This window comes from Carettochelys insculpta, chromosome 1 (assembly GCF_033958435.1).
Source record: "Carettochelys insculpta isolate YL-2023 chromosome 1, ASM3395843v1, whole genome shotgun sequence".
NCBI classification, from domain to species: domain Eukaryota; kingdom Metazoa; phylum Chordata; order Testudines; family Carettochelyidae; genus Carettochelys; species Carettochelys insculpta.
In genome coordinates, this window is record NC_134137.1 from 373,256,157 (window position 1) to 374,339,313 (window position 1,083,157).

The window sequence follows — 1,083,157 nt, forward strand, 5'->3', positions numbered from 1 at the left end:
CTGGGGCAGCAGCGGCCCAAGGATGAGGGCGACACTGTATCCCTGACCAGCGACAGGACCCTGGTCATCAGCCTGGAGTCGGGCCCCTCCTCCAGCCAGGACACCTCCAGGGCCTCACTGGACCTTTTCAAGGTCTCTGCCGATGAGTACCCACGGGGCACACACCCTGGGACCCAGGGGAGTGGGCTAGGGTGGGTCATGCCTTGATCCCCACTGGGTCAGCTCGCGCTGGATCCCACCTTGTGAACCCAGCACCTGCACATGTGCTCAGGGCACCACAGCCCACCCAGTCCAACCATGCAGCTGCAAGGCGCAAGCATCAGTCCACTGCCAGCCCTATGGGAGGCTAACAGGACCCCTGACATGGCTGAGGGGGGGACAGTCACATGGGCAAAGCCCAACCCCAGACACACCACCAGGGACGGCAACCCTCTACTCACAGGCATGCCTGTAGGACACAAGCAGAACCCAAACCCATGGACATTTTCTCGAGTTGCATGGTGTGGGGGCTTGGGAGGTGGCAGGGCCCTGGGAGCCATGTGGAGGAAAGGAATTACCATCTTGCCTCCTGGTCTCCCCTCCAGCTGGACTGTTGGCAGGGTGGGGTGGGCCAGGCCAGTCCCTCTTCTTTGCCAGGGCCAGCCAGCCGCCAGCAGGAGCCAGAGCTAGAGTTGGGCATGCCCACAGGGCCACTAGTGCCAGGGTGCAATGCAGGTCCATGGTGGTATGGTGGCCCTGTGGACAGAGGGCCCATTACTGGGTTGAGGAGGACCGGGGGCCCTTGGGCAGGTCACTAACATAGTGGAATGGCGACTGCAAGCTGACGAAGCAGGGTGGGCAAGGCACTGGGAGTGGCAGGTGTAGGCATGGGATCAGCTGATGTCCTACCTGGACATCACCACTACCATCTGTTGGGCCCACCCCCAACTACTCCCCTTCCCCCAGCCACCCCCACTACCCCTGTTCCCACCAGACTCCCCCGCAGTTGTCCTGGACCTCATCTGATGGATCCGGTCATGAGCCACTTCCCCTGCTGTGCCCTAACCCCAAGCTCCCCAGCAGATCCTGACCCTTCCACGGCCCCTCCCTGCCCACACCTTCCCGTACCACCAGCCCCTACCCAACCCCAACCCTGGACACATGGCAGGAGGGGATCCCACAGCCAGAGCCAGGAGGGAGTCGCTCGGGGTCCCGCTTCCCTGCTGGGTCACAACCCACCACGTCCTGCCTAGAGTGAAGCCTGTCACCCCCTGTTCCAAGCCCCAACCAAGCTGTACATAGTTCAGCACCACAGCACTTTGTAAATAGTTCTTTTTCTAGTTTTTGCACACACATTCATCTGTTAAAAGTGAAGGTTTATTTGTTCACAACACCTGTGTCTCTAGTTCTTGGGGAGGGGCTGTGGAAGGATGGGTGGGCAAAGGGAGGGGCCAAAGTAGGGACGGAGTGGGGCAGAGGGCCTGAAACCCCACACAGGCAGTGCCCCAGATAGTTATTGGGGTCCCTGGGAGAATCGCTCCTGCAGGGCCCCCCTGATGAGCAGCCTGTCTCGGTGGGCCTCGTGAATGGGGGCTGCACTAGGCTCCTCATAGCTGCAGCAGGTGGGCTTCTCAGCAGGTACAGGGCCTCCCCTTTTCTCTCCACAAGATTATGGAGGGCACAGCAGGCTCCCACAACTTGGGGTTCATTGCCTTCCCGCACATCCAGGCACGTGAGTAAACAATGGAACCAGACCTTCAGACAGCCAAAGGCATGCTCCACGAGCAAATGGGACTAGTCGAAGAGAGCATTAAAGAGTTCCAGTGTGGGCCCAGGAGTCCAGTATGGGGCCACTTGAGCCAAGGCATTAGTGGATAGGCTGCATCCCCCACCATGCAGAGAGGCATGTCCATGTCCCCGAGGGCCAGCTCCTGGCGGAGGAAGAAGGTGCCCTCCTCCATCCTCCAGAACAGGCCAGAGTTCCGGAACATATGTTGGGTACCCAGCCAGCCCATCTGATGTACACATTGATTAAATGCCCACAGTGGTCCACCAGGCCTGCAGCACGATTGAGTGGTTCCCTTTCCTATTGATGAAGTGTGCTGTAGTGTGGCCCGGGGCAAAGATGGAATGCATGTCCAATGGACACCTACATTGTCCAGACAGATGAGCCTCCTCAGCAGCAGGGAGTCAACGGCCCTCATGACCTACAGGGGAAGGAGGTGGAGCACATGGGTGAGGGACTGGGGTGGTTGGACCCCTCACCCCCCTGGGCAGGACCTGCAGCCCAGGAACACCTTAGCCGCATGAGGATGGTGCTGATGGTGGACTTCCTCACCCTGAACTGGTTCCCAACAGATCAGTAGCTGTTGAGGGTAACCAGCTTCTAGTGAGCGATGGCTACTCTCTTCTCCAGGGGGATGGCGAGATGGAGGTGGGTGTCCTCCCTCCAGAGGGTGGGGGAGAGCCAGGCGCATAGCTCCAGAAAGGTGTCCTTTCACATGTGGAAATTCTGGACCCAGTGCTGGTCGTCCCACTTGCCCATCACCAGCCAGTCGCACCAGTCTGAGCTGCTGGTGTAGCACCAGACATGCCAAATGACACGGGGGGGCGGTGTGCACCATCACAACAAGGCAACAGCGACAATGGTGTCCTCCTCATGGAGAAGGAAGAGAAGGACATGAGTAAAGACATGCTGCAGAAACTGCAGCAGCCATGGGTGTGGCTAGTGCAAGCTCAGGGTCTTCTCCAGCAGCATAGCTAACTGGAAAGTCCTACATCTCTCTCAGTAAGCCAGGGAGCCTTGCACTAGCTTTGCTGTCCTTCCAAGAGGTATGCAAGCCTCAGCATGGGCAGGGAACGTGGCCCGGGCAAGGCCCTTTAAGAACGGGCTGGGTTGTTGCTCCAGGAAGGGCTCAGTGTCCATGCAACCCTGACTTCTGAATCATTGCAGCCCACTCTGTCGACAGAGCAGTCAGGGTGTGTGGACACTCTGTCGGCAGAGGGCGTCGACAGGGGAGCCCCTATTAAGTGTGGATGCTTTCTGCCGACAGAGGTTCTGTCAGGAAAAATCTGTTGACAGTGACTTCTGTCGACAGGAACTCTGGAGTGTAGACCTAGCTTGGGTCAGAAATCCCTCCAAGGAAAGACACTAAGCTGGTTTTGTATGATTTGATTTTGACAAATCCTCGCTGTCTGTTCCTTATAACCCAATTAGGCTGCAGTTGTTTACATATTGATTGTTTAATAATTTGCTCCAGTAGCTTTCCAGGTATTGAGGTTAGGTTGATGGGCCTATAATTCCCCAGGTTTTCCTGGCTGCCCTTTTCCAGTCTTCTGGGACCTCTCCCATTCTTCAAAGGTAATTAACGGCTCTGAGATTAGATCTTAATTCCTTAAGTACCTACGATGAATTTCATCATGCCTTGCAGACTTGAATACACTTAACTAAATATTCTTTAAACTGTTCTTTCCCCGTTTGGGCTAATAATTGTCAGTATTAATTGTGTTGAGTAACTGGACATCATTAACATTTTTAGTGAAGCAAAATAGGCAATTAATTATTGTCAGCGATTATTAGCTCCCCTTCCTCCTTAAGTGGAGGACTTGCTCCATCTTTCACTGTCTCCTAATATATTGAAAGAACCTCATCCTATTGCCTTTTATGGCCTTTGCCAGGTATAACTCGGTTTGCGCCTTATGTTTTTTTAATATTGTCCTCACATACTCGAGCTGCTCTTTTGTATTCCTCCTTATCAATTGGACCAAGTTTCCATTTTTGTAGGATTCCTTTTTCATTTTTTGGGTCATTAAAGAGCTCTTGAAGGAGTCATGCTGACCTCTTACTAATCTTCCTATAGTAACAGAGAGGTCGTCGTGTTAGTCCGCACTCCAACAAAATAAAGCAGCAGTAACGTTGCGCTTTAAAGATGAACAAAATCATTTATTCGGTGATGAGCTTTCATGGGACAGACCCACTTCTTGTTTTACTCTTGCTGTCTTTCCTTTGCATTGGAACAGTTTGCAGGAGTGCCTTTAACATTGTGCCCTTGTGGAACCACCGGTACTCCTGATTTTCTTCCCATGGAACTTTAGCTACTGCTTTTCTGAGTGTGTTAAAGTTGGCTTGTTTGAAAAAACAATCAGCCCTGTAGCATCGTAAAGACTAAAAAATCTGTTTATTAGGTAAGGAGCTTTCATGGGCAAGACCCATGTTGGGCGTCTGTGGTAGATGATCATAAATGGAAAGGGATACACAGCCTAAAACCAGTCTTGTCAAATGAAAGCTGATGCTCATACATTTCTGTTAGGCTATAAGGTGCCACAGGACCCCCTCGTTGCTTTTGCAGATCCAGACTAACATGGCTACCCCGCTGATACTTGACATCAAATGAAAGGTTCTTCTAACCCCACAAGGACCAGCTGCACACCCAGACCAATATATACCTCAGATCTTACCGCAATATCACACTGCTGCCAATGCTTTAGTACAGTAAATCCTCAAAATGTGCGATTTCGAGTTGTGCTTACCTTGCATTAATGCAAGGTAAGCACAACTCAAAATTCTGCTTCCCCCCGCCCCAGCTCAACCCCGCCTTCCCGCCCCGAGTGGCGCTGGTTCAACCCCCCTGCTCTAGTTCAACCCTCCCCCAGACCCACTCACCACCCATGCACAGCTCCAGCTCATCACCTCTCACACGGGGCTCTGGCTCAACTGCACTCTGTGGTCCTGGTTAAAACCCCCTGCTGGCTCACCACCCGAGCATGGCTCCGGCTCAACAGCCCTGTGCCCTTGGCTCAGCCCCAGTTCTAACACCACATGTGGCTCTGGCTCCCCACCCCCTCACGAGACTCTGGCTCAAGCCACCTGCCTCGGTTCAACCCCTACCACTTGTAACTCCAGCTCAACTCCACTCCCGCCCCCCTGTGCAGCCCTAGCCCTCCCCTACTGTCCCCCCCGCACACCCCAACCCCAAGACTTACCTTTCCAAAGGTTCTCCAGCTGCTTCCCTGGCTGCAAAACATGCATTCCGCCAGGGAAAAGAGCTGCCCCCAACTTACATGAAAGTTGAGTTATGTGAGGGTGCATGGGAACACAACCCTCATGTAAATCAGGGGTGTATCTATACTCCAAAGGTTTGTTGATAAAAAGAAAAAAAGGGCAGTTAAAATTGGTTAAAGGTATCACATACAATAAGTTCAAAGATCTTGATTTGGGCTCGTAATAGTGATGGGCTAAGCTGCTGCCTCAGATCAGGGCTCTGGTTACTTCCGAATCATTGGACGGTCTTCAGTAACTTTGTTAGAATATTGCCATGAGCGTAAGACCATAGTCCAGAGGTTTGAGCAGTAAAGAGACTGCAGCAGGAAAGAGCTAAAATGGAGATGTTTCTGGGGCGCTTTGGTAGCTTCTGCAATGTGGAGGGAAATCCATTGTTTCAAACAAAACCCTCAGCACAGCTAGTGGAAACTCATAGGCTATGTCCATGCTACAGCAATCTTTCAAAAGAAGTTCTTCTGGAAGATGTCTTCTGAAAAGATTCCTTTTGAAAGAATTCATCCACACACAGAAAAGCAGATTGGAAGATCAATCCACTCTTTTGATAGAGAGCGTCATCACAGAATCACAGAATCGTAAGGCTGGAAGGGACCTCAGGAGGTCATCTAGTCCAGCCGTCTGCCTCAAGCAGGATCAACCCCAACTAAGCCATCCCAGCCAGGACCTTGTGTAGCTGGGACTTAAAAACGTGTAGGGATGGAGAATCCACCACCTCTAGGAATGGATAGTCCACACAGCCCCTGTTCTTTCAAAAGAACGGGCCAGGGATCGAAAAATCCAGCACCATGAGGGATGCTCTTCCGAAAAAAGGGTCCAGGGAGCATCTTTACAAGCTTTTTTTCGAAAGGAGCTTTTGAAGGTATCAAACTCCAGCGCTTCACCACCCGCCTAGTGAAATAGTTTTTCCTAATATCCAACCTACATCCCCGCCCCCGTAACTTGAGACCACTGCTCCTTATTCTGTCATCCCTCACTACTGAGAACAGCCTTTCTCTCTCCATTCTCTTTAAAACCCCACTTCAGGCAGTTGACAGCTGCTGTGAAATTGCCCTTCACTCGTCTTTTCTGCAAACTAAAGATGCCCAAATCCCTCAGCTTCTCCTTGTAGGTCATGTGCTCCAGCCCCTCATCATTTTAGTTATCCTCCACTGGATCCTTTCCAATGCATCCGCATCCTCTCTAGACTGGGGGCGGGTGCAGAACTGGATGCAATACTCCAGATGTGGCCTCACCAGTGCCCAGTAAAGCAGCATGGTAACATCCCTAGATCTGCTGGAAATGCTCCTTCTAATGTACCCCAATATTACATTAGCCTTCTTGGCTACCAGGGAACACTGTCGACTCATATCCAGCATCTCATCCACTGTAATCCCCAGGTCCTTTTCTGCTGCACTGCTACTTAGCCAGTCAGTCCCCAGGCCGTAACAGTGCTTGGGATTCTATGGTCCCAAGTGCAGGACCCTGCACTTCTCCTTGTTGAATCTCATCAGATTTCTTTTGGCCCAACCCTCCAATTCCTACCCTCCAATGTATCTCCCTGCCTGCCTAGCTTAGTGTCATCCACAAATTTGCTGAGGGTGCAATCTATCCCCTCATGCAGGTCATTAATAAGATATCGAAAAATACCAGCCCTAGGACTCATCCTTGGGGAACTCCGTTTGAAACTGACCACCAACCAGACACAGAGCCATTGATTTGTTCTTTGCAAAACTATGCTGTTACTTATGACCTTATTATCTTCTATAGCTGCATCTAGACTGTTGTTTGGCACAGCACTGCTGCTGGCAGCACTATGCTAATGACAGGTGACAAAATTGCAAAGGGAGAACCAACCTAATTAGCATAGCCTCACGAAATTTTACTGTTGGCGGGGGGCGTGCTGGCAGTACAGAGGCTGTGTGGGCATGCCTCTGCTGGCTAAACACCGCTCTGTCACCAGTCCCTTATGCCTGAATTAGTGTAGCCATGTGAGTTTGCAAATGGTTCTCCGTTTGCAATTTCTTGACCTGTCATGTGCATAGTGCTGCGAACAGCAGCACTGTGCTAAATGGCAATCTAGACACAGCCTAAATGTTTGCAAATGGATTCCTTAATTATTTGCTCCATTATCTTCCATGGCACAGAATTTACGCTAACTGGTCTGTGTTTTCCTGGGGTGCTCTTATTTTCCTTTGCATAGACGGGCAATATATTTGCCCTTCTCCGGTCTTCTGGAATTTCTCTCATCTTCCATGACTTTTCAAAGGTGACAGTTAATGGCTCAGCTATCTCCTTAACCAGCCCCTGAGTGATTTAGGATTCATTTCATTAGGCCTTGATATATTGTGATATTTTAATCAGATAACATCACTCCTTCTATAGACACCATCACTGTAGCTATGAATTTGTCTCCAAGATGCACATGCCTCCTTCTGGGCCCTTACCGGGAGGCAACAATCCAACTTTAAATCCTAGTTTAGAGAAGGCCTTGGAAGTTAACCCAAGAGTAAATACTCCATGACCTAATTGCTCTTAATAGTGAAGATATTTTTGTCACAGTTACTACTCTGATGACATTTGCATTTGGTGGACTACACCTTTAAACTGCTAAGGAATCGGCTCTTGTTGGGAAGAAGCAGCCATTTTGTTCTCAGAGTAGCTGCAGCTTGTTGCAGAGTAGTCATGCGCACAATGTGCTCTCTCCCCAGGAAGATGTTCTTCATTCCTGATGGTTTCCTCACTGTACCAGGCAGGTCATTTTAGATTAAAAATCTGTATCACTCACTGCCTGCCAATCTCCCAGTAAGTCCTGCTGGGTCTTTGTATCCTGTGTTGGTTTTCACTCCCGATGCAACCCATGAAAGCTGCTCTGCTGATGTGGGTTTTGAAATGCAAAGCATGAGCTCCATTATTTGATAGGAGACCAGGGAATCTAATTTGCAATTCGTTTTTATCAAGGGCTCCCACCTTCCCATTTTATCTGCCCTTGACCCCCCTCCTTTGGCAGCCTCTCTCCCCTCAGCCACTAGCTTTGCCCTGCGGCAGTCCAATGAGGGCATGCTGCCAGCATTCCTCTCATTCCCTCTCCAAGACTGAATAATAAATATGAGCTAAGTCGTGGACTCAGGCCAGGGCACGCTTCTCACAACTATTCCCCCTAGATCCAAGATCGATAACACTTAGCTGTTGTTCTGCCTTGAAGACAAGCAAAAAACCACATCATCTTCCCAGGAGCACCACAGGAGCCTACAAAGAAATCCATTCGCTTCCACCAGGCACCAATATGTGCTTTGAGGAAAAGACCTCAGGCGTGTTCTTATGCTGATAAATGCTCTGCTTGAGTATGATAGTCTGTCCGGAGAACTAGGTGAGAGAAGCAAAATAACTATGAGCAGCTCTGGGGGTTTTCTCTTTCCATGGGGGAGACGATGTGTTCCCAATGTATTGTGGCATAGACTATGTGAGTACAGATGCAGCCAGAGTACCTGGCGGTGGCCAGGGTTCCTTGTAAGCTAAACACTCGGGCGGCTGCAGAGGAGAGACTCAAGTGCTGCCCAGCTGATTGGCAGAGAGTCCACAGCAAACAACATGTGTCTTTATGGGTGGTGCACACCCACACACACCTTGGTGCACATCACATTTCTTCTGCCTACAGAAGGAAAAACATTAGAGAGAACATTGGCGGTAAGTTTGTAAAGGGAGGAATTTTTCAGATGCACCTAAATTCCGATTTCATTTACACTGTTATAAATCCAGAATGTCCTCCTTGATTTCAGCACAATTAGATTGGCTGGTATACTGTTTTCACAGCAAGTAGAATCTGGTTCTTAGTAGGTTGTCTATTATTCATATTCATGCTCTGCTACTGATGTGGCTTCTTAAATAGTATCTCTATCCCTGCATTCATTTCACTGAATTTGTTACAAATGCTTTTCAATTCAGCTTCCAGGAAGGTTGTCTTTTCTGTCCTCCCTGGGTGCTTTCGCACTGGCGTAAGTTAGAGCCAGCTCTGGTGCCCCCTGGATTTCCCAGACTCAGCTCTATTGATTGTCCGTGTTGCTCTGCATTAAAAGACAAAGCTATCATCACTCACCCACTTGACATTGAGTTACAATTTAGCATGCTGAACATAGCACTCAGCCCATCTGATTTTTGAACGACTTAAGCGCTGGGAAAAAAAAATACATTGTTCTTCTTGACGGGTTAATTGGAAATATCCGTGTTTCTGAGTTTGCACTGGTGTTAGAGACTGTCAAAGATGGGGTAAAAGGGAGACCAAATTAGAGAGCTTTAGAATGCTATGTCAAAAATAGCACATTTTTCTCTCTGGAGAGGGAGCATATTTCCTCCATTTCTGTCTTGGAAACTTGAAAACCAGAGCCCTCATCAAAGTGCCAACATCCTGGTGGATCTCAGCAAGCCTCCTCTACGCCACATCAAAGAAGAGAGGAGTTATGAGAGTTGCTAATTGTGGAGACTTGACTCTTTAGGTCTATCTGTAGACTTTTAGGTGATCCTTGGGCTCATTCCCTGGTGAGCCGGCTGGGAGGGAAACTGTCATGCTGTTTAGCTGCTTTATTGCATTTTTGTGTTGTCTAAAATTGCATCATGGACCATGTGTGATATCCGCCAAGAGTAATGGAAGATGCTCAGCAGCATATCACAGGAAGAATCGGATGGGATGGAGCAGGGATAAAGTTTATGGGGTTCCATAAAAATGTAACAGGGTTCTACCAAAATTAACATGCAAACCTGCTGTAAAATCCTCATTTGTAATGCAGCAGAAGCCCCAGCCCTGGGCAGGACCGCATTGTGCCGGGGGCTGTGCAAAGATGGAACAAAAAGTGTTAACAATCTAAGTATAGAATCTAATAGAACAGGTGTCTTTCTTTTTCTCTGTTTAAAAAAATCACGTAGAGTTGTATTATCAGGGGAATAACTTTCTATTAAACAATGGGGGACTTTTGTGCAAGGGCTGGCTATTCTGATGGGCTATGCCTACACGGCAGAGCTATATTTTGAACTGTTTTTTTAAATAATGGGTGTGCTATTTCAGCACCCCTGTACACCTTGTTACAGGAGGAGTGACATTTTTTGACATTTGGCACTGTGTAGCCTATTTTGCAAACTACACATCTTACTTCGCATTTAGGGCGTAGTGTAGCTGTAGTCATGCAGCCTGTTATTTCTTCCACATCCCGCCACTTCCTTCTCCAATGGCGTAATGAGCTGACCAAGTACCACTGCCCGCTACTGTACGGAAAGGAAACTGCTCAGTGGTGTGCCGGAAGCAGAGCTGTGCAAGTAACACTCTGCTTGGCTCTTTTGGCTGAAAGCAAAGGGATTTGTTCAGTTTGGGGGGGGGGATTGCAGTGTTCTATAAAAACAATAAACAAAGCTGAGGGAAACTGCAAAATAAATAGTCTTTCTGTAACAGGGCAGGACTCCCAGCAGCTGTGCCCCTGCTGGCCACTCTGGGTGTTAGTTCAGTAATGCGCCCTCCTGAGTTGGTGTCTTGCCCCCTCTGTTCTAGATTGTGGCATCCCCCTGGCTGTGTCCTGCTTCATTTCCTCTCACTTTCTGGGAGACCGACAGTGCCTAGTCCCATCACTTGCCTTAGTGGCCAACAGCAGACCCAGGTCTAGCCCCTCGTTTTAGGAATACTCTCTTCATTGGCAAGTGGGGAAGAAGGGAGAGAATCCAGCTCCCAATCCAGGGACCCCACAGCCAGGAGCCGTCTTCTGCTTTTACTCCAAACTGCTGCCTGTTTTCCCTGGGCCACCTCCCCCTTAGCCCTAGGAACCTCGTGGCCTTTCAGGCACAGCTCACCCTGGCCGTGGCCAGTCAGCCACTCAGCCTTGCGCTCCGCTGCCCCTGCATAGCACTGCTCTGTCTATGGTGCTTCCTCCTCCCTGGTATTCCAAGGAGAGACTCCCTTTTGCTCTGCAGAGCAACCCTTTACCTATGGACGTTGCTGGCCCTGATTGGCTGCTCCATCAAGCCTTCCCCCTGTGGTGGGGCTCAGTGAACCCTCTTCTGATTCATGGAGTCTGGAGAGCCTCCCTGTTTCTGCTTTTAAGCCCTTCTCCCCTCTTTCCAAACCAAAAGGTTGAAACGCCACTCCGGTATTTCTGAAACAAACAATTTCAGCCCTTGCTGGGGTGATGGCCAGCATCCAGATTGCACCTGGCACAACAGTAAACGAAGCTTCAATTGCAGCAAGAGCAAATGACCGATTTTATGACAAATGTGTTGGATCCTTGTGGGATCATTGCACGGAGCAGTTGCAGAAAGTCTCATCTGAAACAGCCCCAAAACAGTGAGTTTAATGGACCTTAATTTGTCTCCTGTGGAAAGTTGAATGATTAAATTGGGCCTGTGGCTGAAGAACATCTAGTTGTTTCAAATCTGATGCCTCTCCTGCTAGCCCACACCTTCCAGGTGTTCTATAGGAATCCCACAATACCTAATCCATGAGGCGGTGGCACAAGTTCAGAGGTCCTGCCAGAGCACAGAGGAGGAGAGGTGGAGGAGAGAAGAATGGCAAAATCTCCCCCACGCTCCTCCAACAGCTACCCACACCTGTGATAAGGCCTGCAGCTCCACAGCTGGGCTGGTCAGCTGCCAACGGACTCACAAGTAGGAGGTGACATGAAGTCCTACTCCTTATTGAGTGACCACCAAGAAAAAAAGGAATCTCACAGTGATTCTTTTGCTCTGGGGAAGGTATGGATCATATAAATAAGGGAGTGCTAGTAGACAGACACCAGATCTTTCCCAGACCAGGCAAGTGGTGTAGCTGGGTTAATTAAAACATATAATTAATTAGACTTAAATTCCTTGTGAAGGAGAAGAGCTAACAACCGTATTGTACACATCCCATGTGTCCTGATATTTGTGTAGTAGAAACCTAAGTGGTCTGTCCTGGCAGGCACTTCTGCTTGTGAAAAAATAGAGCTTGGATTGTCTGTCTGGAATCCGTCTGTCCTTTGGTTGACCCAAAGTCTTGGACAGTTGCATGAAGGGGAATCTTTCTTACACATTATGCTGTGCTGATCTGTTGGAGTGTGGGAACTCCTGGGAATTTTCTCTTCAGCTACAGCTGTCTGAGAAGGGAATTTTGGGGTGATTGATGGAGACAGAGAAAAGATTGGCTTAAAGAGAAAGATCGAGGCTGCATCGACACTATGAGGTAAGTTTAAATTTAAGGCACTTAGCTCTATATTACCATGTGACTGTCTTCACTGTAAATACCATTAGCTCATTTTAGGGAGCGCTAATGTCGAGATTACAATATCGCTGTTACCTGATGGGTGTAGCATCAAGCTCGAATTCAGAAGTTCGATTAAAGGCCAGTATGGAAGCGTCATGTCTTAAAATCGAATTGATTAGCCTCCAGCGGTGTCCTGTATGTAACCCACAATGCCCCTCAGTGTTCTGCTCTGGTCACTGCTCTCCAGGTGCGCAGGAATTAGGTAACAGGAAGACTGTGAATTTCAAATCAGGACCAGGAAGCCTGTGGCTGTGGGCTCATGTTTGTATGAGAGCCTGAAAAATGTCTGTCTTCCTTTGCTATTAGCACAGTGAGTGCATCTACCCATTACAAACAGCCCCTGCACAGAGTTCGTGGTTCTGCATCTACACTTGATATTTTTTTGTGCCAGCCGCTTCCCTGCCCCAACATGTGGCAACAAGGCTGTGGTGGGGGTCGTGCTTGCATAAGACTCCGAGAAACTTCTTCTCAGCAGTTTACATTTGTGTCCAAACCTCCCTCCCTCCCTCCCTCACAGGCACCACACAGTAGGGGGTCTTTCCCACACTCAGCCACATCACGTGGGTAGCCCCACCCAGTGAAAGGATGTGCCTGCCGCTTGGTGCTGACCATGCTGCCAGGCAGCACCATGTCCTGACTTGCACATGTTTAAGGCTCCAAGGGTGGGAAGATACTCGGGGGCTTGCTGCCACCGGGGTCGGGGGGGCAGTCTTCCCTAGTGGCTAAGATAGTCAGGGGGGACCATTTCAGCTGCCCCCCCCACTGAGTTCCCTCACACCCAAGCGTGGGACCACTGGGGCTTGCAGCTACTGGAGGGGAGGTCTCCCCTGGCAGCCAAGATACTCAGGGGGACTACAACAGCTACTTCAACATTCCAAGCGGCTCTGCAGCCGCAGACCACGGCATCCTCCCACACCTGCCAAAAATATTTTCGGGAGCTCGCTGTCCATTGCAGACACCTGCTAGTTTGATATTTCAGTTATAAAATCTTTTTGCTCACATCTCCTAGCTGTCTTCATGCTTTGACCCCCTCAACCACGGGTGGGCTAGTTGAGATTCCTGTTTCCATTATAAGTTCAGTGTATGATGTTTCGCTGCCATCACCCATATTGGCAATATCTGTGTAGTGAAGGGGAAAGTCGCAAATTCTTTCTTCCTAGACTTTTCTCTCCTCTTTCTTCTAACTTTAAGAATACAGTCCGGGCCCCTGCATTATCTTCAAGGGATCAGATGCAATCATGGGAGGGGGGACACTCAGTGGATGGCCAGTTGAGAGCACAGCCATTGCACACAAGCCATAGGGTGTGTCTACACTTGGATTTCTCTTTTGAAAGAGATATGCAAATGAGGGGAATCAGAAATACAAATGAGGTGCATATTTGCATATTTGGTACCTCATTTGCATATTCTTATTTCGAAAGAGCTTTTGAAAGAAGAAAACTAGTGTAGACGTTGCTCTTTCGAAAGTAAACCTCATCTTTGAAAGAATCCTTCTTCCCTTTATTTAATGGGAAGAAGGATTCTTTCAACTATGGGGTTTACTTTTGAAAGAGCAGCGTCTACACTGGTTTTTGTCTTTCGAAAGAAGTTCTTTTGAAATAAGATTATGCAAATGAGGCATCAAATATGCAAATATACATCTTATTCGCATTTTAAAGTTCCCTCATTTGCATAGCTATTTTGAAAGAGGAATGCACGTGTAGATGCACCCTTATAGTGCTTGGGAAAGTCAAAGATGGTCCTCTCAGCAGCTTCTTTTTCAAAAAAATTTCTTATATTTTCAGTCTTCAAGGTTTTCAGGGATATTTCGCTGCCATCACCTATGTTGACAATGTCTGTGTAATGAAGAGGGAAGTCAAAATTTTTTTTCCTAGACTTTTCTCACCTCTTTCGTCTAACTTGAGAATACAGTCAAGGTCCCTGTATTATTTTCAGGGATCACATGCAATCACAGGAGGGGGACATTCAGAAGACATCCAGTTGGGAATTCAGCTACAGAAGGAAGAGATTACTGTAAACTTCTTTGCCATGTGTGTGGATACCCTACTTTTCCTTCCTTCCAATGGGAAAAAATTGGACATTTGCTTAGCATGGGAGGGGAATGAGGAAAATACAATGTGGGAAGATGATCTCAGTGAGCATACTCAGAATGTTACAGGGATGAGGGAACTGTGGGATAGGTTCCCACAATGCACTATTGCAACAGTTGATGTTTGCCAATTGATGGTGGCAGCAATAATTTGACTTTGTGAGGTGCATGTGGGGAGGTGAGGATGGTCAAACTTGAACTTATAAATTCCAGAATTACGAAATCAATGTTAATAAATCTGCATTTATCTAATAGCATCATTTGCTCAAATGATACTTAAGTGCCTAGCAGACCCTCTCAGAAGTCCAGAAAGGCCCAGGCCACTTCCAGCTTTTAAGGCCTATCGTCATAATAAAAATTAAAAAATGATGACACAGAAAAATTATGTCTTTTACCTACTCACATCTTTTACTTGCTCAAATTTGCAGTTCTAAGCAGAGAGAGCATGCCACATTTTGGTCCAACAGGAATGCACAAAAAAAATGTTGCAAAACTTAGCAAATGTCAAAAAACTAACAAATGTCTAAATCTGAGGACCCCTTTTAGCTTGAAGCCAAGGCTGAATGTTTCTCCTGGCCCTCCCTGCTGATTGGCCCTGGGATTGAGGCATGCTCATGACCTGCAGAGGTCTGAATACAAACATCATGAGACAGAGGAATTAAGATAGAATCCTAGGGCTGGAAGAGACCTCAGGAGGTCATTGAGTCCAACCCCCTGCCCCAAGCAGAACCAACCCCAATTAAATCATTCCAGCCAGGGCATTGTCAAGCCTGGGCTTAAAAAAAGATGGCTCATGGTAGACAATATAAAGGTTCAGATCGGTTCTTCTTTCATCTGAAATAGGTCAGTAGTATTTCAGTCCCAACAAGATGGATTTGCATCAACCTGTTCTGCTCATTTGAGGACCAGTCCTGCTTCCAGTGACGTCAATGGCAAAACTCTCTCTGCAGTAGCACTTAAGCCGTGCTGTCAAGGGATGCTTTTAAAATACATTTTCCCTGAGCCAAGCAGCTGCTGCAGTTTTCCTACCCCCCTTGGCTCTCCACGTCCCACCCTTGCAGCAGTCATGGGGGCTGGCGGGGGTGGAGGGGGAGGCTATGCAGTCTCCTGTTTTGACACTCGCAAGAGATTTTTTTCCCCATGTCCCCAGGCCATGGAGACTAAGTTGTAATGCTGAAGCCTGATGCACAAAGCTCTCTCCACTTACTCTGCTTAATTATTTCCATCTGTGCGTCCTGCCCATGGGCTGTCACATCCGTGCCTGAGCCTCGCCAGGCAATGCCACTGACGTGGCACAAGGAGGCGTCAGGGCAGACTAGACAATGTGAGCTGTATTTAACATGCAGTGGCAAGGGCAGGGTTATAGGGGTTTAAATTGCAACAAAAGGTGAATGCTAAATTGACATTTTGATTGATTTACAATAGGAGTTGTCAGACGCCGATTAGCATGCTAAGGGTGCGGGCACTGATGAGAGAGGGTGTCATTCTCGTAGCAGTCAAACCGCAGCACAATTAGTTCCTCGGTCGTAGGACTTGTGACTGGAGGTTGGCATTTTCCTGGCTCTGAATGGAGGATGTGTATCTGAGAGAGTGTCAGAGTCTGTGCCCCTGTGTGTGAGCATATAAAAGAGACAGAGTGCGTGCTACAGCAAGTGTGAGTGACAGTGTGTATGAGTGCCTGGGGGTGAATGGTACATGTGTAGGTCTGGGTGTGAAGGTCAGTGCTGGAGAAGATTCATGGATTCCAAGGTGAAAAAGGACCATTGAGGTCACTAAGGCCAGGTCAACACTCACCCTCCAGCTACGACAATTGTGTAGCTGGAATTGACTTATCTACAATCAACTCACCCACCTAGAATTGACTACAGTTGACTTACTTGCAATCGACTGGTTGTCCTCACTGAGGGAGGTTGATAGGAGAACAGGGGTCGACTGAGGAGTACAGGGGTTGACTGAGGAGTACCGGGGTCAACTGATGACCCCTGATAGTTCAATTTCACCCATCGTCACTTGGCATGCAAAATTGAAACATGGAAGATCGATCCTGACTTGATCGATCTGCTGAGTAGGGTAGGGAAGACATACCCTGAGTCTGCCCTTGTGTATAACACAGGCCATAGAATGTCCCCAAGTTCATCCTCCCCTGATGTCCCTTGTTTGTAGCACAGGGCATAGAATGTCACCAGTAATCCTCCCCGCATGTCCCCAGTCCTGAGCTGAGTCCCTAGGGGTGAGTCACTTCTCCTCCCCTGTACTCCCTAGGACCTCTCTCCAGCTCTGCAGGGATCCCCAGGCATCCTATCCTTGAGTGAGCAGTTGCAGAGGCTTCCAGCCAGGTTCCACATGGGTGCAGAGAGCTGAGCTGGGGGTTGCAGTTGTTGCAGTGCTGTGACCAGCCAGCTCCAGAGGCTGAAACCAGTGTGTGACCAGGAGAAGGACAGCCAGAGGGAGGCAATTTCAGATTTCAGTGCAGGGAGGAACCAAATCTCAGCAGGATCACAGGGATGGAGATGCCATCAGAGGAGGTTTTGGAACAAATAGAAAAAAATAGGTAGGCATCCTTCAGTCTGCATAGACTATGGATTGCTCCCTTTAAAGTTTCAGTTGAGGTTGCCTCCCGTGTTGATGTAACGCTGTTCAGCGATGCCGGAGTACCTCTCCGGGCGCGAGCCTGGGCACTTATTATGGAGACTCTGGGCTGCCCAGACACCAGTGTCCCCCTCTCGGCTTTACTGATGTAGTCCAAAGGAGAGGATAACCTCCACGTCTGGTACCAGCTCAGCTGCAGGAGTTGCCGGGACAGTGCCAGAAGTTGACACCGAACCGCCTTCAGACTCCACTCTGGATTTTCTGTCAGGGTTTACTCCCTTAGCCTTTCTCCTTCCCAGGATAACCCACAAGGCATTGGGGTTACACTTGATCTTAGCCAAAAGGCCGAGAAATATCAATAGAAAAACTTAACAGTAACAAGTCACAGGGACAGGATGGCATTCGCCCAAGGGTTCTGAAAGAACTCAAATGTGAAACTGTGGAATTATTAACTGTGATTTGTAACCTATCCTTTAAATCAGATTCTGTACCCAAGGACTGGAAGACAGCCAGCATAAAGCCAATATTTAAAAAGGGCTCCAGGGGCGATTTTGGCAATTACAGACCAGTAAGTCTAACGTCAGTACTGGGCAAAGTATGTTCTTCTACGTGTGACAATTTTATTCTTTACTACTGTTTCGACTAACAATAAAAAGAATAAAATTGTCAGACACGTAGCATAATTTGTTGGGTAAAAGGCAACATGGTTTCTATAAAGAGGAATCATGTTTTACTAATCTATTAGCATTCTCTGAAGGGGTTAACAAACATGCAGACAAGGGGGATCCAGTAAATATAGTATACTTAGATTTCCAGAAAGCCTTTGACAAAGTCCCTCACCAAAGGCTCTTGTGTAAATTAGATTGTCGTGGGATAAGTGGGAAAATCCTTTCATGCACTGAGAACTGTTTACAAGACAGGAAACAAAGGGTAAGAACAAATGGTAAATTTTCTGAATGGAGAAGGGTAACAAGTGGTGTTCCCCAAGGGTCAGTCCTAGCACCAGTCCTATTCAACTTGATCTAGAGAAAGGGGTAAGTAGTGAGGTGGTAAAGTTTGCAGGTGATACTAAACTGTTCAAAATAGTCAAGATGAAAGCAGACTGTGAAGAACTTCAAAAAGATCTCACAAAACCGAGTGATTGGGCAACAAAATAGCAAGTGAAGTTTAATGTGGATAAGTGTAAAGTAATGCACGTTGGAAAAAATAACCCCACATATAAATACAATCTGATGGGGGCTAATTTAGCTACAACTAATCAGGAAAGAAATCGGGTTATCGTGGATAGTTCTCTGAAAACATCCATGCAGTATGCAGTGGCAGTCAAAAAAGCAGATAAGAGGTTAGCAATTATTAAGAAGAGGATAGAAAATAAGACAAAAAATATCACTGCCCCGTTATAAAACTATGGTATAGTATACCCACATCTTGAGTACTGCGTACAGATGTGGTCTCCTCACTTCAAAACAGATGTTTTGGCATTAGAAAAGGTTCAGAAAAGGGCAACTAATGTGATTAGGGGTTTGGAATGGGCTGCATATGAGGAGAGGCTAAAGAGACTGGGGCTTTTCAGTTTAGAAGAGAGGACACTGAGGGGGGATATGATAGAGGTATATAAAATCATGAGCAGTGTGGAGAGGGTGAATAAAGAAAAGTTATTTACTTGTTTCCATAATATAAGAACTAGAGGACACCAAATAAAATTAATGGGTAGCAGGTTTAAAACTAATAAAAGAAAGTTCTTTTTCACACAGCACACAGTCAACCTGTGGAACTCCTTGCCAGAGGAGGCTGTGAAGGCTAGGATTATAACAGAGTTCAAGGAAGAACTAGATAAATTCATGGAGGTTAGGTTCAGAAAAGGCTGATAGCCAAGAGGTAGGAATGGTGTCCCTGGCCTCTCTTTGTCAGAGGCTGGAGATGAATGGCAGAAGAGAAGTCGCTTGATCATTGTCTTCTGTCCACCCCCTCTGGGGCACCTGACACTGGCCACTGTCAGCAGGTGGGATACTGGGCCAGATGTTCCTTTGGTATGACGCAATAATGGCCATTCTTATGTTCTTAAGTGTGGCTGGGCCGCGTTTGAGTGCTACTGCGATTCCATGCACCACCTCACATTGCCACCTCGCAGCGGTTTGCAAAATGAGGTGCAGGAGCACTTCTCTATCCTTGATTTTGTTATGTGCACCAACGCACATGCACCTCCAGTAGAAACACACTTCTGGCTATGGGTACTCTGCTAATCAGCTGGGCAACATTTTAATCTCTCCTGGGTGGCTGCCCAAGGGAACATCTTATGGGAAACACTGCCCCAATGTTTGGAAGAGGCCAGGCAGTCCCAGCTCCCATTCTCCCATCCATAGGGGGCCAGCACTGACTCTGCCTGATGCGCAGGAGATAACAATTTTGCCCATTTAGATCAGATTGCTTCCATGCCTGCAGTCTTCTCATGCTGGCTTGGGGTGTCCAGCCAGGAAGCCAAAGGAGTCCCTGATAGCTTTTGAAGGCTGTTCAGTCCTCTCAGCAACTGCCTTATGAAGGTTGTTTACTTATTGACTCTTTCCCTTCTCTGGGAGAATTTTTGGAGAGGCCTGTGCTTACACATGGGATGCATGTGGCTTAGCTGAGCAGATGCCTCTAATCAGGCTGCTTTCAGAATCAACAGTTTTTGGGGGGTTAATGTCTCCCTGGGATCCAGATGTTAACAGAGGCCCAGGTGTCTATGGGATGTCTATAGTATGAGCCCCGGACGAGGAAGACAGGCAGGCTTTAGCTATAGTGACTGCGCAAGAGGCTCTTTACTCAGACTACTGGACGGAGACATTTCTTGTGGCTCTTCATAGCTAATAAACAGGCCAGCCTGGTCTGTCATGCCTCATGGTAGCAACCCAGCACTGGGCAATTTGAAGCTGGGGCTTTCAGTACAAAGCCACAGACCTTTACCATTTGAGCTGAAGGAGCAGCTTTGTGAGCTGTTGAGCAATAGTAGGCTGTTACTCTTTAGTCGCTGACGGAAAAGCATCTCCCAAATTCTGGCCTGGTCTAAGCAGTCACCGAGGAGGTGGCTGAATACACTCCAGCCCACATAATCAAACTGTGCTGACTTGCATTAGGGGGTTTAATATACAAATATAGTACCATGCATCAAAAGCTAGTGATTTATTACTATCTAGCCTTCCATCTATTGATCGGTTGATAGTATTTATCTGGGGCGTCTCTCTGTTGTCAGCCTGTCAAGATAGGTTGTACACCATATTCAGCACAACACTTAAAAAAAACCCAAACCTGATTTATTTCCATCCAGCCACAGGCTGGTCTCCATTTGACAAACCTTTAAGACACAGTAATCAGCAAAATTATTTCCACCTCCCCTCCCCTCTGCCTTCCCACCCTGGCAGCCAAACTGAAGTTGGACTCACTCCCTCCAAGTTGCTTTTCTCTTTTCTGGTGTGGCTCAGCATGCAAAAAAGTAGCCTCCAGTGACAGCACGATTTGAAGGTTAACTCAGTGACCTTCATCCAGCTCCTAGGAGGGATAATGATCTTGTGCTCTAATCAACAATACAGACTCCTTTTGATACCAAAATAGCAATTGTTAAGCAAAGCCGTTTTTTCCTGTTTTGCTTTTCTCTTTTTCCTTCGTCCGCAAGCAGACGTTCAGAAAACAATGGGAAGTAACTCAGTCTTGAAATGGCCAAGGGAGAGCCTTCAATTAGACTGCTGAGCAAATGCCCATTCAGTCAGTTAGGTGACAGTGCTGCGGTAGTTATGGAGAGGGTTCTGGGGAGGAAAGGTGGCGACGCTGTTAAAAGGATCATTTGTTGGAGTGGTGCCTTGTTGCAGCCGGATACGTATATGTGCCCAGTGCAGGACTGAGGCCAGATCTACACTAGGGTAAAAAATTGATTTAAGATATGGAACTCCAGCTATGAAATTTGTGTAGCTGGAGCTGGCGTATGACTTGGGTCAATTTTTGCTGCCATCCCCACAGTGGGAGGTTGATGAGCGAACTCTCTACCCTTACTCCTCCCAACTGCAAGGGTAACCAACACACCTAGGTGTGGGTCACTGTCCCCTGTAGTGGCACCTAGACCACTTGCATAGAATAAGAGCAAGTCTCTGCTACAGCCTTAGCTGAGTGTTTGCTAGGTTTCATCTCAAAATGTAGCAAGTTCTGCATTAAGCTCCAGAGGTCCCAGGTTCAAGAGTCCCTGTGGGGAGTTAAACAAGGATTGCTGGGATGGACTGTGGTGCTCTGAGCATAGCCCCACTAGGCATGCTAAATCAAACCCTGGAGGGTGGCTCACTAGTACCTCCCTCTTCTGGTAAGTATAGACGTGCTCTGAGCTAATAGCAGGACAGTACTTGGCAGAATATGCTGCTGTTTTAGTTTCCATTCATGGCAAGGCCATAGCAGATTTTCCCTCCCACTCTGACGCAGAGGTCTGGGGTAATTACACCCAGCTGCTATTCAGAATCTTATTTATAGTTCTAGTTGCATGATCCGGATCGTAGGCTGCTTTTTTATAAAGGCAGTTAAGTCACGGCTGTTTCAGGTTCTGGCCCAGTGAGAGTTATTATCATGAAGGGCTGGTCTCCTACTGGAATCAGTGACAAATTAACAGGAACTTTTGGGTTCAAGCTCACACCTAACCTGAAGCGCAAATAATTTTTGATACTTCACACAGCACCTTGTCTCGGAGGAGCTTCTTGTTACATTAACAAACTCAGTCTCGCAGCTCCCCAGTGAGACAATCAGGGTTGTTATCCTGATTTTACAGATGGGGAAAGTAAGGCACAATGGGCTAGGGCAGAGGTACATGCAGTGCCAGGAGGCAAGCATGAAATTTCACAAGGTGACCCAGCACGATTGGCTTCTGGGTCTCAGGCTCATCCATCTCCTTAAAATGTTGAAAACTGTTACTGTTTATATGTCTGTGCAGTCACATTTCTATATCAGTTAACATTTTTACATTCTACAGACTTATGTTCTTACACTCTATGAATAGAGGGGTTTTTTCATATGAATATTGCTGAAATGTCCATCTGTTTTGGATGACATTAAACAGGTTGGGGACCCCTGCTAATTGCAGTGATGAAAAGCGGGGCCTGGCATAAAAAGTTTGCTCACCCCTGGGCGAGGGGACACGTTGTCCAAAGCTTATTCTCACTGCATGCTTCAGCGAGGGCACTGAGGTGTTTAAATCCCAGTTTGACAAGATCCTGGCTGGGATGATTTAGTTGGGCTTTGATCCTGTTTGAAGCAGGGGGCTGGACTAGATGACTTCCTGAGGTCCCTTCCAGCCCTAGGATTCTATGATTCTATTCAATACCCAAGGGATTTCCATGAGGATCAGACAGCTAGCAAAGGAGAAGCAAGACCACAGAAAGCACAGCAAGGACCTGCCAGACACCCATTACATATGCAACAGATGCAGCAAGGACTGTCACTCTCGTATGGGTCTTCACAGTCACAGCCGACACTGCAAATGAGGATGCCAAACGGAACTATGAAGGGCGCGATCCATAGTCTACGTAGACTGAAGGATGCTACTGCTACTAAGAGTGCACCAGGGGAGGGGGCCAAGAGGAAGGGGTCAGAATATGTGTCAGGAACTGAGAGTTAGTTCATAAGTTCACCCCAGCTGCTCTGCTAAGTGCTCTTAACTATGGGCCTGTCTGGACGAGGCTGTAAGGGAAAGTGTTACAATGCGCTAGCAAAGGCTTTGGAAATCACCTGGTTTGAGATGCTAAAGCAGATTGGGCAAATCGTACTAGAATTTGCATTAGCTGGTGGAAAGGTGCCCTGCGGATGCACTGACTTGCATCACAGAGCCATGCATTTAGCAATGCAGCCCGGCAGTGGCCGTTTGCCATGAGGGTGTGGCTGGGCAGTGTCTCAGGGCAGCATGCACCACTGTGCTCGCTGGAAGCTGTGAGGTCATGCAGCCATGTGGGAGAAATGCAAGTGCTACTCAGCTGATTAGCAGAGCGCCCCCAGCTCAGTGTTGTGTTTCTGCTGGCGGTGCACATTTGCACACACCTTGGGGCGCGTAAACATTTGTTGTGCACGTGGTTGGAAAAACTTGCACAGGGATGGAAAAGAGTACAGGGAGCCTTGGTCACTGTGCGGTGCCCCTTTATCTGCACAGCTACCTTAGGGACAAGAGGGCAGGATTTCTGCGGGAGTTTTCATCCACCTCTTCTTAGCCTGGTCCTTGTTGCTGAGACTAGCAAATTTCTGGGGAATCCAGGTGGCCAGCAGACCTCTCAGCCCAACCAAGAGAGCTCTTCTTCCCCCGCCCTGCTGAAGCTAGCAGGCTGCTGAATCAGCTGGCCCCTCTGTTTGAACAGCTCAAGCACAAGGGTGGCAAGTGATTCATTGCGCAGGCTGTGTGTTTGATCTCTTGTGGATAAAGAATTGCAGACAAGTGTTTTCTCCAGATGGCATCTCTGGGTTTCCACAGTCCTGTCTTCAGGGCTTGCTCTCCAGCCCTTCATGCACAGACAACATCCACCCTCTGCCCCATGGCTCAGCTGAAGATCCCAGAGTCAAGCCCTGCCTACTGTGAGAGTGGAGATCATTCCTCCACTGTGCCATCAGCTGAGATGTTTCTGGATGTGGCTTTTTTTAGCAAAGTGTATTTTTTCTGGGGCATGGAGCCCACTTCTCTGTCAGGCAGCCCACTCATGCAACAATTTTGCTGAGCCTCAGCTGAGCTGCTGTGACCACCACCATCTCAACCTACACCAGGGTTTGGTACTAAAGAGTGACCTTTTTCAAGGCAATAAACTAACCAATCCACAAGGGTTTGATAGGGCATGGTGCATTGCCCAGACTAATCCCCACAACCCAGCCCTTGTTCATACTTATTCACTAGACACTTCACTGGAAATTTTGTTGGAGTAGCTAACTAAAATAAAAGGTGGACTTCACAATCTGTCCTGTTGCCTTTTATCAATGTACAAGACTTTAATTATCTATACAAAGCAGGCACGTTAAAGATACTAGCGAAATAAAAAGTACTGATGTATACCCAGTTAACAGACAGCAAAACGGAGACACAGAGAACAACATTCACAACTGGCATCAGGAGACTGAACTGGACCATTACAAAGGGCATGTGCTCTGTATCTGAGAACTGATTGTACAGGAAGAAGCATGTGAAATAGTGGGGCTAGATTCAGTTTTCTCACTGTTAATGTAAAGAATATCTAACTGTTTGTCAGTAGGTTGCAAAGTGCTTTACAAAAAAGAGAAATATCATTATCTCCATTTTACAGGTAAAGAAACTGAGGTACAGTGAGGAGAATCAACTCACTCAGTGTCACCACCAGACTAGTGAGAGGGACAGGGAGAGAACTTAGGTTGTCCGTTTCTGAGTTCAGGGCATCGTTAATTAAGCTAAACTGCTTCCCAGAACAGCTTCCTTGATAGCAATGGAGTCACTTCAAATTTACAGTAGACTGAGCTCAGAACCTCAGCAAAAGTAGCTCCATTTGAGTCACTTACATAAGCTGAGGATCCGGCCTTGTCTGAGTGTGAGTGTTTGTGTACAGGTAGCACAAAGGTGCTCCTGCATAGTGGTGAGGAACAGATGGAAGGCTGGTGAGGTGCTGGGGTCTACTTGACATAGCTCTGTGTGTGTGTGTGTGTTTCTTGGTCATCCCCAGGTAAGGGCTGATGATAGATGGTGATTTTATTGACTGACTGTTCCCTCTTGGTGCCAAACACTCTGCGTTTGGATAAAAGGAGCTATAAATCTCTCCAGCTGGAATGTTATTCTGCTCTGTTTTTCTCTCCTCTCTTTCCCTGCCTTTTAGTCAGCTCTTATTCAGAAACGCAGCAGAGGAAATGATGATGCATTACAACATCCATGGAGCAGCCTGGACAATTCACACTGTGCATTTTCATGTGCTTCTTTGCCACACCTGACATTTTCAGAAGACCTTTAGAACCACATTAATTCCATCACCCTAAACTCCAGCATGGGGTGACACTAACCAGGAGAATGGGGATTCAAACCACAGGTTTATTTGGCTTTGCCAAGCACTGAATGGCACCAAATCTATAGCAAGCTGGTACCTGAGTCTGAATTTCACCTTTTGGAGACTGTCTCATGCAGCCTCTATTAATTTTGGTGGTAAATTCTATGGCCCCAAACAATATGCATCCCACAATTTGCTCAGCCTGCTGTGGGACAGACCCCTGGGGCCTTTAAAATTCTCCTTCCTCGTGATGTATGTACTACTCAAGGACACTGAAACGCAGCTGGCATCACTGGAGAAATTGTATAATTGAGGTCAATAAATGTGACAGGCAAAAGGGTCCGTTCTGGGAAAACCTACTGCAGTGTCTTGTTCTGTGGTTATTGGAATAATAACCTGTTCTGGTTTATTGTTTTAAATGGTCCTGGTGCTGCAGAAGGGAGCTGCCTTAGCATCTCTAGAGAATGATGCCCTCACTTTACAAAACAAGCTTCCCATTTTTCCCATTGTCCTAGCAACCATCACTGGGGGAACCAGTTTGGGGACAAACCTCCTTCTAGCTGTTGCCACAACAGGGCAGCTGTCTAATGTTGTGCAGAAGTCTGACTTTTTTCATGGGTACTTTCTGGGCAGGATTTTGGAGTCAGATGGGACTGTGCTGATAAACTAGGGGTGGGGAACCTCTTGGCTGTGGCCGGCACGTGGTTTGTCAGGGTTTACGCTGTCAGGCTGTGAGATGGTTTGTTTCCTGCAGCATCCGCAGGCATGCAGCCCTGCAGCTCCCAGTGGCCGCTGTTTGCAGTTTGATGATCCATATGAGTCCAGCATTCTGGAGACTCTCCACCCCAATCTTGTCTGACCTCCTGCTGAACATGAACCACATATTTCCTTCAGTGGTTCCCTCACTGAGCCCAATAATCTGTGGTTGAATTCTCGAGGCAGGATACTCCAGGAAATAAACACCTCCAAGTAAATATTCACCAAACATTTTCCTGACTTGGAAAATCCATCACAAGCATGGTCATATTCCCCCACGAGCAATACCTTAGCCACATGGGTCCACTGAGCATACAAACAGGTCACTCTGGAATATTTTATTGTAATTCAAGGGAACAGAGCAGGACAAGAACCACTTGACATTCAAATCAAGAGACAAAAGTGGGGATGGCTTGGCCACGCGCTCAGAAAACCATCATCCAGCAGAATCCATCAAGCTCTCACCTGGAACCCGCAAGGAAAATGTAAAAGAGGAAGACCGTGGGCAAAGTGGAGAAGGTCTACGGAGAATGAAGGACAACTGGGGTACTCCTGGGGACAGCTAGAAGTTTTGTCCTGGCAGATTGAAGGGGAGGAGACTTGTTGATGACCTGTGCTCCACGTGGAGTACAAGGGTTTAAGTCAAGTAGGTCAGTTCATAGGACTATTGATTATGGGTCTGATCCTGAGGCCATTAAAGTCCATGGCAGATATTCCCACTGATTGCAATGGCCCAGGATCAGCCCTTAAAGTCACATCTTTCTAAAACATGTTATTTATGGATGGCAAGCCTGTGTGACGCTGAAGACTTCGGGAGCAGCTCTGAGTGTCCTTGCCATCCACTGACAACATACAGTGGGGACAGCAGCCCCCACAGGTGCAGGGTAAGGAAGGAAGGGGGCCTGGCTCTCTGCCCTAGGGGCCAAGAGTGGAAGGGGCAGGGCATAGGGCTGTCAGCTCTTAACATTGTTCAGCACTATTCCCAGCCCCAACAAACAGAGGCTACACACTGCTTCCCCCGCCACCCCCAAGCCATATTGCTTGGCATTGCCATGGTAGTTCAAAGGGGCCCAGAGCTCCTGCCACAGCCAAAGTAGCAGTGGCTGATGCTCCGGGTCCCTTTGAAACGCCAGACCCTGGGACTATAATCCCCCTGTCCCCTATCTTTCCCTTCGGCAGGCCTGACATCCTATATATGAAATTAGACATGAGACCATCTTCATTGCAAGCCAGATTTTGACACCTCCTCCCTCTACTTTGTTGCAGAAAAAAAAAAACATTTGGTATAAAATTTCTCCTCAAGAGGATTTGTGCTGGGCGCATTGTAGTTTTTCAGTTAGTTGCCAGGCAATAGCACAGACTTGTGCACTCCACACATGTCTACAGGGCAGTGTGGGATCAAGAGGGAGGAAGCCAGAGAGTCACCAGTGCAGACTGAGTTTCGCCGAGTGAGAAGCAAAATCCACTTTCTACATCTGTTATGTTCTTGATGTGAGAATTGACTACAGTTCTGTCCAAAGGCTTGAGAAGCCCGGCTTCCTTCGGACAATGGCAACCGGAAAGCTCTTCATGAGTTCAGGGACTCTGAAAAGAGGTAGTTTTTCATTTGATGGCAGAAAGGACAGGGCCAGGGGAACCAGAAGAACAGGTACCCCTGCCAGCCCGCTGATTGTGAAACTATTGTGAAACTACCAGGCCTGATTGTGAAACTATTTATTTTGGCTACAGAGATCTTTCGAAAGAAGCCCTCCTGAAAGATCCCTTCCGAAGGAACGTCTTTCAAAAGAGTGCATCCACACACAAAAAAGAAGCTCAAAAGAGCAATCTGCTTGTTCGGAAGAGATCCTCCATACAGCCCCAGGTCTTTTGAAAGACCGGGCCGGGGAATTGAAAAATCAGACCCCATGAGGACTGCTCTTTCGAAGGAAACGGCCTGCGGAGCATCTACACACGTTTCCTTTCAAAAGCAGTTTTTGAAAGGGGATGCTTTTCCTGAAACAGGAAAGGAAGAGCGATTTCAAAAGGATCGCGACATTCTTTTGATTTACTTTCGAAAGAACGCTTTTTGTGTGTAGACGTTCCATGGGATCTTTCAAAATCTCCCTTCTTTCAAAACATCTTTTGAAAGAACTTGCTAGTGGAGATGTAGCCGTTAAGACCCTTGGTGTAGATGAAGCCTTAGGGTATGTCTCCATGGCAGAATTGTTTTGATATAAGATATTCTGGAATAGCTTATTCTGAAATAACGCTGCTACACGCAAAATGCATTTGGAAGTAGCCCTCAGCTACTTCAAAATAGATTGTCTGCACTCAATAGAGCATATTTCCAAATAGAACCATTGGATGCACTATGGCTTATTTCGAAATAGGCTTTATTCCCTGTCTCCAGAGCCCCTGTTTCAAAATAGCTGTACCTCCTGGAATGAGGTTTACCTATTTTACAATACACCGACTGCTATTTTGAAGTTAATGGAAAACCCTATTTTGAATATAGTGGTTGCACTGTGTAGACCCCAAAGCAGGAGGGATGCTCAGGAAGAGGACCCCAGGAGGACACCTGGGGGATGCAAAAGGTGCCCCAAAGGGGAGGAGCACATGGGGGGGTAACTTGAAGGGGGGAGGGGCATTCAGGGAGGCTGGCAGTGGGACTCTGTAGGCTCACCTGCAACACCATCTCCACCTTGTAGGTGTTGCCCCTGCTGCTGTAATGTCCACTGGGAAGTGGTGGCCCCAGGCTGTGCTGTGTGCAGTGGCCCCATCCCGCCTGCCTCAGCCCCACAGCCTGGGCAGCAGCATTAGCTCCACACCAGCATCTTGGGAGATGGGTGTCCCGGGTGCCAGCGCACTATGGGGATTAGACTGGCCCCCTTACCAAGCTGGGAGCTCACTGACCTTCCCCTCACCTGATGCAGAACCTGCCAGCGATGCTTCCGTGCATTCTGATTGGCCCAGAGGATGTTGCAGTGGGCAGGGCATCATTCCTAGTGGTCACTGTGTTCCCTCAGCAACACTGGCAGTGGCGGCTGCAGGGGCAGGAGGGGAGGCAACGGAGGTTGGTGGGAGAGGCTGGGGGAGCCAGCGTAGGTCACAGGGGAGGCCGTGAAAGCTGCAAGGATGGTGGGGAGGCTGATCATGCTGAGTCCCCCCACTTTATGAACCCTGGTGTAGATGCTAGCAAAGTAATTTCAAAATAATGGCTATTGTTTCGAAATAACTCTGCTGTGGAGACAAACCCTTAGTTTCTTTGAGCCTCAGCTTCCCGTCTGTAACAGGAGAATTCTCACAATGCCCTACTTCACAAGGGCTGTTGGAGAGATTAATACCTGAAAGAGAGTGAGGTGGAGGGAGCCTTAAAATACTTGGAGAGGTAAAGAGAGTACAGAGACAGACACTGAAAATAATTAGAGGTATGGAAAGACGGAGCCAGTTCACAGACTTGAAGAAGACATGAGAGGCATGTTAATTAAAGGATGAAAGAATGCAAATGTGGGTGCTTTGTCTTATTTTTTTCTCACACGCAAAGACAAGACCCTAGGAAAAGAAAGCCAACAAAATTAAGAGTCCTTACATTCTGCCCGATCAAGCTGGGGTGCTCCTTACTACAAAGGTCTTAATGAAGTCAGGAGTTTGGGGTTCAAAGGATTAGATATCTACATGACTGTGGAGCTGGAAAGCATCCGTGATTGTTGTACAGAGGATGAAAGCATTCTATGGTAGATAAACCTTCATGCTTCAGGGCATGTTACCATCTAAATGGCAGTGAGGAATAAATGCTGTCTCTGGGCAATCTATTATAGTACAAGAATTTGTGAACCTTCTTCCGAAATACAGGTTACACCTCTCTCTTCTGGCACTCTCTGGTCCAGCAGCAGCCGCCATCTGGCATGATTTTAGTGAGCTGGATGACCGCTTTTCATGTGTGTGGCCAAGTTTCCTACAGCCCCATAAAGTTTGTTTCCAGCCACCAGTCCTGGCTCTCCATGTTCCATCCTGTTAGTTAGCTGTAATTTACCCCTAAACGTCTCCTAGGAGTCCAGCAAGCAGTGGAAGTGTCAGTAATGCTGCTAAATGCCATTGACTTTCTTCAGTTCGGCAAAGCCTCTGGTTTGGCACCAGTCAGGTGAAGTTAACTTGTATATGGAACTAGCTGCTGTTGAAGACAAAATTCTGCCCCACATGGGCCTGATTGGGACTGGCCTTTCCTGTGTTCCTGAAGTATTCCTAAGAGCGGCTGCTCTCCAGGGTGAGCAAGAGAAGGAAGCACGTTCACGAATGGATTTCTCCGAAAAAAAAAAAAAATTCTGCAGAACTAGCAGAAGGGTAAAGGAAGTAACCATAGCAACCACCACCTCCACTAGCATTGACTGCAGTATGTGAAAAACAGAAAAAAGGAAGGAGCTGGACAAATAAATAAGGGGGGGCTTGTCTGAGGGCAGGATGGGGTGTGTGTGTGATTGTCCCAAGTAACTATTGCAGAAGAAATTGTTCTGCAATTGCTATTCTGGAACGGCTGCTTGTGTACCCCCATGTAGACTCAACATTCTGGAATGAAAGTCGTTTTACTGCTGAATAATTAGCTGGCCCACAAATGCCCTGATTCATTTGCATGAGTGCCTACAGGAGGAGTTACTCTGTAGTAGGTAGTCTGCTGACTTTCCCAAAGTGTCTAAAGCACAGCCTGAGGAGTCAGGATTCCTGGGTTCTATCCTTCACTCTACCATATATTTCCTCTCTGCCTTAGGGCAATTTGCTTCCCTTCTTTGAGCCTCAATGTCTCCCTCTATGTTTGAGATATTGATACATGCCTCTCACGCAGCAGTGGTGAGTAGCTGTTTGACAAAACTGAGGATCTTCAACACAAATGTGAAGATTGTGCTCTTGTATGGATGTGAGAACTGGGGTACTAAAAGTCTTCAAATCGCAAGCTACAGACATTCAGAAACAGATGCCTGAGGTACATCCTTCACATCAAAGGGCAAGACTTGGTCACATATGTGAAGTTTTGGAACAGAGCAGGATAAGAACTACTTGATGTGCAAATCAAGAAAAGAAAGTGGGGGCGGCTAGATCACACTCTCAGAAAACCATCATCTTTCAAGCTCTCACATGGAACCTGCAAGGAAAACCAAAAGAAGAAGACCTCAGACAACATGGAGAAGATCTACTGAGATTGCAGGACAACTGGGTTACTCCTAGGGTCAGCTATAAGTTTTGTCCCAAGACAGAGTGAAGCGGAGGAGACTTGTAGGTGACCTGTGCACCCAGAGTTACAAGGGTTTAAGTCAAGTAAGATAAGGCTACAATGTGACTTGAGTCAGTGTAATGTATGATCAACATACATGAACTTTCTATTGATAATCTGCGTAAGAGGACATACCCTCTTACGGTTTTATCAGAATGAATTTGAGATGCAAGAGGGGAAAATTATGACCAGTACATTTCAGAGATCCCTAAAATGCCTTAAAATAATTATTTCATAAATAATACTGTTGAGATATTGCTCCCTTCTCAGTCAGCCCCTAAGCACTAACATACTCTTGCAGCAGTGAGTGGATAAAATCTGATATATTACAATCCACCATGGATGCAGTATTAAAAGTGTGTGCTGGGGAGCGGGGGAATTCCCAGATGTCCAAAGAGTGGGGACACACAGCACTTTTCGTGTTGATATGGCCCAAGATAGGAGGTCTTTATTACTTCCCAAGATTGACCTTGCTGACTCTGCTCCTGCCAATTATAATCCTTGTCCAGGCTGGTGGGCAACAGAAGTAAAATGATGTCTGAGAGAAGGAAAAAACCTTAGCTCCTGAGATTCTGGTATAGGCTGAACTCTCTTATCCAGCAACATCCATCATTTAGCATGATTTTATTTAGCCACTTATCATGGGTGTGGTCAAGTTTTCCATGGTCCCATAAAGTTTTTTTCCAGCCACCAGTCCTGGATCTCAATGTTCTGTGCTGTTATTTAGCTGTAATTTACCCTCTAAATTATCAGAGCTGAAGCAGTGGAAGCGTTGGTAATGCTGCTAGACAATATTAACTTCCTGTGGTCCAGCAAATTCTCTCTTCCTGAACTGCTCAGGTCCTGAGGGTGTCAGATTAGAGAGGTTCAACCTGTATTCTCTATAGCACTGGTCTCCATTTTCTGTGGCACCCCTGCACTTGCCTGTAATGGAATCTGTCTATACACCCTCCCTGCCCCAGGATCCATGGCCCGTACGAGAGTCGCAGATGGGGCTGGACTAGGACCGGGAGCTGGAGCAGTGGTAGGTGCAAACTGGGGCTGGATGGTGATCTCTTTTTCCATTGCCCGAGGGGAGCTGTCCTGCTGAGCCTTCCAGAACATTCCTCAGTGCCCCCAGGGAGGTGCACCTCACAGCTTGAGGACCAATGTACCATGGCCTTCATTCCCTTCACTTTCTCATCCCAATAGGTGCAGCTTGTGGAGACAGGGTTGGCTGTGTGACCCTCCAAATAGTGTGGTCTTCAGGTCAGCAGAAGTGAGTTCAAATTCCTACTCCATGTGACTTCAGGAAGGTCGCTTAAGGCAAGGTTTTCAAAAGTGGTAAGAGATTTTGGGGCCCCAACTTGAGCTACCTGATAGAGTCTTGATTTTGGTGCAAGCTCCGAGCCAACTGCCCCCTGAAGACCAGGCCTCTTCAGCTGTCTGTTTGAGCAGCAAAATGCAAGACACTCCAAATCACTAGTAACTTTGGAAAATTTCGATCCCGGTCTTTTAGTGCTCCTGTTCATAGAATCCTTGGGTTGGGAGGGACCTCAGGAAATCATCTAGTTCAGCCCCTGCTTCAAGCAGGATCAACCCCAAATAAGTCATCCCAGCCAGGACTTTGTCAAGCCAGGACTTAAAAACCTCTAGGGATGAAGAGTCCACCACCTCTCTAGGCAACGCATTCCAGTGCTTCACCACGCTCCTGGCAAAGTAGTTTTTCCTAATATCCAGCCTACACCTCTCCCTCTTCAACTTCTGACCATTGCTCCTTGTTCTGCCATCTGTCACAACTGAGAACAGTTTCTCTCCATCCTCTTTAGAGCCCCCCTTCAGGAACTTGAAGGCTGCTATTAAATCACCCCTCAGTCTTCCCTTCTGTAAACTAAACAAGCCGAAATCCCTCAGCCTCTCCTTATAGGTCACGTGCTCCAGCCCCTTAATCATTTTTGTTGCCCTCTGCTGAACCTACTCCAACACATCTACAGCCTTTCTATACTGGGGGCCCAAAACTGTACACAATATTCCAGATGTGGCCTCACCAGTGCCGAATAGAGAGAAACAACTACTTCTCTAGATCTGCTTGAAATGCTCCTCCTAATGCATCCTAATATGCTGTTAGCCTTCTTGGCTACAATGGCACACTGTTTACTCATATCCAGCCTTTCATCCTCCATAACCCCTAGGTCCCTTTCTGCTGTACTGCTGCTTAGCCAGTCGTTCCCTATCTGCAAAATGGGGATAAGCTCTCACCCAGCCTCTTGTCCATACAAACTATGACCTCTTTGTGGCAGAGACCCCTCTGGCTCTCTATGGCTTCGTCTACACTACAGCAATCTTTCGAAAGTTCCTCTGGAAGATCTCTTCTGAAAAAAACTTCTTTTGAAAGGGCACATCCACACACAAAAGAGCAGATCAAAAACAGGGCCCTTTGAGTGTCTACGCACATTTTTTTTCCGAAATAACCTTTCAGAAAGAGGTGCTTTTCCTCACCTGGGGGAGGAAGAGGGCTGCTGGAAAAAGCGCTGCCTTCTTTTGATTTCAGCTCAAAAGAACACATTTTACGTATAGATGCTCCACGGGGTCTTCCGGAAAAGGCCATTAAAAAAACCCCAGAATTTGCTAGTGTAGATGCAGCCTATATGTACAACAAACAGCAGACTGGACCCCAGCCTCATCTGGGACCTGTAAAGATCATGATTCCCCTTACTAGCAGCAGCTGCTTGGACCAGACGTATTGTCCCTTCCCTGCCCAGACCAGACACCTGTGATAAGATCTGGTGTTAAACTATTGCCCTCTGTCAGGAAGACTCTGCCATATGTATAACTTTGGTCCCTCAACTGAGCATTAAACAAGGAGATTTTAATCAAAATAAATCCCTAGTGTTAATAAAGGCACAGGAATATCTGCAGGGAGAAACTAAATCATTTTCTGTATATTGTTTGACTGTCATTATTTCAGTGCCATATAAACACTTATATATTAAAGAAAAAAATTAGCAGCTGTAATACATAAAGGTTTGTTGTATAAAATGAATTATGCAAATATGATCTCTCTTCTGGTGAGTGTAATAATAAAAATGGAAAATAAATCTTAATAACATGTCTCTAACTTAAAATGCTAGGAGGAAAAGAGGGAAAGGAAAGCGGGGAGTCGGTTCAGATGTTTATTACTGAATCCAGGGCTGACTCCAACATGCCTAATGTTCCTGGAGAAATTGAAGCATCTGATGTCAAATAAGATCTCCACAGTTTAATTCTTCATTCAGAGCCCTGGGGGACAATGTATCTGACATGACAATCCAATAAGCTTTCACATCTTCATCCATTTGTTATTGGGAAAGCCCCCACACCTCTGTTTAGGAATAAAAAATACCTTTAAAACATCATTATTTCTTCCACTGTAATAAATTTCACTGAAGCAAGGCGTGTAATTTAAAAAAAGGGATGGGGAAAGAAGGAAGGACAGATGGAGTGTCCAGAACAGAATAGTCTGTCTCTCTCTCTCTCGCTCTGTCTCCAATGGATGTTGTGCAATTTCATCTTTGCTTATCAAAATGTGCCTTGTGGCTCATTGGCTTCCCTAAAGCCTCAGACAATTGTAATGGGGACTCACAGGCTATGTCTACATGGCAACATAAGCTTGAAATGAGCTACCCAATTTGCACTGCACAAATTGCATTGCTCATGTGTAGTAGCTTTCAAAACAGTCTAGTTTGGTATATGACACCATTTAGATAGTGCCACGAGCTGAAATAAAGCCCTATTTTGAGGCATCCATGTACTCCTTGTGCGATGCTGGAACAGCACGCCCATTATCTCGAAAACTGTTTTGAGACAACAGCCATGTTGCAAAGATGCAGGCAGGTATTTTGGGATAGCACCATCTCCATCTAGACATAGCCATAATGATTGAAAAGGGCAGATGGGGTAAAGCAGCGTAAAGTAAGACCAGTTGAATCTCAGGTTCCCATGAACAGTCAGGAACAGAAAAAGTTCCTAACTGTCAAGGTGGTCAATCACTGGAATAAATTGCCTAGGGAGGTTGTGGAATCTCCATCTCTGGAGATATTTAAGAACAGGTTAGATAAATGTCTATCAGGGATGGTCTAGACGGTACTTGGTCCTGCCATGAGGGCAGGGGGCTGGACTCGATGACCTGTCAAGGTCCTTTCCAGTCCTAGCAGTCTATGATTCTATGATTCTCTTAGCTGTATGACAATGCCTAACTGGCCAGGTGCATTGTGGGTGCATCCGCCTCCTTTGAAGCATCAGGTAGTGGACAGTACCTGAGACAGGATGTTATGTTAGATGATCAGTTCTTTGATCTGATCCAGTCAGTGGAGACAGACTGCATTACAGAAATGAGTCTCCTGATCCATTACGGAAGGGTATCAGCTATCAGAATAGATCTTCCGCTGAATGGTTCTGCTGGGAGGGGATGAGATCCTAAAATACATGGACCCAGGACTGGGTACATTATGGCAGGAGGCGGGATACCAATGTAGATGGGCTGGTGCTTTAAACTGGTCCTGCAGGAATCAGGAAACTCACCTAGATGAGAGGGTCTCAACCTTTCCAAATTACTGCCCCCCTTTCAGGAGTCTGATTTGTCTTTCATATCCCCTAAGCAACTCCTCTACGGTGAACTCTCCTAGGGCAAAAGGAATCAAGGCAGGCCTCGCAAGAGATATAAAGACTGCATGAAGGCCAACGTTGCTCATGCTGGTTTAAAACCAGATCAGCTAAAGCAGCATGCAAAAGACCGAACAGGCTGGCGTGCTCTCGTACAACACGCGTAAGACAACTTTGAAGAGCAGCGACGCGTGAGCCTCATTGATGCTCGTGACAGGAAGAAAGCAACAACAGCTGCTGCACCAACAAAGCCAGAACAATTCCCTTGCCCCCACTGTGAACGCCCAGGCCGGTCAAAGCTTGGACTCCTCAGCCACATGCAAGTCCACAACCGATGAGCCTGTGCAAGCTCAAGACATCATCATCAGACACGACAGACTACCTACTAGGCCCCAGGCATTCCTCACTTAAGCTACTTGCTTACAAAGTGAGGCATAAAAATACAGATGTATCCCAGGACATCTTACTGAAAAAATTACTGGCTCTCACATTTTTACCATGCTGATATCAAATAAATCAATAGGCATATAAAGATTGCAACTACATTTCAGTGCATAGTATAGACAGCAGTATAATCAAGTCATTGTCTGTGTGAAGCTTCAGTCTGTACTAACTTTGCTGGTGGTCTTTATGTAGCCAGTGGTTAAATTAGGGAAATATCTGGAAGAGATGATGTACTCCCTGAAATGCCTCTGTGCACCCCAAGGATAAATGTACCCCGGTGGGAGAATGGCTGACCTAGGCGAGTGAGTGGTGTGACCTTGTGTGCATCAGCAGGCTGAAGCATAGGCAGCTAGGTGGCCAGTCCAAGTCAGGCCTAGGGTTGGAAGCCCAGAGTGGAGGCAGAGGCAGAGCTGTGGGTTGGAATTGGGTTACCTAGAACTGGGGAAGACAGGAGCAGGGCTAGAACAGAGTAGGTTCTGGGCTGGAGCAGTTGAGCCACAAAGCAGGAGCAGAGCTTGGCTAGGCAGACAGCCCATGGGTGTGTGCACTGAACAGTCAACACGCTGCTGGTGGTGGGTTTAGAACTGGCTTTCTGGCTTCCATCAGGCAGCTTAGCTGGCTGCTTAGCATAACCTGAACCCCTAAGCAGTACGGCTGAGGGACTTACCCTGACACAGTGGCATGCAGTAGGATACCAGGACATACGGATCAGCGTTCTGACCCAGTCTAACTGATCTAGCACTTCTCAAGCTGGGGGTCTTGGCCTAACAAGGGGCTCCAAGACTATTGCAGAAGGGCCATGAGAGTCCTGGCTGCTGGCTGGTCTCCTAGCTCTGACAGCTGCAACACTATCAGCAGCGCAGAAGTAAGGATTGCATAGTATGAAGACAAGGGATTGTCACAGCCTGAAATATGTCTTGATCAAAATAAGTTTGCAAACCTCCTATGTCTTTGGAGATAACTGGAAACTTGGTTAGCTTCCCAGAAAGGACAGTATTAACTGTTTGGTCAGAGAAATACTGCTGACAGGTTGGACCTTGTGGGAGCTGACTACTGTGTTGTGAAGTCCAAGTGAGCATATGCATTAAAGATGAGTAGAGCCCATTTTGATCAATTTCATGCTCACAAGATTTTAAAAATAGTAAATTTCATTATGTCAGATATGCACATCCGAAATTTCATGGTGGTGTAGTTTTAGGGGTTCTGGCACAAAAAGGAGCTGTGTGTGTGGGGAGGTGTTGCAAGGTTATTGTATGGGGGAGGGAGGGTTGTGGTATTGCTATCCTTACTACTGCATGGCTGCTGGAAGCAGCATCGGCTTCAGATCTGGGCAGCAGGAGAGCAGCAGCTGCTGGCCAAGAGTCCATCTTAGAAGGCAAAGCTGCCGCCAGCAGTGATGAAGAAGGAAGGATGGCTGGGTATGATGGTATTCTCACCCCTACTTCTGCACTGCTGCCTGCGGAGCTGGGACCTTGTTCAGAAGCTGCAACTCTCTAGCTATCCAGCTCTGAAATCAGCAGTACAAATGTAAAGGTGACATGGCATTATCACTCTTCTGCATTGCTGCTGGCAGGGTGCTGCCTTCAGAGCTGGGCACCCAACCAACATTACAACAATCTCTCTCCAGTTGCCCACCCTTGAAGACAGAGCAGAAGTCAGGGTGGCAGTAATGTGACCATCCTAAAATACCCTTGTGATCCCCTTGCAACTTCCTTTTTGGTCAGGTCTCCCAATTTGAGAAGCACTGGCCTCCCCTGCAAAATCAATATAATATAGAATAAAAACTCACAAAAGGCCAGATTTCACAGAAGGAGAGCAGATTTGTCGGTCTGTGAAGCATTTTGCATGGCTGTGAATTTGGTAGGGCCCTAAAGATCAACAAACACTTCAGAAGTCTGATCTGGGTCTGAACTTCCCAAAGTTGGAGCACTTTGTTTTTGGCCCATGATAGAGAGATCAGTGGTGCATCCATCCGTCTGTCCGTCCACCTTTGGCTTCATAGATTTTGTTACTGGGAATCAGAATTTGGGGTTCTAACAATGGCTTGTGTTGCTGGCTCCTCCTGGAGGTATGAAATTAGAAGAGGAAAGTCACTCTTGTGCTGCCTTCTGAGATCGAAAGCTTACCGTACGCTGAGCTATCAGGGTCGCCCACACATTAGCACATACACATCAAGGTAAACAGCAGTCATTAGTTTGCCTTTGGCCAACATGCAAATCAGTCTGCCCCCTACACATTAACGAAGTGTTAATAGTTCTTTTCAGATGAGTTTTCCTGACAGGTGGAGGAGTAATTCTGACACCAGCTTGAATCCAAGGCTTGAAGCCTTCAATCAGAATGTAAAGAGACTGTGAAATCATAAAGCAGCAGGAAGCTTTTGTTTGGAAACCAAAAGCTATGTGAGGCTTTCAGGGTGTGGGGACTTGTAGCAAACATCAAAACCTGGACTAGGCTTACTGGGAAGTGTGCTAACAGTGGAGAACTTTTGAATGAACCTGGGGCCTAGTACTGAGCAAGTTCGGCCTAGAGTTTTAAAAGGAGGCTTTGATCAAGTTCAAAGAGGGTCTAAGGCCTAGTCTTGAGCCAGACTGGGGCAAAGTTATATGGAAAGCCCTGGACCAGATTTTTAATCAATATAAGGCTATGCCTACACTAGGCAAAATAAATCAGCTGTGGATAAGTCAGTTCTAGCTACGGCAATTACATAGTTCGAATCGACTTATCCGTGCTTGGCTAACTTGACTGTCCCTACTGGGGAAGGTCAATAGAGTTACTCTCGTCGACCTACCTCACTCCTTGAGTCTCACAAGGAATACTGGGGTCCACTGTGACCCTGAGAGGTCATTCACATGTTCATACTAGATGAGTGAAATTGAACCCCAGAAGACCAACCCTGAGAGAGTTGCTCTTCCTCACTAGTGTAGACATCGCCTAAGGCCTAGTCATCAATGAGTCTCAGGTGAAGTTACAGAGGCACTGGCGCAAGTATTGAGAGATCGCATGGCCTCACCTTCAATAAGCCTGTGACAAGGGTTCAAATGGGTCTGAGTTATGGGATTCACCTGGGGATAGAATTTCACAGAGACTAAGGCCAAGTACTGAGATCATTAGGGGCAGAGTTTCAAAGGGGCCCAGGACCTAAGTTTCCACTGAGGACCCTATGATGTTCTGGCTTTGTGTGTGGGAGAGTATGAAGGTGGTTTCTAGTGGTTGCCTGGAGAGAAAATAAGGAACTTTCACTTTGTAGCATGACTGTATCCCCATGATCTGCATGGGGAGTCCCCTTCCCAGGTTAGCTGTTTCCTTGGTAAAGCTTCTGCTTTCTTCAGGATCCCACAGGGACACTCTCTGCCACGATAGGTAGCTTAAAGGATGGTGGATAGGGTGGCACATGGATGAGGCCAGAAAAAGAGTGAAAGTGATGGTGATGCTGGAAGGAAATATGAATTTTGAATGTCATACATCTAACCTACTGAATGGGACAGCGGCTCTTTAATTATTTATACTATTCACTTGTTCTCTTTCTCCTGTCCGACCCCAATAATAATAATAATAATAATAAATTTGCTATTTTTATTATTATAGTGCCCAACAATCCTACTTAAGGACCAAGACTCCATGGTTCTGGCCTTTGTTGGTGGCTAGTAAGTTACAGTGTGTCAGATTGTATTCTCTGCTGGTCCTTTCCAGCCTGAAGTTCCACAGATGGTTCTAAACCCAGAACAAAAGATTTTTGGTCTCTGTCCCAAACACCGCTTACAATGTTGGTGTAAGACAGGAGCCAATGGATGGATACAGATGGGGGACTTCAAGGAAACAATGATACAATATTGGTCGATGTGACAGGCACTAGTTTTGGCCAACTGGGGGTTGATGTGCTGTTTGTTCATTCACCTGTAATGTGTGTTCTAAAGCCTAGATCATAAGCTTTTTGGCACATGAGTTTTATTTGCTTCTACAGTACTAGTATAATGGGGCCCTGATTTTGTCCTGGGCCCCTTGGCTCTATAGCAGTGATATTGATCAATATAGTTCAGTGGGGCCTGTTTGGAGTCTTTGTATGGTATTGCAATAGAAATAATAAATATCCATAAACTATTATCCCCAGCTAACCTCCCGGTGGCCCACTGAATAAAATGCTCTGAGTCAAGATGTTTGGGGTGGGTGTTGTGGTGAGGGGACCTTCCCCTTACAATGCAATCCCCAGAATAGAAAAAAAAAAGGCAGAAAATTCTAGACACAGGCAGTAATAGACAAGCTAGGCTATGATTTCCTATCAGGCTCCGCTTCACACCGCACATTAATATACAGGGTGAACCTCTGGAGTCTGGCTCTCTCTGATTCAGCAATACCTGTGGTCCAGTATGATTTCAGTTAGGCGGATGTCCACTTATCATGGGCATGGCCAAGTTTCCCTTGGTCCCATAAAGTTTATTTCCAACCACCTGTCCTGGCTCTCAGTGTTCTGTGCTGTTCCTCAGCTGTAATTGACCCCTAAATGTCTTCTAAGAGCCCAGACAGGTGGCCGTGTTAGTCTGTACTCCAACAAAACAAAGCAGCGGAAATGTAGCACTTTACAGGCTAACAAAATGATCACCGAATAAATCATTTTGTTAGTCTTTAAAGTGCTGCATTTCTGCTGCTTTGTTTTTTGATAAGAGCCCAGTAAGCAGTGGAAGTGTTGATAATGCTGCTAGACAATACTGACCTCCTGTAGTTCAGCAAATTCTTTCATTCAGCACTGGTCAGGTCTTGAGGGTGCTGGACAAGAGAGATTCAGCATATATATGTATCAGAGAGGTTAGTCTGTATCTTCAAAAACAAGAAGCCCTGTGGCACCTTATAGACTAACATATTTTGGAGCATAAGCTTTCATGCATGCATCTGATGAAGCGGGTCTTTGCCCATGAAAACTTATGCTCCAAAATATTGTTAACATATGTATGTATGGTTTTCTTTCTAAGGCAGCTGCAGGAGAAGTGCAAGGAGCAGAGAAAGCCACTCTACATAGCCTTCATCAACCTGACCAAGGCCTTTGACTTGGTCAGCAGGGATGGTCTGTTCAAACTGCTCCACAAGATAGGCTGTCCTCCATGGTTACTCAGGATGATCCAGTCATTCCACAAAGACATGAGAGGAACCATCCAATATGACGGCACATTATCGGATGCTTTCAGAATCAGGAGCGGCGTTAAACAAGGATCCGTGCTTGCTCCGACATTGTTCAGGATCTTCTTCGCACTCCTCCTGAAGCATGCCTTTGGATCTTCAACAGAGGGCATCTTGCTGCACGCAAGATCTGATGGGAAACTGTTTAACCTTGCAAGGCTGAAAGCTAAGTCTAAGGTGCGAGAAGTCTTCATCAGAGACATGCTGTTCGCAGACGATGCTGCTGTAGTGTCTCACACAGAAGACCAGCTTCAAAAAGTGCTGGATCAGTTCTCCAAAGCGTGCAAGGACTTTGGGCTTACCATCAGCCTAAAGAAGACAAACGTACTCAGTCAGGATGTTGCTGAATCCCCATCAATCAGCATTGACAACTATATGTTAGAGGTCGTCCACGAGTTCGTTTACCTCGGGTCCACTATCACTGACACCCTGTCATTGGAGACTGAGCTAAATAGGAAGATCGGAAAAGCAGCCACAACTCTGTCCAGACTCAGCAAGAGAGTGTGGAATAACAACAAGCTGTACACTCACACCAAAATGCAAGTCTACAGAGCCTGCATCCTCAGCACCCTCCTTTATGGCAGCGAGACTTGGACCCTGTACGCCCGCCAGGAAAAGAGGCTGAACGTCTTCCACTTGCTCTGCCTCAGGCGCATCCTTGGAATATCATGGAAGGACAGAGTGACCAACACCGCCGTCCTCAAGCAAGCTGGAATCCCAACCATGCACACCCTCCACAGGCAGCGTCAACTCCGCTGGCTTGGCCACGTCCACAGGATGGATGATGGAAGGATTCCAAAAGACATCCTGTATGGTGAGCTAGCCTCTGGCAAAAGACCTCCCGGACGACCCCAGTTGCGCTACAAAGATGTCTGCAAGAGAGACCTCAGAGAGGTAGACATCGAGCTGGACAACTGGGAAGAACTAGCAGATGACCGCAGCAGATGGAGGCAGGGGTTACAAAAGGGCCTTCAGAAAGGCGAGATGAAGATCAGATAGCTAGCAGAGGAGAAGCGAGCGCACAAAAAGCACAATAAGGACTTGCCAGACACCCACGACATCTGCAAGAGATGCAGCAAGGACTGTCACTCTCGTGTGGGTCTTCATAGTCACAATAGACGCTGTAAATGAAGTCCTCAATTGAAACTTTAAAGGGCGCGATCCATAGTCTATGCAGACTGAAGGATGCCTACTGTATAGCCTTCCATCTTTTGCACCTAATTTAAAAAAACAGGGCCAAAATCCATAGAAAGACTTGATCAATCAACAAAGCCATAATTTGCCTCTGAATTGCCTGGGAATAAGTTATTGGCTCAGAAGACATTTTGTTCTTATCTCACCAAGGCTACGTCTACACGTGCAGCCAACATCGAAATAGCTTATTTCGATGTTGCGACATCGAAATAGGCTATTTCGATGAATAACGTCTACACGTCCTCCAGGGCTGGCAACGTCGATGTTCAACTTCGACGTTGCTCAGCCCAACATCGAAATAGGCACAGCGAGGGAACGTCTACACTTCAAAGTAGCACACATCGAAATAGGGATGCCAGGCACAGCTGCAGACAGGGTCACAGGGCGGACTCAACAGCAAGCCGCTCCCTTAAAGGGCCCCTCCCAGACACAGTTGCACTAAACAACACAAGATACACAGAGCTGACAACTGGTTGCAGACCCTGTGCCTGCAGCATAGATCCCCAGCTGCCGCAGAAGCAGCCAGAAGCCCTGGGCTAAGGGCTGCTGCCCACAGTGACCATAGAGCCCCGCAGGGGCTGGAGAGAGAGCATCTCTCAACCCCCCAGCTGATGGCCGCCATGGAGGACCCGGCAATTTCGACGTTGCGGGACGCGGATCGTCTACACTGTCCCTACTTCGACGTTGAACGTCGAAGTAGGGCACTATTCCTATCTCCTCATGAGGTTAGCGGCTTCGACGTCTCGCCGCCTAACGTCGAAGTTAACTTCAAAATAGCGCCCGACGCGTGTAGACGTGACGGGCGCTATTTTGAAGTTGGTGCCGCTACTTCGAAGTAGCGTGCACGTGTAGACGCAGCCCAAGACTAACATTAATCCCAGCTTGATAAAAATGGGAAGGTAGGGCAGTAGCAGGATGGCACATTTATTTTGTGAGAGAAATATCTTGGTCTGCATAAACGATGCTCATCCCGAGAGGGCAGCTAAGTGAAATGAATAGTGCTGGGTGTTGTTAGCCAAAAATGAAAAGATGGAGCCAGGAATGAGTGTGGGAGAGGGGCAGGAATTGGCTTCTGGCTTCGTGGTGGGGAGGCAGGCAGATTCCATGGCAACGAAACTGACAGGAGTGAAAGCGGTGGCACGTGCTCGTCAGCTGGGGACAGACATGGTCGGGAACGCCAGGCAAAGAATCACCTCCCTCTTCCATTTTTGTTATCTCCCCACACTCCCACCCAGTAGAGAGCTTGTTGCATCGGTGACTGCTGTGGAATAGCTGCGCCTTCGACCTCGTCTGCCGTCCAAGGTGTCCGGCCTTGTGTTTTTTTCCTCCCCGGGTGGAATTCTGTGGCTCTCCCTCAGCATGGATCTCAGGGGGAAATCTCCTGTGACTCAACCAGGCTTACCCAGAAAGTCTGATTGGGTTTGTGTTCTGGTGCCTCCCGTCAAGAGCAATGGACCCAAAACAACCTTCTAAGAAGCATCAGTTACTTCAGCCTAGGAATGATATGTGCTTGATTCTCATTCTTCCCAGGAGTGTTCCACCCTCTGTCCTGAGGCCCCACCTCCCCTCCACCCCTTCCTGAGGCCCTGCTCTCACCCCACTTCTTCCGGTCCCGCACGGCCCCACCCCAAAGCCACTGTGCTCTGCTCTCTGCTCTCTACCAAACCCTTCTTGCAGCTGCCAAACAGCTGCTTGGCAGCACCCCACCAAAGAACTGTGGGTTCCAAGTTCCCAGAGTTGGCCCCTATGCTAGGAACAAAGCACAGCATATAGCACTGAAAGGTCTATATACCCATCTATCTTCATGAGATACCTGATTAGACCTATTGTGCGCCCAACCCTGATATCTGCTGCGTGGGGTGGCGTGCTCCCCTTAGCTCTGTCCTTGAGGGACACTATTTAAATCTAAACAAAGTTCTTTGCTCTCTTTTCTCACATGCTTGGACCTCCTTTCTGCCGATGGTGAACTGCCCAGGAGGTTGAGTCAGAGCATCAAAGAAAGTGGCTCTTGCATGGTCTCTCCAGAAGCTGCTGTGAAGTACATGATAGAAAAGCTCCCTCGTCCTGTATCCATTTTCTGATTTTTTCCTGGCCCAAAGTCTTACCCACGAAAGCTCATAATCTAATAAATACATTTGTTAGTCTTGAAGGTGCTACAGGACCACTTGCTATTTTCTGATTTTTTCCTGTCACTGAATTAACTTTATACTAGAGCTGAGCAAGTACCTGATTTTTCAGGTGATTGGCAGTTCCAAAAGTATGTAGAAACAAAGCAACAGAAAAAACAGTTTAACAAGAACCAACTCTCTTTTGTTTGAGTTTAGCTGAACTGATCTGGGTCTGGTCCCCATTTTACGTACTAGCAAAGAAAATGAAGGGCTGGGGGAAGACCATCTCATAACTTTAGGCAAATGTTTAGAGGCCTCACTTGGGATATTGCAGAGCCCGGTTCAGGTTCCCCCCTCTCGGTAATGGTGCAAGGCTGTGAACTTGGGTTTTCCATTCTTCAGATGAGCGCCCTAATGCCAGGGTGAAAGGTTGTGAGGGGGGACTCCTCCCCTGACCAGCTCCCCATTTTGCACAAGGCATTCAGATCCTTTCCTAGTAATTGGGAGAGGGAGATGGAGGTGTGAGTGGAAGAATGGGGCAATACAGGGGAAGGGAAGGGGAGGCAGGTGATGGGAGTGAGTGATGGGCTGGGAAGGTCAGTGCATCATCATAAAGCATAACCATTCAGATATAATGGACTTTTGGCATTAATGGCCACCCTTTCCCCACCCCCACTAGTCCATTAAATCAAGGGTATTTAAAAGTTCAGCAGCTGCATACTGAGAAAAAGGGCTAGAAGGGACCTCCAGTGTTGTCTATTCTAACCCCCTGCCAAGATACAGGAGTGGACCTCCAGGGGCAGGAAGAAGCGTACCTAGTCCTCCTGACAGATCTATATTAATTCAAGGCACTAGTCTACAAGAAGACTACTGAAGTTTGCCACTTGGTACTGGAAACAGGCACCAGCTGAGCCCCACGCACTAATCTAGTCCTGTCTTATTCCCCCCTTGCTGGGTTCTTACGATACAGAATTGATGTATCTGAGCAGCTCTCCTGTTTTCCTCCATTTTCCCTTCTTCATCAGCCGTTGTTTCTTCCCCTGCCTTTATCAAATCCCACCCTCCTTTTCCTTTCCCCGTGGAACATGTTCCCTCTCTCTGTAATGGAAGGAGGAGACAGGAAAGGTAACAATTACCTCTTCCAATCTGCATGCACGTAAATGGTCTCTCGTAATAACTGTACTTAGCACTCTTCATCTGCAAAGTGCTGTACAGGAATTAACTAATTAAGCCACACAGCACCCCAGCAGGTAACGAGGTGAGGACTGGAACAAAGCCATGCCTACCTAGGACTTCTTAGCTGACAGCAAGCTGAACATTTAGGACACAAAGACGATAAGAAGTGCAGAACCCAAGTCTTCCTGTCTGCGTGCACAATCCCATTCAGCTTCTGCTTAGAGTGTGTTCTTTTCATATTCTTTTTACATACGAGTTTCCAGAGCTTCCCTGCCCACTTAAAGGAAAAAAACCAACCCTCCAAACAATATTGCATTACATGCCACTATTTCCTGTGCCCCAGGAGCTGTTTCTACACTTGCATTTCTCTTTCAAATAAGGAATGCAAATGAGGGACATCAAAATTGCAAATGAGGTCCTGATTTATATATCATGTGCTTCATTTGCATAATCTCTTTTTGAAAGAGATTCTTGCGAAAGAAAAAAGCAGTGTAGATGGGGATCTTTCGAAAATAAACCCCATCTTTGAAAGAACCCTTTTTCCTGAAACAAAATAGGAAGCACACAATATGTAAATCAGTGCCTTGTTTGCATTTTTGATTTCCCTCATTTGCGTTTGCTTTCCTCTTTTGAGAGAGGAATGCAAGTGTAGACATGGCCTCTGATTGTCACAGTATGTGCAATCACATCTCTGCCTCAATACTGTACAACATGAGCAGCTTACACTTAAAATCAATAGCAACAGCAAAACTCCTAGCTGATTTTATGCAGTCATAACATCTCTCCCCTTTTAAGGCCAAAACTCTGCTTGGAATTGGATATTCGTTTGTTAGATTTCCTCTGTGTAGTTTTTAGTTACGCCGGAGCAAACATCCTTGAAACCCAGATGTCGAGCAGTAATCACGTATTAGGAGGCAAAAAACATCAAGAGAGTTGATAAGTTCATTCATCTAGACAATGAAGACCTCAAGGAAGAAGTGACATCCAGGATAGAAAAAAGGCATCCACAGCGTTCACTAAACTCAACAATATCAGAGATCTACCGTACAAAATAAAACGCAATTTTCAGCTCAGACTCAATCTCAGTGCTAACACACAGCTGAGAGAGCTGGAGATTTATTAAAAGGTGAGATAGAAAACTAGTTGCCTGTGAAAATGAGCATTCTGGGCTTTGGATGGAGTAACTTTATCACCAATGAAGAGATCCAAGGAATCATGGACTAGCTGCTCATCTCCACTACAGCTAGAAGGCAATCTCTGGCGTATTTGGTGTATGTACTCCAGCTGACGACACACTGACTCTCATATGAAGCTGCCAAGTGGAAACCAACTGGGGTAAAGAAATGAAGGCACCCAAGAGAAATCTCAAGAATAATGCTAGCAGGGAGGCAGAACAGTTGACCTCTACAATACGGAGCAGTTCAACTTAGCAGCAAATGACAAACCAGACTGGAGGAAATTGGTTTCTGCCCTGTGCACTAACACTAGGGTGACCACAGATATGGGACACTGGTCTCCAGGGATGGTGGGCTGCTGTCCCATATCAGGGCTTCTCAACAATGAGGGCAGGGCAACTGTCCCACAGTGAGGCACCAGGGATGGGGTCTTCGCAGCTTCCTGATGAGGGGGAGTTGAGGATGGGGGCTCCACAATCTCCCAGCAGGGCGGCACCAGGGAATGAAGAGGCCCCCCCATGGCAGACCTCAATGGCAGTGGGGGCTGCCTCCATGGGGTGCCAGGGAATGGGGTAGCCACCCAGCAGAGGAGCTCCCTGGCAATGGGGGCTGCCACCTCGAGATACCAAGTGCCAGAAAACACCATCCCTGCAAAATACAGGAGAATTAGCCCATTTTTTAAAAAAAGTCAGGGCACCTGCGAGACAGCTTAAATAAGGGAGTGTCCTGGGAAAAGCAGGAGAGATGGCTACCCTAACCAACACTGGCTTGACAAGGACAGCATAATAATAATATATATTTACACAGTCAAATGAAGGGGAAGCCAAATAGGCTTAGACAGCTGAAACAGCAGCTCTGAAAGAAGCATCAATTTCTCTCTTCAGCACAGTGTGGTGTTAACTCTGAATTGTAGGATGACCACCTACCCTCAACAATGTGAAATGTTTCCCTGCAAGTCCTATCAGAAAGATCATAGAATTATAGAATCCTAGGGCTGGAAGGAACCTCAGGAGGTCATTGAGTCCAGCTCCCTGCCCAAAGTAAGATCAACCCCCACTAAATCATCCCAGCCAGGGCTTTGTCAAAACAGGACTTAAAAACCTCTAGGGATGGAGATTCCACCACCTCTCTCGGCAGCACATTCCAGTGCTTCACCACCCTCCTGGTGAAACAGTTTTTCCTAATATCCAACCTTTACCTCCCCTTCTATAACTTCAGACCTTGGCTCCTTGTTCTGCCACCTGTCACCATTGAGAACAGCCTCTCTCCGTCCTCTTCAGAGCCCCCTTTCAGGCAGTTGAAGATGAGGGACAGTCATAAGATGCAGATATTCTTATTTGTATTCTAGGGGAATGAGAAGCCTCAGTGAATTTGAGGGATCACTTTCTCTAACTGCTGCACAAACACAAAGGCTACATCTTCACTCCAGCGACTTGTCCACAGAATTTATTGCCAGAAGATGTTTGCCGACAAAACTTCTGTCAACAGATTTTGGCCACACATGAAAGCAGATTGCTCTGTCGATCCGCTCTGTCGACAGAGAACAGCCGGACTACCCAGTCACTCTCTCGACAAAATGGCCAGCCAGAAGCACAGCAGACAGGCTGCCTGGTGGCCCAGAAGCCCTGCCTGTCGACAGAGGGCCTCCCATAGTGTACACACTGGATTTCTGTTAACAGATTATGTCAAAAAAGGTATTCTGCCTCCTGGGGAACAGTAGAACACTGCTGACCGAAGTGCCACGTTCTGTCAATTTACGGTCGACAGAATAGATTTGTAATGTGGATACTCTGCAAGTTTTGTCAACAAAATGCTAGTTTTGGCAAGATAACTCTCTAGTGTAGACAGCCAAGGTCAAGATCAGTCATTGCCTAAAAATCTGGTTCCCTATCCATGAGGCCATACTGCCTCTATTGTTGTCACTGTAAATGTCATTCATTTTGACTAAAGCTGCTCTGAAAATGCTGAGTTGCTGAAAACAAAATTATTCACAGGAAAGGGTCTGTAGCGATGAATCCCGAGCCAATATGAATTTTGGAAAAAATGATTTTGAAGTGGTCAAAATGTCCTCCTTTGATGTGTTAGAGTGAAAAGTTTTGGTTTGGGGTTCAAAGTGATTTTTTGTTTCAACATTTTATTTAATTTGAATTTTTTTTAAAAAGGTTGAAAAGAAAGCAATGCTTTTCAAAAGTATCCCAATGAAACATTTCTGTGGACCTCATTAAAATGTGTGGGGTTTTTTTTTTTATTACCAGTTAGAGAAAATTTTCAAGATTTAAATTTTTTGGCCCAATCTGTGACAGGAAAAAATGCCAACAACTCAAAAGCTCTCAAGGGCTGAGAAATCCCAGCAACCTCTAATGTCAGTGTTATATGTAGGTGGAACTTGAGCAGTGCATGGGCCTTGAGAGAATACCAGCACTTACTTGTTTAGAGTCACATCTGGTTATAAACCCCACCCAGACAGACTGCTACCCATGCTGCCTTCTATTTATAAAGAGGAATTATAAACCAGAAAGGTCTATGGCCTGTGTCATACATGAGTCAAACTAGGTGACGACAACAGATCCCTCTGGTCTTAGAATCTATGAATGTATGAACGTATGTGGGTAAGTGTAAGGTAATGCACATTGGAAAAAATAACCCCAATTATATATACAATATGATGGGGGCAAATTTAGCTACAACAGATCAGGAAAGGGATCTTGGAATTATAGTGGATAGCTCTCTGAAAACATCCACGCAGTGTGCAGCGGCAGTCAGTAAAGCAAATAGGATGTTAGGAATTATTAAAAAAAGGGATAGAAAATAAGATGAAGAATATCTTACTTCCCCTATATAAAACTATGGTACGCCCACATCTTGAGTACTGCATGAAGATGTGGTCTCCTCACCTGAAAAAAGATATATTGGCATTAGAAAAGGTTCAGAAAAGGGCAACTAAAATGATTAAGGGTTTGGAACGGGTCCCATATGAGGAGAGGCTAGAGAAACCGGGACTTTTCAGTCTAGAAAAGAGAAGACTGAGGGGCGATATGACAGAGGTATATAAAATCATGAATGGTGTGGAGAAAGTGAAAACAGAAAAGTTGTTTACTTGTTCCCATAATATAAGAACTAGAGGTCACCAAATGAAATTAATGGATAGCAGGTTCAAAACTAATAAAAGAAAGTTTTTCTTCACACAACGCACAGTCAACCTGTGGAACTCCTTACCAGAGGACGCTGTGAAGGCCAGGACTCTGACAGAGTTTAAAAAAGAGCTCGATAAATATTTGGAGGTTAGGTCCATAGATGGCTATTAGCAAGGGGTAAGGTATAGTGCCTGGCCTTTTGTTGAAGGTGGGAGATGGATGGCAGGAGACAAATTGCTTGCTCATTGTCTCCCCTGGGGCACCTGTCATTGGCTACTGTCGGCAGACAGGATACTGGGCTAGATGGACCTTTGGTCTAACCCAGTATGGCCGTTCTTATGTTATGACCAAGACCACTTGCTGAAAGTACATTAAGACCATGATCAGCTTCCCAAAGCACACCTGGCTTTAAAGGGACAAAGTACAAAGACCAGAGATGGAGACTAGTGCCTTAAAAGTTTTTGTTGCAACTTTTACAGAGAGAGAATGTCCTTAATGATTAACGAATAATTCTTGCATTGAAGGATGCTCTGAAAGAAGCCGAGCTCTCAAGGGTATAAAAGCTACAGAGGGAAGCAAAAATAAAGTATTTTTGAAGGGAAGGCAGCAAGCAACACACAAATCTCCCAAAGTGATGCTATTGTTCATCAATTCAATGCCATAGTCACTTTGCTGGCAGTGCAAAGTCCGGCTGCTAATTAAACCAAAGCTGGTGCTGACAGGTTCATCTTTACTTCTTGGGGGCAGGGAGGGGAAGCTTCAGGGATGATTTGGGGGAGCAGCCAATGTTTTTGCCTTTGCAATGGTCACTTGATGGAGTTAAAGGGAAGGGAAGCAGAATCAAATACCTAACAGCAAAGGAAAAGAGCTGTAGATGAAGCAAAGTTAAAGATGAAGGGGCTGGGAAGTGATAAACCCTGTAAAACAGCCTTTCATTCACAGCGTAATTGGATTTCATGTGTTGGCAGTGAGGGATGATTATTCTCCCTCAAAGAAAACACTCTCCCATAAGTGATGACCATGTACAATTACCATGGCTAAGGAGTTTAATGATGAGGATGCATTGCAGAACGCCAGCATCTTTCATCCGAAGATCCAAAAAGCACTTTACGCACAGTAATTAGCGGAGTTTCCCGACACCCCTTTTAAGTCAAGCATTGCATGCTTGTTTTGCAGACAGGGAGCCCGGGCCTGGGATTCTGTCACTGGCCACGCTGCAAGTCCATGGACACTGGAGAAGTTTACCGTGATGTTTTTTATGCATGCATGTTAACTCCCCTTGAGTGAAATCCCTGTCAAGCCAATGGCAAAACTCCGATTGCTCCCTACTATATGATACAGGGGTTTAGAATATTTCAGGCACAGCTAACAATGATGTCCTCCACCATGCTAGTTTCCACTCGTTCAGTGCCTCTGTGAATGGGAACAGCTGATCTGAGAGCCCTGGTGGGTCAAATAGCTCTACCATTGCTGTCCCAGAGTTCTCTGGTCAAGTGGTCTCCCAGGTTCACTCTCTGCACACCAAGGTCATGCTGAGGGGAGGCCGCTTGCCTGTGCTCGACTTCCACCTTCAGCTTTCACATCATCTGAGTCTACGGCTAGGCTGTCTCAGAGGAATTGAACCCAGGAGCATGCTGCCTTCTGGCCTGAGGTCTCTATACAGGCACCGGTGGACATCTGGGCAGACACGGAGCTAGCTGAACTTGGACTTAGGCTATTGCATATGAACAGGGGACTGGCCAAGAGGTAACTGTGAGATAAAAGGCCTGAAGGCTGCATCTGCTGCCACATGACCAAGGCCAATAAGAGCAGGTCTGCCCCTTTCACAAAGAACTGGCTGGAATCCTTGGAACTCCGCCAAGCGTGTGGAGGCAGTGCTACTTCTGGACAGCACAGAAACACTGGGCGGTGCCTTGGTAAGGAGACTGAGGAGGGGAACCCCTGTTCTCAGTGGTGCTGGCAGCCACCAGGGGCCTGAGGCAAGGTGGGAGAGGGGCCTGGCTCTGTGCTCTCGGATGGGGCAGGGCTAAGGGCGTTCAGCTCTCAGAGCCGCTTGGACTAGGGCTCTGTCCTCCTCAACCCCCACACACACTGCTGCGGGCAGCCAGAGCAGTGCTGCTGCAGAACAGCATAGTAGCCATTTAACAGTGCATGCCAGAGCCACAAAGTAGCTCGGAAGGCGAAAGTAATACCTTGGTGGTAGGTGGCAGGCCCATAGGATCACACCTCAAACAGTAGCTCGAATATCACTTTCCATGTTCAAAGTGCTCTATACATGCCTCCTTGTTAAAGAAGAGCCTAATAATTGAAACTGCAGGGAGAAAGGAAGGAGGCAGCATGTAATTTACCCCGGGCAAACGCACTTCCAAATTACCTTTGTGAGAATAAACCAGAAGATCTTTACACTTAGCTAAATCTCTGCAGCAAGAGACAGAGAGATGAAGCTTAACACTTGTTTTCCTCCCATTAGGTGCTAATTTAGTGCTTGGGAGACCTGGGTTTGTCTCTTTGCAGAACATTTTGTCCAAAACGTCTATGAGGAAAATCCACAACCTGCAAGGCATTAAAGGAGACTCATCAGCTCAGAGTGGAAGAAAGTCAGAGCTCTGGACATTACCCTTTCGTGTTGGAACGACAGGGAAAGAGAAAGCCTTCTGCCTGGTCTCTCTGATTGCTGAAAAGGCAGGTAGTGACATTAGCTTTAATTACACCCTGTACTAGAACGTTGGAACTTACTGCTGCAGGACATTATACATCAAAATAATGGTACTTTGTTTCCTTTGCAAGGGCTTTGAAGGTTGCAGGTGAAGAACAGCATGGAAGGGCTGGCTGATTAATAGCTAAGTGAGTTTTCACAGATTCTTAGATGTTAAGACCAGAAAGGAGGAGGAGCACATTTAGTCCAACCTCTTGGATGTAATAGGCCATTGGAATGTATTCTATTGCCTGCTCCAACGGCATCTACAACTGGTCCCGTCCGAGGCATGACACTAGCCTTCTCACCACTTAACTCATGAAAAGTGCCTCCTTTGCCTGTCAAAGTCAATGCCTCTGGCACAGACATCCCTTACTGAGTCCCTGGTGCATTCCAGCATCTGCCTCTTCCCCACCTTCCTTGGCCAGGTGGGATCCTGCAAATGGAACAACCGCCGCACAAAGGCCTCGCTGCCACCCTCAACTCCAGTTGCTAAGTGATGGTTGTGCTCCAAAGTCGCTGATACAGACCCTAGGCTGCAGCATTTCACTATTACATTTGCAATTTAAATTCTCTGACAGGCAGAAGCAACCAAGCTGTTCATCTGAGACTGCAAAAAGTTGGATTGAAATACAGGGACTCTTCAATGCCTCCAGCCCCTCTGACCTTTCTCTTTGGTAGTCATGGAGAGCCAGGAAGAGAGAGGAAGAGGTGGGAGGACAGAAAGAGAAGGACAGGGAAGTACGTGTAGGAGAAGGCTGGGAGGGTGCCTGGAGGGGGAAAGGACAGAAGGGAACAGAGAGAGAAAAGAGGAATGAAAGTGATTATGAGCGAGAGGTTGCCAGTCAATTTCCTTTTGATCCCTGCATTCTCTGTCTGTCAGTGCCTCTCTCTGCCAGGTACCATTCATGAGACTGGGCCCTCCCCAGGCCTCGCCTTAAGGCAGTGGTTCTCAACCTTTTCACTACTGCAGACCCCCAATCACCCCTCAAACTGTTAGCGGACCCCCATCAAAGCCAATTCCAGCCACTACATACATGTCATTAAATGGAAAAGGAAACTAACATAATCAACATTTAGACATTCCACTTGCGGATGTTTCACTCAGCGCATCGGTCTCCTTTCCCTTCCACAAGGCTGATTTCCGCCACAGATCCATGTTGAACGCATGGCTGAAGTTTGTAGGCTTCCAACCGTCGTGATCATTTCATCACACAAAAGAGCCACAATGTAGGTTTCCGGGCAGCAATTAATAACCACATTGGAAGGTATTTAATTTAAAAAGAATAATTAACTGGAACTTTGCAATGTACTTAAAACTTATTTTTCTATGATCATTTTTATTTTTTATTTTTTTCATGGGCCCTTTGCAATATTGGGTCCATGGACCCCAGACTGGGGACCACTGTCTTAGGACAAGGCGATTGCCTTGGGCCCAGTGCTTTCAGGGCCCTGAGCTCCAATTGACCGTAGCATCCACCACCCAGTGGCTGGACCCTCCTGTCAGCATGCCGCCTTGGGACCTGCCCACCAGACTCTGCCTCTGTGTAAACGGCTTGTTTTCAACAGACCCCTCCTGCTCGCCGGTGACTGCATAGGGTTGCTCTTGCTCTGCCATCAAGGCATACAGCCTCCCTGCATGTGCTACCCCATTATGGTGTCCTATTGTTCCCTACGTGCTTCTTCCAGCAGGAGGGCTGCCCCAACCCATCTCTGGAGTGCAGCCATTGCTGGAGAATGGCCCAGTGGGGTCACGTCTCCCTAGTGATCCCCCAGCCTTTGGAATAGGTAAGCCAGCTCCAATGTAGAGCAGCCGGCAGTGGCTTGTGACTGGCACCACATGTCTTGGGGTTGGCACTGGCATAGAAACACCACAGTTTGTTCCATCTCCGTTGGTTTATCAGGTGCCTCCCAATGGCTGGTCAATGTGAGATATACCTGGAGTCTATTTCGAAGGCCCATGGGGCCAGTGCATAGCAGCATTACCATGTGATCTTTTCCTTCCCCTTCGAGTGACAATGTGGGGGAGGGAATAACTTTTATTGGCCCAACTTCTGTGGCAGAGAGAGACAAGGCCGGCATCACCACTTCAGCGATTCCAACACCACAGCTGTGCCACTGTCGTGTGTGGGCGGGCAACACACTCGGCCGACAGGAGAGAGCTCTTCCATTGGCTCAACTCCTGGCTCTGCGAGGGGCAGCGCCTATGTGAATAGGAGAACCGCTACCGCCGTCACAGTGCTGCCCACACCAGCCTGAGGTCAGCGTTGCTCAGGAATGTAGATTGTTCTCTCTGCTGAATGACGTGACTCATACCAAAGTAACCAGTGGTGTCGACGAGGTCAAGCTTTCGAGATACGCAGAGCTCGTCTTCAGCTCTGGGAAACAGATCACGGCTAAAGTTTGTAGGCTTCCAACCATCATGATCATTTCATCACACAAAGGAGCCACAACATAGGTTTCTGGGCAGCAATTAATAACAGCATTGGAGGGCCCCAGCCGGGAAAGATTATTTAGCATAAGCATTTAACAAACATTTTCAGGGACCATTCAATGAGAAGTGGCCAGTTCGTTCCAGTTAAGTGAAGGAGAAGAGGGGAGAGAGTGATTGCTTGGGGGTTATAGACTGTTGGAATATGCCATGAATCAGTGTCTCTGTTCAGTCCCTGCTTTTCAGAGTCCAGCAAAGTTACGAATCTAAGCTCCTGGGCTCATCTTTGGAAGAGATGTGCAGGCTGCCTTGGAGGATGACGATGGAAAGCTCAGAGAGATTGCTTTGTAAGAAGAGTTCACCCACCGGTGGCGTGGCAGTTTCGTCTTTTATCGTTTTCCTGTGTGAGTTCATTCGAGAAAGTATTGATTGTCTGGTTTTACCCGCACAGTAGTTACTGAGGCATTGGGCCCACTAGATGTGTTACTCCATATAGGGTCATAGGCATGTGTAGGATCACTGGATCTTGAAAGGTATGTTGTGGTGGGCATAGTGTTGACACTGTAGTTGACATTGTAGCAGTGGAGATGTTTCAACAGGTTTTGTGCCTGTTTTTTCGGTTGGTTGTTTTGTTTTTTTGCAGGTGCTGCTTTAAGTTGGGGCATCCCAGTCAGTATGGAACTTGCAGCTGTTGAAGAACTTGGAGAGGTTGTTAGAAGTCCAGAATAGGGAGCTCAGGAAAGATTTCTCAGGATGGGGTCCCCATTGAGTGTGGGCTGTAGCTGTTTGATAAATCCCCAAAAGGGTTGCAGTGTGGGGTGGTGGGTGACAACTAGGGGGTGCCTGGTCAGAGGGAGTTTTATTTCTGGTTTGAAGAAGCCTCTCTCTGGGTATATTTGAGTGGCCTGCTCGGTGGTCCAATCTATAAGGAAGTATCCTTGCTGGGTAATGGTGTATTTGAGAGTGTTAAGGAGTCTGTCTGAGATATTCTCCCAGGACAAGTTCCACTGTATCTTAGAGCGTGGCTGTAGATGACAGATTTCTTGGTCACTGGAGCTGGGAACATAGGCACCAAGTTCCGCAGACATTACAGCAGCAAGGGCAACACCTACAAGATGGAGGTGGTGTTGCAGGTGAGCCCCAGAGTCTCACTGCCTGTCCCTCCTGCGAGCTCTCCTCCCTCTTCAAGTTACCCCCCTATGTTCCCCTTCCCTTTGGGGAACCCTTTGAGTGCCACACAAGCCCTCCTGGAGTGTTCTTCCTGAGTGTTCCTCCCCCTTTGGGGCACCCTTGGAAATGTCCCCCTGCATCCCTTCCTGTTGTCCTCCCTCAGGGTGGAGGGGCCCTGCTAATTGCTGGGACGAAAAGTGGGACCCAACATAAAAAGTACGCTCACCTCTGGTCTGTAGGGCTCTGTTGTGGAAGCTGATTGTGCTGTCCTGGAACTTGGTGCTAGTGTAGGAGTGTTCCAGAGAGAGTTTAAGGGCCGGGTGGCTGTTGTGAATGTTGTGGTGAAAATCGGTGAGGGAGTTTAAGCTATCTGTCCAGAGGATGAAAATATCAGCGCTGTATCTCAGGTGTATTGTTGGTTTTGTGTTGCATTTCTCCAACAACTCTCCTTGGTGGCCCGTAACAGGGTTAGCATATCAGGAAGCCATCCTCCTACCGAGGGCTGTTCCCAAGCTGGGACAAAGCACTTCTTGTTAAATGTGACAGGATTTTGAGTGAGCAGGAAATGGATGAGTTTGGTGCCGCATTTGGGGTGGGTATTGATGAGGCAGCCAGTTCTTTCGCCTTGCCAAGGCAAGAGCTCTGCTAAGCTGTGCTCGGCAGCCGTCTGTGGGTTACAGCTGTCTATCATCCTAGCTCCTTCATCTGTGACTTTACCCAGAGACCATGGCTAAGGTTCACACCCTCCACTGAGGCAGAGAAGGAGTCATCCCACGAACCCTCCCAGTTTGGTTCTTTCCTCTGATTCTGGAGCCAGCCAACTAGCCAGTGGAGAGCTGCTTTTCTGCACCGAAACAGACAGTCAGTAACAGAGCCAAGACACAGGAGCTGTCACTCTTTGGCCAGTAGAGGGAACCCTCCGCCGCAGTTAGATAACCTTGTAAGAAAAACAAGCAGCACGATGCTGAACAAAATCTGGGGGTGTCTTTCAGCACCAGGGCGCCGGCTGCTCTCCATGGTGCGAAACTTTAACTCCTACAGAAAAATCTCGTTAACCAGTAGGACAGCACAGCGCCTCATGGGCATGAGACTGGCATAGGGCCTCATCCTGCTTTTGCTTCGCCCGGTGTCAATCCAGAGCGACCCCAGTGACATCAGTGCCGTGACACGGGGCAGAGTGAGAACAGAAATGGGACCTGCTGTGATGCCCACTGGTGTCCAGGATGTAGTGTGGACGTGTTTGCACAACTCTCAGTAATAACAGCTGCACCCATAGCATCAGAGCAACTTATATATGTTATGTAGCTCTCAAACCTTGGTGACAAAGGGCTAACAATAGGTGACGTGCAGGGGAGTGCACTGGGGGCATCTTCCCCCCCGCACAGAGTGGCACGGCCTGCAAGCATCATGCGTTTCCTAGCTAGTGCTGCTCTTGGTCTGCACCACTCTGAGGGACAGGGGGAGACACCTCCCGCACTTCCTGGAATTGGTGCACACCTTCTGCAGAAATGGGTGGATGGGGCAGAGCAGCGGGAGGGGAAGGGATGAGGGCAGAGCTTGGGCAGAGTAGGAGTGGGAGAGGCAGGGGCAAGGCAGGGAAGCAGGGGGTGGAGAGTGGCCTTCCCAGGGGTCCTCACATTAATCGCCTCTGGGGCCAACATCCCCATTTTCCAGCGAGGGAACCGACTGGAAAGGGACTTGCCCAAAGGTGCACAGCAGCACAGGCAGGACTGGAGCCCAGGCAGGTGTAACCTGTGTTCCACTAGCCCCTCACCAGAGGGAGATAAAACAGGCTAGCAGGGCCTTTCCTAGCCAAAGCTCTTGGCCCCGGAGGAATACACAAAGCTAATCCAGTCTCACAACTGGAGCTCAGCCACCACCGAGCTGAAGATGCAATTGCTTTGTATGGGAGCCACAAGCCTCTGTCCAGCCGCAGCTATCCCTTACTGCCCCACTCTTCAGATAGCTCCCAAGCCCCCGCACAGGGCTGAGCAGGGGCCTTCCGAGCGGGCGGGGCTCTGCCCACCACTGTGTTCGCTCTTGCATGGAGATGTGCTCTAGTGCTTCACATCACCAGGCTAAGGCTGCTCAAAGGGCCAGGGAAACACACGCAAAGGCTGCTCAAGGCACCGCAGGGCACACAGAGCTCAGGGCAACAACATCCCAAGCACGCTGGGCCTGTTGGTCCTCTGAGACCGACCTCGAGCTCAGCTACATGGAGCCCTGCTCCTGGCAGCTGTGGGTTTGTTGTATGAGGCTCCTATCGCCCCTGGCCAAGAGAAGGTCTCTAGGTTGGACCATGGCCCCATGGATCTGCTGGGTCTTGATTGGCAGTTCATAGCCGCTGCAGCTCTGGGCCTGGCAGTTCTCAGTCCCAGCACCCCTAAGCTTGGCTGTTCATAGTCCCAGTGACCCGCTGTAAGAAAGCACCTTGAGCAACTTCAGTTCATCCAGAGCTTTCAGTGGCCCTGCCTGTCTATGTGAGGGGTGTAGCTCTGAAGCAACTGAAAGGTGCAGTGGAGGTTGGACCTGAGCATGAGCCAAAGCTGCCAGTTACACCACCCCGGAGCTTGAATCTCTCTGTTCACTTACAAAACAGGGTGACAAGTATCTGAGGGGTAGCCATGTTAATCTGAATCTGCAAAAACAAGAAGTCCTGTGGCACCTTATCGACTAACTGATACATTGGAGCTTAAGCATAAGCTTTCTTGGGCAAAGACCCACTTTGCATCTGACAAAGCAGGTCTTTGCTCACAAAAGCTTATGCTCCAACATATCTGTTAGTCTATAAGGTGCCACAGGGCTTCTTATTGTTTTTACAAAACACGTACATCACAGGCTCCTTACTCCCACCCGCAGCTGCCCATCTCTGGGGGGGAGGCCTGAAGGGGTGACCTCTAGTGGCACCACTGTCCTGTGCAGTCATTGTCCTGTCTCCTGAGTGCAGGCTGAATTTGCAGCCGGCTGGTCAGAGATCCACCCCCAAATTCTATCCACCCAGGTGAGCAGCTTTCAGGCACTGGGTCGGTTCTGAGCCATCAGACCAGAGGTGAGAGGCACCTGTATGTTATTACCCCCTCCCCTTGCTGTGGGCTGGAGCTGACCCGGTCTCTTCTTGGAATTGTCAGCTTTCTTCCAAAGCTCCTGTGAAAACAACCCTGAGACGCAGCGAATTGATTCTCAATGCTGTGAGTTACAAGCCTGAACCGCTACCTCTCCCCCTTTCATCTTCTCCCTCTTACCAAAGTTCCTGTGCTGCAAGGAGTGGATCTTCCCCCAGCCACATTGCACCTGGCACAGCTTTCAACCTGACACGCCCTGACCAGCAGCGTCATCGGCCTCACTACATGTTGTTAAGTGAGGCACAATCATACATCTGCCATGGCAGCTTAACATCAGGGCTCATGGAGGCACAGGACGGATGGCTTCTTATTCCAGTGCTTTATGCAGCCTGTCCCGGCAGTTCCACCTGAAGCCAGTCAAAGACCTTTCGGGTGGGCAGGCGCTTGAGAGGAATCAGTGCAGATGGCAGCTTGAATATTTTGTAGGAGGACCAGGCTATGTGGCCTGCTACAGGTGGTTCCAGAGGAACATGCCAGCATTTCAGAGGTTGTCCCTCTCCCCGTGACCCACTGCAGGGGGTTCAGAGAGCCACAGAGCCAAGAGAGACAGGGAAAGCCAATGCCCTCCCAAATGAGAGGCTGGCCCCACCCATACCCTGCCACCTGCTCCCCACCCTTTGGTGTGGCTGCCACATTCCCCTGGAGCTGCTTGGTCTTTGGCCATGCTGAGGTGGGGCTCGTGCCACCAGCCATCCCTCATCTGGGAGGGAGAAGGCTGCTGGCCCTGGGCCACCTGTGCTGGGAGCCCAGTCTGTACAGGGGGAGAACTTGGCTCCCACATGAGCACTGGGCAATGGGGCCTCAGTCAGATGGGGCAAGACAGGCGGCTTGCCTGCCCCAGCCTCAGGTTAACCCACTGCCATGCACGGCACCCAAGGTGAAATGCAGGATCCAGCGGCTGAGAGGACGCAAGAGGAGACCAAGTCTTCCTGGGGATGAAGCTTAGGTGAATCTAGTCACACAGGTCTTCCAGGCACACAGATGGCTCCACTCTTAGGAGAGCAGAGACAACCCACACTGTATTCTCCCAGGACCAAAACAACTCCGTGGAGATCAAGGGAAGCCTGGAGGTGAAAGAATGCTGGTCTCTGAATAGTGTGGGGTGCACAGGACCTGCCTAGCAAGGGGTGCTGCAGGAATGGGTTGGGCTGCACCAACAGCCACCAATGGTCAGGGCCTGGGCTTTACTGCAGTGAGTACTAGCACTGTGACCTTCATAATGAGGGAGCTCCCTTCTGAGCCCCAGCACCATTCCTCACTGCACCCTGCCCCTGCCCAAGTGCTTGCCAGGCTCTGAGTAACTTGTGAGGCCTGTCGGCGCTGCAGCCGAGGCTGGCCTGCTGTGGCTTCTTGCAGAAGATAGCTCTGGCTTGTCTCTCTGATGGAAGTGTTTGATATGCAGCAGGAGACCAGGTGAGCCAGAGGTCTAATATTTGGAGGGTTAGCAGGGTACCCAGCATCAGCATAGGGTTCTGCTGAGAAGGAATGACCTGCACTGCCAGCTGTCACAGCAGGGAACTCCAGACACAGACACAGTGCTGGGTCATTAAACTAATGTAGGGCATTTGAAGCAGACCTCTGGGGGCAGGTGCTGGGATCTCGGGAGGAGTGGCAGGTGGGTTATTCCAGTCTCTAACACTGGGACAGAGTTATGTTCACTGTGAGTCTGATCCAGAGCCCGGAGAAGACTCCTCCTGACTTCAGTGGGCTCTGGATTGCACTGTATAAACATCGTGTTATGCGCAGTTTTCATTCCAGCCCCATCAGCTCATGGGAATAAGGGGATTTCAAAGTAGGCAGGGTCCTTTTGAAAAGGAGCCCCGTGGGGACGAGACGTGCGGCGGCGAGGCGCATCAATTTTGAAGTGCCGCGGCCGCCCGCATGCTAATGAAGTGCTGAATATGCATTTCAGCGCTTCATTAGTAAACTTTGAAATGGCCATTTGCGTGGCCATTTCCAAGTTTGGGGCTCGTGTAGACGTAGCCAATAAGGGCAGGAGACCCAGAGCTGGGGGCGGTCCCACCATGTGCATATGTGTGCGGGACAGAGATGAAAATCACTCACTCTAGGGTCACATTTTGTGGGAAGGGGCAGAATTTCAAATGCGCACCTCTCCCCTGTAGGTTCCCAAAATAAATAATTTTTCCACATCGGTGGCCGAGCAGTTGTGGAGCTGCAGACAAAAGGATCACAGCAGGAGCTGAGCTGTTTTCAAAATGCAGAACCTGCAGAGAGATGATCCAACCTTCTTCAAGTACGGAAGCAACTCACTGGTCAGTGCGTTACAGCTGCCTCTCTGCACTCTGCACACCAGAGTCCGTTGCAGCCCAGGGGTCCTGGAACACCTCCATTCATCTGTCTTAGCTCTGGAGAGTCTAGCTTGCATTCCTAGGTCTTTAGCCTGCATGGCAGCCATCACAACTGTACACAAGGAACTCCTTTTGTTCCAGTGGCAGAGTTGTGTCATCTAACACACCAGCAGGCTTCTGAGAGCAAGAGTGGGAACTTCTATTCCTGTGATACAACCAAGTTCCCATCCCCATGCTACAGCCAGTTCCAGCCTTGAACCCCACAAACATAAACACAAGATAGCCATAACAGCTCTTCCACCTGCATTTAGACATAGGAACCTAACAACCCATCACCTGGGCAACCTTGGCTTCAGCCCTGTGAGAACATTAAAAGTGGTGCTGAGCCGGTATGTGCACACCCAGAAAACAACTAAGGGGCAAAATCACTGTGAGGTCCCACCCTGGCTGAGGTTCAGTGGGGACTCTCCACCTCAGGGGTGCCCCAGTTGTTCACCCAGCTGGAGCAACATCTGCCATGGCCCTGATGTGAGGGGCTTTGGGACTGGAACTTCCCATGGCAAAAGGGATGTAAGCATGCCAAAATGTTCTTACCCCCCAACCACACACATTTTACATATGTATACCCAGTAAGCCCTCGATTTAACGGACCCCGATATAACAGACTCTGGACAGTCTCTCCGTAAAAGAATAAATGGACATAAAGCATACGTCAGGAATGGTAACATACAGGAGCCGGTGGGTGAACACTTCAATCTCCCTGGACACACAGTGGCAGATTTAAGGGTGATAGTTCTGAAACAAAAAAAATTCAAAAATCAAATAGAGAGAGAAATCTCTGAGCTGCAATTTATTTGCAGATTTGACTCCATTAACCATGGATTAAACAGAGACTGGGAGTGGCTCGCAGCTTACAAAGGCAGTTTCTCTGCTCTGGGTGCTAATATCTCCCCGTTAGACTCTGACAAAGGCTCACATCCCCCTGTCTGATTTGACTTGTTTTTTCCTCTTTTGATAAGTACTGTTGATACTGGGCCATTTCCACCTTGCTGAATAGACCTTGTCAGCTCTGGCTCTCCCTCTTACTGGGACCCCACTCTTTAAATACCCCTATGGAAACAACCCCCCCACTCATGCATCTGATGAAGCAGGTCTTTGCCCGTGAAAGCTTATGCTCCAAAATATCTGTTAGTCTAAAAGGTGCCACAGGACTCCTTGTTCTCAAAGCTACAGACTAACATGGCTACCTCTCTGATACTTTGGAAATAATGGACACTGTCTGCCAGCCCCCTCTGCCTCTCCCCAAATAAATGCTGGAAACTCCCCAGAACCACCACCATGGCTAGAGGGGTGGAGGAACTACTGGAGCAGCTGGGGCCACCGGGCCAGAGAAGCCAAGGGGGCAGTTGCGGTGGGGCACAGAAGCTCTCCTCCCCCCACCCTTGGTGAATGGAGCATGTTGGAACCCAGTTGCCGTTGCCTGCAATGGCGCTGAGCAGCAGTCATGGTGCCAGAGGTTGCTACCCGCTGACAGGCTGGCGGCAGCCGCGCACTCCCTTTGCGTGGGCGGCTCAGAGCAGGGGGCTGGAGGCCCACAGCGCTGAGAGCTGCAGGAGGTGGAGAGAGCCGGGCCAGCATTCAGCTGCTGTCCTGGTAACTGGGAAAGGGAGAGGGAGGTGAGAGGGGAGGAATGGGGCAGGAGGAGGGAAGGGAAGAGGAGGGCAGAGTGATGGGCTGGGAAGGTCAGTGCATCATCATATAGTATAACCATTTGGATATAACGGGCTTTCGGCATTAACGGACGCCTCTTCCCCCGCTCGTCTATTACATTGAGTATTTACTTTGTGTTTACACACCCACCCACACACACACACGCATTCCTGTTGTACTTCGCTTGCTAATGTGCACCTCGTGAATTTGTAGTAGCTTGGAGTAGATAAGCATAGTAAAGTGCAGTTATCCCTAATTTACTCTGTGTTGAAGCAAATCCCATGATCCCATCCATCCTTAGTCTCTGAGCTGACACTTGTTCTAGAACTCACCAGTTCAGGGTTCTAGACTGTTCTGACCTCCCCAGGCGTTTGCATGTGATTGACTTAGTAACGGAGCCAGTTGAGATAATCCTTATGCTTCTTTGCTTCCCACCTCCCCCAACCCCCTCAGTCCCTCCTCTCCTCCTCTTTGGCCCAACGCTTGCTCTTTTCTCCCATCCCAGACAGATGAATGGGCGATCCTCTGCCTTTTAGCCCTGCTCCTTGCGGTGGTCAGGAGGTGGTGTTGACCCTAGCATGGGCCAGCCAGATGCTATACTGGTCTTTGCTGTACCAGCTCTGCCTGAAATCACAGCAGTAGTAGCAAACCAAACAGCTGTGTGTTAGATTTAGGAATGCCTCGCAGATCGCTGGCTAAGATCAGAGAACCCAGAAGCCTCCAATAGGCAGAAAATGCCCAGTTTAGGCAGAAACCTGTTGGAGGCCCTGTGACAATGGGGGGGTGTGGGATCCTGGGATCACCGAGGTTCTGGCCCCAGTAGAATGGATAATGCATCCGCTGTCCTCTGCTGTGTAGACTCAGTACTGTGCAATAGTCCCTGGATCACTAACAGCTCATGATGAGTCTCCTTTCTCCTGGGGAGGTTAGGCCTGAGCTTTCAGAGCAAGAGGAGCCAGGGCTCATCCTCACTGCCGCTGTGACATCCTGATGGCGGCAGAATGAGGCCTCGTGATAACAGCCGTGTCCTAGCTGGCTGAGGATTTGTTACAATATGGTGAAAAGTCATGTTTGTCCCCAGCACAGGAACAAACAGGACCTCCGTTCTGTGGCAGCAGATGCTTTGGGTGGGAGGGAGCCCAAGGATTTGGCAGCTAGGAGGGTGCTGAGCCTTTGCCATAGGCAGGGAGGGGGTGTGAAGGGAAAGCTTTGGCAGCAAATTGAAAGTGGGAGCAGCCTCTACTCAGTGGATGGGAAAGAGGAGTGAGCGTCTCGTTGCTAGGTAACCGGTTGCTAGGCTGGAGAAATCACTCTGATCTGCACAAATAAACAGTACTTGCTAAGGACTAAGCCTTGGTCTGGCCCTTTAAGGATGGGGAGGAGCTGCTGCCTGGAAACACATTGCCTAGCAACAGGATGCTACTTCTTCTCCCTCATCTCCGCATCAAGAGTCTCCTGATGGTTCAGCCATGGGCCTGGCTGTGTCAGGTTCAGCTGAATGCCTGAGTCCATAAAGTGTGCTGGAGACCAGGGAAGGCCAAACTGGCCTTGTCCCCCTTTCCCCAGGATGGATCATGGAGGCCAGGGCCAGCACACTTCAGGTACCCCATGCCCTGCAGAGCAGCTAACTCTCCTGCCATCCCCATCAGGATAAGGACGGGGGGCTTCCCACACACACAGGTCCGGGGAAAGGGTCAGAGATTTAATGGCCAAGCAGTGTCGCTCGTCCGTGTTCTTCCTTGGTGTCAGGGTCATGCCTGGAGTTCCCAGAGTGCTACAGCAACTCAGCCAGGGCTGCTGAGGGGGGACTCACTATTTCAAAGTGCCCAGGCCCCCACTACTGCTACTGTTCCTAGGAAGGGCTGAGGGCTGGCTGGGGGAAGTATGGAGCAATCCGGGTGGTGCTGAGGGCTGCCACTAGCCACACCCCTTCCACCTGATGCCCTGCCACTCCCAGGGCTGAACTACACATTGAAGAGGGACCAGTGAAGTCTGTCACCAGCCCCGGAGTCAGCCATTCTGAATCCACAGGAAGAGAGAAATGTGGGGTTGGGAGAAGTGGGGAGGGGAGGAAAGCTCATCAGGGAGTATTCCAGCATCTGAGTACTGCTTTAGGCCTGGCAAAGACCAATGAAACCACAGGTTCAAATACCACCAGCTTCTGAGAGCCTTTGAATCCAGACTGGAATCTACTGGAAGTGGGGCAGAAGGCAGGAGATGATCATCACGAGTCTCTGAGCAGCCAGGATCCAGATGTGACTGTTATAATTACTGACGTGTGGTGGTAGCACCCAGGCTGGTAGGTCTGTCTGTCTGTCTAATATCCTTTTCCAGAAACAACCTTCTGCACCAAATCTTGACCCTTTTCCTCCCCCGGGTCCAGCTCTGACACGATTGAAATCACTGGGAGTTTTGCATTGGCTCCTACGCCCCCATGATCTGCCCCAGTTCACCAAAGCCTGGCCCAGGGATGGAGTTGGCCCCTGATGCCAAGCAGACAGGGTCTGAATTCTTTACTGCTCACTGACTCCGGCTGTTGGAAAAATCGCTCCCTTCTGAGCTCAATCACTCCGGACAGTTTTGCATTAATTTAGCGCTAATTGTCAGGTAATGAATCCGATTTGGCTCCCCAGATTGAAATCCCTTATGCTTCCAGTGGAACACTAGTAAATCATTTGCATCACAAATCTCCTGTGCTCTGGCTTCTCAGCTCACAGAGCTGCTGCTCAGATCAGCGCCGCTGCCTCCATCTTCCAGAGTGTCAAACATATGATGGGAAAACCTCCTTCCCGTTAAAGGGAGATGGGCAGGATAAGCCATCCTGCGTGACTATCAGCAGACAAAGATGGACAGGGAGTGGAATGGCCACCTGTGCTGCCCACAAAGCCTTAGGGAAGAGGATTGAGACAAAGGATTTCAGTAATCTCGGCCAATGTTAACAGGGCAGCTGGCGCAAGGGTAGAGGCGCTACCCAGGGACTCAGCCAGCATGGTGTCCCCAGACCAAAGCTGGCGACAGAGTTCACTGGGCCCTGAGAAATGTGGAGGGTGGGGTCTTGGATCTGGACATCTCCCCTCCCCAGGAAGGACAGAGCTTGGTCAGACTGCCTTAGCCTGGATCCCAGGGCCCTTTTAAATCTCCAGGCCATGGTACAATCTTCCCCTTTGCCCCTCTGCCCACCAGAGGTGGAAAAAACACCCAAAAGTTACTCGAGTAAAAGTACACCAGCTTTGGGAGAAATGCACTTAAGTAAAAGTCACTGGTGGGCGCACACCCCTAGAAAACTACTTGAGTAAAAGTACACACACGTGCACACACATCACATCTTGTTTGTCCTCAAGTATCCAGCAGTGAAAGCAGCTACACTTTTACTCAAGTAACTTTTGGGTACTTTTTCCATCTCTGCCACCCATGCCCATCAGCAGCCCTGCTTTAGCCTCTGCTTGCCAGAAGCTGGGAGCAGGTGACGGCGGTGAATCATCTGATGACTGCCTGTTCTTTTCATTCCCGCTGAAGCATCTGGCATCGGCCTCTGTTGGAAGACTGGATCCTGGGATGCTCAGCTTAGTGAACAAGAGCAACGAACAGGGAGCTTCATGTGGGAGCTCTCCAGGTGAAGGAGGAGCAAGTATGGGACCCTTGAGGTAAGTGGCTTGTTGGTAGTGTGTGTGTTTGCGGGTTACTTGCTGGCTGCCTGAAAGATACTGTGTGCTGAGTTTGCATTTGTCTTTTTGTTTGGTGACGCACGTGCTGAGTTGTTTGTTTGAAGGATCATGTGCTGAGACCAGCCGTTGGAAGCTGTGAGCTTTTTAACAAGGATTGGAAATCTAGAACCCTCTGTTCATTGGTCAACCCTTAACCGGGGGGCAGGGCTATCACGAAGGCCAGGGCTATATAAAGCCTGCAAGTAAGTGACCAGGAAGTTTGCAGCCCAGGAGCTTAGCTAACAGGAGTAGTGAGTTTCGTGTGAGAGTTGTCCACGGGAAGGAGGAGTGATTGCAGGCCTCTTGAGTTAAGTGGCTGTCTGTGGTGTGTGAGCTGGGGGTTACTTGCTGCTTGCCTTGCTGTGTGCTGATCTCATGTTTGTCTGTTGTTTGAAGGACTGTGTGCTGAGGCCAGCAGTTGGAAGCTATGAGCTTCTTAATGAAGATTTGAAATCAGTGAATTCGTTCTGACCCAATATGGCAATTCTTATGACATTGGTTCAGTTCAGTGCTGCGGCAATCACTTGTATCTGTGGTGATGGATACACTAGCACAATATACCACATGTGGTTATTTGGCTGGTTGAGTGTGACTAGTTGGCTTGAGCCATAAAAACTCAAAAAAGATTGAATTCAATATTTTTTTCATTTAAAAAACAAACAGTTTAAGAAAATAAAAAAAACTTCAGAAGATCTTTTTGAAGTCTAAAGTCACTTTCCATTAATGTGACCCATCTGCTGGATGGAGACTTCCGCCAGCTGGTGGAATAGCTTAAATATGCTACGTAGTCGGGAAATCGTGCATCATTGTAAGATGCAGCCTAGAGCTGGAATTTTTTTCCTGTTTTTGAAAATTTACTTTATTTTCCTTTTCAGAATAACATGGCTAGTTCACTATAGCAGTAGCCACTACAGTGGTGATAGCTGAAGAATTGAGTGGACAGTACAGACTTGGACTTAGACCCAGATTCACAGAGGCATTGAGGCTCCTCGCTGGCACTGATTTCAACAGAAGCAGTAAGACCCAGAACACTTTTGTCAATCTGAGCCCTAGTCTCTCTCTGCCTAAGTACCCCATCTGAAAAATGATAAACAGCCCTTCTCGATGCTGTTGGGGTGCTGTGAGGATATCAAAGATTGTGGGGGTCTTAGATCCATGGGTGTTGGGGCTGTGCTCTTCAGAGTACCCACACCGACTCAGGTTAAAGGGATATGACCTGTAGAATGCAGGTGCTTATCACTTTGGCTGGGTCTACACTTGCCCCCAACTTCAAAGAGGGCATGTTCATCAGGGTGACTAGAGATTGCTAATGAAGTGCTGCGGTGAATACACAGCACTTCATTAGGCTAATTCTCTCCAGCGGCAACTTTGAAGTGTCCAACTTTGAAGTGCCGGTATGCACATAGCCATGAGCACTTCAAAGTGCCTTACCTCCCCAAATTTTTGACACTTTGAAGTTGCCGCAGGGGAGAATTACCCTAATGAAGTGCTGCATATTCACCGCAGCAATTCATTAGTAATCTCCCATCGCCCTGATTAACGTGCCCCCTTCGAAGTTGGAGGCAAGTGTAGACAAGCCCTTTCTGAGAACCACCACCTGATGTGGCCCTCTTGCTAATCACTAGTTGCTCTGGAAGGTCTTTGCCCCACGTTCTTACCCCACAACATGGATGCTGTTTGTTGGCTGTGTGTGCATGTGGCTCAGGCACTGAGACCAGACACGTATGTTCCAATTTTCTCTCTTAGCCTTTTCTAGGCCCTCAACCCAGGTGCTTGTGGTCAAGATCCCAACACTGCTGAAAAACATTTAAATTAGAAACACACCAACAGCAACCAACATTTCTTTTTTTTAATGTTTTCTGTTAGATGTGGATGAAGTTTTTCAAACCAAACTTCATTTTCTCTCGAAAATGAAAATTAGGATGCCAAAAAAAACTAAAAAAGCTGAAATGTTTTGTTTGAACACCTTCTAAAAGAAGCATTTTGATTTTTTTATTTGAAATGGCCTTTTCTTTCAAAATTTACAGCAACTGTATTTACAATCTTTTTGAAAGCTCCAGCAAATGGATGCTTTTCAACTTTTTGGTCTCCACAAAATATTGATTGCACATCAACCAGAGAAGTCTTTTCTGATTTTTCAGGACTTTCTGTGAACTGGAAGATCAGTTTTTCAGAAGGCTTTAATTTGTGTTCCCAAGAGTTTTCATAAAACTTTCCATTCCTTCCAAGAGCCTCTAAATTGGAAGACTAGAATTGCATGTCAGTGTCACTTTAAATAGATCCCATTTTTTGTAACATACCCCAGCAAAGACTGGGATGTCTAATGTGGAATAGTGCGAAGGCAACTGGGAGAGATGGGCACACCATTCCTCTCAAACAGAACTAATGGGAGTGCACAGGAGATCTTGTTTGAGTTCAGATAGCATGAGTTAACTGCTTGGAAGCCAAGAGTGGAGGGGTGTGACAGGTTTGGCAAATGGAGGCAGAGTTGATTCAAGGCCTGTTAAGCCGGCTTTTTTTCTTTCCACATTTACATGTTCAGCAACAACCGGTTTTACAGAGCCCTTTTCACAATGGATTAGCTCCGCATTCATTGCCTGTGCTCTTTTTGCTGCAGCAAGCAGGGCCTTTAACTGCTGAAAATGAAAAGCATTTGAAAACCAAACAATCAGCCCTGCAAGCTTCTTGTGCAGAGCCACCTTCTTGGGACACATGCACCCTTGTTTTACACTTGGGGCCACCCAACATGCTGTGGGCACTTATTCTACAAGCCCTAATGAATCAGGGCTGGGCTGTAATGAAGGTATACTCTGCAATCAGGCAATTGTAATTTGGTTTATGGAGGCATCAAGAATTCTAATTCCACTGAAGTTAAATGGCACAATTAGGAATCAGGGAATGTCCAGATACATCAAATACACCCAATCCACAAGGAGTCAGGATTAGAACCCAGGTCCTTCTGAGCACCTAGGTGCTTCCTCATGAGTCAAAGGAGGAGTTCCAATAGTAATCTTCTTAGCTATGGCTACACTAGTCTGGAAAATCAACCCACTCAGTGTCAGTCTTCCAGGGTTTGATTTCGTGCATCTAGTATGGACACACAATATCAACCCCTCAGGGGTTACCATCGATCACTGTACTCCACGCAAGATGTAAGGAAGGTGGATGGGAGAAACTCGTTGACTTTCCTCAGTATGGCCAGACAAGTAAGCTGAGTGCAGACATGTCAGTTTTAGCTATGCAATTGCTGTACCTAGAACTGAGTATCTGTGATCGACTTACTTTGCCTAGTGTAGCCAGAGCCTTCGACTTTTTGGGAGCCAACCTGTGCATTCCTTCAAAGCAAGGCATTACCTGGGAGACAGCCCCATTGGCCACAGCTTGCTGGAGGGCCCTTCTGAGTGGGCACAAACCAAAAGCGTGGCTATGCCCAGGTAATGTACTTGGAGATGAATGGGCTGGTTCCCAAGCTACCAGACATGGGCTCTGACATTCTGCCATGGGGAGTGAATTCCCAAGGCAGGCACTCATGCATCTGACAAAGCGGGTCTTTGCCCATGAAAGCTTATGCTCCAAAACATCTGTTAGTCTATAAGGTGCCACAGGACTTCTTGTTTAAGAAGATACAGACTAATGTGGCTACCTCTCTGATACTGTTGGCTGAGAAATTGCCCTGGTTGGCCTGTGCCTGCTGAGTCGGGCTTGCGGGGTTCCACTAAGGAGCTGTTTCATTGTGATGTAGACATTCAGGATTGGGCTGGAAAACAGGTTCTAGAACACAGTGAGGTGGCGGGGTTCCGTAGCTCAGGCTGTAGCCTGAAATCCTAGTGTCTACACCACCATTAAACAGCCCCTTCACCCAAGTCAGCTGGCCTGGGCCAGCCCAGGGTATCTCCCTGCAAGGGAGACATACAACAGAGAGCAGATCAATGGCACAAGCCACAGGTACCTGGGTGATTGGAACTTTCTCCCATGCCCAAGTCTGATCCACAGGGCGCCCCTCATTCGGAGGGGAACAGGCCAAGTGACCTCCTGAGCTATGCACTGCAGAACCATACACTGGAAGGCTGGGACCTCTCCTCTGCCTGGGATTGCTGTACGTGTTTGGCTGCCACAGGACTGTCCAGCGTAGCAGCGTCCAGGGTCAGCGCCTGAAGGGAAGCTGGTAAGAGAGGGCTGGGGTGAAAAGAGAGGAGGACAGACAAGCGCACAAGACAATGTGGTGCTGGCAGTGGGTCAGAAGAAGAGGAAGAGATGAGGGATGTGGGGCAGCTCAGCTGCAGTATCCTCGTCCTGACACTTTGCCCTTTCTATATCCCTCTATCCAGTGCAGCTTGGCTGATATCCTGCAGCTTCACACAGACAGAGATGTTGGCTTTATAATGGCCAACAAGCGTATCCAGCCATTGGCTCCCTTTCCCCTCCAGGGGTTTAGCAGGAAACAATCAATTAGGCTTCGGTGAGTGAAACAGACGTTTCCCAGGTGCACATCTGCACCCTGGCACATGAATGCCATGAAAAACCAACATCAGCCTGTCACCTGAGTGCTGCTTCCCATGGCCGTTCGTGGCTGGTGAGATGCTCCAGCCCCTGCCAGCCACAGACAAGGGGTTACTCTAAAATGAAAAGCTGACTGGGGCCAGTTCCACTGCCCCCAAAGCCGCCTGACTCTGTGTTGAGCATCAGTGACTCCCGAGCAGGCAGACAGCGCTGTGTTCGAGATGAAACGGTCACAGTTAGTGCATGACAACTCACTCCACATCAAGTGTGACTTTGTTAACAGCTGTCGTGCAATCAGTAATGCGTAGCACTTGACTACCTGGGGAGTTCTCCCTGATAAACTGCCCTCAATTAGTTCCAGGTGTGGACGCTCTTATTGCAGAATAAGAATGAATGCCTTGTCTGTTTAGTTTACCCCACTTTGGTTGTGTTTACACTGTGCCCTTAACTCGAAATAAGATACATAATTTGCCCTATGCAAATTCAAGTCAATTTTGAAATACTGCACTATTTTGAGGCATCCCTTACTCTTCCCGCAACAAGGAGTAGGGGGATGCCAAAACAGCATGCCTGGTATTTTGAAAAATATTTTGAAGTATTGGGTGCATTTCCTAGATGTGGCATTACTATTTTGAGATGCCTCAGTATCTCAATATAGCTCTGCAGTGTAAACCTAACCTTTCTTCCTCTCAGACTTTGCTGAATCATTACACCCGCGCTCTGGGGCATCACACTGCTGCCTTTCAAGTGTAATATATAGGGCTGTGAAACACCTGCCACAGACCATGAACACTGGTCTCCCCCATCCCCATGAGAGCTATCTGCAGGGTAAAAGTACATACACACAAAAAAACAGAGTTCACAGGGGAGACCAGCGTTTCTCAAACAGGGGTCCCAAAGTAAAAGTGGGGGGCGGGAATCACAAGGCTATTGGAGGAGGGTCACAGTATCGCCACTGTAACTCACACCTTCTGGGTGTGGTACAGTGCCCATCTAGCAGCACTGGGACCACCTCCAGCGAGAATAGCCAGGCAACTCTACAGCCTTAGCTGCTGGGTTGTTGGCTTTCAGCCTGGGCAGTAGCAGCTCCTGCACTAAGCTTTGGAAGTCGTGGGTTTGATTCTGTCAGTAGGCATTGCCCTGCCCTTAATTCTGTGTTGGGTGACTAGAAATCGGCAGCCAGGTAGTCCTGCCACCACCAGCACCACAGAAGTGAGGTTGGGAACGCTGGGACCCCCTTAAACAGCCCCCTTTTGGGCTCACTCTGCCTAGATGCCCAGCACATCAATTATGGCTGGTTCCAACACTGGGAAACATCAGATTTAAATAGCTGAAACAATTAAATTTGTGATTTTTAAAATCTGACAGCTGTGAACTTCAACAAAACAGAAAATGAATTTGGTAGAGTCCCAGATAATGTAAGATCCAGAGCCACGGGTACTGGCTTCCTCTGGGCCTGGGACTGCTCAACCCCCTCCTCTGCCTCAGACCCCACTCCTGCCTGATTCCTTCCCCCTAAGTCCCACCTCTTCCTGCCCCACCTGAGTCCCCTCCCCTGAGCTCACCTCTCCCCACTCCTCCTCCCTCCCAGAGCCTCCTGTATGCTCTGAAACAGCGGATGGTGGTGAGCAGTAGGTGCTGGTGGGAGGGAGAGGAATTGATCAGGCACTGGTGGGCAAGAGGTGCTGGGGGAACTGGCTGCCAGCAGGGTGCTGAGCACCCACTGATTTTTTTCCATGGCTGCCCTAGACCTGTGGCACTGATAGAGTCAGAGCCTATGCCCAGATCGTACCTGGCTTTAGTCATTGCAAACCGCTGGCACATTCCATCAAAGAAAAGGGGGTGCTGACAAAATTCCCACTGGTGTCCCAACCTCCCAGGCGTCTCCAGTGGTTTCAGCCTGGCTGCAGTGTCCTTCCTAATTCCTCTTCTTCTAGCCCAGCCAAAAGCTGTTGTGTGAAGTGAAAGGGGACTGCACTGTGACAGCAGGTGACCGCTACATACAATGGGCCAAGCATGACCCAGAGCTCATGGGAGGGACATTGAGCATCTCCTCAGAGGTGCTGGGTATCTTTAACGCTCATTGTTTTCAGCATTTCAATGGGCATCTTGACTGAGCAGGGACTGCATGATTGAGCCACAATGACCAAATTGTCCCTGCTATGACTCCTTCCTGGATTTCAGTGGTGTGATACTAGGACTGAACTTGGTCCACTGTGTGTCCTATAGACAGCAAGGAGATTTTATGGTAATAATAAAGTAATCTGTTCCAACAGGACATTCTCTGACTGTCCCCATGTTCCAGAACGTAGTCAGATGAGGTCAGCTCACCCTTTCCACGAGAACACGTGGAAATGATCATAGCACTCAGCATTCAACATCCACATGGCTTTCAATCTGTGAAAGGACAAAACTGGGCATGTGGTTGGAGGAGACAATGGCTTCTTCTTAGTCTTCCAGATGAGCTGTCCTTAGAAAGACAGACTTTTCTCTACTGATATGTCAGTTCAATCAGCATGATTTGGGTGTCTTCAGAAATGGAGCAGATTCTGCTTCAGTTTACGCTGGTGTGAATCTGGAGCTGCTGCATTGAGATCATCTTGGCTCCCTGAGACTACTTGGCTTGGCTGAAAGTGGCCCAGCTGATGCTAATTAGTGTTTCCATGGCACTGCATCGGATAGTAGTAGGTAACAGATGTGCACCACCCCTCTTGTGAGCTTGGGGAATGTTATTATCACCATTTAATAGACAGGCAAACTGAGGCCATCCAAGCGCTCCAGGCTCAGGAGGGCATGAGTGTCAGAGCTGGGAGTAACACTTGAGAATTCCTGGCTCCCGCTTGTGGGCTCAGACAATAAAATTTTCTCTACTAATAAATGAACGAGGCCCACCAGGCACAGTCTGATTTTGCTTATCCTAAGATCTCAAATGATTATCCTGTATGGCTAAAGGTCTCCAGGCAGACAAGCAACATCCTTGCTGCCTGTCATTAAGAAAAACATTATAGTTGGGATAATGTTAATGGACTAGCCAAGTGTTTGAGTGCTAATAACATTAACAGCCACGCAGGCTCAGATCACATTAAGGGCATGTTAGAACATCACACTTAGGGGCATGAGCTGGACACTGAGGATTGTCAAAAAATCCTGTTTCCCTCTGGTACAGTTTTATCCCCGGTGCAGCATGAGGCACAGCCTGGAACTCGGGCAGCAATGCATGGCTGTGTAGTGCTATTTTGAAGACCTGCAAAGGCTGAGGCATTTGCTCACTGGCTATCAAAGAATACACCCCAAAATTCCCAATGCTGTTGTCTTGAGCCAGCAGGAGTTCATAACCAGGCATTCACGGTGAGCTTTAGATTGCTATGGAAGGCGGCGGCTTCATCTGGCTCCAAAGCCTCAGATGTAGGCTGCTGTTGGTTCTAATATATGGGCCCAGATGGGCCGGTGGTCTTCTCTGAATTAACCTGAGAGCCCTGAGACAATCTTCAGTATAGAGAGTTAGCCAGAATCTGTATGGTCAAAAGCCCCCTCCACCGGGGAACTCAGTTGGCAAAGAGAAGAAGTGCCTAGAACAGTGGTCTCCAAACTTGTCATGCCCTTTTTACTGCATGCACCCTGCACAGGGGCTGAGCCACAGCTCCTGAGGAACAGGGGAACATAGACAGGGATAAGAGGATAAGGATAGTGCTCCTTCCCTCTCACGGGGGTTGAGCACCCAGCAAGGAGTTTACAGGGATGCTATGATAAGGGGTGCCCCTGAGGCACAGGCCTCCCAACTTCAGAAGGGAGAACCCTGCCATCCCAAGGTGAGATGCAGGCCCACCTAACTTCACCACCTAACTTCGCCACTGGGTCAGCACAGAATCCACTCACTATCAGGTGACGAGGTTTCGAGCAGCACCACAGTGAGATGGTAATTTTGCTCCTGTGGACTCCCTTCTCTCAGGTCCCTGCTTCCACAGAGCATGTCCCATCTCCCCAGAATACACTGCAGAATACACAGCATGGACTTCCAGGCTTTGCCCACCAGGGGGCATGTGGCTGTTCCTCACTGTTAATCTCCCAGGGAGGCCATGCCTCTTTGCTGCACTTCCTCAACATTAGCGATATAAAATCCCGTATCATTAGTTATCCTGTTAAACGTTAAGTTTAACTGGCTAACTGATTAAACAAGGGGGAGAGAAAGCCGAGGAGGCCACCAAGCTAGAGTTCTCCTGCCCACAGTGCATCCAGAGCCACCAAGTACAGGGGCTGCTCTGGCTGGCTGGAGCACCCCCCAGCTGCGATGGGCTACCCACAGCTGGAGCAACTCCCGGCTCGCGGCAGGTGGAAGGCTTCTCCAACTCCCACTAGCTAACCATAACCACTAAGCCTCATCTGTTTAGGGTGAGGCTTCTGTTAACACCCCTACCCAACATATCATGTTCATCTATTTCTGATAATTCTGCTCTTTGCTATAGTTTCAATCAATTTGCCTGGTAGTGAATTTAGGCTTATACCAGCCTATAATTGCCAGGATCATCCACCAAGCCTTTTCTAAAAATTGGCATTGCATTAGCTATTCTCTAGTCCTGGTATTCAGTCACCATGGTACAGAGGCTGATTACATGACAGAATACATACCAAAGTCAGTAGCTCTGCAATGTTATATTTGAGTCCCATCAAAACTCTTGACTGACTATTGTCTGGTTTTGGGGAGTGATTACTTTATCAGTGCACTCTTAAAACTTCCTCTACTGAGACCTCATTCTGGGCTAGTTCTTCAGATTTGTCATCTCAACAGAGCAGCTCACATGTGGGAATCTCCATCACACCCTCTGCAGTCAAAATGGGTGCAAAGAATTCATCACTGTTTGGCAGGCTTTCTGCCTTCGATGAATTTTCTTTTTTTCTTTTTCTTTTCTTTTTTTTTTTTTTGCTGTCAGTTTATATTCCCTTAACTAGTCATTTTTCAGATTCATTCTTAACCTGCCTAATTACCCCTTTATACTTGACTTGTCAGAGTTTATGTTCGTTTCTATTTTTTCGCTAGAATAAGTTTCTTAAAGGATGACTTTTTCCTCTTAACCACCTCTTTTTCTATCCTGTTTAGCCATGACGGCATATTATTAGTTCTCTTAGTTCTCGCTACTCTGTTACTCCTGTCTGTGTCTCATCCTGTGTGACATTCCATGTTATTTATGAAAATGTGCTCATGATATGAATATGGCATAACTAAAATATGATTTATGTAAGATACGTGTGTTAGGTGTCATTGGAAAGGTTATGATTGACTTGAATATGATTATCCTATTTATAGGAATGTGTGAGTTTTGTATCTAAAGTTAAGAATAGCAAGCATGTATCTGTATTTCAACTATACTATTAGCTAGGGTTGGTCCTGCTTTGGGCAGGGGGCTGGACTCGATGACCTTCTGAGGCGTCTTCCAGCCCTAGGATTCTATGATTCTCTGCTACTTTGGGTGATGCCCACTGCTAACACTTAAACAATGGAAAAGCCAGACAGAGCTGATGACCCATCAGTGAGGACTGTGTAAAAGTTTGGCCTTCTTGAAGACCCTGCACATTGCCACTGACTTATGGATATCACTGCTATGCTACTAAAGAGTCAGGTGACCTGGTCACCTGATACTAAATGCCATCTTGGACGGCCAGACTTCTCCAGTGGGAGGTGGGGGACGCAAACAAATGATTCTACGTAAGGAGAAGGAGGAGAACAATCAAAGTCTTCAGTTTGTTTCTCCTCTGCTTCCCCCCTCAACAAGATACTAACAGGCACCTGGAAACAAGAAGTGAGAGGGGAGAGAAAACTGCTTGACATAGGCTAGAAAGATATCTGGCCTGTAAAAGAATCTGCTGCAATGAAGTGGGGTGTGAGAGGATTTTATTCCCCTGGCTAGACTGCATGAGTTTTCTGATGCCCTGCAGTAACCCAGGGTGTGAGCCTCAGTTTCCCTAGTCAGCCAGGTGACACCTTTCCTCCCCGTGAAACAGGACAAAGGGGGAAGGAGGGGCTGGTTTGAATTGGAACTGGGAAGTTGGGGGTGGCAGCTCCCCTGTCTTGAGAGGGAGTAAGGAGGGCTCGGGGAACCCCTCTGGGCCCCCTCTCCCCAAAAAGGATTGTACTCCCTGCTTCTATTTCTACGCTGACTAGACTGTTCTACTCTGTGTCACTGCCCACTAATAAATCTTCTGTTCTGCCTGCTGAATGACAGTCACATCTGACTGCAGACTGGGGGGGTGCAGGGCCCGGTGACCCCCACACTCCTGATATCTACCTACGACAATATTTAGGGTGAGGAATTGCAATTTGTAACCCATTTCTTTGGTGACTCAGGCTTGGTTTGCATGCTTTCTTTTACCTGCTTAGTGGGCTGCTTTGCTCTGTTTGCCATTTCTTCCCCAAGTGGAGTTCACCTTCTGTAGCTAGTACACTCATTTCTTGCTGATAGCATACCCCAGTTATGCAATGTCTAACTGGCGAGGGTGAGAAATGGTGCCTGTCTCCTTCCACATTGTGGGAGGGGGCGAATTCCATTGAACCAAGCCTGTGTGCTGGGCTGGTGGGGGGCTGTGTGCTAGACCCAGAAAGACCAGACAAAGAGAAGTCAAACTGGTAGAACTGGCTGATGCTGGTGGCTCAGCACATCAGGGTACACTGCAAGGGGCACAAGCCATCACACGCGGGAGTTGCCGTGTCGCGTTGATTTTCTTCATTCCACCGAGGAGCGGCAGGTTATTCCAACAAATGCTACTGCCTGCCATTTTTCTGCCCTCTGGCCCAGGTTTCCTATGGGCAGCAGAAAAATCCTGTAGCCCCATGTGCCATACGCCCACCCGGATGACCCCTCTACCAAGGCTAGCAAGAAGGACAGAGCAGGGGCCTTGCAGAATCCCCATGCTAAATCCTACCTCAGCCCCACTCACTGCTGGAGTGGAGTAGAAAGGCAGGAGCTGGGCACAGGCCCTGTCCCAGGGTGTGTGTTACAGTAGGAGGGAGGGACCTGGGTTCACTCCTGCGTTGAGTTCTCCGGTGCTTTCCCCAGTGCAAATAGCTCCAGCCCCAACATAACAAGATAAAGCCTCTGAGTTCAACAATAGTCTGGAGGAGGCTCAAGAAATAACTCCTCAGCTGCTTCTCGGTCTGCGCTCATGTTTAGAGAGGGTCCCTCCTGCTGCGGCTTCTCCTGCAAGCGGCAGCGGCAGAGACTAGCAGGGTTATCTTGCACCGCCCCTCGGAGGTCCCCTCCCTGCGTTATCCATCAATCTCGGCAGCTCGGCCATCTGCTGATGGGTGCACATGCCACACAGCACAAGCCCTGAAGCTAAACATCCATCTAATGTATCTCCTGGGACACCGGAGCAGTGAACATGTAGCGTATGTGCCCCATGCTACTGGAGAGAAGCCCACTGCTGCATGCATTTATTGGGGGTGGTTTCCTGGCCTCGTTCTTCTCTTTGCTGGGACTATGGAATAAGGGGGGACGGCTCTTGGGAAGGTGATGAGGAAAATTAAAGAGACAGCAGAGTGCAGAGGGTGGAAGTGTTCCCTAGTGGACAGTGCAGTAGACTGGGTCTCAGGAGACTTGTGGTCTATCCCAGTGCGCAGTAAGCAATGTGCTGTGGCACACTGGTGTGCCATGAAGTGTCATTTAGTGTGCCTCAGAGTCATGTGCCAGGAGTGCCATTGCCTTGGTGGGAAAAGTGCATAGTGGTGGTGGCTCTGGGGTGGCAGCAGCTCTGGTGAGTTGCTGGCATCGAGTTAGAGCAGGAAGGTGGGGTGCAGGAGGTGCCTGGCTCTGGGTTAGGGCTGGTGGGTTGGGTTCTAGTGGGGAGCTGGGGGTGCCTTGTTCTGGGGGAAGGAGAGGGGACTGAGTTACGTATGTTGGGCATGCTGTGAAATTATAATGCATGCTGAAGCGTGCCATGAGGTGATAAAGGGTGCTGAGCACTGGTCCCAGTTCTGCTGCTGGGGGATTACATATAAATCCCTGTGCCTCAGTTTCTGCTTCTGCAAAATGGGGATACCGTCCTTTGTAATATTACTTGATGTCTACCAATGTAAAAGCAAGGTGGTATTACTAGTGGGAAGTAGGCTGGATGGGGGTTAACGTGTAGGCCTGATACACAAGGGAGGTGAGCGTTGTTCCTTCTCCCCCCCAAAACCACTCTCAGTGCAGTAGCAGGAGGAGAGATGAGCAACAGGTTGGCACAGCTCTTAGAATATGTCAAGTCCTTCTTATAATACCATATGGACGGCCTGAGCCACTCAGCCACTGCTACAGTGTCCAAAGAAAGTACCCATATCCCAGGTGAGAGGACACCTGTTCCCCATTTATCCTGCAGGGTAAAAGAACCAGCTTGGGGTGCTGCTTTGTGACATTGGGGTCTTCACACCAGGGCATTGTTCTGCAGTCCTTGCTGGGCCTGCTTCTCAGGGCAGATGAGCCTACTGCAGCTCTCAACAACACCAGGGCAACCTCTTGCTTTTACCTGCTCTTATAGCAATTCTGTCCCTACTGTCAACCCCTGGGGGCAGGTTTGATGCACGCCTGACTCTGTGTGACAATGGAGTGCTGCAATCTGGCGTAAGGAAGCACCATGTCATGGCGCTGCTGCGTAAGGATGCAGAATGGAGAGGGCGTGGTGTTTGGAATGAAGCTGCAACCACTCAGTTCTCCTGGGCTCATGGAGCTGGGCAATGAGTTTCAGAAATCCACCCTGACCCATTGATTTGCCGATAAATGGATAACTCAGCCAAGCTGCTGGCAGCCGTAGTAGAAGGAAGGAGCATGGCGTGAATCCCCTGGGTCTCAGGCTGTTGTTCCTCAGGGGATATGGTGGCTTTGAAGCTCCAGGCTTAGCAGGCTTGATGGTTGGGACGAAAAGCTGGGGAAGCTGAGTGCATTTCTTGCATCCATTTGGAACAGATCCTGGCGTCAGCCGTCTATGGCCAAGCAACAGAGCACTGAAAGACGGATGACTTGAGCCAGCGTTAGAGTGGGGACCAGAGACTCAGGATGCTGGGTTATATTTCCAACTCTGCCCTTGCATTGCTGCTTCACCATGGGCAAATCTCTCATCTTCTCCTTCAGTCACTTCGGCTTTCTGTGGCCTGTCGCTGAGGGGTATCACACAGCGAAGCATGCAAAGGACGACTACACATGACCCTCCTCAAAGGCACTGGGGAAGCCCTAGGGATCAGTTTATTAATACCAATCCCACGCTGCCGTCCTAGGAACATCTACTATAGATCACAGAGAGCTGTCTGCGAGTCTGTAGGACTACCAAATTCAGTACACAGCTTCCTCTTAGCATCACTTAAAGCAACACCAGGGCTTGGTTATACCCGGAAAATTATATGTGCCTGGAATGACATTGCTTCTCATGAAGCGGAAAGGGAGGACTCTGCTATATAATGACCACATGGGGCAAGCAAGGAATATGGGATGGAAAGCAGGGGCAGTTATACTGTATAATGACCACAAGGGGGGCAGCAAGGGCCCAGAGATGGGGACCCAGACAGCTGTAGTCCCATTGGAGTAGCAGGGGCCAGGAGTGGAGAACAGGACAGCTATCTGTCCTGATAGAGACAGCTATCTGGAGCTGTAGTAGCCATGAACAGGCATTTTTCACCTGGTCTCAAGCTGTTGCGGTGACAGAGGGCTGGGGTTGTCCTCTCTCCCCAGGGTGGCCTACATGCCAAACCCTCATGCCCAGCCCCACCCTGGAGCAAAGAGTTACATGGAGAAAAACAAAAATTAATCAATTTAAGGACCAAAGCAATGCCAGGTAAATCTTCTAGTGTTTAATAATACACCCCAACCAGTGACTTCAATGGGCTTTTGGCTCAGCCCCTTACTGTATGTAGCATGAGACATGTAATGATCCCAATAAATTGTGTATATGTTAATGGAATAAGCTTTGTCACACCCCTGTTTGTAGGTATGAAGATCCCCCTTTCACAGGTGGCGTCAGACTCACATGTATCCCTGGTGTAACACTGTGGGCTCTGTAACAGCAACGAAGGGTCTTGTGGCACCTTATAGACTAACAGAAAAGTTTTGAGCATGAGCTTTCGTGAGCACAGACTCACTTCATCAAATGCTGGTCTTGGAAATCTTGGAAATTTCCAAGACCAGCATCTTTTGAAGTGAGTCTGTGCTCACGCTCAAAACTTTTCTGTTAGTCTATAAGGTGCCACAGGACCCTTCGTTGCTGTTACAGATCCAGACTAACACGGCTACCCCTCCGATACTGTGGGCTCTGTGATGTTACACCAGGGATGACTCTGACCCTGAGAAAGGCAGCTGGTTTAAAAAGACCATGTGGCCTAGCAGCTAAAGAACAGCATTACAGGCAGCCAGCTCTGTGTTCTAATGCTGCCTTACATGCTGCCTGGCTTTGTAATCAAGAGCAGCCCTCTTCCATGCCTGTGTGATTGTACATCTAGGACCTGACCCAGAATTCACTGATTGTAGTGGCCTTTGGTCCTTATTTATAGCTTGCTAGCTTCTAAGAGTTGTAAGCTTCTTTGCTGAGATTTCCAAACCCATCTAGAGCTACAGCCACACATCCAAATTATTTTGAAATAACTTTGCTGTTATCTCTATTATACACATGCTATTTGGAAATAAATTCAAAATATCAGGTGCATTATTTTTAAACCAGTAACCATCATTGCAGGAGGGATAGTGCTATTCTCTTATTTCAAAATAAGCATCATTCCTGCTCTTAACAGAACCTGTTTCGAAATAACTATAGGTTTTATTTCGAAATAGCTAAGCACCATTTCAAAATGCATGGGTGTGTGTGTATGTGTCTGTGTGTCTGTGTGTGCGCGCCAGCCCTAGGCCAACATAGCTATTCCAGAATAACTTATTTCAAAATACAGCTGCCGTACAGACATAGTCTAAGGGATTTAGACATCTCTTTTGTTGACTTTAAACACCCTAGACCTCTTTAAAAATCTCAGCCTTCACTAACAATTGTAGCCGTTGGTCCCAAGGAGATTGTTAACATCAGAGGATGGGACATGCATCCTATGGTATTAATCCCCTCAAAGCTCAATATGTTCCCCCCCAGGGGATGCTGGATATAAACTGATGACACATAATAAAAGTTGGGTTGTTTCTGAAGCAGTGACTGTCCATGGGGAATGTACACAAGCCTCTGAGGAAATGGGTCTTTCCCCATGAAAGTTTATGCTACCGTAAATCTGTTAGTCTACAAGGTGCCACAGGACTTCTCATTGTCTTTGCAGATATGGATTAACACAGCTGCCTCTCTGATACATGGAGAATGTAGTGAGGACAGAGCTTGCTTGCCACTCCCACTTAGACACCATGGCTACCTCCACACTAGCATTCCTCTTTTGAAGAGGCATGCAAATGAGAGAGATTGAAAATGCACATGAGGTACAAATTTACATATCTGGCACCTCATTTGCATAATTTTCTTTCAAAAGAAGGAAAGCATTGTAGACACAGCTCTTTTGAAAGTAATCCCTATGTTCAAAAGAACCCTTCTTCCTATTTTTTTAATGGGAAGCAGGGTTCTTTCGAAGCTGTTACTTTCGAAAGAGCCATGTCTGTACAGCTTTTCTTCTTTCCAAAGAAGCTCTTTCGAAAGAGGAATATGCAAATGAGGTGCTAGATATGTAAATCTGTGCCTCATTTGCATTTGTGACATCCTTCATTTGCATGCCTCTTTCAAAAGAGGACTGCTAGTGTAGACGTAGCCATGTTTCATTTTGTTTGTTTATATAGGGAAAAATTGTTCGTCAGAAATGAATTTCTTTCACCCACCCACCAGGGTAAACAGGAGTGCTTTTTACATGTGCTCCCAGGCTGACAGAGCGTTGAGAGACAAGCCCCAGTTCTGGATTCTACCTTTGCTTATTTCTCTGCTCCTTGGCATAGACGTTATCAACTGTTTTCACTCAGGAGCAGGGAGTGGTGAGAGAAACTGGTTGAAAATAACAAGGAATTTTCTCATTTTATTTAGTGTGTAATTGATTTTCCATTAGTTTACAGTGTGCGCCCCCCCCCAACGCTTTACATTTATTGGCATCTTGTAAAATATTCAATGCAAGGGGCTGGTTGTCTGGGGGCTTAGGGGTTAATGAAATACAAAACCATTTGCCTCCACACCAGCATTATGATCACAGTGCTGGTTGAGAGTGGGGTCAACTGGGGAGAAGTTGTCCAAGGGCCAAAGTCCTAATCCAGCCTGTGACACACCAAAGGATCCAGCCCAGTGTAAAGATTTTAAATACTAAATTATTCCTTGCATGTTGATAAGTAACAGAGAGAAAGCTGCGCTAGTCTATATACTATCAAAAGAAAAAAGCATTAAAGTAGCATTTTAAAGACTAACAAAACAATTTATTAGGTGAGCTTTCGTGGGACAGACGCACTTCTTCAGCCCATAGCCATACCAGAACAGACTCAATATTTAAGGCACAGAGAACCAAAAAATAGTAATCAAGGTTGACAAATCAGAAAAAAATTATCAAGGTGAGCAAATCAGAGAGTAGAGGGGTGGGGTGGTGGGAGTCAAGAATTAGATTAAGCCAAGGATTCAAAAGAGCCACTATAGTGACCCAGAAAATTTGCATCCCGGTTCAAACCATGTGTTAATGTGTCGAATTTGAATATAAAAGAGAGCTCAGCAGCCTCTCTTTCAAAGGTAGTGTGAAAATTCCTCTTCAGAAGAAGACAAACTCTCAAGTCATTAACAGAATGGTCCACTCCATTAAAATGTTGGCTGACTGGTTTGTGGATAAGGAGTGTTTTGATGTCTGTTTTGTGCCCATTAACTCTTTGTTTAAGAGAGTTTGAAGTCTGTCCAATATACAAAGCATCTGGGCATTGTTGGCCCATGATGGCATATATGATGTTAGTTGAGGTACATGAGAATGTGCTCGTGACTCTGTCAAACCGATCAGCAGACATTTTAATGAAGTGGGCCACTCTGCTAATAGTAATCAAGGTTACTGGGAAGATACGTGAAGATCTGATGCACTAAACCAGGAAGCAAATGCAAATCTGTATGTGAAAGCTGGAAAAACACAGAGACAGCCCCAAAGGATGAAGTTGGATGTGCTGCAAATGCTGTGGACCAGTTATTAAATGCAACTATTTATAGGCAGATAGTTCCAAGTCTCCAACACAAATTGTTTATGGAACTGAAAAGTTTGATTTGGGGAGCAGAGAACTATTATTTTCTTTAACTCAGAGACGGCATTGTGGTCTGAGGTCCCTTTAGTTTTGCAGCAAGCTGCACTGAGGAACAGAGATCAAAACATTAATCTAGTGAGTACTTTTTTCCTTGTCTTTCCATCCACCAAAATAACCCTGATATTTACCCAGAAACATTATTAATAGTCTGTTGTGGTGATTTTAGCCTGTATTTGTTGTTGTGATAATAAACACTGACAAATTTCCCTTGGAAAATAAAATACAAACTGAAAACAAAGGGCTTTATCTAGTGCCTCTGAACAATGCCACAAATGGGAATCACAGGCCGATAGCGCTCGCCAAGTGCCTGTCAGCGTTTCATCTAATTTTACCACATGCAAAATAAATTTTGTTGTTTGCACGGAGGCATGTGTGGAGGTGCACCGCCAATAGAAATGCACGCTGCCAGCTATGGGCACTCTGCTAGTCAGCTAGGTGGCGTTTGAATCTCTTCTGGACAGCCGCCCAAGCATTCAGCTTAGAGGGAGCACGGATGACTGCCCCTCCGTTCCTGGATAAAAGCTTCCATTTGATACTGCCTTTTTAAAGGGATTTCCCACCCTCTCTCATCCCACCCTGTCCTCCACCTTTCCAGGCATGGTAACTCATGGCTATTCCGAGGGCAGCTCTACACTAGACCTTAAAGTCAATCTAGATTCGCAATTCCAGCTACAGCAATTATGCACCTGGAATCAACGTATCTGTAATTGACTTATCTGGCCGTCCTCACTGGGAGAGGTCAACAGAAGAAACTCCCGTCCATCTGCCTTATGAGGAGAATGAGGAGTACAGGGGTAAACCCCTGACAGGTAGATTTCGCCCGTCCCCACTAGGCACACAAAATCACCCTCTAGAAGATCAACCTTGGCCAGGTAGATATTGCAGTAAGCATAGAGGTACCCAAAGTGAGGAAAATTCCCAGCTGTTCTTCCCATTAACTTTAATGGGCCTTTCCATGGGCAGACAAGGGATGGGTACTTCAGTATGATTTCATGCCAATAGCTGGCTTGGGAGTGCTGCTCCCTGCACCACCACTCCCTGCTCTGCTGTGAAGTTCAGTGGAAATTTACCAGCATCTTCTGGATACCAAAGTACATCAGCTCATAACCCTGGGCTGTAGACTTATCCCCTAATGTCTATCAACTTCCCAACATTACAGGCAGTCACAAAAGCCCGTCTTTGACCAATCTGTACAACATAATGGCTACATCTACACTAGCCCCGCCCTTTCAAAAGAGGGATGCTAATGAGACACAATGGGATATGCTAATGAGGTGCTGCAATGAATATGCAGCGCCTCTTCAGCATAATGGCAGCTGAAGCACTTTGAAAGTGCCACTTTCGATCGCGTATGGCTCATCTACACAGGGTCCTTTTGGAAAGGACCCCCAGACGTCGAAATCCCCCTATTCCTATACTGCCATTATGCTAATGAGGTGCTGCATGTTCATTGCAGCACCTCATTAGCATATCCAGATGTGTCTCATGAGCATCCCCCTTTCGAAAGCAGGGTACTAGTGTAGACGCGGTAAGTGCTGCAATAGGCACACGCTCAGCCAGTTTGACTGCTTCTTCTGGGGGCTCCGCACTCCTCCTGTGGGGTTTGTAGGCTCATTGTTACATTTCTCTGATACAACCACCCGCAGCTGGAGGTGGTCCCTCTTGCAGAGGTCATTCCCCCAGACATGCCACCAAACTTTCAATCTGACCTCGGGTGACCAGACCTCCCCAGGCTAGGTACGGGACAGGGGTATGAGCTAGCGTCCTGGCCAAAACGGGACAGATGGTCACCCTGTTAGCCAAGTGGTGGCTGCCCAATGGGGGTGCCATATTACTGGGGATGGGTGCTCCCTGGCTGGTGGGGCAGCAGCTGCCCCAAGCTGTGGGGAGCCAGGAGTCAGGCGGCAGCTGCGCTGCTCAGGCTCCAGCTCCCCCTGAGCAGTGGGCAGTCAGGAGCCAGGCAGTAGCCATGCTGGTCCAGCTCTGGCTTCCTGGAGCCATGGGGAGCTGGAGCTGGGCCAGCAGTGCCAGTGTGCTCCCAGCTCACCACAGCCTGGGAGCTGGGAGCCAGGCAGCAGCTGCAATGCTCCAGCTCCGGCTCCTCTGAGCAGCGGGAAGCCAGGCAGCAGCTGTCCCGGTCCAGCTCTGGCTTCCCCAAGCCTCAGGGAGCAGGATCCAGGCCGGCCATGCTGATGATCCTCCCAGCTCCCCCCAGGCATGGGGAGCTGGGAACCTGTGTTGACCTGAGGGAAAGGTAGTAGGATTTATGGATTTGGGAAGGCTTGCCAATCCAACTTAAAGTTAAAGATTATAGGTTCGCACCTCTCCTGAGTTAACAGTTGAGTCTCAGGCTCAAGGGCTACGTCTACACTAGCACACTACGTCGAAGTAGCCTATTTTGACGTAAGAACATCGAAATAGGCTACTTCGACATGTATCGTCTACACATCCTCCAGGGCTGGTGCCATCGATGTTGAAAGTCGCAGTAGTGACGGAGAATATCGAAAGGAGCCGCCCTGGAAGGAAATGGGAAGCGTCCCCACACACAAGTGCTCCCCGTCAAAATAAAGGGCCAGCAAAGCCCCAAGCCACTCCTTTAAAGGGCCCCTCCCAAACACACTCGGCCTGCACAGCACGAGATCCACACAGCTGACAACTGATTGCAGACCCCATGCATGCAGCTTGGACCCCCAGCAGCAGCAGCAGCCAGAAGTCCTGGGATAAGGGCTGCTGCACGTGGCAACCATAGAGCCCTGCAGGGGCTGGACAGAGCGTCTCTCAACCCCTCAGCTGATGGCTGCCATGGAGGACCCCACTATTTCAACATAGCAGGACGCAGATCATCTACACATGCCCTATTTCGATGCTGAACGTTGATGTAGGGCGCTATTCCCATCTTCGGCTGGGAATAGAGATTTTGACGTCTTACCACCTAATGTCGATTTCAACGTCGAAATAGCTCACGGCACGTGTAGACGCGATGCGTACTATTTCGACGTTGCACCAGCTACTTCAAAGTAGCCAGCTAGTGTAGACACACCCCAGGTGAGTTTTCATGATTTCCAGTGACCACGCAAACAACAATTTCAGTAGCACTTATGGTTCGTTTATTTAGCAGCACGATGATATATATGTAGCACTTAACTGCAAACTGAAGGTGTATAACACAGTCAGTATCTGATTACAATCAAAAAATTTTACTTAACAATATTTTAGAGCAATACCAATTGCTTAACTACCTGCTCTTATGGTTTAAATTTATGCCAAGCAAACACGATGCAATACTCACTGATTCCTTTGAAATCTCTAGAAACCGAGAACAGCTTGCTTCAACCGGCGAGTAAGGAGTTATTGCAGGGTTAGGTTAAAGGAAGAAATACAAAAGATTGTTCCAGGGAAGATAGCAAAGATTAAGAGATAGCAGAGCGAGTAGAGATAGAGAGACAATTGGGGTGACAAACACCCCTCTGGTGCAGCTCCATCTGGCACAGGTCAATGCCGCGCAGTGCCCTATGCCTCAGACAGAAAGGGGTTTTATACCCGTTTTACCACATAATGATTAAATTGGGGTCTGACTTCATAGAATCTTTGGCAATTGCTGAGACCCCAAATTTCCCAATGGTCTCAACCTGAATGCTTCCCAGTTTCTGAGGAAAGGTCGAGGGGGAAATACCATCGAGTGACCTTTATCCAAATTCGGCTGATAATTTCACACCTTTTTAAGTTGGGGAAAACTTGGGCACCCGTTGGTGTCAGAGATGCACCCTGGATAGTGAAGATTGACGCACACATTTTACTGTTACTAATATGATCTTAACCTTACTTAGGGAAAATGTTTAGCAAAAAGCTCCCCCCTCATGCCATGTTTAACTGGCAGGCTACTTGCTTTACTGCTGACAGGAAAGATAGAAAGGCATAGGCCTTTTTTGGGCCTAAGTTAGCTAAACTATCACGGCTTCTTAATACTCACGCTATAGTAAAATAAATTCTTACTTAAACTATAACTTCTACTACAACTGAGTTAAGCTAAGCGCAGGCTACACCTGGCAGAAGCCGTGCTGGTTGGACTCTGGCTCCCCATGGCTTGGGGAGACTGGAGCCAGCAAATACAAGGCAATTAGCCTGTTTTTAGAAATAAATCATGACGCCTTCCTGGAACTCAAAATACAGGGCTGTCCCAGTCAATATGGGATGGATGGTGACCCTCCTCTGACCTCTCAGCACTTAGCTCTGACCTTGACTCGGCCTTTTTGCTGGTCTTAGTGCTAAAGGCAGTTGTACCTCCTCAGCCTACGTTCAGGGCCTGGTCTTTCACTAGAAGGGGTGGACGGTTTGTTTATCAGAAAACAGAAAATTGCCTGCACAAGGTTGTGACATTTTTAGAGAAAAGGCTCCAAACCAGCATTGTGTATCCCAAAACTGGTTGTCAGGAGAGCAGTGTTTGGCAAGCATTGTTGGGGGGGAACCCTCCCATGCCAACCAATAAATTTCAAACCCAGTAACAGAGAAACAACTTCAATATTTTGAGCAGGACTTCACCGGTTTTTTTAACCTTCTCTCTTCAGCTTAAATGTAGAACTTTAAAGACTAACAAAATGATTTATTTGGCAATGACCTTTCGTGGGACACCCCACTTCAGCAGATGAATCTCATTTCCAATACAGGCTGACATTCGTAAGTACAGAGGACCAAAAACAATAAATGAATGAATGAATAAATAAATAAATAAATTTTGTTTGTTTGTTTTTGGTCCTCTGCACTTATAACTGTCAGCCTGTATTGGAAATGAGATTGATCTGATGAAGTGGGTCTGTCCCACGAAAGCTCATCGCCAAATAAATCATTTTGTTACTCTTTAAAGTGGTACATTTCTGCTGCTTTGTTTTGTTGGAGTGGAGACTAACAGAGCTGCCTCTCTGTTTTTATTCAGCTTGTCATTCTGAAGTCATCACCATCCAGTGGAGGGCAGCCCCGCAGAGCTAAGGATCCATTATGATACACTCATGCTGGTTCATTACAGCTTTTACATGTAAAATGATACATCTCATCCCGGAAAGAAAACCTTGGAGGCCATGCCCACACTCCTGCTTCCCTTACAATGGCTAGGCAGCTGTATGGCAACAGGTGTGGAAAAGGTGGAGAGCAATTTCCCCTAGTCGTGCACCATGAAATAGTCTCTCTGTGCAAATCTCACTCACCAGTGTTCCCTGGAAGATGAGCGCTTGGTCCAGGACAGATTCAGGTGCTACCCAGCAGACTGGCACAGCAGCCACGGCCGGCAGCCTGTGTTTCTATTGGTGGTTCACACCCTAATATGTCTCAGTGCACATAACTGTATTTATTCCACCCATAGAGAGAAAAAAATAGGGGGAACTCAGCCCTCCCTGCCCACCCCCCCACTGAGACTTGGCTTCTGTTGTCTCCTCTTTTTCAGGAGCATGGTCATTGTTCTCTCTCTTTTTGCGCCTGTGCTTTATTGATTTCCCTCACGTTATGATGGGGCTGGGACCGTCTCGGGCTGCAGCCGACATCGCGTGCTTAATCAGAAGTGGAGGGCGGTCCCAGGAGGCCTTTGCCCAGGCATCTCAGCCACAAGTGGCGCATACAAATGAATAAAGGAAGCTTGGCTCTGACCCTTGGGTGGAATGGGAAGATATTTATTCTGGCACAGGGCGTCTGTAAACATTGTAAAGAACTAGGCCATTAAACTGTCCCACAGCATTTCCTTGATCCTGGCCAATATAGCACATCTCAGAGCAGCCTGGGATTTGAGCAGCAGTTTACAGGAGGAAGCAGTTGACTTTCTGAACCCTGACTCCTTTTGCAGGGTCTGGGGCAAGGGGGCACAGACCCCTCAAAGCAAGAGCCCAAAAGATGCTGGGCGAGATATCCTCAGGCCACTCAATGGGAGCTCTGCTCATGATGTCCATGGAGGGGAGCAGACTCCAAGAGATGTACAAACAGTCCCAGGCTGAGGGGAGGAGAGGGTCTAGCAAGGGAGTCATACAGTGAGAGCTGCAGCTCTTCCCAGCTAATGCTAAGTGTCCTGTTGGAGAGTGATGAGCATTGCACAATAATACAATATAGGGAACAGAGGAGAGTGGCTACTTTATAGCAATAATAGAGTCTCCTGTGAATAAACTGGGCAGGGATTCAGGTGAGGTAGCGTCAGTTTGCCCCTCTAACACAGATTCCCTGTGTCGCTTTAGGCAAGTCAGTAAATTGCTATGTGCCTCAGTTTCTCTATCTGTAAAATGGGGGTAATTATTTTAATCATAGAATTCTAGGACTGGAAGGGACCTTGAGAGGTCATCGAGTCCAGCCCCTTGCCCTCATGGCAAGACCAAGTACTGTCTAGACCATCCCTGATAGACATTTATCTAACCTGCTCTTAAATATCTCCAGAGATGGAGATTCCACAACCTCCCTAGGCAATTTATTCCAGTGTTTGACCACCCTGACAGTTAGGAACTTTTTCCTAATTTCCAACCTAGACCTCCCTTGCTGCAGTTTAAGCCCATTGCTCGTTGCCCTATCCTTAGAGGCCAAGAAGAACAAGTTTTCTCCCTCCTACTTATGAGACCCTTTTAGATGACTGAAAACCACTACCACGTCCCCCCCCAGGTCTTCTTTTTTCCAAACTGAAAAAGCCCAGTTCTTTCAACCTTTCTTCATAGGTCATGTTCTCTAGACCTTTGATCATTCTAATTGCTCTTTTCTGGATCCTTTCCAATTTCTCCTCATCCTTCTTGAAACACAGCACCCAGAACTGGACACAACACTCCAACTGAGGCCTACCCAGCACAGAGTAAATCAGAGTAAATTTTGTCTGTCTTAGAATCATAGAACAGGAAGGGACCTTGAGAGGTCATCAAGTCCAGTCCCTTTCCCTCACAGCTGGGCCAAGCGTTGTCTAGACTAGGTTACCTGTTAAGTTTCTAGAGCCCAGAATTGGTTTCAATGGGAGTTAGGCACCTAAATATCTTTGGACCTAGGTTCTTTGGATCTGGGACTTGTGTTTGCATAGTATCTAGCGCATTGGGACCCCAACCTGAGCTAGGTACTGCTATAGTATAGACAACACAATACTGGAGTTAAAAATCACCCAACATGAATGGGAACTGGAATGCCAGCTGTGGAGCAAAGAAAGAAAATTAATGAGGAAGGTGAGGGGGGAGGCCAGGAAATCTGGCAGAGAATTACTTAATTTAGTACGTTTGAAACCCAATAATTATTTCTTTAAAAATAGAATTTGCTAACACATCTCTCAGCCTTTCATTTTTTTCTCGCTGCATAATAAAAGTAATTAGTAATTTGTGTCACTCCTGTAATTTTTCTGCTTGGTATAATCACAAACGGTGACACGGTTCCACAGCACAAACACAGGGGAGAAAAAAAAACCCCTAAAGCGAGGGAAGAATCGGAGCCAGCATTTGAACCCTTTCAAAATAAGTAATAAGCGTTTTGGTTCTTCCGAGTGACAATTGTATCAATCACAGTAATGTATTAATTACCGAAATCCTGCCTGATGGAGCATCGGGGGAAAAATTACTGGGGGACTGGGACAGATTCTGATCTTGTCTCTGCCCACGTAAATTCCAGAGTCGTTGCAGAGAAGCTGATTGTATATTTACTCGCTTTACAGGTGTCAAGGGTCTATGGCTGGAGTTCGGGTTGCACATTTAGGCTGCCTCTAACTGAGATAAGGGCCCCACTGTGCAAGGGGCTGGCATAGCAGGGTTTACACTCTAACACACAGAGGAAGGGTCATTCTAGTTTTAGGGACAAGGAACACAGATAATTCACTTCATCCATGTTCCTATCTACTCCATGACTCAGCTCCAAGGTAAGACCTGTAGCTGAACACGGTTTGATTGACAACACAGAGGTCTTCTCTCTATAAAACAGAGCTAGCCCAAGCCACAGAATGGCAGCCTTCCCTCTGCCCGACATGCCTCTGCTCTGCTCTGAGGGCCCACTTCTGGGGAGTTTATATTAGCTGAGCCTGTGGCTTCTAGGCTTAGATCAGATTTGTTATGCTCGTCCACCCACCCAGAGAAAAGACATGTCCAGACTTTCTGTTTACATGGAGAGAACAACGAAGAAAGAAAGAATAAATATCAAGCCTTAGTGAAAGAGCACAGTGGGTGCATCTCCTCTGTAACACTCGTATCATAACACAAAATGGCCGGCAGCTGACACAGCACACAGGCTGTGCCAACTTGAAAGGTGTGCTGCAGAAACTGGAAGGCTGGTTAGCCTGCTGTCTTAGGATTTAGGTGACCTAGGTTCAAATCTCTTTCTGGGCTTTAGTTTCCCAGGCTAGGCAATGGGTATAATGATTCTTACCTGCCTTTGGGAAATGTTTTATGAACTACTCCTGCAAATCTGCTTGTACGAGAGTGTGAGGTTTGGTGGCTCATGCACCCCAGCGTGCTTTGGGCCCTTTACGACTGGCAAAGGATACATGATTAGGAGCCAGCATGTGACCAGCAGGAAGGTGATACAAGTCTTCCTGCCTCTCACAGAGAGCCAGAAGACTCAAGTCAGAAGAGTCCTGCTCTGGCCTTCCTTAGTAGCCATGAGAGGCTATTAAAAGAGAAGGGTGAATCCTGTCTCCCCACAGCTGGAGGGCCTGGGGCGGCTATTACCCAGTGGTTTGGTTGGGCTGGGTTTTGGAAACAGAATCATAGAATCCTAAGGCTGGAAGGCTGAGCCCAGCGCCCCTGCCCAAAGCAGGACCAACCCCAACTAAGTCATCCCAGCCAGGGCTTTGTCAAGCAGAGACTCAAGGAATGGAGATTCCACCACCTTTCTAGGTAACGCATTTCAGTGGTGAAATAGTTTTTCCTAATATCTGACCTAAACCTCCCCCACTATAACTTGAAAAGTGGAAGAGGCCCATTGCTGGGCTGTGTTTTTGCATTACCAGCTACTTCACCTTCCCTGTTCTACCAACATGAGTATCACTAGAGGGAATATGAGGTTAAGTTCCTTAACAGCTGGGACAATACCATGGCACGGACCATACAGCATGAGCCTAGGACTGGAAGGACCTCCTAGATCACTGAGTCCAGTCCCCTGCTGCCCCAGTGCAACCCCATCACATTCATAAACTCATCAAGCACCATCTGAGAAGTAGCTGCACTCTCTCCTATTGAGCTGCAGTCCTAGAACCCAGCTCCTCTTCTAAAAGCCAAAACGAAACAGTGAAAATGGAACGTTTCAAGCAGACGTGAGGGGATATTTTGTTTCGGGAAAGATTCTGAGGTTCTGCCTTTTCTTTCTGATTCAGGATGCAGCCAGATTTCAAAGTCTCCAAATTCCCGGCGGGATGAAAATTCTATTTTGCACTTAAATTCCATGCTGAGCTTTTAGGAATTTTGTCCACATCTGTCTTGAATTGGTGATGCATTTGAGATGGGCGCTTGCACAGGCCTTGTCTACCTGAGAAACTTGCACTGGTTTAACTCAAGGTATGTTTCTTAAAAGGTGGAGTGTCTGCTCTTTTATGGGCTTTGGCCTTTCTTATTTCTGCATGGCTGAAGCCTATTCAGAATTGGTTTAAGCAAAACTACCCTTAGTGTAATTACTTTGTTCACAAAGTGGTTTGAACTGGTTTGACTGAAGCAAAAGAACTGGCGCTACTTTCTCATGGAGACAAAACCTTGGCATGAAATCCAGGCTTGTTTCGCACCAGTGATAACTTTGCCATTGACTTCAATGAAGCAAGGAGTCGATCTTTAATACCAGTCAGTCACTCTTCTCCTGTCTCCCCCAGTAGTTGCTGAGAACAGGCAGAAGGCACTGAGATGACAACAGCTCTCTTGAGACAGCATTTTCTCCCAGGCTAACATCACTTCAGCAGCTTTGCCCGAACATCAGTCAATTAATCACAGGAGAGCAGGGCCTTCTGTTTACAGAACTCCAACCACATCCATATTAATGCCATCGCTAATCCTTCTAAGTTGCTTTGGAGGCCCTAGTAAGGAACTCTGATATCTTCCAGCTGAAGCATTGCTCTTTCCCCCCCACTGATGGCTATAAAGCAGCCCAGCTCAAAAGCTGCTCCAGGCTCCTCTGATGATAGCGTCTGGGAGCAGTCGATAAAGGAAAACAGGTTGATAATGGGGAGACTGGAAACCGCATAAAGTTTAAATGGCTTAGCAACTTGGCAGGACACACTGCATCCAGAAAGGGAAAAAGACAAGGGAGAGGCATGTGTACAATGTAACCCTGATAAATGAGGGGAGAGACCAGGGGAAGCGCCCAGAGTGAGGCTGACAAACTCACGCAGGCCAGCAGGTGCCTGGTTGAATCACTCCTGTCAGGTGTTTTCAGTTCCGAGACTGAAGCTTTTTCCCTTTACTTCTGAAGTGCTTTTCTATTTCCAACCAGCATGTCAACATACACGTTGAACCTCCCTAATCCAGCACTCTTTTGTCTGGCAACATCCGTAGTCCGGCATGATTTCAGTTAGGCAGACGGCCACTTACCATGGGTGTAGTCAAGATTCCCGCAGTCCCATAAACTTTGTTTACAGCCACCAGTCCTGGCTCTGAGTGTTCTGTGCTGTTCTTTAGCTGTGATTGACCCATAAACATCTTCTAAGAGCCCAGTAAGCAGTGCAAGTGTTGGTAATGCTGCTAGACAGTATTGAACTCTCCTAGTCAAATTCTCTCATCCAGCACCAGTCAGGTCTGCAGGGTGCTGGATTCGAGAGGTTCAACCTGTATCTCTGCTCATTGGGATCATCAGTCTCACTCAGTTAGTGACCAAGGAGAGCAGGTTTTTAATCCACCTGGACTGGGATGTCACTTCTGCCCATATCAATTAGGACTTCCTGTTTTAACTGTGGCTGTGTACTCCACCTTTGCCCCCTACGCTGTCTATTTCACCTACCTCCTGTAACATACACAGGGACAGACCCTCTTCTGGACGAGGGTGATAGACCCACCCCTCTTCCAGAGCCTGCCCCACTTCACCCCTTCCCCATACCCTGGCTTGGTCTCTTCCAGCCCCTGCTCTGCCCCCTCCCCTGAGCACGCCCCACACCCACTCGTCTTCCTCCTCTATCCTGCAACTTGAAAACCACACAGGCTCTGGAAGCATTGGGAGGGAGTGGGGTGCTTAGTGCTGGTGGCTGGTCTGAACCTGTTAATTATTCCCCTTTGGTGCTCCAGCCCCATCATACCCTATCCTCCGCCACACCCCTGAGCTTCTTCCCACACTTGGAACCCCTTGGCCCCATCCGCAGAGACAGCGCCTGTGGTAACCCAGACACCATATCCTGCAGCAGGCCTTGGATAAGTACCTGTATTGCAGTCAGTGGCCCTCACTCACATGCAGCCTATTGCAGAATTGTGGTGTTAGAGTGTGAGAGCTGTGGGGTAGTTGAAATGAATATTTGTACAGCACCGTACACAATAGGGTCTTGTTCTCTACCATGTGCACAGCTCAGAAATTCTAACAAATATGAAGGGGAACCACTCAGATTCTAGCCAATGGACAAAGGAGTGAATTTAAAGCAGTTTAGCTGCCCAAGGTCCCCTGCAAAGTTTTGTGGCCTTACCACAGCGTTGGCTGGGTGGATGGATTTGAGAGCATGTTTCCTTCCCTTACTGCTGTAGGAAAGACCCAAGCACACTGTGGGGACATGGCTGCTCAGGAGAAACTCTGAGCTGTGGGGCCGCCCCAGGCACTAATACACTGAAAAAAGAGAAAACATTTTCCCCTGACCCTAAACTGGGGCACACTGACCCCGTCTTGGAGAGATCTAGAGTAGATTAGATCAGAAATCCCACAGAAAAAACATACACAAATAGGGCATCTCAATGGCTTCTCATCAGGAGCCTGGGTCTGCACAAAAATATTTGTTGGGAAAAGAAATTTGCTTTCCACCAAAGATTTGGATTTGTTTTCCAAGAAGCTGAATGCCCCCAAACCAACTGAAAACTGGCCAATTTGTAAACTGAACTGCTGCCAGGGTACCTCATGGGAGTTGAAATTCAGGTGCCTAAAGCTCCTTTTCTCCTTTAGGAGCTGGCCTCTGTAATGCCCATCCAAGGACAGCTAGAACTGCGAACTACTGTGTTACACCTCTCTACCTCTGCAACCTTGTGGGGGGGCTGGTCTAACTGCCCCAGGCAGACGCAAACCTGGGACCTCTGAAGCACAGTGCAGGAGCCTCTACAGGGTGAGCTAAAAGCCCGCTGCCTCTCACGTAAGGCTGCAGAAGAGTCTCATTCTTTCTCTGTGTAAGTGCCGCTACATGGGACAGCCAACCCCAGGTGTGTGGATTACACTGGTGATTAGGTCTCCCTGCCATGTCAGTCTGGACGCTGTGTGTGAATCAAGCAGGAAGGTTTATTACACAGAGCGCTGGCAGAGTGCCACTTCGCTTATCAGGCTCAGTGGGCACTGTCAAGCAGTTAGTTACAATTGATTATATCGAATGCCAACGGGTGGAGAGAAGCAATGGAGTGAGAGTTCCCGAGCCCCTAGACAGGCCAGCAGCAAGATGAAATGAGCACAAGAAGCCAATAATCTAAAAGGTTACATGACTCTGCCTATAGCTCACATAACATTTTCTCTAATACACGGGTGGTATTTCTCAACAATTTACTAAAACAATGCATGCATTTAATTCTAATTAGGTGTGCAGGGCAGTAATGATGATTCTTTTCAGACACTCCTGGTACCGGTATGTTCCACACGTACATATCTGAGGGGATTAAAGCAGAACAGTAAAGGTGAAGGGCAAGCATATGGATTTTGTTCTACTTTGTTCTGGTCTCAGAGTCTGGGCGGACAACAGTGGGAGGTGTCTGATAGGAAGGACAGGGCGTTAAGATGTTTTATCTCACGATTGATGGTTTAGGACTCTCTCTGACCCCAGGATTGTCCTTGGAGCAGCTGCTGCTATTTCTTTCTTCAGACTTTTAGGCACCATTTGTGTTTACAGCCTTGCCTAGGCCTGAAGTAAGAGTAAGGGCAGGGATATTAGGTTCTCACTAACTAAACTTGTGCCAGTCCTGTCCACCTGATCAGCGATTACGCTCCAACCCTGTATGCCGCACCGGAAGCAAAAGACAAGTTCTATGACGTGCTTAGTGCTGCCATAGCGCAAATACCTGCTCGCGAACAACTGTACATTTTGGGTGACTTCAATGCGAAAGTTGGAGCCGATCGTGACTCATGGCCTTCCTGCTTAGGCCATTTTGGTGTGGGAAAAATGAATGAAAATGGACAGCGTCTTCTCAGACTTTGCACATACCACAATCTGTGCATCACAAACACATTTTTCCAAACCAAGCCACAGCACAGAGTGTCATGGAGACACCCACGCTCGAAACACCGGCATCAACTAAACGTGGTCATCACTAGACGTGATAACCTCGAAAATGTCCTTCTGACACGCAGCTATCAGTGCTGACTGCGATACAGATCACTCACTAGTTTGCTCCAAACTCAAGGTGATTGCCAAGAAGCTGTACCACTCTAAACCAACTGGAAGGACCCGCATTGATGCCAGAAAGGCAGCAAACTCAGAGGGAGCCAAAAAGTTCAGAGAGACCCTCGAGGAGAATCTGCGCAGCAGCCCTGGGGGTGCCGATGTGACATCCAGATGGCAGCATCTGAAGGATACAATTTACAACACGGCTTTGTCGGTGTTTGGAAGAAGAGCTAGAAACACAAATGACTGGTTCGAAGCTAACTCCGATGAGATGATTCCAGCCATCGAAAAGAAGCGCGCTGCACTCCTGGAGTACAAACGCTCGCCGAGCCAGAGTACCCTGCAAGCACTCAGAGCAGCCAGAAAAATAGTACAGCAGACGGCCAGGCGCTGTGCCAACAACTACTGGCTCCAGCTATGCAGCAGCATCCAGACCAGTAACAACTTTGGTAATCTCAGAGGAATGTACGAGGGTATGAAGAAGGCATTAGGACCCACCCAGAACAAGATGGCACCTCTGAAATCCAAATCTGGTGAAGTCATCGCTGACAAAGCCAAACAGATGGAGCGCTGGGTTGAGCACTACTCTGAGCTGTACTCACGCGAGAACATTGTGGTTGATACAGCCCTCGATGCCGTCGAGCTCCTACCAGTAATGGAAGAACTGGACCAGGAACCAACTCCGGATGAACTGAAGAAAGCCATCGACAGCATTGCAGTAGGAAAGGCCCCGGGCCAGGATGGTATACCACCAGAGGTAATCAAGTGTGTCACGGACACTCTCCTGGAACCCCTACATGAGCTACTGTGCCTGTGCTGGAGAGAGGGAGAGGTTCCACAGGACATGCGCGATGCTAACATCATAATCTTGTATAAGAACAAAGGAGACGGAAGATACTGCAACAATTACCGTGGAATTTCCCTCCCAAGAATCAATGGTAAACTGTTTGCTCGCGTCATCCTCAGCAGACTCCAGAAGATTGCTGAGAAGGTGTATCCCAAATCACAGTGTGGATTCCACGCAGAGAGATCTACCGTTGACATGGTCTTCTCTCTGAGACAGCTGCAGGAGAAATGCAGGGAGCAGAGGAAGCCATTCTATATTGCCTTCATCAACCTGACCAAGGCCTTCAACTTCGTCAGCGGGGATGGACTGTTCAAACTGCTCCACAAGACAGGCTGTCCACCATGGTTACTCAAGATGATCCAGTCTTTCCACCAAGACAGGACATTATCGGATGTTTTCCACATCAGGAGCGGCGTCAAACAAGGATGTGTCCTTGTTCCGACATTGTTCAGGATCTTCTTTGCGCTCCTCCTGAAGCATGACTTTGGATCTTCAAGAGAGGGCATCTTTTTGCACACAAGATCTGATGGGAAACTGTTTAATCTTGCAAGGCTGAAAGCTAAGTCTAAGGTGCAGGAAGTCCTCATCAGAGATATGCTGGATTGGTTCTCCAAAGCATGCAAGGACTTCCATCAGCCTAAAGAAGACAAGTGCACTTGCTCAGGACATTGCTGAACCTCCATCAATCAGCATTGACAACTATACATTAGAGGTCGTCCACGAGTTCGTTTACCTTGGGTCCACCATCACTGACACCCTGTCATTGGAGACTGAGCTAAATAGGAAGATCAGAAAAGCAGCCACAACTCTGTCCAGACTCAGTGAGAGAGTGTGGAATAACATCAAGTTATACACCCACACCAAAATGCAAGTCTACAGAGCCTCCATCCTCAGCACTCTCCTTTACAGCAGCGAGTCTTGGACCCTGTACGCCCGCCAGGAAAAGAGGCTGAACGTCTTCCACGTGCGCTGCCTCAGGCGCATCCTTGGAATATAGTGGAAGGACAGAGTGTCCAACACAGCCGTCCTTGAGCAAGCTGGAATCCCAACCATGCACACCCTCCTCAGGCAGTGTCGGCGCCGCTGGCTTGGCCACGTCCACAGGATGAATGATGGAAGGATTCCAAAAGACATCCTGTTTGGTGAGCTAGCCTCTGGCAAAAGACCTCCCGGACGCCCCCAGCTGCGTTAACAAAGATGTTTGCAAGAGGGACCTCAGGGAGGTAGACATCGAGCCAGACAGCTGGGAGGAGTGGGCAGACGATCACAGCAGATGGAGGCAGGAACTACACAAGGCCTTCAGAAGGGTGAGATGAGGATCAGACAGCTAGCAGAGGAGAAGCGAGCGCACAGGAAGCATAGTAAGGACCTGCCAGACACCCATTACACATGCAACAGATGCAGCAAGGACTGTCACTCTCGTGTGGGTTTCCACAGTCACAGCCGACACTGCAAATGACGATCCCAAATGGAACTACGAAGGGCGCGATCCATAGTCTACGTAGACTGAAGGATGCTACTACTACTACTAACCCTAACTGCTTTATGAATGATGTTTAGTGAGGCCTAATACCAGACTATGAAATTTGGGCCTAATGGGAAAGGGGTCTCAACATAAACCATGATACACATTGGGAATTTTTACAATTTTCTACAGTCTATCTTCCTCCCAGCAAACTCCTCAGAGCTCTCCTAGCCCAAACATCACCTCACAGATTATGATCAATGACCTCCAGCCCCTGAGCTCCTCAGAGACATTTCTCTGCAAGGCACAGACATTGACAGGTCATATCAACAGAGCAGCAAGTTTAAAAAATCAGGGCCTCACAGCTGAGTAATTTACTTGGGGTAAACACACCCTCCCCTTCAAACACAGCACCAAGTTGCTTTATAGTAAAGTAAGACGTTCTCAGACAACGAAGAAGCCTGGATTTGGTGATGCTGAGGGACAGAGAGAAAGGCAGACATGGTTACAAAGAAGAGTGAAAACGTATCAAAAACTGAACTCAGCCTCTCTCCCAGGACCCATCTCAGAGCTCACATTGCTTCGTTTCTTTGCCTTTGTCAGGTGAGGAATAAAGATGGAGCCTCAACTGTCCCTCACAGTCCCAAAGGTCGGATGACCATCAGTCTGTATTGGGCGAGATGGTCCCTTATGCGGGACACCAAAAAGGTGTCCCAGCTTATTTTTTAAAAAGGACTAATTGTCGCGTATTTGCCCCCTACACATGTACTTCCCTGAGCCTCAGGGAAGCAGTGGCAGCATGGCAGCTGCTGCTTTCCCAGGGCTCAGGGAGCGCCAGGGGCTGCCGCTACCTCCTTCCCGGCTGCCTGGGGCTTGGAGGAGTCACCCCTCCCCTGCATAACTCCCTGTCCCGTATTTGGGACAAGGAGAGATGGTCACCTTGCCCCAAGGGGGAGGCCTTTGTTTGACAAATCAGGAGGGCCTCCTGGGGATTCAGTTTTCTGTCTGTCTGGGGTCCAGGAGCCACGTTCATTCTCTGTCTTGAGTGCAGGGTCAGGATCACCCGTGCTGGTGTAACTCGATAACGTTGGCTACGGCTAATAGCTAGATTGTGGCAATCCGCTATTCCTTTGTCTAGGACACACCTGTTTATCGTGTTACCTAGGCTAGGCTGTTCCCTTAATATCAGTTCAAAACTCAGGTTCTCCCTTTAACTCCTGCCTTTGACAACGATACTAAGAACCAGCATGTTGTTAGCTATCCTATGGCACCTCAAAAGGCATATTTTATAGAGACCATTGTGGTAGTGTGGAGGGTGTGAAAACCAAGGTGGCTAGCATCACAGGTGCTCAGTCTGGATTTTACTTCCCATAATGCACCACAGCTATGCTGCACCACTTCCTCTCCCCAACAGGAAGACCGTGGTGCATCATGGGAGACCCAAGGCAACTAGGGAGCCTGTCCTATAAAGGAGAATAAGAGCATGAGCTCTCAGAGCGACTGTTCCCATGAGGCACTGCTGCAGCATTTCAGAATTGAAATATATCGGCTTTTGGATGACACAGTTCAAATTCTGATTTCTTCCGAAAGCCCCAATTTTTCTGGGTGGGGGGAAAACCCATCCCCAGACCAGCTCCATGTAGAATTTGCAAAAGCAGCCGTACAGCACTAGCTGAGCCCTGTGACTGGCAGCAGGTTTCTGTTTCTCTAGGTACAGTTCTGAGCTTCCTGGCAGAGATCAACAAGCTGACCGCATGGCTGCTGCCTGCACAGTCCTTTCACACTTTTACACCAGGCCACTGGCACGTGAGGGCTTGTGATCTGCAGTGCAATCAGGCATCATGGAGAGTGACGCCCCGGGAAGCCGGGGAGAGCTTATGCTTGCAGAACAGACCCTGACTCAGTTTGCACGGATTTGAGGGATTAGAAATTTTTATTAATGATCATTAGGGGTTGTCCATAAATTATGTAGTTCATTAAGGTCTGGTTGGGTCCTTAATTTTGCATGTTTGTTTTGCAGCGACAAGGAATGGGTCTTGACAAGCACCAAAAAGTTTGTCAGGTAGTTAATGGACCACCCTTTATGTCTCCATTTCATCTTGGGTCCCTTATCTCTCAGCTATCACAGTGAATGAGCTGTGCTCTTGGACCCCTGTGGTCACCCTGCTCCTCGGAGACACTGGCCTTTCCATGGCAACCCACGGAGAAAGCAAAAGGGAAATGAAAAAAAGCCATGGTTAGTATCCAAGTTATATGTAGTGAGATCAGAGCCGCTGGTGCTAGGTGCTGTACACGCAGCGCGTGAGGGTCTCGGCCTAAGGTGTTTAGACAGAAGTGAGCAAGGTGAAGAGTGGTGAAGTCTGAATTCAAGCAGATCAGGAACAGAGCCCAGGTCTCTGCCTACCACTTTAATAACCAGGCTGGGGGGCTTGAGAAAAGTGCTGCGTTGCCTCTGAGGCTGGTCCCCCAGCCATATCCCTCCAGTACCCAGCTTGTCCCCGGCCCCCATGTACCACCCAGCCCTGTGGTTTCCTTCCCACAGAATGAGGAGGACAAAGCTCTGGAGGCAGCGCTCCCAGAACAAGGGGTCTCTCCTTCCCCCACAGCTACTGCAATCCCAATCTTTAGGGGGGCTCTCCAGCCGCCTATGGGATTCCTGCCCCCATCCGACCACCCCTCCCCACGCACTGCAAAGCTAAGTGAGCGGTTTTCTTTTTATCTGCACCACGCATGGGCCAGGGACAGGAAGGAGAAGAAATTCTGCAGCACAGGGTCACAGCCAATATACTTTTAAGGGGAAAAAGGACACACCACTGCCTGTCTGGGAGTGTCTTGTATCTGCAGCAGCTTCAATTAATATTCATTGGATTAGATTATCTTCCTCTCCACCCTGTGAGTCAATGCACCATTCTTCAATGTACGTGCCACCCGAGGCTGAGAGTAAAGTCCTGAGCTTGCACTTTCTTATACATGAGATGCCATTCAGCTGCCTGCTGTAGCAGAGCTTATAAATGAGACAAGGATCTGGTCTTACCTGCCACTGGCAGACTGGGGAGCGAAGGACCAAAGAGCTGGTACCCTAAGAACACGGTAGTGGCGCCGGTGTCTGCATGTGGCTCATTTCTGGATATTGGCCCTGGCCTGTTCTGTGCTGGGGTTTCTTGGAGGGAAGCCTGAACAACAGCAGGAACCCGTACGAAGGGGAGCTCTCCGTCTGCGGGGGTGGAAGTGATGGTTTTGCTGCTTGGAGGCTGCTTTGAGACCCCAACCCCATTCCCCTGTTCCCTGCCGGGCAGGGAGTTTCCCAGGATCCAGTGAAGCCCTGTAAGGAGGTGCTGCTGATTGTTCTCAGCCAAAACTACAGCCTATCTCCGGAGAAGATGAGGGGCAGGGCCTTGTGAGCTGCGTCTACACGTGCACGCTACTTCGAAGTAGCGGCACCAACTTCGAAATAGCGCCCATCGCGTCTACACGCGTCGGGCGCTATTTCGAAGTTAACTTCGACGTTAGGCGGCGAGACGTCGAAGTCGCTAACCTCATGAGGAGATAGGAATAGCGCCATACTTCGACGTTCAACGTCGAAGTAGGGACCGTGTAGACGATCCGCGTCCCGCAACGTCGAAATTGCTGGGTCCTCCATGGCAGCCATCAGCTGGGGGGTTGAGAGATGCTCTCTCTCCAGCCCCTGCGGGGCTGTATGGTCACCGTGGGCAGCAGCCCTTAGCCCAGGGCTTCTGGCTGCTTCTGTGGCAGCTGGGGATCTATGCTGCAGGCACAGGGTCTGCAACCAGTTGTCAGCTCTGTGTATCTTGTGTTGTTTAGTGCAACTGTGTCTGGGAGGGGCCCTTTAAGGGAGCGGCTGGCTGTTGAGTCCGCCCTGTGACCCTGTCTGCAGCTGTGCCTGGCATCCCTATTTCGATGTGTGCTACTTTGACGTGTAGACGTTCCCTCGCTGCGCCTATTTCGATGTTGGGCTGAGCAACGTCGAAGTTGAACATCGACGTTGCCGGCCCTGGAGGACGTGTAGACGTTATTCATTGAAATAGACTATTTCAATGTTGGCTGCACGTGTAGACGTAGCCGTGGATAAGGCAGCCATCTAGGACTAGAAGGCGCAGAATTCTTTTCTAGGCTTTACTAGTGTGACCTTGGAAAATCTCCCTTCCCCAGAGCTAAGTCTCCCTCCCCCTCCCCAAGAGCAACAAACCAAAGACTGCCAAGCCCAGCCATTTTGCTTTCTTTCTTAGCTCTAAGGTTAGACCCAGAGCTATATATATACACCTTAACTCCACCCAGGGGGTGGAGCTTATTGCATAAATTGCCTGTCCTCCATTTTGAATCTCTTTTTCCTCCAAACACACCCATCTCTTAGGCTACATCTACCCTACAGAGATCTTTAGAAAAAAAGCCCCTCTGGAAGATGTCTCCCGAAAGAACTTCTTTCCAAAGCGTGCGTCCACAACCAAAAAAAAAGCGGATCACAAGAGTGACCCGGCTCTTTCGAAAGAGAGCAGACACACAGCCTCCGCTATTTCGAAAGAACGAGCCAAGGATCAAAACATCAGGCCCCATAGGGACGGCTCCTTCGAAAGAAGGGTCTGTGGAGCATCTACACACGTTTTCTTTCGAAAGGGGGTGCTCTTCCTGAAACAGGAGAGGAAGAGCGATTTCGAAAGGAGTGCTGCCGTCTTTCATTTCCGAAGGAATGTTTTGTGTGTGCAGAAGCGCCGCGGGGTCTTTGGAAAGAGCCCCCTAAACATTTTTTTTTGAAAGAACTTGCTCGTGTAGCTGCAGCCACAGTGTGCAGAGGACAGCAGAGCTGCGCAAACCCAGTGAAACATGGAGGGCAGAGTTAACGGGAAATGCTGGGTTAGCATATGTGCTGTCTCCTCTGCGATTGGAGAATGAGTGGGAAGACCAGGGGAATGGAGCCAGTGGCTGAGGAAACAGTGGGCATGTTGGGGTTATCTCAGTGAGACGAACTCCTACCCCCCCGGCTGGCACTCTGAAACATGAGACATGGTGGGGTGTAGTATTCCTGGCACTTACTGTGTGATTCCCTGCCGGGCAGAATGCTTTCTCCAAGGCACTGTGGTCATTGTGAAACTCTGCCCATGCTCTTGGGGGTGTTTGCTTTGCTTTGAGATCAGCAATGGCCAGGTAACTGTACTGCCAGTGGGCATAGTGAACAATTACAAAGCTTAGCAGGGACAGTGTGAGCGGTTCCCACCAGTGACAGGGTTGTCTAGTGGCTAGGGCCCCTTGCCAGGGCTTGGGATGTGGGTCTTCAGCCCCATCCGAGAGTCTATGGGATAGGTTTGGGCTGTGGCCCCAAGAACCTAGTTTCCCCTGTGGCAGGAGACAGGTTCCCATGCCTGGGGGAGGGTTCTGAGGCTCTGCCCTCCAGTGGCCAACCAGGTGGCAGCTCTGGCTCGGGCTCTGGCGCCTCAGAGCCAGCTCCTGCGCCTTGGCTGGTCACCCCAAACTGGGCTGGCTTCCCTCCCTTTATACCCCTCCAGGCCTGACACTGGCTGCAGGCGAACCAGGGAGGGGCTGATTGGGCCAACAGGGCCTGTTTAACCCCTGCCCTGCCTGTCCTTCCTCCCACCCTCTGACACAGCTATGAACGATCAGAACAACTTTCCCAGGGTCATGGTAGATTTGTCCACCACTGGCAAATTTTACAGCCAGGTTGGATTTTTTTTTAAAGTGCTCTTGTTCAAGCAGGATGCATTGCAGGGACCTCCTGCTACACGTACAGTTCTCCACTATTCTGCCTACAGAGTTGGCTGGTGCCAGACACGTCAGAGGAATATTTCAATCACCGCACAATGAACCACCCCAGACTTCTCCCTGAGCCCAGCTGGCGGGCAGCTCGGCCTTTAAATGTAATGTGCTGGCTCATGACATGTGGGTATGTCTCCTCCTAGCAGCCAGTCCTCCGTCGCTACTGCTCGTAGGCAGAGGGGTTCCACTTTAGCACCTGGTGGACAGGCGTCTGCTGTGGATAGGGAAGGTCCATGGGCCCTGTCTGGTTTGCCTCCGTTCAAAAGTGCCCAGCAACGGCAGGAACAAACCGAACCTGCACAGCCAAGACAAAGTGTGGGCCAGTGGTTATGGTCTGGCCTGTGACCTGGGAGGCTGGGGTTCATTTCCTGCTCTTCCATATGCTCTTGGCCATGTCGTTCAGTCTCTCTTTGCCTCAGTTTCCCTGCTGTGAAGTGGGGACCACAGCACTCACAGGGGTTTTGTGCGGATAACAACATTAGAGATTTTGGGGTGCTCAGACACTCCAGTAACAGTGGTCGTAGATGCGTCTCGGAGATGGAACATCATCCTCCCAGTTACGACCTGGCCAGTACATGGGCTCTGACGCTTCTACCCAAAAGCACCAAGGGCTTTTTAAGACAGAGGGTTCTCGATATACTCATGCATAGGGACTGTAAAGCTGCGACTTAAAACAAAACGACGTATAATGTGGAATTTTCCTCCATAAGAAATAATGTAAATACAATGTCAGAGGGTAAATTTTCCCTATGTGACCATTTAAACCCTAATGTACCACTCCCTCACCATACCAGATATATAAAGCATTTTAAGCAACATTTCAAGAAATGGTCCTAACCCAAAGCACGTTTTTCACCATTTTTCTCCTATGCGCAGTATTTTTACGTGCTGTTACCACACATAAATTTAAAGCTTTTTAAGCCACATTTCAAGAAATGATCCTGACTCAACGTACATTTTAAAATCATTTTTGTCCTGTGTGTGCGGTATGAGACAGAGGCGAGTCGCAGAGGATGCTGGGAGGGTTTGCTAATTTCCTGTCTGCTATACAATGTAACAACTGAAGTGCGAGGAATTTTTCCATCATGTTTCTCAACGTGTCAATGGTGTACAGGTGAAACAATTTATATTGGAGGGACTTCTATAGAGGACTGACTGCACCTAAGCCCCCAGCGTTATGTCTGTTCTGCAAGGAAGATTTACACGAGCCCCAAAAGGCAGCCACATGCCCTGACCTTCCAAGATCCCAACAGCAAGGGAACCGCTGAGGCTGCCTTCCCCAATATCCTTCTTCCGTACACTCCCCAGCTCCCAGCTGCAGGGACTCAAGCACCTCATTGCAATGCCTGCTCCTCCTGCAATTGGTGCTCCCTTTCATATGTAGATCGTATAATAATCCAATGTCTCTCTGCTTGTTCTGAGGCCCCAGGATTATTTCAAAACCAGCCTAGTGGAAAATGGTCTCAAGGAAAGAGAGATGGAGGCAGAGTGTAGGGGATAGAATTATGGGAAGATGTTTCTTTTCCAGAGCATGAAATAGCTTTAAGCAATTGTCTTTGTCCTTCCCCTGCAGCCGTCACCACCAGCCCCCAGGGCAAGAAGGGAGCTTAGATCGGGCAGGCAGAGAAAGGAAGAGGTTTGGTGAGGCATCATCAGATGCATCATCAGATGGCAGCAGCGTTTGGCCAAAAGGGCTTGGACAGGCAGCCCTGCCACAGTCATGCTGAAGCCTCAAGGAGCTAGCAGGCTGCAAAGCTTGGTCAGGCTGCACAAGAAGCTCATGTTCTGAGACGGGATTGTGGCCACACTCCACTTCCGTCCACGCACAAATCAGCCGTCCTGGATCAGCAAGCGCTCAGGCCCTGGGTCCTAGGGCCCTGCCAAGTCATGGGGCAGAGCCCCATTCCCACGTGACTGTGAGGCCTGGGTCCAGTAAGTGTAAGCCCAGCTTTGCAATGCAGGATGGACGCACTGAGTCCACAAGCCCAGGTTGGACAAACTTGGCAGTGGTCTCAAGTTACAGAGGGGGAGGTGAAGGTTGGATATTAGGAAAAACCAGGAGGGTGGTGAAGCACTGGAATGTGTTGCCTAGAGAGGTGGTGGAATCTCCATCCCTAGAGGGGTTTAAGTCCTGGCTTGACAAAGCTCTGGCTGGGATGATTTAGTTGGGGTTGATCCTGCTTTAGGTAGGGGGCTGGACTCAATGACCTCCTGCGGTCCCTTCCAGCCTGGCAAATTCTGTCATTAGTGCACAGTACGGATGTACATCAGAGACCTTGGCTGCTTTTGCCATAAGGGCAGCCCCAGTGATAGCAGGGAGGAGGGGCTGAGGGGGTAATTGCCCCAGGGCCCAGCGATTGAAAAGGACCCAGGGCTCTGGCCGCTGCTGCCACAGCAGCAATGGTGTTTGGAACCCAGACCCTTTAAATCACCCCTCGAGCCCTGTGCGGCAGGCTCCAGGCAGCACTGAGGCAGGCTGCCCAGCTCTGCCCCTTGTGCCCAAGGCCTCGCCCCTTCTGGGAACACAGAGTTAGCCCCGGCCTACTTGCCTTGGGGCCCGGCTAGGCTGTCAGTCCCACTGCACAAGGGTGCAGCCAGGACTGCTCAGTCAGCGCTGTGCCACAGAGCCACCTGAGGACTCAAGCCCTGTTCCTGCTCTCACCTATCCCCATTTTATCCCTACCCACCATTCACAGATGAGACATGCCTGGAGCCAAGCAGCTCCAATTATAGCCGCAGGTCCAGCGGAGCTGAACCCAGACGGATCCCTGTGTCTGGGAGAAAGTCATCCAAGCGGGGCCGGAGGGTGAGAAGTTAGGAGGCCACTCGCCATGTGACATGGCAGCAAAATAGAAGCTAAGGCCATGGGGGGCTGACTGCCCTGAAGGACCGTGCCGTGCCAGAGAACAGGGAGCGCCTGGGCTCTTCGCTGGCTCTGTCGCTATGCTGGGGCGCCTCCTGCTCCTAGGGAGCTAGTAATGGGAGAGGAAGAGCAGAGGGTCTGTCTGATCCAGTCTGTTTTAAGGTGAAGTAGAGGAACAGCAGTGCGTGTTGATGGAGAGCTGTCCTGCCCCAGCTCTGCAGTTGAGGGAGAAGGCTGGAGTCCCCCGGGCTGAAGTGGGGGCTTACTCCAGGCTGCGTCTCAGTGGGGTGCAGCTCTGGAAGGGCAGGTGGGGCTGCTACTGTAGGCCTCCAGTGGTGGTAACTGCTGGATGGGGATAGGTTGCAATCCTGCGTGTGTGGCTGGTGGGAATGCCCATGAGTCTGCTCCTCTTCTGCTCCAGCCATGTCACTTTCTGGGCCACACTGATCCCACCAGGGAAGGGGAGTTGTGACCTTTTCTCATGCAGCAGGTCCATCTCCATGTGCTGCCAGTGGGAGAGGCTTGGGTACAATCTGGTCTGAAGCCAGGAATGGATGGGGGCCAATCTTTCCTAAGACACACCAGCGCCACCCACCGCAGGATACTGAATGACAAGGCACTCAGCCAATGAAACCCGAAAAAAGAGGCATCAGGCCAGTAGGATAACTCTCATTTGCTAAGCGATGCGGAGGGAGGAACATTGAAGCCACACCCCCCATACTGAATATGCATTGGTTGGCAAAATAATGACTTGGGCAGGTAGCTCCTGTTGTACCTGGCTTTGTCTATGTCTACGCTAGCCCCCTCCCTTTCGAAAGGAGGATGCTAATATGACACATCGGGATATGCTAATGAGGTGCTGCAATGAATGTGCAGCACCTCATTAGCATAATGGCGGCCACGACATTTTGAAAGTGCTGCTTTTGGTCATGCACAGCTTATCTAAACGGGGTCCTTTTTGAGAGGACCCCGCTCACTTTGAAATCCCCTTATTCCTATAACCAACTAGGAATAAGGGGATTTAGACATCTGCTGGGTCCTTTTGACAAGGACCCTATGTAGATGAGCTGCACGTGATCAAAAGTGGCACTTTCAAAGTGCCACAGCTGCCATTATGCTAATAGGGTGCTGCATATTCATTGCAGTGCCTCATTAGCATATCCTGAAGCATCTCATTTGCATCCCCCTTTCCAAAGGGGGTGGCTAGTGTAGACACCGCCTTTGTGTGGGAAGGCAAGTGATGTTGCCCTCCAGTGCTGAGCCCAAAGACAACACAAGGAAGCTACTTCTTCTGCTCAAATCAGCTAAGAGACGTCTCTCTCTCATCTCAAGCGTTAGAGGCCTGTTGTTTGGCGCCTGATTTACAGGGTTCTCCTCTCCGCTCACCCCAGGCATACGTGAGCTCTGTTTGTTGCCTGCATCTCAGGGATTACTTAGGTGGGGGAACATAAGAGCAGTTTGCAAATAGAAGCAGGAAGCAGAATTGTTTAAGGTGGAACAGCTCGCAATCAAGCTCTCCAAATTTGCATTGACTTGTTTTGACGTCGGTGCCATTTCCATCTCCCCGTGACAGATTAGCAGAGTGGGAGGGCTATATTTATCCCCGAGAGGTGCAGAGTAAAAGGAGAAACGCTCTGCAAAGTATTCTTCCTAAAGCCAGGTGAAGACAAAGTTCTCTTAGTTACAGCTCTAGAGCCCTGCACTGTGTGCTAGGTTAAGGATGCAACGGCTGCCACAAGGGATGGAGATTGTTTTCCACCAGCAGCAGAGAATGATGAGGCCCCTGTCTGGCATTGGTTGGTACCACTGCTTGCAACCCATCCTAAAGGTATGGCAGTTGAAATAGCACCTGCCAGGGAAGGCAAGCTGTTGCTTTGCAGAAGGGGAATCCAGGGTGCTCTGAAAGTACACCTCAGGAAATATGTCAGCTGGTGGTTAGCCCCTTGGAGGAGGTCCCCTTTTGGATTTCTGTGAGAATCGAGTAGCCTCAGAAAGCAGCTTGTGATTCAGATGCTCGGTAAATTTAATGGGACCCTGGGGGAGCTGACAGACTGTATTGCACCAATTGCACAGCTGATCTGGCATCCTGACAATTCCCAGCCATCCCAGGAGTACTTTAGGGCCTGATTCTCCCTCTGCAGTGCTCCGACGATACAGTCCATAATCAACGGGAGGTTATGACTAATGCGACCCCAGGCGTGAATGGCAGGAGATGTGGGTAAGGCCTTCTGAGGCAAGCAAATGCCACTTTAGAACTCCACCCCAGGAGAACTCCAACTCTTGTTTCTTTGGAAACTCATCTTCTCCAGAAGGTACAGCAGCATAGTGTACAATAAGTGCTTTGTCTCCATTAGAGATCTTATTTCCAGAGAAGACCAATGGGCTTCTGAAGTCAATGGGAGCCTTTTCTTTGACTCACTGCTTTGGGTCAGGGCAATAGGGTGAAGCGAAGGATTTGGTCAGGCTGGGACACTGGTGAATATTTTCATGCTTCATTTGGCACTGAGCTAACGTGGGCATCCATAAGCACAGTTGGTAGGCAGGAGATGGACTAGCTGCATCTAGCTAATTGTAAAAGACTCTCCATGGCTGAGAATGGAAAGGGAGTCCTTCCTGACCTCCATACTTTGCACCCTGAAGCATGAGACTGAATTTCCATATTTTCTTTATGCAGTGCACAGGAAGGTTGTGGGAGTTTTAGTTTATCTGAAGAAGTGGGTCTTACCCATGAAAGCTTATGAAACAATTAATTTGTTAGTCTTTAATGTGCTACAGGACTGCTTGTTATTTGCTGCTAATGTTCCTCTAGGATATGTTGAACTTTTAATTCAATTTAGCTGGTGAAAACAGCTTTCTGCAAACCACCAGCAAATGCTCAGTTGACCTCTAGTGACCCACAGGCCACTGTGCAGGGGCAGTGATGTAAAGAAATATGCTGGGTTATTAAGCTTTTTCTTTAGTAACAATATAATCAATTTGTTTTCTCTGTAGCCATACTGAGAGGCCTAGAGCTCTTCTGCAGCCAGAATAAACAGCAGCAGCCATTAACTGTGAAGCTACAGGTCACATACTCACATTCCATCTACATTTTAGTATAAAAGTGTCACATCAGGCTGCTAAGAAGACCACATCCTAATGCCACCCACTGTTACCAAATAAAGAAACATATCTCAAGATGGATAAAGAAAACTTAGTTAATAGCATTTGGTCTGGCAAGTAATGATTTATCAATAGCTGAGGTTGTGGAATCACCTTTCTATGATGATTGTCTTCACTTCTCTACTCTTTTCTGTGTAATCTCTGTCTGGTTTGTAACTGCTCCACTCTGCTACATAATTAATTTAGCTAGGCGTAAATCAGTTAAGGTGGTGGGTTATGGTTGGCTAGGTAATTCTGTTACACTAGGTTATGATTGGTTAGTAAAATTATACTAAAATAATTTGTCAAGGTACAGCTAAGCAGGACTCAAGTTTCATTACTTAAACTGAGGTCCAAGAAGGAAAAAGCAGGAAGGAAAGAAGGAAGGCAGGAAGGGAAGAAGGATGAAAGAAGGAGCACCTTAAGGAGGACTCATCCCCCAAAACTCCCAAGACCCTGAGGTGCAGCCACCAGCATCCAGAAACTGAATTTGTCTGTCCCAACAGGGGAAGTCTGCCTGCCTTATCAGGATTGGTGAGCATGATACTGTGTGCTTAGCATGAATTATGCTTTCTTGGTAATTGTAAATAAATAGAGAATAAGAATATTACTGTGTAAGGTGCTTTCAGTGGCACAGATCCTGCATACGCACAGGGAATTACACCCTGAGCCCTAGGAATTGGGTAAGTATGGGAGTTTAAATTAGCAGCGTCACGCTTTGAGCCCTTGGGATGGGTAAAGGTGTGTGTGTGTGTCCCTCAGTGTGGAAGGGATAAAGAAATGTGTGTGGTTAACACTCTTGAGCTGCGTCTACACGTGCACGCTACTTCGAAGTAGCGGCACCAACTTCGAAATAGCGCCCATCGCATCTACACGCGTCGGGCGCTATTTCGAAGTTAACTTCGACGTTAGGCGGCGAGACGTCGAAGTCGCTAACCTCATGAGGAGATAGGAATAGCGCCCTACTTCGACGTTCAACGTCGAAGTAGGGACCATGTAGACGATCCGCGTCCCGCAACGTCGAAATTGCTGGGTCCTCCATGGCGGCCATCAGCTGGGGGGTTGAGAGATGCTCTCTCTCCAGCCCCTGCGGGGCTCTATGGTCACCGTGGGCAGCAGCCCTTAGCCCAGGGCTTCTGGCTGCTTCTGCTGCAGCTGGGGATCTATGCTGCAGGCACAGGGTCTGCAACCAGTTGTCAGCTCTGTGTATCTTGTGTTGTTTAGTGCAACTGTGTCTGGGAGGGGCCCTTTAAGGGAGAGGCTGGCTGTTGAGTCCGCCCTGTGACCCTGTCTGCAGCTGTGCCTGGCATCCCTATTTCGATGTGTGCTACTTTGACGTGTAGACGTTCCCTCGCTGCGCCTATTTCGATGTTGGGCTGAGCAACGTCGAAGTTGAACATCGACGTTGCCGGCCCTGGAGGACGTGTAGAAGTTATTCATCGAAATAGACTATTTCGATGTCGCAACATCGATGTTGGCTGCACGTGCAGACGTAGCCTTGGTTCAGTAATCTCCAAATAACCTTCATTAGATGCCATCTAAGCTAAGACATTGTTCATTCATTCACAGGTGGCAAATTGTCCTTCCAATGGTGCAAAATGATTCCGCAGATCATGTTAGGACAAACAAACCTGGAATATTTTCTAACTGCTGTGTCTCCTCCTTTCTAAATCCACCCAGACGATTGTTCCCTGTGCACCTGTGGGAATGCAAGGGGCTGTAAAGTACAGCCCTGGTTCCTCAGGAGCGGCAGGGGAGCCCAGGGTTCTGAAGTCTGAGTCGAGAGCTTTGGGTTATATTGAATCCGTTCATAGAGTCCATGGCCAGCACATACTGTTACAGTCATATAGTCTGACCTGCATGACACAGGCTAGGAAACTGCTCACAAATCATTTTGGAGTTTGTTTGTTTGTTTGTTTGTTTGTTTGGAGTTTGTTTGTTTGGAGTGCTGAGCTGAGTGTTTGTTTGTTTGAAAGGCCGTGTGCTCAGGCAGGCAGGCAGGCAGTTGGAAGCTGATTGTGTTTGAATTGAAACACCGTGTGCTGATTGGCTGAGCTGTAGGCAGAGGGAGGAGCTCTCAGGGAGGCCGAGCACTTAAACCCTGCTAGTAAGCGACCAGGGAGCTTTGCGACTGGGTGCTCGCGACCAGGGTGCGTGCTAACAGGAGGGAGTTTTGAGAGGGGAGTTTAGAGGGGGAGCTTGGAGCGAGTCATTGACTTCTATTGCCCTTAAACTAAATCCTTTATAACAACTTCTATCTGAAACATTTAATTAACCCTCATATATAATTAGAGTAGGAAATGGAGGCAGAAGCCCAGCAGCAGAGTGGGGGCTATCCTGTTTATTGTGTCGAGTGCAGTATGTATGACTACCTACCCTGTGGGCGGGTGGCGTATGTGTGCGCTCGATGCAAGGAGCTCCTGGCCCTCAGAGACCGAGTGCGTGCTTTGGAGGCCAGGGTGGCTGAACTGGAGGAGCTAAGGAAGGCAGAGTTGTTTGTGGATGAGACTTTCCGGGACATAGTAGGGCTGTCCCACCTCCAATCTGACAGTCCTGATGCTGTTACGGAGGATGAAAGGCTCAGGGAAGGAGAGCAGTCAAGGGGAGCAGAGGGAAACCATCCCATAGTTGGGACCCTCCTTCCAGAGGGTGCTGTTGTATCCTCTCGTGCCGAGGATACTTCTCCGGGGGAGGGAGCGCCAGCTGTTAGGAAGAAGCAGGTTTTAGTAGTGGGGGATTCGATCATTAGAAATATAGATAGCTGGGTTTGTGATGACCGGGAGAACCGTATGGTGACTTGCCTGCCTGGTGCGAAGGTTGTGGATCTCTCGAGGCATCTAGACAGACTTATGGGCAGTGCTGGGGAGGAGCCGGTCATCGTGGTACATGTTGGTACCAATGACATAGGGAAGGGCAGAAGAGATGTTCTGGAGGCCAAATTTAGGTTACTAGGAAAGAGACTGAAATCCAGAACATCTTTGGTGGCATTCTCTGAAATGCTTCCAGTTCCACGCGCAGGGCCAGATAGACAGGCAGAACTTCAGAGTCTCAATGCGTGGATGAGACGATGGTGTAGGGAAGAGGGGTTTAGATTTATTAGGAACTGGGGACACTTTTGGGGTAGGGGGAGCCTATACAGGAATGATGGGCTCCACCTAAATCAAGGTGGATCCAGACTGCTGGCATTAAACATTAAAAAGGTCGTAGAGCAGTTTTTAAACTAAGAGGTGGGGGAAAGCCGATTGGTGCGGGGGAGCACCTGGATCGGACGGAGACTTCTCTTACACGAGGCTCCATAGATAGGGATTCCCTAGAAGTTAGTCAGATAGGGAACGTGGGAAATAATATATGGGCAAGATCAGATGTGAAACAATCGTGCATAAAAAAATCCAAGGCGTCTGTGAAAGGCGGACATATAAATAGTGGTAGTTTTCTAACATGCTTTTACACTAATGCTAGGAGTCTGTCTAATAAGATGGGTGAACTGGAGTACCTCATATCAAAGGAGGAAGTTGACATAATAGGCATCTCAGAAACATGGTGGAATGAGGACAATCAGTGGGACACTATCATACCGGGATATAAATTATATCGGAAAGACAGAAGAGGTCGTGCGGGTGGCGGAGTGGTACTATATGTGAAGGATAATATAGAATCAAATGAAGTAAAAATCCTAAAGGAATCAAAATGTTCCATAGAATCATTATGGATAACAATTCATTCCTCTAATATGAATATGGCATTAGGAATATATTACCGACCACCTAACCAGGACAGTGATAGTGATGCTGAAATGATAAGGGAGATTAGAGAGGCTATCAAAATAAAAAACACAGTAATAATAGGAGATTTCAATTATCCCCATATTGATTGGGTGCATGTCACCTCAGGACGGGATTCAGAGATTACATTTCTTGATGCCTTAAATGACTGCTTCTTGGAGCAGCTAGTACAGGAACCCACAAGGGGAGAGTCGATTCTCGATCTAGTCTTGACTGGAACGCAGGATCTGGTCCAAGAGGTAACTGTTATTGGACCGCTTGGAAATAGTGACCACAATATAATAACTTTTAATATTCCTGTGTTGGGAAGAACACCGCAGCGGTCAAACACTCTGGCATTTAATTTCAAAAAGGGGATTACACTAAAATGAGGAAGCTAGTTAAACAGAAACTAAAAGGTAGAGTAATTAAACTAAAATCCCTGGAAGCTGCATGGAAACTGTTTAAAGACACCATACTAGAGGCCCAACTTAAATGTATACCCCAAATAAAAAAACACAGTAAGAGACCTAACAAAGAACCACCATGGCTTAACAGCCATGTTAAAAAGGCAGTGAGAGAGAAAAGGGCAGCTTTTAAAAAGTGGAAGTCAAATCCTAGTGAGGAAAATAGGAAGGAACATAAACACTCCCAAATTAAGTGTCATAATGTAGTGAGAAAAGCCAAAAAAGAGTTTGAGGAACAGCTAGCCAAAAATTCAAAAAACGATAGTAAAATGTTTTTTAAATACATTAGAAGCAGGAAGCCTGCTAAAAAAGCAGTGGGGCCCTTGGATGATAAAGATATAAAAGGAGCGATCAAGGAAGACAGTGCCATTGCGGAGCGATTAAATGATTTCTTTGCTTCAGTCTTCACGGCTGAGGATGTTACAGAGGTTCCTAAATCTGAGCCAGCCTTTTTAGGTGACAAATCTGAGGAACTCACTCAGATTGAAGTGACATTAGAGGAGGTTTTGGAATTAATTGATAAGCTAAATAGTAACAAGTCTCCAGGACCGGACGGCATTCACCCAAGGGTTCTGAAAGAACTCAAATGTGAAATTGCGGAGTTATTAACAGTGGTTTGTAACCTATCCTTTAAATCCACTTTGGTACCAAATGACTGGAAGACGGCCAATATAACACCAATATTTAAAAAAGGCTCTAGAGGAGATCCTGGCAATTATAGACCGATAAGTTTAACATCAGTACCAGGCAAATTAGTAGAAACACTAGTAAAGAGTAAAATTGCAAGGCACATAGAAGAGCACGAATTGTTGGGCAAAAGTCAGCATGGTTTCTGCAGAGGGAAGTCGTGTCTAACTAATCTACTAGAATTCTTTGAAGGGGTTAATAAACATGCGGACAAGGGGCACCCAGTGGACATAATATACCTAGATTTCCAGAAGGCCTTTGACATGGTCCCACACCAAAGGCTTTTATGTAAATTAGGTGGTCATGGGATAGGAGGAAAGGTCCTTTCATGGATCGGGAATTGGTTAAAAGACAGAAAACAAAGGGTGGGAATAAATGGTAAATTTTCACAATGGAGGAGGGTAACTAGTGGTGTTCCCCAGGGGTCAGTCCTGGGACCGATCCTGTTCAACTTGTTCATCAATGATCTAGAAAATGGTGTAAGCAGTGAGGTGGCAAAGTTTGCAGATGACACCAAGTTGTTCAGGACAGTCAAAAGCAAAAGGGATTGTGAAGAACTACAAAAAGATCTCAGCAAACTGAGTGATTGGGCAGCAAAATGGCAAATGAAATTTAATGTGGGTAAGTGTAAGGTAATGCATGTTGGAAAAAATAACCCAAATTACACGTACTACATGATGGGGTCAAATTTAGCTACGACAGATCAGGAAAGGGATCTTGGAGTTATAGTGGATAGTTCTCTGAAGACATCCATGCAGTGTGCATCGGCAGTTAGTAAGGCAAATAGGATGTTAGGAATTATTAAAAAAGGGATCGATAATAAGACAAAAGAGATCATACTTCCCCTATATAAAACTATGGTACGCCCACATCTCGAGTACTGCGTGCAGATGTGGTCTCCTCACCTCAAAAAAGATATATTGGCATTAGAAAAGGTTCAGAAAAGGGCGACTAAGATGATTAGGGGCTTGGAAAGGGTCCCATATGGGGAGAGGCTAGAGAGACTGGGACTTTTCAGTTTGGAAAAGAGGCGATTGAGGGGCGATATGATAGAGGTATATAAAATCATGAATGGTGTGGAGAAAGTGAATATAGAAAAATTATTTACCTTTTCCCATAATACAAGAACTAGGGGACACCAAATGAAATTGATGGGTAGTAGGTTCAAAACTAATAAAAGGAAATTTTTCTTCACACAGCGCACAGTCAACCTGTGGAACTCCTTGCCCGAGGAGGCTGTGAAGGCCAGGACTCTATTAGGGTTTAAAAAAGAGCTTGATAAATTTTTGCAGGTTAGGTCCATAAATGGCTATTAGCCAGGGATAAAGTATGGTGCCCCAGCCTTCATAACAAGGGCAGGAGATGGATGGCAGGAGATAAATCACTTGATCATTGTCTTCTGTTCTCCTTCTCTGGGGCACCTGGCATTGGCCACCGTCGGCAGATGGGATGCTGGGCTCGATGGACCTTTGGTCTGACCCAGTATGGCCATTCTTATGTTCTTATGTTCTTATGTTCTTATTTTGAGAGCAGATTTGATAGAAAAAACATCGTGTCTTGACTTGAATATTGTCAGTATTGAATATTGGAAATTCTTCCACAAACCCTGGGTAAATTTGTTCCTATCACAAAACAGCAGTCCTGTAGCACTTTGAAGACTAAGAAAATAGTTTATTGGGTGATGAGCTTTCGTGGGACAGACCCACTTCCTCAGACCTGTAACATAGCTACCTTTCTGTGTTTGTTCCCGTCATTAATTACTTTCCCCTTTAAAGTGATCTGTGATCTGCTGCCTAACTTGGGGCAAGTACCTTCACTTCTTTGAGCCTTGTTTTTTTCAGGAAGCAGAACCTCTCCTGGGAATAAGGAGGCTTATTCCCTTCACAAGCGCTAAAGCTCTTTAAATGACAAGGCAACTATTAGCGAAGAATTCCTAACGTGTAGCTTTTCATCACAAGGTTGATATACGCAAATATTTGGCCAGCTCTACTGACTCCCCCGTTGTGACCTTGGCAGTAGATAATTGTGCGTTGGGCCTGCGGCTGCAGCTGATGAAAATTCAGAACGCTAGGACATGTGCAGATGGCTGGCTGCTTGCAAAGCCATGCTTGGTGCAGGGGAGCACATCACGCAGGTGCTTCAAAGGTTCCGCTGGCCGGCGGGTAGAACTGGAGGTGGTGGGGTTGAACTGTGAAGCACTGAATGGTTGAGGCCCACAGCCATTCAGGGGTTTAGGTCCCCAACTCCCATTAGTTCCACTGGGTGTTAGGCACCTAAGCACCTGTGATGATCTGGCTCTTGGGCTCTCAATATTTTGGAGATGCATCTGTCTCTGTTCGATACCGGAGCAGTTATCAGAGATTGTTTCCATACAGTAGCCTCTTGTTAGCAGCAGAAGGAGCTGCTGGTAGGACATTTTTCCAGTTCGAGTCTGGCCCTCCTTTTCTCCCAGGAACCCAGGTACCTTCACTTTCAGAGCATAGTGTGGGGCTGACCTGTTTTTCTAAAGGGAGGAGGGTGGCAGGGCATGAGGCATTCAGATATGGGGTGTTTGTTTTAATAGCCAGGACCAGGCCTTCATGTGTTACAGGGCTGTAGCTACCCAAGTCTTGGGAAGCATCTCTGGACATCAGAATCACTTTGTAATGTAACCCAAAAGGCACTGAGACCATGTTCTAGGGGAGAGGGAAGTCTCTGCTCTGCGGCCTTGGCTAGGAGCCAGGTGGCTTTTCGCTCATGTGGTAGAGCACAGGGCTTCAGCTCCTACGATCGCAGGCTCGATGCCTTCTACCAATGGCCCAGGTCCGTCAGGGTTCCAGTAGGAAGGGCATTCAACCTCAATTGTTATTTCTAATAGTTGTACCTGAGCTGAGGCATTTCTCCATAGCCAGCAGTAGACCCTGACACATGAGATCATTGGAGACTTAGCAGAGTTGAGAAAAGGGTTTGGAATTCATCTCGATTACGAGTACACCCAGCGTTGCGTTAGTAAAGGTTAATACAAGGGGCATAACTCAGCCTGGAGCTAACAGGAATTAGGTGGAAACTCACCATGTAATCAGGTTATTCCAGATCTGCTTGCACCTTCCCCTTAAGCATTCATAGATTCTGAGCCCAAAAGGGACCATCGGACCATCTCCTGTATAGAACAGGCCATAGGGCTGTCACCTCTGTTCACTGTAGGCTAAGCACTTGGGTGGCCACCCAGGAGGGAATCAGGTGGCTCCAGATGATTAGCAGAGCCCCCACAGCCACTCACAGTGGGCGGCCTGTGTTTAAATGAGTGGTGCACGTCTGCTCATGCCTTGGTACACAGAACAAAATGTATTGTGCCTATGGATGGAAAAAACCTCGAGGGGATCCTGGCTGTAACCAATCACTCCTGCATTGACCCCCACCTCCGAAACAAATCTGGTACATGACTAAATCATGTCTTCCAGAAAGGCAGTGAATCTCTGGGACAGAGATCACCTAGTCCAGGTGGGGTTGCTATGCAGCCCAGTCATACCATCCAATAATGAATGCTACTACTACTAGTCACCCGATGAGTTCAGTAAAGCCGGTTGTACGAACCACTGTTAGTAGGCAGGATGTCAGGAAGGTGGGCTTCGGGGGCAATCCAGACAACCGGGATCATCCCCGCTGTAATCAGCTCTTCCATCTGTCAGCACCATATTGGCAGGACCAGGTCTCAGAAGAGAAATGCATCTGTCTTGGGAAAAGACAGCAGTTGGGGAAACAAAATGAGTCAAAGGAAGAAATGAGCAAACCAAATGAATGTCTTTTCTGGCTCTTTTAGCTCTTGGCCATCGTCCCCCGGTGATGACCATTACAGAGACATAAACAGCCATTTGCTTTCTTGGACTCATGAGAACCAAGAACAGTGAAGAAGCCGTGTGTGGGCCACTAAGCTATGAACTTTCCGTGCAGCTAGCTGGAACCTCCTGGGGGTGCTTTGGTGACTTAGTTAATTAATCAAGTAGTCTGTTTCAAAATTAAACCAAGGAGGAGAAAGTCAATTAGCAGTAGAGTAGCTAGTTAGGGGCCATGTTTTTTAATGAGGTTTTTTTTTTTCCCCTTTCCTTTTGGAGTTAAGACATTCCAGGCACAGTGCTTTCTAGCTAATTACACCTCACAGAGCCCTGGCTGGGCTTTTGCTGTAAATGGCTGAAAACTCTGTCTCTGCACACACTCTGCTATCTCCGCCTCAGTGCACACCACTAAAACAAAGTGCTCTCTGTGTAAAACACCGGAGCATTAAAAAGCCATTAATCACCGCTCCGTATTTCTTTCTGCTGGATGTTAATTTCAATTTCCAGTTACCCATTTCGGTTCCCCTTCGGCAGGGCGGCTGGCACAGCTCCTAAAAGCTGGGACAATGGAAAGAAAGAAGAAAAAAGTCCTACCAAGTGGGGCGGTGGGGAAATCGGGAGAGCTGAGGTGGTGGAGCTCTCTTGGGAGCCCCCGTCCTTCCTCTCCCCTCCGTGCTGACAGCTAGAATTTCGAGACGATGAGGATTTTAAAGGGACTGAGGGAGGCAATGACATTTCCTAACCTTTTTTTTAAAAAAAAAATAATGATGAATCATGTCTGGCCCATGTGGTAACCATTATCATCATCTGAGTGGCGCAGACTTCTCCAGCATCAAGGAAAGGAGACGTTCACCTGGGCTGACGCCATTGTATTTCCCATCTCGCTAAGTAACTAGAGAGGACATGAGGGCAGGTGTGTAAGCGGAGGGATAACGAGGGACGTGCTGGGGATCTGGGGAAATTGCTCATGAGGGTAAAAGTTAGGAAGTGAACTGGGGTCTTGTGAACACCCAGATAACCAGAGGCAGCTCACACAGGGCTTTGATCTAGCTCTATTGGGAGCAGAGTCTAGCTCTATTGGCCAACCAGGGAGAGGAAATGGGGCTCTGTCTTCCACTGTCTGCCTCGCCTCCCCCAGCACGCTTGGTCCCAGTCCCTGGCAGCTGGGCTTGGCTAGCAATGGAGCAGGCCGCCTCCCCAGCCAGGCCCTCTCAGGCAGCCAATCCAGTTCTCAGAGCGGGCACCTGGAGCCGCTCCATCCTGTTCTCCTCCCAGGCCCACCTGCCAGGGAAAGCAGCCAAACATCCCTGTGATGCGGGGAGGGTAGCACAGTGGGAGATGGATGGAGCCCTCCCCTGCTCCCTCTCCCCCCGACCAGTAAGGTGAGGCACAGACAGCAGGGCACCCCAGACTGGGCGCAGGCCAGGCTAGGGTCGCGGGGCAGAAGAGACGTGGGGTGGTCCTGTGTCCTCCCATTTTGATTGTGCCCCCCCCCCACAGTGGGGAGTTGTCCAGGAGTGGGACATTTTCTATTGGCCTGTGTGGCCTCTGGATCAGGCCCACTGGGCTCCAAGTGCCCAGTCCAAAATAGCTGGGTGGGGTCTGCGCAGGAGGAGAGGAAGGGGGAGAGAGCCCCAGCACACGTTCATGGAGCTACCTGGTGGAGGCTAATTACAGGGCAAGCTTGTGCAGCTCCTCTTTTGACTCCTCTGTTGCTCTGTGGGCATATCCATGCCTGCCCTCCACTCACTCCCCCTCCGCAGTGCCACAGGGAGCTTCCCTGGAGCCTGGCTTCGAGCTGCACAGACAGTGTTGTTTCACTCCTCCCTGAGGCGAAGGACTTGCCTTGCTCCCACGGCAGGGTGGGTGGCCTCCAACTCTCTGCCCCTCAGCTTCTCTAGCCTTAAGAGAGGCACAGGGACACTCCACTGCCTTGCAGCAGCAGCCTGAGACATCCCTGTTAGAGAGCTGTTGCGGCTGGCTGAATATGGAAAGCACAGTGTTGCTGCTGGGTATTACAGCCTGTGTGCACACTCCGGGCAGTCAGGAAGAGCAGAGGCAGGGCTCCCTTCCTTCCCAGGTGTTTGTCTTCACAACTGGCATCCCAGCATCTTTCCAGATCCTGCACAAGGCTCCAGCACACAGCCTAAGATGATGTCTGCTCTGCAGCATTAAGGGATGCAAAAGCAGCTTACATCAACCTCATGTAACTGCCCTGAGGCAGGCTTAAACCTGCGGAGTGTTAGGCAGGTGCCTCTACAGTATGAGCTAACAGCCAGCTGCTTCTTAGCTTAGGCTGCAGAGAGCTCATATTCCTTCTCTGTGACATGGTCTAGGTACCAGTACATGGGACAGTGAAGCACACACAGGTGTGTGGGTTACACTAACTCCATGAACATCTGCATTAAAACTACACACCCACCAGTGCAAGTCCCTCACAATGCCACCTTTAACAACTCCTCCTCTGCCAGAGCACTAGAGCCAGGGTCAATGTAGTTAGATTGACAGTGGCTTACCTGCCTGTTGCTAGCTTTCAGAAGCTAGCCTCTAATGCCCCACACCGGCAGCTCAATCAGTGCAAGGATTCCTGGTGAGGACACGCAACTGTCGAGATACGAATCAAAGTGTAAACTAGCACAAGCAATGTAATTACTGCATTGCTTGTACGCCAACTCTAAGGGGGCGTTGACAGAGGTCTATGCAATCATGACTGGTGTGGGGAAGGTAAATAAGGAAATGTTAATGACTCCTTCTCCAGACTCAAGAACTTGGGGTCACCAGATGAAATGTAGAGACAGCAGGTTTAAAACATGCAAAAGGAAGCATTTCTTCACACAGTTCATTGTCAACCTGTGGAACTCCTTGCCAGAGGATGTTGTGAAGGCCAAGACAATAACTGAATTCAAAAAGGAGCTAGACTAGTTCATGAAAAGTATCTCTAACAAAGGCAGAGATGGTACGTCCAGCCTCTGCTTGACAGAAGCTGGGAATGGGTGAAAGGGGAAGGATCACTTGACAATTACCTGTTTTGTTCCCTCCCTCTGGGGCACCTGGCATTGGCCACTGTCAGAAGACAGGACCCTGGACTAGATGGATCCTTGGTCTGACCTAGTATGGTCATTCTTAAGTCAACTTACTGCTGTAGTGCAGATACGGTCTAAATAACTGCTGGTTTAACTCCAGCAGAGAAGCTTGGCCTGATCTCTTTGCAGGTGGATCATAAAACAAAAGAGACATCCGAAGAAGCCAGTCCCATCCGAGCCTACTGAGTGGGTGACCCTGGGAGGAACAGCAAAAGCAACCCCCTGTGACTTCTCTTTAGCAAGAGGCTGTAGATTCATCCCAGAGGCTGCTGGGGTGCTTCTGCCGACCTGTCATTTTCCAATGCTTGCCCAAGGCCGAATTTAAGCAATCAGCCGTGGACCTGGAATTATATGTGTGTTCTGCGCAGGCTCGGAATTGACAGTAGGGTTCCTGAAATCAGCAGGCTGGCCTGAGCGGGCAGTATGTGCGAACGATAACAAGGGTCCCCCATTAGAGCTGACCTTTGCGGAAATGAAAGAAAAGAGAGCAGCAGCAACAACAACTAAATCAAGCCCTGCCCGTGGAATGGCTCTCTCCTGGCTTGGCCTATGCTTTGCTACCTGTGCTTACTTATTTACTCTTTATTTATTTACTTAGGAGGCAAGGTGACCTTCAAAGCTGCTGTTTCTCATTTGCAGCCTATTCTCTCCCGTTTGCAGGTTGCATGCTAATTTCGGATTAGGTGCCGAAAGTGAATGCCTTGCAGGCTGCGAGGCCACACAGTACACAGCTGGGAGGTGGTAGCTGCTGCCTTGAAGACTAGATGTAGATTCTGCAGAGGGAGCTTGACACCCAGACAGCATCTTGGAGTGGTGGGGAAGGGGTGAGCAAGCTAGCAGAGCTCAGCCTTGGTCCAGCAGGGTGCATTCCAGTGCTCAGAACGTAGCTGTATAGGCACACTTTGATCTTGAGGCACCAGCTGGAGCTCAAGTTCTGAATTCCACTCTGCACCCTCTGCAGGGAGCGACTCAGTGTCCCACGCTCTGGGGGATTTAAGCGCGTGCGTGGCTTGGTTTGCAGCCCTGGAGAGTGAAGTCCTCTGAGCAGAGACTGTGCAAGCTTCCCTCACCGGCACTTCTTTGCACTGCCGTCAGACCTTCAGCCTGAGCCCTGCTATGCCAGGCACTGTACGGCCCTGTGACAGAGGTGGACTGTAATGTGACCATATAGCCCAGGGGATACAGCACCGGGCCGGGACTCAGAAGATCCTGCTTCTGTTTGAGCCTGTTCTGCTGGCCTGTGGCAGGAGCCAGAGCAAATGACTTCCCCTTCTGTGCCTTTGGGTTTACTTCCTCTGTAAAGCTCAGGGTGTACTCTGGAAGACGTGGACACAGCAGATAGATGAGGGGCAAGCCCACTTGCCTGCTTTGTCCTCTGCCACATAGAGGAGTCTGGCCTCAGTGGGTCATTGAGGCCTTAGGGCCTTTGCTGAGGTGCCAACGCGAGGGTTGGCTTTTGGTGTATCGACACCCCAGAGCAAAGCTGGGATTCAGCAAAGGCCCCCTGCCAACCACGAGAGGGAACTAGCTGCCTCCCATTACTATGGAGAGACCTGAGACCCATGATGCACATACTGGGAAGTGCCCCTCCTCTCTGCAAGGAGCAGCAGTTCCTCTCAGCCCATGTGGGATGCAGACTGGTTAGTTTTAGTCCTCGCTGCTTCGTCCAGCCATCTCTACCTGTCACATGAGGTGGCCCTGTGTTCACAGTGCTCTGCAAGCTCCAGCCCAACAAGGCCCCCAGAATGCCAGCCTCTAATCAATTCTTGCTGCAACTGTTAGGCTGTGTCTACACGTGCCCCAAACTTCGAAATGGCCATGCAAATGGCCATTTCGAAGTTTACTAGTGAAGCGCTGAAATGCATATTCAGCGCTTCATTAGCATGCGGGCGGCAGCAGCGCTTCGAAATTGACGCTCCTTGCCGCCGCGCGGCGCGTCCAGACGGGGCTCCTTTTCGAAAGGACGCCGCCTACTTCGAAGTCCCCTGATTCCCATGAGCTCATGGGAATAAGGGGACTTCGAAGTAGGCGGCATCCTTTCGAGAAGGAGTCCCGTCTGGACGCGCCGCGCGGCGGCAAGGAGCGTCAATTTCGAAGCGCTGCTGCCGCCCGCATGCTAATGAAGCGCTGAATATGCATTTCAGCGCTTCACTAGTAAACTTCGAAATGGCCATTTGCATGGCCATTTCGAAGTTTGGGGCACGTGTAGACACAGCCTTAAGTAGCCCATGTTAGTTTGGTAGGTTCAGAAACCTTTTAATGTCTTTGTGCTGTGTTTGTAGCAAAATCATAAATGATGGATGCCACATTTTGTCATCAGAGCTGGCCCAGAGGGACTGAAGGCAGCATGCTGACAGCAGGGCCTGGCTGGTGGGTGGTGGCCCTGAAGGCACAGGACCCAAAGCAAATACCTTGCTCACTTTGCCTTAAGGCTGGGCCCATTTGTCATGAACATTTATTTATTGACATTTCCACAGTACCCATCATCATATGATTAATGATTTCACACAGCTGTTTCGTTTTAAAATCAAAAGCCTTGAGACCAAGAATGGCCTGCACGGTGTTTTCCAGATGGTGTGTACACACAGGTGGGTTGTGAAACAATAGTGTTGTACCAGCACACAAGGACCAAAAAGTGTAACTGACTAGAACCAATAAAAAAAGAAGCTGGTCAATTTCATTTCATTGGCTAAGCTGCAAAGTCATTTAACAATATGAAACAGTGACAAGACCAGAGCTGTCAAATGGTTTTAATGATCTCTGGTGGTATTAAGAACGAGGGATTTATATTATCATTTCCTTGTCAATCTTGCTAAGCCTGCTTGTGTGGAGGGGCTCGGGAAAGGAAATAGTTGAGAGGAGGGAAATAATAATTCAAGTTAATATTGCAGGTGTTGGCTTTAGTAGTTTATAGGGCAAGCACTGCAGGCGGAACAGATGACTTGCCTGGGGCCCCTAATGGTTCTATGATATTTATTGAGTCAGTCACTGCAGGAGTTGTGGTAGGTATATATTTTCCAATTTGCGCAGGACACGAAGAATCCTTGAGAGCCAAGGTGAGAGAAGGAATTCTGTAGTTGGCAGTTCTGGGCTCGTGAGGGTTTTTAGGCACTGAAATATTCACTTTCATTGTTTTACTACAGTGCATTTAGGGACAATTTGCTCTTGACAAAGAAAGCTCTGTAGCAGAGTATATTAGAAACATGTGGACATGTGGTTTAAATACCTACAACTGACTGCATGATACAACAAATTCTTGAAAACCTCTGTTGATTGTGCCTAAAATCAAAATCCAACCTTGGCATTACCTAAGCAGTAATATAAGCCTCTTCTTTCTCCTTCTCCTCTGCACTACTGCAGAGTACCCTCCCACCCACATCCCAAGCCCAGACTTTCGGGCATGTTGGAGTGGGGCTGTTTTGGGAGGAACCTACAATACACTCTTACATAGCCAGAAGCCCTGGGACCAGAAGGTTGATGGGTATTCAAATATCACCTAATAAATTATTTTGTTAGTCTTTAAAGTGCTACTTGACTGCTTTTTTGTCTGGATAACAGAGCGGTATACCTAGCAATTCATGACACTACAGCAACACAAGATTCGATATTAAGAAAAAAACAAAAATGTATGCCGAGTATTTTATTTACCAACAACAGTAGTACTGTACACTGTAAACTTATACTGTATTCACTGTATTTATTTGTATTTACTTTCACTGTACTGTACTTACAGAAAACGTAACTAAAATTTACGTATGGTTAAAGTGCCAGTTATTTGAGTGTTCCGGATGATAGAATGCTGGATAGGAAAGAGTTTAGTGCATTTGTTTACCTCTTTGTGTATGTTAATTGTAGTTGCGTGTGCATCAAAGGCATCATCTTAATATTCTGTAGAAATAAAAATGTATTTTATGAAATCAGGAAGCGGCATATTGTGGTGCTACGGGTCGCCTGGTCCATGAGCTTGGAAAATGTCCCCAAATATTTTTTTAAAGCTGGATTATTCTATTCCTTTCCCATCCAAGTTCTTATGAAACACTCCCATAACTATGTGAATTTGGCCTATTTTTACTGATCCATTAACTTCTTGAGAGCGGCCAGATCAAGGCCTCGTTGTGCTAGGAGCTCTACAAACAATAAAGTACAGTAAGGTCTCAGAGTGCACGACCCTGCTCTTATGCGGCTGGCCCCCATTCCTACCGTAAACCTTGGAAATGTGCGATTTCCAGTTGCGCTTATCTCCCTTCCCCCTAGCCCCTGGCTCAACCCCCCGGGCTCTGCACAGGCCCGACTCAGCCCACCCAGCTCCGCTTACCACCCCCGCATAGCTCCTGCTCAACCCCTCCCCTGCCTCTGGCTCTAGCTCACCACCTCTTGGGCATGACTCCAGCTCATCCTCCCTGGCTCCGGTTCAACTCACCTTCCGGCTCACCATCCACACGTGGCTTCAGCTCACCCCGCACTCAACTCCGGCTCACTACCCCTCACATGTGGCTTCAGTTCCTCACCCTGGCCCCAGTTCAACCCCCCCACAGCCTGGGATCACCACCCCTGCGCACAGCTCCACCCCTCACCCCCCTGCAGCCCCATCCCAGCCCTAGCTTAACCCTTCCCACCCACCTCCCCTAGTCCAACCCACTGCTAGGCTTCACCCTCCCCAACTGCCCCCCGCTGGACTTACCTTTCTGCTGCTTCCCCGGCTGCGGAACATGTGTTCCACTGGTGAAAAAGCCAGACCCCCACTTATGTGAAATTCAGGTTTTGCAAGGGTCTGTGAACTGCAACCCTCACCTGACTGGAGAGTCTACTGTAAATGGCAGTTTCTTAAGACTGCTTGTCTGATCTTTTCCAGATCTGATTGAAGCTCTGCCTGAGTCATTTTCTGCCTCACTGGCCTTGTGTTCTCAGTTCTAGACACCAATCCTACCACTCACAATGCCCTGACAGTGGCCGAGGCCTGCGCAGAGCCCTACTGAAATCCTCGGAGGAGCTGCACATGGATCTGCCTGTTGTAAATTGCAGGATCAGAGTTCTAGTTTTATCTCATTGGTGCTCTGAATTGTATAAACACAGACCACAGTAATTTATTCATGGGATGAATAATGTCTTTGGAAACAGAGTGGTAATGTTTAGCTCTGTGTCCTCTCTGTCTTGTCTGTTTTCGCTGGTATGCCCTGCTAGACGCTGACCCATTCAGCAAAACCTCTGCTGCTTGTAGGAAACATTCAGGAAACAGGTGTCAAAATTGTCACCAGCATAGCCAATCTGGAATAGTTTCATTGCTTTGCTTATTTTCCACTTATGTTTTTATGCATTGCTGACAATTAGTAGGTTGTGCATGCTGTGCATTCCTTGTTTCGTGACTTATTAGTGGGCACGTTAATAATTTCCCCGTGTTTTTGTAACATCACATGACCATTCAGAAAAGCACTCATTACAACTTTGCCAACTTGAGATCTCTGTCTGATCCGCCATGACAGTCTTGGTGTTGTTGGCGTTTAAATGCAAGTTACTGCAGAATAGGCAGTTGCATTGGGCATCAGAAAATTTGGGGCACCACTGGGTCTTAATGTCCACCTATATTTGTATCCCTGCTTTGCGGCTCTGCTTCCTCTGGAGAGGACCTAGTTAACTTGAAAGTGAAAAAGCCTGCCAGAGTTATGAGCAGAAAACTGAACCTGTGAAAGAACCATTCCAGTAGTAATGAAGCCATTTAACAGGCATGTGCCAATGCCTACCAGTTTCTGAATTTACTGTGTTAGTCTACAGGAGCTTAGTTGAAAATTTACTTTAACATAAGAACAACTCCACTGGGTCAGACCGTACCATCAAGCCCAGTGTCCTGCCTGCCAACAGTGGCCAGTGCCAGGTGCGCCAGAGGGAGTGAACCAAACAGGTAACGATTGCTTCCTTCTATCCATCTCCAGCCTCTGGCAAACAGAGGCTAGGGACACCACTCCTTACCCATGCTGGTTAATAGGCATTAATACCTAACCTCCATGAATTCATCTAGCTCTTTTTAAAACCCTGTTGTAGTCCTAGCCTTCACTCCCTCCTCTGGCAAGGAGTTCCACAGGTTGATTGTGCGCTGGGTGAAAAAGAACTTCCATTTATTCGTTTTAAACCTGCTGCCCGTTAATTTCATTTGGTGTCCTCTAGTTCTTATATTATGGGAAGACGTAAATAATTTTCCCGTGTTCACTTTCTCCGCACCACTCATGATTTTATAGACCTCTATCATCTCACCCCTCCATCTCCTCTTTTTTAAGATGAAAAGTTCCAGTCTCTTTAATCTCTCTTTATATGGGACCTGTTCCAAACCCCTCATTGTTTCAGTTGCCCTTTTCTAAACCTTTTCTAATGCCAATATATCTTTTGTGAGATGAGGTGACCACATCTGTATGCAGTATTCGAGATGTGGGCGTACCATGGTTTTATACAAGGTCAATAAGCTCGTCTCCATTTTATTTTCTTTCATTTGTTGCTGAAGATTATAAAATCACTTCTCCAAAACACTGCGCCCTTCCCCTCCTCGGCCGCCATCAGGCACAGGGACACCAGTTGAATAGTACTGTGTACAGTCTCATAAACCCTAAAAACGCCCCTGAATGAGATGAACCAAGGACATGCCAAACCTCACCACCTTCTGCTTCACTTGCAATGTGGACTCCCTGGCCTGCCTTCTATAACCTTAGAGCAGCATGTGCATCAAAAAAAACTCCCCCCCAACTCCAGCAAAACAAACCCATCCCCCATTCTCCCTCTGAGGTGAGGGTGAAAGAAAACAAACCTCATATGAAGCATGCTCATCCTAGTAGAGATGCAAGGCGAGTAGGGTAATATCTTGGACCGACTAGGAAAGAGACAGTCTTTTGAGCTCTCTGTAGTTTATCTTGCAAGTGCGTCTCTTTACAAAAGGAACCCTAACGATTTTACAAGAGCTATTATCTCGCCTACCTTGTGTCTCTAATCTCCTGGAACCAACATGGCTCCAGAAAGATTGCAAACCACGGGCGTGAGTCAGATCGCTTCATGCACAACGGGAAGGCACTCAGGGAGTTTAGTGATCAAAAGCTCTGCAGAACAGAGTGGCTGAGGACACTTCCCATTGTCAGTACTGTGGAGCAGATAGCAGGAGCAAAAGCTTTTATGGTGTTGTGTGTCGGTGCTGGAACACCTAGGCAATTTTCAGACAGGTGTAAGCATGTGCGGCTAGAATGGCCTCTTGCTTTACGCTAATACGGTCTCACTCAATGGAGCTGTGTCAATCACGTTTTTGAAACCTTCTTGGAGTGGGAATGGACTCTCCTCTGGAGAGCACTGGGGCAGGGGGTGAGTGGGGGAAGAAGCTAAGAGTTAATTATCATAACTAATTCTGATTCCAGAATGCAGCCAGTGCGCAGAAGGGCCTCCTCCCCAATCTAAGAGCCTGTAGTAATCTGCGCAGCAGGGAGAGGTCAGCCCTGGGCCATAAGGTTAAACACTCAGGGTTGAAATCTCCTAGCTACGGCCATTCTAGCGAGCGATTGCAGCAGGCTGCTCCCCAGAAGAACCCATGAAACAGCCTGCCCTCTCCATCCCCACCCACCCAAAAAGCGAATTGCTTCTTGAAAACACAGTCTGGCAAACTTGGAAAAGTCTGGCAGGTGGGGAATTGGATAGAGTTGAATGACAGGTTTTTTTAAATTTATTTCCAAGAAGTTTGAAATAAAAATATTCAAGAAATTCTTTTTCCCCCAAACCCCGTCTTCAGTCACATTATTGGCTCACTAGGAGGATTTGAGGACTGACGCTGGCCCTAATGTAAACTGTGTCTGAAAGCCCTAGCATAAAGCTTCCGCCGTGCTGACTTGCTAGTGCGCCCCAGTTCCTCCCTTGAAGGTACCACCCCTACGGATGAGAAAGGGGCTCATTCTTCTGCCTGTGCTGCAGAGAAGGGGGTCAGTTAAGAGTGATTGTGACTGTATATTTCGAGATGTGGACACTTGTCCACTGGGAGCTGGACTGACAGCCATCAAAGTCATTTCAAATAGACCCTCAACTCCTCACCACACGTACAGACTCATGCACATTGCAAGTAGGATAAGTCAGAGGTCAAGGGGAACAATTTTTCTCCCTCCTCTTTGTAACACGCTTTTGGGTAGTGGAGGTGCTCTCACTTCCCTTCTCAGTGTCATCTTTTCCAATCTAAACAAACCCAGTTCTTTCAATCTTCTCTCAGAGATTATGTTGTCTAGACCTTTAATTGTTCTTCTCTGGCCCTTCTCCAATTTCTCCCCATCTTTTTTGAAATCTGGTGCCCAGAACTGGACACAATACTCCAACTGAGGCCTAATCAGTGCAGAGTAGATTGGAAGAATTTCACAAAACACTCCTGTTAACCCAGGAGTGCTCCCAGCCAGCACCGGACAGAACAGCAAAAAGTTGGAAATCTCATTGAGGACCCTTGTCTCATTAACTTTCTCATGATTTCAACCCACAGTCAGGCTCTAGATCTCAGGAATACAAGATTCCCTTTCTGAGGTCCTTGCCAGGCCCTGGAACTGCATGAAAAGCCCTCAGTAGAGTCACACTCCTTTTTCTAAGCTCAAAATACACACCCTGATGAGGTTTGATCAATGGCTCAAGCCAATTCTCAATTTGTTTTATGGTGAGCCCAAGCCACTAAATTCTGTTCTTCATGTGTTTATTGTGCCCCTCAAATTTTGAAGGGTTTATGTTCCAACTCACTGGGAGCTCCTTAAATCAGAGGCACCGAGATGCCATGCAAAGGGAAACAAGACACATAAGCTGAACTTATCATCTCTGCCCTGTGTTGGAATCCACCCTACTCCGACCTGATTCCCAAAGGCCTCTTCTTGCATGACACTGAGGTCAGTGTAAAGCCTGGAAAAGAATTGTGCTCGTCAGCTTCTTCTTTAGTTGTTTCAAAGTTGTGCTCAGGAATCTAGAGGGGTGGATATGCAGAGGACACTATGGAAAGTGTTTAGATAGGATTATAATTAGTGCCACTCCACATTATTTGGAAAATAAGTCTTATCAACTCTGATGCAAATTGGGAGATTACAACCCTGATGCGGAGATTACATATTTAATTAATAAAGGTAACTGCACACATGCAATATTCTTAGACTTTTCCAAATCATTTTTCACTGGTGAGGCCACCTCAGGAACATGGTGTCCAATTCTGGGTCCCCCCTTACAATAAAGATGTGGAGGCATTGGAGAGAGTCCAGCAGAGGGCAACAAAAATGAGTAGGGGGCTGGTGTTCATGACTTCTGAGGAGAGGCTGAGGGATTTAGGCTCATTTGGTCTACAGAATAGAAGAGCGGCGGAGGTGGTGGGTGGAATTGAAAGCAGCCTTCAATTATCTGAAAGGGGAATTACAAAGAAGATGGAAAGAGGCTGTTTTCATTGGTGAGAGATAACAGACCAGGGAGCAATGGTCCCAACTGATTATTCCCCTTTATTTGACACTGGTGAGACCACATCCGGATGATTTAGTTGGGATTGGTCTGCTTCGAGTTGGACTTGATGCCTTCCCAATGGTCTCTTCCAGCCCTATGGTTCCATGATTCTATTTATCTGGGGAGAAAACTTGGAGCACTGAAGGGCTCTTTAATCTAGCAAGAAAGGCATCACAAGAGCGAATGGTTAGAAAGTAAAGCCAGGCCAGTTCCAACTGGAAACAAGGTACCAATTCATATCACAGAGGATGTGAAGCAAACGACAAAGGGCGGGGAGGGAATCTTCATATTTTGGTGCCACCAGCTCAAGACTGGACATCTTTCTGGAACATCTGCGCTAACCAACCACGCGTTATGATCCCACCAAACATGTTATCGGGCTCCTTCAGGAGTAAGTGAGGTGCCTTTTAATGGCTGGTGATACACAGGAGATCAGATTAGACAGTGGCACTGGCAGCTGCCGGGGGCCCCAAGGCAAGGCGGGAGGGGGGCCTGTCTCCATGCCATGGAAGGGGCGGGGCCACAGGTGGGAGGAGAGGGACTTAAGCCAGTCAGCCCTGCTCCCGCAGAGCCGCACATTGTGGCGGTACAGTGCTTCACGGTGCTTCAAAGGGGCCCAGAGCGCTAGGCCCCTTTAAAACACCAGAGCTGGAGCAACTGCTTTCTTTGCCCCCTCTCCGCCCACCTCTGCCCTGTTGGCAGGGTTGAAAGTAGATGATCAAATGGTCCTTCACTGCTTTCTATGAATATGAAGGTTGGGTACAGGCTAAAATAACGCTTGTGGCGCCTTTTGCAAAATCTGGAGCGGGGAACGAGCTGATTTCTCAGTCTTCAAGCTGAGATTTCAATCCCCACCGTCCCCAGCCATGCATCGGGGTCTCAGTTTGGGCCCCTTATTAATTTCCAACAGTCCAGTTGGTCTGTCCCTAATCTGCCCAGATGTCTAAATACTCTGTACCCCTCCAAGCATCTCAGTACGAACAGACCCAGCCTAACATCTCTGTGGCCCTGCAATATTAATCAGAGGCCCTTTGATCTGCTGTCTAAACTTACGAAGATGTTCCCAATTTCCAGGCAGAGCAGCCAGGCTCCGACTCGCAATCAGGTTTAATCACTAGTGTAACTGAGTGGATTGCGGGTGATAAGTATAGTCTGCAGACAGCTGTGATAGAATGAATATGACAGATCAAAATTGGGACTGAAGGTTATTTTCGGGGAATGTAAAGAACCACAAAATTAGAGTCAGTGCGGGGGAATGAGACAGAGATTACAAAAAGCCAATGCTCTGAATTGACACAGCTGGAGATGCCCCCTCCTCTGCCAGGCAGGAGAAGTTTAAGTAATCAGAATTAATTTGGAATTAAAGGCAGAGATTTTGTACTCAAACAGGTGACCACAGCTGGCATAAGACGTCACAGGGTGAGACGATAAAAGAGCTGGAAAGTAAGGCAACAGCCATCCATCCCTGCCTTCCTGAGCCCAATGGGAAATATCTCAATAGCCATTCCCAAAGGAGTGAAGAGTTCCCGAGAGGGACCTGACAAAACCACCAGAGAGCTAATGAAGCATTTCTTGTTGTCTTAAAATCAAGACTATTTGCCTTTTTGGTGCTCTGGTCAAACACAAGTTGTTGGGCTCAGTGTGGGGGTAGGTGAGTGAAATTCCAGGGTCTCTGTTGTACAGGAGGTAGTCCAAGATGATCTATTTATCCCTTCTGCCCTTTGACTCTATGAAAAGAGCCAGGAGCTTGTGAGATTCATTTCCTCAAGCGGTCAGGTCTTGCTCATGGCTACATGGTGTAAATCTGGGATAAGTGCATTGACATCGGTAGGGTTCTGAAAAAGTGGGTCTGGCCCATGAAAGCTCATCACCTAATAAATTATTGTGTTAGTCTTTAAAGTGCTACTTGACTGCTTTTTTGTTTTGCATTGACATCGGTGGGGTTACTCTGGGTTTGACCCCCATATAACTGAAAATAAAATTGACCAAGGATTTGTAACACTGGCCAGGGCCATTCATCCAACTAGTTTGAAATCGTGGGCATATGGCATATCAGACCATAAGTCTCTCTAGTCACTATTCTGCCTTCTGGCTTCATACTGAGCAGATCATCAGTCTATACAGCCTTAAATCCCATCTTTTGCTGAATTGAATCAGGCCACTGTTATGTTGCCGTTATGTTGCAGGACAGATCCTGCTCCCAGCAGTGTCCTATATCCGAAGATTCATAGAGAAACCAAAATCAGCTCATTATGCAGCTGGTCTATGGTGTGATGATGCATCTACCCTGGGAGAAAAGTCCTCTGTTGCCCCCTACCCCTGCGGTAAGCCAGGAAATCTGAGGTTTGACAATCTGTAGTATCTTAATTTGCATCACTATAAATCATGGCCATGAAATTATCCACCACAGTATTGACCTCACTGGCCTCCTAGACAGTAAGTCCCCTATGTACCCTGAAGCCTGCATCAGTCCAGGTGCAAGAAAACTCCTGAACTTCAGTGCCTTGGGTAAAACTTAATGCAGATCCACAGTAAAACCAACCCTCTGGTCTTCTTAGCCCATGGTAAGGCAAGGCAGAGGAGAGAAGAGCTGCTAAGTAGCACATGCACCTCTCCTAGCCAGCTTTCAGTTAGACCAGGATAGGCAGACTATGGTCCATAGGCTGCATCCAGCCCTTTGGGGTGTTTAAGCCAGTCTTTAGGTATACCAATCTGGCAGGGCGTCTGGGCTAAGACAGGCTCCCCACGCCCACTCTCTCCTGGCCCTGTGCACCCATATGAGGTGGTCTGCACACCACTGCAGCCCCAGGACAGGGAGCAGAAGGCTGCATGTGCTTCCCTGACTAGCAGACACGATCTTCAGAGTTCCCATTGGCCAGGAACTGCAGCCAATAGGCAGAGCCACCTGCTCTTCCAACCCCCAGGAGTCACTGCTGGGTGTCCTGGCACTTCTGGGAGCACCTCGAGGCCAGGCCGGTGAGGGAACCTACCTTAGCCCTGCTGTACCACCAACTGGGAGCCACCTGAGATAAGCAGCACCCAGCCACAGCCCAGAGCCCACACCCTGAACACCTCCTGCACTCCTGCCACAGCCCTGAACCTTCTTCCGTAACCCCTCTTGTACCTCAACTGCCTGCCCCCACCCGGCACCCTGAACCCACTCCTGTACCCCAACCACCTGCCCTTACCTCTCTCCTGCTGCTCAGACCCACTCTTGAACCCCAGGCCTCTGCCATGACCCTCCTCCTGTGCCTTACCCCCATCCTGCACCCCAGTGTCCTGCCCCAGCCTTACACTCATGGGCTGCTGTACAAGCTTGCTATCCAGATGTGGCCCTCAAGTCAAGAAGCTTTCCCACCCCCAAGTTACCTGGTGCTTTCTCAATCAAAAAGACAGAACTCAGGAGTGGTACCTTAGGTCTTGGAGGGCTTATGTGGCCATCAGTAGGTGTCTGTGCAGCTGAGGGTCATGGCTGTGAGACCAGACAGGCAATAGGGGCCACACCCACTTGTTTCCTGTTAGACTTAGACATGGCTTTAGTCCACTTCCCTCTGCTGCAGGCCTGAGGGGGCAGTTACACTCTTTTCACAGTAGCACTAGAAGCTGTTGTTGAGCCATTGTGTAACTACTGACTGACATTCACAGAGAGGCAGTCGGTGCTCTAGAAAGGTGTGAATACAAGACAGCCAAAAGGCAGCAGAGAAATCATATCAAGAGCCTCATTGTACAAGTGGGCACCTGAGATGCAGCAAGAGAAAGTGATTTGCCCCAGGCCACACATGATGTCGGTGGCAGAGCGATCATCTGAAGCCAACTCTCCAGGTTCCGGTCCCATGCTCAATCCCACGATGGCCCTGCTGCCACCAATGCTGCCTGGCTAGCAGCAAGAGTGACGCCTTCCCTGGTGTTCAAGTCCTGGCTCATTTCATTCAATGCCAAATAGGTCAGACACAGCCCAGAATGGGGAATACAAGCAGAAAGGAAGGCTCAGGCCATGGTCTCATGAGCCATCTTGAGACGTCTAACAGGTGCGTTGGGGATGTTGCTTTCAGCTGCTTCTCTACTCACCAAAGGGGGTGAGGATGGAATAGCATGTCCCCTCCCGATACGGTTCACCGGTGCAGCCTAATTTCTGTCACACCCGTTCCGTTACCCCATGGCTGCTGGGGGCTTAAATAAGCTGAACTAAAATCATGGTTTACCGAGATAAGGCAAAGGCATTAGCATGTTGTGCCCTCTGACTGCCTGTTTCACCCAGGCACCTCACAGCACTTCACTAAGGGCATGTTTTCACTACTCAGAAGATTAACATGGTCAAGACCAATCTTCAGGGCTTCCATTTCATGTGTCTCATAGGCACATGCAAAATGAAACTATCAGTGGTCAACAGCTGACCCCTGTACTCCTGAATATCACAAGGAGTAAGGGAGGCCGATGGGAGAGTTTCGACCTCCCTCTGACAGGACAGCCAGGTAAGTCGATCATAGACAACTCAATTCCAGCTACGCAATTGCCTTAGCTAGAATTGCATATCTACACTTGACTTTAATGTCTAGTGTAGACCTGGGCTAAGGCTGCTCAGTGTCAGAGCGGATGTGGAACTGAGGCATGTGTGGTTGGCAAAAGTCATGAGTGCAGTGTCCTCACGGGTCTCCTACTTCATCAATGATGATAACTGTTCAGGTGCATCTTCGACCCCTCTGTGTGTCCTGTTGGCTTGTGCAAGTGGACTCCGAGCGAGCCCCCTAAAGACCACAAAGTCAGAGAAGGAATGAAGGCCCCAAGCCAAGTTCATTGTACAGGAAGCTCAGGAACAGCACCTGGTAGATGCTATAAGTGTACTAGAAATGTGTGCCCGTCATAACGGATGCAGCTCAGTCAGCGCCAGGACTGCAACACTGCCCTCTTGGCTGGACAATGACAGCCCCTCTAAAATACATTTTTATACACAGATACAAACAAGTCCCACATCACTCTTGACATATCAGGTTGCCACCCTCTGACATTACCTAGTTATCAGGGTTCAGTCACTATCATGCCGTCAGTTTAGACCCTGTCCTGAACCTGGATCGGTGTGTTCCTGTTATCTGAGGAGTGTGTGTGGGTACCAAGGTGTTTCTTCATGAGGCTTTCTGTTACCATCCCTCTGAAATGTGTGTACAGCCTGTGTTTAGTACCTCTAAGGTACGAATGCTTCTGTAATATCACCCCTGTTCTGGGAGCAGGACCCTGCCTCTTGCTCACAACTTCAAGTTGCTTTACAATAGCAAAGTCCTGACTGTTGTAGTCTAGGCCTCAGTCCTCACGCCAGACCTGGTGTGATACCTGGGCTTACATTTCACACAGACACTCACCTTGCTACACCCTGGAGTAGCAAAGTGCTTCACCCAAGGTTCTACCAAAAGGGAAGGGTACAACTGAAGCTAGAACCCAAATCTTGAGACTGCTATGCCTATGCCAGAGCTACTAAGCCAACTTACATTCTTCCACCTTACCTAGCCCAGTGCAGAATTCTGTTCTCTGGAAAGCCTTGGCTTCCAACTGTTTTGGGATTAATGGATCCCGACCAGAGCTCTCCTCAGCTAAGTAGGGCCAACTTAGCTGGAAGAGCACTGCATATCAGTGATCTCACTGGAAGGAATGAAGCCATAAAGAGCTACAGTAGGACTAACATATCTGAACTTTCAGAAAGGAGGACACCCCTAAGAGGAAGCACATCTGTATCGGTATCTGCCAACTCACATTGTATTAATGTACTGTATATACTAGAACATTAATACAGCTTGAGTTGGTAGATACTGGTACAGGTACACTCCCTCTAAGGGGTGTCTTCTTTTTTGTACATTCGAATATGGGAACCCTCACTACAGCATTGTGCCATCTCTCCTGCCTCCTTTTGGAGGCTTGAAGGACCTCAGTGTAAAGGAATGAATGGAGTCAGCCGTCCCACCATTTGCCCTCCAGGCTCTGTCCATGGTACTGAAAGTGAGTATGCTAATATCTGGCGCAGCTGCAGAGCAGAGGGCATTCATTGAATGGTCTGTCACAGGAGTCAGGAGGGAAGCCATCTGCAAGGGCAACAAGGAGTCCTGTGGCACCTTAAAGACTAACACAATTAAATTAGGATGGAATAATAATTTAGAATAGTTATCTCTTTGCAAAGGCAATTTCCCCTTTCTTGATATTCACAGCTCCTCATCAGCTGCTGGGAGTAATCCACAACCACCCTCGCTATATTGGTGTCATTAACACTGTCCCTACACTTGGTAAATGTCTCCCTTTTTGATAGACTACTGCATCTATCTATATCTACAGCTACCTCTATTTACATGTATCACTGACTCTGTATTTCCACTCCAGTGCATCTGACAAAGTAGGTTTTACAACCAGGGTCAGCAACCCCCAGCAGGGGTTCCAAGAGTGGCATGCAAGCTGATTTTCACCAGCACACAAGGCAAGAGATCAGCCCTGCCCCTCCTCCTGTATGCAGCCGGGGTTTGTTCAAAGCCATGCCACCTGTGGATTAACAAAAGACCAGCTACTGCTACCAGCCACCACCTAAATGGTACATCTCTGCACCATAATTTAGTCATCAATGAAGCTGTTGTAAGTAGGACTATTAGTGAATTTAAAAAGTATCACTGGCACTCGGCCCATACATAGAAGACAAAAAGGTCAAATTTCAGCCCTCCACCTCAGAAAGGTTGCTAACCCCAATCTACATATATCCCTGATTCTGTATTTCCAATGCATTTGATGAAGAGGGCTTACAATGAAAGTTTATCCCCAAATAAATCTACTAGCCTTTAAGGTGCCACAGAACTCGTCATAGGAGGATAATTCCTGGGTGCTGAAATACCGACTAACCCCTTTTTGTTCTGCTACTACAGGGCCAAAATGGGAGATGGGATGGGAAAGAGGGGAGAGGATAAGGAATCTGACATTTGTCGTTACTCCAGTCTGGTGTTTTACCTGAAGCTAGTGCCAAGCTAACTACAGGGGCTGTCAGATTGGAAAATAAGAGTAATATCTGGGTTTGAACCTGAGACATTTTGCTCTGACTGATACCACCCGAGCTAAAGGAATAATGCTGTCAGCTGGTAGCAGTAGAAGGTTGTTATCTTTTAATTGTCCAGCCACCAGGAGGTGATGCAAATGAATGGGTTCCCTATACATTACATAACCAATGAGCTGTAAATGAATAGTAGCCCAGGGGCTCACCCGGACTTTTGAAGCTTCTCCTGCCGACACAAACAGGTGTTAATACCTTACATTAGTGTTATGTCTGAGGGCTTCCCTCTCCCTTAGAAATGTATCTACAGAGAGAAGAACTGCACAGCAGTCACCTCTGCTGTGGAATAGAGTGGCTGTTTAAGGGTGCACTGCCACACCCTGTGGAGGAGAGGAAGCAAAGAAGGATTCCAGGTAGAATTTAGGGGGAACGTAGCTTCCAGGGACCCAGACGGGAAGTAGCAGGGAGTCCGTGGTTAACAGCCATGCTTCTGTGAGACACACCCAGGAATCTTTATTAGTTATAAGTGCCCAGCCTGTGGGTTTTGCATCTGATCCAAAAGCCAGTGCCCCAGTGCACTGGGTCAGCACTCGCTCTGCAAGAAGAGTGTCACCTGCTGGATCCCCAAGACCACTGCCTCTTGCACATTATTAAGGATGTGTCCTCTGGCTCCCTCCTAGCCTGGTACTGCTAAATGGGTTTAGCTGAGGAGCTCTAACAGGATAGATGGCCAGCTCAGTCTGCATCTACTGGCAAGCTGGAAGATGAATGGAAAGAGCCATTGAACTCAACGGAGGTGGAGCTTGGCTATCTTGTAAATTTACCCTCATTTCTCCCGTTGATAGACAGCTACCCATGTAAGTTGCACCCATGCAAAGTCCTGATACAGACAGGATCAACTGCAATAAATTAATATTTCACTGGTTTGGGTAAGGCTGGCTACTAACAGGCAATCTTCACTGGTGAGGATAATCACTGTGCCTGGGCGCACTAGGGCTTTCCACAAGCGGTTACAACAGTGGCTGAATTCAGAGCAAATTGCTAATATGAAGAAGGCCTTTGACCTGAATTTGCTTGGAGGTGGGGGTGGGGTATGTGTGTACCTATGTGTATTATCCACCTATCTTGGCTTGTGTGATTTCGTGCGGCTTCTAGACATCTCCCTCAGGTTCCCCTGAATTCCTTTCATGCTTATTTTGATTCTGATAAAAATCTCCTTTAAATTCCTCTGTGCCAAGAAACGAACTTTGAAACGTGAAGGTGAACAAAGTCTTTCTCAACAACTTTGAAAGTGGCTGAGCGGTAAGGGCTCGGCATGCCTTTCATCCCATGGCTGGCTTTGTCCTTCCAGCCATCTTCAGAGATCAACGCCCATGAACCTTCTGAACAACTTTTTATGGAAGGGCACATCAAACAGATAACTCTGCAATGAAGACTCAGAGACTGGTCTATTCCCCCACCCCACCTTGCTCTCAGACTTGTTTTCTTTAGAGTAGATTAAGGAGATTGAAACCTAAACATGCATTTTTTTACAGGCCTCGCTGGCTTTTGCTGCCCTTCCCTTAAGACAAATACATCAGATACTCTGTATTCTCCCCTCTCTAGGGACCAGCTGTCGAGAACAGCAGCAATATCATTGACACCCCAGTTCTGGGGGACGGTGTTAATGGGCCCAGTGACCCATGCTACCCTGCTTTGAGTGACCAGGGTGTTTTTCACCCTGGCTCAGGGTCAGACCAGTAGGATTCAAGGTGTCTACGTTTCACACTCCAGACTTTAGCAAACACACATAGTTTAGTTATGAAGCTTGGAAACACCTCAAGGTGCCTAATGAAAGCCAATAATGCCTTTGTACTGAGCTGGGAGAGAGGCTGATGGCTTTGAGCACAATGTGGTCAGATAGAGAGGAACATTGGGCTTTGGGCAGACACAGGCAGTGCCCAGAGACCAGGGCATTGCTGAGTAAAGTGTTTGCATTCTACTCACTTCATTTAGCCATATAGCATGCCTTTGAGGAGGACCTCATTTGAGGAGCCCCAGGTGGACTTTATCTCCCTCAAGAAATTGAGCAACATAAAGAGGGAGGGAATGATTGTGTTGAAGATACCAGTCAGGGGTCTGTGTTCTGGGTTTTTTGGCTCTGCTACCGACTGCCTGTGGAAACTTGGTCAAGTCACTTCCTCCGTCAGTGCTTCAGTTCCCCATCTAAGGCTGGAACAGGAGCACTTATTGTGCCTGGCTGGACTGTTAGCTCTTTGGGGCAGTGGGCGTGTGTTTCTGGGTGGTAAGCTCACTTGGAGCGTGGCTTCAGCCTGGGCATGTAGGTGCTATCTTAATAGAATTATTTGATTAGTCTGGGAGCCCCACGTGACACACAGCTGTCAATTCCCCAGCTGGTGTGTCACATGGTGCTCCCAGACTAATCAAGTACCAGCTTTTGGCTCTCCAGTCCCATAGAAGGAAAAATACCAGCTGTCAACTCCCCAGCGCTCAGCCAGGTCTCACCCCATCAAACTGAGGCTGTGACGTGGTCCTGAAAAGCAGTGGGGCAGGGCAGTGCTGCTGGCTGTGTCATCCTCTGGGTCAGGTAGGTCTTTGCAAACAAACCAGTGAGCATGACAGTGTCGTGGCCTGTCTGCACCACCACGCCAGCCATTTGTCATTTACGCAGGGCTTTGGGTCTCGTCTCTAGGCCTCCCTCTGCTTTCGCCACGCTGAAGTGTAGCTGTTGCCATGGAAATAATGTCAGACGCCAGCTAGCCGTTCCCACGCGCGCAGGGTTGTATAACAGTTTGGAATGTACAGCCCAGGCGGGCCCAGCCCCAGGATGGGTTGTTACCTATAGCCCGCTGACTAGAGGACAGCGGCTGTCAGGATGGAGGGGGTTGAAGGGACCAGCTGACTCGGCCTGGTCTAGCCCAGGCAGGAATGGAGCACACCAAGCCCGACTCAGAATGCACCTTCTGCCGGTCGACGTGTGAGCTGCTGCCTGGCCACGCCTCCATTCTACAGGAAGACAAAGAAAACTGCAGCTCTTCTCACCCACCCACACACCCCCCGTGTCCCTGCTTCTCATCTGATGAGGAGAGACAAAGCGTGAAATGCCGGCTCTGCTGAAGTCAATGGCAAAACTCCCATTAACTTCAAAAGGGCGAGAATGTCATCGGGTTTAAGGCCAGAAGAGGCCACCAGATCATCCAGGTCTGAGTTGCTGCATCTCACAGATCGGCATCACCATAAGCCAGTCGCCCCCAGGCTTAGCCTGGCAACCAGATTAAAGCAAAGTATTACAGCCCTCAGGAGACTAGGCTATTGTGTGCCACCTGCACGCAATATGGGGGACCAACTTGCATCATAGCCTGAGTCCCTGCAATGGTGGGGAGTGGATTTAGTGAGAGACACACAGATGATCCTAGCCAAGATTCCCCCACAAGATCTTTGCTCCCCATTGTGTTTCAATAGAGAGAGACCAGGGGCTTGTCCTTTAGCTTCCAGGATATTTTATCTGCTGAGAATAAATTACTGTACAATGTTTTGCACTAAGAAGCTTCTGGCTTGGGCTGTGAAGCTCGGCTCTCCTCCCCTCTTCATCTCAGTTGCTTCCTTTTGGCTTTGGAAGGGTCATTCTTTAAAGAGGAGAATGGCAGTTAGAGGGATGGGGGAGAGGAGGTGGATATTTCAGGGGTCCAGCAATACCATATGGCCTCATCATCCTAGAGTATGATGGGGTGGACTAGGCCCCAAAGCCCTCTAGAGGAGGTCAGAGGCCTTGCCAGCCTCTCAGCAAGGATCAGACAATAGGTCCTCCAGGGAGGATAGAGTGGCTGTCTCAGTGGCAGCCAATCAGGGTCCGTCAGGCCAATATAAAGGAGCTGCTGGGCTAGGGCCAGGCAGTTCCCCTCAGGAGCACCACCCATGTAGATGCCTAGGAGCCCAGCAGCACTCGGGCAGCTCTGAGTTAGCACTGAGCTATGACCTTGGCAAGGCCCTGGCCTTGTAACTGGAGACTCAACACAAACTTGGTGAGGAAGCTGGCAGCACACTGGCAGCACATCGGAGCCCATCCTCAGGACTCAGAAGGCAGTGGTCAAGACTTTACAGAGTGCCCTCAGCCTCAGAGGGATGCTTGAGAGCAGGCTGACCCTGTTACACAGAGGCCCAATTCTGCATGAAGGTTCTTTCCACTTGATTGCTCTTCTCTGGCCTCTGTGAAATCCCAAATGGAAAGTGTTTCACATGGTGGAAGAAACCCATCTGCTAAGCAGCCATAACTTACCAACAGCCTGTCAACCCAATGATCTGATCTTTGGAATTGCTCTTCCAAGGTCTCATCTGGATCTTCAAAGCCTCAACAAAAGCTTCTCTCTTTGTGTCTCAAGACCTGCTGTACCACAGCGGCAGTACTTCTCTGGCACAGCAGAGCTGTCCTCAGTGGAATCGAAGCTAGTGGCAGCGAGGCAGAATCTGGCCCCTGCCTGTGCAAACTCCCTACCCAAGAGCTGTGTATGGTCACAAACCTGACTGAGATCCTACCATTCAGTAGTAGGATGGTGCTTGCAGGGAATTCCCTCCCCATGCCCAGAAAAAAGCACTGCAGGGTTTGCATGTAGGTGCCTGAGAAGTGGAACCCTATGCATGAATTTTCATGAATTTGTAATTTACACTCCACAAACAAGACTGTGTGTTTCTGCCTCCAGGGCCTTTGGGAAACCAGATGTGTTCTGTTAATCGGATTTTCCTGGTTAACTATGCAAAATAAATAAATTGAGGATGACAATATGACAGACAAGATACATTATCTACACAAGTAACTCCAAACTCAGTGGCTACATATTCTATGTATATAGTGTAATTAATCTGTGGCCATGTAGGACTCAACGATTATGTATACGCTGCACACTAAGGCCACTGAGAGCTTCACACTGACAATGAAAAAGAACTCAGATCCTTCTCTTTTTAACAGCACAGAGCCCAGCTATTTAATCTAAAGCTGAGCCTCTATTAGCTGTATAGGGACTATGACACACAGTTAATCAGTTCTGATTTCTCTCCAGTGGCAGGCAAACACACTGGCTACAACACTGCTAATGGAATCAGGATAACCACAAATTGATTTTAGGGTCAACAAAATATTGTTTCTAATTGAACAGATGCTACTGCAGTGGTTTATGAGAAAACAGAAGGGAGACAGAGAAATAGAGGTCATTCTTCAATATGCTGTTGCAAATGTCTTTAACCAATGGCCACATTTCATTCTTATTTGCAATGACACAAAGATCTTTAACTAATGGGGTTGACAAGAGGAGCACTTGGGCCACGTCTTTCTTTTCTCGTGCGTATTTTTGATTTCATTTCCCTCCGATCACAGTGGATCTTTTTTATTGATTCAATCATAGAATCATATAATGCTAGGACTGGATGGGACCTCAAGAGTTGAACAATTTGAAACTATTGTAAATAACGGAATTTTAAGACACATAGATAAACACAGCAAGATTTTTGTGAAGGGAAATCATGCCTCACCAATCTACTAGAATTCTTTGAGGGATTCAAAAAGTACATGAACAAAAGTGATCCAATGGGTACAGTGTACTTGGAGACTCAGAAAAATCTTTGAAAAGGTCACACACCAAATGGAAGGATGTAAAGGCTTTTAATTGATCAGAACCTGATTTAAAGGGCAGGAAACAAAAAGTAGGAATAAACTGACTGTTTCCAGAATGGAGGGAGGTAAATGAAGAGGTCCATTGAGGATTTGTAATGTTGTTTATCCAAAGATGTTTAACATATTCGTAAATGACCTGAAAAAGAGGATGAACAGTGAAGTAGTAAAGTTGGTGGATGATACAAAATTACTCTCCAGACAGTGGAGAGTTACAAAGTGGCAGATGAATTTCAGTGTTGATAAATGCAACATAACCCACACTGGAAAACCTAATCTCAGCTATACGTACAAAAGGATGAGGTCTAAATTAGCGGTTACAACTCCAAAAAGAGATCTTGGCATTACTGTGGAGAGTTCTCTGAAAATATCTGCTGGGTGTGCAATGGCAGTCAAAAAAGCTATTGGAGTGTTAGGCACCATTAGGCAGAGGCTAGATAATAAGACAGAACTATCACAATGCCACTACATAAATCCATATTACACCCAGAGCTTGAATACTATAGGGAGGGCTGGTCTCCCCATCTCAAAGAGGACATGTTAGAATTTTGGAAAAGGTGCAGAGAAGGGCAACAAAAATGATGAAGGGTATGGAACAGCTTCCATATGAGGAGAGATTTAAAAAAAACTGGGACCATTCAGCTTAGAAAAGAGATGACTAAGGGGGGTTATGATGGAAGTATATAAAACCGTACCTGGTGTGGAGAAATAACAAGCCATCCTGTGGCACCTTAGAGATTAACAAATTTATTAGGTCATGAGCTTTGGTGGGCAAAACCCTCTTCTTCAGATGGGGGAAGTGATATTTGCTCTTTCACATAACACAAGAACCAGAGGTCACCCAGTGAAATTGATAGGCAACAGGCCAAAAAGAAACATGAAGAAGTACATCCTACAACACAGTCAACCTGGGGAGCATGTTGCCAAAGGCTGTTGTGAAGGCCAAAAGTGTTACTGGTTCAAAGGAGAATTAAATAAGTTGGTGGAGGGTGGATCCATCAGTAGCTACTGCCCAACATGGTCAGGGGCACAAGCTCATATTCTTAGTGTCCCTGAACCTCTCAATGCTGGGAGATGGGATGGGATGGGGTGTCAGGGGATGCATCATTTGAGGATTACCTGCTCTGTTCATTCCCTCTGGAGCATTGGCTAGTGTTGGAGGACAGTATATTGGGCTAGCAGGGCCATTGGTTTGGCCATTCTGATATTCTAATGATAGCACAAGTCAGTGTGGCCAACATATATAACACCCTGGTATCTGTAAGCAATAGTGTGATCTGCGAAGAGGAGGGTTATACACTGTGTTTGAGGTTTGAGCCCTTATGCTCACACCTGATCTGGTGGCAGATTCTATACAACATCTATTTTTAGCAAAACTTTTGCTCATTGCTGTTGGATGAACTGTCTTGTCCAGGTCCTGGTGGTTTGATATTCTTCCCTGTACTTCAGACACAGGCCTCAGAAGAACCTATCTTGGTGTCTCCTCTGACCAGAGCCTCGGCATTTATCTATGCCAGGGTGAAAGTCACCAGCACGGAGGCAATGGACCCCGGAAGATTTTGAGTTTCTCTGCATTTCCCAGCTTTAAGTCCTCAATTATTGTAGTACTGGGACCTTCCTTGGTGCCTTCAATCCCGGAGCTCATCTACTGCCTGTAGAGTTCACTATGGGTATGGCAGTACATGAGTCCAGATTCAATTCTCTTCCAAGGTCACATCCACCAGGAAAGATGCTGTCTACAGGATTGTTCAAGAGCAAGTTAGCAAGTTAAAACTGTGCACCTGGGGCACCTGAACATGTGCAGTTTACAGTTAGTGCATGAGTTAATGCTCTTTGGCTGCATCGCCATGGGCCAATTCTTCTGGAAGCGGCATACTAATGGGCTAACCAGAAGATGCTAATGAGGCGCAGATGCAAATTTTCCATGCATCAATAGCATATTGGCACGTGATTTAGAGTCTGGAAGAAGCACTTCCGGACTCCAAAGTACACGTGGAGACACACAGCCCAAAATTTTGGCAAGAAGGTGATTGCAGAAGGAGGGTTTCCTTCCAGATGATCCCCGCGGGCCGCGCTCCTCCACATGTGCTTCGGAGTCTGGAAGAAACTCTTCCGAACCACATGCCAATGTGCTCATGAGGCATGGGAAATTTGCATCTACACCTCATCGGCATCTTCCAGTTAGCTCATTAGCGTGCCACTTCCTAGAAGAAGCAGCACATGGAGAAGCAGATTTTGTGTCCATAGATAGGAATTACTTGTCTCACCAATTCTTCTTTCCCACTCATAGGCTGTGTCTACACGTGCCCCAAACTTCGAAATGGCCATCCAAATGGCCATTTCGAAGTTTACTAATGAAGCGCTGAAATGCATATTCAGCGCTTCATTAGCATGCGGGTGGCAGCGGCGCTTCGAAATTGACGCGCCTTGCCGCCGCGCGGCGCATCCAGACGGGGCTCCTTTTCGAAAGGACCCTGCCTCCTTCAAAGTCCCCTTATTCCCATCAGCTTGTGGGAATAAAGGGACTTCAAAGTAGGTGGGGTCCTTTCGAAAAGGAGCCCCGTCTGGACGAGACGCGCGGCGGCAAGCGGCTGCAGTTTCGAACCGCCGCTGCCACCCGCATGCTAATGAAGCACTGAATATGCATTTCAGCGCTTCATTAGTAAACTTCGAAATGGCCATTTGCGTGGCCATTTCGAAGTTTGGGGCACGTGTAGACGTAGCCAGTATGACACGGGCTCCCTCTTACATGCTGCTGCAGTGCAATAGAACTAGGCCAGGCAAACAGGACCTTGTGACAAAGAGTCAAAGATGCATGCTGGTACTAACAAGAACCTTTACGCTTTCTGGGTTTCATTCTCATGTACACCAGGAGCCCTTGGTAAGTGCTGAAGTGCGTTCATAGAATCATAGAATGCTAGCACTGGAAGGGACCTCGAGAGGCCATTGAGTCCAGTCCCCTGCTTTCGTGGCAGGGCCAAGCACCATCCAGACCATCCCTGTTAGATGTCTATCTAACCTGCTCTTATACATCTCCAGTAATGGAGATTGCACAACCTCCCTAGACAATTTATTCCAGTGTTTGACCACCCTGACAATTAGGAAATTTTTTCCTCATGTCCAACCTAAACCTCCCTTGCTGCAATTTAAGCCCATTGCTCCTTGTCCTATCCCCAGAAACCAAGGAGAACAATTTTTCTCCCTTCTCCTTGTAACCCTCTTTTAGGTACTTGAAAATTGCTATCATGTCCCCTCTCAGTCTTCTCTTTTCTAAACTAAACAAGACTCATTCTTTCAGTCTTCCCTTGTAGCTCATGTTCTCCAGGCTTTTAATCCTTCATTTTGTTCTTCTCTGGACCTTCTCCAATTTCTCCATATGCTAAGGCTCCTTTACCAGGAGTGAGCAGGGGAGCAGGGCCTCAGTGTGAACAAGAAACAGACCGGCATGTTGTGAAGCTTTTGTCAGTGAATATTTGTCACCTTCTCCAAAGTCCTATATGTGGCAAGTGCTGTGATGTAAATATTCCAAAAGTTTTCCAAGACTCCATTTTCCCAACAGCCAAGCACCCATCCATTCAGGAGCTGCAGACAGTGCTGAGTACCCTTGAAAACCAGCTCTCAGATGTCTCACACTGGGCAGCCGAAACCAGAGCACCCAACATTAAGGGGCCATTGAAAATGTAGGTATTAATTACAGTGATTGTGCATTCAAAGCCTCAGAACTTCAGTCTTGGAGTGACCCATCACTAGCTCAGCAGTGAATCCCGCCAAAAGACATCAACTTCGTGGATGGGAAATACCACTTGCCACTGTCCCTGGGTGACTTCTTGCCATTGCTTTCAGCGGGGAGATCTGGGAAGATCAGGATCTTCAGGGTCCGTGGTGTCAGACACTCCCTGGGGCTCTTGCAGAAAGACCTTCCTCTCTGGGATTCATCCCCAACTAAACTGAGCTGCTTCCCCTGATACTGAGCCAGGATGGAAATTTCTGAGGCAGGTTACAGTATTCTGCTAAAGACCCCCTATTGGAATCCTAAAGTCTGGAGTAGGCCTGTAATCCTGTAGTTCAGAAACCCATTTAGCATGAGTGGAAGGTTATCCCTGCTTGGTGCCCCTCTCATCTCCCTCACAAGACCCAGGGAAGGTTGTCCCAACTCGGACAGGGCCTTTGAGTTTGGAGGGAGGGATCGTTGCCCCAGCAACCGCATTCCAAGGCAAGGCCATGCAAGTGAGAACCAGGATATAGTACCATCCCATTCGGTATCCCAGGCTGGTACTCAAAACAAATGTGTTATCACTCTACACCGTTACTATCTTCCGCTTTAATCTTCTAGATGAGCACCCCTGAATGTGCCCATGTAAAGGCGCCATCTTTGCTCTTGTAGACGCCTCATCCATCCAATTAGACACATAGATGTTATTGCATGTCTGCTTTGTTTAAGTAACTTGTTAAGGAAAACCACTTGTACTAGAGATAAATTGTTCTGTAAGCGATGGGCAGGGATACTCTGTAACCTTTTAGATTATTGGCTTATTGTGCTTATTTCATCTTGCTGCTAGGACCTATCCAGGCTTGGGTAACACCCATGCTGTAGTTTTCCCCCACCCATCAATAATCTATATAATCAATTATAATCTATTGTCTGGCAGTGCTCCACTGAGTCCTGATGGGGGAAGTGGCACTCCACCAGCGCTGTGTGTAATAAACCCTCCTGCTTGCTTCATACACGGTGTCCAGACTTTGTTCCAACACAGCCTGAGGGTGGGATTTCCTGCATGCATAGTATGGGATGAATCCTTTCCAGCCCAGTGTGGAATATACTCACCCCATCGCAGGTGGACCGGGCTGGGGATCGTTGTCACCAAACAGGCAGGACCCAGGTTACAAAGTCTTGGCAGAAAAGATCTCTGTTTAGTAAACCATACAGAGCTTCATAGGCCCAACTCTGCTCTGCACTATGCATTTCAGTGGAGTCCTACCTGACTAAAGGTGACATTGAGGCAAATCAGGACCCACCAATCAACCCTGGAGAGTAGACAGCTGAGTGTCGTGTGTTTGGGGCTGCCATGCCAAGGAATGTGGGCATCAGGCCCCCCTGGAGCTCACATCCCTCCACCCTGTGCTCAACGGCTTATACCTCTGTTGCTACCACAAATGGCTGTAAACAGGTGCATCACATCCAGCGTTCCCTGTAAGTTGAGCGCATGAGTGGCTGCCTGCAAGAGATTTGTGTGCCACCCAGCTGGTTAGCAGAGTGCCCACAGCTGCCACAGCGAGCAGCGTTTGTTTCTGTGGGTGGTGCACAAGCATGCATGTCTTGGTGCGCACAACAAAATTTATTCTGCTCATGGATAGAAAAATTAGAGGGAACACTGATAACAGCCCCATGAAATAACCCTCCGTTCACCTGCACTGTTTGGCTCTCACTACCAAGCCAGTGGATTTGCTGAGGGTAACCAGGATACCTGCACCCCAGCTGAAATCAGGCACTGGCCGGGTCACAGATCAGCAAGCTCCCTTTGCCTTTCAGCACCCCAGACATGAGCTCGCCCTCTCCTGCAGGTTTCCAGTGAGCACTGGCCGGGCGAGGCAAGAGACATGGAGGTAAAGTTTTGCATCGGCCTGAGGCTCACAGACGCATGGTGAGTTCAAAGCCTGGAGTACCGCAGCCCCTTCCTTGTCAGTTGTCTGGCTGTCCCAGCTGCTCACTCCTCTAATCCCTGTGTTCAGGCACTGGCAGATTGACTGGTGGCCTGAGCTTGGCCCGAGGAGGCAGCAGGGAGGCAGCGCAGGGAGAATTTTTCTTGTCATCCAATTCACACCTCAACTTGGTGACAACAGATGGATGCTGGGAGGAGGAAGGCAGAGGGAAAACACAGCCCACAGCATGAAGAGCCTGAAAGACCCCCCGGCAATGTTTAACTGCATGGGGCCTGGCATCCATCCAGAGCTGCCAGGGCTGGTCTGCAACGTCTTGTGGGCTTCTTTCCTTTCACGACGAAAGGGGTGTGTTAACAAGCCTTGGCAACAGCAAGGGGTGGGGGATCTGCAGCGAGCAGATCCACCCCCGTGTCGTCCCTGGCACTTCGAGGGGAGGAAGCTGGATCAGGAGCTTTGCACACCAATGAGGGCTGGAGAAAGGTCATGTGTAAGTGTAACCCACAAACCTATGTGTGGTTCACTGTCCCATGTAGTGGTACCTAGACCACTTCACAGAGTAAGACTAAGTGTCCTCTACAGCCTAAGCAGCGCATCGCCTGGCCTTTAGCTCAAGCTGTAGAGGCACCTGCCTGAAGTTCCTGAGCTCCCTCCTCCAAGCCTGTCTGTGGGCAGCTCAATAAGCAGCTCAGGGCAGCAGAAGAAGGCAAGCTGGGAGCAGCAGCTGCATACCAGCGTTGGTCAGGCAGGAGCCTGTTCCCTAGGGCAGTGGTTCCCAACCTGGGGTCCATGGACCCCTGGGAGTCCATAAGGGTATTGCAGGGGAGTCCATGAAAAAGTAAAAGATGATAGAAAATAAGTATCAAATAAATTGCAACATTACAATCAATTATTATTTTTAAATTAACTATCATCCAATCGTTATTAATTGCTGTCCAGAAATCTGTTGTGGTTTCTTTTTCACTTAAAGAAGGCTACGTAGCAGCTAGAATTGGCTTGGAGCAGGGTCTGTGAATGGTTTGGGGGTATGTTTGGGGTCTGAGGATGGTTTGAGGGGGGGTTGATGGGGGAAGGCCGCACTTGTGAAAAGTTTGGGAGCCACTGCCCTAGTAGGCTTTACATTTCAGACGTTGACAATTGGCCAGGAGCTGAGATGGGACAAGTTTTGTTGTGTCTTTAATTAAGAACACCGGAACACATGGGTAAATGTGGGGCCGCAGAGGTGGAAATGGCTGGATCGTGGTATTAAGTTGGCATTTACTTTTTGCTGCATTTCCATTCATGACGCGTCTCCACAAGGCCTGGGAGGAAGACCCGGGGCTTCTCCCCTGAGCAGCCTGGCATCTAGTGCAGCTCAGCTTTGGAATACAGTGTTCCCGGATGAGCTGAGCACAGGATTGGGAGCCAGGCTGGCCCAAGGGCTGTGCCCAGCTCTGTCACTGCTCTGGGCTCCAGCACAAGTGACTCGGCAAGCCAGGTTTGCCACCCATAGCACCCAGATACTCCCAGGTCTCCTGGCCCTTCCCTGGCCTGTCCCTCAACCAGCCTATGCCAGGCCAGCCTGGAGACCCCTTTTGACAAGCTGCAGCCTGCCTACCTGCACAGCCAGTTTCCCAAACTCCTCCTGAGACACATCAAAGGCTGGCAGAGTCTGGAGTCAATGGCTGAACCCTTCTCTGCACAACCAGAGGTGGAGGAAATAACCACAAAGTTACTTGTGCAAAAGTACAGCTACTTATGGAGAGGGGAAATGTACATAAGTACAAGCCAGCAGTGTCCCTTTGGAAAACAACTTGAGTAAAAGTACACACACGCACGCACACACTTTTACTCAAGTAACTTTCTGGGTACTTTTCCCACCCCTACATTCAGCTGCCCAGAGCTGCAGCAGTTCCGGCTTTTTCCACTCCAGGGATTGGCCTTGGCCAATGGTAGAAATGGGATCAGTTGTAAAACCTGGATCTGAATGGGAGTGGCTTCGAGGGAGAGAGACAGTGCCTGAGCGCTGGTCTCCAATAGCCAGTTCCCCTCCTATCCAAGACAGCGCTGGCCAGCCAGAACTTTGGAAGAATTTGGCCTGGCTTTGATTTTCATTCTTTCCGCATCTGCCATGGTGGGGCTGTCAGAGGAGCTGTTTGACTTCCCGGCTGGCTGGCACCTCAGGAAGGTCACCAAGAACGGTGCATTGTCATGAAACTGGCACTTTTTTAATTCTGTCTCATTACAGACCCTGCTGAAGCTGTGTTACAGCCATTTCTTTAGCTCTGCTGCGGTATTCTCAGGCTCTTTCATGAAGCTGTCAGCAAAGAGCGTCCAGCTCTAACCCTAGCCGACAAAGGAAAAGAAAGCCCGTTTGGCCAGCATCACTAGAGTTTGGGGCACAGAAGCTCTGGAAAGATCAGAGGATTGTGGGGAGACAGAATAAACTCAGTTCCGGGTTGTCTCCTGGAGGCTTGAGACCCTTGTTAAATATGGTACAGGTTGAACCTCTCTCATCTGGCACCCTGGGGACCTGACCAGTGCCGAATGAAAGAATTTGCTCGATCATGGGAGGAAAAAAGTTGTCTGGCAGCATTCCTCTCACACACTGCTTACTGGGCTCTGAGAAGACATTTAGGGGTAAATTACAGCTGAACAGGACACTGAGAGCCAGGACCAGTGGCTGTAAACAAACTTTATGGGACTACGGGAAAGTTGGCCACACCCATAAGTGATCCTCCGGCGAACTAACATCATGCCAGATTGCGGAGTTTGCTGGAGGAGAGTGTTCCAGATTAGAGAGGTTCAACCTGTAATGCCCTGGAGTTCCAAGCTCCAGTGGGGCTGGAACAATGTGTAGAGTGCAGAGATCTGAGAACTGTATATGATGGAAACCACTTTAAGCCAGGAAGTGCTGCATGCTGAGTTCCAGCTGCAATGCCTAGCTCAGCTGCTGCCCCTGAGCGAGTCCCTTGGGGAGTAGCTCGAGGTGGCTAGGCTTTGCAGGCAGGGCTGGGCTCCTTCTGGGGAAAGGCAAGAGCACAGCTGTGATCTTTGCCACCTGCCCCACTTGGGGAGCCTCCTGCTGTGCAGAAGAGCAGGGTAGGGGGATGTCAGGCAGCCACCTCCCATAGCCTGGAGATCTGTGGATCTTCCCCCAGTTCATAATCCAGGAGCTCCTGGCTGTGCTACAATGTGAAAATCTCTGTGCTAGATGGACAGCAGAAATTCTGGGGGGGTGGGTGTGACCCTGTGTTCCCCACATGCTGCCCCACTTTTCCAACCCCAAGCTTTGCATCATGGGGCGGGTGCACCACCTCACCCACCCTGGTTACAGCCCTTCCCTAGCCCTTGTTGAGTGCTACTGTAGCACCTCTGTTCATGGACTGTCAGCAGGGTTTGAGCCTCGGGGCTTTCAGCACCTCTTTGGCTCGACTGGCAGAATGGTAGGTTGTTACACTCTATACAGACTGTCCGCCAGAGGGGGACACAGCACACGCTTTGGCAGTGGGTTACGTGACATTGTGAGGCTCCCGAACCCCTGTTTTCTAAGGACTGCAGAGCCACTACACCGTGTTAGCCTGTCCCTGAATGTTTCCTTTTGTGAGACATTTGCAGCTGCTGCTGAAGTGGAAGTCCCAGGCTGACAGCTGGGAATGCAGGGCCCTGTCTGTACGTGCTCTTATCTTTGGGCTCCTGTGCTCCAGTGAATTAAAATGCCCTTTTGTAGCGTCAGAGCTGAGCATTTTCCTGCAGAGCTTCTTATCTGCAAAGCAGAAACACCAGCTGCATACATTTGGATGGTCATCCAGGTCTTAACTCCAAATACCCATCCACCTCAATGGGGTCTTGACTCTGGGCCCTAATGGTGACTATGTCAGTATCACAGTAATTCTTTCACTGCTGATCATTTTGCCAGAAGTCTCTAGCTAACTTACTTCTCTCACTGCCTCTGAATGAATCACCCAAATGTATCTCCTGATACATTTAATGCAGTATAAACATCCTGTGTCTGATATATGGGAAACTGGCACAGACTTCCCAGGGTCTTCAGCAGAGCACCACAGAATCCAGGGATCTCACAGCTACAGCATATAGGGGGCCTTGACTTCCGGGAATATGTAGTCACTCCGATACTTGTGACACTCAGGATAGCACCCAGGGTATTCCACACCAGCTATTGCCCCAGAGACATTTAATCACCAACCCACTGGCATGTCTCTGACATGCTTCACATCCAACCAACCCACTGCCTTCTCTTTCCCCCTGACACACCATAGCCATCCTACCATATACCTCTAACCGCCAGTATGTCTGAGCCCTCCCCCGTCACATCACACCGACCAGCCTGTCCTTCACCCTCCAGCTCACACGCACCCCATCTGCCATCCGTGTTCTTAGCCATCAACACATTCCAGCCATCTCCTGCCCACACAGCCCTTCTCCCTGTCACACATGCAGCAGAGCACCCTACCTTTCAACTGGTGATCCACCCCCACCCAGATACCACTCACCACCAACCCAGCCTGTCAATCCCTGACATATGCACTTTTCTCTGTAGCACATCCTCTGCCCACATACTAAACTGCTCGACACCTCTGCCACGCACAGTCTCCCTCCTCTCCCCATTCTGCAGCGAGCCTTCATGTGCTCTGGCCTCCGGAGGCGTTTGCTCCTATTTGAAGAACTGTCCTTAATTAGCTGGAGCGAACGAAAGCCTAGTGAACTGTCAAGTTCCTTTGGAAAACCAGCAACACAGCTGAGCTCCGTTTGATCTAATTAGTCCAGAGATTTCACACAACGTGTTTCTGAATTTTCTTTTGCGATGGGGCTAAAGAAGCCGGTGAGGAGAACAGCAGGAGTATTTGATGGAGGGACGCCATTACATTCTTACCCTTCCTGGTATTAATAGGATGAATTTGATAGCAGCCTTCCACTACCTGAAGGGAGGCTCCAAAGAAGATGGAGCCAGGCTGTTCTCCGTGGTGTCAGACAACAGAATGAGGAGCAGTGGTCTCAAGTTACTGTGCGGGAACTTTAGGCTGGATATTAGGAAAAGCTTTTTCAAGACGAGGGTGGTGAAGCTCTGGAGTGGATTACCACAGGGGGTGGTGGAGTCTCCATCCTTAGTGGGTTTTTAAGGCCAGGCTTGACAAAGCCCTGGCTAGGATGATGTAGTTAGGGATGGTCATGTTCTGAGCAGGGGGTTAAACTAGGTCTTCTCAGGTCTCTTCAGCCTTAATCTTCTGTGATTCTGTGAATAGATTTTTCTGGTCTTTCTCCTGCAGGTTAATCCAAATCTAATGCACATGGGTCTCTGTAGGTATGTTACAGGACTTGAGCTTCAGCTGTTGTAAATCAGCCCAGATATCACAGAATCACAGAATCACAGGGCTGGAAGGGACCTCATGAGGTCACCTAGTCCAGCCTCCTGCTTCAAGCAGGATTGACCCCCACTAAGTCATCCCAGCCAGGACCTTGTCCAGCTGGGACTTCAAAACTTCAAGGGATGGAGAATCCACAACCTCTCTAGGCAACGCATGCCAATGCTTCACCACCTGCCTGGTGAAGTAGTTTTTCCTAATACCTAACCTATACCTCTCCCTCTTCAACTTCAGACCATTACTCCTTGTTCTGCCATCTGACACCACTGAGAACTAAATAAGCCCAAATCCCTCAGCCTATCCTCATAGGTCTTGTGCTCCAGACCCTTAATCATTTTTGTTGCCCTTTGCTGAACCTGATCCAGCAAATCCACATCCTTTTTATACTGGGGGGCCGAAAACTGAACACAATATTCCAGATGTGGCCGCACCAGTGCCGAATGAAGAGGAATAATTACTTCTCTAGATCTGCTTGAAATGCTCCTCCTAATGCACCCTAGTATGCCGTTAGCCTTCTTGGCTACAAGGGCGCACTGTTTACTCATATCCAGCCTTTCATCCACCATAACCCCTAGGTCCCTTTCCATCATACTGCTGCTGAGCCAGTCGGTCTCCAGCCTGTAACAATGCTTGGGATTCTTCTGCCCCAGGTGCAGGACTCTACCCTTCTCCTTACTGAACCGCATCAGCTTTCTTTTGGCCCAGTCCTCCAATTTAACCAGGTCCCTCTGGATTCTCTCTCTACTCTCCAATGAATCTACCTCTCCCCCTAGTTTTGTGTCATCCGCAAACTTGCTGAGGGTGCAATCCAGTCCCTCATCCAGGTCATTAATAAAGATATTGAATAACACAGGTCCCAGAACCAAGCCTTGCGGCACTTCACTTGAAACAGACCACCATCCAGATATTGAGCCATTGACCACTACCCGTTGGGCCCGACCATCAAGCCAGCTTTCTATCCATCTTATAGTCCAAGGATCCAATCCATATTTCCTTAAATTATGGACAAGAATGTTGTGGGAGACTGTATCAAAAGCCTTGCTGAAGTCAAGGTATATCACACCTACTGACTTCCCCATGTCCACAGAGCTTGTTACCGCATCATAGAAGCTCAGCAGATTAGTCAGGCAGGACTTGCCCCTGGTGAATCCATGTTGGCCATTTTTGATCACTTTCCCCTCTTCCAAGTGCTCCAAAATGGATTCCTTGAGGATTTCCTCCATTATTTTCCCAGGGATTGAAGTAAGGCTGACAGGTCTATAGGTCCCTGGATTGTCCTTCTTTCCTTTTTTAAAGATTGGCACCACTTTTGCCTTCTTCCAGTCATCCAGTATCTCCCCTGATCTCCAAGAGTCTTCAAGGATAATGGCCAAAGGTTCAGCAATGACCTCTGCCAATTCCCTCATTACCCTGGGATGCATTAAATCCAGAAATATCAGTCACTGTCCCTCTTCATTGCCGAAACATGATGTCATTGGTAAACAGCCATCATCTTCCCAGCTCAGAGATGACTGTGCTTTACCAAGTTTGTATTGCCAAGAGAGCGGAACGAGTTCATACTCACTGAGCATGTATCATGCCACTGCATAGCTCTCTGGAGCTCTCTATGGACCCTGGATGGGGCTGTGCCAGTTTTTAACTCATGGAGCATCCAGATACATGGCTACTTGCAGATAGTAAAACTGACCTCTTCTAAAGTCATTTCCCAGTCAGGAGGTCTGCAGACCCCATGGTTCCAACGTAACATGGCTGGCTATGAGCTGTAAGTCACCCTTTGTAGAGGAGCAATTCTAGGACAGCTCTAGACCGAGAGACCTCAACTGAAGCAATGAGCCACAGGCAGGACAACAGCTGTCATGGCTGACTTGCCACCCCTGAGCTTCTCTGTGTTAACTGATCTCCAGCCTGGAATCCCCAGAACATCAACAAAAGCTCCAAATTTCCCCCCGTCTTAACTCACCTGTCTCTTCTCCTGTCATGTAGGCCTGTTTGCCAAAAGCAGAAACACAGTGACCATCCTTCACACGTGAGAGCCAAGCTAAAAACCTGCTCCTGGCCTCCCCAACAAGAAAGGGTGTCCCACAAAAGAAGGGATGTTAACTGCTAGCATCTCGTTTGGTGGGACACTAGCAGGTTTGAGTTATGTTTGTTTTATACAATCATTCCAGTGTGCCCTTGTAGCCAAAAAGGCGAATGGCTTACTGGGGTGCTTTAGAAGGAGCATTTCCATCAGACCTAAAGAAGTCATTATTCGCCTTTATTCGGCGCTGGTGTGGCCACATCTAGAGTATTGTGTCCAGTTCTGGACCCCTCAGTATAGAAAGGATATAGATGTATTGGACAGAGTCCAGCAGAGGGCAACCAAAATGATTAGGGGGCTGGAGCACATGACCTGTGAGGAGAGGCTGAGGGATTTGGGCTTATTTAGTTTGCAGAATAGAAGGGGGATGGAGGATTTGATAGCAGCCTTCAACTTCTGGATGGGGAAGGATGGAGAGAGGCTGTTCTCAGTGGTGAAAGATGACAGCACAAGGAGCAATGGTCTCAAGTTACAGAGGGAGAGGTGTAGGTTGGATATTAGGAAAAACTACTTCACCAGGAGGGTGGTGAAGCACTGGAATGCTTTACCTGGAGAGATGGTGGAATCTCCATCCCTAGGGTTTTTAAGTCCTGGCTTGACAAAGTCCTGGCTGGGATGATTCAGTTAGAGTTGGTCCTGCTTTGGGCAGAGTGCTGGACTCAACAACCTCCTGAGGTCCCTTCCAGAACTCATCTTCTATGATTCTATGATTCTGTTTCATTTGCCAAATCCTTTATAATCCATTGGGCATCTTTTCACTCGTGTCTCCTAGCTCAGATATTTCCAGACACTCGCACGGATTTCCTAAAGTGCTGGCCATGAAGATAAGCAGGTTGAGGTCTGTGTTGGCCAAACCCAAACCTTGTTTTAAACTATTCAATGTTAACATCTTTGGCTCACCAGGGCCATACATTGCATTTAAATTAATATAACAGGCTGGTGGTTGCAAGTTAAATGCACTTGCTATGGTACTATGCCGCAGACCAGTGATGGAGAGGCTACAATTAAGTTTCCTGCAGTAGAGAGAAAGGATTGTCCTGTGGTTAAAGCCTTTGTGAAGAGCTGAGTTCAAGTCCTGGTACTGGAAAAGTATCCCCTTGGGTGCGTGCCTTGGACCCAGGGATTTAGGTACTTCTCTGTTCAGTATATCAATGCCTAATGAGAAAGGAACATAAATCATTACCAAAAGAGATTTAGGCTCTTCGGGGTCTAAAGCCCATGGGCAGGAAGGGGATGGGCTCTGTTGGACAGCTGCAGGGAAGCTAGACACACAAAGATACAGCAGGAGCTGTATGCAGAGCCATGTGTCGGAGAGGCTAGGAGTGCCCAAGGGTTTCAAGTCTGTGTAGGATTTGCAGGGGAGCAGCAGGGAGTCAGGGCTGACGCCTCAGAGGTACATTGACTATCTTATTGCCCCTATGTAACTCCACAGTATGCTGACAGCGTGAATACTGCACGCAGAGGCAGTTGCCCCATCAGAAAACCTATATTGACATTGGAAAAGGTTCAGAAAAGGGCAACACCAATGATGAGGGGTTTGGAACAGGGCCAGATGAAGAGAGATTGAAAAAGACTGGGCCTTTTCAGCGTAGCACAGGAGAGACTAAGGGAGGGATAAGAGAGAGGCCTCTAAAGTTATGACTGGTGTGAAGAAAGTGAATGAGGAAAAGTTATTTCCTTGTCCCATTACATAAGAACTAGGGGTCACCAAATGAAATTAATGGGTAACAGGTTTAAAACTAACAAAGGGAAGTTTCTCTTCGTCTAGCACACGGTCGGCCTGTGGACATCCTGGCCAGAGGAGGTTGTGAAGACCAAGACTTTAACAGGGTTCAAAAAAGAATTAAATAAATTCATGGCCCATCAATGGCTCTTAGCCGGCATGGGTAGGAATGGTGTCCCTGGCCTCTTTGTGAGAGGCTGGAGATGGGTGACAGGGCAGGGGTCACTTGGTAATTGTTCTGTTCATTCCCTCTGAAGCACCTGGCATTGGTCTCTGTTGCAAGACAAGATACTGGGCTACATGGACCATTGACCTGGCCCCCTTTGGACAGTCTTATGTTCTTATTTAAAACCCAGCACACCTGGGATGAGCCTGAGTCCATAAATGTAGATGGCTGGTAATGTGTATGGAGCACCCGGACAGATTTCCTGGGCCAACTCCTTCAAAAAAGGGTGGCTCCTGGGAGAACCTGGCTAGGTAGCAATCCTACTGTCAGTGCAGAGGGCACCAGTGGAGCCTGGCCTGGTAAACTGCAAGCCCCTGTTTGCTTGGAGCAGACACTAGGCCTAGACAGCCCTGACTGTTGGGTGGACTCCCTGGGGACCCAACGAGAACAACTACTGCTCACAGTGAACTGAAATCAGTTCAGCCGCTGTTGCTAGTAGATCTGCAAGCTTCCCCTTTCCTCCAGCCCAGTAAAACACCCTCCCTTGAGCCACAGGTCTGAATCAGGGTTCCCTCAATTTTTTCCCATCCATGGGCAGAATAAATTTTGTTATATGCACCAAGGCATATGGGTGGATGTACACCACCGGTACCAACACATGCTGCCAGCTATGTGCGGCTGTGGACACTTTGATAATCAGCTGAGTGGCACCTGCATCTCTCCTAGGCAGCTGCCCAAGTGCTCAGCTTACAGGGAACACTGGTCTGAGTGGTTACTGGGACCCGCCAGGGTTGCAGCCTAGAAGCGTAGCTGGTGAAGCACCTTCAGTGTTTGTCTCTGAGTCCCGGTACACCTGGCACAGTACAGCACCTGAGGGGTTCAGCGTTCAGCACTGTCACTGCAGAGAAATGTCTCCCTGTTCTCTCTCCTGAAACCCCCCCAGCGATCCCCTCCCGTCACCCTCTTCAGCACACAAGCTGCTCACACCCAGCTGTGCTCAGAGACCAGCTGATCAATGACAGATGGACCAGAGTGGGTGTCATTATGACTGTCCATTGAAACCCTCCTGTGCTTCTGCCATGGCCTTCCCATTGAGATTCTTCAATAGGTTACATTGTGCAGCATTCTGATCACCAGCCTTCACTGCTGACGAACAGTGCATGCTCTGAAGCACACGCTGCACGCCGTGAATTTATATTCACAAGAAGAGAAGCTGTTTTGCCGTCTGCTTTCCTCAGCCTCTGTCTTGCTCATCTAGTTAGATCTCAGAAGTTAAGCAGCGTCAGGGCCAGTCTCCCCGAACGGGAGAGCTGAAGGAACTCAGTGGGGTTGGGGGATTCAATAGGTGGCACTCTTCCCTTTGCATCAGTACCGTCTCTTGGTTAAAAGGACAGCCCGTTGCTTGACTGAACTCACCATACGTGCTGAAAAATGTTCAAGAGAGCAAATAACTGACCATAACCAGAGGTATAGTCTAAAGATAAACCAGTAGAATATGAAAGGGAGTCAGGAAATTAATAGGCAGAAGGTTTAAAACAAACACAAGGAACAATTTCTTCACACAATGTACAGCCAACCTGTGGAATTCCTTGCCAGAGGATGTTATGAAGGCCAAGACTATAACAGGGTTCAGGAATGAACGAGATGACTTTGAGGAGGATAGGTCCACCAGTGGCTATGAGCCAGGGTAGATAGGAACGGCATTGCTAGCCTATGTTTTTCAGAAACAGAACTGGCGACATGGGCTGGAGCACTTGTTGGTTGCCTGTTCTGTTCATTCCCTCTGAAGCACTTGGCACTGGCCACTATTAGAAGCCAAGACACAGGTTTAGATGGACCTTTGGTCTGACACAGTCTGAGCCTCTTATGTTCTCACACATGCCTTCCTTCAGAGAAGCAGTTCTTCTCCCCCCATGCATTGCCCTCACGCAGAAGATGTGCTTCAAATATAAACCTACAAGGTTACTTGTATTTATAGGATGGTTGTTCACAAGTCTAAAAGCATTTTGCATGTCACCAAGTTCCTTAACTTGAAGTTCTGTACGTCTCTTTGCTTTGGATGCTTGTGCCTGAGGTATTTTTCCAGGGAGGTACCTCCCCACTTGAACCAGGGCAGAATATTAAAGTATTTTGCCTTTGACAATTTCCCGTCCACTTACGCCAACAGCTGAGTTGCCCTGTTCCAGGTATTGTGAGACATCCTGATGAACAAGAGGGAGCCCTGTTCATCATGCCAGAAGATTTGAACTATCCTGAAAACTGGAACTCCTCCATGAAGCCTCTGGGGGTTCCATGCCAGTCCCAAGCCCGGATAAAGGAGGAGGTTGGTCAGATAAGTGACCGTGTGCCAATTGTTAAACAACAAATAGTGAGAATGGAAGGAAATAGTGATAGAGGTATCAGACACCAACAGGCGCTGAGCCCATGATGATGTTGAGGATGATGATGATGATGAAAAACTGGGCTAATAGAAATGGGAAGAAATTTCATACTGCACAGTGCAAAGTCCCACACTTACAGACTAATGACGAAAATTTTGGCTCTGAGCTGAGGACGTATCAGTTGGAAGCGGCAGAGTAGGGGAAAGACCTGGGTGTGTGAGTCAATCACAGGATGAGTCTGAGCTGTCAGTGTGATGCATCTGGGGAAAAGGGGAGAGCTGTTTGTGCAGAGTGGTACGGAAAGGGATCTGGCCTTTTAGGAGAGAGTATTTCCTCTCTTAAATAGGCATTTCAGCAGATGCCAAGAGTGTTGCTTTGCTAAGCGGAGGGCTCAGCCCGCCATTCACTCCCAGCATGGCTGTGGTGCTCCCATCCCAGTGTTCTCAGATGACAGCTGCTCCAGTGTGACTCTGGCTTGTCCATCCATACCAAGGAACCACCTCAGAGGATTTGACCTGTCTGCCCTCCCTCCAGGGCAGCTCTTGGGGCAGAGGAGCTGCAGAGAATGCTGCGTCAGTGTGAGCTGGCAGAAAAAGGCCCCTCACTGGCCTGCCAGTGGGCAGGCTGTGTTGGGGAGCAGAGGTCTGGAACTGTGCTCTGTTACCCTCACCCCTCTGCATGCCACATACTAGAGCCCTGCTTTCCTAGAGCCATTGCTGCTCACCCCTCGGATGCATTTAAGTTTGTGCACTTCAAACATGTGCTGCTATTGGTGGTTCACATCTACAGGTCTGGGTGCACTTCAAAAAATTTATTCTGCCTATAGATGGAAAAAAATAGAAGGAACGCTGGTCACTTTCCAAGACTTCCTCTGTCTTTAATTGTGCTCCGCTCATTATCAGCTTCTGCTGCACGTGTCCAAAGGCAGAACAGCATTACCCTGCTCCTGTCTGAAACCAAATGAGCCCAGCTTAGCTCAGTCATGATGGTGTATTCCCACATCTCCTTCAATCTCCTCCTTTGCTGGCTAATGCTTGCGTCTTACTCAGCAAACAGCCTGAAAGGGCAGCCGATGATTTGTACCACACAGGTGGTATTTTCTGTAGGAGGCCTTTCTCAAAATCCAGTTATCTGCTCTGTTTTTCACAGAGTTTGTGCATCTATCTGTGTGTTCAGCCATTCATCCGTGAGTCTGTTTGTTCAAGAACTCCTAAATGGTAAAAGTTGGACCAGCAAATTTGGCATGCAGCTTCCTCTTATCATAACTTAATGCCAGGTCATGGAGAGGTTGTACCAGGACAATGGTACATGCCTGGACCAGACCATTCCTTATCACACAGAAAGAGGGAGTGTCATAGGAGGGACAGTTATACTCATGAATGACCACAGGGGGGCAAGCAAGCATGGGGATAGTTAGACCCCACAATGACCACAGGAGGGCAGCATGTGCCCCAGTCCTGGGGAGCAGCTGCTGTCCTACATGGTTCCCACTACCCTGCACAGGCCCCGTGGAGAATCTGCTACCTGCCCCCATCCTGCGCCGAGCACTTTCTCATCCCCATCCCTGACTCCTGCACCAGCCAGCCTCCAGCCCCCTGCCCTGAATCCCTCCACACACACAAACCTGACTCCTGCACCCTCCACTCCCAGCCTTCTAGCCTGAGTTCCTCACCCTCCCAAGACCCTGCCTCACCGGGCCTCCAGTCACCTCCCTGCAGAACTTGAGCAATGCCGGTAAGCTTTCCGCAATACGAAATAGAAAGGCACATCCAAACACATGGCCCAATTTGATCACTCCAAGCCAAAGGGCCCCAGCTGGGTTTGAACCCAAGGCCTCTGGAAAAGACCTCTCCCGCGTGCAGTAAAGGAGGAGGCCAGCTGCTCGTCACAGTAGTAGGCTATTATCTGCCATACAGACCAGCTGGCATGGGAGACTGTGACACACACACTTTAGACTCTTGCCTCCCTCAGAGACGGGCTGGGCTCAAGCCCATCCCCCGATGTGGTGCTGTGCACCAGGTGGCAAAGCTCGATAGCGTTAAGTCGAAGCATTCCTAGGGCTAAATCCCTGAGATTCACTTCCAGCCCCAGGTCCACGTGTTTTTCTCCCCTCCTGTTTCCTGCCCCAGCTCCGGCCTGCAAGGAGCATCGCGACTCTGTTGCCAACAGCACAGCGGTCCGAGCTGAAGGGGAGATGTCGAAAAAGCCGTCTGAGTCCAGGCCTGGCAGAGGGAGCGCACTGTTCCCCCTCAGCCCCAGCTGGTGTCTGCAGGGGAGGGGATGCAGCGACGGGCAACCAGAGGGGCAGGAAGAGGACATGAGGGGATTCAGGGGGGCAGGGCACCTCCCCAGCACCACCACGAGTCACCTGAGGCTACGGTTCTCTCTTCCCCAGCTCTCGGTTCCTCCCAGCACTCACTATGTGTCTCACCAGCTCCCCGTGAGCAGCTCTGCTTCAAGCTTAGTTTCCAGCCAGGGCCTCAGCATTGGGCACTGCAGGCTGGAGAGCCAAAGGTCTCCTCCGCCAGAGCCCCTCTGAACCGCGTGGCTTTAGTCGTGATTCTGCCTGGCACTCAGATGCCAACTGCAGCTCAGGGAGAAGCGTCTGGGAGCTCTGCCCGAACGGGGGAAGGAGCAGACGGGGGTTTTCTTCCACCAGGAGCTGTGAAACACAAAGGCCAGCCCAGCCTTGGCATTGACTCCCCTCCCTTGGTATTTATTTTTTTCCTGGCCTTTATGCCCTTTCTCTGTTGCTATGACCTAATCTGCTCCCCCCCAGTGCTCATCCCACAAAGTCTCCTGGTACCAACTTCCTTTGTAGCTGGTGGCTAAGCATCACATGTGTGTTTTCGATCAGGGCTCAGAAAGACAGGCCCAAATCTAATTAAACCTTCGAGGGAGATCAGCATGCAGATAAAATAAGTAGTAAAAATACCTCCCCGACCCTGTGTCTGGCTTGTCCATCTGTTCCTGTTTTTCTAGTGCGTCATCTCACACCAAGGCCTATAAACCCCACTGGAATGTCTAAAGCCAGGAGAGTTCTGGATGCCCCAGGCCCTAGAGGAGGAGCCAGAGCCTGTGTTGTCATTTGGGGTGGAAACGGGCTTGCTGACTAAACGGATGCAACTCTGCAGTAGCACAGTCGTCCACCAGCAGCCATTGCAAGGTGAATTCAGGCTTGCCTTTGTAAACGGGAGCGAGAGCCATGAGGTTTGGTTGTGAGCAGAGTTCCCTACAAGCTGAGTGCTTGGGCATCTGCTGAGGAGAGATTCAGAGCAGCAGCAGGTATTTCTGTGGCGCGCAGCTGCTCGTGCCTTTCTATCCACCCATGGATAGAAAAACTCAGAGGGAGCACTGGTTATGAGGGGGCTCCCTGGAGAGCCCCAGATGAACCCAGGGGGCATATTCGGTGACCGTAAGTTGTGTGTGAATGTGCCCTGCAGAACTAGGACTGAGCTACAAAATGTGAACCAGGCTCTAAAGCTGGATTCCAAAACTCAATCCCTTATCATCCCCAAGATCTGGGGCAGGGGGAGGTCTTTGGACCTCAGGCCCATCTCTAGGCATCACCCATGGTGCACAAAGGAGGAGATTTGTGTATCTAAAGTGGGACATTTGTAAGGAGCGATGGGTTGCACCGCTTTGCTCCTTCCCTCTGGGGAACTGAACTGGGTGAGCTCTTGATACAGTGCACTGGCCAGGTCTGCATGGCAGCTGTAATGCACAAGAGGGTCATTGCTGGTCTCTGATTTTACCTGCCTTGTCCTCTCTTTCAGGCACTAGAGTATATACAGCCCCTAACATATGCCCCCCAACTTTTATTGCTTAGCGTGCTACAAACACACAGCAAAAGACAATCCTGGTCATACAACTTGTGAAAAGAAAGGAGTATTATGGGCCCCTCATTACCCGAGGCATAGGGAGATTAAGTGACTTGGCTGAGGTTACATGGAGAGCTGTGGCAGAGCTGATCACCAGCATCCCAGTGCCTTAATGACACAATCACATTTTTGGAAGAATCCAAAGTGTCACAGTTTTAAAGACCAATCTAGTCTGGCGTCCTGAGAGCTGCTCAGCACCGGACCGACTCTACTGAGCTGATGGATTTCACTGATAAGATCAGTTTCATACCCTTGTCATTGTAGCACTTCCACTGTCTCTAAATCAGTGGGTTTTCATCTATGTGGGCCCCCGCAAATGTCCACTCTTTTTGTTTCAGCATGAAGGAAGAAGACCAAAACTCAAGAGTGTGTACCCTGGAGAGAAATCTCCAACAATCTGCGCTGGACTGAGCGCAAAATGGCTGCTGGTCTCGATCAGCAGCACAAGCTTCAAACTTAAAAGTGCCACACATGATAACAGAGTCCCACAATGGTTCCATAGTTCTACCATTCAAAAAATGTTAGAAGCCCCCAGATGAAAGTAGGTTGCGAACCACTGACTCTAAACAACAACAGTGAAAAAAGGATGTGGATGTGCTGGAGCAGGCTCAGCACAGGGCAACAAAAATGATTAAAGGGCTGGAGCACATGACCTAAGAGGATAGGCTGAGGGATTTGGGTTTGTTTAGTTTACAGAAGAGAAGACTGAGGGGTGATTTAATAGCAGCCTTCAACTTCCTGAAAGGAAGCTCTGAAGAGGAGGGTGAGAAACTGTTCTCAATGGTGTCAGATGGCAGAACAAGGAGCAATGGTCTGAAGTTACAGAGGGAGAGGTGCAGGTTAGCTATTAGGAAAAACTACTTCACCAGGTGGGTGGTGAAGCACTGGAATGCGTTGCCTAGAGAGGTGGTGGATTCTCCATCCCTTGAGGTTTTTAAGTCCCGGCTGGACAAGGTCCTGGCTGGGATGACTTGGTAGGGGTTGATCCTGCTTGAAGCAGGAGGCTGGACTAGATGACCTCCTGAGGTCCCTTCCAGCCCTAGGATTCTATGAAACAACCTTCTCCCCTTCCCTCATCCAGGGGACAAACATTCCAGCCCCCTCTGAAATCAGGAGCTTTCCTTCCAGCACTGGCTCAGGTGTGTGCTAGCTTCTTGTCCCCCTCAGAAAGAGGAATGGGGGTCCCACTGCAATCCCATGCAATCCACTCCAGCCCCCACTTGCTGAGCACGCCTGGCACGCAGCACTAATGTGAAGCTGTATCTCACCTCTCCAAACACAGCGATCTTTTGGCAGGGGATAAATTGACATGTAAGGGGAGGCGTTCGGGGAACAGGCGCTGCGATCGCTCTGCCTATCTGTCTTTTGCTCCCTTTCCTTTTCTGTTTGAGGCTCTTAGCAGCTTGTAATTGCTGCGGGGAGAGGTGTGCAGCTGTGTATTAATGAAACAGAGGGGGAAATAACACAGGTGCCACCACCGAGAGTTTAATCAGCCCTCTGTAAGTCCACCTGACTTTGCTGCCCAAGCAGCGCTGGCAAAGGGAATGCTTGCCCTGTATGGGAAATAAATAAGAAAATGCAGAAACAAAGATCCTGGCTCTTCTGGCGTGAGGGTGCAGGAGAGGGGATAGCCCAGCCAGAGACAGTCGGACCCGAGCTGCAGGAACTTACCTGCATGCTGCATCCCCTTTGAGAAAGTCTGATGGGGAGGAATAGAACAGGTTGCATGGGTGTGAAATAACAGGATCACCTCCCCTGGAGTGACTCCTTGAGATGGCTCCAGCTGCCCCTTTCCCTCTGTGTATCAGCTGTCGGTAACAATGAGGGTTACTTTGGATGTATAGCCCACCTGAAGGCTGCACAAAGGACTTTGCCAGCCCAGGAGGATTGAGTTACTGTATCTGGCTGAGCTGGGCAGAACTGGTGCTGGCTTGAGGGGACCAAGGTAGCAGGGTCTCAGTCACTTGCCCAGGAACTCCCTGACGCTAGCATCAGGGATTCCCCCTGCACTGAGGGACCAGGCTCCCTTTCTATTTCAGGCGAATCCTTGGGAGCCCTCTTGAAGAGCTTCTCCAACCCATCTGAATTCTGCCCCAGGAGCAGCACAATGCAGCCAGACTGGGGGACCCAGATAATAGACACAAATCACTTCACCCTGCTTTGAAATGCAGCTGTCATAGAATCATAGAGCTGGAAGAGACCTAAAAAAGCCATCAAGTCCAGCCCCCTGCCCTAGGCAGGACCAAACACATCAGATCAGCCCAGCCAGGGCTTTGTCGAGCAGAGACTTAAACACCTCCAGGGATGGAGCTGTTTCTGGAGTGAGACAGAGTTTTTGAGCCTTGCTGCACGGCACTTACTAAATGGCAATACTAGGGTATGTAATGATTTGCCATAATGCTGTTGGTATGCAAAGGCCCAGGTCCAAGGAGTTTAACCCTCCCAGTTTTAGCAGGGCATAGGACTGGATGGAGCTGTGAGGAATGTACTCAGTAAGGCCATGGGCTTGCCTGGATGGTGGAGAAGCGAAAAACAGTAAGTTCTTGAACTGCTCACCAAACTGGTTCTGAAAGAGTGTGGCTGGGTTCGTTCTAGCTTTGAGTTGGACACAGAGACTTGGCTACCTGATTGGTTGGCAATGAGCCAACCAGCTTGGAGTCTTGCCTGCCCTCCCAGGGCTCTGTGGGTGTTGCGCTCCTGGATGGGATGAAGTCCCTGCCCTGCACGGTGATGGTTTACATAAGAAAGTAGCCCAGTAGTCACAGAACCCCCTTGCCTGGCAGTACGCAGCTAGCACAGCCTCCCCCACCAAGGCAGCTGGTCCACATGTCTGCTCTTCCCCACCGGTTCTTCTGCCACAGTTTGACTGACAAAACAAAGCAGCAGTCATGGCACTTTAAAGACGAACAAAATAATGTATTTGGCGATGAGCTTTCATGGGACAGACCCACTTCATCAGATCAATCTCATTTCCAGTACAGACTGACAGCTGCAAGTACAGAGGTCCAAAAAAAATTGCAATAAAAACTGTACTTCCAGATGTCAGTCTGTATTGGAAATGAGCTTGATCTGAAGAAGTGGGTCTGTCCCGTGAAGGCTCATCGCCAAACAAATCATTTTTTTAGTCTTTAAAGTGCTACATTTCTGCTGGTTTGTTTTGTTACAATACAGGCTAACACAGCTCCCTCTCTATTACAATTTTGGCTTTCCCCCACCTTGGCTCTCCTCAGCCCCAGCCATTAGCTCCCACAGCCCATTCAGCATCAGAGAGTTGAGTGGGACTTTTCACACAGTTGCAGCTGGGTTTCTTGGTTCATGACCAGTGCAAAGATGTTGTAACTCAAACCCCACCCGGGGTCAGGATGCACAGGTGCTAACACTGCCCCCCCACCCCAGATACACACACCTACACACAAACACACAATTCTGTGGTGGTTCGAACAGATTTTTCTTTCATCACTCTGGCTTGTTTCACTCCTTTTTTAAAGTCAATGTGCAATCTTGCTCTGGCACCTGGTCCAGTCTACAAGCTTTACTGCTTCTCCGCCTCAGTGTACGGCTTCCCCAGGAGGTCTGCCCTGCAATCTCCCTTCAGTAAGAGCTATTCCCTTGGCCCCTCTCAACTTTTCAAGGGACAGTGTAAAGCTAACGCTGGCTTTCCTGGGTGAGTGCTACACTGGCAGGGGAACATGTTAGTGAAAATGATGTTTCCTCACTAGTTTCAGAGCTGTGACTCTGACAGCAAGCAGGAAAATGTCTCTAGGTGCAAATGTGTCATTTTATAAGGTCCCAAAGCTGCTTTAATACAGCACTGTCCTTCCTGTTTAATTGGAACCCACAGTTAATTTCTGTCCCTATCACCCACAGTAAAAATGTCTTACACCGAATGTAAATGACTGGAGTGCTCCTAAATACATTCCCCCCCTAGTGCAGCATGGAACTAATGGGTAGAGTCCTGCATGGGTACAAGATTGGTGTCCACATCTGCAAGAATGACTCATGGATAGCTGCAAATTTGCTGGGTTCTGGATATAAAATTTGCATCCGCATCTGTATCCATAAAAGTGAGTTGTGAATATCTGCATCCACATCCCTGGATGGGAATACCCATGGATATCTGGGGATTTGCAAGACTCTCCTCATGGTGCTTCAGCTGTTCAGAACAGCCAAAGAGTTAGCCAGGCATCCAAGCACGTCTCTCTCAAAGGAACGGCAGAGAGGCACAGGCCCAGTGCTGTTAGTTTCCACCTCATGTCACCAGCCCCTCACATGGATGGCGAGAAGAGACAATTGGTTGATGGACCCTGGGACCTTGCTGCCCTAGATTAATGAAGGCTCTGGGTCACAGCCCATTGAACTGTGGAAGGGCCACTCCATCACTAACACACACGTCCATTGCAGCAATGATTTTTATCTCAATCTCTCATCCAGCAAACCCAACTACAGATGGCTGTGAGTGGCCATAGAATGACCTTGGAGAACAGCCTGCCTGTTAAACAAATGGTTACCACGGCTGTATCCCCAGGAACGATTTTTCTTTCCCATCACATTGCATCTCTTCCGCAATGGAAGGGAGGTGCAACTTTGGGCCTTTCTGGCTTGTCGCCTGCAGCACCTTGTAAGGGAAAAAGTATGACCTGGGATGGCCATGCCTAGTGGTTGGAGCGGTGGCCATTTTCTCTGGTGGTTGGAGACGGAGACGGGGGCGGGGGTCATTGAGAGTCCAGATCAGGTTTGGAACAACACTGGAGAAAGAGCACTACTAGAGCAGGGTAAGAACCAAGACCAACCTCGGAGTCTGCTAAGGCCTGTGGAATCCCTTACCATCCTTGGGTACTGGAGAATTCTAAGTTGTGAAGTCACAATGAGCAGCATCACCTGTCAGACTTCTGATGGTCACCAAACCAGCTCCGAACTTGTGGACTAGCTGGTTCTGAGCTGAGGAACAAGTCGTCACTGCATGGAGCTTAATCAGGTTGTAATTCAAGGATGACTCACCACCTTACCAGCAATTCCAATTTCAGTCCGGGTTAGGTGCTTCTATGGCCCTGATTACCCTAATAGCAGACATTAATCCTCTCTCTAAGTGGTCTTGGTGCCACTACACTGGAGCAGAATACTAGCCCCAAAAGTTGTGTGGATTAAGCAGCATTTAAAAAGGCTAAGCAGAATGACCTAGGTAATTTGTATGAATCTGCTAGTATTACACTGATCCTGGGCCAGATAGTGGAGTGGATGGTATGGGACTAAAGGAACCTGATATCCGAGGGGTCAATCAATAAGGATTTACAGATTTTTTTAATGAGATCACAAATTTGGTTTATAAACATAATAGCATTGATGTAACAGACTTGTGTGAGACGTTTGATTTGTGCCACATGACTTTTGGAATAAGAACACTAGAGTGATATAAATTTAACATGGCGCACACTAAGTGAATTAAAAGCTGCCAAACTATACTCAGGAATAGGGAGCCATCAATGAACTGGTGTGTTTCTAGTGGTGTCCTGCAGAGGTCTGCTCCTGGCAGTACTTGGCATTTTTATCAATGACCTGGAAGACAGGTGCTGAGACAACCTTAGCACCTGTCCTGAAGCAAACTTAGCACCTGGAATAGACTTTCTATGGAGCAAAATATTTCCAATTTCTATCCAGTTTAGGTCCTTCTATGGCCCTGATTACCATGAAAGCAAACTTGAATGTATTTTATCTGATACCTGATTACCTTACAAACTTGAATGTATTTTATCTCCCACGACTACCACAAGGCACAGAATGCTGTTCTCCCTTTCATAGGTAGGAAATTGAAGCACAGATTCTCAAAGGTTTTTAAGGGCCTAATTCCAACTGACGTGGATGGCAGCTGGGAATCAGAATGCTTTTGGGGAGCCAGGAAAGGAGAAATAAACAACCTGACACCAATCCTCTGTAGCTAAGCTGGGTCTCTTTTAAGTCTGCTAGGAACAAAATTGAAGCTGGGCCTCTTTTAAGTCTGCTAGGAACAAAAAAGCATCTTGACAATGGAATTGATCCACTGCTGTAGGGAATGGTAGAATGATCAATAATAACGCAGAAAATGTAGAGATTCAATAAATATTTCTGTTCTGTATCTGTGAAAAAATTATGCAGACTTATCATACAATGATGATGGCACCCTCTCCTTCCAATTCCATACTTGGAGGATGTTAAATAGATGCTACTAAAGTTAGACTTTAATAAATCAAGGTTCACATGACTTGCGTCCAAGAATTATAAAGTTGCTGGCCGAGGAGCTCTCTGCACTGTTACTGTTGGTTTTCAATAAGTCTCAGAACACCGGGGAAGTTCTGGAAGACTGGAAGAAAGCTAATGTGCCAACGTAATACCAACAGATGCTGGTCATTGGCGGGCAAGAACAAACTTGGGACCTCTGGGGCTCATTGAAACTTTGAAGAAGGTGAAGACACCTGTCTTGCTGTAACCAACTCAGGAAGCTCAATGTATTAGGCTTGACAAAGTGAAGGTAAAAGGGTGACAGTCTATACGTGCCAACACACAGAACACATATTTAGCAATGATCTTGTTCATCTAGCAGAGAAAGGTCAAATGACACGAGCCAGTCATGGGAAGTTGAAGCTAGACGGATTCTGAGTAAGGCCAGGTCTACACTAAACTTAAAGTCCATTGTCGATACACAATTCCAGCTACAGTAGCTAGAATCAACTTATTTACAATCGACTTACCTGTTGGTCCTCACTCAGGGAAGACAGCAGGACCTCCCTAACTTCTCACAAGATCAAGGAGTACAGGGGTAGACCGTACTTGCATTGTAAGCTCTTTGGGGGCAGGCACTGGGTTTTTGTTCTAAGTCTGTACAACTGGTAACTCCCCAGGGAACAGCTCCTGGGTGGTATGGTGATACAAACAGTAAAAAAGACAATACATACATTTGAGTGTGTGACGAAAAGAGTCTCCTAACTGGATACCTCAGCTCTGAAATTCCCACTGTGACGGCATTCCCTGTTGGTAGTTACGGAAGGCTGCTCTTCAGGGAATAGAAGTAATGTCATATGAGATGTGCACATGCTCAGTACAGGGTGAAGTTAGAAGATCAGGTAATGCAGGAAATGCCTTGCGTGAAGAGCAACTGTTGGACAGGAGACATTCACAAAGAAATTGCATATTTTGCAATCCACTGGCAGATAATGAGGGAGAGAAATAAACACAAAAGTGGATGAACAAAATATTTTATTATGAATCAGTCTGAGGCCATTGAAAAAATCCCAGTTGAGTTCAGTGAGCTTTGAATCCAGTCCTAAGCACTCTGTTAAAGGGACGGATTCAGCTAAAAAGTTGGCATTTTTAAAAACAATTTTCTGAGGAGATCATCAGAAACAAATATCCTGAGGATCCACCATTGAGTCAGAACATTCTCGAGAAGTTACTTATCATCATTAAAATCCTTTTATCCAGCTAATCCTACAAAGGCAGGTGAGATCAGGGTGGATTAGCACAGCATGGCAAATGAATTATTTGGACATTTTCCTGAAAGACGAATGGATGCAAAACATCTTTGAATGCTTGAACAGGAAAATACCATGTGCAATTAAGTAGCTATTAGGGACTTTCATTAATGTGATTTATGAAGGGAGTATCCATAAATATCCCCGCAGTCTTCATTAACAGTTTATAATGAAAATGGGACTAGCACCATTTCCTTTAAACAATTATGCTAGAAGAGAAAGCTGCTCTTGGCTTGGCCTAACATTTCATTCCTATATGAAATTATGGAAGAATCAGCCTCGGGGGTTGATGCCTCTAGAGCAGGGGAATAATTTTTGCAGAGGGGCCATGCCACAAATTTTGGTACTGGCACTGGGCTGGCTCTGAGCCACCCTGGAAGGAATGGAGCCTTCGGCAGACAGTTTGGGGCTGAGGGCTACAGAAAGAGTGTGTGTGAAAGAGGAACTTGTGGGCTAGGACTACGCTAGCATTCCTCTTTCAAAAGAGGCATGCAAATGAGGGAAATTGAAAATGCAAATGAGATGCAGATTTACATATCTGGAACCTCATTTGCATATTCTCCTGTCAAAACAGCCTCTTTCAAAAGAAGACAAGCAGTGTAGACGTGGCCCTCTAGAAAATAAAAACAGTTTTCAAAAGAACCCTTCTTCCTAAAAAAATAGGAATAAGGGTTCCTTTGAAAAAGGGATTTATTTTTTAAAAAGATGCGTCTACACTGCTTTCCTTCTTTCGAAAGAAGCTCTTTCAAAAGGAGAATATGCAAATGAGGTGCCAGGTATATAAATCTGTGCCTCATTTGCATTTTCCATTCCCTCATTTGCATGTCTCTTTTGAAAGAGGAATGCTAGTGTAGACGTAGGTTTGGTTTGTGAAAGGCAGACTTTGTGACACAGATGGAGTGTGTGCTGCAGTGTGTGTGTGTGACAGTGACTGTGTGGGTGTGGCACAGACTGGGTAGGTGTGACAAGCACACAGAGGCCGCGTCTACACGTGCACGCTACTTCGAAGTAGTGGTGCCAACTTTGAAATAGCGCCCGTCATGTCTACACGTGTTGGGTGCTATTTCGAAGTTGAAATCGATAGGTGGCGAGAAGTCGAAGTTGCTAACCCCATGTGGGGATGAGAATAGCGCCCTACTTCAACGTTCAACGTGTAGCCGATCCGCGTCCTGCAACATCGAAATAGCGGGGTCCGCCATGGCGGCCATCAGCTGAGGGGTTGAGAGACGCTCTCTCTCCAGCCCCTGTGGGGCTCTATGGTCACCGTGTGCAGCAGCCCTTAGCCCAGGGCTTCTGGCTGCTGCTGCTGCAGCTGGGGATCCATGCTGCATGCACAGGGTCTGCAACTAGTTGTCGGCTCTGTGTATCTTGTGCTGTTTAGTGCAAGTGTGTCTGGGAGGGGCCCTTTAAGGGAGCGGCTTGCTGTTGAGTCCACCCTGTGACCCTGTCTGCAGCTGTTCCTGGAACCCTTATTTCGATGTGTGCTACTTTGGCGTGTAGACGTTCCCTCGCAGCGCCTATTTCGATGTGGTGCTGCCCAACGTCGACGTTGCCAGCCCTGGAGGACGTGTAGATGCTATTCATCGAAATAGCCTATTTCAATGTCGCTACATCGAAATAAGCTGTTTCAATGTAGTGTGCACGTGTAGACGTAGCCAGAGTGGGTGTGCTGGCTGCGGCCGGATACGTTTCTGAGAAAAGCCACCCTCTGTCTCTTGAAAGGAAATCTGTCCTGCTCTGTTTTCTCCCCCTTTGCCAGCTCTGCACTCCTAAGTCACTGCCCATCCATGCTTCAGAGTGGAGCAGCTCTGCTGTGTGTCTCCCTCTCCCCAGTCCCTGCTCTGCCCATGAGGGGTGAGACCCTAGGTATGATCTCCTCTCCTTCCACAGAGGTAGCCGTGCTCAGGCCCAAAAGGCAGGAAGGGACAGGGTTGCGGCTGGCCCGCAGGTCTGTGAGGCTGCACCAGCAGGTGCTGATGCCAGCTCTGCAGAACCACAAAGTCCCTTGGTCCGTTTCCATCACCCCAAGAATGAGCTTGGCTTTCTCCTCTGGTGGAGCTGTAAAGGTTCATTCATTCCTGTCCCTGGGATGCTTTCACAGGGCTGGGTGGAAATTTGCATGCAAAATGGCTTTCTGTCAGAGGATGTAGATCTTGCCACAATACTCCATGGAAATGGTTTGCTTATGGCAAAGGGCCAGTGGGACACAGACAGGAAACCTGCCGGCTCTCTGCCAAGATTCACAGCAGCCAAGCGCTCCAGGCTCCTCAATGACCTGTGCGGTGAGCTGACGGGATTCAATCCTGGGGAGGCTGATCTCCAAACTCTGGGCTCCTCACTCAGCCAGCACCTTCAGGTTCCCAGCTGCCCTTCTTCCCTCCCTCTGCCCTGGCCAGGATTTGGTTTTGCTGTTACCATTGTGAGAGGGGCTGATTTTTCAAAATCCAGCTTTTCAGATTCTATTTCTCAGAGAATTTCAAAATGTAGGGTGAAAATTCCTCAGGCAGGTCATGGTTTGTTCTAAAGACCCCCTATTCGATTCTGAAAGTCTGGAGTAGGCCTATAATATAGAAACTCAGCTAGCGTGAGTGGAAAGATACCTCGCTGGGACCCCTCCTCCCTTATCTCTCTCAGAATACCCAGAGAAGGGCAAGAAGGGCCTTGAAGTCTGAGGAGAGGAATAACTGCCTCAGCAACTCCATTCCAAGGAGATGCCCTGTATGTGGAAACCAATTGTTAGTGCTGTGTGCTGTTAATGATTTGTGCTTTAAGTCTTCTAGATAATGCCCCCAGATGCACCAGCGTGGAGGCATTGCCACATCCCCTATCCTATCTTGACAAGAACAGGTCATTGTATATATGTTCTGTTTAACATGTAGAGGAAACCACCTGTACTAGAGATAAGATGTTCCATAAGCAATGGACAGGGATACTCTGCAACCTTTTTAGATTATTGGCTTATTGTGCTCATTTTGTCTTGCTGCTAGAACCTACCCAGGCCTGAGTCACACCCATGTCATAGTTTCCCCCCACCCATCAATAATCTATATAATCAATTGTAATCTATTGTCTGGCAGTGCTCCACTGACTCCTGATGGGGGAAGTGGCACTCCACCAGCTCTGTGTGTAAAAAACCCTCCTGCTTGCTTCATACATGGTGTCCAGACTTTGTTCCAGCACAAAATCAGACGGAAATCGATGTTCAAGATCCTGAGCTTTTTCCTGAAACTGAACGCCCATTCTCTGCACAGCCGTTGCTCTGAGATCCCCAATCAGAATGGGCCACATGCAGTCCTATTTACTGAGTGGAAGTGCTTGTGGGCAGGGACCACTGTGGGGGAGAGGACACAGCATCTACCCCCATGGGCCCTGATCCTGATGGAGCAACGAGGAGTCCTGTGGCACCTTATAGACTAACAGAAATGCATGAGCATCAGCTTTCGTGGGCAAAGACCTACTTCGTCGTCTACCTGCATCTGATGAAGTGGGTCTTTGCCCATGAAAGCTTTTGCTCATACATTTCTGTTAGTCTATAAGGTGCCACAGGACCCCTCGTTGCTTTTGCAGATCCAGACTAACACGACTACCCCTCTGATACTTGATCCTGACTGAGGCTCCTAAGTACTGCTCCAGTGCTGATTATAACCATATAATCACCTTCCTTGACTCCAGCACACATGCCCTCCCCGCAAACAACAGAACCAAACAGCTGGTTCTAACCAGTGTCCAAGTGATGAGATGTTTCCAATGTTCTCTGGACCCATCTGGGATAGAAAGCAACTGCCCTGCTTCCCTGCCCAGCCCTACGTTCAGAGTCCACGCTTCCCCCACTGTGGGCTGTAACGTTAAATTCCTGAATAAGTATAGATAATAGCACCCAACTGGGATGCCCAAGAGCAAAGGGCAAGAAGCTCGGCTAATATGAGAGGGTATCACTTCCACTGATATGCAGGGAGGAAGACAGTCATGCCATCCAAGAATCCTTTTCTCATGGGCTTTTCTTCCCTTAACAAAAGGATTAGGGGTAGCTGGGTAGTTCAAGCGTTACCCTGCTAAACCCAGGGTTATGAGCTCAGTCCTTGAGGGGGTTGTTCTGGGCAAAATAGGTTTTTTGTTTTTTTTTATAATAAAAACTGGGGGGTTGGTGGTGGTGCTTAATCCTGTCAAGAGAGCAGGGGACTGGACTTGATAACCTCCTGAGGTCCCTTTCAGTTCAGTGAGATGTGTATCTCCCTTTTCTATTATTATTAATGCTAGTCCTGCACTGATGTAAATTACAGCCGCATTTGGCCTGTTGCATTCTGGACTCCGGATAGGAACACACAACCTGCAAAGCAGAGACAAAAGGGAAAATGAAGTCAATCATTTAAGAGACAAAAACTCCAGCGCAACCCCCAATCTATTTAAGAAGCCTGCAGCAGGTTTTAGACACCTTGATTAATCATAACTTGCTACATATTATTTCCATATAAACAAACGACAATGTTGCTCACATAAACAGCTTTATCTTGACAGCTGCAAAATGTCAAGATTTAATGTAGAATGAGCAGAGACTCGCCATATGTTACCTCTCTGGGCCTGAAATGCTCTAATCCAGAGCATATTGCCTTCCGGAAACAGTGATTACAAAAGATAGCCTAGCTCTCTCCTTCCTTTTAATTGCATTCCTTGTCTCCGGGTTCCCATTGTCTCCTTTCTTTCCTAACAACTTCAAATAAATCAGGGGAGCTCTAAAGTTGCTGGGTAATTTTAAGGTTCCCCCCTACTTTGGTGATCTGACAGTGCAGGAGAGTTTATGCATTTAAAGATGATCAGAATAGTGGCAGCTTGGCGAGGGAGAGGACAGTTCTAGCTGTTCTCAGATAAGGTTTGCTCTTTTTCTTCTTGGCTTCACGCTGCTTTAGACCCTCTGCTCCCCCAGCCTGGAACAGTATAGTTGGTGGCTCTGTGCAGTAGCCCAAGCGTCCCTTCCTATCACTGCTGCCGAGATAGAGGACCTTCCAGCCCTCCCCAGTTGTCACGATAAGTTTATCTGCAGCATGTTATTCAGCCACAAGATGGGGATCTGTGATTTTCATCCAGAGTGGTCTCTGGTCAACAAGGGACACAGAGATGGAACCCAAGCTGCGTAGATGCTTGTTTGCTTGTGTTTCTAGTTTGAGGCTGTTAAGAAGCATGGTGTTATTGTTAAAGCTTTTTTACCCTAGTGCTTAGGATATCTGAATTCAATTCCTGGGTCTGCAACAGACTCTCAGTATTTCCTTGATCCAGGTACTTAATCATTCCATACTTCAGTTCCCCATCTGTAAAATGAGGATAAAAATACACCCTTCCCACCTTTTAGACTTGATTCCCATTTACACTAATGCCTGTGACATCACTTTGAGAGTTCAAAGGGGCCTTAAAGTACATGTAAATTACATCCAAGGCCCCGTTAGCTGAAATGCATACCCGCTTAACTCCCCTTTATGCTGACAGAGTGATGTGAAGGGGTCTGCAAGTAAATGAGCATCAGGACCTATGGCTTGTCCATTTTCCATTTTGTCTGTAATCACCTTGGACCAGAGACCATCTCCGTGTCTGTACATGGCCCTGCCTGACTCCGGGGTGGGGCTTCTCAGCATACCACAATGCACACAATTATAACCCATTGGATTCTTTCCTGCACAACTGTGGTTCAACCCTGATCCAGTAGGACTGAGACCACAGAAATATGGTATCCGATCTAGGCACTCCTAGGTTTTCTACTGCTATATTATCTGAGCATCTTTTCCCTCCTGGCCCAAGCAACGCAACTCAGCTACACACTGGTAATGAAAGCATACAATGCAAAGGTACATTATTCCCAGCGACAGCTGTGACAAAGGGAGAGAGGAAAGGGAGTGAACCTGACTGACCCCCTGGCAGATGGAGGACATGGGTGTGATACCAGCCCTCTGGCCCAGACTGGTTAGGCAGCATTAGCTGAGCTCACACAGCTGATCAGCTACAATGTGCTGTCCCGGCAATGACTTGCCAGCTCCCAGCTCCTGTGGGGCTGTTACAGAACTCTCAGCTCTGCATGCTGTTTGCAGTACCCCAAACTGGATAGATGTAGGATGGTCAGGTGATGAGGTTGGGAACAAAATGATTGCAGATAAGCATAAGCCCCCCATCAGCCAAGTAACAGGCAGGGGACTTGTTCTGCGTGTCAGTAGAGTATAGGTGCCAGGTTCAGTGCTCACCTGCAAATGTGCTGAACTTCCATACACCAGCTGATCTAGGCAGGAGCAGAAATCAGGCCCTTAATGGATAGGACCCAGCTACAACAGAAACTGCCATGTGTTCCACTTTCTCCCAAGACAAATGTGATCTTCTGGGGTGACACTGCTGGATAGAGCCAGGTTCTCAAACACCTTCCCTGCTTGGGGACCGCAGCTCTGAGCCCAATCCTGACCAGGTGCAGCTCATGATATAAATTACACCTTCCTGCTGATGATGGATGCTGAGAAGAGTTTATGTTCCTGACCAGGACTTGGGAACAGCCGCAAAAGACCTTCCCCTAGAGCAGCGTTTCCCAACCTTTTCACTAGTGCCGACCCCCAATCACTCCCCAAACCATACACGGACCCCATCATAGGCTATTCCAGCTGCTGTGTACCTGTCATTAAATGAGAAAGGAAACCACAGCATGGATTTCTGCACAGCCATTAACAACATTACTGGGAGATATTTAGTCTAAAAATAAGTGATTGTAACTCTACAATTTCTTTAACACTTTTGTTCTATGAACATTTTAATTTCGCTTTTTTTTCTTGGACCCCCTGCAATACTCACTCACAGACACCAGGTTGTCAACCCCTGCCCCAGAGAATCTACCTCCCCGACTTATGCACTGGGCCCAGGGCATGCTGGGACAGGACTTTGGTGGTGGTGTGTGGCTGCTTGTTCTGTGCAGAAAGGCTCCATCTCACACTCGAGTGTCAGGGTCTGGCTTTCCCTGGCCCAGCGCCTTGCCTGGCCATTTGCATCCACATAAAGCGAGGGCGCCCTAGGCATACGGTGCTACTGTATTGCACCTACTGGCTCATAGCAGTTACCATGGAGATATAACCAGCAGGGGGCTCTCTCCAAGGGCAGGAAGGGGACCAACGATGCGGAGGAGCAGCAGGCTGGAAGCGCTCACCTGGCAGCTGGGGGTAGGGGGGAGGCAGGGCAGCAGGTGAGCTGAGAGGTGGGACTAGAAGGCAGGCAAGGAAACAGCTGTTCTCCGGCTGCTGGCCAGGCAGTAGCAGTCAGCAGCAGGAGAGGACCAGGCAGTGGTCCAAGGAGCCAGAGGGTGCAGTTGCCCTATGCCCTGGGGTGCACCGAGGGGCTGGACTGGGGAGCGCAGGTTTGATCTCGGAACTGATAAGGCAGTTGTGCTGAGGGCGAGCTGACTCGGTATGATGGGGAATCCTCAGCTACTCGAGTGTCTGTGCTCATGGGACTCCACTAAGAGTTACAGCTGGAGGAGCCTAGGACAGGCAGTGATACGCAGCACTTGCTGAGTGCACTAACCTGGCAACACCCTACCGTTGGGTTGGTGATGGTGCCGTTTCACATGGTGGGAAGCAATGAAGAACGAGGCTACGGCTGCTGGGTGCACAGCCGACCCTGGACATCACAGCACTCCAGAGGGTTGGAGGTTCAGTAGCGAAGTAACCAAACATTGGGGAGTGGGTTCCCAGTCTCCATGGGACTCTCGTAAAGAGGCTCAGATCTGGGAACGCTGCTATGTATGTCCTGCCCTGGGCAGAACCCCGGGATGTGACCGACTGACATTATCCCATAACATCCGAAATGAGCTTCTACTGAATGAAACTGCACTGAACTGAAGTTAAAACCCCCTGAGGTACATTCTATTGGACTCGCACTCATCTATGTCTCCTCAGGCGGATGTATAGCATGCCATTAGCAGGAAGACAAGATGCGTGGGGAGGGCTGAAGAAGTTCTGTGGTCTTTTTGGAACAACATGTGTAAAGGGGATTTGCTTAGGAAATGTGAAGTGAGGTCACTTAACTTCTCCCTGCTCCAAAACCAATCATTAAAGAGGCTTTGGGGATGGAGACCCTTCGTATACTGTCTGAACTCTAGAAACTGGTCTTTGGGGACTTGCTCTGATCTTGAGCTGCGATGAACTGGGACAAACTCTGGCAAGCTTAATAGAGCACAGGTAGGTGCTTTCATTGTTTCTAGTAGGGCTTCTCTGTAATGCTTTAATCTGCCAACTAATGCAAGCCTGCCTAGAAGACTGTATGGTAACTTAGAGCCATAGCAACCCCGTGTTAGCAACCACTGTGTTACCAGTCTCAGAAGAGAAAGCAAGCAGATCTGTTTAGGCAGAGCAGCTGGGCCTGGAAGTGCACAGGAAAGGCAGGGTGCTATGCAGGCTGGAAATACCCCGATCAGAAGGGAGAGACATGTGGCTCTTCACCCAGGAGAGGGAACAACTGGGGAGCCAGGAGCCTGACATTTGTTGGCCCATCTGTCTCCTGAGGGGACATACAAGTACAGCTGCACTGAGCTGTGGCCCAGGGGAACTTGTATCCCTGGTATTTCCCCTCTCTTGGAAAGGGATCAAGTTTTGGGTTTGTTTGGATATAGTGAGAAGATGCAAGAGGAGGAAGCTCCTTTGGTGTTACTGTAGTGGTTTGCTGTTCCTTATTCATTGTTGTAGCCCAGTGTCTAGGTAGGTGTAATGGGGCCCACATGCCTGTGAGTGCCCCTCTGTCGACCAGGCGTACTACCACATAAGGTCTTGCCTGGTCGCCTGGAAAGGTTCTGGGGCTAGGATCTGACAAGCTCTGTCCATGATGCTGTTGGTTTGTTGAGCTTGTTGCAAGTCCCCAGCTGCTGGACCTGGGCCTGGGCCTGACCCAGGTGGAAGTTCAGCTTGCACTCAGAGCTGTCCGTAGTGCTGCTGGTCTCCGAAGCAGTATATAGACTGCTGGGTCCTGATTGGCTGCTGTAGAGACAGACACCCTATCCTGCCAGGAGGACCTCTCTTCTACTCCTTTCACTGGGATGGGGTTTGGCAAGGCCTCTGGCTCTCTGTAGTAGGCATTGGGGCTTAGTCCACCCCATCACAGCAGGTTTGGGGAAGGGAGCTCTGCCAGCTGCAGCCACCCTGCTTGGATATGGTGTCTAACCACCCTGAGGAAGGAGCAGGTTCAGCCCCCACATTGGGTTTTGTCCTCAACTAACCAAGGGGCCCTTAAAAAATTCTGATCCCCACTTCGATTGCTATTTATGCCTATGGCTACACCTCCTAGAGAGTCCCACCGAGATCCGGGGACTGTCATGAATGGTATGGTAAAGACACACAGCAAGGGGAATGCCTGGCCCAAAGACCTCACAGCCCAAACTGCCAAGGCAGCGCTGTCCCTCTCCTCCCCGACCCCCACTCAATTTTACAGCAGAACTGAGATGATGCGTACAAGTTAAGCAATCTGCTTCAGGGCAGTAGGGAAGTGGGAAGATAAAAAGAGGATCACTGAAGGCCCCACTGATGCTGAGTGAGGGGCTTGTGAGGGAGCCGCACAAAAGTAACAGCAAACTTTTTTTAAGTACATCTGAGGCAGGAAGCCTGCTAAACAACCAGTGGGGCAACTGGTCAATTAAGATGCTAAAGGAGTGCTACAGAGAGATAAGGTCATTGTGGAGAAACTAAATGAATTCTTTGCATCAGTGTTCATGGCTGAGGATGTGAGAGGGATTTCCAAACCTCAGCCATTCTTCTTAGGTGACCAGTCTGAGGAGCTGTTCCAGATTGAGGTGTCATTTGGGGACATTTTTGAACAAATCGATAAACTAAACAGTAATAAATCAACAGGACCAGAAGGTATTCACCCAAGAGTTCCAAAGAAGCTCAGATGTGAAATTGTAGAACTACTGACTGTGGTTTGTAATCTGTCATCTAAATCATCCTCTATACAAAATGACTGGAGGGAATCTAATGTGATACCAATTTTTAGAAAGGACTGCAGAGGTGATCCTGGCAATTACAGACTAGTAAGTCTGACTTCAGTGTTGTGCAAACTGGTTAAATCTATAGTAAGGAAAAAAGTCATCGGACATATAGATGAACATGACTTGTTGGGGAAAAGTCAACACAGTTTTTGTAAAAGGAACACATGCCTCACCAATCTACTAGAATTCTTTAAGTGGCAGGGCATAACAAGCATGCAGCCAAGGGGGATCCAGTAGATGCAGTGTACTTAGACTTTCAGAAATCCATTGACAAAATCTCTCGCCAAAGGCTCTTAGGTAAAGTAAGTTGTCATGGCAAAAGAGGGAAGGTCCCCTCATGGACTGATAACTGGTTAAAAGACAGGAAACAAAGGGGAGGAATAAGTGGTCAGTTTTCAGAATGTAGCCAGGTAAAAAGTAGTGACACCCATGGACCAGTCCCTTTCAACATATTCATAAATGATCTGGAACAAGGACTAAAATGTGAGCTGGCAAAATTTGCCAATGATACACAACTACTCAGGATAGCTAAGTCCAAAGCAGACTGTGAAGAGTTACAAAGGGATATCACCAAACCAGGTGACAAGGCACCAAAAGGCCAGATGAAATGCAGTGTTGATAAATGCAAAGTAATGATCATTGGGAAATATAATCCCTACTAGGCATATAAAATGAGGTTGTCTAAATTAGCTGTTAGAAGATTTTGGAGTCCTTGTGGATGCTTCTCTGAAAACACCCACTCAGTGTGCAGCAGCAGTCAAAAAAGCTAACAGAATGCTGGGAATCATTAAGAAAGGGACAGATAGGAAGGTAGAAAAATATCATATTGCCTCTCTATAAATCACTGGTATGTTCCCATCTTGAATACTGTGTGCAGATGTGGATATTCCGTCTCAATATATATATATATATATATGGGAATTGGAAAAGGTACAGAGAAGGGCAATAAAAATGATTGGGAGTATAGAATAGCTTCCATATGAGGAGAGATGAATAAAACTGGGATGTTTCAGCTTGGAAAAGCTAGGGAGAAATATTATAGAAGTCTATAAAATCATTATATGTGGAGAAAGTGAATAAGGAAGTGTTATTTACTCCTCATAACCAAAGAACATTGGGTTCAGCAAATTAAATTAATGGGCTGCACATTTAAAGCAAACCAAAGGAAGTATTTCTTAACACAATTCAGCATCAACCTGTGGAATTCCTTGCCAGAGGAAGTCATGCAGGCCAAACCTATTACAGGGTTCCAAAAAAAAAAGATAAAAAAAAGAGCTTGATGAATTCCTGGAGGTTCGGTCCATCAATGGCCATTAGCAAGGATGGCCAGGGTTGGTGTCCCTAGCCTCTGTTTGTCAGAGGCTGGAGATGGATGGCAGGAGAGATGGATGGCAGGTTCACTCCTTCTGGAGCACCTGGAATTGCCCACTATCCGAGAACAGGATACTAGGCTCGATGGACCTTTGGTCTGACCCAGTATGACCAATATTAGGTTCTCAATTAATGGTGGTGGGAGCTACTTCATGGTGCTGAGGAGAGGGCAACAGATGTCCAGATTCATCCCTGTAAGAACTCCATTTGGGTTACCTCTGGCCCAGGTGGCAATAGATGAAGGAAACTTCCTTGGGACTGTAACAAGGTAAGGCCAGTGGAGCAACTCTCAAGAGGAAAAGCAGCTCGAAACAGCCCTGGAAATCAGGCTGGATGGCAACAGCCTGGGAAGAGGCTGCCCTAAATCAATTAAGGCCAGCTGGTCCCACTTGAGGCTGCCTTTTAAAATCCTTCCCCAGGAGGGTGGGGGAAGAGAGCATAGGAGGAGGTAGGAGCGGAGTGTGGAGATTCAAACAGGCGATGAGGGAGTTGGAGAGTGTTGCCAACAACTAACAGTGACACCAGCGACACCAGAGATGGTGAGCAGCTCCCAGAAGTAACCTGAGGGCTCAGCCAAAGGCTGAGGGGACTGGGTGCTTTGCCCAATCAAACCAGCATCTCTTATCCATTGCTCACTGAGCCCAGAGACCAAAGCCCAAACCCTGGCAAGGTCAACTGGGCCAGAAATTGAGCTCTCAGGGTTGCAGTCGACCCCGTGCTTCTCACGAGACACGATGCGTAAGGGAGGTCAATGGGAGAAACTCTCCCATCAACCTTCCCCTGTACAGACAGACAAGGTAGCCGAGAGCAGATCTGTCCGTTTTCACTATGCAACTGGCGTAGCTAGAACTGAATATCGGCAGTCAACTTTATTGGTCTAGTGTAGACATAGCCCGAGTGCCTGAGGACTAGACTAACTAGTGAATGTGGCCCAGGGGGTAGGCAGAGAACTGTGGGGAATTGATCGAACCCCATGCTTGGGACTGCCAGGGCCTGGCAGGGTCTGAGCCCTGACTGTGAAGCATGGGGGAGAGAAATGTTGTTATCAGGGCAGTGGACCCAGCATAGCCACCCAGTCGGGGAACGGGCAAGCCAATGAGCTGAGCTCATCGAGCTCTATGATTATTGGCAGCGCTATTAATAGGATGACTATATCTCCCTGTCCCAAATACGGGGAGCTGGGAAGGAGGCAGCAGCTGCCATCCCTCCCCCCAGAGTCCTGGGGAAGCGGCAGGGATGTGACAGCCACCCACGCTCCCCCACTGTCCTGAGGCTTGGGGAAGTGACTCCCACCAGCGGCTATGCCAGCTCAGCTGGTGGCAGAAAAAGTCAGCGGGGGAAGGCCTAAATATGGGACCTTCCCACCTAATACGGGACAGATGGTCGCTACGAATCAGAGCAGCTGGTTATTGTATCACCAGCTCCAGAGCATAGTGAGTCATTCAGCTCAACTGCAGCAGCAACAGATAACAGTGACTTCGCCCTAAGCAGCAGTAACCACATGACACAAGAGACCAGCATCAAATCTAGAGCAGCCACAGAAATAAGCCTTGATTGTCTAGCAAATAAAACAAAGGAGGGTATTGGAGGCCATAGCACAGTAAATACATAGTAATAGGAAAAACAGCAGTGGCAGGTCTCCCGTGAGGGCCGAATGACTGTAGCTAAAGGAAGAAACCCTGCCAGCCCCTGGACAGGAGTTGAACCCCCAACTATTCCTCCCATGGCAAATTTAAAAAGCTGGCAGCTGTGCAGGGAAGGGGGATCAGTCGTAGTCCAATCTATAGGAAAACTGGAAAAGATGCAGGGAAGGGAAACAAGTATTAAGGATTTGGAACAAGTTCTGTGCAAGGAGAGAGTAAAAAAATAGGAACTGTTGAGTTTGGAAGGGAGGTGACTTCCTTCAAGGGTATCTTGACTCAGAGGCACAGGGCAGCCAACATGCCAGCTGCATGTGGCTGTTTGGCTGGTTGAGTGTAGCTGGCTGGCATGAACAATAAATACACTTTCAGAATAATGTGGCTAGTTTGCTCTAGCAGTAGCAACTAGAGTGGATACAGCTTCAGAACTGGCTGGATACCATGGCTCTAAAGTACGGGTAGTGGGGCTGACAGCCGACATGGGTCCAGGGGCAAGATGGGAGGAGGCCCAGTTCCCTGCTCCGGAAGGGGTGGGGCCAATGGCAGAAGGGGCGGAGCTTAGGGAAATCAGCCCTGCCCCCCACGTTCCCTCAGAGCAGCACAGCACTCTGTTGCATTCCAAAGGGAGGCAGCAGCTGGAGCTCTGGGCCTCTTTGAAATACCAGGTCCAAGGGCATCAGCCCCCTTTCTCCCACCCGCCCTTCCCCATCAGTAAGCCTGACTCTGCGTGGCTCTCACGATCCCTGCAGAGCTCTGCTTGCAAGTCACTGTGTAACCCACACGCCTGCCAGGTGCGGTTCACTGTCCCATGTAGTGGCACCCAGAGCACTTACAGAGAGAAAGAACGTCTCCTCTGCAGCCTCCGCTGAGAGCCAGCCAGCCTTTAGCTCCAACAGTAAAGACTCCTGCAACTGGTTCAAATCTGCTTGTAGCAACCGCCCTGAGGAGCATAAACACCAGGGCCACCGTGTTGGGGCCCCCTTTTCTCCAGATGGATGGTACTCACTGCTTCAGGTTTCCACACTCAGTCTGTGCTACGCTGTGTCCCTGTCGCCTAATAAACCTTCTGTTCTCCTGGCTGAGTGAGACTCCGGTCTGACTGCAGATGGGGGACAGGGCTGGGTGACCCCCACACTCGGTGACACACGGGTCTGACTTCCCAGTAACTGTGCAGTTCCTTTGCTGGATGCGGGTTTCATTCCTTGTGCTTATGCCACTGCGGCCCTCTTGACTGACACTTAAGGACTAAACCAGGCACCTCCAGAGCTAAAAGCACAAGCTGCCGTAGCTTTCACTCAGACATCAGCCCTCTACAGCTGGGGTGTTCAGCAGCTCTCCAGAGCAACAGGGGGAAACAGACCTGGAAAACACCCTCACCAACGCTCTACCCTGGGCTGTGAGCTACTGAAAAAATCACTCTAGAAGTCCATAGTGTTTTCACTGCCAGTCACTTAAATGGAGTTTTAGACTTGCCCAGTGCCTGGCTCAGACGCCTCGGAGGAAAACATGGGATGATGCAAGCGCTGGAGGTAGGTCTCAGACCTTGGAGCAATGACCCAGCAGAGTGCTAGGGGAGGCCGTGCCCCTTTATTATCAACCTGGTGATTGTTAGTTGACCTTAAAGACCCCAAGCCACTTTTCATGGGTGCATGGGAAGTCCTCTTCCAAGTCCACCTCTGGGGTGATTTAGTTTCTGCCTCCCAGAATCCTCCCTGCTGGTTCAAATGAGTTGAGTGCATCCTGTCCTAGGCTGTTGGGCATTCATGTTCCACCCCAGAGCTGGCTGCATTTCAGAGCTGTGTGACTTGGTTCCTGCCGCAAGATTAGCAAGTGGCTTTAGGATGTCAGAGAGCTGCTTGGGGTTTTCAAATTGGGAAGGGCAGCTGACACAGCACAACCAGGGCCACTGACCAATGTAGTCAACACTAATTGCATGGAAGCTGGACCCTAAAGTTCATTTCCAGATGACCGATTTGTCAGTAACATTTTGCAGCCTGACCGCTCGGTACACAAAATAGGATTCCTTCTCTTAGGGAAATTAAACGATTCTGGCATTAGTGAGCTGGGAATTACAATGTCCTCCCTTCAACTCCCTCTGGCTCTGAACATGAATCAGATAATTACCTGGGACTGCTCCTAACAGCTGGCCCCTGCAACTAAATCACATCTCTCTCATGGCTCAACTTCATCCAGGTTGTGCTGATGCTGCTGCGTATTCCGTACCTGGTTTACCCCGGACACTGGCATATGGGAGCGTAGGAGGAGCTTTTCATCATCACGAGGGCTAAGCAATAAAGCGAAGGACGCTCTGCTTCCCCCGTGTGCAGCAGTACTTAGTGCTGGAGTATATTTCAGGGTGCAAAATGCAGGGGACAGTAGAGGTGCGATCCCAGGCGCCACGTCTAAATCGAGATCCACCTTCTGGTGACCCCGAAAGGAGACGCCATCTGCAGCAGATTGTGTAGATCTTCACTGTGTGAATGTCCCACTGCTTTATCTGCGTGCTCTGATCAGCAGTGAACTATCAACTAGCAATGGTGTCATTAAACAGCCATTCCTGGGCTTCCGCACTCTTCCCACTGAGGTGCCTGGGGGCAGTTTCCACCTCTCAGGGATGAGATTTCAGGCAGCCTCTTTTATCCCTGACTGGCAGGTTTTCTTCGCAAGGCTGGAAAGTTTTGTATGGCTGGGAGCTGAGGCTCGGAAGCACAAGGGGGCACCCTGCACAGAGTGGGATTAGTTACCACACCAGAGCAAGCCCAAGGGGCTGAGATCCTTCTCCTGCAACATCTCAGACCCTTCTGGGTCACATCTCTGACTGGCACACACCAGGGCTGATGTTGCCAGGATGGGAGACAGACTTCACCAGGCTCTGGGCAATGGGTAGGGGGCTCAGCTCTGGGCAGCCCTGGAAGGGGTGGGGCCTTGGGCAGAAAAGGCAAGGCCAGGCCAGCTGGCTCAGGGTGCCACATGGACCACACCACCCATCCACTGGCCAGTCCTCAGCACCGACTGGATTACACAGCACTGGGCTCTGGTGGTGATTTAAAGGGACTGGGGCTTTGTTATGGTAGCAGCAGCCGCCTGGAGCCTGATAAATCACCAGGCCCTGGGGCAACTGCCCACTTCGCCCTCCGGCCCCCATACCCCCACTGGCGGGCTTGGACTCTGGTTGGCCTCGGAACGTGCAGTGGCTGTTCAGCTCCTGCACAGCGTTTGCACCGTTGGTGAGGGGCATAAAGAAAAGCCTCATTTGAGTTCTAAACTGGGGTCATTTGGTGGTGAGGAGAAGGAGGCGGAGGATACACTAGAGGAGGGGTTCTCAGCCTTCTCCCTTCTGTGCTCCCCCTGCTGCCCTCATCCAAGTATCTCCTTATATTGATGTACCCCCTTAGGTTTAGGGGGAGGATAGCTCAGTGGCTTGAGTATTATCCTGCTCAACCCATGGTTGTGAGCTCAATCCCTGAGGAGGTGGTTTGGGGCAAAGAAATTTAAAAAAAAAATCTGTGAGGGATGGTGCTAGGTCCTGCTCCTGCCAAGAGGGCGGGCGACTGGACTTGATGACATTCCAAGGTCCCTTCCAGCTCTAAGAGATGTGATGTGTTAAAACTTCACGGCCCCCGTGTGGCACAACTGGTTTTCTGCATGTACAAGCCAAGAGTGGCACAAGGGGTCACCAGCAGTGCAGCTGCCTGGGGGCCCCTGAATGAGAGGGCTCAGGCTGGCTTCAGCCCCGAGTGGCAGCACTCTGGGTCTTGGACTTCACCTGGGTGACAGGGCTCTGGCTTTCTGCCCTGGGCCCTGCTGCATCTAATGCCAGCCCAGCTTAGTGGCCCCCTTCAGAATCTCATCACCCCAGACTCTAGTTGAGAAGAGCTGACTTATAGCACCTTCCCTCCAAGGACATGACAGCAGCCTCTCACGGGGACTGAGTGACGCTAGCAATCTCTTGAAAGGAAAACAAGATCCCTGCAGTGGAATTGGACCTGGGAAGAATTCCCAGCAGAGGCAGGGTGTGTCTTTGTAACAGCGAGGCTCTTTAACCCCAAGAGCCACTTGCCAAAGGAAGGGGTGGGTTTGCCATCACTGCTAGGCCTTAAATTAAGAGGACGTGCCTCTGTAGATGACGTGCTCTGGCTCAGCCATAGATTGCTGGGCTAGGAATCACTGGGAGAGTGTTTCAGGCTGGTGGGACACCAAAGGGCAAGGGTAGGTCACTATAATAGTCTCTTCTGACATTGACTTTTGTGAATCTAAAGTGTTTATCTCAGGCAGGGAAGTATTATTATCCCAACTTACAAATGGGGAAACTGAGGCACAGAGCAGTTAAGGGATTTACCAGGAATCTGATCTGTGCTTTGACTTCAGGCCCATCTCTTGCTTTCTCTGTGCCTCTGCTTCACCTCTCATCCTTTTCTCTATTTAGGTTGTTAGCTCTTTGGGGCAGAGACTGTCCCTTACCAAGCGTATGTACAGCCCCTAGCACAATGGCAGCCTGCGCTGACTTGGAGTCTCTAGGCAATCTGTGATCTCGATAATAACACTAGCCTGGCGAGTGAGTAGCAGTGCTGATTAGGTGTTCATGGCTTTGGGCTCCCTCCACTAGTCTGCACTGCCTCACTGTGAAACAAGGACCATTAAGGTATCACAGGGCTTCTGTGTATAACCCAGAGGCATTCAGACCACTGAGAAACGGAAAGTGGAGCCTCCTCTACAGCCTTTGCTGAGAGCCAGCTGGCTCTTAGCTCATGTGGCAGCATCACATGGCTTTAGTCCCTAAGGTCCCACATCTAAACCCACCTGTCAGCGACCTGTGTGCATCAGCTCTACATGTGGCAAAGACAGGACAAGAACATGGGTCATAAACCACTGGTCAAGGTAGCAGCTGCCACACCCTAATCCCAGGGATACACAGAGCAAATGAAGGTGGCATGGCAAAGTGCTGCCACAGGGGAACTTTTCAGAGGGTAATTCCCCCTTGCGTGAAAACAGCCCAGCTAGTCGTGGCAGTTTCCATGGCTGCTGCTCAGTGACTCAATACCATGAGGGCTTCTGTTGCTGCATGAAGATGTGTGAACATCTGTTGCATCCACGGTGCCATCTCGAGGAAGACAAGATTAATTGGGTCTGGGACTTCACTTGCGAATGGCTGTCTCCTGCCAGCCCACACTAATGGAGCAGGCTGTGCTGCCTCCTGCTCGGCAGAGGTTAACAGACAGCTGGACAGTGCTGGCCCAAAGCTATTTGATGTAGGATATGCTGGTGAGCTGGATTCGGTTGTTTTTAGCCGTTCCAATCCAGAGCAAAGTTTTTCTCCTCTTTTGATCTCCGTGGGGTTTGCATGGATGTGAATGATAGTAGAGTTCGGCCCAGGCCTTATGTGAGACACCTTGAGCTGCAGAGAGGTCTCACGGGATTCAGATACATCTGACCAGCTGGGAAGTTACTTGTGTGACCCACTGAGGAGTGTGGGTCAGTGTTAGTTCATGAAGGATATGAGTCTTCTACCAAGCCACTAGGGAGCCCTAACTCTTTAGCTCAAGCAGCAGCAGCCTGTGGTTTTAGCTTTAGCCTGTGTGATGTCCAGTCCCTGTGTGTCAGCCAAGTGATGGGCATCCCACATGGAAAGGAAAACTTAATGACGGGAATACTAAGAACTGCTTATGGGGGGCAGGCATAGCCTCCAGCCTGCATGCGGAGTCAGACCAAAGGTCCATCTAACCCAGTGTCCAGTCTTCCAGCTGTGGCCAATGCCAGGTACCCTAGAGGGAATAGACAGAATAGGGCAATTCTGAGGTGATGCATCCCCTGCCATTCAGTCTCAGCTGCTGGCAGTTTGAGGTTTTGAGACTCCCAGAGCATGGGGTTGTATTTCTGACCATTTTGGCTGATAGCCATTGATAGACCTACCCTCCATTAACTCCTACAATTATTTTTTCAACCCAGTTGTAATTTGGTCCTTCACAGCATCATGTGGCAATGAGTTCCACGGGTTAACTGGTCATAGTTTGCCAAAGTACTGTATTTTGTTTGCTTCTTTTAAATCTGCTTCCTATTAATTTCACTGGGTGACCTGCTTCTTGTGTTATGCGACAGGGTAAATGGCACTCCCCTATTCCTTGTCCATCCCACTTGTGATCTTATAGACCTCTGCCATATTTCCCCTTAATCATCTCTTTTCAAACCTCAGCAGTCCAAGCCTTTTTAATCTCTGCTTGCATGGGTGTTGTTTCATACCCCTAATAATTTTCATTTCCCATCCCTGCACCATCTCCAGTTCTAATATATCTCTTTTGAGATATGGGGCTCAGAGCTGCATACGGCATTTAAGGTGTGGGCGTACCAGGGACTGCTAGAGTGGTGTTATGATATTTTTCTCTTTGTCTCTCCCTTCCAGAATGGTTCCTAATACTCTTAATTTTAGGATTGCTACTGCACATTGACTGGATGTGTTCAGGGCGGTATCCACACAGATGCCAAGGCCACATTCTGGAGTGGTAACAGCTAATTTAGATCCCATCAGTTTGTATGGATAGTTGGGATTGTGTTTTCCGATGTGCATTACTTTGAGTTTATCTGCACTGAATTTCACCTTCTGTTTTGCTGCCCAGACACTCAGTTTAATAAGATCCATTTGTAACTCTCTGGAGCCAGCATTAGACTTAATCAGCTTGCGTACTTTTGAATTATCTGCCAATGTTGAGATTTGCTGTTCACCCGCCGCATCCCCTTTTCCAGGCAATTTATAGCATTGTTGAACATGGTGCGTTATGTTCTGGAGATGGAATAGATAGATCAATCCTTCATGAAGCAGGTTTCTCCAACTGCAGAAGCAGAAGATATTTGGACTGGACTGCAGAGTCATGGCCCGGTTAACCAGTGGGATGCAAGACTGAACCACTGCATGGCACAAGAAGATCCCCTACGTCTCAACACAAACTGAAGATAAGGCTTTCTTGTCATGCAACAGCTGTGCACTGAACTGTCCTTTTGGCTTCTACAGCAACAAGAGAGGTTCACATCTGAAGGCAATGCTGATAACGACAGGCTGGCCAACATTTTTTCATGAAAACCATTTTGGGGATGGGAAATTGGGTCATCAACACATCAGAAATTGTTTTCAATAAAGTGGCTGCTTTCTTTTAGAACATCTTAGCTTTTTGATTAAAACATGCATGGCCCAAAATTGAAATATTTCCATACTGAAATGGTGCCTCCATGCCAGGGATGTACCTGAGTTATCATTTGAGTATTTCATGCTCCTGCTTTTCTCCACAATCCAGGGTCTTCAGTCATGATGCAGCTCAGTCCCATGGTTGCCATGGTGCACTGTCTCCTGTCACCAGGTGATGAGAGATGTGGTCCATCCATGGAACCTGGGCTCTCAAGAAGAATGAGCCTGAGGTGCTCAAACCATACCTCCTATGAGGCGCCAAGGTTGCATTTCAGACTGGAAGTATTTCAGCTTTCAGGTTTTCACCGAAAACAAGGAAAGCTCCAGGAGCGCTACCCCATCCCCTCCATTATCTGACCCACTCGAGATAAACTCACAGATGCCGTTTACAGAGAAGACCTAGAAGAGTGTCAAAGGGCTCCCTTTGGACCACCCATTGCTTCATGGTGCTAACAGCGCTCTTCCTGCTCCGCAATAACGGAAACCACACCATCCCCAGCTCTTTCCTGAAGAGCTTTGTGCGGTTTTCCAAGCTGGGTTGAAAATATCTCCCCTCCTTTCAATTGAGAGAGAAGGGGTCTTAGAGTCTGCATCTGCATTCTCCAAAATGGCTAGGGACCTTCTCAGGCCATTACCCCGGCTATGGGCCATTAGACCCTCCTCAACATGTCTGCAGCAGAGATTGATGGTGGCAGGTTTCAGCACTTCAGTTGAATTCGTTCCTTGCTGGCAATGTACAGTAACTAACGGAAGGATGGGAGAAGGGGGCTAGATGATAAATTATTCATATTTCATGGGAGGGAAGATCCTTTTATGATTTATTATCAACTGGACCAGGGAAGGGAGGCACTGATCTCTCTAGGCTGGTGCATCCCATTAAGTGAGGGTGCGTGTGAGTTGCCTGAGGTCTACACATCTCTTGTTGGAGAGTGGAAGCAGGACAGGCAGAGAAGTAACCGCGATATTAATCCCCACTCATTTTTGTCACAATTTCACCACAATCTCACATGGAAAGTTTTGCCTCAGCTTCCACCAATGATGTCCCCTTTTGGCCAGTGCAGGCTGCATATTCAGCCTGCAAATCCAGGACATCCTTGTGCAATGTGCAGGGCAGAGATGGATGGAACGGCCTCTCTCCTCCCAGCTCAGCTGGAACCTGCCCAGGGGAGAGGATAAGGGGGCGGAGGGAATGCCAAAGCCAGCCAGAAGGGCTGTGGGAAGGACAGACAAGAGCAGGGGTGGGTGGTAGCTGGTGCCTGAGATTTTGTGGGTATCCCCAGATGAATCATCAAGTCTTCTCATCACTTGCAAACCCTGGGAGCAGCCGAGGGAGCCCCAGAACTAGGGGAGAGACTACAGAGCAGGTGACGATGCTCTTTCTCTGTTTGCCAGTCCCAGGGCTGTGGGCCCATAAGGTTGTGAGGTGCTGACGCATGACAGCTGAACTTCTGGGATTGGCCGTGACTGAGCTCAAGGTTAGGGGCGGGGCTGGGGGGTTGTCATTCTTCCCTGGGGGAAGTGGCACAGGTTGGGGTGGGGTGAGCAGCCCTGCAGAAGCCTTTCATGGGGCCACACCATGAAGGAGATACACAGCTCTGGGGATAGAACCGGGGTGATGGTGCCCCGGTGTTTGCACCCTGCACACAACTATCAGAAGAGCACTCAACAGAGGGCACCCGGGAGGCATTTGACTACTAATAACTCTGATCAATAATATGCTGAAGTTAGGTGGCAAATGCTCCCTAAGAGTGGATGGGCCACAAGCACCAAAAAACGAGGCCTCACGCCCTGTACTGCCCTTTCCCCCTGAGGCCCCATCTCTTTCCCCTGGGGCCCTGCCCCCCATGCTGTATCTCCCCCCCCGCAAGACTTCACCCCCATGGCTCATCTTTACAGCCCGCAGTGCCGGTCTCCAAGCCACCTCTCCTTGGGACCAGACAGTTTAGGGAGTCGGTCCTCCCACCTTCTCCCGAGCGTCTCCCTGCTCTGGTCATCAAAGACTATTTCAAGGCGCCTGGAGAAAGAAGAACAGAGCCACTTCCTGGGATCTAGTGGCTACTCCAGTTGTTGGCCTCCATCCTGGAGAGTGGACAGGAAAGAAACACAGGAGGGTGTGTTGTGCTGTCTTCCAAGAGGGGACAAGGGACACACAGCTGTCTCCAAACAGGGCTACCATTCATCTGAGCTCTTGGGTTAAACCCCACCCACCGTCAAATCTCAGCCCATGAAAGCCATAACAACAGAGGTAATAATCATACTTGGCAGTGACCCAGCAGGCTCCAGCTAGGATCTCAAAGCCCCTCGCAGGCACAGATCTGAGCAAATATTTCGATTGCTCCACATCTGGGCTTTGTAGAGAAGACAGACAAAGATATCTGGATGACTTGCTCCCTGGGAAATCACGGGGAGCTGGTAATTAAACAGCTTTAAGGATCTGGGCCAAAGACTTTACCATTTAAAATGGAGAAGCAGAGAACTGAAAGGTAAGAGAACAGAATGGAGATGAGCTACACTGAGTTAAAAATAAGACGTATTATAGGTGGACATGGAGCTGGTATAGTTAAGGTTGCCTATTTTCCATTACAAGGCCCTGTTTTCATTCACTTTTAACTTTGCCAAACTTCATGGAGCTGGGCTGTAACATTCTATGCTGGGTTTCTGCTTCAGGCCGAATTTCCTTTGGGCACTTTTAGCTGAAATGGCTCAGCTGTTTCTGAGAATGAAATAGAGCCAAATGACATTTTGCCCATATTAAAATTTGTACAACTGTTTCACTGAGGGGCTTTAGATGCCTCTATGTTTTGCATGGGCAGTTTCAATTTGGCATTCCTTACTGTCTGAGTGCTTTTCTCCAACTCTTAACACAGAGGTTTTGCAGGTAATTACACAGAGGAAATTTTTAAGGGCTAATATTTTAAAAGAAGAGGCTGACGTGGACAAGGGAGAGTCACGAGACAAGAGTCGTAGCATGGATCATGCCTGGCTGTGTGGCTTCAGGAGTCTGACTTCAAGTTCTTCCTTTGTCATTGGCCTTCCTTGGGACCTTAGTTAAGTACTTTCCCCTCCTACCCTTTCTCTGTCTTGTCTAGGCCCATTGTAAGCCCTTCAGGGTAATGGATATCTTTTACTCTGTGTCTACACAATACTCAGCACAGTGGGCTCCTGGGCTCAGTTGGTGCATCTCCCTGCTATTGGAAAACAAACAGTGAGATGGGGAGAGCCCAGGAGGGGCCCATGAAAGGAGAATTTTCAGCCCTGGGGCAGGAAGAGTTAGTAGGCATCCTTCAGTCTACATAGACTATGGATTGCATCCTTTGTAGTTCCATTTGGGATCATCATTTGCAGCGTCGACTGTGACTGTGAAGACCCACATGAGAGTGACAGTCCTTGCTGTATCTGCTCCATGTGTAATGGGTGTCTGGCAGGCCCTTGCTGTGCTTTCTGTGCGCTCGCTTCTCCTTTGCTAGCTGCCTGATCCTCATCTCACCCTTCTGAAGGCCCTTGTGTAGTTCCTACCTCCATCTGCTGCGATCGTCTGCCAGCTCCTCCCAGCTGTCCGGCTCAATGTCTATGTCCCTGAGGTCCCTCTTGCAAACATCTTTGTAGCGCAATTGGGGGTGTCCGAGAGGTCTTTTGCCAGAGGCTAGCTCACCATACAGGATGTCTTTTGGGATCCTTCCATCATTCATCCTGTGGACGTGGCCAAGCCAGCGGAGCCGCTGCTGCCTGAGAAGGGTGTGCATTGTTGGGATTCCAGCTTGCTCAAGGATGACTGTGTCGGGCACTTTGTCCTTCCATGATATTCCAAGGATGCGCCTGAGGCAGCGCAAGTGGAAGACGTTCAGCCTCTTTTCCTGGCGGGTGTACAGGCTCCAAGACTCGCTGCCGTAAAGGAGTGTGCTGAGGATGCAGGCTCTGTAGACTTGCATTTTGGTGTGGGTGTACAACTTGATGTTATTCCACACTCTCCCGCTGAGTCTAGACAGAGTTGTGGCTGCTTTTCTGATCCTCCTATTTAGCTCAGTCTCCAATGACAGGGTGTCAGTGATGGTGGACCCGAGGTAACGAACTTATGGATGAAGAGGCCCGAAGGGGAAAACAGGAGAAAGAGACAGAGCCGAAGCTGAGGGAGGGAGCCCTACAGGCAGCAAGGTGGGGGCAGCTGGATTCAAAGCGTCAGGGAGGGGTGATCTTGCAGTCAAGGCCCTGGCCTGGGACTCAGGGCATTTGGTCCAATTCTCAGCTCTGCCAGGGGGCTGTGTGGAACCTTGGGCAGTTCCCCAGGGGCAAGGCAGTGGGGTGTGAGGAGACATTCAAGCCATGGTCAAGCAGGCGCCCTGTGTGACTCCTAGCCTGTCCTGTATGGACATAACCCACAGCCGCACACCAGGCTGGGTCCCCCAACCCTCACATTAGCCCAATTTATGGTGTCCTGAATCTTGGCAGAGTCACTCAACCTCCCGCCCCCACCACACAGCTGTGAGCTGCAGCTGTGCCTTCACCACAGCCTCAGCTGGCTCTTGTCTTTGCACCAGTGAGGAGGGTGTCATGACAGGGCTGTGCAGTGTGGGGAGACGGCACAGAAGCCAACCAAGCAGACAGAGCCATTGTAACCCACCCAGCTACGGGGTTTGGTTCACAGTCCCATGCAGTGGCACTGAGACCCCTCACAGTGAGAAAAAATGGGTCACCTCCATAGGCTTAGCTGAGAGCCAGCTGGCTTTTAGCCCACACATGCACTAAGCTCCAGAGGGTCCCAGATTCAGTTCCACCAGTGGGCATTATACTGTGTCTTTCCACGTGGCCCAGTATTTCTCAGTGGTGACCGAGCATGCTCCAGCTAGGATCTCAACACCCCTTGCAGACACGGATAGGAACATTGCAATGAGAGCAACACTTAAAACGCATCTTCTTTCCAGGTGTCGGAAATCAACGTTTTAAGATTCCCAGCGTGGAGAAGGTCAGTCAAGGCTTGATTTTGTCTTGTGAATGTTGCTGCTAATTTGCATAAAGGGGATGTCTTCTCAGTTCAATGGCAATCTGGTGCCTCTAGTCTGTGGGATGCATTCTTGAACTGCTCAAGATGGTTAACATGATACGTTTTTTGCTTTACATTTCTCCTATTTTTGGTAACCCAAACTTACATACTTAGTGGAGTGAGGTGGCAAATGCGCTTCCATTGGGCACCCAGCCCGTGCTGCCACACTGCATGGAGCAGGGACTAAAGTTTAGGTGTAGAAAGAAGGAATGCTGGGTGAGAACCATCAGCTTTGCATCTCCCTATCTACCGTTTTTAGACCGTGCTCTGGGCTCCTTCATTTGTGCATGAACAGCCACTCCGAAGGAACAGAAGACATCTCAGTGTAACGTCCTGTCTCCAAAGGACAGCAGCTGTACTGTACCACATATATGCCTAGGTCATGGCAGTGACTTAAATTCCTAGTCTGCAGCTTGGGAATGCTACCTGATGAGTCAGGATGTTAGCTGTGGATGGAATGATTCAGACCATAGCTGAGTCTGAACCAAACTGTGGATAGTAACTGATACTTCCAGAAATCAACTTATCAGCTCGCTGGGCATCTGCCAGGTCCTGTTAGAACCTTCATCTTCTTCACTTCATCATCATCGGCTCCCACTGCCAGCAACACCTGCCTAATCTGAACCCTTATGAAGTTCAAAATGACTTGTTTTCCTTCCCTTTGATGTTCTTGTTTGTTGCTGGGCTTTGTCTGTGCTTGATGGACTCATGGTCTCCCAAATCATCAGAACCTGCCAGCAGCAGGAAGTGGCAGAAATCTCAGGAAAACAGTTGTTCTTGGGAGACTGCCAGCCCCAGTGTTGTAGATTAGAATTTTGCTGCTGGTTTGAATTCATTAGAATCTTTAATTTGTTCCACAAATTTAGCCCATCGGTGGTATTTTTGCCAGACCGTGAATTACCCGGCATGTTTGTACAAACATCTTTGTTAGGCACACTATTCAAATACTTGCATGACCAAACATTAGCATCTCGATTGTTTGTAAATCAGGCTGTTGAGTTTGCTCTGGCATGTGGTTGGCTTCCTGCATCTTGACTTACTTGCCTTTTACCCTTGTACCGTCTGGGTGGAACCTAGGTTATCTAGAAGTCTCCTCCACTTCACCCTGTCTCAGGACAAAACCTCTAGCTGGCTCCAGGAGTACCCCAGTTGTTGTCCTTCAATCTCAGTAGCTCTTCTTCACGTTGTCCAAGGTCTTCCTCTTTTGCATTTTCCTTGCGGGTTCCATGAGACAGCTTGATGGACTGTGCTGGATGAAGGTTTTCTGAAAGTTGGCTGAACCATCCCCACTTCCTACATCACATGGTGTTATTTCTGTCCCTTGGCTGGGTGTCCCTTTTCCTCTTTGCAAACATTTGCTGTTGGTTGTACCCATTATGTGCATGCTGTAGAAGAGCTTTCCCCCATGGTCCCCAGGGCACTGCTGGTACCACTGCTCATGGGGCTATTTACAGTGTGTGTGATTCACAAACCTTGCTACAAACTTTCCCATCGGTGGAAATGTGCTTAGCTGAAGGTTCACGAATAAAAGAGGGTGTGAGTGCAAGTGGAGGGGGGTTTGTTGAGGGTTAGGGAGGCTCTTTGTGCTAAAGCAATGGATTGGGACAGAATGCCAGGTCTACACTAAACCTTAAAGTAGATTGTAGATATGCAGTTCCAGCTATGGCAATTGAATCACTGGAATCAACTTATCTAAAATCGACTTAGCTGGCCGTCCTCACTGAGGGAGGTCAACTGGTAAAACTCTTCCATTGACCTTCCTTATGCCTCACAAGATTGAGGAGTACAGGGGTTGACTGTCACCCCCAGATAGTTCGATCTCACGCATCCCCAATAGGCACATGAACGCAAACCCTAGAAAGTCAAACTTTCCAGGCTGAGCTACTGGATAGTGTGGATGTGCCCTGAGAAGATCTGAGGTCATATCTATGGCTTGTCGCATTTCCTATGTAACAGGCTCCTCATAATGAAAACAGAAATGATAATCTGGGATTTGCTTGATCCATTTTGGCTGGGACCATGTGTACATACAAGGCCAAGTGTACCACGGGCAGTGTGGTGGGGTTGGTCTCTGTTGGGCTCCCCAGCACTACTAATTCTGTATGAATTCCAGAAACATTCCCCAGGCATCTCTTTGCAGTAGGAACCCAGCTCGAGAAGTGTGTCAGCACACAGTTTACCTGAACCAGTCCCCCTTTCTTGTTGCCACCTGAGGCACCTCAGCCAACAGTATCATAGTGGCTGGCTGTTGACATCTATGCAGCTACTTACTACAGTGCAAGCGTTTGAGCTGCACCCAGGCCTCCAGCTGACGGTGCCCATGCTTTCCTCTGCTGTTACTGGTGATCTGTGGATGATAGAATTGCTATTTTACAGCCCGAGATAACGGGGGGTTTAATTGGTTTTAAATTTTGAAAGAGGAAGATTCATGGTTCCTTTCAAACTCTGGAACAGTTTAACAGGGGCCTTCCCGCTGTGTTCCTCATGCCAGAGCCGGAGGGGCGACCGTGCAATTAACCAGCCACTGCACTGCCCCCACCAGATTGTATTAAAGATTAACAGATGTGAGTGGATAAGGCAGCCAAAGGAATCTGAGCCTGGTGCGTGTTATCTCCTAGAGCGTTCAATAGCTTCTCAGACCCAAAGTTCAAACAGCAGTCACAGCTCTGCAGTATCTCATGCCACGATGTTTATTAGGTTCTGCTGCTGAAGAGCTCAGCTCGTTAAACTCGCCAGATGAACACAAAGGTCAGTGGTTTGATGGGAAGCGAGGAGGTCCATGCTGCCTGTTTTCTCCGATGACTGCATCCCTGCTGCTAGGGCAGTTAGACTGGGCTGTGCCAACACTGTCTGATGTGTGGCCATGGTGGGGGTCCCTGGAAGCCATCTTGGTAGCCAGCAGCCATCTTGACATCAGCCAGTTAGCTCTGGAATCATCAGGCCAGGATGGTTTGAAGGACTGGGAGAAGGACTTGGACATCACGTGATTGTCCAGGAGAGAGGAACTCAAGAGTCAGTGAAAACATCCTGTTCTTCACTAGGCTTTTGAGCTTGCCGTGCTGTACTGCTCAGAACCACTGGCTCAGTCAGTAGGGGTCAGTGAGAAGTAACGTTCTCTCACCCTAGCTGGAAAAGGGGCCATACAGGCTAACTCACTAGAGCTGAGTCTACACGTGCACGCTACTTCGAAGTAGCAGCACCAACTTTGAAATAGTGCCCGTCGCGTCTACACGCGTCGGGCGCTATTTCGAAGTTAACTTCGACGTTAGGCGGCGAGACATCGAAGTCGCTAACCTCATGAGGAGATAGGAATAGCGCCCTACTTCGACGTTCAACGTCGAAGTAGGGACCGTGTAGACGATCCGCGTCCCGCAACGTCGAAATTGCTGGGTCCTCCATGGCGGCCATCAGCTGGGGGGTTGAGAGATGCTCTCTCTCCAGCCCCTGCGGGGCTCTATGGTCACCGTGGGCAGCAGCCCTTAGCCCAGGGCTTCTGGCTGCTTCTGTGGCAGCTGGGGATCTATGCTGCAGGCACAGGGTCTGCAACCAGTTGTCAGCTCTGTGTATCTTGTGTTGTTTAGTGCAACTGTGTCTGGGAGGGGCCCTTTAAGGGAGCGGCTGGCTGTTGAGTCCGCCCTGTGACCCTGTCTGCAGCTGTGCCTGGCATCCCTATTTCGATGTGTGCTACTTTGACGTGTAGACGTTCCCTCGCTGCACCTATTTCGATGTTGGGCTGAGCAACGTCGAAGTTGAACATCGACGTTGCCGGCCCTGGAGGACATGTAGACGTTATTCATCGAAATAGACTATTTCGATGTTGGCTGCACGTGTAGACGTAGCCTAGATGTCCACGCCAGGCTGCTGCTCACACTGATGCCATAGGGTTACCCTGCAGTTAATTACAGAAGAGGGATGTAGCCTTTCCAGTGGTATCTGGCTTCTCCTGAGGAGCAGCTGTGGGGACAAACAAACTTACTGGGTATAACATGGAGCTTGGGAAGTTTATGAAGGGGCTTGTGTGACTTGGCTGCCAGGATCTGACTCAGCCCTGCATGACTCACTTCTTCTCAGGCATCTCTTACAGCTACCATAGCCTAGCACAGTCATGACACATCAGGAGGGCAAATCCTGGCCGGAAATGTGCCAACGTGGGAAAGGTGCACTATTAGCATGGGTGTGTCAGGGCACTATTAACTCTTAGAAGGGACCAGTCTGCAGCAAAGCTCGGTGCAAGCCTGGACTACAGCTCCCCAGTGTTTAGGGGCCTTTGGAGTTGCAGTTTTGTTTTGGGGCCCTGGCAACCACTATAGTAGAGTTTAACTTCTACATAGGCTTCCAGTAATGTCCCCGGGACACAGACTGTAACCTGTAGGCCGTGTTCTTGTTCTTAGAGCTAACCGTCCTCTCAGCCTTCTTATGCAGCGGTATGAAGGCAACACCACAACTTCCTGATGGAAGGCACCAAAAGCAAGAGAGGGGGCTGGTCATACATACCTAAGGGACTTAGGAGCAGAGCTCCCAACACTATCCAATCCTAAATAACATTGGTAGAGTTGAACATATTCTGGGTATTTACATAGACCCACCATCACTGACATGCAGCCACTTCTGGGCTGGAGCAGAGGAGCACCGGTAGCCCCATAGGGTTGGGTGTGAAGAATGCTGTATGCCGGGGTGGGCACTAGGTAGGGATGAAGAGCCAGAGGTAGAGTGCAAAGAGGCATCTATCTATCTGTCATATTATATAATTATATTTATATATAGCCATAGATATCATATATATCTATAGAGATAGATAGATAGATGGTAGGTTGTCCATCGTGTCCAACGTTGACATCTTGAGCTTGCAGAGGCTCATTGGTTAGGGACTCACATGTGGGTAGATGGATCCTTCCTCTGCCAGCCTGGTCTTGCTCAGGACGGCTATGTCAACATTATAACGTGCCAGTTGTCTTGCTACGAGGGCCGTTCTTCTCTCAGGCCTCATATCATTCTCCCTGGCCAAGAGGGTGCGAACGTTCCATGCTGCAAATATCATCTTTCTTTTCGCTGTTATTCAACCGCTGTGAGGATAAACTGCCAGCTGTGGCATGCTGGCCATTTTGGTTGGGACAAGCAATTTTTGGGACACCTTTTCTAGTCCCTTCCCTCATTTTGAGGGTGAGCAGTGCTGTTCCTAAAAAGGCCTGTTCAGTCGCCTGGGATGCTGCCAAGCTCCTCTGTCATCCCGGGGTCAGAGTCGAGCGACCAAAGTCCACAGGCCGCCTATGTGCAGGTTTGGAGCTACGACTCCCAGTGGTCACCTCCACCTGTCTCTTTGCCCCTCCGCCATCACCGTAGGACTTTGAGGTAGACAGAAGTGATGAGACTGTGCAAAGAACCTGTGCGGGGGAATGTTTAAAGTGGAAAAGCCGTCGCACAGGGGCAGTTCCACTCTCTCGACCTCAGAAGCCTGGTTCCAGTGGTACGAAAAGTCATCACGGCTGGGACTGCCTAGGCTGCAGTGCATGGTCATGCCGTCTCTGGTGCCTGGTCGTGCCCTTCGCTCTCCACAGAGCGTTGCAGAACCGCCTTCCTGGTTGTTGGATCTTGCTGTTGATCTCATCCGCCCAGTCCGCCGGGACTGACTTTGCATGCTGGGATAGGCAATTCCCTATCTCACCGCAGGTGTCAGACCTGCCAGCTACCCTCACCTGGTTTAGCCCGCCTGTCGCAGCGGTTTATCAGGGTGTGGCCGCTGCATGAGAGCTGGGTGCCAGGTGGGGACCAAAGGTGCATGAACTGCCCTGAAGAGACACGACAAGTCCCCACACCAGAGGTGCTACCCCTCCCTGGACACCCCAGATAGATAGATAGATAACACATGGCTCAATGCCCTCCCCCTCCCCCAGTGCCAGGCACCCCCAGTGCCCTGTTATAACCCAAGCCCCTCCCTCTGTCCCAGAGCTAGGCACCCCCAGGCCCCCCACTCTGACTTGATGCTCTTTACTCACTGGAGCCACCACGTGCTTTTCCCTCCAAGCACTGGGGCCCATGCACAGAGTGGCCCGTGCACGACTCCAAGGAGCTGCATTTAATGGCTCAAAGAGCCACGTGCGTCAAGAGTTGCGGGTTGGCCACCCCTCTGTATGCCTTTGAAACAGCTGGAGCTTTAATAGCTGCCTGCAGACTGTAACACCATAGCACCCCCTACTGGGACACTAGTCCAAGTACTGCCTCAGAGGGGAGAATGTTCTCTACTGGCTGTAGAAATTTGTTGTCAACACTTACAGAGTCCCAGCTGTTCCTTGGAGCTCTCTCACACACATAATAGCCAAGGTTCACCGTGCTCTGTCCTGGGGGTTGGACTGGCACTTGGAGGCCTTTCCCCTGCTGATCAGGTAGTTTGGGTGTCCTTAACGTACTATGCAGTAGGCAGCCTTCGTCTCCACCCATCTATTCCCTTTCTCGGAGGCATAAGCTGGGTCTTGTCCACCAAAGTAATCTACATGTCCCAGTGCTGCTGCTTCTCAAACTATTTCAGCTATTCCATGGGCATCTCCTCACCAGATTTATTGGCCATGGCTATTCAGTGTCTCGTGCCAGCACTACCCCTCTGCTAATTGACGTTCAGTTCAAAGAAAGAAACGTGAACATTTTCCAAAGACAAAACTACTAAAAACCCCAGTGAAGCTTCTGAGGTGACCCCTGCCAAGAACCATGACAATGGTTCTTATCCCTCTCTTTTGGCTGATTTTTCAGGATTGGCAGATGTTACATGAACACATCTTGCTAATTAAAGGACTTTATACATATCTGAAACACCATGAATCACAGGAACAAGAGTCTCAGTACTGTACATTTCTGCTGGGGTTCACCCAGACATATGTAAATATTTAATATTGGAGTGACTTTAATCTCCTTTTTCCAGGTGTTTCACCTCCAACTTTGCTGGCTCTAATTTAAAGCTCCATTATTTGACAACCTTGCAATTTTCATTGTCTTTCCTCCCCAAAAATTTTAGTGTGATTTTCAGGGTGTGCTTAAACATGCCCCTTGCCTGGTGTCAGAGCAGTGGCTGTGTTAGGCTGTTTCAGCAAAAACAAAAAAACAAGCCGTCCAGTGACACCGTAAAGACTAACATTTATTAGGGCGTAAGCTTTATTGAGATACAGCTCACAGTTCCAGCTCTGTGTCCGGGACGTTCTTTCACTTCACAAAGCTGAGGAAGTGAGTTGTATCCCATCATGTGTAGAAATTGGAGTAGGTCCAGGGAAGGGCAACAAGAATAATTAAAGGTCTAGAGAACATGAGCTAGGACAGAAGACTGAAAGAACTGGGCTGGTTTAGTCTAGAAACAGGGGACTTGATAGAGGTTTTCAAATACCTAAAAGAGGGTTACAAGGAGGAGGGGGGGAAATGTTCTCATTGGCCTCTGATAGGACAAGTAGCAATGGATTTAAACTGCAGCAAGGGAAGTTTAAGTTGGACATTAGGAAAAAGTTCCCGTCAGGGTGGCTAAATACTGGAATAAGTTGCCTGGGTAGGTTGTGGAATCTCCATCACTGGAGATATTTCAGAGAAGGTTAGATAGACATCTGTTGGGGATGGTCTAGGGTCTGGATTGTGCTTGGTCTTGCCATGAGGGCAGAGGACTGGACGTGATGACCTCTTGAGGTCCCTTCCAGTTCTAGTGCTCTATAATTCTGTAAAGCTTATGGCCTAATATGCCTTTAACCTTCCTGGATGTTCAATAATGGATTTAAAAGTAGCCATTCTTCTACAAAAGCCATTCTACAAAAGCCATTCTTCTACAAACGAATGTTACTGAAAGATGCCAGAGGGAGACATCTGCATTGGATTTCTTTTACAAATTTGACATGTTTAATCTGGGCCTCAATGGAGATCTTAATACCTTATGCATTACAAGGGCAAGTTCCCCACCTTTGACAGTGGCAAGAACTGGACACATCCTACTTAATTTACACCATTAACTGGTCCTACTAGAGTCAGGTAACCTTCCCCCACCACCTGCTATATAAACCCTGGATTCTGTTTTTCGCTCCATTCATCTGAGGAGGTGGGTTTTGCCCACAAAAGCACATGACCTAATGCATTTTTTTAGCCTCAAAAGTGCCACTGGACTGCTTGTTATCCCTAATGAATTTGTTAATCTTTAAGGTGTCACCGGACTCCTGTTGTTTTTGCTCCTACTAGGTGTAACGTTGGCGAGCCATGTCTGGAGAAGGGCACCCCAGAAAGTGAAATGTTTATAACACTCAGACAGGAATAGCTGCGGGAGTGTACAATTAGTCATACCAAAGACTTTGCTCCATGCTCTTCTGAATGATGTGTAGATATCCACGAGGTCAGGGATTCTGTTGGGATAGGAAGCCAGATGGTCACATGACCACCTCTCCCACTTGCATCTGCAGACTGGAGAGGAGGCTCATGTATGAAATAATTAAAGCCAACCTGGTGAAACCCTGGCATTCACCTTGTAAGTGGAAAGTCTCCTGCCTTTTTGCACACATGCAACTGACAGAGTAATTTCCTTGTGTTCTCTCCTCCATCCTTTGGCTGGCCTTCCCGGTGGGAGCCATCAGTAAAATCATGTCTTCCAGAAGGGACGCCAGCACCATTCCTAGTCTCCAAGACAATGCCATGGGGAGCGGGATTATTTTATGACAGCAAGACAAGATCCAACGAGCAGCGACTGAAGCGGGATACATCCAGGCTCGGAAGGTTAGTTGCTTGACCAGCGAGCAGTCCTGTGGCACCTTATAGACTAACAAAGCAATGGAGCGTAAACTTTTGTGCGCAAAGACCCACTTCGTTGGATGCTCCAGTAAATCTGTTAGTCTACAAGATGCCACAGGACCGCTTGTTGTTTTTGCGGATACAGACTAACATGGCTGCCCCTCTGAGAGTTGCCTGGCCGGGAGGGTAAGTGACTGTTAGACCAGTTTACTGACGGTCATGATAACATCAGGTGTGCAAGGACATGCCCCTGAGTAACTTTGCACCAGTGAGCAAGTTGCTGAATTTTCAGGGCCAGCGTGTCACAGGCTGTCAATAATAGACCATTCGGGCCAAATTTGTCCCTCTGGCCTCAGCTCAACTGTCCATTGCAGGGACCGGACCGTTTGCCTAGGAGCCTGGTGACCCTGGGCCAGAGGAACGCAAAGCATGTGACTTTTAAGGGGCGCTGTTATACAGCGTTCAGCATTAAAGTCTCTCCCCCTGTGGTTTCGCCTAATGCCTGTCTCTGGGGGGAAATCAATGAACAGAACTAGGCCCTTGCGCTGTGGGCCTCGTGAAACATTCACTCATGTGCCCAGTGGCACTAACAGCTGCTGCGGGCCCCAGGGCAAGGTGGGGGGGGGCGGTTCCATGCCCTGGAAGAGGCAGGACCAAGAGCAGAAGGGGGTGGGGCTTAGTCTTTATCCCTCAGCGCTGTCTAGACTGGGGTGCTGTTCCCCTGCCCCACAGCAGCAATGCCGCAGGTATTCAAAGGGGCCCAGGGGCGACTCCCCACTCTTCTCCCCACCCATTGGCTGGCCTGCACGTGACATGGCCTTAATGCATCTGGGTTCAGGCCGCAAAGCAAACCTGCTGGGGAATGAGCTGATGAGAGGCAGTGCAACCTAGCGGCTAGTGCACTGGGGCATTGGAGCTCTGCCTCGTGAGCTTGGGCACGTCACACCCCTGGCTGCATTTCTGCTCCACCCGCCCCCATCCTCAGGATGCCTTGACTCCTCTGACTGCAAGGGCTTCGAATCACGGACTGGCTTTCTCCGCCTGCTGGTACAGCACCTAGCGTAACAGGGCACAACGCCACGCAGGGGGTACCAGTGACTTTGGTGGGATTATGTCTGTGTTCTGCCCATGCCCGTGGGAGGAGACAGGCCCTCAGGCGTGGCACGAGGCCCTGCCACAAACCGGCAGGCCTGCTGACGGGGAGCCAAGAGGGGCCAACGCACAGGGTCCCGGCACCTCAAAGGGGCCCAGACCTGCTACTGTGGCAGCAGCACCAGCCAGAGCCCCAGGCCCCTTGAAACGCTGTGGAAGTGCAGCTCCACATGGCTGTGCAAGATGGGGAGGGCCCAGCGCCTTGCTCTGGGTGGCGCTAAGGCCTGACTGCTCCCAGCCCCGCCCCTTCTGCTGGTGGCTCCGCCCCTTCTGGGCGCAGGGACCGTGCCCCTCTCCCCCATACCCTGCCCCTGGGCCCATGGCGGCTGTTGGCCCCACTGCATGCGAGCAGCAGTTTTTCAGCCATTACAAAAGGAGCTTATGGCCTGCGTCTCACCCAGGGCCAGGGCCGAGCCAGGGCTCAGTGCCAGCAGGTTGTGGCTGCCCTGGGATGGTGGTGGCAGCAATGAGGGCCCTGTGGCGTTGCCCCCACGCGTACAGCCCTGCAGCTGGCCCAGGCATGGGCAGAGGCAGCGTGGCCTGCTGCCTAGCGGGGTGGACGACCGAGCAGGAGACAGATTCTAGTGCGAGCTCGGCCCCAGACCTGCGGGGCAACCCGTCCTGTAGCCCAGGCTTTGGCTAGCAGAGGGTGTGCTCACTGGAGCCGGCTGCAGAGGCAGGAGGGGGCGAGAACCAGGAGGTGGCTAAGGGGCAGGACTTTGAAGGAGCAGCACCCCATATTTAACCAGCAGGGCTGGAGCAGCGGGGTTGGGACCAGGGGTGAGGAGAGCAGACAATTTACAACCCCTGCTTCCACCCCTGCTCTCTGGATCCCCTCGCCCACCACAAAGCAGGCCCCGCTTGAATGATGGGGCTATATCTCTCTGGGACAGGAGGTAGGTAGCGGGTGAATCGTGCTTTAGGGCCTCACCAGGAGCCTGGGATAGAATTCCAGCCTGTAACTCACAGCTGCCCCTTCTGCATCTCATTCACTGGAGGCCTTTGACACCGCATGACAGCCAGCCCCCTCCTCCCCCAGGATCGCACCGTCCCCACCCTGTCAGCCAGCCTCGCCATGCTCCAAAGCTGGGGAGTTTTACAGGGCGGTGCCTGGCGCACGCCTGCAGCAGGCTGGGCCCAGGATGCCAAGGGAGCCAAGGGTTCTCGGAGCCATGTGTGTCATGGGCTGTCTGGTCACAGCCCGGGGTTTTGCACCTTGGAGCAGGGAGGCCGGTGGCACCTTGGCTGGTAGCGAGGATACTCTGGCGCTTCCTGCACCCTGGACAGCTGGGCGGGGGCGGGGACGGTATTGCAGGGCCAGGAATTCAGCGGGTGTAAATCAGTGCAGCACCTCTGAAGTCAGGGGGCCTGCACCAGCTGAGCAGTTGGCCCACCGAATGGGCCAGTAAGAGACAAATGGGAGCAATATCTCTGGGCAAGGACATGGGCATCCACAGGGCTGTGTACCTGCCCCTGGGTTGCAGGCAGTGGGTGTTAGCAGGGCTGAGGCCAGCCCTCGCCCCCAGGGTGCAGCGGGAGTGACAGAATGAAGCTGAATAGCGCAGGGATGGAGGGCGAATCCCCTTCCTCGCCATGAGGCTGATCAGCCGCCACAGCAGGAGCCCCTGGACTGAGCTGGGAGGCCCATTGTTTGCAGCAATGCAGAACAACCCAGGAAAAGCCCTAGGAAACACCCCAGGATGCAGCCGGTATTGGCTGGGCAGTGAGGCCTGGAGGCTGGCTCAGACCACCCACTGCAGCAGCTAGACAGCTGCATGATAGGGCTGGGGGCTCACATCCATGGCACCAGGGTTCACCACAAACTCAGCGGTCTCAGTGCACGCTGGCCCGGCGCCGGCCTCGCTTGCGCATGTAGAGGCGATGTTAAAAATCCCCCTATCTGGCCCTGGCGTGAGCCAGTAGTGCATGGCACCCCCGCCCCCCCCGGCCCGCACGAGCCGCTGCTGCTTGGAAACCTCCTGCTCTCGCCAGGCGACAGGGCTGCCATTTTTCTCTGGCGGCCTTTGTGGGCGCAGGGCTGGGCCCTTCGGTTCAGCCCCGAGAAGCAGCTAAGGTGGCCATTCTCCATGGATGTTCTTCCCCCCCCACCGGCCAAAACCAGCCACAGCCCCACCCGGGCAGCGCCTCCCGGGGCGAGTCTGGGAGCGCCGCATGCCCGCTAGGCCCAAGGTGTGGTGCAGCCATCATGGATGCTGAGGCAGTGGAAGGGATGAGGGGCCCAGGGCTCTCTGCAGGCGTGCCGCATGGGGCTGGCGCGCTGTCTGCATGCACGGCTTGCTTGAGCTTCCCTTTATTGGGGGGGGGGTCCCAAAAAACCTTTGCTGTCGCGAGCCGGGATGTGCCAGGGAAAAGCCGGAAAACTGCTGCTTTGGGTCAAGCAGGGGCCGACTGGGGCACTTGGCTCAGCAGCTCTCTGTGCCTTGGCATGAACCCCAAGCCCAGCAGCCGTCCAAACACGGAGAAGAAAAGACAGACTTCTGCAAAAGCCCTGGGCCAGCTGGTGGCTGGCAGCCCCCAAGCCTTGCGCCGGGACGTCGGTTTAAGGGCTGCCAAAGGCCCAGGTCTGGCCACCAAGCCAGCCCACTAGTGCCAGGCAGCTGCCAGACGCTGCGGAGCCTATGCAGGCCCATATGCAGGGCACTTGGTTGGTACATGTGGAGCATAGGAGATGCTCAAAATAGTTGTGCAATGAGTGTGCACAAAGGAGGTTAATGACACATTTGAGCGAAAACAGTGATTGGAGAAATGATTTCGTTATAAAGTACTAATGTGCGTACAGTAATGAAGGTTTTATAGCAATTACCTCCTGGCATATTGCTGAAAAATTGTAAGTGAAAAACAATATCCCACATATGTATTCCCCCTCCCTTTCCTTTGCTAATGGCCAAGGGCATGCTGGGAAATGTAGTCCCTTCCCTGCCCCAGGGCCAAGTCTCTAGGCAGGGAGCTGGCCAAAGAGCTACAGGTCCCATGGTGCCCTGGGTTCCCCCATCAGGCCCTGCAGCCTCCCCCTGCACAGCGCAGCAGGGAAGAATGGAGAGAAACTAGATGTGAGGGGCATTCACCCCCCTTCCCCAACCATTTCACTGTCCCCTGCCATCCTCCCTCCCAGGCCGCTCGACATATGGGCCGGTAATAGTCCATGTTGGGGGGAGGCTGACCCATGTGAATTTTATGCGTTGAACCTTCTGCTCTGTAACACCCCCTGAGCCCCTCTCCTCCCTCGGCTGCCAGGTTGAACAAAGCCAGAAGGGACCTGCGAAATGTGCTTCCATCACTTACTATTGAGAGATGGGCCAAGAGCACCACCTGCCCTAGTACATGGCCTCCTACGGGGGCAGCCTGAGAGCTCCCACCTGGCCGAGTCCGCCTTCTCCTGAGGCTGCATCAACACAACTAGCTGTAACCTTCTGCATCCTGGCTCCAGTGACTTCCCAGTGGTGGCCAATAGCTCCGGCATAGACCTGCCTTCGCTGAGTGTCACGCACACATCCACAGGGGGTGACCACTGGACAGCTGAACCCTCAGTTGGCCCTGCTGGCCTGTATGGCTCCTCTTGTGCAAAGTGCTTGCTGCACCCCCGCCCCCCCGCCCCATCGTCAGCCAGCACAGGCCATCGCTGGCTGGCTGATTTGCTGGTTAGGGTCTCCCCATGCGTTAGCTGCTGTCTAAGTTAGGGCACTGCTGAATCCTCTGTTCAGCCCAACCGAGAACTACAAGCTGTGTGAAGTGGGGGGGCGCTTGTGAGCATTGTGTTGGTTGGTGGTGGCATGCTGAGCAAGAGTAGCCCAGTTTTGTGCTTGGATGGGAGACGGCCAGGGCAGGTTTTCCTGAGTTGCTGCTGCCCCAGGACAGGGGAAGTTGAGGCAATCCTGGGCTTATAATGGACCTGCACCAGTGGGACCTCTGGAAGGGAACCGATATTAGGGTCACCAACTTCGTACTAATTAAAAACTGGGCTCTCCAGCAGCAGTGCTGGAACCTGGTCCATCCTACCGCTCCCCCACCAAAGCACCTTTTCTGGATCAGGCTTTCCAGCTGAAAACCAGACATGTGCGCCCCGAACCATGATGGACTCATCTCACCTGTCCACACAGCTGGGTTTTGCCCCTCATCCAGGACCATCCAGCACCCAGGATTTGCTGCATGAGCCCAGCCAGCAGATCCACACACCACTATGGGGCTCACAGAGCTGGGCAGGGCTGGTGGGTGCATGTAGGCCAGGCAGGCTCTCAACAGGTGGATGATGGCCCAGGGGTTCTGCCCTGCTCCCCAACACAGCTCCAGCCATCACTAGCCAGCAGTTTTCCTCTAATTTTTTTCTTCCATGGGTGGAATAAATTTTATTGCATGCATAACCCCCAAGTTGTTCGCACGCGGGATTGAACCTGCGGTCATAGGGCCTAAAGCCCTGTGCTCTACCACATGAGCTAAAGGTCAGCTAGTACTACTTCACTCACTTTCGTATAAAGTCTCAGTGCCTCTGGGTACTACATGTGCTCCAAGGCCTGTACAGATGGGCCCCACAACAGAAACACGCTGACGGCTTCAGGCACACTGCTCATCATCAGAGAGGCACCTGAAGCTCTCCTGGGTGACCCCCAAGGGCTCAGCTTATTGGGAACACTCAGGGGGCTCTGCCCACCTTCTCAGGCCCGTCCAGACTGGGACCAGTACAGAGGCTGTGCTGGTCTCAGCCAGGGGGGCAGTGTGGAGGGCTGGGCTGAGCCCGCCAGGCAGGAGGGCCTGAGAGAGCCTGTGCCGGCTGAGCTGCATCCCTCCCGGGCTGCTGGCGTGAGCCCCGTCCCTGGAGTGGCTCAGCTGGCAGCTCACCCCCACCGGCCTCCCAACAGGGCCAATGAGTGGAGGAATGGGAGGGGCGCTGGGCAGTGACGGAGCAGGAGGCACTGGCCATGCGGGTGGGAGGTTTGTGTCTTTGGGGCATTGTGCAGAGGGGGCCTAGGAGGAGGCCCTGAGGGCTCTCGCTGTTGTGGTGCTGGGTAGTGGTCGGGCTGTGGGGCGCACAGGGCAGGTTTGGTGGTGGCTGTGGGGCGCAGAGCTGCGGTGGGCCCCAGGCACAGTGGTTTTGGGGGTGATGCTGGTCGTGGAGTGGGTCTTCGGGGAGGCTCGGGGGGCTGGGCAGAGGCCTGTGGGGGTGTCTCTGGGCAGGGGCACGGGAGGTTGGGTAAGCAGTGGGTGAGGGGCATTGGATGGGGGTAGCCTGGCCTCCAAGGGGAAGGGGTGTGCTGGCAGTGCAGGGCCAGGCAGCCCAGTGTGCCTTGAGTGGCTGTCGGGTGGCAAACAGCGCCCCAGTGCTGGCCAGCATGCAGTGGGGCTGCTCTGTGCCCCATTGTCCCCGGTGGGCCCCTCGCTCTGGGGCCTGACCCCCCCACCCAGCGCCACACCCCCACAAGAGTCTGATCCAGCCAGCACTGAGGCACTGCTGAGCCAGTGGGTGTCCAGCAGCGCGCTGACTCACTGCCCCCACCTCTGTGGGGCTGGGAGGTGCCCAGTAGAAGAGGGGAGGCTGAAGGCTCCTGCTCCCTTTTGTCAACCTAAGAGCCTAACTGAAGAGCAGCGCGACCAGCCACAGTGCCCTTCCTATGTGGCCATTTCAGTCTCCCCTCCCGCCCCGCCACAGCCAGTGAGCTGCCATAGCTGTCTTGGCCACTGGGGGGTGCTGTGTGCTCCTGCACTGCCAGTGAGCTGCCGTAGCTGTCTTGGCCACTGGGTGGCGCTGTGTGCTCCTGCACTGCCATTGAGCTGCCTTAGCTGTCTTGGCCACTGGGGGGCGCTGTGTGCTCCCTACTGCCAGTGAGCCACGGTAGCTCTCTTGGCCACTGGGGGGTGCTGTGTGCCCCCGCACTGCCAGTGAGCTGCAGCAACTGCTTCCCCTGGCTGTGGAGGCTTTCCAGCCAGCTGTGCTGAATGCGCCTGGGTGGCCTTTGGCATGAGCACAGCTGAACAGGGTGAATGATCACCACCCTCATTGCTGGACCAGCACAAGGCGCTGTGTGCCAGAAATGAGCTGGTGCAGGCCCTGGGGCGGGCTGAGGGGTGGCTGCTCACGTACGCCCGGCCCATGTGCCCGTGCTCATCCAGCATATTTGTTACACTGATGGCAGCATGGGCCAGTGGTTAGAGCACTTGGCCACTTTCTAGTTCTGGGTCTGCCACTGGCTTGTTGTGTGACCCTGGGCAAGTCCTGTCACAGTGCCTTGCCTCAGTTTCCCTTCCTCCGCCTTTGCATTGTTTGTTCAGCACATGGGCAGGGGCGGGGGTGTGCGCTGTACAAGGGAGCCCCAGGCTACTACTGATTCAGGAATACCTGAGCCACTTGCTGTGGGGCCTGGTGGCCCCTGCTCCCCACCTAGGTGCTGATACTAAGTGGGTGGGGGCTTGCTCTAACCCTCCGAAAGCTGTTATTGCTGGGTTTCATGCTCCTGTGTCAGTGGCCCAGCACCCAGCTGGGCTCACTAAGCCACTGCATGTGGCCCAAAGGCCTGGCCAAACTGATTTGTACCATCGCCTGCAAAGCCTGTCAATTGCGCCAGCTCCTTCTGCCCAGCAGGTGCCATGGGCTGAGCCCCTGGGCATGTGCGGGACCCAGCAGCACTGCACACACACCAGGTTACCTGCTGTGGCGGTCCAAGGGGGCAAGCGAGTGGGGGGCGTTGCTGGGGCTAATGGGAGGCTCGTCACTGTTTTAAAGCAAAATCACTGGGCAGGAATCCTCTACCAGATAGGCAGGCTGGGCCAGGGGTTCAGGCAGCAGGCTGAAGCATGGGAGACCTGCCATCACTGCCTGGCTCTGGCACAGATTTCCTAGATGCTCTTGGCAAGTCCTTTAGCCACAGGTCCCTGGTGGGAACAATGGAATGGTGCTACCTTGCTGACAGGGTAGGAGGACAAATACGTTCATGTTGCTGTGGGCCTTAGCTGCAATGATGGGGCAACGTGGAGGCAGGAAAAGGCAGTCCTTGACCTCCTGTGTAACCTGCTGTATCTGCCCTCCCACCCAGGGCTGCATCGCCCTGCTGTACCAGTGCCCTGTGGTGGCTGCCCAGGGCTGCAGGCAGCTGGCAGCAGAGGTAGGAAATGTTTTGTACCCAGAATGTTCCTTTGTCAAAAAAGGCAGCTTTGGATGATCTGACACTGTCGGCGAGTTTGACATGCAGAGTTTGGGCCAGTCCCAAAGTGGACGGGCAGAGGGGTGATGCTGTACCTCCCACCCTTTTATCCCAGCGGGCTTCCCTGTGCTGTAGGGGACCCAGGTTTGACTCCCTGATCTGGGTCACAGCCTATGGGTCTTATGGATTAGCCACCCAGCACTCACTGCGAACTCAGGGGGCCTCATTCCAGGGACACCCTGGCTTTCTCTTGGCCGGCCCTTCTGCTCACCAATGGAGCCTGAACTGGCGTAGCTCTTTGTTTGCCAGGAGGTGGCTGAGACATGTGCCAGCCTGCCGGAGGCTGCCTGCTGAACGCTGGGCTCTGCTGGGCTGGAGTTATATCCCGGGGCTGAACATCCCCTCCACCGCTGGTCAGCAGGCACGGAGGTTGCTGACCTTAGGGGAAAGTTGCAAGACCACAGCTGACAAGACCCCAGAGGCCAGGGCAGCCTCAGCGGTGGCCAAGCCACCTACTCCCCACAGTGCAGGGGATGTGGGGCAAACGTACAGGCCTATCAAGGCTGGCTCAGCTGGTGCTGCCTCTCACAGTGGCCAGTGCCAGCTTCTTCAGCAGACGGTGCAGCAAATCCGGCTTGGAACATGAGCCAGGCGGGGGCAGGCGAGGACCGTGGCGTGCAGCAGGGCAGGGCAGGGTGTGCAGGGGCGTTTGGGAAGGGGGCGTCACTAAGGCCTATCCCTGTGGGATGGGTAGAATTTCACGAGCCGGCGAGAAACTCCACTGGGCGGAGAAGGGGAGGATCTTTGCCAGCGCAGGAGGTGGGTGAGAGCTCGTGTGCTTCCCTGAGCGGCTGTCCTGCTCTCACGGCCCCAGCCTGGCGCTCGCGGGTGATGTGCTAGCCCTGAGGCTGCCTCTGCGTGCCATGCAACCTGGGCTTCTGCCTGCTCGCAGCCACTGCTCCCTGGCACTTCCGCTGCTGCGAGGGCCTCAGGCCCCCTAAGCCCATGGAGACTTGGCTGCCTCGTGGGCCCCAGGGTGGCTCGTGGGCTCCCCCTCGTTGCGTGAGCTGCTGCCTGTGTTTGCTGGCTGTGTCCCCGAACGGCGCTGTCACTTTGCGAGAAAGCCAATGCCCCGTTAGTCCCGTCGGGGCACCGGGCCAGCTCCTGCCTCACAGGGAGGGCCTGAGCCAATGCCCAAGCAAACCACCGGAAAGCCCCCATTGGCCTGACTGGCGGGGGTGTGGTCGCAGAGCCCCTGCCTCGGCCAGCTGGTCACAGGCTTCCCCACTGGCCGGCTGTCTCCCTGCGCCAGCTCTCACGCAGTCGCTGCCAAGAGAGGGGAGGGCAGCACACCCTTCCCACTCCACCCTTTCCTAACAGTCAGACTGTAGATGTGCTCCGGCACTGCGGAGTGCGGGGGGAGGGGCACGCGTTTTGTCGACTCTCCTGCTTTTTAACACTCCCAGGGGTGTCAACATTTTACTCTGGGGAACAACGTGCCCACGTCTGGCTTTGCGTGCGCGCCTGTCCGCGGCGCTCGGGGTGCAGGGATGGGGTCTTTTCTCCCGCTGCATGAGGTCCCTGTGCTGACCCCAGAGTCACAGAACTCAGGCAAGCACAGCCCTGTGCTTCTTATGTATTATTTTTTAATAAACTTTATTCTATATTACAAATAGGTTTTTTTTTTGTTGTTCTGGACTGCAAAATAGGAATGCCTTATATTTACATACACAGGTATACAATTAATTATAACAAAGGTACAGAAGCTTTGCCTTTACCAAGTAACAACAGGGTTCCGATTTAAATAGTACAGATTTTCGTTTAAACTGGGATCGTTTCAAAAGAAAACAAACCAACAGCGACAACAAAAACGATCCCGACCTCCTTGCTGACGTGGTCGTCCCTTGGAGGCTCTAGTAACACTGTCGTCCGAGGATATGTCTTCGCATTGAGTTCCTGTTTAAGGTGGAAGCTTTATCAAATTGGTGGGGAGGGAGAGCCACTGGGGAAAATTTGGGTCCAGGGTCAGGAGCTAGAAAGGGACTGGCCTGGTGCTTTAAAGAAGCCGGCTGTCACCTGTGCCGGTTTGTTAGCCAATGCAGCTTTTGGGCTCCCTTTGATTGAGCATTTGGCTAGCACTTAGATCTCCCTTTGGTTTCCCCTTCCTTCCCCTCTGCCTCCTGCTAGAAGATTGTTTGCTCCCAGGAGTCATGAGAGGCCAGCATTAACATCAAAGCCAACAGAGTTTGTCCAGGGGATTTCTATGCAGGTTTGGACATGACAGTGATTGTTCAGGATGCAACTGTTGCACTGTCAGCTCGCCGGCGCAGTTGGCTCAGCGAGCCAGGACAACCATCGAAAAGATGCCTTTGCAGAAATGCTTTCAAAGAGGGGGTGGGGATGCGGGGAGGGATGCTTGGTCAGCCTCCTGCCTCTGTTCTCCTCTCGCGGTCTCCTTGCTTGCCAATTACTGGAAGCTAGTCTGTCTTTAACCATAGCATCCCTCCCCCATAGCAAAATTCTGCTCTCAGAACCTCAGATCCGCTGTTCTCCCATACGGGGGAGCAGGATTTCAGAGTCCAGCTCTCTGTACACAAAGGTATTCAACCAGCAGAACTCTAGAGTCTAGAGGTAGAAGAGGGTCTTCTAGATGGTCACATAATCTAGATCTGTGAATCAGACCCATTGGGGGTTCTGGGCTGAACAGCTCAATGTCAGAACCTAGATGGTGCAAGCAGCTGGTTGGAATTTGGGTGGCTCAATTTATATGATTGGAACTACACTTGGCTCACAGCAGCGGATAAGCTGGCCCAGTGGCTATCCTGAGTTGAGTGCTTAATTTAGTCCATCCCTGCCTTCCCTCTCCAATCTTGCAGACGAAGCTGCAATGCAGCCCAGGCACTCCGGAAAGCAGCCGGCTTGCAGTGTGCAGAGAGACGGCAGGAACCCTGTGGAGGCATTTGAGAGCAGAATGAAGAAAACTGCTAACAAGCTGAACCCTGATGCAGCTGAGCAGCTGCAAACCTTGCTGGACTCAAGGAGAATGATTCAGAGGGAGCCTGTCTTGGGATCTGACCACATGCACATTTTCATCAAAACACAGAAATTTACAAACCATACAATGTTTCCCGCCCTTGGAAATGAAGGGTCCCTCTCCTTCCCTTCCTGAACTTTGCTCCCAGTGAACACGCACTTGACGGCCATCTGTTTCCAAGCAGAAACAAATTCTTGAGGTAAACGCTCCATTTTTAGAACAGAAAGTTAACAAAAAAGCCCAACTCACAAACTACACCACCACCAACAAAAATGACGCTCCTGGCCATCTGATCAGCGTAAGCAGCTTTATACTCTCTCTCTATTAATTCCTTTGTAAGATTTTCTGGGCTTCCGAGTTTAAATCTTTTGTCGACATCATTCTGCAAATTAATTCACCCCCACTTAAGCCTGGGCCCTTCTAAAAACCTCTCCAACTGGGTTGAGAAACTCAGAACTCAGCTGAGCAAAATAAATTCTTAACACTCACCGCATCCTATTTTCAAAGCGTGTTGCAAACAATCATGAGCCCTCCCAGCCGCAAAGCGAGGCAGAGTACTGTTAACATCCTGTTCCACAGAGCGGGCCAGCGAGGCAGAGACGGGCGGGAGGACTTGGCCTGGGCCACACAAGGAGGTGGTGGCAGAGCCGGGATTAGAATTCAGGCATTCCACCAGACAGAGCTGCTTCCCTGAGAATGGGAACAGCTGCTGTACCACAGCTGGAAAGGCAAGGGTGAGAGAATGAAGGTGCGAGGCAGCGTTCCCCCTACGCACAGCGACCGCAGCAGCACGTGGCCCTTGTGTGCATCCTCAGCCCCAGCAGAACCATCGCCATGGCCTGTTTTCCCAGGTGCCCCAAAGGACCTTTCCACGTAGGCGTATCTAGCGCATGCCATGCATTGTGATGTCACCGGGCTATGCCAAGCACACAGTCTGCTGACGCATGCCCATCGGTGCTGGGGAGAACATCTGGCAGTGTGACTCACAGAAGCTTTGATGTTAGCAGGGAACTCTCCGCTGCCCACTCCAATTGTAGGAAACTACTAAAAGTGCATTGCCAGCTTGGCTGGGGCTCAGGCCTTGCTGGATTAACCTGTTTGCAGAGGCAGTGGGCCAGACCCACAAACAGCAGTAGCCCCACTGACGTCAGTGGAGCTCCTATGTACTGACCTACACCAGTGGAGGCTCTGGGCCACGTGGGGCTTTTCTTGGTGGCCATGCCAATTCCCATTCTAGGCTGGGCACACACGTTGACATCGTGGAATGCCGACAGACGGAACCAAAGCGGGGACCTCAGGAACTCAGTGCAGGAGCCTCTGCAGTTTGAGCTAAAAGCCAGCTGGCCCTCAGCTAAGGCTGTAGAGGAGACACATTCTGTCTCTCTGTAAGTGGCCTAGGTGCCACTACATGGGACAGCGAGCCACACCTAGGCGTGTGGGATGCAATAGCACAGAAACTATGGAGCTTTGGTGATGAACAAACCCCGAGATGCTAAACGAGGACCTGCTCTACAAATCCTCTGCAGCAGGAGCACCTTGATCTTTGTTTGCCCGTCCTGCACCTCAGGGAAACCTTCCAACACCATCAGATGGAGCTGCTTCTAGATTTCAATGTACCTGGTAATGTTTACCAATAGAGTTGTGTGGCCTATCAGTCCTCCTCCTCCTAGGCATCCTTCAGTCGGTGTAGACTATGGATCGCGCCCTTCATAACTCCATTTAAGATCGTCATTTGCAGCGTTGACTGTGACTGTGGAGGCCCACACGAGAGTGACAGTCCTTGCTACATCTGCTGCATATGTAGTGGGTGTCTGGCAGGTCCTTGCTGTCCTTTCTACGGGCTCACTTCTCCTCTGCCAGCTGTCTGATCTTCATCTCGCCCTTCTGAAGGCCCTTGTGTAGTTCCTGCTTCCAGCTGCTGCGGTCGTCTGCCAGGTCTTCCCAATTAGCTGGGTCGATGTCTACCTCCTTGAGGTTCCTCTTACAGACATCTTTGTATAGCAATTGGGGGCATCCGGGAGGTCTTTTGCCAGAGGCTAGCTCGCCGTACAGGATGTCTTTTGGGATCCTTCCATCATTCATCCTGTGGATGTGGCCAAGCCAGCGGAGCTGCCGCTGCCTGAGGAATGTATGCATGGTGGCCTATCAGTAGGACCCTCCAAACTCTAAGAGAGTTGCTGCCGTGCACTGGGGCTGCCTCTCCCAAGGATTTTTGCAGAAGGAAAAAACCTGTCACAATCTCTTTCCCCCAACATTTTACACATTTTTACCAGCCCATAGATTCAAGGCCGGAGGGAACCACTACATCACCTAGGCTGACCTCCTACATCATAGCACCCCAGGCTTAGAAGGAACTGCAGTAGACATCTAGTCCAACCCCCACCAAGCTGTGGGGTTTGTTGGGTCTAAACCCTCAAGGCCGATGATTATCCAGCCTGCTTTCGAAAACTTCCCCGGAAGGAGCTTCCACCACCTCCCCCGGCAGCCCCGTTCCACTCTGCTTACACTTGGGAAGTGTTTCCTGAGACTGCATCAATATCTGCGAGGCTGGAGTTTGAACCTATTGTTCTGTCCTCTGTGGCGGCAGAAAAGAACATTCCTCCGTCTTTCAAGTATTTGAAGACTGCCGTCACGTCCCCCGTAACCTCCTAACTAAACATACCTAGGTTCAGGCTTTGCTCATAGAACTTGCATTCCACCCCTTCGATCAGCTTTGTCACTCACCTCTGGATCCGTTCCAGTTTCTCTTTGTTGTGGCCACCGCCGCGAGGGTGGGGGCAGAGGCAACGGTTCGTTGTCTTGGGGCCCAGTGATTCAAAAGGGCCTGGGGCTCCTGGACATCACTACGACTGCACTAGTTGTCTGAGTGCTGAGGACTGGCTGTCCTGGCCCTACCCCTTCCACCTGAAGCCCTGCTCCTTCTGGAAGCATGGAACCGAGCCCCCCCATCCACCTTGCCCAGAGGCCCAGCCAGGCTATCAGCTCCCCTGGCCTTTCTATACACTGGTGACCAAAACTGGCCACAGTATCTCATACCATCTCCCTATTTTGTGCGTATTTAGCCCCATGACTTGTGTTTGGCCGAAGTGTAACTGGCAGAGAGGTGTCCAGTCTGGATTTCAAGACATCAAGAGGTGGAGAATCCCTCACAGCCCTGGGTAGTTTGTTCTTGTAGTCTCTACAGTTGGTCAAAAAGTACACCCCTGCCCGCAGGTCCGTGTACATGTATGTGGAGATACACTTAGTGACAGTCACCAACGTTTATTTTTCAGATCTCAAAATTCAACCCATTTCAGACAGTTTTAACTGACGGGACATTGAACAAGGCTGTTGCTGCTGTAGGAAACACAATTCATTCTTTTCACCCTGACTTTTCGGATTGTCTTGCTGCGATCGGCAATCATGGATAATTAGCACTGGAAAAAAAATCAGTCTCAGCAGGAAACACCTGTCAATTTTTGGCTGTCATTAGGGCTGGATCCCCAACCCCATGGAGTCAGTGGGATCATTTCCACTGACCGCCCCAGGCTTTGCATCAGGCTGTCACTCTCATGCTTTTAAGGCTGCAACTGTTGATTAAAGTCTTTTCTCCAGATCCCAATGTTCAAAATGAGCAGCAGGCCACAGGAATGATGGTCTGGCCCTATTCTCCTAGCAGCAGCGGAAGGCAGACCTGTAATACTAATAGGCAGAGAAGGTGGAGGTAGGAGAGACGAGTACAAACGGAGGTTTTTGTCCATCCCACTGGGAGCATGGTATTGTTCCATGTGCATTACGGCCCCCTGTACACTCGCAACTCAATGCTGTTCACTGCTCAGTTTAACTGCACTCCAGCCAGACGGGTTTCCAGAACTTCCCTTGGGAGAATATGCCAGAAAGTCCACCCACAGTTCTTGCTCAAAATTTGCAGAAGGGCAATCAGGGCTCTCTGCTGCAGAGCTTATCACGAGGTCATTTCCACCCGACATCAGCCAACATTTGCTTGTGCTGTGTCATCTAGTGCCGCCTGCCTATGGACTGGGGTGAGCGGCACACAACCCTGCTGCTGGCTCTCTGCACCAGTGAAAAAGGCCGTGAGACATTAAAAATTCGATCTTTGTTAACGACCCAAAACAGTATTGTTAACGAGGGTTGCCCTGACCAGCTCTTGTTAGGGTAAGGGCCTCTACTCCGGGATGATGGGTAAGCAGGTTCAATTAGCAGACACAGCAGTTCTGAAAAGCAGTAGAACTATCGACCTTCTATCAGCTGGCAAAACTGAAACGTGAATGGGACAGAGAAGAAACCAAGGGCGCAGGGGTGTAAATGGGGGCAGCCGCCCCTTTTAGGCAGGGGTACAAGCATCCACTGCAAGAGGATTTGGTCTATGAATTTATTCTGCTCAGGGCTGGTGTGGGTAGGAAAGAGGAGCATGGCTGAGTTGGAAGGGGTTCTCCTGGGTTTGTGTCACCCCTGCACTTGACAGAATTTGTTAAAACTTCCACCGCTGCAGCTCTCAAAGTCTGGCGGCACGGCCGAAGGAGCTGCTGGCTGCTGCCTGGCCACACACGCATTCCTCTCACTGGGCTAGAGCCTACACGACTGTCTGGGATCTGCTCTCCTGAAGGCGGGGACACCGCCCAACTGGCAAAGAGGAGTCAGGCTGAATCACTCCACCGCTGGGCAGCCTCCAGCTCTGTCTCACGCTCCCCAGATGTGCTCAGAAGAAGAGTCCAGTTCGCCCACAATTTACCAGGAAAGAATCACAGAGTAGCTCAGCGTATGCAGCACAAGGAATTGTGGGCAGTGCCCCAGGAGGACAAGCAGAATGGCAGAGGCGCACGACACCCATGAGGACTGATTACTTAGGCCATGCTTTCTAATGTGGCTGGCCTATGCTTACCACCCGGGTGCCGATCCCCCAAATTAACTGTGCAGTGACAACACCCCCCCTACCTACTTCCACAGGCCCTGGGCTAGGGTTGCCTCTGCCAGAGTCCCCTAGGACATCTGGTGACATTCAGAGCTCTAACTGTCTTGCTGGCAGCATGCGGGTCACACCCATGAAACAGCAACACAGGATCACTCTGGGCCCTGAGGCAAAGCTGTGAGGGTGGAACATTTGTCCACAGATCTTGGTGGGTTTTAGATCAAATCCTCAAATCCCAGGCCTGAGTGTGGCGTACCACTCAGGGTGGGTTGTCACTGACAGATGGGGAAAAGACACAAGCAAAGCAATCAGGAAAATAACTCACCTAAATTACAGCAAAGCTCATTCTTCCTTCTGTTTGTGGGTCTTTGTTTTTAATTGTGTTTTACATGCATGTAAAAAAAAATTAAATTAAAGTTGCAGGTGGCAGGCAAGTCATCTCCGAGGAGTGGCGGTGGGGAAGGAGGGGTGGGGAGAAAAAGGGAATGGAGAGCAGAGCCCACACATTTACATCACAGTTTCGGCACATTGTCAAAGCAAAATCAACTAACCAAAAGCTCAGATACAGAAATAAAAAGGAAGCGAAGTACAGGCTTGTTTAAAATCCTCAGCGGAAGGATGTCAGGGTTTGCAAATCACAACGCTTCCTGTTTCCAAGGAATTCGTCAATCTTGCCATTCCTCTGAGGTGCTCCTGTTTTTCTTTGTCAAAAAGTTGAAAAATTCTGTACCAGCCAAAAATTCAAACAATAAAAACCCTGCAAACGCTAAACAGAATCAGGACACGTCGATTTCCCTTTTTTCTTTTTAGACTTCTCTAACTGTGCAAAATCACACGTCTTTCCTTCAATACCTTTTTTTTCCTTTTAAATGTTGCATTCCTCCCTTCACATGTGCAAACAAAATCCTGCTCTGGGAAGCTCAGGGGGCTACACATCACCCGTCTCTAGAGCCCTGTGCAGATACAACATTTGTAGCCGCATCTGCAGAAAAGAGCCGCAGAGATCCGCACTGACATGCGTGGGTGCAGATGTGAAGCGGATAGCTGCGGATTTGCAGGCCTCTACTATCTCTCCTAAACTAACTGTTTATCCTTAGCACCATCCATCCTACCGAGCAAAAGTCATGGGTATAGGGTCTGTATTTATCTTCTGTGGCACTTTGTCAAAGCCTTTGGTTTCTTCCATTTTTAATTTTTTAAATGCGTTTTTTAAAAAAGCAATTTTTGTGTTTTCTTATCACCAGCTCCCGTGCTTCTTTCCATTCCACTGTCACAACCGTCAGATCTGGGACACCCTGCAGCCTAACCGAACGACTTCAAACAAGAGGTTACCAATCCAAACTAAAACGTCCCCAGCTCTCAGCAAGTGTTGAAATGTCCATAAGGTGCGTGACAAGTTGATCAGCTGATCAACATAAAAGAAAGTAAGCACAACTAAAAGAAATCACACACACACACACACACCAGCTGGTATTTAAAAAATCAAAATGTGTCCCTACGCTCTGCTGTTAGAATGTAAATCTTGTAACAGGCTCCTTGCTACTGTTGAATCATCGTTCATTAACCCTTGTAGAAAGCACGGCCTTTGTATATTAGCGTGTGCATGAATGAAATCAGCTTGGTAACTCTTTCTTCCCCCCTCACCACCTCTGTCCACCCTTCACCCCATGAGCGACGTACAGCCACACAGTGCTTTTGCTTTGATAGCAAGACACATAAAACATCATTGCCCCATCACGCCCACAGATGTCCAAGACACATAAACATCACCGCCCCATCACGCCGCCCACAGAAGTCCTCTCCCCTGCATCCTCTAATGCAGTGTTTCCCAAATTTAAAACATTTGCATACCCCTTTGGGAACTCTGGCCTTATGGCATACCCCCTCTCCCAGTGCCATCCCCGGACTTATCTCCTGATTTGTAGTTATTCATTTTCTGCTGTGTGCCCCTTGAAATCCTGTCACGTACCGCCAGTGGCACGCATACCACACTTTGGGAAATGCTGCTCTAACACGTATCCTCTGTGGATGGAGGCAGCTGGCTGCAGGTGGCTCCATCCCACTCCTGTGCACTTTCTTAGCAAGCATTCGTGTCTTCCTTGAGCGGATGAGTGCAAAGCCAACGCCTCCTTCCATCCTCACTCAGCCTTGGGGCAAATCAGAGGTCCTCTGGCTTCTGCTCTGGGGTTGCATGTCCACCAGGCTAAGCGAGATGGTATCAAAGAGAGCAGGTTGTGATCGTACAAGAGGAGGACTGGGTCTGGCCTGTGTTACAGGATAGCTTGGACCTCAGGGACACAGCCATGGTCGGGGAGCGGAGTGGGCCAGCATCTGCTCCCATCCCTACCCATTCCGAGACCAGCATGACCTTGGCAGGGTGGGGTGGCAGAGGGGATGGGAGGAGCCAGGAGATCGTTTGCAGGCCCCAGCTGTGCTTCAAAACCGAGCCAATTGTTGGGGAGCAAGATGGGAGAGGGACATGAGGAACATCTGGGGACAGGACAGGAAAGCAGGAGGGAGGAAGGTGGCTTAAGTGCTGCTGAAAAACAGCCACTTCGTTTGGAATATTAAAGAAAACTTTGCAGTTAAAAAAAAAAAAAGGCCCAATAGGTGTGATGTCATTTCCCCCTATCAGCGAGGTCACTTCCTCCACAGAACAGCCAAGAGGAAGTTATTACCCATTATCCCACAGACTCCCACCCCCACCTTTTGCAGCAAACACCCCACATCTTTCAACCACCAACCCCCTTGGTCCAGTTCAGAAAACGAAACAAATGAAAATCCAGTGGCAGAACTTATACACTTCGGGGGCAGCTGGGATTTTCAAGGCCAGCCCCCTTCTCTCCAGAACGAAGTGTGGCTCCTTGCAGCCTGTCTTCTGTGGGGCGTGGTTGGAAACAGGGTGCTAGACACTGCCGGGAGGACATGGTTATCACCAGTGGGGTGCAACTGAGCAGAGAACATTTTGTCATAGTTATACGGTCAACGGGACATACTGGGAAAGACTGAGAGGGACACAGATCTGTTTTAAAAATAATTGTAAACGTACGAAAAGCAAATGCGGGGGTTAGGGGAGGCCCTTCCTCCCCCACCAATCCCTGGAGAACGGCTCACTTTGCTGTTCACCCAGGCAGTTAGAGTCCCCAGTGCCACGATGGTCCTGCTCCTGTTTCAACCAGGTCCCTGGGGCTTCCTGGAGGTGCCTGCAATTCTCTCCTCTGGATTGAGGTTGACTGAAGGCGCTGGAATGGCTCGGCTGGAGGAGGATCCAGCGTCCCTCCTTCCCCTGGTGGGATGCCTGGGGGCAGGCCAAGCAAGAGGAGTAGCTTCCCCGTGGCAAGACTCTAATAATACTGAGTTAGTGACCACGGCCACTCCAGGCCGCGGGCCCATGAGGGCAGTTAAAGCAGCATGGCAGAGGCCACCTTCCAGTTTCCCATCTGGATCCGGCTGATATGGTACTTGTAGAGGGAGGGAGGGAGGAAGGGAGGGAGGGGGAGCTGTGAAGGAGAGAGCGCCACCTGAATGTCTCGATATCCCCCCAAAGCCGAGATTCCTCCACCGCCACTTCCCGGGAATCCCTGGGGCCTTGTTGTTAGGTTTGGAGCGAGGGGGAGAGAGAGCTGACCAGGTGACTCTGCTTACACTTGCACTTGGTAAAGATGGTGATCTTGAGTGAGGCACGGCTTGGTTTTTCCCTCCCAGGGCTCCCCTGGCAGGCCAGTTCTCAGCTGTCTATGCTCATGAGGGTTATGACTTGTTCAAGTTTGTAGGCGAGTTTCTGTTTCCCGGCCTGGTCCTCTTGATCGAGGGCTCCGAGAATCTGCAAAGGAGAGAGAGGAGAGAGGGCACCAGTCATTCCAAGCAGGCCCACGACACGTCATGCTGCCCAGGGCCAGGCTGCCTGGGAATGGGCTGCAGGAGTAGGCGTGCTTAGCCTGTGACCTCACAAGGGTAGGGAGGGAGATCGGGTGGGATAATGATTGGGCAGGCCAAAGTAGCATCCCTCTGTGCTCAGCAGGGTGCCTTCGCTGTCTGGGCTTTAGAAGCGGCTCCTCTGAGAGGGAACACTGGCTCAGACAGTGGGGTTCTCCTCTAATCTCTTCCCAAGCTGTCACGGGCTTTGTGCATCTGCCTGTCAGACAGATGAGGCCTTGGCTTAGCGCCTCATTCACAGGCAAGCCATGTGCAATGCTCCTGCCGTGGCCTCTCCCGGTACAGGCTGAGACGTAGAGACCTGTTGGCGGTTCATGGCTCTATGTTGGCCACTCTTGCCCAGCCTGACGCACTAGCTGCACCTCACGCTCTCAGTACAATCTGTGTGGATAGTGTCACGTGAGGGATAGCGTACAGGCGGGCAACACCCGGGGCCTGCCGATCGCAAGGGGTGTACAAAGCCCTGTCAGGGATTGTGTTCTTAAAATGTGCTTGGCAAGGAACGCGCAAGCCCCAGCTGCCCCACACAAAGGCATGGGGATTTGGTTGGCGAAGCAGCCTGGTCTGCAGGCAGAGACAGCGGAAGTCCCTTTACAGAGAAGGTAACCAAAGCCACCAGCCTAGTAAGTGGGGGCAGAGCTGCTGAATTTGCACCAGCGGAGCCAGCAGGAGAAAAGGAACGTATCTGGGAATGCATTAGAGTAGGAGCATGCCCCATGCCTAGCCTTCACCTGAAGGCTAGGGGGGCCGACAATCACCGCAGGCCCTGGGGCAAGGTGGGAGGAGGGCCTGGCTCTGCACCCTGGAAGGGGCGGGGCCCAAGGCAGAAAGGGGCAGAGCCAAATGCAGAAGGGGCAGGGCCAAGGGAAGGCAAGGTGGGGCCGAGAGCAGTTAGCCCTTAGCACCACTCGGGCAGTGCCCCTACGCCCCGACCTCAGAGCCGCGCAACGTGGTGGAGCCCCGATTGGCAGGCCTGCTGACGGCACAGGAACCATGCGCTTTGAGGCGTGCGACAGGGCCTGGCCAGACAGGCAGGGAGAGCAAGCTGGTGAGAAGCCCTTCTGGGAGGAAGAGGGGCTAAGCTGTTAAATCAGGGTTTAGTCCCAGATGCATACTTCTACTTCCAGTGGCTTGTAACCTCTCCTGCTCTTCACCCTGAGGCTGGTATCTCTTAATCCTATGGCCTTTGGCTCAATACGCTCATTCCGTTTTCACTCCAAGCCAATGAAAGGGAAGAGTCAGCTAGTTCAGGGCTTCACACACCGTGCTGCTGCACAAGGCTGAATCTTAGCCATGTTGCATTCACCATATGAGGCAAGAGGCACTCAGGCAAACCACTGGGCCTGGGACAGCACACTGCTGTGTGCTGGATTTTTGGCACGACTGGGCCTTTGAGAACACTGCCAGATTTCTGACACAGGCGCTTTCTGGGTACTAACACCATCTGGGCCCTGCAAAGGGTTATCCCCCTAGCTCTGCGCATCAGGACACTCAGGTTCTGACACTGGTTAGAGGCTCGACCCTGCACTCATTCACCAGCAGTTACTCCTGTGGGGAAGGGCTGAAAGGTTGGGCTGCAGCTCCCGCATATAAGTGCTGAGCCATTTAGCTTCCCAGTACTCCGAGGCACACGCCTACCTGGCCTCTCTCTGCTCCAGGGAAGCCATTGGAAGGTGAGGCTGACTGGAGGTGATGGGCAGAGCCAGGCGAGAGCCCTGGCCTGGGCCAGGAGGGGAGTTGCAGGCTGGGGCTAAGAAGCACTGCTAGAGTGGGCGGGGCCAGAGCTGGTGTTACTGAAGGTCAGGAGAGAGAGGTGCTGGGGGCTCAGGGCTGAAGCCACAAGGGATGCGGCAGAGGTAGCCCTCGGCCTGGTTCACAGGGAACGCTGCTGAGTTCGGTGCATGGTCAGAGCTGCTTGATGGCTTAGCCCTGACACTGTGCCTGGGGAAGATGCAGCCACGACGGCAGAGCTGTGAGGAAACCTGACCACCAACGAGCAGGGGACGCGAGCTGCAGGTGTGGCCAGCAGGGGCTGAGTTAGGGGATCGGGTGCGGGGGAGCTGTTTTCCAGTGGCAGCGTTGTGCTGCTCTGGGTGTGGGGGAGGCACTTTGCAGAAGGCTCGTCTGCTATCGCCAGTGCCTTTAGCCCTGTCAAACACCACGGCCACTCCGCACCACTGGGAGAAGCGCCAGCCCTCCCCCCTGCCCGTCTCTGTCTGGAGCTGGGCAAGAAATGGCTTCTGTCTCTCGAGCGGCTTGTGAGAATGGGTTTTCCCTGCTAATCCCTCGCCTTAGTGCTGGCAGACATGGGCCGCCCGCAGCAGCGTTATGTTGGCCCTTCTTAATTAGATGGCAGAAGCTCTTGCTTGTCTACTGAGGCTCATGAGACATGGCCAGCTGCAGCGAAGGGCCCTCCCCAGCCAAAACGACCCTTCTCCCCACGCGGTGCTGCACTCAGTGGGCTGCCTGCCTCTAGCCGTGCTGCAATCAGCGTCCTTTCATCTCTGCACCCAGGGCCTCCAGTATGGTCCCAGTGCCAGTGGACATTGGGTTGCATGCGAGGCTGAGACTAGGCAGGGCTCAGGGTGCTCCATGGGCTATGGAACAGGGAGCAAACATGGGGAAGTAGACCCCCAAGGGCCCAGCTCACCCCTAGTGTTGCTCCATAGCAAGGCCAGGCAGATCGTGAAATAACAAGGGAGGATGGCAGGACATGGGAACCCTGCACAGCTCCATTCCTGCTCTGCCTGCACCTGACTGCTGCTCGCTGTCCTCACCCGCACGAGCTCCCCATTCCAAGTAAGCGGGACGGGCCCTGGTGGCTGAGGGGGTTTGTTGGCTGGCCAGCAGGCAGAACGCCCACACCCCTCTCACTCACCTCCTCGCTGTATTTGCCCACGTAGGAGTAGATCTCAGAGAGCGCGCTCATGGTGTTAAACTCGTTCATGTGCATGCGAGACTGCTCCGCCAGGTAGGCGTTCATGTCCTGGTCGCTGATGGCCGGCATTTTGCCGATGTCGGAGTAATACCTGCACGGGGAAGCGGAGGGAATCAAAAGCTTGCTTGGAGAGCAGGCGAGGGGCCGGGCTGGACTGCTGGTTATAATGGGCAGGGTGCATGGAAACAGCAAGGGGGCGTTTGCACCTTTTGCCTAGGGACGGTGAGTGCTATATGCCAGCCCTTGGGCATTAGCAGCCTCCTTGTGCTGTGGCTGGGCAATCTGAGACACAGGCATGAGAAGAACTTATCTAAGTGCCCCTAATGAGTCAAAGATGGAGCTTGGAAAAGAACCCAACCTCCTGGTCTCTGCTCTAGCCACCTTCCCACAGCTGGTAGAGCTCCCCTCGGAGTCCAAGGTCTATCTCCCCTTGTACCCATAAGAGAACAGACATCACTGTTCACCCATGAGGGAGAACTTCATAGGCAGAGATCTGCACATGCTCAACCAGCCTCCACACAGGGTTTGTTTTCTTAATGATATATGGAGACACACATCTCATAGAGCTGGAGGGGACCTTGGGAGGCCATTGAATCCAGTCCCCTGCCCTCTTGGCAGGACCAAGCATCATCCCCTTTTTTTTTTTTAAATCTGTTTGCCCCGGATCCCTAAAGAGCCCCCTCCAGGATTGAGCTCACTCTCCTGGGTTTAACAGGCCAATGAGCAAACCACTGAGCCATCCCACCCACCTTGACCTTCCTGGCAGGACCCCCCAGAACACCCTCATCAGCCTCAGGACTTTGACGAGGGTAAGAGGACATCATCTGGGGCTGCAGCCCATTATTAACAGTTCTGGAGATTCGCTGCTTCCCCCTTGTGAGCTGGATCACGCAGGGTTGTTTGGAAAGAGCACCGAGAACAGACACTGCCAACCACCACCAGGTTTGCCTGCAGCTGCTTCCACTGGCCCTGTCTAAAGAAGGCAGCATCCGGCTCTCACTGCAGGCTGTTCGGCACTGCTCTGCATGAGGGCTTGCACTGCATTGGCCAAGGAAGGTGAGCAATGGCAGTGCTGGTGCAGAGAGATGTGGACAGCAGAAGACCCCAAACCCCAGGCTCCAAACAGTCCCTGAATTTGGGCGAGGTCAGCTCTGGCGCTAACCTCTGAAGCTCTGTTCCACTTCTGTACTGGCCTGATCCCAACACCGGGACCACCCCGTTCCAGCAGGTTGAGGGTCCAGGCTCAGCACCCGGAACAAGCCTGGGTACCACAACGGCTTGGCTCCCAGCCACACGAGACAGATGTATTCAGCATCACTGCCACGTCGCACCTGCGGGCGCCCAGCTTATGGGCTGGGCTTTTCTTTCACTGGGACCAAGGTTCCCTCCATTGATGCCAGTGAAAAAGTGTCTGTGTGTTCTCACCGGCAACCAGCAAGGCGGAAACCAGCCAGGTGACAACTATGGTAGGAATATGGGACAAAAGAAGCCCCATCCTGATTTGGGAGAGGACAGGCAATTTTCCACTTCAATAAGGAACGTCCCTTGTTTTGTCAATATCCCTGTACCGCACTCATATTGCCAACAGTGTGTGTGCATCCCACAGCTGCCCCCGCAGCCTGCACACCCGTGTGCACCTCTGCTTGCAGCTCCTCACACCCCATATCCACACCAACAACCCACGGTACACACAGTAATCACAACACACTGCACACCTACGGCATTGACTCCAAGCCTCCCAGGGTGTCCCCATCCCTGCGCCACTGCACCCAGGCACCCCGCCCCACCAAAAACCCAATACTTCCCCCGTGGCGAAGTTGGGCTTTTACTTGGCTGGTGGGAGCTTTACCCTTCTTGTTACGTTGCACGTGATTTCTACTGTCCTGGGGTAACCACGCGTGTGTGCCTCAGTTGCCTGGGGCACTGCACTCATACCTAGTGGTGATGGGAGCATCGGGCGTGTCAGCCTCCTTTATGTACACAATGGCCATGGCCTTGGCAACCTGAGCAAGGGAAGGGTGTGGCCAGGTGACACCTTTCGCCCAGGAGAGGGGCCTGGCTGGGGGGCTAGGAGGAGGGTGTTGGTATGTGGGTTAGTCTGGGCTGGCTTGAGGTGCAGAGAGGGGGTCCTGGCCCCAGTTAGGACCCCCTTTCCCCAGGATGGATGGTACTGACAGCTTCTGGCTCCTGTGCTGACAAGTCAGTTCTATGCTGTATTCCTGTTGTCTAATGAACCTTCTGTTCTCCCTGCTGGCTGAGAGTCACATCTGATTGCAGAGGGGGGGTGCAGGGCCGGGTGACTCCCCACACATCAGTGACATCCCCCTGCCAGCATGTCCCTCCTGCTACACCCATGCAACCCACTCACCCAAACCCAATACTCCCGCACCAGCATCTCCTTCTAGGTTCCACCACCACCTGTCTTGTAAACATACTTCCTGGCCCATCACAACACTAAGGTCTCCTTTAAACCCAACCTGCTCTTGGGATGAAATCCCAGCCCCCTGGCAAAGCTTCCATCCACCTCCATAAGGCTGAGTTTTCTCCACTGGGATCTGGAGCTCGCAGGGCTCTTGCTGCGGCTGCACAGGGCTCTGTGCACCAGGCTGTGTCTCTTTAAGGACGTTGCTATTTTCGATGTCCTTCCTCCCCCGGGGACAGCAGGTCTTGGAGGACAAGGTTTGCGGAAGGCAATCAGTCACTGTCACTCGCAGCTGTGCTCTGCTGTCAACTGGTTAATTAGACACCATCATTTACATTTTTAATTTCTGCAATTTGACATTTTGTGCACAAAAAACTCCTGTCGCCAACAGGAGCCACATGTTTCTAACGAGGAGGCAGAAAGAACAAGGAGCCAAAATAGCTGACAGGTGTCCTGTGCACAGCACCGGGCCACTTGCTGGGCCCCAGGCCGCTTCCCGAGGCACAGAAGATGGGCAGTGTAATAATCCCTCCAGGAAGGGAAGCACTCCTGTCAGTGCAGGGTATGCAGCGGTCGAGATGCCCCTGAAACGGGGCCCTGATGCTTGTGGGGTGGAGGCTGGCCATGAGCTGCAGCAGGAAAGTCATGAATATTGCACACGCCACCAGCTCCTGCAGGTGGCTATGGAGACTGACCACTGGCTGTGTATGCCTGCACTCACTCGCTGCTCGCAGCACTGGGTGGCTCTGAGCCACAACTCTGAGTGCACAAGAGCAAGAACAAGAAGCCAGGTGTCCTGATGCCTGGCTCTGTGTGTTGCCTACAGCTTCCAGATCCGTGGTGCCCAGTACACGAGACACATGTGGCTATTTGCCTCAGTTGAGTGTGGCTAATTGGCTTGAACAATAAATATATTTTCAGAATAATGTGGCTAGCTTGCCGTGGCAGTAGCCACTATTGTGGCTACTGCTTCAGAACTGGTTGGATGCCATGGGTCTAGACCAGGATGGGGAGAGGGCAGCACAATGTCCGAGGCCTTTGGTCTCTTTCCCAACACTACCAACAAGAGAACCAAGTCAATGCCAATCAGGGTGTAACAGATGCACCTGTCTCCCAGGAACCGGACTAAGAGCCAGTCCAGAACCTTCAGGTCGTCTGCCTGCAACCGCCCTTGTCACTCTAATAACTGGCCCCAGAGCCTGCAAAGGGGAAGAGTCAGCTGGGTCTGGGGAGAGCATCCCACAGTCCTCAGGAGCCAGCTCTTCTGAACCACTACCAGGAGAAACAGAACAGCATGATGCATCAAACTTCTGCTGCCCATGTGCAAGGCCAAGGTGGCTCTTTGAGAGCAGCCGAGAGGCCATGTTGCCCAGCAAGTACAAACCACACATTCAGCCCAGGCTCTCTCTCCCTGCATTTGACATCGCCGAGTCAGCTTGACTTCAGTATCCAGTTAAACAACAGAGCAAAATATTAAGCAGTCAGCTTGCAGATACGTAGAAGATAATAAGGTGATGAGGAACAGTCACCCTGGATTTGCAAAGAACAAATCATGTCAAAATAACCTAACAGCTGGGGATGAGTGGTAGGTGTGGTTTCACAGAAACATAGAATTCTAGGGCTGCAAGGGACCTCAGGAGGTCACCTAGTCCAGTCCCCTGCCTAAAGCAGGATCAACCCCAACTAAATCATCCCAGCCAGGGCTTTGTCAAGCCAGGACTTAAAAACATCTAGGGATGGAGATTCCACCACCTCTCTCCGTAATGCATTCCAGTGCTTCACCACCCTCCTGGTGAACCAGTTTTTCCTAATATCCAACCTACACCTCTCCTTCTGTAATTTCAGACCGTTGGTCTTTGTTCTGCCATCTGTCACTACTGAGAACAGTCTCCTTCCATCCTCTTTAGAGCTCCCTTTCAGGAAGTTGAAGGCTGCTGGCAAATTGCCCGTCAGTCTTCTCTTCTGCAAACTAAATAAGCCCAAATCTCTCACCTTCTCCTCGTAGGTCTTGTGCTCCAGCCCCTTAATCATTTTCGTTGCCCTCCGCTGAACCCGCTCCAGTGCATCCACATCCTTTGTATATTGGGGGGCCCAGAACTGGATACAATACTCCAGATGTGGCCTCCAAATGTGGCCTCACCAGTGCCAAGTAGAGGGGAATAATAACTTCTCTAGATCGGCTGGAAATGCTTCTCCTAATGCACCCCAATATGCCATTAGCCTTCTTGTCTACAAGGGCACACTGCTGACTCACACCCAGCTTCTCATCCACCGTAATCCCCAGGTCCTTTTCTGCTACACTGCTACTTAGCCAGTCGGTCACCATCTTGGTTTATCTTGACCTTAGTAAGGCTTTTGATACTGTCTTGAATGGTCTTCTCGTAAACAAACTAGAGAAATATAACCTGGATAGAGTGACCATAAGGTGAGTGCAGAACCAGCTGAAAAATCACCCCCACCAAGACCTGACAAAGCAGGTCTTTGCCCATGTAAGCTTATGCTCCAAAATATCTGTTAGTCTATAAGGTGCCACAGGCCTTTTGTTGTTTTTGAAGATACAGTCTCATCCCCACCAACAATCTGTCGTTCACAGAAATGGAGGGGACCTAGAGAGGTCATCTAATCCATCCCCTGCACGCATGGCAGGGCCAAGTGCCATTTAGATCATTCCTGACAACCCTATATGGTGCCATGGGACTTCTTGTTGTTCTCGAAGGTACAGACTAACGCGGTTACCTCTCTAATACTTGATCCTTGACAGGTGTTTGTCTAACCTGCTCTCCAATGATGGGGATTCCACAACCACCCAAGGCAATTTATTCAAATGCTTCAGCACCCTGACAGAAAGTTTTTCATAATGTGCAACCTCAATCTCCCTTGCTTCTTGTCCTATCATCAGAGGTTAAGAACAATAATTCTCCTCCTTTTTCCTTGTAACAACATTTTATGTGCTTGAAAATGGTCATCCTGTCCCCACCCAGTCTTCTGGAGTTCTTCTGGCCAGGACTGCACTGGGTCACTGCAGGGGTTCTCCATCTCCCCTTGGAGGAGGGGGGACAGGGCCTGACATGCCTACGTACTCAGGTCTATGTCTTCTGCCTCTGGGCCCTGCAGGGACTCCTTAATAGCAATTGTGCAGAGGGTCCAGCATGGAGCTTGCTAAAGCGTGCTTTCCTCCGTCACTTCTGAGGGCTCTGATACGACCGGCAGCTCCTTTATTTACCTTTGAGAGGCCATCCGCGAGACCTCTCAGAGCTGCTGGCCTTCTGCCAGGACCTCCTCTGCGCCTGGTGGCTGCTCTGGGCCTCCAGGTCTTTAGGGGCTGCCGCCACGGGGGAAGAGCTCCTCGTGGATCCCCTGCTACACAACCCTTATCTTCGTGTGCAGGCAGCAGAGTCCCTCGCAGTGAGCCGGAGGTTGGTCCTGGGTGGAATCACCAGGGTTGGAGACCTCCTGGACTATGACCGGGAAGACTGGATGGAGGCCCTGGCGCTCACCTGGCACATGGGGCTCTCCATCCTACGTACTCCCTGGCACGTGCTCAAGGAGGTGCAGGCTGCATTGCTGCCCGCTGCTCATGTTTACCTTGGCTGGGTCCCGCCCCCCTCTAACTCCTGGCCCTCTGGATCTCTCTGTGGGCCCCTGGCCCCGCGAGACCCCCACCCCTCTCCCCTTCACCATCCCAGCTGGGTGCACACCTTGCAGCTGGTCCCATTCCGAACTGCGCTAAGACGTCATCTGTACACACTTGTGCTTCACACGCTCCATTTCTCCACCCACACGTCCTGGCCCGGTCACAAGTGGTGGGACCTTCTTGCGCCATTGGAGGGTGGGGAGCCCCGGTGGGCCTTTATTCCACCTCGGTCCTGCGGCCCGCCAGGGACATCGGTTGGAGGATCCTCCACGGGACGGTGAGCACGGGCGTGTACCTGGCGCGGTTCACCTCCCTCCCGGACATTTGCTCCTTCTGTGGTGCGAGGGAGACCCTGGCGCACATCTATGTTGAGTGCGCCAGGTTGCAGCCACTCTTCTGGCTCCTCCAGAACCTCCTGCTGAGGTTCCACCTGCACTTCTCCCCACACCTCTTAATCCTGGCACACCCCATCTGTGGCCCCACTGAGTCGCGGGACCTCCTCGTCAGCCTCCTCCTGGCGATGGCTAAAGTAGCCATCTATAATACCAGAGAGAGGAGGCTGGCTGAGGGGGAGACCTGCGACTGTGGGGTCCATTTCCGCTCTGCCCTCTGCTCACGAATCCAGGCAGAGTTCCTCTGGGCGGAGTCCACTGGCTCCCTCGAAGCCTTAGGGGAGTAGTGGGCGCTGTCCGGGGTTCTCTGCTCAGTGTCCCCCTCTGGTTCCCTTGTTTTGAACCTTTGACCTCCACTCCCATCCCTGTTTTTCTTTTTAGTTGTTCCCCGAATTCATTTGGGGCCATTTCTTTTAATGGGTCCCCTCTCATTTTGAGAGGGGCCTTTTAGTTGTGGGCAGCAGCCCGCCCACTCCTTGGTTCCCAATAGGACCCACTCTTCTGTTTTCCAGACTAAACTAACCCTTTATTTTCAATCTTGCCTTATGAGTCATGTGTTATAGACCTTTATTCATTTTTGTTGCTCTTCTCTGGACTTTGTCCAATTTGTCCACATTTTTCCTGAAATGTGACACCCAGAACTTTGACACAACACTTCTGCCAAGGCCTTAACAGCACAGAATAGAGTCAAAGAATTACTTCTTACATCTTGCTTACAACATTCCTGCTAATACATACCAGAATGATGGGTACTTTTTTTTGCAACTGCATTACTCTGTTGACTCACAGTGTACCCGCCCATGAAGTCCACTGTGACCCTCAGATATCCTTCCGCAGTACTTCTTTTCCCATTTCATATGTGGGCAACCCAATTGCGCCTATGTAAATGAAGTACTTTTCATTTATCCGTACTGAATTTAATACAGTTCACTTCAGACTATTTCTCCAGCTTGTCCAGATCATTTTGTATTATACTACTATCCTCCAAAGCATCAGGGTCAATTTCAAGGTATGATCCAACATGAAAAGAAATATTTCCCAAAACGGTCAAAATGTGTCATTTCGACACATTCGGAATAAAAAAAATCCTGGTTTTGGATTCAAACCTTTTTGTTTAGAAATTTAAGCTCATCAGACAGCAAAAGAGCTGTAAAAGTTTGAAATCAGAACAAACATTTTGAAATGCTCAAAATGAAATGTTTCGACTGACGTCAATGCATCTTTTTTTCTGGTTTTTCAGTATGTGAACATTTTCGAGACTTTGAATTTTTATTTCTGATTCAAGATGGGAAAAAAATGTCAAACCCTCAAGAATATTTGAGGGACGTGAAAACAGTTTTGTGGCCAGCTCTGATCAAAGCAATCTTCCGCCCCTGATCCCCCAGCTGTGCTCGTAATGATGTCCTAGTTTTTCAGCGGGTAACTAGTGGAGAGGAATTTCCTGCAGGGAGAATGCCAGGCTGCCAATTTCACCGTGGGACTCATTCTCAGCCAGTTGCCTTCCTCCTGTACTGTCTAGGAAGCAGCCTGCTCTTTGCAGCGCCCATAAAGTGTTCAGAAGCTTGCAATGATTTAGTGCTGCAAGGACAGGTATCAGCTCCAATACTTGCATCACATCCCTTCCTGTGTTGCTGCCTTCCCCCTCACTGCTCTCTTTTCCATTTCATAACCCAGGTACTTTGTATAGTTGGATGACAGCCCAACAGAGGTGGCACTTGAGTGGCACTCCAGATACCAAGCTCAGGTAAGTAGTGCCTTTGATGGCATGACAGTTCAATTTAGAGGGAGGTAGCTGTGGGAGCCTGCTGGGATTGTGAGCTCTGCAGCTCGAGTCTCCTCTTATTCCAGATCGGTCACCCCTGTAGGTGGGGACAAAGGAGAGGGAAGACCCAGAATAGGGGAGATGGCATCTCTGATCTGTTTTGGACCTTCCTCCTTCTCTCCAGCTGCCAGCAACCCACGCAGGTAAGGAGGGTGACCATGACGCATTATGGAATGAGTTCCGCTCCCAGGGGGGTTGTATGGGCATTTCCCAAACACCCCATTTAGCACCAGGCATTCTCTGGAAATAATCAGAGATACCACTTCCTGCCCACTTCTCCCGCATCTCTGTGCAGTGCTGCCGCCTGCAATGCTCAGACAGGGCTCGGCTTGGCACAACTGGGTGGGCTCTCATTACTGGGGTGGTTGGCATTGATTTTTACCTCTATGCTTTTCCTCCCTGTTCTTAACTACTTTAACTTTCACAGTCGTGGGAAATTCAGAGGGTCTAGAGTAAGGCTGACAACCTGGCCCCCGAGGCTGCGACACCCACATGCTGGGGCGAGGGGAAGCCCCTGGGTCTGGCCGAGCAAAGCTGAGGCTCCTGGCCAGGAAAGTGAGCTCTTGGCCAAGGAGAAGGCCACAGCGCTGCTGAATGGCTTCTGCCCCGGTGAGGACCTGATGTGATCACATGGAGCGTCTGAGGATTTTATTCCCCCTGGTTAGGCTGCATGTGTTTCCTACTGTCTCATAGCAAGCTGAGGTGAGTGCCTCAGTTTCCTTAGGTACAGCATCAATGCATAGTGGTGGTGGAAGTTTTGGCCTGGTGACTTCTCAGATAGACAATGGCCCTCCCTGCTCTTTGTAACCTTGGCAACCAAGTAACACTGTTCTTCCTCTGGAAACAGGACAAAGAAGGGAGGAGGGGCCTGGCTGGTTTGGATTGGAATGGGGCTGCTGAGTGGGGCAGTCTGGTCTGGCTGGGGGGCTTGGAGACCTCCTTTTGGCCCCCTCTCTCCAAAATGGATTGTACCAGCAGCTTCTGGTTTCCATGTTGACAAGTCTGTTCTACACTGTGTCCTTGTCAACTAATAAACCTTCTGTTCTCCCCGCTGAATGAGAGTCACATCTGACTGGGGAAGGGGTGCAGGGCCCGGTGACCCCGCACACTCCATGACACCCCTGTGCTCCCAGACAGTGAATGAGTGAGCAGGGCCATGACCCTAGGGCTGCTACAGGGGGTGACAGGGGATCTCAGCAGGCATGTGGTACAGGGAATGGCAGAGCAGAGACACCCCAGCTGAGGGGGAAGTCATCTCATGGCTGAACAGCTCCTGCCTGGGGATGGCCTCCCCATTCCTGGATGAGCAGTGAGAGGGGCCAAGACGGCAGGGCCGCGGCGGTGCACGTCCCAGCTGTTGTCAATGGATACGCCTCTTCGTGGATTTCGACATGTCAGGCGCAACTGTCATTACCAACAAGGCATGGCTTAAATGGAGCGCTGCTAAAGCCAGCGTCACTGGTCGGGGCACAAGAGAAAACCCGTCTCTGGAGTTGCACAGCCCGCATTTCCGGAGCCTAAAATTTACCCGGCCATTTGATTGAATTCTGCTCTGATTGGTTCCATATTTCCCGCACTAAGCTGTGGCCACAGCTGACAGAGCTTGGGACTCTGCCAGCTGTTATCCGAGCAGGGCCTGGCGGAAGGGGGAGACACGGCTTATCCTTCACAAGCTGCTTTCTCTTCCCCTGGGCTCAGCAGCCTTGCGTCAGGATTGTGTTGTGAAACCAGGCGAGCCCTCCAGGAAGCAGGGATTGTGCTCCGGGAGCTGCTAATTGTGACCCAGTATTCAGCTGTGCTGAGGAGTGGGCCTGGCTGGTTGTGTTTAATGAGATGGAGGAGGGACTGGGGAGAAGTGGGTGACGGAGGGGCTCTCCTAACTCCATACTCGAGGTGAGCCCTGCCCTTCACTGATCCAAATCAGAAATGCTCCTGCTGCACTGGTCGGCATCCAGCCCTGATGTTGTGTCACCACATACTGACCTTTTGTCTGCAGATCAACCCAGGGATCTCTGGAGACAGTAAAACATCCCCAGGCCAAACAAAGCCAGGCCTCTACTCAGAACAGACCTCGCAGCTCAGACCTGTGCCAGCCATTTCGGGGTGGAAGGTTGCACCCCGCCCGGGAAGCACCACCGAAGGAAGTTCTGCCCTGCCGCAGCCTCCCACCATTGACAGCCTGGGCCCTGATGAGCAGACACATCTCAGCAGGAGCACATGGATTTCCTCAGGGCAAAACCTGCCTGTGATAGTCCAGCAGATCTTTACCGCCTCCAACCTGCATGACCCATGGGTCATTCTTCAGGTCAGCTGTCTCAGTGAACACCCCCCGTCGCAGCGCTGTGCAGAACAAACAGGAAGGTGTGACAGGGCTGGAGGGTCCAGAACCCTGCCCTGCCCTACCCTGCTCTTTATAGGCACCTGAAAATGCAGTTCTCAGTGTATTAAACTAGGCACGGGGTGTGAATCCAGTTGAACAAAGACCAATCCAAGTGCTCCCGGCTGCCTGCCTTGTTGCCACCACCTGCTGTTCTCCAGCCCCACCTCCCATAGCTACCTTCAGGCCAGGCCTTCCACCCTCAGCACTCTAACTATGGTGGGTCCACAGACCTTCTCCTAGCTTCTGGCTTAGACCCTCCTCAGCCCAGCCACGACTGCGTCTGGTTATCTACCCATGCTCACCACCATGGTACCCCAGCAGCTAGGTCCTACCTCGTCTCTCAACTGAGAAACCATTTCCTGGAACAGCATTTAGACCATGTCCCCAACCAACGCTGCAGAGCTAACCAGTTTCCCTGTCTCCCGTCGCAGTCCTACCACAGCCAGGTAAGATCTTAGACACATGTTTCCCGTGCACCCATCAACCTGATATCCAAGCCCCTCAGAAGTACATGTTGTAGAGCAAAGTTTCTCAGTCAGGGTACATGTACCGTTGGGGGTACACCAAGGTCTTCTGGGGGTACATCAACTCAGCTAGATATTTGCCTCGTTTTACAACAGGCTGTAAAAAACACTACGAAAGTCAGTACACTCTAAAAGTTCATTCAGACCATGACTTGTTTCTATGGCTTCCTATGCCTTACACTGAAATGTAAGTACAGTCGTTCTATTCCGATTAATTTATTTGCTAAGAAGATGGTCGGAAGTCAGCAAGTTTTCAGTAGTTGTCGCCTGTGATATCTTTGCATGATTTTGTAAGTCCATAGTTTTTAAGTGAGGCGTAACTTGTTGGATGCAAAACAAATCTGACTCCTGACAAGGGTACAGTGATATGGACAGGCTGAACAGCATTTGTTTCAAGACCTCGGATTACCTTAGGGCCATGTTTCACAACTGGTGGTACGTGTACCCTTAGGGGTACGTGAGAGAAGTCTGGGGGGTATTTATATATTTTTAAAAGGGGTACTTCATACAAAGAGGTTGAGAAACACTGGTGTAGGGAATCCTGGAAGGTGAAATGGCCCCGTCTTTCACTGGGCCTTACTCAGCCAGCTGCTGCCCTCTGAGTTCAAGCAAGGGCCAGGGAAAACAGGGAGAAAAGCTGACCAGGTGGTACAGCCCGGAAAGTGTCCCCCCTCCACTGTAGCTAGTACTGGTACAGCTTGGACAAATGCAGGGGTGGTTGTACAACTGCGCACACCTGCTCTGGTCTGGATGGAGTGTATCACTCCTGCGGGTGTGCATCTGGGGCACGCACGCTCTTAGCAAAGGGAAAGAAATGGCTCCCCTCTCTTCCGCACACTCTCCAGTTCCTTAGGAGAAAGCGGTTTTCCATTCATTATTGCTGTAAAGGAAAGCAGGGCAGTGAGCTGTGCAGTAGGCATCAGAACCCCTGGAATGGCAGTGTGTTCTGGAACCTGTTTCATGAGGACTGCAGAATTATGGCAGCGCCCTGCCTGGCTGTCACCGTCTGCACCCAGTGACTCATTAACTCATTGGGGGGAGAAGAGACTGGCCCTGGTGCAGCCCTTAGCACCGATCCTCTTCCAGAGAGCCCTGGGCTTAGCTAATTGCCTGGCTCAGGATATTTTCGTTGTCACCATTGCTAGTTCGGGAACATGCTCATTAATAATCGTTTTAGCATCTGAACAGCCTGTAACGAATCCCTGGGCTGCTGACGGCAAACGCAATTATGGAAATAACATCGCTAGGGGTTACGCAATAGCGATCCGAGTCCTGCACGCTGACGAGGGAGAAGCGTGGAACAAGGAGCTCGGTAGCTGACGGACAGAGGTCTGAAGGAAAGCTTGGTCATAAGCTAACAGCAAGTTGGAACAATTCAAGGCCCTGGCGTTGTTTCATCTGTTGAATGGTGTGCAGATGGACTAAGGGGGTGTTTTGATCACAGCTCCTTAATGCTTATGCATTAGATCTCTCAGCCGGGTACCCCCACAAGCCTCTCTTACACCAAACAGGTCTGATTGCACGGACAGCCTAGGTTCAAGGCAGGAATCTCAGCATCTAAGTGGGATATGAACTATTTAGCCTGAGAGCTGAACGGATGGTCCTGATTCCACATTAAGCTCAATTCACCCATTCTCCAACTCGCCAGATCAGCTATTAACGGCTTGAAATCGGTGCTCTACCTTCACAGGCAGCCTCCTGTGCCTTGGCTTCGTGTGGCTTTTCCCTGCTTCTTACCCTCTCGGAGGGAATGATGGGGAATAGGTGGGCATGAGGCGCTGAAGGCTAGCAAGGCTGTCACCAGCATAGCTGTCAGGACAGTGCATCCTACAGTGAATGCATCGACCTCCTCACAGCAGGAGAAAGGAACTACATGTTGAACCTCTCTAATCCGGAACTCTCCTGTCTGGCAACATCTGTAGTCCAGCATGATTGTGGTTAGCCGAATGTCCACTTATCGTGGGTGTGGCCAAGTTTCCCGTGGCTCCAGAAAGTTTGTTTCCAGCCACCAGTCCTGGCTCTCAATGTTATTTAGCTCCAATGTACCCCTAAATGAGCACTAAGAGCCCAGTAAGCAGTGGAAGTGTTGGTAATGTGCTAGACAATATTGACCTCTGGTGGTTCAGAAAATTCTCTGGTTTGGTACCGGTCAGTTCCTGAGGGTGCCAGATTAGAGAGGTTCAGCCTGTAGCATCTTTTCCTTAAAGACCCTTTGAGGGCCAGTACTGTACGCTTGTAAATATAGGCTGCCTCGCTTCCCTTGCCCCCCATCAGCTGGCTGCTCATGCTTGTGTCTCCAATCCTCCCCAGCTTACACCTCTGGCAGGCATCTGACAGTCCAGAGCCAGTGAGCATCCGAGGAGGCCTGAGAAAAGGAGGAAGAAGGGTCAGGCAGCCCAGGGAGTCCTCCTCTCCAGCCTGCCGCTGGGCAGAAGAACTGAGATTAAATCAGAAGTGGCCCCGCTCTCCCATCTCATGCTGGGACCTGTGATGAACAGACTGGAGATTTCAAACTGGTAAGCGTCACATCCTTAACGTGGTCTCAGCTCATCAGAATAACGCCAGCCTTGGGTGGGAGCAGCGCAGCCTAGTGGGCAGTGCTCCTTCTCATTTCCCTGTCCTGAGCAGAATGCTTTGTCTTATGTGAGCCGACGGGGTGGTGATGGGTGACGCGTCGCCTTCAGATTGATGCACATAACAAAATTCACGTGGCAGGGGTGGGGGCAAGGGGTTGTGAGTGAGGGAGGGAGCTCAGGGATCAGGCAGAGGGTTGAACAAGGCAGCCCCATGTCTGGGGAGGGGCTTTCACATTTGGGGAGGGACTCTGGGCTGGGATGCAGGCAGAGGTACAGGCACCTGGCCGGGGATTGAAGTACGGGCTCCTGAATGTAGGCTGGTGAGCAGGAGGGGTACAGGCTCTGGGCTGGATGTTTGGGCTTTCAGGTGGGGCCAGGGATACAAGGGCTCTGGGGTTCAGGAGGGTGCTTGAACCTGTGGGTGTGGGGCTCACGGTAGGTCTGGGGATTGGAGCTCAGGCTTACCTGGGTGTCATGGTGCTGGGGCTGGGGGGGAGGGACTCTGCCCTGCCATCCCTGTCAGCTTCAGCGCTTGGGATAAGATATCTCTCCGTGCTGATGCCCTGAGGCCCTGTGTGGGGCTTAATGGGAACTTAGCCAGTGGACTGAAACTTAGGTGAAGTAGATTCTTGGCCCTGCTCTGCCACTGGCCTGCCTGCTGGTCTTTGGCAAGTCACTTTCTCACTCCACATCTCCGTTTTCCCATCTCTAACAGTGGGGATAATGACACTGACCTTTGAAATCTGCTGGGGTTAAGGGCTGGTTATTATTTTTATTGACAAGTCCTCCTCTGCCTGAGCAATGAGTAGGAAAGAGGTAGAACCTCACTGTTGCTTAAAGTGGAAGCTGACATTTCTAGCAGTCCTTTGATCTCCCATCTAAACTTCTTGGAGCTGGAGAGCCACCCTGATGTTACTATGTAAACTCTCAATAGCTTTTATAACCGGAGTTTACTCAATGAATCAGTTTTGGCTGCCCTGGGCCCTAGCCAGCTCTCCTTTCTGGCTATCAGAGGGCCAAAAGAAATTAGCCACTTGTTTTCAAGCTACACTGAATGCCACGATCTGAGGGCATCGTAATTCAGAACCCCCTTGTTCTATTCACGTCAAACACTGCAGAAAAACTGTCTCCTGGCCTCAGACTCAGACCCCAGTGTTGAGACTCATTTTGTTATCGGGAGAATTTGGAATGGGTAAGAGTGTGGACAAACTAAAGCTTATAAACTTCATCATTTAGTTAGAGAAGTGACTGCACAGCCATGGCCGGAGGGACAGCAAAGCTCTCCGGAGGTGAGCTGGCTGACTTTGAGCTGTCCTGTATCTTAACATGATGGCTGGGCGTGGGATGGAAAGGTACGGTGGCTTTTGGCCTTCTGTCCTACTCCCCCTTTGGGTTCCCTGCGTTCCTGACTTCCCGCCGCTAGCTGCTGCAGGGAAACGATTTATTGACTGTGACGAATGCAATTAAACCATGTTAATGAAGTTCAAACAAGTGTTATCATAAATTTGGCAGCGTGGAGAGAAACGAAAGGTCAGCGGCAGCCCTTTGTCATATTTCCAGCGTGTAAGGGAATGCTAATAAGTGGTCCCAGTCTGAATACCTTTGGCTCCTCCGTCCTCTGGGATTACATTAAGTGCTCCCAAATCCCCAGGATGTCTAGGCTCAAAGGGGCAACTTAGGCACAGCAGCAAACTCAAAAGGGTCTGATCTCAGCCTCACTGGTGTAAAGCCAGCATAACTCCAGTGAAGCCAGTGGAGTCACGCCAGCGTAAGTGAGATCGGCAACAGGTCCACCTTCTTCCCTGTCCTTCCCTCTCTGTCCAGCTGCAGAGAATGGAAGAGCTCCAATCAGACCAGTGAATCCCACCACAGTGGCCCAGCTTGAGTCTTGAAAAGCCATCTGTCACTCTAGAGCCACCGCTTGAGTATTGCTGGCCCGGTCGTATTCTCCTGTGCTTCTCTCTCCTGCTCCACCCAGACTTCCCCTTTTGTGCTAGAGATGCCGGAGCTGGGTTGGCTCCAGCTACTTTTAACTGCTTGTTTTTACCCAGAGGTGACCTCAAGTCCAGAGAGTGAATCTGGAACTCGGCTCTTCCAACTCTCAAGGCTGCGTGGACTGGGACTGTGGTTAGAGCCCAGCGTCGTGTCTAGCAGCACTGAAATATGGCAGACAATTTAAACCAAACTCCCATGGGCCCAGAGGAGCAAGTTGTCAAGATCTGAACCTACTTTTGTTCCCTCCCTGGCTCCATGCACAGCTCAAGCTCTACAGGGGTGGTATTTTGCTTGGCTGCTTATCCAGACCTGTTACTTACTTTAAGCAGGTGCTGCTGGATGCTCTGCCTGAAGCATGCACCACATACTCCTGGGACACGCTTCAAGCAGAGCACCCAGAGCCATTGCACACAGGCATAATACATGTCCTAGGGATATTTTAATTGTTTTTCTGCAGAAAAGAGCTTCTGCCAGAAAGCTGCTGCAGTTCTGCCTTTTGCCATTAGAGAGTGACATGGCCATAGAAGAGACCAGCTGCTCCTGGCCAGGCCAGCCCCAGTTAAGCAGCGAAGGAAAGGAGCCTGCAGTGCCTTCTTCACAGCACCTGTTGGGCCAGGTCAGAAGAAACGCAGAGTGGGATAGACGGAGCTGCTGGGGAGTTGCAGGCTACGGTTCATAAGGGAGAGGACAGACTGGGACAGGGGCTGAATGGGAGGGGAGGTGCAGTGCCACTTGGGGAAAGGGGGATTGCTAATTGGTGCACAGAGACACATGGGGATGGGGGAGTGGGTGCAGGGCTACATGGGGAAAAGGGGGTGGCTGAGGGGGGGAAAAGACATGTGGACAGAGGCAGATGTGCCTGACTGAATAGGCAAGTGGGTTTTAACTGGTGTGCCGTGGCACACTGGTGTGCCATGCGAACTGTCCAAGTGTGCTGTAAAATTTTGCCCATTTCCCCTCACCGTAGCACTTTGCAGAAGATCTCCTATTCTCCGGAGCTGCCTCCCCCTGTAAACCACTGAGTAACCACCGAAATTTTCAGCAGTGGCTCGATTACTCAACACCCCCAGCATGGCGCACGTTCACTCGCCTGCCTCTTCTTCGAGCTGTCGAAGAGAGCGTGTTCTGGGATGGATCTGAAACTTGACTGCATTTGCTCCTCGTGTCGCTTGTTGTGTGCACTTCTGGGTGGCAGACCTGCCTAGTAAGACTGTAACCACAGTAAACGTAAGTACATGCGACATTTCTGAGCAACTGATTCGGCTGAAAGAAGCGGGCGTGCCGTGGAGTTGTCTGCCTCCATGGCGTGCACTGTGGTACTGATAGGGGTGGGCACCACTGGGCTAGGCGAGGCTGGGGTCAGGAAAGATCTGCTGGGGGAAGCTAACAATCCAACCCCGGCCTCCCACAAACCTGGCCCGTACTTTTCCCATCTATTGCTAACAGCCCTCCAATATCACAGCCTGGCAGCTTCCCAGCAATTATTTCCTCTCCCTGAGTTCCCCCCTCACCCATGATGCTCTCAAACCTTTGCACTGCTTCTGAAAGGGGTGGAATATGTGGTTCTTTATTGTAGAGCAAATGAATTACTACGCAGAGATCTGTATTAATATGCCGAGTAAGGAAGCTATTTGCCATAAAACATTTCCTGAATGTTTTTGTTGCCTGTATTGTTACAGGCATACTTGATGAAAGGTCTTTTGAAATAAATTACCAAAGTAATTGAAACTGCTGTGATTCTATTCTGGTATTTTGCCAGATAAAATATGCAAAATTTTTCAGAATTTAAAATAACGTGCACCGACTGTTTGGGCGAATTGCCGTGGGAGTAGCCATGGCAGCTGACCCTGCTTTGAGGTCTTTTGAGCACCGGAACATTCTCCAAACAGAGAAACCAGCAGCTACAAGTAGATGGCTGCTTGGAATATAGGAGCGTCTGGAATGGGTTAACTAGGTGGCAGGTGGGCATTAATTTTAGAGTGATGCATACTAGGATAGAACTCTTGCTTTTGCTCCACCAGGTACCTAGGCACAATCACTTTTAACTCTCACGTTCCTACGTAGGACAGTTCATCTGATTTCAGGTTCCCTCTGGCCAACTCCTTAGCAACTCCGTAACCCTCTGGCTGTGGCTCTTGTCTAGGCATTGAGTCCTGCTCTGCCTTCCTCTGTCAGCTGACAATGACTACTGCATTAATTGAAATACCACCCACATTTCCTGACTATAAAAATAGCAAGGAATTGATTAGGAGTTAGGTGCAAATCAGTCCTATCTTCCAACTTTACCACACCCAACACCCTAGCACCAACACTTGCTGGCTTCTCTGAGATGGAAGCGAAAACTAGCCTCTTTGCAGGTGTGCGTGCATCTCAGAGCCAGGCACTTGTATTTCAGAAAAGACAAGAGGGACAAAATCGATGCTGATATTCACAAAGCACAACCTGCTTTGGGCTTCAGCCAATACAGCAGCAAGGAACCTTGCAGAGTTTTTGTACACCATTAAAAATCACCCCAGCAGCTCCTAGGCCTGTCTCAGATAAAAGCTGGTGATGTTAACTAGCAGCAGGAGCTTTTATGCACCTGATTTATGAATGCGAACTCATCCAGTTGTTCTGGGAAAGCTTCCAGGAAAACGTAACACCTACTGCTGAGGCTCATCCTTCCACAAGATTCAGTTTTAATGAACACAGGGCTGGTATAAGCTCTGCAGCTGGCCGCTTTCTACTTATCCAGAGTAGGACAGCACTGAGAAAGGCTTCTCCACACCCCACTTCCCACCAAAGAGCCATCACCCCACAACCTGAAGGACAGAGACCACCTTTGGGGTGGGAAGGCCAGGGTTCCCTGTAAGCCAAGCACTGGGGACCTGCCAGGAGAGATTCAGATACCACCTAGCTGGTTAACAGAGCACCCACCGCCACCTATAGGGGGCGGCGTGCATTGCTATTGGCGGTGCACATCCATGTGTCTTGGTGCACGGAACAAAACTTGTTCTGTCCATGGATAGAAAAAATTAGAGGGACCCCTGGGAAGGATTTAGGTACAAGAGCTGAAAGACTCATCCAAGCCAATCAGCTGACTGTTTTAAGCGTGACAGGTAGCACCGCCCTCGCAGTGAAGGCCATGAGCTGGGTATCAATGCCAATGGCCCACTATACACAGGCCACCAGGGAGCTACTAGATCACAACATCTTTGGGTCATGAATGACCTGATCACACAATACCCATATAAACACCTCCACAGCTCACTCCCCTTGCCCAGACCAATGTGGTTCCCAAGCTCTTCGCATATCTGAAAATTTGGGCAAAGCACAAAAAATAGGTCACAATTAAGCAAGGTAGCTCCTAAGTGCTTGGTTGGCTGCTAAGAAACTACATTAATAAAAAATGGAAGTGTCTAAACCACTGCTTAAAATAATTGGACAAATCAGTGACCGACAAGAGCTGCCTTAGGAAGGGTTTCATTTAACTCAGACTACAGCATAGAAATATTTCTATGCTCTCCTTTGGCTGTCTATCAGAATGACTCACACTCTCTATTATATCATGTTATACCTACAATAGCAAAGAATTCACGTACCTGTGTGATGTGTGATCAGTTTTAGTAGGGCTGTCAATTAACCCCAGTTAACTCATGCGATCAAGTCAAAAAATGAATCACAATCAAAGAACTTAACTGTGAAGAATCACACCAACAGAATACTAGCTTAACAATGGAACACCAATTGAAATGTGTTCATCTTTTTATTCAAATGAAGATACACATCTCCTAGAACTGGAAGGAACCTTGGGAGGTCATCTAGTCCAGTCCCCTGCCCTCTTGGCAGGACCAAGCACCATATTATTTAATATAAATATGTTGGATATTTTATAAATATTTTGGATGTTTTTCTACATTTCAAATATATCGATTTCCGTTACAACACAGCAAAATCAAGTGAGCATTGCTCATTTTATATTTTAAGTCACCAAATGAGATTAATAGGCACCAGGTTTAAAACAAACAATAGGAAATATTTTTTTCACACAGCGCACAGTTAACCTGTGGAACTCCTTGCCGGAGATTGTTGTGAAGACCAAGGCTATAGCAGAGTTTAAAAAAGAACTAGATAAATTCATGGGGGATAGGTCCATCAAGGGCTATTAGCCAGGACGGGCATGAACGGTGTCCCTGGCCTCTGTTTGCAAGAGGCTGGAAATGGGCAACAGGGAATTGATCACTTAATGATTACCTGTTCTGTTCACTCCTTCTGGGGCAACAGAAGACAGGATATTGGGCTTGATGGACCTATGGTCTGACCCAGTATGGCTGTTCTTACGTTCTTATATGATTATTTTGATTACAAATATTTGCACTGTAAAATGACAAAAGAAATACTCTTTTCCAATTCACTTCCTATATGTACTGAATAGAACAATCTCCTTATCATGAAAGTGCAAGTTACAAATGGAGATCCTTTGTTACATAACTGCACTCACAAAGAAAATCTACAACTTTAGAGTTATAAAGGTGCTCAATCCTACTTCTTGTTCAGCCAGTTGCTAAGTCAAACAAGTTTGTTTGCTTTTATATGATATAATGTGTCCAGCTTCTTATATATAATGTCACCTGACAGTGAGAACAGGTGTTCATATGGCACTTTTGTAGTGGGCATTGCAAGGTATTTATGTGCCAAATATGGTAAACATTCATATGCCCTGTAAGGGAGTAGAAGGAAGACTGGGTATGGCAGGGGTTAAACAGAGCCTGTTTGCCCAATTAGCCCCACCCCAGTTCACCTGCAGGGGGTGTCAGGCCTGCAGGGAGTATAAAAGAGAAGAAGCCAGCCCAGTTCAGGGCTGACCAGCCAAGAGACAGAGCTGCCACCAGGCTGACTATCGGAAGGAGCCTCTGAACCCTTCCACAGGCAGAGAGGGAGAGGAACCCCAGAGAACCAATCCCTTGCGGAGCGGAAGCTAGAGTCTCGAGGTCATGCCCCAAATTAAGACCACAGCCCGTAGGGGTGGGCTGCAGACCTATACCCTGGGCCTCTAGGCTCCACAAGGGACCTAGCCACTAGGTACCCTGCCATCGGGGCAACCACTTACACGCTCCTTCATGCTTTGGTCACTATTCCAGAGGACATGGTTCCCTGCTGGTGATGCTCATTAAAAATAATGTGTTAATTAAATTTCTGACTGAACTTCTCAGGGCAGAACTATATGTCTCCTGCTCTGTATTTTACCAGCATTTGCCATATATTTCTTGTTATGGAAGTCTCAGATGATGACTCAGAACATGTGATACAGACATATACATATTTGTCTCTCTCAGAACTGCAAGGAACCTCAAGAGTTCATCAAGTCCAGTCCCCAGCACTCACGGCAGGACCTATCACCAACCCCCTTTCAAGAACACGTTCACTAGCAATTTGACAAAATGTAAGAAGGACGCAATGTGAGATCTCTAAGGATAACTCCAGCACTTTACCGAAGGTTTAAGCATCAGAGGTGCTTTTCAAAATTGGAGAGGGACAAGGAGTGGTGCATGTTTTCAGAAGTCTTAAAGGAGCAAAGAAAATCGACCTTCAGTTGCTGGCATCTGATTCAGATGATGAAAATGAACATGCACAACTCTGCTCTGCTGTGGACTGTTACCAAACAGAACCCGTCATTGGCATGGATGTATGTCCTCTGGAACGGTGACAGAAGCATGAAGGGACATACGAATCTTTAGTGCATCTGGCTTGTAAATATCTTTCTTCACCAGCTACAACAGAGACATCCAATGCCTGGTCTCACTTTCAGGTGACTTTGTAAACAAGGAGCTGGCAAGCTGAGATCCTGTGATTGTAAACAAACTTGTTGGTTTGAACAACTGGCTGAACAAGAAATAGGACTCAGAAGACTCATACACTCTAAAGTTTTACAGTTTTGTTTTTGAACAGGGCTATTTTGTGTACAATTTTACATTTTTAAGTTCCTTTTCCATGCTAAAGAGATTGTTCGACAATACTTGTGAAATGAAAAATACTATTTCTTTTGTTTTTATAGTGTAGATATTTGTGATAAAATAATATAAAGTGAGCAGTGTACACTTTCTATTCTGTGCTGTAACTGAAATCAATATATTTAGAATCATAGAAAACATTCAAAGTATTTAAATAAATGGCATTCTATTATTGTTTAACAGCACTATGAATTGCATGATTAATTTTTAATTGCTTGATAGCCCTAATTTGTAGACAATATCTATTTATCCACCCATCAGAATAATTGTTCAAAACCATGTACAGTTTTATGTGACCTCCAATGGATCCATGTGCACTGTAGTGCAAGCATTTTCCAAATGTGTATTTCCAAAAATGGTCAGTAAAGCCTAGCAAACACGGAGATATTTCAAAACGAACAATGCATTAAATTCTACCAAGCAAACTCTCATTGAAATCCATGGGAACTTCGCAAGAGTTAGTCCCGCAAGATCTGGCCTCCCATTATTAAGATGAAAAGAAAGGTCTTATTTGATGGGTCACCTTTCCGGCTGAAGAATCACAAAGCACTTCTTGATCTACATAGGACTATGCATGTCCAGCTACTGAAATGGCACTGCCTCTGGTGGGACAGTCTGTAGCTCACTGCAGGCCAGGAAGTACGCATGTGTGGTAGGGATTGGGGTTAGTGTGCTTGAGCAAAACCCTGCTGTCAAAAAATGCCTGGATGCCTTTAATTCCAAAGAAGCCAGTCCCTTCGTTCTACAGTACCCCTCCCATGGAAGTCTATTTGCCTCAGAGGGCAAACAAGGCAGCTTGGCCAGGATATGCCCCCGTGGCTCTAGCATGCACAGCAATTATGAATTCTGTGCTTAGAATGTGGAGCCATCCTTCCTGGATGGGGTGGCTTGACTCAGCCACAATCAGCCACACTCTCCATCCCCACTCCGCACACACCAGGTTCTCCACAAGCGACGTGAAAACAGCTCCCGTGTATTCCTCTAACTCACGTGCCCATCCCTGGGTGTGAGGCATATCGAGATAACTGGCCCAGATGGATCTTTCCATTGGGTCTGAAATCAAACGAAACAGCCAAGCGGTACAGCTTTCTAGTGCAGCTCCATTACCGCTGGCAGCCCATGAGATGCCAGCCTGCAACTTCTGCCCACACTGCGCAGCTAAGGACCATGCAAACACCTCTCCTGAGCACAGGACTCACCTTTCCACCCAGTTCTTGTAGCTGGGGATGTCCTTGGCATACAGCAGCTTGTTGGAAGGGGAGTCTTTGCCCAGACGGTGCTCCGAGGTGGAACAGGAGTCCATGAAGGTCTGAGCCACCACCGAGAGGCAGGCATCTGTGATGCTGTTCTTGTGGATGTCGAATACAAACTGGGGGTTTTTGATCATGTTGACCCAGAAGCGGAGTGGTAAACTGCGGGGAGGAAGGCAGACGGGAAAGAAGATGGTTCAGGGTCAGGGTTTTTCTTTAGGAGGTGCTCTTGCTAGGCTACAGTAATGACAGGATTGGAGTACGTGGCTGGGAGGCAGCGTATCAGGCACTGCAGCTGACACACAATGGCTCAGCTTCATCTCCAACAGGCCTCTACTCAAGAGAACTGCACGGTTGGCTTTGGTCCAGTGACTCTTTAGGTCATTCACTGATGTCCAGATTCTGCCATCCTTACTCACCCTGGGTAGCATCTTACTTGTAAAGAGCCCCAGTGAAATTAACTGGATTTGGCAGAATTGGTCCGATACCCCTGCTCTGGTTCCTATTACAGTCTGTAAAATGGGGATAATGCCTCCCTTGCAGGGGTGCAGGAATGGGACCTGCTACCTAATCCCTCCCACCATCGGTGGCTTGGAGAGATCATATACATGCAAACCTTGGAACTGTTAATGCTCATGTTGTTCATCTCAGCAGCACCCCTGGGAACTACAAGTTGTGGACTACAAACTGGCCTGCTGGGAGAGCTTCCAGTTCCTGCCAGAATGTGCCCTCTGCTCCCAGCAAGGTCTCAGCAAAGAGAGCTGGAAGCAGCATGCAGGCTGCAGGCAGAGGAGCTGGGCTTCTCAACTGTGATCCTGTTTTGTGGGTTTTTTTTACAGAATAAAGCCTCTTCCTGATGGTTTGTCTGAGTGGGTCTGGTCTGAGGCACACACACACACACACACACACACACACACATTAATACACAATACAGAGCACACCAAGGAGCCTCAGGCTTAGTATCCTGCAGTTGTGTAAGAAATCACCAGGCTTCCCCTATGCTGAATAACCTCACACTGGGCTAGTGAGCGGGAGGTTACACTTGTAAGTAGGGAGAAGGTCTGGCTTTTTAGTCTCAGCAATACGTGGCGGGGTGGCAGGGCTATTTAACACTGGAAATAGGGGAGCTGGGACTTAGCTGCACAGCTATAGCTCCGTGCAGCAGCTGATCCTGCACTGGGCTTGTAACCACTCTTACCAGCTTGCACTGCTGGCCCCGCAGCCAGCCCCCTGTCCCAGCACGCTGGTCACGGCACAGCTCTGTGTTGATAGCTAGGAGGCGTGAGATGAAGCCCTGCTATCAGAGCCCTCCCGCTGGATCACATGTCAGGGTTTTGGCAAGTCCAGTGTCAAATGTTTCCAGGGCTGGGGTGTCTATCATGTCCTGGAGACAGATCACTCCACACATTAATGGATCTTCACAACGGTGGGCTTTTCCCAACCGTCAACCTCCCTTTTCCTTTCCTGAATGTTAACCCATTGCTTTGAGGTGTCCTGTTTCCAAACACACCCGGAGCAATTCACCTCTAGCAATGGCATCCACAGACTGCAGATAACAGCAGGCAGTTAGTGTACATTCCTGGCCACCTCACCATCTGATCTGCCCCATGGGCTCCTTGGACCAAAGCAACTTGTGGGCTGAACATCAGGCAGTGGTGCCGACAGCCACTACAGACCCTGGGGGAAGGTGGGAGGCGGGCCTGGCTCTGTGCCCCAGATGGGGCAAGGCCAAGGTCAGAAGGGGCAGGACCAAATGTAGAAGGGGCAGGGCCAAACGTGGAAGGGGTGGGGCATGGGGCTTTCGGCCTTCAGCGCCACCCGCACAGTGGCGCTCCCCGCCCCTACACACACAGCTGCATGTAGCAGTGCTGCTGTGGCAGTACAAAGGTCCTGGAGGTCCGGCGGCATCTGGAGCTCCGGGCCCCTTTGAAACCAGGCCTGGGAGCAATTGCCTCTTTGCCTGCCCCCCATCTGCAGGCCTGACATCAGGAAGTGATGGCTCAGGTGAGACGGCCTCACCAACGGCAGTGACTGAAGCCCAGTTGCTGGAGATATTTGGAACCAGCAGTGAGGAAGTGCTGGGAAGTTAGGTGCCTACATCACACCTGCAGCAGCAGCATAGGGGGAGGCAGGGCTGGGCAAGTTGGTCTGAAAAAACTCTTTTGCATCTCTCATCTCTCTGGGGTTAAACTCCAGCCAGCCACAGGTAGCAGAGAGCCCCGGCTGGGAGCGAGGAGGCCTGCAAAGTGCCTGGGAGTTAATTTAATCTGATTGAGAAGAGATCGTTTCTTCCTCCACCCTTCCCCCGTTAAATAAACCTCCTGCTCATTTAGTCTGAGTGGCGGCAATCAGCCTTAGATTAGCGCCACCGATAATGCTAATAATATGCTAATGTTTCATTAGCAGAAAGCCTCTTTGAGGCATGGGGTTTCTTTTTTTATTGCGTGGTGCTGTGCCGACCTGCCAGTCAGCATGGCTGGTAAAAGGAGAAAACTCATCAGCTGAGAGGCCTGTGGTTCTCCTCTGCTGTGTCTTTTATCGTCCCTCATATTAGCGCAGTAGAAGGTGGGGGCCTCTTCCCAACGGGGCGACTCAGAGGATAAAAGCAGCAGGGATCCTCTCTCGAGATCTCAGCTCTAGTCCAATATGTGCAATAAGAGTGGTGGGGAGGGAAGCGCTGCCTAGTGGTTGGAGCAGAGGCAGGCTGCCAGAAGGCTCTGCTACTCATTCCCGCACTTGGTGCTCATGTGGCCCCTGTTGTCTCATGACCCTGAGTGGCTCTATCCTCACAGCACCCGTGGGGATTACTGTGACCCCCTTTCACAGAGGTAGAGGCACAGAGACGAAGGTTAGGTCTATACCGCCATCACAGGGCATGATCTCAGATGGAGCTGACATGCTGGCTCTCGCTTCCATCCAGCTCCATCACGTGCCAGAGCCACGAAGCTGCAGCGACACAGGACTTGCAGCAATTACATGAGTAATGACTCCCGGCCCTGAGCGATTGCATAGCCTGCCCTGACACTCGATTCAGTCCAGATCAGCAGGGCTGCCCTTAGGGACCCTGCGCAGTTCGATTTCACTGGTGCTCCTGTGCCCGATGGCAGCTGGGGAAGGGTGATTTTTGAGAGCTGGGATTTTATAACCCTCAGCAGCGCACTAATGAAATGTTTTTAAACTAAGTTCTCGCCCAGGGGTGAGCAAAGTCGGGTTAGCACCCTCGGGGAGGGGGCATGACATTTCATAAGGGGGGTGCAGCCTGATCAGCTGCTGGGCCTCAGGCTCATCCAGCTCAATAAAAACGTTGGAATATGTTGTTATTTTTATGCACATGTACAGGTTGAAATGCTCTCATCCGGCACCCTGGGGACCTCACCAGTGCTGGAGGGCAGAATTTCCCGGACGATGGTGGCGGGGTCAATATTGTCTAGCAGCATTACCAACACTTCCACTGCTTACTGGGCTCTTGAAGGCATTTAGGGTAAACTGCAGCTGAATAACAGCACAGAGCACTGACAGCCAGGACGGGCGGCTGGAAACAAACTTTATGGGACCACAGGAAACTTGGCCACACCCCTGATAAGTGGTTGTGTGGCTAATTAAAATCATGCTGGATTACGGAGTTTGCTGGATGAGAGAGTTTCATATTAGAGACGTTCAACTTGTATTCACATTTCTATACCAATTAATAAAGTTTTTACATTCTACAGATTTATTTTCTTACCCGTGCCAAAAGGCTTTCTTTTTTTTCCCCAATAGGCACATAACAGAAATGTGTTCGTTTGCATTACACTAGACAAGTTGAGGAGCCAGGTTAATTGGAGGGATGAAAAGCAGGGCCCGACATAAAAAGTTTGCTAACTCCAATCTTGTCGACTAACACCGTAAATTCAGAAACTGACAGGGTTAGGCAAAGCCTGTTAAATAGCTTCCCTGCCACTGGAATGGCTCTTTCACTGGTTCTGCTAAGAGCTGTGGCAGGCTTTTCCACTTAATAAATCCTCTCTGGGGGACACAGAGCCTCACAACAGGGATAGGACGAGGGGGCGGGCATTAAGACCCAGTGGTGCTCCAAATCTTCAGATGCCCTATGCAGCTGCATGTTCTGTGATGATGCTGCAGCTCTGGTAGGTCTCCTCAAGCCACAATCACACAAAGTAGAGACACACCCACACTGATTTCTCCAGGCAACACTGGAAGCCTGCCGCAGAGCTGGAGATGAACCCCGGTGCCCTGCAGCCCACACCACTGCCTTACCCACCAGACCATCCTTCCTGCACGTCAGAACCCCAGACCCTTTCCCCTCTGCATGGACAAGGATCAGGGCTGCACCGGGGGATCCCACTGACCAGTTGCTCTTCCAGGTGTGCCGCACGTGCGGGTCATGGATGTTGTGCTTGTCTGCCTGCTCATCCAGGAAATCAAACATGTACTTGATGGCCAGGGGCAGGGCACTGCCGCGATGCGCCGTGCTGAAGATCGTCTCGAAGAGGTCGTCCACAAACTTCTGCAACGTGCCCTGGGGTGGGGGGAGAAGGAGAGTGTGAGACTCTGACCTGGGGCTCTGATGTCCTCCCTGTGAGGGTGGTCAGGTGAGATCAGAGGATCAGTACTAGACTGGAGTTCATTGAGTCCAGTCCCCTGCCCTCATGGCAGGACCAAGCACCATCTGGATCATCCATGACAGATGTCGATCTAACCAGCTCTTAGGTATCTCCAGTGATGGAGATTCCACAATCTCCCCAGGCAATTTATTCCAGTGTTTAAGCACCCTAACAGTTAAGAAGTTTTTCCTAATGTCCAACCTAAATCCCCCTTGCTGCAGTTTAAGCCCATTGCTTCTTGTCCTATCCCCAGAGGCCAAGGAGAACATCCTTCCCTCTTTTAGGTACCTGAAAACTGCTATCATGTCCCCTCTCAGTCTTCTCTATTCTGAACTGAACAAGCCCAGTTCTTTCAGTTTCCCCTCACAGCTCATGTTCTCTAGACCTTTGATCATTCTTGATGCTCTTCTCTGGACCCCTTCCAATTTCTCCACATCTTTCTTGAAACACGGTGCCCAGAACTGGACACCATACTCCAACTGAGGCCTAATCAGTGCTGAGTAGAGCAGAAGAATGACTCCCTTTGTCTTGCTCACAACACACCTGTTAATGCACCCCAGAATCATGTTTGCTTTTTTTTTTTTTGCAGTAGCCTCACAGTTGACCCATAGTGTGGTCCACTATGACCCCTAGATCCTTTTCTGCAGTACTCCTTGCTAATCACTTCCCATTAGAGCTTGTCCCTTTGCAGTGGTGGGGAACACTGCGTTGCCTGGGTCGAGTAGACAAAGGGAGGAGTTTGCTCTGCTGAGTGGTTACCTGGGGCCCTCCTATTGGCCCCAAGGTCACAGAACATGGAGGGCTTTGTGAACAGCAATAGGGAAAATCCTGTGCTGCAGAAAGGTTGGGGAGATTTCTGGCTTGGGGTCGAATCTTCCACAGGTGAACTGGTGCTACTCCAGTGAAGTCAGCCTGCTCTGGGGCTGAGGGGAGAGGTGGATGTTTTGCATGCGAGACAGACCAACCTGTGCACTAAGCAACAAGGAACTGATCCTGCTCCCAATGGGATTTTGCCATCCTCTGCACTGGGAGCAGGCCATGCAGCGCACTGGTGTAGCAGTGCTGCCTTCAGTAAGTGCCACTGCAGAGCTTGGTGGGACTCCCCATGCTCTCATAGGACAGAGATCCCAGCTTACCATACTAGGAAACCAGCATGGGGCAGCTAGGGGGATGATCTGAATGTGACAGCTCTGGAGGTCAAGTGGATGGCTCATTTAATACCCCAGCATCTTCTGCAGCCTAAGGGTCTCTCTGGGAGTGAGGAACCCCCTAAAACCACAGCCCAACCTGGCAACAGCAGAGCCCTGGTGGACAAGGCTGGGGTGCAGGCAGAGCCCAGCTGCGACATCCAGGCAGGGAACAGGAGTGGCGACAGAGATCACAGGGGAGGTGCATTGATTGCTGGGGCAGGCAATGCCAGTGGTGATGTGGAAAAGGGTGGGGGTGGGATGACAGAAGTAGCATGGGGGCCTGGGAGCAGAATCGAGGTGCAGGTAGGACACAGTGGATTCCTGGTCTGTATTAGGGAGTTCAGTCAATTGCATAGCTGAAATCGACTTAGATGCAATCGACTTCCCTCCATCCACATAGACACTCTCCCTTCAACCTCCCTCACTCCTCATGATACTGAGGAGAACAGGGGTCGATGGCCAACCCCAGATAGTTCAATTTTGCACGTCCCCATCAGGCACGTGAAATCAAACTCGGGAAGATCCACCGGGTAGTGCACACATACCCGTTGATGCAACGACAAAGCTGGGGCATGCTGAGGAGGTGGAGGCTGATAGCTGAATCTGAGGGCAGTGCAGGTGCAGAGGAAGTCTAAGTATTGGCACAGCAGTCTGGCAAAGACGGCTGTGTATGGGCTTTGCAGCATGGTGAGCTCCAGCCTGTGCCCCCAGCACCCCTCTTTCATCAGAGCTAAGAAACCAGCACCTCCCATCACACCACTTCAATAACAAACCGCTGTGCAAGACCAGCTCCTACACTGAAAAATCTCCTGTCGTGACCACGTTCCTCCTTCCTCTGCAGACACACGACCAGATTCCCCTTCCTAGAAGCGGCGTGCCAGGTTCCGCTAGGGTGGGTAGAGTTTACACAGCACTAAGCAAATGCACAAGAGCTTAATTAACAGCCTGGCATCCCTTGCTGATTCACCGTTTGATTTATTCTGGGAGAAACAAACAGAGAGTCTGATCGCTGGCTGGCGAGAGCTCCTGGAAATGTACTAATCTCTGCAGCACATGCCAGAGCACAGGGAGAGCCCCGAGGGGAAGTCTGACACAGAGGAGCTGCCCTCAGGATCAGTTTCCAGGGGGAATCGCGTCTCTAGACACTTTCCCAGCCAAATGCAAAGAAACCCTCTGAGGCATTAGGCAAAAGATCTCAGTTCTTGCAGGTCAGGGTAAAAGCCATTCTCAGCGTAACTTGGTACTCCCCAGGACAGTCATGTTAGCAGCAGCTGCACACTCTGCTCTCTCCCAGAGGGGAAGATGGAGAGAGAAAACGTCTCTTATAACAAGCAGAGGGGGGAAAAAGAAACAGCTTTTCCTGTTCTCTTTGTTGCTGTGTCCAAATCTGCAGCTGGCTCCCTGATTGGCTCACAAGGGAGGGCAGATGGGACAGGCTGAATCTGGAGTTAAGACTGTGGTCCGCTGGTATCCGAGCTGAATGTCACGTGGCAGCCGGATCTCCAGCCGGTGTAAATCAGCCTTGCTCCAAAGACTGCGGAATGACATCAGCTGAGAATCTCACCCTCTGCAGATGCCCTTTTGTTTTTACGTTGCTGAATTCATCATGGAACCTAGATGCTATGGGAATGGGCACATTCAAAGATGGATGGAGCAACTGCATGCTCTGTACCAGGGCTGCTGATGCAGAGGGGGTGAAAGAGGGCAGGGGCTCCAGGACCTAGTGACTTAAAGGGGTCTTGGGCCCTGGCTGCTCCTAAGCCAGCAGCAGCAAGCAGAGCCCTGGGCTCTTTAAATCACTGTGTGTTGAGGGCAGCACTGATGGCTGGCTGTCCCAAGTCCCACCCCTTCTGTCTGAGACTCCGCCCTTTCCCCAGGGCTGTACCACCTGGGGACTGACCACACAGATGAAACACCAGGTCAGGATGTCACTGTGTAGATGGAGTCCCCTGGCCAGTGAGCAGACACAGACTCTGGGTGTTCATGCGTGTACCCAGCCATGGTGGTACCCAGGAATTCACTCCCACTGCATCTCCACAGGTAGGAGCAATGGTGGACGCTACAGCACAGGAAGGCCACAAGCTGTCTTGGCACTGTCTTGTCTAGCTCTGCTCTGGATCGGGTTAGAGAATGGGATGGATATAAACACTTGAGCACTGTCTACATTGCAGCTTCCACCACTGCTATTGCTGATGGGGCTGCCCCGGGGGAAGTGATATGTCACAGGTTTCTAGATCTGCCACATTGCTCGCCGCAGGCTGTCTGTACAGGCACCATGCAACGGTGGCCTCTCTTCATATCCCTCATCCCCAGGCTGGTGTTCCCTATCCTGTCGCCAGACAGAAGCAGACCCAGCTCCCTCTCTAGTCTGGTGTGGCCACACAAAGGCCCTCAGTCGGTGAGGAAGCGTCTCAGTGGACGGTGGTCTTTACTTCTTCACTTCGGCATCATGCTAACAATGCATGGACGTGTTTTCAGCACCTGCGTGTCCTCCAGAGGTAGAGGCTGTTTCCATTGCCACACACAGCCCGCTCTGGAAGCTCCTGCCTGGTGCATGGCCTGCAATATTTGGGGTGTCAGCAAGATCAATTCCAGGTCAATAACAGCGCCAGCACTGAGGTTGGGCCATCCAGCAGTTTAGCATTTATGGGACAACAGTTCTAGACCTGCCAGGAGATTGTCTGTTGTGCAGGCTGTGTGGGATGATAGAGCACTCACTGCCAAGGGCCAGGCCACTCCCTGCAGCTGGGTTGCCCTGAAAAGCCAGCACGCTCAGATGCACTCCTTCATCTATGCATCGGGCAAAGCACTCCTGCTCTCTATCACCGACGTCACCTAAGCTGCAAAGTGGTGTGTGTGTGTGTGTGTGTGTGTGAGCTCACACCATCAAGCTGCCCGGCACAATGCATGATGAAGTGTCAAACTCACTGGCATGTCTCACAGTGCAACCACCTCTGGTACCCATCCAGCCTAGAGCGATGGGTGGGGAAGGGAGTAACATTTCCTGTGGTTTGTGGCATAACTCATGGTCCTACTTTGCCAGTCCGGCTTCACCCTTCAGATGTGACCAGAATGTGCTCACTTGGCTCCCCGTGACTCCAGGTTGGCTGTATAGACAATTCAGGCTATGACCTCAAACCAATGTGCTGCTGCCCAGGCAGTGCTGCACACACAGGGGTCCCTGGGCAGAAAGCCACAGTTGGTAACACCACCTTTCCGCCCTTGTCCTGGATCACAGCTTTTCTGCTGCCGTTTACTGTCCCTCTGCCTACAGATCCCAGTCTCTCACTAAACACCTTGTTCATATTGCCAAAGCCACTAGCGCTTTGTCCGCGCCTTCATCTCCTCCCACCTTGACTACTGTGACCCACTTCTTCCTGGCCTCCTCTCGTCTCACCTTTCCGCCAAACCAGCTGACCTGAACCCCTGCTCCTGGAGCCCGTCTTCTCCCATCACTCTGGCCACTTTGTCTGCCCACACCCCGGAATACTCCACTGTCTCCTAAATTCATGCAGCTCACCTTCCCAACCCCCAGGATTCACGCCTGGTTTCTCCTACCCTTTTCTCATTCCCTCCTGCTCTCTCCCCGCCTATCTCCTCATCTTTGCTCTTTACCATCCCTTGGCATCACACCTTCTCTTGTGCTTTCCCCTTCCAATGGGAACGGTCTCTCCTCCCTTACCCCTGAGGAGTCCCACCTTCTCCTTCAAACCCCCTGAGGCCCACTTCTCCAAAGCCCCTCTGCCATTCTCCAGCCTTGTCCCTTAAGAAGAGAACATAAGAATGGCCCTACTGGTTTAGACAAAGATCCATAGACTCACAGAATGCTAGAACTGGAAGGGACCTCAAGAGGCCATCGAGTCCAGTCCCCTGCCCTCATAGAATCATAGAATCCCAGGGCTGGAAGAGACCTCAGGAAGTCATCTAGTCCAGCCCCCTGCCTAAAGCCAGATCTGTCCCAATTAAATCATCCCAGTCATGACCATGTCGAGCCGCGACTTAAAAACCTCTAGGGATGGAGATTCCACCACCTCTCTTGGCAATGTATTCCAGTGCTTCACCACTCTCCTGGTGAAGTAGTTTTTCCTAATTTCCAACCTACACCTCTCGCTCCATAACTTCAGACCATTGCTCCTTGTTCTACCATCTGTCACAACTGAGAACAGCTTCTCTCCATCCTCTTTAGATCCTCCCTTCAGGAAGTTGAAGGCTGCTATTAAATCGCCCCTCACTCTTCTCTTTTGCAAACAAATAAGTCCAAATCTCTCAGCCTCTTCTCATAGGTCATGTGCTCCAGCCCCTTAATCATTTTCATTGCCCTCCACTGAACCCGCTCCAATGCATCCACATCCTGTTTATACTGGGGGCCCAGAACTAGGCACAATACTCCATATGTGGCCCCACCAGTGCTAAGTAGAGAGGAATAATAACTTCTTTAGATCTGCTGGAAATGCTTCTCCTAATGCACCCCAATATGTCATTAGCCTTCTTGGCTACAAGAGCACACTGTTGACTCACATCCAGCGTCTCATCCACTATAATCCCCCATTCCTTGTCTGCTGCACCACTACTTAGCTAGTCAGTCCCTAGCCTGTAACAATGCTTGGGATTCCTCCATCCCAAGTGCAGGACTCTATACTTCTCCTTGATAAACCTCATCAAATTTCTTTTGGCCCAATCCTCCAATTTGTCTAGGTCACTCTGGATCCCATCTCTACTCTACAATCTACCTGACCCCCTTGCTTAGTGTCATTTGCAAATTTGCTGAGGGTGCAATCCATCCCCTCATCCCGGTCATTAATAAAGATGTTGAACAGTACTGGCCCTAGAACCGATCGTTGGGACACTCCACTTGAAACTGACCACCAACCAGACATTGAGCCATTGACCACTACCCATTGGGCCCATCCATCAAGCCAGTTTCCTATCCATCTTACAGTCCATGTGGCCAATCTATACCTCCTTAACTTATGGGCAACAATGTAGTGGAGAGTGTATCAAAACCTCCCAAGACAATTTATTCCAAAGTTTAATCACACTGACAGTTAGGAAGTTTTTCCTAATGTCAAACCTAAACCTCCCTTGCTGCAGTTTAAGCCCATTGACTCTTGTCCTATGCTTAGAGGCCAAGGAGAACATTTTTTTCTCCCTCCTCCATGTAATGCTCTTTTTAGGTACTTGAAAACTGCTATCATGTCCCCTCTCAGTCTCCTCTGACTGTCAAGCCCAGTATCCTGTCTTCCAACAGCGGCCAATGCCAGATGCCACAGAGGGAGTGAACAGAACAGGTAAACAACAAGTGATCCCTTTCCCGTCATCCATTTCCAGCCTCTGACAAAAAGAGGCCAGGGACACCATTCCTGCCCATCCTGGCTAATAGCCATTGATGGACCCAACCTCCAAGTATTTAGTTAGTTCTTTTCTTTGAACCACACTAAAGTCCTGGTCTGCACAGCATCCTCTGGCATACCTTGGTGGCTAGCAGCCTGGTCAGGTAGATTTCAGACACCATCTTGCTGCCCCGGTCGCCCTCTTTTTGGTCTCCATGCTCATGGTTCTTGACTAGATGCCACATCTTGACCCCGCTCTCCAGGTCAGGTGTGATCATGGGTGTGCGGGAGCGCAGGCTGTCTGGGCTGCCCGTGTATCGGATCATATTTTCTGGAACACAAAGCCACAGGGTGTTCAAGGACCAATCCTCCACTTTCAAGAAGAGGTGGCCACATCGGGATCAAAGTGTTTTCTCAGAGGAACGCTCTGCAGTTGTTTCTGCTTTAAAAACACAAGTCAGTTACTGCATTTCCCACAATGGTTGCGTTAGCTGCATCTGCAACGTTTGCACATATCTAGAAGTTCACGTGCCAAGAAGGCAACTGGGCACTACATGGAAAAGCTTTCCTACTGGGAGTTGGGTTAGGCTGCGGAAGACTCTCCCAGGGAAAGGATGGGAGCCTCATCCCATGGTACAACTGCAGCCCATCTGGAGAAGACACCAGTACATTTAGAAAAGGGGATGTTCCAGCACTGCCATGTGTACGCAGGGTCCTGCTGGATCACGTTAGGCAGCAGCCAACACTGGGAAGAGGGTCCTTAGTGTATAATCAGAGCAGGGTCCTGAGAACCCACCACTCCCACTGGCATCACCAGAAGTTGTAGGTGCTGAGCAGCAATCTGGACTAAGTCCAAGAACTTCATTATTCATGGGCTTGTCTTTGGGTATGCGCTGGGCTTGGTAAACACAATGGATAGGGACCAAGCAGGCAAGGGCTGACTCTTCTCCCTCCATCCCACCCCACTCAGTACCCACCACTGTGTCAGTCCCTCCTCCAAAGGGGACCACTCCGCTCATTGCCGGCAGCACCTTGGGTCCCCAAATCTGCTCATGCAGATGACAGGATGCCCATTAAAGGCCACCTTTGTTCTCTTGTGATGCTATTTCCCTTTCCACAGGCCCAGGGTGACAGCCTAGGCAAGCCCCTGGCCCTCCAGCAGTGCTACAAGTTGACTGTATTTCAGCTGTAATTAACACAGAGCTGATGTCCCTTCCAGTAGCAGGGTCTGAAGCAGACTCATTAATGCATCACCAGCCTCCCTGTATTAATTACTGGCTGGAGTATCTGTGGTCACTCTGGCTGCCGCTCCCTTTTCTGCAATGAACAATCACTTCTGACCCACTACCTCCCCCTGCCCAACTCCTTCACAGCCCGTCTCTTAAAAATCCAGCAGCACAGAACTCAGGGAATAGAACTGGTTGCAGCGCCCTTCCCTAATTGCAAAAAGGCAGCAATGTGCATGAATATGAATAAGGCTTGGTGCATTGTTCATGTCCTTGGAGTAGGGAAAGCAGGCTCTGCTGGACACTGAGTAACTGTACTTTCCCCCAAGCTACAGAAGATAAGAAGGATCACACTACTTTCATATATTTAAAAAAAAAAAAAACGTGGACGAGGCAGCTGGGCGGAGGGACTGGATGGTTTGTATCATTCTCTGGCTGCAGCCTGGACACTCATTTTCCATTAACCCTCACCTATAGTTATACTTCTCAGGCAGAAGTCCAGCTGACAGGCAGCTGCGCCCAGGTGTGTATAACCTGTGGGTTTGGAAGAAGAGAAGGCCTGGGTGCGGTGACTCAGGAAAGCTAAGTCCTATTCCAAGCTTTGCAGGAGAATTTCCATGTCACCCGCTTTACCTCTCACATCACCTTGTCTCATTCTCCTCTTGTGTAAAATGGTAATAAGGGAACTCGGGCTGCTCAGTAAAGGGCTTTGAGATCTATTGGGCTAGAGAGGTGCCAACTTTTACTACTCTAGGTGTAATCTGACCCAAGCCAAGTCACCTGAGCTCCCACAGATACCGTTAATCAGCCCTTGCACAGTTCAGTGCTTTTCATCTTCACCTGCAGCACAACTGCACACTGGCTGTGGCATTCTGTGCCCCTTGCAGGTGCTCCACGGCTGCGTCTACACGTGCACGCTACTTCGAAGTAGCGGCAGTAACTTCGAAATAGCGCCCGTCACGTCTACACGTGTTGGGCGCTATTTCGAAGTTGAAATCGACGTTAGGCGGCGAGACGTCGAAGTCGCTAACCCCATGAGGGGATGGGAATAGCGCCCTACTTCGACGTTCAACATCGAAGTAGGGACGTGTAGACGATCCGCGTCCCGCAACATCGAAATAGCGGGGTCCTCCATGGCGGCCATCAGCTGGGGGGTTGAGAGATACTCTCTCTCCAGCCCTTGCGGGGCTCTGTGGTCACCGTGGGCAGCAGCCCTTAGCCCAGGGCTTCTGGCTGCTGCTGCTGCAGCTGGGGGTCCGTGCTGCATATACAGGGTCTGCAACTAGTTGTTGGCTCTGTGTATCTTGCACTGTTTAATGAAAGTGTGTCTGGGAGGGGCCCTTTAAGGGAGCGACTTGCTGTTGAGTCCGCTCCGTGACCCTGTCTGCAGCTGTGCCTGGCTCCCTTATTTCGATGTGTGCTACTGTGCCGTGTAGACGTTCCCTCACTGTGCCTATTTCGATGTTGGGCTGAGCAACGTCGAAGTTGAACATCGACGTTGCCAGCCCTGGAGGACGTGTAGACGTTATTCATCGAAATAGCCTATTTCGATGTCGCAACATCGAAATAAGCTATTTCGAAGTTGGGTGCACGTGTAGACGTAGCCCACATGTGCCCAACATGTGGCCACCGATACCTCCACTCTACTAGCCCTTGAAACATACATCAGCACTTACCGTACTTGCTAGCTGAGGTCCTGGAGACCGTGGAGTTGTTGACAGCATTGTAGGCAGTGACCTGCTTGGAGACTAATGCCACCACGGATCCATCTGGCACCTGCAGAGGAAAGGGAACTTACCAGGGAACCTCACAGAGCCGGACAAAGAGCTTGCACAAGGACATAAAGTGAAAGCCCAGTCACCAATGCTATCACTGCTAGAAGGGTCTCATCATTAGCTATTTATGGTCCACCCCTGACAACCCTTCCCCATGGGAGTGGGACCAAACCCTGTTCTCACCATGACCACCATCCCCCGTACAAATCTGGAATCACTCTACTCAAGTCAACGGTCTCACTTTGTATCAAGGGAGACTCTTGTCCGTACAGGGACTGATCCAGGGCCCACAGTGGGAATCATTCCATTCACTGCCACAGGCTTTCAATGGAAGACGCCAATGAACAAGGGTTTGCAGGACAAGGACATAGAATTAGGTCAAGGGCCTTGTCTTCATGCATGTCTGTAACATGCCTATGCAACAGGCTTATCTTCTATACCTGGAGACGTGTCAATTCTTTTCTTTGCTTAATAGCCCTTAAAATGGGAGCATGGGGCTCGGAAGGTCCATGATACAAACTCTTATAACCAGGGATGGTTTAAAGAGTCTGAAATAGGGATCGGCTGATGAGTCAAGATCAAGACACAACAGGTTCTGAGGTTCAGACCTGATGGTCCCAAAATCTCATCAGCTCTTCTCACAAGGTTTCAGGCCCTACCAGTGGGAATCTTGCCAGTTTTCCATTATTTTGGGCTGAAACCTGATTTCAGCCTCATTCAAGTGGAACACAGAAAACAGGCCTCTTCCAGGGAAGGATCCAAACAGGCTCAGTACTGCGTTAATCTAGGAATCTGGGAATTCAAGTTTTTCTTAGCTTTCAGGGGTTTGGCTCTGAGTTCCTGATTCAGGCTATCTCCACGGGGAAACAAATGATTCAATGCTGAAAGAGAAACTGATATAACAAAGACAGTAAATTCACTAGGGAGGTTTCATTATGAGACCTGTGGGAACAGCCGGGACCCAGGTGTGGCCCTCACAGGCTGAAACGGAGGCCATGTCTATACTTACCCATGGAGCGACACTACAGAGGTCAATCTTACAGTGTTTGATTTAGCGCGTCTAACAGGGATGAGCTAAATTGAACATTGAAGTCATTCTCATCAACTCCAGTATTCCTTGTTGTGGCGAGGACTAAAGGAAGCTGACAAGAGCATTTCTCCTGCCAACCTCCTGCTGTGGCGATGACGCCAAAGTTTGAATCAAGGTGTGTCAACACCAGCCACACAAATAACGAAGCTGGAGTTGCATATCTTAATTAAAACTTATCCCACAGGGTAGGCCTGGCCTACGTTACTCTTCTCAGGCTCATGGCAAATTAATGGGTATGACTCTGTTTCCCTAGACAACGTTCCCTCTGAATGGGTATTCTATGTCATCGTCATCATATATTTAAAAAAAAAAACGTGGGCTCACACCCATTGGTGTCTGATGCTTCTCTCACTATTTCCTTCCATCTTTCCCTATCCAGTGCAGAATGCCTTAGCTTCTGTAGACTAGCTCTGCACCAATCTACCACATCATCTACCCATTCTCTGTGGGGTCCGCCTCTCCTATCCAAACCATCCATTATGTAGAATACCAGGGTCTTGATTTTTCGCTCGTCGTTCATTCTGCAAATATGTCCAAATAGTTGTAGCTTCTGTTTTATAACCTTCTGCAGCAGGTTCTCTTTCGGCTGTGTCTTCCTATAGAATTCCTCACTGGTGACCTTCTGCATCCACCCTATTCTCAGAATCTTTCTATAACAACTAAGGTGACAACACCTCCAGGCACCAGAGTAGACATGCACAGACTCCTGATAAGGCACAAGGCTTTGCTAGACCAGCTGGGCAGTACCACTAAGGCAAGAGAAGGGGGAAACGATGTCTCTATTTCTCTGCCCTTATGATGGCGGACGAATGTCTGTGGTGTTGCGCCAAGGTACTGTGATGCAGGAAGTCCCACATGGCATAGCGAAAGGGGGAGAGCCACTTGAAAAGAGACAAACCTCCCAAGCCATTAGCCAGGCATTTGTGTGGCTTCCTTTCAAAAGCAGGTGAGACAATAAGCAATTCTGAGCCCGTGGGGAAGCAAAGGTATAGCTGGAGCATCTCGGATAAACAAGAAGGTCTAAAAAGAAGATGAAATGTGTCCCCCGCCCCCCGCCCAATCCTGCAAAGAGCCACTCGCTCTTGTCTCAGTAATAATAATAATTAGCACTTACGCAGAAGCTTTTCATCATCTAAGCACTTTACAGATACTAATTAATCAGCTCTCTCAACACCTGGGTAAGATCTCCGTGCTGTTATCCACGTACTACAGCTGGGAAAGGGAGAGGCTGGTAAATGTATTTAGGCGCCTAAAGATGCAGCTAGACATCTAGAGGGATTTTCCAGAGTGTGGCGGTATCAAACTCTCACTGACATCAGATGTTTAACAGGGAGGGCAATTAACCACTGGAATAACCACCCCAGGGCTGTAGCAGATTCTCCCTCAGAGGCAATTTTAAAAAGCAAACCTGAGTGTATTTTCCAAAGCTCTGACCTAGCCCAAACAAGGAAGCTCTGTGCCCTGGGTCCTACAGGGGGTTGGCACTAGGCAATGACAATGGTCCCTCCTGATTTGGCAGTCTAGGAACTTGAGATAGGTGCATTTCAGAATCCCGCCTGGCCATCCTTGGACACCTAAACCTCTTTGGCAGCCTGGAGCCCACACGCCACGCCCAGGGAGTTGGTGAGAGCACCTGGCCCTATTCTCACCATCGGATCCTTCCTGTAAATTGGTGCGGCTCTGTTGACGCTGGTGGAGCTACAGGGATTTACACCAGCTGAGGACGTCTACAGCATTGACCCAGTGTAGACGCGAAGCAGCCTCCAACAGCGAGTGAGCACACCTGTCGCCGCTGGTTAGCATAATTTTCCACTCCAAGATGTGCCACCCCCTATGGGGACGGACTGGGGGAGCTGGGACTAGACCTGGGATCTGGTCAGTGCCTGCAGCACTGGGCAAAGCTGCTGTCTGTTCCACGGCTCTCCCTCCTCTCAGCCCCTAGTTCCCAGACAGAAACCCCCAACGCCTTGTCTGCTAGTGCCTAAGAGTCTCGGGAGTGCAGCGGCCTGGCCCTCGGGGAGAACGTGCATCACTCTCTCTCGCCAGCTGAAGAGAATTAACTCGTGTGCTTCACAGACTCATAGAACACTAGAACTGGAAGGGACCTTGAGAGGTCATCAAGTCCAGTCTCCTGCCCTCACAGCAGGACCAAGCACTGTCTAGACCATTCCTGATAGGTGTCTGCCTAACCTGCTCTTAAATATCTCTGGCGATGGAGATTCCACTATCTCCCTAGGCAACTTATTCCAGTGTTTAATCACCCTGACAGTTAGAAAGTTTTTCCTGATGTCCAACCTAAACCTCCCTTGCTACAGTTTAAGTCCATTGCTCCTTGTCCTGTCCCCAGAGGCCAAGGAGAACATTCTGCTCCCTTCTTGTCACCCTCTTTTAGGTACTTGAAAACTGCTATCCTGTCCCCTTTCAGTCTTCTCTTTTCTAAACTAAACAAGCCCAGTTCTTTCAGTCTTCCCTCATAGCTCATGTTCTCTAGACCTTTAATCATTCTTGTTGCTCGTCTTTGGACCTTCTCCAATTTCTCCAAATCTTTCTTGAAACGTGGTGCCCAGAACTGGACACAAAACTCCAAATCAGGCCTAATCAGTGCAGAGTACGGCAGAAGAAAGACTTCTCCTGTCTTGGTCACAACACTCCTGTTACTGCGTCTCCACTTCTCGTCTGTTTCTAATCTTCTCTCCTTCTCCTGCCCCCTTCTCTGTGCTGATGACCAGCAGCAACCTCTCATCTCATCTTGAGCCAGTGGGGGCCTTCCGTCAAACCCCCCCTTTAAGAGGGTGGTGGCTTATCTCCCCTGCCTCCCCACACCAAACAGCTTGCAGGAGGGTTGTTATTAGGCATCTCTGGACTAAGATCCACAGTATGGACAATGCCAGGACCAATGGTCTATGGGAGGTACACAGGGCCCCATCCTTCCCAGTGATTGGTAGCTGAACAGCTGTCAATCTTTGTCCCTGAAAGCAGAGGTGTTTCCCCTTCCTCATCCTGATCTGCCTCCTTCCCAGCCTGTCACCCAGAGCAGAGCAGCCAGGGGAAATCCTCACTAAAAAGAGAATCGCAGGAGGTCAGTGTTAAAACTGGCTATACAATTTTGGTCAGAATGATTTTTGGGTGGAAAATGCTGATTTGACTAGACTGATCAGTTTGGGTCAAACTGCATCCATTTTTATGAACTTTTCTGCAAAAACACACAGGCTACATCTACCCTTGCATTCCTCTTTTGAAAGAGGAATGCAAATGAGGGAAGTTGAACATGCAAATGAGACACTAATTAACATATCTTGTGCTTCATTTGCATAATATCTTTTCAGAAGAGATTCTTTCGAAAGGTAAAAGCAGTGTAGACAGGGCTTTTTTGAAAATAAACCCCATCTTTGAAAGAACCCTTCTTCCTGAAACAAAATAGGAAGGTTCTTTCGAAGATGAGGTTTATTTTTGAAAGAGCCCTGTCTACGCTGCTTTCTTTCTTTTGAAACAATCTGTTCTGAAAAGAGATTATGCAAATGATGTGCAAATATGTAATCAGTGCCTCATTTGCATTTTTGATTTCCCTCATTTGCATTCCTTTTTCGAAAGAGGAATGCAAGTGTAGCTGTAGCAATATTCTTGGAACAAAAGAAAAAGTCTTTTTTAAAAAAAATGATGCAGGAAAATTTTGACTTTCATTATCAGTAACAAAAATTGTGTTTCAAAATTGAGTTTATTTTACAATCAGTTGCCTTATTTTTACATTACTTAAAGACCCATCAGTCAGTGCAGGCTACAAATCATGTTCTCCTCTGACTTAATAGCAGAAAACGTTTTTAATGAATGATCGTATAGTATTACTTATCCTAAAAAGCCATCCAGGCCAGCTGCCACCCAGTTCAGCTTGAAACACCTTATGCTATTTTCTAGCTCAAAGTGTCTCCTGTTCGTGTTACAGTGAAACAGTCTGACACTTTGCAGGAGACGGGGGCAGAGCGGGGAGACGACAGAACTTATTCACAGACTGTCATTGCCTGGGATTGCTCTTTGCTCGTTCCAGCCCCAGATCTCTGAGGGGGCTGGCAGGGGAGCAGCACCTCAGATTATAAGGGCAGCAGTATAACACTCCTGTGAAGAAAGAGGGAAGGTGGAAAGTGACTGTGTTAGGAGGTGCAAAGAGTGCGGTAGGAGACCAGATGGTGCCACGGCGACGGTCTCTGGGGTGAGCGCTGCCAGTGGCCTTTGAAGACAAGGTAGATGGGTTGGGACAGAGTGGCAGGTTTCGGCAGTACCAATGGAGCTGTTTGATTGGCAGCTAGCGGAGGCAAGTAGCTTGGCTAGACCTGTGCCCCCGGCAGAGGGCTCCTGTCCTGTCTCCATTACCTGGTAGTGCGCCAGGGTATTGAGTCTCTTCCAGTCATTTTCTATCTTGGTGGTGATGTCTTCGTCCTGAAGGATCATTCGGGCCCCGCTTGCCTGCCGCCACTCTGTAGGGAGAAAGGGCAGACTTCACTCTGCACTGAGAAATCACCTATGTATGCACAGGGATGCACATGCCGCCCCCTGCCCCCACAGAACAAGGCACACCCCAGACACGTGCCCATGCCAGGTACACCTGCAAACCCAGGCCCTGGGAACCTTCAAAGCTTCTGAGTCAGAGACTAACCAAAAGCGTAAGCTACATGGCAGAGTTTGGAGTCAGTTCTTACCTGATCTGAGCTCGTTTGTGTGTGCTGGATAACAACACGTGTCTGCCACCCCAGCCTGCCCCACCCCCACACACACTTGCACCCAAAGACTATCTCCTGGATGAGACCTTTAGGGCCACACAGTGGGGCTGTTGCCACAGACCCCAAGGGCCTCTGGGTCTGGTCACGGGGCCATGGCCTTTGAGGGTTGCCAGCTGTAGCTGATTTAAATCAGCTGAGGATCTGGCCCCTAGGCTGGCAACTCCTTGAGGGGCCAACGGCGCTGTCCGTTGTGTTTGGCAAGTGGAATGCTGGGCTGAAGTGACACTGGTGTTGGCACTTGTATGACGCTTTTCACCCAGAGATCTCCAGCTGTTGATGTGTACCAACCCCAGCTTCAATACAGGATTCTCCCAAAGGAAGCCGCAGGATGGGACTCCAGAATTTAGCCCACTGCCTCCAGAGGGAGTTTAAGCTGAGTAAAGATGCCCTCAGGGTTTTCCGAACAGTGTTGCTTAGACACCCTTCTCCTCTCTGCTAGCGCTAATGGGCTTGGTCACTCCCAGCATTGAAAGGGAAGGGGCAGATGGTGGCAAAAGGCAGGAAGGAAAGGCGACCCTGGCATTCATATTCACAGCACTAAGTGAAGCTTGCTAGTGTCTTCCTCAAGGGCTGCTCCCCCTCCCCTCTCCCGTCAGATGGGTGCACCCCTCACAGCACCGGCACAGAGGAGAGACAGACCCCAACCCAACTGGTTACACTTCCACTGTCCACAGAGAGGGAAGAAGGTAGAAATCCCACTATCTTTACCCAGCCTTCCAGTACATGCAAATGCAAGAGATGGCTGCTGTGAACGCTTTACATTTCATCCAGCAGACCGCGGAGCCTTTCATCACGCGCAGGAAGTATTTATTTTTAAAAAAAGCCTTTTTCGGTTTAAGGGAGAAGGGAAATTCCAGAGGCTTTGACTGGAGGCGTTTATCTGAGCTGCATCTGATAAGCGGGTGGAGTTGGCAGACTCCCAGGGATAAGTGGACTCTTGGAGCCATATTGTTTAACTCCACGATCCCCTTCTCCCATCCCTGCCAGTTTCTGCAGCGGTGCTGTGGCGTGGAAGGAGTTAAGGCTGCCCAGAGCTCCTCTGACTCTGAGACAAGCCCTCATTAACACCCCAATTCTACCAAGGGGGAAACAGAATGAGAGAGAGATTCAGGGGGAGAGTTTCAAAGGTACAAAAGGGCAAGTCAGGGGCTGGACTCGATGACCTCCTGAGGTCTCTTCCAACCCTAGGATTCTATGATTCTAAGTAGTGCTGGGTCCCTTTGAAAGTCAGGGAAGGTTGGTCACTCCCCTCCAAGGTGGGTCTGAGGGGAGCTTGCCCAAGGACACAGTGCGACTTTTCGGCAGAACGCAGATCCCCGACTGCTAGGCCTTGGCTTCAGTCGGAGACCAGCCTTCCTCTTGGAAGGGAGCTGTAGAATGTGACACACTGAGCCAACACAACCAGCCCCCACCCCATACTTAGGCACTTGGAAGTATCCAACCTGCTCCAAACCCTGGGGTCTGGCCAAGGGGTCCTGATGTGATGGGTGTGACACCGGATGGTTCAGTTTCTGGTCCCAATCGTTAGTGATTTCAAGTGGCCTGATTTTCGGAGGGTGGGCACCTGGCACTTCCGGACCCCAGGCTCCTGCTGGAGCATTTCAAGCTGCATCCCCCCAAAATTAGGCTTCCAAAACCATTGGTTACTTTTGAAAGCCTCTAACCCTGGCAGAACCCAAGGGCTGGAGGGGGCAGGACCCTTCTCACACCCAGCAGTAACCAAGCAGTCCTGTAGCACCTTAAAGACTTAATTCAACCTTCCCCTGTAGTGCAGACCTGCCCTTAGACTAGACTCTTCCAAAGGGCGAGGTTCCCTCGAATCTTTTCCATCCATGCGCGGGATAAATTTTATGTGCACCGAGGCATGTGGCAATGTGCACCAGACAGCACTGGCATCTCTCCTGAAGCCCCCAGGCACCCAGCTCACAGGGAGCACTGCCGAAGGGCAGCTCCCCTGCCTGCTCTGCCACTGAAGCACCCTGCGTTGGAAGCAGCTTGTGTGTCTCTGGCAGAAATGGGGGTGGCTCCTTCTGGACACACACTCCTGTTCCTCACCAGGCTCCCCCGGAGAGTTACTTCTCCATCCCTATTAGCAGGCAAGCTGAGAGAGCCTGGTGCTTTACTGACTGCTAGGAACAGACTTGCCCTTGCTGGTCTCTTCCGTTCTCAGTGCTGATGCCTCTTGTTAACAAGCTCCATATGAATCAGGCTCTCTATGGGAACATCAAGGTCTGGCCTTCCCATAGGTGGGCGTGTATAACGCCTGCTAATCCCTGCTGGACCCCGCCACCCTCCTTGATCCCCCAGCAGCTCCCAAACATTTGCAAGGAGCAGCATGGAGATGAGACAGCTCATTAGGGCTCAAGCCCTGCAGCCCTGGGCTGAACACTCCAAGGAAGCTGGAGGTGGGGGCAGATCTGAGGTGATATTCTGGTTCAGACCCAGCGTAGAAAAAAGTCCGTGCTTGGAGGTTTTGAGCCGGCGCGATCCCTCCCTTGTCCGCAGAGGGGGTGAGCTTGGGTCTGGTTCTGGCCTAGCGGATTAAGGCCAAAGCATGTTAACTTTAGAACACAGCCCACTTGTCCTCCAGCTCAGTGGTTTTCAGCCGGCGTGCTGTGACACACTGGTGTGCCCTGAGAACTGTCTAAGTGTGCTAGAAAAATTTCCTCAATGTCCCCTTGCCCTGACTCTATGCAGAGCTGCTGCAGGGGGGAATCAACAACCTCATGCCAGCTGGGGCTCAAGCAGTAGGGCTGCCTCCTCCCTGCTGTGGCCAGCAGGAAGGGAGGGAGACTGCTGGAGCTGGGAGGCGGTTTAATGCTGCATCCCAGCTCCAACAAGCTGGCAGGGAGAGGCAATGTTTATGGGCAATTAGTTCAGCTGAAACAAGCGGGTGTTTGGCTCACTGAAGTGTGCCGTGGCACTGAAAGGGTTGGGAATGACTGCCCTAGCTCACGCCTCTCAGAGGTGTTTCCAGTTCAGCCACAGCCCTCCTAGTGCTTACGCTCTCCTAGCTCCGTCTCCTGCCAACACTGCAGTCTGGTCCACAGGCCCCGAGCAGACTCCAGCCCCTCTGGCAATGCTGGCCCTTGGAGCCAAACTTCCCGTTTCCCCTGGTCGCAGCCTGGCACATGGCCTGGATCAATACATCCCTCCTGAATCTATCACGCCCCCAGGCTCCAGGTCCTGGCTGGCTTCACTCTCACCCTCGCGCAGTCCCTCACCGGCGTGCCTCAGCTCCATTAACATCTCGGGGCCATTCTGGCTAACTTATATGGTTTGGTTTTATTGCTGCTGCTTTTGGCAACTTGTGCCATTATTTTAACCAGCCTTTGTGAGCAAGAAACCAGCTGTAATTGCTGACAGCCTTCTCCTCCACCCCCCTTCCCCCCACTTAACGCCAGTCCCTGCCCTCTCGTTTCTGCCTTCGTTATCGTCCTGACTGGCTCTTTGGCCTCGATCCGTTCCTTTCCCTCTTGGTTTCTCCTCTGCTTTTGCAGGGTTTGAGGGACTTCAGAATTTTCCACTCAAGCCTCTTTAAGGTCACAGGGGACAAATTCTGGCTAGCCTGCTCCCATGATGCAAGCTCAAGTACCTTCCCAGGGACCCTAAATGTGGCACGGAGCAGCACTCAGCCGAGTGCTATGCACTTTCATGGAGTCATAGAAAACTAGACCTGGAAAGGACCTCAAGAGGTCATTGAGTCCTGTCCCCTGCCCTCTCAGAAGGACCAAGCACCATCTATATCATCGCTGTTAGATACTTATCTAACCTATTCTTAAATATCTCCAATGATGGAGATTCTACAACCCCCCTAGGAAATTTAATTAACCACCCTGACAGTGATGAAATTTTTTGTAATGTCCAACCTAAACCTCCTTTGCTGCAATTTAAGCCCATTGCTCCTTGTCCTATCGTCAGAGGTCCAGGAGAAAAAAATTTCTTCTCTCCTCCTTCTAACACCCTTTTAGGTACTTGAAAGCTGCTATCATGTCCCCTCTCAGCCATCTCTTTTCTAAACTAAACAAACTCAATTCTTTTAATCTTCTCTCATAGGTCATTTTATCTAGCCTCCTGCCAGAACCGCCAGTAAGGAGCAGCTGCACAGGACCTGCTTTTATACCCGGAGGCAGATCTCTCAGTCATGCTGGTGCCTTCACTCCAGATCAAAGCGAAGACAGTTTCTGGACTCAAACCACATGTGTGCAACTCCAAACATTGCCGCTCAGGGCCTGCACATGAGAACCGCAATACAAACCTGCCCAGATGTGCAACTGAAATTGATAAGTCTCATTCCATTGTCACAGCTGAGCGGTGTGCTGAAGAGCTAGCAGGGTCATGGTGAAAAGTCCATCAGACAGGTGAAGTCATCTTGCTGAATAGACCTTGTCAGCTCTGGCCCTGCCTTTTACTGGGATCCCACTCTTTAAATAGCCCTCTGAAGCCGCCCCCCGCCCCCCGCATGCATCTGATGAAGCGGGTCTTTGCCCACAAAAGGTTAAGCTCCAAAATATCTGTTAGTCTATAAAGTGCCACAGGACTCCTTGCTGTTCCCTTTGGTTTACGATGCTCTGCGGTGGTAGTGTAATGTATAGAGGGGCCTAACCGTACCCTGGAGCCCTGGATGCAGATCTCCTGCTCTTGTAGGGAGGAGACAGCCGCTTTCCAGGCACCAGGTGTGGGATCTTGGCAAGGCAGGAAGCCGATAGGGGGTGGTTTGATGACCACGGGGAGCCATACCACCCAGCCTTGTGACCCATGGAGCTGGTGAGCAATACAGCTTGGGCCAAGGGATTGCTGAGTCGAGGTGCTAACCCCAGGTACACCCCCTCCTCCGAGGAAAGGACAGAGAAGAAATCTCAGCTCACTCACATTATCCTCACTCCTGGCGGTTTTCTAGCAGGATAAAATAATATACACACGGAGACATAACAATGTTGTAGGACTGGAGGGGACCTTGAGAGGTCATGAAGTGCTATCTCCTACCCTTGCAGCAGGACCTATCACCATCCCTGACAGATTTTGTTTTTAATCTATTTGCCCCAGATCCCTAAACGGCCCCCTCAAGGGCTGAGCTCACAATGCTGTGTTTAGCTGGCCAATACTCAAACCACTGAGCTATCCCTCTCCGCTAGAGAAAACAACTCTAACCAGCCCCAGACCCTTGAAAGTTCAAGGGCTGAACTCAGAACCCAGAGTTTTCCAGGCCAATACGCTCACCCCAGATCTATCCCACCTCCTAGGGCAACTGGGCCCTGGGGGCTTCCAGCCCTGCAGTAACCCTTGTTAGCCCATGGCTGGCTGGGCCCTCTGCACAAAAGCAGGGACACAGGCTGCTCCATATGGGGCTGCCCTTGGAGCAGGAGGAACATGGTACATGGTCTGGAGGGCAGTGATGGTCTGGTCTCTCCGGTTATCAACCTCTCTAGCTTTCCTCTTATTTTGGCTGCTCTGCTGGTGGGGAGGTGCTCAGAACAGAATACAAGGACCCCGCTGAGTGTGAATTATGCCCCACCCTGGCCCCGTAAAGGGCTGCCTGCTCACATACCCAGGTCCATGTCGGCAGCTTTTGGCCGGTGGGAACACGGCACGTTCTTGAAGATGGCGTCAAGAATCTTCTCCTTGACCTGAGTAATGGTGTCACAGTTCAGGATCTTCACGGGGATCTCGGGGCTGTTCACGTTGTCGGGGTTCACGCAACTCAGGACCTGGGGAAGGAAGGCAAGGGGGCAATGAGCACACCCTGGGAGGAAGACACAGGACCTCCCTCGTTGCTAGCCCTCCCCAGACAGTTCAGAGCTCGCCACTGCTGGCTCCAGGGCAGCCTGTCAGATGATGCTAGCTGGGAATGGCACAAGAATCATGGTCCACGCATGCCAGAGACATTAGCCAGGACCTAGTCTTCTTCCTGAGAGGAGACCCAGGGAGCTGGTTCCAAAGAGGGTGTCTACATGGCCAACCCATGACCAGGCTGCATCCACTCCTTTATAGCAGGGTCTTGCACTGTCTTTAATGGCAGCAGGGTGTGGCCATTAGCCAGGTGCTCTGGAGTCCCAGCTGGCTTTCTTCAACCCTGCCCCGTTTCCTGGGGACCCCTCCCACAAGGGTGGGGTTACAATACTCAGCTATCTCATCCAGTGGCAGCCCCTTTATTCAATTTCCTTGAGCCTCACCTTGGCTTCTCTTCTGCAATTGCCAGCCCTTTACTGTCAGCTCTTCCTTGGCAATCAGAATACCTGTCCCATTAGGAACAGGACAGTGGCAACTCACCAACCAACCAACCGTTTCAGACAAGCCACTGAAAAAACGCTAACAGCTTTCAGTCAGTGCTGACCCTGGGCTGGATCTGAACTGAAGGCCGGAAAGATGAAAGGCCCTCTGGCACTTTAATAAACCTCCGAATCTTCCATGGCTCCCTCGAGAACTTCACAGTTTAATAAATGTCACCTTAAGTTGCACTAACAGCCCCTGGGTTGACTCTTCGTATTGCATGGTCTTGAATGTCTGTGCTCCCGGCTTGTTTGTCTTTTCCGAACTTTGCTGCAAAATTAGGGGGAATGTGATGCAGCCTCCACACCAGCTGAATTTCATCATGTAGAAATACCAGGATACTTGAATAATGATCTCTTGCTTTAGCACATGACACAAGGACCATTACCCAGATAAAGAGGCCTGGGATTTCTTGGGAGGACAACAGCATCTGTTCCCCAGCCTCTGTGCAACAGCAAAATGCAAAGCATACGGGGATCAGGAATGGGAGGGGATGCCTTAACATCACACAGAATATAAGGGAAATTTGGCTTCTAACTCACAGGCATTTAAAAGGTCGGACTTCTCTTTTTTTCTCGGTGAGAGAGGCTGACGTGTATAAATTTTATAAACTTAAGGCACTTTTATATTTTGGAGGGTGGTGAAATTGAGCTGCAGGTTTCATGTGGTTGTTAAAGCTCCCAAGGCCCTTTTACAAGAGCGGGGTGTTAATCTTGGTGCCCTGGACAAATTACATTCTGACTGTAAATTCCCTGTAGTATTCCATAACTACAGGATTCAGCAGACACAGGAGTCTTCTCTCCCTCCTGTCTTAACCTATTGAGCAGTGCTGCACTGTGTGGTTAAAAGAATATCATGTTCCACCCCAGAGGCAGCTGCTTTTTAAAGGTGGGGGAAGCAATTGCTGTACATTGTTTGCAATGGACTTTGAGATCTTTTGAAGGAAAGGTGCAATCTAACCATTAACTACCAACAAGATTATAATACTGTCATTTGTGTGTCACTCCAAGGAAAAAACATCAATTTGGCTAATAAATAAGTAAAGAATAAAATAACAACCAAAATTGTGAGAACCATTTTTACCTCACAGGTTCTCATGGATATTTGCAAAGAGCACCACTAAAAGACATTGCTGGGTGTCACCAACCTGCACCTACCATGCTGCACAACTCTGGGAGCAGGAAGTTTTGATCAAGGACACCTGTGCAAAGCCCAGCTCTTGTGAAAAATGTGCAGAGAGCAGTTCTCATGAAAGTGTACACCCCCACCCCCGCCGAAGTGAACGGCACAGGGTACCTTTTACGGCCAGTGAACACAGGATGGATGGAGTGTACCATCACGAGAATGGGCACTGTCAAATGTACCCCCAGTGAGGGATGTTGAAAGCTATCCTGACCAAGCATGCTGGTTATTTACCACACTGCAATCCATGGCCAGATTCCCACAGGAGAATGGGAATTTAAGCCTGGTTCAGGTTTGCCTGCAGCAAGCACCCTTTAATTTAATGGCAACCAAACTCAATATGGCCCTCTGGCATCCAGTTCCACAATGGAAGCAAAACAGCCTTTGCTGATTCAATCAAAAAGTACGATCAGAGGTAGGGCCCTGACCCAGTCAGGCTTTTCAAGAGAAGGCAGGGGACTCCTTCTTCTGCCACATCATGATTTAGAACTGACCATTGGAGGAAGCAGACATCCCTTTTTACCTGGTGGTTAAGCCCTCATTGGCTTCTGGTTGCTCCCAGCCCTTCTAGCTGCTGGAGGACCAATTCTCACTGGTACTGCCAGCAGCTGGTCCTGACTGGGCCTCCCTAGGCAACTCTTGGATGTCTAAACTAGCTTCTCCTTCTCCCTTCAAGGACCTACTCTGTGGGTGGTGTCTGGCAGTGTTGCACCCTGGAGAGATGTCAAGCTGTTTTAACTTTGTTGCCTTTGGATTTCATGGGGCATCCTTCTTGTGGTGTTAAAGGAACCTCCTCTGCACCTATCATTCTGTGATATGCCTGGATTGCATTACCTCTCACTTTATTCTTTCCCAGATCTGGGATTCTGTAGGGAAGAGGGGAAAACCAGATTTCACCTGTGGGATATCTTCAAAGAGCAGAGTAGGGACCCCCAAAAACTCTATTTTGGGCATATAATCTGTCTCTGGAGGAAATCCAACCCAAATACAGAGGGGAAACCACTACATCAGCCACTTCCCTGTGCTTTCAAGGGCCAGAACCATAGTTTCTCTGGGCTGGGGCTATGAATACCTCTGTGTCTGTCTCTTTGCCATTATCATGCACTGCAGAGAGCTGAATTCTCACAGCCCACACCCCACCCCACTCCCAGTTGTACAAATCTGCACTTGCCCTGCCCCTCACTCATTTCTCATTCTGTGTCCAATTTTCAGTGTAGTTCTACACTTCCTCTCTCCAGGCAGTGCAATTTAAACATAGTCCCTTGGTGTGCATTTCAGTGGTCAGGACTCTTTATTCAGGTTTTTATATAGCACATTTATTATTTGCCCAAAACAAACCCTTTCCAAGACCCAGAGACAAGCCCTGGGGCATGAAGTTAACTCTAAATGAGCTTCCTTCACACACTGCTAACGTGGGGTGAACTGCCCCCTCCCTAATGGGAAAGCTGGAGATCATAGAAGCATAGAATCATAGAACTGGAAGGGACCATGTGAGGTCATCTTGTCCAGTCCCCTGTCCTCATGGCAGGACCAAGAGCCATTTGAACCACTCCTGACAGGTGTTTGTCTAACCTTAAATATCTCCAGTGATGGAGATTCTGCACCATCCCTAGGCAATTTATTCCAGTGTTTAATCACCTAAGAGAGAGGAAGTTTTCCCTAATGTCCAAACTAAACCTCCCTTGCTGCAATTTAAACCCATTGCTTCTTGCCCTATCCTCAGCAGTTAAGAACAATTTGTGGCTCTCCTCCATCTAGCAACTCGTTTGATACAGGCTGAATTTCTCTAATCTGGCATTCTCGGGACCTGACCAGCACCAGACGAGAGAATTTACTGGCTCATGGGAGGTCAATATAGTCCAGCAGCATTACCACCACTCAAGCCCTGTGTCTATATGAGCCCCTTCCTTTTGGAAGGGGAATGTTAATGAGCGGGTTCAACAGATGCTAATGAAGTGCTGCTATGAATATGCAGCACCTCATTAGCATAATGGTGGCTGTGGCAATTCGAAAGTGCAGCTTTATGAATCACACGCTGCCATGGAGACGGGACCTTCCAAAAGGACCCCCCAGTGTTCAAAAGCCCCTTCATCCTATCCAGTGTTAGGAAGAAGGGGATTTCAAAACCTGGGGGGTCCTTTCGGAAAGTCCCGTCTCCATGGGTGGTGCGTAATTTGAAAAGCCGCACTTTCAAATCGCTGCGGACACCATTATGCTAAGGAGGTGCTGCATATTCATGGCAGCACTTCATTAGCATCTTTTGAACCCGCTCATTAACATGCTCCTTCTGAAAGGAAGGGGCTTGTGTAGACCCAGCCCCACTGTTTACTGGGCTCTTAGAAGACATTTAGGGGTAAATTACAGCTAAATAACAGCACAGAACACTGAGAACCAGGACTAGTGGCTGCAAACAAACTTTATGGGACCATGGAAAGTTTGGCCACACCCAGGGTAAGTGGTCCTTCAGCTAACTAAAATCATGCCATCATATGGATGCTGCTGGACAAGAGAGTTCTGCATTAGAGAGGTCCAACCTGTACTTGAAGCTGTTATTGTATCCTCTCTCTGGCTTCTCTTTCCTGAACAAAACAATTCCAATTCTTTCAGTCTCCCCTCAAAGCTCATGTTTTCCTGACCTTTAGTCACTCCACCAGCCTTGCTTCAATATCTCCACATTTGTCCTGAAAAGGGATACTCAGAACTGGACACCGTACTCCAGTTGACAGAGGCTGTGTATGAGTTATGGAACATACCCCATAATGCTCTGGGCTGGTGGATTTGCCCTTTGCACCTTTCATGTAGGCGATCGGATCTGATGAGGGTTTCTCCAGTGCTCTCATCAGCAGCCAACACACAAATGGCCAGATTCATGCCCACCCACCAAACCAAACCCTGTGTGTGCCTGGAGGCAGCTGTGCTGGAGGGATTGTGCCTCGGGAGAGCTTCTTTAAACTCCAATGGGTCACCATAGGACCTCTCTGGTAGAAGCCAGAAGATGAGCATCTCACCCAGCCTGGCTCCACCCATGAACTGGCTTGCACAGGACAGCTGCAGTCCCCATGGAAGCACAGTTCTCACAGTGGTCCAGTGAGACCCACCCAGACACACTCCTGATGGCCGGGCGTGGGGCGAGGCTGCTGGCAGCTTGCATTGCTTTGGTGTGCTTTCCAGGTGGCCAGTCTTGTATGGGCTGTGTGGAGACTTTGATGCCAACATCAATGCACAAACAGCCATTCTTAACAGGTTCTAAACCCAGCTGCAACCCACCAGAGGACTCCTGAGATGCAGCATTTCTCCTCTTGCCTCGTTGCCCGTCCAGTTTTGCCCAGGCCTCTCCTGGAAGGTCACTGGGTGAGCTCAGGGACGGCTCTGCAGTCTCCACTGTGAAAGGCCACACAGTGACAGGGTGAAGACTGGGAGCAAAGTAGGCACTAATCGTGGGGGCAGGGTGGTCTAAGGGACAGAGCATGGGGATGGGTGTGATGGGGTTCAGGGGTCCCCCTGCACTGCACCCCGTCCGCTGGCAGGAGTGACTCTCACTCAGCAGGTACAACAGCAGGTTTATTAGGCAACAGATGTCCAGTTTCTCACAGAAGCAACAGCATAGCAGCCAGAGACCGTCCTTCCAACCTGTCCTGGGGGGAAGACCCCGAGGGGTGCCCCTCTGGGGTGTAGCTTTCCCCTCCTCAGGCTGGCTGCCTTCCAGCTCTCCCTTCTCCTCGCCTCTAACTGCCGCCCCCGATTCAAAACCCAGCTCAGCTCCTCCCTGCTCTTTGTTCAGGCAGAGGTGTTATCTGCCAGTTGTAGCCCCAGGGTCATCCTTAGCCACTGGGAGCTGCTGCTTGCCTCGGACATCCAGCCTGACTCACACATGCACCCCCCCCCACTCCATCACAATGGGAATCTGGAGAACTGGTTTGAACCCCAGCTCTGCTATTGGGGGCAGGTCTACACTAGTCCTGAGAGTCAATCCGAGATATGCAATTTCGACTACAAGTGCATAGCTGGAATTGACGTATGTAGGATCAACTTGTCTGGCTGTCCTCGCTGAGAGAGGACAGAAACTCTCCCCTTGACCTCACTTCTGTCTCACATGAATGAGGCGTACAGGGGTCGACTGTCAAGTCCTGATAGCTTGATTTTGCATGTCGCCACTAGGTGCAGGAAATCGAACTCTGGAAGATCGATCCTGTACCACATCTACATTTACCAGGATATCGACGAGTCAGGATTGATCTTCCAGGATTCAGTTTTTCCTGCCTAGTGGGGATCCACAAAATTGAATTATCAGGGCTTGACAGTCAACCCCTCGTACTCCTCATTATTGCAGAGAGTAACCGAGTTTCTCCCGTCGACCTCCCTCAGGGAGGATAGCCAGGCAAGTTGATTGTCGTAGCTGGAATTGCATCTCTAGGATGGACTTTCAGGTCCAGTGTAGACCTGCCCTGAGCTGCTGGCTGACCTTGGGTCTGTCATCTCACTGTGCCTGTTCGCCTAATCTGCACTGCAAGCTCTCTGGACCCTGACTGATTTTGTGCGATGTGTATATGCAACACCCAGGGCAGTGGGGCCCTGATCTCAGCTGGGGCTGCTCGGTAACTAATAATCACAGCTTGGGAGTGTTTAGACTGAACCACACTGCTGTCATGCCTGGATGCACCTCAGCTGTGCGATGGAGACAGAGGACAGCAGTAGGGGAGTGCTAACCCTTCCTCTCCTGCTCTTAGCTCAGTGGTGGGGAGGCAGGGTGGAGCCAGGGGGCTAGAAGGAGGTATCCAGTGACAGTGATTGGCAGAAATCAATCCGGGAAGTAATCTCTCAAGAGGGGGACACCATAGAGCCTTGTCTTACCTTATTAGCGGCTCCTTTCCTGCCCTCCAAACTCCCACATGGGCCTTAACCAAGGGCTGCTCAGAGCATTTTTCACCGAGCAGGGTCTCGTGTCAACCGATGTTAGCTGATTAGGCTATTAGTGCTGGGCTGTCGCAGTGCGCAGGGACCACACAGCCAGCGCAAGTCGCTCAGACCTGGACACAAGCTCAACACTCACTGGACGCCTTCCCAGGGCCAATTATAAAATTCTCTCGACAGCTTCAAAGGGATTTTGGGGCCTTTGCTCCTCTGTGCTTTTTGTGTCAACTTGTGTTATTCATGTGGAGACAGGAGAGATGGATTCTCTCTCGTTCCCAGCAGAAGGAGGGACGGAGGCGGTGCAGGGTGAGGGGTTTCACATCCAGGGTCTGGTTGTGCACAGACCCCCTGAGTGCTCTCAACTCTGAGGGAAGGCAATGGGCACTCAGCACCTGGAAGAATGGGACCTCAATGGATCTACTGTACAGAGCGCTCTAGGGGAGTTTTAGAGAAAGTGTGTGTCATTGAGTCATCGGACCGGAAGGGACCTCGAGAGGTCATCTAGTCCAGTCCCCTGCCCTCGCAGGAGGAGTAAGTATTATCTAGACCAGTGGAAGGCAAGATACAGCCCACCCTGCCTTTTAATCTGGACCACCCCAGCACACTGAGGAAGGCCACTCAAAGCACCTACTTGCTTTCTGGGGCGCTCTCTCTCTGTGGGGATGGGGGGTGGAGTAGGGGAGAGGCTTCATGTGGTGATCCTGCTTCCAGCAACATATCTTGGCTCCCATTGGCTGTTTTCCAGCCAATAGGAGTTGAGAGATTTTACTGGTGGGTGGGGAAAGTGCAAGACAATTTCTCAGCTCCCATTGGCCTCCTTCCAGCCAATAGGACCTGGGAGATTTTGCTGGCGGTAGGGGCAGCATGCAAAGACTTCCCCTGCAGCACAAAGAGCCATACCGAGTGGTCTGGGCCTGCTAGGAAGCCTGGAAGGTTGCCTGAGAGTGCTGCTGGCCAGGAGCTGCTTAAGTACACGCCTCCTGGCCAGAGCCTGGCACACTCACACGTCCCTGCACCCTAATTCCCTCTCGGACCCTGCACCCTTGTCCTGTACCCTTCAGCCAGGCCAGAATCCATGGCTGCAACCATTCCCCCTCCTGGACCCTGCACCTCAATCCTCTGCCCAAGTCACAACCCAAACCCTCTGCACCCTCCTCTGCAGAACCCGGCAGGACGCCCAGCTCTGAAGGCAGTGCCACTGTCAGCAGAAGCACAGAAGTGGGGGTGGTTTTACAATGTGACCCCCTCCCACACACAATGGCTTTGAGACATTCCCACATGGCCCCCTTTTGGGTCAGTTACAACACTGACTCTGTGCAACCCCTCTCAGCTTGTGCAAACTTTATAAGCCTACTCTCTATGCCATTAGCTAAATCATTGATGAAGATACTGAACAGATCTGACTCATGGGGGCCCCAGCTTTGTATGCCATGGCAGACTGGGTAGAGCACCACTCCCAGGTGAGCAGACACATAGCAGCCGGTGGTGCTATTCCAGACAGCCCTCAGTTCTCTTTATCTGAATGTAAAGGAGTTAGAGTTTGGAGACATGCTCCCTGCCAACCAAGATGCACCTGTTTTCAGAGCTGAGTGTTTTACCAGTAAAGTTCTGTTGTCTCTTCATCTTTCTCTGATTCCTTGATTTCCTTAGGTACCCGCTGGGTACCCACAACAGTATACAGGGTTTATACAATGCCGAGATATTGACTTCCTCAACTGCAGAGGCGGCAAAATCATGCCAGGGTACGGACCTGGCCCGCCGAGCATTCCTCTCTGTCCTGCCTGGCTGATTAGGAGAGCTGTGTACTTACAGCCAGCAGAATGTGTTCAGCTGCCCCCTCCCTCAAACTTGTTCTATCTGCAGCCCAGCTGCTGCTAGGATTCTCCTGCTGGCTGAGCAGAGGAGGAGGGGTGGAGGGCAGAGGGTAATGCCAAAGTGAGGGAGCTCCCCTGCCCCTGTGCCCCACCTCTGCAGAGTAGGGATGAGGGAGAGGGAGACGCAGAGCAGAGCTGCTCCAGTCAGAAGCTTGGGTGGTCAGTGACTCAGGAGTGCAGAGCTGGGAAAGGGGGAGAAAACAGAGCTGGGCCCATTTCCCTTAAAGAGACAGTGAGTAGCTACTCTCAGAAACTTACCTAGCAGCAGCCAGCACACCCACTCTGTCACACATGCCCAGTCTGTGCCACGCCCACACGGTCACTGTCACACACACACTGCAGCGCACACTCCATCTGTGTCCCAAAGTCTGTCTCACACACAGTTCTATTCTCTTTCAGACACACACACACGATCTCCCTCTGTAGCCCCAGCCCCTCCCCTTCTGCCCAAGTCCCACTCTTTCCAGAGGGGCAGAGCCAGCTCATGACCAGTACCAAAATTTGTGGAGTGGCCCCTCTGAAAATTATTGCCGACCCCTGCTCTACTGCATAGGGGTGCAGGTCACTGGCTGGGATTATCTGGGAGTTTCTACTTTCCCTTTTATTGCAGGGGCCTACAATACTGCTGCACCTCGATCCCCCTGATTCGCTGTCTGTGGCACATCATCGTTCAGTCCCCAGCGGGCTGTAATACTTTGGTCTCATTTCTGTTGTTGGGGGAAAGGCTGGTGACACAGGAGGTCAAACCAGATGATTGGATGGGTCCTTCTCGACTTCAGCTCTGGGGCATCCCTTTCCATATGGATCAGCTGCATGCTGGCCCAAAGCAGCATCACCGAGTTGGTGAGCTACACGCCTGAGGTTAGAAAATCCTGAGAGCGATACTGACTCCCTAAGTCACTTCATTTCTCCTGGTTCTGTTTGCAGTGAAGTAATCATGTCAGGAAATGACAAAGCATTGATTAAGAAAACACTCTAAGGCTGTGTCTACACGTGCCCCAAACTTTGAAATGGCCATGCAAATGGCCATTTCGAAGTTTACTAATGAAGCGCTGACATGCATATTCAGCGCTTCATTAGCATGCGGGCGGCAGCGGCGCTTCGAAATTGACGAGCCTTGCAGCTGCGCGGCGCGTCCAGACGGGGCTCCTTTTCGAAAGGACGCCATCTTCTTCGAAGTCCCCTTATTCCCATGAGCTCATTTGCATGGCCATTTCGAAGTTTGGGGCACGTGTAGACACAGCCTAAGTCAGCTAAGATTCCTATCGGGATATGTTCACCTGCTCTTGAGATGTAAGAGGGAAAGCTGATTAACATCAAACACACACGAATGGAAGAGAGCTCTGTTCAGGACGATGCATCATTATTACCCCCTTCACTGGCTGCTTTCTATCCAGCAGCCTTAGTTAAAGGACTGGAGGGATTTCCTGGGTGAAAAGGATTGCTCTGTCTCTCTGGGTCTATATTCTTCTCTTCCTTGCTGTGTTTCTCTAGTTGAGATCGGGGTCCTTTACATTAGTTGCAGACAAGCACAGTAGGAAGGCAGTCCCTGCCCCGAACAATCACAGTCTACGAGAAGCCAGGCAAAGGCTGGGGAAACGGAAGAATTATTTTACACAGCAGAGGCACAAGGACATTCAGTGTCTAGGCCAAGGCATGAGGTTGGGGCGGAGCCTGATCTGGTCTGTTCTCTCTTGAGTCCCTGTCCAAGCACAATCCTTCCTATTATTGCTCCCTGATCACAGCCAAGCAATGAATCTCTCTTTTCTATTCCGTTCCCTTCTCTTTTCCACATCCCTTTTTCTCTGAACATCGGAGGGTTGCGTGAGGAATGTGGCTTGGCATTCCCCTGGTATTGCCATTTCACTTAGGATGCACAGGCAGGGAAATACCAAATGAAAGTGGGGTGCTGGTATCAACTCTGTATACTGTACAGCACTAGAGACAACCGTACTGAAGTCCTTGGTCTGGTTCCTTCACTTTAGGGAGAATGAAGGCCAATTGAAAAGATTCAGAAAAGAGCTACAAGAAAAATCTGAGGTCTGGTAAACCTGCTTTCTAGCAGAGAGAAGTAAGAAGTTCCATCTATTTAGTTTACCTGAGAAAAGGTCATGGTGGACTTGGTCTTGGTCTGCAAGAACTTACAGAGGGAAGAGATGTCTGATTGTTGATAGCTCCTTATCCTAACAGAAAAAGGCTGAACAAAGGAGTGGAAGCAGATGCTAGATCAATTCAGGCTACAAATAGTCACGTTTTTAAACAAACATTGAAATAATTTCTCTAGGAACCTTCTTCATCACACAACTGGAAAGAGAGGCATTTCGATTCACCATGCAGGAATTATGGCTCAGATCTTCTCTGGCTTGTGTTATGTAGGTTAGATGGGGGCCTCAGAGGCGATGAAGTTGAGACTGATGTGGTGGGTTTCTGCAGCTCACTGCGGGAGAAGTCTGGCTTTCCTTTAGAGGAGCTTTGACGGATTGTCACGCTGAGCTCCTGCAGTGCAACCCTGGGTGCTAAACTCCTCAGTGGGGTAACCGGGCAGTTGCACGCGGGATATCTTTTAAGAACGGATGTGAACGATGCACCTGTGAGGCAGGGGCACAAGACTGAGAAGCTGCATGAACCAGCTGCGCAACAGATGGCTGCTGTAGATGCTAGGGATGGAAAAGACCGACTAGATCATCCAGTCTACGTCAACACTGGCCAGTGCAGGGCCATTCTCTCTGCTTTGTCCTGTCCACAGCAAATAAGACTAATCCAAGATCCCTTAGGAGATGGTTCGACAGATGAGTAGGTCCTCCGGTCAGTAGGCTACACACCCTCACTACCCCCCATGCCATTGCATTCCCACTGGTTTTGTAGTGATGAGTGGGTATACAAGAGTCCAAGTTAAAAGCCAACAGCTAGCCACAGTCGACGCACTGAGAAGCTGCTGCAATATTACACTGAGAACAGGAAATCAACTGCAGGAAGGAATAAAAACTCTTGTGCTTCAGGGTATAACCCAACCATTCTCATGGGTCAGGAGGAAACTGGTGTTAGGTTTCTGGCACCTTCCTCTGTAGCAGCCGGTACAGGCCAAGGACAGTGTATTGGGCTAGATGGGACCTGGAACTGACCCTTTATGGCAATTGCAATGTGTTCCTGAGAAATAACTGTGGTATCTCAGAAATCACAGCGTGACCTCTGAGAGCCGCTACTGAACCTTTCATGGGAATTCTGGAGATGATGATGACCAGTGATGTCTGGGGAAGGAAGCTAACAGGACTTCTCCAGCCTTCGGCATCGCTTTTGCTCAGGCCTGGTTTGAGTTTTAGGTTCCAGACTTGAGGACGTCCTCAACTGATCCAAGGCAGAGGATTGTCTTGTCCTTAATCCTTTAATTGCTATGCACCACTTAGGCATCCCGTTGGGAGCTGCTCCAGGATGTCCCTGATCTCAGGGTGCTTCTAAGGTCAGGGAAATGACCTGCCACTGAAAAGGGCTGTCAAAGAGGGGCTCGCACCAGCTGCCTGTAACAGCTTCACTACACAGTGTGCTGGAGCCCTTTGGTCACACACGTCTGATCTCACTGGGGAGGCCTATAGCTCCTCACCCTCTTATGCCTCCTCTTCTCCCTTCCCCAGCGCCGACATCACATAGCGCCTCCCACCCCCTGGCTGCTGGGCCCAGCTGCAGCTCCTGTATCCACCATCCGCTGCACAGGCTTGCCCCCTCCCTGTGCCCCCACCGCCAAGTGTGCAGTCCCTGGCCACTGCAGTCCTTCCTTCAGTTCCTGGTCCCCCTTTCCCCTGATGTGGGACCCTTCCTCTATGACTGCTGTCCCATCCCGCCTCCCCCACCAGCAGCCAGTCTCCTTTATCTCCACTCACTATGCCACAGCAGCAGGGCTGACTGCAAGCAGGAGCCACGTTTTCATCATCAGAAAGGTGAGCCGGAGCGCTTACCCTCGCCTCCTGCGCCCAGACTTCTCCCCGGGCACTACATCGCCCACGCCACAGACTCGCCAGGCAATGACTCCGCTGTCACCACATTACCAAGGACACCTTCCCACCCCCTTGCCAATCATGCAGGCACATGACAATCTTCCTCTGGGCGAGGGGCAGGACGGCGCAAGGTCCTGCAGCTGGAGAGAGGAAGAGGAATCCTGTGGTCCGTGCGCATGGAAGGCACCAAACTGCTGAGGTGGGGATGTCTTCAAGCAGGGAATGCTGCTGCAGCAACAGCCTTTATGCACTTGGCTGCCCAGTGCGGGAGCCAGCTGGCCTGGGTTGGGGAGGAGCGTCTGTGAGTCGGCAGAAAGGAGAGCGGCAGTGATGCTGGGCCAGGCAGAGGGGGCAGGATGGAGGGCACTGCTGCTCCATATTAATCCCAGATTCAGCATCAGTGCAATGCCCGTTGGGTGCGGGCGGAGCCCTGTGTGACCCTTTGCAGAAGCAGCCCAGGGGTTGCTGGAAGGTAGGGGCAGCCGCAGGGGCAGCCGGGTCCAGGATGAGCCAGCGCAGGAGAGGGTACAGGACTCAGGGGTTCAGTGGAGCAAGGGCAGAGAGGAGCTGGCGGGGAGGAGAGCGAAAAGCAGACCTGCGCCCAGGGACGGGAGGCTGCCGCTGGAGGTCAGAGTGGCGGAGCTAAGGTGTAGGGAAGGAGGCTGGGAGGGCTTGTGTGGAAGCTGGGGTATGCACAGGAACAGAAATCTGCTGCTTTTGGGGGGCACTTTCTGTGCCCCCCCAGGCTGGAGGAGATGGCTCCCCCCCTTTTCTCCCTGCCCCCATGGCCGGAGGAGCTGGCTGTGCCCAGCATGGGAGGACTGGGTGGGTTCTCCCTGCCAAGGCTCTGGGCTGCTGGGGCTGGCTGTCCCTGCTCAGCCCATGTATGGTGGAGCTCACTCTGCCCACCCTGGTGGGGGGTCTGTGCTCCCGCTGATTGGAGGCACCATGCTCCTGCTTGCTCCCCACACATGCCCCTGGGCAGAAGGCCTGCCAGAGCTCTGAGATGCCCAGGGAGTGCTGCAGCGGCTCAGAGGCACGCAGGCAGTGATGAGTCTGGCTGGGAGATACAGGCCAGCTCCCTGGCATGACAGCGTAATCAGCCCCCAGCTGTTTGCTCCGTAGGGTCCACAGCTCGCTGTCCCTGCCCCCGGCAGACCCAGCCACAGGGGGGTGCAGGAAGCACTGTGAGCTCGGTTTGCAAGCCCAGGACACCCGGTGGAGTGCTTATCGTGTGGTCCTGGTGCTCTTTGCAGGAACCCGAGTTCCTGTGCTTTGGGGATGGCTGTTAGCGGAACCTGAGCCTTTGGCAGGGCTGCAGCCCCAAGAACACACCCGTTGGCAGGGGCAGCACGGAGCACCACAAGGGACTGGGCTTGCACCCTGCCAACCACAGCAGCAGGGCAGCCACTTGCCCTGGTCCCACGCCCTCAGACAGTGCCACAAATCCCACCCCCGCCCCGTTGTACACCGCCTCCCACCTTCTTCTGTGTTCCCTTCCCGCACACCCGGCCCTGCAGGACACCCAGGCAGGGTCTGCCAGCCCTCCCCACACGTCGGACCCCACAAACCCTGCCTCCGGAGATGCTGCTCCAGCCATGGCAGCCTCCCTCGGGGGTACAAATGCAGCGGCCTGGCCAGGCTCCCTGAGGGAAGACAGGAGACCCCGGGGCCCGTGGAGATGCCGTAGCTGTGCGCACTCACCAGCGTCTTGTAGTCGATCTGCTGCCGGATGAGCTTGTCCTCGCTCAGTGAGTAACGCGCCTCCCCCGTGATGGCGTCGATGGGGCCCTTTTCCATCTGCTGCTTGATGGCGCAGAAGAGGGAGAAGAGCGGCTCCCCGGCGCACTCCTGCACCGAGAGCCGGGGGGTCAGGGGCTGCGGGACCTCGGTTCCCGCCCGCCGCCTTGCCGAGCTCTGTCCTGTCAGCCCTGCGCTGCGGCCAGCCTGGGCCCAGCTGTGACGGGGGCACTGCCTCCTGCCCAGCTCGGGGGCTGCATGGCGGGGCCTGGGCCTCAGGGACCCCAACCCCACCCAGTCCAGTCAGCGTTTTTCCCTCTTCTCTGCTCCCGCTCCTTTCCTCAGCCTCCGTCTGCTTCCCACCCCCCACTCACCTCCCCCTGCTGCGCTCGCCCTGGGCCTCCCCAGCCCTCCCCTGCCCCTGGGCCACCTCACGTCACAACTCTCCTCCCGTCCCGTCAGTGCACATTTCTCCCTTCGCTCTGTCCTGCTCCACTCGTGCTCCGGCTCATCCCTCCAGAACCTCCCTGCACTGCTTCCCCCCTTCCTCCACCTTCCCCCCCTCCCCCTGCCTTCCCCGCACTGCATCCCCCTCCCTCCACCTTCCCCCCCTCCCCCTGCCTTCCCCACACTGCTTCCCCCCTTCCTCCACCTTCCCCCCCTCCCCCTGCCTTCCCCGCACTGCATCCCCCTCCCTCCACCTTCCCCCCCTCCCCCTGCCTTCCCCACACTGCTTCCCCCCTTCCTCCACCTTCCCCCCCTCCCCCTGCCTTCCCCACACTGCTTCCCCCCTTCCTCCACCTTCCCCCCCTCCCCCTGCCTTCCCCACACTGCTTCCCCCCTTCCTCCACCTTCCCCCCCTCCCCCTGCCTTCCCCGCACTGCTTCCCCACTTCCTCCACCTTCCCCTCCTCCCCCTGCCTTCCCCACACTGCTTCCCCCCTTCCTCCACCTTCCCCCCCTCCCCCTGCCTTCCCCACACTGCTTCCCCCCTTCCTCCACCTTCCCCCCCTCCCCCTGCCTTCCCCGCACTGCTTCCCCCCTTCCTCCACCTTCCCCCCCTCCCCCTGCCTTCCCCACACTGCTTCCCCACTTCCTCCACCTTCCCCTCCTCCCCCTGCCTTCCCCGCACTGCTTCCCCCCTTCCTCCACCTTCCCCCCCTCCCCCTGCCTTCCCCACACTGCTTCCCCCCTTCCTCCACCTTCCCCCCCTCCCCCTGCCTTCCCCACACTGCTTCCCCCCTTCCTCCACCTTCCCCCCCTCCCCCTGCCTTCCCCGCACTGCTTCCCCACTTCCTCCACCTTCCCCTCCTCCCCCTGCCTTCCCCGCACTGCTTCCCCCCTTCCTCCACCTTCCCCCCCTCCCCCTGCCTTCCCCGCACTGCTTCCCCCCTTCCTCCACCTTCCCCCCCTCCCCCTGCCTTCCCCGCACTGCTTCCCCCCTTCCTCCACCTTCCCCCCCTCCCCCTGCCTTCCTCACACTGCTTCCCCCTCCCTCCACCTTCCCCCCCTCCCCCTGCCTTCCCCGCACTGCTTCCCCCTCCCTCCACCTTCCCCCCCTCCCCCTGCCTTCCCCACACTGCTTCCCCCTCCCTCCACCTTCCCCCCCTCCCCCTGCCTTCCCCGCACTGCTTCCCCCCTTCCTCCACTTTCCCCCCTCCCCCTGCCTTCCCCGCACTGCTTCCCCCCTTCCTCCACCTTCCCCCCCTCCCCCTGCCTTCCCCGCACTGCTTCCCCCCTTCCTCCACCTTCCCCCCCTCCCCCTGCCTTCCCCACACTGCTTCCCCCCTTCCTCCACCTTCCCCCCCTCCCCCTGCCTTCCCCGCACTGCTTCCCCCCTTCCTCCACCTTCCCCCCCTCCCCCTGCCTTCCCCGCACTGCATCCCCCCTTCCTCCACCTTCCCCACCTCCCCCTGCCTTCCCCACACTGCTTCCCCCCTTCCTCCACCTTCCCCCCCTCCCCCTGCCTTCCCCGCACTGCTTCCCCCCTTCCTCCACCTTCCCCCCCTCCCCCTGCCTTCCCCGCACTGCTTCCCCACTTCCTCCACCTTCCCCACCTCCCCCTGCCTTCCCCACACTGCTTCCCCCTCCCTCCACCTTCCCCCCCTCCCCCTGCCTTCCCCGCACTGCTTCCCCCCTTCCTCCACCTTCCCCCCCTCCCCCTGCCTTCCCCGCACTGCATCCCCCCTTCCTCCACCTTCCCCCCCTCCCCCTGCCTTCCCCACACTGCTTCCCCCCTTCCTCCACCTTCCCCCCCTCCCCCTGCCTTCCCCGCACTGCTTCCCCACTTCCTCCACCTTCCCCACCTCCCCCTGCCTTCCCCACACTGCTTCCCCCTCCCTCCACCTTCCCCCCCTCCCCCTGCCTTCCCCGCACTGCTTCCCCCTCCCTCCACCTTCCCCCCCTCCCCCTGCCTTCCCCGCACTGCTTCCCCCTCCCTCCACTTGCCCCCCCTCCCTCTGCCTTCCCCACACTGCTTCCCCCTCCCTCCACCTTCCCCCCTCCCCCTGCCTTCCCCACACTGCTTCCCCCTCCCTCCACCTTCCCCCCCTCCCCCTGCCTTCCCCGCACTGCTTCCCCCTCCCTCCACCTTCCCCCCCTCCCCCTGCCTTCCCCACACTGCTTCCCCCCTTCCTCCACCTTCCCCACCTCCCCCTGCCTTCCCCACACTGCTTCCCCCTCCCTCCACTTTCCCCCCTCCCCCTGCCTTCCCCGCACTGCTTCCCCCCTTCCTCCACCTTCCCCACCTCCCCCTGCCTTCCCCACACTGCTTCCCCCTCCCTCCACTTTCCCCCCTCCCCCTGCCTTCCCCGCACTGCTTCCCCCCGTCCTCCACCTTCCCCACCTCCCCCTGCCTTCCCCACACTGCTTCCCCCTCCCTCCACCTTCCCCCCCTCCCCCTGCCTTCCCCGCACTGCTTCCCCCCTTCCTCCACCTTCCCCCCCTCCCCCTGCCTTCCCCACACTGCTTCCCCCCTTCCTCCACCTTCCCCCCCTCCCCCTGCCTTCCCCGCACTGCTTCCCCCCTTCCTCCACCTTCCCCCCCTCCCCCTGCCTTCCCCGCACTGCTTCCCCCCTTCCTCCACCTTCCCCCCCTCCCCCTGCCTTCCCCACACTGCTTCCCCCCTTCCTCCACCTTCCCCCCCGCCTTCCCCGCACTGCTTCCCCCCTTCCTTCACCTTCCCCCCCTCCCTCTGCCTTCCCCACACTGCATCCCCCCTTCCTCCACCTTCCCCCCCCTGCCTTCCCCGCACTGCTTCCCCCCTTCCTCCACCTTCCCCCCTCCCCCTGCCTTCCCCACACTGCTTCCCCCCTTCCTCCACCTTCCCCCCCTCCCCCTGCCTTCCCCACACTGCTTCCCCCCTTCCTCCCCCTTCCCCCCCTCCCCCTGCCTTCCCCGCACTGCTTCCCCCCTTCCTCCACCTTCCCCCCCTCCCCCTGCCTTCCCTGCACTGCATCCCCCTTCCTCCACCTTCCCCCCTCCCCCTGCCTTCCCCGCACTGCTTCCCCCCTTCCTCCCCCTTCCCCCCTCCCCCTGCCTTCCCCGCACTGCTTCCCCCCTTCCTCCACCTTCCCCCCTCCCCCTGCCTTCCCCGCACTGCTTCCCCCCTTCCTCCACCTTCCCCCATCCCCCTGCCTTCCCCGCACTGCATCCCCCTCCCTCCACCTTCCCCACACTACTTCCCCCCAGCCTTCCCCACACTGCTTCCTCCTCCCTCTCCCCACCTTCCCCCTCCTTTCCCCACACTACTTCCCCCTCCCTCCGCCTCCCTTCCCCACACTGCTTCCCCCTCCCTCCACCTTCCCCACACCGCTTCCCCCTCCCTTCCCCACACTACTTCCCACTCCCCCCTGCCTTCCCCACACTGCTTCCCCCTCCCTCCCCCCACCTTCCCTGCACTACTTCCTCCCTCCCTCCCCCCACCTTCCCTGCACTGCTTCCCCCCTCCCTCCCCCCACCTTCCCTGCACTACTTCCTCCTCCCCTCCACCTTCCCTGCACTGCTCCCCCCTCCCATCTATCTGTCTCCTCTTACCTTGAGGAACTTGTACAGCAGGAAGGTGAACCAGTTAGTGAGCATCTTCTCTGCCACAGACTCCGTCCTAGAATCACCCGCAGAGGAAGAAGAGAACGGGAGGTGGGTTAGTCACGCCGGTCAGACCAGAAGAACGGCCGTCCTGGGTCAGACCAAAGGTCCGTCTAAGCCAGTGCCCTGACTTCCAACAGTGGTCACTGCCAGGTGCTTCAGAGGGAATGACCAGAACAGGTGAGTGATCCATTCCCTCCCCTCTCTCCCAGCTTCCGGCAGATGGAGGCTAAGGTCATCACCTCCGCTCATCCTGACTAATGGCCATCGACAGACTCATCCTTCATGGACTCGTCTCGTTCCTTTCTGAACCCTGGTCTGCTCTTGGCCAGTGTTCATGCTAACTTTTTCCACGCGTGGGAAGAATAACTTTTGTTATGTGCTGACGTGCACCACCAATAAAAGCATGTGCCGCCGGCTGTGGGTGCTCCGCTAATCAGCTGGGCAGCACCTGAATCGCTCCTGGGCAGCCGCCCAAGTGCTCAGCTTGCAGGGAACATGTCTCTTGGCCTCCATACCATCTTCTGGCGAAGAGTTCCAGCTTACTGCTGAGTGTAAGCAGTGTCTGAGCCGCTCAGGACCATGCACAGGGCAGTGCAGGGCTGGCGGCAGCTTGCCCTCCCATGACTGAAGAGAAAGCAGGGAGGCAGACCAGTGACTTTCTGGAGCGACACGTGAGCATCAGGGGATGAGCAAACCAGACCTGACTCAGTCACAAGCAACTGGAACCTCTTCCCTCCCAGCAAACTGACTTCAAATGTTTATGCAGTGGCTTGGAAAGGCCTGGATTAGCTTCTCTCCCACCACACACCAGGCCCTGCACTTTCGGGCTTGAGCTGAAAGTGCCTGCACACTGAATGAGGTCTTGCATTCACCAGGGTACCCCAGAAGTGTCCTGCCATGAGGGCTCAAGGGGCCAAGAGCCCCTTGTGGGTAGCTCCAGGAAAGTCACCGTCTGGGTGGCCCAGAAGATCTGATTACCCATAGGAGGGAGGGCATCCTGGGAGCCGTTGGCAAGTTGTTAGCTCTTTGGTGCTTCTGTTCCCCACACGTACAATGGGGCTCAGCACCACTCTGCCTCCTGGGGCCTTTGAGGAAAAAGACTGGGAGGTGCTCACACACTACAGTGATGGGGGCCAGCTAAGATGGCTGGATGCAAACCAGTGGAGGAAACGATCAGGGCAGCTGGCTCTGGTGACCGTGTTGTGGGTGACACAAGAACTCTTCAGACCCATGATACAAGTCCCGCGGTTCTCAGTCTACTACTTTTCAGCAACAAGTAGCAGAGGGGCAGCTGAGTGAGTCTGTATCCGCAAAAACGAGCGGCCTTGTGGCACCTTATAGACTAACAGGTGTTTTGGAGCATAAGCTTTCGTGGGCAAAGACCCATGTCAGTTGCATCTGATGAAGCGGGTCTTTTCCCATGAAAGCTTATGCTCCAAAATATCTGTCAGTCTTTAAGGTGCCACAAGACCTCTCATTGTTTATTCAGCCACAATCAAACGATGCCCCAGCCAACTCTTCAAGGGGAGTGCTGTCTGAGTAGGGACTGAGTCAAAACCTCTGGGCCAGATTCTGACAACAGTGACACCAGCATTAACCCAGAGTATCTCCAAGACAGCTAGTGATGGTCATCTGGGTCTCTGTACTGTTCCGCTGTGACACCTCTGTAAGACAACCACACTTGTTGCACCAACAGGATTTCCTTGTCTCTGGGATGCGGCCTCCACCCCACAGCCAGGACCCCCAGCCCCTCCTCCGCAGCCAGTGACTCTTTGATCATGCTGCTCCTCACTGCCCTGATTTAAACATCTGTCAGTTTAGTTTCTAGCTAGCTTGCCTTTTGCATGAGAAGTGGGAAGTAAGACACTGTGAGTCTGGGAGGCAAACATTGCAGGCGATTTGGTTCTTGTGTCTTTATACTCTGGGAGCCGCTTGGTTTAACTCACAGTCCCACCGCGCTAGATGCTGCTCTGCAAACACACTTTAAAGACACCCCTTCTGTGAGCAGCCTGTTGCAGATTTCACGCTGTTCCCATTAGAATTTCTCACTTCCCAGGGCCTGTCTGTCCTGATCATATCCCTTTTAAAACTAAACCCCTGATGCATTATGCAGCCTGGTGAGCTCACAACAAACCCTTGCCAGCCTCAGAATCTAGTTTGGGAGCACCCAGTGTCTTTTCTGTAGTGCCTATCCTATGGCTACTGGCCGTCCAGGTGGCAGCATATGCGGATTTCCTTCCTCTAATGAGCCTCCTTTGCCCACCCACTTCATTCAGTGATCGCCACTAGTCTGTCGGCTGGTTGCTGCATCCACATGGCCCGTGATCATGGAGTATTGTGGAGCCTGGTGGTCACGTGACCCGAGTTCATGCCACCTCCAGAAGCCTGCTGCTCCCCAAGTTTCACCATCTAGCTGCTGCAGGACAAGGAGGGCCTGAGGCTCCGAGCGTAGCCTGTGGTCTGTGCTTCGTGAGCGTTATACAGCGCAGAGCTTGTGGCATAACGCAATGCCCTCACCACAGCACGTGGCCTGAGGACACAGTGCTGAGCACCCCAAGGCAGTGCCCATTCTATACTAGATGGCCCAGCACTGGAGCCTCTTGCTCATAGCATATCACAAACCCAGACCCACAGCACAGAGATCAAGGATACAGAAGGCTGCGTCAGCTCTCAGCTCAGGGGACCCTGACTCCTTCTTCTCCAGTTAGGGAGCCAGCACCTGCAGAGCTGTCCCAGAGATACGTCAAGGGGTTTTTTATCAGCTAGTACCAGCTGGGAAACCCTCGCCGAAGGTCTCCTTCCTCCCAACAAGCTGCTCACCCAGACCGCAAAGGGAGGGGTTTGGGCTCAGCAAATGAGTGAGCTTCCTGATTGCCAGCGAAGGCTCCGTGGGACAAAAGGCATTAAATACAGAGCTGTCTGGCCCCCATCCTGGCTTGTGAGCCTCACAAGCACTCAGTAGAGCACCATCTTGAGATCGGAAGAAGTGGGTCTGGCCCATGAAAGTTCACCACCTAATAAATTATTTTGTTAGTCTTTGAAGCGCTACGTGCCTGCTTTTGTGTTTTGTGAAGCTACAGACTGACAAGGCTACTCCTCTGTGACGATACACCTAGGTGTGGTTCGCTGTCCCATGGAGTGGCAACTACACCCCTTACAGAGCGAGAGAATGAGTCTCCTCCACAGCTCCAGCTGAGAGCCAAGCTGGCTTTGAGCTCAAACTGTACTAAGTGCTAGAGGTCCCAGGCTTGAATCTGCCTGTGGGCAGCTAGTCAAGTACCTAGCTGATCTCTGCCAGCGCGTCCTGCCTTGAATGGAGGATGCCAGGTCCAGTGGATTCCTGCAATTTGGCAGGAGGAGGATGGGGCAGAGAGAAGAGGTAGGCCATGTCTACACCACAGCAATCTGTCAACAGAAGTCACCATCAGGAGAGATCTTCTGAGAAAACTTCTGTAGACAGATCGCAGCCACACACTAAAGCAGATTGCTCTGTTGACAGAGAACAACCGGACCGCCCAGCCGCTTTCTCGACAGAACAGCCAACTGGAAGCACAGCAGACAGGGCTGCCTGGTGACCTGGAAGCCCTGTCTGTCAACAGAGGGCCCCCCTGAGTGTTCACACAGCTTTTTTGTCGACACTGTGTGTTCAGAAAGGCGTTCTGCCTCATGGAGGAGAGGCAGAAGGCATTTTTGGTATGGACACGCCGCGAGTTTTGTCAACAAAACCATCTAGTGTAGACGTAGCCACAGAGGGAGAAGACGGGAGGCCTAGGGAGGAAAGGACACAACACCCAGGAGAACAGAAAAGAGAAGCAGAGGCAAAAGGGGGCGAGGGAAGCAGGAGTGGTGGGAGAGAAGGTGGCTAGAGGAAGTGAGAGGGGAAGCTGCAAAGATATGAATGAGGCCTCCAGGAGGAGAACGGCTGGTGGGAATTTTGCCAGCAAGGTCATGAGTCTAGAATTATGACAGCAGGCAGTCACCTGACAAGTAAAACAAAACAAAAGAGAGCCACCTTGCGCTCCTGGCTCCCTGCTTAGCTGCCTCAACCACTGAGCGCTGGCGGCATTTTCTCTCTGCTCCATTGATACTGCACCATGGGCTGCATGCCATGGAGCGCCCCCCTCGCAGCCAGCATGGCGCGCTCCTCTGCCAGAGCCACTCACTCCACTGTTAACAGCATGGGCAAGCTGCACCGAGGGCCAATTTCTGCTCACTCTGTGCTGGGGTAAATCCAAAGTCACTCAGCCGAGGCCAATGGGCTTTTCTGGATTTACATCTGTTGGATCAGAGACCTGGAGCAGTTGACTCGTACTGGGAAAATCAAGATGGATCAGGCAGGTGACCCATCCCATGGTGCAGAGTTACTGAAGGGTACAGCTGGTGGGGGGGATCATGCCCAGGGAAAAGGGGTGAGCTGGAGCTGAAGACAGAACGGGAGGTTTGTTACTAGAGGACATCGCTGCATCGCCATTTGGAACAAGACCCTTCAGCTCCTGAGGTGGCTAGCAGGAGCCAGCCTTGCCTTCTGTCCTAGCTCAATCACTTAGATTTGCTCAGTCTGTTCTGCTCTCTGGCTTTGGGGTCTAGGGGATTGAAACACTGGGTGCAGCTTGGGAGACCCTCCAGGAGAGCTCCTACCAGACCCATGGCTACCTGGGGCCCCATGCCCCCCCCCACTGCATTCATTGCTCACTGGGGCCATTCAGGGCAGCAGGGATAGATTTTGCATCCTTGTGCTCCCAAAGTCAGGGCCTAAAGGAAGATGGAGACCCACAGAATCCCCTTCACTGGATCTGAAAGAGAACTTCCCATTTGCTCATAACAGAGCAGTGTCTGTGACACAGCCCAGCAGTTCTGAAGCCATCCCGTAGTGCACATATACTAAGCTAGGGGCTATCAAACATTTGGCTCATGGGTGGTGTGTTTATGTGGCCAGCAGGATGTACTTAAATTATCCAGCTTTCACTGAAAAGAAAGTCTTCTTTGCCTGCAAATACAATCTTCCAGATGGGACCTGTGTGTAAGTGAAGAAGAACAGGCTGCCGGGGTCTGCAAGCAGCCTGAAACAGTGACTCCAGGCTGGGAATGCCCCAGCCCCAGATCATCTGACTGGGGGGATCAACTTTAAAGCCAGTCATGATACGTGATAGTGTCAATATTAACTATTTAATCACTGGTTGTGTTAGTAGCTGGGAAGGACCAAGAGTGAAGCCCACAGCCAAGTGGGAGCTGCTGTTAGGAAGGAAATTCTGGGAATGAGAGAATACCAAAGACAGGATGATGGGGAGGATGAGAGAAAAGGGCAGAAATGACACAAGAGAGGCTCCCTTCCCTGGGAGACGCTGAATAGGCCCATAAGACATTAAGCCAACAATACAGAATAACTCAGTGTGCAGTTACTCCATCAAGGGCACATGATCTCTGTGCAATCTACTGACTGGTGTGTTAGGAGATCTGCTGTGCATTGGTGGAGTGCGAGGTCCTGAATCTATGGGACACACCTGATGAGAACTTGGCCCTTTGCGCTAAATGAATCTGCTGTCCCCGAACTGGCCAGCAGAGGGCAGTGATGTACACACGCTAGCTTGGAGATGCCGCCCAATGGTGACTCACCTTCTCAGCAGGAGCTTGGGGTGGTTTTTGCTCTCCAAGTTCTTGTCAATGAGGTCGGCCAGGAGCTGCTTGAGGACGTCGGTGGCATACTCCAGCTTGCTCTGCAGCACGGTCATGATGAGCGAGGCCACGTTGCCGCGGTCCCGCATGGAGAAGCTGCGCTGGGACTCCAGGGTGCGGATGAAGGACAGCAGGAAGACCTTGCTGTTGATGAGCTGGGCGAAGAGCTTCAGACCTTTCTCCACCCGCTCCTGCCGATAGCCAGGGACCTGAAGCAGAGAGAAAGACATCTCCCTTTACAGGCTAGCCACAATCTCTCCCCTGAGGGTCATGGCCATGTGGAATGAGGCTTGCTGGGCGGAGAAGTGAGTCCATGGTGTGACGAGGTCACGCTGCCACCATGCACACTCTTGTAACAAGAAGCCAGGCCAGCTTCTACCAACCCACTGCAGCCCAAGCATCTCACGCTTTTGCCACATGGCTCAGGTAACTCCTGGGAGACTGCAATGTACCCCCAAGGGTACTCAAACCCCCGCTTGAGAAACACTAGTGTACAGTATCACTGGACTGTACGAATACCTTAGGACGGGGTCAGCAACCTTTCCGAGGTGGAGGGCTGAAATTTGACCTTTTGACCTCTATGTACGATCAGAGTGCTGGTGATACTTTTTAAAGTCACTAATAGTCCTACTTACAACAGCTTCATTAATAAGTAGATGAAGCTGCAGAGCTTTACTGTTTTGGTCTTTAAATCTCTGTCTGGCTGTTTTTTTTAAATATCTAAAAATGTCTGGGATTTTAGTACAGGTTGAACTTCTCATCCCAGATTCTCTGGTCCGGAAACATCCATGGTCCATCAGGGAGCCGGAGCTGCAGGGAGCTGCATGGGCAGAGAGGAGGGGCAGGTCTCAGCTCCCACCTCCATGCCAAAGAAAATTGGCTCACTTTCCACTCTTGGCCTGCGTGCCAGGGGGTTGCCGACCCCTGATCTAGAGGAACAAATGCACATTTCTCTCAGCTGGCCGGGGCATTGCAGGGCTCACAGTTGTGGAAATCAAGGCCTGGGAGTAGGTTGGGGTTTCCACACAAGGAATAACCAGGGCTGTTGGAAGCCACAGGGGGCTGTAGACAGGCTGCTGAGGTCAGAGGGGCAGAACCAGAGCTAGCTAGCAGGCAGGCACTCTGGGAGCAAGCGACGTGCTGGTAGGCTGCTTGTGAACAGCTCACGTTGGGAGATACGACAGCAGAGCTCCCAAGGCTGAGGGGCTGGTATTGACCCAGGCCCTCACTGGTCTCCAGTGCAATCCAGAAGGTGTCACCACCCACCTCTACCCATGCAAACATGCCATCACCATGCAAGTATGTCCGCTCACACCCCCGCCCCCTCACCGCTTGTCCAACCCCAACCCTGCCCCATCACCGCTCCGCTCGTCCCACCCCACCCCACCACCGCTTTGCTCTTCCCACCTCACCCCCGCCCCATCACCGCTCCACTCGTCTCACCCCACCCCTGCCAATCCATCCCACACTGTCCCCACTCAGCTCACCCCGAACCCCAGCAGCGTCACTGCCCAGGCTGAGGGTTCTTCTCCCCCAGCGCAATCTGATTTGCTGAGCCTTTCGTCTACAAAGCCTTTTGCCTACGAAGCTGCTGGTGAGTGGGCCGGAGCTGAGGCTGGATGGGAGAACGAGGTTCTTCCCTCACCAACTGCTTGAGAAACGCAGGATCTCTGAGGAAATAGGCAGCTGGTGTGCAGAGGAGTCTCTCCCCACCTCCCACGGAAGATCATTTCCGAAGGAGGAAGCTCCACTTGTCAGCAGCCTGAAGCCTTCCAGCGACAGCAGCTTGGGTGTGGTGTTCTCTGCCTGGCCTTTGCCCTGATGAGCGCAGCACTTCCGGCAGTGACAGGCTAAGAGTACTAAGAGAGCAGGCCCAGGGCAGGCCGGTGCTGCCAGATTCATTCCCCCCCCACCCCCAGGCAACTTCCCTGGACTGCCCGCTCCCTGTGATTCTGGCCTGGGCTCCTCCCAGTGCTCTTCAGCCAGGACTTGCCATACTTGTGCCCTGCCAGGCACGCTTGCCCCAGCTCTGGTGCTGTCCCTACCCTGAAACAATGCCCTCTGCTCCACGTCCTGGGCCCTGTGGATTGGCCAGTGCACCTCCATCCTCTCCTGCACCTACCGGTACTAGTCTCCTTCTGGACTCTGCAAGCAGCTCTCCAGATAAACCGCAACTCAGACCTGGACAACCCCGACCGGTCTAATCCTGGTACAGGTTTTTGCACGGAGCCAGGCTGGGCTGTGTCCTCCACTCCCCACCTCTGCGCCCTGGGCCAGGCCAGGGGAATAGTCAAACCCTCCCGTGCTCTTTTCCATCCGTCACCTAAACCCCGAATGGCAGCTGCTCAGGGGCTGCCTGGCCTCCTGGGGCAGCTGCCCCTCCCACCCGGTGCCTGGCTGCAGGACAGGGTGCTCGTGATGCTGACTGATGGACGGACTGAGGTTTTGGCTTTGACATTTTAGGCCCTCGCCAGATTTTGTGTCTAACTGCCTCACCCTTGACGCCTGGAAGAATCATTAATTTTTTTTCCAGAGATTATAGATTGAGCAAAAAACAAACAAAGAACATCTCGTCAGCCCTGCCAGGGAGCAGATAACTAGTCCTCACGCCGGCTGAACCTGAGGTGATTGTGGTGCTGAGAAAGTTTATTTCAGCTGTGTTAGGCTGCAGCTCCTTGGTAAGGTGCTAGGAACGCGCACCTGCTCTGTGCTGGGGCCCATTCCCAGCTGTTACCTGCTAGCCATATCCAGCTACTCGGCTTTATTCCCTTTAACTCTTTCCCGGGGCCAGAAAAAAGGGAGAAGAGCAGACCCTGCTTTTGCTTCTCTAGCGAACCTGACTGGCTGCAGCAGTGCTGCGGTCATGGCCGACGTGGAAGGAAGGTGCCTCGCTTTGAGTGACAGGGAAGCAGAGGTCAAAGGGGCTGGAAGAGATGGTTTGATTTCTGAGAGCTGGAAGGCTCGACGGGCGGCCCTGCGCTTCGGAAAAGCTCTCGCTCTCTGCATGCGCCGGTGAGCATGCACAGAGTGCACCAAATGGGCCAATTTCTAGTCCAGTCAGTTGAGGTTTGCTGGTGTGAATGATGGCAGAGGTGGTCCTAGCTGTATAAACACCTGTGTGAGTGCATACGTGTGCCTGTGTAACCCACACACCTAAGCGTGGGTCACTGTCCATGCAGTGGCACTCAGACCACTTACACAGAGAGAGAATGAGTCTCCTCTACAGCCTTAGCTGAGGGCCAGCTGGCTTTCAGCTCAACGTGTAGCAACTGCTGAGGTCCCAGGTTGGAGTCTGCTGTGGGTGGTTACGAATGCAAGGGAGCTCTTTGGGGGAAGCTGTTTATTCTATAAAGTCAACTGAGCTTCTCTGCATGGGTAGAACAGGAGGAGGCCATGAGGACATCTGTGCTCTGGGTACAGGGCTGTACCACACTCCCCATTAAGAATCAGCTGCCCCCAGTTATCACAATTTAGCCTCAGGGATACTTCAGCTCCTTCCCTTCCCTTATGAGGGAGCGAGAAAGGAGGGGCCTCCCTACCCCTCCCTGGGAAGCTGTTGGCAAGTAGAGAAGCTTGATGATCACTGGCTTCTCTAGCTCCAGGAAGGGAAGCAGTGAAAGCACCAGCTACATGGCCATCCAGCCTGTGCCAGCTTCCCCTGCACAGCTCTGCTGATGCAGCTCAGTCTTAGCCTTGGGCATTCCCTGCTAGCCCGTTCCTGCACCTCCCCAAAGCACAGACCCTGCCAAGATCCACAGAGAGCCCTGCCAACGTGTCCCTCTGGCTTGGCCTGCAGCACGCCCCAGCCCAGCCCAGGGGTCCCTGCAGCACAGCCTGGCTGCTGTGCCACGCTCCCAAGTGGTGTTTGTATTGGGGGCAGCCCCGGGTGTGTCATGCCCACATGCAGCACAGGTGTCTGAAGAGCCATGGTCAGGATAGCCAGTGCAGAAATCGGGGGAGACGCCATAGCCAGAGGTAGGCACTATGCCCATGAACAGAGCAGTGCACTGGCCAGGGAGAGCTTCCATGCTATGGTAGGGTATATGGATCTGCTGGGGGCTCCGCCTCTAGTGTCTGTTCAGCTAAAAGGTTTAAACCCATTCCCACGGGGAAGTTGATGCAGTGGGGACACACACACACACACACACACACACACACACACACACACACCCCTCCCTCTCCAGAATGGAACACTCCCATTCTTCCAAGTCTTCCCAACTCCACCCCCCTGTGAGTGTGGCACATGGGCTCCTCCAGGAGACCCACCCTGTTTCCAGCAGTTGCACAGCTGCATCTGGAAGAGTGGATGGAAGGGGCAGGCAGGGAGAGGAGAGGCTGCTGCTGCAGGGAGGAGACGGCCATTGCTCCTGCTTACCTCCAGATCCCTCAGGACAGGGTGCTCTTCGATGCCAGGGAACAGCACCCTCATGGTGTACGTGCGATAATCAAGGAAGGGGATGCCGGCGCCATCCAAGTCGCTCGTCAGCTCGTGAATGTCTGTCTGAAGCTCTGCAAAAGCTGAGACAAAGCAACCCATCCCTATGGCAGACATGGTCCGTTCCAGATATCCCTGACCCTGCCCGGAAGAACAGCAGGCAAACACCTGCGGGGGCGTAACTAGCGCTGGGGGGAGGAGGAAACAACGGGCCAATGGCGAGAGATGGGGGAAGGAGAAGGTCGTACTCACCCACACAGCAGCCTCTGCCCACAGTGTAATGCCAGGCAAAGGCTCTAGATAGGGCCACACAACGATTTAGGTAGCACCATTTAAACAGGGGTCCAGCAAAGCCAACTCATTATATGGGTTGTCCAGCCAGGTGGATGGGGCCAAACTGTGTCTGACTCAGAGACAGGCCTGGCTCAGAACTCTGGGTCTGAACGCTCCTCAGGATAACTCGATCTTATCCTGACTCCAGACTCAGTAGCTGAGCCCTACCTTTTGAATGGACCCAGATGGATCCTGGCTTGAAATTGGCCAGAACATTAGAGAAGGGGGATTCAAAGCCAGCTCCAAACTCCGTGGAGTCCAGTGAGAGCCAGGTTTCCACTGCAAAACTTCAGGAGAGGAATCCTGTCCTCCCTCTGTCCCCTCTGTCCCCCACCTGGACACCCACCTCCCTGTCATACCTTCTTTGCATTCCAGAGCCACTCTGGACTCCAGGTTGTCCATCTGCATCTGCAGCCGCTTTAGGGTCAGGTCGCTCTCGCGGGACTTGCGCTTGTAAGCGATCAGCACGGCCACGATGAAGATGATGAGCAGGCCGCCGGCCACGGCGATGCTGACAATGGCCGGCAGGCTGAGCGGGCTGTCACGAGAGATGTAGACCATCCCCGGGGAGAACTCCAGTCCTCCCACGCGAGCCTGTGGGGCATTGCCAAACAGTCACCTTACAAACACCAGGGAAGGGAATTCCCCAAGCTTGTAGATATATGTCTGCACTAATTGTGAATCTCTGTATTAATCATTTTCATATGAGTGTAAATCATCTCCACATAATCTCTGTTTTAAGTCCTTCCATGGATAACCTTCATTTCCATATAACTTTGTATTAAGTCCTTTGATATAGAAACTTTGTGTATACATAAATATCTCTGTATATATATATTCTGTTAAGTATTTTTCTAGAAATGCAGAGGACTTTGTATTACGTCTTAGTAGAAATGCTGTATTAAGTCTTTGGTAATAGGTGTCTTCCTGTTTAATAATTAATTGCCCTGTTGGGTTGTTGAGCTCATCCGCCAGTCCGCCAGGGCCGACTTTGCATGCTGGGTTAGGCAATTCCCTATCTCACCACAGGTTTCAGACCTGCCAGCTACCCTCACCTGGTTTAGCTCGCCTGTCGAAGTGGTTTATCCGGGTGTGGCTGCTGCAAGCTACAGCTTCTTGGAGCCACAGGCGAGAGCTGGGTGCCAGGTGGGGACCAAAAGTGCATGAACTGCCCCAAAGAGACACGGCAAGTCCCCACACCAGAGGTGCAGCAGCTGCACCAACAGAGCGAGGACAATTCCCTTGCCCCCACTGTGAACGCCCAGGCCGTTCAAAGCTTGGACTCCTCAGCCACATGCGAGTCCACAACCGATGAGCCTGTGCAAGCTCAAGATGTCATCGTCAGACACGACAGACTACCCACAGCGCTGTTGAGTGAATGAGATGTGAATGCACAAGGCATGAAAGGCCAGCATGTCCAGCAACAGCTGCAATGGTTGGTACAGGGATGGAAGCCAGATCCAAGGACAATGAAACCTGTGAAGTTGGCTCATTGAAAAAACAGCCAACATATGGACAGCCCTGGGAGTCAGCAGGGAGCACCTGCTTTTGGAAGCCCCCACTTTGAAGAAGAATGTGGCAGCATTAAGACAGCACCCAGAAGAAAGTGCCACATATGACAACGTGCATATGACGACTCACATGGATTTTGCATATGCATTTGATGACTTTGCAAGAGAGGGGAGCTGCTATAAATCTAGGGTATCTTGCAGGGGGACCCCAGGTCTCATCTTGTCACCACTGGGACCACTCATCTGGATCAGCAGACACCCAGCTCCCCCCCACTCCCCTCTGACTCACCTGATCAGTGAAGTCAGGGGGAGTAACTATTGATAAAAACTACAAGATGGAGTGTACTTGTGTGTGTGTGAGTAATTCACACACACACACAAAAACACACACACACACGTGTTCATATTGTACCTTAAATAAATGTGGCACATTGACTTTTACTCTGAAAAACATCCCTTGTGCTTCCTATAAGCATAATATTTTTGGTGGACAATGCAGGCAGGGGGAAGGAACGCAGTGTGATTATTGAGAAATTTTGTTTAAAGCACTTGAGGTACGATGTAACTGATCTGTGTAGAAACTGATCGATCATTCAGGTATAACGCCTCTGGTTGTAGAGCTACCAGGAAAGTGGTACCTTCACCTTCACCTTCACTCGGTAGGGGGAACATATTTTTGTCCAAGGCGTACACACTCTCAGTCGTAGCAGGACTGAGCTTAAAGAAAGAAGCTTAGTGCCTTCTTTCTACCCCACTAGGCAGGGTTTTTATGACTACTGGAGAACAGATATTCCTGATAAGTCCCAATAAATAATTGGGCAAAGTAGGAGAAAAGTCTGGTAAGCATTAGAAATCTGCAACTGGGAATGTTGAAATGAAAGGAAACCTCTAAAAAGGTCGCTAAGGAAGAAACTGGTAAATTGTCAGGTATAAGGGACATCATCTCCTTTGAGCAAATTTTACAAACATTTGGACACAGTCCTTGGTCTGACCCAGCACTGACTAATGTCCACACCATTTTGAATTTGGAACATAAATTGGCTGAATACTTGTTAGTTTATAAGCTTCCAACCCCAATGAAAAAAGATAATGCTGCAATCTGGCTACCGTGGAAAGGCTGTGTCTGGGGAAAAGAGACTATTCAGCAAAGAAAGCTAGGATCAGGCCCAGAAAAGCAGGCAGGCAACAAACAGAAATGCTGAAAAACAGGCTGGGAACCACTGCGTTTTAGAAGGCATAGTAGCAGGAGTAAGGGAAATCTGTGTCTACAGGCACCAGAAATTCAAATTCCTGGAATAATAGTTGGAAAGGTAAGAGATGAACTAATGAAATTCTCATTTAGGGGAATATACAAGTAATTTAAAAAAGCAAGTAGTTAACTCTGCAAAGTCTGGAGAGACCTGAGCATGCTTAAAAGGAAAAGTGTTATAGGAGAAGTATTCTTGGTTTCTTTGCAGCCATTCTAGAGGAAAAAGGGCCCTTTTCCGAAGGAATTAATTAAGTAAAGGGGGAATGCCTGTAAATGTCTGTAAATAATCCAGGCAAGGAGACAACCTGATTTAAATCATTTTAACTATGAAAGCTTGTGTCAAATTTGTTGCAAGAAAAGCGTTCTCTATTGGACATTTACTGCCCCAAAAAGAGGAAGTGGGGGAAAAAGCCGAACCTAACAACAAAACAGATTAATTTAACTTAAGGAGAATATAACAATTGTATATGCATAGTGCTAAAATCTAAAATCAGATATAAAAGGGGGTGGGTCTCATTCACTTGCATCTTTAAATTCACCCAAATCCTGGGGATATCATTTTAATTAGAGCCTACGCAAAAGATTCCAAAAAGCTAGGAACACACAAAGACCTCAAAAGTAAATGACCTAATAAGAAGCCTGGCACAACAAGAAGCTTGCTGAAACAGTAATTGAAAACACACCTCATGCTTAACAAAAAATAATAAAAGGCATCATAATGCTCATGCTTCATTGGCTATTGTCTATAAATAATCTTAAAGCTAGGCACAGCAGAAAAATTTACTAAACTGACCTACTGTAGAAGAGGGAAACCGAGGTACCCCACCTCATGCATGTAAGAACTAACCAGTGAAATGATTCATCTAAGTGCTTAAAGGGTAGAAAGCATTAAAAACTCAGTGGTCTACTATATCTCCTTTAATATTAGCAGCCTCTACAAGATTTCTCATCACTGAAACAATAACAATAAAAAAGCCTACCTTACTAGCTTTCAAGGGGAAATAAATTGACCAGGGCCAATCACAAGCATTGGTCATCCACGTGTGCAGGCAGCAGCCTTGCCTGCGCTCATGCCTAGGGCGTAATGTCATTAGCAGATTCATTTCTTTCAACCAATAGTACTGTAAATGATTTTGCTGGCTCCTGCATCTGCAGCATTCAAAGCACAGAGCAGGGAAAGGAGAAGAGGAGGATAAAGGAATAGTAGGAAGGGAAGAGGAGCACGTACCCTGATACTGCAATTTCACCACTCTGCTACTTTCCCTTACTCCCAGCTAGGAATAATCCTAACAGGAACACTAAACTATGCAGGCTGCAGCGTAATCATTTAGCACCAAAGCCCAGAGATCCAGTCAACTTGTGGTCAGTGCCCTGTCCTTTCATTCTTTTCCTAGGTGGCAGATTTTAACCCTTCCCTTTGCTGCAGCCAGTACTAAGCCAAACAAGGAATGCAGGAGAGTTTGATTGCATGGAGGTTTCATGCCACACACCTGGACTTCGGCATCATGCAGGTGGTACTAAGCAAAGCAGAGAAGTGGGTTTCTCCTGAAGGGACTCTCCACCACAGGAGATGCCACAAGTGCAGGCTGTTTGGGAGTCTGTGCTTCTAAGAGGTCCCCTGTGAGCTACAGGGGTCACCAGCAGTGTTCCCTGTAAACTGAGTGCTTGGGCAGCCATCCAGGAGAGATTCAAGTTCCACCCAGAGGATTTGCTAAGTGTCCACAGCCCAGCACAATGGGTGACATGTGCTTCTACCGATGGTGCACATCCACATATGCATTGGTGCATATAACAAAATTTATTCTGCCCATGGATGGCAAAAACAGAGGGAACACTGATCACCAGAAGATCCAAATTCCAAACAGACACCAGAATGCTCTGGGCTTCCCATTCCTTCAGGGTTGGAGCCACCCCATACCCACTGAGAAGGTCTCACTTTAAAGCACTGCTTACCATCACTTTGTGCCGTCCAGTGAGGATCGGGGACTCACACAAGAGCTGCACATCGGACACAGTCACCACACATGGCTTCTCTCCAATCAGCACAGTGTAATTCAGCTTGGCGTTCCCTCCTGCCACCGGGGGGATCAAATTCTTCCCCTGGACCAAGAGGAGCAAATCCGCAATCACCTCAACAGGGCGTAAGCTGCCATTGGGTTGTCCCTGTGATCTGCGTGCAATCGCTAGAAATGTCTTGCTTGGGTCAGCATTTATTGCTTTCCCCAATGAAAGTAAATCCCAACACACCCCTGGAAGTGCAAGATAAATTGGTGCAGGCTGCCCTGTGTGTAACTTGCTGGAATTACAGGCATACATTTGCAAAAACAGGTGTCTACACTGCCTGCACAAGCAGCTAACTGGACCCACAAACCACACATCCGCAAAAGGGTCGTGTGTTTTGAAAGTGCAAGTGTCTTTTGTGTGCACAATTATCTGTTTGCACATGTATCGCATACAGGCAAATGCAGCCCATAAAGTGCCCTTGTTTACTGCCTGGCTCATGAAATGTCTCAAACCACAAAGGGGTCATTGTCAGATCTGCACAAACGGTGAGTAAGCAAGCTCTGTAATTCCAAAAGAGCCGAGTCTGGCTGTCACCATAACCTCATTGCCATATACTGCTGCACAAACAGGGACACGGCACCAGATTATCCGCAGGGGTAAACCAGTGGAGCTCCAAGAAAGTCAACGGAGCTGAAGTGTGTTATAGCAGCGGAGGGTGTACTCCTGTACTGCCACAAGGGTGCAATGGCAAGAAGTGAAAAGGCTGGTTGTTTGGAGCCCTGTCCCCTGCAGTTACGGTGTTACGGAATGTCCCGAGCGCTCTCCCCCCGCATCAGGCTTCTGGAGCACACGACAATACCTAATGTGGTTTGGGGAGTGGGAGGGGGGTGTCAAATGAAGAATGCTGAGATGTGATTGGTGGCATACTTGCAGGAGCAGCGCTGTGATTGATGGGAGGCGGGCAGAGTCCTTGCTGTGATGGGAGAGACATTTGCAGGTGCTCCCTCAGGACTGGTGGGGGTGCAGCTGGGACTGATGGGCAAGGGGGAGGGCTCTGTTGGCACTGATGGGATGTGAGCTGCGCTTTGATTGGCAGGATGTGTTTCTGGAAGGCATCATCTGCCTCTGACCCGGCTCCCTCACCCGCGTCTCCTCACCTTTAGTATGATGGGAGTGCCGGGCTTCAGTTCCAGGATCCCCGAGGGGCTGAAAGCCTCAAAGACCGGGTTCGGGTAGTAGGTGAAGTTGGTTTTGTTGAGGATCAGCAGGGACTGAACGTTGTCCAGGATGAAGCCAAACTCATCTGGGCGCTCAGTCAGCTCGGACTGGTGATTTGGGTGCACAGCCAGGGCTGGAGCCTGGCAGGTCATCTCTGTGGCATTCTGTACCTCGCAGACCTAGAGGGCGTGAGCCAACAGAGAGTTTTATCAGACAGAGCAGCCCCATCCGCAACTGGCATGTTAGAGGAGCCTGAATCCCCACCAGTGAAACAATAGCCCACCCATTGCTGGGGAGAGGAAGATCGTTATCGGGCTGTGTGAGTGGCTGGGGCACCACAGTCACTCCACTAGGATTTTCAGCACCTCCAAAGCACGTTCGGCTGGGGCCACAGCCGGAAGGGGCCTGGGGAGCCCATCACTCCTGCAAGGGAGTCCTCAGTTCCTCTGAGTCTGGGGCTGAGACCTATTGCAAGGGCCAGCAGGAGGGCAACTTGAGCATGTGTAGAGTCCTGCACTTGGGAGAGAAGAATCGCAAGCACTGTTATAGGCTGGGGACCGACTGGCTCAGCTGCAGTACAGCGAAAAGGGACCTAGGAGTTATGGTGAATGAACGGCTGGATATGAGTCAGCAGTGTGCCCTGGTAGCCAAGAAGGCTAACAGCATATTGGGGTGCATTAGGAGGAACATTTCAAGAAGATCTAGAGAAGTGGTTGCTCCCCTCTATTTGGCACTGGTGAGGCCACATCTGGAGTATTGTGTCCAATTTTGGGCCCCCCCAGTGTGAAAGGGATGTGGATTTGCTGGAGCAGGTTCAGCGGAGGGCAACAAAAATGACTAATGGGCTGGAGCACAAGACCTATGAGGGAAAGCTGAGAGATTTGGGCCTATTTAGTTTACAGAAGAGAAGACTCAGGGATCATTTAATAGCAGTCTTCAGCTTCCTGAATGGGAGCTCTAAAGAGGAGCGTGAGAAACTGTCCTCTGTGGTGTCAGATGGCAGAACTAGGAGCAATGGTCTGAAGTTGAAGAGGGAGAGGTGTAGGTTGGATATTAGGAAAAACTACTTCACCAGGAGGGAGGTGAAACACTGGAATGTGTTACCTAGAGCGGTGATGGATTCTCCATCCCTAGAGGTTTTTAAATCCTGGTTTGACAAGGTCCTGGCGGGGATGACTTAGTGGGGGTTGACCCTGCTTGGGGCAGGGGGCTGGACTACGTGACCTCCTGAGGTCCCTTCCAGCCCTGGGATTCTATGATTCTATGTTTCATGGGGAGTTTGAACTGCAGTGAGGTCAGCGTCAGCACTTTTCTCCTGGAATGGGAAACTGCCTTTCACTGCTGGCATGTCCACCCCGAGCTCTCCCTTGCAACAGCCAAAAACTGGCACCTGTGACAGGGCCCACGTCATCAGTGGCCACAGTCTCTGTAATGGGCTGGTTGACTAAACCTGCCTTTCTCCCTCCAAAATTTGGGGTATCCAAAGTTTGGCTCCAGAATATGGCCTGGTGTTTAAGGCTCTGTGCTGGGACTGGGAGATCTTGGCTTTCAGAATGGGTGCTCTGGTTTCAGACTGAGGGTGTCCACACTTCGGGTTCACCAGGAATTCTGGAATACCACCCCTGAGACAAGCCATTAGTCTCTCTGTACTTCTACAGCCCACCTGTAAAATGAGCGTAAGGCTACTTTGTCTTGTCTGTTTGCACGGTTAGTCCTTCAGGACAGGGACTGTCTCTCACCCGCCGGCATGTGTGGTGCCCAGCAAAGCGCACCTGGTCTCAGCTGAGGCCTCTCAAAGCTATTTTAGTACAAGTAATAAGCACCAGCCCAACCCTGGCTTTTTGAGTTTCCTTTTCAAATGTCCCTTTCTCTCTGCTATGAGCCCCTCTCTCAAATGAGCACTTACTATGATGTCTAATGGGGTTCCCTCTAAGCTGAACCTGTGGGCAGCCACCCAGGAGAGATTCATGTGCCACCCAGCTGATTAGCAGAGCACCCACAGCTGGCAGCATGTGTTTCTATTGCTGGTGCGCATCTGCACATGCCTTGGGCAACATAACAAAATTTATTCCACTCCTGGATGGAAAAAAATAATGGGAACATCAACGTCTAGATTAATACAGGAGCCAGAGTCAGTTTTGGCTGGATCAATGCAGATGAGAAAAGTGATTTGGACCAAATTAAATACAGATGATGCAGCTGCTCAGAGGAGCCTCACAAGGACAGGGCTCTGCTCTGGCACTGACAGGCCCAAGATCAACCTGTACACAGGGGATTAGGCAATGAGTGGGTACTGAGAGCTCTCACCCACCCAGTCAACCTACAGCTCACAAGTTTAAATCTCTCAGCAAAGTTATTCCCCCTATGACAGCTGCTCAGTCTACACAGAGCCTGAGTGTGATTTAAGTCTTGTGAAACTCCAGGGGCGACCTCTTGGTTTTACACTGGAGTGCACAAAGCTGAATCATGGCCTGTGGGTTGTGTGAGAACATTTTTAGCATGAGACAGGCACTAGGCTGTCCTGCCTCCCTGGCAGTGGCTGAAGGGTGCTCGAAGCGGATTAAGCATTGCAGGCAGCTAGCTCTGAATGCTGGACTGTCAGTCTGCCGAGTGACACTTGGTACAGACAACAGGATAGAAGAATGCAGAGCGTGACCCAGGATTGTGCCCAGAGGTTATTGTAAAGGGTGGAAGGTTGTGGAAAGTGGAACCTGGGACTAATCCCATTCCGTTTCTCAGGTCCAGCTGAGAACGTGCCTCACATGTCCATTATATAGGCCAAATCCTGGTGGGGCCGAGGCACACAGAAGATTCAGTGAATCAATGGAGCTGCAGGGCCTTAGTCTCGCTCTGGGTTTGATCTCACCTCTGGAGCTAGGAGCCAGGACACAGCACAGCTGGGAGAAAGGGAGGGAGGCAGCCTGGCAAAAGGGAAGGAGTGTTGCCTCTGGATTAAAGCAGGGGATGGGAAATTGGGAGTCCCAAATCCTGTTGCTGGCTCTGTTCGTCTTGTCCACTGATTCACAATACAAACATGAATTCATGTTGGCAAAGGGCTCTGAGACGGCTCTCCAGGAAAGAGGCCCACAGAAGGCAACCGGCACTAAATACAGGTCAGCAGGGTAACACTAGTGCAAAAAAAGCACAACTTATCCTGGGACGTATTTGCAGGAGCGCTGTAAGCACGACACAAGGATTAATTCTTCTACAGTGCTCTGTGCCGATTAGGCCGTGACTAGAGTTTGATGTCCAGTTCTGGGCACCACATTTCAGGAGAGATGTAGACAAAAGGGAGGAAAGCCAGAGAAGAGCAAGAAAAGTAATTAAATGTCTAAAAAACATGACCAATTTGGAAAGGCTGAAAAAAACTGGGTTTGGGTAGCCTGGAGTGAAGACCGAGGGAGGACATTATAAAAAAAATTTCAACTACATCAAAGGTTGTTACAAGGAGGAGGGAGAAAAATTGTTCTCATTAACCTCTGCGGCGAGGAGGAGAAGCAATGGGCTTCAGCTGAAGTGAGGGCTGTTAGCTTGGATGTTGGGAAATACTTCCTGTCAGGTCGTTAAGCAGTGGAATAAATTGCCCAGAGAGGCTGTGGAATCTCCGTCGTGCTTGAAGAAGAGGGTGGGCAAATACCTGCCAGGAGTGGTCTTATTGTTACATAGTCCAGCCCTGAGTGCCGGGGATTGGGCTAGCTGACCTATTCAGGTCCCTTCCAGTCCTATAAGACCCTTGGAGGAAAAGCCCCAGAGGAGAGCGGAGAGTTTTTTCTTACTACCTGCTCTGGACCCTACGAAAAACTCCCCCATTCCCACTCAGCCAGGCCTCCGGACCTTGCTTGCTCATGCCAACAGGCAGAGAGTGAGGCCTCAGAACCCAGCTGCCTGTTCACTTGGCGGCTGAGGCTCTGGCAAGCCCATTTTCACTGTGAGAGGAACAGCTGTGTTGCCCTTTTGCTGAGAGGAGCTGTGAGAGTCCAGAGAAACCAGCTGTCCCTCACACCCTGCCTCAAAACATCAGCTGTCCCCAGACTTGCAGCACCAACCCCGACGTGTTCTGCCCAGAGAGTCACAGAGAGAGGCTGCTGAACCAGGGAGTGACTGAACTCTGCTTCCTGGGGACAGTGTTCCAGCCTGGGTCTGACCTGGCCCTGGCGCCGCTGGCCAGGGGTCTGATCCTGCTGAATGCTGAGCACAGCCTGAGAAAGGCTGAGTAGCTGCTGGCCTTCTGCAGCAGCTGGGGTCAGAGGCAGATGCTGAGTGATGGTGGGGCAGGTCCCAGGGATAATTTCCCCTTGCAGGAAATGAACACAGGGTATCCCAGCATGGAATTCCTCTTCCGTGGAGCATCTCTCTTGGGCTCAGCGGAGCTGAGGCACTAAACGGAGACCAAAACTGAGACTGCAGCTTCCCTGGCCCCTCCTCGCTGCCCCCACACCAGTGACAAGTGAGTGTATTTCCATGACCCACAAGCCCCTGCCATGAATCCCTTTCGTCGGTGAAAGGCTGTGTGCTGAGCAGAAGGGGTGGTTGCAGAAATCACCCTGAGAGCACCTAGGGCCCTATCAATCATACATGCCTTCAGTAAATCCAGAGTCAGCGAGTCTCTCCCCAGGCCCTGCCAGTGCAATAGGCTGAGCCACTCTTGATTCGGCTCCGCCTCAGCTCCCAGAGTGCTCATGGCGAGCTGCACCTGGAGGGACACCGCTCAGGCCAGCCTTAGCAGCTGGAAGAGCTTCATCTGTGCTCCAGAGTCCCCACAGTGGGGTGAGGAGACTGACAGGAGCGGGGATTAATTGGAGCTTATTGCTGGGAGGAGGCAGAGATCAAAGGAGCTGGGGGCAGGGAGGGAGAAAGTGGCGTCCTCTTAAAACAGGGTTGGCAAATGTTTTCCCTACCCACATCTGGGTAGGGAAAATATATGGCGGGCCACAAAGGTAGGGCGGGGGCAGAGGCTTGGGGTGTAGGGGAGGGCTCAGAGTAGGGCGTTTGGGTGAAGGAGGGGGTACAATTCCTAGATGATGAGTGCCCATAAAACAAAAGTCACAGCTGCCACTGGCTGTCCCTGTTTCAGCAGAAGCCAGGAACCACCTGGCCCGAGGGGCTGAGACTCTCTTCCCCCGCTGGCAGTTCGGGTTTGAGGCCCGCTGGGGAGGAAAGCTCGCTCCGGCTCCCGACATGCTGCGTGGTTTGTGGATAAACAGGAGACCTCACTCTCCGGAGCTGCCCCAGAGCCCCTCTCACCAACACGGTCACATCCCTTAAGCCCCGTCCCCGTCCCCGCAGGGTTACTCACATTGACGTGCTCCTTCCCACCGTGCTTTGCCCGGATCTGAGGGTTCTGGATGAGGTCCAGGTGAGTGCCCCACACGGAGATGGGGGTGTTTCCACTGCAGAACAGAAAGAAGGAACGATAAGAATGGCCTGTTATTGACAACCAGAGCTAAACGTTACAGGGATGGGCGACCTGTGAGTCCCTTGGACGAACAGAGAGGTGCGCTCAGCACCTGGCAGACCGGCTTCCACGCCCCTGCTCTGGAAGGTGACACCCCGTCAATCAGTTCCAAACATTCACAGGAGCGTTTTTGCTGCCACATCACATTGCAAACCTGTGTCTGATTTGCTGTGGCTCCCCAGTACTCCCTGCCCGCGGCACACCTGTAGCAAGGATCCTTCCTCACCACCTGCATGAGCTGCACCTCTCTGGGGTGAATCTTGTCGGGTTGTTTCTGCGATGGAGGAACCAAACAGGGGACTCGAACTGCTTTGAATAAAGAGGACCCAGCCCTCGGGCGCTCACCTTCTCGCACCTGTCGTCAGCTTTCACGAGCTCACCTTTTGTTGAGAAGCGTGTGAAGGAGTTTACTGGACCCCTGGGCACAGTGATCTCTGGGAATCAGTCACCCGGGATGGGGGAATCGGAGGGTGTCTCTACACCTCTCAGCCCCACTGGCCTGGGCAGTTTCGCCTGTGCGCGCTGGGCTGCTCGCCCCACACCCACTCTGGGGAGGACACGGGAACTGTGGAAAGTGCCAATTAGCGTGACTAGGCTGGAGAAGATTGGCAGCTGAAGCTCAGTGTGGGCTGAAAAGACCCGCACAAGTTCTGCCCACCCCTATCCCAGCCTGAGCTGAGCCCCCGCCTCTGGCCTGGCCAGCAGCACCCTTCTCTCTGCTCCCCGCAGCCTTCTGCTAAGGCTTTACTGCTGTGGCTACTATCAGCCAGGCCAGACTCTCTCCTCTGTAACTGGCACGGTCCCTCCTTCCACCCCTCCCCACCTGTCTCGATGACATCTTCCCTCAGCCCTCCCCACCTTCCCCCTCTCGTCCCCCGGCTTCAGGGCAACAGGGCATCCCACAGGGTCCTGGACCACGGGCAGGTGAGCCGTGTCTCCGGTTTTAGACGAGACTGGGGACACCAGCAGCTCTGTAAGGATTGTCCCAACGTGTCCTGGCCTGGCCCGCTGCTGTAGGAGTCAGCAGCTCTCTTCCTTTATTGTGAGCACTGAGAAACGGGAGCTAAGCCCCAATGGGAGGCTGAGGGTATGACACTGCATTAGCCGGAGCCAAGAAGCCTGGCTTTACAACTCCGCACCCTCCACCTCCTAACTTGCCCCTGCACACCCGTCACCCACAGCACGATGGGGACATCTCGCCTACGGCCCTGTAACGACTCGTGTGTCAGATCGTGCCGGTGTCTGGGCTTTTCCTGAAGTGGACCCCTGGCTGTACAGGAGACTGTGTACTTTACTCTTCAGAGCCAGCTGATGCTAAATGCAAGTGCGATCAAGCCCAGGCAATCTGTTTTAATGTAGCCTTGTAGAACTCTACTCAGCCAGCGCGAGTCGTATCTTTTTTGGAAGTGTACGTAAAACAGGATCAGTTTGTTTCTATTATTGTCATGAAAAATGGCCGGGTGAGTGGAATTTGTGCCAGGCCTGGTACATGTGCATGATGAGTTTGCAAGGCTGGTGCAATGACAATCATTCAGCCTTCCAGAGATCTTACCCCAGAAGTCAGAGACAAGTTGAAGAAAGACCCGTTGGAGCTGCTGTGATGAAGCAGATTGCACAATAAATCTCTCTCATCTGGCACCCTGCCCTCTAGCAGCGGCCAATACCTGCTGCTCAGAAGGTGACCTTTCCCCTGCCAATAACACAAAACTAGACTAAACACAAGCTGGAAAATACTTCTCTGAGCTCAGTAGTTGATCAACTTATGACCTCAAGAATGGGGCTCAATTAAACCGCTCCTGATTTAGCTGGATGAGCTGCACTTGTCACCAACGGCCGTACAATGACCCAGCCCTTTCCGAAAGCTCTGCTTTGCTGGACAGTCTCACTGGTTAGTGCCACACTTCGTAAAGAGAGCCTGAGATGGAGGCTAGTGTAGGATGTTCTGGCCTGTCTCCCTTCACTGTTCTCCGAGACTTGGACCTCCAGAAGTGGCTCGAAAGGCAGGACTGAGGTTCGCTGGCTGTGCTGTGTTAAAGTGTGATACTGGCTGGTGCTGTGCCTGACTCAGTGTCCAACAGAGAAGTGGACGGTGTGGCCTATGTTGGGAACAGCACTGGTCAGACATGGGTCCCTCTCCTTTTTTCCATCCATGGGCAGAATAAATTTTGTTATATGCACCGGGGCTTGTGTGCAGGTGCACCACCAATAGAAAGACACGCTGTAACTGTCTGCTAATCAGCTGGGCAGCACTTGAATCTCTCCTGTGTGGTTGCCCAAGTGCACAGCTTACAGGGAACACTGTGCAGTCATGCTGGTGTCCAGACCAGGGCTCAGAGCCACAGGCATCACTTCAGGAGGGTGGGGAGGGGCAGCAGCCCTGTGTACCAGGACACTGCTTGCTCCTTTTCCCATGTCCCTAACTACCAGGGAGTGAGGGGAAAGTACACAGCTTACGCGCCTCTCACTCCAGGCTGGGGAGGGGAGGGGGCAGAGGAATAATTCACACAAATCTGGATACTTTCCCCTCATGCCCTGATGCTCAGGGGAATGAGAAGAGCAAGCAGCACCTTGGTATGAATGGTTGCTTCCTGCCCGCCGGCCCTTCCGAAATGGCACCCTTTGGTCAGAGCAGGAATCAGGAAGAGGGCTGGAACAAGCCTGGGGCAGGGGCCGCATGCAAGCGCCTCCAAGCAGCAGGGGATACTCCTGGCGAGATAGCAACGTTGAGCGGAATGGAGTGGCTGCTCTCAGCAGGAGCCCATATCCACAGCCTTGGGGGTCTCCTGGTTGAACCGGAGCCCTGGCTGATTGGTTACCTCCCCAGCTCAGCAGCACTTACTGGCTCAGGCCCAGGGATGACTCATTCCATTCACGTCACTGCTGTCTGTCTCCACTGAATGAACACTGGCGTGTCCCTCCTCCCTGGCCACTCAAAACACCAAGGGACACATGGGACAGAGAGACTAGCTACAAAGCGAGAGATGCAGGCTCCCCTCCATCCATGCTACCCTGCCAGCGGCTGAGCAGGCAAGCACCGGGGGTTTCATTTCTTTCAACAGCAGTGGAGGACTGGAAGGTTCAGGAGAAAGGGGTGCTGGGACAGGGAATTTCTCTGCCCAGCTATTCAAGGCCCATGTCTCCACACAGCTCAGGCAGTGCATCTCAAGCTTCCTCTGCAACACTCCCTGTGAGTCCAGTGGTCACCTACCTGCAGGCTGGGACCCCACTCAGCTTGGACTGCAAGATGGTTCTGTGAGGAGAAGGCCTGTCCCTCAGGGACCAGGATCAGCTCCACCCCTCACTCTAGGTCAGCTCTCAGACACCACTTCCAGTCCACCTCAGGCAGGGAGCAACCAACCACAAGGTGCTTGTTGGGTGGCTTAGGGTGTCCCACCATCACAAAACTCCAGAGCTCACACCCTGGTTGGCTCCCACAGTAAGACTTGCCAGATCTAGATGCCAGGCCCATTTAGAGCCCTGGCCTGTTTCACACCACAAAATCCTCCCTCACAACTCAACGGGTGCAAACCAGGCCACTTACTGGCAGCTTCAGCAGAGAAACGAAGGAGCAAAAGGGGCCCTGGTGAGCAACTTCCCATTCACTAGAGGCCAGGGCAGCAGCAGAGTGGTGGAAGATGCCTGCACCATCATGTTCCAGTGAATTATGGAGGGACTCAGTGCCCTGGGATGTCAATCCGGCACCTTTCGCCAAAGCTTCACTTGCTTTCAGTAAGGAAGGGAGTAAAACGTTGCCTCATTTCAGTGATAACATGAACTGTGTGACTAACAACCCCCACAAAATGAAACACCCAGATACTGCATCCGCCAGCCCAGCAGGGGAAGATTCAAGCTAGTGACACCGGTCAATCCCCTCGCCGTAGTCAGTCATTAATTGATTCGTGAAACCCTCTTCAGGAAGGGAGCTGAACCGAGGTATTTACGAGATGCAGCCTAATCCCCAGACACTCCAATCCCTCCAGGTTGACAGGGGAGCTGTGATGGATGGATGAGAGGAGATTCATATTTCTTAGCTGGTATCTTTTAAAAAAAATACTAGAGCGTTTAATGACCAATTTCCCTCTTCACTGGGCCAGTCATGCAGGCTTGTGATAGGACCTGTCTAAGTCTTTGCTTCCTTCCATAGGCAGGGCCAAACTCTTCACTCAGCTTCCCTCCTCAGCATAATCCCACTGGAGAAACCGGGGTGTCAACAGTGGAACGATGGGAAGAATCCAAGCTTGGCCCAGGTCAGGGCAAGTAGAATGTGACCCTTTTGGAGAGGGGGACACATGTCTCTTTGTATCTGTGCATCGCAAAGGGGTCAGGATGACACTGTGATGCCATGAGGACAAGTCATCATGGCAATGCACCAGGCCCGGCACGAATTCCGCTGACCCCCCGGTTTTTCACAGCAACTCGGGATTGAGTGAATGGTGTGGTTGGCAGCTCTCAGTCTGGCAGGATCAGCAAGGGTTCCTGTGACTGTGAAGTTCTCTTAGGATGAGGTTCAGTAATAGATATGCCTCTCCAAGCTTTCTGAAGCTTTGGGTCTGCAACTGGGGGTTGGAGACCTAAAAAGAGCCCCAGCCGGGGCATAAGCAGCCTTCCCATGGTATTCTGGCTTTGCAATCTGTCACGCAGTCAGAGCAAGCACAGAAAGGCAATGAAAATTAAGGGGCTTGTCTAGATGATGGGGCAATACACACTAGGAGGGTGTGATTTTTCAGAGGGAACCAATGTGTTCTGCATTAATTGCCACACTGTCGGTGTGCAGTTATGATCCCCTAGTGTGATTTAAAGTAGCACAGTTTCAACCAGCCTGATGTCAAAGCACACAAGGGACTCTCTAGTACTCACCAGCAGGGTCTGAATGGGCCGATCACTGTGCCACACAGACTTGTGCAATTTGGAAAGCTCCCTCCCCATGGAGTATGTTACCCTATGGGGCACACAAGCCCCAAAAGGAAGTAACGTGACCCAAACTTGCTTGAACCTCATCGGAAAGGAGCATTTCAAGTTCTGGAGGGTTTTTGTTTTATCTGAATGAATTCAGCCATCCCCAGAGAGGATCAGAAAACTCTCCACCAAGATCTTCATGGGGAAAATGCTGGTGTAAGAAGGTTAGCATGGAACATGGGGGGTGGGGAAACTGGGGGAACTCTCCAGTCATAAGCACTGGAGCAAAATTCTCTAACCTGAGACTTAAGACCACCTTGTAATTGAAACAATCGCCATGTGTTCCCAAGACATGCATTAGGCAAAGGCTCTCGTGTGGCGTTTGCTTCATCAGGGATGGACACTGTGCCCTGCTTCAGGATCTGCAGAGGGCTTGTTAACTACAGGCACTGCACTCAGTTCCTTTGCAGCTTCTGGACGGAACATGGCAACCATGTGAAATTGCCATCAGACTCTGGTGAGCACAAGATCTCCCGTATGCAGGGGGCATGCACATGCAGACACAGCTGACAAGCACTGTCAACCGGGCTGAGTCCTGTGACAGGTTGAGCACCCTCCGCTCCCATTAGGCTATTAGGTCCTGATTCAGCAAAGCACATGCTTGTCCCCACTAAGTCAATGTCACCCAGCTCCCACTGAAAAGTGCACTGCTGAACTGGGGCCTGAACCAGCAAGAGAAGCCCAGACCCCTTGCTCCGGCTGTGCAGGAGAGGACAAACAGGAGTCCGTGAGAGAGGAAACAGGAGCTGTGGTAGTACCTGAAGATGCTCCACTCTGGCTCAATCCTCAGGATGGTGGGATCCTCCATGTATTCAAACTGCAGCTCCTGAGGTATCTTAGCCTTGTCCACCCTCACAGACACCTTCACCTTCTCAAAGCCATCGTCCGAGGCCGTGGTGTTACAGACAATGTGCTTCGCGGACCTCCTGGGAGAGGAACGCAGCAAAAAATCAGACAGGTGTTCGACAGGTATCTGAATAAGTTTAGCACCTACATCTGCCTGAGCTAGGACCAAATCAAGGGCACTCAGCGCGCAGGCCTTGGGGCATAGACTGAACCTAGCGGGGGTCCATGAGACATTTTCCTCCAGGGGCAGCCCTGCCTGATTATGAGTGTTTGACCCTTCCTTCAAGGCATCAGCCGTGACCACTGTCATAAGAAGGGGAACAGATTGGTTCTGTATCTGCTTTCCTGGCTGTAATACGGGATAATGCCACCCTCTTCCCACGGAGACTCTGAGACTGACCTAACTCATGTTCCCAGTGCTCTTGGGGATCTTTGGATGGAAGGTGCTAATTCACCGAGAAGAGTTTTATTGTAATTAGAGAGGAGCTCGAACCAAACCCCCATGTGTGGCAAGGTTCAAACCCACATTTGCATCTAATTTAGCAGCTGGCTCCTCTCCGTAATGGACGGAGACAAGATCCATGTTCCTAATGATTTCAGGAATCAATGATAGAGGACTCAGTCTCATCTCTAATTGCAATCACAGGAGGATCAAATTGAGCTCATTGTTACCTGCATGAGTCACCTGGTAGCTCACCTCCAGCCTCCCTCATGTGTCCTCACACACTCCACAGACCCACCTGTCCCTTAGACACTAATCTTTTTTCTTTAAGCTGCCCTTCACATCTGAATTTCCAAACCATGGGCCGTTCCTCCGTGACCCTAACTTACAAAACTCAGGTCACCACCCGCCCATGAATGAATTGTTGTTTGACAAAGGCAAGACTGACAGCCCATAAGATTGAAGTCTTGTAAGCCCAAAACTGTGGTAGCTTCACAAGCTTCCCCATTCATCACCTTGGGGTGCCTGCACCCTGAACTGGGCAGGCCTCCTATTAGGTGGGAGAAGCCCACTACACATTGGGCGCCTGGGTTCCAATTGCTATATTAGTGGTGATCATGGGGATGGTGATATTGGTGTTGTAGATGCCACTAGAACCTGGACTTGAATCAATGACCGCCCAGTAGAGGACATTGGCTCTGGGACACCACCGTCCTGGAGTGGAAGTGACCTGTTAAACTAGAGCTAAAACAATCTACATCCTGTTCACCTTCTGAGCCATCCATTTTCCCATTGTGCAAGGTTATTTTTAGAGAGGAGAGAGTTGCTTTAATTCTTAGAATCAATAGGGTTTGTCTTCTCTGATAAGGCAGGGCTGCGGGATTGAATCTTTTGCACCGAATGCCCAGGCTGGCTAGCAAAGCCTGGGTCCCACGGAGAAGTGTAATGAAATATAACCAGGGAAGATGGAAAATGTACATCACATGCCAATCAAAACAGTGAAATTAATCCCATCTTCTCAGCCAGAGACACGCACCGTAAGGATCCTCTAATGGAACACAGGAGGCAAGTCTCTGTCCGCAGAACAGAACTGACAGACATCCAGAAAGGGGTGCACATGTACATGAATGCAAAACTCGAACTGGCAAGGCTACTGTGATTGATATGTGCTTCATACCTCTCCCCATATGGCCCTCAGGGGTTTAGGGATGGTTTAGCCAGGCTGAGGTTTCATGCTCCATCCCTTTTGATCTACACCCTTCTGGGTTATTTTTATTGCTAATGCAAATTGCGCCTAAATGTTCTTGGTAGTCACAGATGAGAGGAGGAGGTGATGGCACTGCCCTGCCTAGCAGAAACAGCCACTCCACTTTCCCTAGCAGCTGTACCATGCATCTCAGTCCTGATCACTGACAGTCCCCACTATTGCTGTCCGAAGAGGCCAACCATCTCAGCCAGGGCACCTCGACCCTCGCCTGCAATACCCGCTGCTAGTCCAGCTGGCACCTACCCATGAGCTGTGCCCCTCAGCATCTTGGCCCGGGGTGGCGATCAGGTGAGGAAATCTAATACCCTGTAGGGACTAGGATGAGATTTAGGCTTGGTCTACACTAGGCCTTACCGTTGACTGCAGATATGCAATTCTAGCCAGGGGCAATTGCATAGCTAGAATTGATGTATCTGCGGTTGACTGTAAGGTCTGTCCTCACTGAGGGAGGTCGATGAGAGCATTTCTCACATCGCCCTCGTGAGAGGATGAGTACAGGGGTCAACTGCCGATATCAGAGAGACAGATTTTGTGTGTCTTAACCAGACACGTAAAATCAATCTCTGGAAGACGGATCTCCTGGAAAGTTTGAACACACCCCTAGTGCTCATATGTGGGGAGGGTGTGGGAGCACCGTGATCATATTCCACGTGCTCAGCCCAGCATTGGGGCAGCCTGGCTCAAAGGAGGGCAGACAGACAAAGGGGTTACTTCACTGCCTGTGCCCCAACATTCCCATCAGACACTTCCGTCTGCTCACGACTCCCAGACCCTGGCATGCGCGCACCTGTAAAAGAGGCAGGGCTGCCGCCCAAACATCACCACCACGTTGCTGCCAGCATTCAGGTTGGTGCCTGCAATTGTCACCTGTGTGCCCCCCGAGACAGGACCCCGCTTTGGTTTCAGGTCAGAGAGCTCCATACGCTGTGGAGAGAAAGGGTCACATTGAGAATGTATTGCGGGAGGTTAGCTGGTCAGTACTAGCAGGAACGGGGTATCTTCAGTATTTGCCTTATTCTAGTGGGCTGGTAAGCAGCAGAGGCTGTGTGTCTTGAGGACCCCGATCCTATTGCTTTCTCTAGTCTTGTCTCTTACCTTTCCTTCCCTGAAACCATGCCAGATGTTCCAGCCGCTCAGAAGCATTCAGTGATTTTAAGTGGAATTCCAGGCATGCAGTGGCCACAGCAAAGGGCCCCAGATCTCCCTCGCCCTCAGGGAAAGGCAGAAGTATCTTCGCTCTTATACAGCAGCATCTCAATTAGCAGAAACAATCAGACCCTGTACAGGCTGAATGGATCTGAAGTGGCACTGCAAATGGGTTATACCAACCTTGTGAAGAAGTGTTTAACAGTGATGAACAAATGTGATGGAGGATACTAACCCCACTATGGAATTCTGCAGAGTGGGTTGAACATGCTGCAGAAAACTCGTCACTCTCTAGTCAATTACGGAAGCCTGCCCCATGTGAGAAAAGGAAAGGAAAGGCTCCGAAAATCTGGGTTCAGCTCATGTCTCTGTCACAGACTTGCTGTATGACCACTGAGTAAAACCCTAGAACTCCTTGTGCCTCAGTTATCCTAACCCTTTCTCTCTGGTCTACTTAAATGGTAAGCTCTTCAGGATGGGGATTATTTGTGCCTGGGTGCACAATCTACAATGCCTGGCATAACAAAGCATTGATCTGTATGTGGTACCCTAATACCATTAACAAGGGAAAGTATCATTTCTGAATGAAAGGCCTGCAAGAGACCTCAAGAGGTCATCAAGTCCAGAACCCTGCACTCAAGGCAGGAGCAATCGCCATCTCGACCATCCCTCACAGGTGTTTGTCTCAGCTGTTCTTAAACATCTTCAGTGATGGCGATTCCACAACCTGCCTAGGCAATTTAGTGCTGCGGTTAGCTGTCGTTTCATTTGTGCTCTTTATTTTTTGAGCTGCTTTTCAAAATATGCCCAGATGCTGGACTAACGTATCTGAAAAGATTCTTTAATGGCCAAGAGAAAGTGAACTCCCCTCCACCCCAGTCAGGATATAACAATCACACTCCCAAGGCGCAGATTACACTGATACCAGCACATGGACTGGAAGCATCCATTTTCAGGAAGAACTCTGAAGTTACAGTTTATTCTTTCATTAGCATTTTAATAGAAAAGCTTTCCACTCCTCCCCAAGTGAAAAGCTACTATCTGCATTTCAATGAAAGTTTTTTTTTTTCTTCCTAAGAATGATGGCACAAAAGCTTGATGCTCTTCCCAGCTCCTTTGAATGAGCAGGTACAATACATTATCATATGCCTGAGCTTTGGAGCCCATTGAGAAAACTGTATAAAACCACCCAACACACCTACTGGCTCCCTCCGTCAGCCCCTCCATCTCAGGCTAATCATTTTGAGAACACACTGAAACACAATGGAAACCTTTCTGCTCTGCATTCACTCCATATAAAGTTAGAATCCGGAGAAGGGGCAAACTGACATCAGACCAAGAGTCGAAGTCCTCTGCTTATCTACACAGCCGCGTGAGCTCCCTGCAGGCACACCCTGCTCGGTAGGATCATGCTTTCGTGAGGGGCAGGTATAATCATCACATCCCTCTGATGGGTGCCTTAGCCTCTCACCCACAGCTGGCAGCCAGTGTGCATGTTAGTGCTGCTGCCTATGCAGGCGCTAGCTTTGATGCACTTTCCTGTATGGTAAAATATGGACTGAGAATCACCAACACGCCACACAAGCCACTGAGCAGCCGGTGGAGGTTGGCTTCGTTTAACTGCTAACAGTCCTGGTGAAATTCATCCCCCCGGGCCCTAGAGGAGGAAGGACCCTTGTCCCTGTCCCAGTGTTCTCCATCACCTTTCTTCTCCTCTGTTGAGTTGCCTACATAACACCTCCCAATGGCTTCAGCAGCATGGTCCTCCAAGCTGGACACGCCGTGGCAAAGGGCCACCAAGTTTTTGCAGGTATATCAGAGGGTCTGTGACTCAGGCTCTCCAAGCTGCAGTGCACCATTAATCATTCACTGCTGCCCTCATAAAAACTGAACTAAAAACCAGACTTCAGACTTTTTTTTTACCATTAACAGAGTGAACCCTTCCCTAGTGCTTTCATCCTCTCTTCCCTTCTTCTGGCCCCCGGCTTTCCCACCCTTGCCATTGGCACAACCTGTACTCACTGATTCAGCCACCCAGTGTGTCCTACACTGAGCATCTCTTCTCTGCCTGCCACCACCATACCTGATCTGCAGTCATCCTTCCCCTTCCTGCTCAAGTGGAAGCTCCCCGGCTTAATCGCTGAGCTGTCTCTCTGTCCTTGCAGCAGCTACCCTGATGCTAGCATGTCAAATCCCTCTGAAGCCTTGCAAGGCATGCTGTGATATGTATGTAATGCAACCACCCCGCTAGGAAAAGTACTGATTTGGATTAATTGGAACGATGAATATGACTTGCCAATGAGGGAGGGATGAACACTGGAAAGAGCACAAGATGGATGGACTTGAGAGCAGCTGTCTGTACTATCTAGCACAATGGTCTAGAGGTATTCAGCACAGAAAACCCTGCTGATGCTAGACTTGGGCATGGATGGACAGCCAAGAAGTCAACAGCAAGAGCAAGAAGCTTTCACAAATGGACATGGATGATCAAAATCGAACAGTAACTGAAAGAATAGGAGAGCTAAGAAGCTAAAGGGAAGTGTCTTGGAAAGAGTCCCTGATGGGGACTCTCTGTCGAGGTACTGATTGGTCCCCGTCACTGTCGCTTCTGAGGAACACTGGGAGAGTTAGAGGTTTGCAAAACGCCTTTAGCAGCATGTGGCTATTTACATTTCATTCCCAATGCCCATCCCAGTGAAAAACAATGCTCGGGTGCTTTGAAATCCAGGGTAGCCCCTTGAAGGTGAAGCCTGCTCCTTTTTGAACAAAGACAGCATCTCATCTAACAGCCACCAAGATCTGCCGGCTTCGTTAAGTGCCCGCAAACTTCTATCAAAGGGACAAGTCAGCCTGGAACATCCTGGCAAGGGGCCTTGGCAGGTCTATTACACAAGCAGTGCATGATGGAAGAATGGGCTTCTCATGTAACACACCAACAAACTTGTCTGCTGGCCTAGGGGACTTAAAGAGCACCCTGCAGGCCTCAGAGAGCAAGAGTGGGAACTTCCATTCCTGTGGTACAACCAAGTTCTCATCCTGTGTTACAGCCTGTTACAGCCTTGGACCCCAGAAACATAAACACGAGATAGCCATATTATTCCCTGACACCTGAGTTTAGATGTGGGAACCAGAGAGACCAGTAACCAGGGCAACTTTGTTTCCGCCCAGTGAGAACATTGAAAGTGGTCTTGAGCCAGTATGCGCACACCTAGTAAACAGCTAAGGGATAAAAACCACTGTGAGGTCCCGCCCCAGCTGAGTTTCACCAGGGACTCTCGGCGTCAGGAGTGCCCCGGATGTGCCCCCAGCTGGAAAAACATCTGCCGCGGCCCTGATGTGAGGCACTTCGGGAGTGGAACTCTCTGTGGCACACCAAAGAACTTCAGGTCCAGACATATACATCCCGTTGTACTTAAGCTCGCTAATGGGCACCTTGCGAATGATTTGTAGTAACTTGGAGCAGATAAGCTTAAAAAAGTACATTATCCCTAATCGGCTCCACGTTGAAGCGAATCCCCTGATCCTGTCCATCTTTCGCCTGTGAGTTGACAGGATGATGGAGGGAGGGGGTGGGAGCTGACTGCAAACACAAAGACAAAGGCTCCATGGGACTGACTGCATATTTCATATCAGTTTTACATCAGGGGAATTCCGTTCATTTCAGTGGCATTACTCCTAATTTACAGCAATGTAACGGAGCAGAGTCAGTCTCAGCCACACCTTACTGCAGACTGGGCCCTGGACAGGAAATACAACTTTTTTTGTTTGCTTCTTGCTGCCCACTTTAAAACAAAAATGAAGAGTGTGAGACCTGGTGCGCTAAAAAGTCTTCAGATAACAAGCTGCAGACATTCATAGATGCCTGAGGTGCATCCTTCACATCCAATGGCAAGACTTGGTCACAGATGAGGAGCTTTGGAAGAGAGCAGGACAAGAACCACTTGACGTTCAAATCAACAGAAGAAAGTGAGAATGGCTAAGCCACACTCTCAGAAAACCCCCATCCAGCACGGTCCATCAAGCTTATACATGGAACCCACCAGGAAAACGCAAAAGAGGAAGACCTCGGACAACATGGAGAAGATCGACTGAGACTGAAGGCAAAAGCTGGGTTATTCCTGGAGTCAGCTGGAAGTTTTGTCCCTACATAGAGTGAAGCGGAGGAGACTTGTAGATGACCTACGGTCCACTTGGGATACAAGGGTACAAATCAAGTAAAGCTGCTGTGTCCAGGTGGACATTGGAATACAAAGCTATCTTCAGATTACTCCCAAAGAATGGTCATTTGCAGTAGCGACAGCAGAAATCCTGCTCAACCCCTTCCCCTGAGGTTCGCAGTCACAGAAATTTGGGATGGCAAAGAACCCATGGCACACCTGAGCACACAGAACAATGGACAGAGGCATTGTCAGATCTGTGGTCACTAGATCTCAAGAGCTCCTGGCTCCCAGACCTGGACTCTGACCACTCTCTCTCCAGTCTCCAATTCCACCCATCAGGTGCAGGGTGTTCATCCCCAGGACACCAGGGAGCAGTGGCTGCCTCATGCCAGCTGTGGCTCTCACCTGCAGGGCAGCTTCTACCTTCAGGCTGAGCATCGCTGCAGTCGCAGGGTGAGCTTACTGCCTTTCCCTACCCCCTGCAGCAGCTCCCATTAATTCCCCAGCTCATTTTTCAGGGCTGGCTCCAGGCTGCGGAGGTGACTCTCAAGGCTGCCCTTAGAGATGCTCATTAGCAGTCAAATTGCTGAGGGCTCCTCCTTGGGGAGCAGCAGGCATGACCCACACTAGCATCTAGCATGCAGTTAAGGATGGCATCTGCCGGCTGGAGATCCAGGGTGGTTGTGCCCTCCCTGAAGGGGCTTAGCAGAGTACCCCTGGGGAGGCGGAGTTTGCTCCCAGCTGTTATGAAAGCAGCTCCCTTCAGCCGCTCACTCTCTCACTGCACTCTCAGCACGGTGAAGAGCCTGTCAGCCTTTGCATTGTTTTCTTGCCACTGAATTCTGGAGCTGGCTGGCTGTTCCTCAGCCTCTCTGGTCCCACCCGGCAGGCTCAATATGGAGAACAGCCTGTAGATTCTCAGGCCCAGCTGAGCCAAGTGTGCTCTGACTTGACAAGAGAAGGCCTGGGTCTGCATAAAAGACCTTAAGGTCTGGCTCTTGATCCTGTTTATCTCAGAGCTGCGTAAGCTTCTTCAGGGGAAGTCTGAGTCGCTCAACTGAGATCTCCTGCCTTAAGCTGGATTCACCCCAATATGGGCCCTGTACTATAACCTAGGACTCTTTGAAGCTACAGAGCTCACCTTCTCAACGATGACTCCGATCTCAGCGCTGTACTCATGTCTGTATGTCTTTTGATTTTTAACCAATATTCTCTCATTTCTGTTTCAATCAATTTTAGTTTAGTTAATAAGAATTGCTTTTAAGTGTGTATCTGAATAAGAGCTGAAATATTCATTAACCCAGAGGGTAATGTGTCCAATTCTGTGGGGCAGATAGAAATTTCTCATATGATGAATAAGATTTTTGGTGATCCTCACATGTGACTTAGGTGGCTGGAGGCCTAAAGCTGGGTCGCTTTAAGGCAGTGTTTCTTAACCAAGGGTACATGTGCTGTTGGGGGTACATCGAGGTCTTCCAGGGGGTACATCAACTCATCTAGATAGTTGCCTAGTTTTACAATATGCTACGTAAAAACACTAGTAAAGTCAGTACAATCTAAAAGGTCATTCAGACCATGACTTGTTTCTACCGACTCCTATGCCTTACGCTGAAATGTAAGTACAGTAGTTCTACTCCGATTCATTTATTTGATAAGATGATGGTAGGAAGTCAGCAAGTTTTCAGTGGTAGTTGTTTGCGACTCCTTTGCATGTTTTTGTAAGTCTGTAGTTTCTAAGTGAGGTGTAATTTGTTGGATGCAAAACAATCTGAGTCCTGACAAGGTACAGTGATCTGGACAGATTTAATGGCACTTGTTTCAAAACCTTAGATTGCCTTAGGACCACGTTTCTCAACTGTTTCGTGCTGTCTTGCTAAATCTAACTATTGGACTAGTCACTATTGGACTAGTTTGGGGGACTGTCTGCCCCATGCTTTGCAGTTCACTCTGAGTGGGGGACTCAGTCGGTTCCCCTGGGACCTGGTCACAGCTCTTCTGCCCAGGAGAGCCAGGCGTGTATCCCCTCTTGGCCACAGAGAGTTGGGCCAACTCTCCTCCAAGTGCTCCTCGAGCCTGGGAGAGCTGGGCCATCTCCCTGCACTTTGCTCCTCCAGCCAGAAGTGCTGGGCCAGCTCTTCCCCTCCCCATCACCCCTCAGGCCCAACCACTAGCTCTGCCAAGGGTTTGGTGGTCGGTGGAGGAAACTCACACTGCCCCAAGGCAGTCTCCCGAGCAAGGCTCTTGTGTTTCAAGCTGTAGCTGTTCATCTATTCCCTCCCCACCACCATCCTCCCCAGGTGCTTGGCGCCAGAATACCAGAGCAGCAATGAGAAGAGGGACATAAAAGCTCCAGAGGATGACAGCTGCCTAGATCACACACTGAGTTCTGTGCCGGGGACAATCCTAGCCCATTCCCTCTTGGCTCCCCAGTATATCCTCCATGGCTGCAGAGATGGGATGTCCTTAGCTGGTTCTCCAGTTCAATGTATCTCACCATTTGGATTTCTGGCTCACCCTCCAAATCACAGCCCTGGTCCCCCAATGCACTTGGAAGGCACCAGGCACCACTTGCTACAGCCGTTGCATCCTGTAGGAACACCAGCCCACGGCACGTGGACTTCTGCCAGGAAGGAATGTTCCTGCCTGCTGCATGTGGGCCTTGGCGTAGGGATGTAGGGGTGGGGGGAGGGAATAGCAGAGGAGGAGGTGAGAGAAAAGGACAGGCGGACTCCATTCCCATTCATGCCAATGGACGGATTACAACTGGCCTAAATGGCAGCTGGATGGGACCTTACTTCCTTCTGACCCTAGGGGGTGCTCTGTGGAGGGGCTTACCACAAAGTAGTAGAGCTGGGACGATTGGGCTGTGAACTCAGGCTTACACTCGGCCACGCAGATATTCACGAATCCGACGTACTGGCTGAGCTGGGCCTCTCCCATCTCACACACGATCCTGCATGGAAAGCGCAAAGGGGAGAGCAGGGGTTGGGGTCAGTCCACACTGGCGCAGAGCCTGTCGTCTGGAGGACAGACCCTGCTCGCTCCCTGCAGCTTGCCAACACCGGACCTGACGGAGCCCTGGGGACGGTGTTCATTCATCGGGTGTGTCTCCAGGCCATGTGGCCAGATCCCCAGCAGGTGTACATCAGCCTAGCTTCACTGGCTCCACAGAACTTGGACGGCCACACCCACTGAGGAGCTGGCTAGTTGGTCTCTCCCCTCTCCCCTTACAGCCACTTTGCTAGCGCAGCCCAGCAGCAGCACTCACCATAGGCCGGACTGTGGGTTCCAAACCCCCATCAGCTCTGGGACTCCCACTCATTGTCACAGCAGAGCTCTTCGTCCTTCTGACCTGAAGACGGGCCCTTAAGCCCAGCTCTCTTCTGCCCAGCATTGGTGGCTGTCAACCACAGTGGGGCAAAGTTCCCAGGAGAAGGGAATAATCCACAAGCCCTTACTCAGAAAAAACTACGGGGGCAAGGGAGCTCCGCACAAAGAAAGTCCTCAATGATTGGCTTCTTGGGCTTTCCTGGGGGGCTCTGACTTCTCTGGTGGAGCTCAGGGGGGCAGAAGAGACTACTAGGGGGTACATGGTTTCACAGGCCAGTTCCTGGCCAACTTACTGCTCTGCGGGGATGTATTCTTCCGCCAGCGGTTTGCACTCCACTCCAGCCACTTTGACGTGAGAAGCAATGTCCCGGAACTCCAGTCCCAGATTCTCTCCCCGGATTGTCACCTTGGTTCCTCCTTCCCGAGGGCCGGTCACTGGGACAATCTTAAGGAAAAAGGGAAGAGCAAACAGAGAAACACATTTGCACAGCACAGATTTCCAGCAGGAGTTGTAGCAGCATCGCCTAGGCTACTGCAGGGTCACGTCAGTGTGCACAGCTCCCTTACAGATACCACCGAGCCATTGCGATTGCTTCTCACCCCAAACACATGAACTCCAAAATTCCACCCTGTGTGATACATCTTGACACCCCTGCTATGTGCGTAACACCGCGCCATGCCAGCTCTGCACGCTGCCTCTCAAGGGATACCTCGGAACTGGGGTATCTCCTTGTAGGGGGAGGTCAATCTCTGGGTTTCCTAAATGTCCATCAGTTGTAAAAGTTCACCAGTGGTAAGTGGTGGGAAAGGAGAGGGAGCAGGGAAAGGACAGGAAGCCGAGGCAGAGAGGTCCAGCCAATCTCTCTGATACACTCCAAGCCTGATCCAAGGCCTATTGCGGTCAGGACATGGACTCCCATTGAAAGACTTCAAGGAGTTTTGGATTGGCTCCTAAGTGACAATCTAGTTGCTCACTTCCTGCTGAGAAGACGCCTACCAGAAAAAGCTGCTCCAAGGCTCTGGAAGTGATGGCTGCTAGACAGCAGCAGCTGCCATGTGGCAAAATATACCTCCAATGGAATTTCAAAGGACGCCATCTGAGAGCTGCAGCAGCGGGAGGTGGGGAAAACACGTGCTCCTTGAGTGCAAGTACTTCTGCTCAGTAGAGGTGGGATCCTCCCCTCCTGCCCCCAGCCTAGCACTCATGGAGACTGGTGGGATGGAATTTTCCTTCTGAACCCACAATCTGGACCTGTTCAAAGCCTGGGCTGGGAAAAAGACCACCACCAACCTCAGTATCTGCTGGGCAAGACTGCTGAGCCAACGGATTCATGGGTTCTGTTATCTCCCTGCTGGCCCAGCATTCAGTGTGGCTGGCATGGAGGCCACAATTTGCACTCCCCACCCCCAACTAGTCTGCATGTGTCTGAAGCCCACCCTGTGCTGCTTTCTCCCCTTGGGAGAGCTTACCCCTGCAGAAGGCGGGGAGTCCCTTGCACTCAGGGTAGCATATTGTACCTGACCCCCCAGCATGTGAGTGTGGGCAGGTGCCAAGCATTTGCCCACTTGTCCACATGCACTGCTGGAGCCAGGCTAACCCTTCGGTTTTGTCTGGACATGAAAGGGCAAACCCAGGTTCCACTGAAGCCAAAGGGGCCAGGAGCCAACCACAAATTGGATAGGACAAGAGTCAATGGGCTTCCACTGCAGCAAGGGGGATTTAGGTTGGACATTAGGAAAAACTCCCAAACTGTCAGGGTGGGTAAACATGGGAACAAGTTGCCTCAGGAGGCTGTGGAATCTCCATCCCTGGAGACCTCTAAGAGCAGGTTAGACAGACACTTATTGGGGATGGTCTAGACGGTGTTTGGTCCTGCCCTGAGGACAGGGGACTGGACTCGATGAGCTCTTGAGGTGGCTTCCATTTCTCGTGTTCCATGAGTCTATGAAATTACCTGAATTCTGCCCTGTCTCTCAGTTATGGGGCCTAAATGGTTTGCCAGAGGAGACGATGAAGGAAGCAGGCTTCTCCCGGTGGCGCCAAAGGCTCCATGCAGGCCATCTGCCAGCACTGGCAAGGAGCACTCCACCATGAAATTATGGGAATTTCCTGGTAAACGTTCTCACCCATTTGCTATTAGCACTGCCAGCTGGAAAGCCACGCTGCCAGCTACATCTCTGCATCGCACTCTTCCAGGCAAAGATATCCTAAATGCTGGCAGGAGCTGCAGAGAACCTGGTGGGTCTTCACTGCTTCCTGCTGCCAGATTAGAAACTCCCTCCACAAACTGCACCCCTGCCTCCCATTCATGTGGCCAGTGAGCGATGGACCCCAGAGGAAAGACTCAAGGACAGCAAAGGGGGATGGTGCTAAGGCTTGAAACCAGCGTTCCCTCTATTTCTGTCCCTCCGTGGAAGGAATACATTCTGTTAGGTGCACTCATGCATCTGTGGATGTGCGCCACCGGTAGAAACACAGGCTGCCCATGATGGGTTCTCTGTTAACCGGCTGGGCAGCGCCTGAACCTCTCCTGGATGGCTGCCGAGGTGCTCAGCTTACAGGGAACACTGTGTGCAATCCGTCTCCCACAGCTAGCGGAGTCTTCTGCATGTGTGTCGCCAGGCCAGTTCGAACCCGCATGCAAAGAGCTCCGACTGCCTGTAAGAAGGGAGCTGGTGAGTTACATTCCCTGCTCAACGCACACACAGAGAGCTGGCAAGGGTGGATTTCTCTTTGAGTTATAGCCCCAAAGGGAGCCATCCGTAACTGCTCCGGGTCCGGAGCTACAGCTGGTGGCTAACACATGCAGGCAGGGTATGGGATGGAACGGATGCTCTATTGCTGTGAACTCTCCTCTGTGCAGCATTAGGTAGTGTAAGTGAGCGAGACATTTACAAACCCTCAAGCAGATCTGACTGTGCTCTGTCCAGCAGGGGGCAGCTGCTCTGGATCAGTTGCAGAAAGCTGGAATCTGCAGAAGCCCCCAAAAGGGGCCCAGTGAGCTCTGGTATAGGGCTGCTGCAGACGACACTTTGCAATGAAATAATGAGTTTTCCCAGTGGTGACTGTGACAAACTGCCCCTCCCCGCCCCCTGCTTTATAGAAAGCAGGCTGTGAATAGAGACATGCATAGCTCAGAGATGCTTTGAGCAACACGTGTCTTGTACCCTAACATTTTAATGTCAATAACCAGTTAATCTGTATATTGTGTTTGTGCAGATACCATTCTTGCATGTGAAGTAGAAAATATGAAGTGTGCGTCTGTTTATAATGTTAAAGGTGCTAATAACAACAACTACTAGAGTTACGGGCGCTGGGGGGAAACAACCCAAAGAGCAGGTCCAACTTCCCTAAGGACTGAGCAATCAGCTATGAGTAGGGGGCTGGAGCACATATCCTACGAAGAGCAGCTGAGGGATTTGGGCTTATTTAGTTTGCAGAAGAGAAAGGGGAGAGGCGATTTGATAGCAGCCTTCAACTTCCTGAAGGGGGGCTCTAAACAGTGGTTCTAAACCACTTCCATTTTGAGTGGTAGGACGTAAGGAATTTGGTTGTGTGAGCCTTCTCTCTAAGATTTAGCCATGGAGATTCCAGGCCACTAGATGAAGAGAGCTCAGCTTTGGGTGGAGCAGCTGCAGTCTTGACAAATCAGGTCCCGATGCACCAGAAGAGGGATTGGAATTGCATGTGGAGAACCAGTGTTGATAGGCCTCTGCTGGGGTTGTCAGAATAACTTGTCTTTGATTTTTAGCAGCATTCTTGTGCGTGGTGGTGTGAGGAAGAGCATTACAAAGAGGTGCTGTCTGCGGTAGTAGGAAGATGACCACAGCAACCGTGAGCAAATCCAACCAGCAATTTAGAGAGAGACAAGAACCCGTGGAGACACCACAAGTGTAGTGGCCAAATGCAATCTGCTTGTTGAGTACCTTGAGGCCAGCCACACCCGGAGGGGTCAAAGTGCAGTCTTGCATGTTGGGGCACAAATGTGCATAAGACCATGGGACCTAGGAGCTTCAGACAATTTCAGGCTCTCACGATTGGATGAGATTTGAGGTGCATTATCAAGAATTGGCTTGACTGGAATTGTACCTCGATAGAATAGAGTCAAGGACGTCCCCATGAATTCTATCCTCTACCACGGAGCTAGGATAGGCTAGTATGCATTTATCAGAAGGCCTAGATCCTTGAACATTGTCTGGGTAACTCAAACACTCATCACTAACAAAACCCTTGGCTAGCCAGTCATCTAGATAAGAATAGACCTGCTCTCCTAACACCCTCAGGAAAGCTGCCACTATCACCACACGTTTTTTGAACAGCTGAAGACAAGCCGAACAGGAGTATCATTAACTGGTAGTACATGTGGTTCACCACAAATTTGAAGAATCTTCTGTGCAAACAGACATTAATTTGAGGAGGGTGGACCGGTCTCTGGAATCCCAAGGGGGGATAATGGATGCTGGAGTGACTGTGCAGAACTTTATTTTTGAGATAGTCCTTGGGTTGATGCAGGCAATTACAGATCAGTAAATATAACATCAGTATTGGGCAAATTAGTTGAAACTATAGTAAAGAATAAAATTGTCTGACATGTAGATGAACATAATTTGTTGGGGAAAAGTCAACATGGTTTCTGTAAAGGAAAATCATTCTTTACTAATCTACTAGAGTTCTTTAAGGTGGTCGATAAGCTTGTGGACAAGGGGTATGCAGTGGATATAGTGTGCTTAGATTTCCAGAAAGCCTTTTACAAGGCCCATCACCGAAGTCTCTTAAGTAAAATAAGTTATGATGGCATAAAAGGGAAGGTCCTCTCATGGACTGAAAAGTGGTTAAAAAGACAGGAAACAAAGGTTAGGAATACTGTAAATGGTAAATTTTCAGAATGGAGAGAATAGTAACAGAGAGGTAGCCATGTTAGTCTGCATCCTAACAAAATGAAAAAGCAGTACAGCATTATCTCCAGATTTGAAGAAGTGGATGTGCCCCATGAAAGCTCATCACCTAGTAAATTATTGTATTAGTCTTTAAAGTGCTACTTGACTGCATTTTTGTTTTGTTAGAATGGAGGGAGGTAACTAGTGGTGTTCCTCAAGGGTCTGTAGTGGGACCAATCCTATTCAACCTACAGCAAACTCTTTCATATCCGGCATTCTATCATCCAGAACACTCAAATAACTGGCACTTTAACCATAGTTATGTTTCAGTTATGTTTTCCATCAATGCAGTATAGTGAAAGTAAATGCAAATAAATACAGCAAAGACCATGTAAGTGTACAGTGTACAACACTATAGTTGTTGGTAAATAAAGTATAGTGCATACATTTGTTTGGTTCTTAATATCAAACCTTGGTTTTCTTTAGTGGTATGCATTGCTAGGAATACCTCTCCATTATCCGGATTATTTGAATATCCGGTAAACTCCTGGTCGCAAGGCTGCTGGCTATGAAAGAATTTACTGTATTAATAAATGACCTGGAAAAAGGGGTAAACAGGGAGGTGGCAAAATTTGCTGACGACACTAAACTGCTCAGGATAGTTAAGAATAAAGCAGGCTGTAAAGAGCTTTAAAAAGACCTCACAAAACTAAGTGATTGGGCAACAAAATGGCAAACGAAATTTAATGTTGACAAATGTAAAATAATGCACATCGGAAAAAATAATCCCAACTATACATACAAAATGATGGGGACTAATTTAGCTATAACTACTCAAGAGAGAATTCTTGCAGTCATTGCAGATAGTTCTCTGAAAACAACCACGCAATGTGCTTCAGCAGTCAAAAAAGCAAACAGAATGCAAGCAATCATTAAAAAAGGGATCGAGAATAAGATGGAAAATATCTTATTGCCTGTATATAAATCCCTGGCACACCCACATCTGAATACTGCATACAGATGTGGTCATTTCATCTCAAAAAGTATATCTTGGCATTGGAAAAGGTTCAAAAAAGGGCAACAAGAATGATTAGGGGTTTGGAATGGGTGCTCTATGAAGAAAGATAAAAACAACTGAGATTTGCCATCTTAGAAAGGAGGTGACTAAAGGGAAATATGACAGAGATGTATAAAATTGTGACTGGTGTGGAAAAAGTGAAAAAGGAAAAGTTATTTACTTGTTTGCATAAGAAAAGAACTAGGGGTCATCGAATGAAATTAATGGGTAGCAGGTTGAAAACTAACCAAAGGAAGCTTTTCTTCCTACAGTCGGCCTGTGGAACTCCTGGCCAGAGGAGGTTGTGAAGACCAAGACTTTAACAGGTTTCAAAAAGAACTAGATACATTCATGGAGGTTAGGTCCAGCAATGTTTTTTAGCCGGCATAGGTAGGAATGGTGTCTCTAGCCTCCATTCTGTTCTGCTCCGTTCACTCCCTCTGGGGGCACCAGGCATTGACCTCTGTCAGAAGACAGTACACTGGGCTAAATGGACTGTTGGTCTGACCCAGTGTGGCCATTCTTTTGTAATTCTCCATTTTCATGTTGAATTGTTTCAAAACATTTCCTACATAAATCTCCTGGAAATGGTATGTTCCTGCAAAACATCTCAATGCCTACGAACCAGCCTTTTTAATGGGAAACTGTTCCACCAAATTAATTTGACCAGCTCTAACGAACAGTGAGTTAGGCTGGAAACTATCACACAGCTTTTCTTCTCATATGGGAGTATTTCTCTGCTCTTCATTTGGCTCCTCCAAAGGCATGGCACTCAAAGGTTCTTCTTTCCCAACCAATCAATTCCCATAACATCACTGTGATTAGGGTCTAGGTTGGAAATTAGGAAAAACTATTTCACCAGGAGGGTGGGGAAGCACTGGAATGTGTTACCTAAAGAAGTGGTGGAACCTCCATCCCTAGAGGTACTTAAGTGCCGGCTTGACAAAGCTCTGGCTGGGATGATTTTGTTGGGGTTGGTCCTGCTTTGAGCAGGGTGCTGGACTTGGTGACCTCCTGAGGTCTCCTCCAACCCTATGATTATGACACTGAAGTTTGTTGTTGTGGACATGACTGTGATGTCAGAACTAAGAATGCCAAGCACTGTAAGAACTGGCAACTACGAGACAAGAATTTCTGCTTAAAAAGCACCCATCACCTAGAAGGTAAGTTTAGTGTCTTGTTCCTGGCTCTAAATCCACTTTAACAACAAATCCAGCTCTTCCCTATGTCCCCTGGAATGTCACAATGCTTTAAGGCAAGCAGAATCTCATAATATTTAACACCAGAGCCATCCAAACTACTACACAGCCGAGGAGATGAGAGGAGGAGGAGGGAAGGGGGAATCGTTCAGGGCATTTACCCAGACATTTGCTCGGCACATACCTCAAGGTACCTGAGTCCTGACCAAAGAGGAAAGGAAACTCCAAACAAACTGGAGACTAAACCTCAACTACAAGATTCCAGGCCAAATACACCTCTGGTGTAACTCTGCTGACCTCAATGGATATACCAAGGATTAAATTCATCCAGACTGAGAGCAGAAGTCCATCAGCTTATTGAGAATCAAGCTGCACTCATATGCCCAGATGGCAGTCATGTGCTGTGCTTCGTCTTGCAGTCAAGTGACTTGCCCAAGGTCACCCAACAAGCCAGAGGTTCAGTGTTGGAATTCCTCTCCCAGAGCTTCTCTTGGGACCGCATCCTCATGAAAGGTAAGAGGCTTTGCTCTCCCTGCAACAGATCTTCAAGGGCTCATCCCTCAGATCACACACTCATTAAAACTGGGGAAGGGCCAGAAAAAAAACCTCAGACTCAACACCCCTGAAGCTTGGGGAGCTTGGATCTGAATGCAAACTTCCTGAGTTCCTTTGAGATCAACTAGTAAAATTTTCAAATTACCTAAAAAATAAAATTGTTAGTCTTTATGGTGCTACGGGACTGCTTGTTTTTTGTACGAGCGCTCCACGTTAATCTAACTTTGCTCCCGCTAATGTCAGTGGGAGTTTTAACAGCTGGCTTCAGTGGAAGTATGGTGAGGCCAGCACAGCACTTTAGAAAAGTCCATTCGCACTTGTGCAACTTTGGGCATTTAAAGATGTAGGCCTGGCTTGACATGAGTAACTAAACACAGGAGAAACCTTGTTTCTTGGAAGACAAGATGAAAGAGGCTACTAGGTCACCCAGCTGAAAATGGACTGTTTGTACTGTACGTAAGCGAAAATACAGAATGCCCGAGCAAGCAAACCTAGGCAGGGAGAAACCCCAGGAACCAGTTCCTAAAAGTAAGCTAACAATGGGCAAGAGAAGTCAAGAGCATAAAGAATGAAGTCAAATATGGACGGAGCCTGCCATGTATGGATTACTGCCCGCCAAGTAACTAAGTGAGTCCCAAAACACATGATGCAATGTAGAGTGAATGTAATGTGGAGTGCAAATGTATGTAAAGTAGAGGGGTTGCTGTGTAACCTTGGGTGTGGGGAATGACCTGTGGCCACCCCTCTCCAGGAGCCTCATTAACTCAAGTGGAGTTTGATTGTATGGCCATAAAGGAACCTCAGTGACAAGCGCACAGTTGGGCTGAGTTTTTGGGAACACCATGGATTAGGTCTCGGAGGCTACCCCATCAAAAGGCCTGATCCAAAGCCCAGTGAAATGAATAGAAAGATTCTCTTGGACATCAGTGAGCTTTGGATCAGGCTGCCCAGGTATGCACAGAGCTAACCTACAGCCCTCCCTCCCCAACAGGCATGCAAAGGAAAGCATGTGAGCGCTTGAAGCTAGATTCAAAGAAAAGAGAGAAGATCTGGCCACTTGTTTCCATTCTGGGCTCACACAAACAGGGCTGGAACTGTTAGTTTCAGAGTGGAGAGCGCCGGGAGCAGGACTGAAAACTGCCAAGAAGCCAGGGCACCACCATAATACATCCAGCCAGGAGACCTCGTGCTACAATTTGCACCTGCTGCTAACGACGGCCTAATGTTACCGTTCTCCCTTGTCATTCTTCAAGAGCAATTTTATAGTCCTCTAATTTCATTGACTGGCAGTATAAATGCCTGAGCCTGTAAATAACCAGGGAGCTTTTGTGTTGTTGTGTGTGTGTTTTTAATTTTCGTCCTCTCTGCTCTTCGTGGATGTTTTCTTGGATCCCAGCCAGAACGAGAATTCTCTCCCCGACCGCTCCAGACATACCATTTAGCTGCAATATATATCCAGCCACTTGAGATTACTTCCATGCTAATGGCTCAGAAAAAGACTTTCCAAGAGCTACTTATGAGCATGCCAGGCAATCAGAATATTTCATGAGCGAATAGAGCGATGATTTGCAGGAGCTTTGGGGCTATCGTGACTTGGAGAAAATGCCATCAGAGAAAGCAATACACCTCCCTGGTGCAACCGAAGGGTGGAGCATGGGTGGTTTGCTGTCTGACACACAAGCACAGCAACTGCAGGGGTTGGGAGGTGCAGGGAGAAGCTTGGTAGAAAAAAAAGTGGGGGGAGAATTCTCAGAATGGTCATCTGTAAGATATGGCCTTGCTGCAGGGACTTCAGATGGAATTCTCTGGCCTATGATATGCAGTATAGGTTAGGGGGAGGGATAGCTCAGCGGCTTGAGCATTGCCCTGCTACACCTGGGGTTGTGAGCTCAGCCCCTGAGGGGGCCATTTAGGGACTAGGGCAAATAGAGTTAAAAAAAGTAAAAAGGATGGTTCTTGGCCCTGCCAAGAGGGCAGGGGACTGGACTCCATGACCTCCTGAGGTCCCTTTCCAGCTCTATGAGATGTGTTTCTCCATATATGATTATACCCTCTCTCATCTCTGGTCAGGCAACACATGTGGTCCAGCATGATTTTAGTTAGCCGGATGTCCAGTTATCATGGGTGTGATCAAGTTTCCTAAGGCTCCATAAAGTTTGTTTCCAGTCACCACTCCTGGGTCTCAGTGTTCTGTGCTGTTCTTTAGCTGCAATTTACCCCACATGGCTTTTAAGAGCTCAGTAAGCAGTGGAAGTGTTGGTAATGTGCTAGACAATACTGACCTCCACCAGTTTGGCAAATTCTCTGGTTTGACACCAGTCAGGTCCCGAGGATGCCGGACGAGAGAGGCTCGCCCTGTCTGTCAGGGCAGAGCATTGTAACGACCCTGTACAGCCTTACAATCTCTGAACTGATGAAAACCAAAAAACTTTGGAAACAGTTGTCAACTTCCATCCCGCTTTAATTTTCAGGCACTGGGGGTGGAAGTTGTAAGCAGAAGCCTCTAATTCTGGGTTCCCCCTAGTTTTCTCCTGTCCTCCCCGATCTCTCCTATTGCCCCCTCTCTCTTTTTCCCTTCAGCTCCTTCGTGAACAACGCAGATGGTAGGAAACTGCACAGAAAAGCATCTTCTTGTGGGGTTCCCCGTCCCTTGGAGGACACATTGCCCCCTGACAACAGCCTTTTCTCCCGTTGACAGGGACTGGCGCAGCAGACCTCGGACCAGACTTGTGATTGTTCAGTGTAATCTGGGTGGCTTCCCCCATCTCCTTCCTCTGAAACATCAGGGATGACAACAGCTGGAGCTGAGGCACTGGCAGGGGTGGACCAGGGCTCTGAGGTGGCCCCCCCTCCCCCTTTCTCACTTAGCTCAGCTTGTTCTTGCTCACAGGCTCATGATCACCACGTGGGGTCAGGAGGGAATTCTGCCCCAGATCAGACTGCCAGAGCATGGGGACTTTCCCCTTCCCTCGGCAACATGTGAGTGTGGGTCACTTGGCAGGGTTACCTGCCTAGATCTCACTTGAACACTTCCCTGCCATTGAGATGGTGCTTCTCAGGCCTTCCTATGCTCTTTGCTTGTGGCAAAGCCTTCTGTGGGCTGCAGGCCTGTGGTCTCATTTTGGCTGTAGGGTTGCAGGTACAGGGGTGATGGCAGCCTGTGGCACACAGCAGGTCAGGTGGGGTGAGCTGGTGGTTATAGACTTGTAGGACGAGAAGGGACCTTGGGGGGCAGGGTGGGCAGTCACCTACTCCAGTCGCCTGCACTCATGGCACGACTAAGTATTTTCCAGAGTATCCCAGGCATGGGTCTGGCTCACTTGCCCTTAAGCTACTCCAGAGACGGAGCACTCACCCATTGGGCCATGAGAATTTGCCAAGTGGAGGAAGGACAGCTCAGTAGTTTGAGAATTGGGCTGCTAAACCCAGGGTTGTGAGCTCAATCCTTGAGGGGGCCACTAAGGGATGTGGGCAAATAAATTAAAAAAAAAAAAAAAGTGGGGGAGGCTGATGCTTGGTCCTGCCAAGAGGGCAGGGGGCTGGACTCAATGACCTCCTGAGGTCCCTTTCAGCTCTATGAGACGTGTATCTGTGTGTGTATGCCATGAAATTTCACCAATTTCCCCTCGCTGTGGCGCAGGGTTGGAAGGGGAAGAGAACTGACAACCTGACCTTGCTCCAGCAGCAAGCCTGCCTGAGCCTCAGCTGCTATGGGGCTCATCAGTTCCCCCATGATGGGGGCTCTTTGCAGAGACACCGTAAGGGGAAATGCTGACCCGGCAGGACTCCATTTGCACAGGCTGGCAGCTGAAATGCTGCTTCCTGTCCTGAACAAGTGGGCTGGGAACCCACCTTCACTGCCTGATGTGGCGGGAAGGAGGGCGAGGGCTGGCTGGAGCTGGGCCATCGTTTAAATGCTGCATCCTGGCGGGGAGGGGAGCTACTTTCTGTGGTTACTTGTTCATCCAACACCCCAGCATGGTGCTGAGCAGATTTTGAAGATGTGTGTGTGCTCGCTCTCTAAGACAGTGTATTCTGGGTGGATCTGAAACATGAATGCATTTGAGACTTCCCTAGCTTATTATGAGCACTGTTATGTCACAAACCTCCCTAGTAAGACTGTAACCACAATAAATGTAAGTGTGGCATTTAGCAGCAACTGATTCAGCTGAAAAGAGCGGCAGTGCTGTTGAATTCGTTGACTCACAGAAGTGTGCCGTGTTACTGGCAAGGTTGGGAACCACTGCCATAGTGTAGCCCCCTGCATATTAGCTACAGTATCCCTGGCATGGGTCTGTCTCACCTGCTCTAAAATTCTCCCACCCATCGGGCCTCAAACTGTCCAGTTCTGTAACCATCCTCCTCACTTTTGGTCTTGCCTGTGGGAAGTCCAGTGTTCTCCAGGGCCCTGCTGCCTCTGAGGGGGCTTCCCTCCTACACACTCAGGGCCAAATCCTCAGCTGGTGCAAGTAGGTGTCACTCAGTTGAAGTCAATGGAGACCTGCCAGTTTACACCAGCTGGGCCCTAGATCTCAGCGTAATCTCAGCAGTGGCTCTGGCTGTGTGGTGGGTGGCATTAGCGGCAATCTGCACTCTCACTTCACTCCTCACCCACAAAGCGCTCCAGGGACTGCGGAGCTGGCAGGATGCCGGGGATAGATCAGTGCTGGAACTCAGCAGCCAGTGCCAGATTGGAGCGGAGGAATCATGCAGCCTGGGCTGGCGTCATGGAAAGAACCAGGGGTTCTTATGTGACACACGTTGAATCTGACCTCCCATCATAAGAGGCGGCAGGGGCTCTGCAGGACAGAGCTCAGCCCTGGTGCCGTTCCGGCACTGAGCCAAGACAAAGCCGAGAACTCAGCTGGCATAAGAGCCCAGGGCTCTCTGAGCTGCCGACTTGACGTTCAGAAGCCAACCAGGGTGCAGAGAAGGACTTACGTCAGTGATCCGGGGATTGGTGCATTTGCCCTTGGTCCCGGACAGTTCCAGCCACTGGCTCTCGTGGCTGGGGCAGTGCTGTTTCAGCGTACACTGGCTCTGTCCCTCGCACCAGCCGCACTCGAAGTCCGGGTCGGCCTTCAGGCACAGCCCGCAGCTGTCCCGCATGGCCCCACACTTGTACAGGTGCACTGTGGGGACAGCAAAGGAGAGAGATTCTTAGGGGGTACAGAAGGAGGGGGAGCCTGGACAGACGGCAGAGGGGTAAAGCTACGAGTGATGGGTGGAAAATGAACATAGGGAAATGTAGGCCAAATAACAGCTATGCTCCGTTATATCCAATAATGCACTGGAGGAATAAAGAGTGGACACCCCATTGCTACAGTCCTAGGTTAGGCAGAGCTGCACGTGTGAGATTGTAGCCCCAAGAACAAGAACCTCCCAGCCTTTTTATTGCATCAAAACCTGGAGAAAGAATGTTCTAGTGGTCAAGGCACTGATGGGGGAATAAGGAGACATAAGCTCTGTTCCAAACTCTGCCAACGACTCCCTGTGGACCTTTAGCTAGTCACTTAGTCTCAGTCTTGATTCTGCATCTGTAAAATGGGGGAAATCATTCAGTTTCTATCCCACCTATTATCTGTCTTATTTATTTGGATTGTGCCTCTTTGGGGCAGGGGCCGTCTCTGGGTGTATGCACAGTACCTCAGGCAATGGGGATCTTCGTGGGGGCCCTAGATGTCATCATAGTACAAATAAACAACAGACAATAAACAACAGCAACAGATGCAGAATGTTTAAATCTCGAATTCAAAATGAGCACCCCCCCTCCTTCCTCTGCCTCAAGGAACATTGGAGTTGAAGTACTAACTTTGGTCCCTCTCCAATACAAAGGCCAAGGATTAAAACTCAGCCTTGGTTTTTGGTATTGCGTCTTATTATGAGGATGTGGAAGTATTTTCCATATTGTAACTAACTAGCTTCAATAACTAGAGCTACACAAATACCAGATTTTTTTTTGGTTCACTGCCAAGTCAAGAAGTTGGAGGTTAAACAAATATTTGTGTGTGTTAATCCCAAACCAACATTTATTGAACTGTTCAGTGAATTGAAAAGTCAAAAAAAACTGTAACCAAAATAGAAGAAAATTCCAAATGCAAAGTTGTTTTGACTAAAAACATAAATGTGTTCTGTTTCGAAAATGCAAAAAGAAGAATTGTGATTTCCTGGGATCCCCTCCCACCCCCAGTGATTCAGCTAATCTGACAGGAATTCACAACATAATCTGGTATTGCTGAATCTGCATTTTGTGCTGAAAAAAGGTTTGTCCTCAAAACACTACCTAGCTCTATTCACAACACATCTTTGGAGATGGTGATGTTACCTATCCATCTTTACAGATGGGAAAACTGAGGCACAAATTTCACTGAACGTGGCAGAGGCTTAAGACAAGTGTGTCCTTGCGTTCAGACCCTCCACGGATGTCATTCCTTTGCCAGCTATTGCTGACCTAGATGATTTTCTTGGTGACATGGGGAATTCTCCCTCAGTGCTCCTATTTCACTTTACCGGTAGCTGATTACTGACGCTCACTGGGGTTATTGACACAAGGTTCTCAGACTCCTGAAATTTCCCCCTGAAACCAGCAAGCATGGATGCATGCAGAGTGAAGGCTCAAGAGCTATTTCCTTCCCCCCACACTGGGTGCACAAAAAACCCAGGACTGCATGAGGTGTCAATCACTGTGTGCCCCAGTGCACTGGGCACAGGACCCTCTTCTGCCCTTAGTTCTCTGTCAAAGCGAGCACACCCTGCATTTGTCTCCCAGATACGCCCTGATCTTTGGCTCCCAATGAATGCAGCTGCCTCCTTGTAGGGGCGTCACCTCGCCAACTCTTCCAGCTCCCTGGCCCAGCATGGTTTACTACGTGACAGGAATGACTATTGAAAAGCTGGCATCTCCTTTTGCAGGATCAGGGAGTGGAGGTAGAAGCAGCAGGTCTGGACCTGTCTCTGCTCTGCTTGATCTCGGACAAGGCACTCTTTCTCTCTTTCCCTGCCCACCCTATGTTTGTCTTATCTATATCAATTAAGAGCTGTTTGAAGCAGTGATTGTCTCCCACTGCATGTCTGTACAGTGGGCCCCAGACTCAGCAGGGGCCCCGCAGAACTGGTGAAATACAAACAAATAACACATACATAGGGAGGCAGGATGCCTATACAAGCCTGTCCTCTATTGAGCTGCTAACCGTTCAAAGGGTGTCTCAAACTCAGCCCGCAACCACCTCTTGCTGACTGCTGACCTGGGGCCTTTCCCAGCAGAGATGCCAATGGTTAGGAGTTGTAGGGTGGTTTGATGATGGGAACTCCCATGTGGCTTGGGGCTTGGCCCATCAAACCCCAAGACTGATGTTATGATTATGTCATGGAGACTTCTGGGGATGCCTGTGACATTTTCTACCTCAGTCCTGGGGGCGAGGGAGAGGTGGTGGGTGGGAAATGGGCTGGAGCTGTCAGCTGGTGGCCTCCAGGGATGGCAGAAGGACCCTTCAGGCGCCAAGCCACCATGTGTGTCAGAGGGATCTCAGGAGCCCCCGGACGCTGCAGGCCACAGCAAGGAACCAGAAATCCCAGATGTGTTGGATACAGAACCCTTCTCCCTCCCCATATTGTTAGGGATATTTTTACTAAAAGTCAGGGACAGGTCCTGGGCAAGGTTTCCTCTAATCTTTCCCATCCACGTGCAGAATAAATGTTACAGGCACTGAGGCACGTGTGGATGTTCACCACCAGGAGAAGGAGACAACCGAGCTAAAATCAGCGGGGTGACTTTTGAATTTCTCTCAAGCACACAGCTCTCCGGGAACACTGGTGATGAGCCTCTGTGAATTTCTGATCGTTGCCCAGGACCTGCCCAGGATTTTTACTAAAAACACCCGTCAAAATCTTGGCCTTAGTCAGGGTCATTCCTGAGTGTAGCCACGGTCCTGCAGAGAGGAAAGGCCAGTGCTTAGCAAGCCGACTCCATGACCAAGCTCCCCATCCTAATGGAGCTTGCAGCCAGCCACTCTGTTCCTGGAGTCACAGTCAGTCCGATTTCACCCAGTGAGCCCACAGCCAAAGCTAAGGCTGTGTCTACGCTGGGGAAAGTAAGTCGAATGCAGACATGGTGAACCCTCGATGTAATGGACTCATGGTGGGGAGGAGTGTTCGTTAAGCCAGAATGTCTGTCAAATACAAGGCTGTACTCTCCACCCAGCCCCACCAGGTTCCCTGAGCCCCAGCCCCCGCTTCCCCATCCCGCCTCCAAAAGAAAAAAAAAAAAAAAAAGCTCAGGGACTCACCAGACTTCAGCCTCTGGAGCTGGAACCACCAGAGCCTTTCACGTGGCTGCAGCTGCCAGACTGTGGCGGGGACCCCACCATGAGTGGCTGCAGGCACCTTGTCATGTGGCTGCAGGAGCCTAGCCACGCGTGGTTGAAGGGGCCACCGTGCTCCCTGGAGGATCTGCTGGCATGGCCATGAGCTCCTTCAACCAGGGGTTCCCTCCTCCAGGCTGTGGCAGAGGTAAGTCCCTTAACTTTTTTTTGGGTGAGAGGAGCAGGGGGAATTTAGGATTTCACAGACTCCAATGGACTTCAGGGACAATGGGGTTGTCCGCTGTTCCTGAAGTCTGCTAAATCGGGGTCCGTAAAATCCAGGGTTTACTGTACACAATTCTAGCTATCAAGTATCAGAGGGGTAGCAGTGTTAGTCTGGATCTGTAACAGCAACGAAGAATCCTGTGGCACCTTATAGACTAACAGAAAAGTTTTGAGCATGAGCTTTCGTGAGCACAGACTGCTGTTGAAGTGAGTCTGTGCTCATGAAAGCTCATGCTCAAAACTTTTCTGTTAGTCTATAAGGTGTCACAGGACCCTTCATTGCAATTTTAGCTATGGCAATTGCCCAGCTAGAATAGATGCATCTGCAATCAACTCACCGGGGTGTTTCTCACTGAATAAGGTCGATGGGAGATTTTCTCCCATCGATCTCCCTTACTCCTCCTGTCTTGCGAGGAGTACAAGGGTCAATGCCAACCCCTGATAGGTCGATTTCATGCATCCCTACCAGATGTGTGAAATCGAACCCCGGAAGATTCCCCCAGTGTAGGTCGATCTTCTGGAACAGTGTAGACATAGCCTGTGTGCTGAGGAACGTCCGAGGGAAAGCAGTGATGCTGTGCAGAGAGCATCTTTGTGGATGGGATTATTTGTACAGCGCCTTGCGCATGCTGAACCCGGCATAGGCAGGTTCTTGCCACTCAGACGAGTAATCTCCATCTGCAACTGTCTGAGGCAAGCCTTGCTGCTCTCTGCAGACTGCAGCAGTCTCAGGCTCCGAGAAGCTGCGGCAGGGAAATCGCTGTTAGAACAGCTGATTAGAAGGGCTGGGCTTTCCCACTGTGAAAATTACACTCTTGTTAATGTGCCATGGATGGAAAATCCCTTTGATGTCCTCCACACAGTCGATAGCCATTCAGGCCATTACACGCCGTGCCACTGGCTTTCAAAAGACAGAGGTCGAGAGAAGGAATGGAGGATCAGTAATGGGCTTTGGGGCCTTTCGCCTGCACAGAGATATTTCAAACCCAGTCCAGCTCAGTGGTGAGTAGCTGATGGCTGCTCTGGGGTATTAGGCTAGTGGGCCTTTCAGGGCTGGTCCAATCAACAGAGGACAGCTATGGCCATCACAGATAGCCTTTCCTCCTAGCTGTCTCCTCACAGAGGGCCTGGAGTGGGCAATGGGTTCCCTTCTCAACCCTAGAGAGGACGGACTGTGGCACGGAGAGGGGAGCAGGCTAGGGGAAGCTTGCCCTGCCGCTGTCTTTGCCCTAGGGGTGTTCAGAGGTCCTCGCTCCCCAGGGAGTCTCGCTCACTAAGGGAGCACCCAGGCCCTTTGCTATTTCCTCCCCTGTGTATTGAACTTGGCTCCTGCAGAGCAAGCCAGGCAGCCCTGGGCTGCACAGACCGAGGCAGCTCGGCCTACTTGGGGCCTGGTAAGAGGAGCACATGGTGCATTGTTGGAAGAAGCCGATCAGCCGCTTAGATGAACGTGTCACCTCTCCCTTGTTGATTATCAGCCTCTGGGTCCCTGACAGAGCAGGCAGGCAAACAGGTGCCCAGGGGCCAGAGACCACGGAGGTGGGTGAGCGGAGAAGAAGAGGGGATAGGCTGCGCACTTTATGGCAGAAGATGCGTCACCGTCCAGTCACCCCTCCCACAGTGCAGCACAGGCCTTCTCTGGAGAGAGCCACAGCCAAGCCTCCCTAGCCTTGGGTTGAGGTAGGGAAAGTTCCGGGGGAAGCTGGAGAGCTGAGGAGGAGGATAGCGGTAGAACGGAGGAGAACCAAGTGAAAGGGGGAATGGGGGTCCAGAAAAGGGAAACCTCTAAGGGGACAGGGCGTAGAGTGAGAGAAGCAATGGAAAGCCAGAAAGGATCTAAGCGGGGAGTTGGCCAAGAGCAGGATGGAATGAGAGGCTGAGGAAGGAGTGGAAAATCCAGAGCCAGGGAAAATCTGGGGGGAAGCTGGGTTTGTCTCCAGGCTGTGGCTGAATGTGTGACAGCCTCCAGTGAGAGGCAGATCTGCCCTTCGCCATCTGCTGCCTTTAGCTGGAGCCAGGCTCTCCTGTCAGGAGTGAGTCTCAGTTCTTGTCCATTGTCACTTCATTTCATTCAACTGTTCCTCATGGGCAGGCTGCCCCTGCCCTCCCCATTCATTATCACATCACATGCAAACAGAGACGGGCAGCACTGCAGGTGCATTAACTTGAAGAGCCTTACTGAAAAGGGGGCGTAGGGGAGAGAAGGTAGGGAGGAGGTGATGGGGGCAGTGGGGAGCGATGCAAGAGAAGACAGGGAGAAGGAAAGAGCAAACAGAAAGTGAAGAGAGTGGGAGGGAGATGGGGGAGGGGAATCCCATGTCCCAGGTCCTCAGAGCAAAACCAGAGCAGAGAAATTAGTAATTTGCTGAGGGCACCGAACAACGGTGAGGTAGATTGCACAGATAAATGGTGGCTGCTTTGTTAAGTGTGTGGAGTGATATGGTCTGTTGCTAAGGTTACTGCTTCCAAGGACAAGTTGAAATAATTCTTTACCTTTGTTGTGCGCTGGGTTGTCAATGTTGAAATTCCCATTCCACACGACTGTCAGCTCCACCGGCAGGCTGTTAATCTCCATCCCTTCGTATGAATACTAAAAACAGGAAAGAAAAACAAAACATCAGGCCCAGCACATGGGACAGCCCCCACCATGAACTATGGGCACAGGAAATGGCACCTCCACTTTCCCTCCCTACGTGCTGCTGTCTGTGGGGACTCCTACAGCTGAGCGCTCAGCAGGATGGTAACCAGCCACTCTCAGTGGAGAGAACTTCTCTCCCTCTTTCAAAGTCTGGTGGCCCTCAGGCATTAGCAGTTAAGGGAACACCCTAGAAGTCAGGTGTATCTCTTAAGCTTCCTGGTTCCACAGATACCTCTGAGGAGCCCTTTCCAGTTGTTGGGTTTATTTCTGAGGTGTACGTCATAGCTGTTGGGCATATTGGGTGTTGAGTGCATCGCTGAAGTGTATCTTCCAGGAACTGGGTGTGCTTTAATGTTGTTGCATATATCTTTCGAGTGTCCCTTCCAATTTTTGGGGGTACCTCTCTGAGGCATTAGGTGTACCTCAGAGGCTTTTGGTGTGTCTCTGAGGCACTGGGTATATCTCAGAAGCATTGGATGTAGCTCTGAGGCATTTGCTGTATTACTGCAGTGTTGGGTGTATCTCTGAGGGACAAGGTATATCTCTGAGGCATTAGGTATACTGGTTTCAGACGGATAGCTGTGTTAGTCTGTTGAGTGTGTGTCTGAGTTGCATCTGCATGGGGTGTGGTGCTGAAGTCAGAATACTCCCCTCAAAATTAACCATATCTCAGCTAGAGCTTATGCCCTCACAGCTTCACAAGAATTAGCATGGATTCAGACAACCACAAGCAGATCAGAAAGACCAGCCCAATAACCAAGCTTTCATTTGACTGTATTACACTGAACTGCCCACTATGCCACATCACTGGCATTGTACCTTTGCATGGTCCCCCATTCCACTTCAAAGAGACCAAAAATGTTTTACAAGCTGGGTGCAAAATGCAGCCACCTCTGGGGTGGAAGGTGGCAGCTGCTTAGCAGTGCCCAGTAACACCATGCAGCAGATGAGTGTAGGACGTGAAGAATGCTGTCCTGAGTTGACATTGGCAGGGGGAATTTTAAGTAAGCAAACTACATTTACCAGCATGGGATTTCTGCTTGGCCACCAAGACTATCATCACTGATCTTGAGATGACGTTCCTAGGATTTTTAATGGGAGCAGGCAGTGAAAATATGGGTTTCACAACTCATTTAAATCATCACACCTCGGTGCTCCGAGGCCACATGCAGTGTGATTTCTGCCCGTTTATTCAGAAGGAAACCCAGAAGTGACTGAGTCTCCAAAGCTGCAGTGCCTGACACCTTGTGCTTCCCCACGCCCACGACATGCCTTACCCCGTGCCAGACTGCAGAAGCCCAGCTGGACCAAGGCAATTTGTGAAGTGAGCACGCATGGTGTCACTCTCTTACTAGTTAATTAAAGTTAAACTCAGACTTTGGTTGGATGTGCCTTTAAATTTGTGAACAAACATAACATAACTGTTTGGTTGATGGTCTCAAACAAAGCCCTGATCCCACCCAGGGCTCTGGGAAAGGATGAAAGGACCTTCTGGCTGAGCCACTCCACACGGAAACACATGCTAGCCTTCTTAATGGGCCTGCTGGCTCCTGATTGGTTAGTGTCCCTTCCTGACAAAACAAGGGCCTGAAGGGCTTTGTTTGGTGGTACCCAGGCCTGAGTAGGGTTTCCTAAGCAGAGGCATGTCAGAGCGCTGATGACTGTAGTAGGAGATCCCATCACACCGGCCCACTTCTAATTAATAGCTGAGAACTAAGCTTAAAGCCCAAGGCGCACAGCCCAGATCCTCATATATCTAGGTGCCTAACACCTATTGATGACTTGTGCCTGTTCTGGAATCACCATAGGGCTGGTCCCTTAGTGATCCACCCTGGGGCCATATTTACTAAGCAGCAGTTTCCTTGGCTATGCTGGCTCCAAAGTCTACCCTCAGGAGGAGTGTGAGCTACTTTCAAGGATAAGGAAAGGAATTAAGAGCTCTTCTGAACCTTTGACTCAGCTGGGAACCTCTCCTGAGGTTTCAGTCACTTTGGCTCCTTTCTCCCACCAACCCATTATTTTACTCAGCTTCTTGCATTTCTTGCAAGACAGGAAGCAGAACTTCCAACAACCCTCAAGAAGAGACGTTTCCATGGAGATGGATCCTGGGGCATTTACTCCAGTTTTGCTTGGTCCACACTTGGGCCAAACTCCCTCTTGCCATCATTAGGAGTTTGTCTAGGTACAGGCTGAAGATGCAGTCAGGGAGACCCCAGGACATTTCTGGGACACGGGAAAGGTTTGGGGACCTCACAAGCCTGATTCCTAGACTAAATGGCTGTGCAGAAGCCAAGGCGCAGAGCCTTTTACAGGTGGGCTCACCCAGAACTACTAGCTGTCACGTAATTGCAGGGTAAAAGGCATGATGATTTCAGCCCATTACGACAGAGTTAGCGCTAGTTACATGGTGATTTCTTTCTAAGCAAGCTAAATGCAATTAGTGCATAATCTGCAGGTACCTGTGATTATGATTTAGTGGCTGTGTGGTTACCATGGAGGTAAAGAGTACTCCCAGGATTGCAATGCCCTGTACAGTACGGCAGCACCCGCCAATCTACTCAGAATTAGCATTTTTATGACACTTCTCGGTGTCACTTGGAATAAACTGTGGGATAATGCAAACCTCTGAGCCTCTCCTCAAAACATTGATTTTCCACTGCACACCTTTCTGCACAGCAAAGCCAGAACAGCCCGAGAGACAGGGCTGCTGGAGCAAGAACCCGAGCAGTGGATTCTCTGCAACCCTGTAGCATCTGGAGATCTCCAAACACTGTACAAGCACCAAGTAACTATCGCTGGCAATGTGTCTTGGAAAGGAAGCTGACACCACCCCACTTAGACAGGGAAAACTGAGGCACAGAGTGCCTAAGTGATTTACCCAGGGTCACACAGTGAGTAAGAATACACCTCTGGAATCCTGGTGCTTAGATCTGCAGGCTAACCACCCACACACATGCACAGAGTGAATCTGCATAACAGCACACACTACACTTCTCTCCGCCAGCCCACTCTGGGGGACCTCCAAGGGATTTTGCTAAGGGTCTGAACTTTGGAGCACTTGCCCAAACCTTTTAAAGTCCGTGTCGTCACTCATAGAAGCCCTGGGTTAAACAGCAGAGAAAACCCCCTAAGTGCTAAAACAGCCTGGAGATAAAACCAACAAGTGGGAACCAAGAGACCTGGGCTCGTCCGATCCTGGCTCTGAGACTGACTTTCTGTGATATCTTCAGCAAGTCACTTTGGCTTTTTGGGCCTCAATTTGCCATAAAGAGATGCCTCTGCCACTTTGCCCTGTCGTAGTAATGAGTTAAAGTCCAGAGAGCCATGGGAGAGGCACTGTGGGATTCCTATCAGAAAAGATCACAGGGAAAGCCAATGAATGCATCATCTCCCAGGGTGAACTGGCTCCTTCCTGTGCCATGTCTTGCACCTGCAGATCCCCCCTCTGCAGGAATCAAAGCCTTTTACCCATAATGCTGTGCAGGGAGGTGCCCAGCCCACTTCCAAAAGGAGCCTTCATTTTTACGAGACAGTGAAATGTGTCAATTTGTTCTGACTAAACCCTACACCTGCTGCTCTGTCTGAGGCTGCCTCTGCAGACACAGCTGCCTGGCGACAGAAGAGGACTCGCGCCAGACTAATGAAAGCCAGTTGGAGGGCAGGGAGGCTGATTCCTCAAGCAGCGAGTGCTGAAAACACTTTCTTCATTGCACAGGGCGGTTTTAGAGAGGCAGATCTACCTTGGGCTGCTCCCTCACACCAATGAGATGCCGGCTGGAGCTCCACCCGCTGCAGCAGCTCTGGTAGGAAAGGCACAACTCCATCAGGGTGAGGTTGGTAGGAACGATCGGGATATTCCTGGGCACCGTGGGTTGATTTTAAACGCACCTTCTGCCTCGAGAGACCATCTCCCTATGCGTGACGGGAGTTAGCAGCTAGCACTGCAGAGCCCGCGCCGTAAGCAATAGTCAGCTGAGTCCCATCCCGCCTTGTGGCAGTGCTGCCACCAACAACCCGGTGGGCTGGCTGCAGCACTGGAAGTGGTGAGGTGTGAGATGCATTTAACTGAACTCAGTGGAGTTGCTCTGGTGGTGGAATCTGGTCGGGGGGCGGGCTATAAACAATGGGATTCACATATCTCTCTTAGCAAAACTCCTCCACAGGCCTGCTGGGGGGCGGGGTGGGGAGGGAGGTGTTAGAAGGCAATTACCCAGGGGCCTGGCAATTAAAAAGGGCCTGGGGCCGCCAGCCACCCAGAATCCCTGTGCTCTTTGAACTACCACTGGCGTGCTGTACGATGCATCCCAGGCAGCACTAAGGCCTGTTGGGGGCGGCCGCCAGGCACTCTGGTGATGCTGAGGGCTGGATGCCCCAGCCCCGCCCCTTCCCCTCCCAGGAATGTGGAGTCTTGCCCAGGGGCCCACTGAGGCTGTTGGTTCCCCTGCTCCTTCCACTCAGCCAGTCTACACTAGTGGGTCTGAGCCCAGAGTTCTTGAACCTCTGTGGTGCTGGGTCCCTTGGCCATCTCCCAGGGGCCACACTGCACTTTGTTGCTGCTCACGCCACCAAGCGGTAAAACACCAGGTGAGTGATGTGCCTTCCCAGGCTGGCAGGAAGCTGACGTTCACGCCCTTGGCCAGGTATTTTACTGCTTTTGATGGAGGACGGTGAAGTGGAACCAGTCCCGTCCAACGCGTGAAGCCCATTCTTGGGACACGGTGGGGCGGGAGGACGGAGAGTGTTGTGGGGACAAAGCAATTAACCCACATCACTCTCAGTCCTGCTTTGACCAAGAGTCACTCGCTCACTGAAGCTCCAACCCAAAGCCCGTGGGGGTCACCAACTTCAGTGGGCCTTGGACCAGGTCATAAGAACATGCACTGTGTGTACTGGAAGGCAGAGAGAATGACCTTGCAGGTGCTTAGATCTCCATTGGAGAAGCCAGGCTCCTGGGCGAGGGAAACTCAGACTACCGGGGTCTGTGTCTGTATGTGCTTAGCGCAGTTTTCCCCAGGGTCTGCACAGAGTGTAGTCTCCCCTTGCTCTGCACAGGCCAGTGACAGTCACACAGGCAGCTACACATCTGCAGCAAAACTGACCCCCAAGGGCCATGGAGACTGTCCAACACTAAACAAAAGGCAGCTTGTAGGCCCAGAAGCAGGTTGGCAGGGGTCTTTTGGGACAAGGCAAAGGGGTTGTATAAACTGCACCAACAGAATCAGAGTGAGCAGGCTCCACGTTCCCAGCCTTTTCCCAGGCCTCTGTCGCCTCCAGTCACTATGGGGGCCATGTGGCGCTCAAAGAGCAAGCCCACCTGCCCACCTGGCTCTGTGGCATGCAGGGAACACATTACAACCATGCACAGAGGCTGCACTGCCCTCCAGTTAATTTCCAGGTGCATTCCAAGTGCTGCCCCTCATCGCCAATGGTTTGGCTTGGGATAGCTCAGAGATCACCGCTTTCTTAGCAGTCAGAGGTTCAGCCTCAGGTCTGGGCACCACCTATGTCCCCAGCTGAGCTCAATTTTGCATTCACTGGATGGTGCAGTTGAGCGAGGATGTCTCAGCTAGCAGGCACCAGGTTCTTATAGTTGGTGCTTTCTAAGTGGAAGGCACTGGACTCAGAGTTCCCTGAGTCTGCTAACCTTCCATTTGGCATGAACAAATGGGCCCGGTAAAACCATTCTTGGTAACTTTGCGCTGGGAAAATCAACAGTGGTGTAAATTTCAGCACATCTGCCTTGAAGAAGCCGAGCTACAACCATAAGGTCAAACGTGGGTGCAAAACAAAAAAAAACAAATATTAGGGCCTCAAACTGCACCTGCGAAAGAGAGATGGCCTTTTCCCAGCATGGCCCTGTGTTTAAGAGCTGCGGAAGGACTGTGAGAGAAAGCCATTTGCAGAGCACTAGAAGTGTGACTGGTCCTACAAACTCCAGAAACTATAGATGTATTCCTGAGTACCACTCATTGAATCTTTATCAACTAGCTGGATATTTACATGTACACAGATCTAGAGCACCCCATCTTTTAAATCAAACACCTTCTGGCCACACCCCTTTACACAGCATAAATCCATCAACCACAAGGCACTCTCTAAGAATGGCTGTTTAATACAGGAATGGTTAAACTCTCTGATTATTGCTGCATCTAGAGAGAAGCCAGGAGTAAAACTGTAATAGCAGCTCAGTTGCTAACTAACTGAACTTTGCAAACATTCACTGTTTAATCTGCACAGCACCTCTCATTTTATAGATGGGGAAACCAAAGCAAGGTGGCTTGCCCCAGGAGACACAGAGAATCAGCGTCAGAGATGGTATGACAAATACGGTAGTCCTGCCACCTTGCAGCTAAGAAAGAGCATGCAGCAACTGTAAATGCTACGTAATTCAAACGCAGCATATCACAATGGCCGCACTGAGTTAGAATAACGCTCCATCTAGCCCAGCACCCTGTCCTCTGATGGTAGCCAATGCCATGAGTTTCAGAGGGAATGAACAGAGCAGGGACATTTCAAGTGATCCCTCCCCCACCATTTGGGCCCAGCTTCTGACAGTCAAAAGTTTAGGGATACCCACAGCATGGGATTGTACCTCTCACCATCTTGGCTAATAACCATTGGTGGAGTGTGGTGAGCAAGACAAGAGAAGCCATTTGTCTGCTCCACTCTGTGCTGATTAGGTCTCAATTGGAGTATTGTGTCCCGTTCTGGGCACCACATTTTAGGAAAGATGTGGAGAAACTGGAGAAGGTCCGGAGAAGAGTAATAAGAGCAATTAAAGGTCTAGAGAACATGAGCTATGAGGGAAGACTGAATGAACTGGGCTTGCTTAGTGCAGAAGAGAAGAATGAGAGTGGACAGGATATGAGTTTAAGTACCTAAAAGGGAGGAGGGGAAAAACTGTTCTCCCTGAGGACAAGGGAGGTTTAGGTTGGACATCAGGAAAAACTCCCTAACTGAGAGGGTGGTTAAACACTGGAATAAATCGCCTAGGGCGGTTGTGGAATCTCCATCACCGGAGACATTTAAGAGCAGATTTGATAGACACCTATCACGGATGGTCTAGCTGGTGCTTGGCCCTGCCGTGAGGACAGGGGACTGGACTTGATGACCGCTGGAGGTACCCCCCATGCCGTTCTAGTGTTCTATGACCTCTCCTCCATGAACTTATTGCATTCTTTTTTGAACCCACTCATACTTTTGGCTTTCACAACATTCCCAGCACTGCAGGTTGGCTGTTGAGCAAATAAGTACTTCCTGGTGTTTGTTTTAAACCTACTGTCTGTTAATGTCATTGGTGACCCCTAGCTCTTATGTTATGTGAAAGAGTAAATAACACTTTATCTTCTCCACACCTTTCCTGATTTTATGCATCTCTGGCCTCTCCTCTCCCTTCCTTGTCTCTTTTCTAAGCTGAACAATCTCCTACTTTTCAATCTCTCCTCTTATGAAAGCTGTTTCACACCCCTAATAATTTATGTTGCCTCTCTTTGTCTTTCTCATTTCTAATATAGCTGTTTTGAGATGGGGTGACCAGAACAGTGTGCAGTAATCAAGTTGTGGGTGGATCATGGATTTATATAGTGGCATTACGACATTTTCAAGAGCTGCAGTGTTGGGAGGTGTGTATAGGGGAGGCAGAAGGCATAAATGGATCTTTAACAGGGTCCATATGTCACCCATCTTATTTTAACATCTGTTTTCTGCCACCACTTTACACATTCCTGTGTAAAGCAAAACTGAGCCTGGAGCTATGAAACCTCAATGGATTCTGTGGGGATTTCATTACCACATGTACCCTTAATTAAAAACCCCGGCAGCTGAGCAAACCTACGAGGCTGCATATTTCCACAGTGCCCGGCATGTGCAGTTAGATGTGTATGACCATGCAGAGGGAACCAAACATGCAGCTTGCACAGAGGACAATCAAAGGTCAAGATCAAAAAACAAAGGCCCTGTATGAACAGCCGCAGACCACCACACCCGGGGTAATGCCAGGAGGGCAAAGTGATTCATCACTTCTCCACCCAAGGTGGGGCATTCACAAGGAGCAGGAAGTAGTCCCAGGGAGGCTGCACATTACTGTGGTTTTTAGTACAGGTTGAACCTCTCTAGTCCAGCACTCTCTTGTCTGGCAGCCTCCATAATCTGGCATGAATTTAGCCAGCCAGATGGCCACACTCATGATAAAAGGTTAAGTTTCCCATGATCCCAGAAAGTTTTCTTTTTTTCCAGTCACTACCCCGGCTCTCAGCGTTCTGTGCTGTTCTTTTGCTGCAATCCACCCTTTCCATGTCTTCTGAGAGCCCAGTTAGCAGTGGAAGTGTTGGTAATGCTGCTAGACAATATTGACCTCCTGCAGTCTGGCAAATTCTCTCATTCAGCACCACTCGGGTCCTGAGAGCGCCAGACAACAGACATTCAACCTGTACTTGCTCTTTTGTCCCGAGTGTGGCAAGAAAGAGGGAAGACAGTCCTCTGGTTGAGACTGGGCTGAGATCCAGGGAAACTGGGTCTAGCTCTGCCACAGACTTCGTGACTTTGAGCAAATCATTTAACCTGTTTCTAACACACTTCCCCACCCAGAAGTAGGGGAAAATAGCTTTTCTGTTCATCCACCTTGGTCCCTGTGGTTTATACTGGTCCCTGCCGCTAGCACAGTGGGGTTCTGATCTTGGGTGGGGCTTCTAGGTGCTACTTTAATAGAAACAGCAATTAAGATACAAGTGAGTGCCCAGGCCCTCCTCCATCCCTCTGAGTTACACATAAGAGCAGCTCTAATACCTCCTGCAAACAGGATCACGATCTCCCCTGCTCTCTCTCTCTGTGTGTGCACCCAAACACTCCTGAGCTCATTAAGCTCAAGTGCACTAAGTTCCCATTAAGACAGCTCCTCTTCACCCACTGCAGAGCTACCCAGAGGTCTCAAGCACACAGCGAAGCTCACATCTCTGGGGCACAACAAAGGCTCAGATGAAGCACTCGGCTGGGAATTAACTGCCAGGATGAGTCCACGTGGCTTGTGAGGGCTCGGGCCAGCTGGGGGGGGCAGAAGATCAAATAGAGTGGGTGTGTGTACCTAGCTCATAGGAGTTAGCCATGGTCCCTGCAGTCCATCCCTCGCCTACCTGCTGGCTGCCTGTGCATGATGCTTGCTGAGAGTTTTGGCCAGTCTAGCTTCAGATGACTGCATGTGGCAAGGCTCCCACTGCTTCCTATGGGGGATGCTGTTCCATGCTCTCATCGCACTGTTACAGCCATTATTCATGGCTGTATTTTTTTCAGCCCCCTGCCTGGCCACTGGGTTTCCTGCCCCAGCTCATGGGCCAGCTGGGTTGCAGCCCTCTGGATAAGGAGTGCAGTGCATAGTGGTAAGCAGGGTCAGTGGGGGGTGGTGATTGCTTTCCTTGCATGATGCAATGGCACATAGGGCCCAGGCTGAGCAGTTCAACAACCTGATGAGAACAATGATTGCCCCGAAACACACTGCCTGGTATGACTTACTGCTGTTATTAAATGAAACATCACCACAAAGGCATGTACAGCGCCACTGATAGCCACTCAGAAAAGCTGGTCCCCTCCCCAGGGCCTCAGGGCACTTCTTAATTGAAGATGGAGTTATTCAAAAATTCTCTATTTAAAATGAGAGGGCCTGATTCTGATCTCAGCTACCCTGGTGTAATCCAGAGTAACTCCAAAACAGGTAAGGGCTCCCATTTTGATCTCAGCTACCCCAGTGTAAATCCAAAGCAGCTCCCATGACTTGGAGAGTTGCTCCCAATTTATACCAGCTGTGGCAGAGTCAAGCTGTGTCTACACGTGCACGCTACTCCGAAGTAGCGGCACTAACTTCAAAATAGCGCCCGTCGCAGCTACACGCGTCGGGCGCTATTTCGAAGTTAACTTCGACGTTAGGCGGCGAGACGTCGAAGTCGCTAACCTCATGAGGGGATCGGAATAGCGCCCTACTTCGACGTTCAACGTCGAAGTAGGGACCGTGTAGACGATCCGCGTCCCGCAACGTCGAAATTGTGGGGTCCTCCATGGCAGCCATCAGCTGGGGGGTTGAGAGACACTGTCTCTCCAGCCCGTGCGGGGCTCTATGGTCACTGTGTGCAGCAGCCCTTAGCCCAGGGCTTCTGGCTGCTGCTGCTGCAGCGGGGGATTCATGCTGCATGCACAGGGTCTGCAACTCGTTGTCGGCTCTGTGGATCTTGTGGTGTTTAGTGCAAGTGTGTCTGGGAGGGGCCCTTTAAGGGAGCAGCTGGCTGTTGAGTCCACCGTGTGACCCTGTCTGCAGCTGTGCCTGGCACTCTTATTTCGATGTGTGCTACTGTGGCGTGTAGACGTTCCCTCGCTGCGCCTATTTCGATGTGGTGCTGCGCAACGTCGATGTTGAACATCGACGTTGCCAGCCCTGGAGGACGTGTAGACGTTATTCATCGAAATAGCCTATTTCGATGTTGCCACATCGAAATAGGCTACTTCGATGTAGGCTTCACATGTAGACGTAGCCTCAGTCTCGTTCCTGGGCCCCAGGTCCTCCGTTTAGTCCACTGCCCCCACCATATGTCCCATTACCTTGCTGAAGCAGAGGACAGTCTGGAGGGGGGAAACCCAGCCCCTACCCACTCATTCCAGGTTCCAGACCAGGGACCCTGGATGGCGACTACCAGTGAGAGCTGACTCCCTTCACCCTCACCCCTGCAGCTCCTCTCCCTGGGCCACCTTCCCCAGACAATTCCCCTGGTACCTCTTCCCTCTAGTGGTAGCTGTGGCAGCCAGCCCCCTCCTGTGGGTGGCTCCTCCAGCTGACCAGACCCCCCAAGTCTCAGGTGGAGCTCCAGGCCCCCTGGGTTGCTAAGGCTCCTCTCCTCTTTTGTGGTCTCTGGTGTTCCTTTAAGTCTCCTTCCTTTGCCTCACTCACCTCCCAAACACTCCTTAACCACCCCTTTTGCCCTGCATGGAGAAGGGCTAATAAAGGTAGCCCTGAGTGGGATCAGCTGGCCCTAACTGAGTTAGGGCGGCCTACTCCTCAGCTGCTCCCACTTTGATTGTCTGCTCTGTTTTTACTCCTGCCTCCCCTCCTGGCCCTGCCCTGCCCTGCCCTGCCGGTTCACCCCTATCGCAGACCCTCGCACCTTCTGTGGCATGAGGGAGAACCTGGTGCACATCTACGTCGAGTGCGCCAGGCTGCAGCCCCTCTTCCGGCTCCTCCAGAACCTCCTCTTGAGGTTCTGGCTGCACTTTTCCCCACACCTCCTCATCTTGTCACACCCTATCCGCGGCCCCACAAAGTCGCGGGACCTCCTCGTCAGCCTCCTCCTGACCATGGCCAAAATGGCCATCTACAAAACCAGGGGGAGGAGGCTGGCAGAGGGGGTGACCTGCAACTATGGGGCCTACTTCTGTTCCTCCCTTTGGTCATGATTCCGAGCAGAGTTCCTCTGGGCGGTGTCCACCGACTCCCTGGACACCTTCAAGGAGCGGTGGGCGCTGCCCGGGGTCCTCTGCTCTGTATCCCCTTCTGGTTCCCTTATTTTAAACCTCTGACCCTCACTCCCACCCCTGTTTTTTCCTTTGTTGTCCCCCGAAATCATTTGGGACAGGTTGCTTTTAGTAGGTCCCCCCTCACTGTGAGAGGGGCCTTTTAGTCATGGGCCTGCCCACTCCCCGGTCTCCAATAGGTGGCCCTGCCCTGCTACAGAGCATAACTGGTCAGAAACTGGGCCTGGGGACAGATGGGGCTTATCTGGGGAAATAAGGGATGGGTCTAAGGTAGGGCTGTTCTGGGATGCTGCTGATGTTGTAGCCAGGCCTGCTGATGGGAGGACGCAAGAGGCAGTTGCACCGGGGCCTGGTGTTTCAGAAGCAGTGGCAGCCGGTGCTCCGTGGTCCTGTGAAGTGCCGCAGCAGCGCTGTTTGGCTGCACATCGCTGTGACAGATCGACAAGTGGGTACTGCAGTCTGGGCAGCAGTGAGAACTACCTGTCCTTTGCCCCGCCCCTTCAACTCTTGGCCACGCCCCTTCCAGGGTACGGTGACAGAGCCCCTCCCACCTTGCCCCAGGGCCTGCAGTGGCTGTGGACGCCTCTGCTCCTGTGTTGAGATCAGTTTGGCTGGAATGGAGGATCTGGCAGATCCACTTCCTGCCCTGCAGAGATCATCTCCCAGGGACAGATGGCCGTGGAAGCAATCTCAGCGCAAGGGACAGCCAGCGGGATCCTCCCGCCACTCCCAGCAAGGAAGCCAAGGCCTGAGTGGAGCATGCGGATGGAATGTCTTTCAGCAGGAGAGGGCTCGCTGTAGGCACACTGAGGGGCAAGCTTGTCCTGCTGCTCCCCAGGCCCATGTCAGGCATCTCCAGCTGGGCCTCCCTAAAATGGGGACGCTGGGTCACTGGCCACATTGAAAATCCTGACCTTCGTCTCCAGGGCCACCCATTCACTACCTCTCCCAGCCCTTGGTTTGCTGTGCCTCCAGCCAGACTAATTCAACAGCCAGTTCAGAGAGTCCCTGGGAATTCACAGCCTAGACTGGCTGGCTGCTCTCTCTCCCTGTGGCTACGGCTTTATGTGGCGCTATAAAGACCTTAGCAGATCCCCCTAATAATCCTCTGAACTTCCGGCTTGCACTTAGGCGAAAGGGAATGAAAGGTGTTTAATGGGCTCTTGGTTTCCAAACCCCAGATTCCCGTGAAAGCCAGAACATGAGATCTCCCCAGCAACAGAGGCAGAATGCTCACGTGTAACTGACCATAAGAGGTGGTTAACGACCTCTAAACTTCCACATGCTGTCTAACTCAACAGCACACGTAGTGTGGGATCTTCCTACTGCTCTGATTGAGTTTAAGCAGCAGACCTGGGGTGGAGCAGCTGAGGCCTGGAATTAGGCCACTGGGGAATAAACCATCAATTAATAATAATATAGCAAAATTAATATTAAAAAAAAAAGTCACCCTGCCTGGGCAACCTCACCCTTGGAAAGCCCCTTACACACACTCACGCTGTTGGAAAACCAGCTGCAGTAAGAAACCACTTTTTGTCCCTTATAATGGGGTGACAGGGTTGGCCTGCTCAAGTGCCCCTCTGCAGCCAAGGATACCACACGCGGTCTTATGAGTTGTCCTCTGAAGGTGAGATCTGACTCACCCTGTCCTGGGTGCTGCCAGTTCCTCTAGTAGGTTTGTGGCCAGTCTCCAGCCACAGGGCCTGGGTCTTACCAAAATCTTAGTTCAGACTCAGAGCTGTCCAAGTGCTGCTGGTCTCACAGGCAGCATAGGCATCTGCCGAGGTCAAGGTCCTGAACAGAGCATCTACGCTTGCTCTCTTTCAAAATTATCTTTCAAAGGAGGGCGCTCTTCCCATCCCGGGAACGGAGGACTGACTTCGAAAGAACAGGGGAGATCTTTTGAAGTTGATTTCAAAAGAGTGCTGTGTGAATGTAGATGCTCTGTGGGTTTTTTCAAAAGACCTCAAGCTTCCAACCTGGATTTTGAATGTACTTGCTAGTGTAGATAAACCCGAAGGGAACTCTAGTCCAGCAGCTTCTTTTACATTGACCTGCTGGGCCCTGATTGGCTGCTGCAGAGACAGCTGGTCTCTCCTCCCTGGAGGACCACTTGTCTGCTCCTCTTGCTGGAATGGGACATGTCAAGGCCTCTGGCCTCCTGCAGAGAACATCAGGTCTTAGTCCTCCCCATTACAGATGGGTATTACTCCCCACATCCTCATGTCTACCCCACGTGGCAGGGCTAGGTTCATAATCCTGGGTCAGACAAGGAGGAAATTTAGCACACAGAGGCAAAGTGACTTGTCCGAAGTTTTCTGGTCAGTCACTAGCAGGGTGAAGTTATGATTTTCATCATTTCATTGCCTTTCTTGCTCTGGACCCTGTAACATTCCCTGTTCTTTCTCTGTCCATCTGTCTGGGTTCTCACGTTGCCCCATCATGGCAGTGCGGTCTATGTTAACCTTACAAGGTGAAACATGCTCCCTTTGCAGTTGCAGCTTTGGATTCCAAGTGATGGTCCTTCTGAACAAATGCTTCCCCTGTTTGGACTCTCCTGCAGGGCAAACTTAGCATGTCAGGATGCTTATGACTCATGGGCAGTGGAGGGCTAGGAGTCAGGACTGGCACTGCTGTTCACCTGCTCAGGGACCTGGAGCAAGGCCTGTCAACAGTCTGTGCCTCAGTTTCCCATTTTGCCTACTGGAGGTGATGATCTCCCTCTCGCTGGTTAGGGGATGTGAGGCTCCATTAAGTCATGCCTGTAAAGTTCCTTGAGATCACCGGTGCCGCAGAAGTGCTCTGGATTGTAACACCAAGGAGCGATGGGAAGGGCTGGGAGGAGGGGTAGGTTCGGACAGGGAGACCAGGGGAGAGTTGAAGAGAGCCCACTGAGCAGCAGACGGCACCCCAGCACGGCTATGGCCAGGGCTGCTGCAAAGGAGGGTTGAGGTGCATTGGCTGGGTAGCGTGTAGCGCCCAGGGGAATTGCAGGACAGGACTGCAGTGCTGGAATGAGCAGGGCAGGGTGTGGCAGGACTCTGAAAGCAGCAGATGTTGCCATGAAGCCTGGCTCTGATGTATGACTTTACATCACTACCTCTCCACACAGTCTGGAATGGAATCCCCTTCACCACCAGGGGCAGAGAAGTGCTACTAGCCACCTGTTACAGAGGGAGAACTGAAGCAGAGAGGGCAGGCTCCAGTCAGGAGCTTTGCTTCCACCGGGAGACAGGAGACTAACTACCTTGGGGGAATCTGGGCCCTAAGTGACTTGCCCTGAGCAGCACAGGAAGTCTGTGGGGGAAACTGAACCCAGGTCACTTAAGTCTCAGGCTAAAACCCTGACAACTGGGCTGAGGGACACTGGTAGGGCGATGGGATGACCACAGTGCTGGACTGGCGGGGGGCTGCCATTTGAGGTCCACGAGAACAGGGCACGAGGGCAGCCTGAGCAGCTTCCTCCCAGCTGTCAGCCATTACGTCCCCCACGTCCCAGGCAGAAGAGTAACCCGGGAGCTTTAGCAAGGGAAGCCTGGTTCCCACCCCTGGCAACGGGGATGAGGTGCTTGGCCTGGTGCCAGTGATGGACCCTTTTTCAGGGGTACGTGTGGGGCTGATCCAGGGCAGCTTGTTCCCTGCAGTAAACTCAGGATGGAAACCAGGGATTTGTCACCTTCCCTCAGGGCTCCCATCAGGCCTGTGCCGTGAGGCTGGTTCCCCTCAGCCCATCCCCACTCAGTCACGGGCCCGCAGGACTCCCTCACCGAGGTGTTCTGGCACTGCACGCTGGAGCTGTTAAACCTCAGGGCTGGGACCCGCTGCTCGTTGCCCTGGATCGTCAGGACACACTCGTAGCCCCGCTGCCCCGACTGCGGCTGCGGCAGGTTCTTAGCCTTCAGGGTGATGGGCTTGATCACTTCCACGGGCACCAGGATCTTGTCTGCCTGGAGCAACTGCGGACAGTCCTGGGGGGGAGAGAGAGGAGAAAACATGCCAAGCCAGTTAGTTGGAGTTCCCTGCCCCGGGCCGTGTCCTCCTGTGCTCTGGCCAGAGCATCCCTTCCAAAATTCCCTCCCCTCACTGCAGGCTGGGCCTCTGAGGCCTGGAGGAAGCCCCCTCAGGAATCCCTTGGGGCCTGTTCCATCATCAGCTGCTAGGAAGCTCCTCTAAAAAGTCCCTCTCCACTGGGACCAAGCACCGCCAGGGCACTGGAAGAGAAAGAGGTTCGTGTAGCCACCAAGCATAGCCCCCCTCACCAGCCAAACAACACTCAGCAGAAAAGGTCTTGGATCATCTGGCTCCAGCTAGACATGGGACCGAGCCACAAAACGGAAGTGCCTAACAGTCTGGCGGTGCTGAGATCAGGGCTTTGGGCTTCCCCCGCCAGAAGGGGAGGGGCTGTTTATTATGGATGAAAGGCCTGGCTTCAAATACACAGATGCTGGGACAGTTCGGCACTGGAAGAGAATCTGATGGTTTGGGGCTCTCTCGGCAGCTCGATCCTGTGCTAGTCAAGTAGAGCAGCCCCCCAACAGATGGGCTGCCCCTGCCTTGCAGAGGAGGAAAGCGAACAAGCCAGGTAGATCTGTGGGGACTGTGGGAAGGCAATGTGCATCAAAGGGGCTGTGAGAGAGCGAGATCCCCCCGCCCCCACACCCAGCTGGGGATTTAATAGCGCACCTTTAAATGGCTTTAACTAATGCAGCAAAACTCTGTGTGTGGCACTTCACCTGAGTTTAAACCAGCTACACAAAAGTAAGCCAGGTTGAACAAGCCGGGAGCGCATTCCCTGTGCAAACTCAGGGCAGTGACCTGCACCTGCTCCACCTCACGCTTTTCATTAACAACTTCCCCAAGCAGAGGAGGCCTGAGAAATCATCGTCATAGATCTCTCGCTGCTTTGCACCCACTCCTTCACACTGCCTGCCTCTGCGTGCGCCATATGGCAGAGTCGGCTTCTTCAAGCACGCAGAAATATCCGGTTCCTTTTTTCTTGCTTGTTCACACTGCGAGCACCACAGAATACTCTGTAGTCAGCTGCAGTCTACAAGAGCAGATGCAGATGAACCATGTATGTCCCTGGATATTGTTTGTGTTGGTCACACTGAGGGGCGCAGAAGGGTCCTGAGGCTGAGCAGAATGGTTGATGCAGGAGCGGGGAGGAAACTGGATGGCTGGAGAGTGGGATTCGTGGCTTGAGAACTTGTTACAGCAGGTGCCGGGAGTATCGTACAGAGGCAAGTATTTAAGGAAGATAGAGAAATGGAAGCACCATGCAACATCCGCGCTAACACCAGCTAGGGACAGAATGACAAGGGGTATCAGTTATCACCGTGTGAAGTGCAAGCGGATCCTCTCCTGGGGTCAGGAGGTAATCCCAGCCCCACCCAGGGAACAAGTTAAATGCATTAAGGTGGGGTTCGCCCCTTCCCCTGAAGCTTCTGCAATTGGCCAATGTCTGAGTGGGGACACTGGACCGGACACCATTCTTCTGGGCTGGTGTTGCACCTGAATGTGCCAACATCTGAAGTATGTGACTAAATGCCCCAGGCCAGAAATGCGACTACCAAGAGACGGAGTGATGCATCGCCCCAGTCCCAACTCTGCCAGGGCCCTGAACATGGCCAACACCACTGAGGAGAGGCTGGACCTGACTACCAGGGGAGTGGTCTCCCTTGGAGGACCCTCTACGGAGCCACAACCCAATTCTGAAGTTGCCTGCCCCTGCCACCGGGCGTACAGAGAAAGCATTGGCACCGCTAAGAGCAATGGACTCTTGATGAGGGCACAGCTGCTCTGCTCCAGCAAAGCTCTGCTGCAGCCAAGTTCCATGCAGGCATGAACGCACTCAGCCCAGTGGCAGGGCTGAGGCAGCTCCCCCTAGGCATCCCTGACAGGAATGAATCCAGCCGAGCTTTAACGGCAGGTCTGGCCTGCTGCCCCCCCAACCATTTGCATCCTTCTGCCGCTCTGGCAGCACCAAGGGGCTCTCATGCTGCCTTTGCTGATCAGAGGAGGGTTTTCCCCCTGCTGCAGCTCCATACCAGCAGCTGTGCACTTGGGCACCTGCTCAGAAGAGAGTCCAGTGCTGCCCAGCTGATTAGCAGAGTGCCCACAGCTGGGGTTTTTCCTACTCGTGGTGCACATTCGCACATGCCTTGGTACACATAAAATTTTTTCCTCATATGGGTGGAAAAGAGCCCCCAAAGCAGGGAGCATGGTCAGGGGAGACAGGGGATGATGACAAATTTATACTCTGGTGCTGCCTGGCTGGCATACTGACTGTGGGGGGTGGGGACACTGCTCTTCTTCAGGGATTATTATGATGAATCATATTGCTGTGGCAACTGATCACGGACCAGAACTCCTTGTGCCCCGTGCTGTACAAGGAGAACTAAATGTCGCGGGCAGTCTAACGCCTCACGTGTCTACAGAGCGAGCCAGGGTTCCTGGCTGAGAGGTGATGGAGAAGAGCAGAGGGTTCTGAGTGTCCAATTTTGTCTGTACTCAAGGGGCTGGATTCTGGCAGCCTTACTCCCAGGAAGTGCCGAGCATCTTGCCCCAGACTAAACTGCTGCTCAGTGGGAGCGAGGCAAAGTTCAGCCCAATGTTATAGAGATCAACTGAAAGGTAGGAGCTTGTCGGGGCAGCTGGGATAGAAATGAGACTGAGCGGGCCCCAGTCTTGTCTCTGTTTTGCACAGACTTGGGGGTGTAGAGATCTGCACACTGGGAGCTGTGTGGGGTTCCCATCTCTAGGGACTTCACCGCAGTTACAAATCCTAAATCTCAAATGCCCTCTGGACCCCTGAGTGACACCACACTTCTGGAGAGAATCAGTCCGTCGTGTACACTTCCCTTGGCCACAATGCAAATCCCTCAGCACTTGCACAACGAACGCAGGTGTCCACTCAACTGCCTCATCGGGAATGGAATCAAGAACCAGTTCCAATGTAATTGCCAGCTGTGCTGCTTGGTGTTCACTGCACTTGGGGGCCGCTTCCAAAGGCCAAAGAAAGTCCCGTCCCTCTCTCAGGAGGGACTAACACTCCAGCCAGGGTCACCTGTGGCCACGTTTCCAATGGAAAACAGACCAGAATCACCCGCCGCTCCCGTACCACCCAGAGAAGCACCCCAAAGATATCTTCTCTGGCTGCCTACAGGGCCGCAAGTGGTGACACATTTACACAGCAAAAACTTTGGGCAGAAAGGTGAGCAACCCTTATCTGATAGGTCAAATACAAAGGCCTAAGAAGCTGAGAGGGGAAGATATTGAACTGTTCTCCAAACCCCAAAGACTGGATTTTCTTGGCTCCCTTTATCCCTGTTCTCCAGCCCCCCACAAGAGCCGTAACCTTTCTGATAACACTTGTTTCAAGTTCATTAACAAGCAGTGGTAGCGGCAGCCCCAGTAAAGGATTCGTTTGCATATAAAAAGGTTTGCCGCTCTGTTAGGAAGTTCATTAAAGATAACTGAAGAGGCAAGAGCCATAAAGAGGGAATTCGCACAATGTGGCTTTATCTGATTGACCTAATGTTCTTTCTAATTGAAATTTAAAAAGGCAATATTTTTGGATGCTTTACAGTACAAAGCCATGGCGCTCAGTCCTGGCCCTGGGTTCAAACCTACCTCCAGTGCCTACTTCATACTATGTGTTAGGAGGCTCTAGCTAACTAACCCTTATCCCTCAGACACTCTGCAGCAATTCGCTATGGGTGTTTGTGCAGGGCTTCACCTTTAACCATAAGAAGTCTGCCTGCTGGAGGCAAGGCGATTCGAGAGAGTAAGATGCACACTGCCATGGACAGCACAGTTCTTCCTTTGTTGTTTTCCTCAGTCAAAACACCTCTTGTTCTCTAATAACAGACCCACCCTGAAGGGCTGAAGCATGTAAGGACCTGTTCCCACTACAGCTCATGAGTCATTAATGGAAGTCTTACCACTGACTCCAATGGGAGCTGGATCAGAGTTCAAGAGAACAAAACACCCTAATCTAATTCATACCAGGCATGCATTACAGAGTGGATCCTTGTTAATTTATTTAACTAGCATTGTTTAATTCTATCATTCAGTGTAACTCTTTCTATTAAGCTAATCAGCACACATGCAAAGCCCATAATTTCACCCATTTGGCACAGATACCTACTGCAAATGGTTGAATTTTGTCAGTTAGCAAGTCGGTGAATGTTGCAACAAAGTCTGGACACCGTGTATGAAGCAAGCAGGAGGGTTTATTACACACAGCGCTGGTGGAGTGCCACTTCGCCCATTGGGACTCAGTGGAGCACTGCCAGACAATAGATTACAATTGATTATATAGATTATTGATGGGTGGGGGGAAACTACAGCATGGGTGTTACCCAAGCCTGGATAGGTCCTAGCAGCAAGATGAAATGAGCACAATAAGCCAATAATCTAAAAGGTTACAGAGTATCCCTGCCCATCACTTATAGAACAATTTATCTCTAGTACAAGTGGTTTTCCTTAACAAGTTACTTAAATAAAGCAGACATGCAATAACATCTGCGTCTAATTGGATGGATGAGGCGTCTACAAGAGTAATGTTGGCACCTTTACATGGGGACATTTGGGGTGTTCATCTAGAAGATTAAAGCAAAAGACGGTAACAGCGTAGAGCAATAACACATTTGTTCTGAGTACCAGCCTGGGATAGCAAATGGGACGGTGCTATATCCTGGTTCTCACTTGCATGGCCTCCTCTTAGTATGTGGTTGCCAGGACAACGATCCCTTTCTCCAAACTCCAAGGCCCTATCCAAGTTGGGACAACCTTCCCTGGGTCTTGTGAGGGAGATGAGGGGGGCGCCAAGCAGGGATAACCTTCCACTCATGCTAACTGGGTTTCTGAACTATAGGGTTATAGGACGACTCCAGACTTTAGGATTCGAATAGGGGGTCTTTAGCACAAACCATTACCTGCCTCAGGAATTTTCACCCTACAGCGAGCAGAGAGGTGAAATAAGCAAGGATGCTACAGCTTGAAATGGACTCTGCTCCCTTTGTTAAAAGTAGTTAATTGTCTTAACTATTGTTACGAGTAGTTAATTGTTTATAAATCCTTGTAGTATGATCTGTAGCTTCAAAAATAACAAAGTCTTATCTAAGAACAGCCAAAGCTGATCAGCCCAGCCCCCTACCTCTGTCAGTGTCAGTGCCAGATACTTCAGAGAGAACGAAAAGAACAGAGCAATTTCAAGGGATCCACCCCCACCCACCGCTATCCTGTTCCAGTTTCTGGCAGTCAGAGGTTCTGAGACACCCAGAGCATGGGGATGCATTTCTGTTCATCTTGGCTAACAGCTACTGATGGACATCTCCTCCAGGATCTTCAGTCATTCTTTTCTGAGCCCTGGTATGCTTTTGGCCTTCACATATTGCCTGAAAAAAAGTTCCACAGGTTGACTGTGCATTGTGTGAAGAAATATTCCCCGGAGATAGTTTTAAACCTACTGCCTACTAATTTCATCAGGTGATTCATAAGTGGTTTTGTTGCTGTTGTTGTTGTTGTTGTTGTTTGCTATGTAAAAGGATAAAAACCACTTCCCTATTCATGTTTTCCACACCTTTCACGATTTTATAGACCTCCAACACAATCACCTTTAGTTATCTCTTTCGTAAACTGAACGGTCCCAGACTTTTTAATCTCTCCTTATATGGAAGCTGTTGCACCCCCCCAGTCATGTTCATTGCTCTTACCTACACCTTTTCCAATTCTAGTACAACACTTGTGACACGGGCAACCGGCACTGCAGATCTGGGCCTCCCCTGGATTTATACAGGGGTGTCCCTACCCATATGCAAAGCATGCAGCCGGGTAGGGCAAACCTGCAAATTGCCCCAAATATCATGGTACTGTAGGCATGCTATGGATGGGCTCCACCCCTCCATCCACATCCCCTGGCTGTCTGCCCCTGGCTCAGTGCCAGTCTGGCCACCCTCTCAGTGCCTACTCAGTGTCTGCCCCCATGCACCAGGCAGCAGCGAGCAGTCCCCATGGGCTGGAGGACTCAGATGGAGCAGGGGGCAGTGACAAATGCAATGGCTGGAGAGTGGTGATGTTTTCCCCATAAAAACACTGCTTCTTTCTGGTCGACTGTGTGCCCACCAGCTGCTATTCCAGAGTCCTCCAGCCCTTGCCGCCCTCCTGGCCATGCTCCAGGTTGCCATCTCTCCTAGACTGAATGTCTCTGGAGTAAATGCCTCCAGTCCACATCGTCCAAGGGTGGGGTACTCGTACTTTACTACATACGGCACCTGCACCCATAGGGATGGTCCTGGAGTCATACAGAGTCGTTATGGTATTCTGTGTTTTGTTATCTATCCTTTTCCTAACAGTTCCATTGTTAACTCTTTTGACTTCCAGTGCATGCTGAGATGTTTTCAGAGAACTAGCCACAGGATATCTTTCTTGAGTGGGAACAGCTAGTTTAGGTCCTTAAATGTATATGTATTGCTGGGATTATGCTTTTCAGTGTGCAGTACTTTTCATTTATCAACAGTGTATTTCATCTGCCATTTTGTTGCCCAGCTGCCCAGTTTAGTGAGATCCTTTTGTAGGTCTTCGCCGTCAGCTTTGGATTTAACTTTATATCGTCCACAAATTTTCACCCCTTTTTCTAGATCATTTATGATGATGTTGAGCAGCACAGGTCCCACTTTTCATCATCCTGAAAACTGACCATTTATTCCTACCCTTTGTCTCCTACATCAGTTACTGATCTATTACAGGGCCTTCCTTCTAGACCAGACTGACTTAGTATGCTTAGGAATCTTTGGTGAGGGATCTTTGACAAATGTTTCTTAAAAGTCCAAGTACACTAGACCCATGGTTCCCCTTGTCCTTATTTCTTGGAGATATAAAACTTCTATTTATCGCTCTGCAAAGAGGGTCCTCACCACTATTATATCTAAAAGACTCCTCAACAGGAACATCTACTAAAACTTTGCTATGAGGTGGAGCAAGATCTCCAGTTTTGAGCAGACTCTGATAGATGTAGCTTAGCAGACAGCAAATCAGTGACCGTCTTCTGCACTGTTGCATCTACACACACGAATGAAGTTTTGACACCTCACCAGAACACTGCTCTACCAGGACTAGGATTTTGCCCTTCCTCTTATGAAAAGCATTTGTGAATCTTTGATGGCTACACAAGATCAGGTCTTGGTTTTAAGTGTCATCACCAATTGTTTCATTTTCTGGACACTAATGGGGAAAGATCTGTTTAATTGTTTTAAATTTCAGATGCTTTAAATGGGAAAAGATAAAGCATCCATGAGGCTTGCCCCATCCATCCATCTGCCAATGTCATCTCCATGTCCCTGTGTTCCCCATTGAGGAGAGTCAAAACCACTTACTTTCACCCTTGGTTTCACGCACAGCATCTAGGTAATGAAAGTCCCACATCTCCTCTCCCTTGCTCCTCTGCTCTTCTCCAGCCATTGCAGAAGATTGAAGCAGAAATGCCTTTCAAAGCCTTTCACCAAAGTGTGTGTAAGAGACTAACACAAACACAGCATATTCATGAGGATCAACGCAAATGTTTATACGAATTGGCTTGGCACCCTTGCAAGGAGTCTCAGATGACATCCAGATACCATTGGTATATGCACTGGAGAGAGACCAGCCAACGACAAGGCAGGTAGTGGTAGAGCTTCCTCCCCATGTGGGTTACCAAAATCTCTTCCTCTCTGGCTTCCACTCCATACGAAGCACACTCACGAAGGTGTGCATCCATCTTGGCCACCCAACTGACCACAACACCCTATTCTTGTGCTCCAGCTACTGGTTCCCTTGTCTCCAGTATGCCAAGTTTAGATTTCTTTTTCTCACCTTCGGGGCTCTGCATAATCTCGTCTGCCCCACACACCCATTTAGCTGACCTGGTCCCTCATCTCTCCTACCCATCCGCTCTGCCAGGGCGTCCCATCCTCAAGGCCCCATTTGTCCATTCCTTCCATAACCATCTTTATGCTTCATCTACTCCATCTCCTGTGCCTGGAATATCCCTGCTGGACTGATACCCCTGGCCACCCTCACCAGCCCCTCCTCATTCAACCCCATAATACATTACCAGAACTCAGTTGTTCCCTGGAAGCTGCGTGCTTGTGTGGCCGCTCAAGAATGATTTCAATGCCACCTGGCTGATCAACACAGTGCCCCCAGCTTGATTTGGTTTTTTCTCCGTGTGAGTGAAGTTTTGACACCTCATTTTTGTTTTGTTTCTATTGATGGTGCATATTCATCCCTGCCTTGGTGCACATAAACTTTATTCTGCACATGGATAGAAAAGGTAAGAGGGTGCACTGCCAGAAGGCCCATGGGAAATCATAGATCAACCCCAACTAAGTCATCCCAGCCAGGACTTCGTCAAGCCAGGACTTAAAAACCTCTAGGGATAGAGAATCCACCACCTCTCTAGGCAACACATTCCAGTGCTTCACCACCCTCCTGGTGAGATAGTTTTTCCTAATATCCAACTTACTCCTCTCCTTCTGTAATTTCAGACCATTGGTCCTTGTTCTGCCATCTGCCACCACTGAGAACAGTTTCTCTCCTTCCTCTTTAGAGCTCCCCTTCAGGAAGTTGAAGGCTGCTATTAAATCACCCCCAAGTCTTCTCTTCTGTAAACTAAATAGGCCCAAATCCCTCAGCTTCTCCTCATAGGTCTTGTGTTCCAGCCCCTTAATCATTTTTTTGCCCTCCGCTGAACCTGCTCCAGGAAATCCACTCCTTTTTATACTGGGGTAGGGGTGGGGGAGCAAAACTGGACACAATATTCCAGATGTTCAGCAGATGTTCCAGATGTTCAGCAGTGCCGAATAGAGGGGAACAACCACTTCTCTAGATCTGCTCGCAGTGCTCCACATTCAAAGACATAATAACAGTCAAAGACATAATAAATCTTTGCTCCACAGGCTGTGCACTAGCCTTGGCTGGACAACTGCATATAGTCACTGAGGTTGCCTCTCCCCACCCTCTCCCCAGAGACAGGCAGCATGATACAGCTGTCCTGTGACTATAAGCTCTTAGAGACAGAGACCATGTCTTCAAAACCGTACTGTGTAGAACATGGTTGATGCACATGGTGTCTGTGGAAAGAGCTGAATAAGAAAGATGTCCTTCACTCCCAGAACAGCTACAGCACTGAAATACTGAGGCGATAGGCACAAGAAAGATTGATAAAGAGAATTCTTTTCTCCTGTTGACTTTAGTGTTCCCAGGACTTCACCCAGAAAGAGAGAGAGATGCCAAGGACTGGCTGGACCACAACAATTCATTTCCCCTTTCCAGTACCAGGATTGCAGGGCAGCCAATGAGGCTTGGTCCACACTCAGAAGGGGTGTGACCTGTCCCAAGGTCCCATACCTTACTCAGCTTATTCCCACCCAAGGTCCTTTCCACCCCACCTGTTCCCTCCCCCTTACTCGCTCCTCTCTGTCACCCCCTCCCCGAATGGTGGGTGCGGCCTTGGGGGGAAGAGGCCAAGCAGGGTGGCACCTCAGGGCACAGAAGGGAGTGGGGCCCACAAAAGATAAAGCTGGCGCTGTCCTCCCCTTTTAAAGGTCAGGACTGCAACAGTGGCAGGGCAGAGCAAGGGAAGATTTCCTTGTGTTGATCCACAGCATAACTACAGCACCGGAAAACACAAGGCTTCAGTCTACAAGAGTTACAATCTGGCACCTTTAGAGTCCTTTAAAAAATGCAGCCACCCTCTCCAAAAACTCCGAGTGGACTAAAACCAACTCCATACACAGGGCAGGTGGACACTGTTGATTTACAGTTCAAGTTGTGTTTACAATATTGCACCACTAATTCTTAGCATTGTAAAATGAAATTTAAAATTTACAGGAAGCGTGTCGGGAAATGTTATTAGGTTACAAAGTGGAACCAGAGTGAAGCTTTGCCAGCAGGTTTCCAAGCTTCATAAATTTTTGGCTGTGCATCCTCCAGATTCACATTGACACTGGCAGCAATCAAACTAGCTACTTAAAGCACAAGTGGTCAAAGAATTTTGAAATGCACCCTATATTTTATCTGGTTTTCCTTTGTTACCAGTGCCATTGGCCTGAGCAATGGTGTACCTATTTCCTGGAAGAGCAAAAGTAATAATATATAAAGACAATGCCAAAGTCTCAATGGGAGTTGGTAAGGAGAAGACAATGGGATTTATGGAACATGTAAACATCCGCAGAGATAATAAAGGAATAATTGAGGATTGGCTTAAGTATCAAGCAACCAGCAGCTCTATCTTAGTTAAGGGTCAGTTAGCAATACCACTACAAAGACCAGCTCTGTGTCCTTAGACACTGAACATGAATTTAGTGCTGGAGAATGATGCCTAACAGCCCTGGAGACCTGTCCTCTAGCCACAGAACACGTATTTGCCCAGGGCTCGCTTTGTCTACTTAATGTGCTCTTAGCACTGTGGCTACGGCTATTCTAGCAAGTTTTGCTGACAAAACCACAGTTTCGTTGACAAAACTGGTGGAATGTCCACACACAAAATGCATTTTGTTGACAGTCTGTCGACAAAAGTCGGCACTGTCGACAACCTTCTACCTCTCCCAGATGAGGAAGAGCGCCTTTTGTTGACAGGTTCTGTCAACAAAAAGCTGCGTGGATGTGCTGGGGGCCTTCTCTCAACAGACAGGGCATCTAGGACAATGGGCAGCCCGGTCTGCTGTGCTTCCGGGTGCCTGTTTTGTCGAGTGTAGCTGGGCAGTCTGGCTGCTCTGTCGACCAAGTGGACAGCTCTCCCGATTGGCCTTTGTGTGGCTGCACTCTACTGACAGACACAGTGACTGCTGTTGACAGAGTGCTGTAGTGTAACCATAGCCCAAGTCTTATCTGTGACCTGGAGGGATCACCACATAAGTGCTTTGATAGCAGGGAGAAAGAAAGAAGGAAAGAAAGTTCAGGTTTCATAGCCCCTTCAGTCCTTGACTGTGTTGTGACTGCATGTGATGACACAATGGGGGCTGCAGTGTGTGGGGGCCTCCATGGGTCATTAACAGCCTTTGGATGGTACCTTGAGCTTTCTACCGAAATAGATCAAGCTCCCTGAGTCCATCACAATAAGGCATTGTCCCAGGTGGCTTGGAGGGTCTGGTGACCTAATGGTTAGATGGGGGTGGAGGGCTCTCAGCCGCAGTTGGTTGAAACATCCCAGTCTTTAAGGCTGCGGTGAGGTACGGGGGACCTAAGCTTTCCTCTCCACAGGGTCCCAGTCCAGGGCCCTGTGTAAGTCAGCCCCTAAAAGGGGGACCCCTCCCAGCAGGTAGTCAAAATCCGCTGCCCTGGGCTACTTCCTAGCACACTAGTCAGTTTAGGAGGTGGACCCTCTGGCTCAATCTGATGGGCAGCTTGTTTCCCATAGGGTGCTGCCTGTGGTCCAGGCTCCTTCGGGCAGGGCAGCCACGCGTTGGTGGGGATGAGCCCCTCAGCGTCTCCAGGGTTCGCTCCCTCAATTAGCTAAAGTGCTGGAGGTGCCTAGATCCCCTTTGCAGTTTTCTGGGGCTGGGGAGACATTGTTTCCTCCCTGCTGGCTGCCTTGACTGGCCAACTAATGATTCTGCCCCTCTGATAGAGAAGGCAGCTAACTCCTGCCACTCTGCCCATCAGCCCTGAACTGGGCCAGGCGCCCTCCTTTTGTCCCCCCTCCAGCCCTGGCATTGGTTGCAGGTATAATGGGGTGAGGTTAGCTGGGCCCAGAGGCATTCTTTAACCCCTGCCGCGCTGGCTGGCAGTTTTTCTGCTTCATGGCAGGCGTGTTGTCCAATCCATCAGTCGTTCTTCTGTGAACCCTCGCCAACCTTGCAACGTCCTGCCCGGACACCAGAGCTGCAGGCAGCAGTCCTGCAGCAGTCACACCAATGGCAACACAGGGACAGTGACGCCTCCCTGCTCTTACTCAACGGGCCTCTGTTTACACACCCTAGGAAATCATTAGCTCTGCTGGACACAGTGTTGTGCTAGGAGCTCATGGGCAGCAGATGATCTGCCATAATCCTCAAGCCTTTTTCCGACACGTTCCTACTCCTGGAAGTAGAGACCACTCTCTGTGCTCCCAGATGGGGGAGTTTACATTCAGCCGCAGGGCTGTCCCTAGGGAGGCATGGGGCCTGGGGCAACCTGTCCCACAGCTTGCACTCCTCTGTTGCCCTCTCCCAACCTGCTTTGCTCTGCTTCACTGTGGTGGCAGGAAGCAGAGTGTCCCGGGGCTGGGATTAGGCCTTGGAGAGGACCCTGAACTTCCCCTTGCCACGATGAAGCCGAGCGCGGGAGGCTGGGATACGGGCAGCAAGGCAGAGCAAAGCAGGCCGTTGGTAACTCTGGTTCCCGCTGCCACAGGGAGTGTGAGAGGAACGGCCTGACCCCTGCTGTCCCCCCTACCCTCTGCCAGGGAATTCCCCAGGCTGCACTGGGACCCACAGTTAACAAGGGGGACTGTCCCGTCCATGAGACGGGTGAGGTGGACACCACAGAGCCCCCCAAAGTGTGGGGCCTGGAGTGACTGCCCCAAACTGTACATTGGACTCTGTACTGAAATACATACTGTTTGTTGGAGCCCATCTCACCAAGCTCTGTAACAGAAACCTGTCCTCTTCGTTCTTTATTGTGTCCCTACTTTTTTTCTGTCATGTGCAAACTTGCTCACTGATGATGCGATGTTTTCTTCCAAGTGATTTGTAAAAAATATTAAATGGCCAAGAACCAATCCCCCTCTAGAAACCCACCCTCTCTGTGAGGATTCCCCATTTTCAGCTACACTTTCAGACATTTCAGTGAGGCAGTTTTTAATCCACGTAATATGTGCTGTATTGATTTCATATCATTCTTAATCAAAATGTCATGCAGTGCCAAGTCAAATGACTTACAGAACTCTAAGTCTCTATTACAGAAAGGCTATTACCATTATCAGTCAAACTGTTCTCTCATCAGAAAATGAAATCCATCTATCTTAGGTTCTTTTGTGGGCCCACAGTATCAAAGCCCTCACAGTCTGTAGCGGGTGTATCCTCACAGCACCGCAGTTAGGCAGGGCAGGGCTATTACCCGCATTTTACAGATTGAGAACAGAGGTGCCGAGAGCCTTGAGGGGATGTCTACATTGCACACTGGGCCTAGCCTCTGACTCGTGGTTCCACCCAAGCTTGCTCTCCGCCACATGCAAATCAGCGAGCACTCAGAACCCAGGTCCTAGGACTCCGCTAGTGAGATGGACCAAAGGCCAAGTCTCACTATGATTTGAGTCCAAGCCCTTTAATTCTGAGGTCTGGAAGCAGTTCCAGCCCACAGATCCAAGTGAGAAACTCTTCATGTTTCAACAGTGATATGCTGGCATGGCTGCAAGACCTGGGTCTAGAAGCTGTAAGTCAAGGTTTACTAGTCAGAGCAAATTTTCAAGTGCAGGCCAACAAGTTGGGTCATAGAATCGTAGAATCATCGGGTTGGATCAAGTCTATCCCCAGACTCAAAGCAGGACCAATCCCAACTAAACCATTCCAGCCAGGTCTTTATCAAGCCAGGACTTAAAACCCTCTAGGGATGGAGATTCCACAAACACACCCTGGGTAAGCCATTCCAGAGCTTCACTGCCCTCTTAACAGCAACGAAGGGTCCTGTGGCACCTTATAGACTAACAGAAAAGTTTTGAGCATGAGCTTTTGTGAGCACGGACTCACTTTATCAGATGCTGGTCTTGGAAATCTGCAGGGCCAGGTACAAATAAGCCAGAGCAAGGGTGGGGATAACAAGGTTAGCTCGGTCAGCAAGGGTGAGGCTTACTACTAGCAGTTGATCTGGGGGTGTGAACACCAAGGGAGGGGAAGCTGCTTTTGTATTTAGCCAGCCATTCACGGTCTTTGTTTAAGCCTGAGCTGAGGGCGTCGAATTTGCAGATGAATTGTAGCTCAGAAATTTCTCTTCGGAGTCTGGTCCTGAAATTTCTTTGCTGTAGGATAGCTACTTTTAAGTCTGCTACTGTGTGGCCTGGGAGATTGAAGTGCTCTCCTACGGGTTTTTGTATATTGCCATTTCTGATATCTGATTTGTGTGCGTTTATTCTTTTACGTAGAGACTGTCCATTTTGTCCGATGTATATAGCAGAGGGGCATTGCTGGCACATGATGGCATAAATTATATTGGTAGATGTGCAGCTGAATGAACCCACGATGGTGTGGCTGATCTGGTTAGGTCCAGTAATGGTGTTGCTGGTGTAGATATGTGGGCAGAGCTGGCAACGAGGTTTGTTGCATGGATGGGTCCCTGAGTTAGAGTGACTGTGGTGCGGTGTATAGTTGCTGGTTAGGATTTGCTTCAGGTTGGCAGGTTGTCTGTGGGCAAGGACTGGTCTGCCTCCCAACGCCTGTGAAAGTGGGGGATCATTGTCCAGGATGGGATGTAAATCCCTGCCGATGCACTGTAGAGGTTTTAGCTGAGGACTGTAGGTGATGGCTAGTGGTGTTCTGTTGGTTTCTCTCTTGGGCTTGTCCTGTAGTAAGAGGCTTCGTGACACACGTCTGGCTCTGTTGATCTGTTTTTTCACTTCCTCAGGTGGGTATTGCAGTTTCAAGAATGCTTGGTAGAGATCCTGTAGGTGTTTGTCTCTATCGGGGGGGTTGGAGCAAATGCGGCTATATCTTGGTGCTTGGCTGTAGACAATGGATCGTGTGGTGTGTCTGGGATGGAAGCTGGAGGCATGAAGGTAGGCGTAGCGGTCAGTGGGTTTACGGTACAGGGTGGTACTGATGTGGCCATCGTGTATTAGGACCGTGGTGTCCAGGAAGTGGATCTCCTGTGTGGACTGTTCCAGGCTGAGGTTGATGTTGGGGTGAAAGTTGTTGAAGTCCCGGTGGAATTCCTCCAGAGTCTCCTTCCCATGGGTCCAGATGGTGAAGATGTCATCAATGTAGCATAAGTAGAGACGGGGTGTTAGTGGACGAGAGCTAAGGAAGCGCTGTTCCAGGTCAGCCATGAAAATATTGGCATATTGAGGGGCCATGTGGGTACCCATAGTTGTGCCGCTGATTTGAAGGTATATATCGTCGCCAAATCTGAAATAGTTGTTTCTGAGGATAAAGTTACAGAGCTCAGCCATCAGATGTGCTGTAGCATCATCAGGGATACTGTTCCGGACAGCATTTATTCCATCTTTGTGTGGGATGTTGGTATACAGAGCCTCTACATCCATGGTGGCTAGGATAGTGTTTTCTGGTAGGTCATCAATGTACGGCAGTTTTCTCAGGAAGTCAGTGGTGTCTCGGAGATAGCTGGGAGTGCTGGTGGCATAGGGTCTGAGGAGAGAGTCCACATAACCAGACAGTCCTTCAGTGAGAGTGCCAGTGCCCGAGATGATGGGGCACCCAGGATTTCCAGGTTTGTGGATCTTGGGTAGTAGGTAGAATAGCCCCGGACGGGGCTCTAGAGGTGTGTTGGTATAAATCTGTTCTTGTGCTTGTGTATGGAGTGTCCTGAGCAGATGGTGTAGTTTCTTAGTGTATTCCTCGGTGGGATCTGAGGAAAGTAGCCTGTAAACTCTGGTATTGGAGAGCTGTCTGGAAGCCTCCTTCTGGTAGTCAGACCTGTTCATGATGACAGTAGCTCCTCCTTTATCTGCCTCTTTGATTATAATGTCAGGGTTGTTTCTGAGGCTTACGCTACGTTGATGACATCTTCATCATTGTAACCCATGGGAAGGAGACTCTGGAGGAATTCCACCGGGACTTCAACAACTTTCACCCCAACATCAACCTCAGCCTGGAACAGTCCACACAGGAGATCCACTTCCTGGACACCACGGTCCTAATACACGATGGCCACATCAATACCACCCTGTACCATAAACCCACTGACCGCTACGCCTACCTTCATGCCTCCAGCTTCCATCCCAGACACACCACACGACCCATTGTCTACAGCCAAGCACTAAGATATAACCGCAGTTGCTCCAACCCCTCCGACAGAGACAAACACCTACAGGATCTGCACCAAGCATTCTTGAAACTGCAATACCCACCTGAGGAAGTGAAAAAACAGATCAACAGAGCCAGACATGTGTCACGAAGCCTCTTACTACAGGACAAGCCCAAGAGAGAAACCAACAGAACACCACTAGCCATCACCTATGGTCCTCAGCTAAAACCTCTACAGCGCATCGTCAGGGATTTACAACCCATCCTGGACAATGATTCCCCACTTTCACAGGCGTTGGGAGGCAGACCAGTCCTTGCCCACAGACAACCTGCCAACCTGAAGCAAATCCTAACCAGCAACTATACACCGCACCACAGTCACTCTAACTCAGGGACCTATCCATGCAACAAACCTCTTTGCCAGCTCTGCCCACATATCTACACCAGCAACACCATTACTGGACCTAACCAGATCAGCCACACCATTGTGGATTCATTCAGCTGCACATCTACCAATATAATTTATGCCATCATGTGCCAGCAATGCCCCTCTGCTATATATGTCGGACAAAATGGACAGTCTCTACGTAAAAGAATAAACGCACACAAATCAGATATCAGAAATGGCAATATACAAAAACCCGTAGGAGAGCACTTCAATCTCCCAGGCCACACAGTAGCAGACTTAACAGTAGCTATCCTACAGCAAAAACATTTCAGGACCAGACTCCGAAGAGAAATTTCTGAGCTACAATTCATCTGCAAATTCGACGCCCTCAGCTCAGGCTTAAACAAAGACCGTGAATGGCTGGCTAAATACAAAAGCAGCTTCCCATCCCTCGGTGTTCACACCTCCAGATCAACTGCTGGTAGTAAGCCTCACCCTTGCTGACTGAGCTAACCTTGTTATCCCCACCCTTGCTCTGGCTTATTTGTACCTGGCCCTGCAGATTTCCAAGACCAGCATCGATAAAGTGAGTCTGTGCTCACGAAAGCTCATGCTCAAAACTCTTCTGTTAGACTATAAGGTGCCACAGGACCCTTTGTTGCTGTTAGAGAGCCAGACTAACACGGCTACTCCTCTGATACTGCCCTCCTAGTGAAGCAATTTTCCCTAATATCCAACCTAGACCACCCTCATTACAACTTAAAACCATTGTTCCTCATTCTGCCATCTGTCACCACTGAGCACAGCCTCTTCATCCTCTTTGGAACCCACTGTCAGGGAGTTAAAGCCCCACAGCCCGGGGCTGACAACGCAGTATAGACATGGCTCTGGTGAATGCCCAAAGTCAAAAATGAAGTCAGCAAGAAAACAAGAAATTAAAGCAAAGGCTCCCAGGTCCAAGCCCTCCCCTCTAATCACCTGGCCATGCGTCCCCTGAAGTTAGTTTGACAAGATCTCTTTTCCATAAACCCATGTTAACTGGCATTAATTATACCACTCTCCTTTAATTCGTTATTAATCAAGCCCCAAATTAGTCAGTCCATTATTTTCTCCCAGACTGATATCAGGCTGACAGGTCTCTAATTACACAGGCCATCCCCTTTCATTTACCCTTCTTAAATATTAGTTCAAAAAGAGATTTTTTTTTTCCCCACTTTTTTGGAACTTCCCCACTCTTCCAGCAATCAGCATTAACCATCCAGAGAGCAGGTCTACGCTGGCCACTGAAGTGAGGCCAGGTCCTGCAAAAATAGCATGGAAGCTTGTCATTAAAGGCAGTATCCGAATGCACAGCCTGACAACCTTACTTCTGGCACTTCCTAATCTTTGAGCATTTGATGTTACATCCTTAATCATATTTCTTTAATGTAGGTTTTAAACCTTTTCCTGTGTTTAATGTAAGTAGAGCGTCATTAAGGGGCTGCATGTGTGTGTCGAAAGGGAGAATATTTGGGGGTGGGGCAGAAGATATTGTAGCAAGATGCCATTACTAGTGTGGTGTCTGGATGTCTGCTCTGCTCCCTGCTGTGTTGCTGACCATTGGCTGTGTGTGTGTGTGCTCCCTCCAGGCTGCTGTTTTGGCTTCTGCAGTTAGCCAATGCAACAGACGCCTGGGAGCTCCCAATAATCTCAAGTCAAGTGAAGGATGAAGGAACTGGAACCAGGTTTACTGTGGTTCACACATGGGCTCTAGTACTCTGGGTGTCTCCACTTGCATGACAGCAGTTTTACACGAGTACATGCATGTGCCTTGACAATGGGCTGACATGCTTCCAGGGGGCAGGAATGCCCCGATCTGTTCCCCAGGTTGGCTGGCGTGGTCCTGGTGACATACACTTTTATACCCAGGTATAAACAACTTTTGTGCACATTACGTAGACCAGGTGCCAACCCTAATTGTAACATGTTGACACCCCTTAACATAACTCAATTTTACCCTTTATCAATGGTACGAGGCACCATCACAACAACACTATCCATCATGTTGTCATTCCAACCTGTACTGAACCTGGGTTGGAATGTACCTTGTGCTAAGCTGTTCTCTACGGGGAGGGTCCTGGTACCACACAACATGTCCTACCTTACTGGAATGCATGTATGTGTATCACTGAGTGCCTGGCGCTGGGGGCTTTTAGGTGCTTTTAGCCTCTGTTACTCATCAGCACTCTGCCTCTTGCTGCATTCCTGTGAGCAGAATCTACCTCACAGTTTTTGCTTTCACCCTCTGCTCAGGCTGTAGCTTTGGTTTCGGACTGTTTGCTTTGCTGTATGTTAACAAAGCATTGACTAGTGTTCAGGCCTTATGCTTTTAGGATTCACAGCAGGCTCTCTCCTTACTACTGAGATGATATGCAGATGCTCTATAGCAGGGGCCAACAACCCCCAGGGCGCATGCCAAGAGCGGTATGTGAGCCAAGTTTCATCAGCACAGGAGGCAGGTCAGCCCCACCCATCCCCACGGAAGTCAGACAAATTCCCCCACAAGGGGCAAAGCTGCAGAGGACATGTCAGGTGGCTGTGAAGGGAAGCAAAATGGAAAGACATGGGTTGGGAGACCCAAACTGTTTCAAACAAATCTCAATTCCCATAGTGGTTTAGCCAGAGCTTTCAGCAGAGAGGGTAGCTGCAGAGCAGCCCTGAGTCACCAGAGATTTCCAGAAGAGCCAGCGCTGCAGGAATAAGGACTCCTGCTACGAAGCAGATGCAGTTTCCTGTGCTTTGGTGGTCTGGACATGCAAGGACGGTGGGCAGGAAGGCAATGCAAAACCAAGCTGAGTCACATGCAGCGAGCTCACAACTAGTCTCCTTTCCTGGCCATCCCACCCCTGCTAGCAAAGGACTGTTCCTAACACCTGTTCTCTAGCCCAGTTTTAATGTCCCAAATGACAGGTCTTATTATTACTACTGGAACTGCAATAGGACCTGGAGGGAGCTGAGATCAGAACCCATTGCGTTAGACGCTGTACAAACACATGGTGAGAGATAGTTCCATCCCCAAAGACCTCACAATCTAAATAGACGAGGTAGTGAGGAAATCAGAGCAAAGACAGGGGAGCTGGTCACTGGCACAGCTAGGAACAGAAACCACATCTCTTGAGATGCCATGCACGGCCTTAGTCTCCAACTGACACTACTTTTCAGCTGCATACTCAACATATTTATCTATTTCTCTTGTTCTTTCAAGTACCTACAAGATTGTTACACGGAGGAAGAAAAACTTAGTCCTCTGAGGATGGGACAAGAAGCAACGGGCTTAAACTGCAGTGAGAGAGGTTTAGGTTGGACATTAGGAAAAGCTTCCTAATTGTCAAGGCAGTTAAGCACTGGAATATATTGCTTGGGAAGGCTGTGGAATGCCCATCATTAGAGCTATTTAAGAGTAGGTTCAATAAAGGCCTGTCAGAGATGATCCAGATGGTGCTTGGTCCTGCTGCGAGGGCAGGAGATGGGACTGGATGACCTCTGGGGTTCCTGCCAGTTCTAGTGTTCTGTGATTCTATGATTTCTAAGATGCCAGAGCTGATGGAGAGGGAACGTCTTTTCCTTATTTAATCTCATCCTGTTACTCTGTTACAGCCCTCTTGAAGATCCACCTCAACAAATTCCTTTCTCTGCAGTGGGGTAGGGAACCAACACCCTACTTTGGGAATTCCCTTCATTTTTAGGGAGTCCGGAGACATATGTGGATTCAAATCTGTCACTCAGGACTTTCTCCAGTTTTCACCTTTCAGATACCTGGAGCGTTGGTCCTCCACAGGACTGTGCCTTTAACCATCCTGCAGTCTAGCGGGTTTCCAAGTACGTTAGCCAATTAAAATGTAAACACTGATCCTTTCTCCAGTTGCACTGTCCAGCTGGGGGCGCTGTGGAGCTCACACTCAAAGATGCCTGCTTGATTATGACTTAATTACACTCCCATTGGCAGCTGTCTCCCAAACTCCGCTCTCATCCCTTCACCTTCACTCCTCTGCCAATCCCCTCTTCGTGCTCATGCAAACACAGCATGTTGCTATAGCAACACACCTCACTCTTTTTTCTTAATGACAGACAGGTGCCAGGATAAATGAGTAGATAATCAACAAGGGGGGAAGAATTAGAGGCAGTGACATTGGCATCTCTATAGCTGTCACCGGCATCCCAGTGGAATGACGGACCCATTAATGAGCAGAAATGGAATTTTTCGGCAGCGGTACCTTACACAGCTGCGTCTCAGAATAGGGGTAGTAGCTGGTAAGACAGGCATGTTGTCACAGTAACAGCTGGACATGCACCAATGCAAAGCCCTGTCCACAGCATGAGTGCAACCAGTTCCTGAAATTAATCAGAAAACAACCAGCCACGGATGTCTCTGCACAGCAGTCTTTTACCACAACACAGCCATGCTGGGCTAGCTGTGTCTGCAGCAATGCACCTAGGTTCACTTGCCATCACACCTCAGGAGAGGACAGAGTGCCCAGACAGCAGTCACACAAAGCAGTGATGAATAGGGCAATGCACTATGGGAAGAAGGAGGACTAGGTCATAGAGGTTAGGTCCATTGAATGACATTAGCCAGGATGGGTAGGAATGGTGTCCCTGGCCTCTGTTTGTCAGATGCTGGAAATGGATGACTGGAGAGGAACCACTTGATGATTGTTTGTTCTGTACACTTTGGGAAATGTGGCACTGGCCACTGTTGGACAACAGGACACTGGGCTCGATGGATCTTTGATCTGACCCAGTGAGGCTGTTCCGACACTCAGATGACTGGTGCAATTGAATTACAAGGGCATAGGGAAGAAGCCCTGACTACACTACAAAATAACTCCATGCGCTCAAGAGGTTAAAGGAAGTCCACCCTGTGCCACCGCAGCACTGGGGTATTCGGGCCAGGTCTGAGATGCATCAGCACAGCTGGGGGAGAGGGCAGACATTTCACCAGCAGCTTCCTGCACATATTTGACCAGCACCTGACTGTCACTCTGTCTCCCTTTATCACAAGCACAGCCCCACCCCATGCCCCCAGTCTGCACAAGCAGGGGACAAAGTGAGATCAGCACTTTTCACTGTAAAGCCCTGCCATGCAGTGCCCTGTCCAGTGCCAGGCAGGCATAAGGCCTTGGAGACTGGGTGTATGGCTCCTCAGTAGCAGTTCCCCAGTGTGCAGCTCCCAGGGTTTTCCATTGCTTTTGACAAATTAATATTTGAAGCCATCACTCTTTTATGTAGGCTTTACTGTCATTAACACGTACAACTCAACATAAAACACTTAGGTGCACAGGTATTTTCTTTTCCCTTTTAGATGACAGATGAAAATCCTGTTAATGACAAGCTTGTCTGGGGGAGGAAGAAACACACACACACGCGCACACACACACAAGCTGGCTGAGCGTGGAAAGATGAAAACCTCCTTCAAGGTAATTAAATGATTATGTATCTTTTAAACCCAGCAGATCACAGATTTGTTGTCTGGGTTTGCTTTACGCTCTTCTGTTTTTTCCCCCCAATACAAAATTAAATCCTTGCAAGGACCAGAACAAGATAATGTTCATCTAACACAGCAATACGGCACAAAAAGAACCTTAATTCTTTATCCCAGCCACTCAAGTAGGTTTCTCCTGGCTTACCATCGACTCACATGGAACACTAACACGAGAATTTTCATGTTGTATCAGAGCAACCTCCAGGAGGCATTACTGGGCTAGTGAGCAGGAACTCTGCCACCAACCTTCTGGGAGCCCAAGGACAAATCCCTTCCTGCTCTCTGAGGTTATGTCTACACACAAAAGCAATTCCAGAATAGCTTATTCTGGAGTTATTATTCCGAAATAAACTATTCCAGAATAACGAGTCTACACTACAGGGAAGCCCAGGAATAAGTAAAACCTATTCTGAAATAGTGTGTCCACACACAATAGAGCCTATTTTGGTAAGATCTTCCTGCCTACGTGGTGCCTAGCACGGGGGTCATAATCTCAGTTGCAACATCTAGGTGCTGCTGTAATGCAAAGGATGGTCTCCCCTCCAGTGCCGGCTTGTACCAGATGCTTTAGAGGACGTTTATTTTGCCTAGCTTCTTCCTTAAGGAATCTTAAGCTTCTTTGGCTTTCGTAAATGGCTTCTTGGACAAAAGAATTTAGTATTTACAGCTCTGATCTGTTTCTTCAGCTTCCCTCTCCTCCCAACCCAATAGAATAACATCAACTCCTTTTATAAAGCCGGAACGCGCTTGGTATATTTCAAGCCAGCTGACTGAGCCTTCAGAAACCTGCTGTAAAAGGAAATTATATGTCAGGGTGAAGTATTTCTGCCACAAATCATCCTGAGATATCGTCAGCTCTATTTGATTGAGTTCAACGCCATAATCATAAATACTCTTGCTTTATGGGCCCCGCTGAAGATCTTAACCAGAAGCAAACATGCCTCTTCCAATCAGCACCGAAACAACTTTATTCATGCTCACCTTCCCAGCACTCATTCACCAAACCAGCGCCTGGATTAGGCATGAGCGGCAAAGGCGAACTCCGGAAAGCGAACATTTATCCATCCATGTACTTTGCGAGGCACAAGCCACCAGAGTATATTGGCACTTTCTGCCAGTAGGGTCAATGCCGATTAAACACGGGTTGTCTTCCCTTGCCCGGTGCTGTTGGTGCTGTAATAATGTCATCAAGCTACAACCCCAGGATGGTGACATGCCATGTGAACAGTTTGGTATTTACAAGCAGCCTCAATGGGGAAGAGACACCCTATACTGTGAGGAAAAAATCCGGGCTCTGCTGATGGTGAAGCAGATGATCTCACAGGCCTTCTCCATGTCTGCAGCCCACAAGGAAAGCCTCAAAGCAAATTGGCACCCTATCAAATTGGGAAATAGCAATAAGAAAGACAACAGTTCTCATCAGCACCTACTACTACAAGAGGAACCTACAAGGGAATCAGATCTACCTATACCTCAGGAGATGTGAGGCGCATTAGAGGAACGTGGGACATAGGCACACACCTTGATTACACAAGCCCCTGAAAGGTCATTGTCATCATCATCAACAACAATCATGGGCTCAGCGCCCGTTGGTGTCTGATGCCTCTCCCACTATTTCCTTCTATCTTTCCCTGTCCAGTGCAGAGTGGCTTAGTGTCTGCAGACTAGCTCTGCACCAATCTATGATATCATCTACCCACTCACTCTGGGGTCTGCCTCTACTATTCGAACCGTCCATTATGCCGAATACCAGGGTCTTGATTTTCCATCAGAAGTTCACTCTGCAAATAGGCCCAAATAGCTGTAACTTCCATTGTATAATCTTCTGCAGTAGGTTCTCTTTCGGCTGTATCTTTCTATATAATTTCTTGCTGGTGACCTTCTGCATTCATCCTGTTCTCAGGATCTTTCTGTAACAACTCCTCTCGAATGCCACCAATCTTCTCTTCGAATCTTTCATTACCACCCGTGTGTCACATCCACACAACGTGCTGATGAACACACACATTTGCAAGATGCTGAGCTTCGTTCCTAAGCTAATCACTTAGCTTTTCCAGACCTTATCCATCGCCTTTAAACTCGCTCTTGCTTTCGCTATTCTAGTCTCTATTTCCCTCTTACAGTCTAGATCATATGTTATGTTGCTCCCCAGATACATGAACTTCTCTGTGTTCTCTAGTTCAATCCCATCTACATTGATCTTTCTTCCTATCTCCTTATCTCCAAATACCATTGAATTTGTTTTATCGATGTTCATAATCAGGCCATACCGCTTCCCGGTTTAGCACCTGCACTGCTTTTGCTAGGTCCCTATCAGCATGTCAGAACATGAGAGGGGTTGTGGATATACCCACAGCCAGAACATGGGCAACAAGAGTGGAAAGACTGAGGCCACACTAGGCTTGGGGCAGTGTTGCCTCTACTTTTTTCAGCCATGGGAAGAATAAATTTTGCGATGTGCCCCCAGGCATGCCTGGGTGTGCTTCACCTGTACAAACACACGCTGATGGCTGTGGGCATCTGTAGGCAACCTGCTAATCACCTGGACAGCACCTGAATCTCTCCTGGGCAGCTGCCCAAATGCTAAGCCTACACTGGCACTTACACATGATGAATCTCCATCAAGGTATGTTTGTTTGTGCCCAAAGCCATCGCCAGTGGCCAGCATGTGTTCTTACTGGGGGTGCACATCAGCACATACACTGGTGCATGTAACAACATCTGTTCCACCCATGGATGGATATGCTTAGCAGGAACACTGGTTGAGGCCCCAAAAACCTGTGACAGGCAGGGGTGTTTCACAGCGGCCTGTTCCTGATGATGCTTGATCCTTGGTAACAATAGTCACCTGGTTAGGAAAGACCTACCAGAAACACCAAGCATGGGCCTGACTGCTGGACCAGCTTCCATACAAGGGTAGAGAGACAGGCATATACTCCTGCCAAGACGTAAGCAAGTTTTAACACTGAGTCCCCACAGGCCAAATACTGGCAACCTCCTGGCCATGAATATTTATGTCCTGCACAGATATCAGACAAGATTGCTGCCCCCAGGATTGAACTGTCAACCCACAGAGCTGGGGGGCTACAGGTGTGGGAGGGAGGTGGATGCAATACACGTGTAGCTTTGCTCCTAGTCTGTGGTTTAGCCCAACAGAAGGACCAGAGACATGCTAGCTGGGTTACAGACCAGGGCGGTAATCTACAGCCCCAGGAGTTGCAAGGGTGTCATCTCAATCTTGTCAGTTTAAGGCTTTATACCTTATGAACCTTCACAGCTAGGGAAAAAAAAAGCTGGGAGTCATAGCTTTCTACTGGGGTTCAGTAACAGCCTCTGTGCCTGGTGAGTCAGGTGAGATCAGCCCTTGTAATGGACACAGACAGGCCAGCCTGGGTCCTTTGCCAGCCAAGCCAGAATACCTTCAGGGTTCTCCTCCCCAGGAAGTAATTAAGTGGCTTCCCATTTGTGTTCTCCTGAGAACCACTTGGCTGTGATTGCTCACTGGGTTCCCGAAGCAGCCAGGATGGGTCGTTTTCAGTACAGCAGCCATAGGACCCAATGAAGATCAGGGTTAGGCAAGTAGCGCCGAAGTCCGATTTTGTCTTCAGTGGGCTGGGCAGCTTACAGCGTGGATGGATTGTCGAACTCAAGGCTCCCAGTAACCCTGAAAGCTGCTTCCCTCCTTCCTTCCCCAAGCAGCCCCCTCACACACACAAGCACACCCTATCTTTGCAGCCCATGGCTTTGAGAGCCAGGAAGCCTTGTCAGCAAGCAGCAGCTGCCGTAAGGGCTTCCAGTGCTCACGGACTCCCTGCATGTATGTCTTACATTTGCACGCAGGCCTTCAAGTCAAGCCTGGGAGAAGATGACAAGATGTTATGAATCCACGGCGCCTGTTCTGCCATGCGTGGCAGGGACAGCAGCCCAGCCTGGGAGAGCTCAGGTGAGGACAGAGGGCTGTACTGCACTGGCTGGCTGCGAAAGCCCCCGTGCTCTGCGGCCTGGCAGCGTGAGAATGGACACAACCGCAGATCGAGCTCTGGCAATAACAGCGCTTTAAAACAGAACTAGACTGATCCCGTCCCCGCTTCTAGCAGGCTGTTCGTTTGTCCCACCAGCTCTCCAGTGGGTGCACTTGGATCACCTCACATCTATTCCTGGCTGCTGGCTTCGGCTGTAGTACAGTGCAGAAAATACCCACGGGAAGCCCGGCACTGTGTTGGAGGGGTAGGGGAAGGTTACGTTCTTTGGCATTCAGCCTGATCTCAGAGACCCCGGCCCACATCAGCAGGTGTCCAGCACACAGGGCAGAGAGGGCTGGGCTCAGCAGAGTGCGGGTGGGCGGAGGAGAGGCAGCAAAGTGAGGGGGGAAGGGGGAGGAGAGTGAGGGGAAAGGAAAGGGAGGGGCAGAATGGGGGGGGGAAAGGGGCAGAGAGGGTTTTGCAGTGGGGGCGGGGGTGGAAGAAGCAGGAACCGGGGAGGGGAAGGGATGGTGCAGGTGTTTCAATGAGGAGGTGGAAGGGACAAGGACAGCAGGAGAAAGGGGCAGGAGCAGTGATACGCGAGGAGGTGGGAGATAGTGTTGCAGTGAGGAGGTGTGGGCAGGAATGGGGGAGGGGGGGTGTTGAAGTGAAGAGGTGGGACAGGAATGGGGGAGGGCAGGGAGGGGGAGGGAGGGTGTTGCAGTGAGGAGGTGGGAGGGGCAGGAATGGGGGAGGGTGTTGCAGAGAGGACATGGGGCAGGAATTGGGGGGAGAGTGTTGCTGTGAGGAGGTGGGGATGGGAACGGGGAGGGAGGGTATCCCTGTGACAGGGTAGAAGGGGCTGGAGCAGCTGCCAGGGAAAGGGGGAGTTTGTTGGTTTCAGTCAGATGTGAGCATCACACTGCCCCCAAACCCTCACCACAGGCTGCCCCCAGTGCCCCGTCCTACCTCTGGCAGCTTGACTCGTCCCTCCTGGAAGGAGCAGGAGTGGGGGTCGTGGGTGCAGACGTGGCGGTATTTGCACCAGTGACACCGGTAGGGGCTCTTCACGCAGGACAGACACCTGGGGACAGAAAGAGAAGTATTCACTTGACCAAGCCAGCCTTGGAGCCAACCAAACTGAGCCCCAGGGGCACAAGGTGAGGCAGGCGGCCGTGAGCCGCCATGAGGGTTCACACGCAGTCCCGGCGCAAGCCAGTGCAACTCCCCTGCCCGAGGGCTGACGCTGGGGCTGGGTTGGAGCCAGCACCCTAAATGCTTGCAAACTTATGCAGTCATGCAGCACGAGGGCGCTGACCGCAAGGGTGGGCCTCTGCCCCCGGAGGCAGAGGACCTGTCTACAGGGAATCCCAGCTGAGCAGGCCTCCCATGCCCTCCTCCCAGGAGCTGTGGGAACCGGTGGTGCCATGAGGTTGTGAGGGTGGGCGTAAAAGAGCTGCTTGCGGGGTCGGGAGAGGACTGGGCAAGGGAGCGGTGAGGAGAAGGGCAGCTGCTGAAGCTGGTGTGAATTCGATGCACTGGGCCTGGTGCCAAGGAACACCCAGAGTAACTTGTACGAAGGCACCTGAGGTACGCTTATCTCACATCCGGTGTCAGCCAACATAGGCCCATATGACCTTAACCACCTGTATAAAATGGCTCTCAATGCTCCTGTCCATGGGCAGCTTTACTGACCCACTTCCCACTGGAACAGGGTGCACCTCTCCAGTGAACATGGGGCTAATTTTCCTCAAGGTGGGCAAAGGAAGCGCTAGCAGGACAGCTGCCTGGGGGGCAGAGGGGAGAGAATGCATTTGGGGAGGGCCAGCTCATCATGCAGAGACAAAGGACAGGGCTCCTGTGTTGCTTTCTTTCCACTTTTGCTACCACCTGTGAGAGGGTAGACTAAGCCCTGGTGCCCCCACAGGAGGTCAGAGGATTTGCCACACCCCATCCCAGCAAGAGGAGCAGATAAGAGGTCCTCCAGGCAGGATAGAGTGGCTGTCTCTGCTGCAGCCAATCAGCATCCAAAAGTCCGCTATAAAAGAAGTTGCCGGTCTAGGGCGTGGCACCTCCTCACAGGAGCTTGATTCAGGTAGGTTTATGTACTGACTGGGAGACCAGCAGAACTACAGAGAGCTCTGAATGTGAGCTGAACTTAGACCTGTATAAGGCCCAGGTCCAGTGGCCCAAGAATGGCCATGAGCCTAATACAAGAGCCAACAGCACATAAACACCACCCTGTACCGGAAACCCACAGACTGCTGTGCTTACCGACATGCCTCCAGCTTCCATCCTGGACACACCACACAACCCATTATATACAGCCAAGCGCTAAGGTACAACTGCATTTGCTCCTATTCCTCAGACAGAGAAACACCTACAAGACCTTTACCAAGGTTTCCTAAAACTACAATACCCACCGAAGGAAGTGAAGGAATAGACTGACAGAGCCAGACAAGTACCCAGAAGCCACCTGCTACAAGACAGGTCCAACAAGCAAAATAACAGACCACCACCGGTCATTGCATACAGTCCCCAGCTTAAACCTCTCCAGCACATCATCGGGGATCTATAACCCATACTGGACAATGATCTCTCACTCTCACAGACCTTGGGAGGCAGGCCAGTCCTTGCCTACAGACAGCCTGCCAACATGAAACAAATTCTCACCAGCCACCATAGACCACACAACAGTAACTCAGGAACCAGTCCCTGCAGCAAACCTCGGTGCCAACTCTGCCCACATAGCTATACCAGTGACACCATCACAGGACCTAACCACATCAACTGCACCATCAGGGGTTCGTTCACCTGCACATCTATTAATGTAATATATGCCATCATGTGCCAGTAATGCCCCTCTGCCATATACTCCGGGCAAACTGGACAGTCTCTGCGTAAAAGAATAAATGGGCGCAAATCAGATTATCAGGATCGGTAACATACAAAAACCTGTAGGAGAACAGGTTCAATCTCCCTTGACGCTCAGTAACAGATTTAAAAGTAGCCATCCTACAATAAAAAAAAAAAACTTCAAAAACAGACGCCAAAGAAAAACTGCAGAGCTATAATTCACTTGCAAATTTGACACCATCAATCAAGGACTGAACAGAGACTGGGAATGGCTGGCCAACGACAAAAGCAGTTTCTCCTCTCTTGGTGTTCACACCTCCATATTAGTTGCTGGTAGTGCACCACACCATCACTGACTGAATTGACCTCATCACCTCTGGCCTTCCTCTTGATTGGGACTTCCTTCTTTTCACAAGCCTGCATAATTAGACCCTCCTCTGGAATCTCCACTACATTGCATCTGATGAAATGGGTCTTTACCCAGGAAAGCTTATGCTCCAAAATATCTGCTAGTCTATAAAATGCCACAGGACTTCTCATTGTTTTAACAGCATCATGGACAAACCTAGTCAGATCCTAGCCTAAGAACCTTGAAGATGACCAGACAAGACAGCTTTCGGGGAAGTGACCCCAGGAGCAAGGAATGTACCAGATGACCTTACACGGCATCCCTTTGCCACAGAGGGATGCTCACAAGTGGTTGGACCCTGTTATACCATCTCTTGCTTTCTTGTTACCCTGGCCCTGAGGGAAGGCCCAAATGAGTGCAACAGCTTCACCACCTCACTTCTACCTCTGTTCTTGGCATCTCATTATGAAGAGAACTGATGTTGCTCCCTAGTCACATACTCATCTGGCCAGGATGACCAATGCAGGCCTCAGCCCTGGGTAAGGGAGAGGTGAAAAGCACCACAGAGGGAAATTCACCCCTCTGTCTGATGCAGCTGGGGAGGTCTTTTTCACATGCGCACCTTTAAAGGACCCAGTGGCACACGTGTGAAAAGGCCTCCCAGCTGTGTCAGACAGACTGGCAGAGCCCATTTCGTGGTCCTCTCTGAAATGCCTCTCTCTGTCAATCCATCCTAAGCTCTGATGCAAAGAGCTGTTCTTCAAATTGGTAACAAGCGCTTCCTCTGATAACTCAAATTAAAAATGGATAGCATATTATAGTTTGTCGAGTCAGAAACCAAAACATGCCATAAATATTTAACACCCATCACTTTCTCTTCTCCCCTCTCCTCTCCCTCCTGCTGCTGTTTGTCAAAGCAGCGGGGACATGGAAATAAGCTTTGCCTTTGCTTGTGAACCACTGAGCTGCGGTAATTATCTCCTCTTGGCACTTCTGCAGCCCTGTCTGGGAAAGAAGGTGGCCTGGAGATGGGGGCACAGCCCGTACGCATTGCTCAGCAAGAAAGCTGAAGAGAGTCCCCTTGACCCTGCCTCAGTGTATGAATTCTACCCACTCCGCTCCTGTGTCACGATAATTTTAGTACCACCTCAGATATTCTAAAGCAGATCTCAGCCTGTTGGTCCAGACCACCCCAATCCTTCTTGTACTGCTAAGCAGGATGGCTATTCCAGCCCAGCCCCAGAGGGACGGCAGGGGGACTAGCATGGAAGGAGAGACCCGGCTGGAGAAGATTATTCTACGGGAAACCAGCCTGTGGCACTCAGATCAGTTCTAGAATAGGTCTACAAAGCAAAGTTATTTTGAAATAGCAGCCTTTATTTCAAAACAACCATCCTTGGCTCTACACAATGCAGCCGCTATTTTGAAATAATTTCGAAATAGCGATTGGCTTATTTCAAAGTAGGTAAATCTCGTTGCACAAGAAATAACACCTATTTCAAACTAGGGACTGCATAGGCAGGGAATAGAGCCTATTTCAAACCAAGCCAAGTGTGTCCAATGGTTCTCTTTCAAACTAGGCTCTATTGTATGTAGACACACTATTTTGAAATAGCTGAGGGCTATTTCAAATTGCATTTTGCCTGTGGATGTGTTATTTTCAAATAAGTTATCTTACACTATCGCTTCCAGAACAGCTTATTTCAAAATAAGTCCAGTTTCAGGCAAATACGAGGAAGTTCAGTTCTTTTTACTCGTAGGGAAATTCTGCACCACTGTACAAGAGCAGAACTGTTGCCTGCAGATTTCACTCTTTCCATACAGGAAACCTGATTTCCGCACCCCTCCCAGGCATAGGGTAGGGGGTGCCTCTGGTTTGGACATCAGCAGCAGCCAGGAGAGACAAGCCCCCACCCAGGGGTTGGGACTGGGCTCTCTGTCCCGGTCACTCACTGTCATGTTTCTCTCAAATCTGTGGGGGGTGAGGGGGGCAGGGATGTGAATGGTCTTGCCAGTGGCTTCTACCCTGCGCTGAGCTCCAGCTGCTAGTCCCAGCTGGGCTCAGGGAGTATAGGGCATCCTTCTTCCCCTGCACGGGCAGCTTCCGAGGCTAGGGCTGAGGCCAGGTCAGACTGACTCACCACCAGGAACTCACACACACACACATGTTCCCGGCCCCCACTGCTCACAGCCATAGGGGGTGGGGGTCACTATATGGGGAGCTGCCTTCCTGTCTTTCCGCTCCCATGCATCCAGACCGTCCCCACACACACACCACACCTCCCTGCCAAGCCCCCCATTTTGCATACAGAACCCTGCCTCCACAGCCAGATACCCCACTGATCCCCTCAAGCTCCAGCCCCCTCCCATAGAGTTCCAGCATCCTGCATCTGAACCACCCTGCCAAGCCCTTTGTTCCTGGACCCTTGCCCCTCCAAGCCCCCCTCCCCCAGCCTCACTCCTTGCTGCTGTTCCCCCTGCATCCAGACCTCCCTGCCAAGCTCCCTCCTCTCCTTTCCCAGACCTTCTTCTTGAGCCTCAGACACCTTCACTTGAACATCCCTCCCGTGGAACTCCCCAGTAAACCCCTGTGCATCAAAATCCCCCCACCTCCAAAGCCCTGTTGAGCCACCCACACCCAGAGTGCCCCACACAGGAACTGTTATTTGTTCAAAAACACGTCCTGACTCTCTTTCGTTGTCTGGATCCTTATGGACACACTTGCTGGCAGGTCTTTTGAAACAAATTACCAGAATAATTGAACAGGGCCTGATTATCTTGTGTTATTTTGACCAACAAAACATCCAGAATTTTCAAATGCTGTGTGCAGGATTTTTTTTTGTAATGTTTTGGCACAGATTTCCCTCCGGAGTAATGGCTCCTAGTTGTCCTGCACCTTTCCCATAGCAGGAGGGTACCTTTCACCCAGAATAGGCTAATCTGCAGGGCAGAAGTTTGACCAAGCCCCAGGTGACATGGCTGCTGGTTTCCTCCACAACTAAGTAGTTGTCTGTGTGCTACCTGGACCAGCCAGCATGGGCAGCTGGATGAATTCAAAACAGCCTGATAAGGGTGTGGGGGAAAAATGTATGTCAGGGGAACACAAACGTACGAGTTGTGGACGCTGCAGTTGTAGAAGACGAAGCTGGTGCTAGCGAAGGTCATGCCTGTCTCCTTGGACTTGAGCTGGAGTTGGACAATGTGATGGTCTCCTGGGGAAAGAGCATAAGGATCACTCAGAGGTGACTGGATGGTTGTGTTAACAACAAAATGACTTGTTAGCAGCCAGGTCAAAAATCTGCACCATCGCACAGCCCATAGCAGTGTGGCCAAAGGGGAGCAACAGTTTTATGGCACAATTTTGGGCCCCTGGCTTGTGTTGTCACAGGCTTGAATTTCAGATGCACCAAGCAACCTCCAGCTCCCATGGGTTTGACTGCAGGGCTGAGTATTCCACCATCAGTCCTAAAGCATCTCACACTAGAGGCCCAAAGATGGAGACACCAGGGATAAGTAGCAATTTAAGAAAATACTCTTACATTCTGATGTATCCCAGTAGTGCCTACAGGCCCTAAGTGAGATCAAGAGCCCACCCTCAGGTAGAGGCAGTCTCTACCCCAAAAAAACCTACCATCTAAACATGCAACACAGTGGGTGGGAGGAGACACAGGCACAAAGATGGGAAGTGATTTGTCCCAGGGCTGAGTTTGTCTGAACAGAGTTGTTTGCCTAATTCCTACTGAAAATCCCAGAGGCAGGACCTGACTTTGTATTTTGTACAACATTACGCTCACTGGACATTATGCTCAACAAACAATGACCAACGCTACTAATTAATAACACTGCTCTGCTGACTTTGTATGCAGATTCTGCACTCTCCACGCAGGGTCTTTTCCAGTTGTGGCTTCTATTGGCTTGTCTACATTTCAAATGCTGCTCCCTATGCCGACAGGAGGGGTGCTCCTGTTGAAATTGGTAATCCACTCCCCCAAGAGGCTGTAGCTAGGTCAGTGATGGATTTTTCACATCCCGAGCAACAGTTATACTGACCTAATTTCCCAGCATAACCCAGGCCTAAGACTGTATCTCAAATGTTAACTAACATAAATCTCCCTATATCTCTGTCAGGAAAGGAAGAAATAGGGATTATTCTACCCAGCACTGAAATGCAGCTGCTTCTGGAGTGGAACATAGCCACTGTTAACAATACCATGCACCACTGCATGAATAATACAGTTCCGCAGACAGAAGCCTGCAACATGGGCCTGCTGAGGCAGGGGTGCAGGGAGGAACTGCCCCAGAACCCAAATGGGGCTCCCAGCTGCTGCTACTATGGCACCAGTGGCAGCTGGAGCCCCAGGTCCTATATTGCCTCCAGCGCCATAGGTAATGCACACTGGGCCGTGCTGAAGAGCTCGGAGGAGGTGGCTAGATGCCAGCCCTGCCTCATCCTCCAGAGGCCCCGCCCCTTCCAGGAGCACAACGCCAGCCCCTTTTCCTTTCCCCTTTCCCAGGGGCCCAGCGATAGGATCGCAAAGGCAGGGAAGCAGTTTTCTGTAGCTCATATGAGTCAGAACCTACATTCCCTCTCCCCTGTCCCATACAGTGAAGGGAAGACAAGCAGGTAAATCCCCCATGTACTGATAGCTGCAGTTTACACAGCCAAGCAATTTTGGAAACATCTCCTGACTTCATTGCCAACTTACTTTGCAGAAGCAGCAGCCGCCCTCTCCAGCTGGCCTGATAGAGCACAAATTAATCACTGGCTGAGCAACTGGAGAGATCCTTCCTCGCCTCCTGCCCCCCAGAGGCCCTGCACCCACCCCCATGCACCTCTAACACTGGCAAGGTCACAGCTGGAGTATTGCATCTGTTTCTGGGCCCTCCATTACAAAATGGATGCGGATGCATTGGAGAGAGGCAGGCAGAGGAAACAAAAATGATTGGGGGTTGGAGCACATGACCTATGAGGAGAGGCTGAGGGATCTGGGCTTATTTTGTTTGCAGGAGATTGAGGGGTATTTGATAGAAGCCTTCAACTTCCTGAAGGGGGTTTCTAAGGGAGATGGGAAGAGGCTCTTCTCAGGAGTGACAGAGGGATGGAGGGCAGAACAAGGAGCAATGATCTCAGGTTACAGTGGGGGAGGTCTAGGTTGGATATGAGGAAAATCTTTTTCACCAGGAGGGTGGGGAAGCACTGGAATGCATTACCTAGAGAGGTGGTGAAAGCTCCATCCCCTGAAGCTTTTAAGTCCCTGTTTGACAAAGCCCTGGCTGGGAAGGTTTAGTGGGGGTTGATCCTGCGGTGGGCAGGGGGCTGGACTAGATGACCTCCTGAGGTCCCTTCCAGCCCTAGGATTCTATGATTCTGTGTCAAGACTAAAGGGCTTTGTTGGCAAAACAGCCACTTTCCCAACAAAACCCGCAGTGTCCAGATTCCCACAGGTCTTCTGTTGCCAGCACTTTTGTCGATAGCTGTACCCCACTCGCTACGAGGAAGAACGCCTCTGGCGATGAAGAGCTGTCAACAAAAGGCTGGTCTGGATGGTCTGGGGGGCTCTCTGTCGACAGACAGGGCTTCTGGGACACCGGGCAGCCCTGTCCGCTGTGCTTGTGGCTGGCCATTTTGCTGATAGAGTGGCCAGGCAGTCTGGCCTCTCTCTGTCGACAGAGCCAATCACTCTTGCAACCCGCTTGGCAGTGCGTCCGCAATCTGGTGACAGAAGTTTTGTCGGAAGATGTCTTTTGACAAAATCGTCTGTCAACAAATCGCTGTGATCTAGATATAGCCTAGGGTTCTAACCCTTCTTTGCCCACCGGGGGGAACTGACCTGGAGTCACAGACTGCCTGCTGGCCTGGCTTCTCTCCCTCCCTTACAGCCTCCTAGGGGGATGAGGAGGAAGACCTGCCAAGCCCAGAGGTGCCAGGGAGCAACCTCACCCCTGCCTGCATTCCCCACCTGTATCCACATAAGGAAACTGAGCCAGGGAGTATGGGAGCACCTATTGTTGCTTCTCACCCCCCACCCCCAGGAGCATGACCTGCCAGGCCGAGAGATCCTGAGGCCCCCGCATAAGCCAAGCCCTGCAGCCCTGCGATAGTACTTCCCTGGCCAGTTTCCCGGTTGGGGGGCAGAGGCTGGTGCTAGGAAACAGGGACCGCTGAGCTCTAAGCGTGATAGCTTTATCAATCACAAACTAAACAGGCAGCAGACACTTTTATTCTCCAGTTTAGTTTGTGGTTCTGAGCACTGCTGAGGCAAGACGTTTATTTTTATTATTTTTAGCGTGAAAAGCTATTTGTTCTGATGCCGGTGGTATAGTCAGATTGGTGTTTAAAATAACAATAACAATAATAATTACAGTGAACACATTTATTAAGCCATACACCTCCCTTCTACCATAGGCAAGGCAAGCACACGGAGGCTGCTCCAGAGATGCACCAGGAGGGAGCGTGCTGTGCAGGCGTATCGCGGCTCATGGGCTGGGTACAAGTCGATCGTTGCAGATGGGGATTTTTGCATCTGTGCAGGGTGCTAGCCATTTAGGAGTTCTGGAACGTAATGTTTAGCTGTCTGTGTTACAACATCATCAGGCTGTCAGCTTCCACAGCGATGGGCGTGTTGGGGTGGCAGGGAAGAGGCCAGAGTACATCACATCTGAAATAATACATCCCATTCTGGGCCACATCTCTGCCCCAAAATGGACTCCTCAAAGTGAACAATGGAGAAGAGCAAGGAAACCAACTTGTAGGGAGAGGTTCGGGAGAATTCAATGGGCATGGCTTGGCCAAGCAATGACTAAGGACTGTCCCTCTGGATTTTCAAACTGTACACTTCACCGTGGTATCAGAGCATGGCACCCCCTAGCCCACCTGTTTCCTCATGTGCTGCGAGGCACTGTCCAAGGAGACAGCTGGGAATAAGGGGACAGATCTGGAGGTAGATACACAGTGAGAGGCTGAGAGCAGAGAGGAGGAGGAAGAGACACTAGTGCAGAGATAATCGGAAGGAGGAGGACATGAGTGTTGAATGGTACAGCAATGGTGCCTCACTGTGCCAGCCAAGTGGGTCACAACGTGCCCCGGGAGGGGAGGCCAGGCGGATTGCAGGAGGACTGGAGGGCAGGGCCAGTGTCAGGCCGTCAGAGGACTGGGAGGGCACACCTGCTCTCCATTGAGGGGACTGATTTTCTGGGTGATCTTTCCAGCCCCATTTATTTCTGCTGCTTGCTGCTAAGGGCTGTGAGCGCACTGGCCTGGGAGGGGGTGTGTGCAGAGGACGCGTGTGACACAAGGGGGACATGGGGCTGCATTCAGAGGTAATGAGTGAGTGGCGTAAGCGAGACTCCCCTAGGGATGGATCCGCCTGGAGCTACTTACCCAGGTCTGCAGAGGTGGACTGAGCCCAAGGAACAACCTGCTGCAGGACAGGCAGAACCTGGGGCAGGGGTTCTCCTGTGAACCTCACACTGTGCTGAGTCCCCACGGGGGTCCCTCTGTGTGCTCCACGCTGGGGGGAATGTGACCACCAGGAACGATCCCCATGGGAGGCACTGCTGCCTTCCCCCTGCGATTGCTGTTCTTGGGAAGGCTGCGCCGTTAGGGGGCTCCCCCAGGACTGGCTCCTGTCACCACTGGGCTGAGATCACCCTCCTCTTTCACCCACCTATGGACATACCTTAGCTTCCTTCCATCCTTGGCCCTCTGAGCATGCTCTCCCCATGCGGCCCCTGTGCACGCGCCCTCCCAACCGGGAGCATCTCCTGCCCATGGGCTGCCCGTCCCCATCCACACAGACCCAGAGCCTCCCCTGGACTGAGACTCGAGCCCCATCCCTCAAGATGGATGAGATTAGAGGGGATCAAATGCAAGTAAACATGCTGTTGTCTGTCTACGTTTTATAGATAAATGCTGTGTGCTGCCAAACCAGCAGCTGTAGGGCCTGTACAGCCACATGTACACCCACTGATGTGCTGTTCTCCCAGCTGTTGCGCTATCACTGCCCACCCCCCACTCCTCACCCACCCACCCACACACAGTATTTGCAAAGGGAAGGAACAAGGCACTCACCGTTCTCCACGATGATTTGGGGCACCTCCTTGGCAGCCGGGGAGATGCACCGGATCTGGTTCCCCACCACCAAGCCATCCATCTCAGAGAGGTCTTCAAAGGTGCAGTTGACCCCGGCTGACAGTTCTGGGACGTTGTAGGTCTCCAAGACCAGCTGCAAGCAAAGGGGAGGGGAGGGGAGAGACAAAAACAGCACTAAGCTCCATGACGGAGGAGGCCAGCAGAAGAGAATTACACTGGAGAGGTTGGACAAAGAGCCTCTTGCTAGATAAAGGATCCTCCTTCAACAGAAAGCAGCGACTCCCGGGGAGCGGGGATGGAATGCAGATGTAAACACAAACGGTGTGTGGCTATGCATGGGTGGTGGCTGCTGCTTCCCCGTGCTAGGGAGTTCAGTCGGGTCAGTGGTGGAGTGCTCAGCATTGGTCATGCAGGTGTCATATTGGCGAGGGAGTCTTTGCAATAGGCTGTGAAGACTGGGGCTCGCTGGCCCCTTGGCACAAGGTTTCTGAGGAAGGTGACTATTACTCACAAGAGGCACTCTGCGGACTACAGAGAAACTGTAGCGCTCCAGTCTAACTCTCTACGCCTCCTCTCCTAGCATCACCAGCAGAGGGAGCTCTCTGTCACCAACAAGTTCCTGTGTATAGAGAGTCTAGTTACAGCCGTCAGTAAACCAAAAGCATACGCTGCCCTTAGGGGGCCAGCTGAATTACTTCACCTTTACAGTGAGGCATTCTGTGGCACCTTAAAGACTAACATTTATTTGGGCAGAAGCTTTTGTGGGTAACCACTTCATCAGATGCATGGGGTGGAAATCACAGAGGTTGGGGGATATATATATATAGGTATTAGCATATTAAAAGAAGGGAGTTTTTTATCTAGTGCTAACGAGGTCAATTCATGTAAGGTGGAAGTGGCTCACTCCCCAAAGGAAGGTGTGACTACCAAGAGAGGGAAAATTGCTTTTGTAATGAGATAACCATTCTAAGTCCTTATTCAACCCTAATTTGATGGTGTTAAATTTGCTGTTTCTCTTTGAGTTCTTGGCAAGCTCCGCGTTAAGTTGAATTTTCATGTAACTTGGGAGTCAGCATTGGTCAGTTTCCAGTCTCCTGTGAGTGCGATCAGGTGGGGGAGCCAGGCAGGCAGACAGCCGCAGAGTAGCTTCAAGTTGTGCTTAATTCGTGTTAACGCAAGTTTAGTGCAACTTGAAATCAAGCATTTTGGGGATTTACTGTGGTCTGGTTTTAATTACCGTAAAAGGATGGCTACCTTTATATCTGTTACTGAGTGTCCAGGGAGGTTAAAGTGTGTTTTGTATGTTACCTTTGTTGATGTCTCAGTTGTGTCCATTTATCCTTTGCCACAGAGACTGTCTGGTTTGGCCAATGTACATAACAGAGGAGCATTGCTGGTACGTAAGGCATTTGTCATGTTTGCAGATGTGCAGGAAAATGAGCCCCTGATGGTGTGGCTGATGTGACTGGCTCCCGTGATGGTGTCACTTTTATAGATATGTGGACTTCCCATTCTTTTTGCAGATGAAGACTAACACAGCTACCCTGCTAGGACTTTTCATGCCTTTACAGGAAGCCCCAAAATGCCTGCCCCATTTGTTGACTCAGTTGCAGGAGCAGCAGGCTCTGTGATCACAGAGCAGGAGTTTTCAGTTTAAAAAGAGGAGTCTAAGGTGGGATATGATGAGCTCTATAAAATCGTGACACTTATGGAAAAAGTGAATATGGAAAAGTTATTTACTTGTTCCCATAACATAAGAACTAGGGGTCACCAAGTGAAATTAATGGGTAGTAGGTTTAAAACTAACAAAAGGAAGTTTTTCTTCACATGGCACATGGTCAGCCTGTGGAACTCCTGGCCAGAGGATGTTGTGAAGTGCAGGATTTTAACAGGGTTCAAAAAAGAACTAGATACATTCATGGAGGTTCGGTCCATCAATGGCTATTAACCAGGATGGGTAGGAATGGTGTCCCTGGCCTCTGTTTTTCAGAGGCTGGAAATGGATGACGGGAGAGGATCACTTGATCTGTTCACTCCCTCTGGGGCATCTGGCATTGGCCACTGTTGGCAGACAGGATAGTGGGTTGGATGGACCTTTGGTTTGACCCAGTGTGGCTGTTCTTGCGTTCTTCTATTCACTAGTGTTGTCAACAAAAGGATAGGTAGATGCTCTGTCACTGTCTGACACTCTGGAACCCCTGATGTCCACTGTCCTTGCCATTAACACAGTGTAATGATATAAGCAAATCCAACAACAGCTGGTGTCCAGGAAGTTCATGTTCCCACAGAAAAACAATGAAAAGTCTTCTGGTACCTTATAGACTAACAGATGTTTTTGGAGCATAAGCTTTCGTGGACAAAGACCCACATTATATGCATCTGACGAAGCAGGTCTTCGCCCACAAAAGCTTAAACTCCAAAATGTCTGCTAGTCTATAAGGTGCCACAGGACTTCTTGTTGTTTTTCCAGCTACAGACTAACACGGCTACTCTCCAATACTTATTCACACAATGCATCTCTGGGTTTCTTCCCACTGGGAATGGAAAATCGATTTTACATGATGTCCCACTTGTGTTTCTAATTGTAACTCTGCCCTCGGGCAGCTGCGTCCACCCCATAGCCCCCACCTGCCATGGTAACAAGCCATGGCTGCAAATATATAGACACCAGCAGCAGCAGGGTCTTCCACACCAGAGACACAAGCCCCCTGCCAGTGATCTAAAGGAATTGCTCCTCTCATAAGGTTAGTAAATACCAGCGACGTCTCCTTGCTGGGACCAGCCCCTAGTGAGAGACAGTAACACATGTGCTCAACCGCTGTATTACATGCGCCTCCAATTAGTTACTCTGTTTCTGAGTGTGAGGCCCGTGTGAGTTTGAGTCTCATCTGAGATGCCAGTCCCTGACAGGAGACACAATCACACGCAGCAGGAGTGCAGCTACCAGCCGGAAAGACACGTCCCTCTGCCCATCCAGGTGATGAAGCAGTAGAAGGGAACAAAAATGGTACTTGCTGCGTTCCCATGGCATGTTCTCACCCCCCCGGTGAAGTGCAATGTGGGAACTGTGCACCTTTTGCTAAGGCACCCAGCACTAATCACCTCAGAGAGGGCAAGGGAAGAGGAGAGGGACCATCAGTCTGACCAGTCCTGCAACTCCTGTGAGTCAGCTCATTTCCTGGTAATGGAGCTGTTCGGTGCTGCCGGCTCCGGGAGGAGAAGCCCTGACAACTGGCATGGGCTTGTCCCCAGGACCACACATATTGCTCCACCTTTGTCTCTTCCTCCCTCCGCACTTACGCACCAGGACCAGCAGCAGAGGGGATGCCTGGAGCTCTCACCAGGCCACTGCCCCGTGGAGGGACCTTGGTCACAATGTATGAAATGCAGAATGCAGATTCGTCACTTCTCCATGGACAGTCACCAAGGGAAAGGCCCCAAAAACTAGAGCACAAATGCAATAAGCCTGGAGCCACCACAGATGAACACCAGCTTCTGCTTTGGAGCCCCACACAGGTTCAAGTTGCTGTGATTGGGTGAACGTGGAAATCAGTCACAAGAGAGTGAATTGTTTCAAATCTTAGGTTTGGAAGGAATGTTTTGGTCTCAGCAGAGGGAAGCTCTGCTCCTATCCTCTGAACTCAACAAAAACTGGACTTGTCTGAGTTGATTGGTGAACTCACAGCTTTGGAGGTTGACTGGATGAGTTGAACACCAGAGAAAAGAGTGACCGCTGGGCCGGACTTTGATTAGCCAGGCATCCAGGTAGACCAGACCCATTATTCTTCACCTCTTCAGGAAAGCAGCTACCACTGCCACATATGCTGTGAAAACCCAGGGTGCTTCTGACAGGATGAAAGGCAACACAATGAGCCGGTAATGAAAGTGTTTTAGTATGAACCTGAGAAACTTCTGTGACCTTGACAAACTGCCATATGAAATTAGGTGTCTCTTAAATCGAAGGCAGTGCTCCAGTCTCCAGTATCGAGGGAGGGGTTTGGAAGCCACGGTGGCCATGTGAAATGTTATCTTCCTGAGATGTATGTTGAGCTGGTGCAGGTCTAAAGGTGGTCTGAGACCTCACTTTTCTTCCAGAGCTAGAAAATATGTGGAATAGAACCCGTTGCCTGTCTGACACTGCAGAACTTCCTCTACGGAGCACAGCTGGAAGAGACGGTGAACCTCCTGAATTAGGAGCATGTGTGAGTGGTCCCTGAAGAGAGAGAGTGGGAGGGAGGAGCAGAAAAAAATTGGAGGGAATAGCCCATTTCCACAGTGCTTAATACCAGCAGTCTGAGACAATCTTGGACCAGTCGTTAAGGAACTGACAAAAATGGACTGCAAATAAGGGAAAATTAAGTCTGGCTTCCTGGAAGCTGGCAAGATCTCTGCAAATGAGCAGTCAAAATGCCTGTTCAGCAAACACACACACAAAGGGTGCAAATGGAGCAGGCATTGATGCAGAGGAAGATGTAGCAGGCATTGATGCAGAGGCCTTTGCAGAGGCACAGATTGGTCTAAATCCACAGCTCCTACTCTTCTCTCTCTGCAGGTCCAGCTGAGGAGCAAGGGGAGTGAGTTCTGCTGTGGGCAGAGGGGCTTTCTAGGCAGGGCTGGAGTGTACAGCTCCCACCATGGAGCTCAGAGGCAGTTTGCTCTGAAAACAGGGAAGATCCTTCAAAGGGCAGGTTCTATAAAGCCTCTTGCACCACCAGTGGAAGCCCCTAGGCCATTGCATCACAACTGCAGAGGCAATGCCCCTGGCTGCCAATCCATGACATGCAGCACAGCCTGCAGTCAAGATCTGGCTGCAGATTTCCCTTCATCAGCTCACAAGGAGTGCTCTGGATACACATCCTCTAAACTTTAGAATCGAGTCCCACCTCTTACAATCCATAATCAGCTCAAACCCACTTGCTGACTGGGAACCATGTGTTACAACCCTCCAGCAGAATAAACTTCTCTACCAAATGGATCTAGTTTTTTTGTTTCTTTGCTTTGATCTGGGGGTTTCTCCTTGTTGCCCTTGTCGTCCCTTTCGTTGGCTCCTGAGACCACAAGAGACTCTGACGTGGGATGAGAATATAGGTGTTCAAACCCCTTGAACGAAGCATAAGAGTTACATTTGCCCTTTCTGAGATGAAGGTGTCTTCCAGAGGGTTCATAATTGCCTTATTAATAGGTAAGGCTGCTATTGAAGGCCCTATTGCACCCAATGTCTCAACAAGGCTGTGTGAGGGTCTTTGCCCTCCTCTACCTGGATCCCCAGGTCAAGGCCATCCTCTTTAGCAACTCTCGGTGGGCCTTATAATCATTTGGTGGAGGCAAAATGTCCCCTGAGGAAATTACCTCAGCAGGCAGGAGGAAGAAGACGCCATCGCAGGCTGAGGCTTCTCCTCCTCCACTGGCACATCCAACAGGATCCTCCTAAACCTCCTCTTGCTACGTGGTACAGAGCTAAGTACTGTGCTCGGTGCATTGCCTGGCAAAAAGATACTTCTCACCTCCCCCTGGACACAGATCAGGAACGTCTTGTGTGTGACCTTGAAACAATGAGGAAACCCCACTGGACAGGCAGTGGGCCCCAATGTCACCTGGCTGCCCAGTCCATGGTACTCCCACTGAAAGGTCCTATCAGGGCAGTAGTTCCATGGTGGAGTGTAGCAAGAGTGGCTCTGGAGGTGGGGCGCAGAAACCAATCTCCAATTCAGAGGACCATGGAGGAGTGACTCCCAACTGCGCCAAAGACCAACACCTCATCGAAGGGGGACGCAATACAGCCAACCATGCAGCCTCCCACTTCGGTGGCACCGGTGGACGTGCAGATTGATGCCACAGAGGTTGACACAGAACCGAAGGGCGCACTGGTGTTGCTGATGCCCCTCTGTCTGCTGATCCTGAGAAGAGCGGTCTCCTGCACCTCCAGACATACCGGTACTGAAAGGCTCAGGTCTTGCATTGCCACCAATGAGTCCAGTGTGGTCAGTGCTGAGAGGGCCTCAGGCTGGTGCAATGCCGGAGGTGCAGCAGGTGCTCTCTCCAGCCCCAGACTTGATGATAACTGTTTCAGTGCTGGAGCCAACACTGCTGGCTTCTGCAGTGCTAGAGAAGAGGAGAGCTTGGGTGTCAGCTACACTCCACTCCTATTCCCAAGCCTACAAGGCCTTCCTCCCTTGGCCATCTGCTTACAGGTTGTCTTCAGCACTGGGAAGAACAATGTCAGGACTCGGGCAACCTAGGAAGCCCCATTCCTAACATGCTGAAACAGTGGGTGCTGAGTGATTAGGATCTGACAGAGGTCTCAGGGCCACCCTCACGTGAAAAACTTCAGCCTGGTTCCTCTGTCTTTCCTTGTCTGAGGCTTAAAGACTCTGCACATTTGGCATTGATCCTGGAGATGAGTTTCCCTAAACACTTCAAGAAACTTAAGTGTGGGTCATTTACGGGCAACAGCCTAGTTCAAGGGAGGCAGAGCTGGAAGCCCAGTGAGCAAGACATCCCTGGGTACTGACTAAGGGAAAAAATCCCCAGCCGGGGACCAAAACAGATAACTTACACTGCCCACGGTATGAATTACAATGCTACAAATCTGGAAACCTATCTGCAGCTGGTGAACATACTGAGGGCACCTGCTAAGGTGCTGTGGTACTGGCTAAGGTAAGCCAAGCAATCTCAGTGATTGCCGCAGGCAGTGAGAAGGAACTGAGTGGGGTTGAGGGTGTCTGGGCCCTGTACACTGGCACACAGGGGCATGCAGCAGCAGAAGGCACTTGGTCTCTCTTCTCTCCCTGCCTCCCACTGGTCACATACCACTGTGGGAAAAACTTCAGATGACCCGTGTGCAGGGCACACACAAACACACACACACAAACCACAAGCGCACATGGTCAACCAGTCTCTATGTTTCTAGTGGGACTATGGAACAATCAAAGTGGAGTTTTCCTTTCCCGGGTGAAACCCCTGTGTGAATCAGGAAGTACCAAGGGAAACAGTGAGTACTAGACCCCCAGCCAGATCACAGATACCCAATAGAGCTGCTGCTCCTTCACACTGAGCATGTCCGTGAAAGGCCAAGGGGAACCAGGAACAGAATATAGGTGAGGAGGGTAAGGCTCTGTGGTTCCTGGGAAGAAGGAGATGCTGCGGAGATGAGGGTCAGTCCTGCTTACCAGCACGTTGTACTGGGAGACAGAGATGTTGTTGGGATGCACGGTGAGCCGGACGCACTGCTCCACCTCCGAGGTGAATCTCCGAGGCTCGCTGGAGCGCTCACACCGCTCCTTCCTGGTGCACCTGAGAGAAAAGTGAACATGCAGAGCCAGGGATTAATGACAAAGCTGGGAGGGAAGGCAAGCAATTGCCAAGGGACACAAGAAGAATTATCTATGCCATGGGGGCTGCCCACAAGCCCAATGAGAAGAGGACCAGTGCCATCCTATCTTCACCACCACCTGCCAGGATCATCTGACCACCTCACCAGGTTCTGCATGGCTGGCATTTAGCCACGCACAACTAGGGAGCGCAGCTCAGACCCAATCAAAATGACAGGGGACTTTAAAGTGGGTACAATCACTATGAGGGGGGAGCAACTCTGAGCTTGGGCTAAAAGCATCTGGTGCCTTTAGAATGAAGTACCTGTTCAAACGAAGGATGTGGTCACAAAGTGAGGCTACACTGTGCTGGGTTGCAGGTATGTAGAGGATTCAAGCCCAGCCGCAGGAAAAGATACACAGGTCTAGAGACCAGTTCTCTACCTATAGACAGGGCAGCACCAGACTCCCTCAGTATGCAATGCTACGGCTTGGTCTACACTAGGCAGATGAGTCAATTGCAGGTACAGCTTATCTGCAATCCACTGACCTGGCCGTCCTCACTCAGGAGGGTTGACAGGAGAGTTTCTCCAGTCGATCTCCCTTACTTCTTGCAATAGCGAGGAGTACAGGGGTTGACTGCCGACCCCTGATAGGTCAATTTTATGCACTTCTGCTAGGCACGCGAAGTTGAGCCCTGAGCAGGTCAATCTTCTGGGTAATGTAGGTATGGCCTACGTGTCTTGGCCCCAGGCTATGGAAAAGGGAGGGCTGTCCTGCCTGCATGGCACATTGAACACTTGACCTTTCTGCCAACCCTGCCAATTAGTGCCTCTTCTGAGGATGACTTTTGAGATGCAGATGCCTGTGCATTGGAAATGGACTGAATCCTCCAACTCAGTCCCCACTGGTCCCCAGTAGCCCTGGGAGGGGAAAGGGTCTGGGTCAAAAATGGCCTGGTGACCAAGGAGTTAAAGATCACATGCTCCTTTACCAGTGAGGCTATTGGACACGAGCTCAGGGTTGGACAGAATATGGAATTCCACTGGTTGCAGCAGTCACACCGTGGGCAAGGTGCATTCCTTTTGCTCTGATCGCTGCATCGGGATACAGGGCTGGAACGAGAGGTTGCTGCAAGCAGGGGAAATCATCTGGGAGTTGGAAACTCCCCATATGTAGGGGCATTTTCACCACAACTCTCACTGTGGACTAAAGACTCCTCCAAAGAGAACATCAGAAGGGCCATGAAGGATCAAACCAATGGTTCATCTCGCCCAGTATCCTGTCTTCCCAGAGTGTCCAATGTCAGGTGATTCAGTAGAAATTAACAAAACAAAGCAATTTATCAAGTCTTCTAGTCCCAGCTCCTGGCAGTCAGAGCTTTAGGGATACTCAAAGCACAGGGTTGCATCCAGTGTTCCCTGTAAGCTGTGTGCTTGGGTGGCCATCCAGGAGAGATTCAAATGCAACCCAACTAATTAGCAGAATGCCCACAGCATGTGTTTCTACTGATGGTGCACATCTGCACATGCCTTGGAGCACACAAAATTTATTCCACCCCTGGATGGAAAAAATTAGAGGGAACAATGGTTGCATCCCTGACCTTCTTAGCTAATAACCATTGATGGACCTGTCCTCCAGAACTTATCCAATTCTTTTTTTGAACCCAGTTATATATCTTGTCTTCATAACATCCCCTGGTGAAGAGTTCCACCGGCTGATCAAGCATTGTGTGAAGAAGAACTTCCTTCTGTTTGTTTTAAACCTATTACCTATTCATTTCATTGTTCTTGTGTTACATGAAGGGGTGAAGAAGACCTCCCTGTTCACAGGCTCCACTCCATTCATCTTTTTATAGACCTCTAGCAGATGCCCCCCAAATCATCTTTTGCCTAAACCGGTTCCATTTTTTTTAAATCTCTGCTCATATGGATGCTGTTCATACCCATGTTCATTCTGGTTGCCCTTCTCCAGACTTTTTGCCATTCTAATATATAATTTTTGACCAGAACTGCATTCAGGAGCAAAGTGTGAGTATAGTGAGGATTTATATAGAGGCATTATGATATTTTCCACCTTATTATCTATCCCCTTCCTAATGGAGCCGAATATTTTGTTTTCGCTTTTGGCCGCTGCTGCACTCTGAGTGGGCATTTTCAGAGAACTCTCCACAATAATGCCAAGATCTCTATTGTGAGCGCTAACATTTAATTTAGACCCCCGTACTTTTGTGTGCATAGTTGGGATTATGTTTTCTAGCGTGCTTTAGTTTGTACTTATCAACACCGAATGTCATCTGCTATTTTGTCACTCAGGCACCCAGTCTTTGCAGTCAGCTTTAGATTTAATTGCTAGGCCACTGGGCAAGGTGGAGGAGCTGGATCTGGGCTCCCAGAAGGGGCAGGGCTGGATTCTAGCCTGCCCCAACTAGCCCTTCAGGGCTGCTGGCCTGCATCAAGCAGGGCTCCAGTAGGATTTAATTGCCATGCTCTGGCAGCTACTGTGGTTGTGGAGGAGGAGGGGAAGACAGGAGCTCTAGCCCTTTTAAATTGCCAGGCCCTGAGGCAGCTGCCCTGCCCCTCCCACACCCCCCCCACCATCAGCAACCCTGGTGACCATTCATCCCTACCCTTTGTTTCCCATTTTTTAGCCTGTTAAGTCCTTTCCTGGAAGAGGCCAGAACTGATTCCCAACTCTTCCTGGCTCACTAAGTCTCCACAGGCAATTCACCAAGGATGAAGTCTGGAAAAGGGGCCCCTGGTTGTGAGGTTCCAACACCCAGAGCTGATTCTTAGAGATGCTAAACATCCACAATGCTCATCAAACTCAAAGGGGGCTACAAGTGCAGTGGGAAAAATTCATCCCTAAGTGTCCCAAACTATGCACCCCAAATCTATGGCCACTTTGGAAAATGTTTGTTCTGTGACTCAGTTTCCCCATCCATAAAATGGGGTTAGTCATATTCCCCTCACTCTCTCCCAGAGGACGTGAGCAGCATTCCTTCTAAGTTATCCTATGGGTGGAATAAATTTTGTTATGTGCACCAAGGCGCACAGGGATGTGCACCACCCATAGAAACACATGCTGCTGGCTGTCGGTGCTGTGGGCACTCTGCAAATCAGCTGGATGATGCCTGAGTCTTTCCGGGGCGGCTGCCCAAGCGCTCTGCTTGCAGGGAACACTGGCTGTGTGGAGGGACACTACTCAAAACATGAGGCGCTCCAGGGGTGTCAATATTATTTGTACTGTTTTATACTGTCTCAGATCATCTCTGGAGGACCTGTAAACACGAGATGAGAATATGAATTGTGGGGGTTGAGATGATTTCCATCCAAATCTTTTTTCAACCGGCATGAAAAATACAGGCTCTTGCCCATCACGTTGGGCAAGAAAAAGATGTCTGCCTGGAAACCCAGGAGGTTAATACAACAGGACAGCTCCAACTTCAGACCAATTCCCTTTTGCTATCAAGCTAATGTTATGGCTTTGCAAAGGGTCTTTCCACGGCTTGTATTACCAGCAGCAATACGACTTCCATTCAAAGCTGCTCAGCTGATTCAGTGAGGGTGTTAAATTGTTTGCCGACTTCCAAACTATGACGCATTCAATTCCATGCACCAGGGGAGGGGCTCAGAAGTATCTCTACTAAAGAATCCTCACTCTCTGGGCCAGGGATTGTTTCTTATTATGCACAGTGCAGCCCCTTGCATAAGGGGCTCTGATGTCTGAATGGGCCCGCTTGGTGCTACTGCAGGACAAATTTTACCCATTACATAATCAGAATATGACCCAGAAGAATGCAGCTGGAGGACGTGAGCTACAGATGGGTCCAAGTCCCCTGGGCACGTCTGTGGTTTGGAGCAGCCTAAGTCTGCATCCAAGCATCGGGCTTTGGGCTTTTTTCTCGCGGCTGAGCCTGGATGAGACAAGAATCATCCTCCAAAGCTCAAACTGCTGACGGAGGGAAAGTTTCTCCCTTCCTGGGTTGGGCTGGGAGTTTAGAAACTGGAGACCTCAGCTATTCACAGGAGATTTGCAGCCTGAGTGAGCAGATGGAGAACGTGACAGCTGCACACGGTCTTTGCGCTGGTGGAATATACCCGCTCCTTGCAAGTAGCCAACGTCTCATTAGTCTTCTTTACTGCTGCTGCAAGCTGGATGAGGGATGTGAAATGCTGGCTCTCCAGAGGGCCGGACGGCGCGAATGCTAACTGCTCTGAATACCACAAGTCATCTGTCTCCGAGGGAATGCCAATGATGAGAGATTTCTGCTCTCACAGAAGGAATGGACACAAAACACCAGACAGAAAGCTGTGACGTGACTTTCTCCTGGAAATGGCCCAGCCTTGTGGGAGGTGATATGGGCAAGGATCCTGGATGCCAAGGTCAGGAAGCCAGGGGAACAGCAGGCCTAGAGGGCAAGGTTGTGGAAAGAGAGCTCAGGGTAATGGTGGCGGGAGGGGAGGTGCAAAATCAGAGCCAACAGTGATGGTGGGAGTAGCTCAGGGACCCAGCGGGTGCCAAGGTCAATGGGAGGATGGGTGCAGTGCTGGGGTAGGAAGCAGGTGCCAGGGGCCAGGGAAGGCAGCAAGCCGAGACATGCTGAGAGATACCTCTAAGGGATTCAAGCACCTAACTCCCACGCTCTGGGTCAGACAGCACCTCTCCTCCCACGAGTAGTAAGAGACTTCCGAAGGGAACTGGTGAGAAAACGTGGCCCATGGCAGTGGTATGCAAAGTCTCCATCTCACACCCTACCCGCACCAGTCACGGACTCTTTCCCTGGGGGTCCCCCCTCCCATCCTTTGGCTCAGCAGAGGAGCTCTGGCTGAAGGTGAAGCTGACCTGGGAGAGGAGAGGGAACAAATTAGGTGGGGGCAAAGCAGAGCTGCAGCTGGGGGTGGAGTCAGGCTGTGGGTGGAGCAGGAGGTGGAGTGGAACCATGGCTGAGGGCGGAGCCAGGCTGGGGGCGGAGTGGAGCTGTGGCTGGGGGTGGAGCCAGGCTGGGGGCGGAGTGGAGCTGTGGCTGGGGGCGGAGCCAGGCTCGGGGTGGAGTGGATCTGTGGAGGAGGGTGGAGCCAGGCTGGGGGTGGAGTAGAGCTGTAGATGAGGGCGGAGCCAGGCTGGGACTAGAGCAGGGGTCCACGTTGATGTCTGGCTGAGGGTAAAGCGGAGCTGCGGATGAGACTGGAGCTGGGCTGGGGACAGAGTGAGGCTGGGTAGCGCTCACACATGCCATCACTGTGCAGGCTGTCCCAGGCACTGCTGGTGCATCCCCCCCCCAACAGTCCTCCACACCCCCTAGCAGAGCACACCCCAGTTTGGGGACCACTGGTCTAGGACATTGGACTGGCACTCAGGGAGCCCTGGTTCTAATCCCAGCTCTGCCACTGACCTGCTGTGTGACCTTCCCTTTGTCTCCTGTTCCACCCTATTGCAATCATGTCTGTTTAGTCCAGTGATGGGCAACCAAGAAGAGTGAGCAGACCCTGAAAGTGCAGGAAGGGAGGAGGAGAAGCAGGCAGCACAGGATCCTAGTGCCCCAATGCACGAGAGGTGTGGTGGAGAGACAGACAGATGGGGCATCTGCAGCCTGCAGTTTGCTCACCACTGATTTAGACAGTAAACCCTTCCAGGCATGGACTGGCTCTCAGGAAATGTTGCAAAGAGCAGGACTTTAACAAGGTTCAAAAAGGAGCTACATAAATTCATGGAGGTTCAGTCTATTAATGGCTATTACCCAGGATGGGCACAAATGGCGTCCCCGGCCTCCATTTGTAGAGGCTGGAAATGGATGACAAGAGAGGGATCGCTCAATGATGACCTGTTCTGTTCACTCCCCCTGGGGCACCTGGCACTGGCTGCTGTTGGAAGACAGGACACTGGGCTTGATGGACCTATGGTCTGACTCAGTGCAGCCGTTCTTATGATCTGAAGTTAAATATTTGTACAACAGACCCTGATCTCAGCTGGGCGCGCAAGGTGCTGCTGTGATATAAGTATTGCAGCCAATAAAGTATGTTAATATAATATGAAAGTTGCAAGCCAAGCACTCAGGGGTTAGGACAGGCCAGAATCAGGGTTGCCCCTGCATCCCTCGTTTGCCACACACCCACACCCATGCACACACATTGTGATCCAGCCTTTCATCACATGGCCATGTTCTATTTTTTCCATGGCACAGGCTTAACTCTATAATTTCCTGTCAGTTGCATGCTAGATTTTGCTGCCTTAACATTTTATTTGCTTCTAATGTAATTTCCTATTTAAAAAAAAAGAAAAACAAAAAACAACAACGAAAAAAAAACCCCCGCTGCAACGTGAACAAGCAGAAATGGTACCAAATGCAGCTGCACCAATGGCCAGCTTGGGTCCCCAGCACATTTCAGATAATTAGAGCGGCAGAGCAGAGCTCTATCACCTGAGCTAACAAAACGACTGGTAACACTTGCAGGTTATCCTTATGAAGGTGAAACACAGACTATGGTGGAACATTTCACAGCTGTTTATTGCCAGCAGAACCATGGTCAGACACAGGACTCTGGGTTTTAATTCCAGTGTCTGGCTGGAAAAGTGCTTTAGTAGTTCAAGAGAATTCTGCCCCTGTGCCTTGTGGTTTCTCTCTGCCCCACTCTGCCTCCTGTCCCCATTTCCTTGTATCTACTCTCCACTCCTCTTGCCTGTCCCCCAGCCGCTCCTCCAGCCACTCCCTGGTTACTGCTTTCCTTCTTCCATTCAGGCAGCTTCTTCTTCCTCATTTCCTGGATGCCAGCAGAGGGAGCAGTGAGAGCACAGGAGAGATGGTCTCCTTGCTCTGAGTACCTCTGCCTGACACCAGAGACAGCTTTAGCTGGCGGAAGGAACAATCGCAGAAAAAGTCCTGCCCAGCCCCTTCATCCCTGGGCTGGAGCACGTCCGCTGGAGATGGAACTTTCAGCAAACTTGGAGCCAAACTCTAACAAATCTCTACTGAGCACATACAACCAGACTTTTTTTTTTTTTTTGAGTCATGTGACCTGACCAAATTTGGGTGGATTTTCATGGGGGCAGACAAAGGCACAGCCCTGATCCAGGACAACATCCAGGTGAAATGTCCAGTGCCTGCTCCAAAGCAGAGAGGTGCCAGAATGTTTTCTCCTAATCTCATTCTTAGAAACAGATGAACTGTTTGAGGTGGAAGGTAAAAACACAAAATAATCAGCAAACATCTGGAGAGGAAAATTTCAGCTGAAATTATTTACGTTTGGCAAAGTTGCTCTGGGGCCAGCCCCACGAGCCTCAGCTAGAGCAGGGCCAGGGCCAGCCACACAGATGGCCCCAGGCTCAGCTGCTTCAGCCACTGCTGGACCTGCCATGGGGTCAGCTGCAATGTTCCCTGTAAGCTGAACATTTGGGAGGCCACCCAGGAGAGATTCAGGGCCACCCAGAGCGCCCTTAGCCATCCAAAGCCAGAAGCACGTGTTTTATGCGTGCTGCACATCCGCACATGCCACAGGACACGTAACAAAATTTATTCCACACATGAATGGAAAGAATTAGAGGAAATACTGCTCAGCTGCTTGGGCAGACCCAGGCTGGTAGTCATGGAGACTGCCTGAGCAGCAACCTGTGTGGCTGGCCCCAGGAAGCGCCCAAGCAGAGGCCCCAAGGATGGCCCTGGAGGCCATCACAGCATGGTCCCTGAGGTCCTCAGAGCAGTCAGAGGCAGGCAGTCCCTGCCACTGAATTGGGAGCCAGCTGTCAGCCCTCAGAACCCTCCAGAGCAGCTGTGTCTGAGGAGTAGCTAAGGTATAGTCAGGGGTATTTGTAGTATAAGTCATGGACTGGACACAGGCCATGAATTTTTGTTTATTGCCCGTGTGACCTGTTCATGACTTTTACTAAAAATACCCACGACTAAATCTTAGCTTTGGGCATCACTTAACGTGTGTTAAGAAAGGATGGTAGAACTGTATGTCCACTACCAAAATGAGAGTCTCACAAAAGAATTGCAGCCACAGTTGAGTGATTTGAGGGAATCTGAGACAAGTGGACAGAACAGATTAAAACCAAATCACTGACACGACTTCTCTAATAAGACTCTGCATATCCTCTGAACCACAAGAGATTGCCTTGACCCAGTGCCTCTGATGCCTTCTCTTACTGCATATCTAGGAAAATAGCCTGTGCAGCCAACAATTCCATTTCCCTTTAATAAAACATCAGTAACTCTAAAATATCAGCTCTGTCAATACACAGGGATCCTTTTTCCGCCGCTGTATAATCTAATTCAATGCTGTTCACACTGTAATTAGCTTAGACATTGTTTCTACCCAATGGCATCACGTTACACTTAAGACAAAGAACATGTCATATTCTACCCTTCAGCCCATTCAGAGATTATGGTGTAAAACAGCAGTTTCCCTCTGCGTATTAACCACTCCTGCTACAATAGTAGTGGCTGCACATTTGACAAACAAACATGTCTATCTAACTAATCAGTACAAATATTAAGGAATCCGATCCCAGCACAGAGGTGGGTGTGGAATTCCTGCTCTCTGCTGGGGTCAGATTTCTTCATATGAAATCCCATTTCCTCTCCCACCTCCATGAAGGACTAGTGTTAACTCCTACACCCCAGGCTTTACCCATTCATGAATTATTTTGATTACATGAAATGCATCCTTTGCACTTGTACAGAATCTGATCCATGGATCTCAAAGGTCTAGGTCTAGGTACCACTACACGGGACAGTTAACCGCACATAGGTGTGTGGGTTACACTGGCTCCGATGAGAACTTGCACAGATATTCCAAGACCCAAAATGATGCCAAACTACAGATGGAGCTAAGTCCCTTACATAGATCCTGGTCATGGAATCCAGATCCTAGTCTCATAGAGCTGGAAGGGACCTTGTGAGGTCATCAAATCCACTCCCTGGCATGATCTATCACCACCCCTCACAGATTTTTGTTTATCTAACCTGTCCCAGAACCTTGAAAGCCCCCCCCCGCAGTGTTTGAGCTCACAACACTGGGTTTACCAGGCCAATCCATTAACCCCAGAGCTATCTTTCAGCCCCAGCCTACATGCAGCTTCTAGCCACTGGTGGGATGTCACCATGGGACTGAGCCTCACACTGAGTGAAATGAGTGTAAGCTCCCCTGAACAGAGTCAAGGATGGTGCAGCCCTTACCCACTGCCGGGCATGGGCTTATCGGAGTGGAGCGATGTGCCAGGTTTGCCCACTAGATCAGTGGTTCCCACCCTTTTCAGTAACATGTTGCACTTCTATGAGCCAAACAATTCCGCGGCACACCCACTTTTTTCAGCTGAACTGATTGCTCAGAAACGTCACAGCTATGGCTACGATCTTAGGAGAGAGGTTTGCAGCACAGTCGTGCACGCAACAAGCTAAACAAGCATCAAATGCCTACGTGTTTCAAACCCGCCACAGAACACACTGTCTTGGACAGCGAGCACAGGCACGTTTTCCAAATCTGCTCAGCGCCATGCTGGGGATCTTGAGTGAATCAGTAACCTCTGAGACCAGGCTCCCCTCCCCACCAGCCTTTTGGAGCCAGGATGCTGCATGTAAACGGCATCCCTGCTCCAATAGGTTTCTCCCTCCCTCCCAGGACGTGGGGGCACGTTCCCTGCTGGCTCGTTTGGGCTGGGAAACAGCATTTCAGCCGGGTGCAGACAGGTACTGAGGAGCTGGCATTCCCTTTGACTGTGGCTCTGCAAAGAGCCCCCGCGGGGGGAATCGACAAAGTTTCGGGGCACAATTGTACAGTTCTCAGGGCACACTGGTTGGAAACCGCCGGACTAGAGCCCTGCAACCCAACAGGGCCCAGCTACAAACGTCAGGTCAGAAAACAGCCCAGCCCCTTTGGGCTCACATCAGGTCACTTGTGCTGGCCTCCTCCTGCCCATGGGGTCAGCATGGCAGAGGCATGCCCTGCTCCTGCAGGTGTGCTCCCCCTCACTGCACTGCGCGGCAGCATGCAGAGATGTCACCTTGGTGCTCTCTCCGCACCCAGGGCACGGCAGGAGGCGGAGGTTGGAGGAGCAGGGGACGCAGGCAGACAGGAGGTGACACTGACTGGGCTTTGGAAGGAACGGTCGGAAAACGGCTCGGTCCTCTTGGGTCGGGTGGGTTTGGGTCTGGGATCAGCCTGAACGTGAGGCCCAAGCGGACCTCTGCCAGTCTCAGCTGTCACCCGGCACCGCTGAGTAGGTTCCCGAGGCTCAAGCCTCACGCAGCGACACCTGCAGCCCCAGAGGCTCTCTCACACCTCTTGTCCCGAGGCTGCAGATGAATGCAGCTCGGTTCCCCCACAGCCCTCGGAAGCGGGGAGTCAGCTTCGAGGTACCATTCCTCAACTGACCAGCAGGGGGAGCTCCATGGAAGCCAAGTGCCCTGAGAATCCTGCCCTACTCAGCCTAGAGCTGGGGCTGCAAGACAGGATCAGAAATCCCTTGGGGTTCAGAGTGCTGGGGATGGGGGCATTGGGCTCAGCCCCATCTCTGCCAGTTAGACCACTGGCATGCGGGAGGGAGCTTGACATGACGAACTGCTTTCAGGGACGTGCTTTTTCTAGATGCCAAGTGCTGGGTATGGAACAAACAATCATAGAATCCCCAAAGCAGGATCAACCCCAACTAAATCATCCCAGCCAAGGCTCCGTCAAACAGGGACTTAAAAACCTCTAGGGATGGAGATTCCACCACCTCCCTAGGAAGCACCAGGACCACAACCTGGTCTCTTTACACAGGAAAGCCAGCCTCATCCTGTCCTGAGGTCACCCTCCTCTCCCAGGCTGGGAAGACAGGGAGGCTGGGGCAGACAGGAGGGGCTGAAATTTGCCTTTCTGATGGGATGTGGAAATTTTCTGGCTGGTATCGAGAAAAGGGAGAAGGAGACTCAGTACACCAGCATGTAAAGTTTAAGGTCAGTTCCAGCAGCGGTTTGACATTTCCAGTCTCCCCCAGGGTCCTAAAGATAGGAACACCAGAAATGTCCATATACAGTTATAATTGACCTTAAACTTTATGTGCTAGTGTGGTGAATGTTGATTCATTCCCCTCATCCTTTGCCATCCCCTTGTACCAACATGTGTTTGTGGGTTTGTGGGTGCATTTGGCTGGTTCACTTCCCAGTCCTCCTAGAAAACAGTCCTGGACTACCACCTTCAGGATGAAAGATGTTAAACCGCCCAGTATTATCAGCCCCTAAGGCTGTGACTCCAAGAGTGGGGGGCACACCAATACACCACTAGAAGAGGAAGACCAAAAGTCAGCAAAGAATGCATCTGAAGTGAGACATCCATTAGAGCACAAAATATTATCACTGATATCACAGCAACCTCTACCGGGAGCAAGTCAAAGGGGCTTACTACCCAAAGTGGCAAGGAAGAGTTATTGCCCTCCATGTTAGAGACGGGGAATCAGAGAGGCTAAGTGACTGGACCAAGGTCACACAAATGGTGTGTGGCAAAGCTGGGAATTGATCGATCGCCTGAGCCTCCCTCTGCTGCTCTATCTGCAAATCCATCCTTCTTCTCTAGCAGACCATTTCTTGAGACATGTAAAACTAGCCTAGGGGAAATGCCAAAGGGAGCTGGTCTCCAGGGGATGGGCCAAATGATCTACCGCAGGGATACTCCATAGGCAGACTGCAGGCCAAATCTGGAGTGCCAAATGCTTCTGAATGGATTCCAACATCTTTTATTTGGTTACTCTGGAGTCTGGACCGTGACTGTACCATGACCAACATTGTTGGACTTACTACAAAGAATTGACTAGCCCTGATCTACATTAATGGGCCTTTCCCATCTCTAACTTCCAGGGTCCTTGCACTCACAGCCTGTAGTGTTCCTGGGTGAGCCCTGGGAGCAGGAGATGAAGCCAGTGGTCCGTCCTGCTCTGGGAAGCAGCCCTGGAAGGCAGATGCTGGCTTCTTCACCTGCACATCTTAGGCCTGCCCCCCGACCCTGTCACTTAGCCAGACAGAGTGAAGCTGATAATTGCTCTGCCTGCTAATCTATTCTAATGCATGGTAATAGAAGCCAAATTGCTGCCATGATAACTCGCTCTGCTCATGCTGCAGAACCTCAGCGCTGGCTCTGTCCTGTTATCTCTGTCCCCAGGTGGACCCCTCCCTCAGTCAGAGAGATTTAATAAACATTCCCCCCCAGGCCTCGGGGCACGTGTGCGAGGGATTTGCTCTCCCACCTCCCATCCTGCAAAGTGAAACATTAATAAACAACATCCCTGCTCCTGGGGGATGGTACCTCCCCCTTTCTACAGAGGCAATTGTCTTGTCATTGCTCGCCTTGCTCAGGGGTGCCATGTGAGGAGTGGGGTCAGCACCCCAGTGACTCTCACCCCCAGCCACAGAAGGATCTGACTTCCACTGGGGGCACTGGGAAGCCCAGAAGAAGCAATCTTGGGCCTGAGATGACCCAAGTACTGGTAGTGACCCACACTAGACAGGCGTGCGATGGGGAAGCATTCGGAGGTGCTAGGCAGAGGGGCCTCTATTGCTCATTAAGGCCAGAGATGAGTGGAAACATGTCACACACAAATCCCTGAAAATTCAGAGCCACTACTGCTGAAAATTTGAGACTGTTTGCCAGCCAGCCCTGGGAATGAGTGGGGAGGAGGGGCAGGCATGGGACAAGGAGATTCGCCTCTCAGCTGGGCCTGGTCAGCGTGACAGAAGGAATCGACTCTTCCCTTTCCCACTGCGTGGTGTTCGCCTCGGTCTCAGACGACCTGAAAACAAAAACCGAGTCGGCACAGGCAATGACGGAGCTTCAGTCAACTCTCAGTCCACTGAACATGCTGAGCAGGGCTCCATTCATCCAAGCCCAACCCCACTGGGGTCACATCCGCTGAGAGGGTTCATGGGCAATGATCTGCCTGGTTTTCAATCCCTTTGGGCATCAGTGTCTAGGGAGCCCCACGTTTCCAAGCAGAGCTCTCCCAAGAGCACTGGCCTTTGCTTCATCACCACCTGATGCTGCTAGCTCACTCGGTCTGCCAGTGGGTAGACAAGGCTGTGGGGAAAAATGGTGACCCACCTTTCAGTCACATTGGTTCTTCAGGCACGTTGCACACGCCCACTCCTCTGTCATCCTGTGTGCACCTTGGGCACAGCTAGCAGAGAACCCTTCCCCTCTGAGGTACCTGGTGGGGCAACTCAAGGACCCTCTTTTTCTATGCATCCCTGCATACTGATGTAAGAAGCTGGAGCCACCCATTATCTCTTTCAGTTCCTTCACTCCTAGACTCAAACCAAGAGGGGCAGGTTGTGGAATGGACGTGGGCAACATATCGCAAAGAACACTTCCAGAAAGGCAGGCAACCATTTTTAATTCAGCATGTACCCGTGCCCGCTGCACTGTGGGTGACCTACAAGCAGACAAAACCGGAGGTGGGCTTGGACCGAACACCTGCACAGTGATTGCAGGACAGCCCGTTCAAACCTGCATCCTTCCTGGCGGGTAGCGGCATGAGGAGAAGGAAAAGTGGGCAGACGAACAAGTTGCTGCTTTCTTTATACAGCTGATCAGCACTGGTGCCAAGAAAGCCACCCAAGTTGCCTGTGCTCTAGTAGAATTCACCAAAAACTCTGGGGCAAGCAGCCACGGTTCTGAGCAACCATGTCTGGCTCCCGCAGGAGAGACCAGCAGGGCTGGATAGACCAAGTCAGCAGGATTGTAACAGAGAGGTAGCCCTATTAGTCTGCATGCTAACACAGCACACCGGTGGTCATGTAGCACTTTAAAGACTAACAAAATGATTTCTTCGGCGATGCACTTTTGTGGGGAAGACCCACTTCTTCAGATCAATAGCATTTCCAGTAGAGTCTGTTGTTCTCTCGCGCCCTAAGGATGCTTGGGAGTGGTGATGTGTGGGAGTCTGTACTGAAAATGCCGCTGTCTGGAGAAGTGGGTCTGTCCCACAAAAGCTCATGAATTGTTTTGTTAGTCTTTAAAGTGATACATGACTGCTGGTGTGTAAGGTCAGTAGGGCTGAGTCCCCGTGTTGTTGTGGCCATGCTGATGCTGTAAGGATGAGACAAGTACGATCTTGTTTGACTTTGATGTTACACTCTGGGCAGCCAGGGAACTGCCAGAAGGCACTCAGGAAATGATCCTTCCCAGGGAGCACCCATCAATGAGCTTCAGCTGAGACCATCCAGAGAACAAAACCAGTGGCATTTTCTGCTGGACCACGGGGAAACACTATCCCTGCCCATCCTATCCAATGGCTGTTAATGGACCTATCCTCCTTTAATTTCTCTAGCTCTTTTTTAAATCCTGTTATAGTCTGGGCTTCATAACTTCCTCCGGCAAGGAGTTCCACAGGTTGCCTGGGTGCCATGAGCAGTACTTCCTTTTATTTGTTTTAAACCTATTAAACCCACTTGGTGACCCCTAGTTCTTATGCTACAGGAAGCAATAAATGACTCTTCTTTATTCACTTTCTCCACACCAGTCGTGATTTTGTAGCTGGGTTAACTGTTCTCCTCCCTGTCTGTTTATACAAAACATAATCACGGAATTGTCTGTTGGAAATAACAAGTTATTTTCTGCTATCTGTGGGCGGAACCTGAACCGGTTAATCTCACAGTTCTTAATTCCTTGACATTTATTTGAGCCATTAGATCCTGCTGTGACCCTTAGTCTCTACAGATGCCATATGATACTCCCGGGGGAATTCTGTGACAAAGAATTGAAAATTCTGCTCCAAACATTAAAAATTCTGCACATTTTATTTGTCAAAATAACACAATGTAATCACACCAATCCCACAATGTAATCACACCAGCCACACCAACAACAATCACACAATGTAATCACACCAATTTCAGTGATTTAGTTAAACTACAGCACAGAGAAAGTCCCTGTAAATAAGTAGAATAGATCCTGAGCTGTAATCTACCCCATTTGTGCTACTCTGGCATGGGGGAAAAAAAGCCAGAAAGCACCTAGATCTCCCTAGCTGAGCATTCCCTTGGCATGCGAGAATCTTGACTACTGCCCCATGCCAATCCCTACACAAGAAATAAGGAGGGTGGGGAAAAGAGCACAGTCAGAGCCTGGTACACTCTTACCAGCCCCACTGAGGATGTTCCACTGAGGACCTACTAGATGGTAAATTCTGGCGAAACAGCCCCTGTCCCTGTACTCCTTAAGCAGCCATAAGTGATATCGTGATGATTTTAAATCAAGCAGGTACTCGACCAAAAAGATGGCTTGTACCATTCTAAAGGCCAATTAAGTTAAGCTATCAACAGACGTGCTGCAGGGTGGTTTCCGTTGTTCTTTGATGGTGCACAAGGGAGTGCGGAAATCCCAACCCCTTTTGTGTAACAGTATTGTAGCTAGGTTTCACCTCTTACTTCTGTGCATTGGACAACACATATCTGTAGCCATATGCTCAGTGTTACATCATAGGCAACTGATGAGCAAGTGAAGGCTGGGGAATCGAACTCACCATTTATTTTAGCTACTGACCATCTCCAGACAGGTCACTGGTTAACAGCTCCCAGTGCTCATTTTGATGGGAAACTTTTTTCAGTACAAGAATTTAGACTAGTTCTAATCAACAAAGCACCATATCAGAGAGGTAGCCATGGTCGTCTGTACCTGCAAAAACAACCAGAAGTCCTGTGGCACCTCATAGACTAACAGACAAATTGGAACTTTGCCCATGCAAGCTTATGCTCCAATATATCTATTAGTTTACCAGGTGCCATAGGACTTCTTATTTTTTAAAGCACCATAATACTTTATACTTTACAAAAAGGCTCCTTTTCACCACCCAGGCAATATCAAGGATCCTTAAAATTTTTACACCTGGTTTATGCTTCTGGAGGAATTCAAGAAGAATGGGAACAATTCAGAAACAACAATGGAAACAACAAAGAGGCGGGCTGCTACATGATGCCCTGCCTGAGGGGACAGAGCCTATCTCACCTGCCTCCAAACACCCCGAAGCCCTGCCTTGCACATTGGGTGTGCCACAATTCATGGCTGGGAGGGACAGTCACTCTTGTTTACACATTCCCCCAGCCCTGCCCTGCCCCCCCCAGTGAAAACACGCACATGCACCCAGACCCCCACCCCTCTACTGATTTACATTTCCACCAGCTGCTCCCAGCTGCCAAGGGGAGCGAGATGCCAGCCCTGCAGCTTCCCCTCAGAAGCCAATTTCCTGCAGGGAAACACAGAACCCTGCAGAGGACATGAATTCTGTGCCTCTGCAGTGGTGCACCATTCCCCCAAGAGTAATCTGAGCCACCTGGCCCAGGGCTGGTGCATCCCTGAGTGCAGCGAGATTTGGTAGTGGGGGGCAGAAGTGAAACTGGGCCAGTGTTCCATGCTCATAAGAACAGGGGTGAAAGGAACTTAAACATCTTACAGGCACTGTCACATCGCAACATCCCCTGGGGGGCCCCTCCAGGCAGGAGGCTGGAGGGGCAGTTGTGGTACGACAGGACCTGTGAGAAAGGTAAGTGTGGGGTGGAATGTGGGGGGGCTCAAGGCAGGGAATTCAGAAGTGTTGGGGTGCAGGAGGGCTCAGAGGAGGGAATGTGGGAGGGTGCAGGAATGAGGCTGGGGGTGTGAGGTGGGGCTCAGGCCAGAGGTGTGGGGGTGAGGAGGGGCTCAGGGCACACAGCACATGGGCATGGGGAGTCAGAGCAGGGGGGTAGGGATATGGGGGGCTCAGGGCAGGGGGTTGGTGTAAGTGTGTGGAGGGGAAGGGGGATGACCCTGCCCCTGGACTCACTGCTTGCTGTTCCCCTTCCTGGCAGTGTCAGGGAGCAAGACCAAAGTGCACTCACCTGTCTCCTGCTCTCCCCAGCTTGAGGGAGAGGAATGCCACAAACTGTGCACTTTCCCCTCGCTCCCTGCCAGGAAGGGGAAGAACAAGCAGCATCCAGAAATAAATGATGGGAGGATTCACCCCGCACCCTCACTGAATGACCCCCCAGGGGGTTTTAGGTCTGGCACAACCCTTGACCGGTGCAGAGCACGCCCCGAGCCGGCTCCTTTCACCCACCTGGCTGTCTGCAGCTTAGTGCGGCAACTTGCAGGAGAGCCTGGGGACCCCAGCTGGGAGCGCACCACCCCTCCTGCTGCAGCCGGGCACCCCAGCTGACTGCTCGAGCTGGCCTCCTGTGGTGCCCTGGCAATTCCTTGATGGCTCTGTCTCCTCTCCACAGGCTGAGCTGGCTGTGTGTCAGTTGAACGGGAGACCGGAACTGGGGAGAAAATGTGTTCACGCTTCTTGTTGTGGCCCACTGCTGTTGCTGAGGCATTTGGCTTTTGGTCCGCTGCACCATCCCAGCCTGCTGAGTCTGCACTTGGCTGGCTTGGGCCCTCGCGCTCTGGAGCCAAATGAGCAACCCCCTCACTAAAGAAACCCCCATTCCCTTCCAAGTGCCCTGTGACTAGACAAGGACAACGCATTCTGCTGGTCCCCATCAAGGTGAGCTCCCCCTGGCATTGCCACACACCTCTGCATCCGTGGGGCGCTAGACGCCTCTCTCGCCAGCAGCCATTGGCTACCCTGTCCCTGCTCCTCGCTGACTGCTGAGGTGGAGCTGGCATTTCTGATCTGGCAGGGAAGAGAAGTAAGAGCCCTCCGTACACCGGGGTCAGAATGGACAGTCTGAAAAGCTGCCATGCCGGTATTACTGACCACACACAGGCTGCGATGGGAGGTGCAAGGCAATACAGCCGTTTATTATGCAGCCCGGGTGTCTGTCTCTGCCTCCCGCACACCCCTTCCCTTGCAAGCTGCCTGTCACGTGTCTCTGGGGCAGTGTAGTCAGGGGCAAGTGGGTTATTATGGAGCAGATGGGCCGTGCTGCTAGCTGTGATGGGGGGGGCAGGTACTTCGCAGTGCTCCAAAGCATAGGCCTCACTGCAGGGGAGTAGCTAATGTACAGGTAATGTGCCAACACAGGGAGGGGCTGGACTCAGAGTCCAGGTCAGGTTCAAGCTCTAACTCACAAGCTGGCCACCGCATGAGACCAGATTCCAGTCACATCCAAATGGAGAAACTGGCCCCTTCTGGGCCTGGCTCTGGCCCAGTGCTAGCCCACAGGGTTGGGTTCAGATCCATGCACTCAGCTTTGCTTCCACCCACAACAGACAGTCAAAGGCCTCGGGACTCAAGGCTCTGCTTGTGGCCAAAAGATGGCAAGCAGGCGGGCACTCCAGCCAGCCCAGATGCTCATTGCTGGGGGGGCTGTGAAGCTCTGCTCTCACGTGGGCACAGAGCAGGACCCCACAGGGGAGGGATTGCTTGATGATTTCCTGTTCTGTTCACTCCCTCTGGGGCATCTGGTATTGTCCCGTCAGAGGTCAGGATACTGGGTTACATGGACCTTTGGTCTGACCCAGTAGGGACGTTCTTATGTTCTCATGAGTAACTCCACTGAAATCAGGGGTGCGGACCCAGCGGATGGGGCATTTGAATTAGGCCTAGTCACTGTCTGCAGAGAACTGGAAGTTGCAAGATCCATGAACCTATGGCTGGGTGGGCAGAACAGAGGGCGTTGGCACAGTCCAAGGCAAAAGCCTCTTGCTGCTGATGCCAGATCCGTGTCTCACCCTCTCACTCTGCCACAGCCAGACTCAGTCTGAGGTGCTAAGCACCATTTGAATATGGCACATGTCGTGAGGTAAAGGTGTTATTATTCAAGTCAGTGGTTCCAATGAGATTATCCAGTCTAATGGAGCAGCTTGCCTGGGCCTCCCTTAACCTCAAATTTTCATTGTTGGGGAATTCCCAGCCAAGTAGAAAATTAGAAGCAAACAGAAGGAGGTTTGTAGGAAGGAGAGGACGATTATGGTCAGTAAGAATTCATTCATAACTACAGCCATGGAAAGAATAACTCCCAGCACCAGTGGACAATCCCTGGCAAACCTATTTCAATTTAGAATCCGGCTTTGCTGCAGCCGCTACAGGGGTATTTGCTGCCCAGCTTATGGTGATCTGTTGATTTAATTTTCCACCCAAGACACTGGCTATGTCCCCAGACTGTGGCTGCATCCTTCTCTCCGCTAAGGCTAGGAGAGTGCATAGCCCTCTCCTCACCCATTGCTGCCCTGTCTGCTGACAGCTCAGCTGCTGCACTCAGCGCCAGACAGGTCCAGCAGACTGGAGTCAGGGGGAGGACAATCCCACAGCAGCACAGGGAGGGGGAGAGGCACAGAGACAGCCCATCCGGCGGCGCTGCAGGAAACGCATCAGAGAACTGCACAGTGTGAAGGTGAGAGAGTGAAAGAATGAGAAAGGGAAAATCCAAGTAGCTTCATGGCACATGTGGGGCCACCTTAGGGAACAAACCAGAGCTAAGAACAGGTATGACCACTGAGGGGCAAGGGATACATGTGCACGAGGGTTGCCAGCCCTCCAGGATTGTTCTGGAGTCTAGAGAAATTAAATGGTAATCTTTAATTAAAGAGTATGTGGGGTGAGGAAACCTACAGCAATGTGGCCTGACAAAACAGGCAACCCTAATATGCATGCGTGACACAAGGGTAAACCCATCCTCTCCACCCAGATTTTCATGGCTCTGCTCTCCTTGGGCTGTGTGAGAACCCACTGTCTATTTCTAGCCCTGAGAGACGAGATGGCTTTGAGCCAGTTACGTTACAACGATGACCCCAAGCTGTTGCCACAGCAACTGGCCATCCCAACTGAGGTGTGCAAATGAGCCAAAGATCCCAATGCTACTTTTGTTATGTCCTGCAGGAAGAGATGATGAGTGTGGGGATTCCAAGGGGAGAGGCACCAGTTATCAGTCTCAGGTGGCAGCAGAACAGTGCAGATGCAAGAGTGTCAGTGGGGTGCTAAGTCTGTTGTGAAACATGATATCACTCTTCACACTGCTGCCTTTCTGCATTGCTGCTGGCATAGCACTAACTAGAGCTGGGCACCCTGCTATCAGCCACTGTTCTCCACTCTGCCTTCAGAGCTGGGTGTCTGGACAGTAGCTGCTGCTTTATGCTGTGCCTTCAGAACAGGGCGCCCTGGCCAGCAGCTGCTGTTCTCCACTCCTCCTTCAGAGCTGGGTGTCTGGCCAGCAGCTGCTGCTCTATGCCGTGCCTTTAGAGCTGGGCTCCCTGCCAGCAGCTGCTGTTCTACGTTCCACATTCAGAGCAGTATGCCCAGACAGAAGCCACTGGTCTTTACTCTGCCTTCAGAGCTGGGCACTTGGCCAATGGCTGTGGCTCCTCACTCTACCCTAAGGGTTGGGCTCTGTGTAGCAGTGGCTCTCTGCTTTGCCTTCGCAGCTGAGCTGTGGTAGAAGTAGTTGTGTGGCAGTAGTGGTGGGGGAGGTATAAATGACTACAGACACAAAGAAGAGGGACCCAACTGAATAGTGCCTGAGAGTGCTCCATCCCAAGTCCTGGACTGATCCCAGCTATTGTGTGTGATCTGATGGACTCACAGCACAAGGGTTGGGCATGGATCTAGCTAGGAAGGTCTCTGTGAAACCTTACCTGAGGTGGGCACACATGACTCTGCAGAGGCAATGAAAGACCAATGAAGGCAGCAACGACCATTTCACAGGCTGACATGGGACAAGAATTACAGAAGACGGCTACCAAAGTAAGAGGAGGGCTTGGGCCTGTGTCCAGATGTTTGAGAATGGCACCAGCATCAGCACTGCTATCAGCTAACTGTGGCCCATGGAATGCAAGAGATCAGAAATTATCCCAATGGCCCCTTCTGACCTTGAAGTCTTTGGACCAGGTCCTACTCCCATTCAGTTTACACAGCTGAGGCTCTGGTTCTATGAACTACAGCTAACCTTTAGGACTATAGCTACCAGGGCACCAGGGCCATTAGTTGACCTTGATTTCATGCATGACCCCAGGACACGTGTCGATGTACAGCACAGCCTGGTTGAACTCTGATCCTAAACTTCTTCCCATGGGTTCCATGTATTCCTCAACACAGTGTTCTGGTTACCAGCTCTGTAGGGGAACGTGCGCACAATCACAGGTGAGCAGAGAGCTCATTTTGTTTACCTTGACAATCTCCAGTGCAGTAAAATGTTACTGCTTCCCACAGGAATGAAATATAATTTTGCCTTGAATGTTAATACTACTCTCCCCAACAAGGAAAGAACGAGTGAATGAAAAACTCTCTCACAATCTCTCACTCTGCTCTTAGGAAGCAGGCAGGAGTCCCTGCTTATCTTATCCCCATCCTGCCTCCTGTCTGTGAAGCTCCTGCTAATGGGAGTGCCAAGCAGGAAAGTTGATCTTATAGCTCAGATCTGGGTCCAATTTTCAGCCCCGCCACAGATGCCCAGTGTCACCTTGGTCAAATCACAGATCTCTTTGGGGCTGTGCTCTGTGCCTGTAAAATGAAGGTTCTAATTCCCCATCTCACAGGACTGCTGTGATAAGATGGGGAGTCGCATATGCACCTAGGTGAAAGGAAAATGCCCTAGACACACTGGTGAGTCAAGCAGTCCCTGAAGTCAGGTGCAAGAGGAGAAAGGCGAGTGTTCTCATCAGTCCTGCTTCTACCGAAGAAGTCTCAGGTTGCTCCCTGAAGGAGTATAAGAAAACATCTGTTTATTCTTGGTTTGGAGCAGATGACTCTCAAATCCCAGCCTAACTTAGGGTAAACCATCCATCCAATTTTTCCTGGGACAGTCCCTTGTTTAAGCTGTCTCATAGGTGCCCTGACTTTTTTAAGAAAATGGGCAAATTGTCCCATATTTTGCAGGGCTCCTGTTCCACGGCACCCGGTGTCTTGGGGTGGCAGCCCCTTTAGCCAGGGAGCTCCTCTGCTGGACAGCTGCCTTGTTCCCTGGCAACTCTGCCTTGGGCCAGAACCTCCTGCTTCAGGGATGCTCCTCTGTGGGGCAGCTGCCCCATTCCCCAGCAATGCACAGCAGTAGCTCTGTTGCTGGGGAGCTCCACCACGGTGTGGCTACCTTGTTCTCTAGCACCCCATGCCTCGGGCAGGCAGCTACCACTGCTGGGGAGCCCGTCTGTGGGGAGACTGCCTCATTCCCTGGCATCCTGCACCTCATGGAGTCCGCTCCTGCTGCAGGGCAGTGCCTCATGTTCCCTTGTATGGCAGCCCCTGCTTCCAGGGACTCCGCAACATTGCCTGTCCTCCATCCCGCCAAGAGGCTGCAAAACCCCTCTTCTAAGCACCCACCCTCCAGGAGATTGCAGAGCTCCCATCATGCGCTCTCCCTCTTCAGGAGGCTGTGAAGCTCACGTCCCCCAGTGCCTCACCATGGGGCAGCCACCCCCATTGCTGAGGAGCCCGGACATGGGACAGCAGCCAATCTCAGGAGGCCGGTGTACCATATTTGCCATAGGGGAATGTGGTCACCCTAGCCCAACTATATTACAAGAGAATCCCCATTAACTGTTAGCAGTAACAGCCCATAGAGCACTTTGTCAGATCTACAATCAGCACAGCACGCCACTGAGGACCATTTTCTTCCTCTTGTTTCCAATTATGGGATGACCACCCTGCCTAAATCCACTCCTAGGGAAAGTCTACACTTACCCGGAGATCAGCACTGCAGCAATTGATCTCTCAAGGGCTGATTTAGCAGGCCTAGAAAAGACCCGCTAAATCAACTGCTGATCACTCTCTCATTGAGTCTAGTACTCCACTGGAAGAAGAAGTGTAAGGGAAGTTAACGGGAGTTTCTTGACCGTCTCTTCCTCCACAGCGGAGACCCTGCAGCAACTCGATCTAAGATACATAATTCACATAGCTGGAGTTGCATACTTTAGTTTGACATTGCCCCACAGTGTAAACCTGCCTCTATTCCTATCAGGCTGCAGTGCAGAGAGGGGCGACTGTAACCTGATGTCCTGTCCCAAATGTTTTTAAGCCTCTCAAAGCAAATGCTGCTAGAACCCTGGCTCTTCCTAGATTCCAACCCCTGGTGCCTTGGGTGACCACTCATGATTTCCAGACGTCCTGGCCTGCACTTGTCCAGCTATCAGATAGGCTGATGACTGAATTTCTCGCCCATGGCAACCAAGGCAGAATTATGGGTAGAAGAACTATAAAATATTAGACTCCCCTCCCAGCCCTGAGTTTCCTAATCAGACACAGTGTACAATGCCAGCCTCTATACTCAAACCTGGCCTGCCATCAGCAACGCACTAAATCCATCAATTTCCCACGTCGCACAGGAGAGGATATGAAACACAGAAGGCGGCAGACCACTAATTCATTCTCTATATAAAACAACCAATACCAGGAGGTACATTGCCTATTACCTGCCACACAGTCGGACAATTACTCTGATTGATTCCAGCCAGGTTTTATACCCCACTTTATCCATCACCAAAAGCCTTCATTGCCACTTAACATAACAGACCACAATGTGCCTAATGCAGGCTGGCAAACTGCACAGTAATGGCATTACCAGTCACAATAATTGATGAAGTAACACAGTATTAGTATGGCCAGGTTTAGTGTACTCTCTTTTTGGGAAGGGTAATAAAAAATCTATTAGAACATCCACAGAACAGTGAGTCAGACAGATTTTAGCCATGTTATTGTAGCTAGGTTTGTCTCAGATTAGAGAGACAAAGTGGAGGAGTTAATATCTTTTATTGGACCAACGTCTGCTGGTGAATGAGACAAGCTTGTCCTTCCTAGGCCTAGAACTTTTCTTCAGTATCTGAAAGGCCTACTATGGTTCAAATTAGAATGAAACATTTATATGGCTAAAGATCCTCTTCTTTTAAACAGCTGGTGTTGGTTATTGTTGGAGACAAAATAATGGACTAAATGGACCATTGGTCTCACCTGGTACAGCACTCCTATGTTCCTTCTCCTCTGATATAGCTAAGGTAAGCAAGGAATTCCAGTTGTTACTGGAGAGAGGGGTGGCTGGGTAGGGACACAAGGAGTTCTGCAGGAGCTGGCGTTAGTCCAAGCCAAAGCTGAAGCTGCATGAGTTGGTTCACTCTACCCCAACAAATTAAACCATGGTGCATCTCTCATGAAATCTAACCATTAGTAGAGCTATTGGTCTACCCCATCCTCTAACCCCCAGCGTCATCTACTGTAAGCACCCTGTGTGTCTCTCAAACCAGAGAATCCAATGATAGAAAACACCCACTGGTTAACGCCAACAGAAGGTGGGTCTGTCCAGCACATTCACAAGTGTTTGTACAGTCTCCAGGTGAAAGGGTTTCCACCACATCTGCTGGAAAGACAACTCCGGAAGCTGACAGAGCTTGCTGGCAGGAACTTTCCTCTGCACCCCATGTATTACATTACAGAATTCATATCCTTCCAGTGCTTGTGAAAAGCTATTGACCCTTCTCTTATCCTCTGAGCGAGGCGCAATGTATTTTAGCTCTGAATCTTTCCTCAGTGAGCAGGCCCTCCTATCCCCAAATTATTCTTAGTTGCTCTTCTCTGCCCACTCTCCTGTTTGTCAATACCTGCCTGGTGCTGGAGCTCAATGTGCCATTCCGGGGGAAGTCACAACACCATCAACCTCCTCTGTGACTTGATGCATCTGAGCATGCCCTGGGCTTTCCTTAATGCCAGATCAAATGTCAGGCTCATGGACCAATCACTAGCTGCCAGCGAGTTGTGCTGGCTTCCATCTGGGCTCAATGTAGACTGTATGGCCTAGGCCTCCAGAAGCACTCGTGAGTCCACAGAAAGTCCATGAGAGATGTGGGCTTGTCAGTACCTCTGAAAATTAGACCCATGTCTCAGCTGTTATCAGCAGGCGGCTCTGACTCGCCGTCAGTGCCTCTGCTCTCCCAGGCTTCTCTCCCTACTGAGCACTTTGTCTTTCCTCATATGTATTAGCTTGTATTTTTCCAAGCAGAATCACCCCTCTTCCCCTACCGTACCAATCAATCAATCAAACAAAGCCCTGCAGGCTTTATACCCCGGTATCACTTTAGCAGATGCTGAAGTGATAGAGGGAGATGGCCAACAGCCAAGGCCATAGAACAACAAGATCTCGTCCTGTTTATTAATCCATGTGCCTCGTCTTGGTAGCCTCGTGCAGGAGGGTCTCTAATATGGATTCCAAGTCATGAAAGGAAGGTCACCAGCAGGTACAGACCTCAGCAATCGGCAGGAGCATGTGGCTCATGCTGAGCAGGCAAGGGGATACTGACCTCCACTGTTCTTGGAAGCCTGGCTTCCAGGGGGCAATTCAATAGGCAATTTAAAATGTGCACAGTTCTCCCTGGGTGGTTGTTGTTGGTTTGTTTTAAAGGATCATTTGCCAGACTGGCAGCTTGTTTGAGAATAGGCCCAATCGTGTAAAAGGCTCTCTGCCCCGGGAATCTGCTTTTCTGCTGTTAGGGAATTACCAGTGGAAGGTGCAGGGTGATCACTAAGAGAGCGGAGGACTCAGCGCAAGTCGTCTATATGGGGGCCACCCTTTAATAGTTTTTTATACAGATGAAATCTGGTTAAGGTGAACTTCAAGGGCACCTGCTAGATGCAGGTTAAATATTGATAACATCTCAGCTGGATAATTATAATATTATACTCTAGCTCTTTTTACAATTATAATTATGTTCATATGCTTAAAATAACCTCACTGATCATGATCAGTGACACACCAATTATATTCTGAAATCCATCTTCCAGGACTTCCTTGCAGCAAACTCTGCTATCAGGTCATAGGAATCCAGGTTTGATGCTACTTACTTCTCAATGGACAGAATTACAAATCCACACAGACCTTCTTCAGAAGAGGCCAGTTCTACACTAGACCTTAAAGTCGATCACAGATATGCAATTCCAGCTCTGGCAATTGTGTAGCTGAAATTGACGTACCTACAATTGATTTATCTGGCTGTCCTCACTTCCTCCTCATTATCATGAGAAGTACAGAGGTTGACTGTCAACCCCAATAGTTTGATTTCACGTGTCTCCACCAGGACCGCAAAAATCAAACCAAACTGACCAGGTTGATCTACTATGTAGTGTAGAGGTACTCCACAGTTGGCTGTAGGCAGCAGTTCATGTAAGCTGTGCACTTGTGTGGCTCCTCAGGAGAGATACAAATGCCACCCAGGTGATTAGCAGAGCACCCACAGCTCAGTTTTGTTTCTGGTGGTGGTGCACATTCACACAGGCTTCAGTGCATGGAAAAAATATTCCACACATGGATGGAAAAATCAGCACATGAATGGAAAATGTGGGGGAATGGGGGAATATTGGGTGTAGGTAGTTCTTAATTTTTAATTTGGAAAAAACTTTGCTCCCCTGAAGCCGCTCTGACTGGGATTGTCAGCCAAATCCTGTCTGCTATTGAGGTGTTTGGGAAGACCCTGTCAAGTGATTTAAGAAACTGAAGGGCTTCAAGGATGAATATTCCAGCACCTGAAGATATGTTTTCTCTGTTGGTCTCTGTGCATGGTAGTGTTAGCCATTACATGCTAGCTGGGAGTATAGGTGTGCTGGAGTGCAGAGCTGGGGTGCACCGGATTCTGGAGGAGCAGCAGAGGGCGGGCATGAGGCATGCAGGGATCTGGGGGAGCACAGATAAAGCTGGGTGGTGAGATGTCTCCCTCACCTGAAACCCCAATCTTTCAAGGGAAGTTTAGGTTGGACATTAGGAAAAAGTTCCTAACTGTCAGGGTGGTCAAGTACTGGAATAAGTTGCCACGGGCGGTTGTGGAATCTCCCTCGCTGGAGATATTTAAGAACAGATTAGATAGATGTCTATCAGGGATGGTGTAGATAGTGGTCAGTCCCGCCGTCGGGGCAGGGGACTGGACTCGATGGCCTCTTGAGGCCCCTTCCGGTCCTAGTATTCTATGATTCTATGATTCTATGATTCTCCACTCCCCACTTATGTCCCTCCCCACAATCCCCTCTTCCCTCATCCCACACCACTCTCCCTCTAATTTCTCCACTCCCCTGACTCCTATCGTTGGTCCCTGCCCAGGAATCATTGGCATGCCTAATTCTCCCTTCCCCAGAAGGCAGATTATGGTCTCATCAAAATCAAATTGCCAGCTCCCATGATTTACCAACTGTAGCACCCATCCGGCACCTGTTGCAAAACTCCGTTTGTGGAATGGGGTGGGGAGAGTTCACACCATTTATCTCAATGAAATCTGTCTGTCATTCATCCATGCCTCACTCTCTATTGAACAGAATAAAACATGTTAGGGCAGCATCCTGTAATTCAGGGGGCCCTTGGTCCAATGACACCAAATTTGGATCACTAGTGCTACTCTGCATCCCCAGGATGCAGCTTTCCAAGCAATCAGAGTATGTTCAGATGCCAGAGCGCTTAGAAAGTTTGAGTTTTAAAGCTCACAAAATGTTGGAAACTCTCAGATGTTTTTTCTGTAAGTTGCCAGCTCTGGTGGGTGGTGGAGTTGTGGGTCCCTTGGTCTGGTACCATGGGGAGGAGAACCCCAAAGCTGCAGTCTGCTGCTGGAGAGCTGAAAAAGGCATGGAAGATTCTGAGGCTGGGCTGATAAAGGCTGCCCCCAGCTTGGAGTCTGGTGATAAGGAAACACCACGCCCAGTGTTGGGAGAGAGGAGAAAGGGCAGTGGAAGCGGGAGATGTGGGCACTGGGAGACACCAGTTTTTGCCCATGGGTGAGAGGCCCTGACGGAGACTGGCTGGTAGCACTCACCTGTGCTAGGAGGGGGCCACCTGGACTGGTGGAGGGTCCTACTGCTGGAGGAGGGAAGGGTGTGCTCCTCCAAGGCAGGAGCCTGGAAAGGCAGGGGCACGGCAGGGCAGGGCAGATTGCCCTGTGCAGTCTGCCTGCTGTAGCGGCACTACGAAACTGGAGGATCACTAGGACCCTGCGGCAACCAGCAGGCAAAACCAGCAGCCAGAAGAAGAACAGAACAAACTGTGCCAGGGCATCTGGAGCCCAGAGGTGCAGACAAACAAAAGGAAATAAATGGGGGGGGGGAATCCCGGCTGCAGGCACCGGCCCCTCCCTAGCCCCCTGAGATGCAGTCCCCCACAAAGCTTGAGACTGGGGCAGCTGCCCCCCCTCATCCTGGGAATATGGTCCCTTTTTACTGAACCTTTTATCCAAGGACCTAAGTGCTCTGAAGACATTAGCTCCACTACAGCCATGTATGATTGTCCCCTTGCTATGGGCAGGCAAACTGAGTCCCAGGGTAACGAACCAGCAATTTCCCCAAGGGCACCTGTCCAGTGACAAAGCTAAGACAGGTACCCAGGACCTCCTGCCCCATCACACCCACTATTAAGCACATGCCCTGCAAATGCAAGGCAGAGATGGAGCAGTGAGCGGGGAGGGATCACTCAGTGGTTTGAGCATAAGCCCAGGGTTCTGAGCTCAGCCCTTGAGGGGGCCATTTAGGGATCTGGGGCAAATACATTAAAGAAAAAAAATCTGTCAGGGATGTTGATTGTGAGGGCAGAGGACTGGACTCAATGACCTCTGAAGGTCCCTTCCAGTTCTGCTAGACAGCAGACTCTGGGGACAATTTATGGTGGCTCTGCCAGAGACTTCGAGTTCTTTGGCAAGTCCCTCAATCTGTTTGTACCTCAGCTTCCCCATTACAAATTGGAATGATAATACTCCATTTCCTTCTCCTTCTTGTAAATGCCTCGGAGCAGGGAGCTGCCCAACAGGTGGATGTACCGCAACTTGCGCAGAAGCATCCTAATCTCAGCTGGGATCTTCCAGGCCTTTTCAGAATACAAACACACACATATATATAATGAAGAGGGTTGGCTGAATATTTACAACTAAAATATATTTTGACAGAACTTTTTTGCCTAAACAAATTTTTTCACATATATGGTTTGTTTTCAAGGGAAATGTTGACTTATCATTAAAAAAAAAATCAGAAATACCCCAACCCTGTCTCAGAGGAAACATTAATCCAAGTGCCTCATGCACCCCCTTCCCTACAGACCAGGTTCCCCTGACAGCCTCCATGATCCACTGCAGCCAGGGATTCCCATGATGCACCCCGGAAAATCGGCAAGAGGGAAGACTGTGATGCATTATGGGAGAGGTAGTCTGGCCAAGAACATTGGCTGGAAAAAGGTAAATGGGAGCGTGAATTGTCCAAACTACAATTTCCAGGGAATACCACAGTGGCATGAGAAAAAAACCTGCATTCAGGACAAATATTTTGGTTTTCAGCCTTGTGCTGAAATCTCAGAATTTTTGTCAGTATTTGACAGGGAAGCTCTTTTTTATTCTTATTTTTTTTTAATTTTCAGTGGAAATATTTTTTTTCCAACCAGAGCAAATAAACAAATAAATAAAACCCATCTGGTCACCATAAGACTCAATGCCCCTAGGAAATGGACTTACTGCACTGTGCTGGTACACCTATTTCCTAGCCTTCACTGCTCTCATGTCTCCTCCTGCTCCTTAGACACAACCAGACAGTCATGGCCCAAACTCAGGCAGCGTTTGCCCTACAGATTTTCTCCCTCCTTCCCTCAAAGCTCCCCAGAAGTGTTAGGGATCAGTGCAGTTAGGGTGGAAGAGACCATCAGCAACTCGAGGTAATGCTGGGAAGGAGGAGACCAGCAGTGCAGAGTCTTGGAAAGTTGACTCACTCTTTGGCCTAATGAGGGGCTGCTCTCAATAAAACAAGAGCTCGATCCAAGCATCGGTTCCCACCTGACCTGCCACAGAGTCCCACCAATCCCCAAACTTCATGGCTTCTGCGTAGCATTGTAAGAAGAACAAACAAACAAACAGCTCTGTTAGCTAGTCCCTGTCAAGGTGAGATGCAGCACTGGTCTCCACCCATCTCCCAGGATTGGGAGGAGACAGGAATTACCCAGATCCAGAGAGCTAATCTGGTGACTTCCCGGCAGATTTGTATTTCTGAGGTGCTCCTCAACCCTCAGACCCCTTTTGTTCCACCAGAATGACCAGCAGGGTGGATTTGAGACCAGTCCGTGACAGTAGCATTGAACCGTTTATATTGGGAGTGATGGTGTGAGAGGATAATCCAAGCCTGATTCCTCCATAAATCCTCAGATGCCAATTATCTACAAGCACCTAAAACAAATAAGCTTAGCATGTCTCCTGCTGGTTCTGTCTGGGAAAATATGCCTTTTGGCTAGTCACATTACAGACAGAGAACTTGGGGCACAGAGAGGTTATCTAACTTGCCCAAAGTCATGCAGTAAGTCAGTGGCGGAGGTCAGGACAGTAGCCAGGAGTCCTGCCTCTTTGGGACAACCCTGCTTTATATTAGACTCACAAAGACATGGTCAGTCCAAACTTCTTTCTCAGCTGAAATCAAAGACAGGAAAAAGAAAGGATGAGAGAGAAAGCACAAGCATCTTTGGCTTGAGCAGAGCTGAACACACATTTTAATGGGGATCTTTACTCCCTGCTGCTGCTGAAAGGCTTGAAAAAAAGATCCTGGCTTCTCCTTCATGCAGTCAGTGAGCTAATCAAACACAATTCAGAGCAGGCGCCTGACGGCAGTTCAAAGGCTGCAGCTAATGAAAGCGAGCTGAGGCGTCTTAGCAGGACCACTGAGCAGCTGAAAGGAAAGGAGCCCAGTGCTCTAGGGCAGCTGCCATCCGCCATCCTACTCCAATGTCATTTCAGAGCCAGCCCAGCCTGTTGCATCTTGGGAGAAGTGAGGAGCAGGTTAGCAATTACTTCTCTGGGAAAATCTGAAGAAGTTGGTCTTTACCTAATATGCACACTTTTGTTTTGTTTTGTAGTAAATGTTTTAGTCATTAAGGGGCTCCAGGACTGCTCGTTGTTTTGTGAAGGTACAGACTAATACAGCTACCTGTCTGAGACTCTTTGGGAAAAGGTCCCAAGCATGCCCCTTTCGGAACAGTGTAACTCCATGATTAGTGGGTGTATTACAATAGCCACTCCAGATTTCAGTGGCACTCAGGGCCCCTTCCCTCTGGGCATTGTACATACACAGAATGAGGACAGTCACTGCTCCAAAGGCCTTGCAATTGAAATAGACAAGACAAAGGGAGCACAGCTGTTTAGGGTCAGTCCTGCTTTGGGCAGGAGGCTGGATTTCATGAGCTCCTGAGGTCTCTCCCAGCCCTAGGATGTCATGATTCCATTTCCCTTTTAAAGGCACACAAATATTAAGAGACTTGCCCAAGGTCATACCAGGAGCCAGTGGCAGAGCTAGAAATGGAAAACACAGTTCTCCTATCTCCTGGTGACCTGCCCTAACCACAGACCCCCCCCTTCCTTTTGTCAGAGTCACCAGTAAGTTATGCACGTGACAGGAAAATGAATCCAACAGCATGTATGGATAACAGGTGAATACTGACCTCTGTTACACCGGGGTAAAACTGGCATGTCTACTGACTGCCATGATATACTTTTGCCAATGGAGTCACACCAGATTTACCTAAATTTCTCCCCTCTTGGCATCGAAACTCTTCCAAAAAGTGAGCTAATCCTCACTGCATTCATTCCGAGGGGAAAGCTGCAACATCAGGCTGGTGAATTGCAATACATTTCTGGGAGGCATTTGGTCTATACATGTCTTGGATCCCAAAAGAGGCAAGTTGCTGTTTCAGATATTTAAAGATATAGCACTGCACTGCTTGGCCTTAATTTTGGGCTTCACCGAGCTATTGATTGCCAGGGTCCTTATATCATGTTACTAATGTCATAATCATGTCAGGGCTACAGCCCAGTCCCATAAACCTCCAGAGAGCAATATGTTTAATAGCTACTATTGTTATGCATCGATTTTGCTGTCCTTTGCGCTATGCATGGGTTTTTAAATGTTTTTTATTAAATTCCCCAAACATCCAGACACAGTGAAAAGCCAACTTGTTTGCAGCTGCTTTTACCTTCAAGTTCGGGGGAGGTCGTCTCCCACTTTCCACCAGGACAAATAGGATATTAACTGTAACTCTTCATAACGGAACCCATCGGTTCCTGCTCTGAGCCGCCAGCACTGCAGCTGAATCCCCAGCTACCAAAGGGACAGGACGACTGACCCTTGGAATCTTTCCTCCTTCGCGCTGACCTTGCAGTTATTCTGCCAGCCCATGTATGAACAGCCAATGCTGGGAGGGGCTCGTTGATTTCAGTGGTATGCTTTTAATCCTCTAGAGCGATGAAAAGAGCACGCTATAGGGACCCCTGGTTTATATCGGGCTCAGCAACCTTTCCAAGCCAGTGTGCTGAAATTTGACTTTTGACTGCTATGTACGGTCCCAGTGCCGGTGATACTTTTTAAAGTCACTAATAGTCCTACTGACGACAGCTTCATTAATAAATAAATGAAGATGCAGAGCGTTACCATTTAGGTGGTGGCTGGTAGCAGTAGCTGGTCTTTTGGCTTTGAAGAAGCCTCGGCTGCATGCAGGATGAGGGGCAGGACTGAATTCCTGCCTCCCGCGCTAATGAAAATTGTCTTGCGTGCCACAGTTGCTGACCCCTGGTTTATATGTTGAAAGGGCTTAATTATGCTCTGGGACACATTGTTGAGAGGTACGGCACACCAGCCAGTCCTGGCACCCCTCTTTTCGAACTCCAAGGGATTATTCGCAGGTTTATAGTTACCTGCACACCTGTTTTCAGGGTTGAGGTCTGAGGTGAGAGTGACACATGTTGGGAATGGGGAGAAGGCTGCAATCCGTTCATGCATTTTTGTATACACTTGCAATCTCACTTCAGCCCCACTGACTATACATGTATCAAATCAGTAAGAACTGCCCCCATCACCCCTCCTGCCCTTGCTAATTGTTGATTCCTCAAAGACATGCTGGCCAGTGGGAAGGCCAACAATCTTGCCTTTAGGTGAGCACTGGTGAATTTAAAAAAAAACAAAACACCTGTACCTACTAAACAGCCTCAGTGCTGATGGAGACACGCCATTAACACAGAGCCATAATCTTGTGGGTGCCATTAAGAGAGCAGGACAGATATAACCTGAAAGCTTTATTTCAATTAAAATCCAGTTCCATGCCCCTCATGAGATACACAAGCCCATTTTGTGGGTTGGCTAATTGATCATGACCTGTCTTCACAGGGGGCAGAGGATCAGAAGAGGCTTGGACTGTTGGTTCAAAACTCAAATTGGTTCCATGGAAGGACAAAACTGGTGGGCACCTCCAGCAGAAACAGACCTTTCTGCCTCCCCATGCCCCCAAGCCTACCCTAGAGTCCAGCCCTTCTCCCAGACCCACGCTGTCCTGGCAGCACCTTCACAACCGACCTAAGCAGCCTGCCACCTCTCCATCAAGCAAACATTCTGGAGCAGGAGGTGGGGTGGAAAGGGATATGTAAAATACTTCCAGCCAACCAGCTGAGCTGACAGGCAATGACCTTTCCATGTATGTGTTAGCTAGAGTGACATTATTTCCTGAATGTATTTAAATTCCAGTGTTGATCTACAGTCCTGCCTGGACCAAGGGAGCAGACATCTTTGGAAAGATGCACAAAAGGGAGAGGATACGCTGCAAGTCAGCACCACAAACAGCAGACAGCTCTACTCCCCTCCAAACCTGCCCCTAAAATCTAGGAGGTCTTTCTCTTTTAACACTTAAGGCATTGCCACTTCTCTGACAAACAAGCAAATGCTCAAAGTGATGTGGGCAGGCACAGGCTGCAACCGCAACAAGTTACACAGCCAATGAGGGCTCATTTGCCTGTCATCTATTGATGCTGAAGCCAGCACTGCGTAGATCCCCTGCGGACAGTGTATGCACTGTGTATGCTTCTATCAGCCCATCCTACTTCTATCTGAGCTCTTCCCAGGTTCTCACGTGGAGCTGTCAATCACAATTACTTCATGCCATTAACTCAACACAAATTAACTTAATTAAAAATTAATTGTGATTAATCATCATTTTAATCAAACATATAAACAGTAATAGAACACCAGTGTAAATTTATTATATATATTTTGGGTGCTTTTCTACATTTTCAAATATATTGATTTTAACTGCAACATGATACAATGTGTAAAGCACTCACTTTAAATTGTTTGTATTACAAATAGTTGCATTTTAAGAAGAAACATAGGAAATAGGCAGATCTGAAGAAGTGGGTCTCTCCCACGAAAGTTCATCACCTAATAAAGAATTTTGTTTGCCTTTGAAGCGCTACATGCTTGCTGTTTTGTTTTGCTAGAGTTTTTTCAGTTACCCTGGTACAAGTACTCTAGTGTAATCTCGGTATCATGAAAGTGCAATTTACAAATGCAGATTTCCTTTGTTACTTAGCTGCACTCAGAAACAAAACCATGAAAATCTTCAGACCCTACAATATCACTCAGTCCCATTCCTTCAACCAATCACTAAAACAAATTTGTTTGTTTACATTTATGGGAGGTAACACTGGTTACTTCAGATTTACAGTGTCACCTGAAAGTAAGAACAGGTGTTTCCCTGGCACTTGCGTATCTATCGTGTGTTGCAAGGAATTTACATGCCAAATATGATAAACATTCTCATGTACATTACATGTCAGTGAACTGAAAAATACTATCGCTTTTATCTTTTTTGTAGCACAACTCTTTGCAATTAAAGTAATATAATGATTGCTGTACAGTTTATATTCTGCAGTGTAATGGAAATCAATATATTTGAAAATGTAGAAAACATCCAAAATATTTAAATAAATAGTATTTAATTGTTAGCAGCACAACTAAAACTCTGATTAATTGCAATTACTTTTTAAAATAATTTGGCAGCCCTACTTTAATATCCTTGCCCTCAAAAGGCCCCTTCCTGGGACGCAAGGCAGGGCTATTAGCCCCATTGCATAGATGGGAACTGAGGGAAAGACAGCGGTGTTCCCTGTAAGCTGAGCACTTGGTTGGCCGCCTAGGAAAGATGCAAGGGGTTGCCCAGCTGTTTGGCAGAGCGCCCCCAGCCACCCACAGCGGGCAGCCTACGTTTGGGTGGTGCACATCCACGCATGCCTTGGTGCACAGAATAAAGCGCGTTCTGCCTCTGGGTGGGAAAAGTTAAAGGGAACACGGACAGAGAGGTGAAATGACTTGCTTGTGCACACACGGGAAGCCTGTTAAGGCATTAGGGAACTGAATGGAGCTCCCTCAAGTCCTAGGCTGGTGTCCCAGCCACTGGATCTTACTTCCTCTCACCTCTGAATGCCACAGTGCTCCATTGGAATGTTATTCCACAGCTGGATGGATCCCACCATGAGGAATTTTTCCCTAGCATTCTGCACCAACTTTCGTTAAAACCCCAGTGCTACTTACTATAACCTCTTGGGCCCCTGACAGCGTAGACTGGGGTGACCATATCTCCCAAGGCCACATTCGGTATGGGGGGGTAGCGCTCCCCACCCATCCCCCATGCCTCAGGGAAGCAGAAGGGTGGGGGCAGCTGTGGCGAACCTTGGGGAAGGAGAAAGCAGGCTAACCTGCTGGCTCCCTCTGTTGCGGAGAGCACATACTGCGCTCTCAGGCCAGCTGCTGCACCTGGGCAGCGAATACAGGACAATTAGTCCCTTTTATAAAATGTCAGGATGCCTTTTTGGCATCCCAAATCTGGGACTGGCCTGCCAAAAATGGGACAGATGGTCACCCTTACTTAGACCCTTACAATTCTTGTAGGCATGTACTACTACCAGTGTTCCCCATAAGCTGGCTGGTTGGGTAACCACCCAGGAGAGAATCAAATGCCGCCCAGCTGACTAGCAGAGCACCTGCAGCCATCAGGAAGCGCTTCTACTCATGGTGCACATTCACACATGACTCGGTGCACAGAACAAAATTTATTCCACACATGGATGGGGAAAAGTAGAGGGAACACTGACCAGAACACACCCTGGGTCACTGTATAGGCAAACTTTGAAGGTTTAGTTCTTTTAAGCTCTCCTGAGAGTCGCCCCAGACCTTTCAGCCCTTTTCAGAGTCACTCCTCTCCTTGCATTAAAATAGCCACCAGAACAGTGCACCAGCTCCTGCTACGCAGCTTCCTAGCAGCCCTGGGACTGGCTGGGTCTCCATGTGCTGGGAGTTTATATGCTGTGATGGGAGAAGGGAAGGAAGAGATACAGATTTTCAACTGAACAGTCTTGTTCTTTGCACTCACACATCTTATAGACCTAATCAGAGCTCCGGTGAAAATTCACCACAGCCCTCAATCAGCCCAGTGGGTAGGCATTGCCTTGGAAGTCGTGAGTCATTCTTCCGTACCCAGCTGTGCAGTTGGCCAAATCTCTTCACCTGATTCTTCCTCTGTAAACAACAGATGATGCCCCAGACCCACCTTCATGAACTGATGTCAGCCCAAGGGCGTGTTATTTTGTTACCAGGGAGCTCTTGGTCCGTACAGTAGGAGCCAGTGGTACCAGACTGGAATATATTCCAATGAAATATTGTAAACTGCACTATGAGCAGAAAGGTCTGGAGAACACAAGCTATCAGGGAAGGCTGAAAGAACTGGGTGTGTTCAGTTTAGAAAAGAGAACACTGAGAGGGGACAAGATAACGGTTAACAAGTACCTAAACGAGGGTGACAAGGAGAAGGGAGAAAAATTGTTCTTTTGGCCCTCTGGGGACAGGACAAGGACCAATGGGCTTAAACTAAAGCAAGGGAGGTTTAGATTAGACATTAGGAAAAACTCCCTAACTGTCAGATGATTAAACACGGGAATAAATTGCCAAAGGAGGCTGTGGAATCTCCATCCCTGGAGATATTTAAGAGCAGGTTAGATAGACTCTATTGGGGATGGTCTAGAGACTCTGGATGGTGCTCGGTCCTGCCATGAGGGCAGGAGACTGGAGTGATGAGCTCTTGAGGTCCCGTCCCGTTCTAGAGTTCTATGATTCTATGAGTGAGGGAGAGGGGTGGAGAGACGGACTCCTGTGCCTCCGCACAAGTCCAGGGTTCAGGCCTTCATCTGGCTGCCTTAATTCATGGTCTGGGGCTAGAGAATTAAAGCAACGGCCTCTGGGAGACATTTCATGATCTCAGTTCAAGGCTATTCCAAAGCAGCCTGGGGTGAGAGCTGGTGAGGAAAGGAATGCTACAGAAAGGAGAAACCCCACAAGGAAATAGAGGGGATGTGTGATGTTGGAGGGAGGTGAGGAGACCACATCCCTGGCAGAAGATGCAGGATGCATGAAACCAGAGCATACAGAGAGAACTGGAAGAAAACAATCTGGGCAAATGTGGAGCCCCAGCTATGCTCCATTTCAGCTCCCCAGAGACTGGCCCCATATCAGGATGCTCCAAATAGCTTGGCCCTTGGTTGCCGCATGCATCTGCCCATACCTAGCAGGACTCCACACAGTCAGCACACACATCCACCCAACCCGCCCTTGGAGATACAGGGGAGCACTTTTCTTTTGCCATGGAGATGACTCTGCTCATGCAGTGCTCCTGAGGTGATGGGGACAAAGGCTCTCCAGGGCAGCTGGAGAGCGAAAGGGGACAACTCAGGGGCTGGTGGGAGGGAGGGAGAGGAGGTATGAAGGCGTGTGTGTGATTGTGATGGGGAAAGCTCCTTGGCGGAGTGAGAGAGAGAGAGTGAGCACAGATGGTCATGCTAAGGGGTGCCTGGGTGTGCGATAAAACCCTGTGTGAATGCACACACGCGTGTGTGACTGACGGGAGCACAAAGTGCTGACAGGACTACGGGTGCCTGCGTGTGAGCCTCCGTACAAGAAGGCTGCAGAAAGTCCTACAATGTTCCTAGTGATTATTTCAGAAGGAAAAGCCTCCTGCTTTTCCCCCTTCGGAGACCTGCCAGGAACTTGACACAGTGGAAGATGATGAAATGTCAAGAAGAAAACACATTTGGCATTTGATGCGACCCCATCCTGGGGAGAACTCGCTCCCCATGCGATTTTCTCCCATTGGCAGGTTATTGGCTGCAGAGCTACAGGGGAACGCCTGACTATAAGACAGAAATCAATTCCCTGGAAACAGCGCTATGACTGAGATGGAATTTTCCAGATCATTCATCCATCATAGCCCTGTCTGTTTTTGTTCCAGAGGCTAGCAAGGCATTGCAAGGAACCCTACGGGGCATTCATTAGTCTGATGCAGAGCAAGTTAGCAATGCAGTAGAACTGCTTATCACAAATCCAGGGTGGAACTCTGCACAGAGCAAAGAGTGGCCCATGCTGTGAAACTCAGACCAGGAGTCTGGCCTTCCCCGCGGGTGCTCAGATTTGGGGTTTACATTCAGCCTCTCACACAAACAGGCTCTCATCACGACATTCAGGTCAGCGCCTGGACACCACTCGCTGGATTCAATCACAGTGTCACTCCCCCTCCCACCCCCCGCACATCTGTTCTGCTTTCCCATGGCTGCGTCCACCATGCAGCTCTACCAAAGTAACCCTCGCCGAGTAATCGAGGCTTCTGTGTGCTCATCAGCCCAGATCGTAGCAGCCTGTGCTATCTCCTGGGCTCCTCTCTGATCACACACTCACGCTGAATAGCAACATCCACAGCTAGCCTAGTCCTGGGCCTCCAACATACGGCCAGTGCGTCTCGGTCCAGACCCGCAGCCTTGCCTGGCATTTCAGTCCTGGGCCTTGTGCAGTGCAGCCAATGCACCTCGCTGCTGAGCTGCAATACCCTTAGCTACTATCCCAGAGATCCCTACAGAGCAGGACTGGGGCAACCAGTGACAGACTGGCAATACCTGTAATATCCTGAACAACCCTTATGGACTTAGGATCAACATTACTTAGTCAAGGTAAAACCTTATTGAATGAGGGTTAGTACCGCCAGGGTCATCTGTATTGAAATCCAGTTGGGTACATGTCTTTGTGGCATTATATGTACCTTTCCTAGTAGGGAGAAGAGGCTGCTGTGGGGGACAGATAACTCAGTGGTTTGAGTACCAGCCTGCTACATCCAGGGTTGTGAGCTCAATTCAGGAGGAGGCTCATTAGGGATCTGGAGCAAATAGGTTAACGTCTTAAAAAAAAAAAAGGTGGGGGGAATGGTGCTTGGTCCTGCCACAAGGGCAGGGGATGGGAGTCAATAACCCCCTGAGGCCTCTTCCAGCTCTAGGAGATGTGTATCACCATTGTTATTATTAACTTCCAGTAGCAACGCTCCAAAGACACCTCCCTTCAAAGGTCTGCGTACAGGCATTCAAGCAGATCCTCCAGGGACCAGCAAAGATGGGAGCTGGGGAGAAGTAACCTCATTTTAACCTGATTCGGTGTACATCTACACTACATGGTAGATCAACCCAGTCAGGGTCAGCGCCTGGTAGGGATGCACAAAATCAAACTAGCCGGGGTCGACAGTCGACCTGGGTACTCCTCAGCCTCATAAGGAGAGTTGCTCCCATCAACCTCCCTCAGTGAGGACGGACAGGCAAGTTGCTTGCAGGTAAGTCGATGCCACCTACACAACTGCCATAGCTGGAACTGGGTGTCTGCAGTTGACTTTAAGGTCTAGTGCAGACCTGGCCTCAGGGTGTTCTTCCCAATCCAGCAAACAGACCGGAGAGTACCCACAAGAACCGCCTATGGGTGGGGATGGAGGATTGTTCCTGCCAGAGCTCTGTCTGTCAGGAGCTGGGAATGGCTGACAGGATGGACCACTCAATGATTCCCTGTTCTGCTCATCCCCTCTGGGGCACCTGGCATTGGCTGCTGTCGCAAGACAGGCGACTGGGCTGGATGGACCTTTGGTCTGACCCAGGGTGGCTGTTCTTGCAAGTTCACAGCCGGGTGGTGCCTGTAAGCTTATTCGTAGGTTTGTCTATTGCTTGTAACGTTTTCCCTGTTATGCTTTGTGCCTTAAGAGTAGAGCAGGGTTGCATCGGTGGGCCGCGTGGTACCTGGAAACTAGCAATTACACCGAGTACCTGTGTTGCAAGAGAAAGCAAGCAGGCATGCTTGGGCAAGCCGCCTGTGATGGGAAATGCTCAGCCGAGGTCAGGCGACACCCCAGTCAGAAAGCAGACAGCGGAGGGTCTCCATCCAGCAGGGCACTGCCTGGGGAGCCAGCAGCCTGTCAACGGGCGCCCTCGCAGGCCCATTGAGGAGAAACACAGTGCAGTTGGCCTGAGCTGTGGCAGATCCCAGTCTCGACACGCCACGCTCTTGCAGCCCCGCCCCATGGCCCGACCCACACACAGAGCTCTGCCGTTGCTCCTGGTGCCTGTAGCAACAGCCCCCACCTCCCCTGAGCAGGGACTGCAAAGCAGCTTCTCCACCCTGGAGATAAATACACGTATGACACCAAAGTCACTAGGTCTCCACAGCAAAAGGCTCAAGCTGAAACCCACTGCACAAACTAATTAGTCTCCCACCTTCCCCACTGCCCTCCAGCAGGAAGAGCTAATCAAGGAAAAAGCCTCTTATCAGACTACGTTTGCCAGACCTCAGCGTATTCCAGTCTGGGGGTACTGCTACAATCCCCGCGGCGCCTCAGGCCGGTGCAGCCACTCGGATGACTCCACCTGCGAAGGGCACGGGTCTGCCCGCGGTTTATAGGACAGCAAAGGGAGTGCTCCGGAAAAGGGCCTGCTCTGGGAGCTTGAGAGCAGAAAAAAGGCAGGGTGGGGCCCGCTGGTTCCAGGCTGACCCTGCCACCTCTACCCGCTTGGAGAGCGGGTTCTCCAGTCTCCAGGTGTTGTCGTTGGCCTTTTGGCTGTGGGCAGCAGGTGCAATTCGGGTGGGGGGGTGGGGAACGGGTTATTCAACGTCCACACCTGTGTCCCATAGACTGATTTGATTTATCTACAGCCGACCCAGTCAGAGCCCTTTGGACATTAACAGGCCTGCTCCTGGTCCAGGGTTCCCTGTAAACTGAGTGCTTGCATGGCCACCCAGGAGAGAGTCAGTTGCCACCCAGCTGATTGGTAGAGCACGGCAGCCTGTGTTTCTATTGGTGGCGCACATCTGCCCCTACGTCGGTGGACATAACAAAATTTATTCAGCACATGGATGGGAAAAATTAGAGGGGCCCCTGCCCCAGTCCCAAAGAATTCGCTCTCTCTAGACCAAGAACTCATCTCACAAAGGCCATGAAAGAGTCACAAGATGATGATGTGCTGGGGCACTGGACCTCTGGCAAGATCTGGTGCCATAGTGCTAAACAGAGAGGAACAGCCGATACCCCGCAACAGGGGGATTAAGGTTAAAGTTTAGGGAGACTTGATTAAAGATGGTTAATACCCAATATAAATCCACTGAGCCAGCTAGTCCCCAGCCATGAGCAACTCTTCAGGAGAGAACAAAACACCGTCTCCTCTTTTAATAACCCCCGGAGCAAAAAGGCAGGTTCGCTCTGCGCCGATGCTCATTGTGGGAAGATTATTCCACTCTGTCTAGATCTCTGACCAAGCTTCTGCCAGGGTCTGCTGCTTGTGGACTCAGTCTGAGTGCTGGCTCAGACAGTGCGCGATCCAAACCGGCCACAGGTATGACTCCCTGCACCGCCCAACTGGCAGGTCCACTGCTTCCGAGTGGCACAGCAGAGTCCCAGACCCAAATCTTTGTTTCAGGTTTTCCATAGAATCATAGAATCCCAGAGCTGGAAGGGACCTCAGGAGGTCACTGAGTCCAGCCTCCTGCTTCAAGGAGGATCAACCCCAACTAAATCATCCCAGCCAGGTCTTTGTCAAGCTGGGACTTAAAAATCTCTAGGGATGAAGATTCCACCACCTCTCTAGGTAACACATTCCAGTGCTTCACCTCCTGCCTGGTGAAATAGTTTTTCCCAGTATCCAACCTACCCCTGCCGCTTTGTATCTTTAGGCCACTGCTCCTTGCTTTGTCATCCAACACTACTGAGAACAGTCTCTCTCCATCCTCTTTTGAGCCCCACTTCAGGAAGTTGAAGGCTGCTGTCAAATTCCCACTCACTCTTCTCTTCTCCAAACTAAATAAGCCCAAATCCCTCGACCTCTTCTCACAGGTCATATGGTCCTGCCCCATATCATTTCTGTTGCCTTCCATTGAACCCTCTCCAATGCATCCACATCCTTTCTATACTGGGGACCCCAGAACTGGACTCAATACTCCAGATGTAGTCTTACTAGTGCAGAATCAAGGGGAATAATAACTTCTCTAGATCTTCTAGATATGCTCCTCCTAATGTGCCCCAATATGCCATTAGCTTTCTGGGCTACAAGGGCACACTTCCAATGTTTTTATCCTCTGTGACTCCACCAATCCAACAACCTTAACTCTGCACAACAGCCCTGGTCCTGCTGCCTTGGGAAAAGCGTCTGACTCTCAGCTCCACATTTGGCTGGGAGAACAAACCGCGTAAAAAAAGCTGGTGCAGATCTGAACTTCCCGGCATTTGGGGGTTCAGCTCAAGCTTCAGAGCTGGGTTTGAATCAAAGTCTTCCACAATTCAGCAGAAGTGGGGCTCATTGCGAACAAACCATGGACCTTTGTTGCAATTCCATAGGAAGCTCTCGGGGCTCTCTGTGGACACAGCAAGGCCTCTGTGGGTCAGATGCCTGGAACAGGAGGAGCACAGATAACCCCCCATATCCCTCACAGAGTGTTCCCTGTAAGCTGAGCACTTGGGCAGCCACCCAGGAGAGATTCAGGTCCTGCCCAGCTGATTAGCAGAGCCACCCACAGTGGGCATTAAGAGTTTCTATTAGTGGTGCACATCCTCACATGCCTCGGTGCACATAACAACATTTAATCCACACTTGGGTGAGGAGAAAAAGGAGGGAACATTGCCCATAGATGGCTCCAGCTGTTACTGCAGTTCCAGCATCTAACTGAGTATCTGCTCCGGTGCAGCTGTTTACTCCAATGCAAATTGTTACCATTCAGAAAGGCAGCCGCCTAGTCCTGGGCGTAACACAGACTATAATGAATTGGGCTCTGTGTTGACATTGTGGGGACTGGGTCCCTCCCAGGATCAGGCTCGAGGTGGCAGCAGGAATCAATGTGCTCCAACATCCCATTCACTTGCCAGCGCTCTGAGCCGCATTCTGAGCACTGTAGGGATTGCGGTGCTATTCCTGACCCCATACACCCGACAGCCTGCAAGTGCCACTGTCTGAATCCCTCCTGCCCTTCCCATGCAAGTGCCACTTCCCAGACTGGCTCCTGGCTTCACCGGCTGCACTGGTTAAAGACATTCCAAGCGGGAGAGCGTACACGGGAACCTCAGCCTGGGGGAGCCACCTCCTTTCAGCAGGCTAAAAGTCAAGGCAGAGACAGATTTTCAAAGAGCTCTTGCCTGATCTTATCGCTGCCTCTGTAGGCGGCTTGGGTTACCGGAGACTCTCTACAGCCACTCCGAAGACTCTGAGCAAGAAAGGTAAAGTCAGGGTCGATCAATGAGGCTGTGCCTGCTCCATGGCATCACATTACCTGCCCAGGCCAGCCAGCCTGACTTTCTGGTCTGGCCATGAGCCGGAGGAAGGAGGAAAAACAAGAGCCCGTCTCTGCGTAATCCACTCCGGTGCTTCACCACCTTCCTGGTGAAATTGTTTTTCCTAATATCCAACCTAGATGTCGCCCATTGTAACTTGAGACCATTGCTCCTTGTCTTGCCATCCATCACTACTGGGAACAGCCTCTCTCCATCCTCTTTAGAGCCCCGCTTCAGGAAGTTGAAGGCTACTATCAAACCTCCCTGACTCTTCTCTTCTGCAAACTACGTAAGCCCGAATCTCTCAGCTGCTCCTCGTAGGTCATGTGCTCCAGCCCCCTACTCATTTTGGTTGTCCTCTGCTGGACCCTCTTCATTGCATCCACACCCTTCCTATACTCAAGGGCTGGAACTGGACACAATAAGCCAGATGTGGCCTCACCAGTGCCGAATAGGGATCCTTCCATTCACCTCCTTACTCCTCTGAGTCCCTCTGACCTCAGCTCATCTGTGGCTGGGAAGCCTCAAGACGGACACTGCACGGAGAAAGCCCAACGACAGAGGAGGCAGGCTTGGCTCAGAAAGCTGGCTGGCCAGGCAGCGCCTCTTGCAACGGCAAGTGGAAAAACATCAGTTTGTTTCCCCCTAAGACAAACGTTCAGGCCCCCATCCCAGGCTCTGGGTTAGTGACACTGCTGGCCTGGGCTCACCAGCTGCCTTCTGTTCTAGGCTCTTGTTCTCTCTGTACCAGCTATGAACTTGTTACCCCCAGCTGGCCGTCCCTGGAGACCCGTGCAGCAGCCGAGCCCACATTTTCCATTTACACCAGCTAAATGATTCATCACAGACTAACGAGACCTAAATGCAGCCCTGGAAGGGAGCCACTGAGATGAGAGCTGGAGATACAGCTAGGCAAAGCTCCAGTGACCGCCTCCCCTACCTGCCTTGCCATGTAGAAGCCGGCTCCTCCCTGCCCCCTCCAGATCTGCCTCAACCGAGTCAAGTTTCCCCCTGTAAGGTTAGAACGGGAGAGTCATAGAAATCAATTCCCAGGCGCTGGCATGCTGCCCCTTGCAGAGAGAGCCCAACATTGCCCTGCAAGGCTGGGTCACAAAGCAGTCACCAGACACCTCCCAGCCAGCTGGGCTGGTGCTCCGAGCTCCCTGTGAACCAACGGACGGGCTCTGGGGTAACCACAGCCGCAGCGTGCACCAACCGACACCTGCACTGAGCAGCTCAGTCGCAGACGCTCAGCTCCAACAGGGGAAGCACTCTAGGACTAACTCTAGGCTTCTCTGCTAAGTGAGCACTTCATGGCTTGCCCCAGGCCTAACTCGGCTCTGGAATTAATTAAAGATGATTGAGACTGGAGAGGAAGGAGAATCTTGTAGTTAAGTCACAGGTCTGGCAGTCTGGAGACGCGAGTGCCATTTCTACTCCTCCAGAGAGGGTTTGGACAAGTCCTGGCCCTGGTCTGTGCCTCAGTTTCCCCACAGGGATCACAGAACCTCAGAGGGGGCTGGACACCTTCCTGCTTGTGAAGCGTTTGAGTTCCTTGGCTGAAGTGTGACAGAAGCTGATGCATTAACAGTAGTGACAGTCTGTAACGCTAGTGATCATGGTCTGTGGCTCTGACAGGTTTTTCTGGAGCTCTTGCATAGGTAGGGGAGGGGAATCATACGGCAAGCTTAGGAAAGGCTGATCAATGAAGTTTACCACAATCCAAGAGCCAGGGCCAATAAGGGCCCAAACAGCCAGGGGCTGCTACCCTCAGGCAGCTGGATAACATAAGTCTGCAGAACAGGAGCTGCAGCTTGTTTGGCTGGAAATGTCAAAGACAGCCTGATCCTGGCCCTCGTTTCCAGGCCCAGCTTGAGGGACAGCAGCAGGCAAGTAAAAGAACACAAATAGAAAAATCACAGAGAAGACAACGAACGACTGGCGCCTTTCCAAGCCCTCAAGTTCACTCTGGGTGTGAGTAAAGGGGGAAGTGTCGTGGTCACAGCGAGTGATTCTCATTGGAGCCAAAATTCACCCAGGCCACATTTATCACAGGAGCTCTGGAATGGGGGAGCAGCCCTGGAGCAGGGCAGGGGGTGTAGAAGCGGCCACAGCACTGTTGTCTTTTCTTAGGGAGTTGCAGTCATTGACTTTTATTATTTCATAGCAAAATGCAGTGCCTGATTCTCCCCTTCCTGGCAGTGCCTTCCCGCAGTCAGTGGCCTGGCACTGGGGGAAGCAAGGGGGGATGTGGCTTCTAGGTCTACAGAAGCTGCCCCCGAGGGCAGGAGAGGCCCTGGAAGCACTGGCACAGAGCTCAGGCCCGGGACAAGGAATTTACAGGGAGGATGTACATGCCTTTCTATCCAAAAACCTCAGACCCCAAAGGGAATTAGCCCTCATGGCCCTGTTGCAGGACATGTAAATCAAGGGCAACCCCATTTACACAGGAGAACACAGAGGTTGAATAAGGAGCCCCCCGCTCTGTCCCAAAGCCAGGGCTAGAAACCCAGGAAAGCTGCTCTCCCACCCTATGGAATTGCTACAAGGTCATCAGCCCTCCTTAGGGAGGAGAGGAGGGTGCTTGGGGGAAGGTGGGCACATGGGGTTGCTAATGAAGCTGGTTCTCCCTTCCCTCCTATACACTGCCTACCATTCTCTTTGGCTCCCTTGCTCCATGCTGCAGTGCAGCCTGCAGTGGGCCCTGCTCCTTTTCTCCTCACTGGGGAGTTACTGCGGGGTGCATTGATCCCTGCCGCTGACCCTGGGTGGCTGCAGCAACAGCCTGAGTTGCAACATCTGGGATTGCTGTGATTCAATCAGCAGCTAATGTTGCAGGGGTGCAGGTCACTTCCATGCACCTGGAACACCAAGCCAGTCGAATGGCAACGACCCCTTCTTCCTGAGGCCGGACCGGCAGAGCCGGGTATACGGGCTTCCCCAAAGAGAAGAAATGAGCGGATGAGCTCAGGCCAATGCTCCAGGCTCACTGGGGTCTGTGCTCTAACTTCACCCACTTTCCAGGGGCGCCACATTCGCCTCACAGGTAAGTGACTGGGGTTTAGCTCCAGTACCCTCTAGGGAATGGAAATCCCATGCCCCAGTGATTGCCTGAGAAATGCCAGCGCTCCTTTTAATGCTCAGCCAGGGCCCCAGTTTCTGCTTACTAGAGAAGCTGAAGAGTTTGGTGCTTGGCTTGGAGAGGAGGGAATATGTTACATACTCTGCTTCCTGCACCACCACCAGCTCAAGGCACTGAACAGGACAAGGGCATCTGAGCCTCCACTCTGGGGCACCAGCCTGTTACGGCTCTCCGCTAACGGAATGACTCCTTCGGCTCGGGCTGATTTACGCGGTGAGGTGCTGGGTTCACCCCTCCGCCTGGAGAGTCTCAGCAGCAATGGGTGACTGAGTCACACCGAAGTGTCCTTCAGGTTCCCCACACTTGGGTAAAGTGGAGGGTCCCTCACTGCTCACACTCACCGAACAGCTGCACGTGGTCAGCAGCTGCACAGCCCCAGATCCCACTCCTGGGGGTGTTCAGAGAGCACGAACTGCCCAGACACCCCTATTTACCTGCACACAGAGGTCAGCGCTGGCAGAGGTACCACATGCTTCCCCTACGCTGATTTCTCCAGTATGCCTCAGTCTGAACCGATGGCACCATCTCTGGAGCTGGGCACAGAGTTTAGCAAATCCATGGCTGCTCTGCAGAGATCCCCACCAAAGAGACCCATCAGAGCACACAGCAGGGTGGCTTGTGATGTGGACGCCCACCTGCTAGGGAATGCACTGCAAGCCAGCAACTCACTGGAGCCTGGTAGCTTGTGTGCAATGGGATGCTAGCAGCATTCAGCCACTGCAGAGCCAGGCTGCGGGGAGGGATAGCTCAGTGGTTTGAGCGTTAGCCTGCTAAACCCAGGGTTGTGAGCTTAACCCTTGAGGAGGCCATTTAGGGACTGGGGCAAATAGATGTCAGGGATGGTTCTTGGTCCTGCCAAGAGGGCAGGGGACTGGACTAGATGACCTCCCAAGGTCCCTTCCAGTCCTGGGAGAAGTGTGTATCTCCCTTATAAATGACTTACAGTAGAGAGCACCCTGCACTCGTGACTAACCCCAGATGCCATCCAATCCTTCTGTCCCGTGATGCTCATTTGACCTGGAACACTGTGATTCCAGGGGAAGGTGCTCCACAAAGAACTACAAATAACAATCCAGCAGAGGCAGGCTCCCTAGGGCAGCCTCCTGTCTTTGCTGATCAGGGAAATGCACTGGGCTGACAGGGCATAAGCTTCCTTCATTGGGCAAGTCATCGGCAGCTAAACGCACCAGGCTCAGATATCACAGCGCTAGGCCCAGGAGAAGAGACGCAAAGGGAGAACACACAAAAGCTGCTGAATACGAGCAGTGGTCTCACATTCCCAGACTGAGAGGGCCTAGCAGGGGCCTGGAAGCAGCCTGCTCAGTATAGCTGGGGTAACGTTTACAAATCCAGAGTCAAGCCAGGTGTGTCTGGGATCTTTCGACTGAGACTGCAGCATGAGCAAGGCCAGGGCATGACTCATGGCCTGGGCTATATTCAGCTAGGCCACAGGGTTCTGATCTGGAGCCAAGCAAACCCAACTGGTTTCAGCTGAAGTTCATTTGGGGTGTGAATCACCTCTGGGCTGATCTGCATGAACCCCCTTTAGCATCACTATCAGCAGCCTTGTGCCACGTCACTCTCCAGGAACCCTGAGAGCCACAGCTCAGAGTGGCACTGCTGGCCTCCAAAGGGCAGAGCTACGCCCAGGTCACTCTCTGTTGGATGGCAGCTTGCAATGACTCTTGAAGGAGAAGGCTGCGAATACAGGGCCTGGGAAAATGGGCCCATAGGAATAACCCTGTAATGAGCCTCTTTCCTGGCTGAAGCCCACTGAGGCACAGGCAAAGCATCAGTAGGCTACTAACACCTCCCTTCTCACCACCCCCTGCTGCAATCTGCTGGGCTAGCCGTGGTCATCAAGATGAGACGTGCTACCAGGGCACTGGCTCCACTCCCATGCAATGCAAGTTCACTGGTCACAGCTTGTCCCAGTCTCGAGCTCAACATTCCTGGGACCCCGATCGCTCCAGCTCCAGACGAGGGTTCCCTGCAGGGGATACTGGGCACTGGAGTCAGTGAGAGGAAGCCCCAAGGTGAAAGGAATACAACACAAATTGCTGCACTCCCAGCAGAGTCAGGGCCACCTCCACTGAAGTTCTGTGTTCATTAGCGGCATCTGTATTTCAGAGAATGGCTTCCTTCCCCGCTGTGGCCCAGTCTCCTTAGTGAACAGACTGCTCGTTGGCACGGCTACTGGGACCCAAATGGGGCAGAAATTACCTGCTCATGCTTTGTCTCCGCTGCCAGAGGAGCCAGCTGGAGCTGCTTAACACAGGGGTCAGCAACCTTTCCAAGGCGGATTGCCGAAATCGGACCTTTTAACCTCTATGTACAGCCCGAGTGCCGGTGATACTTTTTAAAGTCACTAATAGTCCTACTAACAACAGCTTCACGGCACCGATAATGAGATGAGTGCACTGCGGCAAGCTCCCAGCTGCACGGGGGAGGAGGGGCGGGGCTGAGCTCCCACCTTGCGTGCCACTGAAAACCGTCTTGCATGCCTCTCTTGCACCCATGCTGGGGGATGCTGACCCCGGTTTAAAACAATCAGCACTGAAACAACTGGGCTGATTTTACAATAGTCATCACTAGGTTTCAGAGTTAACACCTCATGGGGAGAAAACAGGGCAGTTTCCCTTTACACTTGACCTTTGTATTTGCCTTTGCTTGATTCTCTTTTCAGAAGAGCATAAAGCAGGAGTTACTCCATTGAAATCAATGGTGTCAAAACAATGGCAGCAGAAGAAAATCAGGCCCTACCATGCATCTGAGACTTGTGTTAGAATCTGCACCAGCCTCAGTCCAGCTGCCCTAGTCCCTTGGAGAAGGGAATGGAAAAGGAACCGTAAGAGTGAACAGGATTAATTCAAAACACGATCAAGTGAGCAGGAACCTTCCCATTGATAATAATGGACTCCGGGAGATCAGGGTCTTGCAAGCTCCCTCTTATCCACTCGCATGTGCATCCAAAGGGGAGACACCCAGACAACCTTATTGCTGTCATTATTTTCTTAGCCAGTCTGAACTAAAGGAAGATGACTGCTGCAGCAAGGTCGCTCTTGCTGAGTCTCCAAGGCCCCAGCCAAGCTGCCTGGATCACATTCTCAAGTGCTGCCTTGTGCTCCACTGGGGACAGACCTGTCCATTCACACCTTTGCTGCCTGCTACAGTCGATAGCGAGAGGAGCGCATCGGAGCAAGGGGAGGCAGGGCCAGATGGAGGCTGATCCCAAGGGGCTGTACTCACGTGTTGTGGAGCACACACCAGCCACAGTGGGGGTCCCCGGAGCTCAGGCACTCATTGCACGTCTTGTATTGTCCACACGACTCCACGGGCACTCTGGTCAGCTGTGGGAGGAAGGGAGAGAACATTTCAGTCCTGCTATGCTGCTCCCAGTTCCCTTTGGGAGGGCAGGGCAGGGCATGAACCCATTCCCATTCCTTGCTGCAGCAACTCCCCCACCTCTCCAAACCAAGCCTCTGAACAAGGGAACCTGTACAGGACTCCCCAGGCCAGTCCCCAGGGAATGCTGCAGGGGGTCTCAGAACAAAGCTCTTTGTAACCCACACGGGTCCAAATGCAGAACTCTACCTAGTACAATCAAAGGTGTTACACCTGGGGATCCAACTGCCTGAAGGGAGGCTCTAAAGAGGATGGAGAAAGGCTGTTCTCAGTGGTGAGGGGCTCAGAACAAGGAGCGATGGTCTGATGTTATGGCGGGAGAGGTGTAGGTTTGATATTAGGAAAAACTGTCACCAGGAGGGTGGTGAAGCACTGGAATGTGTTACCTACAGAGATGTTGGAATCTCCATCCCTGGAAGTGTTTAAGTCCCGGCTCAACAAGGTCCTGGCTGGGATGATTTAGTTGGGGTTGGTCCTGCTTTGGTCAGGGGGCTGGACACAATGACCTTCTGAGGTCTCTTCCAACCCTAGGATTCTATGATTCTGGTACGGACCTGTCTCCTGCTCTCCTTCACACACATGACACTGAAACAAACACCCACCTCTAGGCCGGTGGCCATCACTCGGCCCCACACAGTGTTATCGCTTTGGTTACACGGTTCTGTTTGGACAGACCCTCCCCCTATGTGGGCTCAACAGCTGACGGCCCATTTGCCAAGCATGGCTCTAGAACGCATTAATTAACAGCTAACTGCTCTGATCGATGCACCACCTGCCTATGCCCTAGAGCAGGGGGTCTCACGTGTCATTGCAGCATGACCCCTCTTCTGACAATAGAAATGACTATGAGACCCCAGGAGAGTGGGCTGCAGCCTGAGTTTTCCTGAGCTCCTTTCCCCAGGTGGGAGGAGGAGGCATCAGCTAAGCTGAAGTTCAAGGGCTTAAGCAGCAGGGGAGTCTGTAACCTGAGTCCCAACATGTGGGCTGAAACCCTCAGGCTTTGGCCCCCGGTTGCAGGGGTGGGGGGATGTAAGAGTTCATCTTCAGCCCCAGCCCCCAGCAAATCTAAGCCAACCCTGGTGAGCCCATTAAAATGGGGTTCTGACCCACAGGTCAAGAAACTCTGCCCTAGATGGCAACTGCAGGTCCTGAACTGGTGGCGCAGGCTATGAAAGCAGCTCTCTAGCGCCTTCTCACAAGGCTTTATACAGTCCCTTTCTCATAGCGTCTGACCCTCTCCACAGCCCTGTGAGCTAGTGCAGTCCTATAATCCCCCGGTCTCCGATGCAACTAGAGCACAGAGAGGCTAAGTGCCTTGACCAAGGGCCCCCGGGAAGTCCGGAGTGCAGCAGGGATGGGAACCTCATTCTGAGGGTAACAGCCTGCAACCACTAGGCCATCTTATCATTCTAAGAGCACTCTCAAAAAATCGTGCACGGGGCATATCGCACAAGCCGTTCTGGAAAGCCCAGCCCCCTTATTTTCCATACACATCCTCACGCTGCTTCCATGCCTCCAGCTCTTGGCCCCCGGACCTCGGCTCCAACGCAGCTGCAGGAATTTCAAAACTTGCCGTCATTTTCAACCCTTCCTGACCGGGATTTCTATTTACACACAGTTTCACTTTCTGGCTTTTCTATCCTCGCCCGATGTAGTTGTCAATTGGCTCTTACATAGCACAGTGTCCTTTGTCCCCCACTAATGAAATAATTGATTAGGTGATGAGCTTTTCCAATCGTGTTCTCTAGTTCTGTTGGCATCTGCCTGTTGGGAACAGGTCTGGGCTGTGAAGTTCAGATCAGAATTTGCACTCCAGTCTCGTGTTCTGCTCTGGACTCACTTCCACTTGTGCCTGAAGGATTAAATTGAAAATGGTGCTCTGTGGCAAAGACACCACTCTGTCAAGGCAGAAGCAAAAGCCTGACTGTGCTAGTAGGAAGTATGACTACCCTGTGGAGAGGACTCATTGGCCAGGTGCTGCAAAGACATAATAAAAAAGATAGCTACCTCTCTCTGTAGGTTTTTATAACTACCCATCACTGTGCTATCTGAGCATCATTCAGCCATCCAATGAGAGCAGTAGCGAGTCTTAGGTTATATCAGATACCAAACCTTATATTGCATGCTTCCCCCTTGGTGTATATGATACGCCTGGGTATGAGTATGCCATACAGCAACACATGTTGTTTTGTGTTAATCATAAAATCTCAGAATCCTAGGGTTGGAAGGGACCTTAAGAGGTCATCTAGTCCAGCCCCCTACCTAACACAGGATCAACCTCAATTAAATCATCCCAGCTCAGACTTTGTTAAGCTGGGACTTAAGCAACTCTAGGGATGCAGATTCTATCACTTCTCTAGGTAACGCATTCCAGTGCTTCACCACCCTCTTGGTGAAAGTTTTTCCTAATATCCAACCTACACCTTCCCAGCTGTAACTTCAGACCATTGCTCCTTGGTCTGCCATCTGCCACCACTGAGAACAGCCTCTCTCTATCCTCTTTAGATTCCCTCGTCAGGAAGCTGAAGTCTGCTATTAAATCACGTCTCAGTCTTCTCTTCTGCCAACTAAATAAACCCAAGTCCCTCAGTCTCTCCTCACAGGTCATGTGCCCCAGCCCCCTAATCATTTTTGTTGCCTTCCATTGAACCTGCTTCAATGCATCCCCATCCTTTCTATACTAGGGGAGGCGAGGGCGGGGCCAGAACTGGACACAATACTCCAGATGTGGCCTCATTAGTGCCGAACAGAGGGGAATAATAACTTCTCTAGATCTGTAACAGAGAGAAAGCTGTGCTAGTCTATATACTATCAAAACAAAAAGCAGTCGAGTAGCACTTTAAAGACTAACAAAATAATTTATCAGGTGAGCTTTCGTGGGACAGACCCACTTCTTGACAGACTTAATATTTAAGGCACAGAGAACCAAAAATAGTAATCAAGGTGGACTAATCAGAATATCAAGGTGAGCAAATCAGAGAGTAGAGGGGCAGAAAGGGGTGGGGAGTCAAGAATTAGCGTAAGCCAAGTATGCAAATGAGCCCCAATAATGACCCAGAAAATTCCCATCCCGGTTCAAACCACGTGTTAATGTGTCAAATTTGAATATAAAAGAGAGTTCAGCAGTCTCTCTTTCAAGAGTGTTGTGAAAATTCCTCTTCAGTAAGACACAAACTTTTAAGTCATTAACAGAATGGCCCACTTCATTAAAGTGCTGGCTGACTGGTTTGTGGATCAGGAGTGTTTTTATGTCTGTTTTGTGCCCATTAACTCTTTGTCTAAGAGAGTTAGAAGTCTGTCTAATATACAAAGCATCTGGGCATTGTTGGCACAAGATGGCATAGATGATGTTAGTTGAGGAACATGAGAATGTGCCCGTGATTCTGTGAATAACCTGGAAATGTTTCTTCTAATGCACCCCCATATGCCGTTAGTCTTCTTGGCTACAAGGGCAAACTGTTGACTCATATCCAGCCTCTCATCCACTGTAATCCCCAGTCCTTTTCTGCTGCAATGCCTGCTAATGCCTCCCAAGCACAGAATTAAGCAGTATGAATGCACAACAAACCATGTGCCATGTTCTGTGGTGTAGGACCTAGTGACAGGTATCCAGTGTAACCACTCCTATTGCTGCCACAGTAAACTTTTCCATATCTGGCATTCTATCATCCAGAGCTCTCAAATAACTGGCATTTTAACCACAAGTAAATTTTAATTACATTTTCCATAAGTACAGTACGGTGAAAGTAAATATAAACAAATACCGCAAATGCAGTACAAGTTTTCAGTGTGCAGTACTACTGTTACTAGTAAATAAACTACTCTGTATACATTTTTGTTTGATTCGCAGTAGCAAATCTCATTTTTCTTTAGTATCAGAGAGGCAGCCATGTTAGTATGTAGCTTCGAGAACAACAAGAAGTCTTGTGGCACCTTAGAGACTAACAGATATTTTGGAGCATAAGCTTTCGTGGGCAAAGGCATTGTTATGCATTGCTAGGTATACCTCTCTATTAACCAGAATATTTAAATATCCAGCAACCTTCCGGTTCTTGGGCTGCCGGACATGAAAGGGTTTACTGTATATTGGGCCTTGTAGGAATTCACCTTAGGTGGCTTTATTGCGAGATTAATTAAAATTCTACCATGCTGGTAAATGTCTTGAGCTGCAGTGTCAGACCTTCTAATTAATAAAGGGAGAGACTACAGAAAACAAAGGAGCTGTGACTGAAAGGAAAGCCATCAAGGGGTCATCAGCTTAGCAGAAGGGAATATTGAGCAAATAAGACAACATCAGAGCTCGTATTTTGCCATGGAACATAATCCGCAATTAATTCAGCTCATCTTTCTGAACAGTGGAAAGTTCTGAGAACTGGCCATGCCCTCTGGGAGCAATCAGCCTTTCGCGCTGCCCCAGAGATCTATGAAAAAGACAAGTCTATGCAGCCCTGCAATCACGTCCTCCCCTCTGCAGCAATGACAGAGGGATTGGAATCTAGGGTACATCTACACTTCTGGGGTTCGATTTAGTGCACCTAGTGGGGACACACTAAATCGACCTGCCCTCATGCCACCGTTGAGCCCGGTGCTCCTGGAGGAAGGGAAGTCAACAGGAGAGTTTCTCCCCTTGTGGATGGCGGGAAAAATCAGTTTTAGACACGTCGACTCCAGCGATGCAATTCTTGTAGTTGGATCCACATATCGGAAATTGATTTTATCCCCCACTGTGGCCCAGGCTTTAGTCTTTTTCCTATAGCGAAGGCTGAAACAATCGCTGAAGCCAGATTTGATTCCCACCAGGAGCAGAAGAAGCATCAAAACGTGTGAGGGTGGGAGCAGCGATGCCTGAACCGTGGTCCTACCCCCTACACCAACCTTTGCCCCCAAGGCCCTACTTGTGTTCCACTCATCCTCCCTGAGGCTCCGCCCCTGCACCACCCCTACCCCACCCTCCCACCCCTCATTCCTCCTGAGCTACCACCCTTGTGCCATCTCTTCCCACAGGGCCCTGTGCCCTGCTTGCTCCTCCCTGGCCCCCTCCCTTGTCACGCCTCCTTACAGCCGGGAAAGGGGAGGGCTATGGCCCATGAAAAGGGATGGGGCTGCAGCCCTGCCTCGTCTGTGGCAGGGTCCCTCATTGCAGGGTGACCAGATGTCTGGTTTTTGACCGAACCACCCAGTCAAAAAGGGAACTGGGTGGCTCTGGTCAGCACCAGTGACCCAGCCATTGACTGGTGGACGGTGCCACCCTGCACCAGGAGGCTCTTGGGAAGCAGCCATCATGTCCCCTCTCCGGCTCCTACGTCTAGGGGCAGCCAGGAGGCTCCACATGCTGGCCCCTCCCCAAGCACCAGCCCCGGGGGCCAGGCCAGTGTGAGCTCTGGGGGTGGTACCTGCAGACAGGCAGTGGGCAGAGCTGCCTGGCTGCACTTCCGTGGAGGAGCCGGAGCGAGGTCATGCCGCTCCTTCCGAGAGATGATTAAGGCAAGTGCTGCTCAGAGCCTGCACCCCCTCCGAGTACCCACCCCCCTGCCTCAGCCTGAGCCCCCTCACCCTCTGAATCCCTTATCCCCAGCCCCACCACAGAGCCTGCACCCCCAGACTGAGCCCCCCCATACACCACAATCTCCTGCCCCAGCACTGATCCCCCCACCCTCCAAACCATCATCCCCAACTGCACCAGTGAGCCTGGCCTGCCACACAGAGCACCTCACCCACTCCTGCTTCTCACTCCCCTCAACCAGCCCAGGGAGAGCGAGTGCGTGGGTGAGGGTAGGAAGAGCAAGCCACAGAGGGAGGGAGGAAGGAGCAAGCAGGGGTAGGGCCTCGGAGGGGGGCGGTGCACGAGTGGGGCCTGGGGGTGGGCAGGGAGCTGAGCAAGGATGTCTGCTTTTGTATGGGTGCAAGCTAAATATGAGTCAACAGTGTGATGCTGTTGCAAAGAAAGCAAACATGATTCTGGGATGCATTAGGAGGTGTGTTGTGAGCAAGACAGAAGAAGTCATTCTTCCATTGTACTCTGCACTGGTTAGGCCTCAGCTAGAGTGTTGTGTCCATTTCTGGGCACCGCACTTCAAGAAAGATGTGGAGAAATTGGAAAGGGTCCAGAAAAGAGCAACAAGAATGATCAAAGGTCTAGAGAATGTGACCTATGAAGAAAAGCTGAAAGAATTGGGCTTGTTTAGTTTGAGAAAAAGAAGATTGAGGGGGGACATGATAGCGGTTTTCAGGTATCTAAAAGGGTGTCATAAGAAGGAGGGAGAAAACTTGTTCTCCTTGGCCTCTGAGGATAGAACAAGAGGCAATGGCCTTAAACTGCAGCAAGGGAGGTTTAGGCTGGACATTAGGAAAAAGTTTCTAACTGTCAGGGTGGTCAAACACTGGAATAAATTGCCTAGGGAGGTTGTGGAATCTCCATCTCTGGAGATGTTTAAGGACAGGTTAGATAAATCACTGTCAGGGATGGTCTAGACAGTACTTGGTCTGACCATGAGGACAGGGCTGGACTTGATGACCTCTCAAGGTCCCTTCCAATCCTAGTATTCTACGAGTGGACATAGCCCCCTCACACCTGATTCCCGCCCCACTCCTGTGCCAGACCGAAGCCCTTCCAGCTGACACATCTTAGAAGTGATCTATGACCAAGGTGGGATTTTGATTAGTGTTTGGGGCAACCTAACCAAGGGTGGGGGTTGCCGAGAATCGAAAACTGTAGAGCTTCTTGTGCTGAACAGCACAAGCTGGGTTATGATTATTTATATGACTGTTGTGCTGAGACCTCTAAGCAATACTGGTCCCATTGTGCTGGTCAGCAGCAAAAACTAGTAAGAGGCTCCCCTTGCCTCCGAGAACTCATCATCTGCATAGACAGGCAAAGGGTGCATCGCTATCACTAGCCTCATCTGACAGATGGGAAAATAAGGCTACGATTGACTGATTTGCCCAGCGTCACACAATGAGTCAGTGGCACAGCCAGAAATTTAACCTAAATTGCTCCCATTATTACTGAGTGACCTAACCACTAACCCACCCTGCCTTGCAAATCACCTGCCAATCTGAATCCCACGCCTTACATTCACAGTAGATCAGCTCCTTCCAAACAACACATCTTCCATCTCTTTCTAGTCTCAATGAGTTACAGGGAGTTATTTCAAACAAAATGACTGAGGTTTTGGATTTGGTCGACAGTAAGCAGCAAATTCTGTTAGAAGCGTGGCTGCCCTTTCTGTCATTATACAAGGCTCCTGGTATGTGATCAGCACTCACTTTCTAGCTTCTATATTTGCCTTTTTTTAAAAAAAAACTCCTGTATCTATACATTCCTTTTTTCTAAGCTGCCACCATTCTGGTCAAAATGTGAATTATTGCTCCATCTCTGCTGTTATAATTGGCTGTTAATACAGCGGCTGGATTTATTCAGTCTGACGGAGTAAGTCAATTTAAATGTACAAAAAGGCATCTTAAGTAGCCCATTTCCTTCCCAATAGTCAAAAGATCCATTTTCAAACCCCTGAAGAGTGACTCTGTCAAGCTGTGTGGGTTCTGTAAATGCTGCTCCTATCTTTCAAGGCTCAGCTGGCCCCCGAAAAGCTTCAGCAAGATTAAGAGAGGCTGATTTCATTTCAAAGCCCTGAATAGGGCATTCATGATAAAGCTGTTCATTGAATAGGTTGAGACAAAAACCACCCAGGCACCAGGTTTTGTGCTCATGAGGTTATTGCAAGGTGCCCTGGGAGGGCTGGCCTGCCATTCCAGCATGGTCCACTGACTGCTTGACCTCTCCAACCCCCGTGCATCATCCCAGCTGGAAAGTGTGTGAAAAGCAGGGGCTTGGCTGAAAACCATACCCACCTCTGTCCACTACCAGTATGAATCAGGAGGAAGTTTTGATTTAAGTTTAAAAGGAGACAGGTCCAGCAGGGATAGACATGCCTCTTGTGTTCCAGTCCAGCTCCCTTCATGAAGACACCTGGCGCAAGTGACGTCTCAACTCTGCCGGGGTGTGAAAATGTCCCTGCATGCTGCATGCAGCTGTCTTTCCCCAGGACAGCCAATGGGAGGGCCACCCTCCTTCCCCAGGACAGCCAATGGGAAGGCCACCCTCTTTTTCCAGCACAGCCAATAGGCACGCCACTCAAAACTATTCATTTTCAGTGCAGCGTTCCCTCCTGGCAAATCCATTTGCTTATGCTCACGATGTTGGAAACTGGAGGCTTTAATTAAGAAGAGTTAATTGGAAGCAACAGTAGCTGTGGAGGACACATGACACAATAATTAAGTCTGGGGTCAATATGGCTGAGGTGTGGCACTGGCAGGGTAAATTACCTGTCCAAGTCACACACTCGTTTCTACCTATCACCGTCTCCAGGATCTGACCCTTCTTTTGCTATCCCCAGTGCAGCCAGAGACACTGTCAGCAATATACAGACACAAGTCATGTGCAGCAAATAGAATGGTGAAGGAAAAAGGCTACTGAGTTTTCAGCACTAAGTCAGAAAATTCACAAGGAAAAAAGACCAAAAAGCTCCCTTAACTTTAGCACCCAAATGTGGCCAATTTGCAATACATGACGTCCCTATTCCTAGACTACAGTTCATTCCAAGTCGTCCACCCTCTTTCCTGACGTATGTAGCCACAGGTGGTCCTACACGTTAAGTGTTTCGAGTAATTGCAGGCTGCAAATTGTAAAACAAATGAAGTTTGGCTGCATGTTTGCACTCCAAAGCCTTCAAAACGGAGAACCCAGTGCCACAATTAAAAGGAAAGAAAGCCCAATCTTAATGAGCACTGGTTCTTGTGCGGTCACTGACGCATGCCTGCTGAGTGAGGGATGGATCGTTAGCGAGGCTCTGTAAAGACTATATATAGATTTAATTGGGCCCAGCAATGGAATTTATGTCAAAGCTCTGGGTTTTTCTAAGTCCAGCACCACTTGAGAGCTAATGTCAAAGGAGTGAAAAGCTAAATCACGCAGGGAGAATCTGACTGTTACTGCTAAGGATGATGGTTACTAAGTTCAGCCCTCTCCCCAGGTCACCTTGGTCCATCTCCTCCCTCAGTTATCTGGCCCTGTCTTCCTGCCAGTGCAGTTCAGTCACCCCTTCCCTCTCCTCGCCTTAACACACCTCACCCACTGCCTGGCACAGCCCCCCTTTCTCACCTTCTCTGCAGCCTGTCTGTGATTGTTTGGGGTTTAAGGGAAGCCAAATGGTAGCCAACCTTGTATGTAGATGTTGCTTTGGAATGTGGAGCAAATGGCTGAGAAACAGGAAAGAACCTTCGTTCAAAGGTGAGCTGGTTGAGGGAAGGGGGATCAGGATAATTGCACCATTGTTACGTTTTTCTTTCCCATAAGCCTCAGCACTGTCTGGGTTTAGGTAGAAGCAGAAATGTTCGGATGTCCCTAGGAAAACGGTCCTTACAGCTTTTCTCTAAGACACTGCAGGGAAAAGGACTGACTGTTCCCCTCCTGTAGGCAGCAGAATCAATGGGACAGATGTAAACCTTGGATTCCCCTATGAATCAAATATCTGACACTTCTGAGTTCATCCGCCATTAACCTAAACATGTCCAGGCCTCACTCACCATGTGACTGTAATCCAGTCAACTGAACAACTTCTCCCTCAGCCTTGGAATTCAAAGCTCTGTGCAAAAGTGGGCAGGCCTCATTAGCTCCATTTTATAGGTGGGAGAACTGAGACCCTCAGACACAAAGTGACTTAACCAAGGCCCCCAGTGAGTGAGTGTAGAGCCTGAATTAGAACACAAGTCTCCTGTCTGGCAGGTTCCTGACTAAAGTGGGGCATTACTAAAAATAGGGCACTGTTTCCCATCTCAATTTTGTGGAGGAAATACATTCCCCTATATGGACAGGGACAGTCATATTTCCTCCCATGGCACTGGCAGACCAGGTGCCTGCTCATGCCAAGGTTCCTACGTCTTAATTCAATATTAACAAATATGTAGCTGGAATCAGCCTGGCCCACCTGTGTGTTCATATTGTTAAAGTAGGAGTTGGAATTATAAGAATGGGATTTGTGTTTGGATTTTATTGTCTGCTGGAAATAGCTGCATCTTTAATCTCACTTGTAACCTCTATAGCCCTTATTTTAAGGCACTACTTAAGCATTGCACTTGCCAGCACTGCTGAAGTGTTTTGGCAATGATGCTCCTAGTTAACCCACTGCCCTCAGAGGCAGTCCAATCTCAGCAGGAGAAGGTTTCCCATTGACAGAACTCTGCCTACACAGAGGGTCCGATGTGGATCTTTCACACTCCTGGGCAATGCACTTATACCTATCTAGGGCTATGAAGCAGACCTTGCCGAAGTCCCCCTGACTGCGTAAACCCCCAGAAGGAAGAGAGACATTAAGTAGTGTGATGTGCTGGTCTCCAGCAGAAGGTGTCACATTCAGCCCAACAGGGGAGGTCCTTCAACCCTAGGTGGACTATTGGAAGACATTAAAGAGGACAAATGACTATTGTTCTGCTACCCTTCTCATGCAGATGAGTCATGGAAGAAGATTCCTCCCATCAGCTGAGGCTGCAACTCAGAGCACATGCAAGAAATGGATAAAAAACCCCTACGGTGAAGAAACTGTATCTCTGTGTTGCTTGGACTCTGGGAGGCAACATTTCTGGTCATAAGCAAGGGATCCCCAGCTGATAAGCTGAGGTTAGTCGTAAAGGACATCTAGAGCTTGCTTGTTACAGATGACCCTATTATCATTCAGAACTTAAGATAGTAAGTCATTTGTGTGCCTGTGTTAACTTGCTTGAGCATTTTATAAATGACTTTTGTTTCCTTTTCCTATTAATAAAACTGTAGCTAGTTTATCAAATTAGCAACTAGACTTATCTTTAATGTGAAATTTAACATGGGATTGACCTGGGGCAAGCTATTAGTCCTTTAGGGCCAGGGGGAATTAGAATATTGCTGTGACTCTTAATGTAAGGAATCATCTATCAGAACGCTAGGTTCAGCTAGGTGTCAAAACAGACAGGAGGATCCCAAGGGACTCTCTGTGACTCCATGGTTAGGTTGTTATAGTGTGTGAGGAGTTCACAGTTAGTAATTGATCAGTGAAATCGAAGTCTGTAAGTCACAGCCAATTTGCTGTTTGTGACCTAGTTCTTAACAGGCTGCTCTGTGATTGGTGCTCACTTCAGGAGATCTGAACACCCCACTATCCACCCAGTCTCCTCTCCCTCTGTTCTCCCCTGCAAGTAGATGTCAGGCTGTGCCCCCAGCCCTCGACTGACACTGTTTCAGCAGAATTCATTGGTCTGCTCCAACCACAACTACAGCAGTATCAGCAAAACTACTGTGAGAGCAGGAAAGCTTGTCTGCAAACTAAGAAGCAAAGATCTAAGACAGAAGAAGTTGAAGAGCAATAAGCAGCATTCATAATTCATCTGGGCTTTAGCTAACAAACACCAGCCAATAGATGAGAGAGAGAGAAACTTTATTCACTACTATTTGAATATCTCTTCATCCATGTCACTCTAGCCGCTGCCATCATATTAACAAGTATCTCTGTCTAAAGCTAACACATAGGTATGGGAGTACAGACTGAGCTACCTGTTGCTCTCGAATACATGTTGCAATTAGTTAAATGAGGGAAAGCCAGCAGGTGCCATTTCTCCAGGCAAAGCTCTTAGAGGCTCTGCTATATACTCAAAAGCTTAGACAGTCATTAGCAGTACCCAGCTGTGGTCGTTTTCAAGAACTGGTCAGTTGCTTCTTTGGCTAATGTACAGACACCCCAGCTTGGAATAAACCAAAAAGCTCCAAGAAAAACTCAGTATGGCCTGGGATGAAAAATTCAGATGCAGACACTGAATCCTCCTCCCAGCCCCTGGTGTTGCACTTCTTCGAGGTCAATAACGCTGCCTTTGGCTGCATTACAATGCATTTGGTTTGACAGGGCCCAGCTTACCATGAAAACCAGCTCACTCTGTCCGGTCCCCTGTCTTCATCACTACCAGCCACTCCGCCATTTTTGTGTCATCTGCACACTTTATCAGCAGTGAGTTTGTACTAACTAACCTCCAGATCAGTTACAAAACGGTAAAATAGTGGTGGGCCTACAGCTAATCCCTGCAGAAAGCCACCACTCATTCCCCCATTCAACAATTATTAGCCATTAACGACTCCTTTCTGACATGTCCGTTAGCCCATTCATAATCTACTTAATGTGTGCTTTATTGACATTGTGCAGGAGTTTCTCCTTAATTCAGCATGTCATGTAGTTCTAAGTCAATGCCATTCTGTAGCTGCCTTTATCAATCTAACGTGTGACCTACGCGAAGAACTAAATCAGGCTTGTTTGAGAAGAACTAGCACCCGTAATATCATGTTGGCCAATTGATTCAGTTGTGCACAACTTCGAGATGGAGGTGAAAAGCAAGATCTGGGTTTGGCTGCCCCATAGAAAATCTCTTGCATCAGAGTTCCCCCAGCATTCCTTATGGGGTTTGTTCAAGGCCATCTCTCTCCCCACCCTTCAAGCTGGCTTCTGCTGGGAGCTTCTTTTTCCTTTGTTTGCGTTTCTATCTTCTTGGAGGACAGAGGTCCTGTCTGACATGGACATACACGTCTCACAGAGCTGGAAGGGACCTTGTAAGGTCATCAAGCCCAGTCCCTGCCCTCACAGCAAGACCTATCAGGCATCCCTGGCAGATTGCTGTCTTTTATTTTAAATGTATCCCGCCCCTCAAAGACTCAGCTCACAACACTGGGTTTCCAAGGCCAGTGCTCAAACCCCTGAGCTATCCCTTCCCCTTTGCCATTTACCAGTCGCTAGAGCAGGTCTCACCGAGAGCTGAAGACATGCACATGGAACGCAGAGCTTTTGCAGGGAATGGAAGGCTGAGAAAATGGTAGCGAGGCACTAGACAGCTGACTCAAATCTGGTCCAAGAATTGTATTACCCTCTGATGATTGCTTGGAAGACTGTGAAGTGAAAGTCTCGATTCAGCTCTGAACACTCAGGCATCCACATCACAAAACCCACCACCAGCCCAGCAGAGGCCAAAGACAGAACGAGCACAGAGGTGCCCGGTGGCTGTAAGCAAAAGCACCACCCCTTCGCCCACACTTGAGGCACAGTTCCCCAGAGAGAGACACCAAAGCACACAAGGACTGTGCAGAGCTTTTGCTGATACTAGCTAGGTGGTCTCCAAGATGGTATTTTGAAAGACAGGGGGATCAGCACACTGAGAGACGTCAAGGGAGCTCTCCACATAGAAGATCAAAGCAATTCTAGCACTGTGGCTCTGGTTACATCCAGCTTTTTAGTTCACTCACTTACTAAAGCCCGCAGTGCAACCTGAGTTGGACTCAGGGATTTGCTAAGATACATTTCACATGCTTTTACAGTGAATGTCAAGCTTTGTAACCACAAACCTTTGCATCCCACCCCAGAAAGAAGGAGGGGACCTTCTTGGCACATACTACAGAAGGATAGAAACATTACAAGAGTTTGAGACTCTGCTTGAAATGTTAGCACTGCCCCTATTGTTCCTTAAGGAAAGGACAACCAGTTTCACACATACAGAATGGGAAACGACTGTCTAGGAAGGAGTAAGGCAGAAAGGGATCTGGGGGTTATAGTGGATCATAAGTTAAATATGAGTTAACAGTGTGATGCTATTGCAAAAAAAAGCAAAGATGATTCTGGGATGCGGTAACAGGTGTGTTGTGAACAAGACATGAGAAATCATTCTTCTGCTCTACTCTGCGCTGGTTAGGCCTCAGATGGAGTATTGTGTCCAGTTCTGGGTGCCACATTTCAAGAAAGATGTGGAGAAACTGGAAAGGGCCCGGAAAAGAGCAACAACAATGATCAAAGGTCTAGAGAATGTGGACTATGAAAAAAGGCTGAAAGAACTGGGCTTGTTTAGTTTGGAAAAAAGAAGATTAAGTTGGGGGGGATGATAGCGGTTTTCAGGTATCTAAAAGGGTGTCGTAAGGAGGAGGGAGAAAACTTGTTCTTCTTGGCCTCTGAGGATAGAACAAGAACCTGTGGGCTTAAACTGCAGCAAGGGAGGTTTAGGTTGGACATTAGGAAAAAGTTCCTAACTGTCAGGGTGGTCAAACACTAGAATAAATTGCCTGGGGAGGTTGTGGAATCTCCATCTCTGGAGATATTTAAGAACAGGTTAGATGAATGTCTATCAGGGATGGTCTAGACAGGATTTGGTCCTGCCATGAGGGCAGAGGCCTGGACTTGATGACCTCTCAAGGTCCCTTCCAGTCCTAGCATTCTGTGATTCTACCTGTAAGGCTGGGGTCTTTGTTTGAAGGGGTCTGGTATCAATGACTATGGGAGCCTAGGGCTCTGCGTGCCATTGTTCTCCAAGGCAGACCAATGAAGCAGTCCCTCCCAAATTCAGGAGGGTCAGTCCTCACAGGAAAGCCTATCAGGACAGCCCAGGCATGCTGTCACCTGATTGGCTTGCATCCTGAGTGAAGTGGACTGTCCAAGCAATGGGGCACTTGGTTGCTGCACTGTTCCCCCTTTCTTGCTTGTCTCCTGCAATATGCTTCCAATAATCCCTGTTCATAGTTCCTGCTACAAGTCAGTCCTGCTCCTGGTTTCCACCTCGATCCTGTCCTGCACCTGATCCAGGCCTCGAATGTGCCTCCTGCCTCATAAGAACAGCCACACTGGGTCATCCCAAAGTCCATCTAGCCCAGTATCCTGTCTTGTGATAGAGGCCAATGCCTGATGCCCCAGCAGGAGAAAACACAACAGGTAATCATCAAGGCTATATCCACACTAGCATTCCTCTTTCAAAAGAGGCATGCTAATGAAGGAAATTGAAAATGCAAATAAGGAACAGATTTACACACCTAACAACTCATTTGCATATTCTTCTTTCAAAAGAGCTTCTTTTGAACGAAGAAAAGCCATGTCGACGCAGCTCTTTCGAAAGTAATTCCCATCTTCGAAAGAACCCTCCTTCCTATTTTTATTTTTTAGGAAGAAGGGTTCTTTCTAAGATGGGGATTACTTTCAAAAGAGCCATGTCTACACAGCTTTTCTTCTTTCTAGAGAAGCTCTTTTGAAAGAAGAATATGCAAATGAGGTGCCAGATATGTAAATTTGTGCTTCATTTGTATTTTCAATTTCCTCCATTTGCATGCCTCTTTCGAAAGAGGTATGCTAGTGCAGACACAGCCCAAGTGATCCTTCCCCTGTCACCCATTCCCAGCTGCCAACACACAAAGGCCAGGGACACCATTCCTACCTATCCTGGCTAATATCTATTAATGGAATTTATATAGCTCTTTTCTGAACCCTGTTAAACTTCTGGCCTTCACAACATTCTCTGGCGAGGAGTTCCAGAGGTTAACTGTGCATTGCGTGAAGAAATACTTCCTTCTGTTTGTTTTAAGCCTGTTACCTATTAATTCCATTTTGTGACTCCTAGTTCTTGTGTTATGGGAGCAAGTAAATAACTTTTCCTCATTAACTTTCTCCACACTAGAAATGATTTTAGTCTCCCCTTTTCTAAGAGGAAAAGTCCCAGTCCTTTTAATCGCTCCTCATATGACAGCTGTTCCAAACCCCAAAGATTTTTGTAGCCCTTTTCTGAACCTTTTCCAATGCCAAGATATCTTTTTCTGAGCTGAGGTGACCACATCCATATGCGGTATTCAAGATGTGGGTGTATCATGAAATTATGTAGAGGCATTAAGATATTCTTTTTCCCGATCCCTTTTTAATGATTGTTAACATTCTATTTGTTTTTTTAATGCTGAAGCACACAGAGTGGATGTTTCCAGAGGACTACTCCCAATGACTCTGAGACCTTTCTGTGGAGTGTTAAGAGCAAATTTTGTCCCCATCATTGGTATATTTGGGATTACATTTTCCAATGTGCATTACTTACTACTTACTTCTTAAACCCTTGTATTCCAAGTAGAGCACAGGTCATCTACAAGTCTCCTCCGCTTCGCTGTGTCTTGGGACAAAGCTTCCAGCTGACCCCAAGAGTACCCCAGTTGTTGTTCTTCAATCTCAGTAAATCTTTTCCACATTGTCTGAGGTCTTCCTCTTTTGCATTTTCCTTGAAGGTTCCATGTGAGAGTCTGACGGACTCTGCTGGATGATGGTTTTCTGAGAGTGTGGCCCAGCCACACCCACTTTCTTCTCTTGATTTGAACATCAAGTTGTTCATGTCCTGCTCCGTTCCAAAGTTCCTCATTTGTCACCAAAGTCTTGCCATTGGATGTGGAGGACGTACCTCAGGCATCTGTTTATGAATGTCCGTAGCTTATGATTTGAAGACTTTTTAGTATGCGAGGTCTTGCATCCATACAGCTGCATTCAAGGCTTTCCGTCCCATGTGAAATTTACAAATAATATCTGTGAAGACACAACTGCAGTTTGCACATTTGCACAGAAGATCTTCAGTTGTGTCTTCACGGATATTATTTGTAAATTTCATATGGGACGGAAAGCCTTGAATGAGCTGCTGCTTCCCCTATCCTGGCATTGATATCCTTGTCTTTTCCTCCATCTCTGCTTATAATACTCCCCAGGTAGGTGAACTGCTCCACATCTTCCAGGTCATCCCCTCCCAGCGTGATGGTGTTGTTGGACTAGTTCAGGGGTGCACAAAATGGGGGGTGCAACATTTTGTAAGGGGGCACAGCACAATCGGCTCTCCCTTCCCCAGGCCTGCAGCTTCTACTGTTTCTGCTTTCTCCTGCATGGCCTCTGCCATTGCGTTGACAAGGGAACACACACACACACACACACAAAACTGGGCCAATCAGAGTGCACAAAGGCCCTGAGACAAGCCGCGGGGGCAGTTGGCAACTTCCTGTCTTGATGAGGCATGCTCCTGGGTTCCCCACTGGATTCCTCTCCCTGAGCACTTCTTTCCCTTTGAGGCACCCCCTGGAGTCTCTCAGCACCCCCTTCCCAAGCATCCCACCCCCTTTCTGAGGTTTTCCCACATCCCTACCTGTGGTCCTTCCATAGGATGGGGGGAGCAGCTAATTGCAGGGCCAAAAAGTGGGGCACAATCTAAAAAGTTTGCTCACCCCGGCCTAGTTGATCCTCATTGTCTTAGTCTTTCAGTTGTTAATGCTCAGTCCAGTCACTGAGGCAGCTTTGTCTAGTGTTGTGATCTTTTCTTCCACGTATTCATGTCGGTGTGAAAGGAGGGTGACATCATCAGCAAAATCAATGTCCTCCAGCTGTTTGAAAAGTGTCCACTGAATGCCCCGTTGGTGGCCACCTGTTGTCCTGGTCATAATCCAGTCCATTGTGATCAGGAACAGGAAAGGTGACAATAGGCACCCTGGTCGCACTCCCAACAGTACGCTGAAGGATTCTGTCAAGACTTCGTTGTGAACAACTTGGCACGTCGAGGGTTCGTACATTGAGCAGATCAAGTTAATAATTTTGGATGGGATGCCGCGGTGTTGCAGCAGTTTCCACAAAGTGTTTCTATCAATGGTGTCAAAGTCTTTTTCATAGTCCATGAAGGTTGTGTGCAGGGGGGAGTTGAACTCAAGCGACTGTCCTATGATCACGACTGTCCTATGATCATTGCTATTTGGTCAGTATAGGATCTCTCACCACGGAAGCCGGCCTGTGCTTCTCTGAGCTGTCTATCGATTTCTGTCTTCATTCTCTCCAAGACTACGTCTACACTAGGGGAAAACTTCAAAATGGCCATGCTAATGGCCAAATCAGAGAATACTAATGAGGTGCTGACCTTGCAGATGTCCAAATCAGCTGATAGGAATAAGGGGATTTCAACATTTGCAGGGTCCTTTCAAAAAGGACTCCCATGTAGACGAGCTGTGTGTTAGCAAAATGCAGCACTTTTGAAGTGCCATACCTGGAAGCATGCTAATGAGGCACTGAATATTCATTCAGTCTCTCATTAGTATTCTCCAATTTGGCCATTAGCATGCCCATTTCGAAGTTTTCCCCTAGTGTAGACGCAGCCCAAGAGAATCCTATTGAACACTGTTCCTGGAATAGACAGTATTATGATGCCCCTCCAGTTCGTGCATTCCTTCAGGTTGCCTTTCTTTGGAAGGCAGCTGTTTCCAGTCTTGTTGTGTCTCTTCAGTGTCCCAAATTTTCCCAAATAGATTATACATCTTGCTGACTGATGTCTCACCACTTGCCTTGATCGCTTCTGCAGGGATGTTGTCTGGACCAGGCACTTTTCCACAACCTGCACAGCTTTGCATTTATCAACATTAAAATTCACCTGCCATCACGTAGCCTCTCCACTGCACTCCTGCCCTAGCTCTGGCTCATCTTCTAGCTAATAACTTCAGCTTGATTCCTGGCTCAGATCTTCCTCTCCAGTCTAGCTCTGGCCTGAACGCCATATCTAACCTGGGCTCGACTCCAGCTCTGATGACTGAGTATGACTGCCGGTGCCCCAGTTCCTAATGCTCTAAGGCCTCGTCTACACACACATTCGCACCAGTTTAATTTAACTGACTCATTTGAGCCAGTAAACACCCCACATGTAAGCACATTAATTTCTCTTTGTGAGTGGCTTAAACCTGTTGCCCGCCCAGTTGTACTAAACTGAAATAGGTCACAATCAGTGTCTCCCCACAGCCCTTTGCACTGGTGTCGTAGGCTGGTGGTTTCAAACTCAGACCTTAAGTAAAACTGATGCAACTTTCTCACGTAGATAAGTCCTGAGTCAGAGCACCAGATACAGACCCAGTGTCAGTCTAACCCTGAGGCCTTTGTACTGAACAACAGCTTCCCCTGCACGGGCCAGCACTGCATCCTCAGTATTTTTGTGAAGGATGGCCAGGTGAGAGGAGGTGTCTATCTTGTACTCAAGCTGCACATGCTTACACACACAAACCCACCTGCACACCCATATGCCCAAGCAAGCAGCTGACAACATATGCAAGCATAACTGCCCATAGGAGAACTCAAACCTGGGACCTCTAGAGCTTCACACAGGTGCCTATATAGCTTGGGCTAAAGGCCCACTAGCATTCAGCTTAGGCTGCAGAGGACACTCCTTTCTCTGTGAAGTGGTCTAGGTGCCACTCCATGGCACAGTGAACCACACATAAGTGTGTGGATTACAGAAGCATTTGCAGATTTACATGGTGCATCGGGTGGCTGCCAAAAGCATTTTACTTACTAGAATCCATTTCATGCCAGCGACCTGCAAAATTATAGCTATATATCCTCCCAGCCCCTTTTCTCTTTCACTTGTGCAGTTGCATACTCAGGGCAGGCCCTTAATAGACCTAAAAGATGATCTTAGAGACACAATTCCAGCTACAACAATTGCATGGCTGAAACTGACGTTTGTAAGATCGACTTATCAGGCCGTCCACACAGAGAGAGGTTGACGGATGTTGGAGGGAAGAACTGCAGGGCAGAGCGAGTGAAACTGTAAGACTCAGGGGTAAGGGCGAGAAGCAGCTCCTTGCAGGTCAACATCATATCTAAGGCAGGATTCTCAAACTTCACTGCACCGTTACTCCCTTCTGAAAGCAGAAATTACTGTGTGACCCCGGATGTGGGGATTGAAACTTGTGCCCAACCTCTATGGCCCTGTACGGTGGGGGACAAAGCATGAGCCCCAACGTAAAAGGCAGGGGAAGGACAGGAGAAACTAAAGCTAAAAATAAACTTTTTTTTTATTTTTTCATGAGTGAGGACCCAAGTTTTTTTTTTTTTATTTGTAGGATGGGAACATGAACAGAGAGAGAGAGAGAGAGAGAGTGTGTGTAAACATCCACAAAACCACAGTGGGAAGGTGGAAAAATTTCCCCAGGTGTAGAGGTGCAAATATTGTCTCACAAAGATGCTCAGTTTAAAAGATCTGGAGAGACTCTGGGGTGTTCATTTCTGGTAAGTAAGAAGTGTTTGGGGTCTGCTTATTAAGCATTTTCTCTTAAAGTGTGTACTAAGGGTGGTCCAAATTCTCCCTCATGACTGGTTTTGTCACAGAATTGGGGTTTCAATTCACTGAATATTTTTGCAGAAAGCATGTGTTTTCCATAGAAAATGTCAACTTCTCATTTGAAAAGTGAGAATTTCACTTTAATCCAACAGTGATGCAAACTGGTTTGACTTTTTGATCTGTTCTTGATTTGACTCTGTTTTGATAGTGTGGCTGTTTTAAGTCTTAGTTTAGCATTCTTAGGAATAGCTTGGCTTTGGGGATATATTCTCTCCATTTTATTTTTGTTATTTAAGAGCTTTAATAAAATGTATAAAGCAGGCACAGATGAAGTCACATTTCTCTCCAGAATATCTGAGGGCTGGCGTGGACACCAGACAGTCAACCTAAGGGTCTGACCAGGTCCTGCTAATAAGTGTGAGGTTGCCACTCAGTTACTTTTTGACAGAGAAGTCCAGGTCGGTATTGATTAGCCTTATTGCCACCCTTTCTGAAGTGTTATTTACACAGTGTCTCTTCTCTGAATCACAAGGCTGTCACAACAAGCAGGGCTGTGACCTGCTAGCTCCTGCTAGCAGTCAAGTGTTCAGTGTGCAACAGGAAAGACCCTTGTGTGGTTTAGCTAATGAATGGGGCGGACTCAAAAACCATTGGATTTCTTTTAAATTGCTTCACTGGGTTCCTAAGTTATGAATTTTATTTTTGATTCAAATCCCCTTCCATTGGATTTGCAGAGTACTGGGGATTTAAACAGTGGCAACTTGCAGCTTCCTTGGTGTAAGGTGCTTCCTGAATGTCAGGCTGGAGCAGATCCAGGGTCCATCTAATCCAAAGCCCTGTTTCTAAAAATGACCTGCAATAAATGCCTCAGAGGACAGTCAGCAGATGTGGAATAAATACCCCCACCCCCCACCCCCAGGACTCATCTTGATCTCTAGTCATCAGAATTTGGCCTACACCCTGAATCATGAGCTTTAATATCCCTACCCGGTTTTGTTGACCTTAATTATAACCACTCTGGATATTCTTTGATATCTACAGAAATATCCAATCCCTTTGTGTTTTAAAAGCATTTATCACTTTACTGTACTCCTGCCTTTGCCTGGAAGTGCGTTTCAAAACAGCTGATGGCACAACAAAAGACCCTGATACCCCTGAAGAGAAAAACCAACCGCCTTGTTCATCAGGAGTCACTCAAAATGCAGAGGAAGTAGTAGGAGCCACTGCAGGGAATAGTCAATTGTATCAGTGTTCTGGAGAGGTAACACACCCCAGCATAGCCATCTGTCCAACATCCCAACACAGCACCTTTATGCAGCTTAATGTTGTGCCTATTTTATTTTAACTCTGAGTCAACCAATCCATTTTTCACCACATAGGATAAGGAGGTTAGACCATTGATACAGGCATGGCTGGTGGGGAGGGCTGGTCCAGCAACTAGGATAGCTGGGACCATGACAAACAGCAGAAATTCCCATTGGGACTGCACGGGAAAGGGGAGATGCATCCTCGTGACAATGCAGACAATACTGCATATGGTTTAGCATTGCTGGTAGTTGCGTCAGAAGTGGTTGGAACAGATAGCCAATGTTCAGAGCGAATGGTGGGAGGGATAATGACAAAGCAAGCTGGCAATTAAATGCAGCATGTGAAGGACTGAATAACAGGGAGAAAGAATGAAGAGAGCTAAAAGAACAGATCCATTAATTAGGCAGAGATGATACTTTGAAGTGGAGATAAGAGAAGCCTCAGGAGACACCAGGAACTCAGGATGTAGACTTTACTGCATCTTCTAAGCAATCGGCTGAGTTCTGGATCCCAGATGAGAGAAGGTTGCCTCAGAAGGTAAAGCAATTTGATAAGTACGACTCCTGTAAGGAAAAAGCACCAATTTTGAGCAAGTCACCATAGACTGAACTTCCTCAGGACCTTTGGAAAGATCCCCGGAGATGTAACATGCGTTTCTGAGGGGAACACTAGCGTTTAACCCTACAGTTTGGCAGGACACTCGTCGCCTCAATTGAGCAGAGACTTTGCTTAGTCATGTCAGGAGTTGCTGATACATCAAACAGCAGAAGGGATAAGCCCAACAGCTCTTACTTATAAAGTTCTATGTCATATGTAACGGAAGGCACATGCAGGACTTTGTATGAGCAGATTGCTCTGTCTTACTGCTGAAAGCAGAGATAACACAGATGACCACCCTGCTCCGAGGTAGTTGCGTATGGAGATAGTTGCCTGTTTTTGAACGGGACAGCACAGAATTGCTGGTTGATCTGGGTAAGTGCCATACAAGGGATATTGTAGCTTTAGCTCAGAAAGGATGATGGGGAAGAAGTTCTCCCTGGGAGACCTCTGGTGAGTTGCTAGATGTGCTCTTAAATCTGGGAAATGCTCAGCTAGCACTGGGTGATAGAGAATCATCCTCCCCATAAGGTGGGGTAAAGGGTCAGGCAACAAGGACTCAAGCACCTAAGGACGGTAGCTCAAAGAAGACAGTTCAGGCTCTTAGACTTGGGGGAAAAACTCAGAACAAAGGGGTTACAGATGAAGGCTCTGAAACTGGACAGCCTATGCAAGCAGTGAATGAGAAATTGGATACGCATACATCCCTAGTAACGCAAGCCTCAAAAAGTGGCAGCTGAAGCAGACGGCAGGTGAAATGGTACAAACCAACCTATGTGCCATGGTTATTCTTGCTGTTTGGGAAAAGATCATCTCTATTATAAAACACAGTGATGAAGAAAAAGACTGCATAGTACAGACTGAACCCCCTCTCGTACAGCAAGCTTGGGGTCTGACTGGTGCCAGACAAAGGAATTTGCCAGACCACAAGTGGGTCGATATTGTCTAGCAGCATTTCCAACACTTCCACTGCTTACTGGGCTCTTAGAAGACATTTAGGGGCAAATCACAGGTAAATAACAGCACAGGACAGAGAGCGAGGATGGGGGGCTGTAAGCAAACCTTATGGGACCACAGCAAAATTGGCCACACCCACAATAAGTGGTCGTCCGGCTAACTGAAATCATGCCAGATTACGGATGTCGCTGGACCAGAGAGTTCCGGATGAGAGAGGTTCAACCTGTACTTTCAGGGATAACTGCAGAGTGTGAGGATACTCGCTCCTCTGACACTTTGCGGGTGAGTCAGGAGGCTCTGACAGGTGCTCAGTCCCTTCCTCAATTCATGAAGCAGCTAGACAAAAAGATTCCATTAACCAGGGGCACCAGAACAGGGAGGGACGGGGGCCCCGGCTCTCCTACCTTTGTCAGCTGTAACTGGGGGAGTCACTGTGGGAGTGGGATCCAGGAGAAGAGGTGGGGCAGGAACGGGGACTTGAGCGGAAGGGGTGCCGTGAGGGGGGGCCTGAGAGGGGTCGGAGCAGGGCCTCGTGGGGAACGGGCGGTCTGCAAGTGGGGATTCGGGGAGAAGGAATGGTGCAGAGGCTGGACCTCAGGGGCAGAGTGGCATGAGGAGCACGGGCATGGTTAGGGCCCCTGGCCCCTCCCATTTCTAAGGTGCCTCTCCTGCGCTTGGCTGTTGTTCTCTAGGCACTGACCAGCAAAGGGAGGAGGCTGCGTGGCCAACAGGATGCCTTTGCAGAAGTCTTGCAGTTATGGAGATCCAGACTTAGAAGGGGCTAGAAATCCTGCCGGGCAGGGGCTCTGCCTGGTTTTGTTAGGCAGTGTCAATTACCCAGGCCTGTTTCTGAGCCCAGACAAAAAACAATGAACGCTCTGTTGGAGAGGAACATGATATGCCAAAGCAGTTCTTTTAAGAGACCCTTTCAGCTTCACGTTCCCATGTCTGTTGCACTCCTACTGTACACACCGTATCTCTGGATTAAAACCCCACATCTCTGTGGTGCCAAATGAAGCCGGGATTCAAATCCAGGACTGCAGAGATATGGACAGAGACTGCCCAGGCTTGCAGAAAGTGAACCTGGAAGGAACAGTTGAAGCCATTGGATTGGTGAATAACCTGCTCATTCTGGCGAGGGAAAGGGTTTAAAACACCTGGCTGCTTCTTTGGGAAAATGGACATCAGAGAGCTCAGTAGAGGGCTGGCCCACCATGATCAAGAGAGTCAAACCACATGTGATAGCTAATGACGTAAATGATGAAGAAAAAGGTGCAGGTATTACTGAGTGTAACAGAGGCTAAAACCTGTAACCAGCTGTGCCGTGTAACAGCTCCAGTTAAATCCAGACAAAGTGTTTGCTGAAATTGTGGAAACTCTGCAAACCACGTATCCCCAAAGCCACTAGGGACTGCAGAGCATTTCTGCTGGTGTAGATGGGATCAGAAAGAAAATGAAGTAAGCGCTGAATGAGTGACTAAACTGGGAAAGTTACCTGAGCCTCTGTGCCCAGGCTGTACCCAGTGAATGCTCTGATTTGTACAGCTTGTTGTACCTGTGTGGCTCCTTTATACTGCCTTTGTTGAGGGAAGGGCAAAAGATAACAGTGTGTCTGGTGGTAGCGCAGGCTGCCCATCCCATCTCTTCCCAGACCTGGAGGGGGATCCCCTGTATGGAATGGCAGGGGAGCTCAGCCTCCATGGACCATGGCCTCTCCTGCTAAGACTGCAAACAAAGGGGCCAGCTACTGCCAATTCTGGTGGCTTATGTGATGGTGATTCCTGCCCTCTCTGAATTGAATGGGAGACCACTGACAAATTAAAAATAGCCCACGGACAGTAACTGACGTGTACGTAGTATGGGAGGTTCCAGATCCCACTAACAATCCTCTGGATCTATCCAGCCCTTCTGCTTTCTAAGCATTCACATGCATGTCCTGTACCTATCCTGAGTCCACATAACTGCAGCTTAGGGTAATATCAGTGGAGGGAGAGTTTGGACTGGGAAGTGGCTGCCAAGGACAGTCCTGACCTCAGCTTCAGTGGGAATATTTAAGGTGGGACTGGACTTCCATCTATCTGAGATGGGTCTTTGTAGCTGGACTACCTCAATGATGCTACAATGGGAAATCCTCAGCAAGCTTTGTGGGGGAAACATGCATATGGGGGAACCAAAAATCTTTCTATTACGTACTCTCACCTTCTCGACCCATCATACTGCAGATCTGCCTTCTCCCAGTGGTAGTGAAGGGTCAGTCAGTTTCCATTATAAACATCAATTACAGGGATGGGAGTAGAGGAGTTACAATTCATCCATTTTACTGTACAGCTACCTGGTACGGCTAATTCACAAATTATTGACACAGATGTGGACCTCTAAACCATAAACCAGAGGCTCTCAAACAGTGTGCCATGACGTACAGGTATCCCATGAGACCTGCCCATGTGTACCATGAAATTCCATCAATTTCCCCTCACCGTGTCTCTTTGCAGAGCTGTCTGGGGGAGGAGGGGAGGGAATTGATGATCCCACACCAGCATGAGCTCAAGTGGCAAGGCTGCCCGAGTTCCAGCTGGGTGGGAGCGGGTGGGTGCTGCATCTTTTTGCAGAGCCACCCTGAGAGGAAATGCGGACCCCACAGGACCCCATTTGCGCTGGGGTCTGGCCTGAACAAGCTGATGGGGGATCCAACCCCTCTCCCTGCTGTGGCAAGGGGAAGGAAGGGAGGATGGAAACCTGTTGGAGATGGGACATGGATTAAATGCCACATCCTGGCTCCAATGGGCTGGCAGGGACAGCCTGTTCTCAGAGGTTACTCGTTCACTCAATATTCCTGGCATGGTGTTGTGCGGATTTTGAAAATGTGTCCGTGCTCACTGTCTAAGACAGCGTATTCATAGAATCATAGAACCATAGGGCTGGAAGGGACCTCAGGAGGTCATCTAGTCCAGCCCACTGCTTCAAGCAGGATCAACCCCCACTAAGTGATCCCAAACAGGACCTTGTCCAGCCGGGACTTAGAAACCTCGAGGGATGGAGAATCCACCACCTCTCTAGGCAACGCATTCCAATGCTTCACCACACACCTGGTGAAGTAGTTTCTCCTAATATCTAACCTACACTTCTCCCTCATCAACTTCAGACCATTACTCCTTGTTCTGCCATCTGACACCACTGAGAACAGCTTCTCACCCTCCTCTTTAGAGCTCCCCTTCAGGAAGTTGAAGGCTGCTATTAAATCACCTCTAAGTCTTCTCTTCTGTAAACTAAACAAACCCATATCCCTCAGCCTCTCCTCATAGGTCTTGTGCTCCAGACCCTTCATCATTTTTGTTGCCCTCCTCTGAACCTGCTCCAGCAAATCCACATCCTTTTTATACTGGGGGGCCCAAAACTGGACACAATATTCCAGATGTGGCCTCACCAGTGCCAAATAGAGGGGAATAACTACTTCTCCAAATCTGCTCAAAATGCTCCTCCTAATGCACCCTAGCATGCCGTTAGCCTTCTTGGCTACAAGGACACACTGTTTACTCATATCCAGCCTTTCATCCACCATAACCCCTAGGTCCCTTTCCATCATACTGCTGCTGAGCCAGTCGCTTCCCAGCCTGTAACAATGCTTGGGATTCTTCCACCCCAGGTGCAGGACTCTACACTTCTCCTTGTTGAAACATGTCAGATTTCTTTTGGCCCAGTCCTCCAATTTATCCAGGTCACTCTGGATTCTCTCTCTATTCTCCAGTGTATCTACCTTTCCCCTTAGTTTTGTGTCATTCGCAAACTTGCTCAGGGTGCAATCCAGTCCCTCATCCAGGTCATTAATAAAGATGTTGAATAACACCGGCCCCAGAACCGAGCCTTGCAGCACTCCGCTTGAAACCAACTGCCATCCAGATATTGAGCCATTGACCACTACCCGTTGGGCCCGATCATCAAGCCAGCTTTCTATCCATCTTATGGTCCAAGGATCCAATCCATATTTCCTTAACTTATGGACAAGAATGTTGTGGGAGACCATATCAAAAGCCTTGCTGAAGTCAAGGTATATCACATCCACTGACTTCCTCATGTCCACAGAGCTTGTTACCTCATCATAGAAGCTAATCAGATTTGTCAAGCAGGACTTGTCCCTGGTGAATTCACATTGGCTACTTTTGATCACTTTCCCCTCTTCCAAGTGCTCCAAAATGGATTCCCTGAGGACTCCTTCCATTATTTTCCCGGGGATTGAGGTAAGGCTGACTGGTCTATAGTTCCGTAGAACGTCCTCCTTTCCTTTTTTAAAGATGGGCACTACATTTGCCTTCTTCCAGTCATCCGCTTTCTCCCCCGATCTCCAAGAGTCTTCAAGGATAATGGCCAGAGGTTCAGCAATGACCTCTGCCAATTCCCTCAGTACCCTCGGGTGCATTAAATCCAGATCCATGGACTTGTGCACATCTAGTTTTTCTAGACAGCTCAGAACTTGTTCCTTCCCCACAGATGGCTGCTCTCCACCTTCCCATGCTGCATTGTCTAGGACTGTCATGTGGAAGTTGACTTTGTCCAGGAAGACTGAGGCAAAAAAAGCCTTGAGTACTTCAGCTTTTCCTACATCATATGTCCCTAGGTTACATCCCTCATCCAGTAACGGCCCCACACCTTCTCTGATAACCTGTTTATTGTTAACACACCTGTAGAAACCCTTCTTGTTACTCTTCACATCCCTTGCCAGCTGCAGTACTCTGTGGTGGGTTTGAAACATGAATGCATTTGATGCTTGTTTAGCTTGTTGTGTGCACTACCGTGTTGCAAACCTCTCTCGTAAGATTCTAGTAAGACCATAATAAATGTAAGTAAATATGACCTCTGTGAGCAATCGATTCAGCTGAGAAAAGTGGATGTGCCATGGAACTGTTTGTCTCATTGAAGTGCAACGTGCTACTGAAAAGGTTGGGAACCACTGACACAAACCCAGTTCATGGATTGTGATGTTTAGCTCTTTACACAAAAGAAAAGAAAAGAAAAGAATATCAGGGCCGCAGGGGAGAGAGCTGGATACAGAGGGATTGATTTGATTTGAACAAAGTCTGAGGGCTGAAAATGTGGTATTTGGAAGAAAGGGAATTGGGCTGAAGAATCGACTCTTTAAAAAGGCCCTGCTGCTCTGTGAGGCTGGGAAGCAGATTCACTTCCCCAGCTCTGCTTTCCCTCTTGCTGGTTGAACTTAGTGACCACTTGATTTGAAACCATCATGTTGCAAAGTTGTGGCAGTACTAATAAATTAATGTGTCTTGGCTCCATGATGATGAAACATCTCGACGCACATCCTGCCCCGACTGTATTATGATTTCTTGAACAGTCCTAGTGGCATCTCTTAAAGGGCCTGGGACAGAGCCATCAAAATTGATATTGCCTTTATTTCCCCAGACCTGTTCCATTCAGGGCACTGGTGCAGCTGCATTTCTAGAGTGCACAAGAGAAAATACTCCTGCACCCACAGGAGAGAGCTCTCCTACTGGCACACTCAATCCACCTCCACAGGATGTCCTGTCAGCACAGCACGGTTTACATCGGGATTAAAGTCACACTCTTGAGCAAAGCAGCTATACCGATGTAGGTCTGTACGGTAAACCTGGATTATGCAGGAATCACACTCACCAGGCAAACTGAGAAATCTGGACAGAGGGAAAAACACATATAAACTCAGCCTATTGTACCCTGTCCCTGTAGCCACCTGTTACCCATTTACTTCCCATTGCGCTGCCCACAAGATTGGTTTTAGCATCCTGAGGGCAGCTGCTTTCCAGCCTATGCTTAGACTCCTGCATGGTTACAAAAATGGGGATCTTTATGCAATCTGCAATCCAGATTTTACTTCCATCCACACAGTGAATCTGGAGGCGAGAAGGTGGAGGGAGCACAGATCAGCAAAGAGTGGGCAGGGTCTGCAGGGAAGAGGCAGGCAGCAGGAAATCAGGGACTGAGTATAAGGGGCAGCAGGGACCCAGGGCTGGGGCTCCACAGGGCAGTGCTCACCAGGCAGATTGGGGGGCTGAGGCCCCCCAGGCAGGGAGATTTGGGATGCAGCTTTTTGCACCCTTTCCCTGTGGGCAGGGCAGGGGGCCTGCCCTGCCATTGCCTACCCCTCTGCTTGGCAGGGGGAGGGGAGAGCTCCGCATGGGTATCCACTCCATTATACATAGATATGAAATGGATTTGTACAGATATGCACTTTCCTAACCAGAAAACAATCCCCAGAATTCAGCAGTGAAACCCTGATGTCAAAGAGTCTGATTGATTCAGCCTCCCATGGAGGTCTTTCCCATTTTTTTTTCCCCAATAGCAAGACCATGTGCATTGAGCAATGCCTGAAAAGCTCGTCCTACTGGAGTACTGTCCTGTCTCTTCTGAATAAAGCCCACCTCCCTTCGATCCCAGCTTTGCTGTTGCAAAAGAGCATCCTTTATTCTTGGCCTAATGCATAAGGCATCAGCCTCTGAAATTGGTGAGCGTGGGTTTGCGTCCCTGCTGGGTTGTGTCAGTTATCTGTCCTTGGCCTAGGTGGGGGAGGGTTTAGCTGGTGTAAAGATAGCAAGGAAAATAAAGAGCCTCTCTTTCAAAACAAAGTGAAGGCAAGCTGCAGATAACACATATCCACGCATTTTAGAACCAATAAGGGAAGAACTGAGTGAAGTCTTAAATGCTATTTTAGCAGTTCTCCAGTGACATAGGAGCACTGAAAAAACACCAAGCCTAACACTATTATTCAAAAATTGGATCACCCGATTAGACAAGCAATTATATACCAGGAAGCTTAACATAAATTGTGGGTAAAAATATCAGAAACAATTTTGCAGGATTTAGTGAGAGAGCACCTTGTAAAGCATAATTGGATTAGAGGAGGCAGCCAGCATGGATTTACAAGCATGAGGCCCTTTGCTTAACTAACTTGTTGGACTTCTTTGAAGCTACAGTAATGCTGTCAGGGTGGGCAAGTGAAATGTAATAGGTGTTATGCACTTAGAGTTCCCAAAAGCAATCCGAGAGGTTGCACGGCAAGATTGTCAGCTACGGGAAGGAAGGAGGCCTGGTATCAAAGCAGTCTGGCGAGAAAAATAACTCAAAAGCAGGAACACCCAGTGAGGAGGCTGTATTGGGGTCTTGCACGCAAAAGCTCATAACCTAATTACTTAATTTGTTAAGCATCCCAGGTGTGGTTATTCTTTATTTAGCCTGCAGTGAGTGGCCAGCTTTCCACTGCAACACGGCCCTGTTCACCAGGTCTGGTGCCCTTGGGATGAGATGGGTCAGGGACCATTAGGGGGTTGTATAGCTTTTCACACCACCGAGCTGCTGCAGACCCAGCTGGTGGCAGTGGGGAGTGAAAGCTGTTGCCATCCAAAGGCCTTTCAGTGGTTGGGACGAAAGAAGTGGACAGATCTGTCACCCATTTCCCCACCCATGTCCCCACCCGCAAAACAACATCTGAACCGGAGCGTCAGCAGCCTTGTGACCAGCTCCCAGCGCATGAGCTCTGTTCTTCACAGCCCAGGCTCGTCAGGGCACTGCACTGGAGGGGAGTCCTGCACTGCCCCAGCTGTCAACATGCCAGGCCAGATTCTGCCCTATCACTTTGGTGTAAACACAAAGTAACTCCTGTGGATTTATTCTAGGCTTACACTGAGATAAGAATATGGCCCAGAGAGGAGAGGCCAGTGGCTGGAGGCTGATAGTTTGGTGGCATCTCACAACTATGTGTACTGCTCTCCAAACTAATGCACTCCAAGAACACAACCCCTTTCGGAGGATGCTCCAGAACAATGGGCAACATTTCGTCCCCAGCTGCAGCTGCTTTTCTTGGCTGCTCCTGGAGCTGTTAAAACTGATATTGAGGGAATTGGGGGTCTAAGAAAACTCCCCTCCAGTCCAGCGATGAGTCTCTGCTCTGCAAAAAGGGACTGTGCTTCCGGTAGTCCTCTCTGCTATGCCCACCTCATCTCAGCTGGGCCAAAGGAGCTTGGGAAGAGCATGCGGGCTTAAGAACAGGAGAGATGCTCTCAGAAATCTTGACCTGTCGACAGTATGAGCCCAAAAGCTCTCTCTAACAGCCCGAGGACCTGTGACGGGGTGTCTCAGCCCCACTGGCACATTAAGGGTTAACCCATCTTTGTTAGCAGGCAAGGCCACACCCCTCACGCTCTGCTGGGCATGCTCCAGTTGGAACCAGGGTATAAAAGGCCTGAGTGGCGCTCACTCTGGGCTGACCACCAGAGAAGAAAGAGGTGTACCATGAGCTCCAGCAACTGGGCTGCTTAAGTGCCAAAACTTGGAGGCCAGCCAAATGGGACTGGATCTAGGCATCTCAACAGGGGAGGCTGTATCAGGTCCAGAGGCTATCAGACCACAGACACTGCGGAGTTCACAAACTCAGGCAGGAAGAGATCCAGGGGACTATAAGGGGAAAATGGCATTAGAACTTGCTAAACAGCTCAGCATATTGTGGGTGGGTCCCCTGTGAGCAAGAGGCAGGTAAGTCCACCACTGACAGGGCCTTGGCCGTGGTGCAGAGGTGGGGCCTGGGTTTCCCTACTCCAGTCACTACAAACTTTGGAGATGGCGGCCCAGCCTGCTGTACAGTAACCGTGGCCACCAGGCTGCACTATCTTGACCGTGGTGGATTATGCCAGTGACTGTGGCCACTAGGATGCACTACCCTGGCCACAGTTGGGCGGGGGGGTTGCTCCAGTGACTCTGGCCTTTGGGTTGCATTACCCTGACCCCAGGGGATAGCTCCAGGGATTCAGTAAACAATGCAGATGCTGGACTGCATAATCTCAAGACACAGGACTCCCTTTAGACAGGTCCATGGGGCTGCAATATGTTTCTCCTCTGCCCCACTGTGTAGCAGGGTGTAGCTGTCCCCTGAGAGGACCCAGTTCCATTGCTTTCCATGTCAGCGTCTCATTGGACAAAGAACTAAGTGCAATCCATGGACTCTTCAGAAACCTCAGGGAGCGTCTTGATAGTTTCCACACATGTTGCTTAACACCACTCTGCTCAGTCTGTTTGCGTGTTCCTCTGCCTCCCGCTCTGCCTTTCCCCCTCCATCACTTTCTACCACACTTCTCTCCCCTTCCTACATCTCCCCCACACCATCTCTCCATGCAACACCCTCTCAGTCTCATTCCCCTTCTCCCTGGGCTCCCTCCCACCTCCCTCCACCAGACAACTTGACCCAAGTTTGTATGGCTCAGTCTATTTGCAAAGCTTAAGCTGAAAATCAATTTTAATTATAAAAATCAGTTTGCCAGATCGATACATCATAAGGGCCCTCTGGGAATTGCAGGAGGCAAGTTACACCTGAAAGTGAGGCGTGGGGTTAATAACTCACTCTCCCTCCGGAACAGCCCCCCTGCATTCATTGGGCAATATCCATCACCGTCATTAGTCTTTGCATTATTAATGGCACCACAGTGAGATGAACGGGACTGGAGCCCTTTTTAAACAAATAGCACTGGCTGTAACTTGATTTGCAAGCCCCCTCCTGACAAGAGCCCTCATTTTTTATATTTTTAGGAGGGATGGTGGGGGGAGTCCATTGTGTCTCCTTTTTCGGGGTGAATGATTGATCAAACGGCACTGCAGGGAGCTAATTAATTCTTCCCGACTGGACTGCACCGAGACCGCACACGGCATCACATCGCTCATCGTAACAGGGCAATTTACATGTTTTATTAATTATTATTACAGGTGTCGTTATCAGACTCGTGCCGCTGTGGACAGAGAGATATTGCCACTCGGGGGGCACAGTTATGATGCTGCCACCAGGCCCATCGATGGGATAGGAGCAAAGGGGGCACTTTCTCCCCAGGCCTGGCACTTCAAAGGGGTCCGGAGCTCCAGCCACTGCCACTGCCAAAGTAATAGCCGTGGCGGCCAGAACTCTGGGCCCCTTTGAAATGCTGGAGGACACTGTGCCATCACTCCACATGGCTCAGAAGGAGTATGGCCAGGCCAGGGCTGACTGCCCTAAGCCCTGCCCCTTCCACCCTTGGCCCCACTCCTTCTGGGGGCAGGGAGCCAGGAACCCCTCCCACATTGCCCCCTGTCTCCCAGCACCTGTTGGTGCTGCTGGCTGCTCCCAATTAATAGCCAGGGGTCCTCCCAATAACTTTAACAGGCTTTGGGTCAGTTCCATGGTTGGTAAGGGCGGTGCTCCACTTCAGGAGGTAGTCCTGTGTGAGAGAAAGACACAGACCTGGTGGCTGCAGGAGCTGGAGTGAAGCAGAAGAGTTACCTGCAGTCATGGACAGAGAAGAGGTATCATAGTATAGTGGTCTGAGCTCAGGCAGGGGGTCAGAGTTTTCCTTTTGCCAGTTCTGGCTCTGTTATTGACCTGAGATAGTCCCCAAAACCAGTGGTGGGCAACCTGCCACCCCGTGGGCTGCATGGGGCCCATCAGGGCTCTTTGTGTGGCCCACAAGACATTTGTTATCACTGCCCATGGATAGGGTTGCAGGATTCTGCTGGTCTCCATCCGTGTAGTTGTTTTCCTACTAAAGTGATACGCACATAGAACAAGGGCATGTGACATGAGGTGTACACTGACTGCACCCAGTACTGAGTGTGAGAGCCACCCGTTCCCTCTACATCCATAACACACCTTCATTTTAGCAAAGCTCTTCATCCCGTCTCCCACAGCATTCTTGTCAGCCAGTTACAGATGTATGGGTTGGATAAATGTACTGTAACGTGGACAGAAAGTTGGATGGTCAAGCTCAGTGGATCGTGATCAATGGTGCTATGTCTGGTTGGTGGCCAGTGTCAAGCAGAGTTCCCCAAGGGTCGGTTTGGGGGCTGGTTTTCTGCAATGTCTTTATTAATGACTTGGATGAAGAGATGGATTGCACCCTCAGCAAATTTGTCAATGACACTCAACTAGAGGGAGAGAGAGATACACTGGAGGGGAGGGACAGGGTCCAGAGAAACCTAGACAAATTGGAGGTATGGGCTGAAAGAAATCAGATGAGGTTCAACATGGACAAGTGCAGAGTCCAGCAGTTAGGATGGAGGAACCCCAAGCACTGCTACAGGCTGGGAACCGACTGGTTAAGCAGCAGTTCTGCAGAAAAGGACCTGTGGATTACACTGGATGTAAAGCTGGATATGAGCCAACAGTGTGCCCTTGTAGCCAAGAAGGCTCATGGCATACTGGAGTGCATTATTAGGAGCATTGCCAGCAGATCTAGGGAAGTGATTATTCTTCTTTATGTGGCACTGGGGAGGCTGCATCTGAAGTATCGCGTCCAATTCTGGCCTTCCATGAAAAAAAAGATGTGGATGTATTGGAGAGAGTCCAGCAGATGGCAACAAAAATAACTGGAGGGTTGGAGCACATGACTTATGAGGAGAGGCTGAAGGACTTGGGCTTATTTAGGCTACAGAATAGAAGAAGGGGGTGGGATTTGATAGCAGCCTTCAACTAGCTGAAGGCTGGTTCCAAAGAAGATGGAGCCAGGCTGTTCTCAGTGGCAGAAGGAGGAGCAATGGTCTCAAGTTGCTGTGGAGGAGCTGTAGGCTGGATATTAGGAAAAGTTTTTTCACCAGGAGGGTGGTGAAGCACTGGAATGGATTACCTAGGGAGGTGGTGGAATCTCCTTCCCTAGAGGTCTTTAAATCCCAGCTTGACAAAGCCCTGGCTGTGATGATTTAGTTGGAACTGAACCAGCTTTCAGCAGCGGTTTGGACTTGATGACATCCTGAGGTCTCTTTGAGCCCTCTGATTCTACGATTCAGTCCAAGTGTTTATACAGTTCAACTGACACACCCTGCAAATTCCAGGTATGCAGGCACAGTTAGCAAAGCTACCCTATCCTGGGAGGCCAGCTTGGTTATGACAATCTTGTGGTCCCCTGAGATGAAGGAGGGCCACTCATGAGGCCTGCTCACCATCCTAGGTTGCCTGTCACTGCCCTGAACCTTCTGCCTTTCCCCAACCTAACACCACCACTTCCCTCATGTATAAGAGGCAGGGAGACATGGTTAAAGATCTTCAGGAATGCAAAGCAGCAAGCGGCTTTACAGAAGAGCGCAGCAGCTTCTGCAGAACAAGGTCCTGCCACTTCAGTGCCTGTATCTAACTGCACGGCTCACAACCAGTAATATATTTATCCCCAAAGCCCCCAGCTGACAAACCAGTGATACTGTATTATCCCCACTGTACAGAAGGAAAAAGTGTGGCACAGAGGTCAAGCCCTGATTTTTAAAGGTTTTTCTTTCCAATGAGACCAAGGCTCTTGGGTGCAACTCTGAGTGGAGCAGCATCTAACCCGAGGCTTTAGTGACTTGTCTCACTATCAGGAACTTGAACCTGGGCCTCTCTATTCCCAACATTTAGCCCTTTGGAAAGCCCACCCCAGTTATTGAGGACCTCAAGCCGGAGGGAGTTAATCACCTCTACCTCTACTTGTAAAAGTTTGGCCTGAACTTGTCCAGTATTCAACTCCTTCCCAGATCTACCTAATGGCTTCGCTGTCCAGCCACAATTGCTGTGGGCCTGAAACTGATCAGTGCAACAGATTTTCTGACTCTTCCCTGAGGAACTGAGTTATGGAGCCTCTCAAGGTCAGGAAAGAGAGAGAGAGAAAAGAGCATCCACATTTAATGAGGTCACCCCAAAGAACTCAAAACAAACCTGTATATCCAGGCTAGTCTCCTCCCTGCTTTCTTTCATCTTCAGTTACTTTTGCAGATTACACAATTGCAAGGTTAACGAGCCAGCCAGGACTAACCAGCTTCCCGTTTATCTCCAAGATGAGACGAGAAACTGTCAAAAGGGAATGAAGAACCCCAAAGAGACAGGCGAGAACCAGAGACACCAACCCTATTCCCACCCAACACACAGAGCAACAGACTACAGATGGAAGCGTGTCAGCCCAAAGATGTGGAAATCATTAGCTGTGGAGCATGGCTTTCCCTAGCGAGGGCAGGATGACTTTGCTGCAGCAGTGCCACCTGAGGGGTGTTTATCAGGAATAGCAGGTACTTAAGGGAAAGCAACCCTTCGGTGGGCACTGCACGGCAGTATAGGATTTTGCTTGGCGATTCCATAAGAACCAAGGGCCCCATATCCCTGAAGTAGTGCCTGTACTATAGACCTGAGGCAAAAGCTGAGACAATAACGGAGAAGACAAGCTGCTGTCTTTCAACCGCTTGCCACCTGGGAAGGAAAGAAGCCCGAGTCTATTGCCACTAACCTGCTAAGCATCCCCTTGGCACAAACCACAACAGCAGCTCCCAGACTAACGTCAGTGGGAAACTCTGTCCTTGGAATCTGACCCAAGCAAGTCTCAGTCTTGGAGTTTAAATTCACAGCTGAAGGCTTGGTGCCAGCGCACCTGCAGAAAGTTCTGGTGCTAAATCTTCAGCCGCTGTTAAAGGTTATAACTTACACATCTGAGTCCATATATTCACTGCTCCACAGCTACCTCTCTCCTCACTCACAGCCTGGTTCTCTTTGGCTGTGGTGCCTATGTCTAGCACTTATATCACAGTGCAGTTGCCTTAGAAGGCTGGATTTACTGTTTGGGCCCATAACAAAGAACATAATGGGTTCGTCTACACCAGCTGGCTACTTCCAAGTAGCTGGTACAACATCGAAATAGTATGCATCGCGTCTACACGTGCCATGAGTTTGAAATCAATGTCAGGTGGCGAGACGTCGAAATCACTATTCCTATCCAAAGATGGGCATAGTGTCCTACTTCAACATTCAACATCGAAGTAGGGCGTGTGCAGACAATCTGCATCCCGCTACTTCGAAATAGCGGGGTCCTCCATGGCGGCCATCAGCTGAGGGGTTGAGAGATGCTCTCTCTCCAGCCCCTGTGGGGCTCTATGGTCGCCGCGTGCAGCAGCCCTTAGCCCAGGGCTTCTGGCTGCTGCCGCTGCAGCTGGGGGTCCATACTGCGTGCACAGGGTCTGCAACCGGTTTTCGGCTCTGTGGATCTCGTGCTGTGCAGGCTGAGTGTGTCTGGGAGGGGTCCTTTAAGGGAGCGGCTTGGGGCTTTGCTGGCCCCTTATTTTGATGGAGAGCACTTGTGTGTGTGGATGCTCTGCATTTCCTTCCACGGCAGCTCCTTTCAACTTTCTCCATCGCTACTTCGACGTTGAATGTCGATGGCACCAGCCCTGGAGGACGTGTAGACAATACACGTCAATGTTCTTATGTCAATATAGGCTACTTCGATGTAGTGTGCTAGTGTAGACCTAGCCAATGTGTGATTAAGGCCACGTCTACATTACCCGGGAGATCACTCCACTCAGGGTTGATATTCTGGGTTCCGATTTTGCGTGTCTGGTGGACATGCAAAATTGACCAGTCAGGATTCGGCAGCTGACCCCTGTACTCCTTGCTATAGTGTGGAGTAAGGGAGGTCAGTGGGAGAAACTCTCCCATCAACCTTCCATAGTGAGGACAGCCAGGTAAGTCGATTGCAGATAAGTTGATTTTAGCTATGCAATTACCACAGTTACAATTGCATATCTGCAATCAACTTAGCTGCCTAGTGTAGATCAAGCCTAACTGTTTCTCCAGCATAGCTCCAGGGGGGAATGCCGTCTGTGCCAGCATCCTGCGCTCAGCAGGACCAGGACTTCAAGGGAAGCCCACTCTGTGTTAAGACAACACTGCTATGTGGCGGCTCAATTACTCCTGCTCTGCAGCAATGGGGAGGCCAAGGGGGAGCCAGTGCTGTTAGACACCTCATTGGCATGAGAAAGACCATGCTGGGGCCCAGATCTCCACTAGCACCTCCATTGGCTGCCCCTTTCTTTGTCTCATGTGCGAGTGTAACTGCAGGTCTGTGCAAAGGGTTGTAGTAATAGTCATAGTAATGCTTGTATCCATCCACTGCCCTTTCACACTTAGCCTGGGGTCAGCGCCGGGGGGGCAGCAAGCACAAGGTAAGGGTTTGCAGGATTAAGCTTACCATGGTTAATAACTCAGAAAGGCCACTTTGCCAGCATGAGCCAAGCCTCACTCAGCTCAGGAATAGGCCTGGGATTTTCAAAGGAGGGGACAAGGAGATAGACACCTAACGCCTATAGGATTTTAGGACCTTAGTCCCTTAAATGCCATTTAAAACCCTAGCCTGCATCTCTGCAGGGAGCAACTAATAGAATAGCTAGTTTATTGGTACTGCTTCTTGACCTGAAATCTCCCGCTCTCGCTCTCTCTCTCTCTCGGTAGCATTTTTTTTTTTTCACTATCAGAGTAGCAACTCTAATATTTTTGCCAGCCGGTGTAAATGGGGCAACTGCAGGTACAGGCTGCAGAACACTGCTCACCTTGCTCTCAGTTCTGGAAGACGTACAGGTTGAACCTCACTAATCCAGCACCCTCAGGACTTGACTGGTGCTGGACGAGAGAATTTTCCAAGCCATGGGAGGTCAGTGTTGTCTAGCAGCATTACCAACACTTCCGTGGCTTACTGGACTCTTAGAAGACATTTAGGGGTAAATTACAGTTACACAACAGCACAGAACCTTGAATGCCAGGACTGGTTGTTGTAAACAAGCTTTATAGGACTGCAAGAAACTTGACCATACCCACGATAAGTGGTCATCCAGCTAACTGAAATCATGCTGGATTGCAGATGTTACCTAACAAGAGAGTGCTGGATGAGAGGTTCAATCTGTGCACCAGTTTCCAGCCTGTCATCAGAAGGGAATAGCTAACCCCACCTTTGCACTGAGTTCACATGATCCAACACTGATGGGGACAAGACAGTGAATTGAATGCATTGGTTCAGTGAGTTGGCTCAGAAGCAGCTTCAACTAAATTTTAACATCTGATTTTTCCAATAACTGCACCAAGATTGCACCCACAAAAATGCATGTGCCCAGGTAAGTGTGACAGAATGTGTGCTGCATACCCTTCCAGAGGCTGCATCCGACAGACCACAGCAGCGTACTAGGGTGACCCGCTAAAGGAGTTATTCCTTTTGATCAAGCCGTAACTTTTTCCTGTTTGCAGAAAATATTTTCATTTCGGTTGAATAGTTAGCTGTATGACATTGGGGGGAGGGGGTTGATGAAATACCACTTTTTTCCACTTTTCTCCACTATTTTTTAGTGCTTCCCCTGGGGAAAGAATGGAGTGGGAGTAAAGCCTGAAAGTAAAGGGGTAGGTTCCCCAGAAAAACTAAACTTTTAAATTAAAATTGTTTTGAATTTTTTCATTGAGAGATGAAAAATTTCAGAAAAAAAGAATTAGATAGGATCCTGGTGAGATTTTGGTAAAAATTTTTCAGAAAATATACTTCTTTATATGAGCCACAAGTCACATGGCCCCTGCTGACCCATAAGTGGGCTTGTCACACAAACAGGTAGCTGTGTGCACATATGTGCCTTGATGTCAATCTGTCACACACCAAATATCTGTTCAGCATGTCCAAGTACATTTCTGCACCTGCATTTATCTGGGTAAACATTGGTTGATTGAAAGAACTGGCCCACTGATTCATCACAGGTCAGTACTTTCCATTTATTTAAATAACTATGCTGATACCAAAAACTCCCCAAATTTTGGGATCAAAATCTATTTTCCCATCCTTTCTCATTAGATACTTATCACCAAGACTCTGCTGAGAGAGAGATAGGCCAGATCTACACTACATTGAAAAATTGATTTAAGGTAGGCAACTCCTGATACACCAATTGTGTAGCTGGAGTCGACGTAGTGTAGACAGACTCAATCTTCCATTAAGTATAGACCTATCCATAGACTAAGCATTTGTTCTGGTAACAGCAGGGTCCAATTAATGATGTGTCTTGTTTTGTTCTCTTCTGCTTTTGCTGAAGTTGCAGTAATTGAGTTATGATTTTGACTTCCCTCTCTAATTGGAGCATACATCCTAGTTTTTTGCTAATAAGACTTTTATGAGGCAGTATTTTGTTTTTCTGACCTGTTTTTAATTTTCAATATATAATCACTTTCCATAAAACACTACAGGCCAAATGCATAGGTGATGTGTATGTGGCAATGTCAACTAAATTTCCTGATGATTGCTCAGGCTTTGCCTATACCAGCCTGTTCGGGACTGCAACTATAACTCTGAGCAGAACTGGGCAGTACCAACCAAGTTAAAAGGCAGTCGTCACTAGAACCTCCTGCATACTAGTGCTAGTGTAACCTACACACCTACCGGGTGTGGTTCACTGTTTCATGTAGTGGCACCTAGACCACTTACACAGAGAAAAAAATAAGTCTCCTTTACAGTCCTAGTTGAGAGGCAGCTGGCTTTTAGCTCACACTGCAGCAGCTTATGCACTAAGCTCCAGAGGTGCCAGGATCAAATCTGCCTGTTGGTATTTTGCCAGGTTTGGTGGAGCTGCATCACCAGTTGGCACTGATGGGGAAAATAGTTTGTATGTATAATGCCCCAGGCTCCCTTATACTCACAGGCTGTGTCTACACTACAGCAATCTGTCAATAGAAGTTACTGTCGGAAGACATCTTCCAACATAACTAACGTCTGTCGACAGAGTGCAGCCACTCACAAAAGCAGATGGAAAAAGTGATCTACTCTGTCAACAGACAGTGGTCAGATTTCCTGGCCCCCCTCTTGACAGAATGGCAGACCAGAAGCACAGCAGACCGGAGAGCCCAGTGTCCTGGAAGCTCTGTCTGTCGAGGGAGGGACCCCCATAGCATCCACATGGCATGTTTGTCAACAGATCCTGTCGAGAAAGGCATTCTGACTCCTGGGGGTAGAGGCAGAAGGCTGTCAACAAAAGTGTCCACAGAACGAAACGCATTTTTAATGTGGATGCTCTGCAAGTTTTGTCGACAAAATACCTATTTTGTCGAAATAACCCTCTAGTGTAGATGTAGCCACATAGATTCGGTGGGCCAAATTCAGGAGTGTCTTATTACACCTTGGGAAGTGGATGTTGGTCTAAAACAACTCTAAGGAAGCCTCAGGCTATGGGACATTAAACTGATGTCAAATAGTAAATGATGGGGAGCCCAGAAGGTAAATGTAAATTTGCTCTCAGGTTATGAGAAAACACTTAGAAACAGCTCTGAAGTTGGCAGCGTGAATGAAATTCCCGCCAGTGTCAGGAAGCCATATAACGCCCTACATACTACGTAAGCCTCACTTAGGACCCAAAGCTGTACTGTGCTGAGCACCCTCCCCTCTACATCAGGAAGTGTTCAGGAATTTGCTGGACTGGCACCTTAAACCCTTCGTTCAGCTTCAGGGGGAAGATGCAATTGCCCAGGCTATCTGCACAGAGATGAATCTCACATCACTTAAACGTGGCCAGTGATCTCCCTCCTCCATGAGGCTACACCAGGGAGTTAATTCCTGCTGCTCTTTAATAGTATCTGAGTCCTGTTGTCCTTTGCTCTGGTTCAAACAACAATTAATTCAGGGCAGTCCTACAGAGCTTGTATTATGCAGCAGGTCAATCTGGATGATCACAATGGGACCCTTTTGGCCTTATAACCTGTGATTTCGTTTTTACTTGACTTTAATTCGCCCTGACAAGCATGCATCTGTGATGTTCAACACCATTTTGAACAACCTCGACCTGCTCCCAGAAGGCTCGGGCTTTGTAAGCAGCTAACTTCAAACATAAATTCCCTGGAGCTGCAGTTCAGATCTCACCAGAAGAAACCCGATAATTCACCCCCCTGAAGAAGAGGTGGAAAAAGCAAGCAAAAAGTAGAAATGCAGCTGCTGCGGGGAGGTGTGCTTACGTACAAGTTACCAGTATCCTCCTGGGAAACTACCTGAGTAAATGTACACAAACATCTAGACTGTACTCAAGTATCCAGAAGTGAAAGGAGCTGAACTTTTACTCAAGCAACTTTTTGGGTACTTTTTCCACCTTTGCCCTGACCCCAATAAATGTAATTCCATGGACCTGGCTGCTTCCGGGCCTTTCAGCTGAGACCATAGGAAAAACATAAGGTCTTACAAGATCCCAAGGATCACTGAAGATCATTGAAGAGTTAACCCAGAGGTTCTAGCCAAAATTCTGCCTCTGTCCTTGCCTGTCGTGCAACTTGTCTCAATTGCACAGAGCACTGCTGCCTTCTGATTCTGGGCATGGCTGCATTTCACTGAGGGGTCAGGTGATTCCTCTTCCTGGTCACTGTCAGCAGCAGGATAAAGGATTAGAGGGACTTTGGTCTGATCTGCTATGGCAGTTACTAAGTAAATAATTTCCTAAGCTTTTCCAGATCCTACTGAATAATTGCTGCTAAGTAAGTATAAGCTGATGCAACACTGAGTTGAACCCTTCTTCCACTGGGAACTTCCTTAACACTTTATTAAATGTTAAGCAAGCTTCCTTTATCTGCCTAAGGAGAAAGTCAGCAGTGGATGAAGAATGGAGACTGCATTCATGTAACACAATAGCTGAACTTGTGTGTGTTTTACAGATGAAGACCATCATCCTGACCACCCCTCTAGTTGTTTGTGAAGGCAAAACTACCAGGATTCCTAGTGAAGGAAGGGCAGAAGTCAGAAGTGGTGCCAAGTACAACACTTGGATTCCTATTGACTGACATATGGCAATGGTTCTACGAGTGGTGCCCAGCTGATGGAACATCTTTACATGTGGAGGCTGGAAGATGCTTTGATACACATTTAGCTAGCTGGAGTTCCAGCTGATAGAGAGATTTGTGTCCTACTTTGGCTCCTCAGTCAATAATGCCTCTATCTTGAGGTCTAGGGCATTCCCCGCTTTCCCCTTTATTTCTGCCCTCAAGTCAAATATTGAAGCTTGGAAGACAAACATGGGAAGCATCCAGATGCAGCTGCTTAGACCAGTGTTTCTTAAACGTTTTGAGACCACGGTACGTCAAACAACACTATTTTTTAATGTGGAACACCTAAGGAAATTTTCTTCAGAAAATTGTTGTCAGATAAAAAAAGAAACAACGACAAACAGCAACATATAGAGCAAAACCAAAATGAAGTAATTTAGTCAAGTATCATAGCAACAAAGAAGTAAAATGCATCTGGTTTTAATAACAGAACATATGTACTACCAGTGTACAATACCACAACTGCCAGATGCTCACAGCATACCTGTGAGTTGTTCATGGTACACCAGTGTTCCATGGAACAGAGTTTAAGAAACACTGGTTTAGACAGCAGAGAGAACTTGGGATCAGTTCCCAATGAGGCAATAGTGTTAGCTAATCTCCATTGCAACCTGGCAAGTAGCCCTGCCCATCCTGTATTTCCTGACTGTGGCTGTTTCAGAGACATCTCCACTCAGCAGGCAGGTTCACAGTTAATATTCCAAAGTCCTAAGTGAGTTGGACAGAAGATTTCAGAATGAGCACAGAATTCAGATACTGGCCCCTCTAGGTCCCAAGGAGTTCTCAAAATTACTCAAAAAGCATGTGTTACCAGAAAAGGTGGTCTTTGACCCTTTTCAAGTGAAGTCACATACAGCTTGGGGAGTGCCTTCCCAGTCCATGCTGGCGTTGAGAAGATGGAAGTGATATGTTTGCTAATTTTGCGTTATGATGAGTTGCATAACATGTATCATTTTTTTAAGATTTCAGTGTCAGATATTAGCTGAAAGATAAACATAGACAATTTGAACCTCTGCCCATGTTTGCCTACCAAGAATTCAGCATCAGTATTGAGGACCCACAGATCGAAGAGGATCACAGCTTGTGTTTATCAAGCTATGCCTGACAGAGTCTGCTGGAGTGGTGTGTGGTTTGAAGTCAGGAAGTGACTGAGAAGTGTAAACTGTCCGCACAAATTCCAAAGGAGCAGTCAAGACTAAAAAGACACTGGCTGATGCCCAGTGATTGGTTAGCACCCAGGAGTCAAGTATAATTATTTTCTATCCTATGCAAGATATGCATGCTGAGATTCACCTAACATCCAATATTAACCTCATAGGTCTGATACCAGGTGCCTTAATCTGTGTAGGAAACTTAATTCTATAGCCCATTGATCCAAAATATCATCAAGAAGAGACTATAGATACATTTAGATGGCATGAAACCCCAGTAGACCAGGACACAGATCACATGATAGGAAAACAAAGATTTTAGAATTTTCTACCTAACAGTGAATGACCAACATGTGCAAGTTTTTTTACAATGGCTGCCCACTCAAGACATAGCAGCCTCCTTGTTCCATCCTATGCCTAATTGGTGTAATTCCTCTGAGTATGTGTGGCTGCTCTATGGCTTTCTGAAATAATCTCACTCATGCTTGCATTGGAAAGGACAGTTGGAGCAGCTGGCATAGATATGTGAACAACTCCTGGTTGTAGGAAACAACCTTATATAAAAACCTAGTAAACAGCCAAATTATAACCTAATTTTGTGTGTTACTAGCTAATTACTATAGGAAACCAAACTCCTGAAGGCCCAGTTCTCTGCTTTCTCAGCCCTTACAAGGTAGGGCTCCCACTGATTTCACTGATTGTTTTGCGTGAATAAGAGTATTGCAAAACTAAGTCAGGGCTCCAACATCTACCTCCTGAGTATTCATCAATTTACTAGAGTATGCACTTATCGTTGGTTAATTATGTATCAATTACTCAAAGAGTTATGCATCAGTTAATTTTATAGTATGATACTGTTGCAATGAAAGCTGCCTGCGTGATAATGGCAGCTATTCTAGGGGCAAATGCCAAGTCTTGGTAGGAGGAAAGTGAATGCGCTGACAGCAAACTGGGTTTCTTTTCAAAGTGGAGGAACAGAAAAGCATTGCCCAAGATGCTCAACAAAGTGTTTAAACATTTTTAGGATCATATAGTGCAAAATTTCTTATCAGGAGCTGCTCAAGGCCAGCTGAAATCACCAATAGGAAGTTGAAATTTAATGAACCTATTCACAATGTTACTTTCAAAAGCCTTCTCCATGGTCAAGGCCATTCACTTACTTGCTGTCCTTCTTTTTCAGGTAATCCAGTTCCAGAGTAGTACCAAATAGCTCTAGCAGGACCAGACTTATGGGAATGCCACTGTTGTGATTAGGATACTCAAAGAGGAATGTGTAAAAACAGAGTATGCAGAGACCCAGCAGACAACAGAGCTAGTAATACCGGCATCATGCAAGCAGAGGGGTGAGTGGTAGAAGACAGATGAAGAGAAAAAGTCTATCTCCGAAGTAAAAAAACCTAAGGACAGTAACAGCTAAGCCTGAAAACCAGGAGGTCCATGTGGGAAGTTGTAACCCAGTGAGCGTGGTCAATGTAGCGCTGACCTGATTTCCAGATATGCTAATTTCCAGATGTGCTGAGAATCTACACCTCTGTGGACAACGGTAGATGTTGAGGATGGTCAGCAAGGCCATCTGTCTTCAGCTGATACAGATTGAACCTCTGTAATCTGGAACGCTCTCATCTGGCAACATCTATAATCTGGCATGATTTTAGTTAGCTGGATGGGCACTTATCTTGGGTGTGGCCAAATTTCCCTTGGTCCCACGAAGTTTGTTTACAGCCCCCAGTCCTGGGTCTCAGCCTTCTGTGCTGTTATTTAGCTGTAATTTACTCCCTAAATGACTTCTAAGAGTCCAGTAAGCAGTGGAAGTGTTGTTAACATGCTAGATATTGACCTCCCATGGTCCAGCAAATTTTCTCATCTGGCACTGGTCAGGTCCCAAGGGTGCCGGATCAGAGAGGTTCAACCTGTAGTAGGTTTTTGACTGTGCTAAACAAAGCTGCCAACTTTACTCTGTCAAGGGAGAAAAATGTTAATCCTCTAAAACTTACTACCAATTCCCAGACTTAAAAAAATATTCTAAAGCACCTCTACAGAAAAGAGGGTTCTTTCTCACTGACTCTAGGGAAGTCAGAGACCCAGTTTTGCTGGTATGAGATAGCCAACTCACACGCACAACCAGGCCCGAAAAAGCTCCTGATGCTAAATGAGTGAAGATCAGACACAAGTAAAATGAGACCACACCACACTGAGCACCATCTGTGATGCACTAGCCAGGGTCATCCAGGTGATCATCTACAACACACTTCCAAAAAATGTTTGGAAAGCTAAAAGAACTTTAGCCCCACACTGCTCCAATATAGAGTAAGGAGCCAGAACCACTTGAAATGAAGACTTAGAAGTGTCAGTTCTAGATGATATTTGACTACCTGTCAGAATGCCTGACCTGCAGATCTCTGTAGCACTAACTTTGCAGGAATCACCCTGGATTAGAGACAACTGCTGACATTTTAGGGCATATATAGTCCTCTACCTTGACTTGTAGACAGATTTATATTTGGCTGCATCCATATATATATATACACATATGTAATCCCAAAAGTGATGTTATGGTTCACATTGAAATGCTGATCTACTTGCTGTGTATTCTGGTGATGAGACCCACAACATAATTCCAGAATTCTTGTTTTGCAAAGAACTATTCATTCACCTCCTCTCCATATTGATTTTGCTGTGCTTCTTTGTTTAGTAAAAGCACAGCAGTCAAATTTCTAATCTTAGAAAAGAACATGGAAAGCTCTGCTCCCTTGGTAGCAAAACCAAGTCCTGATTCAACTGCTATTCAAATTATGGATCCAGTTGAAATGAGATGACTGAAACCAATCATTCACTACTACTTAGACATAATGGGCCAGATCCTCCGCTGGTGTAAATTAGATTCATTTGATTAATTTCAGTGACAAGACACCAATTTCTATCCAGTCTAGCCCAACGGACCCTGCTGCACAGGACATATTGAGACATTCCCAGATTAGCTATACATGGAAGTTGCACCACACTTAATTTAGAATTGGCTTAATTAAATCAGAGCAACGTGGTGGGGAGGAGGTTCTCTGATATCTGTTTAGAATGGGTTCTGTTGTTTTAGCTCGCATCTGTAAATTTACCAGCAGCAGCTAGATATATATAAGCCAGGTTGAAACTGATAGAATAGAGGCCATAAGCAAATGCTGCCCTATTTTAACTAAACCAGTTATTTAAAAAATCACACTGTCAATTAAAAATGGGACAGCTCTTTGTGAGAGGTTACAGGCATTTGAAAAAAATAGGATCAAGAGTCCACTGAAGTGGAAGCAGAGAGACGGCGAAGGAAGGATAGTCTGCCGCTTCAAATAAAGGTCGGGAGCCCAAGAGAGAGGGTCTAGACAACACAGTTCTTCGGAGCTAGTTAGCCATCACTGGCCACAAATGGAAATGTTAACATAGTGTATGCTGTCTCAGACTAGTCCAAATCCCAGCATACTCTGACTTATGATTAGCTGCTTCTCGTAAGATTTACTTTTTATGGGCACCCCTTCAATGCCCAAGAGCCAGCGCTGCATAAAAATATCTCAAAGATAAATTATTTTTAGGCTATTTTTATAAAATGTACGATGCAGCAAAAATTGACACAGCCGTTGCAAACAAGCTAATACAAGATGCAGCCTGCCCCAAAGGAGGATTCTCTGCTGTGGATGGAGGAAGAAATTCAGAGTCTAATAACCATAGTAATGTGATAAGTATACGCTTTGTATATGTATGTAGTGCTTGTGTCACATTCATTTGCCTTATGTGTCTGTTTATGTGAACATGTGAATGTGTGCATAGTGAGAATACATGCTGTATTCATGTGTGTGTTATAAGCAATGTATGTATTGTTGTGTGTGTAATATGTCAATGTAGATATGCATGTTTGACATGTGTGTTATGTGTTAGATATCATGTGTTATATGTATATATAGTGTGCTGTGTGCATTATTTATTACAGGGCAGATCCTCTGCTGGTGAAAACTGATGTAGTTCCATTAAACTCAATGTTCCCTAGTGTGAGGAAGTGGTTCCCAATGGTCACAGCAGGAGTCAAGGTGCGTGGGATTCAACCCCCATCTCTCCCCATTCATATTGTGTAATATACACATGTATGTTTAAATGATCTTTGCATTTTATAGATAAAGTATTATGTAGTGAGCATCTTATGTTTATGGGTACAGATTCATATACTCTATATATTATATGATGTGGGCATGTTGCGTGCGGTGTGTATTGTGTTATATATAATATGCATTATGCAATACATGTCCAGGCAATGTATGGCACACATTTCATGACCTGTATGTGCTGTACCTGTTCTATACAGTGTTGTGGATCCTGTACTATATGTATTGTGTAATGTAGTTGTGTGACACGTGTTATACATAAATGGTGTTGGGTGTGCTGTGTATTATTACACGTCATGTAATGCATGTGTGCACACAGTGGGTGTAGCGAGATAGGCTCTGTGAATGCTGTCTGGTAGAGACATACTCTTGGTAAACACGGCTGTGTCATTGGCTCAGACACAGGCCGACATTTCCACTGCCTCCAGGGAGAATAATTTATGTGGCTGCACATTAAGTTTGTCAAACAACTCAGAGAAAAGAAGATCCATCTCAGATCTAATCTCCAGGATAGGGACAGCGAATGCAGCAGGCTGGAAAACCCTGTATGCATGAAATTCACTCAGCCATCACACATCTGCTCCTCCTTCAGAAAAGTTATGATGGGGAACGGAGAAAGTTATTCATGTAAACAAGGGAAAACACACACACAAAATAAGTGTATAGATCAGCTGTGAATATGAGCAGGGCACCTGGACGTGCCTCCGTTGGCAGAATAAGTATTCCCTTCTCCGCACCTCTCATCAGCAGGGAATGGCTGCAGAGAGATAAAAGGGCAGATCCTCTGCTGGTGAAAACTGATGTAGTTCCATTGACCTCAATTTTCCCTACTGTGAGGAAGGGGTTCCCAATGGTCACAGCAGGAGTCAAGGTGCTTGGGATTCTACCCCATCTCTCCTCATTTGTAACGTGGCCTCAACCAAGTCACGAGTTGTCCTTGAGTCTCTTGGATATAATGGGGGTGATGAGATTCAGCTACCTCCCAGAGCTGTGGTGCTCACTAAAGAACCAATGTGCATAAAGTGCTTTGAGACCTTCAGATAAAAGGGGCTATAGACTCATCGGTGGCTGTCACACGGAGAACATGGCTGTGCATGAATATGGATTGGTCAGGACACAAGCCATGTATGTAACTGAGTGACATCTGTTCAGTTACCTGGTTTGTGGGACTAGATCAGACCTCAGTATAGGCACAGCATGATTCCCATTCATTGTCGCACACTGCTCCATCTCCTAAGTGTGCACCACATTGGAACAACAGGTGCCTCTGCTGAGGTGATCAGCCCAGAGCTAACAGGCATGGATAGGTACGGCGGAATTAACGCTGCGCTTGTACCAGCCCTATTAGACACAGTGTATCTGTGCATATTTGCACCCATATCAGCAATGCACCTCAATTTTTACAGGTCTCTCCAACAGGGGCATGGGATGATATTTCTATTACTCAGGCACTCCCATGTATATCATGTGCCTCTACTTGTTCTGCTGCGGCCAGCAGCTGCTACTGCCTCTGTGCTGTGCAGAACAGAAATCTTGCCCATCCATCCACCCCACGTGCTTGATGTCTGAGCTGGCGGCTACAGTGACTGGCAATCTGCTGTGTGTTAGATGCCCAGAAACTGTAAATGACGGTGCCTTTACAACGTTTAACAAACACTGTCTCCTCCCTTACAGGGAAAACCACCCTGAATTGAAACAGCCACACGCTTCCCTCTCCCACCAGGTGACTGGGACACAGTATTTCCTGTACAGTTAATGAGAAAAACTAAATGTGGGGAGTGGGAGAGGGAGACACAGAATGAATAAGCTGCTTGGAAGAGCACCAGACACATTAACAGGAGAGAGTGATCGCAGCATGAGAGGGGCTTCACCAGGGCCACCAGCCAAGCCCAGTCCTTGGGAGTGTTTCATTTAGAGGATCAGAGTTTGTCTTGGGCTATCATAGGGGTATTCAGAAACAGGAGAGACTCCTGTGGGAGCTCTTTGGGAAATACATCTGCTTGTCCAGCCAGCATCACCTGCCTGTCCAGCTCTGCTCCGGGGTGAATGTCCCACCGTGACACAGGGAAGGAGGCAGTGGACATAGAGAGCATTGAGACTACTCAGGGGTGTGTGAAATGTCTAGTGTTACATAACACTACACACACACACACACACACACACACACTCTCTCTCTCTCTCTCTCTCTCTCTCTCTCTCTCTCTGCCTCTGAAACAGATGGAAATAATTCCAGCCCAGTGCCTGCTTTGTAAATACAGAAAGAAGCAGCCACCCCAATCTGTGGCACTGTTGCAAGACACTGACTCATTGTACAATCCAATTACTGCTTCCACAAGCCACTCCCCACATGGGCTTCCCCGTGAATGCCCTCAGCCCTAGCCTCTGTGGCCTGCTGGCTGCTTTCCCTTAGGGGGTCAGAGAGCTCAGGCAGGCACTGCACATGAGCTCAGCAGAAGCTTCGTCTGCCCTGCTTGGAGCTGGCTGTGAGGGTGGTAGGGAGAGATGCTACCAGCTGCATTTTAAAGCCCTAAGTACAATCATTCCTGGTAATGACTGAGCCCAGATCTCCTCCTGGAGCCTGTGCATCCTCTGAGACCATTGTGTCCCTGCTGGAGAGAAGAAACAGGGCCTGGCAGTCTTGACTAGTCAAGCAGCTCTTTACCGTGGAACACAGACAGCCTCCCTCTGGCACTGCACATCCCAGACTCCAGCCTGAGGGCACCACCGGGACACAGGCCCTTCCCAAATCAGGAGTCAGGAGAGCTAGTGCTGACTCCCCTGCAGACACCACTTGCAATTCAGGGATCCCACCCTAATGCCTTCCTGCAGCAGGCACCGTGGTGTGGCACAACTCAGTCAGAGCCCACGTGTACACGGCACACCCTACGCAACCACACGATTGTAAGGTACGCAGTGTAGCCGCTGTTTGTCACCAGGGGAGACAAAACAAAGCCACACCCAGGGAGCGGTGGTACCTTTGTCACCAGGAGAACATCTCCAGCTGCCATCGCTCCATCCACACCAGCACTTTTCATCCATACAACACTTCTTGTTCAGGGAGTCATTTTAGACCTCTGCATGACAAGCACTTTATTGACCGAAGCGCAGTGTAGACATAGCCTGATTATTCGCAAAGCTCAAGGGCTTTTCATTATTTCAGAGGTGTTTCTTACAATGGCCCCTGTGAGCCAACTCTACCGAAACCAATCTCCCTCCCAAACCCCCTTGTCAAGGCTGGATGTATGCGAGCCCCTGTTTCGCCTGAGTTTTAAAGAAACGGGGTGTCAGCTATGCGTTTGGGTGGATGATGACGAAGGTGGTTTTGTTGGGAGGGGCGTCGTCTGCTTTGGCTGAAGAATGAGGAGTCATTTAAGAACACAGCAAGTACCCTGATGCTGGCTATACACACTGCCACCGGGGATGGGGCTCATGGAAGGAAGGCTTTGTCTTCTGGGCTGATGTGGAAACGAGGTGAAGGAGTCAGGGTGAGGTGGGTGAGGTGCATACAAAGGCCGAAACCTGGCCCAGGATTGGGTCCTACTTGATCCAGCAGAAGAGGGGCCGATATACACTCGACGCCTGGCTCCTCATTACACTCATGCCCCAATGCAGTAACAGCCTCTCGCTCATCTTCCCAGACCCACAGGAAACCACCCACGTGGAGGCTCTGCAATGACAGACATCCAAACCTATATGCGTGGATACACACAGCTCCTGCTCGCATGCTACTGAGCCCCTCTGCAGATGCCAGTGGCCACCCAGGGTATGTCGACACTGAAATGAAAAACCCACAGCTGTCTCGCACAAAGAGCAGGGTGTCAAGAAGACTCGGTGAACAGCGTGAAACACCAGGATTTCGATACCAGGCAGAAACCTTCCTTCCTTCCTTCGCCAGAAATTAGTAGACTTTATGGGTGACCCAACCCTGTGTAGATCTGTATCTGGAAACTACTTATTAGAGTATTCACCCCAAAGTAAGTCTCTTCACTCTTCAAACAACCACCTGAGGATACACAGCAGCCTTGCAATAGCCTTACTAATATTAGACATGTTTGCTTTCTTATCATTATTCAGCTCCTGGTGTCTTGAAAGCACTTAATAAAAAATCTAATCTTCCTGAGGGTTTTATTTGGATGGATGCAGGTAATGTAAGGAGTCTGGAGTGAGAGCAGTAGCAGAAACCTTCCGATGGCTTGCAGATGCTTGGGGACAAAAGTTAAAGGAGGGTGATGGAGAGGGTGTTACTGGAAAGAGAAGCCGGGAAACATGGGCTAAGGATGGACATTGGAGCGTAAATGCTGTGTGTTCAACTTGTACAGGAGTTCCCGCTACATTATCACACTGGCAGGGTGTCTGCTTTTTCCTGTCAAGTCACCCTACAGGGAAATGAAGGAAATCCTGACAGGACGGTCTTGTGGTTAAGGCTCCGGACTCCAGGTGACCTGCTTTTACTTCTTGTCTCTGGGTAAATTTACTTCTCTGTTGGCTCCTCACCTCCTCAATCTGGATAACACCACTTACTACCCCATAGGGATGTCGTCAGGCCTTGATTCTCTCTGGCGGTATTTTAAAGAGGTGTTATTGAGGGCACAGGGACAAACCACCCTGATGAGCAGTAAGAAAACCAGCGTGGCTTACAAGGGGAATCCTTGGTGAGCTTAAACTCAAAAAGGATGCATATAGTAAGTGGAAACTTGGACAGGTGAATAAGGAGGAGTATGAATATATGGCTGGAGAATGCCGGGGGGTAATCAGGAAAGCGAAAGCACAACTGGAACTGCAGCTAGCAAGAAATGTGAAGAGTAACAAGAAGGGTTTCTACAGGCATGTTAACAATAAACAGGTTATCAGAGAAGGGGTGGGGCCATTACTGGATGAGGGAGGTAACCTAGTGACAGATGATGTGAGAAAGGTTTTTTTGCCTCAGTCTTCATGGAAAAGGTCAGCTACCTGACTACAGCACTAGGCAATGCAGTATGGGAAGGAGGTAGGCAGCCCTTGGTGGGAAAAGAACGGGTTAAGACCTATTTAGAAAAGCTAGACACATAAATCCATGGGTCTGGATTTAATGCATACAAAGGTACTGAGGAGATTGGCAGATGTCATTGCACAGCCTTTGGCTATTACCTCTGAAAACTCGTGGGGATTGGGAGAGGTCCCAGATGATTGGAAAAAGGCAAATATAGTGCCCATCTTTAAAACAGGAAAGAAGGACAATCCAGGGAACTATAGACCCATCAGCCTTACCTCAGTCCCCAGAAAAATCACAGAGGGGATCCTCAAGGAATCGATTTTGGAGCACTTGGAAGAGGCGAAAGTGATCAAGAGCAGTCAACATGGATTCACCAATGGCAAGTCATGCCTGACCAATCTGATTAGCTTCTATGATAAGGTAACTGTCTCTATGGATATGGGGAAGTCAATGGATGGGACATACCTTGACTTTATCAAAGTTTTTCATATAGTCTTCCACAACATTCTTGTCCATAAATTAAGGAAGTTTGGATTGGGTACATGGACTGTAAGATGGATAGAAAACTGGCTTGATGGATGGGTCCAATGGGTAGTGGTCAATGGCTCAGAGTCTGGTTGGCAGTCGGTTTCAGGCAGAGTGTGCCAAGGATATGTATCAGAGCTAGTGCTGTTCAACATCTTTATTAATGACCTGGATAAGGGGATGGATTGCAGCCTGAGCAAATTTGCAGAGGGCCGTAAGGTAGCGGGTCAGGTAGATGCACTGGAGGGTAGTGATAGGGTCCAGAGTGACCTAGGCAAATTGGAGGATTGGGCCAAAAGAAACTTGATGAGGTTCTACAAGGAGAAGTGCAGAGTCCTCCACTTGGGTGGAAGAATGCCAAGCACTGTTACAGGCAGGGGAACGACCGGCTAAGTAGCAGTGCAGCAGAAAAGGACCTGGGGATTACAGTGGATGATAGACTGGATATGAGTCAACAGAACTCCCTTGTAGCCAAAAAGGCTAACAGCATATTGGGGTGCATTAGGAGAAGCATTTCCAGCAGATCTAGAGAAGTTATTATTCCCCTCTACTCAGCAACAGTGAGAACACATCAGCTGTGTCCACACTTGGCCAAAACTTTGAAATGGCCATGCGAATGGCCATTTCGAAGATTACTAATGAGGCGCTGAATTGAATATTCAGTGCCTTGTTAGCATTAGGGCACTTCCAGCTGCGGTGCTTCGAAAGCACTGCTTTCGAAACCTCGTGGCTCAGCGCGGCTACATGGGGGTCCTTTTCGAGAGGACCCTGCACATTTTGAAATCCCCTTATTCCCCTCAGCTGAGAGTAATAAGTGGATTTGAAAATGTGCGGGGTCCTTTCCAAAAGGACCCCTGTGTAACCACGCCGAGCTGCGAGGGTTTGAAAATGGAGCTTTCGAAGCACCGCTGCCAGAAGTGCCCTAATGCTAATGAGGCGCTGAATATTCAGTTCAGTGCCTCCTTAGTAATCTTCTAAATGGCCATTTGCATGGTCATTTTGAAGTTTTGGCCAAGGGTGGACACAGCCATCTGGAATATTGCATCCAGTTCTGGGCCCCCCACTATAGAAAGGATGTGGACGCATTGGAGTGGGTTCAGCGGAGGGCAACAAAAATATTTAGAGGGCTGGAGCACATGACCTAGGAGGAGAGGCTGTGAGATTTGGGCTTATTTGGTTTGCAGGAGAGAAGACTGAGGGGTGATTTGTTAGCAGCCTTCAGCTTCCCGAAAGACAGCTCTAAAGAAGGTGGTGAAGCACTGGAATGCATTACCAAGAAATGCAGTAGAATCTCCATCCCTAGAAGTTTTTAAGTCTGGCCTTGAGATAGTCCTGTCTGAGATGATTTAGTTGGGGTTGATCCTGCTTTGGGCAGGGGGGCTGGACTAGATGGCCTCCTAAGGTCCCTTTCAGACCTAGAATTCTATAATTCTACAATGATTCTATTTACACCAAGGCTGTTAAAGCGGGCAAACGTTTGATCGATTGAGGGTCTTATGTCAGTCAGCGTGGCAGCGGTGAGCTTATACCCCTAGCTCAGAGCGAGATCTTAGTTAAGATAATTGAAAAGAGTGGGCAGCATTTCCAGTCTTGGTTCTCCATCCATATCAACTCCCTCCCGAGATCATGACTGCAGACAAAAACTCCACAGAACACTCCTGGGTCCCAGCCAACGTTCCGTAGAAGCTGAGCGCTTCCATAGCTGCCCAGGAGAGATTCAGGTGACCCCCAACTGCCCACAATCAGCAGGACGTGTTTCTACTGGTGGCGCACATCCACCCATGCCTTGGTGCACATGACAAAATTGATGCTGGCTCTGCATGGAAATAGTTAGAGGGAGCCCTGCTCCAAGCAGCAGCACCACCTATTCAGGTCATAGGACTGGAAGGGACCTTGCAAAGTTATCAAGTCCACTGCCCTGCCCTCATAGCAGGGCCTATCACCATCCCTGATAGATCTGTTTTTTTTTTTAAGTCTAACTTGCTTGAGGTCCTTCAAAGGCCCCTTAGAGGGTTGAATTCACCACCCTGAATTTACAAGCTCAGTGCTCTAACCCCTGAGCTATTCCCTGCCCCCGACAAGCAGTGTGCAAGGATGAACTAAGAACGGTACCCATTGGCCTGCATGTCACTGTCCTGGGCCCATCCCTGCCTGAATGGTGTTTGACTTGGCCAACATCTTGTCACGCTAACAAATCAATCAAAAATGGACTTGCTACGGTGCTTGCCCACCCCAGGAGGCAGCATGAATGGCTGGGAGAGTGGCCACACAATGAAGTAGTGTATTAAGGCTGCTTGGGTTTTCCCTTGTCACAACGGTTTAGCCAAACCAGAGGGGAATGAAAACCTCAAAATTCCCCTCCTCACCTCCATCTCTGCCCTGCAAAGCCCCCTCAGAATGTAGTGGCCTCCAAAGCTCGAAGGGAAGGGGAAGGATGAGGCACGAGGTCGCAACCCCAATGGAATCCAGAGGTGGTGAAGTCTTACCACATGCCTTGATTATACCCTCTGCTCCACTCCTTTCAGACAGTTACCAGGAGAATGTGGTTGATTAGGCAGGCTGAGCAAACCAGCTGGCTGAGCAAATCCTCATGCTGGCTGAGCAAACCAGCTCCAACCACTCCAGCACCAGAGCAGCCAGGATTTGCTTGTGTCCAGTTAGGATTCAAGGAACCCATCAACAAACACAAAATAATCAGTCAGGCAGCTGTGTGGGTTTCCGCCAAAAACTTTGTCATGCATGCCTTGACCCTGACCATCAGAAACTGCACCCTGCACATGGACCCCTTGGAGAGCTGCTGCCCAGTTCTAGCCAGACATTCTCTAACCCAATGATTTTTAACGAGGGGCCACAGACCATGTCTTGTTATTACCAGAGAACAGAGGTTTTCAACCCAAGAGCGGGCTGACTGGGTCTGATATCCAAAGGGTCCACACCTCCATTTGACATGTTTAGGAGCACGCAAATGAAAAATGGTTGAAAACTGCTGCTCTAGACTGTGCATGTGTAACACCGACTGGTGGAACCACATCTGGGACCTTGAGAGCTTACTGCATGAGTCTCTGCTGCTTGAACTAAAGGCCAGCTGGCTCTCAGCTAAGGCTGTAGAGGAGACTCATTCTTTCTCTCTATACTTCATCTATGTGCCCCTACATGGGACAGCAAACCACACCTAGTCAGCATGCACGTTACACATGCAGTGACTTTATTACACTGTGGACACTAGGCACTCCACAGAAATGTCTTTGAGATCCCTTTCCTCCCTCATGTTACAAACACACATAGAGCCACAGTTTCCCAAGTTCCTGAAAGCTGAAGCAATCAGTTCACTGATGCAGGAGAGAGAAACCATGAATTTTACTATCATAGCTGTGCAGTGTGAGCCCCAGCTAATCCCAAAGTCCTATTTGAGCATGGGAAACAGTGGAAAACTTAAGGTGGATTTTCAGAGGGTCAGTCACTTGTGTGAACATTGCAAAATCCTGGGACGGAATCCACTCGTACAGACAAAGTCACAGAGGAACACCAACTTACAGACAAAGCACTCCTGCACACAGAGCAACACACACACACACACACACACAGAGTGCCTCACATAAGCACACCTGGGTATGCAATGAGTATGTTGCTACGATTTTTCAGATAGCACTGGGCTGAAGTGAGAGAGGAACAAGTTCAGGGAGGTTTGGTTTCCCCATCTGAAGTCCCCACCAATCCCCTTGAAGTGCATGGCAGGAACACTTACATAAGAGATCAGGGCTCTGATGTGTTAAGTGCAGCACAAACATGTAATTAAATCTAACACAGTGGCTTGCAAAACGGTCCTATGACAAGAGATGACCCTTGGAGAGGGAGAAAGTTGTGGCAGATGCGGTAACTATAAAGGGACTGTCGAGTTTAGTGTAGCCAGCAGCAACTGCAAATCAACAGGATGCTGATTTCAGAGGTTATTAAGATCCCACTGAGTGGCCCATTCACTTCCGTTAGAACTCTAATTGATCAGAACTTCTGCAAGTCAGCAGTTCAGGAAGGTACTTCATTTTCAGGAGCTGCTTAAATGCTTCTCTGAACTGGATCGCCAACTGCCATGAGATCTGCAGGCATGAGGCCCCACATGGGCATTACACAAGGTTCTGAAAAAGCCTATCTGTTTTCCTTTTATTTCTTTGTTACGTAAGAAGAGAGGGGAAACAATCATCAACACAAAGCCACTAAAATCACAGGCCTTTTAATTCTGTTCTGTGCAATTGTACAAGATGTATCTGCTAGTCACGAAAGCCTGGCTGCATCAGAACTAATATTAATTTTAAATCTCCAACCTTTTCAAATTAATGTGAAATGTAAGTTTCCACATTCATTGATTAAACATTCTGCTGTATAATGACTAGTTTATTATTCCCCCCTTTCCAAATTACTGATTGTTGTCTTACATTACGGCCTCATTGGCACTTATTAAATTAACAAGACTGTGAAACACTTAATGAATCGAAACTCATCAAGTGTTTCCAAAGTTAATAACTAATCTAAAGATTTTTTAAATGTATCTGCTTTGAAATTTATACATTCCCTGTGCAATCGCTGGAGTTCAGACGGCCCTAATCTCATGAAAGATGTATTACTGCACAGCTCTGTGATTTATGTCTTTGCTGGAGCAACATGTAGCAAGCTTCTTTTTTCTTTTTCTTTTCCCCACGGCTTATTTCAAACTCTTAGTGCTACTGCCTCTGCTTGTGCACGCTCATGTCTGTGTGTGTGCAGACTCACACCAAATACAGAGTCAGAGGCTACAGAAGTGGAAACTGGAAGACATCAAACACAGCCCAACGAGAGAAAAAGTGATTGTGCAACCACTGGGACAGTGGATGAGAGGCTGGGTATGACCCAACAGCATGCCTTGTAGCTAAGAAGGCTAATGGCATATTGGGGTGCATTAGGAGGAGCATTCCCTGCAGATCTAGAGAAGTTATTATTCTCCTCTATTCAACACTGGTGAGGCCACATCTGGAATGCTGCATTCAGTTCTGGGCCCCCTAGTACAGCAAGGATATGGATGCATTGGAGAGGAGCCACTGGAGGGCAACAAAAATGATTATGGGGCTGGTTCACATGACCTATTTCAAAATAAAGCTGCTGTGTAGACATAGTATTTCAGATTAGAGCTCTGGAAGACTTCCAGGGGCTGCGCCTACCCTACAGCAATCCTTCAAAAGAAGTTCTTCTGGAAGAGATCTTCTGAAAAAACTTCCTTCTTGTGTCCACACACAAAAAAGTGGATTGAAAGACCAATCCACTCTTGCGACAGAGAGCACCCACACAGCCCCCGCTCTTTCAAGAGCACAGGCCAGGGATTGAAAAATCCAGCACCACGAGGACTGCTCTTTCGAAAGAAAGGCCTATGGAGCATCTACACATGCTTTTTTTTTTGAGAGACTGTTTCTGAAAAAGGTGTTCTTCCTCATCTCAGACAGGAAGAGGACTGCTAGAAAAAGAGCCACATTCTTTCAATTTCAGATCAAAAGAACACATTTTGTGTGCTGATGCCCCACGTATTTTTTTTGAAAAAGACCCAGCTGCTCCGAAAAAAATTGCTAGTAGACACAGCCCAGGGCTTCAATCCAAACTATGCTCTAGACACATTTATTTCAGAATAGGTTTTCCTTATTTTGGGCATCCCTGTAGCGTAGATGCATTACTCCAGAATACGTTATTTTGGAATAATAACTCCAGAATAAGCTATTCAGGAATAACTCTGTAGTGTAGACATACCCTGGGACACCTGGGGAAGTGTTCTCAGTGGAGCGAGATGCAGCTTGAGCCTGTGTGATCTGCTGCTAGTGCACCAAGTGAGAATGGGAGTGAGACAAGTGGATGCGTGTTACAGGCTGTAGGCGTACAATAGCTGCTGGAGCCTCTAGGTGACTGAGCTCAAGTGCAACTGCCTTGACTCCAGGAGAAAGGAGCAGGAACCAAATTAGCTCTTTCCCCATAACTCCTACTGCAGCTAAAACATCAGTAAGCGACACACGGATTATGACAGACTGAACTGTGGCATTGCCGAGGGTCCATAGCTACTACTGGGCCCTATGACAGATACCCCTGCCCCAGGTTGCCTGGGATGGCAGACCAAAAGACACAGTAGACCCGAGTGGAGCTAAGAATCCCAACTAACGGTGGGTGCTTGATAAGTTTCTGAAGGGATTATACAGAGCTGCCTGTGACAGGTGGGCCTGGATGCTGAGCCAGGAGGGCCTGTTCAGTCCTCTGCTCTGAAATGTTAGTATTAAAATTAGAGCTTTGAAGAAAGGGCTGCATTCTGGGATGTGTTAACAGGAGTGCTGTGAGCAAGACACGAGAAGTCTTTCTTTTGCTCTACTCTGCACCGAAGAGACCTCAGTTGGAGTACTGTGTCCAGTTGTGGACACCGTGTTTCAAGAAAGATGTGGAGAAACTGGAGAAGGTCCAGAGAAGAGCAACAAGAGTGATTAAAAGTCTAGAGAACATGAGCTACGAGGGAAGACTGACAGAACTGGGCTTGTTTCATTTAGAAAAGAGATGATTGAGAAGGAACATGATAGCAGTTTACAAGTACCTAAAAGAATGTCACAAGGAGGAGGGAGAGAAATTGCTCTCCTTGGCCTCTGGGGACAGGACAAGGAGCAATGGGCTTAAACTGCTGCAAGGGAGGTTCAGGTTGGACATTAAGAAAACTTCCCAACTGCCAGGGTGGTTAAACACTGGAATAAATTGCCTAGGGAGGTTGTGGAATCTCCATCACTGGAGATATGTAAGAGCAGGTTAGACAAGTTTAGACAGATAAATATGCATCTGACAAAATGGATCTCCACCCACAAAAGCTTATGCTCCAAAAAATCTGTCAGTCTGTAAGGTGCCACAGGACTTCTTGTTGTTTTTGCAGATACAGACTAACACAGCTACCCCTCTGATAGCTATCAGGGATGGTCTCTATGTGCTTGGTCCTGCCTTGAGGGCAGGGAACTGGACTCGATGACCTCTCGAGGTCCTTTCCAGTGTTCTCTGATTCTATGAAAGGCACGATTGTGGAGCGGGGGGCGGGGGGAGCAATGTAGATTCCAATCAAACATTTTGGTTAAAAAACAAAAATTTAAAACATTTTCACATTTTAGTTTTTCAGTTCAAAATTACTTAGATTTGAAATGTCCGTTAATTATATTGCAAAGTTAGAAGGGCTCAAAATCAAAGCTCAATGTTTAATTTGACCACACATCATTTTCCCCCTTTTTTGACTTTTTGAGAAAAGTCTCTGCCAATTTGGGAAAAGAATATTTTCAGGCTGGCAAAAAGCAACTCATTTTCTTCCACTTTTTTGTAACTTAAGAAAACAGCTATTCATACTGCTCTACTTCAAGGTGAACATCCCTGCCTCCGTGAGCCAGGTGGAGCCAGAAGCTGTTTAATGCGTTCAAGGTCTCAGATTGGGAACTCACCTGACTTAGAGAATTACTGGAAAAGTCTTGGCAGCTTGAACTCAGTGGGCACCCACACTGTCACAGGATGCTGAAGAGCAGTTTCAGGAGGTGGAAACTAGTATACAACTCTTGTAGAGGGACGGGAGGGAACATACTGATGGGCATCAAAGGAAGGAGAGGGAGACAGCAGAGGAGGATAAGGCGGCACGTTGGACTGTAGCAGGTGCTTTGTAAAAGGTCACAACTCAATCTATCACAGTAGCACCAGGTGCTCCAGCTGCCCAGATGAAGCCCTGTGCAATTTAATCCATCTCACTCCTTGTCTATATAAATTACACCTTTCTGCCACGTGTCCCCTAGGAAGCTACCTCAGCCCCTGCCACCCCATCTGTGTTTCCAGCTAGCTTGGGGCAATTGGATTTGTGATCATCCCCTCTGATAGCCTGTCAGTCTCTGGCTCGCCTTTTATAAACATAGTAAAAGATATTCCTTCAACAGGACACTGCCATAAACCCACCGCCCCTGCCTGCGGCACAGCCTCCATGAGAGAGAGAGCTCACATATGTAACTACCAGGGAGCCTGACGAGAGATCAGGGATCAGGGGGCTGGAAGGAGCATGAAATATGATCCTGCCTTGCGGAGCTGCATGGCAAAACCCATCAGGCATACACAAGAGAAACATTCTCACACAATTTATGTTCTTACAGCCGGGACCCAGAAGTAGCCTTTTAACTGAATTTTACACCAGTTCTGCACAAGGCATCTGAAAGAGAGAGATGCACAGAAGGGGCTCAACTCAGGCCTGGGGCCATCTCAGAGGAAAATGCAATTACGTTGTGATGCTGAACGCTCCCCCCTGCCTTCCCCGGCGGGGTTTGTGCTCTTGTCCGGGAGAAGTCATGTGCAAGAGAAAGAGATCAGAACAAATGGCCCTGCTGTTATCATTACACAGCCCCATCCTGAGAAAATAAACACTCCATCAGAAGAGCAGATTAGACACGGTGAGCAAGAAGGAAACAGAGCTCCAATCCATCCCCTCTAGACCAGGCTGTGGTTGGCTCCTGTGGAGTATTCTCCAGTTTCATTGTAAACAATGAAGGTAATGGGGCTCCCAGCATGCCCCTGGGGGTGTTCGTCCATCAGCATGGCTTTTCCTAATGACTGATGTTTCCCTACCCTGGCTCATCTTCCCTATACGCCTAGTCTGATATTCAGACACTGAGCAAGTCGCCATGTCCCTGACTCATTCATACCCGGGGAAATGCTCCCACAGCTGCACTTCCTTGGAACGTCTACCTGAGAGAACAGCTAGAGTGAGACCGAGACTCCATAAGAACCCCAGTTAGTGGCAGGGTGATCAGCTAGCAAGTGCGAAGAGTCACAATGAGGGTGGCAGGTCATGACCACCTCGGTAAGACAGCCCCAAATAATGGAAGTGTCCCTATAAAATCAGGGCATCGGGTCACCCTCAGGTCACTTCTGGAATATTGTGTCTAATTCTGGGCCACCCGTGGCAAAAAGGACGTGGATGCACTGAAGAGAGTCCAGCGGAGGGCAACAAACTGATTAGGGGGCTGCAGCACATGATTTACGAGGGGTGGCTGAGGGCTTTGGGGTTATTTAGTCTAGAGACAAGGAGACTGTGGGAGGATTTGATAGCAGCCTTCAGCTACCTGAAGGGGGATCACAAAGAGAATGGAGGGAGGCTGTTCTCAGTGGTGATAGATGACAGAATGACTAAAATGGTCTGAAGTTACAGAGGGAGAGGTGTAGGTTGGATAGCAGGAAAAACTATTTCATCAGGAGGGTGGTGAAGCACCTAGTTACCTAGAGAGGTGGTAGAATCTCCATCCCTAGAGGTTTAGTAGCCCTGACTTGACAAAGACCTGGCTGGGATGATTTAGTTGGTATTGGTCCTACTTTTAGGGTTAGGGTAAGGTTAGGGACTTGATGATCTCCTGAGGTCTCTTCCAGCCCTAGGATTCTATGATAGGGATGGAGAATGTGGAATGAAAGGCCTAGAATCCACACATTCCCCAGCCTCCTGCCCAGCTGGTATCCCCTGTTTTGGGGTAGCACTGGCTGCCTGTAGGACCCTGCAGCAGAGGACGTCTGCACCTTGTTGCACTAAGGATGTGCACCACGGTCTGAGTTGAGCTCTAACACAAAAGACTCGAGTGAATAAGGCATCTGCACTTCTAGCATATCAGAGCAGGTCATTGGGATCTCAAGTCCACCTCCTGCTTCTGGCCATGGTTGACAGTTCGGAGAGAAGACTGGCAAGGGCATACAGCCAGACAGAATTACAATAGTGGAAATAGGCTCAACCTTCCCCCTCCCTAGAGCATACAGTCTGTCTAAACTAGTCAGTGCTGGGGGCCAGGAACTCCTGAGTTCTCATCCCACCTGGGACATTCATTCCCTTCTTGGGGCAAGTCTCCAACTTCCCTGCCTCAGTTTCACCCTCTGTACAAAGGCTGTGAGACTCATTCAATGCTTGTTTGTGACGAGTTACAGCACAGCTGCAAACATCACCCTGGGCCCTTACCTTGTTGTCTTTAATCAAAATCTACATAAAGACAGGAACACACAAGAATTAACTCTGATAATTATTAATTGTCCAAATTTCAGATGCAACTAAAGGCTGTAACCAAGACATGGTCTCTTTGTGCTAGGCGCTGTACATGCACATAGTGAAAGACCGGCCTGCCTGGGAGAGCTTGCACCCTCAAAATACAAGATGGACACCAGGGTCGGTGGGAGGGAAGTTTAATAAATTTTCTAATTGTACTGATGGGGAACTGAGACTCAAAAAGATTAAGTTACTTGCCTGGGATTCCACAGGAACTCTACAGAAGAGCTCAGAATGAACCTAGACCCTCTGAATCCTACACCAGTGCCAGGCCTGTAGAGTCCATCTCCCTCTGAAGTTGCCTTATTGCAATGAGCACACACCTGAAACCTGGATTCACAGGAGTCCTTACTCCACTGCTGATCCCTTCCCACCTAAGAACTACCCACTTGGTCTGGCCAAGCACCCAGAGAAACAGGAAGAAAAGGCTGTGTTTAGGGGATACATATCCCCCCTCCAGGGAGGGCATCAGCCCTTCTGGAAAAGAATTGCGCCAGCTTTAAACTGACGATAGAGCACAGCCCTGGGAAAGCAGCCTGCCCTCCTGGCAGTGTTGGCTAGTTCATAAATTCTCCCGGAAGCCTGCTGCATTTTTAATCAGCCCCCTCCTTGATGACTCCTGGCACAGGGCTCCAGAACCCAGTGCTGAGTATTTATCTTGTTTTAATTAGATTAGAAAAGTTGGGGTATTCAATAAACTGACTAATCAAGAGAGGGGATCAATACCACATGTGGCAGGGCCCTACAAGCAAAGAATTAGCTCTGGAAAGAGCCAAGATTAACCTTCTGCAAGCCAAAGATGGAGACAAATGTGCCATCATCTTCCCCCCACCATCAGTGTAAAGCGGGAGGAGATAAGGGTGTTTCTGCAGTTCAGTGCAACTCACAAGCCATGTCTACACGTGCACGCTACTTCAAAATAGCGGCACTAACTTCGAAATAGCGCCCGTCACGGCTACACGTGTTGGGTGCTATTTCGATGTTAACATCGACGTTAGGCGGCGAGACGTCGAAGCCGCTAACCCCATGAGGGGATGGGAATAGCGCCCGACTTCGAAGTTGAACGTCAAAGTAGGGCACATGTAGACGATCCGCGTCCCGCAACATCGAAATAGCAGGGTCCGCCATGGCAGCCATCAGCTGAGGGGTTGAGAGACGCTCTCTCTCCAGCCCCTGCGGGGCTCTATGGTCACCGTGTGCAGCAGTCCTTAGCCCAGGGCTTCTGGCTGCTGCTGCTGCAGCTGGGGATCCATGCTGCATGCACAGGGTCTGCAACCAGTTGTCGGCTCTGTGGATCTTGTGTTGTTTAGTGCAGCTGTGTCTGGGAGGGGCCCTTTAAGGGAGCGGCTTGCTGTTGAGTCCGCCCTGTGACCCTGTCTGCAGCTGTGCCTGGCACCCTTATTTCGATGTGTGCTACTTTGGTGTGTAGACGTTCCCTCGCAGCGCCTATTTCGATGTGGTACTGCGCAACGTCGATGTTGAACGTTGACGTTGCCAGCCCTGGAGGACGTGTAGACGTTATTCATCGAAATAGACTATTTCGATGTCGCTACATCGAAATAAGCTACTTCGATGTAGGCTTCACGTGTAGACGTAGCTACAGAGTGAGAATGAGAAGTTAAGACAATACCCCAGTCACTTGTTACCATTAAAGATTACATTGTACCTTTCCTCAGGTTTGGGGCTCTACCCGGCTCCTGGAGCTCCCCCTGCAGTTTCACCTAGACATGATGGGCTTGAGCTGGAGGAACGGCTCTTCCAAAGAGCTCAGAAGCATTGCCATATACCGTTCACAGTTGCTGAATTCCACCCCAGAATGGATTGCATTTCAGTGCTGGGTGAAGCAATCCCTAGCTATGGCATGCAGTCAGTCTGAAAACCTTGCTGGAACACCTGGGGATCATTCAGGGTGAAAGGTGGAATGGAAATGTAAGCCTTATGTTTGGTTGGGTCCCACTCATCTACAGTGAACGGCATCATTTCCGTATGGCCCTCCCTTTGCCTGGGGGAGGCGAATTGCTGGGAAGACCTGGGTTCTCCGCTGCTGCATTGTTTTTGCTGAAGGCACAGACTGGGGAATGCTAGCTAGCCATGTTCACTGTCTGACCAGGGCTCTCAGAGAGTCCTCCCCCAATTCACAAGCAAGGGTGAGCCCCTAAGTCATGTATACAACCTCCTCTTCCCTTGCCGCCTTCTTGAACCAGTTAGCTGCGAGGAAGCACAGACCATGTTCCACCTGGATTCTGAACACTGAGCTCTCCTCCCCACTGGAATGCAGCTGGGAAATCAAATAATATTAGGCTGGGCCACGGGGCAGGGGGAAGTTTCTTCCTGCCCACTAGTGGGGATCAGCCACTGCTCTGAAACAGGGGTGTGCAAAGTGGTGGGCAAGTTCCCTGCGGGGTGACATTTCATAAGGGGGGGATGCAGTACAATCTTCCCCGTTCCGCAGCCTCCACTGCCTCTCTGCTGCTTCTGCTGGCTCCTCCAGCCTCCTCCACCTACCCTCTCCCCCCCGGCAACCTGCTGACAGCTGCTGCCGAGGGAGCACAGCACATCACGTCCGGGAGACCGGAGGGCCCTGTTCATTGCAAGGAAAAAAAGCGTAGGTACCAGCGTTAAATTTTTGCTCACCCCATGCTAAAAGAGGAGGCTTGCGAGTCCTACTCATCTATGCCTAGATAAATTCACTGCCTGTTACTGAGTGCATAGCCTTTAACAACCACTGTGCTCAATCTAGCCTGACCCACACAACACAGGCCAGAGAATGTCACACAGGAAGCCCTGTATCAAGCCCATATCTTGTAGTTGAGTTAGAACATATCTGTCAGAAGGACGCCCATCTTAAAAACTCCATGAGACGGAGGATCTACCACACTTCCTGGAGAAGCTGATCCAATGTCTAGCTACCAAGTTACACTGTATTTTTACTGAGATGTCAAGCGTTTTTTACCTTGACTCACTTTCCTCCTTTGGGCATTGTCTCTCTCATGGACATGCTCTGGCTAGCTCCAGCGCTGCCAGCCCTCGCTCAGCTCATGGCCAAATCCATCCCAACCAGCAAGAGGAGGGAGGATGAGGAATGCTCCTGCATCCAGCCACGAGCACTTGAACATGTCACGAGTTAGAAGGAACCACCTCTCTTCTCTCATCCTTTCTCAAGTATGGGACTAATCCTGGGAGCTATGGGGTGCTGGGTACCTCTATTGAGACAACTCTCAAACACAAGCACAGGGGCTGAGGTGGATGAAGCCCCAAACTCATTTGTTTTGTTCTCCTCCACTCACGCTGAAGCAGTTGTAGCTTTCACAGAGATCTCCTGACCTCCCTCCCCACCAGTTTTGTTCTGGTGAGTCAGGCTCAGCTTACTGCAAATGCCTGTGCCTCTCGCAGTGTGAACAGCTGTTGCTGGCAAAACGAAGCACATGAGCAGACCAAGTTCCTTCCTGGGAACTAAATCTTCCCTGTTAAAGTTTGTGAGGACGTCCATTAAGTTTATTGAGCTTGTGGGAGGTCTCAACTACAGCTCAGAATGCTGTGCTCAGCTGTTCAGATCAATGCTGCAAAGCACTGAACAACTGAACAACTTGGTGAGGGGGGAGAGGCTTGCAATTAGATGTGTGTTTATTCCAGGCATTACCATTAAACAGCAAATGCTCAGAGTTGCTGCCTGCCTGACGCACAGCAATCATCGGAGAAACGACTATGCCAATGGGGAGCCATAGCTGTTTGGTCTCAGAGACGGGGAGGGGAGGCTGAGCTCCAGGGTGTTGGTTTGGCCCATCAGAGCACTCTCAGTCTGCTAGGATCCAGATTCAGATCCAGCTCCAACCCTACCAGGTGTGTTTGGGTCTCCAGTCCCTATGTTGTGTCGCAGTGGCTGACAGATCAAGTTGTTGTAGATGCCAAAAGAGGGTTTACAATAATGTCTTGATTTATGTGAGGGTTCTGTTCCCATGCAGCTTCGCATAAGTCGGGGGCGGGGGCTTTTTTCCCCCGCGGTACACGTGTTCTGTAGCTGGGGAAGTAGCGGGAGCACCTTTTGAAAGGTAAATCCTAGGGTAGGGGGTAGCAGTTGGGAAGGGTTCAGACTGGCAGTGGGCTGTGACCATGGGAGAGGGGCAGGGGGGTTAAGCCTGGGGTGGGTTAGGGCTGCAGGGGTTGGAGCTGAACTGCGGTGGGGAGCTGGAGTTGAGCTAGAGCCACGCGCAGGGGTGGTGAACCAGAGCCATGCTCCGGTGGTGAGCTGGGCTGCTGGAGGTTTGAACGAGAGCCGGGAGGGGGTGCGAGTGAGCCAGAGATGTGGGGGGGGTGTTGAATTGGTGTTGGGGGATTGAACCAGGGCCACACGTGGGGGGTGGTGAGCAGGAGCCATGCTCGGGCCATGAGCCGGCGGCAGGGTTTGAACCAGGGCCATGTGTGTGGTGGGGGTTGAACCGGGACCACACTCAGAGGATTTGAACCAGGGCAGGGGGCTTGAACCAGAGCCACACCTGAGGGGTGGTGAGCAGGAGCCAGAGATGGGTGCAGGGCTGTGGGTGCGCTGGAGCCACATGTGGGGGGTGAGTGTGGCTGGAAGAGGTTGAACGAGGGCCACGTGGGTTTGGGGAAGTGTTGAGCCAGGGCCAGGGGGCCAGATTTTGAGTTGCGCTTAACTCGTCTTAATGGGAGTTAAGTGCAACTCGAAATCGCGTGTTTTGAGGGATTACCGTATTTTCATACCTCCAGCACTGCAAGCTGCACCGGGGACCTGCAAACCCAGCTGGGCTCTTCCACTGGCAGAAAGATTCTGCCATCAGAACTTAAGTGATGTCTCTTGTCTCTTTCTATCGGCGGTCACTCGATAACGAGTAGGATGTCTTCATGTCACCCTCCTTTTTGTGAGTCCGTTGATGGCTGATCAGCCCAGTTCTGGAGCCGCAGATCTTATCGCACAAGGGCAAGCGTTGGTAGCTGTTGGAGGCACGCAAGGCAGTTTCTGATGCTTTCTTCTTCTTCTCCGCCTCTCCTCGTCTGCACTGTGGTGGGACCTCTCAAATTGCGCCACCCCCTCATGCATTACAACTCTCCTCTGGGGACAATCCTGGGCAAGGTTTTCCCAAGCGTCAACACTAATGCTGCATTTTTTCCATGTGTGCCTTCAGCATGTCCTTATATCACTTCCACTAGCCGTCAATGTTCCTCCATCCTTCCTTCAACTCGAAGAACAGAATCTGTTTTGGGAGGTGCTGATCACACATCGCAACCACGTGGCCAGACCAATGAAGTCATTGGTGAGTGATAATGGCTTCAATGCTGGGCATATTTGACCCTTCCAAAATGCTAGTGTCCATGTGCCTATCCTCCCAAGAGATATTTAGCATTCTCCTGAGGCAGCATTGATGATATTGTTCAGGTGCCTTCAAATGATGCTTGTATGTTGTCCAAGTTTCACATGTGTATAGGAGTGTTGGAACCACCACTGGCCAGTATACAAGCTTTGTCTTAGCAGAGGTCCCAGCAAAATGGACAGCATCTGGGAGGGAAACACAGGTGAAGGGACTGGCCCAAGATCAGTAACGCAGCTGGGAATGGCACCCAGGTCCTGGGCTCTGCCAGTGGGACTGCAGCTCTGTTTTACTGACATTAGCCAGTGGGACTTGAAGACACCCAGGGAGCTGGTCCAGCAGGCCACTGAGTAAGAAGATGCACCTTCTAGCTATGCTGACTAGCACTGTGCTTCCCAGCTTGTGCTATTAATAATATATGCATCTCATAGAGCTGGAAGGGACCTGTGGAGGTCTCTGAGTCCAGTCTCCTGCTCTCTTGGCAGGACCAAGCACCATCTTTCCAACCCCCTTTTTCTATTTGCCCCAGATCCCTAAATGCCCCCCTCAGGGATGGAGCTCATGACCCTGGGTTTAGCAGCCCAATGCTCAAACTACTGAGCTATCCCTCCCCCCATTGTGACTTCATCTTCCATTGATGTGAGCAGTGAGACCTGATTTATCTTTATTACCCTCTTCTCTTGACACTGCTGTTAAATTTTGTGGAGTCAAGAGACACCTCTGTGTGTTTTAACAACAGGAGCAAGGTGAAGCGGAGCTGGGGTAATAGGCCATATGCCAGAGGTCAGAGGCAGCAACTAGGACACATGAAGGAAAAGACAGACCCAGATCCACTCCTAACCGGGGCTCTCATGGAACGTGCCTAAACAATTGGCAAAAATCAGAGAAAACAACCACACGTCAGAGTCCTGTTCAGGCTCAGCATTTGCTTTTTATAACAGGAGCCTGGTCTCCCTAGGGTCTGACCCTGCCCATTGCTCTGCACTGACTGTCCTGCTGGTGCTTTGCTCAGGGAAATTCCCACTGAAATCAGTGAGGAAAGAACACAGAGCTTGGCCCTGCCTGTGCACTCATTTCCATACGTGTGTAGGAACTTGGGGATTGGTTTTCTTCACATACAGACAACAGAATAAGCATAACAGGAAAGGAAACATTTATATTTCTCATAGTGATGGCACTGTGGAAGCACGCGGAGTCCCCAGGTGAGATCAGCACCACTCTGCACTGGGACTTAGACCCACAGCGAGAGGAAGTCCCCACCCCCAAAGAACAGCAATCTAAGCAGCGCATAAAAGGGAAACCAAGGCACAAAGTCAGTAAGTGATAACGGATCAGTGACAGAGCCAGCAAGAGACCCCATCTTTCTGAAGTCCCAGTCCAGTGCCCAATCGAGTAGGCCCTGGTAATGCAGCTCCCAGACACCCAAACAATCCCTGTTTATGTGAGTAGCCCCACTGAAGTCAATGGGATCATTTATGCGAGCAAGACCCCAGGATCAGACCAAACGCTGTACAGTAATAGACATTTCTGTGCCAGTCCTACAACTCACTCCACACTCTGACATGAATGGGGCTCTGTGTAGACAAGCCACCCCTGCCCCCCAACAGCTGCTTGCAGGATTGGAGCCTTCTAACATCTGCTTTTTAATACAGTATATGATGTTACCACACTAAGTGTGGATCAGCGGTTTTTATGATCTGGTGGGGTACAATTTAACCCACAACTTCATGCTCTAAGCAACTACTCACTTGGTATGCTGTGGTTCCCACCAACTCCTCTCTCTGCCCCACCACAGACAGCATTGAGTAGAAGGGCAGGTCTACATTAGACCTGAAAGTTGACCTTAGATACACAATTCCAGCAATGACAACTGTGTAGCTGGAATCGACTTATCTAAGATTGATTTTTCTGGCCACCCACACAGAGGGAGGTCGATGGGAGTTTCTCCCATGAACCTCCCTTACTCCTCGTGAGAATGAGGAATACCAGAGTTGACTGCTAAGCCCTGATGGTTCTATTTAACACATCCCCGCCAGGCACGCTAAATTGAACCACAGAAGATCAACTCTGACCAGCTTGATCTTCCGGTACCCTTTGGTTCTGTGTCTCGTTCTGTGTGGGCATGCAAGTGAGAATGCCATTCCCAAAGTCAAATTTAATGCTTTTTCAACAGACTTCCTCCAAATTTCATAGGGCCAGATCATGGGCATCCTTCATGCAGCTATGCAGGAAATAAGAATTATCCTCTTGCTTGGAAAAGCTTCTCTGCTTGGGCTGCAGTTTTGATGAGCTCCATCCCATGCCTCCCAAACCCACATTCCCTGGGATGAGCCCCAGAGAGAGACCGATGCATTTACACTTCACCAGCCCTCCGCAGACAATCTGCAGGGACGGATAATGGGAAATGGGAGGTATTCTTCAGTGGATATTTTAGAAAAATCCCATTTTTCTTTTCCTTTCTTCAAGCCCTTTTCTGTTTTGTCTGTTTAGCTCATACCCTCCTCACAGGAGGGTCGCCCTCTAAATGCCACTGTAACACAAGTTGTGATAAGGGCAAACTCAAGTATAGTCTATGTCACTGGTGGGATTGTACCCATTATATCCACCAAGTGCCACCTGATCCCTATCAGACACAATGGAAAGGGGTGTGATGGGGTTGTTACCTCCCAGGTCTCTGCTGTTGGGGAACCAGAGCATGGTATCCAGCTTGCCTGACCCACAAAAGATCTGTCCCCAAAGAAGGGGTGATGCATTGTTGGTGCACAGGGGGGCTTATGCACCCCCTCCCCGCGACAGCCCCCTCCTGCACTCACTGTCAGGGCCACAGATGTTCCGGTGAGTGCCGGGGAAGTCCCACCTCTCCCCTGGAGTGGTGCAGCCCAAGAGCTGTGTGTGACTCCCAGCTACCCCTATTCCTGGGCCGCACAACTCTGGGAGAGGGGTGTGCGCTGCCCCTGCACTCACAAGAAGCAGTGTGACACTTCCACGAAAGAGGCAGGTGGGAGTGGAGCAGGGGGAGGGGCATGGATGGAACAGGGGTGGGGCATGGGTGAAAGAGAGGCAGGAGAGGAGGGGCATGAGTGGAACGGGGCAGGGCATGTGCAGGGAGGGGCGGGGCACAGGCAGGGCAGGGGCACACAGCTCGTGCCTCTCCCAGATCGTGTGCGCCAGTCACCACAGCCCACCCAGCCTCCGCTTGACCCAAAGCCAATCAGAAGGAAGATTAAAAGAAAAGCCGCGAAAAGGCAGGGGAAGAGACACCTAACCCCTGCCAGTCAATGGCGAGGGGATTAAAGAAATGGCCCCTAGCCCCATCTGCATCCAAAGTGGGTGAGAAAGGCATCTCCACTCACATACAGAATGGAGAACAGAAGTGCCAAGGCAAGAACCCCACTGAAATTTGGGGCTCCCTCGCAAGGGAAGGGGAACAACAACAGAGACCCAGCCAGAGGGCTGAGTCACAAAGAAGATTCTGAAGCTCCTGAAACCAAGAAGGCAGCTGCAGAGGAGAAACCAAGGGGTGTGACCACTGGCAGGAGCATCAGCCTTGACTGCCGGAACTGCCAGGAGGCAGCAGCAGCCAGCAGTGAGTGAATAAAACAGCCCGTCGCAGGAGGTCATTCCCTTCTTGCACTTCCAGGACGACATGCACTTTAAAAATTAAACCATGAAAACCCACTTGGATGGGGATGTAATGAAAGTAAGACCGAGAATTATACACAGAGCTACAGCAGCCTGTGCATGGTTTAAAATTCAGATCAACTAATCTTCCAGGCAATTTAGAGCACAATGGGGCTGTCTCTGGATGTGGTGAAGAAGTTTGATATATATGTACATTTACAGGCCCAAGCAGGAGACATACATTATGGAGAAATGGTTCTCTGTGGTGTGTGTACACATAGTAAACACAGTCTCTATACTCTGTAGACTGTGGTCACTCTCTGCGTGTGAACACACATACAAACACACAGAGTAAAGACTCATTCTCGGCACACACAGAGAGAGAAAAACTTAGGAAATTGGAAACAATCTCCAAACTGAACCCCATTCACACCCCAGTTTCCGGGGCCCATACGTGGCTGGCTAGCCCACACTGCCACAATCACGCTGTTCTTTTTAGTAAACTGGCCCAAGCAGAGCTAGTACATGGTCTGTCTACCAGTTCTGAGAAGCTCCCTCCCAGCTGCTGTGTAGAAACCCCTTACGCCGTAAGCCAGTGGTTCCCAACCTTTTCAGTACCACGTTGAACTTCAAGGAGACAAACACTTCCACAGCACACCCACTTTTTCAGCTGAATCAATTGCTCATAGATGTCACATTTACTTACATTTTCTGTGGTTACAGTCTTACGAGAGAGGTTTGCAACCTAGTGGTGCCCATAAGCTAAACAAGGATCAAGTGTATTCATGTTTCAAATCCACCACAAGATGCACCGTCTTCCACAGCGAGCACAGACACATTTTCAAAATCTGCTCAATGCCAGGCCAGGGATGTTGAGGGATTGGGTAACTGCTGAAAATGTCAGTGGTTACTCAATTACTCACGGGGTGGGGGCAGCTCCAGAGAGCAGGCTCCCCTCCCCACCAGCCTGTTGGAGCTGGGAGGCAACATTTAAACCACATCCCATCTCCAGCAGGCTCCTTCTCCCCTGCCATAGCTGGGAGCTGGGGCAGGTTCCCCAGGAGCCTATTCAGGCCAGGAAGCAACATTTCAGCTGCCTCCCAGAAAGAATGGGCTCCTGCGGGGTTGGCATTTCCCCTTGTGGCAGCTCAGCAAAGAGACACCACAGAGGGAAATAACCAATCCCGTGCCAGCTGAGACTCAGGCAGCCTTGCTGCATGAGCCCCAGCTTGTGCGACGTTATTCTTCCACTCCCTCCCCACAACTTCCCAGTGGCTCCGCAAAGAGCCGCAGTGAGTGGAAATGGATGAAACTTTCAAGGCACACTTGGACAGTTCTCACGGCACATCAGTGTGCCATGGCACACCAGTTGTAAACCACTGCCATTATGAGATGGAGCTGTCCAGGAGCGCAGCGCTGAAGGTGATCCTCAGTGTAATCTCACCCCATGCTTTGCTGCTGGTACAATATGCACTTGCATGATTCCAATCACATATTTGAGGGAACTTTTTCCCCCGGAGCCCAAAAAGCATCAACGAAACGTATGAAGCGATGACTAGCTCATGGTATGTACAATGGGGGTGGGGGAAATACACGGAAGAGGCAAAGCTGAGACTTTACTTTTACAAAGCAAGATCAAAGTCTATTTGCACCACTGAAATGTGCTAAGTGCTGTAAATATCAAAGCAGCATCACTGAAATCTGCCGTTTTCACACGTGCTTTAAAAGGACAGATTTACCATTTTCAAGCTGTAGGTGGACGTTAGCACCCTCCAGATGGAGAGCACCAGGCTAGAGCCATGTGCAACACGAAACATGCTGCTCATGCTTCCTTATGCCAAGCTCCGCTCATGGACCTCACTCAGAGCTGGAACACTGGCCCTGGTAGTCTAGACCTGGGCTATGGTCCTGGAATGCTGTGGCTAGGGCTGCAGGGTGCCAGGCTTTGTCTACACTGGAAGCTGGAGGTGCAAGTCCCAGCACGAGCAGGCCTACTCATACTAGTGCTACTATTTTTAGTGAATAGCGCTGTGAGCACGAGTGTGTCTCCTTGAGCTGGGAGTTGCCCTCCAGCTCCAAAAATCGATATCATCTTAGATCCACTTAACCCCTTTTGGGAGCAGCTGCCTTCTTGGTTACCCCAGTTCTAGACCATACAGAGAACTCCACCAATGAGCCTATAGCCTGACCTGCAGCTCCCTTGAGCTATTCCAGTGTTCGACTGCTCACAGCCCTGTGAGGGCTGACGTGCTGCAGCTCTGCTTCTCCACTTTCAGGACACGCATCACTCTGCCCATTGCATCTTTAGCTCAAGCAGCTGCAGTCTTTGGTGTCCCTGTCCTGGCCGTTATTAGCAATGGTGCACAAGGCAGGGTAGACTGAAGCTTGGTCTTTCATAACCACTAGTTACTCTGAGGCATGAAGGTTGGTTCCACAACCTTCTCAAAGTTCACTGATGTTTGGCTCTGGGGTTTTGGTTCAAGCCCACTATTATGTTATATAACACTGCCCTTTAATGGATGGAAGAACAGCTTAACTACATGCCATAGGCTCCATCCTGCTAGCCATTCATAAAGATTCTCCTTTAACGTAAATGGCAAGGGCCTATGCTTTTGCAATTCTATATCTGTTGGCATGGCAATGTTCTTAGAAGCCATGGTGTGGAGCACAGTGAAAACCAGGAAGTCTTAGCATAGGTTACAATATGACATTAGAAGCACTCTACTACAACTGCAAAGCAGACCCATCTGGTGTCAAACCCAGGAAGTAATGAGCAAAGCCCCCCCACAGTGTTGTCCAGCAGTTTACAGGAAAAAAGAAGAGTCCTGAACGTAATGGAAACTTCTGGAGGAATGTCATGGTGTGAAATGAATATTGGGCCATGCTGCAGGGCTGACAAACGTAAAAGCAATGGGTTCTAGCACAGCGAGCTCAGTCTGTCTAGCTAGGCACTTCCCAGGGGCTACTGCAGCAAACCCATTCTCAAAAACAGCCTCGCCGTGATCCATGAGGGACCCCCTCATGCTTCTGCAGAGCTGAGCTGTACAGCGCTCTCTGAACACCAGCAGGCTGGGCTTCTCCCAGTCCTTGCTTCCACCACTTCTGTCTTGGGATCCATCATGACAGTGACCCTATGCTGTCCCGTTTGCATTCTTTAGTCCATGACTACACCTTCACTTAGAGAACCAGGTGCTTTGTGCATCATTTAATCTTTCATTTACTACCGAGTGCTCCCTCACCCCTTGCTCCAGCAGTGCCACTGGCTGTTTTAGTTTGCAGAAGAGACGAGTGAAGGGTGATTTGAAAGCAGCCTGCCAGGAATTAACGTCTCTCATTTAGAGACACTGAGCTAATGGCTCAGATACCAAGGACTAATTTTTGGATGTTAATGCACTTGGCTGGGTTTCAGAAGCTCAGTATCCTATGGATTAACAACAGCCACCCTGGCAGTGCTCTGAATTTCAGCCCTAGCAACTGCTGCTTGGAAACCACAACAGACTGACTCCCCACCCAGCACCATCCCCCAAAATGAATCCCAATGGACAATGCACCCACTCCCCCAAAGCAAGGAACAGGTGGAAACTTTTCTGGGCTGTCCACAGTGGCAGATGTGGTGCACCCACACCTTGGCAGCACCATCGAGCTCTGAAGGGAGCAGAACCCCTCCCATTTCAACCAGAAGGGTGACCCACCCACGTGAGGCATCTTTGGGACTGCAGAGGCAAAATACAGCCTCAGTTGTGTCCTTCATTAACCACACAAGCCTTAACAAAACCCACTCTACCTAGTCAGACTTCACTTGCGATTTCGCCCTCTCTGCCGAACCCTCACCAGCCTTGAACTTTTAATTCTCCCAGGTCAGGGACCTTCTAGAAAACTTCAAAGCTGGAAACCAAGACAGGCTCCCTGCCAAAGCCAGGCAACTTGGAAGAAGCCAGGGTTCTTCAGCCTTACTTCCTGGCCTCGGTGCCCAGGCTGGGCTGAAGCCTCTGGTATATGGAACTGTCACTTGGCCTACGGCTTCTGCCATCCCCCAACATTGCCACAGCTTTGTATTTCCACTTCCAAGGGTTAGGCCTGTCTCCTTGTCTCTGGGAACCAGGCTCCCACCTCACTCATCAGAGCCCAGTTCCTCCTCACAACAGTAGGAGAGTTTTCCTTTGGGAAAATTAATTAGGTATCCTCCCACCAGATACACAAAGGAGAAAACCCCAGCACTACAGGCCTGGCTGACCACACCCATAACTGTAGCATAAACCAGAGAGACGACTCCTGACAGAGTCACACAGTTGCTGGTGGAAGGACAACACTACTCAGCTACACAACCTTTCCTCTGAACCTGAGACACAGACAGTCCTCTCACAGAAATCAACATCCAGCTCCACACATATGTACAAACTCGACCCCGGGGTCGTGATCCAGACAGTACCACGAAGTACACATACAACTTTCCGTGCACACTTAACTGCTTTGCAGAATTGGGAACTAAATCTCCATGTCATTGTTTGCACAAGATATGTCACAGTGCTCATGGTCAAAACTGTAAAGCTGTTCCTCTTCCCAAGAGGGTGCAATGTCCTGCCCATTTTCTATGAGGCTTCACCCCAGGGGTGGCTGCATTCCAGTGTCAGGTAGCCCAATGTGATGGCCTATTAATGCTGGGATGAAAGGTGTTTAGCTTTCTCCCACACAGATCCACATGCACACTCATAGTTTAAGCCTTACAACACCCCTGAAACATACTTTGCTATTATGCTCATTTTACAAACAAGGGAAACTGAGATACACAAAGATCTTGGCATCTATCTCAGAGAAGGGGTGGCTCCTCTTTGAACAGAACCCAGAAGTCCCACTCCCAGGCCTGTTCCCTCCAGCAGAGGGCAACCAAAATGATTAGGGGGCTGGAGCACGTGACCTGTGAGGAGAAGCTGAGGGATTTGGGCTTATTTAGTTTGCAGAAGAGAAGAGTGAGGGGCAATTTGATAGCAGCCTTCAACTTCCTGAAGGGGGGCTCCAAAGAGGATGCAGAAAGGCTGTTCTTAGTAGTAATGGACAGCAGAACAAGGAGCAATGGTCTCAAGTTACAGTGGAGGGAGGTCTAGGTTGGATATTAGGAAAAACTACTTCACCAGGAGGGTAGGAAAGCACTGGAATGTGTTACCTACAGAGGTGGCGGAATCTCTATCCCTAGAGGTTTTTAAGTCCCAGCTTAACAAAGCCCTGGCTGGGATGATTTAGTTGGGGTTGGTCCTGCTTTGGGCAGGGGGCTGGACTCAATGACCTCCTGAGATCTCTCCCAGCCCTAGGATTCTATAAAATTTCAGTCTGAGGCTCATCTGAGCACCTCCCCTCCACCACCACCACCTGGTGGCAGCCTTGCCGCTGCTGGTGCTGCCGGGCTCCCGTCTCGTTGATAAAACCCTCATTTCCCAGTGCTAAGTGCTTGAGGGATCCCCCTCATGTGTTTGCAGCTCTGCCCCAGTGATTTTATGGTTATTGGCTATTGTTCCTGTTTTCCCAAAGGAATCCAGCATTAAAACAGCTTTCCATATTCCTCGGGTAAACTCCATCATCCACTGGCAGACCCCCTTCAGTCACATCATCTGAACTATGATGCCACTACCCCCCACACCTTCCCAGCACACTTAATTAAAACAGAATTGCTCAGTAATTCAACTGTGCATTCTCCAGCACCTGGCCACTCACCTCGCGTGTGCCCAGACAATTAATTTTTAGGCTGTTAGTACAGGGGGACTGGAACAAGAATATTAATTCCAGCTGCCAGTGAGAAAGCTCCGCTGGTCTATAGGTAGGGCCAAGTGGTAAGAGGTGCTGAGTTCCCACAACTCTTAATGAAATCATTGGGCACTGAAATTGTGCCAAGACTTGCAGGATGCGACCCAGTTACTGAGGTAGGGATCTAGAGTTAAAGCAACTTCCCTCCACTCAGTGCTTTGTTTTCAGTATGTATCTATCTGGAAGGCTCAACTCAGATCAGAGCCCCATTGTGTTAGACACTGCGTACACACACACAGAGTAAGAGAAAGGACCTGCTCAGTCCAGGTGGTGGTACCTAGGCAAGGCAGACAAAGATGGAATAGACCAATACCTTCCTTATTGTTCAAATGGGAAACTGAGGTACAGAGGAAGTGACTTTCCCAAGGTCACCCAGGGAGCCTGCAGAAAATGAAATTGCACTCAGATCTTCTGGACTCCTAAAGCAGTGACCTAACCTCACAGCCAGCTCCTTCCTCTTAGCCTGCCTAGAAAAGGACTGGACCAAATCATCATTTTCCCTTGGCATTGATTGAAATGTCAGCTGAATGAGACCAATGAAGATTTTTTCTTTGTACTCTTTGGGACCACTGATATGGACAAGAGTCCATAAGGACACAAGGATCACATCTCTGATCTAGTTAATGGATATCAGAGACACAAAGTGCTTTTGAATGTGCACAATTAGTTTCATCTGATAATTAGATAAAGGGGTGAAAGCTTCTTTCTAGGAAATATGGTAATATGTATTGATTGGAAAATGGGACTTCTTTACCAGAGTTGGGATGCAATATAAGGTTAAAGGATTTTAATTAATGAAAAAGCTTTTTTATGAAATGACAAAGTTGTTCATGGACAAAGCAGTCCATGACCTCCAGTTAAGTGGAGACACTTTTTAATAGGGCACTGCATGTAAGACCATTACATGCTCTGCTTCTCTGCTGAATAAATAATTAGCACTTATGGGAAGAGTCTACAGTTATTGCTCCACTAGGGTTTTCCTATTCCATTTTCCTGAGGTAAAAGGCTTCCTCTTGTAAAATCAGTACTACTGAAACTGGACAGCCCATGAGATTGATGTCCTCTGGATACCCAGAGAATGGCTGTAAGCTTCCCCATCTACACAACTCAACCCTACCAAGTGGGACCATATCAACATATGTGAATGGAGATCTAAAAAGGAGTGGCAATAATGGTGATTTTTGTAAGACAGCTTGTGTGTCAACACAGGCAACGCACAGTCAGCCTATGGGACACCTTGCCAGAAGATGTTGTGAAGACCAGGACTTTTAAAGGGTTGAAACAAAGAACTAGCTAAATGCGTGGAGGATAGGTTCATTGACAGCCATTAGCCAGGATGGATAGAAATGGTGTCCCTAACTGCTCTTTGTCAGAGGCTGGGAATGGGCGACAGGGGAGGGATCACTTGATGATTGCCTGTTCTGTTCACTCCCTCTGGGGCACCTTGCATGGGCCTCTTTCAGGGACAGGATACTGGGCTAGATAGACCTGTGGTCTGATCCAGTACGGGCATCCTTATGTTCTTATGTCCTTTGTCCACAAAAAGGTGACTATAGGCCTGACGCTATGCCCTCTGAAATCAATGGCATACTTCCATGGACTTTAGTAGTGTAGGACTGGTTTCTAAGACCCAGATTGTTTCACAAAAGCATCACACAGTATCAACTGCAAAGCCAGGTAGCATCAGAACTGGTGTGCTAGAGATGAAAGGCCCTGTGCCCCATTCCCTATCACCCTAAGCCATCTGCTTCCACTTGGAAATGACTCCTTGTTTATGTATAAAGGTTAATCTGTTTTCAGCTCAGACAAGTGAAAGCAGAAATAAGCATTAGCTCCTTTATGGCTCTTTCTGGCGTTTGCACTGCTTCCATTTGAAAACTGAAATGTAATGAATTCCACACGTAGTCCGGGACTGTCAATCCTTTAATTGTTTAGCCCATGCTACTGCTGACTCATTAGATGGACAATCACCGAAAGGTGGCTGTGTTAGTCTGGATCCTCACATTAGATGCAGTTACTTCTTTTTAAAGGGACACTATCAACTTATGCTGGGCCCCAAATGGATGGCTAGTTTACAACATTCAGTAATGGGTTTGCTACCAAGGCAGCTGGACACGCCAAAAGGTGATTTAATCTGAGTGAACTAAATTAACCTTCATCCCAAGCCCATGTTAATGATTTAGCAGAAAGGCTCTTCCAAACCATAGGCCATCGAAGGCAGATGATCCAGCTCCCCACATAACATTCCATGCCGAGGCTCCATAGGAGGAGGACTTGAGTTTCCTAACAGCCACAGCAGACAACAGACAGAAACTTGCAAACATGCCTTTTACTGAGGTGCAAATGTGTAGGTCTGGGTACAGATCGGGGTGGGGAAAGTGGGGATCAGGCTCCCTTGGGGAGTGTGAAATTTCATAAAGGGGACGCCGCACAATCAGCTGCAGAGTCTGGGCTCATCCATCTCATTAAAAATGTTGAACTGTGTTCTTGGTTTTAGGTAGGTGTATTCACATTTATTTTCCGATTAATAAAGTTTTTACATTCTACAGATTTATTTTCTTACACCCCCAGGGATCTGTATTGGGACCAGTCCTGCTCAATATCTTCATCAACAATTTACATATTGGCATAGAATGTATGCTTATTAAGTTTGCAGATGATACCAAGCTAGGAGGGGTTACAACTGCTTTGCAGGGTCGGGTCAAAAGTCAAAATGATCTGGACAAATTAGAGAAATCATCATCATCAATAACTGTGGGCTCAGTGCCCGTTTGTGTCTGATGCCTCTCTCACTATTTCCTTTCATCCTTCCCTATCCACTGCAGAGTGGCTTAGTTTCTGTAGACTAGCTCCACACCAATCTACTACATCATCTATCCATTCTCTGTGGGGTTTGTCTCTCCTATTCGAAGAAGGAGTGTGGCTGAAAGGGATCTAGGGGTTATAGTGGGCCACAAGTTAAATATGAGTCAACAGTGTGATGCTGTTGCAAAAAATGCAAACATGATTCTGGGATGTATTAACAGGTGTGTTGTGAACAAGACACGAGGAGTCATTCTTCTGTTCTACTTTGCGCTGGTTAGGCCTCAGTTGGAGTGTTGCGTACAGTTTTGGGCGCTGCATTTCAAGAAAGATGTGGAGAAATTGGAAAGGGCCCAGAAAAGAGCAACAAGAATGATCAAAGGACTAGAGAACATGACCTATGAAGAAAGACTGTAAGAATCGGGCTTGTTTAGTTTGGAAAAAAGAAGATTAAGGGGGGACATGATAGCAGTTTTCAGGTATCTAAAAGGGTGTCATAAGGAAGAGGGAGAAAACTTGTTTTTCTTGGCCTCTGAGGATAGAACAAGAGGCAATGGACTTAAATTGCGGCAGGGGAGGTTTAGGTTGGGCATTAGGAAAAAGTTCCTGACTGTTAGGGTGGTCAAACACTGGAATAAATTGCCTAGGGAGGTTGTGGAATCTCCATCTCTGGAGATATTTAAGAACAAGTTAGATAAATGTCTGTCATGGATGGTCTAGACAGTACTTGGTCCTGCCATGAGGACAGGGGCCTGGACTCAATGACCTCTCAAGGTTCCCTTCCAGTCCTAGCATTCTATGATTCTATGAAAGCCTTGTTTGCGTTTTGTTTTCCGTTTTTTTTTCCTTTTTGTATGAACATAAGCAAAATTTCCTTCAGTTTGGACTACATGAGACAAGTTAGGGGGGCCCTGCTAATTGCAGGGATGAAAAGTGGAGCCTGACATAAAAAGTTTGCTCGCCGCTGCTACCGAGTATTCATTGGTAGCAGGACAGCTCCTGAGCTACTGATGTCAGCAGAGAGTTCTCATACTAATGTCAGCGGGAACAGGAGCAGAGCTTTTTAACGAAAGCAAGTATTGTTTTCTGTCTTGGTTGTCACCATAGCATCTGTCTGCATGCCTCAATTCCGGCTGTCAGCTTTCTACTGCAGAGCTGGGACATCCGGCAAAGCAGCACAGTCTGAGACTCGGCAAAAGTGAAACTGATGAGACAGGCTAACCAGGTACGCTCATCCTTGCTGCCCAAGTTGAATGAAAGTATACAAATCTCACTTGGGGGTGACGGTGGGGGTGAGGGCAGCAAAGTGGATAAAATTCCTTCAGGTTAAGGTAGTGTTAGCAACACGCCAAAGGGCATTTCTTCTTTTAACTGTGTGTCTATAGATCCATTCACGCCCCATTGAGTGAATTTGGTAAAAGCTAGCCGAATCCAATGAAAAAAAAAAAAAACAGAGAAAAGCAACATTATCCACTGAAACGTCAGACAAATATCGATTTCTTGGTGAAGAGCTTACTCAGATGCCCTGAGTGTGTCAATACGGAACATTAAAATTTCACAGGTTCTTGACCAAGGTGACTTTCCCTAAGTAAGAATGATCTACACATCAAGCCAGCCCACTGATCCTGTCACATGTGGCAGACGTGTCGGCTTTCAGGAACCCAACCCTCTGCTGGAGCAACAGAAAAGCACCCTTCATCCATAGGATATGCTGTTACACATGAAGGGAACTGAGGTACATAGAGATGAAGCCCAAGGTCCCAGTGAATCATCAGGAAAAGAACCCAGGCACCTAGATATCATGGGGATGGGCACTTTGCAAATACAGTAGGCAGATCCCTGACACTTGTGCACTGCATTAATCAACAGCCACATTCTCTCTCAAGGCCCGATTAATGACAATGGAAGCCAGTAATATTTTTTCTTTTGCCTTCAATGGGAATTGGAGCAGCTTTTAATCCCTCAGGGATTTATGACTGCAGCAAATTTGTTGTGCATCACTTCTCCGTACGCAGATGGGTTCAAGTGAATGTAAATCACATGAAGCCTGATTGTGAAAGGCCCTGGGCTGTGGAAAACAAAGCACTGGCTGCACATCTCTGTCTCCCTTCCCCCTCCCCTTTGCCTCTTACTCCTACTCATTCATGTGCACTAACATCCTGAACTCTAAGCTCCAAGCCCAGGAGCACTCCTGGGCTAAACGAACCCTGGACTGGTCTCCACTGGGTTCCCAAGAGATACTTATGCGCCAAATTCAGACTTTTCCAGTCTGATTTAGTGGCTGGAGCACACAACAAGGTCGGGACTCCTGGGTTCCCTGTTCTCAGCTCTGAGGCAAGTCATATAATAGCTTCATGTCTCAGTTTCCCCATTGATTAGACTCTAGACTAGCAAGAAAGGTGCTGTGGTATCCGAGTGCAAAGTGTCACCGTTACTCACTTTCCTCTCCAATCCCCCTCCTCGTTTCCAGCGAATGTCACTGGGAACAGGCCCTCTGATGGGGAAGGGGAACAAAGGGGATAAACCACCCAGGGCCTGGTGTTTCAAAGGGACCCAGAGCTACAGCCCCCGCTGCTACTACTTCATCAGCTCTGGGCTCCTTTGAAGTGTCAGCAGTGCTGCTCTGCCATTCCACATGATGCGGGAGAGAGGGCAGCGTTACTGCCTGCCGTAGGCCACAGCCCTTCTGACCTTGGGTCCGCCCCTTCTGGGCACAGAACTGGGCCCCCCTGCCACCTTGCCCTGGGGCTCATGGTGGCTGTTGGCCTTGCTGGCAGGGAATAAAAAAGGGGTGTCTCCCCTGAACCCAACTGAGGACAGGAACACAGTTCTATTTTATTGTCTCAGCCACTCCATTACCCAAATAGCGCCCACCCCCACCCCCAGTTTCCTGGTGCGTCTACAGCCACATTAGTACAATGGTGCTGTCAAACAGCTGTTGCCTTCCACGCATGTCTGGGATGGAAAAAGTATTGATGACCCCCGTAGATCTTATACAGCACTCACTCACTTAGGGGAGTTTGAACACACCAGGGTGGCAGGATATAGTGTGACGTCCTTTAAGATCCTATGTAAACATGCATAGATATATTACAGGCATATATGTTGGGATGCGTTTCTCCACTGTATTATAAAGATACGTTATGCAGTCTAGTGTATCATTAATAAGCCAGAAGGCTTCAGCTCAAAATCCTGGGACTAATTCTCCATTGTGGTCCCCTTGCACTCAGTTTTGACTATATGCCTAGAGGACCCAGAAAGCTGAAAATTGCCTTAGCACTGGGAAGTACCAAGGACTGAACAATATGCATTTCAGCTCTGTGTTTCCCTCCACCATTTATATAGCCCCACAAATATCAAGCTAGAAGATCTCTATGCCTCACCTATTTCCAAGAGGTAGAAGGAGCTGCTGGAGTCATGGCTTCCAACACCACAAAGAATCATTGTGGTAGTGCACAGCACAGGCCAGAGAAGGCGCTGGAAGAAATTCTTTTGGAAGGACATAGCTCTTCCTCTAACAAAATCCATCTTTATCGAAAAATTTCCAATGGTGCAGAATTCACCACAACCCTTGGTAAATTGTTCCAATAGTTAATAACCCTCGTTAAAACATATATGCAGTATCACCAGTCCAAATTTGTCCAGCTTCAAATTCCAGCCTCTGGATCATGTTATACCTTTGTCTGCTAGTCTGAAGAGCCCGTTATTAAACACTTGCTCCTCATGTAGATATTTATAGACCGTGATCAAGTCACATCTTTACCTTCTCTTTATTAAGCTACACAGATTGACATCCTTGAGTCTAACGCCACATGGCATGTTTTCTAATCAGTCAGTCTCATGACTCTTTCCTAATTCTTCTGCAATTCACCAACCTCCTTCTTGAGATAGCCAGGGAAAAGCTAGAGCAGCCCTAAGGGAGCTCTGACTTACACCAGGGTTGAACTAGCTCCCAGACCAGTGGTGGGCAACCTGTGGCTTGAGGGCCACATGAAGTCCATTGATGTTCTATGTGTGGCCAATGGGACCACAGGGTTGCCAGATTCTGCTGATTTTCATCTACATAATTTTTCCTACTGTTATTACAACAGTGACACACACGTAAAGCCATGGCATATGACATGAGGTGTGTGTTGACTGCACACAAGATAGACTGTGAGAGATGTGTGATCCCCTTGCAGCCAATCAAAGCACTGCTACGGTTTAGTCAACACACCCCATAAATTCTAGGTAGACAAGCACAGTTAGCAAAACTGCCCCCAGCTCGGGAGACCATCTTGGTTACAACAATCTTGCAGCACACTGAGGTGAAGGAGGGCCACTTATGCAGCCCGTTGCCCATTGCTGTCCTAAAGTGTCCCAGCAGCAGAGACGCACAAAGGTGCCAGAAAACCTTTGTCCCCTGCACCAAGCAGACCTCATCCAGAGCTGTAAAAGGAGCAGATCATATCCAGTTCCCCACATTTAATTTAAATTCAGGATACATTTGCACCGAAGAAGACAGATTGTTCTTTCCTGGGGTAGGGTGGTGGCTAGAAATTCATTTCACAGAGATATGTGACAAGTTTGCAGGCATCTAATTCAAGCCCAAAATAAAAACCAATTTATCAAGAGAATTTCATCTGCCCAATAAAAAGTGCCTGTTGTTTCTGTAATACTCAGGGGGGAAATGGGGATGAACTCCCCCCCAAATAATGCCCCCCCTTTTTTTGAGAAAAACAGACCTAAAATGTAAAATTTTTCACCATGTGTGCTATTTCCCTCCTCATCGCTCCATCTGTGTTTTTGTATCTGTGATTTTGCATTATTGTGGGGGAAGAAGTCACAATTAAAAACTTCAGAGATCTTGCTGCATCTCCCCCAGCGCCATCAGAACAAGTCTGCATGGGGGCAGGTGGAAGAGTTAGTGAATCTGGAGGGTTATCTGCTCCTACATGAATTTTATGCCACACTTAGTAGTAAATGGAACTGCTCCTCTATTTAAAAAAGGAAATACCCTCTGCTGGAGTAAAGGGAAGATCATCTGGCCTGTGTAGGAGTGCGGAGAAACTGTAATATTTATTGCAAGAACTTTTGGCTGTATAGCCATGAAAATTAATACAAATAAATGCTCAGAAGGTGCTGACTAGATCCATCATTTCTCCCCGAAATCATTCTGATTTAGAGTTTACACCGCTAATGCTTGCTACACACTGCAGTATGTTCTCTAGATCCTGCTTTGAGGCGCATGCAATTTTCTCCATTTGTCATTGCTGACTTAGCGTTCAACGGTGCCTTTAAAGCACAGGTTCATCTCGCAAACATGAAATCCCCCAGTAGGAAGCGCTGCACTTCAGAGACGCCAACACCTCCTTCAGCACCTCCGCACAAGGGAGGGTGAACGCCTGGCTCTGCTTCAAGGAGGCAAGGTGTGTAACAGATACCTCAGCAAAGGGGGTAGTACAAAAAACATGGCTCAGATAGCCCCTTTGAACCAGAGAACCTCAACACCACACCACAGACTAGTTCTGCATTGGCTCTATTCTCTGGTAGCAGTATTAGGCTATTGTGCCTTTACAGGATAGCCATTAGAGGCATATATGGCACAGATTCTGCCAGTGAATACCCCTGAGTTTCCAGCACACTTAGTTGGCTGGCTGGGGTGGGAAGGGCCTGGTCTTACCTCCTCCAGTCTTTTCAGCTTCAAATGTCCCTTGGAGACCTGAGGCCCTGAGCGCAGGAGAACTCTACACATCTCCAGCAGACAGTGTTCCCATTGTGTGCATCAGCATTTGTAAGGGTGTGCACAGTTAGGTGCCAGTGTGGACAAGGACGTGTGACAAACATCACCTGAATGGAAACCACCCATTCCCTCTGAAGGCATTTGTGACTGTGTGGTGAACACCAGGCTGCACGGCTTCTCCTGTGCTCCTGAGAACGTCCATAGCAAAGGAAAGCCTTCCCTGGGTGAATACTCTGCCTCTTGTGAGCACTTCTCTAATGTTCTCTATCTTCCCAGCACCTCTGGGAGGTGCTCCCCTTACCCCTGTGTTGCAGATGGGGTACTGCAGCACAGAGGGAATAAGAGATTTGGATGGCACAAGGAGCCTGTGAAGGGGCATGGAATTGAACCTGGACTTCTGTGAAGGACAGCAGGTTTCAAACCAAGGACTAAAGGGCTTTTAGATGCCACTACGTTCCAACCTGCTACCCAGTGACTAGAAGTCAACTCCAGCCAAGGTCCTGAGTTCTGATTGATGAAACTCTGGGGGGTCCTGATTGGTTCCTACTTCTGTTTAAACCAAGCACAGGATTAGGAAGGTGTCCATGCAACTAGGCTTCTCCTGTACTACTTGTTCCTGTCGCTAGACCCTGCAAATTCTCAGGTATCCGTGGAGATGGATGAGGATATCCATGCTTCATTTTTGAGGATATGGCAGCAGATGTGGATACCAATTTGGTATCTGTGCAGGACTCTACCTATCACCTGACTCTGGTCTCCTGGTAATGTGACCCTGCCTGCCTCCTGACACCTCTCAGTCAGCCACTGGCCTATCTCAGATTCTGACCTCTTGGTATCTGATCCAGACTGATCCCAGTTGCTGCTCCAACTACTGTCAAACCGCCCACATCCTAGCTGTGACAGCCTCTTGAGTCCCAGCCTACCTCTGTAACAACTGGGCCATCCTTCCCTCCATTGGAATAACCTCATTGGCAGTGTTCATGTGAGTATCTTAAAGTTACAGAAACAGGATCATGTGACGTAGGTGACCAATTACATTCGATTCACTCAAAGCAAGCTCAGCTGTTCACAAACATTCCAGGGGCTGAAATGAGTTTCACAGCAGGGGCTCAAACCAACATGACTAACCCCCAGGCTTGTGCAAATCAAGGCCTGGGGATAAGATGTAAATGGAAAACAAGAGCTAGGTCATTCGTTAGATGGGAATTAAACAATTAGTGGGTAAGAACACATCTGAGTGAAATGCACTTCTGTACAAGGCACCATCTACAAGAGGGCATCTTGCCGCACACAAGATCTGATGGGAAACTGTTTAATCTTGCAAGGCTGAAAGCTAAGTCTAAGGTGTGGGAAGTCCTCATCAGAGACATGCTGTTCGCAGACGATGCTGCTGTAGTGTCTCACACAGAAGACCAGCTTTAAAAACTGCTGGATCAGTTCTCCAAAGCATGCAAGGACTTTGGGCTTACCATCAGCCTAAAGAAGATAAACGTACTCGGTCAGGATGTTGCTGAATCCCCATCAATCAGCATTGACAATTATACGTTAGAGGTCGTCCACGAGTTCGTTTACCTCGGGTCCACCATCACTGACACCGTGTCCTTGGACACTGAGCTAAATAGGAGGATCAGAAAAGCAGCCACAACTCTGTCCAGACTCAGCAAGAGAGTGTGGAATAACAACAAGCTGTACACTCACACCAAAATGCAAGTCTACAGAGCCTGCATCCTCAGCACCCTCCTTTATGGCAGCGAGACTTGGACCCTGTATGCCCGCCAGGAAAAGAGGCTGAACGTCTTCCACTTGCGCTGCCTCAGAAACATCCTTGGAATATCATGGAAGGACAGAGTGACCAACACCGCCATCCTCGAGCAAGCTGGAATCCCAACTATGCACACGCTCCTCAGGCAGCGTCGGCTCCTCTGGCTTGGCCACGTCCACAGGATGAATGATGGAAGGATTCCAAAAGACATCCTGTATGGTGAGCTAGCCTCTGGCAAAAGACCTCCCGGATGCCCCCAGTTGCGCTACAAAGATGTCTGCAAGAGAGACCTCAGAGAGGTAGACATCGAGCTGGACAACTGGGAAGAACTAGCAGACGACCGCAGCAGATGGAGGCAGGGGTTACACAAGGGCCTTCAGAAGGGCAAGATGAGAATCAGACAGCTAGCAGAGAAGCGAGCGCACAGAAAGCACATGAAGGACTTGCCAGACACCCACCACATCTGCAAGAGATGCAGCAAGGACTGTCACTCTCGTGTGGGTCTTCATAGTCACAATAGACACTGTAAATGAAGTCCTCAATTGAAACTATAAAGGGCGCGATCCATAGTCTATGCAGACTGAAGGATGCCTACTACTACAAGGCACCATGTAACTATTCCAAATAGGGTTGAAGTGCCCTGCTGTCCCCCTGAATTTCACTCTATCGCAGCATTTCTCCAAAGTACAGAGGCATGCCTGCTGCAGAGGAGTAGCTGGAGGCAGGGGCAGATGTTTCAGTGGTTCACCCATCTCAGCTATCAGTTTAAAAAAGCAATCACAATGTTAGGAGGGTGAAGAGAACCTTCAAAACATAACATCAGTTGGCTGCTTGAATTTGCAGTGAGCCTGAAACTCTACATTTGAAGTGTACGCTGCTTCAATCATATCAGTGAATACTCTCTGAGGTGCTACCAATGGCACTTTAAATGAGATCTCTGGTCTCCCTGTCCATTCAGAAAGGCCTGGGGGATCGTATTATGAAGAGCTTCATGGATGTGCTCCCAAGTTCCACCATCACAGACTGGGGATGGCACCAAAGCGTAGCCAACGATGAAGGGTTTGGAATAGGGGTAGGTTTTTCTAACACACACAGGGGTGCACCAGGGTGGGACAGGATACATGTCTCTGAAGGTGAGAGCTCAGCTTTCCAGCTGCCAAACTGCAGGAAAGCCAGACAAACACTCCATTCCCATACAATTCTCTTCCTGAATATTTCTGTGCAGGAATCGTGTTCCTGACTGCTACACTGCACAAGATGCCCAGCCTGCTGTCAAGCAAGGGGGTTAATATCAGAGAGGTCACAGAGCAAGGAAATCCTAGAAGCATCTCTGTTTACCAGCCTGTCTTGACTGGTGTTTCCAATCAATTAGACACATCACTGGAGGATTTCTCTGCTAATTATTTGAGTTTATTATTTCTGAAGCCAGGTTACACACAGAATTCCAGCAGTCAAATGGGGTCATACAGACAATCAGTTCCCCATTTTCCTAAGCAAAAAGACTCATTGTAATCAGTCACTGCCAAGTGATTCATAATGACCGGCTCACTAGTTAATGGCCTGAGGTAAAAGCCTTAGGGGCAGTTAATGCTCTTAGGGAGTGGGAGAGAAGCTGGCTGAAACGAAGGGCTTGTCCACGCTGTTTATTTTTTTTTCTTTGTGGAAACTCCCCTTTTTTCTGGAAAAAACAAAAAAACTTGCATCCACACTGCAACGCTTGTTATTCCAAACAGGGCATTTAACTCGGAATAGTAACTCCACCAAAACGAACAACTTTCGCCGACCGTTCCCCTTTCAATATCGAAATTCACCCAGTGTGCATTAAGCAGAGGTATGACTTAATTAGGACTTAACTGGCATCCAGGGAGGCAACCCCATCATCGCTCTTATTTTGAAATTGGGCTCTCTAGAGTGAATGATCAATTTTGATATGCTCTTGCAGTGTGAATGCTCTTCTCAGAAATAATTTACATCAGTGTTATTTCAACGTTCTAAGTTATTTCCAAAAAGCCCTACAGTGCAGACATAACCTAAAAGGAAATGGCCACTTTGGAAGATATTACAGGACTAACACTGAAAAGGAGGCAGCAACCCCTGCTCAGCCACTTACAATGTCTGTAGATGGGGTTCCTTCCCACATCAAACAGCTGGCAGGTCAGGGACCCATCCTAGGCCATTACTTTACTTCACCTAATGGCTTCAGGCCCAAGAGGGTGAATTAAGCTCTCTTCTTTGGCAACGCTCTTCCACTGGGGCCTGATCCAACTGCAGAATGCCTGTGGAATTCGATGGCTCCAGATCCAAACAGGAAAGGATGTTGCATTTCCATAGCACTACACTAGGAATGCCCCTTTTACACTCACGTTAACTGAATACCTAACACCCCCTTTTTAAAGATGGGGCACATGCAGGAAGGAGAGAAGGGCTTCCCCAGGTCGTGCTGAGCAAGGACTGGAGCGCAGCATCCCAGTGGGCTGTGCCCAAATTCCTGACATAGCCATTAACTGTGAGCTCTGCCCTCCATCTCTCCCCCTGCATATGGATTTGATGCTGGCAAAAGAGGTCAGCTTGAGGGCCAGTTACTACAGGCCCAGGGCAGCACAGTGACTGCTGTGGGCCAGCAATGCAGTGTTCCCTGTAAGTTGAGTGCTTGGGAACAGCCACCAAGGAGAGATTCAGGTGCTACCCAGCTGATTAGCAGAGCATCCGCAGCTGCCCACAGCTCAGCATGAGTTTCTACCAGTGGTGCACATCAGCACATGCATTGGTGCCCATAACAAAACTTATTCTGCACATGGATGGAAAAAACTGGAGGGAACATTGCAGCAATGGGTTACATCTCTGCCCTGACAAGACTACCGAGGGGAGAAAAGTTCAGCCTCTGTGGCCTGCTATAGAGGCTGCCAAGTAAGGGGCAAGACTAGCTAAACTCATTTGGCATTGCCCACCAAATGGCCATAAGTCAATTGAGTTCCTACTGATCCGGGCTAGATCTGAACTAATGGCCTACAAGTGCCTCTCCCTTACCAAGTCCACTGAGACGCCCCATCTCTTGTACTGCAACTATCTGCTCAACATGGACACAGTGCAGCCTGATTTGCTTCCTTCTGGGTTCCACCTATTTTAGGATCAAGGAAAACCCGGAGCAATCTATAGCAGAACCTACAACAATTCAGGCAAGTCACAGTAAAGATGAAAGCCTTATACTTCCATGGGGCTCACCAGGTTGGTCCTCAGACTTCCACCAACAGGTCAGTGCACAAGAGGCTTTATGGCGACTCTGTGTAACGAACATCAAGGAGCTGAGTGTCGATTCTCTCTCGAGGGTCTCCAGAGCAGGTGACTTTCCCCAGGAGCTAAAAGAGGGTTTTTTTCTAACTGCTCTGCACGTTCCACTTAGGAGACGAGACTCACTGCAGCTTCCTTCTGCCTTGCCAGTACCAAAGGCATTGTACCTGGAACTCAGCATCAATTGTACAGGTGGCGTGTGGAAGCAGAACAGAAGCCAGATGGCTCTCCCAAAGTGGTGTATGTGCTCCTGGGCCCATAGAGCCCTGTGCAGTAAATGGAGAAGATTCACAGTCAACCAGGGAGCAGATCAGTTGTCCCAGAAGGTGTCATGTGTCTGGATACCATTGTGCTTTCCAGATCCCAGCAGCCACATGATGGGCTATAGAACAGATGGCCTCTGACCCAGGCTACTGATAACTCCTGTATGACGACAATCAATGACACGTTTTCCCCTCCTGTTTGCCTGGGATCGACCGGTGCTCCCTGGCATGTGTAAGGCCTCTGCATGACCTCCCAGCTCGCACACCTGCTACAACACAATCATGTGTGATGTTGGATATGGAGTGTACCAAACCTTGCAGCTATGATCCAGACCTCTGATCTTTTGGGAGCTCTCCTGGCAAAGACACCGATCTGCTGCAGGTATTTCACAAGAATCTACACACATACCGTAGACAAGTACCTTTCACAACCTAACAAAGTATAAGTGACATCACTTCCTCCTCCCACCCATGCGCGGGCAAGCGTGCTGCTCTCTTTCCCTGGGCTAGAAGGTCTGGCTTGCAGGCGTCACTGCAGCATCAGCTTCACAGCTTGGTTTCCTCACCAACTGCCTCTTCTTTTAGGTCTGGTGACTTCTCTGCCAAGAGCGGTGCCTATTCTACCTGCTTGGATAGTGGCTGACCAAGTGGTCTCACCTGCTCGCTTCCTTGTTGGGCCGTTATGGGATCAGGCGCCAAAAGATACTTTGGTGAGAGCTAATTTAGTGAAGGGGGCAGACGGATCCTCCACCTCTGGTCAGGGGATGTATGGGAAAGGATTGGACGACCATCACAACTAGATCCCACGGCCTCATGATTTCACTGCCGTTACTTTGGGGTAGCAATAGGCACTAACAGCTACTTTGGGGTCTACTATATAGCTCAGGAGCAGTGTTCCCTGTAAGCCGAGTGCTTGGGTGGCCGCCCAGGAGAGATTCGGGTGCTGGCACCTCATTGGTAGAGCACCTACAGGCACCCACAGTATGTGTTTTTGTTGGTGGAAAAAATTATTGGGAGAACTGATCGGGGGGCTGCACACCATGCCTGAACCTGAGCTCAGTTTGAAGTTAAGATGAGCACGAGACTAGTGAGAAGACCAGGCACAAAATCCTGAGCGAGGTGTAATGTCGCCAAGAACCATTCCGTTTACGTTCCTGGTGCACCATGCCCTGTTTAAAGGCTGCAGTTTGGGGCACTAGCTAATCATCAGTGAACGGCAAGAAGCATCGGAAGTTCCCAAATGGTGGATGTTCACCCAAAACCATTGCAATGATCTTACGTTAATAAAACCAAGGAGGAGTCCTGGGGCGCCTACAAGACTCAGAGAGTTAGGTGGGCATAAGCTCTTGTGGGCTGAAACCACAGTGTCTTTCCCCCCCAATGACCCTACCATACTGTATACGCGAATACATATTTAGCACAGAGAGTCATTTATCAGCCACCGAAATGCAGCCCACTCAGGGGTGGAACACAGCAGCAGCAGTTTAATGCAACACACTTTAGGACAATCAATAGATAAGAATCCCTATTTCCAATTAAAACGGCAACAGGAGTTTTAGGGAGGCAGTATTACCAGCGTGGAATTGGGCTAGGACAATAAGACTAGCGAGTTTACCCTTTGGAAGAGGATCACGAGAACCGTAATGACCAAAATGGTCAAGGCCACTGAAATTTTACACTTAATCCATAAAATGGTACATGGGGCATTTGATGGACAAATGGCATTGGCCACCTGGGACACTGCCTCAGAGGACAACAAGCCACGTACTGATCTACCAGCTCCACTCTCTGAATCATCTTTTCCAGCCCAGTTCTAATTTGTGTACATTTTTCTCCTGTCAGAGCCACAGCCAGGCAGGGCAAGTAGGGAAGAGGGAAAATGATGAAAAAAGAATGGTGCAGGCACAAGGGGGGAGGAAAAAGAGGGGAATATGTTTGCCGGTCCCAAGTGTTAAACTGCCTTTTTTTTTTCGGCTCTGTGTCTAGCCACAATCAGAAATGCCATACAGATATTGAAGTTTAAGGCATTTTTTTCAAACATCCAAAAAGAAATAAAAAAGAACATGGAAAACATGCATAGCAATATTATTAAACTGGGAAGTTATGTTTACACACAAGAGTGGGCAGATACCTTCGCTCAAAGAACGACTTTTCCTTTACATCGTGAGAACAACAAACAAGAAAGAACAAAAGCAAGGTGTACGTGAGAGAGCAGTGCGTCTCTCTCTTCTGACAGTCTGCACTGAGCTCTGAGAACAAAATGGCTACTCAGCTTTGCATCTGTGAAGGAGTATGAATAGGATAAGGCATCTGATTGCACGGCAGAACTGGTATGATGACATTCTCTGGAATCACATCATCTGTTTTCTCCCAAGAATGGGCACAGCCAGCAGGGTTCAACAGCCCCCCAAAAGTAGCTTCTGAACCCCACTGAAAACTGGAAGGATTTGCACTCTCACCTAGCCAACTGCCCAATGATCTGGGGCTCTGACTCAGGAAAGCATGTAAGCACAGGCTTAGCGTTAAACGTGTGTTCAAGTACAATTGTGCTGCAATGCCTGCAACTCCTTTGTTGTGGGCACCAGGGCCCTATCCTCCAAGATGGAGTGGAATATCAAAGGGGGGTAGATTAATAAATGGTGGTTTGAAGTGACCTGAAAATGTAAGGCACTTAAGAGAAGGACATGCAATTGGCAGAGACAGATGTTTAATGGAGTCCAGGATTACAGAGCTTCTAGGCTCCTCATGTAATCACCGGCTTCTTAGATTCCTCCTTTCTTCCTCTCCTGGGTCTATTACAGAGTTGGGGGGAGGGGGAGGATGGAGATTTTCAGATTTGCCACTAAATTCATTGAGATTAGCAGGAGGCAGCTTTCTGAGCGGCACTTAATACACTGACCTCTTCCCAATGGCAACCCCACAGCCAATCTGCCTCAGTTCAGAGTGACTGAGAAGCCATTAAAGGGGAGAAAGGAGGAGAAGAATTGAAAACCAAAGCTTTGGTTCTTACTCCAAGGCTCCTTCCAGGGTTCCAAAGTGGTGCAGACATTTCACAAAACACGCTGAGTGTTTCCACATAGGCCATGGCACAGCACCTCTATCAATACCAGAGAATTTTTAAAGTGCCTGATCAGGTGCTACAGCACCACAGAGGAAACGTCAGCTTAGCTTTCCAACCAGTGATCAGTTCATGCTTTGGAACACAAAGCTCAATAGCATAATTTCCATCCCAGCAAATGGCACCGTCAGTTCTATCCAGCTTCATGTGTATACCAAAGGTGATGTGCACACAGCAGCCTTATTCCAAAATGAGCTACTCCGGAATAACAAAGGGGAATAAGGGAATTTCGAAGGCTTGGTTTTATTTCAAAGTGCCCCGTCTACACAGCCAGTTTGCACTTTGAAAGCAGCGCTTTCGAAACGTGACTGACTTCCATTATACTAATGAGGCACTGAACAGTCATATCAGCGCCTAATTAAAAAGTTCTGATCCATGTCATTTACTTGCCCTGTCCGAAAGGGAGGTGCTTGTGTAGACAGAGTGACCAAAATGCATTTCAACAGCACCTAGCTATTTTGAAATACAGTGTCTCACCCATAGGCTGTGTGTACACTAGCTCCCTACTTCGAAGGGAGCATGGTAAGTAGGCTGTTGGGAGGTTATTAATGAAGTGCTGCGCTGCATACGCAGCACATCATTAAGCTAATTCTCCCCCACAGCAACTTTCAAGTGTTAAACTTCGAAGTGCCGGCTCATGTGTAGCCGCGGCTCACCCGCCAGTACCTCGAAGTGCCTGGGCAACTTCGAAGTCCCTTTACTCCTCAAAAGTTTAACACTTCAAAGTTGCTGCAGGGGAGAATTAGCTTAATGAACTACTGCATATGCAATGCAGCACTTCATTAATAATCTCCCGACACCCTACTTACCATGCTCCCTTCAACGCAGGGAGCTAGGGTAAACACAGCCATGGAGCCTATTTTGAAATAGAGCCTGTGGATGCACTATGGCTCATTTCAAAATGGTCTCTATTCCCTGTCTTGAGTTATGAGTTATTTTGTAATAGGCACTATTCATCATTCAGGATACGTCTACACTAGCACAGTACATCGAAGTAGCTTATTCAACGTAAGAACATCGAAATAGGCTACTGCGACACGTATCGTCTACACGTCCTCCAGGGCTGGTGCCGTCGACGTTCAACGTCGAAATAGCAACAGAGATCGTCGAAAGGAGCTGCCCCGGAAGGAAATGTGAGGCGTCCACACACACAAGCGCTTCCCGTCGAAATAAGGGGCCAGCAAAGCCCCAAGCCGCTCCCTTAAAAGGCCCTTCCCAGACATACTCGGCCTGCACAGCACGAGAGCCACAGAGCCGACAACCGGTTGCAGACACTGTGCATGCAGCATGGACCCCCAGCTGCAGCAGCAGCAGCAGCAGCCAGAAGCCCTGGGCTAAGGCCTGCTGCGCGTGGTGACCACAGAGCCCCGCAGGGGCTGGACAGAGCATCTCTCAATCCCTCAGCTGATGGCCACCATGGAGGACCCCACTATTTCGAAGTAGCGGGATGCAGATCGTCTACACATGCCCTACTTCAACGTTCAACATCGAAGTAGGGTGCTATTCCCATCTTCGGATAGGAATAGTGATTTCGATGTCTAGCCGCCTAACGTTGATTTCAACGTCGAAATAGCACACGGCGCATGTAGACGTGATGTGTGCTATTTCGATGTTATGCCAGCTACTTCGAAGTAGCCAGCTAGTGTAGACACACCCTCAATGAGATTTACCTATTTTGAACTGCTATTTCGAAATTCTTTCAAAAACAGTGGTTGTATTGTGTAGACGCTCGCAAAGCTATTTTGAAATAATGGCTGTTATTTCACAATAATTGTGCTGTGTAGACTTATCTTGACTCTCACTAACGCATTTGCTTAAGTGACATCCTGCAGCAGGGAGTTCCACTGATTCATTAGACATGGTTCTTAGGAAATATTGCCTTTCTCCCAGATTCAATCTGTCATCTTTTGATTTCATTGTGTGCCTTCTCCTTCTTGCTGTGTGGAGAAACACTGGCTCTTTGAGAAGCTTGAGGAGGAACTATCTTAGAGTTGCAAGAACTTTTTTACAAATCAAGAGCTGAAAAATTAAATACAGCACTGGCAGGGCATATTAGGAAACTAGTAGCTTTGGTTTTGGACCTAATGCAGCATAATTAGAGCAGAAAATAACTATAATACTGTCATGTGGCTGCCACAGATGAACAAGAACCTTTTAAAGGTAATGACTGTATCAAGTGCTATATCACCCTTAAAGAGTTACCTCCCAATGGTATATCAGCACCTCAAAGACTGCCTCATTCAGTTCCTCATTAGAATCTCCCTTTCAAAAGAGGGGGCTAGTGTAGCCATGGTTATTCCTCAAATTTTTGAGGGATAACACTGTCGAGGCAAATGCAGAGTTCTGTCGAGAATCTGTTGATAGAAAGCTTTATGTGTGTAGACACTCCCTGAGTTATGTCGACAGAAAGCCCCTTCTGTTGACAAAACTCTCTAGTGTAGACACAACCTTTGAGTTCAAAGAGTCCTTTAGCTACTGCCTTGTGTACCCTGGGGTGAATTTTATTAAACCCTGAAGACTTGAATACATCTAAATATTCTTTAATTTGTTCTTTCCCTATTCTGGCTTCTGCTCCTTTCTCTTTTGTTGTTAATATTATTCGTGACTTACCTGGTTACAGTTTACCTCTTTGGTGAAAACTGACACAAAACAGCCATTAACACCTCCACCTTCATCAGCTATTTGCTTTTCTTCCCTGCTAAACAGAGCACCTATAATTCTCATGTCTTTCTCTTGCTCCTAATGTATTTATAAAAGCTTTTCAGATTGTATTGTATGCCTCCTGCTAGGTGTAATTCATTTTGAGCCTTAGCAGATGACAGAAGGGGGGGGAAAAATGGGGGATGGATCACCTACTTCCCCTCATATTACAGAAGTTCTTAGGCGGTCTATTGCTTTTCTGTTAGAACTCAGTTCAATTAAAACCGTTCTGATTTTTAACCTCCAGTCACATTTTATCTATGTAGTTATGTGGCGTCCAACCCTGTATGACACAAGTAAAACATAATTATTAATGGCATTAATTTCCACATCTGTAAGCTAAGGAAGATTCCTTTTGCCCACTTCACAGACAGGGAACTGACACACACAGATGCCTGCCCTAGGTCACTCAAGAAGTGTGTGACAAAACTCAGAATGAAACCCAGATCACCTCAGGTCCTCAGGGTTTTCCAGCCACAAGACCAGCCTTCCTTCTAATACCCCATGAACAATCCATGGGTAAATAGAGAACTTCAATCCATCCCCTTTCCTCAGCACCAAAAGTGCTTGGAAAAGCATTCCCATGGCAACAAAGAAAGCTACATCCATGCATAAAAAGGCAATAGCAAGGCCACCAATAACAATTTGATGAGATTCCAAACACAAATGCTGCCTGCCTGGCAGGACAGAGCAGAGAAATGTGACAACATCCAGTGGAACCTCTTCTCTTCGTTCCAAAGGGACTTTCAGTGCATCTCCACTTCCTCTCCCCACTGTCCATGGCACCCTCTACTCATTCCCATCCAGGCTCCTAAGCGGAGCAGACAGCACCGCCAGGGGACAACCGAAGCAATGGCGGAGCCTTCTTTGTGGGCACGCTGGCCGCAGGAGAGTTAAAACGGGGCTGCACTATGACTGTTTGCCATAATATGCATTGTGCTGATAAAGAACTTATTTCAAGGGAGTCAGCAGCTCAGTATGCTGCCGTTTTGCCTTTGGGCCAGAGAGCTTTTATCGTTCTTGGCTGAAAAATACAGGCAGGTTTCATCTCTTTCTCTCTCCTCCTACATCCATACACACATGCATGAACCCACTGATTTCCCCCTTTCCAGCTTTTTATGATGCCAGTGTGGTGCTGACTCTGTCAATTCTTTGAGGAGATCCACCTGATCTTACTGAAGAGCTATTTAACGAGGCAGAGGGAAAGGCTGAGAGGTAGCACTTGAAGTATTATGGGTGGGACAGGGACCAAAGAAAAGAGTCAGAGATAAAACAAACCACACCAAAACTTTGCTGAAAACTGGGACCAAACTCCAGCCATTTCCCAGGTACTGAAAATCTTCATTGAACTTTCACCTCCTACCCATTTCTATTGCTTGTGGCCTGGCCTGGGTGCAGAGGGCCAGAGCCTCTCCTCTCCCTGTTACAAACAGAGCTCTCCCTCTAAGCCCTTCCGTGTGTATCATTTAGGGAAGTGGCTGGAAATACAAAATTCCAAGTTGAAACTAACTCTGCTGACTAGGGTGACCACATTGCCCTATGGCAAGTACAGGACACTGGCCTCTGGGGATTGGGGCAGGGCTGCTGTCTCATGTCAGAGCTCCTTGGCAATGGGAGCTGCTGCTCCAGGGTTAGGCACCAGAGATAAAGGCTCGGCAGCCTCCAATGGGGATGCACCAGGGATGAAGGGGAGTGGCGTTCCCAAGTCTCCTAGTGGGGAAGGGGCAGGGAATGAAGCAGGAGTTGCCTCCCGCAGGCGTGGGATGTTGGGAAATACGGCAGCCGCTGCAGAGGGGCTCCCTGGCAGCAGGAGCTGCCTCCCTTAAGTGTAGGAAACCAGGGAACGAGGCAGCCGCCCTGTTGTGGAGTTCACTGAGCAGGGGCTGCCATCATGGGGTGCCAGGGAATGAGGCAGCTGCCCCACAAATGAGGAGCTGCTGCCGCCGCAAGGTGAAGAGCTCCAGAAAACAGGGCAGCCCCCTAGTGGAGGAGCTCCCCGGCAGGAGAGACTGCCACCCCAAGACATAGGTTGTCAGAGGACAGGAGCCCCACAAAATACAGGACAATTTGCCCATTTTCTTAAAAAAGTCAGGATGTCTGCGAGACAGCTTCCGTAAAGGACTGTCCTGGGAAAAACAGGATGGATGGTCACCCTGCTCCTGAAGGCTAGCTGGGTATTACCCATCTTGGATATTTTTCTTAAATACACATATGGTGCAGAGGACATGACATTTTACACATGATGGAAAAGGCCCCTCCCTCAAACAGCTCATCAGGTCGTGTAATCAAGACACACTCGTTTGCAGTCTCTCAATTTTATCACAAATTTTTTTGCTATTCATTTTCTTACAACATCAGCTCTCAGCACCATGGCCTAATGGGAGATTCGCAGCTATCATTTTTAAAACAAGTAAGTTTCTAGGTCTCATGGCTATTGAGAACTAGGAAATGTGAGCCTGGTGTAACCTAAGAGCTCAGCTACCAGAATGTAAATAAAAAGAAATCCAGTTTTTTTAAAAAAAGAGTTATGATTTTTAAGCCAATCTCGTTATTCCTAGGCACTGACTCATGATTTCTGAACATCTGGCATTAGCAATACATAATGAGGATACATATATGGAATAAGTCAGACACTTCAAACGTTCCAAATAGTTAAAAATCACTGAAATCTTATGCGGAGGCCATATTTGAAGAAACTAATTGGCTATAGATTGCCACAGATCAATACCCCAGTTAATTCAAGCGTGGGCCTACAGTGACATGAGAAGGTACCCAACCCATCAACGCCACATCCTCTACAGCTAATTTGCACGCAGGAATTCTATTGGCTATAATGACTCAGTGGTATTAATACATCTCATCAGGCTGGTAAGTACCAACCTTGCTGCTGACTAGAAAGCAAAGGTTCCAGACATGGTGTCATCTTGAATTGTTTGAACAGACTAGTTTTTATCAGAGACAAGGTGAGTGAGGTAATATCTTTTATTGGACCAACTTTTACTGGATACAACCACACACTGCGTAGTTCTAATAAATCTGTTTAAAGGCAGAGCATCTTTTCAATAGTATCTCCTCAGCATGTGTGTTGAATTTCTTTCTAAACATATTTTATATGAGTTTCTTGTGCTGCTCTGCCAATGCAACAGCCCTGGGGCACCCTAGCCATGTACCTGCCACAAACACATTCCCGTCTGCAACCATTTTGGCTTCAGTTTTGCTGCTCCTGGTCAAATGCAGGTTACTCAACTCGCCAGTAATCAGAGTTCATTAGAATGACCTTTGTGCATTCCAGGTAGCTATGTTGGAGGGCAGGGATAGAGTTCAGAGTGACCTAGATACATTGGAGGATTGGGCCAAAACTAATCTGCTGAGGTTCAACGAGGACAAGTGCAGAATTCTGCACTTGGGACGGAAGAATCCTAAGCACTGTTATAGGCTGGGGACCGACTGGCTAAGTAGCAGTGCAGCAGAAAAGGACCAGGGGATTACAGTGGATGAGAGGCTGGATGTGAGTTAACAATATGCCCTTGTAGCCAATATGCCCACGGCGTATTGGGGTGTATTAGAAGACACATTTCCAGCATATCTAGAGATGTTATTATTCCCTTCCATCTGGCACTAGTGAGGCCACATCTGGAGTATTGTGTCCAGTTCTAGCCCCTGCAGTATAGACAGGATGTGGATGCAATGGAGCGGGTTCAGCAGAGGGCAACGAAACCGACTAGGTGGCTGGAGCACATGACTTATGAGGAGAGGCTGAGGGATTTGGGCTTGTTTAGTTTGCAGAAAAGATGAGTGAGGGTCGATTTGATAGCAGCCTTCAACTTCCTGAAGGGAGGCTCTAAAGAAGGATGGCGATAGGCTGTTCTCAGTAATGATGGATGGCAGAACAAGGAGCAATGGTCTGAAGTTACAGAGGGAGAGGTGTAGGTTGCATATTAGGAAAAATTATTTCACCAGGAGGGTGGTGAAGCACTGGAATGCGTTGCCTAGAGAGGTGGTGGAATCTCCATCCCTAGAGGTTTTTAAGTCCCAGCTTGACAAAACCCTGGCTGGGATGATTTAGTTGGGGTTGATCCTGCTTTAGGCATGGGGCTGGACTCAATGACCTCCTGAGATGCCTTCCAGCCCCAGGATTCTATGATTCCCACTCTGGACACGTGCCACCCCAAGAGCGGGGATATGCAAAGGCTGTTTCAAAGAACAACAGTTTAGTGCAAATGAGCTGCTCCCAGAGCACTGCATTAAAGAGATGCACACTGGGCAGTTTATTTTTATGAATTATTTTCTTCAAATGCAGCCTACACCTAAGATTTCAATTTTTTAACTATACCAAAAGTTTAAGGCATCTGACTTATTCCATATATGTGTCCTCAACAGCATTGCTAATCCCAGATGTTCAGAAATCATGAGTCAGTGCCCAGAAATAACAAAATTGGCTTAAAATTATAAGAATTTTTGATGGGATTTCTTTTTATTTGTATTCCGGTTTATGAGCCCTGAGCTTACAACCGGGTCACATTTCCCAGTTCTCCACAGCCATGAGGCCTTGAAATTAACTTATTTTAAAAATGATAGTTGAGGGTCTTCTGTTATTCCATGGCACTGGGAGCTGATGTGTTAAGAAAAATACATTTTGCAAGGCTTGTGATAAAATCCAAAGACTTGGCATACCACTAGGGCACGGGGCAGGCAATGCAACCCTCAACCAGAGTGAAATTGACTCAGATGCACCAAGTAAACATATTTTTCCCCTAATACAAAGGAGGTGAAAAAAAACCACCCTCTCCATTTCCTAGTGGCATTAGAGGTTACTTTTAGCAGCAGTTCAAACAAAGGTCTCAGAAGGCAGTATTTGCCAAGCATTACTGTACAACAACCATGAATCAGCTCCTTTCCTCAATTCATTCCAAAAGCATGAGTGTTTAACATTAATAAGTATATGGTTCATGTTATTTGCCTTCTGGGTTTTGAATCCTTAGTGTTCATGTTTTTCAGACCTTCTTTGTGAACTTCACCATCAATAACCACCACAGGCTCAACACCCATTGGTGCCCGATGCCTCCCTCACTATTTCCTTCTGTCTTTCCTTGTCCGGTGAGGAGTGGCTAAGGGTCCGTAGACTGGCTTCATGCCAATCTACTAAGTCTACACTTCCACTTCGAGGCGGTGTGGAGACAAGCAGAGAAGAGCTGAGCTGGCTCTCAGAAGATGGCAGCATGGAAGTGTGTGGGGAATGGGAAGCTGCCTCAAGTAGAGAAAAGAAGCAGCAATGAGAGATGGGACAGAAGCCAGGATAGAGCTAAAGGGACAATGAGACATTTGGATGAGGGTCCCTACCTTGCACGCTCCTCCATGGAGACATGTCCCAATAAATCAGTATGGCTCTAAGAAGTGGTCCAGCCATGGTGAGCAACTTATGGGATCGGGGCCCTCATGTGCAAGGAGAAAGGACAGCAGTGAAGGGGCTTGAGGAAGTGAGATGAACTGGGAGGAAAAGGAGGAGACGGAGAAGAGATTCTCTGACCCTCATTCCCCACTGTCTTGTATGACTGCCATCTGGTCTGAAAGCATTCTATGCCCCCTTGGCACAGGCACAAATGTCTGCACAAGGCAGGGCAGAATCAGGACAGTTGAGTGTACGTCTGTGTCTTAAATATTGAGTCTGTTCTGGTCTGGCTATGGTCTGAAGAAGTGGGTCTGTCCCACGAAAGCTCACCTAATAAACTATTTTGCTAGTCTTTAAAGTGCTACTTGACTGCTTTTTGTTTTGTGTGTGTGTATGTGAGAGAAGGACTGATTCTCGTGTGCTGAAATTCCAGTCACCGCAGGGGAAGGACTCTGTGCCCTGAAATTGCTGATAAAAACCTGCCAAACTGATGGGGGAGTTGGAGAGGGGGAAGTGTCATCAAGACAGATAAGTAAGGAAATAACACCTCCAAGCAGCAGCTTTCCTGTCAACACCTCACAATGCCTCCCATTCACAGGGAAGCAGCCACCCCAATCGTAAGTCACTCTGTGCCCTCTGTGAATCCTTCGACTAAATGGCAGATTTCATGATAAATCATGACAGAGCCGCCATACACACCACTCCTACCCTCTCTAGAGACAGTCACTTGGAACATATGTTTTCACTGCTTTATTACATCTGCACCTTGATGAAAGAATGGAACCTTTGCTCTGCTCCTTGGCGTTTTGGTTACACATCTCTCCCTCCCTCCATTCATACTGATATTGCTGTAGCTTGAAGCCCTTTTGCTGCATCCCATTCCTAAGCACACGGGCGCATCATACAGTGCCGACAGGTCCTGGTCACCACCTCTCAGCAGACAGAGTGAGAAGGAGTGAGCACAGGAGGAGCCGTATGGAGCCCAACAGGGAAAAAGCAGGACTGATTGTGTGGGGAGGTGGTGAGTCCCAGTCCTGCATGCAGGGTTCCCCCGAGAACTGGCCTCTGGGGACCTCAAAGGAAGATCCCTCAGTTTGGCACTTCCTCGCTCCAAGGTGACGCCCTGTTTGCAGAGTTTTGTTGGGCAAACTTGCCCCAGCCAGCCCTCACCCCACGCTCCCTAAGTGAGATTAGTCGCCATATGGGCCCAACTGCTGGTCCCTGTCTGCTGCCTGTTGGGAACCTGCCTGAGCACTGGGGCAGGAGACTAAAGCTTGGATCTTAGTACAGTTTCATTACCTGCATCTTGAGCTCTGCGCCAGTTTGTGAGGAAGCGAAGGCGCCGGGAGCAGCCTGACTAACGCACAAAGAGGGCACCCCTCAGCAGAGAACATCAGCTTTCCTCAGTGCCTGAGGATTCCAGACCCATCTCTGAACCAGATGGAGCTGTCGTGGAGTTGTGAGTCATCCTCGTTTAGTTAGCTAGTCAGAGACACTGTTGGGAGACTGCGGTCCCTGATCTGAGTCCTCAAGCCAGCGGCTCAGTGTTTGGAGACTTTATTACATGATGTCTATTCAATCTGCAGAGTGACTTTACCTACTCGTGAGTCTCATAGGTGTACTGAATCCAGTAAGCCACACTGCTAACTACAGCACTGAAGACATCATGGTCACAGGCCATCAGGACTCCCTTCGAAGTAAGTGGCACCTTACAGATTAACAAATATTCTGGCACACAAGTTTTCGTGGGAAAAGACCCAATGCAGGCCTTTGCCCATGAAAGCTTATGCTCCAAAATATCTGTTAGTCTACAAGGTGCCACAGGACTTCTTGTTGTTTTTGAAGATACAGACTAACTCAGCTACCTCTCTGATACAAAGTAAGAGTGCCAATGGGACACTAATTTTACATTTGCTCTGTCTGGTCACTTGACTAGGGAAACTCAGGGGTATTATCTCAAAGTAAGAGTGGGTTGGTTACCTTGTGATTAGAACTTTCCTCCCAAGCTGCTCTGGTGACCCTGCTGGGAAGGGGCAAATGAAATAGTGGCACGACCAACTCAATTCATACAGGAACAAAAAGAATTTGCATCTGGCTGAGTGGCAGCCAGGATTCCGAAGAACCCAGGCCTGTCCACCAAAATCCATGAGGAGATTGGCGCTAAGGGAAGTAACTGGGTGGGCAGGTGGCATTGCAAAAGGAATGCGTGTTTCCCTCTATTTACATATAAGCATTCAGGACTCTGGAGGCAGCAAGAAGGGGTGAACAATTTTGCAAAGACACAGGACAGTGATCATAGAACAGTCGCTTGAGTGGAAACACACACACACACACACCCCACCCCGGTACATAACCCACATCGACTTTGAAAAAGCCTTCAACAGCACTGATAGAGACACTGCGGAAACTCCTGCAACACCGTGGCATCCGATCCAAAATTATTAACCTGATCCAGTCTGGTAGTAAAGTGAATATATGGACAACTTATGGTGCAATGGACCTTGAATATCTGAGCTGCTCAGGAAAGGGCAGGGCAGGGCAGGGCAGGACACAGGCTTTGGGGAAAATTCTGACTTGTGAGTATGTCGAGACCCCTCTTTGAGTACCACCCAGGTTTGGTAGAAGCCAGCATGTAACTGGAGTGCTGCAGAAAGCTGCTGGGCCAGGGCGGAAGCTCTTCCCAAACACCCATGGTGTGATTTACACACAGTTAGGCAATTTGTGAACAAGCCAGGCTGGGAGCTACAAAAGTACAGCATTGTGAGGCACCCAGGGTTACTGGGCAGGTAGTGGCACAACCTCTCACTGGTCTGGATTGCATCCAGGGACACCGCAGTGGGTTATGCGGGAGCCTGGTGGCATCTCCTGCAGCCCACATTAGCGTCGAAGAGTCTTTGATGAGAGGTGTCCAGAGAGGCAGCAGAGAGTGGCTGAACCTCCGCATTCCAACCCCACAAACCGCTGGGCAACGGATAAAGGCAACATCAGCTCTCTTCCGGCTATCACTTGTGGTGTCGCTAATGAAGATAAATGTATGGAGTGGCTGCTCCTCTCCATACTTGAGATATAACTGATAGCCTGGGAGAAGGACAGGGAATACCGGAGGCCTCATAAAGGCACAAACCGCTTTAAAGAGAAATGATTGAAACAGAAGAACGACCATCATAAATTCCCTGCAAAGCACAATCATTCCCCGCCAGGAGAGAGAAGGGGAGCCAACAATACACCTAAGCTGCTGCCTGCACCAGCATGTGACTGCACTGCAGCTCCACTAATGGGAGGCCTGAGAGCAGAGAAACGACTGCTTAAATGGTCCCTTCCCCTCCACCCCACAGCTATGCAGAATATGGGCTGAAGCTCCCTAGCAATCCTGGAGGCATCTTATAGTGTAACCCACTGGTCTAGTAACAAAGCTATATAGACTAGCACAGCTTCCTCTTTGTTACTATTCAACATGCAAGGCACCACATTTAGCCGTTTGGAATGGAGATCCATCAACTATATGAAAAAACTCACCCAGATCCAGACAGACATCATCTTTCTCTCCAAATGCAAGAAAATGGACATTGTACCCAAGGGACTGACAGTGAAAAACCCATTACAATCAACATACTACACTGACTACAGTGAACATCTATGCAACATGCTCTCTAAGAAAAATCCACTGGTCTAGGTGTATGACAGGACAGTGCCCAATCCACAGAGAATATGAGTCTGTAACAGGAGTGGATCTCAGCCAGGAGTAGGTGTGCTCCTGGGGCTACACAGGGTTGTTCTGAGGGGAATATCAGCTAGATATTTGCCTAATTTCACAACTGGTGACCTAAAGGGCACTAGTGAAGTCAGGACACACTAAAAATTTATGTAACAACTTGCGTGTCCTGTTCTGTACACTGTGCACTGGAAGGCAAGTACAATATTTATATCCCAATTGATTTATTTTGCAAGGATGACTGTGAGAAAGTCAGCAAATTGTCAGGAAGTGTGCTGGGACACTTGTATTTTTGTGTCTCTTTTTGTAAGCAAGGACTTCTTAAGTGAGGTGAGCCGAGGTCACAAATCAGAAAGGGGTACAGTAGTCTGGGAAGCTCAAGAGCCACGCTCCTACAGCACCTGCTGTGGTGGCTTGGCTGTTACATTCAAGCAATAGCAGCTTAGCAGTCTCTGGTTCCATCCCTAGTTTTTAGGCCAACATAATGGCTCCCTCAGAAAGAGGATTTACTAGGGAGGAAAAGTGAGTATCAGCCTGTGCGGCAGGAGAGAGCCAAACAAAGGCCTACTCCCTCCAGGAAGCAGTTGACTATTGGAGCATGTGGAGTGACCTGAGACAGGACTAAGGGAGGTTTTCAAAACATACAAACTGCACGTAACTCCTGCGTGGATGGGAGTGGGGAACTGGGCAGGGGAGACGCTAAAGGAATTCCACTGAGTGGGAAAGTGTTATCCAAGCACAACTTTCCCAAAGGCACCTGCCTCCCTCAGGTGACTGGCAGGGGACTCAGGAGCCCGAGGATGTGTCTACACAGCTAAGTCATTTCAAAATAGCAGCTGCTATTTCAAAATAACTATGCAAGTGTCTACCCAACACAACAGCTATTTCAAAATGATTTTGAAATAGCAGACACCATATTTGGAAAGAGATAATCCTCATTGCACGAGGAATACCCATTTTGAAACAGGAGCTGTGTAGACAGGGAATAGAGCCTGTTTTGAAATAAGCCATCATGCGTCCAATGGCTCTATTTCAGAATAGGCTCTGTTGTGTATAGACACACTATTTGGCTGCGTCTATATGAGAAGCCTCTCTCGACAGAAGTCACCGTCGGAAGGGATTCCCGGCAAAACTTCTGTCGACAGATTGCATCTACACATAAAAGCATATGGAAAGAGCAATCCTCTCTGTTGACAGCGAGCAGCCAGGTTGCCCGGCCCTCTCTTAACAGAACGGCTGACTGGAAGCTCTGCAAACAGGGCTGCCCGGTGAACTGGAAGCCCTGTCTGTCGACAAAAGGGCCCCGGAGCATCTACATGGCTGTTTAGTTGACAGAACACTGTCGAGAGAGGTGTTACACCTGAACGGGAAGAAGCACAACACTGTCGGTGATGTGCCGAGTTTTGCTGACAAACCGTTGACAAAGCACACTTTGTGTGCCAATGTTCCATCTTTTTTTCCCCAACAAAAGCCCAGTTTTGTGGGGAAAAGCCTCTTATGTAGATGTAGCCTTTTGGAATAAGGCTTGTTTATTCTGGGGCTTCCCTGTAGTATAACTTTGCCATGCAGCCATACCCCGGGAGACTGCTGATTTACTGCTTCTTGTCAGGATTACCATCGGAGGCTGCTAAGTGGCTGCCATGAAATGAGTCAGTGGGCTCCCAGGAAACAGACAACCATTGGCACCAATGAGCACCTTCGTTAGACATCTCCTGTCCAACTAAGCGCCATGTAGTTGCCAGTAGGTGCGAGTGTTCCTTTAACACACCGAAGGACCCATGATAACTTTTCCTTCTTTCATGCCTTCCAGCTTGTGATCTCAAAGCTCTTTACAAGCCTGCACAATTCCACTGGTTGTGATGGATTAAGCCACTCTGTGACAGAGTGTAGCAAGACCGCACTGAGCAGAGGGGTGAGAGCGATGCCCATTGGACAGAACAGACCCCGCCCCCAAAGCCCTGCTGGGCGTGCTCCAGCTGTAGACCAGGTATAAAGGCTGGGGAAGCCTGGCAGTTGGGGCTGGCAGGCAGTGGGGAAGGAGTTCCCATGGAAGCTCAAGAGCCACTGCCACCTGAGAAGCAGCCACAGCTAGCTGAGGAGCAGCAGCGACAGTGGTGGCAGCCCCCACCAGAGGAGCAGCCCCCAGCAGGAGTGGCTGGAGGAAGCTGGGCCCAGCAGAGATGGTGGACCACACCAGGAATGGGGTAGGAAGTAGCCCATGGTGGGGGAAACAGCAAGGTTACCAGTGAGGTCAGCATGTTGCGATTAGGATCCCCACTGAGCTGGTGGCTGGGGTCCCACACCCACACCAGCAGGGCCCTGGGCCGGAGCGTGGTGGAGTGGGGAGGCCCAAGATCCCCTACCCCCACCTCCCTGTGAGCCTAAGGCAAGGAGGACTTGAGCCACAGAGGCCTGACGGGGCTGTAAGGCCTGCAAACGGTGACTAGGCTGCAGAGGCCTGAGGACTGGGACTAGGCCACTGAGGCCGGATTGGGCCCTGGAGCCCCGAGGGTGACTCAGGAGTCCTCAGGAGCGAGGCGGGGCAGGAGACCCCGTCTCATCCTCTCTTAAGTTGTGGGTGCATTGAAAAATTTCATACAACCTTCCCACCTCCAAAACCTCATGATGCACAACGGACTTCAAGAGTGCTGGGAATTTAGGGTTGTGTCCAGGCAACACACATAAACTGCTTGATATCTCAACAACAGTACACCCCAGCAGCCCTGTAATGACCCACAGTCAACAGGCAAACCCTCTCCATACACCTGGAAGGAAGACGGCTAGAAGCATGAGGAGTCCCCACCCTGGATGCCAGACTGTCCCCTACCTGATGTCTGGCTTTATTAGTACTTTAACTAACATCATACCATAAACTTCAGCCTAAACTTTTCCCGCAGGCATGGCAGGTCGTGAGATTTCCCTCACAGGCCCTCTGGAGTGGTTGGAGCCAAAAGAACATATCTGGTAGTATCATTCAGCACTACACCTGCACGTTCAATGCCCACCCACAATAAATATTAATTCAATCATTTCTAAGCCCACCATTTCACAAGATGCTCCCTGAAGCTGTAGCATCTCTTTAGTGGCTGCACTCGGTGCTTCAGACATCCAGATGCCAGTCGGCGAACCACTGAGTAAAGGCTTTCAAAGTATCGCAAATAACCTGGGAGACTTACCTGCTTCTCAGACATGATGTACAGGTGCTCGTGATCCACTGAAAAGGCCATATCCCGTAATATGGGGCCGGTGTCCACCACTTGCACGATCTCATATTCCAGGGCACTGTTGGTGGGCCCATCTACACGGATCTGTAGAGCAAGGACAAATGGGGAGAGAGAACATGAGCATCTTCCCTTCTGGGCACAGGGTTTGCAAGCCAGTCTGTGGGGGAGGAAAGAGTAGATCACTCCAGGGACACCTGCCACCAGAGCCCAAACGTTGCTAGTCTTGTTCCTTGCATTCTGAACCGAAGGCTAATAATAGGAGCCAACCCTTGTCTAGGGTGTATGAACATCCTGGAGGGATGGATAATTTACGTAACAATGGTCCTGGGTACATTTCACACCACATGATGTTCCCAGCTGTGGCGCATTCCTAGAGGAGCGGAGAAACTCTTGTAAGTTTCCTACTGGGTTAGAGGTAGAACATCTCCAAGTGAACTGGAGACCCTTCAAGTGGCACTACAGGAAATTGCCAACATTGGGTCTCATGGTATAGTCTGTCCACACATGTAACAGATGTGCCCTCCGTCCTTACACACGAGATGGGCCCCAAAATGAGAGTACTGCACACGAAATACATCGACGGGGTTCCAACTGACTCCATCCCTATGACATAGTTCCCACTGGTGACCAGGGCACTGAGATAAGACCTTTGAATACCACAGGGCTGTCATTTCCAATCACTCCCTGTGACTGAGGTCCAGACACAAGCCCACCCCTGCTTAGAAACTCATCTAGAAAACACACTCGCACAGACCACAACATTCTTCGAATATGCACAAACAATGACCATGACCAGGGTTCCCTCTATTTTTTCCATCCATGTACAAAATAAATTTTGTTAAGTGCACTAAGGCATTGCAGACATGCACCCCAATAGAAAAGCATGCTGTTAGTTGTGAGCCACTGTGGGCACTCTGCTAATCAGCTGGGCAGCACCTGCATATCTCCTAGGCAGCTATACAAGTGCTCAGCTTACAGGCAACACTGACCACTGCTCCCCCCATACACGCCCTTCCCCACAGACGTACTCCTGCACCACAGGGTCACAGTCATGGCACGCCCACAACAGTGGCCAGACCCACCCAAACCCAGTAAATGTCTATCCAAACTGGAGAGCAGCTGGAATTGCACAGATCATGAGCTTTCAGGCACAAGCGTTAGCTCCAGGACACACTAAATGTGGATGGGTTTGTTCTGCTTGCTTGCTACCTCGGGGCTCTGGGCCCAGTACCACAGCATCAGCAATGGACACTGAAGTACCACTGTGTAAAAAAGGCTGAACACAGACATAGTGACACTAGAGGCCTAACACAATGAGACCACATCCCAGCCCAGAATTACAAGGGGACAATTTTGTCAGGGGGGATGTGGGAACCCCAAATTGGAATGCAGGACCTAGTCTCTCTCAGGATGCAGATGGATGAGGCTGGATGTGTGGTGCTGGATTTCAAGACCTTGAAATAATACTAGCTTCTTCTTCAACCTGGTGTGTGTGTATGTGTGTGTGTGTGTGTGTTCAGTGTCAGAGTTGTGGGCTACAGTCACATCACGATGTTTGCTCTGCAGGCCCAGAAGAGCAGTGGAGGGTGACCTATACTCCTAGGTTTCATCAGCAGCTTATTATTTTCCCCTGGACAAACACAGGGCGTTGGACTGGACTCCCTGAGGGCAAGTCTTGCAAACCCTTTGTTCGTGATGATGATGCCTGGGAAGGAAAGAACTCTAGTGGAGTTTGTAGGACTGGTAAGTTTGAAAAGTGACTGAAGAGTACAGAGCAGGGGATGAAGAAAACAACAGATTTACATTAAAGGGACATAAGGGGCTTCTCTCAGAAACGTACCCAGCGGCAGCCAGCACACATTCTCTGTGCCTATCACACACACACAGTCTGTGCCACACACACGGAATCACTGCCACGCACACACTGCAGCACACGCTCAGTCTGTGTCACAAAGTCTGTCTTGCACACAGAAAGTGTTTCTCTTTAATGCACACTCTTTGTCTCTCTCTGTAGCCTCCCACTCCAACCCTTCTGCCTGAGGACCCACCCAGAGTAGCCCACAACCAGTACCACATTCGTGGAGTGGCCCCTCTGCGAAAATTATTGCCCACCCCTCTTCTTCTTAGTCTTGCTGTACAAATACATGTCCAGGCCTTTGATTATTATCAGTTTATGTTTGTTATCCTGTGGCAGTGAGTTCCACAGTCCAATTCCTCATTGTGTGAAAAAACATTTCCTTTTATGTTTTGAATTTCCTCCTGTTTGATGTCACCGAACCTTCCATTCTCCAGGAATGGTAACCTATGGGACCTTTCGTCAGCCACACCATCAAAGAGCTGGCAAACCTGAAAGCCACATCCACTGTTTCTCCCCTGCATGATGACTCAGGAGGAGTAATGGGCTCTGCCTGGAAGGAGGGAAGGCAAAGCTCATTGTGACTAGGACAGCAGATGAACGAACAACTGTGTGGAGCTCTGCAAGCATGATCTCAATTTCCTGCTGACTAAAACAGGCCTAGGGCTACCAGAATTTAAGGATCCAGGTCAGTCACCTTTCTATTCCCACGTTCCCTCTCAGCTGAGCACAGAATAGGTCTTCTCTCCCCTTTGTCTGCTTGGTCCTCTCACCTCCAGGAAAAAAAAAACAGAAGCCTGGTTCTTGACAATACTGAGAAACCAGCCAGTTTCCCTTACACAGTCTGTGAGCGTGTTTCTTTTAACTCAGTCCGTCAGCCCGGAAAATCAGTCACTGAGGCCAGATCTACGCTAGACCTTCAAGTCGATCGTAGAGACGCAACGTGAGCTACAGCAATTGCGTAGCTGGAATCGACATATCTAGGATTGACTTATCTGGCCGTCCTCACTGAGGGAGGTCGAGGGGAGAAACTCTTCCCTCAGCCTCCCATACTCCTCACGAGATTGAGTACAGGGCTCGACTGTTGACCCGATAGTTCAATTTTGTGCGTCCCCACTAGGTGTGCGAAATCGAACCCTGGAAGATCGACCCTGACCGGGTCGTTCTACTGGGTAGTGTAGATCTACCCTGAATCATTGGCTAGATTAGGTGGGGATGGAGCACAGCACTGCTGCACCTTAGAGGCCCAAGGAGGAGACGCTGATGCACGGAGGAGTCAGGAGTAAGAGGACATGAACAGAGAATGGAGGTGGTAAGGCCATACAAACAGACCACACTCCTCACACGCCCCCAGGCCAGGCAGCAAAGAATTCTTAGCTCTTTTTGACAGAGGCAGAAACAGAGGCACAGAATGGTTAAAGGTCTTTCCCAAGATCACAGAGCAAGTCAGTGGGGCATAGGAGCCAGGAGTGCCTATAGTCCTGGGCCCCAGCCCTGTGCTCCACCCAGCAGATCACACTCAGGCTTCCGGGTGAATGAGAGAGTAGGCGCTAGCCACTGAGGAGACCGGAGGAAATGCAAGAATAGGTGGCCACGAGGTTGCCTTGACAGATGTGGTGACAGACTCACTCAGTAACACAGAGGAGGAGGTCAGATCACTAGTGCCTGCACTTAGGATCATCTTCTCCTTTTATTATTGCCCAGGGGTGTGTTCTCACAACACGCGTTTTTCTGGCCTCAGAGTGCAGCCGCCAGTTCTTCCAAACCTGAGCCCTGCTGCCCAGGGGTAGGTGGTCAGGAACTCATCAGCCACCTGCAGAGTCTCAGGTTCCTTTGTTGCCATGCCTGTTGCATGCCCGACCCCCCACCCCACGTCTCCAACGGCCCTGCCCAGACGTCCAGCACTTCCATCCAGGAGGTTGCTGTGGCCACGTTTTAGAAACCCTGGTCTCGGTGAATGACTCTCTCTCCCATTCGCAGCAGGCATCTGACTCAACTGGCTCCTTTAACTTGCCCTTGCAAACCATTCCCTTGCAGAGGCCCCTTTGCCAGAGGCAGGACATGTGGACTGATTTCTTTGCTGGTGCTCGGGAGGGAAACCCCTGTGCACAAATAAAGGCACAGCATCCCCTGGATCCCAGGTGTTGCCTTCCTCAGAGCGGGGTAAGGGCAAGGTGATTGGCGGGTTTGGGTGTGATGGAGAACACCAGAAGGACTGTGGGCAGGAAAAATATGGGGATCTAGGCTGCCTGCCCCAAGGGGAGAAACTTCCCAGCCCCAGTCCTAAAACCTTGGGCACCGTGAGTGGCTCGGAAATGACCAAACCCCATAACAGGCCAAGAGCGTTCCAAAGAGCAGACTCCCTGTTATCCCCCAGGAAGGAGCTGTTATGCTGGCAAGTCCTGCCTGCGCCCAGGGCAGGACTCATCCCTACGATGCACTCCTTGGGGCTCTGTCCAAATGCCCCAACTGATAGAACCTTCCACCTCCTCCCTTAGGAGGCTCTCTCAGCTCAGCCAATGTCACTGGCCGGAAGCTCTCCCCACCGCTGCACCTGTCGCTCAGCTTCATCCTCTGGCTCTGGGTTCCACTCACTTGTGTGACCCTAAGTAATCTCTTCCCCCTCCGTGCTTTCATCCTTCTGACACAGCTGACCCACAGCTCCCTGGCTTGATCACCACCTGGGCTAAACAAATTAGGAAGCCTTACCAAGCAGCTACTTCCGTCACTGGTTTCCAACACGCTTAGCTGGCCCTGGGTTCAAACAGGTGCTGAGAGGTAACACAATTACCATCCACCCTACACTGAGCCCCATTACAGAAGAAGTGCAGATGGACGCAAGAGGCAGTTACCAACCCATCCAGAAACCCCCAGGAGCTTCCCCTGCAGATCTGGGGCCAGTGAACAATTGCAGTGGCCTTGCATCAGGAACGCAGTGATACTAAGGGAGAAGAAAGAAAGTGATTTAACAGCCATTGCTAACTTAATCGGCTGTAAAGTCACTATCCTGCAGCTGTAAAGGCAAGCAGGGAGGATCGGCGTTGTTCTACACACTCATTTGTGCACACCGGCGAAGGTACAGAAGCCAGATCCTGCCCGAATTTGAGTAGAAATGAAGTTCAAGTAAGAGGGGAGGTGAGTACCTTGGCTCCTCTTTGCCCTGGCTCTGCAGTTTGGCAATGTAGCTGACTGATGGCAGGGGTGCACAGCTCTGCCTCTGCTTGGCCCACAGAGGGTGTGACTCTGCTACAGCTCTCTGCCAGGGAACCTGGCTCTTTGTCCCTAGTTTACACTTTGAACTGCAGAACGCTCTGATCTAATCCAGTCTGCGTTGGCCAACACGGCAGCTGTTGCATCCTTGCTCTCTCCGCAACATTGAGGTTAAGAGGTAACCTCGGTGGCTCAGCTAGATTCCAAATCACCGTGTTTATGAGCCATGTACAAATACTTGGGACCTGACTGGTGCCAGATGAGAGAATTTGCCGGACCATGAAAGGTCAATACTGTCTAGCAGCATTACCGACACTTGCACGGCTTGCTGGGTTCTTAGAAGACATTTAGGGGTAAGTTACAGCTAAATAACAGCACAGAACACTGAGAGCCAGGACTGGGGGCTGGAAACAAACTTTATGGGACCACAGGAAACATGGCAGCACCCATGATAAGTGGTTGTGTGGCTAACTAAAATCATGCTGGATTATGGAGGTTGCCAGATGAGAGAGTTTCAGATTAGAGAGGTTCAAGACACATTCCATACACACGTTCTAGCCACCTAGGTCCACTGCTGCTCTGGCAGGGCTCTCGTGGGTCCTGCAGCAGAGGAAAGGGAGGACAGCTAGCAGGCTCCCAGACAGCTCATAGGGATGTTACACCAGTCCCACATGCTACAGCAGCCCTGGCAGGTAGCACTCCCTCTCAGCTCTGAGCATGACACTGACCAGGCTGGTTTCACCTTCAGCTTAGAGGCAGTGTCATTTCCTGATTTCCAGGCAGCAGCCCAATGCTGCCAGGGTGAGGTTCCCAATGGAGGGAATGTATTTAAAGGGGAAGTTAAGCAGGGTCTCCTCCAACTGGAAAATGATAGTTACAAAGAGATTTCTGCTCAGCATGGGGCTTTATGTCAGCCACCCTCAGCTGCTCTGGGGATGGAACCCCACTGCAAATTAGCTGCCTCAGCCTGACTGCGTGCTGATGGTTTGAGCCTCCTGCCCAGGCAAGCATCCACCATAAGGGCTGAAGCTTCTGTGTTGGTGTGATGCCCAGAGTGTTTGAAGGAGACTGGCCTCCGTCCAGCTCTGCCACTGGCCTCCCAGTGCCAACATCAGCACTATGTGAGCTCGCTTGGAACTAACCAAGGCCTGATCGGCCCCATTCAGATCCCTGCAGAGAACTGGATCCAACACCCAAGATTGGGTTTAGAGATCAACCTCCCTTCCCATCCCATTCCCTTTTACCCCCGACCTGGGTTCCCTCTAATTTTTCCCAATCGATGGGCGGAATAAATGTTGTTATTTGCACCCAGGAGTGTGTGGATGCTCCGCTAATCAGCTGGCTGGCACCTGAATTTCTTCTGGGCGGCTGTCCAAGCACTCAGCTTATAGGGAACACTGCCCCCAACCCAGAGTGAGTGAGAGGATGGGGGAGGCATGGAGCATTGATCCTCTTCACCCCACTCTCCCCCCACACACACGCCGACTGATCCCAGGTGTGTCTGCTTACGCCATAGTTAGGCTTAAAGAGAAAAGAGGATTTGCAGCTTCCTCCTGACTTCGTCCTGGCAGCATCCTTGTCAGTTGATCCCTCAGTTCTGCCCGCTTCTCCTTCCCCAAAAGCCAACTCCCTTTGCTTGGGACCTCACAGCCAGTTTCCCTGCATAACTTCATCCATTCAGTCTTAAAGCCATCTCCGTAACACACTTTGAACTCCACCCGACTCCTGAGGCCCTGCGAGTTCACTGACAGTGCTGCAGGCTGGGAACCTGCTGCTTTATTCTGCTTAGCACAATCAGCTTGGGAAGAATCCCACACTGAACAGGAAGTAAGCGGCGAGTGGAGCATGGCTGCAACCCATAATACGCTGAGCAACCCAGTTAACCTCTTGATGAGCTTTTTACTGCAGGGCATTTGGTGGGAGCTCCACGGTGCTATTGCACCTCCGTGGGCTGAACAGGCAGCAAGCTAAGATGCTGGCTGAACGAGGAGCGTTTTAAAAAAAAACAAGCAGGGCAGAGGAATGCAAAAAGTCATAGCTGGATCAGCAAAGTTGCCTCCAAAAATGCCACCACTCAACCTTCTCCCAGCGGAGCCAGCGGTTCCTTAGGGGTTAGCTGATGAAGTTAAAGGAAATCCATCCACAGCCCAAACGCTTCCAGGCCAGCTCTCCTGCAGCTTCCACTCAGGTAGTACTAATCCTTGATTCTGGCCGTGAAATTGCCCAGTTTCCCAGGGGGATGCCTAAGTGATTGGAATGTGGATTACGGGGCTGTATTTCAAAGCCGGTGGCCTGCAGGTCACTGGAATCAGTACAAGCAGCCTCCACCTGGCTGCACAGGCAAAAATAGAAACTGCCGCATTTAAAAAGTGAAGAAAAATGAAAAGGACCGTGGGAAAGAGCAGCCCTTAGCTAGCTGCCGTCTCCCAGCATGCCTTGCTCCCCTGTTATCCCCGCTCCTTCAGGGTGTGTCTACGCAGCAAAATTATTTTGGAATAACAGGTGCTATTCTGAAATAACTTTGTGGGCATCTACATAGCAAAACTGCTATTTCAAAATACTTTCAAAATAGCGGACAGCTTATTTCAAATTCTGTAAACCTCATTCCATGAGGAACAGCGCCTATTCCGAAATGGATATTTCAGAAAAGGGGGTGTATAGACAGGGAACAGGGGCTATTTTGAAATAAACAATTCCAGAATAGCTTATTCCAAAATAACCCTGCTGTGTAGACTTAGTATTTCAGATTAGAGCCCCTGGAAGCACTGCTCTATTGTGTGAGGACACACTATTTCAGAATAAGTTTGGTTTACGTTGGGACTTCTCTGTGGTGTGGATGCGTTATTCCAGAATACCCTATTTTGGAATAACAACTCCGGAATGAGCTATTCCAGAATAATTCTGTGGTGTAGACATGCCCACAGAGTAGCCCCTGCCCTTCCGCTGCACATTTCATACATGGGTCTCTCGATGTGCTTTACAGTCATGAATGGGTTATGTTTCACAGCACGCCTGGCAAGGCTGCATACATGGCAAGGGTGGCAGAGGGAGGTCAGGCATCTCATCCAAAGAGAATTAGTGGCAGAACTTGTGGACAGATGCCAAGATTTAGTGATCTTTATTAACATAATATATGGAGAAACACATCTCATAGAGCTGGAAAGGATGTCAGGAGGTCATGGAGTCCAGTCTCCTGCCCTCTTGGGAGGGCCAAGAACCATTTTTTTTAAGCCTATTTGCACCAGAACCCTGAAAGGCCCCAGGATTGGGCTCACAACTAGGGGCTTAGTGGGCCAATGCTCAAACCACTGAGCTATCCCTCCCCGTCCCCTGGGGCCTTTCATTTCAAGGTGTCCTACGTGAGACATCTTAAAGAGACTGACATACTGACAATGCCAGCCTCTCTGAAAAGTGGGCTGCTTTCGCGTGCCTCAGGTAGAGCCTGCCAAAAGCTAAGCCTCTCTCTTCTCTTTCAAAACCTTTGCCCAGAGCCCGGTAGAGTGGCCAGGCTGCTCCTGCTCCAAGCACTAGGCTGTTCTCCCCCCTCATCTTCTACTTCTTATTGAAATATCCTCATTGCCCCGCTATTGGAGTAAGGTTCTGACAGCGTCATTTCCAAAAGGTCCACGTAGCCTTGGAGCTTGGCACATTAATTCAGACCTCACCAAGTGGCGCCCGACTGCCGTGTTACAACTGCACAGGGGCCTGTCTAATACCTTATTGCTTTTCCAATATCAGGTCCTCCCTGTTTTATGAACCTAATGTTTCCCAGTGGACTCTGGCACCGCTAGCTGCCATTCCTGGTATGGGGAGGGGGCTGAGAGACAGCAGACGGCATATGATCTAATGGCAGGATGTTATTATGATGATCTATTTCTGCTGTTCCATTGATTTTGGTTACATGATGTAGCTCTATTGATCTTGGCAAAGAGGGAGTGGGCTGGAGACACACCATCTTTTCCCCATTTTCCCTTTACCACAGCGCACACTCACTGGCCAAATGATCTTCTCTAATTTGTCTAATGCCCATTAACAGCTGATCAATTCATAATAAACTTTGCATTTTTATAGTCCTTTTTGTCCACAAATCTGAAAGTCTTTTCCAGCTGCTTCTGAAGTGAAGGAACAAGTCTCCCTCTCCAAGTTAGTGGAGCGTTGTGAGCCCCTTTTCCTAGACGGGGAAACTGAGGCACCGAGGCGCAGTGACTTTCCAAAAATCAGTGAAAGAGTTAAGAGCAGACCCCAGACCTCTTAGTTCTCAACTGTATCCCGCAACCATGAATCCAACCTGCCCTTTCTAGCTCTGGCCAGATAAGGTTTCGAGACACTGTTGATCTGACTGATGCTGAAAGGTCTGAGCTCAGGGTTCACCTGACGACCCAACGCTCGTCAGACTGCTGTATGGCAAGCTGGCCACGCTTTGCTTTGCGTACCAAAAGGCTTCAAAGCCATTCCAGACAACTCTGCTTCACTGACAGCTGCCACTCACACTCAGGGTGGGCAAGCCAGTCCAGGCAGAACCAAAACCAACCCCCACAGCTAATACAGATCCCAAACCTTCAATGCAAACTTGTTGGCAGCCTAAGTTTTCACCTCCCACTGGTAGGAATACCGAGCTTTCACCCCAGCTGGAACTGGCCCCAAAACTTTTTTCTCCCACTGCCAAACACCCACACTTCAAAGGCTCGCACGGCCACATAGGCACCTGCAACTGCCTCTGCAAACACACGCCTGCATGATGCAGATTGCACAGTGCACATGTGCCCAAAGACCAACTCTGCCACAGCTCCCTGAGGCGATGTTTAGACTGCGTGTGCTATTTTGGGACACAGAGGAGTGCATGTGCTATTTCGAGCGCAGCATTCTGGTTCTGCTACCCCTCGTCATGAGGGGGTAATAGAATTTGCAGGCTAGCCCCTAATTTTGAACTTCGGCACCAAGTTTGAAATAAGGTATTTCGAGACTTAGTAGGGGTTGAATCCTGCTTGAAGCAGGGGGCTGGACTAGATGAGCTCCTGAGGTCCCTTCCAGCCCTATGATTCTGGGATTCTGTGAGATCATTTACGCAATTGGCATTGTGCAAATTGCATTCATTATTTTGGAATACAGACACAGCCTAAACATAGCCTCAACCCCTCCACCCCAGAGGCACCCTGATGATGTTGCCTGCTGTACAATCCTTAGCTGTGGAGACAGAAATTCCAGGCTTATGCATTTCACCTGCAAGGAACACACCTCGGCTGTGTCGTCACAGAAGTATTATTCCTGAATAAGCTATTCCAGAAGAATGTGTTCCAGAATAGCTTATTCCGAAATAGTGCAGCTACACACATAATGCATTTCAAAACAGTGCTCGGCTATTTCAAAATAGAGCTATTGGACACAGTTACAGCGTATTTTGAGATAGGTGCTACTCCCTGTTTTAACAGCAGCTATTTCAAAATAGCGACTGCTATTTATATCTCTATATAAATCTAGATATTTTACGCTTTGATATTTATATCTCTGTATAAATATAGATATTTTGCACTTTGCTGCACAGATATATCCTTTCTGATCAATGCAAAGAAAGCGTTATCAGAGCAAGGCGGTGAACGCCTCCTGGGGCATTTTGCATGCATCAAACGTAGCTTTGCAAGGAAAAGGATTCACTAGAACACTCCCTGCTAATCCGTATAAACAACATGCCTTCCACTTTAATCCCACCGCATGCAATCAGCTGGGGCCTAACAGCACGCATAGAGAATTCCACAATGAGCAGAACTGAGGATTCTAATCCTTACAAGGAGTCACCCACTGGCCTCTTGGGTAAATCAGCCAGCTGGGCTAAAAATTAGATCAAAGCGAGACCTGTCTCAAGACTGAGTCTGAGCTGTGTCTCCTGAGTGACACAGCCGCCAAGGGAGCTGCCACTTAGGATAACCAAGTGGAATCAGGAAATACAAACATCCTGTTTCTATTTCCCCTGCAGGACAAGCAGACAGTCTGTGGGCTCCTGATGTTAGCGTCATGTTTGTCTTACATGCGGTGGTGTTGCATGCAGAAAGGTCATGTAGCCCAAGGTATCCGTAACAGAAGCTGTCTGCATAGAGCCTGAACTTTGCATGAATAGATATAGAGACAGAGATATAGATACATAAAAACCCTCCCTGTCCCAATGGCTAGATCTAAGTTAGACAAAGATAAGCACTTGAGGCAAGGATGGTCTTTCTGTTCTGCATATGAACAGCACCTAGCACCTTGGAATTCGGATCCATGACTGGGGCTTCTATAACAATATAGAGAGTAACAACACCATGGAGCCATTCCCAGTGAGAAAAGAACCTCTAGCTCACATGACCCAGGCTATTATTTTAATCACAACACCACACTGGCTGCCAGTGAGGGAAGCAGGACATCTTTCTCCCTGTTTGAGTGAGACTGTGTCAGGTGTGCATGACATTACCATTCACCAGCCAATTGACAGATGATATAATTCCTGGGAGCATGGTTTACACACACTCCCATGGCGCCCACTGATGGATAAATTAGACACTCATGTGCTAATCAATGCAAATCATTAGTATGTAACAACACAAGGCAAGCTTGGCAGGGCTCGTTTTTCAAGGTAATGGCCTGCCAAGCAATCAGTGGTCAGCAATAAGCCATGCCAGGGCATCCTTAGCAGGCAACAGGGACATACCTAAGCCACGAGGCTGAGGCCCAGTAGTCTCCAGGCCCTATCCTGGGAAGTGGATTGTGCCAGTTTGTTTTTTTTGCAAAAGGAGCAAGATGTAGGAAAGGGCGATTCCTCTGGTTTCCTGTGTACTTGGCCTTTGCACTGCTTTTCTCCTCCTGGTGTGCAGCCGGGAGAGCCAGGCTGCACTCAGATTCTCAGCACCTGTTGCAGGGGAGCTACACCCACACGCCGCACTTTATCCCTTGAGACTTTACATTAGTTCTTTCTTGGGTTGTCTCCCCTTAATCTAAATAATAACTTTTGTCTGGAAGGTTATGTTTGTCCCTTTGTCTACAGAAACATAACAGGGAGAACCCGGGGATCAAGCCTGTGAGGCCACCATGGAAAGTTACTATTGACTTGACTGGCAATCCCTAAACATATGGCAGGGTCCAGCCCACATGCTGCCAAAGTTAGAGACTTTTTGAACGTCACAACCTCTGGACTGAGCTGCGTACGCTTGGCTCTGTCCCCAGCAGAGTGCCACTGATCTGGCACTGTGGGGGCATCCATCTAACCAGGACAAGGGCTACAGCTGATGACTTCCCTGCCAGGGGGAGGAGGAGAATCAGAAGCAATGTCAGCTCCACTCAGCCTTTTATTCATGCTGGACAGGTAAGCACTACCCTTGCCCTCTGCCTCCACATAGCACCATGCTACTACTGTGCAAAGTGTGACATCTGAGCACTGGGACGGCACCCATGTGTTTCAGTTTTAAAGGATCTTTTTTCCTTTCTGTCACTATGCCCTATAAAATAGTTCCTCTAAGAGCCATTTTGGGTTTGTTTGTTTTTTTCAAATGTGGTAAAAATCTCAATAATTCAAGTGCTGCCAGGCATGTGAATATGAGAAGGTCGTTAATAAATAACATCAAATGGTACTTTTTGTAACCCCATGTTCACAAATTTTTGCATATTCTATTTCCTCACACTTTACAAGTGTGCGTTTGTACCACTGTCTTCCTGACTTTCACTCCCAATCCTACTTTAAAAAAGAAATTTATTTCATGTTTAATTTTAGTTTCTTTAACATGCATGTTGCCCTTCACAGCAGGAATGCCACTAGCTTCCTTTTGCTTTTCAAAATCAAGACTTTATTTGCAACACAATCAAAACACAGATACAGTACCATATCCCACAATGCACTGCACATACGAATGGGGAAGAGTTATCCAGTGTTTTGAGATCACATATTGTTTGCTATTTAGATATGAGTTGTTCATTGTTGGGCTTTTACACATTCACCCTTTCTTAAAGATAATCACAAGGGCTTTCTTTTTTAAGTTTGTGTAACACTGACAGGCACAGCTTGCCAGCACCAGGGATTGAACCTGTGATCATAGAAGCTAAAGCTCTGTGTTTTACTGCATGAGCAAAGGTCAGCTGGTTCTTAGGTGAGGCTGTAGAGCAGGGACTTCACTCACCCTCATACAACGTCTCAGTGCCTCTGGGTGTTACATTTGCAACTATAGCATCAAGAGTCACAAAAAAGTCCTTAAAGAGCCACATGCAGCTCCAGAGCTGCAGGTTGCAGACCTCTGCTCCAGGAAGAAAAGCAGTATGGATCCTAAGGAGGAAGGAATCCATTCTGAAATACACACAGGTGGCAGCAAACACTATGGGAGGCGCAGAGCTAATACCTCAGGCTGCATTACCCTGAGCAAGCAGAAATAGATTCAGAGATACAGAAGCTGGCCTGCTGTATGATGGTGCACCCTATCATTCAGTCCAGCATCTAATCCCTTTAAGTATTGCCCATTCTTGGGGTAACACACCAGCTAAGGGGTGTCTTTGCCCCCGCTCCCCTGATGGCAAAGCCATGTAAGAGATTTTATAAATTTGCAGCTGCCTCCAAGCTAAGAGACTGGATTCTTAAGTCCGGCAGTAAGGCCTTATACTAAGAGATGCCAAGTTCAATCCCCTCTAGGTAACTGCAAGATCCATTGGCAGAGGTGGCTAATTAGAAGAGAGTTGTCCCCTTCTGCAATGGAACATCTGAAAGCAGCATTCCACTGACACAGCCATGGAAGTCCTAATTTCTTCTGATATGGCTCTGTCATGAACTTCACACCTCACACTTGTGTTCCCTGTAAGCTGAGCACTTGGGCAGCCACCCAGGAGAAATTCACATATTCCCTAGCTGATGAACAGAGCACCCCGAGCTGGTGGTGCACATCTACACATGACTTGGTGTATGTGACAAAATTTATTCCACACATGGATGGAAAAAATTCAAGGGAACATTGCTGCTGTACCTTTAGGATTACTCCAGACTTATTCACGACAAATCAGAGCCTCCTTCTCCAGAAAGCACCAGATCCTGCCACTTGAACAAAAAGACTCTCCAGTAACCCTTACCAGTTGCCTCTGACACACTCATTTGAGCCCTTCTGATTCCAGCTTATAGAGGGCAGTCATTCATACTCACACTAGTGAGTTCTCTACAGTATTAATGACTGCTCCCGACCTGATCTCCTCCCAGGTTCCTTGGGCTCGCTCAAGCTGGCAAAATCACCTTAGTGTGCAACAAACATTTTTAGGAGGGGACAGCTTGTTTAAAGCCATTCATCACACTGTTGACTCCTGTTCTGGTTCTCCACACAGAGTGAGCAAACAGATGCTTTCAGCCGGAGTGATTTTTAGTTCAGATTAAGGGGACAGCAAAAGAGAAAAGTGAAGCCTGTATGAGAGAGAGCAGTGTGTGTATGTGTGTGTGTATACACACCTCCTATGTAACAGTCTGCACAGCACTCAACACAAAAATGGCCACCCATTGTTGCAGAGCACTTAGAGGTAGGTTGAGATCTTAAACTCACATGCTGCTGAGGCAGGGAAGGAGTTTTAAAAGAAGACAGAGCAGGCGAGGGAAAAACAGATCTGCAAAGGTGCCTCTAGTTGACAATGAACCGAGATTATCAACACCAAGAGCTCCACAATTGGGATCCAAAGCACAATAAGGCCCACACAAGATTGATTTGTCACTGGAGAATTCATTCCATAAGCTGGCGTCCCTGTGAGCACAAAAGAACAGGAAACATGCAAGAATCTTGCCCAGGCTGGTGGAGCAGGCACAGGTCAACTCCTGCCGGCCAATCAGCACACGGTGTTGCCCGCAAGCAAGCGCAGTAAGGCGCCTTGGCCTGCTGCACTTTCCTGGAGAGGATATCCGCTGTCCTGTTCCATGGGCTGTGCCTCCTGCACAGGACGGGGCCTTTAGGGTCATGGCCCAGCTCCTTCTTTATAAACACTTGTTCATGGAGCTGGAGGCCAGAGATTCCTCCTGGAGATGAGCTCATCCATTCCTGGAATGCAGTGACCCCACGAGCTGGAAAAGCCTGCAGGGGAGCGCCGAGCCGCATCACAAAGGGCCCTTTGACTGGCACACAACCCAACGGAAGTCCAACCGGATAGGCTCGGAGCTGCCCACCGTTCTGCCCTAACAGCGTCACTTGAAAGGAAGTTGGCTGACTTCTGTCAATGACAGATACTGCACACACATTGTGCACCCCTGGCTGGCCCAGACACACACACGACTACTCGGAGGTCGTAACAAAGACATACAGGTACAGCCAGACATGCACTATTATGCTGGGCACAATCCCCCAAGCACACACTGACGCAGGGGCACACGAGCTACCCAGGCATGCACGCACACACATATCCACACAATCACTGTGACCCAGGAGTGCAAGCAAGCCCCAAGCAAAAGAGCAAAGGAACAACACACCCATATGAGGGTGCAGGGAGAGACATACACCCCTACTGCATGCACCAACTCAGTAGAGTGAGCACACACTTGCACTGGGGTTTGCACACCCACACCTGTGCAACAGCAGGTGATCATGATGTCAGCAATTACAGCAGAAGAAACACCGCCCTGCAGATTCAGATCCCAGCAGGTAAAATCTTAAGCCAGGTGCCCTCTACAGAGGGACAGCTCCGTGCCAAGCCGTCTGTCACACAATGCACTTGGGCTTTCAAAGTCCGTTTCCAAGTCGGCTGTTTTACAAACAGACTGGCTCCTTTCAAGTGCCTGTGGCAGGCACCGGGGGATGACTCGCCATCATCCTGAAGCCATTCCCACCGGGAGTAAAGCACTACTAGCAGCTCTCAGAGCAATGGAGGATGGGACCGGGGCATGGGACTGCATGCTTGGCTACCCATGTGCTCTGGGAGCTTGCACTTCAGGGGTGAGGAGCTTGTGCTTGGAAACAGGGGGTGAAGAACAGCTCCAACCCCTCCAACTCTAATGAACTAGGAAAGGGGGCAGGAAAGACAGGTGCTCCCAGGCAATCACATAGCCCTTACATCTCAGCCAGCCACTTCTCCTGCGGCTGAGGCCAGGAGGGTCAATCCAATGAGATGCTCCACATCTCTAGGCGCCAGTCACCTGCCTTTTTGATGGGGTTATGCTCTGCAAAGGTTAGTGTAATTCAGTTTCAGAGCCCCTTCGCTCCTGGGCTCCTCAGCACTATGGTGACCTATTAAGAAGTTAATATCACATAAAAACCATCCCTGGAAGCCTTTATAACTTTCATAATCAATCTTTATCCACAGCCCCCCCTCCCCAGAAAAGAGCTTATCTTCCAGGATTGCCGCAGATAAAAGGAAAGAGCTGTCTGGGGACGAAGCTCCATGTTTGCCCTTTCTCCCCTTTCATGTGAGGAGCCCCAGAAATTGATCCTCAGTTGAAATGGTAACGCAGGTCTGCCCCTCCCGCTTCAGCTTTCATACACTGGTTCCCCCACAGACGCCGCTCCTATCTCCGCAGCCTCCCACTGAAAGCCAGCTCGCTTTTCAGCCAATCCCCAAGGAGAGCCACCGCTCCCATCAGCCAGTCCCCAAGGAGGGCCACCACTCCCATCAGCCAAACCCCAGTGAGGGCCACCTCTCCAATCAGCCATTCCCCAAGGCGGGCTGTGCCAGTCCCCAGATAAAGCCACCTCTGCTGTTAGCCAATCGGCAAAGAGGGCTTTCTCTCCCATCAGCCAATCCCCACAGAGGGCCACCTCTCCTGTCAGCCAGCCCAATGGGACACTTCCTTTCCAGTATATCAGTCCTTTCCATTGGCTAATTCCTCACTTCCCCCTTTTACCACCCAAGCCCAGCTGGATAAATTGTGGCTCCTGCTGAGAACAAAGTACTGGGATGCTGGAGATGGTATATGTGCCCTTTCAGGGCCAAACACCCCAGTCACTCTGCCAGAGGGAGGGACTGAGTGACCACGCAGCAGCATCTGCAGCCCTGCCGCCTCATCAGAAAAGATCTCACCCGCCTGCCCTTTGCAGCTCCTCCCGTTGACACCTCCAGTCTCTGCCATACAGAGCACTCACCATCCTGTTAGCCCATGCCCATGTTAGGTGACATCAGAGGTGCCCTTCGCTGCATTTGGTGCCAGCAGTGAGGGACACTGCAAAAGCCCCTCTCAGAGGAGAATCCCAAGGCAGGCGGCAGCCAGCCCTTCCTGGTGGCAATCATGTGCGCCGTGACAGAAATGCAGCCACATGAGAGATTTCATCTTCGCATGCAGTTAGAGGTGCCCACCCATGCAGATGTGCAACTTCTGGTCAGGGCTAATTTCCCGCTCTCAGCAGGCAGAAGCTCCCAGCCTGATTGCCCTTGCTCGCAGAGGGGGCAAAACGTGTATCCATCCCTTCCCCTGCCTGGTCTTCAACCAGCACTGCTGTCACTTCACAGGCACCTGCAGAGAGGCAAGAGCGACTCCAAGAGGGGCCATGCTCATCTAAATGGGGAACTGAGGTGCCAAGGGTATGTCAACAGCAGGCCCAAGATTAAGAATCCATCTCTCCTCCCAGTGCCTTACTCCAGCCGTGAAGCAATCCCTGAGGGTAGAGTGTGGACTTAATTGGAAATAGGAGTGATTATACCGGGCACAGTATATAACGCACTATTATACTGGGCATGGTCATCCACACCCACCGACATGGGGCACACGAGATGCCCAGGGAGGCACATATACACATATTCACACAATCAGTGTGAACCCAGCACACATGTAGACCCCCACACTAGAGCAGAGGAACATCACACACACAACAGGGAGCCAAGAAGAAAGCACACCCCGAGGATGGGCACCCAAACTCAGCAGGGTAAGCACACATTTGCATTTGGGGTTTGTATGCACACACACAAATCTTGGACTAAACAAATCCATTTGTTGCAATTACAATTTTGAATTCTCTGTCCTAGAGATTCCCCCTTACACAGCTCCTACTTCCAATGAAGTCTGTGCTTCCCCATCAAGGGCTACCTCAGGCTGCAGCATTGTACCATGAGGTGACGTGAATTCTTAATACTGGGCCTGCAACTGACTTATTCTTGGTGCCTCAGTTTCTCATTTAAAAAAACACAGAGGAGACGACAACCATTCTCACAAATCTGTAGGCACTTACAGGCTGCATGGCTTGTACTCTACCACACACAGGACACTTGCTACTACCTGAAGTGAGAGGTGCTGGAACATGGATTCTTTTGATCCAAAGGCTCAGGTCCCCGCTACCACTTACACATCTGTTCATTGGTTACTTATGGCACAGGGCTGCTGAAAGGCCTAATAAATGTATACTTGGGAGCCTCAGATAAAAGGAGCTATATAGACCAAATAAGTATTGAATATCAGAACAATGTGCTGTTATTTCTTGCTCTCTTAACACAGAGGTTTCTTCTATACTATTCAGAATTTTGGTCCTTTCTTGTTAGTTCTATGTTCTGAGTCAGTGATTGAATTATCCAGTAATATTGGCCTAACAGTGATCAAAATTAATGAAAACAAAGGCCAGAATGAGCATTATTTGGTAAGATAAAGGACTCAACTCTAGAGGTTTGGAACCTATTAAATGGAAGATTAATTTAATCAACCACTGGAGTAACGGAAAGACCCCTGTATGTATAAAGAACACTGTAATAATGCAACAAAAGCTTCCCACTAGAAGATTCAGGGGCAAGCGTCTCATAAACAGACATGTTCCAGCTTTATGGAGAAGCTCCATTGGAGTCTATGGGCGTGAAGGGCCTTGCTCTGCACACATTTAATGGATTAGGAAATCAGTGTTGAAATGTCCCGCAAGATAGGTCCAGGTGCAAGACACCAGTATGGGAGAACGAAGAGAGTCAGAGGATGTGAAGTGGAGCGCCGTGACAATCTGTTGCACTACGATAAAGACAGAGGTTTCCTGGGAAGGGAGGAAGGTGAACCAACCAGGGATGGGCTTACACAGGGCTGGGAAGCTGATAAGCGAATTAGGTGCTTGGCTGAGCCAGTAATTGAGCCCTCAGGGAGGTGGGATTGATCCTGCCAAAGACAGAGCTGGGGGTGGGGAAAGTTAGGAGTTCCTATACGTTCCAAGGCCATGTTATTGGTTCAATACCCTCTGCCCCTGCAGGAGTGCTATTGCATGGAAGCAGTGGGCCTGCCTGAGGGAAGGTTGTGTTACCAGAGATCCTCATGGACTGCCCTAGCTCGGTGTGGTGTGTAGCCATCACTCAGCACAGATGTGCGCTAACAAGAATCACCTCCTCCCAGCTAAGTAGCTCAGTCCAAGCTCTGCATTTTGCCCTCTCCCTAGTAACCACCTCAGTGCAGCACATTCGAGCCACATTCCAGCCTTCAATGCAAGTGGATGTGGGCCAAGCAGCAGATCAGCCCAACCTGTTAGCAGGAGTGAAACTCCAGGAAGCAGAACGTCCAAGTTGTTTCCCCCATTCCCCTCTGCCCTTCTAAAGGCATACGTAAAGTCAGAGAATCCTAGTGCTGGAAGAGACCTCAGGAGGTCATCAAGTCCAGCCCCCTGCCCAAAGCAGGATCAACCCCAGCTAAATCATCCCAGCCAGGGCTTTGCCAAGCTGGGATTTAAACACCTCCAGGGATGGAGATTCCACCACCTCTCTAGGTAACAGTACAGTCAAATTGTTTCTAGAGCTAGACTTGACAGGTTGCCCCTGTATAGAAGGCAGACTCACCCCATGGGGTGCCAGTTTACAGGCCAGCCAGCCAGTAGGCCTTGTAGGAAAAAGAGCACGACGGTGCAGAATTGAGACACATGGGCGGCAGGCTCTGCAGGTTTGCAGAACCTCTCACAGTGACCACCAAGAATCACTAGGGGATGAACGGATGGGATGGGGTGGGGGAGTACTTGGCTTTCAGCCATCTGTGGCTGATTCAACTTAAGGGTGACCAAAAATGGTTACAGCCTTATTGCATGACAGTGTGTGTCTTGAGCTGGATGGCGCTCAGTCTGCTGCTTACATGATCTGGTGCCCAAAGAACAGAAACCACAGACACAGCTGGAAGCTGGATGAGCAGCATCCCCCACGATCCAGGGATCAGTGGGACCATTTGGGGAGGGGCTAAGGGGTGCTACAGTGCCCATGAACTAGACAAATATCGAGATGAGTTAACGTACCCCACAGAAGACCTCTGCCTCCCCCTCCCTCATGGGAGCACGTGCCCCTGAACGAGAACCACTGAGCTAAAGCAGGGGTTTTAAACTTTTTAGGCTGTGTACCCCTTTCCAAATAACATAGCCTACTATGTACTCCATCTGTGATCAGGTCATACTATGCCTATGATTGGATTGCCAAGTCTTATTAAATAAAGTGCATCATCCACCATTAGAGGACTTTTCCCACATACCTCTGACGAGAGCCCCTGGAGGTACATGCACCCCAAAATTGAAAGCCACCCAGCTAAAGCATTTAAGGACAGGCAGAGGATGTGACAGGCTCAGCCTTGACCGTGACGCATGGGACGCCTCCACTTATTTATGCCGCCTCCCTCCTCACATGCCTTCCAGCTCAGCGCCTCCAGGGAGGGTGGGAGAGAGAGATCATGTCATTCACAGGAGCAGAGTGATCACTTTCCTTTGGGAACCTGAGGTAACCCAGTCAATGAAACTCTACCCAAAGTGGTTTTGACATAAGGTCAGAGACGGAGACAAGGCAAGGTCGGGAGTTCAGCGTCAATACAACAAGTGCCAGTCACTACACAAAAGGCTGGGGGATCAGATAGACCTATCGAGTGCTGCCAGGGAGGGAGAGTGTTGAGACACAAAACTGCCGCCACTTTCATCCCCAGGGGTTTTCTTATCGATGCCGTCGGTTCACACGGCTCTCCCTTGCCTCAGCTCTGGCCAGGCTGCGCCCTCCCCTTGGTACCCCTGAGAGACGGCAAGAAATGACATCCTCCCTTCCAGAGCTGATCCCTGATTCGGATTGCGGGGGGAGTCCTAGGGCATCCAAGAGGTTTCCCTGTAACTGACCATCCTGTCAGCTGCCAGGGGCTTGCTGGCTCCCTCACTCATCCAGCCTCTGACACCAGTTCAGGAGCCATTAGCTAAGGCAGCCTGCACACCTCCTCAGGCCCCTTTCTCCCCTCTCCAAAGGGGATCCAGCAAGGCTCATGCACGCTCTGACCCCATGGAGGACAGAATACCTGAGAGACAGGGTCTGTGAGGGGTTGGACTTGTCTCTCACTACATCAGGCTAATGACCAAGGCAAGTGAGGCCCAGCCTAACCAAAGAATTCAGAAGCTAATTCCCAAAGCTGCCCTTTGCCCTACAGGTATAGGTTTTTAAGGACAGTTGCGCATGTACACGGTGTTCCCTGTAAACTGAGCACTTGGGTAGACATGCAGGAGAGATTCAGATGCTGCCCAGCTGATGAGCAGAGCACCCGCAGCTGGCAGCTTGTGTCTCTATTGGTGGTGCCCCTCCACTCGTGCCTCGGTGCACATAACAAAATTTATTCTGCACAGGGATGGAAAAAAATAGCGGGAACGCTACATGTACCTATTAAATCAGTAATGTACGTCAAACTCCTGTGACCTGATTTAAATCTGCCAGGTTACTCACACTTCCTCTGTAAATCATCAGCAGTCCTGTAGCACCTTAGAGACCGACAAATTTATTAGGTCATGAGCTTTGGCGGTACCATGCCAGAAAACGCAGTGCTGCAGATGGCGCACAAATCATAGGGGGTGTAGTAAATTATTGTACTGTAAATGCAACTCAACAAATAATAATAAACCAGCCATTAACAAAACAACTATAGCAGGGATGACACATAAAACATCCCAACATTTATTTTTGCCCCTAAGAATGGAGAGGAGACCGCCATTACTCAATTTCAATGGAGGAACGCTTTACCATAGCTTGCGGAACACCAGTGTTCCGCCGCAACATAGTTCAGGAACTGCTGCACTAGGGTAACAGAGTTGGTCTCTGTGGAGCTACTTTAGATTTACCAAGGTAGCAGCACTGGTTCCACTGCAGTTATTGCAGACTGATGCATTGTAAGAGGAGAATCAGGCTCTAACACCTTAACCCAAAGAGAAAATATCTCCTCACTAAATCTTGTTTGAGCGTTTATTTCCGCATCCCCAAAGGTTTGGCTTTTTGGGTGACATTTCAGTTTCCAAACAGACACGTGCAAAATCCAGCACATTGCAGAGCACACGCAGATCTTCTGTCAAACAGCTGTTTGAAACCTCTCAACTGTGGAGGATCTGGCTTGAAAACATGCCTATTCCTGGAGTTCGCATTTGCCGAGTTTCACTCCAAAGCTGATGCCCTTGAAGGGAAAAAACTTAACAGTTCTGGGGGATTTTCTTGCAAAACTGAGTCAACGTGAAAAAACTGAAACCTTACGTATGAGAGCCTTCAATAACCTTGGGGGCTATTTCATACAGCACTAAGGAAGATAGATTTCCTAGTGACCAGAAATTACACGTCCCATTTCCAAGTCTCTGAGCAAAAAGGAAGTGAGAGGAGGCCCTTTGAGTTTGATAACCAATTGTGGCCAAGTTCATGAAAGGTTTCCTTGGTGGGCAGAGAATAGTGGTAGGAAGGAAAAGTTAGGGAGGTAGCTAGTGGTGCAGGATACCATGGTGATGGGCGCAGCTTAGGAACCTGAAGAGAATGGAATATGAGGAGTCTGTGCTCTGCTGTCTATTATTTCCGGGCACTTGTATTTTGATTGATATTTGGCAATGGACAGCAGGTCCATGTCTTATTAGAGGAAGCTTCTCCGTGCAGCAGGTGGTGCAGTTGCAACAGGTGACCTGCTCATTCCTCCTATTAAATGCAAGCAAGCTCCAGGTCTGTGTCAGCCTGGCGCCCCTCTGACCAAGCCCTCATGAAGCTCTGTCTTGGGTGAAAGCACCAGAGGCACAGAGACCATGAGGGGCTGGATTTTGAACTCAGGCACACAGGAACAGTGTGGTCTGTATTGACATTAGTGTTCATGAAAACAGAATCTAGCTGCCCAAAGGACTGTGGGAAATTCATGCCCACTGGTGAGGATAACCATCGGCTTCACAGTCACCCCAGGGGACTGGAGGAACTCCCATCCTTTGAGTCCAGAGACACATAAGAGACAAAATCCCAGATTAAAATTTCCTGGGTCACTGAAAGCAAAGTTCCTGACTACAGGCTGAGCCCTGCTGCTGTCCCTGGGACATTCAGAAAAGAATCAGAAGACTGGAGATTAATGGCCCGGGAGAAACAATCCTGCCATGGTGGCAAGATGAGGGAGGGGATTTTTCACCATCCCTAAGTACCACAACGTTCTCCAAAGCTACCTTAGCTGGGCACCAGTGCCAAACAAGGAAGAAGGGGGTGGATCCCAAACAGCTGCTCCAGGACAGAAGCATCTTTTTAGGAGTAACTCCCTAATTTCATCCTGCCTTGTCTTGCACCCTTCAGGACCCAGAGAGCTCCTGTGCTGCAAGCTACCTGATTAGCTGTAACAGATTCACTCCTCTCATCAATGCTGCAATGATTCCCACTGGACAAATATTTCTGCCCAAGAGTGACAACGGAAGGCACCACTAAGCCTTTATTTTCTGGACTCCAGATGATCTTTGAAGTCCTGGCTTTACTATTTAAAGGGACACGTTTTCCCCTGTAGGGCAATTGGCTGCTTTTTCTCCCCTCGTCAAAGCCTGAAACAAAAACTTATTTCCCTGCCAATTTTGTCCTTGGCCGATTCCCTCCCACCCCCTTGTGTTTCTGAATGGAGCCGAAATTAACACGGCTCTTTTTTGGTCTCGGTTTTGTTTTACTCCCTTGGAGGAGGAAGAGACAGATGATTAGAAAAAGGAGAAACTTGTGTTTGCACACAAATCTCTTGGCAGCCAGGGAAAAGGAAACACAGTGGAGGAAATATTAGTCTGTGCGCATGTCTCTTGGCAAGCATGGGAAAGGAAATCCAGGAGGGGGTTGGGTTAGGATCGCGAGAGTCTTAATGAGATGTTTTAAAAACTATACAACATTTTCTCAGGTTGGGAGTGGGACCTCTCTGATTGGCCTGTTACCTGATGGTGCCAACGGGCGACAACAGCAAACAAAATCTCATCCACTCTGCTGCCATCTTTATTCATTCACTAGCATTAATGCCCCCAGCAGAAGCAGCGCTGGGGACTATTTTTGCCCTCAAAAGGCATAATTTTACCAAAGGTTTTTGGCCCCAAATTTGCAGAAGAGCTTTGTTAAGAAGGTTCCCCGCACACAAGACTTCAGTTACTCACAGCGGCCACACAGTGGCAGCACAAATATAAAAGCAATCGCCTGTAGGCTTATTAACATGCTGAAATGTATAATTAGACTGCAAGGCATGCTTGCTGTGTGGTACCTGGGCTATGCCCACTTTCTATCCCTGACCAGGACTTTCTATCCCTGACCAGGACTTTGGAATAACAAACAAAACACTTGCTCCCAGAAAATCCTTCCCAGGTTTTCGACTGAGCCCCTGGCAAACTGGGACAGGACTTTGGGAGCTCAGTACAAGCTATGTGAATACTCATGCAGCGTGCAAGATGATCAATAAAGCTCCTAGCTATGCTTCTCCTTAATGAGCCCCAGCACCTTGATCTAAGGAGGACCAAAGCAGCTGGGACGCCACACCTGCCTTTGAAGTGCTTCCATTATTGCTGAGCCAGGAACTACAATGACTAGCAACGGGAGAACTCTGGAAGATCGAGAGAAGCATCCATGAATCTGACCCTTTTAAACAGCCATCCAAATGAAACCATATGCACCTCGGGGCGGACACTAGGCCTCTCTCTGTAATAAACCAGGATAAGAGACATAATAAATGAGCACCCACCCCTCCAGCATGGTTTAGTGACCCGAGTGCACAGCAAATCCCAGTCCCACTCACTCATAGCGCCCCAGTCTCTGCCTTGGTTTCCTCATCTGTAAAATGGAGATAGTGAGGTATCCCACCACCTCTCCCAAGGGTCTCATGAGGATCAGTTAGGGAATGTCTGAATCACACTGTGAAGACAAAATCTACATAAATGGGAAGCACTCACTGGAGGAGCCTAGAATGGCCTGCAGAAACAGGCACCCACATGGAATTTCCCACAATGCCTCATGACAGCTCAGGTCTGGAAGAACAGCCCCTTCCCATGGGCTCCAACTTCCACTGTACCTACAGCAAGCAGCGTCTGCTGATCTCAGAGTCATCACTGCTGAGTGACACCAGCATCAGATCAGGAGCAGGTCCCTCCAATCTAACCGCTTCCACTTCTAGCCCCACCCTGAAGCAAGGCAGACAGGGATGCCTGCCACTGAAGCATGGTTGGAAAAGATGAACTGAACTTCTCCCGAGTGGGAGGATGACAGATGGACTGGGATGCAATTCTGTTTTCCTCTTTCTAGCTCTTATCCCACCCCCAGCACTGCAGTCTCTGAGAATCAGCCGGTCGCCCTGCATTAAGTGACATGGCTTCCTAATCCTCACTCCAGGGGGAGAACTGTGCACGCAGCAGAGCCATGTGTCTTAGCAGACTCTTGCTTATGGTTTGAAAGGCTACACTGCTGCATGTTTTTATAAGAGAAGGCCGACTGGAGAAATGCACCTTGCACTCAAAACAGGAGTGAGGATGTTTGTGATGATCCTTAAGTTCCCAGACAAGTTTGTTGCACAGTCTCACATCAAGCTCAGAGCATGGTCTCTCTCCTGCACAGGCAAGCTTTGCCTTAGGACTAGAGTTCCACTGGGTCAGAGGAGTGAAGTTGTTGACCATGGTGTTCATCCTGGAGCCTTTAGTTCTTTGAGGTATCTGGGCACAGGTCCCTGAAGAGCTGGAAGAAAAGGACTGGAAGCTGGATCTTAATTCAATATTCTCGGGACTCCAGCACAGGGAGCAGACAATAAGAATGATTTATTTGCGGTATCTGTGATGCTGAGGAAGAGCATTGTAGCACTGATGTTTTCCAATACTCATCTGGAGTATTGTGTCCAGTTCTGGGCCCCCCAGTATAGAAAGGATATGGATGCATTGGAGCAGGTTCAGCAGAGGGCAACAAAAATGATTAGGGGGCTGGAGCACATGACCTATGAGGAGAGGCTGAGGGATTTGGGCTTATTTAGTTTAAAGAAGAAAAGAGTGAGCGGTGATTTGATAGGAGCCTTCAACTTCCTTGAGGGGGCTCCCAAGAAGATGGAGGGAAGCTGTTCTCAGTGGTGACAGATGGCAGAACAAGGAGCAATTATCTCAAGTTACAGAATGGGAGGTGTAGGTTGGATATTAGGAAAAACAATTTCACTCAGAGGGTGGTGAGGCACTGGAATGCGTTACCTAGGGAGGTGATAGAATCTCCAATTCCTAGAAGTTTTCAGTCCCAGCTTGAGAAAGTCCTGACTGGGGTGATTTAGTTGGGGTTGGTCCTGCTTTAGGCAGGGGGCTGGACTCAATGACCTCCTGAGGTCCCTTCCAGCCATAGGATTCTATGATTCTAAGGGTTGATGGCTGGGTGCCTAGCTGTATCACATTGCTGTAGTCGAAGTCAGATGTTAAAGAGGCTTGACTAACTGAGGCCACGTCACTGTCCACCAGGATGGCATGGAGACTTCTAACCAACCAGAGATGGTCTAAAGCAGTGCTCATGAAGGCAGTTATATAAGATCTTAGCATCAGCAAGGAATCCAGGAACGTCAAACTTCAGCCAGAAATGACTGGTTCTGGGTGCGCAGCTTCATCCAGAGAACGCGTCACCAGGGCTGCAACCTCTTCAAAATACTTCCCTCTGCCCACCAGCATCACCTCGGTCTTGCTGAGGTTCAGCTTCAGCCATCTGTTTTTCACCCAGGAGCCAAAACAGCTCAACCCAACTTAGCAGCAGTGGTAAGGTGTGTGCAAGGAATGAGAGGTAGAATGATGTGTCATCTGTATTTTGTTAGTGCTTGAGTCCATGGCATCCTGCCATTCTCATCTTGTGGCTGTTTGAATTTTGAAAAGAGGTAAGGGCTGTTTTTAATTTATCTAAACCAGTTCTCTTATTCATAGGCCTGCGACCCATGCTCCGTAGCATGGATATTTTCTGTGCTGGTGCCCTAGAGAAGCTAATGGGAACTGGACAGAATAGAGACCTTGGGGAGATGGGCTGGTAAGCAGAGCTACAGGTTACTCATCAAGGAAGAAATCATAAAGGACCTCAGATTCCAACAATGCTTGAGCTCTTGCCTCCATGGCCCTCTGCTGCCCCAACGTTGGATAGAAAACAGGAAGTTAGATATTGTGTCCGAGTCTACAGTTCCCTTGGAACAGCTCCACCCCTCTGCCACTAGCTCAGAGGTGGGCAAGATACAGTGTATGGGCTGAATCTGGCCCCCAGACTGTCCCACTAGCTGCCCACACTGCTTTAAGCAGCTCTCTCTGGAGAGACACATCTCACAGAGCTGGAAGAGGTCTGTGGAGGTCGTTGAGTCCAGCCCCCTGCCCTCTTGGCAGGACCAAGCATCTACCCTTTTTTTTTTTAAAGCACCAGCCCCCTAAATGGCCCCCTCAAGGACTGAGCTTACAACCCTGAGGCCAATGCTCCAATCACTGAGCTATCCCTCCCCCTTCTCTGTCCCTATTGGCTGGTTTCTGGCCAATAGAAGCTCAGCAATTTTGCTGGTGGGCAGGAGCAGCACTCAAACTTCCCCCTCCCATGGGAGTCTGGAGCAGAGAGCCACATGACACAGGCTTGACCCATCTGGGGCTGCAGTAGGCAGGGAGCCCTCCTCAGAGGGCTGCTGGCCATGAGCCATCTAGACAAGCGCTTCCCGGTCAAAGCCTGCCTCTGGCACCCCAACCCCACCCTCCCACAACTCCCTTTCCTAGCTCATCACCTAAACCCTCTGCAACCCCCCTCCAGATCACAACCCCCTCCCAGACCCTGCGACCCCTCCCATGCCCCTCCCCCAGGCTGGAATCCTCTCCTGCATCCATAGCCCCTTCACAGCCCGTCTCCCAAGCCTCTGCCCCAGATCACAGCCCTCGGCCCCACCCCTCTGTCCTGCATCTCAGTCCCCTGCCCTGAGTTCACTTCTGCACCCAACCTCTGTGCCAGACCCTGCACCTGCTCCATAGACAAGTGCAGCCTTTGACCACTTACCCACATCTTGAGTGCCCCCCATCAAAAATTATTGCCCATCCCTGCTCCAGCTCTACTCCCCGCCAGCACCAGCACCTCCCTCCCCACAATTCCCCCCGCCCCCAATTCCTCTCTCTCCTTGGTGTCTGCACCACCCTTGGAACACTTCTTGTTAACTCCTCTCCAGCAGAACAAACCAGCAGTCATGTAGCGCTTTAACTGGTTTGTCGGGTTAGAATACAGATGACCACAGCTTCCTGTCCGTCACTATTCATCTCTACTGAGTCACTGGCCCCAACAAGATGCATGGTGATCTTTTCACCTCTCCTCCGAAGACAGCAGGTCCAGCTTCTTCAGCATTCTTGTGGCTTACCTCCTACCCTCCTCTGTTGTCAGCTGAGGTTTGGTGGATTCATATTTGTCATTGCATGCAAAATGAGTCAGTTTTTTCTCTGGAGAGACACCTAGGGCGAGGAGTGTAGCTAGCAGGGTCTAAGTGCATTTAAAGCAACCCAAATGAGCATGGGAATTTAGGATAAAATATTAGTCTGATGTAATACATCAATTCCATAGAGATGAGTGTCACATGGAGGAGGTGGGTGGATGGACAGACAGACAAAGCCCTGAGCATGTGAATTGCTGGTGGTGTAACTTAGGACCTTCTACAGCTTATGTGAGCTCATCACTTACAGTAGCTCAGGTTCTCGTGAGCACATGTAGTGATGTGTAACTTACACCCCCTCTGCTCCTGGCTGCGGATTTCCAAGGTGCAGTGTAGCAGGGATTTGCATCCTAACTCTTGTGCCTTGTGAGCGAGGTGAGCCTGATGGGACGCTTCAGAGCTGCTGGCAAATGCAAAGCGTGCCCGGCAGCGGGTCGCCTCCAACATCTGCTCTGCACATTTCCCAGCCCCTGCAAGCAATCCTCAGCTGGGATGTTTGTGCAAACATGTGTCTTTGCTGTGTCAATACACATTAGTCGAGAGCAAATGCATGAAAGGGAAAAGGAAACAGATGGGGAGCAAGGGCCTCTCCAGACCTCACTCCACAGTGATTCTTCGGCTGCATCACAGACGTGTCTCCAATGATGCCACCTAGCTCCATCCAGGAAAGCTCTGTGCACACCTTACCCACAGCCAATCCCTGCCAGCATACCACTGGGTTTGGGTCTTTGCAGCCAGAGGTTGGAAGGAAGGAGATTTTAAGTAAGACACTTGCACATAGTGTAGAGAAGGAACCTCGAGATAGACATCTCCTTAGAGCAGTTGGTTATGCTTTGCATCCTTGCAGACCTGAGTTTATACTGGGAATTGTAACGCTCTGCTCAAGACAGCCTGACAGCAGAGCAGGGGTTGCTGCAGTTCAGGACAGAGGAAATGAAGTGGAGGCGGCAAGCACTGCAGGTCAGGACAGAGGAGCACTGGCAGAGCTGCGTGAATTAGCAGAGGGGACTGCCACTTGGGAGTGGGGGGAGAGCAGTGACAGGGCTGGGAAATTTAGGGCCGATTTTCAGGTTGGGATTGAAATGAAAATTTCTTTTTTCAAATCCTTCTAGCCCTGATCAGTGTTCCCTGTAAACTGAGTGCTTGGGTGTCCGCCCAGGAGAGAGTCAGATGCTGCCCAGCTGATTGGCAGAAAGCCCAAAGCTGCCCACAGCCAGCAACATGCAGGTCTGGGTGGTGCACATCCACACATCTCTGTAAACAGCAAAATTTATTCCACACATGGATGGAAAAATTAGAAGGACCTGTGGCCCTGATCATCTAAAATGCTAGTCTATGTGGTTTGATACACAGGGTTATTGTTATGGTGTCGTAACTAAATCAAATCAGCGTCCAAGCTTGGCAAGATCTGTCCCCAGATAAGAGATGTATTTGTGCAATAGGATCCAGTATTTACCAAACACTCAGTGATCCAAATAGCTAGGGCATTTCTGGGGCCATTCAAAGCAGCATTTTTCTGCTGTAAAAGGAAACATCACAGAGACGTGCAGAGGACATTTAAAGTAAGCAATTCCTCCGAGCTCTTCAGAAACTGGATCCAGCTGTTTGCAATATTTGCTTACTTCCTCTTTCATCGTGTGTGTGTGTGTGTGTGTGTGTGCGCGCGCGCGCGCACGTACACAAAATAGACAGAGTTACAAATCTGAAGCCAGCTACCATGTCTCAACTGTCACTGTGTTTCCTGGAGCAGAACTCAGATGCTCCTACTTAAAAAGCAGAAGCACCAACCAGCCACGTGAAAGAATCTCCCAGCGCTGGGCCTTGCCACAGGGAAGATCTGTTTATTTATGCCCAGCAGAGGGCAGCAATATAAACGCACACTGGAGAGGGCAGTTCAGAACATAGCATTAGATGGAAAAAGAAACGGTGTTAGAAGTATTAGGGTTGCAAAGCCAAGCACTTTGAAGTCAGGAAATGCCATAATTAAGGCTGCCTTGGAAACCTTAATTCAGCTGCCTTGAATATATGCATTCAGGTACAGTCTTTAATTGCAGGATCACATACTATTTTTGACCCCTGTCAGGAATCTCCCTTCCCTCTCTCCCTGTCTGAACAGCACCAACAACATAAATTGGCGCTCCTGCCTCCACCCATCCAAGTTCATCCAGGTGCCAGCATAGAATCATAGGGCTGGAAGGGACCTCAGGAGGTCATCTAGCCCAGTCCCCTGCTTCAACCAGGATCAACCCCAACTAAGTCACCCCAGCCGGGACCTTCTCAAGCTGGGACTGCAAGTGTCAGCTAGTGCGAGTCAGCCACCAACAGGGGGACCCAGGCTGGAGAGTGAAAAGCCCTCGTGTTCCCAGAAAGCAACGGCCTCTCTGAGAGAACAGCAGCAGCAGAGCTTAAAAAAAATCAATGTAGAATTATTTGATGGACACTTCAAAGGGAGCAAGTAGAAAGGGCCGGTGGGCATGCTGCACACACACTCCCCCATCGCTATGCTGGCTGTGCAGAGGGACCTTCCACCTGGGGAGTGTCCCAGCATGGCACCGACTTCCCATTGCCCTTTCAGGCCTGCACCAGCACAGCTCTGGCAGGGTTCCTATTCCTAGCTGATCAATGGTGCACTGACCCAGGGCCTTCCATCTCAGAGGCACCTAGTGTGCGACACAGGTGCCACATCCGTGGGTGCTCCAGAGCTGGAGCACCCATGGGGGAAGAATGGTGGGTGCTGAGGCCCACTGGCAGGCCCCATGAGCAGTGCTCCCCGCTCCCAGTAATGTCCCCCACCCACCAGCTGCCCTGCGGGACAGCACCCTCCCCCGCCTCCCAGCACCTCCTGCCTCCTGCGATCTGCTCAGGCAGCCAGAGGCACTGGAAGGGAGGGCGGGAGAGGAACGGGTGGAGGCTTGGGGGAGGGAGTAAAGAGGAGGTGGGGCCCAGGGTGGAGTGGATGCTGAGCACCCCTTGGGACCCCAAAAGCCAGCACCTGTGATTGTGGGGAAGGGGGTCTGGATGGTTTAGGTGGCCAGGAATCGGGGACCTAATGGAGAATATGGCCCTGAGGCACTGACTGGCCTCCTTGTCTCAGGGTTCACTAGAATCAAAGGAGCCACAGAAACTGCACACACGCCCCAACAAGCACACACCCTATGAGAGAGGAGACACCCATCAGCCAGCTGGGTATATACTGGGGGGAGGGCAGCATGGGAGATGCTTGTATCACCCACACACATACAGGGTGCCAGCTGCTGTCCCATGTAGTGGCGCTTACAGAGACACCCTGAGTTTCCTCCACAGCCTTAGCTCAGTGGCACCTCACTTTTAGCTCAAGTGGTAGAGGCTCCTGCACTAAGCTCCCAGGGTCCCCGGTTTGAGTCCACCTGGCAGCAGTTACACCTGTGCTGCTGGTTCTGTGCATAATGTGTGTGGAGCTCAGATTCTGCTTCCTGCCCCACCTCCAAGAAAACAAGTACCACCATTTGATGCTACAGGAGAGTCTCCATTAGCCCCTGAGGTATATCTACACAGTGGCGTTATTTCAAAATAAACTCGTCTAGAAGAGATCTTCGGGAATAGCTTATTTCAAAATAGTGGAGCTTCACACAAAAGGCATTTTGACATAGCTGAGCGCTATTTTGAAATACAGCATCCACACACCACAGAGCCTATTGCAAAACCGAGCCAGTGGACGAACTATGGCTTATTTCAAAATTAGCTCTATTCTCTATCTACACAGCCCCTATTTTGAACTAGGTGCTATTCCTCAGGCAATGAGGTTTACCAATTTCAGAATAAGCCAATCACTCTTTCGAAATTATTGCAAAATAGCAGTTGCTTTGAGTAGAGGCTTGAAAAGTTATTTCAAAATAACAGCCATTGTTTTCAAAATACCTTTGCCGTGTAGACCTACCCTAACAGAAGGACAATAATACACAGCTAAGCCCTTCTGATCACATCCAGTAACAACTTATATAATTCCCATTCTTTTCAGCCCAAAGGGTTTCTCTCTCAGAGGGCGCAGACGACAAAGGAGGTGGGTGTACAATGCAAAGAGTGAGCGGTATTTGGGTTCTTTGCATTCCCTGGTGATGCAGGCTAACCATTTCCTATACCAGTCACTGGTTCCACAAGTCTCCACCTCACAGATCAGGTGCGAGAGCTTGTTTCGCCCCAAGTGATGGACTGTGATAACGCAAGCTGCTTGTTAATAACTGTACAATTTACCTAACAAATTTGGAGCATGTAGAACAGCTACATTAATATGTTTAATTTATTGTTACATTTCCTTCAGGTTAATGGTTTGAGAGGCCGTCAGACTTTAATCTCTGCAGTTATTATAAAGTGCTTGTTTCTTGTTAAAAAAGAAAATGGAGTCAACCAAGGAGATTTACTTGTGATAAACTGGTCAGCATAAATCTCTTGCTTTTGTGTGCGGGGGGAGGGGAGGACGAATGGCAGTGGTTAAAATGATAAAGAGACACTTTAGCAAAGCTCAGGGACTCATAGATTAATGATGCCTCGGCCCCTTTCCTGTGGGTCAGTCAGAAAGCCAGAGACAACTCTAGAAGGACCTGCACCAATTACCCTTCAGGCCAAAAGTAAGCCTCCCACTGATGGCTGTAGGAGCAGACCCTGGCTTTAAGTGCAGCATAAAGCACATGGAACCCAGCAGAAGAAACAGGGACAGCTGATAGGAGGGTGACCTGCTAAGCAGGCAGAGACACTTCTGAGCATGTACACTACAAAGATACACAAGATGCTTTATTCAAAGTGCCAGAGCTTGTGGAAGAGATCCAAAGGGAGGAGTGGAGTCCAGGGCCCCGGAGGGTTGTTAGACAACATCACACAGAACAGTCACTGCTCTGTGGATTAAAGCACCTGAGATGTGCTAGTGGGAAAACTGGTTTGGCTTTGCTGGTTGAGGAATGGAAGGGATCCCAGGATGGTACCTTCACCACAGGGACCCATAGTAGCAGACAGGTTGCTGTGCTAGTCTGTACCCCAACAAAACAAAGCAGCAGAAATGTAGCACTTTAAAGACTAACAAAATGATTTATTCCGTGATGAGCTTTCACGGGATAGACCCTCTTTTTGCACGATCAGCCTCACCAAAGCTGTGGGGGAGGGGGAAGTATACTGAGCAGAGCTATTACAGTTGTGGGGTTTGTAGACATCACAGCCTCATGACAAGGGCTAACCAGACAAGTTACCAGCAGCTTGGGCCAGAAAAGAACAATTCAATTTAATGAAAAAAAAATTGAGGCTTCAGAATTTTTTTCTGTTCTGTGCCACCATAAATCTCGGATCTGCCAGGGTTTTTCTCAAAAACCACAGGAAGCTGATAGCTGGATAGCTGGTAGCCCTGTGGCTAAGGCACCCCTCTGAGAGCCACCATGCATTAGCTGCTAGCCCCGGGGCTAAAGCACCCACCTACAAGGTCCAAATTCAAGTCCCTGCTCTACTGGTTTGGCGCAGGGACTTCAATGTGCCCTAACCACTCGGCTAGTGGGCCAGTCTTGCAGGGCAGAGGATCTCTTCTCTCATCCATCTCCTGGTCCTAAGAAACCTCCCTGATGAAAGAGGTGTCCAAATTGGAACATGTAGTGAAGCAATTCCCCACCACTCTGCTAGCAACCACACCAGCAGAAGGACTGCTCTCTGCCGTCCTGTGCCGGATCCCTGAATGGGGAACCAGAGACTGGGCTTATTGACCAGGAGCATATCAGACAAACAGCAAGTATTTAAAACTGCTGAGCTGGATCTTACCAGTCGAACTCGACAGGTGCTGAGGCCATTCAGCGCTTTGCAAGTGGTGCACAAGCAACTTGCTGGAACAGGGCCGTATGGAGCAATGTCCTACTGCAGTGACAAGCAGCTCCGAATGGTTCCTGCAGGCTGCCCAGCACAAAACCCCCAAGCAATCCTGCACACAAGCCAGTCTGGGGTGCCTAACTAGCACCAGATGATTCTGCAGCAGCAGCAGTGCTGTGCATTTATCTTCAGGACAGGCCCAATGCAGCCAGCTGTCAGGAGAGCCACCCTATAAACCTCTGTGACAGGGAGCTGGAGGGAACTCACCTTGCATAGGTGTGGCAGGTGGCCCCCTGGCAGCTCAGCACCAGGGTCTTTCAAAAAAGAGGAAACCGCCAGGCCAAGAGTCACACCATGCTACTTGTCTGCAGGTGCAGCATCAGTTGCATGTAAATTGTAGCCCTGGGACATGAGGCAGGGCCTTCTACTGAAAGACAAGTGGAGGGACGGGGCTACTGAACGCATGAGAAACTGGCAAGGGGCTGTGGCTCCCCAGGGGTGAAAGATGAGTCAGCAGGTCTCAGCAGCAATGCCTCTCGCTCTTTGCAAGTGGCTCTCAGCACACCTGCCCGACGGAGAGCTCTTTCCAGACACGTGCACACTGCAGCACTTGCTTTGGGACTTGGGACTCACCATCTGCTGACTCAAGCAGCATGTAGGCAGAGCAGTCACTAAGGAGATGTAAGGAGGGTAAGGGGAGAGTACTGCAGAGGGGCACACCCCCTAAGATTCAAAACCAGTGTGAGTGAGTTGGGTGGTCTCATTCTAGTGCCTTCATCCAACTGACCATACAAAATAGCCTATGGTTGAGGCGCATTAACAGAGCTGTCTGGAATCCCTGGATTGAGATCCCAAAGCACTAAGCACATGCTTAACTTGAAGCATGCACATACATCCGAAAGAAGTCATGGAGACGCGATCACATGCTTCAGTGCTTTGCTGAATTGAAGCTTTGAGTAGCAAGGCTGGTGCAGTTAGCAATGCTGGGGGACATTCATTCAGGACTAGCATAGTGGAGGGGTGTAAAGGTGAAGATGAAGGTGCGGGGGGGTGGATCCCAGGGCTGACAAAGTGGATCAGGATGTGTGTGAAGCTTGCACAGAGCCTGCCCTCAGAAAGCCACAAGTCAGCCACGCGAACCTGATCTGTCAGAGTTCCCCGGGATGAAATGCAAGGTTTTAAGAACAGGTGCATGTAGTATCGGAGGCTGAAGCCTGCTGGGAGACGGGTCAAGGAAACCCATGTAATGCTCTGTGCATAGCACAGGCGAGAGCCTTGCTATGTGACGGGCCTCAACCCAAAGGCTCATGTATCAGAGAAGCTGAATATTTATGAGTGTAAGACAAGGAGCAGGACACCTACAAGACACAGGTTTCAACCTGGAAAGAAAGGGGAAGATCGCTACTCGAGTCATCTGATTGAGGAGAGAAAATAGCATCGCAGAAGGGAAGTTTAAGGAAGGTCCTTGACTTAGCTCTCCACCTCCCAGAAGGTGTGCTGACTGCTGACAAGTGAATGGTAACCCCCACGCAGACACTGAACCGTCCTTCCTCAGCAAGACAACTGCTGGTACCATCATGTGCTACCGTCCTGTGGACATCTCATCATACCATATGGCTCACGGAGTAACACCCCCCCCCACACACACACATCTTTGTCCCCTCGCCCAGACATTTTCATTTGCAGGAGGAGCTCGATTCGATTTCAGATCCCGAGGGTTGACAATCCTTCGAGTAACAACTCAGGTGGCATCCCACAGTCCAGGAACTCCTCCACAAAATGCCCAACAGAGGTGGTGGGAGGGTGCCACACCACGCTAGCAAAATAGCCACAATCTAACCCACAAGAGACCAGGAGACACCACTCCTCTTAAGCCTCTGATTAACTGCACCTTCTACCCCTTACAAGACATCCAGGATACCGGGTGGTGTAGTGACCAACCACTAAGCCACATCAGACTCTTAGGGCAGGTCTACACTAGGCAATTGCATAGCTAGAATCAACTTATCTGAAATCAACTTACCTGGCTGTCCTCACAGAGGGCGGTTGATGGGAGATTTTCAGAAAACATAGGTCTTTGCCCACGAAAGCTTATGCTCCAATAAGTCTATTAGTCTATCAGGTGCCACAGGACTTCTTGTTGTTTTTAAGGAGGAAGGGGAGACAGTATTCAAAGAGTTGAGTTTAGCCCAGGGCAGAAGTTTGTCAGCATGCCAGGCAAAAGCCTGTCTCCCCAGCTTCTTGGCCTTACGCGGAGAGCCATTTTAAGGGACATTTGCTGCTGCCTTTTTGATTTCCCTGGCAGGGCTGCTCTGTGACATCAGTGCAAACTGCGAGCCAGTGGAAACCTTGGGACTGTGAGAGAGAGGGCTGACTCACACAGCTCCCATGGAGCAAGAGATGAGATTGGATTGCACAGATCCCGGCCCATGAGGCTACACCCCCCGATCCAAGGGGATGATCCCTGCTCATGCAGATGTTCATCCCCCCCTAAAAGGCCCGAAAAGCAAGTGGGGGAAGGAAGGTGTCATTGGGCCGGCTGTTGCACTATAAGCATCAGACACAGTGGTTGTGCTTCCTCTACAGAACTTTCAGCAAGGGACATCAATTACCTGTCCGCTAAATGACCTTTGTTTTAGACTGAGTGGGCACAAAGATTAACATAGACACAGATACTTTTAGCATCCCAAGCACCCTGGGCCTGTCTGCACCCACCTTACGGAAAGCTTCGCCCTACAGAGCCCGAAGCAGAGGATCACCTGTGTGTGCAGGGAACACGCAAGACCCTTGGCTGGCTAGACGTATGGATTGCCACTACAGTGGAAAGTCCAAGCCTTGAATATCTGACAGTACTGAGCAGTCTTCTCCATGGGGGAAACGTGAGGGTTAAATTCCAGCAGGGCCAAGGAAAATTGCTCCTCTCACATTACATGAAGTGGCAGAAGGTGCTTCCAGCACCTTCTCCATATCTCCTACTACTTCTGCTGAAGATCAGGGAAGGCGAAAGAGACCTTCCTAACAGGGCTGTGTCAAGGAAGCCATCTCAAGAATCAGGCACACATTATGTCTAGATACTTCAGGGATGAGCCAGAGCTGCTACAAATACCACTGTTGGCATTAATTGTTCCCTGCGAGCATGCCGCAGCCCCCAAGGGGAACAGCCAGCATCTAGCTGAGGAGGATGACGGTTGTTAGCTGGCTCACATTCCTGGTCTCCTTCCTCCTAGAGATGTGTGTGTCTCCCTTCCTTGGAACCAAGTACACTGATGCCAGGAGCAACCTGTTGACAGCTGTGCCAATATGCTCACCTCCTCTGACACTCCTGTTCTAAGGTGCGTGAGAGGACCAAGGGGGTTATACAAAGTAAAAAGTTTGAGAATCCCTGGAGTAAGCAAAAGAGGCCAGCCAGACTAACCAGTTGCTGCTGTACTGGTGGGAGCATTAGATTCACTCTGGCATGCAGCTACAATTTAGCAGATGCAATAAAAGGGGCTTGTGCGGGCTTCAAGAGAGAAATGCAGATACAGGGAGTTCAAATACAGACCTAAAAGGAGGTGAGGATGGGAGAGAGAGATGATGGAGAGCAGAGTGCTGGGAGCTACATTATAAGGTGGGAGTGCCTGGTAAACCTAGTGCACCATGAAGTTAAGGAGAGAATATAGGTTTCTGTGTTACTGAGGCTCTGTCACTTTCTATCAAGGACACTCCATATTTCAATTTGACTGTCTGACGTGTTATAAATAAACTCATTGCTGCCAAACTGTAGCTGGTGCTACCTAATGCAGCAAATTGTCAGCTCGAGCCCATGTTCCTGATAATTAATAAAAACTAAACAACTGCCATACTTAGCGCCTATCGCCTAATGGGAAAGAATTCTTCTCTTACCAAGCTCCAAAAATGCCCCTTGGTATTTCCAGGGTTATGTCTTCCACAATGTCAGCAATGCACTCCATCTGCAGGCACCTCATGGGCAGCTAGGCTGGTGTCAGGATGCTGCTGCAGCTAATGGAATTCAACTCTGAAGAGGCACCCGGGAGGCGGTGAGGGTTATCAGGCTGAGTCAAAGCCCTGGGACTCCCAGGGAAAGTGTCTAGCTGTGCTCCTAAATATCACTAGACCCTGGAACAGTTCCTGTGTAAATATCCACCCCCTCGCTGCCCCGCTCTCAGAAAGGTCAGATGTACGAATGCAAAGAGAAGCAGAGGGGAGAGAGTAAGGAAATAAAGAACAGATTGTAACAAATCCTTGACAACCCGGGACGTGTCGCTTTGCTTCATACCAGGGAATGCTCAGAATTCATAGTGACTGGGGAGGGGGAACACACACTACTCCTGGAGGATAGATCCAACCATGGCTATGACCCCAAGAGGGTCCAGGATGGAGCACTCTGCTCTCAGAGTCCTTAGCCTCTGTTGGCCAGAATCTAGGATGGACCACTCCATGATTGTGTGTTCTGTTCGTCCCCTCTGGAGCACCTAGCATTGACAAGATACGGGGCTAGATGGACCATTGGTCAGACTCGGCACAGCTGTTCTTACCATCTGAGGCTACTCCTGTTCCAAAAGCTCATGCCCCTGCCACGTGAGCTGAAGTGGAATCTCCATAAACTATTGGGGGACTATGACACACAAATGAGCCATTCTGATTCCACCCTATGGAGGGCATCCCTGGCAAGAGCGTATCTACTCAGATGTAATCCTGGTGGCTGGGACGGGTCTCGGAGCCTGAGGTCCTCTGGTTGAAATGAGGTGGGGCTGAGCCGTTGAAGATCTGTCCACTCACTGAACTGTAGCATCACCAAGCAGCATCAACACATCGTATCATGACCCAAAGACATTGCAAAACCACTTGAGAAAACCTTTTCAATTCTCCTCACCGTCTGTAGCAGTGCGTGGTAGGAAGATGAAACTCAAAACTCTTTACCATCTGAGAGGATCATGGTAGGGGTGAGTAAGAATTACACCCCTGCTCACTCCTCACACAACACTGTCCAACTGGCCAGTTCACCTCTTAAGTTTGTATTTCCTTCTCTTCCTCCAGCATCAGAGTTCTGGCTACTGCTGGCAGCAGGAGACCGGAGCTGATGGACCAATTGATGTGCGGACATAGCAGAAAGCCAGATACAGGTTTTGATGGGCCGATGGGGTGATCCGATCCAGCGGGGAGTAGTACAGCTAGCCTCATGGACCAATGGTTTGTTCAAATATATCAGGAAACAAGATACTCTGCTGAATGGCTCAAGGGGCTTATCTACAATGGCACCTTCTGTAGTCTAGGTTCCTTATCAGCAAGGTGCATACAGAGAAAACGGAAGGCCAGCGTGCATTGTGCCACTCTAATCCACAGCACTGGGGGAAGGGAAAGGGGCCCGCGGCGCACTGCATGACTGCAATCACCACTGCTGCCCCGGAGCAAGCTCACCCTGGGGAAAGCCAGCTCTGACTCCTGCCCTAACACCTGCTGGGGGTGGAGCTGCACGCAGAATGCAGCCTGCTGCTCCTAGGCACTGGGCATGCTGTGCTTTAATTAACTCAGTGCCCCAGAGGGGAAGAGACAGGCTGCCTGTCCCAATGATACGACATTGCAGTGCCTGCCTTTGCACCTCTGGCACTCAGGCATTAAGATATAAACAAGCTGCCACTGAAATGATCCGTGTCCTGCCAGGTTGGATGCAGCAGAGAGGGGTGGCTCAGCAGGGGACCCTGGCATTTGGGAATGGCCAGGCCTTGTTGTGGCACCTCCGGTTCTGGCCCCTGCCCCCACCCTCCCAGGCCCCGCATGGGAGAACAAGAGCTGCAGCTTTCTGTCTTGCAGCTTCCCATCCATCTCCCAGCAGCAGAGAGAAGCAGGGAGGCAGCGACCTGATGTTCTCAGGCTCGCTAAGGCAGCAGACTCCCTGCCCAGAGCAATGGAGTAGAGAAATAGGAGGGAATACACTGTGCACACACGTGTTGCTCATAGGTGCCCCAAGATGTCTGCATTAATAAGCCTGCCTAGAAAGCCAATACCAGCTAGAGAAAGTGGATGGGGATGGAGTGGGCGGGTGGGCCTGGCTGGGATACTGGCAGGCAGGTCGATGCTCCACAGCCTATTCACTAAGCAAAGAAGAGGAATAAAGGAATAAGAAGCAAGCAAGCCAGCAATCCCATTGTCTGGGTGTCTCCCTAGCCCCTCTCTCTGTCTTGGCGTGTGTCTCTCCCTACCCCACTAATATACTCGATTTCCCTCTGTCTCTCCTCCTTCAAGGAATGTTCCCCTGCAAGCTTTCCAACTCCTGGCCTTTTGCTCCACTCCGGTCTCTCATTGCACTGTGACTCCCAACCCAGTCTCAGTGTGCCACCAGCAATGCTAAGTCCTTTCTTTGGCCCCCAGCTCACACTGCACAGTGCTGTGCACATTTACCCAAGCTGGTTGCTGGATCCAAGCCCCATGGCTTTAGGGAATATCTCTCAGGTTGACAGGTTGACCAAGGAACCACATCTCAACCCTCCAGAACTGCAGATGCTTGGACCCAACCTCAAATGCAGACTTCTCTCCCTAGAACAGTTTGTCTCCGGGTCTCCTTCCTGCAGTTTCAATAGCAGAAAATTGTGGTGAAAGTCAAGATGCCAAGAAAATGGACCCCTCACTCTCAGGCAGTGTCCCTTGCAAGCTGAGCACTTGGGCAGCTGCCCAGGAGAGATTCAGGTGCTACCCAGCTGATTGGCCAAGCGCCTAGAGCCACGCAGAGCTGGCAACAAGTGCTTCTATTGGTGGTGCACATATCCATATGCCTTGACACACATAAAATTTATTCTGGCCCTGGATGGAAAACATTAGAGGGAACCCCACTCTCAGGGCCTGGATTCTCCACGCGTTCTGCTACAAACCAGCAGTAACTGCACTGAAATTCACAGAGAGGAACAGGTATGCGAGATCAGACCAGAGAGCTCCCTGTCTGTCCTTCTCTTCCTAGGCTCCTTCCTCTCAACGGCATAGCAGCAGTGCCCCTGAACCCAGCACTCTGTTGTGATGCCTATGTGCCTCATCTGCACTTGAGGACCCTGCCCATATGGCGAGGCTCTTGTTATCTTTTACACATGGATATCCGACCTACGTCCCAGCAGCCCTGCCTTAGCGACTCGTTGCACTCAGAGTGGCTCTGCTATAGCTCGCAGTGAGATCCCTCACCACGTACGTCAGGTGGGATAAAGACGCCAACGGTACTGAGGAGGAGAGACGGCACTTGCTCAGGTGTCTGAGCATCTCCTGGGTCTGTGGAGCGCCCCGCAAGACCCTGCTGGGAACGCAATGCTCAGGCAGCATTAGCCTGGCAACTAGCAGGGGACTTCACACTGAAAATAAAACTGACGCACTAAGCGCTAGCAAGGCCAGTCAGAAAAAAACAAAAAGCAGGCACAGTGCTAGGCTCAAAAATACCCCTGCCACACCCCTGTCCCTGCAGTGCCGGGCCCCCCACACGTGCCTCAGCTCTGCCCTGCCACGCCCCTGTCCCTGCAGTGCCAGGCCCCCCACACGTGCCTCAGCTCTGCCCTGCCACGCCCCTGTCCCTGCAGTGCCGGGCCCCCCACACGTGCCTCAGCTCTGCCCTGCCACGCCCCTGTCCCTGCAGTGCCGGGCCCCCCACACGTGCCTCAGCTCTGCCCTGCCACGCCCCTGTCCCTGCAGTGCCGGGCCCCCCACACGTGCCTCAGCTCTGCCCTGCCACGCCCCTGTCCCTGCAGTGCCAGGCCCCCCACACGTGCCTCAGCTCTGCCCTGCCACGCCCCTGTCCCTGCAGTGCCGGGCCCCCCACACGTGCCTCAGCTCTGCCCTGCCACGCCCCTGTCCCTGCAGTGCCGGGCCCCCCACACGTGCCTCAGCTCTGCCCTGCCACGCCCCTGTCCCTGCAGTGCCGGGCCCCCCACACGTGCCTCAGCTCTGCCCTGCCACGCCCCTGTCCCTGCAGTGCCGGGCCCCCCACACGTGCCTCAGCTCTGCCCTGCCACGCCCCTGTCCCTGCAGTGCCGGGCCCCCCACACGTGCCTCAGCTCTGCCCTGCCACGCCCCTGTCCCTGCAGTGCCGGGCCCCCCACACGTGCCTCAGCTCTGCCCTGCCACGCCCCTGTCCCTGCAGTGCCGGGCCCCCCACACGTGCCTCAGCTCTGCCCTGCCACGCCCCTGTCCCTGCAGTGCCAGGCCCCCCACACGTGCCTCAGCTCTGCCCTGCCACGCCCCTGTCCCTGCAGTGCCGGGCCCCCCACACGTGCCTCAGCTCTGCCCTGCCACGCCCCTGTCCCTGCAGTGCCGGGCCCCCCACACGTGCCTCAGCTCTGCCCTGCCACGCCCCTGTCCCTGCAGTGCCGGGCCCCCCACACGTGCCTCAGCTCTGCCCTGCCACGCCCCTGTCCCTGCAGTGCCAGGCCCCCCACACGTGCCTCAGCTCTGCCCTGCCACGCCCCTGTCCCTGCAGTGCCGGGCCCCCCACACGTGCCTCAGCTCTGCCCTGCCACGCCCCTGTCCCTGCAGTGCCAGGCCCCCCACACGTGCCTCAGCTCTGCCCTGCCACGCCCCTGTCCCTGCAGTGCCGGGCCCCCCACACGTGCCTCAGCTCTGCCCTGCCACGCCCCTGTCCCTGCAGTGCCGGGCCCCCCACACGTGCCTCAGCTCTGCCCTGCCACGCCCCTGTCCCTGCAGTGCCGGGCCCCCCACACGTGCCTCAGCTCTGCCCTGCCACGCCCCTGTCCCTGCAGTGCCGGGCCCCCCACACGTCCCTCAGCTCTGCCCTGCCACGCCCCTGTCCCTGCAGTGCCAGGCCCCCCACACGTGCCTCAGCTCTGCCCTGCCACGCCCCTGTCCCTGCAGTGCCAGGCCCCTCACACGTGCCTCAGCTCTGCCCTGCCAAGCCCCTGTCCCTGCAGTGCCGGGCCCCCCACACGTGCCTCAGCTCTGCCCTGCCACGCCCCTGTCCCTGCAGTGCCAGGCCCCTCACACGTGCCTCAGCTCTGCCCTGCCACGCCCCTGTCCCTGCAGTACCAGGCCCCCCACACGTGCCTCAGCTCTGCCCTGCCACGCCCCTGTCCCTGCAGTGCCAGGCCCCCCACACGTGCCTCAGCTCTGCCCTGCCAAGCCCCTGTCCCTGCAGTGCCAGGCTCCCCACACGTGCCTCAGCTCTGCCCTGCCACGCCCCTGTCCCTGCAGTGCCAGGCCCCCCACACGTGCCTCAGCTCTGCCCTGCCACGCCCCTGTCCCTGCAGTGCCAGGCCCCCCACACGTGCCTCAGCTCTGCCCTACCACGCCCCTGTCCCTGCAGTGCCAGGCCCCCCACACGTGCCTCAGCTCTGCCCTGCCACGCCCCTGTCCCTGCAGTGCCAGGCCCCCCACACGTGCCTCAGCTCTGCCCTGCCACGCCCCTGTCCCTGCAGTGCCAGGCCCCCCACACGTGCCTCAGCTCTGCCCTGCCACGCCCCTGTCCCTGCAGTGCCAGGCCCCCCACACGTGCCTCAGCTCTGCCCTGCCACGCCCCTGTCCCTGCAGTACCAGGCCCCCCACACGTGCCTCAGCTCTGCCCTGCCACGCCCCTGTCCCTGCAGTGCCAGGCCCCCCACACGTGCCTCAGCTCTGCCCTGCCACGCCCCTGTCCCTGCAGTGCCGGGCCCCCCACACGTGCCTCAGCTCTGCCCTGCCACGCCCCTGTCCCTGCAGTGCCGGGCCCCCCACACGTGCCTCAGCTCTGCCCTGCCACGCCCCTGTCCCTGCAGTGCCGGGCCCCCCACACGTGCCTCTGCTCTGCCCTGCCACGCCCCTGTCCCTGCAGTGCCGGGCCCCCCACACGTGCCTCAGCTCTGCCCTGCCACGCCCCTGTCCCTGCAGTGCCAGGCCCCCCACACGTGCCTCAGCTCTGCCCTGCCACGCCCCTGTCCCTGCAGTGCCGGGCCCCCCATACGTGCCTCAGCTCTGCCCTGCCACGCCCCTGTCCCTGCAGTGCCAGGCCCCCCACACGTGCCTCAGCTCTGCCCTGCCACGCCCCTGTCCCTGCAGTGCCGGGCCCCCCACACGTGCCTCAGCTCTGCCCTGCCACGCCCCTGTCCCTGCAGTGCCAGGCCCCCCACACGTGCCTCAGCTCTGCCCTGCCACGCCCCTGTCCCTGCAGTGCCAGGCCCCCCACACGTGCCTCAGCTCTGCCCTGCCACGCCCCTGTCCCTGCAGTGCCAGGCCCCTCACACGTGCCTCAGCTCTGCCCTCCCACGCCCCTGTCCCTGCAGTGCCGGGCCCCCCACACGTGCCTCAGCTCTGCCCTGCCACACCCCTGTCCCTGCAGTGCCGGGCCCCCCACACGTGCCTCTGCTCTGCCCTGCCACGCCCCTGTCCCTGCAGTGCCAGGCCCCCCACACGTGCCTCAGCTCTGCCCTGCCACGCCCCTGTTCCCACCCTGAGCTCCCTGTACTCAGTTCTGTCTGTGCACCTCAATCCCGACGACCCTTCGCCTTCTGCTGTTCCATTTGGGGTACTCATCCAAGCACCACCCACTACGAGCGTCCCATGTCATCTACCAACAGAGCCCAGCCCCAGCCCACAGCACTGCCCGCCGTTCCCATCCGCCTCAGCTCCACCCCTCCCCACAAACACACACCAACTCACAGCTCTGCCAGTGCACCCTAGGCCTCACCGGTAGCACCCTCCTGCCCCCATGGGTGCCAGCCCTTCAGGACTGTCCTGGAGTCTCCAGGAATTAAAAATTAATCTGTTATTGAAAACGACAAGAAGTTCTGTGGCACCTTATAGACTAACAGATGTTTGTGGGCAAAGACCCGCTTCATCATTAGTCTTTCTACGATGACACCTCTAGGAATAAGTCCAACCAAAACTGGCCACCCTGCGTACAGCCGCCGTACCTGGGTTGTCAGCAGGATGGGCTGAAACTGTGATTTAGGGGCTACAGCCATGTGCCTCTACAGCATGAACTAAAAACCATCTGCCCCTCAGCTCAGGCAAGATTTTACTCTCCCTTATCAGTGATCTCAGTGGCTCTGGGGTTACCTCTGCTTTCTATTCCAGCCCTGGGCATCTGCCTCACACAGCGTGCTAGCCTTTTGCCAGGCTCCGTGATGGGTTTACAGCAGAGATGAGGCCACCTGTCTTTTGAGTGTGACCACACAAACAACGTGTGAGCCCCACGCCTGCAGGAACGAGGAGCTGCCAGCACAGCCCAAGGCCATGGGGCAGCCTCAGATAACAATATGATGGAGTCTTGGGGCTTCCTTCCATTCTGGGTGCCCTGGAATTCTCATGGCCACCAGGGCTGTGCCTCTACTGAGCTGGGCCTGGCCAGCAAAGGTAATAGTGCAGTCTGTTTCCATAGGTGGCAGGAGAAGGAAGGAGTTATACCACTCGCAGCAATTGCTCCTACACATGTTAATGAGCAGCTTTGTTCTGCATCACCTCACTGTATAATAGCAGCAGGAATTAATATGACCACAAATTAATAGCATAGAAGAGCAATCACAGCAGAGTGAGATACATCCTAATGTGCTCTCCTGGAAAGGGACGGAAATGATGGGGACCCTCTGCTGGGCCTGGCCTTTGGACCCTGCAAACTGAGCCATGGTGCCACAAAAACGTGCCTCGCTTTTTGCCAAGGATGAAAAAAGCCTGCACACCCTCTTGGCAGCTTAAGAAGTACAGGGAGGGACACATTTTATGGCTATGTTAAGAAGCCCATTCAGGAAGGAGACTTCTGCCTGTGTCATTTCTCAAGGTGGGTGGACACCTCTCTCCCTCTGTTTCTTCTGAAATCCAGCACTCAGGTAATCAAGCGTGACCTCTGTCTGCTTGTCTTTAATGCTCCCATCAATCTATGTAGTACCATTAATTCAGTTAGGGTCAGCAATCCATCCGTTCCGCTGTAAATACCTAATATTCCCAAAGAAACCAGAATAGTTTATTTGTAGCTAGAGCTGTACAGTGAAACGGAGAGTTTGGTTAGAAGAAACACCACCGACCTCTGAAATGCAGCTGTCTCTGGTGTAGAACACGTGACAGCTGTTGAACAGTTTACAACAACTTCACACAGCAGGTCAGGGCAGGGTTACTATATCCAACTGAAATCTCAGATGGAGCTTAAGGAGTCAACGCATATTCATCCCTGTTGAAATTTGGTCAGGACACCAGAGTTAATATTATCCATTCTGCACACACAAAACCCCCTCCATGTCCTGGGCTCAGTGGGGATTACAAATTATCAGAACCTTAGTTATGTGTCAGCACGTCTAGTGCACCCTCACACTACACAGGTAGAGGCAAGAGAGAGCCCCCTGAATCACTCCCACCACCCCCTTCCATAAAATGGCCAGACTAACCCTTGCTTCGGTACAGCAGAGAATGTCACTGCCCAAGGGGTATTCCCTACAGACCACAGCAACCCCACACCTGTCACTTAAACAACACATGCAACCTACACAGAGAGAGCAGGATGGGCTTTGCAGGGAACGAAGGCAAAAAGACTGGAGCACGTTGACCCCCGCAACAGCCTGGCTTTGAAGCAGGAGGATTCTTTAAGACACACCAACTGCCAACTCTTATTTACTCACAATTCGCCGTGTGACACTAATTTGACAATTAATGTTCAAGCTGATAATGGCTCGCCCCACCTCTGCAAACTGCCGCACCTGCTCCCAATCGGAACCCAGCACTCCCCTGGAATTCACAATGAAGCGAAGGCAGCAGCAGTGAGATGCCACTGGCACCTTGCAGCCAGGGCAACAGCGGACGAAGAAACCGAGAGAGCTCCTTGAAAATGCGGTACCCCAGAGTGGCACGGATGAGGATGCTGCCCCACTAGGGAGTGATGGGCCTAGGGGCGTTAGTGAATTTACAGACAAGTCTTAGGTTCCAGCAGACGGCACTCTACTTACTAAGTAGCAACACAGGTTCCTTAGCACTCTTGTAACAGCCACATCTTCCTCCCACAACTTCCTTGGGAGCTGTTGAGGATCTCGCACAAGATGCTGAGCAGCTCTCTCATGGAACCCCTGAGCATAGAATAAGAGGCTCCTAGGGCTGGAAGGAACCTCAGGAGGTCAACAAGTCCAGCCCCCCTGTCCAAAGCAGGATCAACCCCAACTAAATCATCCCAGCCAGAACAAAAAGCAGTCAAGTAGCACTTTAAAGACTAGCAAAATAATTTATTAGGTGAGCTTTCATGGGACAGACCCACTTCTTCAGACCATAGTATCCCAGCCAGGACTTTGTCAAGCCGGGATTTAAAAACCTCTAGGGATGGAGGTTCCACAACCTCTCTCGGCAATATATTCCAGTGCTTCACCACCCTGCTGCTGAAGTAGTTTTCCCAAATATCCCACCTAGACCTCCCCCTCTGTAACTTCAGACCATTGCTCCTTGTTCTGCCATCCATCACCACTGAGAACGGCCTCTCTCCCTTATTGCCCTGCAATCATGATTATCACAGGGAAATAAAACCATTCCTTTAAGAGGGACGTTGACGGCAGGGCAAACTTAGGAACTGGGAAGGCGGTGATTCAGTACGTGGCACTCTTGGCTCTGAGTCAGTACCGAACCAACATCCCAGCATGGTGCTGGGGCACTGTGCTAATGGTTCTGCCTTTCAGAAGCACACACCAACCTGTGCTGATTATCCGTGGGACTGGACTGGACTCCCACCCCTACGCAAACCAGCAGCAATTCCATCTGAGTCACACTGGGATCAGCAAGGGATCAGGCCCATGACGTCTAACATCTTCTTGGTAGCTTTCACATGGGTCGTGCACCCCCCCTAAACCCCTCAGGTACTGGCACTGTCCATGTCTCAGCAATCTTAAGTCTCCTCTGTCTCAGTCAGCAGAGGGTTCTCCTCCCTCCATTTCCCCAGCAGTCTCCAGGCTAAAATAACAGAGCAAAGCTCAGCAAAAGCCCTTGTTTGGAAGGTGACCATCCGTCCCGTTTTGGCTGGGGCACTCTCATATTTCAGGCGCCACGAAGGTGTCCCGACTTAGCTTAACAAAGGGGCTAATTGTCCTGTATTCACACCCTCACTGAGCTGCCCTTTGCCCCAGGTCAGCACTACTACAGCTGCTGGCCAGAGAGCACGTGGAACATGTACTCACCAGCCACATGTGCAGGCAGCAGCAGGAGAGGAAGCCAGCAGGGGCCGTGCCATAGGTACAGCAGAGTACTTTAGGGCAGGGCAGGGCAGGGTAGTGTATGTCCCCCAGTCCTTTTTAAGATTTTAATGCGACCAGGTGACCTGGGCAGTCATCCCACCAGCCAGGGAGACCCTGCCGCCCCCCAGACAGGGCTGCAGCCCCATTCCCAGCACCCAGTGGCGTGGATCATCCGGCAGCTAGGGAACTCAGCCCTGTTCCAGTGTCACGGAGCTGCACTTGCTTGGCAGCAACAGCCAGGGAGGTCCTCCACAGGTGTCCCATATTTGGCCCAGGGAAATATGGTTACCCGACTTGTTTAGAAACAGAATCCTAAGTAGGGCCCAAGGTCACCTGAAAGAGCGAAGAGAGCCATGCAGCAGGGACCCGATCCATACTGCCCTGCCGCTCGGCAGGTTATGATCCAGCATCCAGCCCGGACCCATCTTTGCTGGAAAAGGTCACAAAACTTTGGCAAAACTGGGCTAAGTTTCAAGTCTGCATCAAAATGAGAAACTAAGGAGATGCCCACTGGGTTGGTAAAGCACCTCCAGGTGTCTCTAACATGGGCATGGGCCTCCTGGTGGGAGGCCCGGGGCAGAGCTTTAAACGAGGATGGAGATAGCTAGAACTGAGCCCAAGACAAGGAGACACATCACAACATCTCCAGTGCTGATTCTATCCCGTAAGCAGTAGTAACTTGTGGCATAAAGTCTATGTTACTGAGTGTGAGAGTGGGTGCAAACTGCAGGCCAGGAGGACCAGGAAGGGCAGAGAAGGCAGAGAGGAAACTGGCACAAGGCAAAGGTGGCCAACACTCCTCACGTACAATGAAACTTCTCACCAGGAAGAGGGACGCCCACCTCCTCCCATTCAACTGAAAGGCATCCCCCACTCCCGTACGACTGAGGCTTGAAGGCTTACATGGATCTTGCGGTGTACAGCACTGGATGATCTTTACAACGCAAAAAGGAGGGGATATTACTCACCTTCACCCCCTCCTGGAAATGCATATTTGGCTCAAAAGACCTGGCTCACAAAGATAGCAAGGAAGAAATGGTGTTCTGGTGAAACTGCCTTCTGCTTCCTATGTGTTTAATACTAGCTCTACCTTTGTTTCTTTGAATGCAGATTAATTAGCTTCATTAGCAGCACAAAGAAGGGTGCTAATAGCTTTGTTTTGTTCTGAGGGATGGCTATGTCTTCCCCTAGGTCCTTAAAGGTTAGGGAGTACCCACACGCTGCTGCTATCCCTAGCAAGTCTGCTGAGAGCAAGCCAGCTATGCCCTCAGGCCCTGCTGGCATCCCCAAGGCCTGCAGCTCCTTGGAAGAACTGAAAATGCTATTTCCTGGCTCAAGGAGAGGCAGGAAGTCAGCTACCTAATGTAAAGCTGAGCACATCTGCCCTCACGTATTGGGACCTCCTCCTTCCAGTTCTGCTTCCCCCACTCCTGGGAAAAAAACACAGAGCATGAACCAACAAAAGCTCCCACTTGCCCTCCACTTGTCCTGTAATAACACACCATAAAATTAACTAAACTGCACCGCTGCGTAATGTGTAGCATAAAAGCAGCAGCAATAGGGCTGCAGAGCGTGGTGGCATTAATATTTCCATCAGCTCCTCTTTGTTCATTGCCATGCTTTCCACTTAAAACCTCCCCAGACAAACAAAACACACATGGCCAAAGCAGAATGGAAATACTTGAACAATTCCCCCCACCCCATCCCCACTCACACCCATAGACACTCTGGGATGTAAAGCCACACACATCACACCCTGACAGGCACCCGCCTGGACCCACTCACATGCACACACACAAGTGCCTGGCCAAACTCACGCCTTCAGTCCCACAGGTGCCATATTTACCTCTGTGTGCAGTCCAATTCAGTAAAAAAACTCAAATACTTCAAGAGCCGCAATGCTTTTAATAAATAACATCCTTAACAAATAACCTCAAACCATACTTTTTGTAACCCCTATTTTAAGAACAGCACACATGAATATCCCACAATGCACTGCATATATTAAAGGGGGAGTTATCCAGTGTTTTGAGATCACACATCCTTCGCTATTTAAATATGAGTTGTTCATTGCTGGGCTTTTAGACATTCATCGTTTCTCGGAAATGACCAGGAGAGGTTTTTTTTAACTCTGCAATTACAGTGTCGGGAGACACAAAGAGCCGTATGCAGCTCTGGAACTGCAAGTTGCAGACCTCTGAACTATACAATTATCTCAATATAAAACTACATTGTTCATAACCCCCCACTGTCGATGCACTAAAATAATTCCCAGTTAAATCAGTGAAGCTTAATTGGATCACGTACCAGTTAAGTGAAATGATCTTGTCTTGCTTACCCAAAGCCTTCAGGTGGGTGGCGATCATCACCACCAATCCCAGTTCTCATGCTGGTCCTACAGTTACCATTCCATCTCAGCTATGCTATGGAGTTTGTATTCTTTGTGTATTATGACATGCAGGATCCTTGCAGTGGTTGCCAAAGAATCCCCATTAACTTGCGTTGTTTGTTTACAATGTACTGAGATATCCACGATAAATTGGAGAACTGAGCAGGAAGACTCATCTCTCTTTGCTTTAAAAAGAGCCAGGCCTTAAGCTTCTTTCCCAGCCATTCACATCCATCCTTGTGTGAGGGCAGTTAAGATGTGTTGCCATTATAATGGGAGCAACAAAGGGTCCTGTGGCACCTTACAGACTAACAGAAAAGCTTTGAGCATGAGCTTTCGTGAGCACAGACTCACTTCATCAGACGCTGGTCTCGGAAATCTGCAGGGCCAGGTATAAATAAGCCAGAGCAAGGCTGGGGATAACAAGGTTATCTCAGTCAGCAAGGGTGAGGCTTACTACTAGCAGTTGATCTGGAGGTGTGAACACCAAGGGAGGGGAAGCTGCTTTTGTATTTAGCCAGCCATTCACAGTCTTTGTTTAAGCCTGAGCTGAGGGCGTCGAATTTGCAGATGAATTGTAGCTCATAAATTTCTCTTTGGAGTCTGGTCCTGAAATTTCTTTGCTGTAGGATAGCTACATTTAAGTCTGATACTGTGTGGCCTGCGAGATTGAAGTGCTCTCCTACAGGATTCTGTATATTGCCATTTCTAATATCTGATTTGTGTGCATTTATTCTTTTACATAGAGACTGTCCATTTTGTCCAACGTATATAGCAGAGGGGCATTGCTGGCACATGATGGCATAAATTATATTGGTAGATGTGCAGCTGAATGAACCCACGATGGTGTGGCTGATCTGGTTAGGTCCTGTAATGGTGTTGCTGGTGTAGATATGTGGGCAGAGCTGGCAACAAGGTTTGTTGCATGGATGGGTCCCTGAGTTAGAGTGACTGTAGTGCAGTGTATAGTTGCTGGCTAGGGTTTGCTTCAGGTTGGCAGGTTGTCTGTGGGCAAGGACTGGTCTGACGACTGGAAGTGCTCAGTTCCTTGCCGTGATAGAGCAAGCTTTGGGAAACACAGGCAAATCTACCCACTACTGTTTGGCTAATTGGAGCCAGTCACTGCATGCATTTGGGTATGCGACAGTCTATTGGTATGTGTATGCGAATGCAAGCCAGGAATGGTGACCATTTCTGATGGGGAGTCATTCTAAGATCTGATAAGTGGTCAAGGGCTGCACTCTTCTCTGGAGGAGGTGAAGGGTCTGGGACAGACCCTGAGTGCAGAAGGGAGTGTGGGGTAGGGGACTGGGCTTCTGGTCTAGTTGAACCAGTACAACTTTTCTATTCAAGGCATAAAAAGCACCAAACTTACAGAAGGAGCTGGCTCAGCCAGGCAGAGGGCAACAGAAGACACAGACTTTAGCTAGACTAGGAAAACAAGTAGTTTTTAAAAATCAGCATAGCTAAGATGAGTTGAAGCACCATTTAGCATCTGATGCAGATAGAGGTTAAAGCCTTAAAAACTGTGTTAGCAGGTCATGGTCTACTCTAGACTTGTGTGAACATGTACAAATAGCTGGGGGAAGGAAGGCCATGCCAAAAAAATAAAAAGAGGGCTGCAATTAGAGTCCAACTCAGGAAAACACTTAACCATATTAAAGTCAAGCACATGGCTCAGTGTTTTGCTAAGTGGTGGGGGCCACTGCTATTCTCTATTGCAGAAGAGATCTCAATTATCTAGGTCCAGCTCTTGGAAAGGTTCAGTCTCCTGCTCTCATAAGCCTCTGCCTAGCAGCTGTTGGTTTCATAGTTTCAGGGGAGTATAGCTGGCAGACGAGATCAGGGTTGCAGAGAAACAGGTTATCCCTCTAGTAATCAGGGCCTGTCCCATGGCTCTGAATACTGAGACACAGACTTGGAACTGGATTTGGTACTGCATGGAAGCAAGTACAGAGACCAGGACACTAGGATATTGTGGTTCTGTGCCAGGCAACAAGAAGGCCAACTTGTAGGTTAAAACTCTGGACCCTGAAACCATATCAGAAAGAGCACACTGTGTCCAAATTCCAGCAGGAGGAAAGGAGAGACGACAGCCAAAGGCAGTGCCAACAAGTAAGCGCCAGCTTTCCAGCTAACTTGCTGGAAATGGACAAAAGCCCAGAAGATGCTTCACGGTCATTCTCCAAAGGCAGGATGAAGAATCAATACAGCAAAAAGGAAACCCTGACAGCCTGCTATGTGAAAGATGTTCCTTCCTGCACAAGGCTGAAAGGCCTAGTACAGAGGCACGCAATGTGAGCTTTGTCCCCACTTAACATCTCCGTGCCAGCTTCTTCCTGTGTTAGCAATCTGCTCTTGAGGATCTAGAAGTGCCTGCTGGGGACCTGCTGTGGGTGAGCTTCTGGGAGGGTTAAGCTGGATGCTGGACAAGCAGCAGGATAAGGGCCAATGTGCACTGGTAACTTCTGGACATAATTATACACAGATAAACGTCTGAGCATGTTGGCATGAGCTGGGTCAACTCCTGCTCTTTGTAACAATGCTGAGAATTCAGAGCAACTCTACGGAGCTCAATGCCAATTATCAGGCCTGATTTCTGTCTCCTCATAATCACTTGTATTGCAATACAACTTAGAAGTGCAAGCCAGGAACCATTGTGCTGGGCACTCCACAAAGAGAAGCTGAAAGACCATCCCTGCCCTAAAAATATTTGCAATCCAGCCCAGATGTACTTCTGAGTAATACCATTGACTCCAGCAGAGTTACTCCTGATTTTTAGTGATGTGACATCAGAATTAGAGCTGTTTGAATCACTGTGTCTATGTGGGGTGGGAGGTTATTCTGTGGCTGAACTGAAAAAAAAATGTTTCAAACTGAGCTGAAAAAAATCTGGCAAACCAAAAAAGTTGATTTATTTACAATTTTGGATCCAACTCAATTTGAATTCGCCATGAATTCCTGAAATGTTTGTGAACCCCCATCTGCATTTTCATTTGACAAATACAGTTCTTTCCAAAATTTATCACAGAGCTCTACCCAGAATCAAGAGCAATGAATGCATTTGTTTCTGTGAAATTATTCTAGATGTCTGGACAGTAACATTTGGCTCACTGAATTCAGAGGAGTTATTCCTGATTGACACTGGTGTCAGAAAATCAGGCCCAACAAACAGCAATGAAGTCAGTGGTGTTATCGTAGATTTATAATTGCCACAAGTGCAGCATTCAGCCCACAGATTTATGGGCATCCTAGACAGAGAAGAAGATTGCATCAATCCCAGCTCTGGGCCAGTGCAGGACCTTTTCGTAGTATGTAGTCTCCTGTTTAGTTGTGAGTGACACATTGAAAGCTGGACTTCAGCCAATTTGCAGTGGTCCGGGGCTCTGATTAGAGTAATGCTTCTGGATTCTTGTGCCCATACTTGCGCCCAAGACCCAGCAGTATTTAGTAGTGCAATCAGAACATTTGGATTGCAGAAGCTGCCAGTGATCACAAATGTGGGATGGTGCCATAGTTCACATTAGGTCACAGCTAAAAATTCCCTCCTTCTCCCATTCTCTCCTCAAAACCCTTTTTCTGCCTGCATCATAAGGTGCTCTGGAAGATGAATGGGATGTTTAAATTTTAGTTGGCCTTTATGTTCCCACCATCCTGTTCCCATTATGGGAGCAGCAAGGAAACACGACTGTGTGTTTCCCCAGCCAGCCAACCCAGAGGAGCCCCTGCTCCTGCACTCCCATGCTCCTGTTGCAGGCAAGACCTCTGACTTTCCCACAGCTGGTCTTAGTATGCCTGACACCCACACAGCACCAGCTGCGATGCACTGTTGTGTGCACTGAACAGAAAGGCAGCCTGCCAGCTCTCACCAGTATCGGCATGTTATCAGCTCCGTTTGGCTATGTGGCCATTTTTGCAAACAGGAGGCTGCCCGGGGCTTGGTCTTCTCTAGCAAAAGTTCAGGTTTGTAATTCTCTACCAGAGATCACACAGGTGGGAGCACATTTCAAAGCTGCAAGAGGAAAGAAGAGGGTTTGATTTCCCACTGATTCTGAATCACCTGCCCAGCCCAAGAACCAAAAGAGCTACGTCTACATGGGAATGCTACATCGAAATAGCTTATTTCGATGTAGCGAAATTGAAATAAGCTATTTCGATGAATAGCGTCTACACGTCCTCCAGGGCTGGAGCCGTCGACGTTGAACGTCGACGTTGGGCAGCACTACATCGAACTAGGTGCTGCAGGGGAGTGTCTACACACCAAAGCAGCCCACATCGAAATAGGAGTGCCAGGAACAGCTGCAGACAGGGTCACAGGGCGGACTAGCACCTCCGGGCAACAGCAAGTCGCTCCCTTAAAGGGCCCCTCCCAGACACACTTGCACTAAACAGCACAAGATCCACAGAGCCAACAACTGGTTGCAGACCCAGTGCATGCAGCATGGATCCCCAGCTGCAGCAGCAGCAGCCAGAAGCCCTGGGCTAAGGGCTGCTGCACACGGTGACCATAGAGCCCCGCAGGGGCTGGAGAGAGCATCTCTCAACCACTTAGCTGATGGCCGCCATGGCGGACCCCACTATTTCAATGTTGCGGGACGTGGATCGTCTACACGTGCCCTACTTCGACGTTCAACGTCAAAGTAGGGCGCTATTCCCATCTCCTGTTGGGGATAGCGACTTCGATGTCTCGCTGCCTTATGTTGATTTCAACTTCGAAATAGCGCTCGCCACGTGTAGACATGGTGGGCGCTATTTTGAAGTTGGCACGGCTACTTCAAAGTAGCCGGCTCGTGTAGACGCGGCTAAGGAGATGTAGGGAGCAGAGTACTATGCACCCTTCGAAACATCACTCCAAAGCCTCCAACCCTGCCTGTGATAAGGGCATGATCCTGCAAAGTGCTGAGTGTTCTCAGCTCCTAAAGAAGTCAAGGCAGGATTTCAGAGCAGTAAAGAGGGGTGCCAAATGGGAAAATCGTTGGACAGATACATACAAAGGATTAAGAGTTTCCAGTCACTCAAAGTGGTGTCTGCACTAACAGAGGTGTGCCCAGTGGAGATCCTGTATTCAAACTAAACTGAAAAAGTTTACATGGATTATGTATTATCATCCAGTACATGGATTATGTATTATTGTCAAACATGATGCTCCTGGCTCAGATGGAAGGCTATGTTATAATCATCTGAGCGCCTGCAGCGGCAGCAGCAGCTCTGCAATGAGATTAACGTGCCTGGGGACAGGCTAGGGAAACTTTGGGAAACAATCCGCAGTCCTGCTTTTTTCAGTTCCTCTGCTCCAGTAGGAAGTGTGGATGTGCATTCTACAGGGACTCAGTGTTCCTTGATAGCATTCAGCACACAGGGCCAGCAGAAGTCTGAGTGATCAGGGCGGAATTCATTCAGGTATTTTCTGTACCTCTCCACGCTGCTTTGTTAAGGGTAACAATAGTTCGTGCACAGTTTTTGTTCCCAAGCTCAGTGGCTTCTGCTGCTTCACACCCTCACCTGCAGCCCAGATGCTCTGTTTATGACATCAGGCCCACGTGCACAGCAATTCTGACAGTGTCTGCTAGTATGCCCCATCTGAATTTACAAGAAGATGAGACACTGGTACCTTGGTAGTCCCAGGGGAGCTATTTCTGTCGACCCAGTACAGTTTGGGCAGCTAAAAGTGCTGCTGTTCAATCTATTTTAGGGCTTCCTATAGTATCCACCTCTGTAGTAACTAAGTGCTTGTCAGGTAAATGAGAACTGCAAAGCCAGTCCGTAATGGAATTCTGCACTTCCCCGGGCTAAGGGCATTAAATGCCTCTGTTTTTTGGATGAGATCTAAAATGGGTATTCTATCTAGCTAGGGTAACTAAATATATCCATGGCACATTGGCTAGAGCATAGATGTTAGTTCCAATATACTAGAAACAGAGAGATAGCTGGGCTAGTCTATATACTATGAAAACAAAAATGCAGTCATGTAGCACTTTAAAGACTAACAAAATAATATATTAGGTGATGAGCTTTCGTGGGGCAGTGGGTCTGTCCCATGAAAGCTCATCACCTAATACATTATTTTGTTAGTCTTTAAAATGCTACTGGACTGCTTTTTTGTTTCCAGTGTACTAGAAAAATTCAAGCACTGGCAGTTACATTCTGCTACCCTATTACTTTATTCTTAACCTTAATAATAAATAAATAAATAAATAAATATTACATCATGTAGTTGCACCAGGATCCCCAGTCACAGACCAAGGCTGTACAAACACAGAAGAAGACAGTTCCTTCCCAAATCTGCTTCCACATCTGACAGTCTTTTTTCATTTCCTGTCCTAAGCTGATATACTTACTATGTAGGTTACTCGCGCTGTTAGCCATCAGCTACATTACCCCCCCCAGACCTGGCTGCACTTCACTGATGAATTAAGTAATCCATCTGCATAATTTGCTCCTTAATTGATCACACAAATCATTTTGAGACCTTTTGGGGGAGATGGGCTTATATGACAAGTGGACATAATTAAGGTGTCATATCCACCTCTGGTTGGGACATTACTTTGGGTTGTATTAGAGATTAGTGCTATGTCACAAAGAGATGGTCATTGGGTCAGATGTGAGAAAAGATAAAACTGCAAAAGCAGATGGACACAAGATGTAAAGATCCTTTTCATGCAGAATGTCCCTGATAATGTTTTTTTCAAATGACAAAGAATTAAAGACAACATCTGATGTGTGAGCAGAATGGTCTCCACTACGAATATCTTCCAAATTTCCTGTGAAGCCACAAGAGCTTTTTAAGCAGTTAAGTACACATTTAACCCCTTGAGATCCTAATCTAGCTTTCTCTTTGAATTATTATCCCCGAATACACACATTTAAAATCTCTTTCTCTCTTATTTTATTTGTAAAAAGTCAGTAGAGTTTATCTGTTTGCACCAAAATATATCTATGACAGAGTGATTATATTTTCACACCAGTTTTAGCCATGCCCCTCTGCCATGTATCCTGGATAAACCAGACAGTCTCTGTGGCAAACAATAAATAGGCACAAATCAGACATCAAGAAAAGGAACATACATAAACCTGTAGAGGAACACTTAAACCTCCCCGGACATTCAGCGAAGGATTTAAAAGTAACCATCTTTCTACAAAAACCCTTCAAAATTCAATTACAAAGGGAAACAGATGAATTGGAGCTCATTTGCAAATTCACTATTATACCATTAGGTCTCAACAAAGAACTTAATTGGTTAACACTCTGGCCAGGCAACTGGACTTTCACATCTCCCCATCAGCTACACTGAATGGCCACAATCACCCTGATTGATCACCCTAATTTACAAAGGATAGTAACTTTTCTGCAGTAATTTTCTTACATACAGACCTGCCTTTGTATTTCCACTCCAGCCCATCTAATGAAGTGAGTTTTACTGACAAAAACTTATGTTCTAAAAAATTCATTGGTCTATAAGGTGCTTCAGAACCACTTACTGGTTTTACGGACTTATTTGAAAATTAGGCCTGTATACAGTAGCTTTACTTCACCCACTGATGAAATGCAGCCCCCTTTGCGGTGCAATCCAACAGTCTGTAAAGCACCCAAAACAGCCACTGACATTACTGGAGATTCAAGTGAATGACAAACACAAGATGAAGTCCTTGGAGGATGCAGTCAGGAGCAGCTCCCTACACAGGGCAGCAGGCTCACCCACTCACAGCAGCACCATTAAGGCCATGTCTGTACAAGGAAAGAAGGTACCTTTTTAACACGTGGTAGTTAATACATGTTAACTAACATTTTAAAAATACACTCTGGTTTCTAGGGAAGACAAGGCCTATATAACAGACACGACATAGTCATCTAAAGCAGAGCAGGTCCCAAACACCAGGTACCACACTGGCCTGAGGAGACAAGCAGACAAAGTGTAGAAGTGGGTGCTGCAAAGAAGCACCAAGACACAGACATCCCTGTTAAAATTAGGGAGCTTTTATTCAGTAAGCACTGCAGTATTCCACTCCCTGTGGGACTCCGGCAGCTCCACTCCCTCAAGGCAGCAGTAATTGAAAAACAGGGATGGAACAACCTTTCCCTCTTGAAAGAGCCTGGTTGGAGAATAAATCGTCCCGACAGTGATAAATGCTGGTGTTTACTTTGGCCAAGGAGGCTCAACACTCCCCAGCATATTCATTGTGAAAACTGTGGCACTATACTTTCCCACCCTGACTTCTCAGCCTCTGCCCCCTACGATCAATGCCCTAGGCCAGTTGTTCCCAACCTGGGGTCTGTGGGCCCCTAGGATATTGCAAGAGGGCTATGGAAAAAATATAAATAGAAATGAGCATAGAACATAAGTTTTAAATAAATTGCAAAGTTACAATCAATTATTATTTTTAAATTAAACATCTTCCAATAGTGTTATTAACTTCTGTCCAAAAATCCATGCTGTGGTTTCCTCTTACACTTAATGAAGTGTACACAGCTGCTGGAATGGGCTTTGATGGGGGTCCGCGAATGGTTTGGGGTGCGATTGAGGGTCCATACTAGTGAAAAGATTGGGAGCCGCTGCCCGAGGCTGTCTTCTCTCTGACACAAACCTTCACTCTTATCTTTTTCCTGGTCCTTTTTTCCTTTCACTCTTTTCCTTTGCAGTGTGTAATGCAGTGCACAGTCACTGATGCTTCCAGTCACCTCTTGCCCCGGGGCATCATGTCACCAGTTGTGTCAAATTAGCTTCCAGAGGGAGCTGGAAAGTTACTCTCCAGCTGAGGGCCAGGAAATGAACTGAATACACCTTCACTTAAAAGCTCAGCAGCACCCACGTCTCTGCTGATCACTTGAAGACAAGGCCAAGAGTGTTTTTCAGTTCCATGTATATCATGTAATCAGGCTCCAGGGTGGGGAGCAGATATTGTTACAAGCAGAGAATCTCTTTCTTTGAAAGACTCCTTTTCCCCCCATTGGCTCTCGAACAGGGCAGAATACAGTCCTACCGCAACTGATTTCAGCTGCAATAGAGCATTTAAAACAACAGAGGCTCCTAACGAAGCCCAGCTACTGCTTTCTTTGAAAAGTGGGGGTGAAGAGGTTAAAATAAGCCAGGGAAGACCCTTGGGGGAAGAGTACATACTCCTAGCAGGAACCCATTCCCCACCCCTCTTACTTACATACAGCCCTGGTGTTCAAGCCCCTGGCTTAACAAGGTCCGTTCAGATGAGGGTGACCCCCTCATCTGGGCCAGATTAAGTAGTCCTGCTTCCCTGTATTCCTACGTGACTGCCAACAATATTGCTAACAGCAGTTCACTGCCTGTGCAGTCAAAACTGAAATGATTTGTAACCCAGCACCCACCAAAGTTCATTAGTCGGAGCAATGCCATTCTACCTGCTGGATTTCTAAGCAGCATAGATGTGTTCATGTAAATATAGTTTGCTTAGGAAGTTTCTTCCCCTCCCAGCTAGATGTTAGGAGAGAATTCACTCACCATTCATTTAGACTCTTGCACCTCCTTTAATGCCTCCAGCATTACCATCATTCCGCTGCCACTTGTGAAATCAATAGTGTATTCAGCACCACTGGTACATCCTACCCGAACGATATCTGTGACCACTGAACAAGGGGTTAATTTAAATTCGATGAAGTCAGTCACCCTACAGACTACAATTGATTTAAACTGTCACCCTAAGTTTTCCTGACAACTCTTCTCTGCAAAGGGGTAAATTCACTCCTAACCTCACTGGACTGGACTGGAGACTGGCATTCAGCTGTCTGCCATCCATGCTCTACTCAGACAGTTGCATTGTTGCTTCATGACAGTCACTGAACTGCTTGTTGCTTAGGAACAAGAGGCTAACTTGTACCTTATGCACCTCCATTGTAGGAGGCTTCAGCTAGAACAGGTGCCAGGAGTGTAAGTGTTCAGCACAGCAAGCTGCTCTCTCCTTGCACTGTGTGCGCTGCACAAAATTTGCCTCAAGACCAGAGATTCCAGCCTCCAGAGTCCAAGGCTCTGCTCCCCAAATTGCTGTATTTCCCATCCACCAACCAGCCTCAGCGCCGGATCTGGGGGGGTTGGTTTAGGTCCATCTCTAGTTAAAGTCAGAACCAACACAGGCCTTTCCTTCAAACTCAAACTGATTCTTGTGAGAAGCAGAAAGGACAGACAAACTTTTTAAATTACTTCTTCATATCAGAGCTGTCTCCACATTTCTAGGATGCAGCTGTGAAAAAGAAGCAGGAGGTGCTGAGACACATTGTGAGGTTATTATCTGACACCTATGAAAGTCAGAAGTATTGGATAGATTAGATTAATGGTACTTACAGCTCTTGACAGCTTCCCAGCCCAAGGCTGTAGACCCAAGACATATGGATAGGTGCTGAAATTCTGGAGTTCCTATCAAAACTTCCTAAGGGCTGAATGTCATTTTAAAAAGTCCAAACATTACACAGTAAAATTACACACTCTCTTAGGGAAAAAAAGCAGTTGCTATTGTGACCACAGGGTAGTGGATGAATGGACTTTTTAAGCTATTAGGGGATATGTCTATACAGGAGCCTCCTTCCAAAATAAGCTATTCCAGAATAGCTATTTTGAAATAACACTGTTACGCACAAAAATGCATTTTGAAATACCGCTTTACTATTTCGAAATACATTGTCTGCACATGTAGTGTCTATTTGAAATCGGTGCTATTCCTCAGAGAATGAGGATTATCAATTTTGAAATAACTCAACCGCTATTTCGACATTATTTCAAAATAGCAATTCTGTTGTATAGACACAAGAGCTCTGTCTACATTAGAGAGCTCTTTCAAAGGGGCACCTGTCAAAAGAGAGTGGTCAAAAGATGCCCTTTTGAAGGGGGGCGTCTACGCATGGGCTGGCGTCATCAACGAGCGCTGTCAAAAGGGCCACGTGACACATTGAAAGGGGCCATCCAGGCCATCGAAAGAGACCGTCCACACACACCCACTCCCTCTTTTGAAAGAAGGGGAAGGAAATGCCACAGACGGGGTCATAGGGTGGCCAAGCCCTTCTGGGGCCACAGCAATCTGCTCCTTTAAAGGTCTTCTGCCCGCCCCCGCCAGGCACTCTGCTGGCTCTGGAATTACCTCACCAGCTCAGAATGGTGGGAGCAACTGGTCATGGGGGAGCGGGACAACAACTGGTGGCTCTGGACTTTCCAGATGGGGCAGCAGACCTTTCTGAGCTCTGCCAGTGCCTGACCCCCACCCTGAGACACCAGGACACCTGGATGTGGTTTGCCCTCCTGGTGGAGAAGAGGGTCGCGACAGCTGTCTGGAAGCTGGCCACTTTAGACAGTTACAGCTCCAAGAACCCCCAATTTGGTGTGGGCAAGGCCACAGCTGGGGCCGTTACAATGGAGGTAAGGAGGCCCAGGTGCGCACTCACCCACTGGGGGGGGCAGGGTGACGCCCGGGGGGGCAGGGGGAGGTGGGGAGGCTGGGGGTGGAGTTCAGGGCAGGGCCAGGGAGGGCCAGACACACCCCGCACACCCTCATGGGTGCCTATGTCCCACCCCCCGCAGGTTGTATGCACCCTAAGTGCCATGCTCCTCAAAAGGGTTGTCTGCATTGGGGACCTCGACACAGCCACCGTGGGCTTTGCCACACTGGGGTTTCTGAATTGCTTCAGGGTCCTCGACAGGAGCCGCATACCTGTCTGCACCCTGGAGAACAGCGCAGGACAGTTCACAAATAGGAAGGGCTACCATTCGGTGGTCCTGCAAGCCATGGTGGACAGCTGGGGCTGGTTCCAGGACTTCTACGTGGGCTGGGCTGGCCTGGCTGCACCCACAACCTGCAGGTGTTCCAGAACTTGGGCCTCTGCCACTGGCTGGAGTCAGGGACCTAAATCCCCTAGAGGGAGAGCCCATTGGGGGATACCACCATGACCCTCTTCCTGGTAGCCGATGCGACATACCCACTCCAGCCCTGGCTCACGCAGCCTTATACAGGGCACCCCACCCCCAACCAGGAGTGCTTCAACAGCCGTCTCAACCATGCCTGCCAGGTGATTGAGCGCAGCTTCAGCCACCTGCAGGGGTGGTGGCGCTGCCTCCTGTGCTGCCTAGAGGTGGATGTCCTCAATGTCCCCCAAGCGGTGGGCACCTGCTGCATTCTGCATAACTTTGTAGAGAGTAAGGGGGAGGCCTTCGTGCAGGGGTGGGTGCCCAAGACTGGCACAGGCTACCCCTAGCCAGCTTCCACCCCAGTTGCCAGGCCCACCAGGATGGGATCTGTGTCCGAGAGGCCCTGCACTGGTACTTCAAGCAGGGGCCTCAGCGAGCGCCACCTTGACCACCGCTGACAGGCCTCCTGCACACTCCCCCCCACCCTGCAAACATCCCGTGTCTGCACCCCACACACACTGCCCCCCACCTCCTGCACACTGCCCCTCCCCACCACCGAGCACACAGTGCACAGGGGTTTTGGAAAAATAAATGTGTGCATTGTTAACTATAAAAAACATGTGGGTAATACTTCATGTTCAACATAACAGAATGTCCAACTAGTTATAGGGAGGGGTTAACTATTTACAGACTACAGAGCCCCGCAGGGGCTGGGCAGCACGTCTCTACCTAAGAGCTGATCACCACCATGGCAGACCCTGCTCTTTTGAAAAAGTGGGATGCGGAGTATCTGCACATGTCCTTTTTTGAAAAAAGACATTGAAGGAGCGGCCTCTTCCTATTTGCTGCTTGGAAGAGCGGTTTCGCTTACTGTGGCACCTAATGTCAATTTCATGTTTGAAAGAGCGCGTGCCATGCTTAGACAGGCCATGCGCTGCTTTGAACCGGGGCCTGCTCTTTCAAAACGACTGGTTAGCATAGATGCAGCTAAGGATAATTATCTCAAAATAACATCTGTTTTTTCAAAATAACTATGCTGTGTATACCTACCCATGGGGATTTACTCTGTAAGCCTACCACAGCAGCCAGGTGCATGCTGTTTGCCTTTTGGGAATACAGTTTTCCAATCTTTTGCTCTATTTAAACTGATGTCTGGTCTACACTATGGATCAAAGTTGATCCCAGATACACAATTCTAGCCACAGCATTGGCATAGCTAAAATTGACATATCAGGATCAGCTTTGCTCCCTGGTGCAGATCAGGGCTCTTCAGGCTCACACCAATGCCCCTTACTCCACATGACAGCGCGGAGTAACAGGGTCAATGTCCGAACCCAGAGAGATGGATTTGGCACATCTTCACCAATGTGGCAAAACTGAACTTCGGTGGATCGACTGTGGCGCATTGAACCCAACCTAAGTATAGATTTACCCTGAGAAGCAAACCTGTTGTCGGACAGCTTTTTTCCATGCTGCTGTGGTATGAATCAGGTATTATGGGGTGCTAATAAAGGATATTGAGGTAGCTCTCCATTATTTCAATATCAGTAATTCAATAGAAGTAGTCGAACACTAATTATGTTTGAAAGTGCTGCTGCTACATAATGAAGGTATTAACAACAACGTCTGAATAGGTTTCTAAAGACTACTAAACAGTCTTTGACCTGGGTGTACCGAATGCGCCTAGGTATGACATTTTCTATCATTTTCCCTGCATTCCTACGCACAACTTGCATCTCCCTGGTGTTAATCTTAGACATTTGGGCATAAATCAAACAAACAAAAAGTAAATTCTCCTGCAAAAATGTCAAGAAATATTTATTCTAATTTGGTATTATCTGTATTCATGTCCCCTTTGTATTTAATACCTATCAAATGAGTTTTAGAAGCAGAAATTTTCAGTTTTTAAGTACAGCTGAAGATTCATAGAAACTGAATTTAGCCCACTTAACTACAAATGGTCACCCCAGAAATCTGATTCCAAGAGTTGCCATCATCCACTCAGGGGATGAAAACATACCCTGTAACCAACCAAAAAAGCCAGAGTCTTCGATAGCAAGGACTTGAGATTAACTTCTCACAGATGAACTACCGTGATGAAGTGGGGTGTGTGAGGATTTTATTCCATGGATTAGGTCACATGTGTTTCCGACTGTCCTGTAGTAACACCAGGTGTGTGCCTCAGCTTCCCTAAGCACAGCATCAATGCATATTGCTGATGGGAGTTTTGGTGTGATGACGTCTCGCACTTACACAATGGGCCTCCATGCCACTTGTAACCTACACAACCAGGTGGAGATATATTCACACCTCTCATAGACCTGGAGAGGTCATCGAGTCCAGTCCCCTGCTCTCACAGCAGGATCTATCAGCATCCCTGATATATATATATAATATATATTTTTTAAATCTAACCTGCCCCAGACCCTTTGGGTGGCCCCCTAAAGGGTTGAACTCACCACTCTGGGTTTATACAGCCAAAGCTCTAAGTACTGAGCTATCCCTCCTACCTCTATTACTAATAAGCAGATCCAGGAACTGAAACATGTTTTCACATCAATCACATTCAAAACCCCATAAAACTTGTACCACTGTTTGTGTATTACAAGAATATAAGCATTGAAGATGATACCTTTCTTCCCTGGGAAACAGGACAAAGGAGGGAGGAGGGGCTTGGATTGGAACTGGGAAGTTGAGTTGGGGGGTCTCCGCTGACTTGAGAGGGAGGAAGGAGGGCAGGGCCCAGCTTGGGGATCCCCTCTGGGTCCCCTCTTCCCAAGACAGATGGTACTGACAGCTTCTGGTTTCTGTGCTGACAAGTCTGCTCTACGTTGTGCCTCTGTCTCTAAATAAACCTCCTGTTTTACCTGCTGAATCACAGTCACATCTGACTATGGGTGGGAGTGCAAGGCCTGGTGACCCCCACACTCTGTGACAGCTACTCACAGAAATTATTCCGCAAATAACTTGAAAGAACAAATGTTTTTGAGAAAGTCATGAAGTGGTGGTGATCTGTGTCCCATGTTATACAGCTGCCCAGTTGAGGAGTAGGATCTCCATTAGGTCCTGATGGACCACCCAAGCTCCATTAGAATTTACACACTTCAAGTCCTTTTCCAACACCTATGTTTGCATGCAAAGGACACTAACTAAACCACACACATATGGCAAGGCCTTCAACTATGAAAACAGGACCCTGGCCTGGAGGGACCCCTCCTTCTGTGATAGCAATATCAGGCTGCAGCCACTCGAGTGAGACGTTCCCACACACCCAAAGTGTCCTGAAATTCCAGCAAGGAGAAGACATATTTGTCTGTCTGTCTGTCTCTCACTCTCACACACACACACACTTTCACCTATTACAAAGTTATTCTGTCCTTCTTCCATTAACTCTCATTTGGCAAATATATACATACACATTTTGGACTGTTAGAGCTATGATTGATTTGTGAGGCAAGATTATTGGAGTTTACATATAAATTCCATTATTCTTGCCAGATAAATCAACCATACCTCCAGCCGGCCAAATGCAAGATTTGGCTACCCTTTTTCACACGTTGTTGTAGCTTACTCCATGAGCAGTCCCATTAACACCATAAATTTGTCAAAATGCCTGGAACTGAATGCTGTATTGTGTACACTCTGATAGTCTCACCTGGGTTTTACAGAGACTAGTTCTCTTTGGTCCATGATGTTTTGCCCCCAGATCTCAACTATTTATGGGTTATTTTGCCACAAAATTGCCCTTCAAGCTCATCTTGTAAGCTGTGATCCACAATCACCCACAGGTCTCCTCCCAAGTCTCTCTCCTCTCTTAACAAATGACATCTTTTCCATTGAAAAATCCCTGTTGTAACAATTGAAAGAGCTTACAGAATCAATGAAAAATACACAAGGAAACAAAGGATCTAGCAAGGGTGGTTTATCAGAATCAGCGTTATTTCTTTTGTTACTTGAGCATTACAGATCAGAGAAAATAAATGCAGAATAATTTCAGTATCGTAGGGGTCAGGATGGCACAGCCAGGACAGGAATGGGGAGTGGGGAAGCCACACCCTAACCCCTTGCAGGGCTTCTCCCTACATTCCCTTCATCTCCTTCAGAAAGCCCTCCTGTTTTATAGCAGAAGAAATAGATTTTGTAGCAGAAGTGCAATGGAGCAAAGGGACTATATCAAGAGGAGAGGGGAAAAAAAACAGCATCAAAGAGGGGATGGAAGAATAAAAGAGCTCCTTTGCTGATCCGTAGCTGAGCTGGGCAAAGCTTATAAAAGATAAATAATGCTGACATTACAAAGCTATGGCTAATTCATTTTCTACTTGTCACCACTTGGGATAATTGGCCTACACAACAAGCATGGGAAAAACAGGTCGGCTTTTTTGCCTTATTTTTTTCTTAGAGGTACAACTTGGATTAGACTGTGTGTTATACCACTGATAAAAATAAAGAGAACGATCCAAACCTTCAATCTTTAATCCAGAGAGGTTGCGAATGAATAGCTGAAGTGCCTGTGGATCAAGTGAGGCCTAGTTGTCTCTATGGTAACTAAACCAGTGTTAGAGTAAGGCTTTACCTGGAAGCTTTGCAGATATGGGCCAGCGTGGCTCCGTTTGAAGCGTGTGTGTGGCGTGTAGTGTTGCCAGTTCTCACGATTTTATCAAGGTTCCTGCAATAGTTGGTGTTTTTCATAAAGTTCCACCTTCTGAAGTCAGCTAATTTCCTGGAAATCTTCACTGTCACTTATTTATTCTTTAAAAGTAAGTTTTTAGCCCATATGATTGAGGCAAAACGCTTGAAAATGTGGCCCGGATATACTCCAAATACCAGAAAACAAATAAAAATTACTATTTGTAATGCAAAAGTGCTCTGATGGGGCGTATCAACCTCCCACTGGGCCTGCAAGTTACTGGCGGAGAAGACCCGCCCCCACAGCCCCGCTAGGCATGCTCCGGCGGGAGGCCAGCTATAAAGGCCGGTGGAGTGGCTCAGTCAGGGCTGGCTGCTGCCAGAAAGGAGGCGCTGTTGGAGATCCGGAGGGAGTGCTGTGGATGGACTGAGCTCTGGGGGTCAGTCAGCGAGGAAAGGCTGTAGAAGTCCCAATCAGGAGGAGAGTGGTGAAGAAGGTGGCAACACTGAGTTTAGTGGGAAGTAGCCCAGGGCAGGGAATTACCCCCCACGAGAACTTTGGGTATTTCAGAAGGATTCCTGACGAGCTGGAGGTGGACCATGCCACTGCTGGCAGGAGTCTGGGAGAGGACCCGGTGGAGAGAGATGGACTGGGTCCCCACCCCGCTTGCAATTAACTCCAATGGGAGTGCTACAACTGTTGTCATTGACTCTGGCTGCTAGGCCATGGTACCTGGCTTGAAGGGGAGTTAATATTGACTCTGTGACTGTGGCTACTAGGCCCCACTGCCCTGAGAGACAGGAGGAGCATTAATGACTCTGAGTGCTAGGCCCTACCGCCCTCAAGGCAGGGAGTGAGAGGATTTTGTTATTGACTGTGGCCACTAGGCCACACTGCCTCTCAGAGACAATGTTATTGGCCCTGGGACGTTACAGTCAATACACACACGGGGTGCAGCCCATTCTGAGAGGCCCCAGAGGCCTAGCGCCCTACCACTGAGGCAGACAGGTGTGCCCATCCTGTGACAAGTGCCGAGAAACCCTAGTCATAGGCCAGCTACACACACACACACACACACACACACACACACACACACACACACAAGATGATCCCTGATTTAAATATCCGACCATTTAAGTATAAAACATAAGAGAAAAGATGGATAGACAATCCGAGAGTGGAGCACAAGAAGATAATACTAGTCCCATTCTATAATTTTTTTTAAAAATCTCCTGATGTTTAAGCTAATCTTCTGATCTGATTTTTTGCAGCCTGACTTGTAAGGGTTTTTTTTTAAATGCTTGCAGTTGGTTGTACTGGGCTTGCTCTGCAGCTGAATTTAGATAACCAGGGCATTCGGTGTGCTCTACATGGAAGGAGTTTCCATTTTATCTCTCAATGAAAGGTTTCTAGACGAGACCACACAGCTTTCTTGCCATCTGCCAGAAAAATGTGTCTCAGCCAGAGAAAATTGCTGTTCATGTCACTTTGTTCATAACAAAAACACCTTTCCTTTAGTGGAAAGCCTCTTGTGAGCATGGGCCGACTGGTTAGAAATGGAGGTGGCTTCCGCTGGAATCTGAATCCCTTCTGAGTTTACAGCTGCTGGTTGTTTTGTCAAACTAAGGCCCTAAGCACAAACTTGCCCGTTTCAGATGTGGGCTCAGAATGGGTCTAAAGCTGCCACTGGGCTGGGAATAGTTTCCTTGTTTAGACGGGGATGAAGCATTGTTAGCAGGACTGTCTCGAAGTTGAGAGAATGGGGTCTGAGGCTACCCCTCCTAGTGCCCCAGGTAAAGGGCCCTGGACAATTCCTCTGCAGTACCACAGGCTCTGCCACTCCCCAGCTGCATCCTCACCCTGCCCCCTTATTTCCTCCCTGACCATCCGGGCCAAGGAGCATCTGGGGCAAGGTGCTGTGGTGGTGATGAGCAGTGGCAGCAGCAGGAGGTCACATCCCCTTGTACCCCCCACTCATCGCAAGGGCAGTGCAAGCAGCAGGATGCTCTACCGTGCTGCCACCTCCCGGCCTGCTGAGCCCCGCTTTACTGCGGGTGGCAGGGAGCAGAGGCGCTTCCCACTGCTGTGGAGAAGTGGGACTCAGCAGAGCAGGAAGGCGCAGTGCTGGGGGGATGGAGCACGTTCCCGCTCACACCTCCCATGGTGAGTGTGGAGAGGAATCCAGGGGCAGGCAACTCCCTGCTGCTGTCACCGCCAGCTGCCACCACGCCCTGCCCCAGGTAATCCTCCCACCTCCCCTCCATAGGACAGCTGGGGTGGCTGCAGCAGGGCCCCCAAAAGCACAGAGCCTGGGGCAACTGCCACAGTTCGCCCTATGGACGGGATGGCTCTGATTGTCAGCCTCTGCAGGACAGAATTAGACAAGAACAGCTGATCTCGGGAAAGTTCAGGGCTGCTAAACATGATCACAACCCTTGCTCCTAATCTTAAACTGCCTTCTCCTCCCATCTCCGTTGAAAAATGCTGTGGGGGCAGAGAAGCACATGAAGTGGTGTCTGGCTTTACAGAGGAAGTGCAGGAGAACTACGAGGGATGCTGGAACGATTTGTGTAGGAGAGCTGGTGAGAGCTGTTGAACCTGTATATGGTGGAAACCACTGCAACCCAACACCTGCACTGCCTGCTCCTCCAGGGGCCCAGTGGAAGGGGTTCGTGTGAAGGTCTTGAGGAGGAAGCATCATCTTGACCTTCATTGGGTCAAGAAAAATAAGTGCTGCTGCTACCCAGGCCAGCGTTCCCTGTAAGCTGTGTACTCGGGCAGCCATCCAAGGGAGATTCAAAGGTTGCCCACTAATTAGCAGAGCACCCACAGCAGCCAGCATGTGTTTCTACTGGTGGTGCTCATCTACCTATGCCTCAGTGCGGATAACAAAATTTATTCTGCACAGCAATGGAGAGAATAGCGGGAACATTGTTTCAGACCCTCAACAGAGAGCACAGTGGTGGATCCTGCTACATGCTTTGCTTGAGACTGGCAGCAAGGGGGGCTGCAGAAAGAAAGAGGGAGTGTGTAAGCATGCCTCCCCATCAAAAGGACACCCCTCGCTTGGATGCCAAGCTCTCCTTTCAATTTCAGCTGACAACCACAACATTCTTTTTTTGCGGCTATAAAGTATACAACATGGTAACTTCCAGCAGAGACAAGCTCAGCAGGACTCGGTTTGAGGGGACAGCACCCTTCTGCACCACCAAGGAGAGAAGCTGCCTACAAGCTTATGGCAGCTGGTTTGACTGTCCAGTGTATTAAGTAACATGGTAAAGGCAAATGATGTGAATCGAGGCGGAGAGGAGAAACTGTGCTAATGGATTCAGTGCTTCTTCTCCAGGGTTTTGCCACCCACTGACTGGTAGGTAACTAACTCTCAGTAGTTTCCTCTTGAGTTAGAGCTATTTAAAGCACATGGTCCCGATCCTCTGCTAGTGTAAATCAGTGATGCTCCATTAACTTCAGGGAGTAATTCTAATTCACATGAGCTGAGGAGCGAATTTATGACATTTCCAATGACTCTGCAGTTGTCAGTATGCTCCTGCCACTACTCAAGAACATATTCTACAGGGGACAAGTTGGCCAAGGCTCAAGCATGATCAGCTCAATTCGTTCCATGCTACTGTGCTAGCATGTCCTTTTGTCTCATGTAAGGAGAGTGCCTACCATGGGATATTCCTGGCTCTATTTAACATGAAAGCAGTGTCCTTATGTGAACATTTCCTGCTCTGGCCATGTGTGGCAGGCAGACCTGCTGCTGCTATTGAAGACCATCTCTTCGCACATGGGTAGCACTCACATGCCACCAGTGGAAGCGGAAGAAGGCAAGAATGAAAGAAGTAGACAGGGTCAGAAATGGGAGAGTCAACGAAATCCAGGTCTTCCCCCAATATATACATAAAATCTCTCTCCCTTCAGGAGCAAACCTCAAACCTCTGGCTGGAACTCAGCAGCTCTTTCAGGGAAAACACACACACAATATTATAAAACATTATATATCTATATCTGGAATAAGAGCTGAGGAATTACTTCATTTTTCAGCTCAGTGATCAAGCTGGACAACATATTTTCATTCCAAAACAAACCCTAACCAGGTGGTGAGAAATACCTTACAAGACAGGAACGTAACTTGTGAATAAATATAGGCTCTGTATTGGGTCTTGTTGTATATCTTTTCCCTGTACTCTTATATTTCCAAATCCTTTTATTGAAAGTTTTATGTCAAGCTCTGTTATATAATCTTTTTATATTTTTTCAACAAACCCATCCAAATGTGTTGTGCTCAGTAAAGTGGTGAATTAAGAGGAAACCAGTGAATTGGGGTGCACTGTTTCCATGGACGCAGCAGATTGGTTTGTACTACAGGTGCCCAGAAAATAGGGAAGTGGGCAAGCAAGTTCAACAAAGCAGCATGTGAAAACTGCTAAGCTGCAGAAGGAGAGAGAGGGGCTCTCAAAGTCTGGAGTGGAGCACGCTGAGTTTCCAGCAGCCAACGTCTTTGCCCTCACGGAGGACAATCAGGTCTCCCTCCTGCTGTAAGCCCACGTACCTTGCGTATCCCTGAAAAGTGTCACAGCAATATGCTGGCAGGTTGATTTCTTAAAAACCAAAACAGGCAGCGGTTTGAAGTTGCTCAGAAGTTTGGAATGTTAGTGTAGAATCATGGAAGTCAGGCATTCAAAGTGAATGATAAATTCATTGCTTACATGGCTATAGATATGTATTCTCTCACACACTCATGCTCCCAGCTAGATATTCTAATCAAAGGGACCAAACACTAGGGTTTTGGGTGAAGAACATGCCAACTTTTTTGCTCTTTGTCAGCCTGCAATTACTCATGCATTACACTGAGTTTTTGTTTTCCTTCAGTAAGCTACCTCCCCCTGCACCCTGCTCTCAAATGCACAGTTTCAAGGTTACTCTCCCCCACCTCCTCGCCTTCTGCCTCCATCCCCATTGGAGGGATGAATTTGCCAGAACAATCCAGCCCTTGCCAAAGAAGCTGCTCAAAAGCAAGCAGCTGGAGACCTCAGGGTAATTGATTGGACATGGAACATTACTGGTCTACAAACATGGCTGCACAGAGAAAGTGGCCACTTTGTGAGTCTCAGCGCCTATGAGAATGACTGGGCTAATAAACTACCCTCAGACGGCTGCAGGAAGACCAAGAAAAGGGGTCCCAGCCAGCAAGAAGTCATTGTGTCACCCCCTACAAAGCATACACAAAAACAAGAAGTCCCAATGGCACAGACTGAGTGTGGGACCGTATTTGCACAGCATCACTTTTCGGGCATTGGGCCAAATTCTTCTCTAGCATAAACCCATCTGAAGGCAAAGGAGTAACCCCAGGGATTAATTGGCACACTGGGGAAGACATTCACTCCAGATCAGACTATTCGGCAATGTTGGGCCAGCTGGGGCCCCAGACATCATGACGCAATGGGGATTAGACTCCAGACCTGGTTAGATGCTTTCAAATATTTTTTTTTCTGAAGTGGCTTATTGTTTTTAACTCCAGAAATAAGAGTAACAATTTAAGTTTCAGAAAGTAGTTTGTACTTCCACGGAGACTTTTATCTCCAGGCTGTTTAGCAAGTGCAGCAATCAAAAGGCCTTCTCCCTCAGGGCTGAAATGCAGCCACCTCTGGTCTGCGAGGCAGCAATGATGGAACAGTGCACAGCAATGCTACACAATGGTTTAGAACAGAAAAGGAAAAATAGCTCTAGGTGGGAACCTCTGCCCCTCCCTTGCCCCTGCAATATGGTGCTGGCCTAGAAGAACCCTGCTCGAGGATGCAAATGATATTGCATCCTTTTGTATCAGCCTAACCTGGTCACATGACATCTGCCAAATTCAGCTGCTGGAAAAGCGTTCGACTTCTGCCCTGAACTTTAACGCTCTGATAACTTGATGAGCAGTGGTCTCCGGATACCCGCAGTTTCACCACTGGCAACTCTCTTATAGGCATCACAGCACAGACATGTTTTATGGAGGGGTTTGAAAGAGAACAATGCATTCGCTTTGTAAATGAGTACAGCAGCTTTGTGGTGCTGAGCCCTATTTGACAGTGGGAGTGCTGAAAGCCAAGGGTCACCATCCCAAACTTTTTACCTCACCTCCCTTACTCTTGTCTGTGTCCCCCCCCCCGGCCCCACCCCGCCACTTGAGCCAGGAGCAAGGGCACAGCTAGGGTACAAGAACGCAGCCAGGGGTAAAGGGGCTGAGGCTGGGACCCTGCTTGTGGGGCCAGCAGAAGGGCCCCCAGTGCAGGGCCAGTTGTCGTGGGACCCCGCGCGTGGAGTCAAACCCTAAATGTAGGACTGTGAACAGAGCCCTCGGTGTGGTGCCAGCGGCTGAGCCCCGGGACATGGGACCAGCAGTCAGGCCCACCAATGAGCGAGGCAAATGGGGTAATGGCCCTGAGGCCCAGCAATTTATCCCACTGCTACTGCGGCAGAGGCAGCTGGAGCCCTGGGTCCTTTAAATCACCACCAGATTTCCAGGAGACACTCTGGCCAGTGAAGGGTGAGGGTTGGCACAGTCTGGGTGGCACTGAGGGACAGCTGCCCCAGACCTATTCCTTCTGTCAGAGGCCCAGCCCCTTCGACCTGCCAGTGCAGGGCAAGTGGCAGCCAGGCCTCCATGTGCAGGGCCCTGCATGCAGGGCTGGGACCAACACCCCAGGTGGGGAACTGCAGATGGGACCCTGCATGTGGAGCTGGGGACTGAACCTTGGACATGGGTCTTGCAGACAGGACCTCAGATACAGGACTGGGACTGGAGCCTGAACCTGGGGCCAGCAGTAATAGGACCCTGAGCCTGGTGTGGGACCCCTCAGAAAAACTGGGGGTGCTGTAGCACACCTCACCCAGCCAGTTCCTGTGTCTAGGCAGGAGCTTCTTCAAAGCATGGAGGGCAGCACGGGAGAAAACACGACACATCACACGAGTGATGTTTGCAAATTTAACAAGTGGGCTGTGGCAGCTAACGTGGTGTTAGCCAACTGGAAATCCTTTAACTTTAAAGGTCAGGTGGGGATAGGCTGTGAGGCATTTTGAAAGTGAAGGCAAGTGACTTAAATTTCCTGAGATCTTCAAGGCGAAGCCAGCAAAAGGATGCAAAGGGGGTGTCAAAATGAGGAGCTCACAGTCACGGACTTCTCAGTGGGTATGAGCAAAGCACATTTGCATTTCTCAAGGCCAGAGAAAAGGATGGTGAAGAAACACAAGAAGATGAGAGCCTGGATGAGCATTTTGGATGGACGGATGGGAAACGCCATGTTTTAGAGAGGCCATGAAAAAAGAATCAGCAAGATGTAAACACTACCTGGAAGTGAGGACATAGAGAAGGATCTGAATCAAGGATAATGCCCAGATGATGGGCCTGACTGGAAAGCAGCCTGGTGGTGATGCACACAGTGATGAAGAAAGGAGGTGACACAGAGAGGTGAAAGTACAGGACAGGACGTGGGTAAGGACAATTAAGAGCTCTCTTTTATCCATATTAAGCCGGCTAGAAATCCACAAAGACACACTACATTTCAAGAAAGATATTGAGAAATTGGAGACATCCAGAGAAGAGCAACAAGAGTGATTAAAGGTCTAGAGAACACAAACAGCAGGGAAGACAGAAAGAACTGGCTTTGTTTAGTTTAGAAAAGCGAAGACTAAGAGGGGACATGATAGCAGTTTTGAACTGCTTAAAAGAGTGTTATAAGGAGGAGAGAGAAAAATTACTTCTCCTTGGCCTCTGACAGGACAAAGAGCAATGGGCTTAAACCGCAACAAGTGAGGGTTAGGTTGGACCTGAGGACAAACTTCCTAACTGTCAGGGTGGTTAAACATGGGAATAACTTGCCTAGGGAGGTTGTGGGATCTCCATCACTGGAGATACCTAAGACCATTTTAGATGCACACCTATCAGGGATGGTCTATAGACTCTGAACAGTGTTTGGTGCTGCCATGAGGGCAGGGGACTGGACTCGATGACCTCTTGGGGTCCCTTCCAGTTTTAGTGTTCGATGATTCTATGACATGTCAGAAAGAGACACAGACATTACCATCAAAACCAGCAACAGCAGAAAAGGGACACCGTGCTGATGTATTTCTTTTTCCTTCCTTGCTTGGAAAAGTTGTCCCTTGCTAAAAAGGAAAGAAAGTGTGTAAAGACCAGTTGGGAAAAAAAGGGGCCAATTCCCTCATATTAAAGACTGTTATTAGGCGCAGAATCAAATTAAACGACAGGGCTTTTCACTAGCAGAGTGCTATTTTAAGGTTTATTAGACTATATTAGGATTGGCATAGATTTCCACTGACATAATATAGGCCTTTAATTGGATTTAAGGGCGAGGAGGCTGCATTAAACTAAAATCAGACCTCGCAGGGGGAAATTCAGTATTCTCCTCACAGCTCCTCTGCTTTCCCCTGGCATGAATCCCAACCAGTCAACCAGGCTGGGTAACCCATTCAGAACCAGATGTAATTGCTTATACTTTGCTAAATCAGTCAGATAAGCAATCTGGCTGCCAAAAGTACAACACACACACCGTTGCTCATTAATGAAAGATGCACTGCTTTGGCCGGCGCTCCAGTTTACATGCAGATCTGGAGAAATGGGATTTTCTTCAGTGCAAACCAACTACTGGAGGAGAATTCTTGTTATGTCTTTGCTCGTGGAATGCTCCAGCCAGAATCTTAAAGCCCATGCCTCCTTCAGACTTCAAAGTCTGGTAGTTGCAGAGCTATGGCTAATAATACAAACATAACTTCTCATCAGTGTTCCCTCATTTTTTTCATCCGAGTGTGGAATAAATTTTGTTACATGCACAGGTGCATGTGAACATGTGCACCACCAATAGAAACACATGCTTTTTGGTTGCAGGCACCAGGGGTGCTTTGCTAATCAGGTGGATGGTACTTGAATCTCTCAAGCTATGGAAGTGCTCAGGTTATAGGGAACACTGCTCCTCGTATGCTTCTAGTGTGATTTGTGGGGCTTCTTTAATACCTGACTCCTTCAGCCATCTTCTGACTTGAAATCTCAACAGGCTGGGAGGTCAGGTTAAGCTCTGCTCAGAGAAGTATGTTGTCAGCTGAAAAAACCGTCAGTCTCTTCATCCCAAGGACTTCAGCAGCATGGATCAAACTCCAGGCAGTTGTGTTAGTACAGCATGCGTAATGTAATGTGTCATCTAGACAAACACAGTCATATTTAGGCCAGGAAGTAACAAGATCACAGTCTCAGGTGGACTCCTGTGCTTCCTGCTTCCAGTAGAAAAAAAAAAGAATTTGGGTCTTTTTTCATATTACATTGGTATTTTTCCAGTCGCACCATATGACCATGAGCAATATTTAGACTGAGGAAAAAGCTTGACACAAAAATGCCTGTAGAATGAAAAACTAGCCTAAAAAAAAAGTGAGTCAGATATTGTGTGTGTCAAGAAAGGTTCAGTTCAACACAGGCTACAACTGGCTGATCACTCACCCTGTATTTTAAGGGATTTCTTTTATCTGGCACCTAAGGTCCCACAACTGGCTTCCAGTAATAAGGCGCAATTAAGAAGCATTTGATCTCTATTGAAGCAATAGTCAGGAAGATGATCATTCCCTGTGATACAAAGATACAGGTTTGAATCAGGCATATCAAACCATGAGCTAGTGTCCCATTCGTAGTAAGTTTTGTTCCATATTTGTCATACACTTACAATCTATTTCTGTGCATTCCAGGGTAGAACACTTCATGGGTTGCTGGTCAGAAGCTGGCCTCTCACCCAGTATAAAACGGTGGTTCACACAGAATAGCCCTAATGAGGGAATCCACATGACATGTCACTCCACCCCCTCAAAAAAAACCCCACCAAATGACTTCCTCTTATAATTCCATGCCTCGCAGAACAGAAGGGGTGTGTCTACACAGCAAAGTTATTTCAAAATAACAACGGCTATTTCAAAATAACATTGTGAGCGTCTACACAACGCAACCGCTATTTCGAAATAATAATAGTGGATGCCTTATTTTGAATTTGCTAACCCTCATTCCATGAGGGACAGTGCCTATTTTGAAAAAGGTATTTTGAAATGGGGATGGTGTAGACAGGAATAGGAGCTTTTTCAAAATAAACTATTCTGGAATATCTTATTTCGAAATATAGCTGCTAGGTAGACATAGTATTTCAAATTAGTGCCCTTGGAAGCAATGCTTCCAGGGGCTCTAATCCAAAATAGGCTTTACTGTGCGTGAACGTGCTATTTCAGAATGTTTGGCTTATGTTAGGGCTTCCCTGTAGTGTAGATGTGTTATTCCGGAATAGCTTATTTTGGAATAATAACTCTGGATAGCTATTCCAGAATAACTCTGTAGTGTAGACATACCCAAGATGATCTAACTCTTCTCCTCTTCAGCCTGGCTCCGCTTGAACTCTGTTGATCACTGTGTATCTCTCCACCTCTAAACTCTTCCCATCCTCCCCATATTCCCCAGCCACATGTGGTCATCGTTACTGGAACACTGAGAAAGCAATGAATTTGCAGCTGCCTCCACTACCCCCAGTGGCAACTTCAAAGGATGCTGCTGGATGGGGTTTAGTGGTTCCAGGAAAGTGGCTCACAGCAGAAATATTGCAGCAGCATTTCAAGAGAGTGTACGTTTGAGATCTGATATGTCACTGCTTTGCAGCTGCTTTTTATTAGCTCAAGCACTTAGCTGCTAGGAATGATGATTTTTCTTTCAGAGAGACAAACTTTGTTCCTTTTGCACCGATTGCTTCAAGATGCAGCTGAGAAGAGCAGATACACCACACAGGACTGACAGATCCAGAGGGGCAAAATGCTCTAGCGCAAATTCCTTCGTACACTTCCCAAGTGGGTGATGGTAGAGCTCGAAGATGGGGGAAAGCTGCAGGAGTCAGTCCTATCAAAGTATTTTGGTAGGTCCCATCACTAAAGGGATGGTACAAATTCCAACTCCAAAGTCAAAAAGTGTTAAGACAAGCTAGGCAAATTCGCTTGGCTGAAGTGAGAAGTGATGTGAATCCTCACCCAGAACCTCAATGAATACAAAACAAATTGGATCATGTTAAATGCACACTAAAAGTGGTCACCTGTAGGGAGAAGACAACTGAGGCAGAGACAAGAAGCATTGGTGGGTCTTGGCAGACATACTGGCCTAAAGGGACTGCAAGTCAAATCTGTGCATACCAACACACAAATGTAAACACACTCACAGCCAAATCCTCAGCTGGCATAAATCAGTGACATCAATAGAATTACACTGATTTATACCAGCTGAGTCCCAGAGAGTGCAGAATATAATACAAGTGACATTGTGGTTGCAAATTCTTCTGGAATGGTCCAAATTCATTTATTTTCAATAATTCCAAAAAATATATATTTTTGCTCCAGCACAAAGGGAAACAGGTGAGCTTGTGCTGAGATACTTGGAAAGCTTCCCTGACATCTGCAGCCACACAGATGAGAGACCTTAGAGCATCCAAGTGATTGGCTTGGGCTGTTGTCTAAGTCATCCATGTACCAAAAAGCAACTGTACTCGCAGGCACATCTTTACTGACAGAAATAATCACAAAGCTGCAGTTATATCTCCTTAGATTCGGATGGTTCACCAGACGTGAGAAGGAAGGAAGAAAGGATGGATACATACTGGGATTTACTTTAAACCATCCATATAACCCTACCCATTCTGGTACTAGATGGGATTCAAATACTAAAATATTGGAATAATATTGTCCTGGCAATACTTCTGAATCAGACAAGGCCGTGAAATATCTACAGAGAGTGGCTTACAAAGCTCTAAATTTGGGCCACGCATTCAAACTTCTGGTTGCTTAACCAACCTACCTTTTCCAAATGTTCAGGTGCAGCAGGACCATTCAAATACTAATAGAAGCTTACACCAAGGATGAGCATATCTTGTGGCAATGACAAGACCAACAATTGTCTTTAAAGATACCCTCAAAATTTACTCTCCTAGTCGGCCTTTGAATACGATTGCCCTTCTAAGATCAATACCCTTCTGAGCACCAGTTTTGCACCATCTGAGTTTGTCCTAGGAGTTATTACAAGGAGCAAGGGATTGAATTTGACCAAAGAGAAATGTAGGCTGGGTGTAGGTTTCCTCTTGATGGCAATATTTATAGTCTGTAGGATGGTTCATTTGTTTGAAGCAGACAACATTGCTTGGGAAATTTAGATAGGACAAGGCACCTCAGAATCATTATGAGGAACTATCTTATCCCAGTCCTGGGAGAATGGACAAGATGGCATAAGAATTTTGTCTTGGATTTATCTGATCCTCTGATTACTGTGTGTTTATATCATTTGCAGTTGAATTTGCTTTTATCCAGCCCCTGATGCTGAAATGTGTAGGCAGGCAATTCAGGAGCTGCTGTGTTTGTATAACTGTAAACTAGGTTTGTAGCAGTTTAATTTGTAATATTAATAATGTCACCTAAGTTTAATGATACCAATTATAATGCAGTAAATATTGTTTACAAGATTACAAGTAGCCATAAGAAAACATGAATTTGCATGCTCAGTCAAACTTTCAAAACATATTATTTTTAAAAAGTGAAAAAAAAAAGTTTCACTTTCATATGCCAGTATTTCTCCTGATCTCAAAGAAGGATAATTATTACAAATAAATATTTGCAAGTGGAGACATTCCCGTCTAATGTGTCGTCTCCTCTCACTGGCTTTGCTTCCACAGATTGAGCTGTTACATTAAGTTGCCCATTCCAGCCAAGTGGAAGATGACAGGTGATCTCACTGACAGGTGATTATGAGCTGTGATGCACAGAGTGAGGAAGAGGAAGGGAAAGAGGCAGTCACACTTCAAGAGAGAAACGCTGCGCTTGCACCCTCATGACTATAAACGCTTCGGCTCCTCTGAGGAATGACAGCTGGGTAGGAATACAGGAAACACCAATTTAATCAGATAGAGTAGGACTTCCATAAGTGCTCTCTTCCGGCTTAACTGCTCCCCTTGAAACTCATAGATGGAAACAGAGGTGAGCCAATAATGCTCAGTACTATGGAAAATCCCACCAGCAGCGCGTCCCCTTCTGCTTCTGCAGTATCATTCTGTACCATGTGCTGTATCCAGAGGAGGGACACAGAGTACTAGAATTGGAGAGGAGATCGAGTACAGTCCCCTGCACTCGTGGCAGAAGCAAACACCATCTAGATTACTCGTGAAGGGTGTTTGTTTCACGTGCTCTTAAACATCTCCAGTGACACAGATTCTACAATACGCTGGGTGGGTTTATCCAAACGTGTTCACCATGGACGTGCAACTGACTCTGATTTTCATCAGCGCAATTTTCTTTTCCTTAGCTCTCATAAAAAGGACCCAAATTGACAGCTTTGAAGCCTGATGCCCTTTCTCATTCTGCACAACAATATAGGTACTTTCAAGGCTGTTCCCCATTCTAACACTCCAAGTGCAGAAAGTGGGGGCCCACAGGAGACCTTACAAATATCTTGCCTCTATAGGGTTCTGCTTAAGTCTTCCCAAAGTCACAGATTCCCTGACCTTGGGAAGTAGCTGCCACCACCCAAGTGAGGAAACCCCTTTTTAGAACCTACGAAGACACACTTGGGATGCCTCCCCCATAGGATAACCCCAAATTCTTAACCCCCCTTTAGGAAAGGGCTTGAAAACAAAAAGAAAATAGTCTGCAGCTTCTGGTAGCTAACCTCCCAGTCTTAGGCATGTGTGCACAGCCCTCTTATTGCCTTCCAGGACACTAGAATCAAATCACTGCCTCAAAAAAAGCGATTTTATTACCAAAACAAAGAAGATATACTTTTAAAGTATATTTGGTTGCTAAGTGATACAGAGCAACTGAAAAAGAAAAAGATTAAAACACAGAGAATTACCTCCCTGGGATTGAGTTTAAAAGCTACAGTGTCCAGGGGGCCAGCCAGTACATCAGTCAGCCTGAGAAGTCCTGCACCAAACCCCAAATAAAAACAACCTGATTGTATCTGACTATATGTTTCCTTTCTACTTACTGTTATTTCAAGATTGCTCTGGAGGCCTGGATATTCCTGAAAACTTCCAAGCCTGGTTCCAGACTTAGTCCATCTATGTCTCTCTCCTCTGGCCACACAGAGGACTCACCCAGCAGATAACTGCTTCGATTCAAAAATCCCCCCTCTCTGCCCATTGACTGCCTGGCTGCTTGCCACCATAGGACCCACTATCTCTGAGTTTAACCCTTTTCAGGCGGTTTAGTTAACTGAATACTGGGATGTGTAGAAAAGGGGTGGTAGCCCTCCCACCCATCACAGGTACAGCATGGGCATGGATGGCTCAAGTCTCCTCTATGGTGCTCGGCCAATGAAACTCTAATGTAGAGGGGCCACTTCGGAGGGCAAAAGGCCTGCTTCAAACACATCCATTCGCTCTCTGCATTCTCTGCTGGCACTATCCAAGCCACTGCCTCCTCCACATCGCTTCCCTCCTCCTCAGCTCTTTGGAGGCTTGTGTGAACCTGATGACACTCTGGCCTCATTCCCCAAAGTCATGGTGAAGTGGTGACTACAGGCCAGGCACTATGAAGCACAAAATCCTGCAACACATACACATACAACCTTACAGCTTTGTCCAGCAAGGTAGCAGTATCATCTTAACAGGAATTCAGTGGTTTTGCCCTGCAGGGCAAGAACTAGTGCACAGACAAGTAGAATAGGAAGGTTTTCGGTCTGCATTGCCAATGCAGTTCTCAGAACATATTCAATGGCTCAGGGAGCTGATCATAAGTTACACAGCCTCTCACCTCTAGATCACTGCTTATATGCCATGAAGGCTGATAGGGACCAATCTGTCAGCAATACAATCTGACATCTGTTCGGTGGCCGATAGGAAACAGAAAGAGTGGATCTCCTCTTAAAGAGAAGGCACCTAAATCAAAAAAGCCACCATCCCAACCTGCACTCTGTGGGCAGTGTCAGGAGACAAATCAAGGCACTATCCTTTCATCTCCTCTCTTATGCCCCTTCCTTCTGTTTATTTTTCTCAGCGTTACCAGGAATTTTGATTTTCTGTGTGCAGAGGAGCAAATGGAAAGGGGAATGAGAGGATAAAGAAGGAAAGGCAGAGACTGTGTCTTTAGCCACAGCCTCTCAACATAATTTACAAGAGGGGGCAACTTAATAAATAACCCAAAGCTCCTGGGAACAGTGACCTAATCAAGATGTATAATTGCATGTCTTATCTAAATGAAAGCATCATTTCAGAAATGGTAATGTGCATCACCGTGGATTCAATTGCTATAGAGTTCAGCACTGAAGGGTAATTATAATGTTTAACAAATATATTCCCTTTGGGGGCCTGCAGTTAAAGATGCCATGTCCCTTCTCCCCGCTACGAAATTACCAAACATTCAAAATAGCTCCCTGCTTGCTGGCTTCTCATGGCCTTTCTGGGCTGTAGCTCTGTTGCCTTTTGCAGTGTGGAACTGCAACGGGTCTTCAGGAAGCCAGGACGTGTAGACCACATTCAGAGTTTACAAATATGTGAGCAATAAACTAAGCGAGAGAGTCAGAATTAGAGATGGAAAAGACCCTTTGGCCATCACATCAATGTCCCTGCTAGACTAGTATGGTTCCTTACAGCATGTGCTGTAGCATTTTGCCCAATTTAACTATAACTACATTGAACAGATGGGCTGTGTCTACACTAGCTCCCAACTAGTCATTAGTAATCTCCCGACACCCTACTTACCATGGCCCTTCCAAGTTGGGAGCTGGTGTAGACACAGCCATAATGTTCAATAGATTAATAGATCTCACTGTCTGGAAGTTGATATGAGTCTTAAAATTCCCCTTTTTAATTTCATCCCATTCCTCCGTCCTCATTATATTCACTGCAATACCTCCCGTCCCTCCTCAGTTTAAATGCCCATCAAATATGTGTAGATTGTTACCATAAACACTTGTAAACATAGCATTATGATGTATAATTGCATGCACCCTGACACCTCTATATTGCTCAGATACCTCCATCACAATTGTCCCTTTGGTGGACAGTCACAGCAGAGAGAGCCAACAAGGGGGTCCCATAGTGGCTACTCTGGAGATGTTATGGCCTTTTGTCCACCAGAAACTGGACTGAAACCATAAGACTATAAAACATAGGAACACAGGCTGGAAGTGACCTTCTGGGCAATCCTGTCATAAATTTATCAAACTCCATCTTAAAACCAGTTAGGTTTCTTGCCTCCCCTATTCCTATGGGAAGGCTGTTCCACAACGTTGCTCTGCTAGTGGTTAGAAACCTTCTAATTTCTAGCCTATACTTATCCCTGGACACTTTATACCCATTGTCTTTGGGCCATTGTTGTTCCCCATACGAAATAGCTCTCCTCTATCCAGGGTGTTTACTTCTTTGACCCCTTGCATATTTACAGAGCACAATCACAACCCCTCCCCGCCTTCATTTTCCTAGTCTAAACAAGCCCAGCTCTCAGTCTTCCTCATGAGATCACCTCTCATTCCTTTCATTGTTCTAGGAGCCCCTCCTTCAACCTGTTCTGGCTTGAATTTCCCCCACAAAACTACAAGCATATAGGCCACCCGACAGTAACACTTTCTGGTCACTACTGGCTAAGGTGAGATTAGAAGGATGAAAGGCACTGTATTGATGTTTGTGCTAATTTTTTTCCATCCAGGTGCAAAATAATTTTTTGTGTGCACCAAGGCATGTGTACCACCAGTAGAAACACATGGTGCTGGCTGCAGACATTTGAGCACTCTGCTAATGAGCTCTGCTGCATTTGACTGTCTCCTGGGTGGCCTCTGCTCATCTTACAGGGAACTCTGCACTGTTTCCTGGCGACAATACTTCAAGTTATCCAGACTCCAAAACCACTTCCTCACTTTCCTGGCTCGTCCCACTGAGCCGGGAGAACAGGACCCATTCTTCCCCTGGGATTCCCTAATAAAAGATCTTACAAAACACTATGCCCCCATCTGTCTCAGCTCACCCCAGTACTCACATGTCAAGAACTACAACAAATCACAGTATGGCAGGGCCACAGTCTCAAGGAGATGGGAATAGGGATCAACTTAGGTCACTGCTATAAGGAGCTGACATGCTTGCAGAGAATTTTTATTCTGATTTATTTAGTGCTAGGAATGATGGACAGATTTAACAGGGAAGACAATCTAGTTTAGAGACAGAGCTGTCAGCTGCAAAATAGCTGATCCCGCTTTGGGTTATTTGCAAGGAAAACAAATTTGAACCAGCCCCATATTCTGAGAATCTTTTAAAATCAACATTAATAAAAATAAAAAAGAGGGGGGAGAGAAAGGTGCATTTGGTTAAATGAATCACTTCTGTGTCGTCTCCATGATCCTGATTAGAACCCTGGTAAGGAAGGTTGAACACAATTTTGTTTGCTTCAGTCTTTCCTAATGTGTTCCATTTCATCTTAAATTTTATTTTGTCCTCCTTTCATCTGTGAAAGTAAAGAAGCACGGGGGGGGGGCGGGGAGAGCACAGAGAAGTTGACACAAATCTTGTTTTCCTCCTTTCTCTTCGCCCACGTCAATAACTCGGTTGGATCAGAAGTGAAGCTCAAGCAGAAATGAACCTTGTGTGATTGCCAAATGAAAAGCAGAAGGTGTATTGGAAAAGCAATATTGCCAATAAAGTTAAATTACTAGAGAGACAGCCTTCCCCTCCCCAACATTAGAGTCAGAAGGTTTTGAAGACTGGTATAAATTGTGTCTGCTTGTAATACCTACAAGATGTAACCTACTGCATCTTTAAGGAGCACTGTAGCTCCACCTATGGGAGAGGGACCGAAAGCTGTTGTAGGACTGTAAAGGGAGCGAGAGCATAGGAGACTGCATTGTCTCTAGAGAGGGCATAATACCGGCAACCAGGGCAGCTGTGTTATATTCTCAGCTCTGCCACTGACTAACTTCATGATGTTGGTCAAGTCACTTAGCTCTCTGCAGTTGTTTCCTTATCTGCAAACTGGCGAAAATGATGCTCACCCTTCTTTGTTAGGCCTTTTGTGATCAATATGGACAGTTCTCAGTATTGTGGGTTGGAATTTCAAACATGCACAGCACTGGCCTAATTCCCACTCACTTCCATGGGAGCAGCTTTGAGAGTTTTCGAAAGCCCTGCCCTATGTGTTGATCAAGCACCAGAGACGGCTGGCAGGCTGAGCAGTTCTGTTCACAGAGCTTGATTTGCACAAGGCTTGGACATCTGTGGGGAAGGAGGCCTGTAACAGCCTGGTTTGGCCAGGTTCACTTTTGGACAGGCAGAGTATAAAGGTAAGTTAGAAACTGACAAGCAGAGGGGGAGTACAGGGGATCCTCATCTTGCCTTACAGAGACACTGTTGGAGCTTTGTTTGCCTGAAAGCAGAAGCAAGCCTGGGGCCAGATTTACAACTAGGCACAATGGGCGTGTGCTGAGGGGCACCAGAGTACTAGGGTTGCCTTATACCCCTAAAACTGTATGCAACATGAAGGTCACCTATAAGCAAATCGGAGGTTCGGGGGGAGGAGTGCTGAAGATGGTGTGCCTAGGTGAGCATAAGGTGTAAATCAGACCTGAGTAAGGCTGGAGGGGAAAAGCACATAGCTAAACACCTCAGGAGCATAATGACAAGTTCATACAGCCTAAGACCTATTCATTCTCCACCAACGTCCCATCCCTCATGTAAGTACCTCTATACCCTCTCAGGGTCGATCTTCCAGGGTTTGATTTAGCATGCCTGGAACCATCCGGGCTCGACTGCCAACCCTGGTACTCCTCATTCTGGCAAGGTGTAAGGAAGGTTTATGGAAGAGTTTCTTCCATTCACCTTCCCCTGTGAGGATGACATGATAAGTCAATCATAAATATGTTGATTCCAGCTACGCAATTGTACGGCTGGAATTGTGTATCTAGGATCGACTTTCAGGTCTAGTGTAGACCTGCCCTTTTGGGAGGGGAGTAAATGGACAGAAAGCAAGGCTCACTGCAAAGCACAATGCCTTTCACCTAATGCTACTTGCCCACCCAGGTATCTTCCACACACACATTAGATCACAACCACACTGTGTTCTCCGCAGGATCAAGGCTTAACCAGGGAATTCACGAACCACTCACACCATGGAGGAGTTGGGCAGCCTCTTCTTTTGCTCGTGAGCCATAGCATAGACTAGCTTGGGCAGTCATGGAGCGCTCGTGCAGGCCTACAGTATGCAAAGGGTGACAGGCACATGCTGCATGGCTGGGGCCCATGCACTTATTGGGCTTAAAATCAAAAGCAACGGAGTGAACAAATGGCTTATCAAGCAGAGATTTTTCTCTTATGGAGGGTGTCCCGCTCAGATGCTGCCTGGGCGATGCGGAGTCTGTGTGTGGGCTGAGGGCAGCAGGAGGAATTCATTAGCATTTTGGTTGTTACATATTTATGTTCAGAAACAAGCACGAGGAGCAAAAAAGGAGCGCACAGGGGGAGTGCTCCTTTGCAAAAAAAAAAAAACTGTTCAGGCTTGCTGGGAGCCTACTAAAGGCTCCCAGTTGATCAGGACACATCAGGCAAAGCAATCAGAAGAAGGGAAAAAATTCCTTAGATTCCATAACCTTTCCTTGGGTCAACAGCAGTCTGGAGTCATAAATAGGTTAATCTGACAGCTGTCGGCGAAGGGGAGCCGTTTGCACCGACAGTGCTCCCTGACGGACAAGCTCACAGTGAAAAACCTGCGCAGCAGGGCTATTCATGAGAGAGAGCTGCGGAGGCAGTGAAACCCGAAACCTACAGAGGTTTTTTAGGTAAAGTTTCCAGCACAGAAAAGACCAATCTGCCTCAAAGGCTGTAACAGCATTCGAGTAGAAACAGGGGGGCAAAGGGGGGGCACATGATGGATCTAGTTTTAAGATGGAGTTTGATAGGTTCATGAACAGGATTACAGGACATGGCTGCTTACAACAGCAGTGGATTGGACTTGGTAACCTAAGAGCTTCTTCCAGTCGCACGTTCTGTGCAAAAAGGAATGCAAACCACAAATGTGAAAGAAACAGCGTCTATCTCAAGTTAATACCGTGCTTTCAACATCAGTGGTTTATATGAACATAATGGCCATTTTAGACCTGCAAGAGCTCCTCAGTAGGGCTGATTCAGGCTTGATTGCCAGAGAGGTGTACTCACAAAGACACCAACCTTCCTAAAGGAGCAGAGTTCTATCTCCTTTCTGCACCAGCTCCTGCCACTGCACCAGACAGGCATGCATTCTGTTCAGTGTATTTCGCCCAGTGAGCTGAGTATTCTGAAACAGTCGGTTAGTACCACTTTTCTCATTTTATACATAGCAAGATTTATCATAGAATCACAGAATCGGGCTGGAAGGGATCTCAGCAGATCACCTAGTCCAGCCCCCCGCCTAAAGCAAGATCATCTGCATCTAAACCATCCCAGCCATGACTATGTCAAGCTGGAACTTAAAAACTTCTAGGGATGGAGATTCCACCACCTCTCTTTGGTGATACATTCCAATGCTTCACCACCCGCCTGGTGAGATAGTTTTTTCCTAATATCCAGCCTACACCTCTCCCTCTGTAACTTCAGACCATTGCTCCTTGTTCTGCCATCTGTCACCACTGAGGACCGTCTCTCCATTCTCTTTACAGTCCCCTTTCAGAATGCTGAAGTCTGCTATCAAATCAACCCTCAGTCTTCTCTTCTTCAAACTAAATAAGCCCAAATCTCTCAGCCTCTCCTCACAGGACTTGCCCAAGTAGCTCTGTGACAGAGGCAGGAATAGAACCCAAGATTCATTACACCAACCCTGCGTCGTCCTTAATCAAAGCCCTATACCGATATTATGATACTTGTATAGGTTGAACCTCTCCAGTCCAGCACTCTTTCATTTGGCAATATCTGTAATCTGGCACGATTTTAATTAGCCAGATGACCATTTATCATGGGAGGGAGGGATAGCTCAGTGGTTTGCACATTGGCCTGCTAAACCCAGCACTGTGAACTCCACCCTTCAGGGGGCAATTTAGGGATCTGGGGCAACTTGAAAGGGGATGGTGCTTGGTCCTGCCAAGAGGGCAGAGGGGCGGACTCAATGACCTCCCAAGATCCCTCCCAGTTCTATGAGGTGTGTATCCCCATCTATTATTATTATCATGGGTGGCCAAGTTTCCCTTGGTCCCACAAAGTTTGTTTACAGCCCCCAGTCCTGGCTCTCTGTCCTGTGCTGTTATTTAGCTGTAATTAACCCCTAAATGTCTTCTAAGAGACCAGTAAGCAGTGGAAGCGTTGGTAATGCTGCTATACAATATTGATTTCCCCTGGACTGGCAAATTCTCTCCTTCAGCACTGAGTGCTGACTTAGACAGGTTCATCCTGTACATCCATGTTTATCACCAGTACATGTCTTCATTAGATATTGTTTGTTTGTTTGTCTAGGTATTCTTTATTTTCAATAAAAACTAAACAACCCTTTGAGTGAGAAAGATCAGAAGAGGGTGTGTGTGTGTCACTGAACCCAGGCAGGGAATACAAGAGTTGAGGATCAGAGTCCAAAATTTTGCAGATGCTCCAAGAAAAGAGGAGAAGCAGTCTCATTAGGCTGGGTTGTATTTTTAAACTACTGCTGCTCCCTTCAACTCTCATCTTCCCTCCAGGCAAAATCGGTAGCATTGGCTGCAATAAGTCAGCACTTTGATTACAATTGCCTCAATCACTAATAGGCAAGAAACATAATTAAATATCTTGCTTATTCAGTAAACAGGCTTTCCCTGGAGAAAATAACCTAGGCCTGCCCAAGAGAGAGGAGACAAACTTCCCCTAACTTTGAGGAGGGAAAAAAGGAGAGTTAAACCAGCACCATTTGAGGTCTTCTAACCCAACAGAATGTCCCAAGGCAGCTGGCTAATTGCCCTACTGAGTCTGGCACTAGAGAAACCCAGAAGAGGGCACAGAGGCACAAAATAAATGACTCTATTGACACAAAATAATAGCTACACAAAATGAAGAGCCAATGCACCTCAGCTGTTTTGAAATCACTGCTCTGGGCCAAAAGCTCATCAAGAAAATGGAATTTTTACATAATTTTCCCAGACAAAGTAATCTGTCATCTAATTCATCCAGTACAGTGCACCAGTCCTGTCCTTAAATACGTAGAGAAGTGCCACCGTAACATGATCAAAACCCGAGAACTTCTTCAGTTCTTGGCAAATCCTGCTACAGGCTTCACCCTTCAAAATGCTATCTGGAAATGTGCACGGATTTCCTTGTTTCCACTCCAATGGGCTGCACACAGCTCCTTGATAATGTGCATTCCCCAGGATGTAATCAGAGAGAGAAGTGAGAGGATGGGGAAAGAGTAAGATGGATTGGAAAGCCCCTGAGAAGAACTGGAATGCTGCTTTTTGGGGGCTGCTGTGAGGACGGTCCACAAAGTCTGTGGTAACCAACTGCATGAAAAAGTAATTTTTGGGTACTTCAGGAGTTATGTAAGATAAGAAAATAAGAGTAGGAACAAAATACCCTCAGTCATCAGGGTGCAACTTCATGGCAGGAATCAAGAAGGAATTCTTACTGCCCAGCCAACAAGGCACATTATGGAGATTGTACACTTCCATCTGAAGTGTCACACAAGTCTGACACCAGACTAGATAGACCACTGGAGTATAATCCACTGTGATAAATCCTAGGTTCTCAATGAGTAAGGACCATCCCACAGAGTCAGGTGGGCATAGCCCCACCTAAGCCCTTTGGTGAGAGGAGTGGACATGGATGGACGTTGGGTTCTCTTATAAATTGCTCAAGCTTACACCGTTTCAGTGGGAGCACATGTGTGTTTGCCCTATCCTGCTTGGTATGCTCAGCTGTGTGTGTAAGTCTAACGTCTGATGTCTGCAGCCACAGAAGGAGATAAAACCTAATGCTGCTGTAGCTAACAGAATAGCCCCTTCAATTCTGATGTCCCAGCACAAAGGGGACCCGGCCCCAGGTTCTATATAAGGTGCATTTGGAGCGTGCCAGGAGCAGAAGAGCCAGTGGCTTTGTCTACACTTACAAGTATAAAGTGCTGCTGCAGCTGGACTTGAACGCAGCAGCATAGTCAGGGCACCAGCACTGGGAAAAAGGTCTCCCAGTGCTGTAAGTAACCACTTTCATGAGTGGAGTAGTTATCAGCACTAGGAGACTGTTTTCTAGCACTTTACAGGGCTGTAACAAGCCCTATGCAACTTCTGTCCCCAGTAGTACAGTGACAAAGAGGTCGTCGTGTTAGTCTGTGTCTTCACAAAACAAAACAGCAGTCATGTTGCACTTTAAAGATCACAGAATTATTTAGTAGATGATGAGCTTTCATGGGACAGACCCACTTCTTCAGATCTGGAAAATTCTGACGCAAGTAAACTGGCACAATGAAAATCCAACGGAGTGATTAAAAAAATGAAATGAAAACTGACAAATCAGCAACATAGGACCGAAGGAGAGGGTGAAGGAGTGGAAGAGGGGGAAGTAAGTTACATACTGCAAGCATCTATTGAGTTATGTGACTTGCCCCGATCACTACGAATATCAAAGGTGAGGAAGCTGTCTTTGTAATACATAAGGTAATTGCTATCTCTATTAAGACCAAGCCACAAAGTGTTGAACTAGAGAATAAACTCTTTGTAATCTAGTATTAAAGTTTCCTTGTTTTAGGATGCAGATTTTCGGGTCTTTAACACTATGGCCTGCGCCATTGAAATGTTTTTGTGTTTTCAGATTCCTAATGTCCGATTTGTGTCCATTCATTCTTTGGTGAAGTGATTGTCTCAGCTGTCCAATATACACAGCAAAGAGGCGTTGCTGGCACATGATGGCATGTATAGCATTACTGGAAGTACAGGAATATGAGCCCCTGATCGTATAGCTGACATGGTTAGCTCTTGCGATTGTGTCTCCAGAGTAAACGTGTGCAGAACTATGTTAGTTTATGTAGTATGAACTCCATCTTCCCATACAGTGCAGAACGACTGATGCGTTTAAAGTCTAAACTCCAACCAAATTCTTGCCCATCAGGTGGAACTTACTTGGCAGTGCCCAAGAAGGATGAAAATGAGGAGTGAGTTCAAACCTAACACATACAGGTCATCGATGCCTCCAGAAGAACATGACTTCTTCTCTCCCTCCTCTTTCTTCTTCAGAAAACAGTTCATAATACCCTTTGCATGCTCACAACAGCATCGGTAGCCTTTGATGTCATTTGGCCAAGTTAAAAAGCCTCTTGGGCCTTCTTTAAAAATAAAAGATTTTAGATGCTTCCTTATTAATTGCTTTGACTTCTCAAGTTGCATTAAATATCTAAGCATCCACATGGGACTGGGGGAAGGAACACACCATGAAAGCTTAAAAGAAAAGGAAGTGGGGCAATATGAAACTTTCATGTGAGATAAGACGCTCAAAACACTGGTCTGATATCCCCCTGCAGTCAGGGGGTTCTCCTGGTTTCAATAATGTTTCATTTTCCCATGTGGGTGATATATTATATGAAGAGTTTAATGGAGGCATGATAGGATCTAAACTCAGGTGGTCTGGACCCTTTGGAACAGCTGCTGTGGGTTGTTGAGCTGCAGATTGGGGAATACAAACAGTGCCAGAAAGTCCTTTTTCTCCCCCGTTCAGAATCAGGAAATAAACGTCTGATGACCAAGTCAGCCAACCAGACCCATCAAAGAGAATCATGGCTCCAGCACTGGATCAGCATTTGGTGGGTGCTAAGGGGAAGGAATCAACACTTGTTTTTCTTTAAGTGACAAAAGGAAAACAAAAGTTGCATGATGGTCAGGATTATTTTTCCCCCAGGGGCACCTGCCATTGAAAGCCTCCATACAGGCTCTCCCATTTGGGGTTGTGGTCCATAAGGGGTCACGAGATAATTACCCGGGGCTGTGAACTACCAGTGTCCACCCCCAAACCCCACTTCATCCCCAGTATTTCTAATAGCATTAAATATTTTAAAGTTTTGTAACTTGGGGGGGGGGGTGCTCACACTCAGAGGCTTGCCATGGAAGAGGTCACCAGTACAGAAGTTTGAGAACCATCCGTGCAGAGATTTGTAAGGTGCCCCTGAGGACAGGGCTACTGTGTTCATTAAGAACACTGATTCTGATTAATTCATTTTTGTTGTCCCATCAGGAATGCATTCATCCAGTAGCACTTCCGCCGCTGCCCTAGCATGGAAAGGGATTCTTTGCTCGGATTGTAACAACGCAGATTAGCTAATTTGTTGCTCCAATTGCAACAACATTTTTGCCTACCTAATTCCTCTACCTGTTTCAAGGACTATCTGGCAGAAGGAGTGATGCTGCAGACATGAAATTACAGGGGGACCTGTGGTCTAATGCCGGCAGTGAAATACGCCCCTTTTGGAAAACAACAGTCACTTTTTTTTTAGCAAAAGCGGGCATTAGTCCCATTTGCTTTTGTCCCGCACAGGGGAGAGGTTCAGGCAGGGGGCAGGCAGTGGCTGGCCAGCAGTGATTCTAGTCCCACACAAGGAAGGGGGCAGGGCTTCCTGGATTCCCGTTGGGAAATCTGTTTACCCCTAGTTAAATGGTACATAATGGATCTGTGACATCTAGCTGGGCACGAGTTTAACAATCCCCTGACACGGTAATTGGACCCTAAACATGAACTGTCACAGCAAGCTATAATCATTAGCTGATAACACCGAACACGGCTTGCTTCAGTCGGCACTGACAAGGCAGGTAGGGTCCACATTGTTTCAGCTCTTCTGAATCCTTATAATCATGGTTCCAGACAGGATGATTTCCGAGCTGAAGAGGAACACTTTTGGGGCCTAGCCCTGCTTTCATGTAGTTAACGAGAGTTTGGAGCATGTGAGTGGTGTGGGGTCGAGTACATAGGACAGGTTGAACCTCTCTCATCCGGCACCCTTGGGACCTGACCGATGGTAAACAAGAGAATTTGCCAGATCACAGAAGGTCAATATTTTCTAACAAATTACCAACACTTCCACAGCTTGCTGGGCTCTTAGAAGACATTTAGAGGTAAATCGGAGCTAAATAACAGCACAGAACACTGAGAGCCAGGAGTAGTGGCTGGAAATAAACTTTATGGGACCACTGGAAACTTGGCCACACCCATGATAAGTGGTCGTCGGACGAACTAAAATCATGCCGGATTACAGAGTTTGCCAGATGAGAGAGTTCCAGGTTTGAGCAGTTCAACCTCTATTGATAAAAGTTAGTGTCCATGCAGATTTAATTAGAGGGCAAAGGAGGTTAGCTGGCATAACCAAAAAGAAAAATGCTTAACATTTGGCACTTGTTGAGTATGCTTCCTCTGAATATCCCAAAGCATTTGACAAACATGAGGGAATTTAGCCTCAGCCGACAATGAAGGTAAAGTATTATTAGCCTGTTTCTACAGCTGAGTAAGGTGAGGCACAGAAGCCGTAAGTGACAAACCCAAGGTCACAGAGCTAGTCATTGGCAGAGCTGGGGGAAGGACTTAGAAGTCCAACTCCTAGTGTTGCGCGTTAACTCTTATTTGGATTTCAGTAGCACACAGAGGCTTCCTTTGTGCTGGGCTTAGTACAAACCTGTAAGCTCTGGATACACTACACAGCTTACAGCTGTGTCATTGTGGCAGACACTCAAAGCCAGTGGTTCTCAAAATGTGGTCCAGGGACCACTAGAGGTCCAAAACTGCCTTGCAGGTAGGCCACAGGCTCAGTGTTCACCCCTTCCCTCTAGTCCCCCCGCTCAGCAGGAAGCCGGCACTGGCACTCCAGCCCCGCAACAGAGCCCTGTGCCTTGTGGGCCGGATTTGACTCCCTGGGGAAAACGCAGCTTTGCACACTGCCAGCTGCTTGCTGTGTGTGGTGGTGGGGGCAAGCCTCGTGGACCAGGTCCAGTTTGCCGGGAGAAGATGTGGCTCTGTCTGCTGCTGGCTGTGCTCCCCCCGGCTCGGGCAATGGCAGAACAGGAAACTGTTTGCAGGAGGCTTTCCCTGATGCTCCCATTGGCCAGAACTGCGGCCAGTAGGAGCAGCAGAGGGGATCCTGCTATATCAAAGCATGCAGCACTCCCATGTCCTCCCTCCCTCCTGCCCAGACCTCTCCCCACATCCCCAGCCATAGAAAGACTTGAAAGTCACACTAGATTAGACAGACAAAGGGTGAGATTATTAACCTCTTCACAGCTGGGGAAACTGATGCACAGAGAGATTAAAGATCCCAATAGCTGTTGCTTTGCTCTTATGGGGAGATGTACATCAGTGCAAACTGCTACCATTGTTGGAAGGGGTTTACACCTATTTTGCACTAGTGTAGATGATGGGGGCTCTTTGGGATTTGCCCAATGTCACAAAGTAGTTGGGAACTGAATCCAAATTTCCTGCGTCTTGACCCAAGACTCTTTCCTTTCCTTAAGAACTAGAAACATAAGCTCCCTAATCCAAACCCATTAAAGATCTGATTCCTTTCCATTCCTCTGATTGTAAAAGGACTCACACAACCTTATCAGACAAAGGAAATAAAAAACAACAACAACCCTGTCTCCATTTCAGAGATTGAAAGACACAATGGATACCTATCCCCCATTATCACATGAATTAGGCGGCTGAATCGACTCATTCAGACTCTGTTCTGGTTTCAAAATGCCCTTAGAAGAAGAAAGGTTTTTGTAATGAACACCCTTCCAACCTGAAGGGAAAACAGAGATTATAACCAAAGGCTTCATGCAAGATGCCGACTCATAAAGAGCTGAAATTGCAGCTGTGAAGACTTAAACCAAGTGAGCAATTCCTTTTGCAGTGCAGTGTTCCAAAGGTCTTGATCAATTTCAGATAATGCTGAACCCCAGGAGGAAAAAATTAGAAACAACTGGTCATCTGATCTCCCAATCTACTGGAGGAGTACAAGGCCTAATCTCCTTTAATCTAATTCAATGGACTCCACTTAACATCTTCTGCCCTTTAAGACTTCACAGGGGAATAGCCAGGATGACATGAGCTCCCTTCTCTTCTGAATGGGCAGCAGTTCAAGCAGAACTTGTAACCGCAAAAAATTTAATGAGTTGCCATCCAGGTCCTTTTCATTCATCACCACTCCAGACTGCACCAAAAGTAAAGTGGCCCCCTTCTCCAGGGCGTTCTGACCATCAGAGGCTTGCTTTCCCCTGTCAGGCTGTCCCGCCGCCTGCTCCCTGCCTTCCTTCCAGAGAGCTAATCACATCGCTTGCTCGCAGAGTGAAGCATGGAGGACAGCCTGCAGCAGTGCTTGTTTAAAAAGTAACTCATCCGGCCTGCCGGCACGCTCCTCGTCCAACATAAATGTCAACAAAACCTCACTTTCCACCTTCATGAATTTTGAAACAGGTTTTGATTTCCTCCCCCTCCTGGAGGGATTCTCGGAAGGGAAAGGGATGGCTCTGTTTCCTGCTGTGTGCAGGCCGCCCCTGAGTAAAAGCAGTGGGCTCCACTCCCCACTGCCTTGCAGCTTGTCTCATCACTGACTCACATTCACAATGATTGAAAACGCTCCCAGATCACAAGGGTAGAGTAATGCCAACTGGGACCTGGGACCTCTGGAGCGTAGTGCATGAGCTGCTTCTGCTTGAGCTAAAAGCCTGCTGGCAACAGGGCCAATCCACCAAAGGCCCTGGGGCAAGGTGGGAGGGGGGTTGAGCTCCAGGCCCAGGAAGGGTCAGGGCCAAGAGCAGGAAGGGACAAGACCTAAGGCATTCAGGCCTCAGTGCCACCTGGACCATGACACTGCTTCCCACCCCACTTCCTCACAGCTGCACACCGCAGTACTTCGATGCCGTATGTCGTCATGCCGTTACTCTCTAATGCTCTCCCCTCAGAGGGAACTAGCCTCACTCTCACCCGTTTGTTTCAATCTGATGCTCTTTCTCCGTTTATTGATCACAAGAATATCCAAGTCTCCTTTTTGATGGATATCTATTACTGAGCCTTGCAGGCACCTAGCACAGAGCTCTTGAAACTCACCTCTGTCCCACATGCCAAGTGGGCAACCTGGATTTAATTTGAAGGCTGGTGGAATCAATAATAGCCTTTCGCTTGACCTTAATTTATCCTTGTTGATAGCTGATACCTCTTGTCAAAACTAGTAGACGGCATCCCTTGTGATTTGCTGTGCCATCCATGCACTGTTTAAAGAGAGGGGTGACCCATTACATTTCTGAGCATCTTTAAAATCCATTATATTATCTCATTACCAATACCTTAGAAATCTTCCATGTGGAGAAATAGCCAAGCAGCTGCAGACATTTAGTTTTTCTTTCCTCATCAGCCACTTACTGTCCAAGATCTGCATCTTTACAGACCCTTATGTATTCCATCAAAACAAAAATCAGTCAAGTAGCACTTTAAAGACTAGCAAAATAGTTTATTAGGTGAGCTTTCGTGGGACAGACCCACTTCTTCAGAACATATGACACATGACACCTATCTTAGCTAAATTTATGTATAAGTACCTAGGGAATTAACCAGCCCTAAGCGTTCTTTCGTTGCTAAGAAAAGTTACCCATTCATAATTCCTTCAGTTCTTCACACCTGAGTAGCAGCTTCCCTTGGCAGACTTCAAAGAGATTCAGGAACAGCAATGAAGCACAATCATAGGAGAGGTCACCAAAGGAGTGACTTGCCCAAGGTCATACGAATCAGTGGCAGTCAAGGAACCCAGAAATCCTAATTGCCTATTCTCTTAACCACCAGATCATACTCCATTTGATTGCTCAGTATGTAACCCACACACACCTCCACGGTTTGGTTCTATGGCCCATGTAGCGGTACCTAGACCACTTACATAGGAAGAATAAGTCTCTTCAACAGCCTTAGCTGAGCGCCAGTCGGCTGTTAACTCAAACTATACAGGCTTCTGCACTAACCTCCAGAAGGCCCAGATTCAAGTGTGACTGTGGGTGGTTTACAAATACAGTTAGCCGGCTATTACAATGTCTCTTTGCATAAGGTGCCTGCTGCTGATAGCTGGGTGCCATATGATCATGTGGGCACAACAATCCCTGACAGCTGAGGCCATACACGCTGTGTTCCCACTGCAGTGACTGGGCCCAGAAATAGAGCTGAGTCTGGACTAACTATATTCAGTAGAAGACCTGGACAGTAATTCATTCCTGCCTTGTGCTCCAGCAGTGTTTCAGTACATGTGAATTCTGGCTTGTTTTCTCTGTCATCCTGTGCTTTTGTTTAAATCAGAAAGTCCCAAGGTTGATTTTTAATAAAGCTTTTCTGACATCTATAGAAGGGCTAGGAACTGAATTTCAGTTTGGGCAAAAGCGTCAGCTGATATTTTCCAGTGCAGTCAGTTGCATGGCTCCATTCAGAAAAAGTGAGAGAATTAAGTAGAAAAAACAAATTGCTGCCACTCTGATTCTCCTGGTCATTCACTGGCTCTGTGGAAGGGCGCTTGGAGGAGCTACAGCTTCAACATGGGTCATGTACACCCATTCCACCAAGGGTCTCCTCCACAGCAGCAGTGGGCTGCCCCTGAAGAGCCAGTCAGCCACAACATAGTGCCTAGGTGCACTTTCAAAAGTCCCTTCATTAGCCAGCACATGTAGAGTTCAGGCAATTTATGAACTCCTACCTACAATGCGCATGTAGCGCCACCCCTGGGACTTCTTTTTAAGCACAGTGAATGGGTCCATCTCGCTTAAACCATGTGACAAAAACGGATTCTCACCAGGAGCCTTCATGGCATTGGTCTGAGCAAACTCAGAGCCACTTTTATCCCCAGGAAGCATCTCCCATCTCTGACTATGTCACAGAACCCTCAGATCAGCTCTCCCCAACAAATGCGCCTGCTTTCCTGAACCTAGGGTGTTTCATGTCATTTACCTCCCTCTTAATCATTCTCATGCATACTTTAATTGTTCTTGGACATGATCAGTATGCTAATCAGAACTTAGATAACCTCTGCCTGCTACTTTACATGCAGGGTTCACGCTTGCCTTCATTTTAACTGGAGTCATTTTTAATTCCAGTTAGGAAATTGATTATTCACACTTCTGTTTGCCTCCTTTAAAAGGAAGGCACGGGAGGCAAGAGAAGAATTGTAAATGGCTGGATTAAAATCAGAAATGGAAATCTCATCCCTCCTGCACCCTCCCTCCTGGTGCGTGCAAGCTCTCTCTCTCTCTCTCTCTCTCTCTCTCTCTCTCTCTCACACACACACACACACACACACACACGCGCGCGCGCGCGCGTCACATTCCAGATCAATATGCGGGTTGCCACTTGCAGAGACGGTGCCGTGGCTAGACTGCTTGGGTGAAGAGGGATCAACAAATGCCAGAAGAAGGATGAGAAATAAATTTAAATCCAATGCCAATATCAGAAAAATGAGATAACCCCCCCCACCACACACACATACTTCCCCATGCTAAAACACTGAAAATCTCAGCCCACTCCTTGTTTCTCCTGCAGAGCCCATACCTCATGCATCTCCCCTCTGCCCTGTTGGGGGAGGCAGGGCCCCTTAGCTCATCTCTGGGTAAACTGAGTGAATTCTAATGTTTATGGAAGAAGAGGGGTTGATAGAGTTATCTTAAATTAGGCTTATGCATGTGTCAGGTCCTTTACCCTCCCAGTTGTGCCAGTCTAACACATTGGCTTTGACCCTTGATACCCATTGTTACTTTAGCCCAGGCCCACCACATAATCCCCAATATGTAACCCACACACCTTCTGGGTTTTTCTATGTCCTACGCAGTGGCACCTAGCCCACTTACCGAGGGAGACGGTAGGTTAACTCAAACTACAGTGGCTTATGCGCTAGGTGCCAGAGGTCCCAGATTCAAGTCCTCCCTCTGGGTGGTTTACAAGTACAGTTAGCCAGATATTGCAATGTGCTACTCATACCTACCTAATCTGATATTTCAGACAGGATTTCTCATGCCCTCAAAACAGGCTCTAAGGATCAGAAATTTCAGCGGTGCAATGGCAAGGAACCGTGCGTGTCATGTTATCAGATGCTGCAGACATCAAAGTGACACTGAGTAGAGCAGAGGAGAAATGGCTCTTGGAAGGTGTGGATGATAAATAGAAGCACCCTTCCAGGGCTCCACTCTTGTCCCCAACACCAGCTCTTCTTTTAGCAATGGTTGAGCCTGGTGTAGACAGAACCACTTTGATCATTCTCCTGATGACTCAGAGTTAGAAGCAGTCTCAGCAGCAGGAACCAGATGCCATCACCAAGGGCAGTATCGCAAGTTGTAACAAACAATAGAAACAGGGAGGTTATGGAACAGCCAGAATCTGATCCATTTTGACTTCTTTGAAAGAGAAAGGCTGTGAAAAGCAGTCATTAGAGTGACCGAGAGAGGAATCCAGAACTAGCAGGACAGGCCTCCCACAGGCTCAGCTTTGGTAAAGCCCCGCAAGGCTGACCTGCCACACGGCATTTCATGCACCATGGAGGCCAGAGTGACACGTCACATCTACCCCACACCTTTCATCTCAATGCATTTTACAAACAGCAAACAAACCTCACAACACTCTCGTGAGGCAGCATCATAAGGACAGGGAACCTAGAGGCACAGAGAGGTGAAGGGACATGCCCAAGGCCATGCCAGCAGATACGCAGCAGAAACATGGAGTGTGGGGGTCAACAATCTCAGCAGAAATTTCAAAAGCAAATACTCCCATTTGGAAATGCGGTTATGGGGGCATGTCGGAGTTGTAGTTTAGGTGCCTCAGGCTCCTTCTCTCCTCTCCTCTCCTCTCGGTCAGACCACATTTCCCACGACTTAGCATGGTCTCCCTGTCTTGGTAAGAGGAAGTGGTGCTTCAGAGGAGTCTCTGGCCAAGGTGCATGATGGGAGACACATTTCACTCTGCAGCCCAGTCTGTGACTGAGAATGGGGACAGGAGCCAACTCAGATATGTCCCCACGGGAGCATTTACAGACTGAAGAATCGCTGTGAAAAATCATTGCTCCCCATCACAGGCAGGCACTCTTCATGAAGAATTCCATTCCCAGTTTTCTGCCCAAAAGCAGGTCGACAGAAGAACTCCAACCAGCCCTTAAAGGGACCTGAAATAGAACCCACAATCACCGTCCCATACTCGCACCACTCACCTGGCTCAGCAACCTTTCCGATGAGGAGGGCTGAAATACGACCTCTTGACCTCTATGTACTTTCTGAGTGGAAGTGATAGTTTTTAAAGTCATTAATAGTCCTACTTACAACAGCTTCATTAATAAAGCAATTAAGATGCAGATCTCTACCAGTTAGGTTGGAGTTGGTTGCATTAGCTGGTCTTTTGCTACTCCACAGGAGGCCTGGCTTTGAGCAAGCCCCCAGCTGCGTCGGGGAGGAGGGGTGAGGCTGAGCTCCCACCTCGTATGCCAATGAAAATCGGCTCGCGTGCCGCTCTCTGCACCCCTGCTGGAGGTTTGCTGATCGCTGCACTGGTCAATCCTACCTCTTACCTAGAGGCTTGGCAAACAGGTTGAATCAGACAAAAGGGGTCATTAAGTGATGTGATCAAATGTCAATTAGGGCCTAGAGAGATACTACCCAAATGCATTTTTCCTTTTGATCCACCAAGGAGCCAGAAGAGAGCCAGCTGCTACAAGTTTAACAGCCATAGCAGTGCGTTAGCTCAATCTCCAGCTACATAATCTTTGTCCATGCATGCTCCAATGGAGAAAACTGCAGCAGCAGAGGCCAGGTGCAGAGATGCGCTGTGCATAATGCATGAGGCAAGCATGCCGAGCCTGCCAGAGACAGGTAGAGTTTATTGAGATTTGGGCTCTTCTTTTCCAGTTGAATACATAGAGAGTCTCCATTAGCATTCAGAAGATGTTGGCATCGCTGAGCCGGAACCATGTTTCTAATCTGATCAGCCATTAGGAACCAGACAACGCTCACAGCTTCCCAAACACCTTCACCTCTCCATTAAACAAAAACAAAGCTTCTGGAGATGGATTTTCCAGGCTGCAAGCCCAAGTGCTGCCCTTCACAGGACAGCTCCAATTCTCCCCCGCCTAATTCTTCCAACAACCAAGACAGGAATCCAACAATCGATTCCCCCTAGAAGCTCTCAGTGACCAGCAGAAGAGGGGCTTACTCTGCATCGCCTCTTCCCTTTTGTCCTCACTTGCACTGTGCCAAGTAGGGACAAATTAGAACAATAATCTTTTACCTCCCCTTGGCATGAGTGTAATTGACTAGACATGGGGCTAAGTGGCAAAGAATCATCCCCATTCACCTTTGGCAATGCTCTGCAAATGGAAACATTCTAGGACTAAATACACTTCTTCTCCCATCCATGGCATAAAGTCACTTGACTTGAGTGGAGCTATATCTGATTTATACGAGTGACAGCAGAATCAGATCAATTTGCTTTCCTGAACAGTCTAGAGCCGCTCTCTAAATAACATCTTTTAGAGACTCTATAAATAACATCCACTGTAAAAAGCACTGACTAGAGCTACTCTGAGGATACTATAAATAATGCTAGGCAATGGGCTGGCTGAAATCTCGTTGAAGACAGTGGGTGTGACAGCTGCCCTTCATTCACAATAGATATGAGAAGCAGTTAAATGATCTAATCCAACAAGATAGCTAAAACAATAGAAGCCAGGGTCCAAAATACAGGCCACATGCAAAGTCAGTCAAGAATCTGAGCTTTGTGGCTTGAGGGATTTCCCTGGGAACCTGGATGTGTATGTCTCCTTGGAAGAGAACTAGCAAGGAGAAAAAACAGCAACTCAGAAGACCACGGAGGAGGCAGCCAAGAAGACTCAGAGACAGTCAGAGAAGAATTTGTAGTGTGACCCAGAGAAAAAGTTGAATGGATATGCTCTGGGACAGAATGCTCACTGGAAAGAGGCTTAGAAATACACCCAGTTGTCTGTCCTCATTTGATTCCTAGTGAGTTCAAAGAAACAGGACTTTATACATTCCTTGCAACCAGAATTGCATCAAAGAACTACCTAGCTCCAGCATCAAGTTCTCCTTCTGTTGGATACAACCTGAAAAATGCTGAATACCCAATAGCCGCTTGTATCAAAAGGGGTAACAATAACATCTCTAGAATGAGCTCTATGACCAGAACTCCATAAATGACCCAGCTTACTTGCCCCCTATATAGTCCAGAATTATAACATCTAAACTAACGAGAGAAACATTTGTCTTTGCCCCCACACAATAAGAGGGAATTCTGTCCCCCACTGTCTGTCCCTCGCATTTTTAAATCTCCCTCCCCCTCCACTTTTAATATAAAGGAAAGTCCTTTCTGGTTAAACTGGAGCAAAGGACACTGGGGAAATGTCTGCAGCGCTGAACAGGAAACTTCAATTCATTTTCCTCCTGCACAGATTTGAACTCCTTTTGTGAAACAAGTGTAGAAATGTCAATTACCCTCTCACTCCAGAAACCTCAGAGCTGCAGGAGTCCCATTAAAGTTAGTTAACTAAACCACCACAAAATGCAACAGGACCTTGCTCAAAACAGGAAAACAAGAAGGGTGTATACAGCCAGCTTGACAGTGGTAGTAGAGCTGGGCTAGCACAGGGTAAGCTGCAATGCCTCAGCTAGGACAAATGTTATTCATCCCACCCCATAGCTTAATAACAAGTGAATATAGTCCTAATGAATGGTTATCAGATTGACAGCTCTGTCTGCAAAGGAAAATGGAAGGTGGTGACTCACTCCTGCTCCATTCATTTACCTGTTGCCATTTAAAAAGCCAAACTATGCTATCGAAGAAATGTAATTGCCAGCATCCATTGCTAGGCTTTAAATGGTGAGCTATTCACACCTGCCTTCCAAACCAATTAGCGGAGAACTGGAAACGTTCACAAGACAGGATCCACATGGATACCAAGATGTATTAAGCACAATCGGGGTGGAGGGTGTGGGGAAGCTACTGGGGAGAAGCCAGGCCTGCGTGTGCCAGTAGAGCCCTGTGAATGAGCCGTACACAGACCTTTATATGATCCTAGGAGAACAGCTTCCCTGAGCCGCATCTAAGCCACTAGGAAATTGTTGGAGTCTCTCCATTGACTTCAGAGGGCTTTGGTTCCACTCCATAATACAGGAAGACAACGCAGACTAACCATTGTTAATTACAGAACAGGGACAGGAAGAGCAATAGTACTCAGTTACATTAATGTGCCCTAGTCCTGACCTCTATAGCTGAGAGTGTTATTCTGACTACGGCCCCATGTTGGGGTGCACAAGCCCCAGACAGGAGAGGGAAGGGTTAAGGAGCAGCACTGGATCCAGAAAGCTACACCCAGACACCTCATGTGGCATGCTCATGATGGAAGGTGAGCTCAAAGAGGAACAGCTCAGCTCAGTCTAGGTGGACCACCCAGGAGGGCAGCTCTGTGGTGCAGGTTCCCACCAAGAAGCCACCAGCACCTCAAGTGGCCAGAACCAGGTCCTACTGCCAAGCCACCACAGGTTCTTCAGCCATGGAGGACAGCAACAATGAGCCCCAACCAAGAGAGAAAGGCCATCCAGACCACAGCCAGGGAAGACTCCACGAAGACTCAGAAACAAACCAGTGGCACCTGGAGTCGAGGTTGGAAGTGGCCCCCAGAACAGGCAAGGGTGGGGTACACCCAGCCCCAGGCCACATATTTGAATTATTTTTTTCACTAGGCTTGGAACCCAGTGAATCAGAGAAGGTCTGGGCTCCCCTACCCTGGGCTGTAGATCCTTGCCACTGGGCAACACAGTCATAGACTCTTGCCCCTGGATGACATGGTCAGTCATGGACACCAATCCCTTCCCCACAATAAAGCAATACATGCCATAAATAAATACCACACCAGGCCCCATCCGCACTTGGCATTAGATAGGATCAACAATGCAGGAAAAGGATTTGTACAAAGGAAATTCAGCCTGAAACAACCAGACTCAAGATCGATGGAACCAGATTCAACCCTGTTAAAGTCAATGCAGTTCTGTGGGCACCAATGGCATTAAGATTGTGAGTGGTACAACTACTGGTCTTTCCTAATTTCCCCACAGAGCCTATTAAGTTCAAAGTGTTCCCATTTGCTTGCAAGTCCGGAGCTTTTCTCCCATCCCTGTTCAGGGGGTGTTTGTTCTTTCCAACAAAGAAAGATGGTCTGTTCCTAGCCAAAGACCTCCATTAATATCTGAGCTCTGATGAAAGGAACAGCACTTGAATCCAATCCGGATGGCTTGTGTCCTGTTTCTAATTAGCACTTCATCTGTTTGCATCTAAAAACAGCCATGTGCATGTGTGCCTGGAAGGCGAGCAACTTTCAAAACTGCCTCATTCTCCAAGAGGCCACACCGCTAAACACAGAGGACCTGGACAGAGCAACCGGACATGGTGCACTTTTTACAGCTAACAGGGAGGTTCATCTCCCAGCCCCAGGTTTCTCTCAAGCAGCAGAATTCATACAGAATCTAATCCCTATAGAGAAGGGGTGAACTCAGTTAAGCAGACCCAAATATATGCTCAGACCATGCACCAGACATGAAGCAACTGAGGGCCAAAATGTGCAATGTAAATAGGTGTCTCATTTTGGAGAAGAGAAGACTGTGAGTGCCGTGTTGGAAAGCCGAGGTTACACTCTGTTCAGTCCAGGTTCACTATGCAGCATAAGGCTTGAAAGCTCAGGTCACCAAGAAAAAATCCTCTTGCACAGAGAAAACGCATGGTTCAGGCAGATTTTTCAATGTCCCACTGCTGGTGGAAGGTACTAGTCTGAAATTCTCCGTCCTTGGAACAGCTACAGAGTGGGCAGAGGGAAAACCTTGACCTATCGGATGGACATCCATCCAAGATAATCTAGATGGTGCCTGGTCCTGCCGTGGGGGCAGGGGACTGGACTTGATGACCTCTCAAGGTCCTTTCCATTTCTAGTATTCTATGCACCTATGATTTTTTTACCACAACCTTACAGCTTTTTACCCATCTCCATTCCTTAAGAGTCTCATGAGCACCAGAAGAACCAAGATAACAGCCACCATGGTCACACTCTCAACACTTCCAACCTAGTTCTGAATGTGCAAGATTTTGAGATGGGTTTTACATAATCATCTGAACTTCCCCAACTTAGCCTCTCAACCATTTAATTACTGAGCTGTTTTCATTTGCTCTCTTAAGCAAGAGCTGACTTAATTTCAGGCATGCAGATCTGGAGCTCATTTCTGAAAAATGTGCCCCAAAAAAGTTAGACTGTGTTTCAGTGGTTGGCTAATGGCCAGTGCTGATTGTAATCCGGTGAGTGATGGGACTGTGGCTTTGGCCATCCACCACAGAAACAAAGCCAGCAACATGAGACACCTGTGAAAGGATCTGGACATGAGATGCACATATAGAAGAGGGGGGGCATGGGACTTTTCATTGGGATCAGTAATACTAAAACTGAGAATTGGTGATGTGAAGACACTTTGCTGGACACCCCTCCCTGTTTTTGACTATGACATGATGATCATCAATACCCATTCTACACACACGCGTGCACACACACACACGTGTTCCCTGTAAACTGTGAACTTCTGTGGCCACTCAGGAGAGATTCATATGCTGCCCAGCTGATTAGCAGAGTGCACACAGCTAGGTTTTTTTTTGTTGTTTCAGGTGGTGCACATTTCCACATGCCTAGGTGCACATAAAATTTATTCCACACAGGGATGGAAAAGTTTTGAGTGAATATTGCATAGCACCACAGGGGGCTGTCAGTTACTCTCCAGGCATCATGCTCATTGGCTTGTTCGCATCTGGTGCACAGTAATTCCATGTTTAAAAAATTTAGTTCTTCCAGCAAAGAATGAGTTTAACCAAAACATCCCAGAAACCTGCAGCAAGAAGGAAGAGTGTGTGTGGAAAAATGCCAAAGGGAGGGGAATGATGAAGTCAGCGTGATACAGAACATGCAGGGCAAAGAAGTGGACAGCAGCATTCCCCCATATCTGTGCTGTTTAGCCCTCTCAGTGCCCAGCTTCTCTCCTGGGGTGCTGCGGCAAAAGCAAAAAGCTGGGGGTTTCTATGTCATGGAGGATCCAGCATAATCGGCTTCATATGTGACTCCACCCTGCAAGCACACAGGATGGAAGCTCAGAGCTGAGAGAGAAGGAACAGCTGTGTATAAAAGGCTAGAGAGAGCTGGACTGTGAATTTCAGCGACAGGTTTTGAACTCCTCAGAAATTTGAATCCAAGAATTTGATCTGGGCCCGTAACAGAGAGAGGAAACAGGAGTTTGAATCTGCATTGGAAATTTCCCAAGGCTGGGACAGGATTTGATCCAGGGTTCCAGTTCAGGCCAACTGTAGCAGAAAGGGCTGGCAGAGAAGTCACCGTCTGAATCTCACACAAATTTCAGGGCCATGTGGCATAAGGCTCTGTTACATATGGAGAGACCAGTTACAAGCTTTAGGTTGAGATCCACATTCTGATTCTGATTTGCCCCCCAGATTCAACGGGATGCAGGCCCACACTGTGATTCAGTCTGTCGTGGGGTCATCAAGGCCACCCACAGATTTGAGATCCATGCCCGGGCTCAAATGCCACTCCATTCACTGCACAGAGATTGGATTTGCTTGGCTCTGTGCAGAGCTCATCTTGTACAAGTTCACCTCTATTTAAAACCATAAGAACATAAGAACATAAGAATGGCCATACTGGGTCAGACCAAAGGTCCATCAAGCCCAGCATCCCATCTGCCGACGGTGGCCAATGCCAGGTGCCCCAGAGAAGGAGAACAGAAGACAAGTGATTTATCTCCTGCCATCCATCTCCTGCCCTTGTTATGAAGGCTAGGGCACCATACTTTATCCCTGGCTAATAGCCATTTATGGACCTGACCTGCAAAAATTTATCAAGCTCTTTTTTAAACCCTAATAGAGTCCTGGCCTTCACAGCCTCCTCGGGCAAGGAGTTCCACAGGTTGACTGTGCGCTGTGTGAAGAAAAATTTCCTTTTATTAGTTTTGAACCTACTACCCATCAATTTCATTTGGTGTCCCCTAACCCTAACAATAAACAGAGAAGCCAGCACAAGGATGAAGATGAAAGACAAGGGAAGTGTAAGTTCATTCCCTGGATTCGCTGAGGTACGCTTGAAACATTCCCACCTTCCCTAGTGCATAACATCCTTCATGCATAAGGCAGAGGGATTGGGTGAGAAGAATCAAGCCATGACAGAAGTTGCATCTGACCTCATTTCCTCCATCCTCCCAATGGGGGCCAAACTATTGTGCTATCTCAACCTAACAGGTTCTTGTGAGCTGTGGGATTTCAATCGCAACAGCCTGACATATTTTAAATACACGATCCAACTCAAAGAGACAGTGGCATTCCCTTATGCAAAGCCTTCTTTCTGAGCATGGCCCATCTGCAAGGAAGGGACAATTTCTCTGAAGCTTTGCCCAGCCAATCTTCAACCTGCTCTGAACCTCTGGAGATACTTGGCTAAACTCGCTCCAGATGGCATCAGAAGGCACAAGGCTCCAACAAGTAACACCCTGCAAAAGCAAGGAGAGCATTACCCAGTGCTGGCCAAAACCCATTTCTGACAGAAATTGGAATTGACCTGAAGGCTCTAGTTTGAAAAAGATCCTTTGGCTTGCTTTTCCTTTTCAAGGTAGTTCTTTGCATCCTAGCTCTAGTCAGAAACATGGCCAAAAAGACTACTCTTGTGCTACATCCAGCCACAGGGAGGTACCAGAGCTCTCATGGGAAAGCCTATATTCAGTTACAGCTCATCCAACCTGGCTCCAGAAGACTCAAGTGATCTGGGTAGTGCTGAGGACTGTGAGCTTTGGGGCTTCTCTGCAACGGGTTTGTCCATCCTCACTTAGCACGCTAATAGGATTTCTCTTCCCCAAAACAAAACATTTCTCTCTCCCGTAGCCTGAAGATGGACGTCTCTCTCATACCTAAGTAGCTTTAAAAATCCGACCTGAAGTGTCCTGTGCAGCCAACTGAGAAGCCCTCAAGTGCCCAGCTATTGCCCTGTCTTTTATGAGTTGGCAGGAGCTCAGCCCATTTATGGGGCCAGTAAGACTGAACAAAATCTGAATCCACCTAATCTTTATCCCTTCCCCCAATCTGGGCCCTCGCCAGTGTTCCTTGTAAGCTGAGCATTTGGGCGGCCACCCAGAAGAGGTTTAGGTGCCGCCCAGCTGATTAGCAGAGCACCCACAATTATGCAAGCTGGCAGCCTGTGTTTCTAGTGCTCATGCGCATTTCCGCATGCTTCTGTGCACCAAACAAAACATTTTTTTGCACATGGATGGCAAAAAATTCGAGGGAACATTAGTCCTCCCCAAGCTGTGGGGCTCCCCGGAAAAAAGGAGCTGTTGCATATCCTTGTACAGTAACTGGAGTTCTTTGATATGTGTCCCCCTGTAGGGTCCCCACTTCAGGTGTTCCTGTGCCCTGTGTCTTTGACCAGAGATTTGGTAGCAATGCCCAGCTGGCCCCTCCACATGCCCTCCACATCCTCAGGCCTCACACAAAGACTACATGGGACTGCTGGGGTGACCCATCCACAGTTCCTTTCTCCACTGCAAAGACCCACAAGGGACACTTCAAAGTAGAGGGGAAAGAGCAGGCAGTGGTGCACACAGAGGAACATACATCTCAAGAACTCCATTTACTCAGCAAGATGAGTAAACTCTCCTTCTTTGAGCACTGTCCCTATAGAGGTTCCACTTTGGGTGATGCCCAAGCAGTACTCCCATTAAGGAGATGAAAAGTCTGGAGCAGATCCCAATATTGAAGCGAGAACAACTGATGTTGCTGCAGGTACCAGAGCATAACGCTTAGAAAAAGTATACACAGATGACCAAGGTGCTGCTCTAAAGATGTCTACAACAGGTACATCCTTAAGGAAGGCTACAGACAGAGATTGTGCTATTCTGGGATGTGCTATCACTCTCCAAGTGAGGTGAGCAGAGTTCTGTCACAACAAATCTTAATAAAACAGGAGATATACTTTTTATGACCTTTGTTTCAAAATTACCAAATCCTTGTTTTGTGTATGAAGTGGATATAAATAGTCTAGGAGACCTGCTCTCCTAACATCTAAGGTACAGCTTGCTGAACAGTCCAGAGAAGCACATGCTATCAGTCACTTTTGGAAGACAGGACACTGGGCTAGATGGACCTGTGGTCTGATCCGGTGTGGCTGTTCTTAGATTCTTTCTTCCTATTTAATTAAATATGTTTTTCCTCAGAATAACAGGATACCTCTATTCCCAAAATCATCAAGGAATCATGCTCAGAGCCTCAGAATCGGCAGATTTGGGTGGAGTGTCTGATTTGCACGCTAGGTAAGTGGGCAAGGCTAATCAGAAGCCTCAATGCAAGTAAGAGGCAAGTCTGATCAAACAGGGGTCTATTCTCTTTCCTGGCCCCATTGATGCAATCAATACGAGTCTGGCTCAGTCTTGTTTGAGCTTGTTGAAAACTTTTAATAATAGTGATGTCAGTGGGTCTGTGATAAGGGGTGTCTCCCCTGTGCACTGGGGAATCAAGGTCCACTCTGGAGCAACCTCTGTTGCATTTTGTGTTGGCTGCCACGCCAGTCAGATTGACTGCTGGGAACTTCTAGGCTAAGAATATCTCATGGAGTACTTTGCAGTTCAGTTCTTGAGCATAATTAAAGAAAGAAATGTCTGCTGAGGTCATCTGCCATGCCATTCTGGGTATCTGGAGGGTAAGAAGCTGAGAATCATTTCAGAACGTAAGGGGAAGAAACATGCACCCTCCTGCTGATTAATATAATATGAGCATGTCTTTTCAACCCTGTCTCTGCTTTCCTGGGTACAGGCATCCAGGCGCGGTACTCTTAGGCTACAGAAACTCTCCCATTGACCTTCCTCAGTGAGAACGGCTGGGTAAGTCGATTTCAGATAAGTTGATACTAGCTACGCAATTGCCATAGCTAGACTTGCACATCTGAAATGGACTTAGTTTCCTAGTGTAGACCTGGCATTAGATGACTGACCCCTCTTTACCACTGTGGTACCGGTTTCACTCACAGCCTACATGGTGCCCAGAGTCCCTGTTGGGATCCGAGACCTCCACGGCCTCCTTGTGTCCTGATGACAGAAAACTTCTTGGAGATCTATTTGCTCCTTACCTCCTTCTGCTTTGGAGATGAGTGTAGATGAGGACTTTGGAACTTGGCGCTGCAGTACCTCCTACCTATCTACTGGACTCCAGTGACTGAAATGGTGATGTAGACAGGGCACTAGCTGTACTGGGAGCTCTCTACATGGGGAGACGAGAGAAGCTGGCCATTATTAGGCGGTTCTTCTCATAAATGGCCAGTATTGCCAGTGCCTCTGCTGTCTGTGAGGTCACGTCCCCAAGTAACTGCAAGATCTGCACCTCCCACCTCCCGCATAGAGGAAATAAGTTTAATGGCAGAACTAGGAATAGAAACCTTGTATCACATTTCCCAGGCCCCACATGCTGAATGGCACTGCCTTGGTCTGAGAGAGCAGCAGCAGCTGATTGAAAGCCTCTGGGTGTGAGATGCCCTCACTTTTCCTTTTGAGCGTATCACAATGGCAATGAATGTAAAAGTGACTAAATACTCTAGTTGGCTTTGAATCCTTCATTCTTCTTCTCCCTGTGCCTCAATGCCCCATTTATAAACTAAATCCCATGATACGTCCTTCCTTCCTCCCATCCACTGTCTTCTCTTCTCTAGTAGGAAGCTCTCCAAGGTAACTCACTCGCACCACAGGCCATGCCTCTAGCTGCTATTGTAATGTGCATAATTAACAATAATATCAACAACTCAAGCTGTTTTGATTGGACACAAAGGTCACATGTTATCTTTCTGATCCTTGACTGGATGAGCGTCACACTTTGAAGCAACAAAGTTCACAGTACTATGAAATGTGTTTTCAGAGAATGCTCATTTTAAACACACTGCTATGATTCATGGTCCCACAACCAAAATAATTTGCAAGAACATCTACACAAAGCAAACAACAGCAGCGTGAATACAGGAGTAGCACATTCATTCACAGGGATTCGTTGCACGTGTCAGAGAGCTCTACACATATGTCATAGATTATTAGGCCACAGGGGATAGTTTCCAGCATTTTAATCATTCTTGTGGCTCTTCTCTGAAAACTCTGGAATGTACCAACATCCTTCTTGAGCTGCAGACACTTGCATAGAACTGGACACGCTGTTTCAGTAGCACTTGAAATGGAAAAGACTTATCAGTTCCTACAGTCCTTTCCCCAAGGGCCTGAACTAGACTGCTTCTTACAAAATAACCTGCAGGAATTCTTCAGTGTATAACCAGGGGGCCCTGAAGTCCTGAGAACAAAAAGTGCCACAGAACTTGTTTACCAGATGGCCACAGCTCAAATTTAATTCACACATATTTTCATATATATTTATGTATTAAGGCTAAACATAAGAACATAAGAACAGCCACACTGGGTCAGACCAAAGGTCCATCTAGCCCAGTATCCTGTCTTCCAATAGAGGCCAATGTCAGCTGCCCCAGAGGGAGCAAACAGAACAGGCAGTCATCAAAGTGGTCCCTATCCTGTCATCTATTTCCAGCCTCTGACAGAGGCCAGGGACACCACTGATGGACAGAACCTCCATGAATTTATCTAGTTCTTTGTTGAACCCTGTTAAAGTCCTGGTCTTCACAACATCTAAGGGCAAGGAGTTCCACAGGCCTGCTACGTGACTGGTGAAGAAAAACCTCCTTGTGTTAGTTTTAAACCTGCTATCAATTAATTTTATTTGGTGACCCCTAGTTCTTATGTTATTAGAGCAAATAAATAGACCTCTATGATATCCCCTCCTTAGTCTCCTCCTTCCTAAGCTAAAAAGTCCCAGTATTTTCAATCTTTCTTCATATGGCACTGATCCTAAACCCCGAAGCATTTAGTTGCCCTTTTCTGAACCTTTTCCAATACCAATATATCTTTTTTGAGATGAGGCGACCACATCTATATGTAGTATTCAGGATGGACGCACACCATGGATTTATATGGAGGTTATAAATTATTCTCCATCTTATTCTCTAAACCGTAGAACTTGTTAATTACTATGTCTCCCATGAGAGACGCATAGAACTCATATGTCGGACGAGATCTATGATGATAAACCCTTTCTCAAAGCCCCACAGTGTCTTCTCCACCCTATTGCTACCAGAACTGGGTGCTCATATAGGCCGTTTCTACACAGGCCACTTCCTTCAGAAGTGGCTTGCTAATACATGGAGCGAAAGATGCTAATGAGGTGTGGATGCAAATTCCCCGCACCTCATTAGCATAACAACACATGATCTGGAGTCTGGAAGACCTTTCTCCTGGACTCCAAAATGCCGTGTAGAAGCGTGGCCCCGGGGGGCTTCCGGAAGGAAGTCCTTCTTCTGGAGACCACTTCTTCCCAAAGATTTTTAGGAAGAAGGGGTCTCCAGAAGGCGAACTTCCTTCCGGAAGACCCCCTGGGGCCACGCTTCTACACGGTGTTTTGGACTCCAGAAGAACAGTCTTCTGGACTCCAAATCACATGGTGTTATGCTAATGAGGTGCAGAGAATTTGCATCTGTGCCTCATTAGCATCTTTCACTCCATGTATTAGCATGCCACTTCTGAAGGAAGTGGCTTGTCTGGAAACGGCTATGCAGTAGAGTCTCCATATTCGCAAGTGCCATATTCACAAATTCAATTTTTCACAAGTGGCCTCACTTCCCCAGGGCTCTGGGATCGGGAGTGCCGGCAGCTGCTGAGGCTTCCCCAGGGCTCTGGGCAGGGAGTGCCAGTGGCTGCCACTTCCCCAGGGCTCCAAACCCCCACCATCACCATTTGCAAAAATCAACATTCGTGAGGGTTCTCAACACAGAACCCTCGCGAATGTTGAGACCCTGCTGGATTGCATTTCAGTGCTCCTAGCATAGCACCTGGCTCCCCTGCTGTAATGTAGCTATTCCTGGAATTAGCCAATCATAGCAGTGCCAGGAAGGGCTGCTCTCACCTCTCCAAGATGAGTTTAAATCCATCTCAGTGCTCGGATGCAGTATGGGAAATTCTTGCATTCCTTTGAAGCATCATGCAACAGCTACTGCCAGCAGAGAGGCTACCACATCAGATGAACCACAGGCTGATAACATTTAAAAAATATTCAAGTTCCCAGGTTCACTCTGTGTTTGCACTGTCAGTTGGGGAACCATATAAGGTGGATTGGAGACCATCAGTGACAATGTTTTTCTTTGACCAGGTGGAACTCTGGCTTTACAAAGGCATAAGAAACTGAAGAGTAACATGATGTAAACACAGATCAAGTTAGGGTTTTATTTGCTAAAGATACATTTCTCTCTTGCTTGCTGTCTCTCTTTCTCTGTCTCCAAAATTCCCACAAATTCAGTAGGAAAAACACTGGCACCAAGATGAGTAAAGCGCATTTTAAGAGGCAGTGTTTAGCATAAAGACCCCTCTGATGGGAGTCATTTGGAGTGTGACTTTCTTCTGGATTGTTTGTTGAATTGTGCAGTAGCAGCTTCTGTCCCTATAAAGAGCATTATGGTCACACGGCTAAAGCTCAATCAGCAGGAACGGAGCTTGTTGGGAGCACAGTTTGCAAACGGAGATTTGCCTTTGATGGTAGCTAGTGAGAGGAAAGGGAAAACGCTTAGAGAGCTAAAAAGTAAGGAAGCAGGAACTTGTTCAAGGAAATAAAAGAACCAGTTAGATTAGCAAACCAGTCTGCATAGCAGGATCGGTTAATCTTTATATCAATCAGGGCAAGGTCCCTTCTACTTCTGTTAGGTCCTACCACCAACAACTTTTATGGAAGTCCATAAAGCTCATGGCCAGGTCCCACAGTGGCAGCTCTTTGCTGGGACAGCACAGTGGTGCACTATGGAGTTTCCCCAGTTAAGGTGCAGCCTAGAAGGCACACGAGTCCTACTGATCACTATAAGAAACTCAGAGGACAAGTCTAGTGGCCAGCCCCCAAGAACACTGCCGCAGAATTCCACTATGGAGCTGAGCTGCTACCTGCAAAGGCAATGAGGCAGGGAGGCCAAACTCTGGACAGAATCAAGAATAGGTGTGGGGAGAAGGAGACAAAGGAACAAGCAGCGGGGAGGGAACAATGATTACGGGGTCCAGGCCAGAGCGCTGGTTGCACTCAGACATGCAGGAGCTGAGGGCAGAGGAGAGGGAAGAGGAGAGGGGCAAGGGTGGCTGGTGGGAGGAGGAGAAAGTAGGATAAGTGAATGTGAGGACAGAAGGGGCTATGGCACGGGCTGAGGCAAGAGCGGGACAGGATTCAGGGCCCACAGGCAGCGTTCTCTGTAGGCTATGCACTTGGGCAGCCACCCAGGAGAGATTCAGTTGCCACCCAACTGTTTAACAAAGCTCCTGCAGCTGCCCACAGCTGCCAGCGTGTGTTTCTATTGGTGGTGCACATCCTCAGTGCACATAACAAAATTTATTCCACCCACGGATAGAAAGGGTTAGTGGGAACTGACCCCCAGGTGGCTGCAGCAAGGAGGGTGGGATCTGCAGAGGGTGGAGAGTGTCGGGGCGGGGGTGAACATATAAAGTTCAGCTACGCTTCAGAGCAGCACATAACCTTTGGGGATGATCAAAACTGTCACCTCCAGACTGCATGAGGCTCATCCGCATGGAAACCCCACAAGCTCTCCTTATTCCCTCTTAACAACGTTTGGATGGAGAGGTGGGCTGCACTCATTCCACCCTGCACAGCCCTGCCTCCCAAGCTCTATCTGAAACCACTCCCGTGCTCAGCTTTCAAGCCCTGCTGCCAATGCCCCTGGTGCTGGGTAGTCTCTCTCCCCCTCTCGGCCATCACTCAATAACGAGTAGAATGTCTTCATGTCACCTTCCTATTTGTGAGCCCATTTATGACTGGTCAGCCCAATTCTGGAGCTGCAGATCTTATCACAGAAGAGGCAGGCGCTGGTAGCTGTTGGGGCGCGGGGCAGTTTTTGACACTCTTTTATTCTTCTCCGCTTGTCCTCGTCTGCGCTGCAGCAGGACCTCTCAAATTGCACCACCCCCTCACAGATTACCATTCTCCACTGGGACAGTCCTGGGCAAGGTTCTACCAAGCGGCAACACCAATGCTGCACGTTTTCATGTGTGCCTTTAGCATGTCCTTATATCGCTTCTGCTGGCCCCCAGCGCTCCTCTGTCCTTCCTCCAATTCAGAAAACAGAATCTGTTTTGGGAGGCGCTGATCAGACATTCAAACCACGTGACCAGTCCAACGAAGTTGTGGATGAATGATAATGGCTTCAGTGCTGGTCATGTGTGACTATTCCAGGATACTAGTGTTCATGTGCCTATCCGCCCAAGAGGCATTTCGGATTCTCCTGAGGCAGCGTTGATGATATTGTGCAAGTGCCTTCAAACGACACTTGTATGTTGTCCAGGTTTCACATGCGTACAGTCATGTTGGAACAACCACTGCAAGGTATACAAAAAGCTTTGTCTTGGAACAGATGCCCTGGTTCTCGAAGACCCTTTGTCTCAGGTGGGCGAAAGCAGAGCTTGCATGACTCAGACGATGCTGGATTTCCGCATCAATGTCATCTTTAGCAGAAAGATGACTTCCAAGGTATAGGAGGCTCTCCACATTTTCCAGCAGTTCTCCATTGACTTCAGTGGATGGTGCATGAGATTGTCCTGTTGGTGAAGGTTGGTGGAGCACCTTGGTCTTTGTGATGTTCAGTGTGAGGCTGAGATTCTCATATGCTTCAGCAAAGGCACTGAAGATGATCTGAAGGGCTGTGGGAGAAAGAGCAGTAACCATATTGTCATCCATGTACTGGAGCTCCATGATGGAGGTTATGGAGGTCTTGCTTTTAGCCTTCAGTCTCCTGAGATTGAAAAGCTTCAGTAGCACAAGCCCTAGGACTCCACCATTAAAGAACAAGTTCTACAAACGCCATTACCAAAGAGATCTTATTCACATGCAGGCTGGCTTATAGGGCAATGGGGCTGAAATGCTGCCTGAGGAATAGGAAAGGCAGCCAAACTTGTAGGACATTGAGCAAATAAAAAATGCACAAAGAATGGTGTTAAATAGACTCAGCTGGGCCATACAACTGCTCTTCACTGTGTCTGTTATTAGTTTGCGAGTATTATAAAATGTTACTGTAAACACACCCGAACTGCACGTGCTCAAAAGGCCAATTTTTTTCATCAGAGGGCTCTGGCTGCGATCTCCACTGTCTTTGACCTTATTGCAGTGGGACCATCCATCCTGTTTTGGCCGGGAGAGCCCCATATTTTGGGTGCCAGGAAGACTCCCTGACTTATTTTAACAATGGGGCTAATTGCCCCATATTAAGGCCCCCTGCTGATCTGCGTTTTTTCCCCTGAACTGCATAGGCCAGAAAGGGAGCCAGCAAGGACCCCTGCTGTAGGACCATATTGGGCATGGGGGTGTGGCTGCCAGCCTGTTCCCCCATCCCTACAGCTTGGGGAAGCTGGGAGCGCACCAGCGTGGTGGCAGCCCAGCTCCCAGCTTCCTGAGGCTTGGGCAAGCTGGGAGCGCACTGGCATGGTGGATGCCCTATTCCTAGTGCCCTGAGGCATGGGGCAGCCAGGGAAGTCTCCTGCAGGGGCAGCAGCCAGGGAGACCCCCCCAAAGGGGTCCCATATTTGGGATTGGGAAATATGGTCACACTACCTGATTGTGACCAAGGAAACACTTGATAAAAGCACCACCTTTGTAGCATGGAGCTGGGTGTGGGTCATGTGTGTGCTTCCTTGGAAGAACATATGTGAATGTGCAAGACACACACACACTTGTGAAAATTGGAAGAGCAGTGGGTGGGGGTCTGCAGGAGAGTTGACACATGCAGGTTTAGAAACACATGTGTACGTATCACAAACAGACTTGGGCAATGTGCATTGAGAATGATTCTGTGCATGATGTGGGAGAGAGGGACCATTTCGGAGCATGGGTGAGTTCATCTGTGTGGAAGTGAAAGAGATGCAGGTCAGAATGTGTGTTTATGGCTACCTAGGTGTACATGTCTGTGCATGTATGCCATACATAGGAAGAAAATGTGTGTGTCTTGTTATCAGAGTATAAGAAGTACATGTGCATGAACGGCAGACAAAGAAAACATGCTCATATGTATTTGTGCTTAGGTGTACATTTATGTGTAAGTATGCAAAACACGCACGTGACATTCAGGAGTCCAGGAATGTGAGTACATGGGCGACAAAGACAGGCAGAACAGCATAGACATGAAACTGCGTGAGTAGTCACACTGAGCACCATCAATGAGGCAAACCAGAACACCTAGCTGCTCCCGAGTGGAAAGTCACAGCTGCAAAGCTCAGAAAATGTACTGCTCTCGAGAAGCCACAGCTTCGAAGACGGATAGAAACACCACCCTGTGAATTTGCTCCTTCTGTGAAAATGAGCCCCTTAGTAGGAGTAGCTCCTTCCAGACTAGCGAGAGAAATTTCATAGTGCTCCTGGGGGCAGGGAACAGTATAATTATAAATCAATCCAGCCACACATTTAGTGCTCGTAAACCTAAATTGCTCCAACTGTCCAGCAGCTTCATCCTTGCCAGTCCATACAACTCAACGCACATGAAGGTAACTAAGAACAGATGCTGTGAAACTATTGCAAACAGATGCAGGCATAATGAACGTGTAGGGGCTGGGGCAACTGGCCACAGAAAGATAAGCAGGTGTCAGCATTGCATCACCTATGTCACCATCCATCATGCCGCCAGGCAGAGGCAGACCTCCTCCAGATGGCATATAATCCGGCACTGCAGAATGCCAGCCCAACAAAAGGAACCTGCGTCAGAGAATGTGAGCACGGTGCCAGCCTGTTGGTCTGAAATGGACAGATGTGGGGGAAAAGCCTCTGCTTTATTGCTGTGGAGGAGAGGTTGTCCCTCTCTCTGGAGCTATTACTGAATGGAGAGACATGCAGCCAGGATAAACCAGTCACTTGTAGGAGGATAAGGAACTTCGACAGCCCAAAGGGGCTCAGGTAATACAACTTTATAATGCTATGGGCAGTGCAGGGGGATTGAAATTAGGGTCATTGGGGATGAAGCTAAAAAATGTGGGAGCAAATGTTTTATTTTTTCCAGAAAAGCCACCAGTGGCTTCTTGGCAGGAAAAAAAAAAAAAAAAAAAACTCCTGACCTCAGGGCTGCACTACACCCAAGCTGTGTTCAAAGGCAGAGGGGGAGGATAGTTGTAAGGAGCCAGATGCTGCTCCCGGATTCCAGGCTATCCAGTACTAGCACACAGTTAACCAGCAGGTGTCTTTTTCTTATGTATGCTGTTTGCACTGCGGGAGCAAGGCTTTACCCAGCTGCCATCATTGCAACCAATGGTGGAGTGTTGCTAACCGTGGGAAAAAATTAAGACTTCATTCCTACCAAGCAAGGTTAGCCCGGAGTCCAGCAGCCTCAGAGACTGAAGCTGAAGGAGCCACAGAGACAGAATCCATGACCTCCATGACTAAACCATATCCTTAGTTAAGGCTAAGACGCTAAAGAATATTACTGTAAAGACTGACCTCTGCTGGAGGGAATCAGAAGTAGGCTGCTGTGAGTCAGACAACCAATATTGTCATCAGCTGAAGAAGAGTCTCTCTTAGCTTAGCTTGTAATGGAATCTCAGGTCTTCCCCTTCAAGGTGGGCACTGTTTGCAGCTTACACACAAATGGTCACAGTCTATGCTGCCCCATCTTTGTTACACAAACTTCCCCATTTCAGACAGTTAGATGGAAGGTGCCCACAACGTACAAGGAACACTGATGCTAAGGGAGTTCTGGGTTTTTATGGCTAATGTACTAAACACGGGCCATTAAAATGCACTAAAAAGCACAGTTAAAAACCCCAGTGTGGATCAGAAGCAAGACACTGAAATATATTAGCATTTTTTTCCTTATCTGGAGGTCTCTGAACCAGATTCACCCTGATATACACAACTGCCAACCCAAAGGAACTCTGCGGACTTCTGTACAATGCTGCCAGGTTTGTCCCGGTGGCAGGGTGAAAAGAGTCCACTCCTGTCTCTTTAACATAGAGTGACCTCAGAAACCACAAACGGAAGGGAATAGGGCATGTGGGAGATCCCAAGAATCCAGAGGGGAGTCCAGGAAGAGCTCCCTAGCCTTCAAGCTGCTAACTGAAATTGTTGAACTTCTGTAATTTGTCAGAGTTAACCCTGTACTTGCTCCTTGTGGGATACGGAAACCTTGCAGCAGATTTATTTTCACAGCCACAGCTCTGCTCTGGTGCCTACATTCCCCGAACAAAGGAACGAGAAAATGTGGTTTGTCCGATCTCGCAGGGTCTCTCTTGGATGGCTGCATTTCCTTGCAGTGTCAGCATGTGTGTTTTTAATGACGTGGATGAAGAGTCATTAAAAGTCATTCCCAGAATTACAGTCACGTAAGGAAGGATTGTAGCCCTGCTACTTCCAGAAAGGCAACATTCACCTAATGGAGAGAAAGCCACCCCCTCTACTTCCCTCTAGTGGGAAGGTTAGAAAGCTTCCGAATAATTTAAGCACTCCCCGACTGAAGGGCAGAGATATCTGAGGAACAAGCCTGGCTTCTTCTTGCATCTGAGGTGCCCACTCCAAACCAGGAAAGGGATGCCCCTCTGGGAATAACATGCTAAATTTCAGTATGGTTCATATTGATATTTACGCCAAATGAAGTCGTCTGATGCAATGGGGACCTCTAATTTCAATGGCCTTTCATTTTCTTTTAACGTTAATTGGATTAGAATTACAGTTGGTTTAGATGTCTATTTTGGCCCGTGCGAGATAAAGATGCATAAATACCCGCTGCACTGATGGGAGAGTAAATGGAAAAAAGCATCCAAGTTGGATGAAAAAACATTATTTGAGATGGGGAGATTAGGCCTTTGACAGCTTCCTTAGGCTTAGCAAGAGCTGTAGGATTCCCGTGCATTCAGAGGCTCAGAGTTGAACTTTGTGTAGGATCTAGCAAGTATTTTATTGAAAAACACCATCCACTCGAGAACGCAAAATGGCACTGAGCTGTAAACAGGCCAAGGAAATGCTTCCCTTGCAACCCATCCCATTTTTCTTGCACTCATTTCCGAGGGAGAAACTTTAAATTGGGCAACGAAACTAGAATGAACCTGACTCCTCTCACTTCCCTCAAGGTTATCTCCACTGATCTCACTGGCACTGTTCCTGTGTTGCACCAGTTTCTGAGAGGAGAAACAGGCCCTTTACCAGACATAAATTAGACTCTCAGGTCAGGTCTACATTTCTTCTGACAAGTCCAGCCTTTTTTGAACAAACTCACGGAGGGTCTACACACAAACTGCGTTCTTTCAATATTAAATCAAAAGAATGTGGCACTTTTTTCAGAGGTGCTCTTCCTTGTCCAGGTGAGGCACGGTGCCTTTTTCCAAAAGATTCCTTTGGAAAATAATGTGTGTGGATGCCTGGGGGTCCTTTTTCCCAAACAGCAGCCCTTCTGGTGCCAGATTTTCCAATCCGAAAGAGCGGGGGGCTGCGTGGCCGCACTCTTTTGAAAGAGCAGATCGCTCTTTCGATCCGCATTTTTGTGTGTGGACGCAGTCTTTCGAAAGGAGATTTTTCAGAAGATCCCTAACGGAAGATCTTCTTTTAAAAGAGCACTGTAGCGTAGACCTAGTTTCAGTCATCAAGATTCAAACCTTCTAGCCAAAGAATGGGCCCTCTCTGCAGCAGGGGGTAAATCAGTGCTTCTAAAGTGACTGCAGGCTGAGTTTTTTGCCCAGCTGGTAAAGCACTGATAATGACAATGCAGACAGGCCTCATGCTGGCCCCTAACATGTCTTAAACCCTCTCCAAGAGGTATCTCCTTAAGGTGGATGGGTTAATTTAGTCTCCATGTCCCAATCAGTCCTTGCTCTCTGAGCTGAGCCTGCCTAAGAGGTGGCCATCAGAGACTGATTTCCAAAGGCTGTACGCTACAGATCACTGAGCACTAACCCTCCAAGAGGCAAAAGGCTAGTTTCAGGATTAAAGCACAGACTAGTTCCATTCTGAGTTTTTGGAACTAGTTTCCTGGCTGGCCTTGGGCATGTCATGTTGCTTCGTTGCACCCCAGTTTCCGCATCTGTACGATGGAGATAATGGCCTACTTCACAGGTTTCTTGGAGAGGATTAATTCACGAATGTCTGTGAGGTTTTAATGGCTATGCTGACAGAGCCATAAGGATGCCTATGAATAAATTAATAAGCAAGATGAAAAAGACCCCCTGATCACAGAGCCCTGTCTCCCTTTCCAGATCACACGAGCCGAAGATAGCCGCTGATATAAAACATGGCAGACATACAACTCTTGCTACCCTTCATCTCAGGCTGTCATGCTGCACATTACACCTTAAGCAGGCAATGATGGTAGCGCAAGAAGATACTGTTTGTCTTGTAATGGTTCCCCTTTCATCCACTGCAGACCTTACTCCCCTCACCCCCTAGGTGACTTGAAATGGCTTAACCCTGGGCTGAGGCTCAGCAGGGGTGCCACTTCAAATACAGAGGAGGATGGGGGCAGGAGGGAGGGGACCTGTGCATGCCAAGACTGGAGGGAAGAGAATGAGAGTTGTGGGGGCAGATTTAAGACAGTGACTTCATCAGTATTACTGAGCATGTACTAGTCAGGAAGTTAATCAGGGGCCGCAGGGAGGGAAGAACCAATTGCATCCACCTCCCCCCACGACACATGCACATCATTTCTTTCCAGGTGCTATTAAGGCACTGGAAAACTCTAGTTTTGCGGCGGGAGGTGGGGGATGTTTGTTTGTTTGTTTTTGGCAGATAACTTAGCAATTAACTGAAAGGAGCACTGTGTAGTAACAGAGAGGTCGCCGTGTTTGTCTGTACTGCAACAAAACAAAGCAGAAAAAGTGTAGCACTTTAAAGACGAACAAAATGATTTACTTGGTGATGAGCTTTGGTGGGACAGACCCACTTCTTCAGATCAATCTCATTTCTGCTGCTTTGTTTTGTAGGAGCACTCTATCTAATTCCTATGTAAAACAAAGGATTTTAAATAAATATTAGATCCGCTCAGCTTTAGTACTTAGTCACTTAAGGGACATTGGTTATCCTTAAAATTTGAATAAGCATTCTTATTTAAACAAAAAGCCGTCAAGTAGCACTTTAAAGACTAGCAAAATAGTTTATTAGGTGAGCTTTCGTGGGACAGACCCACTTCTTCAGACCATAGCCAGACCAGAACAGACTCAATATTTAAGGCACAGAGAACCAAAAACAGTAAGCAAGGAGGACAAAATTTTGAGGAAGACGGGGCTTCCGGAAAGAGGGTTTCCTTCCAGAAGATCCCCACAGACCGCACGTCTGCACGTGTACTTTGGTGTCCGGAAGAGCTTCTTCCGCACTCCGAACCATGTGCCGCTATGCTAATGAGGCACGGAAAATTTGCACCCACACCTCCTTAGCATCTTCTGGATAGCTCATTGTTGTGCTGCTTCCGGAAGAAGCGGCATGTGTAGACACAGCCTAAAATGTACTCACCACTCTTTTCAGAGGTGCTGCCCCCAGTGGACCCAGCTGTGCCACTGACCCAAACTCTCTTGCTAGTATTACTTAGATTCAATCAATCTGCCCTAGAGCGGAATTTGGCCACATGCATTTATTGGTTCTCTTTAACTATCCAAAGGGTTCCAGTGCCTCTGGGATGTAATTCCTTCCTGCAAATATTCCAGGGAACTACATCATGCGACGGGGATTCCAGAGCTCATTTCTCACAGCTCAGAGACCAATTTGCTGGGTAACCTTGGTCAAAGTCACTTAATCACTTTGTGAGTCGGTTTATGTTTCTGTGAAATGAGAAAATACCCCACCTTCATGTAAAGACAAAAATAACAACTAGAGACAAATGGAGCTAGATGTGAGAAAATGCCACCAAAGAAAGACATGTCATGTGATTGAGACATGAGCACCAAATGGAACATGGGAGACATGCTAAGCAAGCATTTAAGTGGGCACCTGAGGGAAGAAAGAGAAAGCCTGGAAGGCCATTCAGGTCTTACGCAGGAATTTTGGGGTGAGGGGAGGTTGCTTTTCTTCTTTTAAATGTGGACTGCAACATAGTTATGCCATGAGTATGCATAAGAGGTTAATGAAAAATACGAGTTTGTTAAAACATACTAAAATGTATATAGTAATGACAATTTCATAGGAATTACCTTCCGGGGTCTTGCTGTAATATTGTAAGTGAAAAACAATATTCCCTCATCCCCGCCCCTTTCCTATTGCTAGTGGCCAAGGGCATGGTGGGAAATGTAGTTTCTTCCCTGTCCCGGGCCAGCTCTTTAGGCAGGGAGCTGGCCAAGGAACTACAGCTCCCAGGGGGCCTTGGGTTCCCCCATCATATCCTGCAGGCTCCCCCTTTGCAGTGCAGCAGATAGGAAGGGAGAAAACCAGACATAAGGGCTGTGTCTACACTTGCATTCCTCTTTTGATAGAGGTATGCAAATGAGGGACATCAAAATGCAAATGAGGTGCAGATTTGCATATCTGATACCTCATTTGCATATTCTTACATTAAAAGAGCTTCTTTTGAAAGAAGAAAACCAGTGTAGACACTGCTCTTTCGAAAGTAAACCCCATCTTCGAAAGAATCCCTCTTCCCATAAAAAAGAGAAGGATTCTTTCAAAGATGGAGTTTACTTTTGAAAGAGCAGCGTCTACACTGGTTTTCTTCTTTCGAAAGAAGCTCTGTAGAATTAAGAATATGCAAATGAAGCATCTGATATGCAAATCTGCACCTCATTTCCATTTTTGATTTCCCTCATTTGCTCACCTCTTTTGAAGGAGGAATGCAAGCGTAGACACGGCCAAGGAGTGTATTTGCAGCCTTTACACCCAGTTCCCCACAAGTAAGCCTGCCAATGAAGAAGTGGCAGATAACAGAGAGAAGCTATTGGATTCACTGGTATGCCTAGGATGAAGTACTCGAGCTAGTATATGATCATAGTCAATGGGAAAACTGGACTATTCAATGGGTCTGCAGCACAGGATGAATAACTAGCCTGAGGAGGGTACTGGTAGGCACACTTTGAAGTCCCTGAATGAACAGCGCTATAAAAGGACACAGTACTATTACTCGTAGGTCGCTATTTGCACTGAATTTAAGGAAGGAAAATAATTTGCATTAAGGCTTTTTAAATGTAGATTTTTGTACTCACCCATTGATAGATTTCTCGTCACCATGGTGTCTAGACTGAACTGCACCCCCACCAAATGGATGGAAAGAATTTTTTTTAAAATAGCTTCTATTTATTATAAAACTTTAATGAGCTTTAAAGAGTGACTGTCGTGCTGTCTGACACTTTAAAGTGTTCTGTACAGTAGGAGACGTACAACATGAATCACTGCACTTGTTTTTCATCTTCCCTCTTGCCACGTCTGCTAATTACTTAATCTCCCCATGTCAGAAGCGAGCTTTTGCTCCTTCTACTGCCCATCTTCCTCCCCCTCCCCCACATGTGCTTCCACAGTGAAGTCAGGGTCCAGACAGCCACAGAGGGCTAACCATTTAGTTGGTGACAACAGGGAAATGAAAAGCTTCAGTTCTACTCCTTTGTCTATTCCTTTGGTGAAGTTAGGCAAGTCATCCATGGAGCTGATGTTAAGGCCAGAAGGGAGTACTATGATCACGCAGTTTGACTACCTGCATAATACCGGCCCTTGAATTTCATGTGGTGATTCCTGCCTCTAGCCCAGTCACCTGTGACTGAGTTAGAGCACATCTTTCAGACAGATATTGAGGTTTGCTGTGCTTTGGTTTTCACATCTATAAAGCGGGTGTGATAGCACAGAGTCCTGTGAAATGATCACCTGCCTCTCTGATTAATCTAACTCCCATCCCATGTGAGTTCAACAGCACATAGCTCCCCAGCTTCGTGATGCCATGTGCAGGAAAAGCACAGCCGCTTTGGTGGTCTTCTTGCCCTCTGACTCCACAGGTGGAGAGAGAGATAAAGAGTGGATGGACTGTATTTGGATATGCTTGGATGCAAGCCCCCAGTGGAGTAACCCTACTGTGTTGTGTCGTGTGTAAATAGGCTGCTTCCTTGCACAAGCATTTGAAGAGGAACACGAGGAGCCATGACAGAGGGGTTCAGCTTTTCCAAATGCCTGATCTGTTCAAGGCGACCTTAGAGCTGCTTTCATTACAGGAGGGGGGAAAAAAGAAGGAGTCTCAGATGCTTCAGAGACCAAATAATAATAATCTCTGCATAATTTTACAGCATTTAGTTCCTAATCTTCAAAGGACATCCCACAGTTCTTGGCAAGATCCTTCTTCGGCAACAGAAGCTGGTCTCGAGCTCCATGCCAGCTCCGCATTTACCACGAGCCTTTAAAGGTGAATGTTAATGTTATTTACAATAAAATCAGAACACAGCCCTGCTGGCAAATATTGGTGTCAGCGCAGTGACCCTAGATCGCTGCACTCCAGTGCCAGAGCACCTGCACTAGGATCAGCACTCTTCCGGATGCCCCATGCTGCTCTGTTCCCAGGAGGTAGCGATGCTGAGGATGGCAGGAGAGTGAGCTAAAATAAGCTGGTGCATCACAACGAGCCAACTTTAGAATCCGTTTCCATCTCAGACCAGCACTGGCAGAGCGCAATCCATTCGCAGCTGTCCTACCACTGCATCCCACACCCATCCCGCCTGTGTCTGCCTCCCCTGCACTCCTAGATCAGGGCAGCTGGCCTGCAGCAGTGCAGTCAACCGTCTCCTCCTATACAATGTGCACCTTGTTGAAAGCACAAAGTATTCCTTCAGCTCCAAGCACTGCTCTGACTGCAGGTGGCTCAGCAGCCCCTCTCGGAGGGCATGGAGTGCCCAAGAGAGGCACAGAGCTCAGGCCGCATGCCATGTTCCCCACACAGCTGAGTTCAAGAGGACACTTCATGCAGCAGATGTTGCACTAAAGGAAATGGCTTCTCTCAAGAGCTGAGAGTTGTGACTTGATGGCTGAGGGAGAATCGCCCCCTCCTGCCTATTGCCTCCCTGCCTGCCTGCTCATTTCCCTTTGCATCAGGGTCTTCCCCTAGCAGTAAAGCCTCCTTCCCAAAACGGAGCGTGGGGTGAGGTAGGGAATCTGCTGGCAGCATGCTTCTGACACCCTCCAACACAGGGCCACAGAGGCTGCATCAGGCCTAAGGCGCATGCCAAAGCCTCCAAGATACAGTGCAACTAAGGCGAACAAGACACACCTACAGATCACTAGATCTTCAGCTCAGTGTAAATCCAGAATGGGCCCACTAGAGTCAATGGGTTCCTGCAGGTTCATTCTCCTGTAGCTAAGAGCAGAATCTGGTCTAGGGTCTTTATTTAATGAAACCTCCTTCCCAGACGGTCTGGAAATGTCACTCTCTGCAGTAGACCCTATTTGGACAGTGTGGATCTGCTTACTTATAGCAGATCTGCGTGGAAGGACGATGGATCGGGTTGTCACAGGAGGGAATGAACCTGTGACCTTAGGGGCTAAAGCCATGTTCCTCTACTGCATGAGCTAAAAACCAGCTGCCCCTCAGGCCAGGTTGTAGAGCAGAGACCTCCCTCTTCCTTATTAGTTGTCTCAGTGCCTCTGAGATTGCATATACAACTCTGGAATCATTAAGGGGTTTGGACCCATGGTGCTATGGAAATAACACCACAGCTGAGCGATGCTATAAGGTGCAAGGGACTTTTAGGGAACAAGATCTGACCTATCCACACATACAGCTTATGATCCAAGGACTGCGATCATGTCATCTGAGCTGGTACAGACGCTAATGTTATTCTTGTTCACAGGAACAGCTAATCCAATTTTGTTTTAATTTAAAAAGTCCTACTTAAAACTATTTGCCTCAATGACTGCTTGCCTGAGGCTTTAGTGAGAGCAGCTAATGGGGCAGTCACATGAGCAGATTAATAGATCCCACCAGGCATATGGAGTTGTAAAAAGCATAAAGACATCAGAACCTGTATCGGAAGAGAGGGAGATCAGAAATCTGCAGCAAAGCAATCGGACCGTATACAGGGCTGGTGCAAACACAAGGCAGTTCCCAGCTCCTTGGAGCTGCTGACTGACTCACACAGAAGAGATCAGATAAATGAGACAGATAGTACCATCACTGGTCCATGAAGGGTGCAACAGATGAGAGGGTGGTTAGGGTAGCCCAAGGGTAAGAATAACCTCCTGTGCGTCTCACTTTGCTAAATGAGAGTGGGGGAGCAAGCTACATTACAGTTACATGGAAGGCAGGCTCTAGTATGGAAATGGCTGAGAACCACTGAGTATCTATGTTTTGCAGCATTTCCCGGGCCAGAGGGGGAACCAGGAGGCCTGGGCCTCAAGCTCAACAAGGGCCTCAAAGCTAGAGTCTCCCTCAATAATAGCACATTTTGCTAGGAAAGCATTTGTTAAATTTAAAAAGTTCAAATTATGTCTCACCTTTTTTTTTTTGGTGCCTTATTTTGTTTTCACATGTTGTCACTTTTTATTTGCACTATGGTGAGGGGCCTCAAAGCTGGAAGTGGTTTGTGCTTCTCTGGACCCTTCAGAGGTGCTTCTTGCAGTCTTCTGATGCTTTTCCCACCATGGCAAAGACAGTCTGGTGAGCGTTTACAACTGTAGGCTCCCCGCCTGTGAGCCATGGTTTGTGATACTTGGGTCTTCAGGGCCCAGGCAGGCTGCTTGTTAGTTCAGAATTCCTGAAATGATGCCGGGGAGTGTAGTTCAAGCAGCACAGAGGCAACATCTGACTGCTTCTTCTCCTCAATACATAAACATGCCAGATCCTGGCACGCAAGTGGAAACTTCATTCAGCAGACATAAAGGAGGCCGTGCTGGTGCCAGAAGGTGAGAGCTGTCACCACACACCTTTGTAAAACCCAGTACTGGCTCCATCTGAGCGCCTTTCATGTCATCTCGCTTTCTCAGAGAGACAGTTTTCAGGCGACACGTGGCCAGCATGGGCAACGACGGCTTTCCAGCCAGCCAGGATCACTTTCACTGCTGGGACCTGCTGCAGCCTGATATTCAGAGCGGTCTGCCACAAAGCTACAAGGCTCAGCCAGCCCCAGAGACATCCACGTAGCTCCCTCTGCAGCGGGATGGAGGAAAGAACCTGCTAACAAGCTGTGTACACGTACCCATTCTTGTGTGTTCGTTGGACTGGTCACGTGGTTCGGATGTCTGATGAACACCTCCCAAACCAGATTCTCTTTTCCAAGCTGGTGGAGGGACAGATGGGCGTTGGAGGCCAGAGGAAGCGATATAAGGACATACTGAAGGCACACATGAAAAAGTGCAGCATTGGTGTCAACACTTGGGAGAACCTTGCCCAGGACCATCCCCAGGAGAGAGAGTTAACCCGTAAGGGGTGGTGCAATTTGAGAGGTCCCACTGCAGCGCAGACAAGGAGAAGTGGAGAGGAAGAAGAGAGCAGCAAAAACTGCCCTGTTTCCCTCCAACAGCTACCAACAGCTGCCCCATCTGTGATAAGATCTGCGGCTCCAGAATCAGGCTGATCAGCCATCAATGGACTCACAAATAGGAGGGTGACATGAAGACATCCCACTCATTATCGAGCGACTGCCAAAAAGAAGAAAAAGCATCTGCTTTCTCCTTTATGCTCTCAGGCTGCCCAGCCTTTCCAGAGGGACCCAGGCTCCACTTGGCCAACTGAAACCTTCCTGCATGGACCCAAATGTTTAGAGAAAACAGTAAAAGACTAGCTGGCCTATGAAACCTAGACCAGCCTCAGCGTGGGGGTTAGGAATTCGACTGCTTCTCAAGGTCCCTTCTAGCCCCACGTTCCTATGATTCTATGGGGAAGGGGATATTGAGCATTCACTTCTGGTGCAAACCCAAAGCCAGCAGTGAGAGAAGTGACTGCCTTTTAATGGCTGGTCTATGGCCTTCACAAAGTCAGCTGGACATTGTCTGCCTGGCTTCCAATCAACAGAGGTACCCATCCGCAGCATCTAGTTACCTGAGGAGGTGAGGGGAGCAGTTGTCTGAGTCAAGCGGAGGGGTGGGCAATAGTAATTTTTGGTGGAGGGCACTCCAAGGTTTTGGCATGTGGCCAAGTGTCACAGTTTTCTGGGGAGGGGTGCGGGGTCCGGGATGGAGGTTGGGTGCAGAAGGAAGCTCGGGGTAGAGGGCTGGGAGCCAGGCTCGGGGGGGCGGGGGTGAGTAGAGGAGTTGGGGGTGCTGAGAGGGAGTCTGGGTGGAGGAGGGTTGTGACCTGGGGCAGGGGCATGGGAGGCAGGCTCTGGGAGTGGGGAGATGGATGCAGGAGAGAATTCTGTCCTGGGGAAGGGGTGTAGAAGGAGATGCAGGGTCTGGGAGGGAGTTGTGACCTGGGGGATGGGGATGCAGACAACTTGGGAGGTGACCTGAGGTAGGGAGTTGGGGGAAGGGAGGGGTTAGGGTGCCACAGGCAGGCTCTGGCCAGGAGGTGCTTACCTAAGTGGCTCCATGCCAGCAGCCTTGTGAGGCAGGCTTCCCCGTCTGCTGCAGCCCCAGATCAGCCAAGTGGACTCTGTGCGGCTCTGCTTCAGATGCTGGGGGAGGGGAGGCTTCACGCGCTGCTCCTGCCCCCCAGCAAAATCGCTGAGCTCCCATTGGCCAGAAACCAGCCAATGGGAGTGGGATATCTTTTTTGCTGAGGGGCAGGGGCAGCGCACCAAGCTTCCCCTCCCCTTCCCTGTGGTCTGGAGCTGAGAGCTCCATGAAGCAGGAAGCTGCACATAGCGGCCTGGGGCAGCTTCAAGTGGCTTCCTGCCATAAGACTGAAGGTCCCAGTGGGGCAGTGCAGGGGCCGGGGCTGGCCTGGGGGCCCTACCTTGCCCACTCCTGGGCAAGCTTCAAACAGTCTCGGAGGTGAAGTACAGATCTGCTGTCATCATGTCTGTTAGCCCCATATAAGAGCATCCGAATGCCTAGCTTTCCATGGCCGACCAGAGTCCTAAAACCAAAAGCAAGTGTCACGAGATTAGACACACACACCTGCAGCCGCCTCCAGTTGTTCAGTGGAGCATCCATATAGCTTGTTTCTCTGGGAGGGAAATGTCAGGCCACAGGACAATGTTGGAGCTCTATGGTAAGAACCGCAGCACCAGTCACCTGACTGAACCAGGGACTCTGGCGCTCCTGGATTATAATCCTGGCCCTTCCCTGACTTCCAACGCAGACATGATCAAGTCATTTTAAATTATCAGTGCTCTGGTTTTGCCATCTTGAAAACAGGGATGATGCCACATCACTTCACGTGTGTTATGAGTTTTAGCCAATGTTTTTCCAGTCCTCTGTTGATGCAGAGCTTTATTATCCTCCTGGTGTAAATAAGGAGTAATTTAAAAGGGATTACGCTGGCATAAGTGGTATCAGAATCTGGCCAATAAAGTGCTATCCACCGAATAATGCTTTGCGCTTGTTACTATTCTTCTGGGGCCAACAGCCTCTCATTCTGCATAGATTAATTGACAAGAATAAAAAAAACCCAATATGTTGATTTCTCAGAACATACTGCTTGCTTTTTATCTGCGCTGGAAAGAAGCCCAGATCTAACAGAAATCCACAGATGCCCTCTCCCCTTGTGACTTCTGAGCTGATCCTTAATGAACTAGGGAAGAGTACAGTATCCGCTGCAGCCAATGAGACAGCTCGCTGCCCAGCAGTCTCTGTATGAGCAGATTGGTCCCCTTTGTATAATATGTGTGACTGCAAAAATTAACCAACACATGGTCCAGATAGTCTCTCACAGGGCACGCCAGAGGGATAATTCCCTCATTGTTATTTAGAGACAGAGAGAGAAATGGACCTGATCCCAAACCAAATTCCCAATCTTCCCAAATCTGGAAGGGCTGGGGGAAAAGAGGAGATTAAAAATCCATGACCAGTTTTGCATCATCTAATGGAGAGATCAGATCAAAACTTCCCTAAAATCTGGATTCCTCGAAAATTGGGTCCAGATTCAAATGTCCCAGATGGGGTACACCTCTGTAAGCAGACAGCACTCAGTACAACAGCTTACTACACCTCAGAGCTCACTGCAACGCTTGCTGCCAAAGGAGTAAGAACATCTACACAGGTACAGTGAACAACTGAATGAACAATGAAGCATTAACACCAATGAAACCTAGTTGCATGAAGCTGCCTTTAAGTGTCTTGTGAGGACAGGTTGAAAACTCCAGCTACTCGGTCATTTGTAGTTAAGTTTCCTGTTTCTTATTCTGATTTAGGGCCTTCATTTTTACTGTTTGTGTGTTTGCAAGGTGGTATGGCAACCCACGGTCATTTCAGGCCTGATATTTTATAGTGGCCCTTGAGGCTATGTCTACACAGCGAGCACTATGTCAGGATATGGTGGTACCCTGACCTAGCTGCCCACATCTAAGAAACACGCGCCTGTTGTCTCAAAACAGTTTTCAAGATAATGGGTGCACTATCCCGGCATCCCTGTACACCTCATCACATGAGGAGTACAGGAATGCCTCAAAATAGCACTTGATGCCGGCATGCGGCACCATTTAGTCAGCGCCACATGCCAAAATAGCCTATTTCGAAATCCACTTGAAATAAACAACATTATTTGTATAGCGCAAATTGCATATTTTATTTCGAGGTTAGGGTGTCTTGTAGACATAACCTGACAGAACCACAAAATAACCATTGCTCTCTGCACAGCTCTGTGTGCAGCTGACCCTGGGAAATTTCTCCTGGACACCACCAGGCTGTTAGAAAGGTTTTTGAGCAAATGCATGAAGTTCTGGGAAGAGCAACAAAAAAGAATCAGAGGGCTGGAGGAAAGGATTTTTGAGCAAGGAGCTAAACTTGAATAGATGGGCTAAGTCATGGGATGAGGGCAAACAGAGGGTAGGATGTGTGATGTACATTAGAGAGCTGCAGAAAGATGTTCTGTTAATTCACTGAGGTAGGTGTGGCTTGTTAGCTCCACCAGGATATACGAAAGGTGGGCATAGCCCTCTGGATGGAGGGAAGTAGGAGCAGAGAGATGCATTTCCTTGCATGTCCCCAGTCTGATGAGAACGTTTAGACTGGATTTAAGTTCTGTAATTACCTGGCGGGGTGCGGGGGGGCAGCATTACACCTCGCTCTACCCAGCAGTAAGCTGGTGGTGATCTGATGAGACTGTACTGTGAGACACACTGGCTGTTGATCAGACTACACCCGGGAAGTGATGGAAGCCTTGTGATTGCAGACCTCACAAAGTTAGTAAATGCACAATAAGGAACAATTTGCATGGCCAGAGAGATGAACCAGAGGTACCTGTGTTGGCCTTTTCCAGACCCATGATTAAATGAGGGTAGGTAATGGAGCTGTATTCAGACCAACATTTAAACTGCATCACCCAGCACTCCAATGCCGCTTCTCTCCAGAGGAGCCAGGCAAAAAGATTTCTCAGTCATTTCTGAAAGCAGCAAATGCAGGATTGTTCTGCGTATGTGCAAAAATACATACAGCATCAGCTCTACAGGGGGTCTGAGATTCAACGATTTTTTGAACTCAGATATGGTAATTTTTATTGGACTTTGTATGTTGCGTGCGTGCCTCAAAACAGGAAGGAATTCGTCACTGGGAGCCCAGTTCTCATAACTTCTGGAAAGGTTTTATTGCAGGATATAAAGGCTGGAGAGTAAGATGTCTGGATGCTGTTGTGTACTCTGCCACTGATCACTGGGTGACCTTGGGCAAGCCACTTCATCTCTCCTCCCTGTGTTCCTTCCCAGTTAAAAAGGAGTCTGAAAATTGCCTGAGTGACAACGAGGGTAAATTAATTAGCCTTTAGAAATAAGGTGTTAGAGTTGTTACAAGCATTAGGGTGTATTGTTCCCAGGTATCCATCTTTCTTCTTGGAATAAAAATCCCTCAGCTATCTATCGCCCCAAAACTCTAGTAGTAGGAAAGCCAAATCCCACCAACATCTCAAGACCCATGTTGTACCCCCAGACCCTTCCACAAAGCAGCAGGGAACTTAATTTTGCGGCTGCAGCAAGAACGTCAATAAACTGCTGGGGCAATTTTACCAGCGCAACACATCAATCCCATTTTCTATTATTAGGCATGTATGTGTTATGTTCATTGATCCCATGTACTAAATTTCCTCAGGGGTTAACAATTCTTTGGACACACAAACAAAAATCCATGAAAGCTTAAAGAATATGTAAAGCCCCAGATTCCTACAGGCCTCCAGGGTCTGTGTTTTCTTTAGTTTACAAAGACACATCAATACAGCTCCTTACATTTAATTTAATTATTCTTCTTGCATACCACGTATGTTCCTCCCAGACTGACTTGAGGGAGCTTTCCATGGCAGATTTGGAGATACTCAACTCCACTCATTAGCTACACCTTGTATTGTGTCAGCAAGATGGTCAGCCTTTAAGTCTGGCATGAAAACATGCCTTATTTCTTTGGTGCACACGAGAATAAAATATTGATATTGAGGCCTCTTGTGGATGTAAGGTGCATTGTGCAATTCCAAAGAGTTCTCATTACACCTCTGCTTTAATTAATGTCCTAATGCAAAATAAGATCCCATAAATGTACCCATCAGCCAAAAGGGACTGATATTTTAACATGCAAAACAAACCATTAAAAGGCAAGTTGTATCTAAATGAACAATTGAAGAGAAAAGATAGACACCAGTAGCGGAATGGTAGATCATGGGCTGACACACTAAACAGAAAGATACAGCAGATGGATAGAAAATAACTAGATAGATAGATGATGGATAGGTGCAGTGCAGGGATGATAAACAGGCACTCACAATACAGCAAATGATAGACAATAGGCAGATGTAGTAGATGGTGCAACAGACGGTTGGCAGAGAGATCAGGACACTGGCTGGAAAATGGGCTGCCGCAGCAACATTGCTGCTTTTGGTGTCCAAAGGGCTATTTGATCTCTAAAGCTGAAGGCACTTTGCTGAAAAGTGATGGCACTTAGTCACCTTTGTAGAGGGAGAAACATGGGACAAGCGGAGTGACTAGCCCACAGATACCAATTGCAGAACCAGATCTCCTAACCCCCGCTTTGAACTACTATTTGAACCTCTCTGATCCAGCACCACTGGGACCTGATCAGTGCCAGATGAGAAAATTTGCCGGATGACAGGAGGTCAATACTTTCTAGCACATTACTAACACTTCCACTGCTTACTGGCCTCTTAGAAGACATTTAGGGGCACATTACAGCTAAATACCAGCACAGAACACTGAGAGCCAGGACTGGTGGCTGTAAACAAACTTTATGGGACCGCAGGAAACTTGGCCACACCCATGATAAGTGGTCATCCAGCTCACTAAAATCATGCCAGAACACAGAGTTTGCCTGACGAGAGAGTTTCAGATTGGAAAGGTTCAACCTGTAGAATCAAAGCTGCTCCGTAAACAGGGGACAAAGAGGCAGCTAATTTTGATCGTCCTATTACCTGTCACCTTCATGTTGGGCCAAATTCTGCTTTCAGTCACACAAGTGTAAATCCCACACCACCCCAGTCACTTCACTGAGATTACTCCAGATTTATGCCAGTATGTATAAAATCAAAATCTGGCCCACCATATCTAGCATCCATCTCCTGTATTAAATCTGACTTAGTGATAGCAGATACAAGTAACAAGCAGATTCAGTGGCTAGACAATGCAGACAGACAACAAGCAGAAACAGGAGTTAAATGATGGTTAATGGGCAGCTGAGAGATTAGAGAGACAGATGCAGTGGAGAGATGAATAGAATAGATAAGCAGGCATCAGACCCCACTTTGAACAATTATAGTCTGCTTCCTACATTCTAATCTTCTGCAAGGTTTCTCTCCAATCATTCCAGTTAAATTTGTTATTATCCCATTTGCGTTCGTCCCTGGAATTACTTTAGTGGCATGGATCAAAGCAGCACAGTAGGTCTTAATGCAGCATGCAGTCTAAAAAAGCCAGCATATTACAAAGCGCTCCCTACTCTAATGCATTCAAGTCTCGTGCTGGAAAGTGGATCTTTAACTTCTAATTAGCACATCGTGGGATCTGTCCAAACAACTCTGCCATGTCTATCCTTGCAAACACAAACAGATGAGCTCCCCAGGGGACACTCAGCCAGCTCAACGCCTACAAGGGGATAGCCTGTGCCGGTGGTGGCAGCACAATCACGCCACGTACAGAGAATAGGAGAGGCTAGATATAAGTGTGAAATTGGAATCCAATCTTTATATACTTCGTTGGCCCCTGCCACCTGACTACTAGCACTCCCACCCCTCCAAATAAGACTGAGACCTCATTACACATTTCATTTAAAGCAGCATTAGTGATCAGAATATTTTATGGACTGATCGCTTGCCAAATGCTCTGTTTTAAATCAAAGCTGCTCCTGGTCAAATATGTGCAATAGAAAAGGGACGGCTCCCTTTGTACTTCAGAAACATGCAAGTGCTCAGGCACAATACTGATGGGAGCCATCAAGAGAAGTAAGTGAGATAGTTAGAGACAGACAGACGCTGGGTGCTGGGGTCAGAGCCTTCACACCCCTTGGCAGAGGGAGAGGGGAAAGTGGAGGAGGAAGCTCAACCTTTAAGATGAATGAATCCTCTCTGAAGAGGGCCCCAAAAGCAACATTAATGAACCTCAGAGGGAGCTGTAGCCAGCACTGTCTTGGATGCACAGGGGGATAAGTGCAACCCAGGGCCTTTCAATGGGCAATAAAGTTAAAATAGAGGTGCCCTGGAGGAAATCTGTCCACCCTCAAAATACTGGTGAAGAGAATTCTTGCCAAGGTTGTTAGCCAATGAGCCTGCAAACATCACCATCCTCTCCTGTTCCTAGCCTCTCTCCAGTATGCTCAAGGTTCCAAGTTTAGCTGTGATGTGCCTCCTCGCGGTCAAAGTCGTCAGTCTAGAGATCCGTTGTCAGGGCACGTAACACTGACACAGCCACACTTACAACTGGGAGAAAGAACACAGGAAGGGGATCCCTCTCTTCACAGCCAGTGCAGCATTACTGGGCGCATACTGACAGTTACTCTCCTCCCGATTCGGTGTTGCGGGTGTATTTCAGAGATCCTGCTCCCAGTAGCAAAGAGCACACTGTGGGTAGGAGACAGAACAAGCAAACCAGCTAGGATCAATGAAACAATGACTCCACTTTGGGAGCGTGTTCGGACACAAACCATGGGTGAAATTCAAAAAGATTTGGTTCCTATCTCCACCTTCCCATCCAGCTAGTAATCTGAGGATGTCTACCACAAGAAACCCCACAAAGGTCCTTTGGCCGTGGATGGAAAACATTCGCACTCCATTGTACTCATGTCACATTTTTTATCTGAAGATCCAAAAGCATATTAGAAATATTAGCGAACTGATCCTCCTACCAAGTGAGATGACACTCATCTACTTATTACTTATACGCTACGTCTACACTAGCACACTACGTCGAAGTAGCCTATTTTGACGTAAGAACATCGAAATAGGCTACTAGGACGTATATTGTCTACACATCCTCCAGGGCTGGTGCCATCGACGTTCAACGTCGAAGTAGTGATGGAGAACGTCGAAAGGAGCCGCCCTGGAAGGAAATGTGGAGCGCCCACTCACACAAGCGCTCCCCATCGAAATAAGAGGCCAGCAAAGCCCTAAGCTGCTCCTTAAAGGGCCCTTCCCAGACACACTCAGCCTGCACAGTACAAGATCCACAGAGCCGACAACTGGTTGCAGACCCCGTGCACGCAGCATGGAGCAGCAGCTGCAGCAGCCGCCAGAAGCCCTGGGCTAAGGGCTGCTGCATGCGGTTACCATAGAGCCCCGCAGGGGCTGGACAGAGCATCTCTCAACCCCTCAGCTGATGGCCGCCATGGAGGACCCCGCTATTTCAACGTAGTGGGACGCGGATCGTCTACACACACCCTACTTCGATGTTGAACATCGAAGTAGGGCGCTATTCCCATCTCCGGATAGGAATAGTGATTTCGACGTCTCACCACCTAACATCGATTTCAACATTGAAATAGCACACAGTGCATGTAGACACAACGAGTACTATTTTATGTTGTGCCAGCTACTTCAAAGTAGCCAGCTAGTGTAGACACACCCATAACGTTTGCAGGTGATAGCAAGCTGGGGAAGGGTGAAAGCAAATGCTTTGGAGAACAGGGTCATAATTCCAAAAGAGCTGGACAAACTGTAGAAATGGTCTGAAGTAAAGAGGATGAAGTGTAATAAGGACAAATGCAAAGTTCTCCACTTCGGAAAAAACAATCCGGGCAGTGACTGTTCAGGATAGAATACTGCAAAAATGGTTCTAGGGGTCATAGTGGACCATGAGTTAAACATGAGTCAACAGTGTGACACTGTTGCTAAAAAAAAAAAGCAAACATGGCTTTGGAATGTATTAACAGGAGGGTTGTAAGCAAGAGATAAAGTAATTCTTCTGTTTACTCTGCACTGATTAGGCCTCAGCTGAAGTTAAGGTGTCCAGTTCTGAAATGTGGCAATCAGGAGAGATGTGGACAAATTGGAGAAGATCCATAGATGAGCAACAAAAGTTGCTAAAGGTATAGAACACATGAGCTATCAGTGTGGACAGAAAGAAATTGGTTTGTTTAATCCGCAAAAAAAAAAGAGAAGACTGAGAGGGAACATGGTCACAGCTTTCCTGCACCTAATAGGATGTTACAAGGAGGAGGGAGAAAAATTACTCTCCTTAACCTCTGAGGAAAGGACAAGAAGCAATGGGCTTAAACTGAAGCAAGAGAGGTTTAATTTGGACATAAGGAAAAACTTTCTATCTGTCAGGGTAGTTAAGCACTGGAATAAACTGCCTAGGGAGGCTGTGAAATCTACATCATTAGAGATTTTTAAGAGCAGGTCAGACAAACAGCTGTCAGGGATGATCTAGATGGTACTTCAATGCATGAGAACAGGACTTGGTGACCTCTAAAGATTCTTTCCAATTCTATGATTACAGAAGGAGAAGCAGGCCCAAGAGCAGTCGAACACCTCTGCCAGACACCAGAACAGAAACCAGGCATCCTGCCACCCGGCCTCTGCCCTTGATAACTGTGTGTTAGGCAACACCAAGGGGCATCTCAAGAGCTAAAGTTTATTTCTGTTACTGAGGCCTATTCAAGAAGCAGGACATTTCCTTTCTTCCCTGTGCAAAACAATCACCCATACTAGTGTACCAGTGACATAAAGGAAACAGCAATGAACCACTGGCAGCCAGTAACGTCAACTCCTGGTGACTCATCCATTGCATCAACGCACCCCAAAACCACCACGACAGGCAGAATGATAAGCATTTGGCACACACGAGGGAGAGAGAGACAGAGAGAGAGAGAGAGAGAGATCACTGGTAGGGCTTCAATTTAGTGACACTCAGGATGGGGTGGCGTGAATGTTGGTGTGCCCACCTAGACGTTCCCACTTGGTCTCTGAGACACACGTCTTTTGCCTGGGAGTTTGGGACTGGAATGACCCTAAAATTTCTTAGCGGAACTGGGCTGCTTGATGGAGATTTGCCTGGGTTTGGAGCAAAGCCATGCGAAACTTTCTACTGTATGGCTTCCACCTTGATCTGTAAATTGATGCAGGATGTCGGAAACCCTTTGTGAGTCCCATCAACCGAGCCTGATTTGGGGGTTTGTGATGGTAGATTTAACTCAGAGATGGACCCAAGCTAGGGCCCAGTTCATATCAGAGCTGGAATGACTCTCTCCAATAAGTATGAGCCAAAGATGGCTGAAGTTTGTAATCTCATCTAATTCCAAACCTGCTCCTGCACAGATGGGGTGGTCCACTAGTTTAGCCTTTTATACTAGTCTCTCCATACCTTGGTGTCCCTTGGTTCTTTCAGAAAGTCATGCACAGCCCTAATTGGGACACCTGAATCTCTTCTCTGGCCTGTAATATGACCTTAGGCAAGTCATGCTGCCTCTGCGCCTCAGTTTCTTTCATCAGTAAAATGGGGACAACAGTGAAAACTTCTGAAAATTTTCAGGTGCAACTTTTTTTTTTTTTGGTGATAGAAAATTAGGATTTCCACTAAACAAATGCTTTTCACAGGAAGTGTCTGATTTCCTAAAAATCCTAAATTTTGTCAAAAAAACCCCACAACTTTTTTTGGGAGGATCTGAGGAGGAAAGCCACAATTTTGCATATGAAAAGGTCCATATTTTCTGCAATGAGACTTCTCTGTCTTTAATCACTGAGCTTCTGAAGCTAAATTTACCCAAGTTTTAAGCCTTCTGGGGTCCCCACGTGTGAGGGGAAATAGTAGAGCAAAATATCTTCTGAGCTGCCATGAGTCAGGGCTCACGTCAAAGGGATTTTGGTGTTAGTCGCAGAGGGAGGATATTTTGCTTTCTAAAGGGCACTTTTTGTGGGAAAGAAATCTGACAAAGCAATGGCTCAGTTCTGAGATGCTTCCACGCCTAACCCCAGGCACTCCCCAGGGCAGATTCCAGTGCATGAAAAGGACAGGACTGCGTTCCAACATCCGAGTCTGTTTGCATGAGCCTTGCTTGTTCTCGGCCTGTGCTCAGAAACCTCTCCTGCACATGCAGCTCACTCACCTTGGGTTGCATAAGCCCCTGTGTCACCACAAGGGGCCTCAGACAAGTTCACAGCAGAGGACCCCTCTAGCCTGTCAGCAGCACTGAAGCAGATGGAGCTGAGCTTTCGCTGAAACAGCCAGACGCACAGGCAGGCTCCCATCAGCTGGCAGCAGTGATGGGCAACATACATCAAAACACAAGTGACCCCCAGCTCCAGAGGTCAGTGCATTAAGAGACGGGCTAAAGAGGCTCCCAACACTGCACCTGCCCCAACCTTTTACCTTGCTGGGGCTAGCATTAGTTACAGAATAATTGAGGTGGCGGCTGCGTCTCCAGCTTGGCTTCCATTAAACAGATTGTCATATCTCTCTACAGCCCGTGCTTTGCCCTGGAGAAACTTGACAGCAAACAACGCAGGGGCCAAAGAGGGTCACTTATGGGTATCATTGCACTCACACGTAGGAACACCCATACAGCATGATCTGTGGTGATTCTAATTAAGAGTAATAATGTTATTTACTGAATTATTTATTAGATAATTATTGGGATAGGAGTCACAGCTATTTCAGGCCTAACCCAAAACCCACTCAAGGCCCTGGAAAGACGCCTATTGATGTCAAGAAGCTGTAGATTACGCCCTTAGTCCTCAAACTAAGGCAGAGAAATATTTCTCAGAGGGACTTGGGACTACCCATTTTGGGGGTTTTTATGATGTAAGAAAAACAGGGGATGTTTGTATCACCCAATACGATCAAAAATTCTCGCCTGGTTTTTTGATTGTTATTGCTTTTCAAACAGGGTTGGGGGAGCAAGGGCTTATACAGGCTCTTGTATGGAAGCCAGGATTTCTTTTAACATTAGGCAGTGGTCTGAACTGCAAAGCCAGGTCTAATGTTTTCCCCAAACTCCGTTCAAATAAAGATTAACATTACCTTTTTCCTGTCTGATTCAAGTCCCCTTCTGCTCACTATTGAGCTTGGATAAAAATCACAGCCTTGTTAAAGTTTCATATATGATCAGCACCAGATTTCTATCCATTTTTTTCTGTCAATAAATTGAACAGAAGTGGCCCCAATCAGTGACCCCTTTAAGCTGAGTGCTTGAGTGGCCGCTCAGGAGAGATTCAGGTGCCACCTCGCTGATACAAAGTGCCCACGGCCGGCAACGTGTGTTTCCACTGGCGGTGCACATCCATGCATGTTTTGGTGCACATTACTAAATTTATTCTGCATCTGGATGGAGAAAATTAGAGGAAACATTGGCCCCGATCCTGCTCCCATTAAAGTCAAAGAGATTTTGCCTTTACCTTCAATGAGAGCAAAATCAAGCCCAGTGCCTTATTCTACAAACATTTGCTTCCTTTCAAAAGCATGGCATCGAGTCTCCTCGGACTGCCCTGACGAGCACCAGTAATTCCAGCAGAGTTACACTGACAGCAGTATAGGCAAGGAGACAATCACAGCCCAGTTGTCCAACATACAAGTTCCAAGACGGCCCAATAATGAAGATGAGACGGCCTTGCTCTGTGGGAGAAAGCGCTTGTGAGATGAGACAGCCCTAAATTTGCCATGAAGATCAGACAGAAATCAGAGGGTTGGTTTGTACGTGAGTATAAAGAATCCATAATGACCATAAATGAATGGAACATTGACCATATTGCTGTAATTATTGCAAAGCACAGCACTGTCCTCCTTTAAAGAGCGGCATTTCCTCCTTCAACTTGTAAAGGGCTCAGAGATATACAGGCTAGTTTAGCACTTGAAAAGCTGCACAGGAAGGGAAAGAGAAGCTGAAAGGTCTTGATAGTATCGCAAAGCCTTTTATCCTTTTTATGAAGAGCAGAGCTCAGATCTTTGACCATTCTTCTGGAAACATTTAACAACAGCGAGCCACGCTTCCCTGTGCAGCTGTGCAAGAGGGCACAAGGGGACACGCATACTCTGGAACCTGAACCGAGAGACAGGGTTGTAAGTGCCAAAGAAGGGGAGAATTAGCTCTCTGGATGCAGTCTGATAGCCCAAAGAGGAAAGGGAGGAGCCTCTGCTGTATGCAACTTGAAAGAAGAGCTGCATGGGAACCAGAATTTCGGCAAAAATCCTGAAGTTTTAATATTTGTTTTTGTTTTGAAATGTCCAGTTTCATGATAGTCCAATAAATGATAGCCCAACAAGAATGATTAAAGGTCTAGAGAACACAAGCTACAAGGGAAGACTGAAAGAACTGGGCTTGTTTAGTTTAGAAAAGAGAAGCCTGAGAGGGAACATTATAGCAGTTTACAAGTACCTGAAAGAGTGTTACAAGGAGGAGGGAGAAAAATTGTTCTCCGTGGCCTCTGAGGATAAGACAAAAAGCAATGAGCTTAAACTGCAGCAAGGGAGATTTAAGTTGGACATTACAAAAAATATCCTAACTGTCAGGGTGATTAAACATTAGAATAAATTGCCTCGGGAGGTTGCGGAATCTCCATCACTGGAGATATTTAAGAGCAGGTTAGATAGACATCTATCAGGGATGGTCTAGATGGTGCTTGGTCCTCCTGTGAGGTCAGGGAACTGGATTTGATGACCTCTTCAGGTCCCTTCAGCTGCGTCTACACGTGCACGCTACTTCGAAGTAGCGGCACCAACTTCGAAATAGCGCCTGTCGCGTCTACACGCGTTGGGCGCTATTTCGAAGTTAACTTCGACGTTAGGCGGCGAGACGTCGAAGTCGCTAACCTCATGAGGAGATAGGAATAGCGCCCTACTTCGACGTTCAACGTCGAAGTAGGGACCGTGTAGACGATCCGTGTCCCGCAACGTCGAAATTGCTGGGTCCTCCATGGCGGCCATCAGCTGGGGGGTTGAGAGATGCTCTCTCTCCAGCCCCTGCGGGGCTCTATGGTCACCGTGGGCAGCAGCCCTTAGCCCAGGGCTTCTGGCTGCTTCTGCGGCAGCTGGGGATCTATGCTGCAGGCACAGGGTCTGCAACCAGTTGTCAGCTCTGTGTATCTTGTGTTGTTTAGTGCAACTGTGTCTGGGAGGGGCCCTTTAAGGGAGCGGCTTGCTGTTGAGTCCGCCCTGTGACCCTGTCTGCAGCTGTGCCTGGCATCCCTATTTCGATGTGTGCTACTTTGACGTGTAGACGTTCCCTCGCTGCGCCTATTTCGATGTTGGGCTGAGCAACGTCGAAGTTGAACATCGACATTGCTGGCCCTGGAGGACGTGTAGACGTTATTCATCGAAATAGACTATTTCGATGTTGGCTGCACGTGTAGACGTAGCCTTCGAGTGCTAGTGTTCTATGAGCCTATGAAATTTTCCAAAACAACTGTTTTGAGTCAAAACACTTTCTTTGGCTAAAACTTAAATTCTTGTTTAGATTATTGACCATGCAACATTTCCCTCCATTATATACTAGAAAATAAATTTTGAAGAGAAAATTATTTCAAGACCAAATATCAAACTGTTTTGTTCTACAAGCGTCAACATTGGTGAAAACTACTTTTTAAATTCTTTTTCTAAACAATTTTTTTTTCAAAATCGGGCTCACAGAAAGCTGCAATTTACATGAAATGGTATTTTCCAGTGGAAAAATGGTTCATTAGAGAATTTTCATGTACCTCTATTTAAAGCGTAATGCCTTTTTTCAGTGTACTGTTTCTTAGGATTTAAGATCTCTGCTTGTCTGCAGATGCAGCGGGTAAGAGTTTCAACAGCCTAAGTGATTCAGTAGCACACATCCCCCAATTTTCAACGTGCTTAATTTTTAATTATGCCACACAGGTGCCTTTTGAAAAATTCCATCCAGCAGCCATTTTGTTCTCTGAGCTGCTGCAGCCTGTTAGACATAGGACACACACACACTATGCTCTCATTAATGGAGCCTTGAGTATTGTTCTGCCTCCTCACCCTCCTTTCATTTTAAAGTAGGTTATCTGGGATTGAGAGTGCATGCCTGGATATATAACCATGCCCTCCCGCACTGGGAGGCAGACAACAAGGAACAGAAGCTCACACCACATCCCCGAAAACAAAACCTCAGTGTTTATCTGTAATGAACTTTCAGAGATAGACACTGAATGCAGTGCCCGCATATCCACCTCCCAATATGCAGTCATTCTGTAAAAGCCCAGTGGTCCCAAGGAAAGAATTTAGTTATGCACCATCACTTGCACAGTGCATAAAAGAAAAAAAATTAGTCCTGTAGCACTTTAAAGGCTAACAAAATGATTTATTAGGTGATGAGCTTTCATGGGACAGACCCACTTTTTCAGATCCCGAGAATTTTCAGATGTGGATTCCCATGGATATAAAGTGGATGTCAGCAGATTTTCAGGGCTCTAGTCATTTGCAAACTCACAGCAAAGCAGCAGGCCCAGGATGGCAATGCAGATAGATGCCACTATCTCAGAGCTTTGTGAGGCTGGCCATGGACAAAATGCAAACCCCCAACTCACCCTAGGAGACTCTCTTCAGATCAGGGCTGATGTGTGCTGGAGCGGAAACCCTCACAGACCTATGCTCTGAATTTCTGTGATCAACTAGAATTTCTCATATGCTGTCTGCAGAGACCAAGAAATCAACGTTCCCAAACGGTTAGCCTGAGTCCAGAGCTTTACCCTTCCTTTAAAAATGGAGTGGAAAGATAAAGGAATCCCCCAAACACCCCAGTAAGACAGGGAGATATTTAAGAGAATCCTCACCTTACAGAAGGGGAAACTGAGTCACAGAAAAGTAGCAAGTTCTCTTTTGCTACCCATTAAATACAATGTTTGTTTCCCACTGGGGTATACTGAAGCCTGGGTTGAAATGGCAAGCTCTGTCTTTAAGAGTGGGGTTATTTCCTGGTCATCCTCGCAGGATAAGAGGCTCTGTAGGAAAACATGCAATCAGAGTCATTTTGTTAAGAACCACCTTAAAATAAGAGTGGTGCATAAGGGAGCAGCCTGTTCTCTTTCTTCCTGGTCAGCCTCCTGCATAGATTGCATAGCTCTTTATACCACCTCCACCTGAGTTTTTCGTTGGGATGGCTCGACCGGAATTGGCTGTGTGGAGAGGATGCTCTGGATAGGGTACTGGACTGGAGTCTATACATCCGTGTCCCTCTATCCGAGGCTGGCTGTCAGTAGGTGTTATGCCCTTTATGCTCGAGGCTGAAAAGAGCCTTGTGGGTGTATGTAACTCAACCATCTTCACTTGCTGATCTCTCTGCTCTCAGCTCAGACACATTAAACCCCTGGAGCTGTGATTTTAAATCCCTGCTGGGGACTCCACCTTGTTTTTGTGAACAATAATAAAAGTCTGGTTAAAAGTCCTTTTCCAAGGGGCTCTTCAACTCCAGAGAAAGAAGCAGCTCAAATACTTTGATCTGCCCACACACAGTGTACAGTAAAAGTCAAACAAGACAATAATCATCACCGTCCCAAATTTTTATAACCTGTCAAAATTACAAATCTCAAAGCACTTTACAAAATTTGGTCAGAAATATAAGCCTCATTGTATGGATAGGGAAACTGAGTCAAACAGACAAAGTGACTTGACCAAGATCACCCAATAGTAGAGGTTGGAAGAGAAAATAGATCTTCTGACTACAAAGACAATGCTTTATCCACTAGGCCCCACCAACTCCCTGTTACAATAATTTAACCCTCACTGTTCATACCCAGCAGGTGGGACAATGACCTAACAAACCTTGAGAGTAGGCTTTATCATGAAAATAACCCCCTCATGAGTTTTACACGGTAAGCACATGTTAATTCTCTGCAAAACAAAACCAAAATAACATCTTCTAACCTCAGAGCTCCTCCCAGCAATGCACTAAGTAGGACTCCTGGAATTTCAAAAGCATCTTAAACTGCTCACGACACTGATTATCTACAAAACCTGGGCACACGCACTCATGCAAACCCAAACAGACCATATTTTACAAAGAAAAACAATCCTTCGCATCCAAAAAAAATCTGCTTTTGGCAAATCCTTGGGTGTTTTAATTCCCAGACGTGAAATCTTGTATAAAGAACACATTGTTATTAGTTCAGCTAAAGTGCAGGCCAAGTTATTTTTAATATAATAAAAGCAGGAGATTATACAGTGCTGGTAACTATCTGATGACATGTTGAGGTTTAGCAGATGGATTAATTTCTTTTTACATTATGTTGTTAGCACCACTAAAGAGCTTGTCACATCCTCTACGTACAGCGGCGACTGCTGAGGATAACTAAGCCTCCGCTGGGTTTCTGAGAGGACATTCTCTGCAGGGAACAAGGGATGATACCGTGGAGTTCCAAGGAAACAGAATGGGCTTTAGCTGGAATTATTTGAATTTCTGTGCTTTGAATTTGAAAGGCAGGATGAAACGGCGTTTAGGCTGCTGGCTTATGCAATGCCAACCCATAAGCAGGCATTGGCAACGAAGATCAAATTTGGGAGCAAAACACATGAGCTTCTAGTGCATGGGTTGAAAGATGCATGTCTGTTAGCCCAGGCTGTAGCAGGCTCATCCTTCTCGAGGGCAGGAGTGGGCAAGATATGGTCCACAGGCCAGATCCAGCCACAAAGCCTCTGAATCCAAGCTGTGGTTAACCCTGAGAAGACCTCAGATAGGGAGCAGCTAGCCACTTTGAGCCATGTGAGGCTGTGGTAGGCAGGGAGCCAGCCTGAGGGTCCCATTAGGCTGCTGGCCAGGAGGCACCTAGATAAGCTCCTCCTGGCCAGAGCCCACCTCTGGCACCCCACCCCCTCCTGCACCACAACTTCCTGCCCCAGATCACCACTTAAACACTCTGCACCCCTACTAACTGGATCACAACTTCCTCCCAGACCCAGCACCCCCTCCTATACCCTTTTCCCAGTCCAGAATCCTCTTTTGCACCCATACCCTCCATGACCGTTCACCCCAATCCCTTGCCCGAGGTCAGAACCCCCTCCTTTGCCCAAACTTCCTTGCAGACCCTGTACCCTTTCCTGCACTCCAATCCCCTACCCTGATGCCCCTTCTGCACCCAACCTCCATCCCAGACCCCACATTCCTCCATAGAAAAGTGAGGCCCTTGACCACTTCCCAAAATCTTGGAGTGGCCCTGCATCAAAAATTATTGCCCACTCCCTGCTGTCGGGGCCCTAGCCACCACTAGCAGGAGACAGACTGCCAGTCAAGCAAGCAGGGAGTTACTCTTTGAACTCAAAAGGCCTGGTTCCATTCATGAATTCTGCCATACACTTCATATAAGCCCTTGGGCAAGTTGCCTAGTCTCTCTGTGCCTCAGTTTCCCCTCTGTAAAATGAGGTTAATAATGCTGATGGATAGTGAGAAAAGAAATACACTCAAGACTGGGAGGGGCTCAGATACAGCCGAACAGGGTCACATACGTTCTATAGCTCTGCCTTGCTCCGAATTGTGCTGTGAAATGAAGTGTTCCATTTCACACCACAGGTGGGCCAGGAGTGAGAAAAGTTTTTAACATTTTGGCAACTTCTACCCTGAACTTTGCTTCACCTCCATTTGATACCCTGACAGTTTGCTTTTCATGGTCTTTCCTGAAAGCAGTGGTTGGCTGCTCTGAATGTTTGCCCAAAGCAGGTCAAGCTGGGGCGTGAGGTTTGTCTAATTACCAAGCCAAATTTGCTGCACAAGGAAACTAAATTTGTTTTGGGCTGGAGCTAAGAGAAGAGTCTTCTAATTAGGGAACAGAATACCTTATGACTGAGGGGACCAATCACGAGAGGTGGAAAAAGTACCCAAAAAGCTACTTGGGTAAAAGTGAAGCTGCTTCCATTTCTGGATACTTGAGTACAATCCAGATGTGATGTGCACATGCATGCGTGTGTGTGTGTGTGTGTGCTTTTATTCAAGTAGTTTTCCAGAGGGACACAGATAACTTGTACTTAAGAACACCCCCCAAGCAGCTATACTTTTACTCATGTAACTTTTGAGGTACTTTTTCCAGCTCTGCCAATCATACAGCTTAAATATTGAATGGTAAGTGTGAGCTACTCAAGGACACGCAAATAAGGATGGGCAGGGACCTTAGTTTTTCCATGAGTAAAAAAATCCCCAAATTCTCTGATAAAAGAATCTATTTTCCTGTGATTCAAATTAAATCTGGCAACAAGAGTCCAGCCTCCCAGGCCTGACAGTGTCTGGTTCCCATTTTCCTGTGTGCCTCTTGCTCTTATGTTCCATTTTTCACCCAGACCTCTCAGGGCAGCTAGTCATTCAATTCCCACTTTCCAGTTAGGGAATCTGGAGTACAAAGTGGCCACGTGATTTGCCCAAGGCAACACCACATGTCACCAGGTAAGAAGATAACTCTGGTTACCGGAGTTTCTGGCTGACAAACTACATATTATTTGCTGGGCCACACTGCCTCCAATTTAGTGAGCCATCTACACATTAACATCTGGTTGCAAAAACCCGTTTGTTGACACGTTCTCTTCCCCACTACCCAGAACACATGAGTTCACAGACACACTCTTGAGCTGAAGGAGCATGCACTGATCAATTGGACCACTGAAAGAGAGCATAGCACAGGGTTAAATTAAAGTACACACCCACTTTCAGCTGCCCCTCTTAGATACACCGTTACAGAGTTATTCATTATATATTATACAAACATTTTTCTGCCTACCACAAAGATTAATTTGCTGACCACGTTGTTCACCTTGTTCTTTTTCCTTGCCAGACAAGCAGGCCTCTCTTCCTGTGTCCCACTACCTAAAACATGCATTATACAGATTATGTCCTATACCACTCAATACAATTCAAAACAAGGAACAGATCCATAAACAGGTCCAGGTGTTCATAGACAGTGAACAGACTGAGGAAATTGGCTAAATCTTTGGGTTGGGGGAACAGTCACTGCAAATGTTTGACTTAGCTCTAGTGACTGCACTGCATTTGTGGACGATGTGTAAAGCACTTTGTATGCAAGACGTGAAATGTTGGTCTGTGATATCATCACAATCTTTCCCTTCAAAAATTCCTCACCTTACAGGGTAAATCCTACTTGATCATGTGAAGTAGCTGGCTAAAAACAGAGAAAGAAAAACCCTTCTACAGAAACAGAGGACTTTCAAGGACTAGGACTGCATATTAGTGGTGATAATACAGCACTACTCCTCCCATTCTCAGACAAGCAGGTTTCAGGTATCTGATGTTTTGAAGCTATTATCATTGGCTGATGAGAAGCTGTAGGGCCATGGGGAATAATGCACACTCTTGGTGTAATCACATGACTCTGTTTTTGTGAAAACTAAACAATTTGTGACTTTGCTTAGAAAGCATGTTCACTTTTCATGAAAGAACATAGGAACCTCAGCATCTTGATGAAGAACCATGATGTCATGAAAAGTGTTTGTGAAAAGTGACCAAAGACAAAGATGTAACAACTGTAATACTTCTCGTGGGACTTCCTACTGTAGTGATGGAAGTGGTTTGGGGGTTTAAAAGACTGCCATCTATGCGTCTGAGGAAGAATTGAGTGATGGTAGGTTTAAACCTATTGTCTAAGGTGGGACAGGGTACTTATGAATTACCCCAGAGGAACAGGCTGATTTGCCTTCTTGTCTGGTAGCCTGTCTCACAGCAACTAGTGCCAAATGCTTCACAAGAAGACACAACCTCCTAGAGCACATCCACGATCTATGTACAGTGACTGTGTTATAAGACACCTCTCGGAGAAATGCCTTCCTGCCCACAGCCGGTGATCAGTTATGTCCAGGAACCAATAGACTAACATTCGCAAAGCATGGTTCCAAGTCCCAGTTGGAATCAGAAGAACATTAAAAGTTACATCCTCTAGGGCTGCTTCACACATGTGGTGCTCTGACCAGAAAACCCTTTCATCCCAGGGAAGGTGTGTATATATACACACACACACACCCCTCTTCCCTCCCCTCTCTCAACAGACAGTGCCACCACATACTTCAGCTCTTAGTCTGTGAAAAAAATTTTAAGTGGTTTTCACTGCCTATTGTACAGACAGAAAATGGAATGAAATCCAGCTGACACACTGTGCAACCCTGTGTTAAAGCTACATACCTATCCGGCCCTGTTTCCTGCTATGCTCAGCACACACATAGCTAAGGCACCAGAGGACCTTACTCTCAGAAAAATAAACAAACTGGTTGCCCTCTAACATGCCTCTTCTTTTTCCATAACTGACTGAAAAGCTAACCCAGCCTTCCCCCAGCTGGAATGAGAGTGTGCCAAGGCTCAGATGAATGAAGCAGCCAAGCAGGAGAAGCTGACTAGCTGACAGAATATCTGATGATTCCTACATGGCGTGTTTAGAAGAAGTCGAGGTGGTATCTGGGGGCCATCATAGGACTTCTGTGTCTCTGCTGGCATTCCCTAGTTTCCAATGCAAGAGTCTGTGCTGTGCCTCTAGGGAACTGAGCTCTGGGGAGCGAGGGGGACAAAGGTGGCTTTGAAACAAATTTGTGCTACTGAGGCCATGTCTACACGTGCCCCAAACTTCGAAATGGCCACGCAAATGGCCATTTCGAAGTTTATTAATGAAGCGCTGAAATGCATATTCAGCGCTTCATTAGCATGCGGGCGGCAGCGGAGCTTCGAAATTGACGCGGCTTGCCCCCGCGCGGCTCGTCCAGACGGGGCTCCTTTTCGAAAGGACCCCGTCTACTTCGAAGTCCCCTTATTCCCATGAGCTGATGGGAATAAGGGGACTTCGAAGTAGGTGGGGTCCTTTCGAAAAGGAGCCCCGTCTGGATGAGACGCGCGGCGGCGAGCCGCGTCAATTTCGAAGCTCCGCTGCCGCCCGCATGCTAATGAAGCGCTGAATATGCATTTCAGCGCTTCATTAGTAAACTTCGAAATGGCCATTTGCGTGGCCATTTCGAAGTTTGGGGCACGTGTAGACACGGCCTGAGTTTCTGGGCTGCTCCCAGGGCCAGTGCAGCCACCAGAGTCAGTTGGAGCAGTCAGACACTTCTCTGATATACAGTGACCTCCTAGGTTCTACTCTGTACTTTGGATTTGGAGAAGTTAGAATCCCCTTCTCGTGGGGAAATTGTTCTCCTTGGCCTTTGAAGATAGGACAAGGAGCAGTGGGCTTAAACTCTGCAAGATAGGTTTAGGTTGGACATTAGGAAAAACTTAAACACTGGAACAAGTTGCCTAGGGAAGCTGTGGAATCTCTATCACTGGAGATATATAAGAGCAGGTTAGACAGACACCTATCAGGCATGGTCTAGACGGGGCTTGATCCTGCTGTGGAGGCAGGGGACTGGACTCGATGACCTCTTGAGGTCCCTCCCAGTTCTAGTGTTCTATGATTCTATGACTCATAGACTGACAGGGTCGGAAGAGACCTCAGCAGGTCATAAAGTCCAACCCTCTGCTCAAAGCAGGACCAGTCCCAACTAAATCATCCTAGTCAGGGTTTTGTCAAGCCATGACTTAAACACCTCTAGGGATGGAGATTCCAACAGCTCTTGAATGTGTTCTGCGCCTTCCCCTCACCCACGCACACCCTGGCTTCTCCCTCAGCACGCAGCCTCTAGCAGGGCTTAAAGGCTGAACAACACAAGCCTGTTTACTGTTTTCCCAATGTGGCATCTGCATTGGGAGAAATTCTCCCCCCAGCTCCTGGATGGTTCTTTACAGCTTCTGTAGGACGTCCCAGCAGCAGCCTGGGGCAGCGTCTCTCTCGATTTCTATGCACTAATCTTGGGTGATTCAGCCCATCACTAAATCTTTAAGAACTACAGCATCAAGCAAAGGGGGCACCATGAGCCCATGTTTGGCTGGATGAACAGGAGCCAATGCAGATGCCTCAGATGCAGTTTCAACAGAAATTGGCTGCCGCTGGAGCTGCCGATCAGGATGGCTCAAGCAATGGCATTATTATGTAGTGTAGCATGTAGCTGGCATTCGCTATTCCCTGGGTCATTGCTTGAGTACTTGGGCTTCCCTCTCAGGCAGGCCTGGTTAAAGACATACACGCTTTTTATTTCTTTATCTCCAGCTGATAACCAAGTGCCAATGGAGGCAAGGTGGGAATCTAGCGAGCTAGTCAGATAACATCACTAATCCTGGGAATGGGGAGAGAGAAGCAAGGTCAGGGCCTGTGGAGGATAACAGGCTACAAAGCCTTGCATGTATCACAGCAGCTCCCTTATTCATCTGTCTCAATATTCCTAGTGCATGCAGGGAGGCCTGCCCAGCTCGCTTTACTTGCTCCTCTCTAGTTACTCATTCCAGGAAGGTGCTTGGAGACAGTAAGGGACCCTCCTGGAAAAAAAATGACAAGCCTCAACCACCCCACTTCAGATGAGAAATGGTTCTCATTTTTGTAAGAGCAATGAGTTCAGCCAAGGGCAACTGTAGCAACACGAAGTAAAAGCCACTGAAATAGATATAATTAATGTTCAGAGCACTACCTCCCTCCTTCCCAGCCCAGTACAGGGGCTCCTAGAGGAAGCTGGGGAGGGACACAGCAAGCTGGTGTTTTAAGTCAGCAGATGAACTGGAGGAGGGCAGGCACTCTTGTACCCCTCTGAGACGTCTCAGGTCAGACTTGTGTTCTCGTGGGCTTTTTCTAGTTAAAACCCATTCCTACACACACTGCATTGTCACAATACAAGGAATGGGAACATGCATCCAGAGAAACACACAGACGTATACCAGCACACAAATCAAAACACATATCCCAGTCCACGCGCACACACCCGTTCACACACAAACAACAGGAAGTCGGCACAACACGTATTCATATGCAACCCACCTACATCTCTTCCTAAATGGCTCCCAACATAAACATACCACCTAACGACATACAAAAAACACCATTGGAGCAACAAACACACAAACTACTCCTCAACATGAAACACAACTATGCAACACACACTGTCAGTATAATGCATACATATTACAGTAGGCAGACTTCACACACACACACACAATTGCTCCTTTCAGCACACACACACACACACACACACACAATTGTTCCTTTCAGCACAGTCTTGGGCTCCCCAGCAGTAGGAGAGAGTTTAGATGAGAAAGCTAAAGCATGCCTTGAACAGCCCCTGGGGGCTCATTGCTGTGCAGTCACACAAGGTGCCTGCCAGCCAGGGATGCGCCCCACACCTGGCCAGAAGAGAAGTCATTTGGCTGCAGTGTTTTAGTATTTTCAGACAAGCCCACCAAGAGCACATTGTCCTGTCATCTTGGGTTGTACCCACAAGAAGGGAGGAAGCTTTATTAGGATGATGGTACTGGATCACAGTTAAACGGATGAGCTGGAATTGTTGCCTGCTGCTGACTGTTGTCTGGCTGAGTCAAGCTAATGCTTGACCTACCACGGGAAAAGCAGGTGCCCTGGTGGTGCTGGACTTTTGCTGCTTTCTCCTGACAGGCTCTTGGCATAAAGGCTGGATCTGTGTGGGGGGTGGGATGAGACAGCAGGTAAATCAACCCTTCAAACACTGAAGCTGTAACTTGTGTCACTCGAAGGGTGTGTGTAGAACAAGCCCCACACCCACCTTGAACGACATAAGCTACACTGACTTAAGTGCCAGAATGCACAGCACTGTGTTGACAGGAGAGTTTGTCCCACTGACACAGCTACCACCACTCATTGGGGGTGGATGCATTAAGTCCAGGAGAGAGCTCTCCCACATCTGCTAGGACACCTACAGGAGAGAACTCACAGCAGCACAGCTGCATTGGTGCACATACACTGGGACTGTAAAAGTTGCTTTCATGTGTCAGCCTTTCCTGAGAAGTGGGGGAAGTGGGGAGAGAGAATGAAGACTCTCTCAAAAAGATCCACAGTCCACTCCAACACGAGGGCTCTGCCCCACTGGAGGACTTCAGTAATCTCCATCACTCCTTGGGAGCACCCACGGAGATTGCGGAAAGCTTTCATGTGGAAGTTGGTTTGATTTCTATACCGCGTTCCCCCACCCACTTCTAATGCCTGTAACTCCAAGGGAGTCAGTAGGGTAGAAAGCAGAACCCAGAGGTTCCCCCTTAACTTTATGCCCCCATCTCCTTCCAAGTTATGCTCCCCATTCTCTCCAAACTCCATTGGCCCACTTTCCCCTCCACACACTTTGGTGCACACCTCTCACCTCCTTACCATCCCACCTGCTGATCTTCATGCTGTGAGCACCTCTTTTCCAGCCAAGAGCCTAGAAGAGTTACTTTCCCTATCACCACTGTTCTTTGATCCCCTGGAAAAATCAGCCGTTGAGTAACACAGTGCATCTCTTCCTTTCACCCCAGGACTAAGAGCCCTGTTTCCCCAGCACTCTGCCAGCCCCTGCTGTCCCATTAAGTGAGCGACACAGGTTCTGCATTTGATTTGGCGACTTTTACCACTCAGTTGTTCTCATCAGTGCACAGCAGTTAACAAGCACTGGAGACTAAAACCCACCTGAAAAAGTCAGCGTAATACAGTGGCTACTGTTACAGGGACTGATCCAATGGAAAGATTCCCCTTGACTTCAGCAAACTTTGGATCCGGCCTTTAGAACATATCTCCTTCCTGTGGTTGGCCCTGACTCAAATATAACAGCTTGCTACTGACTCCAGCTAGCATCTCCCATGAAGCTCAGGCGGTAGGAACAGTTGCCTTAACTCTACCAGGTCCCAGGTCTGTGATGATTCCTGCAGCCAGCTGTACACTGACAGTTCATGCAATGTATAGGGCAGTGCTTACCCCACAGGAGCCATGTCTATTTGCTTTTCTAAGGCCTCCTCTACTGCCACATAAGCCCCTACCCCAGACTCCCATGGCACTATAAGACTTCTGAATTACATGTGATGGGTTTTGATATGAAACCTCAGTGACATGAAGAGACAAAGGGCCAACTATCTTGTACTCAGCTCCTTGCCAGCCTACGTTGAGAAGATGTCCATAATGTCCCACAAGACCCTTCCCCTTCAGGCCTTTCCTTCTGATGCCAACCCCAGAGCAATGCCTGACCTCTCCGAGGGCACATCTACACGAGCTGCTTTTCCCAACAAAACCAGGCCTTTGTCAGAAAAAAACAAGGAGCGGCTCCACAGCAAATGTGCTTTGTCGACAGTTTATTGACAAAACCTGGTGCATTCACTGGCGGCATTATACCCTTCTCTGCTCAGGTATAACGCCTCTCTCAACAACGTTCTATTGACAGAACAGCTGCGCAGATGCTCAGGGTCCCTTTTGTCGACACACAGGGCTTCTGGTTCACTGGGCAGCCCTGTTTGCAGAGCTTCTGGTCTGCCAGTCTGTCAGGAGACAGCCAGGCAGCCTGGCTGCTCTCTGTCGACAGAGAGGATTGCTCTTTCAGTCTGCTTTTATGTGTAGATGCAATCTGTCGACAGAAGTTTTGTCGAGAAATCCCTTCCGACAGTGACTTCTATCAACAGAAGCTTCTTGTGTAGACTTGGACCAAGTGTGTTGTTTCACCGGAAAGTCCTCAGCTCCCTTTCTTGTCAGCCACCTTATGATATCATCTGGGAGGACCAGAGCTGGTTTCCAGCCAGGCACAGGTGACATTTCCTGCCTTTGCTGACTAGGACTGTCGGGAAGACAGCCTTGGGTCTGCTAGATGAACCCCACTTAGCAGCTGCAACTCCCTGGAGTAGTTGGTACTTTTCATCTTGCGGTATTGTTAGGGCCCTACCAAATTCATGGTCCATTATGGCCAATTTCATGGCCATAGGATTGAAAACTGGTCAATTTCATGGTTTGGCTGTTTAAACCTGAAATTTCACGGTGTTGTAACTGTGGGGTCCCTACCCAAAAGCAGATGGGGGGGATCACAAACCTGTTATAGGGGATCATGAGATTGCCACCCTCACTTCCATGCTGCCTTCAGAGCTAGACTCTGAAGGCAGCAAGTGCAGAGCTTCCTGCAGGCACAGGAGGTTGCAAGAGGCAATGGACAGAGTGGAGTCTTGTTCCCTCCACCACCACCAGAGCAGTTTGCTGCTGGGGAAGGACAGGTACTGTCCTTCCCCTGCCCAGTTGGAGCCAGGAAGCCCCCTTTGATGGGGCCCTCCCATCGGCACAGAGAAGATATGATCCAACTTCTCACACTCCAACTCCACAAGTCTCCTCCAGATGCAAGAACCCCAGGTTTCTGCCCAGTCTCAGAAAGCAGCCTGCAGAAGGCAGAGGCACCCAGATGTGAGTCTGGACTGATTCCCCCACACTTCCACCACCAGAGCAGTTTGCATGGGAGGGATAGGTCCTGTCCTTCCACAGCTCAGTTGGAGGTAGCAAGCTCCTTTAGATGGGGCCCTCCTAGGAACAAGCAGACTTCTGATTTCATGGCTTATTTCACCATCCCTGACACCTTCTTCACTGCTGTGAAACTGATAGGGCCCTATGTATTGAGTAGTATCGCTGTGGGCTGTTCAACAGCTGCCATGTTCCACACCAGAAGGAGTTGCAATTTAGCACTAGTACCTTTTAAAAGTTGCACCCTATTTCACTTAGCTATAGCCCAAGAGTGAAATTCAGGCCCTCCTGAAACCAGTGGCAAAGCTCCTAAATATCTTCAACATTAAGGGACAAGGGATGAGCAAAGTTCAACCACATTGTCCCCCAATGACTGTCTTATCTATCCAGGAACAGCTGTGGCCCACTGTCCCCATGATGTCTGACGGTCTCCAGGAAAACCCCATGTACAGTGAAGTGGAATGAAAATCCTCAGTGGCCCCAAAGCACTGCAGTGTGGTGTCGTCCCAGTTACAGACAATGCCCTCTTAGAATGTATGAACACAAATAACTCCACTATAAATGAGGTTCTACTGCATCCTTTTAATAATGATGATCAAAGGACAGGCAGCACATAGGAGACCCTTCTCCAGTGAGTCTCTCCGGGCATGGGTCTGTGACTCAGCTGAATTGTAGTTTGATGTATTGGAAGTTCTCCTTTCATTTCACTTCAGTGAAGTGACCAGTGACATGAATCACACCCCATCTGTGAACATTAATCTTCAAGAGAGAAAATATTTATCAAGTCCCAAGCAGCCGGCCTTGGCCCCATCAGTGCCTCTGGCTTTCAGGGAATGTTTCTGGCTGATGAGGGGAAAAATGCAAATGAAATGCCAAACAGCTATCCAGCAATAGAGAAGGAATTTTGAATCCATGAGCAGAATATCTCTTTTCAGAAATGCCATGGCACTGAATTGGGGTGGGACCAATAAGCAGCAGGCATTTATTGGGGCTGTACAGAAATGACTAATTACTAGGCATAGAATAGCATGATATTTTTAAGCATTCCTATAAAATTCTACAGCAGGGGCTGGAGTTCTCTGAGTCAATTTTGGAAGATGTTTAAAATAAAGCCTAAAGTGCAACTGTTTGCTTTTAATCCTATGGAACTTTCCTATAATGGATCAGCAGAAATCAGTCATCTAAAGGCTAACATGGAAATGGAAAAGCTTTGGCAGACTTGGAGCAAACTGTTTCCCGCAGGAGTCAGGTCCTGGTAAAGTCCTATCTCATCATATTTCATTGAGCCTAAATCAGAGTGCAGTGTTCAGAGCTGGGATAAGTTATCTTCAGCATCATCCCTGCCCATACTGCTGCTGTTGCATATTTATAGGGCTTCCAAGCCTCCTGAAGGAGTGGCCTTTTCGAAGTACAAAGAGCACTTCTCATACAGCCTTTTCTGTGGCGAGTGCACAGTTACCACAGGGACACTACATACCAGTGGAGAGGGGCCAAGCTGACAGACATGGAATTGGATCTGGGTCCCAATCTGAACATTCCAAAAGCTGGCAGAAATTGGGTCTCAGGTGAATTCTTCAAGGCAGGAGCCACGTTTTCTTCTTCCTGGACTATTCTAAGCAGTCTTCCCCCACTGGAGCTGTCACAGAAACCTTGGGGGGAAAGGCAGCAAACTTACAATGAACGCGAAAATTTCTGCCCTAACAAATACTTGTAAGCGATCACAAAACATGGCAAAGGTGAGTCAAAGGCACCCAAACCTGGAGACCATCTCCAGCCCTTTACCCACTGCCATATCCCACAGGAGAGCAGACAAACGGTCCTGTAATCCCAGTGCAGTGAAATCAGAAGAGGGTCCTTCGAACTGCTTGTCAAAGCAATGGGTGAGCTTGTACCTGCCTTTAGTTCTCTTTTGCAATAGCTCATTTTACCCCCACCCGAAAAAAATATTAGGATAAAAGAAAAAGTGAATAAGGGAAAGTTATTTATTTGTTCTCATAACATTCCAAAAAATAAGAACTAGGGGTCACCACTGCAATTAATGGGCAGCAGGTTTAAAACTAACGAGCTTTTCTTCATGCAGCACAAAGCAGGCCTGTGGAACTCCTGGCCACAGGATGTTATGAATACCAGGATTTTAACAGGGTTCATAAAAAAACTAGTTAAATGCATTGAGCTTGGATCCATCAATGGCTATTAGCTAGGATGGGTAGGAATGGTGTCCCTAACCTCTGTTTGTCAGAGCCTGGAAATGGATGACACGAGAGGGAACACTTGATGATTACCTGTGCTGTTTACTCCCTCTGGGGCATCGGCTTCTGTTGGAACACAGGACACTGGGCTAGATGGACCTTCGGTCTGACCAGTGTGGCTAATTTTATGTTCATATTGATGTTGCAGCTCAAGCACTGAAGACCACCCACCTCCATGGGCTTCAAAGCCAAAGCTGCAACTTCAAAGCACTGTCTGTACAGCTGTTTATAGAGCACTAGTATGAGCTCTGCTAGCCAGCCTGTTGACTGAGACTGAGCAGCTTGTGCCAAATTGCTTGTAAACCAGCGATGGGCACTCTGTGGCCCCAGGGCCACAAGCAGCCCATCCAGGGTATATGTACAGCCTATGACACATTTTGTTCACTATTGTCCATACACAGTGTTGCCAGATTCCGTGGCTTTCAACCCAAACAGTATTTTTCCTACCGGTGTTACTGAAGTGACATGCACCTAAAGCAAAGGCATATGAAATGAGGTGCACACTGACTGTGCATGACATTGACTGTGAGAAGTAACAGAGAGGAAGCCGTGCTAGTCTATACACTATCAAAACAAAAAGCAGTCAAGCAGCACTTTAAAGACTAGCAAAATACTTTATTAGTGGGTCTGTCCCACGAAAGCTCACCTAATAAACTATTTTGCTAGTCTTTAAAGTGCTACTTGACTGCTTTTTGTATTGACTGTGAGTCATGCATTCCCTCTGCATCCAATCATCATGCTGCTACGGTTCAATCAGTGCACCAGCACCATTAGTAAAACCACCCTCGCCCAGGAGACCATCTCAGTTACGACAATGTCATGGCCCATTGAGATGAAGGAGGGATACTCTTGCATCCCACTCTCTAGGCTATGTTGCCCATAACTGGCGCAGACATTCCCTAAGACAGAGCTGCCATGCTCATATCTGGCTCCCCAAAGTAGTACCTAGCCAAGAAACAGAGCACCAAACCAGTCTGACTGCCTGGCACCTCTCCAATCAGAAGACTGACACTTGAAGCTAAATCTAGGGCCTGTTGAAGTCCAGGGGAATTTCATCATTGACTTCAGTGGGGACAGAATTTCATCCCGACCTCCCTCCCAGAGCACACATGCCTGGGAACTCAGGGGTGAAGATGGTGGGTGACAGCTTGGAAGAGCAAGTGAAGAGGACCACATGAATGATGAGACTGAGCAATAGGAAGTCCTTTTCTTGTGACTTATGGAAGAAATCAAGTTGCTCAGGACAGCCCTTCCTAACTAAACTATTTGGCAGCCTTCATTTAAACTCAGCAAAAAGAAAAGGTAGCATTTCACAGGGCTTCTCTGTTTTGGAGTAAACATGCGTGCCCATACTGTAAATATCTTTCTAAATGCGACAGGGTTGCTGTCCCGCACTAGCAAACAAGGGGTTAAACAGCTCAGCCAATTAGGGGGAGGCTGAAGGCGGCCAATCAGGGTCAGGCTGGGCCCTATAAGAAGGCTCAGGCTTGGGCAGGAGCTTAGTCTCTGTCCAGCTTTGGTGGGAGGACTGGCTGTCTATACGGGGAAACGGTACCTTGGCCAGAGATGTGCTAGGCAGGGTCAGGAGGAGCCAGGGAGGCTCTAGCCTAACCCGCTGCCAGGCCAAAGGAGGTATGAGGGTTGCATGGGGCAACTAAGGAGGAACAGGCAGCAGGTCCATCCACCTTGACAATGACGAATGGCCACTTCAGACTGAAGTTTGCCCCTGAGGGAAGGGGCCAGGTAAACATCAAAACATAAGAACGGCCATACTGGGTCAGACCAAAGGTCCATCAAGCCCAGTATCCTGTCTGCCGACAGTAGCCAATGCCAGGTGCCCCAGAGGAGGTGAACCGAAGACAACGATCAAGCGATTTGTCTCCTGCCATCCATCTCCCGCCTTCGACAAAAGGCTAGGGGCACCATACCTTACCCCTTGCTAATAGCCATCTATGGACCTAACCTCCAAATATTGAATGGTAGTAAAGAATGGTAGTGGGTCACTGAGGCGAGTGGTGGGCTTAGGAGTAACAGGATTCCCAGGGAGGGAAGGAACCTGAACATAGGCACTTAGTCTGGGAGGGCTGTGGGGCCTGACAGGTGGTGGAAATAGAAGAGCAGGCACCAGCAGGGAAACGCTGCCAGGAGGGGGCACTCTCGGCTGAAAGACTGGCCAACTGGAGGCACCACAGCGGTGAGTCACCCTGCTCCACCGAAGAAACACTCCAGCGTGCGCGCACACATATCAGGGTTCCAGTTGCACTGAGGCTACAGACTTGTGTGGGGGGGAATGGCTTCTGCCCCCCACGCAGGGCCATGGGCTCTCCTCAGCAAGCTCAGACAACAGGGATTTGATCCAAAGCCCATCGAAGTCCATGTTTACAATTGATTTTGGTGGGCCTCATACAATGACAATTTGCGTACATGTACGCATAGAAGGGAGCAGTGGGGGAAAAAAAGGCCTTGAGGTGCCAACTCTGCTATAAGGCTTCTCAGAAATATGCAGCGGAGCTGACAACCACCACAGGCCCCAGGGCAAAGGAGGAAGGGAGCCTGGATCTGTGTTCCCCAAAGGGGCATGGCCAAGGGCAGTAAGGCCTTTGCACTGCCCAGACCATGGTGCTGGTCTTCCCCCTGTCACGCCACTTCAAAGGGAACCAGAGCTCCAGCTGCTGCTGCTGAAACACCAGGCCCCAGAGCAACTGCCCGCTTTGCTCACCCCGTTGGCGGGCCTGGGCTCATGGGAAAGGAGGGGAGAGAGGCCAGGAGGGTGGAGCAGAGCCATGAGGAAGCAGCAGAAGACATGATCCACCCAGCAGTCACAGCCAGGCAGCATGCTGGCCGCAAAGCTGTTTGGGGGTGATGGAACAGAGGCCGAATAAACCAACCCAAAACTGAACGGGAGGTGTGCAGGAAGCGAAACGCATTGGAAAGGCTTCTCAGCAAAAGGAAGAAGATTCCAGACAGGCAAAAATCAGTGGGCAGGCCTAGGTTGCCTTGGTGCATGGAGAGGCAGACAGGCACCAGGGTCCAAACCTCTACCCCCAGTCTGAACTGCGCAGCCTTCCCAAAGGGTTATGCAATATAAACGCTTCATCCAGAGCTCACTGCATCTGCCTGACCCCCACACAGGTCTCGCATTCACTGGCTGCCACCCCTCCCCTCATTTGTACAAAGGGGCCCCCGTTTATCCTCTCCCAGACTCCAACACAGCACCCCCAACTCTGTGACTCCTCCTTTACAATTCCAGCTCCTAGCAACAAACTTCTTCCCACTCCTTCTCCAGCAGCCCCCCTCCATGCCCCTGCCTCCCCAAAGAGATGCCTTTTCTCCGTGATACCTCCCTCCACCATTCATCCTCTGATCTCCAGTAGCCCCCACCACCTCTTTCCTCTCCGCCATGGCTCCCTTCTTCCCTCACCTGCTCCCGGTAAGCAGAGATGCACTGCACCCCAGTTTAAATAGAGCTTGTCTGTGACACGCGCCCCTCCCCACACACTGTTCATCCTCTGATCTCCAGTAGTCCCCCGCTCCCCCTTTCCTTCCTGCCATGGTTCCCTTTTCCCCCTCCTTGGTAAGCAGAGATACCACTGCACCACAGTTTAAATTATTAACACACAAACTTGGCCATTCGCATTAATATTTCATTCACAATTCACAATGCCTGATCACAGCGGCTGGACCGAAAGACTTTCAGGAAATGAAAACTCACAAGCCATCCAAACAAACAATCCTGTCCTACAGGAGCCCTGCACTTACCTGGCCGCTCTTCTGGTATGGATAAAGAACCTCAAGGCCCCTGAGATGTGGAGGCTTCACAGAAAACCTGATGTAACTGCTACAACTCCCTTCTAGTGGTAGTTCTGCAGCATATTTGGGGAAATTCTACCCGCTGATACCACAGGGCAGGCTCAGCTGGTAGAAATGCTATTAATTGTTGTAACTGCTGCCACACTGATGAACAAGCCTGAGCACCGAAGAAAGGAGACAGCGCAAAGGGCAGGGACCTCGTGTTCACAGAAATATGAAATACTCGAAGGTGAGGTGAAGGCTCCCAGCAGCCCCGTGAGACAGACCCAAGAAAAGCCAGAACTTAGAAACACAGATTCTCCAGGGATAATGTGGTTTTGAAAGATGCTCACAATAACATCACCGCCAGTTCTTCTAGTGCCTTTAGGCCTGAAGAATCCCAAAGCACCTTACAGGAGTTGCATCACTCAGTGCTGACAGGCAGGCAAAACTGGGGTAAGAGCTGGCAGCTGTTCGGGCTGCTCACTAAAACTACAAACAGTTAGTAACCTCCCAGAATGGGCAGCGGGGAGAAATCAGCGCTCTTGGAAAATACTTGAGCATTCAGCTGAGTTTGTGTCTCCTCCGGGCTTCTGAAACCAGGTAGGCTAAGATGTTTCCATACAGTCTATGGGATTCCACTGGCAGAGGTGGAGTTTGAAGGGCCATTTGTGGAACAAGCACATTTAAGACACTGTTGAAAAATCTCAGCTCTAGCCGACACAACTGCATGTTCGGTCATCTTCCATAGATAGGTATTACAATAGTCTGAGTCACTCCTGAATGACTTTGCCTCATTTGCATCCACTTCACTCAGTACCTCTCTCTGTGCACAGCTGTTTAAGACAGAAAATAGAGGGAACTCCTATGGCAGCTGCTTCAAAACATTTGGGTCTGAATGTGTTCCCTCAGACTGCAGTTTGGACAGGACTCTGAGATTAATACTCCAATACAGCAGGGGAAAGAATGTTGATGATCCTAAGGAGGCAGGGTCAGTGTTTCCCCTCCATTTTTTCCATCCATGGGTGAAATAAATTTTATTAAGGGAACCAGACATGTGCAACACCAGTTGAAACCCCTGCTGATGGCTGTGGGTGCTCTGCTAATCAGCTGCATAGCAGATGAATCTCTCCGGTGCTGCCTAAGTGCTCAGTTTACAGGGAGCACTGGCTCTGTGTTTTACTCATTCTGGGTCATGAATGCAATCCAAAATTGACTCAGAGGGGAAAGTGCCTCCTACCACACAACCACAGCTTTTTTTGCAACACCCACTTCATTGAGGGTCTTCCCATCCACATTCTGAGCTGATCTAGCCCTGCTTAGCTTCAGGTTAGGGCAAGGTAGCTAGATAAGCCCTTGCCACAGCTAAGTGCTATGTCTACTAGTTCAGCTCAGAACCAAAAAAACCCCTTGCCCAACCTCACTAAAGCATATCCAACAGGCAGGGAGCCCTCAGCACTGTATCTAGTCTCTGAAGAAGGGAGCCTTCTCATGCAAAACTCAGCAATCTTCCTGTGAATCTCATTTAAGGAGCAAGAGATTAACAATTCATTCTGATTCTTTATGGATCCTCATTCCTTGCTTAATGCTGGCAGGGATTCTGCCAGCCCTGTCCAGATATGTGTTTTTATCAATTGCTATTGACATTTTTCAATTATCTTTGTGGCACTTTAAAATATATTTGTATATGAAAGACGTTCAATAAAGTTCTGTTCCACTTCATCTCATGCTGCTGTTCTCTCATTACTCATGGCCGGCCCTTTGACGAGTGGCCTCAGGGAGAGGCACAAAAGATGAGAGCTCCTGTTTCTTTCCTGCCTTCTACAAGGCTCCTCCCTATAGCCCTCCCTCAGCAAAGCAATGCGCTCTATTCTATACAGACCCGTATACTATGGTGACGACTGTAGCATCTGCGTGTATTCTAACAGTGCATTAAGCAATGTGACTACCATCTGCTAGGACTGGAAAACTCAAGTTCATCCCTATTCTGCAAAGCACTATGTTTTACTGATCTTTTCTTTTGGGGCTCTAGTACAACCTCCATTTACTCTTAAGGATTTTCTCCTAACATCCAGCCTAACTTTTCTTTTCTTTGATAGCATCTATTGTTTCTTGTCCTACCTGCCTCTGGCGAATGTAACTAAGCCATCTTCAGTCATTTACATTTTCACATACATATTGCAGGATGTCTATTACCCTTACATATGGAATCTCCCCTGCACATTTATCCTTTTACAAACACACACTCGCACATAGAGAAAGAGAGAGAGAGAGAGAGAGCGAGAAATAAACTCTCCTACCCTTCTCCCACCAAGTATTAGCATTACATTGTCAGTAACAATTAAACACATAATAATAAGCATTTGCAGTATTGTATTTAGGCTTTTATAGTATCTCCTATCCAAGGATCCAAAAGGGGCTTTTATCTGTAGACCTCAGACAATTAAGGCTTGCAATTAAGGACTCTTAGAAGGCATGGAAGAATTATGCCAGTTTTACAGATGAAAAACTGAGGCAAAGAAGTGATTATCACCTGCCCGTTTGCCTTAAGTTTTTTCACTGTTATCAGAGCTCACAAGACTCTTTGCTGGGACTTGGGGAGGTGAAGTGGGGCCTGGAGAGGAATGGCTGGGGCTGAGGCTAGCCTCCCCCCCAGCCAGTCCTTTAGTGCCAACAGGGTCACTAGCAGTTATTTAGAAGGGCTGTTAGCAGCCCCAAGGCCTTTTAAATTGCCAGTCCCTGGGGCAGCTGCCCCTCTGGCTCACGCAACGCCCCAGCAGCAGCCCTGACTGAGATCTATCATTGTAATCTCTGAGTATACTCTGTGTAGCGGAGTCTGGGCATGGCAAAATCCCTAAAGGACTCCTTGGAGTCCATGGGCTTTCTCCTTTTCGGTTGTGGAAAGGGGAAGGGTCTCATTTTCTGAGAAGGGGAAGGAAGTAATGACCATTCCTTATGTGTACTGCAGAAGTGCCCCAGGCCCCAAGCCTGGATCAGATTCAAGACTCCAGGCTGCTAAGATATGCACAGCACAGCAAAAGGAACACACAGTCCAAGTCTGAGGCAGCAGGTGGAGTACAAAGCAACAGAGAGATCACCAGAATTGGTGGACCGAGCAGAGGTTACAGCACACTGGTTGTCTACATTTTTCAAGGGTTTGTAGATACCACACCAAAAATTAAAAAGGACATGGAGCAAGTAGGGGTAGAAGATTTGCATACCTTTTGGGAGTGGGCTCTAACCACTACACATGCTTTCTCCCCACAAATTTGAGAGATGATGACCATGTTTCCCCTGAACACCTTCCATTGCTAGCCTCCAGCATAAATATTGCTTCCTCACTCTGCATGTTCTATCCTCCAGGGTTTGTACTAAGTTAGATGTTGTTTCTGTGTATTCCCTCTACCTTGCCTGTCTCTCTAGAAACCCCGCACAGAACTGGGGTTAAAAGCTACTGCATATGTGAAAGAGTTTGTTTGTTTGTTTGCCTGTTTGTTCAAGACGACTCCTAAACGCTAAGAGCTAGGAACACTATATGTGGTATGCACCTTTCTCTCGTCCTAAGTTAAAGTGAGGTCAGGGTTTGGGTGGGCCAGGAAAAGGGGTTGTGCTTGGAATGGTATTGCTACTCATAAAATCAAAGCAACAGGTGCACCAGGCAGGTGAAAGGGGCTGGCTAGGGGCACGCACTCCCCAATCTGGGACTGCCTTAGCACCAAGCTTCCCACCCCCAGGCACACTTTAGGAAGGGCGGGGGGAAGGGATGAAGCCCCCCTCCATATTTGTATCAGGACTGATGGCTGTTTCCCTTCATCATGGGGATTTTCTACACTTGTTGGGGGCGGCTATGGATCGATTTCAGGGAAGACTGAAGTCAGGCAAACTTTTCTGTCTCTGAGAACTGCAGAGACAGAGTCTAGCAGTGTTTTATTTGACTAGCCGGCCCTCAATACCTGCTTTTCAAGCAGATGCCTTTGGAATGTTTATGATTTCTGGCCAGAAACTTGACTTTCCTCATCACCCAAAAGACAGCAGCACAATACACCCCAGTACTAGGATGGAACACTGAGACAGTCCCAACTTGGGAGGCAGAGCCATGCCTATTGAATTACTTGCTTGCTACTCCTCCAGGGACTCTCCTGCAGGTATCAATCATGCCTGACTCCAGTTAGGTAAGATACGAGATGAGAGCAGAAAACTAAAGGGCCTGGTTGTCACTTACCATAGACCATATTTTACCCCCCTCCTAATGTCAAATGGCCTGAACATGGTATCAATATAATTCACTTCCATGGGAAAGCCCCTTTACACAGTAGCTAGTGCTACACTCACCCAAAGTGCCGTCAGTTTGAGGCAAATGAGCAGTCTCAACAATGCAAAATGGCCACTCGTTTGCATAGTCATGGCAGAAAACAAGCAGTGAAGATGTGATTCTGCCGGCAAAACCCCCCTCTGTCACCAGCCCCCTATCCCTGATTTTTTCCAGGCATTTTTGGGACAGCTCATTTGCAGTAAGCTGCTGGCACTAGGGGTGAGTGTAGCACTAGCCTTTGAGAGTGGAGTAAAGTGGCCTTAGTACCAACGAGAGGCAGGCCCAGGATGATGAGATAGACAGAGATGGAAAGCGCTTACTTACACAAACTCAAGCTCTCTCTCTCCATCTCTCTATCTTGGGAACTCTACATTCAACCAACCCCACATGTGGATCAATCTGTAGACACTGACAAGGCACACCAATCTCCCAGGCAATCTGAGTCACCATGTGGATTTTCCACATTTTCTGGTAGGAAAACCCCAGCCAATTTGTACTGGGCTCTTCTGGAGAATGCCACCGTTGTCTCTGCCAGCTCTGCTCAGCTGGCCTTGATGAGAGAATCTGTTTCCTTTTGAGAAACTGGCTTTTGGTAGAACTCAGATGAGCCTGAAATGGCCCTTTATCCTCCTAAGTACCTCCCCCGACCCCAAGCGTATCTCAGTGGGGAGAAAGCACGCATTTGGTTCTGGCGGTACATAGCTGCTACTGGCCCAAGTCTTAATTATTATCCCCCAAGTCCCTGTCTGACAAAAAATAATTCAAACATATTACTTTCACTTCCAAAAAATCTATAAAACCTCCACATCAGGTGCTGCCAGACATAGTAATGTCCTTTTGTTGAATATTATGGCAGCTTGCTCCTTATCCTTGTTTTACAGAAGGGAAAATAGAAGGACAGCATGTGGATCTGACTTACTCGCCCAGGGTCACAGAGAACGTGTGGCATAGCCTGGAGCAGACCCTATGTCAGGGGTCGGCGACCTGCATCTCTGGAGCCGCATGTGGCTCTTTAGGGAATCATTTGCGGCTCCAGACACTGCTGCTGTTGAATCCTCTGTGGCTCTCTGTGTGCCCCCCTCCACAGAATTTGCCTCAGGAGGGGGCTCCCCGCTCTGCTGGCAGGTTGCTGATCCCAGGACGTGAGAGAAGCCTGGGGTGTATGCCTGTCTGAGCCACACATGGCTCTTTGATCAATAAAATGCGCAGAGCCAGGGGAGCACTGTGCATCCTGTCCCAGCATGTTGAGGGAGAAGTGCCTGGCCGCATCTCCAGTGAGTCATGGCATTGCATTACAGTGTGAGGGAGAAGCTGAGGGTGCCTGGCTCTGCAGGAGGGGAGCAGGGATTGGGTTAAAGCTGGGAGGGAAAAGCGAGGGGTGTCTGCCTCTGGAGGCAGGGAGTGGGCTGAAGATGCCTCGTTCTGGAGGTGGGGAGGGGGATTTGGTTAAAGCCAGGAGGAATCTGTGGGTGCCTGGTTCTGGAGGAGGGGAGGAGGGATTGGATTAAAGTGGGGACAGGTGGGGTGCCTGGCTCTGGAGGAGGGGAGCAGGGGATTGGATTAAGGCTGAGGGGGAGCTGAGGGTGCCTGGCTCTGGAAGAGGGGAGCAAGGGATTGGATTAAGGCTGAGGGGGAGCTGGGGGTGCCTGGCTCTGGAGAAGGGGAGCGGGGGATTGGATTAAGGAAGGGTGGGGAAGCTGGGGGCACTAATAATTTTGTTTTCTAAAGGGATACTTTATAAAAAAATGGCTGAGAAACACTGATGTGGAGGGCTGATGAGAACATTCCTTCTTCCTGCTTAAGAGCCTATCCCCCAGGCACAGCATTTTCCTCATTTGCTCTCCAGCCCAGGGGTGAAAGTAACTTGAACTTTCTAACTAGTACAATTCATTGTGTGTGCTCTGTCCTTAAATGAGAGGCTGCAGAAAGTTCTGTTTGACGTTACTTACTAAGGACCGTCTCGCATTCACATGTATTGCGGTGCCTGATGTACTGATTTTGTAACCGAATTTGAAAAAATGGCTCTTCTCGCTCTTTTGTTTGCAGACCCTTGGCCAATACCTTCTGGGTTTGAGGCATGAGTCTCCTCACACCTACTCACACCTATCTTTTGCCTCTCTTTACCCCCCTGCCCCCTTGGAGACCTGCTCAAAAGCTGATTGGAATCTATGGAAAAATGCCCATCAGCTTTGGATCCAGTTGTAAAGCAGAGAAGGAAGCAAGAGATCTGACTGAAAATAAGGAGGAAGGCTTAAGTCTAACACAGTGACGGGATATCACAGAATCCTAGAGCTGGTGGAGACCTCAGGAGTTCATCAAGCCCAGCACAACCTGTAGTCCACATCCGTACCGGCCTCCCCGTTGCAAAGGTGTCCTGCAGACCAGTGGAGGAACCCACAGAGCTTTGAAGCTGGAAAGCACACTAAAGCAGCGGTGGACAGCCTGTGAGTCAAGGGCCACATGTGACCCATCAAGGGTCTGTGTGGCCCACAACTCATTTTGTTAAGCATTGCCCACATGCAGGGTTGGCAGATTCCACTGGTTTCAATCCGCATAGTATTCTTCCTACCAGTATTACTAAAGTGACACGTACCTAAAGCAAGGGCACGTGAAGTGAGGTGAGCACTGATTGTGCAAAACATTGACCGCTAGAGCCATGTGCTTCCTCAGCATCCAATCAAAGTGCTGCGACGTTTCCATCAGCACACCTGCACAGTGAGCAAACTACCCTAGCCTGGGAAACCGTCTTGATTATAACAATCTTGCAGCCCAGTGAGATGAAGGAGGGGGCCACTCATGCAGCCCACTCACTGGCTCAGGTTGTCCACCACTGCTATAAAGAGTGCTGAGATGGGCATGTCTGCCGTGGGCTTTGCGGAGCCATCCACAGCACAGTGTCAGCCCCCGCGAGACATGGGACTAAGAAACCGACGATGGAGGCACTGATGTGAAAGCCAAGCTATCAGCAGCCAACTGTGGTCTCCCAAGAAAACGAAAAGCACTAATGAAGACCGTCAAGAGCCAAGGCAAAGAGCAGCAAGATTCAGAGCAATAGGCTGGAGATGGGGCAATATGCTTTTAAGAAGCTGTCCACCTCACTGGCTTGATTGGGGAGTTTTAATTAGTGGAACTTAAAGTGCCACTAAGTTCACAGACACATTCATTGTCTAGGCAAGGGAACTGGCCAGCTGAATATGCTGAGGAAAAGAGGCATAGAAGGGAAAAGCCACCTGGACTCACTGGGTGGTCTCTCTTGTTCTCTTTCTCTCTCCTGCACTGTCCTTTGCTTCCCCAAAACAACCAAACAACAAGGTAAGTCTCTAAGGGTTGCCTACACCACAAAATTATGTTAGAATAACAGCTGTTTTTCTGAATTAACTTTGCAAGCATCTACATGACTCAACCACTCATTTCAAAATAGCGGACATCTTATTTCGAAATGGTAAACCACATTTACGAGGAGCAGCCCCTATTTCGAAATAGCTATTTCTGTGAGCTAGGAAGGTATCACTGTCCCCATCTGATCCGGGGGGGGGGGGGGGCATCTCTTCATTATGTGACTTGCCCACAGCCACAAAGGGAAGAGCCATGAAGAGTATCCAGGTTATTTGGCTTCCAGACTCCTGCTCATGCATCACTCACTGTTATGAATGGCTATGGAACAAGATATACTAAACTTAGGCTACGTCTACATTATGTGGAAGATAGAGTCACTCTTTCCTGGTGGGGACTGGATAAAGCAACCTACCAAGGGTCGGCAGTTGACCCCTGTACTCCTTGCTATTGTTAGAAGTAAGGGAGGTCGACAGGAGAAACTCTCCCATCCATCTTCCTTAGTAAGGATGGTCAGGTAAGTTGATCGAAGATAAGTCAATTCTAGCTATGCAACTGCCATTGCTTGAATTGCATATCTGCAATCAACTTACTTTCCTAGTGTAGATCAAGCCTTAGCTATCCTGAAGACAGGTCTCAGAGGGGAGGTCACTGCATGGAATCCAGAATGACCAGGTCCTGTAAAACCTCATCACAACTGCCTCCTGAAAAATGTCTGCAGCCACAGTAACTCCAGGCTATAAGGCAGCAAACGCATTATGTTACAAGCACCAGACAAAAGCATGCAGGTTTTTTGATAGACCCACATCTGCAACCTTGATCCCCAGGTAGCTTAAGGCACATTCCACAGAGTCGGGTTCCTATGCCAAGAGCTGTGCCAGCAGCAGAAGGGGAGGGCAACGGACCAAATGGTGAGCAGCATGGCTGGGGATGCTGCTGGTCAGCACCTTTGCTGTAGTGCAGAGGAATATCGTTTTCCATGTTGTGCTTGGCTCCCACATAAGTAAGTGCCAGACACTCACAATTGCCTTGAAAATAATGCCTCTGAGACACATCTGGTCAGAAATGCCTGTCTAGATATTTTGTGGTTTTGATTTAGGAGCTGATATTTTTTATTAGAGTTAATTAGGTAGATTTCTCAAGCAGTAGTTTAAAGTCTGCTAATTATCCCATTGTCTGAGTAAGAAAACAAAAAATTTCTCCCTCCTTGTTACCCAGGCACTAGTGAAAAATATTAAAGGTTGACAAGTTGCCAGTCGCAAAATAAACCCTTGGAATTAACTTGGCGCTGGGAACTTAATTCCATTGTCTCCTCTCTCCCACTGCTTCATGAGCAACCTGCTGGTGAGTGCTTCCCAGCTATGCTTGAAACTGATGCTGCAAAATGACACATTTAAATTAAGAACACTGACTGTAAGTGTCATTGCTGGTCTCCCTGCTTTGAGGCTCAAAGTGGTCAAGAGATGGGGGGGTCCCCAAAGAGGAACATTATGGGAGGTTTCAGCCTTCCTTTGCACCATTGGCCATGGCTGGAGATAAGATGCCAGACCACTGGTGTATTTATTCTAAATGGATGTAGGGGATTTAGGATATACAACCAGATGTCTCGCTGGACAATTCCAGCAGAGCAAAATCTTGAAGTCGGGCTAGATGTATCATTGCACCTGCATGGCAAAGTGTAAGCCACACACCTTCGGGCCCTGTCATTCTAGTGGCACTGAGACCCCTTACAGAAACAATAATGAGTCTGCGTTAGTGCTTTTGGTAATAGGATTTTGGCTCTTGTGGTAGAGGCTCATATACTAAACTCCAAAGGTCCCGGTTTGATTCTTCCTGTTTGCATTATAAATGCATGTGTTCCTGTATAGAGAGGGATTCAGCCTAGTCCCAAGTGACATATCATGTTTTGTCAGGGCTTGGCATCTTGGAAACGCAGAGGCTGCTCTCCAGCACTCTCCTATATGGCAGCTGACTTGCTAAGCTAAACAGCCCTCCTGAATTACAAAGGTTAGACTGGTTAAAGTCAGACACAGCCAACAGCGCTTAGGTTGTCTGGTAACCCTGGCCCTGGGCCATTTGGAGAGAAGTTCTAAGCCTATGAGTCAAGAGTGTGACTCTGTTGGAAAAAAAGCAAACTTGATTCTGGGATGCATTAACAGGAGTGTGGTGAACACGACAGGAGAAGTCATTCTTCTGCTCCACTCTGTGCTGATTAGGCCTCAATTGGAGTATTGTGTCCAGTTCTGGGTACCACATTTCAGGAACGATGTGGAGAAATTGGAGAAGGTCCAGAGAAGAGCAACAAGAATGATTCAAGGTCTAGAAAACATGAGCTATGAGGGAAGAATGAAAGAAAGAAAAGAGAACACTGAGAGGGGACATAATAGCAGTTTACAAGCACTTAAAAGAGAGTTACAAGGAGGAGGGAGAAAAATTGTTCTCCTTGGCCTTTGAGGATAGGACAAGGAGCAATGGGCTTAAACTGCAGCAAGGGAGGTTTGTATTAGACATTAGGAGAAACTTCCAAACTTTCAGGGTGGTCAAACACTGAAATAAATTGCCTAAGGAGGTTGTGGAATCTCCATCACTGGAGATATTTAAGAGCAAGTTAGATAAACACCTTTCAGGGATGGTCTAGAGACTCTGGACCATGCTTGTTCCTGCTGTGAGGGCAGGAGACTGGACTTGATGACCTCTTGAGGTCCCTTCCAGTTCTAGTGTTCTATGATTCTATCCTGTGATTCTGTTCGAAGTGAATGAGTCACTCCTTGTAGAAATTGTGCAGTGGCCAAATTGAGGATTAACCTGTGGGAGGCTGTACTTCCCAAGTTCTTCACTTAGGGTACGTCTATATTTACTGCAGGTTCAACACACCACAATGGATCTGCCAGAGTTCAATTTTGCCATGTCCTGACTGACTTCGGTCAGTGAAGACACAGCAGAATCGATCTCTCTGGGCCCAGCCATCAACCCTCGTACTCCACCCTGCCACATGGAGAGAGGGATGCCAGTATGAGCCCAAAGAGACTTGATCTACACCAGGGCACAAAGTTGATCCTGATATGTTGATTCTACCCATGTAAAAGTGTGGCTAGAACTGTATACCTGGGATCAACTTTGATCCCAAGCACAGACCAGGCCTTACAAAAGCACTGCAGAAGTGTTAAGTGAATCCTCAGAACAGCAGTGGTAAACAGTGGTAAGCGGGGAGCAAAGTACCACAGACATTATTTTACAGGCTGAGATTTTGAGGTAGACAGGGGAAAACATTTTCAGAAATGGCCACACATTTCCAGAACCTGGATTTTTTGGCTGCTCACGTCGAAAGATCTAAAGCTTCATTTTCAGAAGTGCTGGGCATTCACAACTGTACATGAAGTCGGTGGAAGTTATGGGGTACTCAGTACTCCTGAAAATTAGGCCATTTATTTAGATGCCTAAATATGAACTTAGGAGCCCAACTTTGGACCCTCGTTTTATGAAACGTTTGCCCGTTATCCACACAGCACAGCAGTATTTCTGGCACAGGAGTAGGCAGCCAGCTTGCATTCAACTTGCAGTCTGGAAAAAGTGAGAGAGGAGATATCTGGTAAAGAAAACCAGGTAAGAGCTCATATCTTAAATTCATAGATTTTAAGGACAGAAGGGACCAGAATATCATCTAACTGGGGCCTCTGTTGTATCCTCCCAGACAGGACTCCAGTTTTTAAAGTCTCATCTGCAAGACTTACACACAGAAACGATCGGGGATGGATAAGTTGACCCTGATGCACTTTGAACCCGTGGCTGCAAAGCTTGCAAACCTGAAGCTAAGTGCACTGAAGCCATCTCTGGCTAAGGTTCTATCATATCTTGTCACATGATCTTAGCATTCCGAAGGACTGACCAGCTCCTACACAGAAGATGAAGGTCATGTCGTGTATCCCTTGGAAAAGAATGCCCTTTAAAGCTGCAGGGTAGTTCCTTGATGCAAACTATTGCATCACACCATGAGCCATTAATAATCACACAGGTGCGAGAGAGACTAAGCACACCCTTTGAGGCAGATTTCTCAGACTCTTTCCCAAGCGCCAACTCATTCACTGCTAAATTCGGTGTATTTGCCCAATTCCTGAAGATAAATTATTCAAACAAATAAAAATGCTTCTAAAAAAGAAAAATCTCACTCCAGTTTTTGTACTATTCTAAGCAAAGCATACATACCCCGTTACAAATACCAGCCTACCGCAATGTTCCACTTTGGAATCTGATCTGAACAGTGGGACTAACAGCTGTACTCTGGAGAAAACTACCCTGGAATCTTTAACTACCAGTAGCGGTCCTGGTTCCAGTTTGATATCTTGTTGAAAAGACGGCATCTCGAGCCTTTTAACAACACACTGCCGCTGTGCTGCCTCAGAGGAAAAACCTACTGACTCATCAACACCTCTGTTCCTACAGCACCTGTGTGTTCCTTGGGATTTCCCTTTCAAATAGCTTATCTCAGCCTTGCTTATGAAACAGGAGAAGTTTGCAATGCAAGGTGGTATGGCTGCAGGCCAGGAATGGCTTTATCTCCTAAGCAACTGAATAGGAATAGTTCTGCCTGTACCTGTGAAGACCAAAAATAAGTCAGGTGTCACAGTCCAAAACAGAAAAGGGATCTGTTTACTTCCCTCCTTGCTAACAGGGCCCCCTGAACATTCCTGTGGAAACATGAGAGGCAGTGACCAGATGACCTACAGCAACAGCTGCTCCCACGCAGCCTGGGACATAAAAACTTGCTTCAGTAGTAGAGGGAATTTTACAGAAAATATTAGGGCCAGGCTGGAAAGTAACCTATCCCCTCCAACAGCCAGCAGGTGTGGACAGAGACTGAGCTAGCTCACGCTTCCCCCACATGGACAACCTCTCAAGCTGTCCAGGTGAACTCGTAGAAGATACCTTCTAGCTGCTCCCAAACAGCCCAGCCTTCAACTCCTAACAGTAGAAGCCAACCTAGTCAGCGCATGGCCTCTGGCAGAACATCTATTTGTTTAAAATCCTCATGGGATACCTGTAAAAGCAGATGAAAAGACAAAACCAGCTTTAGCTGCTATGCAATCTGCAGACATAAATGAGCCTGCATCCGTGTATCTAGCAAATGCAAAGTGCTAAGATTCCAAAGGCCCTGCTGTGTCTTTCCACTGTTAACTGTAGAAGAAATTAAGGAATGGAACAAAAAAGGTGGGTGGAGAAACCACATCAGGACCATGTCAAGGAAGATACACACATAGAGCTGGAAGGGACCTCAGCAGGTCATTGAGTCCAGACTCCTCCCCTCTTGGCAGGACCAAACACCATCTCTTGGCCCCCTCAAGGACTGAACTCACATCCCAGGGTTTAGCAGGCCAATTCTCAAAACACACCTGTTTCTGTTTTAATCTGTCTATTAGAAAACTGGGCCTGGAGTGTAATTCCGCCTTCCTTTATTAGCATCCACAATCCATTCAGCACAACACATGACCCAGAAGACTTCCTGCAAAGCCTGTGGTCAGTTGGAGATGGGATTTTATAAAGCAGTCTGGCAAGGTGAGAGGAAGAGGAGGGTGGTTACAGATGTAGAGTTGCGGGGGGGGTTGTTTTTTTTAAATACTCTATTAACCTGCAGACTGAAAAAATAAAAATAAATATAGACCCATTAAACTACTTAGAAGAAAACTCACTGCACCTCCGAAGCAGTGATGGCTGCCAATGTTCTGTCAGTTGTTTGTACTAGCCTGAGAAAGAAAGTGGGGGGACCCCTAATAACAGAAAAAAAACAACACTGAAATAACAAGAGCTGCTCTGACTGTATTTCCCGGCAGCTAGTTCTGGATGTGTTTTGAGGGAGGAAGGGAGCATAATACAAATATGCAACAAAAGTAAAGCAAATATATAGCCAAAAAAGGGAGGGATAATTACAGGAATATGGGAATGGATGGATTTTTCTTCAGTGTGAAAGAATTGTCCTGGAAGTTAAGGCATAAGAATTCATTATCTTAGGCCAGGGGTCAGCAACCAAAACAGCAAGAAGAGCCATTTTTTCCAATTTGGTAAAAAAACCAATAATTCAAGAGCTGCAATGCATGTGAATATAAGACGGTCCTCAATAAATAACGTCAAACCGTACTTTTTGTAACCCTTATTTTAAGAACAGCGCACACACAGTGATTTGTAATGCAATACATACTTACTGAAGGATGTTCACAAACTTTTAACATACTCTATTTTCTCACACTTTACATGTGTGTTTGTACGAATGTCTGACTTTCACCCCTGAACCTTCTCTCTCTCTGGAGGAGGCTGGGGGAGTTATCCAATAATTCGAGATCACACATCATTCACCATAACCCCTAGCTCCCTTTCTGTCGTACTGCTGCTGAGCCAGTTGGTCCCCAGCCTATAACAATGCTTGAGATTTTTCTGCCCCAGCTGCAGGGCTCTACATTTCTCCTTGTTGAACCGCATCAGATTTCTTTTGACCCAGTCCTCCAATTTATCCAGGTCACTCTGGATTCTCTCTCTACCCTCCAACATATCTACCTCTCCCCCTAGTTTTGTGTCATCTGCAGATTTTCTGAGGGTGCAATCCAGTCCCTCATCCATGTAATTAATAAAGATGTTGAACAACACTGGCCCCAGAACCGAGCCTTGCAGCACTCCGCTTGAAACCAATCACCATCCAGGTATTGAGCCATTGACCACTACCCATTGGCCTGACCTTCAAGCCAGCTTTCTATCCATCTTACAGTCCAAGGATCCAATCCATATTTCCTTAACTTATGGGCAAGAATGTTGTGGGAGACTGTATCAAAAATTTGAGGGAGTTCAGAGAAGGGAGATGTGAAGGATCCAGGAGGAAGAGAAATTAAGAGAAATTGAAAAGATGGGCATTGTTTTCTGTGGACAGGAAGCCAACAGGAGACAACGTAATAAAATAATGCAACAAATGAATAGGATCAAAGTAGGTCAGGAACTTCTCCCTTTCTGATAACAACATAAGAACAAGAGGCCAGGAAATGAAAGTAAAAGTTGGGCAATATTAAACTGATAAAAGGAAATAATTTTAAGTGTTTAATTAGCCCATGGAACTTCCTGCCACAGGAGATCACTGAGGCCAAGAACTTGGTAAGATTTCAAAAAGGGATTGCACATTTCTTATGAACAAGAATATTCAGAGATGGAGGGTTAATACAAACAAATTTGGGATGAAAAATTAAATCTCATGCTTCAGGGTTTAAACTAATCTCTCTTATGAATTAATTAAATCTGGTGTGGGGAGGGGCAGATTAATGAGCTCTAATGTGGGGGACGGGCACATTAATTCACATCTGCCTAACACAGGGTTTCTTGAACCTTCCTCCAGAGCACATAGTGACTCTCAGAGTCTGAAACAGGTAGTGGGGTAGAAGGACCAGGGGACTGAACCATTGTGCCCATTTCTGTGTTCCTGGTGCCTATGGGACATCCATAATGCAGCTCTATAGGATCAGGCCTGCTAATTGTACATCCGTATCAGAGTAGAACATGTGCCAGTGGGACCCTCACAGTATAGCACTATGTCACAACACATGCCCACAGGACACGTCCACAGTAGCACATAGTCAGTCAGCATGACAACCAATCATGTGGTACTTCCTGACAACACCCCCAAGACACATTCCTATCAGAGTGCTACGTGAGCCTCACAGAGCATTCATGCTTTGGCTCCACACGCCACCACATTACGGTTAGGGCCCTGCAAACCCACAAATATCTGCTTTATATCCGTGGACATCCACATCCGTGGATATGGATGTGGATAACCAAGGCCCATTTTTGCAGACACAAATGTATATGGAGATACGAAATTAACATCCAGAACCCTACAAATTTGCAGATAACTGCTTTACATCCACGGGTATCTGCATTTGCTGATGTACACGCAAATATCTGCAGCTCATTTTGCATATGCTGATTCAGATACAAATTTTGTATCTACTGGGATGCTAATTAATGGTCTCCGCACCCCCAGACAAGCATTAATACATCGACTTCAAGATGCCTGCTGCACCTGAAACAAAATGACTGCTGCCAGATTTCATAGACTGGCTCATTTCACAGAAATAGGACTTGCCAACCCAGAAGAGAACAATGGTCCATCTCTGGAGACAGAGACTCATATGGGAGAAAACAAAAACCCTGTCCCCAGGGTACTGCACTGAGGCAGAAGTGATGGTGTGAAGGAAGCTTTTCTTCCTGACTCCACTTGGGGATCAGTTAATGCCTTGGAGCTTGAGGGTCAACATCCTTTGTCATTCCCACACTAGCTAATGGAGTAGCAGATGTTTCTGCTTATTTGTACTGTATGTGGGCTCCTTTGCTAGGTAAGAACTGCAGGAGATGAGGGGGTGTGCCGGGGAGAGGAGAGCTGTACTAACAGACTGGCATTGTCCAGTGCCAACTAAGCTTGCTCCAGCAAGGCCCATTCTGTTTCCAGTACTGCCGATGGTGATAAACCTCACCTATAGCCTGTCACCTAGGAGACTCACACTCTGCCCATCTTTTCCTTTGCTTCAGGGCCTGGCCTGCCTTATCTCTTAGAGGGGATGGGCAGAGCTTTGGGTGGCAATGTGTTGCATTGCTATCACCTGGCATTTTGCTACCCCCTAGGATTGCTGGCTCCAAATTCCCATCCACTTCCAAGCCACTCCACAGCACACTGGATCCCGCAGCGGTAGTGACCGGGAGGGGAATTCAGCTGCGGCTCCCTGACCCTCAGACCCCTCTGGAAGACTGAAGTAAAGCATACAGGCTGCAGTTCCTCGGTCTTGGTCTCTCCCCAGCCTTCCTGCTGCTATTCACATTGCTGGGGCAGCCTGGCCCTTACTGTACATGACAGAAAAACTCCAGGGCAAGAGCTGACAAAAATCCCACCTGTGGAATAAAGAGGCTCCATGAAGCTATCAGGAACCCACAAGAGACAGCTACATGCTACAGCCAGGGATGGGAAGAGAATCTGAACCCTCCACTTTTCCCCTGCACTGTCTGTTTGCTAACATCCGTCTCTTCCTCCATCAGCTGTCACAGATCCTCCTGCCTCTCATGTCATCCACCCACACCCCATTCTAGTCAATCCCCTCCTGTTTCCCTCTCCTTCATCCTCCTCTGCCCCCACCTTCCGTCTCTTCTCCCTCCTCCCACCCCTCCCGTTTTGTTTTAATTGCCTTCTCCAGGCCATCAGAGTTTCCTGGCCTTTGAACCTGCAGCCAACACGAATGGCCTGTCATTTCCACTCGCCTCCCAATCTAAGGAAACCTGCTAACCCACTACACCAGCAGCAGGAGGAGAAGTGTGGGGGAGGGGACAGAAGAGCATCCGAGCCACTATTCATCAGCCATCCCCTGTCAGCAGCAGCAGTAGTGACCACCTCAGATCCAGGGTTAAGGGAATCACCTATCGTCCCCTTTGTAACCTGGTGTGGTCCAGCAAGATGCAAACAGGGCCCAGAGATTCCCAGCAGGCTGAGACAGTGCTGTGAGAGACAGACTGCAGGCATCTCGCTAAATGGCAGTGAAAAAGCAAAGTGAAGCTGGATTTGGAGGAAGGGGAAAGGCCAAGGCCAGTTCCCAGAAACTCCTCTTCTCTCTCCACCTCCAACCCCCACCAGCCGAGGATTAGGCTGGAATTGCCATGACTGCAGACATTGAGGCTGAGGCTAGGCACACATCTAACAACATAATGAGAGCGAACGAGCCCTGGAACTGAGCCATCAGCCAAAAGCCACCTCCAAGCCAAGCGATTTGAACTGCACAGGAATTGGCAGCTGCCTCCCACAAGTCTGAAACTGGTCCTGATGCTGGCAAATTGGTCCTGATTTTCCCAGGTCTGTGTCACCTCCTGGAGCCTAGGCCTGACGGAGAAAGGCAGACTGTCCCATGAACTTCTTGCAAGGTTCACGGCTTCACCACACAACATAACCATTTATTAATGCAAGACAGTCCTGTGACATATCATGAAGCCACAGCTATTTGATCTCATGTGCACGCACACACACACCCCCACACACAGAGAATCATCCCATTGCTAAGACACAGTGGGGTGCACTCTTGCGAGCCCTACAGAGCCTGCCCCAAGTGTCTTATGGGGCCAGGTTTCTGCTCTTACTGCCTACCTGGCAAGTGGGACAGGGGAGATGATCCCCTGCTGCTGCTACCACCACCATGTGCAACCCCCAGTCCCAGTTAATCCCTTGGCCCCAGTGCTGGGGAAGAGGGTAAGGGAGTAGGGTGGGGGGGAAGAGCAGGGGAGGGGCAACCCAGCCCCCATGCCCCAGGCCCTGTACCTAGAGAACTGGTGGGGAGTTGCCCCAGGCTCCACCCACACCTCAGGACAGCCCCGCACGCACGCACGCACACACGCACTCTTCTTGCAGAAAACACAGCTGGGCTTTTCCGGCCCCCCCCAGACTTTCTAACTGGTGATATCTGCAGCCTTTCAAACTCTTCCCTTCCCACCTGCCTAGAGCCACTTAAATGGGAGGGGTGGGCAGGGAGTCAGGGAGAAAGGCACAACCCTGTCTCTAAATCAGCGAGGGGCAACCCAGGCTAGCAAGTGGGCCGCATGAGGGACCCTTCACCTCAGCGGGCTGCAAGATTGGTGCAACCCAGACAATCTCCCGGGCTAGGGAAGTTTTGCTACCTGCACCTGCATACCTAGAATTTGAGGGTGCACTGAATGAACTGTAGCAGCACTTTGATTGGAGGGAGAGGGAGCACACAGCTCTCGCAGTCGCTGCTGGGTGCAGCCAGCACGCACCTCAGTTCATGTGCCCTGGCTTTATGTGTGCGTCGCTTTAGGAACGCCAGGAGGAAGAAAACTGCACGGGTGGAAGCCCATCGAATTTGGTAACCCTGAGCACGGCCAGGGGTGACAATATGTCTTGCAGTGCAAACACAGAGCCCTAATGGGCCCCATGCAGCCCACAGGCCGCAGGGTTGCTCGCCACAGCTCTAAACTGCCTCAAAGCTGGCACTGTATCATAATAATCACACATGGAAAACACTGAACAGCTCCATAGCCCTGGAAAGTGAGCAGCTCTGTGCTTTTGCGGGTCGGTACTGCCATCTCTGCAGCAGTGCCCCCACCCCTGGTTAAATACAAAGACACGCCCCAAGGTGTCCCACCAATGTTAAATGCCCCTCTAGTCCCTCACAGACATGCTCCAGAAGCTAATGAACCACCCTCTTCCTGGTAAGCAAACAAACAACCCAATGCCAGGGGGAGAGGACCAAGATCTCTCCAGGTGCTGGGGCGAACCTCCCCTGGAGGGTTCAACCTACGTCATCAGAGCGCTGGAGAGGAGGAAAACAGGGAGACCCTCGGGGATGGCAAGTGGGGGATGAAAATTCTTGAATGATGAGGCACTGCAAACACAGGTCACATACACAGATCTGAATGAGCCATCCCCTCCCAGCCTCTCCTTCCCCAGTGGGACTCAGTTACATCCTCTGTTCAGGTTTCGGCACCAGTGAATTCCTTCCCCTCCCCACGTCCCCTGCTACAAGACTGGCACCAAGCTGGCAGTCTGCCATGCTCCCATCTGCCTCCCACCTCATCCCAGTCTGCTATTGTTTCCAATCAGTTCAGGAAACAACACTGAGAACAATTAGAAACGATAACGAGGAGGAATTACATAATTACAGGCCATTCAATCCAAAGCATTTCACAGGCTGAGCGCTGCTCAAAAACAGTGAAGGGGAGGAGGAGAAGGATACTCACGCTCTTCTTTGCCTTAACTTACCCACCTGAAGGGCGTCCTGGCTGGGGCTGAACTTTGCAAGCTCTTTGGCTGGCAAGATAAGGGACTTTCCCTGCAGATGGGGGCTTTAGGGGGCCAGAGGAAGGGGGAATCCTTCATTTCTTCCATCCCATAACATCTGGGAGAGGTTTCATATTCAGCACTACCCAGTTGATTCCAGGGCCCTATTTACACACCAGCCCTCACTGGTGGCAATAAGGAAGATGTTCAAGGAGCTAATCTGCTACTGAGGTCCCCAGTGAGGCTTATGCAACAGCTTCTGGTCTACTGATGGCTTGTGCATGTCAGCAGCAAGATACCAGGCAGGCAGCAGGCAAGTGGCTGTCATGGATTTGCTAGCAACCATTCAAGCTGCAAGCAAAGCTGGGCCCACCTAGGACTTCACGGCTACATCTACACGTGCACCCAACTTCGAAATAGATTATTTCGATGTTGCGACATCGAAATAGTCTATTTCGATGAATAACGTCTACACGTCCTCCAGGGCCGGCAACGTCGATGTTCAACTTCGACGTTGCTCAGCCCAACATCGAAATAGGCACAGCGAGGGAACGTCTACACGCCAAAGTAGCACACATCGAAATAAGGGAGCCAGGCACAGCTGCAGACAGGGTCACGGGGCGGACTCAACAGCAAGTCGCTCCCTTAAAGGGCCCCTCCCAGACACACTTTCATTAAACAGTGCAAGATACACAGAGCCAACAACTAGTTGCAGACCCTGTATATGCAGCACGGACCCCCAGCTGCAGCAGCAGCAGCCAGAAGCCCTGGGCTAAGGGCTGCTGCCCACGGTGACCACAGAGCCCCGCAAGGGCTGGAGAGAGAGTATCTCTCAACCCCCCAGCTGATGGCCGCCATGGAGGACCCCGCTATTTCGATGTTGCGGGACGCGGATCGTCTACACGTCCCTACTTCGATGTTGAACGTCGAAGTAGGGCGCTATTCCCATCCGCTCATGGGGTTAGCGACTTCGACGTCTCGCCGCCTAACGTCGATTTCAACTTCGAAATAGCGCCCAACACGTGTAGACGTGACGGGCGCTATTTCGAAGTTACTGCCGCTACTTCGAAGTAGCGTGCACGTGTAGACGCAGCCCACAGGTGTCATTCTTCTGAAAACAGCTACCCATCAGAACTTGAGAATGACAGCTGATATCAAACTCAGACCCCGCAGTGGCAAGAGCCAAGGTCCCTGCTATTTAAGCTCAAGGGGACTCTTCCTACTTGGAGCAGTATCGGGCCTATGGCACACAGGTGTGCTGCTTTTATTCCATCCTTTAGAGACAGCATTATAGACATACACACTCTGAATTTCATTACAATTCTGTTAATGTACAAGCTGAATTGCAAATAAAGAACAGTTTTTTCCCTTCCAGCCACCCTCTCTCAAGACAGCTTCCATAAAACCCTTCACCTAAGGAGGCCCCTTCTAATGAGGTTGTCCAAAGCGGCTTATAGTTAAAGGTTCCATCACCCTTTCCTCTGTTCAGATTTCAGTGCATCTTTCTGTCACCCATTTTCACCATTCCCAAATGAAAAGGATTTAAAGCTTCTTTGGTAATAGCTTACATTTGGAGAGTGCCTTCCATCACAAATCATACTGGAGTAATATATGGAGATTTGCATCTCATAGAACTGGAAGGGACCTTGGGAAGTCATTAAGTTCAGCCTCCCCCTCGCCCTCCTGTTCTCTTGGCAAGACCAAGGCCAAGCAACAGCCCTTTCCCCCAGGGGCCTAAACATTCCCCTCAAAGATGGAACTCACAATCCTAGGTGTGGCAGGCTAATGCTCAAGCCAGTGAACTATCCTTCCCCTGTGTCTACTGCCCTGCTACATCACTATAAGGCAACCACAGCAGAAGTGGTGCATGGCAGCTGTCTAACAGCACTCAGGAACACTGCACAAGAGTAAAGTGGAAAGGGTGAACACTCCATCCACATGTGTGCTGCAGTGCAAACCATGGATCGGGCGATTCTTCGTAATGTGGTGCTTTGGAACCCGTGCGGATGAAATATACTGTAGGTTGTAGAAGTGTAAGGGGTCAGGAGTCCGATGTTGATTACACAGTGACATTTGGGTCACTATTACAGCACAATGGGAATTGGTTTAAAGACGAATGTTTGTATCAGATGAATCTCCATCCTTTCCACATATTTGATTCTTGTGTATATTTCCTGATAGCTATTAAAAAGCTACCACATTCCACCTCTGCAGTGGCTTCTTTGCAATGATGGATTCCATGATGGCTACAAAGCGTTCTGGGATTGTCTGTGATGGAAGGTGCTCTCTGACTGTACATTCATTCATTTCTGCACAATAAAGTCAGAGACAACTCATCTTCTGATCGCTCCACCCAGGTGGGAAATGATGTGAGTAAATCCTGCTATGAACAGTCTTATTAACCCTTCGAAATAGATGATCATCTGGTTAATTTCACTTCCCACATCCCTGGTATAGATATGACACTGTGGTCTCTTCCACTGAACATATCAATCCCCTGCACGCACACAGTACAAACTTGGTGAGTTGTTTATATGGTTCAAGAGCGAGAACAATCCTATGCCCATGTATTTCCACTGCACTTTTCACTGAAGGACCTCAAAAGGAGTGGAGGTCACATGTGCATCTGCTTTGTAAGGTAGGTAGAGATCTGACGATGGGGAGGAAAAGGGGGCATTTCAAAGGAGCCCAGAGTGCCAGTCACTGCCACTACTGAAGTATTAGCAGCAGCTGGAGCTCTGGGCCCCTATGAACGGCTGTGATCTGCTGCTCCACTGCCATGGGTAGCAGGGCAGGACTAGTTGCTGACTGCCCTGCCCATGCCCTGTCCAGGGTGCAGAACTGGGCCCACCTTCCACTTTGCCCCACGATGGCTGCCAGCCCTGCTTGGTAGGTCCCACTCACACATATGGGTCAATACAGAGGTAACTGGGTAAAATGCTATGCCCTGCGTTATACAGGTGGTCAGATCAGATGACCTAATGGCCCCTACTGGCCTTAAAACCTATGGATCTACAAATGAATATGAATCAGTAGATTGAAGAGTTGCAGTGACTGATCTAAGCTCACCCAAGAGCTGATATAACAAGCTCTCAGCAGGATTGGAACCAGAGGCCGTCCATATCATGCTACAGACAGCTGTCATGTGAATTACTGGAACAGCCCCTTTACAGGCGGCAGCTGTAGTAGGCTGTTATCCTCCACTAGACCAACCACTTGAGGAGCATGCGACACACTCTTTGTTTGGGTGTTATACTGGGAATACAGAGCCCAGAAGCCCTAACTCAGGCCGTGATCTTATGCAGCCCATCCGCCTGCTGAGTGAGACACCAACCAGACTTTTCCTTGCCTCCAGACATGCTCTGACTTCCCTCCATCTTCCTAGCCCTCATTGTGAAGGCTGATTTGTCATTTGGATCTGATTTTCAAGGAGAGAGAAGTCCTGAAACTCAACAACCTACTTGTTTGGCCATATGCATCTCTTCTCAGAGTAATTAAACATAACCCACATGTGCCGGCATTACCAGCGACCTTTGATATCTGCTCAGGCTATGAATACACTTCCATCCTGATTCAGCCTGTTTAGTATGAATTCCTCCTTTCTTCCTTAGCTTCCTGACCTCAGCAATTTTACCATTGCCAGGTTGTTCATGATCTGGGTCAGGGTGTCCAACCTTTCTTCATTGGGCCCGCACGGCAATGTGTTATGTGTTCCGGGGGAGCCGAACACAAAATAGCCCCAACCCCCCACATGCTTAAACCCTTCACAGTGCCCAACCGGCCCCCCTCGCCCGCAGGCTTAGATCTCCACAGCCCCAAACTGTCCCCCTGCCCCCAGCCTTAAACCGCCTGCAGCCCCAAACTACCCCCAGTCTAAGACCCCCGCAGCCCCAGACTGTCCCCCGCTCAGCCCCTGCTCAGCCCCAAACCTCTCTGCCACTGGCCCCATGCCCATGAGGTTGGTGGCAGCTCTGCATCCAGCTGCCAGGGCTCTGAGGCAACCAGCCCCATGGCAGCTGGCCCAGCAGAAGCCCATCCCACCACAGCAGCCAGCCCTGCAGGCCATATAAAAAGGCTCCATGGGCTGGATTCCAGCCTGTGGGCCACCTGTTGGACACCGCTAGCTAGGTGTAAGTTGTACCTTCTGAAAAGAGACCACTGCTGCTTCCCTTTTCCTAACAACACGGATTGGGATGCTCCTTCAGAAAGACTCCTAGGTCTTTTCTTATCCTCAGTGGCTTGTTAGCAGATCCCTATTACAATACAACAGCCCACGGCACAATATGAGCATTGCAATGTCTGACCTGAAACCATACATGTGTATGTGCAGATGTTTCTGTGGGGTGGAATTAAATAGGAACCATAAGGTTCCATCCCCAGCTCTGTTACTGGTGTAGTCTGCACTCCATCCACAACATGTGGATAATAGTATTCACTTCTGTAAAATGCCTCGATGCAAGGAAACGTGCCTTAGTTTATAGAGATTAGAAAGGATAACATTAGAACAGATGAAATGCATGCATGGCAGGAATGGATATTTCCTATTTAACCAGTACATTTGACACTTAATTACCATGGCTTTATGGTTAAGTGCCTAGGGGAGAACTCAGAATATGGACGCTCAATTGCATTCTATGCCACCGTCCCTTTATGATGTTGGGCAAGTCACCTAATCACTCGGTGCCTCAATTCTCTGTCGCTAAAACGGCAATAATAATCCTTCCTTTCCCTCATGCTTTTGTGTATATAGACTGTAAGGTCCATGGAGTAGGGGAGTGAGCATATTCACAGTACTGCAGGGCCCCTCATTCCAGTTGGGCTCTCTAGGTGTTGCCAGAAGTTAATGAGTAATTTGCACATACACAATCATCCCATTCCAAATGCAATCCTTGTGCGCAATACAAGGGACATTTGGGTTGGCAACAAAGAGAAACCAAGACTTCCGGGGAGAGATGGGAAGCAAGAGCAGAGGAAATACTTAAACAACAGAGCCTGTGTTCATGAAAGCATCTTTGTGATTAAGAAGATAAGAGGCAGGTAAAAACTCAACAGCAAATGTCGGAAATGTGGGCAAACTGTCTCCTGGTAAAAGGCTCGTCAAAGCTTTCAGCCAGGCAAAAATGGCTCTTTGAACCATCACATGGCAGCAAACCATCATTCTGGCTTCTTTATGCTCTTGAACAGAACAAGAGCCCCTGTTCCAGGGTGGGTTCGTTTCGGGTGAGCTGGCAGGGAGGTTCCATTTTGTCTCTTTAGAGACGTTCCTTATGGCACCCGTTTGATTTCCCATAAGGCCAAAAACGACGCCCCACCCTTGCCAATTGCCCCGGTTGCAATGGCACAAGGAATGCAACAAGCTGATTTGATGTGCGAAAGTGAAAGGGACCCTGCTGCCTGCAAGCTCACAGTCTCCCACTGTTCAGTGTGACTCCACCCCTTTCCTTCTACAAACAGCCCGCTGAAAAGAACCTGCCCAGGTGCCTGGGGAAGGCTGCTCGCCATCTTGTCACTAACCTAGCAATCTGTTCTGCTGCTCAGTACCCACCTGTCCACCAGCGCCCTTTCATCTTAGCTCCCTGCATGGGACCTCTCTATTCAGATACCCTCCTATTAGTGGTCCAAACCACTCACTGATGTCACAGGGCTTTCCAGAGCCACTGGTGGGTCAAGGGCTGGGTCTGAGTTTGTCTGAACTGTCCAAACTGAGCTTAGCTGTTCCCTTGATGTCCTCCTGCTACCCAGTTGTTGTTGGGAAGCAACACCTGGCAGGAGCAAATATTCAGAAAACAACAACAAAAAAGCAGCAAAAAAAGAAGTGAAGAAGAGCAGAGGGGGAAAAAATGGTTTCAAAACCTGGACAACATCAAGAGCCTGTTTCCATGGCAACCCTTCCTCCATACCGTAGCTCATACTCAAGCCTGTTTTAATCAGTGGCAGCATTTGCCAAGAAAGTCTTCCCTGGTCTGCGCTTCCTTCCTACAGATCAAACCCAGAACAGACAGGGCTGTGGGCCCAAGAGGCAAGGAGGTTTCTCTGAAGGGAGATTCAGGAGGTGATGGTTGCCAGAGAGGAACTGCAGGCCCCCCTGGTTAGGAAGGCTTGCAGTGCAGAACTCCAGGTGTTGGGAGGCATATCTCTGCAGCAGTGTCCCCGCAAATTTTTTTTCCATTCATGTGTGGAATAAATTTTGTTAAGTGCACCAAGGCATGGGTGGATGTGTACCACCAATAGAAACAAGCTGCTGACTGTGGGAGGCTGTGGGTGCTCTGCTAATCAGCTGGGCAGTACCTGAATCTCTCCTGAGCGGCCGCCCAAGCGCTCAGCTTACAGGGAAAACTGCTCTGCTGCCTCCTCCACACTTGCTACTTCTTAAGATCTCCCAAAAGTGCAACTTCACCAGCAGGAATTTTAGCACAAGAGTAAGCAAGCTGCGTGGTTTTGACCATCATGCTCCCAAGGCCCATTCTGAGCACACTTGGCCTTTGTGGTGCCTCAGAACCAGCAGTTGCCTGTCTCCTGATGAGCACTGCCATTATTAGCAGGGGGCAGCTGAGCCGATGCTACCAAAAGCAGGAAAGGTTAAGAAACAGTGGGTACTATATACAGCTCTGCTGACTGCAAATCTGCCTGCAGCAACTGCCAATGGGGGCAGCACCCAGATCACCCTGAGGAGACAGAGAACAGACGGAGCTTGACACTGAGTCTTGGTAAGTTTGCCTGACAAGGTGGTAAATTAATAGAAGTCTTGCTTGAATGTTGGCAGCTGCTGGCAAAAAGAGATGAAGCATGTTAGGTTAGAGCAGGGATCAGCAACCTTTCTGAGGCAGAGTGCTGAAATTTGACCCTTTGACTTCTGCATACGGCCTGAGTGCTGGTGATACTTTTTAAAGTCACTAATAGTCCTACTTGCAACAGCTTCATTAATAAAAAAAATGAAGATGCAGAGCGTTACCATTTCAGTCTTTAACTCTCTGTCCAGACAGGATTTTTAAATATCTAAAAATGTCCAAGATTTTAATACAGGTTGAACCTCTCTTATTCTGGATTCTCTAGTCTGGAAACATCCAGACTATGGATGCTGCTGAACCAAGGAGCCTCAGCCACACAGGTTGTTATGGCCTGGGCGCTCAGCCGATCTGGGAGGTAGCCCCACTGGCTGGGAGTGGAGCTGCTGCCAGCTCTGGGCAGGGAGACCTGGCGGGATGGGGTGCAGAGCCCTGCGGACAGAGGCACAGAGCTGCTGCCAGTCCCAGCTGGGAAGCCCCAGTGGCCTGGAGCACAGAGCCACCTCCAGCTCCAAACGGGGAGCCTTGGTGGCCAGGGTTGCAGAGTCACCGGCTTCCCACCCCTGGGAAGCCACTGCAGGGAGCTACATGCGGGGAGGAGGGGCGGGACTGAGCTCCCGCCTGCGTGCCAACCAAAAATGGCTCATGTGCCACTCTTGGTTGCCAGCCCCTGGGTTAGAGCATATCAGGCATTTCTGTGCCCCTCTGCAGATTTCCTGATTACTACTTCAATAAGTTTTGTGAGGCAACAGGGCCGCCCAATATATTATGGGGTTTACAGGACAAGGCTGTTGTCTTTGCATGAACTACTGCTATTACCGCTCCCCTTGTAAGATACTGCTGGCTAGACAGATAAAAACAACCCCAACATGATGAAAAAGCCAAGAGAGAAAAATATATATAAATTCTAGGTTTACAGACAAAACTTCGCAGCTGATTTCAAACATCTCCCCTCTCCAAGGTTCTGACTTTGGAGTCTTTAGCCAGGTTTACACTAGACAGTGAAGTCGACTGTAGATACGCAATTCCAGATAAGGCAATTGCATAGCTGAAATCAGCTTATCTAGGATCGACACACCTGGCCTTCCTCACGGCGGGATGTCTATGGGGGAAACTCTCCCCTCAACCTCCCTTACTCCTTGCGAGATGAAGGAGTACAGAGGTTGACTGGTGACCCCAAATAGTTCGATATCGTGCGTCCCCACCAGGTGCGGAAAATCGAACCCTGGAAGATCGATCCTGACAGGGTCACTCTTCCGCGTCGTGAAGACATACCCTTTGCTTAGGTCTGTGTCCGGGGCTGTGCCACTATAAATATGAAATTGAGTGGTGTCTCTGGTACCAAAGTCATGGCTAGAGGAGTGTAGCCAGACAAAGTCTCCCCCTTACAAGCCAGCTTGCTCGCCCCCCCCCCCCACCGAGGAGCACACAGGGCACGGAAATGGCTGCTGACAGCACAGTCTTTGATGCCCTCATTGAGGCCCAGATATGCTAGCTTATCGTGACCCTGAGAAGCAGAAAGTACAGCTAGAAGGCTAACAGGCCAGACTGTCAACACAAGAGGGGGGGGACCCTCAGAAATCACCCCAGCTGGCATTGATCGATATGATGCACACACACACAACCATCCCAGAAGGGGACGTGCCCCGCCCACACAAAAGAATGTCCTGTACTCTCAAATTGCTTATCTTCTGTCTTACAAGTGCAAACTAAGTAAGAAATGCCCTTGTAACAAACTGGCGTCACAAAGACAGACCAGTATGATCTGGCACCATAGATAAGAAAGAGAATACGTAACCCAGAGGGGTATAAAAGATGGGTCCAGCAGAACTCTAACTTTGAGTGCATTCCACCAACTACCTGCTGGTCGGGTCAGGTGATTGCCTCCCGAGGTCCACTACTGGGGACGCCCAACCTCGTATTCGTCTTTCCGCGGAATTGAGTGACCAATCTGGCTTGGCTACGCTGGTATCGAGAGATGCAGAGAGGGTAAGATACACCCATGCTAGGTCTCTGACTTTTCTGTGCACAGCTAAAGAATTAGAGCTCTGTAACTAGTGTCAAGATATCATTGTGTTAGATGATAACAGATATCTTTGTATTGGATTGTAACGTAACTTGTTAACACCTGTACTTTGCTAGCATATAAGAAGTAAACAATAGCCTTTTGTAACCGGATGCTTATAACTGTAGCTTAAATAAACTTGTAACTAGTTAAGCTCTGAGCCTGACTCTGCTGTTAACCCTTTTGTCACTGCAACACAGCCGGCACAACAAAAAGAACTTTAACCGTTTGGTTACTACAGCCTGGCCGTGGGTGAGAGTGCTAGGACCTGCCTCCTCTAACAGTAAAAAACTGGGTTGCTTAGGACCCAGGGGAGTACCTCACCGCACATTACCTGGCCACCAGCTAACAGAATTGGCACAGTGAGCAGGGTTGTGACACAGGCTGTACCACAGTGACAAAATGAAATCAGTCATGATAAACAACATGGATTTCCCCAACATAGAGAAGGAATTCACCCGGGAAGGATGGGGTGACCCTAAATGGGACAAGGAAATGTTGGACAAGAACTGGGGACAATTAGAGGAATCATGGTTGCAGTTCTGTAAGCAGAGAACTGCTTGTAAACTAAAAGGGAAAAAGGAATATTGGAGCAGTTGTATCTGGCTGTTAGAAACAGCTCCTTGGACAAAAGCCCAGATTATAAGACCTTGAAGAAACTGCCCAATATGAAGAAACTGCAGTGGGGAGATGAAGGTGGCCGCAAGGGGAGGGGTGGGTTCATATAGCAAAGGCCCTACAAAGACAGTTTTTCTTGCCTTTCACTTGACTAGGATCTGAGCAGTTCAAATCCCATCTCTCAACTTTCCCTCTTCACTTCCTGTTCTCACCCATTGTGTGGTGATGCAGCCATGCTCATAAAGCAACTGCCACTTTTTCCCCCAGGCTGTATTTCGGTGGTAGATGAGGGACTGAGGCCTACAAATGCTTGAGCATCTTACTGACTTCTACCCTGGCCCAGAGTCCCACTGAACTCAGTGGGGTTCCTCACCTGTGTAAGAATGACTGGCATGAGAAAGGGTTTGCAGAAAGTCTGTTGTTTGCAATAGGTTGGTCAAGCATGAAGGGATCTTTCGAAGAAAGGCTCTGCACAAACATCTGCCATGGTCACACTGTTATTAATTCATGATTTCAGCAAGAGTCCGTTTCCCCTGCCATGCCACAGAATCTCTGTCACTACAAAGTAGACTTGCTTCTCTGCTCACATCTGCTTTCTTCCACCGTCTGTTTGCAATCCAACCCAAAGCAAGAATGACTGAATACTGTAAAGCTGGCTGGGATTTTATCAACAGATAATATCCTAAAGTATCTGTTAGTAGGACATTATTAAAGATCAACATTCTTCTTCTGAATCAAACCCATATGAATCATCCCTTACCCTGGTGGTCCACACAAATAAAATGAGCTAGCATTGACAGCCATTATTACTCAATAAGAAGAACCGTCCTAAGATTAGTATCAGAGAGGTAGCCATGTTAGTCTGTATCTTTGAGAATAACAAGAAGTCTTGTGGCACCTTACAGACTAACAGATATTTTGGAGCATAAGCTTTCATGGGCAAAGACCCGCTTCATCAGCTCTGGCCCTCCCTCTTACTGAGACCCCACTCTTTAAATACCCCTCTGAAACCACCCCCCTCTCATGCATCTTTGCCCACGAAAGCTTATGCTCCAAAATATCTGTTAGTCAATAGGGTGCCACAAGACTTCTTGTTGTTCTCATATCCTAAGATTAGGTTATTGAACTCCAATGTCAAATCAGTACTACTATACGGAGCAGAAACTTGGAGAACAACAAAGATGACTTTCAAAAAAATGCAGTCATTCATCAATAACTGCATCCATAAAATCCTCCATATCCACTGGCCATACAACATCAACAACCAAGACCCATGACAACTGACTCACCAACTTTCTGTCGAAGAAGAAATCAGGAGAGGATGGCGACGGATTGGATATACCCTCAGAAAACCAATCATCAACGTCACAAGGCAAGCCGTAAGTTGGAACCCAGAAGAAAGGAAAAGAGGGCACCCAAGAAACACCTGGCATAGAGACCTGAAGGCAGACACTAAAAAGAAGGGATACACCTGGTCAGAACTAGACAAGATCGCTCAGGACAAGGGATGCTGGCAAATGATAATCAATGCCCCTACTCCAAGGTGTAGGAGTGGAAGAGGCTTGCTACTATCTCCATGTCTATTTTATAAAAATGTGCAATAGACAACAGTTATCTCCAGCCCTGCCACTTTTACATGGGCCTGTTGCACCACACAAACTCATCCACACATGGGAAATAACATCATAACGTGTGACCACCAACACAGCAAATAAATACACGAAATAACTGCTCCTGCTCTCTCCCCCACTCCTCCCACTTGCGCACAAGTCATCAGCTTGCAACACTGTCTCTGAACTAACCAGCCTGAAATTGCCTAAAGGAGTCTGACAGGTAATTTTTACTATGGCAGAGGATAGTAATTTTGCTGTCCAGAGGCAAGATCTTCGACTGTATTGGAAAATACTTACACCCGTAGAACACAAGTTTAATATAATAACTATTCCAGGAGAGCACAGTGAGTAATTCTCTCTTCCTCCCCCCCCCACCCCCACCCATTCCCTTTCCTCCTCAGTGGTTGACGAATGTTTACAGAGTTTTGCTTTGAGAAACACCTCCAATGAATCTCAGTGGAATAAATCAGATATCTCACCCATGAAGGGTGATTATCCATCTCTTTTTTTGTGCAAAGGGCCTTCGAGAGATTGCGAGGCCCCAGACAGGCTCATGAGTTATTGGTTTTTCCACACTCATGAAAAAATCATCATGTTTATCTCCGAAGGTGAAATACCCTCTTCTAGACACAACCCAGAGGGCGGGATGGGAAAAGCACAGGTGGCACGTGGAGGCCTGGCAAAGGAGAACTAGTGGCATGCTGAGCCCCCGTCAGGGGACCCAGAGACAAATCCCATGCAGAAAATCTCTGACGCAGTGTAGATTTAAATGGGCAGCCAAGTGGACAATGAACAGCACAAAGGCACTTGTAGAGGAGGGATCTTCCCCGCCCAAACCAACCATTGCTCAAGGGCAAATTCTTACTCAGGGATCCAGGTTCCCCACCAGGGGTGTTCTCTGGGGACTGGAGGGCATCAGATCCTCTCTACTTATCCCCATGGGCTGCACAATCTCTCCATTGCTTTGAAGCTCAGCTGGGAGAAGACTCATCAGCCATAGCTCTGCCTGCAGCAGCCACCCGCCTTTTGTGCCAGTATGGAGAGAGCTCCCACTGAGCTGTGGGCCATGACAAGGGATACATTACTGCTCTCAGGACACTCCCTGCTGTGAATTGTGGAACCACAGCACTTTCAGAGGGCTGCAGGCCTTTGCACCCCAGGTCTATGGAATTAGTATTTTACTATAAACAAAAGACTGTCATCCTGCCAAAACATCCCTGACACTCCACCCCAGGAGAGGTGGCAGGACCTCCATCCACCCTGCTGTCCAAGGGACACTAGCAGTTGAAAAAAGCCTGCCCAAGGACACCTTCACTATGCTGGGAGCAGCAGCATGCATCTCACTCGCTCCCCAGAGTTATTCTCCTGTCCTTCTAAGTCTGAGCAGAGGACAAGTGGGAGGTGGCCAAGCCTTCAGAACATCAAGTCGAGAGACTCAGCTCAGGTGCTCAACCAAATCATGAGCCAGATCCTAAGATGGTGTAAATCAGCATGACTTTGAGCTTCACGGAATCATGTGAATTTTCATCAGTGGAGGGTCTGGCCCCCTAGTCTCCTTGGTTTGCAGAAGTGGGCTGGGAATGTCACTAAACCAGCAGGGGGCTGGCACAAGTGGGACCCCTGGGTTCCTTTTTCACTATTTATGATATATTATTTGCATTGCTGCAGTGCCTAGGCACTCCATTTACGCAATAAGACCTCATGCTTCTAGGTGCTGAACAAGCACTGAACAAAAAGATGGCTGTCTCCAAAAGAGCTTAGAAACTCTGACAATGTCTGTGTGTCCTTGGCCAAGTCTCTTAACTTCTGTGTACCCTGATTCTAAAATGGTGAGAAATGATATTCCGCAACCTTGCCAGGTTGTGAGCCATGCTAAACACCTAGTCCTGCAGCCATCCAAATCAGCAGAAAACCTCCCGTTGTTTCTTCAGATTAATAGGTGGCAGTAGCAGTGGATCAAAGCCCAAATCCTTTGCAAGGGCTAAGTGGGCTAAGCACTGCTTATTTGTGCTTGTAATCCCAGCTAAAGCCACAAAGTTTAGACCAAAATACAAATATTCCTGGGAAGCAGGGACAAACTTTCTCCAACCCCAGGGAAAAAAAATCCTTTCGGGACAGTTTTTCTGCTCTTTGAGCCACTCATCAGCCACAGTTTGTTCAGCCTCTAATTTTAATCTTGATCACCATCCAAAATTGAGTCAGCAGATATGAAGTGTCATATGGAAACCTTGCAACAATTGGTGAAGGGGACTCTCAGAAGATATTATTGACTTGCTGTATCACCTAATTGGGAGCAGACTCAATGGCTCAGTGAGTTGGTAACACACGAGGGCGGTTGTGTGAGTTCCCCTATTCCCTCTCATCATCTTTCTCCCCATTACACAGGCCAGTAACTTGGGAGTCATCTTCAGTGCCTCCTTCTCTCTCTAGGTGCCTCACACCCTGAACATTTCCAGATCCTCTCACTGCTTTTTTCCAATACATCCCTGAGATCCAACCTTTCTCCTCTGCCCAGACTGTCCAGGTCCTCATTGCTGTCCATCTCCCATACTGCAACATTCTCTTGTCCTTCCCACTCACTGCCCCTTTCTCATCTCCACAAAGCACAGGTGTTGGGGTCATCCTGGTCAGTCCATCTAACCACATGACCTCACCTTAGAACCCTGCAGCTGGTCCCATTTTCATCCCCACATCAAGTGCAACCTTCTGGTTCTTGTCTTCAAAGCCCTTGATAGCCACATACTTATCTGACCTCATTTCCTATTAGTGGTCTCAAAATAAAGTCCAAGTCTGGGTATTTCCATCCTGTCTCCCTTAAAATTTCCTTTGACTGTTTTGATTAGGTGAATCTGATATCTCTCTCGCCACGTACTAAACTGGTGTGCTCTGGTGCCGCATGCTATTCAACAGCTGTCATACTATATTCCAGAACTGGCTGCACTCCAGAAGTTCCTGGATTTTGATAGTTTCTGAAGCTCTTGGATCCTTCAGGATGAATGGAAGAGGACATTTACTACACACCAGGAAACCTGTGGCTGCTGAGTCACTGCAGTGTGTTTTTATGGTTCAGGCTGGAAGGCACCACCAGATCATATAGACTCTTGCCAATAACAGGCCACTAAGCTCCCCCCACCCAGTTACCCTGCACTGAGCCCAATGATAGCTGCTTCCCAACCCCAGCCACCTGCCTCCAAAGCCAACAATCTCCCTCACTGGCCAGGAACCCTGAGAGGTTCCGGCATATTGTCACAAACTGCGATGGAGACAGGGATCATAGAAACACAATTGCCAGACTGGATCAGACCTAACATCCATCAAGACCAACGTCCGGTCTCTGACACTGGCCACTAGGGGTATGTCTACACGGCAAAGTTATTTTGAAATAGCAGCTGCTAATTTCAAAATAACTACGCGAGCATCTAAACAATGCAACCGCTATTTCAAAATAATTTCAAAACGTGAGCTCCCTCGCTCGAAGGAGGCATGCAAACGAGCCCGACTGAAGAATAGCAATGAGGTGTTGAGCTGCACCTGCATATAAGGGGGAGGGATAGCTCAGTGGTTTGAGCATTGGCCTGCTAAACCCAGCATTGTGAATTCAATCCTTGAGGGGGCTGTTTAGGGATCTGGGGCAAATTAAAAAAAAGGAGGAGATGGTGCTTAGCCCTGCCAAGAGGGCAGAGCACTGGATGTGATGACCTCCCAAAGTTCCTTCCAGTCCTGTCAGAGGTGTGTGTGTAGTACAATTCCTGCCATGCAAGCTTCTAAGTGGCAGCAAGCTGTGTAGCTGCAGGCACTTGAAGGTTCCCCTACTCCCAAAACATTTTGGGAGTAAGGGAACTTCAAAGTAACAAAGGTGCTTCAAAGTGCCTGCGGCTATACTGCTTGCTGCCACTTTGAAATTAGCAACACTGAAGTTCACACAGCAGGAATTATGCTAATGAGGTGCTGCATATGCAGGGCAGCACCTCATTGCTCTTCTCCACTCAGGCTCGTTTACATGCCCCCTTCGAAGGAGGGGGTTAGAGTAGACAAGACCAGGATGTCTTATTTCAAAATTGCTAAACCTCATTGAATGAGGAATAGTGCCTATTTCAAAATAGGGATTTTGAATAGGGGCTGTGTAGACAGGGTATTCCAAAATAAGCCCTATTACTTCGAAACAAGCTATAGTGCATCCAATGGCTCTATTTTGAAATAGTCTCTGCTGTAAGTGCTCTATTTCGAAATAGATGAGTGCTATTTCAAAACGCATTTTGTGTGTAGCTGCACTATTTTGGCATAAACTATTCTGGAATACCTCTTCTGGTACAGTTTATTCCCAAATATAGCTGCTGTGTAGACATAGCCTATCAGATGTTTCAGAGGAAGCAGTAAGAAACATATAAGCAGCATCTACGCTAGAGAGTTTTGTCAACAAAACCCCGGTTTTCTTGATAAAATTCACAGAGCATCCACACTAAAAATGCATTCTGTTGACATACAGTCAACAGAACACAGCACTTTTTTGTAGACAGCCTCCTGCCTCTCCCCCAAGAGGCTGAATGCCTTTCTTGACAGAATCCATTGACAAAAAAGCCGTGTGAACACTGTGGGGGGCCTCTCTGTTGACAGACAGGGCTTCCAGGTTACTGGGTGGCCCTCTCTGCTGTGCTTCTGGTTGGCCGTTCTGCCAACAAAGCAGCTGGGCAGTCTGGCCCCTCTCCATTGACAGAGCTTATAGACAGAGTGACCCACTTTCATGTGTGGCCACGACGTGTTGACCAAAGTTTTGTCAGAAGATATCTTCTGATAGTAACTTCTGTTGACAGATCGCTATTGTGTAGACATAGCCAAAGTAGCAGATGCAGGATCATCGGCCACCCATGTTGCTATAACCCTGATCTCCAATAGTAAAAGGCGCTGTCTGGGCCAGAGAGAGGCCTATTTATGGCAGATATGTCCCAATCTCACCTGTTAGCTGTGATGCTGTGATTCCCAGCATGGACAGGCAAAAATGCTCTTTGCCCCAATGAGACTTACTTCTGCTTGGAACCAGATAGCTCCATCAGTCCGACAGAATCTTTGCCTGCCTATCTGAGAAGCTCACATGGTGCGGGTATGCAGCTATCTGGCCTTCAAAGCCTGGAATTGAAGCATACGCAGTCCAAAAAGCGTGGTTCATGTACCTAGCTGAAAGGGGACGTCATTCTCTTTTCTCAGGAATTTCTCCCTTTTCACTACAGGGGGAAGAGCTGCTGCCATGTGTTTTAGATCAGAAGTAGCTTCCCAAGCCAATTGCTGTGTACATGCTGTTTCATGGTGCCACTGCTTGCTGGTCTCAGCCTGAAATACAAATCACCTAGGCTGGAAATACACATTTTCTCCTTCATGAATATGAGAAACACAACAGGGAGAGACAGAAAAATGGGACAGGTTGTAAGAAAAGGGAGGGGAGAGAAGAAGGATGGAGAAAAGGGGAGAAAAATAAGAAACTGACACTGTAAATACAAGGAAGGTAATGAAAGGATTTCTAACCCAGCATGTAGCTGTTCTTCTATTACAAGCAGTTCAGAAGGATGTGAGGAGAGGGGTCAAGGAACTCTAGGTATATCCACACCAGAATAAAAGATCCATGCAATGACTGCAACTGGCCTGGGTCACCGGACTTAGGCTCACAGGACTAAAAATTACAGGGCAGACATTTGGGCTCAGGCTGGAACGTCCCCACTGGGTCACAGAATCATAGAATCCTAGGGCTAGAAGAGACCCCAGAAGGTCATCGCGTTCAACCTGCTGCTCAAAGCAGGACCAGCCTCAACTAAATCACCCCAGTCAGGCCTTTGTCAAGTTGGGACTTAAAAACTTCTAGGGATGGAGATTCCACCATCTCTCTTGGAAACACATTCAGTGTTTCACCACCCTCCTGGTGAAATAGCTCTTCCTAATATCTAACCTGGACCTCTTCCTCTGCAACTTGAGACCATTGCTCCACTGAAAACAGCTTCTCTCCATCCTCTTTGCAATCCCCCTTCAGGTTGTTGAAGGCTGCTATCAAATCCCCACTCACTCTTCTCTTCTGTAGACTAAACAAACCCAAATCCCTTAGCCTCTCATCATAAATCATGTGCTCCAGCCCCTTAATCATTTTTGTCATCCTTCACTAGACCCTCGCCAGTGTGTCCGCACCCTCTTTGTCATGGGGGACCCAGAACTGGACACAGAATTCCAGATATGTCTTCACCAATGTCGACTAAAGGGTCCCAGAGCTCAGGCTCCTGAACATCTATCCAAGTTCCACAAGCCCCAGACAACTGATACTGGCCAGCCAGGGGTGTTGAATTGCTGTCTACTCTCTGCTTCCTGATGCAGCTGCACAGAGCTGTCCAGTGCCAAGAGGAGCAGTGTGTAAATTCAAGCCTGCGGATTTTAATGCCAGCAAGTCCCACGAAATCTGGATTCCGCCCTGCCTGCTGGTGATTGGCTGAGGAAGCTGGCTATGACTATGGGAATGAGTTGCCTGGCACATATATCACTGGGTTTTGTTTGGTCCAAACCCATTGTAAAAGTCTTGGATGAAATCCAGACACCAGCAGGAGTTCCACAGAGAGAAAACACAGCTGGCTGTCACGTGATAAAGGTAAAGAATCCAAGAGAGTCTCTTTCTTCTAACATCAATCAAGGAACTTAGTAGAATTCAGGAAATGCTATCTCCAAAGCTACGCCGCCTCTTTGTTTCCCTGTGGAGCTTCTGCAGCATCCTTCTGACATTTAAAAAACAGTCTGGAAGGGGAAAGACTGGTTGAAGCCTGCATATGGTTCATGCCAATTCCACGAGGAGTCTGGGATTCAAACACCCAATAGCTTCTGCATGAATCCAACTATGGACACAGGATGCAGGCCTAAAAGCTTCTTGGAGCACCCTTGAATTTTTACACTCCTGCAATTTAGGATCAGCCACTGCCTCAAAGGCCAAGGTGGGTAGGAAGCCAAGAGAGGGATAAGCCAATTCAATTAGCACACAGGAGCTCAATGCTAGCTCCAGCCAGTGGCCATAGTCCTGGGCCTGTAACATTTCTCAGAAAGAACGTTGATCACAGACAGTCTCTTGGGTCATCTCACTGGTGAACTCCACTCTGCTCCCACTGTTGCTAGCACATCACCTGCTGTTATATAACTCCTGCTCCACTGGGAATGGGGCCATAAGCTGAGCTTGCACCAGCCTGAGCCAGAAACAAATGAGATAGCATTGTGGGAATGATACCACCCCGGCCTTCTCACTGGTGGGGAGGACGTCAGAGTTTCTCTTCTTTCCTCCTTACTCCTCTGCCCATGGGCCTGTCTCAGCCTCAGCCCTCTGTCCGGTACGTCTACACTGCAGTTAAACACCTGCAATTGGCCTGTGTCAGCTGATTTGGGCTTACAGGTTCACACTGCAAGGCTGTAAAACTGTGGTGTCAATGTCCAGGCCTGGGCTGGAGTCCAGGACATGGGACCCTTCCCTCTCATGGGGCCACAGGACTCTGGCTTCAGCCTCATTGCCTGAGCTCCATGAGCCCAGTTCAGCTGGCACAGGCCAACTGCATGGGCCGAGAAGCAGTGGAGACATAACTCTTATAAACAGTTCCCTCCAGATCTTAACCATGCCTCTCAAAATACTTGATTGCCCATTGGTTTCTGTTCACCTTGAGTGCATGTCAAAGGACCACTAATCTTGCAGGGATGAAGGATCCTCCTTCCTCATGCTCCTGCAGTGCACTCAGGAGTGTCCTGAAAGTTTAATAGGACAGCTCAAATGAGACCAAACACTGGGATTTCATAGAATCGTAGGGCTGGAAGAGACCTCAGGAGGTCATCGAGTTCAGCTGCCTACCCAAAGCAGGATCAGTCCTAACTAAATCACCCCAGTCAGGACTTTGTCAAGTCAGGTCTTTCTAGATCCCACTGCCTGTGTGGAAGAAGCAAGCTATCCAGTCACCCGTCCTTTACACAGAAGAAAGCAGGTTGCTCCAGAAGGTCACTGTAAGAGGACATTCCACAGCTGCAAGGAGCTCACACAGATTTTTCTCCACGCAGCTTTGCCAGCAGTTAAGAATGGCAGGGTAATAGAGGGAGGAGGCAGGGTAATAGAGGGAGGATGCAGGGTTCTTTGAGGACCAGCCACCCTTCCATTTAGCTGAGATACTCAAGACACATGGATATTCCTATATGGATTAGATTCCAGGCTCAGTGGGTTGTTATGTCACCAGGCCAGTTCAACATCCACAACCTTCCTTCTTGACACCTCTCCTGGCGGAGTTTTATGGCCTCTGTTGCCAAGTTCTGGGTATTCCTTGATGACGGACTCACGTTGCAGGACTCAGGATGCTGTAAAAATTCGGCAGTGAACTCCTCTCTTGGATTCACCCTCTCCCCACTGAAACGTACACCTTGTTCTCTCTCCCTCTTGGTTCTCCACATCTATTATGCGCATTTTCATTAGGAGCACTTTGCAAGGGATCTGTTGATTCATTGTATTAGAATTACAAACAAATGGTATCATTTTCCCCGCACGCTCTTCATTTAGAATTCAGCATTGATTTCCCAGCATTGTTGGGCCACTTGACTGACACTCCTCGTTGATTTCAACCCTTTAAGATTCCTCTCCAAAATGCTACCGCTCATCAGTTCTTCTGCTGGGACTTGAGAATTTGCAGAAGCACAAACACCTGTATTAGCTTATGTAGGCCCCATGCTTTCCTATTCCTTCTATCCTTTGCCTTGGAATCTTATACAGGTTGACCCTCTCTAATCCAGAATTCTCTTGTCCAGTAACATCCATAATCCATCTTGATTTTATTTAGCTGGGCAACCACTTATCATGGGTATGACCAAGTTTCCTGTGGTCCTATTATGGTCCTATTATGTTTGTTTACACCCACCAGTCCTGGCTCTCAGTGTTCTGTGCTGTTACTTAGTTCTAATTTACCCCTAAATGTCTTCTAAGAGCCCAGTAAGTAATGGAAGTGTTGATAATGCACTAGACAATATTGACCTCCCGTGGTCTGGCAAATTTTCTCATCTGGCGCCAGTCAGGTCCTTAGGGTGCTGGACTAGAGAGGCTCAACCTGTAGAGTGGTGGAGGGCAGGAAGAGAGGAGGGGGCCAATTTCAAATCAGAAATGGTATAACTTCACTGATGCCAGTTCGCCCTACCCCATGGGAATCTGGTGGCTATAGGCATTCCTAACACATACCAAACCTTAACATGGCCCTGGAAAATGTAAACAAGGAAGACACTGTCTCATCCTCCAAGTGCTGGATTTTGGGTTCCTACATTCCACCTGGGACAAATGAAAGCTTGGGAGAAGTTATCTGTCTGACATCAAAACAAACCCATCTACTTCAAGATACCCCAATATTCTGTACTTGGATAGAACCTCACATTCAAGGATTTCACCGATCTATGCAGACATGCATTCTTCAGTTCTTATAACCATCCTGCAAGGTGGAGATCAGCAGCTCCCATTTTGCTAAGTGAGTAAGCCCAGGCCCTGGGAGAGCACGGGACTTACCGAAAATCGGCAGCACCGCAGGATGTTCTAAGCTCTGAACATTCCATGGATGCAGATAACAGTGACAAATACAGGAAGTCTCTCCTTCCTTTGTGCACACATGCCAATCCCAAGAGCCCCCAAAGGCTGATCCATCTCCTATAAAAGTTGGTGGGAGTCACTGCCCAGATGTGAACGGAGTTGGGTCATGCCTTAAGGCACCTAGTGGGGCTCTTCAATGTTCAGGGCTGTTTGGAACCTGTAATGTTTGGTTCAAGTCCATCTCTGCCACATATCCAAGTTTCTTGATGACTTTGAAATGTCAACATCAAACTTCCTGTGCATAGGTAACTACTCATGTCCGGTGGGTGAAAGGGTCCCTAATGCTCATTGTGGAGGGAGATTGCCCCACACTGGCAGAAAAAGAGTTAAAACAAACCTAGGTAGGCTGCACTGGAGCCAGCCAATTAGGAAAGGGCTTGTAAAAACAGCCAATCAGGAGATTTAGAGAGACAGCCAATTAGCGCCAGGCTGAGCCATATAAGAAGGGCTGCTCAAGTCAACACACTGAGCACCTTCAGTTATTCCCTGGAGTTTAAGGAGGGAGGACTGGCTGCCCTGAAGGAGGTAGAAGAGAAAGCCTCATGGGCAGGACAGTGCGAGGCAGGGGAGCATGAGTGAGTCCCCAGTTAAATGTTGCCAGACTGAGGACCTGGGTGGAGAAGGTGTTCGGGTTGGAGGAAGTGGCCCAGTGAAACAGACAGTGGGGGCTGGAGGTGACACAGCACATGGCTGCCAGCTGGAAGGTTTCAGTGACAGGTGAGGTCAAGGAGGGGAAGAGAATGGCTAGTTCCTGGACTGAAGGTTGCCACTGAGACAAGTGGCTAGACTGAGTACTATCAGAGACTAGAACGGGGCAAGAGCAGAGGGTTGTGGCCAGAAGAGGATGCCACAGCCTGGGGAACAATGCGGGTCCAAGAGCTGGAGACCAAAGTGACAGCAGGTGAGGCAGGGTGAGATAAAGGCACACCAGCAAACCAGAGCTGATTTCCAGGACAACCAACATGAGGCATCACAGTGGCATGTCCCACCCCCTTGCAAACATCCAGCATGCCCACAGTTCAGGCCAACAGACGAGAAAAACTGAGATCATCTCAGCTGTGGAAGGATCTCCCAAAAAAGATGTGAAACCCCAGGAGTCCCTTCAGATATCTAAAGTGAGGCTAGCCACAGCTGTGGGGAATATACTACACTGGCCATAGCTGAGGGATGGGATGGAACAGCTGATCTAGTAGATTGCAAACCCCCCACCACATCTTTCCTTTGACTGCACATCCAAGATCTGACTTCATTTTCCGAGGTGCAGCCCAGAATGAATGAACACAAGCCCCTTTGACAGCTAATGTTCCCCCGGTAATCTTTAGAAAACCCAACCCTGCACCTTTAACGCTAATACCTCCTGTGTGCCTCCCTCTTCCAAACAGCTGATTGATTTTACTGCTGCCGCAGAGGACTCCAAATATGAACTGCTGTCCGCACCAAAATTACATTTGTGTAACTTACATTGTAAATACCCACTGACACACTGACTTCATTGCTAAGGGAAGCGTGTTAAGAGGCTATTAATTTTATTATTGCTGGAGCAGTAATGAGTGTGAATGCCTCCCTCTGACACCCTGACACTTGGCTGGCTTGGATGCCAGAAGAGAGGATACTGGGAATGCTGGTAAGAACACAACATAAAATAGCAACACTAAGGTGATACCCTGCAGTACCCAAGGCCAGTGCATGGTTTAGGTACCAGCTCTGCCTACAGGGGGATGGGCAAGTTGACTTTTCAGGTCTTAAACTGTTGGGAGTTTCACCTGGTCACAGCAAGAAGGGGACACCAACAGGCAAAGGAATGGTGGCCACTTCGGCTACGTCTATGTGACAGTGACCTGTCAACAGAAGTTACTGTCAGAAGAGATCTGTCAGCAAAACTTCTGTCAACAGATCACATCCACACACAAAAGAAGATCAAAAGAGCAATCCGCTCTGTCACCAGAGAGCGGCCAGACTTCTTGGCCACTCTCTTGACAGAACGGCCAACCGGAAGCTCAGCAAACAGGGCTGCTGAGTGAACCATAAGTTTCATCTGTCAACAGAGGGCGCCCCAGAGCATCTAGATGGCTTTTTTGTTGACAGAAACTGTGGACAAAGGTGCTATTCTTCATCACAGAGAGGCAGAATGCTGTTGCCGAAAGTGCTGAGTTTTGTCGACAAACTGTCGGCAAAACGCATTTTGTGTGCAGACACTCCATGAGTTTTTCTGACAAAACCTCTGTTTTGTCAACAAAACTCTCTACTGCACATGTAGCCTTTGTGTGTGTTCAAGGTCAAGAGATGATCCCTTTGTTCATCCTCTGTGTTCCATGTCTCTCTCCTCTGCACCATGTCCTGTCTCTCTCACTCGCAAGGCGAACCCTGCTAGAAATCTGAGAAACTCCACATCTTCCACACTTGGAGCCACCTGTATCCTTTCAGTTTTCCATGCCACTCAAAAAGCACCCATATTCATAACTGTGGAGGAGCCAGGATCCTTCCATCCAGCGGATGCCCAGAGCTTTACAATGAGGGCATCAGAGTGATGTCTTGATTGCTCACCACATTAAATCCAATCTTCTTAACAGAGTTCACAGCAGGTCAATTTCCTGAGAAATTCAACAAGTCAAAAGGGAAAAAAAAAGTCCTGTAAAGTTTTGTAGTACAACCCTCTGCGCATGCCGGAGAAAGCAAGGTCCCCTGGGGAGACTAGAGTGAAAGGGCATCGGCAGGTTTTGTAATGGGAAAACTATTAGCCCAATGAGTTGAAAAAATGACAGACTGATAAGAAGTAGGATGAGCATGAGGCACAACTTCATGACAGCCAGATCTATCAGGCTGTGGAAGGTCTCCCAAAGGAAACACGGCTGTCATGAAGGGCTGGACAATACTAGAAAGCAAATGTTCAGTGAGCATGGGGTGAAGGAGGATGGGCTGAATGTGCCCTACAGCAATACCTAATGATCAAGGGAGGCAGAAATGCTGTATTGTTTAAGGCTGCAAGGTAAAAAATACCAAGTAATGTGTATTTTAATCAACCATTCCTTATTTACTGTTGTAATGGCCACTGGTTAGTAGAAAACTATTCTGGAAAATATCAGCCTAACTCCCTCACCATAGGTTTGCACCAGGATATCAAACAGCAACACAGCCAATTAGAAACCATTGATCATTGCACTCACTTCCCACTAGCTGATCCAGCCATGAAGGAAGGGCACCTGACAGTAGCTCCTACTGTTCTCTAATCCTTCTGTGTGTCCATCAAATCTAAAATGTTTCATGGAACCATAACCCTGATTTGGAGCAGTGATCTCCCATGTCCCAGTTCTGCACCTCAACCCCCAGGAGACAGAGCCATTGGCTTTCTTGCATTCACTCCTGTTGAAACTACTCAACTTTGTATGTGTAATTAACTATTTATTGGGTCTGTAAGACTGTCTTGCTGCCCAGTGGCTAGTGTATTCACTGGGGATGTTCAAATCATGGACTTAAGCCTGTATGTCCTGCATCCCACCTAAGTGCCATAATCACCAGGCTAGCGGCTGTCTGGGGTAAGGAACTCTCATTGTCAGTTCAATGCAGAAAACCCAATTGCCTTGAAATTTTTCTGCAAAACAGAATTTTTGTTTTCCAGACCGCCCTAGTCAAGAAAGTTAGGGTCAATTTGCTGCTCACCACAAACCTCTTGGGTGACCCCAGGCAAGTCGTTCACACTCTGTGCCTCAGTTTCCCCTCTGGGAAATAGGAATGATATCTCCACCACTAGGTTATTGTGAGAACAAATATATTAATGACAGTGGAGTGTTCAGGAACAATGGTAAATGAGGCCAGATAAGCCCCACAGATACACAGAAACCAGAAAGGCAGACAAAAAAATCCTCACTGGAAGTTTGTGCTTTGTCAGTAATGAAGCCTGGCAGGTGGCGGGGTGGGGACCAGTTGCTCAGGGTGGTATTAGGACATACAGAATAGAGTCTAGCAGAGGGTAACATAGGCTGAATCCCATGATACCTTTCCTAGCAGTGACAGCCATCAGCCTGCAGCTTAATCTCCCAAAGGAAACGGGGAATGCTGCATCTCATCGTTTGGGATTGGGGACCATTCTGGAGGAGGCAACTGGGAGGCTGGATTAGTTAAGACCTTCTCTACAGATATATCACCCATCATCGGAGGACATAAACTATGGGTGGGACCATTCAGGAATTTGGACCTATTTACAGAATAGTATTTACAGGTAAACCAGCTTGTGAGGAAGACAAAGGCCTCTGGGAAGGACCATCCTTGTGTAGCTATGTTACAAAAGAAGCCAACTTGGCCAGCCTAATTAAAGTCCACTCTCTGCAGTACTGAGGAAGGTCACCCCAGTGCAGCAGGGGAATGACTCTTTCTAAAGTCTAAAGTCCCCTCCATGCGATAGCAGAAGGATATTCCACCTTTAGCCTGGTGTCCTCATAATAGGGCCAGAGGGGATGTCAGAGGGAAAGATAATGAAGGAAGAATTCAGCATTTGTATCCAAAGAGGGCAACACATGCTGAAGAATTCTAAAAACCCAGGCAATGGCCTCCTGGGAAGAAAGCAAGCCACAGCTGGGGTCATTCTCAACAATTAAATGAGGTCCTGGGGACCAGGAGCTGGGAAGACAGAACGGCTTTAAATGGATGAGGCTGTCTATTCAACTCCGCTTCCCAAGCTATATTCTGTGTGCTCCCCTTGTGCTTGTGCTGAATTGAATCCAAATTAAATAAAATTCAGGTGATACAGCCTCATGGCAGGGTTTTTAAAGGTCGGGCAGAATTCTTGCAGTACTTCCAGGCCTGCTGTTTAATTTTAGGCTGCAGAGCTATTGTTGGGAGGAACCTTTGCTCCTAGACGGCGTTATAATAGCAGCTTTCATCTCAAAGTGCTTTAGAATGACAGATAAACAGCATCACAAACATGCAGCCACCTCAGAAGCGATGATGGTAGCACAACACTGAGCAGTTTTTGGCTAGGGGTACCCAAACAAGCCAACACTCCTACACAATGTAACACTGGATCGCTCAAGCACATGAAAAATAGACAACTCATGGGACATTTAATGTGCATGACTCATAGAATAATAGAACTGGTAAGAACCTTGAGAAGTCATCAGATCTAGTCCCCTGACCTCATGGCAGGATCAAACACCATCTAAATCATCCCTGACAGAAGTTTGTCTAAACCGCTCTTAAAAATCTCCAGTGACGGAGATTCCACAACCTCCTGAGGAAGTTTATTCCAGTGCTTAACCACCCTGACAGACACGAAGTTCTGTCCTAATGTCCAACCTAAACCTCGCTTGCTGCAATTTATGCCCATTGCTTCTTGTCCTATCCTCAGAAACTAAGGAGAATAATTTTTCTCCTTCCTCACTGTAACAACCATTTAGGTAGTTGAAAACTGTTATGTCCCCTTCTCAGTCTTCTCTTTTCCAAATTAAACAAACCCAGTTTTTTCAGTCTTCTCTCATAGGTCATGTTCTCTAGAACTTTAATAATTTTTCTTGATTTTCTCTAGACCTTCTCCAATTTGTCCACATCTTTCCCTAAATGTGGTGCTCAGAATTGGACACAATACTCCAGTTGAGTCCACTCAGAGCAGAGTACAGTGGAAGACCTTAATGTGCCTGGCATCTTCTGAGGTCTCCACCTGGCTGATGTCAGCAGTTAGGATATGGCCAAGTTTGAGTGAGATGTATTTTAGAGCCTCCAATGCAAGTTTGGGCGTACACAAGTAAATCATGTGGGATTACTGTTACTTGAGATGGATCCAAGCCACAGAGCTGAGGTTTCCAAGTTTGAATGAATGTTGCAGGACATATTGAAATCCAGTGCACCAGCTCAGCCATCCTTGATGCTTACGCACACATCCTGACTTCTCACCAATTTAACCAGTTATACACATCATGCATGTCATCACCGTGCCTTAGCATTCACCACGTAGAAGAGCAGGCCACAACTTGCCATAAGTCTGGCACTTGCTGGCACTGCCCCCATCCTTTTTCCCTCCATCTGATCCAGTACACCCCAGTACTGCTCCACCATCCCACATTGGCTTTAACCTGCAAGGGGACAGGAAGACTGCATAACCATGCATGAGGGCAGCTAGGCAATGGATCTGATAATGGGAAGGAACACGGACACTGAGGACAAAAGGGAAAATGAAGTTAGTTCTGTGAATAGCCTGGAGTCATACCAGTCAACTGGGCCTCAGTGAGTGGTCCCTTGACCCATTTTCCATGCCTCAGGCATTAGAAGGCAGACTGATTAGCAGGTAGAACAGTAAATATACAGAAACTCCCTGAAAAGATTTGTGCAATGGATGTAAATCCTCATGCTTGAGGCCCCAAGCCAACCTCTAATGAAAAGGGTCAGGAGGAAAATCTTTCCCTGAAGCAGTTTATCCCATAAGGGTTAGAGGAAAGGTGTCGGTATCTTGCCCAACAGCAGCTCATGCTGGCTACTGTTAGAGACAGATTAGCTGGACTGCTGAGCTGATACAGTCTGACCATTCCTATGTGTACACACCTCAACAATTATATCCCTTACACACACACACACACACACACACACACACACACTGAACTGCCCAGGCCTGTCTTGGACAATGTGTATTTTGCTTAGGAAGATCAGAGGGAGAGAGAAAGCTGGAAGCTGACACTTTTACATACACCACATTCTAACTGGGGTCAAGGGATGCAACAGTTCGGAAGCAGCAAGTTATTTTCTGCATCACTGGCCTGTCAAAATATGTTTCTACCCAGATATAAGGACAGGAGAGGGATAAACTGCAGAAACAGCTGCCTGACAAGCCTGTTCTAGAAAACTGAGAATTTCTGACAGCTGCCAATCTTGGCCAGGCCAGCTGGACGCTTTGCACTATGGATCCAGGTTCCTCAGAAGTTGGCATTAATGGAAAGAGTAAGGGAGTCTGAAAGAGAACTGTCCAAAAACTCAGTGCTCTGGTTAACTTGGGGCTGCACAGTAGAATCTGATCCTCCTAGTTCTGCCTCTGAAATTTCATGGACTTAGCTTTGTCTCTAATCTCTAGGGACACCAAAGGTCAGCAGTGACCCCAATGAAGTCACTGGAGTGGCGCCATTATAAAACTAGGGCTGATGAGAGGAGAATCAGTGCTTAGAGGCATAAATGATTGCAGGTGAGCTAGGGTCAGCATTTCAAACTCTTCCAATTTCACTAAGTGAGACCCTCCCTGCTCAGCCCACACTCTTAGAAAAAGCCAGGACAACCAGCTGTTGCAACATGTTCCGAAAGGCCACAGACTTATGCATCAGCAGATGGCTGGTTGTGATCCAGAACTCATGGCTTTGAAGGTCCTGACTCCAGATGAACATATCTAGGGAGCACCTTAGCAATTTCTCCTGGAAGATGTTAATAGCCGCCCCATATATCAGAGCCATTGTTAAAGCTGATGGGTGTACTAAACACCCTGCATTCCAGCTAAACAAAAGGAGAAATTAAATGTCTCATTGTGCAGTGAAAACTGAAATTATAGAAACCATCACCCCAAGTACTGGCTGGCATAGCAAGACGTGGGCAGAAGCTAAGCCATGTAAGTGAAGGGGTCCCCTGTGGACTGATTGCCACAGATTAATCCCTGAGACCCTGCATTTGCAATGGAGTGTCTTGGTGTGAGAGAATCAGAAAAAAAATCAGAAAACTTGCAGAGAACAAGAGAAGCAGTGAGGGATATGACTAGGGGAGGAAGCTGAAAGACAGAGCTTTTTGGGAGCACAGGACATGCCGCTAAAGCACTTTGATTGCTGAACAAAGGAACTTCCTCCTTTTTGTTTCTCCTGTTCCCAGGGAAGCAGAACTATGTGTCTGTCCTTGACAAATAAATAGGACAGCACCCAAGAAATACTTAACCTGCATCATCAATGTCTCTTCCCAACGGAAACAACCCACAAGACCCTAAATATTGGCTGTGCAAAGGGGCAGTCATACACAAGCAAGGGGCTGGGGTAAAGGATGGCATACAGCTTCAAATGAAGCCAACAGAAATGCTGGGCCTCTCACCTTTTCTCATTCAAGTGATGTTAGTGTAACAACCCATATGCAGACTTGAACCTAGGACCTCAGAGAGCAAGCCACTAGAGTTTGAGTGAAAACCCAGCTGACTCTCAGCTCAGGCTGGAGGGAAAACTTGCTCTTCTTCTAGCTATGTGTACAGTAGTGTGATCTGTTGACAGACAATTCTGTCAGATATCTTCTGACAAAAGTTCTGTGGACAGATCACAGCCAGACTGCCAAGTGGATTGAAAGACTGATCCACTCTGCCAACAGAGAGTGGTCAGACTGCCCGGCAGCTCTCTCAACATATTGACCAACCAGAAGCGCAGCAGACAGGGCTGCCCAGTGTCCCGAAAACCCTGTCTATCGACAGAGGGCCCCCAGAATGTCCAGACCTGCTTTCTGTTGATAGAATCTGCCACCGAGGTATTCTGCCTCATGGCGGAGTTGCAGAACGCTGTTGACAGAAGTGCCGCATTCTGTTGATTTACTGTCCACAGGACACCTTGGGAATGTAGACGCTCCGCGGGTTTTGTTGACAAAACGCTCTATTGTAGACATAGCCTCTGTGTAAGTAGTCTAGGTATCCCTAGCTGAAGAAGCACGTCCCCAGCTTCAGAGACCTAACTGAAATCCCAGACAAGCCCCCACCTCTCCATACATGGACTGGAGCCTCAGACTTCTGGAGCTTAATGCAGGAGCCTCTACAGTTTGAGCTAAATGCTAGCTACCATTCAACTAAGACTGTAGGGGAGATTCATTCTCTGTGCAAATGTTCTAGGTTGGAGTGATCAACACGTGGCCAGCGGGCCAGAATCTGGCCTGGTGAGCCTTGTCATCCTGCCCATGGAGCCGGCAGCGGTGCCGTTTTGAAAGGCAGTTGGGCAGCTCTGATCTTCATGTGGCTCTTTAAGGAGCCATTTGCGGCTCCCACCACTGCAGCCACTTACTCCTCCTCTGGCTCCCTGCCCTGCCACACTGAAGGAGTAGAACTCAGTGTAATTGGTTTAGCAGCCGGCTGGAGGGATCCAGCCACTAAATGAATTAAATTGAGTCCCGTTATTTCAGTGCAGCAGGCTGCTGGAAGCTACCGCTGCTTCTCTGTACATGCAGGGAAGGGAATAGGAGGGTTGGAGGGGAGCCACACAGTCATGGTGAGGAGGAGACAGCAGCCCAGTGAAGGAGCAGTGGGGGGCAGCAGTATGCAGAGCTCCTGTGTGAGGTAAATTAATCTGGGATATGGGGCTGCGAGGGGTTAATCCTGGGAGTTGGTGAGGGGGATAATCCTGGGACTGGTGGCTGGGGGAGGTTAAGATGGGGAGACAGGTTTGTGTTTGGCCTCTGGAATACGTAAAACAATTGCCATGTGGCCCCCCAATGAAAAAATGGCTGGCCACTCCGGGTCTAGGTATAACTACACAGGAAAGCAAACCACACCTAGGTGTGCGGGTTACATTAGCACTGGGGAAAGGTGCTCCAGGAACCGACGCAGCAGAAGCTTTTCCAACTCTGCCAACTTGCCTCAGATCTAACCTGGAGACACCACCTCTAGGGAAAACAGGGTCCAACCATCAGGACCCATTTAACACCTTTCCTCCCGGGTAAAAGCCTGCCAGTTAAAAGAGACCAAAACCAGAGCCCCTTTTTGCTTAGCTTTCCTGTCCCCACCAGACTCGCCCGACACTGAACTGTAATGAGCAAGGGGCTCCACCAGCAGAGACTCCTGTGGGTAGCACAGTCGTGCAGAGATGGTTCCTGCACACAGCTTTCTCTCAGCCTCCTTGCCTCCTAAATGACGGCTGAACCCCCGTGATAGGATTGATTGAAAATGGTGATCTCCACATGGATCATCCACGTCAAACAGCAGCCAAAGAGCAGGCAGCTTGTACAAGGCGCCCGAGCAATGGAAAAGAGTTGCCAGATTTCTAATCACAGAAAACCAAACACCCTCGCATCACTCCCTCTCTGAGGCCCATCCCATCCTGCCCCTCTCCTGAGGCCCTATACCCACTGACTCCACCCCCACCCCCCAACATTGCTCATTCTCCTCCCTCCTCACTCAGATACTCATTTTCACTGGGCTGAGTTGCAGGAGGGGTGAGACACCAGCTGGGCATGCAAGTGCCTGGGTGGGGCCAGAAAGGAGAGGCTTGGGGTGTGTGAGAGGGGGCTCTGAGCTGGGGCAGGGTGTTGGAGCACAGTCTTTGAGAGGCAGTTGGATGTGGGAAGGGGTTCCCAGCTGGGGAAAGGGGTTAAGGTGTGGGGGGTGGCACTTACCTCAGGGGGCTCCGCACAAGTGGCAACCTGTCTCTCAGCTCCTAAGCAGAAGACCAGCAAGGCAGCTTTGCACCGTGCACATTGGCCCTGCCCACAGGCGCTGCCCCCACTGCTCTCACTGGCTGTGGTTCCTGGCCAATGGGAGCGTCAGAGCCTGTGCACAAGGCAGGGGCAACATATGGAGCCCTCCCCACCCAGGTGTCCTTCCATCTAAGAGACAGCGGAACATGCGGACACTTCCTTGAGCTGCATACACCAGGAAGGGAGCCTGCCAGTCCTGCCAACTGGTCTTCTAATGGCCCCACACGGGTCTCTTTTCAACTGGATGTTCCAGTCCAAAACCAGACATCTAGCAACACTACCAGGGCAGCTTGCTGTCAGCTGGCAAACAGCTTTCCTTTAACTCAGTGCAGAGGCTGGGGAGGATGCACTGATATCACAAGACCTGGAAGAAGACCCAGAGACTTCATGCTAAGCGGTCTCTCACCTACTCAGACTCTCTTGGCTGGATGGCCCCTTCAGCCTCACAGCGCAGTCTGGAAGTGGGGTTCTGCAGGAGATGAGTCTTATTTTTTGCACACAGGAAGCAGCTGACCAAAATCATCTAACCATGGGGACAGGAGCCAGACAGGCCATGAGAGATGGACTCTGCCTCAAGAGATTATAACACAAGGCAAAGGGTAGTGAAGGGCAGTATTACCCCCTTGGAGAAACGAGGCAGACAGAGATGAAGTGGTTTGCCGACAATCACACAGCAGGTCAGCGGAAGGGCTGGGAGCTGGACGCTGTTCTCCCAAGCCTCAGTCCGGTGCCTGAGGGGGCATCTACACACCAAGAAAAGTCCCAAGGCAGGGCATAGCCACGGCTGCCCTGGGTCAGCTGACTCAGGCGTCTGTGACTCAGGTTGGAGCCTGGGCTGTGAATCGGTGCAGGGAGGTTGGGTGTCAAGTGACTTGAATGGGTGCCATCTGTACTGCAGAACAAAACCGACCCTTCACATCAATTCACCCGGCTTCTTGATGGAGACAGGCACTGGAGTCTGCAGAACAACTCACTGTCAGCAGCTCAGATGGTGCTGTGCGGAAACCAGAAAGCCAAAGAGAGGTGCAAACCGCGCCCCTCGCACCCCACCTGCTCGCCAGCACACACATGCACACTTTATATGCAGACACAAAATGCTAAAAGAGCAGCAAAGCTGTTCCAGTTCACGCATTTCCTGGTAGGTGCATGGCAGGAATGTGAGGCCCTGAGATGCAAGAGGAGAGTCTCGGACAGAAATATCTATACATGCCGAGCAGCGTTTGCCTTCTCAAGAGTAAGTAAGGACGGGGGAGGGACCCTCAAAAGCAGGGCTGCAGGAGAAAGCAAGCAGAGATGGCAGAAGTGCAGAGCAGGAGAGGGGAGTAGAAAGAAGAGAGACATTTCATGCCCTTCCTTCCCAAGCACACAGACACACAGAGCAGATACATATCACCCTGCCACACACACCTTCCTCAACACCAGACTGGTCCCCTGGCAAATGCACCTTGCCACACTCACCACCCATGCATCGGGGTGAAATCTGGGCCCCACTAGAATCAATCACAAAAATCCCATTGACTACAGAGGGCCAGGATTCTATTCCAGATGCACAATCCATATACCCTGTTTGCACAGGCCTCTGTGCATCACAGCATGGACCCACCCAAAACAAATGTCTAAGCTCCCAACCTGGAAGTCTGCGAGGGTCTTGCAGGGGGTCCATGAAAAAAAAGATAAACAAAAATGATCATAGAAAATAAGTTTTAAATAAACTGCAAGGTGACAATCAATTATTATTTTTAAATTATGTATCTTCCAATAATGTTATTAATTGGTATACAAAAAATCTATATTGTGGTTTGCTTTGTCATTTAATGAAGTATACACAGCAGCTAGAATTGGCTTTGATGTGGGTCCGCGAATGGTTTGAGGGTGTAATTAGGGGTCTATGCTAGTGAAAAGGTTGGGAACCACTGGGCTAGAATATCCAAACTATAGTTTTCAGGGCCCCAGGATATATAACTTAAGGGGTGGCATTTATTGCCATTCACAAAATGAGAGGAGGTCCAAATGCGGGGTTGGAATAATATTTATTATCTAAAGTGCGAACAGCAAGTCCTCCATGAACTGATCCCAATTTCCATGCACTTATTCAGTCTGCTTCAGCATTTGCTAAAGAGTTACAGCGCAAGTTTCCAGACAAGTTGTTTGCAAAGCTTATCACTTTTATTGTTGTTCTGCAATTGGTCAGCCTACCTCAGATAACAGTGGTGTGCTCTGCCGTTGGTTGTTTGGTCTCCTGTTTAAAAAAAGTTTGCCAAACAACAAGGCTGTGTCTACACTACAAAACTAACTTCGAAGTAGAACATCTACACACACCCTACTTCAAAATTCAACTTCGAAATAAGGCACTACTCCATTCCCAGGAATGGAGTAAGGACTTTGAAGTTGGGCTCCCTACTTTGAAGTTAACTTTGAAGTAAGGGGAAAACTTGTGTAGACTCTCTGCTGGCTACTTTGATGTAGTGCCTAACTTTGAAGTTAACATAGAATTTAGTTCCTAGTGCAGACGTGCCCCAAATGGAGTATTTTAGACATGTTCATTCAGAAGTCAATTTGAGAGATTCCCTAAAATTTTCCCCCAACACACAGCAGCTGTCAGGATATGCATAAACGTATTACAGGGCCCTATGAATCACAGCTAAGTGCAGGCACTTTTAATCATGATAATATTAGTGAATAATGGGCGGATTACTCTCCAAAAAGAGACCTGTATTTATAGTGTAGTTACGCTGCACTCATTGTAATTGTAACACTACATCAAAGTCATGTGGATGGAAGTTCCATGATTTGGCTTTTCATTATGTAACTACCATTAATTCATATAATCAGAACCTCAATAACATGACTGCTTTACTTAACACCCACCCTCACCCCATACTACCCCCCAGTGCATTTAACACATATATCGTTCGAATCCAGGTTTATTAACTATATCCTGTATACACTGTATTTGTTCTCAATCGCTTGGTGACCTTTGTGGTTATAGGACTTAGCAGTAATTACAAGTGTTAAAAAAAATGCACAACCACAGTGTAACTACATCATAATTATCAGCGTGTGTGACCTACAAGAAGCTGTGTGTGTAAGACAATCCTTCCTCTCCTATATATAAATAGGGATGGATAGATCTCTCTCTGTGGATGTAATTATAGATTTATATAATTTACACACAGACACGCTGTACAAGTATTTTACAATGCAGATACAGTAGTAGGTGGTAGATGCAAGCAAGGAAAACTATAACTATATTTAAAACCTGATCGTTAGGCAGAGCATTTGACACCTCAGGTATCAAGAGATACATTTGCACTGAAATAATATCACATTTGCTAATAATCTAAATGTGCATTTCCCTACTAGATGACATAGCCTGAGCAAACGCAGCAAGACTTTAAAACGGCCAAGAAAGCATCCCTGCCTGTCAATTAATATCAGAGAAGAACTGGCTGTGCTTAACATAGTAAACAGTCCAAATTCCTCCAAGCAAGGCTGGGTATTAAACTGCTGACTCAGCTGCCTCATAATACAGCCGGAAATGTAAAGCAGCTGTCAGAACAGCACTTTCAAAATCTCCTCTTTATTACAAGAATCAGAGAAGGTGGCAGCCGGAGCACACGTTGGAAGTATCTTTGCTAACAAATGCCTTCATCAGATATGGTCTGGTGTGTGCGTGTGTGTGAGGTAAGCATGTGTCTCTATCAAGTGCTTCTGGCAGAAGCATTTAGAGGCAAGACATTCTAAATACCTGGTTGCTGCTGCTCTTTGTGAGGCTGTAACAAAAGGAGAGATTTTAAAGTGCCATTAGCAGCATGCTAAAGCCATCGCTGCTCAGAAGGCCTGGCTGTCACACGTCACCCCAATCCCAGGGCTAGTGGGGCTTTCTAGAGTTCATTCCTTTAACTAAACATGGGATAAAAGAGACATCTTGGCTCACATCCAACAGCCATCTGGCCTCAAGGCTGCTTAGCTGGCATTGCCAAAGTTACCTTTGGGAGTTGGGATTCCAGGAACCAGGCATCTGAATCCCCTCGGCAGCTTTGAACATTCCAGCCTTTGGGGCTTGTAGTTAACCAGATGTGGCCCAGTCAGCCGGTACTCCCTCCATGCACACCTGCTCTCGTAGATCAGAGTGGATGAGACCATTTGGGCCCAACTGCAGGTGTCAGGGCTCTCCTGTGGAGCAGGATGTTGTCCCCCAGGAAACACGCCAGTGAAGGTTTCTTGCAGCTTGTGACTCCAGGCAGGATTTAAACACAGAATCAAAAAGGACTCAGGAAACCATGCTGCTGTGATTCTGCTACCTACCATTGCCTCTCGCAGTGGCCACCGGCTAATAATCTGTGACCTTGCCTCCCATAGTTCTCCAGGCTGCAGTCAGCAAGGTAGGACGAGGCCGAAGTGCAGGCAGAGGGATGCCACGGCCAGCTGCAGCAGCTAGTTACACAAAACAGACTTCCTCACCTGGGCTCTCGTCAAACTATGGCAGCCCTAGTGGCACCTAAGATTCACCCCTCTTGCAGCTCCCCGGCAGCAACAAAGGATGGAGCATCAGGAAGGTTTTAGGATGGGATGAGAGGATGGTAAAACCCTGACACTTGTCTAGATTGTAGCTTCCAGTGATGCTGCCTGCAGAGAGCTGCAGTGGAAAGCAACCAAGCTGGACATGGTAGTAATGTGCAAGTGTAACCCACACACTACTGCGTGTGGTTCATTGTCCCAGGTACTGGCACTCAGACCACTTACGGAGAGGAAGAGTGAATCTCTTCTGCAGCCTGATCTGAGAATGAGCTGGCTTTGAACACAAGCAATGGAGGCCCATGCACTGAGCTCCAGCAGTCCCAGGTTTGGTTTTGCCTGTTGGTGTTATTCAATCAGGCACTGTGGTGGTATCACACACAGCCACAATGAGGACATGGTTTCCCTTCTAGGCACACTGACCACACTGTGAAGGGTCACCAGGAGAGCCAACATGGTCCTTTCTCTGGCATTTGCCATGACAGACAGCTTCCTTTCTTCTCAGTTCATCCTCAATCCAGCCCCCAGCTTCACCCACAAAGTGTGTGTATGTGGGGGAGGGGTATAACCAGCTTGTGAAACTCACTGCTTCTGGGTACAACTGGCAAAACTATTTTAGGACGTTATGAAAAAACTACACAGATAAGAATAGCATCTACAGTTACTCTGGAATAAAAATTACAATGGTTACTCAATCTTATGGCTTCGAGGCCAATGCTAATTTGCACCTAAGACATACCTTCCTTGCTGTAACATGGAACAGATGTGCAGTTGGGTTCCTTGTGCACATGTGAGTAGGAGTAAGGGATAGTTAGGGACTGTGTCTTCTTCACTGCCTGCCACCAAAGGTAGGCTAGAGGCCACTCGTCTGTTACAATAGGGTAAATCCTATGTATGAAATGAAGAGGCACTTTCCAGCGCATTGTCCTAGTCCCTGTGGCCTATTCCTGGTTGGTATTCATGTAACACACAGGCACAAAGTATTATATCCCCTTTTAGAGGTCAGTCCACTTGAGGATAACAGTGCACTACTGCTACCAGCTCCGGGAGCTACCCCTCTAGCTTAAGTGACAGAAGACTGTGCTGCAGCTCTGAAGGTTGATGGTGCAAACCCAACTGATGATCCAGGAGGGAGTCACGACAGAAGAGTTGAGATTATCATTTCAGCCACAGCAAGTCACACCTCCAAGCCTGCTTTATTGCCAGTTCTCAGCAGGGCCTGCATGCTCCCACTGCTGCAAGCACTGGAAACTTTGTTAAGCTTTCCTTTCATTTATCTATGAAGGTACAAGGGCCTTGACAACTTCATCCCAACCCAACTCATGCAAAAATCCAAAGCTTGGAGTGTTCCAAAGTGGATTTAAATAGCAACAGGTGGTAGGGGACCTGATACTGCAGACTACGATATAACTGCAGGAGATGAAGGGGAAGACAAGAGATACAACAGTGTGAACATAGTCCAGAGCAGGCCAGCATGCAGCTGTCTCTTCTGTGGCTTCCAGGCCTCCCAAAGAGTTACAGAGCATCAGCCAGCAGCAGTTTGAAACACTTACACTATGGAGAGCTGTTTGCAATTCATGTTCAGTATGCACAGAGGCAGATAATTAGGTTCAGAAGGATTTGATTTCTATTGGTAAATGTCAGCTAATGTTGCCTTCACTGTACACATAAAATCCAAAGCAAATATATTTCCATTCATAATAATGGAAATTTACAGATGGTCAAAAAGTAAGAAAAATGCTACCTGAGAACTTTTAGTGTTTGATTTAACAATATTTACCTGGCATATTTTGGCATGCACTATTGACAATATATGTTTTGAGTTATAAAGCTCTTCAATGCCTAGTGGTGTTAAATAATTATCAGCAGATGTCCTCATTGTCTGACCCGCCCCCATAATTTCCCAAAACTCTGAACATTTAAATAGATAAAAAATGAAATGCTTAAAATAAACATGAATATTGTCCAGAGAAATTATAAAAATGTAGGAATCAAATGCTGCCAAACTTATGGATAATGTAACGCCAAGATGAATAGCCAATTCCCATGCACAGGCTAGTTAGAGATGAAGATGATACATGGCAGCCTTGCAGAGAAAGTATTCACCTATTTGACCATTGTTTTCTTGTCCACAGTTACCACTTGCACTGGTAACATGCAGTGCCACATTTTGCATCCTCCAGACTGAAAATTTTTCACCTAGCAGAGCTGTTGTTTTTCAAACAAATCATTGGAGGCTTGTGGATTTTCTCCCACATTTCTCCTGCGTCCCATCAATGTGAACATGCTGGTGCACGAAAGGGAGACAATCAAGAAAACACCAGCTCCTGATAGAAGAATGGAGGAGAACCCGGTACAGCAGTCTGATCCTCCTTCCCCAGCCCAGGGGAAAGAGGAAAGGCACAGAGGCATGGAAACAAGACATAAAGCAGTAGCATCCAGGCCAAAACTTATCACAGGGTTTCTCAAGCTCTTCCATACTAAGTCCCCACTCCCACCTAGCCAGGATCTTTCTCCCACTGAGCAATACGGGGTGGGAAGGGTGAACTTGACACTTGTTTGCAAACCTTCCCCCACATTCCCACTGTGCCAGGCAGCTGCAACCCACTGTCTTTTCTATTTGATTCACAGACACTCTGAATCTGACTGTGCTGGACACCCCTTGGCACAATGTGGCTCTGATTCTGATCAAAGTCTCTAAGTACTACAGTAATACCAGAAATCTGGTGCCTGTGGCTTAGAGCAGATCAAGTGGTTGTAAGGCACTTGGACACAAGCCCTTCAGTAAATTGGAGACCGCCCCTTGCAGAGAGCATTGAGACTTTGCTGCAATCTGTGAAATGTCGATCAAAAATATGCAGTTTGAGCTACAACAATTGTGTAGCTGGAATCGACATACTGAAAGTTGATTTTTCTGGCCAGCCACACAGACGGAGGTCGACGAGAGAAACTCTCCCATGGACCTCCCTTACTCTTCATGAGAATGAAGAGTGCCAGGGCCAACTGTCGAGCCCTGATGGTTCGATTTAGCGCATTTCCACTAGGTGCTCAAAATCAAACCTGAAGGAGTCGATCTTCCCATAAGTGTAGACATACCCTCAGACTCTGCCATCCAAAGGGGAAGGATTTGGGCACAGAGGGATACTTGCATACTCTCATTTCTAGAGATGGCTGCGGGTGTCACAAGAAAGCACTGTGCGTTGGGGTTACTTCATATGCAGCCCAGGTCTGAGCCTAGCCACTCTGAAGCTATGTCTACACTAGGCAAAGTAAGTCCACTGCAGATATACAATTCTAGCTACAGCATTGTGCAGCTACAATCAACCTATCTGCACTTGGCTTACTTGGCTGTCCCTACCGAACAAGGTTGATGGGAGAGCTTGTCCCACTGACCTCCCTTACTTCTCGCGCCCATACTAAATGCACGAAATTGAACCCCAGAAGATCAACCCTGAGGAAGTTGATCTTCCAGGCTAACGTCGATGTAGCCTGAGTTCCAGCATCACTATGCACTGTCCCATGAGAGAGGCTGGGGGAGCTGGGAAGAAAGCAGGTAACTAACTCAACACGCCTTCCCGATCAGAGTCCACAGACAGGCACAAGGCCCTGTGCAAGCTGTTACAAATAGCATCAACGGCTTCTGAATAAATTCAGTGGAACAAAACAAAGATGTAGAAATGTCCAGAGAGCATATTTGTGTGCCCAGAACTGGCTAAGTTAAATTGTTGGCCAGGTCTGTCACACGTCATGGTCTAGTCATGGTCAGAGCAGGATACTGGGCATTAAATTCCTTGGGACTAGTCTCAGATCTACAATCATCTCACCACAGGACCTCTGCGAGTCACATAACATCTCTCTGCATCACTTTCCCAAACTATAAAACAGAGGAAATAGTTTGTACCTATTTTTTGTAAAGCACTTAGAGATTCCCTAATGAAAAGACATGTAGAAGTGAGCAGACATGTGACCACGATTGTTAAATAGTGAATAAGCTGAAAATCATGGAAGAAGTGGTGTTAATTTTACAGCTTCAAACTTCTAATCTGCACTCTGCCTGCTAATCTAACTCCAGCGGGACAACATCTAACATTCCAGCAGGTTCAACACAGCTGCCGTTTAAAAGAAATCTACTGACATAGTCTAAAAATATCCTAAACTCAGACCAAAATAACTTTATACCACAACATAATGTATTCCATAGCTCTTTTGTAGCTATAATCTCTCCCCCCTCACACCCACACTTACCTCATCAGTAACTGATGTAGAAATATTCTAATCCCGATAAGCAAGGATTGCTGTGTATCCTACATTATCAAGATGGAGTGAAATTCACCCCTGTGGAAAGGGCAAACACAAAAATAGGTGAAGTGGTGCATTTTATACAAGGGTGAATTTGTTCATTTAGAATACAGACTACCAGAGAACCTGCAGCACATATGTCCAGTGTTTTTTTGTGCCAGTACTTGTGGGTATTGAGTACTGGCACCTCAGCAGGCCCAGCCATGGGACTGGCTGGAGATGGGGAGGTGGCTGAGTATCAGATCTTCCATTTTTTAACAAGCAAAGCACTGCATATATCTGTCTGTGCTGGTGGTACAGGACACCTATCCCCAGCCAGAAATGACAGGATAGTGTCTCCTGAGAGTTTATCCATTTGAGATGCAACTGAAAATCAACAGCATTAATAGGTGGAATGGTCCTACGTTAAAGGCCATGTCTAATGGTCAGAAGTTTGTGCCTCTTCCTGACTCAGCTGTTCAGTGTGTAAGTGATGCTGGGATAATCACTTAGGTTCTCTGTGCCTCAGTTTCCCTAGCTGTAAAACAAGCATACTACCACCTACCAGTATTCAGCCTTAATTAATCAGAGTTTGATAAGTGCTCAGAGGGGTTGCATCAAAACCACTGCTAGATGGCATAAATGTGCATACTTTTGCCTGCTAGAGTGTGGAGCTAAACCCCCGCGCGCGCTCTCTCTCTGACTATCTTCTCAGTCCCTTCCCTTCCCCTCCTCGGGGCGAACTGCCGGGTAAAGGTCGTCTTGTGTTCACTCCCCAAGAGAGCTTGGGAAGAGCCTGGCCCTGCAATGGAGATAATGGCCATTTTACAGTGGGTGACCTCCTCTTGTGCCCCCTCTCTGGCCCCTGGAAAAGTAGGGGGGTGAGGAGGTGAGTCAGGCTAGTGCTACCTGCTAACACTCAACCTCCCTTTGCCCTCCTGGAAGGTTTAACCCCTTCCCTCTGGGGAGAATGGCCTGTTTTATTGATGTATGCCTACATAAAATACAGGCAAGTGTGGCAAGGGAAAGATTAATTCTACTAGAGGAGGAGGAGGGAGGCAGTGGAGAGAGACTTCAGGAGGGGAGACAGGCTGAGGGGCCGGTCGTTGGGGAGTGAGGAGATAAGGCATTTGAAAGGATTTACTTACAGAGTGGCATGACCTGTGTTTGGACACAGATCCCGAGGCCTGTGGGATTCAGATCCAGGCTTTTGATTTGGCCTATTATGCTGCTAACGAACCAGCCATGGATCGGGACTTTCCCAAGGTTCAGGAGTGTTCAGAGCTGGGAGTTTGACTGACTCCCATCTCTGAGTTTTTGTCCTCTTACAGAACTTCAGGTGGGATGCTTGGAGGGCCAGCCAGCAGTAAGGGGTTTGGAGTGCTGTGTGGGAGATGGCATGCCCAGGAGGCAAGCGGATGAAGTTGTGGAAAGGTCCTGCTGGAAAGGACAAGGCAGGGCTTGGGGCAGGAGGAACAGGCAGTTCTAGGCACGGAGGCTATTCTCGTTTAGGCACGCATGGCATCTTTAAACTCTATTCCCATTGCACCCTGCCCAAAGCCATTTCTTTGGGGTTACAGAGAACGCCGCTGCAGAGAGCTCTGCGACCTCCCACACTGATGGGCAGACTCAGAGCAGGTCCCTCTAACCTCACTCCTGCTTGCTCATTTGTGCTGGGTCTTCTTCAGCTCAGCCAGTGATGCCTTAAAGCAGCAGTGGGAGCCGCTTAGGAGTCTCAGCCCGGTCCCCTTCCAAAAGGCAGCCCAACATTTGGAAAGCCAGCAGGAACCGGTCTGAATTATTGGCAGCTCTAGAGAGAGCATAGCACATGAGGGTCCTGCTTTTCCACACTTTCTACTCTGCAGCTATAGCCCAGACAGGCCAAAGCAAAGCAGAACGGAACCTCGTGAAGAAACGTTTCATGCAGGGAAACATCACAGGACGGTGCAAATAGCTGGCAGGCCCTTTCACTTTCCCATGACACCCCTTTGCCCAGCGTCACTCAGGAACAAGCCAAACCCAGCCAAGGAAGGCTGTTCTTGAGCTAGTCCTGGCCCCTCCACATGCACCCTACTTCTCCATGCCTTTTCTTCCTGCCTAGAGTTGCCAACTTTGTAATATTTAAAAACTCCAGAAGAAGTGCCACAATCTTCCCTGCCCTGCCTCTGCCCCCCAAGACACCCTTTCCCCTTCTACACCCCTTTGCTCAAGCTAGTAGCAGACCACCTCTAGAGCCAAGTCTGTGAGCTGCAGCCACTTGACACAGGTAGGGCATAACCCTGGCTGAATAGGGCCTTGAGCATGTGATGACGCAGCACCTCCCTGCTTCCTCTGCTCACAGTAACTGGACTTTGGGTGTCTGATTAGTAGATCTGATCAGACACTGGCAGGTCCCCTTTTCGACCCGACTTTCCAGTCAAAACCCAGACTCATGGCCATCCTTCCTGCCCGGGGCAGCTTCCCAACCAACACATGCCAATCTCCCCACAACACACCTGTTCCAGGAAGCACTCCACTACTAACACCCACAGCCCGCTGTATCCTGCGCTTGTGCCATGAGAATGCCGGGATTAGTCATTTGTTTGCAACACCCACAGTGCTGCACCACAGGCACATTGGGGGTACTATGCAAATGAGCAATAGCTGTAATGACTCAGACTGGATGTCCCTTTGCAACACACACACACACACACACACACACACACACACTAGTGCAGCCATAAGTTTTTGGGCTCAAGGTAGGAATCACTGAGTGAAATATCGCATGGCCTTATAATGCAGATGAGACTAGACCAGCAGTTTTCAATCCCCTTTTTTTCCTTTTGCATACCCCTGGAAACATTTCAAAGGGAGGTACGAACCACCTAAGAAATCTTATGAATCTTATGAAGCGGGTCTTACCCACAGGAGCTCTTTACCTAATAAATAAAACTGTTAGCCCTTAAGGCAACACAGGGCTGCTTTTTTTTTTTTAAGAAATCTTAGACAGTCTGCAAACTCCCAGGGGTCCACAGACCCAAAGCTGACAAACTCTGTTCTGTGGTAATGGTAACCTGTAGTGGATCCCTTAAACATCGCAGACGATTACAATGGTCTCTACAATCCATGGCCTGGCTTGCACAGATATCACTATACTGGTTCGGGGTGTCATATCCAAACCAAACCATTTACACCAATGCGAGCTGTGGTGTAGATGCAGTTGTGCCCAACTAAAAGTGTCTCATATCAGTATAGCTTATTCACATTTCTACGTGAGAATAGCCATACCAGTAAAAGTACTTTTCTACCAGTACAGCTGCATCTGCAGTACAGGAATTGTATTATTTTAACTATGGCACTATATATAAAGCAATACAAGTTTTTCATGGAGACAAGGGCTTAGAGCCAAAATACCGTAGCTGGGCTTGTTTGTCTCCAGGATTTCAAACCACTCTGCTATACAGACCAGACCCAACTGCACAGTTCAGCTCTGCATCCAAACTTCCTCAAACACAGAAGTGATGTAGATGTGGAAAGGAATTTGGACCTACTGATAGAACACCCCAGCAGCTCTGGGGAAAACCCCTTTTCATCCAAACTTCTCCAGGACTAATACCAAAAGATGTCATGAAAATCAATTAAATGTGACACCACAAATATAAATGTATGTTCACCAGACCCCAACACATTCCATATCCCCATGGCCAATGTTGAATTATAACAGAACATTCACAAATATATGAAACATGCATGAACTACCTGAGCATGCATTCTTAATTATGAAATCCTAATGGCTTTCCCACTCCTAACAAAATCAAAATGAATTAAATACAAGTAGCTGTCAGTGGCTTAAAAAAACATTTCACCATTTCAATGGCAACGTGAAATGTATGCCTGAATTGCAGTATGACTGGGACAGTTTGTTGTAATGATACTGATTAACATATCTATCCACGTAATAGTTTCCATTGCAGAGGGAGATAGCAGCTCGGGTGATATTCAAATGGAAAGCAGGATGCAAAGAAAGAAAATAATAAAATGTATCACTAGGGAAGTAGTGGATCCAAATTAAAGGGGAAATTTCAGAGAAATGATCAGCAAATACCTCTTGACTTGGAGCTTTACTAGGCAGTTTGAAGTCCCCAAGCTATAAGATCAAAGCCCCATTGCTTGGGACACTCAGAACAGAGATGACAGAGAACTAGAAAATACATGGTTGGGAACAGTAATCCAGTAGCAGGGACAGTTAGATGCACACACCTCTTTCCCCAGTAGACATTAAGGAGGCTGAATTCAGCTGAGATGTTGGGTTTAACAGTCTACAAACTTAATTATCCAGGGCAGATGGAAAAGAGTTCTCTGTGTAGGGGCCCTTGGCTCTGGGAGTTTGGATAGTTGAACTTCAGGGCATCGTGCAAGAGCCAATGGGCGTACCATGCGAATGTGCCCAGTGTGTCTTAGACTAGGTGAGCCCATTGTTCAGTGCTTCCTGGAGATCTCTTGCATCCCAGCTTACTCCTTTGCCCTTTTCACCCAGGCACTCTGGGATATATGCTTACTGGTATTTTGTCCAATCTACCTTTAACACTGCAGGCAATTAAGCTCCCACCCCGACTGTTCACGTATTCACGTTAGATGCTTCCCAGAGACCTCATCACCATGTTACCTAGAAGCCACTTTCCTTGAGAGACTATTCTACAGCCTGCATGGGTGAGTGACTGTAAATATCCAGAGATAAATTTCTCACCAGTTATCATGCCTTTGCTGGCTGAAAGAGTGGTGAAATTGTACATATTTGTAAATCAGTAGCAAACTGGACAACAATATTCCATTTGAAAAAAAAAAATTAAAAATGAGCTGGGGATTTTGGGAAGAATTCCAGGCAAAGGAAAAACAATTGATCCTGCCTTCAAAAACACGACCTTCCACCAGTTCCACTGATTGAGAAATGTTTTTTCCATGTAGTTTTAACACCCAGCACTAAAATAAAGAAGTCTGAAGTCAGCACAGGCTGTTCTCAGTTGCACACAGACTGGATACAGCAACCCAGGAGGGAGTCACTAGGGATACCGACATGTTCCCCATGGCAAGCTCATTATTTCTAGCACCGGCTTCCTCCTCCGAAACAGTCCCAAGGCCCATAACTAACTTGGATGCACACAAAGTATTTTCAAGATGAAACCCTAGTCTGTGCTGGAGACACTGTAGCTGTAAAAGAGAAAGGGGGAGAGAAGATGGGAATATGCTGCATAATATACGAGCAATCAAATTAATGGCAAATAAGTTTAGAATCAATAAAAGGAGCTATTCAGTCTCAGAGCTCTTATGTGAAAGTGTGGATTTGCTGCTGCGGGAATTCAGAGAATCAAATGTTCTTGGCGGGTTTTAATAAGGGAAGGATCATGGAGCAATAACATTTCTAAAACAACATCCTTCAGGGTGCTCACTGATCCCTGCAAGAGGGTCAGGAAGGAATTCTTCATTGTTTCATATATTGCAAGGCCAGAAGGAGACATTGTGATCATCCAGTCTGACCTCCTTTCTTAGATGTTCTTAGAGAACATTTACAAAAATCTTGATTTAATCAATCACCACCCTTGCTAATGCGTTTCAATGGCTAATTATCCTCATTGTTAAAAGTGTACATATCATTGCCATTATGAATGTGTCTGGCTTTAACTTCCAGCCACTGGATCTTTTTATGCATTTCTCTGCTCAGACAGTAGAGTCCATCAGCAAATATTTATTCCCATGCAGGTACCTATAGACTGTGATCAAGTCACCCACTAACTCTTTCTTTGTGAAGCTAAACAGATTGAACTCTGAGTCTATCACTATGAGGCATGTTCTCTAATTTTCTAATCATTTTTGTGGCTCTTCTCTGAAGCCCGTAGAATCTTGTGGTTAAGGAACTGGACTGGGTGTCAGGAGACCTTGCTTGATTCTGTGCTCTGCCGCAACTTCCTGCATGGCCTTGGGCATGTCACTTAGGGCGCATCTATATTTATCTGAAGATCAATACTCCAGAGTTCGATCTTCTGTGGTTTGATTTAGCATGCCTAGTAGGACAAGCGAAATTGAACCCTAAGAGTGCCCCTGTCAACTGCAGTACGCCTTGCTGTTGCAAAAAGTAAGGGAATACGTAGGGAAAGTTTTTCCTGTTGACCTCCCACTGCGGGGCTGCACTGGAAATTTGACTTAAGGCACCTCCACTCTAGCTATCCATTTCTCATTGCAGGAATTGTGTATCTGAGGTTGGATTTCTCTTGAAACAAGACCTGCCTTTAGTTTCTCTGTTCCCCATCTGTACAATGGGGATAATGCCTCTGCCCTAACTCACAGGGGTGCCCTGAGGATAAAGCCATTAAAGACTCAGATGCCCAGATACTAGTAATAGAGCTATGTAAGTGCTGTTGATCAGCAGCCTATAAAGCACCAAGCTCAACAGGGCTCTGAGCTGTTAGGAGGGAGGGAATAGGTCAGCGGTTAGTGCATTGGCCTTGTAAACCCAGTGTTGTGAATTCAGCCCTTGAGGGGGCCATTTAGGGTTCTGGGGCAAATAGATTTAAAAAAATTCTGTAAGGGATGGTCAAAGGTCCTGCCATGAGAGCAGGAAATTGGACCCAATGATCTCACAAGGTCCCTTCCAGTTCAGTGAGATAGGTATATCTCTGTATACCTTGGTTGTGACCTCTCTAGACACTACTGAAACAAAAAATGGCCAAGATTTTCAAGAGATCGGCACTGGGCACCTCCGGATCATCAGACCTCTTGGAAGCAGCATTCCAGCTTGAGCCCCCAAAATCCCCAGCTGCTCTTGAAAAGCTTATCAAACCATAATAGGAAGTGGGGCTATGTGAGAAGGGCATCACTTTACATGCAGAATGGGCAAGCAACTAGAGCAGTACATTGGCCTGACAGGCCAGTCCTGGCCAGTCCCAGGCTCCCAAGAGCAGAACAAATTTTCACCAAAAGGTTTCAAACAAAAGTGCTTCTCTTTCCCCTCCTCCTTTGCTTTAGCCTCCCTGTCATATGCAAATGTTAAACAGTGGCAGACATTAGAGAGTGGTTTATTTATTTAAGTAGCATGAATTCAGCCGTCTTTTGGAAAGAAGCACATTTGCGGAGAAGGTGGAGGGAGAAAGACCCTTCAATTTAGTTGAATACTACAATAAAAGCCACTTGAAAAAGCTGCTGAGGAATGCCACATTCTGGAGAGGTGTTTAAAATGCAGAGGCTAGGTTGTAACCATTCCTGAGACGCATGCCTGTCAGAGAGAATGGGGGCCAGGAGGTTAAAACACAGCCATCATAACCTTTATTACTTCATTTTTGCAAAGCCATTAACCCACAGGAGGGACCACAGATGTGCCACAGCAACAGCAACTGGAGTGAAATTCAATACTCACATCAGAACCTAATTTATGATCAACCTGCCAAGAGGTGATGGACGGGGAGTGGGCTGGGGGGAGCTGGAGTGTGGTATTTCCGCATGGCTATATTGCACAGACACAGAAAGCGAGGGGGGCGGGAAAAGTTGTATGTTAAAACGTTTTTCCAACCCCTATTTCACATTCACATCCTCCACAACTGGAACAGATGTAGATGGAGGCAGCCCGACTGCTACTAAAGGGCCTTCACGGAGGATGTCAGCTTCTAGGGGGAGATGAACTTCACAAAGGCTCCTGCTCAGGGCTACTGAAATATGAATTCAAGTGGTCTAGAGAACGCAGCTGAGATCAGGGCCCCAGTGTGTTAGGTGTGGTCCTGACATATTGCGAGAGATAGTCCCAGGCCTGAAGAGCTTATAGTCTAACTAGACAAGACAGGGTGGATGGGGAAACAAAGGCACAGAGAGGGGAAGGGATTTGCCCACAGTCACCAGACAGTGGTAGAGCAAGAAACAACCCAGGTCTCCTGAAGCTCAGGCCAGTGTCCCATCCACCATGTCCTATCGGCTTTGTTCCATCTACTCTCCCTTCTTCGGTCTCGTCTTCCTCATTACCTCCAACCTGCAGCACCCACCCAACCCTGTTTGTTAGGCCACCACTGCTGTCCTACATGCCCTGAGATCATGTGACCATGGCATGATCACAGCTTGAGGCAACATCCCCACCAGCCAGGGAGACACTGTTACAACCAACTAGCAGAAGAAATTCACAGCCTTCAGTGGTCTACAGAGTTCTGCTCTGATTCCATCAAGGTGCTGAATACCTGCTGGGAGATGCTGAGCATTCTGCCCTCTGACTGACTTCATGGGGTATGAAGGGTGGCTCATCACCTCAAGGACTGTAGGATGTAGGAGAGGCTGTGTTTTCACTGGCACCCTGGGTTACAGCTGACAGCGTGACCTCCACTGAATCTATTTCTCTTTTAAATGCACTCAAAGTATTTTCCTAATATTGGAGCCAATTAAAGTACATTTGTAATGACAAAGGGAAGCAATAATTTACATGTGTATTCATGCACTGCTGTGGCCAGGTTTTCTTGCCTTTGGAGCCATATAAGCTTCATGTTGCTGATCAACATTTCCCTAGGCAGGTACTGCTACAGAAGGTTTACGTGACATAGGGTGAGGCTGGGTGGGTTACTTTCATGTGATGATCTCACAGCTATCACTACACACTCCTGGATACTCAGTAATGTCCCATGCATGCTGTCAGGGATGCATAAGTTAACTCCAGTCAACCGGCTCCCGATCCTAGCACTCATCTGCCTTTCACAGATTAAGGAGACATCTTGCTTTCTTAGCCTGGTTGATGCAAATGGAAGGATCCTGTTGTAAAACGACCTGCAGAATCCACCAAGGACCAGATTAAAATCCCTCAGCTCCCTACGGAACCACATCAGGACTCTGCTCGGATGCAGCAAATCAATGGAAAGCCACATGAAACCTTCTGACTGCTCAGAACAGCTTGTCACTGACCCAAGTTTTGATCTCTGTCAGAGAGACCATTGCAGAATGAACCACATCAGGACATCTCATGGAAATGTAGACAAACCTTCTTTAAACTGAAAATGAGGCAAACACCTGTATGCATGTGTGGTCACCAACCACAAACAACAGAGCACATTGTACCTTAGTGCCCCCCTCATTCTTTAGCCAGCATTCTGAACAACATTCACCACCTCGCTGGCCTGTCTACCAGCAACAAAGGGGATGAGAGGAGCAGGATCCTGTCTCCAGGAAATGAGGACAAGGAAATCTGAGGCAAAGAGGTCACACACTCTCCACAGGAGAAAAGAGGCATGAAGCAAACCAAGAGCTACAGCTCACAGCAGGCAAGAGGAAAGTCAAGGTGTAAGTTATCTGCAAGGAGATGATAGTCCGTATCTGAACCCCAAACTCTGAACAGTTGGAGAAGTTCAATTCCTATCCACATCCCCTTATCACAGGAAGCGTGGCCACACCCATAACAAGTGATCATCTATCTAACTAAAATCATGCCAAACCACAGATAATGCTGGACCAGAGAGTTCTGGACTGGAGAGGTCCAGCCTGTAGCTGAAATCACGCTTGTGCCATTCTTCCCTCTTGCCATTTTTCTTCCATCAAGTCCTGGGTGGGACTGGAGGCAGAAGAGCTGAGGGAAACACAGGGAAAGGCAATCATCCCAGCATGATAGGCAGCAGTTGCTGCTGTGAGGCAAACAGACAGCAAGATTTTCAGCCCAAACTTCCACAATTGCTGGTGCCACCCCTCCTGTCCCCTACAACATGCGGGTGTTTTGAAGAAATACCCAAGGAACTAAACCCTCCAGCTGCTGTTGGACCATCACAGGTTTCAGCTACAGGCTGGACCTCTCTACTCCGGAGCCCTCTGGTCCAGGCATTATCCGTGGTCTGGCATGATTTTAGTTAGAAGGATGATCACTTATCATGGGTGTGGCCAAGTTTCCTATGATCCCATGAAGTTTGTATACAGCCACCCATCCTGGCTCTCAGTGTTCTATGCTGTTGTTTAGTTGTAATCTACCCCTCAATGTCTTCTGAGAGCACGGAAAGCAGTGGAAGTGTTGGTAATGTGCTAGACTATATTGACCTCCTGTGGGCTGGCAAATTCTCAGATTCAGCACCAGTCAGATCCCAAGGGTGCTGAACTAAAGAGGTTCAACCTGCAGCATAATACATTCGTACACAGTACTTTGCATTTTGTGACATGTAGGTTCCCATGCATTTTCAAATGGCTGATTAGAATTATTAATCCCCTGCCTTCTGCCTCACTTTTGTTAAACTCAAGGGGGAGGCAGAGGAACAAAAAAAAATCAAATGGTTTGCCCAATCTCACACAGCGAGTCAGTGACTGTGTCCACACCCTCACAACTCCCACTCCAGTGTTTCATTCCTCTTGTCAAATCAGAGACGGGCCAGAGCCAAAAGCCTGGATCTGAACTTTACAGGAGAGTGAATAAGAATCCAAAGTTAGCAGCTTCATGGGGTCTCTGTTGAAAGCACAGCACTGGGCTTGGGAACAGGATCAAGATAACCATCAGTCAGTCCTGGCAGAGGAAAATGGGACGAAGCTGCTAGAGTGGATTCTGTCAGGAAACACAAAACAAACCAACCCACAGCTCTGCTCCCTACAGACACGCAAGTAGCAGTTAATGAAATCACCTGCTACCATCAGGCCTAACAAAAGAGGAGAGAGAGAATAAGTCGCATGGGTGCCTGCCAGAGCATGCCTAGCACTGTGAAAGGGACCTGAGGGTTGTTTCCAGTTTAGTGACAGACATCACCGTACTTAGTGTAACCAGCAGGCTTCAAGGTGCAAAAGGGCATTGCTTGAATTATCACGTTTAAGGGGCGGGTGGCTGGGATTTCCTCATCAGGGAAGAGTGCAGCATAGCAGCTTACTGAGCTAGATCACGGGACTGGAGATGGACACACGCGGGGCAGGCTGCAAAGCTGGATTGCGTTGAAAATCAGGGATGTGAGGAAATAATTCTGTCTCTCTTATTAATTAACAGAGGGGGTATAATGGATTTGTGTTCGTTTATGGACTTCACAGTTGTCACTGCTGCACTACACACAGATCACTAGATCAACCGCAGAGACAGACCTCAGATCCTCCTCTTCCACAGTACGCCCCACAGCTTGAGCTGAAGGAAAATCTCTGCTAGCAGTATAAGGCAAGTGACACGAAAAGGGTGGTGATTCCATCCAGCTGAGGGAAATGGTGCAAACAGATTAGCCACTTTGTTGCAAAGTAAAAACAGAAAGAAAAATCTACAAAATGTAGACTTTTATGGTTTGCAGCTATTTTTTCCACACTACTGCCAAACACAAACATAAAAAAATCATGAGTTTGGCTTAAAGAAAACATTTTTTTTTTAAAAAAGTAATATTTGGGTTCCCTTCCATTTTTGGAACCATTAAGGTTCATGCTTTCAAGCTTTCATCCACAACCAGGAGGCCTAGAAATTTTATTTCTCCCCTTTGAAGTGAAATCTGAGGTTTTCAAATACTGCTATAGCTCCAGGAGCCAGGGACTTAAGGAAAACACCAAGTAACAGGACATTTTCAATAAAATCTGTATGATTCTCACTTCATGATTCACCTGAAATTTTAACTTTCCATTTTTGCATACAGTGGCCCAATGCTGCTATTTCATAGCATCTCAGAATTCCACACATTTGTGAATTTTAAGGGCTGTAATTTGTTTTTCAAGGACAAGAAAACTTCCATTGGCTTGTCTACATTAGCAGCCCCAGCAGACAATAGGCCAAGTGAAAACACTTTTCTGCCCGTGCCAGTATATTTTCATGGCAGTTTTGCAGGGCTACATAACATATTGTATCCACAAACTTAAGTTACACCATGAATGCTTTTGAACAAGGATAATTTGCACTTGGTATTCGAATATCATCCCACATCCTGATTTGGGCACTATAGTAATATAACTTGTGTTTGGTCTATAAACACTGTTTTTTCGTTTATAACTGTGTCAGTTGGGGGGAAGGGCATTGATTTTCTTTTTTTTTTTTTTACAATGATAGTTAAAAGCTGGACAATGCCCCTAGTCTGTATGCTATTAAACCAATGATGATATATACCAGCATAGCGTATTTTTCTCCACAGAAAAAGCTGCTCACCAACCAATACTTTCATAATAAATAAATGGTTACAACGGGTTTTTTTATTATGTATATTTATTGTGCAAAAGGGGCTCCCAGGTGAAACCTAGTCTGATACATCCATGCCTTCTAAAATGCCCTGCAGAAGTTGAGCCAGGCGAATGAATGCAGCAGTTCTGCAAGATTCTTCAGTGCTTCATTTGTCATATGTGTAGAGAGAGACAACCACCCATACAATCCCATAACCAGATTACACAATAATCTCAAGCAGGGGAGCTGATTGCCTGCACGGGCCCCTGGGCAAAGTGAGCGGGCATGCCTACACTTCCAGAAGGGGTGGAGCCTCAGATGGAAGGGGCAGGGCTGGGTCAGCCAGCCAAGGGTGCTGACTAGAGCACAGTGCATCCTCAGCAGCTGTAAGAGCCACATGCAGCATGCAGTGCAGTGTTCCGGCAGTGATTAAAAGGGCCCAGGGAGCCCCAGGTTCCTTTGAATTGCTGAGCCCTGGGGTAACTGCACCCTTTGCCCCCCAACATCAGCCGGCCTGACCATAAACATCACTTTGATGTCTAGAAGGTCTATTGAGTTAGTGTGACGCAATGGAAACCAACAGCTACAAGAATGACGGAGCTCTTTTTATTTAGAATATATCACCAGGTTCGGTCAACACTGGGAATTGTGGTTTGTTGCCATTTAAGTTCTCAGCCATTTACCACAGCACGTTCCACGGAAGATGGAGATTCTAACACGGACAGCACAGTTCTATGGTCTGAGGGGCAGAGGAATTGCTTTAGCATGCATAACCTGTACTGCTGGTACAGGTTAGTTCTGTCATCAATACATTCCCCCACACCCTAAGGAGATAAATCAATCACACACGAAGCCCAAAAGAAAAAAAACTGACAGAAACGTGCAAAGAGTGGGGAAATGACCAAAGCATCTGCAGTGCATGAAGACACAGCCACTCAGTCTGATACTGCTGGTGATAACTCATCCCTGATAATCCTGTCTTAATTATGTGTATCACGAATGAGGCGCAAACAGGGAGATTTGTGCATTACCAGGTCACTGTGTTTAATTAGCTTTTATCAGAAGGATTCGGAAAAAAAAGTGACTATGGTGAGATTTCTGCCAGCATCAGTGATAACTTTCCCTCTCAGTGCTACAATTTATTGTCAGCCATCAGTTCAGACAAAGTTACGGGAAGTCCACAGGCAGATTAATTCCAGAACACGTACACAGACCACAGCAACAGGAGACTTTGATGCCAGAAGGGTTACCATAGCTCTTGTATTTATAGCATGTCTTAGGCACCAAAGTGCTTTGGGATCCTTTGCAAATATAACTAACTGATCTACAATACAAACAGCGAGTACAATTTTCAAGTGCTTAAGTCCCTTAGGAGCTAAAAGAGACATAGGCACAGGTCCTCAAAAGTATTCAGGTGCTAAAGTCTCAATAAGAGTTAGGCACTTAAGTACTTTTGAGGATCCAGACCTTAGGAACCATGAAATTTAAGCTGCTTTTGAAATTTTTACCCTCTATCTATACAATAGGTGGAACCAGAAGCAATGTCATTAAGGTTGTCTGATGCTTGACTGTATATTTATATGGAGATCACCCATCAGAGAAATGCAGTTACCATCTCTGGAGGGGAACACAGATGTTAATTCACAGCCCATAGTATCAATATTAATACGTTGATTAAATGTATGCAATTAAGTCTTACCCTTTGGGCTGGTTCTAGCTATTGTAACAGCATACTACTAATAGCTTGAAGCCAACTGGTATCTGTCTGATGTTATGGTCCAGGGCTGATATTTGACACGGACAATGACATTTGTATTAGAACTAGTGTTGAAGCAAAACTGATGCTTCAATGATTTTAGGAGACTACTGAAGAAAGTAAACAAGTTTTATTTCCCAGCAATGTTGCAAAGAAAGAGAAGTCACACCCACAGACAGACAGGCCTAACAGTGGCTTCTGCCAGGCCATGCAGTGAGTTCTGCCCACCAACATAATGTATCACTGCTTATATAGTTTGTGCGCAAGAGATACAAAACAACCAATCAGCTGGCTCTGCATGTGTACTCTGCACAGTTGCATGTACTTGATAGGGCAAGCCAACGGGCTACCATAGATAGAGTTGTTCTCCACCTTAACACTAATAAACTACATGCTTTGACCTTCACACAAAATGGCAGTAATATAAAATGGCGGCCTCTGCTTCAACACTAGGCAGAGAAATTTTGATGGATCCATGTTCTGCTGGAATTTGCAGGTCCTCCTTGCAGGTCCTTGTGGAGAAAATAGAGAGGGTCCAGAAAAGAGCGACAAGAATGATTAAAAGTCTAGAGACTGTGACCTATGAAGAAAGGCTGAAAGAATTGGGCTTTTTTAGCTTGGAAAAGAGAACATTGAGGGGAGACATGATAGCGGTTTTCAGGTATCTAAAAGGAGTCATAAAGAGGAAGAAAAAAACTTGTTCTTCTTGGCCTCTGAGGATAGAACAAGAGGCAATGGGCTTAAACTGCAGTAAGGGAGGTTTAGGTTGGACATTAGGAAAAAGTTCCTATCTGTCAGGACGATCAAACAGTGGAATAAATTGCCAAGGGAAGCTGTGGAATCTCCATCGCTGGAGATATTTAAGAACAGGTTAGATAGATGTCTATCAGGGATGGTTTAGATAGTACTTGGTCCTGCCGTTGGGGCAGGGGGCTGGACTCGATGGCCTCTCGAGGTCCCTTCCAGTCCTAGTGTTCTATGATTCAAAATTGAAGAGCTTCATCAAATTGTGTCGCTTTTGCCAGAATTTTGTTTCAGAAGGAAAACAGAGTTCCAATGTTTACCTTCTCAGACATTGTTAATTTTTTATACACGACTGCACAAATCATACACATGCAACAGCAAGCGTGAGCATGTATGTAGGCAGAACTAGACCATTGTTGTATCGCAGGTATCTTGACCACTATTACTCAGCCGCTAATTTGTATAAGACAGATGATAGATTTATTGGCCCAGCTGCCACAGTTCTGCAAAATCATGCACACACCACAAGCTGTACCCCGAACACACCATCACACACCTCTCATTCAAAACCCACACCAATCTCCCAGCACATCCTCTGTTCACATAGAATAAAGCAACCAGCATACACAACAATAACTTCAGACATCACGTTGGAACCTAGAATACCTGTTGAGTCACTGTGAAGCAAAGGAAACAGCTAAGAGAATGACAAAGCTCTTTTTGTTTTGAATATCAGCAAGTTCAATTATCAGTGGGAATCGTGATTTATCACCCAATTTTTAAGTTTTCAGACATTTTTGGCTTTTTATTTATGCACATGACTTTATTAATTACACCCATGAAGCAGCAGTAGCTTTCTGCTACTGGAATATTATAATACAAAATAAAGTCAAAGTTAAAATGACATGTTTCAAATGACCTAAAAAAGAGAGACAATTTTTCTTAACAGAGAAATTTGAAAAGTTCAGGTTTCAGTATGAAGCCAGATGTCACAACCTCAGAATCCTTCGTGAAACACAACTCCATCCTCTGAAGAGAATAATTCTATATACAAGTGGCCAGGGCTCATTACAGCGATGCAACAGTTTTAAAGCTAGTCTATGCATGAAAGTGTGAATATAAACAGAACAGCTGTGCTGGAAAAACTCCATGTGTGGACAAAACCCAAGGGAGGGTAGCCAGGATTGTAATTTCTTTAGAGAAAATATCTGTTTTATGATCAGTTGTGGTTTCAGTGTAACCCACACACCTATATGTGCTTCACTGTCCCATGCAGCGGCACCTAGACCACTTCATAGAGAAAGGATGAGCATGCTCTACCACCTAAGCTGAAATTCAGCTGGTTTTTAGCTCAAACTATAGAAGCGCCTGCATGAACCTCCAGGAGTCCCAAGTTTGAATTTGCCTGAGGGCAGTTACAACAGCATTTAGCACAATAGGGCTCCAGCTCAGGATTGAGGCCATAAGACACTCCTCTGATCTTTTGGGGATCACGCATGCCAGGAAGAGGCTCTGTCATGGCCTGCTTGTAACCTTGGGCACCTTAAAGCTATGCTGTTATGTCTCAGAGCCCTGACACCAGAAGCCAGCCTAAAATCATGATGGTCTCACCCTGGCTGCCACCAGCCTAGTTCTTCCACGCAGGGCAACATCCACAACCCTTCCAGTTCAGTGTCTGCTCAAATCTAGCTACCTGGAGCTCTTAACCAGGCCCACCGATGAAAGGGTACAGGATGGAGGGGGAGGAAGGAGGCAGTTGGCCTGGGGACTGGCATTTCAAAGGCCCCTGGAGTTCCAGACGCGACCACTGCTACCTTCTCAGCTGTGAGGAAGGAGGAGAGCTCAGTGCTGCAGTCCCAGTGGCGCTAAGGGCTGTCTGCCCTAGGCCCTGCCCCTTCTGCCCTTAGCCCTGCCCCTTCCAGGACACACAGCCAGAACCTCCCCTCCCACCTCATCCCAGGGCCCATGATGGTCATCAGCCCCACTGTTCAAAACTACTAGACTCTTGGCCTTTCCCCCTCTGGTTTATAACCCCCGGAGGAGCAGTTATCAGCTCTTTTTGGCTTGCACATTTCACACAATTTGCACAACAGAGACCTGCATCAGGTAAAAATAAACCAAGTTTTTTAACGGGAAAGTCAGGCTCAAAGATGAAACAGTAAGAAAAAGCAAACGCAGATAAGCTAGAAAATAAACATAAGGATGCACCCTGAGCCTTCACACATCTCTATTAGCTCAATTCCCCTTTCTAATTCAAGTTACTTATTGCCTCTGGACAGCTTCCTAGTGCACCTTCTGTCATGGGGGCAGATCTAGGATTTAATGAAAAGCACTAGGCTTAGATGCTACCCTTCCATTTCTGTGTTCTTCAGAAACAACCTCGCTTTTGAGGGGGGCGTGTGGAAGGGTCCCCTCTGTCAGACTTCAGTGATTCACGGTAGGGAAATTCCCTCCAATCTTAGGCTATAGCTACACCGGAAAGCCTGGAGCAATTGCAGAGCTGCTAGTGCGCATGCTCTGAGCCAATGGGGGAGAGCTGTTCTGTCAATTTAATTACTCCAGCCCTCAACCTCTGAAAGTAGAGGTAGCTATGCCAGCGGTAGAAGCTCTCCCACCAACACAGCACTGTCTACATGGGCACTTAGGTTCTGTAACTTACGTTACCCAGTGGGGGTAGCTTATTCACACCCTGGCTTGAGATAACTTCTACAAACTTAAGCTGTAGCAGGTACATAGTCTCAGCTTTCCAAGACTTGGATTTCCTTTCATTTACAAGTTATTTCTGTGTTTTCCCATTAATGCGATGATCCACAATTTCTCTTCCTGGCTGGACAAGGAATGGGTACTTAAATTTAGTTTCATATAAGAAACTGCCTTGGGAGGAGACCCTCCCTGTTGTGAGGTATATCTGAAATGATTATACAGGTTGAACTTCTCCTGTCTGGCATCCTTGGGACCTGACTGGTGACGAATCAGAGAAAATGCTGAACTCCGGGAGGCCAATATTGTCTAGCAGCATTACCAACACTTCCACTGCTTACTCAGCTCTTAGCAGACGTTTAGGAGTAAATTACAGCTAAATAACAGCACAGAACGCGGAGAGCACTGGTGGCTGTAAACAAACTTTATGAGACCACGGGAAACCTAGCCACACCCAAGACAAATAGGCATCAGGCTAACTAAAATCATGCCGGATTACAGATGTTGTTGAACCAGAGAGTGCTGGACTAGAGAGGTTCAACATGTACTGCTCATGTGCATGCTATTCTATACACATAAATACACAGCACTGTAACCACAGCCTGTGTCCACAACTTATAATGACCATCAGAACAATACAAGCTTTCACAAAAGACCTGACTAGACATATATTTACACATGCCAAAGTTGGATATAACAAGTTGGTTCAGTTTGTTACTCTTTGGGGTTCAGAGCCCCTGTTCTATGTGGGGGGTGAGGATCTCACATCTGATTGTCATAATTACCATAACACACGCCATCAATGCTGACCCGCAGTGGTATCTAGCCTCCATTTTGTATCAGAGCAATAGCATCTGTGGTCACATACTGTTTCTTAGCACCTCTAACAGAGCACAAGCTCAGCTCCAATTCAGAGGGCAGAGCACTAGCTGCCAAACCAGCATCTTTTCCTGTAGCACCTACATTTCTCTTCAAGGTCTCTCATTCAAATACCACACCTGCTTAACCTTGCTTCACTTCAGAAATCAGGTCTCTCCACAATATCAGCTGGCTCAGCTAACACACCTGGTGCTGCTTTTACACACAGACATATTTAGTGGCAACCCAAGTATGTCCTTTATTAATGATCACCCAGAAGAGAGAGATTCTGGGTGTGGTGAGGTCTACAGGAATATTTATACTATAAATGCTTTGGGGGGAAAATGATCTTCTGTGTTTGTACAGTTCCTTGCACAGTGGGAGCCTGTTCGTGACTCAGGCTCCTAATACACAGGAGGAAGGTGATTAATAATCCTTAAAGTGTCAGTTAGTGCAACAATCTTGTGCCACAACAGGGCACAGTACCCCAGCAGGAGTACACTGAGGGCAGCGCATTGATTAATAATCAACTCCACCCTTGAAAATTTACCTCTGCACCCCCAGCAGGGAATAGTAGGGTAGAGAATTTCAGCAAGCAACAGAGAGCTGCTGTGGTTGCTTATGGTTTGATTTAAAGGGAGTTTAAGTCCTTAAACCTAACTTTATTCCTGCTTTTAAAAACAAAATGTAAGACCCCTATGGCAGACTCTCTGGATCCCGAACACCTCCCCACACAAAGTTATCACTCCTAAAAGTTTTCACAGAAGCCCATTTTTGTGGGGTTCATTACATAAAAAAATATTGTATGCTCCCCCTCAGCGGTTCCAAACAACTACGCTAAATCCTGCAGCGTGCACCCAACATGAAGCCAGTTCAAAAAGATGCGGTGTCACAAGCTGAAGAGACTGTTAAAACAACACAAAATAAACCTCCTGCATCCATTCTCATTATAATCAAAACCCACGGAGGGGCAGAGGCTGGGCCGGGGGAGGAGAATGCCAAAGGAAAGAGATCAGATTGGCGAAGAACAAAAGATGTTTTATCTCTGCCTGCCACGTGGGTTTCACAACCAGTGCCAAGCTGGAAACAATATTATTGGGGGTTTTTTTTGCCTAAACATATGTGACAGCGTCCCTTTCAATAGAGGATGTTAATGGTCTATATGAGGATTTGCACAAACCATGTGAGACTAAAACCTGTGCTCAGCAGCAGAGTTTGCAAGCTGCAGGCCACCTGTCCTCAGGTTAGACATGCAGTAAGTGACAGAAGCAGCCCTAAAATGGGTAAGCAATCATTGAATTGTGCTGACTTCAAATTACACACAGCACCAGAAAATTGTGGGTAGGCAGGGCTAGGTCAGGCCAAGGTGAAGACTCCTGCTGAAGACACTTGTTCTAACATGAGATGTTCCTTTTCACCTTTTAAAAGTTACCTTATAAATCAAACCTGTGGTTCCAATGCTTTGGGTGTCAGCAGAGAGAAACTCCCTTTCAAGAGTCTCAGATCCCCTTAGACAAGCTGCTGTCTCCCTTCAGGCCCAGGTAACATGTCCAATGATACCAGCTTTGTTTCCTTACACACATGTAAGAGGGAGGGGTAGCTCAGTGGCTTGAATGTGAGCCTCCCCTAAAACCTGGGGTTGTGTGCTCCATCCTTGAAGGGGCCACTTAGGGGTCTGGGGCAAAACAGATCTCAATTAAAAAAGAGATGGTGCTTGGTCCTGCCAAGAGGGCAGGGGACTAGACCAGATGACCTCCCAAGGTCCCTTCCAGCTCTATGAGATGTGTATCTCCATGTACTTATATCTAGCTCTTACAGGGTACATTTACACAGCAAAGTTATATCAAATAACTTTGCTAGTGTCTAGACAACATAACTGCTACTTCAAAATAATTTCAAAAGAGCAGTTGGCTTATTTTGAAATAAGTAAAACTCATTCCATAAGGAATAGTGCCTATTTTGACCTATTTCAGAATAGCTATTTTGAAATAGGGGTTGCAGGGACAGGGAATAGAGCCTATTTCGAAATAAGCCACAGCGCATCCAATGGCTCTATTTTGAAATAGGCTCTATTGTGTGTAGACGTTCTATTTCAAAATAGCTGAAATGCCTTTTTGTGTGCAGCAGCATTATTTCAAAATAAGCTATTCCAGAAAATCTCTTCCAGAATAGTTTATTTTGAAATAATGCTACGATGTCAACATAGCCTCAAACATTTAGGCTACATCTACACCACTGTGATCTTTTGAAAGAAGTTCTTCAGAAAGATCTCTTCCGAAAAGCCTTCTTTTGGAAGAGTGCATCCACGTGAAAAAAGCTGATTGAAAGATCGATCTGCTCTTTCGACAGAGAGCATCCACAAAGCCCTCGTTCTTTCAAAAGAACGGGCCAGGGGTTGAAAAATCCAGTACCATGAGGACTTGTTGTTTCAAAAAAAGGGCCTGTGGAGCGTCTACACATGCTTTTTTTCAAAAGAAGCTTTTGAAAGGAGGCGCTTTTCCTGATCTGGGAGCAGAAGATGGCTTCCAGGAGAAGAGCTGTGCTCTTTCGATTTTGGATCAAAAGAGGGTATTCTGTGCGTGGATGCTCCACATGTTCTTTCAAAAAAGGGCCTGCTTTTCCAAAAGAACTTGGCAGCGTAGACATGGCCTTACTGAATGGTTTGACTAATTCACCAGCACGGTTTTGGATGTGTCTCCCTCCAATGGAATATCACACTCACGTGCCTCTGTATCTTCACACCTTCCATGCAATGCAAAGCAGGCTGTGACCAGAGTTCCCTGTAAGCTGGGCGCTTGGTGGCCACCCAGGAGAGATTCAGGCGATACCTAGCTGATTAGCAGAGCACCCACCTTCAGCAGTATGGCTATGTCTACACTTACACAAAACTTGGAAATGGCCATGCTAATGGCCAAATCGGAGAATACTAATGAGGCGCTGAAATGAATATTCAGTGCCTCATTAGCATGCCGCCAGCCATGGCACTTCGACAGTGCCATGGTTCACTCGCCCACAGCTCGTCTACACGGGGGGTCTTTTTGAAAGTACCCTGCCAATGTCCAAATCCCCTTATTCTTTTCTCGATGTCAGCAGGGTCCTTTCAGAAAGGACCCCTGTGTAGACGAGCCACCAGCGAGTGAAGTGCTGTGGCCAGTGGCATACTGATGAGGCACTGAATATTCATTTCAGTGTCTCATAAGTATTCTTCAATTTGGCCATTTGCATGGTTACTTTGAGGTTTTTTGTAAGTGTAGACACGGCCCAGGTGTTTCAATTGGCGGTGCACACCAACATAGGACTTGGTGCATATAACAAATTTTTTTCCACCCATGGATGAAAAAATTAGAAGGAACCCTGGCTATGATGTAAATAGCACACAACCTCTTTGTACTGTGCATTAGAGAAGATTCCAGCTAAGAAAACACCTCCTATCATCTCCTGGATGCCCTAAGCATGAGGCAAAAACGGATAATTCTTAAGTCCAGGGACCTGACTAGACTGAGTCTTCCATATGCTGTTTGCAGAGACAGCAGCAAGACCAACTTCAGGTCCCCATGTTTCCAGGATCCTCGCTATAATAAGGGGTGGGCCCAGCACTGGCATGCGCAGGTTGTGGGATGGTAAATGGTCTGGAAGGAATTTTACGGCCCACAAAATATACCAACATTTTACCACTTGTCATCTCACAGCATATCAGACAGGTTATGCTGAATAGTGCTAATGACTGACAGCAAAAGGGTCTTCATTCCAAAGACAATCCTGGGCCTCATTAAAGCCAACGGGTGTATCCCATTTGCTCTTTTAGGCTCAGCATAAGGAGCAGTGAAGACCCTTTATACCAGGGGTGGCCAACACATGGCTCGTGGGCCAGAATCCCACCTGCCGAGCATTTTTATCTCTCCTGTAAAGCCCCATGGCAGCGGCACCATTTTACCCACATTGGCCAAAGTGAGTGTGGGGCACCAAGTATAGTCAGGCTTGTGGCTCCCTGCCCTCCCACAGCTGAAATAATGGAACTAAATGTAATTGGTTTAACAGCCAGCAGGGCAGCGGGAGGGATCTGGCCATTCAACCAATTAAATTTACTTCCATTATTTCTGCGCAGCAAGGCAGGGAGCCACCCACACTGCAGGTCGGGGGAGCGTTCAAGAGAGAGGGCAAGGAGCGGCCGAGTCTGCCCCGATGGAGGTACATAGCCCTGCTGAGGAGGTGGCAGGTGAGAGGAACAGCAGGTAGGAGGTGGAGGCCATGGAGGAGCAGTGGCAGCTCATGTAGCTGGAGGAGCTCATCAGCTGAGGCAGGTTAATCCTGGGAATGGGAAGAAGTGGATTTGGGGCCTGAGGGCTGAGGTAGGTAAAGCCTAGAGATGGGGGTGTGGTTTGGCGCAGAGAGGGGTTAAGCCTGGGTATGGGGGTTGGCTTGGGATGAGAAAGGTTAAACCTGAGGATGGGGGGGGTGGTTTGGGAATGAGGCGGATAAAGCCTGGAGATGGGGGTAACAACCTTCTAACTGGTACAAATCTTTGTGTGTGCTTTTCTTAAAACAGGGGTCACAAAAAGTATGTTTTGATGCTATTTATTAAGGCCTGTCTCATATTCACGTGCATTACAGCTCTTGAAGTATTGATTTTGTAACTGAATTTAGAAAAATGGCTCTCCTCGCAATTTTGGTTGCAGACCCCTGCCTTAGAGTAATAAAGTATCAATTTATGCTACATTTTTCTGTTTTGAATGATTATGCTATTTTGTGTTCCGGCCCCCAGAACATGTAAAAAGTTGCTATATGGCCCCCAGTGCCAAAAGGTTGGCCACCCCTGCTTTATACAGTACAAACAGCTGCAGATGGTGGTGGTAGAGAGAAGAGGCCCAGCGCAGTAGGTTGCATCACAAGTCAGACCAAAGTTGTGTGAACCAAGAGGTGTCCCAGGTGGCAAATGCAGAAGCCTGGGCTATGTGTGTAGGAGGCAGAGAGCCAGAGAAAAAGAGCCATGAGAATCACTACCCTGAGAGAAAGGTACTCGGGTACACACCTCACTGAAGTGGCAGGCGTTGGAATTTTGGAGCAAAGGAACTTCTGCTTGCTGTTATTTGTTCCTACAGGAAAACAGGACTTCACCCATTTCAAAAATTCAAATCCAAAAGACACCCCACCAAGAATATACGTGATTCAGATTGCCATCTTCTCATGCTAGCCAAAACAACGCCACAAAGCCCCAGCCACTTGGGTCAAAAGAGGGGCAATAATTTGCATTCCTATGGAACCCTCCATCCATAGACCTCAGACATCCATGGCTAAGCCTCACCCCAGCCCATATGCTTGGGAGAAATTACCTGCCATGTTTTCTTGAGGAAACTGAGTCAGCATGAAGGGAAGTCTCTTGCCCACGATAATAAATCTGTGTTAGAACCAACAAACCTCCAGCCCAGAGGCTGACTCCATGTCATATGAGAGAAGAAATGCCCTACTAGGTTTCACCAAGAACGACCTCAACACCTGTTCAATGCTCATTGGCAAAGACAGTCAAAAAGCAACAGTCCAATGCTAACAAAGAGCATCCAAACAAGGACACATAGGCCTGCAGTTTCTAGTGTCATAGTGTCCCTTTCAGCGACGTGCAAGTGCATTGCTACCCTGTGTTGAATGCAACCAGAACTATTCAGCTCTGTGTCATAGGCCTTCTACTGTTAACAGCTAATGGAGAGTTTCCTGTAGTTCAAATGGGAGAGGCTGTGGCATTTGGAGGGGAAATGATTTGCTGTGCAACTTTTCCCCAAGGTTTCTATGAGGCATAAACTGTTCATTTAAAGGAGGAATGGTACAGTGAGAAGGGGAATTGTTCATGGCTTGAACACAACACAGATGAATCGCTGGTGAGCAGAGCAGGGCCAAATATTTTGGCTTTTTGATGACACTGCAAATTTTGTGAAGGAACAAGGAAAAAAATGCCCTTCCCCCCAAACTCCCTCTCCATCAGCTCTGTTGTTCTGTGGCCACATCAGAAAAACACCCCCATGAATGACACTGGCTGGGCCACACCCTTGCTGAGAGACTCAGCAAAGAAGTCAGAGAGGGATGAATGAGTTAGGGAAACAAGCTTTCTTCTGACATGACTCCAACACCCAAAAGGAGAGCTGTTCATGAGGAAGACTCGGATAAGGGAACTTTTCACTGCCTCCCCCACCCAAAAAAAAAAAGACCACTTACCCAGCTTGATCCTACTCTCAGCTAAGTTTTGTTCTCTTGGACAGAGGAAGTGACTCCAATTCAGTTCACCAGCACCAATTCAGTTCTTGAATCAGGTCCTTTTTCTCCTTGACTGTGGAGCTGAACACCAGCAATCAGCTCACTCCCACCTCTAAGAAGGAGTCACCTCACTTTGACAACCACATCCAACTACAGCCTGGCCCAGAGATCAACAGCCAGATCAAAGAGGAAAAACACAAAGCAGGAGGGGCAGTGACACAGGAACCAGCTACACCACCCCCCCCCCCCCCCCCCCGGGGCAGATGGGGAGGAACAATGTAGCTGATGGTGAAAGGGAGATTGATGTGCAGTACCTTATCAGGGACTGGCTGTTATTCCAACTAGCTTCCTGATAACGTAAGAAGCTTAATCAAATATGCAAATGATGGTCTATCGGGAGACAGAGGGGAAATAGAAAAATAAACCCAGAGACTGGGAGTTAAACTAGCCCATGAAACAAGGAAGGGAGAGAAGAGGTTCCTTCTTTTGATAAAATTCTTTCAAAAGACCAAATTAAAGCAAAACTAATTAGGAGAATCGCACTTAAGCCAACTCCGCAGAACAGGGGTCAGCAGGCAAGAGGCAATCAAATGAAAGACAGATGCATGAGGCACTGAAAGAGCTAGCCAGCCAAGGAGAAAAATTAATAAAATGAGAGCCCACCATTTTGGCTGGGCTGTCCATTGAGGTGTAAGATAGAGCATGTGACAGCTCAAGAGCCCCACTTTGTCATCACTGAGAAGCTGGAGGGGCAGATGAAGAAATAAGATGATGACTTAATATCCCATCGAGTAGCAAATGGGAGGAGAAAGACTGCAACACAGACTCCATGGATCATCAGTGGATTCCATTGCACTGTGGTATCCTGCAATGTAATGGTAGAAGAGCAGCATATGAGTACCCACAGCAGGGGGTTCACACCCCAAAAGGAGCAGCCTGTCCCATCCTCTAACCTGCATACCCAACAGTAATTGCAATATAGCACATACTGGAGCACGTAGAGTCTTACCTGTGCAAGAAAACCTGAAGAGCAACTGCAGATCACAGGTCCCTTCTGGACACAGTCTGTAGGGTGCAATGCTCCCCGGCAGCCAGCAAAAGAGCCCACCACAGTGCGTGAGCAACTGCCCTGTCCAGCATGAGAAAAGCCTTCACCACAAAGCATTCCAGCTGCCCTCCAAGCTGCATGCAGCATCCAGCCCTGCCTTACCAGGGAGAGTCTGCACTACAGGTTAGTCTTGGGACAACTTTGTCTGCACTGGCAGTAAGTCTGTTGAGTTCAGACAACAGTTTACCATGGGAAAGCCCTTAGTGTCCTACCACCTGGCCCCTCCATCTTCCACTGCCCATAGTCCCTTTGATTCTGCTGTTTCGGTTGGGCTGGCGTTAAATGTCATGTGAAAAAAGGCATGTTGAGGCACTGCCAATGCAAAATAGCGGGAACAGACATTTTTTTCAGACTCGGTCACAAAATCAATACTTCAAGAGCCGCAATGCACGTCAATAAGAGACGGTCCTTAATAAGTTACATCAAACTGTACTTTCTGTAACCCCTTCTTTAAAGCGCAGCGCACACAATGATTTGTACCAGTTAGAAAGTTCAACTTAGAAAGCTCAACCCCTGGACTAGAGAGCAAATGAGGACAATGCTGCGCCTGGGGATAGGCTCTTAAGCAGGAAGGAGGAATGTTCGCATCAGCCTCCACGTCAGTGTTTCTCAGCCTTTTTGTTTTGTTTTTAAATAAAGTATTACTTTAAAAAAAAAAACTGTAAGTACCCCCAGGCCCCTGCTTTAACCCAGTTCCCCCTCTCCTCCTCCAGAGCCAGTTACCCCCAGCCCCTCCCTCTGTAACCCAATGCCACGACTCACCATCACCACTGCTGCTACTGTCACGCACTTCTCCCTGCAAGTGCTGGGGTGGGACGTACGCACGCAGCAGCACACAGCGCTTCTACAGCTGAGCATTTTATTGCATGCTGCTCAGGTGGGCGTAGTCCCCGACTTGTCTCGCGTCCTGGGATTAGCAACTTGCCAGTGGAGTAGGGAGCCTGTCTGAGGTGAGCTCTGCAGCCAGGCCTGGCCTGGGGGCTCTTGTCGGGGGGCGAGGGAGGATGTAGAGAGCCACAGAGGAGTCAGCTGAGGCAGCATCCAGAGCTGCAAGTGACTCCTTAAAGAGCCGCATGTGGCTTCGGAGCCACAGGTTGCCGACCCCTGCCCTAGACTTTGAAGTACAAATTGGATCCGGGGGGATTGCATTGTCATTTGCAAGTCACAATGCATGGTTCCAAGACCCCACTCTAACGACACACCCAGCTGTTTGTGAATCAGAGACTCAAGCAGAAAAATGCAGCATCCAACACAAACAAGAGAGATAAAACAAGTCAGGGTGGTGCTCAGCAAACTCAGCCTCACAGCACCCTCATAGCTGGGTGGTTTAATAGAAAGGGGGTTTGCTCTCAGCCACAAAGAGAAATGACTTCTTTTAAATCTTCTTCTTGCTGGAAGCTGTAAACTTCACAGTGGATGGAAAGGAGTTTGTCCGCTGTACTGGGCACTGAGAGCAAGCCTGAGAGCCTAGCCCCAGGGTTCTAATCAGCTCAGTGATGTGAAGGATCATGTCGTGTTACACACTGGCTGGGAGTGACAACTTGCACTGACTGGGCACTCAGCATATGTGCAAAACAAGTGCAATGTGCCACTTTGGTACCAAGGATCAGAGCCAGCTCGATTTGTACATGAGACAAAGAGCTGATTCCACAGCAATTACTGCAACCATAAAAAGGCAGAATACACAGGGCACTAACCATGGGAGAGCCCCTTTTCCCTGTGTTGGCTGGCCAGAGTAATACCCTTTCCTGGACATTCCAGCCATTCAATTAACTGAAGTCTTTTCACAGTGGTTAACTCTTGAGACATAACCCTAATTGTCTTGCCTGTAAGGGTTAAAACCATAGACAGTGGGTCCTAGAAAAACAGGATGTGTAAAGGCAGAAGACCAGGAGAGCCAATGGAAACAGAAAGTGGGCTTTTGAATTGGAATCAGTGACCTTCCTGTTGCTGTTACACTATGTCCAGAGGACAGTGTGGGAAGACATGAATTAAGACAGGCAGCCAGGCACATAGGATCCAGAGACAATATACCGAAGGAAGGGCTAAAGCTATGTCTACACTAGGCAAATTAAGTCAACCTCAGATATGTAATTCTAGCTACAGCAGTTGCATAGCTAGAATCAACGTATCTATGCTCAGCTAACTTTACTGTCTCTACTGTGGAAGCTGATGGGAGAGTTTCTCCCATTGACCTCCCTTACTCCTTGCATCTGGAGTGCAGCCCCTGAGAGGTCGATTTCATGTGTCAATACTAGATGCACAAAACTGAACCCCAGAAAATTGACCCTGTCAATCTTCCATGGTAGTACAGGTGTAGCCTAGGTCATGCTGAAGTACATCCCACGATGACAGCAACCAAATGTTATTACCATCCGCAGCTTTCAAATGATTTACGCTGACTGAGTTACTGGATCGCACTCCAGTTCCCAGTAAGCAGTTGTGCTCATGAACCCTACCACTGATACTAATTAGACTACGTTAATCTAGAGAACCATAAACCCTTCTAGGGTGACTGAACTTTTGTAATATAGCTGTACATGTCTGAAGGATGAAGAGACCTTTTAGAGACGTCAGTAAGTATAACAGAGAGGGATGCATCCTTCCAGCTCCATCACTAGAAGTTTGAAAATTTATCAGACTTCCAGATCATAGAATCATAGGGTTAGAAGAAACCTCAGGAGGTCATCAAGTCCAGCCCCCTGCCCAGAGCAGGACCAACCCTAACTAAATCATCCCAGCCAGGGCTTTGTCAAGCCAGGACTTAAAAACCTCTAGGGAAGGAGATTCCACTACCTCCCCTAGGTAATCCATTCCAGTGCTTCATCACTCTCCTAGTGAAAGTTTTTCCTAATATTCAACCTAGATCTCCCCCACTGCAACTTGAGACCATTTTTCCTTGTTTTGTCATCTGTCACCACTGAGAATAGCCTCTCTCCACCCTCTTTGGAACCTCGTTTCTAGTAGTTGAACGCTGCTATCAAATCCCCTCTCACTCTTCTCTTCTGTAAACAAAATTAACCTAAATCCCTCAGGTCATGTGCTCCAGCCCACAATCACTTTTGTTGCCCTTCAGTGGACTCTCTCAATGCATCCACATTCTTTCTTTAATGGGGGGCCTGGAATTGGCCACAATACTACAGGTATAGCCCCAGAAGTGCCATATAAAGGGGAATAATCACTTTCCTAGATCAACTGGCAATGCTCTTACTAATGCACCCCAACATGTAGTTAGCCTTCTTGACAACAAGGGGACACTGCTGGCTCATGTCCAGCTCCTCATCTTCTGACATGCATCTGATGAAGTGGGTCTTTGCCCACGAAAGCTTATGCTCCAATAAATCTGTTAGTCTATAAGGTGCCACAGGACTTCTTGTTGTTTCTGCAGATATGGACTAACATGTCTACCCCTTTGCTATTTCTCATTGTCTCTAATCTCCAGGTCCTTTTCTGCAGGTGATATTGGAAGCTGGAAAGAGAATCTCTCAGCAGGCATGGGAGAATTTGCCCACTGTTATTTTATATTTTAGTCAAGTCCATTCACCATTTAAAAAAAAAACAAACAAATCATACTCCCAAAAGCAGAAGAAAGGAGAAAAGTTTGTTTCTCTGTTTGACAATTTGCATGGAGCTGTCAGCTACCCTGTGTCCTCCAGGGAACATCAAAACCAACTCATCATCAGCTGCATATTCAGAAACCTAATGACATGGATAAATAGCAAAGGATCACTGCATTTACCTGCAATTAATGAGAACTCCCATCTCCACTTGACAAACCCACAGATTCTTTGGACACAAATGGAGTCAGGGGTGAAAAGAAAAAAATCTCTCTCATGCAAGTGCTTTAGTATTCTGCAATGGTGCTCCCCAATTATGCAAACCCACACACAGCCACCACTACCACACTCGCTTCTCTGCTGTTTTCCCATCTCCGGGAGTCATTTATCATGGTAAAATGTTATTGAATAAATAAATCTATCCTTCCCCCTACACAGCTATGGTATCTGGTTACAGCACAGAACTGCTGAGAGAGGTGGGTGGATATCACAATTCGCAAGGTTGAACTGATGTGGCCAAACCTCAAATCTCCTTCTTCCCACCCCCACACCAGAACCCCCACTCTGCATGGCCATCTGCCTTTTCCTAAAAGTAGAATGACAAGGTGGTTGATCTGCAGCTTGGGCACAGCTTCCTAACAGTTTATAGACACCCACACTCACACTTCTGGGTCACCCCCACCTCACCCCCCAGAGTTTTTACTGACCAGAGATGGTCAAGATGGCTTTATACAGCTCTTCCAAAGACATAATCCATTTAAAGAATTTATATAGCCACCATTACCATATATCTAAGCAACTCACAATCTGTAATCTACTCGTCAGCACAGTACTCCTCTGTGCAAGGGAAATATCCCCATTTTACAGGTGAGGAACTGAGAGCCCAAAGAGGCTAAATGTTTTCCACAGGGACTCCTGCAGTCTGTGTCAAAGCAGGGAATTGAATGTGGGTCTCCAGTATGGCTATCCACTGAATCACTCCTCAACCCATCTCACCCCAGCCTTCACCAAACCTATTGATTAACATTTCCAGTTTCAATTTCTAACATGCAATCCCACTGTGGGGAATTTTCCTCTAGACCACTTTGCTTTTTGTGCTTTTTATCTCTTCATTCTGTTTCACTCACTCCTTTTCCACTCGATCTTGGTTTCCCCTTTTCTTTCTTCTTTGTTGTCTTGGTTACATGGCCAGACTCTTGATACACTGCTAGTTTTCATTCTAATGATGTGTTCTTGTAAAGCACAATATTTTACTTCAATTGCATGTCACTGGAAAATTCCTTTGACGTCTATAACATTTGTATATCAACCAACGATACTGCTTTATGACTGACTAGTTTGCAGGCTTTCACAAACTATGCTTCTTGAGAATTGGAGATATGATGCATATCATTTACATAAAAATATATTCACATGCACACGCACAAACCAGTACAGGCTGAACCTCTCTGGTACAGCACTCACAGACCTGACTGGTGCCATACAAGAGAATTTGCCAAACCACAGGAGGTCAATATTGTCTAGCAGCATTACCCACACTGCCACTGCCGATTGGGCTCTTAGAAGACATTTGGGGTAAATTACAGCTAAACAACAGCACAGAACACTCAGAGCCAGGACTGGTGTCTGTAAACAAACTTTTTGGAACCAAGGGAAACTTGGCTACACCCATGGTAAGTGGTCATCCAGCTAACTAAAATCATGTCGGATTACAGATGTTGCTGGCAGAGACAGAGCTGGATTAGAGAGATTCAACCTGTACCTTCTTAACTGCAGAGACACAAGAGCTTCTCCCAAATGCTCTGCTAATTACTTGCAACAAACCTTTGAGTATCCATGTATCAACAGATTCTGTACCTTTAAGGCAAACAAGTGTGTTATAAACTTCAGCCCTTGTGCAATATTGCTCACTTAATCAGACTGACCCAGAAATGGACCACCAGGGATGGCCCTGCAGGTAACATTACACTAGTTGTCCGGGGCAGGGAGAGTAGTGAAATATCATTGCTAGGACCCACTGGGAGACCTCTGGTCTGGAACTATAGGTGTCCACAGGCTCATCTAATCCTATGTGAGTTATTTCAGACTGATTTTCCCATAGGAGCTATTTCTCTCACCCCAAACCAAACATAATTATTTTTGGCTGTATTAGCAGCTGCAGCATCAATGCAGGAGCTGAACCCAGCTCTCTGGGCTGCTTCTCTTACACTGCTCCTGAACAAACCCTTCATGCTGGTGAGACAAAAACCAGACGAGAAGCCCCAAAAAGCTCTACGTGGCTTGGCAGATGCCAGTTAGTCCTAGGTGAAAAACAGACTCTTGAGGTGACCTAGTGGCAAGGCCACACACCTGCAAGATGGAGGGAACAATGTCTGAGCATCAGACTGGCCCTTTAATTTTCCAGGATGCATGGGATACAGAGCGGGAGGGAGGCTGGTGGTCTAAGCTGAGAGCTGTTGCTCCCTGCCAACTCTTTTAAGTAAAAGAGTCACAGGAGCAGAGGGACGATGGAATGAGAGAGATTTCTGCAGGGAATGGGCACCCCTGATTTGCTGGACGTAAACAAATAAAGAAGACAAGCATTTCTTGGGCTAGTGAAGCCCCTCCACACACTGCAAGGGGAAAGCTGCTTCTCAAAGGGACGCATACTTGGCTGATCCGAGCCCCCAAGCTCCTGCATTGCTCCCATAGCCATTACCCCTTAGCTACTGTATACAGAACATTATTCACATTTAGCAAACACGGAACAAAAGGCAGCTCTCCAAGGTTCCTGGAAGCAGCTCAAATTCCCTCCTCTGATTCTTTACCCTAAAAGGATTCCCCAGTTCTCCAGCACATGCTATAAAAATAAAAGCCTTCCTGGCCCCATATGCCCTGTATTTCTATGCTCCCAAGAGTAAGATCCGTTCGGACACCCTATAAGTGATCTGAAAAGGAGACAGCTTGTGCCTTATTTTGCTTCTTCTGACACACGAAGGTATGCAAGTAGTGAGTACGTTTAAAAAAAATAAGTTGTAATTCAGATCCCACCTCTCCTATATTTTCCTAGCAGACAATACAGGTGGCTGGAGAATCAGCTAGGTTATGAACATAAGAAGGGCCATACTGGGTCAGACCAAAGGTCCATCTAGCCCAGTATCCTGTCTGCCGACAGTAGCCAATGCCAGGTGCCCCAGAGGAGGTGAACCAAAGACAATGATCAAGCGATTTGTCTCCTGCCATCCATCTCCCGCCTTCAACAAAAGGCTAGGCACCATACCTTACCCCTTACTAATAGCCATCTATGGACCTAACCTCCAAATATTTATCGAGCTCTTTTTTAAACTCTGTTAGAGGCCTGGCCTTCACAGCGTCCTCTGGTAAGGAGTTCCACAGGTTGACTGTGCGCTGTGTGAAGAAAAACTTTCTTTTATTAGTTTTGAACCTGCTTTCCATTAATTTCATTTGGTGTCCTCTAGTTCTTATGATGACATCAATCATCACAGGGAAGTGAAAAGTAATTACATGGTGGAGGGGGAAATGATTTTTACTGAAGTGGTTTATAAACTACTTAAGCGTGTTTTGGTTGAGCCCATTTCACACCCATCTGAACACACACCTGCAAGAAAAGAACCTTATTGATGATTCAACAGCCCTACCCCCACTTTCATTACGAACTGAAACAGTTCCCAGTGAATGTGTGTTGGTCCTCCACAGCAGACCTCCACGTGAAGGCAATACCAGACTTGACTTGCCTGGTACATCTAAGGTATTCTAAGATAAAACACAATCAAAAGGAATCTATGAGCAAGTGACTTCCCTCACTGTCCTCCATACACAGTCCCAGCAAGTTGTACAAGGTCACCAATAACACCCCACACACACTCTCTCTCTCTCTCTCATATCCAGGCAAAGATTAATAGTCTGTGCCTGCATCATCTAGGGCTCTAAAAGGGGGCCACAGAGCCCACTTTTAGTACTGTAAGGTACCTTTAACGCTCTTAACAGCCTCAGGATAAAACACCTGCCAAAACAACTGGTAAAAGTCTTTCAGTTTTGCTTTTAGCTTCAGAAGACAAACACTAGTGCCCCATATAATAAATTACAGCTGCTGTTACCATACAAAGCTACAGTTAAGCTGTGGACATGCACAGTTCATTTGGAGGGTGCCTAGTTAACTTTGAGAGAGACTTAAGCCCAGATATCGTAAAGAGAGTATTTATGTGGCACTGACCATGGTTACCCAGTAAACACCATTCTTATGACCTTACAAACACAGCTCTTCTTTCATAGAAACCCATCTCCCTTTGCATAAACATACACTCAACCTTACTGAGATAAAGCAACCACTAACTTCCAGGCTAGGTTTGTGGTAAAAGCCTGTCCGATCACACCACTGTGAAGAAACGCTACCAAAGCATGAGTCATATTTCTTAGTAACCCACAATGCCAGCAAGTTCTTCCTTCCTGCACACACCTGCGACCAGCCATTTAATTAGACAGCCTGAGCTGAAAAAGTTTGTCTGTGGATCTATGCTCTATCAGCCTGTGAAGGTGGCTATACCCGTGGCCACGCGAAGGTGCAAGAGGAGGTGAAATCTTGCCCTCACCCCCATCACCTCACCCTACGCAACCAATGCAACTTCACTTCACAAAACAGGGAACCGTGCACCAGCCCTATAGGACGCTCCCCACTCATCTCAACACAACCAGACTCCACAGCAACTAGCAGCACTGACTTGGGAAAGGCACGCTGGGCCAGGCTTACCTTTTTCAGCTTGCCGCTCTTGGTGCCCACGAAGGCCAGAGAGTGGTTCTTGTAGACGTAGGCGATCACGGCCGTCATCCTGTCCCCATCTTCAGTGAAGATGGGGAGCCCCCGCACCATCTCCGATACTCCCAGAGGGGCATTCATATCCAGGCCACAGAAATTGTCATCGATTGTTAACAGCTGTGAACAGAAGGGGGCGGGGGGAGAGTATGAGGCCACTGAATATGGAGCACTCACACAGGAGTACCTGGGGGGTTCCCAAACCATGATCAGGGCCCCACAACAGATTCTGTACAAACACACAGTAAGAGACAGTCCCTGGCCCAGAGCTTACAATGAAGAGACCAGACAGACAAGTAGCTGGGCCTCCAGAACAGGGAGGGGGACAGGTCCCTCCCTCTTGCTTTTGAAAAAGGAGAGGCTTAGCCCAGTCACTTTTCACCACAGGCCCTACCATCCCCTCCCCTCCACTCCAGCTCCACTTTCACCCCAAGGCCATACCCACAGCTAGGCCAGCAGCTGGAGACCAGCCAAGGAGCCCAGCCAGCTGTGTGGAGTCACTGACCTTCCCGCTTCCCTCCACTAAAGATCAGCCCTGGCCTGTGTTCACCACCCCTGGGTTCCCTGCCCAAGGCAGGTGGCAGCTCCCTGGGTGGCTCTTACAATAGCTGAATGCAGCTCCAAGGTTTGCCCCCACAGCCAGAGGCAGGTCAGGATAAGAGGCACCCAGGGAGCTATGGGGTGCCACAGACCCTCCACCAGGCCTGAGTGGAAGTGCAGGGGCCGAGACATGCACCAGGAGCTGCTTTAACACCCAGGGTGTACTTGCCCGCCCCCAACCTTGGCAGGTGGAGGGTCATAGCTTCCCAGCCCAGTTTCACCAGGGGCAGGGCTTAGGGGGAAGAGAACAGATAGGGTCAAAGCCACAGAGAGGGCAGGGAGCCACCAGTACCACCACTTTTGGGAATGCACCACTATCCCTGCAAATAGCCCCCTTTCACACAGCTGGTCAGTGGTGAAGTCCCATGTAGACTCCAAGCCCTCCTGAATCCTAACCTGTTTCCCTCCTCCCCAGACCACACCATCTCAGTCCTTTTGCTCACTGATTTATCATCCATGACCTGGTAAGCAAGCCCCTGCTCTGTTAAGACTCTGAACTTAAACATCCCCCCGTTGGGGCCTGAACTGCACATAAGTGACCAGGAACTCATTTCCCACACCCCAAGAAGGACTTCATGTGATTTGTGTAACACCAACAGACCGAGGTCACCCACAGCAGGGATTGAACCTGCAATCAGTGGGGCTAAAGCCCTGTGTTCTACTGCATGAGCTAAAGGCCAGCTGGCTTTGAGCCAAGGCTGTAGAGCAGAGACTTCACTCATCCTAATATGAGGTCTCAGTACCTCTGGGTACTACACTTGGAAGCACATCTCTCTCACCAACAGAAATAGCTCCATGAAAAGATATTACCTCACACACATTGCCTCTCTAAGGGAGTCAGGACTCCTGCGTTCTATCACCACTCCGCCAATCAGGCAATGAGAATTTGGTCCAGTCAGCTGAGCTCTCTGGGCCTCAGTTTCCACTCTATAAAATGGAGGCCACTAAAGCCTACCTGCCTCAGAGGCGGATTAACTCATTAAATCTCTGGAAAGCACTTGGAGCCCACGGAGGACAGATTCTGTAAGTGGAGCTCTGTAGTGGCTCTCTTGTTCTTTCTGAATCCTGAAGACATCTGTAAAGGCCTAACAACCTGAAAAACTGTCCTGCCCACTTGTACACCTTGACAGCCACTACCATCTGCTGAGCTGCTGCTTTTCTTCTCCTGGATTCAAAATCTTTATGGTTGGCAGCAGAAGACCTTGATAATTGGAACCCTCTCCACCATAGCTCCAAAAGGAGGGCCGGCGGAGTACGGTGGATGCTGTAAATTCATTTGCTGTCACATATGGTTTAGGCTTCTTGAATGGTGCTTCCTCGAACATCAGTAGACAATACATTTGATGTAAGAGATGCCATTGGTAGATGCAGCTCTTCCACCCTAGCTATTGGCTACTTGTTTTAGTGAGTGGGGCATGGATTGCCACTTAGGAGACTCCCATCCTGTTAGCAGAGGTTCTCTCCTTTATCTCTAGCAATATGTGACTTTGCAGTTCTGTCAGTGCTGGGGTTGAGACATTCCAGTTGGTCATGGCATGGTAGATAGTGACAAGGATGCAGCCCTAAATGACCAGAGTGTGGTGTATAACAGCACATTCACCAAGGCAATAGGTTCTATGAACCTGATCCATCAAAGCATTTAAGCATGTACCAAAATGTTTGCTGGGTGGAGGTCTACAAGAGTTAGTTAATTAGGTGTGCAACACGTTTATCTAATTTTCTTAGATCGATAATAAATCATCATCAGCATTACCATTATACTTGCTTACATCTTCCTTGACACATGCCTAGAAATTGCTGCTCCTTGCTTGACTTCCCTAGCAATAAAAAGCTGCAGTTTATCAGCTCTGTCCTCACCTGGCAATTACAGGGAATAATTGCAGATGGTTTTATTGAACAGGAGAGTAACATGTCCTAAAAATAGTTATAAATATACAATACCCCCAAAACATTCAAAGAGCCATTAGAAAAGAACAGCAAGGCCTGAGCTCCAGCCTAGCTGAATCATTACCCTCTGGTAATCATCAGCAGTTTCAAAGTTAAAACTTTAACTCAGAGGACATGGATAAAATCTTAAGATGCCGTGAATCACAGTTTGGGTGCTATGAGTTTACATATAGAGAGACAATACAGTTCAAAGTATATGGCCAAACTCCAGAGGTCAAACCCTTCCATTGTGTACCAGAACTACAGTCAGAGGCTATCTTGTGGATCTCAGTGAAGCTAGACACCACTGGGATCAAGATTTTGGTAGGACTGGAATCATAGATTCATAGGGCTGGAAGGGACCTCAGGAGGACATTTAGTCCAGCCCCATGTTTCAAGCAGGATCAAACCCCACTAAGCCATCCCAGCCAGGACCTTGTCAAGCCTTGAACAAAGGCTGAATGTTTATCTGGCTGCGAACATCAACAATTACATTAGATAGGATAAAAAATATAAATGGGATATAAATCATGATGCTTCAGGGAATCAGCCAGCCACCAACCACATGAGGTCAGGAAGAAATACTGATTATGGATTTCTCTGGATTTCTCTCTAAAACACCTGTTATTCCACTGAATAGTGAGATAGCCACGTTAGTCTGTATTCTATCAAAACAAAAAAGCAGTCATGTAGTACTTTAAAGACTAACACAATAATTATATATTGTACAATAATTACAATATTATAGGTGATAATTAGGTGCTATCACTTAATAAATTATTGTGTTAGCCTTTAAAGCACTACATGACTGCTGTTTTGTTGTGCTACTCTGCCATGAGAGATAGAACATGGAGTGCTGGTCTGAGGTAAAATGGTAGCTCTTATGTTCTTAGAGGTGTAAATTGCATCGTCATTTATTTGCAGCTGGGCCCAGTTCAACCAGAACCCTTAGCAAAATTTAAAATGTTTAGTGTTAAGTGGAGACCAGGCCCATTGATGGGGAGAGGAGCAAAGAGGACAGTTGCCCTCTGGCCTAAAGATTCAAAAGCAGGAGCAGCAGCAGGTAGAGCTCTAGGCCCTTTAAATGGGTGCTGAAGTGCTGTAGAGCCTCCTCTGGGTAGCTCTGAGGGTCAGGGGGAGCAGTGTGGTATGTTCTGGGCAGTGCTAAATGCTGGCTGTCCCAGCTCTGCCCCTTCCACCTTAGTCCCCACCTCTTCCGGGAGCCCAGAGCTGGGACTGCGCCCCACCCCCCACCACCCCTCCGCCACCTTGCCCATGAGCCTGGCAAGTCTAACGGTCCTCCTTGTGGAGAATTAAATCTGATTATCATGATGTATTCACTTTTGGCTGAGACCGGACCTGCCTCCAAATCCGAATGAACTCACGGTTTGCACTGAAATCAGATCAATTTCACAATGTTGTCCATGACAGATGCAAGATTTCATCCAAAATTTTGCAAAAAACGCAGCCTGGTGCTCAGGGGTACTTTTCATGCATGAAATATCTGCTATCCTCTGCAGGAAAGGCAGCTGCAAGACCGGGATCCCTCAAAACATTCTCTAACCCTACCAGACTATGTCTAGGGCCATATCTAGTTCAGTTTCTATGGTTCATTCAATCACTTTCTCTGACGTAACTGCCAATATGACAAAAAGTGTCCCTATTGTTGCAATGCAAGCAACTGCCCTCTGGGTCTGAAAGAGGATTGAGGCTAGCAAATGAAACACAGCCCATGGTAATGGTTTTCAGCTAAGCTGGTTCTTTCTCTGAGATAGACTGCAGATACAAAAAAGCCCCCTATCTACACAACCACCACTGCAAGCACAGGTTTATTTTCGATTCTGGACACTCCTAAAGGCCTCTAAGCCTCTAAACTCTCCAGAGCCTTCTCTGCTAGCCAATTAGGTATAAACTACTCATAAGAAAGAAAACTGCTGCTAGTGTATTAATGCTACAGGAATGCCAGATGTCCCAGGATGGGTGTTGGCCCAGGTAGGAGCTCTTAAAGGTGCAGGACAGACCAAAGGAAAGGTATTAGGATCAGAGGTTTTCTCCTCTCAATCACAGTGTCAGTTCAAATCTAGCCTAGAAAGTCATATTATGACCCGAAGACAGTCGTGTGACGGAGACATGGGACCGGACTCTAGGACATCCCAGGCTCTGACCCAAACTGGGACCTGTGGCAAGTCACTTCCTCTTTCTGCCTCAGCTCCCTACCTCCCAAGTGGGAACATAATAAAACCCTGCCCTCTCACACAGATATTGTGAGAATAGATTCATCGGTAAGGTACTGTTCGAGCAGTACTCCCCAAACTTGTGACAATCATGCTTCCCTCTTCCACTTGTCCCTATACCCTAAGCTCTCCCTGGAGCCAGGGCTCAGAGCGGGACCTCAGCCTGAGGGGTGGCCTGGACACAGACAGAGGGTAAGGGAGTTGGGGGTGAGTCAGGGTCTGGAGTGGCAGCCAGAGACCAATGCTGAGGGTGGGGCTGGGAGCAGGAGCAGAGCTGCAGCTGGGCCACTGTGGGGGGGCTGGCAGCCAAGCCTATTGCCAAAGGCTGGGAACGTAACCACTGCCAGAGCCTGAGGGCGAGGCCAGGAACAGAGCCATTCCTGGGGACAAGGCTGGGGAAAGGGTCAGGAGCCAGAAGCTAGGGTGTAGCTGGGCCTGGAACAGAGCTGGGGGCAGCAGGGGACTGGGTGGTGTTCACTCGCCACCCTCCCTGGGGGCTGGCCAGGCCTGCCTCCTTCACACCCCACAGTTTGGGGACCACTGGAATAGAACCTTGTGCTCAAGGTACTTTTGGATCTGAAATATTGTCACATGGAATAGTTGGCGGTTCCCCAGGACAGCCCTCTAAGCCCTAGCAGTTCCCTCTCCAGTTCAGGGCTGAGGAACATTACATTGCCAGGACAGTTGGGAAAACTCTCACAGCCTCTGTTGTCATCATCCCCTTTTTGTGGCTGGATAAAGAGAAGGCTGCAGCATTCAGAGCTGCCACTGGGACATGCTGGCTGAGCAGTATGTAAGCTCAGGAAATCAGGAGGATGTTGAAAGAGCGTTTTGATTTAGTGAAGGATTTTGGCAGGACTGTGATGGCCCGAGGTTGAGTCCATTCAAAACAGCTCCAAGCTCTCCTGGACAAAATGACTGTGCCCGGCTGTCGCATGTGCATCTCTCTGCTCTTGCTATGGCTGCTAAGAACTTGAATCTCAGCAGAGGAATTACAGTTCTGACATGCCTCTTTCCACAACCTCATTTCATCCCACGGGCTGAAGAGAGCAACTTGGCCAAGCTGGTGGATTTAAATGCCAGATATCAGGGACACAGCTGAACGGGGATGACAATAAACCTCAACTGTCCTTTAAACATCTGCTTTCACTAGGTGTCTCTAAAGAGCCTCAGATAAAGAGCGCTGCCTAATCCACATTTTGGGGCAATCCCACGTACAGGATTACTCATCCCCAGTTCCTCCCCGCTTTCACTTTGGCAGAGTCCCTCTCGCTAATCAAAGCACAAAGCAGCCAAAGGGCCTTTTTCCGGGGTCCATAAGAGTCTGTAAAGCTAGTCTAGAGATTCATTAGAGACCAGGCTGTCTGCAGTGGCCAGGTCTTGCTTTTGATTTACAGCAAATAGCTGGAAGTCCTCTCTTTATACCAAGGCAGGTACCTGACTATTCCTGCAAATTATCACAGGTTTGGCCATTGCAGACTGCAGCATGCATACACACTGGTCATGCTTGCTGGAGAGCTGACCCTGACAGCCGCTAGGAATATGGATTCAACATCAGGAGGCATGTGTGTCTTTTCAAGGAGATAGCGAGCATATCATTTATCAGCTGGTTCCCAGATCTTTCCATCAGAAAGAAGCATCATCTTCCAACAGAAGTAGAAAAGTCTAATTTGTGGGTATATTTAAACAAAAGAGAGAACAAAAATTCTAGGGAAATGTGTTGTTAAGAACTACCCAGCGTTTACAGGGACATGGACTGGTGAGTCTAGTAGGTTTGTTCCATTTTGTGGGCTAGAAAGTTGAAAAACATAGGCCACTAGCTTCAGGAAGCCTAGACCACAAGCCAACCATTCTCTGCAGCAGTTAACATGCAGCCAAATGAAACCAACTCCATAGCATCACTTCACAAAGAAACTCTGTGATACAATGGAAGAGGGACTGGATGCCAGCAATTGCTGTTACATTATAATTACAAACTGCATTTCACTCATGCAACGGGAGCCATACTTACTGTGCAATTACATGTCACTACGCAGTTACAGTTACTTTACCAATTACCGAGCAAGTGCACCCACTATGCTAAGAGGCTTTCACCTGTAATTCAGGGAGGAAAGAAGTGGGGGGGATGAGGGAAAGTTATTCTAATTGATGAGAGTTTGAACAAACATTGCAGTTTTAGGCCTGTAGTTTAGGCATAAATTCAAGGATGGGTGGCAAGTTAGCACAGCACTCTAATAGCTGCATTTATATTACCACTCTGCTCCCCAGCCCATGGCTTCTGCAAGTATAGTGTCAACAGAGGGAACTGAACCTCGGACCGCTACTGCATGAGTTAAAAGCCAACTGCTTGTAGATCAGGCCGCAGAGCAGACTTCTAATTCTTTCTGTAAATGGTCTCAATGCCACCAGATGGGACAGTGCACCACATTCAGGGGGTATATGAGTTGTAGAAGTCTATTCCATGTACCTCACACTGTAATTTCCTGAAGAGGTGGCTGCATTTCTTATGGGGGCCAGCAGGTTCCCTTCAATCTTCAGGCCTTCTGCTAAATAGAGCTGGCCTGATTACTTGTTTTAAATAATCAATGGACAGTTGCATGCAAACCTGTCTTGATTTCCAGACTCATGTATATTTGTGTTGTTTTAGATGAGGCATTTGGATGAACAATGTTCAGCCTGTGGCGAGCTTGCAAACTCTATACTCTTTTTCATGAACAAAACAAAAAGCAGTCAAGTAGCACTTTAAAGACTAGCAAAATAATTTATTAGGTGAGCTTTTGTGGGACAGACCCACTTCTTCAGACCATAGCCAGACCAGAACAGACTCAATATTTAAGGCACAGAGAACCAAAAACAGTAATCAAGGAGGAGAGATCAGAAAAAAATGATCAAGGTGAGCAAATCAGAGGGGGGAGGGGTCAGGGTCGGGGCGGAAGGTCAAGAATTAGATTGAGCCAAGTATGCAAACGAGCCCCTATAATGACTCAGAAAATTCCCATCCCGGTTCAAACCATGTGTTAATGTGCCGAATTTGAACATAAAAGACTGCTCGGCTGTTTCCATTTGAATAGTGGTGCAAAAATTTTTTTCGGTAACACGCATACTCTTAGGTCATTAACAGAATGGTCCACTCCATTAAAATGTTGACTAACTGGTTTGTGGATCTGGAGTGTTTGATGTCTGTTTTGTGCCCATTAACCTTTTGTCTAAGGGAGTTAGAAGTCTGTCCAATATACAAAGCATCTGGGCATTGTTGGTACATGATGGCATATATGATGTTAGTTGAGGAGCATGAGAAAGTGCCTGTTATTCTATGAATAACCTGGTTAGGTCCAGTGATACCACACTGTACCAGAAACCCACTGATCACTATGCTTACCTACATCCTTCTAGCTTCCATCCTGCACACAGAACTAGATCCTTTGTTTACAGTCAAGCTCTTAGGTACAATCGCATTTGCTCTGATCCAACTGACAGAGACCAAAAACTACAAGATCTTCACCAAATATTCATAAACCTGAATTACCCACCAGGAGAAGTAAAAAAACAAATCGACAGGGCCAGACGCATACCCAGAGACCAGCTACTCCAAGATCAGCCCAAAAAAGCCAAGAACAGAACACCACTGGTCATCACCTACAGCCCCCAACTCAAACCACTACAACGAATTATTAAAGACCTACAACCTATCCTTAATCAGGATGCCACACTCCAGAAGGCCCTGGGTGACATGCCTGTTCTCTCCTACAGACAACCTCCCAACCGTATGAGGATCCTCACCAACAGCCACAGTCTATAACCCAGGAACATCAGTCCTGGAAAACTTTCCTTGCAACAAAGCCTGCTGCCAGCTTTGTCCACATATCTTCTCTGGAAAGACCATCACTGGACCTAACCAGGTTATTCACAGAATCACGGGCACTTTCTCATGCTCCTCAACTAACATCATATATGCCATCATGTGCCAACAATGCCCAGAGGCTTTGTATATTGGACAGACTTCAAACTCCCTTAGACAAAGGGTTAATGGGCACAAAACAGACATCAAAACACTCCAGATCCACAAAACAGTTAGTCAACATTTTAATGGAGTGGACCATTCTGCTAATGACTTAAAAGTATGCGTGTTACTGAAAAAAAAATTCCGCACCACTATTCAAAGGGAAACAGCCCAGCTGTCTTTTATATTCAAATTCAGCACATTAATACATGGTTTGAACAGGGATGGGAATTTTCTGAGTCATTATAGGGGCTCGTTTGCATACTTGGCTTAATCTAATTCTTGACCTTCCCCCCCCCACCTCTTCCACTCTCTGATTTGCTCACCTTGATCATTTTTTTCTGATTTCTCCTCCTTGACTACAGTTTTTGGTTCTCTGTGCCTTAAATATTGAGTCTGTTCTGGTCTGGCTATGGTCTGAAGAAGTGGGTCTGTCCCACGAAAGCTCACCTAATAAACTATTTTGCTAGTCGTTAAAGTGCTACTTGACTGCTTTTTGTTTTGATAGTACATAGACTAGCACGGCTCCCTCTGTTATTTTTCGTGAACAGTGTGTGATTGATCATGAGTCGCATGGTAGTGGTTCCACTCCAGAAATGAACTGGGAGCCAGTTCTGCAAAGGTTACAGTGAAGCAAGCAGCTGTAGCAGAAATTTCTAAATGGCTTTCTGGGACAGCATGCTGCAGTCATCCAGTCTGGAAGGCACAAAAGCCAGGATAACAGGTTAGACACTGTCTGACTAAACTGAGAGTGGAGGTCACCATGAAAAGTCAAGGAGTAGTTACAGATCCATACAGATTTAGCCCCACTACAACGAGTAAGTACCACCCATAGATGGCTAACCTGTGCCTTGCCCTCCAGATGCTTCCCCTACCAATCACCATCTCCAGTGTGCCTCTGCCAACTCATTCTCAGCCATGCCCGGAGCTTGGCCAGACACAGGAAGCAGGCTGGCTGCACTGTCTGTGCCTGAGGAGAGATGCAGAACTGAGTTGGAGGCTCCAGCACATTCTTTTAGCAGACCAGGTGTCCATATGCCAAACCCGAACACCATTATTGCATCAGAGAGACAGAGGATCTGGGAAGGAGTCTGCAAGGGAGGGAGGGTACATGAGAGGGTTGGGTGTAGAGCACTTTCCTGGAACCCTACTCCTGGAGGCACACGTGCCTCTACACCCCTGCCATGCCCAGACACCACCCCCCGCTGCCATGGAAGTGATGGGGGAAACGTCACCGGAGAAGCACTTCGCCATGCTGCCTTTCTCCTAGCTGGGGAAGGAGTGAAGCTGCCATGTAAAGAGCAGCTTCATCCTCCTCCTGGCAGGATTGAAACCACATTTGTTCCCAGATCAGGGACACCTGAGTACAAGGGTTCTGGTGCATTAAAATGTGTGCATGCAGCTCTTTTGGGGGCATGACTTCTGCTCCACAAGCTGGAAGGACAGACAGTACCTACAGGCTGACTAAACCAACCCCCACTTGTGCAAGGAACCTGAATTCCCCATTCCTCCCAGAGCCAAAACCCCTGCTACTCAGAATTTGAGCACAGGTCTCCTGGGCTCTCACTTCAGTACTTTCCGTGAGCTCTGAAATTCACTTGAATTTTTTCGCATCGAAAAAAATTACTGACTGGAAAGAGAATCCCTTTGAAGCCGTTATGGTCTATGGACTAAATATGCATTTAGGCATCTTTTAACAAGTGAAGTATTGATCAGGTGAGATGCAATAGCACTCCTGTGAGAACACACACTCCAGGGCCAAAGCTGAATATGATAGAGACAGACAGTGGCACTTCATTTCCCTTAGTGCAGCTGCAATCGAGTATGTGGTGTTCTAGCTCCATCGCAAAGAAGAACAGTCTCTTGCAAAAAGGAACTGCTCTGCATAGGCATGAAGCTGCTTTCCAAAGCGGAAAATGTTCTCCTACAGACCGCTCCTGCATTCCACTCTGGGCTGCATTTCAGTGACGGCACATCTGCACTTACTGGAAGATCAACCTGGTCAGGGTTGATCTTCTGGGGTTCAATTTTGCACATCTCATCGGGACACACAAAATAGAACCACCAGGGCTTGACAGTCAACCCTGTCCTTGACCTCCCTCAGGGAGGACAGCCAGATAAGTCAACCCTAGGTAAATCGATCCCAGCTATGCAATTGTCCTAGCTGGAATTGCGTACCAAGGGTTGACTTTCAGGTCTATTGTAGACATGTCCTGAGAGACTACAGGATTCCGGTATAATTCATTCTCGTAAGGCACTCAGATACTAGAGTGCAATAGGCAGTATAAGAACCAGCATGGACTGGAATAGAATCTGGGGGATCCTGTTATTATTTATCTGATGGTGGTACCACCAAGGGGCCCGTGTCATGGTTCAGCGCTCCGGTGTGCTAGGCACTGTACAAACAAACTGAAAACCCCAGCCTTGCCCAAAGGAGTTTACAAGCTAAAGCCACGCCTGTGCTAGAGACCTTGCAGCACCCCAGCTGTACTGATGCATCTGCACTGCTGTAAGAGCTCTCATGTAGCCCCTCTATGCCAGGAGAGAACTCACCCAACGACAGTATTAAACCCCCCTCAAAGAGCAATGGAAGCTATGTTGGCAGGAGAAGCTCTCTCACTGATAGAGCCCCACGCATGCTATCACTTATGCCAGGATGCTTATGTCACTCGGTGATTTCTTCACATCCTCAAGCCACATAACTCTCAGCAACATAAGTGGTAGTGTAGACATGGCCATATATGTTTCTCTCTCTACCTGCCCCTCCTGGTGTGTTTCCTGACAGGGTTACCACACAACGCTTCAGGACAGATGCAGCTACACAGGTGTCAGGTGTTTTCTTTTACTACATAGTGGCAGTGACGTGACCCTTATTTGGATGAGATTTTCAGTTATGCATGGGACGGGTGGGGAAAGACTCCTACACCGGCCTAGTTCTGATTGATTATTCTCAAATATGCACCAGCAGTCTAGGCACTAAACCTGATGAGATGCTGAAGGTTTTCTGACAGCTGCTGCGCACCTTCAGCTTCCCTTCCAAGACATGGCAACGGCAAGTACTCAGCAGCTGGCAGGATGGAATCCAGATGCCTCCCCCAAAAGCCAGAAATGAGAGAGATTCTTCACTGAATAACAATTATGATAATTATTATTTTTGTTATACAGACCAAATTATAATTTGGGCTGCAAAATGCTATGCATAAGAACAGGGCTCTATAAATTAAACAACAACACTGCTTTGCATTCATATAAATACCTTCACCCATTGATCCCAGAGCTGTTAGAAAACATTAATTAAGCCTCGCAACAGTGCTGGGAAGCTAGCTTAAGGACTGCTATGAACAATGGGTATATGCTACTGCCTTTTAACTAACGCAAGCAAACCTGCTCAGCTGTGCATCCAAGGTCCTATACTTTTAACCACAGGCAGCAAGTTATACAGGCTCGAGGTGTTCAGGTACCATGCATTTTCAGGGCTGGAGGCTCAGCTCCAGCCATGTTACTTGCAACATAGCCTGCATGAGACAATGATGAATTTCAAAGATGGGATCAGCAGAGCCTTTGTGGCAGGGAGTTTGTCTATCAACAGAAGCAGGGTGATCAAGGTATCAAAAGGCTTGTCATTAAAGTGAACTAAGGATCGTGAGATATTTCCAAAAGCATTGTCAGGTACTCCTGAGATTGAGGAACTTCCCATTCATTCTATAGACAATCTTCACACCATCTGGAAGCTTGCCAAGCATGAGATGAAGGGTCATGGCGATGCAGAATAGTGATGGGGCAATGATGCAGCCTTGCTTGACTCCCATTTTGACCTCAGAGGGGTCACTTTGGGATCCATTGTTGCTCAATACTGAGGCAGTCATGTTGTCATGAAGCAGCCTTAAAATGGTAATGAATTTTTGGGGGCAGCCGATCTTTGAGAGGATGGGCCACAGGGCGCTATGACTGACGGAGTCGAATGCTTTGGTCCAGTCGATTAAACTAATATATGAGACTTGGTTGTGTTCACAACATTTTTCTTGTAGTTGCCGGGAAGTGAAGATCATATCCACTATTCTTCAGAATGGTCAGAAGCCCCTTTGGGATTCTGGGAGAATTTCTTCGGAGAGTGGCAGAAGTCAGTTTGTGAGGATTCAAGCTGAGATTTTCCCTGTTGCCAGGAGGGAGATGCCACAATAGTTTCCGCAGTCTGACTTGCCGCCCTTCTTGAAAAGATTGACAATCAGTGTGTCTCTGAAATCCTGTGGCATCTATCAGGTGGTGGAACTCTTTGTGGAGCTCTGGCCCACCTGCTTTGAAGACTTCAGTGGGGATTCCATCTAGTCCAGTTGCCTTGTTGCACTTCACCACTTTGATGGCAGCTTGGACCTCGCTCAGGGTAGGAAGCGTTACAAGATCCCCTCTAGGCAGTTGCTGAGGGCTTTGGTCAGGCGATTCTAGGACCAGGGTGGAAGGGTGGTTCAAGAGCTCATTATAATGCTCAGCTAAAAGTAAGACTTCCACAACCTTGATCATTGAGCATCAGTACACAGACTACAATACGGTTGCTGCTCTTTCTCCCACAGCCCTTCAGACAACCTTAAGTGCCTTTGCTGAAGCATACGAGAATCTCAGCCTCACACTCAACATCAGAAAGACCAAGGTGCTCCACCGACCTTCACCGACCGGACAATCTCCTGTACCTTGAAGAACAGCTAGCCAAAACCTCCAAAAGCAATAGCAAAAATTGTTTTATGTATCTTGGATGCAGGAAGCCTGCTGAACAAACTCCCTCCCAGAGCCTTAAGCAGGGTGGGCTGGGGAAAGTTTGGATAAGGTGGGCTTGGGCTCTGGGCAGTTTGGGCACCACCAAAATTTCTTCAAACTTGCAGACCCCACTTCTAAAAAGTAACAGAGAACCCCCTTTAGTTCAAGTACTGTACTTCTGGGACACAAAGTTGTCTTATAGACTTAGCATCCACCTGAAGATGGATTTAAAAAACCCTAAGGTATCCCTAAAAAAATCACTGAAGTTGTGGAAACAAAAACTTGTGTTCACTGTCTCTGTCTCTCCAGAGATCAGTACCTGAGACACTCAGAACGTTCCAGTCCAGGGAGTACAAATTCACTCGAGCCATTAAGCCCAAACTCCTACTGCACCTGAAAGCGGGACAGTACTGTGGAAAGCCACAGCAGTTTATTTTCAACAGCAATGCCATAACGATTACACGCTTGCGTTTCCCGGTTCAGCCTCTTGACCGATAGCCCTGATCCACTGGCAAGTGATGGGTCATCCCCTTATTAGCAGCAATACATTTCATTAGTCCCCCCTGCTCTTTCTCGGACTACCCCATTTTCCCTCTAGACCCAAGCGTGCATCCAGATAATGTCACTTGTGTGCAGGATAAATCAGCTGAACAAATCCTATTACAGTTTGGAACGCTGACAGGGAGATGGTAATGACATTGAAACAGGGAAAATACTGTGCTGCTCCTACTGATCTCATGCCATCCACGTGGTCCAGATGCTGTGCCAACTTTATTACTGTACTGTACTAAGATGACAGAGGTCTCTTGGTTTCCTCTCACTGGAGGCACCATTTTTGAGACATACAGGGACACATCCTTATATTCAGATAGCTATAAGGGTTTACCCTCTCCGTTCGTTAACGCCTGTCGAGCCACTTTTCTTTGCCAACACACCTACCCCCACAACATCTGTACCACTGTGGGAGTCAGGACACCGACTCGCAACAGCTAAACATTCCTAGATATAAACAGCTGGGAGCTGGTGAAATAAGAAAGGAACTGGGAGATGCAGATGGAGTGGTTATATAAATTGCACACATACAGCAGAAGTTGACACTAGAACCCTGATTTTTCAGCTCCACACAACACAGCCGCTCAACACCTGTTAACAAAGAGCTCCTGGAGAGGGTGAGAGTAGAGCCCTTTATGCTCACTGGGTGGCTAGCCAAGGGCTCTGATGTCACTCGTCCCCAAACCAGTATGTTATATGTCACATGTTTACTGAAGGGTCATCCAGACAGACTTGTGTCAGAGTGTGGGGATCACCAGGCCCAGCACCTCTATCCACAGTCAGATGTGACTCTCATTCAGCAGGTAGAACAGACGATTTACTGGGAGAGAGGGACACAGCGTATAACAGACTTGTTCGAAAAGAGACCAGAAGCAGTCAGTACAATCCATCTTGGGGAGAGGGGACCCAGAGGGGGTCCCCAAGCCAGGGTCCTGGCATTCCTTCCTCCCTCTCAAAAGTCAGCCGAGACTCCCAGTTCAACAGTCCAGTTCCATTTCAAACCAGCCAAGCACCTCCTCCTGCCTTTATCCTGTTTATCCTAGGGAAGAAAGGTCTCACCTAGTCGCCTAGGTTACAAAAGGCATGGAGGCCCATTGTGTACACGTGAGAAGTCATCACACAAAAACTCCCATCACCAACTAGGCACGGTAGGAAACACATGCAACCAAACCAAGGGAATAAAATCTCCTTACCACTCCCCCCTCACTTCATCACATCTTGCTATACATCTCATAGACTGATATATCAAGAGTCTTGTTCTTTAGCAAAACCTGCAAGGCCACACACATTATTCTTGGCATTTATCCAAGGAAGGAAAAGTAGCCATCAGAAAGGGAGGATATGCGTAACAATGACAGACCCCAGTTGGCAGAACTGAACTTGGGATGTCTTGGAGGTTAGTGCATCACCCTCTACCACACCAGCTAAAAGCCAACTGGCTATTTGCTAAAGCTGTAACCCAGACTCATTATTCTCCCTCTAAGTGGTCCCAGTGCCATGACATGGGACAGTGCACCACACCCAAAAGGTACGTGGGTTACACCTGCACGAGACTCGGATGCTCGTTAGCACTGGGTTCAATTCCAAGCCGTACTGACAGCTCCCTCTGTCCATGGGCCCAGTTACTTAGCTTCTCTGAACTTGAGTTCTGTCTGTGGAATGGGAGCAGTGATTGTCTTCTCTATTTACAGTGTAAACTCTTCAGAACAGATACGCTCGCTTCCCATGTGCATACAGAGCACCAAGCACATCCAGGCCTCCAGGTTCTCTCTCAATAGCGATAACAACGAACACGTGACCGTGTTGCCGGAGAGAAGAGGGAGGTTTGCTTCCTAGGAAGTCCTGTGCTGTTGTCACCCACATTCCTGCTGGGTGGAGTTCACTCGCCAGCATTATTTAAACTTTTTTGAGACCGCGGAACACCAAACAATAATATTTTTTATGCGGAACACCTATGAAAAAATCAGACCAAAAAAACAAAAACAAATACAAAAACAAAACAGCAACATATAGAACAAGACCAAAAGGAAGTCATTTATTCGGGTATCATAGCAATGAAAAAGTAATACTGCATCTGGTTTTACTAACAGAAAATACATACGTGCGTCACATGCCGTTGCTAGTGGCTACACCTCCCTGGCACACCTGTGAGTTGTTCATGGAAAACCAGTTTTAGGGAACATAGTTTAAGAAACACTGCACTTACCAACATAGTGGGACTTAGAATGAGCTACGTCTACAGCCTCAGCTGAGAGCTACCTGGCTTTTTGCTTAAGCAGCAGAGGCTTATTCACTAAGCTCCAGAGGTCACAGGTTTGAGCCCACGTGTGGGTGGTTACACTGGGTGCAGTTGCATAGGGAGCAGTGAAATGTAAAATGAATGCAAACGCTTCCTTTTTTTATTTTTAGAACATTGCCAGAAGTTTAGCAAACCAGCTGGTTCTTTAACTATGAGCGTCCAAATCCGGCCCTGACTTACACCCTGTACAACTCTACTGGAGTCAGGGAAGTGCCAGCAGAGTAGGGTAAATCAGTGCACAACAAGACCCAGAGCACAAAGCTAAATTCAAATACACCCTTGACCCCCTTCCTCAACAGAAGGGCTATTGTGAAGCCCCAGCGTGCTGCTGCCCTGGTCCAGCAGGGCTTTAAATAGCATCAGACATGTGGCTAGCCTAAGTTCCTTTGCTTCTGGCTCTCATATGACTCTTGGATTCTGCTGCCTTTTTTTGAAGCGGTTATGTAACTATTCCCTTGGGCTCGCAAATTTGCAAGGCAATGGTGCGGTGAGGCAACGTGAGGTCAGGCCTGGTAAGTGGCTGTTCACCTGGCATGTGAACAAGTGCCAGGCAATCATATGGAGCTCATCGGAAACCTCAGGCTAGGCCATGTGCAATAGAGCTACTCAGCCGTATACCTGGCAGCCTGAGGCCCTGGCAGCTGAAACAGCTCAAATCAGTGCCTGCAAATCTCATCCATTGCGAGCCATACGGCAGAAAGCAACCTGCAGCTGCTGAGACAAACTCAGCAACGCTCTTCTCCGCTCAGGCAGCCAGAATGGGGCTGCTGCTCAACTGAGCACCTGCAAGAGACCCCACCTCAGGGGCAGCACGCAGATTGCATCAACAGTGTCAACGCAGCTTGCAGGGAAGTGGGTGAAACAGGGGAGGGACTCGCCCTGTGATATCCCAGACATAGCAGCACTACTCAGCAGCCTTGGGCCTCATTCCATCCTCAAAGGACACACTGTGCGAGCAGGGTCAACACACAAGCAAGAAGCCAAAAGAGAACTGCAGAGTTATGGCAGCCAGCCAGTTAAAGGGACAGAAATAAATACACTTGAAAGCGGGGGCGGGGGTGATCTGAAGTTTTATTTCTGCTTTAAAAGAAACTTTGGAGGATACAAGGGAGAAGAGAGATCGCACATGAAGGAATTGACTGCCAAGAAACACACTGAAATTTATTACTGGCATTACCAAAGCAGGCACTGTTACTGCTGTGGATCATGTTTGATGTCTCTACTCAAAAAACATCCTTGTGTCATGAGGCCTTGATTCAGCAGTGCACTCTAAGCACGTGCTTTGAATCGAGTAGGTGGGTGGGTGCTTTTCTGCGTTAAGGCCTTAGAAAAGCACTTTTTCTCCATGACTCTCAGAGCACGTTACATGGCAGTAATCGAGTAAAAGCTACTCAAAATGAGATGTCATGTTACAACGGGCATGTCTGTACAAATATCAATGTTCAGCATTGGAGCGTGCCCTGTGTGAATTGATGTTGTCAGAAACCTGAGTAGGAGTCAGGCTCACAGGAAAACTTATATGGATAATATAAATGTTGGTGTCCTCTCCCTTGATATGCCAGACTCTTGAGAGCTTATTAAACCCTATAACAGCTTTACCCAAGGTCACAGAGCTCAGCAGCAGCAGAGTTAGAACAAACAGTTCTCATATGCTCAGCTCCATTGGGTCCCTGCTGTGCCACCTATACCAGTGTTCAGTGCATTGTACATGCATCAGCTACTTAACATGCCTGGCTGCCTCAGCAAAGGGGTTAAGAACTGCAGGCCATATTTTATAGAGGAGGAAACAGAGGCACCCAGACAGAGGAAGTGCCTTGCCCTAGGTCACACACAGCAAGTCAGTGGCAGAACTGGACACTAAACTTAGCTGCTGTAGTCATCCCAGCCGGTTCTTCCAGAGTGCAGAGATAATAAATAATAATATGTAGCCCTGACATAGCATCCAGTGACTCAAACAGCTTCACAGAGCGGATAAAGGTCAGACAGAGAGAGGAACCGAAGCACAGACACAGAAAAGAACTTGTCTCAGGTCCCCCAGCAGGGTCAAGGACAAAAATCAGGAATGAAGTCCCAGATACCAGATTGAAAATCCAGTGTCCAACCCAATGGACAACACTGCCTCTCTGTGACATGGCTGTCAATCAGTTCCCAGAGTCAATATTAACTGAGAACCACCTCTAACCCCAGGCCATTTCTCAGGTTGAACAGGAGCCCTGCACTACCCACAACTTCTAGTGGGACTGATTAAATAAGCACAGAGCCCTAACTAAGCCAGATAGGTGCCTCCTCTTGCCATCTGGAGAAAGTCTGGAGAAGAAAAGACTGACGGGGGACATGATACCAGTTTTCCAGTACATAAAGCAAGAAGGGAGAAAATTTGTTCTTGTTAATCTGCGAGGCCAGGGCTTCAATTGAAGCAAGGGAGATTTAGGTTGGACATGAGGGAAAAAATTCCTAACTGAGAGGGAGGATAAGCACTGGAATAAATTGCCCAGGGATGCTGTGAAGATCATCATTAGAGATTTTTAAGAGCAAGTTAGATAAATATCTGGCAGGGATGGTCAAGATGATGCCTGGCCTTGATGTGTGGACAGAAATGGATGACTTCTTGGAGGTTCCTTCCCATACAACATGGCTATGATTCTATCTACAATTAACTTTGCCTGCACAAAGTATTTGTTGTGGGCCTTCTACCTTTCAATCTGCTGTACTGCGCAAATCTTTGAGTCCTTGTCTTGCTGGGATCTTTACAGACAGAAACGAGGAGGGAGATATAAAAGAACCACTCTGGCAAACTTTTAAATATCCAGATATCATTAAAACCCCATCAGACTCCTTGCCATTCCTGGTAGCAGCTCTGCCAGGTCTGACAATGGAAACAGAAACCTTGGAAACAGCCTCCCTTTACGTTTGCTTTGCCGAGGGTTTATCAATTTATAGATTCCAAAGCCAAAAAGGTCCATTGCGGTCATCTAGTCTGACCTGCTGTATAAGACAGGCTGTAGAACTGGCCCAAAACAGCTCCTAGAGAAGATCTTTTAGAAAAAGCCTCCAGTCTTGATTTTCAAATGGTCAGTAGTTAAAGGCAGTGAGCGCCAAGTGTGTATCACTACCAGGCAAGTTTTCTAACCCTTTGATCATCCCTGTGGCTCTTCTCTGAACCATCTCCAATTTATCAACATCCTTCTTGAATTTCTGGCACCGGAACTAGAGACTGCATTCCAGCAGGGGTCACACCAGTACCAAATTTAAAATTAAGATAACCTCTCTGCTCTTGCTTGAGATTCCCCGGATGGTCATCCCTGTGGAATCAGGATAGCTGAAAAGGGTGAAAACTAGCAGTAATGGAATGAAGCAACAACAGAATTTAAAGGAGCCTAAGAGGAATATTAGTGGGATCCCATGGAAGAGTCCCTAAGGCTATAGCTATGCAATTATGTTCCTGGCCACGTCCTCAGCAGGCATTGAACCTAAGATCTCTGGATCTAAAAGCATAATAAGCCTCTACAGGTTGAGGTAAAAGAGCAGCTTTACTAGTTCGGAACCAACAATGGACACAAACTGCTAAATATGGCCTGTCCACTGGCAAGAGACAAAGAGTCCCAGCACGCTAGTGCAGGTTACAGCTACACCGGGGCAATTTACAAAAATATTCCCACTGGTGAGCAGTTAGATGAACTAGTCCTATGCAAGAGGAGAGTAGCAGCCCATTGGGACTCTTAAGAATGAGAAAATGCTCAACCCATCTCAATGTGCATGCAAGGATCATGTATGCAAAATGCAGAGGCCCAGCCCCCTTAGTGAACATACTATAAGTGGACCCAGTTGTCATCCTTGTGAGGTCCTTGCACACACGGTATGGGAATGCCATACGAACCCACATATCTGAGATCCCACCTACTGTATGCAAAAGCAGCTTTCCATCTGTTTTTCAAGGAAAAAGTGGACTTTTTTCTAGGCACCAAGTAATAGTTTTAGCTGTACAGTATTTCACCGCTGCTCCCCTCGTGTTCCTGGAGTGTGAAAGGGGACAGCTCTGGTGAGAAGACACACCAGGCTTTGCTTTTGGTGCTAATGCTACTCTTCCCTTAGCCTCTGGAAAGGCAGGCACTTCCTTCCACACTTCCGTCCATCCCTATAGGGGATTCTATTTTGCAGTCCCAACACTCTAGGTGGGCAAAACTGAGATCCATTGACTGGTAAGTGGCAGTATTGTCTAGCAGTCAGGGCATGGGTCAGATTCAGGAGACCAGAGTGCTAGCCTCAGCTGTTCTTTGATCTATCTCATGATCTTCAGCAAGTTGTGTTTCTCTTGGCTCCAATGTCTCCAGCTGTAAAATGGTGAAAGCACTTTCCTTCCCTGGTAAAGTATATTGAAATCTTTGGGTGAAAATAAGGCATAAGAACTTGGTGTTATTGTTGCTAACACAGGTATCTGTTCTCCCAACAAAAGCAGAAACCCAAATTCACAACCCACTGACAAGGGGTAGGAGAGCTGAATAGTAATTCATTAACATCCACAGCCAGCTACCCAGCACAGTTGCATGGCACATGGATCTTCAGGGCGACAGCAAGCATGTAAGTCAATTACTTTGCTCCTACGTTAAGAACATAAGAACACCCATACTGGATCAGACAAAAGGTCCATGCAGCCCAGTACCCTGTCTGCTGACAGCAACCAGTGCCAGGTGCCCAAGGGGGAATGAACAGAACAGGTAAACATCAAGTGATCCCTCTCTTGTCACTAATTCCCAAATTCTGGAAAACAGAAGCTAGGGACACCATCCTGGCCCACCCACTGATGGACCTATCCTCCAGGAATGTATCCTGCTCTTTTTAGAATCCTGTGTTAATTTTTGGCTCTCACAAAATCCTCTGGCAAGGAGTTCCTCATGTTGGTTATGTGTTGCACGTAAAAATACTTCCTACTGCTTGTTTTAACATACTGCCTATTCATCTCATTTGGGGACCCCTTATTTTTATGCTATGAGTATAAGTACAGATCCCACAAAAGCCTCCTCCTGTAGCTGCTAGCCACAGATGTTCTCTGACACACCATTTAGGCAGTTGTGGTTCCTGTCAACATGATAGAGGTGTACACACGAGTCACAAAGTAACACTTTGCTCACACACAGCATGTTCTGGCTGAGGTGGACCTTCTCATTAGCAAGGCAGTGTGAGAAAGCGACTTGCCCAAGCTCACATAAAAAGGGTAATGGGAGAACTGGATATATAGCCAGGAGTCCTGACTACCATTCCCCTGCTGAAATTACTTCCAGCTCTGCCTCCCTGGAACTCACACACAGATCCATACCACCAAAATAAGAAGCTATCTCAGTAGCTCTTTAGCAGTCCTCCCATCCAAGCTGCTGAACAGGTAAAAACTTCAAAGCCCCAAATTCACACCCCCAAAGGCCTCCACTATACTACACTGTGGGGAAATTATTGTTCAACTGTGTGAGCCTGAGCTCAGAAAGAAAGGTTTGTTTTTTTTCCCCCCAAGCAACAGTGCTGCCACAAAAACAGAAGAAGAGATTGAATACAGTAATTAGACAGTCAAACTCCATTTCCTGCCAAAAGAAAAACTAAAATACACACGAAAGGCAGCAGTCAGCCGGCAGCTGGGGGGCTGGCGCTTGGTTATCTTGGACAGATACCTCACTACATTCTCCTGGTGGTAGCAGCTAAGGTGACACCTTTTCATTTAAGGCACCTGGCTTTGTTATGCTGCAGTTCATCAAGCAGGCACTTGTGAAAAGTAAGAATCCAATCAGACAGATGAAGAGAGGTAGCAGCCAGGGTGGGCTGCTGAGCTTACTCCTTTGTTTGCTAGAACAATGGAGAAGACCTGCATCACCGCCCCAGACACTACTGTGTTTAGATGTCAGCCCCAAACCTACACTCAGTCAAGGTCAATCTGCTCCCTCCCACTGGGGTCTTTAAGGCAAGGGCTACAGCACAGCAGCGCTATCTTCTGGCAGGTACCTGACGGCATCCCATTCAGCGCTGGTGTTTGAAGGTAACAGACCACCTGGTGGTTCCCAGTAGCAATGGGACCTAGACAGCTCCAAGGGGCACAGAAGATGTACCACAGAATGGAGAGTAGACTCCAACCAGCGCAGTTTTGGGAAGTATCCTCCCTTTGGGGAGACTATCCCAGCTGAAGTTAGAGGTGGCTCCCCAAAATTGATGCTTGGAAGTAGCAATGTTGATAAGCCATGGAAGGGATGGCAAGGCAAGGCAATGGGCAGGTGAGAGGTATCCTGAGGACACCCCTACAATAAGTGAAGGCTGTTTAATATAGGCAAAAGCATCAGAGCTGCCCGAGGTGCTTACATTTCCCAAGTGGCTGAAGGCACCTGGCTTTTCAGCCTTGGGAAAGGACAGGAAGGCTAGTCCAGTGGCAGAGACTGTAAGTCAGGGACTCAGGATTCCTGGATTGAATTCCTCCCCTGCCACAGACTCCCTGTGTGTCCTGGGCCAGTCACTCCGTTTCTGTGGCGGGGTAAATAGCACCAGAGACTCATGGGGATAAATGCTTTTAAAGATTGGAGGTGCTCAAGTACAACAGCAATGGGGGTCCTGTAAGATCTGTGATAGAGAGAGAAACCATGCATCTGAAACCTGAGGAAAGCCATTACACCCAGACCAGGGGCATCAAAACAGGGGAGTCTGGGGCCCAGGGCCCCCCATTTTCAAAAGTGGGATGGCTATGCACTCCCCCTTTTTAACTGGCCAGAAGGGTGAGTGAGCGGAGTGAGTGGGGAGGCAAGGTATCGGAGGGGAGAGGCAGTGCAAAGTGTGGCCTTGAGAAGGAGGGCCCTCCACCGCCTGTAATTAAATTTCATGCAGCCTTTTGAAGGTTCCAAGGTGTTTCACATGTGGTTTAAAAAGCAAATCTATTAGCAGCGGGGGTTTTAATTGCATTTTTTTTTCAAAATTGTTATTGAAAGTTGCAGAAATGGCAGGTGCGCTCACCTCCTGTCCAACTTTGCTATGAAGGGAAAATGTCAGTGGTCATTTCAATAAGCGTCTGGGTTTAAAAAGTGAGAACAACTGTGAAAAATGAAACATTTGAAAAGAGAGAAACAAGGTAGGGGAGGTTAATATCTTCTAGTGGCCCAATTTATCTTGGTGAAAAAGATGAACACAGAGCTGTGCAGACTTCTTCCTCGGGTCCGGAACAGTGCTCAGTATGCTACCACTCAATACAAGGGTGTAACCGATCAGGAGTTAACACAGTTCCCAAGAGCCATTTCCAGGTGAAGTGGGCGGTTAACACCCCTGGAGTCATAGGGTGAAGGAGGTTAGTGGAGTGCATTACGGATAGCGATCGGTGATGGGATTGCTCAGCATTGTGGGATCCAATGTATCATTCAGATGTATGCTGTTCTTATCTCAGCTGTATATAGCGCTGCCGGAAGAGAGAGACACTGTGGCATTACCTGGAGCAATTCGTCACTGATGTGAACAACACCTCTTCGACAAAGCAACAGAGGAGTCATAAAAATGACCAGTTTTCCCTGATTGTTGCTGAAGATTGGTAATTACTCCCATCCTGCCCTTAAAAGGGAAGGAGTGTGCACTGGCAAGCTGCCATTCATCCATTTACTGCCTGCTCTTCGTTCTGCCCTGCCAGAAAACTTCCCATCTTGGGTGAATCTGTGCTGCCGAAAACTCACCTGCCCTTGGCTAGATGCATCCTCTTTACATTCTCTCTACAGATATATGCCTGTGCATGCATACACAGATACATATGTGCATGCATGTACAAGTGTTTACAAACACAGAGGTATACATGCACGAGCACACAGACGTGTGCACGAGCACACACAGGGATACATGTGCATGCATGTGTGTGCACATGCAGACATGGGAACACAGGCACAAGCTGAGGGAATACACAGGCACACACACAAGCATGCATGCACAGAGATACACATGCGCATGTGCACACATCTACACACACAAGCACACACGCGCATGAACAGATGTGTGTCCATAGATACAGATATATGCATGTGTAAGCACACAGACACACACATGCGTGCACCCACAGACACACATGCACACAGACACATACCTGGAAGTGCACAAGGGCACAAATGTGCTTGTTCACACTCACAGGTACTCACACTTACACATGCACACAGACATGTGCAAGTTCACACACACAGACACACGCCCCTTGGGTTTTGTAAGCAATGACACCTGGTCCTTTGCCTCCAATTCACTCCGAGAGCCAGGCCAGCCCAAGCCTTAGGGCCATTAGCTGTAGAGAGCCTCCGACCCAGCCTCGTCTGCCCAAGACAGGAACACAAAGCTCGGTGACTCCGGCCAGCTGAGTCACTAACTCCACAGCTCATTTCGCTCGACGCCAGCCATCCCAGCTGCTGCTCCGGCTCAGCAGCGAGGCGCTCGGACCGGCCGTGAGAGCCACAGCCCCCAAGCTTTCAGCCTGGGCAGTCAAATGCAGCTCGCTCCTCCCAGTCTCCTCCGTAATTACGTGTGTGCCTGTGGCACTCCATTAGAGCTGTGTCCCAAGAGGACTCACCGACAAGACCCTGCAAACTCGGTCGTGGCCTTGAACAAACATTGCACGGGGATGGAAACAGAAGCAGCCACCCACGGGGCAGCTCAGATTTTCTGTTAACTGCTCACTGCCCTGTTAGAAAAACACGGGGCCGGCGTCAGCCGCGCCCGGCACTCCAGCTCACAGCAACGTACCTACCGCCGGGGGCGGGGAGAGGCAGGGGGCACTGCTGCAGAGTGGAAATCTGAACCCATCATTTCTTACAGGAGAGAAAAAAAATCAAGACCTACACTCGGTACATCTCCCCGCTCCTCCTAGTCTGTCTCTCTCACTGTAGCATTCCCAGTGCTTCTGACCTGCCAGTGCCACCCCATCGGCCAGTCAAGGCCTTTGGCCAAGCTGGAGATTTCAGCTTCTGTGTAGCTCTCAGCTCCCCTTGTGCCCCACGCTCAGTGGACCCATTTTACACCTGCAACCCACGCAGCGATGCTGGAAGATGGCTGGCAGCTGGGACATCTGGGGCAAATCACCAGGGGAGAGAAGGCCCTAGAGCAGGGTTGCCAAACTCAGTCACCCGCCGAGCTGCACAGCACAGTCTTCAGAAGTTCAAGAGCCAGGACACACTTGCTGGGGCTTCAGTCTCTTGGGAGATGCCTGAGGGTCTCAAGGCTTCAGCTCCACTCCAGCTGAAGCCCCAAGCCCCAGCAGGTGCGCCCCACACATGGCTGAGCCCTGAAACATCTCCCCCATCCACCAGGCCTGCCAACACGTGGGGGCGGAAGGGGCGGTTGCCCCAGGGCCTGGCTTTTCAAAGGGCTGGCAGCTCTGGCTAATGCCACTGTTGCTTCAATTGTGTCCAGCGCTCCAAGCCCTTTTAAAATGCTGCTGCAGCACACCATACAGCTCTGAGGGGCACTAAGGGCTCGCTGCCCTTGGCCATGCCCCTTCAGCCCTTGGCCACGCCCCTTCTGGGGCACAGAGCCACGCCCCCCACCTTGCTCTGTGGCCTACAATGGCTAACAGCCCTACTGCCCCCCAGACTGGTCAGAAGCCCCTACCCCGCTACCCTGCTACATGGCAGAAGTCCCAAGCTTCTCCTCCCTCCCCCACTCGAGTGCAGTTGGTGGAGAAGGCGGGGTATCGAGCATCTCTGCAAGCCACACTTCAATGGTAAAAAGCCACATGTGTCTCACTAGCCAGTTTGGCCACCTCTGCCCTCGAGAGACAGCTGTGCCAGCTTGAAGGCCATCTCTGCAGCCACCGCCACTTCCTGAAGGGCTCCACTTCCCAGGCTTAGGGGCTGGGTTCTGCCACTTCTATTTAATAGTTGGCACCTTTCCCTGAGGCAGCCCACTGGCATCAAGGGGGGCTGTCTGCGGAGCAAAATGCTTCTCAACCTGCGGGTTCACAATCTAATGCTGCTCTGACTCGTACCTTGCCAATCAGGACTTGCCAACCACTTTCCCACACCTCCACAACAATGCTGTGTCCGCTTTCCCTGCATAGGTCACACAGACAAGCTAGGAAAGACATCCCGAGCTTCGAGTCCCAGTCCCCTGCTCCAGCCATTAGGCTGTGCTCTCCCTCCAACCCTTTGTTCACATGCACCCCTGCAATGGACGAGTGCTTTCCACTGAGGACCGTGGAGAACTAACTGTCCCTCATCAGCGCCACAAAAATGACAGGGAGGGCGAGGTTCAGGTTTTGTTTGAGAATTCCAAACCCCCAGCACAACTTGGTGCAAGGAGTAAACCTGCAGACAGAACATGTGTGGGGAGGTCTAATGGCCCAAGCAACTCACCCTCATGGAGAATATGCTGCTTCAACCCAAAGGCAGCTCTTTTCAGACTCCAGGGGCTGAAGGAAATCAAACCCAGATAGCACTCTGGGCTCGATCCTTCTCCTACTAGAGACCTTGGGTGGTTTGCATCTGGCCCCAAGGGGCAGTATGAGACCGATTCAAAGAGGACCTGAGGCCAGGTCTACACTAGACATTAAAGTCGATTGTAGACACGCAATTCCAGCTATGGCAATTGCGTAGCTGGAATCGACTTATCTGCAATAGACTTATCTGGCAGTCCTCACTGAGGGAGGTTGACGGGAGAAAGTCTCCCATCACCCTCCCTTACTCCTGGCGATACTGAGGAGGACAGGGGTCAATAATCCCAACTCGCGTGTCCCTACCTGGTGCATGAAATTGAACCCTGGAAGGTCAACCCTGACCTGTTCCATCTTCCACACAGTGAAGACATACCTATAGTCTCATTGCCATCAGTGCCTCTTTCCAGCAGGAGCAGAGGTGGAATTTTTGCTCACTTCGAGGCCACTTTCTGCTGCCAGCAGCCTTAGCATAAGGGTATTCACTCACAGAAATGAATTCAGACGAAATTCTCCGCCACTGAGCCGTCTGTTAAAATGAAGGCAAATGGGGATTCCGCCAATGCAAGCAGAGCAGATACCGTGCGAATGAATGAGGGAGGCATTCTACATCTGCCATCCGAGGGGACACACTCCACAGTGCTTCATTTATAACCAACGAGGTGTCAGGGCTCATCTCCAACATCCATACCTGACACAGCAAGCCTAGTGGCTTCAAGGCTGTGAACTGCCAAGCCTAGAAGTGCCAGGACTCAGCTCTGGCATTCCAACGCTGCCATTCAACTGGTGGGCAGTGGCAGTGACTTGTATTCTCCATTCTGCCTTTGCTCGGAGTTGAACTTGCCTTTCACTCAGAAGAGAGAGTTGAGAAGGAAAAACCCAAAGCCCGGCGCTCTGACTACCACACTGAGCCCTGCTGCAGGGCATGCAGTACTGCTGATTTCGGCACAGCATAACAAAGGCTGCAGTATGCCCCCTGGGTTGCTGCAGATCCCTACAAGTATACCCTACATGATCAGGCAATGTAAGGGTGCTTTGCAGAATAAACCCCTGCAATTCAAACCCCTCCCCTCCAATCTTCCCCTTGAATCTTGTAGCATTTAAAGCTATTCATTTATCTTATTTATTCATATAGTCTTCAAGCTATTCATTTATCATGTTTTGGTTTACAGACATTGTAGCACTGGTTGTAGATGGGGAATTGGAAACTTCAGTGGTTAATGATCCATGTTCCGGACCCCTTACAAAAAAATCAACTCACCTCTCAGCAAAACCTCACTATGTAGATTAGTTTAGCCCCTGCCTCACATTAAGATTTTGGGGGGTAGAAATTCACCCATAGGCAGAGGAGCCACTACAAGGGGTCAGGATTTTCGCCATGCATAGGACTTGTGCTGGTTTTCTGGTCTGGGATAGAATTTCATCCCTAATTGTTTTATGAAATAGTAACTAGATAAATAGGCTAATTCCCTCAAAATATCTCAAAGCACCTTAAGCCAATTCTTTAACAATCACAACACCCCTGTGAGGTAAGAAAGCAATTACTTCCCAATTAAGAAAGGTGGAAACTGAGGCACAGAGCAGTCACATTGTGAATTGGTAACAGAGCCCAGCACATAATTCAGCAATCCCAGTTCCTGGTCTACTCTGTAGACCACACTGTCCTAGTACAAACAGCCATGTGAAGTATCCCAACATGGCTGGTTAAACACGTGACTTACCGCACTGCTACAGGGAATGTCCTTGACTTTGAGCCAGGCCAGATCTAGGGTCCCCTCTCCCCTGTAGCAGGACTGAAGCCTTTCTTTGATGCGGTCGTTGATCTTTTTTAAGATGAAGATGCACAGAGCAGACTCGTCCAAGGACTTCATTTTCCTCTTCTGCCCCTTGGAGAAGACCGTGAAGAGAATATCGTCGTCTGGGCTGGCACCCAAGGACCTGGCCAAGATGGTACCCGCCTTGGATAAATAGGCTGCTTGGAGAAGCCGGTACTCTACCCCATTCTTCTCACAGCCAACGGGCACCTCAACGTAGGAGTTGAAGGCAGTGTCCTCCTTGCAGAGTCGGACTAGTTTGGAGGTATAGACTTGCTCCTTGGTGGTGGAGCCAGGTGGGGAGATCATCTCAGGCTGGAGGGTGAGAAAGTAGACAAAGTTGCCACTGCTGAAGCCATATATGTAGTAAATATCGAAGTCGGGGATTATGGTAAATGTGTCTGAGGGGATCTTGATCATGGAGGCCACAAATTCATCGTGGAAGACATAGGCAAACATCCCATCCGCCTCGGAGTTCTTGGTGAGTTTCCTGCTGGAGATGGTGGGGAAGTACTCAGGCTTCCCATCCACGGCAGTGGCGATGAACAACTTGTCATCCATGTTGCTGTAAGAAACAATGACTCCAAAAACAGAGCCACTTTCATTTACCCCAGAGAGGTAATGCTCCTTCTTATGGAAGGGCTCCCCCAGCTTGAAGAGGTCCTCCAGCCTCAACAGCTTGCAGATGCCCTGGTAAAGGCTCCCACAGGCAATCAGCCTGTTCTCCTTGTAGTCTATGAGGAGCATCTTGTTGATGTTGTTTGTGAGAGTCAAAGGTTCATTGCAAGTCTGAACTATCCTGGGAGGATAGCACTTAGGGTTATCCTCATCTGGACCAGTCTGGTGGGTCACCAGAACTTTTAGGTCATGAGAAAGTTTGTAGATCCTGTTGACGGCCCCCAAGTATATGTGCCCAGTTCTTTCATCAACCACCAAGTGGTTAAAAGTCCCCTCTGCCTGCTCCCCAGGGAAAGTGGCAAAGGACCTCTTTGGATGAGGCTGCTGTTGCCTAGTGAGGGATGACGTCATGGTAGAGAGGAGGAGGTGGGAAATCAGGCAAGTCCATTTCCACATGGCTGCCGACATGGTTACAAAGTTTTGTAATCCCAAGAGAGTGAGAATGCAGAGCCGCAAGTGCTTTCAAAGCACCAATCTCTTAGCGGATCTTGTCCTGCAAGGAAAGAGAGAAAAAAAATGAAAGTATATTACCATGGAATATTTTTCCCCTCCCTCCTTCAAAATCACGCTGTCTTAAGAGCACATGTAATTGCTAATCCCTTCTTTCTCATCTCTGATCTCTCTGCATCAATCCAGCACAAAGGAACTCCCCTGGAAAGAAAAGATTCTGCTAAAAATCTCATGCCACATGAATAACCCGCCACAGGCCCATCACAACACAGCAGAGAAATACACTGGAGGAGAACATAATGGTAAAGAGTTAATAGTCACAGTTATTGACTAGTATTTGCATTACAAAGGCCTGGCTTTGATTGGGGTCCCATTGTGCTATCTAATGTATGGGCACATAGTTCTAGTACCTGAGTTTTCAATCTAAACAGAATGAATTATTATCAGCAGATGGGGACCTTAAAATAGAAGAGAGATTTAGAAGGTTATTCAAGACACTTGTGGCGGAGGTGGGAATTAAACCCAGACCTCCTGTAGCCATGCAGAAAAAGTCACCTCTTAGCTAAAAGTAATTAATGGAGTCAGTGTTCCTTCCTCTTCCCCAGGAACTATTCCAGTTTGTATAAATCAAGTATTCATGGGCCCAGAAAGAGACACTGACTCTATGTCCTGGGGTTTTGGGCTGTGACCCAGAACACAGGACACCTAGGGTAAGTCCCTGCTCCAAATTGGACAGGGCAGGGACCTTTTTGGCACCATAATGAAACCAAAATTTTGAAGCCTTGAAATATTTCCTGAAACAAAGTCTGTTCAACCCTGGTGGGAACCCAGCCTTTCCACATCACCACTTTGGGCTGCAGTTTTCTTTGCAAGCAGATGATATATACTGGCATTGTGTCTTTCTAGCCTGCCTACATTAGGCACGTAAAGGGGTTTTCCAACATCAGTGTCCCTTCACACTGTAAGTGCTGAACGGTGCTTTCGTGGTATTGAGTTAAAGAGACAGCTGTCAGCTGGCACAGCATTGAAACATACCACTAAGTTCCCCTTTTTGCCCTAAGACAGAACCCTAGTTGGGTTCATCTCCAGTGTTACTGGGTTCCCTGGTGCAGGGACAGTTTTATGCTAGCCAGGAAACAACACCTCCTCTTCATAGCTGCTCATTTAACAAAAGCCAGTTCATCTCCTCCGAGCCCTGCAGAGCTCAGACAGCTACTGGAGACGGAGTTGGGTACCATTATGCCTCTTGAATCAGAAGTGGAACTGTCCACTAGGCGTGGCCTGCAAAAGCCTTATCACTTGGAACCAACAGAGCAGGCTCCAGAGAAAAGAGACAGACACAAACCACAACCCCAGAACATGAGACTGGGTCAGACTTCCACAAACAGCCCCTCTTCTCCATATACGGAGCAGAAACAAAACATAAGAACATAAGAATGGCCATACTGGGTCAGACCAAAGGTCCATCCAGCCCAGCATCCCATCTGCCGACGGTGGCCAATGCCAGGTGCCCCAGAGAAGGAGAACAGAAGACAATGATCAAGTGATTTATCTCCTGCCATCCATCTCCTGACCTTGTTCTGCAGGCTAGGGCACCATACTTTATCCCTGGCTAATAGCCATTTATGGAACTAACATGCAAAAATTTGTCAAGCTCTTTTTTAAACCCTAATAGAGTCCTGGCCTTCACAGCCTCCTCGGGCAAGGAGTTCCACAGGTTGACTGTGCGCTGTGTGAAGAAAAATTTCCTTTTATTAGTTTTGAACCTACTACCCATCAATTTCATTTGGTGTCCCCTAGTTCTTGTATTATGGGAAAAGGTAAATAATTTTTCTATATTCACTTTCTCCACACCATTCATGATTTTATATACCTCTATCATATCGCCCCTCAATCGCCTCTTTTCCAAACTGAAAAGTCCCAGTCTCTCTAGCCTCTCCCCATATGGGACCTGTTCCAAGCCCCTAATCATCTTAGTCGCCCTTTTCTGAACCTTTTCTAATGCCAATATATCTTTTTTGAGATGAGGAGACCACATCTGCATGCAGTACTCAAGATGTGGGTGTACCATAGTTTTATATAGGGGAAGTATGATATCTTTTGTCTTATTATCGATCCCTTTTTTAATAATTCCTAACATCCTATTTGCTTTACTAACTGCTGCTGCACACTGCGTGGGTGTCTTCAGAGAACTATCCACTATAACTCCAAGATCCCTTTCCTGATCTGTCGTAGCTAAATTTGACCCCATCATGCAGTACGTGTAATTTGGGTTATTTTTTCCAACATGCATTACCTTACACTTACCCACATTAAATTTCATTTGCCGTTTCTGCCACCCGTACTCACGCTGAGCTGTATCTTACTCAGTGAGTTATTCCACGGATAAAGGGTGTTACTGGTGGAGTAAGTGGGGTGGAACCTGCTGCTAAGGACTGCAAATGGCAAGGTGGGTTGCATGTGTTTCCTACTGTCCTGTGGTGACCCAGGTGGGTGCCTCGGTTTCCCTAGGCACATCGTCACTGCGTAGTGACGATGGGAGCTTTGATGTGATGACTCCACAGATGCAGGCAATGACCCTTCATGCTTTTTGTATCCTGAGCAACCAGGTGACACCTTTCTTCCCCAGGAAACACGACAAAGGGGGCCTTGCTGGTTGGAACTAGAACTGGGCTTTTGATTGGAGCAGCCTGGTCTGGCTGGAGAGGGAGGAAGGAGGGCCCTGGCCCCAGCTCGGGGATCCCCTTTGGCCCCCTCTCTCCAAAATGGATTGCACTGACTACTTCTGTTTCTTTGCTGACAAGTTGCTCTATGCTGCATACCTGTTGACTAATAAACCTTCTGTTCTCCCTGCTGAGTAAGTCACATCTGACTGCACATGGGGGTGCAGGGCCTGGTGACCCCACACTCCACGACGAGACACAGCAGGATTTTCAGATTGCAGAGAGCTGGAGAGGCAGCTAAGGCAATTAGAACCTCTGGGCTACATCCACACCTCGTTCCAGCCCACTATCATCAACGAAATCACGAAGATTTATACCCGCTGAGGGTCTAGCCCTTCTTCTCGTGACTTGTAAGCTGATCAAATTGGACTGGGAAGCCACTTGGAGGGAATACATCTGGGGTCACACATCAGTGACTTTTCAGCATATTAATGCAATTGGGGTCTGAGCCAAAACCTCAGCCCAGCCAAGAACTCAGGACAGCTAAGCCTCTCCCGTCCTTCCACACCCACTTTAACTTCCCAGCTGCAGCATTTGACACACGCTGGGCAGAAGTCACTTGCTGTGAGTTTACTCAAGCCATGTTTACGTGGGTCTGCGCTGACCTTCTGGTCAAACAAATATTTTTTTTAAAAAACGTTGACAATGTTGAAGAGACTTGTGCTCTCTCTCGTCAGTGAGAAGCAGCTCTTTCTGCCCCAAGCCAGTCACGCAGGGCTGTAAGCAGGGCTTTTAATAATTTGTATGATGATGGGTAGAGCGGCGGCAGGCCAAGTTGTCCCTGTGCGGCGATTCCTCTTCGGCGACTGTCTGAAGCGAAGACTCTTTCAAAAGGGGAAAGCTGTGCCCAGTTAGGGCCTCCTGTTCTGAAATGTTACACGGCACCCCAGAGAACTAGCGCTTGCCGTTTGTGAATTACAGTCTGTGTTCCTAATGGCTGCCTGGACGTCAGGGTGATTGGAGCACTGGAAATACACTTCTTTTCAGAGAAGTTTTTTACTGCTTGTTGCCTCTCTGTGCCCTGCGAAGTTAGCACAGCTAGAGAACAAGGAAACAGGCTCTATGGGGGCTTAGGTGTCAAGTGTCACATTGTTAATGGAGGTCCCAATGCAGTAAGAGAACCTGCATACACAACAGAAAATTCATCCTAGGGTAGACGCTATGCAGCACAACTAGAATGAACACACCACCATCAGGCTGGCCTGGGGGAAGGTTCTGCCTTAGAGGTTGGTAAAGGGAACTCCTGATGAACTGAGGCAGAGGCAATGCTAGACACCAGGGCACCTGGGCTGAAAGCACTCAGGAGATAAAGGACCTACTCCTGATTCTGCCACTGAGCTGCCGTGTGACCGTGGACACATCCCTTCACCCAGCTGTTTCTCTCCCACTTTTTGGTTTGTCCTCTTACACTCAATTCTTCAGGGAATGCACTCTTACCATATGTATGTGCAGCATCAAGCACCGTGGGGACCCAATCTCTGTTGCAACCTCTGAGTACCATAATCACTGTTTGGGTTTATTTACAAATACAGCAAAGTGTGTTTGTCACAGCACAGGGCAGAGACATGGATTCCAGTAATTAGTGGTTTACCCAGCAGAAAGTGGACAGCATTCCTGCTACATCTTAGTGAAGCATGAGAGAGAGAGAGAGAGTTGTGCAACTCAAAATGCTTACCACCCACAGCGGGCGATGGTGAAGTTACTACAGCTGGGAAGATACACAATACTATGCTGTAAGAATATCCAGCTTTTGGCCTTGCAATGCCCGAAAGAGACTGATTAGAAAACAAATAAGTATGGAAACAAAAGAAAAGAAGGGAGCAGAAGGTAAAGCCTAGCATTCAGGCTTTGATCTATTTATTTATCAGGAAAAACAAAGTTCGAGTCAGACTAATGCAAAGATCTACAATGCAGCCTGAACTCAGTAATATCGTAAATGTGAAGGTGTGGCTTGTGGAGACTTCATTTCACAGAATCACAGGGCTGGAAGGGACCTCAGGAGGTCATCTAGTCCAGCACCCTGCTTCAAGCAGGATCAACCCCCACTAAGTCATCCCAGCCAGGACCTTGTCCAGCCGGGACTTAAAAACCTCAAGGGATGGAGAATCCACCACCTCTCTAGGCAACACATTCCAATGCTTCACAACCCACCTGGTGAAGAAGTTTTTCCAAATATCCAACCTACACCTCTCCCTCTTCAACATCTGACCATTACTCCTTGTTCTGCCATCTGACACCACTGAGAACAGCTTCTCACCCTCCTTTTTAGAGCTCCCCTTCAGGAAGTTGAAGGCTGCTATTAAATCACCTCTAAGTCTTCTCTTCTGTAAACTAAACAAGCCCAAATCCCTCAGCCTATCCTCATAGGTCTTGTGCTCCAGACCCTTAATCATTTTTGTTGCCCTTTGCTGAACCTGCTCCAGCAAATCCACATCCTTTTTATACTGGGGGGCCCAAAACTGGACACAATATTCCAGATGTGGCCTCACCAGTGCCGAATAAAGAGGAATAGCTACTTCTCTAGATCTGCTCGAAATGCTCCTCCTAATGCACCCCAGTATGCCGTTAGCTTTCTTGGCTACAAGGGCACACAGTTTACTCATATCCAGCCTTTCATCCACCATAACCCCTAGGTCCCTTTCCATCGTACTGCTGCTGAGCCAGTCGGTCCCCAGCCTGTAACAATGTTTGGGATTCTTCTGCCCCAGGTGCAGGACTCTACACTTCTCCTTATTGAACCGCATCAGATTTCTTTTGGCTCAGTCCTCCAATTTATCCAGGTCCCTCTGGATTCTCTCTCTACCCTCCAACATATCTACCTTTCCCCCTAGTTTTGTCTCATCTGCAAACTTGCTGAGGGTGCAACCCAGTCCCTCATCCAGGTCATTAATACAGATGTTGAATAACACCGGCCCCAGAACCCAGCTTTGCGGCACTCCGCTTGAAACAGACTACCATCCAGATATTGAGCCATTGACCACTACCCGTTGGGCCCGATCATCAAGCCAGCTTTCTATCCATTTTATAGTCCAAGGATCCAATCCATATTTCCTTAAATTATGGACAAGAATGTTGTGGGAGACCGTATCAAAAGCCTTGCTGAAGTCAAGGTATATCACATCCACTGACTTCCTCATGTCCACAGAGCTTGTTACCTCATCACAGAAGCTAATCAGATTGGTCAGGCAGGACTTGTCCCTGGTGAATCCATGTTGGCTACTTTTGATCACTTTCCCCTCTTCCAAGTGCTTCAAAATGGATTCCTTGAGGATTCCCTCCATTATTTTCCCAGGGATTGAGGTAAGGCTGACGGGTCTATAGTTCCCTGGATTGTCCTTCTTTCCTTTTTTAAAGATGGGCGTTACGTTTGCCTTCTTCCAGTCATCTGGTATCTCCCCCAATCTCCAAGAGTCTTCAAAGATAATGGCCAAAGGTTCAGCAATGACCTCTGCCAATTCCCTCAGTACCCTGGGCTGCATTAAATCCAGACCCATGGACTTGTGCACATCTAGTTTTTCTAGATAGCTCAGAACTTGTTCCTTCCCCACAGATGGCTGCCCTCCATCTTCCCATACCGCATCATATCGGACCGACCTGGGGAAGATGACTTTGTCCGTGAAGACTGATGCAAAAAAAGCATTGAGTACTTCAGCTTTTCCTGCATCATCTGTCACTAGATTACGTCCATCATCCAGTAATGGCCCCACACCTTCTCTGATAACCTGTTTATTGTTCACATGCCTGTAGAAACCCTTCTTCTTACTCTTCACATCCCTTGCCAGCTGCAGTTCCAGTTGTGCTTTTGCTTTCCTGATTACTGCCCGGCATTCTCCAGCCGTATGTTTATACTCCTCCTCCATACTTCCCAGCATGCAATGCTCCATCTTGATTCCTAAATAGATGATCACGATAAAGTAGTGCATGCTGGGACCTGTAGTACCTGCTGAAAAAAATACCCAGATTACAAGCAGTGGGCCTCAAGCTACTGAGTGCTCCAGCTACTGAGATGCACCATTGAGTTTGATCATGTCTGTGCTGCCTGGGTTTCCACATAGCACTGAGCAAATACCCTCAAAGCTCTGTGGACCATAGGAGATGAGGTCTCTGTGCTTCTTCATCCCCACTGGGCTTTGGAGCAGCTGGGCTGAGACGGATTGCCCTTTTCCATGGGAAAGAAGGAACACTTGCCCAGGTGCTCCTGGCAGTCTTTTCATCCACACCTCTTCAGAGGCAACAACCAAACCAGCACAGGGTACAGCAGCCTGTACATGCCTCCCAACTTGTGCATGGCCCAACTGCACGCAGAGCAAAGGGGACAGTGCAAGACCTAAGGAGGTGTGCAGCAGCACTAACAGCCCACAGGATTTCCTAGAAGAACCCACTACACAGAGAAATGAGTTGTTCTTTGCCATGCTCCCTAGGTCTATGTGGCCCTGATGTTACATAACCTCTGTGAGCTATGGGCCTGATCCTGCCTAACTTCTATGAGCTCCACAGGGTCCCAGAAAACAGAGGAGGGGAAGATATTTGTTCAACACATTTATCAGTGACCTGGATGAGGGGTTGGATTGCACCCTCAGCAAGTTTGCGGATGACACTAAGCTAGGGGGAGAGGTAGATATGCTGGAGGGCAGGGACAGGGTCCAGAGTGACTTAGACAAATTGAAAGCCTGAGCTGCAAGGAATCTGATGAGGTTCAATAAGGACAAGTGCAGAGTCCTGCACTTGGGCCGGAAGAATCCCAAGCATTGTTACAGGCTGGGGTCTGACTGGCTTGGCAGTAGTTTTGCAGAAAAGGACCTGGGAGTTGTCGTGGACGAGAAGCTGGACATGAGTCAACAGTGTGCTGTTGTAGCCAAGAAAGCTAATGCCATATTAGGTTGCATCAAGAGAAGCGTTGCCAGTAGATCCAGAGAAGTGATTATTCCTCTTTATTCGGCTTTGGCGAGGCCGCACCTGGAGTACTGTGTCCAGTTCTGGGCCCCCAATTATAGGAAGGATGTGGATACACTGGAGGGTCCAGTGGAGGGCGACCAAAATAATTAGGGGGCTGGAGCATATGACTTATGAAGAAAGGTTGAGGGAATTGGGACTGTTTAGTCTGCAGAAGAGAAGACTGAGGGAGGACTTGATAACAGCCTTCAGCTTACTGAAGGGAGGCTGCAAAGAGGCTGGAGAGAGACTGTTCACAGTGGTCACGGATGGCAGAACACAGAACAATGGTCTCAAGTTGCGGTTGGAAAGGTCCAGGTTGAACATTAGGAAAAACTTTTTCACTAGGAGGGTGGTGAAGCATTGGAATGTTCTACCCAGGGAAGTAGTGGAGTCTCCATCCCTGGAGGTGTTTAAGTCTTGCCTTGACAAAGCCCTGGTTGGGCTAATCTGATGGGTTGGGTCCTGTTTAGAGCAGGGGGCTGGACTCACTGGCTTTTTTAGGTCTCTTCCAGCTCTATTGTTCTGTGATTCTATGATATCACTCACCTTCTCTGCACCCCAAAGAGGAACTGCACCTGAGCCACGGCTACATTGGATATGAAAACAGAGCACAGGAACCTATGAACTGCAGACTGTACCAGACCCATTGTCTTATCTGCAGTGTCTTATCTTCATCACAGACTGGTACCTGCTGCTTCCAAGGAAGGTGTAAGAACCCCATAAAATGGAGGCAGAATAATCTGTCCCCCACATCCAGTCTCATCCTGGGTAGAGGATACAATTAAGCCCCACATCTGGAACCTCTAGGGGCAGATCCTGATGACAGGACAGGGTGCAGCCCTGTGGGAAGATGTCAGCACATCCCATCCTGGGGGCAGACTTTAGGTGCAGAGGGGTTAAATGCAATGTACGTGATAGTTGAATTAACACACAAGGACACCGTGGCATGTTAAGGGCACCCCCAAAACCCAGTTAGTTTTGATGGGAAAAAAACCCACAAGCTCCTATTTGTCCAAGGAAGGAGAGAGGGGATTGGAAATCAGTTTGGATACACTGTGGGGGATTGGTATGTGCCTCTGGAGGAGCATATAGGGTGGGTGCCAAGCCAAAGCAAGGAGACCAGGGACCCAGGCGGAACGCATCTGTGCCAAAGACTGCCCCTGATTCACCCTGACAGGTATTACAAAGCCTGCCAGAAATCTCTGTCCCACCTCCACTGGATCATCCTCCTGGGGTAAACACAGCAAATTAAACAGCCCCTCTGTGACCCTGGCCCACTTCTGGCATGAACACATGGACAACTGAGAAGATCAACTGGACCTTGACTTCCATGCCAGTCCCACCCAATCACAGAGATTTTGGAAGATCTGCTGTGAGATTTGTCCTCCTTGGGGACTGATCTCCTACCAGAACCATCACTGAACCTTACAGCTGCACTGGGCCAAGACAGACCCTGGGGATTCTGAATAAGCTAGGTGCCAAATGTGTGAGTTAGCATCTTCTGCCAGCCTGCGTCCCCTTTAGCTGGCCTTGCTGGGCCAGAGGTTCACAAGCCTTTTCCAGCTGAACGAACTGGCAGTGCCGCACCCAGCTGCAGAATCATACAGACTCTGGGAAGGCTCCACTTACGCGACTTGCCACAGCTCTGGGAGTACTAACTCAGCAGCCAAGAGCAAAGGATACGTTTGAATCGAGGATATGAAGGAGACACCATTCCCACCCCCACAACATGGGAGTCAGGGGGTTTAACAACCTCTGGCCCCCAGCCTGGGTTCAGCTTATAGACTCAGGTCTCAGAGTGACACAGAGTTAGACCAGAGATTTCGCCGTAGGAGAGTCAAGGGCTGGGGAGAGAGGAGAACCTAGTTCTGCTAGGAGAGGCTGTGTTACAGGCTTAGTGGTTAATGAAGCCCAGCATTAATCTGGCAGTGCATTCCACTGTTTGCTTTTGCTCCACTCCGGCACAGCTATTCATTCCCTGGGACGCAGGAGGCCGTGTGTGTATGCTGACTAGGCAGGCTCCCAGCAACAGAGTCGCTGTGCAGCAATTCAGCACCAAGTGCAGCTACACAATCCCTTTAATCTCAGCTAAACATTTTCCTGGCTTCTTTTAATAAACCCTGATTACCATGGACAGAGGCTTTTCTTTAGAAACTTGCACAGAGCCAGAACTCGAACAAGCACATTGTCAACAACTCCCCAACAAAGAACAGCTTCTAACTTCAGCTAAATCCTCTCTCCCTAAACTTGCAATCTGTTTGTTGCTTGATGGACACTGAAAGCCGTTCTCTCTTTGGGGAGGAATCCCGCTTCACAGCATCTTTTCTCTTGAGCTTGTGGCATAAAAAGACATCCCAGCAAAACTGCAGCGTGTTCTGAATAGAGAGCTTCATTTCAGCAGTGGGTTACTCCCAAGGCATTTAAAGCACCAGCTACGCAACATGATGTTTATGGATCTCAAAGGCTAGTCTATTTGGTTTCTGGTCTGGTGCCCATCACCTTGGTATCTGAGCACTCACCAGAGTGCCTCACCACTCAGTGACGCAATTACCATCGCTCATGGGTGCTTCTTTCCACCTCCACACAGGGAAAATTGTGCACATGCTTTATGTGCAGTGGTCCTTTGTGAACAATGCACTCTGGGTTCTAGACAGTGAAGGCAGGTCAAAGCAGTGCACCTTGTGCTTGGACGGGAAAGCTGTCCTGTTTGGAGGGGTCCTGCCATCCACAGGAAATTTGCTCCAGAAGACTACAGCAACAAATGCAATCCTTGTGATGTTATACCTGCAAGAAAAGAAACTAGAGGAAGATGGTCTTGTGGTTCAGGCACTAGCTCCCAACTGGCAAGAGCTAGGTTTAATTCCTTGCTCTGCTACTTACTTCCTCTATGGCCATGGGCAAGTCACTCACTTCCATACCTTGTAGGGGTATTTTGAGGATAGATGCTTTGAAGGCCATCAGATGCCATATTAATGGGGGCCACACAGGTACCTAAGAAAGTCGGAATCACCTTGCCCCAACAGAGTAGGTTGTGTATTCAAATTATGCCAGGGTTGTGGTGACTGCACTACATTCGTGGCTTGTTCTCAGTGCCTTTTGGGAAACAAGATCAGCGGAGATGAGCAACAGGCTGGTGGTTATAGGACAGTGTGGCAAACTAGATTGTACTGCAGGCTCTGTCACTGATTCACTGTGAGCCCTTTGGCAAGTCACCTCCCATCTCTGGGTCTCCTGTCCATGAATGGCAATATAGCTGCCTGCTGTACCTTGTGAAGCAGGTGTGAAACTTCACTAGTTAGGGATGACACAGCTCCCAGAGAGCCTCGCTGGGAAGACAGGAAGGAGAGAGATTAATAGGTGCATTATGATCATGCGCAGGATCCTATATCAAGATGTGGGTCTCATACACGCAGATAGTCATGATCCCTGCCCCAAAGACATGACAGTCTAAGGGCCTGTCTAGGTGAAGAGTTAATCTGCAGTGAGCTGGCATGTAAGATGACCTTGCACTATCCTGCTGAACACTATCGGTCCATGGTGTAAGACTACCTTGCACTAGTGTGCTGCACACTACTGGTCCCTGGTGAAAGACAAACTTGCACTAGCCTGCTGCACATGTTGACCCAGCTGCCACATACTAAAAGTTCTCTAGAGGACCTTGGTCTACACCTCTTTGGAACTGGAACAGATCAAAGCATGCTCGTGAACTTTTCGTGCATGGCAGTCGGGTCAACGTGGACTTCTAGTACTTAACTGACTTTCACAGTTTCCATCTCAGCCAAAGGGGCTCAGACAAGCAGCCTCTCGGAGGTCAGCTCGGGACCATACAGCACTTTCCTAGACACCGCTGGTCTCCCAGCACTGGCAAGGAAGCTGAAAACGAGGATCTGACTCAGGAAACCAACGGCTTTCCCATGACTCAGCAAGCAGCTCTTTTCACGCTGGCTCGGGTTGTTAGACAAAGTTGCTGTTGCAGTCTAGTGCCGGTGGGCGGATATTTTCCACCTTCTCTGTCATTTTAGTAAGATCAGGAAGTCACAAGTCTCTGGCAGAAGCCTATACTCATGCAATCGGTGAGTGAGCCAAACTCCATGACATATATACTGTATTTCAACTGCCTGCCTGAAATCCCAGCCAAGAGAAGCCAAGTGAGTGCGTAATCAAGTAAGTACATCCATAATCACAGCACCTTTGTGGTCATCAGCTATTCCACTCTATGCAGCCACAAACCATGTACTTCGATTAAACAAGTCCCTATGGCCTGAGCTACTGGAGAATCCCCACCAACTGTGGTGGCCTTGAGCCTCATGGCTAAACTGGGGGAGAATGCTTGCAACAAAAATCAAGTGAGCCTTCCCAGTCTTCAGGGTCTGTGGTTTCAAGGCAGATTCAAAAAGCAGAGCAGGTGAGGCCAAAGAATCCTTGCCAATATCTGATCTCCTGTTCAGATCCCACTTGGCCCACCAAACCGCTTCTGCACTCAGGACCACTGACCGCCCTTGTCCCTGATTATCCCAGACATGCAGAGGGGCAAGTGACTGAGATGCAATGGCAGAGGCAACAGGTGATAGGGTAGGATGAGCAGCACTGGGGTGCACTGGCAGAGGTGAGTTTAAGGCCAAGCACTGGTATGAGCCAGGGCACCTGCACAGCAAGGGAAAAGGGGGTGACAGCACTGGAATAGCAGGGATGGCAAAAGATCACCCACAGTACAACTAGTCAGTCCATTTTTACCACTGCTGAGGTCAGGCTCCAACTGAGATCAGGGTCCCATTAGGGCATGGACTGTTTCTCCTTATATATCTACCCATACAGTTCCTAACCTATAAGAACAATCACAATGGGTCAGACCAACGGTCCATCTAACCCAGTACCCTGTTTTCCAACAGTGGCCAGTGCCAGGTGCCACAGAGAATGAACACAAGAGGAATCAAGTAATCCATCCTTTGTCACCCATTCCCAGTTTCTGGCAAAACTCCAAGAACTTACTGTGTTACACGGACAACAGGTGGGAGAAAGGAGACATTATTATCCCCATTTTACAGATGGGAACCAAGCAATAGAGATACTAAGGCTCTGTCTATACAGCAGTATTATTTCAAAATAAGCTGTTCCAGAAGATATTTTCTGAAATATCTTATTTCGAAATAGTGCATCTACACACAAAATGCATATAGAAATAGTGCTAAACTATTTCAAAATAGAGCATCCAGATACAATAGAACCTATTTTGGCTTAGAGCCCTTAGAAGCACTATAACTTATTTCAAAATAGCCTCTATTATTTGCGTACGCAGCCACTATTCCAAAGTATATATTTTAGAATAGGCGTTATTCCTCATAGAATGAGGTTTACCAAATTTGAAATAAACTAACCACTACGTCAAAATTATTTTGAAATAGCAGTTGCATTGTGTATATGCTCACAAAGTTATTTTGGAATAGTGTCTGTTATTCCAAAATAACTTCTCTGTGAAGATACATCCTTAAGTGACCTGACCAAGGTAACAAACTCCAATCCAATTTTGCAGACCTAATAGAATTGCACAGCAAGGGGCTCTCCTGGACTACGTCTACACTAGAGGGTTTTGTCGACAAAACTGGCATTTTGTTGACAAAACCTAGGAAGTGTCCACACTAAAAATGTATTCTGTCAACATACTGTCTACAGAACTTGGCACATTTGTTGACAGCCTTCTGCCTCTCCCCCATGAGGCAGAACACCTTTCTAGACAAAATCTGTTTACAAAAAAGCCATGTGGATGCTCCGGGGCAGCCTTCTGTCAATACACAGGACTTCTGGGCCACTGGGCAGCCCTGTCTGCTGTGGTTCCGATTGGCCATTCTGTCAAGAGAGCAGACAGGCAGTCTGGCTGCCCTCTGTTAACAGAGTGGCTTGACAGAGCAATCCACTTTCGTGTGTGGCCACAATCTGTCGACAGTTTTGTTGGCAAATATCTTCTGACAGTACCTTCTGTCAACAGATTACTGTGGTGTAGACGTAGAAATTACGGCTCAGAAAAGATAGACTTAAAAGTAATATAATGGCACTAAAAATTTCTTACTAAATTATAGCAAAGTTGGCCCTCAACCAAGGGCTTAGGATAAAGTCCCAGAAAGCAGGACATCAGCGGCCAGAGCAAACAAGAGATGGCACATTCTGAGGATCTTTCCTCAGGGAATGTTTGGTAAAAAGTCTCTCCTCCAATTTCCTCTTGCATTGGGTTTTGTCACCATTAACCTCAAAGGCAGTTCAGCTGTCACCCAAGACACAAGAGAAATGAAGTGAGTAAAGTATAATGGGGAGAGCTGTACTTGTACTGGCAGAGGCTCCCTGCTGGGAAGCAATTTTAAGTCATGCAGTGGCAAGGGTGATTGACTCTAAGTGGTCTTCTGATAGCCATAATAAGCCTATTTGGGCAGCTCAGATAAGTAGGGACTCAACTGTTGTTTTTATTCTGTTCAGACACATTTAGGGGGAGAAAGCTGATGCAGCTTGAGAAGTTAAATGCCTAACACTGCATTGTTTTTATCCCCATTTCACAGAAGCTGTGGGAGAGAAGCAAAGAGGTCAGAGGAACCAGCTCCAGGACATGACTGGCATAGCAGCTAGGTTCCCCGCAAAATGATGGCTACAATCTCATTAAAAGGTCTCTTCTCCCACAAACCATTAAGCTATCAAACCAAAGGCAAAGACCAAAGCCACCTACTGCCAAATTCTGAATGCCAGAGGAAGTTTTTCTTACTGGCCAAAACACCTCTTCCCCAGGCTCCAGGACACTAATGGAATTAGACAGTGGGGATGTAGGTAGGATTAAATAAGGAAAAGAGACAAAGACATGCTATACCGATAGTCATGGTTATGAGAGAGATTACAGATCAATACTGTGTATGATCAATTTACATATTATGTTGCACACATACACTGCATGGTTACTAAATAATAGAGAGCCCTGATCTATATATTTCTGTACAGATAGATGAAATTCATGTGAACACTGCGATGAAGGAAGTTTCTGGTGTATTATAAGTGGTGTAACCCACACACCTTCTGGGTATGTTTCACTGTCCCATGTGCTGGGACTTGGACCACTTACAAAGAGAAAAAATAAGTCTCCTTTACAGCTTTAGCTAGGAACCAGCTGGCTTTTAGTTCAAACTATAGAGAATCTCACACTAAGCTCCAGCAGTCCCAAGTTCAAGTCTGCCTGTTGGCAGTTGAAGTAGCACAATAGCATGCTCAACATTTAAGGCTGCCTAATATTTCCAAGATTAGACCCTGTTTTCAGTTGTGCATAACTTTTCAAAAATTTAACCATCCTGGTCGAAATTTTCCAGGTTTGGCACCCGCCTCCCTAGCTGGCTTTCTGCTGTGAAACTTTACTACAGCCAGTTCAGCAGACAAAAGTAGAAGAAAATGCATCAGTGGCAAGATACTTTTTTAAAAGTTTTTTTCTGAGAAGCTCTAGCACCTCTATGTTTGGAGCTAGGGCTGAAGTTTGTCAGGGGCTATCCAGGTGTCAGACATGTGCCTTATGCCCCCCCCCCATGAAAATCTGTCCTATTTGGCTAAGTCACTGTTGGCACACACTACTAGAGGCTTGTTAGAGTTTGGCAGATAAATTCTTTGAGGAGTACATCTGCAGTGAACATGCTCTTTCCCCTCTCAACTCCTTTATACCAATCAGACTGTGCGTGAGCCATCTCTAACGAAGCAAGTGAGCATGCTCCAGTGCAAGGTTTCAGGGACAGAGCAGGACTATCTCTACAATTGTTCTTCCCAACAGCCAGGGCCACTGTGGCCCTGACAGTGTCTCCTCCGCTCTCAATGTGCCCCATTCATGGTGTCCGGACCGCCTCATGGAAAAGGTTAATTATCCCGACTGAAACACAGAGATGAGAGGAAGTGGCGGTAGGGAGTTTCCAGTTAGCTTTTTCTAAGGCCTTGGGAAATGACATGCTAAACAGTGAAGTTACAGGAAGGTTAACAAGAGTGTGGAAAAACTGGGTGACCATGGAGTTAAACTGTGTGATCATGGCGTACACACACATCTGAATTAAAGTTGCACAGGCACTATTAATCCTAGTATTTCCTAAGCTTTCTCTGAATGTTTGATGTTGGGACATGAATACACGCACAAACTTCTACAGATCCTGTATGCATAGAACACCCTCCCCAGCCTTGTTTGTACGGACAATGGCCCATCCTCCTTCAGACCTCTATTCACAGAATCACAGGGCTGGAAGGGACCTCAGGAGGTCATCTAGTCCAGCCCCCTGCTTCAAGCAGGATCAACCCCTACTAAGTCATCGCAGCCAGGACCTTGTCCAGCTGGGACTTAAAAACCTCAAGGGATGGAGAATCCACCACCTCTTTTCCAACTTTTCCTGCAATGCCTATAAGGAACTGCCAACTTAAAACTAGCACAAGACAAGACGCAATGGCTGATATTCGGAGGCTGGGAGGTTAAGTTTGAAACAATATGTATGATTTGGAAGCATCAGGTTGCGCAGAGCCAGTCTATATTTGCATGCATTATTATTGTTAGTCGCGCTCCTCAGTGTTGGTTACTTATACCTACTTGTTACATCTTGTGTTAAATCAAACTACAGGGTTTTGTTTCCTCCTAGATGTTTGTGCAGTACCCATCACAATGGGGCCCTGAACCTGAGGACACAGTTGGACTCTACCCCAATTAAAATAAGACAATAGTGCATTACTGTAAAACCTAGAGGCCCCAGCTAAGAACGCCGAATTGCTAAGCATGTTCCAAATAAACAGTGAGACATGGCTCTTGCCTCTCAAAACTTCACAATCTAAACAGAACAGAGGGAAAGTGACTTTTCAAGGTCCTGTAGCAGGTTGTGGACAAGGAGGACCCTATATTGCCCAATCCCCTAGATTACTCTCCCCCTTGCGCATTTTATATGCACTCTTTCTCAACACACAGATCTCCTGCCAATGCAGTTCCACCTATTATAATTTCTTCCGTGCATGTTTTATACACATGCCCATTCTGACAACTCCCAGGGTTATGAAGTCACATCACGACGTACCCCGCCCACCCCATCACTACTTTGCCAGTGCCAGCAGAATAGGCACATTACACAGTCGAGCTCCATTGTCGAGAGCACTTTAAAGAGTTCAGTGGTCACTGCATTCAATTTAGAGTCTGAATAGAGGCTTCCGAGGCATCCTGAAGCGATAAGGTACCAACAGTCCCCGTGCTCGCGCTGCCGCTCCACCGGGGGTTGCTTTGTCCGACTTTTCTGCCACTGCAGCTTTCTTCGATTTCAATGGGCCTTCCGCTCACAAGCACGCATTCAAACAAGCCGCTGTCAAGCCCGCCCCAAATGCCATGCTCTAGACAGCTTGTTGCACTGCAGAATACCTCTGGAGCGAGCGGCTGCTCTGCCGTTAGATCCTCAGACATCAATAGGAGCAGCAGGGGCTCAGAGTGTCTCAGGATACGGCCCTTTGTTTGCACATCCAGACGGCTGGCACGATCCACAATCATTCTAGAGCAGCCCCAACAGGGGCGAGGTAATTGTTTAGCTGCTCACAGAGCCTAGTTAGTGAAGATCTATAGCTGCAAAGAATTTGTTGTCCTAGGGGCATGGGTATAACACAGACAAGCCAAAATCAAAATCAGAATAATCCAAGCCCCTACAGGCGAAAGGGGGGCCATGGCCTTTATATCCCAGGATCCAAGATAATGAATGAGTTCAGATCTGGGTTAGAAGAAAGTTGCTTATTTTCCAGTTCAGGTGCAGGCAAATGTCACTGCTGAATACAAACAGGCTCCCATCTGTGGTTTCCCCATCGCCCAAAGAGCAGCTGTGCATGAAGCAGAGAACGTTCCTAAGTCGGGGGCTATCAAGAGAGCTCTGTCTGCTCATCCACAGAATGGGTGGGAGGGCAGGAGCAATCTATTTAGGGGAGGTGCTGAGTCACTGAACCTGTGTGTGATAGAAACTGCTGCAAGCCAGGGGGTGCAGCAGCCCCCTCCCCACGCACCAGCACCTATGCAGCACTGTTCCTCGCAGCCTACTGAGTGCAGAATAACTTTCGGCAGTGCCCCATCACTTCAGCCTCTCATGTGCATGACCCCCACTTTACCAAATGGGGATAGCAGGCACCAACCTCACAGTAGGGGCGAGGTTCTGTAGCTGCTACTTGGAAAGTGCTTTGGAGATGCACAGTTTTGTATAATTGCCAAATGCTGGAACAAGTCAGCTCGCGGGAATGACAGAGAGTGTGAGTGTGTGTGTAGACAAACCCGTGCACCTCTGCCCTCTGCAGGAGGCAACGGGAACTGCTTAACCATTAATCATAAGCTCCCTACTGCTGACAGGGATTCTCCTTCAGCTCAAGCCACAGGGAGCCTTTGTTTAGAGGCAGGAGGACTCCAGTTTGATTCCCACCATCACTGTGAGGTGCAAAAGAGCCATGATATATAGCTTAGAGACAGCTGCCAAGCCTGAGGTGGATGCAAATGGATTAGAGTATTATCCTGCAAATACCAGGACTGGGGGGAGGACATCTGAAAGCAGCTCAGCAGTTGGCACTAGTATCAAAAGTTAACCCCTACACAACTCAGGCTCAGACAGCATATTCCTGAAGACATGCCTGCTTATTCGCATACAGTGTTGGGAGGAAGGGTGCTGGGCTACCAGGCAGCAGGGGCTGCCTTGCAGAGAGCAGCTCCCCACAAGTGCTGCTTCCTTGCTAGTTTAAAAAAATATAAACTGCATCCACAAAACAAATGGAAAATATAGAAGGAGAACCCTGGAATCCACTACAGCTTCGCACCGGCAAAAAGAGAAAGAAAAACTAGACTGAACGGTCGCTGCCATAAAGACCAAACCACTGGCTCCTCCAGTCTCACCTCCCACCATGCTGGATGCTATTGGTCCAAACCCAGATCTCCCCCTTGCTCCAAAAGCACATGCCCCCCACCACTCAAGCAAAGGCAGACTCCTCATTAGCTGTCTGCAGTAGAGGGGCTATGATGCACACAGCTCAGCATTTAAGGGCAAACAGCGATGATCCAGGATCAAAACCATGAAGTGCACAGGTACGAGAGTTTCTCTGCAGTGCATTGGGTGAATAGTAAAAGGACATTCTCCATTGGTGTCTAACGTTGACCATATTGCCCTCACCCCACCAAACACACACCACTCAGCTAGAAAAGTTCTCTTATTTGGTAGAAAAAAGTTCCCTCTCTTACTGGCTCCGGGAAGCAAGGTAACACTCCACTGACGGTATTTTCGATACGACCTGTGCAGAAGAATAAATGCCACGGCAGCTGAAAACTAGGACATCAGAAAGGAAAGTCTCTGTATGAAAGAGTAAACCCTTTGTTTCCACCACCCAAATCTGTATCCACGGGGACTTGCCCAGTAAAGCTGAGGCAGCCTGTGTAATCTGGATTTATTATGGAAATTCATCACTTCTGATGAATCTGCACTCGTTTGACCATCCTGCCTTCCAAACCCCACCTGTTGCACAGCTGGCTCCTGAGAAGGGGAAGAAAACAGACCGAAGAAAAGGAATAAAAGGCTTCAGCAGCCAAGGTTCCCGGCAGTGAGTTGGGGTGACTCTGCTTGGGGCACCTGAAAAGCCCTTACAGGGGGTCTTCAGTTAGCTCATCCCCTCCCACCCGCCCATATGAGGAGTCACTTTTGAAACACTTTTGGTTTGTAGCTCTTGCAGGGCAGGTTTTGCCCAGGGAAACCATGTTGGTGAGCCCTGGGGACAGGCACAGTGCAATTTAGTTCCCATGCACACCAGGCATGTGCATGTTAACACAAGGGGTTTGTGTTTGTACCATACCCAGCCCAATCCTGACTGGCCTCTTTGAGCAATGCCACAACACAACTCACAAGCAGACAAGGGCCCAGGTGTAACACTGACCAACAGACTTGAACCTGGGCTGTCAGGAGCTTCGTGCATGAGCCTCACCCGCCTGAGCTGAAAGCCGCCTGGTGCTCAGCTAAGGCTGCAGAGGAGACTCATTCTTTCTCTTGGTAAGTGGTTCAGGTACCACTCCATGGGACAGCGAACCACATCCAGGAGATGTGCGGGTAACACAGGCACTAGGTTTGTCTCTGCACAGTAGCAGAGAGGTGCACTTCCCAGGGTAGCAGACAAACACATCAGTTCTGCTTGAGCTAGGGCGTAGAAGAGTCACGTGGCCAGGGTGGCGTGAGCTATCCACCCCAACACCATCCCACCTGATGCCTGCCGTGTATATTGGGGTAGTGAGCCCATGCCGCAATCCCAGCCAGCGCTAAGTGGAGCAAAGATGGTGCTTGTCTATCTACCTTTGCTGGGAATTACAACTCCCAGAGACTGGGAAGACAATCCTTGAGCACCAGTGCAGTCAGGCAGAGTAGCTTTGTTCATGGCAGCGGAGCAAATTCAGGGTAAGAGCTGCCTGCTTGGAGCTTTCAGAAATGTCAAAGCCAGTGCCGCAGAGCTTGGTTGAACCCCAGGTTAGACAGTCCTCTGTTGGTTGCTATGGGCCTCCTCCTCTGAAGTAAACCCCACTGCTGAGTGCCTCTGTCCTGGCCTTATGCTCGCTTATCCCCCAGGCATTTCACAAGAGCTCCTACACCGCCTGAATCCAGCTGTTTCTTTACATAAAAAGAACCATTTCTCTGTAATCCTGGAAGTCCACATGCAGAGCAGGGGTGCCGCAGGGCTTGGCTGAGTGAGAGCGGGGAAGCCCTTAGCTGATTCCCTCCAGAAGTATCTGTGCTACAAAAGCCAGATTAGAAACCCAAGAATCAGTCAAGCGACAGACAGGATTGACCTCTAAAGAGGCAACGTGCTCCAAGCACAAAGCAACACGTCCTCACATGAGAACATAAGAATGGCCAGTACTGGGCCCAGCATCCCATCTGCCGACAGCGGCCAGTGCCAGGTGCCCAGAGGGGGTGGACCAGAGACAATGATCAAGCGTCTTCTCTCCTGCCATCCATCTCCAGCTGCTAACAAATAGAGGCCAGGGACATTATTCCTATCCCTTGGCTAATAGCCTTTTATGGACCTATCCTCCATGAATTTATCTAGCTCTTCTTTGAACTCTCTTAGGCTGTGTCTACATGGGCACATATCTTCAAAATAGCCATATTTTGAAGATTACTAATGAGGCGCTGAATTGAATATTCAGCGCCTCATTAGCATTAGGACGCTTCCAGCTGCGGCGCTTCGAAAGCGCGTGCCTCAGCGCGGCTACACGGGCGTCCTTTTCAAAAGGACCCCACACCTTTCGAAATCCCCTTATCCCAATCGGGATAAGGGGATTTTGAAAGGTGCGGGGTCCTCTCGAAAAGGACCCCAGTGTAGCCGTGCCACGGCCGGAAGCGTCCTAATGCTAATGAGGCGCTGAATATTCAGTTCAGCGCCTCATTAGTAATCTTTGCAATGGCCATTAGCATGGCTATTTCGAAGATTTGTGCCAGTGTAGACGCACCCTTATAGTCCTATTCTTCACAGCCTCCTGTGTCAAGGAGTTCCACAGGTTGACTGTGCACTGTGTGAAAAATAACTTTCTTTTATTAGTTTTAAACCTGCTACCAATTAATTTCATTTGGTGTCCTCTAGTTCTTATATTATAGGAAAAAGTAAATAACTTTTCTTTATTCACCCTCTCCACACCACTTGTGATTTTATATACCTCTATCACATCCCCCCTCAGGCTCCTCTTTTCTAAGCTGAAAAGCCCCAGTCTCTTTAACCTCTCCTCATATGAGGCCCATTCCAAATCCCTAATCATGTTAGTTGCCCTTTTCTAATGCCAAAACATCTTTTTTGAGGTGAGGAGACCACATCTGTACACAGTATTCAAGATGTGGGCGTACCATAGTTTTATAAAGGCTCAGTAAAATATCCTTTGTCTTATTTTCTATCCCTTTTTTTAATAATTCCTAACATCCTATTTGCTTTTTTGACTGTTGCTGCACATTGCGTGGATGTTTTCAGAGAACTATCCACGATCACCCCAAGATCTCTTTCCTGATTTGTTGTAGCAAAATTAGCCCCCATCAGATTGTATGTATACTTGGGGTTATTTTTTCCAATGTGCATTACTTTACACTTGTCTACATTACATTTCACTTGTCATTTTGTTGCCCAATCACTCGGTTTCGTGAGATCTTTTTGAAGTTCTTCACGGTCTGCTTTCATCTTGACTGTTTTGAACAGTTTAGTATCACCTGCAAATTATACCAGCTCACTAAGTTGAATAGGATTGGTGCTAGGACTAATCCTTGGGGAACACTTGTTACCCTTCTTCATTCAGAAAATTTACCATTTATTCCTACCCTTTGTTTCCTTTCTTTTAACTAGTTCTCAATCCATGAAAGGATTTCACATACGCTCTCTCTCTCAACACAGAGCTCATGAGTGGGTGAATTTTTCCATGCCCAAGTATACACATCTGCAATAACCTTCTGCATTAGCCAGAGCAATGACCTGACCTGGGAAGAGTCTAATTAGGGGTGGCATAGTAAGACACTGATTAAAACTGCACAGGAGAGACAAGACAGGCGCCCTCAAAGCAAAGTCTGGGGCTGTGTCTGTTGCAATACGGCACCTTTTGAGCCACCCACATTCAAAAGAAATGGGCATGGGTGGGGGAGACGCTGAATATTCCAGCTTTTTATTGCAGATCTTCTTCCTTGTGGCCAGGTTGCTTCTGGACCCTCATGTGAGTGAAAAAGCATGTGGTTCTCACTCACCTTGCAGTATGGAACAAGGGAGAAAGCAGCATCTGGTCTTGCTAACACTTAAACCTGATGTTGATAGAATTACTAGGCTCAGGAGAGTGAAAAATCCTCCCTCTGAGGGGCTATGATCCCTAACTCTTGGCATAGACTCAGCTAGACTGAGGGAAGAATTCTTTCATGGGCCTAGCTGCTGTCACTTGGAGAGGTGGAGTTACTACAGGAAAACAACCTTCCACTGCTGCAGTCCGTGACGACATTATGGGGGTACCAGCTGTGCAGCCATGGCAATAAGGAGCAATCTAGGCTAGCGAGTGGGCTGCACAAGTGGCCCGCCTTTATCTCAGTGGGCCACAAGATTGTCATAATCAAGGCAGTGTCCTGGGCTAGGGTAGTTTTGCTAATTGCGCCTGTGTACCTAGGATTTGTGGGTGTGCCGACTGAACCGTAGCAGCGCTTTGATTCGATGCAGTGGGGCTACATGGCTCTCACAGTCAGCACGCCCCTCACTTCACAATCACCGGCTTTATCTGCATGTTGCTTTAGTAATACCGGTAGGAAAAAAATGACAGACGGAAACCAGAGGAATCTGGCAACCCTGTGAATGCGCAACAGCAAATAAAAATGTCTCGTGGGCCAGTTGTAGATCCCCAGCGAGCTGCATATGGCCCATGGGTTGCAGGTTGCCCACCACTGAGCTACGGCACCGCAGGGCTGCGGTTCACTTCAGCTGGAAGAGGAGTGGGTGGGTCTTTGATTAAACCCATCCACAGCACAAGCCAGGTAGAGCGGGGAGAATCATTGGCAAGCGGTACTGGGCTGGTGATCACTTCCCCTGCTCGGAGCAAGATGGAAGAAATGGCGGGAGGGGAAATGAATAGGTCGCAACCTGGGTCAACACCACCAACCGCTGCCCCTAATTTAGGGCTTCTGGCAAAACAGAGCCCTAAGGGCTTTTCTAAGGCAGGGGTGAGTAAACTTTTTATGTCAGGCCTCACTTTTCATGCCTGCAATTAGCAAGGCCCTGCAGCCCATCTAACGTCATCCAAACCAATGGAAAATTCACTTATGTTTATATAAAAAAAAAAAAACCAACAACCCTTTCGGCACGTGTAAGAAAGTAAGTCTGTAGAAGAGAGGTCAGTGACCCCTGGCACAGGTTCCAGGAGTGGCACACGAGCTGATCTGCATCAGCATGAGAGATGGGAGCTCAGCCCCGTCCCTCCTCCCCCCATGCAATCCGCAGCTTGTTGAAAGCCAGGCTGCCTGTGGATTAACAAAAGACCAGCTAATGCCACAAACCGCCACGTAAACGGTAAAGATCTGTGTCCTAACTTATTTGCTCATGAAGCTGTTATAAGTAGGACTATTAGTGACTTTAAAAAGTATCACTGGGCATAGAGGTCAAAAGGTCAAATTTCAGCACTCTGCCTCCACAAGGGTGCTGACCCCGATGCAGAATGTAAAAACTTTTTTAAGGGGTGTATAAATGTGAATCCACCTGCATAAAAGCAGCAACACATTTCACCATTTTCAATGAGATGGATAAACCTGAGGCCCAGCAGCTGATTGTGCTGCACCCCCTTTACAAAATTTCAGATACACCCCAAGGGCGCCAGCCCCCCGTCACTTCACGCATTCCTGTCCTCAGGCATAAGAGGCTCAGAGGAAGAGACGGAGAGAAATCTGTGTAGAATGACTCTGCTACCTGTTCCTCCCACTCCTCATATCACCCACAGGACACCCGAGATGGATTTTCCTTTGAACGACTGCACCACCCTCTCCGGGACACGGCTGCAAATGAGCGACAGAGTCAGGCAGCTGCAAAGAAGGGCAAGAAATGAAGAGCTCAGATCCCTTCCCCTAAGCCCGGCTCAGGAGAGGCTCCTTATCGTAAATTAAACAAATAACCGGGGATCCAAACAGTTACAGACATACACCTAATGGAACCGCACGCACTTTAATTCATCCCACTAGAGGAATCAAAGGCTGAGGGCTGCCTGGTGTCAGCCATGAAGATGTGACAATGACAGCAGTTCTTGACAGCCCTTAATAACACCACTTACAGAATCTGGTGGGGAGGGGAAGACATATGATTCTATTAGAGGCTGTTTCTTAATCAATCTCAGCATCCATGCCAAAATGTGTTACAATTGAGCGCTGATGGCTGCCTAATTGCAGCCCACGCTTGGACGTGTTATTCCAACAGCCAACAGAGGGCACAACAGGGAAAGCGAGCTAGTGCCATAGCAGGGGAGGGGGAGTCTGTGCTCCTAGAGCCTATTCCTGGCTCTGCAGCTGACTCAGGCTGTGACCCTGAGCAAGCCCCTTAATGCTCAGTGCCTCAGTTTCCCCATCTATAACAATAACCCCTGCCCACTCCTGGAAATCTGAGGCTCACTGAATAGACCGAGTGCATTACAAGCGCCTCAGATGAAAGGCTCTCTAAGCTACGTCTACACGTGCCCCAAACTTCGAAATGGCCATGCAAATGGCCATTTCGAAGTTTACTAATGAAGCGCTGAAATGCATATTCAGCGCTTCATTAGCATGCGGGCGGCAGCGGCGCTTCGAACTTGACGAGCCTTGCCGCCGCGCGGCGCGTCCCGACGGGGCTCCTTTTCGAAAGGACACCACCTTCTTCGAAGTCCCCTCATTCCCATGAGCTCACGGGAATAAGGGGACTTCGAAGTAGGTGACGTGCTTTCGAAAAGGAGCCCCGTCTGGACGCGCCGCGTGGCGGCAAGGCACATCAATTTCGAAGCGCTGCTGCCGCCCGCATGCTGATGAAGCGCTGAATATGCATTTCAGCGCTTCATTAGTAAACTTCGAAATGGCCATTTGCATGGCCATTTCGAAGTTTGGGGCACGTGTAGACACAGCCTAAAAGTGCTGTGTATTCTGACTACTGACTTCAAGCTAAGAACGTACCTATTTCAAACACCACCCCCTCGGGTGGCTGCTAAATCGTGCATGCAAAGTACAGAGACTGTGCACTGACCAGGAAATGGAAATTGGCTTGATAGAGTCTTCCCCCTCCTATTGGATAATACTTACCTAATTATGCCCGCTTGCTATTTCCTTTTCCTGATCCCTTTCAGACTCATGTCTGTACCCATAATTTCTCAAAGTTATTTTCCTCCAGATTCCTGCCTCTGAGCCACAGGCCTAGCGAAATAACAGTCAGGAGACAATTCTGTTAGGGCAGGGGAAGAGAGGGAAAGGGCAGAATAGATTTACTTTGTGACACTCATTCTCTTAGCCTTTCCTTCTGCTGCATGAAATCCGTCCCCCTCCTCTTCCCCCCGCCCCCTGCCCCAACTTTCCAATCAAAGCTGCTCTGATTCTCTCTTCTTAGCCCCCGTGTTGACTAGACGTTATTAAAATGTTATGACACTGTCCTGCTGTAATAAAAGCTCCACTCAAAAGATGTTGCTTTGCAGGTGGCTGAGAAGCCACTATGGCGAGGGGAAGATGCTACTGGAATTGGAAATGAATGCAGAGTTCAGGACAAGCAGCCTGTAGCTGTAAAGATATCAGGTTACGGCAGAACACGGCACTGTGCTCAGCTGTAATCTGGAGAAGCCCTTGCTGGGTGACATAGCCTTCGTTGGTAGGACCCAAACTATGACCTATATCTTTATTAAACTAGGTTGAAAGGTTCATATAAATCTTTATATGAGTTTTCTTCAAGCAAACATGTTCACACCAGCAGCCCAGGGATCAAAAGCAACTCTTCAGCCTCAAACCACAGCAAAGCAGTCCACAGTGAGTGAGCAAATCTGTAACAAACCAAGCTGTCTGCCTGCAGCCTCGCATGGCTGGGAATGGTAAAATAAAAACTAGTCCGTACACCAGCAGTCCTATTAAAAAACAAGTCAGAGTGCCAGTGAATCTGAGTCCTTGAGAGCAGCTCTGGAATAACTAAGCAGTAGAAAACACGTTCAGATTATTGTTTTGTGGAAAGTGATAAGGACGGAGCTCAGGATCAATTCTGCAAAAAATGAAGGGAATTTAGCACAGTATGAATTTTGTGCAAGTGAACCCTGGCACAAAACCAATGGGGCCTGGCTACAGAAGCTGGGACCCTCGGAACATGGTGCTGGAAGGGACCGAGTCCCCTTCCTGGCTCTTGCAGGCAGCCCTGTGATATATTCCCATCTGCAGACTTCTAGAGCGCCCCGTTAAGACTAATGACAGAGGTGGCCCTGTTAATCTGTATTCTATCAAAACACACCAGCAGTCCAGTAGCACTTTAAAGACTAACAAAATAATTCATTAGGTGATGAGCTTTTGTGGGACAGACCCACTTCTTCAGATCATCACAGAGAGTATGCTCAGAACTGTCATTTATATTCAAATTTGACACATTAACATGTGGTTTGAACTGCGACAGCATTTACCTGCCCCATTATAAGGACTCTTTTACATACTTTGTTTTATCTTACACTTAACTTTTCCCCACCCCACACCCCGCTCCTGCTGCCCCTCTGCTCTTCTGATTTATCAACCTTGATAATTTTTGGACCTCTGTACTTTATATATTGAGTCTGTTCTAGTATGGCTATGATCTGAAGAAGTGGGTCTGTCCCACGAAAGCTCATCGCCTAATAAATTATCAGGTTAAGACTATCTTAGTTGTTTGCTACCGCTCTTCCTTGCAGGAGTCTGCTCCAGCCCCTCATTCCTCAGAGAGCTACACACCTTTTTCTATTTGCCCAGCTAAATATTTTCAGGGCCAATTTACACCCATCTGTTGTTGTGCCAATCTGTCCTTCAACCAATGTTGCTTATGGTCCTTCCGTGGTTAGAGAGATCAATCAGCTCCTCTCTCGGCCTTCACTTGGCTGGGCTCTGAGCTCTTAGGCTCTCCATTGCCCTGATAACCTTGGCAGCCTTTGTTCCACACCTACTCCCACCTGCATTCAGTCCACCTGGATGTGGCATTGGGACAGAAGGAGCACCACACACTACCTGGCCCCCAGGCACAAATCAGCACACCCAGAGGAACAACACAGGGGGCATCACTCGATCCTCTTGAGCAGTCCAACAACCCAAGCAAGCACAGACATAGCCCAGGAGTTACAGACTCACAGGGCTGGAAGAGACCTCAGGAGGTCATCATGTCCAACCCCCTGCTAAAAGCAGGGCCAACCCCAACTAAATCATCCCAGTCAGGGCCTTGTCAAGCCGATACTTAAAAACCTCTGGGGATGGAGGTCCCACCACATCTCTAGGTAACGCATTCCAGTGCTTCACCTCCCTCCTGGTGAAACAGTTTTTCCTAATATCGAGTCTACACCTCACCCACTACAACTTGAGATCAGTACTCTTCATTCTGTCGTCTGTCATCACTGAAAACAGACTCTCTCCATCCTCTTTGTAATCCCCCTTCATGCAGTTGAAGGCTACTTTCAAATCCCACCTCCCTTCTCTTCTGTAGACTAAATAAGCCCAAATCCCTCAGCCTCTCTTCACAGGTCATGTGCTCCAGCCCTCAAGGTGAACCCAGGGTAATAAGCTAACATGAGCACAGTCACTGAAGAGCAACCTTACACTAACAACCTAACATGTCCCCGTGAGATGGAGAAAAGACATTCTCTCCAAGGAAACCCATGCCAGTCTTCAATGTGCAAGACTACATATTATAAAACCTCAATATGAAGTCACCAGAAATACCTATCCACTCTCCTTTGCATTCATGGTATCAACTCTGGATATAGTCAATGCCGTCCAATAACCCACACCAGACTCTGTCCTTCCCCTTTCCCATAAACACATGGGGGGGGATGATTCTGCTTTTGTGTGCATCCAAACTGCCACTGAGGCAGAAGACCACAACCAAGGGTCCCTTCTACAAGGGGCTCTGTGCCTTTTGATGAGGGCTGAGCACCACAAGGTCCCTTTAATTTCAGTGGGATGGGAGGGATCTCAGCACCTCTCAGGATCAGGCCTTCGCGCAGCAAGGCTCCCCAGCAAGATTTTGCCAGAGTGAGGCCCTGGAACCCCACTGAATTCTGGGGCTGAGAGGCGCTATATTCAAACCCACACCCTGACGTCTTGATTCCCAAACCAAAAGGAGCCCACTTCCTCACCCCAAACTCGGGTGCTGCTCCAAGGGACCCTGCTCTTGCCAGATTTCCATCAGTGGAAATAAGCTCTTCCGGAAAAGCTTATTTCGAAGTCAGGCTGCTGTGTAGACATGCCCTCAGTCTGAGCCACTTCTAGGGCCAATGGCTGTCAGCTCTGGAAACCTTGTGGTCACATGTGGAACCAGCTCTTTCCACTATATGTCAACGATGGGATTTTCATCCTGGATCGTCTAAATCCAGTCTGCTACCCTCTAGAGGCTGCACTAGACCACTGGCCCATCCACCCTTGTGGCCCACCTCCTCCCACTCCAGCCTAGACCACTGGTCCATCAGACCTCCCACATTGTAACAGCTGACATGCTTCTGAGAGGCAAAAATAAACCCTGCGTTGCACCTGGCCAGTTGTGCCATGCAGCGAAGGAAGGGATAAAACACCTCTAGCAACAGGGCGAGCTCTGAAACGAGATCAGAGTGTTCTGTTCTTCATCTGCACAAGGCACTGACCATCATATCATGGTCAGCACCTCCCAGGCATTCTTGCAGACCCCTTTCAAGGCACAGGTGTTGCTCTCACTCCAAGGAAGCCTCTTGCTAGAACTCTTCCAACAGGAGAAGAGCACAAGTCCTCGCTCTTGACCTCACATGCATGACAAAGCCAGCTGCTCCACACAGACTCAGTTGTGGCAGTAAAACAAAGGAGGACAATTGCTCTCATGGCCCTTGGACGAGCACAGTAGCTGTTAACCCCTTTCTGCAGGGAGGACCATGAGTCAGACTCCTCCCCTGCTGACCCAAAGGTATAGACAAAGGTCGCCTGGTATTTCTTAGTATACTATTGCTGGTACTCATTCTTGGAATCTGCTCAAGAGGTTGCAACATCCCACCACAGGCATATTCAGAAACGTGTCTTTGCTTAATTCCACCAATCAAACATGTGTACTCCTAAAAATCCTAGGATGCCTAATTTGGTATTTGGAAGGCCGGGACAAAGTGATGTAAAGAGGCCTATAAACCCCCCCAGCGAGTGGTGATTGGGAGAGCTCTGCAAGGATTTTCTAGAGTCTCTAAAAGTCCTATATCTTTTCTACTAGTCTTATCCCCTTTAGTCTTTAGAGCTTCCTCTACTACCATCTCATTTTCCCATCTCATCCTCTGCAGAGCGGAGCTTGTTCTCAACTCCTCAGGTTCTCAGGAGGGAGCCTGACGATGATGTTTTATTAGACATAGACACAAACCATAAATATCATCAGACCAGCAAACTTTGTAAACTAGTAGGCCACACACCCCCACCCATGCATGACAGCCTGTGGAGTCTCAGGGAGCCTCTGTAGAGGCTACAGAAGATTTCCAAGAGGAACCAAGGGTCGCTGGCACCCCCATACCAGTGAAAATCAGCACACCCCTTTGTGAATCTGCCCTTCATTTTCTGGCCCCACTGACTCACTCGTCCCAGGTGCCTTGGGTGCTCCTAAGCTAGCCTCACACTTCCTCAATCTGCCAGCTGACAGGCCACAAAAGTCAATTAAGAGAGGATTTGCCTGACTGATCTCCCGGTTTACTTTTCCTCACAATGGTGTTAATGCAGCTTTGCCCAGAAGCCAGTAGCAATGACTGATGAGATTTTCTCCTTTCCTGGGCGTTGATAAACCCATCAAAGATGCTTAACGCCAGCCAGGACTCTTGAAGTATTGTGAAGTGCTCCAGGCCGCAGCACTGACAGGCACACAGCATCTCTGGAAAAGAGCAGCAGTGGGGTAAAACCCACTTGTAAAGGGCCGCCAAGGCCTCTGTGACACAGCAAGGCCTCTGATCAAACACAGCTGTAGCTGGGCATAAAAAACATGATAGGCACCAACTAACCCACCAACCCATGGGCATGGAGGTGATAGAACCCAGGAGTCCTGCTTCAACAGATCCTGCCACTGAACGGCAAAGCTCAGCTGGGCCCTGCTGTTTGTTCACTCATGCAGCCACTAAAGGCTATTGTGACAACTTCCATTCACAGGCCATGAAGCTGGATGAGCTCAAGGATTAGCCCCAGTCACCATGAAGCTGGGATTACACAGGACTTTACTGACTCCAGACATCCTCCCAGAACAGGACCACACCACCACCAGAGGCAGAACCCAGGACATACCAGCTGCCAATACTAAGCCCTCAGCCACACGAGTGAAGAGAATTCACCTTACCAGTCAGCACTGTGGAAACATATCACCTGTATGGTAGCCACTAGAGCAGGGGTCAGCAATCTTTCCAAGGCAGAGTGTTGAAATATGACCTTGTGACCTCCATGCATGGTCCGAGTGCCAGTGATACTTTTTAAAGTCACTAATCGTCCTACTTACAACAGCATCATTAATAAAGAAATGAAGATGCAGCGCTTTACCATTTAGGTGGTGGCTGGTAGCATTAGCTGGTCGTTTGTTAATCCATAGGCGGCCTGGCTTTGAGCAAGCTCCTGGCTGCATGGGGGAGGAGGGCAGGGCTAAGCTCCCGCCTTGCGTGCTGATGAAAATAGGCTCACGTACCACTCTTGGCACCTGTGTCGGGGGTTGCTGACCCTGGCACTAGAGGACGACACTGAAACCCTGGAGCAGGTCTGGTTCCATCCCGCAGAGGGCAGCAGAGTGTGCACACATTCTAAGACCTGTCCCTGAAGTCAGTAATTTCCACATTTCCCCTCCCGACTTTCAGAAGAGCTGCTGGTACTCCGTCCTTCTCAGGATCAGGACCTTAGACAATCCAGCACATGGTGGAAGGTAGTGGTTCCAGGCATGACACTGCAGCGCCTCTCATTGGGTGTTGCTTGTCAGGGCTCCCATGTGACATCTGGTAGTACCAAGGATGGGCAGCGGGAGCAGTGAATCAAGAGCAGCTGAGCTATGAACGCATGACAGAGTAGAACTTGGTCCCTTTAATGAACAGTAAACAGACAACAATGACATCCTGTTTCATACAGAACCATGCACACACATCAGATGACATCAGACCCAGCGCACTGGGCTGCCGCCTGCCCCATTAAACCATCTTGCCCTGTAAACAGATGTTTCACTGCATGTGAAGTCACCTGATGTAACATCTCCACAATTAGCAGACACAGAGCCCCCAGTTTTCATGGGTAATTAGCAACTAGGATCAGTGCAGCAATGATACACAGAAAGCCCCAAACAGCAGGAATTCCAGCCCCTGCCTATTGCTGCTGGGACAGAAGTTGAGCTGTCCTTCCACCTAGATCTGAGCCCACATGCCCAGGCTCGTGTGGTGGGGCTTAGAGCCACGGTGTCCAATATGTTTGCCACCCACCACATGTGGCAAGTAGGTCACTGTGTTGCAGCAAATACAGGGGTGGCCAACCCACAACTCTTGAGCCATGTGAGGCTCCTAGAGCCTTTAAATGTGGCTTCTCCTGAAAGCCAAACGCTGGCAGTGCCGTTGACCCGCTCTGCACATGTGCCCCACTGCTTGGTGGGAGAAGCGTGTGGCAGCCCTGGTGATCTCCGGCCTCTCCTGGCAGTGGCCTTGGTGGCACCTGTAGCAGCTCTGGTGAGAGTTGCCGGCATTGAATTAGGACAGGTGGGCTGGGGGTGCCTGGCTCTGGGGGATAGGGGAGGGCATTTATTTGGATAATTATTTATTTAATAATATAATGTGGCAAATATGGAAAGACAACAACCACATGCGCGGCAGTCTTTGAATTCCTATTGCACACTGCTGGCCTAGAGGAATAACCAGGAGTCAAATGAGTAAGACAGGAGACTGCCTTTACCAGGCACACATTGTGAGACTGTGGCGGATGAACAGACATATTATTACAGGACTTAACGCAAACACTTCGCCCCAGATGGTGACACACGATAACTCTTTTGGAAATGACTAGCTTATTGCAATGAAATGCTTCACTCAGCTCCCTCTCTAAAGGGCATAGCTGATGAAGGAAAAACTTCTGACCGGGGCATACTGCAGGCTTTGCTGAACTGGATTAGACCACAGGGCCATCAAAGTGCAGTTTACTGTGTCCTACAGTGGACAATGCTCAGCACGGCAGAGGAAGATCACAAACAGTACACACAGTCTAGGCAACTGAGCAATGATGCCTGCAGAAGATGTGGGTGGGGAGCAATCAAGCCACAGTATTGGGCTCTTTATATCCTGGTTCTGTGTTTCAAGATGAACTGAAGCACCTTTCAATAACAATGCTAACTTATGTGTTTCTATAGCAACTCATCACCATAGCATCTAAGCACTGCACAAAATAAAGCTCAATCCTGACTTTCCAGGGGCTCAGCAAAGATCTGCCCACCCAGGCTGATCCAATCGCAGGGTCAGGGTCTACATGGCCATTGTCCATGGTGGAAACAGCTTTTTAGTTTTCAAGAAACTCAGCTGCTTGTTGTTTATTGATTTCCTTGAACATGCTTATGCCTTTTGCAAACAGGTAGGCTCAAGAAACTGCTCCCAACTTGGTCAGGGCTTTGGCCAAGCCTAACCTTTCCCTGTTGATTGTTCTGCAGAGAGCTGACCTGTCTAGCTTCTACCCAGGACACCACTGTTCAGATGGGGAACTGAGGCACAGTGCGGTTCCATGCCTTGCCCTAGATCACATGCTGTAACCAAGCTAGGACTCAAACCCAGATAAAGACCCTGTCTAGTGCCTTAATCACAAGGCCATCATCTTTCCACTATCAGGTCCCATTGGCTGAAGATGCACATGCTTCATCGTAAGCTCTTGGTAGCAGAACACAAACACTTCTGTAGGTCTATAAGGGGGATTAAACACAAGAGTGGTTTCTCGTGGAAAGCCTCCGCAAAGGTCTGTGTGAAGGAGAGATGTGAATGGGAACGGTGGACAAGGAGAGGGAAGTGTTTTAGCCATGAAGGGTGGATTGGAAGACAGTGCAGAGATGAGTGGGAGATGGAACTGCTGGGTTCCTTGCAGCTTTGGCATGGGGAGGCGGACAAGTGTGAATTGATGGCCCTTTGCACAGCACTTCAAAGTGCAAACATGCAGCAATACCAGCACTAGTGTCAAGTGAAAGAATGAAGCTCACGAGCGAGGCGTTTAAAATTGATAATGAGATGCAGAGACGTATCAAGGAGCACTTACAGGAACATACTGGGCTATGAGAGACGGCTCTGCAAGAGGACAGGATGCAGTACTCTGAACATGCATAGGTAAAAAACCCACCTCCAGCCTCTGCATCCTCCAGCTGGCAACGCAGTCTTTGGACTACCCATATAGAAATCATCCAAACAGGACAGCGCTCCAAGAACAGAAGACCAGACCTGACCAACAACTCTGAAAGGCTACATGGCAAGACAGCACCCGGAGTGACAGTCTCTAATCAGTCCTTCAAACCAGATGTTCTCATCCCCTCTTCTGTTTTCCTGCCACTCTAATTTCACTTCTCTCCATCTCTGTCACTTTCTCATTTGGGTCCAGTCAAAAACAGAAAAAAAAAAAAACCAAAAAACCCTGTGGTATTTGCATTGACAGGGAACTGTGGCACCTTGAATCTCTTGACAAGTCGCTCAAAGGACAGGGGTCAGTTGCAGCAACCCTCTGTGCCTCAGTTTCCCCACCTGCAAAACTGGGTTGATGAGGCTTACTCATCTCAAAGGAGAGCAGTCAGCCTGAATTCATGACTGCTGATGAAGTATTTTGAGATATATGTCTCTTTAAAGCTCCATAATTTTATTCTATATACAGATCTTCAGCTATACAGAGGGAAATAACTTAACTCCTTCTAAGGAAACAAACCTCAATCGTTTCACCTCAAGATTACTCTTGAACTTTTTGTCTGCAGGGACACAAACACTAGAGGGTCAAAATCAATATATGTAAGTTGAACCTCTCTAGTCCGGCATGCTCTCATCCAGCAGCATCCGTAATCCAGCATGATAGTAGTTAGCCAGATGAAAATTTATCATGGGAGTGGCCAAGGTTCCTGTGGTCCCATAAAGTTTGTTTCCAGCCACCAGGCCTGGTTCTCAGTGTTCTGTGCTGTTAGTTAGCTGGAATTCACCCCTAAAGGTCTTCTAAGAGCCCCGTAAGCAGTGGACAGGTTGGTAATGCTGGCAGACCATATTGACCTCCCATGGTCTGGGAAATTCTCTTCTTTGTCACAGGTCAGGTCCTGAGGGTGCCAGATTAGAGGGGTCCAGCTGGTACTTGGAACAGGTCTATCATTCCACCCAGCCCAGGGCCGTGCTGCCAAGCACAGACACAACAATGCAATGAACACATGACCTGCCCCCCCACTGTTCACTAAGCATTTTTATCCCCCTCTAGTGGCTGGTCCAGTAAGGATATTAACCTACAACAGCTCTCCTAACCTACCTTCAGCTCACGTGGTAGAAACTCATGGTCTCATTCCGCCACATCCTGTGTCCAGCCCCCACTGAGAGCAACTGATGGCATTCCCCTTCCACTCCATACATCTAGGAAGAGACATAGGATCATATGGGGAACAGAGAACTGACTGCTAAAGAACAGATGTTCATCTACATGAAAAGCAAAAGCCAAATGTAATGGAACAGGAAAGACAGTTTACTTCAACAGCAGAGATCCATACAAGGGGAGAGGAAGGCTAGTACTAAAACAAAGCATTCAAAGAAAGATAAGATCTTATAAATAAGAAAACAACCTCCCACCAAGTTATAATAATTAGAGTTAGGCTTAGGGGCTTCTATCCATTGTGGGGGGTTGCCAAAAAACTTGGAAACTAAACATTTTTCAGCAACCCCCCACTGCCCAAATCATTAAAAACCAACATTTCCTGGGACAATTTCCATTTCAATGCAAAAGCCATTTTTCAGCAACAAAAACATGATGGGAAATTGTAGGCCAGTTCTAAAAGCTCTACATCTATTCATTTTGAAAACTGCCAGGTTTGCAGCCTCTGTTCTGTCTCTTCACACACTCTTGAGAGAGCTTTCTCCTCAGCACCTCCTTTAATCTAGAGCAACCTTCCTGTCCCTCTCCATGTATTCTCATTAAAAATCTCTGCTCCCCCACCTCAACACACATCTAGTAGAGAGAGGAAAGTGAAATGAATCAGCCATGGGCAAACAGGAATCGTTCTCCGAGGCCTTTTGAGAGGTTCAGGTAAAACGAATTCCAGATCTGCATCTCTCCCAGTTTTATCCATCTCACTTATCAGGTAAGTATAATTATGAACGAATTAGTAACATTTATATATCAATGTAGATACACAGAACTCAAAAGTATCATCATGCACAATTTACAAATGGGGAAACTGATTCACAGCAAGGTTAAAGGACTTGCTCAGGATACCCAGTAAATCAATGACAGGATCAGAATCTCCATCCAATACATTGTGTACAAAGATGCTCTAAAAATAAAATCTAAGCTGCACTGTGCATCAAATGCTCACTATTCTATCGATAGCCTCTTGCAACAGGATACATTTCTTCAGTCTCCTAACTGAGTTTTCTTTCTAATTCTACATTATGGAGAAATCCCTAGCCAAAAACACAAAACCCACTGTTGATGCTCAAATATGCTCTCACCAAGTAAAACAGAAACACAAGCACTGAATTTTCATACTGGTTTCTGCCACCCCAGTATAACTGTCACAGTTTATAGAAGAACAAAATGGCAATTTCCCAGTTCAGTTGGGAATCAAAACAGGGGCTTGTCACAATTTTTTATTTCAAAGGGGCTGCTCTCCTTCCACAGAAGCCCAGCCTGACAGAACTCCAGTGCTTGACTTATGATTACTTCATCTTGGCACGGTATTTTCAATTTAAATCTCGCCCGCGTTGGATACAGAATCACCCAGGATTTGATTTACTGTTAATTCATTGCTGTGTTCCTATAATTCTAAATTCAGTCACCGAACAGTTTAATGCTGATAGAATCACCAGCGCAGTTCTTTATGAATGGGTGTCGGGGGAATTTTGTTAGTAAGTGCATGTTAGCAACTGTTATTCACTTCAGAAGGAGTGGGAAAAAAATCCATGCACACAATTCTTGGTTCAGGTATCAGCGTTTTCTGGATTGAGAAACATACTGTGCCACTTCATGATTTAAGACTAAAACAGCTCTGGGATTATAAACTAGGTTTCCTCCACCTTTCATCTCCAATATGATATTTCACATTCAAATTGAATCAGAAATCAGTTCTTGGAGTGGTTCATTTTGCAAACAAACATTGAAATGCATTTAATACTGCATTGGCTTGGAAAGTTCATCCAGCAATCAAGATTTATCTCCCTGGTCCTCTTATGTCCCAGGCAACGAGGACAGGGTGAAAGTGTGAAAATAGATCATGCAGATGCGTTTAATGGAAACTGATTCCATATTATCTGCATTACAGCCACACACTCACCCTGTCAAAAGGACGAGGTAGAGTTCTAGGGCCGGTCACCTTGCATTAATTGATGGCTCAGAGCCTTGGTGTGGAAACCCAGACAGGCCACTTACATGTAACTAGACATAGCTAAGAAGCTAGCAATCAGGCACTACAGACAGACGTGAGAAGGGTTAGTTACAGAGGCATTTGCTTCTAGGTCACTGGTTCAAATCCATGCTGGGTTAGTGGCAGCTCCAATTCTTTGCAAACAATTCAGCCTGTTTCCTAGAGGGACAAGTGTCCCTAAAACAAAATCTGCTATTGAGATCAACACTAGGTGGCACACTCAACTGGGAGGTCATGGACAAAATGACCTGTCACTTTCTTGGTTAGTCTGGAGCAGGGACGCAAGCGAGCCTGGAGTGAGAGCTTCTAGTCTCTGGATTTCAATCTGCCCTCCAGGAAGGTGAATCAAGCACTTTTCACCATTAAAATTCACTCTAGCACTTCAGGTGGAAAAAACCAGGCTTGCTTAGGGTCTCTAAAGAGCATTTCATCACCAATAATGCCTGGAGCATTGTGAGCCACCCCAGATGGGTTTGCTACATGGGATCACTTGCAACCTGTAGGGAGAAGATTTTTAAACCTAGAGTGCCCTTTCTAAAATTCTTGGCCCCTCTGGGGCTTCATGCCAGGAACAAGCACTTCTGTTTTATAGCACAGTAGCCAAGCCTGTGGCTATGTTAAAGCTCAACGGGAACATTTAAAGAGAAAGGGACAGTTTTATCCAATGACAAACACTACAACAGGCTTTCATCGTCACAGTTACGCTTCGCCTTTCTGGAGTGCTCACAATCCCCATGCTTTACGATCCACACTTCCCAGGAGGGTTGGAAAGACTCACAGCCCAAAAAGAAAGAGGGGGAACCAAGGGGGTATGCAGGGGACAATGACTCAGCCAAAGTGGCTCAGCATGTCAGTGTGAATGGTAGTATTACACATAACTCCTGACAACCCAGTCTCGTGATTTAATGACCAGGCCAGGCTTTTCTCATTTTAAGCCGTATAAGAACAGCCATACTGGGTCAGACCAAAGGTTCACCTAGCCCAGTATTCTGCATTCTAACAGTGCCCAGTGCCAGAGGCCCCAGAGGAAATTAAGTGCCACCTGGATTCTGACAAGCTTGGAGTTGTCTATTTTTCTACTGGGATTTTAGGAGTGTTCTCCTGCTGGTTAGGGCTAGATCCTGCTGAAGACTTGGTGCTTAACCTTGAGTCATCTATTTGCATCCAGGCTAACCTCTGTTAGAGTCAGGGAAAGACCCCGTTGATCTGATGGGAATGGGATTAACCTACCCCACCTTGTGCCTCAGTTTCCCCATCAGTAAATGGGGATAATTATGCTTTCTTGAGCACTCTGACTCGGAGATCTCTGAAAGACAAGCACTATGTGAGGGTTAATTTTCTCCTCTCAAGCAACGTGTGGGAAAAGCACACCAAAACCCAAACCCCTATGAGCTAATCCCCTCAAAACAACAGCCCAGGCATGGGGCACCCTTCTCTTCCAACACCCAGCTCCTCAACACAGCCCAGCACTTGGCACAAGCGAACTACAATCTCTAGTCTGGCAAATGAACTACAGTCTCCAATCCAGAACTCACTCATGCAGCAGCATCCATGGTTCAGTATGATTTTAGCTAGCCGGACAACCACTTTATCATGGGTGTGGCCAAGTTTCCCGTGGTCCCATAACGTTTGTTTACAGAAACCAGTCCTGGCTCTCAGTGTTCTGTGCTGTTATTTAGCTGTAATTAACCCCCAAATGTCTTCTGAGAGCCCAGTAAGCAGTGGAAGTGTTGGTAATGCTGCTAGACAATATTGACCTCCTGCAGTTTGGCAAATTCTGTGGTTTGGCCCCTTTCAGTCCCAAGGGTGCCGGCCTAGACAGTTCAAGCTGTAGTTCATTGCTCAGGCCTCTGCCACATCTGTTTGGGAGGAGTTAGAACGTATTTGGAAAACAACAGGGGAAACTACACTGGATCTCAGCCATAAAAAGACTTTTAAAAAAAATGGAGAAGCTGGGGTCAGGCTTTCACCCAATTCTCCCGACAGAGAGCATCACAGTTAGCACTCTGCTCAGCCAGTAACACACCCTTTGAGTTCAGAATGACAACCGCATCCATGACTACTCTTGGGAGCCAGGGATGGCCAAACCACCTCTCTTTTATAGTTAAAGTGCAGCTCATGAAGACCTCTCCTTTGTCCCCTCGCATGTCTCACCTACCAGACGGGGACAGGGGATGGGAGCTCAAGGCTTCTGCTCTTCAGCAGGTTGGTGGGATTACGAATGGGGGGTCGTGGGGCTTCAACTCTCTAGGAAGTGCCTGCTGGGGGCTGCATCCTTGAGTCCCAGTAGACACAGCTAGGCTCCTGAACTTCTGAGGATTGGGGTAGGCTGTTCAGACAGCTAGCAAGAATAGTTCCCCCTGTAGTAGCTAAGCCCACAAAATGCAACTTGAGAGACCCCTGTTCCAATCCCAACACAGCCCCAGGTACTTCACCTCCTTAAGAGAGTTGCCTTATCTCTCATGCACCTCTTTCCCATCTATGAAATGGGGATAATCAACCCCTACTTCCCAGGCTGCTTTTGACCATAAAATCTAATGATGCAGGAATGGTGAGGGCCATGTAAATATCTAGACTGATGGTATCGTAAGGCCGTCTCTCTTTAAGTCATCCGAATACCCTGGTGTTGAGATACTGAGCTGAGAAGCAATGCACCATTGACCCCAGAACTAAAACAGCTGCCCCATTAATACCCTCACAACACACAGCAGTGGTGTGCTAGCTGTGTGGAGCTCACCCACACAATGAGTCTCAGATTTAATTTTTCAACTTTTCTTCCGAACAGGAAATGAATTCTAAATATGTCCTAACCCCAACTAAGCTTTGACTCCAGTAATACTTCTGGCTCATAGGTTTTTCTACAAGCATCTCAGAGTGTTTTAAAACATCAAATTATCTCTCCCAACACCAACTGGGAAGTAGGTAGACATTTTTAGACACATTTGTAGATGGGGAAACTGAGGCAGGAGAGGGTCACACAATGGCAGACATCACAATGGAACTCCATATTCCTGGTTTTCCATTCAGCTTGTGCATGTGAAATTAGAGGACTAACAGCCCAGTTCAATAAAGCCAGAGACTTCAAAGTTCAGGCCCCTATGTCAATTGTGTAATGCTTTTTTTAAAAATTAACTCCCAAGCAAATGTTCCCTTGGGAGCCTCTTCCTCAGTGCTGGTGCACCTGGCTCACCATGGGTTGCCTTGCATCTTGCTAAGCCTCAGAGCAAACCAAATCCAGCATCAGTGTTCTCTACAAGCTGGGCATTTCTGTGGCCATGCAGGAGAGTTTCAAATGCTGCCCAGTTGATTAGCAGAGCACCCACAGCTAAGTTTGTTGTTTCTGTTGGTGGTGCACATTTACACATGCCTTGGTGCACATAAAATTTAATCCACACACAGATGGAAAAAATCCACACATGGACGGAAAAGATTAGAGGGAACATTGCCCAACACTCTGCACAAAGGGGCTGGAGGGAGTTGGATGGGTGGAAACATGAGGAGAGGTGTGAGTTTTTTTCCTTCCCAACAGAGAAGCTGTGTCTAGGGACAGATTTTCTACAGCTCTCATCACCATAGTACCCAAGAGCCAGAGTGGGCACTGAATGGACTCAACTGTCTGCAACTGCCTTCCAGGCACTAAAATTATCCAGCAAAGACTCCCAAACAGCACCAGGATTTATCACAAGGAAGTATTTTTAAATGCCCATCTTCAATGTAAGCCGCAAGCAAGTCATGCAGCTGCCATGAAGTTTTGCATCCCATTGATTTTTCCGACTACCTCACATTTTAGACAGGGTTGCATGGCAGATTCTCATTACAGGCTGGGACTCTTCCTTTAATGAGATCTAACTAAAGGGAGATGCTTATTGTAAAGGCATCCCCATGCTGAATATATTCAGGCTGGGGAAAAAATGCTTATCCATGGGGGGGTTGGTGTGTTTCAGTCTGAACATGTATGAAAAACAGACGTAACTACATAGAACACATCTGTTGCATTGTTTGAAGCTCCTTTCTTATAAAGAACATGCTTAATAAGAGCTCCCAAATAACAACTAGACAATTAAAATAACTTAAATGCTTCTCTGAGCCCTGAAGCCTTCAGACTATGCCTGAAGTGGGGGGAGAGCACCTAATCTCACATGGAGAGGCACACACTGTAATTAAAATCACAAAAAAAGGCAACGGCAAGCAACCCCATGCTCCACTGGTTCTCTGCATTCACAGATTTAACTAGCTTTTCTAAACAACACCCGGGTGAAACTGAGGACAGATAAAGAGAATAAGGGAGCTTGCATTATGCCTTCTAAAATATTTGTGGAGTGCCGGTGCATGGTCAAGATAAGTCCTTTGGTGGGTTGGAGGTATTGAGTTGGCTGTAAAACTCCCTGGAACCTTTTTCATGCTTTCTCTGGAATGACAGCAACCTCTAGCAGTCACAGCTGTGCACCTGCCACTCAGATTCAAGCCCTTTTCCAGAGCGCGCGCGCGCACACACACACACACACACCCCCCCACCCACCCACTACCTGTGCATCAGTTCACTTCCATCTTAACTGATTAACACATCACCCTCCTTGTGGCAGAGGGAAGCCAGGAACTCCAGTGTATCACCCCCAAGTTTTTTACGTACCTGTTACTTAATGCCTGACTCTTGCACTAGAAACCAGTTTACTGCAGACTCCTGGTTGACGTTCATATTTAATAAAAAAATACACTCACAGGTATTGCATAAAACCACTTCTTCGCATGAATAAAAATGACATTTATAGCAGACAGTGTCCATTTCCTCCCTCTCTCCCCTCCACCATGCCAGGAAATAACTTTACAACCCCTAGAACAGAAATGGGTGATGGTACATGGTGAGGTTTCTCTCTCTTTACATATACACACATTATAAAGCTAAACAAATCACATTTGAACCGATGAGGCTTTGCAAGCTTGGGGTTATCTGCGAGGACTTCATCGGCTGCCAGGGTATTGTCTTGCTATCAAAACTACGTGTCCATCAACATTTAGATCACTTTTCCCTGTCTACATAATTTAGGGTCATGTGTCTGATAAATGAGGAAAGTCAATATTCCAGTTTTAGTTGCAGTCCACAGAGGTGCGGAGGTTTACCAGCTCTAACTGTTGCAAGCTAAATTTATATATTAAGCTCCCTGGGAGAAAGAAACAGGGCTTTCTCTTTCCCTAGAAATTGCCAAGCAGAGGTAAGTGGGTTTTTCCCCCTCTGGATTTTTTTTTCCCCTCAATCAATCAACCACCCCCCCTCTCTCTGTCACACACACACACACACACACACAAACAGAGCACACTAGGAAACTAATTCTCCCTGGGAAACAGAACCTGCTCCCAACCTGGTCAAGCGGGGAAATTTAAAAAGAGGAAGTTTGGAAATACAGTCTGTGGGATGGAAGGGAGAACAAGATCACAGTGGTTTCCCCAGGCAAAGCATCTTGGCTGTGCAATGGAGACACGCACCATATCTCTCCCGGCTTCACTCACAGGGCTACCACCCCAACCAGAAAGTCTGTCAAGCCAGACTGATTTCACCTCATATATTTTCCTACCCCCACACGCAGAGGAGCAGCCCTATCTCTAGAGAGAGACGACAACTTTGGGGCCCACAAATAGAAATATAAAGTCTCTCTCCCAGACCCGGGTTTCTCATGGCATTAGCAGTTTCCATAGGAGGCATCTGATGGGATTTTTTTTAGAGTCGGCATCCTCTGCCTCTCTTGCTGCCAGGCCAACCAGGCTAACTCCAGGCTTTGGCGCTCACAGGGGCAGCTGTGGTGGGGTGGGGTGGGGGCGGGGGGTGGATCTGTCTCCCCCTCGCCTGAGCTGATTTGTCAGGGGCGGCTGCTGGGGAAAGGAGAAGGGAAAGCCGCAGCAGCCGGTGCGGGAGTGTGCCTGTCTCCTCCCGAGAAGTTCACCACACAGGGGGCGTGTGACAGCCCGAGCGGGCCGCCAGGGGCGGGTCGGTGCCAGCTCGCAGCGCCCACAGCCCAGCCTGCCAGCCCCTGCCCCCGCCAGCCACGTGTCGGGGGCAGGCGGCCCGCTCCGGCGGCGGCGGGGGATCGGGGCCAGGCAGCAGGGGAACCCGGAGGCGATGGCAAATCCAGCCAGGCCCGCTGAAACTCGCCTGCTCCCCCGCCGCCGGCGCTGGCTTCCCCGATCCCCGCTTGGGGCCAGCGGCCGCTCGGGGCCCGGGCTGCGGGAGCGGCGGCTCATATGGAGGAGCCGGGGGCGGGGGTCCCCGGCATGCTGGCGGATTTCACTGCCGCACACCCCCTTTTTCGGGGGCGGCGGGGGGGGGCTCTTAAGGACTCCCCCTCCCATCCCGGTCATAGCAGCAGGGATTTCCCCACCCCCGCCGGGCCAGGTGTGGCAGGCAGGTGGGGGGTACCTACCCCCCCTCCCAGGCGCGCTGGCGGTTCCCCCCGATCCCACCCCGCGCCCCCGCCCCGGGGACCGGGGCTGCGGGCTCCTTACCTGGGAACGCGGCGTCCCCCCGCCCTCCCCCTGTCTTCAGGGCCGGCGCCGCATTGACACTGCAGATGGTGTCTCTGGAAATGTGTCTCCGGTCCCCCCCCCGCCCCGCAGTCCTCCACGGCGGCAGCTTTTCCTCCAGCGTCCAAGCCGCGGTGCCCCCCGTGGGGGCCACCCCCCGGCGCCCCCTTCCTCCCGCCCCCCGCGATCAGCACGGGCGGCGCTGAGCGCTGGCCGGGCTGCAGCCCCCCGGGGCTGGAGGAGGCGACCCGGGGGCTTCTTCACTCGGCCATGCCCGGCTCGGCGGCTGCCCCTGCTGCTCCGTGCCCGCCTGGGAGGGCGCCCACTGCGGCTGTCTCGCCAGCCTGGCTCCCGCTGGCTCGCTCGGCTCGTGGGGGGGGGGCTCGGCCACGCACACGCGACTCCCCGCTCCAGGGCACACCCGGCGGGCCCGATCCTGTAGCAGCGGGGTGGGGGCGCCAAAACCCCCCTCCCCGATCCGGGCTTGCAGAGCAGAGCTCAGGGCTCCTGCCTTCGCCCGCCCCGCCAAGGCGCAGCTAGGCGGGGGGCGGGCTGGTGGTGGGGGGGAACCCCGGACTTGCCTCCCTGCCCCCCTGCTGGGCTCAAAGTTTGCCGGGGAGCGCGGCCACCAAACTCTCGGCGGCGGCTGCGGCGGCTGCGGCTGCCGTCTCGCCGCCGCTCCGGCACTGAAGCTCTGCCAAGCCTGCAACTCCGGCTGCCTTGATTTGACTCCGCTCACCCCCCGCCCGCTACTCACTAGTGACACCTAGGCGCTCCAACCTGATTGGGCTAATTGTGAGCTTGCGGGCGGGGGGGAGCTCCAGGGAGCGGGCACACACGCGGCTTCCTCCCCCAGCTGGGAAATTCCCCTTTACTCCGCCCCCCGCCTTGCGCGCGCCTCCGCGCTCCTCCGCGCTAGAGGGCGGGGGGGGGGGGAACAGAGCGGGCAGCCCCAAGGAAGGGGACACCCTGTAGAGGCCGCGCTGAGCTGCCGCCTGCTCCTTGCTGCCAGCCCCAGAAGAAGGGGGACAGTGGAGAGTTATTTACGCTGAGGAAGTGGGTCTTACCCGGGAAGGTATCAGAGGGAGTAGCTGCAAAAACATCAAGAAATCCTGCGGCCCCTTATAGACTAACAGTTATTTTGGAGCATAAGCTTTTGTGGGCAAAGACCCAGTGGGTCTTTGCCCACAAAAGCTTATGCTCCAAAATATCTGTTAGTCTATAAGGGGCCGCAGGATTTTTTGTTGTTTTTACCCGGGAAAGTTCATTACCTGATAGATCAGCTTGTTAGTCTTTAAGATGCTGTGGGACTTCTCGGTTTTTGTGAAGCTAGTGACTAAGGGGGCTGCCCCCACTGAAGTTATTTTATCCATTCCTACTAATCAGTTTTGCTTGGCTTTTGCCCTACTCCCCCCCCCCCCACCACACTACCTTCCTCTGTCTGCCCTGGAAAGTTATTTCAAAATGCCTTTGGTCTTCTCTACACAATGCAGCTGCGTTTTCAGAATCATTTCACGCAAGCGGCTGGCTTATTTCGAGATGGGTAAACCTCATGCCTTGGGGCTGCTAAGGCTGGGAATGGCCGTAGTGTGTCCTATTTCGAAGTAGGGTCTGGGTGTGTAGATGCTGTGTTTTCGAATAGCTACGTGCTATTTCAGAATGCATGTTGGGTGCAGCAGGGTTATTTTGAAATACGCTATTCTGAAATAACTCCTCTATACCTGTCTCATAGAAACGGACGGGACCTTCAGAGATCATCCAGTTTGCTGCCATCACAGCAGGATCTATCGCCACCTCTGACAGGTTTTTTTTTTTAATCTATTCGTTCCAGATCCCTAAACAGCCCCCCAATGAACTGAACACTCCATTTAACAGCCCCCTGCTCAAACCGCTAAGCTACCCCTAGCTTATTTCAAAATAAGGCTGCTATGGAGACATACTCTTCCAGGTCAGGCAGGGGAGACTTGGAAAGCAGATCTCTTTCCCACCCACCTCCCCTTGCCAAGTAAGAAGCAGCCCTGTGCAGCTCAGGGGGGCACACCCGCCTCTGTTAGATCCAGTGCATTACCTCTAACACAGGAGTCTCACTCCAGATTAATAGTCCTGTATCTCAATTCAGTGTACCATCAATATTGTCTGGGTGCTGTGCAGTGTTCCCTGCAGTTTTTTTCCATCTGTGGGCAGAATAAATTTTATTCCCTGCACTGAGGCAGGAGCAGATGTTCAATACCCATCGAAACACGTGCAGCCGCCTGTGGGAGCTGTGGATGTTCTGCTAATCAGCTGAGTCGCACCTGAATGCCTCCTGGGTGGCTGCCCAGGTGCTCAGCTTGCAGGGACCCCTGCTGCAATGGTGAGGGCCACTTTGCAAATGCTCCAGACAGAAGGTATGGTGCATGCACCTTTTAAACATAGAGAACTACACTTGCAGTGCTATAGACCCTGATGTGCTCTGTACAGCCTTCAGCAGGGGAAATCTTGGGGCCAATCCTTATCTGCAGGACTATGTCTTTGCGCAGCACAACAGGCCCACAACAAAAAGGATTAAAGGTCTAGAAACCATGAGCTCTGAGGGACAATGGAAAGAATTACGTTTGTTTAGTTTGGAAATGAGAAGACCGAGAGGGATCATAACAGCTTTCAAGTACCTAAACGATTGTTACAAGGAGGATGGCGAAAAATTATTCTCCTTGGCCTCTGATGATAAGACAAGAAGTGATGGGCTTAAATTGCAGCAATGGAAGGTTAGGTTGGACAATAGGAAAAACTTCCTAACTGTCAGGGTGGTTGAACACTGGAATAAATTGCCCAGGGAGGTAGTGGAATCTCCATCATCAAAGATTTTTATGAGCAGGTTAGATAGACATCTGCCAAGGATGATCAAGGTGGTGCCTCGTCCTGCTGGAAAGGCAGGGGACTGGACACAATGATCTGTCAAGGTCCCTTCCAGTTCCACTATTCTATGATTATTGCCTGGTGGCTCCAAATACTTATATTTTTGTATGTGAATTCTTGGGGACCAGGCCTGACGGTCATTATGTGTCTGTACAGCACCTAGCACAATGTGGTCCTGATTAAGGCATCTATGTGCTGCCACAATGCAAACAGACTACTCACAGGTTGACATTTGTGTTTCACCTTTAAATGCCCAAAAGAAAACCCTGGGCAGAAATCTGTTTCCATCCCCTTTTGCACCCAGACTTTTTAAAAACAATATTACGGTTTCTGTGAAATAAGTTTTAGTTCCCTAGAGTGTGTGTATTTGTATGTGCTGACTGAGCACTGAGTTTATATTTCCTGATAGATGGATGGGGATTCAAAGCCTTTTTTTTTAACATGGTGCATAAAACATATTTATTATTCTTTATCTCCTGCGTCTTGCAAGGAATCATTTGTTTTCATTCAGAGAAATGAATGCCATGTGAAGCCTGAAGAGTAATAACACAGCAAAATGACATGGGAAGAGCAAGACAGAAATCTGCAAGATACAATGGCAGGTGAGTAACCTCCACCGATCACTGCTATTGTGAACAGCACAGTATTATTTAATGCCCATTCTTACTTGCACTTCCATTTAATAATGTATATGAGAATCCCTGGGAAATTTGGTTCTGCATTTAAAACTCAACTATTCCTAAAACAGATGATCTAAAGTCACTGCAATTTTTTAAAAAAAGTCTGCCGAGGCACAAGAATCAATGTGATTCTTTCTATTTCTTAAAACAATGGCTCAAGTTAATAGATTGCTCATCTCTATGGATTCCATAGGAGTGAGTGACAAATGAGGCTTTATTTATAGGCTCTTTCATGCAGAAGGCTGTGGGGGTGGAGAAGGGTTAAGACTGGATAACCCACATGGCCTCTGCTGACCCTATGAATAGCTGCAGTAAAAGGGCCCCAGGATGTATTACCCAGATCTGGACTATTGTAATCAATCAGATTAATTTTTGCCTTTGACATTAATGACAGCAGGATCCAACCAGTGCAGCATAGAGGCAAGGCTCAGAGGCCTCATCCTGAGAGTGGCTGAGTACCCACAACTCTCAGGAGTGGCAAGTACTTAGCAACCAACCGCAGAATCAAGGCTCAGTTTTGCACTAGGCTGGAGAAAGGTTTAGCAGGTCAGAGCAGTCTGCATGCAATCTACCTGCACTATCTGATTTCCCCCTTCCTCTTTGTGGCCAAAAAAACCTCCTGTCTAATCCAAAAGCGTACCACACTGATTATGTCCTAGATTTTGTTGCAGTCGACACACTGCCCATTTAAACTCTTGTAGATTTCGTCCCTGATGGTGACCGGGTCTTCAGCTCCCAGCACACACCTCCTTTCATTTTGTACTTCATTATATAACCACATCCAGGGAGAGTTTCTGACAATGTCCAAGGCTTCTGAGCAGACAAATACATTTTTTTCCAAGGGTATTTTAAAGTCTCAATTGTCCCTAATTACAGAGCTTAGAAGCCAGTTTCAAAAGAATAAGAGAAAGAGTGTGGGGGGAACCCTCACAAGTTGTGCTCTTCCCATCATTTTACAGGTCTGCAAACCAACCAGGCATTTAAGCTGATAAAAGCCAGATAGTCTTGCTCAATAAAACAGTGGGTGCTGCTTTAGGGTTTTTTAGCTTGGTCTGAACCAGTTAAAAACCTAAATTCTAGCGCCACCTGCAGGGGGCTTGGAAATTCAGCAGCTCTGCAAGCCACTTTAAGCCTGGAGGAGTGTATTAGAAAAGGGCGAGGGAGCGGTGGTGTGACTCTGTAATTGCACCGAGGCACACTCTAGGGTGCCTATGCAGCTGGGTTAATGCCACTTCTCAGCTCCCTCGAGGCTCTCATTTTGCCTCGTGTCTCACCATGCTGCCCCAGGCCCAGGTTATCCTAGCATGACACACCTCATATTGCTCCAGTCTCCTACAGAAGCACCCTCAATCAAAAGCTGTTAATTTAATTTTCTGTGCACTAAATGCCACGATGAAATGACGATAATAACTCAGGCTGGAGAAGCAGCTCTGCTTAGCTTGCAGAAGGCCACCTACTGCAAACTCCCGATCTCCCCCTCTTCAGCTGTTAGATGCTTACACACCCAGCTGATACCCCAAACAAAATTGGCCTCCTCTGTTGAGCTGTCACCATTTCTGTCTCTGACAAAGGATGTCTTCATGCGCTATCAGAGTGTAAAACTGGCATTACAGTCGGTTTCAAAGCTGCTCCAGACCCCGGTGCTTAGCTGTGTGTATTCCTGGTGCTTGTGTGGGATAGCTCAGTGATTAGGGCACTGATCTTGTAAATCCAAGGGTGTGTGCTCAATCCTTAAGAAGGCTGTCTGGGGCATAAATAGAGTAAAAATAAAACGGGCTGGATTTGATGACCTCCTGAGGTCCCCTTCCAGGCCTATGGTTCCTAGACTCCTGGGACAAATGAAACCAGACTCTTGCTTTTAGTATGAGCTAAGATGAGAAGAGATCAAGCGGACGGCATAGAATATGTTCTCCTGTTTGATGACAGGAAAAAGAAGGCTGGGAGTGGATCTGAGGCACAGAGAGTGTTGTCCCTTAACCTTTGCTTGAGAAATTTAAAATCAGACTGGACAAATCAGGCTATGTATCCTGACAGGCCTTTTACCATTCTAGTATCCTGCCCCCAATGCTGTCTGGGTGAGGGAGGAGTTCTCCCCAGCACCACAAGATTCAGAAATCTGCTCATTTGTTCTGCTGTTTTATCAGACTCTAGTATGGGTACACTAGCTGGGTGGGGGCAGCTGGAGGGAGAGAGAGAGGGAAAAAAAGAAAGACAGAATGGCTGGAAAGGGAACACAAACAGCCAGCAATGAAGAAGAGGGGAAAATGTGGGAAAAACAGGATTCTGTCAGCAATGCAGTGAAGTGCTTGGCTCTGGAGAAGAATCTCAGTGCAAATACATGTGTGACAGGGAATGAGAGAGCCAACAAAGTATCTGGAAAACACCCATATATATTCAGTTTTTCTGTGCTTCTATGGGGTCCAACACCCCCTGTGACTGCCCACAACCAAAGGCTCTTGCTGCTAGACTACAAGTAGGCATGCAGGGGGACATGACAGGACTGTGTCATCTAGATGAGCTTGGCCTTGCAATCCAGCAGGAGGAAGGAGGCCTGGATGCTGTTTCTGTCTCTGCCACTGACTGGTCTTGTGACCTCAGGCAAGTCACCTAATCCCATTTTGCCACAGTTTCTGCCCTACTGCAAAATTCTCCCTCTGCGAAGCAGCAGATGAGTAGTGCTCAGCTTTAACACTGGCAGGTGTGTATGAGAAAGGTGTTGTTGAAACACAAATACCCCAGACTGGAATTCCATTTATACAGTGAGATGCACTGGTGAATAGCTGGGCTCTGAATGTATTAGATGTGTTGCCTACCAAACCTGTTTTCACCAATTTGTACAGGTACTGATGGGTGGTTTCTCATTGTGCCCATGAGAGCACTAGGCAACAGGAATTAGGAGATGGTCAGAAATCAGATCACTAGGGATCAAAGAGATCTAATAATTTAACCAGTCCTCCCTCTTCCACCCTGAGCAGTCCAGGGCTCTTCCCTACAGCACATATTTGGCTGCGTTATCCAGACTAGTTTTAAACTCAAGTAATGGGGCCAGGGCCATCCATACCCATGCACGGAATGTGCAGCTACATAGGGCACCCAAAATTTGGGGCACCACTAGGTCCTAATGTCTACCCATCTGCTTCTTCCTATCCATGTTCTGTGGCTCTGCTTCCTTCCAAGAGGATCTAGTTAACTTCAAAGTGAAAAGGCCTGCCGGAGCTATTTGGAGAACACAGACCCTGTGAAAGAGCCATTCAAGTGGTTATGAGACCATTTAACGGGCATTTACCAACCCCAGGTAGGTACAATCTGTTTCTGAATTCACTGTGGTAGTCAACAGGACCTTCGTTTAAAATTAGCTTTACGCACATTTCATTAGAGTGTCCCTGATGATTATAAAATTACATCTCTAAAAAACTGTCACCCCCTCCTCCCACCACCAGACTGCCACTGGGCACAGGGTCACCAGTGTAATAGAACTGTGGAGGGCCCCATAAATCCTAAGGGTGTCCCTGAATGGGGCTTCTGCCACTTCCCTTGGGAGACTATTTCCTAAGTCAACACAAGGGCTGACAGCCACTGTGGGCCCTGGGACAAGAGGGGAATGGGGCCCGGCTCCATACCCAGAGGGGGCGGGGCCAAGGTTGAAAGGGGCGGTACCAAGTGTGGAAAGGGGAGGGACCTAGGCCAGTCCACCCTTAGTGCTGCTTGGGCACCGCAGTTCAAGAAAGATGTGGAGAAATTAGAGAGGGTCCAGAAAAGAGCAACAAGAATGATTAAAGTTCTAGAGAATGTGACCTATGAAGAAAGGCTGAAAGAATTGGGCTCGTTTAGTTTGGAAAAGAGAAGATTGGGGGAGGGACATGATAGTGGTTTTCAGGTATCTAAAAGGGTCTCATAAGGAGGAGGGAGAAAACGTGTTCTTCTTGGCCTCTGAGGATAGAACAAGAGGCAATGGACTTAAACTGCAGCAAGGGAGGTTTAGGTTGGACATTAGGAAAAAGTTCCTAACCGTTGGGGTGGTCAAACACTGGAATAAATTGCCTGGGGAGGTTGTGGAATCTCCATCTCTGGAGATATTTAAGAACAGGTTAGATAAACGTCTATCAGGGATGGTTTAGACAGTACTTAGTCCTGCCATTGGGGCAGGGGGCTGGACTCGATGGCCTCTCGAGGTCCCTTCCAGTCCCAGTGTTCTACGATTCTATGATTGTGGTGCTGGCTGTCTCCGTCCCTTACAGACAAAGTAACAGCAGTGGCCAGAGCTCCAGGCCCCTTTGAAACATTGGATTCTGGGGCAACTGCCCCCTTTGTCTGCCCCCGTTAGTGGCCTGCTAACCAGACATCTCTTAATGGCAGGAGGCTCTTTCTAATGATTCAGCCTGATCCCCAGCTCCTCCCAGGATTCCCCTGTTTCCTACCTCCTTGGGTCCACGGACATTTTATGCTTTTCATCCTCCCAGTCCCTGCCCCAGCACGCCAATCGGGCCCTTTTCTTCTCTAGTGAGATAAGGTAGGTGAGAACCTCTTATATTGGGCCCACCATGTTGGTGAAAGAGACAAGAGAAAGACACCAAGCTAGTATTACCTCCCCGACCTTGTCTTTCTGATAGCCTGGGACCAACACTGCCATATCACCACCATTCCCCTCTCAACCTCCACCGTGAGCCAAGCCGCTCTGGATATATTTTTCTCCCCTTTTGTTCCTCTTTGGAGGTTAGGTCCATAGATGACTATTAGCAAGGGGTAAGGTATGGTGCCCCTAGCCTTTTGTCGAAGGCAGGAGATGGATGGCAGGAGACAAATCACTTGATCATTGTCTTCGGTTCACCTCCTCTGGGGCACCAAGCATCAGCTACTGTTGGCAGACGGGATACTGGGCTAGATGGACCTTTGGTCTGACCCAGTATGGCCGTTCTTATGTTCCACAGGGCGGGTTGAGGAGGAGGATCTGGCTTTACTTCTTCCAGCTGACAAGACAGTGGTTCCCATTCTGCTAGCTCTGTCAAGCTGCAGGGCGTGCTACCAATGCAGTGCTTGAAGCACTCAGTCCGGGTCTACAATAGGCTCTCATCTGCCAGCCTAAGGAAGGATAGATGAAGCGAAATCCAGGGGACCAGCAAGAACAGTGATAAAGAATTCATAAAGCAAAACCTGGTGCTTTAGAATTAAATAAGAGGGACATGAGAAATGGAAGGTTTCAAACGGCAAGAGACAGGCAAAGGAGTCATGATATAGGAGCAGGCAGGCAGGATGGATAAGATACAAGGTGATGAAGTGGGACACATTCATTGCTTTTTCATTATGGAGGACAATACAAGTGGGAAGGACAATCAATACTGAGCGAGGGAGGTAGGAGAATCCTGCAGAGAGATAAGGACTTGGGCTGCTTAGCATGGAGGAGTGAGGCGGAGTACCTGGGGCAGAGCTAGAAAGCCACACAGACCCAGGCCTGCTGTATACACAGAAGGCATCGCAGAGCAATGCAGGCTGGAAAGCAGAGGGGCCTGCAAGCCAGACAGAATGATGAGAATATTACAGAGAAGAGGCAGAAAATGGCAAACTCAACTGAGGAAAAGGAAAGAGGCTGATAAATGGAATGCTGGGGTCAGGCAGGAACAAACAGAATCTGCCCTGGAACTGGATGGGGTTCAGAGCAGTGTTCCCTGTAAGCAGAGCATTCGGGCGGCCACCCAGGAGAGATTTAGCTGCCGCCCAGCTGATAAGCAGAATGCCCACAACTTCCCACAGTGGGCAGCCTGTGTTTCTATTTCTGTTCTAGGATTCTATTGGTGGTGCACATCTATGCATGTCTTGGTGCATGTAACAAAATTTATTCTGCCCATGGATGGAAAAAAATTAGAGGGACCCCAGATTAGGAGGAAGGTAGAAATATCTATCAGGAAGGAGACTGGCCCCAATGGAAAAGGGGAGTGCCACAGTTAGTGCAGCCACTGTAATCAGAGCTGTGTGGCTGCAGCCTATGGAGACATGGCCTAACTAGCTTGTGTACCAACTGCAGCAAAGCTGTGGCAGTCTGGACTCAGTGCCCAAGTACACAGGCTCCCTGAGGGGCTTGTACGCGAACAACTTTGTAGCACTTATTCCTGAGAGTGGAGTAGTGGTGAGAAGGGGCAGTCCTGACTCATGACTTTGGGCCATGGAGAGCGGTAACCCCAGCCATGGGAAGAGAGGGGTGTGATTTCGTAGTGGGAGAGTTACCAGAAGACAAAGAATGTTTATGTTCATATACCATCCTCATCACCATGGTGGTATCAGACCAAAAAGGCAGAAGGAGAAACTATAGAAAACGAGAGAGAAAAGAAAGGGGCTAGTGAAGAAGGAGAAACAGGAAGGGGATGTGGAGTCCCATTTCCCTGACGAACAATAGAATTTGTTAAAGAATCGATGGACACTCGCCACTGAAGCCTTTATTTACAGTTAGATGAATGCTGCTAATTTCCTTTATAGAACCATCCTTTAAAGGTGCCCATTTTTAAAGGGAATGTCCTCTAAATCTCTGCAGAGGGCTCCAGTAGATCAATCCTTCCCATTACTCGTTACTTACAAATAAAAACAAGAACACACGTATGCCCAGTCCTCCATTTAAAGCACGAGAACTGCTGCAAACACCGTTTTGTTCATAGGCATGACCTACACTAAGGGCGTGTCTACACAGCAGCCTTATTTCAAAATAAGTTATTTGGGAAGAGCTAGTCCAGGATAGCTTATTTCGAAATAATGCCGTTACACACTTGGCTATTTGGAAATAGTGTGTCTACGCACAATAAAACTTATTTTGAAATAGAGGCATTGGATACAGTATGGCTTATTTCTAAATAGGGTCTATTCCGTCTTAGCGGCCCCTGTTTTGAAACCACTATTTCGAAATAAATACTATTCCTTGTAGAATGAGGTTTCCCAATTTTGAAATAAGCCAAACGCTATTTCAAAATTATTTTGAAATAGCAGTTGTGCTGTGTGGACACCAGCATAGTTCTTTCAAAATAACTTTGCTGTTTAGACCTACCATAAGGTGCCACTGGTTTAGTTTTTTAGTTACTCAACACAGGGCAGGTTATTCTGGTATGAAAGGGGACCGTTTTTGAAGTGAATTTCAGAGCCCTTTGCAGTACTGGGTCGTCCTTGTCAGAGTTGTCACTATAGCAGGCAGGTGAACTCTTTGTATTTCTTGGTGCATAGAAATTGTCAGAGCAGAGCAGTGATCGATCTAGTCTACACTCTTGCCTCAGACCATGGCCAGGAGAAGACCTTTAAGGAATCACCGGCCCCTACAAGTTCCTTCAGCCCAGTCAGCAGTTGCCTCCTCTAAGCCATTCACTATTTGATATACCTTCCTGGCATCCCCACTTATTCCTGTGGAATCACACTTCTCCTCGGGCTTGCTTCAAATGAATGTCTTTCCAGGACTCTGATCCTTCTCACAACCCTTTCAGGGTGACATTTCTCTTTATGCTGGTTTGATTATAAGCTTTATGGGGCAGGGACTGTCTTTTATGAGGATGGTCTTGTATAGGAACCAATCTCACTTGCAGCCTCTAGACATGACCATCAGACAAACAAAATAATGCTGTCCCTTTAAACTCGGTTAATTTCTCACCTCACGACTTGACGGCAAGCCCCACTCCCACCCCTGTCCCCCGGACTTTTAAACAAGTCCCCAGTGAAGGAATAAACCTGCCAAAGCAATAAAAGCTGCAAAAGGAATAAGCTTGTGGTGCATGTTGTAGCCCTTTATATCTATGGAGCCCCTCTGAAGCCCCTCTCAAATGAATAGAGAGATAATGTTAATGGAATTATGCATTGTGTCTGATCAGGGACTGCCACTGAAAGATAAATGCCAAGGCAAAGCTGAGGCATTTAATCAAAAATAAACCACCTCACTCTTTTCCTTCTTCCAAAGAAGCAAACCCTGGTCCTGTCATTGCATATTATTTTGCTGGTGTTATCTCTTATTTCCAAACAATTCAGTTTAGCGGAGGAGTAGGGGAGGTGGAAATGTGAAATCAAATTAATTAGAGTGACCCAACAAACTTGTGTTTGCGCTGGAAGATTTAACATGGCAGCAAATCTAGTAGGAGACAAATTGTGTTCGAATTAATTTAAGGGAGATAATTTGGGGCATATCAAGTTTATTTAGGATCAATTTTAATAAGCGAAAATAAAGTCAAGCAGTGGGTGATACAATCAGCCAATCAAAAGCCAACTCTGATGGAGGTTTATACAGGAGACTGGCAGTTACTTAGGGAGTCATTATGTGGACAGCTCCATTTTTGATTGGCTCTGACAATTACAAACCTACTCGGGTTCAGTTGGTTGCAATATTAGTTATGAACAAATTGGCTGATAATTCTGGCTCTTCCCCCCTTGGCAACTAGCCAGAGACCGTGGCACCTTCTGAGGCTCGGAGGTAAAATTCATTTAGGTGCGGATAGCCAGCTAAAGGCCACAGGCATCACTTTAGCCATGAAAAAGTGACACAGCAGTGTTGTATGGTCTAGCACTGGCCTGCGTTCTGCCTTAGACCCATTGTGACGCCAGAGGCAAGTCACTTCTCATCTTTGTGCTTCTCTTTCCCGTCGTGCCCCTGATGATGATTGTGATGTACATTACCGTAACCTACAAGAGCCTTACTCCTGCAGCAGGATTTCTATTAAGCTAAGTGCTGTATGAGGTAAATAAATGAGGTAAATAAATGAGGTAAATAAAAATGCAAATGAGGTACAAATTTACATATCCAACACCTCATTCGCATGTTCTTATTTCAAAATAGCTTCTTTTGAAAGAAGACCAGTGTAAACACTGCTCTTTTGAAAGTGAAACCCGTAAAAAAGGGAAGAAGGATTCTTTCAAAGATAGGTAGAGCAACGAAGGGTCCTGTGGCACCTTATAGACTAACAGAAAAGTTTAGAGCATGAGCTTTCGTGAGTTAACTCACTTCTTCAGATGCTGACCAGCATGCTCTAAACTTTTCTGTTAGTCTATAAGGTGCCACAGGACCCTTCGTTGCTCTACAGATCCAGACTAACACGGCTACCCCTCTGATACTTTTCAAAGATAGGGTTTACTTTCGAAAGAGCAGTGTCTACACTGGTTTACTTCTTTCAAAAGAAGCTATTTCGAAATAAGAATATGCAAACGAGGTGTCAGATATGCAAATTTGTACCTTATTTGCCTTTTCAATTTGCATTCCTCATTTGCATTCGAAAGAGGAATGCAAGTGTAGACACAGCCTTGATGTGTATGTACAACTCCAAGCACAATGGGGACCCAACCTAGATGTTACAGTAATATATTACAGCCCATAATGTATACAACAGAGAAACGGAAGCAAGTTTCTTGCACCCAAAAGATTACAGTCTAAGTATATTGGGTTTTAAACTTAATTCTATATATACTCATCTTCCTAAGCCTTGGAATTTATAGTACAGGTTGAGCTTTTCTAGTCTGGCACCCTCAGGATCTGACCAGCGCTAAACAAGAGAAGTTGCCAGACCACGGCAGGTCAATATTGTCTAGCACATTACCACCACTTCCACTGCTCAGTGGGCTCTTAGAAGACATTTAGGGGGTCATTTACAGCTAAAGAACAGCACAGAACAATGAGAGTCACTACTGGTGGCTGTAAACAAACTTTATGGGACTGCAGGAAACTTGGCCACGCTCATGGTAAGTGGTCATCCAGTTCACTAAAATCATGCTGGATCACAGATGTTGCCAGAAAAGAGAGTTCTCGATTAGTGGTTCAACCTGCATGTATTGGGCCAGATCCTCAGCTGCTGTATTATAACTTCACTCCACTTAAAGCAAGTGTATAACCACTTGATCTCTCATATTTATCGAGTCAATTACCCATGCCACTCACTCTCAGAGGTCCAGAGAGGCCTGCACCACTTCCAGCTTTTGAGGGCCCTCATCATAATGAAAATGAAAAATGACAACGTGAAAACAAAACAAGGCCCCTAAAAAGAGTGAGACATAATTTGAATATTAATAATCCTCATCTATTTTTCTGTGCAAATGTACTAATGATTGAGGGATGCACATAAAAGCAACTTGTGAAAAGTATCAAAGGCCAAAAAGTCAACAAGTGTCTAAATCTGAGGCTCCCTTTGAGTTGGAGGCCAAGGCCGAATGACCTCTTAGCCCTCTCCTTCCATAATTGGCTCTGCCCACCCCCACCGCCATGAGCCCACATATGCAGTGCATGTGAAGTCACGCTGCATGAGAGACACCATTCTGAAGAGCAGGCCACTCCGCACCAGCACAGGGCCTACTTCAGAATGGCCTCATCCTCCACCCCATGCAGGATCCTAGACAAAACCGCATCTGGTTTACATCAATACTGGATGAGGAACGAGCCAGACAAAAGCAGGACTGTCCAGCTTAAAAGCAACCAGAGGGCCTGCCTACGGCATGTCGTCGCTGCTCATCCTGTTGGAGAACAGAAGAGCTGCTGACAGCCGTTATTAGACAGTGTGGCTGTTCCTTCCCAGGCTTTGCTGTCCCCTGTCAATGAGGATGCAACTGGAAATGGCCAGGCCATAAAAAAGATTATGAAGATTTAAAAGCCTCCCGGTGATTCATGCCTCCATAATTAAGGGCTTTTAAAGTTTAATTGAAATGTTATGAGAGTTCTCTTTCCTTCTGAAAAATGCATTTCTGGTTGGCTGCTTGGATGAACAGCATAGTATTAAAGCCACAAACTCTGCGAGCACACAGCTTTTTCTCAAGCATAGGCAGTGGGAAAAGGGAGTGGGACAGAAGAGGGGAAATAAAAGGTGACTTTGCCCTGCAACTTTAAGAGCTGCTATAAAAAATAATTTCACCAAGAAGGCCAGGGATAGTCTGTCAATATCCCAGCCCCTTTCTTGGGAAACTCAGCGAGACTCTGAAGGAGTACTTGCAAGAGAGAACAACACACTTTGCCCCAAATCCTTCTACAGTTGGAGAGAAAGTTAATCCGGCAGCATGAAGTCTAGGGTGACGTTCAGAGCAGAGTGACGGGGAAGGATTGTCTCTACAGTCTTTCAAGGTTCCTGCTAATCTTTTTGATCCATGTCTGGAGTAATTTTTATAGGCACGGAGGCAAGTGCAAATGAGCACCTCCAGGAGAAACACAAACCAGCTGTGGGTGCTCTGCTAATCAACTGGGCAGATTCTGAATCTCTCCTAATGAGTGCAAAAGCGCACAGCCTCTAGGGAACAAAGCAAGTCCTCTTATGCCACTCCAGTCACACAAATGGGCTGCAAAACCAGCATCTCTAGTCATTGGGAAATCCCCACAGCATATGGACTTTCCGCAGACAATGCATAGCTGGGGTGTCAGGTTCCCAGATTCCAAGGCCAAAAGGACCATTGGGATCACCTTATTTGACCACCTGTATGGCCTGGGCTGTAGAACTTCCCCATACTAAAGCCTGGGGCAGAGCTTTCAGAGAAACATCTGCTCTTGATTTTAAAGCTGTCAGTTACGGCGAATCCACCATGACTCTTACTTTATAGTTCCAATGGTTACTTATCCTCACCATTAAAAATTCCCAGTCAGTCTATCTCAATGTCCAGCCTTTTGGCTGTGTTAGACCTTTCTCCGCTAGGTTGAAGAGCATCTTAGTAAATATATCTCCCCATCTAGATACATATAGATCGTAAACATATCACCCCTTGACATTCTCTTGGTTATGCTAACTAGAGTGAACTCCTCAAGTCCCTCCCTATAAGTATAGCCCTGAAAATTTGCAGATACCCGCTTTATATCCACAAGTATCCACACCCGTGGATGTCAGTTCAGATATCCACGTCTCATTTTTGTAGATACGGATGTGGATACAAATTTTGTACCCATGCAGGGTTCCACCTGTAAAGCAGGTTTTTTAACCCTTTAGTCATTTTTGGATCTCTTCTGCGAATCTTCTCCAATTCTTCAACATCTTTCATGAATTGTGGGCACCGGAACTGGACACAGTTTTCCAGTGCTAAATGCAAAAGCCAAATAACTTCTCTACGCCTACATGAGAGTCCCCTGTTTACGCATCCCAGCATCACATTTGCTCCTTGAGCCATAATGTCACCCTGGTAACTTGTATTCGTCTAACTATCTACAGCAACCCCCCAAACCTCTCTCAGAGTCACAGCTTCCCAGGATAACGCCCCCAACCCGTAAGTATGACCATCATTCTTTGCTCTTCAAGACACACTTAAGTTTTTTGTACATTTATACATGCTGAATCACCCTCTTTTCAGCTGAAGAGTGTTGGAGACACATTAGCTTTCTGTCTATCCTTGACTGCTGAGACGGTCCCTTTGTGATCCTCGGGCAGCTGAAAGCAAGGCCTCATCTCTACATCAAAGCTGCACTGGTTTAGTTAACTCAATTCCTTTTTGTGGACACCCTCATTTCAGTTCAGCACTGCTTATCAACTCAGGTTGATTTGATGGCTTATCAAAATCAATTTGCTCTCCATAATGACTCTGAGTCTTCAGGACAAGCTCCCACAAGTGGGATTGCACCAAATTAATTAATCCAATACAATTTTCTCCTGTACTCTAGGCCTGAGTTACAGCAGCCTCGAAGTCACTGGCTGGGCAAGCCCCCAGCCCAGATCCTAAGACCTGTAAAACTGTCAAAGTTCCCTTAGTTCCTCTAGCACAGTTCCCGTACAGATTCCAGAGCAGAAACAAAAGAAAGTCACACCCATTGTCAGGTGACTATTAGACCCACTTGGCAATGAATATAAAAGGGACAGGACTTATTTCAGCTGGGTGACTGTAGTGTACCTGCTGTCCCTATGCACTCTAGGCTCTGATATTTAAAAACCTGGACGGTGTGGCTGACTGAACACTACCTGTGCTCCCACTTCTGCCGTGAGGTTTTCACTGACAAGCCACTGGACCTGCACAGATCGGAGCACTGGCCAGCATTTGGTTATAGTTGTGAGGTCCAAAAGCATCAGCTTCTGGTCTCAACTCTGCCACCGATCCTCTGTGTGGTCAAGGGCAAGTCCCTCCATCTCTGTTCCCACTCCTACTCATTGTCTGTCTTGTCTACTCAGCCCGACACAGCCGTGTGTGTCAGGGACTGTCTGACTGTGCGTATAAACATCTTGTGCCTTGGGCCCCTAATCTGGCTTGTGACTGCTAGTGCTACTGTAATACAAATAATAATTCCATCCCATCTATTTTTAATGTGCTACTGATCTATATTAAACAGCTGGTGATTATTTCCACTGTGTTAAACCTAGATTGTTTACTTTTCATTATGTGCGTGTGGATATATGTGCTTGGCTTTTAACGTTATGTATGGTAGAGTTCTTTAATTATAAAATCAATATTTTTAAGACTGTCAAACTTATAAATGCTATGCAATACTCATGGCTTGGTGTAACAAGCATGCTTTGTTTTTGCTAGTACCTAAATCCCACCTGCAACAACAGGCCAGCAGACTTTTTTAATGCAAGAAGCTATTCATTCCTTTTTACCTTGGCTGAAAAAAACAAGGAGTCCTGTTGCACCTTAGAGACGACTAACAGAGTTATCAGGGCATAAGCTTTCATGGGTAAAACCCACTTCATCGCAAGGACTGGAGTGGAAATATCAAGGCAGGTCTAGGTGTAAGAAAAATGGCTGCAAAAGAAAGAAGTGACTAGCCATTGTAAATTATGGTGACTGTGGTCATTCGATGGAGCTGATGCCTCCACAGACATTTAGATCTCCCCATGAGCGACACTGAATGGCCACAATAACCCTGATTCATTGTGTGAAGCATCGCAAACACATACAATGTAAGAGACATTCCCTGCCGTAAAGAGCTAACAGGACAGAGAATGGGGAAACAGAAGTACTGTTATCCCTGTCGTACAGGTGGGAAGCCCTGTCACAATTACCGGACACAGCAAGTTGCAGTTCCCCCTTCAAGGTCATACCTTCAGTTCTCCCGCTTCAAGGTCATACCAGGCATTTATGACAGAGCAGGAACTGAATCTCTATCTATATGCTGGAATCCCCACATGAGCCTTCCTCCTTTTATAAGGCCAGTGCCATTAATTTCAGTGGGAGTAGGAATGGGTCCTTTAACCTCAGCCTGTGTCGGTTTGTGCAGCTGCAAAATGGGCATGATTCAACCTACCCGCCTTTCCAAAATCCCTGGAGAGACTCCCATCCTGAGCAAAATTGCACATTAGTGCCAACTGGGATTACTGGCACCACTGTTTCCTGACACTGCCAAAGAGCCCAGAGTGACTCTAAGCAATTAAAGCCAATCCACCGATTCATGTCAGCCAGTCTGCTGTGAGGAAGCTAGAAACCTCCTATGGAGGTAGGAGCTGTGACCATTCATGTAAACACAAGTTAATCAACAACTTGCATTAAATAAGTATAGGCAGGTGATGACCCCAATTTCTTTTATTCCAGGGTATATTTCTTCAGCAGCATCTCGCGCCAGCATTTACAGCTTATTTCTTTGCCACTTAAATCTAATTAGGATCCACACTGAGAACAAGTGGAGGCAGTGGTAATTACACCGATCAGCCGTGCAGGAAGTGAGGCATTGACTCATACTGCCTGTCGTGGCGTTTCAGGGTCTGTCTGCCCCCCAGTAAAAGACCCACCACCAGGGCTCCTGGAACGATTTGTACAGGGGAGGGGCTGAGATACACTGACCCAAGCTGTAAACCCTGTAGACAATGGAAACCACTTTAAGCCAGGCGGTACAGTAAAACCCCTAGCTCCAGGGCGCATACCCACAGCACAGCCGGGGCTGGTTCAGCTCAGCTGACAGGGGCTCAGCATGCAGGGGGTTAAGTGTTTCAGTGTGATTGTTCCAGCTGAGGCTGGGCTCTGAATCCCCGAGAGAGGGGCAGGTCTCGAAGCTGAGTCTCCAGCATGGAGCCCCGCAGTCTGAAGCCCATGAGCCTGAGTCAATTGACCCAGCCTCTGGACTTGGCGCTGTGGGTTTTCTGTCGCAGTGTAGCTGTATTGGCAGGTGCTGCTGGAGTGCAGCATGGAGTGGGTACAGGTAAATAGTTCCTTAGACCAGTGTTTCCCCTAATTTTTTCCATCCAGGGGCTGAATAAATTTTGTTCTGTGCACCAAGGTAGGTGCAATTGTGCACCACCAATAGAAACACATGCTGCCCGTTGTGGATGCTCTGCTAACCACTGGGAGACAACTGATTCTTTCCTGGGTGACTGACGAAGTACTCAACTTACAGGGCACACTGTGTGGGACTCATGCACTTGCTTACTGAGCCAGGGATGCTCCCTTTCATTTCCAATAGCAAACCTTAACAGCCAAATGCACCGTGCAGAGTGGCAATATTAGTATTACATGTATTACGCACAAGTACCAACTATGGTGAAAAGACCTGTTGTGCTGGGCCTGTACACACATAGTAAGAGACAGTCCCTGCCCCAAAGAATTTCCACTCTACACAGACGAGAGAGAAAGGGAAGGAGAAACCTCTTTTGGGGTCCTTCTGTGTCCCCTCATCGCAACAGTATCTGAGCGCTTCACAGTGGAAGACGTATTTAGCCTCAGACAAGAGATGGGGAACTGAGGCACAGGTGATCTAAGGTCTTGTCTACACTAGGAAGTTGTACTGCTTGAACTGCTCCTCTACAGCTGTAGCATGGGCACAGTTGTACCAGTAGAAAGGTGTTACACCAATATAACCTACTCCTGTATTGGCCTGGGAAGAAGCTACACTGCCATACATGACCTTTGTGCCCTTCAGACTAGATGTTGTGCTAGTACTACTATTTCACAATGTTGCCTGTGCTTAGCTTATAGTATTAGAACTAGGGTAGATATAAGGAAGCCATGATAATTGGGCTAATTGAGGCCTAGAAGAACCTATGCTTACCTTCTTTCCTGTCAGCAGAGACGCAAGGGGCCTGCCCAGTAAGTAGGGCATGAGGGGGGAAAGCTTGGGCAAACTATCTTTTTATAAGTAGGTTTAAGGTCAGGTCAGTAATGGTGCGTCATTTCAGTCTGTGCCATCTAAAAACACCTCTCAAATAGCAAAATATGCCCAAACCTTCTCTCACTTACGGGAAAGAATAAAAGGTCATCCGATATATTCAGGTAAAAGGGCTAAGATGGGAATTTCCCTTCTAAACTCTGTTTTGAGAAAAACAGGATGAATAGAATAGGTCATCATACATACGAGGGTCTCTGTAGGTATTCAAGATTCGATTATGTCAGACCCTAATTTAGTCAACATGAGGGAAAAAGGGTGTAAAACAATCCTTTGGGAGAACAGAAGGGCATGTAACGAACGCCCAACGCGACGCGTGTGAAGCTGTGCCAGACGTATCTGCACCAACGGGGTTCCTGTCACCCCAGCTCTCTCTCCTTCTGTCTCTGTCTCTCTCTCTCTCTTCTTGTTATATTCTACTCTTGTTGTTTCTTAGAACTCTTAGCTAACTTCTTCCTTTTCTGAACCACTGCAATAACTCCCTTTTGACAGGTGGAAGCGAGCTGGTCACTGCTTCTAAAGAGTTCAAAAGAAGTCAGTGAGTATTGCATCCTGTTTGCTAGACATAAGATAAAACCATAAGATTAATCAGTAAAACAATAGGTATTTGCTTAGTAATATTGTTAAGTAAGATCTTTGATTGTAATCTAAGTACTAACTGCGATATATTTTTATTGTAGTGTCCTGGCTAAGTGCTGAATATGTATTATGGTACTATTAAATAAAACATAGGTATTGTTAAGATCATTGTCTGTGTTGTGACTGGGAATCCCAAAAACTCATCTCCAGCTTTGGCCTGAGGCTTTGCCTCAGATCTCACCGTTAACTCGGGGGAGGTGCGAACCTATAATCTTCAGCTTTAAGCCAGATTGGTGAGCCTTCCCAAGTTTATATACCTACATATCTTGCTACCTTTCGCCCGGGTCAACAACAATGATGAAAATAATTATACCAAGGCCAAATCTGTATGCTTAGAGCGGGCCAAACCTGTGTGCATAAGGTCGCACAGAAAGGCTCTTAAAGAGCAGGGAAGTGAACCCAGGTCTTCTGGAACAGTAGTTCCCAATCTTTTCACTAGTGCGGACCCCCAATCACCACCCCAAACTGTTCATGGACCCCCATCAAAGCCAATTCCAGCCTCTATGTACACGTAGCTAAATGAAAAAGGAAACAACTGCATAGATTTTCAGATAGCAGTTAATGATGTTATTGGAAGATATTCAGTTTACAAATATAATTGATTGTAACTTTGCAAGTTATTTAATACTTATTTTCTATGATCATATGTATATACCTTTTACCTTTTTCACGGACCCCCTGCAATACGCTTGTGAACCCCACGGTCTCCAGGATGGGAACCTCTGTTCTAGAACACAGTTCAGAGATTTGCTTACCAAGCCTCCTTTCATTCAGAATCAACCTGTCACCATCACATCATCCAGAACTGACCTGGTGTAGTGAACATCCCAATATAATACTGCACTATGGTACTGGGCAGAAGAGTACAGGGTATAACTGAAGTTACAGGGGACAATGGAACTGGTTTTCAAAAAAATGGTCTACGGACACAGATGCAAAAAGAACCTGAGTCCAATGTGTAAAGTGCAATTGGACTTTAAAGGGCCAGGTACAGTGAGGATTTTAACATCACAAGTCACAGTGAAAACCCCAGCGGACTGTGACTTCATTACAGCATTCAACCGCATCAGCTGCAGAGCCATGCCGGTGATTGTGCAATTCAAGAGCCTTAATACAATTTAATAAAATTGGTAAAATAGCCTTATTTTATACACACCACTTAGTGAACCCAAAAGCACCAAATGGACTGCCGGGAAGTAATTCCATCCTTGGGAAAAACCATGCCAACAAGTTCCACTCACTTAGTTTATAAGGTCACTGGAATCCCCCCAATGGGAATTACTTCCTTGTCAGTAAATGCAGCCCAGCTATCATTGTGTGTCACATGCCGGGCTGCCTGTGGGTATTCTGTTCCCTTAGCCAGGAAGAGATCCGAGTTAGTTACAGAGAGAAGACAAGCCATGTGGGCTAGCGAACTAAGCACAGGCCTGGCAGCCAGGAAATTAGCTAGTAGGTGGCTTAGCACCAACAGACAACACTAGCTCAAGCTTCAGAGATACACATTGGGCTTGATGTGTGGTTTTAGGGAAACCGTTTTTGTTGCCCTAATCCACTTACCTATGGAATACCTACGGGTATGTATGTCTGCACATCAGCACTTACCTCCCCACACGTATATATATTGAATTCCCCCCACATCCCAGTGTAGAAACAGGAGCCTTATTCCGAAGTAAGCGGTTCTGGAATACGTATTTCAAAAGAGCTTATTTCAAAATAACGTTACTACACACAAAAAATACATTTCAAAATAGCACTTAGCAATTTAGAAATGCAGCATCTATGCACATAGGCTGTGAATACAACTGTGGACACAATTGTGCCCCAAAATAGAAACCCTGTGGCTAAACACCGCGCTCAGAATAGCAGGGCTATTCTGAGCGTGGCATTTCATTCCTTGTTATGAGAGGGGTAGCAGGAGGTTCAAAATAAACACTTATTTCGAACTTTGGTGCCATTTGGATGCCACTGAGTTTGAAATATGTTACCTCAAAATAACTTACACCATTTCTGCAACGTAAGTTTGGTCGAGATACAGCTACGGTGTAGCCCTAGCCATAGAGCCTGTTCCACAACAGAGCTATGGGATGCACTAAGGCTTATTTTGAAATAGGCTCTATTCCCTGTCTACACAGCCTCTATTTCAAAATAGGCATTATTCCTCAAAGAACGAGGGTTACCAATTTCGAAATAAGTCAACCACTATTTCAAATGTCTTTCAAAATCACAGTTGCTTCATATAAACGCGCACATAGTTATTTCGAAATAGCAGCTGGTATTTTGAACTAACTGTGCTGTGTAGACCTACCCTAGGTGCCTATTATATTAGACTCTGCAATGCCAGATTAGGGAATTTTTCAGACCACGGGCATCCCTGCTGGGGGTGGGGAGGTGGGATCCGGGAGGAGGGTGCATGTGGGGGATGGGAGTGAGGGGGATGGGGATAGGGCACTTACGTGACTTCTCAGTCCCCACTGCTCCCAGGCACCACCCCTGCTGCTATGGGAGAGGCAGGGGAACAGCCTTCAATGAGTGCTTTGCTGTGCTGCCATTCCACCATCTGGGAAGCATAAGGGAACTGCAGCATGCAGAGCCACTCCCCTCCTCCCCTGCTAGGGTCAGAACCGTGGGGGTTCCTGGAACAGAGACACATGGATTAAGGAGGTCCCACAGCCACCCGTGGTGGGCAGTGTGTGTTTCTACTGCACAGCTGCATCTGCCTTGGTGCACATCGGCATGTGTCTTGGTGCACAAAACAAAATTTATTCCACCCACATATAGAAAAAAATAGAGGGAATATTGTTCCTGAGTAGCCTAAATAAACTGACTCCTGAACAGCTCATTTAAAAGGGCACAGGGGTCCCAGCCACCACTACAACAGTGGCTCAGGAAGAGAACAATGGGTCAGAGTGGGAAGGCTCTGTTTGGGGGTGGGGGCTCTGGGGTGGGTGGAGACAGAGGGTGTGGGGGCAGGAATGTGAGAGGGGCTCAGAGCCAGGCAGTGGCAAGGGGGTCTCAGGGCCAGAGGGCTAGCAGGACAGAGTCTGGGCCACTTGGGCCATCGGGGGAGGGATGGGGAGTCTGAGCCATTTAGCCATAGCAAGGGAGTTCTGGGGCCAGACAGTGACATGTGGGGGTCCAGGGTTGAGCCACTCCAGCTGCAGCAGAGGGGGCTGGGTTCAGGTCACAGTTGCTTTCTGGCTGAGGGTGATGCTTGGTTCAGGCCATCCCTCCCCAGGCCAGCAGGCTGCAGGCTAAGCTGGGGATAGTACAGTGATCCTTGCATGGGGTGCCTCGCGTACCTGCACAGTGCTAGAGGCTTACAAGGGACTGTGACGCCTATCTCCATGACTGGCTGCTCTGGCAGCTGCATGGGGGTTTGACCCAACTTGCAGTGTGTAAACAGGAGAGGGTCTCTTCTCCCTGTCTATGCTCAGCAATGGGTTTGTAGCCCCCTTTACATCCACCCAGCCCTAGAACTGTGTATGCCTGGCACCTCTTAGGAACAGGCCACAGTCATCGTTATCCAGTAATTGCTCCAGGACAGGAGGTTGCTCCTATCTCTCTATTGGCTCTATGGCACCCTGAATGCCCTCAGCACTATCCAAATAATAGTGACATCCTGTGCTGTCTGCAACTGCAGCTTCACACACCGGCAGGGCCAATTTATCCTTTGGAGAGAGAGCCACTAAATCCAATGCAGTTCACAGCATGGGGGACATGGAACAAGATGCTTAAATGTCAAGGTCCTGTCTGATCTGCAAAGCGGACAAAGATCCAGCAAGGGAAAGGATTCAGTCGCAGTGTCCTTGCCCAAAAATGTCCCCTTTCCTGCAAAAGAAACAAAGCAGCAGAAACGTAGAACTTTCAAGACTGACGAAATGATTTATTCGGCGATGAGCTTTCGTGGGACAGACCCACTTCTTCAGATCCATTTCATTTCCCATCCAGACTGGCAACAAAATTGGCAGCGGGGTTTGTGCAAGGAAAAGTTCCAGGATTAGTATTATGGTGGTGTAGCCTGTGATGGCTGGTGAGAATCTTTCTTAGGTTAGGCGGTTGTCTATAGGAGAGGACAGGCCTGTCAGCTAGGGCCTTCTGGAGTGTAGCACCCTGATCTAGAATAGGTTGTTGGTTTTTAATGATGCATTGCAGGGGGTTGCGCTGGGGGGCTATAGGTGATGACAAACCTTATTACCAATTTTCTCCACATATTTATTCTGGGGATACCATCACTGGACTTAACCATGTTAGTTACAAGATCAAGGGCACATTCTCATGCACTTCAACCAATATTATATATGTCATTATGTACCAGCAATGCCCCTCTACAACGTAGATTGAACAGACCGGGCAAACTCTTCTCCAAAGAATGAATGGACACAGAGCAGACATCAGGAATCTCAGTAGGTATAAACAGGTCAGTGAACATTTCAGTGGAGTGGGCCATTCTGTTAAAGACCTGAGAATTTGTGTCTTAGAACAAAGAGACTTTAAAAACAGATTACATAGAGAAAGTTCAGAGAGGTAGCCAAGTTAGTCTGTATCTTCAAAAACAACAAGAAGTCCTGTGACACTTTATAGACTAACAGACATTTTGGAGCATAAGCTTTCATGGGCAAAGACCCGCTTCGTCAATTGCGTAAGTGGGCACTCATGCATCTGACCAAGTGGGTCTTTGCCCATAAAAGCTTATGCTCCAAAATGTCTGTTAGTCTATAAGGTGCCACAGGACTTCTTGTTGTTTTTGAATAATTACCTCATGCATTCCAAGGACGGCTTCCCTTCCTTTGATGCTCGTAATTATCTCAGGCAAGACACTTAACCTCCCCCACCCACAATCTCCCTCCTTCAGTCCTATGTACTTGATTTGTCAGTTTTTATTGCAATTTTTTTTCTTTTTTGGACCTCTGTTCTTATAGCAGTCAGTCTGTACCAGAAATGCTGTTGATCTGATGAAGTGGGTCTGTCCCACGAAAGCTCATCACCGAATAAATCCTTTTGTGAGTCTTTAAAGCGCTACATTTCTGCTGTTTAGTTTTGTTAGAATGCAGACTAACTTGCCTACCTCTCTGTTACCCTCCCCTAGAGCGGTGTGTGTTAACTGGTTGTCATCTTGCACCCCACACTCCAGAGCTGTCTGCATTTCAGTGGTGCTGGACAAATCTCATGGATGATGCTCTTTGGGGTGAAAGGAGCTAGATCAACGTACAAATATTATTCCTTGAGTATTTTCTCTCTCCTTTTTTCTTCCTTCCTCTGCCCCATCTCATTGCCTTTAGCAAGAAGAGTCTCCTAGCAAAGTGCCATCTGAGAACGGAACGGCAAGTTCAGAGGACACGACAGAGCGACAGCAGCTCGGAATGGCCATCCAGGAGCTTCGCGTATGAAGGAGAGTTCTATGGATGGGAAGCCAGCTCTCTCTCCTATGCACTAACCCTGTTAACGGGGATCTGGATCTCATCAGCACACAGCCTAAGGCTGGTTACCCAACTCTGCCACTCTCCTGGGGTGCAGTCACTGCCCCCACCTTATCTCCAGCTGGGAAATTCCATCTCTCCTGTGCCTTTCGGATGCCGTCCCCCCAGAGAGATGCTACTCGCAGATTTGCCAAGTGAACAGATCCAGGCGATAAAGTTGCTGCCACACAGAGACCTTCTGAGCACTAGTAATTAGACTGGCTTATCTCTGCAGAAGAAAGGTGAACCACCCAGGTCTATTTGCAGCACCGTTTCTCTTCTCATCAGCATGTGGGATTAGCTGTGCCACAGCTGCAGCATGTCCAATGTGCTCCTGGCCCAAATCTAAAATCCCAATCTGGAGATTTTAGAGGCCAAGAGGTTTTAGCACTGATGTCAGTTTCCAACACCTATTTCCTTGAAATCCTGCCTTTCAGTCTTACCTAAGATTTCCCTCCTTGCAATTTCAGCTGAACACAAAATCATCCTTCATTCCCTGTCCTAAACTGCTGGTGTTGCTGCATGCTTCCAAAAAGCTTCTCTGTCCCACCCCAGAGCTGGCTGCATTTCGGTAATTTCAGCCTCCCTTCAGTATATGCTGTATATATTGCAGTTTGGGATCCCTGGGGATTAAAGTTACTGTATTATAAGATTGCATTAGCACAGAAATCCACAGTAATTGCAAACAACAGGCATGCTTTGAATTCTCCCTTCATCTCTTAAGACTCCTAATCCCCTTTATAAGCAATATGAAAATGCATCTGCTCTTAGCCAGGGAGAAGAAAAATGCTGACAGGAGCCATTCAGCAGAGATTCCCTGTGGTTTTTCAGTGCCCCTGAAGTACAGTGGCCATGACCTTTGGAATAGATACGTGGGGATAAAGCAGACAAGCTAAATCAGATAAGATGCTCTGGACACTTTCAAAGGGGAGCAGAGAAAAGAAAATTGGTTTTATGATTAAAGCATCTGGCTGTGATGCAAAAATATCAAGGTTGAATTTCTACCTCTGCTACTGCTTTCCTGCATGCCCATGGGCATATCTCTCTTGGTGTTAGCACCCCATTTGGTCTAGGGGATAAAAATATTTCCTGTGCCAATGGGTTGTAAACTGTTCCAGGCAGAGACTATGTGCACAACAGCTGGCACAATGGAGCCCTGAGCCTGAATGTGGTTTTCTAGGAATTACTGTAACCCAAATCTTCAGCACAGTATTTCGGTACCTCCCTGCTCTAGGAGTAGGGAAAAGAGGAACTTGCCAACAAAAGTAAGATTAGGCATCTCAGCAGACTAAGCAGATGATGCAAATGAAAAACATTTTAAGCTGGAGCTGCAGCATTGATATCCATCCTTCTGCTTGTCTGAGGACAAAGTGCCTGCTTCATTCACCAGAGAAAGAGAGATTTTATGGCACTGACAACTCTTTTTCCACAGACGAATTTCTCAGCTCATCTTGGGACTTTAGCTGAACTAATCCATTTGCTATGGTGTCTAAGGGTCAGTCCTGTTCCTTGCTAGGGGAGCATCCTCTTGTTATTAAGGCTGCCCTGTCACCCTCCCACTAGCATCATACCAAATTGCACACTGTGGTGTTGTACCCATGTTGGTCCCAGAGCATCAGCGAGACAAGGTGGGGGACTTAACATGGTTTATTGGACCCGCCTCTGCTGGTGAGAGAGACAAGCTCTCAAGATACACAGAGCTATTCTCCAGGTCTGAGACACAGAATCATAGACTACTAGAACTGGAAGGGACGTCAAGAAGTCATTGAGTCCAGTCCCTTGCCCTCAAGGCAGGACCAAGCACCATCTACATTGCAGCTGTGACTCTGGAAGTGCCTGCAGGCATTTAATACTGCCCTGAGCTCCAGCAGATTTATATGTAGGGACCCATCTTGATGAGGTCCTGGGTGGGATGACTTAGTGGGGGTTGATCCTTCTTGGAGCAGGGGGCTGGACTAGATGACCTCCTGAGGTCCCTTCCAGCCGTATGATTCTATATCATCCCTGTTAGATATTTATCCAGTCTATTCTTAAACATCTCTGACAATGGAGCTTCTACAATCATACTATGCAACTTATTCCAATACTTAATTTTTATCTAATGTCCAACCTAAACCTCCCTTGCTGCAATTTAAGCCCATTGCTTCTTGTCCTATTGTCAGAAGTTAAGGAGAATAATTTTTCTCCCTCCTCCTTGTAACAACCTGTTGGGTACTTGACAGCTGCTATCGTGTCCCCTCTCAGACTTCCTTTTTCCAAACTAAACACACACAATTCTTTTGATCTTCTCTTTTAGCTCATATTTTCTAGAACTTTAATCATTTTAGTTGGTCTTCTCTGGACCCTCTCCAATTTCTCCACATTTTGTACTTCAGGCAGGTCCACTCTACAGGGGAAAATTGATTTAAGTACCACAACTTTAGCTGAGTGAATAGCGTAACTGAAGTCAACATACTTGGATCTACTTACCATGGTGTCTTTGCTGCAGTGTGTTGACAGGAGATGCTCCACTTACACTTCTTGTTGAGATGGAGTACTGAAGTCAATGGAAAAGCAATCAGTGGTCAATTTATCTTGTTGAAAGTAGACAACGATAAATCAGCTCCCACTGGAGGGATCACTGGCCCATGGATCTGGCTGGTGGTGAAGACAAGCTCCCAGTGTTACAGCTGAAAACAAAGTAGGGTCCTAGAACCAGGCTTCCACCTGACCCTGGACATCTACACTGCATTTAAAACAGCCCCTTAAGCCACAGTCAGCTAGCATGGGCCAGCCACAAGCACCTGCACTCTAGATATGTTCTCAGACATCAGACACACACCACCACCATCACTGTGGTTGTATCATTTTCCTGCTTGAGTTCATTCTTGAGCCTAATAATTAGCTCGTTTCACCCACACAGTTACCATCAGGGCACTTAGTGCACTGGATGAAATACCTTGCATGTGGGGATAAATGTACATAGGACTCCTGGATCTGGAAAAGCGTCTTGTTATGTCTATAAACGTCTGGATTTTTTGACAGTCCTCTGCATTGTTCTCCAAGTTTCTGATTTGACATTGGTGTTGGATAACCTGACCTTAGTTCGAGTTCTGATCTGCTTAGAATTCCAGATGTTTTTCAGGAGGAAAAAAGCTGTTCTTGCTTTCCTAGTCCTGGCTATCACATCAGCATTGCTGCCCCCCTCTTTATCATGCAGTTGCCCAGGTATGTGAAGTCCTCATCTTCTTCCAGCACCCTGATACCAGGTTTTACTGGCTCTGTGCTACTGATGTTGATTTTCAAGATCTTAGTTTTTCCCTTGTGGGTGTTACCATTAAATGGGTAAGATGGCTGCTCTAGGCCTTCCCTCCAATCCAACGCAGCATAGAATCACAGAATCACAGAGCTGGAAGGGACCTCAGGAGGTCATCTAGTCCAGCACCCTGCTTCAAGCAGGATCAACCCCCACTAAGTCATCCCAGCCAGGACCTTGTCCAGCTGGGAGTCAAAAACCTTTAGGGATAGAGAATCCACCACTTCTCTAGGCAACGCATTCCAATGCTTCACCACCCTCCCGGTGAAGTAGTTTTTCCTAATATCCAACCTACACCTCTCCCTCTTCAACTTCTGACCATTACTCCTTGTTCTGCCATCTGACACCACTGAGAACAGTTTCTCACCCTCCTCTTTAGAGCTCCACTTCAGGGAGTTGAAGGCTGCTATTAAATCACCCCTAAGTCTTCTCTTCTGTAATCTAAACAAACCCAAATCCCTCAGCCTCTCCTCATAGGTCTTGTGCTCCAGACCCTTAATCATCTTTGTTGCCCTCCACTGAACCTGATTCGGCAAATCCGCGTCCTTTTTATACTGGGGGGCCCAAAACTGGACACAATATTCAAGATGTGGCCTCACCAGTGCCAAATAGAGGGGAATAACTACTTCTCTAGATCTGCTCGAAATGCTCCTCCGAATGCACCCCAGTATGCCGTTAGCCTTCTGGGCTACAAGGGCACACTGTTTACTCATATCCATCCTTTCATCCACCATAACCCCTAGGTCCCTTTCCATAGTGCTGCTGCTAAGCCCGTTGGTCCCCAGCCTGTAACAATGCTTGGGATTCTTCCGCCCCAGGTGCAGGATTCTACACTTCTCCTTGTTGAACCTCATCAGATTTCTTTTGGCCCAGTCCTCCAATTTATCCAGGTCTCTCTGGATTCTCTCTCTACCTTCCAATGTATCTACCTCCCCCTCCCAGCTTTGTGTCATCCACAAACTTGCTGAGGGTGCAATCCAGTCCCTCATCCAGGTCATTAATAAAGAAGTTGAATAACACCAGCCCCAGAACTGAGCCTTGTGGCACTCCAAACGCATGGCCATATCACCTCTCTGCCAGTCCTTGATCACAAATAAGACACAGAAGATGCAGCAACCTGCATGGAGTTTGGTGGGAAGAACACACATCACAGGAGGGGAGCATGTGGAGGAGACAGCAGAAAATCAGGCTATTTGCACATGGCAGGAATGCCAGCTGCAGTTGCAGAGTCTCTATAAACAGTTTTCTTAAGAAAGGTCCAGTTTAGTTTTAAAATCATGGAGTTCTCTTATATTATTACCCAGCACATGCTCATGGAAGAGAACTGGCTGTGAACTAGCTCTGAAAAGGGGATGAAATGGACATGAACCACCCACACTGACTTAGCTAAAGACTGTGCACCATTATTTCAGATTTCCTCCTCTATAACCTATCTGTAACAGGCCTCAGAGATGACACAAGCAACAGCTCCCCTTTCACCCCTGGCAAAATCAAGTCCCATTAACAGCAATCAGTCAACAGCAGCACCATGGTGCATAGTATAATAATGGTGCCTGGCTGAGAACCGCAATGAAGGGTCCTGTGGCACCTTATAGACTAACAGAAAAGTTCTGAGCATGAGCTTTCGTGAGCACAGACTCACTTCATCAGATGCTGGATCTGAAGTGAGTCTGTGGTCACAAAAGCTCACGCTCAAAACTTTTCTGTTAGTCTATAAGGTGCCACAGGACCCTTCATTGCTGTTACAGATCCAGACTAACACGGCTACCCCTCCGATACTTGGCTGAGAACCTTGACTCTCCAGGGGAAATTTTTCAGTTTTGCCAAACTGTTTTAATTTTTTGCCACCAAAATTTTGTTTCATTAAAGCGAACTTTCGTTCAACACTACACTGCATCGGCCTGTGCCGTGGTGGTGTCTTATGGGAATTGTTGTGCAGGTGTTTCAGAAGAAAGTGGGGATGGCGAAGCTACACTCAGAAAACCGTCCTCCAGCACAGTCCATCAAGCTCTCACATGGAACCCTCAAGGAAAACGCAAAAGAGGAAGCCCCTGGACAATGCAGAGATGATCTGCTGAGATTGAAGGACAACAGCTGGGGTAATCCTGGAGCCAGCTAGAAGCTTTGTCTGGAGACAGAGTGAAGTGAAAGAGATTTGAGATGATCTATATGCTCCACTCAGAGTATGAAGGTTTAAGTGAAGTGAGACAAGTCAAGTGTTTCAGGCTCCCAATCTCTCCCATGAGCTGGGCTCTTTGGTTGGACTTCATCTCCCAGGATGCACAGTGGTCTCCCCTCTGACTCAGCCACATAGTGCATCATGGGAGTCTCATGACTGTGCTGCCTCCTAGCTGCTATGCTGAAGGACTGGGGCTCTGCTCTGACTGGCACTTTCAGACACTGCTCGAATACAAATAATAATAATGCTGTTATTCCACTCTGACATTGACCCCTTTTGTGTTTGATTATTGCTTGCATAGGAAATACAGCCTGGGGCAGCCATGTGTATGGCTAGGCAGCCATCTCTGGGATCTGATAGTGTACAAGCCACTTGAGCGTCTTACTCACGGTTACCATGATACCGTGATTGTTACCTGTTGTCTCTCTCTGTGCCCCAGTGCCTTTCAGTAGATTTGATAACTGAGCTGATGCAGGGATAGATTAGACCCTGCATACGTCCTTCAGGTTCATAAAGTATTATTTTCTGTCTGATTTGGCACATTGTTAGGACTGATAAGCACAGAGCATAGAATAACAGGGCGCTTTTATGGCAGAACCGCTACAGCAGCTTACGCACACCTGCAGCAAGCCGCCATTCACAACATTAGAAAAAAAGAGGGCGGAGAAGCAAGCTGAGAAATGTAATCAATTATGGCAAACCAGCTGCAAAGTGGAAGGGAATAACCAGGTGATTGGCCATTTCAGGTCCAAGCAGTAAGGTGGAGAGGTTGTCTTCAGACTTTCAAGGGAGTTGCTTCCTCGCTGTTCCAAGGCTGAGGCCCAGATAAGCTAATTTCACATCCTGCCTGTAGAGTGTTATTGGATCTTCCTGGAACTGAGAAATGCTGGGGGTCTGGAAGGGCAGAACAGAGTGAAACAGCCAGAAGTGTGTGGCTTTTGTCTTTTGTTACAGGGCAGGTGAGCTTATAGCGGTGGTTGTAATTAAAATTCTCCTTCTGGAAAGTACTACCTTATATCTGTGACTGAGTGGCCCCATTGGCTACGTCTACACGTGAAGCCTACATCGAAGTAGCCTATTTCGATGTGGCGACATCGAAATAGGCTATTTCGATGAATAGCGTCTACACGTCCTCCAGGGCCGGCAACGTCGATGTTCAACTTCGACGTTGCGCAGCCCAACATCGAAATAGGCGCAGCGAGGGAACGTCTACATGCCCAAGTAGCACACATCGAAATAGGGATGCCAGGCACAGCTGCAGACAGGGTCACAGGGTGGACTAGCGCTTCCGGGGCAACAGCTAGCCGCTCCCTTAAAGGGCCCCTCCCAGACACACTCAGCCTGCACAGCACGCGGTCTGAGGAGCCATAGGCACACAGACCCCGGGCGCCGCAGTCATGGACCCCCAGCAGCAGCAGCTTCCACCCAGCCCTCCCGGCAGGAGCAGGGCTTGCCCTGACCCATGCCATGCGGGAGGCAGCTGAGCACCTCCTTGCCCCAGGGGAGGAGATGCCCCCAGGGCAGCAGGGCTCAACCCCCAACCCTGCAGCACCCCGCCCCCCCCCACCTCACACGCTGGCGGCTGTGGAGCTACCCCACCAGCACTGACTGGTGGGAGCGGCTGGTGCTTGGGGAGTGGGACGACGACCACTGGCTCAGGAACTTCAGGATGACCCGGCAGACATTCCTGGAGCTGTGCCAGTGGCTCACCCCCGCACTCAGGCACCAGGACACCGCCACGCGGCGTGCCCTCACAGTGCAGAAACGGGTCGGCATCGCTGTCTGGAAGCTGGCCACTCCGGACAGCTACCGATCCGTGGGCCAGCAGTTTGGTGTCGGCAAGGCCACCGTCGGGGCTGTCTTCATGGAGGTAAGAGAACCCACAGGGGGAGGGCAGGGCAGGGCAGGGGAGGGGGGCCAGAGCAGGGCAGGGCAGGGCAGGGCAGGGGGGCCAGGGCAGGGGGGCCAGAGCAGGGCAGGGCAGGGGGGCCAGAGCAGGGCAGGGCAGGGCAGGGCAGGGGGGCCAGGGCAGGGGGGCCAGAGCAGGGCAGGGCAGGGGGGCCAGAGCAGGGCAGGGCAGGGCAGGGCAGGGGGGCCAGGGCAGGGGGGGCAGAGCAGGGCAGGGCAGGGGGGCCAGAGCAGGGCAGGGCAGGGCAGGGCAGGGCCACGCACACCCTGCTCACCCCTCACTGGGGCTGTCCCATGTGCTTTCTCTGCAGGTTGTGCATGCCATCAACGCCATGCTCCTGCACAGGCTCGTGAGGCTGGGGGACCCAGATGCCACCATCGCGGCCTTTGCCACCCTGGGCTTCCACAACTGCTTCGGGGCTCTGGATGGGACTCACATCCCCATCCGCGCCCCGCATCACAGTGGAGGACGATACCTCAATCGAAAGGGCTACCATTCTGTCGTCCTCCAGGCCTTGGTGGACAGCCGGGGACGTTTCCAGGACATTTACGTGGGCTGGCCTGGCAGCACCCACGATGCCCAGGTTTTCCGGAACTCGGGCCTGTGCCGCCGGCTGGAGGCGGGGACCTACATCCCCCAGCGGGAGATCCCTCTGGGGGACACCACCATGCCCTTCTGCGTCATCGCAGATGCGGCCGACCCCCTCCGGCCGTGGCTCATGCACCCCTACACGGGCCATCTCTCTGCTAGCCAGGAGCGCTTCAACGAGCGCCTGAACCACGCGCGCCAGGTGGTGGAGCGCTCATTTGGCCACCTGAAGGGATGCTGGAGATGTCTCCTGACCCGCCTGGATGCGGGCCCCAACAACATCCCCGAGATTGTGGGTGCCTGCTGCGCCCTGCACAATTTGGTCGAGAGCAAGGGGGAGACCTTTTTCCAGGGCTGGGCTGCGGAGGCCGCCAGGGCACACGTCCAGCCACCTGCTGCCCCCAGTCGGCAGGTGGACCCCGAGGGGACCCGGGTCCGGGAGGCCCTGCGGGCCCACTTCGACGAACAGGCTGCGGGGTGAACTCTGCCCAGGCCCCCTACTGCCCGCCCCTTCCTCCCCCACACTCCTGCCCCAACGCCCACACCATGGAGCACCCCACCGCCCCCCCCACCCCCACTTGTCCTGGACAAATGACAGCACGCACTTGTGGCTGAACGGAAACTTTTTTTTTTTGTATGTAAATAAATATGTGAAGCACAAACCAAAAACTAGATACAAACGTTCAACAAAAGCAATATGTACAAAAATAAAACAATACAAAGAAACAACTGTCCGCCATAATAAAAAGAAAACCAGGGAGGATAAAGGGGAGAACTATTTACATGGGGGGGACGGGGCAAAAGGGGGGGCCAAAAACAACAGGGTCCAACTATATACAGGGGGGGGCCACGTCCCGGGCCCCTCGCCCCTATAGCCCGGCACTGGGCGTTGCCGGCTGGGAGCTCCGCCGCGCTCACAGCCTGGTCCGTGGCTGGGTGGGAGCGGGCTGGACCGGAAGGTATGGTGGCCGGCGAGTGTCAGGTGGCTCCAGGGGTCCCTCGGCGCTCCAGCCCTCGCCGGTGGGTGGCGGGTCGACGGCAGACGGGATGGCGACGGGCGGAGCAGCTGGTGGTGGGGCTGCAGGAGCAGGCAGGGTGGGCGAGGTTGCAGCCGGCGCGGCATGGGGGGCCAGGTAGTCCACCAGGCGATTAAATGTGTCCATGTAGGCCCCCCATGCCTCCTGGCGCCAGGCCAGCACCCGCTCCTGCAGCTGGAGGTGCTGCTCCGTGACCTCCAGCTGCCGTCGGTGGATGGCCAGCAGCTGGGGGTCCGTCGCCGTCGGTGGTTGGAGGCGCGGGGTCCACCGTCTAGCCCGCCGTGGGGCCAGTCGGTCCTCGGCCGAGGGGCTGCCCTGGAGCGATGGTCCCGGAGGGCTCTCCGGGACGACTGACACCTCGCCGGCGCTCTCTTCCGGTCCTTCTGATGGTGCAGGTGCAGGACACAGGAGAGGAGGAGGGGAAGAAGAATGGAGACAGGCGTTAGTGTGGGCCCTGAGCCGTGGCCTTTGTCCCCCCAGCCCTGTGCTGCAGGTTCCCCATCCCCGTCCCCGGGAAATGCTGCTGTGATGGATGGGGTTCAGGGGTCCCCCTGCCCTGCACCCCGTCCCCTGGTGGGAGCGACTCTCACTTCACCCCGCAGGGTCTGACAGCGGGAGAGGTTTCTTAGGCCACAGATGCCCAGTTTCTGCCAGGAGTGACAGCACCAGCTGTCGGAAGAGACAGTCCTTCCAACCCTTCCTGGGGAGAAGACCCCAAGGGGGGCCCCTCGGGGATGCAGCTTTCCCCCTCCGCAGGCTGGCTGCCTTCCAGCTCTCCCTTCCCCTAGCCTCTACCTGTGGCGCCCGCCCTCCCCCGCCAGTTCAAAGCCAGCTCGGCTCCTCCCTCCTGTTTGTTCAGGGCAGAGGTGTCACCTGCCAGCTGTAGCCCCAGGATCCTCCTTTGGCCCTGGGAGCTATTCGGCTCTTGTTGCTCAAATGTAGCCTGAGTCTCCCTTTGGCACTCCCCCCACTCCATCACATGCTGCTGCTGCGGGGTGTCCCACCCCCTCCTCCCGGGGGCCCCTTGAGGTTCCGCTCCCCCCTGGCCCGGGGATGGGGCATGGCACTGTCATGCGGGGTGGGGGCGGGCAGGGGCTGATGGATGCAGTGCTGTGAGGGCCATGGCCCTGGTGTCCTTGGGGCCATGGCCATGTGAGCATGTGGGGGGCCCTGGACACATATTTCTTACCCCCGCCCCTCAAGCCCAGGGGTGTCCACCAGAGGGGGATACCTACCTGTCGGTCCGCTCCCACGGTCCGGAGATCCCCGGGGGGCGGAGGCCCTGCTGCTGCTCCGGGATGGCAGGAGGAGGATCTGCAGGCTGGATTCTGTGGAGGAGGAGCCCCCCTCCTCCTCCTCCTCCTGCCGCGATGTCCCGGGGGTGGCCTCCGGGGCGGACTCCGTCTCCAGGGCCTGCTGGGGCTCGTCAGCCGAGGTGTCAAGGGTGGCCGGAGGGGAGGAGGTGTGCCGGGAGCCCAGGATGTCCCTGAGCTCCCTGTAAAAGGGGCAAGTGACGGGGGCGGCCCCAGATCGGCTGGCCGCATCCCGGGCCCGGGAGTAACCCTGCCGCAGCTCCTTGACCTTACTCCTGACGTAGCCAGGAGTGCGGGCAGGGTGACCCCGGGCAGCCAGGCCGTCGGCCAGCCAAGCGAACGCATCCGCGTTCCGCCTCTTGCTCCCCATTACCTGGAGCACCTCCTCCTCGCTCCAGAGCCCCAGCAGGTCCCGCAGCTCGGCCTCCATCCAAGAAGGGCCCCGCTGCCGCTTGCCAGCCTGGCTGCCCTTCTGGCTGGGCTGGCTGCCCTGGCTCCCCTTGGGGGGGGGGTCCCCTGGGGGCGCTGGGGGGGCTGCCAGGCAGCCATCGCAGCTCTGTGGGGCTGAGGGTGGTGCAGGCTGGCCGCGTGTGCAGGCTGCAGCCTGCACGTTCCCTCAGCTTCCTGCAGAGGAAGGGAGGGGGAGTGGACCGTTAAGGGGCCGCTCCACGCGGCCACCAGTGAGCTGAGGGGCTTGAGAGAGCGTCTCTCAACCCCCCAGCTGATGGCCGCCATGGAGGACCCGGCAATTTCGACGTTGCGGGACGCGGATCGTCTACACGGTCCCTACTTCGACGTTGAACGTCGAAGTAGGGCGCTATTCCGATCCCCTCATGAGGTTAGTGACTTCGACGTCTCGCCGCCTAACGTCGAAGTTAACTTCGAAATAGCGCCCGACGCGTGTAGCCGCGACGGGCGCTATTTCGAAGTTAGTGCTGCTACTTCAAAGTAGCGTGCACGTGTAGACACAGCTATTGTGTGTTTAAATACAGCTCTTGAATTCTATTAGGAGAGCTGCAGAAAAGTGAGTTGTAGGCTACCAGATACTTCTCAATCCCTTCATTTCAGCATGCTACCATGACTTTTCTGTCTGTATCATCTGCCAAAAACTATATTTCACCCACCACTGAAAAGCAGCCACCTCTGGGGTGGAACATAGCAGCTGCTTCAAAGCATAGAACAATGCTACACAACAGTGTAGGGTGGGAAATGGAGCAGGACCAAACTAAAAGCTGCAGTTGGATTTAGGAAGGCTGAATGTAATGACTGAAATTGGAATTTGACCAGGACACTAGAATTATTCTCCCAGATCTCACAAAAAGTGTCAGGGAAATCGCTAATGAGTATATGTAGCTGGAGACTGGTTTCAAAATGTGTCTTCCAGCCCCACAGTTAGTGTTCCCTGTAAGATGAGCGCTTGGGAGGCCAATCAGAAGAGATGCAGGTGCCGCCCCATTGTTTAGCAGAAAGCCAACAGTATCCACAGCTGGCAGCATGTGTGTCTATGGGTGGTGCACATTCCCATATGCCTTGGTGCACTTAACAAAATTTATTCTATACATGGATGGAAAAAAATGAGAGGATACATTGTGCAAACTGCCCCACTGCAGCATGAACAAGCTTTAGGGTCAGTAAAGTGCCCATCACTGACAGGCTGGAGGAACTGACCAGAAGGTGCTGGTGCTAACCTCTGGTGGACCCTGAGATGGAATATGCCTCCCCACAGACATACTGTACACGAAAGCAGACAAGTTCTTATAATAAAAAGTGAATGGGTGGGGCCGCTTGAGCTGCTTAATCCATTCGCCTGCTTATGCCTCTGTGACCAGACCTAGCCCTGCTTTGACCTTGGATGTCACGTGTGACCACTCCCACAGGCCCACTTCCAGCACTGAAGTTGGTTTCTATATGTGTCATGGTAGGACTGCCACCCAGTGTGCCATCAGGACCTCTTATAGCCCAGCGACAAGTTCCTATCATGGTGGGGCTGGCTCCTGCATGGCATGGGGACGGTTGCAGATGGGTCAGGTTCAGCTGCTCAGATCCAAACCCAACCCTGCAATCCAAATATAACAGTGCCTCAGTTTGTGCGAGGGTTCCGTTCCCACGCACTCTTGTGTCACTCGAATCTCACACAAGTTGCAGGGGGGGGCTCTTTTCCCCAACAGAGTGTACGTGCTACAGCCAGGGTTGCAGCAGGAGCACCTGGAGCTCTTTTTGAAAGGTAAGCCCTCGGGTTGTGGAGGGGGAGGGGGCAGCTGGGGAAAGTTAAGCCTGGTGGTGGGTTGGGGCTGTGGGGGCTAAGCCTGGGGTGGGTTAGGACTGCAGGAGGGCAGGGAGTGGAGCTGAGCTGGAGCTGCATGTGGGGGATGAGCTAGAGCCACATGCAGGGGTGGTGAGCTGGGCCACCAGGGAGTTGAACCAGGACTGGGGAGCGGGGTTGAGTCAGAGTGATGGGGGGCGGCAGGCAAGGATTGAACCAGGGCAGGGTTGGTAAGCCAGAGCCGTGCTCATGTGGCGACCTGGCAGGGGGTTGAACTGGAGCCACTCGTGAGATCTGATATCCAGATCTGTCTATGGACTCAGGGATTGAATCTATGGGCATGTCTATACTATGCAGAGCCAGAGCTGGGCGCGTGGGTGGGGGGTGAACTGGAGCCATGCACAGGTAGTTGAACCAAGGCTGGGGGGAGCGGGATTAACTCGTGATAATCGCGCATTTCGAGACTGTACTACCAAACTTGGCAAAAGTTGGGCTCCAACTCCGTATTTGCTCCTGGTTCCTTCGAACAAATCAGATCTACCTCCTACAGCTGGATGCTCCTAAACCATGGGACCATCCTGTTGCAGAGCCAGCTCAGGGTTGTGCCACTTGGGCCCTGACATTGCTTTTGTATCATGCTGGGGGGCTGCGTGTGCCCTGTGATGGGGGTCAGAATCAACGCTGGGCTTTACAAATTCCCATTCCTGACTGATTTGGAAGGACAAGGTTGCAGGTCAAATGCCTCCACTTTCTAAGCAGAGCCAAATATAACTTACCAGCCATACACACCAAAGGGAATTTTTGCCCTTGCTCAACAATGGTTTGTTTTTATTGTTCTAACTGAGCTCTGTGCCCTCCAAGCAGAGCCACCCAATGACACAAGTCAGCATCTATTTCTGATATCCAGATCTGTCTATGGACTCAGGGATTGAATCTATGGGCATGTCTATACTATGCAGAAGATCGACTGGTCAGGGTTGATCTGCCAGGGTTCCATTTTGTGCACCTGGTAGAGACGCACAAAATCAATCTATCTGGGGTCAGCAGTTGACCCCTGTACTCCTCAATGTCCCGAGGAGTAAGGGAGGTTGACAGGAGAAGCTCTCCCATTGACCTCCTTCTGTGAAGATGGTCAGGTTAATCCATTGTAGATAAGTCGATACTAGCTATACAATTGCCGTAGCCGGAATTTCGTCTCTACAGTCGACTTACCTGCCTAGTGTAGACCTGTCCTATAAAACTGACTTCTGCCCCAGCTGCCCCAGCAGCAGGAGTTGAAAAGTGAATGCACTCAGTTGGCTAGCGGTGCAGCCCAAAGGAGAACAGGCTCCCAGGAGCAGAGGGGCTGGGGCATGGCTGAGCTGAGCAGTTAGGTGGTCAGCAGCAGGGGTAGAGGAGAAGGAAGTGATTTTTCTGGCATGGCGTGCACTCGGGGTGACGTCTGTGTCATGACAATAAATCGAAACATCGTCACTGCCTGTGGCACGTGCAAGCTGGGCTGTGGGAATCGTGCAGAGAAATCCTCCCAGTTCAAGAGGTTGTTTTAGAGGTTGCATAAGAGCGAGCTGACACTCTGGAACTGACCTAGTTGAGACCGTCTTTCCCAGAGGCTGGCTTCTCTTCCAGGCTGTCGCTTCCCAGAGCCTGCAGCTGTCTGAGGAACCGGAGCAGGTGGAACAGAGCAATGAGAGGTGCGGTCCAGCGTGAAAGGGCCCTCAGCAATATAAACCTTCGCCTCGGAAAATGCTGTGTGGGAACTCACACCCTCAGATCACGACCAGGAAACCATGGAGCAGGTCATTTCCTTTTGCTCCTTCCCTCTGGGGCACTTGGCACAGTCAGAAGACAGGACAGGGGTCTAGGTGGACCTTTGGTCTGACCCAGTATGGCCAGTCTGATGTTCTTAGCTACTGCTCAGTGCCAAGTTACAAGGGTGTGGTTGCTGTGCCCAGTGGTTATGAACCTATAGCTCCTGGACTGACAGGTATCTGGGAGTCACCATGACCCTGCCCTTCTGATGTGGCTAAATGAGATCCTGGCTTGGTGGGAATGGGGTCTTTATATGGAAAAGACAAGCCCTCTCTAGCCCTCTCTAGTTTGCTGAGCTTGCTACAGCCTTGGCTAAGGGCTACATCTACACTCGTCCCCTGCCATCGGAGGTGGCATGGTAATGAGGCAATATGCAGCAAGCTAATGAGGCACTAACGTGCATATTCAGCACCTCATTAGCGTAATGGCAGCCACACGAATTTCAAAGTGCAGACTTTGAATTTCAGACTGGCAGTGTAGATGGGGGTAGTTTTGAAATAGGCCCCCCACTTCGACATTCCCTTATTCCAATCTAGTTTTGTGGGAGTAAGGGAATGTCGAAGTGGGGGGCTTATTTCGAAGCTGCCCCCCCATCCACACTGCCAATCTGCAATTCAAAGTCTGCACTTTGAAATCTGCATGGCTGCCATTATGCTAATGAGATGCTGAATATGCGTGTTAGCGCCTCATTAGCCTGCTATGAATTGCCTCATTACCATGCCACCTCTGATGGGGTGAGGCAAGTGTAAAAGCAGCCCTTAGCCATGGCTGTAGCAAGCTCAGCAAACTAGAGACAGCTAAAATGCCACTCCCAGCGGGCAGGGCTTACAGCCCTATGGGACTTGCTGCAGCGATCCCAGGTTTGATCCCCAACACCTGTGTGGGGGACAGTTTTACAAGGCAATGGCCTATAGGGGGTTTTCAGACAATTCAGCAGGGGAGTGTCTGAAACTCAGGCATGCATTTCTGTTTGCTGGGAGTGACACTCTGAGCCCCTTCCCGCAGTGGTCATGCAGCGCCCCCACAGATTGATGACCCTGCTGCAGCCTTGGCTAAGAGATAAGTGTCATTTAGTTCTGAGAACCTAAGTTTGATCGCTGCGCTAAGGACCATGTTTGGGCCAGCATTGCATGGAAAACATGTGAACCACCAATCTCATCTCTCCTGGGGGACACAGGATTCTTTGCTTCTAACACCTAGTTTGTCACTTGTATCAGAGGGGAAGCTGTGTTAGTTTGAATCCACAAAAACAACAAGAAGTCCTGTGGCACCTTATAGACTAACAGATATTTTGGAGCATGAGCTTTCGTGGGCAAAGACCTGCTTCGTCAGATGCATGAATGGCAGGGGGAAGTTTCAGAGGAGGATTTAAAGAGGGGGTGTCAGTAAAGGAAAGGACCAGAGCTGATAAGGTCTATTTAGTCAGGTAGATACGGCCCATTATCAGCACTTAATGTGGAGCTGTGAACATCAAGAGAGGAGAAATCAAGTCTGTTAGTCAGGACGGCTGTGGCCCACTATCAGTAGCTAATGTGGAAGTGGGAGCATCAAGGACAGAGAAACTGCTTTTGTAATGGGCCAACCACTCCCAGTCTCTGTTCAGTCCTAGGTAGATGGAGTCAAATTTGCAAATGAATTACAGCTCTGAAATTTCTCTTTGCATTTTATTTTTGAAATATTTGTGTTGTAGGGCTGCTACTGTTGAATCTGTTACTGAAGCTGCGTCTACACGTGCACGCTACTTCGAAGTAGCGGCACTAACTTCGAAATAGCGCCCGTCACGTCTACACGCGTCGGGCGCTATTTCGAAGTTGAAATCGACGTTAGGCGGCGAGACGTCGAAGTCGCTAACCCCATGAGGGGATGGGAATAGCGCCCTACTTCGACGTTCAACATCGAAGTAGGGACGTGTAGACGATCCGCGTCCCGCAACATCGAAATAGCGGGGTCCTCCATGGCGACCATCAGCTGGGGGGTTGAGAGATACTCTCTCTCCAGCCCTTGCGGGGCTCTGTGGTCACCGTGGGCAGCAGCCCTTAGCCCAGGGCTTCTGGCTGCTGCTGCTGCAGCTGGGGGTCCGTGCTGCATATACAGGGTCTGCAACTAGTTGTTGGCTCTGTGTATCTTGCACTGTTTAATGAAAGTGTGTCTGGGAGGGGCCCTTTAAGGGAGCGACTTGCTGTTGAGTCCGCCCCGTGACCCTGTCTGCAGCTGTGCCTGGCTCCCTTATTTCGATGTGTGCTACTTTGGCGTGTAGACGTTCCCTCGCTGTGCCTATTTCGATGTTGGGCTGAGCAACTTCGAAGTTGAACATCGACGTTGCCAGCCCTGGAGGACGTGTAGACGTTATTCATCGAAATAGCCAATTTCGATGTCGCAACATCGAAATAAGCTATTTCGAAGTTGGGTGCACGTGTAGACGTAGCCTGAGTGTCCAGGGAGACGGAAGTGTTCTTCTACAGGTTTTTGTATGTTACCATTCCTGGTGTCTGATTTATGTCTATTTTACGTAGAGACTGTCCAGGTTGGCCAATGTAAATTGCATTGGGGCGTTGCTGGCACATGACGGCCATGTCTACCCTAGCCAAAAACTTCGAAAAGGCCATGCAAATGGCCATTTCGAAGTTTACTAATGAAGCGCTGAAATACATATTCAGCGCCTTATTAGCATGCGGGTGGCCGCGACACTTTGAAATTGACGCGGCTTGCCGTCGCGCGGCTGGTCCAGACAGGGCCCCTTTTCGAAAGGACCCCACCTACTTCAAAGTCCCCTTATTCCCCTCTGCTCATAGGAATAAGGGGACTTCGAAGTAGCTGGAGTCCTTTTGAAAAGGAGCCCCGTCTGGATGAGCCGCAAGGCGGTGACCCGCGTCAATTTTGAAGTGCCATGGCCACCCGCATGCTAATAAGGCGCTGAATATGTATTTCAGCGCTTCATTAGTAAACTTCGAAATGGCCATTTGCATGGCCATTTCAAAGTTTTTGGCTAGTGTAGACATAGCCGATGGCATATATGTCTTCGTGGGGCTATATACTATACATGTATATAGATTATATATATTTATCTACTGATATAATATATGCCATCATGTGCCCACAATGCCCCACTGCAATTTACATTGACCAAACTGGACTCAACTGACTTGATTTCTCCTCTCTTGATGTTCACAACTCCACATTAAAAACAACCGGTCCTGTGGCACCTTATAGATTAACAGATTTACTGGAGCATAGGCTTTCATGGGCAAAGACCCACTTTGGCAGATGCATCTGCCAAAGTGGGTCTTTGCCCATGAAAACTTATGCTCCAATAAATCTGTTAGTTTGTCACTGATGCTCTTTAGTAAGGTCAGTTGAACCTCTCTGCCCCTCAGTGCCAAACCCCTTGGGAAAAGCTGCCCATTGGTGGTTGGCACAAGAGGAGGTGCTGAATACATTTGATGACCTGAGGCTGGATCTGCAAAGGTGTTTATATGTATAATTCCCATGGCAGTCAAATACCTAAATCCCTTTGTGGCCCTGAGTCGTGGCCCTTAGATAGAATCCTAAACAAGAGCTGAGTCCTTTAGAGAATTCAGCACCAACTGGAGAGGCTGAGTACTTGGAAATCTGCTCCTGAGTGCTACTGAAAATCCTCCCCTGTGTTCCTCAGGGCAGGGAACATGACTTGGTATTTGGAGAGTCCCGGCACATGTTCAATAGACTAATAAGAATAATGTTTGTAAAATGCAGTGAGATCCCTGTGCGCATGGGGAGCTGGATGGATGCCAAACCTGAAGTTCCCACAGCAGGCAAGTTGGAAGCCAGCTCTGTAACTGCTTGTAAAGCAGAAGGGAGCAGCACAAGAAGTATATACTCACACACATGCTTTTTTTGTATGTGAGTGTCAAGATCAGAGTGTCAGGTATAAAACGCTGCCAGAGCCTGGTAGGCAGAAATTGACAAGGGAATACAGTGTTATCTGGAACTGCTCTCTCCAGAGAGGCTGGAAATCTTTGATAGGTTCACTCCAGGGGGAAATAACTTTGGTGGATAAGAGGCGTTGATGTGTGTGAAGCAAAAGGAAACCCATGTGCATTCCACTGCAGCAGCAGGGTTTGAAACTGACATGTCTTTCCCTCTCCCTCCCACACACTTCTTTTTGCTCTGTTTTCCCTTCTTTCAAAGCAGCCCAGGGTCTCCCAGCTGCTGGGTGTGTTAAAAAGAACCAGATCACACCACTGCTTTGCAGAATGTGCGAGGCAGGGCTGTCCAAAGGGAAAAGATGGGGAGGGAGCTGGAGTGCCAATAGGAAGGCGTAGCACAACTGTGTAGATATTGCCTGTGCTGGTGGGGGGGGGTCTCATGTTGGCACAGTTAATCAACCTTCCTAGGGGCTTGTCTACATTGTTTGTGTGTGTGTGTATAAAAACCATTTTTTCCAGAAAAAAAACCAACAACAACCGTGCATCCTCACTGCAAAGCTTGTTATTTTGGAATAAGTAGAGCATTTAACTCAGAATAGTAACTCCACCAAAACGAACGACTTTTGCCAATCCCTCCCACGTGCCCCGCCCCGCCTCCATTCAATTTCGAAATTGACTCAGTGTTTACTAAGCAGAGGTAATTCCAACTTAATTGAGAGGCATCCCATCATTGCTTTTATTTTGAAATTGGGTTCTCGAGTGTGAACGCACAATTTTGAAATGCTCTTGTCGTGTGGACACTCTTTTCAGAAATAACTTATCTTGATGTTAGAACACTGAAATAAATTATTCCCAAAAAACCCTGCAGTGTGGACATAGAGAGCCAAGACAGCAGCTAAGTAGATGGGAGGATTCTTCTGTAGACCTAGGGCTGTCTTCATGGGGCTATAAGTCAGCTTTACCAGACAGCTGAAGGGCATGGGTGTTTCACACAGCTGAGCAATGTGGGTGTGCCAGCCAAGGTTTCTGTGGACACCAGGCCTGTGTAGAGGGGGATGAGTTGTAAGGTCTCCAGTGGAGCAGACCAAACAGCTTCCAGGAATTCTCCCAGTTTGGAGACAAGGGGATGGGAAAATAGGAATATTAAGCTGGAGCCTCCTGGTTTTCTTCTGATTGAACCCCCAAGCAATGGCCCACTCAGTGGGTTACTTGTTTAACTCAAGGATCTATCTCCCTTTCTTTCCATTCCTGAATGCATAGGGGTAGCTGGCTTGTTGCTGCTCCTCTGGGGCATGTCTACACAAGAAAGTTATTCCAAAATAGTTTTTTCTGGAGTAGTTATTCCAAAATAACCCACCCACACTACAGGGAAGCCCCAAAATAAGCAAAACTTATTCCGAAATGGTGTGTCCACACACAGTAGAGCCTATTTCAGATTAGAGCCTCTGAAAGCACATAAAAGATAGTCATTTGCAACCAATGTTCTAGGTCTGCCCAGCAGCCTTTTTTGGAATAAACTATTTAGGAATAGTTTGTTTCAAAATAACCCCTATTCCCTATGGCTGCATCTTCACATGCTGCTTCTTCTGGAAGTGGCACACTATTGAGCTAACTGGCAGATGCCGATGAGGCACAGATGCAAATTTTCTACACCTCATAAGCATATCAGCACATGGTTTGGAGTCCAGAAAAAGATCTTCTGGACTTTGAAGTACATGTGGAGAAGCGCGGCCCATGGGGATCTGCTGGAAGGAAACCCTCCTTCCGGAAGCCCCTTCTTCCCCAAAATTTTGGGGATGCTGTGGCTCTGCAGTTTTTTATTTACCTTCTTATCTTTAAGGTTCTCACAGGGAGAAGTGACACACACACACACTCTCTCTCTCTCTCTCTCTCTCTCTCTCTCTCTTCCCCGTACACCTCTCTCACACAGGGATGGGGGGAACTGACTGACGTGACCCAAACCATCCCTATCAGTGCTCTCCATGACTAGACACGTGAGCAGAGGAGTGACTAGGTCAGGGAGGAGGCACAGCATCCGCGAGACGAGACTGGGCACTGTAGTCTGTGGGAGGGGCCACCTTTTGAAAAGATGTTGCAAAGATCCAGTGTTTTGAACGCTAGAGAAAAATGCCTCCTTGTGAGCTACCAAAAGCTCTTCTCTAATACTTGCTCAGTAATGACTATGAACAATTGTTGGTCTGAAACTCATTTGAGAGAACGTCATTGCAATCAGTGGGTGTATCCCAAGGGGCAGGACATCAGGGGAGGGGTGTGTGTGGCAGTGATATCACAAAGGCCTATTGCAGGATCTCAGCGTATTGGGGGATGGGGGTGCTGACCTCACAGAGACCCTGACATTAGCCAGGCAGGACAGAGGTGCGAGGCAGGGGAACCTCAGAGACCCCCATTATGGCTTGGTGGGAGGCTGTCCCAAAGAGGAGGGGCTGGAATTGCTTTGAGACTGATTCCCTCTGGTGGTGACCCCAGGCCATCCTTTGGGAGACCTTTCAAGACCTCCCAGCCTCCCACATCTCAGAATCTCCATGCTGATTGGCTCAGCCGGGGGCTAGTGATAGGGAGGAGAAGTTTTCACAATTTCTCACCTGAGACACTTGACTGCTCCTTCCTCTGCAGGCTGTGCACAAGGATTGCCTGACCATGCTGGGGAACCTGCTCCAATACACCTTGGAGGTGAGCATGGCCAGGAGGGGCAGGGACTGTTTTGTCTGAGCGCTGTGGAGAACTGGAAAGGAGAGACAGGAAATTCATTTTTCCCTCCCTCATCCTGCACCCCCCGGACCATCCTGGGTCAGAGAAGTCAGGGCAGGGCGAATGGAACCCACACCACTGCTGGGTGTGGTTCCCTGTCCCACGTAGTGGGACCAAGACCACTTACACCCATGGTGTCCAATACCTTCACTGCTCACGACATGTGGTGAACAGGGCACTGAGGTGTGGAAATCCCTGGGCTCTGGAGCCACATGGGGCCCCCTCAGACCTGCACACGTGGCACGCCCACCACCCACTCTGCACAGGTAGCACACCCCCACCCCTGGCAGTGGCAGCAGTTCTCCCCGTGGCTCTGGCATAGCTCTAGTGGCTGTAGTTTCAGTGGCACCTGCAGCTCCAGTGGCAGTGGGTCTGGTAAGTCACCTGTATTCACTTGGGGCTGGGGGGCGTGGGGTTACCTGGTTCTGGGGAAGGGGGAATTCAGTTAGAGCGGGGGAGCTGGGCAAGCCTGACTCTGGGCAGTGGGGGAGGGCATTTATTTAGAACGGGGAGGGGGTGTTGTGGCAAATATGCAAGGATGACAACCACCGTAATTCCCCTTGATCGACTATGGGACTCCACTGACTTTCACAGGGAAAGAACAAACCTCTTCTTGGGCCTTAGCTGAGGGCCAGCTGGCTTGTAGGTCGCACTGTAGAGGCCCCTGTGCTTAGCCCTAGATGTCCCAGGTTTGAGCCCATGTTGGGCCTTTCCTCCTTCAGGGATGGGAAAAGAGGTGGAACTTCAAGTCAGGGTCTTGACTGGCTGTGAGACCCTCAGCTCCCCTGTCCAACATCCATTGCTCCCACCATGAGATCCAGGAGAGGTTCTCACAGAAGGGTCACAGACTCCTTCCTAGAGAGCCAGGTGGATCTGAAGGGAATCAGCTCTTCTCTCCAACTGGCAGTGAGACTTGCAGATGGTGTGTGTAAATTGTCTTCACAGTAATTCCCTTCTTCTGACCAAGGCCTTTTGAACCTGTGAGAGGCATGGGGGGGTTTGTCTCCATCCTGATGAGCTGTTCAGGAAGGACAGGACCAGCCCAGACAATGACCATTGTCCCAGTCCAGAGAGACAAAGACATATTGTGACAATCCCCATCTCAAGTGCCATGACCCATCAATCAGATGTTCCATGCTGAGCACATGTGCATGGGTCTATGGATCCTGACCTGCCTCCTTCCCTCATTGATTCACCATTGTCCTCCCTGAATTTGATGTAAGTGATCTCTGACTCTGGCTTCCTGACGCCGGGCATAGGCAGGCTGGCTCTGAGAGGCTGTAGGACCTGCAGCTGCAGGGGCTGTGTGTGTTGGGATGTTCCCCTTGGGAATGCAGAATCAGAGCAGAGAATGAGATAAACTTGAATCAAGTTCATCTTCTCCTGGCTCAGTGGAGAGCCTGGGACTTTAAGGGGACAATGTTTCAATGCCTGCGGCTCCTGCACCCATGCCACCTCCCCAACCCTGCACCCCAATTCCATGCCCCAGGTCACACACCTCCCCCTCACCTAAACTCCCTCTCAGACCCCACCCCGCACCCTCCTGCCCCCAATCCCTTACCCTGAGCTCTCTCCCAGACCTCACAGCCCCCCGAAGAAAAGAGCAGACCTTGACCACTAACCAAAATCTTGGAGTGGCCCCCCCAATCAAAATTATTACCCACCCCAATGTAGATCAATGCACACATCAACAAGACAGCTCTCATCTATATACATGTACTTGTTGGTAGGTCTATATGTTGAAAAAGAGAGGTGATAAACCAGGTCCTTATAGGAGTCTGGCCCAGAAATGCCCATGCTGGCTGACTTTGCCTGCAGCTTGCAAAATGAAGCTTCAGTTCATTATAATTCCTGGGCATTCCATGGATAGTCTGCAGCAATTTGGCTGTCAGCCATCCCCCTCCTCATGCCAGCTGATATGCACTTCTCAAAGGCCTCTTCAATGTTTTGTGTTGGGCAAATGAATTGCTCTTGGGCAGAAGTGGAAAAAAAAATCCAAAAAGTTACTTGAGTAAAAGTACAGCTCTTCGGGGGGGAGCGTTGAGGGATGTACTTAAGTACAACTCACCAGTGTCCCACTGGAAAACTACTTGAGTAAAAGTGCACATGCCTGTGTGCATGCACCCACACATGCATCACATCTTGATGGTACTCAAGTATCCAGAAGTGAAAGCAGCTGCATTTTTACTCAGGTAACTTTTTCGGTACTTTTCCCACCTCTGCTCTTGGGTACATCATCCACCTCTGAAGACAGCCTGGACAAAGGTCATTGCGAGGGGTTCCATAACTTCACTGATGTGCACCAGAATCAATCTCTCCATCAGTTCATATGCAGCACAGGTAGGAGAGAGAGGCTGATGGCTGTTGGAATCTCCCAGCCATTCACCTGGCTTTGGAATGGTTTTGACTCTTCCCCTGTCCTGCACTTTGGGAATGCCATTGTTCTGGCATTGAGTGAGGAATCAAAGCAACCTGCTTTAGGGCCTAGAAGTGAAAAACAAAAAAACTGTCTAGGCCCAATCCATGCCTGGAGAGTTTCCTGGTCCCAAATGCTGTCCATCCTGTCCCAATTCCTTGTCTGAAAAGGGAACCAAATATCCAGGAAGTGCTGAAAAATCAAATCAAATCTGCAGTGGGGCAGAGAATGCTTTTGCCTAAGAGAAGCAAGCCTGAGAAACACCTCTACTAAAACTACAGCAGCGATGCGGCAGAAGACTTCAAGCCAGGCAGTGAAGGCAGCTGTCAGGCCCACCATGAGCCCTGCAGGGGGTGTCTGATTTTAGATGGGTGGCCTGTAATTGCCTCGAGGCACGTTGCTGTTACAGCGTGCTGGCTAATGGAAAAACCACCACCAAAAGAAATCCCAGCAGATGCTCTGCCTTTGCCTCCCGGATGAGCGCTCCTTGGGGTGAGTTTTAAGAGATTCTTAATCTGCTGCTGGATGGGAGAGGTGGCAGCCTCTGCGGCTGAATTCATCTGTCAGCGGCCGTCACTGTTTGAACAGAAGATGTGTTTAACCCTAAGGGACTGGCTGGACTGCAGAGTCTCATACTCTGTGGACTTGAGCTAGGATGAAGCTGAAATGCAGGTTACATGGTTTGCTGTCCATCTTTACCTCACCGATTAAAGCTATTTAGCAATAAGGGAGCTCAAAGCTGAGGAAAGCCGCCAGTTCCCAGAAGGCACCAGAGCCCCTTTATTTAGCAACAAAACCAGTGCACTGTGGGCAGTGAAATCAGCCCTTGTACCTCTGCAACCCACACACCTCCTGAGGAAGGGTCACTGCCCCATGTAGTGGCACTTAGAGCCAGAGAGGAGCAGCTCTCCTTCACAGCCTTAGCTGAGAGGCAGAGGGCTTTTAGCTCCTGCATGAAGGTCCAGAGGTCCCAGGTTCCAGTCTGCCTGTGGGCAGTTACACCTTCACTTCCTGGTGAGCTCGAGCCCTGCTCTGGTGGGCTTGTGCCTCAGCACCCAAGGAGCATTTGGTCCTTCTCTCCTGCTGAACCTGCTAACAAGAAGAACAACAATCTACCCTCTGTGGAGGATCGTAAAGGCATCTTCTGATTCAAGTATCCATAAATCCACAACACGGATGAGCCCATGACAAGGGGAGTGGGGAGAGAAAGGGGGGAGTTGCCTCTGGGACTCACATTTCAAAGGGGCCCAGAGGTCCAGTTGTTGCTGTTGCTTTGACAGTTTGGCAGCCGCAGCTTTGGGTCCCTATGAAGTGCCATGGCAGCGCTGGGCCAGCTGCCCGTGACTGTGAGGGAACGGCAGTGCCAGCACTGTGGTTCAGGTGGTGCTAGGGACTGATTGCCTTTGGCCCCACCCTTGCCACTCTTGGCCCCGCCCCTTCTGGGGCACAGAGCTGGGCTCCCCACCTAGCCCTGGGGCCTGTGGTGGCTGTTGGTGCCGCTGCATGGACACCCAGCTCCCTGGACCTGGACCCTTCTGGCTAAGCGGCTAGGCCTATGCTGTGCTGGTCCTCTGTTACAAAGGATCCATGGCCTAGATGGGAGCAGTAAGACCACATCATGCCCAGTTCCATGCCATGGACTGTGACTAGCCCCTGGCTGTAGGGAGTCCTTCATGAATGATTCAGCCAAACTCTTCCGCAAAGGCTTACAGGTGAGGAACCTGTCTTCAGCTGGTAAGAGCCCTGGGTGAACAGTGTGGCAATCACAACCAGGCCTGGACACATTGCCCCTCCTCCCCAGTTCCTGAAACCTCCCTCTTCTCGTATAAGCAATGGCTTTTAGCTCCTCTTCCCATCCCCTCCTTACAACTCATGGCTCTCTTTTCTGGGCGATCAGCTCTGAGCTGCTTATTATTAGCTATATTATGGACCTACCAGAGATCAGGGCTCTGTGTGTCAGGCCCCACACAAGCACATGGTAAAAGAAAATATACGCCCAGAAGAGCTTAATTAAAGCTCAACCATCTTGGAAAAATGCCATTCTCACACAAGATGTTGATATTTAGTGTCCCTCCAAAGCTGTGTCTACACGTGCACGCTACTTCGAAGTAGCGGCACTAACTTCGAAATAGCGCCCGTCGCGGCTACACGCGTCGGGCGCTATTTCAAAGTTAACTTCGACGTTAGGCAGCGAGACGTCGAAGTCGCTAACCTCATGAGGGGATTGGAATAGCGCCCTACTTCGACGTTCAACGTCAAAGTAGGGACCGTGTAGACGATCTGCGTCCCGCAACGTCGAAATTGCTGGGTCCTCCATGGCGGCCATCAGCTGGGGGGTTGAGAGATGCTCTCTCTCCAGCCCCTGCGGGGCTCTATGGTTACCGTGGGCAGCAGCCCTTAGCCCAGGGCTTCTAGCTGCTGCTGCGGCAGCTGGGGATCCATGCTGCAGGCACAGGGTCTGCAACCAGTTGTCGGCTCTGTGTATCTTGTGTTGTTTAGTGCAACTGTGTCTGGGAGGGGCCCTTTAAGGGAGCGGCTTGCTGTTGAGTCCGCCCTGTGACCCTGTCTGCAGCTGTGCCTGGCACCCTTATTTCGATGTGTGCTACTTTGGCGTGTAGACGTACCCTCGCAGCGCCTATTTCGATGTGGTGCCGCGCAACGTCGAAGTTGAACGTCGACGTTGCCAGCCCTGGAGGATGTGTAGACCTTATTCATCGAAATAGCCTATTTCGATGTTGCTACATCGAAATAAGCTATTTCGATGTTGGCTTCACGTGTAGACGTAGCCCAAGTGTGTTGTCATCCTTTATTGTGTTATCAGCTCAATTCAGACTCTAAAATCCTTGGAGACCTTCTCGTCTTGAATGTCTCTAACAAAGTGTGCCAGAAAGGGAGATAGTCCCTACTCTAACTCAGCAGCAAATAAACATCGGAATCTCCAGCACCCGTTTGGAACGGGGACAATTGATGCTAGCTGAAGATCTGCTCTGAGCTCAACTTTCTCCCTCATTTTTGAGGCCCTCCGCCCTGCACTCCATCAATATTCCTCTGATCCCTACTCCTCTACTGGAAGTGCACAAGGTGGAAAGGGGCATGGCAGAAGAGGACTACAGGGTGGAATGAGGGAATCAAGTGGAGAAAGATGTCGCTCTCTGAATGGGAGTCAGAGACTCCAGTTTGATTTGGTTCCTGGCTTGGCTGAAGATTAGATCCAGCTCTTCTGCTTTGTGACCCATAGTCACAGTCATTGGTTTAAATGGCAGTAAATAAAAATGCCATAGCGCTACCTCTCTGATACTTGTCACCATGCAAGGTGTTGCATTTAGCCGTATTGAGTGGAACCCCCCACTCATGCATCTGACAAAGTGGGTCTTTAAAATATCTGTTAGTCTATAAGGTGCCACAGGACTTCTTGTCTCTGACAATGGGCCACATCCCCCTCGACTGAGCTGACTTGTTTTTTCTCCTCTCTTAATGTATACTACTGATAATGGGCCATTTCCACCCTTACTGAATAGACCTTGTCAGCTCTGCCCCTCCCTTTTACTGGGATCCCACTCTTTAAATACTTCCTCTGAACCCTCCCCCCACCCCACTCATGCATCTGGCGAAGCGGGTCTTTGCCCACGAAAGCTCATGCTCCAAAATATCTGTTAGTCTATAAGGTGCCATGGGACTTCTTGTTGTTTTTGAAGATACACACTAACATGGCTACCTCTCTGATACATGTCATGCCTTGTCTATGTGGGGGTGAGCTTCTCCTTCTGGGGTGAGCTTACTGCAGCCGGTGGTCCTAGCACTAAAGTATCCTTCTCACAGACACGCTACTGGAAAGGAAGGTTGCCTCAGGTCTAGTACTGTGACTTGCTGTGTGATCTCAGGCTAATCAGGCAGGACACTTGACTCAGTTTCCCCATTTGTAATAACGTCCCTACTTCAGAGGGCTGTTTAAAGACTCAGCTAATGGTCATAAAGTGTTTTGAAGATGTATCACGCTATAATGGAAAGGTAGCTTGAGCTTTCAAGGGCGCTATGTCTACACTAGAAGCATCTGTCTACAGAAGTTACTGTTGGAAGAGATGTTCTGACAAAACTTCTGTTGATGGATCGTGCCTACACATAAAAGCAGATTGATCTTTTGACCTGCTCTGTTGACAAAAGGGCCCCCCGGAGCATCTACACTGGTCTTTTTGTTGACAGTTTCTGTTGACAAAACTCTCTAATGTAGACATAGCCTAGATGACCCACAAAGGAAAAGAAGTCTCAGAGGGGTAGTGTAGTGTCACAAGTGCTACATAACTACACAATAGTACCTAATGCAAACAATAACTAAACCAGACAGTTTCTGTGCCAAAGGATGAATGGCCATAAATCAGACATCAGGAACTGGAATACCCATAAACCTATAGGGGAATATAATAATAGTATAACAGGAGATACACATCTCCTAGAGCTGGAAGGGACCTTGGAAGGTCATCTAGGCCAGTCCCCTGCCCTCTTGGCAGGGCCAAGCACCATCCCTGATGTCTATTTGCCCCAATCCCTAAATGGGCTCCTTAAGGATTGAGCTTATGGCCCTGGGTTTAAGCAGGGCAATGCTCAAACCACTGGGCTATCACTCCCCCCCCTCAAATTCTTGAATCTCCTTGGACATTCAATAATGGATTTAATAGTAGCCACTCCTACAAAAGAATTTTACCGCAAGATTACTTGAATTGAAATTCATTTACAAATTTGACACCTTTTACCTTGGCCTGAACATACATCTTAACTATCCTATGTATTACCAGGGCAACTGCCCCACCTTTGATATTTGCAGGAATTGTACACATCTTACTTAATATGCTTCATCAACAGGTCCCACTAGTGTTAGGTAACCCTTTTATTTTTCCTCCTTCCTTCCACTCCCACTCCTGCTATATAAACCCTGGATTCTCTTTGTCTATTCCAGGCACCTGAAGAAGTGGGTCTTACCCATGGAAGCTCATGACCTAAAGGAAAAGAAGAGACTAGGAGGGTCATGGCATCATAAGAGATGACGGATGAATAACAGAGAAGGGTACTGAATTTTAGTTAGACTTTTAAAAGAGTTTTATTTTACTTTTGTTAGCTCCTACTCCACTCAAACCCCAGAGAAACACTTGGGAGAAATGGAAGTTTTTGTAAAGATGTGTCATAAAGAAGCACAAAAGAGCAAAAACCTCAGTTTGTTTTCCTTTGCTGGTCACCTGGAGAAGCTACTATCTCTCTCACTAGCATTTTCTGCTCTGTAGTAGGGGGATGGCTCATTTCCATGACTGCCAGATCTGCTTCTTTCAGTCTGTCTGTTAGCACGTGGGCAAGGCAGCACTTGGATAGACACAGCAGCACTTAAGCTTCTTTGAGATCTGTGCATTGTGCTCTAATTGCTGTCACCTCCCTTTGCACAGCCGAATGCCTGAAATACCTGCGTCCAGGCTGAGCACAGTGCCAGTCCCTTCAGCCATCAGCAAATCCCATTTTATGGAGATGGCTAAACTGGTGTGATGTGCAGAGGGCGGTGGATTAAGTCTGGGAGAGTGTTGCCTTTACGGTGTTGTAATTCAAGCTGTTTTTCTTTGCCACTTGGCCATTTTCCCATCAGGAGGGCAGTCAACAGGTGGCCACCCTAGCATGTATAGGTCAGGAGTGCGCTTGGCCAAAGGTAAACACCAGTCTCCCAGCGCAGCATCAGATTGGTCAACGGTTCTAAATAGGCAGGCCAGATGGAGCCGTCTGATTTCACAGATGCAAATAGGTCAAACGGCGACTAGTGATGCCAAGGACTGTGTGTATACAGCCAATTTGCCGTGCTGGCCATGACTTATTTGCCGGATGTATGTAGAGATGGGTTTATAACTGAAGATCCCACCCTGCTCCTGAGACAAGATGCAGCAGAAATGATTAAATCTTAAACATACTTGCGTGGCTTTAGCCCCACATGGATCCATCCCTTCCTGTGTCCTTCTGTGTTCCTTGTGCATGTGCATCTGATGTCACTTATCATCTCCTTCTGCCACAATCCTGCAGGGATTTTGCTTCATTCCCACTGCCCTCAAGCCACTCACTCCTCACCGAATGCAGAGCCATTCCAAAGTGCTTCTTGGTTTGCTAGGGCTGGGAATTGATGGGGAGGAGAATTCTCTCTAGCGGGTAATGGGTGACTCCTGAGGGACAATTCTACTGCAAAAAGAGTTGGGGGGGGATACACTTCGTTTAATGGGGACACCAAGTACTGTAACACTATGTTTAATAATCATAGAATCATAGAACTGGAAGGTTCCTCAAGAGGTCATCATGGCAGGACCAAGTATCATCTAGATCATTCCTGGTAGGTGTCTATCTAACCTGCTCTTAAATATCTCCAGTGATGGAGATTCCACAATCTCCCTAGGCAGTTTATTCCAGTGTTTAACCACACTCACAGTTAGGAAGTTTTTCCTGATGTCCAACCTAAACCTCCCTTGCTGCAGTTTCAGCCCATTGCTTCTTGTCCTATCCTCAGACCTTGTTTTTCTCCCTCCTCCTTCTAACAGCCTTTTAAGTACTTGAAAGCTGTTATCATGTCTCCCTCAGTCTTCTCTTTTCCAAATTAAATAAACCCAGTTCTCTCAATCTTCTCTGATAGCTCTTGTTTTCTCGACCTTTAATATTTTTTCTTGTTCTTCTCTGGATCTTCTCCAATTTGTCCTGAAATGTGGGGCCAGAACTGGACACAATATTCCAGCTGAGGCCTAATCAGGGCTCAGTAGAGTGGAAGAATTACGTCTCGTGTCTGGTTTATGACACTCCTATTCATGCATCCCGGAATCAGATTTGCCTTTTTTTAAACAGTGTCACGCTGTTGATTCATATTTTGCTTGTGGTCTGCTATGACTCCTAGATTCCATAATATAGAGCATGATCCTGCAGCTGATGCTGGATTTTCATTTACCCAGTACCAGCCACATACACTGCACTGTACAATAACAGTTATTGCTGTAACAGGTTCCTCCTCAAAGCTCTCTATAAACATCAACAAATTAAGCCTTGCCCTTCCCCCCATTCTGACACCCATCCCAGAGCTTGAGCTCCAGCCCCCAACCGGAAGTCTACACTGCTATGAAACTGACTTGGAGCCTAACCACCATGAGCCTGAACCTACAGGCATATCAACTGGGAGGAAGGGTAGGGGTTATTTTCTGTGTAGACATACACTAGGGAGTTTTGTAGACAAAACTGGGGTTTTGTAGGCAAAACTCATGGAGCGTCTACACACAAAATGTGTTTTGTTGACAGAAACTGTTGACACAAAAGCTGTGTAGAGGCTCCAGGGAGGCCTTTTGTCAACAGAACGGATAAAACGATCAATTTGTTTTAAGGGCAGGACACAATCCAGTTGAGAGAAGTTTTGTCAGAACATCTCTTCTGACAATAACTTCTGTAGACAGATGCTTCTTGTGTAGACATAAGGGAGTTTTGACTTCACTGGAAACAGGATCAGGAGTTTACTGTGTATAGCGAACACTTTTCACTTGCAGACCTCAGAGCACTTTACACAGGCGGGTGAGCAATGTTAGCTCCATGCAACAGATGGGGACAGCAACACACGAACAGGTGATGTGACTTTCCCAAGGTCATACTGTGACTCTGTGACAGAATCAGGAACAGCGTTAAGGGGTGAAATCTTGGTTCCACAGAAGTCAACAGCCAAACTTGTTTGGACTTCTGTGGGGCCAGCATTTCATCTTAGGTTTCTTCAGTTCACAGGCGCACGTAGTGTACTTAGCAATTTATATTTGGGCTGCCAAGTAAAAGGTTCCTGACTTCCCCCACTGTTACTCCCATGAACAAGCTGTGCTTTCTGGAACACTCTGCAGTTTTACAAGCCAGGTCAGAACGTTGGAAAACTGAGCAAGGTGGGAGCTTAAACGGGATCTGATGTAGTTCTCAGTGCAGGTCCCAGTTCAGGGCTTCATTCAAAGGGAGCAAGCAGGGGATAGAAAGAGACTGAAGGGGCCAGTGAAAGACAGCCCTGGAAGAACAGGCAGCAAGAACACACCCACTGAGTTCCTCTCAGCCCTCTTCTCTCCCCTGCAGCTCCAACCCTGTCCATTTTCCCTTCCCTTCCCAGATGGCATTTCCACATGCAATCCCCCTTGCATATCATTGCACTAGTACCATGCACAGTGGTTGTTGTGATGACTGAAACATGGAGAAACCCTCTATGAGCCACAGTCTGTGGTATTTTGGTCTGAACTAGGCCACTTTTAAAACTGCCTGGGGTTACACTGCGTGTTTGGGCTGCAGAAAATAGATCCCGAATATTAAAGAACTGGATAATTGTAACAGTGCTTAAATTACGCAGACACATGAGGCCAGGACGTCAATGGAGTTGTTATTCAAGGCCACAGAAATCAAACCACAGAGACTTAAAGCTCCCTGGGCAACAGTAACTCTGACCTTGTCTGTAGAGTCATTATGGTAGGCCATAGGGTCTTTCATTACATGATCATATAACACTGGGCTTTGGGAGCCTTAACTCTGCAATTCATGGGTCTTGGGGGCTTAAATCACAACCTTAATGTTCCATTGAAGCAGTTCTTTTTTTCCCCTTCCCACAGACATTATCTTGCCAGGGTTTAATAACCAAGGGGAAGCTTGGTCATTTCTAGGCTCAGTTCTAACATTAAGGTTGTAAAACCACTTTCCGCTATTAGAACAACTCGAGGACCCTGTCGCTAAATAAGAATTGGGGCCAAGGTGTTTAAAAAGAACAACAATAAAGCCAGCAAAGCATCCTTCTTAGTTCTGTGTCTGTGCAGCCTGCCACAGAATGGGATCCATGCCCAGAGTGGGGGCTTCTAGTGAGATGCAGCAGAAATAATTATCAGCATTATTCCACACACAGCAAAAAGCACATTTTGAAATGTGCAGAACCAGTAACATTGTTCCTTCGTTCAAGCTCCCTCCTCCTCCAAATCCACATCTTCCAGGAATGCTCCCAACATGGTCACCACCCTTCCTCTCACCCCTCCCCTTTACTCCTGCCTTGTGTCTGGTGTTCACTGTGTCTGTCATAGGCCTGGTAAACACGAGGAGATGAATTCAAATTTAGGTGACTTAGGTCAAATTTGTAATGAACCAGTCCTCACTACAGGAGTCATTCCATTGATTTTAAGGGCCCCTAAGTTCACCTTTGTACTCCTACTTTTCATGAGGAGTAACACGAAATTTGACCTTGTTTGTTGACCTTAGTGTAGTGTAGATGGAGTGCTATTAAACTCAACATTCTTGGCCTCCTGATGAGTCCCACAGTGCTCCAGCATGTCTACTCTGGCCATCACTTTCAGCTCCGCTGCTCTCCAGAGCTGCGTCTACACGTGCACGCTACTTCGAAGTAGCGGCAGTAACTTCGAAATAGCGCCCGTCACGTCTACACGTGTTGGGCGCTATTTCGAAGTTGAAATCGACGTTAGGCGGCGAGACGTCGAAGTCGCTAACCCCATGAGCGGATGGGAATAGCGCCCTACTTCGACGTTCAACATCGAAGTAGGGACGTGTAGACGATCCGCGTCCCGCAACATCGAAATAGCGGGGTCCTCCATGGCGGCCATCAGCTGGGGGGTTGAGAGATACTCTCTCTCCAGCCCTTGCGGGGCTCTGTGGTCACCGTGGGCAGCAGCCCTTAGCCCAGGGCTTCTGGCTGCTGCTGCTGCAGCTGGGGGTCCGTGCTGCATATACAGGGTCTGCAACTAGTTGTTGGCTCTGTGTATCTTGCACTGTTTAATGAAAGTGTGTCTGGGAGGGGCCCTTTAAGGGAGCGACTTGCTGTTGAGTCCGCCCCGTGACCCTGTCTGCAGCTGTGCCTGGCTCCCTTATTTCGATGTGTGCTACTTTGGCGTGTAGACGTTCCCTCGCTGTGCCTATTTCGATGTTGGGCTGAGCAACGTCGAAGTTGAACATCGACGTTGCCAGCCCTGGAGGACGTGTAGACGTTATTCATCGAAATAGCCTATTTCGATGTCGCAACATCGAAATAAGCTATTTCGAAGTTGGGTGCACGTGTAGACGTAGCCCAGGTGTGCTGGAAGCAGGAAGCAGCCTGGGAAATTTGAATTCATTTCTTGTGTGGTCAGCCTGGTGAGCAGAGCAGGCAGCACACCTAGAAAATTGATCTTAACAAATTCAACCTCATTTCCTAGTGTAGACATACTCTTAGACACTGCTCCTTCTCTTAGTGACACCAAAAGGGTCTATCTGCACTGCTCTGTAAACCTGGGTCTGTGGGCTCCATACTTGGAACATGGCATGCTCATGGTATGCCCAAGGTCATGTGTGAACATTCACGCTATATTGTAAACCTGCCTTCACAGTCATTGGTCCCCAAACTGTGCTAGTGCTTCCTTCCTGCGTGATGCAGACCTGACTCGGGCCCAAGGCTCGGGCTGCATCCACCCTGCAAAATGACAGGGCTTGAGGCTCAGCGGAACTTGGAATCAGACATATACACCCTGCCCTGTTGCCCGGGCACGTTCTGAGAGCCAGGTCCTGAGGGTTTACTGGCCTGGGTGAGACTGACTTGTGTGTGGACAGTATGGGGGCTTGACCTCAAACCTGAGCCTGAGTCCAGATTTACAATGCCGTGTAGACATATTCCCAGAGATCAGCAGACAAAGCTTTAGGTGCAGAGAATGTACAAAGAGTAAAGCAACTACAGGTTAAACCTCCCAAAACCAGCATTCTATGGTCCGGCAGCATCCCTGGTCTGGTAGGACCATAGATGTTACTGGAGCAGAGCCTGGGTGGAAGGGGGATCCTGGCTGCCTTGGGTAGGGGAGTCCAGCAGTGCTTGTGTTCCTGGCCAGAGGTAATAGCTGGCCAGAGCCTTCCTTCATGGGGCTGGGGCTGCACCTGGTGCCTGACGGCTGGGGCTGCGTGAACAGCCTGGCCAGGCTGTACCAGGCGCCCACAGGGTCATGGCTGCACTGGAAGCCCTGCTGGGCCAGAGCCTTGCTTTGTGGGGCAGTGGCCACACCTGCAGCCTGTCCGGGGTCAGATCCATCCTCCATGGGGTGGGAGTCAGGCCAGCCGCCCAGCCTGAACCACAGCCAGCCACCAGCCTCTGGGCCAAGCTGGCAGCCCAGTCAGGGCAGAGCTGGTACCCACAGAGCTGTCACCATGGCTGTGTTCGGAGCCAGCACCTACAGGGTCTGGAGCTGGCTTCAGCAGCCTGTACCCCCAGGTGGCTTGGCCAGTGTCTGAGGTCCAGGAAGGAGGTAAGGGGTTCCTGGGCTGGAGCTGTGGGGGTGGGGAGAAGAGGAGCTGGCAGCAGACTGGGTGGCCAGGGCAGGGGACCTCCCTTCATCTGGCAAATTCTCTCACCCAGGACCGGTCGGGTCCCAAGGGTGCCAGATGAAGGAGGTTCAACCTGTATATGCTGCTTAATATTATTTATGCCATTTATTATAGTAGCACCTAGAGATAACAACCCAGGTGGAGTCCCTTTGTGCCAGGTACTACACATACACACAGTAAAATGCCCAGAGGAGCCAGGTGAGTGAAACCGACAAGCAGGAGGTAGGAAGGTAGAAGAAGGTAATTAAAATAATGGGGTGCTATAGCCTGGAATTGCAGCCAGCACAATTCATAAAAGCTATAAGACAGCCATGAGCAGTAATTGCAACCTGCCAGTTGATGGATATTACTGGTAGCAATTAAAGATTTCTGTTCAGGGAGAAATTCCTTCTCTGCTTTGACCTGCCCCACTTGGACCTGATCCAAAGCTGACTCAAGTCATTGGAAAAGTTCTCATTTGGCTGAATGGATTTTGGAGCAGGCCCTTCGATCCCCTAGAAACACTGTTGCACGTGGACGAACTGGTGCACTAGCACTGGGAACAAATGCAAAAACAGAGTGAATGTTTTGGACAGACATGCAAGGGCTGAAAAACAAATAAAGCAGCAAAATAAATGGGGACAAATGTACAATCCGAACCAGGTGTTTGCAAAAGTGGAACCCATTGGTCAATGTTCTTTTTCGCATTATAACTCATTTGCAGATCAAAATCAGGAATTATCTCCAGGGACGTTTTCAGATGTAAATAGATGACTAGGCATGTTCATATCATTTTTGCCATCCCTCGTATTTATGCTTTATATTGTTTCCCGGGCACACTTCAATCAGATTGTCTTGAAACTCCCAGCCAGATCAGAAGTGTTTTGACTGAAATGAAGACTAAACATTATTTGGAGATGATTCACAGCCACCTGCAACAAGAGCTGCAAGAACTTTCGGGGCCTCTAGAGTGGAAAAATCCATCTAGGCTGGGGCCTCTAGGCTGTATAAATCTATGACTTTTTTTTATTTCTTGTCCTATCACAGCACAATTTTTCACATCCTTTTTGTTGCATCCTTCTGTCTACTTACACACCCAAGTCTTAGACTCGCAGCTAGGGCGCCAGATTCCACTCAGTCACGTCAGTGTAAACAATGGAGTCATTGCCTGTGTAGCTGAGGACACAATCTGTCCCCGAAATCCCACTCCACAGATGTATTTCCTCATCACCCTCCCACTCTCTCCATGCCCGTTAGCATTCAAGTTGCTCTCCCAAAATCGGAACTGAAATCTCTGGATCAAACATACCCAGACTTTGAAAAACTTTACATCTAGATTCAGACTTTCAATCCAGCCTTTTTCTCTAGGCTCTTTATCTCATTATGGTAGGCTACAGCATACCACTGATTTGTGGGCCTTGATTTCAGTGGTGCCTTCTGCTTAAAACAGGACTTCTTACAGCCCAAAACTGGGGGTCGTTCACTATAAGGCAAGACAAACCAGTTACAAAAGCACTTCTGTTGCTACACTGGCCAGCCAGAAGTCACACAAGCAATTCTCTTAGACACTCCAGCTTTCCTTGTGCCACAAGCAGTATCCTTCCTAACACAGATTAGAGGTTATGAAAACCAATCTCACCAAATCCACACAGGTTCTACCAGTTGCAAAGGACCAACCACATTCCCAGGTCAATGAGTACCTTAAGATCTTTCCCAAAGAGCACATTGTGCCAATTCTTTAGAATCTAAAATCTAAAAATTAATTAATAAAAAGAAAAAAAGAATAGGATGAGAGTAAGATTGTTAAAGCAATCATGTACATTCATCAATCACAAATTTCTTCATGCAGGCTGCAGCAGATGGAATAGGCTGCTCTCTTAAAAGTCTTTGGAGTGCCTCCTTTGTTAGGATGGGCCAGCAGTCCTTCCAGGCTCAGCACATAGCAGAGATGTTCCTGAAGTGATGACCTGTGTTGAAGACTGCAGACTGAAGATTGAAGACAAAATGGAGAAACCTCAGGGTCCCATTTATACCCTTGCCTACGTGGAGGGAAATTTGAGAGCACATTCGAAATGGAGAACCACATTAGCAGGTCACCTGTCCATGCCCTTTCTTGGGCATTCGGCCACTGGCTGTTTCCCAGACTACTTGTCCACAGCTAAATTCTTGGGATGTAGGTTGGAATCAAGTGATGCTTGAAATTCCCTGGCTAGAAATCCTTTTACAGTTAGTTGCTACACCTCCTATTGTGATCTCCCAGAAACTAACATTTCTAATACAAGCAGAGAGCCAGTCTGATAACTTCCCGTATAAAAATGATACAAATATAGAGGCAGAATAAACGAACCCAGTGAATCACCAGTTTTCAGTACAAAAAAGCAGTCCAGTAAACACTGCACCTGGCCCACTAGATTTGAAGCAAACCTAGGACAGTGGTTACAATAATGTCTTTCATGTTCATTTTAAAATCTAACAACATGACAACAGCCTATCCCTGACTTGTGGGTGTTGATTTCACTGTTGTCTTCTGCTTAAAAGGAACAAGATGAGAGGGGTTTCCATTATGGTCCTCAAGACTGTACACACTGTCCGGGATTTTCCAGACATAACCTGTGATCTTGGACTCCCAATTCAAGACATCTTCCAGGGGGCTGAATTCCAGCAAGCTGGTAAGTAAAATCAGGACCTACCTGTCTGTGGCACTTCTATTGTCCCCATTCCCCTAATAGCTGCACACTGCGTGATTTTTACAGTATTTATCTTCACCATGTGAGGTAGTTTCAGTTTGTCCTCTTGTCCCTTAACCTCCATGTTATGTTCCCTTCGTGTTCCCCCAGTTCTATGATCTGCCTAGTAACAGCCCTTTGATAGGAAATGTTGGTGCCTTTCAGAAACTGAGGGTAAGAAATAGTCAAGTGACCTAGAGAATTCTGCTTGGTAACTTGTTATTATAAAGATGCATACGCAGTGTCCAGTGATGGGTGCTGTCCACCACAGAGGCAGCCCACTGCTCACATCTAGCCCCTGCTAAGATGACATGGCCAAGTGAGAAGAGAGATGGCTGCTTACTTGTTCCTATCCTGAGTATCCTGGTCTTTGCAGTTCCTGTCCCTTGCTTCCCCCTGCATCCAGTGCTCTGTGTGAGCAAGAAGATTGGTGCTATGTTGACCTTTGTAATCTGTTTTACCCACCTCTGGTGTCGTACAGTTTGAGGCCTAGTCTTAAAGCCTGTTTCTATTGCCACCCTAGTGTTTTTTCCTGCTTGCTTACTGGGTATAATTGTTGGGGGTTCTTTAAGCACCTGTCATTTGTCATGTATTTAATCCAGCCTCCTTGGTTTCCTGGGGAGAAACCAGTAACTGAGGACGGATGTGGGAGCGGGACAGGCTTGTAGCGTGGAGGATTGGGCTTAAGTCGGGTTGCCAGCTCCCTTTGCAGTGAACAACAGCACCACGAGAGCTAGGGCAATGCCCGTCTCCTCCCTGTCTGGGTGGAGAAGTGAGGCCCACTCGCAAGGTGCGGGTTGGGAGAAAAGGAGAGTTCATTCCCAGGGATATTTAGGCCATAGATTCGTGTCTTAGTCCTGCAGGTGTGGACAACATTTTGTCTGCTGCTGAGCACAGGTGGTGCATGTAAGAGGCTTCAGGCAGCTAAGTCCCCTCCCCACACATAAAATACTGGCCATGCAGGAGGGCAAATGCTGTGGCTTATCTCCTACACCCTCCTATCACCTTTGCAGCTTTCACTTTGTGAAATTTTCTAGAAGCGGGGTGGGGGGAGGACCACAAGCATCCAGACCATGCTCTGCCCCAAATACTTGCCTCCACTCAGTCCCTTCCCCCAAAGCCCTGCCCTTGCTCCATCTTTTTCCCCCGGTAGCTTCCCAAACATGGAAAGGAGTGAGCAGCAGGTAAGTAGAAGATGAGCAGGGATGGGGAGGGAGAATTGGGGAAGAGGCAAAAGGGAGCAATGAGGAGGGACTCAGGGAGGAGGCAGAAAGAGGAGGTTAGGGGATTGGGCCTTGGGAGGGGAGGGACCCTAGTGTGGGCATTGGTGGCTCCCCCACTTCTAGGGAACTTCCAGCATTTAGACGCACTCTTCCCTCTATTTTATCCCATCCATGGGCAGAATAAATTTTGTGGTGTGCACCAAGTCATATGAGGATTTGCACCACTATGAGAAGCACAGGCTGCCCGCTGTGGGTGCCTGTGACTGCTCTTGTTATCAGTAGCCCGGCATCTGAATCTCTCCTGGGCAGCCGCCCTAGCGCTCAGCTTACAGGGAACACTGCTGACCTGTAAAATGGAAGATTCCCAAATGGAAGTTTCACGCACTGCCTTTGCGGCTGTGAGTGATGGTGGATAGCCCAGAGCGGAGCAAGACTTCCTGAAGGGAAGGGACTGGTTGAGAAGCCAGGCTGCCAAAGGAAAGGTGTCTTCTTTGCTTAGTGTAACTGCAATTCTGGCCTCCAGGCGAGACGGTGAGGGATGGAGAAGCAGCTTAGCAACACCTCTTGCTGAGGGATTGGTATTCTCTCCATTCTACAGCTTAGACAGAAAGGAGCTGACTTTTCCACAGACATCTCGCTGGCTTTTGGCAATGAGGTATTTGAAAAGTATTCACTCCTGCCCCACAATAGTTTGCCGTTCCTGACTTCCTGCTCTGAGCTGTTGCATGGAGTCACCAGAACTGCAGTATTTTGCTCTAATGTTGGATGAAATGAGCCCTGTACATCGAGCTCACACTGGAGTAAATCAGGGAAAATTCCACTGAAACAAACAATAGTGCCAGGGTAAAGCCTGTGAAAATGGATAGCAAATCAGGCCGAGGGTCTGGAGAGAGCCAATGTAAGTCACTTGTGCAGTGTGGGCAAAGTTTGCATAACTGCCCCCAGGCAGGTTTGAACCTGGGACCACATTTCCCTCCCCTCCCAAGGCCCAATCCCCTAACCTCCTCTTTCTGCCTCCTCCCTGAGTCCCTCCTTGTTGCTCCCCTTTGCCTCTTCCCCAATTCTCCCTCCCCATCCCTGCTCATCTTCTACTTACCTGCTGCTCACTCCTTTCCATGGTTGGGAAGCTACTGGGGGAAAAAGATGGAGCAAGGGCAGGGCTTTGGGGGAAGGGAGTGAGTGGGGGCAAGTCTTTGGGGCAGAGCATGGTCTGCGTGCTTGTGGTCCTCCCCCCTTCTAGATCATTACATCATCATCAATAACCCTGGGCTCAGGGCCCATTGGTGTCTGATGTCACTCTCACTGTCTCCTTCCATCTTTCCCTGTCCAGTGTAGAGTGGCTTAGTTTCTGTAACATAAGTATTAGTTGTAATTTTCTTTCAGTAGCCAACTTACCAACCCAATCCCGATCGCTCATGTGGTGTCACAGACTTTGTTTATCCGGGTGATGTCCGAGCCGGCATCTTCTATCATTTAGTTGTGTTGACATCAGATTTCATTTGTATTGTTGTTTGACGGTCAGCACATCGACACACATCTGACCAACCCGCCTCCTTCATCCAGCCTTGGGACTGGCATGAAGCTCATAGAGGCTTCATGGTGGCGTTAGGCATCACTACAGCTTGAGCTAAAGACCAAATGGCCCTCAGCTAAGGTGGTAGAGGACTTTCTCTGTGAAGTGGTCTAGATACCACTATGTGGGACAGTTACCCACGCCTAAGTGTGTGGGTTACACTTCCTCTTTCATTGTCAGTCTTACAATGCTTAGTAGGGTTGCCAGATGTCCTCCATAAAAATACCAGACACAAGCAGTGGGGTGGGAGGGAGGGGTTGAACAGGGTGAACCAGGGTAGGGAGGGCTAGTTGGGGGGGTACAGCCTCATGTGCTTGAAGCGGCTGAGAGCTGGAGACCTGTGTGTCCGGGGGCTGGGAGCCCAGCTCATGCTGCGTGGGTGAGCTGGGGACAGGGGGGTTGAGCCAGGTGGAGTGGGGATTAAACGGGGGTGAACCGGGGTGGGTGTGGGTTGAGCTAACAGGGAGGTTAGAGCCCCTGCACACACCAGCAGCGGCTGACAGTGGAGCCCCATGCGCAGGGGGGATGAGCTGGAGTTGGGGAGGAGGGGTTGAGCTGGGGGAGGAGGGGGTTGAACAGGAGTGCGCCAAGGTGGGGCTTGTTGAGTGGCTGGAGCCCGGCGTAGTGTGCCGGGGGCTGGGAGCTGGTGGCCTGTGTGGGTTGAAGCCAGAGCCCCGCATGCAGGGGGGTTGACCCAAGCAGGGAAGAGATTGAACAGGGATACACCAGGGCAGGGTGCTTGAGCTGGGGAGGGGTTGAAGCCCCATGCGTGTCAGCCAGCCATGTAGCGGGTGGGGTGAGCTGGGGCCACTGGGGAGTTGGGTTTGGGTCCACAGGGGTTGGGGCCCAGGCATGTAGGGGAAGGTTGTGGCATGGGGGTTGGAGCTGGGTCTGCAGGGGGGTTGAGGGGAGCCCCAGGCATGTGGCTGGAGCCCCCTGCTGAGGGGGTGATCTGGGGCCATGGGGATGGGGCAGATGGGGGGGTTGCACTGGCGAGGAGTTTAACGGGCGTGAACCAGTGCGTCTCCCAAGTGGTGCCACTGTGGGAAGCAGGGGGAAGGGGATTTTAGCCCATCTGGCTGCCCACAGCTGTGGGAAACTAGGCAGGCTGAGATCCCCGCAGCTTCACATCATGCAAAGCTCTCCTTAAAGTGAGTTTCACGCACCATGAAGCCACGTAAAGTGAGGGATTCCTGTAAAATTAAAATACCAGACACTTATGTGTCCAGTATTCTTTGATTTTTTTAAACTGGACAGAGATCCCAAATACTGGACTGGATACCTGGCAACCCTAAGCCTCGTGGTTTTCTGAAAGCACCAGTACCTGGACTCAGGAATTACATGAGAATCTCCCCACACATTTACGACTTTTCTAGGCCTGGCATTTGTGGAGAAAAGCTGGAAAGCATAACCCACCCTTAACAGCTAGGAAACCAGGTGGCATGTAGAAAGAACGCGGATTTTATTACTTTTTTTTGGAAACGTTGTGATCTTTGAACACTTGGGAACAGGCAATTCTGCCTCTGTGAGGGTAATCGCTCTGTCTCCTCTTGCCACTAGCCTGTATTCACAAAAGCTTTTTCCAAGCTCTATAGGGACAGTGAAATCTTACACTGGTCTGGTTGCTACATTCCCTCCTCTCAGATTACAGCCCAGCAGGGCTGACATCCACCATGGGCCCTGAGGCAAACTGAGTGGGAGGGGCACCAACACACCCCTGGAAGGGGTGGGGCCAAGGGTGGAAGGGCGGGGCCTAGAGCCGTCAGCACCTAGCACCACTCAGACTGTGGCACGGAGCCCCCCACCATCCCTTCTCTCAGAGTCATGTGGCACAGCAGAACAGCGCTGCCAGCATTTCAAAGTGGCCTGGAACAACTGCAGCTTTTGCCCTTCCCCACCCCCATCATCAGGCCTGTCACAGCCTGACACAGAGTGCTTTCCAATCCAGCCTCAGAAAGACCTCCCTGAACTTCTCCAGTGAAGCTGGACCCTCTGACCGTGTCTACACTAGCAAGCTCTTTTGGAAAATCAGCCCCTTTTTCAAAAGAACCCACAGAGCGTCCACACACAAAATGTGTCTTCCCGGATCAGGAAAAGCGCCGCCCTTCTAAAGCGTCTTTCAAAGAAAAGCACATGGAAATGCTCCCTCGACCCTTTTTTCAAAAGAGCAGTCCTCGTGGCGCTGGATTTTTTGATCCCGGTCCCATTCTTTCAAAAGAGCGGGGCAGGGTGGATGCTCTCTGTCGAAAGAGCAGCCTGATTTTTTGATCTGCTTTTTTGTGTGCAGATGCGCTCTTTCGAAAGAAGTTTTTTCAGAAGAGATGTTCTGGAAGAACTTCTTTTGAAAGATTGCTGTAGGGTACCTGTGGCCTCTAGGAATAGCCTCCAAGGGGTCGCAGTGTTAGTCCGTAGCTTCACAAACAACAAGCAGTCCTGTGGCACCTTAAAGACTATCACATTTATTTGGTCATGAGCTCTTGTGGGTAAGACCCATTTCCTCAGATGAAAAATGGAGAGGAAAAACAGAATCCAGCATACCTTATATGTAACGGGGCAGGGGAGGAAAGCATCAGGAGTCAGACCAGTTGATGTAGCAAGTGTCAAAAGGTGTTCCTTCTACAACATCCACAAGAAGTCCTGTGGCACCTTAAATAACAGCTATTTTGGAGCATAAGCTTTCGTGGGCAAAGACCCACTTTGTCAGCATCTGATGAAGCGGGTCTTTGCCCAAGAAAGCTTATGCTCCAAAATAGCTGTTAGTCTATCAGATGCCACAGGACTTCTTGTTGTTTTTGAAGATACAGACTAACTCGGCTACCCCTCTGATACTTGTCTCCTTCTACAGCGTGAGACTGCTTTCCTGTATACCGTTAGACCTTACAGCTGCTTCGCAGGCTGCTGCAGGCCTCCAGGTAAGATAGTTTTCTTCTTTCCAATGGATTTCAATGAAGGATTCTCTTCCCCTCGAGGAAAAGTGTCTTAACCAATGCTTCCAGCAGGGCTGCAGAGACCCAGCCACTTCCTCTTGCTTTGGCCAGGCAGTCTGCATCCAACGTTTCCTGCCTCTCGAATATAAGCCATTGAACGACCTGGAAAATACATCTCAAGTAAGTGGAGTGCATTAGTTTTCACTAATGGAACATTTGTTATCCTGCTTTTTTCAGCACTGGTGCCAGTAAAATGAACAGACTTCCAACCTCTTCAATCTCGTCGGGGGGCGGGGGTTCTTTTTTTAAACAATAAAAAAAGAGGCAGCTTTCACAGACACACTGTTGGCTTGTGGTTTTGGAGAATGAACAATATGTGCCTCTTCAACTGATCACGGATTAAATCTGAACAGCCGGAAATGGGCACTGCTGATGAAAATTTCATCCTCCAACTTCTCATAGACTCAGAACGGGGTCTGACAGGCAAGGGGTGGGGTCAAGTCTAAGGCCAGCTGACCAATGGGGGTACGTCTCGCATGCTGTAATTAGAGCTGGGTAGGAAGAGTTCTTCTGGGCTGTCGCCAGGGTGGCTGGCCCCCGTAACTGAAATAGGGCCAGCACTCCTGTGCTAGAAAAGGTTCTGCACTGGGCCCAGTTAAGGAGGTGCTCCTGCAAGTGGGGTGTCAAGAATGAATACCTGTAAAGGACTAAACCCAGAGACAGTGGATTCTCTGTTGGCAAGCAGCCAGCTGAGCCAATGGGGAAAAAGAGGGATCATTTTGAACTGAAGCAGTTGCCTGTGCAGGGAGTCTTTTGTTCTCTGGCTGGAGCAGAGAGATCACAGAATCATAGGGCTGGAAGGGACCTCAGGAGGTCATCTATTCCAGTCCCCTGCTTCAAGCAGGATCAACCCCTACTAAGTCATCCCAGCCAGGACCTTGTCCAGCCGGAACTCAAAAACCTCAAGGGATGGAGAATCCACCACCTCTCTAGGCAACGCATTCCAATGCTTCACCACCTGCCTGGTGAACAAGTTTTTCCTAATATCCAACCTACACCTTTCCCTCTTCAACTTCTGACCATTACTCCTTGTTCTGCCATCTGACACCACTGAGAACAGTTTCTCACCCTCCTTTTTAGAGCTCCCCTTCAGGAAGTTGAAGGCTGCTATTAAATCACCCCTAAGTCTTCTCTTCTGTAAACTAAACAAGCCCAAATCCCTCAGCCTATTCTCATAGGTCTTGTGCTCCAGACCCTAAATCATTTTTGTTGCCCTCTGCTGAACCTGCTCCAGCAAATCCACATCCTTTTTATACTGGGGGACCCAAATCTGGACACAATATTCAAGATGTGGCCTCACCAGTGCCAAATAGAGGGGAATAACTACTTCTCTAGATCTGCTCAAAATGCTCCTCCTAATGCACCCTAGCATGCCGTTAGCCTTCTTGGCTACAAGGGCACACCGTTTACTCATATCCATCCTTTCATCCACCATAACCCCTAGGTCCCTTTCCATCGTATGGCTGCTGAACCAGTTGGTCCCTAGCCTGTAACAATGCTTGGAATTCTTCCACCCCAAGTGCAGGACTCTACACTTCTCCTTGTTGAACTGCATCAGATTTCTTTTGACCCAGTCCTCCAGTTTATCCAGGTCACTCTGGATTCTCTCTACCCTCCAACGTATCTACCGCTCCCCCTAGTTTTGTGTCATCTGCAAATTTGCTGAGGGTGCAATCCAGTCCCTCATTCAGGTCATTAATGAAGATGTTAAATAACATGGGCCCCAGAACTGAGCCTTGCGGCACTCTGCTTGAAACTGACCGCCAGCCAGATGTTGAGCAATTGACCGCTACTTATTGGGCCCAGCCATCAAGCCATCTTTCTATCCATCTTATAGTCCAAGGATTCAATCCATATTTCCTTAACTTATGGACAAGAATGTTGTGGGAGACCCTATTAAAAGCTTTGCTGAAGTGAAGGTATATCACATCCACTGACTTCCCCACATCCATAGAGCTTGTTACCTTGTCATAGAAGCTAATCAGATTGGTCAGGCAGGATTTGCCCCTGGTGAATCCATGTTGGCTACTTTTGATCACTTTCCCCTCTTCCAAGTGCTACAAAATGGATTCCTTGAGGATTCCCTCCATTATTTTCCCAGGGATTGAGGTAAGGCTGTCGGTCTATAGTTCCCTGGATTGTCCTTCTTTCCCTTTTAAAGATGGGCACTAAATTTGCCTTCTTCCAGTCATCTGGTATCTTCCCCAGTCTCCAAGAGTCTTCAAGGGTAAGGGCCAAAGGTTCAGCAATGACATCTGCCAATTCCCTCAGTACCCTCAGGTGCATTAAATCCAGACCCATGGATTTGTGCACATCTAGTTTTTCTAGATAGCTCAGAACTTGTTCCTTCCCCACAGATGGCTGCCCTCCATCTTCCCATACTGCATTGTCTAGGACCATCATGTGGAAGTTGACTTTGTCCGTGAAGACTGAGGCAAAAAAAAGCATTGAGTACTTCAGCTTTTCCTGCATCATCTGTCACTAGGTTACGTCCATCATCCAGTAATGGCCCCACACCTTCTCTGATAACCCGTTTATTGTTCATATGCCTGTAGAAACCCTTCTTGTTACTCTTCACATCCCTTGCCAGCTGCAGTTCCAGTTGTGCTTTCGCTTTCCTGATTACTGCCCGGCATTCTCCAGGCGTATGTTTATACTGCTCCTTAGTCAACTATCCACATTTCCATTTCTTGTTTGCTTCCTTTTTGAATTTAAGCTGACTAAGGATTTCCCCGTTAAGCCAAGCTGGTTGCCTACCATGTTTGCATATGCAGCAAGATAGTTTGTTCCTGTGCCTTCAGTAAGACTTCTTTAAAATGCTGCCAGTTCTCTTGAAATCTTTTCCTCTTCATATTCATTTCCCAAGGGATCCTGCTTATCTGTTCTCTCAGGGAGTTGAAGTCTGCTCTCCTGAAATCAATGGTCTGTATGTTACTGCTCACCTTTCTTCCTTCTGTCCGGATCCTGAAATCTACCATCTCATGGTCACTGCAGCCCAGGTTTCCTCCCACTTCTATTTCTTCTACTAGTTCTTCCCTGTTTGTGAGCAGCAGGTCAAGTTGCACATGGCCCCTGGTCAGTTCCTTCAGCATTTGTACCAAGAAGTTATCCCCAACATTCTCCAAAAACTTCCTGGATTGTCTGTGTGCTGATGTATTGGTCTCCCAACAAATGTTCAGATGATTAAAGTCTCCCATGAGAACCAGGGCCTGTGATTTGGAAGCTTCACTTAGCTGCCTGAAGAAAGCCTCATCTATCTCCTCTCCCTGATCTGGTGGTCTATAGCAGACACCAACTACAACATCACCTCTGTTACTTCCGCCTCTAAGTTTAACCCAAAGACATTCAACTGGATTTTCTCCTTCCTCATACTGGAGCTCTGAGCAATCACACTGCTCCCTCCCGTAGAGCGCAACTCCTCCTCCTCTTCTCCCGTCTGTCCTTCCTGAACAGTGTATAACCTTCCATGACCGTGCTCCAGTTATGTAAATCGTCCCACCAAGTCTCCGTTATTCCAACCACCTTATACTTCTTTGACTATTCCAGAGCCTCTAATTCTTCCTGTTTGTTCCCCAGGGTTCTGGCATTAGTGTACAAGCAACTTAGAGAAGGGGCCGATTGGCCCACTTTCTCCTCTTCACCCAAGAAACCCACTTGATTGTTCCCTCCTCCTTCCCCACTTACCTCGGGGCTTGTGTCACTTTCCTCCGACAAACCTAGTTTAAAGCCCTCCTCACGAGAGTTGCAAGCCTGCCCGCAAAGATGCTCTTTCCTCTCTTTGTGAGGTGGATCCCAACTCTTCCCAGCAATCCCTGTTCAAGAAAAAGAATCCCATGGTCAAAGAAACCAAATCCTTCCCGGCCACACCACCTACACAACCATGCCTTTACCTCTGTGATCTGACAATCTCTACGCCGGCCCTTTCCTTCCACAGGGAGGATAGACAAGATCAAGATGCTTAACTCTATGCAGGCTTAATAAATCCAGGAAATATCCTGGCCACACCATAATCTGGCTGTGCAGATATGTAAGTACCTGCAGAAAGAAAAGTTTAGTCAGATGTGATTAGGTTATTTTTCATTTTGGGTTTGGTGTGGAACTGTTTCAGGCTGGTTGATGTATTTTACCTGGTCCTGTGTAACTGAATATCTAGGAAGTAATTCTCTGTGCTCTAACCTTGATTTTTTTTAGTTGCTTTCTAACACCTAGCAGCAAGTATGCTTGATCACTTTCTTGGCATATTTTCATCTTTTGTTTTGTTAACAAATCACTTTTTTTAAGGCCAGGAATTGATTCCTGTGTCCTAAAGAAAGGTCTGTGTATATTCACACCTAGTCCCAAAGGTCAGCTATCAGTCTGCAGTTTAATTTCTTCTCTTTGTTTCCAAATTCTCTCTTAAGGGAGGAGTAGAAGCTTGGAGTTACCCCACAGAGCGACATCCCAAATGTGTCTTCCTTGGTTTTAAAGGGGAGTTTTCTCACTCAGGTGGTGGCAGCTACTGCCCAGGGTCAGGAAATCTGTGAGCTTGAGAAGCTTTTTAGCTGAAGCCTCCAGAGGCAAGGTATTCTTAAGATCTCTTGTGGGCCCCCACTTTCTGCACTTGGAGTGTCAAAGTGGGGATCAGCCCTGACATGGGGCAATAGAGGGTCAAGATTCACAGTGAAAGGGAACCGGCTGCTGAGAGATTGGAAGAGGTTGGACACAGGAGCAGCAGGACTGTTACAGTGCCTGGGAGGGAGGCAGGGTAGTAAAGGGAAAACTGAGGAACTGGTTTGTTTATTTAAGTCTGGACAATAAACCTGTCTGAAAAAGAACCTGTGGAGTGTGGCAGAATCCTCAGCATACTCCAGCGCAGAAGGGGAGCCCCGGCCGCATCACACCAGCTCACAAATATTTTCAAGAGTTTGAATATTCCCCATCCCCCTCCCCACCCCCCATCTAAAGTTGGGACAAAGATTTAAAATTTTGAAACTATTCCATACCCCAAAAACCCACTGGGGAAGGGCGAGGGCATGTCCCTCACAACCTTCCATTTCAGCCATTACAAAATGCATCCTTTTGACTTTTCATTGTAAACCCTTTTATTGTCTCCTTTCCTAAACACCAAGTCATTTAGAATGGAAAACCCAGCTGTGATGGTTGCTACTTAGTAAAGCTCCACGTTAAACAGGGGGCTAATGCCTAAACTTTTTTTCTGGCCCCTTTTTCAGATCAGGCCATTCATCCAAGCTGCCCCTGGATTGCAGGCACGTTCAGCTGCAGTGGACAGGGAGTAGCTCTAACCATAATGTCCATCCTGGCATCTGCAAAGTGCTTTCCATTTCCATATAGAGATTAGTGAACCTGAGTTCCATTATATCGCCCTGTCTGCTTTAATGGGCTCGTAAAAGGACAGTGACAGGAAGATAAATAGAGATAATACGTTAGGCTTCTTACACTAGAACCATTATCATTAACAGCATTAATTAGCTTATAATACACTGTATAGAAACATCAAACAAGCCTTCTAAGGGGAAGTAACCTGATAATTGTCGGTAATATGAGATCATAGCTTTAGCACGAAGGGAACATTCAAGGTGGCTCACCCTCCTACCCAGCATTCCAGGGTGGAATTCCCTGGATGTATCACAAACAGCATTACAAATGTTGGCCACATCCTCACAAAAAAAGCATTATTACGGGCTGGGACTCAACAGATGGAGGCTTCATAATAGACTGTATCTTATGTTCAACACTCTGTTTCCAGCGCTGGCCAGGCTGGGAATGACTTGGTAGGGTGCAGTTCAGCCTCTACCTATCTTAGGTACGTATATGGCTCCCATTACTGTAAGGTCTCCGCTTCCCACCCTTATCAAACACATATATACTCAGAACACTTCTCACACCCAGAGAAGAGCTATACACCCTTTTACAGAGCTGCAGGACAGAGACATTATGGTTGTTGTTACACTGCAGCACTCTGTCAACAGAAGTCACCGTCAGCAGAGTTTTCCCAACACAACTTCTGTCGACAGAGTGCAGCCACACACAAAAGCCAATCGAGAGAGCGCTCTGCTCGGTCGACAGATTCGACAAAACAGGCACCTGGAAGCACAGCAGACAGGGCTGCCCATTGTCCTGGATGTCCTGTCTGTCGAGAGAAGGCCCCCCGCAGAGCATCGGCACAGCTTTTCCGTCATCAGGTGTTATGCCTCAAAGCTTTGAGGCAGAATGATGCCTGCGAAAGTGCTGTGTTTTGTCGAGGTCCTGTCGACAAAATGCATTTTGTGTGTGCACAAGTTTTGTTAACAAACCCAGGGTTTTGCTGGCAAAACTTGCTAGTGTAACTGTAGCCTATGTGACTTGCCTAACACCACGCAGGAAGTTTGTGGCAAAGTGAACACTTGAACCCCGCGGTCCCAAACCATGGATCACCCTTCCCTTGGGGGTGAATGTCAGTAGCACAGAAACAGCCCCATCCCAAGGAGGGTGCAGGACCTCAGAAAGCCCTCCCCTTTGTCCCTGACCCCATCCCTACCCCATCTCTTCCCACCCCTGCTCTGCCTCCTTCCACCCCCATTGCACCCATCCCCGCAAGCAACCCTGGGTATTAATGTGGCAGCCTGGCAGTCACAGCAGCTGTCGGGGCTCCCCCACACTCACGATGATGTCGGCAATTGGAGTGACCCAGGACCAGGGTGTTCAGGTTTCGGCTATTAGAATATTGGCCACTGTAGCTAAGAGTCCAGCATTACAGTAACAGCATAGAAAGATACAGCTGAAAGAGAATCTGCTGAAGAAGGTTATAAAATGCCATTGGGGCAGGGGGCTGGACTTGATGGCCTCTCAAGGTCCCTTCCAGTCCTAGTGTTCTATGAGTCTATGAAAATGGAAGCTACAACTATTTGGGCATATTTGCAGAATGAAGGACAAACGGAAAATCAAGACCCTGGTATTCGGCATAATGGACGGTTCGAATAGGAGAGGCAGACCCCACCGAGAATGGATAGATGATATAGTAGATTGTTGTGGCACTAGTCTACAGAAACTAAACCACTCCACACTGGACAGGGAAAGGTGGAAGGAAATAGTGAGAGAGGCATCAGACACCAATGGGCGCTGAGCCTACGGTTATTGATGATGATGATGATGATGATGGAAATGTTCAGAAAAGGGCAACTAAAATGGTTAGGGGTTTGGAACGGGTCCCATATGAAGCATAATTAAAGAGACTGGACTTCTCAGCTTAGAAAAGAGGAGATGAAGGGGGAAGATGTTGGGGAAGACGATAGAGGTCTATAAAATTATGAGTGGTGTGGAGAAAGTGAACAAGGAAAAATTATTTACGTGTTCCCATAATATAAGAACTAGGGGATATCAAATGAAGTTAATTGGCAGCAGGTTTAAAACAAATAAAAGGAAATTATTCTTTGCACAGTGGATGGTCAACCTGTGGAACTCCTTGCCAGAGGAGCCTGTGAAGGCTAGGACTATAACAGTTTAAGAAAGAGCTAAATAATGAATTCATGGAGGTTGAGTCCATAAATGGCTATTCGCCACAATGGGTAAGGAATGGTTTGCCAAGCCTCTGTCTGTCAGAAGCTGCAAATGGACAGCAGGAGAGAGACTGTTACCTGTTCAGTTGACTCCCTTTGGGGCATCTGGCATTGGCCACTGTCGGGAGACAGGATACTGGGCTAAACAGACCTTTGGCCTGACCACCCAGTATGGCTGTTCTTATGTTCTTGGCATTTTCTTAAAATAATCAAACTTCACCTCACCCCGTCCACCGAATTCCAATCACTAAAGTGACATTTAGAATGAAATTGGTCCAAAAAAAAATGGAAATGTGGCAGGAGGGGATTCATAATGTTTAATAAAACAATTAGTTACTAATTTTAGTATTTTTTGACCTGTGCCAAAAGTTCCCCAAAACCAATAGGCTATTCTGGCAAACCATTTGTGTGAAAATGTGACTTTGCTTTCTTGAAGCTGTTGACATTTTTAACATCCCCTCTCCCCCAAAAAAACCCCCTCAATATTTCCAGTTTGGAATCAGTCCCACCAGCTGCACATGGTCAGTCCATCATTTTGCTCTAATAACTTACTTCTAAACCACAGTGAACTGGTGGCCCCAAAATGATTGTACATGGTCACCAACTAAACTGCACCCGTATCTCTTGAAGATTACAGAGAGACAAGGTGGCTGAGGTAATATATTTTATTCCACCAATGTCTGTTGGTGAAAGAGATATGTTTTGAGCTTACACAGAGCTCTTCTCATCTTCTTGCGGATTAAAGTTTCTGGTAAGGATTAAAGCAGTTTGGCTGATGCTTCCTGAGCACCAAAAGAATTCCCATGAGATCTCCATTAATATTCTTGCTTTTTGTAGAAAAGCAGAGATTAGAAATTGAGAGTCCACCCCGAGCAGGTAAAATTTCACCCATTAGTGGGCAGCGATGCACACCCTCCCACTCAGTCCATACAGTTCCCACTTCCCCACTACTGTGTTTAATTTTGCTCCCATAATAGTGTAACTGCTGACAGGCAGAGGTGAACCTGCGACATCTGGAGGGTAGTGCCTGATACTCTACAATCGGAGATGAAAGTCAGCTGACTCTCAGCTAAGGCTGTAGAGGAGACTCATTCTTTCATTTTGTAAGTGGTCTAAGAGCATGGGTCACATGGGACAGTGAACCACATGCACTAGGTTCATGGGGTACAATAGCAAACCAAGTTGGGCCATGATAGGTAGAAGCTACAGACCAGGTCAACACTAGGCATTAAAATCAATTGTAGATATGCAATTCTAGCTACTGCAATTGTGTAGCTAGAATCGACTTACCTACAGTCGATTTACCTGGCTGTCCTCAAGAGAAGAAACTCTCCTGTTGACCTCCCTTACTTCCCACAAGACTGAGGAGTACAGGGGTTAACTGCTAACCCCAAGTAGTTTAATTTCACACATCTCTACTAGGTGCATGAAATTGAACCCCAGAAGATCGACCCTGACTGGGTCGATCCTCCTTGTAGTGAAGACATACCCACAGTCACAGAAGCTGTAGCCTTCTTCCTGACAGTCCATGCCACAAATGGTGATGCTCTGGGCAAAAAGGTTTAGGTGTAGATCTTCAAAGGTATGTAGGCACCTAAACTCCCATTGACTGGGAGAGGTGATTAAATACCTTTGAAAATCTGGGCCTTGGTTTTCACTTGTGGGTAAGACAGGTATTTGTGAGACATCTTCATTAACATAAGAACATAAGAACGACCATACTGGGTCAGACCAAAGGTCCATCTAGCCCAGTATCCTGTCTGCCAACAGTAGCCAATGCCTGGTGCCCCAGAGGAGGTGAACCGAAGACAATGATCAAGCGATTTGTCTCCTGCCATCCATCTCCTGCCTTCGACAAAAGGCTAGGCACCATACCTTACCCCTTGCTAATAGCCATCTATGGACCTAACCTCCAAATATTTATCGAGCTCTTTTTTAAACTCTGTCAGAGTCCTGGCCTTCACAGTGTCCTCTGGTAAGGAGTTCCACAGGTTGACTGTGCGCTGTGTGAAGAAAAACTTTCTTTTCTTAGTTTTGAACCTGCTGCCCTTAATTTCATTTGGTGTCCTCTAGTTCTTATATTATGGGAAAAAGTAAATAACTTTTCTGTATTCACTTTCTCTACACCATTCATGATTTTATATACCTCTGTCATATCGCCCCTCAGTCTTCTCTTTTCTAGATTGAAAAGTCCCAGTCTCTCTAGCCTCTCCTCATATGGGACCCGTTCCAAACCCTTAATCATTTTAGTTGCCTTTTTCTGAACCTTTTCTAATGCCAATATATCTTTTTTGAGTTGAGGAGACCACATCTGCACGCAGTACTCAAGATGTGGGCGTACCATAGTTTTATATAGGGGAAGTAAGATATTCTTTGTCTTATTTTTCTATTCCTTTTTTAATTATTCCTAACATCCTATTTGCTTTACTGACTGCTGCTGCACACTGCGTGGATGTTTTCAGAGAACTATCCACTATAATTCCAAGATCCCTTTCCTGATCTGTTGTAGCTAAATTTGCCCCCATCATATTATATGTATAAGTAGGGTTATTTTTCCCAATGTGCATTACCTTACACTTACCCACATTACATTTAATTTGCCATTTTGCTGCCCAATCACTCAGTTTGCTGAGATCTTTTTGAAGTTCTTCACAGTCTGCTTTGGTTTTGACTGTCCTGAACAGTTTGGTGTCATCCGCAAACTTTGCCACCTCGCTACTTACCCCTTTCTCTAGATCATTGATGAATAAGTTGAACAAGATTGCTTCCAGTACTGACCTTTGGGGAATGCCACTACTTACCCCCTTCCATTGTGAAAATTTACCATTTATTCCTACCCTTTGTTTCCTGTCTTTTAAACCAGTTCCCAATCCATGAAAGGCTCTTTCCTCCTATCCCATGACCACCTAATTTACATAAGAGCCTTTGGTGAGGGACCTTGTCACAGGCTTTCTGGAAATCTAAGTATACTATGTCTACTGGATCGCCCCTGTCCACATACTTGTTAACCCCTTCAAAGAACTCTAGCAGATTAGTAAGACACGACTTCCCTTTACAGAACCCATGTTGACTTTTGCTCAACAAATCATGTTCCTCTATGTGTCTGACAATTTTATTCTTTACTATTGTTTCTACTAATTTACCTGGTACTGACGTTAGACTTACCAGTCTATAATTGCTAGGGTCTCCTTTAGAGCCCTTTTTAAATATTGGTGTTATAGTAGCTGTCTTCCAATCATTGGGTACTGAAGCTGATTTAAAGAATAGGTTACAAACCACTGTTAATAGTTCACAATTTCACATTTGAGTTCTTTCAGAACCCTTGGGTGAATACCATCCGGTCCCAGAGACTTGTGACTGTTTAGCCTGTCAATCAGTTCCAAAACCTCCTCTAATAATACTTCAATCTGGGACAGTTCCTCAGCTTTGTCGCCCATAAAGGATGGCTCAGATTTGAGAATCTCTCTAACATCCTCAGCCATGAAGACTGAAGCAAAGAAATCATTTAGTTTTTCCGCAATAGCATAATCTTCCTTGATTGCTCCTTTTATGTCTCTATCGGCCAGGGGCCCCACTGCTTTTTTAGCAGGCTTCCTGCTTCTAATGTACTTAAAAACATTTTACTATTGTTTTTTGAATTTATGGCTAACTGTTCCTCAAAATCTTTTTTGGCTTTTCTTATTACATTTTTACATTTAATTTGGCAGTGGTTATGTTCCTTTCTATTTTGATCACTAGGATTTGACTTCCACTTTTAAAAGATGCCTTTTTATCTCTCACTGCCTCTTTTACATGGTTGTTAAGCCACGGTGGCTCTTTTTTAAGTCTCTTACTGTGTTTTTTAATTTGGGGTATACATTTAAGTTGGGCCTCTAATATGGTATCTTTGAAAAGTTTCCACGCAACTTGCAGGGATTTTACTCTAGTTACTCTACCTTTTAATTTCTGATTAACTAACCTCCTCATTTTTGTGTAATTCCCCTTTTTGAAATTAAATACCAGTGTTGGATTGTTGTAGTGTTCTTCCCAACACAGGAATATTAAATGTTATTATGTTATGGTCACTCTTATCCATTCCACTATTCATTCCACTATTCATTCCAGAAGAGCTAGTTCCTTTCATTGCTGCAAACAGGCTATCCAGGCAGAATGCCCCTCATCGTGAAAGATCTAGCTTCCATCCTGTGAGCTAGTAGGGCTGGGAGGAGGGTCAACACATCACACTCACCCCCCGAAGCACATCATGTCACCCCTGAAGCAGCTCAACCAGCAGTTGCTTTGAATGGCCTCCAAAAAGGCATGTCTTCCAATCTTTCTTGTCCAAGGAAGGTTCCTGAAATCAGAACTTTGAGGGATCTTTAGGGAAGAGGGGAGAAAGTCCTGTTTTGAGGATGAAAATATAAAACAAAGCAGACAGCAGAAACACTGACAGCTGGAGCCTGTTAGATCTATTGTTATTGACCATGAGCTTGTTTAAGGGGGGAAGTTATTGGCTATGGTGTTATCTCAGCTAAGAGGGCAAAGGAAACATCAGTACTGGAATTGTAAAAGAATAATAATAATAATAATAAAAAACCCACAGCACTGCTAAGAAATGATGGGACCACAGCAACTAGACAGACAGACAGAGAGAGTGAGTTTATTGTAATGACTGTCAGAGGTGCTGAGAACAAGCATCTTCCTTCCATCGTGAAAAATTACAATTATAATGAGCTTTATTTCTGCTGATTGCTTCTACTGGTTGCCCTGAAAGCCAGGATGAACGGGGTTCCTTACCAAAAATGTCCAGAGCAAGGAGACCATGGGGATTTTATTATTCTTTGCTTACTGTAGTAGTCAGAAGTCAGCGGTGTGGTGTGTGGGCAGGTCTCCTACTCCATCAGGGATGATAATTGCTCAGCTACGTGGATACGCTCCCACTGTATATCACATTAGCTTTGTGCAGATGGCTAATGTGGCAGATTCCAAGAGAACCCCCAAAACCTCAACATCAGATAAAGATTGACGGTACCCAAGCCACGTTTATTATTAAACAAAGTGCGGTAATAGTTGTCAAAAGACCATAACAAAGGACTCAGCTCAGTCAGCATCACAGAATTGCAACGCTGTCCCTTAGGCTGGACAATTGGGGTACACTTTTATACACAGGTACAAACAAGTTGCACATCACTCCTGATGTATTAGGTTGCCACCCTCTTATGTTCCTAGATCCACCCAGCCGGGGGAAGCTGGGCAGCGGCCACGTGGATCTTAGAATCATAGAACTATAGAGCTGGAAGAGACCTAAAAAAGCCATCGAGTCCAGCCCCCTGCTCTAAGCAGGACCAAACTCATCAGATCAGCCCCACCAGGGCTTTGTCAAGCTGAGACGTAAACACCTCCAGGGATGGAGACTCCACTACTCCCCTGGGTAGACCATTCCAATGCTTCACCACCCTCCTAGTGAAAAAGTTTTTTCTAATGTTCAACCTGGACCTTTTCAACCACAACTTGAGATCACTGTTCTGTGTTCTGCCATCTGTGACTACTGTGAACAGCCTCTCTCCAGCCTCTTTGGAACCTCCCTTCAGTAAGTTGAAGGCTGTTATCAAGTCTCCCCTCAGTCTTCTCTTCTGCAGACTAAACAGTTCCAGTTCCCTCAACCTTTCTTCATAGGTCATATACTCCAGCCCCCTAATTATTTTGGTCGCCCTCCGCTAGACCCTCTCCAGTGTATCCACCTCCTTCCTATAATTGGGGGCCCAGAACTGGACACAGTACTCCAGATGTGGCCTCACCAAAGCCGAATAAAGAGGAATAATCACTTCTCAGCCCCGTCTACATGAGCCGGCTACTTCGAAGTAGCCGTGCCAACTTCGAAATAGCGCTCGCCCCATCTACACGTGGCGAGTGCTATTTCGAAGTTGAAATCAACGTAAGGCGGCGAGACATAAGAACATAAGAACATAAGAACGGCCATACTGGGTCAGACCAAAGGTCCATCGAGCCCAGCATCCCATCTGCCGACGGTGGCCAATGCCAGGTGCCCCAGAGAAGGAGAACAGAAGACAATGATCAAGTGATTTATCTCCTGCCATCCATCTCCTGCCCTTGTTCTGAAGGCTAGGGGCACCATACTTTATCCCTGGCTAATAGCCATTTATGGACCTAACCTGCAAAAATTTATCAAGCTCTTTTTTAAACCCTAATAGACGTTGAAGTCGCTATCCCCAAGAGGAGATGGGAATAGCACCCTACTTTGACGTTGAACGTTGAAGTAGGGCACGTGTAGACGATCCATGTCCCGCAAGATCAAAATAGTGGGGTCCGGCATGGCGGCCATCAGCTGAGGGGTTGAGAAACGCTCTCTCCAGCCCCTGAGCTCTATGGTCGCCGCATGCAGCAGCCCCTTAAAGCTCCCTGAGTTCCTGTGCAGGAAGCTGAGAGCGCGTGCAGGCAGCAGCACTGCCATGTGCTCAGCCTGCACGTCTCGCAGCAGCAGCAGCCCAACAGCCTGAACCCATGGCAGGCAGCCAGCCAGCCCCCCAAGCGCCCCCAGGGCACCCCCCCAAGGGGAGCCAGGGCTCCCAGGCTGGCAGCCAGCCAGGGAAGAGGCAGAGGGGCCCCTCCTGGACGGAAGCCGAGATCTGGGACCTGCTGGGGCTCTGGAGCGAGGAGGAGGTGCTCCAGGTAATGGGGAGCAAGAGGCGGAACATGGATGCGTTCGCTCGGCTGGCCGAGGGCCTGGCTGCCCGGGGTCACCCTGCCCACACTCCTGACCACGTCAGGAGTAAGGTCAAGGAGCTGCGGCAGGGTTACGCCCAGGCCTGGGATGCAGCCAGCCGATCTGGGGCTGCCCATGCCACTTGCCCCTTTTACAGGGAGCTCAGGGCCATCCTGGGCCCCTGGTACACCTCCTCCCCCACCCCCAGCCACTCTTGACACCTCAGCCGACAAGCCCCAGCAGGCCCCGGAGACACAGTCTGCCCTGGAGGAAAGCCCTGCACCCCAGGGGCCCTCCCAGGAGCCCACCCCTGGGATGCCGGAGGAGGAGGAGGGGGACTTCTCCAGTGCCGGGGGGGGGGGGGCCTCCGCATCGCCCTCCCATCCCACAGCTCCAGCAGGGCGTCCACCCAATGGGTGTCCCCCGACCGTGGGAGTGGACCGTCAGGTATGTACCCCCCCCAATGCACACCCCCGGGGTTAAGGGGCGGGGACAAGAGACATGACCAGGGCCCTCCACATGCCCAGATGACCATGGCCCCAAGGACAGCAGTGGCATGTCCCTCAGAAGAGTGCATCAGCCCCTGCCCCCCAGCAGGACAGCGCCATGCCCCATCCCTGGGGATGGGCCGGGGGGGCGGAACCTAGGGTCCCCCGTGCGGGGGGACACCCATCAGCAGCAGCAGCATCTCCGGGGGATGGGGATGGGGAACCAGCAGCAGAAGGGTTGGGGGACAAGGGCCACGGGTCAGGGCCCACACTAACGGCTGTCTCCACTCTTCTTCCCCCCTGTGTTCCACAGCTGCACCTTCGGAGGGCCCGGAGAGCGCTGGCGAGGTGTCCGTGGTCCCAGAGAGCCCAACCGGGCCATCAGTCCAGGCCAGCCCCTTGGCAGAGCACCGACCAGCCCCAGGACGAGGCCGACGGAGGAGCCACCCGCGGACGGCCACGGACCCCCCAGCTGCTCACGACCCTCCAGCATCAGCTGGAGGGTGGAGGAGCGGTGGCTAGAGATCCAAGAGCGAGCGCTGGCCTGGTGCCAGGAGGCTTGGGGGGCCTTCATGAGCACCTTCGAGCGTATAGCGCAACACCTGGCCCCCCGCACCCCCCCCGCTGCGCCACCCGCCGCTCCGCCTGCTGTCCCTCCACCATCTGTCACCCTGGGGCCTGCCGCCAAGGGGGATCATGGGCCTGTGGACGCCAGCTGGCTGTATTTGCTGGTGCTCCCGGCCCCCACCCAGCCTCGCTCAGGGCTCCAGCCAAGACGAGGGTCACGCCCCCCCAACACCAGGCACTGGACATTAGGGTGCGGGGCTGAGGACGTGGCCCCCCCTCCTTTGTACATATCCCCCATTTGTACATAGTTTTTGTTGGACCCCTGTTTTAGTAGCTGCCCCCCATGTAAATAGTTCCCCCCTTTTCTTCTGTGTTAATAATAAGAGGTTGCACTGTTTTGTTTGAAACAACATTTCCATTTATTTCAAAGAAAAGTGTGGGGGTGTGCTCTCGGGTGCTCTTTGGTGTGGGTGTGGGGGCAGGGAGTGTTGTGGAGGTGGGGTGCAGTGGGTGGCTCACCCGCAGCTGGCCCTGCCAGCGTTCACCCCGCAGCCTGGTCAAAATGGGCCCGCAGGGCCTCCTGGACCCAGATCCCCTCAGGGTCGACCTGGCGACTGGGGGCAGCGAGTGGCTGGATGTTGGCCCTGCCAGCCTCCACAGCCCAGCCCTGGAAGAAGGCCTCTCCCTTGCTCTCCACCAGGTTGTGGAGTGCGCTGCATGTGCCCACAACCTGGGGGGGCATGTTGGTGAGGCCCGCATCCAGGCAGGTGAGGAGAAACCTCCAGCACCCTTTCAGGGGGCCGAAAATGCGCTCGACCACCTGGCACGCATGGTTCAACCGCGTGTTGAACCGCTCCTGGCTGGCTGTGACAAGCCCGTGTAAGGGTGCATAAGGAAGGGCCAGAGGGGGTACGCCACGTCTGCGATGACGCAGAGGGGCATGGTGGTGTCCCCCACAGGGATCTCCCACTGGGGGATGTAGGTCCCCACCTCCAGCCGGTGGCACAGGCCCAAATTTCTGAACACCCGGGCGTCGTTGGTGCTGCCAGGCCAGCCAACATAAATGTCCAGGAAGCGGCCCCGGCTGTCCACCAAGGCCTAGAGGACCACCAGATGGTAGCCCTTCCTATTGAGGAAGCGTCTTCTGCTGTGCTCCGGGACACGGGTGGGGATATGGGTCCCATCCAGAGCCCCAAAGCAATTCAGGAAGCCCAGGCTGGCAAACCCCGTGATGGCAGCATCTGGGTACCCAAGCCACACGAGCCTGTGGAGGAGCAGGGCATTGATTGCGCGGACGACCTGCAGGGGAAGGACATGAGAGAGCAATGGTGCAGGGTGTGTCTGGCCCTCCACCCCCGGGTTCCCCCCCCCCGGGCTCACCCCGCTTCCTGGTCCTCTTACCTCCATGAGGACAGCCCCAACGGTGGCTTTGCCCATGCCGAACTGCTGCCCTACGGATTGGTAGCTGTCCGGAGTGGCCAGCTTCCAGACAGCGATGCCGACCTGTTTCTTGACGGTGAGGGCACGCCGCATGGCGGTGTTCTGGTGCTGTAAGGCAGGGGCGAGCCACTGGCAGAGCTCCAGGAATGTCTGCCGGCTCATCTGGAAATTCTGGAGCCAGCGGTCATTGTCCCACTCACCGAGCACCAGCTGCTCCCACCAGTCCGTGCTCGTGGGGTAGCTCCACAGCCAGCGGCGTGTGCGGCACGGGGGCCTGGGAGGGCAGCAAGGTCTGGGGTTGCTTCCTCGTCCCCTGGGGGGCAGCTCCTCTTCCACAAATAAAAGATGATCAGCTGCCTCCTGCATGACACTAAGCAGGGCAAGCACTGCTCCTGCAGGGGTGGGTGTGTGGACCTCTGGCTGCTGCTGCTGCTGCTGGGGGTCCATACTTTTTCCATGGGGTGTGCGTGCTTGTGGCTCTGCAAACCGCGTGCTGTGCAGGCTGAGTGTGTCTGGGAGGGGCCCTTTAAGGGAGCGGCTCGCTGTTGCCCCGGAAGTGCTAGTCCGCCCTGTGACCCTATCTGCAGCTGTTCCTGGCACCCTTATTTCGATGTGGGCCGCTTTGGTGTGTAGACACTCCCCTGCAGCGCCTACTTCGATGTAGTGCTGCCCAACGTCGACGGCAACAGCCCTGGAGGATATGTAGATGCTATTCATCGAAATAGCTTATTTCGATTTTGCTACATCTAAATAAGCTATTTCGATGTAGCATCCCCATGTAGACATAGCTCTCCGGATCTACTGGCAACGCTCCTTTTGATGCAACCTAATATGCCATTAGCTTTCTTGGCTACAACAGCACACTGTTGACTCATGTCCATCTTCTCGTCCACTACAACTCCCAGGTCCTTTTCTGCAAAACTACTGCCAAGCCAGTCGGACCCCAGCCTGTAACAATGCTTGGGATTCTTCCGGCCCAAGTGCAGGACTCTGCACTTGTCCTTATTGAACCTCATCAGATTTCTTGTAGCCCAGGCTTCCAATTTGTCTAAGTCACTCTGGACCCTGTCCCTACCCTCCAGCGTATCTACCTCTCCAGGGAAAACAGGCAGCAGCCACATGGGTCTCACTCCCAGTTCCCCCAGCTGCAGGAAGCCAGAACCAGTGGCTGCCACCTGCTGAAAAAGCAGAGTGGCTGGGTCCATCTTTGGGGCTGGAGGAGCCCCACGACAGCTGGGACTGCTGCTGTGGCTGGGTCTGTTGCAGATGGACGAGCCCTTGGGGGGTCAGAGGAGCCACTGTGCTAAGGGCAGAGGGCAGGCGGCTCAGAGCTGGGAAGGTCAGTGCACCATCATACAGTAAACCCTCACATATAGCAGCCTTTTGGGATAAACGGACACCCCTCCCCTCATTAGTCCATTAAATTGAGGGTTTACTATATCTCTTCCCAAACCAGGGCGAGAAAACAAGAGCCCCACTTCCGCTGTGGAGCCCAGCAGCAGAGGATGTATACGCTGTAATTATGTGTCTCTGGGTGTCTGTTGGATGGAAATACCAATTCAGTCCCACCTGGGCTACGTCTACACATGAAGCCAACATCGAAATAGGCTATTTCGATGAATAACGTCTGCACGTCCTCCAGGGCTGGCAACGTCGATGTTCAACTTCGACGTTGCGCGGCACCACATTGAAATAGGCGCTGCGAGGGTACGTCTACACGCCAAAGTAGCACACATCGAAATAAGGGTGCCAGGCACAGCTGCAGACAGGGTCACAGGGCGGACTCAACAGCAAGCCACTCCCTTAAAGGGCCCCTCCCAGACACACTTGCACTAAACAACACAAGATACACAGAGCCGACAACTGGTTGCAGACCCTGTGCCTGCAGCATGGATCCCCAGCTGCCGCAGCAGCAGCCAGAAGCCCTGGGCTAAGGGCTGCTGCCCACGGTGACCATAGAGCCCCGCAGGGGCTGGAGAGAGAGCATCTCTCAACTCCCCAGCTGATGGCCGCCATGGAGGACCCGGCAATTTCGACGTTGCGGGACGCGGATCGTCTACACATTCCCTACTTCGACGTTGAACGTCGAAGTAGGGCGCTATTCCGATCCCCTCATGGGGTTAGCGACTTCGACGTCTCGCCGCCTAACGTCGAAGTTAACTTCGAAATAGCGCCCGACGCGTGTAGCCGCGACGGGCGCTATTTCGAAGTTAGTGCCCCTACTTCAAAGTAGTGTGCACGTGTAGACACAGCTCTGGCCTCTCAAAGGGATGGATGGGGCCTGTTTAAATGGAGACAGTTCTCCACCTGGTGTAAACAAGGTGTAAACTTTTATTATTAAACAAAGTGCAGTAATAGCTGCCAAAAGACTCTATTGAACCACTATGCATAGGCACCCCATAACAAAGGACTTGGCTCCCCCTAAGCTGGGGGGGAGAGGTAGATACACTGGAGGGTAAGGACAGGGTCTAGACTGACTTAGCCAGATTGGAGGACTGGGCTGCAAGAAATCTGATGAGGTTCAATAGGGACAAGTGCAGAGTCCTGCAGTTTGGCCGGAAGAATCCCAAGCATTGTTACAGGCTGGGGTCCGACTGGCTCAGCAGTAGTTTTGCAGAAAAGGACCTGGGAGTTGTCGTGGATGAGAAGATGAACATGAGTCAACAGTGTGCTGTTGTAGCCAAGAAACCTAATGCCATATTGGGTTGTATCAAGAGGAGTGTTGCCAGTAGATCCAGAGAAGTGATTATTCCTCTTTATTCGGCTTTGGTGAGGCCGCATCTGGAGTACTGTGTCTAGTTCTGGGCCCCCAGTTATAGGAAGGATGTGGATACACTGGACAGGGTCCAGCGCAGGGCGACCAAACTAATTAGGGAGCTGGAGCATATGACTTACAAAGAAAGGTTGAGGGAATTGGGACTGTTTAGTCTGCAGAAGAGAAGACTGAGGGAGGACTTGATAACAGCCTTCAACTTACTGAAGGGAGGCTGCAAAGAGGCTGGAGAGAGGCTGTTCACAGTGGTCATGGATGGCAGAACACGGAACAATGATCTCAAGTTGTGGTTGGAAAGGTCCAGGTTGAACATTCGGAAAAACTTTTTCACTAGGAGGGTGGTGAAGCAGTGGAATGGTCTACCCAGGGGAGTAGTGGAGTCTCCATCCCTGGAGGTGTTTAAATCTTGGCTCGACAAAGCCCTGGCGGGGCTGATCTGATGAGTTTGGTCCTGCTTAGAGCAGGGGGCTGGACTCGATGGCTTTTTTAGGTCTCTTCCAGCTCTATTGTTTTATGACTGTATGATTTAAACCAGCCTAGTTTCATTGACTTCACTGAAAGAGATGCAGGATCAGCACAGGAGAGGTGGAATTCCTGCAGTCACACTTGCTTATCAATTCTCAGCGCAGGAACAGCTATGTATGGCCTCATCATAACAGAATCCAGGAGCCTCCACATTCATAAAGGGGCTTCTTCCTACCACATCCTTGTACGATTGTCCTGTCCGTTTTACAGCTGAGGAACAGAGGCACAGACTGACAAAGCAACTTGTCCAAGGGTCACCCAAGAAGTCTCGGACAGGACGAAAAAAATTGAACCAAGATGTCCTGGGTCACAATCCAACAATTTAACCACAAACCCACATGGCCTCTAAAGGCAGCAATATTCCATGAAACACCATGGAATGTGGGAGAGTCTATAGTTACCTATTAAAGTGGGAAAATGCATGTGTGTGGGGGTGGGCGGGAATATTTGTAATTAAAAAGCAACCGAGTACTGGGTCTATTCATTGAACACATTTGAGTAGGAGTCAGTTAAAGGCTGCTTCACAGTCATTGTATCACACATTCTTGTTTATCTTTCAATAAAACGTTTGCGTTTTCTTTATGCTCCACCGAGGCAATTAATTCCTGCTGGAAAACAGGGCAAATGCACAGGACAGCTGCATGTCAGAAACAAGCAGAGAAAAAAACAAAGCCTTTGGAAACAGAGGGCCAAATTCCACCCTTGGATGGGAGCCCATGGACACCTTTGTCCTCCCGGATCACCCTCCCCTTTTTCCCTGAAAGCAAAGCTGCCATTAAGCTCCTGGTCCCAACGACAAATGAACACGAAAGGAGCCAGAACTGCCTGTTCTGAGATGGCTTAGGCATCAAAATAATCCTTCATTATTAAATCAGAAATCTCCAATCTGTGGCCTTGGATAGTGTGTGGTCCTGGAGGTGATAGAACATGGCCCTGGAGGGTGACCATGTCACAAAGAACATATGTATTTGATGGGAGAGGGCTGGAAATTCACTTCCTGGGCCCAGCCTGCAAGTAGTTAAACCAATAATGTTTGATTCAGCTTCTTGACAGCAAAAAGACAAATCTGGGCCCAGGCTTCTCCCCTGCAGCTTCGCCCTGAGCCAAGAGTGCTCAGAGCTGCTGTCTCTTCCTGCTACAGCTGCCCAGCAGCATTTCAGTGGGGACGCTGGTATGTCAATGGGCTGGGAGGAGACTAGCTGTGGCCCCTTTGTTGCCTACTTCCCTGATGGAAGTACCACGGAGAGAACAGGAGCTGGGCTGGAGCTTAGGAGAATAGTTACAGTATTGGTGGTGACCAACGTTCCCTGTAAGCTGAACACTTGGGCAGCTGCCCAGGAGAGATTCAGGTGCTGCCCAGCTGATTAGCAGAGCACCCACAGCCAGCAGCATGTTTCTGTTGGTGGTGCACAGCCGTATGTGCCTGGGTCCACATAACAAAATGTATTCTGCCCATAGATATAAAAATGAGAGGGAACCTGACGGTGAGCCCCAGGCCTTTCTGAAATAGTATACATAACCTCTGATCCGGAGAGGCTAGACCCCACTGCAAAGCTGGTGCAGATGGTGGCTTGCAGGGATGGTCCCAGCCCCAAGCTTTTGCAACCCAAAGAGTGGGAGATAAATAAATTACTACAAATATACATGAACCATAGGAGGCGGCAGTAGACAATATGGGGGAGATACTGCTCCTTGAAACTTTTCTGCCAAACGGAACTGCCCCCACTGACAAAAGGCTGAGGGGGCTTGAAGGTTCAAAGGCAATTGAAGCAGGACCGTTTTTCAACGCTAAAAGCACAGGCCTCTGTCACTTGCTCTAAAGGACTATACTCTGGGCAGTAGCAGGTTGTAAACCACTTCCATGGTACAACCGCTAGCAGGGAAACAAAGACCTATTCTTTCACAGCATGTGCACAACCAGCCTAACCTGGAGAAGCACTTTTCTAGTCTCTAAGGTCTACCAGATGTCCAGTCCCCTGCAGGGTGTCACTTATATAACCAACCCCACCCTTGTGCTGAGTGGTCCTTGCACCTCTCTGCTTATTCATATGTGAAGCTCATTCAGCTTTGGATTGAGACCACTGGGTGCTGGAAATGGCAACCCACAGGGCAATGCAACACCTCCCACCCACTGGCCCAGCACGATACTGCAACTTTGCCCCCAGGAGTGACAGACAGGAGTGCAAGCCAAGATTTCCACAAGTAACGCACAATTCTGGGTGCATCCTTTCCCTGGTGCCCAACTTGAGCACCCTAAAGGGGCTGAGTTTCAGAACATGTTCAGTGCCCTCCCTCTCAAAAATCTCATGCTTTCAGGGTGTCCCAAACAGGGAGGCACTCAAAATCACCAGTCCTCTGAGCATCTATGGTCCATTCAGTACTTGGGCTCTCTGAAGAGACTGCCAGCTTTAGGGGCTAAGCAGCCTTTGTACTTGTTCAGTGACCTCATCTCGGGATCTTGGAGCACATTGCAGAAGGGGATTAACTTAAGATTCACACATCCCATTCCCCCGGAGTGAGGTGAGTCAGGATTTTTCTCCCACCTTTCAGGTGAGGAGGATGAAGTATGGCCCAGATAGGAGACGTGATTTACTGTCTCAAAGAATCTGCCATAGGGCTGTGAATGGAACATAGACCTCCTGACTCCCAATCCTGGGCTTCAAGCCCAAGCGCTTCCTCTCCAGCACAAGTGGCCCAGGCTCCATTAGGACCTGAACGGTGAGTTACCACCTCATTTCTTGAAGGCCAAGGAGCAGCCCTGGGAATGCTCATGACTAGAGACATGTCTAGACTATGAGGAAAATCAACCTGGTCAGGGTCTATCTTCTAGAGTTTGATTTCGTGCACCTGGTAGAGATGCATGAAATCCAACTGTCTGGGGTTGACCCCTGTACTCCTTGATATCGTGAGGAATAAGGGACGTTGACAGGAGAGTTTCTCCCTTCAACCTCCCTCCGTGAAGACAGCCAGGTAAGTCGACTGCAGATAAGTCAATTCTAGATACACAGTTGCCATAGCTAGAAATGCATATCTACAAGCAACTCTCCTGCCTCATTTTGGCCAAGCCTTGGTTACACTCCTGGGTGCTGCAACTTGTTATACCAACCACATTGGTTGCACTATCCCCTTGTTATTCTCCCACCTGGCCATATCCACCTGATGTTTTTCATCCTATATTACAACTGTAAATTCCCTGCACAGGGAGTGTCATTAATACTTTGATAGCATCAAGTACCACGCAGCCCTGGAACCCAGCTGACCCCCAGGTAGGATCAGCCTCCCAGTGCTGGGCTGCACCTAATGCTAGGTCCCTGAGGGATCCATCCCCAAATCTGGTCTAAATGGTTTTTGCCCTTTCACTGCTAGAGTTATGATTTCCCTAGCATTGAAATATACAAGTTATAAAGTGAGGCTATATATATCTCACAGAGCTGGAAGGGACCTTCCGAGGTCATGGGGTCTAGTCCCCCAAACTCACCACAGGATCAATCACCACCCCTAACGGATTTTTTTTCAATCTAACCCACTCCAGGCCCTACAAAAGCTCCCTCAGGAACGGAGCTCACAAACCTGGGTATATAAGGCTAATGCACTAACCACTGAGCCCCCTCCTCTCCTCTCCCCTGGTTGAGTACCGCAGTTTATAGATGTAGAAAAAGAAAAGAAAAGAATCACTTAATTTTCTCTGTGAATAAAATCTACATAATTTGATCTCTTTCTACCCCCACTTCCCTCTCCGTTCTTTCCCTGATTCCAGGCTCTGGTGCCATGTGCTCAGCAGGGCCCTCTCCCCTGTGTTTGCCAGAAGGGGAGGTTATTGGATTTAATAACTCTGTTTTCCTGTCCACCCTCCCTTGCTGGCACCGTTTACCACACAGAGTGTGACCGAGTCTACAAACGGCCATCAAGCGACACCTTCACATGCCTTCTCAGCCTGTTGGAATATTGAGGAAACATTCAACCTTGTAGGGCCCAGAGCTTGGCCTCCAACTTATTTTGTGGGGTTTTCAGCCCCACAAGCCTGAATCGGCTAACCCAGGGCCTGCTGCAGGTTTTTCATCCCTGCGTGGACATATACCCAGTCAGTGTACATTGAAGCTGATATGCCATTGAGGCTGATGGGGTTCATAGCACCATAGACGCGCCAGCTGCAGCTTAGTTCTCCTAACGCTGGCTCTGAATAACTCTAGAAAGGGTCATGGGTAATGTTCCCTCTTATGTCTTCCATCCATGTTTGAATTTTTTTTTCCATCCACATGTGGAATAATTTTATTGATGTGCACCAAGGCCCGTGCAAATGTTCACCACCAATAGAACCAAACAATGGAGTGGAGGTGCTCTGCTAATTGGCTGCATCTCTTCTGAGTGACCGCAGAAATGCACAGCTTATGAGGAACACCGGTCCCAGGAGACTAAAGCCTTAGGACTGCTTGAGGAGGTTAGGCTATGTCTACACTACCCAGAAGATCGACTCGCTCATGGTCAATCTTCCAGGGTTCTATTTTGCGTTGCTGGTAGACATGAGTGAAATCAACCTATAGGGGTTGGCAGTCGACCCTTGTACATCTGTCTATCATGAGGCGTAAGGGAAATGGATGGGAGAAACAGCCAGGTAAGCTGATTGCAGATAAGTCATTTCTAGCTATGCAATCGCCAGCGCTAGAATTGCATATCTGCAATGGCTTACCCATCTAGCATACACCAAGCCTGAGAAGGTCTGATGGGAGGGGCCAATGGGGAATCTATTCTAAATGATTTTCCAGTGGCCAATGAGAGGGATAGAGACCGTTCTCTCTTGGGTGCTCTAGCTACTCCTTGGATCAGTGCTCAGTATTATGGGGATAAATGTTTTTAAGCCGCAGAGGGGGAAAGTTCTCCTTGCAAATGCTGGAGCGACTGTGTTGGAAGAACAGAAAGTGCAGGCGAAGGAGAGGCAGCTACAGCTCAGGGACTTCACAAAATCTTCACAAAAGCCAAGCCAGCGAGGCAGAAGAGGACAAAAGCAAGGCCCAGCAAGGGCAGCAGCAGCAGCCACCAGGAAATGAGAACCCACCTCCTCCTCCAAGCCCTGCCTCAGCTGAGCACATACTACAGCTCTTGTTTGCAGGCTGCCAAGCGTTCACACTGCTGCCTGCAGAGTCCTGTGGTGCCTGTGCCATGACAAGAGCCTTCAGCTTGGCCTGCCGTGAAAACGCTGTGGAGTAAACAACCTCGCAGGCTGAGCCATATGTTGTGCCGCTCTTCTCATCACGCTTCGCGGCGAACCGCCTGGAGTGGGGTGCCTGTCAGCCTCTGGGGTTTCCCTCACCCTTTCTCTCGCTTTGGTGCAATGCAGTATTTTCTGCTCTAGCTGCTGAGCTCAACGGCACCTTGCAAGTGTTAAAGAAAACGAGGGCTTTGAGCTTGCAAAATCTCTCCCTGCATGGAGCATTCATGGCCTGGCCTGATAGGCGGGTGATCTGCTCAGGGAGCTTTTAGAGGGGTGGAGCTGGAAAGAGGTAGCGAAGAAGAGGCATTTATAGGACCAGTTTCCCAGCTGTGCTGTTAATCTGGTCATTAGTGGCTAGAAATCCGAGAAGCAGCAAAAAATTTAGCACTTTGGATCCAAACTTTCATGTAGTTTAAAGCCCAGGTTCTGCCCCATTCCCGTTGCTAGCAGTGACCCAAGTTCTTATCCCCTCGCCTTTTCCCCAATGACTATGTTAGGCTGCTCCCTCCCCTCTGACCCATGGGGTAACATGATGGTATCATACCCAGCACTAGGCTGAGCTAAAGGACCTAGATAAAAATCACACTCCTTCCGTGCACTTTACTCCTGCACCCTCACCCACTCCTCCAATCCAAAGTTCTTCTGAAGTCCAGCATAATTCAGGGAATCCCCCTTGATACCCTCCCTTTAGTCTATGGTTGTTCTTTTCCTTGTTGCCTCTGCCCCTCGCTGTGCCAGGACCAGGAAAGCCCAGATCCCAGGAAGCGCCACTCCAGTCTGATCTGCAATGGGAAGAACTGCAATTCTCACCGTCGAGGCTGTTTGTTTGGGGTTGCCAGCCAGGCTCTGCAGACCTGTCAAGAGGTGACTCTCAGATTGCCAATCGCTGCTGGTCACCTGGTTCTGTGAGCTTTGCATTCCAGGGGCCCTGTATGAGATCAGGTCCCTTTGTGTGTTGGGCTTAATTAGACCCGAGTGCAGCCATAAGCCCTCACTCCATGGGCCCTTGTCTTATCGCTTTGCACGAGCATCAGTTATGTATGAGCATGTATTTAGGGAATCACCTCAAAGTCCCACATTCCAGTTCCCTGCCCCTTCCTTGAGGCTTTGCAACATCCCATCAAATAACTGTATTGTCGCCAGTATTCCCTGCAAGCTGAGCACTTGCTCAGCTGCCCAGCAGAGATTCACGTGCCACCCAGCTCATAAGCAGAGCATCCCTTGCCCAGAGCCGGCAGCATGTACTTCCGGGGGAGGGGGGTGCACCCTCAATGCCTTGATGCACATTGCAAAATTTGTTCTGCCCACTGATGGCAAAAAGTAGAGGGAGCAATGGTCATGTCCCCCTTTGCCACCCATGCTGAAGAAGCAGCAGCTGGTTGACATCTCAGTCCCCTTGTTAATGTGGCTTGGCAGTGAATCTGACAGAAGATAAGCTCCCCTTTAGCAGCAAGCAGAAGCTGGCCTCTCCGCAGACAGAAACACCCTCTGGAAGTGCCCTTGCTCACCTTTGCTCTGGAGCACTCACAATCTCTGTCTCTCCCAGCCAGCACAAGGCTCCCATTTCTCCACCCTCTCACGGTCTGTTCTAATGAGAACTCAGCAGTGCTGCTCCATCCCAGCAACTGGGGAGCTGGTTTGAAGCAATTTGGGGTCAACTGAATGAAAAAGAATAAATGAGTGGTAATTGTGCAGTTTATGGATGGCTGAGTCAACCCCATAGGCACTGATGAGAGGCCCACGGTCTCTTCTAGACCCACAGCAAGAAAACAATGTAAATGTGTTCCACTTTTTTTCCAAACAGGAGCTGCGTGTGTAGTGGGCTGGGCGGCCAAATATACTGTCTTTTAATATTCATCAGTAGGACAACACAACAGGGCACCTTTTTTTTTTTAAGGGGGCTGCCCTTGGTTCTGGTCCCCTCCTTTAAGCTGAATCATAGAGTACTAGAACTGGAAGGGACCCCACGAGGTCATCAAGGTCAGGTCCTGCCCTCGTGCAGGACCAAGGACTATCTATATCAGTATCAGAGGGGGAGCGATGTTAGTCTGTATCTTCAAAAACAACAAGAAGTCCTGTGGCACCTTATAGACTAACAGATATTCTGGAGCATAAGCTTTCATGGGCAAAGACCTGCCTGAAGGGCAGCCCTGACCATGCTCTTCTCCAGACATCCTCCTGCCTGCTTCCCGTTCCCTGCCTGAGAGGCTGGGGCCAGAGCTCACAAGGCCATGGACTGGGGGCACTGGGGCCACATCATACTGCCTGCCTTGCACTGGGATTATGAGTGCTCTGGCTGAGCACCCAGCTCTCTGAGGCTGGGGCCATTCAGGAAGTGCTCTGAGCTCCAGTGGGGAGGAAAGGGAGGGGCAAGACGTTGAGCATGGCGGGAGAAGCCAGGAGCTAGCCTCCCCTCACGGCTCATTCACCTGCAGCCCATGCCCTGGGTGAGTCACTTATGGGCAGACTTTTAAGCATTCTGACTACCTGCTGCTCCCACAGACTTTGCTGGAATTTGTGGGCACACCAATCCCTTGAAAATCAGGTCATTAAGTTTTCCTGCTATCAGATGGGGATAGTAATACTTCCTTTCTCCCCAGAATCCCACACTAACTCCTGGTTGATGTCTCTCAAAGGAAGTGACGCATGCAGGGCAAGAAATAGCCTGTACCCTGAACAAGCTAAACAGGCAAAGGCTAGGTAGGAAATTGGCCACAGAAATAGACTTATGTACAGTCATATTGCCAGTTAGTAGCAGATGCAGGAATAGAACCCAGCTTCTAATCCTGTGTCCTACACTCCAAACTACACTGCTGAGCCATTCTCCTGTGCATAAAAGGAGCCCTTAAATCTCCAGTCTCATTCCTTCTGGTTTCATCAATGCTACATTCAGGCTTTGAGGTTTCATTTATTTATCTTTTAATGGGGAAAAGATGCAGTAAAGTTTAAAAAGCGTTTGTCAACCTACACTCCTAACAAACGTATTTTCCAGTCTCCCGGGAGAATGGCTACCATGGCATCAGAAGATGAATTCATCATGTTCCATTTCCTCCTTTTAAAGTGACAGAAGCCTCTCATTTCAGAGCATTTTATAAAAATTACAAAATGGTCTGCGCAGCGGCTGTTGAATCCAGATCAAGGTTTAAATGGATTTAAAAAAAAAAATTCTGAGGAGCTATGTGAATGGAAAAAGGTTCTTGGACATGATCTTATCACAGAATCATAGGGCTGAAAGAGACCTCAGGAGGTCATCCAGTCCAGCCTCCCGCTTCAAGCAGGATCAACCCCAACTAAGTCATCCCAGCCAGGACCTTGTCCAGCCGGGACTTAAAAACCTCGAGGGATGGAGAATCCACCACCTCTCTAGGCAACACATTCCAGTGCTTCACCACCCTCCTGGTGAAGTAGTTTTTCCTAATATCTTACCTACACCCTTCCCTCTTCAACTTCTGACCATTGCTCCTTGTTCTGCCATCTGACACCACTGAGAACAGTTTCTCACCCTCCTCTTCAGAGCTCCCCTTCAGGAAGTTGAAGGCTGCTATTAAATCACCTCTAAGTCTTCTCTTCTGTAAACTAAACAAGCCCATATCCCTCAGCCTATCCTCATAGGTCTTGTGCTCCTGCCCCTTAATAATTTTTGTTGCCCTCCGCTGAACCTGCTCCAGCACATCCACATCCTTTTTATAGTGGGGGGCCCAAAACTAGACACAATATTCCAGATGTGGCCTCACCAGTGCCAAATAGAGGGGAATAACTGTTTCTCTAGATCTCCTCGAAATACTCCTCCTAATGCACCCTAGTATGCCATTAGCCTTCTTGGCTACAAGGGCACACTGTTTATTTATACCCAGCCTTTCATCCATCATAACCCCTAGGTCCCTTTTCATCATACGGCTGCTGAGCTAGTCGGTCCCCAGCCTATAACAATGCTTGGGATTCTTCCGCCCCAGGTGTAGGACTCTACACTCCTCCTTGCTGAACCACATCAGATTTCTTTTGGCCCAGTCCTCCAATTTATCCAGGTCACTCTGGATTCTCTCTCTACCCTCCAACTTATTTACCTCTCTCTCTAGTTTTGTGTCACCCACAAACTTGCTGAGGGTGCAATCCAGTCCCTCATCCAGGTCATTAATAAAGATGTTGAACAACACTGGCCCCAGAACCGAGCCTTGTGGCACTCTGCTTGAAACTGACCACCATCCAGGTATTGAGGCATTGACCACTACCCGTTGGGTCCAACTGTCAAGCCAGCTTTCTATCCATCTTATAGTCCAAGGATCCAATCCATATTTCCTTAATTTATGGGCAAGAATATTGTGGGAGACCATATCAAAAGCCTTGCTGAAGTCAAGGTATATCACATCCGCTGATTTCCCCAAGTCCACAGAGCCTGTTACCTCATTATAGAAGCTAATCAGATTGGTCAGGCAGGACTTGCCCCTGGTGAATCCATGTTGGCTACCTTTGATCACTTTCCCCTCTTCCAAGTGCTCCAAAATGGATTCCTTGAGGATCCCCTACATTATTTTCCCAGGGATTGAGGTAAGGCTGGCCAGTCTATAGTTCACTGGATTGTCCTTCTTTCCTTTTTTAAAGGTGGGCATTATGTTTGCCTTTTTCTGGTCATCCAGGATCTCTCCCAATCTCCAAGAGTCTTCAAAGATAATAGCCAAAGGTTCAGCAATTACGTCTGCCAATTCCCTCAGTACCTTTGGGTGCATTAAACCCAGACCCATGGATTTGTGTATATCTAGTTTTTCTAGATAGCTCAGAACTTGTTCCTTCCCCACAGATGGCTGCCCTCCACCATCCCACACTGCATTGTCTAGGACCATCTTGTGGGAGTTGACTTTGTCCATGAAGACTGAGGCAAAAAAAGCGTTGAGTACTTCAGCTTTTCCTACATCATCTGTCACAAGGTTGCCTCTCTCATCCAGTAACAGGCCCACACCTTGTCTGATAACCCATTTATTGTTAACATGCCTGTAGAAACCCTTCTTGTTACTCTTCACATCCCTTGCCAGCTGCAGTTCCAACTGTGCTCTCGCTTTCCTGATTACCGCCCCTGGCATTCTCCAGCCGTATGTTTATACCCCTCCTCAGTCAACTGTCCATGTTTCCATTTCTTGTGTGCATCCTTTTTGAGTTTAAGCTGACTAAGAATTTCCCTGTTATGATCTTATCAAGCTATGATCATGATCTTAATTTTCCTCATGGTTCCTACCTGTTCAGTTTGTGTTGCAGCATTTGTGCCCTTTTACAACCACAGAGTCAGATTTCTGATGCACAAACACAATAGGATGCTAGCTAGGCTGGGATCTTTCATATTAACAAGAACATAAGAACAAAGGTCCATCTAGTTCAGTATCCTGTCTTGATTAAATGGTGAGTTAAATGCAAGGTAATATGTGATTTAAATTTTAGGGTGGTCTAATCACAAGTGCACCAAACTAAGCTGCAAGAAATGCGTGATCTAGTCCCAACTCTGGTCTACCATCCTGAGTCCCTCATTTCACCTCTATTTCCCTTCCCAGCTTTTGTCTATATGGGGTACGTCTATACTTACTGCAGTGGAGCTCAAGCTACTGGGCTACATCTGCACTAGAAGCCTCCGTCTGCAGAAGCTGTTGCCGGAAGAGATGTTCAGACAGAACTTCTGTCAACAGATCCTATTTACACATAAAAGCGGCTTGATCTTCTGCTCTACTCTGTCAACAAAAGGGTACCCCGGAGCATCTACACAGCCTCTTTTCATCGACGGTTTCTGTCTACAAAACACATTTTGTATGTAAAGACAACAAGAAGTCCTGTGGCAACTTATAGACTAATAGATACTTTGGAGCATAAGCTTTTGTGGGCAGAGACCCACTTCGTCAGATGCATGTCACGTCTGATGCGTTTTGTGTGTAAACACTCCATGAGTTTTGCTTACAAAAACCCCAGTTTTGTTGACAAAACTCTCTGGTGTAGATGTAGCCCTGGAGTTTAATTCAGGCTACCTTTGCACGGGTGTAAGTGGGATCAGGGCATGATATGGGCTGATTAGAGCACAGGACTAGAGCTCAGGAGAGATAAAGTCAACTTCTGGCTCCACTTAAGTAAAAGTGCAGCACTTGGGGGGGTACACTTAGATACAAGTCACTCATGTCTTTCTGGCAAACGACTTGAGTAAAAGTACTCACACCCATGCAAATGTCACATCTTGACTGTACTCAAGTATCCAGATGCAAAAGCAGCTGCACTTTTACTCAAGTAACTTTCGGGTACTTTTTCCACCTCTTCCACTAACTATACCTGTGTGAACTTGACTAATCACTTATGGCCAGAACTCAGCTCTACAGCTGGTTGGGAAATGAGGATTGATTGATTGATTGATTGATTCTGAGCACTTGACAAACCTCAGGAGTGTAAATTCCAAGACTCAAAAAGGAAAACCCTATTTTTTTTGTCCAAACCAATTTTCTGCATGCCAACTTTTGCTTTTTGTCCACCCGTTTTTCAACAAGAAAAAAAAAAAAAAAGTCATCCAAAAATTGCAGCCAGTTATACACTGGTCTGTTTTAATCCTCTAAGCGAAGAGGCCAGATCTGCAAGAGTTCTAAGCCCACAGCAGCTCCCTTTATTCCCAAGCCCCAGAAAATTTAACCTGGTTTGTACCATAGCTGCCCTGGAAGCTCCTGCCCTTGTTTATTTCCCTGAGCTGCAAAGAGTCACAGCCGTCAGGCCATATTGAAGGCTTCTCTGGCTGAAGAACAGTTACCAGATTAAAATAGCCCAGTGTTGCAGCCTCTGCCATAGATATTTGAGGTAGGGTAACTAGAGGTGGCCTGCAGGCAGCTGTGCTCCAAGTATTCCCCACTATATAAAGGGCAGCTGTTGCCCCTTCTATTTTACCAGACCCAGCCAGCTCCAGACGCTAGGCTGTTCCCCCCGAGCTCAGCTATTAGCCTGGATCCGGACAGAGCTATCCACGCTCTTAGACTTTGGCCCAGACAGTTGCTTTTGGGTACAGCGGTTGGTTTTTAAAAATGCTTTCTGGCGCCTCCTTTTTGCCCTTGGACTGGTTTTTCAGTTATAGATCGTGGCTGGAGCAAGTCATAATGTTTTGTTGGGCAGGAAACCCCGTCGAGCAAATTTCCTATCTGGTCAGCCTAGCTCTGTTCTAACTGCTGCACTGTGAGTCTGCACGTGGGGGAAACAAACACACAGAGTGAAAGGCAGTGAGGTGGACAGCCACTACAGGCTCTGGTGCAAGTTGGGAGGGGCGTCATGGCTCCACACCCTCAGCACTTCAAAGGAGCCAGGAGTGCCAGATGCCACCACTGCTAAAGTAGCAGTGATGGTGGCAGGAGCTCTGGCACCTTCTGAAATGCCGGGCCCTGAGACAGCTACACCCTTTGCACACACACACACCCATCAGTGGGCCTGGTTGAAGGCCACCTGCAGTCATGCCCAGATTTTCAAAAGAGATCCACATGCTGGGTGCCGAGCCACTGTGACAATTTGGCCCCCTGTGGCTTGGCCAACACTGAACAATGAGTCTGTTGCAAAGCCCAAGTCTGAACCTTGATCTCCTGAGTCCCAACCCAATGCTGTAGCCAAAGGAACTACGTATCTTCTGCACAACAGAGCTGGAATGTTGTGTCCGTATCTGAATGCTGTGCCTGGTTCAGCACTGCAGTGAGGACTGGTGAGAATATTTCTGTCACAATCATTTCACAACAGAAAATTGGAGTTTTTAGGGAAATGATTTTTTTTTCCCCCCACAAGAAATTGGCCACTTTCCATGGAAAAACTTGGATTCGCCAAGGTGCCATGATACCTTGTGTGAGCTGTAATTCAATTATCTCATGTCTCCATTATCCACTATGACCCCTCCTAGGTCGTAATACAACTCCCAAGATGCACCAGGGGCTCCTATGGTGCACCAGTCTCCTTCTTCAAGAGGCTAGACTGCAATGCATTGTGGGAGATGTAGTCCAATAGGTGAGCCTGATCTATGGAAGAAAACATGACTGAATTACAATGCCTCTGAGACACTGCGGTGACATTTTTTGACTAAAATTCTTTAGTTTTCAGACAAATTTTCGCTCTGAGGCAAAAGTATCTTGGTCTCCAATCACAATGGTTCAATATTCACATTTTCAACTAGAAAACAATAGGAACATTTTTTTGGTGTGGAATCTCCCATCCCTTTTTTTTCAGCCAGTTCTATCTGAAAGTGAATTTAAAAAATGACTCCCCCCTCTGTGTCTCATAATGGCATTTAATTTCAATGCTTGTGAAGGACATTGACTTGAGAGCACGACACAGAAAGAAACAAAATCAGTCAAGCCTCTGGTGCACAGAACAGGGCACTGGTGGACTGCAGTGGTGAGATATACCCCATTATCAATCCCCCCACTCTCTGCTGAAACAGAGTACCCTGTCTGACTTGGACACCTTAGCTGCATCTACATGTGCATGCTACTTCGAAGTAGCGGCACCAACTTCGACGTTAGGCGGCAAGACGTCGAAGTCGCTAACCTCATGAGGAGATAGGAATAGCGCCCTACTTCGACGTTCAACATCGAAGTAGGGACCGTGTAGACGATCCGCGTCCCACAACGTCGAAATTGCTGGGTCCTCCATGGCGGCCATCAGCTGGGGGGTTGAGAGATGCTCTCTCTCCAGCCCCTGCGGGGCTCTATGGTCACCGTGGGCAGCAGCCCTTAGCCCAGGGCTTCTGGCTGCTTCTGCGGCAGCTGGGGATCTATGCTGCAGGCACAGGGTCTGCAACCAGTTGTCAGCTCTGTGTATCTTGTGTTGTTTAGTGCAACTGTGTCTGGGAGGGGCCCTTTAAGGGAGCGGCTTGCTTTTGAGTCCGCCCTGTGACCCTGTCTGCAGCTGTGCCTGGCACCCTTATTTCGATGTGTGCTACTTTGGCGTGTAGACGTTCCCTCGCTGCGCCTATTTCGATGTGGTGCTGCGCAACGTCGAAGTTGAACATCGACGTTGCCAGCCCTGGAGGACGTGTAGACGTTATTCATCGAAATAGCCTATTTCGATGTTGCTACATCGAAATAAGCTATTTCGATGTTGGCTGCATGTGTAGACGTAGCCCTTGTCTAATCACAGCTGGACAGAAGCCCATTTCGCATCGGCCACCCAACAGCTGTCAAATGACAACAACTTTCAGTCGGCCTGATCTGGGTTTATTTCAAAGCCTGAAGGCGAAAGCTTTCTGTATCTGGCTACTAACTACTGTTAGGTCCAAAGAACCTGTGTAACTCACTCGGGTGACAGTATCAGAGGATACAGGACGGCTTTCACAATAGTCGAAGGCTGAGACCTGCAGACGAGCTGTGTGCATCTCCGAAGCTTGCCTCTCTCATCAACAGAAGTTGTTTCCAATAAAAGCTATTACCTCCCCCACCCTCCCTCTCTAATATCCTGGGACTGATAGGGCTACAAAGATGGCTGCAAACAAGGATGAATGGGGATAACAAAGGAAGGCTGACAGCGTACTATTGAATGGAATCGAGCACAGAAAAACTTTAAGCTCGATCTCTGACATTTCCTGGCAGAGAGACTGTAGCATATTCTCCCCCGGGAAGAGGTGGAAACCCCATTCGCTTTAATCATTTAAAGTCCGATTGGCCAAAGCACTCACGAGTGCACAGTGGGGAGCAATCCTGCCCTGGCCAGAGTGGGATGAGATGATCTAATAGGTCTTTTCCATCTCTGGTTACTATCAGTCAGTCCCTTGAGTCATCCATTTTCTGCAATGCAATTGCTCACTTCCTGGTCTGTTGCTGATTCGCCTTTCCAATCAGCGGAAATATGGCTCTCTCATTAGTTTTCATACTTACCACTCCGATACATCTTTCATTGCTGAGCAGACTCTTACTACAATTAGTGACAAAGAAGAGAGCAATTAGGACCTTTGTCTGAAGTCCGCCAGATGGGCAGTGGGGAGCCCCATATTACCCTCACTGTGACTTGCGGATTGTTAGCTTACCAAAGTGGGTTGACCAAAGAACAAAGGAAAGAAACAGGATTATAACCCAGACCTGCAAATGGAATAACTTGGGCTCCCATTTGGTGTCATACAGGAGCACAAGCCTATGCTGACAAAGAGAGGGACCAGCCCATCTCCATCAATGCCCAACCACAGCCTCAGCCAGGCTTCCTGATGTGTCCCCTTGATCCAAAATCACTCTTCCTAAATCATAACTTCTGGCTACTATCCTGGCTTGTGCTACCTTCCCATAACCCTGTCTGCAATTGGCAGCACGTTTAAGTATCTTACTCTGATCACAGCTGACTAACATCGCCCTAAAACCCTATGGCCGTGGCTATACTAGCACCCCCTTTCGAAAGGGGGATGTTATTGAGCCGCTTTGGCAGATGCTAATGAGGCACTACCATGCATATGCAGTGCCTCATTAACATAATAGCGGCCATGCGTGTTTCGAAAGTGCTGTTTTCAAAACGCATGCTGCCAGCGTAGACGGGGGCCTTTTGAAAGGAACTCCCCCCGAATTTCAAAAGCCCCTTCCTCCCAAAATCAAATGGGAAGAAGGGGCTTTCAAAATCTGGGGGTTCTTTCAAAAGGCCCCCGTCTACATGGGCAGCACGTGTTTCGAAAGTGGCCAGTTAAAACCACCGAGTTTAAAATTATTCACCTTTCTCTGGACACAGAAGTGCAATGCAAGGGCTGAGCAAAACATATGTGATAATTAACCACAGGTTGGACCTCCCTGGAACAGCACACTTGGGGAATTCTCCGGACCAGGGGAGGCCCCCTGCCACCAGCTTGCCACTGGCTCTGATCCTGGCTCCAGCCGGCACCATTCTACTGGCCATGGGCACACTGATGCCAGCCGTGGTCCTGCTGCCATCAGCTCAGACCCTGGCAAAGTTGCCAGACACCAGCTCCAACCAGCTGCCAGATGCCAACCTCTGCCGCAACCAGGCCAGGCTGATGGACCCCAGCCCTGCTGCCGCTGGCTCTGGCCCCAGGGTTCTCTGGCCCAGGAATAATCAGTGGTCCTGCCAGATGGTCCTCGACCAGAGAATCCCGGGTTTTGGAGGTACAACCTGTAGCAGCTAGACTCCTCTTTCAGGAAAGCAATATGGTACTCTAGATTTAGGTTTGCATCTTCATCGAAGGATCAAGCCCTTTGCACTCTCCTTCATGGCTCCAGCACAGGGGCACGGAGCTGAAAATGTGGGGCGCAGATGGCATTTGCGTAGGGATCTGTTGTGTAGCCCAGCTCCCAGCATAGTCCCATGCAATAGCTCTTTCCAGGTCGAGTGGGCTGGAACAGCCTTCTGCATGCACGCACGAGTGTCAAAATGACTAGTAGCAGCTGCTGTGGACGAGGACTCTCAGGATGGCAACAGATCATCTGCCTGAACAAGCTAAGGACTGGAGAGAGCACAGACCTCTGGGTAAGCTTATTGATATGGAGAAGAATGTGACTGGTCAGAGGTGATTCTCAAACATTTTGCTCCGCAGACCTGGTGTGGCCCTTGCATCATGTAATGAGGCTGCTCCTCCCTTCCTCTGCTCAGGCAGGAAATCCCAGGAGAACAGATGTATTTTACACGTCTGGGGCAATCTAAACTTCAGGGGGCAAAAATGACAAGGAAAAGCTCCCACCCTTTAACCCCCCTGGAGAGCTTGGGTTTGGATCAATCCTTGTTCCTTCCAACGCCTGCACGTAGGAAGGAAGAAATTGGAGTCCACTTTGGTAAAGGAGGTTCACTTGCACCTGAGATGCAGAATCACAAAGTTAGACAGAATAAAGACACTCTCCTTCCCAACACCTGGGCAAGTTTCAGATCTGAATCAGAGCTGATCTCTTTCTTAGAATGGGAGAAGCCACAGGTCCATACCAAAGTCACCTCTCAACACTGGCCTTCCCCCATCTGAATTTCATACCTTCCAAGGCACCCCACCCATTCCACATGCACCCCATTTCTCCCAAGAGCTGATGCAGAGAGTGGTGCTGGAACTATTATTAGGGTGACGTGCTGAGCTGCGCTTTCCCCCACCAGTTTGTGCCCCTCACCACCCGAGGCGGGGGTCACATCTGGAGCTGCTAACTCTCCTGGACCAGACACCGCTACAGCAAATGGCTTCTGGTCCAGAAGCGTTGGCAGCTTAGCCACAGATGGAGTTGTCTGCAGAGCCCCAGGTTGTCAGCAGGACCTGGAGACAGAGCATAGCTTCCAGGGCAGTGGCCTGGATTGCAGGGACAGCTGAGTGAAGAGCCTATGGGGATTGTGGGTGGCAGGACTGCAAGGGGGGTGCCAAAGGTGGCAGGACTTTGAAGGCTGGTCCCTGAGCAAGAGGCAGCCAGGTGGAAAATCTGGGGGTGCTGCAACACTCCCTGCACCCCTACTTCCTGTGCCTATGGAGGCAGGGTTGTCCCATCCCCCGCACTAGATTCCCTAATGCTTTACCCAGCCTGTGTTTCAAAGGCTGGAAACAAACTACCACCCTCCTTAGCCTGAATTTCTGCACCCAGCGAAGTGGCTGCCTTGAGAGGCGAACCAGCAACATCCTTCCCATTCAGACAGCTCTCGAACTGCCACGCCAGCATTCTTCACGGCCGTTTAAAACACCATCAAGGCGACATCAAACTGCCTTTTACATTGAAACCCCAAATGGTGATGGAACGGAGCCTCAAGTGAAACGCTAAATTGGATCCTATCAAATCAGCATCAGCCTGCACTGCCTAAGTGGTAATGAATGGCTCCAAACAGCAGAGTTCATCATTATAAAGTAATGACAAAAGATACATAAGCCATCAAGGGCTTCGGCAGTGCAAGTAGCAGCCTCTCGTCGCCTGCCCCCCGCCTTTTGCAAAGTCTGTTGCCTGCTGCTGAGCTTGTAGTGGGATAAAGCCATTTGCGGGGGCATGGAGAGCAGCAGTTCAGCCATCCCCCCCCGCTTTATCCGACACTGGTTCAGGGGCCATTCAGGATAAATTATGCAGTGTAAACAAAGATACAATAAATCCTCTATGAGAAACAAACAACAAATGGCTCTCCCCATTGGAGACCTAGAGGCTATAAAACTTGTCTCCAGCTGAGCAGTAATTATGCCCTACCACAGCTGCTGCTGGAGTTCCCTGTGAGCTGAGCGCTTGGGTGGCTGCCCAGAGGAGATTCAGGTGCCACCCAGCTGATTAGCAGAGCACCCACAGCCAGCAGCGTGTGTTTCTATTCGTGGTCCACCTCTGCACATGCCTCGGTGCACATAAAATTTGTTCCACCCGTGGATGGAAAAAGATAGAGGGAAGACTGGACTGCTGGGGAAATGTACAAAGGTTTCGTTCATTTGCTTACTTGGTAAGCAACATGGCGGTCCTGGAGCAATACAAGGTGATCTTTCACTGCATGTGTGGAGCCAGGAGTCAGGACAGATAAGGAGACACAAAGCTGCCTTGTGCTTTCCTGTTTTGTAAGTAGATTGGTGCTGGAGTCTAGACAATGTACCTGGAGCTGCAGAACAAGTTATTTTAAAAGATGTGGGAAAGGCCCACGAAGTCCAAGGCTAGCCCCACAGACCGTGTAGGGTTATCAGCCACCATACACCACTGACCGTTTCGTCCAGCGTTAACGCATCCCAAGCAGCGGTCTTATGCCACTCCTTTTTGGGACTCTGGTCCTGGCATCCCTGGACTCCCAAGGTTGGGGACAATGCTATTAGGCTCTTGTGACCAGCGTACCAGCCTGGAAACATCAGCCCTACCTATGAAGTTCCGGCTTCTACCCCCATGCACAGGAACGGATAGGAGCTGGTTCATCCAATGTCTCTGATCAGTGTGTGTGCCAGGCACGTCACATGGCCCCCAGGAAACTGTAGCAGAGGACATAGCTTCCGAAGGGGAACGGCTAGCACAATGTTAGAGCGTTCCTAAAGAAATCCCCATGCACGCTTGTCAGCCGAATTGTGCCCTGGTCCCTAGGCAGCACAGTGCCAAGCTTGGAGTGGAGGTGACTGAGCTCGGTGCAACTCCAGGCGCTGTGCAGCTTTACACTGGCCAAGGACCTGGCCCGCCCATGTTTAAATTCTCTGTCATGCCACACACCCACTCCCTCCTCCCCTGCCATCTGCCAGGGCCAGGATTCATGGCTGAATGGTTCTCGCTTCAGAAGCCTTTCCCATCCAAAATATTCCCAAGTGCTTCTGCAGATTCCAACTGTTCCTCTCGGCCAAGGATGTGGCCACATTCCCAGCCGTTGTGTTGATTCCCTGTCCCCAGGCCAACCAACAGCAGCCGTCACCTCTCCTACCTTTCAGGATCATCTGGAAGACCTCTGACCTACACTTTGCTATCCCCTCCTCCTGGCAACGTCACCCAAGAAGCAGTTTACAGCATAGGAGCTGGAGGGCCATGTGCCTTCAGGAAATAGTCAGGAGCTCCCTGGCTCTCCTTTGTGACAGCACAATCCCTCTGGAAATCCACAGCGCTCACTCCTAATGGAAGCTGCGTTAGCTAATCCAGGCATTCAGTTAGTTCAAAACCCTCTCTGATGGCACAGGCTGACCTTTCGCCTCAGTTTACTGGGCATCTGGAAAGAATGGAGCTGATTTTTTGGGGGATGGGAAGGGGGCAGCTGTGTACTGGCAGACACTTCCCATCTTTAGCCACTGCAGAGCAGTAAGAAGGCAATGTTTGCTCAGTGTTTCTCTGGGCTGATTATCAATAGCAAGGGTGAGGTAGAAACTCACTTACCTCTCAGCATTTCTGCTGCCCTTCAGTGGGTGATAGTTACTCCCCGAATCAATCCAGGACAGTCAGTACATTGTTAAGCGGCACTCAGCACATTGCTGGAAGGGCCATTTTTTAGCTGCAGCACAAAACAGAGCTCTCTCTCACTCACCATCATGCGGTGTCCCCTGGCACATTTAAAGTAGGGTGTTAGCACTGGCCAGCATCCAATCTGTGCAATTACAGAGTATTCTGCCTGTTTGAAAAATTCATCCTCGAGTTGCATTGGATGGGATGTCTGTCTTCACTTCCTATCCTGAGCTCTTGCGTGCTGGGGTAGCCGTGTTTCAGTTGCAAAGTAACAGCATGTGCATTGCCTGGTTATGCACACGTGTCATTTACACGTAATGCAACAAATTCCTGCCCTCTTAGGAATGTCACCATTATCATTTTGCTGCATGACACAGGGAAAGCAAGAGAAATAACCCTGCTTGAAAAGTACAGTGGAGCTAAAAAAGACTCCCCATTAGCTATTAGCATTAAGCCATTTATGACACACAGTTGAGCAGTTCTGATCCTATTCATTAGTTTGCATACACCACAACCAGCTCATTACATTACATAAACACACACAAAACATCTGTGCTTCTTTCAAGGTGAAAGGCCATTAAGTTCAATGGAAAGCTGCTGTTATTCAGACTGGATAATCTGTTTAATAATATAATGATGAGCTTTTGTGGGACAGATCCACTTCTTCAGATCAATTTCATTTCCAATACAGACTGACATTTATAAGCACAGAGGACCAAAAAAAAAAAAGAAAAGTAAAAATTGCAATAAAAACTGGCAATCAAATAGAACTGAAGGAAGGGGGCGAGAGGTGAAGGGATGTTTATTGTCCTGTGTGAGATAATTACGAGCATCAAAGGAAGGGAAGCAGTCCTTGTAATGTGTGAGCTAGTTGATGTCTCTGTTCATTAATGTGTCAAATTTGAATGTGTACTCTAACTCACAAACCTCTCAGTCTAATCTGTTGTTAAATTCCCTGTGTTCCAGGATGTAAATTCTCAGGTCTTCAACAGAATGGCCCATTTTATTGAAGTGTTCACAGGCAAGCTTACGTGTATTGAATTTCTTGATATCTGCTCTGTGTCCATTTATTCTTTGGTGAAGGTTTTGCCCAGTCTGTCCAATGTACATAGTGTCAGGGCACTGTTGGCACATAATAGCATATATAATGTTTCTGGAAGTGCACAGGAATGCGCCTTTGATCTTGTAACTAACATGGTTAGGTCCAGTGATGGTATCCCCAGAATAAATATGTGGAGAAAATTGGTAGCGGGGTTTGTTGTAAGGAAAATTCCCAGGATATATATTACTGTGGCACAGTCTGTGATTGCTGGTGAGAATCGTTCTCAGGTTGGGAGGCTGTCTGTAGGAGAGGAGAGGCCTGTCACCTAGAGCCTTCTGCAGTGTAGCATCCTGATCCAGAATAGGTTGTAGATTTTTAATGGTGCATTGCAGGGGGTTGAATTGGGGGCCATAGGTGATGACAAGGGGTGTTCTGCTGTTGAACTTCTTGGGCCTATATTGAAGTAGCTCATTTCTGGGTACTCATCTGGCCCTGTGTGGCCAAGCCTCACCCTCTTCCCCTCTTCCTTCAATTCTATTTGATTTGTCAGTTTTTATGGCAATTTTTTCGTTATTTTTGGTCCTCTGTACGTATAAATGTCAGTCTGTACTGGAAATGAAATTGATCTGAAGAAGTGGGTCTGTCCCATGAAAGCTCATCACTGAATAAATCATTTTGTTAGTCTTCAAAGTGCTACATTTCTGCTGCTTTGTTTTGTTGGAGTACAGACTAACCCGGCTACCTCTCTGTTACTATTTAATAATAGTGCACTATGATGTTTTCTTACAAACATCAGAAAGGGAGGAAAAACACAAACGAAGTGCTTTGGGGGCTAAACTCAACACCTGTGGGAAAAATACAAAGCCCATTTTATTTTAATATTTGAAGAATCGGCATGCACAATCAATTCATGAATGCCTGTAGCTAGTGATCTGACAAGAAGATAAAGTGAATAACATTCTTACACAGATGCCCAAGGTATATCCTTCACATCAAATAGCAAGACTTGGTCACAAACGAGGAGTTTTGGAACAGAGCAGAACAAGAACCACTTAACGTTCAAATCAAGAGAAGGAAATGGGGATGGCTAGGCCACACTCTCAGAAAACCATCATCCAACAGAGTCGGTCAAGCTCTCACATGGAACCTGCAAGGAAAACACCAATGAGGAGGACCTTGGACAATGTGGAGAAGATTTCTGAGACTGAAGGACAACAACTGGGGTACTCCTTAGGTCAGCTAGAAGATTTGTCTTGAGACAGAGTGAAGTGCCAGAGACTTGTAGATGACCTATGCTCAACCTGGCAATCAAATAAGTCATGAACGATCAATTCATGTCTTTGTTCCTGGATTTAGGAGTTGTATGAGCTCCTTAGCCTGTGGAAATACAGGTTGAGGTGCAGTTAAGATATGAGAGCTCCCCATCATCAGATGGTGGCTGCTCTATGAAATGAGGCAGGCCAGTGGGGTGCCTACATTGCAAGAGAAGCCACCATCACCACAGCAGGAACTTACCTGGAGACTCAGCAGAAAATCCAAGAGTGAACAAGTCATGGAGAACAGCAACTTGGCCACAAAGGAAGTCCCTCCAAGGAGATACTAGAGGAAGAAATGATCATGCTGGATCTGCTCTGGGATTGAATGGTGGGCTGAGTTTTGCTCTCTGGGTCTATCTATATTAGCACAAAATTCTCATGGAGGAAAGAGAAAAATGGAATGTTTACCCAGCTAAGGAAACAATTCCAGTGTAACAAATCCCTGGCTCACAAATGCAGCTGTCTTGCACCCTGTGACTACTGGGAATTTCATGGGGGCACCAGAAATGGAATTCAGGCAGAAAAGCACAGCCCCCATTACTTGAATAAAAGGAGAACTGCTGTCAAAGTATAAGGCATATGACACACAGTTGAGCCAATCTGATTCTGTCCAGCAGAGGGCAGAATGTACCCTATGCACTAGCAACACCTCACGTATTATTTATTGTGTTCCTTCACTGCAATTATTTGGATCTGGGTGAGAATTCTTCCTTCATCTTCATCTTGCCCTCCTGCAGACAGTGAATTCAAGGCTGCATTTACGAAGCATGAAACCAGCCAGCATTGGCAGGAGAGTTTGCAGAACCCCACCTAGACAAGCCAGCAAAGGGCGAGAGGGCAAACAGACGCACAAAGAGGTGGCAAGACTGGCCCACAGCAGGACTGGAACGTGGGTTTCCATACCTGAGCCACATGCCAGGGTAGAGCATCTAGTCTAGTTTTAAATACCCCAGGGGCTGGGTCTCCCACCACCTCCCTCAGGAGACCAGTCCACATCCTGAGCACATCTCTCAGTCAGGACGTTCTCCCTGATGATCAGCTTTAAATGTTCTGCCTCTCAGTTCCCTCCTATTTACCCCACCGTATATCCTAATAAACTATCCCTCTCCCTCACTGCTGGCTACAGCCATCAAATCTCTCCCAGCTGTGATCGCGTGTCCCCTGCCCTTAGCGCTTCTCAGCCAGGCTAGACAGATTTAGTTCTGTTAATCTTTCCCTGTAGGTCAAATCCCTCCAGCTCTTGATTGTTTTTGCTGCTCTTCTCTGAGCTCCCTCCAGTTTGTCAATATTTTGGTGGCAATGTGGTGCCTGGAATGAAACGCAGTTTTCCAGATGTGCTTACATAGCAGCCACAGAGAGTAACAGATACCTTCTGGCTTCCAAAATTAATTGCAGATAGCAGCCTGGCCCAGTCCAGAGAAGCCCCAAATCACAGCCACCTCTTGCAGCTTGCAAATGCCGACTGGCACCATCATGCAAGGGCCGGGGAGAAGGAGAGAATAGAAGGCAGGGGATTGGGACAACCTCCTCTTCCTACCAAACACAGTGGGATCCTTCTGCCTCTTGCCTCACAAGCCATGTGCTGCCTAGAGCAAAGGAAGTGGAGGTCCACGCATGGGGAGGGATTTAAATCTCTTTTATTAGCTAAGGGGTAGCAGTTGTCCCACTCATGGGCTCTGACAACTGAAGCACCAAATTCCATTGCTGGGGGCCTCGTGTTACACCAGTCCAGTGACCATAAAGGGACACAGCAATTCATCCTTCTATTGCTTTATAAACCCTTCAAGAGCTGAGAAATATTCCCACATGTCCTGCACTCCTGGCATTACTCAGGGTACATCTAGACTATGCAGAAGACCGACCAGCTCAGGGCCGGTCTTCTGGAGTTAGATTTTGCGCATCTGGTAGAGACGCGTAAAATTGAGCTGTCTGTAGTTGACAGTCAACCCCTGTACTACTCGATATTGCGAGGAATAAGGTAGGCTGATGAGATAGTTTCTCCCATCCACCTCCCTCTGCAAGGGCAGCCAGGTAAATCAATTGCAGATACATCGATTCTAGCTACGCAGTTGCCGTAGCTAGAATTGCATATCTGCAGTGAACTTACCTGCCTAGTGTATACCAAGTGTGAGTCTCATGACTACCACCATCAACTTTACACAGGGGTGCAGGGTGAGTTATTTTCTTCCCATTGGGGGGGAAGGGAGTTAACACTCACTAAGGGGGAGGGGCAAGTGACCATCCCATGTGACACCGCCCCCGCTTGTCCCCTCCTTATCCGATGTTATAGAATCATGGAACACAAGAACTGGAAGGGACCTCAAGAGGTCATCAAGTCCAGTCCCCTTCCCTCCTGGCAGGACCAAGCACCATCCAGAGTCTCTAGACTGGGGGTTGGTAACCTGAGGCTCACTCTTTAAGGAGTCATTTCCTGCTCCAGATGCTGCTACCCCTGACTCCTCTGTGGCTCCCTGCCCTGCCACCGCTGAAACAGCAGAACCAAATGTAATTGGCTTAACAGTCAGCAGGGCAGAGAGAGGGACCCAGATGTTAAATCAGCTGAATTTAGTTCTGTTATTTCAGCGGCAGCGGGGCAGGGAGCTGCTGAGCGGTCAGTAGTGGCAGCATCCAGAGCTGCAGGGACTCCATTCAGGCCCCAGGAGAGAGCAGTCTGGCCCCACGGCTGAACTAGAAAGGGGCAGTTCTACGTCCTCCCTCCCTGCTCACCTGAGTCTGCCGTGCTGGAGCTCCTCACCCCTTCTCCAGCTGAAACATATCCTCTGGTCTCTCCCAGCCAAGGCACAGAGTTGGGGTTATGCCCCCGCCCCTCACAGAGCAATGCAGACACTGATTAAGCACAGCTCTGCCAAGCTGCAGGTCTAGGGCAGAGCGCTCAGGAAACTAAACCCCAGAAATGATCAAAACCCCAAATAAATCCATCTCTCTGCGTGCAAAACATCTGCACAGGGAGGAATCCATTAGGTAAGCCCCCTTTATCAAGGGAAGGGATCAACCCTTCCTGGGAAATAACAATTTACACTGGCCTTGATTATAAACAAAAGAGATCTTGTTAAGTAAAACAGGAGGACTGAACTGATTGTAAGAAAACGGGCAGAGCAAAATGAGTTACCAAATTCAACAAAACAAAGTGCATGGCTAGTTGTATTCCACTACAAGTCTAGTTACTTGGGAAGTTCTTACCCCAAATAGTTTCCCTTATATCAACCAAGTAAAAGCTTCAAGTCAGAAAAGATCCTGTCCTGACCTAGGTCCCCAATAAGCTGCAAAGCACTTCTGTTTCTCCTTACGATGTGCCAGGCAATTTCCAAGTCAGGCTGAAAACCAGTCCCAGGGCCCTCTTTATACCTTTCCTCAGTGGACCGAGTTCCATTGTTCTCTTTTTAAATAATCTTGTCTCTATTTGTTCCTTACTTCTGCCCGTACCCTTCCGCCAGTATTTACACAGAAACTCTGAATTCGATACCTTTTGCACCAATTTGCAGACATTCTTAATTTTTGTTGTAAATGTTGATAAATTCCCAGGAAATTTTAAGCTAAAAACCAAGGATGAAGTGACTTGTGTGTAATTCATGGATTACTACATTACAGAGCCCTTCTGCAGTGTTCCCTGTAGGCCAAATACATGGGCATCCATCCAGGAGTGATTCAGATGCTGCCCAGCTGATTAGCAGAGCGCCCACAGCTGGCATCATGTGTTTCTATTTGTGGTGCACCTCTGCTCATGTATTGGTGCACATAACAAAATTTATTCTGCCCATTGATGGAAAAAATGTAATGAGTTGTTACATCTGCCACCTGTAGAGATTTAGCTCTTTAGGTCAATCAGTGTCTCTTGGTTTCAGCTGCAAAAGTGCCTGGGGTCCAATGACTAGCATGTGAGCCAAGAAAGCAGGAACCTAGTGCAATAGGGTCCAGCTCTCTGCCCAGGCCTCTAAGCACAAAGCATAATAATAAGCTGAACAGATGTGATCAAACTTCCACCTCCTTGGTGGTGAACCTCCTTCAGCTGGAGCTGCTTTGCTGCAAAGCAACCGTGGCAGCAATCTGTAGTAAGACAATCCTTTTTTAGGGCAGGGGACATGTGCATAGTTTTATCTGTCCATTCACAAGAGAGGTTCAGCATCGCAGAAACTGTTTTTCCATCTGTTTTCTCCATCAGGTGGTGCACACCAAGGCTGATAAGAACACACAGCCTTTGCAGAGCTGGTGAGCAGAGGCATCTCACAAAGATCTCTATTGGGACTTGTCCCCTGTAATGTTTTTGTTAATGATGCAGACATGGTAGACCATTAAATTTGCAGATGATAATAAAATAAGGGCTGTGGTTAAGACTCAGAAGGATGTAGCCACTTCACAAGATAATCCTGATAGATTAGGTGAACAGGCTCAGAGGTGGAATATGAAATTTAATGTATCTAAGTGTAAAGTGATGCCGTTGGCAGGAATAATCTCCACGCTAAGTGCACATTAAATGGCACTGAAATAGCCATAGAGAGGAACATGATCTGGGCATATTGATAGAACCAGCATTTAGCTTCTCTGTCCATTGTGCAGCAGTAAATACACAATGTTTTAGGGTCAGTCCTGTCCACTGAATCCAATAGAAGCAGGGTAGCAACGCTTCTTCTCCAGCCTACCTCCTTGTGGCTGACTGGACAGATACAGCAACTCTGCCTCAGTTTCCCTAGGTTCTTAGGCCTACTTGGTTATAAACATGACTTGCCCTCTGGCCAGGCCAATTTATAGAACCCTACCCCTTCCTGGGCCTCAAAATCCAATCAACAACCAAACCTTCAACCCAACCAGCTGCCTCTTGCTCACAGGCAGGAGAGTCTGTCCCCGTGTTCCTCCCACCCACCCCATTTCTATACCACCAACAGCGCTACTGTCCAGCAGCTGGCAGGCTCCTCTCCCCCCACACAAGGTCAAGCAGGCTGCTCACCAGGACTCCTACCTCCAGCCAAGCTCCAGGTCACAGAGGGATTAGCCTGTCTACCTTCTTTCAGTTAGAGACAGGACCGCGGCTGGGCCTTGGATCTCCATGTCCTACTGCATTCACCCAGATCTTTATGAAAAGTTCCCTCGCCCAGCTGTGTCTGGTCTGAGTCAAGCCACCTTATCTCCAGCCAATCAGGGTCAGCTGGGGCAATGGGGGTAGATGACCTGTCCCATGTTGAACCCTTTAAAAGTCACCCAGCTTGTGTCCCTCACCCATAGAAATGAAGGCACAGCCAGGCTCCAGTAGGAACTTGGACATTCATGGGCTTCTGCTCTTTCCGATTCCGAGTGTGTTCACAAGCACAGCTGGCAGTTCCACCTTCACTAAGCTTGCCTGACCTGTCCCCATTGTAAAGACTGTGCTGTCAGTTATAACTTTGCCAAACTTTGACCTTTAGGGGTGAAATTTCTCACCCTGGCCCTAGGCCTCCTGCTCAATTTTTGGGAGCATTTCAGCAAAATCTGTGCAGCTGTTTCCAGGAAAAGAATTTAGGGAGAAATACGTTTTCTTCCATGTTAAAACAAACAAACCACTTCCAGCTGTTGGTTGTTGGGCACTGTACTGATTTGCAGCAGGGACTTGACAATTGGCTAGAGGCTTGCCAAGGGTCACGGATTTGCCTTTTGCTGTTCATGTGAACATCTGACCCCATTCTAAGCCTCCAAAAGTCTTGTTTCATGCTCAGTAGAGACTTGCTAGAGTTTGGCAGCTAAATTCTCCAAAGATTCTGTCCATACTGAGCATGCTCCATCCCAGTACCACTGCTGTATGCCACCTGCACTGTGCATGTGCTATCCCGGCAGAGCAAGCAAACCTGCTCCAGCCCAGAGCTGCAGGAGCTGAGCAGGACTTTTCTTGCACACCCTTCTCCTGGCTGCAGGAGCCAATGTGGCACCAGGCACATGAGCTCAGAAGAGAGACACTCTCTGTTCTGTCTCTCAGTGTACTAAAGAAGAGCAGGAAACAGTTTGCACTGCCTAGCCATGAAGAATAGGACAAAGATAGGGCAGAGAGGAGGTGGCAGATGGTAGATAGAAGCAGAACAGAGCTGGTGGTAGGTGGATAGGAGCAGAAGTGTATAAGAACAGATGCCAAGATGAGGGAGAAGGGTAAAGGAGCAGAAAAGGAGACAGGAGAAAGGACAGGTTGGAGACACCGGGAGAAGTGCCACAAGAACACACTTCCCTCCTGAACTTGGAATAGAATCCAGGAGTCCTAAGTCTCACCTTTCCTCTGCTGTGGGCAAATAGCTATGCAACCCCCTGGCAAAGGGTGTGGCTCCCACCACCCTAGTGCTGATCCACACAGCAGCTAACCTACTATTGCTATCAGCTACTCCATTCGCTCAAGCAGCAGAGGCCTGCGTGGTAGAATTAAAGTGTTGAAATCTGCTGATGATCCATCACAAGATTGAATGTTTGGGGGAGTTTTTCAGTTTATTTGGTTTTTTAAAAAGATAATACACTACATTTAAAAACCTGCGACAAAGACCATTAAAGCTGAAAAATTAAGCCCTTGAACGTTACAAATTGCCTCAACTCAGGCTGCCCAGGTAGCTTAAATTTAGACTGCCCAATGTCATTGTGCAAGTGCCGTATAAAGCCAGTAAAAGCAATCCTGTCCCAAAGAGAAGTGAAGTGGCTTATTCAAAAACACCCAGCAAATTAATGGTAGAGCGGGGGATAGACCTGCTCTTTGAGACAGGGATGTGGCTTACCTGTGTGCAAATGGGGTCCTGACCCATGTTGGAGCCTCTTTGTGCTATTGTAGTACAAATGATCAATAAAAATATCACAAAATGGGAGTTTGAAGTGTGGAGTGTTGTCAGACAAGACAGTGATTTTTTTTAGTCTTGGTAGCCGGTGATTCTCTAGTAGGACTGAAGTGTTTACTGGGCTGCTCTAAAAAGGCTCTGTAGAAACAGCATCTTCTGACTGAACAGCCCCTGCTCTGTGCTTATTCAGACAAGGGGCTGGTGAGTAGCGTCACAGAAGTAATTCACGCTTGCTTCCCTGTGCAAGGCTCACACAGCTAAAAGAGTGCAATGTGGATTCTTTCTCTTCAGAACTGTTCATTCAATGCCAACTGGTTAACCAGCAACATCTGTCTCCTCTATAGAGCTTTTCATCAGGTGCCTTTACAGCACTTCTCAAGGGAGCTCAGTATCATTTTGCATAAGGGGAAACTGAGACAGAAAGCAGTGACGTGACCTGCCTAAGGTCACCCAACAGGCCAGTAGCTGAACTGGGAATTAAACCACATCTCTTGAGTCCCAGGCCAGTGCTTCCCCACTAAAACTAAAACGCACTGCTGGCAAGGAGATTGCCCAGGGGCATAATTTGATGACAGAGGTTTTGCACAGATGTCACACTAAGTTCTTGACTTGGTCTTTACTCCCGGTGACGTGTGAGAAGGAAAAGGCTCACTTGGGGTGGGAGGGGGCAAACTTTTCTCCTGTCCTGAGCCCATTTGTCCTGGAAGTCACTGAGAAATTAGTGCAATTCCACACTCATTTGTCACACTAGATCTGCTCGTGAATCGCTGGGTTAGTAGGAAATTACGCCAGAGGAGCTATTTGAGGAGGAGCAGTAGAGACGTGAATCTAACCGGTGGAGAGAAGGAGGATGGAAAGCTGAGGATGCATTGTACAGAAACAGCAGATGGTTTGGATTTCCATGCGAACAAGCAGGCTTAGGCAGCAGGTTTAAGCAAAAATCAGATCATGAGTGGAGCAATAGGACACCAGCCGCCCAGGCAGAGCAGACTGCCCTTCGGAGAATCAGTAATGGCATGGGTTGCTGAGAGGGTGTCCAAGCCCAGCCCTGCTCACACTCCAACCCCATTCCTTGCCTCTTTTCAGGGCCTTCCCCACACTGGGCTGTCTGGGATTCAGCCACGCTGAGGCTGGGGCTGTGCTGCCAGCAATCTGAGAGCGGGGAAAGCTGGGGCTGGGCGCTGCACACACTCCCACTCCCCCACCTTCCATCCCAGGCTGGGACCGCATAATGCCTACCCTACCCTCCTTGCTCCCAGGTTGGCACAGGGGGAAGGCTGGAGCCATGCACCACCGGCCATCCCTGTCCTCTATGTGCCAGCTGGGGCCTGGGAAGGCTGAGATCATGCACCACCCACTGGAGGAGGGGTGGCCCATACAGTGGAGGGAGCCCTTGGCTCCCACGGGACTCTGGGTGGTAGGGGGAGGGCCTCAGGCAGAAGCAGCGGGGCTTGCATCCCCCAACCCTATGTTCACCCCCCACCCATGCTTTGATGGTTTGTTTCTAGTACGGGAGTGGTTTTGCCCTTATGGGAACACACCATTTCCTCCAGAACAAGAAAGGAAAAACTAAAGGCTACCTGAGCTGCAAGAGATGTAGTAAGACACGAAATAGAGCCAGCAGCCACCAGTTGCAAGATGGCCCCTTGAGAGCTGCAGTTGGCGAGCTGTGCTACTTTAAAGGTCTGGCCTCCTCCAAAGGCCCATTACATATCAATTCCTCAGTAGGGACAGTCAACAAAGAGCTGTCAGGCGGTCACAGAAGAAGGTGTGGTGAAAGTATGATTAAAATGGCCAAACAAGGGAAAAAACGGCCAAAGTTCGCAAAAATGGCTAGTAATTTGGAGGCAACCAGCACTGAAGGTGCCAATAGAAGATGCTTTGGAGGGGCCTGGTTTTCAGGAAGTGCTGAGCACCCACCTTCTAAAAATCAGGCCCTTTAATGCATCCAAAGTGCCCCCTCCCCCCATCACTGAGCACCTTTGGAAAAACAACAAGAAGTCCTGTGGAGTCTTAGAGACTAACAGATTTTTTAGTGCCTAAGCGTTCATGGCGGCAAAGACCCACTTTTTCAGATGCTTTGAAGTGGAGATTCCAGAGGCAGGTGTAATTATACAGGTTCATGAAAAGAAGGGAGTCCCAGTCAAGAGGAAGGCCAGAGCTGATGAGGTCAGTTCAACCAGGGAAGATGTGGATCTCTCCCAGACACTGACATGGAGGTGTGAAGCCCAAGAGAAGAGAAACTGCTTTTGCAGCTGGCCAGCCACTCCCAGTCTTTGTTCAGTCCTAAACTGATGGTGTCAAATTTGCACAAGAATCGTAGCTCTGCAGTTTCTCTTTGGAGTCTGTTTTTGAAGTTTTTTTATTGTAGGATGGCTACTTTTAAATCTCTTACTGAGTGTCCAGGGAGACTGAAGAGTTCTCCTACAGGTGTTTGTATGTTAACGTTGCTAATAATCTGATTTGTGTCCATGTATTGTTTATGTAGAGACTGTGCAGTATGTGGTAGAGGGGCATTGCTGGCACATGGTGGTATATATTACATTAGTAGATGAGCCACTGATGGTGCAGTTAATGTGGTTAGGTACTGTGATGGTGTCGCTGGTGTAGATGAGTTGGCACTGAGGTTTGTTGCAGGGATTGGTTCCTGAGTTACTGTTGTGTGGTCCATGGAGGCTGGTGAGAATTTGTTTCAAGTTGGCAGTCTGTCCGCAGGCAAGGACTGGCCTGCCTCCCAAGGTCTGTGAGAGTGAGAGATCGTTGTCCAGGATGGATGATGATGCACTGGAGAGGTTTTAGCCAGTGGTTAATCGCCAGTGGTGTTCAGTTAGTTTCCTTGTTAGGCCCGTCTTGTGGCAGGTGGCTTCCGGGTATGTCTGGCTCTGTCAATCTCTTTCCTCATTTCCTCAGGTGGGTATTGAAGTTTTAGGAAAGCTTGATAAAGGTCTTGTAGGCATTTGCCTCTGTCTGAGGGATTAGAGCTCTCTGACTGAACTGACCTCATCAGCTCTGGCCTTCCTCTTGATTGGTACTCCCTTCTTTTCATGAACCTGTACATGCCCACAAAAGCTTATGCTCCAAAAAATCTGTCAGTTTATCAAGTGCCACAGAATTTCTTGTTGTTTGTCTGGACACAGACTAAAACGGCTCCCCCTCTGATACTAGGCACTTTTGAAAACCTTGGCTAATTAGTTCATCAAAAAAAAGCCATTGGAAAACAAAAACATTTGAAACATGTTGGGCCAAGTGCTGATTTCATTTACAGTGGTGGAAATCCAGAGAAATTCCACCTTCAGGAGAGTTACTTGGATTTTTGCCAACATTGCTGAGATCAGAGGTTGGCCCATGTGGTATACATATGGTTGAGTTCTCCTCCAGTTGTCCCATGATGATTCATACCAGGTTCTAACTTCTCCAGAAGTAGCACTGATTCCAGAAAAACATCAGCAGCAGCGGCCGAGGAGGAGACTTAAAAAGACTTTCAAGAGGGGAGATGGTTTTTTGTCACATAGTTTTTGAAACTGGGGGTAAGAGAAACAATGCAGCAGGTAAACATTAAGAACGCCTTGGGTCTTCTTTGACAAATGGAAAGATGTGAAGAGTTACGAACAGAAGGAGCATTTAATCTCCAAACACGCCACAAATCGAAGGTAAACCTCATTAAATTGTAGACTTTGTGTGTTAAAAATGAGAATCATTTTACGGAATGAAGAGCTCTTAATAGGTGATGTTTTCCCCAACTTATCATATTAACCACAAAATAATTAGCAAGCATTTCCTTAATGTGGGGCTGTACTCACAGAATGAATTTTATTGTCTATATGCCAAAGCCAGAATTATAACAGTCTTTTTAATTACGAAGCCACGCATCACAAAGGAAAAGTGCTGGGTTCCTGGATAATTTTGTTCTTGGGAACTCGTCTGAAAAAAAAAAAAGAAATATCTAACTAATAGGAGGCTTTCGGTCCCATGGTAACCCAAAGTGTTTTATCAGCTGTAAGTACATATAAGAATTGATTTATCTGTTACTGAAATGCACCTGGGATGGAATAGTGCAGAAGTTTAATGGTATGTAGAAACACTACTTAAGAGCTTAGCAAGTGGTGACTATTATACACTGGCAAGCACACGTGTATATTATGCTGATCATAACTATCCATCTCGTAAACATAGAAGTATACAAGTTAAGCATCAATATAGCAGCTACAGGTTGAACCGCTCCTGGCCAGTACCCTTGGGTCCTGACTGGTGCCAGATGAAAGAATTTGCCAGATGACGGGTGGTCAATATTGTCTAGCACCATTACAAACACCTCCACTCCTTACTGGGCTCTTAGAAGGCATTGAGGAATAAATTACAGCTAAATAACAGCCCAGAACACTCACAGCTAGGACTGATGGCTGGAAACAAACTTTATGGGACCACGGGAAACTTGGCCACACCCAGGATAAGTGGTCATTTGGCTAACTAAAATCATGCCAGATTACAGATGGTGCCAGATGAGAAAGGTCCGGATTAGAGAGGTTCAACCTGCATATAGACTAAATTGGTTTATAACTTTACTACAATCCTGAACACTTCTGCTAAGTATCCCATAACACCTTACATTAACTGAAGTAAGTCTTGATGTAAATAACTGGGGAAACAGCCAACGACAGTTTTCCTAATAACAGGAAAGGGGTTGCCCACACAAGTTGAGGTAGTGTCTTCCTCCCCTTTAGTCCTTGGTGACTTAGGTAATGCTAACATCATCACCTTTTCCAACAATGGAGACAGGATTGACTGTGGCAACTACCAAGGCCACCTCTCCTCTACATTGCTGGGAAGACTCTTGCTTCACTCTTACTGAATCACCTGCTCCCTCTTGCGGAGGAAGTACTTCTGGCATCCCATTGTGACTCCAAATCATCATGAGGCAACACCGATATGATTGTCGCAGCCAGGCAGATCCAGGAAAAATGTCAAGAACACCACTGGGAGCTGTACATGGCCTTTATCGATCTGACCAAAGCCTTTGACTGTGTCAGCCCTGAGGATCTGTGGAAAACCGTGTCAAAGTGTGGCTGCCGAAGAAAGTTTATCACCACTGTAAGACTCTCTATGACCAGCTGACTGCCTCAGTTCTCTGCAGAGGCTCCACTTCAGTGTCCTTGGTCATCTGAACTGGTGTGAAACAAAGTTGTGTGTTGGCCCTCAACCCTTTCCCTATTTTCTTAGCAGTGATGAAAACATTAACCAAAAACCACAGGGCATTGTCTTCCAGCATCAGACTGACAGCCACCTCTTCCACCTTTTGCATCTCCAAATCAGAAATAAAGTAATACCAGTAGGCCCAGCGATGGGGGCTGGTAAAGAGGGCAGTTGCCCCCAGGCCAGGCATTTCAAAGGGGCCCAGAACTCCAGCAGTGGCGAGGGCTGGCGCTCCGGGCCCCTTAGAAACATCACAGAGTGCTGTGTCCACTGGTCCATGTGCAACAGGAGGGGACAGGGTCAAGTGCCCTAAGCCCCGCCCCTTCCACCCTTGGCCCCACCTCCTCCAGAGGTAGGGAGCAGGGTCCCTTTCCCAGCTTGCCCCCCAGACCCACAACAGCTGTCAACGCTGCTGAATACCAGCAACAATAACCAAACTCCAATACACCGAAGATTGTGTTGTAGTCACGCACTCGAAGGAGGACCTCCCAGCAGCTCTTCATTGCTTCTCTGATGCTTACAAAAGCCCAAGGCTAACTCTGCACATCATCAGAACAAAATATCTCCAGCAGCCAGTCTCTGGTCAAGCATCAGACCCAGCAACTAAAATCTATATGGACAAAGAAGAGCTGGAATATGTAGACTCCTTTGCAGACATCTCTAACAGAGGGCTTGGGTGACCTACAGAGCGCACTTGAAAAACCCAGCACTGCAGCACTAGCATTTCCTTCAGAAGATCCTGAACATAAAGTGGGAGGTTTGGTGCCCTAACGTCTGTGTCCTCACAGATACCAGCATCTTCAGGACTGAGGCTCCAATGATCGAGCCCCAGCTGAGGTGGAGCGGGCATTGTGCGCCCATTCCGGATGTACACTTCCCAAAACAGCTGCTGTACGGCCAGCTTTCCAAAGGCGAAAGGAAATGGAAAGGCCAAGAGAAGTGCTTTAAAACACCCTTGAGTTAAACATCAGGAGACGTGGCCTGGACACCGCGCACTGGGGGAGAGCAGCCCAGGATAAGGCTGGTGCGGGGGAAGACTTATAAGAGCGGGAACGTCCACTTTTCAGGAAAACAGCCTTGCCCTGGTCACAGAACACCAGAAAATAAAGGAAAGACCAAGGCCATGCAGCACCCATGGCCCAACGCTGTCTGCCAACACCCCCTGTAATGTTGGCCAATGAACCTGTGGCTCAAGGGACTTATGACAAATAAAGCTTATGAAGGATCATCCTGGACTTGAAGAGATTGCCTGTGAGGATGATCCAGAATGTATGTACTTGAAATGAAGCTAAGGGGTCAGTGTGATCTGGAACACGCACCATAGTACCAGGGCAAAAGTTAACCAGCTAAGTGGTGTATAGCAGTGGTGGGCCCTTGCAACCAGACAGGTTTCTAGGTGTAGCTCACATGACATTTTTACTGTTGCCCATATGCAGGGTTCAAAGGTTCCACTCTTGTCTGCCCATGTAGGTTTTTTTTCCTACTGGTATTACTAAAGTGACACACATGTAAGGGCAGCACTTGTGAGGTGTGTGCTGATTGCACTCGACAGTGACTGTGAGAGATGTGCACTCCTGCTGCAGCCAATCAAAGCACTGCTACAGTTCAGTCGGTGCGTCCACAAATTTTAGGTATGTCAGTGCTGTTAGCAAAACTGCCCTCTCCCAAGAGATCACGTTGGGTAGGACAATTCTGCGGCCCACTGAAATGTAAGCAAGCCACTCACACAGCCCATTTACCAGCCTGGGTTGCCCATCACTGAGGCATACGATGCCTGCTTCTGGCAAACAAAAAAAGTGTAAAGGAATAGCTTTAGGGGCATAGCTTTGGGGTGCCTGCCTTATTCTTAAGGTGAATGTAATATCACTGCACGGAGCTGCTCTTCAGACACTTGTATCATACATAATATTTTTGTACCATAGTAAAAAAAACCAGAATAAACTTGGTTATTTTAGGATTAAGTATATTTCATAAAGAACTAAGGAACCAAAAATGTAATCAACAGGCCAGAAGGTAAAGAAAAAGGTCATACCCAGCTGATGCTGCAAGAGGCATTTATTTCTGGAGTAGGGATTAGGCCAGTGCAGGGGGTCAAACACCCCTGATTTAACAGAAAGTGCCGTGGGCAAGTTGTCAGGATCTCAGCTGCATGTGTCAAATGGAAGAGGCTGCTCCAGCTGCCCACTGCACACAGCTGTATTCTGAGTATTGGCTCCAAGAGAAAGCAAAGAAAACAATGTGTCACTGGTACAAGTTTTGCGAATGGCTTGGATGCTTAGACTCAGGTCCAGTTACCAACCCCTCCAAACAGCCTCTAGCCCATGGCCATCACGTTCATCATCACAGCACCAAGAAGGCCTCCCTGGTGGTCCTGCAAAACCTACTGTTGGCTGCACGTGACCAAAGACAGGCTGTCTGGCACCAGGGTTCCCTCTAATTTTTAACATACATGGGCAGAATAAAGTTTGTTATGTGCACTAAGGCATGTCTGGATGTGCACTGCCACTAGAAACACATGCTTCTGTCCGCGGGAGCTATGCTAATCAGCTGGGCAGCACCTGACTCTCTCTTAGGTGGCTGCTCAAGTGCGCAGAGAACATTGGCTGGCACCATCTTTATCTGAAGTGGTTCCAGCTCAGTGACCCATCGTCCCAGTGCCTGTCGCTTGGTTTCTTATCTACACCCTTTCTCCTGCACTCATCACCATGATTTCCAAGCAGCTGCTGTGACAATTCTTTCCAGCAACTTATCCTTTCACCCAAGGACACACAAGAAGGATGTGGCCGAGCCAGGCATTGAACTAAACTGAGCCCCAGCCCTACCCATTAGGCCACTCTTCCTGCCTTGATTCAGGTGCTCCAAACTGGGACAAACTGCGCCTTTTTGTGATCCAGATGCTGCCTTATTCCAGCCAAATGCAGCTAGAGAGAAGTGCCTTTCTGACACAGGTTTCTGGTTCTGTACTTTCTCCCCTGTGCAAGGGTACTATTGTTGGCAGTGATTTTTGAGATGTCCTGGTGCTCACTTTATTACAGCCGTTTGAGCACTGAATTAATTTCACCCTGTTCTTAAAGTCCTACTCATTCATCCCTACACCCTTTAAACCTTAAATGAATCTTCCCCCTTCATGTGTCCAGGAGAGGTCAGAAGGGGAAAGATTTTGCCATAGATGAAAGCTAGCTGGGGCCAGCCAGGCAAAACTGAAGCCACCTCTCTGCACTCACTGTCAGAATTTCACTGACACCTGCAGGCTGTGTTCACTCAGAATGACACAGCAGCTGCTTTCTTCTTGGCATCCAACAGCTCCATGGCCTCACGGCTCCATCCCGGGGCTCCGTTCCATATGGCCCCCGTCAGAGGAAGTTTTGTGTGGACAGCAAAGTTGGGCCACAAGCGAGGAACAAAGCTATTAAAAGCAGCCAAGATTCCAAGAGGAAAAGAACACAAGAAAGACAGCCCCTGAAGGACTGCATGGCTCTGGAGTCTGGGAAGAGGAGACAGAGTCCTTCATGAATCCGTTGCCCCTGTGCTACTTGACATGAAGGATCACAGCTTCATAATGCTGCCGGGGGCGTAGTGACAGAATGCTGAACTTCCCGCTCGAAAGCCAAGGCTACCTACTACTTGGGTTAAAGAGAATCACTCCTCACTGGTAACAGTATGGGGCCAATGAGCTACCTGTAGTTCAGTAGTTCTCAGTCCAGCCGGTAAAAAGTAGTTCCGATTGAACCTCTTTAATCCGGCACTCTCTCATCCGGGAGCATCCATAATCTGGCATGATTTTAGTGAGCTGGAAGACCATTTATTAGGGGTGTGGCCAAGTTTCCTGTGGTCCCATAAAGTTTGTTTACAGCCCCCCCAGTCCTGGTTCTCGGTGTTCTGTGCTGTTATTTAGCTGTAATTCACCTCTACATGTCTTCAAAGGGCCCAGTAAGCAGCGGAAGTGTTGGTAATGCTGCTAGACAATAAGACCCTCTGTGTTCCAGCAAATTCCCTCATCCAGCACCGACTGGGCAGGTCCCAAGAGTGCCAGATTAGAGAGGTTCAACCTGTAGTAACCATATGCACAAGCCAGTCCCTTCCTGTACCTTGCTTAGGGGTAAGCTACTGAGCAGATGCCATCTGCATTGAAGATGCATTTTTGAAACCAGTAGCTGGGTCTCTTTGACATGCGCCCCTATGCAGAGGGCTTGTGCCAGTATTATGCGATGCTTAGACTGTGCTTGTCTACGGAACCAAAGTGAGTTGTTCCCCTCTGGTGCCTAATGCCCTTAGACTCCCTAGCCTGACATACTGCTTGCAATAATGCTGCCTAGCAATGTTTCCTCTCTTTTTTTTCTTTCCCTGGGCAGAATAAATTTTGTTAAGTGGACCAAGGCATGTGCAGAGGTGCACCACCAATAGAAACACACGCTGCTGGCTGTAAGTACAAATCTACTGAGTGGCACCTGAGTCTTTCCTGGGCAGCTTCCCAAGCGCACAGCTGAGAGGGAACACCACAGCATAGCTCGCCACAAAAGTGTAAGACCAACGGACCCAAGTCGTCAGCAGATGGGAATGACCCTGCGACCTTAGAGGCTCAAGCCATGTGCCTCCATCGCATGAGCTAAAAGCCAGATGCTGCTCAGCCCAGGCTGTGCAGCAGGGACGTCACACTCCCTTATCTGTGGTCTCAGTGACTCTGGGGTTACACAAGGATGAGTTTCTGCTGCAGGGCAAGGTCCGGACAGGCTGGCATTTTCATGCTGTAATGAGGAGAACCTGCCTTGCTGCCATTCATGCTGTAACAGTTCTGAGGCCCTCAGGCCCGCAGTGAACCCCACATCCCGTGGACTAGCCTGAGATGGTGAGCCTGCCCACTGCCAGCTACCCTGAGAACCCAGACCTGCCTGCACCATGGGGACCCACACCACCAGTCATCCCAAGAAGCAGGACTGACCAGAGCCTGGGACCCTACCAGCCACCCTGAGCCCTCTGACCTGCCGGAGCCTAAGGTCCTGCCTCCAGGCTGTTACCCAAAGGACATGGAGAGGCCCGACTGGCTGCAGTTGCCCATGGCTACCTACCTTGAAGACCCTGACTGGGAACTGGCGTCAATGGAAACTGAGGTAGGAAGTGGCCCCAGGGAGATGCACCACCAGTGCCCATGTTGGAGTGTTGCAATCTGGATCCCCACCAACCGGCTCCTTGTGTGAGCTGCTGCTAGGGCCCCGGGGTGGGGCACAGTGGAGTGGGTTGGCCATGCCCCCCTACCCTTTCCCTGAGGGAGGCCACCTCTTGACCTCCTTCCCCACTTCCCGGTACACGACTGGTGTGCTGGTTACTTTGCCCTGCCCTGGGGCCAACCCCTGGGACTGTTTTGTTGTGTTTTCTGCCCTGCCCCACCCGCACCAGGGCTTGGGCTGTCTACAAACTGTGAGTGTTTGCTGCCCTGCCCTGAGCCAGGGCCTGGGCTCTCTACCGACCATGAGGGTTTACTGCCCCATTAGATGGGGACTAGACTCTGGGAAACTGCTGCCCACTCAAGGCCAGGCAGCCCATGGATTCCAGAGAGGTGCTGGAGCCCCGTGGCAACCCAGGAAGGGTGCCCACCCCAGCTCACCTCCTCTACCGGCCTGAACGGCAGAGCTCACCCTCCAAGGCTGTCACTCCAGCTCCTTTCGCCTGCCTGAAGATGTTGAAAGAAAACGTAAAAGAAAAGCGGACAAAAAACCCAACATAGGAAAGACCCTGATGTGTTGCTGTTTCCAGATCTCTGTATCCAAGAGCACTAGGCAGATGGCTGTGATAGACCCTGGCGTGAAATATGTATGGACAGGATCATAAGGCATCTTTGGACATAAGACCTCGAAACAAATTTCCATTCCTTCCCACCGTGACTTCACCTCTGCTCACCCCAACTTTCACCATCGGCAGCTGGCCCAATTTCGGCTGCAGCAGCTGCTGGCTCTTCAAAGACCACAAGGAAGCAACTTCATTTGAAGTGTTTGGGGATAGGAAGGCAGGGGAGGAGAGGGGAGGGAGGCCATAGGAATCTCCTTTGCAGAGGGAGGAGGCAAAAATTGCAGGGCTGGCAAAAAACTGAAATGCTTTAGCAATGTCCAGAAACTGAAACGCTTGAGCAATGTTCAGTGGGCTTCAGTCTTACAGAAAAGCACCTGAAGAATATGGACGCACAGAGAGAGGCAGCTACAGTAGTGGGATCGCAATGAGCCATAGCAAAGAGTCATGAGAAGGAAATATATGAGGTTATTGGGCATGAAAGCTATGAACAGGCTGTATCTCTTCCAAGGTCCACCCCCAACCCTGTCTCCTCCTGGAAGGGTCACACATGCTTTCCCTCCTCTGTCTCCACCCCATCTCCCTCTATGGTGACAGGAGAAAGAAGTGAGGTGGGAGAGGGAAGGAAAGAGAAAGGGAGTAGCCAGTGTCCGGTGGAAGTGGCAGCCAGATCAGAGATGTGGGCATCAGCCATCCTCTCATGTGTAGCCCCCTTTTGAGCTCTGTTTCATGGAGATAGGGACAGAGGAGAAAACAAGAACCAGCCTGAACCTTTGCCCAGGCGTCGACCCCCATTCTGCGAAAACTCCATTAACTCCTCACTCTCTTCCCCATTTAAATTTTTAACTGCACCTCTGTGCTCTTGGATTATGGGCTGTCCCCGCTGTGGAAGTGCCCCTGTGGGAGACACAGCTTTAACACTACGCTGCAACTGTCCCTGGGGAAGGGAGTTAGAAACAGCCCATTTCAGTGTGACTCGCACCTGGCGAGCCTCAGAAATCCAGAGTACTTTCTTTCTTTTCCTAGCAAACACTGAGGGCCCCCAGATTGGTGGGAAAGGAAATCAGTTTGGAATTCAATCCTGTGTTGCGTTTGCACACTCACATGTATAAATCCTTTGTAAATAATACATTAAGCTGGGGGAGAGTGAGCTGAATTGTGGCCCCCACAAAGCATAGGAAATCTGCTGCTTCCTTCCCAGCTACCGCTCCATTTCCAGCGCATATGGCCACAGACGCTGCTGCCGTGAGCAGTGCAGCACTTCCTCGTTCTCTCCCTGCCTCTTTGCTGAGCGGCTTTCCTGGCTCACAAAGCTCTGGCTCATGGTCGGAAGTTTCAAAAGGAACACGGTAGTGAAGGAGTTAATCAGCGCTGACCAATCAGCCGCTGCTCCTTTCAGCAGAATTCCCACCCCTCCAGCCAGCCAAGTGAAGCCAAATCCAGCTCACTTGGCGGTCACTCGATAACGAGTAGGACGTCTTCATGTCACTCTCCTATTTGTGAGTCCATTGATGGCTGCTCAGCCTGATTTTGGAGCCGCAGATCTTATCACGCAAAGGGCAGGTGTTGGTATCTGTTGGAGGGACATGGGGCAATTTTTGATGCCCTTTTCTTTTTCTCCACCTCTCCTCGTCTGCGCTGCGGCGGGACCTCACAAACTGCCCCACCCCTCACAGATTACCGTTCTCCCCCAGGGATGGTCCCGAGCAAGGTTTTCCCAAGTGTTGACACCAATTCTGCACTTTTTCATATGCACCTTCAGCACAACCTTATATTGCTTCCTCTGGCCCCCAGCACTCCTTCATCCTTCCTTCAGCTCAGAAAACAGAATCTGTTTTGGGAGTCACTGATCAGACATCCCAACCACGGGGCCAGTTCAGCGAAGTTTGGATTGAGCACTGAACTACATGCCATGGGAGGGATGGGGCCAGGAGGACCAGGGTCAGGAGGGTTACACTGTCCAGCACAATCTCGGCTCGGTACTTTTACATCCTCATTGCTTTTTGCACTGGGTACCCACTGCTATTGATAAGAAGTCCAGCCTTAGTCGTAGCAAGTTCTGAGCAATGTTGGGCAGCAAGTGCCAAAAGCTACAATCCCCAGCAGGCCCCACTTGAGATACCCTATTCGTAGGGATGAGGAGACCATATTTAACAAAGCCACAACAACCCTGTGGCAAAGAGCCACTTTTGTCACTTGGTGTAGGGGGTTGGAGAGGTGCGGCAGGAGACCTGGGTTCTGACCCTCACTCCCAACTCATACACAGGCCAAGGGATGCTGCTACAAAGCTGCTTTACCATAAGTGTGACATATTTCACAGATTCTTTCCTCTCCCAGAGGTGTTTGTGCAATGGAGGTGTGGTCAGCCAGGTCAACAGCCACCCCAGGCCCCGGGGCAATGTGTGTGTGTGTGTGTGTGGGGAGTCCACCTTCACACATCCAGAAGTGGTGGAGCCTTGAGCACAAGGGGTGGGGCCTCAACCAGTCAACCCTTAGCACCGCCCAGACCATGGCGTGCCCACCCACTCTCAGCCACGTGAAGCATGCTCCAGTGACAATTCAAAGGGGCCACCACCGCTCCTGCAGTAGTGACAGCGGCCAGAAGATCCAGACCCCTCTGAATCTCTAGGCCCTGGTGCAAATCCCCCTCTTATGGTCTCCCTCATTGGCAGGCCTGGGTGTAGAGCATCTCCGGAACACTTCACATCCTGCCAGGAACGATAATGGTGAATTGTATTCCAGAGCTCAGGGCCCCATTGTGCGAGCTGCTGTGTACCACAGACTGAAATAGTTCTGGCCCTGGGGAGTTGGGGCAGTCTAGACACAACAAAGGCCTGGAGGGGAAGCAGCGGGATGAGACCTGGCCCAACACCCTGCTTTTGTTGCTGGAGCTGGCACCATAGCAGTGACTGACTCTGGGGCAAACACTGCCATCATCATCATAGTATCTGAGCACCCCACACTCTAAAACACATGTATTGCAATACTGCTGCTATTTTCCCCCTATTGCTGAGGGAGCCCAGTACTGCTGCCCTGGTGGGGAACTGAGGCACAGAGAGGCAAGTGACTGGCAGAGTGCCCCACAGGGAGTCTGTTCCAGAGCAGAGAATTGAATCTGATGATAACCCCCTCACTACTGGACCATCCTCCTGCTCTGCAAGGCTGAGCTCTACAAAGGATTGAGGATTTTGGGGGTAGGCAAAAGTTTTCATGACCTGACCCCCTTGCTCTGTAAATGATATGGGGCTAAACAATAGTTACCCAGTATCACGAGTGAACAAACACAGCAGCCCATGGAGTACTGATGAAGTAGCCAGTATTAATATTTGAAATTTGGGCTTCCAAACTGGTCGCTAACCTTTCTCATAGACTCAATGACAACTTGGCTAAGGCCCTGATTCAGCAAAGCACTTAAGCGTGTGCTTAATTTTAAACATGTGGGCAAATGCTATTGACATCTTTGAGATTTAAGCAAATGTTTAAGCACTTTGCTAAAGACAGATCAACTTTCGAATCTACTTTATGTAGGTTCTGACACCTCACTCACCGCTATAATGTCTGCGTGTCCTGCTTAAGCAATGGATGAATTTATTCTCAGCGTCTCTACTTCTTCATTGCTACATGAGACGTATGGTGTGCAATACATGGGGAGGTGACCCTCCACTCTGGTTGTCCCAGTATCCATATTAGACCAAATGGCTCAATCCACCTGGGCAGCTTGGTCAATTCATAGATGATAATGGACTCGAACATGGTCCAGTGAAAACAAGCCCCTAGCACCATGGGGTCCATAAATGGCTATTTGGCCCATTGAGTGCGACTAATTGGATTGAACAATAAAAACTCAAGAAATGGTTGCATTAAAAATTTGTTTTAAATCAAAAAACAAAGTTTTTTCAGAGAATTTTAAACCATACAGCAGATCTTTGAACTCTAAAGCCACTTCCTGTGAATTTGACTTATCTGCTGGATTGAGACTTCCCCCAGGTCTCGGAATGGCTTACGTATGCTGGTTAGGCTGGAAATCATCATGGATCATGCATCATCAAAAGCCACGACTTACCGTTTGAATTTTATTCCTGTTTTTTGAAAACGCATATTTTAAGCATAATGTGTTTTTTTATTATAGCAGTTGCCACTACAGTGGCTAATGCTTCAGAACTCGTAGGACACCCCAGCCTTAGTATTTGTGAAATATTTATCTTTTTCCATTTCAGTGTCTAACCAGGTCTGATTATAACAACAGACTTCACTTCAGTCATAAACACACACACACACACACACACACACACACACCGTTTTTAACATGTAAAACAGGCGCAGTCACCTGTCACACTGTGTAAATAGTCAACCCATCCATTAATCAAATATCCTTGGAACACCTCATTCTCTGTAGCATGAAGAATCTCTCTCTCTCTCTCTCGCTCTCTCTCTGTCACACACACCAACCTTCTCCATGACTCTCCAGAGGGAGCAATTATTCTCCCTTTATAATGTCCTCCTCTTGTGAGCTTTGATAGGCAATGCAATAATACCCTTTATTGGGTCAATATATCAGTTAGAAAACAGAAGCTATTCCCTTCTTTAGGTGATGACCAAGAAGTGACCTGTGTGAGTGTGGGTGCCTGTATATTATAGCTGTTATGCTGGCCCAAAAGGAGGTCTGGTATACTTACCTCATTTAATTTATTCTCTGTTCTTGTATTGGAGGCAGCCTTAATAAAACATGTTTCTGAAGGGCTCTCCACTGAGTAGTAAATATCGCTCCTGTTCCACCAGCTTAGATAGACATCAATCAACGACAGACAGCCTCCTAGTACTGTCATGCATACCATTTGAGGATAGGTTTTGGACAGCTAAGTGACAGCAGAACAATTGCAGAGATTTTGCTAGGAATTAACCCTCCTAAAGATTATTTCAGGAAAGCAGGGCAAACCACTTGATGTTCGAAAATAGAAAAGTTTCATCACCTGATGCTCAGAGGGGTTTCTTGAAACTCTCCTTTTAAAAAAAAAATGGTATCCCTGAAACCAGCCCTCTGTCTGGCCCAGTCTGAGAGCCAGAATGCTTCGAGGTGCCTTAGATATGTCTTCACTACCTGGAAGATCAACTTGGTCAGGGTTGATCTTCTGGGGTTTGATTCTGTGTGCCTAGTAGGAATGTGTGAAATGAATTCTTGGGCCTCAACAGTTGACCCCTGTGCTCCTCATTATCACAAGGAGTGAAGGAAGTCAACGGGAGAGTTTCTCCCGTTGACCTCCCTCTGTGAGAAAGGCCGAGTAAATTGATTGTTGATAAGTCAATTCTAGCTGTACAATTGCCATAGTTAGAACTGCATATCTACAATCAACTTTAAGGTCTAGTGCAGACCAGGCCTTAGGCTCTCATGTCAGTGGACATCAGGACTCAACAGTGCACATCCAGATGCAAACCACCAAAGTCAACAGGAATTTTAACCACTGACTACATAGGACTGGAAGGGACCTCCTGAGTCATAAAGTCCAGTCCTCTACTATCACAGGCAACCACATTCTTACAATCATGTTTGCAAATCTATCAAGCTCCATCTTAAAACTAGTTAGATTTCTTGTCTCATTCCTCCATGTGGCAGGAAACCTTCTAATTTCCAGCCTAAATTTAGTCATGCCTAGTTTACACCCATTTGCTCTTGCTCCAACATTGTCTTTCAGCTTAAATAGCTTTCAATCTTCCATTGTGTTTACCCCCCAGCTTGTATTTATAGAGAGCAATTATATCCACTCAACCTCCTTTTGCTAGGCTAAAATGAATCAAGCTCTTCTAATCTCCTCTCCATTTTCCTAGTCATTCTAGTAGCCACCTATTCCAGTTTCAATTAATCTTTCTTGAACTTGGGTGACAGACTTGTATATGAGGTGTTTACAGAGCCTGATATAATGGCATTGATAAGTCCCAATCTCTGCTGGAACTACCTCACCAGATGCAATCCTTGCCTCGGTTACCGAGTGCTGTTCATCCTCTAATAGTCCCTTCCCACAGGGACAAACTACCATCTGAACTGGCCACTTCATCATTGGCAGAGGGGTCAGACCTGCTGCCTGTTTCTACCCTGGCTGCTAATCTGCATCCCTAGTCCCTCTTTGGGCCCCTGTTGCTGGGCCTCCCTCTGGGGTTTATTGGCTACATCTACACGTGAACGCTACATCGAAATAGCCTATTTCGATGTAGCGACATCGAAATAGGCTATTTCAATGAATAACGTCTACACGTCCTCCAGGGCTGGCAACGTTGACGTTCAGCTTCGACGTTGGGCAGCACCACATCGAAATAGGCTCTGCAAGGGAACGTCTACACGCCAAAGTAGCACACATCGAAATAAGGGTGCCAGGAACAGCTGCAGACAGGGTCACAGGGCAGACTCAACAGCAAGCCACTCCCTTAAAGGGCCCCTCCCAGACACAGTTGCACTAAACAACACAAGATCCACAGAGCCGACAACTGGTTGCAGACCCTGTGCATGCAGCATGGATCCCCAGCTGCCGCAGCAGCAGCCAGAAGCCCTGGGCTAAGGGCTGCTGCACACGGTGACCATAGAGGCCATCAGGGGCTGGAGAGACAGCGTCTCTCAACCCCTCAGCTGATGGCCGCCATCGTGGACCCTGCTATTTCGATGGTGCGGGACGCAGATCGTCTACACATGCCCTACTTCGACGTTCAACTTCGAAGTAGGGCGCTATTCCCATCCCCTCATGGGGTTAGCGACTTCAACGTCTTGCCACCTAACGTTGATTTCAACTTCGAAATAGCGCCCAACACGTGTAGCCGTGACGGGCGCTATTTCGAAGTTGGTGCCGCTACTTCGAAGTAGCGTGCACGTGTAGACACGGCCATTCAGTCCTGAGCTCCCCTGGCTCACCCTGCCTTCTTCCAACTCTGTCCAAGGTACCACTGTTAGCAAGCAGTAGGTCCCTCACCCTCCAGAACTAGAGTGAGAGTGAGCACATTCTGGTCAGCCAGGTTTTTATACAGCTCTGCTGGGCTCTGATTGGCTGTCTCAAGCCCCCTCCCAATTGGCTCCCAGCCTCAGCCCTCTCCCACAGCTGTTTTAACCTTTTCCATTCCAGTGTAGGTCAACCACCCTGTCACACCCCCACAGTGAACATTGATAACTACTCTTTGTATATGGTCTTTCAATCAGTTATGCATCCATCTTATGTTAATTTCACCTAGACCATATTTCCCTAATTTGCATATGAGAATGGGACTATGTCAAAAGCCTTACCAAAGTCTAGATACATCATATCTGTGGCTTCCCCACTCTCCATACAGTGGGGCAGTATTCCCACCAAAGAAGGAAATTAAGTTGGCTTGGTATGGTATTGTTCTTGACAAACCCATGCTGCCATTTTGTGCCTTGACCTTTCTGATTTTGTCCCTACACACTTTAAAGACTTTTTGGTATTCCTCCTTCAGCCAAATGGCTTTCAACATGCAGGTTTGCAACAGATTCCTTCCTGCTGGTCAAAATCAAGTTTCACATGGCTGTTCCTGTCCCCTATTTACTTCGGCTGCTCTTTGAAACCAGGTGTCCCTGTTACATTCCAAGAACTTTCTGGACCGTTTTTTCCAGGCCATGTCTGAGTAACTAAAATGCCCCATTACTAGCAAGTCTTATGCTTTGGGTTGATGTGTTATTTGTTGTAGAAATGCACCATTCACCTGTTCCTACTGGTTTGGGGGGCTGCAGTAGACCCCTACCAAGACCTCACTGCTTTTATCCTTATTGAGAGACCCTTAACCAGTCTGCCTCTTTCTTCCGCCTGGACCTCAGCCCAAATTAATGCATTCCTGATGTACTGTGCAACACATCCTCTCTTTTCCTCCAATTTGTCCTTCCTGAACAAGCTATACGCTTCAAAGCCAATATTCCAGTCATGAGCTTTACCCCATCTAGTCTCTGTGATGCCTGTAAGTCACAATTTAACATATGGACCAACACTTCCAGGTCATCCTGTTTATTCCCCAGACTCCTTGCATTTGTATATAGACATTTAAACTATTGAGCAGTTTCTCCCACTGCTTTGCCTCTTGTTGCTCCTATGAGACCGTCTCATAATTTTCTGTGTCAGCCCCGCTCCTTGCCAGCATTTAGTCCCCTCTTAAGATCTTTTTAGTACCCCTACCTGTGGCCTTCATCATCTGCCACTTGCGGAGTTAGTTGAATGCTCTCCCCACTAGACTGGGGAGTCAATGTGAGAGGTTGCTGTTCTCCTCCTTGCTGAGGTGGACTCCATCTCTACTTGGAATAACTGCAAGGGAAGATGAATATTTAATTGTGAGTCCAGCTTTGGCTACTCCCCTTTGGCAGAGTCCTGAGTAATTCAGCCATTTAGCAGGGCCAGAGTAGAGTAAAGGGGACGGAAGTGCCTTGGTTGTTGTTTTTAACTGCATATGAGGAACACTGAAGACTTTTCCGTGAGCATTGCATTTTAGCTTCAATAGCTCCCAAATGCCATCAGGTGAGCCCCATGGACTATGATTGACTGATGCATAGCTACTTCCTTCACCTTACAGCTAGCTGTGTATAATAAGGGATGGCTGTCAGAAGCCCCTGAAGATAACCTGTAACAGCAGCAAACATGCTGGTGATAGCAACACATCCCGGCTCTGGAGTGAATTAAACCTGAGAACTCAGAAATTAAACCTTCTCCAGCTGAACAGGAGACAGGAGAATTCAGGATGGAGAATGGATTCACAGGCTGTCTTTTGCAATTTGGTCCCTGGCTGGTTGACCAACAATAGGCGTTATCTCAGAACACATCCACTACGCGCTTCCACCAGTAGTGCTCATTCATGGTGCAGCTGATTTTGTGGCCGGTTAAACTGGTCTCTGGTTGCTACCTGTCCCAAAGCAAGGTCAACTCTTTACCCTTTGATGTCAAGCCAGTAAAACCCAGGCAAATGCTTTGCCCTCAGGGTTGCCACTTGGTCAGGGCTGCACTGGGACAGGAAACCCATTCCAAGTTCAGAGTTGTTTGAAACAGTGTTCAAAGCCTCCTAGAGGGTAAAGCTAAATGAGGGAGCCGGGGAAGGAGGACCAAAGTTGCTGCAAGAGTGATTGGATCATATTTGTAGGCATGGAACAAAACTTATTCTGCACATGGATGGAAAAATATATAGGGTGCATTGGGCAGGACCCACAGATCTTGAAAAGTGTGTTGTGGGGAGATGTCCTGTTTAAGAACATAAGAAAGGCCATACTGGGTCAGACCAAAGGTCCATCTAGCTCAGTATCCTGTCTGCCGACAGTAGCCAATGCCTGGTCCCCCAGAGGAGGTGAACCGAAGACAATGATCAAGCGATTTGTCTCCTGCCATCCATCTCCCGCCTTCGACAAAAGGCCAGGCACCATACCTTACCCCTTGCTAATAGTCATCTATGGACCTAACCTCCAAATATTTATCAAGCTCTTTTTTAAACTCTGTTAGAGGCCTGGCCTTCACAGAGTCCTCTGGTAAGGAGTTCCACAGATTGACTGTGCGCTGTGTGAAGAAAAACTTTCTTTTATTAGTTTTGAACCTGCTACCCATTAATTTCATTTGGTGTCCTCTAGTTCTTATATTATGGGAAAAAGTAAATAACTTTTCTGTATTCACTTTCTCCACACCATTCATGATTTTATATACCTCTGTCATATCGCCCCTCAGTCTTCTCTTTTCTAGACTGAAAAGTCCCAGTCTCTCTAGCCTCTCCTCACACGGGACCCGTTCCAAACCTTTAATCATTCGAGTTGCCCTTTTCTGAAACTTTTCTAATGCCAGTATATCTTTTTCAAGGTGAGGAGACCACATCTGCACGCAGTACTCAAGATGTGGGCATACCATAGTTTCCTTCATGGACTACATGGGTGCTTGGACACCTTTATCATCGTTATTATTTGTATTCCCTAGAGGTACCAGCCAAAGTCACGGTTCCGTTGTGCTAGGTGTTGCACAAACTAATCAGATTGTCCCTGCTCAAAGACCTCTCAGTCTAAATGGAAAAGACAGACATAGGGCAGGAGAGACAGAGTATTGATTATCCCTGTTTTACAGATGGGGAAATGAAACAGAATGTAGCAAGGGGCATGATCAGCACCCGCCCCCCACACACCACTTGGGCAGTGGTTGTCCTCCCTGGGCTCAGAGAAACCTCGGGGCTGTGCGACACCCATAACTTTATTAGCCCAAGCTTGTCCCACAAGTGCCAAACTAGATACAGTCCCTACAATGGTCTCTCCTACCACCAACCCCCTTTAGCGACAGTCAGGTCTCAGCGAGGCCTCCAGCTGACTGACCACTCCCTCACTGCCTGCCCCCGCGGCTGGTTCCTTCCCAGCCTTGGCTCGTCAGGCTGCAGGTGTTGCCAATCCCCAAGCCAGCATTTGTCCCCAACCTGTTCCCTTTGACTGGAGCTGCCAGGGCAGGGCTAATCGGGTGCTCTTGCCCCAGGTCCCACAGAGCCTGCCAGCTCATGGTCCCCCTCATTGATTCTGATTTCGTTATCTGCTGAGCGGACAAAGCAGCAGAAACGTGGTGCATGTGAGCAACAGCCACTACAACAACCGAGCTCTGCTAGCCTTGTATTAACCACCATGTTCACATTGGCTTGTGAACTCTGCTGCAGTAGCATCGGTCAGACCAAGGACACCAGCCCTGCCTTGCAATAGAGCACTCCAGAGGCTATCCTGATATGGCTGTGTTTCATGACAGCTAGCGGGACGGCACCAGCTGGTTTTATTCAGCTGATTGGGTCACTCTTTACCGAGCTGCAAACTTCCTTTTTTTTTTTAAGTGACAAGAAAAAATGACTAATGATTAAGGGGCTGGAGCACAAGACCTATGAGGAGAGGCTGAGGGATTTGGGCTTGTTTAGTTTACAGAAGAGAAGACTTAGAGGTGATTTAATAGCAGCCTTCAACTTCCTGAAGGGGAGCTCTAAAAAGGAGGGTGAGAAACTGTTCTCAGTGGTGTCAGATGGCAGAACAAGGAGTAATGGTCAGAAGTTAAAGAGGGAGAGGTGTAGGTTAGATATTAGGAAAAACTTCTTCACCAGGCAGGTGGTGAAGCATTGGAATGAGTTGCCTAGAGAGATGGTGGATTCTCTATCCCTTGAGGTTTTCAAGTCCTGGCTGGACAAGGTCCTGGCTGGGATGACTTAGTAGGCGTTGATCCTGCTTGAAGCAGGGGGCTGGACTAGATGACCTCCTGAGGTCCCTTCCAGCCCTATGATTCTGTGATTCTGTGACCTATTTTCCACAGTAAGATCACAGGGCTTCTTCCTCAGGGAGCAGGGGACCATGCCGTGGTTAGCACTTTCGCTGGCCACTCCGCGACCCTTTGCCCCGGCCACAGGTGGCAGTGGAACGGAGAATGCAAAGGAGAATGCATTAGGTTAGTTGTTCCCCACCTGGGTTCCACGGACCTGTGGGGTATTGCAGAGGGATCCATGAGAAAAAAGGAAGCTAAATAAAAATGATCATGGAAAATAAGTTTTAAATAAATTGCAAAGTTACAATCCCCTATTATTTTTAAATTGCATGTCTCAAATAATAATGTTAACTGTTGCTCAAGAATCTCTGTTGCTCCACTTTTGTGGGATGAAACACTCAGAGCGGTTAGAAGCCTACAAATGTTAGCCAGACATTCGACGTGGATCTGTGGCTGAAATCAAGACTCGCTGGAAAGAAAGGAGATTGATGAGCAGAGTGAAGCATCCGCAAGCAGAACAGCTAATCAAACAGGCCTAAGTAAACGAAGAGTGAGAAAATACTCCGCTGACGACTTGAAGTTTGGATTTACTTGGTTGGGCAGTGAGAATGAACCGTGACCCATCGTTATGGTGATTAGTTGTGATGAGCCGCGCACTCGAACAGTTGTGATGTCGAAAGTGAGTATGCATTGGTTTAAAGGTTAATTATCAATGTCTCCTTTCCCACTGAATGGAGTATGTGAAGCAGAGCAGCTCAAATTGGCTGTGATGGGGGTCCATGAAACATTTGCAGGGAGGTGATTGGCGGTCCGCACCCATGAAAAGGTTGCGAACCTCTCTATTTTCTGGGGGCTTGTGCTGCTTCTATTGTTTCTCTTGCAGACATGGTTGTTAGCAGTGCCTTGTGGTTCCCCTGGCTGGAAAGGCAGTGGTGTACTCTGCTCTGTTGATACAGCTGTAACCCTGCTAAACTCGACCAGTGATCCTGGCTCTGTGTGTTTCTTTTTTCTCTGAAGCAATTCATCCTGGCTCTGCTGTGACCTGTCTGACCTCATCTGGACAGTGGAAGTGACTCTCATGCCCAGCAGCAGCCCAGCTTAGCGATGTGTAAATACAAACATCTTGGTGCCCATGTGGTGACCTTTGACTCACGACCCGTTCCCAGAAGACTTGACGGGTTTGTCGGTTTGCCTTGCTGCCTGTAGTGACGTGCTCCGAAGCTGAAGGAAGGCATGTGGTATTGTTATTGCACTCTGTGCTGCTTAGTTTACAGCTGATCTGGTCTGGAGTTCAGAGCCCAGAGCTTGGGCAGGCTTATTACAGGAATAAAGCACCAGCTATGCAACCAAGATAGAGGACCTCAGCTCATGGACCTTCCAGTCCAGGGCAAGGACCAGGGAGATGGTCCTGTCCTGCTGTCTACAGAGCCTCCCAGAGGTAGAGCCTAACCACCTCACTCCCTCTCCTTACCTGCCTGGCACCTGCTGCAAGCATCAGGGAGTTGCTCCTGTGACAGCCTCCCCCACCTGGCCTTGCTTAGGCAGTGGGATTTCCAATGGCATTAACATACCTAAGTATTCTAATCCCCAGCAATTTAAAACAAATCGTTAAATCAGCTTTGCCTTGATTATCATCATTCAAATCACTTGCCACCTAGGCTGTAGAGCTCTACCTCTTCAGCTTCCTGGTGATTATTAGCCACAGATGGGGTACAAAACCTGAGCGGTGATACGATTTGCCCAAGAGCACAAAGCAAGTCAGTGTCAGAGATGGCATTAGAATTCCTGGCTCATGCTCAGACTGTCCCTTTCTCCAGGCTAATCCAATGGACAATAAATAGGTCCAACACATAATGTATTGGTTTCATTAATGACTGTATTCATGTATTGTTTAAAGGGGCACTTCAGTTTCGTTAAACATCTGGCACATCAGGTCAGGTGGCTAGACCCTGCAATGCTGTCGCCTGTTAGAATCCCATCCAACTGAGGTGTTTCTCAAGGAGAGCTAGAACTTTTCTCATCTAGCTCATGAGCCCAGCTCCCACCCAGACTGGCAGTGACATTGGTACTAGCTGAGGGTTGTTTGGTAGCTTTTTGTGAGTGAGCCTCACCGTCACAGCTGGCTTCAGTTGAAGTCAAAAGATTTATGTTTAACTTGGCCATGGAGATGGAGTCAGACTGCAGGCCAAAAGGTCTTTCCAGGACAGGCAGGGCAGTGGGATGGAGCCAGTACTCCCAAGCCTCCTGCTCCAAGCCCCTGCATGACACACAAGATCCCCCTCCCTACACATGAACAAGAGCTGACCAAGCAATGTAAGGGGAAGAACATGCTATGGCCAGAGCCCTGAAAATCCATGCGCATCTGCATTAACCCATCTCCATGGCTATGAAGGCAGCTAGCCACAGCTCATTTTTGGCAGGTACAGATACAAATACCAATTTTGTACCCAGAACCCTGCAAATCTGGGCTTTATATCTACAGGTATTCGCAACCACAGAGGTGACTGTGGGTACCAGGGATCATTTTTGCAGGTGCAGAAACAAATTTTCCATCCATAAAGAGTTCTCTATATGCCCCCCCAACATCCTGCCCTCCATTTGTCCTGCATGCCCTCAGTGTGGTGGCTGTACCAGGGAGCAGAGTTGGGTCCGTGAAGTTATTACCAGGGTTGAAAGTAACTTAAGAATTCTTACAGGTACCATCCTATTGCAACCTGGGTCCCTGTCAGCTCTTTAAATAGCTACCTTCTGGCTTTTGCCTCAGCTCAGCCAGCTCATGTGGGGAGGTGCGATCAGGGTGCACTCACTTACTTTCACCTCTGGTTATTACCTGTCAGCACGCAAGTTTGTCGTCTTGTAGTGAACCACTGATAGGAGTCAACTCTTGAGCATTTGAGCTCATGCATGTGAGCTAAATGAAGAACAGGTTGAACCTCTCTGATCTGGCACTCTCTCATCTGGCAGCATCTGTGGTCCAGCTTCATTTTAGTTAGCCAGATGACCACTTATCATGGGTGCGGCCAAGTTTCCTGTGGCCTAGTAAAGTTTGTTTACAGCCACCAGTCCTGGGTCTCAGTGCTCTGTGCTGTTATTTAGCTGTAACTTACCCCCAAAAGTCTTCTTAGGATACATCCATACAGCAGCATCATTTCAAATAAGCGATTCTGGAACAGCTGTTCCAGAATAGCTTGTTTTGAAATAATGCTGCTACTCACAAAAGTGCATATTGAAATAGCACATAACTGTTTCGAAATACAGTGTCTACACTCATAGAGCCTGTTTTAAAATAGAACCATTGGACGCACTATGGCTTATTTCAAAAGAGGCGTTATTCCCTGTCTTAACTGCACTGATTTCGAAATAGCCATTTTGAACTAGGCGCTATTCCTTACGAAATGAGGTTTACCAATTTCAAAATAAGCCAACCGCTATTTCAAAATAGCAGTTGCGTTGTGTAGGTGCTAGGATAGTTATTTTGAAATAACACCCTTTATTAACAGCAGTTATTTTGAAATAACTTTCCTGCGTAGACCTACCCTAAGAGCTCAGTAAGATGTGGAAGTGTTGGTAATGATGTTAGACAATATTGTCCTCCTGTGGTTCAGCATAGGCTCTTCTTTGGCACCAGTCAGGTCCCGAGGGTGCTGGACTAGAAAGGTTCCAACCATATCACTTTCCTGCATTCCTGTCCCCATCAATGGCACTTCCACACAGTAACCTGGTGCCAGCCATCCCAGTAATCATAGGCTACATCTACACGTGAAGCCTACTTCGAAGTAGCCTATTTCGATGTGGAGACATCGAAATAGGCTATTTCGATGAATAATGTCTACACGTCCTCCAGGGCTGGCAACGTCGATGTTCAACATCGACGTTGCGCAGCACCACATCGAAATAGGCACAGCGAGGGAACGTCTACAAGCCAAAGTAGCACACATCGAAATAGGGGTGCCAGGCACAGCTGCAGACAGGGTCACAGGGCGGACTCAACAGCCAGCCGCTCCCTTAAAGGACCCCTCCCAGACACACTTGCACTAAACAGCACAAGATACACAGAGCCGACAACGAGTTGCAGACCCTGTGCATGCAGCATGAATCCCCCGCTGCAGCAGCAGCAGCCAGAAGCCCTGGGCTAAGGGCTGCTGCACACGGTGACCATAGAGCCCCGCATGGGCTGGAGAGACAGCGTCTCTCAACCCCCCAGCTGATGGCTGCCATGGAGGACCCCACAATTTCGATGTTGCGGGACGCGCAACGACTACACGGTCCCTACTTCGACGTTGAACGCCGAAGTAGCGCGCTATTCCCATCCCCTCATGGGGTTAGCGGCTTCGACGTCTCGCCGCCTAACATCGATGTTAACATCGAAATAGCGCCCGACGCGTGTAGCCGTGACGGGTGCTATTTCGAAGTTAGTGCCGCTACTTCGAAGTAGCGTGCACGTGTAGACACGGCTATAGTGTCCTCCTCTGTTCCCATTAGGAGGCTGGAGGCTGACTCATTCTGCATTAGGCAAGCAAATAGGCACCATGCATCAAAAAGAGCATGGCTGGCAACAGATGAGCTCCTGGGTGGAGCGGTGATAGGAGGGAAGGAGCTGCCTGGAGGCTCCCAATGATTCGTGCACCTGCAATGCAAAGCAAGCTTCACAGATACCAAACAACACCAGCCTGTGCAGAGCTGTAGCTGAGCAGTTGGCGATCACAGAAGCCGCTGTCATGGTGGCATGAATGCAATTTATAATGCTGGTGTAGTGACACGATATTGGGAAATGCCGCATCAGTAGAACTCGTCCATCCATCACTGATCAGTAGCACAGTCTACCTGCTCCAGGCCCAACCTGCAGGAGCAAACGGGGCCACCTGTGACGGCACAAAATATCTGCCTGTCTCCATGGAGTAATGCCTGATAACTCAGAACTGGAGCGTGCCTAATTCTAGATAAGCAGGGGGCAGGATAGCATCCAGGTGGGGCGGGCCCGAGGATTATTTTGCTTGCAAAGTTAGAACTAGGGTCTGAATCCACACCTCTTACTCATCTGAGTAGGACTTAGTCAAACAAATAGGCCTCTCAGAGTCAGCGAGGGGACTGACATGGGTCTGAGTCCTGACAAAAGCCTTGACTGTGATACTTCAGTTTCTGAAGAGCGAAAAGGGTGAAAATGAGGAATCGCCAGCTGATATATAGAACAAATCCAAGGAAATACAGGCTCAGAACACAGCCCTACCAAGTGCAGTATCCTCCCTCCAGCAGGAGCAGTGTCTGACAGTTCATTGAAAGATGAAAAGAACAACCACCAACCATTTTGCATCCCACTAAGAGTGCAATACTAGGCATGAATGGAAAATTCCTTCCTGACCCTCATAAAAGGCTGACACCCTGAAGCATGAGTACTGATTACCCTGCTCTTATCAGTAATTAACAACAAGTTCTTTGTTCATGGCCACTATTATTTCATGGCACATTATTGTGGTATTTGATCAAATCATCTAGTCCCTTTTAAACACATCTTTGGCCACTAACTCAATGAGCTGTGCACCAGGCACTCGCTGCCCATGGAATCCACTGAAAGGAGGTTGTTGAATTAAATGTTGTGAGCATAAGAAAGACCTAGCCCACACATGGGCAACACCCCAAAGTTTGGCCCAGTATCTGAATTGAAAAGAGGTTGGATAGCTTCATAAGCTGTAAAAGCAACAAGAAGTCCTGTGGCAACTTATAGACTAACAGATTTTTGGAGCATAAGCTTTTGTGGGCAAAGACCCTCTTCATCAGATGCATCTGTTAGTGAGTCTGTATCCAGAAAAACAATGAGACGTCTGCATCTGAAGAAGTGGGTCTTTGCCCAAGAAATCTTATGCTCCAAAAAAATCTTAGCCTATAAGGTGCTCTGGGACTTCTCATTGTTTTTGTGAATACAGACTAACACAGTAATGCCTCTTATATTTATAAGCAGTAGTTAGCTACAGAAGCTAACATAAAGCCAATCAAATGTCATTGTGATGGAGAAGCAGGTACCAAAGAAGAGGTGCCAAAGAAGGTGCCAAAGAAGAGGTACCTGAGGACCAAAAGGGACCAAAGGCAGCCAAGATGTATGCTGCAGTGATGGCAGCAGATGGCCTGCCTGGGAGCTGTTCCAGGGAGGTTGCTGTGAAACACACTGGAACAAAGAGGCCCCAGGCAGAGAAGGGGACTAATGCCTTGGTGGACCAGGTCATGGCAGGGACCCAGAGCATGAAGACACAGGGCCCAGAGGAGTAGGACCTGTGTGTGCAGCTGGAGGATGCGGAAAAGGCCACCACCAGGATGAAGTGGACAGGCTAGACATGTCCAGACAGCATGACACCTGGGCAGGGCAGAATAACTGTCTGCATAAGTGGCTGAAAGATTCAGAAGCGAGGTGAGCACACACGTAGGGTGCTTGGAGGGGCATCTCTGGGACTCACAGGGTGTGAGACCCTTTTATGCCCAGGCATGGGGTTTTGAGGGGGAGGGTGTGTGATGGGTGGTTCCCTGCACCAGAATGGAAAGGATTGAAGCAGTCCTGTGAGAAGACTGAGGCTGGCAGCCAATCAGAAGAGGGCTTGAGGCAGCCAATAAAGGCCAGAAAAGCTGTATTAAAACATGGCTGACCTGGAGGCACTCACGCTCACTCCAAGCTCTGGAGGGAGAGGGATCAGCTGCCTGCTCGCATGGGGTACCTTGGACAGAGCAATGCTGGGCCGGGGGGAGGCAGGATGGGCCAGGGAAGCTCAGGCCTGAATAAACCCCAGGCTGAGGCTCAGCAACAGGGACCCAGGGAAGAACTAAGGCTGCAGAGGAGCATCCAGGCCAGAAGAAGACATCTGGGGCACACACACTCCTTGCCACTGATGAGTGGTCATTTCAGACTGCAGTTTGGCCCTAAGGCAGGGCCTAGATGACGACTCACAACGGCTCGCTGCAGCAAGGGGGATATAATCAGCCCCAGAGGCTGTTTCTGGCCAGACAATCATTTCTTGCTGATCCACGCAGCTGATTAGCAGAGTATGGCTACGTCTACACGTGCAGCCAACATCGAAATAGTCTATTTCGATGAATAACGTCTACACGTCCTCCAGGGCCGGCAACATCGATGTTCAACTTCGACGTTGCTCAGCCCAACATCGAAATAGGCGCAGCGAGGGAACGTCTACACGTCAAAGTAGCACACATCAAAATAGGGATGCCAGGCACAGCTGCAGACAGGGTCACAGGGCGGACTCAACAGCCAGCCGCTCCCTTAAAGGGCCCCTCCCAGACACAGTTGCACTAAACAACACAAGATACACAGAGCTGACAACTGGTTGCAGACCCTGTGCCTGCAGCATAGATCCCCAGCTGCCGCAGAAGCAGCCAGAAGCCCTGGGCTAAGGGCTGCTGCCCACGGTGACCATAGAGCCCCGCAAGGGCTGGAGAGAGAGCATCTCTCAACCCCCCAGCTGATGGCCGCCATGGAGGACCCAGCAATTTCGACGTTGCGGGACGCAGATCGTCTACACGGTCCCTACTTCGACGTTGAACGTCGAAGTAGGGCGCTATTCCTATCTCCTCATGAGGTTAGCGACTTCGACATCTCGCTGCCTAACGTCGAAGTTAACTTCGAAATAGCGCCCGACGCGTGTAGCCGCGACGGGCGCTATTTCGAAGTTGGTGCTGCTACTTCGAAGTAGCGTGCACGTGTAGACGCAGCTTATGTGTATGTACAGCCAGCAGAATGTGTTCAGCTGCCCCCTCCCTCAAACTTGTTCTATCTGCAGCCCAGCTGCTGCTAGGATTCTCCTGCTGGCTGAGCAGAGGAGGAGGGGTGGAGGGCAGAGGGTAATGCCAAAGTGAGGGAGCTCCCCGGCCCCTGTGCCCCACCTCTGCAGAGTAGGGATGCGGGAGAGGGAGACGCAGAGCAGAGCTGCTCCAGTCAGAAGCTTGGGTGGTCAGTGACTCAGGAGTGCAGAGCTGGGAAAGGGGGAGAAAACTGAGCTGGGCCAATTTCCCTTATAGCTACTCTCAGAAACTTACCTAGCAGCAGCCAGCACACACACACTGTGTGTCTGTCACACATGCCCAGTCTGTGCCACGCCCACACGGTCACTGTCACACACACACTGCAGCGCACACTCCATCTGTGTCCCAAAGTCTGTCTCACACACAAAGTGTTTCTCTTTCACACTCAAAAACTCTCTTTGTGCCTCATGGTAGCCCCCAGACCCTCTCCTTCTGCTCAAGGCTGCACCCCTTCCAGAGGCCCAGAGCTGGCCTTTGACCAGTACCAAAATTTGTGTCATGGCCCCTCTACTCAAATTATTGCCCACCTCTGGAATAGGGCATTGGGGTTCCCTGGGAGGGGAGGACCCTGAGTGTGGGGCTGCCCCAGGGAGTCTCCTGAGGGAAGGACCCTGTGTCTGTGAGGGAGGAGGGTCCTTCTAAGTAGTAAAGAATGGCCAAAAAGGTAATAGCAGATGAAACACCACCAGGGGACAGCACTCTTGGCTGGACTAAGCTAATTCCCAAGTGCCCCGCAGGAAGCACTGGGGCCATGAGTCACAAACTGCTACAGTCATGCTTCAGGGTCTGAAGCCATAGGAGTCAAGAAGAGATGTCCTGCCATCCCCCATGCATACCTGTGCCTAGGCACTGTGGGTAAACTGGATTTCACCTCACGAACTAGCTTCCCTTCTGCTCCAGCCAGAATACTGGATCAGAAGCATTTTTACCTCCCGTGTTCCCTCTAGGTTATGAGCAAAGAACGTTTCTGCCCGCAGACCGAAAAGCCAGTATTGCATTGCAGGAGTCTGTGTTTGGCGTTAAACCTGAAAACGTCCGATTTCTGCTCTGTTAAACGAACATGTGCCCCTCTCCCCTCACACACTCACACGTACAGCCATGTGTACAAAGGTGCTTTTTTTTTTTTTCAAAAATGCCCACACGCGGCTGGCTGCTGATTTACCCGGCATTACTGTCTGGGAAATGGTGTGCAAATAAAAGAATTTTAAGGGAGCCATTGAGCATCTGGGGAGCTATTTGAGCTTCACCAATGCCAAAGATGCACAATCATATCCATGCCTGCTCTGTAGTGTATAAATATTGACTTACTAGGACTTAACAGCTGTTACTAAGGGCTATTCTTCACTATTGCGATGCAACTGCAGCGTGACTGAGGAAGATGTGCCATGCTGACAGGACAGGCGAGCAATGTCCTGTCAGACTAATTATACTACCGCAACAAAAAGCAGAAGCTATGTCACTGAGAGAGTATCTCACACCAGCACGGTGCAGTGTGGACATTGCTTTAAGTGGATGTAATTTATGTCACTTGGGGTGTGTTTTTTTCACACCCCCTGGGCAACATAATTTACTTTGACTTAAGACGTAGCATAAAAGCCCACTTTCATACAAGCTACGGCCATAATGCCACCTTACGAATCCATGATAAGCTCACACCTCAACTACTGCCTGCCCACTGAAAAAAAAAGACATATAAGAATTGGAAAAGATACAGGGCAGGGCAACAAACATGTTTAGGGGCATGGAACCACTTCTGTAATAGGAGAGGTTAAAAGGGTTGGGCTTGTTTCAGATTGGAAAAGGGACAACTAAGAAAGGGTATGATAGAGGCCTATAAAATCATCAATGGCATGGAGAAAGTGACTAAGGAAGTGTGATTTACTCCTTCCCTTAAAACTCAAACCAGAAGTTACCAGATTAAATTAACAGGCAGCAGGTTTAAAACAAACAAAAGGAAATACAGGTTGATCCTCTCTAATCTGGAACTCTCTCATCTAGCAAGAGCTGTAATCCAGCATGATTTTAGTTAGCCAGATGATCACTTATCATGAGTTTGGTCAAGTTTCCCCTGGTCCCATAAAGTTTGTTTCTAATCACCAGTCCTAGCTCTCAGTACTTTTTGCTATTGTTTAGCTGTAATTTACCCTTACTTGTCTTCTGAGAGACAAGTAAGTGCTGATAATGCCGCTAGACAATACTGATCACCCAGGGTCTGGCAAATTCTCTTGCCCAGCACTGGTCAGGTCCCAAGGGCGCTGGATTAGAGAGACTCAACCTGTGCTTCTTCGCACAAAACAGTCAACCTGTGGAACTCATCGCTGGGGTTGGTGTGAAAGACAAACCTATGATGAGATTAAAAAAAAAGAGTTAGGTAAATTCATGGAGGACAGGTCTAAGCATGACTATTAGTCTGGCCTCCAGTCTCAACAGGGAATCCAAGAAAGCAATTGGCCTGTTAGCTCAACTGAGGGAGCCTTCCAGCCTGGACAGGAGGGGGGCACAATTGGCAGGGCAATGAGGGAAGCTTACTCTGCTTGCATTGTGTCCACTTGGGGAGGAAGATGTAAAGAGGGACTCCAAGGGAGTTGTCAGCCCTGCACCTGTCACCAACATGGCAAATATAATAGTGGAGAGATGGTTCTTTCTCTGCACCTAAGCAGTGAAGAACCCCTATCCAGCTGGGAAAATTCACCAAAAGCAGGGAGTTAAGTGGGAGGCCCAGGGGTGAATTTTACCCAGCCTACCCGTTGTGTGAGGTTGTTTCAATGACACGTGTTGTTCAATCAGCAGGAGTTTCTGTACCCATTCTTGAAGCTCTGGCGAAGCATTTCCAATAACTGCTTTGGACCCACTGCTGTTTGGCAGGATCCCTGTCCTGAGGCTGAAACTCAGAAGCCAAGTCAGAATGAAGATAAAGCACCTGGAGCTGTTGATGGACGACCGGCAGAGCCACAGTCAGATTGGCCACTCACACCGTGCACAAACAAAGACACAAATCAATGCAAAGTGTTTAAAGCCAAGAAAAAAAATCAACACATCTATCTCACTTAAACATAGGCCCTTTGTAGCCCAGACATTCACATTGGTTTGCTATCCGGGACTTTAGGCATACCAATGTCATGAGTTTCCACCCCCCGCCCCCTTGGAGCAGCAGTGTGTTTGCACTTCCCTGTGAGAGGGAGTAGCATCTAAATTATGTACCCACCTGGCCCCCCACTCTCCTAGAGAAGTAGTTTCTCCTGCTATCCATTCTAGACCTCCTACACCTGAACTTGAAATCTGTCCCAATCTGTCATCTGGATAGGTGGGGGCTACCTCCTCCTGCCACACACGGCTCCCCTTGCTGCGGGGGAGGTTTGTGGAATCCCCCGGAGCGATGGATCTTGGAGGTGACTCACTATGGAATGGTAAGAGGCATTTCAAGCCTTTCACGGCTATTGCTTCAGACTGTCTGCAGAGTCTGGTGACTCACGCTTGGGTCCTGGCTTCAGTTTATTCCGCAGACACAAGCTTGCTGGAAATGCTCACTAAATAGTGAGCTTTGGAGCCAGTGTGGTTACTTGGCTCACCTGTTGGGGCTGTAGAGCATAGGCCTTAATGCAGCCCTTGTTTGGAGCCTGTGTTCTGCAGCCACTGTCTGGCCCATGGGATGGAGATCTCCCACCTGTCGGTCTGAATCAGGTCCAGCACTGTGGCTGGACGTTACTCCTGTATGACTGAAGTGAAATTCTCTGGTGCTCAGCCAGCTTCCTAGTGAACCAACCTCCACACAACAGTCCCCAACAGTCCCCACCACCATTGGAAGGTATCATTTGTCACTGTCTCAGCCTCCAAGGACTTGACTGGCCACAGATCCCTAGCTACTTTTCAGCACATAAACTGGTCCCCACCAGCCCAGGGGATTCAGCAATCCCATCCATGATTTAGGAGACCCAATCTGGCAACTGAGCAGCATGGGCTGGGAGCTGGGAAGCATTGGCAGGTCCTGACCATGTCCAGCCACTTCAGTCCTGAGTGAAGAATTTCCTTTAGATTCAGTACAACCCAGTCCTGTCCCTTCAGCACCATGAGGTAATTGTGACTGACAATCCTCTAGTTTCAGAGGGATTCCCTGAGACTCTGCCCACCTCCTAGTGGACAATTTGCAGAAGCATTGCTTCTGCTTTGGGGGGGGGGGACCCCTGCCCATCTGGGGCTGAGGAGATGCAGCTCCTTCAGAGAGCAGCCCTGCTCAGGGCAGGAGACCCAGAAGTTTAACTGACATGTTGGATAGGCCCTAGGAGGCTGCAGCCAGGGACCCTGAGACTGAAAGAGCAGCCAGGATAGAGAAGGGGGCTATTCTCCTCCTCAGCCACATAGGGAGGTAGTCATTTTCTGACTTCCCTGCAGCTAACACAGAGCCCTTGCTCTGCTCAAGAAAGACTGAGCAACTGAAGGCTGAGACAGCTGAGCTAACTAAGACCCCATTGATCCCACTAGCTGTGGACACCAAATACCTGAGGTGGAAGTGTAACTGCCAAACAGGCAGCCTTGAACTTGGGACCTCAGGAGCTTAGTGCAGGTGCCTCTACAGCTTGAGCTAAGGGCCAGCTGACTCTCAGGCTCAGCTGCAGGGGACACATACTTTCTCTATGAAGAGGTCTAGGTACAACTCCATGTGACAGTTAACCATATCTAAGTGCATGGGTTGCAGAAGAACCAGGGGCTGCACCATCTTCACAGACTGGGGGCTACAAACCATCAAACCATTGTGTGGGTGTGGCTAATCCCCATGTGATGGGCTTGCGGGGGAAGCTCACTCCCAGGAGAGCACGTGAGGAAGATTCCTCTTCCCATTGTGCCCTTGTTGATCCTCATTGGGCGCCAGGGCTGGCACTGCCATGCTTTAATGCAGCGTTTTTGCCTCAAAACTCACTGGTTTTTATTAAAATAAGAGACCCACCTAAATCGGGCAGCTAACAGCCCAGCCACCCTGGTTAATGGAGCAGCCGGAACACCTACAGGGCTGAAGACTCCAGTCTTGACAGCTGCACAAGCACAGTAAACGCCAGCCCCTGCGTTTACAATCTCACCAGTCACGATGGGCAAACAATGAGAGGAAGGAGACGCAGATGGGGAGCTGAAGTGCAAAGCTACTAAGTGACTTACCCAAGATCACAGGGACAGCCTGGGACAGAGCTGGGAACTGAATTTAGCTGCCCCATCCCAGTGCCTTAGCCTTTGCTGTAGACCAAAGGAAAGCCTTCTACCTCACACCAAGCACTGTGCTCACTAGCCATCCAGTGGGAGCACCCCCGCCCCCACCCAAATGACTGGGCGCAGTCTGCAAGAGGTGACAAGGGAAGACTATGGGACCATCTCCCACCCAAGTCACTGAATGTTCCACTCATGCAGCAAGGCAAAGAGAGGATGCTGCAAAAGCCACTGGCTGCCTGCAGCCTGAGGTCTGCTGCTTATAGTGTTCAAGGGGATCTTGAAACATAAATCAGTCTGTTGCTGTGGCAGCGGACAAATGCATATCTCAGCCAGGAAGGGGTGGTTTTTCCCGCCCCTCTGCCTGTCCTCTGCTGCATGGAGGACAACACATCAATTCACCTTCAGCTGGGAACATGTGCAAGGTCCTGGACCTGTAGAAATCAACTGATATCAAAGGCAACAGTATCCCTTTCTTTTTAAAGGGGAAGGCATGTGTCACAGCAAGTGGTGGAGGCTAGTAACGGGAGGGTGGGCTGCCTCTCACTCATCTATCTATCCCAGACATTTGAAGACCATCAGTTTATCCTTAGCACTTAGCATGAATGGTCTTCAATGGCCTATGCTCCAGGATACAGGAGTGGAAGGGGCTTACTCACTACTTATTTACGCAACACTTTGCAGCTTCAAGGCTCTGTGCGTTAACCAATTCCCCTTCCCCATACCCTGGCTGGTATGGAGAATTGAGGCACAGAGAGGCTACGGGATTTGCCGATGGATAGAGAAAGAACCATCACGAAGGATGGGCCTTTGCTTCAATCCCCACACTACCAGGCAGAAGCTGTGGGGTCAGCTCCTGTCTGGGCCACATACTTGGGCTTGATCTACACCTGAAACTTGAATTGACCTACTTACATCTTCTGGGGTGGGGAAAATATGTTCCCTGAGAGAAATGACGAAGCTGACCTAAGTGCTGCTGTAGCAGACACTGCTGGATCAAAGAACAAATTCTCCTGGTACCCTAGTGATGGCCTCTCAAGAGGGTGGAGTGAAGGTGATGGAAAAATCCCTTCTGGTGCTGTAACTAGCATGTACACTTCAGTGGTTGTACAGCTGTTGCACGTCTAGTGTAGACATATGCTGCTGTGTGAGCATAGGCCAATAGCTCCAGTTCTCCCACTCTCAACCGCAGAGGAAGGTAATAATTCTGCATTAGCTCCTAGGGGTGCTGGGAGGATGAATCGATCTTTGTAAAAATCAGTGGGACGCTCACAGCCAGGATTAAAACTCAGCAATGCCTGCTCTATGCTTATTCCCCAAGATCATGCCACCCCAAGGAGCTGACTTGTGAATTCTTTGCTGCTGCGCCAGATGAAGGTGTGGGAAACTGTGTCACCAAGGGCAAAGGTGGTATTGGCAACTCCTTGGGGTACAAGCCGCAGAAATGACCTGGACCTGGCAAGTGTTCAAGGGCTAGAGGGGAACAGAGTGAGGGCAGCAGCTTGAGCCTGCTCTGTTCAAGCCAACCCACAACACCAAGCAGCAAATCTGGGGAACAGGAGCACATGACCCCATGGGAAACAATCTCATGCATTGACTCTGAGGGTGTGTCTACACAGCAACGTTATTTCAAAATAACGGCCAATATTTCAAAATAACTCATCTACAAAGCAACAGGTATTTCGAAATACCGGACACCTTATGTTGAAATACATAGACCTCATTGTATGATGAATAGTGCCCATTTCTTTATTTCAAAATAGGGCCTGTGTAGATGGGGAATAGAGCCTATTTCATAAGCCAGTGTGTATCCAATGGCTCTATTTTGCAACAGTCTCTATCGTGTGCAGATAGACTGTTTCGGAATAAGGTTTGCTTATTCTGGGGCTTCACTGTAGTGTAGATACATCATTCTGGACTATTTTATTTTGGAATAATAATTCCATAATAAGACATTCCAGAATACTTTAGCTGTGTAGAAATATCCTGAGAGGCAATCTTTTTGCACAGCCCCTAGCACAATAGAATCCTGACCCGTCATGGGAGCTTATAGGTGCTACCACAATACAAACAAATTACACTACTTTTACTAATAGGTTGACAAGTGGCTGATCCCAGTGGCTCAAATGAGATTGATTTCTAGTTGAGATCGTATTCAGGCTCTATTAGAGGCCTAAACATTTGGTACATCCATTTTCTCCTACTGCAGCAAAATCTCTTCAGGCATATGCAGATTTACCATTCTACCTGAGAGACAGAGAGAACTGTTCAACCTATTGAACAAATAAGAGTTCAGCAAGGAAAACAGCAACAGAAGAATAACTGGATAAATACTTTTAAATATTTCTACATTGAGATTTGAAGGCCATTCTAGTTTTATACACATATACACATTCAATTATATTATATGATTATGTTAAGAAATTCAGGTCAAGATTTCAGTATTATAAAGCTGTCTTTTCTCCTTAGCTTCTAGTGATGACTGCAAAACCACTCAACTTTTCATGTTAGCATCAGTTTAAAATACGATCTTAAAACCTACAGCTAATAATAAAGGAGGGACTTGCATTTTTACACAGCATCGTCTGCTGAAAATGGACCCTAAAGTGCTTTTACTAACAGATCCATTCAGCAAGCCCACTTGCCTTGACCCCTTCAAACTAAGTGGAACAGTTTATTTTATATAGGTAAAGTAAACTGGATTTGTCAGGAAACACTTCAGAAAAAGAAAATCAGTCACTTCTGGGGTGGAACTCAGCAACATTTTAACAGCGCGCAGCAATGCTGTATGATCATTTTACATGCAACATGAAGGAACATTTTATCCACTGCAATGTTCAGGGGGAATTTAAATATGCAGAATGTCACTTGAATGCTATATCATTTAGATGTAAACAAACATACACACAAAAATCTGTTTGGGCTCATCTGGTGAAACAGAACTGTTTGGGTCTGACGAGGTAGGAAATGAAATGTAATGCAGCCCAGCTACCCTGCCGTTTATACATGCAAATCTCACTTTGATTAACAGATGCGTTACCTAAATAGGCCTAGAGATGTTTCACTTCTTCCTTTGACAGTTTGGTGACAAAAACTGTTGCTGTATCAACAACACACTGCCTGGAATAAACATGAGGGTAAATGACAGGTAATCTAGACAGGAGCAAGAGGCGGCTGAGGCAAACCATTGGCTTGCTCTGCACAAGGCTGGCTTATTAAACTGCACAAACTGAGACCCAGAATGAGATGAACACACTACAGTTCCGTCGGCTCCACTTACCTTTATGGATTAGGAGCCTGATTCAGAGCTGACAGTAGTCAGTGGAAAGACCCCATTGACTTCAGATCAGTCTCCTATAAGGTGAAGGGACAGAGAGGTGGGTGGAATCTACACCCCTAGAGGTTTTTAAGTCCCGGCTTTGCAATGCCCTGCCTGGGATGATTTAGTTGGGGTTGTTCTTACTTTGGGCACGGGAGCTGGACTTGATGACCTCCTGTGGTCCCTTCCAGCCCTAGGATTCTATGACTAGATATAAGGTTGGTGTGCACACTCTCTGTCTCTGCATAGCACCTCAGGGATCACGTGAAAAACATGGTGCCCTGCCAGCTCTGAGTTCCCTCACAGTCACACTCAGGATGTTGAGGGGGGTGCGGCTGGGTGAGAGGGCGTTATGTGAAGCATGTGGAGGAGGAGTATGACTAGGCGAGAGGGCGTTAAGCTCCAGCCCCAGAGTGGAGAACGTGGTCAGTTGAGAGGATGTTGCTTGTCACGCTCAGAAGGAACATGGCTTGAGGGAAGGCCAGAACCAAAGGTAGAAAACAGTTTCCATCGCAGCAGCCAAACCCATCCTCGGACAATGCCCCCACTCTCTCTCTCTCCGCCTAGCACCTCGGGGGCCACGTGAAAAACATGGTACCCTGCCTGCTCTGAGTTCCCTCACAGTCACACTCAGGATGTTGGGTGGCACTAAAGCTGACTGCCCCTGGCCCTGCCTCTTCCAGGAGGACGACACGGGGGAAGTAAATTGGTTGTCACTGTAAGGTTTGTTGCACGTTTGAGATTGTGGCACTGAGCCTTACCCCAGCCATTCCCTCAGAGGGTTTTCACCGTGAAAGGCTCATTAATTCCCAAAGAAACAGCTGCAAGGCAAATAACGTGTGTATATGTGCTTGTACACACGGCCATTGCTGTGATCCCGGGTGACAGCTGAGGTAGGAGACTCTCGACATAGATCACTGCCCTCAAAGAGACACAGGTAAACACACAGGAACCCTGGGGCTCAGGCTTCTCTGTGTGATGTGAGGCCTAGTCCCTCGGGACCAGGAGGAGTCAGGTGCCTGGGTGAAATGACTTGCCCAGGGGACTCAGGTCCTCATGTCTCACCCGTCAGGAGGGCACTGCACAGGTGAGCCAACTCCCAACTACAATGGGACGGATGCCCAGTTTACAGGTGGGCTGTGCATGCAGGGGAAGTGAGGGCATACCAGGGAGTCACTGTATGGGGATGGGCAAGTGCCTACTGGGGTGTTTGTGAGTGCTAGGGGGGCCAAGCAGGAAAGAACATGGGCTGGAAGGGTGTGTGCATGTGCCAAGAGGGTGGAGTTGAGGTAGAGGGTCAAATAAATACTGTGGGCAGGCACATGCAGGGGCTGGGGTGTTGCGTGCTGGAGTAAGGGGACCAAGCACACACTATGGGCATGTGCACACAGAGGCACGTGTTATGAGGATCTGTGTGCATGGGGGGGCACACATGTGCAAGGGTGTGTGTATGCAAGTGAAAGGCAAACATTCGTGGGCGGTACACAAGGAGGGGTGAGCATAGATTGCAGGGTGCATACATGTGAGGTGGCCAGGCATAGACTGGGGTCGGGTCTGTGCTAAACGGGAGCCAGGCATGTACCACGGCATGCACTAGTGCTAAGTGAAGGGGGCAAGTTCATACTGGGATGGGGGGTGTACTGGAGGCAAATACACACTGGGGTGTGCATACATGAGGGGGAGCAAGCGTGCACTGGGATGTACGTGCACAAGGGGGGGTGCTTGTGTACGGGGATGTGTGCACACAGGAAGGTACACGAGTGTGCACTGGGATGATGTGAGAATGTGCCAGGCTCTCCTCTCCTTTCTCCCAGTTCAACTGGCCTAGTCAGGGCTGGAGGAGATGCAGCTCTGAGAGCTTTCAGCTGTGCTGCTTGTAACCATGGAAACCCCTCCCTCAGTAGCCAGGCCGGGTGGCTGGCTCTGTTAGCTGGGCTGCGTTTGAGTTGGGCTGGAGAGGAGCGGTGGAGGGAGAGGGCTCGTGTTCATGGGCCTGCCACCAAGAGGGACCTCGGCAGGCCAGGGCACAATGCAACCCTTGCAGGGATGTCTGCTGTGAGTAGCTCTGTGCCCACCCCAGTCCACCTTCCTGCCTGGGCTGCGTTGAAGGTGCTGCAGATGCTAACACGGAGCCGGGCAGGTCAAGTGGCCAAGCCCGGCGTGTCTCATGCTCATCCCGTGGGGCAGGGGACTGGAGACTATTTATAAGACCCTCCAGCTTCAGGGCATCTGCCACCCACCCTCTGAGGAAGGGCCTTCCACGCCAGTCAGGTTACTCCATAGCTGGCTGGTCTGTGGCTGGAGACGAGATGTGGTCTGGTAAGTCCCTTGGCTGGGCTCAGGCAGGGCACGTGGGCTCAGGCAAAGGGCTGAGCAGGAGCAGGGTTTCAAGTGTCCGTCTGGATGCCATGAGGCACCAGTTCCACTTCCATGCCCCCCCATTCTGCTGTGGGACCCCCATGTGAGATCAGCTACCCTGTCCTTACTTCCACCTCTCCAACCTGCAGTGGCACCAGACCCCTTCCCAGCCCGGCTCACTCTGAAAAACAAAGGGGACTCAGATCCCACCTGCCCTCAAGTGCAACAGCGGGGAGGGTGCCTGCCATTGACATGGGGCTCCCTGACATACCCATCCCTGTGTTACACCCCAGTACCTCTTCATGACCCGAGCATTACGATAAGGCCCGAGAGCTGGTCCCATGAATGGCAATGGGTCCTTTGCCCCAGCTTCCATGGGACAAGGATTTAGACTAAGGCTTTAACTAGGTTCAAGAGGATGTTGAACAAGGTCTTCTGCAAGGAGTCAAATCACACCCTGAGGGCTCAGGCCTGCAATCCATTGGGCACCTTGTGTCAAGTCCTGAGCAGTCACAGCTCCCATAGCAGGAACTGCTCAGCCTCTCGCAAGACTGAGGTCTCAATAAGTCCCTCTCCAAGCTGGGAGACTAGCAGGGGCAGAAAATCACAACGGGAGATGCGCCTAGATAAGACAAAGCCCTGACCATTGGGACTATCCCTATAAAACCCTGGTCACCCTGGTTTGGAAGCACTTGACACAATGCTGGCAGCTGACTAATGAAATACACTCGGCTTTAGCCAGCCTAGGTAGAAGCCAAAGTTCTTGTCGTTAAAGGACTGACCTTTCCCACTCAAAAAGTTGTTGCCAGTCCCATAGTGCTAGTGCCGGGGGCCGTGAATCAGCAGAGGGAAGATGTAGCCAGCATCCCTCAACCTCTTTAGATGCAACTTGCTCCAATAAACCCTTTTGTGTTCGATAACTGGTGTGTGTTCTCCCATAGGCAGAAATTTACAGGAAGTAAAAGTCCACCTACTAAGGCCATAGCCAATCCAGAGGTTTTGCACGGTCTCTTCGCGCAGGGTGGGGAATTTCACCCATTAAGATCCCATTCACTACTGTTCTTTTCCCTGCACTTTATTTGTTTTGCCTCATATTTATTTATTGTGGATGGCTCTGTATTTTACTAAACTGCTAGAAAATATGTAAACAGCAAATGATCAAAACAATTTCTCTCTCCATCGAAGTCAGCGCCAGCCAGATGGAGATAATTAACGAAGCTGCTTAGCAAGACTAGCCATTGTTTAGCTTGTCTGAATGCAGGTGGTTTCTAGACACTCTGTAATGAATCCAATAAACAATCCCTGAAGGTGTAAGAAGTTCTGGAGCTCACTCCCTCCCCTTGCAAAGAACTAAGTGAAACATAGTGTGTGTATGTTGTTAGTATTTGGTGCTGGACTGGTAGCACTGGAAATGGAAGTCATCTGCTTACAGTGCAGGATAATTCAACAATGTGCCTCAAACCCGAACTGAAAAGTTTCTAGCTCTGAAGAAGGGGGCCTGTCCCACAGAAGCTCGTCATCTCATGAATCATTTTGTTAGTCTTTAAAGTGCTACAGGACTGCTTGTTTGTTTTCTGAACTAAGGGGATTGCTTCCTGAAGCGAGAGCAAAGTTAGTGCAGGACCCACAGCTAATTAACTGTTTGGCCTCTTTGATTGGACCCAATTAGCTTAGTTGTTGGCAGTTGTGGAATAGAGACCAAATTAGACTATAATCCAGGACACCAGCTCAGAATATAATCCTGCTCCATATCAGGCTTTATTCCTAGTCTACGTGGGACTATAGTACTACTGCTTAGCTGGAGGGTGTAAGAGTCCAGCAGCCTATACATCATCCTCTCTATACAGACCTAAAGCTCTGAAGAGGCACATTTGAGCAACTGAAATAAGCAGAAAGGGAGGCAGTGTATCCTAATGGTTAGCATATGAGAAAAGGCTCAAAAAGGCCACATTCAAAGCCTGATTTTGTCTGTAACTTGTCTTGACCTTGAGTGAACTGCTTCATTTATTCGGTGGGGCAGTTTGTTTCCTTGTCCATAAGAAGGGGCGCTGACTACTCATCTACCTCCTGGCAGAGGGCAGGAGGAGCAGTCAATTAAGGTCATCCATTGACATCAGTGTGGTGGGGGGACACATGCGCAGGGCCACCTGTAGTGCATCAGTACGCTAGCTGGTGGATTGACTTGGTCTGCCCTCTAATCCCTTTGCAGTAGCTGTACTGCAGATACCAGCTGACAAAGTGGGATTTTGCCCTTGAAAGCTTATACCCAAATAAATCTCTGGATGCAGACTAACAACGCCACCACCTGACACCTCCAGATCCAGGCGTGGCCCTTTGCATAGATACCGTACGTATGGAATTAGAGTCCCCGGGCTCTGCTGCCAGAACTCCACTGACTTCTGTAGTTACACCGGGGAAAACTGGTCCCCCAAAAGTTCAGCGTTACTGGGCTTCAAGAGACTTGTTGCAATCACACCATGCTCCGGCTGTGGGGGCATCAAATTCTCCAGCCACCAGAGGAAGGAGAGACATTGAGTTGGGAAATCATGCAGAGCACCCAGGCCCAGGGAGATGCCGCATTTGTTCCTATTCTCCCCCTTTCGGTTTCAACACCCAGCTGGCTTTGCCGCTTGCAAACGAGCTGCCAGTGCATCACGTCCCCATCACGTGACCCTGTCCCTCATTAGGCCCAGCCTGTCCCACATCGATTTCAGACAGCAGCAGGCAGGCAGTCATTAACATCACTAATGCATCTGGCTCCGGCTCTGTAGCCAAGGAAGCTTAATTGCTATTTACCCAGTTGTTCCTCTTGTCTCTCTGCTCTTTGCTGTGTCCTTCTTCCCCTTCCTGGGTTGCTCCTTTCCACATGTTTCCACCTCAGAGCCAGGCAGAAAAAGCAGCAGCAGAATTTCCTCCCCTGTGGCCCCATTAGTGTGACTCACCGGGTTATCAGAAAGGCCGGCCCTCCCTCCAATGATCAAGAAATACAACCCTTAACAAGGTAAGTGCCACTGTCCCATTAAACACTAACCAGACAGCTGAGTAATAGCTTCACTTTCATTTCCTAAAGCTAGTATTAAGGGATCATTAAACAACTAATTACTGTCAGCAGGGTCAAGGCCCAGGGCAGGACATCTCCGCTCCCTTGGCTCTGACTCATTGGAGATCCTTGGGTAACTCACACCGGACCCAGTGCTGCTGCCACTCACAGATATGACAAAACTCCTAGCCTCTGCAGGACAAGCAGGGCTTGAGGTGCTCTGTGCCTCAGTTTCCCCATGCTATGATATGGGGGTGACGGTACTGACCCATTGCCAGCCAGAGATGTGAGGCTTAGTGCATTGCTGTGGGTTAGGTGTTTGAGTAGCTTTGAAGGAAGTTGCTTTAGGAGCTTTAAGGGTGACTATGGTCGAGGGTAGGGTCAGCCAAAGGACAAGTGGGCTCTGACTTTGAGGTGTTTTGGCCCACTTAGAGTCAGGTCCTAAAGGTGGCACCTTCCAGGCACATCTGAGCTGGCTCTATGACAGGCTCATTCTCTGGTTTAGCCAGGACCTTAGTCTGCATTAATTCAACCTGTTTCACCTGCTGGAGCCTTACTCTTATTCAAAGCAGTCTGGTCCCAAAAGGAAACAGCCTCTCTCACATCTCTGCCGACCCAAGCTGCTGCCATCAGAGTGAACAGCCCAAACTGCGCTGACCTCCGTGGCTGCTGGAGTAGGTCCCCTACACCCACACGCAGGGGAGAGAGGCAGGTGTCCACCATCAGCAGCAAATGTTCTATTCCATTCCCTGCACGCCCTCCAGCACCCCTTGCACATGCAGATTAATCATGGGCTTTCCACGCCTGACTCCTCCCCGCAACATTTCAGACAAGGCAGTTACTTCCCTCCATAGCTGGTGTTCTTTGAGATGTCTTGCCCGTGTCCATTCCAGTGTAGTGCGTGTGCACGTACGTACCCGCTTGCTGTAAAATTTTTCCCCTAAAAGGTAGCCATTGGGTCATAGGAACATAAGAACAGCCATACTGGGGCAGACCATAGGTCCATCAAGCCCCAGGCCCTTTAGGGCAGAGGGAGGGACAGCTTGGTGGTTTGAGCATTAACCTGTTTAAATCCAGGGTCACAAGTTCAATCCTCAAGGAGGTCATTTAGGAATTGGGGCAAATAGGCATAAGGGATGATGCTCAGCCCTGCCACAAGGGCCAGGGACTGAACTAGATGACCTCCTGAGGCCCCTTCAAGTTCTAGGAGATGCATGTCTCCAATTAATTCTATAATTTCTATTGCACATTGATTTGCAGCTAAATAGTCTTTGTGCTGTCTGCTGACAGAGGCCAATGCCAGGTGCCCCAGAGGGCATGAACAGAACAGATGATCATCAAGTGATCAATTCCCTATCACCCATTTCCAGCCTCTGGCAAACAGAGGCCAGGGACACCATCCATGCCCATCCTGGCTAAGAGCCCTTGATGGACCTATCCCCCATGAATTTATCTAGTTCTTTTTTCAACTCTGCTATAGTCTTGGTCTTCAATCTTAAATCTTTTATAACATCCCCATCTGAAACTTTTACTTAAAAACCCCATATAGAAGTAAATTAAATCAGAGGAAGAAATGGAGGCAGAAGACCAGCAGCAGAGCGGGGGCTATCCTGTTTATTGCATCAAGTAATATGTATGATTACCTACCCTTTGGGTGGCTTATGTGTGCACTCGATGCAAGGAGCTCCTGGCCCTCAGAGACCAAGTGCAGGCTTTGGAGACCAGGGTGGCTGAACTGGAGGAGCTAAGGGAGGCAGAGAGCTATGTGATGAGGCTTTCTGGGACATAGCAGGGCTGTCCCACCTCCAATCTGACAGCCCTGTTGCTGTTAAGGAGGATGAAAGGCTCAGGGAAGGAGAGCAGTCAATGGGGGAAGAGGGAAACCATCCCATAGTTGGGACCCTCCTTCCAGAGGGTGCTATTGTATCCTCTTGCGCCGAGGATACCTCTCCGGGGGGGGAAGGGAACGCCAGTTGTTAGGAAGAGGCAGGTGTTAGTAGTGGGTGATTCGATCATTAGAAATATAGATAGTTGGGTTTGTGATGACCGGGAGAACCATATGGTGACTTGCCTGCCTGGTGCGAAGGTTGCGGAACTTTCGAGGCATCTAGACAGACTTATATGCAGTAGTGGGAAGGAACCAGTGGTCGTGGTACATGTAGGTACCAATGACATAGGGAAGGGTAGGAGAGATGTCCTGGAGGCCAAATTTAGTCTGCTAGGAAGGAGACTGAAATCCAGGACCTCTACAGTGGCATTCCCAGAAATGCTTCCAGTTCCACGCACAGGGCCAGGTAGGCAGGCAGAACTTCAGAGTCTCAATGCGTGGATGAGACGATGGTGTAGGGAAGAAGGGTTTAGATTTATTAGGGACTGGGGACACTTTTGGTGTAGGGGGAGCCTATACAGGAAAGATGGGCTCCACCTAAACCAAGGTGGATCCAGGCTGCTGGCATTAAATATTAAAAAGATCGTAGAGCAGTGTTTAACCTAAGAGATGGGGGAAAGCCGATTGGTGCGGAGAAGCACGTGGATCGGACAGAGACTCTCTTAGGCAAGACTATATTGATAGAGATTCTCTAGAATTCAGTCAGAAAGAGAAGATGGGAGATGATAAAGTATGGGCCAGATCAGATGAGAAACAAGCACATATAAAAGAATCAATTACATCAGGGAAGGGCAGGCATATGAATAGTGGTAGTTTTTTAAAGTACTTTTACACAAATGCTAGAAGTCTGTCTAATAAGATGGGTGAATTAGAGTACCTCATATCAAAGGAGGAGATTGACATAATAGGCATCACAGAAACCTGGTGGAATAAGGACAATCAGTGGGACACTATCATACCGGGATATAAAATATATCGGAAGGACAGAATGGGTTGAGCAGGTGGCGGAGTGGTACTGTATGTGAAAGGTAATACAGAATCAAATGAAATAAAAATCCTAAATGAATCAAAATGTTCCATAGAATCACTATGGATAGCAATTCCTTCCTCTGATGGCAATATAGCACTAGGGATATATTATCGACCACCTGACCAGGACAGTGATAGTGAGGCTGAAATGCTAAGGGAGATTAGAGAGGCTATCAAAATAAAAAACTCACTAATAATGGGGGATTTCAATTATCCCCATATTGACTGGGTACATGTCACTTCAGGAAGGGCTTCAGAGAGAAAATTACTTGACGCCTTAAATGACTGCTTCTTGGAGCAGCTGGTACAGGAACTCACAAGGGGAGACGCAATTCTTGATTTAGTACTGAGTGGAACACAGGATCTGGTCCAAGAGGTAACTATTACAGAACCGCTTGGAAATAGTGACCATAACATAATGGCTACGTCTACACTAGCCCCAAACTTCGAAATGGCCACGCAAATGGCCATTTCAAAGTTTATTAATGAAGTACTGAAATGCATATTCAGCGCTTCATTAGCATGCGGGCGGCCACAGCGCTTCGAAATTGACGCAGCTGTCCGCCGCGTGGCTCGTCCCGACAGGGCTCCTTTTCAAAAGGACCCCGCCTACTTCGAAGTCCCCTTATTCCCATCTGCTCATGGGAATAAGGGGACTTTGAAGTAGGTGGGGTCCTTTCGAAAAGGAGCCCTGTCGGGACCAGCCGCGCAGCAGTGAGGCGCGTCAATTTCGAAGTGCCGCGGCTGCCCGCATGCTAATGAAGCGCTGAATATGCATTTCAGCGCTTCATTAGTAAACTTCAAATGGCCATTTGCATGGCCATTTCGAAGTTTGGGGCTAGTGTAGACATGGCCAATAACATTTAATATTCCTGTGTTGGGAAGAACACTGCAACAGTCCAACACTCTGGTATTTAATTTCAAAAAGGGGAATTACACAAAAATGAGGAGGTTAGTTAAACAGAAATTAAAAGGTAGAGTAACTAGAATAAAATCCCTACAAGCTGCATGGAAATGTTTCAGAGATACCATATTAGAGGCCCAACTTAAATGTATACCCCAAATTAAAAAACACAGTAAGAGACTTAAAAAAGAGCCACCGTGGCTTAACAACCATGTAAAAGAGGCAGTGAGAGATAAAAAGGCATCTTTTAAAAAGTGGAAGTCAAATCCTAGTGATCAAAATAGAAAGGAACATAAACACTGCCAAATTAAATGTAAAAATGTAATAAGAAAAGCCAAAAAAAGATTTTGAAGAACAGTTAGCCATAAATTCAAAAAAACAATAGTAAAATGTTTTTTAAGTACATTAGAAGCAGGAAGCCTGCTGAAAAAGCAGTGGGGCCCCTGGACGATATAGACATAGAAGGAGCAATCAAGGAAGATAATGCTATTGTGGACAAATTAAATGATTTCTTTGCTTCAGTCTTCATGGCTGAGGAATTTAGAGAGATTCCCAAATCTGAGCCGTCCTTTATAGGTGACAAATCTGAGAAACTGTCCCAGATTGAAGTGTCCTTAGAGGAGGTTTTGGAACTAGTTGATAAGCTTAACAGTCACAAGTCTCTAGGACAGGATGGTATTCGCCCAAGGGTTCTGAAAGAACTCAAATGTGAAATTGCGGAACTATTAACAGTGGTTTGTAGCCTATTCTTTAAATCAGCTTCAGTACCCAATGATTGGAAGACAGCTACTATAACACCAGTATTTAAAAAGGGCTCTAAAGGAGACCCTAGCAATTATAGACTGGTAAGTCTAACATCAGTAGCGGGCAAATTAGTAGAAAAAATAGTAAAGAATAAAATTGTCAGACACGTAGAGGAACATGATTTGTTGAGCAAAAGTCAACATGGTTTCTGTAAAGGGAAGTCGTGTCTTACTAATCTACTAGAGTTCTTTGAAGGGGTTAACAAGCATGCAGACAGGGGCGATCCAGTAGACATAGTATACTTAGATTTCCAGAAAGCCTTTGACACAGTCCCTCACCAAAGGCTCTTATGTAAATTAGGTGGTCATGGGATAGGAGGAAAGAGCCTTTCATGGATTGGGAACTGGTTAAAAGACAGGAAACAAAGGGTAGGAATAAATGGTAAATTTTCGCAATGGAAGGGGGTAACTAGTGGCGTTCTCCGAGGGTCAGGCCTGAGACCAATCTTGTTCAACTTATTCGTCAATGATCTAGAGGAAGGGGTCAGCAGTGAGGTGGCAAAGTTTGCAGATGACACCAATTGTTCAGGATAGTCAAAACCAAAGCAGACTGTGAAGAACTTCAAAAAGATCTCAGCAAACTGAGTGATTGGGCAGCAAAATGGCAAATTAAATGTAATGTGGGTAAGTGTAAGGTAATGCACATTGGGAAAAATAACCCCAATTATATATACAATATGACGGGGGCAAATTTAGCTACAACAAATCAGGAAAGGGATCTTGGAATTATAATGGATAGCCCTCTGAAAACATCCACGCAGTGTGCAGCGGCAGTCAGTAAAACAAATAGGATGTTAGGAATAATTAAAAAAGGGACAGAAAATAAGACGAAGAATATGTTACTTCCCCTGTATAAAACTATGGTACGCCCACATCTTGAGTACTGCATGCCGATGTGGTCTTCTCACCTCAAAAAGATATACTGGTGTTAGACAAGGTTCAGAAAAGGGCAACTAAAATGATTAAGGGTTTGGAACGGGTCCCATATGAGGAGAGGCTAGAAAGACTGGGACTTTTCATTCTAGAAAAGAGGAGACTGAGGGGCGATATGACAGAGGTATATAAAATCATGAATGGTGTGGAGAAAGTGAATACAGAAAAGTTATTTACTTGTTCCCTTAATATAAGAACTAGAGGTCACCAAATGAAATTAATGGGTAGCAGGTTCAAAACTAATAAAAGAAAGTTTTTCTTCACACAGCGCACAGTCAACCTGTGGAACTCCTTACCAGAGGACGCTGTGAAGGCCAGGCCTCTAACAGAGCTTAAAAAAGAGCTCGATAAATATTTGGAGGTTAGGTCCATAGATGGCTATTAGCAAGGGGTAAGGTATGGTGCCTAGCCTTTTGTTGAAGGCGGGAGATGGATGGCAGGAGACAAATCGCTTGATCATTGTCTTCGGTTCACCTCCTCTGGGGCACCTGGCATTGGCTACTGTCGGCAGACAGGATACTGGGCTAGATGGACCTTTGGTCTGACCCAGTATGGCCGTTCTTATGTTCACCCTGGAGTGGTGCCATTATAGCACCCCACTTAAGTGCCACCCCACTCAGTCCCTTCGTGTTGGCTACTCTGACAGTGGGGGAAGCGTCTTTTCTTCTTCGAGTGATTGTTCATGGGCATTCCAATGTAGGTGAATGCAAGACAGGGTCAGAGCCCTGGAATGATCATAGTAGAGCCCTGCCCATGGCAGTGTCCTCCCTAGCGTGCGGCATGATAGCGAAATGGGCTGCAAAGGTGTGAATGGAAGACCAGGTGGCAGCCTACAGATTTCCTGAGTAGGGACATGGGCTAGGAATGCCTTGGAAGCGGACTGTGCCCTCGTGGAGTGAGCCCTGACTGGAGGTGGGTGGGGGGAAACCCCTGCTAGCTTGTACCATTCTCTAATATGAGCCACTATCCAGGAGGAAATTCTCTGGGCTGAAACTGGGAGGCCCTTCATCCTGTCCACTACAGCTATAAAGGGCTGCCGTGACTTTCTGAATGGCTTGGTCACATCTAAATAAAAAGCCAAAGCCCTATGGCCATCTAGGTATGTAACCACTGCTCCCTCGGGGTAGCGTGAAGCTTAGGGTAAAACACAGCTAATGAAATAGCCTGATTGACATGGAAGGAGGACACCACCTTTGGCAAGAAAGCTGGATGGGATCCAAGTCTAACCTTGTCCTTGTGGAACATGGTGCAGGGTAGGTCCACCTAAGACCCCTCAGCTTGGACACCCTTCCAGCTGATGTGATGGCCAGCAAAAAAGGCTGTTTTTTTGACTTAGAAACAGCAGGGAGCCGGCAGCAAAGGGTTTGAAAGGAGGGCCCATAGACTTGGCTAAACCCAAACTGAGGTCCCAGGAAGGTAAGAATCCCGCACGGGTGGCCTATCCCTCTCTAAGTCTTCCGTGAATCTCTTGATCACAGGGTCCAAGAACACAGACAAAAGGCCTGGTCCAGGGTGGAAGGTGGAAATAGCCACCAGGTGTATTGGCCAGCCATGACTGGCTTGGGTGCCACAAATAACCCAGGATCAAAGGGACTGTGACCTACAAGGGGGATAATTCCTTCTGGGATGCCCAAGCCGCAAACCTTTTCCATTTTGCCAAGTAAGTGGTCCCCGTGAAAGGCCACTATTTAAAGGCACCTCCCTCACCGGGTCGGGGCGGAAACATTCCATGGCACTTTGCCACGAAGCTCCCACGCTGTGCGGTGAAGGGACAGGAGGTTGGGGTGATGAAGCTGCACCTCCTCCTGGGGCAACTGGTCCAGGAGGGTCTGGGCACCAGTGCTGCCTGGCCCACGCTGGAGCCACCACGATTACCAAGGCCTGGTCTGCTTGAGTTTTGAGGAGGACCCTGTGGACGAGGGGAACGGGGGGAACGCATACACTGCAGACTGAGACTTATGCCACCATGGCTCTGGGCTCCCTTCTCCTTCGTCGATGCCATCGCTGAGCTCAGTGCCGGCGCACTCTGCACCCCACACTGAAGACGACGTGCTCAGTCCACCAGACAGGGACTTCTCGGGCCGGAGAACTGACGCCATCAACAGGACTGTGCGGTGCTGAGCCCTATCCTTCAAGGGCCTGGGTTTAAAGGGCTTACCAACCGGGCAGTGGTCTCACTAGTGGCTCTCGCCATGCACGCCAAGCACACAGAGTGCAGGTCGCTCTTCGGCATGCGCTTCCCACAGTCAATGCAGCTTTTGACACCTGGCGACCTCAGCATGCCCTGACGCTAAAGCCTTGAGGAGCAGGAGTAACCTCCCTACAGCCCGAGGAACTACTCCACTCTACTAAGACCAGCAGAGCTATTAACCATATAAACTAATTAGAAACTGTTTAGAGAGCTAAGCGCTGCCAGCTAACTGATAAGAGGGCTCGGACAAGCGAAGGGGAGTTCCAGCAATGACACCGGGGCAAGAAGGAACTGAGCAGGGGGTGGGGGTGGGCGGGGACTTTATTGGGTGCTGTAATGGCACCCCTCCAAGGGACACCACACTGCCCTGATGGCTACTGGCTAGGGGGAAAAATCTTCCGGCAACTGGAGCGTTGTGCCTAAGTTGTCCATACACCGCTTTGTGTGTGTGTGTTGATTTTGCCCTCACGTGAACCCAGGGCGAGCTGGCATGAGAGCTAGTTTACATCCCAGTGCAGATCATGGATGGCCTCCCATTCAGCCTGCGGAGCAGAGCAGAACCTCAGCCTGGGACAGCACCAACCACATGGCCACCACACTGCAGGGGGTGTTATGCCTTTTCGGGTCCATCTACAGGACAAGAACCACCTGGAGGACAGCCAGCCTCAGTGCCTGCGTCATCTGAATCAGGCTCATGCTACAGGCACAAAATAGTAGGGTAGACGTACCCTGAGCAGGCTGGAGCTGGGCTCTGAAACCTGCTAAGCAGGATGAATGCCATAGTCCAGCTCCAGCTGACCTGGGAACACCTATACCTCTCTGTTTAGCCCACAGCACAAGCGCCGCGATCCCATCATTTTAGATTGCTTCTGGGTTGGGAAAACATCTGGCACAGGAAGTCTGAGATTTGCTGCTGCGCTGGTTTTGTTTGTTTGGTGGTGGGGGGAAGTGGTTGTTTTTGGTTTTGGCATTGCAGACACATCCTCTGTTAGCCACCCCTGGAAAGGAAGATTAGATCTCCTTGTCCTGTGAAAATACACCTGCCCTTACTCGACCCTCGTCTAAAACACATCCACCAAAGATCAGTGCAGCTTAAAAGGCAAAGGCACCACACGCAGGGCTGCTGTTAACATAAACCACCTGGGACAGTAGCTGCCTTGATGACATCCACTGACAAGGCAAACACATTCAGGGGACAGAGAAAAACTTAAGGAACGGAATTTACCAGCACAGTTTAGGGAGAGTTTTGCTGGTGATATTTCACGCTGCCCTAAGTCTGTTTTTCTCCCTCTCCCACGAGTGTTCCCACCTCGACTATTGAGCAACCCCCCTCCCCTTCAAACCACCCAGAGAAGTGATGAATTGCTGCTGAATGCAGGCTGAAGTTTCAAGCCAACAATTATTTTTTCCTTGCCAGACTTTTGTCTCCCCAGGATCTAGGGAACAAACTACATTTGAATTGCTTTTATGAACAGTTCTGTCTCCTGCACTGCAATTGGAAGCTGTAAAGGAACTGGGGCTATGGATAATTCATTCCCGGGGGGCAAAATGCCGGGTGATATGTTGGTTTTTGTGTGAGCGTGTTACGGGTGGGGAATTAATTTCACTGTGTTGCGCAAAGGCGCAGCAAGTAAACTCCAAACAACTCAGGCAAAATTCCAGCACTGGCTTTTCATTACAATGCCTGCTTGGAAAATGAGGAAGCAGGGAAGGCATTTGGCCTGGGAATCCACCTCCTACAGGAATCCGGGGCTGGAGGTGAAACGGCTCCCTTAAGGAAACATGGGCTTTGATTCCACCCATGGGGAAAAAGGTGCGTCTAGGCACTTAAATCACTGTGTCAGCAGGTTCTATTTGGGGTGGAGCTGCCTTAAGGAATTAATGAGTGTGGGGGCCCAACTTCACACACTTTAAAGGGATCTGCATATCACAGGAGCGGGGCTCAGCACTTGCTGCATCTGGTCTCTTTAAGGTATCAAGTAGGGCACCTAGAAGTCCTGCCCCCTTACTGGACAGCTCTGCCTGGGTTTCGATAATTCAGTTCCCATAACCGTCTCTCTCTCTCTCACGTACTTACCTGCCCTCCCACCCGCTTCCGTTGTATCTTAGCGCTTCACAGGTCTTAATGCATCACAGGACAGTGTCAGAGAGGGGAGGCTGTTCAGCCTTATTTTACAGGCAAAGGCGTATAGGGGCTGAATGACTTGCCCAAGGCCACATGGGAAGTCAGTGGCACAGCTGGGAATTGGATCCCAGGCTAGCACCCTGATCTCTGAGCCATCCAATGTGCTTTCGAGGTAACTCCATTTAATGCAACCCAGTTTTCAATGTGGGCATGCAGATGAGACCCTGAGACAGAAATTGCTCTGCATGGAGATAAGCCTTGCAAGAGGAAGACTTTGACCTGAGATGCTTGGCTGGAATTATGCCTTCCCTATTTTCCAGTGCCTCCTCTTGTCCCAACTAACAGCAATGCAATTTCTCCCATGTGGAAGTGTTTCCTCTGCATATGGCATTGTTAGAGTGGCACAGCCCCCCCAGCCAGATACTATTATTCAGTGAAAACTTAGGCAGGGTATAAGCTATAGCGAGTCTGATCATCAGGAGCTTCTAGAGAAGGACCTGCCCTCTGGCCTCCAGCACAAAATACACAGGTCACTTGTCCAGCCTAGCCTGCCCACAGCAGCAACCCTGCCAAAGACAGGAGTGGGGGCTCTCTTTGTCTCCCCAGGATCTAGAGGACAAACCACAGTTGAATTGCTTTTATGAACAGCGCTGTCTTCCACGCCGCAGCTGGAAGCTGTAAAGGAACTGGGATTAGGTGTAATTCATTCCTGGGGGGTGAAATGTTGGGTGACGTGTTGGTTTTGTTCATTTTGTCTCTCTTCCCTTCGCCACAGCCCCTCACCCAGCCAAAAAAAAAAAAGCTGTCCAGCAAGCAAAGGGGAAGGACAGAGAAATCTACCCCCTTGTTAGACCCTTTGAGGGTGTGTACTACTCCTTTAAGGCAGGGTGGAGCCTACACCTGGGACAGCCTTTGGGTGTAAGTCAGGAGGCCCCACCCCATGCCCTACTGCTGGGGCATTTAAATGGGAACAGGAAGCTAAGCAGGAGAGGGGAGTGGAAGCCCTGCAGTGGGCGCTGCCTTCCCACTTGGGCAGCATATAAATTAGTCACAGATCCCCTGGACCTCACTGCCTCTTGAAGGGGCCTGGCTCTGTGTAAGGAGGTGCTTAGCTATGACAGTGGTGAAGGGTTCCTGTGCTCCTAGATGGATGGATTTGATAGACAGGGAAGTATTAACACTGTTCCTCATCATTCCATCTAGCACTAGCCCTGCTTGTTACACCTCTAGCACCCTTCCTATCAGATCACAAAGGTTCCTGCAACACCCCAATTAGCCTCAACCTAGTGTGGGGAAACCGAGGCACAGAGCAGTTAAGTGATTGACCCAAGCTCACATGGCAGATCAGTGTCAACCCAGGAAAGAGATCCCTCAAACCCCAACTCCTAGTCTCCTCTGGCTATGAGACCATGTACCCTTCCAAAGCCTACTGCTTGCAATCTGACATGCCGGCGACAGCCCAGCAGGCCTGAGTGGCAGGAAATGTCTCCCCTGAGGCGGGTTTGTGGATAGTATTGTACAGGTGTGACAGAGAAATAGAGATTTCTCTCAAAGAGAGATTTCACAGCACAGGGGAGGCTATCATTGCAGCGCTCAGGTAATCTCACCCTCAACTCTTCACCAGGCGCTTTGGTTAACCACCACTCAGCACTGCAGATTTATTGAGGCACCTGGTTTCCTGGAAGCAGCAGCAGAGTGGGTGTAAAACCAAGCAATAGTACAGGGACATCTGATTAAAGAGCTTCCACTGCAAAGCACCAGAAGAGACCGAACTGTGAGGGGTGGTAATGTTGCCACTCACGGCATTTCAGGCTCCCTGATGGATGTGTGGCCCCATTCGAGAAAACCCCGGGCCTAGTTAGTGAATGATGCTGCCACACTCAGGGCCCTAAGCCCCACCCACTTGGGTTGGTGTGCAGAGCCCAGCCCACCCAGAGCTTAGGGTAATGTTCTGTGTGGCTGCTGTTAGTGTCTTAAAAGTTCCAGGTGGAATCACAACTATTGCTGGAGGCTACTTAACAAGCTCTTGCCAGTTGTCACCTGGGCTTTGCCTCCCCTCCCTAGCTTTCCTTCCAGTCTGCAAGAACAAAACCATGCAGGCAGGGTTTCTTAGACGCTTCCTTGTCATCTTTCTATGAGTCCACAAACAGTGCCCTGAGAACAGGAGGTGCGCTGAGATGGGGAGCTTTTCTGACCCACTCCATGACTAAAAACAATGGGGACTTCCAGTTCAGCTCTGCCCCAGCCACAGTCCCTGCGCTGGAGCAGCCAAGGCCAAATGTTCCAAAACTGACGAGGCTACTTCAGAATCCGTGACTGCAAATAAACGGGGAAATTTTTCTTTGCCTTCTGGACTTGGTGCTTTTTGATTGAAACTCAAGTCACATTGCCAAGCTTTTTTCTCTGCAACCCTGCGGCTAGAACTGTTCTTGTTTCTCTGTAATGAACACTGAGCATCTCCCGCACTCACCTGGCACCCAGAGCCAGAGCAGGAAGTGAAAAACTATAATGAGCCCTCGCTACCAAAAAGCCAGAGTTAGCGACTCTGATCTCACCCATTTGCAGTCAGTGCCAGACCCACACCCTGGCCCCACACCCTAACAACTAACTGCCTATCCTGCAAGTTTCAAGCCATGCTGTTTAAAGGGGGCTGTGGCATGACTTTAAAACCACCTGAGAAGAAATTCAAGATGACAGTGACCCCTTTAAAATTAACCCAGCATAAAAAATACAAGAAAATGACTTGAGATGATGACTGGGGCAGAGAAGGGTGAATTGGCTTTGGCAGCATGGCCGAAGGAGGAGGTAGGGGAGTAAGGACCTTCCATGCATCTGATCTCCCCAGCTTTCATCCTGAAGCATACGTCCAACCAGTCCCTCAACAGATCTTCTCATGCCTCCCCTGCATCCACCCTCTGGTTCTGCCTTCCTTGTGGCTCATCAGGCTGGGCAGATTGCGACACCCTGCTGAGCGTACCTGCTCAGCAGGAGGGTGGTAGGCAGGGAGCCAGGGACTCTGGAAATATCACCTTGCTTTAACATAGCACCTTCCCCTCAGTAGATCTCAAAGGGTTTTACATTAGCTGCAGTTTACACCCAGGGAAACTCAGGCAGAGAGCCTGTGCCGTAACCTGCCTGAGGTCTCTGAGCAGACCAGGGGGAAAGCAGTCTTTTCCCACACGGACAGGGGTGCTGGGCTGGGCTCCAGCGAAGGAGGCAGAACTGTGCAGATCAGCTGTACAACACAGACTATGCTGGGAGAAGAGCAGGGCTGGCCCTGTACAACAGAAGTGGGTATCTTCATGCCACTGTTCGTCACAACACTTCATGGGGTTTCAGTAGGGAGCATATTCTCATCTCCAGGGGAAGCTGCAAACAGCTGTGGCTTCAGCACTAGAGCCAGGCAGAAAACACGTGGCTGCAGCATCACCAACAGCAACTGGTCAAAAATCATGAGGCCGTTTTACCAAAAAGCCAGGATTGGCATTAAAATCAAGAGATTACACAACTGTAGTTGATGGGGGGCTTGGCGGGGGTCGTCTTCTTTTTCTTATACTTTTTGAGCCTTTAGGGTGCACTGGGGTCACATTTTGACTAGAGATGTTGCTTAACTGCAGTAAAGTCATGCGATTAACTCGAAAAAAAATTAATCACGATTAAAAATTAATTGTGAATAATTGCAGTTTTTATCACAGTTAAACAATGGAACGCTGACTGAACTTTACGTAATGTTTTTGAGGTTTTTTTTTTTAAACATTTTCCAATATATTGATTTCAACCGCAGTACAGAATACAAATTGTACAGTGCTCCCTTTATGTGATTTTTTATCACAAATATTTGCACCAAAAAATGATAAATTAAAATGGTATTTTGCAATTCATCAGTTGTGCAATCTGTCATGAAAGTGCAATTTACAAGCAGCGCAGAGCAAGCAGGCAGGAAGCAGCGTTCCCTGTCAGCTGTGTGCTCGTGTGACCTCTCAGGAGAGATTCCGATGCCGCACAGCTGATTAGCAGAGCGCCCACTGCTAACTTTTGCTTCTACTGGTAGCGCATATTCACACAGGCCTTGGTGCACAGAAAAAAATGTATTCCACACATGGATGGCCAAGACTAGAGGGAACATTGCCCTGGGCCCTTTTAAATGCAGGGGAGGCACCAGGGGAAGTGCATGGGGGCAGCAGGTGGACTTGGAGGAGAGACCCAGCCCCCGAATTTGGTGGAGCTGAGCCCTCAGGCCTAGAATATTCTTGGATCTCAGACACAACTCTCATTGTCCCTGAGCAATTACCCCAACGTGCATCCTGGGATTATTGGTCTATAAAGCCCCTTATAATACTGGATCAAGCCACTGCAGAGTCCGTGTGCTGCTCTAGAGCCCAGACCAGGGATTAGGGTCAGGTTGGTTTACAGAACTGACCTGTATGACAGTGTGGCTATGAGGCCAGGCTGGGGGCGTCTGGCCACCGCAAAGATTGGTTTTACTGTTAGGTGCCCCAGGGGCCTCTAGGAAGGGGGCTCCCACCAGTGGCAACATTTCAGTAATGGTAATTTCTGCTGTGAATTGCCCCTTCCTCGGGAATCTCATATGCCACAGCCATGACTGGAAGGGAAAGGGTTAACCTGGGTGGCAGCTGCTTTGTGAAGCATGGTGCTCCCTCCAGCACAAGGGCTGAGTGATCTGGCTTTCCCCAGCAGTCTTTGGCCTGAGAGAATCCAACTCATTACCTTTAATTACCAAACTAATTATCTCCTTAATTACCAGGTGCCTTTGTTGGTGTGGAGCCTACATTCTTTTGCAACAGTTCTGGGCAAAGGCTCCATGCTCAGAGGGTGACAGAGATGGGGAGCTTGTTTGACAATGACCACAATCTACTACCACTGGCTGGGGTCATATAGCCCTGCCGGGGGTGGGGCTGGGGGCAGTGCACCTGCGCTGCTGGGAGTAGCGTCCCATGTGGGGCACTGACTCCCAGATGTGACAGGGGACTGCTCTCTCCATTGGCTGCAGTGGCCCTTGGGAACAGAACCCTATGACTAATGACATCTATGCATGGACAACGTGCTCACGGACAGACTCTTCTATCCATGCAGGGCTCTAAATATGGCCACACGTGGAAGATTCGGTTATTCGCCTTTCCTTAATTGTTGTTTTTCAAGATGTGTTGCACACGTCCAGTCCACTGTAGGTGTGTGCACCTAGTATTACACCCCCCAAGTTGGCATTAGCTCACATGGCCAGGTCGCATGCAGCTTCTACAGCCTTTCTGGTTCAGGGACTCACCTTAGACATTTGTAAGGCAGCAAGCTGGTCATCAGGCTGGAAATTTGGTTCTCATTGTTCCCTCTCCTAACAGTTCACAATTGACCCTAAAATCCTGGTTGAAGTAGACTGTTCCCATCTCCAGTTCAAACTGCTTGTGAGTCATCTACAAGTGCAATCACTTGAAGATACAGCATTCATCTTTCCATAACAATAGCTCTTCAAGATGTGTTGCACAAGTTACGTTCCACGAACCATCCTCCTTTCCGTCTCTAGCAGAGTCTTATCTCATAAGGAGGAACTGGGAGTAAGGGCACTTACAAGTAGTGCAGGCACGTCGAAGTGCCCACGGCTACACGGCTTGCTGGCACTTTGAAGTTAGCAACTTCGAAGTTCACGCAGCAATAATTCGGCTAATGCAGCACAGCACGTCATTGCTGTTCACCACTTGGGCTCGTTTACACAAGCCCAAGATGCTTCTAAGAACAGAACCCCTCAAACTCTCTAACGCAGCTGGAAAAGAGCCAGGACAGTTTGGCCGCCGTTGGTCAGTGCTGTCAGAATGGGAAATTAACACACAGCCAGCAATAGCAAAGATCTTTCCGCCCCACCCTGCCCCCAACACTTCTCTTTCCCTGATTTTACAAAATCATTTGGCCTCCCAAACATCAGTGCTTCCTCAGTGTCGCATTTTGCTGCCAATTCAAAGACTGGCAAGGATCTGCCAACTTCTTGGCTCTCAGTTACAAACGACAACGTTATAACGAAGAATTTGTGTGTTAGTTGATTTGTAAACACAGCGGCAAGTCCCTGGGTAAACATGTTGCCTATGTTCCTATTATTTCTCCCAAGCAGTTCACCTGGCATCCCACATCACATGCCAGGATTTCCCCTCTCCTTAAGTTACTACAGTTCCTTCACACTTAAAAGAGCCCAGCTTCTCTTTGTATTGCTAAAAAACCAAACCAAACCCCAACCCTTTAATTAATCTGTAATCACAAAGCATCTTGATAATTAGCGCAGGAGAGTTGCTGGAAACCCTGTGAATACAAATCAGATCTGCAGGTGCGCTTGCATGTAGGATATGGTTCTATTCCAACCAATTAGGGAATTAGAACAAGTAAATAAATAGCAGAGGATTTTCCAGATATGTAGCTCGCTTGAAACTTTTATTATTGCTCAAAAAATTCTGCAGGCTGTCGGAGCCATTCAGATAAAAGGACAATTTGAAATCAATGAAAGTACTGCCAGAATAAGGACAATAGGGGTTGTTGGCCCTGCTAATGTCACTCAGATAGCAGGGATTGGTTTGACGGACAGTCTTTCATGCTCAAGATAATCTCAAGGTATTGTTCAAAATAAGGAGCTAGATGCAGGTGGTGCAGGGACAAATCAATCAGCAGTGTACTGTCAAATG

At 49.0% G+C, this 1,083,157-nt stretch overlaps 1 protein-coding gene across 2 annotated transcripts; it reads right to left on the reverse strand.

Annotated features, from left to right (window-relative positions):
- Nucleotides 1-219,014: 219,014 nt before the first annotated feature.
- PLXNA4 (plexin A4) lies at nucleotides 219,015-904,517 on the reverse strand. 2 transcript variants are annotated; one of them, XM_074975721.1, is made up of 33 exons: nucleotides 904,495-904,513; nucleotides 895,896-895,996; nucleotides 859,856-861,119; nucleotides 831,301-831,483; nucleotides 575,845-575,976; nucleotides 465,748-465,848; nucleotides 415,940-416,063; nucleotides 408,750-408,903; nucleotides 403,791-403,890; nucleotides 398,443-398,557; nucleotides 371,433-371,633; nucleotides 356,013-356,109; nucleotides 349,876-350,066; nucleotides 337,539-337,690; nucleotides 336,751-336,868; nucleotides 329,397-329,533; nucleotides 326,813-326,980; nucleotides 320,940-321,033; nucleotides 315,583-315,822; nucleotides 314,375-314,521; nucleotides 310,021-310,255; nucleotides 309,269-309,411; nucleotides 304,834-305,102; nucleotides 299,167-299,233; nucleotides 295,097-295,243; nucleotides 280,715-280,874; nucleotides 274,760-274,863; nucleotides 269,206-269,305; nucleotides 266,444-266,634; nucleotides 259,529-259,698; nucleotides 255,129-255,341; nucleotides 232,135-232,285; nucleotides 219,015-229,143 (listed from the first exon to the last, which is right to left on the reverse strand). In XM_074975721.1, exons 3-33 carry the CDS (start codon nucleotides 861,032-861,034, stop codon nucleotides 229,048-229,050), a joined length of 5,679 nt encoding a protein of 1,892 aa, XP_074831822.1. In that variant the 5' UTR covers nucleotides 861,035-861,119; nucleotides 895,896-895,996; nucleotides 904,495-904,513; the 3' UTR covers nucleotides 219,015-229,047. The 2 variants fall into 2 exon arrangements, with proteins under 2 accessions (XP_074831822.1, XP_074831830.1); XM_074975729.1 differs by lacking the exon at nucleotides 895,896-895,996 and having other exon boundaries at nucleotides 904,495-904,517.
- Nucleotides 904,518-1,083,157: the final 178,640 nt, after the last annotated feature.

Bases quoted from the DNA above. Each gene is read 5' to 3' on its own strand.
- PLXNA4 (XM_074975729.1), bottom strand. From the start codon at position 861,034: ATGTCGGCAGCCATGTGGAAATGGACTTGCCTGATTTCCCACCTCCTC. The intron at 337,691-349,875 runs GTAAGTCCTTCT...TTTTTCCTTAAG, and splicing joins CCAATCCCCGGATCACTGAC to ATTGTCCCAGTGACCGGCCC. The intron at 314,522-315,582 runs GTGAGGAGACGC...CTCTTGGTCCAG, and splicing joins GCACTCCCATCATACTAAAG to GGGAAGAATTTGATCCCCCC.